The sequence below is a fragment of the Podarcis muralis genome, chromosome 6 (assembly GCF_964188315.1).
Source record: "Podarcis muralis chromosome 6, rPodMur119.hap1.1, whole genome shotgun sequence".
In the NCBI taxonomy this organism is placed as follows: Eukaryota; Metazoa; Chordata; class Lepidosauria; order Squamata; family Lacertidae; genus Podarcis; species Podarcis muralis.
This window is the reverse complement of record NC_135660.1, coordinates 66,493,694-67,647,126: the sequence shown is the minus strand read 5'-3', so window position 1 is coordinate 67,647,126 and position 1,153,433 is coordinate 66,493,694. Positions and strand designations below refer to the sequence as shown.

The following is a 1,153,433-nucleotide window of genomic DNA, read 5'->3' as shown; positions in this document are numbered from 1 at the left end:
ATGTTAAGGATTCCCTTGGTTTTGCAAGAGTAAACCTGCTTCGGGTGTTTATATTTTATTAAGAACAGCCACCCCAACCCCTTTCAAGCATGCTTTATAAAAAGCACACATTTTCGTATTCGTTTTGCATCAGCAATGTTCTTTGCGCACAAATGAGTGACTGGCTTGACAGTTTGGTGTTTCATTACCCAGAGCAGAACATATTTTTTGACTCTGCTTTCCTTCTCACAGGCACAAATGGTAAAATACGAGCCATAAAAAGTAATTGAGTTAACCGTCTCTGCTTAGCATTTGGGCTTGGCAGCTCTGCCAATCCTGAAGGCAGGCCTTGTGGACACTGCACTGTAAAAGTTATTCTGAGGGCTCATTCTGTTACTGTGGCTTGTTTCAACTTCATTCAGTGGTGCAAAATTGAGATGCAGTTCAGATTTTTTTAAATTCAGAATGTGGTTGCCCCTGAAAAACGACTGATTCATAGTTAGCTCTGGTGCTCCACTGGAGTCTGGGACACTGCAAAAAGCAGTCACATGATGGAGGTGAGTGGAACAGCTGACCACAAGAAATCAGTTTGGCAGCTCCTATGTGTATATAGTTAGTTCCTGGGTCAAAGTCTACTTGAAGAGGGAAGGGGGGAGCCCATGTGGGACTGGAGACAGAGAGGTAAGCACACACACAATAAAACATTAAACATTGAAAAGCTTCCCTCTACAGGGCTGCCTTCAGATGTCTTCCAAAACTTGTATAGTTACATATCTCCTTGGCTTGGAAGTCGCAAAACTTCACAGCCTCCAACATTTCTCTGATGGAAATAGGGACTTCTTAAGGAAAAGTGGGACATTCCAGGATCGAATCAGAAAGTGAGATGGCTTCTGTAAATACGGGACTGTCCCTGGAAAATAGAGACACTTGGAGGGTCTGCCTCTGTCTACTTTGCTTAAAATATTAAACCATTTGTAACGAATGTGTAATGAACAAGATGTGCAATTCCCAATCTTTTCAGGGCAGAAACCTACAACAGAATGTTCTACCATTTCATTTTCAGGCCTTGTCAGATGTTCCAGAAGCTTACTTTTTAAAATGAAATCCACAGTTCTTTTAAGAAAAAGCTGTTTCTGTTCTGTCACCTATGGTACTACTTGGCGAATACGGTTTGCGCTAATAACTGCCTAATCAAATGTGTGTTTGCAATGCAAGAAGAGCCTGCTGGATCAGGCCAATGGCCCATCTAGTCCAGCATCCTGTTTTCACAGTGGACAATGAGATGCCAGTGGGAAACCTGCAAGAAGGAGCCAAGGACAAAAGCACTTTCTTCTCCTGTGGTTTCCAGCGCCTGGTATTCAGAAGCATTACTGCCCTAAACCATAGATACAAATCGTGGCCACTTGAAGCCAAGGTCATGTAAATTAAATGAATTACTTCCATTTGTATACGTGATGGGGATATATGTGTGTGCTTAGTATGAAAAAAGCAAATGACTGTACCTTAAGAATAGGTGCTGACAGACTTCACTTGATTAAGAGATTCTGGCCTGGAAAATCATATATGATTATTAGAATTGTGGTTGCCTGGTAACACTTACTGAACATAAGCAGCTGTTACCAGCTTATCGGAGTCACTTTGAAGGTTTTTTTCTCTCTCACTTTCAGGCCTAAAGGAGAAGGGCTTTCTCTTATCAAGCAGTGGTTGACGGTTGGGGAAAATATGAAGCACCGGTTTTATGTACTTTGAAGAGCTTTGCTGCTGCCTGTTCCCATGGCCAACCATGGCTGAAGACTTTAGGCAACTGTGAGCTTCTTCTAGGATACATAGAAGGGAAGGGTTGAGTGACTGCCTAATAACGATGGAGTTCTTCTTCCTGGGAAACAGACATCAAGCCAAGGTATTGGGAACAAGGATAGGGGAATTCAACTTCTTGCAGATGCTTGCATAGGACCTACTTTGTAAATACTAAGAGCTTAGATAGCCACCTTGGCAGTAGTCGGTGCAGTGACTGTGTGACAGAATCTAATTAATGCTATCTAATCATTTATGGGAGAAGAAAATGCCACCTAGGGTGCAACAGAGAGGGCCATCACAGGGTCTGCAAAGAGCCATTAAAAAGCAATAAACAAACAAATAAATAATGAACATCTAGGAAATCCTCCCCACCACCAATTCTTTTGATGCCAAATGTTTTTGGAAGACAAAACATGGTGTCACCTTAATAATAATTGATAGTCACAGTTATGGCTTTCCTGTAATGACTCATTCAGCAAATATCAGGGTTGTGGCTATTAATTTGCCATCTATTGGATAGGTAGCTGGAGTTAAAACTGGATGTATATTCAATCCCTCCCCACCCCCCAGTGATGGAACCATAACAGTCTGCATTATGTGGGTGTGGGGAATATAAAACACTTAAATTAAAGGTAATTATTACTGTGTGCATGCAGGCCACCTAATCTCCCTTGGGGGAAAATTAAGTGCCATAAGAATATACTAAACATGATTAACAACTGTGGGATCTGGGCTTACCATACTAAGCTGAAGACCTAAAACAGAGCATAATTAGCAAGAGCAAACTCTGGCAAACTCCCAAGAGTGTACTGTGCCATGACAGAAAAGATTTTGGAAAACATTAAGAGCAGCATATAAATTGGAATTGCAGACAGTGTTGGAAAGGAAATTGGATAAATATGGAGCCATAGTTTTATTTGCAAACAAATTGCTTTCCACTGGCCATAACACATCCCTTGACAGAGATCTTCAATTAAATAGTCAAAGTAACCAATGCAATGTCCTGCATTTTTACCCATGAATTTGCATTCCCCTCCCCCACTTATTCCTAAATATATCTCCAACTGCAAGAATGTCCAGATTAGGACATGCTTACCCCGGATTGCAGCAGTAACACCCTATCATGGGATGTGGGTGTGTTATAACGATCTGCCTAAAGCCTTGCCTGGATGAAGGAAGACAAGTGACTCAGTTGAGCCGTGAAATGAATTGGTGAGAGGATGAGACAGTTTGTTGCTCTCCAAGTGTGCGTAGTGATGGGTGGACTCTCTGCTTGATCAGCTGCAGCACCACAGAGTTCTAAGATATATAAGCACATAAGAAGAGCCCTGCTGGATCAGGCCAAAGGCCCGTCCAATCCAGCAGCCTCTTTTCTACAGCACCCAATGAGAAACCTACAGGGGTTCATAAAGGCAACAGCTCCCAATGGTCGCCCTCCAGAAACTGGCAATTAGTGGCTCATACAATCTCTGAAATGTTGAGGCTACATATAGCCATCACAGTTAGTAGCCATTGATAGACTTATGTCCTACAACTATCAATGATCACCCTTTAAAGCTATCTTAGCTACTCGTGGCCATCTCTGCATCTTGTGACTGCATTATAGGGCATACCTATGAGCTGTGAATACAGTGGACGCTCAGGTTGTGAATGTGATCCGTGCGGGAGGCATGTTCGCAAGGCGCAGCGTTTACAACCCTCAGCGCTGCGTCTGCGCGGGTCATGAATCAGCACTTTTGCGCATGTGCAGAAGTGCGATTTAACACTTCTGCGCATGTGCAATGCTGAAACTCGGAAGTAACCCCGTTCCATTACTTCTAGGTTCAGCACGGTGCACAACCCAAAAACGCGCAAACTGAAGTGTCTGTAACATGAGGTATGACTGTAATATAAAGTAGCCCTTCAGTGAGACAGACAGCTGCCTGATTGATCTTTATCATGGATAGGCAAACTAAGGCCCGGGGGCCAGATCCAGCCCAATTGCCTTCTAAATCTGGCCCATGGATAGTCCAGGAATCAGCATGTTTTTACATGAGTAGAATGTTCCCTTTTATTTAAAATGCATCTCTGGGTGATTTGTGGGGCATAGGAATTCGTTCATTCCCCCCCCCCCAAATATATAGTCTGGCCCTCCACAAGGTCTGAAGGACAGTGGACCACCCCCTTGCTGAAAAAGTTTGCTGACCCCTGATCTTTATCATGATACCCACTTAACTGGGAGTAAAGCCCACTCACCATTGTGATGCTTAGGTGGGCTACATTGCAGTGAGGCAAGCCTATCTTGGTGTCTGTGAACCACCTCTAGCCAGTTCTGCATGGAAAATGGTGCTTCAGTACCAGATATGGCAATGTTGGTTCATATAGATTACTGCATTGACTTTATGGTTATGAAAACTTAGCTCTGATCTTGACAGTGGTACAATAGTACAGGCTGTGATGTAAAACTAGTGCAGACATATTTGTGACCCATCCTGGCTACTTTCCTGCTTGTAGGGTTAGCGGCAAGAATAGACAAATGTTTCTCAAAATAGCCCGAAAGGTCATGGGTACAAGACCCATGTGCTCAAAAGAACTTCAGCACAGTTCTACCTCTTTATGTGGAGTGTAAAGTAAAAAACCAGGGTCAAAATTCAAAGCATTAAGGAAGACTATTCACCAGTGACCATGCTGTTCACGGTAAATAAATGTTAAGTGGTCCATTAGCTCAGTCCCGCAGAGATTCAGCAGGTGTCTTGTTTTAAATGTTTGCTGAAAACTTAGGTTATGTTGTCAGGGTAATGTAGACACACGCACAAAAAGCATGTGTTTATAATTTTTATGTGTTTTTTAAATTGCTTGTATAGTTGCTGTAAACCTCTTTGACCTTTTTAAATGAAATTGTGATATTTAAGTACTTTTGTAAGTGAATGAATTAATTAATGGAATAAATAAGAATAAGAAATAGTTTCAGCAGACAGTTTGAGTCATTGGAGTCACCAGTTTTTTTGGAAACTGGGAGCACACTTGCAAAACTTAGGAAAGTGTTTTTTAATTTTTTTAAAAAAATTTAAAAATCACTTGTCACTGATTTTTGAAGACACACCTGTTTGCAATGACATTCCCTTGATCCCTCTGCTTGAGTTTCCTGTTTAAACTGCTGTGCTATTTTTATTTTATTGCATATTTTAATTATGGTTGTTGAATTTGGATGTTTGTGTAACTGTTTTTTATACTTTGCAACTAAAGCTTATTTTGGCATTACACGCTATAACAACAACCACAAAGCAAATGCCACAACCTATTCAATTGCCAACAACAGAATGCTTCTTTCAAGCCTGGTTTCAGGGGGGGGGGGGTGGAGGGGGAGGGAACCAATGGGGTCACATGACCCCTGGTGTACTTCATACAGCAGAAAGGTACTGTAGGCGCACAGGCTGTCCGATAGTAATCGAAAAGCTTCAAGAATGACCCAAACACCACTTAAGCAAACTTTATTTTTGCTGAATTAAAAACACAACCAAATAAACTGAGTAAAATTGAGAAAGCTAAAATCCAAATTTAACACAAGGATGAAAGACAAAAGAAGTCTACGCAATTATTAAGAATTTGAATAATTTTGTCATGAATTACCCTTCAGTCAATGATTGTCTCTTTAATGGTGATCTCATTGACAAGGATTCAGTTAATGCCACACAATGATATGCTCATGTTCTCATGAGTACACTTTCCTTAACAGGTGGATGAGGATGGAGGTCAGTGGGCAAAAACAGGAGAAGCAGTGACATTCTGTGCATATGAATTAATATGAGCTATTAGTTTTAAATGAAGTGGAAAAATGCTTGTGCAATCAGAGGACAGACACAGGTGATAGCCTTTAAATATTTACATCCTTGTCCAGTTTCATAGTTCATCTTTAGCCTATATTTGATTGTGGCATACATTTACAGGTACTTCTTGATAGAATTAGCTTGGTGCTATAACTTAAATGCTCCAGGAATGAATACTCTAATTTTGTTAAATTCCAGTGTTTATTAGCTGCAACCATTTTCTGTGTCCTTAATTATAAGCATGATTTGTGAAGTAGCCTTCACACTACTTTCATAAATTCCTTGGGTCAAGGTGGTGACAGATTTTCAGCATGAAGGAATTATTTTTCTTGTGAATAGCTTCCCAAAATTTATCTGTGTGATCTCAACATGCATACATGCTAGGACAGAGACATTATGATCAAGAAGACATTGTTGACTGGCATTTGAGACAGAGTGAGACAGAGTAACCTGGGCCAATCACTCTCAGTCTCTCTCTCACCCTACACCACAGGGTTGAAGTGAGGATAAAACAGGGAGGAAGAAGACTATGCATGCCACCTTGAGCTCCTTGGAGGAAATAAATACATAAATAAATATTTTTCCCCATTCTTGTATTATCTTCCATTGGATGGGAGCAAATGCAGGAATCTGTCCTTCCTATGCTATGATGATAACACCAGAATGCATGGCTTCCTGCAAGGAATGCTCATTGTAGCATCTTCCTGTGAATAAATAAGAAGAAGAATAAGTCAAGTCAAGTAACCTTTATTGGCATCACATAAGAACATTCAGAATACATTTAAAATAGATAGGCCAGTGCTATCTCATTGCCACCCCAACGGCATAGCAATCTGCCTCATCTCTGAGGGTTTCCAGCAAGGGCAGGGTCCTGTAGCATACTTCGGCGACAAAAAATCAAATAGAGGAACTTAGCTACTGTCTTGGTGAGCTCCTGGTCTCTCCCCTGTAATAACCTCTGTTTCTGGTTTCCATGTTGGAATACATAATAAGAACTTTGCTTCAGGATAAGAACAGAAATCGGGCTCTGGCGGCGTGGCGGCAGCAGGAGGCCCCATTAGCTAAAGTGGTGCTTCAGGTTAAGAACAGTTTCAGGTTAAGAACAGACCTCCGGAATGAATTAAGTACTTAACCTGAGGTACCACTGTATCTAACAATTTCCTGTCCTTTCATGACACTCAGAACTAGTTCTCTGTGGTGGCCATCTGACTTTTCCTGATGTCAGAGCTGGCCCTGGTTCCTGTGTACAAACAGGTTCCATTCAAAAATGGCACACAGGTGAAACAAACCCTTTTCTTCAGCTGCAGTTCAAGTCAGCTTATTTTATTTTGCCACAATTTTCCTAGGAGAGATGATTCCCTGAGGTGGTTTCATGAAAAATGCAGTTCTTCCAGTTTCTTAGGAAGGGTTAGTAATATACTTAAGTACTCACATGCCCTTGGCTAGGCTTTATCTTCATTGGCAAGTGCATAAATTGAAGGGAATATTACCAGAGACGAAAATGAGCAGTGGATTAGTTGTATTTGAGCTACCAGTGGTTATTAGGACAGTGTGCCCAGATCATGCAGATCTGAGGAACTTGTTTCAAAAACATTATTATTTTTCCCTTCTTACCCGCAGAGCAGAGTTGACCAATAGATAAGTCTTGCAACTTTGCCTAGGCTGTGGTCATCACAATTGACTTTGTGTATTGTATATATTACCTCAGTATAACTCCTTGCACTCCCATTAATGTGTCAGAGCAAGGTTGTGTATATTAGAACTTGCCGGGTTGCTGAACTGAATGGTATTTGCTGCCAGGGACTTTAGCATCCCTTTATATCCTACTTATAGTTTTCTCTGCAATTCACTGACCAGACTCTCCATTTAGAACCAGTACCCCTGATAAGCACTGCAATTAAAAAGTGCATACTTGAGCAAAAACTAATGCAAAGTCATTAAGGATATGTAAAAAGCAATATATCAGCATATTACCAAGCAGAGACGCTGACGATCCTCAGAGGAGATAAGAAGACCCAGGCCTCCTTAAAATCCTTGCATTAAGTTGTCTGGACATAGTGGACATAAATTTATATTTATTTGTTTAGAAAATAATACTAAGCAGTTTAATAATAACAAAATATCTAAGCAGTGTACATAAAATAATAGCAAACAATTATCAATAATATACAGGGGAAATTGATTGATTATTTTAAAATAAACAACAACAACACAAGTATGCATAACTAAATTATATGTCTGGGTAGAACTGCTGAAGTGAATATTTTTTTTTTTTGCAGGTTTCTAAAACCGTTTGAAACCCACCACATTTTGAGTTCCCCGTCATAGTTAGCCTTGTAAGCATGTTGAAATAAACATGTTTAGAAACCTCCTTTCAGGACTTGGCACCAAATGAAAGGCTGTTGCTAGAGGGGATTGGGCCAAAAAGCACTGCCCCAGGTCATGAACATGCTTAACAACAACAACAACAACAACAACAACAACAACAACAACAACAACAACAATTTATTATTGATACCCCGCCCATCTGGCTGGATTTCCCCAGCCACTCTGGGTGGCTCCCAACAGAATATTAATAATAATAAAAGTGATAAAAGATCAGTCATTAAAAACTTCCCGATACAGGGCTGCCTTCAGATGTCTTCTAAAAGCCAGATAGTTGTTTATTTCCTTGACATCTGATGGGACGGTGTTCCACTTTCATATGTTTTTACTACCATTGATTGTCTCAAAGTTTGGATTTTGTTTCTGGCCCCATGTAGCTAAGATTTTTATTCATATCATTTATGAATTGCTTCCTATGAAGCATCTCAATACAATGTCATAATAGAAGAAAAACACACATAAAAACAATAGCACCTATTTTTCTTTTTTTAGAAAAACAAAAACCCCAGTTAGCTGCAAAGAGGGATGGTAAGAGGACTCCTGGGCCAGGTGCCTGGATGCCTCTGGAGGTGGGAGCAGGTACTTACTTCCTTTGTCACAGCTTACAGTGGGGAGAAATAATTCACAGAGTGGTGCAAACTTCAACCAATTCTTAAGGAACAGACGAAGCCACATGCTAGATAAAACATGCAGGCAGATGACTACGTATGCAAGGTGGCCGTGAGTATGTATAAGTAATTCCAGCAGCACTGCCTAATTAGCCCAGATAAGAGGAAAACCTCAGATCTTGAATTTCCCCATAAATATTTAAAAATTCCGCTCACTGAGGCAAGCACTGTCCTGAAAATAACTCAGCATCTCTCCTAATGCTGTGAAGTGGAGCTGTCAATAGCACCCATCTCCCGGCAATGATTAGCAGGAATAACATTCTCATTAGGAAAAGAAAGGGTTGCATTTGGATGCTGATTTCCCTGTGTGGGAGCTGAACACTGCCGCTAATGTATTATTTGCTTATTGACTTACCCGTTAAACAATAGGTGGCTGGCAGTGTGTATTACAGCATAATTTGCGCCCCATGAAGGGGAAATGCTGGACCAAAATAATCTCTAGTGCAGGTTAGCACATTGCCCATGAAAGCACTAACATTCTGGGTGGGCTGAAATTCAAGGGGAACATTCCAAACAACACATTATTAGGGGCTCGGTTTATCTATGAAGAGAGATACAGTATGTTTCCGCTGACAGTGTACGAAGCAATGGCACCGGGGACTGAGATTTTGTGTTCCAGCTTGCAAAGTAAACATCCTCTGTATGAGAAGAAGACCTACAGCAGATTTGATAGTCTATTGCAGAGAAAAACCCTTTCCCCAAGCCTGAGAGCAGCATTCAGTTGTGGACAACCTTCTAGAGGCCAGATATAATGAGTGGGGGAAAGGAGCAGTGTTGTATTCATTCCAGCTCCACACAAATGGGAGGTTGCCACACATGCATGGTGGCATGCATCTCTCCACCCACCAGCGAAAGGTAGAGTGGTGTAGTGGCTAGAGTGTTGGACTAGGACATGGGAGACCAGGGTTTCTAGTACTGTGGTCCTATGATGTTAACACTGTGGTGCCTCTGGTTTCCAGTTAGTACAGTCGCACCTTGGATCTTGAACGCCTTGTGAGTCGAACGTTTTGGCTCCTGAACGCCGCAAACCTGGAAGTGAGTGTTCTGGTTTATGAACCATCTTTGGAACCTGAACATCCGACATGGCTTCCGTGGCTTCCGATTGGCTGCAGGAACTTCCTGCATACAATCAGAAGCCTTGCTATGGTTTCTGAATGTTTTGGAAGTTGAATGGACTTCTGGAAAGGATTCCGTTCGACTGCTGAGGCATGACTGTATATGGATCCAGTTTAAGGGGTTGTGAAAGTCCTCCATGGTCTGGGAACTACTTACAGAAAAGACTACCAGTTCTCTTACATCTCCCCCAAGTCAATAGAGATTATATGTCATGTAGCTCAGTTGGTAGAGCATGAGTCTCCTGATCTTGGGATTGTGGATTTGAGCCCCACTTTGGGCAAAAGGTTCCTGGATTGCAGAGGGTTAGATTAGATGATCCTGGTGGTCCCTTCCATCTCTACAATTCTATGATTCTACTATCAGGATGACTTCTTTGGGGGTGCTTTCCTTGTGGCCTCCCAGAATGTGTTTAGTAGCTGATGACAAGCAATGAACAAGAAGGAAACTATGCTAGTTTCATAATACTTCTTCTGTTTATTTTCTTTGAAAGATTTGTTTCCAATGGGTGCAGCTTTCTACTGTTTCAGTGGGAACCTCCCTCTGCTAAGTTGCTTTTTTATTTTTATTTTTATTTTAAAAAAGTAAGAAGACATATATTCATTTATTCATGTGTGCATTTCAAGGCTCTCAAAGTGACTTACTGATCTGGTAACAGTACAATAAAACACAGTAACATTAAATCAAATCAATTAAACAGTCAATAGCAGCATCCTTAACAGCAAAAATTATGCCTTATACACAACCACTTGAAATGGTGTTCCACTTTCACAGAGGAAAAGCTGGTTTGAGAAAGGAGCTTGGAGTTGGAGTTGCTTAACCCTTTCCCTACGTGATGTTTTTTCCATGCAATTTGTCAGATCTTGTGACATCGCTCTGATCCCAAAATACAATGGCCTGGTTCTCATGTCACTGTAAGCCAAACTCCAGGGGTGTTGAACCTGTGGCCCTCTTGCTGGATTAGAACTTCCACCATCCCTGACCATTGGCCAATGCTGGCTGGGGCTGATGGGAGCTGGGATTCCTGCAATACCAGGAAGGGCAAAAGTTCCCTACCCTAGGCTTAGCAGGACTGTGAAAGTTTGCAGGCTCCTGGAGAGGTTCCCCAGTCCTTTTTGCTGCTGTACTATGCTACACTGAGTTAAGCCAATTAAACTCAACGGATAGGTCTTCTTGGTAGCTATATATGGATTTGCACTGTAAATCTTATATACACTTCTGCTGTATTCAACCTGTATCCTGGATGCCCTTTCATTCTAGTAAACAAATCATAATTGTCAAAGATGCCCCAAGAAATCTATCTTTTAACATCCTTCTCTAATTTGCTGTTGTACCCTCCCCCCCCACCAAAAAAAGTCAGAGTCAGCACCCCCTGCCCCCTCAAAAGGGACTTGGAACAATCTTCTCTTTTTCTTCTCTAATTGGGAGTAAATTTTCATCTTGGCAGAAGATCTTCCATGAAAATCTCATTAACATTAATAAGGATTGTGCATATAAGCCTCTGTTAAGGAAGGTGAAAATTTACCCCTTGCTTTCAACTGCGAGATTCAAATTGGTTCCTTTGCAGCCCAAGGTTATTTAATCTCGGCAAAAAAAAAAAAAAAAAGTATTAAAAAATTTGACATTCTAAATGTTGAGGAAAGCATCTTGAGTTACTCCCCCCCCCTTCCTATTCAGAAAGTTATTTTCATTTTCGGTGTGGCATTCCTTTATGATAAAATACATTTTTAATTATTTTTAAAGACAATTTTGGTAGGCAAGAGCTGACAAATATCTGAATAAAATGTCCGTGCATAGAATACAGAGGGTGACATCTCATATTGTCATAGGCTTGTTTTCATTATCTGTAACAATTTCCCAAAAGGAGGGATGAGGGAGGGTTTTGCTACAAAACATCCCGTTGTTCAGAATCCAGGCTTCTGCATCTCATAATAAGACTGTCATTGATCCTTGGAGGAAGTTGAGCCTAAGAGAGTCCTTTCATCACATTTAATTCTGTTATGAGATAAAAAAATAATAATCAAGTGACAATTGACAAAATTGTTCTTAGTTGGGTTACAACAACACGCACGCACGCACATACGCACGCACACACACACACTTTTTTTTTAAGCAGAGAAATCTTTTTAAAAGTAGTGCTTATTTTCCTAGTTTATAAACAGTAAATGTTGCCCCCAGATCTGACAAACAGCAAAAGAATGCAGAATCACTGAGCATTTAAAATGATTTTTTTTTTTTAACGCAATTGTCCTTCTTCCCTTACAGGAACTAATAAAAAACAGGCTGTCTGTTAAATCCTAGCACATATCCTGCATTCTCAAGAGGAGAACAAACTCAAGCAGCTGCCAGGATTATAAAGGCTCATCGGTTCTTATCTGATGGATAACTTGGACTTGCACTAGCATTACATACACTGGGGACCTGTACGGGGTTTTTTGGTTTTTTTTACAAGGTTGGATTGTCTTTAAGCAAGGAATAGCAGAGACATTCTATTCTACCCTGCAGGAACAGAAATATGTTATATTTAATTGCCGTGCTGGAAATACTGCAATGCTAAACATTTGTCCTACGTGTGTGTGTGTGTGTGTGTGTGTGTGTGTGTGCGCGTGTGTGTGCGCACATTCAAATATGCAGACCAAGATTCAAGTGTGGTATTCATAGATTACAGAACTCATCTTAATTCCAGTGTATATATTTTTAGATAGAACAATCTGCTATCTAAATCAGAGGTGGGGAACCTGAAGAACGTCGGCCCCAGCCAGCAAGGCCAATGGTTTGGGATAATGAAAGTTGTTGTCCAGCAATATCCAGAGGGCCACAGGCTCTAATCTAGACTGCGCGCATGCACACGCACACACACACACACACACACACACACACACACACCTGTTTCTAACAACCATTACCTGACACAACTCTGATGGTTTTTGTTAGTGATAATGATTCAACCGTTCTGACTTAATGTTCTTACGGTACATTCTTTAGCAAAGCATGCAGTTTCCTCTTCTTCAGTGGGGAAAGACTGGGGTGTTAAACCAACAGTTTATTAGAGGCCATAAGTGACATTATTTCATGGTTGGAATCTTGTAATCAGTTCCCATTGGGAAGTTCTGCTTCAAAGCTTTGGTGAAATGAATGGTAAATGTAAAGGTAAAGGACCCCTGGATGGATAAGTCCGGTCATTGGCGACTATGGGGTTGCAGCACTCATCTCGCTTTCAGGCTGAGGGAGCCAGCATTTGTCCACAGACAGCTTTCTGGGTCATGTGGCCAGCATGACTAAACCGCTTCTGGCACAATGGGACACTGTGACGGAAACCAGAGAGCACAGAAATGCCATTTACCTTCCCACTGCAGCAGTACCTATTTATCTACTTGCACTGGTGTGCTTTCAAACTGCTAGGCTGGCAGAAGCTGGGACAGAGCAATGGGAGCTCACTCCGTCATGGGGATTCAAACCACCGGCCTTCCGGTCAGCAAACTGAAGAGGCTCAGTGGTTTAGACCACAGCACCACCCTGAAATGAATGGAATGTTTGTGGAAGGGCTGTGGCTCAGTGGTAGAGCATCTCAGCTTCAATATCTGTCATCTCCAGGTAGGAATAGAAAGCTCCCCTGCTTGATATCCCGGAGAGCCACTTGCCAATCAGTGTACACAGTACTGAGCCAACCTAGCAGTTCAAAAACATACCAGTGCAAGTAGATAAATAGGTACCACTGTGGAAGGTAAATAGCATTTCTGTGTGCTCTGGCTTCTATCACAGTGCTCCATGCTGGTCACATGACCCGGAAAGCTGTTTGCAGACAAACCCTGGCTCCCTCAGCCTGAAAGCAGAGATGAGCGCAGCACCCAAAAGTTGAATTTGACTGGACTCAACCGTCCAGGTGTACTTTACCTTTACTGAGCTAGGTGAAGCAATGGTCTGACTTGATATATAGCGGCTTCCTATGTTCCTGTGAGCCCCCGTTAATTTAAATGTGGCTTGTGAGGTACCTTGCTTCAACTGGAGTATAGTTTCCAGAGAATATTTGCCCTCTAAAGAAACTTTGGCAGCACAGTAGGTCAAAATTGAATTACCTTTTCAACCTAAGTATGAAAAGATAGCATCTTTTGGATATTTTTAAAGGCCTCCATCTCTGTTCCTATTTTTCATTCATTTTCTCCGAGTTCCGTGAACTCACATCAATATCGCCTCTGAACTCTTGAGAGTTGTTTTTAGCTCTGTTTATATACCTTTCTCTCTCAATTCATTCTTCTCATCTCCCTTCATGCATTCCTTTCCATTTGACTGTCTTGACCCTGGACTGTCTGTTGCTTTTGGATCTTCAAGACTGTGGCTAATGTGCTGTTGGAAGCCTTGATCTTTCCACTTGTCATTCTGATCTCTCTAATCTTTTTATCCACTCAATCTTTCTCTTTACCATTCCGGGTCTCTTCAACTTGGCCCTCTCAGTAAGCATCAATGTTCATGAAAACCCACCTGAGCTCAAGCTTGATGAATTTTGCAACATTTATATTGAACAGTGAATCCAGTCCGACTTTGATTGCACAGTAGGATTTCCTGTGCTAACATGTCCATAATGCGATAACCTGAACACCTGTCTTTATGAAAGGCAACTGGAATGGGAGACAATAATCCTGCTGCAAGTCACTAAGATTTTTCATTTCAGCAAGTTTGTCAGAAGTATTTGCCATCAGTCTCAGTGCCCCCTCCATTTATGTCTGACTGTCTTTTCATTTAGTAATACAGAGCTATCTTCAAATTTGTGCTGTGCTGCAAATCTCTCCCACATTTCCCCCAAACATTCTCCTTATCAGTTTTAGCCCTGTGTACCTGAAGGAGCATCTCTGTCCCCATTGTTCAGCCTGGACACTAAGGTCCAGCTCCAAGGGCCTTCTGGTAGTTCCCTCATTGTGAGAAGTGAAGTTCCAGGGAACTGGGCAGAGGGCCTTCTCAGTAGTGGAATGCCCTCCTGTCAGATGTCAAAGAAATATTATATGACCTTCTGTGGACATCTGAAGGCAGCCCTGCATTGGGATGCTCTTAATGTGTTGTTGTTGTTGTTGTTGTTGCTGTTGTTCCATGCTCAAAACCCTGCAATCCACTGAAATTCTAAATAAATCCTCAAGGGCCTTTAGAATAAGCCAGAAAAATGGAAACTTCTTTCACAGGAGAAGAAAACTTTTCAGAAATTGGAGAATAAATTTCAGAACAGTACTAGTTCCTAACATCCCAATTGCAGTGACCCACTGGGCAAATCCAAAGAGATATGTATGTCAATATAAATGATCTTTTAAAATAAATGGAACATTCAGGGACAGCTTACTGGTGCTAGTTGTTCAGATCATATAACAATGATGTTGTTCTCACTTCTTGACTGCTAGTTGTAAAATGTCTCTGGTGATGGGGGGGGATGTTGTGTGACATCACAGGCACTATCCAATCAGTGCCATAACACAGCAAGGTTCGTTCCCATTTAGAATGAGCAGACTGAGAAGCTGCAAAATGGGTTCCTCAAGAGTTTTCCCCAGGGTATAAGAAAGGTACATTTGGATTAAAGGCAGCTAAGGTATTTTCAGCCCCACTGTGCTACAGATGTTACATCCAGTTTCACCCTAAAGCAGCCATTTGAAACATAGGAACACTGTACACTGTTCTATAAAGTGAAGTAGATATTTTGTTATACTACCAATATTTTCTACCAATATTTTCTACCAATATTTTCTAGTGGTACTATTATTACATATAGGTTGGTTGTATACTTGTTTTTCTTCTTCTTGGTATCTGTGCAGTAAAACTCAAATACCCAGACTCAAAATTGTTATTGTTCTTAAAAAAACCAACCCAAAACAGATGCAAGGCTCATAACTTGCTCTTTTTTTGCCATTACTTCATCCCATGATCTCAGCCATTTCTGCTCTTTTCCAAAGATCACAGGTCTCTCATAGCCATGGTCTAGGGCCTCTTCGGCTCTTAACAATTTTCAGATTTCTCACACTCCGCTGAACTTCTCCTTTCAGCCTGTCCACATCCTTCTCGTGCTTATTTCTCCAGTATTATTTCCCTTTGTCCAACTTTCAGACTCTTTTCTCTTAAAAACTGGTTTTATGTGGTTGTAAATATGAATGAAATAGAGCTTCTTTCCTTGCTGGCCATTTAACTGGAGACACTGTCTGTCTGATGCAGTCTTATCTAGATCAGGTATCTTCAAGCTTTTCAGACCCAGGGCCTAATTTTAACAGAAGCATGCATTTGGGGACCCAATCCTTCATCTTTTATCATATATTTGCATGGTGGCAGTGCTCATGTTGTGACCCACCTTGGATCAGGCCACTAGTTGGTCCTGACCCACCAGTTTGAAGACTAGTGTGCTAGTTGCTTCTGTGCTATAATACCCCAGAGCTTACCTACCTAATGAACTCTAGGACAATTATTATTGTGTGCATTTGTAGCTTTGCTTTCTCATACATTTAAAGTGATTCTCAGTATATGACTACTCAGAACTAAGTCCCATGGAGTTCAGTGTGTGCACACTTGAGAGAAGACATGAATCGGTCTCTTCCATGGGGAGGGGCTCTCATGGATCACATGAGCAGGAGTGCCCCTTAGGAGGGGATTCATCAGGCTGTTATTAAAGTCTGCTTACATCCTCTCCACCTCTTTCGCAGCACTCATCTTGCATGCACAGTGGCTGGTTTGTTTGGTTTTTTGCTAGTAGTCCTTTCAGGGGGCTGGGTAGGAAATTTTGGGTGAGCCCAATTGGCCCTTGGGGCTTCTCTCTTTTGCCTCCTTCTCACTGTAGAGTTATTTGATTTACTTTTGATATATGTACTTATTTGGTATGTTTGGCATTCAGTGTAGGCAGGTAATGGAACTGAAGAACTTAATTGACAGGCATCCTAAGGAATTATAGGGTTTTTAAGTGCAATCTTGAGCCATAATAATAATAATAGTAGTAGTAGTAGTAGTAGTAGTAGTAGTAGTAGTAATATAATTTATTATTTATACCCCGTCCATCTGGCCAAGTTTCCCCAGCCACTCTGTTAAAAACAGAGTGTTAAAAACAATACAGCATTAAATATTAAAAACTTCCCTAAACAGAGCTGCCTTCAGATGTCTTTTAAAGATAAGATAGCTGCTTATTTCCTTCACATCTGAGGGGAGTGTGTTCCACAGGGCGGGCACCACTACTGAGAAGGCCCTCTGTCTGGTTCCCAGTAACCTCACTTCTCACAATGAGGGGACCACCAGAAGGCCCTCGGCGCTGGACCTCAGTGTCCGGGCTGGATGATGGGGGTGGAGACGCTACTTCAGGTGTACAGGACCGAGGCCTTCTGTGTGTGGGGGGGGATGGTCCTTGGGGTTTAGACCTGGCATGCACAGCTTAGTGAATGCAGGGCAGTGGGACCTGTGTGCCATGTCGGGTTCACATGCCTGAGACTCGCTTAGCAAGGAGGAATAATTTTCTTCCAATCCCTAGCTGAGGAGTCACAGAATGCGGTTGTTTACATGCCTAGTTGTTTATATGCTTCCTGAATTAATTCAAACCCACCTGCCCATACATAATTTGGATATTGTTTGGCAGATCTTGTGTTATATTTGAATAAATATGACAATTTCACCAGTACTCTGTCTCTCGAGTCTTCTAGGATGTGTTGGCAACTGCACACACGTCAGGAGCTTGTGTGCTGCTAAGGTAATGTTGGGACGTAGCGCCTACTTTGCATTGATAGTGACTTTAATAATGTCAAATTATAGGACCTCATTATCCCATGAGCGATGATCTCAGGGGTAATTTACTTAAGGCTAAGTCCCGTTGTGTGACTACTCCTTTCTAGGAATGGATTACTAGGGGCAGACTTACCACTGGAAAGTGAGCATATCAATCATTAGCTTGTGTTAATGAGCATCTCTGCTAGTTGCTGTGCTCTTATTGACTACAACTGCTACAGGACAGGAAACATACCCTTTCAGAAAATAATGTATGCAGGCTTGTTGTATGTTTTGCCACGGTGAGAAACTAAAGTGTAATTATTGGTATGAGATCTATCACATCCCATAATTAAGTTCTGGAGAACTGTTTTCCCATTAATATACAGCTATGAATGAGGACCTTCATTACTTAGGGAAGCTGCAGGTCAGATTAATCACTAATCATAAGTGCACTGGAAATGAATTTGACAATGCAGCCTGTTCATTTTTGTGATATAATTTATCGTTTTAAATTCAACAAAAATTAGCCATTGCTATTCTGTTTCTGCAAACTCCCGTTAGAATAACTCTTTTTCAGAAGATTACAAAAAACACTCACAAAGCAAACAAAATATCTGTGTTGGCAAGTGGCCCTCAAAGGGTTGCCAAGAAGCAATGTGGCCCCTGAGCCAGAAAAGATTTATTGCCCCAGTCTACCTAGGCTGGTGGTGGTTCTCTATGGTTTTGAACAAGACCTTTTTCTAGCCCTACCTGGACATGCCAAGGGTTGAACAGAAGACCTTCTGCATGGAAAACCTATACTCTGCCATTGAGTTGCATCCCTTGTCTAACTCAAGCATGATAGAGGATGTAGGTTTTTTGGGGGGAATCTCTTGGAGAGTCAAAACTTTATTGCAAGAAATTCCACCCCCTTCAAATATTATGATGAGCTGGACGGAAAGCCTTGTCTCTCCAAGAGAAGATTCCAAGTGCCCTCCAAGTGCCACTATTTAAGCAGGACGACCATGGTTGTCCTACTGCTGCCATGCTTTCTGTCTTGCTCCCGGGGCACCCCAGTTTCTCCCTGCCATCCAATGGGGGCCATGGAAACAGCCACTGGTGCATCTGGTTTAAGTATGATGGTACAGGAAACAGGCAGTTCTGCAGCAGTTATACCGTTAAAAGGATATACTTTTTCTTCACATTTTCATTCTGGCTATATGCCCTTAGCTAGATGAAGATGAAATTATATAGAAATACATATCAGTGGCTATACAAATACAGCAGTGATTTTCATATTTAGTAAAGCTATATATTAGGGATGCGGGTGGCGCTGTGGGTAATAGCCTCAGCGCCTAGGGCTTGCCGATCGAAAGGTCGGCGGTTCGAATCCCCGCGGCGGGGTGCGCTCCCGCTGCTCGGTCCCAGCGCCTGCCAACCTAGCAGTTCGAAAGCACCCCCGGGTGCAAGTAGATAAATAGGGACCGCTTACCAGCGGGAAGGTAAACGGCGTTCCGTGTGCTGCGCTGGCTCGCCAGATGCAGCTTTGTCACGCTGGCCACGTGACCCGGAAGTGTCTGCGGACAGCGCTGGCCCCCGGCCTCTTGAGTGAGATGGGCGCACAACCCCAGAGTCTGTCAAGACTGGCCCGTACGGGCAGGGGTACCTTTACCTTTACCTTTAAAGCTATATATTAGATGACCTTTGAAGAAAGCAATTCTGATTGCTGAGGACCTTTTGTCATGGGTACAAAGGAAGCAAAGCAACAACCCAAACTGCATGATGATCAGTCACTGGAGACAATGGAAGAGGAAGTTGAATCAATATGAAATGGGAGTGACCTACTCATTTGTTAGCAGGAAGAGGTGGGAAGGAATTTACATTCTTAATCAGTATGTGGGGAGGTAAGGGCAGCAAGGAGCTCTCTGAAAATTAATGACTTTTTTTTTTTTAAAAAAGCAACAATTGCTCGGTTAGCAGTGCAATAACAAAACTGGCTGGAAACTTCCTTATCTTGAAGGTTTGGTTTGTGACAGTGTGCTGAAAATAGCAATGAGGGCAACAAGGAAAAGTGCAGCTTTTACAAAGGAGAGGAATGAAAACAAGGGATCAATGAGTACTTTGTGGAGCTTAACACAGGAGCACTTCATTAAGGTTAGCTAAGCAATCCAGATTGAAAGCAGATAGCTTTGGCCTATGGCTAGGAAGGCAGGTGGGCATAGAAATTTAAGTACACTCTGCTTTCTGCATGATAATTATTTTTGTACCTTACTCTGGGGATATGGGCAATGGTTAATTCTCCCCTTCTGTTCTTCGTACTATAGAAAATGCTCCTTTCTTCACTTGATTAGCAAAGAAGAAGAAGCAGTTGGCTCTAAATGTCACCTAAACTGAAACTTCAAAGTGAATTTGAAGGTTCCTGCTTGGGGAGAAAAACTTCTAAGAAATAGAAAGGGAAGGTTTTATACTTTTAATAAAACTAGGAGGTTCCACACATCTCTTACCTAGGGATAATGCATGTGATTTGGAGGTTCACAACCCATTTTTGCAATTCTCTATTTCTTGACATCAGGCAAGTACTCTTTTCTAAAAAAAAATGCTTGCTAAAACCATTTTTGTTTAGGCAAGCCTACCAAGACATGTAGAAACTGTCATATTTTTTAAATCTGCTATTTAGCCCATGGTTGATTTTGACTTTTTAAACGTTTGTAATGCTTGTTTTAAACTGCTTTTTATTGAAAATCATCTTGTTTTTTTCTTTTTTGGAAGGCAGTATATAAATATGAAATAAATTTAAAAAATAAACCCCAGGAGCACGACCTTGCTGTAAACTTATGGTTCTGATTGAGACTGGCAGTATTGCTGCAATAGGGCCTCAAGTCAATGGAGATATTCATTTTAAGTGGCAGTCAACTAAGAGCAAGCTTTTTCATTTCCTAGCTTCAGTCCAATTGTTGGGTGATGATGTGACAAAGGACAGCACAATTTCTCATCTGATCATAGTTACAAGTGATGATGACATTTTGTCAATTCAAATTATTAAACGATAAGGGATGTTATCACTATGATTAATGTAACGTCCCTCTTATGATGCATTAAACCTCCCAGACAGCTGTGTAAAATTGTAGGCTTTCCATAGCAACTGTTGAAGTGCTCATCATTATGATGGCATGTGTTCATTTTACCCAGAGATATAGTCATATCTATAAGAGAAATGTATATATGTATTTATTTTATGAAAATAGACCACTTTCCCTTGTTTAACCCCAAAGTGATTTCTATACAGCAAGCAAAGCAATGCCAATAAAATATGTGAGATTCCATTAACATCAAAGATAACAGCGATCTATACAATACAAATACAGAGTAGGAATGCCTAATAGTGATCTAACATGGCTTCCATGGGCCGATGACACCACTGCAGACGAAGACACCATTGAGATGGGGTAAAGTCTGCTTCCACCCTTTACACCAATGTAGCCAATGACTGGAGTCCACTGGACCCGGAATGTTTGATCAACTGCATCTTTTACAGAAATGAAGGATGCCTTTCACTTCTATGGGATATCATTGCATTTGATGGTTGGGTTTCTTAAGGTAAGGTATTCATCTATTTAGATCAATAAATTAGCATAGCTGTTCACAAACAACAGCAACAAAGAATAAAAGGAGAGAAAACAATACATGCCGTCTTGGCCATACAGTGATCACTTAATTGATTTGATATCACTTTAGCCAGCATTTTAATAAAATTAATATTGGGGTGGGGAAACTGTGAACTTCAACACCTGAATCAACTCCAGCTTCCAATATTCCTTCCATTGGGCATCCTTGCCAGAGCTGATGGGAGTTGAAGTCCAACAACATCTGGAAGGCTACAGGTTCCCCATTTCTGCTTTAGATATTCAGTTACAACATAGGAAATAAAACATATGGTTGAATATTTTCCAGATATTTCTTATTTTTAAAATGATCAGGCAGGGACCATTTCTCGATACATTTATCATTTTGAGGATGATATTGATATTGTTGAGTAATAGGCCCATTTTGTAAGCAATGCTATATCCCATACATTGTAATCCATCCTGCAATGTTCATATTGATTTTATTGATTTCCAGTGTTGAGCAATGGACATTCTAGCTGCAATTAGGTTGACAATAAGCTGTAGATTTACTCATTAGATGTCTTCTTATTTACTGTGCTTACCTAGCAATCCATTGCAGTAGTAACAGAAAGCTCATTTTCCTATCATCATCATCATCATCATCATCATCATCATTTATATTAAAATTTCTATACCACCCTTCATCTGAAGATCAAAGGACATCTTATAATATAAAAACACAAAAATACATACCATAATATCAAACAAATACAATAAACCCTCTGTCACAGTTAAAAGGCCATAGATTGTTTAATTAGCCAAAGGCTAATTTAAGCCAAAGATCCTGATCTGTAGCTCAGTCTACAGTGATGATCGTTAACCTGTGCTAAAAGGTTATCATTTTCACCTGCTGCCCTGTCTTCTCTCAAAGGCTCAAAGCATAGGCACTGTTTATGGGCAAAATCTGCAAATGGCAATGGGGTAAAGAAAAGGAGCAAGCATCTGGCTGCTGGAACAGCATTGAACCATACTCTAAAAGATCACTGCAGTAAATTTACACAGTGCAATCTGGCGTATGTCTTCTTAGAAGAACTCTAGTAAGTTCAATAGCACTCACTCCCAAGTGTGTATAGGCCTGTAGCTTCAGACATTTCCAAGACATTATCAAAATAAAATTAGCTACACGACCAATGAAACTGAAAGGGTTATTGAGTGGAAGGGGAGAGCCTCAGTGAGTTAAAGAACATATATGTATGTAGCCCCAACAGCCCTATCCAGGCACAAGAAGAAGATTCTCAAGCCTGAGATTTTTCAGAAGTTCAAAGATCTTAAAAGAAACACTAAGCAGGGGGTGGGGAGAAACTCCAAAACAACAACAACAACAACAACAACAACAACAACAACATATAATATTTATACCCCGCCCATCTGGCTGGGTTTCCTCAGCCACTCTGGGCGGCTTCCAACAAAATATTAAAATACAATAGTCCTTCAGATATTAAAAGTTTCCCTAAACAGGGCTGCCTTCAGATGTCTTCTAAAAGTCTGGAAGTTGTTTTTCTCTTTGACATCTGGTGGGAGGGTGTTCCACAGGGCAGGTGCAACTACCAAGAAGGCCCTCTGCCTGGTTCCCTGTAACTTCACTTCTTGCAGTGACTGAACCGCCAGAAGGCCCTCGGCGCTGGACCTCAGTGTCCAGCAGAATGATGGGGGTGGAGAAGCTCCTTCAAGTATACTGGACTGAGGCCGTTTAGGGCTTTAAAGGTCAGCACCAACACTTTGAATTGTGCTCGGAAACGTACTGGGAGCCAATGTAGGTCTTTCAAGACTGATGTTATGTTGTCTCGGCAGCCGCTCCCAGTCACCAGTCTAGCTGCCGCATTCTGGATTAGTTGTAGTTTCCAGGTCACCTTCAAAGGTAGCCCCACGTAGAGCGCATTGCAGTAGTCCAAGCAGGAATTAACTAGAGCATGCACCACTCTGGCGAGACAGTCCGTGGGCAGGTAGGGTCTCAGCCTGCGTACCAGATGGAGCTGGTAAACAGCTGCCCTGGACACAGAATTGACCTGCGCCTCCATGGATAGCTGCGAGTCCAAAATGACTCCCAGGCTGCACACCTGGTCCTTCAGGAGCACAGTTACCTCATTCAGGACAAGGGATTCCTCGACACCTGCCCGCCTCCTGTCCCCCAACCTCAATCTGTTAGCTGCCATCCACCCTCCAACCGCCTCCAGACACTCACACAGGACCTTAACCACCTTCACTGGTTCTGATTTGAAAGAGAGGTAGAGCTGGGTATCATCTGCATATTGATGAACACCCAGCCCAAACCCCCTGATGATCTCTCCCAGAGGCTTCATGTAGATCTTAAAAAGCACGGGGGAGAGGACAGAACCTTGAGGCACCCCACAAGTGAGAGCCCAGGGGTCTGAACACTCATCCCCCCAACACCACTTTCTGAACACGGCCCAGGAGGAATGAGCGGAACCACTGTATAACAGTGCCCCCAGCTTCCCAACCCCTCTAGACGGTCCAGAAGGATGTTATGGTCGATGGTATCAAAAGCTGCTGAGAGATCCAGCAGAACTAGGAAACAGCTCTCACCTTTGTCCCTAGCCTGCTGGAGATCATCAACCAGCGTGACCAAGGCAGTTTCAGTCCCATGATGAGGCCTGAATCCCGACTGGAAGGGATCCAAATGGTCCACATCTTCCAGGCGTGCCTGGAGTTGTTCAGCAATCACCCACTCAATCACCTTGCCCAAGAATGGAAGATTTGAGGATCGAGCATACTTAGTGGACATGGAATGCCAATTGTTGGAGGGGGAAATGTCAATTGTTGGAGGGGGAAATAGAAATAGAAAACTAGGATGAGAATAATAATAATAATAATAATTTATTATTTGTACCCTGCCCATCTGGCTGGGTTTCCCCAGCCACTCTGGGCGGCTTTCAACAAAGACTAAAAAAACACTAAAATATCACACATTAAAAACTCCCCTGAACAGGGCTGCCTTCAGATGTCTTCTGAATGTCAGGTAGCTTTGCTTCTCGCAATGAGGGAACCGCCAGAAGGCCCTCGGTGCTGGACCTCAGTGTCCGGGCAGAACGATGGGGGTGGAGACGAAATCCTAGAATCCTAGAATTGTAGGGTTGGAAGGGACCACAAGGCTCATCCTGCAATGCAGGAATCTTTTGCCCAAAGTGGGGCTCAAACCCATGACCCTGAGATTTAGAGTCTCATGCTCAACCAACTGAGCTATCCGGAATGGAGTTTCCTGTAACAGGACATGGCTGGTTAGCACTCTGCACAGGAATAGTCCACACTGCAGCATTTTGTTTCCTGTTTCAGTATACCAATGCAAAATTCAGTTGAATAAAGAAGGAAGCATGATATCTTACTAGGAACAGTCCTGCTGTAAGCAAAGGGTCCTGACTAATGTAAACTGTGTTGATTTCAATGGGGATTAGTTGTGACTATTTTTAGCTGGATGGAGGCCAGTTCCATTGATAGGAAAACAACAGAGTCCCTTGATCTCTGTAAAACAGCTGGCGGGTTGAAGGAGCACTAATACGTACAAAAGGTTCTGTTGACTTGCTGTTATTTAGAAAATGCACCTGAATTCACTTCTGCATTTCTCCTTTTCAAAGAAGCTAATCCTCACCGAACACATAACACATTTGTGGAATGAACAATGGCATGGCTCATGAAAATCTAGACACAAAGAAGTTTTGTTTATGCAACAGGGAAAATAAGCTTCAACAAGGACACCTTTGTATGGTATTTTATAGAGCGGTCTCGTTGTGGGTCCAGCTGCAGTGAAGCTATGGACACTGGGGCCAGGCAGGGTGAAGTTGCCATGGACACAGTCCAACCATTTTTAGGATAAAACAGGTCACAACTTTGCACCGGTTTTTGCACAGGCATTGGGTGCGCATCCAGTGTCAACTATCCCACAGCTTGTGACTTGCTGTAGATGCTGCAGCTGCCCTATTGACTCCAATTCCTCCCCAGTGAGGTTGCTGGCACTGAAAAGTGCCTTTGTTTCAACTCTTGGCACTTAAAAGTGCCTTTGGTTTAGCACCACAGCAAAAGGGGGAGGGAGGAGGGGCAAATCCAGACCCCCAGTACCTGAATGCACCACCACTTTGGCCCCTTCGGTGGTCATCAGACTTCCACTGCCACTTCTTGCAAACACTTCAGCCACCTGCAAGGCCCAGCACACCGCTGCTGCCGCCACCACTGCTAATCTCTGGCTGCTTCAGAGGCTCCACACACCTCCACCACCATCTCTGTTTCTGTCATGCTCCTTGGCTGATTCAAGGCCCAGGACTCCATCTTCCATCTTCGCCTTTTTAGAGGCCTCTTCTGGTTTGCCTTCATTCTACCAAATCCAGGCACAGGCAAACTCGGCCCTCCAGATGTTTTGGGACTACAACTCCCATCATCCCTGACCACTGGTCCTGTTAGCTAGGGATGATGGGAGTTGTAGTTCCAAAACAGCTGGAGGGCCGAGTTTGCCTATGCCTGACCAAATCTAACACTGACTGAGGCCAAATGTGTGGCACTGCTGGCTTTTTTAGGCCACACACCCCAGCTCATACACAATTGCTTGAAAATATGGGTGAGTCCTGGCAGCCTAGCACAGCTGGTGCAGGGGGGTTTGATGCCCTCCTCTGGCCTGCGCCAACACCAGAAGTCTGTCCGTCATGTCTGTGCCGGGCTGCAATTGCTGCTTCTCTGCAGCAGCCGGTAAGCGGTCCCTCTTTTATGGTCATAAATGGAAAGCTCCTTGCCAATGTTTCTGTGCTTTGTACATTTCATTCATTTGCTGTGTTCTTTGGAATACGTTCCCATGGCTCTTACAAATGTCAAGGAGAGTTTAGGATAAAGTTCAGGCAATTTAGGAGGGATTATGCTCACAGATCAGAAGTTGCTCTTTTTGTTGAGAGTTGCAAAATGGCTCCGCCACTTACGAGCACAGTTGAAAATAACCCCAAGTTTATCCAGTCTAAGATGTGGTTGATTAGTGGAAACTATTACATGAAGAGTCTTCCTTGCTTCATAGGAAGTGGTTTTCCACCGAGTCACACCATTGCTCTATCGACCTCAGTATTGCCTACAATGGACTTCCAACAACTCTCTGGAATTTTAGAGAGGAATCTCTCCCAGCCTTACCTGGTGATGTTGGGATAGAACCTGAGACCTTTTGCTTGCAAAGCAAATGTTCTGTCACTGAGCAACACAACCCATCCCCTGAAGTGGCCCTTGATTGCCCCTCTTTGCTCATTTTCTCCCAGCTGTACATCCTCAGATCAGACCCCAGCCTTACTTTATTTTATTTCATAAGATTTATATATCACTCGATTGTAATAAAATCTCAAAGTGGTTTACAAAAAGAATCAAACAATTAAATTACCAGGAGGGAAAACAGTCTAGACAACTATTTAAAACATTCAAAAATAATTAAAATAAATGATAAACTAAAGACCAGTTTAGAACATGTATCAACATTATATACGTTCCAATTGGCTTGTCTAAATTAATATGCTGCTAACAGGTGCAAAAAGGGGTACACTGAAGGCACCGGCCTGATGAGTTCCAAAGTTTGGGTGCTGCCACACTAAAAGATCAGCTCTTACAAATGCAGAATCAGTATTACATAGCACCTGTAACAGTGCCAGTGCTGCAGATTGAAGTGGTCACATTGGGTAAGGCAATCTTGCAAGTAAACTGACCCCAGGCTGTTAAGGGTTTTATAAACTAATAGTAACATCTTGAACTTGGTCCAGTAGCCGATTGGCAACTGGTGCAGGTGTCTGAGCAGAGGTGTTATGTGCTAACAGGGTCTCACTCTAGCAGCAACAGCAGCTTCTGGATCAAGAGCAAGGGAAGCTCCACATATAGCATTGACTCAAAGAACCATAAAATCATAGACTTGTGGAGTTGGAAAGGACCCTGAGGATCATCAAGTCCCACCCCCTACAATGCAGGAATATGCAACTGTCCCATATGGGGATTGAACTTGCAACCTTGGTGTTACCAACACCATGCTCTACCCAACTAAGCCAATCTATTATTGAAGTAACCAATGCATGAACTGCTATGGCCCAGCTTTTCTGGTCCAGCTTTTTCCTGTCCCGCCCCGCTTCAAAGGTGATTCATCAAAGCAACCAAAACAATTCAGTTCCATGGCCAGATCTGAAATGAAATCATCCATGTCATCCGAGAATGCTTGCAGCAATTTCCCCTAATATAAGGCATTTCTATGCATTCGTTTCACTAATATAAACAGTGCTGTGCACTCCCTCCTAATATGCACCTTTACTGCACAAGATTTTGGACTGGAGAACTATGTCAAAGGATCTGGAGTTGTGCAACTTTCAAAGGTTAGCCTATTTTGCTTAATATATTGGATTGGAAAAGACAAATTAGGTAAGTTTGTATTAAAATGCGACTCAAGCATACCCCTTACCCAGCCTTAATAGAAATTGGCTGTAAGTTACCTTTAACCCCTTAGTAAGCACCACATGTTTAAAAACTGCATTAATTGAGTCAGTCCAACCTAGTAATTCCTCCCCAGTCTGCATCGCTTTCTGCACACATTCTAATACAGAGGGTAGCCAGCATGAATGAAGACGGCTGTGTTCAGAAATGCTGCCTTTATTGAAATGCATATTTAAGACTCTGGGTAGTTGGAGCACACACAGGGCAGGGTGGATACAGGCATTGGGTTTCTTTGCCATTGCTAGAATACACCCCCTCCTTTTTTTTTTTGAAAAAAAGTTGTAAGTTTTAATTTTTCAATTAGAAAAAGCATTCTCACTTCAATCAATATCTGTCAGGAGTGGCCATTAAGAGAATCTTATGTCTTGCTTGGGGCGGTGGTGGGATGCTCTTACAGATTAGGTCAGAAGATGAACATTAACACTCTGCCTAAATGTGCTGCCTGTTTTTTTTATCCGCAGGTTTCTTCTTTTCAGAGGCACAGCTGCTGATTTACAGTGCTTGAACCCTTCAAGCAAAAGCTGGGATCGTGGCAGTCCATCACAGCACTGTAGCCCTGTGCCCTTGACTGCCCTTGGGTGCGCCTCCCCCTTTGCAGTTCAGAAGAGAAGGAAAGTGGGGACACATGTTGATTTAATGGCCCTTGAATTACTTAACGACAAAATTGAAAGTGAAGGTAAGATAACTGCTTTAGTACTTGAGAGAAAGACCCACCAAACTTTGCAATTTAATCAGGTGGCCCTCCAGATGTTGCTGACCTGCAGCTCTGCATCTGCAGGCATTGGGCATGCTTGCTGGAGTGATAGCAGTTGCAGTTCAGCAGCATCTGAAAGGCCAAACATTCCCCATCCCAGTTGATGGAACCAATGGGGAGGCTTCATAACAGGAAGGTCTATCCTATCAGTCAAGCCAGCAGCTCCCAAGACTCTCTCTCCCTGAAGCTAGACTTCTGAAGCTGATATTTTGAAGTTTGGTGGGAGTCATAAAACCTGAAATGAATAAAGATAGAACAGAAAGATGCTGTCCAGGACTGAAGAGCTCTTGGCAAAGTATCCCCCACCCCAAATCCCCTGCTATACCAATTCACCAAGTCATGGGCTTACCTGGCAGCCACAGTGGACAGCCATAAGGTGCTATTTAACATTTCCTAGAGTGCATGACCTCCCACAGTTTAAACAGTAGAACACATACAGGATTGCACTGTAAATGAATTAACTGTTGGTGGAACACCAATGGAAAGCGTACTTAAATTTGTTTGCAGACAATCCATAGCTGAGGAAAGTAGTGTAGTTCACTGTAATTCTAGTTGACATTCCAAGGCCACAGTCCTTGATCTGCCCCCTTGGACATTAAGCCCATTGAAATTACTTCTGAATAAACATGGTTTAGATCGGTCTGTGAAAAGACCCATGTAAATTAGCCTGAAATCAAAAGAGCAATAACCTAAGGCAGCAATCTAGCATTTACTGAGGTGAATGGTAAAACTTTCATTGATTGTAATGGAGCTGTTTTGCACACCAAGAACGGATATTGATTGCTTCAAAGCCCGTGAACCCTTTGTTAATTTTCAAAACGTCTGGAGTTGTGTTCTTAGGTCTGAAATCATAGGTACCCACTGAAGAAATCATGACCCAATTCCAGGATTGCTACTTCTTACTCCAGACACTGTATGTTTCCTTCTAAGTCCCCAAATGAAGCAGACGATAAGACAGCCTGAGCTCCTTCATGGCTTCTCCTGCTTATTTGCCCAGTTCTCATATTGTCCAGTCCTCTGTCACATCTACTGGTCTACAGTCAGTTGTCCAAATAGGAAAGGGTCATGACTCGGTGGTACAATAACTGTTTTGCCTGCAAAAGGTCCCAATCCCTGACATCTCCAGGGCTAATAATAATAATAATAATAATAATAATAATTTATACACTAAAAACAAGACCTTAAAATAGAATGTATTCTGCAAATCCCAGGATCATTTGGGAGAGCCATGTCAGTTAATCTGATAAAAAGGGAAATAAGTTTGTAATGCATGTACATCCTCAATGTCTGGCTTAGGGCTTTTATTGGGATCTTTGGAAATGTGCAGCTCTGTCTATCCAGTTCTGTTTTCCTTTGCTCTTACATGCTCTGCTGTGATAATTCAAGGCAAACTTGCTTAGTCTATGAGATATGACCAGAACTGTATTTGCGAATGCAGAGAAATATACTAATGAGTTATGGCATTCTTCGTCCCCCCCCCCCCCCCTGTGACTTTTTTCCATGACCTTGTCCTGCAGTTTGCTTTGTGACGAATTTATTAGGCAAGCCAGGAAAATAGAACAAAATTTAATTTAAGCAGCGATGTTGGGTTGGTTCTCTGTGCTGATAGCAGAAATGGCCTGTTTTATGTTATTGTTGCAAGAATTTCTTGAGCTGTTTTCAGCATCTCGTAGATTATTTGCAGAGAAGCATCTGGGTAATTTTCCATCTGCTATAAATGGCTCTGCAAAGATTCAGCATCCCAGGTCCTCCAGTTTCCTTAATTTATTTCCATTTTGTGTCTGTGAATCTGTGTATGCAATTCAGTTGTCTGGATCTGCTTAATTTGCTGCCTCCTTAGGAAAATAATATCTGACTGAACATTTCCCTTTCAGGGTCATACATTAGATTAAGGAGTTGTATCTGGTGGATATAAAACAGGATGCAAACTTAGGGTTCAACTAGCAGCTTCCCATTTCCAGGTCCATCGAATTCACTGGGGTACCAAATGCAATAGATTTGTTAAGCAGCATTGATCTGATTAGTGCTCAGCTGAGAGATCACTGGGAGCCATGTGCTCTAAAGGAAGAGTGGAGTGTCATTATAGCAATGTAGAATTTCTTTGGACACTCAAGGTTCTGCCATAGCTATTTTGAAAGAGGAAAATATCTCGGGCAACAATGTTTAGCTACTACCTGAAATTTTACACATGCAAATGTCTGGCTGCCCCCAGGCAATATAAATGCCTCTTGTAAAGAATGGGATGCACAAATCCATGACTCTCTCTCTTTCTTTCTGTCTCTCACCAACACACACACACACACATGAGAGAGAGAGAGAGAGAGAGAGAGAGAGAGAGAGAGAGAGAGAGAGAAAGAACAGACATTGTGAGGAATTCAACCTCGCACCCTTCCAGTAGTTTTATGTGTACAAGCTTTGCATTGCAGCTTGCCAGATGAAACCATTCCCCCCCCATCCCCACCTCTTCCCTGTGCTGTTCTGCGGTTTTCCTGACCGCCCCCCACCCAAGCCTATTTCAGGGGCTGCGGAGGGCATGCAGTGTAAAGAGAGATGAAAATGTCCCATTGCCTCGCACAGGGCTTCTGCTGATGGGAAGTGAATACTGCCTACGGTATGTGCTTACATACACCTGTATATTTACTTATTTATTGGTACCATGGCCACTGGCTGAAATGACTGAGAGCCAAATCAAACATTTCAGTGCCAGCTGCTGCATTCAAAGATGACACAACTTTTCACACAAGGAGAAGCAACCTGGGTGGATGTCTCATTCTATAGGGACTGTTCCATGCGTGCATTTTAAGGGCAGCTCGTGAACCTATTTGAATATCCCATTGGGACACGGCCCCGTGCTTTAGATGTCCTCCTGACAGTATTAATTAGCTCCTCAAAGCGTTTCATGGGCGCAACTTCACAGAAATGAATGGCACTTGTACAAAAGTGCGCCAGCTGGAGATTCATGATGTTCCATTGCTTTCATTGTCAGATTAGCAGAGAGAAGCTTAAAATAGATATTTTTTTCCCCTGGTTACAAGTTTGACAAAGGCTGTGACCTTAAACACCCTGACTTGGAAGAAAGTTCCTTTAAGATTAAAGGGACTTAGAAACAAAAAATGCATCGGTAATGAGTGTCTTCCTTTATAAATAAAAATGTAACAGGAAAGGATGATGGCTCCATAACTGGATGGAAGGTTATCCCTCAGTGTGTGGGAGGAGGAAGATGCAGGAGGTTACCATGGGGGTGGTTTGTGTGCAAGGGGGGGGATGTTGCACAAAGGGAGGTGGGAGAACCTATGGGCATGGGGTGAAGGTGGAAAGTGGGGCTGCAAATAAAAGAGAGACATGAGTTGGGAGGGCGAAAACTAGGCTTAGTGGTTCTATGGGGTGGGAAGAGGAAACTCTAGGGTGTTAGTGTGGGAGAATGGCTGAGGGTGGAGGTTGGCAAACAGGGTGAGCAGGAACACAGCCCCTCGTCATCCTTTCTTTTTCTGTGACCACCCAGCCAAGGCCTGGAAGCAAATACAGTGGTGCCTCGCAAGACGAAAAGAAACCGTTCCGCGAGTCTCTTCGTCTAGCGGTTTTTTCGTCTTGCGAAGCAACCCTATTAGCCACTTAGCGGATTAGCGCTATTAGCGGTTTAGCGGCTTAGCTGCTAAAAGGCTATTAGTGGCTTAGCGGCTTAGAAAAAGGGTGGAAAAGCGGGGGGGGGGGGGGAATCGCAAGACTCGCAAGACGTTTTCGACTTGCGAAGCAAGCCCATAGGGAAAATCATCTTGCGAAGCAACTCAAAAACAGAAAACCCTTTCGTCTAGCGGGTTTTCCATCTTGTGAGGCATTCGTCTTGCGGGGCACCACTGTAGTCCTTCTTTGCTCAGAAAGCCCTTGGTATGTGAAACCGACAAGCACACCCTGACTCCGCTGTCCAGCATTCACCAAGGTGCTCGTGCCAGGTCTTTTCGTACTTCTGTTGAATAGGTTTCCATTTATTCTTCCTCGTGTTATTTTTCACACCAGTGTGTTGTAATATGGAATATAAAACAGGGGGAAAATCAATAAAACTCTTTTTTCCCCCTTCAATGCCTCTCCACAAGGAAAAGTAGCTATTCATAAAGTGATGCTTCATTTGATGGAACCTGGAAACACTAAGGTATTCGACTGTGAAAAATTGCAAGGGGAAACACATTGGTTAAAACAACCTAAATCTCTCTTTCTCTCTCTCTCTCTCTCTCTCTCTCTCTCTCTCTCTCTCTCCCTCTCTCTCTCTCCAACACACACACACACACACACACACACACACACACACACACACACTTTGAATCTTGTCCAGCTACTGCTGCTCCAGAAATAAATCTCGCTGTCATTATGGATAGTTCTTTGAAAACATTAAATAATCAGTATACTGTGATCATCTAAATGACATTATCTTAGGGATTTTGATGTAGGATGCAGAAGATCTTGCTCTTCTTGTATCTTTTAAACATATTAAAATGCCATTGCCTCTTGGGCATGATTCATATTGGATATTAATGATATTGACAATAATCTGTTATTGAAATAAGCCAGGTATTTCAAAATGACCACACACACACATTTTAAAGCCACATATCCCTCTTCTTGGCTTTAAGACAGCGTGTAAGGGTCAATCAGCCTCTCTGGTGTCCCAGAGAATAGGTCTAAATAAACACCCACACATTTGATTGATTAGGTGGCAGATGGCAGGAGCAAGAAAGCTTATAGTGCAAGGATCACAATTTTCAGGGAAGGTAGCAATTGTGAGCAAGGACAGGGACAACAAAATAGGAAGGGTATTTTCAGGGGTAAACCAAGGCCTCTCCACGGGTGAGGGAAAATGTCCTAAGACAGAAGGGGTAACGATGAAGAGATGCACGTGTGCTGCTGTCTCCACAACCAGACCACATACATATTTGCACAGCGTCATTTTTGGATGTGACGGAAGACCAAATATTGTTACATATTGTGGTCACTTGATATTCATTCGGAACGACAAGCTTGATGAAAGGTTAACAAGTTTGGGGTGGAGGGGAGAAATAGAAACAATATGGTTTCATTTTTCTTCCTCTGCAAACAAAGATGTGTTGCCGTGGTCTTTTTTTATAAAAAAATCCGACACGGCAAGAACTGTTGTTAAAAGTTGTTTCCTATTACTCCAGAGCCAGATTTCCAGCAAAGTAAGCACAGGTTGTAAGCAACAGGACTATTTTATTTGGCAACTGTGTAAAGGTTATTAAAAAGTAGAGAGTAAATTAAAAAAGTTAATCTCTTTAGTGCTGGCTTAGGAGAATTAACAGCACCCCCTATAGCTAATCTTTGGTCACGCGATTAGTCTATAACAACAGAAGCTGTAAATCTTCTGCACTGCTGTTCACCTGGTTTGCCTTTCTCTTCAAGTAGCTGGGCTGTCACGTCCTTTTCTGCAGGGGTGCTTGACTGGGGCAATTTCTTTATCTATATAAACATTTCTGTCTTGACCTTCTAAGTGCACCGTTCACTATACAGCACAGCTTTCGACAACTTGAAAAAAGCTATGTCATATTAAAACAATACATCCAATTAAAGTACAATGGGTTGGAACCATGCAATCCTCATCACATCTACTCAGAAGTTAGCCCTGTTAAATTCACCAGGGCTTATGCCCAGGTAAGTAGGGTAGGTACCACTGACTTTCATGGGTATGACTAAAATTGGATCCAACTTTTGCTTTTTGTAGGAAGACACCTACAATATTTGACAAAGAATTCTGCTTCTTGTGATTTTCAGCAGCCAACGTAACTTGCCCTACGCTTAATCTTTGTCTGACTGTAGCCTTGTTCATTTGCAGGCCTGTACAATGGACATGTTATCTCTTGAAATCTTGAAGCTCAAGCGTTTCCCTTCTCTTAAATATTAGGCTCTGTCACTTGTTTTTTGGTGCCTATTGAAGGCCCTGCTCTTTCAACAAGCCTTTTGTATTGGAAACATGCAAAAGCACCTTGTTTTCACAAGGAGAGAGATGGTGTTATCTCTTTAATGCCTTATTTAGGGAGTCTGGAACTTCTTAAAACTGTATGGGAGAATCACTGGAAGCAGGAGCCATCTGTACTCCTGATACCAAGAAGTGATCAGTGTGTGTTGTGCAATCACAGTGATACGGGAACTTTATAGTGCTTGCAGCGGAAACAAAGACAAACTGCAACCTCAATTTATTCTAAGCAATAAGAAGTGGTGTACAGTGGTTCCTCGGGTTACAGATGCTTCAGGTTACAGACTCTGCTATCTCAGAAATAGTACCTCGGGTTAAGAACTTTGCTTCAGGATGAGAACAGAAATCGTGCTCCGGCGGCGCAACGGCAGTGGGAGGCCCCATTAGCTAAAGTGGTGCTTCAGGTTAAGAACAGTTTCAGGTTAAGAATGGACCTCTGGAACGAATTAAGTTCTTAACCTGAGGTACCACTGTACATTGTACAATGCACAAAACATTGTACAAGTATTCAGCAGTGGAGCTTCATGCTCCATCACTGGGGGCGGAGAGCAGGTGGGAGCTGGGCTGGCACGCGTCCTGGGGGCGTGCCGCCCCGCCCGTAGGGGCGTGGAGCCCAGTGTGGGCGGGGGTGGCAGCCACAATGGCACCCCACTGGGATTGCGCTGCCGGGGGCAATGCGCCCCCTACGCACGCCTCTTCCTCTGCCAGTGCAAGTATTAGAAAATTTGCAAGCTCTATTTTTCTTGTATGCTATGCATATTACATAATATATTATACAGTTACATATACAAAAATCAATTTATTGATTTCAGGGCGATTTCCCCCCCAAATATTTGGAAATGACAGTTCATTCCTTTGTTTTTAGGCAAAAGTTCATCTAACTAAGCTACTGGAACATGAAGTTGTAAAAAAAGTTGTACCCTAGTGTACATTTCGCAGAGACCCTTTTCTGTGTTCTATGTATTATGCTTCTATAAAGATGGGTATACCCTATACAACCTTATGTGGCAGTTTTGAGCTTAGAATTTTTTTTTGGGGGGGGGGGGGAGACAGCAATTGCATCATGCAAATTTGAAGGAAAAGGAAGCCATGGACAAGAAACAGAAACATTTGGCTCTTGTCTCCCTTATATGCCGTATATCACTGAAGCCAAAATGTTCATTTGGGACACTCTAGTTAAAAATGTCAAAATCTGATCTGATGTCAGCAAGTCACTTGACAGCAGATGTTATAACTAATTTAAAGGCACCTTTAAATGAGGGTGCCGTAAGGTTGCATCAATTTTTCATGCTAATGCACTTCAATGCATTTAAATAGGCTTCACTCCCATTCATCCCCTGATATATGTGTGGGAGGGGGAAAGGCTAAATTAAACTAGTAGTTAATATAAAGGTTAAAGAAGATACCACTAAAAAGACACAAATAGAAATAAACTCAGTAGACAAATCATTTGACATTTGAAAGGAGTATTCATGCTCCCAGTTTTCAAGTTCCAATTTTCTGGTTCCCAGCACAGAGGGTTTAGTCTTACTGAATTTGCTTACAGATAGGTAGCCGTGTTGGTCTGCCATAGTCAAAACAATTTTTCTTTTTCTTTCCAGTAGCACCTTAAAGACCAACTAAGTTAGTTCTTGGTATGAGCTTTTGTGTGCATGCACACTTCTTCAGATACACTGAAACAGAAGTTGCCAGATCCTTCTATATAAGGAATTTCAGAAATAGACTGGAAAGAGAAGCTGCTGAATTGCAACTCATTACCAAACTAAAACCATGGAGAGACCTGGTCTGAACAAAGACATTGGATTCTTATCTCATTATACATGACAAAGCCATTTTTCACCTTCTCACCCCTTGCTTTTTCCTGTAAGACCTACTGCAGTCGTTAAGAGTCGTCAACAGGCTCATCACAGCTATCTGCCAATCACCCATTCCCACCACCCTTCTGAGTAATACCCCTCCCCACCTTCTCACTATATAGAAGGATCTGGCAACTTCTGTTTCAGTGTATCTGAAGAAGTGTGCATGCACACGAAAGCTCATACCAAGAACTAACTTAGTTGGTCTTTAAGGTGCTACTGGAAAGAGAAAAAAAATTTTGTTTTGAATTTGCTTAGGGATGGACAAATCTATCAATGTTGGTTTCTTCTTGGTTTCTCAGTTTCCCAGTCTTAAATTTCCATTCTTCACATTTCCACATCAGTTTGAGAACTGATTAACATATATTTATGGGGAACATTGGAAGCTGCCTTATACCGAAACTAATAGGATCATAGAACTGTAGAATTTGAAGGGACCATGACAGTCACCTAGTGCAATACAGGAATCTTTTGCCCAACGTGGGGTTCAAACCCACAATCCCGAACCCTTGGTCCATCTTCCTTAGTATTATCTACACCTGACCTGGTTCTTTCCTAGCCCTGCCTGAAGTGGCAAGGAAATGAAGCTGGGACCTTTTGCATGCAAAGGATGTGTCTGATCACTGAGCTATGGCCTTCCCCTCATCAAAGTATTGTCACATGTAGGCCTCAGACATCTATGTTTTTTTAGCAACAAACTACTAAAGCACTACCAAACATCCCCTTAATCGAAAAATATGCTTGTTAATGTGCTAGTTGTGCCTGTTTTATCACAGCCTGCACTGACATAAACTATATGTTACTGTTCCTCGAGCGCTGCTTAGAGCAAAAAGGCCACTCAGCATGACACGTTTCATACATCAAATGGCAAAGGAATGACAAATCTACTTCATGTTGAAATTAAATGTCACATAGGATTGGATCCAAAGGTTCTCTTCTTCATGCAGAATGTGCTTTCCACTCATGCATGAGTTGTTTCACACCTCTGACATCAGAGTGTGCAGGAGAAAATTAAAACTATGCCCAAAGATGTTTCTCTGCAGAAGCTTAGTAATCACTGTAGAAGCATAGTAATCGCTGTAGAACTTGCCTATTATATCACTGTGCAAGCTCTTTCCCCCACATTCTGGAATGTCAACACCCAGTAAATGGGTTGAAATATTAACTGAGAACATGAGAAGAGCCGGCAGGATCCAGCCAATGGCCCATCTGATCCACAGCGTGTCCTCACCATGGCCAACCAAATGCCTGTGGTAGCCAAACGCAAGACCACTTGCCCCTCCTGCAGCTTCCAGCAACTGGTATTCATAAGAATGATTTCTTCTGACCATAAAGGTAGAATATAGCCATTGAAACATTTATCCTCCATGATATGCCTAGTCCTTTTCTGAAGCCATCAAAGTTGGTGGCCATCACTGCCTCTTGTGGAAGTGAGTTCCATAGTTTAACTTTGCACTGGGTGAAGAAGTCCTTTCTTTTGTCTTCCAACATTCAGCTTCATTGAATGCCCATGAATTCTAGTATTACAAGAGAGGGAGGAAAACTTTTTATCTATCCACTTCTTCCATGCCTTGCATAATTTTTCTACCACGTCTCCTCTTTCTCACCTTTCCCCTGAACTAAAAAAGTCCCAGATACTGTGGCCTTTCCTTGTACTTGCTGAATCCCCTTGATCCATTTGGTGGCCGCTTTCTGGATCTTTTTTCAATTCTACAAGATGCTTTTTGAGGTCAGGTGTCAGGGACTGGACTGAAGAGGAGGAGGAATGGTGGAGGCCCCCAACCCTTTCTCCTGTAGCTTCCAGAGAAGAGGAAGGCAGTCTCGAATTACAGCAGGGCTTTGAGGAAAATAACAGCTCAGAGATAGGCAAACAGCAGAGTTATGAGGTGTTAGGAGGAGGAGGGTAGGCAGAGCAGCTAGCTGACATGTCACTGGACAGCATAACCAACCTCCCTTCTCCTAAAACGTGGTGTTTGTTAAGGCTGCAAAAGCAAAACTCACAGAGGCAGTTGTCCACAGGCAGACGCTGTAGAGGCAACTGTTGTTGTTAGAAGGGAAGGGGGGAGGAGCTCAGCGTGAGCAACGCCATCACTGAGGAATAATCATACTTCTTTGTCTTTCACCATGATGACTGAATAAATCATAAGTAAGAACTTTCTTGTTTCCTCCCTGATTCTTGGTGCCATCGGGGGAGGGAGAGAATTCCTCACGCCTGACATCAGGTGACCAGAACTGTACATAGTATTCCAAATACTGTTGCACTATAATTTTTACAGCACCATCAGCAGTTTTATATCCAAGGATTAGTGTTGGACCCATATTTGAATTTGACTTCGAGACCCCCATGCTTAAGGACGTTTCAGCATTCATGGGGATGTTTACAACGTTAATTATATATGGAACGTTTCAGGCATCTGTTACCAAACAAATATCAGGAGGTAGTTAAGAATGGCTGATGAAGCAAATGTAAATGTAAGGCTAAGGAGAAGCCAGGCCTTGAATGAGAACGGGCTGGTTTATACCTTCTTCCATGCTGCAGAGAGATGCTGATCACGGAATGAGAAACTTTAATGAGGAAGTCAAGAGGCCTGACCTCAGACTCCACCATGATTATCAAGATTCTGCAAAGTCTTTGGGTTTTATTAGCTGCATTATTGTCCTTTGATTCTGATTAGAGAAAAGTTCGTCACAGCCTAGACGAAGGGTAACACCTATTATTCCTTGCCTGAGAGATGCTCCTTGCCTGAGAGATGCTCACTGTGACGCATACGGTTGAAGTCCTGAGACAAGCCAGCTTTAATTCTCTTTCATCGCAGCTGGATTTCATACTGATTAGCTATAAGATTTGCATGTATCATTTTTTAACAAATCAAGCATATCTTCTGTGGTTCAGGTATTTCCATGAAAAGGAGGACCTCAGTCAAATCTTCACTGGGTAGAACAGATCTCAGGGAAAAGGTTTGATTGCTGTCTCATATATTCAAGACTGTAGAGGCAAAATTAACTATGCATGATTTACTCAAAAAGCCAGTTCCACTGAGCTCAAAGCAAGAGAAAAGGAATCCAAAATACACAATACCTCAGTGGTACCTTGGTCTACGAACTTAATCCGTTCTGGAAGTACGTTCTTAAACCAAAGCGTTCTTAAACCAAGGCGTGCTTTCCCATAGCAGCGGGAGACTCAATTTACAAATGGAACACACTCAACAGGAAGTGAAACATGTTCTGCTTCCAAGGCAAAGTCCACAAACCAAAACACCTACTTCTGGGTTTGCAGCATTCTTAATCCAAGTTGTTCATAAACTAAGCTGTTTTTAATCCAAGGTACCCCTGTATTAGAACTAGGGATAGGATCATCTGATAAAGCATTGATCCAATGTAAGTGGATCTCTCCCACCCCCTTTATCCCTGTCTTGCCTCCAATTATACATGTTATTGTACATATAATACTATATTGAAATGTGCACACATTACTGTACTTATAAAACTATTCAACAACCCTGAAATAAATATTTGTTGCAAAATGTGACCTCAGCTTGAAGCTGTCTGGAATTAATCATTGGGTTTTGACTTTTGAATTCAGCAGAGCACTATTGTCTATGATAAATAGATCATCCAGATTTGAATTTGTTTAAAACTCTTCTATTTTATCTCTTTTCCCAGAGCAGATTTTTGTTTCTGTGGTCTTCTTTTCAGAGATCACCTCATTTTCATGTCTGTCTTTGCTATTGCATTAGTGCTTGAGTTGCCAATATAAAATGTGCTGCAGTTTTAATGGCATGAATCAATTGCCTTGAAACACATATTTAAATTTCTCTGTCCTTTGGAACAGATCACAATGGAATATGTATGACCAAATCAGAATTAGCAGGGAATCATTCCAGACTGTGTGAATTGCCATAACAGTGCAAAACAATTCATGCTTGTTTCCTTCAAATACCTCAAAGAAGATGTTTCTATTTTTTTTGTCAATGCATATTGTTTTAGCTCAAGCTCATGCATCTTTTTAGAATTTACAATTCAGTCCACTGTGTTTTAATTGTTTAAACAACTCTTCTGAAAAAAACACCCTTATCTTGAAACCGCTTGGCTCAAGCAACTCACATGAAATAGGACTAATTGCAACATGACCAGATGGTTTTCTTTATGCAAGATAATATTGGACACTGGCTGAAGAAAGAAATCCGCTAAATGTTTTGCAGATGGATCACTGCAGCAAATGAATAGGGTCACATATGCAATGGAAAGCTAATTGGGGGGAAACAGCCATGCACGACTATGAAGCAAACAACTTTAATTAATAGCAGTCATGGAGCCAAAGTGAGTGGAAGGAAAAATATATGAGTGCTGCCAATCCATGAACTCTTACACAAGTGGCAGAAGAAGACTGTGCAGTGTCACAATGTTTCAGTATTAGAAACACAAGGTTGGATCCAGACCATCAGGGGAATTATTACCACTCTGATTTGTGGCACAGAGTTTGGATTCACCAAAGTTTGAATTGCATCCAAAGTCCTGTCCATCAAGGTGGAAGGTGTTGGGCAGTTTTCTTTTCTGGATGGATCCAAAGGCCTTAGTGCCCAAATGACCCATTTTATGGGTTTCCATTGCTGGGATCACCACTGGTGGTAGCTCAAGGCTTCTGCCACAGTGGAGTCCCCTTGACCAGCAGTGCTTCTCAAGGAAGACTTATGTTTCAGTAGTGGAGCATTTGCTTTGCATGCAGAAGACCCCAGCTTCAATATCCAGCTAAGGCTAGGAGAGGTGCCTCCCTCAAATTCTGGAGAGTCGCTGCCAGTCCGAATGTAGACAGCACTGGGCTAGATTGACCAATGGTCTGGCTCATATTGAGACAGCTTCCAATGTGCTAAACTTTGCCCTCTGTGACTATGCTCCATCTCAATCTTCCATCCATCAACATTGAGAGTTAGGACGTCCCTCTCAGTTGCATCAGGTCCCGTTGAATGCAATTGGTCATATTCATCATGGCTTTAGTTCCCATTCATTTCAGTTTTGGCCCACGGAAGAAGCAGGCTAATCCTACCCTTTTCCTGACCCTTCTACATGTTCCTTAAACCAGTTTTTAAAAATCTTTCCAAGAACCCCTTCCATTCTCTTCAAATCACCAACCCCACAAGCATCATATGCAACCTAAACCAACTTATTTCTGAACTCAAGTCAACTCTGAACTCTTTTTATTGAAGGCTGCTCCATTACTGAGCACCAACCAGCCCTCACCTGCCTGCCTTCTTTCTTCGAACCAGTCCAGGGGTTAAAACTAATTGTCAGCTTCCTCCTCATGAATGCCAGTGGTGACCTTGTAGCAGAAAGAAGGTTGGGGACAAAACTGGAATTAGTGGGCTCTGCCTGACATTGACTCTGGCTTTACCGGTTTTTTTTTTTAATAATAAACATTTATCAAGACTTTCCATAATACAATAAAAAACCAAACTAATCTAAACCAAGAATAATAAAAAAAAAACTCTACTAGTTCTGGATGTTTTACTGTGTTTGATGTTTTAATTTACTGAAAGTCACCCAGAGTGGCTGGGGCAACCCAGTCAGGTGGGTAGCATATAAATACATCATCATCATCATCATCATCATCATCATCATCATCATCACCACCTCCTACTGTTGGGCTCCTTGCCTTCTGCCCCACCAGTTTCAATTACCACCAGTTTCTGTGAACTAGGATTAAGTATTCTGGTGTCCTTTGTCCTACGGTTTCATTTGTTTGTCTCAGAAGTTAAAACTTTTTTGGGATGGTAGTAGTGGATCGGTAATGGCTAGTTATTATAAAATAGGAGTGGAGTTGGTATTCAGAAGCCGGTGCAGATGCAGGCATGTTAATTTTTTTAGTAATTAAAGCAAAACAGATGGTTTGTTTGCGGCATTTTATAATATTGCTCATTTTTATTTTGATTCATTAATGGCGGCCATAAAATGCTACAATGAAGCGCAGAAATCAAAAAGGCAAACATGGAAAGTCAATGATAAACAGTGCTTATATTACCCAACCCCATAAAAATTAACTAGTAAACATAGAAAACATAACTGTCAAATTATTTATAGAGCTTCCCTTTGCATAAATATTTTGGAACATTGGCTGTATATAACAGGTGCAGCTGTCAATAAGCCTGTGTGAATCAAGGCACTTAGAGATAAAAGGAAATCACTCAAGCTCAGAATGGTTAGCAGTAGAAAAATTGCAAAGGAAAGAAAGTGAGGGGCGAGCTCCTGAATGCATTTTCATTCCAGGTTGTGGTGTTTTTATCTCCTTTAAAATAGATGTGCTCTTTGCGCCCCCATTAAATAAATTACAAGATTGCTTATCAACTTTATCTGCAATCCAGTTAAACTGAAGTTCAAGCATCTAAGATAGTGGAGTCCCATGGACTTCAGTGAATAACTAGGTCTCCTCATCCTATGGAGCCCAAGCACTTAGTAATAGTCAAATATTGCCCAAGCAAACTACTGTCAAAAGCAGCTCCCCCCAACCTACTTTCCAGATGTTTTGAACTCCCATCAGCCTCAGATAGCAGGTGGTCCAAAACATATGGAGAACACCAGGCTGGCTTAGTTAATTAATTAAATTTGTATACCACTCTTCATCCATAGTTGTCAGGGCAGCTCACAATATCAAAATATAATTTTTTTAAAGACACAAAATACATAATAAAAACAAGAATGTAAACAAAGAACCCCCATCACACAGCACAATTAAAAGGTTATTGGATATTAACCAGACTAAGGCCTGGTTGAAGAGGAACGTTTTCACCTGGCACCAGTCAAACCACCCTAGGGAGAGCCTACCCAAATGGGAGCCACTGCAGAAAAGGCCCATTCTCATGTTGCCACCCTCCAGACCTTTTGTGGAGGAGACACACAAAGAAGGGCTTCAGATGATGATCTCAGGATCCAGGTAAGATCATATGGAGAGAGCTGGGCCTTGAGGTATTGCGGTCCTGAGTTCTTTAAGGCTTTGTAGTTATCTTAATAAATGTAACATTTATTAAGGTATCTTGTTATTAATAATAAGGTATCTTAATAAATGTGAACATTTCTAGAGGCAAATGGAGAAGAGTCAATATATCCTAGTAGGGCTGCATTGTTTAACTGACTACATTAATTGGCAGTGGAATCGTATATAGCAAGGTGTGGGTGGGTGATCTATACAGTGTTACCTTGGTTCTCAAACTGAATCCATTCCAGAAGTCCGTTCCAAAACCAAAGCATTTCAAAACCAATGCATGCTTTCCCATAGAAAGTAATGCAAAATGGATTAATCTATTCCAGACTTTTAAAAGCAACCCCTAAAACAGCAATTTAACATGAATTTTACTATCTAACGAGACCATTGATCCATAAAATGAAAGCAATAAACGATGTGCTGCAGTCACACAATCAATCAATCAGTAGCTGAACTGGGTTCCACGCAGCCACAAAAACAAAACAAAAAAGCCATTAAAGCAAAAATGCAAAATAAATAGGAAAGACAGACAGTCCTCAGTGTAACATTCAAAATGGAAGTGTGGCACTCAAGATGGAAGCGTGGCACTCAAATCAGAAGCATAACACTCAAAATGGAGCACATTCGGCTTCCAGAAAAAGTTTGCAAACCAGAAGACCTACTTCTGGGTTTGCAGTGTTTGGGTTCCAAGTTGTTTGAGTACCAAGGCATTTGAGAACCAAGGTACCACTGGACATTTAATTTAGCAGCAGACAGCTCACGGGGCTGTGCCACTCATCTGGCAATTTGACTGAATTGCCTACAGCATATTGAAAAGAATAATACATTTTGCCGTTCAAAAGGTGATGGGGAAATGCAATGAAAAGTGTGGGGTGAATGACTAACAGGAAGATGTGTTAAAACCCTCCAAGCAAATCAGGATGGAGGCTCCTTGTGATATATCCACCCCGCAACTGATCAGGAGAAATATTCAATGAAGACCAAATATAATCTCATTTGTGCAAGAAAATAAGGAGGAATGCTTTAAATAGGTCACCTGGAGGATCCTAAAATGGCTGGACTTGTTGACTCCTGTTTACTCTGCTCTGGGAAGCAGAGTGAAGTCTTGAAATATAAGATATCTCCTCCATAACTTCTTTTTTCCCTGAGTTCAACTCGAGTGTATTCTGGGAGAATTTGCATAGCTATATCTCAATGATACTACAGGACCTAGTCTATGCTATTTTATTACCACAGTTATGGGAAAAAAAGGGGGGGGAGGAAGTATGATTTATTGAGCACTTCATCTGTAATTGTTATGGTGTAAATAGAGGGTTTATAATTGATTAGCTTTATCTTTGTGAGTTAAGGAATGATGCCATAACACACAAGCAGCTGTATCCTTTAACAAGGGAAGATGAATGCCTTGTATAAAACAAACTATACTGTGTGAGCTTCATACAACAGCAGAATTTAAAATGTTAAAAAAATGCTAGTCAAAATGCTGACGATGTATAATGTTCTGTGGCGAACTGAAGCAACAGGCTTAGGCTACAAATACATTTATGTCTGCTCTTTGCTTCAAGGATAAATGTGCTATCCAGTGCTAAGAAAATGATCTGTTTTAACCAATCTTTTGCTAGGTTTTCATCGGTACAGGACCTTTACCGCCACTGATACTGTGAGGTCTAAGCAGCAAGGATTTCTTTGCATTTATTGATCGGTAAGTGATGGGGGGGGGAATTAATTCTCAATTTCTAAACCAAAATGTGAAGAGAAACACAGCTGTCCTTTGAAATTTGCATTTCTTTGAATTTTGTGGTATAGTTCTCTAGTCAAAAACACCATAAGCGGCATGCAAAGTGCATGCAAATATGCATATATTTAGGAAAATAACATACAAAATGTGTTGTGATATGGAAAACTGCTTGTAAAATGGATATATTAAGCAAAAGTGCATACAAAATGGAGTATGTAAAAATAAATGTACACTGATTTTGGTACAGACTTTTGAAATAAAAAATCACCAGCTTATGCAGAAATTAAGTGATCTGGATTTAAGACTGAAGTACTACGGGAAATCAAATGGACAGATTTGTGCATCCCTGTTTGTGAATCTCAAATCCTTGGTGAGCAGCAGACCTCCTCTGAATACAAAGCCAGGCTCTGATGGATTGAGTGGACAAGACCAAGAGTGGGTCCAATGGTCAAGAAGATGATTTCTGCATGTGCTGTATAGGGAGGTGAGGGGCAGTTGGGGCTGGTCAACCAGGGAAGGTAGCCCATCTAGGCGAGGGGAAATGTTAAAACGTGTGTGTGTGTGTGTGTGTGTGTGTGTGTGTGTGTGTGTGTGTGTGTATGTAGGGCCAGTGGGAGGAGGGAGAGGGAGAGAAAGTTCTATTGCCCAAGCTTGCACAATGACTTAACTTCTTTTCAATCCATTGTATTTGCTTTCTTCTCCTAATACTGGATCTTTCTGTAGACTGAAATCAGATGCAACCTTAAATTAAACTGAGTTAATGGTCCTTCAACAAAAGTACTCTTCTCTTTTCTCTCAGGAAGCTCATGCTTAATTAACGCTTTCTAAAAACGTCTTCCTAAGACTTGAATTAATGCTGCAAATGGCTATTCCGTCCATTTTTGTGTTTCCCATTTCCCCCTGCTTTTTGTCATTTCCTTCCTGATGTACTCTTGACCTTAAGATGCGTTTGGGATTGCACCATCTCACAACTCTGCTACCTCATTCTGCCGCACCTGTAAATCTAGTTTGACTGGTGAGTCCTACAGGAACAGAAATGTGCAAAAGTGCAATCCTGTTTAGGTCTACTGAGCTCAATGGGATTACTCCCAGGTTTGTGTGCATGGGATTGCAGCTTTAGTCAATAATCCAGTTCTGAATATCCACTATCTACCAAATGGTGAAATGTATTGTGGTTTGTTGGGGGAAAGGCCTTCCTGACATTGTTAGACTTCAGCTCCCAAGAGCCCTCCTCATGTTCAGGAATGTTGGGAGTTGTGGATCTCTAGATATTGTTGGATTACAAGTTCAAGAAGGGTTTTTATAGGGTTATATCCTTTGCTTTGGGATGCGAGTGGCGCTGTGGGTTAAACCACAGAGCCTAGGACTTGCTGATCAGGAGGTCAGCGGTTCGAATCCCCATGACGGGGTGAGCTCCCGTTGCTCGGTCCCTGCTCCTGCCCACCTAGCAGTTCAGAAGCATGTCAAAGTGCAAGTAGATAAATAGGTACCACTCCGGTGGGAAGGTAAATGGTGTTTCCGTGCTCTGCTCTGGTTCGCCAGAAGCGGCTTAGTCCTGCTGGCCACATGACCCGGAAGCTGTACGCCAGCTCCCTGGGCCAATAAAGCGAGATGAGCGCCGCAACCCCAGAGTTGACCACGACTGGACCTAATGGTCAGGGGTCCCTTTACCTTTAACTTAGCCTTTGCTCTGCAATGGAAGACCATCTCACACCATAGATTTCCCCCTTCCCTTCTGTAGCCCCTTTTGGAATAGTAGAGTCTGGGTCATACACACTGGGCAGAGATAATTGTCTGAATTTGGGCAAAAGAATTTGGTGCAAGATTCCCCCACCCAGTGTTGGATGATTCCACATAACACAACTATAAGGCTTGGTAGCTCTCCCTGACCCTCTGGAGAGGGTTTACAGGGGAACGAGGGGAAGGAAAAGGTCTGCTGTGTGAGCTGCTTTCCAGCTGCACAACACTGAGTGCCACCCGCAGTCTTCTACGCTAATGTTTATGCAGCTGTTAATGAAGTAAAGCAATATTAGCAGCTTCTGAGTATTAAGCTCCAGCGCTACCATTTGCTTATATGCATCAGTTGAGCAACTGTCCCCCAGAAGAGTGTGCTTGCCCATGCTGCAAAGCAACAATGAGGATTATGCTTTGGTGCATGATTAATAGAAGACAACAAAACATTATTTTATTTAGCCATGAAAAATGGTATTCCAGGTGTTGCTGTCTATTAATAGCAGACCACAGTGGAGATTAATAATACATAGTAGCAGAAGGAGGAGGAAATTCAGAGTCATTGCAGGACAACAGGAAATGGTAAATTAAGAGTATTTATTTAGCCAGGGATGTGATCGGGTTCTATATCTTGGATCTAACTTACAAGGCAACTTTGCAAAATGGAACTAAGAATGTACATCACCCAGATGCCCTGGATCCCCAGTCATAACAACATGTCAGAGAGTTTTACATCTCTGTAGCCAAAACTATTATTTTTCTGTCAAGCGTGGCTTCTTGCCACAAACAGGGGCTGGAAAATACAGACCACAGAGATGAAGTGTTTTGTTTTTAAGATGAATTTCAAGCGCAGGCCCTGAGTATTTACAGCCCTCTGCTTTGTGCCTACACACTTCCTTTTGCTGCTGTGTGCTACATTAGCAAGCCTGCATTGTTTTGGAGGCCGTTTGTCATGACAAATTCAGCTCTCCTCCACCTCTTCCACACCGGCACATAGACCCTTGGCTTGTTCGTTGTTAAGCTTATGGTTTTAAAATATATTTTTCTGCTTGTGACAGTATGACCTTAACTTTAACTAAATGGAGTGTTTTCGTCCATAGTAATAAGTGCCACCATTAATAAAAATTAAATTCTGAATGGGAACTTTAGCTGAATAATTAACATAGAAGACCGACCTGCATTTTATGGGAAGATGCCCCTACAAATATATGGACATTTAAAAGAAATATATTAATTTTACAGTTGGAGTTTTGTTTCAAGGATATCCTTAGAATTTTATTGGAATTGACTGGCAATGTTTGAGTTGTTAATCTTTTTTAAAAATGCTGGGTTTTTTTTCCTATTCTTATTTGAAAAGTTTCTGTTCTAATTTTCAAAATGTCCAACCTGCATTATTATTCAAGCATGAACGCCAGGGCAATGTACATAAAATATGAATAGAATTTTTTTAAAAAATATTCTGTGCATATGCCATAATGTGTAAACGAGTCATTTGTGTGTATGGCATGTGGCGAATACACATGACTGTACCACTTGAGTGGCAACCATTGAGTCAATATGCCTATTGAACATAAGTGTGCTTTCCCTGTCCCACAGTGCATTAAACATAACACTTTGGTGAAGGTGCAAATGAGCCTAGCAAGCCACATCAAACTAGTTGGCATCCGTCTGTCTCAGGAAACAATGGGTGCTGCTGCCTTTGAAACTCATAGAAGAGCTGGACTGTCAGGTCTACCGGTGGGCACTGAAGTTCCGATAAGAATTAATGAGTGTCTGGCAGGTTTATAGCCATTTATTTGCAATAACACATGGAAAGAGACAAGGTGCCAACCCATCTCAAGGAACCAGTTGTTCACTCTGAGTCTTCTCCTCCCCTCCAACAGGAAGCACACCAATTCTCTGTGCTCCCTCCCCTGTGCTTCCATTGCTCCTTAACCCCTCCCCAAGGGGAGGGGGGCATCCCCCGCTCTCAAAAAAAGAGCCCTCCAAACTCCTCCCCCCTCCTGGTTGTTCAACAACTATCTCAGACCTGTCTGTTTCCTCCTCCGACTGAGAGTCTCCTGAATTTACTGCTTTCTCTGCTGGGAACGTGACAGGAAGGAGGGGCAGCTATCCTCTTCTGACAAAGGCTGCTCTGTCTGTGTCTACCTTCCTTCCACTGCAGAGTCAGGGTAGCCTTCTGCACCCGATTCAGCCAAGCCCCTGACATGGATAGAGTATGATGCACCTATTACATTCTGCAGGTAAAGATGCTCGCCTTTTCTCCCCTGCATGACCTCTAGCTGCCTTAGATAACCAGCATAGCAAGCTGCCTTAGATAACCCACATCAGGCTATTGGATCTAACTCAGTATTGTCAACACTGACTGGCAACAGCTCTTTAGAATTCCAGAAAGGAGTCTTTTACAGCCCATCTGAAGCTGCCATAGGTTGAACCTGCAAGGCATGTGCCTTACCACTGAGTTACAGCTCTATATTCTCCTCTCAAAACAGGGCCTAATATTATTGTCATTCAATAACAAATTGACCTTTTGGCCAGCGTCTGATAGCCAGTTGGCCAGACTCTGCAGATTTTGCAGTTTCCTGCTACAGTCAGAAAGCAGAGGTAGACAGATATTAATCAATCAATCAATCAATCAATCAATCAATCAATCAATCAATTAATTAATAAAAAAAAGAATGCCTGTTTCATGCATTGGCAATGGCATCTACACAATGCTGCCCCCTGGCCTCTCCTGTACCAACCCACTTCAATCTCATCTGACGGCAGAGATACTGTTTCCTTAGGCCTGGTTAAAAACAAAGCCTGTAACATTAAGACAATGACCGAAGTTATTCAGAGAGCAATGAGCAAGAAAAAGATGAGTGCTGAATTATACAAAGTACTGTAAGCACAATCTCTCTCCTCCCCAACCCCTGGCTGACTTTGAGAATTAGAAGGACTACTTCAGTTGTTGTTCATATTGTTGGGATATTTTTTTTTTGGCATATAAAAGGTGAAAGCTCTCCTTGAGTGTGGAGAAACATCAAAAGTGATGTGGAAGAGCAGACTGCTATTTCCTGAATCTTCAAGGCAGAACTTTAATTTCAGAGGCTGAATACAAGCCCTGTGGGCTTTGAACAGAACAATAACTGAAACTGCAGAGCAGCCATCCTACCTGGGCTACAGAACCATTAAAGCACAGGGGAGATAAAGTATCTTCCCCTTGGAGCAAACGAAGCCCCAATGCGAGTGGAGAGTGGAAAGCTTTCTGTGACTCCCCACCTCTCCTCTCACACTGAAGTACTTAAGCAGCAATAAGAACACCTTGCATGAAAGCCAGAGTCATTTTATGGAATTTCCCCTCTTTTGATCTGAAATTGCAACCAAAGAAGGCAGCTTCCTTCAGCAGCTCCTTTTCGCTTATCACCAGTGAACTTGCATTACTGAGCAAGTGTTTCTCTTGCCTTCCCCCATCCCATAAACCCTGTGTCAGGTTTTTCCTTTCTTCCTCAAGAATAACATGAAGCTATAGCATGGGAGTAGGGAACCTTTTCCAACATAAGAGCCTCATTCCTTTCTGGGCAAGCTTCCAGGGGCCACATGCCAGCGTTAGGTGGGGAATGCAAGGCCAAAGTGGGTAGAGCTATGAAGATGGATGTTTATCTTTGTACAGTAGACATTTCTTCATACCCTCTCACACCCTTCTCTGTCAGCCATCCAGGGAAGCAAGAGGCATCTCAGGGCTCAAGGATACGTTCCAGTCAAGGACAGTGTGAAGCAAGACCACTAAGGTGTGTGGCTTAGGATGGGGTATGGTCTGGGGAGAGGGGTGGAAAGAGAGTGCTAAATTTTGACTTCTTGTCCTGAGGTTATGCACCTCTGCCATAGCAAAACATGCACTGAAATACGACTCAAAATAAGGTCTGGCATTCTTAGAACATAAGAGCTTTGTTGGATCAGGCCAATGGTCCATCTAGTCCAACAGTCTCACAGTGGCCAACCCGATGCACTAAAAATTGTGAGAAAGCAAATCTGGCCACGTAGTGAACACTCAAAAGGGAGCTGTCACCCCAAAGGATCTCTGAAGAATGTACCTGTATTTCCATGTTAGCCTCACATGTAAAGTGTGGAGTTGCCCGTATTTTAAAACCAGTGTTGCTGCTGTTTAAAAATTGGATGCTATCATTTACCAATTGTTTTGGCACATGCTGATTCTACTGGCATCAAGTTTGAGCAGGAAATAAGAGTAATTTCTGAGATGCTTTCCTGGGAATACGAGCGCCGCAGTAACTGCAGGAGTGATTGTGGTTTCATATCCGCCTACCTACCCCTGAACAGATTCACTTAGGATTCATGAAACTTCACCTTATCTTCTCCTCCTGGGAGGCCTAAGCAATACCCACGAACTGCTTCTTTCATCTGTGCCCTTGGAAAACAGAAAAGGGCTCCTCAAACATCATGCTTTCCTTAGTTACCTGTCAGAGGTGAGGCAGTTTAAAACAGAAGATTACATCATTCCAATGGTTTCAGGGTTTTCTACCTATTCAACAAACATAAAATGTAGCACAGAATAGTTTTGTGATAATTGCACTCTCAGTGAGAGCTGATTCTCTCTTCATTCTTCTTCATACAGATGCTTTCACTGTATTCTGTGAACATTCCTTTGTATAGAGAGGCTGAGATCTGAAGAGACTTTTGAGTCCTCCCTTTCTATCTCCTGATTATTGAGGACCAACACAACTTTTGATGTGACATGAAGAGCTATGGCTGCACAAGAAGTCATGCTTCCTAACCATGAGTATGCACAAAGTGCTTTGTGGATGCTTATGGACCTCTTTGAATCCAAATCATTAGTTCCTTCCTAAAGAGGCCTCAGATGTTGGTTTGAACTTGGGGCTAATTGAAAATAGGAAGCCACTTTATAATGAGTCAGTCCATTGGCCCTACCCAGTTCAATATTTGTCATGGACTGGCTAGATGCAGAGGAGTGGTGGGAGACACAAGCCGGGGAAATCCCCAGGGAACCCCCAAGGGAAAAGGCTCAGAGCCTGTGATTGGTGGTGGGATGCCAATGAGTGGTCAGAGGGAGAAGGAATAGACTGGGTGGAGGAGGTGTTGGGAGCAGAAGAAGCAACAGGGCATAGCGAGCAGGAAGAGGCTGTGGTGGAGAGCAGTGCAGACTCAGAGGTTGGTGAGGAGGGGGATCAAGAGGCTGAGTGGAAGAAGACAGGAAATCTCCCCTCCTGCTGTGACTAGCTCTCCTCCCCCTGATCTCCCAGAACACATAGAGAGATGAAGACAGTGGAGCAATGAGAGGCAAGCAGGCGAAGCCTTAGGCTGCTGGGGAAGGAACTGGTTGGTGGGTGGGTGGGGGGTGCCTTAGAGAGTGAAGGAAAGGCAGGGGCCTCCATTCCTCACAATTGGTTCATTGGGACATGACCTCCTGGAAAGAGTTGCTGAGGCTACTAGGCCTGAGCTGTGGTTTGTTTCATCGAATGAAGAATTAACTTCATTGGCCTCTGGTGATTAATTGTTTTATTGCTGACCTATCCCTGACTCCAGCTCTGGCAATATTGTTTACACTGGCTGGCAGTGGCTGTACAGGTTTTTAGGCAGGAAACTCACCCGGCCCTACCTGGAAATGCCAGGGATTGGAGCTGGGATCATCTGCAAGAAAGCAGATGCTCCACCACTGAGCTATGGTCCTCCACAGTGCTAAGTTCATTGCAGGGCACCAATGGGATCTGTTCTGCTAATTGCAGAACAGGAGGTGTGGTTTCTATGAGAATCGTAGCTGAGGTAAGAATCAGTTTGAATAGGACGTGTCTCCAGCCATATCTAGAATTCATTCTTATGCACTGTGGTGTAGCTAAGCCCTGCCACAGATATAAAGAAGTGGAAAAATAAGATCAAAGCACCTTTCTGCCATGTTCGCTGCTGTGATGGGATGCAATGCCTTAAACTATGATTCCATCAAACTTCTGCCAGTTGATTTGTGGCCGTGTTCCCTGAAAATTTGTCCTTTGCAAGTTTTTCCCCCCTCTCTCTTTTTTGGAATACAATAAATAAAAAAAAAGAGATAAGAACAAAGAGCCATAAGCCACTTTTCAAGTGATATGACAAAAGAAATGAAAGGGATACAAGCAGCATCTGGTGTGAACTGTTTTCAAAGTAAAACATTATTAACAAAGTTTCCCTCCCCTCACATAACTTCAATGATACAATTTGTTCATTGCTCCAGGAATGGTGTGTTCCCAGCAGAGTCTGGGTTAGAAATACAGTGTTACAAATAATGTGCAAAACCTGATTAAAATAACAAAAAGAAAGTAGCAAGAGCTTGAAGCTTTTGGAAAGAAGGTCAGAGAATTCTCAAAGTGATCTCTATTATTATGGTCCAATACATAAGCAATGGAACTTGTTTGAGACTTAAAAAAAAATCTCTCAATAAAATGGCATTTTTGGCCAGGAGGGTGGTAGTTGTAGGCGTCAAAAAGAATAACCAACATTATGTGTATTGTCCCTCAAATTCTTCTTGTAGAGTTCTTTAGCTAAAGGTAAAGGGACCCCTGACCATTAGGTCCAGTCACGGACGACTCTGGGGTTGCGGCACTCATCTCGCTTTACTGGCTGAGGGAGCTTCCGGGTCATGTGGCCAGCATGACTAAGCCGCTTCTGGTGAGCCAGAGCAGCGCACAGAAATGCCGTTTACCTTCCCGCCGGAGCGGTACTTATTTATCTACTTGTACTTTGACATGCTTTCGAACTGCTAGGTTGGCAGGAGCAGGGACCGAGCAACGGGAGCTCACCCAGTCGTGGGGATTCGAACCGCCAACCTTCCGATCGGCCAGCCACCTGCGTCCCTTGGGGTTCTTTAGTAGGGTTCAATAACCTAATTAAGAGACCATAGTCAAGTTACAAACTTTCTGATGGTATTAGGGGGAATTTATTGTTCCCCAACATCCCAGAAACCATAGTTCTCCGCTACCCTGAAAGTACTATATGTGAGTGCATATGCAGCAGCATTCATGGCTTCAGCCCCTCCTCTGCCCTTTTAAAATAATATTTTGATTCAGTGGAAAAGAAAGCACTGCTGTGTCTCAGGTAAGTGAAAGGATATGGGAAAGGTCCCACTGGTCCCACTGATACCTGCAATAGCAGCTGAAGCCCCCAGGCTCCGGCACACACACAACTCAGGGGTGCAAGATCTGCTTTTTATGCAGAATGTCCCAAGTTCAATTCTTGCCATCTCCAGGTTCGACTGGGAGAGACTGACGACTTGGAACCCTGGAGAGCCTCCGCCAGTCAGCGTCAACAATACTGAGAGAGGTAGTCTCCCACAGCATAAAGTAGCTTTTGTTTGCTGCTCCTACCTGTTCGGCATCAAAGGAATCAGTGTAGATCCATTTCTGATTTAAATGAGACCCAGTGTAGCCTAACCCAGTATAGTTGGAAATGGATCAGCATGTGGCAGGCAATCCAAATCTGGGTTGAAAATCCAATCCCTGTGGAATTTGCTGCCACCTCTGATTCACATTTAAACCCCAAAGGGTTCAGCATAAGATCATGCTGCGAGTTATGCAGCACCAGGAGAACTGGGCTGTGGTCCAAAATGTCAACACACAGTGTAATGACATCATTAACTTCTGACACACGGCGTTCTTGATTGATGAGTGATCAACCACTCTAAACACTATTACTGTGTATGCTTTTTCCTATACTTGTTGTCCTCCACGTCCTGTGGACTGTCACGAAACATGTAATTTATGAAACTAAGAGGATGTGATAATGATTTTGGAATCACCATTAAATTGCAAATCTCTATGAGTTGAGCCTCCAGGATTCTGCCAATACACATTTGAGGCAGCGTCCTTCAAAAGGCTGAGGAGGATTGACTTGTAGATTGGAGCTATTTTCCAAAACCCAGGCAAAAGACTTCTGACAAGTCCTTTGAGTAAAATGCTACTCTAAACCATTGCCTTACATTGTAAAGCCGTCCTCTCTGAATGGTCCCCTACAACCCTCTAATCCTCGTATTTATTGCACCTGTATAAGGTTGACAGGGTTACTTCCTAAGGGGATAAGCCATTTTTCCTGCATTGAATGCTATCAGTCTTTATGAATGGAATCTAGCAGCATGCTATTTGATTCAGAGCCATGAACCTTGCTTGGCTGGAGGAAGAAAATGTTGCTAAAGCCCAGGGCATTCATAAAAGATATGTGGTGTAGACTACACTTGCAAGCATCCTAGCTTTTTCCTCTCTCACCTAGAATAAATGCCTTTGTGGATATGGGAAATGCAACTGATAACATATTTGCCAGCTGCTAGACCCTGCAGGACCTGTCAGGATGCTTGGTGGCTGGAGACACTGTAGGCAGATGCAACGTCTGTGGAAAGGTTAGCTGTAGAAGTGCTGAATCAGGATTGAGCTTTGTCTGTTGATTTGCATGATATCTTAGGCTGTGGCTGACCTGTAGTTGATGTGGAAACCACATTAACCACTCTGAACCTCAGTCCTGAATGAGCATTCTGTTGTAGGTTTTCTCCCTTTTTATGGATCCTTCCTCCGTATGACAGACAAGACTTCATGCTTTTTCTGTCATGAAGGTACAGTGAGGGGAGTTCAGTGCACACTGAATTTCTTCTGCTCATCAGCCACCTAATGAAAGGGACATCCCCTCTGCCCATAAAGAAGATGGCAACCTGAACTGCTGGTGACCAAAACACTTCTCTCTGATTCACCTGTCTTGCTCAACACTGTCTCACTTCCTCTTGCTTCTCCTTTTAAATGCAGGCAAAATGTGGAGGGAAACTGCTCTACCTGCAAGAAGGGTTGGTAAAATAAGTTGCCCTGGGAACTTACTAAGGGCTGGATTCAAGTAACTAGTTGCACTAGCAGGAGCCTGTGGGACTTTCCCCCTTTCCTCTCCCAATTGTCTAGGGGGTATGTGTCATGAGGGGAGGGGAGATGTTTTCCCCGACAAAGCAATCAAATTAGTGTGGGGTTGAATTCCTCCATACATAAGAATGGGTTGGATATAAATATGGCTTGTGGAACCTTGATAGCATTAAGATTTGATGACTCTTGAGATGCTACCAGGTTGTTCCAAAGTAGTTTATGACATGCCATGACAGTTGGCTTAACAAAATCATCATCAACAACAACAACCATCCCACCAAGTGTGCCTGAAGTAGCAATTGAAAAAATCTGTCTTTTCCTCACCAGTCTTTTCAGTTAACTCTATTTCTACATCTGTTTGTGATTTTTAAAAGAACTGCTTTATGAAAATTTGCACATTTCTCCTAATATTTATATGCAATTTGCTTGATACACACATTTTTGGTCAGAGAAGGACATCACAAAATTCAGTGAAGTACAAATTGATAAGGGGTGGCAACATTTTAGTTCATGGAATGGACCCAGAAGCATGAATTGGGTCGCTTTGCATTAAAATGTAAACTTATCCTCATCCTTAGAACTTTGGTTATCCTTGAAGTAGATCTTTGGAACTTTACCTAATTTCAAACTGCAACCTTCAAACTGCTCACATCAATCTGATGGCAATGATTTTCTGGTTCCTGGCCAGGATTCCTGGTGTGCATTTCTTGTCTGGTGGAAGTTCTTGTCAGATTAGACTATGTGACCCTGGTTCAATTGTTGCCATCTCACCCAGAGTAACTAAGAGCTCCCCACTTGAGACTGGTTCATAAAGAGCAGAGGGTTATAATGGTTCAAGTTACCACATCCATGAACCCAGCTGGGTCTGCACCTCTCAGAATCAGAGGCAAGCATCAGAGCACTGATCTCTGCAGATGGAGTGACTGTGCTTCTTTCCCAGTCTCCTTCAAAACAGGCAGCAAAGTACACTTCGCAATAAAAAGAAGCCAGTTGGCTGCTGTATTTACATTTGTGTTTTTAAAAGTTCCACAGGCAGCATAACTTTTTCAGGATGGGTGAGCTACGGCTCTTCACTGGTGGGTAGGCTGGTGGGATCAAAGATACCCTTAAAAGAAATCCATGGGCACAGAAACATAAAAGTTCGGTATTACACGATTATAAATGAAGCAAAGAAAGGAAGCCTTTGAAAATCAAAGCGGAACTGTCTTCATGTCATCACATAAAAGAGCTTGTACACTTTCCCTTTAGATTCTCCCCCTCCTGCCCCCACTGAAGAGCAGCATCGCACAGACAAGTTTACTGATTTTCAAATGTGGTTTGAAGTTCAGCTGCTGAAAGTCAGCATTGCTTTATAAGGTGGCCTCTTTGCCCTTCTCACTGGCCCTGAGGCAAGAGAGATGTTCTCCACGGGGCGTTGCTCTACACTGAAATGGCATTCCGGTATTGTGTACTCTTTTGACCACCCTGGGGCAGTGCTCTACAGAGCATCCTTGAATCCCAGTCAACAAGAGGCCTCCGCGTGGAGCAAAGATAGGAGGCTATATTACGGCACAAATCTAGTCATTGGCTGAAGTGTGTGACGTTCTTTCTTTTAATAATAATAATAACAACAATAATAATACATTAAAACAAGCATATAAAGAATGCCATAGATGGTTGCTGGACCCATTGGGGAAGCAGAACTGTTGTTCTAAGAGTTAACAAGAGTTTGATATTTGCTGTGCCTGCTTGGAAATGGTTGCATCCTTGTCATGACACAGCGTTTGATAAGAACCCATTAAGTCTAAAGTGGTCTGAGTGCATTGCCTCTCTTCTTCCTAGGAATCAACCTCCACAAACACTTTAGTCTATGGTATAAGGCTCGGCTTCAGATCTGTTGAGGCCACCACAATCCTAAGCATAGGATCCTGGTGCATGCATGTCTAATTGGAAGCTATCTCAATAGAACAGAATAAAAATAAAATAAATAAATAAATGACCATTTAAAGTGGTATCACAATGTTTAAATATAGGGTGTGAATGTGGCTGTCCATTTTCTGGACATGCCCCCCCTTAATAACTAAGAAAATGATGTCAAACTTTGAAAACCATATTTAAGTAAGGGGGTGGCGCTGTGGGTAAAACCTCAGCGCCTAGGACTTGCTGATCATCAGGTTGGCGGTTCGAATCCCCGTGGCGGGGTGCGCTCCCGTCGTTCGGTCCCAGCGCCTGCCAACCTAGCAGTTCGAAAGCACCTCCGGGTGCAAGTATATAAATAGGGACCGCTTTCTAGCGGGAAGGTAAACGGCGTTCCGTGTGCTGCGCTGGCTCGCCAGATGCAGCTTGTCAGGCTGGCCACGTGACCCGGAAGTGTCTCCGGACAGCGCTGGCTCCCGGCCTATAGAGTGAGATGAGCGCACAACCCTAGAGTCTGGCAAGACTGGCCCGTACGGGCAGGGGTACCTTTACCTTTACCTGAGAAAAATGTTCACCTTAAATGTCATGTTCCTTTCTGAGAATGGGGACGGGGCGGGGAGTATAAATTAGTCAATGTGCCTCAGTTTTCAACATCTTTTACTTTAAAGAATATTTATGTGGGGTTTTTTTTAAAAAAATGCCAGACTGAAGAATGAGATAATTTCATTTCCTTTGAATTACTTTTTCGGGATTGCCAAGTTAGCTTGTCTTCAGACTTTATCACAGCTTGTTAGCAAAGTTCATAAACTCAGCCAGCATTTGAAGTATATATCTAAATGACCTCAGTGCTGCAAATTTAATGGAAAATCATTTATTCCCCACTCTTCTTTTTAAAAATCACCATGTATTTTAGTGGTCATAAAAGAATAAACAGTGCACAAATTGGTCTGGAACTACAGAAAATTCTTCATAAAACATGGTCTACGTTACCTTCTGGCTGTGCTGGAACTGCTAATATGCATTTCTCCGGGAAAAGGAAGATAATTTTCTGAAATTGTTATTTTTTATGGAGAGAAACAATAAAGGTTACTATTATGCTAATTATACTTCATGTTCCGGCTTAGCTGAATGTGCAACCCTATTCATTTGCTTAAATTGTATGATTTTAAATATGATCCTGTCCTCCATTTTTTTTAAAGATGGAATAAAATGGGGCAGTTATATGTAAAGCCAAATGCCATTATAAAGGAAGGGTTTATACAATGCGGAAAGAACCTTTGACAGATGCATCCCAGCTGTATGACAGAATTGCATGCCTGATGGTAACAGCCAGCATGACACTAATGTAGTTGTATTTTAAAAGCTGAAATCCTGTGGCTCTGGGAGGGGGATCTGGGTCCTAGCTTGATTCTAGCTTCATTGAATGCATTGAATGGGTTTTTCCCAACTCTTCCTTACCTGTGAAGCTCCCATTCCCCCCCCCCCCCCAATTCTTCCCTAAGTGTTTAGTGCTACACAACAAAAGTGGGACTGGGAAACAAATGTCCCCCATCTCTACACCCAGGGAGTCGGTCTCAATTTCTCATTTTTCTCAACCTTAAATTCAGTTCTCCGTATTTCCATACCAGTTTGTAATTTTTGCTTTTTAAGAAAAGAAGTGCTTGTGAAATTTCATCAGCACTATGGCTTGAATTTTCCCTAATTATACACATTTTTGTATGCAATTTTGTCTCATATACACTTATTTGCAAGAATTGTAAGATGATGTGTGGTAAGAAGGATATTGACCAGTTAGAACGTACACAGAGGAGGGCAACCAAGGTGATCAAGGGTGTGGAAACCAAGCCTTATGAGAATGGTTGAAGGAGCTGGGTATGTTTAGCCTCGAAAAGAGGAGTCTGAGAGGAGACATGATAGCCATCCCCAAATATCTTAAGTGCTGTCACATGGTAGATGGAGCATGATTGTTTTCTCCTGCTCTGGAGGGTAGGACTCAAACCAATGGTTTCAAGTTACAAGAAAGGAGTTTCCAACTAAACATTCAGAAAAACTTTCTGACAGCAAGAGCTGTTCAGCAGTGGAACAGACTCCCACGAGAGGTGGTGGACTCTCCTCGGAGGTTTTTAAAGAGAGGTTGGGTGGCCATCTGTCATGGATGCTTTAGCTGAGATTCCTGCATTGCAGGGGGTTGGATTGGATATTATTACATTTCAAATCCAGATAGAACTGTATTCCATTTGTAAGATGTTATGTGTTTCATTCTCAGCTTTCAACCCCTTCCCCTGTATATCAGTGTTTCATCTCACAAAAACATGTATTTATTCCATATTGATTGCACTTTTATATTCTGTTCTAAATATTCAGCCTTCTGCATCTCTGCTTCTAAGAAATTTAATACCTTGTACTTGCTGCATTTGAGTGTTCAGATTATATTCAATCTAATCTGAGTACTCGAATTTTGCTCCATTGCATGCAGCATATTGTAAGCTATTACTGAGGAAATAATCACTTCTGTGTTTACTTGCGCTACCAAAAACTAGTTAATAATCTTGCAAGCATTTTAGCATTTTAGGATACTGTGGATATTAATAGCCTAAAACTAAAGTCTGCTTTCTGCTCTGAGATTTTGCTGTAACTCTTCACGGAGAGAAACTGCATCATCAAACTTTAAAGGACAAAAGCCCATAAAACAATCTGTTAAAAGACAAGGAGCTGAGGCAGGAAAACCAGCTCTTTCACTTCGTTATAAAAACCAGATCAAAGAGTTATTTGAATTGACACTTGCCATGCAATCTACAAAGAGCTGTGTTCCTTTTAACTCCTGACTTGTCACACTGCATAGGGTATGTCATGTCCAATTCGAATTTCAAGCTATATAGTCTTTCACACACACTGCTTTCTTGTTCTGTCTCTTATTGACTTTCATATACTTCTTATGGACAACGGGAGGAAAAGTAAAACCCTGCACTGCTCATCCTTTGCTTATTTGTTTGCTTGCGCATTTCTTTAGAGAGTATTTGCTTTGTGAAATGAGGAGTGAAAGGGATCGCTGTAAAATTATTCATTTCCAGCAGTTGATTACTGCGTATATATATCCCGTTTAGCAGTCCAGAACATCATGAAAAAGGAGATCTGGTGAAATGTTAGCCCACAAAACATTTTTGCTCTGTTAACAGAAGGACACACAAGAGGAGAAAATGTTTCTGAGTATATATGTACGTGTGTTTTGTCATAAATGTATTCTCCAGCATTCAAAATAATATGGGTTATATCCAGTGAGGTCCACCTGGTTGTGCAGCAGAAATCCACTTCCTCAATAAGATTTCAAGTTTCTCTTCTCCCTCTGGCAGCCCCAAACTCTGCTTCAGAGAGTCCCTGAACCCTTCAGAGCAGTTTTTGCAACTATACTTCGTCCCCTGCAAAAAAAGTTTGCTACATAAGCAGTATGTAAATGTGCACATTTGTATGTGATGCCTTAGCACTCTAAGAGTGAAGCTCTTACTGCTAGATAGTGCCACCTTTAATATGGAGTGTCTCTTGAGACTGCAGAGGGTGGCCATTTCGTGTTTTCTGTCTTTGGTGTACATGTTGCAGGGGGGAAATTCTTGCACTCATGCAGGGGCCAAACTTTTTTCAAAGCTCTGGCACAATTGTGCTGTTGCCCCATGACAGTTAAGAATTCCCAGGTTCCAGAGTGACTCCGCTAGTCCAGATTGCCCGTTGCTTCTCCTGTATCTGGAATAACTAGGTCAGGCTGGGACTTTTTCTGGGCAACATGGTATGATAGGCTCTGCCTTCTGGCTCATATTTCTGGGATTACAGATGACCAACATTCTCCAAGGTGTCAACAGAAGCTGTTTGTAGTGTGGACAAATCAAATTTACATACATAATCTCTTGCATATGTAACCTGAAGTTATTGCTATTATTACAGGGTGTTTATTTTTCTTGATAGGGTAGCTACATCTGAATTTTTCTCTCTCTCCCAAGTTTCATTTTGTGAGCTGTTGCTTAGCTCTGGCGCCAGGGAGTCTTGTGGAATATTAATAACGAGAAGTGTATTCATGGCATAAGCTTTTTGAGGACTTGAGTCCACTTCATCAGTTAGTGTTTAAGGTCCCACAAAACTCTCAGGCTTTTGCAGCACGAACAACAATCCGGGCTACCCCTCTGGAAGTTGTTTGACTATAAATTTGCTGCAAAAGCACATTTCTCCTTTCTGGCTCTTCTGAATTTAATGTTGATAATTAACCTGAATGTTTTAATGGCTGTATTGTTTATCAAAGGAGAGATGTGCTTTTGTAGCAGGCCAGGGAATAAGAGAGGCTGAGTCAGCAGCCTCACAGGGGAAGCCTAAGCACTGGCAGCCTCCCAGCCACTGGCTGGAAACGCTGAATCAGGAGCCCTGATCTGTTTGTCCCTTGAAGTCAGAGCAGCAAGACAGCTACTGACCTTGTGCAGACCTTTCATCATCAACTTTCACAACAGAATTTCAAATCTAGAGTATGAGCAAGTATGGAGGTCATTTGCTTCGATGTCCACATAATCTGAGAAAAGCGGTGGGGTTTTTTGCTACAACCTCACGCTGTGATACTCAACTGAGTACTGTTATCTGAGTAGAGAATTTTAAATGAATTAATCATGTGTGTTTTAATTGATTATATGTAATCAATTGCAGTGTTGTCCGAGCAATTGTACGTATCCAAATTCTGAAATCTAATTGAGCCTAAGTAAGTCTTCTAATTGAGCCTAAGTAACCACAGAGCCTAGGGCTTGCCAATCAGAAGGTCGGCAGTTCGAATCCCCATAACGGAGTGAGATCCTGTTGCTCGGTCCTAGTTCCTGCCCACTTAGCAGTTCGAAAGCACTTCAAAGTGCAAGTAGATAAATAGGTACCGCTGTGGTGGGAAGGTAAATGGTGTTTCCGTGCGCTGCTCTGGTTTGCCAGAAGCAGCTTAGTCATGCTGGCCACATGACCTGGAAGCTGTACGCCGGCTCCCTCGGCCACTAAGGCGAGATGGGTGCCGCAACCCAAGAGTTGGTCACAACTGGACCTAATGGTCAGGGTCCCTTTACATTTTAATGTTGCAAATCTTCATTATGATTTTTTTGGGGAAAGGTTATTGTCTCTGGATTTTATTTTCAAGTGATAGTCCATTCTGACTGTTTGCTTAAACCTTTTAGGATGTCATCAGGGTGGCTGAAGCCCCATTTCTAACCTTTCTGATTTAAGTAATAACATGTGAACTAATTTTAATTCTTAAAACTGTGTTGGAAAGCTAATGATCTCTTTCACAACTAAATAATTGTAATAATGTAACAATCCATTACCATTTTCATGGTACAAGCCATATATCAAGAAAAAGTTAGTTTTTGCCCTCATTTTTATACGGTTTACTGCAGTTGTCACTATCTCTGACACAGAAAGTGTATTAGACAATTGTAGGTTAGTGTTTTACCTTCCCAATAAGTCATAGCATGAATGAATAAATTGATTTTTGATATAGCACACTTAGAGACAATTGAATATATAAACATTTTATGTAATTTTCCTAACAGATAACAGTCTTATTGCAAAGGTACAACTAGTCATCTTGAAAGTTGACCAGCTTTTCAATACACATATGTTTTTAAATTTATATAAATGTTACAATGTCATCATTTCATGAATCTTATTATCTAAGTGACCAAATATAATATTATTAGCAGTGATAATAGGCTCAGCTGTGGCGTCTTCCATGTTTCTGTTTATAAATTTGCCGATTAAGAGTTACCTGCTTTTCATGACAATGGAGAGGGGCGTTCAGTGTAACAAAGAAGGAATGAAAGGAGACTGAGGAATGATACAGGCAGGATCCAGAGAATTTCACAGGTCAAATACAAAAATGCCTGTTGTGAAAATGGCTCCACCAGGAAAAGAAAGACTAGCATAAAAGTGACCACATGTGCGTGGCATTATTCACAGCTCTACCAGAGCATCAAATGCAAGGCTGGTGTCACCTCAAACTCCTGGCATACATTGTTGAAGGCAGGAGAAATCAGAAACCATAAACCAGGCAAAGGCAAACTCAGACCCTCCAGATGTTTGGGACTACAATTCCCATCATCCCTGATCACTGGTCCTGCTAGCTGGGGATCATGGGAATTGAGTCCCAAATATCTAGAGGGCCAGAGTTTGCCTATGCCTGCTGTAAACCTATCTTAAGGCTGGCTGAAATTTTTTTTGGGGGGGGCAGGTGGGATACCTACAGTCCAGTACCAAAGGAAGCATCCCAGCCTATTTGCAATGAAAAAAAGCTTGGAGGTAACACAACTATTGAATCTAAGACAGAGGGATGTGTTAAAAAAAAGTCCAGTAGACAAGGACTATGCTGTTCTATAGTTTATAAGGCTAAAAGTGTCTGAAAGGGCAAAAACCCACAAAGGAGCCTGTCATTCATGCTGTGAATTTCATGTAGATGCCCATATAGTGGTACCTCGGTTAAGAACTTAATTCATTCCGGAGTTCCATTCTTAACCTGAAAGTGTTCTTAACCTAAGGTAACACTTTAGCTAATGGGGCCTCCCGCTGCTGCCGCTCGATTTCTGTTCTCATCCTGAAGCAAAGTTCTTAACCCGAGGTAATATTTCTGGGTTAGCGGAGTCTGTAACCTGAAGCATCTGTAACCTGAAGCGTCGGTAACCCAAGGTACCACTGTATTGAAAGCATAGACATTGTATTTAGCCTTGTTAACTATGAAAATCCTTTAATAAAAACAACTATTTCTTTTTTTAAAAAATGTTGTCACTGAGATAGTGGATACAAGGATTATAAGCATTGTCAGCAAAGACACTGCAGCTCAGAAGCCCCCTATTGCCTGTATTGTTACCATGTCTGTGCAAAGAAGAAGGCTGCTTGCAATAGTTCGTCTACTGTGATGGAACCAGAAATAATGAACTTCTGGGTGATGCAGTAGCTAATGGGGCATACCAAAGAAAGATTTTCAAGTCATAAGAAACAGGCCTCAAGTGATGTATATAACTGATCTGAGCTCCGTACTGACTGCATCCATTGCCTCCTATGGTGTTAACCTTGCAAAAGATTCAAAACAAGAAAAGCATACATTGTACATAGCAACATGCGTTTCTTGGAGTCCTACACATATTTCCTTATGGCAAAGGGAAATTGCTTCTGTATCCTGACAGTCCCTCATTGTCTAAAATTGTCTCTCATGTGACAAAAGAAAGCCAGGCCCTGAAAATCATATTTCGTCATCTAAAGCCTGTACTTACTGATAATGTGGTCCAGGTTCTGCTACAGATAAGAAATGGCACCCCAAATGTTCACTGAAGCCCTGAATATATCCTATTATCCAAATATCTATTATTCACTGGAAGTCCCACCCCTTTTACTAGAAGTTCAATTTTTTTCTATATAAAAATGGTGTAACTTTCATATGAAATTGTATACAGTGGTACCTCGCAAGATGAATGCCTCGCAAGACGAAAAACTCGCAAGACGAAATAGTTTTTCGTTTTTTGAGTTGCTTCGCAAGACGAATTTCCCTATGGGCTTGCTTCGCAAGATGAAAATGTCTTGCAAGTTTGTTTCCTTTTTCTTAAAACCGTTAATACCCAGGGTGCATTGCTTGAAGAGGTGCTTCGCAAGACGAAAAATTCGCAAGACGAAAAAACTCGCAGAACGAATTAATTTTGTCTTGCGAGGCACCACTGTACATTTAATATTAGATGACATAAACATCGCAGGTTGGGGATACTGCTCAGCAATAAACTCACTCCCCAAGTTCCTGTAGGAGAAGCATGTGGTAAGTATGATGAATGCACTCCTGAATATCTACATGAAATTTGTTTAGGTGAATGCACTGTGTTCTTAGAAAGATCAAGCATTTACCTGATTATGCAAATCAAATCACTCCTGGACACTTCAAGGAACCTGACCTAACTGACCCCAAGTGGATCTGTGTACTCCCTGAGTGCATGAATGATAAGTCTCCAAACAGCTGAGCCTCTAATGATTTGAGTTTCACAGACAGCAGTGGAGAGGTAATTTATGAGCCAATGGCACTGATATCTGAGGAAGAGCCTGTCTATGAAGAGATGGCCCATTTAAGTTGACAAAAGCTGAGGAAGGGGCATTTTCATGCGGAATTCCAATGGTTGATGCAGTCCCCATAAGGGGGAAGAGACCAGTTTACAGGCTGAAAGATTATGACAGCAGAATGGTACTGGGGAACTTCTACTTTGAGGAATTGTGAATTGTGAAAGGGGAATGCCAAAGAAACAATTCTGGTCAAGTAGCAAGGGTTGCCTGAAAATTGTAATAACTGGGTAGACACCACGAACAGTATGAATGACAGGAGTTTTTACATCACACTTTCTAGCAACGACCTGTTTCCTCAAAACATAAAGTATGTATTTACAAAACAACTAGCCAGGCCTCTGTTGTGGGGATACTATATCCTACTTCCCAATTATTCCGTAAATCCAAAGCAATGGGTAATGATTATGCCCCAAAACTATGTTGTTTTGGGAATAGAATTAGCGCACAATAATATCAGATGCTACTAGAAACAATTACTACAAACTGAGCTTGACAATGGCTATAAATAACTCATGACAGTTTGCTTTTCTGTAAGTTGCTTTAGAAACACAGACACACACACAAATTCTGGCAAAGTTGAGGCATCTTTAATATCTACAAATGACTTAACTTTGTCTGGTTTTTTTAATAAACAAATTAGAAAATGCAATTACTCAGCATGAACAAATATAATATACTACTACAGCTAATTAGCCAAGTTTTAGGGTTTTAAAAAATATATTGCAGAGAAATTATATTGTTCTCAAAAATATATTCTTTGATATACTTTAAACCATTTTCTGAAGCAGATAAGAGGCTTGAGAGACTTTAGTCCCATCCAGCTTTTAACAGTAAAAACTTTCATGGATGTGCAGTAAAAATGACATTAGACCAGAACGAAAGAAAAAAGTAATAATTCATTCAAATAAGATGAGATTTTATAGGATGATTATTGCAACGATGTGGCCAATCTCACTTTTGAGATTGGAAAGAAACAGATGAAATTTTAATGTTGTATTGTGCTGACTGCGGGAAATGTTTGTGCCTCATTCCCATTTATATTTATAATGCCTTAAATTATGGTGGCAATTCTGCGTTGATAAGAAAATGCTTCAGCCACAGAATTATGCCCCCACCATCATATCAAAAGGAAATGAAAGTTAAATGGCAAAAGCACTGCATTTCATAAAATGCAAAATCATTGTCAATAGAAACTACCTACCATTCAGCATGCCTAAAACTCATTGCCTTCAATGAGCTGTTGACCTATTGATGTGAATGGGAAGTATCATTTGGTTTTTCTTTCTGAAATGGTAGGTACCTTCCCATATGAACTCTCATACTATGATATTTTGATATGGCATTTAAAAAATTGTATTATTAGCTTTATTGTCATGCTGTTTGGATTGATGGTCTTGAAGTCTTTTGGAGGAACGGTGGAATAAACCTATCTCACATAGAATAAGTTGTTTGCTCAGCACTAGGGATGTCTTAGAATTCCAGCAAAAACAGAAACAGGAGTGGAGATTGCCAGTGTCTCCTTATTCGCCCCATGTCCAGAGTTGAAATCAATCCAGTAACAAAAATCGGTATCTCCTATCGCTCTTGCTTTTTGTCTGCTGCCTGTCTGGTTACCCAACTGTTCCTTCCAGTTCAGCTTGCACATTTGTTAATTAACAGATGCTACAAAGCCACAGCTATCTAAGGAAACTCACTACTCTGTAAATGACTGGCATGGAATTTTGCACCCGTGGAAATATGAAAAGAGCTTCCACTGTCTATAGGCTTTTGTACAAGGCAATGGTTTCAGTCTGATCCACAGTTCCTTGTGCACGAGGAGCAGACTGCATGCACAGTACTGCACGGATATTGCTGTGGACAAGGATCTTCCTATCAAAGAGATCAAAAAGCACTGTCAGCTTTGATACTACTGTTGTCTGCGGTGGAAGAGAGGGAAGTGGATTCAGTTTCTTCTTGCCACTGGTATTTGGTCCTGTCAAAACTGACGATGCTGACATCTCTTTGGTTGGTAGGCTCAGTCTCTTTGGTTGGTGGGGTCCCACTTCTGTCCTAGCAAGGGAAAATATACTCATAGCCCTGGGCATAGCATTTAAGAGATATTTCGGAGTATCTATGTCCAGCTCAATGTGATTGTTTCTCTCTGGCTGTAATAGAAAAAGCAAGGGCATTAATTTCGATCTTGTTCTTTTTTCTCCATCACGATTTTATAGATTCAAGAACAGAAGGCAGAACATTTGTTCTTCCAATATGCTTCCACCATACTGATTTTTTTTTTAAAAAAAAGAAAATTAAATCATAGGAATAATTCATTAATGCTACCCATCGTTTTCATTCCAGCAGCAGGAAATATTTGCAGTCTCTGAGTACAAAAACCTGGCGCAGAACATCTTACACTATCTGCTACATAGCAGCTTAGCCATACGTTGTGTTTTGAAGTTAGGAGAGATTTTGATCGATTTGTCTGAAGTTATTTTCTTTTGCTCTCCAGCTCTGTCAAGAACTTTTGCAGTACATAACAAATGTTGTCAGTGTTGAATTGGGTTAGTTTTGTCATATATCCTTGGGCTGTTAGAGCTATTTGCATAAAATGTGATAAGTACTCAAAATAGAAAGTCAAAGCAAACTACTTTAAAAACACCACATGCTGTGTACAAACTTTTCTTCCCTGCAGGACCCTCATCTTTTAAGGAGTTTCTTTTTGGGGAGAGAAGGAAACTTTATTTTTATTTCTGGAAAGAACTCTTTTTTTCTCCTTTGAACCATCTTTATAATTCAAAACAGAAACCCACCTCTGTTATCCAGAAGCCATGTGGCCCAGAGTTATCCTGATGACTTTTAAGAAACATCAGAGAATGTATTACATTTTACATTTATATCCTACCAATTCTCCAGTGGGTCAGGAAAGGACATATGGGACACTCACATAAAAACAAGCAAGCAAGCAAGCAAGCAAGCAAGCAAGCAAACAAACAAACAAACAAACAAACAAACAAACAAACAAACAGAGAGCCAGTGTGCTGTAGTAGCTGTAGTGTTGGACTAGGACCATGGATACCAAGGGTGGATCTACACACAGGAAAAAGCACTATAAATAAGTCAGAAACTAAATAATTATAACAAAATTTTACCTATGTAAAAATTGGTATAGAAAAGTTTTGTGCTCTCTGGTGCCACCTGGAGTTGCATGTTTATAATGCATTATAGTCATTTATAATGACTAATGTAGTTGAGTCCCCCCAGGGCTCAAATCTTCACTGAGTCACAAAACTCACTGGGTGACCTCGGGTCAGGTGCAGTGGTACCTTGGTTTATGAACTTAATCTGTTCCGGAAGTCCGTTCTTAAACCAAAGCAGTTCTTAAACCGAAGCATGCTTTCCCAAATGAGGTCTCCTGCTGCCGGTGCCCTTCCACCATTCGGCTTCCATTCTTAGACCGAGGTAAAGTTCGCAAACTGGGACACTACTTCTAGTTTTGCGGAGTTCGTAAACCGAATCGTTTGCATACAGGACTGTTCTTAAACCGAGGTACCACTGTACTGTCTCTGAAACTAACCTGCCACACACTGTTCTTTTGAGTATAAAACACAGAGGCAGGGATCATGTCTTGAGCTCCTTGGAGGAAAGGTGGATAACAACAACAACAACAACAACAACAACAACAACAACAACTCAGTTGTCCCTATGTGCCCCCAGAACAGCAGATGCAGGGAGGACAAGGGAGATCATATTATCAAGCAGTGACTTCCTTAGTGCAACATTGGATTCCTTATTATTATTATTATTATTATTATTATTATTATTATTATTATCATCATCCATACCCGCAAAGCAATTGGCATGCTGGATATTCAGCCCTTCCTGTACAGCTATAAGCATTATTCCCCTGCTTTATAAACTGGGTCCCTGATTCCACTCAAGCTAGAAAACCCAGGCCATTGATTAAAAGAGGTTGAAGATAGTATGGAAAGTGACTCCAGCACCCAATCAAAACTTCCCCTACTTTGCAGCTATCGAAGCTGCAATATCTCAAGCTCCAGTGACAATGATAAAATGGTGGTGGCCTACAGCTCCCATGGTATTAATTCTTTTCTGAGCTTATATTAATACATAATATTTGTAGCTGTGAACAGCCTGGAATTCTCTTTGCTTTTAATTGGCACTGCAGTCACAAAAACTGGCTGATGTGAGGCCCATGCTCCTCTCAGAGCAGTTTATGACAATAAAATGTCAGTGCAGCAAGAGCAACAACAGAAATACATGGAATACACATCATTAATAGCACACGTACTCCAAAGTAAGTTTTTGCAAGCCATTTCCCCTTAACAGAATGGATTTTTGAATGCCGTTTCGCTGACATACTCATTTTTATGCACAATGTTTTCTAATATACGGATTTTTGCAAGCACAGCTTGATTGGGGAAGTGCATCACAAATTTTGGGTAAGTTTACATTCTGAAGGATTAATGCATTTCAGTTCATGTATTGTTTTAGGAAATTGGTAGGAATTTGGTAGACTTGCCTTTAAATGCAAACTGGGCTGAATTTCTCTTCCCGCCCACCCCTCAATGCGGGTGAGAAAGAAAATATTGGCTCCTTAATTTCTATGGGTCAGGCTGCTTTTCAAGGATCAGGAATGAGGCTACCAAAAGCAAACCCAACAACACCATGGGGTGTGTGCGTGCATTTCTCTGAGGCTCTGCCTTTAGGGCACAATTTGAATTAAGGTGTTGAGTTGCATTTAGGCTGTGGGTGATGCGCAGTGTAGTAATTGATATTTGTGCCTCTTTCTGTGCCACTGCTTGCTGTTACTTAGCTGTTCAAAATCCAGAGCAAATTAAAATGCACTTAGCAACTCCGTTGGATTCAGATTCAAAATAAGGGTATCGTAAGATTTAAATAAGCCCATGCTAAAGCAACTAAATTAGGCATCCGCAAACTCGGCCCTCCAGATGTTTTGGGACTTCAATTCCCATCATCCTTGACCACTGGTCCTGTTAGTCCTGTTAGATGATGGGAGTTGTAGTCCCAAAACAGCTGGAGGGCCGAGTTTGGGGATGCCTGAACTAAATCTTCCATCTGGGATCCCTTTGCACTGTGTGGCTGTTGAGATGCAATCCCTAATAAACACCAATAAACATTTGTTCTTCTTTCCTGTAAATCTTTTGTCAGGCATTTAAGTCAGTGTGGGAAATGGCCTGACACATATGCTCTAGCAATGCATGCAAAAAAAAAAGGGGGGGGGGCACATGTTTCAACCATTTCCACTAGTTTAGGATTTAGAGAAGCATAGTTCTTGGAATTATATATTCCTCTGTGTACATCATTCGAGTGGCATCAGGGAAGCAGCTGTGCAGCAGCAACCAAGATGGCAATGACCATGCCAAAAGTTTGCAGATTCTGGTTTGCACACTGCGGGATCATAGCTGTCAACTTTTCCCTTTTCTTGCGAGGAATCCAATTTGGAATAAGGGAATTTCCCTTAAAAAGGGGAAACGTTGACAGCTATGTGCGGGATCATTACCGTATGTATATAGCACACATTTGTAATGCCTATTCCTATCTGTGTAGTACACTCCTATGTTGGCTCACGGTATGTGTAAGGGTGGGGAATCCAGTCCACATTTTATGTTTTTTTCCCAACTCACCAGGGTTATTTCTGGTTCAAGTTTTACACAACACTCTAGAGCAGTGGTTCCCAAATGTTTTCTCCACCAACCACTTGAAAATTGCTGAGGGTCATGGTGGACCATGTGATTATTTTTCTGCCTCTTGAGGACTTTATCATGTACTGTGCTGGATGATTTCTAATTGCATTTTTATTGGTGCTTTTATTTCTTGAATATTGTATTTTATTGAATTATAATTTGAATTCAACCACACATCCACAGACACAGTTGGGACCACCTGAATGAAGCTCATGAATCACATTTTAGGAACTCTTGCTCAAGAGACCAGACCCTGAGGATGTAGGTTTCTGGTGGACTTTTCTCATGCCTAAAGTTTGTTCGTTCTGTGTAAAGTATCTTTTGGTCATCATCTTTCATGCAAAGAATACATTTTGCACTAATATGGGGAAATTCTAAGGCACATTGCCTCCTTACATAATCATAGCTCTGTTAACAATCCTTTACGATATTTTTTAGTGGGATTTCCTATTTTTTTTATTTTTGAATAGCAACAGCAACATTGTTTTGATATTCTGCTGACATTAGCTTGTGAGGGAATTCGTTCGATATCCAGGGACACCTATTTTCTGCACACTGATCATTTGACACCTGAAAGGAAGGTAATCAACATTTGAAGCTGTAAGTGGTGTAATTGTTAATATATTTTCTGACCTCAGCAATGATTGCTTGCACTTCAAAGTAGACAAATTAGGTATTTATTTGAAAGGTTATTTGTGCATCAAACTTCACAGAGTCTTGATGACATGAATTTAGTGTTAAAAGAAATGGAAAGGTTACAATCAATTAGAGCCATACAAGCTGACCTGAACTTCAAATTATCTCATTATTCATTTTGTGTGAGATTAATTTGTCTGGTTCGGTATGGGCTGAGCCAGTTTGGATGATTCAAGATGTGTATCACAGTTCTTGGTGATCCACATAAGAGAATTACCATCAAAACTACAGCAAAAAGAGGGCTGAAGTAAAAGGTGGCAGCGTGATGAGAATTATAGCTCATTGAAGGGTGCGCTATAGTTCCCAAGAGTATAGCTCAGTTCCCCTGAAACATCTTACACAGAAAGGGCTGTGATGACAATTATTAGGGTACTTATTTAGAGCATTTGTATTCTGCTCTTCAGCCACAATGGCTCCCCAAAGAGCTTTTATTAAATAAATTAAAATAAGACAGCCCCTGCCCAGAGGCTTATGGTCTAAAAACAAAAAAGGATGGGGGGGGGCAGGGAGGAGAAGAAAAAAGCAAAGCCAGGCACCAATTCTTAAAAGATTAGCTCTTATAAAATGGCTTAGAAACAGTTCAGGGGCAGGAGGAGCCTTATGGACTTTTAGAAAAGCTGAGGGAATTAATAGTAGGAAATGTAGATAGGATACAGACTTGTATAAGATTTGCATATGCTGATTCATATGCATAGCTGCAAATTTAGAAAGAGCGATGAGTTAAATGGAACTACAATACATTTAACCATAGTAGTGAAGACTGTGACTAGGGCTGCATATACCATACATTTAAAACACATTTCACACACATGAGTTCCTCCAGTAGTTTGTAAAGGGTGCTGCGAATTATAGCTCATTGATGGGTCCACTCCCAGGAGTCTTTGGGGAAAGTCATGTGCTCTAAATGTGTGGTGTGCGGGCAGCCTAGGTGGTCAGTGTGCCTGATCAGTCCGCTGTCCAGAGTGGCAACTTCAAGGCTAAACCCTGTTCTCCATCTTTAAATTGGCCTTAATGCAGTTTAATGCTGTCCATTTAATGTGGTTACAGTGGTGCCCCGCAAGACGAATGCCTCGCAAGACGAAAAACTCGCTAGACGAAAGGGTTTTCCGTTTTTTGAGTCTTTCCGCAAGACGAATTTCCCTATGGGCTTGCTTCGCAAGACGAAACGTCTTGCGAGTTCTTGCGAGTTTGTTTCCTTTTTCTTAAAGCCGCTAAGCCGCTAAGCCGCTAATAGCCGTGCTTTGCAAGACGAAAAAACCGCAAGACTAAGAGACTCGTGGAACGGATTAATTTCGTCTTGCGAGGCACCACTGTATTAAGGAAGGCCTTGGCATGTATTTCCCAAGCAAAAGGCTCTATGCTGTGCCAAGTGGCCTTGGTGAACTGGGCGGTATAAAATACCTTTAGTAAGCGCAAAATGTGTCTCTGCTAGAAGCTGTGAACCATGGCAAGCCCTCTCTGAAGCATATGTAAGTTGCCTCCTTTCTATGGCTCCCAGCTGGATCACAATGTGGAAAAGACAGTGATACCATTCAAAAAACATCAAGGCCCACTCTGATCTCCTTTCCTCTGACCTCGTCAAAGTGGAGACCATGTGCAGAAAATAGTGAGAACTAAGAATCTCACAGCAGGCATTATGTATAAAAGCACTCAGAGTTTTGGCATCACCTGCTCACGGCTACTTGAAGAAGGCGGCAGAGGGCTGAGAGACATTTCAGATCCTGTGGATGAGCTCAGGCAGGAGAGAGAGAGGAACGAAGGGAGAGAGGGTGGGTGTGAGAGAGAATGGCTCCTACTGAGATTATGGATTGACACGATAAATAGAAATTCTCTTTCACCATCCTTGCATTTCTATGATCACTTTTTGCAAAGTCCTTTACAAATCTCTCAGCAACTGGGGTTGGATCGAATATAAGGAACTGTGGCAGTGGGTGGAGGAGAGCATCTTTTGCAGCAAGACAAAAGAAAATGACTGTTTACTGAATTTGTTGAGAGCCGACTGGCTCAGAATGTTTCAGTCACAAAATTAGACTTTCTGTGCAGCGTTTGCTACCTGCTCAAGTAATTGTGCTGGCTTTCACCAGTCTTCATCCACAATGGGTGAAGTTGGATACCTAATAACATGATACTGAAACAAATCCTGCTTTCCCCTCTCCAACTAATTTTTAGGGGAAATGATCTATTATGTAGAGAAAGAAGCTGAGATAAACAACAGACTAGTCAGGGGTTGTCCCTGCCGCCTAGCCAACACCTGAAATTTCCCCCTTCTTTTTTCTTGGCCTACAGAATTCTGAGGCAGAGCTGGAATGGGCTTGCTTCATATGTTTTGACTCTGAAATTGTCTTGTATTGCATACCCTCCAACATTTCTCCAATGAAAATAGGGACATGCTAAGGAAAAGAGGGACATTCCAGGATCAAATCAGAAACTGGGATGGCTTCTGTAAATCTGAGACTGCCCCTGGAAAATAGGGACATTTGAAGGGTCTGGTATTGGTGTACCATGCTTCTGAGTGCTTTAGAACAATGCAACGTGAACTTTATAGTCAGTTGTTTGGATCACTGTCCATCTCATACTGATTTTATTCTTTTCAAGGCACAGTTGTGGCGTGATACACACACACACTATCCATCTCAAGAACTCTTTTCAGCTGTGGCTTCTGAAAAGTCAGACTTCCTGCCCCCCCCCCAAAAAACCCCCCTGCTTGTCAAAAAGGTGACTATACTGGACAAAATAGGGAAAAGTTTATTCAAATTACATCCTATAGCACTGATGAAAGAGGAACATTAGAGATTTTGTGGAGTTTTTTTGTATTTTTATTGTTCTTATTTTAAATGGTACTTTCATGTTTCATCTGAGTGGACGCTGCAGTGAGATAAAACACATTCCAATTACTTGTAATAGGAAACTGAAATTACGTTCCTTAAGAGAAAATCCTGATAATGTAAAAAACGCAGGAGAATGAAAAACAGTTCATTACCCAATACCACAGAAACATTATGCAGCATTATATCTGGATTTTCTTAACAGTGATTCACTGTATCCCACTGTCCTTCTAAAACCATCTTGTCAAATGGAAGACCACAAAACCAGTGAAGAAAAATATGAAGGATGGAGTACCCTTTGTTTAGCCCATGTGTAGGAAACCTGTTGTCCGCCAAAAGTCATGGTATTCCAATTGCCATCAGCCCAATTCAACGTGGCCAATGGGCAGCTGTAGTCCAAAGACATCTGGGTAGCAACAGGCTTTTCACCCATGATTAAGCCATTCTAGTCACACCAACATAAATGTACTTCTTCTCATGATCAAAGGGCTTTTCCAATTGGCATGACACCTCAATTTCTCATGTTGAGCACCAGCTCAATGCACCTTCTGCCTCTGTATTTTGGCTGTACATTTTTTGGGTGTCCAGCAGTGAGGAGGGATGTTTCCAAAATTCTCTTCCTCTGAACTTCTCCCAGAATATTGGAAGAAGAAGAAGAAGAAGAGTTTGGATTTGATATCCCGCCTTTCACTCCCTTTAAGGAGTCTCTTGGAGTGCTAAATTACTTGATTATACTTCCAAAGTAGAACCAATGCATTAGGAATCCTTCAATATTCAGTTTACATTACATTTTATTCCAAATTTTGCACAGACTGCTGTTTGTTGAAGCTTTCAATTCCATCTGCTTATTTGTACCTCTCCTCTCTTTACATTACTGGTGCACACATTAATTGATAACACACTGGAAAAAGCATCCTTAATGTGATCGTGTTTGAAGTACTTTAATAAAATGTTGAAAAATAAAAAAGCTGTATATAACAGCTGTATAGGGAATATTGTGTAAGGTGCGCTCTTGTACGTAAACTACTTGGCGTTGCTCCACCTTCCTTAACAGAAAACAGTTTCAAAATCATGTTTGTGGCAAAGGATGTGGACATGTCCTTTGGTGCCTTCTTTGCGGTAAAAAAACTAGTGTTCAATGTAACTTTGTTCTGGAGAAATAATTGATAGCTGTGGATGCACATGCACTCTCCAATTATATCCCTGAGGTGTGGGAACTAACAGATTGACAACAAAAATAGATTCTATGAGCTCTAATGGTGGCTAAGAGACATACTGTATATGATAAGGCTGGAAGGACAAATACCCACCACCTAAAGCTCAGTGATCTGAAGATCTCACTATCCATTCTGCATTTGAACATGGCTTACGGTCATCAATCTGAATCAGTCAGCTATTGGGCTGACTGCCCACATCCATTCAAAGGTACTATTTTGGCAGCAGGTGAAGTTAAATAAATCATAAGCATACATTTCAATTGGGATTGATGGAGTTTTCTTATAGCTAACGTCAGCTGGGTTTGTTAAAAAATCTCCCTCTTTTTTGTTATAAAAAAATCTCCCCCTTTTATATATATATGAGAAACAAAACTACATTTGTATGAGTTTATCTGAGGACTACTTTACACAGTCACAGCTGCTGCCCACTGAACTTGATAGGGCTACTAGGAGGTGCTGGGAGCATGGCCAAGTTGTCCTGGTTTTCTTGCCACCTTCCTCCCTTGCAGAGATACTGTAGACACTTAACTATCGCAGTTGTACACACATAGTTAGCAACTAACTACACTGAAAAGTGTCTTCCTTTGGTTCAGAAGGGGTCCCTTGCTGTCACAATCCCAGATGTGGATCTGTGCCACCATAACTGTACCTTACTCAGAAGCAAGCCCCACCAAATTACATGGAGATTGCTCCCTTATAAGTAGGTGCAGGAATTAAGTCTGAACTGATTAGTCTTAAAGGTGGAACACAAGACAGTTAATGAGGGACCCCATAAATTTCCAGAACCTGAGAGAAACAATTATTCCCCTTCTCTGTCTTCTTTACTTGTACATCTTTTTCCCGGAATGAGGAATAAGATGGAAGGCTGTTAAGTGAACTGGGTGACTCACTCTGTGACCTTGGGCCAGTCACTACCTCTCAGGCTAACCTACATCACAGTGTTATTATGAGGAATAACATGGGGAAAATGAGACTCATTAATGCCACCTTGAGCTCCTTGGAGGATAGGTGGCATGGATATGAACAGTGCCAGTTTGGGCAAAAGCAATGTTTGATTTGTCTTTGGTCAGTTAGAGTTGGTGAAGGGGAACCAGAAATGAAAGACTTGTATGAATCTCTACCCAGAATTTTTCTACTTTCTTCCGTGCTCCCCTGAAGGTACATTAAGGAGTGTGGGTGTGTTAAAATCCAGCAATATATTTTCTTTATTACCTTCTTTCTTATTAACATATCAATTCTAAATATGTTTATATCTGTATCCAAAGCTTCTCAGTATTCCAGTATATATATTAATGGGCTTTATTTTCCTTCAGTGGCCTTGACACTCCTCAGCTTGAAAACTCACGTTGCTGATTCAGGGATATTGTAGTTTGAGCATTTAGAAGTTTGTGCAATTGGACAGGATTATAAATAAGAAAATGGAGGGGAACAATATGCTAAGAAGCCTATTTTGCTTCAGGCTAAGTGACACTATTAAAAAGGTGAAATGTAAGGGCCGTATTGTATAAATATTCTTAAATAGTCTTTAACTTTTTTTTAAAAAAAACTCCTGTTGAACTGAGTCAGCTTTATGATAAGAAGGACAATGAGAAAATGTGCCCTAGCCAAGGAGAAATGTTTAATAGCCATTTGTCCTCATCTCAGAATATTTGCTGACTTGGTCAGTTCATACATGACAGCAATGGTGAGTTCTGAGAGAGCCGCTGTTTTAAGCAAAATATCTTGCTTTCTCTTTGCAGATTACATCTGGAAGTCACCATGCTCACCTTTCAAGGTATATTGCTCAATATGCTCTGTCAGCATACAAAGAGAACATTTCACACTATGTTGTGACACCCACCCACACCCCGCACTTGCCGAGAGTTGTGCTATGCAGGGATCAAGCCCAGGTCCAGATATTACAAAGAGATTCACCTAGGAAAACTGAGACCAAATTGTAAATCATACTCGCAAAGGTTTATGCAAACTTATTTTGCACTATCAATAACGGCTGTTTAGATTTTTTAAGATCTTGTGAAATTTGCTAGAGCCAACTGGAAGCAATGTTCTGAACAGCCCAAGAAATCTCCAAATGGAGTGAGGGTCTTTTCAGTTTTGGCTTCCTATTTGTGGCATTCTCTCTCCAATGAGGTCTGCCTGGTGCCGTTACTAATATCTTGTAACCTTTTCCCAAGGCACTTGAAGGCCTATTATGATGTTCGTTTTTGGCTGTTATTCATATGATTTGTTGCTGCCAAAGCTTTTGTAGCTGCTTTATTGCAGGTTGCTTGTGGATTCTTCGATTCTTTATGAGCTTTAAAAAAACCACGAAGTTACATTATGTTCTTTTATATTCATCGCTTTATGCTCTTTAAAATGTTTATGTTGCTTGGAGTAGCAAATGACTATTAAGTGCAAGAAATAATAATAATATGAGTGATGGAAAGCTCGTACAGGAAGGTCCAGGTCTTGTCATTTTAAAGACAGAGGTGCTTGCTTCCTTCTGTGACACGTGCTCTTAAGAATGACAAGTTGTACAGTTCCTTCCTCCTGCCATTCCCTGTGCACAGGCAGGACAGTTGATGGGGCATTAGCAGCCAGCTGGCAGCAGGAGAGAAATACAAGCACCCCAATTACTTGCTCATTGCAATGCCAAAGATAGTGGGAGTCATTGCTACTGATGGCCCCAAAACATAGGTGAGTTCAATCTCCAGAGTGCATAGAAGAACTGAGATACAGGATGGTGTCCGAGGGCTTTTGCCACATAGGTAGAATTGCTATACCTCTGTGTCATTCAATCATGCCTAGGTATAAATACAAATCAAGCGAAGAGCTGTAGCTCAGTGGTAAAAAATCTGACTCAAATTCTGGAAAGCTACTCTCAGTCAAATGGACATAAGACAACTTCCTAATATCTTGTGATCTGGAAATGTAAGGAGTTTAACCATGGTACATAGATAAAGAACAGTGATCCTCTATTTTTTTTATTCCAAAGCAAAACAGAAATGGAGGTGGGGGGATGTCTTACAAGTTTGTATGAGTTTACACATGCACACATCATGTGTCTGTGGAGAAGTTACCAGCGTTCAGGTTTGTCAATAGAACTTTCCTCTTCACCAGGGCTTTCAACAGAGTTGGTTCCCAGAATGAGCTGCCTGTTGTCTCACATTGAATCATTAAGTGATGGACATGGAATGTGTGTCAGAAGCCGCCAAGGCAGGAAGAGGGATACGTCGGTTCTGTGCCCAGCCCCCTCATGTGGTGGGACCCCCAGAACTACAGGAAAATGGTTTCCCACAGGAGTGGTTCTGCCCACTGAGCCTGATCCTCAACAGGAAGTAATCCCCTTGCCCTGCCTAGGCTGTACCAGTGGGGAAGAAGAATCAGAGTTGGGGTTGTGGGTGACCCAGCCCCAGGTTTGGAAGACACGTGTAATTAATAATTTCTTCTCCCATTAGCAGCACTTTTAGAAAGAAATGTCAACAACTGCAGCTTTTGCTTTTAGGGATATCATTGCTTTCCCTTCCCTTCCCCATCCCAATTATTAGTTCAGCTTCTCAATTCAGGAAAGCCCCAGTGGTTGGTATCTGTAATGCCTCCATTTGGTACAGCGCTTTGGATCAAGTGGAGATTATATTCTAAACCGGCTCTTATGGCCTGACATCTAAATTGCAGATCGCAAGGCAATTCTACAGTTGATTTACCTGTCACAGGTTCTTGGATTCTGAGTTGCACAGACCCAAACACCTTAAGACTCTGCCATCCATACCACAATGTTAGAGATCAGTTCCCATTCATATTTGATACGGACTATTTGAAGTAAATCATATAGAAAAGGACACTTTGCCTGGAAGTAAATGTGTGTGAAAACCTCTATAACTTTCTAATCTTAGTGATACCCTTCAGCATATTCTCTCCCCCACCCTCCTCCTTCTTCATGGAACACTTCCCATTTCTGTATACTGTGATATCTTCCGCGTTTGGCAATATTACTTAGTTTCTTGCTCAGCTGCACATGCATTTTCTGTCTCTCAAAACCCATTACCCTCTCCCCCCCTACAATGGTCTAATTATGACCTGGACTACACACACACACACACACACACACACACACACACACAGTCATAAAATGTATTTGTAGCATGATGTGAAATTCTGCCAGGTTCCTTGCAGAATTACAAAAATGGAAGTGTGTTACTTTAAAACATTTCTAACTCATAATTTCCATATTGCTCAACGCAGCCTACTAAAAACAACATAAACAGTGGTGTCTGGAAGCCCCTGACTGGTGGGACAGCCTGTGGCCAATAACGTCAAATGGGTGGGACCAAGGAGGTCATTTGGGTGGTAACAAGTTGTTCTAGTTTTCTTCCCATCCTCCCTTGAAAAGGCTTAGACACAAAAGGATTGCAGTTGTATAAGTACTTAGTGCCTAACTAAACTGAAAAGTGTCTTTGGTTTAGAAGGGGGCCCTGCTGTCAATATTTCTAGTGTAGGTTAATACCGCAATAACTATGCATTACTCAGAAGTAAGTCCCACTAAATTCCATAGTGATTGCTCCCAGATAGGACTGAAACCTGAACTGATTATTCTTCAAGATGCAACACAAAACTGTTAACAAGCCCCAACCCCAACTTTCAGCCCTATGGAAAAAAAAATTCCCCCCACCCCAAATTATTTACTTCAATGCCTTCTTTCTCGAATGTAGTGGGATTTTAAATAAAATAGGGTGTAGGAGAACAGGGTTTAAATCACTCATCTATGAACAGGGCCAGCCTAAGACATTTTGGTACCTCAGGTGAACCACAAATGGTAAACCATAAAAGGTGTCTCCATAGGGAAGAAGGGGTAAGTGAAGATCTACATCACACTCTATATTTCCAGATAGAGTCTTCTTTGGAGACAGATGGTGTTCCCACACTTTCTCAAGCAACCCTTGCCATCACTGTACCAGTACAAGTCACACCATTCATTGCAAACTGTCGTCAGATTGATATTATTTATGGTCCAAGAGACTCCTGATAGTCACACTTCTTGTCTTATTTAGTTTTTCTGCTTATTTGTCTTATGACGAAAACGATGTTTTCAACTTCCACAGGCGCTGAGAACTTCCTTCATTGCTGTTAAAGATAATGACTCTAAAGACCTGCTTTCTCTGACCAAGATTTGTTGGCTTTCAGAAAGCATTTAGGATACCGGGCTTTTTTATACTGAACACTAATATTTGATTGTTGCCTAAGACTTGGAAGCACTGGATGACGACAAGCTTTAAACTGAAGTGCCATAAGTCTGCAGTGGCTTGATAAGAAGCTCAACAGCTGAGAACCTTGCTAAGGTTCGTAAAACTGAAACACTGGAGAATAACAAATCCATTCGTTCCCACTTACAACACTTCATTTCTGAGCAAAGGCTATACCATACTTATAGGATTACAAAAAGCTCTAGATGCCATTTAAATTCCATGAAGGTATTTCCTGTTGACCAAAAGTAGCATTTTAAAATGACTTTTTGGGGTGTGTGAATTAAATATATGAAACACCCTGCATAGGCATTTTGTGTGTGTATGTGCGGCAAACAACCAGTTCTCCTGATAATTAAATCAAGTGATATGCTTTCCTGCTCACTGCCATTTGAATGACAAGCCCACCTTTATGTAAAAAAATTGTCTGAGATGTAGATTATTACCAGCAAATAGATGCATTTTATCTTTTCTGTGATTCAACTGATGAGGGGCTGTGACAGAAGTGTCTAATGCTTGCTTTTCAAGTGTGACATGTTTTCGCATGTGATAATAAAGTTATATTTATATCACTCATATCTTTTGGTTCCAGAGAGAACCTATTTCTCTCAAGCATAATATCCTCATAGAAAGGGGGTGGTTAGACAATTTGTACCTGATCTAAAAATACAAATGTAGCTATCAGGATAGATGTGGCGAAAATGTATAATCATAGCAAGATGCCCAGTAACTTACTTGGGCAATAATAATTTTTAGTTTTCATATAACAGTTAAGTGTGCTGAAAGGGCTTCATATTCAGTACATCCTATTTTACTTCTAGGACACGTAGAGTAGCTGAAACAAATGAGACAATTAAGTCAATCTGATCCCAACAGCACGCGTGCTACCTTTCTGTGTGTCATATCATACAAATACATAAGTCTAGGTGAAAGTTGGAAGAATAAGTTTAGCGAAGGATTAAAAGCTGTTGAAATGACTGGTAGACGCAAGCATGCTGATCAGAAGAAGTGGCACAGCACTGGAATTATTAAACAACCTTTGATATATAAGAGGATAATGTGCATACATTGCATTGGGAGTTGGATATCGGCTTGCAGAGATTAAGGCGGGGTGGGGGTGGATGGGGGGAGAAACAGAAAGATGCTACTTCTTTATATACAAGGATTTCAGTTTATTTTCTAACAATATGTCCCTTTGTCACATGGACAAGTGATTCACATAGACAGTGTTGCCAGATCTGGTCTCCCCTTGGCATGATACCTCAATGATCAGTCACATGAATTATGTGCAGCAGGACTCCCCCATGTTGTTTTCCAGGGACTGGTTCTGTGAGGCATTATGCCTCCAGGGGTATATCCTGGAAGCAGCATAGATCCATCATGACTAGTAATCATACATCTTGCCCTCTGATATATTACATCAATTTAGTATAATGCCGTCCCATTTTAAATCAATATTAGGCTCTTTAAAATAAAATTGGCAGGTCAATAAACTATTACCTTTATTAGCACCAATCATCACTGCAGCAGTGTCACAGGCAAGGTGCAAGGATTTAAGGATATTTGCCTATTTATTTTAATGTATTGGTACTCTGCCATTCCTCCAGATTGGAACACCTAGCAACTTAATTCACAAAATACAAACCAAACAGTAATATAGAACACAGAATAGAAGCAACACAAAGCCTAAGCTCCAGCCAGCATCAACATCACCAGGTTCCAAAGGCATGCAAAAAACAAAACAAAAAGGTATTTATTCATCTGTCACTATTTATAGTTAATGCTGAAGACTGTCCTATCTATATCAGGAGAGGGTTGCGTAATGAGGTGTTACTACCAAGAATGCCCTGTCTGATGTCTTTGTCTTGTCCTCCACACTGGTCAACAGGAACGTGAACAGTGATTCTCCAGGAGATCTTAAGGATTGGAGGGATAGTCATCAGGAAATTTGTTCTGTTAAATTAGGACTGCCCAGTAAATCAGTGGTCCAATAGTTTACTATTGACTCATCACACTGAAGCCAAATTTAAAGTAAGCAATTTGAAAGGGGCCACTAAAGTATCTAACGTTGTAAAGGCGACTCTCAACTTACACTGGGGTTACCATTCTGGGGATGGCGCATGAAGACAAAATGGCAAGCACTTTGGATTCAGTGGTGAGTGGGATTGCCAAGGTCTTTTTCCCCTGATGCCCACCCACTTTCCGCCTCCTTGTTGTTTAATTTATTAATTTATTTTGGCCAAGCATGTAAAGCTGAATGCACACATGTTAAATGTCCATAAGTTGCCAGATATCTGTACCAAAAATTTATTTTGTGGAAGTAAATCCGAATGATTTCAGTGGAACTCATGGTTGCAGCTTGAGTTTGTTAGACTGCATCTAAATTTAAGCAAGCAGCTTCCCGTTTGTGCATGGGAGTGCAGATTGGAATCCACAAGCATGCTATCAAGTAATCTGCAATACAAGTGGACCAAACTAAAAGAAAATGCAGCAGTTCAAAGACATTGCAGAAGACTGGGATATCAAATTAAGGCATATGGTTTTCTAGCTCAGTTCCTGTTTCACTATTCTGATCTCTCATGCAGGCTCTGAAACAAGAGGCCAAAATTCTACTGAAAGGCTGCAGAGTGCCAGGGAAGCATAAGCTTTAAAAACAGGATAGATTTCTAACAGAGCTTCTAAAATTAAACATAGACTATTCTGTTCATGCACAAAGTCATTTAGGTGACAAGTGGAAACACAGAAAGGGCGAAACACAGAAAATATTCCATGTTCATAAATAATTGAAACACCTGAAGGCAAAATAGTCCTGTTTGCGGTAGATGAAATCTAATGAAAGCAGAAGGAATTAAAAACAAAAGAAGGTGAAATGGGTGAAAAGAAGACAGAATACCCTGAATAATGTGTCCTAGATGCATTTCATTTTCACCTGGTCAGTTGGTTAGTATTTCTACACATTATTTTTGTAATTTACAGGATGCATGCAAAGCACGGCAGCAACCTTTCTCATTGCTCATTTCAGAATTGCTGCAGAGAAGCTCCACATATATTCAGATAGAACCACTTTGTCAAAGTGCTAAAAACCAGTGTTTTCCAAAGTGGGCAAAGTGAAAGTCTGATCAGACTGCACATCATGCTTTAAGCATCTCTCTTCTGCACCTTACATAGGTCACAGTCATATCAGACATATAAAGCTCTTTAATACCACTTTAAACAGTCATGTCTTCCCCAAATAATTATGGAAGCTGAAGTTCATTAAGGGCACTCGGAGCTGTTAGGAGACACCTATTCCCCTCCAGGCAAACTACAATTCCCAGAGTTAAACTACTCTGAAAATCGTAGCCCTGTGAGAGGAATAGGCGTTTCCCAACAGGTGTGCAAACCAGGCCATTGAGAGACATCACCCAATGGGGATTTGAATCTGGATCTCTGTGGTTTAAGCACAGCACTTTAAACTGCTATGCTACACCGACTGCACTTATTGTTTGTTGTATGGTAGTGGTTTTCTCAAAAATCAGTTCCAGAGTGTCCTGGCACCCAATCTGGGAATTACTGCTGTAAGCAATTGCCACAATTGGCTCAATAACGTATTGCCAATGCACACTTATGATTTAAGCAGTGTGTGGCTCTTCAGGGGAATGATTTCAGTTTAGCCGGGCCAAAAATCTGGTTCAATCTGTATTTCTTTAGGCTGTAATTTCCTTCTGAGAAAGGGTGAGTCACTTAGATTGCAAAATCAATCTGTTCTCCATTTTACAATTGAGGATTAACTGCCTGCAGGGGTGCTGGTGAATGTTGTTCTGTTCTTCGCCACCTTTGGCAATTTCAGACTTCATGAGCCTTAGTAATGTGGACTAGTAAAAAAGAAGGAAAGAAAAGCATGGGACATTAACCTCTAATAATATGCTTAAAAGCTTAGTTGCAAAGGGTAAATAATGCTGCCATGATAATTATAGTATTATGATGGGGTCATGTAGGGGAAAACCCAGCCTTTCATCTCCTTATTTCTTAATCTGAAAGCTGTATTTCCTTCTGTTCTTTTCCAAATGAAATGGCACAAAGTAGCATTTTTGAACTTTTAATGTAGATAAGAAAATGCTTGGGATGAAAGATAATGTTGTGGAATGTCTGGGAGGCTTTAGAGTGTCAATAACCATGACATATAATTAAAGTAATTGAAAATGCCTTGTGTGTGTTCTGACGGAAAAGCAGTAAAAGATCTTTCAGAACCAAGGTCCCAATGCTGCTTCCAGGAAAACACTCAAGATATTTTAAAATCAATCTCTTTTATTTTTAAACCTTCTCATGGTTTAAATCACCAAAAAGCCAATCCTGTATCAGCACCTTTGGTGATTCCTATTGGGAGGAACTATCTAGGGCAGTTTTATGTGTGATCCCAGTTGTTCTGTCAAACACAATTGAAAGGCCATGCTCTATGAATGGTTAGAGTATGGCTGGCACTTATTCACAAGGGTTCACTCTTGTCTTATAGACAGATCCGGTCCTAAACTGAATTCTTTCCAAATGCATCTGCATTTGTATCTTATCAAATGGCGATCTTGATCTGATTTGAATTTAACTGGAAAGAGTTGGTCCATTAGTTGGGATGACAAATCATCCAAGTTTTAATCACAGGGTACATTTTGCTATGTGATGAATTGGAGGAGCTGACCACAAAGGCCACAATCCTAGCCAACCTGGGAGTAAGCTCCACTTAATTCAGTGGGACTTACTTATGAGTAAACATGATTAGGCTTGCAGCCGAAATATGTGGAATTGTTGTCTCCAAAAAGAGGCTGCCCCTGTGTTGTGCACATACAAATATTGTCATCTGCCCTCCTCTTTCAGCTGAATTTGATGAAATAAGAAATGCTGGATGCTATCCTATACACACTTACCCGAGAGTAAGCTCTGTTTAACTCAATGGGACTGCCAAGTAGGCATGTTGCCCTGTTAAAAATGACTTCTCGGTCTAACTTAGTACATTCTACAAGGTCACCAGTGAACTTTGTGGTTGTGTGGCAATTTAAACTCAGAACCTTCTGGCTTTAATCCAGCACACTGCTCTGTGTTCATCTTCAGTACCATGGTAGTCATTTTCTCAGAATCAGTTCCAGTGTGCCTTGGCATCTAGTTTGGAAATTTCTGCTGTAAGCAGTCATCACAATTGGCCCAATAATGTATTGCCAATGTCCATCACAGGGAGAACCTATAATTGTGTTCCTCCTGACAATAAGAACAATAAACCACAGAAGCAAAGAGTGGTTAGTTGACATACATAGGTGAGGAAACTGCTGTTGGTAGGCTCTCTCACCCCCAGGATAGCTTGGTCACCTATATCATTCAGCCATGTCGTAAGGAGAATTTTAGTCCAGCTGCCTCAATCTTTCATGGCATTAAAGAGCTTTGAACCCTTTTTGAAATCCCTGTGGTACGTTCTTATAATAAGGACTATCACATATTCCCAAAACTGAGGTAGAGGTTTAAAGAAGTAGTCAAGTTCCTATGGGATTTGCTACCACAGCACAAATGACTTTAAAAAGGGATTTCTATATTCATGGAAGATAAGGTTATCTGCGAGTTCTAGTCATGATGATAACTCTACAGTCTCCATGGTCAGAGGTAGCATTTCTCTGAATACTAGTCACTTGGGGGGATGAGAGATGGAATAGCAAGAAAGGGAGCTATTGTACCCATGTTCTGCCTTGGCAAATTTCACGTAAACGTTTGGCTGGCCTCTGTGGGAAGCAAGTTGTTGGAGCAGATAGGCCTTTGGATTTGATCTAGCAGGCCTCTTCTGCCTATCGCGCTACTCAGAAGGGACAGGACTTTATGAACTTCAGCCAGTGTTTGATTTACTGTTCTGCTTGTCTGACACTTCTGCCTTAAAGATGGACTTGAAGAATACTGTGACCCCCCCTCTTTTTATATCACATTAGACAGACGCTAAGACTGGAGGAATGTCATCAATCCATATTGTTTCCCCATGCTCCTAGATGCTTATGTATTCAGATGCAGAGAAGTGATTATAAGACACCCATACCCCATCAGTTATGAAGGGTACACATGTTTTTAAAGTGCAGTTTCCCCTTCAAAGAACTCCTAAGTAGCAATTATGCTCTAGATTTGCTAGTATTTTGAAGGTTAATGACCATGACAGAAAATGTAATTTGGGTATGAGAGGTCCCAGGTTTGGCAGCTTGATAAAAAGATATCAAGTAGAATTTTGGGAAATAACTCTGTTGGATACCCTAGACAACCAATCAGAATGAACTGTACTAAGCTAGATCAGGGGTGGGGAACCTGTGGTCCTCCATATGTTGTTGAAGTACAACCCACCTCATCTTTGTTCATTGGTTGTGTTGGCTAGGGCTGATAAGAGTTGGAATTCAACAACTTCTGGTAGGTCTCAGGTTTCCCGAATTGTCAAAAGCTGTGTCCATACCATACATTTAAAGCACATTCTCACAGAATCCTGGGACCTGTTGTTTATCCTTCCCAGAACTGCAGTTTCCAATATTTTAACAAACTACAGTCTCAGGATTCTTTGGAGGGGTTGTTTTAAATATTTGGTGGTGTACACATAGCATTATGAAAAACCACCATTTATACAAATTTATACAAATCCATATTTGATTTAATCTATAAGCACTGTGTATATGTATCTTAGTACAAGCTGTCATACGATGTGTCTTCAGAACAGTTGGGGGAATTGAGGTGGGTTTCCTAATTTGGCATATCTATTTTTAAAAATATCATACTGTGAAATGCCCTAACTCATCTATAAATTTCTTACAGCCTTTCCCAGATGCAAGTTTACTGACATCGATATCAGCAGCTCAATATTATGAATAACACAGCTAATTGCACTCTGAACATGTACTCATTAGATACATACCAAAAAACAAAACTCATACTTGTGTATTTCTGGAGGCAAGAAACTAAATGCCAGTGAGATGGAGAGAGGAGATAAGGGAGGGGGTGGTTTAAACATTTGTGTTGGGGTTTTCTTTGTGTGTGTGTGTTTTTTTTATTGGTGTTTTCATTTTTCAATTACAAACATTAACTCAATACATAGCTCAGCCAGGAGGCAAAGATAATAATACAACTGATATAATACTTGCTTGAGGACCTGCAGAAGTGCTGTAAAATACTAAGTTGTCATCTGCAACCAAAATGTAACAACTAAAGATTAAAATCATGAGAACACTTTCCCGAGTAACTTGTAAATGGTTACATTGAAAAACATGGATTTTCTGGTTTCTGAGAGTGCATTAGCCGTTGTTCTGCTCTATTCTCTGTGGCAAATTCTGTCTTCATATATGTAGTAGCACTTGCTACGGACATGAATTTGCAAGGTGGGGAGGACCTTTATTCATTTATATTTCTTCCTAGGCTGACCTGCCCCATAATAGTACCAGCCTGAAGAAAGGGTTGTGATCTTTGGAAAGTCCCAAGGGTTATAGAGAGAGGCCTGGGACGCGAGATTCCCCATCCCTGTTGTAGACCAATTCTGAAGTTACATTGTAATTCTGAACAGAGGTGCAAACAAGAGAGCAGGGGTAACGGGTGGGAGAAGCACCATCGCCTTAGGAAAGAGAAAGATGTGTTCTATTATTCTTTATTAAATTTCCTAGTCACTTTATCTTGCCCAACACAACCCACAGTGACTTTCAACTATTACTGGGCGTTCCTTTGAGTTATGCCACAAGCTTTGCATCATAAACTCAATCCTTTTCTACTTGTGGTGGCAAAGCCCTGGATTATTATGCAAAGACAATGCATTTCATCTGGCTTTTTCAGCCCTTTAACTGGAATCATTAGTTTTTGACCATGTACATCATGGCACCAGGGCTGCTGCATGCCTACTTGCTGCAGGTTTATGATTATGACAACCTACAGATGTTTCAGACAAGATTCCCTTTGACTACAGCATCCCCTTCCACAGACAGACTGCCCTGCTTACTGGAAAAGGGACTTCGTTAGTTAGATTAGCTAAAGAGAACTTTGCTGCAAATATTTATCATAGCCAACACACATGCAGACTCTCTTGTTGGTCTGCATTTTATTCCCTGATGGTATAGTGACCAGGATCTTTCACTGTTACTGGTAAAGAAAATATATTGGGGCAAGGATTATAGCTGAGTGACAGAGCACTTACTTTGCATGCAGAAAATCCCTACAATTTCCATTTAAAATGATCAGGTATTGGGGATCTTACCCATCTGAAATCCTTCAGAGTTTGCTTCTAGTCAGAACATAGAGTACTATACTTGATGCTCCAGTGATCTGACAATATAATGCAGCTTCAGAAGTATTTTAGCTGCATCTGTAGTGTCAGTCTATTAAACACCCCCTTTCTGTGTATGCAATTTAGATTATCATCATTAACATTATCATCATTATTATTACTACAGTACTACAAAATTTTAGGCTGTGCCCCAACAGCATAGGTTCATGTGAAAATTCACTACCTCTATGAATGTGGTATATAACATTCCCAGCCCAACAAATAAAACAGAAATTGGAAGGAGGGGGAAAAGAAGAAAGGCTGTCTGAAGCAATTTTACAAGTGAATTCAATGTTGACACACTTCCTTTCAAAGGAATATTATGATGGATTCCAGATAAAGCGGCAAAAATGAAAAACAACAAGGCATTTGGATGAATTTGCTTCTTTCGCCCAGATATAAACCTCCCAGTGACAGCTGGGGTCTAGAAATCAGAAAGCAGATGACAGTCCGTGAATGAACTAGTGAGAAAACCTGCATGTTCGCCAAAACTGTAGCTTGTTTGGCATCAAACTCAGCTGGCGTGACACATGGAGGCTTCACACACTGAGATTGCCTATTTAATGGGCCAAGATTTAATAGGTTGGGCCAGAATTCCTAGTGTCTCCTTTGATGGTGAAGCAGTTAACATCTTAAAATATAAAGTAAGCATCCCCACCCCCACCCCCCAACATTTCAAGCTTTCCTTGAGATGCTTCTAGCATGTTGCCCAAAGAGGAGCTTGAAGAAATGGTGGTGTTAATGTTCCATCTGGTTTGGTATACAACAGCCTTGGTAAGAGGGCAGAGATGAGAATTCTCTTTTCAAGGGAATAGATGAGTAGGATACAAGAAAGTTGCTGTAAGGTATGTCAAAAGGCCTGCATATGCCTAATGGGACCTTTTGATTTCCCTTTTTCCATTTCGAAACCCCAGGTCATCCTTCCTATATCAGAAACTGCTTTTGAATGTCCCCTCAGTATCAAAGAGTTTACCATCTGGCATGAGATAATGCTGTCTGGCATGTATAGCATTAGTTTTGCAGTTTGGGGTCTGTATTCCAGAATCCAGTGTTACAAATCTACACACACAAGAACAAAAATGTGCAACAGCAATAAGAAAGCTAATACAGCAGATTTATCATGAAAAACACACACACCAATTAAACACATATAGACCGATACTGGTAGCACCCTGATATTCTGCTACACCATGCAATAAGGAAGGAAACATTTGTTATTCAACCAGGAGTTGGGTCTGTGAAAAAACCTTGTTGAATTTTTGCTGCTCCTACTTGTTTTAAATTAACATTGATTTTCATTTGTTTAACCTTGTTTCCCATAGGCTGCAAAGAAACTCCATATTTTTTGTGTGTACAAATTGTTAGCTATAGACTAGGTAAATCTGTCAAAAGTTGGCCAGTTTTGCAAAGGAGCAAGAAATGTTCCAGAATTATCTCTTCTCTGTGGCAATAAGGTACTGTGAAGCACCTCTTTGTGCACCATTTCATTGTATAAAAGTACAATAAATAAGGCTAGTTTCTACATATAGTGCAAGCTGGAGCTCTCAGGCGATGTAACTAGTTGGATCCATTTTCACAATAAAGCCGCAGTATGTATATAGAACAGGGTTTATAGTATTCCGGCTAGGCTGAGATTGGGGCTGTTTGCTGAATTGTAAAGCACCTTTTGCAACATCTATGATATTTTACAGAGGTCCACAGTTGGCGAACAATAGGGATTAATCTTCCCACTAAAAGAAGGAAGGCACTTATAAGATTATATAATTTGTAAGCAATGCTGCCTGAAAACCATAGAGGCTGCAACAACATGACCAAAACTGCAAAAATCAGATATGCTTCTAGATGAGAGAAGATGGCAGTTAAAAGTTAGTAATGAGATTCTGGAGCCAAGCTGTATTGCTTTGAAGTTGTATTGTCAACATTTTCCTGGGGGCTGTGTGAAGAGCCACATGCTAAGTAAGGGCACAATTCAGCTGGTGAATAAGCTTTTCTCATTACTGCATCTGCATGCCAGGAAAATTTGTATCTGTTGCATTTATGTGTCTCATAGCCACTGGTGCTGTCAGGGCAAGACTTGGGGAAAGAAGCCCAAGGCTCCAGTCAGTAGAATGACCAGGGAAGCCCCTCAATGCAACAGAGGTGGCTTACCACATTTTGAAGCGCATGAAGTAATACATCTTCCCATCTAAAGAGCAAGCAAGCCTGCATAAGACCATCAATTGCAGAGTTTAAAAATGCTTAAGTGCACCAATGCTTGTACTGCCACAAGCTGCCTCCACTGTTGTGGAGCATCTGAATACCATATGTAGACATAGAACCATCCCACTTTGGATCCACTGTTATATTCATGCCCTGCCCTACCTCCCACTGGTGAGTGGTGTTCATTGGGACTGACAGGGTGGCTAACACTAAGTGAAGGCAGAGTCAGTAAAAGGCAGAGACAACTAATTCTACTTTGGTCTCCATCCTCTCCCTTCTGAGTTCTACAAGGGCAACACTGAGATGAAGGAGGAAGAAGCTGGCTGACTGTGGGCTGGTGGGAATTAAGATTGCAGGCAGATGGGAGCTGGCTGAGGGCAGGCTAGGTTAAAGAGGTAGTGCCCCATTTGCCCCAGTGGACCAGCTTCCACTGCTACCTTTTACAGTGCTGGAAGTATTCTACAGTTGTTTGCATGCCCAGAATGTCAATATTCAAAATTCACCACAGGATCACTGCTGCCACCACTTTAGAATTGCCACCACCCACCTCCACATAATGGATCAGCCACCATTTTGAAAAATGCTGTTAATTTATTTATTTTGTTTAAAAATGCTCATTGCTTGTAGGAGGATATTGGACGATGAAGGCAAATAACCTTACATAACACAGGCAAAGACGACATTAACATTTATGAAGAGATCACATCTCCTGCTCTGGAGGCTTGAACAGATGAATTCAAGTTACAACCCCCCCCCCCCAATTATGATTAAACATCAGGAAGAACTTTCTTATGGATTAAACATCAGGAAGAACTTTCTTAAGAGCTGTTCGACAGTGGAATGGGCGCCCTTGGGAGGTTGTGGACTCTCCTTCATTGGAGGCTTTTAAGCAGAGGTTGGATGGCCATCTGTCATGGATGCTTCAGTTGAGATTCCTGCATTGCAAAGCATTGGACTAGATGACCCATGGGATCATTTCCAACTCTACAACTCTGTGATTCTATGATTCAAATAAACTTTGCTCGTTTCCTCTATTATAGGTGACACAAACCACCTCTTAGCTCTTAGCATATATTGCTATAGTGCTTCAGTAAATATTGTCAAAACCAGTCTAATTCTCAAAGTAGGGATTTGTGCGTAAAAAGGAGGCAGCAGAGCAATTGCTCCATCATGCATTTTAAATTATGTCTATACAATATTTTAAATGACACATTTATAAGGATATGAATTGCTGATCATCAAAGACTGAAATAAGCAAAATGATAAGAGGCAGTAACATGATTGCTTAAAAAAAATCATGCTCCTATTGGAAGCTGCTATATTATAACTGACTCAGACAGTTAAACATCCTGTGGAAATGGAGACCACACCCAAACGAAGATGCCACAGTCTAAAGAACCACAGAACTACCTCCACAGCCGTGAGAGAGTTTTGAGTTTGTGTTTCTTCAGTCACTGATATTACAGGCCACATAATATTGCAAAGTCCTTGGGTGTTCTTTAATTTGTTCTTTGGATCCCAGCCATAGTTTTAAAAGCAAGAACAAAAGTCTAATGCAATGTGGGTGACACGCCACAGTCACTTTTGCTGAAATATTTACGAATCACATTTCTCTAGCAGAGTGAGACCCAAGCTGTTTAAGGAATACTGATTCGTCAGTGATTTGTTACCATGTTGGTTGTTGTTCGGGGGGCGGGGTGGAGAAGTGAACACCTAGAGTGTGTACGAGCTTCGATGCTCTAACAAGCATGAGTGCATGTTCGGCCACATTATAACAAATGCATCTATTTGGTTCTTGTCTCATTTCCTTTGTTCCTGATGAAAGCTGATAGATCTTGTGGAGTGTTAACATCTATAATGAGCTTGTCTAATATGATAATAATAGCTTCAGAGGAACCAGTAGTGAGATCATTAGCAGCTCATTGTTTGTGGGGAATGTTAATGCGACTGTTGTATGTCTCTTGTTGGGGAAAATATGACAATCAGCAGTTTTTGACGTCCCCCAACTTTAACAACTGTAACTTGACTGTCTTATTTAATTCAGTATTACTGAGTGGCATAATGTTTAGACTGTTGAATCTTCTGTTGCAGCTCCACTGCTGCAGCTCATTATAAATGGGGATCCTTTTGCTCTTGGGCCTAATGGATTCCTTTAAGAAAGGATGCCAGAAAAAAGTTTTTCAGTGGCAAGACTGCATAGCAGCATAGTTTGGGTTATTTTTCTTCCAAGGTGCATCACTTTGTAATTATCAACGCTAAATTTAATTTCTCCATTTGTTGCCAGTGAACCAAGTGCTGTGACATCCTTCTATAAATCTTTGCGATCTGCTTTAGGCTCAGCAATTTTCAGTATTTTTTTAACACCTGCAAAAGTTGCTACTGTACTATTCGCAGCCTTTCAGAGACAAAAAAAATGCTTAAAGAGAAAACAGTACAGAAAAAATATATAACGTGTCTTCAAAAGATATTTACATTGCCTCCCTCAGTAGTAAATGCTAGGAAGAGAAGTGACCCATACAAAATGTTGTTTTTGCCAGGAATACGTCAATATAGATAAGGGATGGAGGACTGCTTTAGGTTTCATCAGAGGAAGCAAAGAAAATGGAGGAGGAAAGGTTAATCCACGAATAACCCTGCTTTTTGACACTTTCATGGCTGAATTTCAAAAAAACAACAACATTTTAAAGAAGTATTTTAAGGCTATTTGTTAAATTACTTTCTTGTTTGCCCTTCAGTTATCCATCAACTTAATTTTATCACCAAAGATGAAACAGCTTTTTCTATGTATGTGGGTGTGTACACACAGACACACAAATGTATTTGCACCTTCGGCATGCTATGTAGTGCATAGGGCCATTTTATTCTTTATAAGAGATATATGGGAACTGTGGTCCTTCAGTAATGATGTGAGTTATAGTGGGCCACAGGTTCCCCGTCCTGATTTATAACAATAGCCATTCAGTGTGTAGGATCAGTAAGTAGTTGAGAGATATAGGTGGAGTTTGGGGAGAGAAAATGCCCCCAGCTGTCCCCAATGCTGTCGTGGATGAGAGATATTGTCAAAGGCTGTTTTCATGTGCATTGCTAGGGACAAACTTAATGTGTTGTCTGTTGAGGCTAGACCATTAAGGCACATGGGGTCACTGCCCCACAAACCTCAGTCTTAATTCATCCAAGTCAATCTTATTTCTTATTCTCAGTCACTCTAGAGGGTAGGCCTGGCTTTGTGCTTTCCCCTTCCTGGTCTAAGTTTTGCCCTTGTACAAATCATCAGGGATGAAGATGGTGACTCAAATAGAATTAATTGGCTCCATCTGTCATTGGCTCCACCTACTGTTGGCCTCTGTGATTTCTACTTTACCAGTCTAAATAGGCAATGGACACCACTGTGTGCTGTTAAAGGTTTTCTACTGTGGTTTTGTCTGCATTACCTGTCTTCAAATGCTCAAGTACCAATTCTGATAATGTTTACATACCAGAGTCGATAGTTGAGCATACCTATGTTTTGAACTCCTTCAGGCCAATAACTTTTGGTCCATGGCTGGTTTTACAAGGCTTACTGATATCATATCTATATTTGATTTTAGATCTGCTGAGTATCTCCTATGTTTGGACCTTAGTCATGCCCATGTCCACAGTGTGGACTCTCTTAGCTATATTTTGTAGAACTAGGACTTGAGACAGGGCCTTCTTGATGGTGGCACCCTGCTGTGGAATATCCACCCCCTCCCACCACAAGGTGACACTGGCACTGAGTAGTTTTCCATCCACACCACCTGAAAACATTCCTCTTTCTCCAGGCCTTTGGTGATAGAGGGTAATATATGGAGCTACCGTGTTTGCCTTGGGAAGGAACAGGATGCTGCCATCTACACAAGGCCTTAAAAGAGCCATGTAACTTTAGATATCCGGTGTTTTTGATGAATTAGTCCTTGTTTTCGAGAATTAAATTTGTAGAGGATCTTAGGAAGTTGCCTTATACCAAGTCAGACTACTGCTCTGTTGAGCTCAGTATTGTAAAAAATAACTGGCAGTGGCTCTTTAGGGTTTCAGATGGTTGGCATTTCCAGCTCTACCTGGAAATGCTGGGGATTGAACTTGAGACCTTCTGCCTGCAAATCAGATACTCTGCCAGTGAGCTATGCTCCTTTTCCCGAAGAAATGTATTTCTTCAGCCAAAGTACCTGTTGCTTCCAGAGTATCTTGTTCCAAAGTCATCTGGGTGAGGTCAGGTCAGCCAAACTAAGCAGCAATAAATCTAAAGCCTATTTCACCCATATTGCCAGGAAATAGGGATGGTAAGAATTCTAATTTCAAATAGTACTTCTTGTTTTTCTGGGGGTCTGGGGGCCAGAGGCTCGTAGTACCTTCTTCTGCGACAGGGCATAAAGAGGCATCTGGCAGTGAATGCAAATCCACAGCCCATGCAACTGCTAAAAAAATAAGTGTAAGCTAAAATATAGTAATTTTTCCATCAGTTACAAAGCAGGGCCATATTTCATCAACCTATCAAAGTTCTGCCCTCATCTCTCCACTGGAACCATTTCCATTTTGCTTCTAGGCCAGAGTCACAACTCTCTTCCAGTATCAAAGACAGCTACTGTATAGGACTCCTGGATCAATTCTGAACTTCTGCAGCCAAATGACAGGATGTCACTCCTGTGCTGTCAAGATCTGCTCGGGAGCTTCCAGTTGAAAACTGGTGACCCATATGGCCAGCCACTCAAGGCTACAGAATATGTATAATTATTGTATTGCTTTCAAAAAGAAATGAAGTTATTAGGTAGATTCAAATGGAGGAAGACTGGAAGAAATTTAAAGACTATTTACAGAGATATTGTAAAATTAATGAATGTTAGAATGATGTTGGATTGAAATTAAGTGGTTTCTAGCTGTAATGGGATAAAAGAACATGAAAAAATGGTTTTTTATAAGTAAAAATTTAATGTTATAATAACTTAAGATTAAAGATCTGGGTAGAATAAAGAGGGAAAGAAACTGCTAAGCTAATAAATCGAACTGGAATACAAAAAAGGGAGGTCCGGGGAGGTCCGGGAAACAAGTTAATGAAAAATAATGTGATGAAAAGATTTATTGTTTTTAACTATTTTTATTTTGTATTTTGTATTTTTTCTTTTTCTATTTTGTAATGTAAAAACCCTAATAAAATTTTTATATATATATAAAAAAGATTCCAATGGAATCCGAAGCACCTGAAGACAATCAGTCAGGTTGTGTATTCACAGCAGGGACCAGAGGAGGAAAGACCGCTGGGAGGACCACAGAGAGAAAAAGCACCTGGATGCCTGGACACATTGGATGCCCTCATTTGCCCCAGCTGCAACAAACCATGTCTCCTCTGTACTGGTCTCCACAGCCATAGCAGGTACTGGAACTGTCCAACGGTTTGACTTTACCTCTAAAGGCACACTCTTCCACTGCATCCCAAGAGAGATGGATGCCAACCAACCAATCTGATGGGACTTAAAAATCATGAGTGTGGGTTGGGCCTCTGGAGTTCATGGGACTATTTAGGTTTGGGCTAAAAGGCCTCTAGAGTTCAGGAACACAGAACTGCAGAAATGGTAAAACTGAGGGGATTTGCCTTTGTATCAAACTTATTTTATGTTAGCTTTTAATAAGCTGTGACAGGGCTTTGGGAACAAATAAAGGGGAAGGTAGAACACAAAACTTGAAATAAATTGTATGCATCTATGGTTCCCACTGGGCTCCTCGTTATGTGGGTTGCGAATTATCTTGAAGGGGGAAAAATATATGATTCAGTGCAGATCTGATTGCTTTACTGTCAGCCATAGAATGGTTATTGGCAGGAAAACCAAAGACGGCTAGGAAAGCGTTAATAAACCTGACATCCATAAACAACATCTGAAAATGCTAATGAAGATATTACACCCTTGACTGAAATAGAGACAAATTGAGCTGTTCAGGCCTTTCCTATATGCTCATTTGTGCATGCTTTTCTTTTAGCTTGAATATGTTCCCTATTAGTTCAGGAGAATAATGCGCGGAATCCTGTGAATGTTGTAACATCAGCAGCATGTATTGTTTAATCAGTTCGGTGATCAGGTTAAATGAAAGCACGCATGCTTCTATTATGTTTAGATTTTTGATGCATTTTGGCAGCCAACACCTGCTTTTATTCTGCAGAATTAGAAAACTACTTTTATAACCTATTTGTCGATATGAATAAGAGAACACTTTAAAAATAAAGAGATATGAGTTTGTGGCTTTCTCCCCCAAACCTAACTGTGGAGCTTGGGGCATTTTTAGCAGCGATGGAGGGAGGGGAGGGTCACAGCGTATAGGGAATACTTTTCTTTTCACCCCACCGATGCCAACAAGCCTTCTTTCAAGCCTAGCCGGAGTTCAGGGGACAGTTTTAGTGGTGGGTAACTGCACTTGGGAAGAATTAACCATTTCCTCTCCAACTACACCCTTGAAAATGGCTGCCTGTGTTGCAGTCAGCCTCAAAAAAAAGTCTTATATTGGCTTCAAAAAGAAGGGTGTCCCCCCCCCCCCAAGGTAAAACTGCAGTGTATTGGGGACGGGTCAGGGGGAGGTGGTGATGCTGCTGCATTGACCAAATTGGGGGTGGGAGGCCTCCAAGAACTGAATCCAACCATATAGCCACTACCTCATGCCTTCTCTCTGTTTCCTCCTAAAACTTGGGATGTCATCTCACATAGTATTTCCCACTCCACCCTCCATGGGGCAGCCAGTGGACTGACACTGGAATGTGGAAACATAGAGCAAAACATCACACCGTCATGTATCTGCTTTTACGTTTCCAGAGACGTATGGAGAAAATGTGCCTTAAGAACGGCCACACGTCTGTGTAATTTGGGCCTCTGCCCAGGGAAATCACTTGTCTTTCCTTGCACATCTGAGGGATTTGCTGCCTGCCTATAGATCTGACAGCTGTCCTTCCGCTTTAACTATCAGTCATTTCTCAAGCCATGTGGGTCTGGACCTCTGCTATCTCTCAGTTACAGAAGGCCTCTATTATCTCTTACTTGAATATGGCATTTGGCAGTAGGGCACAGAGACCATGAATTTAGGTAGTAAAGGCCGGGATAGAGTGTGGACTGTAATTACCTGACTATCAGTAAGAAGATGCCTTTGTATGAGTGGATGGAGCCTACATGGTTCATGTCAGTGACCTCGTGCCATCATTCTACATTCAGCTTGTAGATTAGTATCAGCTCAGACACCTTCAGAGTCTACCATGCACTCTTTCTTTCATACAGCTTGAATTCTGGCTTTAAAGCCTTCTGCTAAGAGTTCATCGCACTTTGCATGGGTTAGGTTTCCAGGCTTGGACCATGGGGCAGTTCTTGGCTTGGGAATCCTTTCTGCATCTCTTGGTAGCACAGAAAAAACACCACGTTGTTAAGTATAAGACATATTGTTAGAAATGTGCAAAGAATGATGGATTTTATTGCTCTGCCAATCCAGCCATGTTATAGCGGCAGTGTTTAATGTATTATTGATGTTCCGACCCATTATTTTTAATCCCACTGTAGACGGCGTACACGCAAAAGTGGGATGGTTGCAGAGCTGGAGCTTATTACCGAAGTGATATAATCTCTAAGAAGTCAATCTTGTCAGAGTGTCTACATGGCTAGGGTGGGTGCCCTTTGTTTCACATTGATCATTAAATATACATAAGACACTTGGTTCTCTACATGGGAGATAATGGAGGGAGTTTTAATTAGTTCTCAGTTCCATTCCCTGAGCTGTATTTTGAGCTTTTCCTCAGACCACCTCACAGTGGTAGCCATGGTAGCAGACATGTTAAGTCTTGGGGCATTTTTCAATTGGCTAGGTGATATTGCCTTTACAGCTTTAGGTGAGAAATTAATTACCAAGGCAGTATCACACTTTAATAAAACAAAGATGGGACAATATGCGTAATTAACTCTCTCTCCAACTACTCTATGATGGCTTGCATTTTTATTATTATTAAAAAATCTCAATCATTTCTTACTTATAAGTGGCAAAATATTTGCCTGATCTGGTTTCTGGGTTAGGAAAGATAAGTTGGTTGATCCTCAGTGTCATAGGAATAATGGGCCCCACCTTTACCTGCCTAGATAAATGACAGGATAAATTGGCTGCACAGCTTGAATTAAATTCCAGTAAGAAATCTGGTTTGTTTGCAACTGATTTGCACATTCATTCCCGTCACTAAATTTATTTGCACTTAATTGCACTACTTTATATCTGAACCTGGTTGTACATAAGTTGATTACTGTGTACTTGGTGACAGGCTGCTGAGTTTGTGACTTGACAACTCTTAGATGGCCTTGAGCTTGAGACCATGTGAGGTGATATGAACATTCTGTCTGTGATGGCACATTTAGACAGTTAAGTCATCCCGATAATAATCAGCTGCTGGACATGCATGTGTGAACCAGCTCTCGACAACTGATGGCTGGAAAACTTTGCACTGGCAAGAAGCAGATTGAAAGGAAGATTCTAAAATTCAGTGATTAAAAACCTGTCATTGTAAGACGAAGCTTCACAAAGAAGACAACAAGCGCCTAGGAACTATAGCATCTCATTGACTGAAGTCACAAGACAATGCCACACAGACAGCTTATATTTCCAATTAACTCATGTCCTTTATAAGAAGTCCTGGGAAGGTTGAATTCCAGCCACTTTAAAAGGAAAATAAGGAGCCGACCAGTGATCAACACTGTATGGCAATAAGAGAAGCCATGAAGAAGGGAAGGGAAAACTGCACATGGTTACATCAGCATCATGGAATCACTGAATTGTAGAGTTGGAAGGGACCACAATGGTCATCTAGTCCGATACCATGCCATGCAGGAATCAGAGCTAAATGAATATCAAGACCCTTTTGCTTCATTTTCCAACCAGACACTGGAAACCTTGCCACTCTCTGTATGTGTTACATTTCTCCCAATTTAACAAAAGGGAAAGCCTTCTTGTACCAGCTAAATGATCACAAGCAAATAACCTGAAGGCTCACAAAGAAACATCCTCATTAAAACTAAACCAGCCTGGGTCCCGTTGTCTCCCTCATAGGAGACTGCCTGAGAACTCTGCCTATGCAGCCTTGCATTCTGACATAGAAGAAAGGCAGCATATAAATGTAGCAGATGAATAAACAAATTTAGGGTGTCATTGCTTCCTCCCTCCTCTTCCAGCTGCAAAAACTGCTCCTTAAAAAAAGAAGAAGTTATGGTTAACAAGAAACCTTCCAGCTGCATAACAAGTTACGTAGAAGAAGAGTGTTTCGTTTCTTGACAGATTTGCAATGGCTGTTTTAGGGGATTGCAGGACTGGTCTTTGGTGCACAGCCCCGAAGGGCATAAATGAAGAAACTGATTCTAATTGGTCAAGTGGGAGAGTTGCTATATGTATATATACATATAGTCAGACTTCATCCTCTATTGCAGTGTTTCCCAACCTTGGGCCTCCAGCTGTTTTTGGACTACAACTCCCATCATCCCTAGCTAGCAAGACCAGTGGTCAGGGATTATGGGAATTGTAGTTCAAAAACAGCTGGAGGCCCAAGGTTGGGAAACACTGCTCTATTGAACTAGCTGCACAAGCAAGAAAACATAAAAGTGGTAGCTTGCATTTTAAATTTATTCTTGAATTTCATCACAAAGGAGTGACCTGAAAGAGCTTGGACAGAGATTCTAAGCTGTGCGGCTTATGAAGCCAGGGGAAGGCTCCAGAGGCCATGACAAATATGTTCATCTCTGATCTACGGCTGCTCTCCTGGGCTGAAATACAATACAAAATATTAATTAATCCTAAGAGATGAAGTTTACCATGCTCATTAAAAACATGCACATCTGGCAATATTGTGTCAGAATTAAGCACGTCTTAGACCAGTTCATTTCAACCGGAGAATTAACGAGTTTGGGCAGATATGCAAGTGCCACTTCAAGAGTCATATTTGGCTGTATGCTTTTGTAACATGATAGTCAGTGAAGCCAATACAGAGATGGGGGAAATGACCCAGGTTCTCCATAGAAATGAGGTTCAGTGGATTCAGATTTTTGATGAGGAAGGTCATCTACATTTCATCCCATTCCAGATTTCAGCCACCCACTAAAGTTTTACCTTAGTATTATACCCCCTCATCCCCACCTCCACTTTGATAATTTTCTTTGACACTACAGGGGTGTTTTTGTTTTTGTTTATTTGTTTTTTTTGGGGGGGGGAGAGGAAAATGTGCAGGACGTGCAACACAAAATGGATTTTTCTGTGGAGAAACAAAAAAGTCAGAGTTCTGCACATGATTTCCAGCTTACTCTGCTGAGAAGCTATATTGTATACAATTTATGAATTTGATCGGCTCAGGCATTCACCTGGAAAAATCATTATCTTTATTTTTGGTTTACCTTGCATGAGGATTCCTAACCACTGGAACAATTGTCACCTGCATCACAATTGTTCCAATTGGAAAGAGGTTAGTAACAGACAAAAGGAGTAAGAAAGCTTGTGTTTTGTTTTCACTTTGGAGATGGACATCCACTTAACATTTCCAACCCTGATTTTGAGTGAATAGCACACCAGCTGCATACCCCCAACCAGAATGCATTAACAGAGGGTAGGATAGGATGTTGTAATGATTCACCATGCTGAGAGGGTCTCTCCCCTCCAACAATCTAGTATGTTGAGTGTAATCCTATGCACGTCTACTCTGAAGTAAGTCCTATGAAGTTCAGTGAGGCTTACTTCCAGGTAAACTAAGACTTCAGCCTTCATTGTTCATCAGCCAACATTGCTGTTGTTTCTTCATGAGAGTTCCATATTTGCTAACTGAAAAGTTGTAATGGGTGGAGAGCTGGTTATAAATAATCGTATTGACATGGGCTGTATACACTGTCAATTTAAACAGGCTGTTCAGATAACGTCCCCTCATTCACATCCTGGCATTCTGATAGAAGACATCAATGCTCCCGGCCTAAAAAAAATGCACCTGGAACTACACCGGAGTTGTTCTCCAGTGCATCACTTCTTGAAGAAAGTTTAAACACATTACTGGTCTAAATTGACCAATGGCCTGAAAGGCTGCTTCCAATATTAATTTGTTTATATATCAACCACTCTCTTTTTTCTCTAAGCAGTTTGTTTACATGAGTGGCACCCCAGTAGCCTCCTATTCATGTAGCATACAGGCCTGGTCTGCTCAGTTTCAGTGGTAAAGGTAAAGGTACCCCTGACCATTAGGTCCAGTCGTGGCCGACTCTGGGGTTGCGGTGCTCATCTCGCTTTATTGGCCAAGGGAGCTGGCATACAAGGGAGCTGGTCATGTGGCCAGCATGACTAAGCCACTTCTGGCGAACCAGGGCAGCACACAGAAACGCCGTTTACCTTCCCGCAGGAGTGGTACCTATTTATCTACTTACACTTTGACATCCTTTCAAACTGCTAGGTTGGCATGAGCAGGGACCAAGCAACAGGAGCTCACCCCGTCGTGGGGATTCGAACCGCCGACCTTCTGGTCGGCAAGTCTGTGGTTTAACCCACAGCGCCACCTGCATCCCAGTTTCAGTGGTAGAATTGTTCTATTTGCCCTTGTAGTTTTCTCTGGGCTGTGCACAGCATGGAGTCTCAGAAATAACGTCTTCTCTAGTAGCAGCTGGGTAGATTATTGCTCAAGTCAACAAATGGGCCACATAACGTATGTTTTTGTGGAAAATAGCCCACCTGACACATTGCTTCATCTTAGTCTGTGCCTCTAGACTTAATATCTGTTTTATGAAGAACCATCTCGTGTCCCTTGAAATTTCATATACTGCTGCCTATAAATCATAATAAAATGTTAAGCAATTAAAATATAATTAAAATCTACTGAAACAGTTTTGATGGAAAATGTGAGGCTTTTTGTATTGTAACAAAAGGCAATGGCTAGTAAAACATTGGGCTGAGAAGATAAATATCTGTATCCCCTGACAGAACCATATTCTCATTATGTTTCCATCATTAATCATATGTGAAGAAGTCTTTTCTGAGTTAATAATATTGTTCAGGAGATACTTTGTCTGGAAATTGTAATAAATGTTTTGCAACGGTAGAGCTAATTTCATATGATATTCAGGCATTATGATAAACATCTTTTTAAAGGGTATTGCTAATTGCATAGCCTAAAACGTGTACAGTATGGTCTAAAGAGTATTTACTTAGAAGTAAATACTTAGAAGTTCTATTGCTGTTAGTACTTGAGTCTGGGATGGCATCCTAAACGATTTAAAACAAATTCATCCACTTGATTAATAGAGGTATATTAGACTCTGAAGATATCCTTTAGGCCAGCCTATTGAAATTTCTTTGACTTATTTTCTTTGAATGGGCAACCCCCATGCAATCAAGGGATTCCTTGACTCGGACGTGAATGGAGCAATCCTTGCTCACACGGGGGATGAACTGTTGGAGGAACTGGACATGGAGGAAGGGGTGTGGTGTAGTGGTAAAGAGCGGTAGACCGGGTTCGCGTCTCCGCTCCTCCACATGCAGCTGCTGGGTGACCAGTCACGCTTCTTTGAAGTCTCTCAGCCCCACTCACCTCACAGAGTGTTTGTTGTGGGGGAGAAAGGGAAAGGAGAATGTTAGCCACTTTGAGACTCCTTCGGGTAATGATAAAGCAGGATATCAAATCCAAACTCTTCTTCTCTTCTTCATGAGCGTAGATCACTCCATGGTCTGAGATAAGGCAACAGGTGCAGGATCAGCCAGGCCAGTTGCTATGGTAACGCCCAGTACCCCTATATAAAGGGATACAGGTGGTGCTGTGGTCTAAACCACTGAGCCTCTTGGGCTTGCCAGTTGTAAGGTCGGCAGTTTGAATCCTGGCAACTGGGTGTGCTCATGTTGCTTTGTCCCAGCTCCTGCCAACCTAGCAGTTCAAAGGCATAGCAGCGGAAGTAGATAAATAGGAATTGCTGTGGCAGGAAAGTAAACAGCATTTCCATGTGCTCTGGCACTTGTCGCAGAGTCCCGTGCATCAGAAGTGGTTTAGTCATGCTGGTCACATGACCCAGAAAAGCTGTCTGCAGGCAAATGCTGGCTCCCTCAGCCTGGAAGCGGAAATGAGCATCATACCCCATAGTCAAATTCAACTGATCTTAACCATCCAGGGGTCCTTTATCTTTGCTTTTAACTTTAACTCTGTATAAGTGATTAAGGCATGTCAGCTCATTAGCGTCTGGGGTCTTGTGCTAACTGTGTCTGGGTCAGCCTTGAGAAGTGAATCTGTGAAAAGTGAAGCTTTTTCTTCTGCAGCAGTAAACTGTTTTGGACTCTAAGCTGTCCCTGTGTGATGGTTGGAACTAGGAGCAACTTTAGCCTCAGATTCCCAACAACTTCAAGGGCATGTTTGAACCCATGTGTGTGTACTGGAATGGATAAATGGGGGAAATAACCCTAGATAAAGTGATGGGAAGGCCATGAAGACTGCTCAAAAGAAGGCAAGGATTTTTAAAAAGTGTTGTGAATAAATTCATATCACAGACCACTTGTGCAACTCCATTTCAGTTTTAAAATCCTTTTGCCTTTCAGGGATGCTTGATATAGAGCTAATCCTTTTGCTCGAGAAATACAGGTCCAAGTACACTTAGGAATACAGTTCCATAAATTTTTGGGTCCTGGGCTTTTTTGTGTGACATTTGTTGGATTAATCAGTTTCCTGGATTATTCAGCAACAACATCTTCTGATAAAGGTCAGTATAGTTTTGAAGCAGCATTATATTGAAGTATCTTTCAAGGGTTGGCACTTATTTCTGTGTAAGATGTGGGTCTTTCACAACTGCGTCATAGTTCCCGTGTTATAGTACCCGTGTCAACAGGTACAGTTTCCCCATCCCTAGGCTTCCATGCCTGGAAAGAGCTGACACTATTAAATCACTCTCTGCAGTGTAACTTTAAAGGCACACGGCAACCCTAGGGCCATTGGAAGGAGAGCATTTATAGCCTGGTTTTTAAAGGCTTGTCCGAGCAGAATGATAATAAGGAGGCTCAGTATTAGAGGTCAAATCTGGATCTAGTTCAGGCAAGGGATTCTGGACCAATTTCCACAAAACATTACTTCAAGGGAAATTATCCAGACCCTCGGCAAAAAGAAAGGGGAGAAGAATTGAGCGCTGTTTGGAGAGGTATGGATTTTGAAGGATGGTTGTGTGTTGTTTCACATACAGTTTCATCAAGTGCAAACTAGGTTGTGTCACCTTTAAATGTGAACTGAACTGTCTTTCTCCTCCATTCTTACCCCATGCACACTGTTAACATACCCAGCTTTCATGCATCCGTGGCCTGCAGGACATGATGAGTAGTTGTGAGCTTGACAGCTTTCATGAGAAATTATCCAGCATTAATGATGTGTTGATTGAGAACCTGCTGATAAGCTTCTGCGGACTCCCTTAATTCACTGAAACACAATTTAAATATAAATGCCCTGGAAGAAGAGAGAGTGAGATTAGGCCAGGTTTTGAGTAGTAAAATGATCAATCAACGTATATTTTGATGTATGAGATGGACAGTATAATCTTATACATATTTACTTGGAAGTAAGCCACACTGTATTCAGTGGGATTTACTCCTGGGTAGGGATGGGGAAGAGATTGCTTAAGCTCACATTGGATCTGGTATTCTCTAGATACTGTTGGAATACAACTTCCATCAGTCCCAGCCAGTGGCGCAGCTTAATGCTCTGGCACTGGGGGTGTGGCTGCGCATGTCCCGGGGGGCATGGTGTGTGTGGCACACCACCTGCAGGGGCGTGGCGTGTGTCCTGGGGGTGTGGTGCACCGCCTGGGGTTGTGGTGCCCTGCGCAGGGGGGCAACCACAATGGCACCCCACCAGGATAATGGTGCCGGGGGCAGTGCGCTCCCTCTGCCACCCTCTTCCTCCACCAGTGGTCCCAGCAAGCATGATCAACAGTCATAGACAGTGCTTTTCCTCTGGAAGAAAAAGGTGCTGGTACTATGTATCCTTGATTACCCCCAGAAAAAAAACACTGGCCATAAATGATGGGCATTGAAGTCCAACAGTGTCTGGAATATGATGCTGTAGTGTATGAGAGCTTCTTATATATTCCTTCTTTAATGCATAATCATTTTTGCAAAAGATTGATGTGATAGTGCTGTATTTTGCCCCCCTCCCCCAATATCCAGATAGATTTCAATTGTTATCCATTAACACTTGAGTATCCTTGTGTGTGCAGAATGGTAGATCATATTGGATTTCTGTGATGGAAGTGATTGTGGGTTTGGAAGAGTACAATTGGATCTCTCCTATCACGTCCTCTTGAAGTACAAAGAGGTATTACATTCCTGTAAAGTATATGCTTGTAATACTTGTAAAGTGAAATTACCTGGAGAGAATTAATCTCTTGAACTGCAGACCTTCAGTGATATCTTTCCACAGTTTTAACATTTTATTACGGTTGTAATCCTTGTATGCTGCTAATGTATCTGTTCATTTCTTAATCTTCCCACAACACTAATAAAGATATTACATTTTCTAACATCCCATAAGGACAAAAAAAATGTCCTAACCCATCTGACATTCTAAGTTGATTTTTATACTTCAAAGGAACACGAGACTCAAAGCTCTGGAAGGTCATGTACATGCTGAAATGATACATGAATACATGGGACTTAAATATCAGCTCATATTACTGTTCCTATTTGTAGCACAGATTTTTGGGGTGCATGAGGGCAGGAAAGGGGAAAAGTTCCATTGTGGAAACATAAATCCTTGTGTTAATGCAACGGACAAATGAATGGAATCCACTTCTTCTGGGGAACATGTGGCGTGTGCATTACAAACCAGAGGCAGGGAGAGGGCTTTGAGTAATAATGAACAATATGTGCTGGTGGGTTTCAGGATGACTTACCTACAAATAAACATTTATTGTATTTCAGACATTATAGGAAAAGCAAAAGAAGAATCATTTGGAGAACAATGCAAATCCTTTCCCGGATTTAAGGAGAAACGACAATACTTCTGGCACAAAATTGACAATAAATTTTGTTAGACATTATGTAATTAGTGTGGATGGAATAAGTCTTCTGTTGCCAAGGTGATAACAGTAGACCTGAATAAAAATATCTTGTTTGGTCTGCTTTTGCTAATACATTCTTAAGTACACTACTTGTTACTAGATGTTGCTAATGCTTTTCTGACCATTTTTCCCTCCCTCATATCTACCTTGAAGCAGTATCCAAACTTTGCTTACTTGCTTTAGTGCCTTCAGCCTAACTGGATCTAAAATACTGAGATGATAACCTGGGTTTATTGTCCAGGAATGGACACTTCATTCCCAGGAACTGTCCTCAGTTATGATATTATGGCAAAGATAGGAGGAGGCAGTAATAAAGCCACTCCTCAAGAAACCCACCCTGGATTCAGAAAATCTTAGAGAATTACCGGTCAGTTGCCAATTTACCCTCCTTAAGCAAGGTTTGGGAGTGGGTGGTCACAGACCAGATTCAGGCACTGTTGGAGAAAAGTGATTTTTCTAGAGCCATTTCAGTTGGGGTTTAGGCCTGGTTTTGGTACAGAAACTGCTTTGGTTGCCCTGTATGATGGTGTCTGTCAGGTGAGAGACAGCGGAAATGTGTCCCTGTTAATACTCCTCAAACTCTCAGTGGCTTTCATACCATCAATCATAGTATCCTTCTGGAAATCGGCTCCACCTCTTTGTGGGGATGAGTTGTGGGTGAGTCGCCAAGCTTCCCCCCTCAGTGGGGGGGGGGTTGGACTGCATTCCACTTTACTCTGGGGAGGCCCAGCCACACCAGTTAGCCAAGCAGCCAGTCAGGCGGATTGGGGGGCATGGACCGGGCCAATTTAAATCATAGTGTGACGCTGAATTGCCCCTTTTCAGCCTTGGGCTCATGTGGTGGTTAGGCATTGGAATAGTCTTGTGTGGGGGAGGGGAGGTGTGGCCATCACCTGCCCCTCCATGCTCAAGGGTATTCCGTTAGAGGAATGCGGGTGTGTGGATCTCTTCTGAAGCCCGGGGAGGGGCTAGGGCCATGCCACGATCCCAGCGTGAACCCAGGGGATGCTCGAGTAAATCCACATTGGTGGGGCTCCCCCTACTGGTGGTTTACCTTTACCAGACTCCCTGCAAGGCAGGCAGGAGTCAGATATAGTCAGTTGATGCCAATGCCTAAGCCAATACCGCTCACATTCTGTAACCAATAAAGTTGTGACCTAAATTTTGCCCATTAACATTAACCTAAAATTCTGTGTCCTTGTCTCTTTATTCTCATGGGGGTAGCTTGGGTCTTTGACACACATCAGCTGTTCAAGTTAGGGTTGGGTGGCACTGATTTGTGGTGGTTCCAGACTGGCTTTGATGGTCATTTCTAGAGGGTGTTGGTTGGGGAGTGCTCTTTGGCCTCATGGAGCCATCAACGTGGAACCCCACTCAGAGCTCAATTTTATCCTCCATGCTGTTTAATATTTACATGAAACCACTGAGTCACTGGGAGATTTGGAGTATGTTATCAGTAATATACTGATGTCACACAGCTCTCGTTCTCCTTTACATCTGCAGGTGTGGCAGTGGATCTGCTGGACCAATGTCTTGCCTTAGTAATGGACTGAATGAGAGCCAACAAACTGAAACTCAATCCAGATAAGACTGAGGCAGTTAGTGGACGGTTCCCTAGACCAGATGGATAGAGATACACTCCCTTTGAAGGAGCAGGTATGTAGCTGGGGGGGGGGGGTAATTCTGGATCCACTGCTGTAGCTTGAGGCACAAGTGGCCTCATGGGACTGAGTTCCTTCCATCAGCTTTGGCTGGTGGCCTAGCTATACAGTACTCTTATCTGGACAAGGATGTTGTTTATGCTCTGGTAACCTCTAGGTTAGATTATTGAAATGTGTTGTGTGGGGGGCTGCCTCTGAAAGCAGTTCAGAAACTTCAGCTGCTGCAGAATTCAGTGGCCGAGTTGCTCACCGGAGCAAGATGATTTGAGCATATAATGCCAATCCTGGCCTGACTGCACTGGTTGCCAATTAGACACACAGCTCTACTTCTCCTTTACATCAGCAGGGTGGCAGCAGATGTGCTGGACCATTGTCTTGCCTTAGTAATGGACTGAACGAGTAATGGATTGGTTGCCAATTACTGCCTATGGAGTTAGGGCGGTGACAGCAGCTTTCAGACAATTAACGTAAACTAGCCATAAGTAAGACTGTGCATAGAAGTGAATTCTGTAGGACTTCAGCTTTTAATTGCTGAGAAATCAAAGCAAGAACTGGAAAGAAACAGTTGATAAAGCAAAAGGAAGAAAACATAGAAGGATCATTTGGACACACTGGCTGGAAACATAATGCAGGTGGAAGACAGATAATTCTTAAGAAAATCCATTTTATTTTGTTTTCCTTTAGAGATAATTGTAAGAGAAACTTAGGTTCAGGATCCCTCTATTGCATGACCTAATAAAACAATAGATTGAATAATATTAATGGAAGTTCAATATAATTATGCAGCAGAACAAGCAATTTAATTTTTAATAAAAAAATATTAAGAGGTTCACTCGCAACAGAACAGAGGCTCTCTTATCTTTAATCTCTAATTAATATTAATTTGAGGGTGAAGTTTCAATACAACCATTATCAAATAAGAATGTGCACATTCTTGAGTCTTTTCATCTTCATTTCATCAGTAACTTTTCACTACAGGTGTATTAAGAAACATGAAAGGTTTCTTTCAGCTTGTCTTTTTAATAACCTCCTTGCTAATAAATAATCTCTGGAAGAGGGAGTCTATCAGAACCATCAGATACTGTGCACTGACAGGTGCATTTTTAAGTCGCAAAGTTAGCCATTGTGTGTATGTATTGAATGAGAAAAATACATTAAACAAAAAAACACATTTTAGCTTCAAGTACTGAAAACAGTGGGATATTTGGATTATTATGTGCTTGTCAATGATTATGCCAATCACTGGATTGCTTTACCCACATGCATGTTAATCAATTGATTTCTCTTTGGATGAGGTGGTCTAGAAATTTGGAATCCAGTAGCATCCATATGCTGATGGCACCCAGCTCTACCACTGCTGTGGATTAGAAGGCTGCAGAGGTCCAAAACCAGTGTCTGACACCAGCAATGATTGGAAGCAGGCTGTCTTAATGAACCTTAATCCAATCAAGATGTTTGATGGCATAACTAGTCTAGCAAAAGGTATACCACCTGCTTTGGATGACACTCCACTTTCTGGTTTAAATTTTTATTTTATTTTAAACAGTTTTGCTGCTTGGGAAATTTCCTGGAGCTGGTGCTTTTGTCCATCTTAGGTTGATATACCAGCTTCCCTGGGAGAGGAAGAGCTAGACAACATCACACAACCCATTGGTTACATCCAAATTAGAGTGTTGCAATGAGTTTTTTGTGGAGCTGCCTTTGAGGAATGTTCAAAAACATCTCCTAAGTTGAACTCAGATGTAGATTCTAGAGGGCCGAAAATTGCAACCTTTCAAATCATGCATCTCTAGAATCATAGAATTGTAGAAGAAGAAGAGTTTGGATTTGATATCCCACTTTATCACTACCCTAAGGAGTCTCAAAGTGGCTAACAATCTCCTTTCCCTTCCTCCCCACAACAAACACTCTGTGAGGTGAGTGGGGCTGAGAGACTTCAAAGAAGTGTGACTAGCCCAAGGTCACCCAGCAGCTGCATGTGGAGGAGAGGAGACACGAACCCGGTTCCCCAGATTACGAGTCTACAGCTCTTAACCACTATACCACACTGGAGTTGTAGAGTTGGAAGAGACCACGAGGATCATCTAGTCTAGCACCCAGCAATGAAGGACTCTTTTGCCCATTGTGAGGCTCAAACCCACCACTCTGAGATTGAGTCTCATGCTCTAGCTTGTCTTCATTGGCTTCCAGTGTTTTCCTCACCTGAGATTCAATGATTTAAAGAAGTCATTTTCTCTTAAAAATAATATTCCTGAGATTGTTTATTTTCTTGCACCCAACCCTCCTCCCAAAAAGAAGGCAATTCTCTGAAGTTTTCTCTGAATATTCTCCGCCATTTTTGTGGCGGTTGCTATTTACCCTACACAGAATGACACTAGACCTAGGGCATTGTGCCATTTATAAAACGGTGGACAGGCTGCCACAGAATTGCTCCTGTTGCCCAGATTAAAAATAAATAAAATGCACTGTATTATCTAAACAGGATGAAGTGGATTTATGAGTAACACAGGTTAAAGTGACACAGACCGGAAACAATAGCCTGATTTATCCATCCCTATGCAAACATGGCACAAAGTAGAAAGCCCAATATAGATGACCCCATAAAAACTTCATTCATCAAATCTGAAGTAAATAAAACAATTGAAGAATCAAAAGTTCTGTAAAGGCAAAGGTTAAAAGGATTTCCTGAGAACTGATAATTTTGTGGAAGCTTCGGCTCTTAACTCATAATCAACACCTGCCCTTTTTCATGCCTTACAATTAAGCTTTTGTTTGAAACTAAAATGTAACAAGGTGTTGCCATAGGAACCACTGGTTCCATCTTAAAGGCCTTTGTTTTCCCTGGACCCTTTACCCTGTCTGAACTAATGTGGTGGCTTACCCATGAACACCTCTTGAATGATTTCACTTTGACAACAACGGATCCTATGAACTCTAGAGAATTGCAGGAAATCATTTTACAATATTGATGTGGTGCTGGTCTCAAAATCTGTAAAAAAACAGAAAATAGATAGTTGCTAAATGAGGTAATGCAGAAAATTGAATGAGAATTGAGCTACTACCAGTGCATTTACAAGAATGGGGGGGGGGGAAAATAGAGAATTTAAATGCACTAAACCTTTTCTTTTAGAGCAGCCATAAAAATGAGAAGGCACCCAATCTGATTTGGGGCCCAATCCAGTGCTTCGGAGTGACCCTGATCTAATATTGGATGATCTGTGACTGAACTAACCCAGTTCCAGCCCTGGAACCTATTTTGGGGCTGCTTCAGAGTTTGAGGTTAAATCCTAATTAAACATCCAGCCGGGAGAGGGGAAAGATGGAGTATGCATCTCCTCCTCCCCTCTTCCTTGCCACCAATCTACCACCACCCCTTTTGAAAGTCTCACAGAGCTCCAAGCGGACCTAATCTGATCCAGGATGATCTGCAACTGCCTCAATCTGCTTCAATTTTGTGTTCATCCAGATTTCCTTTAGTACCGCACTTCTAGCCACAAGTCCAGGTTTAAAGCTCTGTATTAGAGCAGTTGTCCCCTCCACCCCGGCGCTTTCTCCAGGAAAACCCACATTTTACTACTGAATGAGAGCAAAGAGCAAATGGGTTTTCCTGTGCCTGGGAAGTGCAGTGTAAAAGGAAGTCTGGATAAGCCCTAAACCTCCAGCCTGATTCATTTCAGGATTTAGGATTTGGCTGGAGGCCGATGCACAACCCTCCTTCCAATAAGTTAGTATGAATCTCAGCTAAGAAACTGAGATTGAAATTAATAAAGTAATGCATATGGATCACAAAAGAAGTTATAATACAAGCTAGAGAGAAAAAAAGGCTAAGGGTTTCTTGCCACACCAATATTATTAACTGGATGTATAGTCTAAAGAAAACCAGCACTGAAAATGGAAAAGCAAAATGTCCATTTAAACTTACAGGCTCTATAAACTGGAAGCCAGCATTTGAACAAAGAAAACTGCATCTTATCATTGGCAATCTGATAAGTAAAAAAGAAATAGACAAATTTAAAGTTAGTTTAGCTGAGTTGCCAATAGCAGCATTTATTTATTTAGATTTCAGTCCGAATGGTCAATTAGGAAAGTGTGTGTGTGTGTGTGTGTGTGTGTGTGTGTAAGCAAGCACAATCTATGCATATTGATTGATTGAATAGGTAATAGCAGTTAAACACATATGAAGAAATTAGAGACAAAGTGGATGATTAGGAACTTTATTGGTGCAAGTATCTGGAGCAAGACAATTACAGAAGCAATCTTTTCTGTCAACGAAGTTCACGAAAATATCAGCTAATAAAAAGTATGTGGTGTTTAAAATCTGCAATTTGCTATGAAACTGAATAGGTGGAAAATGTCATAATTAGCTGGGTGCAAGATTTGGGTCATCCTATAAATGTCAGGGTTGGGTAAAATATATTGCTGTATGGTAATAATTTCCTGTTGTATATTAATGTAAGCAGAAATGGATACAAAATAATGTCCAGGTGGTGTATCAAATCTGCAAAAAAATGTTTTGAAAAGTGGCATTTGTTATTTTTATTCTGAAAATATATACAGTGGTACCTCGGGTTAAGAACTTAATTCGTTCTGGAGATCCATTGTTAACCTGAAACTGTTCTTGACCTGAGGTACCACTTTAGCCAATGGGGCCTTCTGCTGCCACTGCGCCACTGCCGCACGCTTTCTGTTCTCATCCTGAAGTAAAGTTCTTAACCCGAGGTACTATTTCTGGGTTAGTGGAGTCTGTAACCTGAAGCGTCTGTAACCCGAGGTACCACTGTACAAAGAAGGTAGGGACATTTGACTATCTACACTTAATTATCTTAATGCTAAAAATACTGGCAAGCTATTAGTTTAACAATGTACAGAATTACTGGTATATTTTTAAATCTAGAACTGTCAGGAGTTGCCACATGACAGAAGCGGTTTAGTCATGCCACATGACCTGGACAGCTGTCTGTGGACAAAAGCCGACTCCCTTGGCCTGAAGCAAGATGAGCACCGCACTCCATAGTTGCCTTTGACTGGACTTAACTGTCCAGGGGTTATTTACCTTTACCTTTACTGAACTACAACACCCATTATCCATTGACCATGCTTGCTAGAGCTGATAGGAGTTGTAGTTCAGCAGCGTCTGGGGGAGCCAAGGATTCCACACACATGTTCTACATGGTTGCAGCTTCGTCACACTTCTTCCTGTCATTCCCAATAGCAGCACAGCACAACAATATTGAAGCAATGTTGAAGGCGGCCAATGGATCAGTCGGTGGGTCCCGAGATGCCCCTCCTTTATTCTGGAAGAGACGAATCAGCTTTCTCAGAAACCTTTGAGCTGTTATTGACCCTTATGCTTACCATTCATATGAGCTATTAAGAAGTATCTTATATATGATCACAGTAGCAAGGGTCTTATATGCCATATTTTGGAGAATGAGGAAATTCTCACATAAAAGAATGGGAAATCAGATATGTGAATATCCCTTATGGCCAAACCAACTTATGCAAGAAGGCTTCCAGTGGAGCAGCAATAAAATTGCTAGCACATTTGTGAAGTTAAGCAGGGTCTGGAATGGTTTCAAATTGGATGGGGAACAGTGTGTAGAGATTGCTATTGCAGGAGGTTGGACTAGATGATTCTTGGGGTGCCTTCCAACTCTACAGTTATATAACATAGACATAAATGTAATAAATTTAATGAGAATGGCTTACCTTTTAATAATCATTAATGAATACTCATCCATAAACATTGAACCATGTATCCAATTTACCATATTGCAAAGCAGCTGATGCGTATGTCTGAGATAAACAACTGTCTATATACAGTTTTATAACATGACATTTTTTCATATCAATAAAAATGTTTATTAGGATTATGTCTAGGATCACAGGAAGGCAGTTTTGCAGATGTGCTTTTTAAAACAACACACAGATGCTTCCTTGCAGTGGAGATAGGTTGTTGTTCACATAGCCACAGTGAGCAACAACCCCTCTTTTTTTTTTAAAAAAAGGATTGTTTTCAACACGTCATGTTGTCATTATCCGTTCAGGGACTTGCACCCAGGCACCTTGATGTACGCTGCACCCTCTGCTATCATTTTGTCACTGGTATAAAAGAAGGAAAGTGTTTTGGGGGTGGGGTGGGGGGAGAATGCAAAAAGGCAGTTGTGAAAAGTAATGATAAAAATGCAAAAGTTCAGTTTGAAAATATTATCCCAATAATTGCTAAGTGTAATAGGCAAGAGTACAAGAATAATCATGAGTATAGCTCTTTTAAAACATTGGATGGAGCCATAATGAAGTCGATTGGATTCCTCTTTTTGGGGGGAAGGAAGGAAGGAAGATAGTTAAATGAATTATAAACAATACACAAATGAGATAGCTACAGACAACACAATTTCTGAAGAAACATGGCTCTCGGATCATTAAGGGAATAGGTACATTAATTACGTCTTCTAACGGTAAATAAAAGGAAATACTTTTCTGTTTGATGTAGATGTTACATGCTGTGTGTGATAATAATGCTACCTAAAATGTGAGGCTTCATTCCGGTTATGGCCATGACCAAGAGATGATTGGGTCACAAAGATGCTTTGTTAGAATCCTGCTGCTCTAATCTTAACTGAAGACAGCAGTGTATGCTGTCATCATCCTACACTCATCCTTCCTCTGTATCTGTGTGGCTGAGCTGTGCAACGTTTCACCCTGTTTGTGAGCAGAGTAATTGAGGAGGGGAACAATTTCACTGAATTTCTCCAACAGTTTCTAAACCATTAGCAGTGGCTGTAGCACTGTTTCTTCTTTATCCCCTCTCCCTCCCTTTTTGTTGCTGCTACTCCTTCAAGTGGCAGCAACTGTGTTGACAACCTAGCCACCATGTTGTGCATCTCCCACAATGCCCTAGTTCTAGCTTTGTTCCAGGGAAAGAGGTGGTGCTGAAGGAGCTTTGACAACAGAATCGTACAGAATATTCAAGGAAAATTCTACAAAGTGGCCCTTTTTCAGAGAGATGAGAAAGAGAAAGATCTCAGAAACCTTACCCAAAAAGAAAGAAAAAGCCAAATTTTGACTCAGCTCCACTATATAGTGATCATCCTGTCTAGGATCTTATCTGTCAGGAACTACCGTGACAGATACAACTGTGTTAACCAAGAACATTCACAACTTTCTGATACGTGCCCCTAAGAAATCTTCCTTTCTCTTTTTCCCTTGGGAAAAACTTTGGAGATCCCTTTTTAGAAAGCTGTTAGTTGTTAGAAATGCCATTGTTCATGTTTTAGACACCTTGGAGCGTCTCTGGGCTCTTTTTGGAGGAACGGCTGGAAAGAAAGGTAATGAATGAATAAATAAATAAATAGTCTGGAAATTAATTCCATTAGTAGATGTAGATGCATCTTGATCAGATAAAAACATTGATAAACATTGCAGCATTGAGTAGTGCACAGCCTGCCATTTAAAAGCCGACTAGCTGATAAGGTTCGTTTTGAATTGTAAAATATGATAACTGAAGTTTTGTCCAGGCATTTATTTGGGTAGAAACAAACATAAAGGAAGGGGAAATTGGTAGCACACCCAAAGTAGAATCTGTTGGTTAATTCCACACAGTGTATGAAAACAAATGTTTAGGGAAGCTTTTAATGTTTAATAGACTATTGTATTTTCATATTCTGTTGGAAGCCACCCAGAGTGGCTGGGGAAACCCAGCCAGATGGGTGGGGTATAATTAATAATATATTATTATTATTATTATTATTATTATTATTATTATTATTAATTTGCATAGCAGACAGTTAGGTATAAACGATAGGTCTGCCACACTGCACAAATATGTATTCATATTTTTAAAACGTTTCATCTCTATACTTCCCTTTCTGCTAGTTATAACAAAATCCTCAAACAGAGAGAAATCTTAGGGGGTGGGGGGGACAGACCACTTCTGAAACCTATTTACAGTACAACATTATGGAAATGGGGCACTGAAGTGCAAGTTTTTCAGGAGCAAACATGGCTCTTAAATTGAATGCTGAAAATTGGATATATCTTTGTGATTAATGTATGCCTAGGAAAAGTAAGAAAGGGTGAGTATAAGGAAAAAAGCTGTTTGTACAAATCTGCATGCAAGAGAAAGACATTTGAGTGTACAAACAAGGAAGAATGGAAGGAGGAATATTAATATGCAATGAATACATTTAGAAAATAATAACTGCTACTGTACTCTTGAACCCCAAGGCTTGAATGCAACAATTCCTACTATGAGTGGAATCCCCATTCATTGAATAGAGGCTAGGAACCAGAGGGGTCTGCTCTGATTTAGAATTTGAAGACTCTCAGCAGAGTTCAGTTGCTCTTTGTCATGCTAAGAGTAATGTGTAGCCCAGCTCACAAAGGAACTCTGAAACTCCATGGAGATTATCCTGGTCGACTCACTTCTGTCCGCAAGTCATACACTACATTTCACCTGTGAATTAACAAGGTGTTCAGTTCTTAACTCTTTAAAATATTTATATTCTTGCCCTGGCATTAGAATAGTAAAATTTACAAGTCAGCTACAAAAAAAGAGAGAGATGTGGAGGGAGGAAGGAAAAGAGAAAAGATAATTGTGTGTACCTTTTCCCTGGCAGTAAAACAATGAGCAGTACTGAAAACTTTACCCCTGACTGTTCTAATAAATAATGCACAATGGCCCTATCTGTTCAGAAAACTGCCAGGAAAGACTCCATAGCAATAAAGATAAATCTAATAAGTCCTAATTAAATTGCATAATTTAATGAGGATGAGAATAAGGGATTCTTAAAAGTCACTTCCCTATATGTCAGAAAGCATTCTAATCAAAATAAAGATGGAGAAAATGGCGAGTCAGCATAATAGAAGCCATAAGCTGATGATCAAGATAATGTTTAAATGAGGCAGATACAAAATATTAACTTGCTAAATATGGAATTAAGCAAAACATACTGGGGTGGATAGTTACTTAGCAGAACTCTTTGCATTTCCACCCCATTAAATACTTTTATAGTTGCTTAAAAGAAGGATAGGGAAAGAGAGATACCATTAGCAATTCCCTCAGTTACCCACTTTTACTGCCTCTGTGGCAGAAAAGTGGCATGTCCATTTAAATACAAGTAAATAAACAAAATGTAACCACAACAGCCTGACCTGTTACGAAAAGAATATGCAGTACTTTCTCTCCCTCTAATCATTTGGGTCAGTTCACACCTTCAGCTGCCAGTCATCAAGTGTTAGGAATTCACATGCTGTCCATGCATGTGTGAATCACCTTCAAGTGAAGGGGGTTGGCAAAATACCTTAGGGGCACTGGCGGAAGAAGTGGAGTGTGGGCAGAGCGCACTGCCCCCAGCAGCACGATCCCGGTGGGGTGCCATCGCGGCAGACCCTGCACTGGGCACCACGCCCCTGCAGGCAATGTGCCACACCCCCAAGACACACGCCACGCCCCCAGGATGCACGTCACGCCCCTGTGGGCAGCGCACCACACCCCCAGGATGCGCCCAGCCCTGCCCCTGTTTGCTCTCCGCCCCCCGGTGCTGGAGCATGAAGCTCCGCCACTGCTTAGGGGCAGTGCTTTTTTTCTAAAAATAAAAATAATAAAATGTTTAGGGATACTCTCATTTTCCTACTCATATTGAAATACTGCCCCTCAATGAGGCCAAACTTAGATTCACAAAATGTTTAGGGATATGCGTACCCCTGCGTGCCCCCCCCCAAGAAAAAAGCACTGCGTAGAGAAGGTGTTTCGCTGTGTGAAACAGGGTTGAGGAACTTCAGGGCCGGGGGTGAGATGGGGCCCTCTAAGCCCCTCTTCTTTCTGGCTCTCCCCAGACCACATGCCTCATTCAGGTGCTTTTGTCTGACTTACATGTGTCCTTGGACTGTGGTAATGCCTTTTGCTTTTCTGGAAAGGCGTGTATGTGTGTGTGTGTGTGTGTGCGCGCGCGCACGCACGCGCCTGACTTCTGCACGGCTAGAATGGAGTCTTCTTCACAGTGGTCAATTGCTCCACTCACTTTTGCCTCTGTCCTTACATGTGAACCCCTAGAAACCAGGCCACAAAGGAAAATGTCCCTTGGATTGGAAAATTATCCCTGCCCCTGGTACAAAGTAATGTCACTTTCTAAGCTCAAATCTCCAAGACTTCAGCAGAAGCAGCAACACTGTTGGCACTAATTGGGACTTAGAAAAGACCTTGGAAGCAAGTTCAAAAGACTCCGGATGGTATTGCTCTCCCCTCCCTGTTGTTAATAATTGTTTGCTTAGTGTTTCTGAAGCTTCTGAAAACTAAGACATGCACACACACCCTTTTGTTGTTGCCCCAGTTAAAACAAGGGATCCTTGGCACTTTCATCTGAAAAGCTTTACTGTTCCAGTGCATGAACATAAAATGGAGCTGCTGTCTCAGGAGTCCACAGCTTGCAATTCTTGCAGGAGTTACTTGATCAAGTCGTACCTCCTGCTACCAAGGTAGTGAGTCATGTAGAAGGCATCTGAGGCCAGATCATTCTCTTACTGTTTTTACATTGGCTGTGACTGGAGTTGTCCAGTCACAAGAGATTCAGATGCTATTTGTTATATTCCTATCCCGCAAGGAGCCCAAGGTGGCAGACAAGGTCCTGTTTCACATTTTATCCTCACAGCAACCCTGTGGAGTCAGGAGCTGAGAGTTGGATTTGGACATAGTAACACAGGTAACTCCAGATTCATGAGGATCTTTAATCACCGAATGTATGTATTTCTCAGAGTCCACACAAGCAGTTTTTCCTCACACATAGTTCTGGCATCCCGTTGTTAGTTCCTTTAAACTTTGTATCTGTGTTAGGTCCTTCTGAGTTCAATATAAAGTACATGCAAACCTGGCCTGTACTTTCTTAAGCAACCAGCCAGAAAATCACTTAGAGCGCTCCCAGCAATGTTGAATTACTGTTTAAGGAGAGCAAATGAGATCGGAGCCCTGATCTCTCATCAGCTCCCCTCATGTGACATCATCATCCTGGGATTGGCTTAATCATTGCTATTTCAATAATACTCCCGTGTTCAGCAATTGAGACTCTTCTTCCATTTGAGCCTTGGGTTTATTTAGAAATTGTTCTATTTAAATAGCAGTTCAGGGCTATTGGCAAGGCTGCACCCTGAGGAAAGCGGCTTTGGCTGAAACACATCAGCTCTGCTGATGAATGAAATGGGCTTGTTGAAGCAGTGAAATAAATGAGGCCGAAATAAAAGTGCATTGAATTTTGCACACACCCTGGAAACGTGCTAATATTAGCAGTAGGAAAGGGAGATGCTTGTATAGATTTATAAAGGCCCGCAGTGGCAAGTGCCCTAGTATAGCAGTCACTGGGAATACCACTGATACCAGTAGAAATGGAACAACACAGAGCAAGATAAATGGCAGACATTATTTATAACTCACCCTTCCTCCAAGGCATTGAAGGCAGAAGTGTACAGCATAACATTCTCTTTACTCAGATGTAAGTCACCTTGAGTTCAATTGAGATTACCCTATGGGGTTGTAGCCATTCAGTGCAGGCCAATACATGTTAACTCAGAAGAAAGTTCCATTATGCATAATGGGTTGTATCCAAAGTAGCACTAAGAGCATTGCATCAATGCCAGGATTTCTCCTTGTGCAATGGAACATTCTCTTCCCCCTGCCTATTGACCCCTAAATCTGTTCTGCGGTTCCCACAACCCTTCAGAGAAGATTTGGGGAGGCACAGGGCAAATGTGAGTTGGGGGGGGAGGGAGGAAAGATCCATGATGGAAGCATAAATTTTTGCATTATAGGATGAATGGCATCCCAGGGGTCTTGCTCCAGTTCAAGGGGAGAGGCACAACAAACTTATGAGATAACTTGGAAATGGATCCTCGGAGAACTTGAACGTGGCTTTTCCATATTGTTCAATGTAATAATAAACTCCAGAACAGAGCTGACATTTCTGAGATTTGTCTCAAGATTTTCACAATTATTCTCCACCATTATCACAATGGCTTGGAGCTGACTGAAATGGAGTCAAAGCAGGACCCCTGAGAAGCAAGAGAGAAGCATCAGCATCAGCATGCTTGGGGTATAGAGAGCACTGAACTAGACTGGCCAATGGTTTGATTCAGTACTAGGCAGCTTTTTATGTACACTGGAGTCATAGAATCATAGAATTGTACAGCTGGAAGGGACCCCAAGGCTTATCCAGTCCAACCCCCTGCAATGCAGGAATCTTTCGCCCAATATGGGATTCAAACAATGCTGAGATTAAGAGTCTCATTCTCTACCAAGCAAACGATCCCAGTCCTCCCTTTGTCACGAGAGCTACTTGATCTGCTTTGCTTGTTGCTTTTAAGTGGGGATGTTTTCCTCAACCCAGCTCTTTCCCATTATGTTTCTGCTCGTTGTAATGTCATTTCTTGGCCTCTTTTCTTTCCAATGTTTTCAAAGTCTCAACCGTCTATTAAAGCTATTCTTAGTCTTTTGTGATTTTGCCATTTCTCACAAATTCCCTTTTTTTTCTCTTGCAGAAACTTGTAGTGCCCCTTTTTAAATCTATCACCCGCACAGCCTTGTGCTGTGATTCTTTCAGTCTTCCCTGTAACACTGGAGGGTGGAGAGTGGGTTGCTTTGGTTTTCCACTTCTTCATGTTGCCTTCAGCTTTTTGGTCCTTTCTTCTTCTTGTTCTTTCCCATTGTATGGCATTTCGTTCAAGGTGAGTTCTCTGTCTGTTTTCACTCTGAGTTGCGGTGCTTATCACTGCCTGGCTCTCCTGTTCTTTTCTGAGCTTGAAGGTGTCCAATTGTGCTGATGCTACAAGCTTCTGTAAGAAATGTCCAAAGATAGATTATGGTTATTCCTCCCCCTCCTCCCCTCATGCATGTGTCCAGAGATAGTGCCACTGGTGTGACCAACCTTAGAACAGGCTAATCCCACTTGAAAGTATGGGCTACCAATTGAAGTCAGATGGGATCTGGTAGACCACTTGTTGGATTTGAGACTGGAAGATCTGGTTTTCAAAAGCTAGTTCAGACCTGCGATTCACACTGTATCTTGGGCAAGTCATGCTTCTTCAGTCTTGGTACCCAAAAATGGTCACTGTGTGGTCAAGGAATGTACTGGCTAGCACTTTCCATATGAACAAGTGCTGGAGAAATGGTAGGTAACAGTGATAATTCATGGTCAGATCCTGGCAATTAAAATATGCACAGTACTTTTGTTGAAAGGTACACTGGTATCTCGTGATGACGACTTAGTTGGCAGTGAGTCACTGGGTGTGTGGGATTATGGATTCTGTGAGAATATCACCCTATTAATCTTAAGGAGTTGCTGATCAGAGCAAAGACAGATGAAAAAGAAGCAAAATGCTGGTGAATGAATTGTACTAGCAGTTCTCAGGAGGGTTCTGTAGAGGAAAAGCCCTCTTAGGAATATATTCAAAGAGGACCAACTCTACATTTTGACCTTTCATTATTTTTAAAAGTATTTCTGGAAGATAAGGGAAATTGTACAAGCAGTTCTACCCCATTTCCTCTGAAGGGATGAGGGAGGGGAAGCTGCAGGGTGGCTCAGGGTGTGCTCCTGTTCTGAATTGGTTAACCCAATTCAGTAAGATGGTATGATCCTCCCTCTCCTTCCCCTAAATCCTGTTCTAGGGGTTCTCTAGATCCACCCAAAAGCCATTTTCAGGGGCACAAGAGGAAGAGAAGGGAACCCCATTGCAAAAGTATAAGGTCTTGCCTGGGCATCCACTGCCAGGACTCATTAGTTGAATCCTGCACCCACTTTCCAATGACGGCTAAGAGCCATTTAAATATGATGGAATAAGTTGTAGCTCAATTACCCGCTCTAGTACCATGCTCAACTTCTGTTTTGTTGTCCATCCTATTTTCTCCCATTAACTGGAAACCTGAACTCTTATCTGATGCCACTTTTGAAGATTAATTCAGAATGACACATTTCCACGGCTACATTATTGGCATTCCTCCAATTGCTTACGGGTCCCTTGGTTATGTGCTGTGCAACCGGGCGAAACATTGTTATCACCACCACTAATGATGTTGTGGTTTTATTTACTCTAGCAATGCTGCATTGAATAGACATCTCTGTTGAAATGAAATATTAGTTAATGTGCTCACTTCAGAAACCAGGACCTAAGAGGGCACTTAGGGAGACACCACCTGGGAAGAGCTTTAACTCAATAGTAGATTATATGCATTGAAAGCAAAAAGTCCCAGGCTCAATCTTGGGATCTTCAGGAAGGGCTGAGAAAGGTACCACCTGAAATCTGGAGAGACATTGTCAGTCAGCATATACCAGAGTTGGGCAACTTGTGCTCCTGAGCTTAACTTTGTGCAGCTCTTGGCTGAATTACATGAGTGGGGCAAGGAGGGAAAAAAATGGGGTTGACAGAAAGAGGAAAAAAGTGGGGAATGAGTGTGACAGACAGTAATGAGAGAAAGAGAGGGGGAACTGCTGCTGTTGTCTCTGGCCCTATCCACAGGCCTCACCTACTACCAGAACGTGGCTTCTAACAGATTACCTACCAGGGAATGCAGCCCCTGAGAACACCCCCCCCAAACTGTTGCCAACACTTGTTGTAAACCAGGTGTGAGGAATATTTGGCCCTCCAGGTGCTGCTGAACAAGAATTCCCATCATTCCAGGCCATTGGCCATGCTTGCCTAGGGAGCTGGTAATAGTTGTAGTTCAGCAACATCTGGAGGGCCAAAGATTCTCCACACCTGTCATAGACAATACTGGGCTAGATGAACCAAAGGTCTAACTTGGCATAAGAAGACTCGCTATGTTTCCATGGCATGTAAAATCTAATTCAAGAAACTGAAGATTTCAAACATATTTATCTTTGGTGCTTTTGGTGATGGCTCCTCACCCTGACACTGTACACTAGGACCCCTCCCCATAAAATGTCTGGCTAAAAGTCTGCAGTTCAGTGGCTAGAACCATTAGGACAATGGTTTATCTCCCATCAAACAAGCTGCTCTAGATGACTTACTCCACTTTGCTGCTGTTGCCTAGTAGCAGGGCAAGCTCAATGCATTTCGCTGCCTGAGGCGAAGGACAAGATAGTGCTATACAGAAGCCAGTTGGATTGGTGGTCGAATCTTACTCCAATATTGGTGAAAGGAAAGTATTTTCCACTTCACTTGAGGGCAACCAGCTAGTGCAGAGGGTACAGGGCAGGCCGGCTGCATGGTACTCATAACTCTGTCCCCTCCCCATCCCTCAGCATCTGTCATCTGAGGCAGATGCCTCACTCTGCCTCACCCTAGGGCCAGCCCTGCCTAGTGGTCACAGCCTGTTTAATTTAGCCATTCTTCAAGTTGGTGAGTTTCGAGGTTCTGAATCATGTGCAAGATGATTTGAGGAGGAAGAAGTAGGACCAGTGAGACGGAATGACAAAAATAGTAAAGCTGAAGAATTAGTTGACATATTATGTTTGATGTATTATACCAATAATGAATACGCTATTTAGCAGTGCCATAGGCAGCAGCCTACAATTTCACAGTCAGATACCAAAAGCCCAGAAACAGAAACATGACGTTTATTTGGGGCTCTTTCAGCAGCTACAGCTGGAAAGGCTGAATCACTTTTCCCCTTGCTGATAAGTAAATAAACTTCCTTTGATCATTGGGCTTTCCTGTTCTTTTTTCTGCCATTACCCCCCTACTGCTCCATTTCTACTGGTGGGTAATTGCCAATTTTAATGCAACCCCCACGGCTAGTATCTGTCATGCAAGTACTTTATTTACTTGAAATGCCTTTTGCTTATATATGTATATATGTATATAAATCAACATCTAGAAGAACTTATGAAGCCAAATAATATTTGATGTGGTTTGAACAAGATTTGACTTGAAAGGAAATCACCCAGTTTGAAACTCTTGCTTCACTAGCCTATCCTGTTAATGCAAAACCTTCTTAGTCAAAACTTTACTTACTGTTACTGGTGTGTCAGTTAACAATATAACCCTACATCAGGGATGGGGAAATTGTGGTCCTCCAAATGTCGTCGGTCAGCTGCCTTTTTATCACCAAGTTGGAGGAATGCAAATCACGCAGGCACATAATAAGCACATAAGCTTGCGATAAACTCAGTTCAAAAAGCAAGCAGAAGTTCATTTTCAGCGGCAAGAGAGCTTGCGTCAAAATGATTTGTGTACTGGAAATTGGGTATACTTGCATTGCAGGCCCAATATTCTCAAACCATCACCATTCAAAAGAGAGACCATTAAAAAGAAAAAGAAAAATAGTGGTAAAGAGAAGAGAAAACAACACAGCCTGCAAAGCAAATCTTTGCTCAGCCCTGGTATGAAGCATACCTCATGGAAAAGAGTATGACTAATAAATTTAATGCAACAGTGTGTTTTTTATCAGTGTACCTTTTAATTGATTTTATCCTTCATGTTGTTGCACTCAAGAGGTGAAGGAAGGCTATAAAGCTAGCTGCTGAAATATATAAAACTATTTATACTGTTTATAAAAGGGGCATTAGCATTAATATTTATTTTGCATCAGATCTTCTCTTCCTCCTGTATTGTCACCAAACAGCTTCCATTTGTTGCTTCCGTTAATTAATTTCAGTTGCAAAAGTTCTTAGAAGTGTGACAGCTGGATTGTGGATGCTGAATTTGTGTACTTTTTCCTTTCCTTTCCTGTCTCCCCACTGTGTTCATTACCTACAATTGCTGCTGTGGCAGAAATTCACTTTGCTTTTCTTGTACCTGGAGTCTGACTGAGTCACTTAAAGGTTAGCTGAGATACCACTCAGTGACAGATAGTAAAAGAAGGCCTATGCAAACTGAGAGAATCGATAAATCAGCCCTCGCAAACCAGAATCATTATTTGTCAAAAAGCAAGCAAACGAAAAAACACCCACAGACCTTTAATATGTTTCTTCAGAAAATTCATTTTATTTTTTAGGGCTCTGTGAAGTCAAGGTCCATACTCTGAGCCCTCGCAGTAAGATTGTTCAGGTCACCAAAGTCTCCATCGCAATGTGCAGTGACATTCAGATGTGCGAGACAACAAAGGTCTAAAAGTGATTAAAGGGGACAAAGGAATGGGATTGCCACTTACAAATGCATTTGGATGATTATCTGAGCAAAGCTCCCTTTCCTTCTTTCCAAATATCCCACTGACACATCATGGATTCCCCCTCCCTTCTTTGCCTCAGGTAGGGCTGTGTATTAAAATGACTGAGAAAGCAACCTTATATGGTTTTATTTTCCTTCCCAGTCACAAGAAGAAGGAATAATCTATTCTTGATGAAAAAGATAGTGCTCATTCCCTTGCTTATTGAATTTGGGGCAATCTCATGGTATGCTTGAAGTAGATTCTGAAGCCTGTGATACTCAAGCCAATGTAACTTTAAAATATTGACTAACAGTGTGGCCTTAACCATGTCTACTCAGAAGTAGGGATGGATGATTCTGTCAATTTCAGTTCCCTCAATTTCTCATTTTTGCAACCTGAAATTCAGTCCTTCAGTTTGCATATTTACTTTTAATTTGTTAACATTTTAGCGTGAGATTCTCTTAATAAAGACATATCTGTATACAGTTTTGATTAATATACACGCATTTAAAGACATATCTGTATACAGTTTTGATTAATATACACACATTTGCAAGAAATGTTAGCCAGTGTAGGACATTTTTACATGTTCTTTTCACTTGTGTGCATTCTCCTAATATTTGGTTGGAGAAATGGAGTGCAAAATTCACATAATCCTTGTGTTTCAGTTGACATTTGTTCGAGAAGTTAGAACTAGGTAGTTTCTCATTAAAATGCTGACTGAATCTTTCTTCAGAAGTAAGTTCTATTTAACTCAATGTGGCTTACTCTTAGGTAAGTGGAATTATGATTGCAGTCTAAGTTAGGAAGACCATTCCCACTGTTTCCTCAGTGTTCACTAGTCCCTATTTCAATACTCATCAGAGTTCTATTCAACTGGCTAGATTTGTCTTTTGTTGTTTGTCACCCTTTATCTGTGGTTTACAGTTGTTATGTGTGACTTGTTGGACATATCTGCAGTTGGGTGAGAGTACAGATGCTTGATGAATTTAATATTCATGGATTCAGATACAAACTGACTTAAACTTCACCTTACAGTCCAGTGTGATTATCTTTGTTCTTCCACCAGTTTTCATACTTCCCAAATGATCTGATCCAGTTATCCGCTGCAAAAAATGTATCAAAATACATTTATAAAACTCTATTTTAATACCAGGTTTTGGTTTCTTTTCTTTTCAAATGCAGATCATTGTGACTCATGGATGGTGCAGTCATGCAGTCGATCACATTAGCATTGCTTGTTTACATCTATTAATGCACAGACACTTTGATAATGGAACCCCTGGGTGGTTAAGTCCAGTCAAAGGCGACTTTGGGGTTGCGGCGCTCATCTCTCTTTCAGGCTGAGGGAACTGCCGTTTGTCCACAGACAGCTTTCCGGGTCATGTGGCCAGCATGACTAAACTGCTTCAGGCACAACGGAACACTGTGACAGAAACCAGAGCTCATGGAAAAGCCGTTTACCTTCCCGCGGCACAGGTACCTATTTATCTATTTACACTGGTGTGCTTTCAAACTAGTAGGTTGGCAGGAGCTGGGACAGGGCAACGGGAGCTCACCCTGTCATGTGGATTCAAACCGCCGACCTTCCAACCAGCAAGCCCAAGAGGCTCAGTGGCTTAGACCACCGTAGAACCTGCATAAACAAAGAGCTTGTCAGACTGCACACACACATGTACAACCTTCAGAAAAGAGGTGAATTCCCAATGTTTATTTATATTAAGGATTGTGTTCAATGCCGTCATTCAGCTGCCAATAAGACTGCCATCTGTGAAATGAAGAAACTATTTCCATCAACTTCCCCTCTTCTCTGCAGAGACACTGAAAACAATTCCCTTCGTATTCCACTGATGGAAGCTTTACCGACAGGGAATGACACCACTGAATGTAACCCTACGACTTTATTTAATAAAAGGTGTATACCACTTGAATGGGGGGGGGGGGAGAGAGAGAGCATTATTTATTCTGCTCTTCCTTCAAGGAATGCATGACAGTGTACAGTCCATTGTTTCCTTACAGCAACCCTGTGACATAAGTCAGGCAGAGATATAGTGACTAAATGAACTTCACATGGGTTGGACCTCAGTCATAGTCCAGCATAGTCCACACTAAACCACACTGGTTGACTTTTCAGCAGTTCCACTTTCAAAACAAAGTCTGATAACCAAGAACTACATAATCCAGAGAGATATTTTGATGCGGTGAATTTTGTAGACATCTTTGGGTACAGATAGACCTTTTTCAATGTCAGCTATACACATGTGGCATTCTAGTCACATAAGTGCATCTCCTTCCTTTTACGAAACAGGACAATATATGTAATGAAACCTAAGTAGACATCAGCTCTTGTTGTCTTCAGCTGGGATATTAATACTATTCACAAACCTTGCTGCTTTGGATTTTTCTTTCTTCTACGAATGGCTCTGACTTAGAAAAGCAAAAAGGCAGGATGGATCCCTTCCTTGAGTGCTCTTGGGAGCGAAAGAAGGACAGCAATATTAATGCAGTGTTCTGTGCCTGTCTAACCAAATTTTGTGCTTAGTTACATGCCTGCCACTGAAATAAAAATCTAGCTCAGAGGATCGAAATAGGTTGGAATGGTTCCCAATACATTTTTTTTTAAAGCCCCACATTATTTCTCTCTGCCTTGGCAAGCAATGTTGGAAGACTAACCTGAATGCAAAAGGGTTACCAAGATGACATCTGACCGAAGCGTCTGAACAATCTTTGTATTAACTGATTCCACAAGTTCAGAATACCCTTTGCCAAGCATTAGGCTCTGGGCTTTTATCTTTGGAATAGAAATAGGGAAGCTGTGGTCTCCAGATGTTGCTGGATGTCAACTCCCATCAGCCCCAGCCAATGATCAGGGGTGATGGGCCTGGAGTCTGGCAACATCTGGAGGGCCACAGCTTGTTTGCCAGCAAAATTTGGAGCTAAACTGCAAAAAGAAGTAGCTCATGGTAATCATATGAAGCCATTAGACATTTACAACTCTTTAAGGACACTTCCATATGGCAGTTTAGGACCAGACTGGCATTATTGCAGGTGTATACAGCAACAAGATGAACTTTAACAGGGAGAAATGTAAAGTATTGCACTTGGGCAAAAAAAATGAGAGGCACAAATACAAGATGGGGGACACCTGGCTTGAGAGCAGTACATGTGAAAAGGATCTAGGAGTCTTGGTTGACCACAAACTTGACATGAGCCAACAGTGTGACGCGGCAGCTAAAAAAGCCAATGCAATTCCGGGCTGCATCAATAGGAGTATAGCATCTAGATCAAGGGAAGTAATAGTGCCACTGTATTCTGCTCTGGTCAGACCTCACCTGGAGTACTGTGTCCAGTTCTGGGCACCACAGTTCAAGAAGGACACTGACAAACTGGAACGTGTCCAGAGGACGGCAACCAAAATGGTCAAAGGCCTGGAAACGATGCCTTATGAGGAATGGCTAAGGGAGCTGGGCATGTTTAGCCTGGAGAAGAGGAGGTTAAGGGGTGATATGATAGCCATGTTCAAATATATAAAAGGATGTCACATAGAGGAGGGAGAAAGGTTGTTTTCTGCTGCTCCAGAGAAGCGGACACGGAGCAATGGATCCAAACTACAAGAAAGAAGATTCCACCTAAACATTAGGAAGAACTTCCTGACAGTAAGAGCTGTTCGACAGTGGAATTTGCTGCCAAGGAGTGTGGTGGAGTCTCCGTCTTTAGAGGTCTTTAAGCAGAGGCTTGACAACCATATGTCAGGAGTGCTCTGATGGTGTTTCCTGCTTGGCAGGGGGTTGGACTCGATGGCCCTTGTGGTCTCTTCCAACTCTATGATTCTATGATTGATTCTAACTTGTTCTTGACACAGTGATAGTGCATTAGTGGTGAATATATTCTGCTTTGGTTTGTTCTATAATACCTCCCCAATGCTGCTACATCATTGATGTCTGGAGGGGCTATAGAGTAACAAAACTGCAGACAAAATAAACCAGAACATTTGTAGTTTTAAAAATTGTGGATTTCAGCGGGAAATGTAGTGGTTGAGGATGAGGCAGTGTAACTCCCCCAAAATACTTGCAGGCCTGAACAGTTTTGGAGGCAGGATTGCTTGTGACTGTGATAGTATTAGGAGCACAGATGATCATGAATGCACAATTTAAAAAGATTATGGAGTGTTCTGCAGTGGCTATGCGATGCATTCCTCATAAAAATGCCATTTGATATTTCTCTCCCTGTTTAATCTGAATTTACCTTTTATTTTTTATTTTACTTGTGTTTTCTGTGGAAATTGTAAACCCTGATTCAATGGGAATGTGGAAGCTGCACAAAACTTGCATCAATGAAGAACACTGAGTCCAGTACCAGAAAAGACAACAATTACTTTTCTCATTCCCCCACCCCCACGAACTATCCTTCTGAGAATTATATCCATCAGTTTCAATTAGATATATAAAAACCACCATCTCCATCAGAGTAATTTCTTGGGACTCAAGTTTTTTCTTTCTCAATAAGTTATACTGCAACATTTCTCAATTTGCAAACCAGAGATAATTGATTATGTGTACACACACACACACTTCATTATCAAAAAGACAAATGGTTTTATTTCTTATTTTTCACAATGGTAAGCAGAAATGATTTAGACTGGTGATAAAAATGATGTCTGGAGGAGATTTAAACAAAACAACTTTACATCCCTTTTCCAAAGTCCCATTTAGTTCAGGCAGGCTTGATCCCAGGTTACAGGGTATGGGATTGCACGCTTAAGAGTGCTAAGAAAGAATCACAATCATTAAAAAGTTAACAGTTTGCCATCAACACATCACCTGAAGAATCGATCAAATTTCTACAAACTAACATTAATGTGCTATCTAGAAGTGCTAAAGAGCATATTAACCTTGGGAAGTAAACACTTATAATAGAAAAAAAAAAGTATGTGGCGATGTGATGGTTTTATGAATTGCAAGGAATATTCTCTGGAAAGCATCTTTTATGATGTTCAGTTAAATTATTCACTATGGGTAACTATTATTTTGCATTGCATAAACCAACCACTCAGGCATGAGATTGAAATCATGTTTGTAATAATTAAAAATATGTACATGGATTTGTGCTCGAGTATCCAAGATTAAACTGTACATTACAAGGACATAGTTATTTACCTGTTCTAGTAAGCTATGCCTAGGAGATAAGTAGATGCTTCCTACCACTCTGTATGCTTGTAACTTCCTTGTTTGCTTATGAAAATCGTGGGAAACACACAGTTCAATGGCACCTGCTTTGCATGCCAAGTCCTAGGTTTCATTGCTGGCACTGCCCATTAAAGGGAGCTCCTCTACATGAGAAATACCTCTGCTTGGAACCTTTGAGAGCTACTGCCTGGATATATGAATACAGTGGTACCTCGGGTTAAGAATTTAATTCATTTTGGAGGTTTGTTCTTAACCTGAAACTGTTCTTAACCTGAAGCACCTCTTTAGCTAATGGGGCCTCCTGCTGCTACTGCGCCGCCGCTGCACGATTTCTGTTCTCATCCTGAAGCAATGTTCTTAAACCGAGGTAATATTTCTGGGTTAGCGGAGTCTGTAACCTGCAGCATATGTAACCTGAAGTGTATGTAACCCGAGGTACCACTGTACACTGTTTCTGACTCTGTATAGGAAGTTTCATATATTCACATATTTTTCTTTCATTCATTGCTTGATTATGTATGAAGATGTACACGGATCTGATAAATTTTCCTGAACCTCAACTTTTTGAAATTCTAAAGCAATATCATCACTATAGTTCCACTTAAGGCTTTACATAGTCCCCAACCCCATCCAGACCTGGGCTCCCGAATCAGGACCACCTGACCCAGGACAACACGATCCATTCCTGAAATATTTTGGGAGTTGGGCTAATCTTTAATAAGGACTGATCTTTTAAACATATGGATGAGAGGAGGCAGAGGAAGGAGGGACATTATCTACTTCCACGCCTCTCAAATGAAAACAAGGAGGTTCAATCCTGCAAGGGAAGCAGCATCCTCCTGCCCAAAGAGGATTCAGTCCTGTGGAAGCACAACTTCTCAAGAGCCTTCCCTCTTGCAAAGCAGCATTCTGCAGGATTGGACCCCCTGCTCATGATCAGAAGGAAGGAAGGAGCATCCTACAGCCTGCAGAATTTAATTCTCCACTGAGCAGTGGTTGGACAGAGGGTGCTGCACCCTCCAACTCACAGAACATAAACTTCTGCTCAACAGCTGGTGGTAGCCATCTATTCCCCCCACATAACTTGCAATACAAATCTACAAATCAACGTGGTGCCTTCCAGGTGTTTGGAATTCCAAAACCTATCATCTCCAGCCAGCATGGCCAATGGCTAGGAATGATGGGAGTTGTAGTGCAAACATCTGGAGGACTGCCCTTAACTTAGATGGCATTTTGTTTAGAATAGAAACACAGGACTATCAAATAATAGTGAAACTGCAATAGGTTTGTTATATATGACAACTATGGCAAATAGCCTAATCCATGTAGATGGTGCACTTGCAGGCAGGGAAGGGATGGGTAAGGAATTTCATCGGGCAAATTCCTTCCTGAATCTCAAGGACCAACGTGCAGATCAGAACACAGTTTTCCACCAGATTTCACACACCTGTGAATTTTGTGGTGGGGTTCTTGACTTTAAAAAAAAGCAAAAGCAAAATGCATATGAAACTGGTATTTTAGGATTGGATGCATTTAGAAATGAGTACTTAGAGAGAAAATTTGCATATGTATTTGAATATAAATTGTGTGAATTAAACAAAAACGCAGATTAATGTGGAAATTGGACAGAAAAGACTTAATGAATACATCTGCCCATCCCTTTGGGTAGCACGCAAGAACAAATTTTAAAGACTAGTTGGTATCAATTAGGCAATTCCAGAGAAAGTAATTTGAAAACCTCAGCCTAACTCTCTAGTTTTACTCCCATCTGGGGACGTATACCCCAATTACTTCCCTGACATGCTGGATTTTATCCTTACGTCCATACTTTAATTATAGAGATGGAAGCTTGATGAAGTAGAACAGTGATGTGCCAAAGGTCACTGCAGGAAAAGCAGAACAGAAGTTCCCCAAATGACAAAGTGAATTTCTCTTCACGCTGTAACATTATTCGCTGATTAATTATCGATCTCTTTTAAGTCACCTCTAGAACTTTCAAGTCTCAGTCAAGATCCTTATGCTGCATCTTGAGCACATTCATTCTTCTCCCTTTCTCTGTCTCTGCAAGAATGATGAGAAGCACCTTTCTGTTGTCTCCATACTCAGCATCTCAAATGGAATAACAAAACAATCCTATGGAGGTTGTAAGGGAAGTGAGATTCCTTGGAGGAGAAACTGCAAATTTCTAAGCCCTGCCAGGGTGGAAAGTGTGGCGGAGTAGCCTGATCCACTCTCCCACAGATGGGTGTTACCTAATTTTCCTCTGATTGACTGGGTTGGTGAAGGGAAATTCATGCTGCCAGCTCCAGAGCTCTTGAAGGCATTTTTTTCTGCCATGTTAAGGTGCTTGTAGGTATGGGTGATCAATTCAATTCAATTTGCATTCATACTTTCTGAAACAATGTGCAAGCTGAGACACAAGCCATCCTTCAAAATGTACACTTCTCTGCAATTTCACAACAAAGTTCTCCAGCCAGGAAGTGTTTACAAAAAGTTACACCTGAAGTGTGCATACAGATGCATGAATTGTTGGGGGGGGGGATAAATCATATTGCAGAAAAGAGCTTTGCAAAAGTGTGTATATTGCATGCAAAATATGTCTACATTTGAAGACATCTACACTGAAATATTGATGAGGACATTTAAAAGAATAAGAATAATCACAAGCAAGTGTGGAAATGTGGAAAACTTACCGTATTTTGCTCTATAAGACTCACTTTTTCCCCTCCTAAAAAGTAAGGGGAAATGTGTGTGCATCTTATGGAGTGAATGCAGGCTGCGCAGCTATCCCAGAAGCCAGAACAGCAAGAGGGATTGCTGCTTTCGCTGCGCAGCAATCCCTCTTGCTGTTCTAGCTTCTGAGATTCAGAATATTTTTTTTCTTGTTTTCCTCCGTCAAAAACTAGGTGCGTCTTGTGGTCTGGTGCATCTTATAGAGTGAAAAATATAGTAGTTTGAAATTGGAAAAATGAGAAACCGAAAGAAACCAAAATTGACTGAGTCACCCATCTCCAGATAACTGTCAGGGGATTGAAAGGACTTTGTATTCCTGAAGGAACACAAGGCCAGCTCTGATCGGCCCTGTCATGCCCCTTTTCAGCTGTACTGTCATCAGAACACTGATGGAGGAGGAGAAACATGGGTGGGGTCACTTTCTGCCGCCGCAAGAAAAAAGTCTCTGGCTGTGGAGCTTCTCCTCCTGACCACAGACTACCTCTCCTATGCCCTCTCCCAGGGAACTAAGGATTGGTTTGGTTTTCTTTCAACTGGTTTGATAAAACGGCTTGAATATTTCTGCATGGTCTCTTTGAAACCATCTGTGAAGGAGCATAACGTTGTCTTCATTTGTGCATGAATGTGAATTAGAAGTAAAAGCCTCTCAATTTCCATTTCATTGAACTTGACTGAGTACGGCACTTACATTTTCTGAATGGCCCCTTGCTGCTGCTTTTAAAAATGTCTGTCGGTTCGTTGTACAGCATCGTAATTTCTGTTGCATGGGGAGCATTTTACGACGGCTGCGGTGTTCACAGTAGTACAAGCATGGCTTCTGGCAACGAACATCCTACCCAAGTCACCATTAGGAGGATTCTAAAGATAAGGAGGGAAGAGGAAAGAGGAAAGAGAAAAGCATTGCACACAAACATTTTAGCTTCACAGCTGGGGTACATCAGTTCTAAACTATTAAAAACACCCAGAGAGAAAGAGAGAGAAAGTATATCTGCTTTTAAGTCATCGCATTATGTACCAACTAAATCCCTTTCCTAATAACAAAACCCAGCAAAACAAATTGGTGAAAAAATAAGTTTGATCACCCTTGGTAATTTAATAAACCTTTGCGCAATTGATTTTAAACAGGACTCCCTGCTGACCAAGTTCTGTCTAAAAAAAATCAATGCTGAGATATAGTGTTTTGTTATTAAGACCACAGAGATCTCTTAAACTGTTGTTTGTAGGTTTTGAGTGTTGACTTCATAGAACGGCTTAATAGTATTTTTGAGGCTTAGTATTTAATACCGAAAATTATAGCATTCACATCAATCATTTACCTGATTCCCTTGCAGCCATCTTTAAATTATAGTTTGCTTTGATGGGAGCTGTGACTTCAGGAACACCATGGTGAATTCCATATATTTTGACGACTTGAAACTATGCTGACTAAAAAGCTAACCACCATTCCAAAAGTGCAGTTTCATTTTCACTACTGTACACTATCATCAATGGGTGATAGTCAACTAGGTTTTACCCAGAGCAGATCCAGGGAAATTAATGACTAAGTTAGGTCCATTAATTCCAACAGGTCTACTCTGAGTAAAAATTAAATGACTACCACCCAAATATTATGCAAGGAGTTTCGCCTGGTGTCTTCATTATACATCTTTAGGTGTCAGGCGAAAACGTTCCTCTTCAACCTTGGGTTGATTAACATTCCATATCATTTTACATGCATTTATGGGGGGGGGGTATCCGTATTTTGTATTTTTATCCTGTATTTTTATGCTTTGAATCGCCCTGAGATCTTCAGAAGAAGGGCGGTATAAAAATGTAATACATAAAATAATAATAATAAATTCACAGAATGATTTCTTATTTAGGTTCTTGATTCACACACACATCTACCCATAAGAAAAGCCTGTCATAGCTGCAGGAAGTACTGGCAGGGCCCATCACAGGCCATGGAATATTGAGGGGATCATTGAAAATTTTTTTGGGGGGGGCTTGATCCCCGGTCCCCTGCCCCCCAATGGCTCCTTGTTGTGGAGACTTATTATTCATCCAATAACAATGATGGATCTAGGAGTAGTCCCAGATTACATACCTTTTTCTTCAGAGGAAGTGTAAACCCATCCAGAGCAACTAAACTGCCAAATCTTCATCTGGGAACCACCCACCAACAGAGCCTGCGATTAAATCTCAGATTATTGACTCCCATCTTTCTTTCATCAAGACAACATAACCAGGTGCTCTTCCATTCAGACTCAGACCTTCATTTCAGCATGGTTACTTCTTCCTGAAAACAAGGTCTGGATCAATTTCACCCATATAAACTAAACAAAGCTGAGCCTCCCATGTCAACATTCAACATTCAAATTTGGTAATAAAACCACTGGTAATAAAACAGACAAACATGGATGAAATGGAGGAATGTCTTGAGCAGTCAGGGTCAGATGGGGCTCATCAACCAGGGAAGGTAGCCCATCTAGGAGAAGGAAAACTCTGATCCTAAATCCTTGTGGTCCTCCTCCTCCTCCTCCTCCTCCTCCTCCTCCTCCTCCTCCTCCTTCCTCTGTGATCATTCACAGCCGAGTAAGATTGTCTTCCATGAAAACGGTCTTAACAGTGAGTCTGTAAGTGACTGTGGAGGCCAGTTCTGGATCCATAATTCCTTCCACTGTGGGGACATAGGTTTCTGGGCAGGAGTTGATCATGGTGAGGCTTTGCCAAACATGCCTTCCTCTTTCTACCTTTCGTTCTGAGTTTGAGCATCTTCGAGCGCCCATGACACCTTTGGTAAAGGCTGTTCTCCTACTGGAGTGTTCCCAATTGTTGGTGTTTATACTACATTTTTTTAGATTTGCCTTGAGAGAGTCTTTAAACCTCTTTTGTTAACGACCAGCATTACGCTTTCCATTATTAAGTTTGGATAGAGTAGTTGCTTTGATAGACGATAATCAGGCATCTGCACAACATGACTAGTCCAATGAAGTTGATGTTGAAGAATCATTGCTTTGACACTGGTGATCTTTGCTTCTTCCAGTATAGTGGCAATAGTTTGCCTGTCTTCCCAAGTGATGTGTAAAAATTTTCAGAGACACTGTTGATGGAATCTTTTGAGGAATTGGAGATGGTGTTTGTAAGTCTTCCACATTTCGCAAGCATATAGTAAGGTTGGTAGTGCAACAGCTTTGTAAACAAGCATTTTGGTTTCCCTGTGAATGTCCCTCAAACACTCTGCACTTCAATTGGGAGAAAGCTGCACTTGCAGAGCAAGAGTGGTGTCCCCAAAATGGCTAAATGGCACCTAGTACACCTGCTTCTGGCAACTCCTGCAGCCAAGCTGCTGCCAAACATATTGCTCTGATTTCCTTAGGACCACATCAGCGAGGCTCAGAGAGGGGTCTTGTTGTCTGGGCAGCTAACACAGACTTCACTCCCAGAGGCACACTCCATTGTCTCTCAAGACAGGTAGATGTCAACAACTAAGCACACGATCTTCCAGTATGCTTCATGTTCATGTTATACTCTGCTTTACCCAGTTGTGTGAACAATGGCATTTTCCACTGGAAAAAAACAGAGCAGGCCTGTACATAAAGCCAAAGGCAGTGTGTGTGTGGCTGGTGTCATATGGAGCATTCAGCTCGGTGGGTCACAAGTGGTGCAGGCTGGCACGGAGAAAACAAGTAGGTGGATGCATGCAATATTATCATATCAGCTTATCTTAGATGTCACTCCACATAATGGTATGATACACACTGTGCTCCTCTGGGTTATTCACCTGTAGGCAAAAGAAATGATGACAGTAAATTGCTGCCAGCTCTTTTGAACCACATTGTAGTGTTCAGTTTATGATGTGATGCCCTTCTTGGAACCAAAGCCCGCAGAGTTCACACAGCTCTAGTTATGGCTTTAGGCAGAAATCATGCTAGGAGATCAAAGAGGGACAATGTGGTAATGTACCTTCAATGGCTATGATTTTGAGCAAAAGATAATACTCTATCTCGAATCCCAAACTCATCCTGCGCATCATGAATCTGTGTTTGCTCTTCTTCTTCTTTAAGTTTGTGTTGCATAACTGTGGAGGATTGAATAATGTGCCGTTCAGAGGCATTTGTCAGTCTTTAACATCTTGTTCATGGTTTTGCTCAGGTCCTCCTTTCCCCACATGAAGTAAATACACTTTTTTGAGGGGGGGAAACAAATGTATCTGCTGGGTTTGATAAATAGTTCATCTTATGGTTGATTTATGCAGCTCCGCCTGACTACGCCGCATTTGATTTTGGTGACTGATTCCCCACCAGCAGTTTCATTTGCCACATTTCCCTTTGCTCTTTATAAAACTAACTTTACAATAGTCTTCATTAATATGTTTTTGAAGATCTTTTTCTCAGCGGGGGATAATTCTCCTCCCATTTTCCTTCTAATGCAAAAATATATCATGCTTTCTTATAAATAATATACTTCCCCCTTGATGTTTTGTCAACTGCTTTTATGCAGTCATTTAGAGAGCTGCCTGGGAGCAGGTTTCTGATAACTGCTTATAGTCAAGTAATGTCATGTACTTATATAATTGATAACACCTTTCCTCTTTGGTCTGTCATAGATGTCAGAAGGACATTCACGTTTCTTGAGTTTACAATCATAGTCACCTTATTTAATGAATGAGGAATTGTTTTGCTTCCCTTTTGGAGTGAGGGGTTTCCAAAACTGCTTGCAATAAGAAAAAAAGACCAAAGTTCTTAAGGAATATGTGAGGTTCTTTTCTTTGGTATAGAAACCAAGGCGACTCTCTCATGTCAAAAGAAGAGGCTGCCAAGTAAGGTAAGGATAAGTTAAAGGCCCCATGGATAGTTAAGTCCAGTCAAAGGCGACTATGGGGTTGCAGCGCTCATCTCACCTTTCAGGCCGAGGGAGCCAGCATTTGTCCACAGACAGCTTTCCAGGTCATGTGGCCAGCATGACTAAACCACTTCTGGCGCAATGGAACACATGACGGAAACTAGAGCGCACGGAAACACCGCTTACCTTTCCGCCACAGCGGTACCTATTTATCTACTTGCACTGGTGCTTTCGAACTGCTAGGTTGGCAGGAGCTGGGACAGAGTAATGGGAGCTCACCCCATCGCACGCAGGGATTTGAACTGCCAAGCTTCTGATCAGCAAGCCCAAGAGGCTCAGTTAGGGACACTTGAGGATTCAATCTTTGTGAAATCGTATATGAAATGACTTGATCTCCGCAGTACAAATATAACAAAGCAACCTGTGATGCATGTTTTGAATGGACCTGCATATTTAAATACTTATTTGGAGAGGATTTGTAGCTTAATGCAGAAGCACAATCAGCAGTGGATGCAGTGATAGGGCTGCACCATTCACCTGATGTGCATCTGGTCGAATCACTACAGCATCCTGGGGTGCAGAGGGAAAGGGGCATGACACACCTTGCAAATGGAGCCATAAAAGACCGCAGGAGGACAGGACAGGACGTGTCACACCTCCCTTTAACTATGCATGGAAAATAAAGAGGACTGTCCTTATGTGCTCATGGCAGCTGCCACCTTTCCCCCCACCCTATGATGGCTATAGCCATGGGTACATGGGGGCACCCATCAGTTCTCCCCCCCCCCAGTAGTATTCAGGGGTTCTGGAAGTGTCTATACACATGCATACAATGTGTGCAAAATGAATGTGTACATTCTCTCTTAATACTCATTCAAAGCTACAGTTCACCTTGTAAAAATCTCACATCCACAAAAAGTGTACTATGCTATGGCTGAGATTGAAAGTGTGACTTGAAGCTAGCTCAAGGGCTTGTGATCACCCTGTGATGTTTTCCACTTTCTCTCCTTTGAATTAAAGACCCCCCATGATGCATCACAAATGGTTTTCAAGACTGTCCTTAGTTTCAAAAGCCATTTGCCAGCACAGGTGTCTGGTATTTGAAAGAAAACTGACAGCCCTCTTGGATTACAGAATGTAGAATGCTTGGCACCTTTCATTCTCTAATTATTATTAGTGGAAATGAAACAAAATGTTGCAGTATAGCCTTGCCCCTAACAGAACTGAGTGCTCCTGTTCAGGATTCCAGCCAGCTTCATCCTCCTCCACAACACTATAGGTCATAAAGAACTGGAGCAGAATACCTCCCAGACCCTCCAAGTGTCCCTATTTTCCAGGGACGTCCCTGGTTTAGAGAAGCTGTCCCAATTTTCTGATTTGATCCTGGAATGCCCCACTTTTCCTTAGGATGTCCCTATTTTCATTGGCATGTCTCTCTCCTGTCCTCCTGTCTGTTTATTACTGGTGCTACTGGGAGCTTCAAGCCTTTGCCCTGATTTCTGTGTTGTTGCAACACACACCCAGTGCCGGATTTACGTTTAAGCTAAACAAGCCATAGCTTAGGGCCCCACTCTCTTGGGAACCCCCCCCCCAAAAAAATATACTTCTTCTTAATTGTATTTCACTATTAACATACTTCTTCTTAATTGTATTTCAGTTCAACAATTACTTTGATAAAATACATATTTTGTTATGTGCAGATGGCTTTAGATACCTATTAGGTCCATAAATTACCATATAGCATATATTCAACACGAGAAACAGCAACAATTTGTTGTTGACAAAGGACAGCTGGACATATAAAGGGGCCCATTACCTTCAGTAGCTTAGGGCCTCATCAAACCTAAATCCGACCCTGAACACATCCCCTTTGAGCCAGTGCTGTGGGAGCAACACACACTGGGTTCCCTGTACCTCACCTCTCCCCAGTGGCGTAGCGTGGGGGGTGCAGGGGGGGCCGGCCGCACCGGGCGCAACATCTGGGGTTAGGGCAAATCCACGGGTTAGGGGGCGCAAATCCACGGGTTAGGGGGTGCAAATTACTTGCCTTGCCCCGGGTGCTGACAACCCACGCTACGCCACTGCCTCTCCCTCTCAGTAAGCAGCAGGAATAACTGACATGAGGAAACCAGGTGTTCAGTGCCTTCCCCCCTCACCTGTGCCACTCCACCAACCACTGCTGGTAGGCTCTTTTGCTGGTTAATAATTTAAGAAAAGTTAGAAAAGTTGGGAGCCATGTTGACACTTCTGCTTATGTTGAACCTCCTAGAAATATCTGTAGATTTTGGGCTTCCTGAAGAAAACAGCTGCCTGAATTTAATTTGTTAGGGCCAAAAGCTGTAATTTCTGTATTGTTGCGAGTTGGGCCAGATGACCCTTTGAGTCCCTTCCAACTCCACAATAAACTCTACAATTCAACTCTATGATTCTATGAAATGTAGCATGAAAGTAAGAAATGCACAAGTCGGGTAATCCATCCTGATTGGGGACACTGAGCACCCATTCCCACACCCAAATAGTTCTAATCCAGTTGCTAAAAGAAACTCATGTATGCATGGAAGTGTTTTAATTGTTCTGCCAAATCAGTCGGACTGCATAGCTTTCCCCCTCTCTCATCACCTTATATTTGTCATCACACACTTTTTTTCAAGCTGTCAACCGCAATGGAAAAAACTGTCCTTGTTCATACCTGCATCTCCTTCCCACCAGCCTCCCCATCGATGAACAGAGCATTATTGTTTCCAGCAAGTATTACACACGGACTAAACTTTGTGCGTCAGCACATGCACTGAGTTCTTCCGTCATCGGTACAGCAGCTACAACTGAAATTATAATGATATTCATGATTTTGCATAAACCCTAGGAGGCAATAACTTTGCCATGTGACACCTGTCACCGGCGTACACACAGCACTAGTGTGGATCAATCTTTCCGTACCCCAGAGTCTTCACATTTATTTGCAAACTGTATAACACGGGCTAAACAAGGATTTCTCAGAAAGGGTTGGCTGTCATTCTTCTTTTCTACCCTTTTTTTTAATTCGGCAGCATTACATTTCACTGCTGATGACATTAAGATTTTACGTGATTGAGGCCCGATTCATTAAGGAACCACTTTTTATAAACTCATTGAAATGCAGATTTCTTGCAATAAAATAAACAATGCTGTGGGGAAATATACATGTTTGAAATTGCATAATGTATAAAAGGAGGCTGTGCCAAGTTGTTGACTCTTGCCAGGAACCAGAGAGCTCCAGGTATGCATGCCTAGTGCCTACCCAAGCACTTTCTTATGTACACTGATGCTTCTACAGCCTCCATAACATCTGATGGGCCAGGGGAAGCAGGGTTTTGTCACTTTCTTACCATAAAATAATTAAAAGGTGGTTGAGAAAGGGAATGTACTCGTGTATACCCTCTCCCCCTTTTAATGCAGCTTTATACAGTGGTGCCCCGCAAGACGAATGCCTCGCAAGACGAAAAACTCGCTAAACGAAAAGGTTTTCCGTTTTTCGAGCTGCTTCGCAAGACGAATTTCCCTATGGGCTTGCTTTGCAAGACGAAAAAAATTCTGGGTTTGAATTTCTGTGTGGTGGGTGGCTGGGGGAACAGTTGGGGAGGGGTTTGCAAGAATCTGGAAGCTTGTGTGGTTTTTTCCTGCATTTTTATGATTTTCAGTGACCATTGGACCACTCTGCTGTTTTTTAAAAAAAATTCTGGGTTTGAATTTTGAAATGCTCTTTACAGTATGTGTGACTTTAAAGAGCACTTAATAAACTCTTGTTGTACCAAATTTGGCTTTGTTTGGACTTTTTTTGACCATAGGAACGCATTAATTGATTTTCAATGCATTCCTATGGGAAACCGTGCTTCGCAAGATGAAAAAATCGCTAGACGAAAAAACTCGCGGAACGAATTAATTTCGTCTTGCGAGGCACCACTGTATAGGCCTTTCTTTCTGGTGATTGTCTGCGTCCAGTAGGCCTTTACAAGCCTCCAATTATTTCACAGAATCAAGTCTGTCTTGAGGATTGCCTGCTGATTTCTGAAGTGTTCTGGATTGTAGTTGTTTTATTTTTGTTTTGTCCAAGCAGAGCACTGTGTGTATTTTTTAAAAGACATTTAAATGAAGGTTTTAAGTTTTTTTAAAAAAGAAAATCCTCTGCTTAACAACAACAGGTAATATTTAGGATAATCTTACCTCTTGCAAAGCCCATAGACCTAGAGAAATACAGAGATACACAGTTACATAGGAAAATGTAGAACTACACAAGGCAGAAAAGCACAATTGCAGAGTAACATGAGGCTTCAGAATACTCATTACTCATGAGTGATGAGCCAAGACATTAAATTAGAGGCTATTGCTGATCTGTTTGAGTTTAAGGTTATAAGATAAGGAAGAAATTTGACAGCATTAGGTTCTTTCCATTAGGATCTCATTGAATTTGGTCAAGCAAGCTTCTTCTCTACTGGGACAGCTCAGAGCATTATTGTGTAGGAAGGTTTTTTGTTTTTAAGGAAAAAGCCTTACTCCAGGCCCTTAAAATCTCACATTCTGGTAAACACAAGCACCCCAGAGTTTGCTTAACTACTGAGCTGTGAGAGCTTATCTAAATAAAGCATGTGCAATAGTACTTGCCACAGAGACACTGCCAAAAATAGGCCCCCCTACTGTAAGGACATACCTTTTGTCATGGAGTCTAATCTGTCTCTACCCCACAGAAGACAAAGAGGAAATATGTGTATTTGTGAAGATTCAGCAGGACTCTGAGGAACTGCCTTTTGAATTAGTTTCTCTGAATTTCTCTCCTTTCACCCTCATTCTTTGGGAGTTGGTAAATCCTCTCTGTTTCCACATGATGAATTTGGTTGGGCATAGGAGCCAACTCTTAGGGGCTGAGGGGGCTTCGCCTCCCCCAATAAAATATTTGAGGGGGTCCGAAGTCCTGGCCTCAGGTTGGTGGGCATTGCCATTCAAATGGTGTGCACTTCATCATGTGATCAATTATCTGGGGTTACCTGGGCCCCCCAATATTTTATTCAAGTAGGCACTCCTTTGGTTGGGCATGGATTTTCTTCTTCATGGGGTTATTTTCACACCAAGGAACCCCGAGGGTACATTTTAACATTGAATACCAATTTAGATGTCTTTAAAAACAAAGTAAGCAAGCGTTAACAAAAGAAGGAATGAGCTAAGGAAAGTAGCTATATCAGGGGCCAACAAACTTTTTCAGCAGGGGGCTGGTCCACTGTCCCTCAGACCTTGTGGGGGGTCGGACTATATTTTTTGGGGGGAAATGAACGAATTCCTATGCCCCACAAATAACCCAGAGATGCATTTTAAATAAAAGGGCACATTCTACTCATGTTAAAACATGCTGACTCCCAGACTGTCTGTGGGCTGGATTTAGAAGGCGATTGGGCTAGATCCAGCCCCCATGCCTTAGTTTGCCTACCCAATAGCTATATGATTGTCGGAGTCTCCTTTACCTAGAATATTAGCAGTTCTGGTAGAGGCAACCAGCAGTCTGGGAGCTCCATTCTATCGTTTCCTGTGCAAATAGAGAGCGTTGCCTCCATTATGTTCACTTCTTACAAGTGGGCTACAACAGTTCGTATATTAATGTTAAAGCTACCCACACAGTTCCGTTGAAGCCTTTACCTTTGCAGGACTTTAAGACAGGATGCCAGCAAACTCTCTAAATGATTTTTCTTAAAACCAAAACATTCTGATCTGCAGATAAATATGTTTGCTTTGTACTACCAGTGGCTGCCTCAACCTTCCACTTCCCACCCTTTCTGTAAGAGTTCTCCCTGATGGCTAACCTTATTTCCAGCATGTTTCAAAGGATCTTACGGTACGGTTGTGTGTTAGAGCCTTCAATGCTTCCTTCAGCTATCAGTAATGGCCCAGTAATTCCCCCTTTCAAGATGGTATGAAAGATACATATATGTATCTAAGTAGTGGTGCAGATCTTAATTGGAGCTGCATTTGTGGTTGACTTCTTTGCACAACAGCATGCAATGGTTTTGTTGCTACTTTTTCTGTTGTGTGTCTAACAATTTCAAACCAGCTTCCTGTTCAGGACACTTATCTGCGGATATGCAGTTTTTTTACTGATATGGAAACTCTCAGATATTAGTGGCATCATTTGTCATCGCTTTAGTTAATTTGCTCTGTGTTGCTTTGGGTTCTGCCACTCTTCCCGTATGATCAACTGATATGCACAAATTAGATGTCCCAGCGTTGTTCCAATCTGTGTGTGACAGAAGGCAGCCTTGCACTGCATTTGCTTTTCTTTCTCCTTTCCTATTAGATCATGAAAAATTTTAAATGCAGCTTTTAATTGAAACATTACAGCACTGCAGATAGTGTCACTATACAATGCAGTTAATAACTTCCTCCAGGCAGTTCTGGGCACAGTCATTACCTGACCTGGAATTCAAAGTGGGGGGGAAAGTGACATTATTGGACAGGTGTGACGATATCTCCCTTCCGAGAACCTACTTTTACATTTTAGTATGGAGCAGAGCTCGCCTTAATATTTCATTGCTCACCACTGGAGAGGACTGTGCTGCATTCTTAACATCATTTGCTGGACACAGCTTGGCACAAATTGGATTTTAAGGAATGGCTGATGTCCATGAAATATTGAACAGAATTTAAGGGAACAAATATATATGGGCCCTCTCTCCTGAAATTCATGGCTTGATAGACTGATGACTAGGCATCAAGTTATAGATGCTAAGGGTTGATCCCAGGGCCGGCGCCACCCCTAATTAGGGTGGCATTGTTGTTGAAGGCAACAAAAGTTAGAGGGGGTTGGGTGTGCAAGGAGCAGTTGCAAGGTCCTAGAGAGGATACAGCTGTGTGCACCGTACATACTGCCCTGAGTCAGTGTTGATGTGCGATTCAACTGCTTGCTTGGTCAGTTTCAGTCCCTGAAATGGTGGGAGGGGTGGCATCTGACTGAATCATGCATTGCCCTTTGAATTTGGAGATGCATGGAGCCAACCCCTGACTGCTACACCAGAGCTAGGCTGAATCACAAAGAGAGTAAGCAGCCTTTTTTCAAAGCTGGAAAAAGTGGCATCAGCTGGCGATCAGGCCCATATGTGAGAAAGCAACTGGATTGGCAGACTGGCAAAAGCAACCCAGCACTCCTGCCAGTGCTCTCACAGCATTCAGACCTTGCCATTGCCTTGCCCATCCTCTTCCCACTAAGCAGCAGCAACAACACTGCCAGGGGGCTATTACTGTGACCATTAAGTGGGCTACCGGTAATCTTGGTGCTGACCTACATCTGCCACCCTGAACCCAGTCTCCTATTGTATTGAGAGCTGGGAGAATCAACAGGAGGTCCATGATGGGCAGTAACAGGAAATGACCGCACTGAGGGAGCCTCCAGCTAGACTAGTGGCAGGCTAGTCCTAGGAACAATGTCCATTCAACACTGCTTGTCCATGCTACACCTTATTTTAACAAGCTGATCTGAAATGTTGAAGTTTCTCCACCTGCAAAAACTGGTGGTTTAATTCTCAGGAGATATTGAGGCATTTTACACCACCATACTTAGCATCCAGGCAGTACTAGCCTCTTGTCAGCCTCTTCACAGTCCCCCATTTGCCCTCCTTCGTCTGAGCAATAGTGACATTGTCACAAAGCACCAACCAGATTTTCCTTTGTAGTGACCTTACTGAGGGCAAACAGAGCTAATTCAGAGCAACAGCAGTATTTGTGATTGGCATGTTCCTCACTCTGAATCACCTTAATTTGTCCTCAGTGAGGTCATCACACTCCCAAATTACAGGTAGAAGGAAAAGAGTAATTTAATAAAATAAAAAAATGAAAATGAATCAGCAGCCGAATAGTGTGAAAAAGATAAGCTTTGAGATGTCTTTTGAAGAAACATGTCGGGTTTCCCAAAAGCTCATTTTTGTGCCAAAACGGTTCAATGGAAATCTTTTTAAGCATTTCTGTTTAAAATGAGGATTTCATTTATTTCAGTAGGCAAGTATAATGTCCAGGGTTGGTGTGAGTCATTTATGTTCATGGCACAGCAAAGACGAAATGAGAAATTGGGCTCCTAGCCTAGCTGAATGAATCCACCCTCAAACATGCTATTCCCTAAGCTGATATCAAGGTGACTAAAAAGAATCATGGAGTGATTACTCTATTACAGGGGAGAAAGTCAACTTTATTGGATATGTGTACTGCTCAGCCCACTGTGCTTAGAAATTCAGGCACAGGAAGAGAGCCTCTGAAGACAAGTCCTCTGAGACGATCATCAGAGAGCTGACAAAGCAATTTTATTTTCAGACAAACTACAAGTGATGTGAAATGAGTAAAGATGTATCATCTGTGGGGTGATGACTGATGAAGACAGACACATTTTAATATACCATTCTCAGTGGGAAAATGGAAGTTGGGGGGTGTGTGACTTCAGTGAAGCGTGTGCCAGGAATTCCGTCCATTCAGAATTTTAATGGGAGTGTTGGTAGTGCTTAATTTCTAGAGAAAGCAATGATAGGACTCACATTTATCCGGAAACAAACACTCGGTGATCTGAAAGCCCTTCCCTAATATTTGATGAGTGGGAAAACTCTGTAGTTACTAAGTGATAGAGGAGTTGTGCTCTGTGTGTGGTCATAGACAATTACATCCATTCAAACCTTCTGTGTTCTGAGATTGAGTCTTGACACTGGAAAAAAAAAGAAAAAGTCAGGACCAAGCTCCAGTGATCCCTGGCATAAACTCAGTCCCAAGTGCAGAAGTCAGTGATTGAATTGGTTTTAATGCTGGATTGTTAATATCACCACCAACACTGGTCCATGTCTAATTGGAAAACATATTGTATCAATTTGCATACTTGATACACATAAGTTGCTTTTAGTCATTAGGAGGAATCTTGCATGACACTTGTATATTTACAAGCTATGAAATTTGGGAAGCGAAAACTCATTTTACTAGGCAACATTATACTGGTATTTGTCAGCTATTACCCTGTGTGAGAAAGTTGTTCATCATGTGAGTAATATAGGAATGGTGTGTATGTGTGGTATGAGCATAAGAGGTTGTGTGTGTGTGTGTGTGTGTGTGTGTGTGTGTGTGTGTGTGTTACAGGAAGGGCCATAGCTGAATGCATGCAAAAGGTTCCAGGTTCAATCCCTGCCTTCTCCAGGTGGGATGGTGAGATATGCCCTGCCTGAACCCCTGAAGAGCCACTGCCAGTCAGTGTATACAATACTGAGGTAAATGGAACAATGGTCTGACTTGGTAGGAGGCAGCTTCATATGTTCCTGCTGTGAATGGGGAACTTTATGGGCAGCAGAATGGACACAATGAAGATATTGCACAAGGCATTCCCTGGGTGAGGCAACAGACAAAATTGTGCCTACTCACACCACTCTGCTCACAGAATGACTGGACTTGCAGATAAATTTCACTCCAGTGAAATTATGAGGAAAATGTATTCTCTTCTTATTTGGCTGCACTACTAGTATCCTGATCTAGAACATTTACGCCAGAAAAGGCGCCACAACTCTGAAATAATACCATGTTTCCTAAAGCTACCCTGATGTAACTGTTGCATCTCCCCGGTCTCAAACCCACAGGCACTGCCATTCAAATAGCAAGGACCAGACTGAATGGATGTCTATTGTAATTACTGTATATGAGCCATGAAGTCCCAGTCCAGCTTATGTCCACTGTGAATGCAACTCGGTGGTAGAACACACACTTTGCATGTAAAGATCCCAAGTTTAGCCCCTGACCACTCCTGGTGGTGCTGAGAAAACTGTCTTATCTGCAAACCTTGGAAAGCTTGGTGTAGCTAATACTAAACTAGACAGATCAGTGATTGTGATCCAGTGTAAGACTACCCTGCCACTAACTTTACTCTGATTACTTTCTGTGAGACCCAGCCATGATTAACTTTAGGTGGATCAGAATCCTTTAAAAGTGATCAGTCCAAAGCATGAAAATACTTATAGATGAGTAAAATAAAGAGGTTGTACCTATGTCTAGGTTTTCTGGATATTCCAGGAAATTATACACAGCAGTAAAAGAAGTGCTCAATGCCAGGGGCTGGACTGAGGAATGGTGGGAGCCACCACCTATGACATTAACATATGAGAATGCTGGAGGTGAAATAGTTAAACAGGTTACCCAATCAGGACCCAGGGGATGGAGTCAGAGGGACTATAAAACCAGCTCTGGGAGGGGCAAAGGGCATGAGTTCGTTGGGAGTTGGGTGGTTGGTTGGAGTGGGATAGAGTCTGTGGGTAGGTTGAGTTAGTGTAGCGAAAATAGCTGAGTCAGGAATAGCTAGGGACTAGGAAGACAAGTAAATATCTGAGAGGTGGTTTAGTGAGTGAGAGCAGGTAGCAGAAGTTATAGGTCTAGATAGGCACCCCATGATTGTAATTGACCAATACTGTTTATGAAATCACACACTTGTTAAACTGCAATAAATAAATAAAAGTTTATGTTCCAATTTAACCCTGACTGGACTCAGTATTGTACCAGGTAGGGCCTGGGTGGTGGCAGTGAGAAATAACGTGGTGGCACAGGGATCAATAGACAGTGAAACGTCTGGGGACCCTGTGTGATCACCACACACACCCTGCACCTTCCCAAGAAGAGGAGGACAGTATAGATTTAGAACAGTGGTTTGCAGAAGGGCATAGTTCAGATACTGCTGAGACGAAAAGCTGGGAAATATTGGAGCAGCAGCAGCAGCAGGAAGGAGAAGCACCTGAGAAGAGACAGATAACAGATTCAGTATCTCTTGAAAGCATTCCTGATCCCCCCCTCCCAAAACCAGGCAGGCCATGAGAGTAGCAGAACAGAAATCTGAGAGGCAGAAAGCACTGACTAGCTGGTGCAGGGGTAACGTAGATTAGGAGGGACTGAAGAAGTGGGACTTTACTTGGAGCAATTCCATTATCTAAGAGAGACAGCATTCCTTTGTCTCTCTGTGTGAATACTGAATAAATTATGTGGTAAGAACTCTTTTTCGTTATCTGCTTTTTGATTGCCCCCAGGGGGAGGGATCGTAATTCCCTGAACCCAGAGTGAAGACACTCTGCTACGTGGATGGCTATTCTCCATGTACTTCGGGAAGAAGGAGAAAAATGAGTTCCATTTTGATTAATGGGATTTGCATTTGCATTTTATATATTTGAAATGCATATGCATTTATTTGTTATTGTTATTTACACGAGGATTGTATTTAAATGCTTCCTTTGAATTTGGAAGCTGCTCTTGAAGTTCATTGATGAAAAATACACTAATACACTCCCAGAAGGGTCTTTTGTTTTGCAAGCTTTTGTTTTTATTTTTTTACCATCACCCTCTCAACTGCAGGGTGCTCTTTATATTTAGAGGAGTTTAAAAGTTAAAACAATAGGCACCTCTGTTGAGTGCTAAATAAGAAGGCGCTCAATAAAAGATATGTATCTTGCTAATGATGGATTCTGTACTATGAAAAGAAGAAAGAGTTTAAAAATTGCTAACAAATATGATGAAAAATGACTTTTTAAAAAAAAAATATATAAGGGGAACAGGAATAGCAGCTTCCAATAATGCTCCTCATAAAGAAAACCCATGACAGGTTTTTAATGTGATGGACATCCTTTTCTGCTGCCTGGTAATAATGACTTCTAGGAACAATGCTTCATGCTTTCATCTCTGGAAGTTAGTTCCATAATGGCCTGAGCTTCACATTTAACCTTTTTTAAGCTATGGAAACTGCAGGAAGAATATATATTTCCATAGTAGTTTGGCGTGTTGTTATTTGGAGGCCTAGAAAAGTGATACATGGTATCTTATATGAAAGCTGGCATTTGTGGATCTAATTAATGGTCTACACTTGTCTATATGTCATTTTAAACGCCAGTCATATTCAGGTATTTTTGGATGCCCTTTCTCCCTAAATATTTAGACAAATATTGTAAGCTAATAATATCTACACAGGGACAGCGAGGTAAAATATTGAGACACTGAGTAATAGAGAACGGGGGAGGAATTCAATTCAGTTTGCATTTAAAAGCAAATCTATTTGCACTTACTAAAAAAAAAAATGTATGTTAGTCCTCACTCTGGGGAATGAACACAGTTTGGCATAGAAACTGTGCTTGAAGAAACATAGCTTGAAGATAATGATGGTGATGGTGATGACAAGAGTAAAACACCATGAAAATATAGACAGGGCCGGTCCTATAACATTGCATTGGGGGGAATGTGCCTCAGGTGGTGGATCACAAGGTGTGGTTCATTTCACCTCCATCCGTTACCCATGGGCCTGCTTGCCACTATATTTCAGTCCCATCTGCATGCATTTTTGTGCACATTACTGGGCTGCAGAGCTGCGTCGCAAAATTCAGAGAAGTGGAAATTTGGAAGGATTGCATGTTTCACTTTTGCATATTGTTTTGAAATGTGCAAGTTAGCTCAGTATGCTTTTAAATGCTAGCTGAAACCCCAGCCCCAACCCCACAGAGAGATTCCGTGTACCCAGCTGAACGTTATCTCCGAAATGTTTTTCAGATATTAGGAATGCTATGAGTTCCAGTTTCACTGCAAAATGCAAAGGGAATCGGAACTCATGCGGCAAATTTGCATGCATCTTGACCTCAGCGCAAATCCAAAAGAAAATTTAAAAGTGACATTGAATAGCTCTAAAATAAAGAATAACTATGGGAATAACCATGGCAGAGGCATCTCTACTATTTCTTCTTCATAACATTCTTTGACAAAGGGGGCCTTCCTTGCTGGCTAATCCCAGCCCTGCCTCTTCCCTCCATTGCCGCAGGCCAAGTTCATCTTCACTCCAACACAACCACCCCCCTATGCAGCGTCTACTAAGGAGACAGCCGACATTCTTATCAATACGTTTTTCACTGAAGGGTGACTCAAAGCAAGTGGTATGAAAGAAGTTTCTGCTACAAGAGGGAGAAATGTAAGTGGAACCACTGGTAGGAAAGATTCATGTCATTTGAATGTCAGTGAATGGATACAGCAGGAGGCAGGCAGAAATTTTTCGTTTTAATCATTAAGATGCCATGAGCATTCCAGGGAAAGCAATATAGCAAAAGACAGCATCAGGTTAGAGAAGTAGCTTATTGCTTCAATACAGTTTCTAAAAGTAAGGGGTATCAGGGGAGTTGGCTATGGTTGCATGGTAGTAAAAAGAGGCTCTCTTCACTGAATCTCATTTTTATTACAATTGTTTTTATTATTACATCCATACATGACCTTTTAGAAACTTTGGGATTTGGGGACTCAGACCCTCCTTCCATTTGGATGGGTGTTTCTAGACAAAGTCTGAGGACCTCTATGATAGATGCCACATAGCTATGGAAATGTATTGATTGTTTTAGTGCGCTATTTTGAATTTTTAAAATATAATGTTCAAATATACTTCACATATTCCAAAACACCATTGACACAAAAATCAAGGACTGAAACTAAACATTTCTGAGCCCTTGCTCAAAAATATTATGGTCTATTTGGTGAGGAAAATGGAAAATCTTATATTTCATACTGTTTTAGCTTACATAGCTGACAAAAGTACCTCTTGCTGTTGTTAAAAATATATCATTCTGTTATGTTAGATTCTCTATTCACAGAAAATTAAGAAAATATACCCCTGGGGTTAATAACAAAATGCTAAAGTGAGGGATTTTTTATTGAAAATGTAAGGAATGATGATTAGTTAGAGTGATGATTAGTTAAAGCAAAAACTTCCATTAAATACAGTGAAAGTATTTCTCTAGGCAAGTGTGATGATGCAGTTTTGGTGTCTCATGCATTGCTATGGCAACAGAAAAATGGAAGAAAGGGGGGAACTGCCACCAGATATGTTGCAGCTGCAATTTTCATCTGAAAGGATAGGTGGTGGTGGTGCAGAATATTCACAACATATTTTTTGTCTGACAGGAACAACTGTCTTTACAGCAAAATACCATAAAGGTGTCTCAGAATATTGCAAAATTAGCTCACCTTTTAGCCTGCCTGTCACAAGAGAAGCATAAAGACATAATTTCACCCTGTCATTCGCGTATCAGAGCGTTGGCTTTTCTGTTCATTTTCTTGACTTCTTCAGCATCTCATCTACCCCAATTATTATACTCAGCACAAACTTCCTGCTAATCAGTACTTGTGAAAAACAATAGGGAGGAGGGTAAGAAGGCTTTCACCCTGGAAACTGAAGAGGAAGAAGACACAGGTAGATATTATAAATTGAAAAGGAGGCATTTCAAACTATTTAAATCAGTGCATCCATGTGTCTGAAAGTACATTCAAGACACTTCAGAGTGCCAGGAGAGGGACTTTAAAAGAAGCCAGATTTAAATGGCTATTGTCGGAGACAAAACAGTTGAAAGACTCATCACCACAGTCCTAAAGATAAACACAGGTGATATGGTACACTGATAAGTGGGTACCAGCATTCCAACAACAGAATCATTGTGTGAGGCAAAAGGGAGAAGGCTAGCCCATCTTCTGGTCTGGTCAGTACAAAAGCCATATTGGTTGCATATGTTTCATAGGGATCCTTGCAGGATCTTTGATTTTCATAACCTGGCCCCAGGCTGAAATTAAATGGTGCAGTGATCATGAGACTAGCGCCAACGCAGCAGCCATCTTGTTACCTCCTTCTCTCTCTCCCCCGCAACACCTAATAACAGTTGACTTTACATTATTGCGTTGTTAGGTTTCCATCTCTGCTCCACTTTATTGGCTGCTGTTTGGAGGCCTGGACAGACTATCAATGAAATGATGTCATGTTGCACGCAGATGATGTCATATCACATTGTGGAAGGGAGGGGGAGGAGGTGCTAGACTGTTCCATCCATACAGTCTTTGCAGCATCTAATTTCAGCCTTTCCTGTTGTGGAAGCCAGGCTCAGCCCATCTGCTAGAGTTTCAGCCACTATCCTTAATCTACTCATTGTGCCAGTCAGCCAAAAAAAATGGGGCCTGTTGGTTTTTGCCTTCTGAAATGGCAATAAATGAAAATGACAGTAGTACCACTGAACCATTAAACTCACAAAACATACAATCAATCAAACATCATCAGAGGATAGTGAAGAGTCCCAATTTATCTCAGAAAAGCTATTTGAATTATGATGCAATATTCGTTGCAAACCACTTAGAGTGCCTATTAGAAAAGCAGGGCACCACCATTCATTCATTAATTCTACTTTTTATGATTTCCATTTATAGACTGCTTATTATCTGAAGAGTGGTTCCCATTTAGAACTGTATTGCAATGTAACGAGCCAGGTCTACATCCCCATTCATGTAAAACCCACAGTGTACAATCAGAGCACAAAAATAAGAGCAATGGGAGCTGAAATCCTGAAATCATTTACCTGGGAGTAATCCCAGTGAGGCTTTTTACCATGCAAATATGCATAGGATTTTGAAGTAAAACTCTAAGAAACAATGAAGTAAGCATTTCAGCAAAGTAACCTTAACTCTGTGCTAAATTTTATCCACTGTGAGCTCAGAAAAAGTCAAAACTTAAAGGAACCTGAAATAAACAGGCAAATGCCACAAATCTGTGATGATTAAAGCAAAACTACATTGTTCAAATTTGGTTTACGTTGGTTTTTTTCCATGCGAGTTAGCACACTCTTCTAAATATTTTACCATTTTCCTTCCTTCAGAATCTGTAAAAATAACCATTGATTTTAAAGGTGTCTGTCCTGCTCAATTTCTATCCTCCATCCCATTTCAAGTAGGAACCGAACTGAATCTAACTATAAAAGACAGTCAATTTTCTTTGCAGTAATCTTTAATATTTTTCATCAGCGTCTTGCTCCCCAGACAAGGTGCTAGTTTTGCATTCCGAACCCACTCATCAATGAACAGCTAATGAGATTAAAGTGTTGACTTTCAAAAGTAATCACAAATAATAGAATGTATCATACCACCAATAAAGCTGATATTAAGATGGACTGCAATCTGAAGTATCATTGTGCTAATGCACAAAAATATTTGTTCCCCAGCCAATAAAACGGTTTGGAAATGCATCGTAAGAGTCAGAATAAACCTCTCCACTGAAACAGATAGCCAATATTAATTCTATTCAGATAGACCTACTATCAAAATAAGAACAGGACTACTATAGGTCCATTAATGTCAATGTGTTGGTTTTGAGTAGCTCGATACAACGCTATGTACATTGTAAGTAGAGAAATAATTACGAATGATATATCATAAATTAAATAAATATTAAAAATTGAGTAGTTGTTCAATCTAGATACGCATTTTTTTAATACAATGTCTCACGCTTATATAAAGATGCATTGCTACCCACCGGTAATTAGTCTCAGGAGTGAGTATTAAAATTGTTCACCATTATCTAAAAATTTAACCCATCCCAACATTTGAATTGGAAATACTTGGTGTTTATCAATGGGTTTTCCATGGAACAAAATTAGTTTTCTCTTAATAAGACAAAAGGAGCAGAAATGTCAATTACTATGGCTTCATTTTCACTATTATTTTCCAATTACTTGAAGAAGCCTATTCATAGCTTAGAATGGTAAGAAGTGCAGAAGCCTTTCTTTGCAAACATTTAGAAGAATGCCCAGGGCACTATATGTAAAGCTTCACTAGCTGTTCCTAAAATTTGAATCCCGTAAAATGTAGCAGCGCTAAACAATTTATGAAGCACAAATTGCAGTGGTTATTGGCTTTTTCTCATTATGTTTTCAGTTGCTGTTACGTTACTGGAAGTAAAATATTGATGCTTCCCTTTAAGCCTTAAAGACCTTTCCCTGAAGGATGGGGCTGTAGACTACAGTCCAAAATGCCATGGTAGTCAAAAATGACTTGTGGCTCAACTTGAACCTTCCATTTTCACATCCTGAAAACCTACTTACCCTTTAACCTGCCAAAAGTAAGCGAATGATATTATTTTGTTGGGCTCATCCCCAGCTCACACTGAAGCAGTGCAGTCTTATACACATCTACTCAAAAACACATTTCAATGGGTTCAATAAGGCTTATGCCAAAGAAAGTTAGGCTTGCAGCCTCAGTGATCTGACTTTTTCCAGGCCCTGCTGCATACTCTCCAACATGTCCCAGTGGAAGACCAAGACCAGTGTCTTCTGGGGCCATGCTCCTGTGCGAGTCATGTGATCTGTGTGAGAATATGGCACCCCAAAACACATTATTTGGACACCGTGTTCTCACATGAGAGCATGCCAAAAATGGGATGCCCTGATTCAATAAATTGAATCAGGACAGTTGAGGGATATGCTGCTGTACACCCTACTGTTGGTGGAAACAGTGGCAACCTTACATACAAGGTGTGGGGGACATTTAGCCCTCCAGTTGTTGCTGAATTACAAGTCCCATCACCCCAGCAAGCATGGCCAATGACCAGGAATGATGTGAGTTGCAGTTTAGCAAAATCTGGAGGACTAAAGGTTCCTCACACCTGGTCTAATGAAACACCTCCAACTGAGATGATGGAGGACCTCCCTTGAACTGAATGGATGTAGAACAGTATAGCTCAGGAGTGGGGAAACATTAGTCTTCTAGTTGTTGCTAAACTACAACGCCCACCAACCCCAACCATCATGGCCAATAGTTCGATGAGAGTTGCAATCCAACAACATTTGGAGGTTCTCCTCTCCTGATGCAACTCATGTGGAGAGGAACAGTGGCCCAGCATCAAGGCAACTGAGGGAAGGGAGAAACGAAGTTGTGATGGTTCTTGACAGTATGTCTCTACCCCCTGTTATCTAAACAAGAAGGAAAGGGAAGTGTGAGCTGGAACAGGAATTTAACCCCCATACCCATCTGTCTTTTTCTTTTCATATCACCAAGGTCCTTCTAAACACTCAACAACAGTTTGCATTTGTGTGTGAAAGGAAGGAAGGGAGCTGACTGAAACCAGAAGCTTCCTCAGAAATTACCTTCACCACATCAATAAATGATGAGCACAAGTCTGCTCTGCTTCTTTGAACTAGCTTTTTGAAAAAGGGCACGAGGGCATTTTATTGCAAAGGTTTGTGGTGGTTTCATGATGAACGTTTGTGTTGAGGACTCGGGGTGGGCATGCCATCTTTGAAAGCAGCTTTTTGTTTGGAGGTACCAAGGCTCTTGGGCTACAATAGAGAATAATGTTCAGTAGTATTTAAAATGCCTAATATGTGCTTTATTAGCTCTTTGTACAGTTATGCTTGCCACTGTCTGCAGACTGGAAAATGGAATGGGAGTAGGTACTTCAGAAAATATTGAAAGCTCAAATTTTGGCTAGTAGGTTTCTTTATTAGGGATGGTATCAGAATCTGCGTTGCTCAGACGAGCTCACTTGAATGGTCTTCCCCTGAGGCGCCCAAAGAGCACCCACATTTCTTGAGGATTAGATGCTCCCATTCACAGAGTCACCTATTATGACCATGATACAAGCTGTAGTGAGGCATTTTAATTTTTTGTCTCCATGCAAGTAGCATTGTCTAGAGAGATACTGGGACTTGTCTCTCTGTTGTGTCCCTTGCCAGCTTCTCTCCCACCCCTGTACTGTCCATGGGGAAAATCTGCTGTGTGATCAGGATTGCACCTCACAGGGTCCTTCCTTGTGGCAATTAAATGAGGGGGAGCACCATGTACTCCAAAATAGTCAGTGTGGCCTAGTGGTTAGCATGTCAGACTAGGATCTGAGAGACCAGAGTTCTAATCCCTGCTTGGCCATGAAGCTCTGTGGGTGACCTAGTACTGATCACTGTCTCTCAGTCTAACCCACCTTACAGGATTTAAGGAAGAGGAGGACAACCATGTAAGTCACCTTGAGCTCCTTAGAGAAAAAGGTGAGCTATAAATGCAGTAAATAAATTATAAAAATTGGTTACTGGGGTGAACACAGCTGTGCCCCCAAATGCAAGCAGGTGAGGTGGATATTTAGTTGACATGGCACTAATCATTTCCTTATTCACTCTTCCTGTCACTACCCTACTCTCTTCAGAGCCAGACTCACACCACAGTTTAGTTCCTGAGTTGCACCTTCAATACTTACTAGGTGAAATGCTTCAGACTTCTCTAAGAATTTCTAGCCCCTGATCTAGCAGGTATGTAAGCTTGGTGCTGTTTTGGCTGCCTTTGACTGACACTGGGTTTATCCACCATAATTCAAAACCAGCATATTTAGAATCAGATCCAGAGGGCTGAGCTCCATGGGGCTTCAAAGCTACTGTTTTTCACAAGCTGCCCCTATAACATTTGAAATAGATTTTAATCTTGCTTATTGCTTTTTCTCTTGTTTTAACAATGTTGTGGCTGCCAGTTTGTGTCCATGCGTGTGTTTAGTATTTGCATTTTAATTGCTTTATTCTTTTCGTAAACTGCCCTGGGAATATGACCGTAGGGTGGTATAAAAATACTTCAGCTAAATCGATAAATAATAAACTCTTCCCTCAAAATGGGGAGGGGGGAATTATGGACTTCAAGTGCAGCCTGCGACAGAACAGGAGGCTTGTGTGTATCTTTAGACTGCGGCTTTAATCTTTTTAAAACTGGCATCTCTCCTATGACTTCATTTACTACATAAATCTGCAGCTGTTGCTTTGGTTGTTCAGGCTCCCCCCTGCCCTCCTTCGTCTAATCCTTGCTTTATTATACTAACCTTGTGCTCTTTTTCTTTACTGGGATATTGAACTCTTCATTCATTGACTCATGTCTATTTTCAATTACAGCCTTGCTGCGATATGACTCGAAAATAAAGGCACGTAAGGTCTGAATCCATAAGGTCTCGGAAATGCAACTTCTATCACAGACTGACTTTTCTAAATATGGCACTCGCAGGATGGGAATTTTCCCAAGGAGATAATCTGAAGCATGTGAGTTGAGTGCCTTTGTGCTGCCTTCTCTTTTGAGTCCTGATTGAATATAGTGACACTTGCATTCTGACATTCAGAAGAAAAGGCTGTCCAATTCTATAAAGGGTATGGTTTGTGCATGCTAGGGTCATTTATTTCTGGGGCTCATAATTCTTAATCGTGATTGCACATCTTCCTTCTCAGTACACCAATTGGCAAGAGTCTTGCCTTTACACTCTGCCACGCCAAAAAAAACCAGCCCACCATAAGATCGAGGGACCTAATTTAACATTTCTCCTCTCTGCCACAGGGTCATTGGATGGTATTGGGTACATTACTCCAGTACCCTATCAGACAAAAGGGTAAAATAATAATAATAATAATAATAATAATAATAATAATAATAATAATAATAATAATTTATTTATACCCTGTCCATCTGGCTGGGTTTCCCCAGCCACTCTGGGTGGCTCCAGTCACTCTGGACAGAAGTGAAATAATAGTCTAGTAGTACTTTAAAGGCAAACAAATGTATTACTACCTAAACTTGCATAGATTACCAACAATGAGCAACTGACTGTAGCCCAGGAAAACTTACACCAGATTCTCTTCCTGCTCCTGCTCTGTCTCCAAGGTTCTAAAACAGTTCCATTTGTTGCACTACAACCCACTTTACAAAGTTGTTGTAAGGGTGAAAGATTGTAAAACACAGTGGCATATTTAAAATACTATTATAAAAAGTCGGATGGTTCAAATGAGAACTCAATGTGCAGAGCAAGGGAGCATGGACTGCATCCTGCCTGCACATCCCACCCAGCTAAGTCTGTTACAGCAGACAACCACAGAATAGATGTGCTGAGGGGCCATATGAGAAGTCTGTTTGTAGGTCTCAATATGCTGGTTGTGTCCCAGATTCAATTTTCTTTTATTTTAGTGTGCTTCCCCTCCCCATTGTGATTCCATGACCCCATAGGTCACACCCCATGACCTCCTAGCAGCTCCACCAGGTCTAGTGAGTACCAACCACCTTTGGAAGTAAATGTGTATTGGTTTACAACTGGGCAGCATAATCCTATGCAAATTTACTCACTCTGCTCAATGGGACCTTGCAAGTGTGTTCCCTTGTAAGTGTGTTTAGTAATGCAGTCATACAATGCAATCCAATGGACATCTACTAAGAAGTAAGTCCCCTCTGAGTTCAGTGAGACTTACTTTCAGGAAAGGCTACTTTGAATTGCAGGCTCTGTCTAGCTAATTTTCAGTGCTGAACTTTCGATCCTCTGAAAATGAGTATTTCTGGAAGAGGCCAAATTTAGCTGTATCATTTGATGTCTTCTGCATTTAGACAAGTGTGTGAAGATATATAACACCATGACTTTAGAGACCAACAGATTAGGAGCTTCTACTCAAATGTTAATTACTTTTACAGATGGACAGCCATTAAGGAAAACCAGCTCTTTGATATCAAAGGACTAACTTTGAATATATGTGGCTGACCACTCACAAAAACTAAACCACTTTCACACACTTGAGCCTCAATATATTGGAACATCTTCAGTTCCTTTGATGTGGTAGATTAAATGAGCTCCCCCAAGTACTGTATCATTTCAAAATGAGTTTAATTTTAAGTTGTATATTAAAATGAAGGATCAGCACCCCTAGCCTACGGCACTGAAGCTACATACCTTTTTCTACCTCTCTTGTGTCACACATTTCATAAATGTTCAAAGTATTTTTTTCTTCTTATTAAGTGAAAAATGTCACCCCAAATCATTGGGAGGAACAATACATAAGAAATGTGGGGTGTAGATGGACTTCTTAGACATCCTAGAAAACATATTTTCAGCCCTAGGGCAGCAATCTTCCAGGACCAGCATGCCAGTTGGTGTGTTTGTTTTTGGACAGAGAAAAAGTGGGCATCACAACAGGCATGTCTCTTAATTTTTGTACAATTGGCAACATTCTAGTCATTCAAAAGTGAGAGCTTTCACAAGCATCTAGACATGCCAGAGTCATCTTTACACTGCTGGATAACAGATTTGTTTAGTTTAGAAGACTGGAGCAAATTACTCATTTGTTTTTATTTCATGGTATATTTCATAACTTATTTTCAGACATGATCTTGGTTGTAATACTTGTATGTAATGACTCTAGAAAATGTGTGACTATGAAAAAGAAGGTTATTGAAAATTGATGTGCATATGCACAAAGCCAATAAGAAAAATTGGGGAGAGAGCCTAGGGGGCTAGGCTACTCTCTTCAATGTTCCTTTGGCACCTCCTTCTCAAAACCCAGGAAGCTTCTTCCCAGCTTAGGGAGTGAGGCGCGATGCTCATGTGCGTGATGACACCACAGACGTTGCCCCCCACCCCCACAAGCTCCCACCTCGCAAGCTGATGCCCCTGACCCTAACTCTTCCCCTACACAAAATTTCACTGTACTCCACTTGGGGAGTGTAACCCCCCCACCTTTCAGCACACTGATAGCATCCTCTAGTGTCAGATGGTAAGAGTGATGGCTCACGAGTAACCAGGCAGGACTCCGACCTGTCTTTTACAAGTTTTATTTAGGTGCAGAACCCCAAAGTTCATGTCTGCCTCAATCGCTAGCAGAATCCGGGAGTGCCTGTTTCCTGGAACTCCCCTAGCATAAAAGCCTCATTATGCCCAGCCTTTTCCTTCCCTCTTTGTGCTTTAGACTTCTGTGCAGGGTGGGCAACGAAAGGAGCGTGCTTCCCTCCTGGCCTGCTTTGCCAGGAGTGGTGCTGAGGCTCCTACCAGTATCCTCTGGTCCTTTCACTTCTTTCCCACTGGAGGTGGGTTTTTCCTCATCACAGGAAGAGGAACTGTTTCGCAAGATTTTTGGAGGCTCCCTGTAGCACAACTGCCCCTCTGTTTCCCACCCCTGCTCTGATGGCAGTTCCCTGACAGGTACAGTGTATGAAACGTTTCCTACATGATTCTGCTGAGTGCGTAAGATAGCCCTAATATATATATGCAGCTGGACTTTAGGAGGAAAACACTGTTTTGCCAATCTCATAACAACCAGTCAATGAATTGGCCTTGACTCTGTGACAACACTGCACATCAAGGGTAGAAGCATAACAGGAATCTGAGAAGAAGCACGCACAGGAACCATTGATGCAAGTAATAAAATACATGGCCCCTTTTCTTGCCCTGATCCCTCAGTATAGTCTTCTTGTACATTTTGGTCTGCTGTGTATACGAGCTGTCAGATGGAAATCCTTCAGTCCTAAGACCTTTGTGTTGGCAGCAATAAATATAACTGATTCCAATGCAAGTTCTGCTGTGCTGCAGGTAAATTATGGAAGCAGACAGGTGACAGCTTGTTCAGATGAGTCATTTGTCCTCATTTATCCTGCATCATCGGAAGGCAAGATGTATACAGAATGTCAATATGATTTGGTATTTGGGAATGGAAACATTTCCAGGAAGGGAAGAGCAATCCTGTGCTCACATATACCAGGTCCAGAAACATGTTGCTTCTATGTTGAGACAGCAGTTGCCAAATCCAGTGGCAACTTATTGGAGGAGAGGGGAGAGGAAAGACACATGCAACCAGAAATGGCAGAAAAAAATAACAGATACAGCATCCCTCTGTTACTTACCAATCAGGGACTGTGCTGCCACTAATGCCCACTTGTCATTCGCAGAGGTAGCCAATAAGCTCACAACAATGGGGACATGCCTGAGACACACACCACTGTATAATCGTCCAATGAAGTGTGCAAATCAATACAACTCCCACTCCAGCAGCCCCAGTGCTGCAGCCAGCAATTCCCAGGCACCCTTCCAGACATGGGTTCAAGTCTCTTTCTCCTCACCACCACTGACTTGGAACTCCACACAAACAAAGGGGAGGGAAATCAGGACACGCATCCCTGTGTCCTGGCAGAGGACCAGCAGGAAGCACTCATAGCCTTCCTGGGACAGAGGTTCAAGACCCTTTTGTCAAAGAGAGGAGCCATGGCGCACACTGATAGCATCCTCTAGTGTCTCACTCTATAGGGAAGCCCCATCAAGATGGAAGGGAGAAAATGCATGCCCTCGCCTTTTGAATGCTGGAAAAATATATACCAGGGCAAAAAAACTACAGCTCTCATCAGCCCAGCCAACATTACAAATGATCAGGTATTGTGGGAGTTTGCCCAATGACATCTGGAAGACTGGGCACCACACTGGCTACTCCTTAAGTGAGTCACTTCCATGAATCTATCAAATGACATAGTGCTTCAGGACATAAACAGAGAGATAGGTCCCTGTCTCAAAGACGCTTAACCATGGGGAGATAACAGAGGGAGAGAAGATCCCAAGATTGCTGAATTTCTTTTTCCCATGTCCAGATTGTTCTAAGATGTAGGCCTAGCAAAGAACCTTAAAGGGAATCTTAACTTCAGCCCTCACCCACTTAATGATCTTGCAAGCTATTAAGTGGGACTAACTCTTGAAAATCTTCATCTGTCTGATGCTGCAGGAGGAGGGCAGGAGAGAGTGGAAGCTGAATAAGAAAAGGATTTAGTCCATTTCCCTTTCACCATCTGTAAAAATATTAAAATCCCAGGCCCACTCACCTCCACACCTGGTGTTCTGCAGCCGATATTATATTGCACAGATCACTTTCCTTAATCTCAGCTCATTAAACACTGCATGCATCTCTTCAGCATCCCATCGAACATGTCTCTTGCAGTCCACAATTAGTCAGCAATCCCATAATAAAAGACACCACAATGGACATCTCTCAGAAAAACCCAGCTAAGGTTGCCATAGCAGCCTTTCCTCTGTGGGGCTTCCATCTGTGGATTTGAATGGGAAAAATTAGCTTTCCAGTAACTTCGTTGTTTTCCACTGAGTGTGTCTATGCAGTAAGATTAGAATTCTCTGTGGATGGTGGGTGGAAGGAAGTTCAGTAAAGTTTAATTTAACAAAACCTTTCTGAGCTCTGGCTGCAAACTATAAGGTTAATAATGTTTTTCCTGTTGAGACCATGTTGCCTTTCTACTTGCACAACAACTGACAGTCATCTTTGTATGGAATCTGTTACAACAATCCCAGATTTCTGTATGTGCTGGACTCATCTTGTTTTGCATTCAGTCACTTTGTGCGATTATATATATATATATATATATATATATATAGTCTACTGAATGCCATCCATTTTCCTATACACAGTGTTAAGGTCATCTTTATCCAGCATTCTGGTGTCTTTTGGAACAATGTGTTTGGAAAAGCAGTTCTATTCAAAAAGCTACTTCGGCAGAAATTTTTATAGCGGGCGTGTTTGCAAGTCCTAGCCATAAACAGAGATTGAAATATAGCATCTAGTAGCAGCTCCCTTTTTCACCTATTTATGTTAAAACAAAAACGAACAAACAAAAACCACCAATTTGATTTGTGCTATATAGTAGCCTGCCCAATCATGTTTTTTAGTTGTCACAAATTCTCTCCTGTGTTTCCTGGCTATGTTATGAATACATTCTCTACTTTCTACAAAAAGTTGTTCTTGCATACACCTTCAAGACTTAACTAATTTATTATGGTTTCACAGAGCAGAGTCTACTTCATCAGATACATAAAGGTGACAGGTACATAATGGGTATAAGAGCAGCTATGATCACATCTGAAATGGACCATGAGTAGAATCCATCAAACAGAGAGGAATGAGACCTGTGCTGATGAAGAAAATGGGTGGATAACCAAAACCTGGAGGGACTAGTAGGATAGCACCATGAATTCCTTGTGTTCACATTGTAGCCATCTGCACAGGGGTATGATGAAAACAAAGCCTAGCTGTGCTTGCTGCAACCAACCATCTGTTAGTCAAGCAGTGACATGGTTTTGACAGGGAGTAAACATAAGTGCTTACCTTTCTATGTTTGGATGACCTGGCTTCACTGAGTTCCTTTCTTCTTAAGTTCATTGAAGTGAAATGAAGCAAAGGCTCTACCAGGGGAGCAACTGAATGACCCTAGGAAACCGCAATATGGTGCCCATGAGACTATAGGTCACACAATATAATATGAAGTTCTAAAGGTCCTTATAGTAGAGAAAGTTAAGAATGCTAGATGCATGTTTCAAAGACTGAATTGCTATGGACTGGGACTTCGGCTCAGAAAGTTGGGACACGTGTTAAGAGTGTCTCATTTGGAAAGGCTTGGAGTCCAGTTGGTATTTATTTATGACATCTGTATGCCTCCCCACAACACAAAGTTCTCTGGGCAGCTTACAACATATAAGAAAACAATGGAAACACAAATAAGACATCAAGCTATAAAATTAAAGATAACATAAATACAACATAAACCAAGTCCAGTTGCACCTCTAAAGTTAAAATCCAGAGAGAGGCCCAGACATCATCGTTTATTTAAAATAACTGAGTGGTCTTTATCTGGCACCAACCCCACAAAGATGGCACCAAGGAAACATTTTGGGGTTTGCTGTTCTAGGGAGCATCATCACTGAAAAGGCCCTCTTCTTTGTGGTTAATTGGTGAGATCACTTGGTTACGGATCCAAAACTACCATGGCTTTTCTTATGGCATTCTTTGGAGGAAGAGGCAGCTCCTTCTATTAAATTAAATAAACTAAGCCGAACCATATTTTTTTTTAAGTCCACTTAAAATCCACCAATGAGAGGACCATATGTAGCTCCTGGGTGAGGAAGTTCTAAAGATGTGGGGCCACTGAAAATGCCCTACACCTGGTGCCCTCCAATCTGGTGGTTTTTGATGGCAGATGAGGATGCAGGGACCCAGGATCTGCACAGATTGATATGGGTGCAGATAGTCCTTCCAATAACCTCCTCACAAACCACTGAGGACTTTAAAGGCAAAAATTGGCACTTTAAATTGACTCCAGAAAGAAATAGCTAAGACCCACAAAGAGTAGTTTGGACGAAGAAGCTTACAGATTTTTTTAAAAAATTGGCAAGTTTTTTAATTATAAAGATAAGTGATATTTAAAGAGAGATTATGCTATAAAAGAGAGATGGTTCCAGTTAGCCCTCTATCAATTAAAAATAAATGTTAGATTAATTAAGGACATTTCTCAAACTTATCACACTGGAATTGAAACAACAGCCTGCATTAAAATTATGCTTTCCCCGCCTGCTTAGTTATAATATAAATGCATAATATAAATGCACTCCTCAGACATCCTCTGTGAAAATGAAGGCTACCAAAAACATAATTCCTGGAATTCAGACAGAGTTGTAAGATTAAAACAACTCTGGCTCAAATCCATTCTCTTACCACAGCTGAAATCAATATTGCAGGACAAATAGTTCCTGCTATTAATAAAACATTGGACCACTTTTCAAACAATGCCACACAGCCCAACCTTATTAGTATATTCTCAGGCATAAGCCCTTCTACACTCATTGAGGATTGCTCCCAGTTGACTATAAACAGGATTGCTGCCTTAACTATTTCACTTATTAATATACCATTCTTCACTCCATAAGACACACTTTTTTCTTCCTAAAAAGTAAGGGGGAATGTCTGTGCATCTTATGGAGTGAATGCGTGGTCCCTGGAGCCAAATTGCCCAGGGGCAAAAAGCAGATCATGCTTTTTTTTTTTTTTTTTAAAAGACGGAAGTGGGTGCTGAAACAAAGCTGCTGATCGCAAGCGATCGGAAGCTAGATAAGGGACGCTAGCAATAAAAGAGGCTGCCTGGGAGGGGGGAGGTAAAGACAGCAAACTTGCAAGGAGAGGAGACAGGAAGACTAAATCAATGAGGAGAAAAATTAGAAGAAAAGGAGGAGCAAAAAACTGCTCCAGCTAAGGAAAAGACACTAAGGCAAACAAGAGGGAAGGGAGTGTTGACAGGAAGCAGCTGATTGGTGGGATCGGGAGAGAGATAAGGGACTAGGATAAAGGAGGCTGCATGGGAGGGGGGGGTAAAAGCCCTGGATTTTTACATTGGGTCACCCCAAATTCACTCCAAATTCACCATCAGATCACATAGCATGTCCATGGCTACAGCCTGCACCAAAAAAAGTCAAACATTCACTGTTGCCTGGGGCCACAATGGCACAAAGACGTGGTTACAAAGCACGGATCCACATGGATTCTCAGGATTTTTGTATTGGGCTACCCCAAACTCACCATCAAATCACATGTCTGTGGCCACAGCATGAACCACAAAAATAATACATCCACTGTTTCATTCAGAATATTTTTTTTTCTTGTTTCCCTCCTCTAAAAACTAGGTGCGTCTTATGGTCAGGTGCATCTTATGGAGTGAAAAATACGGTACTCAAGAATTCTGCAAAAGAGACTAGGCCAATGATGGGCAGTGAAGGACCCCACATTTCTTCCTGCTAACCATGATAACCATGCAAGTTGCAGAGAGGCAAGGCATATATAGAAAGCCTCGGCCATCTCAGGTTCTATCTGTGCTTCTGACTGACTGACTTTCAGAGCTAATCCAGGAGTTCCTTCTGTGTGAGGTTTTTCTGGCGTTTTTCTTTTTCCTCTTGGTTTTAATGTATCAGTGTGAGGTGTCTTTTCTCCATTTGTTTGATTTGCTGTAGGTGGCTTTGGGTTCCCCTGAGCAAGATAAAGCAATTAACAAATTCAGTATCGTTGACCTTTGTCTGTCTCAGGAGACAATGGAGGAGTGTGCTTTGGGACAATGGAGAAGTCAAACTGTTGGAAGGTTACAGCGCCTGCTGTGGCTGTAGGGACTGGTATGAGAGACATGTTTAGTTGCAAATTTAATATATAAATTAACAACAACAACAATTATGTGCATTTACCTGCAAGGTGATGGCTGTCAATGGATGGGGGGGGCAGAATTCAGGAGCTAACGTGAATTTAGAAGGAGGTTCTAGTTTGCAAAGTTTATGAGAAATTGGACTGTGGAATCTGCTGACAATATGCAATGTACCTCTTTTTTTCTTACCCTGCGACTCTATTAGAAATCCTGTTCTCCTCAGGTCACTATATAAACAATTTCAGTAACTTTGTGGGTGGGTGGGAGCCTGAATAGCTGACAAGTCTCACTATCACTAGGATAGTTATATAATCAAATGTCTCAGGAGAGTCTTGTGTACAAAATGTAATAACGTCATACTGCTTTATATAAACTGAGGGCAGAAGTCAAGGAAGCAGAGAACAAAGTCATTACCACTCTTTCATCGTGGGACTCATAATTCAATTACCCTTATTCCCACCTTGTACTCCAAAAGATAGCAATTTCTTTAGATGAAACTGGCAAATGGAAAGGCTGGTGTAGTGTTCTATATATTTGCATGTCCTCCTTTTTCACCTTTCCTTCCACATTACTTTCCCTTTTGTCTTCTTTCTTTGTTTTCCAGTTTCTAAAAATGTACATAACGAACAATCCCCATACAACCCCCCCCAAGAAACATTCCCATGCATATACAATGGAGTCAAACATTAAGTAGGTTTAGAAAGAGTTTAGAATTGATTGCATCAGTTATATGTTTTTTGTACTCTCCATTGCTTTTCCACTTTTCAAACGACGAATAATGACACTTTTGAAAGTTTCAGAACACGAGTCAATTATTAGGGAAGTCCTTAATTTTGATGAGTTTTAGATCCTGATCCCCAGTTTTGCAGCAATTGCAGTTTGGGTAGAGCTTTGGGTAGTAGAAGTGGTGTCCAAGGATACACAAATCTGTCAATTTTGCTTTTTCTTGGGTTCTCATTTTTCCAGTTCTACAGATTTTTAATATTAATTTGATTTTTTTAGAAGAAGAAGAAGAAGAAGAAGAAGAAGAAGAAGAAGAAGAAGAAGAATTATTATTCATGGAAATTCTCCAGCATTTTAGTGTGAATTTCTCCTGGCCTACATACTTTTGCATTTTGGTGTCACAAGTATCCTAGCATGAAGAAGCAGGGATATAAGCCACCACTAACACCTCTGTCTTCCTCTCAATGATTCTCCCTGCCATCTGCAGTCCCCCACTTCTAAATCTGCTCCAGAAAGTTGAGGGGCACTCCAGAGCTAATTTAGAGGGGTGAGGGAATCCCTGAAAATTGCTTCCTTCCTCAAAGGAAGACTTATTGTCAACTGAGCGATACCGTTGGATACAACTCAATATATTTTGCTAAAAATCAAGATGTAGGTAGGGGGGAAACCACTGCATGTCCTAACAGCCCCATTCTGCAGAAAATACTACCACCCCTTCTGCTTGGCTCATTTCACAAATATTAGAAAGATGCAACTCATAGCTTTAATTCAGATATAACACCTCAGACAGGGCAGTAACTGTTTCATTGTTTTATTTTGGGATAACTTCTGTGTTTTGGTTTTAACATCTTATGTAAAGAACTTTGGGATCATGTATCTTAAGTGGCATAAAAATGTAATTAACAGACAAGCGCCTCACAATCTCCGAACAGCGGCCCAGCTTTTTCACCCAAAAATGGCTTGTGGAACATGATGGAGAATGCAGAACTTAGCCAAATAAACGACACCACTTTGTTCTGCTTAGAAAGGCTCCATGTTAACAGCCTTTCACCTGAACTTTAGCAACATCCCTACTAAGTATAGCTTATTGAACTCACCAGTGCTTTTTTCCTAGAAAAATAGGCACTGGTACTCCTCATGGAGTTGTTACAGTAAGTGCCACACTTTTTAGCAACAAAAAAGAGGTGCTGGTACCTCATATACTTGAGTACCCCCTGAAAAAAGCACTGGTCCTCAACCTGATTAAATTTCTGGAGCTATGGATAAATCTTGGTTCAGCTTGCCTTCAGAAGGTGTGTCTAGAGCAGGGGTGGATAACCTCTTGCTCTCCAAAAACCATTGGATTATCTTCTTGGACCATTGGCCATGCAAGCTGGTGTTGATGGGAGCTGAAGTCTAAAAGCATCAGGGGGACCACAGGTTAGGCAGCCCAGGTATAAAGAGATATAGCTGCAGGATCCGCTTTTCATCTTGCTGTGTAGCAAGGTTCAAGAGGGAGGGATACGGGCTCATTGGATTGACAAGAGTTTTTACTGATTAAAAATTAACCACCATAACATCTACAGTAAACTATAAATATTAGTTGCTTACAGTGTTTGTTCATAAGCAGATTGCATATTTATTAATAAAGTTCCTGCCCTTGCTTCAGAAATGAACTCATTAGATAGCTTTGACAAGCCATTATCTCATGGGCTCTGTGCCTCTTGTCTGCAATAAGTGGGTAATAATCTACTTCATCAAGTTGTGAGGGTCACTGAGCTAATGCAGATGGACATCCAAATAGCACTATATGATTGCTAATTATTATGTGTTGTTTAACTGCATCTGCAGTTCCCATCCATTTTACTCCAGAGTAGTACTAGTAAAGACAGCAGGATAGCAGGAGATTGGACTAGATGGCCCCCAGGGTCCCTTCCAATTCTATGATTCTATGGCATTCCAAAATAAGAGCGCCAATGTGCCATAAGATCAATTTTATCTACATATACCTGGAAATCGAAATTGGCTTCTTTAACTGTAGGTGACTTGATATGAATCATTAAATGTAACGGGCTCAAAATCTTTTATACTTTGCAAACTTAAGGGGGAGAAAAACACACCTAAGGATTACTTTTTCATTCCCATTTCTAGACTCTCTTTCAAATACAGTATCACCCTACTGGAATAATATTTGCAATTCCAAGATCTCTCTCTTTCTGATTGGTACAAGTAAGATCTCCCTGTATGCAAATGTTCAATTTTTCTTTTAGAAAAGATAGTGACTCTTTCAAGCTCTAATGTTCAGATAAGCTCAGTATTAAAATTGACTCTATTAGTCACATGTATTTAAGGAGAAATAAATGAATGCTCTGTTATATTTCCCCCCAGTTTCCTCCACAGTTCTCTTTCTAGCCTTCTAGCCTGCTATACAGACTAGGCTTTTTCATTTCTTGAAGGCACTCTAATTTACTGAAATATTTACTAAAGGTAAAAGGTAAAGGACCCCTGGATGGTCAAGTCCAAAGGCAACTATGGGGTTGCGGTGCTCATCTCGTTTTCAGGCCAAAGGAGCCAGTGTTTGTCTACAGACAGTTTTCTGAGTCATGTGGCCAGCATGACTAAACCACTACTGGCACAACAGAATTTACTACCCCACTATTCTTTCTATGGTTTTAGCCATAGAAAGAGAGATGGCTTATCAGGAAGGAGAGGAGCAAGGTCTTTACAGCCAATGCTCCAGTGGTACCATTTTGGCACTCCTTTCAGTTTGTTTACAGTATGTCCGCCTTGCTCCCCTTCCCCCTCCTGATAAGCCGCAATGATGCTGGTCAGAGGGATGGTCACGTAAGTGCTGTTACTCCTCTGACAGTTACCGCCAAAGTTCTCTGTCATGTCCCCATTATTTGCCTGTTTTCTAAACTAAGAGCTCATCCACACTTCTACTTGTTCTGTGCCTAGGAAGAACAGGTCCAGGCAGTTTTCCGCTTGTCCCATTCCTTCCCTAGGGAAAACTTGCTGTTTAGTTTTAAATTGGGGCAAATGTCAATGGCCGTTTGCTCTGAATGAGTGCTAAAGATCAGGTTTCCCCGGGAGAATGCAAAAAGGCAAAGAAGTCTGGATGAGCCCTAAGAAGATCCAAATTGTTGATCTAGACACCGCCAAACCTGCAGAACTATCAAGTTCAGCAAACAGATGGACTAAAATAGGTGACAAGAATGAGGGGGCAGGGGGGGACACAGCTCTGTACTACTTTTGTGCAGGCTGCTTGGCATATTTTGGGGATTTACAGTGTCAAACTTGTGGGACCGTGGCATCATGGATGGTGATAGCTTTACAGACAGCATCATAACACCATCATAAATAGGGTGACATTTGCCTTTAGAAAAGAAGCATATCAGTTGTCAAGAACCCTAGATTAAGGATAGCACCCATGGCTTGGAACTGTTTTGAATTGGATACTTCCTTATCCCCTGGACTTTAAAGGTGTTTTTATTCGGGCTCCTGTTCTTTTATGATGGTCGGGAAGTGGGACAAAGGACAGTGAGCTTTTCTGAAACGGAATTACCAGTAGGTTGTCTCATGGAAAGGGGATAGAGTAATATGGAACCAGTCAAACTCTGCTGCCATAGGTTTTTTCTCCACCCTCCCAGTCTCCTGCCTCCCAGGTCTGCCAGTCTAGTGCTTCTCCACCATGCCACACTACTGCTGAAGCTTGTTGCCCATATCTGCCTGATAGGTGCTTGTCTACCATATTATCCCCCCCCCCATTTTTTTGCCTGAAAGATTTATTTAATTGCTCATAAAATGGAGGTCCTTTATCCTCCCCTATCTGAAATCTGGCAGCTCTGATTCTTTGGAAGAGTAGCAGAATGATAGAACAATTTATGTAAATAAGATGGAAAATACCAAAGTTGCAGGCAGCAGAAGAGCTGCTGGGTCTTTAGCACAGAAATTAGGAGGCAACGAAAATGAATGAGAATAATGAAAATGTGACACCCCCCTTTTTTATGACATTAAAATGATCCTAACAAAGGGATAATAGGACAAATGAAGGTTTTAACAATGATAATGACTCAAGTAACAAAGCCATGTTTTCTCCCATTGCACACCCCTAATTCTGAGGCTGAGTCTTATTTGATATGTTAATCTTGAGTGAATAAATAAGGAGTCCCTTGGTGCTTGCTTCACAATTGCTATTCAGAATGCAGATTTCCACTTCTGTGCTGAAATGTCATTCTTCTAGCTAGAAGTCCTTTAGGAAAGTAAAAACTCTCCCAACAAAAGGAGAGAAAAGATTGGCAATTGAAGATAATAGAGGGATAAAGCATGCAAGGTTATGGGAAATAAAGTCTTTAAACTCAGATATGCAAAATGAGATGGCATCTGCCTCTGCCAGCTAACACTGTCTTAACTGACACTGCTTTCTCCCCCTCCTTTCCATGAATCTTCTCCATCCAGTTCTTATTTCTGGTTTGAACAAAAAGGTTCAAAGGGAAACTCCAGCATGATGTTGATGAGTAACTCATTAGCAAATATAGTGCTGTTGCATATGGTCTTAATGAGAATAGCATTCACACCAAAAAAAGCAATAGGTGACAAGGTGTCAAGGTTATTTACCATACAGTGCAGATTTACCACTAATGACTGGTTTATTTCTAGGTACCACTGGCATTTAACTGGCAGCTAAATGGATGTTGAAATCACTTCTGTTCTGCTGGTCTAATTCTGTCACTTGTGGTTTCATTGCCTTTAGAGATCCACCATGTACAGGTAGTTTGTTTTCTCATATGCACCCTTGTCAATCACCTGGAACACATAAGCATCTGATGGAGCAGGTTTGAGCCAGTGTGGTGTGAGATCCAGTGTAATGTAATGGTTAGAGTTGTTAGCATCACTCTGTCTCATAAGACAAGGGAGTGCACCTCTGCAGGTGAAGTCAAACTTCTGAAGAATCACAGTGCTTGTTGTGGCTGCATAGAGCTGTAACTGTTGGCTCCTGCATTGTTTTTGCTGTATAAGCAGCACTGAAGTGACATCTCTGGGCGCAAGCCTGGGCAGTGTGTATGGAGGTCCTGGGCTGCCCAGATGACAAGACCCCCATCTTGGCATCGCTGATGTGGTCCAAAGGAAAGCAGAGCAATTCATTTGGCACCAACTTGGCTGGAGGAGTTGCCAGAAGGAGGTGTACAAAGCACCATCCTACTGTTTTAGAGACTCCACTCCACATTTGTTTACTCCTTAGGCCTTTTCTTTCTTCTCTCACCTGGTTTAGCCACCAGTTGAAGTTGTTCCCAGGATGTGGCCACTATCACATGTTGACAGCTTCTAGGAGCCACTGGTGAGAGCTGAGTGCAGGGTGGGGTCCAAAGGTGGACAAACTATCCCAGAAGAAGCACAACGTGTCCCCCACCAAAGATACTATCCCTCCCCTAACACCCCCTACATCCTAATGGTTAGAGTGATGGACTAGGAACTAGAAGAGTTCAAATCCTCACTCAGCCATAAAGCTCACCAGGTGACCCTGGGCCAGTCATTCTCTCTCAGCTTAAACTACTTCACAGGTATGTAATGAGGATTAAATGGGGGGGGGGGTGAACCACATGCACCACCTTGAGCGCCTTGGTGGAAAGGTAGGATTTAAATGTAATAAAAATCATTTCTGTATTAACACTTGTGCTACACCCCAAAAGAAAAGAAAAGCCAGAGGATTTTTTTTGTTTCTGTCTTACTGTGTCATTACAAATGATTGATAAATGACATTTTTGGTTCCTGACTATCAGACCTTGTGGCCCCTTAGGCCATGATTATCCTGTCACAGATGAAAACATCCTTAGATTTTAAAACGCAGTTTAAATGAGCGGCATTAAAATGCTGCTCATCCAGATTTGTAAAGGCTGCCCAGGGGAGTGCTCCCCTGAGGTCTTGGGCGGGAGAAATGAGACGTGTCTGTTTGGCTTCAAATGTTGTCAGCTTCCTCACTTTAGGAATGCATGGGAAGTTGGAAGCCAAAGGGGTTCTGATTCCCATTAGGATTCTCATTTGCAAGACCTTTGAAATCTTTGAGTGTCAGATAGAAATTGCAAACTTTTTAAAAAAGGAGAGAAAAGCCTTCTCCCATCCTACCATGTGGAAAGGTAAGCTGAGTGCGCCTTCCATTTACATAACAGAGAAAAATGTATATGCTGGGATTTTCTCTGTTGCTGATTTTCACTTGCCAGCCAACAAAGTAGCTCATTCTTCATTACTGAATGTCACCAAGTTTATCCTGTGTGACGAACCCAGTATAATTTCTGGATTACATGAGCATTCACCGAACAGAAGAGTTCTTATTAACTGAAGCCAGCTACTGCTGAGGAATGCAACATAGTTACTAGGCACAGAAGGGTGTCATCCTTAGCCGCAACTAACAATTAGAATGATATTTTTTTTATTATTATTCCAAAAAGAAAAGAGGGTGGTGTTTGCACATTGATCTATCCCCTACCAAGCATTTATCTTCACACCACGGCCTGTGGCAAATCGTCCTCTTTGTTGGAAAATCGAGGGGTTCATTGCTGTAAAAATAATCCTTTAAATCAGCACCCACATGTACATCTACCTGGAAGTGAGCTTACTTATCACAGTGGAACTTATTTCTAAGGAAGCATGCATAGGATTGCACTGTTAAGCAGCTGAAATTATTTCTTTTTCATGGATGCATGACTGACAGGGCAATTTCTAGCTGAAAAAGAGCCTACTTTTCCATTACGTTTTGGGCATTTTCAAGGAGCACGTACACAGTCTTTGGCATTTCTCTTTTGACAGTTGTGTTGAATGTGAGCAAAAACTATTTAGAGTGAAGGCTCACTGTGCCTTCTGAATCAGTACTGTGTTGCCTTCAGTGATGATGTTACCCAGCAGCCAAGCATGATTAGCTAAATGGCATAAGGACATTTGTGATTCCTTAATAGTCTTGGGTTACCCATTGGCACTGACTCATTAAGGAACATAGAATAGAATCATAGAATCATAGAATCATAGAGTTGGAAGAGACCACAAGGGCCATCGAGTCCAACCCCCTGCCAAGCAGGAAACACCATCAGAGCACTCCTGACATATGGTTGTCAAGCCTCTGCTTAAAGACCTCCAAAGACGGAGACTCCACCACACTCATTGGCAGCAAATTCCACTGACGAACAGCTCTTACTGTCAGGAAGTTCTTCCTAATGTTTAGGTGGAATCTTCTTTCTTGTAGTTTGGCTCCATTGCTCCGTGTCCGCTTCTCTGGAGCAGCAGAAAACAACCTTTCTCCCTCCTCTATGTGCTCCAGAGAAGCGGACACGGAGCAAGAAGACTTATTCCAGTCCAGATTATTTGTCCACCTTGTGCAGGGGTAGCCAGTGTGCTGCCCCCTAGATGCTGTTGGACTACAACTTCCATCAGCCCATGCCAGTATCGTGAAATGTTGGGGGTGGTAGGAGTTGGAGTCTAACAACCTCTGGAGGGTATCGCTTTGGCTGCCCCTGGCCAAGCCCATCTTTGCCAACTCCAGTGCTTTTTTTCTGGGGGGGATGCAGGAGTACTCATACCCCTAAACATTTTGTGAATCTAATGGAAGAAGAAACTTAAAAAATTAAAAATTTTAGTTTCTTCTCTAGCACGGTGAATCATCAGTTTTGTTGAATAGCATGGTGAATGGTCACTTCTCTTGTCACCCCTGATGACGGCCTCATTTCCTGTCAGGGTGTTTCCTGAATCTCAGATGGAAGTGAGCTTTTAATGTGTGAAGTAGGAGTTGGAATCTAGCCTGGAATCGGGAAGATATTACTGCACACAACCTCATGCCAGTGTGGAAGTTACTGCGAGCTGTCAGCTGTGTAATATGGCATAATGCATGTTCTTTGTACTTTTGTCCATTTACTGTATTTATTTTCCCCAATTTGAACTATAAAATGGTGATTTTCTTGAGTCAAAATGAGAGTACCCCTAAACATTTTTTAAGAGGAAAAACACTGGCCAACTTGACTAGCAGCAGCTTTCTAGGGCCTATTGCATCATGTCCTACCTGTCTCCTGTTAAAAAGAAAAACAAAGCAAAATAGCTGACCCATTAGGACTAATGGGACACTGGTGCACCAACCTCAGCCACCACTCAGTCTTCTTGCTTACAGCCAATCCGAGGGGTCGCCCTGCCTGCTGGCTTCCTCCTCCTCTGTAGTCTCAGTGTTGCCCTTGTAGAACTCACCAGGGAGGAAAATGGGGGCAAAAATGTCAGTCGTTATCTCTGTCCCCACCTACTGTTGGGGCTCCTTGCCTTCCACCCCACCAGCCCCAACGGGCACCAGCTGCCACTGCAAAACAGGAGTTGTCAGGAATTAAACCTGGGATTTCTACGGGCGAGGCAGCTGCTCTGCTAATGAGCTCTGGTTCCCCCAAAGGAAGAAGAAGTACTTGCAGTCATTAAAAGATTGGTGCAGCAGAGAGAGGAAACAATAGCAGCAAACAGAAATGGATAATGGCGAACATTCTCACAAGGAAAATGGTCCTGTCTCCCGGGCACTATTTTCCACATGAAAATTGAAACAAGAGAGCACTTGGCACAGCCCTAGTAATTTTCCAAGGCTGCCAATTGTTGAGCGAGTGACTCCATTGATTTCTGATTAGAGAACCCTTCATATAGAAATCTGTAGGAGACTAACCCAACTCCCCGTGATGCTGGAATGTCTATGAAGGCACTTTTTTTGGAGAATAATCACACATTAAATATAAAAGGAACTTTGGCTTCTGCGTTATAATTAATACATAAATCAAAACACGGTTCTTCCTACCTTGGAGCTCAGCAACCAGCAGCAGTTAATAACTTACACATAGATGTAAATTAATAACACTGTTCAAATTAAATTATATCTCTTTCATTTTTAATATGCAATGTCACGTAATGGAAAAAGATCACATCACATTTTGTACAACATAAACGGTAGATATGTTAGGGCTGAACTGGCTATAAAATAACATGAAACTAAGTAGTCTCATTAAATGTAGCAGTAGGGAACCGATTTAGAGAAAACTTGCACTCAGAAAACCTGCAACTGCCAAGCTGATACTTCAAAAACACACCATGTGTAAAGGGTAGGAACTCGCATGCTTGAGGCACATCACAAAGCTTGAGGTTGCTACTGTTATGATGAAACAAACACATACTTTATTTGTTAGGCATTACATCTACAGGTACAAAGGTATGTGGACATTGCCAAATTAGGAGGGTGGCTGTGATTTGGTTTGCATATGGTTTTGGAAAGCATGAATCAGGCAGGCTGCCCTTTAAACACACCAAGTGGTTTGGCTTTTATTGACTGTTTCTGGAGTTTGTCCTTGTGTTGGGTGGTATTCTGCGTTCCAAGTGATTTCGGATGAACACTTCTTGTATATTTGTATTTGTGTTGTGTTTGTGGATGCTTTATTTTGTATTTTTGTGCTTTACTCTCTTGTAAATGGCTTTGAGACACCTTTCAGTTGTGTGAAGCAATCCATAAAATTAATAAACCAAACAGAAAAGAAACAGTATTGATCCTTCACACATACAAACCTGAAAATAGTCCCCTTGACTGAGAGCTCCCCAAGCACTGCACTGAAAACATGAAGCTCCTGCATAAATGGACTTCCCTGTTCACTGTAATGGAGAATGTAGTGTGACTCACTCAAAGAAAATGGGGAAGCCCCTGTAAGGTAGAAGATGCTCATTAGAAAAACGACAGTGCTCCCGAAACTGAAATAAATTATGTTCACAGTAAGCCATGCTGCACTTTCTGCATGAAGCCCAAAATTGACAAATACAACTGATATGAGTCACACAATACCTAATTAGACCTGTAATTAGTAGCCAGGCTTGCTTCAAAACTCTTTTGACAACAACAACAACACACAATTGTTTGGGGGAGAGAAGCTCTTCCCCATTCCCCCAGCATAGAAAACACCACTCCACCAGTGGTAGCCCTATTAATCAAAGCTTGACAGGGCAATTGGGCTTTGTAAATGTGAACATTGGTAATTTTGTGCAAAACTTTCTGGGAATACAAACTGGGGTTTTTGATCTGGGTATATGGCATCTCCTTTGTTGAAGAGAAATCTAACCTGCTCTGATTAGGGGAAGAGGTGACTTTCCCTGTTTTCCCTTCCTTTGTTACATGTTTTGTTGTACTGATTTGACAAACCAGGTGGCAGGCTAAAAAATTCAAAGCCCACATTTCTGAATAATGTGATGGATTCATAGCGGCAAAAGTTAGTTGATTCCATATTTGCCTAATGCTCTCTGACAAGTTTGTCACTCTCATTCCAGCTGTTTTCTTTGGTTGCTATCCAAAATGCTCTTAGGCAAACTTAGCCTCGTTGACTACGTTCAGGGGACTTTAACCTCATGGAGCACATTCCAGATCGCATTGTTTGCACATGGATCTTCTCCAATTACAAATCTTTTCTAACAAGGCATAATAAATGTCCTTTGCTAGAGAGTCATTTTCTATGTGTTGGCCACCCGGAGTGCTACATCGCACTGCCAAATCGGAATCCCTTAACAGATAAGAGAGATTAAAGAAATGTTCAAATACTTTGCCAGAGTTAGTAGAATGGCATGTCCAGATTTTTTTCTTTTTTAAGTGTCTAAAACAGAAGCTTTTAATGCTCAACTCTGACTGGAAGTGACATCCTTTGTTCTGTAAGCCTTTGTTCCTAGTCCAATTATAAATTGTGTGGCTTGATTACCACTGATCCTGGTCATCTAATTTTTAAAAAAGAAATCCAAGAGCTCCCATGCACACTGTAAGACCTGTAGCGGTCTCTTTCACAAGTTGCTAAGTAAAGTACCATTAGTTTGGGCAACATAGGAGAAGTTTTGAGCACAGCCAGTTAAATCTTAAGCAAGAATGTGAAGCTATGTTGCATGCTCACAGAGAGATGACTGCTCTGACTGCTTCCTGTAATGATAGGTGCTAGTCTGGACTTTTTACATGGATTAGTTTTATGAATTGTGGCATCAGTAAAGCTGGCATAACATTAAAGGTATCCCCTCATGAACTATCTGTGATTCTGGGACACCTGCTACCTCATATGTGAGCTAAAAGAACAGTGAACATCCTCACCCTAATGGCTACAGAAAAGATCAGAGCACAAGTCCTGTGAGCAGAAACTGGATTTCAAACAGAGAAGACAATCCCATTTTTAGGATAAATTCAGGATAAAGATAAGATGTAGTCTTCCACAAATTAGGACCGAGTCCTTCTTATCGCAAACATAACTCACAGGAACGTAAACTAGGAAGAACAAACGTGATTAAAAGGACATGGTGTCATGTTGTTCACTCACTAAGGAAGCCGCTGTTACCTAGAAGTTAAATTCAAAGTATAAAAACTGGAGCTCACAGCTGCTATGGGAGCACAGCAGTTCCACTGTGCCTGGTAAGCCACTTCTGGTTGCTTCCAAAGCTTTCCTTGATGTCAAAATTCTGTTGGTCCTGGCCTATCCATTCAGTTAACCAGAGATGTAATGGGTCTTTGTATTAGCAAATGCCTCGCCATTTGGCACAATCTGAATATTTTCTGCGGCTTTATTTTTCCTTTTTATCTTTGTTTCTTTTTTCCTGGTGTCCCCCCCCCCCCAACCTCTGCCAAGCATCATTGGATTGATAGCAGGAAGACTGGAGGGTTGCTTTCTTATTATTCCAGGAATATCGAACAATAGCTATTGATATTGGTTTGTTTTTGGTTTTTTTTCATGCTGTATTTTGTGCTCTCATTTTGTAAGCTATTCTGTAAGCTGCCCTATGATCTTTGGCTGAGGGGCAGTATACAAATTTTATTATATTATATTGTAATAAATAATAATATGAATCAATCTCCCTCCATGGATGTTCTGCTTAATATACAAAATGGAAGACAACAGAATAATTAGAGTTTAAGATGATTGAAAAATGCTTCGCCTAGGGGGGAAATGCTGGCAATATATTTTTTCTGTCTCTGATGTAATCAAGAGCATCCAGAGTCCAAGATCTTTGTCATAATATATTTACACTTGTGGAGAGGCCTAGGCTTGGTTGGAGGAGAGGTTGTAGCCTCTGCCTGCCCCTTCATGGATAAGGGTATCCTGTTAAAAGGATCCGATGCCCAGACAGTGGCTAGGGCCATAACACTCCTCTAACAGGGACCGGTTTAGGGACACCCCAATTTGACGTAGGTCATAGGGCACAGTCCCCACTGGCTTCGCCCTTGGAAACACTCCCAGTGGACAGGCAGGATGGAATGACATGCACCATTGCTTACCACAATGCCTATGGCCAAACCTCACATCTGTAACCAATAAAGTTTTGGCCTTATTTGATCCCAAAACTAATAAGCTGTTTGTTGTCTAATTTTCACCTGAGGGGACAGGGTGGTCACGGGGCCTTGATACGCAAATAGGCATGCATAGTCTATGCATGCTCATCCTTTCCAGGTTGATAATCTTCCCAAGAGCCATTTTGAGGCACAAATATTTAAAACAGCTGGTTTAACTTTCTGGACTCTAAGCCATTATTCACGATACGCCATGATATAAAACAATGTTGAGGAAGAAAAGAGCAACATAATGTGTCTTGTTTATATCTCGTTAGAAAATAGCTCATTAATCCTAAAGGCCACTATGTTGTGTTCATTTATCACATGTTGTTTACTACAGTAAGCATTTCCCCCCATTATGACCTTATGGAGGAAACAACTTTGGCAGGACGGTTCCGAGTATGTACATATAAAGAACTTTTGTTCATTTCAATAAGGGTGTACATAATTCTTCCTTTAACGGTATACTGCCTTTCCAGTCAATAAGTTATCCAATCAATATAGTATCCAAAGTAGTGGGATTCCACTTCTTGTTTTCATATATAAGAATAAGATACTGGAATGAATGCATACTGCTGATGTCTCCACTCAGTAGCTTCATATACTCTGGAAGCTGCCCAAATGGGTGGGGTAGTAATAGTAGTAGTAGTAGTAGTAGTAATAAATAATAATAATAATAATAGATGATAGATAGATGATAGATAGATAGATAGATAGAGATAGATGATAGATGGATGGATAGATAGATGGATGGATAGATAGATAGCAAATAATAAGGGGATAGAATTGAGCACTAAGGGGCCCCACATTGAAGGTCCCATGGTAGTGGAAAACTCCAAGCATCACCCAATGAAGATGACCATCCAAGTAGGACAGGATCAACTGCAAAGCACTCCCAACTCAGACAGCCTCACCAGGAGGATACAGTGGTCAGTGTTATTGAAAGACACCAAGAGGTCAAGGAGGATTAACAGGGACACATTGCATCTGTCATCATATATGGCATCTAGCAGCACCGTCTTTAGTATATGCGCTGCCGGGGTGCAAAGATTCCCGCCATTGCCCCCCGAATTTAGTTTAGCCCCCTAATTAACTCTTATTATGCATATGTCAGACACCACGCTTACGCCTTATCTCTTCTTTACGAAAGAAGGGAGGAAAAAGAAACAAACTTTTTTATTTGCTCATTTATTTACAATACACTTATACTTAAGTATACAACACCACCACACTTAAACTTATTTATTTAGGCACCTACTTAGGAGAAACATCAGTCCTGTCAAAGGTGCCACTTACCCCGCTGCTGCAGAGCAGCTCAGTACAACACGTAACATAATATTTTGATGTAAGAGTTAATTTTGCATGCACGGCACCGTTGAGAATGACAAGCGTCGTCGTTGAGTCTGACAAGCGCCGCTGCTGGTGTGGCGCATCTTTGGTAAATGAGCGCACAAAGTCGAAAGTCCTTTAGTGAAACTGTAGGTATGCATTTCGGTGATACCTAGGTATATATGTATTTTGTTTTTCTAGCTTGATCAAAATTATTTATTATTTCATAACAGGTAGATAGTTAAGAGCTTAGGTGGCTTCAACGGTGGGCACCTGGTGCCCCCCAGAATTCAGCGCCCGGGTGCCCCACATACCTTGCAGCCCTGGGTAAAGATGGCCAGGGCAACTAGGTCAGTTTTGGAGCCGAAGCCAGGCTGAAACCTCTATTGAAATGCATTTAGAAAATCAATCTCCTCCAAGAAGGCCTGGATTTGGTCAATGACCACCCACTCAAGAAGCTTGCCCTAAAAGGGAGGTTGGCAACTGGCTGGTAATTACTTAGGTTCTCAAATGACAATGATCGTAAATCAAACGCACATTGGCTGCCATTTCAGGACACAGGTTTGCTTGTTTTTAAAGTCTTCGTGAAAATTTGGAATGTTTTTAGTGTGCAGTTCTCCTAGTATACACATTTTGTATGCAATTTTGTCCATTTTTGGAAACAATTTCCCCAATACAACAAATTTTTTGGTTTTATTCATGATTATATGCATTTTTACAAAGTTTGTTTGGTTGGAAAACTGCATTACACAATTTGGACAACTGCAAATCTGGAAAGACAATTGTGTTGGTCTCTCTCTCTCTCTCTCTCTCTCTCTCTCTCTCTCTCTCGGGTGTGGGTGTGTGAATTAATTAAGTTTGCATTAAAATGTGAATTAAATGAACTTATTCTCCCATTCGTAAGCCATGCATGCACACACACAAACACACAAATGTAGCCAGATCCCTGCTAAACTCTCTGCCTGGCCCAATTTCAGCATAACTTTGTAAACAGCGATTGTGTCACGTCTATGTTTACTGAAATAATTTATATGTCTCTTGAACCATTTGAATAAATGAGATGGTACAGTGTGTAAAATTGAAGCAATCAATTAAATTTGGCCCACAATCTGCATAACTAATGCAAAACTTCTTCACCTAATTAATTTTTCTCATCCCTAGTTACTCTGCCTTATTTGTCTTTAAAATAAAATTGTTTGCTATCATTAATCACACAGAGAATGAAGGTCATACCTGCTGGGTTTTTTTAAAGTCCAGGATAGCACATAAAGCAGCCATGGAGAGATGTGACAGGTTGTGTGGAAGTTTTATGGCACACACAGGGATGGAATCCCAAAGTGAACTTTTACTTAAGGATGCCGTTTACATCCAAGTCTCACTGTGGCCCGCAGCTGTCTGATGTCTATAGAAGTGCTAGTGGCAATTATAGAACCGAGTTGCAATTGCAGCTGGGGAACAAGGGCGACTCTCTTCAAACAGAGAAAATGCCAATAGAGTGGAAGATTCCAACTCCCGGGACACACTTGCAGCCCTGATAAAAATAGATGAGAACTCAAGAAGAGCCCTGCTGAGTCAGACCAAGGGGTTACCTAGTTCAGCATCTTGTTTCCCAAAGCGGCCAGTGAGATGTCTCCAAGAAGCCTATAAACAGGGTGCAAAGGCAACAGCCCTCTTTTTATACCTTAATGCAGAGATTTGGTCTGCTAATGGGGAGGGGAGGGGTTAGAGAGACAGACAGACAGACAGACAGACAGACAAACAGTGTTTGCCACATGCTCCTGCTCTATGGGGCCTTCATAGGGGAGGCAATTTGACATTGGGGGAAGGTTCCTGAAGTACTAATACTATCAGTGTGGGGACTACTTTAGGATACTGTTAATTGGCCTGTTGGTAAGCTTCATGCTCACTTTTTTTTTTTATTGGGTTTTCACATTTTATATAGACAATACAAACACACAAAGACAAAAACAAACATGTATAATTTCGAATCCTTACTTTCTTAACCACTTTCCCTGACTTCCCCTCACCTCCCCTTCATGCATCCCAATTCCAGCTTCATGCTCACTTTGTTTGCTTTTGATATCACGTAAAATGAATTTATTTGATGAACCCTGAGTGTTATGTTGTAGTGAGATTTACACACACACACACACACACACACTTATTTATTTTTGACAATTATTGTACTCCTCTGTTTGGACTGTTGGTTTCTGTAGACCTCTTTGAGCACAAATGTGTCTGTGGATAATTTGGCATATAAATAAACTGACAATGGCTACAAGCTAATGATACGGAGTGAAGATATTCCTCGCCTTGCAATCCCAGGACCTCCTGCTGATCAATTTATTTTCGTGACCTTGAAGTCCTTAATGAAAAAGGAGAAGAATATCTATCTGCTTAATACAAATCAACATTTTATATAAGTCTCTACATTAACATTCCCCATTCAATTTCCCCTCTTCTAAATGAAACATTCCCAAAGACTTCAGACAGCCAGACTCAGGGATGGTGTTCTGATCCCTTGATAACTTTGGGGACTCTTTCCAGATAGTGGGGGTCACCAAGGCAGACTTGGGGGCAGAGGTTCCAGGCCCTGCTCAGCCTGTCCCACGCACGGTGGGACTAGGCTGTCCCATGTGAAATAAGGGAGGTGAAACACATTGCCATCTGAAGGGAGGGGTCCCCTTAAGACCATTAAGCTACATGTTTAAAATTACAGAACTGACTGTTGTCCCATGTTTAAAAATACAGTACCCCCTTTGCGAGAAGACAGCCAGAAACATACACAGCATTCCAAATGTGATTGCAACATAGATTCGTATAATGATTTCACAATAAAGAACATTTTAATTCTGATCCCCAGTCATTCCGAACATGCCAGGGAAACTCCATGCCAGGGAGTTCAGCACCTATAATGTGCATTGCCAAAAAAGGGGGGATATTGAAACAAATAGATCATTTATCTGGCAAATTAAAGGATGAGTGTGGTGTGTAAAGGTAAAAAAGGTAAAGGATCCCTGGACGGTTAAGTCCCATCAAAGGCGACTATGGGGTTGCGGCTGTGATGGCCTGGGAATCCGATGGCCTGGGAATCTGGCTGAACCAGAGGTATCCCAGCCTGCACAGGAGTCCCCGCCTCCAGGGCCGGCTGAACTGGGGCAGGGCCTTGATTCTGAAGTGCCTGCAGCTGTGCCAGATCCTCAGGAGCAGGCGCCAGGTGAATCCACTCTGGCTCTGGAGGTGGTTGAGGACACAGTGCCTACAGGTGTGCCTCTCCCAGCCCTGTCAGGGGAAGGTGAGTCTCCCCCTGGGTCCAGTAACCCTCCAGCCTCTCCTGAGCTGCAGAGGCTCAGGGCAGAGAGAGGGAGGGAACTGGTTTCTCCCAGGAGGAGTGCTCGCCTTAAGGCCAGGAGAGGCAGGTCTCCTGGGGCTGCGACCGCTCCTGGCCTCAGAGAAGATAAAGGCCAGTCAGCCCGGTCCCAGGTTGCAGGAGCAACGTCATTGAAGAGCTGTTTCGGCCAGCACCCAGTCCTGTTCCTCCAGAGTTCCTGTCCTTGCCCGGCTCCTTGCTTTGGACCCCGCTTCGCCTGTGGAGGACTGTCTGCCAACCCTCAACTCAGGTCCTGGACCTCGCCCCACGGTAACCTCCCCCCGGGACCTGCACAGCGGCGCTCATCTTGCTTTCAAGCTGAGGGAGCCGGCATTTGTCCGCAGACAGCTTTCCAGGTCATGTGGCCAGCATGACTAAGCCGCTTCTGGTGCAACAGAACACCATGACGGAAGCCAGAGAGCACAGAAATGCTGTTTACCTTCCCGCCACAGCTGTACCTATTTATCTACTTGCACTAGTGTGCTCCCTAGTGTGGGGTGTATCTGTGCATGGTAGGATTGTGCCTTTATGATTGTGTTTGTGGGCTAAGGGATTGTGATTTTGTCTGCCCCCCTTCCTTTTGTTCTGGCTCAGAAATCTCAATGTTAAACTCCACAGAGAAAGCACTTTGAGATTTCACATTCTTCTCAAAGAACGTTACTTGCACCGAAGAGAATTAGCTCTGTGTATATACAGCAGATCTCCCACATGCACCATCAGGCAGATGCCTCCCATGAGACAAATGTGTTAAAATATAAGAGACTTCTCTAGCAGGCATGCCTGAGTGAATAGGAACAGATTTACAGGCAGTATGTTGCGAAGCAGGCATGGAGCTACATGAGGGAAATGATCATCAGAAGAGTTTATCTATGTGAGAGGGTAGTTTTGTCACTCCCCTGCCTTCCTGAGTTTTTGGTGTTGCTCATATGGCTGCATTCACCAGAGAAAACTAGAACCAGGTAAATGGTGCTGCCTAGATTCACCTTAAATCTTCATTATTGGGATTTGGGTGAAGTGATCATTGATCAAATGACAGTGGAAAAATGAATGAAATGGTAAATACATAAGGAGGATTTAATTGTTTTAAAAATGCAAATATTAAAATAGCCTTAACACAAAATACAGAGAAACCACTTTTAGGCTGCAATCCTAGGACCGCTTACCTGGGAGCAAGCCCCATTAAATACAGTTGGTTTTTTTCTGAGTCAGTGTGTACAGGATTTCACGACTGATTCTGTTACAAGCGACACTGCAAGCTTTCTGTAGTGAGGATAATTAAAGATAATCTATGCATCACTCCTGCATTGCAGCAAAACAGAAATTTTGAAGATGGTTATAATGCTAAGGCATTTTCTGAAGCAATTTTTTTATATAATAATCCCTGTAAGGGGGATCTAAATACTAAGCATTCTCTGAATTTACAGCCTTAAGTAAACAGTGATGTGATGTGCCACACAACTGAGTCCTGTAGCACTTGAAAAGGCACCTTTATTGCAGCATGATCCTTTATAGACTAGAGCCAATTTAGGTAGCTTTGTGATCACCTCAGAGTGCCCCCAAACAGATACAGTTAATCATTAAAAGTCACATTCTGTTCAGTTGTTTTGCTTCAGTATGTTACAGGTCTGATCCTAACTGGTATTGACTCCACAGTGGCCCTGCCTCATTTTTTTGGAGCCTCCAGGCTAAAAGTTTACATTAAAGACATATATTCCTTTGTACAGCAAATAATGCAGATCCAAAATCAACTGGTTTTTGGTACATCACTCTTGCAGTCAAGTTGGGGTTTCCAGGCCTTCATCCAAAGGTGGCTTCTATCTCTTGTTTGGCACTGAAGTAGTGACAACTAACCTCTGCTGCCAGTTGCCTTGCTCCTCAACTACTCCTTTGTATGGCTTGCCCACTCTCTTAGGCGGCCAAACTACAGCCCTGGATGCTACAAGGAGAAAGGGATGGGCATATGAGCCTGGAGTTGTGGGTGAGAAGTCAAATGGCTACCTAACCTCTTAGTTCTGTGAAACATTTAAAGAGATCAGTACTAATTCAGAGGGAAGACCCAAAACTGTATGTATGGGGTTGGGTACCTCAGACCTGCGGGTCCTCTATGTCTCTCTTTTTGGCCATCATATCTCTCCCCCATGCCTCACCACTCTGTGTCACTGCTTTGCACTCTGAATGCTTTTGCCTCAATGGAATGTGTTCTTGAACTCTGATGAGGCCTCTTGCATGTCTGGATGGAGGCTAGAGAGGGGTGTGTGTGTGTGTATGCAGAAACAAGCCTACTATACAAACCCAACTTATACATCCAGGGCTCCACCTACTTTTGTCTCTGCATCTCACTTGCATATGGCCCCCCAGAATGCTGTACCGAAAAGAATGTGGCCCTCAGCCTGAAGAGGGATCCCCACTCCAGATATAAACAAAACAGGAGCTAAAACTCCAAGAAGGAAGGATTCAAACTATCCTTACAACCATAAAATTGTTTCTAAACTAGTTTTTCTACAGAAGCAACAAGATTTATTAGGCTGCCAGAGAGCCATTTTAGATGTGATGTTGTGGTGGAGAGGAAAAGGAAGTCTGAAATAAATCTTGCGTTATCCCCACAAGCGCACGGACACCTTGCTGTGAGAGATGCACAGATATAATTTCATATCTGTTCCTGGGAACAGGAAGCACAAATTAACTGTGTGTCCTGTTCCCCCTCATCACCATCACCACCATGACCAGCGAAATGGCCCTGAGTTTGTTTTACTCTCGGTATTAAATGTATTCCTTGTCCTGTCTGATAGTGGAACATTTCTACAGCCACCTCTGCTATACCCCAGCTGGTTCTTCAGCCCTCTGCTTCTTGCTTTCCAATATCCACTGACTTGCACTACATACGGTTTAAGAGCAGAAAATGGCCCCAAGGCAGCTTTGTGCTATCTGAGGAATTGTGTTAGCTTCCGTGGAATATCAACTTTCTTTCTTTCTAAAGTAAGTTTATCACCTCTCTCTTCTAAACACTTGGGCTGTAAACTTCATAGAATGAACATTTCATAAGTCTGTTTCTCCCCCTTGTAGTCACAGTCTGTTCTTTTGTACTATGTATTATAGTTTGTAAACACACACACACACACACACACCTCTCCAACCCAATAGCTTGACATATCCCTTCAGCTGCTGTGATATAGGCACAGAGTTGTGAGATTGCCGATCCAATATCATGTGCTAGATGAAGGCAAAACCATTCATTTCTGTCCTTGAATCATTCAACATATCCATTTTCTAGGGCCACACACTGCTTTGTAGTTAAATGTAGGTAGTGTTTAGCAAGCACACACTGCAGCTTTCTTGTGTTGTGATTCTATGCTTTTGTTTTCTATACTTCCATTAAGAAACTGGAGATGTCAAAGTGCTAGGGGCATACTGTACTTAAAAGAAAAATAAGGCTGAGCTCCTCAGTAATGACATAGATAAGATTACACAGTTAGGCAGCGATTCTAGAGACAAGGAATGTCTATGGCTCTCCAGATTTTGCTCGACTACAACTCCCATCAGGCTAGACCAGGAGTAGTCAACCTTTTTATACCTACCACCCACTGATGCATCTTTCTTGACGGTAAAATTTCCTTACCGCCCACCAGTGCTTGATGGATTCAGGTTGTGCCGTAGAACCCCCTACTGCCCACCTAGAATCCTGAAATGCCCACTAGTGGGCGGTAGGGACCAGGTTGACAACCCCTGGGCTAGACCATTGCGCATGTTCACTGGGGCTGTTGAGAGTTGGAGCCAACCATACTTGGAGATTCACAGGTTTCCCATCTCTGTTAACCACACTTACCTTGTAATAAGCTCCACGGAGCTCAGTGGGGCTTGCATTTGAGAAGACATGTACTTATATGATTGCACTGTTATTTTTTATTTTATTTTATGGCTTATTACAGTTTTATCCCACTATTCCTCCAAGGTGTTCAAGGCGGCTATCTGGCTCCCCGCCCCCCAACCCTGTGAGGTTGGGCCAAGAGACAGTGAATGGGCAAGGGTCACAAAGTGAGCTTCATGACTGAGTCAGGATTAGAGCCCAAGTTTCCCAGGTCCTAGTCCAACACTCTAACCACTACACTGTTAGTAGCCTTGACCATTCTGAGATAGCTCCCAGAATGCTTCTGTTGCTGCATAAGTATGAATTTTATTGTAACTTTTACATCACTTTGTGATTTTTAAATATTACATGTGTAAAACAGAGTTGTTCCTTTTAAAATTTTTGAGACCTGATGCTCCTAATCAACAGGTCAGATAAATTAGGATGACTAAAGTTAACTAGAATTACCATTTGCACTTTATGGTGGGAAATCTTGAAAGTGTGCATGGACTGGAAACGGATAAAACACAATATTAAAAGAACTAAAAATAAAGATAAAACTAGGCAGACATTTGAAATCTTTCACAGCAGTATTTTTTATGAAAGGGGAAATAAAGTAGGTAGATTAGCTTGCAGGCGGATAATAAAACAGGAAAACAGATGGCTGGAATGAGAAAGGATAAAGCAGGGGTTATGGTATAGCTCATTAACCACAGTTTGTAATTTGTTTGCAAATTTTTATGAGAATCCCTGTAACAAATAAAAGTCTGAATTAGGGGGGAAAATAGCGAAAATTTAAGGACACTAGAACCAGTCCTATTAGAACAAATATAATACCCAAGGGGGTCAGAAAACATTTTAGATTTTCAAAACCAGAGCATGTGTTTACAAATTTCTTTCAAGTTCCACAAGGAGCTGGGGTGGTTGTGTTAGGATTGTCAAACCTAACAGCCTAATTGTGATTGATGCTCACAGTCCCTGTAAAGAACTGCATTAGTGCTTCAAGAAACAGCAGCCCCTCCCCAATCCAGTAGAAAATAACAACACTCATGGAATCTGATACATGATCTCACCCGCAGCATAGCTGCACATAGAATAAAAGTAGCCATGTTGGCCTATAGGTAAAAAAAGTGAAGACCATATTACAGCAATACCATCCTTAGGCCAACCTAATGGATTAAGTTGCTGGGAATCACAAAGGGGGAAAGTTTAGTCAAATAATGGAATGCCTTCTGTTCACATGAGTATCTTAGGAATAGTGGTATACATGCTGCTACATATTAAAACCAAGCCTTGCTTTCAAGGAAGATGGAGCCTTTTTCATGCCTTCTGCCAGGCTAAATGAAAAGCCTGGCATCAGCTTTTTTTCTTTTATTTACGCAGACATTGACAATGGAGCCAATACCGCTTGTTGATCAGTTTCCACATTGGCTGTGCCAAGCTGCTGTGTGCACATTAACTTCCATGTGCTGGAGAGCTGTGTATTTTCTAGGAAATTGGCCCTGTCCTTGGTAACTACTATCATTAGTCACAACATGACCAGTCAGCCATCAACGAGTGTTGCTCTCTGAGCAAAGCCATTACCCCTATACTGGAAATCAAATTGGGAGGTGATAAGCTTATCATGAGCTGGCTATTGATGGATATTTGATACATGGGCATTCATTACAAGAAAAAGGAAAGTCTCTTTTCATTTTGTAATGTTAAGTTAACTTTAAGGTGGAACTAGACCTTCAATAGACTTGTGTGTTTCTTTACCCTGTTTAAACAAGAAAATGGCATTGCCAAGATTGCATGGGGCATTTTCACTGCCCAAAATTAACAACCCAAATCTCCTTTCCTCTCTATGTACAGTTTACCTGTGCACATTTCCTTTAAGGCAGTTCTTTCAGTCAGGTTGCAATCCTGCCTATCCACTTACCTTTAGTACACTTACTGTACATGATGGGGCTGACTTCTACACACAGGATTCCACTGCAAAACAGTTTGCCTGGGCATTCAGCTGAGCAGGCAGACATGTCACCTTGTCACATTCTTCCCCACTATGGCGAGATGCATTGTATTTCTATTTTGATCCTAGCAATTGTTTCTAAATTAGCATTTTGTCCTCTTTTGGGGTTGCACTTCCTCTTTGACAATGTGGAATTAGTTGCCCTAGTCTTAGCCTAAAACATCTTTCCTTACCCCACAGGAATACCCAGACCCTTGAATGCATTTAGGTATCTGTCAGCTATATAAAGAGGGTTGGGATTCTTTTTTTACATGCATAAATTACTGTAGCAAATTTCTTACAGTAAATGTAATTGACTTGCTGAATATCATTCCAGTACTGGATCAGGGATTTCTTTGCATTTTCATTTCTTTTAAATATAATCTCATAAATTAACTGGGGGGGAGAGAATAATGAAATTTATCAACATTTCATATTAAGTATTACCAGAAATAGATAAAGGCAATAACAAGATGGAGCAATTGGGGAGCATAAGGGAAATGACAACTCGACATCTGGATTGGCTTTCAGTCTATTTTAAAACTCCATTATAACTCATCCATTGACATAAGAACTATCTACCCATCTGTCTTCTGTTCATAATGGGTTTTTCAAAACTAGATGGGACTAGAATTAAGGCTGACCCAAAATCCTTCCACGAGTTTCCAGAACATATTCTTCCCTTGTGAAAAAAGCAGGGGAGTCTATTTCTGCTTTCTCGAGGTGGGAGAAAATTATCCATGCGTTTATATGGATGGCAACCTACTTTCCTGAGGACTCCTAGGAAGTGTGGGGCCATCTGCAAGCTGGGGGGAGAGCCTGCTAGATTTCCCAGAATGCCTTGTGGGTGGTGCAATGCAAAGTGAATTGATATTGCTCCCAAGGCATTCCAGGAAGGTGGCTGGAAGCTGTGGCAGGAGCCGTTCTCCCAAAAAGTTATGGAGGAATTCCTCCACCCCACAAAAAGAAAAAAACAAATCCAAAACTGTTTCAGGAGGGCTTCATTTTGCCCTTCCTCCAAACAATGAGAAACTCAAAAAATAAAAATAAACATGGCACAATTCTAACTTGAATACTCTCTATGACACATCACCTGTTGCTCTTATTCATACAGTGGGCAATCGCTAGCCACTGGCTTCTATAATAAAGTACATTTAATGATGAAATATTTTCTAATCAATGATTTCTCCTTCTACTCTGTTCACATTAAGGTGGAGTCTGTGCAGTGAGAATTAAAACAACTGAAACTGCCCAGCTATTTGGCCATTAGCAACAATCTAAGCCCTCAGTTTACTTAATGACACTTATAGCAACTAGGAAAAATTGCACACATAGTAAAGCTACTGCAGTTTGTACTTTTCTTATCTTGATAGTAGTGAAAGAACTCTATTGCAAGCTTACAGGATCCAGTAATGAAATGAGAAATTCCTAGGAACACTGACGTTACCAAAGCATATTGCAGTTCTGGAGACAAGCCTGTACCAGATGCTTCAAAGAACAACAAAATGTTCCTAGACAATTGCACCATGATATATCAGGGGAAATCCCTCCTGCTCTCCAACCACTTGTACACATCTAACAGAAGCATTTTGTGTTTTATCTTACAGAGTTCCAGCTTCTTAGACTGTGATTCAGTAAGACTTCTCCCTCCCCTTCAGCAGCACTTAATTTTCCCTGGGAATTGAGGTACATGTAGCTGTGCTTGGATTTAGAATCTTAGTAAGATTGTTTAGCTGCTTGGTAAGATTATTTATCTTAGAATTTAATGTGAGCATTACTTCTGGGGAGAAAGCATTGATCAGTCAATTGGTACAATCACTTAATTCATTTAGAACTGTTTAGATGTGGATTTTTCATTGGCTTTTAAACAACACCATCCAGGGAAATAGCACTCAGTGCTGATGACAATCATTTAAACCAGAAGGCGACATTTTTAGGGATTCTCAGCTTTCTTTGAAGCTTAACAGTTCACAAAGCAGAATTTTCTCTGGAAGGCAATTTGGTCAAGTTCAAACATAATGATCCAGGTTTCATAAAACCCTAGTTTATAAAGCTGGGAATGAATGCCAGATTCACAGAATTGTGGAGTTGGAAGGGACCACAAGAGTAATCCATTCCAATCCCCTGCAATGCAGGAATCTTAACTAAAGCATTGAAGATGACCATCCAATCTCTGCTTCAAAACCTCCAAGGAAGGAGAGGCCACCACCTTCTGAGAGAATCTGTTCCACTGTCAAACAGCTTTTACCACCAGAGATTTCCCCCCTGGTCAGAATCTCCTTTCTTGTAACTTGAATCCATTGGTTTGGGTCCTACCCTCTGAAACAGAAGAAATAAGCTTGCTTTATCCTTCATGTGACAGCCCTATAGATATTTGATGATAGCCATCATATCTCCCTCATATCATATCATCTCCTTCTCTTTTCCAAGCTAAACATACCCAGCTCCCTCAGCTGTTCCTCATAAGGCTTGGTTTCCAGACCCTGTCATCCTGGTTGCCCTCCTCTGCACACATTCCAACTTGTCAATACCCTTCTTAAATTGTGGCACACCACCCCAGGTGTGGCCTGACCAAGGTAGAATTGAGCAGTACTATTACTTCACTTGATTGGGATGCTATACTTCTGTTGATACAGCCTAGAACAGGCATAGGCAAATTCGGCCCTCCAGATGTTTTGAGACTACAACTCCCCTCATCCCTAGCTAACAGGACCAGTAGTCAGGGAAGATGGGAATTGTAGACTCAAAACATCTGGAGGGCTGAGTTTGCCTATGCCTGGCCTGGAACAGCATTAGCCTTTCCCCCCCTGCTGCTGCATCACACTCATGTTAAGCTAAGACCCCTAGATCCTTTTCACATGTACTACAGTAGTACCTTGGGTTACAAACACCTCGGGTTGCAAACACTTCAGGTTACAGACTCCGCTAACCTGGAAGTATTAACTTGGGTTAAGAACTTTACCTCAGGATGAGAACAGAAATTGCATGGCGGTGGCACGGCGACAGCGGGAGGCCCCATTAGCTAAAGTGGTAACTCAGATTAAGAACGGACTTCCAGAACGAATTAAGTTTGTAACCCGAGGTACCACTGTACTGGCAAGCCAGGTGTCCCCCATCTTATATTTGTGCAGCTAGTTCTTCCTGCCTAGGTCTAGAACCTGACATTTGTCCCAATTGAGATTAATTCTACATTCAAAGTCATGAGTTTCATCCCACCAGGTCTCAGTAATGCCTATTAGGTTGTATTTGCTTTCCTGTTTTAAGAGCTGAAATCCTGTTACATGCAGTCTCCTTTGCTCTTCACTCATCATGTACTGATTTTGGGTTGCTGTTGCTTTTTAATCCTGGTTAAAGAAAACCATGTGATTTTAGTTTGAAACCTGAATGACTTACAGTGGAATCCTAGGCATGTCAACCTTGAAGGAAGCCTCATTGAAGTCAATGGGATTTATGCCCAGGTAGGCATGCTTAGCATTTTCTAGTCTTAAGGAAGGAAAGATTGGCATATAGGAATGGGAGATTAAATGCTTGGAGTACATTAAAAGACATTACTTCCAAACAGCACCTGTCCTGTTAATGGGCTTCTGCAGAAGCACTATTCAGCTTCTTCCTATTGACACGATTGTGAGAGACTACCTTGACAAGCTCAACTAATGTTCTTCTAACCATGTGAAGCTATATTTTTAGTTACTAGATAGCTTGCATTGTTGAGAAGTTTCATTAGGAGCACAACTCAGATAATGCAACAGCAAAATCACCCTTCAGTATTGCCACTTGTTATACAATGTATTTAAAATTGCTACTAATTGAAGAGTTCCATAAACATTTCTGCTTCGAAATGGAAAGATAATATGTTGAAAATGTTCTGCTGCAGTGGCAGGTATCAGCTGAAGAGCCTCTCACTTAACATGCTTTTATACAACGGACAAATTCTTTCTTCCCCCTTCTCCCCCACAGCAATCAGATAGATTTCTCTCTCTACAATTGCAAACTTGTGACAGTTTTCCACACTGGGGTTGTGGATAGATCTAGAATATTAGTAAGCTAAGTGCTGAGCAAAAGTCTGTCCCTTTCCATTGAGTGGGTTTATTTATTTTTATTTAAAGCATTCCTATGCCTCCCTTTATCCAATGCATTCTGGGGTAGCAAGAATGCATAAATAATTTTATTTATTTATTTCAACAGTGCTGCTTAATCACAAGAAGACTAAAGATGTGTTAAAAATATAAAATCAAAATTCAGTTTAAAAGCCTGCTCGAATACCAAAACAATGGTACCTCGGTTTACAAACTTAATCCGTTCCGGAAGTCTGTTCTTAAACCAAGTCGCACTTTCCCTAATCAGCCGCCAGTGCCCTTCCACCATTTGGATTCTGTTCTTAGACCGAGGTAAAGTTCTCAAACCAAGACACTATTTCCAGTTTTGCGGAGTTTGTAAACCAAATCGTTCTTAAACCGGACTGTTCTTAAACTGAGGTATCACTGTAAAGGTATTCAGTAAGCGCAGGTAGTTCAACAGGGAAGGGGCTATTTGACCTCAGGCAGAAAAAGAGTTTGGGCCCACAATATAATAGCCATGCATCCAAGCCATGAACAGATAGGAAGATGGTGTCTAATGAAATGCAGTATGTTTAAGGGGGCATGTAGGAAAATCCAAGCCAGGAGAAATAGGAGCTAAGCAGAAAACAGCAAAAAGTGCATTGCAGACTTTTAGAGGATATTTACTGACACCTTTTCAGTTATCATAGGAGCTACTGGAAGGCACATTAGCACCCATGGGCTATTGGCAACCCCTGACTTAAAGTAAGTCCTCCTTTAGTCACAAATGGCAAACAATATCTACTGTTTTAGTATCTTAATAGCAGCAGAAAACTGCCCCCTCCAATTGCAATATCTCTTCTATGGTCCTTTCTCTTTTCTGTCTTTGGTTCTTCTATGAAGTCCCCTAATTAGCCCAGAGTCTGCATCTTGAAGATACATTAAAGCTCCAAAGATAGACCTTACTCTAATTTTGCATTCTTCTTTAAACATTGCTTGATAAATCATTGCCCATCAGAGCTGTCTGTTTTAATTGCACTAATTGATTGCAGCTGTAATACGTCCCTGTTACTTCTCAGTCTGCACTCAGATGATGATGTTGTTTTACAGCAGTGAAGTATTTCAAAAGGAAGGGCAGAAAATGGGAATGGTAGTTTAGCAAGATCTAGAGAGCCAAAGGTTTCCAACACCTCCCTGATGTTGTCAATGTTGGTCTGCGTTCGACTGAGCTGATAAAGCTCATCTTCCGGCCGAGTCGCACCCGATGATAATTAATGACCTGAGCCTCTGATAAGGCTCCAGGCACACCCCATCCAGCAGAGAATCCAAAACAGCATGCAGAAGTGATGAGATTTATGGCTACGTGCTATGCTTTATTTCTAAGCTACGCAGACAGCAAAGAAATATACATCCTCTCTCTGTGAAAGCAGAGAGCAACTGAACCAAAGGAACAAAGGAACAGGAAAACCAGTATGTCACATCCGTCTCCCGTGAGACTTCCAACAGTATGGAATGCGTGGAATGTAAACAGAGCCTCGTGACTCTAAGCAGCTGCTCAGTGGCAAACAGAAACTAACAGTCAAAACACCACCAACCATACATAAATGCGGAGTATCAGCATGCTTGGGAAACACCAAGGTTTGTGGAAGTACAAAACATCGGTTGGGAGGGGCATCTAACACAGGAAAGACCTCCAAAATAGCCCAATGGCTACTGAAATGGCCATGGAATGATGGCTAAAGGAGATGGGAGCAAGAGGAAGCTAGATTGCAGGTGGAATGGAAAAGAGTATCATGGAGGCAGGCATGGCTGGCTGAAACACTGTACCATAGCACTCCATATTCCAAGTTTTTGTTGCAGGTAACACTTTCTTTTCTACCTTGTTCAATGATAATTATTTTCATCTTTACTTGGCTTTTTTGTAGCCTTTTAGAACTGACGAAGTGGAGGTCATTTGAATCTTTTAAAATAATTTTTCCAAAAAGCCAATCATTACTTCTTTCATGCCCAACAACGAATCTAGAAGTTGTTTAGCAGCGAATAATATCTGTGCCCTTTGCAATATGTTCCTTAAGTCTTTGAATACTTCCACCCCCATGCAGTGCAAATTAATATGTGGAGATACACTTTCCCCTCCATAACTATATACTGCAAGGTGGAATGGAGTGCTTTACAAAGTACATTTTCTTTCACCAGAATTTATTTTGAATAATACTTTTCTCCACTCTGCCATCTGTTTTCCACTTGTCAGGTCTCATTGGAAGCAAACTATTCTCACAGCTTTGCTTACAGCTGTTTTGCACAGACATATTTATCAGAGGCTTTTTTATTAGGTTTCAACAAAGAAATGTTTGTACAAGATGGGATTAGCTGTCATATTTTAAAATGTGTTATAATAAAAAGTAATCCATTAAACAAAATATCTCAAAACCTTTTGCTTGGAATCTGATTCCCCACTGTGATCATAAAAATGGAATTATTTACTGGCACATTGGCATTTTTATCCTGCCTTATCTGTTCTTAATTATTTAAGTACTCAATGATTTTTATCAAATTTAGCCATTGCAGAATTTTTGCAATGTTCTCGAAGCTACCAGCATGAGTTTGACCAAACTGTGGGAGGCAGTGGAGGACAGGAGTGCCTGGCATGCTCTGGTCCATGGGGTCACGAAGAGTCGGACATGACTAAATGACTAAACAACAACAAGTCATTTGCATATTTACTTAGCAGGAAGCATCATCATCATCATCATATTTAGGGCTTCCTTCAGCTGGAACTCACCAGAAATGAGTTCCAGCATCTCTCAGGTAGGTGCTATTGCCATTATAAGAGAACAAGGGAGGCATTCATAGTGAGTTCTGGCACCTCTTTTTCTAGAAAAATAGCACCACTTCATAATTATTTATACTTTGCCTTTTCCCCTGAGAGGTCCTAATATGACCAAAGTGGCTCACTCCACAGTGGAGAAATTAAATTCAGGTTGGATTCAAAGGAGAATTCACCAAATTCACACTTTCTGAAACCAAAGCCAAACACAGCCAATTTTCCAAGCAGTTGTCCAGCCAAGTAAACTGTACAAAACTGCATATGCCTGTACAAAGTGTATATAAAAATGCACATATTATTGAAAACAATGTAGAAAAACATCTTAGTTTCAGTTTTCTTGCTTTGCAAAAAAAGTATTTGTTTGTTTGCTTGTCTGTCTGTCCTGCCCTTCCTCTCAAAGGAGAGTAGGGCATCAAGGGCTAATGTAGTAAAAACATATTTAAAATATTTTAAAGCAAAAGCATCTAAAAAAAATTAAGAACATTATTACTACTACTACTGCTACTATCACAAAAAGGTTGTCCCTGACCACTTGGAAATCATTAGGGATGTGCAGCTAGTCTACTTTTACTAGGGTGATCACTGTGTTTGCAATATTCAATTAATTTACAAAAATACATAAAGAACATAAGCAAGCAGCTCAGGCAGTCCTAGCAAACAGCAAACCTGACACCTTGCATCAGAAATGCAAACAGAGGTGCCCTTGTATCCCCAAATACTTTCACCCAGATCAGTTCTCCCCCTCCCACCTCACTGTCTGTCCCAACAATGCCTAGTTTGTTCATTTTTTTCCACACTCACCAACCCTTAGGCTGCTGAAGGAATGTTGCTTGCTTGGTTTGTAGCACTCGGGTGGCTTACAGTCCTTTGTCAAATCCCAGACTTTTACGATGTCCTGCCTGAGGGCAAAAGCAAAGTGATCAGTGCCCGCAGTAATCAGACAGCAGTGCCACAACACATAGGGATAGAATCTGCCTGCTACACAAATTAGTATTTGTCCAGATTAAAGCTCAGTGTGTCCTCTAGATCTACAAATGTTTCAGAATTAACATTCATTCACGTTATTCAAAATTAATGCTAGGTAAGATGAAGTGAAGTGATGTGGGTGGCACTGTGGGTTAAGCCTAGGACTTGCCGATCAGAAGGTTGGCGGTTCGAATCCCCACGACGGGGTGAGCTTCTGTTGCTCGGTCCCTGCTCCTGCCAACCTAGCAGTTCGAAAGCACGTCAAAGTGCAAGTAGATAAATAGGTACCGCTCCAGCGGGAAGGTAAATGGCATTTCCGTGCACTGCTCTGGTTCACCAGAAGTGGCTAGTAATGCTGGCCACATGACCCGGAAGCCGTACGCTGGCTCCCTCAGCCAATAAAGCGAGATGAACGCCGTAACCTCAGAGTCGGCCATGACTGGACCTAATGGTCAGGGGTACCTTTACCTTTACCTTTAAGATGAGGTGAAAACTAGTTTGGAGCCATTTCCCTTACTTCCTGCATGCCCATGAACCTATTGGATGAACACACACATTGCAACATGCCAGTCATTACCTGTACATATGTGTTGGTCTCATCTGTAGACCCATTTACTATTATATTCAGTAGATCTTATGCAATGTAAGCACTGATAGATACTCACTCACATGGAGTGTTGACCAATGCCTTACTGATACAAGGCAAGATTCATCCTCCTAGGAGAATGAGGCTGCAATCCTATGCACATTTACTTGGGAACACGTGTCCCATGGAATTTAAGGGGGCTTAGTACTCTTATCACAATCCCGTGCATGTCTACTCAGTAGCAAGAACTATTAAATTCCATGAGACTTGTGCTTGCAACATGATGCTAGTATACCACATAGTTGAAGGGAATAAGGTAAAGAACCTGTTATTTCCATTTTACTTTAGCCTGGAATGTTCCTTTTGCAAAAATAACAATGGGGAAAATGTTTTTTGTGTGTGTGTGCACACACACGCACGCGCACACACACACACACTCCAGCCCAGTGCCTCTATTGGCCTCCAAAGTTGTACTGCTGGGTGTTGTTCAATTTAAAAAACAATTAAAAACAAAATAAAATTTGCAATTTTATTGCAAATCTGCCAGGGGCCTCTAAGATACATTTGGCAAGGCACACTGGAAACCATCAAAAATTCCAATTGCTTCTGAGTGGCTACAACAACTTTGGGACATGGTTTCTCCAGATTTCAATAGCCTTAGTGGTATTTCTCGTGAAATGATTGGGCTTCCTGGCTTATTAGAATTAGAAATACAAATAATATTATTCATTTCTTTAGCATTATAAAAAAATATGCAGTGACTTGGATCATAAGTAGCACGGGCAAAAGGAAACTTGCATAAGAAGGAAGCTTGACTTCCTTGTACCATCTTACGATACACAACATCCCAGTGCCTTGGTGTGGGAGAGGAGTTTAGTTCACATTTTAATGCAAACCTACCTAATTTACATTTCCCAAAGCAATGCACAAAAGTATGCTATGCTTAATTCCTGGATATGTATGTATATGTGTGTGGGTGTGGGTGTGGGTGTTATTAATGAATTCAAATTCCACTCAGAGGGCACAGGTAATTAAAAGCCAGACTTCAACTTTTAATTTATAGTAGCCTTGAGTGGGTGGGATGTTTTAATCCCACCTTTTAAAAATAGGATTGAGTTTGTTAATTTTCTTTGTTTTCTTTTATGATAGTTTAATGTATGTTGGTTTCTTTCATGCTAAAATATTGTAAGTCACTTAGAGCTACCTTGTAAAAAAGTGGCCATCTCTCTCTATATATATCTATCTATCATCTCTATCTATCTATCTATCTATCTATCTATCTATCTATCATCTATCTATCTATCTATCCATCATCTATCATCTATCTGTCTATCTATCTATCTCTATCATCTATCTATCTATCTATCTATCTATCTATCTATCTATCTATCTATCTATCATCTATCTATCTATCATCTATCTATCTATATCTATCTATCTATCTATCATCTATCTATCATCTATCATCTATCTATCTATCATCTATCTATCATCTATCTATCTATCTGTCTGTCTGTCTATCTATCTATCTATCTATCATCTATATCTATCATCTATCATCTATCTATCTTTCTATCTATATCTATCTATCTATCTATCTATCTATCTATCTATCTATCTATCTATCTATCTATCATCTATCCATCATCTATCTATCTATCTATCTATCTATCATCTATCTATCTATCTATCTATCTATCTATCTATCTATCTATCATCTATCATCGTCATCTATCTATATCTATCTATCTATCTATCATCTATCTATCTATCTATCTATCTATCTATCTATCTATCTATCTATCTATCTATCATCTATCTATCATCTATCATCTATCTATCTATCATTTATCTCACAAATGCAAGGACATGTCCTGCAAAAAGAGGACATATGGCAATCCTACAATGAAACTAATGTGCAAAGATAGCAATTCTGTTACATGTTTATACCATTGATAATTGAATCTGTTTCAGAATTATATCTTTTATCAGATTGACTGTTCAGTGCTACTTCTAGATCCCTACATATTCCAATAGCTAGCTTTGAAGTTCACTTTCTTTTGATGTTGGCTTTGCAAGACTTAACAAGGTAACTGTGGCTCACTGATCCAGTGCCACACCCTCCTCAAATGCTTTTGCTTGGCTGGAATATGTAAGGTTGCCATATTTCAAAAGGGGGAAACTAACCGAAAAATAGTGATTTTAAGCTTTTTTAGCTGCTTCCATTGCTTCTTCCAATGCGTTGCCATACATCTAGGTTTCCCCTGACATTTTGACGATTCGGCAAAATTCCCTCCTGACACCATTTTTACACTCAAAAACCAGGGCATGTCAGGAATTTTCCTGACATATGGCAAGCCTAGGAATATGTCCTTGAACTGTAATAATGGCTCCTGTTGCCTACTGTGCAAAAAGCTACACCTGTTGCTCCAACTATTATTTTTTGCCTCCAGCACTATCATGCACTGGGATATGGAAGGAAATGAAGCTCTTCAGTGAAGAAGAAGAAGAAGAAGAAGAAGAAGAAGAAGAAGAAGAAGAAGAAGAAGATGATTCTTTATCCTTCCTTTAATCCAATAGCAGCCACAGTTTTCCATCCCAGGACTGGCCTAACTGGATGAATGATACTCAAGGTAGCATTGTATGTTCACATATGTTAGTTATAACAAGCTTGAAAGTGTTCTTTTCAGTTCTTAACAAAAACAAGGCCCGGCTCTATCATTAGGTAGAGTGATACGATTCCTCAGGCAATATATGTTGAAGTGTTGTGGGAGTGGGCAGTAGCCTATTGCCATTCCTTTCCATTGAATTACAGAGTTGTGTGCATCACACTGTCTGTTCTGCACCCCCCTGTGCATGTGGTGTAGGGCTCCTTCTCCAGTATTTAAGAGCAAACTTCCAGTCTTGTCAGCTACTATGTGTGGAATGGAGGGAGACCGCCATGTTGTCCTCTGCCTGATGCAGCAAACTGACTTGGTTCAGCGCAACCCTGACAATTACTTCTGGTCAATGTCACTTCGTTTGTGCCTCTCGTTCAGTATTCCCCAAAACCTGGGACTTTCTAAATTTATCCTTTTCTGGAAGAGATGATTTCCCGGCAAGCCTGTCTTTCTCTCTGGCTTTAATGAGCAGTCTCTAACCTTCCTATGCTTACCAGCTGGATTCATTTTCTTTCAGCCCCTAGGTAAACTGAAATGTGTCTCTGTGTTGCCCAGCCACACACAGCTGTTTCCAATTAAATGTTTAAAGCCACTCCGCCAATTAGGGGGAAAGAGGGCCTCTAAAGCAGATGCAGAAATATAGCATTTTATGGACCCATTCGTCCTGATGAGTCCTATTACCCAGCCAAACCTATATTTTAATAACTATCATTACATTTCTACTCAAAAATGATGAAACTGAGGGGGGGAATGAATAATTTCTATAAATTTAAATTATTTGGGCACTATCCAGCAAAAGTTAGGCACAGGGAAATCCTACTGTTCTTAATGAGAGAAATTTGCACACATCCTTAACTTTCTGATTGACATCAATGGGACTTAAATTTGGTTGGATAGTGCCCCAAATGTTTTTAGTTTAAAATAGGCCTTTGGACATCCTGTTGCCACCAAATTTAATTATGGCTCTGTTTTCAGAAGACCTGCTTGGGTCATTGGTGGGGAAGACACAGGGTGGTATTCAACTACATTTTATGGCATTGCTATCATGTTTCATGGCAAGGGACACCTGTCTGTCTATTATTCCTCTTTGTTTCTGAGTAGGGAAAGTGGGGGAGAGATCTAGCCTAGTGGCAGCTGAATGCTGTTCCCTACTGTAGACTCCGCTCTGTCAAAGCTGTTAATGGAGAATGACAAAAAAACAACCAAGTTAGTCATAGTCTTGGAGATCCATGATTGTGGTCCTTTGGGTGGGTGAGTGTGTAGGTAGTTCTTCATGATCACGGCAACATACAGGATTAGATTAATATAAAACACAGCTTAGGGATTTCATGTGAAGATTGGAAGGTTGTGTTCTGATTATTATTATTATTATTATTATTATTATTATTATATTAATTGAATTTATATACCACCCTATACCCAGAGTTCTCAGGGTGGTTCACAGAGTAATTGATCATGGCTTCTGGATTTGCAATGTTCTAAAAATCCTGCAAACTGGGATTCACCATGTGGCTAACCCTGTGCTTGGATTCTTTCCCCCCTTGACAGAGCATTTTCTTATCTAAGCCACTACTTGTGGTGTAGTGGTTAAGAGCGGTAGTCTCGTAATCTGGGGAACTGGGTTCGCTTCCCCACTCCTCCACATGCAGCTGCTGGGTGACCTTGGGCCAGTCACACTTCTTTGAAGTCTCTCAGCCCCACTCACCTCACAGAGTGTTTGTTGTGGGGGAGGAAGGGAAAGGAGAATGTTAGCCGCTTTGAGACTCCTTTGGGTAGTGATAAAGTGGGGTATGAAATCCAAACTACTCCTCCTCCTCCTCCTCCTCCTCCTTCTTGCAGACTGAAATGGTACAATCATCTCAATGGTAACTGGCCTCGGCCAGTTTTGTTTTCTTGCTGTTAAAATATATTTTTCAGTCCAATCAAGTCGCCTTGCTTCCCCAAATGATCCAAGTCCCCATGTCCTTTGGAACTGTTCATAAAAAGTAGGGATGGTGAGCTTTAGTCATCACTGGGAAGCCAGGGAGCTGTCCCCCTAACAGTGCTGAAAACCTAGGAATTAGTCAGTATATTATGTTTTAAGTCCTTGGCCCCTCTGTTTTCCTGTGAGATCCTATGCATTCTGGATGGTTCTTGTTTCAAAATAATCCAAATTATCCATACCAGTGCAAATCCCCTGTTAATCTTCTATAGGAGTCAATGCTGGGAAGATCTCTGAAGAACTTGTACTACAAGAGTGAAGATAATAGATCTTCCAGTGGAAAATGAATCCCTCTGATTTAACCCATGCCTCTTTTGTGCTTTCTCTAATCTACCCCCAATTTTCTATAAACCCTGCTGTTAGATATGGGAGGGAAGATGTGGGATCTCCCCACCCCGCACCCCAACTTCAGATCACTGCATGAGGCTGTGAATTTGTCAAACGGAAACAGCAGGAGATATTAGCTATGGATCTTCACCATTGCGTCTACTTTGTTCTCAAACTGAAAAGCTTTAAAAAGGCAAGTCCATACTGCTTTGGAGTATGTGCACTTTTAAAACTTAAAATGAATTTTAAAGTTATTTCTAATCTTTGGGAGTAATCCTTGGGAAGTATCACTGTGTGACCCAGAGAGTTAGAACTGTATGCTGTGTAGTCTCCAGCAGCCCCTGATATAAATGTGAGTTAAAGTGACTTATTTCCCAGGATTTGTTGCAAGAACTACTCAGTGGCGCTGGTAAAGCACTGTGTAAGTTAATGAAATCGCTTTCCCAGGAACAAAATAAACTTTAGGACCTGAAATCCTAATCCTATCCCAGGTTACTCATGTGTAAGTACTATTAAAGTAAATGGGACTAATTGATGTATAACGGATGGCAGGATTTCACCTTTTATCTACATTAAGTAGATACATTGTGTGTGTGTGTGTGTGTGTGTGTGTGTGTGTGTGTGTGTGTGTGTGTGTGTTAACAAGGGAGAATTGCAGTGTTGGAAAAAAGGGGCCATTTAGAGAGAAGCAATATTTTAGTCAGTCATGGCTGGTGCATGAAGATAGGTCAAAACTGATCTCAAGACCTTTAGCTTGTACAACTGTTATCAATCTTGGCAGCTAACAAAGTTATTTCTTTAAATGACTAAGTTTATAATTCATAACTTGTGCTTAAATGCTTGTTTGACTTCACAGCACAGGAGATAAACAGTTGTACATTTCATAGGCATCCCAAATCATTGTTGTTACGACAGCTATTAACGTGGTTTGTTTATTTGCAAATCCCACTTATTGTCAATCCCTCTGGGCTCTTGAATTGCCTTATATTCCAGTTCAGCTGCACTTCATTTTGCAACTCCCATCATCCTTGGCCACACTGGTTGGGTCTGATGGGTGTTGGACTCCAGCAACATCTACCCACATTGCCTACTTTTGATCTAGTGTATTACCTCGAGAGAGATTTGCCAGCAGCTACCTGGACATGAATTCTGCACTCAGCCATCCCTTTGTACATCTGCCAAGGGGGTAATGCCTAATTTATAGACTGCATGAACAATTGGACTAGATGATCCAAAGCACTGATTATAGAATCTTACTATCAATTTGTGCACATATACAACCACACAGGGAATTATAAAGTGAATAAAGTGAAAGTGTTACTACCATTTCTGTGACTGTGGCTCCACCTTTTTTAGCTGCCGTGATTATAATTTGAGGGGAATCAGCATAGCTCAGAGCTAGGTAAAGGGACCCCTGACCATTAGGTCCAGTCATGGCCGACTCTGGGGTTGCGGCGCTCATCTCGCTTTATTGGCCGAGGGAGCCGGCGTACAGCTTCCGGGTCATGTGGCCAGCATGACTAAGCTGCTTCTGGCGAACCAGAGCAGTGCACGGAAACACTGTTTACCTTCCCGCCGGAGTGGTACCTATTTATCTACTTGCACTTTGATGTGCTTTTGAACTGCTAGGTTGGTAGGAGCAGGGACCAAGCAACGGGAGCTCACGCCGTCGTGGGGATTCAAACTGCCGGCCTTCTGATTGGCAAGTCCTAGGCTGTGTGGTTTAACCAACAGCGCCACCCGCATCCCACATCTAGCCCAGAGCTAGAGGTATGCAAAAGGTCCCAGCTGTGATCCCCAACTGTGATCCCCATCATTTTCAAGTAGGCTTGGAAAAGAGTCCCATGTGAAACTCTGGAAAATATCAGTCAAGTGGTTTGGATCGGAAGGTAAGGCAGCTTAAGGAAATTCATGGTTTCTCATCTCAGCCTCCTCCCTGCAGCTACCTGTTCACCACCTAAAGCTCCTCTGGTGGGTGGGTGCCCTTTCTGAAAAAAATGTGGTGTGAGAGGTGGGTGAAGAATCACCTGAAATCAATCTTGGACCCTAAAGTAAGTCAACTAGAGGAAGTTTATAGAATAAATGCACCCTCCCTCCTGCAGCCCCACACAACCCATCTCACATTGGTCAAGGGGTGCAGTGGACCTCCAGAGAGGCTTTTCAGGGGGTGCAGAGGGCTTCAGGGGGAAAAGGAACCAAAGAAGACCCTTCCATGAATATCCTCAAGTTAACTTAAATTTGGATCCAAGCTAGTGTAGACAGTACTGAGTGAGGCTGACCAATGGTCCATAGGCAGATGCCTATATTTGTAGAAGGCTGAAGAAAGACCAGATACTACTAAAGATACCAGCTAGAGTGAGGGGTATATTTTAGCCTTTGCCAGCCTGCTGCCGTCCAGATATTTTGGACTACAACTCCCATCAGCTGTGCTGGTTGGGTCTGATGAGAGTTGTAGTCAAAGCATCTGGAGTGGACCAGGTTGGCAAAGCCTGATGTAACTCCTTAAGAAAATTCTAAGTGATGTGATGTGTGAGACTGAACCAACTTTTTATGCTGCTTTTCTAGCATACTTATAATAAAATTCAGTTTAATGGAGGGGTTTTTTTGGTAGTTAATGCCTGATTATATTCTCATTGGGAAATGACTAGAACAATTGGAGCTGGGAGTGTTATTAAAACACAATGGCTTTTCTTTCTGTCTCTTTTGGGTCCCCTCCCCCTATCATGTTTTCACAATTCAGTTACTCTTAAATGATCTTCTACTGACTTTCTAAATAATTAAAGTTCTGTAGCTGTCACTTTCCGCCACATAATGTGTTTTTTAAACCGGGTTGCTATGGCTCCTTTGTTGCCTTTTAGTATCTTGAGAGCTATTTCTTCCCTATTTTGCCTCAATATCTGCAACCAATGACTTATCAAAAGCAATTTGTATACTGCTAAGGAGTTCTGAGGTTGTCTGTGGATGTGCTGTTAGGTCACTTGCCATTGTCAGAGAGAAATTACTAAGGATGCAAATTAAAGCAGGCTTGCCATTTTAGCAGAAAATGTGACATAAATGCTGAAAGAGAGCCAAAGTGGATAGAAATGGACAAAAGGCTATGCTGCTGTGTTCTCTCATTTCTCCCCCAGGTAAATAATTGTTCCTGTCTTGTCCCTATTTTGCATTATTAAAATGTTGCTAGTGTGAATTCTGTTTCTCTCCCCTTCAGGATTTTGCTTCCTCTTAAGGATCATGAGTTGTTTACAATGCGATGTATCCTACACATATCTTCTCAGAAGCGAAGCCAATTGAATTCAGTGTGACAGACTCCCAGGTAGGTATGTACAGGATTGCAGCTTCAGTCTGGGGAGTTTTGCACCCATCCCATTTACTGAAAGAATGAATTATGGGAGTAATTGGGCTACGTCAGCTAATCTTGCCCCCACAGGTGGTGGTATTATTATTATTATTATTATTATTATTATTATTATTATTATTAAAATTTGTATACTGCCCTTCATCTATAGATCACAGGGGGGGTTCACAATAGAAAATTACAATATTAAAAAAACAAAATAGACAATAAAAGTAGGAACAAAGGCAAACCAAAAAATCCCCTCCCACAACACATTGGAAAGGGTATTGGATGTCAATCACCCAAAGGCCTGGTTGAAGAGGAAATCTTCTCCTAGCGCCTAAAAGTGCTGTTGCGCAGAATAGAAATTCTTCCTCACTGTCCACATGGTTGGCCAGAGTGAGAAAGAGATCACTGTGCATAATGATGGTTTTGTCCCTTAAGGACCAGTCAGGGATTCTATTAACGTGAAGGAGTTTCATGTGGATACATAATTTATATCCTGCCTTTCACTATATGCCTCAAAGTGGCTTACAGACAAAGCAAAGCATACAACAACAACAAAATTAAACTTAGATCAAAATTTCAGAAAATAGAAACATTAGAATGACATTCATAGTGCAAAGGCCTCCTGAAATAAAACTATTTTAACATGGTGTTGGAAAATTAGCAGTGGCATTGCCTGCCTGATTTCTAAAGGCAGGGAGTTCCCTAGATGTGTGCCCGCTATACTGAAAGCATGGCTCTGAATCACGCATACAGTAAACATAGGGAATGGTTTGCAACATAAGGGGTAAGGCTGTTGGACAGCAGCCTTCTGCGATTTCACCTAGCATCTCTTAACTGGAGATGGTTGGATTGAACCCTGGACTTTGTGCCTACAGGACATGTTGTCTACCAAGAGCTAATACCAAATATTCCTCTTCCTGTTGCTGATATGTATCTCATTGTATGGTCTGGTGTTTTTAAGAAGCTGAGATCAATGACAGTGAAGGACAGGAAGGGCTAAAAGTTTACTGCATGCATGCATGCATGCATGTATGTATGTATGTATTATTGTGAACCAACAGGGCAAGGCTCTCACCTTCATCCCTTAATAGTTCTCCCCCCACAACACCCCCCAAGAGGCAGCTGGTTGGCTATAGGTGGAAACATAAAGGTGAACTAGACAGAGAGAAAAAATCACATCATAATTAAATAATTTTAAATATCCATTACAACAATGTCACAAACATCAACAATAAAAAATTGTTGTTGTTGTTTAGTCGTGTCCGACTCTTCGTGACCCCATGGACCAGTGCACACCAGGCACTCCTGTCTTCCGCTGCCTCCGCAGTTTGATCAAACTCATGCTGGTAGCTTCAAGAACACTATCCAACCTTCTCTGCCTTGCCGTGGCGAAAGGGCTTGAAGAACTCAGAGAAGCTATGAATTATTTCATGCAGGGCACCCAAGATGGACAGGTCATAGTGGAGAGTTTTGACCAAACATGATACATCTGGAGCAGGAACCGGCAAGCCACTCCAGTATCCCTGCCAAGAAAACTCCATGGACAAAGACAACAATAAAAATATTCTTATATAATTTGCTGCTGAATGTACACTAATATCAGGAAATAGGAAATAGGGATATGGGGACTCAGGCACCCCCTTCGTCTTTCCATGTACTGGCATTGCATGTTTAGGATACATCCTTGCCAAATCTGACATGTTGTTCTGAATCATGGGTTTGAACCATATGCATGTTGTTAGCTTAACTGTGCGTCATGTTTCCTATTGTAAAGCACAGACATCTACCCTTCCCAACATTCTAATGCTGATCTGAATAATTGTTTGTATTATTATCTGCAATTAGCTCAATTGTGCATCCAGCTGCCACTTTTTTTTTTAATTGCTCCAACAATTATAATCTAAAACTTGGTCCCCGTTTAGAACACTTATCTGCAAATATAAACACATGCTTTTTTTGCATCCAGCAGAATAGGAAAATCACACATATTTAAACCATCCCAACCATGGAGTGAACCTCACATGCTTACTCAGCCAGGGGGAAGAGTCACAGAGTGCTACATTCCCATTTTGGATTTTCTGGGGTCTAGTAAAAGGGATAAAATTTTCATTTTTCTTAGGCTGCTTTGTGCTACCTGCCATGTCAAGAAGAGGTTCTCTATGAAACTGATCACTACTCATGGGCTTTGGCCTTAAACCCCGGTTGGGGAATTGGAAGATTCCTACTTCCATCACCCCCAATCAAGATGGCCAATTGCCATGGTATATTGTGTGTCATGTGCTGTTTTGACACACATACATACAGTATATCCTTCCTTACTCTACAGTGGTACCTCGGGTTAAGTACTTAATTCGTTCCGGAGGTCCGTACTTAACCTGAAACTGTTCTTAACCTGAAGCACCACTTTAGCTAATGGGGCCTCCCGCTGCTGCCACGCTGCTGGAGCCCGATTTCTGTTTTTATCCTGAAGCAACATTCTTAACCTGAAGCCTTATTTCTAGGTTAGCGGAGTGTGTAACCTGAAGCGTATGTAACCTGAAGCGTATGTAACCCGAGGTACTACTGTATATAGCAGAAGGTGAATAGCCGGTGAAAACAGCAACAACTTTCTCTCCACTGATTGAATGCAGCAAAAAACCCATATGAATTAACCAATCATCTTAACCCCCTTGATTTGCACATCTGCACCTATTTACTTCAGGAATGTTCCTCCACATTAGATCTTACTGGCTTTAAACCCCCCCCCCCACTATATTTTGCACACTAACAGAGAACACGGTTATTCAGTGCTATGTCATCAAAACAACTAATTTGTTCCAAGCTGAGAAGGGAGGTCTGAAGGGGTATTCTGAGTGTGTTTGTGTGACTGCACTGATAATCAGGGAAGATGCTAAAGGCATGCTTGGAATATTCCTTCAATCTTTTCGTCTCAATGTTAGAGGGTTTGAAGTAAGGCTGACACAAGTGTGGATGTTGAGGGAGAGTTCTCATAGGACTCCTATGTTTATGCCTGCCAATGAACATCAGAGTAACTTTCTCCCACTGTTAGGTAAAGGTAAAGGTACCCCTGCCCGTATGGGCCAGTCTTGCCAGACTCTAGGGTTGTGCGCCCATCTCACTCAAGAGGCCGGGGGCCAGCGCTGTCCGGAGACACCTCCGGGTCACGTGGCCAGCGTGACATCGCTGCTCTGGCAAGCCAGAGCCGCACACGTAAACGCCGTTTACCTTCCCGCTAGTAAGCGGTCCCTATTTATCTACTTGCACCCGGAGGTGCTTTCGAACTGCTAGGTTGGCAGGCGCTGGGACCGAGCAGCGGGAGCGCACCCCGCCGCGGGGATTCGAACTGCCGACCTTTCGATCGGCAAGCCCTAGGCGCTGAGGCTTTTACCCACAGCGCCACCTGCTGTGTACTGTTAGGTACAATACTATAATTGTTGACGTGTTTGTCACAGTGATAAGTACTGCTGCTTGAGTTAAAGAGTCACAGCCCCATGTGCTAAATACTTCATGCAAATGTAGTTTATTTTTTCATAGTGAACCTTGCACACACAATGATGAGCTGTAAATTGGTTTGGGGCTCTTGGAGTCATAGTTGAAAGTTTGCTGAAAGCATCCGCTCAGTGTTAAGAGTGAGCAGGAAGGTGTTTGAAAATAAATACACAAGTATAGTGGAATGATATGGTCACATATCGTATATAGTTTTGGAAGCCCCATCTGAGAAAGAAAAGGTGTAGTATAGGGGTATAGTATAAGGCTAAAAGAGATTGGTATTTTTCACCTCAGAAAAAAGGCAGTTACAGGTCTGTAAAATTATGAATGGTGTAAAGTGAGTGAAAGGATTCTTCCCCACTGCTCCACTCTTTAGTAATGCTTGATCTTGAGGTCATTCGGTGGAACTGATTAGCAGTAGGTTCAGGACTGAGGAAAAATGTACTGCATCACACAATGTACATGAAACAGGTGGAATCACTATAACAGATGGTTTCTAGCTTAGTGGCTTTGAAAAAGAATTAGAACCAGGCTCCATCAACGTGTCTATTAAGGGCTATTAGCCAGAACAGCTAAATGTTCAGTGGTTGTATGCCTCCCACAGGGATCTGAATGTTGGAATAGATAGGCCTCTGATCTGATCTAGCAGGGGTCTTCTTGCATTCTCCATTTAATACTGTATGGTGCCTGCATCCTCCAGAATGAAAACATAGGCCATAGTAAATATGTTAAAAGATAGGCCACAACTATATTATATTCCATATTTGATTTGTAAGGTGTGGTTTCCTAGCCTTCACTTTGGTAACAGTTGCTCCTACTTAAGTAGACTAAGTATGTTAGAAAAAGAAGAATAAGTATGAAATAGATTTATGGGCCTAATTAGTTGATTGCCAGGACTTTCATAGTGATAACAGGTGGGCAGCCCATGTGGGTTGGGAAGATAAGGATCATGCCCATTGGCCAGATCCAGTTGCCCGTCCCTGAGTTTAAGCAGTTGTGCCTTATTTGCACAGTGAAAAAGCCAAGGCTGAGTTAAACTAAAATATTTAATCTATGCAGAGTGACATAGCTATATAAGCCCTACTCTACTGCCAATTTAGGAATGGAAGCAAAGGATTTGCCATTCTGTAGGGGCACAATCATTGAGCACACTGACACACAGACCCAAACAACATGCATACATACACAAAGTGTGTTGGAGAGGGCCAGTATATCTAAATGGCTCAGCTTGTGAGCTTTCCAATGGCATGTGATTGGCTCTTTGGGGAGGCTCAGAGCTGGACTAGACTGACTTTTCATTTGATGCAGCAAGATAAATCCAGTTATTTTTAATGATTATTTGAATTTCATTCCAGAATTCCTTCTGTCAAACAGGTGTTTTTTTTAAAAAACTTAAACTTAAACTTGCCCTTGTGGATTGCAAACTGAGGAAGTCCTATAAACCCAAAGCCACATTTGAGAATCCCCTCATCTGCAGCCCAAATCCTTGGAAGAGAGTGTTTTGGTCTTGTTTTGAAATGACCAGCATTGCCTCTATTATAGTTCAAACACACGTTCTGGTCAGAATTCAACTAAGTCATGCTCAGAGTAGGCCCACTGAGATCAATGAATGTGACTAACTTAAGTCTATTGACTTCAATGAGTTGGCTCTGCATATTACTTAGTTGAATGCAACCCTCTATGGTTAGCGTTTATGTTCTTTAATAAACATCTGTATTCTGAATCTTTTCTTGTTTTCTTGATAGAAAATGTCCTTATCAGTGCCTAGCACATGGCAGCAAATAAGCAATGAACATCCTTAATTAAAGCACTGTCACTGTCAATGTTTTATGACATTCTGGGTCATCGTTATGTGTTCTCTTATTGAAATGGCAAGTATTTAAAATCTCGTTTCCTTCATACTATCTTTAGAAAGCCAGTTTAACTTACTGTGCTGAATGTCTATGACTGCTGAGAAAATAACCTTTCCAAAGGAATTAATATTGTCTAATCGTTTTATTAAATTTCTCTTGAAAATATTTAGCATTTAGCATTCAACTTAAAATTATTGCAAACAAGAAAAATAGAAAAACCTAATTTATAAATAATGAAATAAACATACACAGTACAACTAGTCTCACATAGTCATAATGAAAGACACAGCTAGAACTGATTTTGCCACACCTAATAAAAATGAAGGTCATTTTTTGAGACTGCTAATATCATGGGAATGATGTCAGTGCAAACTGTGCAATCTCAGTGCAATCCTAAGAACATAGACTCAAATAAGTTAAGTTCCATTGAGCTCCATAAATATGTGCGCCAAGAATTACAGCTTTAGTGATGTGTGAGCTGAGTAAAGTATTGAGGTTTCTTGGGGATTTCTTAGAAAAAGCTTGTGTCTTTTCCTTGACTCCCCCCTGCAACACACAATCCTTAATAAAACAAAACTAAGCTTTGCTTTGGGGAGTTTGTCCCTTGTCCTCCCTATCCCCCACCAACCTGTTCCCAAACAAATATATCTTCGTGAAAGGAGGAGGAACAGGCTGCAGAGAAAGTTCACTGGAGACAGAGAGCTTCTTGTAGATTCCATCTTTAAGGCATGATTCTCCTGAACATGCACTGAAATGTCATTTCCTACCAGTCTGTGTGCGACTTGTGGTTGCCAGTGTCTTCTCACCTAGTTAACTGAACCAGGAAACAAGTATTTATTATTCTTTATTGAATTTGTTTCCTTCAAACAATGCCCCTCCCCCAAGCTGTACTAAGCACTACAACAGAAATTTATTTTTCTCAACTTGATCAAGAAACAGCAACCAATAAGCAGTTTCTATTCATTACAAGGGTGCCAGAGAAATGCAGTGACAGGCAGGGATAGCTGATTGGCAGCATTAGCTGAGCCCAGCTGCAAAGGTGGGGTGGGGCTTGGGCTCCATTCAAAATGGAGCCCAAGCCCCACCCCATTTTGACTCCCCCCTGCAATACACAATTTCTGAAATTCACATTTTTTAAAAAATCAGTAACAAAGTAAACTATACACTGGTTCTTCTGGATAGGCGTTATCCTTAACATTACAGTGGTGCCTCTAGTTACGAATTTAATTCGTTCCAGAGGTCCGTTCTTAACCTGAAGCTGTTCTTAACCAGAGGCGTGCTTCTGCTAATGGGGCCTCTTGCTGCCACTGCGCCGCCAGCACACGATTTCTGTTCTCATCCTGGGGCAAAGTTCTCAACTTGAGGTAACTCTTCCAGGTTAGCGGAGTTTGTAACCTGAAGCGCTTGTAACCTGAGGCATTTGTAACTTGAGGTACCACTGTATCTTAATCATTAGCATTTGAAGCCTTGCAGAAATTATATTAATCTCATTTTCCTACTAATTTTGACTGTGCTCCAGTGTTCTGTTAAAATGTTTCAAGTTTTAATGGTGTACAAGCACAGTTAAAAACTGCAGCATGGTGATTCAGAGAGCTTGCCGTAATGGCTGATTATCTTTTAGCTTCAATGTATTTGAATAATAAACAGTATTCCCACACAGCATCAAAGGTGACAGAACCTCAGCAGGTATCAGGAAATTTAGTGCCAGTGGACTCTTGTTGACTAAGCTTCAGATAATTAGAGCTGTGTGATATTCAGATATACCCACATGACTCACATTCTTTCTTTCTACCTGAAACAGACAAAAACCCAACAACCTTTTTGGAGTACATGATTCTTATATGAGCAATCCATCAGTGATGATCCAAATACTGAGTGGTTGAAAACATCATTGTTGCACAATGTTCATGAAGCAACTTGAGACAATTGTATAGGGTGGCAGACACAGGGGAGTGGCAAACTGACCCATCTCTGGCCCACTGTTTGCTTGCCTTATTGTCCACCCAGTCTAGTGCTGGCCATCCACCCAGTGAAGTTCTCTACTGTGTCCACCACATCATTCCTGCCTCACTATAAGAAGGATCAAGGAGCATTCTGAGTGATGAGGCTAGGACACTGTCTGTGGTACTGCCACAGTGGCTATAAATGTTGTTTAAACTTAAATAAAATATTTAAAGTACCTAATAATAATACTCCCCACCCCCAAGTTTAAAGAGCCTTTCTAGCTGCCATGGTAAACCACAGGGCTATTGTGGAAGTACTCTCTCAGCCGCCTCAGCCAGAATGCCTTGTTTTTACAAAGAAACCCTTTTGCCCTTCCAAGAACAAGGCAGGAAGGAGGCAGAGGTGGAGGAAAGCTGGCACTGCTAATGTGGTGGCAAAAGACAAAAAGTGGGCAATGAGGTAGAGCCAGAGGAGGACGAAGAGGATGTGTAGAGTTGGTGGTGATTCAGGTGGTGCACTCTCCTGTGCTGGCGCTGATGCTAAATTCCCCCCAGTTTAAGAAATTCACCATTACAAAATGCCAGTATTTTGGGGACTGGAATTGGAATTTGGGAATGGATTGGAATTAGTTGGTTGGCAATTAGCATGCACTCCCTTCCTGCATCTCTGCTGCAGAACATGGAGGGAGGGTGTGCAATGCTCAGCACAGAAAGGCTTCTGTTTTCTCTGGCAAGACTTGTTGCATTATGCAGTAGGGGAGCAGATTTTTGCAGGAGGGAGGTGCAAGAGAGTGGAGGCTTAACAGCCTACTTGTTGTTTACCCACTACAAACTGATGGGCCCATGGCATTGTTTTGCATCTGGCATTTTGCAGGAGTTACAATTGTATGAAGTCGTTGGTTGAACTACTTCTTGCCAAATGCCATCTTCAGACTTTTTATATCAGGCAGGTCACAACTGGATTTAACATCCTCAAAGGATGTCTGAGAAATTATCCAAATTAGCATCCATGTATAAACAAAGGGTGGTGTTCTAGTACCTTGAAGTTGGCCTTGAAACTAGCTTCCCATCTTACATGTGCCACAACTCATGGTAAATTAATGAGTGAATTTGGCACTTCAAAAAATGAATGTTTTATTCGTAATTTAAAACATAATGTACATTTTTCTGACCTTCCTGCTAGCAAATATCATATTTGACCATTTGCTAGTACAGCGAGTTGGCTTGGCCAACTCCTTAGTTATTCAAAGTACCAATCTCTCAACAAAAGAATGGGACTTTGCAAAAATTCCCTCCTTAATAAGAGAATCTGGTTTAATCATGTTTTGCCATGGACCAGCAAAATCCTACTTTTGCATTAAGCACAAGACAAAGAGGATAAATATTTTGACTACATGTAGGACGGTAAGTAGACCCCAACTGTTTCAGATCAGTAAAGTACTTCATTTTTTAAAAAAAAAATCCATCCTTTTCATTAATAGAATTATGAGGCTATGTTCATAATTCTGTACGCATAGATCTGTACACTTGTAAAATAATCCAAGTGTTTAGATCTCTTCTCACCCTTTCTTAATGCCTCCCTCCAATGGAGCCAAGTAAGTTGCAACAAGGAACAACTCTTCTGTTATCCTTCTGGTTCTGACACTGGGTAGCCATACAGCTTGCCTGAGAATCTCATTGAGGGCCATCAAACAAACCCTGATCTTCAGAGGAAACACTTCCCATCACCCTTTGAGCTGCCGTTTACATGGATATTTATGCATATCCAAGATAAGGTGTGAATAATGAACTCCTGCTTTCACTGGAGATGTGAGTGTTTTCAGTCTGAAGTATAAATGTGAATATTAACTCTGGCCTTGAGTTTATTTCCCTGGTCTTCCCTGTGTTCCCAGGCTCCTTGGCTGTTTGAGCCATGTGCCTGCTTGCTCGCTGATGCATTCCTCATGCCTTCGGGTGGTCTTGCACTTGGCTTCCATAATAACAATCGGTCGGAATCATTTCCTTCTCTCGATGTAAGAAGTAACAAATGAATCTGGGCACTCCATGTCTGCCCCCCCCCCACTACTGCAGGCTGAGAAAATAAGTAGCTCATGCAGTAAATTTGAAAATATTTTCAATGATCAGTTAGCATAGTTTCAGAGAAAGCATTTATGCCTGGAGAGCTTTTACAGAAACAAATAATCCTCTGCAGTCTTTGGTGCTGTTTGACTTGGATAAAAGTCCATGTTCTGTTTCTTTTGGTTTTTTTTAATCTTTTCTAATATGTACATAGGATTTAAAAAGCCTTTCCTTGTCAGTCTTACGGTATCTTTCCAGTTTAATCTATAGGTTATCTCCCATTTTGATGCATTCTCTTTTAGCCACTTTTGGGTATAAAGTAGTCTACCTAAAATGTTGGTGGGCCCTCATGTCAAATTTATTGTTTACCTCATAAAACAGTCTCTGCAAAGGCTGAAAGCAATAACATTTGAGCTTAAGCTCGTGACAGCTATAGGTAGTAAGTAGAGCCTCCTTCCTTAGCATTTTTCTTTGTACGATCAATATTACCTATATTGACTTCCAGGAATTCTCTTCTTCCCTCCTCCACCCCAAATGTTCTTTATTTATCATCTCTGATTCATTAGGTACATAAAATCCCCCTTCTCCTCTCTCTCTGATTCTTTGATGCTCGCATTCTCAGCAGGTACCCATATGAATGGTTTTCAGACCAGTAGGTTGTATCATTATCTTGAGCAGAATGGGATTTTAGCTCTGTGCAAGAATAGATGCTCTCCCTCAGCTGCCAGGTTTAAGCTAGTGAGGCATAAGGCTCAGCACTTCCTCCTGAGCTCAGCCAGTAGGCCTAACAGACAGCACAGCAACAGCTTTGAATGCATAACCCCAAAGGGCCTTGCACTCTGCATTCCCTTTCAAGTGCAGCAATCTTTTGTAACACAAATTATAAGGTCACACCAGCTTTACCTCTAATGTTGTCATTTCAGGCTAGCTTTGCTAGGATTTATTTTTCCTTCTTCAGCACCGTAGGCTTGTTCCAGCCTAGAAGTAGTTAACAAATAAGCCATTTGTACCTGAAGCAGAAATACAGGCACAATGTCAGGCATTCATTTGACTTTGGAGGCATATTTGTCTCTTGCAAGGGGTGCAACAGTTTCAAAGATAGCTCAGAACCCTTCTAGGTGGAAAGCAGGGGGTCAGCTAGTTCAGCGCCATGCAATAACATGGCTGATGTTTGGCTAACAGCATGCAGTGCAGGCTGTGATGTCAGTGGCCATAGTGGCCAATCAGGAGCTGTGCCTTTGCATCAGGCTGACCTAGCAGCCCCTGCATCCTTGCTTCCACTTCAGAATATCTAACGGAAAATGTTGTGATTCTCCCTTAGTTGATGCTCAGGGGTGGCAGCCTCACAGTTCTCAGTTCACCACCTCACCGCCCACTGCAGAGCAGTCATTGCTAATCACTTACAAGCAAATGAGAAGAGGCGACATGTTAGAAGGGTATAAAATGAAGCATGGCAAGGAGAAAGTGCAGAGAGGAAAGTTTCATAACACCAAAACTCATGGACCTCCAGTGAAGCTGAAAGTTGGAGAATTTAGGACAGACAAAAGAAAGTACACCTTCATGAAGTGCATAGTTCAACTATGGGATTCCCTCCTACATGAGACAGTGCTGGCCATCAACTGGGGTGGTTTTGAAAGAGGATTAGACAAATTCATGGAGCTAAATGCTACTAGTGGCTACTAGTCACAGTGACAATGTTCTGTCTCCCTGACCAGAGGAAATATGTGTCTGTATATCAGTTGATGGAAACCATAAGAGGGGATAGTGCTCTTGTGCTTGCGTCTTGCTTGCAGGTTTCCCATGTGGTTGCCCATTGTGTGAATAGGATGCAGGACTGAATGGACCAAATATATTTGCAAAGTGCTGTTTTTCTAGAAAAAGAAGAGCCAGAACTCACCATGAACGCCTCCTTTGTTCTCTTATAACGGCAGTGGTGCCCACCTGAGAGGTGCCAGAAGTGAGTTCCGGATAGCTCCAGCTGAAAAAGAAAAAGAAAAAAGCCCTGTATTTCCACTGGAAAATACAGAATGAGAATAAATGGAGGGGAAATCCTCTGTACCTTTAACCTTAACACTTATTTCTGTTTCTTATTTGTCTGTTCCTTATTTATGCTCTTTTTAAACCGTGGGTTATGCTGTGAATCATTTTAATTACTTCTTTTTGGTCATTTTACTATTTTAAATTGTATTTGTATGTTACCTCGGAGGCTATTTCTTAGCAGAAATGTGGCACAGAAGTATTTCAAATAAATAAATACCTTGCATTGTATTAAAAAAGAGAGAGAGCATTCCTACGCATTTAAAAAAATAGCATGTCAGAAAAAACATTTTGCTGGAACATTCTCTATGGCATGGCAAGTTTTCTAGTTGTCGGAACCTTTTACTGTGGGCAAAAATTCAATCATACAGTTCCCTACCCAAAGTCTGAAATGGTCTGAGCTCTGTCTCATGAATTGTCTCCAGTGAAGCCAATGTATAACTGGAATGAGTTTTGCTCATGCAATAGCATTTTCCCTCCCTCTCACCCCCCCCCCCGGCCCTGCACAAGTCTGCTTTTTTGGGGGGGAGTCCCCCAATTCTCCAGAGAAATTGGGATTGTGGGGGATGTGTAGGGAGAAGGAGGAGGGAAAGTTGAGTTGCATGAATTGGAAGTTGTTTCACTTGCATAGCGACTTCATTGGATTCAACTCCATGTGATTTAACTGCATGTGTAAATTGGCTTCTGGTCTCAATTTGTGCATTTAACTACACCATGCTGACTCAATTCCCAGCTCAATTTCAGGATCAAGTGAAATGTCTATGGAACATGGAATGAATATATCATACCATTTTTCTTCTTCTTCTTCAGAAAAGGGCACTTCTGTGCTCTGTAATGAATTGGCAATAATGTGTGATTTTGGGGTAGTAGGTTTCGAAGATGCGAAGGTTAATGTAGTTCACAAAACATCCGAAGCACATTTTCCTCCTGGCAAACTGCGGGATCATTTAGGGGATTGTTTGTATTTGAGGCCGCGGACTTTCGGAATCATGCTCCTTAAGCTCTGTCCTCTGCGAGAGACAGGATAGGCGGCTAAAGCTGTTGGGGCTTTACCAACTGCTCACTGAAAAGCTCCAGAGCTTGACAAACATATTCCTCACCTAATTTATTTAACACCTTGGGACATAGATATGTACTTTTTGGCTTAGCAGAAATGTATTCCTGAACTCTTTGATTAGGTACAAAATTGCAGGTTGGTTTCTAAAATAAACAGGATGCTGGAAGGCTGAGGACGGTTGGTTTTTTCTGTGCACGGTGGAATTCTTCATTAGCCAGGAACTTGGCTGGTGTAGCTCTAGCTGGCCACTTGCTGTGTTAATGAGAAGGTTTGGATTATATATATATTCCCGTGTGCAACTGCTCTCTTTCCAACTTCCTCTTCAAAACAGAACAACAAGCCTGTTTCTGCTTTACTTTTGAGAAATCAAAAGGCATTAATAAAGGCAGTTTATTGAGGTACAGTGATACACTGCCCCCCTCAACCCCAACTCCCCAAACTGGCTATTTTGAAAGGGAATTCTGTAGATGGAAGAGAGGCAGAAGGGATCTGTTAGCTGAACTTGGGGTCATTTGCTGTAGATTGGCAAGGTTTCTGAGTCAAGGTAACAGCTTGAGATTGGTAAATAAATTGCAGACACACACACACACACTCACTCACACACACACACACACACTTGCCTTGGGTGGCCTTGTGCTAATTACTAATATCTCAGTCTGAACTTCCCACACCTGTAAAGTGTGAGTATTAATTGGTTGCCTCTGGTTGCCCTAACACCTTTGCGTGGATCAGTGATCACATAGCGTTTAACTCTGTGCACAGATTGTCAAATATTTGACGTAATGCCCGAAATAGCTTTGCATAAATCAGGGGCATTGCTAGGTACATAAAAGACTTGGAGGACAGGCTCATGACACAGATGTGAAAAAAATTGCAAATGCTAATTTATATGTACAGATGCAGACTTAAGACTCTGAACAAATTAAGGTGGTGGGTAGCTAGAATCTCACTGGCAACTGTGATTTGCAGCATGTTCAGCAGTCAGGTACGCAAAGTATTAATTTATTTTTTAATTAAAATGGGGGGAAAGGGAGGAGGCTTGGACTACCCCCTAACAGTGCCCTAGTGTACATTTTTGGTTGTGTCCTTCTGGTTTTTAATAAACAACTTCAACAGTTGTTAGAAGCAGAACTGAAGGATAGTGGTTGAATGACATTTAAAAAGTATGTCATGTGTGAGAATCCCTTTTTTAATCTTGCTTTCCTCAGATGATGCTTTGCTGGCAGAGACAAAGCCCTAGTGACATTGCCTCCATAGTGAATGCCCCCTTCATCATTTTTAGAATGAGCTTTTGTACCCTTTTGTATCCATGAAGAAGAATCCCTGGAAAAGAACAATATATTTTTTACCTTTTTCTTTTTCTATTACTACTACTACTACTACTACTACTACTATACTTTTTCAAGCAGTTTCCCCCTTATGTAAGTGCAAATTTCAAAAGATGGCTTTGTTTCCGTTCACATATTGTTTGGGGAAGGGCAAATTAGGTAGGTTTGTGAACGAAAACTGAATTTATCTCTCATCCCTAATATCAACACTATCTACGGCCTACCAGTACATGTCATAGTGAGATGGCATAATCCTTGAGTGTGGATTGTTGTCTTGAGAGGCAGTGGAGTGATAGGACAATTAGAGACAGTGCTGTGTTATGACAGTGTTAGAAAAGCTATGCATATTATTCCACTCATGAGAAATAGTTGTGCCTTATCATGGGACAGGGAAAAGAAGGAACTTCTGTTGCAGCAAGAAATATTAGTTTCAGGACATTTTAGAACAACCTTTCTTTGGGGAAACATTTTGCATAGCTGTTTCTTTCAAGTGCCCAAACTTATTTAGTAAGTCCTATGGCTTTCCTTCTCCCCCCCCCCCCACCAGTTGTGCTTTTCCTGGCTTTGAGGTATTTTCCTTCCTCATCATGGGATTAGAAAAAGAGGTGACAGGGTTGTGGTTGTGGCTTGAAGCCACCTGTCAGTGGATGAGAAGTACTTAAGGATAAACAATCAGCACAAGGGATTTAGATCACAGCCACAGCATCTGAGTGCCTCCTGTTACAAATGTTCCCTTCCCATATAGTTTGGCAACGCCTTCTGGTGATTCCTGCCAGCAGAGTTCCTTTGAGTGGAATGTAGCAAAATATTTCTTTCAGCACAAGGACAGCACCACCGCCGTGGAGTGCAATTCAAAGCAAATATGTAAAATGCAACCCGAACCCTGCAGGAAATAACCAAATAGAAAAAAGAAAACCCAAGAAAGAACAAGGATTCTCCCCCACACACACCCCTGTGTGGTACACGGGGTTACTTAGTTTGTTTCTTCAAGAGGATATTTGAAGCAGTGGGCCTTAGCCAATTTTCTACACTTGGCACAACAGGTAAGAAATAAACATTGAGGGCTATTAACACTATAGGCAATTTCCATTAGGATAGATGGGGAATTAGCCATATAACTCTCATTAATTTGAAAATGGAGTTGCACTGATGATCTTCATGTATTTAGCACAGGTGTTTATGTAATTGTCTTCTGCTCAAAGACAAAATTAGGCTGCTACATGCAGGAGGGGGGAATGGGAGAAGCCAGCAGTAAGGGCACTCCGCACAAACTTTAGGAAGTTCATCTCAGGTTTGCTAGTAACAAAACAAATACCAAGGTTTTAGGCGAGGCTGATTTCTTTCAGCTGTGAACGATGAGCTAAAGTGGACCTTAGGCTTAGGCTTTTCGTGAATATCATAGTCCTGTTCAAAAGACTCGGGGCACAACACAAATTCCCTTTGCACTGGGGTGCTTGAATTGGGCAGAGGTGGTCCTCCAGCTTCTGCCAGCCTCTGCTTACACAGGTAAAGGTAAAAGCTAGGTTGGCAGGAGCTGGGACAGAGTAACAGGCGCTCACCCCATCACGGGGATTCGAACCGCCAACCTTCCGATCGGCAAGCCCAAGAGCCCCAGTGGTTTAGACCACAGCGCCACCCGCATCCCTATTACACAAAATTACACAGGGATGCCAGCATCACTCCACTTGGAGCTCCCATTTCCACTGACCAAGCATGTGGGTAGAAATGGGAAGACCTGCCAGTCGCAGCCAATGGGAAGTTCTGGAACAGGTTGTCCTGTGGGTGGGGAGGGGCTGAGCTGGCTCAGAGTCCTGTGGGTTTTGATTCAGCCCCACTTCCATTACATGACAGCATCAGGCCCTTGTGTCTGCCTTAGCTGGCATGTGCAGCAAGGCTGTGTATGTAGCGGTACCCCTACCACTTCATTAAACCCCACAAGGCAGTAGCGTGAGAAGGCTCAACCTCCACAGGTACATATTATAAATGTGTGTTGGCTCCCTCCATGCAGTCTGATGTCTGGAATCTCCAAGGCCCAGAACACATAAAGAGAGCCTCACCATGCAATTCATATTAGGCTCTGCATTCAGATTCAATTAATCACATTGAGGCTGAAGAACAAGCACATAGGTCATGTGTAAGTTCACTGATTGTAAAAATATCTTCTGAGCGGGGTTTTTGCTATTACATTTAATGGTTTAGTTTTCACTTAGGTTATAAAAAAAAAAAAAGAGTTTGCACTTAGAAAATGCCCATTCTTTAAGAACGTTGTCTTAAATACAGATGAGTATAATATAGCTACACATATGCAATTATGTATAGAGAAGTAATTCCAATAGGATGCTTCCCTTATAACAAGGGAGATTATTCATTTCAAATGAGCAATATTGAACTGTATTTCTCTGTTGCAATAGTTTTTAAAGGGCCACCTTTCTTGCTAAAACCTGCTAATTCAGTACCTCCCTTGTTTCACCACAAAGCCCAGGTTATTTTAATGTCGCCAAATCCTGAAGTTTCACAGACTTTTTCCTAAGGAATTGTCTTTTGCTTCCAATATTTAGGCTATTTTGTTTTTAGGCAACCATACCTTTTAGGTTGAAAAACAAATTTTTGGATTGAGGGGTATTCTGATTTGCAATCTTTCATTGATTGATTCAGCAATTAAATTCCAATAATACTTAGCTTTCAGGCAAACTGTACATAGTTTTCTAGAGAATATGGGGTGTGAGGGGGAGAGAATTAAGCCTGAAGTGATTATCTGTTTTTGCATATTTCAATGCCAGAAAATCAGCTTTGGGACCTGTAACGTTTTGCCTCTAAATCTACTCCGCTGAAGCTCTGTTGAGCTGTTTCTTTTCATTGCTTACTGAAGCTTGCTGTTATTGGACTCCCATCAGCCACAACCAACAAGGCTAGCATTCAGGGATGATAGGACTTGGAGTCAAACAACATCTGGAGGGCCACAGTCTCCTCACTCAAGGGCTAGAGGCACAGTGTTCAATGCTTCCACTTATCTGAAGAATGAGAAGTCATGAGGCATAGCCAAGAGAATACCTGAGACATATATATGTGTGTGTGTGTGTGTAATTTGTAATATTATATCTACAGATATGCAGGCAGATTTTATTGGAATCAAGCAAGTGTCTTTAAAAAGGCAGCAAACCTGCTGATCTTACATCAGATTCCAGAGTGTTACTGTTTTGGTCTCCCAAGCTCCAGCCTAGCTTTCCTTAAGTTCAGCCCTCTGCCAGCTAAATCTAGATTGCACCATTGGCTACACACTACGTGTCTGGGCCCTTTTGATATAATGCTACACCTTGATTTGGCACTGTGTGAATGAGCTTGCACAACCTTTTGGCTCCCTCCCCCCCCCCCCCTGCTCTCTTCATGTCTGGCACAGCTGTAAGAAGAAAACATCCACTCCCACTTTTTTACTAGGCCTAAACCTAAGTTAACTCTGGTAAGTTATTTCAGCTATTTCAAATCACATTTTATTGTCCTGGTTTGTTCACTATCCATAGTTTAAAATAGCCACAGTTTACTGATTTCAAATGGTAGTGCTTCTTTGTAATATTGATTGCATTCCTAATTAAAAGCTGAAAATAAATTTATTTATTAGGGGTATGCATTGGCTGTGTGCACTTTCCAAGTTAATGTTTTCGCACACATATAATGAATACAGAGAAGTATGGAAAATTATGCCTTCTTACTTCCCTACTTACTGGATACCCATTCATAGTATTCAAGTATTCTCATGACAAGTGTTATTTCAGGGAGCTGAAGGCAGCCTTACAGAGCTATTCTTGCCCATTGTGTGCAAACTCCTCTCATTATCATCTCAGGACTAAGAGCCCTGGCAGTTCTTTGCAGTGCTTCATAAAGCTACTTCACCAGAGATGGCAGCCCTGTTTAGGGAAGCTTTTAATGTTTGATGCATTAATGTATTTTAATATTTTGTTGGAAGCCACCCAGAGTGGCTGGGGAAGCCCAGCCAGGTGGGTGGGGTATAAATATTAAATATTATTATTATTATTATTATTATTACTATTATTACAGAAGAATGTATACATCACAGGCAACAATGCCTCTATCACCAATTTTACATTTCTTAAAAATACTGTCCGGCACAAGTGACAAAAGCTTTTAGTGAAATACTGGCATGCACACAAACAGCTGTGGTGCTTTATAACTGAAATTTGGGGTCTGGATGTAAAATATTGTGTATTATTACTATTTTTCCTGGAAGATTTTCTCCCATGCTAGTTGAAGCAAATGGTGTAGTTATGTACCTCCTCACTAAAGTGGTACCCCTTCCCCAAAGTACCCAAATCTATTGATCCATGAATACTTTTTACATACTAATTATATAAGATATTTTCTTGGCTGTAGCATAGATTAACCATGTTAAATTCATCTACAGTTTATGTTCAGCACAGATAAATTGCAATAAAAGCCAGTGCATGTGGGACCTCTATACACTATCAGGATAAATTAGAAACAAAATTGTTCATATCCACCTACAGAGATTGGGTTTATAGTTCTAGGAGATATCCAAGCTGAACTGAGCAAATGGAAGTTTGCTAGCACACGTTGCTGTTGGCTGCCTGAAATATGCAAAATTAAACATAAAATATACAAATTCAAAACTACCCTATTTTATTTTGTTGTCAAAGCAGAGGAAACTGACCAGCATGTCTTTAAATTGCAAAACAACTGCGTAGCACATTGCCCACAGCTTTAAATCTGCTCAACAGAAGTAATGGCCAAATAAAAACCTTTATACTGCCTTGCGCCATACAGAGCATTTGGCATTACTCGGTAATAAAGTTCTGGAAAGGTAGCGCAAACTGCCTAATAGGTGACAGCTGGTAACACCCATTGGGATTAAGAGAACAGCCATAACTGAAACAGACATAACAGGCAATGGAAATGAAGGCATGCCTTATATAGCCCTCTCATAACAATAGATTGCTGCTGATAATGTGGCTTCTGGTCCAAGTGAGTTTCTAGAGTCAAAAAAATGGGCAGCACCCAAAACCCATTAAGTCCAACCTCCTGTCTTGATGTGGGGCCATATATGTATTAGTCCCTCCATGATCTGCCCCCTGCGGTCAGTGATGCTGTGGCTGTCAGGAATGAGCCAGCTCCCAGTGAAGGTTTGCAGCAAACTGCAGAAAGCAGCCTCTCTGTTCCTGGCTGCTCTGATCTTAGTCAGACAGAGGAAAGCTGGCAGCTGCATAGTTTGGCTCTTCCTGAACTTGAAGTAAAAGCTGATAAGATAGCGGAGCCAGGCTAGAATGCAGTCAAAGCTCGCTGGAAGCACAAACAGGTGGGAAAGAGTTAAGAGACAGCTTCTCTGAGAATGGGGAAGAGGTGTGAGCTGACCCCCTCAGCCCGAGGCACTGGTGAATGGGAGGGCTTCAAGATAGGAAGGAAACCCAACGACATAAGATTCGTAAGTTCAATTACTTCTGGTCATGCCCGAAACAGGCATCAGAAAAATCATCTTGATTAATGGAGCCGGAGGCTGTGTTAGGCCCGTCCGGAGCTATCTGTTTGTTTTTGCAATAAATCCAGCTTTTTAATTAGCTACGCTTACTTTGTTATCAAGCTGGGAACCTGGACTCTTGACAGTGGCCCATAGAGCAGATGCATCACAGAAGGCACCTTCTGTAAGAAAACTTGAAGAGTTTCAAGTGATTAAGGTAAGACAAGCCACCAGTCACAGGCAAAAGCAATGCAGAATAAAATATCCATTGGCATCAATTAAAACGTAGCAGCTGTTCAGAGCCATAAGAGGGCCACATCAATTGCTACAATTGGGAAATTTCTTAGTCCTCCCCCCTTTCAGGGTTTAACAATGTACATGTTGAAATCTGAAATGAACTCCCCATCCTCAGCTCATTTTGGACAATAGTATAACCAACCAATTTATTGTACAATTTATTTATTATACACATAACCAAACAATTTGTTTGCTTTGATGAGGTCAATGGGTACAGATGTATTCAAACAGGTTTAAATACAATGGAATATTATTATTATTATTAATTAAAAAAGAAGTGCTTCTGCAGAATTCTTGACTGAAGGCAAATAAAATGTTCCTAAACGGAGAGCAAAAGAGAGCAGCCCAACTTTAGCATTGCCTTGTGAGGAGGGTCTCTATTTTCATTCTTCACGCATTCTTTTCCCCTTTTCTTCGTGGGCTTGTTTATCATTCTAGATCATAAATTGGGGGGGGGGTTAAGTACATTCTATGTTTTAGTATCCCGAGGTGGGTTTTTTTAGGTGCTTAAGAAATAATCAATATTGTTATTTATGCCCTTAAATTGCAGGCTCTTATATATTTTCCTGCACATGCTGCATTTGCACTAACAGAGAATTCACATTAATCTTTTAACAAAGACCTCAGTTAAGACCCATTTGGGATTGCAGTACCTTCTGCCTAATAGCAACCTGTACAAGTCAGATCCATCTGTGGGGATTACCAGACCGATGCACTTGGGAAGTATTCTAAAAATGGCTTCATTGTGCACACAGTTTTGACCACAAATCTTAAGAGTTATGCATTTTTTAAAAAATTAATTTGGTTTTGCAGAAATGTTTGAGAGGGTCAGACATTTGGACTGAATTGGACTGAACATGAAATTTGAGCTAGGCTCTCTGAAATTCCCCAAATGAGTCTCTGCAGACAGAGGGCTGTACTTTTATCCAAAGATGTCTCTCCAATCCATCAGGGTGTAGGAGATAGTTTTTGACAATTCCCCTTCTTTCTGAAGCCCCGCCCCATGCCTACCTCTCATGTTGTTATGAAGGGTTCCAAAACCATCTGGAGCAGATTTGTGATGGTGTGAAATAAAACTGATGAAAATCGGCCTCCTTCCCTTCTGATGAAAGCCTCTGGTGATCAAAGCGCTCTTGAATCAATGGAGGGGCACCACTGTATATTTGATCATTGTTTAGGACTGACCAGGTCAGTCTTCCTTTTTTTTAGGAAGACTTGCCTTAGATCCAGGACAATGCTGTTGAAATCCTGGAAAACCCAGACATATGGCAGCCCTAGAGCTAGTGAAAGATCAGGAACGATAGCTGTTTCCTCCATTTTCATTTGTTTGCCTGGGCTTTTTGATTCTCACTCAGATCGACCTTGACAGTTCTACTTAATGCTTAATTTCTGAGCAGTAGTTCTGCTTGCCTCCTGGCTTTGCCCCATTGTTCTGTCCTTTGTTCATTGATTCTCCATCTCGCCTTCCCCATTGCTATTTGCCTTCTCCTCCCCCTGTTCTGACTTTATGAATTCTGCTGCCTGTTGTAAACCTCTTTTATTCATCTATGAGTGACATGCCAGTGGAAAATCCACCCACGTGGGCTGTTTCACCCACCTCCTTCCCCTTTTACCTTGAGTGGGAGTTTCTCTACTAAACCAGAAACTGAATATTGCGAAATGTATCTGTACACTTGTTGGATTAGAATAGTTTTGACTGCAGCATAGGTTTTATTCAGTAGCAACCACTGCTAAGCACATTCCGCTGCTTTGCTGTGACATATCCTCTATTTTCATAGGCCAAACTGAGCCTAGGAAATCGAGTGAGGATACATCAACAAATATAAAGTGACATTTTCCCAGACATATTGAATTTTCTGTGTTTCGGCTCTCCACTTGTTTGTATTCTCCACTGAGGGTTCACATTTCTTGTGAATGTTTTGTTTTTACTTCAGCAGATGCCCCCTGGAAATGTTTAATCTAAAAAGAGCAAGCGGGTGTCCCGTTTAATTTCCCTTTAATTAAAAATTATGTAAAATTAGTTTGGCCTACAGAATTCTTTGTGCCTAAGGAATGCTTTAATGATTTGCCCCAATAGTGAAGCTAACATGGACTGTGGGAATGTTTTCGCTTTAGAGCCCCTAGCCACTGTAATTACAGTTAACACCACTTAATAACCTCACAGTGCAATCATCTACATCACTACATAGCAGAAAGTTCTATGGGGCTTTTCCCCAGCTAAGTGGATATAAAATAGCTGTGTGTGTGTGTGTGTGTGTGTGTGTGTGTGTGTGTATGTGTAATATTGTTATCATATATCTCATGAACACTCATTCTGCCTCTTATCTTGTCAGGCAGTTCTACAACAACCAAAGCTTACCTGGAAAAGTGATAAGCCTTGGCAATCACAAAACTGTTTGATTACAAGGGGCTTTCAAAGAGCCTTGCACTCTGTACTGAAGTCCTGACAACTGGGGCTTCAAAGCACAGCATCACCTGACATGACTATGTCAGGTTGAGATTCCTGCATTGCAGGGGGTTGAATTTGATTACCCTTGGGGTCTCTTCCAACTCTACAATTCCGTTATTCTATTACTATTGCACCAAGCGATTGACAGGTGAGCGGCACCACTAACCTATCAAATTTGGTCTACCGGGGTGGAAGAGATAAAGATTTGGCCCTCTAGTCAGAAAATGTTCCCCACCCATGATTAAACATTTTGTAGCTGACTTGATTACATGAACTAATTTGCATAGATTTTGGTAAGGTGAGGTAGAAACGCTTTCTGAAATCCCCTTCCCCTCAGTACGTTGTTCCTCATTGTAAATTGCATTCCACATCTCATAGTTTTTTTATTTAAAAAGAAAATAGAAAATAAACTTGCTCTGAATCTCTTCACTGGCTTTGTAAATTTCTACCACCTTGTATTTCTTGTTGCTGAGGGCTGATTCAGACATGCATATTCATCATTCAGATAGTTCATCTTCAAGTGATGATTTGCATGCAAATTTGCTGCAGCTTCTATTTTTCTGACACCACACTATGCTTTGCAATGGAAATATTTCACACATTCAGGGCTGGTCTGCAAAGTACATTGTTTGCACCCTGGTCACTTAGTTGTGGGGATGACTGTCCACTTCCCCTTCTGTTATGTCTAGTAACAGTCACCATGTGATGGCTCTCCATCATGTGGACATTTTCTGCCACTGGAATTTTCCAACACTAGATACCCAAGGGATATCTAAGGGAAAGAGTAGAGCTGGTGAGGAATGTCTCCTTGCAATAGCAAAGTGTTTTGTATTTACTGATATAGCAAGGGTCACCATAAGGAAAAAACAGGCCTATTTAGAGGAACCCAGGTGTCAAATAAGTCAGGTAGGCAGCCATGGACCACTACAGCTGAAATCTGATAGCCCTGGTTGTCAGGGGCATGGGGCATCCAAAAGCTAGGAGAGTCAAGGATCAGGTGGAAAACCCCATGAAAAGACTGAAATCTGACATACATCCTAATTAAGCATTAGCCCTGCCCCTTGAACTAATTCAAGACTGTTTCCAGGGCAGAGTGAATGGTCCTCAGGTTGGCTCAGAGTGGTTCAACCTGATTGGGGACTTCTGGATTGGAGCCACAAGGCAGCCCTAACCATAATTCAGCATAATGATGTGATCTAAGAATGGAAAAATGGAACATGTTACCCAGCTGTTAGCAAACTCAAGGTCTTGTCTCCTGACCTCATTATGAGGCAAGCTTTCATCATTGCAAGAGATCTTCTGTTAAGTGTTTTGCCTTTTGATGCTGGATTGGGCTTTCCCTACCTTTGGACTTAAATGTCTGGGGAAACAGTTGAAATTTTCAACTGTTGTTCATGATCAACAGAGAAAGCATAACCAATAAAAAGAAAGTAATCCATTCTCGACCAGAGGATGCCCTCCTGATTGTGTCCTGAAGTTTCATTTACCCTCAACTCATCTGATGTAACTTATATTACAATTGTAATATGATGTAACTAATATTGAAATTAGATGATGTGAAGGTTTCAAAGGTGGTGATAAGTTTGTTATGCCATTCTGAATACTGCAACAAGTCCTTTAAACCTGCATTCAGAGCCAATGTAGTTGTTGCTACAATGAATAGCAAGTGGATGGTTTCCATTGTTGGTTTTTTCTACTCTCAATTTACCTTTATTATGGAGTTCTTCTCTTCAGTAGATTCAGGTAGGTAGCCATATTGGTCTGACACAGTAGAAATATATCTATATATATCCAGTAGCACCTTAGAGACCAACTAAGTTTTTTCTTGGTATGAGCTTTTGTGTGCATGCACACTTCTTCTGGACATTTTTTTTTAATTATTATTTCTCTTAAGTAGGATACTGACCAAGGTCAAATCCTGATAGGTGCATGCCCTCTGTGCATTTAGACAGCCTACAAGTTATATATATTGACTTTCCATATGTGATAATTTTGTCCTGCAGCCTCTAACTGTGCTACTTTACTGATATGGAAATAAGCAACTTCCTATTAAACAAAGAATATTAACTCTTGTGTTAGATGCTTTTGATATAGGACAGTCTTCTAATATAAAATCAGGGACAGTGATGTCTCATGGCAATCAGCCTCTCATAAATATGTATAATATTTAGCATTTTAGGGAAGGAAGCTTGTGAGTTGATTCTAACAGGAAACATCCAAGAGTCACCTGTATACTTTGTGGCTTTAAGTTCACACAGCTTTGTATATTTTACTCTTAGCAGACTCTCAGTTGTGTAATTTGCATAATGATAGTTTATTCACAAAACAAATACCAAAAGCATAATGCCACTAAGTATTGAAGGCACTTCCTGAAAACATCTGGCCCTACAATTACAAGTACAACTAATGAGAGATCCAACATCACTGCAGGAAAATTATTGACGTATAATTATGAGAAGGCACTCATGGTGCCAGATGGCATTACTTAGAAGGTGTTCTCTTAGTGGCATGGAGCTACAGACAGAAGCCATTAAATGTGATTAAATGCATATAGGTGTCAGCAAGCTCTGCAGAGTGGCATGGGTCTTTTGGCTGGTGGTTTTACTCAACAGGGTCCCTTGCATTTGTGATAGAAGCTAGCACAGTGGACAAGGTGCAACAGAGGTCCAGGCAATAAGGTGGTGGTGGTGTTTTTCCCCCCAATGGAAATTGAGATGGTTTGGGGGTCAAGGACATTTAGGAAGTACATATGAAGAACATCCATGTGCAGATTCCACCCAGCTCTGTCTTTCTGCTTCATTTGTATTGGGAGAGGTTGCTGAGGTGTAAGAGCAATGCTTATAGGTGGTAATAGGCTGGATGTGGGCCAATAAATTGAGGTTGAATTCTGAAATGACAGAGGTATTATGTGTCCTGAGTTCTCAATCCAGGAAATGGGGGTGACATCCTATCCTGGATGGGGTGAATACACTCCTCTATAAGGAGCTTGGAGGTGCTCCTTGATGTAAAACTGTCACTGGAGAGTCATGCCCATGGTGACTAGGACTGCCTTTTTCCAGCTCCAGCCAGTTTGCCAACTAAAGTTCATCTAAAATTATATATGCCTGGAATTTATTTATAAGGAAGGTGCCTACAGTTGGGTGATCTTGTGAGCACACCATTCTGAAGTGGTACAGTTTAGAAAGAGGACTATCTTCTCAATGAGAATTTGTCAAGATTGTCGTAATCAACTGTATGACAGCTTCTCCCAGGAATGCAATGTGAAAATACCCTGATAAGTAGGAGGACAGTACTGGGAGAAAAATGTGGACTGGGTGCACACCATACCTTTAAACAGTGCTTTTTCTGGGGGTACGCAGGGGTATGCATACCCCTAAACATTTTTTGAATCTCAGTTTGGTCTCATTGAGGGGCAGTATTTCAATATGTGTAGGAAAATGAGAGTACCCCATTATTTTGTTTTAGAAAAAAAGCACTGCCTTTAAGGCACATTCAAAGCACACACACACACACACACACAGAGAGAGAGAGAGAGAGAGAGAGAGAGAATCCTGCGAACTGTGGTTTGCTAAGGGTGCTGGGAATTGTAGTTCTGTGAGGCATAAGTTGCAGTTCTTGGTGGGTGTGATTTGTAGGTGCTTTAAACGTATGTACACAGCTGTGGTTGATAACTGGGCCATTCACATTGATGGTCCCTGTACTTCTTGGCCTGTTGTTTAGATCCTCATAAGAACATAAGAAGAGCCTGCTGGATCAGGATCAGGCCAATGGGCCATCCCGTCCAATATCCTGTTCTGACAGTGGCCACCTAGATGCCTGTGGGAAACCCACAACCAGGACCCCCAAGCACAAGAGGGCTCTCCTCTCCTGTTTTTGCCTCAGCAACTGGTAGCACTGCTGAAGAATCAGCCTGGAGATTAGCATAATCCCTGTGTGTTAGACACTCTGCCCAACATCCCAGAAACTCTGTCACGAAGTCTGTAAAGTCAAACTACATTAAGAATGCTTCAGGAAGTTGATCTTTGTGAATTCTGATGTGAAGCTACTTGAGCTGCACCTCCCAGAGCAATGTACAGATCAGTTATCCACTGACACCTGCAATTTCAAAATGCTCCAGTGCTGTTCTCAGCTGGAAAATGTATCAGAATCTATTTGAAAAGGCATATTTTGAGAGAACCTATATTTAACGTGGTATCCAGTTAGTATCACTCTACCAGTGGTAAGCATCTGTCAGTAGAACAGAGTGGGAGGTATTTTTCACTGAATGCTTTCCTTCCTCTGCACTTCGACCCCAAAACTCTGATCTTGATGATACCCATATCCTTTGAAGCAGATTTCAGAGGGTAGGGCTGCAAGGGGAGATGAAATAGCTGGAAGCTGCCTTGTTCCACTGGTGCATCCTTTCCATCAACAGAGGGACACAAATGGGCTCTCTATATAGACACATGTGTTTTGAGAGGAAACAAATTTGTCTTTTCAGAGAAAACAATTTAACAAAGACATATTTGGAAGTGAATTTTAATTATGTCTTTTTAAATAATGATTTCAGATTAATGTGGTGGTGGAACAGAACAGGCTTATGAGTGAACATATGCAAAAGTGAGATAGACTCCAAATAGGGTGAGTTTTGCATCTCCAAGCTACCCACACAGTCAACACATAAGCTGTGAACTAGAGTTGCTGCTGCATCTTAGAATTTGTTCTGTTGAAATGGACTGCTTTGATTTGTTCCATGAATGAAGCAAATATAACTTCTACCAGAGTCACCAGTGCGCCTCTTTTCTAGGTGCACCTGAAACAGTAATTCTTCACATAACCCTTTAGAGATACTTTTTAATATCCTGTGGTTCCAGCAGCTTTGTATATGAACAGCAGCCCCCAGGGATAAGCGGTCAGTTCAGAGGCTGGACTGATCAAGAGACTGATCCAAAATGCATTAGTTTCTGGGTGGGCTTGACCTGTGGAACAAAAAATGGCAGCTTGAATTCGCCACGGCATCAAACACTACCCCATGTTTAGAACATTTGGACATATAATTTATCATATTGATTATGGCTGTTCTAATGTAGAAGAGCGTAAATAACTGAAAAGTCAAGAGAGAAGTGTTGAGCAATTTCTCATGTGTTTCACAGAGCGGCGACAGCTGAATTTAGAATGAAGTGTTGGCTGCTTATTATACTGATAGATATGGAGATAACCTCTGTTGGTGGCTCAGAAAAAGGTGTTTTAGACATGCATCCTTTACTGCATCATGGGAAAATCCTTTGGAGGATATGTTCAATAGTACAGTCCCTTTCGGTGAGGCAGAAATGTGAACTGATTTGCAGCAGAAAATATACTTGGGGATATTTTTTTGCAAGCCATTTTCTCTGATATAATACATGTTCCTTTCACTAGTATATGCACTTGTATGTTTACATTACCTTAATACATGTATCTTGTACACATCACCTAGCTGGAGAACAACACTAGAGAATCTGTTTTCTGTGTTGGACAAATAACTTTATTTTCCTGCTCAATGTTACTAGATGCCAGAATTGCAGTATGAACAGTTCACCAACTTGTTGCTCTTTGCTTCATCTGCTCCTTTTAAAAATGCAATTGAATGAATCTTTCCCTTCTGATTCGGAAGACATGGTGCGATTGTTGAAAATTCTGAGCCCATCAAAGTTTTTAAATCCCACAATTAAAATGAAAAGGTTCAAATCCAAAGTAAAATATGTAAGCTTGGGTGCATATTGCTGTGTGTGTGTGTCCCTTCATGTTAAAGTGGCAAAATCCATTATATGTACTTGGGTTTTTAGAGCTTAAAGGTCTTAATATAGACTACAGAAGAAAGAGCTTAGTGAAAATCCTCTCTAAGTTTATGAGCATAGCGAGAACATAATTAAAGTTAACCATGAGAATAAAAGGTAGGAGAAACCAGTACAGAAATACTATACAATCCACCACTGAGTTATCTTCAGATAAATCCAAATGAAGATTGGCTTTTAACATTATTTTATTTAGAGCTGCATCTGCACCATATTATTAAACATCACCAATGATCCTTCCAAACTTCAATTGTTTTTAATGTTAACCCCATAAAATATTTAAATGGTGAGCAACTTCCAGCATGAGTTTCCCCCCAGTTTGAACCAGCGGAGCTCCTCAGTAATGCCTCAGTAATTCCAGCCAGTTTTGTCATACACAATCTGATACACTTTAAAGAAACATCAGAAGCTGCCTTATATTGAGTCAGACCCTTAGTCAGTCTCAGTAAAGGTAAAGGAACCCTGGACGGTTAAGTCCTGTCAAAGGCGACTATGGAGTTGCCATGCTCATCTCGCTTTCAGGCTGAGGGAGCTGGTGTTTGTCCACAGACAGCTTTCCTGTGGCCAGGAGAACTAAACTGCTTCTGGTGCAACAGGACACCGTGACGAGTGCCAGAGCGCATGGAAACTCCATTTGCCTTCCCACCACAGTGGTACCTATTTATCTACTTGCACTGGCATGCTTTTGAACTGCTAGGTTGGCAGGAGCTGGGATGGAGCAATGGGAGCTCACCCCGTCACGGGGATTCAAACCGCCGACCTTCTGATTGGCAAGCCCAAGAGGTTCAGTGGTTTAGACCACATAGCCACCCACGTCCGTAGCTCAATACTGGCCACACTGACTGGCAGAAACTCTCCAGGATTTCTTCCATTATTTAGCTGTCTTTCTAGGGGAGCCAGGCCACAGAGGAGTCGTGAAGACACCTGCACGTAATGTCTAGTTTGCACCCAAGAAGCTGACCTTAGGCTTATGGATAGGACAACAGTCTGTATTACAATCAAGTCAAATGACAACTGTTATTTGCCACACTCCCACCTTAGGATTCCTCTTTTACACAATATTTTATAGTTCATTACATTTGCTTATATAGCTAGGTTTAGTAATATGCACATTTATTGGTGGTATTAAGAGCCATGTTTAACAACTAACTCCCCCCCCCCCCATCTTAAAATAATTTGAGAGAACCACAAATGCTAATAGCAACCAAAGGAAGGATTTTCCTTGCTGGAGTTGTCTTGTAAAGTTTGCAGATGATACTAGCACTACTCCTGAGTTCCTTTGATGCTAAAAATGGCTAGGTAATTTACTTTTCCTGTTGTCAACTCTGAAGAAATTAGATTAGGCATCCCCAGAATGAATGATGTACATTTAAGACTTGCACAGCCAAGTCTTGGTGGCGTAAAATATGCTATGCCCAATATCTTTCTTAAAAAGCTTCCCAAACCTCAAGATTTCACATTGCACATCTGCACTCAGTAATGTAGTGAAGCTAAAGACCATGCATAATGTATCAATCTCATGGGGCTAGATGAGCAATGATATCTATTTGAACAAGTGTATGTACTGCAGAAGCATCCTTCAACACATTGGCTGGGTATGAGGAGATCTGAAAGTTATTGTGGGGGAATGTCTCATTGCCTGGAGGCTAATATTTATCTGCATTGAAAAAAGAAGAGGAATGCTCCAGTGTTCTATCAGAGGAATAGAATATTAGAAGGAAGCAACAATGTGTCGGCTCAGTGGAGAATTCAGCCACCAGAAGCAAACCGGATGGGGAGGCAGTCCATATAAAAGCAGTGTTGTTGTTTTAAGAAGCTGAAGCTGTCTGATACTTTTGTCTCTGTCTAACGCAATTGCCAATTAAAACCCAGAGTTAATATGAAACCCAGAGTTAATATGTGGCACTGAAGAGGCTTAGACTGTGAAGGGGGGGGGGAGATAAGAAAAGGCATTCATTACATTACATTTCATTTCATTAGAAACAAAACAACATCTAAGCAGATGTTGCTGTTATTATCATTACCATCATTGCCATTTATTTCATTTATTAATCACATCCTACAAAGTACCTCAAAGCGATTTCACAACCGAGTACAATCATACAGCGGGTTTGCTTGCTTGCTTGCTTTTGTGGTTAAAAATTAGGTAGCACAAAAGGGAGAGAGGTGACAGCACAAATATATATAGAAGCATAGAATTATAGAGTTGGAAGGGACCACGTGGGTCATCTAGTCCAACCCCCTGAAATGCAGGGATCTTTTTGCCCAAAATGGGGCTCAAACCCACAACCCTGAGATGAAGAGTCTCATGCTCTGCCAGCTAAGCCATTCCTTATAAGTAATCTCATGAGCTATGTACATTGGTACACTTATTAAATCACATCGACTTCAGTGGAATTTGCATTAAAATACTGTATCCATTTACCTGGGAGCATGTTCCATTTCACTCAATGGAACTAACTTCTTTGAGCAGACATGTCTAGGGATTGCATTCTCAGGCTCCCTGTGTTCAGGACTGTAGTCTTTGCAAATCTCTTGCAATTGCATTGATTGAGAGCAGGCATGTCCAACTTTCAAGAGACTGAGATCTACTCCCACTGTTAAAAAAAACAACAACTGGCAGTGATCTACCACAGTTGTTGAGCTTTTAGGGAGCCAAAGTTTTGTGTTGCGGGGTGGTCCTGAGATCTACCGTGATCTACCATGGACACACACACACCCATGATCTACCAGTAGATCACGATCTACCTGTTGGACATCCCTGGTCTAGCGAAGGTGATCCCACCTTTAGTACTGTTTGTGCCTGCAAAGGTTTTGAGGTGACGATCATGCTTTGTTTTCAGTTGGTGCATGCCCCATTGTTTCCTGCCGAAATCTTGTGATTTTTTTATATCACAAATGTTCTGGATGGGTATCAAACTTGTTATCCCTTCTTTGTTATATGAGAAATATGGAGCTTGAGATACTTAACCTGCTACATGTCCTCACCTGCTGCTTTTAATGTGAACAACAAAGGTGATGCTGTTGCTTTTCCAGCTTAGTTTATCATGTATTCTTCACTTTGTTTGAAAATCACAAGGGGATTGTTTCTGTGCCAGCTTGGACTTTGCTTTTCCTATCTCAGGGACAATATTTGGCAGGGCTTAGTCTGAAATGTCTGGGTCATTCAGCTGACCAGAATTTATCCTTCTTTTCAGTATATTGAAAAGATCATTATATATGTAATAGTGCCACTGTATTCTGCTCTGGTCAGACCTCACCTGGAGTACTGTGTCCAGTTCTGGGCACCACAGTTCAAGAAGGACAGTGACAAACTGGAACGTGTCCAGAGGAGGGCAACCAAAATGGTCAAAGGCCTGGAAACGATGCCCTATGAGGAACGGCTAAGGGAGCTGGGCATGTTTAGCCTGAAGAAGAGGAGGTTAAGGGGTGATATGATAGCCATGTTCAAATATATAAAAGGATGTCACATAGAGGAGGGAGAAAGGTTGTTTTCTGCTGCTCCAGAGAAGCGGACACGGAGCAATGGATCCAAACTACAAGAAAGAAGATTCCACCTAAACATTAGGAAGAACTTCCTGACAGTAAGAGCTGTTCGACAGTGGAATTTGCTGCCAAGGAGTGTGGTGGAGTCTCCGTCTTTGGAGGTCTTTAAGCAGAGGCTTGACAACCATATGTCAGGAGTGCTCTGATAGTGTTTCCTGCTTGGCAGGGGGTTGGACTCGATGGCCCTTGTGGTCTCTTCCAACTCTATGATTCTATGATTCTATGATATGCATGCACTCTTTATTTTATCAGGTATGAACTGACCTATTCAGCACCTCTTAGGCCAATGTTCATGTTGCATCAAAGCTATCCATTGGCTTTCCAGCACCTACTAAAGACTTATTATTATTCCAACAGGCATTTTAACTGAATTAAGTTTTTATAGTTTTAACTGATTTTCCTTTCATTTATTTACTGTACAGAGTTGTGGTTAAGTAGTATCTAAGTTCTCAAAATAAATACAAGAAAATTCACACAAGTTCATATTTTGCAATGCACTTTGTGCATCAAAAATGTACCCAACATATGTCTAAAAATACATATAGAAATGCGTATTTTCTGAGAAAATGGTTGGTAGCCAATGTAAGTCATTATCAAGGTACACTTTCAGCAGACGTTCTCTGAGTATTATTTGGTTGCATATCACTCAATATAGGTTTTAAAACATGTATTGAAAGGCATATCAAAATATTTCGTGGCTGCTTTACTTTAAAAAAAAGAACGCATGCAAAACCAACATGGACCAGAGATAAACAGATCCTGACATCTCTATGCAGATTCTTTTAATGTGTTGGAGGCAGCATTGCACCAGCAACTGGAGTCACTATGACGTGTTTCCAATGCTAGTCCTACTCAGAGTAGACCTATTGAGGTTAATATACACAACTAAATTAAGTTCATTAATTTCCATGGGTTTACTTTGCACAGAGCTCAGCTGGATACAACTTTAATGGGAATTTACACTTTTTTTCTTCTAGAAGGAATATGGAAAATATTCTTTGAACATTAGTTCATTTGGCAACTTCTCTATGTTAAAGTTGTTCTTTATGTGCCAAATTAGCAGACCTTAAAATACTGTCATTTAAAAAATGATTGAATGTGTCATTTAGATAATGTATTATTCAGCTTTTCCTCCCCACACAATTTTTTTATATATATAAAGAACTTTATAAAGTTGAAAATGTTTAAAGAAGGATTTTGGTTTTGTTTGTGATTCTGCCAGGCTGGACCATCTGTCATTCTTCTCAGCTATCTCTCCATAGGGATAAGCAGATGAAAATGTCTACAGTGTTGGAAAAATTAGATTTTTTTTTAAAGTTTGTCAATTTCCAAACAAATTGATAGGGCTGGGTGATGCAAATACATTCTAACACCATTAACATATTGCATTTTTCTTTTTTAATGTGTAAGAGATCAGTGGAGATTGGATGTGCACGCACCTTTAAAATGTTTATTTTGACAAGCTCTGGAGAATACTAGGAGAACTTCCTAGAAGTATAGTATAGTCCCTAAGCCTAGACCAGGCTTCCTCAATCTTGGCCCTCCAGATGTTTTTGGCCTACAACTCCCATGATCCCTAGCTAGCAGGACCGTGGTCAGGGATGATGGGAATTGTAGTCTCAAAACATCTGGAGGGCTGAGGTTGAGGAAGTCTGGCCTAGACTAACTAATCAAGAGAGGACGGACATTAAGAAGCATTACTTATGGTAGCCTTCCCCGGATACTCCTTCTGATGCCTGATTGTTCTGGGGAAAGATACAAAGACATAGGTGCATATATCAGAATAGAGTGAATTGCGCCTCCGGGTAAAAAATATAATTGAGTCATGGGTACCAAGGTCTGGGAAATACAGGCTGAGAATATTTTAGTCTACGTTAAAACAACTAGGACACTGTTTGTGCCAAATAAATATTAAAGAGCAAAAGAGAGCCTAGTCTGACTATTAGATGCTGCAAAATCACTCAGAGTTATCCAACCTTTACCTGACAGCACATAAGCCTCATGGCTTAGTAAGTTTATGGAACTGGGTTGATTAATGCATTAATGCAGGAATGTCATATAACATTTAGGAAACTTCTCCTCCTTTGTAAACTGTGAGTATCAATGTTTTCAGACTCACTATGGTGCCTGAAAATATAATAATGAAACAAAAATCATTCAACACTCAGAGGCCGCGAAAGCTGGAAACACATATTGTATAAAGTGACATAATTTTCAATATGTTATAACGCAGAAAGTCATTTGTATTAGGATTAAAGAACGGAATTACTCATTGATGAATGCTAAGTACCATCTTTTTCTCCTCATTTTCTCCCTGCATTTTTCTTATAATCTCCCCATGCAGTCTGAACTATCAATTCAAATGGCACTTTAAAAGACATTACAACCCAGATATAAACACAGAAATAAATTAGTTGTAGGGCTGTGCTTTGGTTAATCATTTATTCACAAAGTTGTACCTAGAGTGATTGGCGGGCGAGGTATGCATTATAAATTTATCTGGAGGAGACTGAGGGGAAAAGTGCCCATTTTCTGTGACCTCAATACTCATTTGCAACTGTAAATCCCTAATTTATAATTTCTTCTGAAGCAAATGAAAATCCATCTGTTTTTCCCTTCTGCCTGCCAACACTGATGGGCAGTTCAGATGTTATCTGTTGCAACTTTGAGCAGATGCAGCAGGTGCAAAGCTTCATTCCTGCCAGAGTTTACCAGAGTTTCATCTGGGAATGTATGCTCAATAGAAGGCTGGTCCCTGGAATTAAAGAATGTATGGTTTTTAATAGCCTCTGGATACAAGATAATGCCATTCCCACATATTTAGGTTTTGGGTGAAGAAATTCCAAGCATACTATCCAAACAGTCTCTCCTTGGAAATCATACACTGAAGACTCAGGCCTCTGCCATATGCCTGTAGTACCTCTGTGCACTTTGGGAAAGTCGGAGGTCAGAGGAATTACCATGGCAAAGCTATAGTTAACATGTTAGACATGGCAGCCCAAAATATTTGGAGGAGTGAAAAAGGACAAAGTAGGTTGGGGAGGCAAAAGACAGTGAAGAATGCTCCTTCGTTGGTTAATGAACTGCTGGTTCTCAAACGGTATTCACAGTATGTGAACATTTTTTACAACCAGCCTTTTTCTCCTCTGAAACAGAATGACGTGGCTTAAGGCGCAGAATGGATATAGCAGGGTGTTATCAGATATGCAGCAAACACTGCCGTTAGTCTGTCTTTATGCTCCTGAACATGACAGGCATTAGATGAAAACCACTTGCAGCAGTCCAGATCAGAAGATCACTTGAGAATAATTAAGCAGGAGCAGTATTGCAAGCTTCAATGCTGTATCCAATTAGGTGGAAGGTAACTCCATTGAATGCAGTAGGATTTACTTCTCAGTAGACATCAAAGGGTTTGCACAGGCTCTAGGAATGGGCAAATTTGTCAGTTTGGTTGCTCTTGATTTCTCATTTTTCAAGCTGTAAGTGCATTTCTCCACATTTCTGCAGCAGTTTGGATTTTTTTAAAAAGACTTCATGAAAATTCATCAGTATTTTAGTGCAAATATTTCCTAAAATTCACATACTTTTGTGCAATTTTAATTAATGTGTACATTTTTGCAAGCAAACATCCTTAACATGATGCATTGTGCATATTATTTCCACTAATGGATGCATTTTTATGCACACTTTTCTCCAATATACCAATTTCTGTAAACGTTTGATTGGGAAACTGCATCACAACATCCAGATATGTGCAAATTTCAAAACAGAACTGTGAACTCAGTGAACTCAAGTTACTTAGAATCATAGAATTGTAGAGTTACTTGTGTAAATGGATTTCAGTGGGTCTACGCTGAGTATGACTAGGCTGGATATCACCCTTCATCAATTAATCTGCAATTCTAACTGCAGTTACCAGAGGTTGTAAGCTCCATTGAATACAATATCACACACTTCTGAGCACACATGACTGGGCTTGTGTTGTGAGACACTCATACGTTCTGTGGCAGGTGTCACTGAGATGGTTGGGATGCCGCCATATGCAACTGTTGAGTCACCATTTTTGATACTATAAAATCCAGCAGTTATAGAGACATCTCCATCCTTAAGCAAAACAAACAGGTTCCTTGTGGTGGAGAAGAGCAAGTTTAGGTCTGCCCTGTCTGCAAGTGACTTATCCCCCTTCCTTGTATTTGACCAACATTTAAAATCTCTAGAGAATCCCCTGGCATTCTGAATGCCTTTACTGCCATGTGCTGCCAGGCTAGCTTTGTATTAGCACTGCTTGACTGAGAGGATGCAGCTTCAAATGTTTTTAGAGTGTCTGTCATGTTGAGAGGTAGGGTGTAGCAGAAGTGGAGCACCGTAAAATGCTAAACCTTTCAAAGACTTCTCATTTCCAAGTACCACATGTGGAGCCTTTGTCCTTCAAGGATGAAAACGGCACCCCTGGGGACCGAAAAGCTGCTAGCGTGTGAGAAAAGAAAAAGTGTGCAACCAAGGTGAGAGGATACCAGAAAGATGACGATATATGAAAAGGGAAAGGGAAACAAGTCACATTTAGAAGAAGGGAAAACGCCACAGGTTGGTGGAAAGGTATGTGGAAATGTTCTCAGTCTTCAAATGCTGAAAAGTAAAGAGGCTATTCAAGTTGTGCTTCTGAGCAGAATATATCCCAAGATGAGATTAGTTCAGCTTGCCTGGTTCCTCACGGTTTTCTCACCCCACTCCACTTCAGAACAAATGGGATTTATTGAACAGGAAGGTCCTCCTTATGGTTGAACATAGTTTCAACCCTGTTGATTTGAACTGTCCACTTCCCTCAGGGAGCAGAGCCTGTCATTCAAATACAGCCTTTATTCCTTTAGGGCAAGGCAGCTGTACCAGGCAACCTTCATTGTTGACATAGGGAACATGTGAGAAATGTCTCATCTCTCAGACAGGCTGTAAGGTTGCCATCCTAGTAATGTCTTCTCAGAAGTAAGCCCTGTTAACTTCAGTGGAACTTACTTTCACGTAGGGATGAGAGGTTGTTATTAGGTTGTTCTTATTTTTATTTAGATTATATTCTGTGTTTTTATATCGTTATTTTAACCTGTGAAATGCCCTGAGACCAGCAGGAACATGACGGTATACAAATTTTAATAATAAAATAGGCAAATCTGTAATGAATTTCTGCCCCAATGCCTACTCCCAGGTAAGTGGGGTTAGGATTGCAGTTTAACATATGTTTTTAGTGATATTGTGCAATTGAACCATCCAGGTGTATTTCTAAGCTAGGGCTTTGATAACTGTAAAAGTTCCCCCATGCACATAGGAAAGGATGATTGTGCTTTACTCATTTATTTATTAAAAGAGAACTCTTGAGTTGAGGACACTGCTGCTTTTTAGCTGATAAGTTTGGACCTATGGGAGATGGGGTGTCTGTAAGCTGCCCTCCAGCATGAGCAAAGGGAGCAAACTCTGCTGGAATAAAATAGGTATGAAACATTGATATTTAGCCCAGGAGACTCACAGGTGCGGCGTATGCAGGCACCTTCCTCAATATATTGGGGTAACTTCAAAGACAAATTCTCTGGTGGCCTAAAGTGTGGCTTGTATTGTCAAAATCCCTGTGAAATACGATTAGATTATCCACCAAGTATTTCAGCCTGAACTTTGGTCCTTCTTTGAGAAAGCCCTTTAGCAACAGAAGGAACCTCTGTTTCAAGGGAAAATGTAAACATTTATGAGTTCTTTTGTTAAAAAAAGAATGTTAAATAGAAACTGTTAACTGCCTGAAGAGAATCACACTAAGGTGTGCCTGTGCATGTATATGCCTGAAAATATATTTATAGGAACAATAACAGCATCCTCCTTTCCCTTGGTCGCACTCATGTGAATTGTGTTTTTCTAATTTGTTTCTGCTACCACAGAGATGGCATGAGCTATACATCAGCGAGGGGTGGACTCTTTGCAGATGGTTTACTCCAATACATCATCCCAGCGATGGCATGTTGATAATATAGGACGTGATCTCTCACATCAGCAGAGCACTATGGCACTAAAGAGATGCCACCTTTAATTATTTATTGCCCCCGTTTATCATCCCTGTGTGTTGTCACCTGATTTGTGAAACATGACCCGCTTGGACACAAGGCAATGCACAGTACTTTGTACAGAACAGTGCTGTGGACCTGCATGCTCATTATATACCTGGTGGCATGACACACCACAGCTCCACAGTCCAGTCTCTCTTCTGGTGGTGAGCATGCAGGCTGTTAGGGATTAATGAGGATATATTGCCCTTACTCTAAACTGGGGGTGCTAGCCTTTGACTTTTCAGGTGTTGCTGAGCTACAACTCCCTTCATCCCTGATGGTCAGGGACTCCGAGCCTTGGCCATACTGCCTGGGACTGATGAGAGATATTGTTCAACAACATCTGGAGGGCTGCAGGTTGAACATCCCTGGCTCTATAGAATATAGCTGTAGCTGTTAATACTATGTTCTATAGCAGGCACATCCAACTTCCAAGAGACTGCGATCTACTCCCATGATAAATAAACTGGCAGTGATCTAACCATTGGATTGACCAGAATTGTTGACCTTTTTGGGGGGAGGATGAGCCAAGGTTGTTCAGCTTTTTTTTGTTCTTCAGGATACTGCGATTGACCATGATCAACCACAGACACCCTGCAATCGACCGGTTGCACATGCCTGGTCTATATGAATACATTCTTCCTATGTATCATCTCTGGGCATTTGGGACAGATTGTGAATTTTACTGGTGTACCACCCACATCAGTGTCTATCCGTTTTCCCTGCTAAGCTAATGAAGATAGGCTCACATATGGTGTTGATGACTCTCATGATTATTGCCCAAGGCTAGTTATGATGTCCTTTATCAGTGGCTCAGCACTGTAATGGACTGCATGAGGACCAATAAACCCCAACAAGATGAAGGTACTGTAAGTTGGTGGTTCTTTTGCCTAGCTGAATGTCCAGTCTATTCTGGAAGGGTTGTATTTGCCTTAAGGATTCATAGTGTGGACAATGGTTTTGGAGCTGAAGTCACAGGTACCACCTCAGAGCACCTTTTACCATTTATACAAATGCCCCTACCAGGACAGAGATAGTCTACCTACCATTATCCAGACTCTTACAACCTCCCATCTAGATTGCTGCAGTGCATTCTATACAGGGCTGCCTTTGAAAATGGTCCAGGCACTTTATCTGATCCCAAAATAGAGCACCAAGACTGTTAACTGCAATTGGCCAATATGATAATATCACAATATAACGTTGTCATCTGCACTACCTGTCAGCCCATGTCTTTAAAATCCTAGATGTCTTTCACATGTATGGGTTCTTTTATATTTGCGATTTTAGAATGTTTACTGTACACTGCCCAGAAGACTTACACTATTAAGTGATATAGAAATGCAAGGAATACACACATACAGTTGCTAACATGCAACTAAAATAAGGCTATAGCCTTCTGTCTCTAAATATCTAGATGTGATGGTCTCTGCACATACAAGGTATACTGAGTCAGATCACTGGTTCATCTAGGCTTTGTTGTTGTTTAGTTGTTTAGTCGTGTCCGACTCTTCATGACCCCATGGACCAGAGCATGTCAGGCACTCCTGTCTTCCACTGCCTCCCGCAGTTTGGTCAAACTCATGCTGGTAGCTTTGAGAACACTGTCCAACCATCTCATCCTCTGTCGTCCCCTTCTCCTTGTGCCCTCAATCTTTCCCAACATCAGGGTCTTTTCCAGGGAGTCTTTTCTTCTCATGAGGTGGCCTCATCTAGGCTAGTACTAGGCAATTGGTAGAAAGGCAGAGGCCTTACCTAGCCTTGGTAACTGAGATCTTCTGAGCAAGATATCAGGGAATGGCCCTGCTTTGTACCTCTAGTGCTATATATTTCAGAGAATACATCCCTGGCAAATGCTATTCAGTATCTCTGAACATTAATATTATTTATTTAGGTTGTGAAACATCCCCCTCATTATATGCAAGCAGCACAGAACACAGTGCTGCACTGGAGGTCCCTGTTCAAACAGTGATCTACTCTAGCGTCTTTGATAAAGTGACAAATTGTGATCTATTTGCATTTGTATTTCCCTCTGAATTTATTTCCGTTTCAGTCTTCATAAATCCGAACAATGCCTTCTAAAGTCTTGTTTCTCAGCAGGCATGATTGACACTTATTTAGTGCAGACTTCTAAAACAAGCATGACTCAGAGCCCCTGGGCGCATAGCGCATGGAGACATTGTTCTTTGCACAGTTGAAATACAGAAGAAGGAGGATAGTGCAGAATAAACAAAGCCATTTCTCAATTTGTTTGGGTTAAGCCTAATGGATTGGTTTAAAGTACATTCAAATGCAGTGAGGCACAGTCAAAACAAAAGAAAAACCCACCAGAAGCCAATTAGAGCTGTTTCATGCCATCACTGGAAATGTGCTACCAGAAGTAAATTCTAGTTAAAGAGCTGCCACCCACATTTTCACTAAAGTGATACCCAGTGCCAAATTTAAGGTTTTCCCTTTGAGGAAAGCTCCAAGAATTTTAATAAGACTGGTGGAAATCCTGGCTATAAGCACAATATTTTGGCCCATGCAGAATTCAAAACCAAGGTGGAGGTTCTCTTTTGCTTCTTCATTGCTGTCTAACAAATGAGATTAGTACATGCGGAAACCCAGAAGTGAACTCAAGGAGCAGCAAACTGCATGTGTGCGATTGCGGTTAAGTGCAACCCTCATGTCTTCCTTGTGAAACACTTTCAGAATGTCAAGGTTTTTGCTTTTCTAATAACGCTAGCATGTTTTCTGGGAAGGAGATCATCAGATGGGGTCATCATCCACACAACCCTATTTATTCACATAAATGTAGACCCACTGAATCAAGGATGGATATACCCATCGATTCAGGTCCATCTGGGACTGGGACTGATGGATAGAGTAGTTCAAAGAGTAGTCCCCTACAGTGGACAAATTCAGAGTCCAAAAGACTTGTAAAACAAACAAGTGCAAACTAAAACAGCTTGGATGTCACCATGGGAGTTAGCAGTAGTTCTGCTTGTCATTTTTAAAGCTCTTAACTCTCACAATCCCAGAGTAACCTGGTTGCCTGTGTGAGCCAAACTGGAGTTGTGCAGCAAGAGAATCAAACCCACAAAGTAGACAACCATTCTTAAACACACACACACACCAGAAAAGCAAACTGAACCAAGCTCAGCCCACCAAATCAAACACAACCCACCAAGCAACCAAAACAATAGCCCATCTCCTTCTTTTCTCTTTCTCTTTCTTACCAAAATTAGAAGGACACACCAAAGGGGTTGTCTGAGGGTGTCACAGTGCCCACAGGCACCATGTTGGGGACCCCAGCTCTAAGTACAGACTTACACATGAAAATGATTGTGCCCCATCAATTTGAGGACAATGGGCCACATGGCAAGTAGTTCCAACAAGTCTAAGGTCTCCCAGTTGCAGCAGGGAGATTCTTTGAAATCTTTAGTAAAGTTCGTTAAAAATCGAGCTACCTTAGGATATTGAATAGATTCACTGGAAAATGGATATGAATTGTATAATGCAGTTCTGGTGAGATATTATACATATTTATGCCATAACAGAATGCACTCTCTTGGCTGATTTGCAGATGATGTGACCTCCATTCTGTTTTGTTGTGTTCCCTTTTAAACATTTCTCTACTGAGATTTTTCAGCGCTCATGACACTGAATTGCTTGCCAGGTGTGGATAATTACTGGCACCCTGATGAGATGAGGGAGCACCAGCTGTTCAGTGTTAAGAGCTCCAGCATCTTCTCCGAGAACAGTGGCTGAGCCCTCTAATAGTTTTCAGTGTTTACTCATCTTTCAGTTTCTTAAGACAGAGAGCCAACAATTGATTAACTCAGTTACTGATACTGTTGTAGAGGCACCAGGCAATGTTTGCTTGACTAAGTAAGCAGTAATGTACAACAGCAAGAGCAAAAACACTTCATAGTCTGTCTTTGACCTTGTAATTTCCATTCGATGGCTGCAGTGACACAGCAGTTTGTTCCATTTTCCTGACGTTTCCCCTAACTGTTAATTTCTGCATTGTATTTGAGGCTTCTCACGAAGTAAAAAACACTTCCAGGACAGTAATGGACTAACTATAGTGCATGTTTAGCACTCATTTCCCTGTTATTTGATTCCAGAAAAAATCCATTTGCAGCCCCCTTAACCTGGAAAATTGTGGTAATATAGTGACAAAATCTGGGGCAGTATTCTGGCCAGAGGTGCCATCTTCAGAAGCACATTGAAGGGGCCCAACACAACATCCTGATGTTGCTCCATGTTGAGCTCCAACAATAAGGGGGCGGCTCCCTCAAAAAATTGAAACTGACAGATTTATCCATCCTTACTCTCTACTCATGCTAGAGCCTCCAACTCTTACCCCAAAAGCCCCTTCATTGTTCCAGAAATTACTACAGTGTCATTGTGCTCAAGGCAGATTTAGGGCATCATGATTGGTTCTGCTGCACCTGGGCACCGAGCCTCAAGGATGCTGCAAGGTGTCAAAACTATGACATAGTGAATTGAGCAGAACGGAAGGCAAGAGGGAAGGGGCAATGAACTTTGGCCTCACACAGGGTGCTGCTGAAATTTGAAATACCAAAGTCCACCCCAGTTGTGCATGTGTGGGGGATGAAAGAGCAATGCACAGCCACCTGGGACTTGCTTCTACCATGGAGCTAAGGTCCTACCCTATTCTACACAGTGGGTGGCACCATGTACCCCACCCCTAATAATAATAATAATAATAATAATAATAATAATAATAATAATAATAATAATTTATTATTTATACCCCGCCCATCTGGCTGGGCCTCCCCAGCCACTCTGGGCGGCTTCCATAGAACCAAAAATACACTAAAATATCACACATTAAAAACTTCCCTGAACAGGGCTGCCTTAAGATGTCTTCTGAATGTCAGGTAGTTGTTTATGGCTTTGACATCTGCTGGAAGGGCGTTCCACAGGGCGGGCGCCACTACCGAGAAGGCCCTCTGCCTGGTTCCCTATAGCTTTGCTTCTCGCAATGAGGGAACCGCCAGAAGGCCCTCAGCGCTGGACCTCAGCGTCCGGGCAGAACGATGAACGGTGGGGGTGGAGACGCTCCTTCAGGCAATTATGGAGACGCTCCATTAAGCAATTATGCAGCTTCAACTCTCAGTCCCTATGGATTTGTACATCTAAATGCTTGCTGCTCCATTAGGGTAAAGAGGGGCACTTCCCCTACCCACCTTGATACCTCCAAGCCACCAGCTTTCTTACTTCTGACCAGTCCAGGGGTGGCCCTGGCTTTCAGCTTCCTTCTTCTTCATCTTAGATTTGTCATTAGAGAACTCAGCAGGCAGGAGGACGAGGACCAAAAGCAGAACCACATGGTTCCACTAGTCATTGGCTGAAGCTCCATCTATTCTTGGTCTGCCCACCTGATGCCTTAATGAGCACCAAACACCACTCATTTCTTATATTTGGGCACAGGGCTGAACAGAAGCACAACCAGTTCAGTTGCACTGGATGCAGAGCCTCAGGGCACTGCAAGGGGCATCACAATTATGAAGTAGACTAGAAGGTGAGATGTGGCAGGGCGATGAATGTTGGCATCACACAGAGAGTCACTGAAATTTGAGACCCCAAGGTCTGCCACGGGCTTCAGCCCTTAAGCCAACACACATACAAAGGCCCCAATGGCTACACTTGATTCATATTCATTACTTCCTCTCTTTACATAAAGAATGCAATGTCAGAAAGCAGGGTGGGATGTCTAATGTATTTTGCATTTTCACAATCCAACAGCTGCCCAGCTATCTGAGTTCATCTTCACCTGTCCCCAGAGTTAAATAGCTTTTGTTAAATTATTAGCTTTACAGAGTGACAAAGCCCCAGGTGTAATTATGCTACAGGTAAGGTGTTAAAGCTGATTTTTTTAAAAAACCACATTGCCCATGTGGCATTCCTCTCCCCAGAATTGTATAGAACAAATACAGCATTCGTCACAATTCATTTGTAATATTTTTATTGCACTGTACAGGGGTTTGTTTTCTCCCCTTTAAATACCTATTACTGTCACTCCATGGCTGTTGATGGTTCCGTTTTACATCTTGCAGCTTGGTTAATGGTGATGATTGTGGAACATTTGCAGCCCTTTATATTTCATTGCATTGTTAATCGATTCTGCTCAGATGGTTAACAGCTCTGTCACAGTAAAATGATGATATTCCTAAAATCCGATCTGGGACTAAATAGGATTGATCACAGACATGACAAAATGTAAATTCCTATTTGCATTCTGTAACAGGGAGTGCTGGGCTTGACCACAATGAATGGAACTAAGGCTTCCTTTAAAAACTTTCCTATTTTTAGGCAGTGTACCCCAAATTAGCCTCTTCTAAACATGGACCTGCCAGCTGTCCTGAAACCATTCTGATACAGACTGGGATAGGCAGCTTTTGTTGTCTTTGTTAACTATGCAACAAGCGGAAGATCGAGTGGCTAAGTTTTAAATTTTTTTGCAGCATTGTGCTGTGGGGAGAAGCATCGTCCGTTGTGGTAAAAACTTTGGCTACTCTAGCTATTTTCCTGACCATCTCTAGATAGCAATTTAGGCTGTAGTCCTTTACAAGGAAGTGATTCTAAACAGGCATACATAGGATTGCACAGTTCAAAGAGGCTGTAATCCAAAGTGTCTGCTCGCAAAATCTCTGTATAAAAATAGAAGAAGTAGGAGCAGCCCAGGTTTTACAAAGTTTGGCAGCTGTAGCTGTGTAAAGACTTGCTTCTGCTTTCAGTGTTCACTGCAAGTATGTGTGGATGTAGAAAATAGATCTGGTGTCATATTTTCTCTCTCAAAGCTATTGTCCTTTTATTTGTTATTCAGAGGGAGGTTGCCTGTTATTTTAGCAAAGTTGGCCTTTTTATCCTTTTCAGTGGGAATTTCTGCAGCTTTATTCTATAAGCAAGTCTCTCCCCACCCCCTTTTATATTTTTGGGGCACTTTCCTACTCACAACATATGGTTAAAAGCTCTCTTCCCCTCAAGTCTACTTCAGATGCTTTGAAGAAGGTGGAATTGGATTTGACTTAAGCGGCTAATGCTGTGTTTAATAAGCAGTGACAGTCAATTGACCCTGAGCCAGGAATTGTGAGAGAGCTTATTATTTTGGTAATTTTCCAATAATGCAGGAGGAACATTAGGCGTGACTTGGTGATCAGTATTTCCAATGAGAACCTTTCAGTGGTGGAGTGCTATAATTTTTCTTTTTATCCTAACAAAGTGTGAGGAGTGGATTAATCTCCTCTACCAAGGTCTTCACTTAGTGAGCAGGTATGTGGCCAGAATTTCTTCTGGGTGAAGCAACAAGATGATTGTGAAAATCTGGCTTCTTGCCTCTTAATAATGATCCTACGCAATATGTGCTAATTGTTTTGAGATTAATTCTGGTCACCCAGATATAGAAACATTTTAATTTAAAAACACATTGTGAAAGAGATGCTCTGTTGGGGGATGCATTATAAGGTGCTTGGGGAGAAATTACTTATTTAAGAGTTGGTTGGGGACTAAGAGAACTGGCTGATTATAGTGACTGTAGCTGAAATCCTATCCTCACTACTTGGGTTAAGTTTCATTGTGCTTAATGGAACTTACTTCTTGAATAGGACTGTGTTATAAATCAGGAACGGGGAACCTGTGGCCCTCCAGATGTTGTTGGGTTCCAGCTCCCATCAGCTCCAGCTAGCCTGGTCAATGGATAAGGATGAAGGATGCTGAAGGACAGCAATGACTGTAAGGCCACAAGTCCCGTCCCCCTCCTTGGTAAGAGTGGTTTGTCATGATCTCAGCCCTAAACACAGCTACCCATGAGGAGGGATAGACAAAGCTGTTAATCTCTCAGTTTTACATTTTGCCTTCAGTTTGTCACATTTCTGCTGCAATATGTGGATTTTTGAATAAAAGCACCTTACGAAAATTCACCAGCATTTTAGCATTTAGTGCAAATTTCTCCTAATGTGCATATCTGCAAAAAGAATCAGGGAAAGTTTACTGAATGGCTGGGTCAATAGTTCGATCCCATTTATTTCCAGGATAGATGAATCTGTCCATTTCTGATCTGCATCACTTCTACTCAACATGTGTGTTCTGCACCATTTCTGTATGAATCTGAAGTAGTAGTAGCAGCAGCAGTAGTTGTTGTTTGTTGTTGTTTTAAAGAAAAACAAACCCCATAATTCACAATTATATACCTATTTAAATAAGTATTTGAAACATATTTCTATCTCACCTTTCATTGCCAAAAAGGAATCTGAGAGCCCCTTTCAATCATAAAACATTCAGACTTGGTAAAAACCAAACAAAATAAGCATCCAGAAGAACAATAAAGCATTTCAAAGGACAAGATGGAGAGCCTGTGCATCACCCATCACCTCTGGCCAATGGAGGTAGTAACTACACAGATTACTCTTAAAAGAATACACCAATCAGATCAGGTGATATTACATGGCCTGTTCACTGGTATGAGCAACCTGAAAACTTGTTCTTGCTCACCTCAGATCACTTTTGTTTCCCTCCCTCTCAACTCTGATTCACTACCTTCCACTGCAGAGAAGCCATGTTTTATAGTTGTCCATGCTCCACAATCTCCTCTGTAAGTCTTCCTTTGTATCGGAAATCTAGTTTCCATAGAATCACAAGGAGAGGGTGTACATGTGGAAATGAACAGCTGCACCATGCCACTAGGACTGTTTCCAATGTCATGTGACTTCATCATCCTGCTCCCCGATGTTTAAGATGCAGACGTCTACACATGTAGACTTCTACTTGTGTAGGCTTCCGCAGATGGAACCCTGCACAATCAAGGGTATAGCTCCAATGGAAGCCTATACTCATACAGGCACAGACATCTGCCTCTCAAATGTTCAAGCTTATTGTGTGGATGTTGGGAGTGAGACCAGTAGCAGCACAAGTCCACTGACTATACATGGGCCCCCATTCATGTGATGAATTCATGAAGAGGGCTGATGTCTCAGTTCCATAGCAAGCCCTCATTCTGAGAGATCTTAAGACGATGTGCAGCTATGGCCATCTGCTCAGAATCACTCCAACCATATTCAAGAGTTGCTACAGTATTATGTAGACGAATGATGACGCATACAGGATCACATACTGAACATAGTTCACTCTATAAAGGCAGGGATTTCAGTTCAGGTGCTGCTTATCACTATTGCCTGTAGAGGGAAACCAAACCCTATGGTCAATTTCTCTGGAAAAAATACTTTGCTAATGTGGTTTAAAATATTTAGACAGGTTAAGCCCATGCTAGGTATTAGTATACAATGATAGATCCCAAGGGCTTGTGGAGATTAAAGGTTTGTTTCATGTAGAAGAGTCAGAATACTAATGCAACACAATGAAAACACACTCAGCTCTCCAAAGGATTACAGAGACTTTCAAAAGATTTCAATCTACAATGGGTTCCTAATTATTATTATAATGACTTTCTAGAAATATATCTTTCAAGTTCAGTGAGCTTTCTCCCCCTTTTAAAGCAAATATCTTTTGTTCAGAAAAATAAGATAAAGTGTCAAGAATTGTATCTTAAGATAATAATTTTAATTAACCTATGACTGATCTCATGGCCTGTAATTCACCTGAGGCACAATAGGGGTGACATTAGCTACATTAGTGATTGTTGTAAAAGCAGTTTTGTGCATTGATAAGCAGGCAGGGGGAGGGTATCACTTTGCTTGCGATGGAAAGATTATAAGCAAAGGAGAGACTTTTAGCTACCCCACTCCACATTGCTGTGCTTGTTTTTGCTCCTATTCTGTAGAGGACGCCTGAAGTTTATCTGTGGTGCACCCCTACTGATTATGTTAATTACAACCAAAAAGTGACATTTGAGGAAACACAAAAACCATTTTGCATTCACTTAAAATCCAATATAATGTAACTGTATCCAAAGAAAGAGATTTCAGTACAGTGGTGAAAAAAGAAATCAACAACTTTCTCACTTACTTTTTAGCATCTTTAATGCAGAGGAACCCTCATGCATGCCACGTGGAGAGCTTAGGGGGTGCTGCATGGTCATAAAGTAAGCCGTGCTTCTTTTCTTAGTTCTTTCTTTAAAGTCATTTTGGTTATAGGTCTGGGCAGGCTGGGACTTTAGAAGTATCCCTGAATCACCTGAACCCCAAATATTTATAATATGAAGTAGAAATTCCTAAACCCCCACCCCATGTGACAGGGGGGAAAATGTAATTAGTTGCCCTGAGGTACATTTTCTTATTTTTCTGTTCCTTGCTAGCAGATACATCTTAGAACACATCTGTATGCTTCTGCAGCATTGGACAATTAATTATCTGCTTATTATGCTGCCTGGTAAACTTTTGTTTGGCCACAAATGAAATCTGAGTATATAACACATCATGAGATGGTTTGTACCTTTGTTCATCCCTCTGATGTAAATTTAAAAACAAATAATTGTACATTTGTTTGTTTTCTTAGAATCTTCCTAAAGTCTGAGATAGATTTTAAGTATGTATTACTATCTGTATTGTTTTGGGAAGAATTGGATTTCTTGTTACTGCTTCTTTGCCTGCTTTTATATATACCGGGTGTTTTTATTTTTGTATCCTTGCTCATTTGGAAAATGCTGAGCGTTCCAAATGTTTTCCCAGCACGGTTGGTGGAAGTTGTCCAGGAACATCTGGAGGGAAGTCTGTCCAACTACTTCTGTCCCTTGAAACTCACTTCTTTGCATCCAGAAGGCATATTCTGAATTCATATATAAAGTGGAACCTGAAGCATAGAGTTTGTTTCATAGATCATGAAGAAAGGTTGTGCATCACACTTACAAATCTGTAGCATGTGCAGTTCAGCTTCATGTATCCTCTAAATCAAGTATGTGTAATAATCAGGGTGGTTTTTTTCGTAGCTGGAATTCTCCAGAATTAATTCCGGCACCTTTCAGGTGGGTTCCAGCACCTCTTTTTCTAGAAAAATAGCACTGGTAATAGTAGTAACAACAACAACAACAACAACAGCAACGGTAAGAAACCTAACATTGTTTCAACATAACTGCTGGCAGATGCATTATTCTGCATATGATCTATTTGTAAGTGGTTATCCATTCTGCAGAGATCCAGACTTATTTATTCTGATGCTTTGTTCACAGGTATGGAAATCATTATTTTTTTTTAAAGGCACAGTAAAAGCTCTAGCACAAACTTATGGCCTTGCCATAAGTAAACACTTTTCAATTTGAAACATGCTTTTTGGGAAAGACTCTAATGTACTTTATTAATTTGCATGTCATTAACAGCCTTGTTTTTCGTTTGGAAATTAGTGCTGCTTATTCAGAATTACAATATGTCATTATTGCTATATTTTAAGCACACACAGTAAGCTTCTCTAACAACTTCCAGCAGAACAGGCCATAATATCCGGTAAGTGGCAACTGCCATGAATGCAAAGAATGCACAAGTGTTAATGGCTTGTTAATGTCAAGGCTAAAACATATCAGGAGCAATTATGATGCAAATTTTTATGTGCAGCTGAAACCCATTTTGTGCATCTTTTAAAAGGCAAGCTCGTCATTTGATCTCTTAATGTATCTCTTCACAACCTGCTCAGACAAATCAGTACTTCCTGATAGACTACTACTATTTATGATTCAGCAGTAGCTGGTTCTTTATACAGCTGTAGTTAAGCAAAATACTGAACACTTTGCTGATAATGCTTAGTCCTAGAAACTCACAACCCACAAAAGGGAAGGAATTAGGAGTGCCATCATCCTGAGCATTTGAATGTATACACTTTGATTTTAATGACACTTTCTTTGTGCTTTTGAGATATTTTCCCCTGCCTTGTGCTTTGAGCTCAGAGTTCTGCCTGTGTTCTGAAGAGTTTACAACTTATTAACTCCTGCTATTGACATTTTAAGTATTCTTAAGGTATATGAAACTACCTGTTCTGCAGCTCTCAGACAAATGTGTGAATTGGAAGCCCCGTTCCATGCCCAATAAATACGGGGCGACTTTGTCCGGTGGCACTTTGGCGCATAGATTGCAGCACAATACTGGGCAAGGTTTTGCCCACTATTTTCTCTGTGTGATGGGCTCATGGAAAAAGGCTGTCCCATGAGCCCTTGCTGAAGACAGGAGTGAAAAACCTATATAACGGAGCTCAGAGCCATTTTGCTTTGAGAGCTTATCAGGTTAGAGCCTTCACTGAGCAATTTTGGGATCGCTGGTTGACGGGGCTGGAAAGGAATTTTTCTCTCTCAACCTGATTGGCACTTGGTTGGGATTTTTTTCGCCTTTCCCTCAGTGAAATTATGGCTTTCCTTTGTTCGGCGGAAGAACATTGTTTGTATGAAGGTGGAAATGGCATTGGGCAGCATCAAAACAGTATAAGGGGCCCCCATAAGGGGCCTGAGGAGAGGATTGACCACGGCAAACCCAAGCGGGGGTTCAGTATCTGCCCGGTTAGAATCTGCACCCTGGTCCCCCAGTGAGACTTTGCTTGCTTGGCTTGCACCACAGCATGGTTTGACACTGGCCAACTCGTGTCATACAGATTTGGAGCAATCCAAACCCAGTGGATCCATTCCATCAACATGGCGTTGTGGAATGATGAACTGATTTGGGGACCCAATGCCATCCAATCCTTGCCCAGCCTGCTGCTGTCAATAAAGATTTGGCCTGGTTTTATCCCATCACCATTGTCCAGTCTGGTTATTGTGCTGCTATAATAGGTCACATGATGTGCCTGCCTGGGCAACTTCCAAGATTTCACACTTTGATTTAAGTTATTTATCTAACAGGATTTATATACCATTTACATGCACAATAACTCCCCAACAGTTTGACTTCATCCCCAAAGGCATAGTCTTCCATTGTTTCCCAAGAAAGACAGATGCCAACCAATGTTTGTGGTTTACATAAAATATTAAATATGCTGTTAAATTCTTTTTAAAAATAGGTGTGAAGTAATCAGGCAAAACCACAAACCAATAACCCCCCTCCCATCAATGTCCCCCTCCTTTTGATCTTGTTTTTATTATGTATTTTGTGTTTTTACCTTGTAATTTTATGTTGTGAACTGCCCTGAGATCTACAGATGAAGGGTGATATATAAATTTAATAAATAATAATAATGATAAATAAATAATAAAGTTACATATTAAAACAAACAAACAAACAGACAAGAACATTTCTAGCAGTACAGGGATGGTGCCTGTCTAAAATCAATGGTCAGGGAGTTCCAAAGTGTATGTTCCTTGCAAGGGCAGAATGAAGGATATGTAGTTGGGGGAAAACATTATGTATACAAGTGCCAGTTCTGCAGATTGAAGAGGTCAAGTGGGCATGTATGTCATAAGCTGGCATATGTTTCAGCACAGCTCTTGGCAGCTTATAACACGTCAAAGCACACATTAAAATGTTTATTTTTCTGGGGAAACAAATGCATTCAGATACATATTTTGAGGGGGAAATGCACTATGGCAGAGCAACCCCATGGGAGTGGGAGAGGAAGAAGCTGTAGTGGTAGACTCTGCCTCATCTTGAGCCCTGTTGGGGGTAAGGTGGTGTGTGGCTCATCAGGTGAGCAGGAATTGGGTCACTACTGTGTATCAAGAGAGCTAAAATAGTCTTTATGAAACCTAAGATGTGAGAGGAAAAATAAAATCCAAAACAACCTTGGATGGGGGGGGGGCAGCTTCTTGTAAGATCCCACCTCATTTGCAAACATGTATGAGTAAAGGGGAAATGTCTTTGTCATTTTGATGACTATTTATGTTACGCTAATGCTTCTTGGTTTTTTTAATTGAGGATGATGCTTTAGTCAATGCAGCTAATAAATTGATCAAATGCTGCAGGCAGCCCTAGAAACAATATGCTCAATTTACTCTCCTATTCTTTCTCATTCCTTGCCACCTAAAAAACCCCCTGGGTGGGAGAGGGAAGTCTTACACTGCTTCTGTCAGACTCCCAGGCCCCACCTGTGGCATATCTCTTAGGGGTTCCAAAGTTGCAGGACCATTGTGTTCTGCTTGCCCTGGCAGCCTCAACTTGGTGTGTCTACCTCTGGGCTTCACAAGATCTCAGAGAAAGAGGAAACGCTGTTGTTGTCCCTAGCAGTTTTGAGTTCTAAGTGCAGGCTAATTAACCTTCAGAGACTTCTACACAGGAAGAGGCCTTATTTTAAAGGGGCTGAAGTGTGGAAGAATGGTTACATCCTGGCAGCTCACCCCCAGGACCAGAGGCTGAATGGAAATGCAGAAGCTGGCAGACATCCTGAAGAAAACACTCCCTGAGCCCTAGTCATAAGGAAGCTTCCCTATTCTCCGTGCTCAAATTCAACCTCAACACATGGCTAAGGGACCCCTGACTTTTAGGTCCATTTGCAGACGACTCTGGGATTGAGGCGCTCATCTCGCTTTACTGGCTGAGGGAGCCGGCGTACAGCTTCCAGGTCATGTGGCCAGCATGACTAAGCCGCTTCTGGTGAACCAGAGCAGCGCACAGAAATGCCGTTTACCTTCCCGCCGGAGTGACACCTATTTATATACTTGCACTTTTTGTGTGTGTGTGCTTTTGAACTAGCAGTTGGCAGGAGCTGGGACTGAGCAACGGGAGCTCACCCTGTTGCGGGGATTTGAACCACCAACCTTCTGATCAGCAAGCCCAAGAGGCTCGGTGGTTTAGACCACAGCGTCACCCGCATCCCAAAACACATGGCTAGTAAGTATTATTAATGATCATAATCCAAAATTTACAGATCATAAACATCCAACTTTAATGTATGTATAAGTCCATAAACAAGAAACAGCAAACTTAATAAATTGCTATCAGGGAACACCACGATGAAGGCAGGATGCCTTTCAATAGATAATGTCCAACAATATTGTAGTGGTGGGTACTCTATTTTGCAAGTGGTCTGGGCTGAAGGCCCAGACGATAAGCCAGACAGAGATGGAGCAGCAACATTAACTTTGAAGCTCCTCAACTGAAGCCTGGCCAGTGCCGAAACAACATCTAATCTAACAGTGCTCCCTGCTGGATGGCTTCCCCACTATCCCAGGCTCCTGGTTTTAACTTGGGAGACAGCTCTTGGTAAGGCCAGTTATGTTGAGCCGCATGGCAGCAACACAGGGATGAGACACAGACACTTGAGGAGATGCACTCACATTAACAACGTGATGTGTGACTTGGTGTATCCATAGATACTGCTGCAGCCTCCTAGCAGTGAATCCAGCAATTGTGTCAGCATATTTTGAAACCACTGTGATCATTGGAATTGCCTCCAGGTAGCTGTGGTTGTATCCATGGATACACTGGGTTGCACATTATTTTTCTCCATGGGAATGTGTTCCTAGGGATAGCTGTGAGTGTCATATGGAGAAGATATTTAGCCCCAAGATACTGACAGTAGCTGTGAAAGTATGTTATTAAAGGATGGTTGGATGAATAAATCACTCAAATAAATGAATGTGGGGAAATGCCTTCTTTTGTCCAGTCGCAGGGCATCTGTGCTCTGCTTTCCTCATTCATCTAAAGTGTATGTCAAGTTTTTTTATTTATTGCAAAAATCTTATTCTCCTTCTGTATTAGCATTTTTCTTCTTCTTTAAAACTTAAAGGCCTCACCATTTTAATGAAAAGACTCCCGGCAGAATTCTCTCATGCCCTAAATTAATTGTTTTGCAAAGATTTTACCATGTAGTTGACAAGCCAATTAAACCCAATAAATTTCCAAAGTCTGCTGAAATCCATGATGCTTTTTTCTTATCCTGCAGAGCTTCAGAATTGTATTGCAGATCAGACTCCCCGACAGTTATGAGTCGGCATTCTATGGCATTGTCATTTCAGAATCACCACTTTATTCTCCTGCACATCATTTCTTCAATTCCCTCCATACTTCAATAGGCTGACTCACTTCCAGTTGTCACTTAAATGACGTCTCGACTGGCATTTCACTAAGCCCCTAATAAACTCTCCGCATTCCTGCTTCTGCCAAAGCCACATTCTCCCTTTGCAGTAAGACTCTGCTTGGACAGTTATTAAATTTGCTTCTTTGTGTTGTTTTATACTCCTCCTCTAGCTTTTTGATTTTGGGTGTTCATCAAGAATTGGCCAGCAAAATAGTCTTGATGATGTTTCTTAAAAGGTAAAGGTAAAGAACCCCTGACAGTTAAGTCCAGTCGCGAACGACTCTGGGGTTGAGGCGCTCATCTCACTATATATTGTAGTAGTATAGTTTATTGTATGTACTGTAGAATAAAATGACAGACAACTGCAGCAGATGAAAATAACTTTTAGAAACATGGATCAGTTCACTAAACCCCACAAAAACAAACAAAAGGCCTCATCAGTCCAGAGGTCAAATGTCTCCTGAAACAAAAATGTCTTAGCCAGGCGACAGACAGGCCATTACAGAGGGGAACAAATGAAGTTCTCTTGGCAGGGAGCGCAAGCCACAGAGAAGACTTTTCTCCCCTGCATCCCAATGAATGGTGCCTCTCCTGCTGCTGAGATGTGAAGAAGATCCTCCCATCCAGATCTTAAAAGAGCTGTCAGGCATCTATGGAGGGAGATGGTCCTTTAAGTTCAACTGAACCCGTGCCTTCTGCATTCATTTGTTTCAGACCTGCCCCATTCCTTTCCATTGAAATTAGTGGGTGTAACTCTTATGCATGTTGAAGTCCCTCCACAAAATAGCATTGAATGTCTTCAGTGCAGTCATTCAAGAGCAGCATCAGCATCTGAATCCCAATTCTCAGGCACCTGCCCTGAGCCGGCCTATTCTGACTCGGCACAGGGATGGGGAACCTCAGGACTGGGAACTAAATAAAGCATTCCAGGCCTCTTTGTCTGGCCTTTGGGACTCTACGTAGGCCACACCCTGCACAGATGCATTGCCTGCATGGAATGTCTTTCAGTCGTGACAATGACACTTACTTGCCAGGACAGAAGATGGGGAGATGGGTTCTTGTGCAGAAACCTGTCACTGTGTGTGACCAGAATCTAACCTACTGTACAAATGTAAGTGGCACACCTGTTGCTCCACCCACATTTCTTGCTGCTCCTAGCTACCACTGGCATGTGGACACTACAAGGCTCTCCATGAGGGATTGTGGCCTTCAGCCTGAGAAAATTCTCTACTTCAACTCAGGTGCATTGTGGGAAAGTAAAATAGTGGGTAGACTAAGCTGCGTGTTGCTGGTTGCTATGCTGCTGCTACTGTTCCCTGCCATTGCCAGGTGTGATGAAGGCTGGCATTAAACCTATATAGTGGTACCTTGGGTTACATACGCCTCAGGTTACAGACGCTTCAGGTTACAGACTCTTGCTAACCCAGAAATAATACCTCGGGTTAAGAATTTTGCTTCAGGGTGAGAACAGTGGGAGGCCCCATTAGCTAAAGTGGTGCTTCAGATTAAGAACAGTTTCATGTTAAGAATGGACCTCCTGAACGAATTAAGTATGTAACCAGAGGTACCACAGTACCTAAGGAATGGTAAATCCTGGGTTGGCTTAAGACAGACATGGCCAAACATGGCCCTCCAGATGTTTTGGGACTACAACTCCCATCATCCCTAGCTAACAGGACCAGTGGTCAGGGATGAGAACTGTAGTCCCAAAACATCTGGAGGGAACTGTAGTCCCAAAACATCTGGAGGGCCAAGTTTAGCCATGCCTGGCTTAAGACCTAGTGCCCACCTCTTCCCTCTCCTCCTTTCTATTTTTGAGCATTCTTTCTCTAGGTAACATTACAAAAAGTTTGCTTGCCCTTCTGCCACGTGTTAGCTCTTCTGATTTAAGAAGTTTGCTTTAAACAATTCAACAATTTTGCAGGTTAAAGTAAGTGAATCTAAGAGTATCCAATTAATTACTTTGAGTGTAAGTTAATCTTTAAGAACAGTTTATGCAAATTGTTTCTACAACTTTCATTATATAACGGCAGATCGTTGAAGCAGAAGTCATTTTATTCACAAGTTACATTTACATAAGCGTCCAATCCCTCAGCTGTTAATGCTTGGCTTGCAATCAATATGTTGAAATTCTTTCTACATGTAATCTATTAATTTTTAACTTCACCACCTCAGGCTACCGTTGCCTTGAGGTGCCATTGCTACTTTGCCTATAATTGCAAAAACTTTTCTTTTCTTGATGGCAAATCCTAAAGCTGCAGGATGCCTAGATCTGCTACAGCAAACTTCCGATAATTAAATACAGTGAAATATTAATGATTTTAGTTTTGCATTCACCCCTACTGCATCAAATGAAAGCATAATAAATTTTAATTGTTCAATAAACAATCCTGTTAAGCACATAAAAACCACAAAACAAACAATACCTTTTGGCATATTTGCTACATTTTTGCATCTGGATATCATCTCATGTATTAATTACACATCTCACTATGAAATGTGTGATCGTTATTTCCAGTAATGCTATTAATTGTTAACTATACTTCCAGGGCTTGCTTGATTCGGCATGATTTCATTCTTCCATTTCTAACCAGGTTTGTCCTGTAGCACAGTTTTGATTTTGACACAGCAATCCATGCAGCTTCTCCTGACCTGCCTGGCCCTCTTTTCTTTCGTTGCTAAGCTACATCTCTGGTCCCCAAATGAGTCATAACTCACCAAGGAACATAAGAGTCAAGGGTGGTTTAAGAGATGACATCAGTCAACACTGGAGTACAGCCAGGGCAACATGAAAGGCTAACCAGATACATAAGAGTAAAATAAGGCAGGCAGCTAATAGTTTTGCACAGAACTGGAGTTTATTCACTGACTACAGGACTGGCGCTTGCAGGGATAGGGGACAACCAAGTGGCACACTGTCCCATGGCCCAAATTGTCGGAGGCACTCAATGGCCACCCTCTTCTCCACTGCCACAACCAACTGCTTTGGGCGGCAAACAAGTGCTGCTGCTGCAGTGGCAAAGCCCAGCAATTCAGAAGGAAGTGATACAGCTGTCTGGTTGACTGCAGTGGGGTAATGCAGTTGCCTGATTAGATGCACTTAGGATAAGGGCCTCTTCACCCTTCTCCGCCATGGTGCAGTGGTGAGGTGACTGTTCTCTCTTCACTGAAGCAATAAAAGGGGAGCTTCACAGTTCAGCTGAGGAAATCTGGTGGAATCTGCTCTTCTCTCCCCCACTCCATGGTGGGTTCAATTTCTCCCATCCTAAGACAGTCCCCCACTCTCTCTCTCCCTCTCTCTCTCTCTCTCTCACACACACACTATATATATAATGGTGCTAATTGGAAGAAAGTGTGATTCCTGGCTGTTCTCTCAAAGGATGAACCAACATTTTAGATTTTAAAAATCCAAAATGTTCCTGTTATAAAAATAATTTCTGTCTCGTCAAAAGTTGTGCGCCTAACCTTTATATGATGATTTAGCCTTTTCAGACACAATCCAGTTTTGTCTCTTCCCATCTTTCTCCTCCCAATAACTTTATTCTGGGTTTTTTTGGAAAACTATTTAGTACTGTTCCAGTTATAAAAATACTTGCTGTCTTGCTGAAAGTGGTACGCCTAACCTTTATATGATGATTTAGCCTTTTCAGACACAATCCAGTTTTGTCTCTTCCCATCCCTCGCCACCGCCACCCAAGAATCGTAAAAAGTTCACTGGAGCTTACCTTTCTTTTCTGTTCAGTCCATGAATGAACTTTACAAATTCCAGAAAGACCCTTCTAATGATACCAAGTGCTTGGAAAACTGCAGTACGTGGTTCCTGTTGTTGCTCTCGCAATCAACACCATGTGCAGTGTCACTGCACAAATCTCTGGAACTGATTCTCTGTTGATTCCTGGATCAGTGCAGGTCATGCTGGAAAAAAGAGAAGACTGCTGTAGTCTTTAGAAATGTTGCAATACTCAAAAACGAAACAGATTAGGGTTTATTTATTTATTTGAATGGGTGGGATACATACATAATGTAAGAACATAACATGAGCTTGCTAGATCAGTGGCCAATGAGATGCCTGTTGGAAACTCACAAGAAGGACAACAACATGTCCGCCTGTGATTCCCATTAACTGATATTCAGAGGCATACTGCCTCTTGACAGTGGAGTTAGAAAATAGCCATCATGACTAGTAGTCATTGATAGCCTCATCACCCATGAATTTGTCCAATTCTCTTTTAAAGCAATTCAAGTTGGTAGCCATCACTGCCTCCTTTGGGTTGGGGGGAGTTTCATTATTTAAATATGTGTTGAATGAAGAAGCTCTTTATTTTATCTGGCTTATTAATTGCTTTTGCAAAACAAGGCTAAATAATCAGTCACCCTGATTTAGCGGCTCCTTGAAGGTGCAGGAGATCTGATGTACACCTGGTGCTCCCCTGTTCACAACACCTTCCCCATTTACTACAGAAATGGTTATCTATCAATATGTGCAGATGCTTAGAAGAAGAAAAGGCATTGCCTGTGATCTTTAATCAGGCCATTGAATTCATGTATATGCTCCTTTAAAGATAGCCAGCTCTCTATAGGCCAAATCACCAACTTCAGCTTATTATAACAGGTAAACGACACACATCTATCATCTTTTTTTGGCAGAACTGTCCTAGTATGTGCAAAACCAGTCATAGTGGAAGGAACACTTTTTGTCAGTATTTCTTCATTATTATTATAGATCACCTGTCACTTAGATCTTGTGCTCAATAACACTGTGATTGCTGAACTTGACACCAGAGAAAAATCTGCCTGTGCAGTGGACTTCATAATAGGAAATGAACTCCTTTTTCTATTCTGAGATCATGCTCCTGATCTTTCCCGTTATTTACCCTGACATTTTACAAGCTAGTAGATACAAGATTCTGGCTGAAACCAGCCCTTTAAGAATAAACTCACCAAATGTATCCTTATTCCTCTTGGTGGTAAAAGGTAAAGGGACCCCTGACCATTAGGTCCAGTCGTGACTCTGGGGTTGCAGCGCTCATCTCGCTTTATTGGCCGAGGGAGCCGGCGTACAGCTTCCAGGTCATGTGGCCAGCATGACTAAGCAGCTTCTGGCAAACCAGAGCAGTGCACGGAAACACCGTTTACCTTCCCGCTGGAGCAGTACCTATTTATCTACTTGCACTTTGACGTGCTTTCGAACTGCTAGGTTGGCAGGAGCAGGGACCGAGCAATGGAAGCTCACCCGGTCGTGGGGATTTGAACTGCCAACCTTCTGATCGGCAAGTCCTAGGCTCTGTGGTTTAACCCACAGCGCCACTCACGTCTCCCTCTTGGTAGTATGCTAGGAAAACTTGCTTGGAACAGGGCTGAGGACCTATGAGCTCTCTGGATGTTGTTGGACTTCCACACCTATCATCCACATTCAGCACAGGGACAATGGGAGTTGTAATAAAACAATATATCTGGAGGACCAAAGGTTTTCTACCACTTTCTTTCTACGATTTGTCTGAATGTGTTGAACTGAAAAAAGAAAAAAGTACAAGTGACACCAAAGGGATATTCCTACTAAGTAAACATATTAGAGAATGGGGTGATAGGAACATGATAAGCTCATACCATCTCTGAATTAAACAACTGGCATTTAATAACATAAGTTGCATGGAAGAAAGACAGCGCTGGCTCTATGCAGGGATTTTTATACATTTGACATTCTGCAGTTACCCCTGATTGTGGCATGCCCAATTTGAGAGATTTTGCATGTTGCCTTATTATCTACACTGGCAGAAGAACTTTGGTCATTTGCATCATTTGCATTTTGGCATTCCAAGCACTGTCAAATCCTGTACTTGGATTCAGCCAGTGCCTGTACCGCAGCCGTGCTCTCATTACACTTGACAGCACGAAAGACTTTTGACAGATGCACAAACGCTGTGAAAAATATGTCCCCGGGTCAATAGTGTATAGATATCAGTCCCCTTCCATTTCTCTAACAGTATTCAATTTTGGCAAAGAAAGGAAGTCAAAGTAATTTCTGCTAATAATCCCCATAGTTACAAAGCTACTAGAGGCCTCAATTTGCTTCCACCAACATGGTGGTGGAGAACTTCCTTCAGTGAGGGACTCAGCCTTATTGGAGAACTGAAGATGAAGAGCACAACCCTCTAAACTCTTACCTAGTTGGATTTCCCTTGCTTCGTGCCTAAGAAAAATCTGATGCCTCAGCCTGGGTAGTACTACCGTATAGTTAAGAACATAAGAAAAGTCCTGGTGGATCAGACCAAATGCCCTTCTAGTGCCACAACCCATTTTCCACAGTGGCCAATCACATGCCTCTGGGAAACCCAGAAGCAGGACATGAGGATATTAGCTGTCTCCTACTCATGTACTCCCACAACTGGTAAATTCAGGAGCATGCAGTCTCTGAACCTGGAGGTAGGAAATGCCCTCTGAGCAGGGGTGGATATCACAGATACAACCCATTGGATTTTGAGGATAGCTCAGTAATGTTCAGTTGGACAGAGTCCTGCGTGATAAACAACAGAATGCTTATGGGTCTACTTTGACACATACTAACATTAGTATTAAACTGTTTACTGGCTCATTCATAAAACCATTGCTGAGGTTGAAAAAACATGTAGGGTGGTATTCAGCTAATGTATCTCATTAGCACAAGGATTTACACTTGTGCAATGGAATTTCTGCCTTTCTACCCCCACCCCATTGGAATCTAGAAGGTAGGGAGAACAGAACAAATTTAGAGGGTGGGGGGTGAAGGGAAGTACAAATCACATATACAAATCTCAGTATATGTGTTCCTTTACATTACATTGGATACAACCCATATTCTTAATACAAGTTTCTTTACCTTTTTTCTGAAAGCAAGTGTTTTCCTAGGAGAAGACAGCATTTTAAAGAGAAATGCTTCCCACAGCAGCATCCCATCTTCACCGTCTCTAGAGCAGAAACCAAAATACCCCAGAAGTGAAATCTGCAAAGAGTTCTGCGTCCAGCATCGGCCCCTTGCTTTCCTAGGACCTTAGAGTGTACACACACTTCCCAGGTGTTTGCCCAGCCACACAAATGAAGAAAGGCAAACTTTTGCAAAGGTTAAAGTAAATGCCTTGTGTGCATTCCACATTTCGCTGAAACCAATGGCAAGCCCTTCTTTGATTTGAATGGTTCCGGATTACACCTATTGGATTTAATATGCATCAACAATAGCAGAGTTGATAGGATTAGAGTTATTCAATAAAAAGGGATCAACAGGAGCGGGTCTGATAGGATTAAAGCGGTTCAGTTATTATTATTATTACTTTTTTAAAAAAACCATACACACACAACCCACAAACATTTACAGCAGAGCCTCTGCTAATTGGCAGGCTTGATGAAGCCAATAACTTGTCAGGCAACAGGCTTTCAAATGAACAGGTGTTTAGTACTGAAAGGCGATTAGTTCTGACCATATTAAGTAGCAGAACTTACCCCAAAGAGCTAATTTGAACAGCTGATTCACACTGTGTCCTATTAAGTGCCAGACCATCTGATTTGCACCGAGCAGCTGAATGAGGGCAGCATGTATCTCCAGGTGATTATTCAGGCTGCAATCCTATGCACACCTACCTGGCAGTAAGTCCCATAGAACTTAATAGGGCTTAATTTTTGTGTAGGATTGCACTGTCAGTTTCATTCTCCTAAACCAGGGTTCTGCAACGTATATTTTATTACATTTCCCAATAAACTACTAAAGTTAGTGGAGCAGGTACGCTAATATTTATATTCCATGCCACTTTGTTGTCTAATAATTTTGCTGCATCGAATTAGATTATAGTTCTGCCTCCATGACTCCCAGCGGGAAAAGGCATCGTCAGTGCCACTGTGAAAGAAGCATCTTTGCCAGTCCTACTCCCATCTATGAATGATGTCTTAGGTGATACCCTACCCCTGGTAGGCAAGGTAAATTTTGACTATTTCAGATATCAGATGCAACAAAGGGGCAAAATCAGGCAGATGGCCCACTGCAACCAGCGTTAATTCAGCCTCAATAATTCAAGCAGGGATGTTCATCTAGGTTCCTGCACAACTGGGATGGAGTTAGAATTGGAGACAGCCAGTGCTTTTTTCCTGGGGGTACGCAGGGGTACGCATACCCCTAAACATTTTGTGAATCTAAGTTTGGCCTCATTGAGGGGCAGTATTTCAATATGAGTAGGAAAATGAGAGTACCCCTAAACATTTTGGGGGGGGGGCGGCACTGGAGACAGCTATTTGCTATTGCGCATCTAACAAGTTTAGTAAATGAAGAACTCTCCAGTCACTGGTTTTTTTAAATAAATAGATAGATAGATGATAGATGGTAGATAGATAGATGATAGATAGATAGATAGATAGATGATAGATAGATAGATAGATAGATAGATAGATATAGATAGATAGATAGATAGATAGATAGATAGATAGATAGATAGATAGATGATAGATAGATGATAGATAGATGATAGATAGATAGATGATAGATAGATAGATAGATAGATAGATAGATAGATAGATAGATAGATGATAGATACAAGATAGGCAATGCCTTCAATAGGGGGACATTGGGCATCGTTCCTTATAGTGTTAGTTCCATAATTGAATGCTTAGCATTATCCCATTATTCCATTCAATTTTATTACATGAGCACTTGGCTTTTATGGACCCACTGAACTGAAGCTGTGTGCTGCTACACATGTTGGCACGTTGGTTCATTGTGATATGTTTGTGTGTGGTATGGTGCTACATATTTCCACCTGATGATTTGTGTGCGAGTGAGCAAGAGAGAGAGATGAGCTGCTATGAATTTGCTTGTTCGCCACTTGGCTTCCTTCCACTCAGAGGCAGAGATAGCTGCTCCGGCTCCAGGAGCGGCACACATGCTGTGCACCCCGGGGCAGGGCCATGGGGGCGGGGTGAGTGTCCCAGGAGGGTTCTGCCTGCGGCAAGCGTCCCAGAGGGTGAGCCGCCCAGAGGGGCAGAGTGAGCAGCCCATGGCGGGCTGCTTCCTGGGGGGAGGGAGGGAGCTGCACTTCTTTGCCATCAGCCTTCCTCCCTTCCCTCTTCCTTTCGACAGCTTGGGGGAGGCTCCCCCCCCCCCCAGGAAGCAGCCCGGGAGCAGGGGGCAATGGCACACTGCCCACACGCGACTCCCAAGCCTCCCCAGTGCTGTCAAAACTAAGGGGGAAGGGGGGAAGACAGCTTCACCCCTTCCCCCTGATGGCTCCGGGTAGGCTTGGGAGTCATGGGTGGGCGGCGTGCCAAATGTCACCCCCTCAGTATTGACACCCGGGCAACCCACCCCCACTGCCCCCTTCCTCTGTTCCAGCTTCCACTCATGAGCAGCTCACCATATCTTTTGATATCTTTGCTCTGCTCACTTGATTTGCAGACGGTGATAACAATGACGGCATTCCAGGGTCACTGTAAGCCTCTCTGTTTGAATGTGGTGGGCATATGCAACTACCGACACTCGTGTAACACTCATATAACACCACAACTTATTTCTTGTGCACCATTCAGACAATTATATCATCAACACTTTCTTAAAGCAACTTCACATGGTGTGAGGTTTTGTTTTTGTTTTTAAACCCAACCTGAGACTTTGTCAGCTGTGATGTCTCATTATACACTATAAAGAATCAATAAAACTGTCATGCTCTGAAGTTTCCCTACTGTTATTGTTAATAAAGACTATCAGAAACAATGACAGCTACTTGCGTCCTTTTCCATCTCAAGTGTGAAGACAATGGTGACAAGCCTGGCAAGGACGCAGGGCAATAACATTCATTTTGGGTGCCACCCTCATTCTTTCCTTCTTTATTGCCCTAAGCTGAAGCGTGTGGGGAGGGGGAAATGAGTGACTGCTAAAGTTATTGTGCAAGGGAGAATGGAACCTTCAATTTCGAATTGCTGAACTTTCCCATGCAGTTATTGAAACATGTAATGCAACTGAATGAAATATATACCATCTTGTGTTCAGGAAGCTGGAGGAGTTGCCTAAAATATCTAAGCTTTGGGTGATGCTATGAAAGGTTCCAAACACTTGGGATGATTCAGAATATGGTAGAAAGGGAGACGTGTTAGCTAATAGCTCTTCTCATTCTGTCAATCAGAATAAATGGAAGCAATATACCGTACTTCATAAAATGCTTTAATGGTGCATAGCTACTCAAAAGAAAATCACATTGATTTCAATTATCTTTACTCTCAGATAGGAGTAGGTGAAGCTGTCGATTTTTTGTGTTTCAGTTTCTCACGTTTCCACTCTCAATTTCAGCTCTCTACATTTCCACATCTTTTGTTTTTTTTAATCAAATGGTCTTCATGGAAATTACATTTTGGTATGCTTCCCCCACCCCCATATATGTACATTTTTGCCGTTGCCCTTTTGCCACAAATGATCTGACAGCAGAGGAAGAACAAATGGAGCATGGGGTGGGGATACTGCAGATCAGAGGAGGCTTTGAACCTGCTAGATCCAAGACGATCATTCTATAAACATCAACAGGGTCAGAGGGTAGCAAAATGCACCCAATTCTGGGGTTGGCAAATGTCCTTTCCTTCTAACCAGCCCTCCCCTTTTGGCCTGGTGAGTGTGTAGGGATTTGGATCTGGTGACTCTACCACCACCGATTTTCTCTGCCACCCTACCGCCGTGGGATTGTTCTCTTAGCCTTTTGGGCACATAGTCAACCGTTTTAGAAAGACGTGTGGAAATTTGTAAAACTGTGACCTAGCCATTCATCCATCAGCTCGAGTTAAATCAGAATAAGAAATTTAATTAAATCTGCTTGCAGTGACACTTGTAATTAAATAGATGGAATTCTGCATGTAGTCAACCCCCAAGAGCTTTTGCTACACATTTCTTAAGACCTATTCAATGGATTTTAACCCAAAGAGAAAGCAGTGTTGCCCATACCCCTCCTCCCATGTCTCTCCTCGCCTGCTAACAGTTGACTACTCACATAAAGAATGTTAGCTAAATGTGAGTTGTTATCGCCAGAAATAATAAGAGTTGGAATAGACACTCCTTGATGTATGCTGCCAAGGCTTTATGATACACTTTTCACATCCCTCTTTTGAAATAGCCCTAATGCTTTGTAGCTGAGAGATTTAAAAATGAAAATTGTTGTTGTGGCATTGTGAAGATCAGCTTGCATCAGGCAAAGGGAGAGAGGGCTGGTGGGAGATGTAGGAGGCGCCATCAGACATCTTATTTCCCTTACCCTCACCCCCGTTGGGCCCGTAAGATGTTTGCAAACATACATGACTGGACATGAATGTGAACAATCTTCACTGCCTTTAGCCAAATGCCACAGTAGTCCAGAATTAAAATAATTCTCAGTGTCAATGGTACCCACCACTTGGGGACATGGAAACATGAATTTACATGTTATGATGTAAGAACTTACTGTGAGAATGCAGATTCCTGTAGCGAATATAAAGCCCTCCCCACAGCTTCAATTAATTGCTTTGAAAACAATACAATTTTACAAGGCCACATTTCCTTTCTGAGTTTAAGAAATTGCATCTAATTAGCTCTACCAACATCTAATAAGGAGGTAGAGCTATGTGTTAAATTATATAGAAAAACGCTGTTCCTAAGTCATTCTGACTTCTTTATAGTGTAAACTCATTAATATTAAACTCCCAATGTTCTCACAATTTTGGAGTGAATAATCACTGTCTTAATGACGTTCCTGCTTGCTTCCCAGCAGTATATTCCATTATTTCAAACTGATGGTAAAATTAACTCTCCCCCCGCCCATTTGATCAAAAGAATGAAAACATTATTGAACCCTAGTGATGGAGCATTACAGGACTGTAAAACACACACAAGTCTACAAGAGCTCTGAAAACATTTGTAATTTTCAATGAAAAATCATAGTGGTGCTGATGAGCATTGTAGGCTGCAAACCAAAATGTAGACTGCAAACCAAAACTCTTTGCATATGAAAAAATGAAGAGAGAAAAATAGTAAACAATCTAAACTATGCCCAAACTGAAATGGCTGACCCAAGTCACCATTCCTATTCACCAGTAGTGAATTGGAGGCAGCTGTTTCATTAAAACACAGATCTTACTTCCACCCCTGGTTGAATTACTGGGGCTACTTTTGAAGAGTGTTTGGAAACATCACTTGGTTCAGAATGTAGCAGCAAGGATGCTAGTAGGTGTTTGCCTACTAACATGAAGCAGGGGTGAGGACCCCTTTTGACTCCACCAGCCAGGTCTTTTTCAAGTTCTGCCTCATGGACCAAATTTGATGGAGGGTGGTGCTGGTGGCACTAAGATTCTTTTCTTCAAATACAACCTCTTCCACCCCTGCCCATGGAAAAGATGTCTGAGGTAAACTTTTCCAAGAAATCACCTCTGTTCATGCTCATTGCATGAAAGTTACGTATCACCTCATTTCCAGAGACTATCAATAACACTTTAATCTGTGGGGTTTTTTTGGGTTTCATTGCTTAAGCAGGATGCTTTGACTCAAGTAGTTCCCCTCTGGAACACCTCTTAAGTAAAAGAAATCAATATGTTCATTAAAACAAAACAGGTTGAAATACTGCTTTGTTGTTTCCCATTCAGACTCTTCTCTTCAAGATAAGTCAACACCCAGAATTCTGAGACATTTCTGGTGAAATGTTCCACACAGTAATTCCTACTTTCATTCAAGCACAACTTCTTGCTGAAATATTTCCTTTTTATGGTTCAGTTCGCTTCTCACGCACCTGCTGGCACAAGGGCAGGGCAGGTATTTTTAAGATTTGAACCACTAAGACTGCACTAACAGTAGCTGATGGTTCAAGGCCCACAACAAAATGTTGCAGTGTATCTTCCTGGTGTTCCCCACACACACAACATTCCCCCGCCCCAAACTGGCACTCAAACAGTCTGTGGCAACTGAGCATGCCCAATCTTCTTGAGCTGTGGAAGACGATAGTGGTTGGGAGGGGGCTGCTGCCCCAAACTGGCACTCAAACAGTCTGTGGCAACTGAGCATGCCCAATCTTCTTGAGCTGTGGAAGACGATAGTGGTTGGGAGGGGGCTGCTGCCTTTGAATTTTTCTGGAAAGTCGACAAACCTTGGCATTTCCCTCAGGATGCTGACACCTCCCCCTTTGTTTCTCAGCAGCTCCATTTCTATCAGCGCTCGACACCTGTGTTTGCTGTTAGCAGGAATGGCAATAGCTATGCGCAAGAAGTACTGAATTTTCTGCATTAATCCTTAAACTGCCCTCTTCCCACTTCTTCCTTGGAACATCATCCCCTCCATGTCCTTGAGAGCCCTTGTCCCTTGTAACCTGTCTCATGGTAGGCTCTGAAAAGAATGCAACATTTTCCATGGCCTTTTCCTATTTCCATGACCTTTAAAGGATTTACTGTCCTTTAACCTTATGAAAGTGTGAGGATATCAGGCAGTTAAAATGCTTGTGTTGCCGTATATGTTTAAAGGGCTTATGTCTTTTTCTTTTTCAGCATTTGAGACGGATAAAGTGCTTAGGCTGCCTTCAGGCATTTGATTTTAACAAATAGAGGCTTCAGTCTTGAAAGGAAGCTCAACATCGCCACAGGGGGCTGCCTGTTTACAGTTTATTACAGGATCACAGGGTAGGAATTGAGATGCAAAGCCCATGTTAATGCAGTATTAAAAAATGAAACCATAAGGAACTGCCAACAATTTCATTCAGGAAACGCAAAAGAAAAAAGTATTGTAGCTACCGTCCTAAGTAAGATTGCACATTGCTAAGACACTGGGAAGATTTTATATTCACCGTTAAAACATCTAAAAATGTGAAGCCGTAATTGAATGCTGTGCAGAAAATGGAGTTTGCTGTAGAAAGTGAACTTCAGTTGTGCTCTAAGTCATCCTAGAGGACTCAGCAGTTAGTTTTGCTTCCTCATATATTCTTTTCTTACTAAGGGTTCTGAGAATTAAGCATAGATGGGGTTAAGGGATGAAGAGTTAGAAATATAGGGCCTGCTTCAACTAATGAGTTCCGAAGTGGAAGGAGAAATGCCTGGCACTCACTAAAGAGATCTCGTTTCCTCCCCGGCAGTTTTCTTATAAGGAAAGCTTGGGGAGAAATGTTTCCATTTTCCCCCAGACACTGTCTGCAGCATTTCTTCAACACCTGAACCCCTGGGGGCCCAAAGCCCTTTGGAGGTTTCCACATTAATTTGGGGTGCAAATACTGAATTTATCCAAAACAACTTTGGGGTTATTGATGTAGGAGTCATCAAAATATTTGCTTATCCCCGGCCATAAATAATTGAAAAACATATTAGCTGTCCTTCATTGACCCTCATGATGTCTGTCCAGACATGCTGAGGGGCATCCCTTTAAAGCTTCAGAGCCTGCAATCACATATACCTGTTTTTAAATCTAGCTGGGAGGGAATGAAGTCACTTTTTAATGGACAAGCTAGAGCCTCTTCCTGAAACGACATTTACACCTGAATCCAATGCATGCTAATTATCTATCTATCTATCTATCTATCTATCTATCTATCTATCTATCATCTATCTACTGCTATTGATAAAAAACCCAAAGCAGTTTACAATCATACATATATACAGTGGTACCTCTGGTTATGTACTTAATTCATTCTGGAGGTCTGTTCTTAACCTGAAACTGTTCTTAACCTGAAGCACCACTTTAGCTAATGGGGCCTCCTGCTGTCGCCGTGCTGCCGGAGCACGATTTCTGTTCTCATCCTGAAGCAAAGTTCTTAACCTGAAGCACTATTTCTGGGTTAGCGGAGTCTGTAACCTGAAGCGCATGTAACCTGAGGTACCACTGTACAATGAAAGCTTACATATATACAATGAAACAACAGTTAGCTTTTCCACTAACTATTACAGAAGTATATTTTCTTAAGTGCCTGCATAAGCTTGGCAGTATATAAAAGTTTTCAGCAGACATTTAAAGGGTTTTTTAAAAAAGGCACCACCTGAATTTCTGTTGGCACAACATTCCACACTACTGGGCTGATGGCTTGGTTTCTTGTTTCTGTCCATGGAGCCTTGCCAAGTTGGAGGCTAACCAGTGATTTTCCTGCAGATGATCTCAGTGACGGAGCTAGGATATACAGGTTCAGGTGGACCAATGAGAAAATAAATCCTGTTAGATTCAATAGGAGTCATTCTCAAATAGGTCTGACTAGGACTGAAGTGTTTGGTACTTGTGTCCAGTTGACTGCAGATCCAGCTTGCCAAGGCCAGCGGTGGATTACAGTATCTGAGGGCATTCATTTGTAACCAGGAGTCCTAGCTGGACATTAGAACTAGCATACTTGACTCTCATTGTTCCTCTGTGATCTGTGCATATGTTTCCACAAACCTGACAAAAGCATCCAGAGACAAACTGAAGCAAAGCAAAAAGGAATGAACTTTGCTGAACAATGCTGAGTGCACTGGTGGAAACTCATTCTGCACGAACAAAATGAGTCCAGATTTGGGTCTATTGAAGAGCAACAAATAAGCCCAGCACAAGCTATCTGTACCAAGAATTTGAAAAGAATACAAAGGCCTGCTGCTGAAGTGTTGCCAGGAGTTTTTTGTTTGTTTGTTTTACAGACGCCGTGTTTTGCAGACAGATGTGCAAACAGTTTAGATTACATTAACATGGTGCTCTGCTAGGTTTCTGCATTTGATTTATGACGTTCAGGCCTTTGGACTAGATTGGAGTTGCTCTGTGCATTCGCAGGGCCCAAAGTAATCTTAAAACAGATTCACTTCTGGGAAATGTAAAGGATCCAGTAAGAAGGAACCCCAAAATATCTGTGGGAAGGTTCAGGTCACATGCTATTCTTACAGCTGATTCAGCAACACATCACAAAGCATAACAACGAAGAAGAGAATCAATACACAAAGCTTTGAATATAACATATGGAAATGTAGTGAAGTAAATAAATCGATAATGCAACTAATCTGAATAAACTGATTTTTTTCAAAGAGAGTCCTTGATATAGCTGATCACATGCTGCTGTGTGTATAAGTTAATGGGGCAAATGGTTGAATAGCGTGCTTTACGTTGGTTGCGATTTGACATTGTGCTGCCTTGTAATGCTCTCTGGCTTTATATTGATATTATGTTTATGGATATGGATAGTTTGTTTATGTATTTGTGGGTTGTTTGTTTTGTACGTCAATCCTTTCACGTTGTTTTTATTGCACTTATTGTGTTTCTGTATTTATGCATTTTTATGTATCACAGGCTGCTTTGAGATCTCCAGATCTCAGTAGCCTGTAAATGAAATCTATAAAGTTCAATGGGGCTTTGTTGTTGTTTAGTCGTGTCTGACTCTTCATGACCCCATGGACCAGAGCACGCCAGGCACTCCTGTCTTCCACTGCCTCCCGCAGTTTGGTCAGACTCGTGTTTGTAGATTCGAGCACACTGTCCAACCATCTGTCCACTGTCCAACTGTCCTCTGCCATCCCCTTCTCCTTGTGCCCTCCATCTTTCCCAACATCAGGGTCTTTTCCAGGGAGTCAATGGGGCTTACTTTCAGGGAAATGAGTAAAGGAGTGCAGACTTAGGATGGATTAAGAATTTAAGAACATAAAGCCAGTACTGGAGGGATCAGGCCAAGGGCTCTTCTCATCTAGCATCCTGTTCTCACAGGGCTGGTCAGATGTCTGTGGGAAGCCTGAAAGGACCTTCGCACACCATCATTCTTCCTACTTGTGATTCCCAGCAACTGGAATTCCGAGGGATGATGCCTCTGATTCATCTGGATGTGTTCGGAAAGGGTGGAATGTAGTACAGAAACTCTTCCCTCCAAATGGTTGAAATCAATTGTTTTCCCTCTTTGCCTGGATGACGACTGTCTCACGTTTTGCAGAATGGTTACATGTGACCATTATTGCTGTTGTTTTGTGGTTTGTATTCTGTTTCCTGGCTTTTGCTATGTGCTACAGCTTTTGTTTTTCAGATTTCAGTAAACCGTTGGGTGCCTTGCCAGTGACACAAAACAAGGACATGGTATTGGAGAGTATGAGCTTTCCCCCTTCCCCAGTTCCTTACTGTTTTTTGTGGCTGCAGCCACCTGGCCTGGAGGTTCTATTCCCAGTGCTGGGTTGTTGATGTTTTGTTTTTTTTAAGGAAGGCTGGAATCAAGCACAGTAGACTCTCTGGAACACATGGAATCCGGCATTTCCTCCTCTAAGGCTGGATGCTTACATGGGCCCTGTGTTAACAGAAAGGTGATCCTGACAATATGGTGGCATGTGTCCCATTCCTTGGTTGACTGAAAATACAAAGATTCTTCTGCATTATAAGCTGATAATTGAGAATTAAATTTTTTGGCTAAGAAGATAAACAAATGAAAAATCTCAGCAATCACATTCATGGACCCAGGAGAGAGAAAATTGTTAAAATATTCAAATCAGTGTTCACGGAAACCATTTTTGAAAATGTATGTTGCTTTGTTTGCATTCCCTCAAGTACATGCTTATTGCGCAAATTACATTTTCCTCTCCCCGCTATGTTTGTACCAAATAACAATTCAGCATCTTCCTACTGTGAAAAATCAGGTTGATTTAATACAAAACAATAGCACGTCTTTGTACATTAAGGCCTGTGGATTCATTTCTGAAGATATAATTAACAGGCACCTTTTTGGGACATACTGTTGCCTGGGGGGGGGGGGTGGAGCCCTCTTTCAAGTAGGCATTTGTCAAATCAAACAGTTACCACTGACAAAACAAGACTCAATCCTTTAGGTGCAGAATCCAGGATTTGTCTTTCATTAACACATCCATAGTACATGTGTTACTTTGTTGAACAAATCAATTGCATGACATGGAAATTTGATCCTGTGGGTCTCTATCAACTCCAGCAGCATAAGGAAGAGGTTACAAAATATTTAAAGGCAGTGCAAGTAAAACTGCATTATAAGCTCCTTAGCACAATAAGACATTCACCCCACAACATGTGCAATTCATTGAAAAGTACACAAAGCACCCTACCCCCAATGCACCAGTAGAAAAATTAGGCAGAGAGCACCATTGTGGTCCATCAAAAAGCTAGGGGGAAAGGTAGGTTTTTACTTGGCACTGAAAGGTTATCCACAAAAAAAATCCGTTTCCCAGTTCCAGAATTCAAGAAATCATTTTGTCCTTAATATGGCAGTAACAGTAACACCAGTTATGTTAAGGTTAGGTCTTTACACTATCAAGGCTTATGGTTTACCAAGGTGCTGCTGCTGATGGTGCTGCTGCTTATTTAAAGTTTTTGGACTTTTCCTTAATGTTTCCTGAATGTTCATGCTAGCTGTGATCTACTAAGCATAATACAAAATCCCAAGGTAATAGTAGACGAGGTGGCACCTTCCATATGTTGTTGGACTACATCTCTTATCATCAGCTATGCACAAGATTTTGGTCCCACTGCTCTTCCATTAAAGAACAACCCAGCTGGAATGTAAACATAGTTAGGCAGTTCCAAGGGGTGTGTGTGTTAGCATTTCAAAATTCAACACTTGAATTCAATTGTTTGATATATTGGTCAGAGTTATGTTGTAGCCTCAAACCTGTTGGCCAAGTTAGACTGAGGCCAAGAGTGTTTTCCCAATGGGAGCTCTGATGTGATGAAAGAAATCCACAATGAAGAGATTACTTCCAAGATACTAAAGATGCTGTGTGATATCCAACTTTACTCATACCCATTGAAATCAATGGACTTCAGTAAATTGTCTGATTTCAATGAAACTATTCAGAATAGTTGAACATCATGACTTACGTCTGAGGAATTGTTAGTATTAGGCTAAATAAAAACATATGCTTAGTGGCTTTTTGTTTATTAGAGTTAAAGAAGAAGGTTATAATTCTTCCCATGTAACTTACCCAATAGCAGTTCTGGTGTATTTTTTAAAGTCTAAAAATAATAATTGCTGCATGTATTCCCCCCCCCCCCCCCATGGTCATTTTTCCTGTTTCATTTACCCTATTCTGTATTTGCCCAAATATCTTCCAATTACGAGTTGGTTCGTATACAGAAAGTAACTAATGGCCTGTTCCTACCACTAAAATATACTGCCACTTATGTGGCCACACAATTAAAATAAAAGCTATAGCTCAGGCTTAAAATCTATGCAAATCTTTATGAACCTATTAAAGGAGAACTACATCATGGGACAAGCCAGTAGACTTAATAGGGAACAGTTTTTGGATGATAAAGCAGTTCAGCATCCTTTAAAAATTACACTGGGTCCTTAAAGGGGAAGGGAAAGAGAAGCTTCCACTAGTGTGGTGTATGATAATAGGGAGAAGAGTGGGGGTTTGTTGTTGTTCTGTTTTCCATTTATTTTAAAAATGCATAGACTACTTAATCAGCAAAATAGCTAAGTGGTGTACATATTAAAATAATTATCAATAAAACACAGAATAAATCAGCAACTTATTAGAAATAAATATACACAAAATAAATTAAAACATCAGTTCAGCAAAACATTTAAAATTTATCAACATACCACAGATACAATCAGCAACATGTTTTAAATGAATATACAGAATCTGTTGAGGCCTGCTGAAATAAATAAAAAAGATTTGTGTGTGAGAGAGTTTTCAGAAACAAGTGCTATTTTCAGCAAGCATGTTATGTTTATTCCTCTTTTTCAGGCTGTATCTCTATTTGCATATGATTTAATAGGACTCTTGTTAAAATACACACACAGCCCATGAATGGATAAGGGATTTCTTTGCACAGAGGAGGATAAACTCGTGAAGGAGCTGTCCTTCTCCAGCCAAGAACTACCATTTTGATAAATGGACAACATTAATTCAATGTTTGCCCTTTATTTGTACTAGCACATTGCAACTTCCAGAATTAATTGTGGCCTCTCCACCAAGTAGCAGCGACCAGACCATTACTGCAGTTTCTTGGACTACAAGGAGTGAGAGTAAGGAGTCACACAAACAGCCTTTACCACCTGGGTTTGGTTTTTTCGAGCATTGCCATCACAAGATAGCAAGAGGCCATGGTGAAGCAGTGGTGGTAATGGTCTGTGAGAGCCGCTTTTAACTGGGATATGATATTCACCTCAGTGAATTCCCCAAACAAGCTGAGCAGAAGTTAAGCTACTCAGGGGCAAACAACAAGCTAAGTGTTACCCTGAAGAAGATAGCTGAGGAAAAATTTGCATTATGATATATTCTGCATCGGATGTCTTGTTTGTTTACAATGCTTGCAAAAATTGATGTTACAAAATCAACAGAGGGAAAGCGTGCCAAACTGCCTGTAAATAATTCAAGCAGCTGGCAGAGTGCAGTTACATGGGGACTGTGAGCACTTAACATTTTGTTCCATTTTCTGTCATCTGCTTTAATATGGTTGTAGAGTCTCGCCGCCTTTTAAAATATGGATCTCCCAGGGTTGCCAATTCGTATTCTTCTTTATCACACATTTTATTTATCCCACAGTGAGGGAAGAGCTGGAGGGTCATTTCAAAGCAGGTTCTCACGTAGGACAAATAATGGTAGGGGGGTGGGTGTGGGTGTGTAGAATTGCGCAGCCAAACTTTATCCATGTTTTCAGTGGGAACTAGCATCCACAGGCTTTCTGCCAATTTGGCTTGCAGGTCTAAAGGCACATATGAGATAAAAAGTAAGGAAGGCACATGAGGTCATTATCCAAGAAGTCCACAAGGGACCAATGTGTCCTGTAGAACATCTGACTGCTCTTGGCTATTTCCATCATATGGGTTGGGCAGAGGCGATATGAGCTCAGTGACAAATTGTTTTAGCTGGTTTCACTTGGCTTCTTCTCAGGTGGCTTCAGGATGCTCATCAAATCGTCCAGACGGTTCCAGTTCTGGAAACAGGACATCTGACTCAAGTTGTGCTCCAAGCAACACTTCCATTAATGAAAGGAAGCCAAAACTTGAAGTTGTGCCCATAAATCAATGGCTGAATTTGCTGCTGTTGCTTCTGCTGCTGCTCAGGATAATTTACCAAACTGATAGATAAAGTGATCAGGTGTGTTGTGCTAGCCCATTCATTTTTCAACATTTCTCTTGCTGAAGCTTTCCAAGTCCAGGTTCTGTGCCATGGTAGCTTAGGCATCCCAAAGCAGTTGAGGACAAGTGATTGTGCCCAAACCCACCAAGCAGATTCATTAAATGAAACATTGGGATAAGGGTTATTTTTCTTAATATAACTAACTTGGAGGATCTGCAAACTTAACTAACCAAATTGACCAAATTGAACAATTATGGGTAGGTGAGGATTTTGACTAATTCTGCTAGAGAGGAACCACTCCAGACCCCTGGGCATCTGATACAGCTTTGTTTTAAACAGAAAAGCAGAGGACTCAAAATAGTGAAGTAGAGAGAACACAGAGCAACTCAGAAACAGAATCTTAAAAGGCACACAGATGCAAGTATAAGGCAAATACTGTGTGCCATGCATACCCCTATACAGTGGTACCTCAAGTTAAGTACTTAATTCGTTCCGGAGGTCCGTACTTAACCTGAAACTGTTCTTAACCTGAAGCACCACTTTAGCTAATGGGGCCTCCTGCTGCCGCCGCGCCACCAGAGCACGATTTCTATTCTCATCCTGAAGCAAAGTTCTTAACCTGAAGCACTATTTCTGGGTTAGTGGAGTCTGTAACCTGAAGCATCTGTAACCTGAAGCGTATGTAACCATGTAACCCGAGGTACCACTGTATGTAGTAATAATAATAATAATAATAATAATAATAATAATAATAATAATGACTTCCAATCAAGTGTTTAAAATAGTACAGCATTACATGTACACAAACATGCACACATACTTATATCTAGTATACTGTATATCTTATCAATGTAATCTATTTCACATGTAACTTGATCTATTTCTCCACACTAACAATATTGATGATATGCTTCATGGCATCAAAGGAAGACTTAAGAAAATAGCACTTCCTTTAAAAAGCAACATTTGCTTACAATCACTTTGCTCCCTTACAGCTTTAATGTTTAATTATAAACCCTTAAATGCAGTATCTTCATTTTTATGTGCATTTCCATTAAGAGAATCAGAATCAGAAAGACTCATGAGGGTCAAATTCCAAAAATGCAGTAGACACACACATCAAGAAGTTTTAGCCAGCCACAGTTTTGGGGGGCAAGTTCCCACATTTAAGAATTTGTTTGCCCTTAAGACTTGTACATTTTTACTGAGAGAAGCACTGGTGTAAAAGCAGCAAATGTTAAAGGGCTGTAGTTTAGTGTTGGAGCACATGCTTTGTATGCAGAAGTTCCCAGGCACCTCTAGCAAGAGCTGGGGAAGATTCCTGTCTGAGATCCCCTACCAATCAGTGTGTCCCAGGCATGGGGAATCAGTTGTCCTCCAATGCTTTCAGACTCCAGATCCTATCAGCTTCATTCAACATGTCCACAGGTCAGATTCCTCATCCTTCATGTAGGCAATTGCTGAGAAAGATGGAACAATAATTTGATTCATTATACAGCAGTTTCATGTGCTCAACTGCAGCATAAAGTGTGACAAAGCTATTAGGATAGCCCCACATTTCACACAATAATTGTGTTTGGTGTCAGTACTGGAACACCAGGAAATACTGGTCTAACAATGGCATACCTGCGACAGCCAAGTAGCTAAATAGGTACCACAGCAGCAGTAGAATAATGGCATTTCCATGTGTTCTGGATTCTGTCACGGTGTTCTGTTGCGCCAGAAGCAGTTTAGTCATGCTGGCCACATGACCCGGAAAGTTGTCTGTGGACAAACACCAGCTCCCACAGCCTGAAAGCGAGATGAGCGCAGCAACCCCATAATCGTCTTTGACTGGACTTAACCGTCCAGGGTCCTTTACATATTTTTTTTACATTACACCTGCGGCATCCACAATTGTCACAGAGTGGAGCCACTCTGAGTTGAGAACCTAGCATCTTGAGTTACAGCGTGCATAAGAGAGTTTCCAACCTGAGATCAAACTCCCTTGACGTGCTAAGGGCTTGTTGACAACACATTATCTACCTGACGTGATGGAAACATTTGCCTTGTAAATGAACCTGTCTGCCATGTAAGCTTAGCTTTAAGCTACTTTAATTCACTGAACCTTTCATTTCCCCCCACCTTATTTCTGCCTGAAGAAAAGACCAAGAGCTTTGCATTCTATTTCATCAGCTGGCAGTTCCAGTCTTCCAAGGTAGTTATTATTATAAGCTTACTAATGACAAAATGAGGGATTTGCAAACATATTGACAGATCTGTGGAAAACAGAAGCAGTGGCAAGCAACACCATGTGGTGGAGATAGCACAGGTGAATGTTTACCAGATAGATATTCATATGGCAGGGACTTGCAAAAGGGCCTTCTATTTATTGCTGCTGTTGTATTTCAATCATACCAATTTCAAGTTTTTTTCTTTGTAGAAAGACAGCTTATAGAGGCAAGAATGTTATCTTCATCGTGGAGATGCAGAGCCATCCAGCAACACATTTTTCATCATTGCTAGAGCTCTACGAACAGTTGAGGCTTTTCACAAAATGTTTCTTTCTTGGGAAGGGAAACACAATTTCCACATGGGGGATTCACAAATATACCCAAGCTTTAATTTCTCTTCCTCTTGCATCTCTCCTCTCCCATAAATCTCTTCAGATGCTTTTGTCATCTTCTCCTTTTCCTTCTGAAACCTTGACATAATTTTTTGGGGGGAAAGTCTGCAACAATCAAAGCAGGATGTTTATAGATTCCATGTTTTCTTTATGGTACAAATCAATCATATTGATATGTTTGCATATACAGCTTCCACCTTGAATAAATTAATCCACATACCCTGCAATAAGAAGCAACAACATGCAAATGTGCATTGCGATTCATATTTTCATGAGAAAATTGTTACCATGGCAAATGCTTTGTGTGTGAAATGCTGCAAATTCAACAGAGATGCCCAGAGAAGCATAATGTTGTCGAATGTCTGATTCTCAAATATAGGGTTTCCTATTGAATTTATTACTATAGCTTTCAGGATGAAATGTAAATGACATTTTAAATTCTGAAAAGAATTATTATGCAAGCAGTCACTTCAAAAAAAGAGAAGAAGTTTCCAATCATTCTAGGCTTAGGCTGGAAAAAGTGAGATTTTTGTCATGTTAAAATGAGCAATTTTATGGTGTGTAAAGATTAAAAAGTATTAAGATTGGTTTTAATTCTGAGGGTTTTGGTTTCTGATTTGTTTAAATGAAGTCTATTCATTCTTTCCCACTCCGCTTTTCCAGTTCATGTCACAACTTAGGCCCATCTCCATATCTGACCTTACAAGTATACAAATTGTCATACTTAAAGTAGACCCATTGAAATTAAGTTAATCGTGTCCACTTATTTCAATGGGTCTACATGAGTATGACTCATATTAGATATAACCCAGAGACTCTGGCATGAGACTCTTCATCTCAAGGTTGTGGATTTGAGCCTCATGTTGCGTGAAAGAGTCCTGCATTGCAGAGAGTTGGGCTAGACAACCCTCATGGTCCCTTCCAACTCTACCATTTTATTATTCTCTGATTTTATGTGTTTTCATGCATATAGACATGCAATTCTATATAGATGATCTTGTATGGTGATGAATGCAAATGTGTTTGTTCTCCAAACACTTGCCCCTAAATCCACTTGAGTAGCTTTGCTGTACCCAATCCTAGGGCTTGCCAAACAGAAGGTTGGTGGTTCGAATCCCCATGACTGGGTGAGCTCCCGTTGCTCGGTCCCAGCTGCTGCCCACCTAGCAGTTTGAAAGCACGTCAAAGTGCAAGCAGATAAATAGGTACTGCTCTGGCGGGAAGGTAAATGGTGTTTCCGTGTGCTGCTCTGGTTCGCCAGAAGCGGCTTAGTCATGCTGGCCACATGACCTGTACACCGGCTCCCTCGGCCAATAAAGCGAGATGAGTGCTGCAACCCCAGAGTTGTCTGCTACTGGACATAACGGTCAGGGGTCCCTTTACCTTTACCCAATCTTAGAAGTCAAAAATCCACAGACTGATTGCTTCCTTGCACTTCAGTGCTATAAACTGACACAATTCAGACCAAACTTGATTAAAAATCCACACAATTTCTTAGCATAATGATGACTTTTTTTGGACTTTACCAGCCAAAACCTCTGGGAATGGAAAGTTGCTGATCCTCCAAGATACATTGAAGTTGCATCTTGTCTTTTAACTAGGAGAGAGAAAGCAGAGGAAGAAACTACAAACACAGATCAAAAGGTTGATATCAGCATTTTTTAATGACCTAGTTCCTGTACCATAGCCAATAGTTTTATATGAGGAATGATCAGCTGAAAGAGTTCCGCTGGAAACAAAAATGGATTCCATCATTTTATTCTGCCTGAAGCATTATGAATACAAGTGTTCGGTACTGTGTTGCACAACAGGAGTTGTGTAAACTGGTGTATAGTCCTTTGGTCTAGTCATTTGTTCATAAATGTGATTTGGGGCTATATTTTTAAAAATGAAGTTACCTGTAGATATTGGCCGGGGTGTGGGTGTATCAATACCTTTCAGATTTTGGTCCAATATGTGATATTATTCTTTTAGCCTTCAGATCTGATTTGAATAACTTTGAATTTTTTTTTTTAATGTTAAGAACATTTTAAAAAACAAAAGAACTCCATCAGATTAAGTCCACACCGCTTTTAATCCTTCAGGAAGTGGGGTGGGTTACACTATTAAAATTCACTGATTGTAAACAAAGGATTGTGTGTCCCCCTCCCGATCTTCTGTTTGCAATCAGATTATGACAGACCCATTATTGCTTATGCACATTTTGTTTTGCAGCATGTGTGCAAACATAAATGAATTGCTACGTGAGCTATGTTTAATTGGATCTGTAGCAGTCATTACAAAGAAAAGTGTCTGGGAGAATGTGTGATGCAAAAGGGTTAAACTATCACAAGAATGTAGATATGAGAAGAGAATGGGAAAACAGAACATCTGTTGATTACAGTACGTGAATGGATGTAAAACATGAAAACATTTTCCTTGTTTCTTCATGGATAAATATCAGGCAAATTTACAAAAAGTTTAGTGGCTTCAGTAAACCTTCCATATTTATTTCTGGCCAATACACTGGTACCTCGGGTTAAGAACTTAATTCGTTCCGGAGGTCCGTACTTAACCTGAAACTATTCTTAACCTGAAGCAGCACTTTAGCTAATGGGGCCTTCTGCTGCTACCGCGCCGCCGGAGCATGATTTCTGTTCTCATCCTGAAGCAAAGTTCTTAACCCGAGGTACTATTTCTGGGTTAGGGGAGTCTGTAACCTGAAGCGTATGTAACCTGAAGTGTATGTAACCTGAGGTACCACTGTACTGGAAATTAGCAGGATGGTAACATTCAAGTCAGAATTGTGCTTTTGGCAAATTTCTGTCAAAGAGCTAATACAGTACAATTCATTTTACAGATAAACTCATAGTCTTACTATAGTAAATATGTGGGCTTTTTTAACACCAAGTCCTCTCAGATACTCACTTTTACATCAAGTGAGTTGCAGCCCAGCACGGTAAAGTGCAAAGACGGTGTCAGGTAGACTCTAATATAATAATTTATTATTTATACCACGCCCATCTGGCTGGGTTTCCCCAGCCACTCTGGGCAGCTTCCAACAAAATGTTAAAATACAGTGGTCTGTTAAACATTAAAAGCTTCCCTAAACAGGGCTGCCTTCAGATGTCTTCTAAAAGCCTGGTAGTTGTTCTTCTCTTTGACATCTGTATTGGACTGTGTATGCACCATACATTTAAATCACTTTTAAAGCACATTGCTGCCCCCAAGGAATCATGAGAACTGCCATTTGTTAAATGTGCTGGGAATTGGCACTATGTGATGGGTAAACTACAGTTCCCAGAATTCTTACGGGGGGGGGGGAGTGCTCAAAATGCATGTGGTGTGTAGAGCCTTACTCTATTTTATCCTATTGGTCATAGTTGACATAGATTATTTCCCCGCAGGAATAGCTAGAAAGACAGTATGATTCTCCATATTTTCAGAGTCTTTTTTTGGTCTTCAGAGAAGCGAGGATTTCACTGAAGGGGTAAGTCTTTGAGCTAGGAGTTTCTGACAGCCAATATCTGAGTAGTGAATTAGAGTGATGCATGGCAAAACAACATTATCATAGCTGCATTTTCAAAAATAGCAAGTCACTTAGCATTCTATCTAGGGGGATGATTTTGGGTTCTCCCCCTCCTAACTGCAGCTTTCTGTATCACCAAGGCTGTCTTCTTGACATTATCCTGGAGAAAGATGTCATTGCAGAAATATCATCTTTTATTGGTTTAGCATCAGATTACAAACAAGGTCTTTATTTTTCTGAAGGTATCATTGGCTGACATCTGTCTGAAAGGGCAAATTAGGCAAAGGCTTGTGACAGAGGGAGACTCATTAATTGTAGCAGCCATTTTAGCCATGATTCATGACATTAATGAGGGGGTGATAGCGGCTGCTCTAGAAAAGTTTATGAAGGGGCTGTGTCTCCTTTCATCATCCTATCAATAGGGGCTTTCCTCCCCACATTCATTCACTTCAGTTAACACATACATAATGGGTAGAAAATGCAGGAGGGCTCCTAGAGACAAATGTTATTTTTAGAGCTTAGTACTGGGCGGGGGGGGGGGAGCAAACTGAAGAGCAAATCAGTCTACATTATGCAAAGCTTTGAACTATTCATTTTAGAGCCAGCAGCCTTCTCCTCCATTACAATAATTCAACATGTAAACAAATCTAGCACACTTTTAAAAATCTTTTTTTAACCCAATATCTTTTTTACATATGGTGCACTAAGTAGCTATTACTTAATTAATCTTGAATGTTATTGGCAAGTAGTTTACATTTGTTTTCAACCAACTTGTATTATTAATATTATTAACCCAACAGGAAGAAGAGCTTGAATGTCCAAATTTTCATTTTATAACATACCATCATTTAGGATCCTGTTCATTATGTCTGAAGCAAGGCAATTGATGAAAGTGTGCAGAAAAGGGAATATACATGTGAGGGGCTAGCCAGCTTCTGTTTTATTTTTATTTTGATCCATAAATGGTGGCATGCAATAAAGATGAGTTGCCTAATGTATACACATTAAATGGTGGTTCTGCCTGTTCACCAAAGTACAATATTGCTGATTCCTCCAATGTTAGTTGACTAGATTGATTACTAAACCAGACCAACACGTCAAACATTAATGCATAAAAATTTCTTCACAGTTGACCTAGTTGTCTTTTTCAATAAATTCTAAATGTTCTGTATAGCAGACAAGATTCCACATTCTCAATAAGTTAAGGAACACAGTTTATGGGTTAATTCCATTCGTGAAGAAAGAGCTGCCTCATTCCTGAGATGCCTCTGTCTGAATCTGGTGACTTCCTCATCAGGTTACTGGGCAGATTACTAGGCACGCAACTTTGTGTTATAAAAGAGCTCAGATTACATGGGCCATGAGTTGTGATCAGGAAGGAGTGGATTGGCTGCCGGACTGTGGAGTTATCAGAACACTTTGAGGGAAACTCAACTGAAAAGAAGACTTGGAAAAGTGACAGAACACAGAGAACTCTAAGCTGCTGCAAAACTCTGTGCAAATTGACTTAGAAGTTGTGTGTGGCCTTTGTTCAGCAAGGTCTTGGAGTACAGAAACCCCCTCTGGGACCAGAGGGAGAAAAGCGTTTGTGTAACCAGTATATGGTGTGTAAATATAGTGTTTTTCTTGTGTGTGCTAAGTAAAACAACTCGGCTGAAAACAACAACTGTTTCTTGTTGGTGAGCTTAACTGCTTTCCTAAAGCTTCCACATTGCACACATAGAGATAAAGATTTATAGGTTGAGGATAAACACAACCCCCAAAAAATAATAAAAAATTTAAGGCTACAATCCTATACATGCTTGCTTGAGAGTATGTCCAACTGAACTCCGTAGAGCTTACATCTGATTGGCCATGTATCAGATTGCACTATAAGAGCCCAATTCTAACCAAATCCATTTACAGTGGTACCTCAGGTTACAGACGCTTCAGGTTACAGATGCTTCAGGTTACAGACTCCACTAACCCAGAAATAGTACCTTGGGTTAAGAACTTTACTTCAGGATGAGAACAGAAATCGTGCAGCAGTGGCAGTGGGAGGCCCCATTAGCTAAAGTGGTACCTCAGGTTAAGAACAGTTTAAGGTTAAGAAGGGACTCCAGAACGAATTAAGTTCTTAACCCGAGGAACCACTGCTCCTCCAATGAAGTATCCTTAGGAATGCAGTCTGTTCTTATTTACTGGTTCCTGTTAAAAAGTCTCCTATTTCTTAAGATCAAAATACGAATGCAATGAAAAATTCCAAGTGACAGCACGTTTCCAAATACATTTATACATTAACTTATTGCCAAAGATCACAAAAAGATGTGACGCCAACGTATGATAACTGGAACTGTTGTTATTTGCTAATCCTCCAAAACACCCTTCATATTTTATAGGCTTTAAAAGGCCTTTATGGCAGTCATACAATTAATCAGCGATGTTTGTTTCCTGGACCATTGGTTTTGTTTCCTGGACTGTTGACTGTTGGTTTAGCTCATGGTATATAATAGAGTCTGTATAGTTAAACCACTACTATGGTTTTCCCAGTAGTGATGTATGGAAGTGAGAGCTGGACCATAAAGAAGGCTGATCACCAAAGAATTAATGCTTTTGAATTATGGTGCTGGAGGAGACTCTTGAGAGTCCCATGGACTGCAAGAAGATCAAACCTTATCCATTCTTAAGGAAATCAGCCCTGAGTGCTCACTGGAAGGACAGATCGTGAAACTGAGGCTCCAGTACTTTGGCCATCTCATGAGAAGAGAAGACTCCCTGGAAAAGACCCTTACGTTGGGAAAGATGGAGGGCACAAGGAGAAGGGGACGACAGAGGACGAGATGGCTGGACAGTGTTCTCGAAGCTACCAGCATGAGTTTGACCAAACTGCAGGAGGCAGTGGAAGACAGGAGTGCCTGGCGTGCTCTGGTCCATGGGGTCACGAAGAGTCGGACACGACTAAATGACTAAACAACAACAACAATATAATAGAGTCTACACACAAACTGGTACACTGTTTATTTTTCCTCAGTATTTTCTAGACATGTATGTGTTTACATTTATCGTTACCCCCTCTCCGTATTGCTAAGGCTTTAAGTGGTTTCGTAGCAGTTTCCTGGGCATCATTTTCTTTTCATATAAATGTCATGTTCATCATTTGTTATCTCTGTGAAAAACCTCTGCACTCCTCAAGGAAAGGGAATGGACAGTAGCTGAAGAGGGACTCGAAGGACAATGTGAACCATTTGCCCTGTCAGAAATTTTGAGTCTTGAGCATAAGCTATTCACTGTCACTTCCATATCTACTCCTTCCTAATCTTTCTGTCTTAGAAACCCTCTTGCTCTCTCCATAATTTGTAAGCATCGCCAGTCACAAATGCCCTGCAGCAAACTCTTTCCCCTCACCCATTTCTTAAGTCTGAAGAGTGTGCCCCCAAGAAGCAGGCAAGAGTTGAGCTAACAAGTGCAACTTCTCAACATGCCATTGTCCTTCCTAATCAACTCTATTATAGCCAAGATTTGACAGAATCATTTAACTTCCTGGGAGCTGGCCTGATTCCATGCCGATGTCCTGCTGCTCTCCCTCAAGCAGGAATCAATATGAGAAAGACACATTAATAATGAAAAATATTATTGGCATGGTGTTGTTTTGAGAAACTAACCTCCAGGCTGAACTCGGGTCATATATTAGTTAGAATATGCAAGAAATTTCTGAAACTCAGAGGGGCAGGAGGAAGAAATGCGGATTGTTGATGGTTTCTTTAAGCCATAGAGGTCATCCTTTCACACATGTCACAAATTAATTGAAATTTCTTGCTGAAGTGACGACTGCTCGCTTCTGTATGGTTGCATGCATGAGTTTCAGTCAGGAGAGGAAGAATGCACAATTCTGGTGTAATGAAAGGTTCTGGTGAGGTAGAAGAGTCCAGCTATTGGCTCCCTGGAGGGAAAACCCTATTAAGAGGAGCCTTAACAGACCGTGGTGCCTTTGATTCCCCCTTCAGCTGTTGCCCTTAACTCCTGCTTTGTGAACCAAATGAGTAAAACGGGCAAGGAAACTTCACTTCATCTCACTCACTCACTCACTCACTCACCCTTCAGTACTCATTCTTTCCTGCAATATATTCTCTTTTTAAAAAATTATTGGACAACAGAACAAAAATAAAAATAAAACATTGAACAACAAAAATTTATTGAACAACAGAAACAGACAATACGTACAAAGAGAAAAACAATCACAGCCAAATAATACAAGCTCAGCACAAGGAGTTATCTCTTTCACTGTACAAGTTGTCTTTTCATACCCCATTTGTAATTTTATAATTGCATTCATTGCACTCACTCTTAATTCTTGATTTTCCTTTTGACCTAATTATCAAAAGCTCCAACATATATTCTGACTGTTAATCATTGCTGCTATCCTAATTGGATTGCTTCTCTAGAGTTTTCTAGCTGCCACACCAGTGTCTTATTCCCTGCCCCCACCCTTTCTCCTGCCTCTACCCTGCCCCACCCTGCAGATATGCAACGGATCGTATTAAACTAAGTTGTCCTCAGTGTAGACCCACTCAGATCATTGACCAATACCAAGTTGGGGCCATTCATTCCAATAGGTCTACTCTGAGTAAAACTTAGTTAACTACCACCCTAAATGTAGCAGCCTTCATTCCTTTTAGAATTATCCTTCCTTTCTTCTGATCTCTTTTTATGATCCCCCTCCCCCCCATTCTTCCCTATGAACTATTATAGATCATATTTAAGGGCTCAGGGGACAACCATACTACGTCCCAGGAAACAATAGTACATGATACCCTAGCAGCATATTCAAGGACATCCTTCTGGTTCCCCATCTTTAGGATGGGTTTCACACACACACACACACACACACACACACACACACACACGTTTGGAAAACACCCAACTTTCCACAGGAGGGATGTTTGGATGAGCCCTAGTTCTAATATTGCCCAAATATCCTAGCCATCATGTCCATTTCTTTGCATGTCCTCATGTTTTCCTTTCTCTGTTCCCAATACTGCCAACTTCATCTATCCCAGAGTGCAGTCAAACTTTATCTATTGTCTATTTTATTATTGTAAGCTGCTTTGAGACCTACGTGGTAAAAAGAACAGAGTGATATTAAAGCGGGGGGGGGGAGGGGATTAGAATAACAAAACAGCAAGCAAGGATAAGGAATAACCGTTCTGGGTGGTATGGCTTGACAGTGCCTATTCATATTCTGCAGTACTTTCTCAGTTCTTCTCTCCCCACTTTTTCATACTGCCTCTGCTGCTTTCCTTGTGTCAAAACCAAATATGGTTTTTAGTAGACATTTGGGGCTTAAAGCTTGAAACTTCAGAAACATCTCTTCATGCATGTTACCCCAATGGGACAGTGTTCCAGGTAACCAGGATGTTCTACCCAGAGCTTCAGAATTTAACATTTGACTGTAAGGGTAGTTTTATGTAGCATAAAGAAGAGGATCAAGACATGGTTTCAAATAAACACTGTGCATGTCTCTGGCTACAGACATTCTTTCAGGATAGGCCCTACCGTCATGGTTGGGTCACCTCAGGAAACCATTTTGTCACATTTCTCCACTTCATGAGTGGTGAAGTCCTCTTCCTTCTAGTTACCTCGGTTGACAGACCAGGCTATGTTGACTCTGGACCCATTGCTAAAGCTAATTGGATGTGTGGATTCATTCTGATTTATTTCGTTCGTTGAACATAAGTAGAATTCTGTTGGATCAGACAAGGACCTAACAAATTCAGCGTTCTGTTCTTACATGACTAACCAAATTGATGCCTGTAGGAAGCTAGGAAGCAAGACCTGTCCACAACAGCACCATCTTGCTTGGGATTCTCAGCAACTTTAGTATTCAGATGGTGCCTCAGAAGTAATACAACCACCAGTGAACTTTAGTAACATTTAACTCTCAATAGTATCGTTTTTTTGAATGTGAGTAAAGCTTTTGTCCTGAAAATGAGTGTAAATGCCGGTAAATGGCTTTAAGCTTGTATTATATTTCTGTAATTGGTCTCAGTTTAAATGCTTGTTTTCTCCCAGAAACGTGTTCATTGTTCTCATAATGATGTGGTCATCTCCATTTTATTCAACATAAGCATGTTATTCCCCAGCCCCATCTTCCCACTGATTGTAAATCCACTGGTAAAGACAGCTAATTCCCAGGAGAAGGGAAAGCCCTGGTGGTAGCAATGAAATGCTTATCATGTTCATTACTACCTGTGGTTTCACTGCTTAGACAAGAAAATATATCTAATCCTATAGGGATCTGGTTAAATTCCCATCCAGCTGCCACATCTGAAAGCGTGAAAATGCCTTTGCTGGCAGGAAAAAAAAATAACAGCAGGAAGACTAAGAATTCATCTCCCTAGACATAAAAAAAATTGCCAGTTATCTGATTGGTCAAATGGGTGTTCTCTTGATGGAGAGTAAATTATATTATTTCTTGATTAAACATTGCATTTATTCTCCATTTATTCCCTCTTTGTAAGGCCTGAAGACTGCAGTGAGTCCAGAAGCTGAGATTTCAGAGAAGTTGGGCAGGAAACCGTCCAGATCAGGAAGTCTGTTAATAACATTGGGCCTGATGGGTCAAGTGGCATTCTGGGAAGTGTGGTGGGACTGCTCTGTTTTAACCCTGTGATGTAAGTTAGGCAGAAAAGGATAGGCTGTCTGCAGTTATTCCAACTAGGCATGGTTCAAATGCTTTCATATTGCTTTGTGATTTGTTATCATACTTAACTGGCAAAGTTCTACATTAGAATATGTAGGGGTGGGGAACCTGTAGCCCTTCAGGTGTTACTGGTCTCTAGCTTCCATCATCCCTGTCCATTGGTCATGCTTGCTGGGACTTATGGGAATCAAAATCTAACAACATCTGGAAGGACACAAGTTCCCTATTGTCCTGGGCTGCCTGGAGGGCAAACTCCGTGGTGACCCCTAAGCTGTAGAACTACCTTCTCACAGAAGTGAGTCTGGAAACTTCATTGTACTACATCTTTTTGTTGTCGTTTAGTCGTTTAGTCGTGTCCAACTCTTCGTGACCCCATGGACCAGAGCACGCCAGGCACTCCTGTCTCCACTGTCTCCCGCAGTTTGGTCAGACTCATGTTTGTAGCTTCGAGAACACTATCCAACCATCTCGTCCTCTGTCGTCCTTCTCCTTGTGCCCTCCATCTTTCCCAACATCAGGGTCTTTTCCAGGGAGTCTTCTCTTCTCATGAGGTGGCCAAAGTATTGGAGCCTCAGCTTCAGGATCTGTCCTTCCAGTGAGCACTCAGGGCTGATTTCCTTAAGAATGGATAGGTTTGATCTTCTTGCAGTCCATGGGACTCTTCAGAGTCGCCTCCAGCGCCATAATTCAAAAGCATAAATTCTTCAGCGATCAGCCTTCTTTATGGTCCAGCTCTCACTTCCATACATCACTACTGGGAAAACCATAGCTTTTACTATACGGACATTTGTTGGCAAGGTGATGTCTCTACTTTTTAAGATGCTGTCTAGGTTTGTCATTGCTTTTCTCCCAAGAAGCAGGCATCTTCTAATTTTGTGGCTGCTGTCACCATCTGCAGTGATCATGGAGCCCAAGAAAGTAAAATCTCTCACTGCCTCCATTTCTTCCCCTTCTATTTGCCAGGAGGTGATGGGACCAGTGGCCATGATCTTCATTTTTTTGATGTTGAGCTTCAAGCTTTTAGTGAACGCTGAAGACACACTTACTTTTTTGACACAGTTTCATGACCCACCTTATTTCTCTAATTTTAAGTTGTTTTAAACTGTTTTTAATATTGTGTTTTAATTGTTGCAACCGGCCCTTGGACCCTGAGGTAAATTTACCTTGGGGTAAATTGCAGGGGTGCCTACTTGAATAAAAATATTGTGGGGGCCCAGGTAAGCCCCACCCCCGCATAACTGATCACATGACACAGTGAACTCACACTATTTGAATGGGAATACCCATCAACTTTGTGGGGGCCCGACCCCCTCAAATATTTTATTGTGGGGTCAAAGCCCCCACGGGCCCTAGGAGTTGGCTCCTATGGTAAACAGTAAGAATTGTAGTAAGAATAGAGAGCTTCCGGTTCCGGTCGCGACCTGGGAGGGAGCGCGGAGAACCAGCTCCTGGTTTTCTGGGCGTTGCGGAGGTCCGGGGAGCCGCTAGGGCGCAGCGAACCCGGAAAACCCCAAGGGGGCACCCTTGGGAGATAGGCCCCCAGCAGCGTGGAGGCGGTCAAGTCACCTATCCGCACCGACAGGGCGTGAAGAAGGAGACCGCTAGCGCAATTGGGGAAAGTTCCGACTCCGCAGCGCGACGCCTCGAGCTCCAGCCAGGAGAGGCGACGGACCTCCTAAAGAGAAGAAAGGCATCCGCAGTGTGTTGTAGCGTTCACACAGAACGCGTTTCTACTGGAAGCGTTAAGCTAATAACGGAGCCGCGTGCTGCCCGGTACTTTTTTAGAAGTGTGTATGGGAGTTTGCTTGGCGATGGAACTAAGATGGCGCAGATGAAAGTCGGCGGTATGAGGAGGCTTTTTGCAAAGTCTGTCTGAGTGAGTGAACTTTAAGTTATGAAATGTGAAGTGAGATTTACCTGCCTAAAAGTGATCCTAAGAACTATAAAACTACAAAAACAATACAGACGCTAAAGACGTTTGGAGCCTTAACGGATAATAGAGAGTGACTAAGCAGTGGGGGGGGGGGGGTAATAGCCAGCTCCTCTGTGTCGTTTACGCTGTTCTTAGCTGCTGTAAGCTCTTTGGATTTTAAACTGTTCAAACTGCTTCCCACTTTTATATTTTATGTTACGGATATAACGAACTTTTGGGTGCTTTTTGACTGCCCCTGAAAGGAATACAGACCGGTTGTTGAGAACTCTGAGGAGCGGACGGAATACCTCAGGAGAGTGGCGGTGGTAAGAGATAAGGAGGAAGCCTCTGCTACTTCTCCTTTTATTTTTCTTTTCTACCCCCTCCCCTCCCTGTCTGGAGGATTTCCCACCGGCGATTGGATTTGGATTAGAAAGTGGAGAATATATCTTTAAGGCTTGATTGCGGACAGAAAGCTTTACCGCCCTGTGACTTAGGGCTAACGGGGGAAAGTTGGACTGGCGAAAGGGATTTGAAAGATAACGCCGGGTTTCAGGGCGGAACCACTCCACCCCGCATCGCCCGTGTTCCCTCCCGGTACCCCTCTCCTAATTTGGACTTTGGAACTTTGGTAGAGACTTTGGTAAAGAGACGTTGGTAGAGACTTTGGCACAGAACCTTGCTCCGGGGGGTGCTTGGAGATTTGCGTTTGGGCATAATCCCGAAGAGTCTGGCTATATCTAGATGGTGAAAACTGCTTTATCTTTGCTTTGTTTTTCTGCTCTATTTTTTCTTTGTTTTCGCCTATAATTGCTGACATTTGTTGAAATTTAAGGGAGGGACTTAAGGGGGGAGAAAGCAGGAGAGGGAGGGGAAAGAAATTGGGTGGGGTAAATCGGGAATGGCGGGGAAGGATGGAAAGGATGGGAAGAAGGGGGGTGGGACTCCGGGGGAGAGGAAATGGTCCCGCCAGGAAGAAATTAAAGATCTAGACAATTTGTGGGCGAGAATAAAGGAGGAATTTAAACAAAATATATTATGCATGGAAAATAAGCTAGGAGAGGTACAAGAGAGAATTGATAAAAGGATAGAAGGAGCAGTTGGGGAACTCCCGGCTAAAATCCAAGATCTCTCTGTTAAGTCCAGAATAATTGAAGAATCTAATAAGAAATTACAGAAAGAGATGAGGGACCAGAGGAAAGAGACAATGAAGATGAAAGAAGAGTTAAGAGAATTAAGCAGCTCACAAGATAGGATTTGGGACAATCTAGCCATGGTGGATATGCGACAAAAGCAGCTACATCTGAAATTCAGGGGAGTAGTAGAGGAAAGAAATGAGGATATAAGAGGAAAAATGATTAGAGAACTCTCTAAATGGCTAGATATAAGTGAGGAAGAGTTGGCTCTTTCTATAGAGAGTGTTTTCAGGATGTCAAGACCTAAACATTTTAGAACTAACGAATTCTTGGGAGATTGTTTGGTGATTTTTAACTCAGTGGAAATGAAAAACCTAATCTTAAGGAAGAGCTACCATAATAGACTAAGAATTGATGGAAGACCCATTATTATTTACAAAGAAATTCCGGTCAGGTTATTACGTAAAAGAGAGGGATATAAACAGGTGGTAGCTGTTTTGAAGAGAAACGGGATACAATTTAGATGGGAGTTCCCGGAAGGGATTGCTTTCTATTATAAGGACAAGAAATTTAGATTGATGGACACACAGGAGGCTGAGAAGTTTTTGAGAAGATACGAGAAAGATTTGGGAAAGCCAGAGAATAGGCCTAGGAGCAGGGAGGAAGAGGTGGAGGAGGCGGGAGGAGGAGGAAAGGAGGGAGGGCGGGAGGTGGAAGAGAGGTTGGAGGGAACAGATGAGGAAGATGATGAAGCCGTGGTGGGAGCGGGGATGGCAGAGGAGGGGGAGCTCTCAGGTAATAGAGGCAGTAGAGTCTAGTTCGGGACTCCGGTCAGAGAAACCGTAACAGACGAAGGAAAACAATAACACACAAATTAAATTTTTTATCCTGGAATGTCAATGGGTTGAACGAGAAAGTTAAAAGGAATAAAATTGAGAGAGTGTTGAAAAACAAAAATTATGATGTAATTTGCTTCCAGGAAACCCATATTGCGAAGAAACATAGACATATACTGATGAATAAAAAACTAGGAGTAGAGTTTGTTAATTCGGAGGTAAACAAAAAAAAAGGAGTAGTGATATACGTAAAAGAGAAGTGGGATCCCGTACAAATTTGTAAAGATGAAGAAGGAAGAATCTTAGGGATCCAGCTAAATTTCCGGGGGGGGAAAATCAATGTTGTGACGGTCTACGCCCCGAATAAAAACAGAGTAGAGTTTTTTGAGAAACTTGAAAGTATTTTATTAGAACTAGAAACGCACAAATTAATCCTGCTCGGGGACATGAATGGTGTCCCAGTACCGGAGCTGGATAGGAGCGAAAAGAGAGGGAAGTTAAACAGAGGAAAACTGCCGAAATCTTTTAACGACTTAGAGGAAAATCTAGATTTAATCGATGTCTGGAGGTGTAAAAATCCTACTTCCAAACAATTCACTCATTACTCAGAACCACACCAAAGTTGGGGCAGAATTGACCAAATTTGGATGACGAGAAACCTTACTTTAAGGGTAAAGAGATGCGAAATCTTACCCAGGACACTTTCAGACCATTGCGCGTTGGTTATGGAAATTGAAAGTGGGTCTAAGGGACAATATAGGTGGAGGCTGGATGAAAATCTACTGGATATTGATGATGTTAAAGAAAAGGTTAAAGGCAACTTGAAAGATTATTTTGATTTGAATTTGAAGGGGGAACCCACCATAGATATGGTATGGGACGCCAGTAAGACGGTCATGAGAGGTATCTTAATTCAACACAATAATTATAGGAGAAAACTAAGAGAACAAAGGAAAGAAGAAATCCTTACACAATTGAGAAATTATGAGAGGAAATTAACCATAAATCCAGCAGATGATGAGGCCATTCGAGCCACAAAGGTGCTACAGGCCCAATACTCAGCCATATTAAACCAAGAAACAGACTGGAGAATCAAATATATGAAGCAGAGGTATTTTGAATCGGCAAACAAAATGGGGAAGTTACTCGCATGGCAGTTGAGAAAGAGGAAAAAGCAAAATGTGATAAGTAAAATAATAATGGAAGATAACATCATAGAAGACCCAGATGAAATTGAAAAAGGGTTTGTTCAGTTTTTTGAAAAGTTGTATGAGAGAGGAACGGAAGACAGACTAGAAATTGAAAGATACTTGGAGCAGGATAGAGGAATATACATTTCGGAAGAGGACAGAATACAATTAAATAAGGAAATTACCGTAAATGAAGTTATGGAGGCTATTAATAGGATGAAAAATGGAAAGGCCCCTGGGCCGGATGGTCTGCCCTCAAAATACTATAAAATACTGGGGGAAATCCTTGCTCCGGTGCTTAGAGACGTTATTAATAACATTCTCCAGGGAGGGAAAATTCCCGGTTCCTGGAAGGAGGCATATATAACTCTGGTTCCAAAAACAGAAACTGAGAAAACAGATATAAAAAATTATAGGCCAATCTCTTTGCTTAATAACGATTATAAGATCTTTGCCGATATAATGGCAAGTAGACTTAAGAAGCTATTAATGAAATACATACATAAGGATCAAGCGGGATTCCTTCCTAATCGATACCAGAAAGATAACGTCCGCCATATATTAAATATCATTGAATATCTAGATACAAGGATAGACATCCCAGCAGCACTAATCTTTATAGACGCCGAAAAGGCTTTCGATAACGTCTCCTGGGAGTTCTTATCACTATGTTTGGAAAAAGCAGGTATAGAAGGCCCCTACATGAAAGGTATCAAAGCAATATACTCGGAACAACAGGCCATGCTGATTATAAATAACAACCTGACCAAACCATTTAAGATCGGGAAAGGTACAAGGCAGGGTTGTCCTCTATCCCCCCTGTTATTTATAATGGTTTTGGAAGTTATCACAAACAGAATAAGAGATGAAGGGAGTGTGAAGTGGATAAGAATCGGAAAGAAAGAATTTAAGCTAAAGGCATACGCCGATGATCTAGTCCTATCCCTGGAAGAACCAGTGGACAGTACATGTAAGATGATAGAATTATTAGAGGAATTCGGCAGACTGTCAGGATTTAGACTAAACAGGAAGAAAACAAAAATCTTAACAAAGAATCTGGCCAATGAGGATAAAAACCAATTGGAACAAAGGACTGGTATAAAAATTGTGAATAAGGTAAAATATTTGGGAATTTGGCTATCTCCGAAAAATATAAATTTGGTTGAAGATAATTACGACAAGATTTGGCAGGAAATTAAAAAAGATCTGGATACCTGGCAGAGGCTGAAGCTGTCATGGACGGGGAGGATGGCGGCGATTAAAATGTGTATCCTTCCAAGGTTATTGTTTCTGTTCCAAAATATCCCGATAATTAAGGGCACCACCCGTTTTAGGAACTGGCAAAAAATTATGACTAAGTTTATATGGCAGGGGAAGAGAGCCAGGATAAAGTTTAAATATTTGACAGATGCAAAAGAGAGAGGGGGTTTTGCGGTACTGAATATAAGGCTATATCACGAGGCAGCTTGTTTAAGCTGGTTAAAGGATTGGGCCACCCTTAGAAATACTGATCTATTGGATTTGGAGGGTTTTGATATTAGGTTTGGGTGGCACGCTTACCTGTGGCAGGGGAAAGGTGAGGTTCACAGAGGGTTTTCTAGTCATATAATCAGAGGTTCACTACTGGAGGTGTGGAATCGATATAAAAAACTGATTGAAAAAGGGACCCCCTGGTGGCTCTCCCCAGTGGATATCATTAAAATAAAAAAACCAAACATGACGGGTGAAAGATGGACCTATGAGGATCTTTTAATTAAGACAGGAGAAGGTTGGAAGTTGAAGTCTTACGACGAGTTGAAAGATAAGATAAAAGAATGGCTACACTTTCACCAGATCAATGCACTGTGGGGTGAGCATAAGAGACAGGGGATGAGGGATAAAAAATCAAGATTTCAGGTGGAAATTTTAGAGAGTAACGATAAACACCTCTCCAAATTATATAGACAATTATTAGAATGGGATACTAGAGAGGACTTGGTGAAGGGCGTGATGGTAAAGTGGGATAGAGACCTTGGACATAATATCGATTACAACAAATGGCAGACACTTTGGAGGAAGGGTATGAAATTTACAGTGTGTGCAACCCTCCGAGAAAACCTAGAGAAAATGATGTACCGCTGGTACCTGACCCCAGCAAAGTTAGGAAAGATGTATAAAACTGTAAATAATAATTGCTGGAGATGTAAAGATAAGATCGGGACCTTTTTCCATATCTGGTGGACCTGTGAGGCAGTGAAGGAATTCTGGGGAAAGATTTATGAAGAACTGAAAAAAATCCTAAAATACAACTTCTCCAAAACACCCGAGCTGTTTCTTTTAGGCATGATTGGTGAGGAAATAAAAAAATCAGACCAAACCTTTTTCCAATATGCGATAGCTGCAGCAAGGATCTTAATTGCACAAAAATGGAAATCCCCTGATTTGCCCACGACCGGAGAGTGGCAAGTGAAATTATATCAATACATAGAATTAGCGAGATTAACACAGAAAATAAGGCAAAATAATACTACGAAACTTAAAGATGAATGGAAAATTTTTTTAATTTATGTTGAGAACAATACTGGCATTAGTAATACAACAGCAGAAGATAATTAACACCTTCGATGTATAATATTAATGAAAGTTCTACTGCAAAGATTATATAACGGTTATGTAATCCTAGACCAAGTTGAACGGAAGTTTGTCTTTTATTGTTTTTCTTTTCTTTTTTTCTTTCTTTCTTTTTCTCTTTATTTCTGGAGACGTCTTTTTTGTAATCTTTTTTTTCTTTCTTTCTACTTTTTAATTGTATGTATATATGTATTTGATATTTGATGTGTGACGCGAATCTTTTTTCTAATAAATAAATAAAAAAAAAAGAATTGTAGTAAGAATAATGGTGGTGTTGGTGGTCAATCATCCTGTAATAAATAAACTAGCACACACAAGACTTTTTCTTTTTGTTATGGAAATACCAATAAGACATGAAAAATGACCAGGTTTTTCTTTGAACTAAGCTGGGGGAATCAATTTCATGTTCCTCCTTCTTGAATGTGCCACACTGAGCTTCTCGGTTGTTTGCATGAGGAAAGGGAGGAATTGATTTGATTTTGAAGAAACCTTGACATTCCTTTCATACTGAGATGGATGTCTAAGGGACTCATCTTGCCTCACAGAACTTACCCAGCTCGATGCAGATAGAATGTTACAGTTCAAGTGCAAATTGAGAAGCATTTTGTGGATTTTATGGAAACAGTAACGGCATCATTGCTAGTGACCGTTGTAATGGAAAAGCTGCCTTGCTGCTTGAGAGAGACTTTCGTGTGTTTAATTTTATCCAATTTTCAAAGGTGATCATATTGCTAATTCCAACACAATCTAGAAAGTCACATTGAATCTGAGACAGGAAAACATTCAGCCCAGTTTAAGAAATCATATTTGGTTCCACTTCAATTTCTGGAGGGAAACTAGAAGGTGACATCGAGATTGCAAGATATCACAAAATGGGAGAGAGCAATTGTGGAATACTCTCCCTCTGGAGTGCCATTCTGCAATTTGACTGCATTCAACACAGAGAGAATGTATGATAAGGGGAATGTAAATTGAACATTTAATATGCATCAGAACTGACCATTGTGCATATTCAACATGCCTCATGGGGAATATGAAAATAATCCTTCAATATAGAGAAATTTGAACACATTTCCCAGTCAATACACATAACCTCAAACAGGCTTTGGGGAATGTGTATGCATCAACTGAATTTTGTATATTTTCCAGCCATTATGCATAATCTCCAACAGTCTTTCAGGAATGTGTGTGAATTTTTGTTGAATTTTGTACATTCTCTGGCTATTATGCAGTTCCCAACAGACCTTGGGGAATGTGCATATGTTGACGGCATTTTGTACATCCTTTGAACATATGCACATTCTCTGGTCAGTATGCACGGTATCCATGAAATATATCCCTTTTTAAAAAAATACTGTTCCGAAGTGTGCAATCTCCACTACCTAGATTGATATTGGTGCGTAAGATACCTTCCCACTGATCAGCCAAGGATGAAGTTGGGGTGCTTCAGATAAAAACTATGCAGTCCCCTTTTCACCTGTCTTAGCCATTGCCTGGTCTGCTGAGCAGCACAAAGGGGATGGCAGGGAAAAGACCATTGTAAACCTTTCCTCTTTCTCCCACAGTTATGATGGAAATTGGCCCTCATGGTGCTATGATGCTTATGGAACGGCTAAATAACAGCATGGAGTCAGCCATCATGGGAACTGCAGGGGAGGTTTAACCAGCTGAAAATGTGTTACACAGCAGGGAAAAGAGAACTGGTAGATAAAGAGTGAAATATACCTCTGATGGTACCCACCACCATTCCTGGTGCAGTCAATAGCCAGCTGGAGCCTGAAAGAGGAAAACAACAATGCTCACTTTAGGCCACCAAGAGCCAAACAAGGCTGAACTTTGTTTCTGTAATGAACTTCAGACTGAGGGGTGCGTGTTAGTTACATGTTTGAATGTTTCACAACAACAACAAGGAAAATTTTCCCCAGCCCACATAAAAAGGATGCATCAGGGAGAAAGCTAAGCTCTCCCAAGATTTTCTTTTTCTGTGTTCAGAGGTCTGCTTTGTTGTTGTTTTTTCAGGAGGGTACATTCAGACACTCATGCTTCTCACTTATATCCCAGATATCCCCTAGATTCTGCTGATTTGTAAAACTGGTCCTCAGCACTACTGAGTGGTGGTAGGGAAGTTATTGAAGCGGGACAACAGGCCTTCAACAAATATCATTCGTCTATATCCAGAAATATTTGGCTAAGATTTTCATTGAAAATTGAGGTTGGATGTCTCCCAGTCCCCAGCCTTAGCCAGCTTGGTTTATTAGCCCTTTCTTTCATACATGGAGGCAGTCATCAAAATGTATACAAAGAAAGATCTCCATTGTGAGAGAATAGCCACAGGGAAACAGGTGTGGGCTTTCATTCCAAGGAGATTGACTTGCCTTTTTATGTTTAAGACAAGTTTCAGCTGCTTTATCCTTTAACAGCCTTGCCTGCCTCATACACAACAGCAGATTCCCTATTTTGTTTTCATCACACTCTCTGACAACAGACAAGTTTCTTTAGGGTCACTAGATAAAAGCTTCCAATCTCCTGCTGTTTCTTGGAAATAGAAGTGCCTCCCCCATACCTGATCATTGAAGCAGCTCTGCAGGAGCATCTCTGGGCAAAATATACCAGACCTCTTTTTCAGTTTACCACTGTAACCTTGAGGAGACAACTTAACAATGAAGTACTCAAATAAGGGCTGAGTCCTACAGCCTCCACTGATAGGTTAACTGCTGGACACATGTGGCAGGAGCTGATGCAGTTATGTGCCTGTCAGTGCCATTGATGGTGAATGGAGATGGCTGCATAGTTTGCCTTTCTGTTTCTGTAAACAACTGCAAGGGCTTAGAAAGCTATTCATGATTGTCAAAGCCAAGAATTTGGATACAACATTTCTTGCAATGTAGAACACATTCCTCTTACACTGTGATGAACTGTGATAACTGCATGCACTTCTGTTGAAAGTGTTTCACATATATAATCTCAGTAACACTTCAAAACAATCTATTCAACATGTGGGTGAGTGTTACTGCATATCAGGGTTGGGGGATGAGGAGGTCGAAAAGACTCAGAGGACGCAGAATGATGTAAAATATGCATGTGCTGATTTATAGGTATTGATGCAAATTTAGGGGGAAACAACTATAATTTAAATAAAAACACAATACAGCTCTGCATAGTGGGGAAGACAGTGATGTTTTCTAGATAATAATAGTTTTATTTATTATATAAAACAAGGGTCTTGAAGTTGCCCATCAACAGTTAGCACCTGGATGGAAGACAGACCAGGCACACAGATTATGAAGCCCAGTTTTCAAATTACACCAGAGGGAGTTCACTCATAAATAATTTTAGGAGGCTGTTGTGGTGCTAGTTTATTAAAACATATGCTAGAGTTAAGATGGGCACCAACACAGATATTGTCACATTACATTGAACATGTTTTCCTTCCACAAAACTGCACCAGCTTCCATGTAGGAAAAAAGTAATGACCATTGGCTTGAAATGCAAGGCTAGTCTAAGGTCATCTCCAACATTCCTGCATTTGCTTACACATGGGCATATTCAGGATTGCTTCAGCTGACACATTTCACTTGCATCTCAGCTCTCGGATAATAATTGGAGAAAAACCTGTTGACAAGCTGGGCAAGTTCATCAGATCCAAACAAGAACCATTAGGTTGAACTTGAATTGTCACCAGTCAAATAATGGAATATTTCAAAAAATGCATGGATTTTGCTACCAAACATGCACTAACACACACACACACACACACACACACACACAATTGTGCCTGCACAATTTGAACATGAACAGGTTAATGCAAAATTAATTGTATGATTTAAAATTATGAAAGGCATTAATTGCAAACAAGATGTTCAAACAACATTGGCCAAACATCTGCATTTATTTTTTTATCTAGTTTAAAAATACACAGAACAATAACTTGGTAAATCCTGTCACTTAAAGTTCCCCCGTCAAACTTAGGAATTTGCATTAGATCAATGAATCTTTGAAAAAAGAGATCTGCCATCTGGTACATTTGCTAAAAGAGAGAAGGATAATTAAAACTCATCCTTACCAAATGTGACATGGGCCCCTAAACTCCTATTTTCATACAAATTTGCAAAACAGATGAGGAAAAACGTTGAGTCTTTTGATACATAGGTGCTGCCGAATGCAACTTCAAAGCAAGTTTGTCTGACAAGAAGGTGTTGGGGAAAAAATCATACACAGAAAATGGCTCTAAGTTGATTCTCCTTGTAGAATAAACCAAAGGCTCATTATCTTACAAACTCTTGTGCATACAATGTTCCAATCTGAAATATGGTAATTAGATCAAAACCATTTTTAAAAGGACTAGCACCAATTAGTTTTATTACTGGTATCAGAGAATCAAAACATAGCCCTATTCTCTCTGACAGCTCAGTAGAGTTGTCTGGGGATGCATAATAGGGGAAGCTCTTCCACAAAGGTTTTTCAGCATCCCACTATTATGACCATACCTGCACTTTATATTTAACTCTATATCATACCAGTTTAAATAGCTAAAAGTACAAAATTGCCCAGCTTTACTCTGTTGTGGTCCCCTTCAGGACAGACATGTGCGTCTGTAACCGACTCTTATATAATCCATGAGATGGAGAAAGCTAATAATAATAATAATAATAATAATAATAATAATAATAATAGTATAGGACTGCATCATATGCTGCGAAAATCAGATTTAAGCAGCCTAATCTGCAGCACAGATAAACCAAATTTTTGAAATGAGTTGTAAAAGTATTATTTATTAAGATGCTTCACCTAGAAACGTACAGTGGTACCTCGGGTTACATACGCTTCAGGTTACAGACTCCACTAACCCAGAAAATGTGCTTCAGGTTAAGAACTTTGCTTCAGGATGAGAACAGAAATCGTGCTCCGGCAGCAGGAGGCTTTATTTGTTCTGGAGGTCCGTTCTTAACCAGAAACTGTTCTTAAGCTGAGGTACCACTTTAGCTAATGGGGCCTCCTGCTGCTGCTGCCACAGCACAATTTCTGTTCTCATCCTGAGGTAAAGTTCTTAACCCAAGGTACTATTTCTGGGTTAGTGGGTAACCTGAAGCGTCTGTAACCCGAGGTACCAATGTATTCATTTCTTGAATGTATTTATTCAAGAAATATATTTAGTTAAGAAAAGCAATGGGGGATGTAGCAGAACAATCAAAGTTTCAGCTGAGCAACATGATGAACACAGAAATGTACTACATATTTATTTTGGCTTCAAAGGCTTAATGTGGGTAACAGCAGATACAGACCTGGAGATCTGCTTCCACTGAGTGTAAACAATGCTCAGCAAGATGAAGCAGTGGTCTGATTTGGTAGAAGGCAGATTTCCATGTTTCTGCTTCTCTCACTTTCTCATTAAATTCAGTTCTCCACATTTCTTCAGCAATTTGTGATTTTTAAAAATCCTCATGAAAACACTCCAGCATTTTAGTGTGCATTTTTGCGTAATATACACATTTTTGCAAGCAATTTATATTTTTATGCTATTTTCACTCTTGTATTTGTTTTATGCACAGTTTCCCTCCATACATGCAATTTTAGAAAACTGAATTGCAAAATTCAGATTAATGTGAATTTCAAAGGATGGGTATGTTTCAGTTCTTATGCTGTTTCAGAAAGTGGAAATTTGATAGATTTGCTTTTAAATGTGAACTGAATTGAATTTATCCTCCATTCCTACTTGCAGGTACAATACAGGTAGTCCCTTGTTCCTGAAAAGCTTGATATCTATTTTCTAATTGGATAATTTCTAGTGGAAAACTGGGCCAATCAATTTAGATTACAGATGGAGGTTTACACCTCTGGGACCAGTCCAACCATTAGGCAAAATGATGCAGCGGCCTGAGACAAATGATGCCAAGAGACAGGGAACAGCAGTGATGCGGAGTAGAGGAACAAAGCTGTATGTGCAGTGTGCTCTGCCCTCTCCTAAACTAGCCTGCTGACCTCAGGTATGAGTGTATGCTTTCCCATCCTCAGTGTTTAAGTAAGATTCCAGTCTGGTTGGCTTTTGTACACAGAAAGGAAAGAGGGACCATATTGCCCTTTGCTCGGCCAGCGAAATGTTTTTGAACAAACAGAAAGAAAACATGCCAGGGAGAAGGGTGGTATTAGATCTTTGCCCTGACTTCTAGTTTTCTGTGCAAGCATTTTGTGTGTGGAATGAGAAATATAATTTACCATAGATTTCCCTCACAAGGTAGAAGAAATCTGCTCTCACCAAGAGAAGATGCATTCAAACATATTATTCACCTCGTGAAATTAACATAGTGGGAAAATTGCTTCCATACATCATCTTGAAAATCAGTCCATAGCAAGCATGTCTGTGTGTGTGGAAGTGAGAAGAGTTATTCAATTTTTCTTCTTTTTTATTATACAGGAAAAAACCCAGCCAATCATATTGATTCACTATTTCAAAAAGTGTTCAATTGCACAGTTTAGAACACATTACTTTACTTCTTGTTCCATGCACCAGATGCAGACAACTCTGGTGCCAAATAAGGTGTCATATTCTTAAAGAAATATAGAAAATTAATAGGGAGAACTGTTCTAAATACTATCGAAAGAACATTAATTTGACACAATGGAGAAGAAAACAAAACACAAATATTCCCCCTGAGCAGATGGCATTTAAGAAGTGGGTGTAGGGTAAGGAAGAGTTTTTTAAAATGTGTGGGATGTTGGGAAGTTAATATATTGTTCTTCACAAGTATATCTCCCTAATTTTTAATCTATTGACTGTTATGTGAAATGCTGTTGAAGTAATTCAGTCCCACTTCCCAAGCCTCCCCACCAAAACAGCTGATGGGCAGGATTTAAATGGTGGGAATTTAAACCTTCCCCACACCCCTTCTGTCTTGTGTGAAGTCTTGCTTGAAGACAAGTTCTGGGGCACTGAGTTCTGGGGCACTCAAAAGCTTGCCACTCTTTTGTTCTATTTTGGTTGTTCCGTAGAAAGGTATTGTCCGATTGCAAATTTTTGGGGGCCCCACCCTTTATGGACCAACACAGCTATTATTATGTTTTTGTAACATCCTAATATTGCTTCAGATATCCCAGACAATTTCTTTCTCCATTTCTCAGCTTACTGTTAATTACTAAAAGCTTACTTTAAAAAAACAAAACACCTTTCAGTACTTTTCAAAGATATTTAGGCTTTGATGTGTCTTTGAGGGAGAGAATTCTGTAAGACCATCTCCTGAAAAGGCCACATGCCATTTAGAGGGGTTGCACATTATTGGTAAGAAGGCATTCTCTGGCAATCTTCATGGGTGCAATAGTTCAGAGAGAAGGAAGTGAACTCTTGTCAACCAACGGTCGGGGGTGAAACTGTCTGACTGTCAATTTACTGCTGGGTATGGGAGAGGCACAACAAAAGGCTTGTGGGGTTGTGAAGTTGACTTGCACTGAAACATGCTATTGGTCCATTTAGCCTAGTACTGTCTCCTCTGAATGACAACAATTTTCCACATTCTCTCACAGAGTTCTTTACCAGCTCTGCTTACCCAGTTCAGGGATGGGGAATATCAGGCCAGTGGGGAGACTGTATACCCCTCAACCATCCCATTTTAAGCGGGACATCCCAGAATTACAGAAGCCATCCTGGCTTCTGATTGGATCCTGAAATCTCTCTCTCTCTTTTGTTCCAGCATTCTGGCACATGTCAGCTGGCTCGTGCCAGAGCACCAGACTAAAAGACGCTCTCTTTTTTGATCTCATGGATCAACTGGTTTACACAAGAGCTCGGGACCCAAAAATGAGCATCCTGGTTTTGATCCATGGGATGTTAGAGGGTATGAGAATGAAGCACTCTAGGTCTCTCTGCCAGGCCCTCAAGATTTTCTCCAGGCTACAATCCCTCCCCATGTCACTCCCTTTATAGAACTTCTTCACACCCTACTTGAGTACCGGTATTTTTGCCTTGAACTGTAAGGGTGCCTCTTGACTTCCTGGCCAGAGGACGGGGGGGGGGGGGCTGTAGAAATTAGCCAGCTAGACAAAGGTAAAGCTCATAATATGCATTGCCCCCACCGACTTCTTCCTCTGGCTTCTCCTATTGTCATATGACTCCCTTGTCCACAACGGGAATACATTTCATTGGCTGAGAAAGGTTCCCTAGCCTTGTTTTAACTGGGGCTGAAATACACACTTTCTTCATGCAAAGCCTATGTTCTAATGGTTCACCACCATCTGTATTTTTAAAGCTATTTTGAATGTAGAATATGCATGACATAACAGCTGAATTGCTCAGCTGTACCAAGTACATATTGAGACATTTATTGCCAATTCCCTAATTTTTCTTTGAATTAATCTGTACAATTATCTGAGCAATTGTCTAATTTTTCTTTGAATTGCATCTGAACTTTCCTGTATTGGTGACATCAATTAACTAGATTATCTGGATTTCTAAAATGCAATTTCTCTTTATGAATCAGTGATTACATATTTGATGATTTCCCATTGTTCGTTTAAACTTCAACATCTGCAGTAGAAGGATTCTACTTCAAAGGTATTCTTCCACTGAGTTTTGTCTTAATTCTGACTGACTCGTTTTCCTGTACTCAGGCTACTGATACTTTGTCTTATCGAGTTGGAGTTAATTGTACTTTGTGTTACCAAAGTCACTTAAATATATCAAATGAAGTCCAGTGAGAAAAGTTCTAATAACAGTTTACTGAGCAAACTGAAGAAAAACAGTGCATCATTTGAAGGGAATGGAACAGAGAACTTTTGTCATTCTTAGTTCAATATATGACAGGGAGACACTTATCCAAACATACAAAGAAAGTTCTCACAAAACAACAGAACCAATCAGAGCACATGTGCAGCTCGTATCACTTTTCCTGGTTGCCAAGCAACACCCGCCCCGCCCCGCTCTTGGCTACTTGTCTTTAACACTAACAGAATTAACCCTTAACTTAAAAACTGAATGATCTTGCCTGTTGCAATTCCAGCACTTTGTACTCCACGCTTACTCCAAGGAATTCGGTACAGTCACTTGTAGACTGCAGAGCCATCCTAAACATGCTTACTCAAGAGTGGAACTCTCTAATTCAGTGGGACTAGCTCCCTAATAAGTGTTGCAACCTTACCCTTACAGCAACTACAGAAGTTGGTTCAAACAGAATAATTTGTCTATGGCTGAGCTTCATGGGAATTTGAACCAGGGTTTCCTACATACAAACTTAACACTAAGTACATCACCACTATCCAATAATCAGAGCCCTAACCTGAGACTGGGGAAGAGTTTACAAATGGGAAAACACTCTGTGAAACTTTGACTGTGGCTGTTTGGCCTCAGTCCAAAGCTCTTACCATCCCCACAGTCTTATTCTTGAAATGCATTGATAAAACAAAGAGTGAGAGGTCCAGGAGGTTGAAAAATCACCCAGATTAAATCTGAGACTAAGCCTCTGTTTATTACTGCCCCACTTCTCAGAATTTCATGGAACTTCAGGATCCCTAACCTGTATGAGAGTTAAGAAAGAAATGAGATAATGACAGCTAGAATTGTTGAGGACCAGAATTAAATATGATGATCCAAGTCTCCGTCATAAATGTTAATGTCCCTTGAAAACAGTGTTGACAGCTAGATGCATTCAGAGTATTCTGTAGCCTATGATACTTCCCAATGTAGCACAGAGGTCTTCTACCTGCCCTGACTCCAATTATGCATTTCAGAAGCAATAAAGGACGTTTCTGTGTTTCTAGGCAACCATCCACCTGGTTCTCCACATTTCCTTCTGTCCCTTTCATGTGACAAGCTTCATGGTCACATAAAGCCAATCGTAATGTTACAACAGCAATGGTAGAATCAGCAGGAGTTCAAGGAAATAGCTTGGGCTTTGACGCAACCAAATTTCAAGTTCACCAAGGCAGGTGACATTCCTCAGAGCTATGGGGAAAACACGTGGAAAGGGGGAACAAAGACCTCCACTTCCTCCCTCATTTATGTCTCGGCAGAGAATATAAAACCTGAAAAATAAATGTGGAGAAGGCTGAAATAAAAACTATATGTTTCCTTTAGGGACAAACATGGATGGTGAGATGTCCAGTCATTGTAAAATGCATTATATAGCTTCTGCAGCATGCAGAAACAGCTAAATATGCTCCCTTGATCTGGATTCAGGGGCAAGAGTGAAGATTGTTGCCCACTGTTTTGGAGCATGAGTTTATAATAGGTACTAATACTGGGATCTGAAGCTGGAGCTTTCGGGACACTTGGCCAGTTGTATATTTGGCTTTCTTTGATAATTGAACAGTGATCCTTCAGAATAAGAATACTTCCTGCCCCCAAGCCCAGCAAGTGAGGTTGGGGGAGCAATTCCAGCCATTCCTGGATAGAGGAAAAACTGCACAGTAATGTGTATGTGATGCTGGTTAGTGGGGACACAACTAGCAGGACAGAATAAGCCTGAGTGGTTGGCTGGTTCTTGTCTCAGCTCGATTGGCCCTGGTTGGTAGAGTCACCTACTCTACACTGCTCCTGAAGGGCAATGAGTGGTGGTATAACTAACTAAATCAGCCTCACAAGTGCAGAACAATGCAGTGAGGCACCTTTACAAGGAAGAGAGATTCCTGAATGGACTGTGAGACCCAGGAGTGGGGAAAGGATCCATTTTGAGGCCCAACTGGAACACACATCCAAAGTCGTGGGGCTTGGGTGTGGGTAGTGAATTAGAAGGACCTCCATCAACCAAGAGGTGGGACCCAGGCAGGTTGTGCCCAGGCTTTCCCTTAAATATACAGAGGAGGAGGAGGTAGCAGCTGATTCTCACACAGATGGTCAGTTTTTCCCTCTGCAGATCTTTGCTCGCTTAATAAAGGTGTGACCCTCATTTATCTTGGGATTTGCCTCTTAATTCTGAATTGTGAGCACAATTAAAATGATTCCATAACATGCCTTCCAGGAAATGTATCAACGGTTTGCCTATTTCTTTATTTTTGAGACCCTAATACCAGATTAAAGGTAAATGTGTTTTCTATTCTTTCAGGGGCAAATCAAAGTGAGCAATTTATAGGTTTTGTGAGATTTTGGTTTGAAGTGTTTTGGAAAAACATTCCGAAGGGTTTCTACACCCCTGCCAATCATACGTCATAAGCTGTTTCAGGTTGTCAACTAGAATGCAAGCATCACTACTGCAATCAAGAGCACTTTAAGAGATGGCCATTGTAAAACCCCATTATGGGATTTCCCCTCAGTCATTATCTTTTTTCTTAAAGGCTTCTGGGCTACCATGTTTCTTTGAGGGATAATTTCCATCAGTCGGCCACATAATACAGAGCATAGCAGCAAAAATGTCAGACCGAATGAAGCTGGATAGAAGTTGGCTGAGAAGATTGCATATATCGTGAAGATAGAAGAGACTTCATATTGTGACAAACTAAGTTATATATGCTATGGCTGACGGGGACCATGACAGATATCTGTCCTAGCACTGCAGCTTGTTGATATCTCTCAAAGACAGTGTGGGATAGTGAATGGAGTGTCCCTTAGAGCCAGGTTTAAATCCTTACTCAGCTCACGGCAGTATTTCACAGAACTGCTGTGAAGCCATAATGGGGTAATCCCATCTATGCCACTTGGGAGGTCCTTGATAATAGGTGGGATGCGCATATGACAGACAGATAAATCACAGTTACTGGGTATTTAATAGATTATAAAGTATTATCAAAATTCCATTCACATGCCCCATGGCAGTTTAAAATACTAAAACTGACCAACGGTCCAAAATTAGAAACAGCAAAACACTCTCAGACTGACTGATGCCTGCTCCCTGGCTTGGGTTTCTTCACTTCTGCCTTTTCTCAGGGCACCGCTGGTTGCAGGGGACTGGCCACAGGGAAGGGATGGGCCAATCAGGGTTCTAACTGCAGTGCTCTAATGTTGCTTCAGTCTTGGACAGAGCCTTATACAGGAGCAGTGGTTCTATCTCAGTTGTCTATTTCTTCAGTTAAAGGAACCAAAAGAGTGTAGGAATATCTCGTTGTACTGGGGGTTCTGTAATGAAGTCCTCCAAGCCAGAGGATGGCAGTGCAATGTTCTCAGGCTGGAGGGGGCCTTTTTCAGGCATGTTTCTGGGTGTGGCCCCTGTGTGTAATTCCCCTTCTGATTCAGAGTCCTTGATCTCACCCCTAAAGAAGGGGATTCTGATCTCAGGGTCACAGCAACTTAGGCCACCTACACACTAGCCTCCACCCCTCTTGTTTCATCACTTGGTGCTCACCTATGTACCAGGGGACCATGACAGAGAGGAGCAACTATACCTAAGGTCTCTGTTATCTCACTGTTCCACAGTAAGACTAGGGCTTCAACAGGAGAGCCAGAGCATTTGAGAATCCTTCCGGTTGCACAAGTCTCTTGGGAGGCAGACCTTCTTAATCACCTGCCCCACTCCCAAGCCTACAGCGAGCTGGGGGAAGAGTGAGAGCCACAGCAGCTGCTTTGCTGTGGCTCATCTGAGACCCAGCCAGAGAGGGAAGGGGGAGGGGGGCTGCCAATTGGTGCAGCCGCACCGTCTGCCCGCCCACTGGGGCTGCCAATTGGCATGGCTGCCTGCCCATTGGGAGTGCCGATTTCAAGGGGACGGGGGTGTCGGTTCTTGCCGGTGCTTTGCCGCTCGGCTTGTAAGTCATTAGTTTGGGAGTCACGGGGGGGGGGGGGGGCTGAGAGGAGAGGAGTGGGCTGCCCCAGAGCGGGGAAGGGAGTGTGCCCTAATTCTCTTTCCCAGACACTCAGGCTGTGGCACCTTCCTAAATCTGGTGCCCTGGTGCCCCGCCTAACGTCTATGGGTATGACATAGTGAGAGTTAGGGCGGGCTTTGGATATGACAGAACTTCCTTCAGTTCTCTTCTCTCACCACACCTTATAATATCAGCCTCCCTTAAACACTGCTTGTTTGGGCCATTACATCTATAAAGTCCAGTTGAAGCACTATACAGGGATATTACTACTACTACTACAGAACAGAATCAAAAGAATTCCCTTTGTCCTTTCTGAATCCAGAGGTGCTCCTACACTCCTACCCAATCCTTGCCATGTTCTTCGGAAGGCCAAGGCGGTTGCTTTAATTTTAATCTTCAATCACTTTTCAAGCATCGTGTGCAGTACTTGAAATGCGAACATCATTCTAAGCTGTTCTGATAGATTCTTGGCAAGCAGATGTGTGGGGAGAAAAAGATCAAAACAGAATTCATAATGTGTTAAATTAACGGCATTGTTTGCTCCATTGTTTAGCACTGGTGGGGAACTTGGGAGGCCCTAGGAAGAACACCACAAGTCAATCATGCAGATTGGCTCCCCCCCCTCCATGTAGCAGCCTTTCCCAATTTGCTGCTTTCCAGATGATTTGGACTATATCTCACATGAAACCCAGCAAGCGGAGGTGCAATGTCTGAGACTGGTGGGAACTGTAGTCAAAAACATTTGGCGGGTACCAAGTTAGAGAACACATACATACACAATACAGTCATACCTCTTGTTACGTTCAGTTCAGGTTGCGTCTTTTCAAGTTGCGTCCTGCGGCGACCCGGAAGTACTGGAAAGGGTTACTTATGGGTTTTGCCACTCACACATGCGCAGATGCTCAAAATGGCGTCACGCGCATGCGCAGAAGGGGCAAATCATGACCTGTGCACGTGCAGACGCGCAGGTGCGGGTTGCATTCTGCTCATGTTGCGAACAGGGCTTGGGAATTGATCCCATTCGCAACCAGAGGTACATTGTAGACACACACACACACACACACACACACACAATTACATTTATTGAGAACTGCATATACCAGGGTAGGTAATATGATAACATTCCAAATGTCATGGGACTCCATTTCCCATCACCCCCAACCAGCATGGCCATTGGCCAATGGTTGGGGGGTGATGTGAGGAACAGCTAAAGGACACCACATTGCCTATCCCTGCCATATGATATGAAACAAACCTTCCATAATAACACTCTTAGGCCTGTAGTTCAGTCACTTGGAGACCTCTTTGCATAAAGCGATTGACAAATGCAATACAAATAAATGGTGTGTGGTTTATAAATATATATAGAATTATTTCTAAGTTTGCATCTGTACATATCAGTTAGGCTATGCCATTAAAAAACAACAACAACCCCGTTTTGATTATGCATTTTCTCTCTTTTTGGGGGGAGGTGCACAAGTAACCACCCTACAAAGCCTCCATTTCTTCGCTTACTAGCTTTGCTTACTAACTGAACAGAACTATAAGGAAGAGATGAGCGGGGCCTGATTTAACCATACAGATGAGGCAAGAAACAGAGGTGAGTTTTCCAAGGATTTTGAGAGGGAAAGCAAAGTAGAGCAAAGCAGGTTGGGAAGGGATTTGCACATGTATCCCCCTGATATTTGCTACTAGCAGCCCATGGCTGCTTAGGGACCTCAATCTAAAATATTTGGACTCGATTGATTGAAAGATCTACCCAACTATAAACCCCTCAAGTTTCAACTAGATATTTATATGTATAGGAAGATGTTGGCTTTGGATATTTTATTCCCCAAATGTCTTTTTTTGTTGTTGCTGCTGCTGCTGAAAGATATTCAGTTGCTAGATGGAAACAAAATAAAACAGACCTCATGGAGCTTCTGTTGAGGAAGATTTTAGTCTCCTGCTGCTTCTATGGAGTTGTAGCTTCCTTCCTATATATGGCCACTGATTGAGGAGGCTCTTGCAGAATGCAGAACTTTAAAAGCAGCTTGTGGTCTTTGAAAGGAGCTTTCTTTAGGCTCATTACATATCCTTTAAATGAATGCATAACCAGTGAACGTGGCAAAGAAGCAAATGGTGACGTCGACTAAGGAAACAAAACTCCTAGACTTTCCTTGTGTTCTTGTTTCTTGCTTTCCTTCCTGTTACAAGCCACCGGATCACTTCAGTTGTGCTTTTCTGAATAGCTACTTTCCTCTGTAATTTAGCTCTCAGTAAAATTACCTGTGAATATGTTCCCCCATTGAAATCAGTGCAGCACAAGCAGGAGTGCAATTTGATTAAACTGAGAAGTAAGCCCCACTGAGCTCGATGGGATTTACTCCCAGATAAGTGTGTATAGGATTGCACTCTGTGTTTAGCCATAGTCACTATCAAAGGAGAATATATACCACCAAAAGCAGGTATATCTTTAATAAGGGCAGTAGTAAAGTTTGTGTCAAGCAGCCCTTCTACTGAGAGATGAATTAATTAAATGTCTTAGAGGCCTATCCTGAATCATATTCTAGAGCCTCAATTCCTTCCCGTCTATAAACCACTATTTCTTCTCTGCCACTTCTCTTTCCCTAAGATGCATTACTCATTGCATCTTCCTCCATCATGCAAGCCCAAAGTACCTTTCACACGCCTATCTGCCTCATTCCATTTTATCTTTAAGATACTCTGCTGCCATCAGCATTTAATTCACCAATGTATCCATTAAATTAGACACCAAATTTCTCATCCCCGGGGCTTACTCTGTGTTTTAAAATGCATCACAGTAATACCAGTTGGACGCGGGTGGCGCTGTGGGTAAAAGCCTCAGCGCCTAGGGCTTGCCGATCGAAAGGTCGGCAGTTCGAATCCCCGCGGCGGGGTGCGCTCCCGCTGCTCAGTCCCAGCGCCTGCCAACCTAGCAGTTCGAAAGCACCCCCGGGTGCAAGTAGATAAATAGGGACCGCTTACCAGCGGGAAGGTAAACGGCGTTCCGTGTGCGGCTCTGGCTCGCCAGAGCAGCGATGTCACGCTGGCCACGTGACCCGGAAGTGTCTTCGGACAGCGCTGGCCCCTGGCCTCTTGAGTGAGATGGGCGCACAACCCCAGAGTCTGTCAAGACTGGCCCGTACAGGCAGGGGTACCTTTACCTTTACTTAATACCAGTTAAAATTCCCAATAAAGAAATTAAATCTAAAGACTGATTAAATTGTGTCCTATCTGCTTTAACCTAGCCAAATAAAAAATGGCATTGCAGTGTTTCTGAAAACATACCAGCTCAAAGGCTAGTTTTGGATCAACTGGCCAATTAAAAGAATGCAACCTGGTCATTTATTAAGGGCATTTGGTTAATCTTGAATGTTACCAGTAAATGTCAGAATCCTTAGAATTGAGAGAAATAGCAAAATCCACTGTCAGTCATTTACTGTATTATCTCTCTTGCTATGATTAGTGGCTAATGCAAACAAAGTATATAGTGTATACATACTTCTCAGCATTCTTAAGCCAGAGAAGCCAGTAAATTAGTCACAAGACAGCTGTTAGGTTTTTTTTAGGTAACAAGGTTCTTGTTGCTTTCAGTGAGAGCTATCCCCCCAACAAACATCAAGAAACATGCAAAGCTTTCCTTTGCATAAACTCAGCCAAGTTCACTTGGAATGGGTTCCCTCATGCAAAGGATGTGAAGGTTTTTTCTTTTTATGGAAAGAAAGAGAAAAATATTATTTTCTCTACAGTGTGAAAATACAGAGGAAAATCTTCATAAACCGACATACTGAAATCCTCCACTACCCTGTATTTGTAGTCTATATCCCTTCCAAATATAGAACACATAATCAAGCACCTCAGTGTTTTCTCACATGTGTGTCTAAATTTCCTTTCTTAAACACACCAACTATTTTTTAATAAAGAATAGTTAGAAGGAGCCATAAATTTAATTCAGTGTTGAGAGACAGAGAGATTCTGAATGCGATGACTTGATGTGTAGGGTAGACCACTCATTTTTCAACAATCTTGCCATCAGAAGGGGCCTTAAAAAATAATCTCATATTTTTGCCCATGTGTATGTCTTACTCTTCAGATGAACAGCATCTACCCTGTCAAGAAAGAGTGTACTTACAACATGGGAATTTTAGAGTTTGATGCCACTTCTGTGGACCAGTAGGGGGAGATCACAGTCTGCTGTTACATTTAATTGCTCCCAACTCTGGTGGGCTAATTTTCTATCACTGGTGGTAGTATGGTGGCTATAAAATCTAAATATACACTTAATATATCTCTTAACCAATCTACAGTTTGTCTCGGTGCCAGAATTATTGTATTAAAGATCACTTAAAATGGATTTATCTATCTCGCTTGGAAGGAAGGTTATATGTTGTCCAACCCAATTTTCTCACTTGGCACAGATCGTTTTTGGCTATGCTGATCTCAGGGAATAAGAGATACATTGACTATCCCCTTCTGTTGAAGAAAAATGTGCACCAGCTTCGTAGAAGTAGAGCAAACCTTTGGCATATTCAGGCTATAAAAGCCACATGGTTCCAAGCCATCCACAAATTGTATCTCTCTATATCACAATGAAACGTGTGGTGTGTAGGCCTGTGACATCAAGGCCTCCTTGGGCAGCATGACTTCACAAGTATATAGGTTCTCAGTATTAAGAAAGATATGTTCTCATTGGTAAAGTGCACAGCCGGCTCAAGGTTTTTGTGGGCCCTGGACAACAAGTTTATCAGCAAACCAACTTTTGTACCATCCATTTTAACAGCTACCCCTTCTTCCTCTAACCACACCACATCCTTCTTTGACACTCCTACCATTTGACTCCTCCTCTTTATTGAACACAGTCCTTCCCTCTTCCCATTTGGCCTTTCTCCCCTTCAGATACAAATCTTGTATAACATGACCCTGCTTTAAAAATTAAAATGGTACAAACTTTTGAACTTCACTGGTTGACCATTCTTTCGTAAAAGCAACAATCCTGAAACTGAGATATCATTTACGTATACAGTCATACCTCAGGTTGAGCATTTTCAGGTTGCGTTCTGTGGTGACCCGGAAGTAATGGAACAGGTTACTTCTGGGTTTCGCCGCTTGCGCATGCGAAGAAGTTCAAAATGACATCATGCGCATGCGCAGAAGCAGCAAATTGTGACCCGCAGATGCACAGATGTGGGTTGCGTTCTGCTCAGGATGCGAACGGGGCGCCGGAATGGATCCCGTTTGCATCCAGAGGCACCACTGTAAGCAGAAAACATAACATCAATAACACAAAGCCAGAATAAATTAAATCTCTCTTCCCCCCTCCCCACACAAGCAATACAGTTAGAACTCCAGTTTCATATCACTGCACTGCAACAAACCTCCCTCCTGCAATCCCGTGCCCATTTACTCAGAGTAAGCCCCACTGAACTCAATCAATTCTGCAATTCTATGCTCACTTTTGTAGGCATATGCACAATCGAACACAATAGTATTTGCTTCTAAGTAGAAATGCATAAGGTTACATTGTCAGGATTCCATAGCAACATTTTTCCAGTGAAAATAGGGACGTCCCATTCCAGAATTATAATTTTACTATTTATACCCCACACATTTTACTAGGTTGCCCCAGCCACTCTGGGCAGCTTCCAACAAATATAAAAACATAATAAAACCTTCTTTATACAGGATTGCCTCCAGACAGCTCAGGAGTCGAATAACTCGATACTCTCCAACATTTCTCCAATGAAAATAGGGACATCCTAAGGAAAAGCAGAACACTGCGGGATCAAATGAGAAACCAGGATGACTTCTCTAAATCAGGAACATCCCAGGAAAATAAGGACACTTTGAGGGTCTGGGATTCAGCTAGGCCTTCTTTCTGACATGCTATACTTCTAAGTGTGAGGAAGTTGCTCCTTTTTATTTGTATTGGAACTTCAAGGTAAAGTTGGAATAGAGACTTTTGGAAAGCAGATTGGTAATAACAAAGGTGTTTTCTGTGAGCCCCAAACAACTCCACCCCACCTCTTGGTAACTTTAAACTTTCTACAAAGCTGGGTTGATAGGATCAAAAGTCATCAAACTTTCACAAAAATGAAAGATCACAGCAACTGGATAATTTTAATGAGAAAAGCCATATGAGCATAATCTTCATCTTATTGCCACTCCAAAACTTTCAAATTATAACCATTTTTTAAATGTTCCACTGGAGCCAGACTTTAAATTTTATTCTTACTATTGTATGATGAAGGAATCAATACAACCATGGAAGAACAAGCTATATTTCATTCAGCTTTCTACATCATTAAAACAACTGGTAGTTAATGTCTTGTTCAATAAACTGTAATGATGTGGTGGACAATGGTTTTTCAAATAATAGGGGCTTACTTGGAAGTGAATGCCACTGAACAAAGTGGGACATCCTTCTGAATAAATAGGCATAGGATTCTGCTACATGTTTAATGTACTGTGCTATTCATTTTAATAATAATAATAATAATAATAATAATAATAATAATAATAATAATAATAAACAAATTAGTGTTACAAGGATAGAGTGGGTAAACACTCTTATTAGTCAGCAAACAGGAAAAGGTAGTTCATACTGATTAAGTATAACATTATTTCTCAATGTATGCTGAGCTTCTTAAAATACAACACTTTACCACAGCGTAAAGCTACAACAGTGACCATGAAATTGCTGATCAGGTGTCAAAAGGAGGTCAAAGGCTAAGAAAGGCCACATTCACACCACACATTTAAAGCAGTATCATACCATTTTCAACAGCCATGGCTTCACTCAGAGAATTCTGGGAGCTGTGGTCTGTTAAGGGTGCTCAGAGCCAGTGTGGTGTAGTGGTTAAGAGCAGTAGTGTAATCTGGTGAACCAGGTTCGCGTCTCTGCTCCTCCACATGCAGCTGCTGGGTGAACTTGGGCCAGTCAGACTTCTTTGAAGTCTCTCAGCCCCACTCACCTCACAGTGTTTGTTGTGGGGGAGGAAGGGAAAGGAGAATGTTAGCCACTTTGAGACTCCTTCGGGTAGTGATAAAGCAGGATATCAAATCCAAACTCTTCTCTTCTTAGGAGACCCCTATTTCCCTTGCCAGAGCTATAATTCTCAGAGCAGTTTAACAATAAATCCTTCTTCACATGAAATTTTGGGAATTGCAGCTATGTGGGAAAAATTGGGGTCGGGGGCTCTTCTAACAGCTCTCAACACCCTTAATAAACTGCAGACTTGCCAGGACTGTTTGAAATGGTGTCATAGTGCTTTAAACAAATTGTGTGAACATGGCTTGAGAGATAAAACATTAAGAGCAGAAAAGCAATGCAGGTCTTTGTTGTTGTTTTTCACCAGATGTTTGCAACTTAGCAACAGAGAGAGGGAACTGGTTTTTTTTTTTTATTACTGCTATTTAAAGTGGTCTCTGTTGCCTTTTCAAGAGCAAGAAGCGTTGTGGCAGCGGAAGACGAAGAGCTTCTTCGAAACCCAAAAGTTATGGCTTACCAAATACTAACATTCCCTTAACAGCTCCTCCGCTTGCCATCTTCAGAGCTTTCAGGAATAAGCCAGGGAAAAACACTGGGGAAACACATAGTTGTTTTGCTGCATGGGGGCACAATGCAAAAGGTATGCACAGCTGGCCCACTGGCTTGAACAGACATAGCTGCAGCAGTCGAAAACTTCCATGAGGTTCAGAGCTAACAGCTGGAAGTGCATAAAAATTGATAACTGAAATTAAGATGGGGGTGGGGTGAGAAACTAAAAACAACAACAACAGCAACAACAACAACCCATACCTGACCTTTACCATAAAGTCCCAGAGGAAGTTAAAACAATGTAGAAGTACAATACTAAATTTGTTTAAAACAATTTATGGTCAGAAGAATAGGGTTAGTCCTAAAATGTCTGTCTGTCTGTCTGTCTGTCTGTCTGTCTGTCTGTCTGTCTCTCTCTCTCTCTCTCTCTCTCTCTCTCTCTCTCTCTCTGTCTCTCTCTCTCTCTCTCTCTCTGTGTGTGTGTGTGTGTGTGTGTGTGTGTATAACACACATACATATCTCAGGTGAGAATAAAGAGGTGCATCTTCAGTTTCAACTTTGTGTAGCTTCTACCTCTTTTGGAGAGGAAATTCCACAGCTTAAGGGCTGCCACAGAGAATGCCCTCTCTCCAAGGCTACCATCCCCTGAACATCCAAAGGCAGTAAATTTAACAACTGAGACCCATCCCACCACAGATCTTAAAAACCCAAAAAGGTCTTTAGGAAAGGAAGTAGTGTTCCAGACATTTTGGGTGAAAGTATTTTACAGTTTGGACAGAACTGACAGATCCATTCCTAGACTGCGTTAGAGAAATGAACAGGGAAGAGAAAACTCAAGTGCCTCAAATTTCCTGCTTCTGCACATCTCCACAACATCTAAATATCGAACTTGAATTAGGTCTGAATAATTATCCATATGTTTCAGATGAAGAACTGAGAGAATAATGCCTTGCCTAAGGCTGCCTACTAAGTTTATGGATAGAGTGGAATTTGAAACACGGTCTTTCTGGGCTCATAGCTCACAGCCTTAGCCACTCCTCAAGTTCTTTGCCAAATAAGGAAAGAGGGGAAATGGTGAAGTTTTGCAGAAGAGGTCAGATATTTCTGCTCCTTCTCTGTGTTTTTTTCAACCTCAGTGAATAGTGTGAAGGTATGAAAATGGTGAGAGAACTTTGGTTTACATCCAAGAAAATCATTGCAGCAGTGGCACTCCTTTTGCTCATGCAATGGAACTTCCCACTGTGCTCCACCCCGATTGCCACAAAATGTTCTGGAACATTTGAGAAGCCACCACCCACCACAAACCCAAGCAGATTTAGGAGGTTGCAGAAATTGGGGAAGTTCCATTGCGTGAGTGGAAGTCATTCCGCAAGCACAATGACTTTATTGGATATGACACATAATCTCTGTTATGGGACACATATTTTTAAAAAAGTTGAAAGAGCTTACCCAAAGTTGGATTTTTATACACTAGGAGGGGAGTGTATAAAGAATAGGAGGGTATTGTAGGAGGGTACAAAAGAATAAAATAAAAGTCAATAGATAAATATAAGGCATTACACATAGGCAAGCACAAGATAGCACTAGACGAGATAGTGTTTTTTAAAGAATCTATTGCAAAAGGATAAATAGCTTTAGTGCCAATATTTTTGTGTGAGGCAAACACGGGGAAACTGCAAGTTCTACTTCTAAGCTAATAAAGACAGGATTTTGCTAGTCTCTGAGGCAGCTAGGCAGGAGATTGCAAACAAATACAGAAAGAAAGAAGCCTGCCAGAGTCAGACTTAAGACATCTGTCTTTTAAAATGCTGTTGTTAAAGCATTTAACTACAGTTCATTTTATGTGCTAGCTAAGCATAACTGTCGAAAACTCTGGTTCTCTCCGCCTGCTGCTTTCCCTTTCAAAAGGCCAGGAGAATGTTTGAAACACTAACTCTTCAGAACAGCCTCGGTAGCTACTGTTACAGCAAAATCCTGCTTATTCTGTTGATTTATAACAAACGATGAAAAGTACAGGGCGGGATTTGCCTAACAAACCCTGGTAGAAGCCCTGCGCAAGGTTCAGGGGGAATCAAGAGAACCTCAAGAATGGTGTGCATGGGAGGCTGGGAGGCGGGTAGTTCAAGCGGATATGACTCTACATTCACCCAAATGCTGAATCAAAGGGCCAAACATACATCCAACATTGGTGTGTGGAGGGGGACAGTTTTGAGAATCACAGCACAGAGGAAGGAGAGCTTTATTCCTTCTCTTCCCAACCACACCCCTTCTGAAAACCCCTACCATGTGGGCAAGAGGTTTAAACTGGGGGCAGTCGAGGGGGACGACGACACTCCCATTAGAATCAGTAGGGGCCTTTTTGAATTCTTCTGTAGATTGTTTGAAAATTTCATGTATTACGTGACCTATAAGTAAGTCACATAAATAATAAACACACTCTTTTAGCTGTGCACAAGAAGGGGTTAATTTGGGGAACCTGGAGAGAGAAGGGATATATCTCCCCTTTCTATGGGCTGGGATCCTAATAAAGATCTGCCCCCCCACTCTGCGCTGCACTTGAAATCAAAGAAAGTTTGCAAGAAGCATAACTCAGTTATGTTTTGCTCTTCAGATTCCAGAGACAAATAGGCCTTGGCTTATTAATCTAGCAAGGCAGTTCTTGTGTTCTTATGAAAAGCTGTGGTGTGATGGAGACTGGCCCCATGATTAGGTAAGGTGAATCCTTTGCATTAGGACACACCTGCCATCCCAGCTTCCTCTGTGAGCCCTAGTTATTCACCATCTCCTGAGAAAACCTCTGTTTTTCTCTTGCTGCTGGAGATGTCTGGCAAGAGAAATCATGGAAGCTTTTACATATAAAAGAAACGGTTCTTGCCTAAGGGCTTCTCAGTCTCATTGGATTGGGTAGAGAGAGTGGGGAGCTCTGTGTTTGAACAGGCTATTGGACTAGCATAAAGCCTGTCATTTAATGGTATATGGTTGAGTATGAAATGCTAATGGTCAGCCATCCTGAGACTATGAATATGCATTTGAACTTTCCAAGGTTATTTGCACTGATCATCCAGTGGAGAAGAAATAGCACAGCAAAGGCTCCTTGCTGCTGCTGGTAGCTCTCTTTCTCCTCCTCTCTTTTGCCACAGTCACACCATACGTTGAAACTACTACAATACCACTTTAAACACTCCTGGCCTCCCACAAAGGATTCTGGGAGCTACAGAGTTAGGAAACCTTTATCCCCCTCACGGAGCTACAGTTCCCAGAGTCCCCTGTGAAAAGGGATTGACTGTTAAACCACTCTGAGAATTGTAACTCTGTGGTCTCCCTGTCCCCCACCCCTGCCCCCTGCCAGCTGTGGTATTCAAGAAAGATTTAAAAACCCACTCATTCCAATGGCTTTTGGTGAGGTTTTTTTTACTAGACATGTCACTATTTTTATTACTGTTTCATAATGATGGCTTTGGAAATGGCTTTCTACAATGTAATTTATAAATTACATCGGGGTGGGGTTCTTTTTTCTTTCTTTTTGAATTTGCACGGTTTTTATTATAATGTTGCATTGTTGTATTTATGTTGTTTGCTTATAAATATTTGAAAAAGACAAAGAAATATTTCGAGGTGAAACACACAGGGCAAATCTCATTCAGATCTTATTGAACCTAATTGATGGGTCTCTTGATGAGGTCAGAAGTGCACATCTCTGCCTTGAAGCACTAATCCTTTTTAACAGGCAAGACCAAAACTGGATCTGGGCTAGAGACATTAACTTTGTGGACTTTAACCTTTTCTTATCTTATTTCATTATTCAGAACTTGTGGTTCATCATAAATCAGTGAGCCCTGAAACTTTATACTCCTTGATAAGAATGATATGTAGAACCTCGCTGGTTTCTTAGTGGGATCTGTTATCATGGATTGCAATGGAGAAGTGAGTACAATACTGTTATGCATTTGTGAAGTGGGTCCCCTAAATATGTCATGGGTTTGTGCCAGATCCTCCCCATAATTCTTGGATTTAGTAAAAGTTAGAATTATGCAAAGTTTAAACTTTGCCAAACACAAAAACCCCTGGATTTAGTTGTGCTAATGAGCCAAGTCAGCTTGGCAGAACTAACTGAATGGGCCATTAGCAGGAGACAAAGGCTGTCTTTTGAATCCAATGCTGTCCTTAAGCAGGAAGCCAGACCCTCTTAGGATGTGGATGTTCTACAATCCCTGCATCTAAGTTGTATATACAGTGGTACCTCGGGTTACATACGCTTCAGGTTACAGACTCTGCTAACCCAGAAATAGTACCTCGGGTTAAGAACTTTGCTTCAGGATGAGAACAGAAATCATGCTCCGGTGGTGCGGCGGCAGCAGGAGGCCCCATTAACTAAAGTGGTGCTTCAGGTTAAGAACAGCTTCAGGTTAAGAACAGACCTCCGGAACAAATTAAGTACTTAACCCGAGGTACCACTGTATGCGTAAATAAAAACATATATCATAAAGACACCACAGTCTCTTTTGTGCCTCATTTTCCCAAAAGGGAATGTGTGCCTGTGGCCTCTTGAATCTTGCACTACTCATGGAGACTGGGGTGGCACCTAACACTACATTGGCAGAAGGTAATGCGCTTTTATTATTTGCTACCTTGCTAATCTGCTCTGGAGGAATAGCCACTACTTTCCCCTGCCTCGATGTCTCCAAAACTCAGAACCTTCTCCCACAACCAGTTCTATGATTAAGCAGGAGTGGCTCACCCAGTGGGATGCTGCCACCGCCATGGTATCTTGGCAGTAGAGTGCCTGCCACTTACAGAGAGAGAGAGAGAGAGAGAGAGAGAGAGAGAGAGAGAGAGAGAAGGGTGAGGGTGGGACAAGGTGGCAGTGAGGTCGAGGCACCTTCAGAGCCAATTTGGCACTCCCATCGGCTTTCTCCTCATTCCTCCCCACTCTTTCCCAGTAAGATGTTGTAACCAAGGGGCTATTGCTATGACTGCACTGCTCTTGGCAAGCCAATATAATGAGTGTGAGGCATTCACATCAGGTGGTAGATGCTGGGGGTGGGGGTGATGAGCAGCAGAACGATGTTGAAAGGAAAGAGTTGTGTGGAACACACAGCCAGCCTATGGCCTCCTAAGCCAGCCTGTTACCTTCAAATGCAGTAGAAGTCGCTGTCCCTCTTCCAGTGCTGAAAAACATTTCAGTCTGGTTAGTTCCTATAGATCAGGGATGTCCAACAGGTCGATTGTATTCGACTGGTCAATCCCCACAAGGTTCCGGTCGATTGCGGGCTCCTTTTCCTTTGCGATGGCATAATAGCATCCAGCGGCGCCCCTTCGCCCTGTCCTCCATTTTTGCATCATCGCTGAAATGGAAGATGGAGTTTTCACTGTGAGGCAGATAGTTTCCTTAGTGATCTGTTGTTGAGTGACTTTTCCCCTTTCCCCTTTCCTCAATTTCAACATTTACCTCTCCATAATAGAACATTCCTCCCTTAAAAAAGCTCCACAACTTTTGACCTGAACACCCCCCATAGGACCCCCCCTCCAAAAAAAGAGGGGTAGATCACTGCTAGTTTTTTATTCTGTGAGTAGATCGCAGTCCCTTGGGAGTTGGACATCCCTGCTATAGATAATGTGGTAGCTAATGTGGAATGGGGGGGCACCACTTTAACCTGCACTAATGTCTTGAATATGATGCAGGAAGAATCCGTTTCCCACAAGGGTTTATGGAACATAGGAACCTGCCTTATACTGAATCAGTTCATTGATCCACCTTGCCCAGTATTGTCGATTTTGACTTGCTATGGCTCTCCAGAGTTTCAGACAGAAATCTTTCCCTGCCCAATTTGCAGATACTGGCAACTGAACTTGGGATCTTTTTTATGTCAGGCAGATGCTCTCCATCCCATTCCTAGACTCTGTCAGGGACTGGATGTGCCGACAACAGTATCTACTACCTCAGCAAGTTAGAAAAAAAAGCAAAACCTCAATATAAGCACTAATGCAGCCAGATCTAAGAACTGGAAAGCAGAGTTGTGGGGAAGTGTGTCGCACAAAGAAAGTTGTTTGCACAATTTAAGAGAAATGCCCAGTGGCACAGCTAAGATTGCCAAGCACAGAAGGCTTGCCTGAGACACACCACACACTCAGTGTGCAAATTTTATCAGTATTTAACACTGAGAACTGCCCCCTTCTCCCAGATAGAAAAGGTCATTGACTACATTGCATATATTAATTCATTACAAATTTGAAAATGTTAATTGTCCCACTCATTAAGGAAAAGTGTAAGGGTGGAAATCCAAATGTCAATGAAAAAGCATCCAGGCCCATTCTAAATCTAGTGGAAATTCTCTATTCTATGAAAACTCTCTAACTCTCTCTTTTCCCCACTCCAGGACACATTTCACTTTCCCACTTCCCCCAAGCTTTTGTTCTTGGACAAATGTTGGAAATACAATGGAAAGCATACAAAAGGTTATAGCACTCACCAATCAACCAGATACTGTCCATTTAGCTGGACACCCACAGAAGCCATTTTCCCTTTCATACCTTTCAGATGTCATAAAAAAATCCACAATACCCCATTTGCCACTAAAGTGCACTTTACTGTCGTTTCGAATTAGCCACGTTAGCAAAGTAGGGAGTGGGGGGGGAGAGAAAGATTTAAAAGTGATGTTCAGAAGCAGCACCTCTGGATAATTGGCCAAGGCACTTAAGGCACACTGGTGAAATTGGTGTCCTAAAGAGCTTGTTAAACTACCTTCTACCAATAAGTCAGAGCAATGTCAGAATATTCATTGCCATTGTGTCACTCTGCCGTTTTCATCCAGCAAACTAAATAGCCCCACAGCTTTGCCCTGCAGTTTCTTTGACAGGACTTTATTTGCCAAGGTACATGGGGAGCATCACATTTCAGCCAACTGGTCCTGTAAAGAACAAGTTCCTTTGCTTAGATGGAGTGGGTGCCCCAGTCCTGAATTCACATGCACCTTTTACGCATGCAAGACTAAGTGTATCAGGCATCCTCCGCTACAGCCAACTGAGCACTTTGCAGGATCTTTTCCATGTATCAGAAGCTGAGGACAGATTATTTGTGGCTCAATAATTTGAGCATGTGGAGTGCCCATCACCCTGACCAGAGAGTTATCTTGTCTCCCTAGCTTTGCTCATGGAAGAGATCAGAGACAGCCAGCTCTATAGTACTACAGTTCCTCCATGGATTAGCTTCAGACTAACTAGAATGACCCAGGAAGCTGTCATAAATCATAAGCAGGGCTTTTTTCAATCTGGAACTCACTGGAACTCAGTTCTGGTACCCTTCAGATGGGTGCCATTGTCATTATAAGAGAACAAGGGAGGTGTTCATGGTGAGTTATGGCACCTCTTCTTCTAGATAAATAGCACTAGTCATAAAAGTATTACTAGTGAAAAGGAGGAGGAGGAGGAAGCAGGTATAAGTGTGGAATCAAGAAGGGTGCAGTCAAAATAGCTCAGTCAGTAGAGCATGAGAGACTTAATCTCAGAGTCATGGGCTTGAGTCCCATGCCGGGCAAAAGATTCCTGCATTGCAGGGGATTGCACTAAACGACCCTCATGATAGAGAAACCATTGACCCCCTGCTGGTGAGGCTTCCTGACCTCTCGGTAAAGCAAAAATTCGATCTTCTCCTGTTAGGCAAAGACCACAAAACGACCCGGATTATTGCCAGATTCTGCGCACAGATCTGTAGGAGCAGACTATCCCCCGATTAAATCTAGTTTGTTAAGAAAATTCCCAGTGAGAGATTTTACTTTCTTGGGCTCCATGATCACTGCAGATGGTGACAGCAGTCACGAAATGAAAAGGTGCCTGCTTCTTGGGAGAAAAGCAATGACAAACCTAGACAGCATCTTAAAAAGCAGAGACATCACCTTGCCAGCAAAGGTCCGTATAGTTAAAGCCATGGTTTTCCCAGTAGTGATGTATGGAAGTGAGAGCTGGACCATAAAGAAGGCTGATCGCTGAAGAATTGATGCTTTTGAATTATGGTGCTGGAGGAAACTCTTGAGAGTCCCATGGACTGCGAGAAGATCAAATCGATCCATTCTTAAGGAAATCAGCCCTGAGTGCTCATTGGAAGGACAGATTTTGAAGCTGAGGCGCCAGAACTTTGGCCACCTCATGAGAAGAGAAGACTCCCTGGAAAAGACCCTGATGTTGGGAAAGATGGAGGGCACAAGGAGAAGGGGACGACAGAGGACGAGATGGTTGGACAGTGCTCTCGAAGCTACCAGCATGAATTTGACCAAACTGTGGGAGGCAGTGGAAGACAGGAGTGCCTGGCGGGCTCTGGTCCATGGGGTCATGAAGAGTCGGACACGACTAAACGACTAAACAACAAAAAGTCTATCTTAAAGTTTTTATGTGTTTATATGCCTATCACATTTTTAAACTTAAAACCCATTGCTGTATATTGTTTTAAATGTTTGTTTTGCTATTGGGATTGTAGTTCCATTTGTGTTTCTCAAGCTGGTCTCTGACCATAATAAATTTCATGTCATGACCCTCATGGACCCTTCAAACTCCACATTCTATGATTCTATGAAAAAACACACACACCCTAAATCAATGATTCAATTAGGCCATCCCTAGACTTAACAGTTTTTGTAAGGGGGTGATCTCTCTAGATCAGGCATCCCCAAACTCGACCCTCCAGATGTTGTGGGACTACAATTCCCATCATCCCTGATCACTGGTCCTGTTAGCTAGGGATGATGGGAGTTGTAGTCCCAAAACAGCTGGAGGACCAAGTTGGGGATGCCTGCTCTAGATGGTGTATATTGCTTCAAAATGTGCAAGTCTGTACTGCTGCACTTGTGAGTCCTCTTGCCTCTTCTGCTGAGTTGGGGCCCTGAATTTCTTTCCCCAAAATCCTGCCTGATGGTACCATTCTGTTATGATGCTGATGCAAACACACTCTTTAAATATTTCAAACTGTGAATGATTTTAACAAAAAGAGGATTTTTGCTTGTCCAAATCAAACCTATGAAATATAAATGTTATATATATATATATGAGACTCTACTTTGAAAATGCTTGGTTCTTCTGTCTGTATAAGAGGAGAGATGCTTTTGAGAGGCACGACTGAATGTCATTACAATACATCCTGCCTTGCTGCAATGCATCAAAAACCGAGAAACATCTTTAATAAAAATTGCTACTTTTGGACAGCAGGATGAAGAACATCTAGGGGTTGTTTATTCTTTGAATCTGTGTTCATGAAACATGAAAGGAGAGGTTGATTAACAAAACAGAATTTCAGATGAAGTAATTAACACCTTTCTTTGCAAAGTCTAAATAAGAATAGGGATGGGGGAAGATCCTTGAGGACTACAATATGAAGAACAGGAAAATAAGTTAAGGGAGTACAATGAGTACAAGTACCAACTGCAATCCTCATCAAATAAATGTTTGATCAATTTGAGGATCAAAGCTTATGTTAAAATAAAAAGAAAATAATAATATTGTCCCATTTTTTTAAAAAAAATATGATTGACATCCTTAAGAATCCAGCCTTTTTGTTGTTGTTTAATGTCATTTTACCTTGGGGAAGGATTTTTACCTCTGAGAACAAATTGATGCACTTTTTCCCTTTAATGCTGCTGTATTTATTTGCTGCATATAAACTATTTTTGGGAAGTGCTACATCAATGAAAAATGTGTCTTCACGACCACAAACTAGGTTCTGTAGATAGATCTTGCGTTTGCTTTGGTATATCCTGAAGTATACAAACTCTGCACCTGGTTCAGCTCTACCAGGTTCTGAAAGTTTATTACAAAAATTTCTTGGGGGGGGGGGAGCAAAACTGCATTGATTTCAGTGGATATAGGACCCTCATATATGCTGTCTAACTGTACCTATTTGGCATGACACATTAGTGTCCCTTGTGTGAGACTAGTGGCACAGCAGCAGTAACATGGAGTTGCCATTATCAGTACTGTACCTGCTGCCCTCCAGATATTTTGGATTACAACAACAACAACAACAACAACAATTTATTACTTATACCCCACCCATCTGAGCAGCTTCCAACAGAATATAAGAAACAAAATGAACCATCAGACAAAAAAACTACCCTAAACAGCCTTCAGATGTCTTCTAAGATAGTGGTTTATTTCCTTGACATCTGATGGGAGGGCGTTCCACAGGGTGGGCGCCACAACTGAGAAGGCCCTCTGCCTGGTTCCCTGTAACATCTTGCAATGAGAGAACCACTAGAAGGTTTTTGGATGGCCCTCAGTGTCCAGGTTGAACAATGAGGGTGGAGACGCTCCTTCAGGTATACAGGACCTTTATAGCCATTTAGGGCTATACAGGTCAGCACCACTAGTCACTGATCATGCAAGACATATGAGTGGCACCATGTTAGGGAAGCCTGATTTACATTATTTCCTAATTCATTCACTTAAACATTTATATACCACCTATCTTTGGTCTAATGCAAAGCAGCTCACTAGTCAAGCAATATATAAAAACACAACACTAGAAGAAATGTTCATGAAAGCCTGCCTCCTCATAAAATCAAAACTAACAACAGAAGCTGGTAGTAGCTTTAACATGAAGAAAAACAACTCAGACAGCTGGCATCAATGTGACACGCTATCCATTAACAGTCCTGGGGAATAAAAAGGCTTACACTTGTCACCTAAATGAAGCAAATGCTGACACCTCCCTACTTGTCAGAGATGTGATCACAGGTGGCTCTTTTTCAAGCTGTTGCAATCAGTGATAACTCAAATTGCGGTGGCTGCATCAACAGCCTCTGTGTTGCAGTTCCATTTACTCACAAACAGTCCCTTTCCAGAACTGTAGCAAATCGGAACTCAGCCGAAGTCTGCGCCATCAGAATTCTTAACCTTACCTGTCTTTTTGACAGCCTCTCACGGCTTAAGGGCCCATACATTATGTGCATATTGATAGGCTAGTTCCTATTATTTAAAATACTCTGTGCAGAAAGCCCCTATGGACACAGCCACAGAGAGGAAGCAACATCTGTTTTGGCGTGATCAGAATTATGATCAGCATTTTTTTTACCCCATTGCACACACACAAACCAGTGCTAGGAAGCTCCAGTGGTCAACATGTTTGCTCTGATTTGAATATTACTTCCCCCATGTGGCTGTGTTCATAGACACCCTGTGTAGGGTTGCAGAGCCTCTGAATTGGTTCAGTCTCTTTTAGGTACCTAATTCTGTTATTGCACACGCTAAAAGTCAATTTTTCACCTTTATACATTATACTTTTACAGACCCTCCAAGTGTCCCTATTTTCCAGGGATGTCCCTGATTTAGAGAAGCTGTCCTGGTTTTTGATTTGATCCTGGAATGTCCCACTTTTCCTTAGGACGTCCCTATTTCCATTGGAAAAATGTTGGCGGATATGGCTGTTCACTCTGCTTTTACTATATGTGACAATATAAATAAATAAGAAATTAAGGAAATAGTGTTCATAAACACCAGAGAGCACTTGTATAGCAGTTTATAGGGAAGGGAAGTTGATGCCATTTTCCATGCTGCTGAAGAGAACAGAGGATGGAACCTGCTTGAAGAAAAGTCATTCCTTGAACAAAAAGAATTGGGATCAGGATCAGCTTCTCATCTTACTCTGTTGGCAGAAGGAAGGAAGGAAGGAAGGAAGGATTCCTGGATGCCAAGATCCATGTTTGGCGCAAGTACTGTTCAGTGAGAGAACCCCAGCAGAAATTTAAAGTCACAAAATATGCTATAAAGTGTGTAAATATAGGCTGTTAGACATTTAAAATATGCTCCTCCAAGTAAGTTCCAAAATGTGCCCTTCAAAAGTTTCTTTCCAAAGTTTCACTTTTCCCCTAGCATAGAAAAAGACCACATGTTGGGTAAGTTAAAAAAATTGTTTCCTTACAAACTCTTAATAGGTCAGGTTTGTGTGCTTCAGAATTAAGCAGGGCTTAATTACAAAGTGGTGAAAGTTCCTAGATTATTAGTATAGGAACTCAAGAGAGGCTGGTGAAAGCCATGTGGTCTGAGCTGGAGCCTGAGATTCTTAGGTAGACTGAAGGAGAACAAGGTCTTGATTACCAAGGTGAGAGGAAATGGATATAAGTAAGCCCTTATGTATTAATTAGACTTAAGCATGTTGGTTATATGAAGCTGTTTATCCCATATGCTTTACAAGGTGGAACTGTGTTCTCCTCTCTCCACCTTAGTTACACATAGTGCTTGCATCAGCTTTTCTGCTATTAACTGCCAGTCTAGCAGCCGCGATACTCTCTATTGAGACATGTGGGGATAAATAAATGAATGGAGATCATTCCAACTCCAGCATGATTAACACAGCATAGCTTGGTTTTTCTGTGTCTAAGGGAATGAGTCATGTTTTTAAGACAGGGATGGCAAACTACTAAATATCTGAAATCCATTCAGTATATCCAGTATAATCCAGTATATTTTACCAAACAATCTGACCCCCCTCAGAATAAAGAGATGAGGCACTTGACACGGGGGTAACTAGGCCACAGCCTTAGTCATAGTGGAGTTTCTGAGGTAAAACATCACTGGATTATGAGGAGAATCCAAAGGAAGGATGCAAGAAGACTAGTCTAATTTCTCCAATGTGGCAGGTAGGAAGGAACCCTAATCTTAATACTTTGCCTGCCCTTTTCTAAGCCTAACTCTCCATATTCATGTGCCCTGAACAAAACATCTTGTCACACTCTACAAATAGCCTGGCATTCAACACATCCCAGTCATTTTTGTTGTTGCTTCAATCGGCTCTTTGTTACATCTCTCTAATACTGAATAATGCAGCAGTCTCATGAGAAGAGCTCAGTGCACAGGTGATTTTCTTGAAAACGCTGTACTTCCTAGTTTTGAAATACACAATACCTCTGTTACCATAGTTATTTCATGCTGACTGTCTCTCAGTCAAGTTGCTCCTGGTACATGACATTGCAGGAGTTCATCCTGGAAATGAAATCATTAGGTGTTCCGGTTTTTCTCCCCAACTATCCATAGGCCATCCATTTTCATCACTGTTTTTGTACTGAGAACTGATTGATTCACACTGTGCCATACTCTGTTCTTGTTAAAATCCTTGGAACAAGAGCGACACACAAGCATGCACTCATGCACACACACATCCATCCGTGCTTTGTATAGTGGGAGAGAGACAATAGCCAGGTAGATCATTTTGAATTGTAACCATCCATATATTCTTTTTGCTGGCCATTCCTATCTTTCTTCCCTATGCTGCCGAGATTACAAAAGGAAGAATAAAAATGACCATTCTGTGAAATTATAGAACATTGAAAAGATTAAAGTAGCGCAGTTTACTGTTATCTTTCAAAGAATATAGGAGGCTATAAAATCCTGCAACTTCATTCCGGCAAGAAAGATTGTAACAAGGACAGAAAAATAGCACAGCATAAATCCAATCTTGTAGCTATGATTGTAACAAGAGCGAGATATGGACGGGACAAATGTAATCCACTTCTGTGGCAGCTTGGAGATTGTAATCGTATGGTTAACATCTATAAAATTTTGGGTGGGATTCGTTTTTTCCAAGTCCTTACACAGGGCATAAACATGGAGGTGTGGAATAGAGGGGCTTATACTGCATGACTGAAGGCAACAGTGTGCAAGAGCACTGAATTTGTTTTCAGGTGTCTATACCTTGTGTTGCAGCAGTGGAGTCTGATATGTGAGTCAGAAATTCTAGGTAGTCTTAGGCACCACTGTTTCAGCCTCCTATCTGCAAAATGGGGATAATGACATTTGATTGATATGTCTTTCATTAATTTATAATATTTACATGCTACCCTTAATCAATATAGATTGCAGCACACTTTGCAAATACACACATACACACACACAAAGTAAATAAGTCACAAGTATAAGATGAGCCAGCAAAAAAGAAAAGAACAGTTCAGCAAAACAAGTACATAAAGAGATCCGGAACACAGGCAAGCTGATATTTTCTACTAGCACTGTCATAGGCAGTATGCCTCAAAATACCAGTTGCTAGGAATTACAAAGTGCTGTTGCACCCCTGTCCAGCTTGCAGGCTTGCCACAAGCATCTTGTTAGCCACTGTGAAGCATATCTGGGTCCCAAGCCATTTTGGGCTTCGATGGTAAACACCAGTCTTTTGAATTGGCATATTGATGCTTAGCATTGTTGTCTGCCAGTCCCTGTGTCCTCCCATTCCCTTTCTCATTCTTTGTTCATATATTAATTGTACAAAGTCTTGCAAGTTCAACAGTCCTAAATCTGGAGAACACCACATTGGCTACCCGTAGTCTACTGCAAGAGTCAATTACATGCACACACACCAGTTCTTACTTAAAGACTCTTAATACCGCTGGTCATGAAGGAGAATAGGAGAAGGAGAAGAAGATTCCAAACAGTTGATCAGTGTTGGTCTGTAACTGGACTATAAGCGGTACATATATACAGCCCTAAATGGTAGATCAGGTTAGAGAACTTCCCTCTAAGGAGATGTTTGCATGCAAAATTCCTTATCACTTATCATCAAGGAAAACATGTATGGGATTTGCTTCCATGCATCTATCACCTCCGGTTGGATGAACAGATCTTCCTCCCAAGTGTTTTGATAACCTGTTGAGATTTAGGTTGGTCATGTGTCCTACTCTACAGAGGGCAGTCCGTTATTTGAGGGCTATCAGAGGGAAGTTCTCTATCTGAACGTCTCCATTATTCAAAGAGCTGTCTGGTTTAAGTCTGGTTTAATGAGAAATAACCATAAGAAGTGAGAGCAAAGGCCTTGAAGGCACCTGTCAACAGTAAGCACCTACAAAGCAGGCTGAGCAGGCACACATCCCCTTGATCACAGGCTTCTCTATTGTGGCCAGACATATGCTATTTCTATTTAAATTAAAGTAATAATTTATAAATATGCATCTGCACATATCAATTAGCTCATGCGACTTTCATGCAGATCTGTGCGCAAGATTACTCACTGCCTTCCCTCTGGTACAAGAGTTTTGTTTAGGCTCAGCATTCCCTCGGACCCCAGAAACCTCTGTCTTTTACTGAGGGGTAAGTCCAAGACTCTTCTCATCATAGGGCACCCACATGTAGCAAGTGCTGTGTTTGTCTGCCCCATTCTCATTGCAGAACCCTTCTCAGAATTCTGCCCTGTATTTATGGTGTTAACTTCACACTTCATATCTGTAACTTTCCCACCTATATTGTAATCAGTTCTCTATTTAAGGTTAATTTATGGGTCTGGTATTCTACAGCGTCCCCCTGCTTTTTGCCTTCAAAGTCAGTTGCTCTCAGTCGTAGGTTGAGCCTAGGTTTTTCCTTCCTTCCCCCAGCCTCACCCTTCCCTTATATATTGGCAGGTGATTACAGGGCATGTGCACATAATCTGTCCTTTTCTTCTTCTTTTCTTTTTGAAATGCCTCAACAGCCACACTCAATAGCCATTAAAGCCACAATCCAGAAAATGAACATGAATGAGAACTTTAGAGATTTACTTCTGGGAGATTATGTAAAGGAGACAATATTAAAATAGGGTATTCACTCAGTCAGCACATGAAAAGTCTTTGCTGAATCGGCCCTATTAAAATGGAATGATATGTAAGTAAAGCTTACAGGATTTTAACATATAACTTTATTAAAACTATACTATCTTTTTAAAAAATGTATGTAGACAATAACCCAGGAAAATATTTATACTGTTGCAAGACAAAAATAGTTTATTTCTCTCATTTATAATTTGTTTTCAGAAATAAAACTACATTAGGTTAGATTCAGAATATAATAAAGGATACTTTGTCATATGCTTAGCTGTGTATAATTATATTAGCAACTTCACTCTGTATGCTTGATTCAACAGTTTTCAAGAGCTTGTTAACCTTTCTGATTAGATTTGTGCTATCAATTATACTTAACAAGGAACTTTTTATCCCTCCTTTTTATTTTCCTTTCATTAACTCTATAATTTATTTTAGGTGCACTTGTAATGTTATGACCCTGGGCATGTATATAACACCCTGGAGGGATTTCAACATGGCTGGTTTTGTTCTTGTAAAGAAAGCATTTTGGTTCTTCTATCACAACAATGAATTTCATGGACAATACTACCATTTGTGATGTTCACGTTTAAATAATTCCTTTGTTTTAAAAATTATGATGCATTGGATAGTATCCAGCTACATCATACTCAAAGCAGACCCGTTGAAATGAATGGATTTCAATGGGTCTACTCTCAGAATAACAATCATCCATTGTTATAATGGGTGTGTGTGTGTGTGTGTGTGTGTGTGTGTGTGTGTGTGGAAGGAAGATTTTTAAATTGCAAAGTTTGCTAAGAAAGGGCTTTGGTCACCTCTCTGCGTGATCCCTGTAGGTGACCACCATTACAGTTTATTTTTTGAAAACAAAAAACAAGTCAGCAATAAGTTTGTGAGGTTTTTTGGCCAACAGCAGGCTTTGCATCTACAGTGGTACCTCAGGTTACATACGCTTCAGGTTACATATGCTTCAGGTTACACACTCCGCTAACCCAGAAATAGTGCTTCAGGTTAAGAACAAAAATCAGGCTCCGGCGGCGCGGCGGCAGCAGGAGGCCCCATTAGCTAAAGTGGTGCTTCAGGTTAAGAACAGTTTCAGGTTAAGAATGGACCTCCGGAACGAATTAAGTACTTAACCCAAGGTACCACTGTACTACAATGGTGCTGAAGTGCAGCAATGTTAACAATACTTCTGCAGAGCTTTTTCAAGTGTTCATGTGAAATGATGTGTTGTAAATCTTATAACAGCCAGATAAGGTAAGTCAGTAACATTATCCCCCATATTGTAGGGGAAGGGCAGTGATGAGAGATCATGGCATGCTTAAAGCCTGGGTACATCTCAATCACTGTTCACCGTACGTTTTGCTGGAACAGTGCTTGCAATATGATATCTCAGTAAACAGCAATACAACTGTATCATTTTAATTTCTCACACATGTGTGAATTTTACATCTTAGGTCTGATCTTAACTAAACTCCCTGCAGCTATAAGCTAATAAACTGGAACAAAGCTCGTTTTCAAATATTCCTGGTGTAAGAAATCCAGATAATCATATGCACTACAAAATCTGTAGCACAAAAAGAGCTGCATTATCCAGTCTGAGTACAAACAGATTTCCTCTGCCGTAGTTAGATAACCAGTCAAAGGAGAGATTGGAAGAAGATTGCTATGCTGCCGGCAGGCTGCTCTTTAGCAACAGCTGCTGCTTAGAAATTTGTGCAAAGAACTGCCCCACAGCAACTCTGAGTAAACTGACAGAGTTACTCAGAGTAATTCTGAGTAAACGTGGTACACAGGGTGGTTTAAAAGCCGAGGTTCTTTGTTCTAATGCTTGTGAAAAGTGTTGGGGACAGGACAAGCATTAACTGTGCATGATGTGCTATAATAATACTTTGCAAAGATCCCCCCCAATCCAACAAAACTTCTACTATGGATAAAGTCACAGATATGCAGTAGCTCTGATACAAAAGTTATAGGATAGACACATAGTTCTGATTAGAGCTAGGTATGGCTAGGCAGATGCCATCTAGGGATCGTCCGCTGAATTTGGATTACTTCTGGACTCCCTTGCTCACCTCCCCCAGCCAAAGTTAATTGACCTCAGTTCAAGGCCCAGACCACCGATATTTGCTGATAAATGATATCATCAACCCACATCAGTGCACCCAGCAAGGAATGGGACTGCTAAGCTCCTGATTGAAAATGATTAAGAGTTTTGAACCTGACCTGTGCTCCATCCTGGTATATTGGATGCCTGACTAACACCACCACAATGGGGCGTAAACTCATAGAGTCTCCTCCTGCCAGCAGCAGCGGTTTGCATCAGCTCCTCCATTCTGGCTGCCTCAAGGAAGGACTTTGGGGAAGAAGTCTTTGCCCTCTTGGTTTTTGTCTACCAAATAGCTGATGAGAGCTGAATCTAACAATACAGTGGTACCTCGGGTTGAGAATTTAATTCATTCTGGAGGTCCATTCTTAACCTGAAACTGTTCTTAACCCGAGGTACTATTTCTGGGTTAGCAGAGTCTGTAACCTGAAGCATCTATAACCTGAAGCATCTGTAACCCGAGTTACCACTGTACCTTGAAGACTGCAGGTTCCTCATCTCTTCTCAACATGGTATTTATTATTTCACCTCATTGCTACTATTTAACGATCCCTGTGATTTCTCCCCTTTATTTTTCTTAGACTTGCAAATTGTTATTGGATATAGGATTTGAGAATGGATGAATGAATGAATATGGAAAAAAAGGATGAAAAAGCCCAGATATCTCCAAAGTTCAGTCCTTTGTCCAACCTAAGTTCAGATTAAATATGTTTTAGAAGAAATCTTCAGGTCATGGAGTGTTTCCGTCCCCAAAGTCTTCTGCTTGCCTCCAGAAGTATTGACTTTATGTTAGGAACTATGACTCATTTCTCCCTTATCTGCTCCTTCTCTGGCCAAGGCCAACTGCTCTCATGGAAGCGGATAATGAAAATGAATAGTGGGATCCAAATGAAGGACATGCATTTAGATAAATGTGCAAATTAGATAAAAGCTTTTAAAATAGGCTTTAACAGTTGCAAAATTAAACTACTATTATTCACTTCTAGCACTATCCCACCATAAACCTTTAAACCCTTTGCCTAAGCCTGGAATGAAATCTGCATTTTGTGATGAAGAGGCCCCGATGCAAAAATCAACGGCTTAGCCATTGATTATGTTCTTTTCTGAGCTGAAGTTCGTTTCCCAGCATCTATTTCTAGAAAAGTCATGGATCTTTCCTTTTGCCAGTCAGCTATCTTGATATTCCAGTAAACCTCTTCAGACATTCTGATTTATCTCCTGAATATATTATTTTTTGTTAATTAAGTGCCAACTCCTCTAGGAAATCATGCCCCCTTTGCAGTACATGCTCTTTTCACAAGCAATGTTTTTGGATAGAAATATATTAAAAAGAATAAAAAGAACACTGGTATTAATAATAACAAAATGTGTGTGTGTATCTCCTAAGGATGGGGCAGATGCAAATCAGTTCACATTTAAAGATGAACCAAACTAACAATTTTGGAACAATATGCTACATAAAGCACAAGTACTCTTCCAAATTCACACTTCTACAAATTTTGCAATGCTGTATCCAACCAAGTAAATACACAACAGTACATATACTGCATAATTTCTGCATAATATACTGCATAATTTCATAATAACATAGTAAAACAAAAATATAAATACAACCCCCCCCCCACATTTCATGCCTATAAATATATCAAGATTACTTAAACAACAATAGCAAAAATAACAAGGGAGCTTCACAGTTGCACTTTCATCCTCGAAACTGCCTTCCCATGATGGTGATTACCTGAAGTGGGAAGTCTACATTTCAAAAGCCCTAATTTAAAACACAAATGCCCCCTTTGGTCCTAAACCATAGCCAACAATCTCTTTTCCCTTGAGCTCCCTCATACCCCGCCTCAGCTGTCGAATTCTCTGAACTAGCTTCCCCCCCCCAACAGGACTCCAAAAGGGGTTTTCCTCACTTAGATCAGAGGAAATCCCCCTGTCAATCATGCAAGATTCAGAATGACCTCAAACAACACATCAGTAGAGTCAATGCACAATCCCACAACACACACATCATCTACATCAGTGTTTCCCAACCTTGGGCCTCCAGCTGTTTTTGAACTACAATTCCCATCATCCCTGACCACTGGTCCTGCTAGCTAGGGATGATGGGAGTTGTAGTCCAAAAACAGCTGGAGGCCCAAGGTTGGGAAACACTGATCTACATAACAGTAATATAATACTGCCTCCCAATATACAAATTTAAAATCCAATCCCATATAATTTTGCCACAATACTGAACCAAGCAATTATAAGCTTCAGTGGCATAACTAATATGGTGTCTGATAGCAAAGCTTAAACAGCGTGGTTTGAATTTTCAGCTGGGCTGTCAAAAAGGGATGAGTGGTTTCCTGGCAAACAGAAATATCACATTCCCCATATAGCTGGATATCTGAACCACTTTTTAAAAAATGAAACAAACAAATAATAGTGGCTAGAACTGGGGGGGGGGGGATTTAATTCTCATTTGAACCCTTCACTTTTACTCAGTCTAAACTAACCATACATGACAGTGGCCACAAAATGAATAAGGAGAAAAGGCTGGTGACATTCCATGAGTAACCTCCTTTATTATTAATGGCTGTGATTGTAGGATTTATCAAGAGATAATTGACCTTGTCAGTGTTAAGTCATTTCTGTTTTGCTTCAGGATGCTCTGACTCCTAAGATGATCAATTATTTCCCAGCTAAGCCAAAAAGACAGGCTTTTGGCTCAGTTGTAGAATGCTAAACACAAATAATCAAAACTCCGTGTGTGTCTCAGGTGGAAAGTCATTTTGAATAGCAAGTTGACTCTAGCAATGTAACTTCTGGATCTTTGACATAATCTCTTGTGTCACGGCAGCCCAGCAACAGCAGCTTCAAAATAGCTGTGTTGTAAGCGACCTCAACAGCTCTTAAATTCTTAGTAGGTGTGGGGGGACAGGGATTGTTGTTTAGGATTATTTGGAATCCCACTGCAAAACATTGCTAGGCTTTCTCAGAATGCCTTATGCTTCTTTTGAATTTTCTCAGCTACAGTGGTACCTCGGGTTAAGAACTTAATTCGTTCTGGAGGTCCGTTCTTAACCTGAAACTGTTCTTAACCTGAGGTACCACTTTAGCTAATGGAGCCTCAGCTGCCGCCAAACCGCCACCACACGATTCCTGTTCTCATCCTGAAGCAAAGTTCTTAACCCGAGGTACTATTTCTGGGTTAGCGGAGTCTGTAACCTGAAGCATCTGTAACCTGAAGCGTCTGTAACCCGAGGTACCACTGTATTTCTTCTAAGCATTTCTTCTTGAAATTTCAACAAAGGTGAACTTTGTTGGCAACTCTAGCCCTTTGTTGAAATAATGAAAGGAAAAGATAGGTTGACCATAATGAAGCCTACAAGCTCTTCTCTCTCTCTCTCTCTCTCTCTCTCTCTCTCTCTCTCTCTCTCTCTCACACACACACACACACACACACACACACACACACACTTAATTATCCACTAAGTCTTTCAAGTAACTTGGTCCCAAGTTGTTCAGGGCTTTATATGTTCGCAACAATACCTTGAACATGGCCCAGAGGCTGGTCGACAACCAATGTAGTTCCCTCAGGACAGGTGTAATATATTCTCCACTCAACAACCTGGCTGCAGCATTCTGCACCAGCTGCAGCTTATGGACCAATCCCAAGGAATGCCTCACAGGGAACACATTGCAGTAGTCCAGCTGCAAGGTTACCATTGCATTAATCACAGTACCCAAGCAATGGGGGGGGGGGGAGTAAGACCACGTTCCTATGAAATATAAATGCAATTAACAACTTACTCTCCAGTCCTGAATTCCAAACCCAACATCCAGTTCTGCTGAGGGGCAATGACAGCAGAGCTTGACTAGCAATCTGCATTAATATTTTCTGTGGGGCCTGGTATAGATCAGTATATATAGGTATGCCTTGGATGGGAGAGGCCTTATACTTACTTATTTTTTTACTGCAGTCCATATTAAACAAGCAGGTTTATATCCATGCATCCATTACCGGATCAGAAATTGCATAAGTGTGTTCTGCATGCGGCTTTAATGGCTGATTCATTGCACCAGACACTGAAAGATGCACAGTTCCAAAACTGAACTGTGTTTCCTTTCGCTTCATTACGAGAAGAATCTGGAGTTTTCTAGCCTCCGAGCATGTGATCAGTGTTGCCAATGCTGATAGTGCCATCTGTTGGATGGCTAGACAGTTATAGATGAATGTACTCAGCAGTGCATAGGAAGCACATTGCCACTTACATGTATCTCAGGATTTGGGTCTCTACATTCTCATTGCTGAAAACCAAGCACTGCTCTGACAGCAAACATATACCACATAAAATACGCCTTAAATTATGCACAGATGTCAGATTCAGCTAGGAAGAGTGTAGGCTGGAGAGAGAGAGAGAAAGAGAGGATAATATCCAGGTTTACAGATGTGTAAAATGTACTAAGGATTAAAATGCTCATCATGTGTTCCTGTAACCAGTAACTGTTGACATTAAGCACCTTTTTTTAAAAAAATTAACTTTTGGACACTGCTATGAGAGAACTACCATCTTTTCAGTGATCGGAATGCAAACAAGTTCCCTCCATCCCATCCTTGCGACAGAGCATGGATTTTTCATTTTGATTGAGCTCTGGCAGATATGCAGAAGTTTCAGAGCTGGGTGGGAGAATTATATCAAGTGACAAATGCCAGTGTCAAAAAAATCTAACAAGCTGAGCCATGAAATAGACATTGATTGAATCTTTATCCTCTTTTTCCTAATATAAAAACGTAACATAAGCACAGATTACAATTCCGAATCCTTTACAGATTAAAGCAATTTGGGTAGTATGTTCTGCAATATCCAACACCCTGAATGTGAAATCAGAGGAGCTGGTGATATTTACATTCTGAAGACACCATCAACCTGAGGGAACCTGATTTCCAATATGCATGAGCCAGTGACAAGAAACCATGATGAAAATATTGTTTTCCCAGTTAGCATAGTGATAATCGATGACACAGTCCATGAAAGCTGTAAGGAAGAGAGAGAACATGCACAAAGTACTTTTCCTTTGCTCTTCCCTTCTTTTAATCTGTAAAATGTTGACATGCAGAACTTAACCTATTTAAAATGAAAATTTATACAATCCATGCTAGAATAATAGTTAGCATTTGTATAGTGTTTAAAGTAATTCACATACTATTTTTTTTGTAGTCTTCACAACAGAACTGTAAGATAGGTCAGTATTATGATTATCATCATGTTGGACATGGATAGATGGTCTGAGGGAGAGTGTTTTGCCCCTCTTGAGCTCATAAACTGATATCCTGGTTTGTTTCTGATTCATAGGTTGCTCTCTTAGCTGCTACAGCACACCAGCTCTCAGCATATCTATCCTGAATTAACCTGGATTTCTGTGCTACTTAACGCTGTGATATTTTGCCAGAAGGACATAAGGGTGTTAAAACTCTAATTAATGTTCTCTGCTATTGCTCTCCCTAATGAAGCTTCCCTCTTAACTAAAATATGTAATAGATCATGATAGTTGCATATTCTGTGTTTGTTTAGGAGTATCAAAGCACAAATCAGTTCACTGCTGGATTAGAGGAAGGATCCACACGGACTTAATTTCAGACAAGAGGAAGGAAAACTAGGCAGGTGTAATGAGGGGCAGAGATCAGAGGTGCTAATAGTTTCCCAGGGGAAAATTACAAGTTGGCAACTTCCCAGTGAAGTAGGCTTATGTATTAGTGGTTGAGTCATAGGATTCTGCAGGACCAGGAAGAAATTTAAGAAGCCTTATTGTGGCAGTGGAGTCTTTCTTGAGCAACAAGGGTTTCTAGGTGTGCTTCTGTATCCTTGATGGTGGCTTGGTCCCAACTACTAGTTCGCTCCTCACTCCTGTCCCCTGGTTTGCATTTAGGTTATTTCCAGAGCTAAATGTACCAAAAAGTATAATTTATCCCCAGGCTTCATCATGAAGCCAACTAGACAAAGTGATGTTTCCTGTCTTCTCTCTCGGAACCATAAGAAAATAGTGTCTTTCTCTAATCCATTGCTTTCCGTTCCATTCTGTGATCATCACATACAGCACTGTTTCTCTTCTGCCACAGTTCATCTTCTGCCAAAACTGATGTTATTTGTCCCACTGTTGGCTGTGGCAAAAACATGTAACTTAACATAATTTACACAATTAATTGAATAAATTACATTGCCATAGCAATTCCACCCGATACTTGACAGTACAAAGAAAACACAGTGGTGGTAGTGGGGACATAAGCAATCATGTATCATTGTGGACTGAAACGAACAGCAGCAGCAAAGACTGATCAAGTTCACTAGATGGGTTTACATGAGATGAATAAGCAAAGAGGGACAATTTCCACTCCCGTTTCCATTTTTGTCTGGATTCTCTGACATTCCTACCTGCCAGCTATTGGGACTATTGGGACTTCCAGTCATTCCATCCTCACACCCACCCTGTATCTGCACCAAAACACCACCCTCAACTTCAGAGCATCTGGAAAGGGCAGGAAAACTGAATAAGACAACTTGAGTCAGCCCCATGCTAGTCATTGAATAAACTGGGATTCAGCCCAGCTTGCATTCTGGGTTACCCCCTCCATCCCACACAACTCTTATCTGAATGTAGAAGTGGACATAAATTCAATAGCTCTCCATTGGGTTTTCAAGTGTAGTTAGAGTCCATTCAATAACTGTGTTTTAAACATGCAGAGATTGATGCTCTGTTGTCTGCAACCTATGGTGTGTGGTGACACAGACATGTATGGGCTCTGTGGTCAAGGATGACTGTTCTATAAAAGAGCTTTAGGTCACGATCAGCGAGTGCATTGTTCAGCCATCAAAGCTTAACAAAAATTTCCCTACAAGCTTTTTAGTGCTCAGTGGCCCTTCTGACAGCTGATCCTTTTGGTCCTCACATTTTGCCATCACATGACATAATTTCTCCTGCAATCCAGCCTGCTATGATGTTACTGATTAATGGGAGTCGGACTTCCCCAATAAGCAGTGAAGAATCTTCACATTTTTAAGTTATTTCTGCAATGACTAATTGCTAGGTTTTGCCAAAAGAAGGAAAAGAAAACATGTAAACCTAGTATTTATTAGTGTCAGGTTAAGGGTTAGCTGTGACCACAATGCATCAGCTTCCAACTATACACAAGTAGCTATCAAATACACACACACACACACACACACACACACACACACCACCCTTTGGTCTGTGGGACAAACTAGATGTGACATTAAGTTCATAGATGTATATAACATGTCTGGATCTGGACCACAGTGGGTGGAGTAAGGGGATTTAACCACAGTCCCTGTAGAAACCACCTCTTCAAAGATGCTGTTCACTCTAGGAGGTGAATTGGCACTGATACCAAAGGCAGCACTTCCTCCACCACCACCACCCACTAAATACATGACATTCCAGGGTTTCTGTGCAGAGGAATGGGTTAACCTCCCCTTTCCACATGCCACAATTGTGCCCCATTGAGACCCACTTTTTCACCATGTGAACCACCCTGTTCACTGAGATCTACCTCAGAGGCCTTTAGTGAAGCTGGGTCTTTTTCCAGGCTTTGGAACTTCCTCCCAACATCACTTGAACCATTTTATTTCAAAAAAAAAGTGTATTTGGAGGCTTCTGAGCTGTTGCTTTGAGATCTTGAGATTTTCTAAACTGGTCTGGATCCTGTGATGTGTATTTATTTATTCATTTAATGTCTTAAACATTTTTGCTACCTGACTGTGAACACGATGAGGTGTTTCAATTTGAGATGGTAGGATTGGGAGGGCTTACACAAAGGAATCCATGTGAAGGTTAGTACTGTAAAAGAAATCATCACAAACTCTACAGTGAATAATTCTGAAGAAAACACGTACTCACACGGGTGCTAGGAAGATGGATTAATCCAAATATAGCATGCAGTAAGGTGCTGAATAACAGGACTGAATAAAAAAGCCATGTATCGGGGGTGGGGGGAAAGGCCTCCTTTTAAAATAAAAATAAAAAGCTCTGCTAAATACATGTGCACAAGTTGTTGTTCTATTGTATTTATATTTTGAAAGCAAGCCAAGTCAGAAAGCACCACATTTCTCAAAGATTCAGGTTTCAGGTAGTCTTAATTTTTGTATTTTCCAGAGTAGTAGAGCATGTCATAAAGGTGAGCCAGTAGGATTTTGAGTGGCGCACCTCAATTCTGGTTTCTGCTGGCTTCACCAATCTGCCGACTGCCAACTTCAGAGATGCCCATATGCCTTGATGCCTCAGCAAGATAGTTTATCAAGGCGTCAGAGAGCAGCACAAGCTGAGATAAGAGATGGCATGGCAGAGGAACAGTAGAAACGAAACATTCAATGTGGAAAGCAAATATTAAACAAGGGTGTTTCATTGTTCGTTCATTTAATGTATTTTTACCACTCTCTTCTAGCAAAAATAAATCCCAGAGCACCTTAAAGAGTAGACTAGGGTGAGGGGAAGGAATGACTACCTGGCTTCAGGGTTACAATCTAAAAAGACAAGGCACAGCAGGGAAATGGATTGGGGTGCAGGAGGGGAATCAACAACCCCAGGTGCAATTTCTGAGTTACAAGTTCTTACAATTTCTTGTGGGCTTCCTAGAGGCAACTGATTAGCTACTGTGGTAAACAGGACTAGACTGGCCTTTGGTGTGATCCAGTAGTAAGGCTTTCCTTACAAACGTATGAAGAAGAAGAAGAGTTTGGATTTGATATCCCGCTTTATCACTACCTGAAGAATCAATATCTTTGTCTCTAACGTTGCTGAGGAAGACAAATGATGGTTGCTGCGCCAATGGATTTTGTACTAAAGTTGTACTAAATCTCAGCCGGATAAGATGGCGCCGGCAGTAAGTCTTCTGTGAGCCTCAACAGAGTGAGTAGGAGCTTTTTACAGAATAATAACAATAATACAGAAAGACACTCAGAAAATCAAAGTTTAGCCTGATAAAGTATCCGGGAGCTACCAGGAGGTATTTTAAACCTCCCCTTTCTCCTCTCCCCTCCGGAGCTTTTTTTATCTGCCCTTTGTAATCCCGTGGAAGCCATTCAAATTTTCCAAGGCCATCCAGTGCTATTTTGAGGCTATTTGAGTGCTATTTTGAGGTTATCTGAGGCTAATTACAACCTCTGAGCTCCTTTTGAATAAGGCCCTAGCACACGGCTAGAGACGATAACTCAAATGGTACTTACAAGACAGAATTATAAAGAACTGGGGATTCCTCTAGCTCAAGCACAAGCTGTTGAACCCCCTTCCCCAAAGAAAAAGCAGGCAAAAATTCCATATTATTTTAAACCAAAAGAAGAAGAAATAAAAAGAAATAAAAACACAGAGAGCCTGCATTTGCACGAATGGTCTGTCGACCGTACCTCGTTCGGAAGGGGCATGGAAGCAGAGGGTGGAGGAGGAAAAGGAGTCGACCTGGCAACCGAGTTAAAGCAGGCAACTACAGAAAACACAGCCCTTGAGGCCCGACCGGAACAGGAGCCTCAACTGGGAAACCCAGAAGCCGGGTCAAGGGAATCCACTCATCAACCTATGCTTGGAGGAAAGGGGGGGTCTCCTGCCCCGACTGAGGTGGAGGAGTGGCTAAACGACACAAGAGTTCGACATCCAGACCTGGGCAGCTTTAATTACATAATGACAGGGTTGTACAAAGATCTGTTGGAAGAACATCAAACTCAGCTAATTAAAGAACTGGGGCCAATTAAAAACTTTCTTTCAGAATGTTTGGGCTTGCTCACCTCCCTGATTGAACTAATCAGGAGGAAAGAGGACTGCCACTTTCACAAAGAAGCCAGCAACAAGCCAAATGGAAATAAAATCCAGCCCAACATCAAAGAAAGGAAAACAAGCAGAGCCAAACTAGTCCAAGGGAAAGTACTGGCCACTAGGAAACCTTCCTTAAAGGGAAAGAGATCAATGCATAAGAAGAAGCCGAAGAATGTGAAGATGGGCCGAAAGGCTAAGCTGCCCTCCTGGACTGGGAAAATGAACTTCTCAAAGTTATTCAAGATTCTGGAGAACTCAAGCACAAAGAACCCCAGCATAACAACGCCAAATAAGAGCCAAAGCCCAAACATTTTAAATAAACATCAGGTGGCTAGCCCTCCAAGGCTAGTAAAACAATCGCTGCCCTCTAGTGGCAAACTAAAGAAAACTCCAGACCCAAAGCAAGAAACTCCCCAGAAGGGAGCACAAAAGAGCCAGAACTTAATTTTAATTAAACATAAACTAGTCCTCCTCCCCCTCTTCAAGCATGGAGGCCTTTCCACACCTGCTCAACAGAGAATTTATATACTTAAGAAAATTGACTTAGTCATCAGAGGCCTTATTCCAGCAGAAAATATTGTCAGCGTGAAATTTCTTCCTTTTGATAAGGCCCAAAACAGAGTCGTGGTGACCTTTAAAGACTGGTCGGTAACTAAACAAATCTTGGACAAGAGGGACAGGCTCCAGAGGGCTGGCCTGTTGGTGACCCGCCTATTCGAAGAGTCCGGCATTCCACCATCCCTCTTAGGAACACGCAAGCCTACTAGTCTGCGCACAGAATTGGAAATGTCTTCTGAAAACTACAAACAAGGCCAACTGGAGGCAGTCAATATTTCCAAACAGAAGGCTAAGCTCCAAAAAATCTTACTCCCTTCCAATGAACCCAAAAAAGATATCTCAAACGAAAAGGAGATGTTATTTTTAGCCTCCCTTGAGCAGATTCAACAGTCCCAGGATGCGTTAATAGCTAGGTTACAAACCATAAAAAAATCCTTACTCCTCCAAGGCTTTTCTGCTCCTTTGGAATTTAATTTTGCTACTAACACGACAAAGCCCTTATCCAACGAAGACTGGACGCGGTGCCGGTTCCTGTCCCCCGAAGAAGTGGGTTCTCCCACACAACCCTTAATACCTCAAACAACAATACACCAGGCAGACCTTGCCATGCCGATGAGCAGGAACGGTTCAATCTTTGTGGACGCCTCAGGATCCTTAGATGACATTCAGGTGGAGGATTGAAAGACAGATACAGCGAGGGAACACCATGTCGGGGAAACAAAACTCACTAGGTTAGTACCTACCACAAATGATCTTAACAGCTCACTCCACCTCAAAAACATTCATTCCATCATCCTAAAGAACAAACGGAGGAGTCTACCTTTGTTCCCCTCACCACCATATTTCCACATCTTATCGTGGAATGTGGCGGGCTGGCTGTCTAAGCAGGGTGATGCTGATTTTCTGGATTTCCTCTCAAAATTCCAGATTATTTGTTTACAAGAGACCTGGTGCCTAGACTCTCATCCCCCTTACTTACAGGGCTATGTGGCTTTTGCTACCCCTGCGAAAAAACTAAATAACCGTGGCCGACCTAGCGGCGGTTTGGTCACTTTTATTCCTATAGAGCAAGGGTACAGGGTGCGACAACTGCAGTGGATGAAGAGTAACAATTTTCAGATTTTACTTATCTCCAATAACACAGGAGGAGATTTTCTATGTTTCAACGTTTATATTCCCCCCATGTGTACTTCCTCTCAGACAGTACAAATCTGGGAAGATTTGGAGTCATGCTTGGAGAAGGCCAAAATAGAATTTCCTGACTGGAACATCCTGCTGGCAGGTGACTTTAACGCTAGGATAGGCAGTGACATCAATTCGTATGGCTCCAAAACCCAGTTTTTACCAGAGGCAGACTGGTTTATCCCTTGGAGTTCTGATGAAAAGGTCCTGAATAAGGCAGGTAACACATTACTGGAGATTGCCTTTAAGCATAATTTATACAACCTGCATGGCACTTACATGGATAGGTCAGGAGGTTTCTTCTCTTTTATCGGCCCTCGTGGTGCAAGTGTGATTGACCATATCCTGGTCTCTCCAACAATTTTGGAGAGGGCACAGGGTCTCAGAACTTTTAACAGAACTGAGAGCGACCATCTTCCTAGAGCAATCTCACTAACTCCCCTCGAATCAGGAGGATTACAACATCTACATTGTGCAGTCCCTCCTCAAGCACTGGCCCCACGCAGGCGCAAATGGAACAGCGAGCTGGAGCTTAAAATTAAACAACACCTGCACTCTCCAGATTTATTGGCTCTGAGAGACCAGTGTCTTTTACCTAACTTTGATCCTTTTTCATTATATCAGCGGGTCTCAGGGTCTCTTTTCCCATTTCTTATAAACACCAGGCCTCCCAAACAACATAACAAATCGGGGGTCTGGTTTGATAAAGACTGCCGGAAGCTAAGATCCCTGCTTAGGAAACAACAAAACAAGGTAAAACAGGAGAGGACTCTGTCATCTATGGTAAACTTCCACAGATGGCGCTCTTACTATAAAAACACCTTAAAACTCAAGAAATCCCTTTATAGGAAGGAACAATGGGAGGCACTTGATAAGGCGATTAAATCGCGAGACGATAGAAAATTTTGGGCAATAGTAGCACAGGGAGTCTCATCCAAAGGAAAAATTGTAAACAGCAGTATTCCATCCGATGTGTGGTATCAACACTTTTCCAAGCTATACACACCCTCAAATACTGCTAATTCGAGTCCGTCCCTCCTATTGAAGAATGATCATCTAGCTAGTTGGGATCCGGTTACGGAATCAGAGTGCCTACAGCTAATTCAAACTTTAAAAAATGGCAAAGCTCCTGGTGAGGATATGATCCCCCCTGAGGTTTTTAAATCAAATGCCCAATGGTGGGCCATCTTTTTGGCCAAACTTTTTACGGCAATAAACAACACATGTAAAATCCCAGCAAATTGGAAACTAAGTGTGGTAGCCCCTATCTACAAGAAGGGAGACATTCAAGATCCAGCAAACTACCGCCCTGTAAGCCTTCTGGACACTGCATACAAACTTTATACCCGGTACTTATTAAACAAGCTGGTAGATTGGGCGGACCATTCTAACCTGTTCAACCAGGAACAGGCAGGATTTAGAAAGGGCCACAATACGATAGGTCACTGTATGGTACTACAGACCCTGGTAGCTAAATATGCAAAAGCGTATAAGAGCAGACTCTTCGTGGCCTTCGTTGACTTGACATCTGCCTTTGACTCAATCTGTAGAGATAGACTATGGAAAAAATTATATGAAACGGATATTGACAGACGACTTTTAAAAATTCTCAGAGAGTTACACACAGATATTACAGTCAAAATCAGAACTGGGCCATCGGGAACTCTTACGGACCCACTGCCATTGGGGAAAGGGGTCAAACAGGGATGCCTGCTAGCCCCATTTCTTTTTAACTTTTATATAAACGACATTGTGCAGTACATGGCAAAGTACAAGTCATCGGCTCCAGCCCTTGAAGGTAAACGTCTGAATATATTGCTATATGCCGATGACATGGCTTTAATGGCACTCACCCGAAGAGGCCTACGCAGCATGCTGGAGGGGATCGCAGCCTACTGTTCCCATAACTCACTAAAGATAAACTATGACAAAACAAAAATTGTGGTGTTCACTAGAGCTCGCCACACCTTTAGATGGTCTTTAGATGAACATGTGATTGAACAGTGCCCTTTTTTTAAATATCTGGGTGTTACATTTCAGGCTACATCTAGTTGGTTAGCCCACTTTAAGGCTGTAACCATCCTAACACGAAGAACAATTGGTGTCCTGCTTAATTTCTTTCATACCCGGGGAGGACAATTGGTGATCCCAGCATTAAGAGCTTTTGTTGGGAAAGCTATTCCCCAGATGTTATATGGGATAGAACTCTGGGGGTGGAACCAGAGGCTGATGGAACGGCTCGAAATTTTGCAAAATTATTATCTCAGGAGGATTCTAGGCCTTCCTCAAGGAACCCCAGCAGCTTTCTTGAGGGTGGAGGTTGGATTACCCTCTGTGTCTGCCAGGGCCCATTTAAGATTCCTACGATTTTACATCAACCTTGCAAATACCTCAAACACCCTATTAGCCAAACAAGCCTTTGTATCTCTTCAAAAGAACACCACTTGGCATCAAAACCTATCAGAGATCCTGGTTAGATACACCCTACCGGAGTTTAATATCCTCAAACTGTGGAGCCCGGACAAAGTTCGGGAATGGATCCTGCAGAGAGACGCTCTGTTAGATATCACAAAAATACAGAACCCAGGGTCCTCCCACTGGCTTCCCCGACTGAAAACAGTCAAAACCTGCGCCAATTACTTAGCGAATATCACCAATCCCACCCTTCGGAGAGCCTTCACCATGGCCCGTTTTCAAACCATTCCTACGGCCTATCTGTCAGGCAGATATGCAAAAATCCCAGTAGAGCAGCGTATATGTCCTTGTCATATGAGAACCAAAGAGGATCTCATACATTACATGTTGTATTGTCCCATCTATTCGGCCTTCAGGGATGCGATGTTACAAACTATTCCCAAATCAATAGTCAACTCTGAGGACCAAGTAAAGTTTTTACTGGTGGACGCCGATCCACGGATTTCTCACGTGGTAGCAGTCTTTGTGGTGAAGGCTATGAAAACTAGGGTACGGTTCCTGGAGGAAACAGTGAGGTCCCTCCCATTGATCTCCTAACCTGTTGCTGTATCTTCTTTCCTGAATGGTGGGTTTTTTTGGGTAGTTTCCTTGCTGGGATAGCATGACATGAATTTTAGCTTATTTTTATAATTTTATTGTTTATCTTTTAACAATGTTTTATGGTATTTTGTGTAAAGGCATGGACCTCACAAATTTAATAAACTTGTTGTTGTTGTTGTTGTTATCACTACCTGAAGGAGTCTCAAAGGGGCTAACAATCTCCTTTCCCTTCCTCCCCCACAACAAACACTCTGTGAGGTGAGTGGGGCTGAGAGACTTCAAAGAAGTGTGACTAGCCCAAGGTCACCCAGCAGCTGCATGTGGAGGAGCGGGGATGCGAACCCGGTTCCCCAGATTACGAGTCTACCGCTCTTAACCCCTACACCACACTGGCGTATGTATGTTTGGAGAAATTTGCACTGATGCTAATGAATTTCCACAAACATGCTGAAATGGAGAAAAGGCATTGTAGACTTTCTGGATCTTCTGTGGAACCTGTTGCCCCACCACTGTGGAAACAAAATGGAATAAATCTATTTCTTTCTTTGAGGGTGAAAAGGAAGTCAAGACTAAAAAATATGCAAGAACTTACTGGCTGTGAGTGTGCTGCTGTGCGGGGTGAAGAAGCCCTTTCACAGAGACAATATGTAAACTAGCACTAGGCTGGTGCTCAGCAGCCAGGTATTTTGAATCACTGTGAGTTTGTATTCAGTTTGTTATTTCATACATTTGCCTTATTTATTTGCTATTGTGTTTGTTATATGATTACAGGGATTGTAATCTCTGCTAAGATTTTTTCAGGTATTATTATTTGGAGCTGCTTTGAGCTCAGTATGGTTTGAAAAGCGGAGTACTATTACATGAGAATATATATATATGAGAGAAACCAATGTATAGTGCAGATGTGGCCTTGGTTATGGTAAATGCTGTTTCAGAGTCTTATATTGTAAAACAACAACAATTGTCTCCTGGTAAAAAATTACAATTTCTGTTAAATTTTTCACTTAGAACTTCCTCCTTGACAAACCTGCTTCTTAGTTTGCAAGTTTCCCCATCTCACATAATAAGCTTTGTACTGTGTGTCATCTTCTCTATAATTGATTCATTGTCCATATAAAGAACAAGGATGGCAGTTCAATTCATATTTGAAGCATTTACTCAAGTTCAGGTTTGCTTTTGGAAAGAAGTGGCACTGAGAATCTTCTTATAGGGAAACATCCTCCAGCATTCATGTACAGTGTACAGAGGTCATGGCTAAGTATGGAGAGAATTAGATGCTGAACTACTTAATTGAGGTGCTACACAGAAGGTCAACTAATCGTATTTTTACAGGTAGCAATTACTCCTTTTCTTTACAATGCAAGGAAACTGTAATTGCCAATTCCTTTCATAGATAGTGGTAATGAAAGCTGAAATCCTACACATTCTGTCAGTTTGTAAGTCTCCTTGAACCCAGCGGGACTTACTTCTGAGTAGACATACATAGGATTGTCCTGTGAAACAGCCTTCTTTTCAAGCACATGCTTAGAATTAAACTGTGGTTTCAAATTTCATAAAATAAACTGGCCTTGTTGCTTCAGTCCATAGTTCATTAGATTGACTTCATGAGCTGACTAATAATAATAATAATAATAATTTATAATAATTTATTTATACCCCACACATCTGGCTGGGTTTCCCCAGCCACTCCAGGTGGCTCCCAACAGAATATTAAAAACACGATAAAACAGAAAACATTAAAAACTTCCCTAAACAGGGCTGCCTTCAGATGTCTTCTAAAAGTCAGATAGTTGTTTATTTCCTTGACATCTGATGGGAGGGCATTCCACATGGCAGACGCCACTACCAAGAAGACCCTCTGCCTGGTTCCCTGTAACCTCATTTATCGCAGTGAAGGAACTGCCAGAAGGCCCTCGGAGCTGGACCTCAGTGTCCGGGCTGAATGATAGGGGTATCCTTCAGGTATACTGGGCTGAGGCAGTTTAGGGCTTTAAAGGTCAGCACCAACACTTTGAACTCTGCTTGGAAACACACTGGGAGCCAATGTACTGAGTGCAGCACTTTCCTTGCATATACCTTGGGAAGCTTCCACATGGATAGGAAAGCCATTACAGAGAGCAGAGTCCTATATTAATAGATGGAAACTTAGGGCTACCCTAGTACCTCAGACCCAGTTTAACCACTCCCATTGCTTGGGAGCTGCAGAGTCATGGAAGTCTTCCTGCTGTCATCTGCTGCCACCCCCATGGACCCCACCTAAAAATTGCTAAGGATGTTAGTGGACAACGTAATGATTCCTCTGCCTGTTGTAGCAATCGTCATGCACTCTGCTAGATGCTGTATAATTTTTATTTTTACAAACACACTATGGGCCACCTGAATGAAGTTCACGAACCACCGGTGGTCCACAAATCACATTTTGGAGACACCAGACCTATTTCAAGCATTGCACCAGAGCTCTTCAATTCACACAGGGGGGAAAGTAGTTCTCGGTCCCTCTGAGCCTCTCCCTGACCAGATCTGTGCCCCCTGCTCTTCAGAGGCTGCTTATATTTGGGGCAATCCTTGCTGAGGGTAGTGGGCTGACAAGAAGGCTTAGGTGTCCTAAGCACCCTTTTGTTCTTTAACTTATTTCAACACAGAGCACAACTCAAGCCAGCATGCAAATGAGTACAGCATACTGGATTCAGATTTTGCCTGTACTTCCTGCCCGCCCCCCAAACCTGGTGGAGCATATTTGTTGCTCTGTAGCTTTACTCAGTACCAGCTGTTGGATCACAGAAAGAAATACACAGGTCCCATGTGTCAATATAGTTTATCATCCAGCTTACTACTATGTAGGTCTAGCTGTTTGCTGGATCAGATTTTTATTATTATTATTTTACTTACTAGCATACCGCAATAATACAAATATAAATAATCTCCAATTTCTGAAATTCAACAAAAAAAAGAGAGAGGAGAGAGCAATGCAAATGTAATAATTAAGAACAAAGATAAGGGTATCGAAAGCTACAAAAACAAAAAACAAAAACCCAAGAAAGAGTGTACAAAAGTGCTTAAAGCTATAAAACATGATAAAAAAGCAACCCTGAAATAAATAAATAGAAAATAAGATAAAATGTTCTGCATGCGTTCCATCATAAAAAAAAATAATCAGTAGGTAGACAACAGTAATGGTTTAAAGAGAAAGAACCAATGCACATATAACCTGTTGACTGCTACACATAACTGGTCACACGAATTGTCACTCACACAGGCAGTGAGATTAGAAACAGTGAATTCATGTGAACTCACCCTTTCCCGTTAAATTACAAGCTAAGTCTCACTAGTTCAGGCATAGGCAAACTCGGCCCTCCAGACGTTTTGGGACTACAACTCCCATGAACCCTAGCTAACAGGAACAGTGGTCAGGGATGATGGGAACTGTAGTCCCAAAACATCTGGAGGGCTGAGTTTGCCTATGCCTGCATTAGTTCATACTTGAGACTTAACATCAGTGCTTTTTTTCTTTAAAAAATGTTCAGGGGCACTCTCATTTTGACTCAATAAAACCACCATTTTATAGTTCAAATTGGGGGAAATAAATACAGTAAATGGACAAAAGTACAAAGATTCACAAAATGTTTAGGGGTATGCGTACTCCTGTGTACCCCCCAGAAAAAAGCAGTGCTTAACATACTTTAAAATGTTCTGCAAACTTTCACAAGGGCTGGAAATTTTAAAAATAAAATAGTGTCTCATCCTAATATATACTGATATACAGGACCTTACGTCCTCCTTAGCCCTTTTTTTTCCTTCATCTTATCTACCTCTAGAGAAAGGAGCACATACATTAGCCTCTAATATTCTCCTCCACGATGCATGTGTAAGAAGCGTCATTCATGCTGTCACATTCAGTGGCCCAGCATAAAGATTTTTCAATGACCTGACACTAATGTATCAGCCTGCAGTAGCCCACAGTAAAGAGAAGTCGTGTTTACCTTAGAGCATATTTCCAAAGGTTTGACTCGGTGAATGTGTTTAAATCCTTAATAGGAACAGAATGTCCTCCAGTGAGTTTCCTCATCTTTCTTGGCATATATAACAACCCTCACAGACACACACAAAAGCAAGCAACACAAATGATGGCTGTCTAGAAAATATTTATTTTCGTCTTGAAAGTAGACTCCCCTAGGATGTGGAAATGAGTGACAAAGCACAACTATGACTTTAGGATGCTTCTTATTGTATGTATAATAATAAGCCTAAACAAATAACTTTGAAATACTCCTTTTAAATCACATATGATGTTTACATTTTACGGGGTTTTATATGATCCACCCTGTTATCAGATGGTGATAGATAGATACTGCCTCGGGACCAGATGGTCAAGAGCAGATTTCACCAAATGTATTTTCCAAAACAAGTGTTCATTGGAGGGGGGAATCAAGTTCAGAGCTGCATTTTAACAAAGATGGTCCCCAGCATACTGGACACTTATTCTGTGCGTGTGTGTGACAAATGTTTCGTCTGATCTGTTGGGTTGCTAGAGCAAACATAAGAACTTTATATGTGATATACAGTAAATAACAGATTTTCCTTTTACTATTTAAAAAAGGAAACTGTCTAAAGAATCTTTTTCAAAAACCTATCCCTAGGGGAATTATAGAAGACAGAATATAATACACAGTGAACAATATCTTCCGCCTCTCTCTGGCCACAGATGCATAAACAGCAATTTACAGGTATTCCATCATTTCTCCCTTCTAAATACTCTGTGGGCATAGTTTGGGATCTCAGGCAGTTAACGCTTTCTTCATCATACCAACAGATAGTTCAAAAACATAATCTGGAAGACTATGATAAGATTTAACATAATAATGAAATGATGAAAACAACATAGTTTGAAGATGTCATCTAATTAACAAAAGGCTTATTCCTGAATTTTGTTTTCAATACACTGTTTTGAAGCTATACAAGTAGCAACCTCAAGGATGTCAGGCTTCTATTCATACCAAACCATAAGAGTTTCACATTTATTCACCCAGCTTTGTACAGGTCTATTAGAAATTTGCTCCAACAGTATTTTTGGAGCAACCTTCTACCTGGTATATGCTGTAATTTAAACAAGTACAGTGGTACCTCTGGTTACGAACTTAATTCGTTCTGGAGGTCCGTTCTTAACCTGAAACTGTTCTTAACCTGAAGCACCACTTTAGCTAATGGGGCCTCCCGCTGCCGTGCGATTTTTGTTCTCATCCTGAAGCAAAGTTCTGAACCTGAGGTACTACTTCTGGGTTAGCAGAGTCTGTAACCTGAAGCGTCTGTAACCTGAAGTGTCTGTAACCAGAGGTACCACTGAACAAAAGCAAGACAGTATGGACTCTGAACAAGATTGAAGAAAACTCAACCTCAAACGTCATTATGGCATGAGTGCCATGTGGTAGGCTCAAGAATTACCTCAGAAAGTTTCCCATTTGGCAACATTTGCCCAGCCCATCACTTCTGCACCACATACCACTTGATGGGTTTATTTTCCAAAAAAGATATTAAGTGCAGAGGGTACTAAATTCCTGCCTTGAGTGTGAGCAAAATTTATTATGCCCATACTTAACTTACAGTTCCCCATCTTACAGATTCCAAATATGATTTTTATTTAACTGAAGTCCCGGATACTTACACTCTTTAACTTGTTCTATATCAATATTATCTACTTGTGCATTTATGTGGCCTGGCAAACAAGTAAACTGAGTTTTGGCATAGTTCAAAGTAACAAATTCATTTTTGCAAAGTGATCCAAGGTCTCTAAGAATACGCTTCATACCTAGAACAGTACAGGATACAAGGACCGTGTCATCTGTACGAAGCAGTGCACACATGTCTCTCTGCATTCACCCACATGCAGGCAAGCTACCATTGTCCCTTCAGCATCAGAATTAAGACACAACAGTAAATGACTTGAATGATGGGGCACAACTTTATTAATAATTTACATCTGATATGCAACATTCTGAACTAACTTAGGTCAACCTCTCCAAGCAGATCTGTTAACCTTAGAACATATACACATATACAAGGTGAGAGCTGAAAGCATCTCATTCCTATGTGTGGCTTGTTTTTTTTTATTGGAAGGAAAACTCTCAGGACAAATGAAACCAGTTCTTCAGCCCAACCCATGTCACAGTGCAAGATGAGGGGAAAGAAAAGTCACATTTCAGCAGACAATTTAGGAACTGGTACTCAAAAAATTCCTTACCATTTCGGTCAGAATAAGAATAGCAGGTTTACAGAGTGATCCTATGTATGTCACCTCAGAAGGAAGTCCCACTGAGTTCAAGGGGGCTTGCCCCACATAGGTTTGTATGCGATTGAAACCTAAGAATAGCAAATTCTCTGCAGCTGGCTGGGCTGAAATTCTTTGGAGAAGAGATGTGCCTCATTGACTGAGGCTTTGCCTTTTAAGGATGGAAATGTTGTTGAGATTTGGAAACCGTAGCTTATAGACTGGGAAGAAAAGAGATTACAAAGACTTTAATGGCCTTTAAAAAAAAGTTGAGTAAACACCATATGCAATTACTCTGTGGGGAAATGCAGCTTAATTAAAATAGAAAGTAATTCTATTAGCATATACACCTGCTGCTCATATGGTTCATTTCTTCCAAAAATAACTGAATTACTGAATAGAGATTGTTCTGTAGTTCACCTACTTAGAATGGCTGCTTCAGCATTTTGTCCTCTCCTCCCAGAGTTGATGCATTGTTCACTTAAAAATAGTTATACAACATGCAGATAGAGATCTGTTGGGACTTGGCCATCAACTGAAAGGGCACAGTTTATCTTTACTGTTTAAGACCAAAGCCCAAAATCCACAGCTTCATCGGTGGAAAAAAGCAATGCATACAAATTGCACTTTATATTCAGCACTGAAGCTAAACCACTAGACTCCTAGGCTCTTCCATCAGCAGATTCACAATGTGTGTGGTGTGGGGAGGCTCTGGGATCACAGCATCTTGGGAGTAGTTATCAAAAGGAACCTCTCTAAAAACCAAAGGTAATTAAAAGCCTTTTAAGAGACTGAGCTAAATTAATGACTGAATACCCATAAACACTCTCAGCTCTTTGCCCACAGGGATTGGCATATTCTTCTAAGACTTTCCTGTTGAGTGCTACACCATGGATTCTCCACAACAGCCTCTCCAACCTGCCGCTCTCCGGATATTTGGGGCTACAACTGCCATCAGTCCAAACTAGCATGACCAGGGCTCAACGTTAATGGGAGTTGTAGTCTAGCAACATCTGGAAGCACCAGTTTGAGGAAGGCTACAATACATGTTTCCAGATGTATGTAAAAAGAAGATGCTTCCACAGGGTGACTCTTCTTGCTTTGTTTCAATGTGTTGTTTGAGTTGCTCTTCCCACCAAGGTAAGGAATTTCCACATCAAGTGAAAGTTAGTTCTGATAATATCTAGTGCAGATATGATATGTGATTGAGAGGATCCACATGGCACCTTGTGATAGATTACAGCTTGCTTATCTGTTGATGGATGGTGTTTATTACATGCCCTTCACCTGTTGGTTCCAAAGCAGGTCACAAAAGCCAATACAGTGGTACCTTGGGTTACATACGCTTCCGGTTACATATGCTTCAGGTTACAGGCTCCGCTAACCCAGAAATAGTGCTTCAGGTTAAGAACATTGCTTCAGGATAAGAACAGAAATCGGGCTCTGGTGGCGCGGCGGCAGCGGGAGGCCCCATTAGCTAAAGTGGTGCTTCAGGTTAAGAACAGTTTCAGGTTAAGTACGGACCTCCGGAACAAATTAAGTACTTAACCCGAGGTACCACTGTACATAACTATGTTTATTTATATTTTAATGTTTTAATGGAAATCTTGACGTGTGTTTTATTTACTGTGTATTTTAACAATGTGTAATTAGATTTTGGCCGGGTCGCGGGTGGTGCTGTGGGTAAAACCTCAGCGCCTAGGACTTGCCGATCGTCAGGTCGGCGGTTTGAATCCCCATGGCGGGGTGTGCTCCTGTTGCTCGGTCCCAGCGCCTGCCAACCTAGCAGTTCGAAAGCACCCCTGGGTGCAAGTAGATAAATAGGGACCGCTTACTAGCGGGAAGGTAAACGGCGTTTCCGTGTGCTGCGCTGGCTCACCAGATGCAGCTTTGTCACGCTGGCCACATGACCCGGAAGTGTCTTCGGACAGCGCTGGCCCCCGGCCTCTTAAGCGAGAGGGGCGCGCAACCCCAGAGTCAGACACGACTGGCCCGTACTGGCAGGGGTACCTTTACCTTAATTAGGTTTTATATTGCATAAACCACTTAAAACCATCATCATCACAGTTTGAAGCACCAGACTCATCAATCCAGTAGGAGGAAGTGTCATCACTTCTACCTAAACATCACCTTCCAAAGGCCTACGAAAAAGGTCATGTCTCGACCTGCTGACAAAAGGCACACAGTGTTAGGGAGAGCATCCCACAGCTTTGAGAAGATCATAGCAAAGGTCCACTCACTTACTCCCACCACCCTGGAATACACTGGATGGTGACACAATGATCAGGGTCTTCCCACCTGATCATAACACCCAGGCCAATCTGGAAGGAAGCAATCCTTCAGATATTTGGAACCCCAGTCCCTCAGGACTTTATACATCAGCGAAAGCACCTTAAATTGGGCCTGGGTGAAATTGGCAACTGGTGCAGATTGACCCCACCAAGTGGGAACAGGGGTAGTCCATGGAAGTGGCCTCCTGCATAGGCAGCCGATAAACGAATTCTTAATTACATCAAAACTATAAGGATTGTTTTGCCGCAGTATTTATGCTGTGCAGTAATCAATTTCTAAAGATTGAGGTCCTAAGGAAAAGCGGGGCATTCCAGGATCAAATCAGAAACCAGGACAGCTTCTGTAAATCTGGGACTATCCCTGGAAAATAGGGACCTCTGAAGAGTCAAACTACAATAAACGTATATCCATCTACTGGGTTGCATCTGTGTGGCAATCCGAAGTTTCTTTTTCTTTTTCTGAGGAGTGGCCTAAATATTGTTTAAATAAGTATGTATATAAATGAGGGCTAGAAAACAGGATGCTACACTTTCTTGCAGTCACAAAATACTTTCAGCTTCATACTAGCACACAAAGCATCAAATTACAGTTAATCAAACTGAGACAGCTACATAGAGACGGCATGCAGCCAATGCATTGTACTCCAAGAGCCTTTGCCAACCATGCTGGCTGGGGCTGATGGGAATTGTAGTCCAAAAATGTCTAGAGGACACCAGGTTACCAAAGGCTATATACTGCAGGAATACATAACAAGACTGCATTTGAGAAGCACTCTGAGGAACGGAATATGGACACTGGGTAGGAAGTATGAAAAAGCTGTTGAGCCTTCCCTTTCTTCCTACGGAGTGTAATTTAGGCCACATCTGGTGGCCTGATTAGTGGCACAGAATTGAAAGCACCCGGGATGTATCTACACTGTGCTCTCACATTATTGATGAGTCTCATCACAAACTCAGAGGCCTCCCGTTGTTCAGCAAGAGTGAAGAACAGATGTACGTAAGTGTCTCTTACCCTTGCTAGCACCTCATTGTCGAAGCCGCCACGTGTAGATAATGCCGGCATTAAGCACATTGGCGCGTTGCCCACTGCTGCCAACAAATCTGAACATGTCTGTATGGCAGTCATTGTGGCATCTGTGCAATTGCTAAGTAGCCCAGATCGTTGTTTTTGCAGTCGGGGGGAGGAGTAGAGGAATGTTGAATACTGTACCTATCTTTTCCCCCCTTTTCATAATATAATAGGGAGATGCTTTTTGCATATTCCCTAAATTTAGAATCATACAATTCCCACAAGCCTGATTCCTTGTCATCAGGTGCACACTAAAAATGATTGGTTTTCATGGGCGACCTCCAAACAGCAGACAGAATGTTATGGTGCTTATACAGTGGTACCTCGGGTTAGGAACTTAATTCATTCCGGAGGTCCGTTCTTAACCTGAAACTGTTCTTAACCTGAGGTACCACTTTAGCTAATGGAGCCTCCCGCTGCTCCACGATTTCTGTTCTCATCCTGAAGCAAAGTTCTTAACCTGAGGTACTATTTCTGGGTTAGCAGAGTCTGTAACTGAAGCGTTTGTAACCTGAAGCGTCTTTAACCCAAGGTACCACTGTCCCGTATAATAACAAATAATATCACAAATATATTTTTCCCCTCGGGTGTCATCCTTGAACCCCACATTCTAAAACTCTATTCATCCATCAGTTAGATATATCACTACCTGGTTTCACTGAGATCTTTCATCACAGTGCCGTCACAGCCACTGCTTGTTCCAGCAGTGAGTTCAGCTTAGAATGTAAAAAGCACAGGGATTGTGATGTGATTTCTTCATATTCCACAGGAGGCTCCACGTATTTGCTTGCCCTTGTTGAAGATCATATATTATATTAAGTATCCTGACAAGATACTTGCATGCCTGCAAAGGTGCTCTGTGCCTTTTGGTTGTAATTTGGGAAGCGGCTCCGACTTTTACAAGCATACAAACCTAACCTGCAGATCTACAACATGCTTTTGTAAACTGGGCTGAGAATTTTTTTTGCGGTACTTTACCATTTACAAAGCAATCAAAAAGTAATCACAACTCTCTTCCACCCCCATAAAGAATTATTAGCAACATGTGCTGGATGCAGAAATAAGGGGTATGAGAGAGGGACTGGGGAGAAATTCACAATGAATATTGGAGCCAAATGTAGCTATCTTTGAAACCACACTTCTCTGAATTCTGTGGTGCAATATTCAAACCTCTCAAGACAAAAAAAACCTCTCAGCAAAAAAATACCTGCCACTGCAAAAAACCACTTGTGAACACAAGGTGCTTCAGACTTGGTTAACATGCAATCTCATGTTAGATTATTTCTTTTTACTGCATTAGCCATGGCTCAAATACGTCTATATTAAATTGTGGCAGGTAAATGTTTCCTGGCATTCCGGAATGGAGAAGCAAGCAGGAAAGGCCCACAAGCATTCACAGAGGGATGGCAATATGAGAATAGAATATATTGCCAGCCCTCGTAGCACTCCCAGGTGAGAGCTACAAGACCAGATAAGTTTATCTTGGTGGGACAGGCAGGCCCGTTTGAAATATGTGTTGCCCATCCAAGTCCTATTGAAATAAATGAAACTTGCACCAGTGGTGTGCTTGACAATATCATCTGCCGGAATCTTTGTCCCTTTCACAGATTACAGGCATCTGTCTATTGATATTCCTTCCCATGTGCTGTTATGTGTACTCTTGGCAATATAAATGATGCACGGAGCTCAGACTAGTGAGACAGATTACCACCCTGGGCTGGCTAGCTCCAGTCTGAATGCTTCTGGAGAGCAGGAGAGCATCCCAGCAAGTCTTTGCTTCCTAAAATGCTCATCCAGATTTTTTAATACTTTCTGTTGCTGTTGCCAGACACGAAGCAGGTGGTACATTATAATCCTTTATGTACAAAACAGAATACAACACACACACACACACACACACACACACACACACACACCACATAGAAATACTTGCTGTGTTTTTAGTGTACAATGGTGGCAAACTCCTCTTACTATATTTGGATTTAATTCCTGGTGGCACAAAAAGAAAGAAGTGAATTCCATTCTAGCTTTGGCATTCTGACAGCTGGGAGATACTATGCCAGCGTGTCCCCTTGTGGCTTCCCATGTAGAAAGAAATTACCGGTGGAGTTTTGCATTGAAGAAGAGGGATGGCATTTGTTGCATTCAACAATGGCAACAAAGCTCACCCGGAAGAATTGTTTTAGCGGCAGAGGCATTTTTTGCTTTATTTATTTTGCCAAAGTAATAAATGAGTGGGAGTTTTGTTTGTTTGCTGTAATTTATTTTTATTGGATAGGCATTATTTTGTACTATTTTTAAAATTGTATTTTTAGCATTTATTTATTTTTTTGAGCTATTCAGAGAACTCTGTTGTTGGGTGGCCAATATAAATCCTGGGGATTGTATCAAACATTCTCTGTCCGCTAGTGCAAGGTCTCTTTTAATGTTGCACAGCAAAGGAATCCAGTGCAACAGTTTTTTAAAATTATTATTTATTAAATTTCTATACTGCCCTTCATCAGAGGATCACAGGGCGGTTTACAACAGAAAAGCACAAAAAACCATACCATAGTAACACACAAAAACAGTGACCTACCCACCCACCGAATTAATATTTGGGAATTGTGCTATATATGGTGCTACAAAGTTACCAGCAAACCGCTTATGCATTCTCTTGCCCAACACATTCTGCTGAAGCAAAATATTTTACCAGCAGAACAATTAAATGATGTTAGCTTAGTGCTATACTGGATACAACCTTGTAATAATTATTCTCTTCTACTATTTGAAGAGATGCAACAGCTCATTCATTTATGTGTTAGGTTCTTTGTACAGTACAAGTACAGTGGTGCCTCGCAAGACGAAATTAATTCGTTCCGCGAGTTTTGTTGTCTTACAATTTTTTTCGTCTTGCGAAGCACGGTGTCGGAAAAGTTTTGGAAAAGCTTCAAAAATCACCAAAGTCTTCAAAAACCTCAAAAAAGGCTACCACACCGCGTGCTATGAGTTGGTCCTTGAAGTCAAGTCACAACTGTATTAACGGTGTTAAGAAAAAGGAAACAAACTTGCAAGACGTTTCCGTCTTGCGAAGCAAGCCCATAGGGAAAATCGTCTTGCGAAGCAGCTCAAAAAACAAAAAAACCCTTTCGTCTTGCGAGTTTTCCATCTTGCGAGGCATTCGTCTTGTGAGGTACCACTGTAGCCTTTTAAAATAATTGGTGGCTGGTCTCAAGCAACAATGTTCCAATTCCCCTCATGTTTATTGGTGCCATTGCCATATCATGTATGATTGCCCAAACTCAACTAAGGGATACTTGAGGAATTTAGTCTTTGTGAATCCTAATATAAACTGGCCTTTCAGACTAATATGTGGACCAGAGCTTACCGAACCATAGGATTTCACACTTCCCAAATGTTGTGGCACAGTTCTTGGTTCAAAAAAAACACATACCGAAGATGAAAATTTTGAGGGGGAAAATATTTTGAAACTACATATGAAGACAATGTATTTAAATGCAACATTTCATGTAGATTTTAAATTGCAGATTGATGCAGAAAGAGGATGGAATAGATTTAAGTGTAGGCACATGAAAATGGCATGGAATGAGCACAAATAGACTCAGTTGTCCGTTCCTACCAAGCTGTGGTTATGCCTTCAGGCTTACCCTTCTCTTCTGGGCTATAGACCAGTAATAGGGAACCGGTGACTGGACTACATCTCCCATCATGCCTTGCCATTGGTTATGCTGGTTGAGGCTGATGGGAGCTGGAAACCAACAACACCTCAAAAAGGGCACAGGTCTCCCAATCCTGCTCCAGTCCATTTTCTTAGAATACTCCTCCTCACAAGAACTCCAAGTGTAGCAGGCAAACACCCACAAAAACTAAAACCAGATTTCTTGCTTCCTTCATACTCTTTCATGGAAGATATATTTAAAAAGCAATCATTTTACAGAATAATAAGCAATTACTCTGTCATACCTTGATTATAATTTGTTATGATGTCCAGAGGTCACATAAAATTGTTTAAGAGGCTGGATTTTGTCCTGACTACAGGCCGCCACCACTTAGCTGTCTACAATATAAGTGAATTTAACCTCATTGCTTCAGCGCAATAGTACTTAGAAATGAAAGAAATGAAATGTGAGGTCGCCAAAAAGGCACTTTAAATTATATCCTGTTATGGTCACCTCTGTGCACTGGGCCATATATCTGCAATTACTCTGTCTGTAGGTAAAAACACATACTCCCTCCTTGACACCCAAAGCTTACTGTTGTTGAAACTTTAGGGATTTCTTGCTGATTAGTAATCAGGGGGACAAATTAGCAGCTACACACAATGGGGGGAAAGCATAGGGACTGGGGGGAAAGGAAATGCTTCTTGCTTTAGCACACAATACAAAGTAGAAGGGTTATTGTCCTCTCTTTTTTGATCAGCTGTTTATTATTGTTGGGCTAGTGCATGTGGAAAAAATTGCTACAAAATGCTAATTTGTGTTTAAAGAAGTCAAACATCCTAAAGCCTTGATTTTTAGTAGCTTCATGAAGCTGCATTACTGGCTGTCACTAACCCGTGTGCTGTCAGGATGTTTCTCCGTGAGGCAGGCAGCCACAACAGGGGGCCATCGAATGTGGCCTTCATGTCATGCCTGAGTTTTGTGTCTTGGCCCACACTTGATGCTTTGCTATTTTCCGGTCAACACACAGTTATCTCAACGAAGTTACATTTATCAACTCAACCATCCTTAAATGGTCATGACAGTCTAAATATTGTGGGTTCTGCTACAGGTATGTTATCCCATGCACCCAAGGATTTCCTAGGGTCCCTTAAAATTAAAAGGAACCCCAAAATAAAATATTTTGCAATTTTAATGTTTGTTATTGTGCAAATTGGTGCATACCATGCACAAATTCTCTTTCCTTGTGTCTAATAATAATAATAATAATAATAATAATAATATCACACCAGAGCAAACAATGCCTAAACATCTGATCAAGGCCTTATCCCATCAAACCTTCAGCTTGTACTGTGAAGCATTTGATCAGACAGTGGCCTTGGGCATACTGACTCTAAAGTAATTTTAAAGCTCTAGAATGTGAGGAAACTTTTTCAGCCTGACAGCCACATTGTGTTGTGAGCAACCATCTATGGACCATGTGTTAGTGGAGCCAGAAGTACCCTGTCTATCCTCCATTCAGGGAAGAGGTATTATCAGTGTTCAAGGGCATACTCCAGCCCAGCAAAAACACTCAAGGAGGATGGGAAACAAGATGTGACCCTGGTGGAACTTGAAGGCTGGCAGGTTTGGCTCCCAGGCTTGAGGTTTCCCACCCCTGCTTTAAATGCTGTGATATATATTTAACGATAAAATTGTTTATTTTATTCATCCTTCTTTATGTGACACACTATTATTCTAATGTATGATGGATCAAATACCTTAGCCACGGTTTCAAAAAAGAACACAAAAACACCCCACTAAATGTTGATGTTCATTAGAAGATTATCTTGTTAGTTTCTTTTTTGGAAGCGTCTGCACGTTCTGAAATGCAGTTTTGTATATGCTAACAAAGGGCTTGACGGTGCGAATGCTGCAGCTGTAACAGCAGACCAAGTGTCATTGATCCACCTTTCTGGTACCACCATAGGTTATGCATAACCTTCGGTGTCTGCTAATAGACGTCCATTTTTGACAGCATAAACCTTAAAAGCAGATGTTATCATACAAGCTGCCAACTTCCTGCACTATGCGAAGCACAGCCTGACATAATATAAATAACACTGTGTGGTGACCCTATGATAAAAATAACATTTGTAAAGGAAGAGGCATGCATTCAGCCCCTAGATTTCACCAGCAACAAAATGTTGCAGCGCCCATAGCTTTCTTCCTGGCAGAATATAACACAGACCACAGTGAATCCTTTACGTGTGGCAAATTAAATGCAGCCTGGTATAAATTATTTACATTTAAATCAGATTTTAAATATTAAATGTAACAAGATTCATACTATTTTCTCTGGAGAGCTAACAGTTTTCAGAGCTTGACAGAGACAAATAGTCCCAAACAACTGCCAATCCAAAATTTTTGCATTTAAGCTGATTTTAATACTGAGTTCAGGACCAGTTTAGCTTCCATTCAGGTAATCTTGGGGCTTTTCTTATTCATCACTGCCATCATTGTGAAATAGACCTTTCAAGTCCTGCTTCAAAGGAAATAGCCCAATCATCCACAATGCATACATTAAAGGAGGAAGTCATATTCCTCCTCTGCTTTTAAGCAATCTGCCTTTAAATCTAGAAGCACCTCCAAATACCTATGTGCCTTCCAGTGAGAATGTAAAAGGCAGTTATTTTCATTCTGAACTGTATTCATCACAATCAGGACTGTTTCTGTCCTGCTGCAGCTCAGTTTCCATCAAATACTGGTTGGTTGGTTGGTTGGTTGGTTGGTTGGTTGGTTGGTTGGTTGGTTTGCCTCTCTGTCAGCTATTTAATGTAGGTTACATAACTTTAGTGACTATTTACATAACTTAGACTCATTTCAAGGCAAAGCAAATGCCATAACACTATTTTAAGGAGTCATTAGTTACATATAATTTGTGGACTTAAAATAACAATAATTGATAGTATTCAGTTGACTGATTTCCATTCCTGAGTGCAGACAACCATGTGAACTGCAACAATTTTATAGATTTCCTCTATTTTCCAGGGAAGCGTATCCTCAGCCAGAACAGGTTGCCTTCCCACCTCCTGGACTTGAGACAACACCACTGTGTTTTCAATATCAGCTTCAGCTTCAATTTACTGATCAATATGCAGCCCATTACCACAGGGTGACGGAGGTTGGTAAGGGGATGGAGATCAATGCACAAGAACTAGAGCAGCAGAACCCATCAGAGCCAGAGGGTCCACTGTCCCCACAAACAAAGTGAGCTCTGATGCTTGGGAACAGTGAGAGAGGCACTTTCGGAGGCTGAGGCAGGCAAAGGCCCACAGCCTAGCTTGTTAGCTGGCCAGGTGGGTCTCGTTAGCTCTGGCAGCAGGTGAGAGATTTCTCAGTCAGAGTAGGCTTGGACCAGGTGAGGGTCACTTGCCTCGTCAAGCCCAGATGCAAAGTGCAAAAGGGAATCAGAGCTGAGGTTTTGTTTCTGCTCCACTGCCCATGTTGCTGGACTTTGGCTTAGATGCTCTTAGATGTCTACAAGACTGTTCTTCAGGCTTGACTCTGGACTGTATTCTGACTGCTGGGTTTCAGACTTGCCTACTTGGATTAACCCTGGACTATGTTTCCTGTCCTTTGGCATTTGGACTTCATTTGTGTGGCTTGACCTTGGACTTCAGACTTTGGATTTGGCATACTGATTCGCTGCAAGGTAGGCCGGAGGTTCAGGATTAAGCCTGATCGAAATCGCATGTTGTTCTCTATCCATTCAAATCACTTTCCCATGCTAAATGGGGAAGCTATGACCCTCTTGGTGTGTTGTTGCACTGAAATTCCCATCAGCCCCAGCCAGCACAACTTATCACTAGGGGTGACAAGAGATGCACTTCAAAGACATCTGGAAGTCAGGGGTTCCCCATGCCTTTCTTATACAATCTGCTGGAGAAGACACCACCTTCTGTTTGCATAGGTTGTAATATGAAGCAGAAACTGATGTTAGAGGGGCAAAGGTCTATCCACCTGCAGTAGACCTTCATACCTCAAGGTTGAGCTCTGGAGCATGGAGTGTTAAGCTTAGCCATAGTTTACCCACCAGCCCTCCTTCACCATTCTTGCTGTGTCCTGATTTGTACATTGACAGTGTTCGTGGGTTTGCTGTATCAAACATACCTGGAACCTGACATTTATTTGTAAGTAGTTCTGGAATAGATGGACTATTTGATCAAGAAAATATAGTATCCCCTAATAAATATCTTATAAAAAAGAAAAAGAAAATATAGTATCCCTTTTATTCCCTAGCAGCAAGAAAATGAACCATAGATTTTTAACAATCTGAGCCATAATCCTTTCCCCGCAGCAATGCTTTTCGTATATAAATATTTAATAATTGCAGTGTATATTACTCTAAACATTACACCACTGGAAGGGTAAGCTTGCAATACAAAAACATCTTATTTGCCTGTAACAAGCCATTTATTTATCTTGGCTTTGCTGTTTTGCTCTTCTCCAACTCTCTTCTCAGTCTTAGGAAAAATCTTGTGATTACTGTTTGACAGTGAGAAATATCAGGAGCTCCAACTGAGCAGCTCTTGGTTTTTCCCCAAACAGCCAGTAAAATCCCTACATTATGCAAAATGTCTGCGGCAGGTGAGCTTACAATTACACAAGAATTCATGAGGTAAAATCTAGCCTTCCCAAGAGACTCTAATAGCTTTCCCAAGAACCATCACCAGCAGTAGAAACTATCCTACAAAAGGGCCACTTCACTTGCTGAGTTCAATCCAGAAAAAGTTCAGTGTGCATTAAGCCACACCAATGAAAATGGAATGGGAGCAGTCCTAACCTACACACACAGCCCAGTTGGTTTTACCACAGCCCTGCCGCACACCGGGGGATGGAGGTGGGGATAGATGGAGAGACAGGCAGATGGCTGCACCAGCCTCGAGCTCGTTCCATGATTAGGCCAACACTGGGCCTGGTACTATCACACAGTGGCAGCAGGGCCAGAGCAGGATTCAGTGGGTTGAAGGCCAGCTTTCTCTCTCATACACACTACCCAGAAAGCCCCATTTAGGGACTTGTTTTCTGTCTGCCTCTATCAGGGATCTTGCCAATGATACTTCCACCCACCTGCATGTTCAGCACTTTAATATTCAGATCTGTGTTGACAAGCTTATTGCTAGAAGTCTGTGTGGTGCAGAACTGTGGAGTTTGGATGATGTTAGCACTTTGGAGATAATACCAAATCAGTTGCTTAAGGTTCTTCTGGGTCTTCCAAATGGTTTGCCAGCGTGGGCATCTGGAGAAAGCAACCAGAAAGCAATGCCACTGCAGGTCTGTGGCACCGCCTCACATCTGCAAGGTCACAGGTTACCCAGAACTGCTCTAACCTTCTTTTTATCAACTGTTAGTTCTGCTTTCCTAAATGTTGCTCATTGCTATGCCTTCATGAGTTGCCTTTAAAACACTGAAAGGCATAAGGAGGACAGTATCGCACAAAACAAATGAGCAGAATTGTGCCTGCCCATTTTGCCTCATTTCATGGGTTCTACAAAGGCCAGAGCTCTAATTAAAAAGAAAAACTATAGAGAAAGATCTGACTCTGGAGCTTATTATGGTTTATCTGGGGGACACAACTGCCTCCCCTCCCACATAGGCATCCATATATGCTGGCAGCTGCATTGTTATAGACAACAGTAGAAATGGACCTTTCTTCCACCAAGGCATAAAGAGTTCATTCTGCATTGGCCTAGAGCACAAACAAATGGAGCAAACTACTACCTTCTTCTTGTTTGTTTTGTAGCACAAAAAATATTTAATAAAAACTAACAAATAAGCAAGGAAAAGTATATATAGGATCTCCATTTTCAAGTCAGAGTGATTTTCACAGTTTGCTTCCCTTTGGTATGAGACGCTATTGTTATAGACGTTGACGGGGAGAGAGGAGAGGGGAGAGAGATGGAAGGATAATGATCTTTTCTTTGTGCAGGGATTTTTGTGTCACTGTCGTGTGGGTGGGTCCTTTATTTATATGGGTTTTTATTTATTTATTTTGATTGGCAATGTGAGAGACTGGAAAGCCCAGAGCTTGGTTGGTTGCAGTATGGTTTGCTTATATGTGGGGAGGGTGGGTGCAGTTGCTGGATCAGATTAGCCATATTGATTCGTATGCTGTTGGGAGGGTGTGTGTGAAATCTAATCCTTTTGGATATCAGTACTGCAGGAAATCTCCAAAATATCAAAACAGGTAGTGGAAGCAACTCCAGAACTAGCCCTATTAAATATCTTTCAGGGCAGCAACGGAGTAATGTCAAGGAATTTATAAATCATTTAATCTCAGCAGCTAGAAATATCATAACTAGACACTGGAAGGATGTATCAGCCCTAATAGAAAAATTAAGAAAGTTAAACTAGCACAGGGACAAATGGGTAGTGAAACAGGTTTTTGCCTTGAAGAACCCGGCTCAACAGTGTAAAAGCCTGGTGCTAAAATAGTCTATCTGCAAATGTGTCAGACTCCAGGATAGCAAAAGGGTGTACTCTGAAAGAGAGTACATGGTAGACCCCATAAATGGAATGATGGAAATCATTCAACGTATCGCTGCGTCTTGTTCTGGCTCTGCCTTATCAAGATGGAGCGTGTACAACAAAGGTTCTTTCAGGAATTTATTTACACCTTGCCTATTGAGGAAAACTGCTTATGCTCAATGAAATGAATCTGTTAGAGCCAGCTGTTGAAAGGAATAGATCGCAGTGCAAATGTTTCATTTGCCATAGTCTTTGAAGTGTAATTTGTTACAGTTTTTAATAAAAAATATTTTTTGCAAATGCCAGCGTTAGCCATACAAATGATAAATGGGAAGCTGTTTTCTTTCCCCTATATAGAAACCTTTTGGAAATTTTGTTAGGTCTGTGCCCTTGTTCTCTGCATTCCAATTAATAAAAAGAGAAATGTCTCTTATTACGCTCCATGCCCCATGCCTTAGGTCTTGGGGCGTTCTAATTCCCTAGGAAAGGTATGAGAAATATTGCTTCAGATGGTATCAGGTGCACAAGCAAATGAGACACTTTAGATTCAACCTGGCTAGCGTTTCCAGCACTCATATATACACTTGCTGCAAGTCAAAGGTACTCAGCCATGTCTTTTATTTGGAATGTGGTGAATTTATCAGCAGTCAGCACACTATTCTTCACAGGGTTCCCCCCGCCCTCCCCCCGGAATAAGTACAGCAGTTAGGGAAGGGGAAGCACAATGAAAGCCCAACCAGATAGAATGACACTATTAGATAATGCTCCACAATTGTACCTAGGCGCAGACTGTTCAGTCTGTGGAATTGTACAAATATAATAACCAAGGACCTTTATCATTATATAACTGTCGTAAATATAAAATACACCCGGGAAATTGATGTCGGTCACTCAAGGCCCAATCAAATGACAGGACTGAGGTTTTAAATCAAATGTAATGTCTCATAGTTACAAACACATGGATGGTACAAACACATGCTGTTAAGAACCATCTCAACCTATTCTGCCCATCCCCGGCAGTCCATTGGAAATCAGCCTCTGCCATTCCCACTTCCTGCTCATGTCTAGATAGTGGAAACCATCTGGGTTCTCTGAAATGGAATCAAGCTTGTGGAATTCTGTGTCCCATGTAATTTGCCTTAGTTTCCACAGCTGATTGCATACTTTTTGTTTGCCTTGCCTTATTTTTGGTATCTTCCAGTTATACTGGTTTTGCTCCATTGTGCTTTCATTTTATTAATATTTGACAATGAGATGATGATGTTTTTGGTACAGCCCTGATTCTGCTTTGAGTGCTCTGCGAGTGGTAAAGCGGGTAAACCATTGACATTATTATTACTATTAACATTGACTGATAATGAACCCCACAACATCTTAAATCCAAACTGAGTCACTCTTTGAATATATCTGATCTGCAGACACAAGCGAGTTGGATTCATAAGTGAGTGCCTCTCTCCAGTTCTATGAGAGGCTAGAAAACCCAGGAGGTGTGGGGAGATAGACATATATAAAAAGAGAACTCCCAGTGGAACCATCAGCCATGGTGATTGCTCAGGAGTTGCCATCCCTCCTGGCCTTGCAATTAATAGGACATATGTGCATATTGCGAACCTGAATGCTAGTTCAGCCAACCTTAGAAAAGCCTACCTAGATCAGGCCAAAAACCTATGTAGTTCAGTATCCTCTTCACACAGTGACTAACCAGATGCCTCTGGGAAGCCTGCAAGCAAGACCTGAGGGTAACTACTCACATGTGATACTCACAAGCAACTGGTTAGCAAAAGAATACAGTCTCTGACGGCAGAGACTGAACACAGGCATCATCGCTAGTAGCTACTGATAACTTTCTCCTCCATGACTGTGTCTCATCCTTCTTTAAAGCTATCCAAGTTTGTGCACATCATGACACCTTGGGGGAGCTGTTTTATCCATTATTCAATGCTTTTTTTAAAAAAGTAAATGCTAGAAATACTTGCGTTAATCCTATACAAGGGGAGTAAGTCCCATTAAGTTCATCGAGGCTTACTTCTGAGTAGATATGCTTAGGATTGTGTAGCAAGGGTGTCTCAGCCATAAAAAAAGAGGCCAAAATATGAAGAGATGCAAGCATATTGTAAAGACAATCGATAGGATGAATTATATACACAGGAGCTGGGCAGAATGGCACTCTAGTTAGAATGCAGCTCCCAAAGTACCATAAAACATGTATCAGTCTAAGATCATTGGACATGTTCCAGCCAAAGTTATTCCCTTTAAAGTGCCATTGACTTCAAACTGGAGAGTTTTACACATTAGTTTAAGAAAACTGTTTAACTTTGGCCATGCCATGCCAATTATTTAGAAAAGTTGAGATGTTTCAGAACTCATTAATATCCGTTCTTAAGCCTCTTCAACGAGGCATCCCACTGAGTTCAGTGGATCCTCAGTTTGCACAGGGACTCCGTCTTAGTAATTTAATATCATTGCATTTGAAGAAAATCAAAGAAAATGGCAAATGTCATATAAGTCTGATCTGACCCAAAATGACCCAGACACTAAAATAGCCCAGTGAAATTGATCTATATTGCCCACATGGGTTTTGTTTTGTTTTAATTACATCCTTTATTTGTGTAAACATTTGGTGTTTAAGTTTGCTGTGCTATAGCAAGGCCTATCATGGTACAAGGATACAGACACGATCACAGCTATTCTGTGTATCTCCCTCCACCCTAGTGTCTGAGATGCAGTGGACATAACGGGACCTTATCTGTAATGGAACTTCCTAACAGCATAAGAAATGTCATGCTGGTTTAGTCCAAAGGCCCATCTAATCTAGTATTGTCTTCTCATAGAGGCCAGTCAAATGCCTATGGGAAGTCTATATGCAGGACCTGAGTGCAACAGCACTCAGTGGCCTCCTAACGGAACCTGGTTGACTTCATAGAATCACAGAATTGTAGAGATGGGAGGGATCCCAAGGGTCATCTAGCCCAACCCCGTGCAATGCAGAAATTTCAGTTGCATGTTCAGACCCAGAGACCTCCCCCATAAATACACACACACACGACTCGAATTTTAGTTTGGTTTTTGGCAGAATTTAGGCCACAACTTTATTGATTACAGAAGGTGAGTGGTTGCATAGGCTCTGGTTCGACTAGCTCCCTGCACTCTTGCAGGCAGCGCTGACCCAGGGCACCAGCATAGTTCAGCCAAGGGTGAAAACCTGGGTAGGCGAAAAGCCGGTTCACCACCCTGATGCCCCCCTGGACTCAGGTACGGACACAACCCCCTCTCAGGGGTTGACCAAACCAGTTGAGTTCCTGGATTCCTTTAACAGAATACCCTTCACATAGGGATGGCGAGAGCGTTCTTCCATCGCTATCACCTGAACCAGAGCCTGTCCACAACCTTACAAGTTGTGACGATTTGCTACATGGCAGGCGAAACCCAAATGGCAACAGCCAATCAGCCAAGTTGGGAAACAACAGACGACACATGAGGGCATATCAAAGTCAAGCGCACAGCCCTAAATATAGGGAGAGGTGGGCGGGTGTTCCGAATGCATGAGCCGTGCATGGGTCACGTGCATGGGTATAAATAGGTCCCTCGATCCATTTGGACTGTGCCCCATTGGTCAGATTGAACCCAACATCGAGGGACCTACCAATCGGGTATTGTGGCTAACCAATCAAACCCACCCACAACACAGGGGGTCAGTCTTCAGGTCTCACCGCAACACGTGCCCTCTTTTAGGGAGGACACAATCTACAGCTTCATTATTTCTCTCTTTACTTCCCAATGCTCCAGCACTGTTAAGGAAAGAGCTGTTGCTCAGTGGCAGAGCATCTGCCGTGCACTCAGAAGATCCCAGATTCAATCCCCAGCATCTCCAAGTAGAACAGGGACTGTCCCCTGTCTAAAACCACTAAGAGCCTCTGCCAGCCAGTGTAAACAAAACGGAGCTAGATGAATCAATGCTCTGGTTCAGAGTAATTCAGCTGCCTATATTCCTCAACTTCTGGCAGGCAGCAAAATCTTGATTACTTCAGAAGACTTTTGATGAAAACACTGGCTGAGTGATTTATTGTTGCCCATACAACTCTGTTCTGCTATTCATTTGTTTTACTTTGTTTTTTTGTTTTGCAGCTGCTTTTTGAAGGTTTTAGGTAGGATATGTCCGTGTATATAAAACTGAATATTAAAACCTTGTGATTTCAGATCCTAATTAGGTTTGTAGTTTATAATTTACTTTTGTTATTAAAAATGTCCACCAAGTCATGCCTTGGTCATCGTTGCTCCTGCATTTGCTTTGTTGACATTGATATTATTGTCTGTGCTGTAGATTTTGTTTCCTTCTGATTTTAAGTATAGGTATACTTCCTTTTGGGACGGGGGTGGCGCTGTGGGTTAAACCACAGAGCCTAGGGCTTGCTGATAAGAAGGTCAGCAGTTCGAATCCCCACAACGGGGTGAGCTCCCATTGCTCGGTCCCTGCTCCTGCCAACCTAGCAGTTTGAAAGCACGTCAAAGTGCAAGTAGTTAAATAGGTACCACTCCGGCAGGAAGGTAAACAATGTTTCCGTGCGCTGCTCTGGTTCACCAGAAGCAGCTTAGTCATGCTGGCCACATGACCCAGAAAAACTGTCTGTGGAGCGGACAAACACCGGCTCCCTTGGCCAGTAAAGCAAGTTGAGTGCTGCAACCCCAGAGTCGGTCACGACTGGACCTAATGGTCAGGGGTCCCTTTACCTTTATACTTCCTTTTACCGATGCTGCTGTCTACTTTTATGCTCTGTTGTTTGTCCAGTGGTGGGAATTGTTTTCAAAAATTATTTACAAATGAAAAGCTTAAAACTAACAAAAAAAATAGAAATTTTTGAGAGTTCATCACACAATATTGACTAAAAACACTCAGAGGGGTCTTTCTGTAGCAGCCATTTTTAGTGACTTGTCAATCCCTTTTCTTTATACCAGGACCAGGCAACTCTTTTGCATCTAATGGCTGCATTCAACAATTTATCAGTTGTCAGAGATTGCATGCCAGTGGGGATGACTAAAGCTGCCCTCCCCTCTCTCATGTATAAGCTTGGGAGGGGAATTAAAATCAGTTCAAATTTAAAAGCAAACTTATGTAATTCAGTTTCTGAAACTGAAACAAATTTGGCAATGCAGTTCTCCAGCCAGGTAGTGTGTTCAAAAATGCATATACTGGGGCAAAGTGTGCACATCAATGAATATATTAGTGGAATTAACATACAAAAATATTTATATTAGAGGAAATTATTTTGCAAAATATGTATACAGGGGGAAATTGCATCCAAAAATGTGTATAGTACGAGAAATTTTAACAAAGGGGCCAATGAATTTTCAGAAGGAATACACAAACACACACACACACACACTGATCAAGAAATGTGAATAATTCAAGATTGGAAAAATGAACAAATGAAATAAACCAAAATTGGCATGCTTGCCCATCCCTGTTCTTGTGTAATTTAAATGGGGACGGTGGCACATGAGAGTATCCCTCCCTGTGTGATACCTTCCATATCAGAATCACCCATGTATGGCCAATTTTGCCACCCTTACGCCATATTTTGCATTTAAGGTGGATATATAATACCAATCCAGATTCATGTATGATATCATGTACTTTCAGTTCATTCAGAAATGTACACACGACTCCACGGAGTGGTATAACCACTCCATGGAAACAGATATGAGAAGCTGATTACATGAATAAAGAATTTGCTTGGTGTGACCCTAGATACAGCCATGTCCTACAAATTATTCACTTGAGTACAATGACACATTTTTCATCCACCACATTTACATTAATCACAGCTGATAAATGCTGCTGGTATCGAGGGATGCACCACATCAGATGTTGCTTCCTCCACATCGGTTCAACCTTGGAGATGGCTGGGCCACTCAGCATGGAGCAATTTGTAAATGTCTAAGCTAGCTGCATGTTTCCAAACAGTTACAGTGTGTGTGTGTGTGTGTGTGTGTGTGTTCGTTCTTTGGTTAGTGGAGATGGATTGCTAAATCAGAGCTCCAGCAAGCACACAGGAATTTCTTGAATTAAGACATAAACAGCCACAGTTTTGAAATACAGATAAATGCACTCATCTTATTCTTTGAATAATTTCCCTCAAGGTTACCAGCTAGCACTCTGCAATTTTCATGATTCTGGTTTGCAAGCTGTTCATGTGGATGATTTATTTGTGTTTTTTTATTATAAAAAAAATAGTTTATTCTTTGAGACTTGCCCCCAGGGGCTAGGAGTTGAATAAACACAGACACACAGAATATTAGAGCAAATATATATATATCCAAATCTGTGAAGTTCCATGTGGTCTTTTTGATCTAAAGTTTGGTTACAATCTCAATAATCAGTATGTCCCTCGTGGCCGAAGAACCAGAAACCTCACTACACCGTAACCCAGGGCCTGTTGTATTAAGGGTTGGCTAGACCAGTGTTTCCCAACCTTGGGCCTCCAGCTGTTTTGGGACTACAACTCCCATCATCCCTAGCTAGCAAGACCAGTGGTCAGGGATGATGGGAATTGTAGTTCAAAAACAGCTGGAGGCCCAAGGTTGGGAAACACTGGGCTAGACAATAGGATGGAGAGATGATAATAAATGAGATATAAAGTCATTTTGGAGATGTCTAACAGAAACTCCTAACTTAGAAGTAATTGAAAGTAAATCACTAGAAGTTACATTACTAGTTAGTAAGAATGGTCTTATTCAGTGGATTAAGGTCCATCTACCCCAGCTTTCTATTTGACTGTCAGGCCAGTGTGCAACCTTTGGTCGTCAAGATGTTGTTGAACCACTTGCATCAGCCCCAGCAAGCATGGCCAATGGCCAGAGATGATGGGAGTTGTAGTTCAGCAGCATTTGGGGAGCCAAAGGTCCCTCATACATACTCTTGGACCAAAAATATTAGGTGTGAAAGTGCCATTCAATGTTACTTACTCACAGGATTAAGGGAGGGTGTCTTCTTCTGTAGCACACAGTTTGGTTGACTTGCTTGAGTAATCTGGAGCTGTTTCCATTTTACGAGCATCTTCCCACAATCTACAGAAAGTGTACCTTAAAATGTGAGCAGCAGATGAATGGATTGTCTTCCATTTTTGATGGATGGTGGGGCCTTTCCATTCTTTCTAGATCTCTGCTCATAGGAAACACAAGCAAACATATTTCTTAGTATATGTGCATAGGGCTGGAATATGCCTCCCTCTGTTTCACACATAATGTACGGGCGAAGCTGGGTTTTCAATTGAGTGCATTCTCAAAAAGGAACTGGGGCCAAAAGCTGTTGTAGTGCTATGCCAAAGACTTAGCTCCATTGGTTGCTTCCTAGCAAATATGTTATATGTATTTAAATTGACATCCTAGAAGGCCTCTCAAGAAACATCTGAGTTTAGGCCTGCGTGTGTCCTTAAGTTGATCTTGATACGGTTCACCTCAAAAGTTTATGGTTTCAAATTTCAAATTACCCAAAGTGACTGTGTGGTCCATGAAGCACTGCCTGCAAAAGCTTTAATATGAATTCACTGTTTGTAAATTGAAAACCCTTGAAGTTGATCTTTTCGCCATCAAATGCAGGGAATGAAGCATTCAGTGAAACAATGGCAATTTTAAAATGTGCAGCCCTTTGAAGGTTTAAACCTGATAATATTTACATAAATAGCTATGCAAATACAACACTGCCGAGATTGCAGCTCTTACATTATTCAGATTATCAGCTCTCAAAAGGCATTATCTCTGCAAATCCCTGCAATCAGAAAGAATACAAATGACATCCCAAGCAAAGAGCCTGAGAGTGGTCAGGGGATCGTGGCAGAGGATTGAAATGTTTACAAGATCTTTCCCACAAACATTAAGATAGCACTAGACATTATCCCAAGTACTGGGTTGCTAATGAAATCAGTGGCCCCATGTCTACTTTCTCCATTGTCTTCCATACTGTGCAGTGTTGCCATGTGTGACATATCGAGGCCTTGTTGTGCATTTTTCCATCTCTGCTGCCTATATATGAGGGCAGGGAAACACAAAGTGGGTGGTATAATATTATCACGCTTGCTTGGAATATGTCTCTCTATACATCCAATATTACTTTTCCATGTTCATGAAATAATCCCTTCCAGAGCATGAATAGTTCATGGGAGGGACAGAGATTTAGGTTGAATATGCCAGAGAAATTATTTCCTACTGTGACCCTGGTTCTGTTATTCTCCTTTGGAGGACAGGCTGCTGTCTCTGGTAGAGCCGACCCAGAAATGAGCTCATTCGTGAAAATCCAAAGGGGTGCAGCATGTGTAACTTCAGATTCTTTATTCAAGGCAGCAGAGTACCCTTGTAAGATATTTGGGAAGCCAGAGAGGTGTGAACAGAGGTTTTCTAGAAACTGAGTTTAATCAAGAAAATATAGCAAAAGGGCAACTTAGCAATTAGCTACTTAAGGCTGGCGCAGAAATGAGAGGGTGAAGGGTTAGGATTGCCAAGGAAGCTGTAAGGCGATTGCTTTGGCTTCTGGGGGGAAAGTCAAAGGCTGACAAAATAGATATAGGGCGATACCTTTCTTTCATTATGGTCTGTCCTGGGGTAAAAACAACAGCAGCTTGGGGATGGGGCCAAATGTAGTCCTCCAAGCTTCTCTGTCTGATCCTCTGGCCTTTCCTCAAATGACAACTTCTCCCCAGCCACACCCAAACTCCCCAGGTTACGCCCCTCACCAGGCCTGCTTTGCATCTTCCTTGAGTGTTCTTGCCTGGGTGGAATGTGTCCTTGAAAACTCACAATGTACCTCGCCTGCCTGGATGTTTATCACAGAGAATGTATAAGCAAGTGCATGCCACATTTGTTGCTCTACCCACTTTCACCTCTGGCCCCACCCACTGCTGACACAAGGGCCACATTCAGAAAGGAAGGTGCGTGTGGAATGTGGCTTTAAAAAATGCTCATCACTCCTGATCAGCCCAATACACAATTGGGGGAGCAAGGGTCCTTAGCATTAACAGAAACCCCTCCTCCACCTAAGGACAAAAAGTATTTCCTCTGGTTGCAGAAATGCTGTATGGGGCAGCGTCCAGTGGAAGTGCAGAAGTGGAGCACTCAGAGCAAGGATTTCACACCAAGCCAGACTGTTTTTCTTGAATCGCCTGGCATTCCGCAACTCAAAGATGCAAGGGTGAGTACCCAGCCAGGAACTCCGAAAGCAGAATGTCTTCTGGCATCACATTCAGAACGACAGACTAACTCCATCCAAGGATCCAAAGCCATTTATGAATTTGGCTGAAAAAGAACACACACAAAAGTAGAGTGATACAAAGTACGGGATGCAAACGATAAGACAACACACACACACACACACACACACACACACACCCTACTTTTCTGCATTTGTTGTTGTTTAGTCATTTAGTCATGTCCGATTCTTCGTGACCCCATGGACCAGAGCATGCCAGGCACTCTTGTCTTCCACTGCCTCCTGCAGTTTGGTCAAACTCATGCTGGTAGCTTCAAGAACACTGTCCAACCATCTCGTCCTCTGTCGTCCCCTTCTTCAGGGTCTTTTCCAGTGAGTCTTCTCTTCTCATGAGGTGGCCAAAGTATTGGAGCCTCAGCTTCACGATCTGTCCTTCCAGTGAGCACTCAGGGCTGATTTCCTTAAGAATGGATAGGTTTGATCTTCTTGCAGTCCATGGGACTCTCCAGAGTCTCCTCCAGCACCATAATTCAAAACCTTTCTGCATACAAAACCCAATCAGATCTTACTTCAGCACTGACAAAAGGACAGCGTCCTCCAACACACTGAAGGTAGGGAGGGAAGTGCAGGGGAAACGGTGGAGTGTTTGCTCCCCCCCCCCCTGCCCCACTGCATAACATTCACTGCCTGGGATAGCTGCCTTACTCTCCCTAGTGGTAGCGCTGACCTGAAAAAAAGAGAAAATTAATGAGAAGTACTTGAAAGTCCTATAGAAATGTTGCAGATGATGTGTAAACACATAAAATGGACTGGATGGAAAGAGAGCAGAGGTGGGGAACAGCCATGAATTCTCCAAAACAAGCATATTTTGAATAAATCAGTCATGGCCCCAGTAGTCTTGGATACGTAAAGCTTTAGCACTGGTGTATCAATACTGTTATATGTGATAAACTAGATTAAGACAAACATCCTTTATGATGAACAGTGAGTCACTGGCCCAGTGGTCCATTGCTCTCAAGTGGGGAGAGCTATATTGAGCTTTGAGCCTTTAGCAATTTAATGTAATGGAAATACTTGCTCAGTCTCTTGCGATCGTCGCTCCCTTGGCATTTTAAGACTCCTAACTACTTCATTTGTGCACTCCAACACTGTTTGAAAAGCAGAGGTTTGGATAGTTCGGCCTTAAATTCTTCAGTTAGTAAAACCCACAGAGGACTGCAGAAGGCACTAGTTGAATTTTAAAATTTTGGCAGCTGCAATTCAACTGGCATCAATTTAACGGTCATGCAGATTGGCAAGAACAATCTAAATCTCTCATGTGCCGCAGGGCTTTGAACTTGAATGATACTTTAAGGGGGAAAATGTTCAACCAAGCTTAGGAATAACTCAAAGCACAGAACAGGTTTGTATTTGTTTTTTTAAAAAGCAAATCAGCTGTGATTTTTTGTGTGTGTTAGAGAAAATTCAAGATCAAAGCACAGATGTTGTGCCAAATGCACTGCAGAACCCATATGATATTTATAATGCTTGCTCATGACTGGTCACCTTGCTATAAGAAACGGGTGGTATTAGAAGCTGTGTTGCAGTTTACATATAAATTGAGCAGGTCGGTGGAACCTGTGGCCCTCCAAATATTGTTGGATGATGACACCCATCATCCCTGACAATTGACCATGCCATCTGGGGATGATGAGAGTGGGACTCCAACCGTATCTGGAAAGCCCAGGTCACCTGTCCCTAACAAGGTAGGGAGCTACAAGGAATTGAGAATTCCAAAGAAAGGTTCAGTATCAAGAAAGGCAATTGTAAGCAGAACACTCTTGCACTGCCATTTTGTGTGTCCCATCATGTGCACGTCATCTCAAAAGGCTAAGTTTTCTCGGGGAAGGTGAGCTGGTAAAGATCTATCAGACTAGGGTCCTAAAACGTACAAGGAACTTCTATGAATAAATGAGATTCAAATCTCTGCTCTCAAATTTGTGTTGAGCTGTAAACTGGATTAAAATGTTGCACCAGAAGGAGTAGGGCTTGGCAGCACACCTCTGATTCCTCTAACTTGTTTGCTTTCATGTGAATATTAAAAAGGTAAAGGGACCCTTGACCATTAGGTCCAGTCGTGGCCGACTCTGGGGTTGCGGTGCTCATCTCGCTTTATTGGCCGAGGGAGCTGGGTCATGGGGCTTCTGGGTCATGGGGCCAGCATGACTAAGCCGTGAATATTATATGCACCCAAATAGGTAGTATACCTCTGAATTTGGATGCTGGGAATCGCGAGCAAGAAGGGTGCTTTTGCCCTTGGGTCCTGCATGCAGACTTCCATATGTATTTGGTTGGCTACTGTAAGAACAGGATGCTGGACAAGATGGGCCTTGGGCTGGTTACATTAGGACTCATTTTAAATACATGAAACCACCCTTCCAGGACTACCCTATTCTTTTTTGAGTCTTTGTAATTAAAGGCTATCAGTGCCTTGGAATCCCTCAACTGGATGAGTCACACGAGTTCTTCACCAATCTCTTGTGTGTACTTCATGAGTTTTTCCAGCAGACACTCCTGCCTTGGGGATGGCCTCCTGCTGTTAACCTCTAAATTTCCATTTCTGCTTCCTCTCTTGATAAAATTTTGTTTATGGAAATTGTGTGATTTCATCTCTGTCGTATTAGGACAACTCACTACCTTGACTAAACAAACTGAAGTTTCTCATGCTGTACTTCTTTGTATTTCAGCAAGCATGCTAGTAGCTGGCCCTCTCTACTAGGGAGATACCCGCCTGCCCACTTGATGAACAGTTCCCGGGTCCCAAGGGGAAAAGTTTCCCTAGCACATGAGCTAAATCTCACCTTCACCAGTAATTTATTCCTTATCTACGCAGGTGTGTATAGAGACACGTGTCCTAAGCAATTGTGCTAACACACACGATAGGATCTGAAGAATGATTTCTAGTTATATTGGGTCTGGCTATTCAACTTGAACTTAACGTACATTTATATAAAAATACAGGAGTGAAATTTAATTAAATATTGTAGCTTTGATTGCTCTTTGAAACATGTTTCTCATGAGGTTCTCTACATTTCTGATATGTAATGCAATTTATTAATATATTTCATTGTGTTTCATTAGAGTCTAAATTGTATGAAGCCATAACTATTATGCAAATGCACATTTTAAAACTTTGCTCTCTTTGTATGATTTTCCCTTGGAAAGGATGTATTATCTTTATAGTGCCAATAAATTCAGCAAACCATTACATACTGTAGTACTACAAAGAAATATGTCCTTTTGTTTAACTAAATGTCAGTCTCTTACTAGAAATCTTTTAAAGAGGAGACTGAGCAATGTATAAAGGAATGGCAACATGGAAAAGGGATAGTTGGAGTTGTAATGTTCTAAGAAAGTAAATTAAGCATCATATTTTCAGTTCATAAAAGAATTCTATGCACCTTAGCTATTCAAGTACATTGAGCATTAATGGGCCATTAATTTGCTCTGAAGAGTTTCCATCAAAACATATGGAGTAAATTTTCATTCACCTTAACTTCCAGCATCCACACCTCTTGGTATACTCCATATTTTAATCTCCCTGCTTTTTAAAAACAATATTGCTTGTGTCTGCCCTATGGGATTGGATTGGGAACAGATGTTGAATGGCTTTAAAAGAGCCTGTATAAAAACAAATATATGAGTATGGATTAATAGATCTATTAGATAAAAAGACAGAGGTGTCTGATTATTGTTTAGATTGACCATTCTCTTTCTAAAAGTATAGGTTTGTTTTCCAGGCTTTAATGTGTTTATTTGTACTTTCCAGCTACTTCACTTGGACTGTGTATCTTATGAGTAAGAATTGGGAAGAAATTTCATTCATTTTTCACTGAGAGGTGAACTTACCTAATTCGCTGTTCCTCCAAACTATAGGTGTCCTTCAAAATCCACACATCTCTGAATCAATGTGTACAAAAAAATGTATACATGAAGGGTTTTTTTTAATGAAACAAACAAACCAAACTAATATAGTGAACTTAAGATTGGGAAAATGAGAAACTGAGTGAAACCCAGTCCATCCTTGGTTATGAGGAGTACTGTGACTCTGAGCCCTATTTTACACTCAGTTTTACAAATATTTTTAGCTTGCAGCAGCACTAACAATCCTTAATCATCTAGGTCACATTTACCTGACAAGTTCAGCAAGAGATTCATTACAAAATACATCACTTTTGATTGTCTGGCTTTCAGAAGCTGTAGGCTATGTCACCTTCTATGTTGAGCTAACTTTTTGCAGCATCAGTAAAGAGTCAATCAGCTCTTCCACATGCTTGCATATTGTGCGTTCAATGTGAGCTTTCAGAGTTCAGAATTTGCTATTTTTTCTATAGCCCTATTTTCCCCCAACACATGCATCAATTTTCATGTTAGAATAAGTCTCAAACCAGCAGCTCTCTGTGGTTCAGTTGCATAAGGATGGTGGTGTGTGCGCACCCTGGGCTTTCCCAGGCTTTCCCACACAATCGGCAGCCTTATACCCACCTAGTCCAGCATCCTGTTTGCATAGTGGTCCACCAGATCCCGTGGGAAACCCACAAACAGCACCTGAGCTCAAGAGCATTCTCCCCTCCTGTTGTATCCAGGAACTCATATTCAGAAGTATTACTGCTTCCAGCTGTAGAGGTAAAATTCACATCCACTTATGCCTCTTGCCCAACCACCAATGACATGTGGCTTCCAGAAAGTTGCTCAGAAGAGAATGTGGTCCTCGGGTTCAAAAATTTTGCCCAATCTTGCATTAGAATATATGCCGTAACAAGAGCTCTTCCCCCAGCCTTTATTTATTTTGCATATTGTATTTTGGATGCAAAGCTACTCCAGACTTTATTAAGGACACAGGAAATATAGATTTCCCACACCCATAAGATTTAATGGTAATGTGGTCATTTAAAGACTTTGGACAAGCGTTTCCATCACAGTTGGGCAGGATGAGACGGCTCAGTGTATTTCAGAAGCCACATGTGAGTGACAGAATGCCATTAAAATAAAATGATACATTTTTCACTACCGCCATTTCCGATCAAGAGCTCTCTATTCTGTTTATGGATTCGTATAAAAGGATGATGAAAGAAATGTGGAAAAATCACTTGGCATCTGCCATAGATGCTGTGCTGTTTCGGCCCACTAAGCGTTGGGAGCATTTAACAATCTGGTGACTGCAGTATACCTGTACTCTGAGGTGGAGCAATCTGTCAAATGGCGCAGGAATTTTTTTTTGGGGGGGGGGGATTGACACAGCTGTGTTTGGGATCCATGCCACAATTTCAGTCAGCATCAAGACAACATAAGGTTAAAGCCTCTTTTCCTATAGATAAAATTGTCAATCACAATCTGTTTATGTGCTCAACTTTGTACTCCACAGCTCTACTTTAGACAAAGGAAAAAGAACACAGCTTTATTTACGTCCAGGGAGCCATACCAATAGCTCATTTACTCATTTACACACAGATATAATCTGATCACAGTCATTCCAAGGAAGAACATTTATGTCCTCAGCTTGTTGGGAAATGTGGGCATGGTCCTGTCAGTACCTAGAACGGTTGCTTTTGCTTTCTTTTCATTTCCATGACAAATTGGTCATTATCCTCTCAGTTGTGGGGACGGCTGGCAGTCTGCCTGAGCCATCCTTTCTACACCATGGCAGAATTCAGGCACAGCATTAGTAGCCCATGTGTTTAATGTTGAATATTTGCCTAAGTATTTGGCATAAATAGCTGTGCAGCTCCTGTAATGTGATTCCGTCCACAGCTGCCTAGGCAAAGCTGGTCTCCCTTATTCTCCCTGGACTTTCTAACATCATTTATAGGAGCTGTTCCAATAGTAATATCTAACATTTCCATTCATAAAGGACGCTTACACGGTCGAATATTCTTTTCTTACCAAGGATATCCTTGCTCCTCATCTAACAAGATTGCCTTAATTTTAGCCTTGTAAATGTGTACTGTCAGAATGCATTTCATCTCCCCGGGATGCTGCTGATAGCTCCGTTTCTATCTTCTCCTGCACCTGCATAAATCCTCCTTCTTCTTTGATCTGTGCCCTCCTAAGTAAAAATTGCTCAGAGGCCAGCTCGCAAAATCTGGTGTCAGATTAAATGTTAAGGTCACAGCATTCTATTTGAAAGCCATTTGTATTGATTTTATTGTTCTGTTGCTCAGTTTTAAGACACCGCATGACCTTTCCTCCTGTTGCCTTGGCTTCTATCTGTGTAAGCTCCATGTCCATGCCATCCCATTTGAGACAAATGATACCTGCTGTTAGGATGCCACCCCTTTTGTACCTCAGCTCCCATTTTTAAAAAAATGAAATTGCTCTCTTTAATGTCATCTGTATTTCCCAGTGGTTGTTGTACTATAGTCTCCCAGTGGATTCACATGGATTGATCACAATTATCACTTTAGAACGGGGCGGGGAACCTCTTCCAGCCCAAAGTTCAATTCCATCGTTGACAGTGTGCTAGGCTGGGTGGCAACATATACAAAAGTATAGTAGGTGGCATTCTAGCTGTGCTATATATAAAAACATGTACATGAATGAGCACACACGCAAACCCAGGCATAGGCAAACTCGGCCCTCCAGATGTTTTGGGACTACAATTCCCATCATCCCTGACCACTGGTCCTGTTAGCTAGGGATGATGGGAGTTGTAGTCCCAAAACATCTGGAGGGCTGAGTTTGCCTATGCCTGCACAAACCCAACAAAAACAAGGAGGAATTCAACTTCCTGCTAAGATGATCATTCTGTCAGGGAAAGCAAGATGGAACAATTTCCCATCTCCTCCCATGTTGACATTCTACATCTCCAACACATGCAGTCCCTCCTGCCACAGAAGAAAGAGGTCTTTCAAGTTTAGAATTTATAGGCACATGGGGCATGAACTGGAGCGAGACGTGTATGTGAAAGTGTGATGTGCGCAACTAGCAGGGCATGGCAGGAAAGCTCATACAATGGTCAGCAAGGCACAGACACCAAATTCAAATTCACATTGTCATGCACGCATGCTTCTGGAGCGGCTGCAAAGCTGCTCTCCAAAGCCACCCTAAAACCTTCACACATGGCTACTTTTTCAGTGAAAAATACTTATCCCAGGAAATGAGAAAATAACGAGGAAAGAAATCAAAACTGACAAATGTTCAGCTCAGATCTAATTTATACTAATTTATATTCTACGGTGGGAGTTAACTGCATTTTTTAAAACCAGCACATATAAATATACCATACAAAGCAGATACAAACCAAGTCATGGTTGCTTATCTCAACTAGCATTTTCTCAGAAATGCATCAATTCCTATTCTATAGCTTTCATCGCTTTATCTGTTCTTCCTTCCATATATGCATGTGGACTTGGTTGCCATACATATAAAGTACAGTGGTACCTCGGGTTACATACGCTTCAGGTTACAGACTCCGATAACCCAGAAATAGTGCTTCAGATTAAGAACTTTGCTTCAGGATGAGAACAGAAATCGTGCTCCGGCTGCGCAGCAGCAGCGGGAGACCCCATTAGCTAAAGTGGTGCTTCAGGTTAAGAACAGTTTCAGGTTAAGAACGGACCTCCAGAACGAATTAAGTACTTAACCCGAGGTACCACTCTACTGGGAGCCTTAACCAGGTACTCTGGCAGCATGACCCAGGCACCTTATATTCTGTGCCACAGGACTAGTTTGCTGAAGAAAGGCAGTTGCTGACCTAGTCTCTGCTCTGTCTCAGCATCAGAGTAGACCAGAGGTTGGTACTGTATCTACCAGATCAGCTGAGGGAAGGACCCAAAGTGTCAATAGTGCTCCACCCAGCAGAGGTGGATTTAGGGGAGCATGACTGGTTCGCCCACACTGGGTGCCGAGCCAAGAGAATGCCACAGAGGGAACTGCAACAATGACAAGACGAGAGGCAGGAAGGCACTGAAAGTTGGCATCACATAAGGCACCAATGAAATTTGAGAGCCCAGAGTCCGATACTGCGCCCAGTCCTATGAGACCCATGGCTCTGACCCAGCTTTGCAATCTGAGCTGATTTCAGACTCTCTCTCTCTGTTTATCCGTATGCTTGCGTACTTCCCAACTCAGCAACTTGCCAAGTAGGTACTTGCTAGCCAACAGATTGCTGAACCAGGAGATCTCAGAAAGAACCACAGCAGCCAGAATAAGGTTTCTCATCCAGGGGTCAGCAAACTTTTCAAGCAGGGGGCTGGTCCACTGTCCCTCAGACCTTGTGGGGGGCCAAACTATATTTTTTTTGGGGGGGGGGAGATGAATGCAGAGATGCATTTTAAATAAAAGGACACATTCTACTCATGTAAAAGCATGATGATTCCCAGACCATCCGCGGGCCAGATTTAGAAGGCGATTGGGCCGGATCCGGCCCCCGGTCCTTCGTTTGCCTACCCATGTCATAGTCCCTAGGTACACAGGGGTGTGGGGAGGGGGCCAGTAATGGTATTGCAAGCCATCAAAATAGGTCCTATTCTTTTAGGGATGGGCAAATCTGTCCATTTTGATTTCTTTCCATTTCTCATTTGTTCCAATCTTACCTTCAATTCACCACATTTCTGCATTTTTCCTCCCTTAGAGGTCTGATGAAAAACTGGCAACGTTTTAGTGTGTAATTCTAATATACACATGTTGGTATGCAATTATATTTAATTTACTTTAAAAAAAAAAAAAAACTCTCCCTAATATAATGTAGTTCCCCATGACATTTTCACAAATGCATGCAATTGTGTACACATTTTTGCTGTGCAAAATTTGGAAAAGTGTGAATTTCAAAGGATAGGTATAGTGAGTTCGTTATTACTAATAATAATTAGTTTGCTTATTGTTTCAGGAAGTGTGAATCAGGTAGGTTTACAGTAAAATGTGAACTAAACTGAATTTCTGTCACATCACATCCTATCATGATTTCTCTCATGGTAAATATTCTGATAATAACAAAGGATATATTTCTGCAGTGTGGCCATTATTTTATTGCTCAGTACAATCCACCATCAAACTAATTAAGTCCCCCACCCTCTTGTTGGCTTTCATAATAAGTTGCCTAAACTTCACTTCTTGTTTTCTATTAATGCATATATTTAGAAGGACCAAAAATAAAATAAAGGTCAATGACTGATGTCAGATTCTGGAATAAAAATAATACTGCACCACCCATTATCACGGGGACTATTGAGGACTTTGTAATTCATGGAGCAAAATCAAAGGCAAATTAATCAGACCCATTCATAATGAAGTAGTAATTAGAGCTTGAGACATTTCATACTGATACAATGAATAAAGAAAGAACAACATGCATTCTTTTCCATGTTCAGAACAGTGCTTGTTTAAGGTGCCAGAACTCTGGCAGCAAGACCCAGGGGGGTAGAGATGGGTGAGCAGCAGACTTCTTTTCTGGAAAATCAGCTGGCACCCTGAGCAGGCACTTTTCAGCCCTCGAAAACCCCCGAGGGATTTCCAAGCATTGAAAGTGCCCACTCAAAAGTGCCCAATTCCCTATGCTGACTTCTTAGTTGACTCTCACCTCTGCGAGAATAAATGCAACAAAAAGCAGAGGGCTTCTTCAAAGAGGGGTATTTAAAGGATGTTGCCTGCATCCTTTTTGACTGGGTTTAATCCCCATGATCCCCAGCAGAAAACAACAACAACTGGAGGTACTATTATGCAGGCAGCATCTTCACTACTTTCAAGAGGGGAGGTCCAAGAGGTCTCTCCTGTCATAAAGGGGGAGCCTTCGAGAAGTGGCTCACCAGGGTGGAACTATGATGTTAGCTTCTTGGCATATTGGTCCCTGTTGCTTACTGAAAAGGAGACAGGGAGGGGTGAAGCCATGGGAGGTCATCATGGTGCAAACATGTCAAAGGAGCCAATCTGGCCCTCCTGCCAGTGCATTTGTACTGCACCAACTTCCCGGCCTTGTGGGAAGCAGTTAATGTCCCAGTAACAATATACTGGGATTGATCAGAACTGAGATGTCTATGGAAGGTGGAATTTGTTCACCTAGATTATGCCCATTAACATTTGAACAATGGTGCTCACCTAGTCAGATGTCCCTACTTTGAACGTTTGCCCCATCCATGATGCCGTTCTGTCTCTCTCTCCTGAAAAATGGGAGAGCTCATCAGAAGTTAACAGTATAGTCATCATCAGAGGTAGATAGCACTGCAGCCACCAATTCAGCATGGAATCGGGTACAAAAGGGCTTTTGCCTTACCCTACCAAGCTGTTAATTCTGACTTGGCTTCCAAGTGTGAGTTTTCAGATAGGTCATCCTGGCCACCCGGCTTGCTGCTGCACTTCTAGCCTTACAGTCTGTAACATAAACACTTCGTTTTTATGTATATAGGTCAGTCTCCAACTAGCTTAAGGGTATCCAGTATTTTGAAAAAACAAAAATGAAAAACAGGTGCCCTGGCTTTTAAAATGGAATCTAACACTTTCACAATACTCATACTCAAATTAATTTCCTCCCCCTGCCACCCCTGCCTCCATCTTCCAGCCTATTAGAGCTGCTGAGGAAAATCAGTATTTAACTGCATTTAAAATGTTGACAATTAAATCACTTCTCATTCATAAAAAGCACATCTTCACCCAGAAACATTTTTTTTTTACAGTCTTTCCCTATCATACCAATATAACTCATTATGCATTTCATCTTTCCCAGAGAGGATAAAACATTCTTATGGGCAGTATTGTTTATATGGGGAAATAAAATTTTCAAATATATCTTTTATCAAGGGTAGTGTCAGCAATGAGAAAAATATCTCCTTCACTCACACACGAAGACTTATTTTGAATCTATCGTGTTTGTTTTAATGGAGTCTTTAGCTGCGGCTCTCTGGTTTTATGTATACTTCAAGGCCTGTTTTCTGTAGAGAGGATTTACCCTTTTCTCAGACAGCAGATGTGACGTACTTTAGGGCTGATCTATTCAGTCCTAGGAATTGTATGACGCAGCCTTACTGGGGCAGCTCCACTTAGACTACAACTGAGAAATTATGTGTTTGAACATTTCCCTTTGTAAACATCTCCTGGCATGCAGAGATGTAGCTTGTCAAGAAGGCTATGAACCCTTCTCCCAGATATTACTTTCTTTCATGTCATGTTTTCTAAAGAGGGGAGCACTCAGGTATTTGTTGTTGTTTAGTGGTGTCCGATTCTTTGTGACCCCATGGACCAGAGCACGCCAGGCACTCCTGTCTTCCACTGCCTCCTGTAGTTTGGTCAAACTCATGCAGGTAGCTTCGAGAACACTGTCCATCCATTTCCTCCTCTGTCATCCCCTTCTCCTTGTGCCCTCAATCTTTCCCAACATCAGGGTCTTTTCCAGGGAGTCTTCTCTTCTCATGAGTTGGCCAAAGTATTGAAGCCTCAGCTTTAGGACCTGTCCTTCCAGTGAGCACTCAGGGCTGATTTCCTTAAGACTGGATAGGTTTGATCTTCTTGCAGTCCATGGGACTCTCAAGAGTCTCCTCCAACACCATAATTCAAAAGCATCAATTCTTCGGTGATCAGCCTTCTTTATGGTCCAGCTCTCACTTCCATACATCACTACTAGAAAAACCATAGCTTCAGCTATATGGACCTTTGTCGGCAAGGTGATGCCTCTGCTTTTTAAGATGCTGTCTAGGTTTGTCATTGCTTTTCTCCCAAGAACCAGGCGTCTTTTAATTTTATGACTGCTGTCACCATCTGCAGTGATCATGGAGCCCAAGAAAGTAAAATCACTCACTGCCTCCATTTATTCCCCTTCTATTTGCCAGGAGGTGATGGGGCCAGTGGCCACAATCTTAGTTTTTTTTATGTTGCTGTCTGAAAGTACTATGTGGTTGCATTAAATGCATTAATTTGTGTGAATATATGGCAATATTTTGGCGTTTCCGTGTGCTGCTCTGGTTCGCCAGAAGCGGCTTAGTCATGCACTGGCTCCCTCGGCCAGTAAAGTGAGATGAGCGCTGCAACCCCAGAGTCGGCCACGACTGGACCTAATGGTCAGGGATCCCCTTACCTTTACCTTTATGGCAATATTTACGTTTACAGGACATATAAGATTGCAAAAAGAAGCTGCAATCAGCAACACAGAAAGGGCATCTAGTGTAGGGGTACTTAGGCCTTTCTCTCCCAGCAATTTCCCCCTGTCAATATCCTCTGTCCAATTAAATTTTCTCCCTGCAAGGGAAAAGATATAGGGACATGATTCTCTTGGCCCAGAAATCAAGAAACATGCAAACAGCTGTGATCTACATAAGGTGTTTAACAGGAGCACTCTGAAGAATGCTCTGTAGCCACAGCTTTGGACATGAGAGGGAGGGACTGAATAGTAACATGACAACACATCTTGCTATTCCTGAAATATGGGGGCGAATCCATTGTTGCGTTGAATCTGTTGACAGAGTGAATGTGGCTGCCAGAACAGGGCTCACGAGATTCATAATATCGCCCCTATTTAAAATGAGTTACTTACTATGGAAATATTCATGGAAATATTTTCATAATGTCCCTCTTTTGAAGATAAATATTATAGTAAAAAGGTGATGCTTTCAATTCAATTTTACTGCAATTCTAAGGGCTAAAATAGATGTTAAACCAAGCAAGATCTAGCCTGCTGGGCTTTTTATGAAAAGTAGCCATGGAAAGCTCTTCGCAGAGTTGTAGAATGACAGAGGCTGCTTGATCCTTTCCCTTCTGGTTATTTTCCTACTCCCCATATCTTTTTTTTCATATATTCTACCCTGTTCTTCCATCAGACATAGTCTTCTGTGATTCAGGTACAATCCTAAATCAATCGCTTATTCCTGCATAATTATTCACACAATCAGAAGGTTTCTCCCTCTTGCTTTTGAACCAACAAGGCCATAACATTGCATCTAATAATGCTTACTTTGGAGTGCCAAGTGCCAAGATCTACCGTAAATGGCTTTTTAAGCAAATTTGCATCACATCTTTTTTTTTATTAAGGGAAGATAACTGGATTTACCTTTTCCATTTATCCTCCCATTCTGGGGTTTTTAAAAATTTGTTTATTTACAACAGAGGGAACAGAAATGGAAATGCATTGTGAAACTTTCAAAGGAGAAGACATTTGTATGCGGTATGCCTAATACAATTTCATGTAATGACCTTCACAAAGAAAAGGAAACTGACGGGAGCCAGTAAACATGGAAATTCAGTGTTGCAGAAGCACTTTGATCAGTAGAATAAACCAAATTCCCCCCCCCCCCCTTTAAGCTCCCCAGAATAATTTTAGGAACATACTATAAATAGGGTGCTGCATAGCATAATGGCAAAGTTTGTAATTTGTTGACAATTCCTTAGTGTTAAGGTCTTGGCAATATGAAGACTTCCCATGGAGTCACATGACCTGGACAGCTCCTTAAGCAGGCATAGGCAAACTCAGTCATCCAGATGTTTTTGGACTACAACTCCCATCATCCCTAGCTAACAGGACCAGTGGTCAGGGATGATGGGAATTGTAGTCCCAAAACATCTGGAGGGCCGAGTTTGCCTATGCCTGTCCTTAAGCCTTTAGTTTCAGTTCTAGCAGAAGGTCTTAGACTTAGAGGCTCCTGTGACTAAAGGTCTTTCTCTTAAACTATTCCTCATTTCTCCAGAGTTGCCTGCATGTCCATAGGGGATAATTTGCCAATTGTCTCCTGTAAAGTATGCCATCATATGCACCCTTCTAAGAGGTTGTCTTCCCATCACAAAAAAAAAGGATAATGGTACAATCCCTTCTCGGTGTTACGAAGAAAATATTATCACGTTTGACTGTAGCCACGACATGATGTTTGAGTTTCATCAGAACAAATATTATGGTGGATTATTATATTTGACCTTTTAACTTCTCATTCAACTTCCTCTTCTTTTGTAACCAATGAAAATTCAAAGCTGACCAATTACTGCTCGGTTTTAATAACAATTCACTTAAATGCCTATCACTCCTTCTATGCTGGCTTTCAAGGGGGAAATATATAAATTGTGTGCACTGCCATGAATTTAGAATGTAGAAGTGTGAATGTTCAGAAAGCAAATATTTAAGTGCTTGTGCAAGTGAGCTGTTTCCAGTGGAAAAAGTGAGACAAATTTAGCTGCTGTGGTACATGACCCTCTAATTAATTATACTTTCCTTATACAAGGATCTGTTTCCCAGAATTCAGGTGAGGTTTCAAGCTGAATATTTTATTTCCAAGGGTGTGCATACAGCAGAGTGAAGGATTGCTCTTCCTTCAGAAGGACTAATATCCTGGGGAACATATACCCTGTGCAATGGAGAAGTGAAAAATGACTATTTCCTTTCTTAGAAGAATTCAATAGCTAGAACTCAGTGGTGGGTTCTGCTGCCCAAGAAGACACTTTGAGCTTATGCTTATTGAGCAGCAGCTGAGCCTCACTGAAACCCAGGGTCAAAGGTCAAATCACACTTTTTTTTAAGTGTTGCAAGGATTCATCCTGGAACCTTTGTTCATTTATTTGGGTCAGATATTGCTGCCATAGGGACACGGGTGGCGCTGTGGGTTAAACCACAGAGCCTAGGACTTGCCGATCAGAAGGTCGGCGGTTCGAATCCCCATGACGGGGTGAGCTCCCGTTGCTCAGTCCCTGCTCCTGCCAACCTAGCAGTTCGAAAGCACGTCAAAGTGCAAGTAGATAAATAGGTGCCGCTCCGGCGGGAAGGTAAACGGCGTTTCCGTGCGCTGCTCTGGTTCGCCAGAAGCGGCTTAGTCATGCTGGCCACATGACCTGGAAGCTGTACGCCGGCTCCCTCAGCCAATAAAGCGAGATGAGCGCCGCAACCCCAGAGTCGGTCACGACTGGACCTAATGGTCAGGGGTTCCTTTACCTTTGCTATTACTGCCATGGTACCTCCTGCATAACTTTCTTGGGTCCTATTTCTCATCTGTTGATGAAAGAAGCTGTTTCATTTGGCCTTTCAGCAGATGGTGAAGAAGAAGCTGAGGACCAGAAAGAATGGGATGGAGGATGCAATTGTGGTCACCTATCCACATTCTATATGCATTGTTGAAGGTAAAGATGAGGTCTCTGGGTTGCAACCTGACAATTTATTGGTATATGAATATCAGGTTTCTACTGAGATAGGGGGATTCAGTGTTGAGGGATTCTTTTGTAAAACTCCATTTTAAAAACACCATCCATTATCATTAGGACCAAAATCACAGCTGAGGAACAAACCATGCCAATCTGTATACATGCATGTTTAATTTATTTTCTGACTCGGAGTATAGTGGAAGATAGATGAAGCCTCCTTCCTCTCTTACACCCTGCTAGATAAGAGTGGTCTTGCTGCCTTTAGCTTTAAGGAATCACACTAAAGGTATTTCTCTATTTTCTGTCAGACTAGTCTGTTGTAACTGCTATGCCTCTTGCAATTATTTCATGGATTTGCATGAATTATGAAACCCCTGTTAGCAGAAGCTCCCCATCATTGGTTTTCACATCTCCTGCCTCTTTGCAGTATTGAATGGTACTGCTCCCTGGGTTCAGCAAAAATCATTTGTCAATTGTGATACTTTTCACTATTAAACAGTGGCTGTTGTTCCAGGAAGTTCTTTGTTCTCACTTCCTAATGGCTACCAAAAGGGTATTTGTGGCTGCAGCTGTATCCCTGCAGAGCTAGCCATCCAAAGAAATACATGCTCAGTAATATAGGATCCAATGAACTGGTGTGCTTAGTTTTCAAAGTGTTTTCAAAAATATTTTGGCTGAAGATGAAGGGCAGATTACAAATTTATAAAATAATAGGTTTAATCCCTCCTAGCTTCTTGTCTGTAAGTTCTTTATAACCTAATGAAGTTATTTGCCACTTATTTCTTCTAAGGAATTCTTCTAAAACATCTTGGATTTGGGCCTATTGGTCAAATGGTATCCTTTCAATGTACTTCATGGGTGAACTGGACATTGAATCTGGGTATCTCATGCTCAAACCCTAACCCTAATCACTCTACCACCCTGGGCCTCCACTGCTATTGTCATAACCTTTCTTTTCCTCTTTTCCCCCTTATGGTTAAGCTACATTATTAATTGTAGTGTTGTAAAGTTGATAAAGTCAGTTCCCTTCTCGGTGCATTTGCGTCCTGTTTAGCTTGCTCAGTAAACGGTCAATTAATGATCCATCACTTTCCTGAAAGAATGGATTGAAGAAGGATGCTCAATATTGCAATCTCTGCAGACTACCTATTGCTGCTGCATTATACACTCTATCAGAACCTTGTCTTCAGTCCCACGGAAATGGGCAGAAAAGTGCTATATATTCACGTCTTTGGAATCGTCTCAGACTTGAAATTTAGGTTCGTAGATGGGAAAAAATAGCCTTGTTTTGAGAGATGATGATGATATAATAATATTAATAATAATAATAATACCCCATCCATCTGCTGGGTTTCCCCAGCCACTCTGGGCAGCTTCCAACAGAATATTAAAAACATGATAAAACATCAGGCATTAGAAACTTCCCTAAACCAAGTTGCCTTCAGATGTCTTCTAAAAGTCAGACAGTTGTTTATTTCCTTGACATCTGATGGGAGGGCCTTCCACAGAGTGGGCACCACTACCGAGAAGGCCCTCTTTTCAAGGTACATCATGTGGAGAACTAGACTGGACAAATGGCCATAGTTCAGTGGGTGGGTAGAGCCAATGGAGGATGGGCCATTAGAGCAAGTGTGCCACTGTCAGGCTGTTTTCGGTCAACTCCTACAACCAAGGGGTGGAACTGCCTGTCAGTTTCTTTCCCCCTAGTCTCAGCATTGCCTTGTAGACCTCAACAGGTAGGAGGGTGGGCATAAAGCTATAATTAATTGTCTGTGTCTATCATTGGTTCTGTCGCTGCCTATCTGGCTCTGCTTATTGTCTAGTTCCCTGCCTTCTATCTGTCATTTCGCACATGACTGCATGCAGAAGGTCTCTCTTGCAATCTAGAAAATCCTTCATTATGAGGCATCTCACATTTAGAATGTCATATACCAAGGCAAGCCTGTGTTTCATGCTAAAAGCTAAGAGATGATCCAAGGACAATGGGACCAGTAGCTGCAGAGAGTGCCAGTTTGCAGCCTTAAATAGCATGCTGGTCTGCCCCTTCTCCTTGGACCCTCAGACCCACATGGCTCCAGACCCCCCTTTGAGAGGAAGAGATGGCCTTGAGCCTCTTTCTGTGGAAGGGAGGGCTTTTGAGGCAAATCAGGGCCTGCCGAAAGCAGGGATGTAATTTTTTAGAACAAGCATTTTTCTTTTTCAAAATTAAGTGCAGACTTATTTGAAATGAAATCAATAAGAAGAGGTGAACAATAGATTTTTAAGTGAGTTAAATAAAGTAAAGATACAACCTTTGAAGACAATGCAGAAGAGTGATTGGAAGGGGAAAGCATGCAGCATTGTGGCTGTGCTGGTATTTTTTCAACTCTCTAAAGAGCTGCTGCTATTCTTACACTTGGTTTAGTAACTAACGCTGCAGCAGAACAGTCTAGCGTTAATGTAGAGAAGCCTTCTCCAACATGGTACTTTCCAGATGTTTTGGACTCCCATTATCCCTGACCATTGCCCATGCTGGCTAGGAATGATGGGAGTTGCAGTTCAAAACATCAGGGCATCAGGCTGGGGAAAGGTGATGTATAGGATAGCTGACAGAACCCGAAAACTTTGCTTTAACTCAACAGCTGGTAATCTCTGTTTCATTTCAAGCATGCAGGCTTACAGCAAGAACTACTTTGGCCACAAACCTGTGTACACTTTCTTGGGAGTAAGTCACATTAAACGCAGTGGGGCTATGCGTAGACATGCACAGGATTGCACTACTAACGTACATTGCTTTTAAAATGTGGCTTCATTAACTCATTTTAGTCTGCCTAGGATTACCTAGTTGCTTGAGACACTGGCCTAGCCAGAAACTCTGATTGTGTCTAACAACACATGTAAGCTTGTAGTTCATCATACCTCCATTCAGACAACAAGTTCTCCCTGTGTAAAGTCATACTCTTTTGATAGAAAAATGCAGCTGGGCTTGAATAAGCTCATCACAACTGATACATGTGAATTGGCTGAAGTTTCTAACATTATTACAGGGGAATGATCAGTAATGAAATTAACACAGAAGGGGTGGTATTTGACTATGTTTTACTCAGAGAAGACCTAATGATGGCCCTGATTTAGTCATGTTCACTAATTTTAATGGGTCTACTCTGGGTAAAGCTTTGTTGCATACCACTTCATGATTAGTGTCAGGGACAGGTGCCAGAAGCAGGTCAGTAATAACTTATACAGTGTCAGTGTGAAGTCAACTCTTTATTCAAAAAACAAACAGCTCAGGTAGATCTTGCCCCAATGAGGCAGTTGTTAGGACTGAAGGTCTCCGCCTTCCCATAGTTGCCTAAGCTTCCTCCTCTCCCTAGTCCTTCCCAAGCAACCTTAAACTACATTGTCTTGCCTTTCTTTGTTCTGCCTTCTTCATACCTCTTCTGGTCCTGTGAGACCAGGGCGGAGGGGAGCTGGTCACAACAGGAGAGGGAGACCTCCCCCCTGGCTTCTTCAGCGGCCTGCCTGATCTCTGCTTTTTGGCCACCTCCTACCCAGCCTCTGAGTCTGAACTGCCTTCTGCCATACCCTCTTCCTGCTCACTAAACCCTGTTATACCTCTTCCGACACCACCTCCTCCCAGTCCGCTCCCTCTGACCACTCATCATCATTTCATGACCAATCCCCTGGCTGTGAGCCTTCTTTCCATGGGAGCCCCCCAGCCGGTGCCTTACACCGCTCCTCTGCACCCAACCAGTGTGTGACAACTAGCAAGACCTGTAAAAAGAAGGTCACTGAAATATACTCGGAGTCGAGTGTGAATTTCATACTCTTTATTCAGCTCATAGTAGCAATGAATGAAACTTTCCCCAAAACATCTAGCTATATATACATTATGTACACAATGGGCCATGCGTGATTGGCTAATTCCGGGCTGCTCCTGTAGGCCAATCAGGTTGTGGATTCACCTCCTCCAGAAGCCTGATTGGCTGCTCCTGCAGGCCAATCAGGTCACTGATTCACTTCCACCTGGAGCTGGATTGGGTGGCTCCTGCAGACCAATCAGAATGCTGCATTCTGGATCCTATTGTTCTAGGATTCAGCTCAGTACATAAGTCACATTCATAATATTGGTAGTGCCTGATTTCCAAGACCAGATCCATCCTTTTGTTTCCAGGGCTGAGTCACAATCTCCTCAGCATTTGAAAGACAGGCATCTTCTCTTCACACTGCATATATCTGTTGCGGCAAGCATCAATGAATACCACAGTACATGTTGATAAATTCTTCTTGGGTTGTTCACATCTGAAGCTCTTTCAGAACAAGGAATTTGTACCATGCTGCTTTGTAGCTTGGAACCTGCTGCATCCAGTTAAAACGGTATGGAAATGCTGTTTGCAGAACAGGAATGTTAGCCTGGAAAAAGGCTTACTGACAGCAGCTAGCCCATTTAAAAATAAAGAAACAGTTTCACACAATAGGGAAGGCAAGATGTTCTTTCTAGTATAGCGTGGGAAATGGTGGAAGAGAGAGTGCATACGTTAGTGGGCATCTATGAAATTAAATAAGACACTGAAGTAATGGTGTCAACAGTCAGGTCAGCTGTGGTGCATAATTTCTGAAAGACGGTGTGTGGGGATGAAAGGTCTTCCCACAATAGTATTACAAAACATACTTCAGTGCATGCATTTGTCTACAAGAACTGCAAGTCAAGAGACAACCAAGCCTTTACTGCTGTGTGATAGTTAACTTACACAATATATACAGACACGGGGCTCTTTTAAGTACCACACAAAGTAAGTGATCCTTATATCTATCAAAATATATAAACTCTCTCCAAGAAACTGATATGGCCTACCTCGAGATAGAGGTTAAAAGTGTTGCTTTTCATGCTTTCCCAGCTCATTTACAAGAGAAGGTTGAAAGGAAAGGAAAGAGATGTCAATGCAACAAACCACCTTATCAGGGAAAATGTGTGTAGCTAAAGACTGAATTATCGGAGTAAAAGATCTGGCCATTGTGACACATACCTTTGTTACCTCTTGGTTAGATTACCATAACATGCTCCACATGGGGCCGCCTTTGAAAAGTGTTACGAAACCATAGCTGATTCACAATGCTTCAGCAGGGATATGGAGCAGGACTAGGTCTTCAGAGAATCCGCAACTCCCTTATTACAACAACTCAACTACATAAGTAAAAACAAAACTTTATAAATGTCTTGTAATACTGCGACCCCAGATGGTGCTGTGGAGCTGAAATCAGAACTTTGTGAAATTTTTCATTGTGAGCTTTAAAACAGTTCCCCCCCCCCCCCAGGGTATTTTCAGAATGTTTTTGTAACTGTGTAGAAGCTGCCCAGCTTCACTGACTTCCCCTGCTGGGCACAAATCAAAGTGGTGGTTATCACCTTTAAAGCCCTAAACAGCTTGGTACTAGGTTATTTGAAGTATTATATTCTCTGCTATAAACCTACTTGGGCATTAAGGTATTTGGGCTAGGTCAGCTTCTATATCGCAGATATATCAGAGGTACATCTTGCGCATATGTGACAGATACTTCTCTGGCTGCACCCAGGCTCTGAAAGTTGCTTCCTAGGAAGGCCCCTCTTGATACAGCTTTGATGCTCTTCCACTAATATCAGAAAATGTTTTTCTGGTTTTGTTTGTTTTTAGGTTAGCCATATTTATCCATTCATGTCTTTATCTGCTCATCTGACATGTTCTGATGTGCTGTGCAGAAAGGTGGGTCATAACTTTATCATTTATAGTTTCAATTCCATGCAGTTAGTGGGATATGAACCCACTGAACGAAGTAGGACTTGCTTCAAAATAAGCATGCATTGGGTTGGGTTGGGCTGCACAGCTCACAGAGATGATAGATTGAACAAAAGTGTATTATCAAGTAAGACTGGAAAGCTCTGTAGACCAAACAGACTAGAAAAAGAAGCTGACACTGAAAAGTGTTGTCCATTACATTTTTAGTGCTGTAACCTAGAGGACACTTTCGTATTTTTACAAAATGGCTGTGTCCTGCACCAACAATCTATAAGATTATAAATCTCCCAAAGGAAGGATGCCCTTGCCTTCTGAGGTTAGGTGAGTGTCTAACAAAGAAGGAACTTTTCCTGTGGTTGTACTCTGTCTAACTCCTTCTCAAGGGAGATGTGCCTGGCATCTTCTTTCCTAGTTTCAAAACACAAGGAACTGTTCACCCAGGATTTTGGAGCAAAATTGCCTGGGTTTTGTTCCTCAGTATAGCTGATAGCTTGCCATGGTGCATCAGCAGCTGGACTTACTTAGTGGCATATTTTATTTGAAATATTTATTTGAAATATTTATTCTATATACGGTCTCCTTTTTCATATCTTTTTATTATATTTTATTAGAATCATGGTTGATGTGGGATAGATAGATGTCCAATGTCTGCTTGAAGACCTGTGTTGTCCACCATCCCTTTAGGCAACTAGGTCCAGTCTTGTTTATAAACAGACATTGTGCTCATAAGTGCTGAAAAGCATGTGGTCCTAGATGTATTATTAGGCTCTGACACCTATCAGTCTCAACCTGAATTGCCAATAGTCATGAATTGTAGAATTATAGTCCAGAAACATCGGGGGGGGGGAGGCGAGGGGGAGGCTGCAGGTTCCCAGCCTTAGTATATGTAGTGTTCCCTCTCTTACTGTTCAGAAAACCTGCTGTGTATGATGCAACTGACAGAAGTAAACCAACAAATTCAATATTCCGTACAGTGGTACCTCAGGTTAAGAACTTAACTTGTTCTGGAGGTCCGTTCTTAACCTGAAACTGTTCTTAATCTGAGGTACCACTTTAGCTAATGGGGCCTCCCGCTGCCACAGTGCTGCCGCCACGTGATTTCTGTTCTCATTCTGAAGCAAAGTTCTTAACCCGAGGTACTATTTCTGGGTTAGCGGATTCTGTAACCTGAAGCGTCTGTAACCCGAGGTACCACTGTATCTGTGATTGTCATATTTCCCGCTTGTTACCTAACCATACTCAAATTCGTAAGCATTCCCAAATGCAACTAATTTCAGACAGCGATATTTGACATTTTGTCATTTCATTGCTGGAGGGCAGGATGACCAAACGCCTTGAAGTTCTTCTGGATGTTTTCATTAGTGCCACTTGTAGCAAGTGCATTGGCGCAAAGGCTTGCTGCTTTTGTTTGTTGCCTGTTTCATTTTCCTTGCCGTGTGTGAATAATGCTGATTCAGAAGAAAGAAAATTAAATATTACATTTGCATTTGGAACCCACTGGCAGCAGAGTAGATGTAAACTTCTGGATCCTGATATCAGTCTGTTAGCACAAGTGAAGAAGGTTAAGGCCAATCTCAGTGGAGGTGCCATGGCCCCACAATGCTATCAAAATACCTCATACCCCAGCCTGAAGAGACATCTGCTGTGAGATGTGTGAATCAGTGCTGTTTAACAGCACAATGTCAATGTGTGCAGCTGAGTGCACTTTCCCCTTCTGGGCACTCTAAAGTGGGTGAACTGGCCACAGTTTCCTGAATATATTTACAGAGCTCCAAACCCTTAGCCTCAAAGAATGCCTCTAGGCACTCCCCACCAAAAAGCACAGAAAGTGGAGATATGTGACATGTGTGTCTGCTTCTCTTGTTTGTGCAAAGTGAGATTCACAGATCTCACCCTGCGAAGGTCCTCTGTAGCTTGCAGTTTTTGCCATGGGTGAGAAGCATGAACCTCATTCTGAACATTTAGAGCACAACTGGAAGAGCAAGTCAACAGGTGAATTGCTGCTGACTCTGCCACAACTATACAAGCAAAGACTAATAGCGATTATGCACTCTGCATGATTCCTGGGAATTCCTCTAAGAGGGTGCCAGGAAAGGAGGCGGGAGATGACCAAGTAGGAATGTTTGTCTCCTGTTATTAAATCCATATTCTGGACATAAAAATTAATCCTGTTACAGCAGATCAGCCCCTTTGAGGAGGACATGTTCATGCTGACTGTTCTCTCCAGTGAAAACAGATGGCTCCTTCACAAATAGATTTTTTTGTTTTATTTAAGTCAATTGCTGTATAATTTGGGTAGCTTATTAGCATTTCCCCACACACAGTGGGAATTCTCCCCGCCCAGAATTTGCTACACAACAAGTACAATTCATTGTTCCTCATTTGTTACACATTGTCCTCACTTATTTCCTCAGTGTTTCATTTACACCACATGGGTATCAAATTATCTGAGCTCCAAAAATATATATGGCACAATGCGTCCCCAGTGCAGCATGTTGTAGTCCCATTGATTTCTCTTGGGAGATTTAAGTGCTGTAATGGTCTCCCATTGAAATCAATGTAGGCATAAACATGCCTAAGCTTTGCTGGAACCTGTTTGTAATGGTCTATGTCATCTAAAAGGTGACACTTTCTCATAAAGAGCATCCACTGGCATTGTAACTTTAGAAAGTTATAGCTATTGGTTATTGGTACTTATTGATTGCTTTTTTTTAAGGAAAACAAAACAACATCCCCCCCCCCCAATTTTCTGAGTCTGCTTCATTTTGTATATTTTAGTTATTAATTTAGAAACTGGGCTCTGACACATTTTACAACTAATGCCAAGAACAGTGGTCTGTCGCTTTATTACAAAAAACACAACAAGAAAACTTAAGCAAAATGCAAGGATTTGGGAGTTTCACTGATTTCAAAGGCAACTTCCATTGAGGTCAATGAGGTTTTAAATTTCCAGATTTCAGCTGGATCCAGGCGTTTTTGCTTCATTTTTTCTTGTTCCAATTTTGGTGCAAGCAAATAAGTGCCCAGACTTCCTTTTTTAATGGGAGGGGATTCAGACTATTATACCAATGCTTCTCAAACTCTGGGCCCTATTTCAAACTAACTATGCCCTCTGGGCTCCTTCCACAAGCATCACCAACCATTTCTTTTCGTGGGGGATAACAGATGGAAACATGTGATGACTCTTATGTGCAGTGATATCCCCACCTTATAATTTTCTTACAAAGGCACACAGCTCTCAGCCCCTCTCCTGTTCTCCCACAACCTCAGTTAAGGATTGAACTACAAACAGCATTTAATGTGCATATGTGTTTCACATTGTTGTTTCTTAGCTGGCTGTAGAAAAAGTAAGGGGAATGCGTGGGGAAACGGCTTTCCCCCCATGCACCATAGTCCTGCCAATAACCACTCCCTCTATGAAATGGCTTTTGATCCCAGGAGGGGCACTCAAGCTAATAGTATTAGGAGGGGGAAAGAGCATGATGCAACTAAAGGCATAATTACCTGCTGGCTGTAGATTACGATCCTGATCATGTTCAGCCCTTCCCCTCTGGCTGCTATGGAAGGGACAAAAACTGTTCTTGTTATAATCTCACACTCATTTAACATGGCAGACTTGATGCAACATGTATGTAAGACCAGAAGCAACAGCCGTGTGTGTGTGTGCACAAATATCTGCCATTGTTTAAGGGTGTGCACATGATAACTGCAGGAAGCACAGCTGTACCCACAGCATACACAAATGCCATGCAAAGTGTGGAGCTGCACTTATTCATTGCTGAAGTGATGCATTTTGCAGCACTTTATTGAATCTGCGGCAAGACCTGTGCGACTAGGAGCAGCGGCAAGTGGGATGTAATTGATTCTCTAAACTCTTGACTCTCACAGCTGATCCATCAGAGTCAAGAATTACAGTAAGATTAAGTGTTTGGTGGGAGAACAAGACTCCATCCTGAGATAACCAAAGCTCATTAAATATTATAGCAAACAGATGTGGAGTCGTTGATTTCACAGAGAGTTAAGAAAAGAGATAATCATTTTTATGTTCTTGAGTATTCCTCAGGAGTGTTTTGCCTCTCGTAATTTAGGAAACTATCTGGTGTGCTTTGCTGATTTCCTTCCGTTCCTGCTCCTTTTATCGCTCTGAGAACTTAAATGAAACTAACTAGGTCAAATCTAGCCTCATCTCTTTTAGCCTCACTTTTCCAGCATTTAATTGGCCAGCGAGTATTATTTTCAGCGTGTTGGGGAAAGTGGAATCTACTGTCTGCAGAAGATTCTGCTTCTCTCCACTTCACACAGCTTTAAAAGCATAGAAGTTGATGCGCTTTTAACTGTCAACATTTGGTTTTCGCACAGTCCATAATGTGCTCTGCTACCATCCCAATTCTTGGCTTAGGGCCTCTGAAGCCGTTATTTTAAGAATCTCTCCGTGGACTTGGAATTAAATAATTGAGACATGAGGCTGAGTTACTCAATGGACTCAATGTTCAAAGAGCATAAAATCTGGCTTTGCAAAATTATCTAGCTTAACCTAGAAAAGAAGATGCAAGATTCGTCAGTTTTACTTAGCACTTTTTAAAGTGCATGTCACATTTTTGTAAAGGATGAAACAGTACAGATTTATTTTTGGCCATTGGAAGAAATATAAACCAGCGAGGGCAAAAATATGCTCAGAAACCCAACTCCTTATGAAAATTTTGTCAAACATAACGCATTAACAACATAGGTGAATACACATCAGTTCTGGTTTCATCTTGACTCCCTAGCACAACATCACAATCACATCAAGAACACAGAATTGGGATAGATTAGATCCAAACAATGTGTTACGTTAGTCACACTTATTTTAGAAGCTTTGTCAAAGCTGGCTTCTTTTGTTTTGAAGGAAAAGAAGCTGCATGGACCTTCCAACTGGAGTGTGCTTCAGTCTGGATCAGGGGCCTTAGCCAGCTTCCCACTGAAAAGCACTCCTGGTCCTGCCCACAGCTATCATTTGCCCCCTGCAAGGGCTGCTTGCTGCAAATAGCAACAACTCTGCCAATCAAATTCCAAACATCCTTTTGTCTCTCACACACCTATTATTATTAAAGTTTGAAAGAAAATATAATAAGGTCGATATCCAATATCTTTTTATCAAAGATAATAAAACTAATCTAAATAAAAACAGAAACCAAAAGGGAGAAAAAAGAGAGAAGAGAGAAAGGAAGGAAGGAAGGAAGCAAAAAAGAGAGAACTTCTGATTCTTCATCTGCCTGCTATATATAGAAAATTATTCAAAACACGCCCTGATATTATTATCAAAGGACACCATATAGTTTTTTTAAAAAAGAAATACATAAAGACATTTTGAATATTACTTTATCCCCAGTGTGTGATATCTTTACAGAATAACTTTCTAGGATTTCTCAATCCCGATGGCTTTCAAAAGCTCCAAACGCCACACTTGTATTATTTCCTAGCAATGCAATAGCGTGGCGACAGGAGTCATGCTGAGATTGCTCTGATTCTGAACAGTTCACATTGCTTGAAGCTAGGAAAGAAGACTTTGGCTCTGCCTTTTTCACACTTCCCATGGGTTTCTTAACTGGCTCTTTATGCCTGATTCCTGGCCAGACAGAAAGGGCTGGAGCTTTAGCTACTACACAGAGGCAATGTTGCCTTTGTTCCTTCTAACAAGGTATTTTCAGGTCCTTATAGGTGGTTAACGAAAAGGAGCCTTTGTTTCTCGCTTGTTATTTTAAGCACTGGGGCTATCTCCTTTTTTGTATTCAAAAGAAGAAAAATACAATTGACATAATGTCAGCGAAGGTACTGTGTATGCACATTTAGAGTGTGACAGCTCATCTATTCAAACTCAAATTAGATTTCTCCTCTGATTGTTTCAGTAAAGACAAAATGTAAAGCAATTTTGCTGGTTAAAATGGAGAGGGCTATTTTTAAAAGGTCAGATTAACTTTATTTTAGTGTTTGGAGCAGCCAAAAGCATTTCTTATTCCACTCACAGTAAGATCATATTCATAAGTCCTTTTTTTAAGGGGAATAGTTCATAAGTGAATTGTGGTTAGAAAAGGGTAAGTTACAACTTCAGGAAATCTAGTTTAGAGGTCAGCGTTTCGAAAGAGTGATCGTGTGAACTCACTATGTTGTCATGAGGTTTATGCCATGAACATTTAAATGCAGAACACAAAAATGGTAGCAAAATTGAGTTCTGGGTTCTGACTGTATTGTGCTTACACAAGCAATGGCGTAAATAGAAACGTGAAGTTATTTTCCTTCTTAATACCATAGAATTGGGTTCAAAGCTTCTGATACTGAATAGGTAAAAACAAAAAAACTTGATAGGGGCTAGGGATAGGAGGGAAAGTTGATTCAGTTTGCATTTAAACATGAATTTGCCAAAATCAAACTTTTAAAAAAACCAATATGTGAACTAAAATATAACCTTACCAAAAAAATAAAAAACAAACAAACATACTTCTCTGAATTTTGCAATGCAGTTCTCCAGCCAAGTAATGTGTACAGAAGCATGTGTACTTGGGTACATGCATGCATAAAATACATAGTAAACCTAATGTACAAATTGCATTATATTACAGAAAATTGCTTACAAAATGTGCATATTAGTGAAAATTGCATACAAAAATATGTTTGTTAGGAGAAATTCATTCTGTAATGCTGATGAATTTCTAGGGAAAGGAAAAATAAGAAATTTGTAGAACCAAAATTAAGAGATTTGTCCATTCCAGGTTGAAACTCACTACTTAGCACCATTTGTGTGATATTAGTAAGGTTCCTGAATGCCTCTCATGATGTGGTGATATTTTGGAAGAAGCAGGATTTGAGGTGGCCTAAGTTGGCAGAGTCACTGAATTTATTTTACTGGTTGAGGGAGTATAAAGAAGTGGTATTGCTTTGAAATAAACAAAGAAACCTGTACAGTGGTACCTTGGGTTACATACGCTTCAGGTTACAGACGCTTCAAGTTACAGACGCTTCAGGTTACAGACTCCGCTAACCCAGAAATAGTACCTTGGGTTAAGAACTTTGCTTCAGGATGAGAACAGAAATCATGCTCCGGCAGTGCGATGGCAGCAGGAGGCCCCATTAGCTAAAGTGGTGCTTCATGTTAAGAACAGTTTCAGGTTAAGAATGGACCTCCAGAACGAATTAAGTACTTAACCCGAGGTACCACTGTATATCGTTTGGTTTGGCAATTATGTGGTTAATTTGCTTCCTGGAGCCAACCTTGTATGGCAGGTAAACACTTCAGGAGATGAAGGTAAAATATGGATTGAGGGTGGTCTGGTCAGTAGAGTGGATTAAGGCAAAAGTGAACCTTTTGTTGTGTGGTATGTTCATGGATTGAAGTGTAGCTCAGGGAGATAGATAGGGAGCTGCTTGCAGGAGATCAGAAGGACGCACAGGAAGATCAGAAGAACTCAAGCTTGGTGCAGGAGGAAGGAAAGTGGGCTGCTAACTGACATAATATCATAAGAACGCTAACTGAGAGAATCTTGCTTAGCAGAATTTCACCAAGTAAGAAATAGTTAGACGGGAAGAGCCGAACGTGTTTAATTTGGTTTTTCCCATTAGTATTTTGCTCTTGGGGATTGATTGGTGTGCAGGTAACAATTCAGATGTTAAACCCATTTCCCTAAGAATAATCCCTCTCTTTTTAAAGTAAACTTTTCAAATACCGGTAGGTTCTCAAAGCCTGTGGTCTCTTTTTGGGTGGTTTTGCCTACCTGATGCTTAAGAGCCAAACTTCAATGTGGTCTTGAGGAGAGTTAGAGGGGAGCTTAGGTTGTTTGGAGGAGCCAGCCAGGGAGAATAAAAAAATCCAAGAGGTCAAGCGGAAGAGAAGCACAAATGAGAGTGGGCACCCATAGCAAGGCGAAAGGAAGGGATTCAGTTGTGTCAATTGCGCTTAGGATAGGGTGCAAAATGGCAGAATGAAGGAGGTAAGATATTCTAGTTTACTTAAAGCTCTGGTTTTCCTAATTAAGGAGGAACCCCACCCAGGAAGAGATGGAAGGGGAGCTCAGAACATTTTATACCTTTTTGAAAGTCTGACAGTTACTAGAACAGCTCTCTGACTTTCAATGTGTCATTGAAAAGCAAAAGCAAAAAGCATTGGGAATACAAATGTCAAAATATCAATGAAAATGTTGTTCTCTATCAGTTCCTTTTCCTTGAGAACAAGTGAAGTTTATATCGAAACATCCTGTCTTAGGATAATCTTCCACTAAGGCCTTTCATTAACATATCTGTTATGGGGGATAGGTTTGAAGCCTTTGCAAAATTTCTGGTAGTTGTCATAACCTCACAGTACACAAGGTTCCCCACAGAGTGTGATTCAGCCCCAATGGGGATTGCCCTGGAAAATGTGGCTTAGTTGCTTCTGAAGCTACACAGGTTCTTCAGTGTTATCAACCTATCACATCATTTATGATGTTTTCTGCTGAAATTAATCAAAAGAACTCGTGGGGAGTCTCAGTCTGTTTGCAAGGGTTTGTGCTGAAACTGTCTTGATGTGCAGAAGTTCGCAGGAAGAGGGAAGAATGTCAAGTAATATCTTAGTGGATGATTACTCACAGAAGAGAAAACAAATTATAAGAAATGCTGAGTGGCTGAACTACATCACACAATCAGGCCACCATCCTTTACTAGGGGCTTGTCTCCAAAGGAACTCAGTAGGACACCTTTCCAAGTAAATATATATGAGATCAGAATGTAAAAATTCCAAAATCACCATCATCATTAGCATGTGTATACATGTGTGCATCTATTACTTGTTTGGTGTATCTTCTATATATACTATTTGGTATAGCATTTAGACTATTTGGTCTAAATAGCATCCCTACTCATCTGGTGTGTGTGTGTGTGTGTGTGTGTGTGTGTGTGTGTGTGTGTGTGGTTAACGCTATCAATGTTTAATTGTTCTATAATGACTTCCCCCCTATGCTTTCAGCTTCTCTTATTTTTATCTGTAAGCTGCCTACGGGGGGGGGGGAGGGGGCAAAGATGGGGCATAAATAAAAATAGAATAAAAATAATTAAGATTATTATATTCTAAGAAAGCATAATTTGGAGAGTATATACTTCTGATGAAATACTATTTCACTTATTAGATACTATCGTTTTAGATATATTAATTTTAAAGTGCTAATCACCCCATTTGTCTGGAATCAGTAAGGAGTATCATTTGATAATATTAATCAACCACACAGGGTACTTGTTGGTTAGCAAAATACCTTTAGACACCATATTGTTCAGTATGGGGACTTATGTTTTGCTTTAGGGTATGGGTAGCCCAGTTCCCATGTTCAGCAGGAGCTTCAGGGAAAGCCACAAACAACTTACATCCCATCACCTCAGCTGGAGAGTACAAGCACCCCAGAGGAATGTTCTCATTGCCAGGATGTCCTCACCTCTCATGAATGAATGAGGATAGCCCTCCCCAACCTGGTGCTCTCCTGAGGTTTTGGACACCAATTCACATCAGTCCCAGCCAGGGCAGCCAATAGTCAGGGATGTAGGGAGCAATAGTACAAAATATCTGGAGAGCACCAAAAGAAAGCTGAGCTACCATATCTCATGGTTCAAGAGGCCTTGCTTCAGAAAAGCATAGCTGAATATCTGCCCTAACTCAGTCTCACAATTGCAAAACACTGTCATCTATTTACAATATTCTTTCATTTCCTAACATCACCTTTTACCCTTCCTTGTTCAAAGAATTCTATAGTCTTGTGCAAAAATGCTTCTTACATAATTAGAAACCGTGTGAGAGGAGAACACCTCCTCTCAGTTGCCCAGTCCCATGGTGAACTGCATGTTGGAGGGCAAAGGTCTATAGTGGCAGGTGGGGGAGACAGTTTCCTGTACCCATGGTGGATCACCAGACAATTTAGAACTCTGTGGAGGGTCCTGAATTTTGGGCACCTCCACAACTACAGCAGGACTACTGTGGACATTTCTCCTCAAAAATGTGGAGGAATGCAGGGCCAGTCTTGGGAATGCAACTGATGAACAGTGCAGACTAAGATGTCCCTTGCCTACAGACTTAACGCATGAGGAGGAGGCGAACTGAACAGAGCTTTTCCACACAGCACAAAGTTAAAATGTGGGATTTGCTATCAGAAGAAGTAGTGATAGTTGCCCACATGGCCATAGCTGTCAAGTGTCCCTTATTTGAAGGGACAGTCCCTTATTCCAGCACCATGTCCCACTGCTGTCCCTTATTGATGAACGTCCCTTAAATGTTCCTTAAATGATGTCCCTTAAATTTCAAAGGAAGCAGCTCCTCTCCCTCTCTCCCTGCCAGCCAGGGAGGAGGGAGGCTCCAACTGTGTTGCTTGGCTGTGTTGCTCACCCAATAAGAAGTCTAAGAACGACTGGGGGGTGGAGCTTGCATGCCTTGTGTGTGGCTAGTTAATGCAAGCTGAGGGGGTTTTTGAATGTTGGACGCCATTTTGTTGCACGTGCTGCTGCAAACTTTGCAGTGCAAAGCCAGGCTGGGGAGCCATCTTAAGTTGAGGCTGCATAGGCCTTGTGGTGCATGTGATTCAGATTCTATTCAGTTGAACGTCTGGTTACAAAGTTGGTTGGACAGTGTTCTCGAAGCTACCCAGCATGAGTTTGACCAGACTGCAGGAGGACAGGAAGACTGGAGTGCCTGGAACAGGTGAGGCTGCAGGTCCCTTATTTTGGCTGCTGGTCCCTTATTTTCAAGGCTGCTGGTCCCTTATTTTCAAGGCTGCTGGTCCCTTATTTTCAAATCTGTAAGTTGACAGCTATGCACATGGCTTGGCAAAGAGAATTGGACAAATTCATTCTGGATAACTCTATCAGGTGCTATGAACTCTGGTGGCTATGTGTTCTACCTCCACAGTTGGAGGCAGTCTGCCTCTGAATAGCAACCATTGGAAACTGCAGGAAGGCCAAGTGTTGCTTGTACTCAGGTCCTGCTTGCAAAGTTTGCCACAGGCAGCTTGTTGGCCATTGCAAGAACAGCATTCTGGACCAGAAGAGCCACTGGCCTGAACCAGCAAGCTCTCTTTATGTACTTACATGCTTCTGAAACGTGCATAAGATGGCACTCAAGGAAGTCAGAATGACAAATCTACTGTTGCTATTCATCTCTGCCCTGCAGGAAATGCAGGTGGTGGCCACTGACTGTTCTGCTGCCAGCATGAGGATTTGAAGTGGGAAGGTAAGAGGAGGGTTATATTTAGAATTATTGTTTTCTTTCTTCTCCCCATTGTTCCTTTTAAAGGCAAAAGTAGGAAATTGCTGACTAGACTATTTAAAAGTATTCATATATATATATGTATGTGAGTACAGAACAGTGTGTTTTTTTAAAAAACTAGGTATGTCTTAAGTAAAGTTCTTTTTTCAAATATTGATAAAACAGCTTCTCTCAGCATAGCTTTTCATTCAGTTGACAGGCCTCTGCCAGGCACCTGAGATTTCCAGAATATCCATAATGAGATAACAGAAAAGGAAGAAATATCTACAAACCAGGTCTTCTTAGAACAGGCAGCCACTTGTATTGGCAAACTGACAGGCAACTCTATTCAGTTTACCTTCAAATTTACGGAGTTTTGTGTATTTTTTTAAACTCCTGCTATTTTCTTTTCAGTGTGAAATCTCTAGTATTTCCAGGGTATGTAACAGGGTTGTGTGTTTCCATTTAGACCAGGCCAGAACAGTCCTTAAAAGGGGCCATATAAACTTCACATGCCAAGATTAAATCATGACATACCAATTAAATTGGGATTTTGTTTTTTTAAAACCTTTTTCCTTTTTTGTAGTTGTTTACATCTTTAAATAAAAAGGAGAAAGAGGAAAAATATTAAATCATGGCATACCAAATGTTTTGAACACCTGGAACTGGGCTGGACACTTTTTCTTAATATGCTGCTCAATCTATTATTTCAGCTGTAGCCATGCTATAGAGCCTCATTCCAATCTCCAGTCCTCCAGTTGTTGGACTCCATCAGGGGGTTGTGGTCACACAATATCTAGAAGGCCACAGGTTTGCTCCCCCTATATTACAGCTACCAAACACATTCTGTTTCTGTATGCCATGGAATGAGGTTTCTCATAACATGAGATTGATGGCAACATTGTTTCTGTGGTAGACACACTGCAAATGGTGCTTGATCCATGTATTGTGATTCTTGGCCATATTATGCTCCTTAAAAGGTAAAAGGTAAAGGTACCCCTGCCCGTACGGCCAGTCTTGACAGACTCTAGGGTTGTGCGCCCATCTCACTCTAGAGGCCGGGGGCCAGCGCTGTCCGGAGACACTTCCGGGTCACGTGGCCAGCGTGACATCGCTCTGGCGAGCCAGAGCCGCACACGGAAACGCTGTTTACCTTCCCGCTAGTAAGCGGTCCCTATTTATCTACTTGCACCCAGGGGTGCTTTCGAACTGCTAGGTTGGCAGGCGCTGGGACCGAGCAGCGGGAGCGCACCCCGCCGCGGGAATTCGAACCGCCAACCTTTCGATCGGCAAGCCCTAGGTGCTGAGGCTTTTACCCACAGCGCCACCCGCTTCCCTTTCATTATGCTCCTTACTCTCGTATAACTCTTCTTCCCTAGTCCTAAGAGAGTAAGTTTAAAAAGTAGTATAGTGGCCCTCCTAGCTTCCCATATCAGGAATTACCTGAGTACACACTTTAAATTTAAAGCACATTTCCCCCTCAAATAATTCTGGACACTCTGGTTTGCCCCTCACGGAGCACAATCCCAGCAGTTCTTAACAAACTACAGCACCCAGAATTTTTTGATGGTGGCAGGGTGTGTGTGCTTTGAATGTACTTTATGAACACACAGCCACATGTGTTTTTCACTTCAGTCCTGCATTTTTCCAAGTAGCAGCCTTAATTATAAGGGATGCAGGTGGTGCTGTGGTCTAAACCACAGAGCCTAGGGCTTGCCGATCAGAAGGCCAGCAGTTCGAATCCCCGCAATGGGGTGAGCTCCCGTTGCTCGGTCCCTGCTCCTGCCAACCTAGCAGTTCGAAAGCACGTCAAAGTGCAAGTAGATAAATAGGTACCGCTCCGGCGGGAAGGTAAATGGCATTTCCGTGCGCTGCTCTGGTTCGCCAGAAACGGCTTAGTCATGCTGGCCACATGACCCGGAAGCTGTATGCCAGCTCCTTCGGCCAATAAAGCGAGATGAGCGCCGCAACCCCAGAGTCGGCCACGACTGGACCTAATGGTCAGGGGTCCCTTTACCTTTACCTAAATGATATATAAATGGTTGAAATGAAATACTGAAATAAATTACCAGAGAACTGGTTCTGGTAAGCTGCACAGGTGCTCTGCACACTTCCTTGGGGAAGGGGAAGTGGACAAATACCTGAGGAGTGAACTAAAATTCAAGTACTATTCTCAGTATGCTAAAGACTATACAGTTATAGTGTGTGTGTGTGTGCATGGGTGGGTGGGTGGAGAGATGGAGAGATACAGATGAAGAGCAAAGCATCCTTTCAAAAACAATTACACAGCTGAAAGCAACAACAAAAAAGTTTCAGAACACTTAAATTCAATCCGTTCACCTTCACTATATCTCAACGTTTAAAAGGACTGTATCATTCTTTTTATAACAGCCTTTTATTTCTTTGTGAAAGTAAGACCCAAATTACTTTGTGAGTATTGATCTTATGGTACATAGAAGGGAGCATTTAATTTGATATTTAATTTGTTTCTTCATTGTAACCAACACAGTCTACTTCCATTGGATGATTGATTTAAACACTCAGGCTAAAAGGCTGTGTTCCATAATACTACTTATTTTATTGTAAAGAAAACATGTCTTTAGCTGTGTATTGTTGTAGTATAACACGTCTCTTTCCATGTATTTAAGAACAGCTTTGTACACACACAAAAGTGCAGAGAAACATGCTTAAAAACAGACTTGTGCTCTAACGACAGGACCCAAGGCATGCTTCATTAGAAGTAATTCCCACTGGTTTCAGTGGCCTTACTTCTCGCAAAGTGTGCATAGAATTGCAGTCTAGCAGTACATTCTTTACATGTTGACTCAGAAGGAAGTTTCACTGCATTCAGTGGAATTTACTTCCTACCGCAACCCCAGAGTCGTTCACGACTGGACCTAACAGTCAGGGGTCCCTTTACCTTTACCTTAGAATGTTTAAGGTGTAGGGAAAGTCTTTTTATTAATCAGAAGCCAGTGCACAACAAGCGGTTGTCAGCTGATGAGAGCATTCAGCAGTGAGAAAGTTTGGAAAGAGCAGGGCTGTCTTAAGCATATGCAGCACTGGGGTGCAAAGATCCACCCAGCGTTCCCCCCCCCCCCAGGTTACCCAGTCCCAGGTGTGCAGGAAGGCAGAGCCGGCTGGCTGCCTCAGCATCTCACTGGCTCGGTCGCCCCCAAATTCGTGACGCAGGGCTGCCCACAGCAGAAGAGCCTGCCACAGCGCTCCAACCGATGGGCGGGCTCTTCCCCGGACTCAACTCTCAGGCCCTGGACTCTTGGCCTGGCGCCCCTGAGAGCCTGGCATCCAGGTGCCCGGCACACCTAGTGCCTATGGGTAAGACGGTCCTGGGGACTGGCATGGTTCTGAGGAAGAGAACTGGCATTCACAAGTATGCAAAACTGTCCCCCTTTCACCTAAAATGTTAGATGTCATATGTATAATTTGTGTTACTGTCCAGGTCCACAACACTATTTTCAAATCTTAGAAATTAGAAACATTTTTATTTTCTTGGGGTGTATAAAGTAGGAAGAGCAGGCTATGCTATGGTAGATCCCACCAGGAAAGAATCTGGAATTTTGCTGGACATATATCTCATTAATCTGGAAGTTTGAGGCCTGGGCAACTTCCTCATTCTCCTTGCCTGGTTCTAATCTAGGTTTGGTGTTCCACATGGTTCAGAACTATTGTTTATCTACATTTCTGTGCCATGCTTCAGAGGCGTAGGTGCTCTGAGGCCTGTTACCACCACCACTGCTTCCACACAAGGAAGATAGTAAAGCAAATCCTTTCCTCCTCTATTTGATATGGGGTAAGTGGTGATCAGGGCCAATTCAGCCATTAGATGGGGTGAGGCCTCTGCCTCAGGCAATGGTAGGCCCTAAGGGGGCACCTCTTAGGGTTCCTTTCCTGCCCTGAGGCACCAGCATCGGTGCCAATTCCAGGTGAGATCTTCCTGAAATTGCTCAAAATCCTTGCAGAGCATTTGGGATATCACCTGAAATCAGCACTGATGCTGGCAGTGGAGGCAGTGGGACAGGTGGTACAGATGGTGGCAGCAGTGGCAGGGCAAGGCAGCATTTCCGATTTTGCCTCAAGCGGCAAAATAAGACGTGTCACCCCTTGGTGGTGATAGCAACAGTGCACTGTGTCTTACCAAGCCTGGTGAAGTCCTGCTTGTCATCAAGTCACATTACTGTACTAAACCCAAGCTTAGCAAGGAGCATCTGTTGACACCATAGCCACTCTGAGGTAAGGCTGCCATACGTCTGGAGTTTCCTGGACATTACCAGGATTTCAAAGGTGGAAGCGACGTCTGGGGGGGGGATTTCCGAAAGGTGGTGCTTTGTCCTGGATCTTTGACAAGTCAGTTGGAAAACTGTGGGGCTTTGGGCCTTTTTTGAAGGGGGCGGGGGGAGCTCAACAACTATCAGGGTATGGCAACCCTACTCTGAGGAGAAGAATAGTGCAGCAGGAGTGATAGCACAACAGCTCTTGTTAGGTAGAGGCCCAGACCCGGAATTCAGATGCAGTTTGATTATTATCACTATTAGCCTATGTGTGCCAGACTTCAGTGCAAGTATATAGTAAAGAGCAATTGCAAAATAGGACCCTCTGAAAAATTCAGTAAATAAGACAGGGCAAGTGCAAACAAAAGTATTGCCCAGAGTTGTGTGCGTATTACTGAGCAGTTCTTCTAAAAAAAGAAAAAGGCCCACAGCATATTCAAGTGAGCTCTTTCCAGTCCCCAAATCTAGATCCTTCTAGAACCCACTAAAGCTAGCAGAGATGCCAAATGCAAATTCTGATTTCCTTTGCTCTGCCTGCAGCATCACTGGTGCTGGTGAGTAGGCCTGTATTTTGGAAAAAAGAACAGCTTGCTAGTAGGAAGTTGGCTTGGCACCAGAAGACTCTCTTCCTGAGTCTTTTCTCTCAGAAAATATTATTGAAAGGGGAGAAATCAATGGTAGCATTAAGAAAAAATTTAAAGTGTTGTTTTCTCAAGCTTAAAGCAAAAAACACACAAAAAAAACCCAATCTTTCTTATATTTTTCCCAGGTTCCCCCTGCATTGGTAAATTGGTGACTGCCATTTGCTGTGGGCTCTATTAAATGGGGAAAGACCTTCTACTATGGTATTTTTCTCTGCTCTGCCCCAATTTTTGCCTACTGCAGAGACATTAGATAGGGTTGCCATGTTTCAAAACATAACATTCCTGAGTTGTTGAGCTTTCTTTAGGAACACCCCAAAATTGCTGAGCTTTCTTACAGAAACCTCCCCCCAAAATAGTGATTTTAAGCTCTTGGAGCTCTTTCCGCTGCTTTTTCCAGCGTGTTGCCGACACCGTTTTTTCACCCGAAAACCAGGACATCTAGAGGCCTACATTAGGTCTCTAAAAGTTAAAGCTGCAGTCCTAGATCTATTTACATGGGGGTTAACTTCTGAGTAGGGATTATTAGATTGCACTTTAAATATTTGGTTTCAGAGCAGTCCACATAGCTATGCATGCACACACATGCCATTGCTCTTCTGCTTTTCTAAGCAGCACAATTCACTGTTTTGACTAATCCTGTCCCAGCATTTAATGAATATGTATGGCAGAAGCAGGGAGATGATCAGAGTTGCACCCTCACCATCCTCAGCTTCCATGCACACTCAGCAGCCTTAAACGTATGGAGGTCAGTGATAGGGCCAGCAGGAGTGATCTACATGTTCATAATGGACTAGATGAATGACTAGGGCTGTAGGAAATAGGATAGCTCTGCTAGACTTCTAATGCCAATGTGATATACACTACATTGCCCCACAAATCCCTAGCATGCAGCAGCAGCAGAATGCGTGGACACAGAATTGCATGCAAGAATCTTTGCATACTGCAGAAAAGTGGCACTGAACTGAGGAGTCCCAGAAAGCATCATAAATTTAAAGGTGGTGGGATTCAGAAGATTGGAACTGTTGCTTTAACAAACAGTGGGAACCTTCAAAGAAACAAAGAGCAACTGCTGCAGGGAAACAGAGTCAAAACCCAATATTTTGGATGAGATTTCCAGAGCAATCCTATGCATCAGAAGAAGGTTTCACATGGCATCCAAGATATATGCAGTTTTGAACTTCAGTGCCTACCACTGTCACTTGCCCTCTCTATTTGGTACTGATGCAAACAACAACCTTAACTATCACTTCTTGTGCTGTTAATCTAGATCCTTGCATATTTTAACCGGGTGATTTATCTGGCCCAGCCTGGAGATAATCCAAGTATAGATGGCCAGCCTCTCTTGATTTGGAAGGCTAACTTCTTCTTTACACAGTAGTCTGTGGCCTAGCTGGGGGTCAGCTTTGTAGTACGTTTGGCACCGTTGGAGATCAGAAAGAGATTCAATATTTGCACTCAGGCATGCCATGACATATGGTGGACTGGGCAGGAAACTACAAAGCACATCTGCCTGGTGAGCACTTCCCTTTGCTGCCACTGCCATTGAGGAGAAATAGAGCCAAGAGCCATGGCAATTGGACATTAGCCCAGGTTTATCTGACACCATGGACTGCACCTGACATTCAGATGATAGATAGCTTAGAGAAGAGGCTTGCTTCTCTTGCCTGAGGAATACTCTCAGACCAAAATGATAACATTATTCAGAAATAATTTTTCCCTGGGCCAGGTTGTTCTTTACAGGATCTGTCAGTGTGAGGCCCATATCATCAACTTATAAATCTGATTTATTTGTTTATTATGAGCCACTTTGAGAACAATTATGGTTGAGAAGAGGTATATAAATTTTGTAATAAATATAAATATGCACATTGACATTTACATTCACTCACAGAGAGCTTCCCTGGATCTCACCCCTCCTCCTGCCGAAATTACACTGGAAATAAGTCATTCTGTCATAGTCAGTGTAATAGTTTGTGGAGCATGCTTGGTTGTGGTGAGTGTGTGGTGTCCGTGACAGTTTCCCCAGTTAGCAAACATGCCCATGCACTCAAAAATCAGGTTATGGGGTGCCTGATTTTCATACTAGTTTCAAGTTGAAAACACAGGTGCGGCATTCTAGGATGGGATATATGTTTCTTACATCATGAATGCAATTTTCATAGGACCATCCGGGAGAAGAAAAATGTGTGTATGGACATCTGACTAATAATTAAAGCCTTTGGGGTTTAATTCTTTCCCCTCCCCCACCCAATCCAGATAATCTTCTTGATAAAGGATTCATTCCTTAGGGGAATGAATTATTCTTTCTTTTGATTTAGTTTATTTGGCTAGCATTCACAGAAACAGCTGTCTTCTATTGCGTGTGTTGTTCCATCGCTTCAGTGATATTCATTGAAATCTCATTTCACCAGAACCACCAGTGTTCTGTAAAGTGATGGTGTGTGTGTGTGTGTGTGTGTGTGTGTGTGTGTGTGTGTGTGTTGTAAGGAACCAAGTCCTTAAAAAGGCAAACACACACACACACACACAACTTTCTCTGTTGTGCTAGCAAAATGGTACATACAGAGTTTAAATCAAGCAATTTATTCTTCTCTTCCTAACACCAGCCACATTTTTAACAATGACAACAATTTCCTGGATGGCCAGGAGGAAATGATCAAAGGTTCAGCAGCTCTTTTAAAAGTATCAAACCCACAGTTGCTGAAGCAGTTGTACCCCCAGCCCCCAATTTTGGGTTACCGGTATGGACCAATGCCAGGAATGAGCCATGGAGAAAGCAGTGGGTGGCCTTAAGTAAGTCACTCTTTCTCAAACTAACCTACCTAAAAATGAGATAAAATGGGAAGCACAGCCCTATTGGGCTCTAAACTGTTGCCTGTTCTTCCCAAGCCCCTTAATTGAAAGGGGAAAGCTGCAGCTCAGCAATGACTTAGAAGTGATGGTGCCCTTTGAAAAATGTTTCCTTTTGTTTAGTATCCAATCTGAGTCCTGTGCAAATCACAAGTCTGGAGTTGGTACCACATGGTGAATCTCAGTTGGTTTCTAATAAAGGTAAAAAGCTTCAAAAGCAATCACTCAGTTCTTATCTATCTTTCCCCACAAACCATTTTGAACTTCTGCAATGTACAGCTATGGACCTTAACCTTTCCCAGGGACCGATCTGTTATATAGTCTTGAACACACCTAATGATACTTGGAATATTTCATCAGATTACTCACATGCTATTTTCCCCTGGACAATTTATCATGTTTACTATGAAATGTGTATTGTGCCAGGTACGCCATTACACAATCTCTCTGGTGTAATATACGCACTATTCCAGTCAACATCACTCATGAAAAGGGGTTTTATTTTTATTTATTTTTTCCTCTGGTAGCTCTTAACAGCTTTAGGAACAGAGAAACTTAAAGCTGCTTCTCAGCAGGGATGTCTATATGAATGAAGAAGAAGAAAAATCTCCAGGGAAATGATGGTGAAGGCTTCATTGACTGAATAATGTAATACTAGGCAAAACACCAGAAAATATGCTGCACAAATTGGAAACTACCCCAGGTAATCAAATGATAAGAGGAAAGCCTGCATCCCATCATTCATTCTGGTTAATAAGATACATTCCCTGCCCCCTGCTCAAGATGATAGCATTTAAAATCCAGCTTAAAAATAGAACTTCCAGAGCAATTATGTCATTAGTTTAATGAAATTACTGTAGCTATTTCTCACTGTTGAGCAACCACAAGCAGAGCAGGTTAGCATTGTGAAGTCCTGATTAGTCTGTTTTTTCGTCTTTGGAGAGAATTCCATTGATTTCCATGGACAACTCTCACTTCCATCCCTGGTGGCATTTAAAAATAGCTTCTCAGCATGAACCGCAGAAGTGACCTAACCAGAAAGTAAGATGGTTGAACTGTTTTACACGTTTTTAGATGCCCTCAATGCTTCTAAACACCTGTAGAGGTTTTTACTTGTTTCTCAAATGTTAAAAATAAGTTTTGTTTTTCATAGTGTGGCTTTGTTTTTAATAGAATTGTTTTATCACTTTAGTGCTTGCCACTCTGAGATAGAAATTTAATAAACATATAAAATAAAATTATATCCTGCAGCTCCAGTCCCTCTATTCTATTTCCCCTCCCACCCAATTGTCAGAATACTGTCTCAGCATTCCATTTCTCCCTCCCATCCAGTTAACAAAGAGAGCCAGTGTGGTGTAGTGGTTAAGAGCGGTAGACTCGTAATCTGGGGAACTGGGTTCGCATCTCCGCTCCTCCACATGCAGCTGCTGGGTCACCTTGGGCTAGTCACACTTCTTTGAAGTCTCTCAGCCTCACTCACCTCACAGAGTGTTTGTTGTGGGGGAGGAAGGGAAAGGAGACTCCTTCGGGTAGTGATAAAGCGGGATATCAAATCTTTGAGACTCCTTCGGGTAGTGATAAAGCGGGATATCAAATCCAAACTACTACTACTACTCCTCCTCTTCTTCTTCTTCTTCTTCTTCTTCTTCTTCTTCTTCTTCTTCTTCTTCTTCCACCCCTTCTCAGTCATTCAACACCATTGAGATAATGATGCTATTTTTTGTGTTCTTCCTTAGTGGGTTCCACCCCCCCCCCCCAAGGTTTTTTATTGTTTCTATTTGTGCATACATTGGAGTTAACTCCTGGTCTAGCAATACATGCCTCTTGTTTAGTTTTGGCTTCACAAAATTGTATGACTATATAGATTATGGCGAGGATGAATCTAAAACAGCACTTCTTAAAGTGTAGGACACAGCATTGCACCAGATGGGCTGTTCTATCCCTGGCCACATTTATGTCCCTCACTTCGCAGTGTCTTGACACATGCTGGCTGGTTTCTCCTCATTTTTCATGGAGTGAGGGGCGGGGAGAAAACGATGAGACTGAGCTTTAAGGGGAGGAACAAACATAGGAAGTTGCCTTATATCAAGTCAGATCACTGGTCCATCTAGCTCAGTAATCTCAATACTGAGTTGCAGAGTTTGTTAGGGTTTCAGTCAGGGACCATTTCAAGTTCTACCTAGAGATCCTGGGGATTGAATCTGGGATGTTTCTGCTTGTAATACAGCAACCCTGCCACTCAGCCACCCCGTTTCCTGCCATTTTATACATGTCTTCATCTCACGCAACTTCTTTGTGGCTGTCTTTGCCTGTCCTGGTGCCATTGTGACTTTGTGACTGGTTCTACCCCGTCCCACCGCCATTTTGTGACCTGCTCTGCCCCTTGCCTCTGTTTATATCCATTTTTAGCCCTGTCAGGAAGGCTTCTTGAGAACTTCTGGTCTAAAAGCTTACCACAATGCAATTCTGCACAGCAGGATTGATGTCAGTCTGCCACTGGTTTATTGACAGAGGGCCTTCTCATTGAAAAGCTGTACAACAGGCAAATAATTCAACATTTGTTTAAAATAAGGACTTGTTACATTTCTGTAGACCATCTGGATTTTTTTTGGAGCAGGCCATCTTTGTCAGGAAAATGTTGGCAATGCTAACCATAATGAAGAGAGTCATAGTCTCATGCAACATCTCTTAAATGCACTTTGAAGTGTAACATATATTATGGTTTGCATGCTTTGTTCGAGTTAATTCAGAGTTGATCCAAGAGAACTTAAGTCCCCCCCTCAGGCAGTAGGGAGAAACACACACACACACACACACACACACACACACACACAATCAAAATCATGTACCCCTCCCTCATAAGAATTCACATTCTGTACACTCATACTTTTATTTAACTTGTTTTCCTCTGGTTTTTGCTCATCTGAGATTAATTTTTCCACAGCCCCAGGGGCTATACAGTTTTGGGTTGTTGTTTTGAAAGCTGTCAGATAATCTTTTCTTTTCCCCTCAGAGTATTCTGAACTGCATGCTTCTCTCCAGGCCTTCTCACCATTGCTTGGTGATTTGAGGACAGGTTTTTGTATAAACAGTGGGGCTGGTTGGTGTCCAGTCATTCCATTTCTAAGTTTTCACTGTGAAGTAGATGTAGACATAAGCAGGTAAACATCCTTACTGATATTGTCATTTACCGTCTCCTCATGACTGAATGTTGCCTTACACAAACGGAACTGGACAAATCTTTATTTCAAATTGAATGACCTGTTCTGATCAGGGTGACCCAGTTGTATCTGTATCACCACTAATATTGGCTAGCATTGGTAAGTTGTCAGACATCATGTCTGGCTCAGCCCAAGCCAAACAGAATACAATTAAACAAAGCAACAACTGTGACTGAGGATAAAATTGCATAGAAATCCCTGTGCACTTTTCTTGTACAGATTTCTAATTGTATAGAATCTGTTCAGATACATACTTTTCAACTGAAAGAAAGGTATTTAAATTAACAAATCCCAGGTCCTCAAATTCCACAGACACATTTTTGTACCCTAGGGCAAAACTCATAGACATACATGTATTATTTAAGAGTGGCACTGAATTGTGAAACAGACTAACCAGTTGGGCCAGTTAATCTTCTAGGTGTTCTGTCTTGGACAATGGAGCCCTAGGTCACATCCACACCTACATTTAAAACACTATTATACAACTTTTGACAGTCATGGAGAATCCTGGGAATTGCAGTTTGTTAAGAGTGCTGGGAATCATAGCTCTGTGGGGACCATTAACAAACCATGGTTTCCAGGACCCTTTAGTGGAAGCCATGACTACTGAAGAAGTGTGCATGCACACAAAAGCTCATACCAAGAACTAACTTAGTTGGTCTTTAAGGTGCTACTGGAAGGAATTTTGTTTTGTTTTGACTATGGCAGACCAACACGGCTACCTATCTGTTACTGAAGTGGTGTAAGAGTGCTTTAAATGTATGACGTAGATGTGCCCTCAGAATTCATCATCTGGTTAGTGAATTTGAATAACATTTTTAGTAGAGATAGTGTGGGGAAGGACTATCATTGGATTATTCATATTAAATCAGTCAGTTAATCAGTCATTCAAGTGCTTGTTGAAATGTGAGGGTGGAGGTGAATCCAGGAATGTTACAGAATTTTAATTACATGGCCAAACTACCATAGTCAGACCAGTTGAGTTTCAGTGTTCAGGAAGGAAGGAAGGAAAAGGATCCTGGGCTGCACCATCACTCCTCCTAATAGTGAACTCAAACAATGAGTGCCAATAGCTGTGATGGCAATGCAGGTCCATTGGAAAGCAATGAAGAGGATGAGGAACTTGAAGAATTGCAAAATAGCAGCAAACATTTAAAAACAATCCTAAATGGGGGAACCTTTCAGAATGATCATGCACAGTAGCTATGGGATATTTACTGTCAACAGGGAAATGGAGAACAGGGAGTTGGCTGGTCTTCTTGGAGGAACAGTTGATTAGAACCCTGTACAGGAGGCAGGGCATATTGCAGGTCCCACTTGCTCAGTGATACAGGAGTAAATGGAAACTCTCAGCCGCACTTAGTCACCAGAAAGCTTTCCCCATTCCTTTAGCTGCACTGAAGAAGATCCAACTACCGCCCCATAGCTCACACTATGCTGCTTAAGTGACTTGCAAATATTGTAGAGAGACTCTATCTTTCCATATGTCTGTTGAAGGTTCATAGAACTACTAGCACAAAGACAAAGAAGATAAACGGGCTCTGAATGAATGCACACCTAGAGTTTCATCAAAAATCAGTTAATTATTATGCATTATGAGAATGGAGATAAAGAGGTGTAAATTAAATTGAAATGAAGAAGTCTCGCTTGAGATCTCACCTAATACGCAAAGCTTGCAGAACCTCTGGCCTACTTTCCCAGATCTTTTTTCAAAAGTAGCAATCTTAATACACTGTGTTTGGGTTGCTAGCAAGTATCTGTGTTTATAATACTGGAATTATTTGTCAGCAATATTGGTTTGAGTGGCACCAAGACTGTTCTGGCAACTCTTATCTCAACATTTTCACAGCACAGTACATTCTATATATATATATATATATGCAGGTTTTGGTGTCCTCGGGTGTCTTCCCGTGTAAAAGTTGGGGTGTCTAGGCGACGTTTCGACGAGGTCTCACTCGTCATCTTCAGGCTGGTGCTTTCGGCTTCTTGTTACTGGAACAGAGCAGGATCTCAGTGTTTGAGTTCCTATAAATACTGTGGAGGAGGTGTGGTGTATAGCCTCCAATGTTCTGGGCAGAGAGGAAGTTCCCAGGCTAGTGTGCCTTTTCTTCTTTTGTTCCTCTCTTTTCCAACACATGAAAGAAACAGGACACGAAATTAATTTTGCAGATTCCAAATTGCTCTCTAACATAGAACATCACCACAAGAGAATAATCATGGAAGCCATCGAGATAGAGAAACACCCTCACAACATGAACAAGCGTGACGACACATCCCGCTTGCCAGACATCTGGAAATTAGCCCTCCCCACAAAAACTGACACCAGATTCAGAGGCACACAGAACGCCATCACCAATCAACCACACCAGACCCAAACCCAGACCCTCTCCACAGATAAATTACAGACACCATCCAGTAGCCAAACCATGGTGGCACCTCCGGATGCTGCACCCCCCTGCAATCCCTACACAGATCTGGCTGGCACAGGCCACAAAACCACAGCTCGCCCCTATACACGAAGCCAAGCAAGAGTACAGCCATCTTCTCAGAAAAACTCTTCACAAAGTTCAAGAGGTCAAGACACAAAGGCTTTAGCAACTAATCCACACCTAATGACCCACCTAAGTGGTACTCAGGATATCACTCAAGAAATCACTCAAGATATCCCTCAAGCAATTAAGGAACAAAAGAAGAAAAGGCACACTAGCCTGGGAACTTCCTCTCTGCCCAGAACATTGGAGGCTATACACCACACCTCCTCCACAGTATTTATAGGAACTCAAACACTGAGATCCTGCTCTGTTCCAGTAACAAGAAGCCGAAAGCACCAGCCTGAAGATGACGAGTGAGACCTCGTCGAAACGTCGCCTAGACACCCCAACTTTTACACGGGAAGACACCCGAGGACACCAAAACCTGCATTCCTGTACCCGTGAAAATCTACGAAAGCAAATATATATATATATATATATATATATATATATATATATATATATATATATAATATTTCAGAACTTGAAGAATGGGATGTGAGACGAAGACGGTGGAAAATGTGCAGATGCGTGACACCTAAATGTGAAAAGTACATTCCAAGAGATAGGAAAATATATATTGTGACATTCAGGTTTTCAGAAATCATTTTATCAGCCTTGACATCAAACTCCATTGAAGTGGCTAATTCATTTGGGTTCCTCATTGTTATACCACGCTGAATGCTTTGTTCATTTAATATCAACATGTGTACATCATTTTACTATCAAATGATGGAGGATATGAGTATTTAGGAGAACTTTAAAAAACCAGATTTCTGTTTCTTCACATTGGTCTTTTTGAAACAATATGTTTCCTCACATTATTTATTTATTTATTAAATCTCTATACCGCCCTTCACCCAAGGATCACAGGGCAGTTTACAATATAAAAACACAAAAATGCATAGCATAGTAACAAACAAAAACAATACCCCTCCCAACACCCCCCTTTTTTAATTTACCAAAAGCCTGAAACACAAAGATATGTAATGAAGGAGCCAGGTGAGCTTCCCTGGGGAGAGCATTCCACAAACAGGGAGCCATGGCAGAGATGGCCTGTTCTCATGTTGCTTCCCTCTGGACCTGTCATGGAGGAGGCACATGAATAAGGGCCTCAGATGATGATTGCAGAGTCTGAGTTCATATGGGGAGAGGTAGCTTTGCTTGATCTCTGGAGCTTTTCTTTCATATTTTTGATGGCTCCCATTTTTTGAGGAAGAAGAAGAAGAAGAAATTGTGTTTACTTAATCTTCAGTCATTCCTTTAAGTGATTTGCAACAGCAAGTTACCAAACGAAAACAAAAAACAAAAGCCATATCATAATAATTGTAGGTCAGATTAACCCTGCACTGACCAGAAAGCAGAGAAAGTATCTGTTTCCTGTGCAACCAGAAGTTTTGGGCATTACTTTTGAAGATTAGCAAATGGCAAGCTGGTATATGACACAGGGGCAGGGACAATAATATAGCCTATTTCCACCCCTCTGAGGTCAGAAAAGGGCAGGATTCACCAGTCCCCTTCCTTTCACATCCAGAACATCTCTCCACCTAAGACCAAGGAACTGTTAATGACACTGGGATAGGCACAATTTTTACTCTGGCATCTCAGGAGAAAAAGATGGTGTGCAAGAGTCCCATCCTTCCAATATAAACAAATTGACTGCCAGCTGTATGGGGAGGGGGGGAGTAGCCCACAGTTTCAGTCATGGCTTCCCTTTTTTCTCTGACCAGTTGGCCTTCACCTCCACACAGCCAGACTGCTCACTGTAATTTTGCTAGATGCAAAAGAGTATAGGGGTCCTACACCTTTAATAATTGTGCAAAATAGAGAATGTCCATAGATGTAGCTTGTCGTGCAACTATTCAAGGTGCAGGAGCCCTGACTTCCTTTCATCTGACCACCCTGCTTCTCAGATGCCTTTAAAAACCCATCTGCAAAAGCCCATATTTATCATAAAATATAGCATATTTCCTACGGAACTTACCAGTGCTTGCAGGTGGCTGAATTTCTCTTAATATTTTATTTAGCAGTTCAAACTTTTTCAACACATGCTCTTTAAATATGTGAAGGTAAGGACCCAGCTGCATATACGAAAATGCTTTAATTCCACAGTGTTTTCTATAAGCAGGCCAACTGGTCTGAGCCTTGTATATCATCAACCACCTGGTATGAGCCATGTATCTGATTTCTTTAATTGCACTGAAATCATTTATACCAACTAATGCCACATTATAGCAGTGTAATTTAATTTGGAGCTGTTCATTATACTTCTATTACCTTCCAGAATTGGGCCTCTTCCAGAGAGTGACCCAGGAGTAGCTGGTTACACATTTCCTGGAGTGATAAATATGCACCTCCACACAGTGCAATGCCAGCTTTTTTGAAGAAGAGACCTCTGGCATAATTATATTTCTTGGCTCCTGCCTGTGTTGGGTTCAAAATAATAATTGTTTCTTCTTAGGCTTTTCAACCCTAGATCCTAACTTCTGCTTTAATCTTAATTAATAACACAGCACTGATTATGTTATGTTCTTCCAACAGGAAGAATATGTAAGTGGAAGCCCGTCCAAATTTATAAAGTACAAATACTACAAGCAAAAAGCAAAAAGAAAGTCAAGGTGATTTACAAATAGTCCCCTGTGACAATAATACAGTCCTTTATTTTTGCAAAACGGCGTACGTCCCCCCACCCCGAACAATCTTTTGTTTGTTCTTGCAAAAATCCATTCTGCCATTGCCCTAGAACTATTTATTGCAAGGTTTGGCAATTAATCAACAGTAGGCATTGTAAAAAAATAAATAAAAGTATTTATAGCTGAAATTATAAATGTCAAGCATTCTGTTATGCAAACTTTGTCTAGGCTTCTTTCCCAGGAACATTAAAGTGATTAGGGTAAAGGATGTTTATTAAAAACTCAGCAGGTTGCCTTTGCCTTTTAATGTTATTTATAGAAACCATTAGGTCATGTATGATGCCAGGAGGTGCAGACAACATAATTAGGAACAAGGAATGGCCACAATCCAGTGAACATCCAGCACTTCAAAGTCAACAGGCGAACATTAAGCACATACAGAATTCTTCTACTGAAAGCAGCATTTGCGACTTAAAACTGTTTCACTTTGGCAAGATCATGCCCATTTCCTATAGAATTCATCCTGGTAGTCCTCAACCTTTTATTACTTTATTTATAACATTTTTAGCCCACCTCATATAATGCAGTTTTCTGGGGAGCTTATGGTAATATATCTGTAGAGTGGAAGTTATGCTTCTGCTTGGCTCCTTTTCAACCTGCCTCTGTAGCTGTGCCTTTAGCAGAAGGTTGATGAGCAAATTACTGGAAAATTCCACTTGTTCATTTATGCACAGTGCCTTGTTATTAAGGCAGAAGGGTGGGGCAATTTTGGTCATTTCGGCAACCCTAGGCTTTTAATTTTCTAATAATTGTGCACCTCTAATAATTGTGCAGAAGTACAGTTGGTTGTGCAGGCTTGAGATAAGCTTAAACTCCTAAGAGTCTCTGTTCCACACAGCCCATGAAGAAAAAGAGCTTCATCCTCCTTTATTAGTCTGCCTTGGTTCAGCCATGATTTGGTACTACAGTGGTACCTTGGTTTAAGAATAGCTTAGTTTATGAACAACTTGGATTAAGAACGCTGCAAACCTGGAAATAGGTGTTTTGGTTTGTGAGCTTTGCCTTGGAAGCAGAACATGTTCCGCTTCCTGTTGAGTGTAAATTGAGGTCCCCATTGCTATGGGAAAGCACGCCTTGCTTTAAGAATGCTTTGGTTTAAGAACAAACTTCTGGAATGGATTAAGTTCGTAAACCAAGGTACCACTGTACATAGATCAAACCTTGATATCCTGTTGTGACCATGATCAAAGACCCATGAGGTACAACCTTGGGTTGGCTTAGTCAGTTGTAACAGGTATAGTCAGGTTGCAGGACATTAGATATCTCCTAGAAGGCAGCTTTATCTGGGGGGGGGGGGAAGGAAGCCTTTTATCCCTCCTATTCAAACTATCCTTATGACTCTCCATCCCTCTCTGTTGCCTCCACCCATTGTTGCCATACACATTGCCTGTGCTGTCAATTGGTTGGGATGGGTGGGAATATGAGGCCCCTGGTATAAGGGGATCAAGTTCCTCAGAGGATGCTGATTCTGGGGGTCCCAATTCAGAGTCTGCAGTTCAAGAGGCTGCTGGTTCTGCTTCAGGCTCATGAGACCCGGACCTGGGTTCAGCATAATTAGCCTTCCACATTAGCTGGTTATTTGCCCCCTTTTGTTCCACCAGGGTTACATGATCCTGTGCTGCTGCTTCTCTTCTCCCTCCTGCCTTCATAAGCTCTCTTTTAAATTAAATAACTTCTCCTTAGCAGAAAACATAGTTTGCTGCTGCATAAAAACTGGAAATCAATGGTTTGTGCTTATCTTCCAAACTATGGCTGCAAACCACAGTTTGAAGCTGGTGTGCGATCCTGATTGGGAAGAAGCACAACAATTACTGTGGTTTTATGGTTCTGATATAACAGCAAATTACCGCTTGCATTAAGGATGAAGTAACTTATCAAAGCGTGAAAGGAGTAGGGGATGCAAATGAGCACAATACTTGCTTGCAGTTCACCATTGGTGTGAAGCAACTCTCTGTCTTTCACTAAAAGATGTGGTCATGATGTCACTGCTGGAACACACTTGAGTTCAGAATATGAATCACTTCGGGTTGCTGAAACTCCCCACCAGGATCACACTTGTGTTGTGATAAATGGTATGCACTTAAGACCCATTCATTTCCTTTCAATGGAACAATCATATACTAGATTGGCTTACTGGATCTCTTTTTTCAGCATTATTAAAGAATATTTAAATTTTAAAAGATAATCCTATTAACAATAGAGATGATTCTTTTTTAAAAAAATAAATCTATTTATTACATTTCTTTTGCATCTGATGAACTAGAATTTGCCTATCAGAGATCACCCCACTGCAAATTCTAAGATACCATACCTGTTAGAGCCTTACTTGCCTACCCTTTTGGAATATACAGTTATACCTTGGGTTACAGACGCTTCAGGTTGTGCATTTTCGGGTTGCGCACCGCGCCAAACCAAGTAGTACCGGAATGGGTTACTTCCAGGTTTTGGTCTCATGCATGTGCAGAAGCACCAAATCGTGAACCACACGGATCACATTCGCAACCCGAGCATCCACTGTATTTCATTTGAAAAGAGGATAAGGTAGTTGGGTGCTAAGCACTCTTGAGATAGAGTGCCTAAAGTCGGCCAGGTAGTTTGAAAATGTGGAACTTTAATTTACAGATTTCGTTACACTTAGTTAGCTCCTACAATCTGTTCTCAGTTCCCAGGAGGTTGTCTAGACTTCACCCTTCCTAGGCTTTCTATTCTGGTAAACTGACGCACGCAGTGGGTTGCCTCTGTTGGAAGCAGGGTAGATACCAAGAGTGGGCTCTCTCAATATGTTTATGGTAACTGGAGGTGATGGAAGCTGGTGCTCTATCATTAAATGACTCAGCAGTCCTTACAAGTGCCTTAGCAGGATGTGGCAAAAATAATAATAAACTGCAAAAAAAGCAGTACCCTACCAAAAGCACTCGGCATGCACTAACAATTTCAGTCATTGAGATCTGAATGCCATTTCACCATAATCTGTGATAGCCACTCAAGCATATGCAATCATATCCTGTGCTGCCAAAAAATTAGATAACTCCTCCCAAGTGCCCACTATTATCTAAATTGCTCCAGAGTGCTCTAGGAGGAATCTGTATTCACAGAAGGGGGGAGCTGAAGTGTTGATAAGTGCTCTGTAGGATGAATGCTTTCACACCTTCTGCTGTGAGAAGCTGCACCAACAAGAGTAACATTTTTACCAGGTTCAGTTTCTGGTTCTTGAAGGCTGTACCTGAGACCTATGCACACACGAACATAGCAATAAGACCCACAGAACTCAGTGGTCATGGGACTGCACGAAAGGAAAATCGTTTCTGTCTCAAGTTGGTCAAATTATTTTCACTGCACTTTTTTGCTTGTTTTTTAGAAGGTGCAACATCCACATTGCCCAGTAGGAATTTAACAGGGCATTACCAGATCTATGACATTTCTTGTGAAAAGAGGCTTTGCACATTTTTATAAGGCAAATGATGCAATGAGTTGAATGCGTGCCAGGAGGAAAAGCCACTTTTAAAAGCTGGTGAAGAGTGCTGTTAACAAATGCATCTGGGTGGCCTACTCAACTTTTGGTTTTTCAAGAGTCTCAGGTCCTTGAGTCTTTATACAAGATTTCTTCTAAGGGAAGTGATATCATGTCTTCTTACAACATCCACATTATATGGGTTAAAAGGTAACAATGCTACTGAGATTCCTTGCTACTTTGAAACCATCATAAACAACTATTTGATTGCTAGAAAACTATCTGCATGTGATTTACTTTGTTTCAGCTGAAGATCACAGCAGTTTATTCACACACTACTAGTAATAGTAGTAATTTTGTTGTTGCTGTTTAGTCGTTTAGTCATGTCTGACTCTTCGTGACCCCATGGACCAGAGCACACCAGGCACTCCTGTCTTCCACTGCCTCCCGCAGTTTGGTCAAACTCATGTTAGTAGCTTCGAGAACACTGTCCAACCATCTTGTCCCCTTCTCCTTGTGCCCTCAATCTTTCCCAATATCAGGGTCCTTTCCAGGGAGCCTTCTCTTCTCATGAGGTGGTCAAAGTATTAATAATAACTACTAGTAATAATAGTAATAATATTATTATTTGTACCCCAGCTACACTCTGGGTGGCTTCCAACATATATAAAAACATAATAAAACACTATACATTAAAAAGGTTCCCTAAATAATAATAGTGTTTTTATTATTATAGCATATTTAACTCTGTGGGTGGTATTTAACCAACTCAAGAATTTTTATTGATTGAAAAGTAATGAGTACTTTAGCTTCCTGAAAATAAATCTTGAAAGCTTCACTGATTACATGCTTCCTACTTTAATTGCTTTTATCTCTGAAGCTGTAAGATACTGTAAGTTAAATATGCTGAAACTTATTGACCAACCAAGTCCCCGAAAAAGCTATCAGTTAGGTGACCGGTTTTGTTTATGTAATGCTAATCTCTGGTTACATTTCAAATATGACTTATTCTCACAATGCCCATGAGGATGCTAACATACTGAAAATCAATCAATATTCACACGATTAACAATGCAATGAACCATAATAGGCAATTTAAAATTGGCCATAACTATTTTCCTTATCACATTCAGGTAAAGTAACCCCTTCATGGTGGCTTAAATCTGCCAACTTTCAGGCAGAGCCATACATAGGCTTTTGTCTTCGGAACCTTTAATGTAATGTAACTATGGCTGTTATATTTCCTGCCAGAACTGAATACAAACTGCAGGCCTAGTCACTCTTTCAGAGGGGGTGAAGCCTGCAAAATTTCAGAACAGGACAAAATTTCAGAAAGGACAGACTTTACTATTTTGGGTTTGGAAAATAGGAATAATGTTCCCTCCCTTAGTTTTTTGTGGTTTGGAAATGGAAAAGGGGCCCCTGAGTAATAAACAAATAGGTTGGGTGGCTATCACACTAGGGGATTTTAACATTGTTATAAAAACTGGGGAAATCACAGCTTTTCTTGCTGTGCCCCACACTTTGTGGAAGTATCTTCCATGAAGCAGAGAGGAAGAGAGCTATGATTTTTAATTGTTTGTCAAGGTATCAAGAGATCAATTGCAAAAGAAGCAGGCCACCCCAATAGTCCATCTCCACCTTTTGCATGCTTTCACAGCCAAAATGGGGAATGACAACCCATGTGAAGAACAGCTCTGTTTATTTACGTCAACATCACTGCCACACATCATCCTGATTGAAGTGGCCTCTAAAAATAATTCACTGGGTTTAAGAGTAATCACTGTGATTGGAGTGGCCTCAGGAAATCATTCCCCTGTTCATCATCCCACCACCTCCCCTTCTGAGCTGAGGGTGTTTCCCTCAGTCAACTAAGCTTTGTTTCTCAGAAAATAAAAAGGGAAGAAGGATTTACCGTTTTGGAAAAAGTGAAGCCACAGAGTGGCTGACGTGCAAAGGAGGTCCTTGATACACAACGGGGTGCTTTGTTTAAGAGTGTGATCCCAGTTGGGAACATGAGTTTATGAATTACAGTGGTGCCTCGCAAGACGAAATTAATTCGTTCCGCAATTCTCTTCGTCTTGCGAGTTTTTCGTCTTGCGATGCACGGTTTCCCATAGGAATGCATTGAAAAGCAATTAATGCGTTCCTAGGGAAACCGCCTTCAGACCAGGTCCGGGGACAGTCTGTCCCCCGACCTCTTCTGAAGGCTGGGGGGGGGGGGGACAAGGGCTTTTTTCCCACTGCCAGCCTTCAGAAGGCTGTTCTGAAGGCTGGCGGTGGGAAGAAAAGCCCTTCTTCCCACCTCCCGCCCTGCAAGCTCCGGGGACAGGAGGTCTTTGCTCCCGACCGCCAGCATTTTAAAAGCCCCTGCTGTCCCGGGGCGATTTTAAAATGCTGGCGGGCGGGAGCGAAGTCTCCGCTGCCCCGGGGAGATTTTAAAATGCTGGGGGTCGGCAGCGAACGCTTCGCTCCCGCCCGCCAGCATTTTAAGATCGCCCGGGGCAGCGGAGAAGTCTCCGCTGTCCCGGGAAGGCAGGCGGGGGGAGCAAAGACTTTTGCCACCGCCTGCCTTCAGAAGAGGTCCAGGACCTCGTTCCGATGCCCGGCGGCAGGGTGCGAGGTTCCCGCCCCACAGCCCCGCTTCGGAGCAGCGTTCCGAAGCAGGGCGGCTGGGGCAGGTGTTCCCTGGACCTCTTTTGAAGGAAGCGGCTGCGGAGAAAAGCGATCTCCCCGCAGCCGCTTGCTTCAAAAGAGGTCCGGGACCTCTTTTGAAGCAAGCGGCTGCGTAGAGAAGCGATCTCCCCGCAGCCGCTTGCTTCAAGAGGGGTCCGGGACCTCTTTTGAAGCAAGCGGCTGCGGAGAAAAGCGATCTCCCCGCAGCCGCTTGCTTCAAAAGGGGTCCGGGACCTCTTTTGAAGGAAGCGGCTGCGGAGAAAAGCGATCTCCCCGCAGCCGCTTGCTTCAAAAGGGGTCCGGGACCTCTTTTGAAGCAAGCGGCTGCGGAGAAAAGCGATCTCCCCGCAGCCGCTTGCTTCAAAAGGGGTCCGGGACCTCTTTTGAAGCAAGCGGCTGTGGAGAAAAGCGATCTCCCCGCAGCCGCTTGCTTCAAAAGGGGTCCGGGACCTCTTTTGAAAGAAGCGGCTGCGGAGAAAAGCGATCTCCCCGCAGCCGCTTGCTTCAAAAGGGGTCCGGGACCTCTTTTGAAGGAAGCGGCTGCGGAGAAAAGCGATCTCCCCGCAGCCGCTTGCTTCAAAAGAGGTCCGGGACCTCTTTTGAAGCAAGCGGCTGCGTAGAGAAGCGATCTCCCCGCAGCCGCTTGCTTCAAAAGGGGTCCGGGACCTCTTTTGAAGCAAGCGGCTGCGTAGAGAAGCGCAGCCGCTTGCTTCAAAAGAGGTCCGGGGGCAGCGGGAAGCGCTTCCCGCTGCCCCCGGACCTCTTTTGAAGCAAGGGGCGGTGGGGAGAAGCGATCTCCCCGCCGCCCCTTGCTTCAAAAGAGAAGACCCGCTGTCCCCGGGGCAAGCTTCGTTTTGCGAAGCAAGCCCATAGGGAAATTCGTCTTGCGAGGCAACTCGAAAACGAAAAAACCTTTCGTTTTGCGAGTTTTTCGTCTCGCGAGGCGTTCGTCTTGCGGGGTACCACTGTACTCCAATTCACCTTGTTATTTGGAGTATACATAGTGCTGATGCATACCCATAGCCTATAAGCCACCACAAATATCTAGGAATTCCCACCAATGCACTCTTCATTTGCTATTTGCATGAAAGCGCATCAAGCAATTATTGGAGAGCTGGGCCCCACTCCTGCCCCTTGCATCAAGCATGTTGTCTACCTTTGCTTCTAGCTAGCTACACAATTCTAGTTCTCCCTCCTAATTATATGCACTAACTGCATTGAAGAAAGCAAACTTACAGCAAACATTTTAAAGGCAAATTTACATATTTCCACAGCAAGTTTACCTTCAATAAAACAGCTAATTAATTGAATTTTTCAGCTATCACAAATGACAGTAGACTGACATGAATTGTTGATTTAGTCAAGGTTGTAAAAATTAACTACAAGAATCTTGGTTAGTCATGTATTCACAGGTTACAGTGAGAAGTTGATAAGTGCACAGATATATAATCAATTCTTTATTTTTAATCATCATAAAATGTTTAAAAATGTGAAATATTACCTAGTCTAAAGCCTTCCTAATGAGACTTTGTAATCAACAGTGGATTGACAGTGGCCTGATGTATGAGATCTTCCATAACTAGTGTTATCTCTATGGAATCCCTAGTAAAAACTTCTCAGGTGAGTATAGCAGGGAAGAAGGACCTCTGTTGGAGAGCTTTGAGAGAAGTTTAGACTGATGGCTTCAGTTGAATCCAAAACTGAATCCTAACCTTCACAGAAAAGTTACGTTAACACAGAGACCCTATAAGTCAAGGCTGTTCAGACTTTCCTTTTCATGAAATTTATGGGACTCTAACTTTCTTTACATGTGTTTTTGCCCCATTATTATTAAAGGAACTCACACTGAGCCTCTCACATTTTATTTATTGATCCTGATGTCTAATGCATAAAGTAAGTCACCTCTGGGCACACGCTGCCTTTTTCATCAATTAAAAATGCCACGTGTGTTGCCCAAAGCTGCCAAACCATCTCTGCTGAGAGCACCCACTCTATTATTCTATGAAGACAGAGATTTCCATCTCTTTAGAATTAGGCCATCCATATTTCAATTTAAATTAATCTAAGTTCGTTTTTAGGTTTCCAAGCCACATTTTCCTGATAGTTTAATTCTTTTAACCTATCATCATCATCACCATCAGGTGCAGTTTATGCAGGGAAATGTCTCTGAACTATGAAAAAACCATTTAGGAACCAATTTACAAAGTGTCCCCCACATTGTTTGTTCTATATGTAGAAGAGTGTCTAAAACTTGTGTCACACTACATGTTTGTACAATTAGTTGTTAAATGTGTCTGTTTTTGAACTAAGCAGTATATGTAGCAGCAGCAGCAGCAACAGCAACAACACATGCCCAGTTTTTAGGTCATCCACTCCTGTAAGACATGACCCAATGGCGAATTCATAGCAGAAGGTATGATAATGATTCAGAAAGCAATTTCTTCAAGTCACTTTTAAAACACATGAGAATCTTCTGCAGGACAGCTAGATCAATCAAAAATAGCTAATTGTGCAAGCCAATTAGGTTGGATTTGGCTTATATTCTTACCTTTCCTTTGTGTATTTGTGATGTGTGCATTTTTATCATAATAGAATAGGTGGAACAGAAACTGAAATACCTTTATTTTTAAAATATATGAATTCATTCTGATCATTCAGTGATCCTTGCCACATCTCTGATGCCTAAGGTCACTTGGACTAATTCTTGCTCTTCTTCTGTTGCTGAGTTTGCCCTGTCAGTTGGCTGGAATGAAGTTTGGCTTCTTAACTCGCAAGAAAGAGCCCCTGTCATTCTTTCTGGGTAGGAGCAGCACAAAAATCCCATCCATTGTTGCTCCTGATGGCCACCAACATAGGGCAGACCACCCGCCTCCATCGCTAATGCACAGAGGGACCATTGACCCAGCAGGAGATGAAATCCAACTTGTGCCATTTTCTTTTCTCTCTGGCGCTCTCTTTATTTTCCTGCAGCTTGGCTCGCCCTGCCTGTTCACTTTGACAGTATGCAATCACCAGCTGAAGCACAGCAGGGGCCAAACTCCACTGAATGAATCACTCAGGGATCAGAAGCTTTCAGCAGCAGCACCATCCTGCTTTGAGATCTCTCTCTCTCTCTCCCTTCATCACTTCCTGAGTTTTTAGTGGGAAATGATAGGGTGGAGAAGCTGAAACTGTTGGCATGTCAGGAGAAAGAACAGCAAAAGAGGATGAGAGGGACAGAGCAGGCAACCCAGTTGCTGAGGTCAACTTTCTACAAAGAGCACTGATTGGCTGTTGTCACACAGTTCAGGTTTTAATTCCTGCAACACACCTTGTTTGGGGCTGCTCAGAAACTGCAGCTAATGCAGAATGCCACAGCAAAAGTATTGGTCCAAGCTCTCCCCCTTGCATGCAATTAATCTGAGGGATTTCAACTGGCCAGTTTTCAACTGTGTAAGGTTGAAATAGGCAAAGGGACCACTGACCATTTGGTCCAGTCGTGACCTACTCTGGGGTTGCGGCTCTCATCTCGTTTTATTGGCCAAGGGAGCCGGCGTACAGCTCCTGGGTCATGTGGCCAGCATGACTAAGCTGCTTCTGGCGAACCAGAGCAGCACACAGAAACACCATTTACCTTCCCGCCGGAGTGGTACCTTATTTATCTACTTGCACTTTGACATGCTTTCGAACTGCTAGGTTGGCAGGAGCAGGGACCAAGCAATAGGAGCTCGCCCTGTCGCGGGGATTCGAACCGCCGACCTTCTGATTGGCAAGTCCTAGGCTCTGTGGTTTAACCCACAGAGGTTGAAATAGCACAAGTTAATTGTGTGCAGGATGCAGTCCTACTGTTCAACACTTACCTATTGCGCCTCTGACTGCCTCCATGCTGCACACACTTCTCTTTGTGAGATGTTAAATCAGAGATGTGTGCATGTTGCATCCCAGTATACCTGTGATTTCCTTGTTTCTTGGCAATATTTTCCTACCGGGGCTGTCCCTTCTGTTAAAAACCTACTCCTGTTGTATCCAAGATTCCTGGGGCTTTTGTCTTGACTAATGGTATCAATGGAAACACTTGCCATTTTTCTAAGACTTTTACTTCTAGCCTCTGTTGCAGAAGCAGCTTATGCAGTCCCAACAGCCCTTTCTAGAGTAAGATCACAGTCTTCCAGGAGCCTTTTTAGAAGTCTACCATGAACCATCTCTAACACCCAACACTATCTGATCTCTAATTAATTACCCCAAAGGTGCATGTCTGATTTGCCAATTTAAGGTCAGTAAGGAATTCTTCTGCTGATTTCGCTTCACTCTGAGGTGAAACTAATAACTTTCATGTCATTGCTCTTGGGTATGCAATACTCTTCAAATAACTACTGTTCTTGTATGGCATGGAAGATGTCTACTGCCTCATTCTATATGCAAAGATGGCTACCTTTTGAGGATCTTCTTTTTCATCCAGTCCTGTCAAAGATGAAGTCTTGTTTAAAAACGTTCCAAGATTCTGCTGCATTGCCACTGAGTTTTGAATCCCTTGAGGCCTTGAGCTATTCCATCTTTTAGTCTCAATTTTCTGCCCCTTCCTTTTCTTGTTGATCCCACTCCTGGTACCATGTAATGTTTTCTGTTTGATGATGAGCAGATCAAAGGAGCAGAACAAGATATAGTTTTATTAAAGAGCTAGGTATAGCAAGTCTTCTCTTCTTCAACTACTTTCCAGCTCTGCCTCCAGCTTGGGACTAACCTCCTAAACTAGTTATGGTAGGTGCCCTTAAAGCTATAGTCACATTTATCCTAACAGACCCTTTTTGAGTAGAAAAGTGGCATGTAAATTTTAATATGAATATAAATAAAAAGTGGGTACATGAATAGACTCACATCATATCTTCCTGATCAAAAGAAACAAAAACCATGAATGGTGGCTGAATAAAATGGCAGACAGAACAAACCTAGTAACTTTAGGCTTGTTCACACATTACACTAAAAACTGATTAAAGTCCATTCTGCACATGTACAAGTGTTTGTGTGAAAGAGCATACACTTGTTGATTTGTTCAGCTCAACTGTTGTGTACATAGGTAAACAGACTGCATGCCTGTTGAACATTACAGCTCAACTATTTGTATTTATTAATTAAATTTGCATACCACCCTCCATCCGAAGATGGTGGTGGTTTACAAAATACATAACAGAAATGCAAACCAGTAACTCACAAACTCATTTAAAAGGCCGTAGTGTTATATCTTTATTAAATTTGTATACAGACTGTACACTCATTGAGAGTAACATGTGAACACACTTCTCGTTGGATCTAATCGTTAGAATCGTTTTGTATGAGTGGGACAAGATGTATGAAGCTCCTTGATTTCTGACTACCATGGTGCAGTTGAACCTCTCATTGCTAATATTAGGTGAATGGAGGGAAGCTTAGGGAAGCTTCGCCGTCACAAACCTATACATGCTTAAGTCCCCATTGAGTACAATGGAATTTACTTCTGAGTAAAAATGCATAGGATTGTGCTGCATGGTTATTACTTTAAGCATGCTGCTGCTTTGTAACTGAGTCTGACACACCACTGCACAGATTTGCATATTATGTGTATTTTGTCCAAACACTGAAACGTGTCGTAAGCCATTTGCAGTCTTTTCTGATGGATTCTGAGGACGCATTTTGTTCATATGCCTGCTCCAGGAAGCTTCCTGCTGTTATGAATAAGCTGTCAACACATGGTCTGAACAAGTCACTAGGTCCACAGAATGAGTGTGGGTTAAATTAGGTAGCATTGTAATTGCACGTCTCTTCATTTTTGATATTGTGATAAAATATGATGATCAAGCTTTGAGATGGTATTTGCCCAGAGGAAAAAAGCGAGTGCGTTGGCTTTCATTTTGTAAATAATTTGTATTTGGAAGGCTCTGTTTGTTTGTACATAAATATGTTAATGTTGGCTAAATTATCATTTTTCTGATATTTCCTCTGCCAATTAGTCTTAAGGAGGGGAGCTTAATTTTGTAAAAGTTATATAATTATTCAAGTATGGGTTATCGTTGCCATATATTAGGAAAAGTGATTTGTATATATTACCTGGAACCTTATCTAAATAGAGAAAATACTGTTGCTTTTTTTGGAAATATCATTGTTTATGCTTCAAGTTCTGTTGTGCAGGCCTAGCATCAGTACCTGGGAAGCTGCACCTCCATATTAATTTCCCACAGTGTTGAAGGGGTAGAGAACCTTTCAAAATGTCAATGCTGAACGTATTGGGATGGCAGGGAGAGAAAGAGGTCATCACCACTAATCCTGACCTCCACAGCTACTATGCATTCACAGAATTGTAGGGCTCTGTCGAGACTGCCTCCTGAAAGTGCAAATATTGCGAGTGGGGGCAACAGGCCCAATCCACCGGTCCCTCAACACCCTCCAAAGCCTAGGAATTGGAGTGCAGAGAACATGTGTTCAAAGTATTTCCACCTGCTTTAGAAAAGCACATCAGTATTCACTAAACCCAAGTCCCTTGCTCAGGCAAGCTGCATCACTTCCCATCGATATAAGAGAGGTGATGACTGAGGAGCTACTTAGCTCAGTGGGTTAGTGCACACAACTTAACCCTTTCTCAAAAGGATTAGTTCCTGCTAAGTGATGCCATATGTATCTAAGGCTGTCTGCCAGGGTTTTTCCAGAAACTTCATGAATATTGTAGAAGCGCCTTTAACCTCCGTGATTAAAGGCCAAAACGGGGAGGGGTGGGTACCAAGTTATAGCACAGGCAGTGCAAATGGAGGCAGAAAAGAGCAAGAATCCAGTACTGCATGCTAATCTTCCCAACAGAGAAGCTTCTTGTTCCTCCATCATTTTCTTCAAGTTTCTTCTCAAATGTTTAACATTATTTAATTAGTGTTTTTCTTCCCCTTTCCACTGGGTCATGCTAATATTAAGAACGTGTTATAACATCGCTTTTGTGTTTTGTACAGGACTACTATATTTTCTCAGCTTTATTAGGTTATTCCTATTTCATCTTCAATCTTGCACATGTTAATTAACTCTCAGCCCAGTCTCAAGCTGAAGTGTAAGGATATACTTCAAATCCTGTAGCTAGGAAATGCTTTAATCAGTAGGTTAATCAACTAACACTTTAGCTGCTCAATTGGCGGGGCCAATTCTTTTTTCTTTCTTTACAAAGTTGTTATTGTACTTCACCAAATCTTAACCTATTTCAGTATTTGTAGGAATGGATTCCAAATATCACTGAATTTGTCCACGGCAAGTCTGCATATATATGCAAATTGTTCATATGTTGCGAGTTTGTATAAGTCTTCAATCCAGTCGTAGAAAGGAGGTGCATTTTTATTTTTCCAATGCATCAATATCAGTCTTTTTGCTGTGGTAAGGGCACGGAGAGTCCACTCGTATTGTCCTTTTGTAAGGTTCCATGTGCTGGGCATATAATTCAAAAGGATATTTTGCTCTGTAAATGTAAGGTTCCTCCGTACAGTTTTGTTGGTAATTTCAGTTACCTTCTGTCAAAAATCTTTCAATATAGGACAATGGAAAAACATATGTTTTGGAGAAGCATTTTCCCTATTGCATCTCCAACAGTTAGATACCTCAGACAGCCCTTTTTTAAACAAACGTAATGGGGTCTAGTATATTCTAAATATTGTTTTTTGTTGCATGAGCTGAAATTTAAGGTCCAGAGACACCCTTGTTATAGCACTTAAAACAGTTTCCCATTGTATGGTCAAAACTGAGATCTCTAATTTTTTATTCCAATCCTCCCTCAGTACCTGTATATAAAATTGGTTTGCTAGTAACAAAGATTTATATATGCTGATTGCCGGGTTTTTTGTTGTGTAAGAAGCAATCAACTGCTTCAATATCTCTGGGGTCTCTGAGGCTGTAAAAGCTGCTGGTCCATAGATGGTAGTTAGCAAGTGTTTTATCTGGAGATATTGCCACTGAGCATTTGTAGGTAATCTGTAGTTGTCTCTTAAAATGGAATATGTATAAAATTCATCCTCTTCATTTATCAGCTGTTCTAATGTTAATATACTCAAAATGGTGGGGCCAATTTTAATCAGTTTGTTTGGTTAGCTAACTTACTTACTTCTTCCGGGTGCATAGAAGTGCACTGTGCAATTTTTGCGTTGGTAGTTTCAACAGTCATGATTTGAGGTAAAGAATCATAGAAGGGCCTCCATGTTGACTGAATAAGATGAATATAATCATAATCATTTATTATTTATACCCCGCCCATCTGGCTGAGTTTCCTCAGCCACTCTGGGTGGCTTCATCAGATATTAAAAGCTTCCCTAAACAGGGCTGCCTTCCGATGCCTTTTAAAAGTAGGATAGTTGCTTATTCCTTGACATCTGATGGGAGGGCATTCCACAGGGCAGACGCCACTACCGAGGAGGCCCTCTGCCTGGTTCCCTGCAACCTCACTTCTGTTAGTGAGGGAACCACCAGAAGGCCCCCAGAGCTGGACCTCAGCGTCCAGGCTTGGACGATGGGGGTATATGAAAGCCTCCTTATGGATCCAAACATGGCATATAAATCAGGTGTTAGGAATGAATGCTTACTGCTGAAGGAGAACAGCTGTTGCAGTCTGGCACGGCTGCAGCAGTGGGGTGGTCTTTGATACAGCTGGGGGGGTCACTTCCTCCTCCATTGACTGCACTGGCTGCCAGGGCTCACCTGCAGTTGCAGCTAATTGTGGGTGAACTAGGGGGCACGGTTTAGGAAGTGGACCAGAAGAGAAACGTCTTCCTCTGGTCTGCTCCCTGGCTATAAAAGCGACCCACCCTGGGTGACATCTGTAATCAGATGTCCTGTTTAAATCCCAAGTGGTTACCCTGTGTTTATTGCAACTTCACCATGCCTTGGCCCACTACCCATGGCTTCACTGCTTCTGCATCTGCAACCTGCAAACTCCAACTCCCATAATCTCTCACCATTGGCCATGCTTACTGGGTTGGTGCAGCATGTGACAGTCCGAAGGTTCCCCACACCTGATAGTGAACTTTAGCCAGCTCACTTGGCTGTCTGAGATGAAGCAGCAAATGTACATCCCTGTAAGTCAAAATGTATACTTAAGGGCCAGTCAAATTGTTTTGGCACATAAGGCAGAAAATTCCACAAGCGCCTCTCTCCCTCCCTCTCAGTAAAACTACAATAATAATGCATTAAATAACTAACACTTTCCCACCCTTTTATTACACCCCAAATTAGTTGCCTTAGGCAGCCAAATCACTCTGGCTAACGCTAGAGCAGGCTTGGTAAGGTTTTAATAATCTCCCTTTATCACCTACAGATAGCACCAAGTTGTACTTTTGCAGGGGAGTGGACTGTACAAAACTCTTCCTTTTGAAGCAATTGCACAAGGAGGAGGAGAACAGAGTGAGAGCTGGTAAAGACATATAAAATATTATAAATCCAGTGAATGGCAAAGTAACTTTGCTAACCCATAACCTCATTTCCTTTCTGTTGGGCATAAAAATAAGGAAGAGTTCTCATCTCATTTTCGGTTGTCTGGAAGTGAAACAGATTCCTCTGTCCCCCCCCCCACCTCCCCTCTCCACCTCCCCTCCAGTCAGATTTAGCTCTGCATTTCTATAATATATTTCCACAGTAGTCCCTGAGGTTTATTTTATTAAATAGAATTTCCCCAATGTTTGACCTTGAATTCAGGACTTGCGTTTTCAAAATAGCATTGGTCTGGTAATCCTATTCCATACAAAATGCAGTCAAAATAAATCCAGAATCTCTCTGAATGACAAAATAAAGGAAGAAATGCACACCGCAGGAGGCATAACTTAAGAACCAAAATACACTTTAGACATTTTGCATGCATAACAAGATGTAGTGCCCAAATCAAGCTGGTAGCTGTCAAATTATTATTAATCCATTATACACAGACAGCACATTTGATTCTATGTGAAAAAGAAAGGAAATGAAAGTCTCCATCCCAAGGAGTTTACAAGTTAAGTCTGTCAATAGAAGTCTATTTAGGGTTCTGTGCTGCCATACCACTTAGCCTTGGGGAACACTGCTTACATGCCTCCTAAGGGCAAGGCGGATATTGCATTTATATCAATGCAAGTGGAATTTTCAGCAAAATATTGGCATGTATCCTAACCTGCTTATAGGAGTGCTCCTGTTCATGATTCTTTAAGCAAGACATTCTACTGCCCTCCCCCCTCACATTTTTCTGTTTTCTTTTCCGATGGACACCCATCATTTCATTGCTACTGAGCATGTTCAGTACTCATTGGGCTAAATTTTCAGGGGATGATTTTTTTAAAGGTTTACAGAGCCTAGGGCTTGCCGATCAGAAGGTTGGTGGTTCGAATCCCCATGACGGGGTGAGCTCCCATTGTTCAGTCCCTGCTCCTGCCAACCTAGCAGTTCGAAAGCACATCAAAGTGCAAGTAGACAAATAGGTACCACTCCGGTGGGAAGGTAAATGGCGTTTCCATGCACTGCTCTGGTTTGCCAGAAGTGGCTTAGTCATGCTGACCACGTGACCAGTAAAGCGAGATGAGCGCCGCAACCCCAGAGTCGTCCGCGATTGGACCTAATGGTCAGGGGTCCCTTTACCCTTTATTACTATTACTGTTATTGCTGTTGCTATTATTACTTCTGCATCCCCTGAGGTTCCCCTGCACATACTGGTAAATCCCCTTTGTTTCTCAGTGTGTCTGTCCTGCTGGCACTCACAACCTTATAGAGGGAAGAGGTTAAAGATTGATTGACTAGACAGAGACCCCAGGACTAGTTAAATCATCTCTGTGGAGTATTCTTCCCAATGGAACTATGGCCCTCTTAAAGATATTCAAGCTGTTTTTCTGAGAAGTATTATTCCATCATTAGACTCACAGCTTGTGGGTTGTTTGGAGGCTTCAAGCAGTGAAAGCAGAGGATTCTCGCAAGCATTCTCTGGATGTGCCAAATTACCTTTACTCTGGGCTTTCACATGGAACATTAGATGAAGGTGCTGTCCAAATAGCTTTTGAAGTAGCTACTCACTACTTCCACCTCGCCTGTATACATAGAGACAGATGGAAAGAGGTAGGTGGTTCTGAATGTGGCCAGCAACAGCAGAGAGATGTTTTGTTTTTGTTTTTTTCAAATTCTCTTTATTTATTTCACACACACTTCCAAAAAAGATGCAAACAAAAAAGAAAAAAGAAAACCAAAACATCGAATATCAAAACCATCATTACATAAAAAAGATAATGGCTATTAAAAAGTTAACAAATAAAGCATAGTTGTTATTCTTCAATTCAATTCCTATTCTTCTTCTTTGTTTCTATAAAACTTTAATAGTCTACCTCACTCTTCATCCCCCTACTGACTTCCTTCCCTCCTGCTTTTAGGCTTCATTATATCTACTGTTTGTCTCTTCGCAGTCGTTTAGTTAGTCTGTTTACACATCATGAGATTTATATCGAACCCACTATAGTCTTTAAATTTCTATGTTTCCCTTCAATATAAGTCAAGAATTTGTTCCAGTCGTTCACAAACTTTGCATTCTTTTGGTTCCTAATTTTTTGTGTTAGTTTTGCTAGGTTAACAAATTCAAATAGTTTTGTTTGCCACTCTTCAATTGATGGGGTGTTTTGACTCTTCCAATTTTGGACTATTAGCAATCTGGCTGCAGTCGTAGCATATTGGAATAACACTTTGTCCTCTCTTTTAATCTCATCCCCCACGATTCCTAGTAGGAATGCTTCCGGTCGTTTAGGGAATGTGTATTTAAATATTTTTTTCATCTCATTATAGATAGATTCCCAATATTTCTTCATTTCCTCGCATGTCCACCACATGTGGAAGAAATCACCCTCTTTAGTCCTGCACTTCCAGCAGTTCTTGTTTCCTGTCTTGTACATTTTCCCTAGCTTTGCTGGGGTGATGTACCACCTATACATCATCTTTTCTAAATTCTCCCTAAGTGATACACATGCCGTAAATTTCATTCCACTAGACCATAATTCTGACCATTTGTCATACTCTATATTGTAACCCAGATCCATTGCCCATCTTGTCATTACCCCTTTTATTTCTTCATCTTTCGTGTCCCATTCTAATAATATATCATACATTTTCGATAATAATTTATGTTTACCTTCAATTATCTCTATCTGGAACTTCGACTTTTTTTCATTCATACCCATTTTTTTATCCGCTGTCCATATCACATTTATTTGATGAAATTGCAGCCATCCAGAGAGCCTATCTTTCAATTCTTCAAACGTTTTCATCCTCCATCCGCTATCCGTTCTTGTCAACAGATCCTCATATGTTAATCTTACTCCCTCCATGTTAACCTTTTTTATTATCAGTATATCCATTGGGGATAGCCACCAAGGTGTTTTCCATTCTAAAAGTTTTTTATTTCTTTCCCACACTTCTAAGAGGGGCCCCCTGATAATATGATTCGAAAATCCCTTATGTATCCTTTCTTTGTTTTGCCACAAATAGGAGTGCCAGCCAAACCTGTTGTCTGATCCCTCCAGGTCTAACAAATCAGTGTTTTCTAGGGTAATCCAGTCCCTAATCCAACAGAGACTGGCGGCTTCATAATAAAGTTTCAGGTTAGGTACCGAGAACCCTCCTCTCTCTTTCTTGTCCGTAAGGATTTTAAAATTAATTCTGGGTCTTTTATTCTGCCATATAAATTTGTTAGGGTTCTCTGCCACTCCTTGAATAAATTAATACCTCTAATTACCGGGATGTTTTGAAATAAGAATAACATTCTCGGAAGTAGATTCATTTTTATCGCTGCCATCCTTCCTCTCCACGAAAGCTTCACTCTATTCCATGTTTCTAGATCTTTTTTGATTTCCTTCCATGTTGTAATGTAATTGTCCTGGATCAGATTTATATTTTTTGAGGTTAGCCAGATTCCCAAATATCTTATTTTTTTTGCAACTTTAATGCCATACATCCTCTCCAATTTTTCACTATCTTCCTTTCTAATATTCTTGGTCAACATTTTAGTTTTTACTTTATTTAATTTAAATCCAGACAGCTTGCCAAATTCCTCTAACTTTTCCAACACAGCACCCAGGCTTCCTTGCGGATTTTCCAGAGAGAGCATTAAGTCATCCGCGTACGCTTTTAACTTAAATTCTTTTATTCCTATTTTGATCCCCCTAATTTCTGGTGTTGCTCTTATTTTGTTTAAGATCACCTCCAAGCCCATGATGAATAATAATGGCGACAGGGGACATCCCTGTCTTGTTCCTTTTCCGATCTTAAAGGAATTTGTTAAGTTATTATTTATAATCAATTTTGCAGACTGGCTTGAATAAATTGCTTTTATTCCATCCATGAACTCACCTTCTATTCCTACTTTCTCCATACTTTTCAGTAAGAACCCCCACGAGACATTATCAAAAGCCTTTTCGGCGTCTATGAAAATTAGCGCCGCGGGTATTTCATTTTTGCCCTCCAAATATTCAATAAGGTTAACCGTATGTCTTATATAATCTTTCAGAAACCTATTTGGGAGAAATCCAGCCTGGTCTTTATGTATTATATTTGCTAAGCACTTTTTTAGCCTATTCTATTTCCACCCTGTTACAAAACATCTCTCTGCTAAAAAAGGCTAAAACAGCAGAGAGATGTTTTGTAACAGGGTGGAAATAAAAGGCCTTGGGTGGAGAGGAGGGATTAATGGTGCTCTGAAAACTAATACTACCAGTAAGGGATGCTTGAGAAATTTGATACCTGTGTATTCTGATGCAAGCAAACAGATCCACAGCTCCTACCCTGATGTGAAGATTAAAATGTATTATCATTTGGATTTCGTACTTCTCTGAATTTTATGATATAGTTCTCAGCTTTAAAATGCATTGATATATATATATATATATATATATATATATATATATATATATATGCAGGTTTTGGTGTCCTCGGGTATCTTCCCGTGTAAAAGTTGGGGTGTCTAGGCGACGTTTCGACGAGGTCTCACTCGTCATCTTCAGGCTGGTGCTTTCGGCTTCTTGTTACTGGAACAGAGCAGGATCTCAGTGTTTGAGTTCCTATAAATACTGTTGAGGAGGTGTGGCCTCCAATGTTCTGGGCAGAGAGGAAGTTCCCAGGCTAGTGTGCCTTTTCTTCTTTTGTTCCTTAATTGCTTGAGGGATATCTTGAGTGATTTCTTGAGTGATATCCTGAGTACCACTTAGGTGGGTCATTAGGTGTGGATTAGTTGCTAAAGCCTTTGTGTCTTGACCTCTTGAACTTTGTGAAGAGTTTTCTGAGAAGATGGGTGTACTACATTTAGTTGTGCTCTGGCTTGGCTTCGTGTATAGGGGCGAGCTGTGGTTTTGTGGCCTGTGCCAGCCAGATCTGTGTAGGGATTGCAGGGGGGTGCAGCATCCGGAGGTGCCACCATGGTTTGGCTACTGGATGGTGTCTGTAATTTATCTGTGGAGAGGGTCTGGGTTTGGGTCTGGTGTGGTTGATTGGTGATGGCGTTCTGTGTGCCTCTGGATCTGGTGTCAGTTTTTGTGGGGAGGGCTAATTTCCAGATGTCTGGCAAGCGGGATGTGTCGTCACGCTTGTTCATGTTGTGAGGGTGTTTCTCTATCTCGATGGCTTCCATGATTATTCTCTTGTGGTGATGTTCCATGTTAGAGAGCAATTTGGAATCTGCAAAATTAATTTCGTGTCCTGTTTCTTTCATGTGTTGGAAGAGAGAGGAAGTTTTTTCTTCTTTTTTGACGGCATTCTTGTGTTCTGCGATACGTGCATTTATTCGTCTGTTTGTTTGTCCAATGTACGTGGCTGGGCAGACTTTGCAGGGTATTTCATAGACCCCTTGGTTTTCCAACTGGATTTTATCCTTGGGGTTTCTGAGGATATTGGCTATTTTTTGGTTGGCGCAAAAGGCTGTTTTGATATTGTGTTTATGGAGGATTTTGCTAATTTTATCTGTAGTGCCCTTGATATAAGGAAGGAGGGCCATGCCATTGTTTTCTTCTGTGTCTTGGTTTTTGGGGGGTGTTTCTTTTTGGATTAGCTTCGTAACCCTGTTTTGCTGGTATCCATTGGCAATTAACACATTTGAGAGATTCTGTAACTCAGTTGTCAAGTGGTCTTTGTCAGCCAGGTGTTTGGTTCTGGAGATGAGAGTCTTGGCTACGGAGTTTATTTGTGCAGGGTGGTGGTGTGATTGTGCATGTAAGTAGCGGTTGGTGTGTGTTTTTTTTCCGGTAGATAGTGTGTCCTAGGGAGCCATCAGGTTTTTTGTAGATTAGGACGTCAAGAAAGGGAAGTTGGTTGTTGGCTTCTATTTCCATAGTGAATTGTATTTTGGGGTGTAGGCTGTTGAGATGTGTGAGGAAGCTGTCCAGTTTTTCCTTCCCGTGTGGCCAAATTACAAAGGTGTCGTCAACATATCTGAGCCAAAGTTTGGGTTTGTGTTCTGACTTGTCTAAAGCATTGGTTTCAAAGTGTTCCATGTACAGGTTTGCGATGACCGGTGAGAGGGGTGATCCCATAGGTGCTCCTTCTATCTGTTTGTATCTTTGTCCATTGTGGATGAAGTACGTGTTGGTTAGGCAGTTCCAAACTCCTTCCAGTTCATAGAAACAATAAAGAAGCAAAACCTACATCCCAATGACCTACTTGTGAGCTTCGATGTTGTATCTCTCTTCACACAAGTGCCCATTAATGAAGCCTTGACAGCCATTCAAAACAAATACAATCCCCCCGAATACATCTTGGACCTGACCAACCACTGCCTAACCAACACGTACTTCATCCACAATGGACAAAGATACAAACAGATAGAAGGAGCACCTATGGGATCACCCCTCTCACCGGTCATCGCAAACCTGTACATGGAACACTTTGAAACCAATGCTTTAGACAAGTCAGAACACAAACCCAAACTTTGGCTCAGATATGTTGACGACACCTTTGTAATTTGGCCACACGGGAAGGAAAAACTGGACAGCTTCCTCACACATCTCAACAGCCTACACCCCAAAATACAATTCACTATGGAAATAGAAGCCAACAACCAACTTCCCTTTCTTGACGTCCTAATCTACAAAAAACCTGATGGCTCCCTAGGACACACTATCTACCGGAAAAAACACACACCAACCGCTACTTACATGCACAATCACACCACCACCCTGCACAAATAAACTCCGTAGCCAAGACTCTCATCTCCAGAACCAAACACCTGGCTGACAAAGACCACTTGACAACTGAGTTACAGAATCTCTCAAATGTGTTAATTGCCAATGGATACCAGCAAAACAGGGTTACGAAGCTAATCCAAAAAGAAACACCCCCCAAAAACCAAGACACAGAAGAAAACAATGGCATGGCCCTCCTTCCTTATATCAAGGGCACTACAGATAAAATTAGCAAAATCCTCCATAAACACAATATCAAAACAGCCTTTTGCGCCAACCAAAAAATAGCCAATATCCTCAGAAACCCCAAGGATAAAATCCAGTTGGAAAACCAAGGGGTCTATGAAATACCCTGCAAAGTCTGCCCAGCCACGTACATTGGACAAACAAACAGACGAATAAATGCACGTATCGCAGAACACAAGAATGCCGTCAAAAAAGAAGAAAAAACTTCCTCTCTCTTCCAACACATGAAAGAAACAGGACACGAAATTAATTTTGCAGATTCCAAATTGCTCTCTAACATGGAACATCACCACAAGAGAATAATCATGGAAGCCATCGAGATAGAGAAACACCCTCACAACATGAACAAGCGTGACGACACATCCCGCTTGCCAGACATCTGGAAATTAGCCCTCCCCACAAAAACTGACACCAGATCCAGAGGCACACAGAACGCCATCACCAATCAACCACACCAGACCCAAACCCAGACCCTCTCCACAGATAAATTACAGACACCATCCAGTAGCCAAACCATGGTGGCACCTCCGGATGCTGCACCCCCCTGCAATCCCTACACAGATCTGGCTGGCACAGGCCACAAAACCACAGCTCGCCCCTATACACGAAGCCAAGCCAGAGCACAACTAAATGTAGTACACCCATCTTCTCAGAAAACTCTTCACAAAGTTCAAGAGGTCAAGACACAAAGGCTTTAGCAACTAATCCACACCTAATGACCCACCTAAGTGGTACTCAGGATATCACTCAAGAAATCACTCAAGATATCCCTCAAGCAATTAAGGAACAAAAGAAGAAAAGGCACACTAGCCTGGGAACTTCCTCTCTGCCCAGAACATTGGAGGCCACACCTCCTCAACAGTATTTATAGGAACTCAAACACTGAGATCCTGCTCTGTTCCAGTAACAAGAAGCCGAAAGCACCAGCCTGAAGATGACGAGTGAGACCTCGTCGAAACGTCGCCTAGACACCCCAACTTTTACACGGGAAGATACCCGAGGACACCAAAACCTGCATTCCTGTACCCGTGAAAATCTACGAAAGCATATATATATATATATATATATATATATGGATCAAATGCATTGTTTATTATTGGGTTATTAATTTTATTTTTTACCCATCCTTCACCAGAAGATAGAGCCCAAGACGGGCTGCAACAATATAAAAATACAATATTAAAATCTCTCGAAAGCACACAGAGGGAGGGACACTGCAGTCCTTGTCTCTCTCCCTACCCTATTTATATGTATTTACATGTGAATTTTCATGCATTTTTTATTTTTATTTTTAAAAACATATTTTTGTGGACATAGGACATAAAGGACATATGAATGAGTACATGTAAACATGCATCAGAAATATATGGGTTGGTTAATCCATAGTATCAATCTCGGTGATTGGTTCCCCTCACCCCTACATTTATAAACCATAACAGAGCAATACCAACTACAGGAAGCCAGCATAACTTGCACTGACATAATGTAGGTTCGTGTAATTAATCCCTGTTCCAGACTCCATTCAGGCGCTTCTTGGCGGGGATTTCGATGGCTGAGTCAGCAGGTGAAAATAGGCCTGAGTTTTAAGGATTAGGCCCTAGGTCACATGACCAAGCTAACAGGTTTTAGAATAGGTGTTTCTCCTTGTCCCATCCCACCCCACCACTGCCTCCAAACAACAATTTTTAAAGATTTTTAAGGCAGCTTAAGGTCTACCAGGCTGAGCCAAAACAAATTCAGTCTGACAGATCATGGGTTGGATTGTGCTGCAAGTCTTTCCTTAAAATTTACTCCCTCTTGTGAACGGCTGACCTTCTGGAAATGTCTGGAAGCAAGAAACAATATCCTTAGTCAGGGATTCCAGAGGAGAGAAGATTTTGTCTTGACCGCTGCAACTCTGGTTATGACTTTTTGACTTTTTGACCTTCATGAAGCCAGCTACACAAGTTCTCTCCTTGGTATTTAATAGCAGCCTGTTTTTAAATTCAAATGACAGAGTTACATATCAGACCTACCTTCCCGTCATGCGCAGAATGGCATTGTACAAATTTATAACATCAGGGGAAAGAATGGTATGCACATTTCTTTTTTATGACAGAGTGAAAATATTTGTTTATAGCAAAATTTTCATTAGTGTACTTAAAGTATATGTATCATCAGAGAGGCAAGAGTTGAAATGAAAAATCCACCCTAAAGTTCTCCTGCACATGGGCCACTGAAATAGGTTTAAAGTAGGTAGTGTGTACACAGGTCTCCATAGTGGAAGAATTTTGATACAGATAAACCTCAAGCATCAATCAAAACTTTCTCTCTTACATACACAGGCTGCATTGGCCTATTGTTCTCCCTTCTGGGATGATGCAGAACCCAGCCAGTTGAAGTGAGAAAAGGTCCATCCATCTGTCTCTATGGCAACAGGGCACCTGGACAAGTACATGGCTAGCTAAGGTGATTATCTTCCAATGAAAGTGGTCTGACAGATCTCCTCATACATACTCTAACTTCACATACAATGGGTCTGAAGGGGACCCATTGGAATCATCCAGATTGACTCCCAAACCTATAGTAAAACAGGTCATTTGAGCTCATCGGACAAGCCTAATAGTTTTGTCTGCTTGTAGTAGATTACATCCGTTCCAGACTGGAGCTCTTTCTTAGTGCTCTACCAAAGGAAGTGCTCTTTCTTAGGTAGGCCCACCAGAATTAAAGGAACTTGTATTTTAACAGCCATCATCTGTGATCCTGGTTAGTTGACAAGATGTCACCAGAGTGAATTTAACCTTAGGGGCTCTCTTCATACACTGCCAATTTTATATTACAGTGATATTATAATTTTATATTCACTATGGCTATTGTGCTGCTGTTGTACTGAAACTGTTTATTTTTCTGTTAACTGCTTTGAGCGCAGTGTTTTTGTGGTATATAAATAAACTGACTATGACTAAATAAAGGTGCCAAGTAGAGAGCTACCAATCCCTGGTTATCTGTGGGATGAAATACATTTTATCATCCAAGGAATAGACTGTTATAAGAGCATCATAGGGCAGGCATTCTCAAACCGAGGTCCATGAGCTGGACTCTGCTGGTGTGTCTGCGAAGAACAGTGGGAGCAGTGGCTGTGAATTTTCCACCATTCTAGCCCACCAGGGAGGGGAGCTCACGGAAGACCAAAGTGACAGGGGGAGGAGACACTTGAAAGAAGTGGAGAGGATAAGGTGTCAGAAAGACATACAGTGAGGCACGTCCATTGCATTAAAAATTTGCATTGATTTCTAATTGTTGCTGCTTCTTTTGCTTCATAGATATGGTACTTATGGAATTCCAACTGTAATACCATAAAATACATACAAGGTGTAAGAAATAAAAGAAGCACTAAAGATACAATTTAAAAGCATACAGCATCTAGCACAGCACATTTCAATCGCTAAAACAGACAGAAAAATTATTAAGTCGTCCACGAAGACCTTCAGCAAGTTTCTAGTGGTTGGGGGGAGGGGATATGGGAACCATTGGCATAGAGCATTTTTTTGTTGGTTGTGCCCTCACAGGATATATATTTTCTTTTCGCGGGGGTGGGAGGTATTTAGAGCAATGTCTTAATCACAGCAATGGCAATAATACCTGGAATTGACTTCTGGATATTTGAATCCAATATAATAAAAATGTATTCCAAAGGTCATAGGATGTCATTTATTATATAACTGTCCTGTGGGCATTTAAAATAATCTGTTTTCTTTGATTTCTATCTTAAACGTTAATGGCCATTGCATTTTTGTTTCGATTATGTCATCATTATACAGTGGCTAGCACTTCCCATTCAGTATCTCAGCTCCCTTACAGTTTAAGCCAGAATGATTATCCCCATATTGCAGATGGGCAATTGAGGCTGTGAAAAATCTTGCTAGGGGATTCAAAGCACCCATGCTTAGCCTGTGTTCTGTCCTAGCTCTACATATCCATCTTGCAAAAGCATGCTGTAGCTTGGCATGTGAAGAATACAGAGCCTGTGTTCCTTTTAAGATCAAATATAATATTATGATACTAGTATTCCTTAATAAGCTGTCCAAATATGAGCCCAGAAATTAATCTCAAGAGAGCAAAAAAAAAGAAACAACCCTGGCCTCTGCTTCCATGTCAATGTAGTTACTGTCGTGTGCTCTGTAGTTCTTTAATTCCCACAAAAGATGACAAAACCACAGGCTTGTTAACATGTAACATTCTGGAGGTGACAGCAGCTCCCGGCCCCCTCAAACAGAATCACAGCTTGCCCTAGGCTTAGGAATGGCAGCGGCTCCAGCCTGTCTTGCCGTAATGGACTCTTGGGGCTGGCTAGAGAGCTATGAAGTTTCTCATTTTGGAGGAGAAATCTGTTATATAATAGCACCACTGGCCAGATGTAACGAAAGTGATAAGTTCTGACTGAGTTGTTTATATCTAAGGGCTATTCACAAGACGAAGCTGGGATGTGGACTCAGTGGCTCGGCTGAGCGCTTGAAGCTCTTTATTTTACAAAGTGGTCACATGGCCTCATCCTTGAAGCCTATCCCATAAGGAATTGTACTACTACGAAGCTTTGTAGACTGGGGAGCCATGGATGAAGCGTGAGTTCAGTTGTGAGTCCAACACAGGCCAAAATGGTTGTACAACTGCTCAAGCATATATGCTATTAAAACATACACTCATTTTGCCCTCTGATACTGGTCAGTCGGTTTGCTAATACTATACTTATACTACAATTGTCAGTTTTTACGGTTCCATAAACAGCATCAGAATTTCAGTACTCTTCCCAGGATCCAAAGGAATAAAGTAAAATCTCAGCATGTGGAGCCAGAATCATGGCAAAAACTATTGTTTTCTTTACTTGAGAGTATTTCTTAAGTGCTCAACTCTTAGCATGTTTAGCATGCTCCAGAATTTAAGTACTGGAGAAAACCCACTTCTTCCACTGATCTGCCATACTCTGAGCCTCAGAAAACCTGGCAAATGAATGCTTGAACTGGCTATGAGTATAGATTTATCCCACATGTCTGCTGATCATAGGGCTGCTTTTGTGGTGTGAATGGGCTATACTGTACATGTGTGAATACAGTGGATTTCTATTGGAACCCACTTGAAAATAATACAGTGGTGCCCCGCAAGACGAATGCCTCGCAAGACGGAAAACCCGCTAGACGAAAGGGTTTTCTGTTTTGGAGGTGCTTTGCAAAATGAATTTCCTATGGGCTTGCTTCGCAAGACAAAAATGTCTTGCGAGTTCCTGCAGGGTTTTTTTCCTCCCCCCCCCCCTTTTTCCCCAAGCCGCTAAGCCGCTTATCAGCTGATCCGCTAAGCCGCTAAGCCGCCTAACAGCTGATCCGCTAAGCCGCTAAGCCGCTTAACAGCTGATCGCTAAGCCGCTTATCAGCTGATCCGCTAAGCCCGCTAAGCCGCTAATAGCGCTAATCCGCTAAGCCGCTAATGGGCTTGCTTCGCAAGACGAAAAAACCGCAAGACGAAGAGACTCGCGGAACGGATTCTTTTCGTCTTGCGAGGCACCACTGTATTTCAATGCTGGCAACACCATAGCTACATTTAGCAGGTTCAAAACGATCACACCATAACAATCCACATTATCTTTGTAGGTACTGAAAGCTGGCAATGCACATGTCTCTCTACACAGGACTGCTGCCACCAACACATGGCAGTAGCATCTTCCTTTCGCATACAACTGAATCTCACTTGACCATTAGTATTGGCTAGCACTGGTACTTAAAAACAACAACAACCCACCTTAAAAGAAAACTCATTATCCAGCAATTTATGAGAAAGGGCATTTGAAAATTATGAATGGGGTAAATGGGGTCCAGGATTTTGTTGTACATACTTTACTTTGAAGATAACCAAAGGAGTGTTTTTGAGTGTCCTTTCTTTCATTCTACAAATCATCTCTTGAATCATCTGCACTCTGCAGTCTTCCTAGGTGCTTGTTTCCTGAAACCCCCACGATGTTCCCAACTGAGTTTTATAGTAAGCATGGGGAGATGGCAGGCCTACCTACTGCAACTTGACAACTGTTTATTGGCTTTTTGCGAGTAAACAAAGGGCTAGACTTCTTTTAAAAAACCAGTACAAAAGGTTTTTCTTAAGATATAAATAAGAACTTATCTTTGAAACAAAATTAGTATCTGCAACAAATCTCATACATTCAGTAGCCTTCCCCTCTAGCTTCCCGTGTTTCAATTGAAAGTTCAGGCAAAGATGTCATGAGGTAACTACTTCCATAAGGCTTTCCTCAGGTCAGAAAGTGCAGGCACCTGAGGAGACTACAGAGCACTGGAGAAAAGGTTAATGAGGGGGGGGAGGAACCATACACAACACCTACAGGCACCTCACAATGATAAAGTATGTGTTAAAAACATCCACCCACCAACATTATAAAGAAATTCTTAAGTACCCTGAAAAAGAAACAGAAAAAAATGGAAGCCCCTTTCATGGGGAAAGTAAACATTTAAGATGGGAGGAGTTTTTGGCACAGCACTTAACAGCACACATTTTTGAATAACCAATGAGAAAATGTGATATTTCTATCACTTTTGTTGCAACTGGCTCACCACCATTTCATGGCAAGTCTTATGATGTGCTCCGGGTGTGGCACTCAGGAGGAGCAATCTGATCCATCCAATGGGCATCATTGTCATGCCAGTGCTTGATCTAGCTTGTGTCCTAAGAGCCAATCAGTGGGCTTGGCAGTCTCCCAGGGGGTGGGCTTCCCTGTAGCAAGAGTGCAGGCTTGATTCAAGTTAGGTTTTAGAACAGACACAACATCTTGGTTGGACAAGATCCATGGCTTGTGAGGGGACTCTCATAGGAGTGGTGGCAGTTGAAGGCTTCAGCCCTAGCTTTGGGCGGGGGGCAGGACCAGTCACTATGATCCTAGGCTTCAGGCTGGACCCACAGAAGGGGCTGGGATCCACTGGACTGGAGCATGTGGACTGGAGCAGGGCATCAGAAAACAGATGGGCTTCCCCATCATTGGATCCTTGAACTGTGCCATACTAAAACATTGACATAGTGTGACACATGAAGTTGTGGCTGTGTTTAGCCCACACTCCTGCTGTGATGTGGCTTCACTGCTCCCAGAGGACGTGCTTGATTGACACATTGCTGAGGCACCATGTTGAAAGAGTGGCTACTAGATACATACTACTTGCAGCAAGCGTGTCTTGCTGCAATGGACTTGGCATCGGAAACTCTTGCACTAACTGTGGCTGGTTCCTGTGCTGTAAAACTGAAAATAAAGTACCTATGTGAGAGTCTAGTGAAAGCTCATTGTTCCTGCTGGGGCATGTGGGGGGTTTCCACTTTGTCAAAGATGACCTCCAGGAATTAATTTAAAGGTCCAATGCTTCACAGTTAACTCACTGCCAGGGATGGAGTTGGGGACTGACTCATAATTCAGACGAAGAAGGGGTTGAAGTAGAATAATTCTGAAATAAAATCTCCTCATAAGCCCCAAACTGTGATGCTCTCATTACTAAGAATTTTGGAGGGGGGGGGGGAAGTCTACAGTCAACAAATTGGATTAAGGCTATGTAGTTCTTGCCTGCATAGGTGAGGTAAATGAAAAAGAATCAAAGCAGCAGACTATAAATTTCTAGAGTGATAGTAATAAGAGTTCTTCAGACTTCAGAGGGATCCTGGAAGAGTGCACTTAAAGAGGAATTAAGCACTTCAGGAAGTGAGCAGATACAGAAGAATTTTTTAAGAGGAAGCATTCCCCCCACCTCGCTCTCCAAGACTTGCTGCTCTCATGTCACACAGATAAGTGGGATGCACTCAGTCTAGAATGAACTTTTGCATTTTCCATAGGTGTGTGTTAAAGTAGGTTTCAGAGTTTATTATGGGAGAAATCTTGAGTTCCTCTGAATCTGACAAGAGACTCTTCAGTGAGAAGATCAGTGATGAAAGACATGCTTTCCTGATCTAAAAGACAGATGGTAGGCCTGCAGTGTGTAGTGAGGGGTGAATGTTGAGTGTGTTCTGCAGCACATCCTTGGCACACACAGAGATTTGTTAAGGCAGTCCAACAGGTCAGGCCTATGTGACCTGGTGTTGTATCATAGAATATGAACCCAGCAGTCACTTCAGCATGGGAAAGTGAGTCGTCAAATGGGGAAAATCTGCAAAACATTGATCTCATATATATGGCTGGAATGGCACCTCCTTCTGGCAAGTCCTACACCAAGCTGGTCCAAACATATTGCTCTGCTTTCCTTTGGACCACGTCAACAAGGCTGGGGGAAACGGCTTGTAGTCTGTGCAGCTCAGTATCGCTATATAAACTTCCCAGGCTTGCTCCCCAACGAGGTCACTTTGGTGCTGCTAGCCTAGTGGTTTAACCTCACCCCCAGAGGGGCACTCCACTGACAGATGCGACAACATTCTATGCCTAAGAGCCTCATGTTCTCACAGTTGACGCCACATTAGTGACTTGCTGGGAATATGTAAGATTTTCCTTTTAAAGTGTTCTTGCATTGGAATTTTGGCCCACCACGCTGCTGCTGTTGTGTCTCTCTGTGCAGAAAGATCATCCAGTTTACTGGCAACTTTCTTAAGTTTAGAAAATGAGGTTGGCTTAATGTACTCCCAGCTAGACCCTAAGTCAGGGTGGTCCAATGTGCGGCCCTCGAATGTCCTTGTTGAAGTTTTGAAAAACATCTAGCAGGGGTTCAAATATTTAAAAGAAGCACTGGAAGACTTAATTTACCCTTGCACTCTGCTGTGGTCCTAACATTCCCCTTTCCACACGACCAACCACCCTGCCTCACCTTGGGAGAGGAGGGTGCCCTTAGGGAAGTGGTGCTGACTGTCCCTCCTAGGTGTATAACTTCACATCATTTATTGACTGTTTTTGCTCATTCACATCTTGTGCTGTAAATGTTACGCCTGAGCAGTTGTAGCTTTTCAAAGAGAAAATTAACACATATCAAGTCCCATCAAGCTCTCCAAACATTCACTCTGATAACGTCTTATCAAAATAATCATAATTAGAATAGGAATTCTGTTACAGAACCCCCTAAAACTCCTGCTGTGCTTCAGTGCTTGCTATTTCTGCACTATTACAAATGCAAGGGAAAATACTGTTATATAAGAATATGAAGAGACACACACACACACAACTGATGAAGGAGTTCACAGCATTAACACTCTAAGAAGGTTTTGCTTCTCCCATAGCCAAAGCCTTGGATGACAGCAGAGATCAGGCATGGCTCTGTCTCCTAGCTGCCCAGCCTGATTCTTTTCTTCTCCCTTAAAGTCACTCTCAACTCTGGCCTTTTATTTTTGTCTTTCCAACTAACAGACAGTTGAGGGAAGAGGGCCACCCATTTGCCCTCTGGCACATAGCCACTCCTTTTGTTACCTTAACAACCCATATTTAGTGGCCCATTACCAGCCTGGCTATTCCAAGAATTTGAATGGGAACCTACAGCCTCTCTTCCCACCCACCCCAAACTCATAACAATATCATGGTTGCTGCTGCTATTGTTGTTGTTGTTGTCATTCCTTTGCAATACAATATACTTTTGATTAATAGACCATGGTATATGCAAACTGTATAGAAAGTTAAAATGACGAATCAGAATTTGGAAGATTGGAGCTATTACAAATCTGCACAGTGAATGACTTGGAACTATTTTCTGAATTGGCAATGAGATTGCATTATCATTCCCTCTCCAGTGTGTTACAATCAAGAAGAAAAAATCCTTGTTTCACCAGCCCAGTCCTTAAAGTGCTGCACACTGAGAATTTGTTCATGTGAGAAGACAATACTTCTTTTCTGACCACTTTGAAGGACCTCTTATGGAAATGTTCACTTATTTTGTGGTTTTAGTTATATTTTAAAGTTATGTGGTTTATTTATTATTGTTGCTGTTCACTACTCTGTGCTCCAGATTGGATAATAGACAGGATATAAAAATATGAGAGAGAGAGAGAGAGATATTAAATTGCTCTTTCCTTCACTCAGAAAGGAGTGTGTGTATGCCTGAGACCTTTCCAATTCCTGGATCCAAGACATATTCAATTCCTGGAATAGCCAGGCTAGCATGCTGGTGAGGTAATGTCCCTCTAAGTATGGGCCATTATGGTAACAAAGAAAGTGGCTGTGTGCCAGATGCCAAGTGGGTGGCCCCCTTTCCCTCAACTCACTGATAGTTAGAAAGACAAAGGCCAGAGCTGAGAGTTGAGTTTGTGAGGTAGAAGCAAGCCTGAAGGCTGGGCAGCTGGGAGACAGAACTGTGCCAGTTTTCTGCTGGAATCCAAGGCTATGGGAGAAGCAAGATGCTCTTGGAGTGCTGATGCTGTGAGCTGCTCCATTGTAGGCTCAGGTTATATATATATATGTATATAAGCCATATATCCTAGAGACACCATAGTCTCCACTGCCCCTCATAACAAGGAAACACAAATCCTGGGGAAGTGCCTGGATCACCTGGAATCTGACCCTGCTTGGAGATTGGGATGGCATGCAACTATCTCTCTCTCAGTGTGTGTGTGTGTCATACCCAACACATTTTGATGAAGACTTTCCTTAGAGGCAGAAGAATTCAATTTCATCACTTTGTATCACTTTTTTTTTTTTTTACTTGTTCAAGGACTTCACTCCCTTCATTGTGCAATTGCATACAACTTCCCAAACTGCTGGCAACTGATGTCGAACGGTGATAACAAGTGAGGGCATTCCTCATTCCTACTTGCACTGTGGCAGCTGGTGTTCTATTCTGTTCCTTCTGTGACTATAGCAGAAATTGTGATGGTATCATTCTTTAAAACAAGGAAAGTGTCATAACATTGTTCAGAACTAAGAGCTACATTGCCGGATATTGGTGTGATTGACTTAAACATCTAATGTAGAAAAGCTTTGCCACTCATGAATTAAATCCAATACGTATTAATACTTCATTGCAATTAAGACGGCAAACTGCAGCCACTAATATAACTGAAGCAAAAGACTAAGAGCATTTCGATCTTCTAAAGTAGCATTACAACTGACATTGTGAATTTTCAAGATTTATACAGTGGACGAAAAAGCCACATACATCAGAATGCACATTTGAATTAAAAATGTTCTGTTCCACTATCTAGAATCTAGAGGCATGTTGACACTATGAATCTGAATCAGTCTGGCTTTTAAATATCCTGGGAATTTTAGCTCAGTGAGGGCACAGAGAATGGTCCATTAGAGATTCCTATGGCCACAGTGAGTTTTTCCTCATGGAGAGATGTAAGGAAAAAATGAGTTTACCGTAAATGTTCTTCCCACCCCCTTAACAGTACCTTTTTTCTGCTTCTGATCAAAGATATCAACTTGACCTCAGAATCTTTCTCTGGATGCACAGAACAGGTGAACCAGGATAAATAAGTCACTGTCTTAGTCTAAATAGGGATTCCTTCCCCTCCCTAATAGTCAAATTTCAATATCGGACACATGATTACATTCAATAACATGCTGAACAATGAAACAAGAAGCATTGCTTTAACAGCAATGCTCGAAAGGCACTGCTGTTTTGAAGTTTGATCTTGAATACATCCAATCCAACTGTACTCTGTGCATATGGCTCCTCATCCCCTCTCTCTGAAAACTGAAATGTGCAAATGGCAATCCTCCAATCTTTCTGTCCATAAACAGGTTGGGAAACTGTGAGGTGTCTTGTTTTGCATGCGGCTCTAATAAAATGTTCACATGTTGATGATATGTCTCTCATCTGATAAAATAAGGTAATGAAATGATTGATGTACTTGTTTAGGAATTAATTGTTGGTGTGGCTTTAATAGGGATATTGGAGAATCTCAACAAAAACAGCTACGGGATTGGATATAGCTACTGTTTGCTTATTCATCCCATGTCCAGAATTGAAATCAATCCAGCAAATACAATTGATTATTTGCTGCTGCTGCTGCTGTTGTCACTTCAAAAATGATACCTATTATCCACATCACTCCCATTTGTATTGCAATGCATGGAATAATGGAATGACAATGTAATTTCCATAATTTAAGAAATGTACGTAATTGATCACATACATTACATATGTTACATGGTTTCTCTACAGTGGATAGCAAAACAAATAGAACTGCAGCTGAACAGAAACACTGCTGCATTCAATAAATACAGGGCACAATGGGAAATGAAACATGAACCGCCATTTAATTCTTTAGAATGTTTCATAGAACAGCTGAATGAAACAATCATTCCAATCAGTGGCATGTATAATCCATGGGCATTTCTACCTTACACAAAATTGGTTTCACATATGCTTTTCATTGCTACTGGTGTTACTGTTCTGCCATTGGGCATAATTATGTGGAAAAACCTGAATCTACTTAAAACCACTTAAATAATCAGAGCTGCACAATGCATTTGTGCCTTGACTTATTAAACAGACTCTCTTACTGCAGTTCTTCAAAAGCTCTATATTGCAAATTCCTCTCAGAAAAGCACTTTGTTCTCATGTAGCATCACAAGTGGACAGACTGAATTAATCATTTACAGAATGCATATATTTATTTTAGGTAAATAACCATTATTAATGTTACACAATTGCTCTTATCCATGATTTATTTTCTTATGTAGCAGGCTCCCTTTGGCTCAGAATAGCTAAATATGATGGCCATATTTATTTCTTTAATTTATTTCTGACACTTTTATGACTTAGTACAGGATTAATGAATGCAGTACAAGCAAATTGAACGCAGACAGGATAATGCATATATTGTAATTTTGTAAAGAAAATCTGCGCAGTTAGTGAGAAGAGATATATATTGCATACTGTCAGTATAGATTGCCCAAATGTGAAATAGCAACAAACTACATGATTATTATTTTTTTAAAAGAAAGCATTTCAGTTTGTAACAGATGTCAAGCTTCTAGGCCACACATCATATTCTTTAGCCCTTGTGGAAACCATTTTTCCTAATCATAGGATTTATTTTCCCCCTTTAGGATTAGCAGTGCCTCACTCTTGCAGAAACACATGATGATGATGATGATGATGATAGTTTTTAACTCTTCTTTTATCCACTGGACTACAGAGTGGATAAAGGCACCTAAAAACATTGCAAAGACAAAACAAAATTTGCTGCTCAAACTCTATTCCTCGTTCCTAATGACAGGCATTTCATATTCTGAAATATTGCTTATTATTTCATTTGAAATCTTGGAAACAAGGAACTCACCCATATGGTGACTTAAAATATTAATAGTGAAGAAGATCTGTAAGTCTGCCAATTCTCTCTCTGAGTATCAATTTTCCTCTTGACATGTGAAGGCTGCAGGTCTTCTGTAGCTGTCTAATATTGCTACAAAGACTTTCTGTCCTACATATCAATAAATTAGTATTTCCTCCATTCCCAATAAAGAGTCATCTTTTTGGACAAAGTCCACAGGATGGATCACCCATCCTTTTCTGCTTCGATAGAGGTAGTCAGCGGGTAGCCATTTTAAGTATGTAGCAGCAAAAACAAGAAAGAGACTTGTGGTCCCTAAAAGATAATGCACACACAGACGTCATATTTACTTCGATTGGACTTACTTCCAGGTAAGTGTGTATAGGACTAAAACCTTATTGTGGCATAAGGATTCATGGACCACATCGGGGGTGGGGAACCTCTTGGCCCATGGGCCAATCTTGACTCACCAGGAATTACAGTTTGGCCTACAAGACCCTTTCCCCTTCAAAAAACCACACACATCTATCAATCAGCTAACACCACCCCAATGCATTAAAGACCAAGGGATGTGGTTTTATCTCATCAGGCACATGAGTTGTTATCCCATACCCTTCAACATGTTCAATTTTCATACTGAGGCACATGTTTTCCTGGCCATGCTCCTGCACAAGTCAAGTGACCTACATGAGATCATGGAATCCCAAAAGAAGTTTTTTGGGGAGGATGAGATCTTGACACAAAATTTTGCAAGATCACAGCATCCAAAATGGCCTATATGCTCTTACGGGGGGGAATGGGATGTCCCAGTTTTTCCAGGACACTTGCATGGTACGTTATCCTAATCCTAATCAGAAAATTAATTTGTTATGCTTATTTGGATGAGGATCTGTCTTGTTTCCCATGGTTTGCCTTTGACTTAAATAGCAGAATATATTTGCTAGCTGCTACTCCAGTCAACTTGCTCTTTGACCTGATCCAGCCGCATGTGCTTTGTATGTTCTTACCTTGTGCCTGTACACCATACTATCTTGAAATGAAATGTTAATGAACCCCATTGCGCATCACCATGTGGTTTAGGCCCTGTGTTTTAGGAGGCATCTTGACACTTTTCTCACCATGCCGGTTGCAGAAATAGCTATACAAAGGGCAGCAGATAAATTATGATTGTTTGGAACCTTCGCACGATTACAGGTGCTGCCTGCTTCTGAAAATGCATTCTTGACACTTTCAACTTTCACTGACAGGTTTATCAAAATGATGTTATGGGAGATTAGAAAGAATCCATTTTGTGGGTAGTAATTAATTAAAAAGACTCTCTGGTAGCTTTTTCTTTTTGTATTTAGCAGTACAAAAGCATTGCATGCCTTTAATAAATGCTTTCCTTAACAGATGTTCTTAGTACCACAATAGGTTGCTTAAATATTCTCTGTCATCAAGCAAATAACTTTTGTATAGATGTCTTCCATTAACAGATGCATTAGCATATCAAACACTTACTTTCTGGAATTTGTTGTAAACGAGTCTACACTAAACAACTCATTAGTTACACAGACGCTTAATTGTGCTGGGTATTTAAAAAAAGAAAAAGGAAGGAAGTATAAGTTTGCAATCTTTCATGAGTAGGTGGGCAAACGGACGCTAAGAGCATCTACCGTATTTTTCGCACCATAGGACGCACTTTTTCCCTCCCAAAAAGCAAGGGAAAATGTGTGTGCGTCCTATGGAGCGAATGCAGGCTTTCGCTGAAGCCTGGAGAGTGAGAGGGGTCGGTGCGCACCGACCCCTCTCGCTCTCCAGGCTTCAGGAAGCTATCCGCTAGCCGTGGGAGACCCAGCTCTCCCACGGCTAGCGGACCGCTGCGCTAATCCAGAAGCTTGGGGCGTGCGGAGCACAGCGCGCCCAAGCTTCTGGGTGCCGGCAAGGTCTCGCTAGCCCTGGGAGAGCCCCGCGACGTTGCGTGGCTCTCCCAGGGCTAGCGAAGCGCCGCGCTAATCCCGAAGCTTGGGGCGCGCGGAGCTCAGCGCGCCCCAAGCTTCTGGGTGCCGGCAAGGTCTCGCTAGCCCTGGGAGAGCCCCGCGACGTTGCGTGGCTCTCCCAGGGCTAGCGAAGCGCCGCGCTAATCCCGAAGTTTGGGGCTTCGGGATTAGCGCTCCGCTCAGCCTGCTTCCCGGAGCGCCAGGCGCCCTGAAAGCAGAGCTCCAGGCGCTTCGGGAACACATCCGCAGCATGGGGAGCCTTGCAGGAATTCCCCACAGGGCTCCCCACGCTGCGGATAGCAGCCTGCTGCCTGGCGGGTGGGGCGCCCTGAAGCAGAGCGCCCCTCGCGCCAGGCAGACATCCGCAGAGTGGGGAGGCTTGCAGGAGTTCCCGACAAGGCTCCCCACGCTGCGGATAGCAGCCTGCTGCCTGGCGGGTGGGGCGCCCTGAAGCAGAGCGCCCCTCGCGCCAGGCATACATCCGCAGAGTGGGGAGCCTTGCAGGAGTTCCCGACAAGGCTCCCCACGCTGCGGATAGCAGCCTGCTGCCTGGCGGGTGGGGCGCCCTGAAGCAGAGCGCCCCTCACGCCAGGCATACATCCGCAGAGTGGGGAACCTTGCAGGAGTTCCCGACAAGGCTCCCCACGCTGCGGATAGCAGCCTGCTGCCTGGCGGGTGGGGCGCCCTGAAGCAGAGCTCCCCGCCCGCCAGACAGACATCGGCCAGCCCCACAAGCTTGGGGGACAGCAGGGAGGCGCAGCGCCACTATCCCGCTGTTCCTCGACCTGGTTCGGTTTCCCTGACCTGCTTTTGGGGGGGAAATAAAGGGGAAATTTTTTTCCTTTATTTCCCCCCCAAAAAACTAGGTGCGTCCTATGGTCCGGTGCGTCCAATCGTGCGAAAAATACGGTAATTATACTTTGAGTATGAGGAGAGTGATTGTGTAATTTTATACAAATATACAGTCTCATCTTGTCATGGAAATTTTGGAGAACACACTGGTCAGGAAGCTAGAAAAGAACTTTATTGTGCCTGTTAAGAGAAGATCAGAGCAGCAACATCAAACTCTCATCTCTAGCAAGATTTAGGATGACAAGATCCAAAAACGGACAAGTTGCTGGCGTTTTAGCAGGTGAAACTTGGCCACCTTAACCCAGATACAAATAAGTGCCACCAAGTGTTTTAACTACAGGTAACTCACAACTTAAGCACATTTAACTTGTGTGCATTAAGCTATACACAATTGGCAAAAATAAAAAGAACAATAACAATTAAAAGGGAGCAAAAAGGTGGCGGGTATCCAGGAAAATAGAATCTGGCAGTCCCACCAGCTACTGAACCCAATGTGTTTTGATTATACTTTATTTTGGTTTTACATGCTATCCCTGAAATGTAATCCCCTCTTAAACTGAGAGCTACCTATATAATATTATCCACAGATGCCACAGTCTAGCAAGAGAGATCTGTGTATGGATGAAAGGCTCCAGACATGTTGCTGACATGGATGGAGAAGCTCATCTTGATACAAATCACACACACATTGTTCATCCAGACCCAGATGGTTAGATACAACTTTTGAAGCAGGTAGGGCTTTGTTTCCACAGCTTTGTTGTTAGCATCTTTCTGTCTCAAGAGACAATGGAGTGCACCTCTAGGGGTGAAGTCAAACCACTGCATTAGCAGCACTGAAGTGAACTCCCCAGGGCAGTGTGTATGGGGGTCCTGGGCTGCCCAGACGACAAGACCTCCCCCCTGGCTCAGTGATATGGTCAAAAGAAAAGCAGGGCAATATGTTGGGCACTGGCTTGGCTGCAGGAGTTGCTGGAAGGAGGCATACAAAATGCCATCCAACCATATTAGGGACTCCACTTTATGGAGGGCTTACTTAGCTTTTCTTCTCCCAAATATATTTTGCAAGGCAGGAGAGATTTAGGACCAGAGTTCTCCTAGATGGGCTACCTTCCCAGGTTGACAAGCCCCATCTGCCCCATCGTTCCCTCTACAACATGTTCAGAAACAGCTTTCTTGACTCCATGAAGTGAGCCAAAGTTGTCTTCTTCTTCTTCTTCTTCTTCTTCTCCTCCTTCTCCTCCTCCTCCTTCTTCTCCTCCTCCTCCTCCTCCTCCTCCTCCTCCTCCTCCTCCTCCTCCTCCTCCTTCTTCTTCTTCTTCTTCCTGAAGTACAAGTTCTTAAATGAATTATTTTTGCCTGAATGAGAGTGGAAGGGGAGGATGTTCACTGGGGAGGATGTTTTCCCCATTCACATTTTTCACTGCTGCCACTGCGTGTTCAGTTCTCACTGCCGCTGCTGCCTGTCATATGTTCTTCTTTCGATTCCTTCCTCAGTAGACAAGAAGCATTTCTTCTAACCCTCACTTCCGATGGTGTTTGTCCTGATGTCAAGTCAGAGTGAGGACATGAGTGGGAATAAATGCTTTCCACCACTACTCTCCCTTGCATTCAGTGTTAGGATGGAACCCATTGGAGTGGAGGAAGAAGAAGGGAGGGACATTTTCAGTCTGCTGATGAATGGAAGACAGTTGGGGTGGGAGGGGGAACAGAGTTCAGCATTAGTGGATAGAGTGAATGAAGCTGGAGCAATCTTCACCCCTGTTCATCCTTTCACCCTCCCCCCATAAAACACTAAAATAGCTCCCCAGCTTCACAGTCTGCATATTAGGTGGCAAACCTGGGGAAGGGATTGCTGTGGACTGTCGCCTAAGGTCTATTATATAATTTTGTTTTCAGGGGGGAAAAATATTAAGCATGTTTAGCACTACAGAATGCACTGATATTCTTGTTCTTCTGCTAGAGAACCATGTCCTCCTTGAAGTGTTTACAATTTATAGCAAACAGAGCATTGATCTGCAAAAGCCAATTACAGTTCCTGAATTAGCAAAAGTGCACATATCAAAGGAGTGCATATTCTGTTTAGTGACTTTCCATTGTTCATCTGTGGACCTTGCTCTTACTTCCGTTACAGGCTGTTAGTACCAAACATTCATTACAGTCACAGAGCCCTTTGGCGGCTAATTCCTAGCTCAGTCGAAAGGCACTAAGTTCACATCAGGTCTGCTTCTGTATACCTCAGTGAAGCAGAGAATGAACTCAAAATTAATTGCTACCCGAGCCATCAAATTTTATGATATCTATACTTGAACACAGAGGTGAGACTGCTTCAGGCTCCAAAGCTCTATTTTAGGCCATTATGGAAATTGAGGTGTATACACATATAATTTTTAAAAATGGCTCTATGAAAGGTTTATTTCTTTATAAACATATGATTTTTATACATCACAAAGGTCTTAAGATAACTGGGTGCTTCATAAGCAGAAAGCAATTGAGGCGATCCCTGGTCCATATTTTTTAAGAATTCTAAATTAAAATATTGTGCAAGCCCGTTCAAAGACTTCTGATTTCTGCCTATTTCTTCCCCTTCCATATCTAGGAGTCAGAAGTCTTTGAATGCACTTGCATCACAGCATTTTAATTTAGAATTCCTCCATTAAAATTCATTTAGGATTTGGGCCAGGGATCTCTATGAGTACTTTCATTCTATTAAGAATCCAGTTCTTAATTTGCATCATGTTTTGGCTGCATTTAGGCTCTGAGCAGATGAGGGAATCCTTCCTTGCAGTTTGAGAGCAGTTTCAATATAACACTGCATCATAGGGAAAATAATTCTTTGCCTTTAGGAATAAATCTTGGAAACTGCTTTCTGCAAGTTTCATTAATTTCTCTGCTTGGGATGCAGCGGAAAGCATGTATTTAGGCTGCTTGCCTATTCCATTTGACTCATTTGCCTTGTGTCAAATTTGTATTGACTTTTTCTGTATTGACTGTTTGGCGGCGGTGGTGGTGGGAACCTAACACAATCCAAATTGCTGCATCGTTATCATCAGAGAAGAGAGCTGAACTGAAATGTTATTAGCAAGGTAACCAATCCTGTGTGGGTAAAATGCCCCCTTTGACACCTATCCAATAATAAACATTATCTAATAGCTGCCCTTGCAGGAAATACAGACCCTGTGTACACAGAAGAAAAGGTGCAGCAGAATGTCATTCTAGTTGGTGCAGAAAATAGTTTCCTAAGAAATAACCCATAGATCCGAAGGCTCTTCCTTAGATATTCCCACAGAATATCTCAAAGCAATTTCACAGTAATAAAATCAACAACAAAAAGGATTCAAAACAATTTCTTTCATACGAACGGTTAAAAATCTGGAGCATGAACAATCCCAGAAGATGACCAGCCTCTGCTTGGAGACCTCCAGAAAAGGAGAAACCACCACTTCCTCAGGAAACTGGCTTCGTTATCAAACTGCTCACACTGTCAAAACATTTCACCTAATGTTCAACTGAAATGATGCCTTCTTGTAACTTAAACCCATCTCTTCTAGTCCTGTCCACTGTGGCATGTGACCATAAGGGTGCTTCCAGATGTGGGGCGAGCGCTCTTCAGGTGCGCAAGGCATCTGCATGACTTTGCTGTCATCAAAATGCCAGCCCATACTTCCCAACCAATTTCCCAACGAGCCACCCAAATTATTATTAATTTAAACTGGAAGGGACACCGAGGATCATCTAGTCCAGCCCCCTGCAATGCAGGAATATGCAGCTGCCCCATATAGGGATCGAACCTGCAACATTGGTATTATCAGCACCACGCTCTAATGAACTGAGCTATCGAGGAGGAAGAGTGCTATCATGTCCCGTCCCACCCCCCTTCTGTAAACATACCCTGTTCTTTCAACCTTTCCTCGTGGAACTGAGACCTACGGGCATAGGAAGGTATATAAATTTATATAAATATATATATTCAATTAATAATAATAATAATAAATTTACTCAGCACTGACCACCTTTATCATCCCCTACACACACACACACACACACACACACCAGGCTGTATTTCCTAAGTCCTGCACCCTGCCTTAAACTCCTTGGTTGAAAGGCTAGTTAAAAGGGAACTATACTCTCAGCAGAAGTGCTATATATATTCATATCTATATGTGTGAAGAACTGCATTTTAAAAAGCAGCATTTGCCCCAATCAGCTTTGGCCAGCAGTTCTCCATACAACTGATTGGTGCTGTCTCCAATTGACAGGGAAGAAGCATGAATTATCTATTTCTTTTTAAACACAAACTACAAGTGCTCGTTTACCAAGATCAGTTCTTAAAAGACTATTTGCATTTTTTTTAGAATCAACTGAAAATATTCTGGTCCTAGATAATGTTTCATTTGATCTATACACATTACAGAATTAGTTCGGATTCGGGGGGGCAGATATTCTGAATTGTACATTTTAGAGGGAAAACTGCATTAAAAATTCACCAGTAGCAGCAGAGAGAGGAAAGGAAAGTCAGCGCTCTGTGCAATGGCTTTTCTCCTGTCATAATCCTTTGAAAAGCTCAACAATAATTAGTAGTTTGTCCAATTGCAGCTGCTTTGGAACCTTCTCTTGGTTTGTCAGATCTGTTATTTGGGCACCATCCAAACTGCTGGATTGTGGGCATTGCTTGACAGATGAATTTTTCCCCCTGTCAAAGAATAGCATGCAAGCCAAGTCTTGAAACAAAAACAAAACAAAACAAGAAACAAAAACCCACACCCAATAATTGACAAGAAAATAATCATAGTGTGCAGACATTGTGATTTCAAAGACTTGTCACTCTGGATAACCTATTCTGGTTAAGGAAGCCTTAGGAGAGGTACAACAAGGGCAAAACCTTTGGAATTCAAATAATAACTCTATGGGATTGTTGTCATTTTTGCTCTAGACTTCTGAAATTTCTCATATAAATTCTACATCCTGTGTTTAGCACAATTTGGGAAGTATGTGCAGCTGTCGTATGCCACTTAAGTAGCCTAATGTTATGCAGCGAAGTTCAGAGATGGTTAGGCAGGACCAGAATGCAGTGCAAATCCTTGGAGTACATGGTTGCATCCTTAAATCCCACCGATTACAAAGGGGCTTATGTTTCATCTGAATTTTGCTATTTTGTTGCTAAAGGAATTATATGGAGAGTGATCTTGTTAGAATGTCCTTATTCGTAATTTCCTGTCTGTTGGGAATAGCTTAGTTACCTGTTTATCATGCAATACCCCTAGCTTAGTGAACACTGAGAGAAGCGAAGTTACAGGGAACCAGGCAGAAAGCCTTCTTGGTAGTGGCGCCCTCCCTGTGGAATATGCTCCCATTAGATGTCAAGGAAATAAACAACTATCTGACTTTTAGAAGACATCTGAAGGCAGCCCTGTTTAGGGAAGTTTTTAATGTCTGATGTTTTATTGTATTTTTAATATTCTGTTGGAAGCCAGATGGGCAGGGTCTATGTCTCTCTCTCTCTCTCTCTCTCTCTCTGTGTGTGTGTGTGTGTGTGTGTCATTACTGACCCACTAACAAGCAGCAGAGGGTGGGGGGAAACCAAGCACAACCCAGTCTCAAGGCCAGTTTGCAATAAAGATTAACATTCTTGCTCGGTCCAGAAGCAAACAGCTAGTCTTGCCCTGCAGAATGGAGGCTATGATTTTAGCCTTCTGGTCCTAGCTATTATAGCCGACTTTCTCAATGACCACCTGACATCAGGAATCACAAGACAGAGAAACCAGTAGGAGAACACTTCAATCTCCCAGGACATTCTATACAAGATCTCAACATAGCTGTCATATTACAAAAGAATTTCAGAAATAGACTGGAAAGAGAAGTTGCTGAATTACTACCAAACTTAAAACCATGGAGAGACCTCCTCTGAATAGAGACAATGGATTCTTATCTCATTATACATGCTAAAGCTATTTTTGGACATCTCACCCTTTGCTTTTTCCTGTAAGACCAATTGCAGTCATTAACAGTTGTCAACAGGTCTATCACACCTATCATCCAATCACCTATTCCAACCTATTCCTATATATATAGGTCTGGTGACTTCTGTTTCAGTGTATCTGAAGAAGTGTGCATGCACACGAAAGCTCATACCAAGAACAAACTTAGTTGGTCTCTAAGGTGCTACTGGACATTTTAATTATTTTATATATATATATATGTATATATATATGTGTATATATATATATATATATATATATATTCTCACTGACCAGGCAGCAAAAGGCTGCTGTAGCCAGCTGTTGATACTGCTCTCATCTTCTCCCTCCTCAATACAAGCATGACCTATGAAAATGCCACTGCTAACTGAGGTCCAGCAAAAATAAGGTGGAGGCATTGCCTTGGAGGACCAGAGGGGTGCCATATTAACAATGCAATTCTATGCATGTCTATTCAGAAGGAAATCTGATTGAATAAGGTGTGCATAGTAACAACAGTTTTGTTGATGTGCAGTTCTCTTTATTAGAAAAACATGTACCGGTAGTTGTGCGCAAGGCCACAAAGCATATTGCAAAATGTCTATTAGCAGAAATGCCAGATTAAAAAAAAAATACATGCTTGAAATAGGTATTATTTATATTACGAATATTAGTATTAATTAATCTGCTTCCACGCGTATGTCTCAAGGCAATATGCAACCAGCTAAAAACACAGTTTAGAACAACACAGAAAACAGCAGATATATTTGAAGAATACTAAGTGGACACCCATGGCAGTGACCCATCAGAGCAAGAATGTCTTCAATTGTTTCCAGAAAGTGCAGTTTGTGGGCACCTGCCATAACTCAGTAGGAATGCCATGCTGAAAGCCCTGCTCCGAGTTACTGTGGAGCAGGATGTTGAGATTTTTGGAACGTGCCAGAGAAACTGTCCCACAGACTGCAGTGACCTACTGGTTATATAAGGGATAAAGCAGTTGCTCAAGTAAGGTAGGGCTGAGTTTTAAATCTCCTCCAAGAAGCATAGCTGCAGGATTCAAGCCAGCTGTGATTAAGAGTTTAAGAATGTAAACTGCTGTGAGTGTGAAAAACAGCTGTGACTAAATGTCATAAGATCTTAGTCTAATCCTGATGTGAAGACAGCCCATCTATCCATTTTGGCTCTCCCGTAATCATGGGAGAACTCATCTCCAGCGGTTACCAGCTGAACAGCCAAATGATAAAATATAGCCTGCATAATTAGCTGACATACATCAATTTCATCAACTGAGTGGCAATGATAAAACATGTTTGGTTTTAAAGTGATCCTTATGTCAGCCACACAGTTTGAGTACCATGTAGATATGGCAAAATTATTATTTAAAAAATGGTGCAAATTGGCAATAAATGTACCTTTTAAATTTAATTTATACCAGTTTTTATTTTGTTTAATAAAATATTGTTTTAGGAAAACCAAAATCCTTGGTATGTTTAATTCCATGTGGTTAGTTTGCACATAGTGACTGGGTTAATGTGCCCATTTCATTTTTTTAAATGCAGTATGCAATCTTATTTATTTTCAATAATGAGCACCCTTGCTGAGTTTCATAGACCTCCAAACATGAGGGATGGTGTTAGAGAAACATAAATATCCTCTGTGCCTTTTCCTGCCATGCTGTGCATTCCTAACAGCCACTCTTTCTCTCAGTACTTTTCAGAAATAAGTTAGATGTGGGAAAGATTTATATTCACCACAGCTGACATCTGGAAAGTACAACTTGGGAATATCTAGTCAAATATGATATGTTGCTATTGACATTATACTAGCACTCCAAAGTTCTAATTAGGGCTAAGCTCCAGAAAAGCTTATTCTTGCCTGGAAGCTTTCGTTTTAACAATAGGTGATATCCAACTGAGGTGTCCAATTGGGCAGCAGACTTCCACTTCCCCAAATGGGACTTGCCCTTCCTTCTCTCTATCCTGCAGCCCCCATACACCCAAAATCTTCTGTAGAGGGTTGTGAGACCCTCAAGAGCAGATTGAGGGGCATGGGGGAAGGGAGAGACTGCTGGAGGAAGAGGAATCCCGGAACAACTGCAGACAGGATGTTAGCTCTTGCCAAAATAAATTTGCAGTTCGAGGACCTGATCTCCGCATAGTGAAATGAAAACACAAGGACACGTGATATAAGGTTAATGGGCAAGAAAAGGCCACAACTTTATTGATTACAGCAAGTGAAAAGGTATTGACTTAGGCATTGGATTACGTCAGCTGACTCCACCCCCTCAGAGAGGGGTGAGTCTAAAACAGGGGTGTTTATTCACCAGTAGGTGGAGCCTGTTGATGCTAATCCAACTATAAGCTCTCCCCTGATGTCACCGAGGGTCGTGCCATGGCCTCCCGCCATGCAGGCATCGGACAGAATACATGACCGCCGGATTCCTTTAACGGAATACCCAAAAATTGAAGGCATAGGCGATGGCCACACCTAGCCCTTCGACACACTACAACACATTATTCCAATGCCTAACCTACCCACCAATACCACGAAGTTGTGACGATTGCTACGAGGTAGGCGAAAAAACCAAAAAGCCTAATGCCAAATGGAAAAATTCCTACCAGGCCCCCTGGACAACCAGGGCGACCAACCTAAAGTCCATAGCAGGGACAAAAGAAAACTGAGACCCTGAGCTCTAAGGGAGTGGAGGGTGGGTGACTCGCGATGGGACGACGAAGAGTGAGGCCGGGAAGATGGCGCCGCAGCAATTTAGGCTGCTAAACATGCCCCCTCGCAGGCACCTGGTTGGGTGCCTGCCCATGGGCGTGGGCGCCAGCCAGGTGAGTGGGAGGCAGGGGGCTAACGCCCCCTGCTTGAGGCATAGTCCGGATCCCAACCGCAACCACTCCCCTCTCTTGCAGGAGGAGAGTCTTTATCTACTTTGAATAAAATTATGGGTTTTTGTTGTTGTTTTTCTTAAAAAGAGTATGCCATCATTTCATAAAGTACACAGTTGGGGGGAGGGCGGAAATAATGGACATTTTGTCATTTTCTTTTCAAAAAAGTAAAGTAAACCTCCTTGAAATCTACGCTGGCCTTTGTGTACCGTTCAGGAGGAAACTGGAAATGATTCCTTTTGTTACACCATCCAAGTGTAACCATTAGATTACAATCCAAAGATTCTAAGACAATGTTGTTTTCTCTTTATTGACTTTTCCTGAACGTATTCACTTGTCTGCCACTTACAATTCTCTCTTTTTTCAGCATTTGTAACAGGAGCTTATTGTTAAAACATTTCTGTCATGGCACACACACACCCTCCCACAAATATATTGGTTCTAGCTATTTCTGTCTTGGGACATTTACCCCTCCGCCCATGAAATGTATTGTTTCCAGCTATTTTAATATTATCTGCTTCAACTGGGCAGTCTAAGGCACACCCACAGCTCACTGAGGCTGCAAATGGGAAAGCCAAGTCCATTACTAGGAGGGTGAGGCCTTCAAAATGCAAAATATCTGAAAAGGTCAGAATAATCCTATGCATCACTGTAATTCAGCAAGCACTGGGGACATTAGTATTCTACCACCTTACACCAAGGTAAAATTCAAAGGAAGCGAGAATGCAGTGCTACTTTCTCAAACTTTAAAATAGAATAAAGAAGATCAGGGGGGAGAGCAGTAATTTTATCTTATCTATAGCTAGCAGAAGAATACAGGAATCTGAGCTTTATTTGACATAGTATTATGTCAGTAAGTAAATGTATTTGTTTGATGTATTGGGCATATAAGGGATGCGGGTGGCACTGTGGGTAAAACCTCAGCGCCTAGGACTTGCCGATCGTCAGGTCGGCGGTTCGAATCCCCGCGGCAGGGTGCGCTCCCATCGTTCGGTCCCAGCGCCTGCCAACCTAGCAGTTCGAAAGCACCCCCGGGTGCAAGTAGATAAATAGGGACCACTTACTAGCGGGAAGGTAAACGGCGTTTCCGTGTGCTGCGCTGGCTCGCCAGATGCAGCTTGTCACGCTGGCCACGTGACCCAGAAGTGTCCTCGGACAGTGCTGGCCCCCGGCCTCTTGAGTGAGATGGGCGCACAACCCCAGAGTCGGACACGACTGGCCCGTACGGGGAGGGGTACCTTTACCTATTGGGCATATAGTAAAGATCACAGTCAAATGACCAACACTGAACAAAAACACAGTGGGGGGGGGGAATACAATTACAATTCCAGGGCAAGATGTGTCCTCACATGAGATGCACAACCTTTGGGTAGAGGGATCTCCATAAGGCAAAATAACACTCTGTTTTACCTTCTGCTATCTTGGCAAGCTCAGAGGTAGCATGTGGAATCATAGGGCATCATAGGGAATGTGAGGTCTCTGCATGCCTCACATAAGTCCTTCCCCCCACTCTCTTCCTGCATCTTGTTACATGAATTCTGGAACAGACATAGGAAAACCAGGCATAAATCTTTTTGTTGTAATCATGTCCTCGCATGTACACTGAAGTGTGGGGAGAGAGAGAGAAAAATATGTCCGCATTGACCCCTCTGTACGATCCTTCCACACAGAGCTACTGCAGCCTCATATGAGGGATCCTGTCTGAACTGAAAACTTAATATTGAAAGTAAAACAAACTAATAAAGCCATTTTGATTTGAAAAGATGAGCCATTGCTATAGCTGCCAAGTCAGGAGCATCCCAGAGCCTGAAATTCCAGGCTTCGCCTTGGGGAGTGTGGGCCAGGGATGTCATGAAGCAAGGCACATTAAGCAGTAGCCACAGACTCCAAGAGCATGCCATTCAAATGAAAAACACAAAGTCTAAAAAGGAGAATACCTGGAAACTACAGGCCGGCCCTGTGGGGTTGGCAACCCTAGTCAGTACTGATCATCTTAGAACATCCCATTCAGGAATAAATAAGATTTGCAAAATTGATAATAACTAAAAACAGACTGAGATGACAGGACCACTGCCTAGGCCAGGCATAGACAATCTCTGGCCCTCCGGATGTTTGGGACAACCATTCCCATCATCCCTAGCTAACAGGACCAGTGGTCAGAAATGGTGGGAATTATAGTCCCAAAACATCTGGAGGGCTGGAGTTTGCCTATGCCGGGCCTAGGCCAATGGGAAAGTATTAAAGTGAAAACCTACCACCACCGCCGAAAATTCTTTCACCGTTGGATATAAATGGCTTACTTCCACTAAGGAAGGGACTTAGGGAAGAGCCTTGATCAAAGATCTCAAGATTGTTAGGGAAAGGCTTCAGAGGTGAGCATGAAACACTATGGAAAGAAAGAACAAATTATTCCTTATAAGATAGGAATAATAATTTAATAAAAGAGTTCAAGCATTGCTCACAAAGTTTTTCCTTGACAAATTAGAGGCACTGCAGTAGACTTTGGAAGGTACCTCTTGCAGTTGACTGCTCCTATAATTATCAGCAGGGCAGGGCACTTATGCCAAAAGATCTGCCTCTAGCGAGGAGGGTTTGAAAAGCAAGGCTGTTTATTGGTCCCATTCATTTTCAATTTCTACATTAATAGTACTGTAGAACAATTAAATGATCCAGTTTTATTCCATCATGAAGCATAAAACATCTGTTCTTTTTGAGAGGAGGCTGATCTTTTTGATTGCCGGAGAGGAGCATGCTAGCCTAGGTTTGAAACTTTAGGTATTTTGGTTAATGGCCAACTATGCTTGAAAAATCATATATCAAATGTAAAGTTAATAGATGCCTGAGTGACATAATTATTCTGAAGTCATCCCTACAGGAAGGGACTAATTTAGTTATCCTGACTGTGGAGACTGTCTTAAAGCAGCAAAATATGGCCCATGGACTAGAGGTTCTTAACCTCTGATCTACACTGGCAGTAGCTCTCCAAATTTTCAGAGAAAGGTCTTTCCTTGTCTTACCTGAAGATGCCAAGGACTGAACCTGGGAACTTCTGAATACCACTGAGTTACGGCCTATTTCCATTTTAATTATTCACATCCCTTGAGATCTTACCAAAACAGTTTCTTAAAACTCTGGTTTGTCTCCTGTATTGTACACCAGTTGCAATATATGAGGTACATGTTCCTTCCTTGAAGGAAAGAATTAAAAATGTTAATTCTTTATGGTGACAACTGAAAAATCATCTGGGGAATCAATATAATGTACTTTTTTCCCCCCAGAACAGCTACTCATGACTGGGCCTTGTAGTCCAAGAAGTTAATGCTGCGGTGTAATTTATCACCAGGTCTTGCTAGATCAATAGACAAGAGCCAGAGCAAAAAAAGAGAATCAAAGATAAGATCTTTAAGATCTTTAAATTTGCTGTCATTTAGATCTGGCAAAAATTCAAAATACAGGTTTCTTGTGATGGTACTATCATTACAAGATTGATCGTTTCCCACAATAGTATTAATTTGAACTCACTCGCGCATCCATCCTTGAGAAAATCTTTCACCAGATTAAGTTTCCAAACTGTGCCCTCAGCATTCTTAAACTGGATATATAGGAACATAGCCAATGAGTTTATTTGTATCTCTAGAGAAAATGATGTAGTAGAGCTTGCTCATCGTCCATTTCACTGCCCACTGTACCGATGACAGAGAAGTGTATGGTTTCACTACCAAATTAGAAGAATTGGACAACAGTCTCATCATTTCTCAAGCACAGAGGGGGTAGGCAAAATGCAAGGTTTTGTGTATTATAGTTGCCAGTTCCCATGAAACTGAAGAGCTGAAGGCCAGAACACTCTGGTCCTTGCCATAAACCATGGGACCTAGGGCTACTGGGAAGCTCCTCTCAGTGATGCCTAGAATGAACCTGATGGCAAAGGGGTATGGGCGGATCAAGGCATGCAGACGCCAAAAGCAATGCTAAGTTTAAGAGGCCCCCTGTATCATTACCAAAATACGTGTCTTTTTCTAGTAGAAAAGACAGTGAAAATAGAAACGCTAAAGTTTTACATAGGGAAAGATGAAACTAAAAATCCACCAATCTAACCGAAGCATGTACATTGCAGTAAGCCTATTTGTTTATATTTAACCAATTATGTAAAACTTGTAATTTGTTTTGTTGTTGCTGCTGTTGTTCAGGGCCCCCTCACAATCTGAGGCCCCAAACTGTAGCTTACTTAGCTTGTGCATGAATTCAGCACTGCAAGGGGGAGACCAATCTGGCTCCAGTCATTGTCTAAAGAAAGAGCAGCTGAAGGGCAAGTTATTCCCCACCTTGCTGGAAGGAACACTCTGCTCCAGTTGTCAGAAGCCTGGGGACTACAGAAGCAAGGGAAAGTGTTTCTCTGGCTCATTCCATCAGCCAAAGCAAGGAACAAGAGCTACCAACTGACATTCAAGCAAGAACACCAGCAAGAGAAGATCAGCAGGGACCAATTGGAATATAAAGGCTTATTGTTCAGAACTTTGTTCTGGCCTTAAAGAGCTGATCTCCCTTCTCTTTCTCTTCCTTCCACTCTCATTCCCTTCTTTTGTGTTTTCCTGCCTTTTTGGTTGCAAGCTCAGTGGCATAGATTATTATTATTAATAATAATAATGTGAGAAGTAACTGTCTGTAAAGCAAGATAAAATTATAGTAAACCACTAATTACCTGGTCTTCTATAACTTACTTATTTTGCACTATCTGCTCATGGAAGGAAACATATATGTTATTTGCAGGAGGGTGCCTAAGGCAGCGGAGAATCTTAGAACCAAAATGGCGGGAGAGATGGTTGTTTCCTGCTTTGGTGATGCACATAACTGGTAGTTTTAAAAGTATTTTACTTCTGTGCATAAGCATGAATTGTGATGCAATAGAACACTTGACTGGCAAAACATCTTTGTATCCATTTTCAACAGAACAGAGAGCTGTAAGTGACATGAGTGCTTAGAACAGATTCTTTGGTCTTGACAACAACAAGAGTTCCCGGTGGATAGTAAGCAGTGTATTTAAGTTGGATGGTTTAAATTGTTTATTTCTAACGTATTGTAGGGACGCGGGTGGCGCTGTGGGTAAAAGCCTCAGCGCCTAGGGCTTGCCGATCGAAAGGTCGGCAGTTCGAATCCCCGCGGCAGGGTGCGCTCCCGCTGCTCGGTCCCAGCGCCTGCCAACCTAGCAGTTCAAAAGCACCCCCGGGTGCAAGTAGATAAATAGGGACCGCTTACTGGCGGGAAGGTAAACGGCGTTTCCGTGTGCTGTGCTGGCTCACCAGATGCAGCTTTGTCACGCTGGCCACATGACCCGGAAAGTGTCTCCGGACAGCGCTGGCCCCCGGCCTCTTGAGTGAGATAGGCGCACAACCCCAGAGTCTGTCAAGACTGGCCCGTACGGGCAGGGGTACCTTTACCTTTACCTAACATATTGTATGAGAGGCTTGGGAAAGAGGAATTAGGAAGATGCCTGGCAGGTGGAAAGAAGAAGACTGCCTTCTCTTATATCTGCTTCAATATTTTAATCTGGGAAGCTAATTCCTGTAAACCAGAGTCTGAAATGGCTAGTTATGGTATGTAACTGTTTGTGGCATGCATAGTAGGTTTCTAAAGCATTTGCACAGGCTGGTCTCTTGTGTGGCATGCCTAATTTCTTTGACAAGACAGGTCTTGGCTCACACATTTTGTCTACTGAGATTGGAGAGGTATTTTCATAGCACTCATGTAATTCTAAGAAGCAAAGGTCTTCTGCTACCATTTTGTGAACATTGCTGTAACGTTATTGTTGTATCATTCCCCAGAGCTGAAGCATATAGTGGTATATTCTATATTTTTGAAAGAGCAGCCAATGGAATCCCACTGCAACAAAGCTATCCCTCCCCTTTCAAGTAAGGACTATAGCTCACTGTCAAAGCAACGGCTCCTCATGCAGAGGGTTGCTGGTGATTCAATCCCTGGCATCTCCATAGGGCTAGGATAGGGAATGCCAGTTTCTGGGAATCACAAGTGGGAAGATTGCTGTTGCTCAGGTTCTGTTTTCAGGCTTGCCACAGGTGTCTTGTTGGCCATTGTGAGAATAGGATGCTGGACTGGACTCTCTTTTGTTCCTCCCTCTACAACTTGGAGCTTCTGTCAGTCAGTGCAGACAATACTGAGCTAGATGGACCAATGGTCTATCTTGGTATAAGGCACTTTCCTGTGTTTCAAAATACAATTACCTCACTCCTTCCCTGTTACTTGCAGACAAGTATAGAGAACAACAAGTATAGTGTTGTTCTCTATGGGACTCTGAAGAATTATCTCACAAACCATGGTTGGTTCTTGCTTCTAGGTTAGACTCGTGGAGGGCTATACAGTGGTACCTCAGGTTAAGTACTTAATTCATTCCGGCGGTCCGTACTTAACCTGAAACTGTTCTTAACCTGAAGCACCACTTTAGCTCATGGTGCCTCCCGCTGCTGCCACGCCACCGGAGCATGATTTCTGTTCTCATCCTGAAGCAAAGTTCTTAACCTGAAGCACTATATCTAGGTTAGTGGAGTCTTTAACCTGAAGCGTATGCAACCTGAGGTACCACTGTTCTTTAATTTTGTCTTTAAAACTTTTCTATCTGTACTGTATCTCATTGAAACAATACAGGAACTCTCAGTTGCTTGTATGGGACTGATAGCATGAAATATATTACTGACTGTGTTTGGGTTGTTTTAATTAAAGATTTAGTATGGTGGTAGCTCACAGTTTTCACAATATAGGAAATTTCACAATATAGGACATAACTAGTATGAATGAAATTTTATTCTTGTCTTGTCTTGTTAACATGAAAATGTTATTTTAGAAAATGCAGACCCTCTAGGTGTCCCTATTTTCCAGGGATGTCCCTGATTTAGAGAAGCTGTCCTGATTTCTGATTTGATCCCAGAATGCCCCACTTTTCCTTAGGATGTCCCCTATTTTCATTAGAGAAATGTTGGAAGGTATGGAGTTATCCAACCCCCAAGCTATCTGAACACAATCTTGTATAAGGATTTTAAAAATATATATTTAATGTTTTATTATTATATATGTTGGAAGCTGCCCAGAGTGGCTGGGGCAACCGAGTAAGATGTGTGGGGTATAAATAGTAAAAGTATGATTATGGAATGGGGCATCCCTATTTTCATTGGAGAAACATTGGAGGGTATGAAAACATTATTAAGGTGCTTTCTTTTTTAGATAATTGAAAAATAAATGCATTCATTTAATGGCAACAAAATGCTCCTTTCTCTAGAATTCCTCAATATTTCCATAGTACTGTAATAGAGAATGTTTAAACAATTTAATTCTTAGCTTACTCACTGCACTGATACGTGATGAGGAGCAGTTAAGGTGGCTTATCCAAAGGAACAGAGTTAACAGGATTTGTCCTGCAAATTGCATCGTGTTTTTAGTTCAAAGAGACAAGTCACATATATTTACTTCGATAATGTTTCTAGGAAGGTTTAAACAACATTAACTTTATAGGAAATCTATAAAAGTCAGTCATTTGTTTTTATTTATTTATTGCATGGGCCTCCCAGGTCACCTTCCGTCCAAGCTGTGAGCCAGGTAAAAACCTGCTTAGCTTTAACAGACATCCTCAAAGATGCTGGGTTCATCTGGCTATTTTCTGGAGCAAACAAAACATAGCTGATGTTTGGGACAGAATGGATTCCGTCTATGGCAATGCACTGTGAGACCTGCATTTCCCCAGTCTGAAAAGGCTTATCAAAGAACCGGGCATGTGAACCCACATTCATACTGACAGCAACTGTGTTGGTAAATTGTACAGGAGAGGGAACATTTGCCTGCACATGAGTGGGAAGTGAAGGGTGGATTTACATATCCCTTAATGTCAAGGTTTCCCCCCACTGCAACATTATCCTCAAGGAAATAGATTTACCTTTCCCTGTCTAAGATCTGGCCAAAAACCATATGGGTTGGCTGTGGGTTCACAGTTGGCTGTGAAGAGCGAGGACTTCTTGCATGCAAATTTCTGCAGTTCATTCTTATTCTAAATAATTTATAAGAAGAAACTGCAGTTATTCACACACATGAGTGAAAACAAAGTGATGTACTGATTTGAGGGCACTATTGGGATGGGACTGCGCCTTTCCCTGGTGACATCTGCCCTTGCAAATGAAACCTTTGTCTTCCCTCCCTGTAGCCTCCACCTCAGCCCTGTTATTGGTCTTGATCCTATGTGTTCTTGATCCTATGTGGCAGGATATTGTGGCTAGGACTGATTCTGCATGTGACCCTCCACTGTGTCATATGTCATTCACTTCATATCAAGAAGAGGGTCAGTTCTGAACAGATGCCTGGAAGCTATTGGGGATGAATGAAGTAAAACCAGCTGAAGTCAATGTCTATCACAATGGAAGATCTATGCACCAGGAAATCCATTCATTCATATGGAGGAGGCCATCTTGCTCTGGAGGGCATTGCACTCCCCTGGAAGAGTCAAGAACATAGTTTTAGAGTCCTCCTGGGCTCAATGCTGTTGATGGATGTGTGGGTGGCATCAGCGGCCAGGAGTGTTCTTTACAAGTTTCAGTAGTTTGTCAGTTGCATCCGTATACCTCTACGCTGACTAGAGTAGTGTAATACACTCTGTGTGGGGCTGCCTTTAAAAATGGTTCAGAAATTTTCATTGGTGGTGAATACAGCAGGAAGAATGTAGGAGCCCAATGCTAAAAAGGTATTACACCTAGCCTGCACTGTTGGCTGCTGATTTGTTTCTGAGCTCTATTTCAAGTGCTGGGTGTGGCGTTTGCTTCCTAGGGGGGTCATAACGAAAGGGTTAAAATGAGTGTGTCGTGATTGGCCAGAGGAAACTGATAGGAGGAGTTAGAGTGAGAGTGGGTGTTGTGTGAAAGTCAGTTGAGAGTGGGGAGTTGGAGAAGGAAGATGGAGGAATAGTCTGTGGGTTGGTCGAGTTGTGTGGTGAGAGGGTGAGAGGAATTGTTAGGTGGAATCAGATTATTAGTTGGGATAATCAGTTTGAAGTTGTTAGGAACGAATAGGACAGTTAAGGAACTAAGATTAAGAAACTGCCAAGAAAAATTAACTGAAGCCATAAGCTTGTTCATGCCTATAAATAAACTTGATTATTTGTTAATCAAGTGACTGACAACTGACTGGACTCCGTGTGTACCCATGAGAAATGGGTTGGTGGCAGCGAAGAAAGCAATCATTGTGGTGGCACAGGGTCAATAGACTGTCAAACGTCCGGGGACCCTGTGTGATCGCCACATGGGCTTGGAGTTTGAAGCCCTAAGCGCTTTGGGATGCAGTGAGCTGAAGGACTGCCTGCATTTATATGAGCCTATTTGAGTGATAATATCAGATTGTTGTCCATTGTTAAGGACGGCTAAGCTGATGGGTACCGGGGGCAAGTTCTTTTCAGTGGTGGCTCCATATTTATGGAACTTGATCCCTATGAAGTATGCATCGTTCCATCATTAGTGACTTTTAAAAGAACCCTTGTTGTTGTTGTTGTTTAGTCGTTTAGTTGTGTCCGACTCTTCGTGACCCCATGGACCAGAGCACGCCAGGCACCTCTGTCCTCCACTACCTCCCGCAGTTTGGTCAAACTCATGCTGGTAACCTCGAAAACACTATCCAACCATCTCGTCCTCTGTCGCCCCCTTCTCCTTGTGCCCTCCATCTTTCCCAGCATCAGTGTCTTCTCCAGGGAGTCTTCTCTTCTCATGAGGTGGCCAAAGTACTGGAGCCTCAGCTTCACGATCTGTCCTTCCAGTGAGCACTCAGGGCTGATTTCCTTAAGAATGGATGTGTTTGATCTTCTTGCAGTCCATGGGACTCTCAAGAGTCTTCTCCAGCACCATAATTCAAAAGCATCAATTCTTCGGCGATCAGCCTTCTTTATGGTCCAGCTCTCACTTCCATACATCACTACTGGAAAAACCATGGCTTTAACTATACGGACCTTTGTTGGCAAGGTGACGTCTCTACTTCTCAAGATGCTGTCTAGGCCTGTCATTGCCCTTCTCCCAAGAAGCAGGCGTCTTTTAATTTCGTGGCTGCTGTCACCATCTGCAGTGATCATGGAGCCCAAGAAAGTAAAATCCCTCACTGCCTCCATTTCTTCCCCTTCTATTTGCCAGGAGGTGATGGGCCCAGTGGCCATGATCTTCGTTTTTTGATGTTGAGCTTCAGACCATATTTTGCATTCTCCTCTTTCACCCTCATTAAAAGGTTCTTTAATTCCTCCTCACTTTCTGCCATCAAGGTTGTGTCATCTGCATATCTGAGGTTGTTGATATTTCTTCCGGCAATCTTAATTCCAGCTTGGGATTCATCCAGCCCAGCCTTTCGCATGATGTATTCTGCATATAAATTAAATAAGCAGGGAGACAAAATACAGCCTTGTCGTACTCCTTTCCCAATTTTGAACCAATCAGTTGTTCCATATCCAGTTCTAACCGTAGCTTCTTGTCCCACATAGAGATTTCTCAGGAGACAGATGAGGTGATCAGGCACTCCCATTTCTTTAAGAACTTGCCATAGTTTGCTGTTGTCGACACAGTCAAAGGCTTTTGCATAGTCAATGAAGCAGAAGTAGATGTCATTCTGGAACTCTCTAGCTTTCTCCATAATCCAGCGCATGTTTGCAATTTGGTCTCTGGTTCCTCTGCCTCTTCTAAATCCAGCTTGCACTTCTGGGAGTTCTCGATCTTAAACACTTTTTATTAATTGCTGCATCTTATTGCTCAATTCAAAGGAATACAATTGTGCATTTTAAACGGTTGTATTTATATGTTTTATTACTATTTTCTATCAGCCACTTTGTGAGGGTGCTTATCCTGCACCTTTTAGTACAGAAAATGACTGGTTAGCTGTGTGTTCTCATTGTGGGGACAAGTGTGTGGTGATCCAGATTAGAAGAGGGGTCAGGTAACCATGTGACCTCATGGACATGACAAGCAGGGCAGCCCTACTGCCCATTTAATCATGTGAAGTCTATTCACACATTTAGGTGCCATATCAGGTGTGGCCACATTCACCTTTGGCCAACCCCTTGGGGGCCACATGCTAGTGGTGATGAGTGCAGCCAACTATAATTGTGGCCACCTTCACTCTTGCACATACATCCAGGACACACATGTAGGCACATAGCCCCACCATCTCAAGCTGATCTGTGCAGAAAGCTGAGGAAAAGTATTGTCTCTGCACAGTGGATGATAAACCTGGGAAGGGGAAAAAATTTAGGCCCATCAGGTTGCTGTGTTAGATGGAGAGATTTAAGCCTTTCCATGTGCCCCAGTGCATCTTTCTTTTTTCTTTCTTTTTGCCAGTCACCAAAACGGAATTGGGCTTGGAGTGCCGGGAAAAGTGCACTTGAGGGGACTGGATGTTAACCAACCATGTAAGCTTGAAATCAGTAGCATAGATATGATAAAAGCAGTTCTCAGAACATAAGCATTCTTGTGATAATGTATTTAAAAGGAACAAGTCTCACCCACCCCATATAAAGGATAAGCATACCAAATGCCACTGACATATCTAATTACCTTCCCAATTAAAATCCATAAGCCTAGGTGAATAGGAATGTTTTTGCCTGGTGCCTACAATTGTACAGTGGTGACACTAGAACATGTAAAAGCTCCATTCTTTTGTTCACTCACCCAGAAAAATTTCACACCAATGCTTTCATTACAGTGTTTCTTTTGGAATGGTATGTAAGGTTCTAAATTTATTAGGTCGATACTGATTACCTTGTTCCTGCCTTTGATTTCTGAGAAGTGAAATGTGTGAAAAACTGGATTAGCCAGGTTATCCTCCCTCCTTTCTTTGAAAATTGGTTCATTTTGCCTCTTCATCTGCAACTGAATCAAGATGAAAAGTTCATTTCCTTAAATGGGACATAGTCTCAGAATACAAAATTCTGAGACTATTCAGTCAATAGACATGTTCCCATTCACAATTTTCTTCTTGTGTGCTGAAGCAATTTATTTTCCTTTCATAAGTTTTAGCTGTTTCCTACATTATGTGGAGCTGCAGATGGGCATGGCTTGAAAAGGCTTCATTATTTTATGCAAATACAATTGTCATAATGGCTCGATACTAAACAACATACAAAAGAAAAGTTAGAACTCTAAAGATTTGTGCTCTTTGAGACATTCTTTTAACAGTGACATTTGTTGTACTGGAGATGATCTTAGAAGCAGGGGTGGAAGCTGCCTTATTATTCAAGCAAAGTACTCTAGGAAGGAACAGTCTAAACAAAACACTTGAAGGAAGCTAACTTGCAATCATTAAAATGTGCTTCTGCATTAATACAAATAAAATACATTATTATTAAAAGTAGTTTTATCATGCTCTCCAGACAAAGGCTTTCAGAGCAGCTTACAGATCATTAAAAGGGAGGGGAGGAGACCATTTCCAAGTTCAAGCGTAAAGACATGACACAAAAGGCAAATGGATTGAGAGGGAAGAGGAGAAAAACTCAGGTATAGGTCTTGAGTTCCCTTGTCACTGTGTAACTTGGATTTTTGTTTTGGGTTTTTTGGATAGTGGTATCCCTCCCCCCCCTATCATAAGTTCTAAGCCCATTAAGAACTGCACAATTGTCAGAGAAAGCAGCAGTAAGAGTCATGCCAAAGGGGTTAAAAATGAAGAAAACAGATTGGATATGAATGCTGATTCTCACTTAGACCCAAGAGAAGGTGAACTGGGAGTAAGAAATATTGAGCTTTTTTTTCTGGCAGTGTTGCCAGCTGCACTACATGACATGTGTGTGCCTGTGTGAACATAATATTTTTACTACTGTGTCTGCATTGTTCCAAACGTTTATGTAAAAAAACATATTTACTTTGCTAACTCCCCGCTGCAATCTCATTAACAACACACACACAAACACCACATAAAAAGCTTCTAATTGTCTTCTGGGGTGTTTCCTCTTGTGCCACTTCAAACCTGCAGTTTCTGCTGAAGGGGGGAAATTGAGCTGGGATCAACATTTATGATGGAAATTGGACCGAACGGCTGTATGTTGTCTCTCTGGCCCAGCTCTGCCTGAAGCTACTGTTCTTCACATCCACTGTTCACTAATTGCATAACACCTGGGCCTTGTTAATAATATTAAGAGGTTGATTCTATAGACTCTTCAAAGAGATAACAGAGTATAGGACTCCGCATTACCATCGCTAGTATTGTCTCAGGAGACAATGAAGAGTGCACCATCGGTGATAAAGTCAAACCATTGGAGAGTTGCCAGTTGTGGCTGTAGAGGCCAACAGAGGAGAGACATGCGTTATTGCAGGCAGTTGAAGGCATCCAGTTTTGATGCTACAGGTGCATCATGGTGTTTCTTCTCTCAGTGCTCCTCCCAGCGGTCATTTCTCCTGTGGTCACTGCTGTGGATGCAAGACCTGACTGTCTGTCTCCAGGCACTGTGATAGTCTGCAAGAGATCCCCATCTTGCCATCCTTCATGTCACATTTGCAGACATCGTCATGACGCTGAGTTGGTTTGCCAACAGGCCTAGTGTCTAAAGCACGTCCTTGGAGATCCTGCCTTCTTCCATTCTGTGGACATGGCTAAACCAGGGTAGATGCCACAATTATCTCCATGCCATGAAAAGAGGGTATCGCAGTTGTTTGCCACAGCTGCAATAACCTTTTTAAAAAAAGGTGGGGAGAGGAGGACAAGCTTCTGAAACACAAGTCCCTTGAGCCTGACATACATGATTATTTTCTCCTGCCCTTGAAAACTATTATTTGTATTCCCCTCCAGCTCCCAAATGTCTCCAAAAAAGTTTCAAATTGGGGTTTTCAGCACAGCTCCAAGTCATACCTTCCAAAATAAAAGTGACAGTTCTCCAAGAAAAGGGGACTGCTTTTAAAATTCTCAGAATCTTCCTTCCAAATCAGCAAATTCTGTGGGTCGATACACTTCCAAACATAGAGTCACTAGTTACTGTAGTTGTTCGGCTCTGCTGCTTATACATTTTAACAAGATTAGCAGTGAAAGCGAATTCTTTTGAAAGAGATGAAAGATAGCAGATAGACAAAGTATCTGGGAGAAGTCACCTACCATATGAAATCGGTGTTCACACAGCTTTTACTAGCTGATCAAAGGCTTGATTTCCATTATGACCTACAGCTCATCTCAGCCTCAAGGGTCTTTCAGACTTCATCTGCCTTTAAGGCAAAACCCAAAAACGTCAGAGATTTGGTGGCCTGATTCGTACCTGCCAGCAGATACATATTTAGCAGAGAGCTGCTCTACATTTCCCCTGCTTGAGCGCTGCAGACAAATGCTTTGAAATCCCTGAAAAGTGCAACATTTTCATTGTCAAATATTTATGAAGAGATTAAGGTTTACATGCATCTTTCCCTAAAACGTTTCTTATTAACATAACATCCAGTTTTTTTCAGCCAACCAACAGCAGCTGTTCTTGTAAATTTACACTCTAACAGTCCAAATGTTGTTCTTAGATCCATTTCACTCTCAGACACCATCAAGTGTAGAAAGTCGAAGTCAGGTTCGAAGGTCTTCTCCATTCTTTCCTGGGATCTAAATCTTGCTGGATGTGGATTTGCTAATCACAGTACATGTGTTTCAGTTCTCGGTTCTCAGTGCTCTTAAACCTTCATAAAACACAGCTATCATAAAACATAAGATTTCAGATGCTTTCAGATTACAAGTTGTTTTATATCTGAGATGCAGGCAGATCATTTTTGCCCTTGTACACAACAGCCTTAACTCTTAAACATGACCCTGCCTTTACCCTTGTTAACAAGCCTCTATCAATGCAATTTCAATTTGTGAGTGTTTTGGAGTGGGCAGCCACAAACGTTGTCATGCAAGCTCAAGTGTTTGGTTGCCACTCTTTTTCTTTGGGACTTGCAACTGTTGTTGTGGGAATTAAAAATGGGACAAAGGATAATTCTGGCAAAAAGGTGGAGGTCTTGGCATGCAAGAGGCAGATGCAGGCCCCGGAGCATGTTGTGGGTGAGATACAGAGGCAAAATAAAAAAAATTAACACTCAAAAATGTTTATTTTTCTCCTCCCCTCAAAAAAAGGTTTTGTCACCCCTAGCCCCCCCTAATCTGTCATTTTCAATAATAATAATAATAACTTTTCTTTATTTCTTTTTTTAAAGATCACTTCAGGGAGTACCCCACAATGATCCCATGACGCTGAAAGTCTTTTAGCTGTTTCCTAAGGAACATTCCATTTTTTTCTCTTATTTAAATTAACAGTCTGCTCCTGTATGGGATTTTGTGCCCCCACTCCACCAAAGACAGAGGAGGCCCTATTTTAAAGTATATATATACAGTGGTACCTCGGGTTAAGTACTTAATTCGTTCCGGAGGTCTGTTCTTAACCTGAAACTATTCTTAACCTGAAGCACCACTTTAGCTAATGGGGCCTCCTGCTGCTCCTGCACTGCCGGAGCACAATTTCTGTTCTCATCCTGAAGCAAAGTTCTTAACCCGAGGTAATATTTCTGGGTTAGCGGAGTCTGTAACCTGAAGCGTATGTAACCTGAAGCGTATGTAACCTAAGGTACCACTGTAGTTCCTATTTTAAAAATGAAATTACAGGACCCACTTTTTGCACTTTGGCCACACACAGGCCAATAAACTATTGGTTCAAAAAACATTAGCCACCCCAGTTTATGGATGGATTAAGCCATATTCTACACATACTGTACATCTGAAAGCAGGGGTTTTTAGGGGATTGGTGGTTGGCGGAGATAGCTTACTATTAAGTGTTTTGATATGAGCACACAGTATTCTGGTCAAAGAGAAAAAGAATATTTCCAATGTTTGGGTAATTCAGATGGTCATTAGAAACATTCACTGATTTGTCTCGGGAAACAAGGTAGGTCTAGCTGTTGAATTTTGATCCACAAAGCATAGGAACTTGAATAATAGTCAATCAACTTTTACTCAGAACAGACGCACTGAAATTAATAGATCTAAATTACTCATGGTCATAAATTTCAATGTGTCTGCTCCAAGTAAAGGTTAGCTGAATACAACCTCGGGATGTAGAATCCATCTTGACAAGAACTATCAATACCAAATTTCAAAGCATGAAATGATCAGCAAGGACTTGATGGTTACTGAGGCCACTGAATGTTTGTTTCTCAAGGATGGGATAACTGGGCTGGAAATGAGGTCCAGTTGTATATTGGATGTGGTTGTAAAACCCTACAAGTTAGATTGGGCTGCAAGGAAAATGGATCAAACCATCAGCGGGGTTATTGTTAACCAGCCTGGCACAGTAAGAGTTTTTATGAAGTAGTATCTAGAGCACAGCTTTCCAAACTATGTGTTGCGACATGCTAGTGTGTAGGTGTGTCGTGCGAACGTTCCCTGTGCTCCTCCTAGGGTTGAAAGGGATTAGTTTAACCTCCGGTTTGCTAGTAAAACTGAATTACTGTGTCATGAAATGCTGCATGTCTAAAAAGTGTGTCACCGAAAGGAAAAGTTTAGAAAGCTCCGATCTATGAAGCACTATTTGTTTAGGTATAAATATATTCAATTATACAAGGAATATGGTAGCTGGGATGTGCTCAGGAAGAATTCAGTTAGGCTAGGCTGATACCTTCCTATAGCAGAAGGACCGGTGTGGGCATGGAAAAAAACACGTACAGTGGTACCTCTGGTTAAGTACTTAATTTGTTCCGGAGGTCCGTTCTTCACCCAAAACTGTTCTTAACCTGAAGCACCACTTTAGCTAATGGGGCTTCCCGCTGCCACCGCCACATGATTTCTATTCTCATCCTGAAGCAAAGTTCTTAACCTGAAGCACTATTTCTGGGTTAGCAGAGTCTGTAACCTGAAGCGTCTGTAACCTGAAGCGTATGTAACCCGAGGTACCACTGTAGTTGTTAAGAATATTGGAATCTCCGCTAGGCAAGCTACCTCACACTTCCAAGTGGAATGGATGCCTTCATCAGGTTTACTTTCAAAATTATGCTGGTGCAACATTGCAGCTGACTGCCCATGCTAATCTTCCTTATCATCTCAGCATGAAAGCCTACAACCAATCTCATCCACACAGGTATTAAGAGCTAGCATCTTCTGCTGTGTTCCTTTAATGAAGTCCTGGCCTGTTTTAATCCCAGCTATTAGTGACTGTCTCTAATAGAGTTCCTTTCCTTTGAGAAGGTTACATTTACACTTCTAAGAACATGAGAAGAGCCCTGCTAGATCAAACCTAAGGCCTATCTAATCCAGCTTTCTGTTCCCACAGTAGCCAACCAGAAGCCTATGCAAAACTTGCAAGCAGGACATATAGCCTTCTCTCACTCATGCCCCCAGGAACTGGAATTCAGAGGTGTGCTGCCTGTGATACTGGAGTTCTGTTTTTATTAATAGTATAGGCTTTTGTAGACAGACAAGGGCTTGGAAATTCAGATTTATATCTTCACCTACCAGTATGCAACATCATTCTGGGGGGATAAAAAGGCCCATTTGACAATATTTTGATAACTGCCTGTCAAGTTAAGGGTCTTTGGAGAGAAAGGACTCAGAAAAGCAACAGAGACCAAACTCTGTGTTTCAAAATAAAAGATGCAAGCACTTTGCAGCCTTATCTGTGGGAGGCCTGGAAAGACCTGAGGTTGTTGTTTTTTTGTTTATTTATATGCAGCCCTTTCGGGGCTATTCCCCCAAACATAACAATATAATCAAAACACAATAAATGCAGTTTGCAAACAATCCTAAATTAGCAAAGGTGGCAGCAGTAATAGTTAGAAAGGTTATGCAAAGACTAACAAAACAATGAAAGAAGAGCTATATTTTGCAACATAGCTCTTTAGCAGAAGAGTTAAAGGAGAGCTGCATTTTGCAACATAGTTCTTTATTTAAAATCTGCATTACAGAGGTCATGCACATCTCTGAGGAGAGAGAGTTCCCCTGTCAGGCAGTTATACATGCTGCTCAGTTAATAGCTATACCATAAAGGGCTGCTTGTCTCCTTTGACTTCCTACTTAGTATTTTATTAAACTTAGCAGAACTAATGCCATAACCATAATCATAACTCAGTCCTAGAGCAGGGTGCTGATGGAGACAGGGAAGAGGAGAGAGAGAACTACGAAAAGACTCCAATCTCATGAAAAATTACTTGGGAGAAAGTTCTGCATCTTAAATGAATATCATGGTCTTGGAGCAATTATGCATAAGATCAAGTTGTGTGACAAAAAGGTATTTATTTGTCCACTACCAAGCTAAGTATTGAGTCAGATATAACTAAGTTCCATGATCTACTGCAAAACATTTTTTTTTTAAGTGTAAGCCCGAACAATATGCTAAAACCCCTCTGGGGATTTTAAGGTGTTTGACAGGAATGTTCAAATTGCCCCTTTATTTCCGGGGAAGGAGAAGTAACTCTCTTGAATACCCGTTACTGGAAACTGCAGGTGGGGAGAATGTTCTTATGCTTGGGTCCTACTTGTGCCCAGCCAATGTTCTAGACTGGAAATCAACCAGCTCAATTATATTAGCCCTAACATTTTGACCACCTGCACCTTTTTTAAAAAGGCATTTAAAATGCTAAGCTCGCGACAATTAAAATTAGATACAGCAATTAAAAAAGACCCAAAGAACATAAACACATGCCTCCTTGTGGATTAAATCAAACTGGATTGTGCCTTCCATTTTGCAAACACATAACTGCAGTCCCCATTTTGACAGAAAACATTGCCACATATGCACACACGACTATGAAGCTAGGTATTCTGCATAGCATTTTGAAGGAGCTAGAATGGAACAATCTGTTGTTTGAGGTTACAGGTTTATTAAGGCCCCCAATGCACTCTTCGTACCATGCAAAAGAAAGATGTGTTTCTCATTGCTTTTAGGGTTATGCATATACAGCCCTAGATGCTGCAATTGTGCATTGTTGGATCAGGGCTGATTGTGTGTGTGTGTGTGTGTGTGTGTGTGTGTGTGTGTGTGTGTGATGGGAGGACATTCAACATACAGCTGGATAGTAAACAGCAAACACATATTTGGTACAAGGAAAAATGCAGGGCTGCTCTCAGGGAAATTCTATCCAGGCATTTCACATTTTTTAAAATCAAGGTATGGTAAAAGTTTGCCAACAATTCCATTCCTATGGGCAGGGGCCGTTTCCAAGCTGTAAGACATTTCATACTTCAATATAACATCTCTATTATTAATTTTAAGCCCATTGTGGGTTACTATATAAAGCATCTCAAAGTCAGGTGCTTGCTGCCTGCTAGATTCAGAACTTGGATTCAGCTCAAGGTGTCAGGCTTCTAGTAATCATGAGAGATTGTGTGATGGAGAGAGGCTGCCAAATTCTTATGCCTCCCCCCATTAGTTATGCATCTTGCATGTTTTTATAACCCACTCCTAAGCAAATTGATCTGGACCTTTTTATTTATTTTATATTATAAAAACACCATTGAACTCAGTAGAATTACTTTCAGGTAAACCTGTGTGGGATGTTCATAAGGCAAGAACAAAAAATAAAAATAGTGCATTCAGTGATTCTGTTGAGTCGGAGTGATTGGAACAGTCCTCCATGCTCTGCTTCAACCTGCATGCTGCCTGGAGGCTGGTAGTGTATATCTTTGTACAGTCCCCCTGTCTCTACAACTACAGTGGAACCTCGGGTTACATACGCTTCAGGTTACATACGCCTCAGATTATAGACTCCGCTAACCCAGAAATAGTACCTCGGGTTAAGAACTTTGCTTCAGGATGAGAACAGAAATCGTGCTCCGGCGGCACGGCGGCAGCAGGAGGCCACATTACCTAAAGTGGTTCTTCAGGTTAAGAACAGTTTCAGGTTAATTATGGACCTCCAGAACGAATTAAGTACTTAACCCGAGGTACCACTGTATATTGTTTTGAATGGATACTGTGTGCTAGATATGCATGCCAAAAGCTTCATAAAAAGGCGCAATCCTATATAGGTCTGCTCAGAAATAAGCTCCATTTTGTACCTATTCCCCAAGTAAGTAGGTTTAGGGTTGCAGCATCATTTATTCACATTGGCTGGTATTCAACTAGGTTTTCTAAAGATTTGACCGACTGAAATTAATGGACTTACGATAAAAAATAACATTTGGAGAAAAAGTGTATTCTTAAGTTTTATAGTAGTACCACATCCACAGCTAAGGAAAAGTTCATAAATTTGGCAAAATGTTTAGTTGATATTTTTGCACGTCTGGGTCCCCTCATTACCAACTTCAAATAAGTACCGTATTTTTCACTCTATAAGACGCACCAGACCACAAGACTGGTTTTTGGAGGAGGAAAACAAGGGGGGGGAAATTCTGAATCTCAGAAGCCAGAACAGCAAGAGGGATCGCTGTGCAGTGAAAGCAGCAATCCCTCTTGCTGTTCTGGCTTCTGGGATAGCTGCGCAGCTTGCATTCGCTCCATAAGACGCACACACATTTCCCCTTACTTTTTAGGAGGGAAAAAGTGAGTCTTATAGAGCAAAAAATATGGTACTACAAAAATGAACATTCCATCTCTTTCCAACACTTCAATATCTCAGAATGTATTCAATATGTTGACTTTGGATAAATTGCATTCCCCATAGAATACTTCATGTCGTATCAACTTTTTGCAAAAGAAAAAAAAAGAAAGAAAAATAAAAGGGAGAAAAAAAAGAAAATAATAATTAAAACATCTGTGCTCCTTGAAACCAGAAAGCCTGACATGCATTTGGATTACCATTATGAGAGGACTATAAAGGAAGACCTTGGGGAAACTGCCTCTCATAATGGTAATCCAAATCCAAAGTTCAGCTCAGCTCCATGTGAGCCAAATGATTTCATTTGGGCTTTCAGCACCCAGTTCAACCATCTTCACATTCAAATAAGAAAAAATGAGAGGAACAGTGTAAGTGTACATAAGGCTTTTATATGATTACTGTTGCTAAGGAAACTAGTCCCTTGTCATCCATGTGGTAAATGCAGCTATCATTTTAGCATGAAAAAAAGACAGAGAAGCAGTGTTATTGGTGACAACTGTAACAATGTTGAAAAATATATTTGAGCAGATCATTAAACTCATCAGCAGATGCTCTCTCTTTTTAATTTGGAGCGTACACAGTCTCAGCTTACTCTGAAAAGTGTCTCTCTAGAACCATTTAAAACCCAATTAAAATGTTTCAAGAAGGCATGTGCAGCACTTTGTACAGGACTGTACCACCTAGGGACAGATGTAGGGAATAACATATTTGAAGGGGAAACCTTGGCTAGACCAGAGGACGATTGCCACAGCTGATTCCTGTATGCTGAAGGAAAGAAGCTGTCGGGGAAGGGAGTGACTGCTCATTGCAGAAGAGCTTGTAACCCTAGCTGAACTTCATAGTGGTAGAAACAAAGAAGGACATTAGGAGGGGGTGCAGGAAAAGTGAGGGAAGAGGGTGGTCTAATAAAGTGTCAGAAAAAGTGTGTTAATCTGGGAAGTGGGGTGCGAATAAAATCTCATTCAGGGGGATCCATCACTCCACAGACAGGATTCATTGAGGAAGAAGTAAAAATTACGTATTTTCCTTGAAAAGTTTAAGGTCTTTACTAGATCTTTACTTGATCTTTACCAGATCTTTGCCATTCAAAAGTGGGCAAATTTTTGTGATTTCTACACCTGACACATATTTACCCAAAGGAAACAACTTCTCAAATGGGATGAAAGTGGATGCTAACCAAATGTTTTAAAATGCAGGAGCCAACTCCTGGGGGTTGAGGTCCCTTTGCCCCCCCCCATAAAAATACTTGAAGGTTCACCCACCCAAAGTTAATAGGCATTGCCATTCAAATGCTGTGCATGTGCCGCATCTTGTGGTCGGTTATACAGGGCAGGGCTTACCTGCCCCACCCCCATACAGTGGTACCTCTAGTTAAGTACTTAATTCGTTCCGGAGGTCTGTTCTTAACCCGAAACTGTTCTTAACCTGAAGCACCACTTTAGCTAATGGGGCCTCCTGCTGCCGCCGCGCTGCCGGAGCATGATTTCTGTTCTCATCCTGAAGCAAAGTTCTTAACCTGAAGCACTATTTCTGGGTTAGCGGAGTCTGTAACCTGAAGCGTATGTAACCTGAGGTACCACTGTATTTTATTCAGGTTGGTACCCCAGTGCAGGGTGTATCAATTGGCTCTCAGGAAGAAGCAAAGAGGTGGAAAGTATGAAACTATAATGAGAATTTTATGAATTCTGAAGGTCCCCAAACACTAGTGTAATTTCTCCTGAAGAAGAGGACTATTGAAGGCTGCTAGGAAGGATGTCAATGCTCCGCCTCCACCACTGGGAGCAATATTGCTCCTGAATACCAGTTGCTGAAAACCACTGGGTGGGCCATGCTCTGGTGCACCAATACTGCTTGCAGGTTTCTTGCAGACATCTGATTGACCACTGTGAGAACAAAATGCTGGATTAGATGGGCCATTGGCCTGATCCAACTGGTTTTTCTTATGTGTGAACGGAAACTGAGAGCCACCAAGATTTCACAAAGCAAAAAAAAAAAGATGGAACCTTTTGTTGAAGCCCTGCTAGCATTGATGGTATCTTCTACAGTCGACTTCATGTACTGTTTGTTACCTGTGGGTAAGCCCCGTTGCATTTAATGGGGCTTACATCTGAACAGAAAGGCATAGGAATGTGCTGGTAATGTATCAGTCTATCACCTTCATATCCTATTCTTCTTTCAAAAAGCTCAAGCAACATGCATTGAGTCTTATACCATGAAGCTTGAAGTGGAAAGTGATTCAATCTTTGGTCTCTGTTAATATTTTGTGCTATATATATATATATATATATATATATATATATATATAATCTTAGGGCATGCATATATATATAAGAAGGGTCTTTCAAATCTTTGCCTTATTTGGGATGCATAGAAAGGATATTAGTTACAGTTCTCAAATACATTCAGGTTTCAGTAGATATCTTTGAATGCAATGAAGAGGTTGTTGGTTTTTTGGTAGGTTCTTTCCAATTTCCCCGTGTGAGATAAAAGACCTTCATTAAGAATTCTCGACTTTACCAATATACTGTTCCTGTATCTATATAAAAACTTTGAAAGAAGCGGATGATTGTTTCTGTAGTGCATACCCTGGATCTTTTTATAGATGGTTTTATCTGCCTCTTTGGCAGATACACAGTGAAAACTAATTTTGAAAGGCATTTATCTTCTAGTTCAAAAGTCTAAGAGTTATTAAATTATGTTTTCTGGTGGTAGAAGCTAAGCCCTTGGCTCTTAACCTTCTTTTAAAATATAGTCCATGCATTATTTATTTATTGCGATTTCTGTTTTCCTGATGGTAACTTTAAAAAAAAATCTTTTCCCACCCTGTCTTATATAGATGTTCCATATGGACTGATCAGAGGCTAAAAAAATAGCACAATGCCTTTAAAAAAACCCCAAAGATTAAACTGCCCCTTTAGCATGCAGTGTGTTGAACTGTTTGCATCCTTAATGGGTTAAATTTTTTCTCAATTAATGCATTGTTTTGGCTCCAACTACCTCCTGAAGCTCTCTTTTCAGGTCATTTATCACAACTTGTGCAGAGATACCTGGGTCTATCACTTGGGACTGACATCACTCTCAAGGATTGAAATTTCAGTGCTTTTTCCTTTCAGAAGTGCTCTGCTAACATTTATCTTGAGAGAACCTAAAATATGGCATGGGTGAATATACATCACATAGTAAGAAAATAGCAGCCTCCTGGGTCATACCACTGAGGCATTTAGCCTACCATCCAGTTTCTCACACTGACCAGCCCGCCAGCAATTTCTGGCAGGATGTTCAAAGCAATGCTGTGTCTAACCTAACAGAATGAGAGGAAATTAGAAGAGAACAAAACATGCCCCATATTGTGAGAGCTTTTCTGTAGCCTGTCTGTTTTAGCTAGTTCATGTCGGAAATAAAATATGATATATGTGTTTGCTGCTTCTTTCGACAACCCCTTGAATGCCTTCATCAATTAGTTGCAAGACAAAGAATTGTGATGTCACACAAGAATCTGAATGATGCAATAATTTAAGTTAGGGTATTGGACAGTTACCATATTTACTGGAGAACCTGGAGGCTCAGATCTCACCTATTCTGTAAGTGCACTCCCTCTGCACATACCCTCTTGTGTCTGAGGTGGCCAGGAAGGGATCAGATGAGATGTATTTTGCTCTATAGCTGCCACTTGCTGAGTGAAAAAAACCCCTAGAGAATGTATTCCCTGACCATTCAATAGAGATGAAAGAATAAATCAAGTCAAGGTACTAAATGAGCATTGATTTGACAGTATACACAGTGTCTGTTTTTCAGTGTTGTGAGGTCACATATGACTATTTGGTTATTATTATATATTCTATAGGCAACTTTGTAAAGTTTTAAAACACTTTAATATCTATGCTATAAAAATATGTGTTCATTTAGTACTTTGACTTTATTTTTTGCCATTTGCTGAGTCCAGCTTAATCTGCAATACATGCATTAGTTGAAGTTGCCACAAGATTCTTGGTTTTTTCTAGTTATTTAGCTTGTTGCTTGTTTAGTCTATAGAATTGTGAATAAAAAATTTCCCTTTCTGAAATCTCTCTGGATTAACTACATGGTTCTTAGGTTCCTTTCAGCATGGAACTTTATTATTTATTAAAGGTTGCTGAGATGAACACCAACACAAAGTTTAAGCTAGCAACAGTTGAGGGATAAGTTGTTAAAGAATAATTATAAATAATTTATTGCAGATCAAAATAGAAACACAATTTGCTAAGCTGCACATCTTTCAGTTCTAGAGAGGTTACTTGTTGGAATTCATCCAGAGCAAAGAGATGCTAACATTACCAGTACAGAAGCACACACTTTTAAATAGTTTTGAAACCAGCATCAGGGCTAATGTGACTTTTCAAAAGTATCCCATGGTGAGATAGGTGTAAATATAACAATGTAATGTTCCTGAATGTACTTAAAAATGAGCTCCTGCTAGTGACCTGCTGTTATTGATTTGTCAAATGGAAAAGAGGGGAGTGGAAAGATATATTTTTCTGTGTCAATCTGCTCTGAAAGTTCTTATAGTCTAAACAGCTGCTAAATATGTACTGTCATCTTCAAACACACCTTCCCATCAAAGCCAAGTGAAACCACACTACATGGCATACAGACTGGCATAAAGTTCTCAAGATTGAACGAAATTGATAAATGTTCCAGAAATGATAGGCACATCCAGCACTCTGAAATGCACAGCCTTAACAAAAGGAATTGGAAATTTACAGGGCACAATCTGCCATGGCCTTTTTCTGTGTGAAGACTTTTTAAAGGAATTGAGAAAGTGTCAGATGGGTTGTTTACCACCCTAGATCTTAGTAACTGTCAGCTGTAAAATCCTTGAGCCTTTCTGGCAGTTTTCTCTACCTTACCCTCAACCTTTCAGAATAGTATGTGTGAAAATCTTCATTCTCGTCAAAGCAGGAAGGAAGAAATAGGTGGTTTGTGCCTTTAGAAGGCTTCTACAGAGGGTAATTTGAGGGACAGCTAGTGCTTATGGCAAGATGCTCAGAAATACAGTATCATGGCAGATGAAGAGTTCCAAGAACTGTATTGACATACGGTAATAACAAGATTGTGGGATTAAGCCCCAAGACATCAAAAGGGCCATAGCTCATCAGCAGAGTGTAAGCTTTGTAGAAGTTACAAAGTTCTATCCCTGGCATCTCAGATAACTGGGGAAATACTTTTGCTGAATAACTTGGAGAGATATTGCAAGTTAGAACATACAGTGCTGAGCAAGACGCAGAATAAGGCTGCTTCATAATTCTGACCAAGAATAAGCCTGCTTCCTATGTTTATCATAGGAGCATACTCCTCAAGGCATCAATACAGCCTTTTATCAAGAATTAGCCTGCCATCCTAAGGTAGGGGTGGCAAGGGAGGAACTAAAGGCAGTTCAACGACCTAAACCTATGCCCTGCCAGGCTCTGGCCAGCAGGTTGGAAGGAAGTGTTCTTGCATTCCTCTGGTCTTTTGGAGTGGGGAGGGTTGGGGAATCCCTTGTTGAAAACAAGGGGGAAATGAAACAAGGAAGAGGTCTGCACCAGATTTGGAACTAACATAAACTTCTCCCAGGTTTAGGGACATGTAGGTGGCGCTGTGGGTTAAACCACTGAGCCTAGGACTTGCCGATCAGAAGGTCTGTGGTTCAAACCCCCATTACGGGGTGAGCTCCCATTGCTCAGTCCCTGCTCCTGCCAACCTAGCAGTTGGAAAGGACATCAACATGCAAGTAGATAAATAGGTACCACTCTGGCGGGAAGGTAAACAGCGTTTCCGTGCGCTGCTCTGGTTTGCCAGAAGCGGCTTAGTCATCCTGGCCACATGACCCGGAAGCTGTACACCGGCTCCCTCGGCCAATAAAGCGAGATAAGCACCGCAACCCCAGAGTTGGTCACGACTGGACCTAATGGTCAGGGGTCCTTCAGATCCAAGCTCTCAGCCATTCCATCCCAGCATGACACCAACATGTCTCCTTTTTGCCCAACCAGTGTCAGATCTCTCTCAGATGCTTTTGTGGTGCAGAGAAGGCATCCAACCTCTGGTCCTTCTCTCTGGTGTCAAGAGTGCTCTCTTTGAGATTGGAGGGGGAAATCTGATTAATCCCATGGCCCTTGGGATGCTTTTCCCAGGGCCAAACAACTGCAGCCTTAGAATGGCTTTTTCCAGTTAGCATATTATTTTTCCAAAAAAAACCAAAAACTTTCTATATATATAGTTGTTTTAAATAAACTTTGTGTTGGTCCTTGTGTGTGTGCACACGCAGCCACACAGAGAGAGAGAGAGAGAGAGAGAGAGAACTGGGCTTTTATTTATTTTGTTTAAGTGTTGTGTTTTCCCACAGCTAATATGTAACACATGCCATGGTAAAGCTACAATCCACAAACTACCTTGTAATTATTTGTAACAAACATGCTTATTAGGGAAATAAAACTGCTTGTCAAAGACTACGGATGACTGTTGTAAAAACTGCAGATGTGGGGGGGGAAATATCCACTTAAAATATATCATAGTTAGGAAGAAAAGCTGCTATATCATGCTAAGTTAAATCACGTATCCAAAACAGATAAAAACTAGCTTGAATATATAATTGGTAAGTGATAGAGAGAACATGAATTAAAGTACAGCAATCTAAATTCCCATCTAAAATGATAACAGTTTGTGATTAATATCTTGTTTCCTTAAGGTCAAACAGAGAATAAATATCTGTTCTAGGGATAAAACATGTACCACTTACAAAAGAAGTCTAAATCCATAGTTCTGTCTAATCTGATTTATTAGGTAAAGCTGAGCTCTTTAATGAACTTTTAAAACAGTAATTTAACAAAGTGCTTATGGACAAGGTTAAAGCGGCATGTTGTTTTATGAATACCAGCTTCCCATATTTGGATTTTACTCATGTTTACTTAAACAGACCTTTCAGTTTTTAAAATATATTTTTCAAAAATCACCAAGCTCAAAGGTCTAAACAAACAGTGCAGCATTTAGCAGATCAGAGTATTTAGTCTCAGAAAATGAAATAAATATTAGAAGAAGAAGAAGAAGAAGAAGAAGAAGAAGAAGAAGAAGAAGAAGAAGAAGAAGGGTAGTAGTTTGGATTTGATATCCCGCTTTATCACTACCCTAAGGAGTCTCAAAGCGGCTAACATTCTCCTTTCTCTTCCTCCCCCACAGCAAACACTCTGTGAGGTGAGTGAGGCTGAGAGACTTCAGAGAAGTGTGACTGGCCCAAGTTCACCCAGCAGCTGCATGTGGAGGAGCGGAGATGCAAACTCGGTTCCCCAGATTACGAGACTACCGCTCTTAACCACTACACCACACTGGCACACTTAGGGATGGGATCTAAAATCTATGCAAGTGGAAAGCAACCCACACAACCAATATCACATTGTGCCCTCAAAAAGTGACTCTGAGGTGTCAGGATGCACGACTGAACAGCATGAGCTATGGCTTGAGAGGTTTCAGTGAGAAGGGGACTCACCCAAAATCAGACAGAGTAACTTTGCACCAGTGGAGCCCCAGATTTATTTCAGCTCCACATCAAATCTCCCCACCACACAATCACCATATCACCACTAACTCATTAAGAAGACTCACATACACAACCTATTGAGCAGTGGCCATTTCGTATTTTCACCTAGCAAGGCTTTCTAAAAAATTTAGGAGAATTGCCATGGCCTAACAATGATCACAAAACAGATGCCAGACTTTTGTCCCTCAAAACATTTTGATGAAATCCTGTTACTTTGCCTCTACTAATGGCTTGCCTGAGGATATCTGGCAGGGAGGAGGAGTGTTGCAGAATAACTGCCCCCCCCCCAGCACCAGTTTTGCTGCTACTTACCAGTAAGATGTAGAGGTGAGGCAGTGCAGGCGTAGAGGTGAGTGGGAGCACTGGATTGGCTCTGCCAGTGCACCTGCACCATCCTGACCTTACTGCTGCCTTGCCCTGCCCTGCCCTGCCCCAACCCAGTATGCAACAGTGGCAGTTACCTCTCCTCGGTGGTCACTCCTGCTATCTAGTGCAGTGTTTCCCAACCTTGGGCCTCCAGCTGTTTTTGGACTACAACTCCCATCATCCCTAGCTAGCAAGACCAGTGGTCAGGGATGATGGGAATTGTAGTTCAAAAACAGCTGGAGGCCCAAGGTTGGGAAACACTGATCTAGTGAGCTTGTTGTTGACAACTGAGGGCTTTCCTGCATATACCTGTTGCTACTATTGCAGGGATGAAGAACCTCAGGACCTCCAGATGTTGTTAGACTACAGCTCCCATCAGCTTAGCATGGTCAATGGTTAGGGATAATTAGAAATGCAGTTCAACAACAACTGGAAGGCTACATGTTTCCCATCCCTCTAACCATACTTTGCACAAAAAAGTTCAGACATGTTCTTGGGAAGATAATATCTTTATTTCACATAACAGCAGATTTTGTTTTGCTCCATCTGTTTTTTCTTTCTTTCTTTAATCTTAAAAGAGCTCTTTACAATCCAAATGGAAGTGGAGAACAGAAGAGGCCTTACTTAAATGTTATGTGCAACTACCGTATATTTTGCTCTATAAGACTCACTTTTTCCCTCCTAAAAAGTAAGGGGAAATGTGTGTGCGTGTTATGGAGCGAATACAGGCTGCGCAGCTAGCCCAGAAGCCAGAACAGCAAGAGGGATTGCTGCTTTCACTGCGCAGAGATCCCTCTTGCTGTTCTGGCTTCTGAGATTCAGAATATATTTTTTCTTGTTTTCCTTCTCCAAAAACTAGTTGCGTCTTGTGGTCTGGTGCGTCTTATAGAGCGAAAAATACAGTAATTTCTGAAAGGGTTTGTGCCCATGAGCTTAAAAGCTTTACAGTCTGTAACTAAATCAATGCTGCTCATTCACAATCTAGATGTTGATAACACAGTTTTTTCCTAATGTGGATTGCTAGCAACATGTGACTCTACCAATCTGTTAGAGAGTCTTGTAACATACAAAAGCTTATGAAATTTCCAAAGCTATCAGTCAGCCTAATATCAGGTGTTGTTTCTTCTGTGCTTAACATGAATCCATAAAACATCCTTCTCACTCTATGGGTTTCAGTGTTTGGGAAGTGATGTAGCTTCTCTGCCTGCTCTGCAAAAGTCTCCTGAACTCTGACCTTTTGGCTGTTTCCTCATAAAACGTTCTCAAAGCCATGATTGACCTGCAGCTGCAAATGCGAAAAACAATATTCTGTAAAAGCTGCTGCCATGGCACATTTTTGCGGCCATCTCTTAAAATCAGACACCAATAAATGTAGGCTGGAGTTTACAGGCTCATTAAGGAGTCAGCAATGGAGCGAGTGCTTTTATATCAACCTATATTTTTATGCCTGAAGCCATGGTATAATTGTGAAGGTTTTCTTTTGGCTACAAGAAATTTTCATGAGAACACATCCCTTAGAATTCACCAGGGGTCATCATACACCAGGCAAAAGTACTCTCAGAACATTGCAGCCTACTCTTACTAACATAGGATTGCCAAAATGTGACCTTTATTTCATTGTACTCATTCATTAGCATGGCATTCGACACCATTACATTATTGTACAGAGTTTATATTCAAATAGAACAGCATTTGCATTGGTGTTTTTTTCTTGTCAGCAGTATTTCTAGTGTATACTCTAGCAGTATACTCAGAGGGTTTTTTTTTACAAAAAAATGTTCAGCTGAACTATAGGTTTTTTGGGGTGGGTGGGTGCAAATAGACCTCTTCTATGCTTTAATCAGGGACGCGGGTGGCGCTGTGGGTAAAACCTCAGCGCCTAGGACTTGCCGATCGCATGGTCGGCGGTTCGAATCCCCGCGGCGGGGTGCGCTCCTGTCGTTCGGTCCCAGCGCCTGCCAACCTAGCAGTTTGAAAGCACCCCCGGGTGCAAGTAGATAAATAGGGACCGCTTACCAGCGGGAAGGTAAACGGCGTTCCGTGTGCTGCGCTGGCTCGCCAGATGCAGCTTGTCACGCTGGCCACGTGACCCGGAAGTGTCTGCAGACAGCGCTGGCTCCCGGCCTATAGAGTGAGATGAGCGCACAACCCTAGAGTCTGGCAAGACTGGCCCGTACAGGCAGGGGTACCTTTACCTTTACCTTATGCTTTAATCAACAACTGTAGTAACTACCCTAAATGGCTCCTGTGTACAATTAACTGAGTTTGGAAGGAGAATATAGAAAGCCAGTCTTCAAATCATGTTACGTTTTCCTTGGTTTTCTGCTATCCATGGTGCTGAAGCTTTAATTATGAAAACTTCCAATTACTCTGTATTACAGAATATTAATGGAAAACACAGAATACAATTTGATATTGTGAAATACAGCAGCATATAAGAATTAGCTTTATTATTTTCAGAATAATAAGTCTTTTGTGAAGTTTTTGTGTATTTTCAGAATAATAAAATGCATTTTATAAAAGTCAAGCTAGATTCCACCTCTAAAAGAGGTGGTTCCGAATAACTTCTTTAACAATGTTCCAAGTTCCGAATAACTTCTTTAGGAATGAAATTATATATTATTATTTTACACATAGGTGATACAGCAGTTAGGAACTACACCTATTTCATTATGATGCTTCAACTTCAACGGCTTTCGCTACCATTGACCATAATATCCTTCTGGAGCAGCTGTACTCTGGTAACCTCTAGGTTAGATTACTGCAACACATTATACATCGGACTGCCTCTGAAGACATCTTGGAAACTTCAGCTAGCGTAGAATTCAGTGGCCAGGTTGCTCACTGGGGCAAAACAGTTTAAGTATATTACATTGATCCTGGTCTGACTGTTCTGGCTATCAATTAGTTTCCGGGCCCAATTCAAAATGCTGGTTTTGACCTATAAGCCTTAAACAGCTCAGGACCACAATACCTTAAGAACTGCCTCCCTCCATTTGAACCCACCCAGATCCTGAGATCATCCTCTGAGGCCCTTCTTTGTGTGCTTCCTCCACAAGAGGTTGTGGAATGCTCTCCCCAGGGAGGCTAACCGGGCAATTTTGTTTTGCACCTTTAGGCACTAGGTGAAAACATTCCTCTTTAACCAGGCCTTTGGCTGATTGAGATCTAATGACCTTTTAAATGTGTTGTGGAAGGGAGGATTATTGTGTTGTCTTTGTTGTTATTTTTATTATGCATTTTGTAATTTCATGTTGTGAACCACCCTGAGATCTATGGGTGTAGGGCAGTATATAATAATAATAAATAAATTTTATTTATATCCCGTCCTCCCCAGCTGAAGCTGTTATAATAATAATAACAATAACAGCAGCAGCAACAACAAATCCAGTCACATTATTATTATTATTAGGCCCCTTATCATTTCATTGAAATCCATTGGCACATTTTATGTGAACTTGTGTTTGAGTCTCACATTGTATGTGTGGGGTGGAGTGGGGGCTTTGACACAGATTAGCTGAGCAGGTGTGATAGCTCAGAATGTTCAGTGGCTCAGAGAACATTGCAGTTTGCATTCAAGCCTCTGTGAGGGAAGGAAAAGTTGCCAGCTGGCTGAGATTAAATGTTGATACACACAGGGATTGGGGGAAGACTAGCAAGGAGTGTAAGGCAGATGGGAAAATAATGGAGGACAACAGAGGGTGAAAGGTGAAGGAAAGGTGAGGGTACCCAGTGCTCTAAGAAAGAAGAATCTGAAGGAAAGATCGGGGGGGGGGAGGGATGAGACTGGCAAAGTTACAATCAGAGAAATTTAGAGAAATTTAGAGTGCTTGAGCTCAGAGGGCTATAGATGGGGAAGTAGAAGCAAAATTTAAAAAGTCCAGGGAGGCTGGACAAAAGATGGAAAAGTTAAAGGCAGTGGAAGGAATTAAGTTGTGGCCTGTTTATACCAAAGATATGTTACCCTACAAAGGAGGGTCTGGAAATATGTGGGTCCTCTTTAGCCAAATAAAGACAGCAATGCCATGGAAGGAGTTCACATTTATTGCAGACTGCAGTAAAAAGAAATGATCCGGAGGAATTCTCCAAATTCTGGACCCCGAATACAAAATTCAAGACACTTTTATACCATTTTCTTTACATGCTTAGCTCGTGAACAGTCCCTTTCAGCAACATGATTGGATAACAGAACGTGTGGACAGCTTGTGGTCTCCTCATGTTCACTTCTAATTGGTTTACAAAAAAGCATGCTCCTGTCTACTGGCCGTACCACGGCAACAGATATAGTTCTGAACAAAGTTTATAAATTCACTATTCTTCCGTCTCGTGCAAAATGTTGCATTTTTGTTACATGAAGCGGTCAGTTTGGAGCTTCTAGTCTCTTCAAGGCCACTTCGCATTTCTGGTCTGTGAAGCTGATAAGCGAGCCCCTGCTTATTAGCAAAAAACCAGGTTGAGGTGCATGAAAAATATGTGCTTAGCTAGTTATATACTTTTATGCAGGACAATGGCACAGATACATTGTGGTTGTGACTGAGAGAACATGTTTATGCAGGCTCAACACTTAGCAGGCTGTATGCTCAGAAATGCCTGCCTGCTGTGTTGACCCCAGTGGCTCTCAGGTCATGACATTCACCTGGGTCCCAGGCAGTGGTGTAGTGTGGGGGGTGCAGGGGGGGCTGGCCGCACCGGGCGCAACATCTGGGGTTAGGGCAAATCCACAGGTTAGGGGGCGCAAATCCACGGGTTAGGGGGCGCAAATCCACGGGTTAGGGGGCGCAAATTACTTGCCTTGTCCTGGGTGCTGACAACCCACGCTACGCCACTGGTCCCAGGTAATGACACTCAGGTATCAGATATGGGAAGGGGAAAGGCAGTTTGCAATCACACAGGGAAATAAAGAGGCAAGGCACAAGGTTGGGTGAACTAGGCCACATTTATTTTAACACCAGAAGATTGGCTTCACCCTCTCCTGGGACCCCACAACTCTGGGAGGGTGTTACAGGTTGTCCCCAAAGGAGCTGAAGGCAAGTCTTGGGACTATGCCCTTCACCCTTAAAGGGGCCTAAAAGTGCTGACAACTCTCTGCACTTACCCACCACTGTAGCCAGTTAACTTACTTAATAGCTATCCATGCTAATTACATCCACCACCAAATCAGTAGAGTAGGTGAAATAAGCTCCCCAGTTATGCCAATCAACTGATAAGCAACCCCCAAAAACCTGAAAAACAAACTGCCTACCTGGGCTCAAGCGGTGACCAACAAACCCTGCAGTGAATAACAGGTAGGAGGGTGCATAATGAATGAAGAAGCAGCAAGAGGGGCGGAGCAGATTTAAATAGGCCACATAGGCTCCACATTCCCTTGTTGTTAGTGTGGCATGTGTTCACATGCTGAAGCCAAGCCTCTGTGCTCCCTTAATTGTGAAGAAAGCTGTATACCATCACTTAAGGGCATAGTTAGAGGAATTGTGTGCATCTCTCATTCTTAACAGTACAGTGGTACCTCGGTTTTCGAACAGCTTAGTTCCCGAACAACTTGGAAATCGAACGCTGCAATGTTTGCAAACTTTACTTTGGAAGCCGTCCGTGCTCCTGAGCTTCCATTTGTACTGTTGCGCTGCTTATTTGCATTCTCACCCCATCGTAATTAAAGCCATCCATTTCCAATTGCAGTGTTCTGAGGTGATATTTGGAGCTTTTGTTTTTGCTATTTTTTGTGTTTTTGTTTGTGTGGCTTTTTCGTTTTTGTGACTATGGCTTGCTCTTCGTTTTATGGGACTCTGACTTGTGACTTCATTTTTTGTGACTTGTTTTTGTGACTGGAACCCAGTTCAGCTACTGATTAATTGATTGTGTGACTGTGGAAATGGATAAAAGCCCCCCATCCAAAAAATGACTATCATCAGTGCAGGTAAGAAAAAAATAATAATTTTAATTTTTATCATCTACAGTACTGTATTATTTATTTTATAGTACAGTTCATTGATTATTGCTTTCATTTTATGGATCAATGGCCTTGTTAGATAGTAAAATTAATGTTAAATTGCTGTCTTAGGGGTTGTTTTTAAAAGCCTGGAACGGATTAATCCATTTTGCATTACTTTGTATGGGAAAGCATGCCTTGGTTTTGGAACGCTTTGGTTTTGGAACAGACTTCTGGTACAGATTAAGTTTGGGAACCAAGGTACCACTGTATTGCAATGATCCTCTTTAAATAATTTGAAATGCCATTTTTGCCAGTTGCAAACTGTTTTCTGTATTATTATTTAATTCTTTACAAGATGAGATCCCATTCATATGAGATCCTACAGTGCTGGTCCTTAAAATGTATGTGGCTTTGACCTTGAACCTACATGTCCATTTTCAAAAGTTTCTGCTTGCAGCCATTTATTTATCAATGATTTTAACGTTCTCAGGTTTCTATAACACTTCTGAGAGCTTCCTTCCCATAAAAGGTAAGCCCAGTATTGAAATATTTTCCAGTGCAGGCTTTCACTTTAGTTTTTTTGTTACACACTATAAATCACAATTATGGAAAATGCATGCTATTATTTTCCCACAGATAAGGGGTGGGGTTCATTGGAATGCAAGCAATAGGTGTGAGTTTGGTTTGTTGTGGGGCAGTTTTGGGGGGGGAACCAAATGAAACAAAATTTTGTGCAGAAGGTTTTTGGGATAACTTAGCAGGCTATTGTGTGGTATTCTGCAAAGTAATCTTTTATGCATGGTCTTTGAAGCTGAAAACACAGGCTTTCATTGAGCAAAGTTATTGTAGAAAATCCTGCCCAATGTTGCTGCATTGCCACTGTCTGTTCAATGTGTGTCAACCAAAAGAATGGGGTTTCTATTGATACTGCACTGTTGCTAAGCATGATCACTATACAATAATTTACTATTACCATATACACTTTGTTTGTCATTGTTGTTGCTGTATTCATGCCAGGACACCTGTACTTGAATAAATGCATAAAAGACAGATATTCCAATAGGCAATATGATTTTATCACCCTTTACATATCTGGTGTGTACATATAAAAACAAGTTTTCTAACAGAAGACATTTCATGAAGTGCTCTTGTTATCTGATGATCTTGTAATTACTTCCATCATATAATAATAAAATACTAAACAGAGCTTTAAGACATTAACTAAATAAATTGCAGCATTCAAAAACCAAAAGTAATAATTTACCCTAAGTTTTATGACATAAGACAGTAATTTAAATATTTCAGTGCATTCAAATGTTCAATTAATAATGCTCTTCAGCTTTATTTTGCGGTTCTACTCACTGAGCTGATTTAATATCACCGAACAATCTGTTGCAGGAGGAAATTAATATTTGAGCAATTAAACCATTACCTTTCAAATAGCAATGAGTGCTAAAAAATAATAATAATTCCATGTTAGTGGTGAAGTTTTCTGAATTCTTAATACAGGAAGAGCTATGATAAGTCATTCTAATGGTTCACAGAAACTCAACAAACTCCAGTTTTTTGGATTTTTTTAGAATGAGGTCTATTTGGGATATTCTTCAAACATAGCTGAGTCACAGCCACATGAGAGCCATTTTGTGTGTGTGAAGTGATCCCACAGACAATGCAGTGTATTGGACAACCAGCACTCTCCTTTCAAGCAGGGAACACCAAGTGCAAGAGCACTCTTCTTTTCTGTGATTTCCAGCAACGGGTATTCAGAAGCATTCAGCCTCTGACCACAAAGAGCATCAAGGCTAGTAATTACCAATAGCCTTTACCAACCCAGCGGCATCACAGCTTGACACAAGAAAGCCGTCTGCTTAATTGATTTTGCAATTTATAAACACAAATTTTCAACAAACCCATGATCATGGTTTATGATTTATTAAATTCCTATATCACCCTTCATCCAAAGATCACAGGGCAGTTTACAATATAAAAATGCATACAATAATAACAAACAAAAACAATATCCCCACCACAGGTTAAAAGGCCATGGATTGTTTAATGAGCCAAATACCTGAAAGAAGAAGAATGTTACTGCTTGGTGCCTAAAAATATGTAACAAAGGTGCCAAGCGAGCCTCCCTATTGAACTATGTGCAAAAGGTTCATACAACTCATTACTGGACCATCGGCTATCTAGGTCCACCTTAACCCACTGATTTTTTCTTTATCCTTTTGGGGTGTCTCACATCCAGCTTTGGAGACACACCTCTTCAACTTCTCTCCATCACTCTCCCTTGTTTGCTCCTTACGTTGACATAAGCCCTACTGTTAATTTTAGATTTATCTGCCCATCACATAGGTGGTCGTCCCCTTGGTCTTTTAAAAATGAAGCATACATTGCTTTGTTTCATTGCCCTGAATCCCCTCTTACCACATGTTCTGCGTGTGTCCATTTTAACTTCATGGCCCTTTCCACTACATCCATAACTTTCAATCTCTGTCATATTCAATTATTAGTTTTTCTATATCTTAACGATATTCCCAACATTGTGTGTTCCATGACTTCTTGTTACTCTTAAGCTGCTCATGTTTTTCTGTGTCATGTTCTCTGCTCCATATCACAAATAATATGCACATATTGAACACTGTAATGTTCAGGCCTATGCAAATATTTTTATTTTTCATTATAAAATTGAGTTTTCCAAAGGCTGCCCACAGTTGTTTTATTCTCTTCTTCATTTCCGTTCTTTGATTTTCTATTCCTAGCATGATTTTGTTTTGTCATAAATATTTGTCATCTTGTTGTATTGCTTTATTTTCTAATTGTATTTCATTCTTTTCTTTAAAAACTACCTTTGTCTTGGCTAGATTCATCTTCAGTCCTACCAACATTTATTGTAGTTCTTACTGACTTCTGACTTTTACGATATCATCTGCATTTCATTGATGATTTAGATATCTTCTGTTGACATTGATTCCTTTCTCTGACCATTCCAGCGTTTTATACACATTTTCCAAGGTGAGTATAAATAGCTTAGGTGATAAGGGATCTCCTTGCTGTATGCCTCTTTTTAAGGGTTTTGGATTTGTCTTTACATGGAGATATGTTGCTGTTGCCTCACCTGCCATTCTTGCAGTAGATGGTTGTATCAGCTGTCAATTCTACAGTTTTGTAACACTCATTGTACAGCCCAAGTTTCAATACTGTCGAAGGTTTCTTTCAGAATTGAATAATCCAATGTATATAGGAATTTTATGTTCATTACATTTTTCTATCAGTATTTTCATAGGTAAAGGATCTCCTATGGAATATCCTTCTCTAAACCCTGCCTGTTCGCTAGCTTGATATTCTATCCAGTTTCTTAGTTAAGCACTTAGTAATTATTTTGCTTAGGAGTTTGTACATATGCAACAAGAGGTTTATTGGTCATTAATTCTCATGGTTTTTTCCTTATCACCTTTGAATAATAGTACCATCCATTGGTTTGCTGACTGCAAATTCAGGTGCTTGGGGTGGAGTGTAGGGTGGGATGAATACTTAGGAAAAGATGGTCAGAGCTGTCTCTGTGTCATTGGTAAGGTTGAAGGGCAATTCCAACAAGCCCTTGTTGTGAGGACTCTTTAAGTTCAAGTCAGCAGTCTATAAGAACTTTGTGGTAGAGGAGATGTGATCTTCTGACCTAGATCATTAGCTACTCTGATCTGGATCAGTCTGTGAAGGGGGCAGGGGGTGCTGGCTGCTCTGCTGTTGGTGCCAAGAGAGCAAGAACCTGAGCAGACATCAATTATGGAGTGACAGAATCTGTTCCTTTGTTTCAAAGTAAAAAAATTATAACCTAAGAGGAAGCCTACTGAATCAGATCAAAGGCCCATTTAGCCCAGCATCCTATTTTCATAGGTGCCTATGGGAAGCCGCGCTAGCAGGGAATGAGTGTACTGGCCTCACTTCTTAGTAGACTGTGTTGTTATTCCTTTAAAATATTGCTCCAGAAGTAGTTACAATGACACTTGAAAAGAACAGGCAGAGATCCAAAGAGATGTTCTAAAAGTGGTCAAGGGCTTGTGCATGCCTTGTGGGACTTTAGAACTCCCCCCCCCCCTTTAACTACAGATCCCCTGTGCCCATTCACAAACTGCTTCTGAAACTCATCCCATTTTCAAAAACAGACCACCATATGGCATATAGCACCACTGTTTGGGAAACAAACCCAAAGCTGGCTGGGTTTTGGATCTTGGCCACAATGTCTATTAGATTTTGATGTGTGCTACAGAGGTTCATTTTTATTTGTAGGAGAGGGTTGTCAACTTTAATCAGCTCCTGATTCGTTAAAAGTTGAACAGCAGTTTGATCTGCAGGTTCTAACAGGTGAAATTGTTTATTTCTATACCATTAATAAGTTCAATTTTCTGATTTCTGTAGATCAAACTGCTGCTAAAGGCACCAGAGCACACTTTTTTCCTGGTCAGTTGTCAACCTGATTTGTAAATATTCACCTTAAGCTTTACCAAAACATTCAAACTACAGGAGCACCTTGAATCTCAGGAAATAATTACAACAGGATATATACAATGTTATTGATATATTCAATATGTTTTCCCCCACTGCTGTATAATATATTCTATAGCACAGGATTTCTTCCTCCTGTTTCCCAAAGAAAAAAACCCAAAGCCCACCAATTTATTTCAAATAAATCACAGAGCATGTGCAAAGTAATTCCAGTGTATTGGTTTCTATCAATTAAACGTAATGCTTAAATCTATTACAGTATAGATTGTGTTAAGAATTCTCATTACTGCACTGAATCTGATAGAAATTAAGCAATTCGCTCATTACCTTGACAGTGGCTTATGATATAATTACTGCATTAAGGAGAAAATTGTGAATAATTCAACAAAGAAAGATCAGGTAATTTATTTGCTAGGAAAACTTTTTATGCTTCTTGTCTTGTGAGCTTGGCCCCCAAGGAACATCTGCTTAATTCAATTCATGTGTGCAACAATTGGGAGAGGTGTCATGCAGATAAAGCAGCTACCAAGAGCGGAAGAAGAGACCTATCAGAATTGGAAACTGTTTTGTAAATATACTTTCACAATCACAATCCTGGCCCAGTCGAAGACTGAAAGTGATTTTAAACCAGGTAGTCAGGCTAGCAGGGCTAACATGCATGCATCCACATATCCACTCTAATTTCAAATCATAGCCCACATGAAAGCTAAATGCGGAAGGTCTGTATAATTACCATACTTTTCTGTCTATAAGATGACCCCATGTATAGGATGACCCCTATTTTGGGAGACTCAAATTTAAGAAAATGGGGGGAGATGGTTGAGCTTTTTTGGAGGGGGGTTGCTCAGAGTTATTGAGCTTTTTTGGGGGGATTGCCAAGCCAAAAATCACACACCCACATGCATTGCTAAATCCACCTCCCATCTGTCCCATCGCTGGCAGAAGCTGCCAATCGCCTGCCCAACTGCCAGAGCATCAGCCAATCAACACCACCCATTGACACAGCAACCAATAACATGCACAATAGCCATTGACAGCCTTGACAGCAACCAATCAAATGTACAACCTATGCACTATCCATGTATAAGACGACTCCAAATTTTTAGCATGACTTTGAAGGGATAAAACATAGTCTTATACATGGGAAAGTACGGTAGTGTTTGGGGATTGTTGTTTTTTTAAAGTCAGACTTAGCCAAGATTATGGGCAGCTCCTCTGGAGTCCAATGGGACTATCTCTAAGCTAAGTAGGATTTTTGTTGCCGACAAGCCTGCTATTTCAGTTTAATATATTTTAGCATATTAACGCATAGATAAGCATGCCTTTGACAAGCAAGTTACTCAATGAAATATACACACACACACACACACACACACACACACATATATATATATATATATATATATATATATATATATATATATATATCAGTAACACTTCTAAGTACCAGTTGGGCTCTACCTTTTGCTTGTCAAAATCCTGGATCTTTAAGTAAAGTACATTAGGTCAAGAAATCTGGGGGGGGGGGGGAGGGCTCCCCCTGGTAATTGTAGGTGTGCAAATGCTCAACCTGTTGGATTCCACCCTATTTTGCAGCTGCTGGGAGGGGGGAGGCCTGCCAGAAAAAAAGACAGCACCTAAAATACAATATTATATGCCAGGTACTGAAGGAATGTATGAAAATATCCATGCGTACATTTTTAACATGCAAGCAAACAGCTGAGAGAACTTGGCACAGCAGAGAGTCAGAAACCACCCAGGATAGTGATTTTAATGAAAGCAGCAACAAAAAGTCTTATCAAGGTGTTAAAAGTGCAGGCTGGTTTTTGTTGGCTGGTTTGTTTGGCTAAAGGTGAAGGCTAATATATAAAACAGAGGTATCGCTTTCTCCATGTGGTCTTTTGAAAAGCTTCATTCTGTTAATGGCTTTTATAAGTGGGAATAAGAGCTGGAAGCAGACTCTCCAGTTTCAGCTGCAGTACAACAAACATCCAAACAGAGAAGGGGGCACAATCTCCCTGCACTTGACAACATAGATTTTATTTCATATAGCTGGCAGCTGCAAACCAAAAGGAACTAGGCAGGGACTGTAAAAATCCTCTATCCCATCTCCCATTCTCTCCTTTCCAAATTGGTAATTGGGTGTGAAATAGTGAGCTACTGGATATTACAGTAGTAGAATATGTTGTGAAAGTTGAATGGATATGTGGAGGCAGCTCCTGTGTGATCAGGTACATATAAAGTATTGAAGAAGAAACAAAGTTTTTTAAAACAACAACAACAACAACAAAACCAAGAGAACTGGATAGACATATACTTAATGCTGGAGATGTTGCTCCTTTGCCTTCAACTGCATCCTGAAACATAACAATTCAGGAGACTAGAATTTCCCTTTCCCTTATTTTTATTTATTTAAAAGCCTACCCTTCATCACTGCAGTTACCATGTGCAGTTACACAGCTGCAAATAAATGTGTTAAATGTGTTATAAAGTGCAATATACAAATGTGACACTAGATGGCAACGGTGAGCTATGCAAAATTCAATGTATTTTTCAAAACTTTTTTAAAAAAAGCATTTTCATAGTGTTTTTAATATGTGTGTAGATTCCACCCTAGTTAACAATGAAGTATAAACTGAATAACTAATGCTGCTCGTTGTAGGGGACATACCCAAACATTTATGTTACCTGTTCCAGAAAAATTAAGACTATAACCCTCTGCTATTTCATTTGGAAGTAACTCTGACTGGATGAATAAATATATTTATTGTCAGGTTATATAGATAAAATGGGTATTGAAGCCATAGCTTCCAAGGCTGATTAGTAACTCATCCAAGTAAGTCTCAGGACTGGTTCAGAAGCTGGCAACTAGAAACATGGATACAATCCTGCAAACCTACTTGAAAATAAAGCTGCTTCCTGTTGGCCTTTCAAATGTGTGTGAGGGGTTATTGCTTTTTATTATTAGGTTATACATGTTGTGTTTTTTGTTGTAAATTACCCTGTGATCTTCAGATAAAGGATGGTTCATAAATTTAATAAATAATAAGAACTTGGCGATAAAGATTTTCATATTCCTATGTTTACTTTTTCTGTAAATATGCATAGGAACAAGATACACAGAAAGGAAGTTACAACCATCTAGAAATAATATGAAGGCAAGGAGAAAATATGCACGTCTAACAGCCACTACACCATCTCCAGGATCACTTTGTAATTGCTGGACAAACTACTGCCATGGAGAAGACTTACCCACAGCTTTATTTATGAAGGCAAGTCCTAACAGAAACTTAGCCAAGAGAGAAGACTCATGCAGACAAACTGGAGGTAAGTCAGGCATCATCAATTGTTCAGTTCCATTATCTACTTAATATGCAATTCTGCACTCCTGCTTGACCTGTTGGTGTTTTGCTGAACAATTTTGTATTATTCTGTTGCTTTTTGGAATGTAATAGCTCACTGCTGCTTTGGAATAAATGCAGATATATTTTAGTTTTTATGTATGTGACCATGTTCCTTAATAGTGGAACATGGGGATTGAATCGGAGACATTCTGGATGCAAAACAGGTACTTTCCCATTCTGCTGTAGGCCTTTCCTCGGTATTGTTGTGTTGTGTTGTTTGTTTTTTAAGGACGAATGGTATATAATATAAATAAATAAATTGCAGCTGACTGAAACTTAGTCTCTAATTCCCAAGGTAACCTAACAGGATATGATGTTAGAAATACATTCATGAGAAAGGCAGATTGATGTGTAAAAACAAAATAATCAAAGGTGGTAGTGCATGCCAATACAAATGGAAAAAATGAACCCAGAAAGACAAGTGGGGGGGTGGTGGAGAGAGAGAGAGAGAGAAGTGTCCTTGGGAGAGAACAAATCTAATCAAGGGAGATGGTGAAAGAATTCAAAAACAGGGAACAAAGTGATCAATCACACTGACATGCAGGGAAGCTGACTTTAAGTGACTCAAAGAAATATATTTAAAAATAAAGCTAATGTTTGTAAGCAATTCCATTGGGCATGCATTTTAATAGCATTCCTTCAAAACAGAGTCTTTTGAGATGTATGGGCATGTACCCAGGATATGCTATCCTTTCCAATGCCAAGCTTGGATTCTAGTGGTAAGTGACAGCAACCCAGATGGTAGTAAGTCATGCAAACTTTTCACAGTAAATCTATTTCTAATGCCTGGCCATTGGCTATGATAGATGGTGGGTTTTTTGCTAGGTGCTTTCCCTTCAGACACTCCACCTTGTATTTTACAATCAAACAAGGGCAGGGGTAGGGGACCTGCCACCCTCCAGATGTTGTGGCTACAACTCCCATCATCTCTGACAATAGGCTAGGCAGGCTGGGGCTGACTGGAATTGGAAGAATCACAGGTTGCCCACCCCTGGACAAATGTGACCAGGTGCAAAGAAGAACAGAGTTCCTGTATATGTATATGTTGTGTCAAGGGGAAATTTTAAAAAAATTCTATAAAAATGTTTCCCTATCCTCCTTTGCATGTGGTTAGCCTAAATACAGCTGTATAAAACAGGTGAAGAAGAGGTGGGATGAAAGGGCTAAACCTGATATTTGTTTTATTTCATAAAAATTTATACACCACTTGACTGTCAAAAAACAAACAAACTCAGGGTGGTTTAAAAGCCTCAAAGCAGTTATGGAGCAAATGGGCATGGGTTTAGTGCAATTCCATGTTTATTCATTCATGCTATTTCTGGGCACTCTGTAACAGACCATTTTCTTGGTAAGCAGATAGGTTAGCAGGTTAAGAACTCTACCTTTTTGTGTAAAATGTTTACTGTACTTCTCCAGTATCTTCAGTTTCTCAGTTTAGCAGGTGAACGTTTCCCCAGAACCTGGCATAGAGATATGATTCTACCAGGGTAATTCTGTGCTCCAGGTACACGCATTGCAACCTTTTTTTCATAGACACTGTTGAAGACACAAGCTGGTGCCATAATGGCAAACATAGTATGAGATGAGGTTCTCCAAAATTTTCAATATAAGCCCAGGGTGCATGAAAGGTACTGCTAGCCAATACACTATGTGTATTATATAGTGCATCTAAAACTAAAATGTGTGGGACAACTTGCAATGTGACAAACTTAGGTTTAATCCTACTGGCTGCTTAACCTATATAGCAAATCTCTGTCTGTCTGTCTGTCTGTCTGTCTGTCTGTCTGTCTGTCTGTCAGGGAACTGCCATCAGGTCAGAGGCGAGAGGGGGAAGGGCAGTTGTGTTATAGGGAACCTTGCTCCTCCTCTGGAGAGGAGGAAAGCCCCGCCTTCAGTGGAGAGGAGGTGGTGGAAACAGGGGGTGCAAGGGAGAGCCTCAACACCGAGGTGGAGCACGCTGGAGAGGAGGGAAGGACCCCTTTGCCAGCGCCCAGTCTGCGCAGTAGGTTTCAGCACAAGGAAGGGAGGAGAAGGCTGGGGGTCACGCGACTGTTATGCTGGGGGAGGTACAAGGACCGCCCACTCTCAGATTCTGCGAGCGAGTGAGCCAGACATGAACTTGTGACGCTCTTCACCGTAAATAGTTTGCACTAATAATAAAGCCTGGAAAAGACAGGTCGGAGTCTTGCCTGTTTGCTCTCGAGCAACCACACCACACCTGACTCTATCTATCTATCTATCTATATCTATCTATCTATCTATCTATCTATCTATCTATCTATCTATCTATCTATCTGTAAAACTTCTTAGTACCAGTTGCCAAAAACCACAGGAGGGAAAAGTGCTCTTGTGCTGCTTGTGGGTTTCCCACAGGCCTTTGGTTGACCATTGTGGTAGCAGAATGCCAGACCAGATTGGCTATTGGCCTGATCCAGTAGGCTCTTCTTATGTCACTATGTTCCAAATAATCTCAATTTGAAGTGAAGTAGAAAGGCAACGGTCAGACTAAAGGAAAGGGTAGCAGAAGGAGATGTTCAAAATGCCAAAAGGGAATCTAGAGATGTAATCCTTTCTCAGTTCTGGGCAAGCATCCACTAATAGGATGGAGACTAAATTGAAAGTGGTGTGATAGTGTTCTTTAGCAAGGACATTCATCCCACTGTCATATCTGGACGAGCAGGCTTTGTACAAATTGAAAGTGCTTAAAGCAAAACAAAACAAAACAAGAGACAACTGTGGACAAAAATAAATGAACATCATCCTTCACATCCTAGTGCTATTTTGGATTATAACTCCCATCAGTCCCAACCAGTATGGCTAAAGGTCAGGGATGATGGGTGTTGCAGCCCAAAACATCTGGAAGGCGCCAGGTTGGGGAAGACAGATGCATACCATGGAAAACGATGGGTCTATCATGCTACCTCCAGATCTTAAACTATATGTAGTTTCTATTCTGCCTAGCTGGGACAATTACTTTCACAAGCAAGGACCTGAAAGGTGCTATGACCCTTCTGACAGTTTGGCTGTGAAATATCTTTGGTATTTCAGCTTTTCAGTCTCCTGCCCTTTGGGCTTTCCATTTGGAAGGATGAAAAAGTGGGGAACACTGGGAAGAAGTATCAGTTGTCCACTCCATGTGAAGCCAGAGTTTCCAAGATGGAGGAAAGGCTAAACCTGGGCCAACCACTTCACTCCAGAGCACTCTTCTCTTGACTACTCATCTTCCTTTAGAAACTGCTGGTGATGCTGCAAACTGAAAAACTCTTGGAATACCCAGGAGCAGCACCCTTCCTATAGCACCTGCCAGTAGGTTCACTTCCCTGAGCAGCCATTCTTTGGAAACTTCCTGGTTTCTGGGGTCCATTGCATGGAGCCATCGCCTGGGACAAGAATCTCCGAAGAGGATATCACATGAGCCGATGACAGCTCTCTCACTTTGCTGTTCTTGGCATGAGATTGGCGTACTCGCGAGCCAGGTTTTTGGGGGAATTGCATCAGCAGCCCACCCCAAAGCAAGAGCCCCATACCAAGCGATCCCTTCGAGGCGCCCCTGCGCCCTTGCATCAGAGCACGTGTGCGAGGCGTACGCGTGCGAGAGAATCTGAAAAAGAGCCCGCCTTGCCGCTCGTGGCCACACGGCCGCTTTGCCAAGGCTTCGCCTCTCCTTCCGAGGCAGCGCCGGCGACGTCCGTCTCACTCCGGGGAGCGTGAAACAGCCGAGGAGGAGGAGGAGGAGGACGGCGTGTCCAAACCCCTCTTGACAGCGCGCCATGAATCTTCTCCGAGCTTCCCTGCCCACCTGATCTGAAGCCGACCGGCCATCCCTCACTCCTCAGGAACGACGCGGCCGTCGTCTTGCCGCCTTCCTCCTCCTCCGCCTGCGCGAGCGAGCCCAGAGCCCCGCCGCCGCCCGCTCGGCTGAAGAAGGGCTGGTGCAACCTGCTGCCTCCTCGCGGCTTCCTCCCGTTCTCCCTCCCTCCGCGCTCTTCTCTTTCCTCCGCTGCTGCTGCAGGAGGAGAGCGAAAACTGACCGGTCTCCCCTGACCCCCAGCCACCCCCTCGGTTTACCGTGTCGAGGCGACCCCACGCTTCCCTCAGGATTTGGCAGGCGCCTCCTTCGTCGCTCGTCCTCGCTCCTCGCTCAGCGAAGCTCCCTTTGCCCTGGATGGTGGGAGGGGACACCTTTCCCCTTGCCGGGAGGCTCGGCCAAGAAGCGCCTCTTCGCGCGGAGCACTCGCGGCGCTTCCTCGAGCGCGCGGGGCGCGTGCTCAGTCTCTCCCCCGACATCCCGCCCTCTCTGCCTTAAACGTTACGTCCTCCCCCCTTTTTTTTACCTCAAAGTTTTTTTATTATTATCATCTCCCGCTACTCTTCTTCCCCCACCTCGCTCTCCCTTCTCAAAGACTCCTGTTTCCGGGCAGAAGAAGAGCGAGCCTGCAGCCCGGGCGAAGCAGCGTCGTCGTCGCCCTCTTCCTGTGGAGAGATGCCCGCGGACTGACTGAGGGAAGGAGCGCGGCGGGCAAAGCGGCTTCCCTCAGCCCAGGTGGCGCCCAAGCGAGGCGGGCGGGCGGAGGGAGAAGCGCGAGGACGGAGGGCGTCGCGGAAGAAGACGTCGCTTCGCCTCGCCTTGGCAGCCAGAGGAGCAGCTTCTGAGGGGAAGCGCCGCCGGCCGCCCGCGCGGGCAGGGGATTATCCGCCGGCTGTGCTGAGGTGGCTTCTGCTGAGGTAAGAACAACCCCGCTCCGCGCGTCCAGGTGGAGGCAGAAGACGGCCGCGTCTCCTTGAAGCGCTCCTTTTGGGCTGCTCGTCCTCTTTCTCTCGCGTTGCTGCAGTGTCCGTTGGCGATGCCGGAAAGTTGCCGTCGGTGGGCTTCGGTGAGGATGGGATGGGAGGGTGGAGGGGGGGTAGTATCCAAGTTGCGTTTCCCTCTCGCTTTCCTCGCGTGCCGAAGAAGCCGAGTCAGGCCCTGCGCTGCCAAGGCAACTGTTGTCACTGAGCCGAGGAAAGGGGGGTGCCTGAAGGTCATCCAGCCCAACCCCTCGACGAAGCCACGCAGGCAGAAATCGCCCCGTGTCCTGCAATAAAATGAGGACAGCATTTTTTTCAGGATGGGTAGCGTGTGACGTGAGGCGCAGGGTGCCAGAAATGGGTGCGAAAGGGTTGGTAGCTGAAATGCTCTCCCTCCCCCCCTCCCCCATTTCAAGTTGTTGCAACAGCACCTTCTGCTAGTAAAAGTTTTCCCTTCCTTTCTGCATGTAGCACGGCGGCGTGTCTCGTTCGGCGAGAAGATGGGAGCTTCGCCCGTGGCGAGAGCTTTTTGCCCACCATGCCTTCCATTTCTCACGCCAACATTTAACCTTTTAAGGTGTAAGATGTGAGATAGCTCAGACGGTAGGGCGTCAGGCTCTTCATCTCAGGCTGGTGGTATCGAGAGATTCCTGCATTGCAGGGGGTTGGGCTAGATGACCCTGGTGGTCCCCTTCCAGCTCATGATTCCATGCTTTGCTTAGTGGAGGAGGGAGCAAAGGGCTCTGGAATGCAATGAAAGGCAAATCTCACTCCCCGCCTCCCGCCCCCAGTTTATTCTGAGGCGATCGTCCTCAAATAAAAACCCTTAAAGTTACTCAAGATGCTTACTAGGCATCTTCAGTGGAGTGGAGTAAGTTCTGAGTAGGTAAAGAAGCAAAGAGCCATGATGAAATTAGAGAGAGGCGTGACTTTCCCAATTTCTGGGGTTGATGGGCACTGAGAGTTGAGGGAGAGCCAGCACCGTTCTCGCGCTGTTCTTCCTGAATCTGTGACGAAACACCATTTCTGCTAAAGCAAATACTAGGGGAGAGAGAAGCATTGCCCTGGTGTGGTGATCGTCGCCTGTTTCCCAAGCAAAAAGTTGCGCCGGGTAGGATGTGAAGGCGAAGGGAGCTGCTTCTGCTGCGCCTGTGTGCTTTGCTTATCTGCATATGGTAATAATCGGTCAGAGAGAGAGAGAGAGAAATGAACCCGTTAGTATTCTGTTCTTGTAAGACTTGGCGCGGGAGACATAGGCTGCTGTTACGTTTCATTTCCGATCTCGTTGGTGGGAGTGGAATAATGCTGGCTGCCTTCTCTGCTGTCTCTTCCCCCTCGGATTCGGTTTAAAGGCAGAGAGAGAGAGAGAGAGAGAGAGAGAGAGAGAGAGAGAGAGAGAGAGAGAGCGCACCCCACCCCGTTTTGGCTCCGCTCCTGTTTGCCTATGGATCAGTAAGCAGTGAGTGGAAGCAAGCCTTTCTCGGGGCTGGGAGGCACCATGTATTCTGCCAGAACTACAGAAGCACCAGCAGCTTAGCTGGAAGTCCCGGCAGATGACCCCACACTCTCCAGGATATTTGCAGAAAGCACACTGTTTACTTCCCAACCCCCTCCCTTGTTAGAATTGTGTGGTTTTGGCACTACAGGTGATGTTTCTAGCTGGCGAGATCCATCATTTAGATTTTCCCAGAGCAGCAGAGCTTTTTTGGCTTGGTGGATGTTTAATAGCAAAGCGGAGGGAGAGAGCACAGCACTTTAAAGATGGGGTGGATCAGCACATAATATATCAGTAAGGCAATTTTGCTCTGAAATGGGAGACGGCTCCTCAACTGGGTCAGAGGTTTAATGAGATCTGTTGTGTTAACTGTAGCAAAGGGTTTCATATTTATGCAGCCCAACCATGTGCATGTTTACTCAGAAGTCCCAGTGAAATCTATGGGACTAGTACCCAAATAAGTGTGTAGCTGCTAGTGTTTGAATGCTGGAGATTCATTATTTGTTTTATTTTGTAACATTTCCACTCCAATCTTCTACTAGGAAGCTCAGTGCGATGTTGCTAACGAACAAAGTTTATTGATTTTTAAAGTGCAAAACTCAGGCCAGGAACTCAAATAGATGTTGATTTATTAAAAATGTCATTTAATAATTGGAGGTATATGAAGAAATCCATTCCTTATTATTCTGCTAAGGTGCTCATTTCCACTTGGAATAAAAACATAATATGACACTTTTTATTCTGCATTTTGATATTTCCATGGAGGACATGCCATGTTGAATAACAACTTTGACAAAAACATGGCCAGTCTGATGGGACAGATGATTAATGTTTCTTTTAACTCAGACAAGAAGCTTGTAGCAAAATTATCATGTTATAAAAATCTAGTATCAAATTTTGTATTGGTTAATCAAGCAACTTGACTAGATATTTAGTTAAGCCTCTTCTGCCAACAACTGTACTCAAAGAGGAAAATGCTGTGGGAATGGTTCTCTTCAATTTGCATACTGTGTAGCTCTCCTAGCTGCAGCAATAGCTTGCAGTATATTGGAAAGAAGAATCACTGGCAACAGCAGAGTAAAATATGATGGAATGGCAAGTCTCCCAACAATGCTTGGTTGGTGTTCACACTGTCAGGGTCTGTGATTTGTGCATGTAATTCCACATGTTGAATGCAGTTTTTAAACTTTCTTTATATTTTGAACTTATAGATAAAATTCTCCACAATGTGAGATTCCAGAATAGAAACAAACAAAAAAATGAATGGGGGAGAATGTGGTTTAAAAGATTGCATGGTGTATTATATAAATACGGGAACTGGACTTTAGTTAGCAGATATTATCGCTTGTATCTTGTGTTTGTGTTGGAAGCCCCACTTATGCCACCCTCTGGAAGACATGGTGACTAACTCCCAATTTATTTGAATAAAGTACCTAACCTTGCAAGTACTTAAAATATTGAAATGGCATGATATCTGAAGTGGTTCCTGCAAATGTGATTTTTTTTTTGCATAGCACAAATTACTTCTCCCTCTCTTTTTGCTTAGGGTTATGCCATTGTCAGTAAGGTTTTCCGTTCTACTTTAATGTACTTTCAAGTGGCACATCTTTCCTAGTAGCAACAGTATTCAAGGAGGGTGGGGAGCCTCTTGACAGTGCAAATAATTATATGTGCAATGAGATTCAAGAGCATGTTTGCAGCTGTTTGTAGTATATGAGTACTTACAAGTAATGCATTTGCTTTCTTTAATAGAAATAGCTCCTCGGAGCTATTTATCTTCTCATGCTCTTACTTTCCCTTTCCCAACATTGTTAACTGCTATAAAAAGAAATGGAGTTGTGTCACTTAAAGCATTATTGATATGGAAAGTTAACAGGTACATCACGGCAGTACAACACAATCTAGTGTTCCACTTGTCTTTTTTGCTGATAGCGCTGCTTTAGTTCTGTTTTGCTTCCTGTGTGGATCAAGGGAAAGCATCTTGCTAGTTTCTCTGAGTGTAGTAGGAAGGATGCCTGTCTGTGGAGAGAGAAGGGATGTGTGCTAACATTGGTTCCTATTGGTTTTCAGCAGCAGTAGATGGCCTTGTTTCTTCCCTGTCTGTGCTTCCACTGGGTGTTTGCTTGCCATATTATTCTCCTTAAGTTGTTTATTTTCAGGACTGTCTTGATGGTTGCAGAAATGCTATACACTTCCAAGGGAGATGGTTGTTTTTGAATCTGTCTTCATTCCATGTTTGATCTTGCTCTCTAGCTGTGTCCCTGCATAGAAATGAGAACTGAACCAACAATGCTAATGACTGACCAAAGGTACTTGTACCTGTGCTTCTCATTCTTTACCCCAATGCTTGACTGCACTGAGTTAGCTCCTTGTTGAAGCCTTTGTCACTCTACTGAAATGGCAGTAAGTTTGTGGGCTGCCAGATTAGAAGCATTTATTGGATGAAGAAATGGCTAGTGGTAACTCCGGGGTGTGAGCTTCTCCTTCTCTAGACTTTCATTGATGGTCCCTTAGTCCATTGTGCCAGAGCAGTGAGCACAATATAACAAGGTTATGAATGATAATGCCAAGGTTGCAGGTTCGATCCCCATATGCGACAGGTGCATATTCCTGCTTTGCATGGGTTTGAGCTTGATGATCCTCAGGGTCCCTTCCAACCCTGAAATTCTATGGGTCTATGCAGGATCATAGTCTATTAAGGCTGAGAGACCTAGTCTGAATTTTTTGATAATGGCGTGTATGTGCTTATTCCACACTTTTTTCATGCAGATAAATGTGCTTGCCAGGTGTTAAGGGCACCTGGACCTCTAGGCAGCAGGGTGCTTCATCATATGCAGGCCCCTTTGCTTAAGTTCTCTTTTATATTGAAATACATGTCTGTCAAAGAACTTGGAGTGAGCAGCATCTTATCTAATTTTCCCTGGGATACCACATCTCTCCAAAAGCATTTTTCACATGCCACATGGCTTGGGGAACTGCAGTAGGTTGGTGGCAGGCAGCAACAAATCAAGGGACAGCTAAGATAGCACTTAGAACGTGGCAGTTGAAACATCTGAATGAAGACTTGTTGGGGTGGGGCAAATGAACACTCTTGCTCACTGGTGCCTCTTGTTTCTGCCACCAGAGGTTGAGAAACATGATTAGCTACAGCCTAGTAAGGAGCTCCTAGTTTATGAGGGACATATGTCTGTGTGCTGCTACAGCCATTTCCAGTCTGGGATTTATTTCCTTTGGGATCCACCATGGTCCAGTGATCCAGCAGTTCAAACAACTGAAAACAGCGGAAACTGGTATACATTTTTCCTCTTCCCAAGTAACTCTCATCTGTTTTATTATATTATATAACTATTATAAGTCTGTCTTGAGAAATTGTGTTAGTAGCCAGTGTTTAAAATACCCTTATTGACAAACAAACAAGTGGATCCCTACATTCACATATTTGTTTTGGGTGTCTTGATAAGCTTGTCTACTTCTTAAATGCTTATTATTCAAAGACTTGTAATCAAAATTTCCTAATCAGATGCTCAAAAGCCAATTTAAAACCATTCCTCAAAGGTGTACATAACTTGCTAGCATTGCAGTTTTATATGTGATATGTTAATCTGCCGGGGGGGGGGGTGTGAATTGTACAGAGCTTCTAAGACGACAACACAGTTGAGTTTAGAGAAATTTCTTTCTGTATTTCAGATAAGTGTAAGTGAATAATGTAGTACAATTTCCTTGTCACATTGTGGTCTGTGCTGCTACAATGGTGTGTAGCAGCTGGTGGGTGTCATCGGAAGCACATGCTGGCACAACTAGTAAAATAGGTCTGTAAGACTACAATCTTCTAATCCAAGTGCTCTGTTGAATGTTAATATGCCTTCATGAACTCTCCACTATAGTAGCAATAAGTTGGTGGTGATATAATTAAAAGTTTGTCAAACTGGAACAGGAATGTGATGTGCAGGTTTGTTTGAAGCTCTTTATCACAGACTGAGCATTCATATATTTCAATATCCTCTAAAATTCTTCTCCTTACTTGGCAGTAAGCCAATATGATGGACAAATCTATAATATGCTTTGGCAATGGCATGAGAACTACAGGTGAAACTCGGAAAATTAGAATATAGTGGAAAAGTTCGTTTATTTCAGTAATTCAACTTAAAAGGTGAAACTAATATATGAGATAGACTCATGACATGCAAAGTGAGATATGTCAAGCCTTTATTTGTTATAATTGTGATGATCATGGCGTACAGCTGATGAAAACCCCAAATTAACAATCTCAGAAAAGTAGAATATTAAATGAAATAAGCAAAACAAGGACTGCAAACAGAGCAACATTGGACCTCTGAGAAGTAGAATCATGCATATGTACTCAGTACTTGGCACTGCTGTGGTGTTATGGTACTTGGCATTGCTGAGGTGTTATGGAAGACCAGGAAGCTTCAATAGCAGCCTTCAGATCTTCTGCATTGCTCAGTCTTGTGTCTCTCACCTTTCTCTTGGCAATGCCCCATAGATTCTCTATGGGATTCAGGTCAGGCAAGTTTGCTGGCCAATCAAGCACAGTAATCCCATGGGCATTGAACTAGGTTTTGGTACTGTTGGCAGTGTGGGCAGGTGCCAAAGTTCTGCTGGAAAATGATGTCAGCATCCCTATAAAGCTCGTCTGCGGAAGGAAGCATGAAGTGCTCCAAAAACTCCTGGTAGACGGCTGCGTTGACCCTGGACTTAATGAAGCACAGTGGACCAACACCAGCTGATGACATGGCTCCCCAAATCAATACAGACTGTGGAAACGTCACACTGGACTTCAAGCATCTGGCATTGTGTGCCTCCCCATTCTTCCTCCAGACTCTGGGTCCTTGGTTTCCAAATGAGATGCAAAAGCTGCTCTCATCAGAAAAGATATTTGGGGAGCCATATCTCATCTATTAGTTTCACCTTTTAAGTTGAATTACTGAAATAAATGAACTTTTCCATGATATTCTAATTTTCCGAGTTTCACCTGTAGTCCTGCAAAACCATAACACTCAACACATAGAATGATGTGAATCAGCCCTGATTGAAACTTGGGAAAGCATATAAAAATGCTTTCTTAGCACGAAAATAGGTGGGCTCTTTACTGATACTGCATCAGTCATGTTGCTATATTGATATATTGATCTTTAAAAGAAAAAAACAACACACTGAGCAGTTTATTATTTGTGAGGAAGCTCATGGTTATAGATGAAGGAAGGTGACTATCAAGCTTGGAATGTACTAAGCAATAAGAGTATTTTTACTACCCTTTACCACCAGTATGACACACATTTGGAATTTAGAGGCAGGGCTTCCTACTGAGAAGGCATAGTCTTAACATGAAGGCATTGCCTCTATTTTATTCAGAGCCAGGCTATATGGTAGAATCACTGTCACCTTGAAAAAGCTGTTGAGCATTCTGGTGGCTGTACTGACTGAGTTGTGGTCTAGACTAGAACATCCGGAGGGCACTAAGTTGAGGGATGCTGTTGTAAGCAGAAGCTACTATGGAACATGTTCCATAGCTCCTATGGAAAATTAGCTAGAGAGAGAAAAGCAGAGATAAACAACAGGTGCAGAAAGACAGTTTGTTCCCTTCAGGCATGACCCCCTTCAGTTTCCTCTGGCAGTAGGGGCTGTAATTATCAACACAGAGAGCCAGGTTGCACTTGCATCTTGGATATAATGTAACTTGGTCTCCAGAAAGCATTGATGATGGGCGAGCAGTGTTGGAATAATAGAATCTTTGCCTAACATAATATGAAGATGCACAGATCTTTTACTGTAACTTTATAGTTGGCTAGCTTTTTGTCAAGCAACACAGGTATGGTTTGTATTTGGTAAAGCATGAAAGCATTTCAGAATGCAGTGACTCAAGAAGGAATAAGGGCCTTTCAAAGATCAGGTCATATCTCACCTATCTTTAGATATCCAAAAGGAAGGCCATCAAAATTCACAAATAAAAACATGCAATAAAAAGGGATTTTATGCATAAATCATACTTTCCCCTCATTAGTTGTGGTGTATGTGTATCAAGAGAGGGTAATTTTCTTATTAACAGACAAAAATTAATTGCATAGCATAAGTTTTTATTTTTTAATAAAAGCCCTGAACTCATCAGATGTTTCATTATTGAGTTTTAATGGGAAAGAAAGTCCATAATGATTTTGTTCTTTCTCTGAACACTGGGACCTTTAGAAATAAGACACTATGGCTTGAAGCATTGCAATGTAAAATTTTCACATCTTCTAGCCATAAGGCTTTTTTTTTTTTTAAAAAAAAGTTATGCTCAAACAGCTTTTGCATTTCCCACATCTATAATTTAGATTGCTGTTGTCTAGAATACACATCTGGTTTGAGAATGTCTATCTTCCTCTTTCTATTCTGCATTGCCATGCATGTATAACAGGTGTCAGATCCCAAAATAAAAGGAATTTTTAGTGTCACCTGAAAATGACCCAAGTTTTGATCATGAAAACATCTTGCATGCATGTGCACACTCAGTCACTTGAGTTAAATGCAAGTATTCATTCTGTCTGCCTCAAGCAGATAACATTTCAGTATCTCTTGCTGCCAGCTCAGAAAATGCTTTCAGATTAACATGTTTTGGGGGTTGGTGGGAAGTCTATTCTACTGCAGTAGTTTGAACTCAGACACTACAGTGCTGCAGTGGCACATGATCCAATTGGATGGATAGGAAATAGTCTGAGAAAGCTCAGAAAACTTCTTCAGAAGTTGCTGCCCACTTGCACTTGGTTGCCTGTATCATTTGACTCTGAGGGCAGAATGAGTGCATTTAGTGAATTTTCTCCAAGTGATTTCCATAGGAGACGCCTGGGAGAGAAAGCATTAGTTGAGCCCTTAAACTTGTGACAAAAGCCCCAGCATTCTATATTTTATGGGAATTAAAGTCAGATGTACCAGAATTTTATAAATATACTATAACACACCCTTCTTCTGGACACTGCTTGTGTTCATATTTCATTTTATCTCTTTGCAGTTGGAAAGCATGTTGTATCAGAAGATACATGTTTAAGAAAAGAACCACCTACCAATAATAAAGCCACGAAATAAATGTAATTGAATATATCTGACTCAGGTTTATTTACTGGCACATCTAAAAATGTGAATAAACATACTATGCTAGACATCAAACCTAAGTACAGGAAAATTATATTATGACAGCTTAAGTGTCATCTGCCTGACAAGGAAAAGCAAAATGCTTTACTGTGTTCATTGTGCACAAGGAGAGAAAAGCACTGTGTTTATAAACCCAAAATTTAAAAAACAAATACAGTATTTTTTCTAGAAGAGTTTGCAGCTGTGTTGGAGACAATGTATTCTAAAAGTAATACACCATGGATTTGCAAATGTAGACCTCTGTCTGTCTGTTTGTCTGTCTCTTTCACTCTCTAACACCCATCCACACCAACCTGAGTACATTAAATGCATGATGATTAGTACTCTCCCTGCCTTGTTCCTCCACAAACTCATCACAATAGTGATATGTTATGATTTATTGATGCACACATGGGTTTCATCGTATCTGAAATGTGTGAGCTTTAGCTTTCAAGATCAAATAGTAAAGGTCGCAGGTAAAAAAAAAAGTTTGTATGTTAGCATTTACGCATACTTCTGTAACATGTAGGTTTTGTGATAACAAAACCATTGCAGTGGCATGATTTTTGCAAGAAAAGATACGTGGATGACCCAAGGCTGCATAAATTAGCAAAGCTTCATCTACATCAATATACTAATAGTAAAGTTGCACGGGTTAGTAATTTACTTGGGAGGGATATTTCTCATATGAGCAAATCTGAGTTCCCCCCTAACTTTGCAATCATCAACCCCCTGACAACTATTTATATATGATACATGTTGCTGCATCCTAGCTGAAGTTAAACAGATCAGTGCCTGAATAGAATACAATCTGGAAACAATGTATCTTTCAGAATATCATTGTTCTACAGTTGCGAAAGTGATACAACTGAGCAAATAAACACATGCTACTGTGTGGCTTTCTAAAATATTTCCCTTTTTTGGTACAGTATACTGTTTTGCTCTACTGTGACACCATAGCAGTAGCAATTAAATGTGGAGCATTTTAAACTAGAGCAAGAAGTTATACAACAGCTCAAACTTTTCTGGGGACTATTATACCATGAGACATGTGCAAACAAACCTAACATAGGACTGTGCACAGTAGTAATTGCTGCAGTAACTACGGCAATAATAGCCTGTGCAAATGCATTATGACTTCCATACAGATCAAAATTGGTATGGCAAACTTCTTGTGTATCAATAAACAAGAATTGTTTTCAGGCCACTTATATAGAAGCTTAATTTTCTTTTCTTTCGGTATAAGTGCTTTGAGGAGAAGAGGCAGAAGCAAGAATAGAATAATAGAATTGTAGAGCTGGGATTTAAGAAACCACTTCTAGTTCTAAGCACTGCCAAGTATCCTTGGGGCCCCATTCTGTTTCCCCAAGTTGTTTAACATCTACATAAAATGTACATTTACATAAAATGGGAGAGATGTTCTGGGATTTGGAGTACGATTTCACCAGTATGTAAAAAACACTCCACATTATCTTTACTTTCTGTCATATTTTGGGAAAGCTGTTGAGGTTCTGACCCTGTGCTTGAGGTTAGTAATGGATTGACATTTAATCCTGACAAGACAGAAGTCCATGTTGGATGTAATAGCACATCCATTAATCATTCAGGTTGGCAGCCTGGTTGTGCTTCCTGTGGCAAGGAACTGTTTTGTCCAGCTTAGGTGGGTATGCCAGGTGTTTCCATTCCTAAAGAAGTCAGATTTGGCTGTTGTGTCACATGTCTTTAGTTACATTGTCGTTAGACTTCAGTGCTCTCAAAACTTTTGAAAAGTGTCTGAAAGTTCCAGCTTGCCCAGGATCCAGTCAGTGGTCAGATAGATGACTGGTGCTGATGATCAGGTGCATATAACTCTTATATCAACAGCTTTATTGGTTTCAGATTCATTTTCAGGACCAATTCATAGTTCTTGCTATGATCTTTAAAGCCCTAAATGGTTTGGGGGGTGGGGTTTCCTTAATTATCTGAGATACCATCCACCACATTCCTCCAACATCCAAGTTTTATTTGCTTGGAATATGCGAGGGCCTTCTCTGTTACTGTGTCTCAGCTTTATAATTCCATATCTAGGGAGGAATGTGTCACCCCTCTTTGATACCCTTCTGCTGCTGTTCAAGAAATCTGAACAGCTAGTCTTCAGTTTTTATTCTCCCTGGCATATTATTCTGAATCAAGTTTATTTAGCATTTTCATCTTTGTTGGTATTTTTTTAATCTCATGTTGATGTTGTACGATATATTGATTATTTCTAATACGAACGCATGCTAAAAAACATCCAGGAATGTGATTTATGTTGCTGCAAGATTATGATTAAATGTTTCCAGTAGAAAACTTGCATACAGAAAGCTCTGCGCTTGTCTCTAAAACAGCTATACTGGAATTGCAGAAAAACTTTGAGACAAGTGCAAAGGACTAGATTCTTTCTATATTTTAATTTCCTACTGCTACCTCTCAGTGAGGAGCCCAGTTGCTTTGGTCTAATGAGGAATAAAACCTAATTCCCTGTGCTATAATATTGATTTATTGATTTTTTTTTGTCTTAGTGTTGCTTTCATTACACTGTCCTTCACCTCTTGTTTCAAGTGGTGTGTTTGCTGCCAATGCATCAAAATGGACTAAACAAGAGATACTGGAAATGTAATGGGTTATTGTCAAGGAACTGCCATCGGAAGGACAGGAGGTGGAAGGGCTCCCTGAGGTTGAGACAGACTTAGCAGCTGAAGAGGGAACCAGCAGGGGGAGAGGAGGGGCTCCAGGGGAAAGTGAGTCGGAGGGATGGCTCAGAGACACTTCCAGCGAAAACAGTGGGGAGGTTTCAAGACCTCCTATAGGGACACCCACTCCTCGCCGGAAACTGTCACGCCGAGAGTCCAGAAGACGTGTTTCCGTTAAGGAGCTTTTATGCTGGAAGAGATTCCGTAAGAGACCACTTTCGGATTCTGCTAGCGACTGACGGAGCCATGCTGGAGGGGCTCCGTCGTAGGCAGAGGTTTGAGGACTTGACCAAACTCTGAGGGACTTGCATTTTACGCACAAGCAGCTCATCATCCCATTACAGTTATCCTCTCAGGAGCTGTTATTCAAGATCGTGTGCTTCCCCTTGGTTTCCCTCCTGTATACCAAATCTTGGTACCATGTGTCTTCAGAGAGCTGCTGCAGTCATCCTGGCAACAAGCATATTTGAAGCAAGTTCATTACCCCACAACTCAAAGATGTACAAGCTGGTCCCATGTCATACAGAGATGGAGAAATAATTATGTTATTAATCTTGCACACATGCATTATACCCCCCACACACACACACACTGCAGTGGAAAAATTGATGGTTTTAAGCACTGATTAACAATATGAATTTCAAAATATGTATGTCTATCCCCTTGTGCTCAGACTGAGTATTTAATAGCCCCCCCCCTTTATTGCTTCTACAAAATGTGCATTTGCACTTGATACTCTCTACGTTGCATTTTGTATTTATGCAGCTAGAATTCCCTATGTGAAGAGTCTTCTTGGCCCAGCTAGTTTCGTTTAGGAGTTTGTAGTGTTGCCATTCAGTTGTTAAACTCCAGATGATGTTGGACTACAACATTGTGCATTTGTCAGGGTTGATGGTAATTGTAGTCCAAAAACATCTGGAGGGCACTAGATTGATAAAGGCCATGATATATTATCAATAGATTTTATTGGCTGCTTTGAATGCATCCTTGTTGCCTAACATGCATATATCTTCTGTGCTTATTGTATTCTCATAATATATACATTGCTTTGCATATAATTATTATTCTTAATTAAAAAGCTCTTGGGCACCTTTCTGGAATATTAAGTCAAAGAGAGAGTGACATTCTGAAGGCAGAAGTACCGGAAAAGAATTCAGATCAGAAAAATGCAGCACAGTGACAAAGAAATTAAGCACAGTTTCAAGAAGTCAAATATCTTGTTAGGTCTGGCTGATAATCAATAAGCACTTTCAGAAATGGTGCTATAGACTGCTCTCCTTCAAGAAATTTGCTGTCTTAAAAATAAATTACTCTAACAGAGTGGAAATTAATTTTATACCGACTCTTCAAGGTATACAAAGTAGAAGTCAAATTTGCCTTTTTAACTTTCTCATTAACTGCAGTGGGGCTTGCTTGGGGGGATTGGCCCTTAGAGAGTATCCATGGCTGACCGTAGATTACAGAAGCTGCCACTGTAATTGATCTGTGCTTAGGTTACATTTGATAAGTGCTTGCTTCTGAAGTGTTCAATCAGGTAACTAGAGACTTAAAAAACACACACAACTTTTTAGAACAGGAACGTCAGCAAATAGTGCAGGCTACTTTTTGCTAACCTGCTATTCTTCTGCTGAAATATGTCTGGTTCCAGTAGCATTGTCTTTCCCTTGGATGTATTAATTGCTTTTCTATTGTGCGTAGTCTTGCTGCCTTTACAGGGCTGTGGTATAGAAGCATTATTACCTAAATGAGGTGGAAACTTGAATACTTGATGCTTACTGCATTTCAGGACTGTCATAGACTCACATGAATCCAGAAATGATTAGGAGGCCCTCTCATCAACAGAGACGGGCATTCCCTTGTCACTCAGGCTATCTCATTTATTAGTGACCAGAGGACATGGGGTTGCCTGGCACATAAAATGCTTTCAATAGGCGACCTCAGCAATTCAGAACTCATTGCCTGTGCTTATATGTACAAACCCAGGTGTGCTCCAACCATGTGATATTATCTTCATTTCCTGGAGTTTGGTGTCAAATGCTTTCTAATTTTAATTTTAGAAAAGATTTTGTATTATATTGTATCATATTTTTGTGAGAACAAGATGATGGACTAAGAAAGATGTGCCTTTCCCTTACATTCTGAATTTTAGGGTAGATGCGTGGTAGCTGACATTTTTTTCCTTCTCAGAGCACTTCTCTGCAACAATGGAAAAGCATTCCATTGTGGGAAACTGCTACACACATTCACCCCTATGTCAGTCCACCTCGCATATGATCCCCAATACATTTTTTCAATGAGTAATGAAACCTTTTGCATGGAGACAAGTGCATGCTGTTCTAACTGTACACCTAATGAAAGCTGTATACCCAATAAACACTCTCACAAATATTCTACAAGAAATATTGGTTTATTACAAGGAAAGAGGAAACAACCTCAATGGCTTGTGCCAAACACAACTCACTATCTTTTGCCTATGCCCCAGCTCAGTCTCTTGACAATTGACTAAAGGCCTCAATTTATCCATGATGCTGTTGTATCAAGTGGGTGTAAAAAGAGGTTTCTGTAGTTGCAGCTTCCATAATTAGCTGGTAGGGGAGAATGTTTTCCCAGTTCAGAGGTCCTTCTTGGTGTTGGACAGAGAGAGGTAGCAGAGAGGAGAGGCAGCTGTGATGTGGAGCAGGGACAATGGAGGGAATGTTGGATTGGTGCAATGCAGGCACAGCAGTGGATCAAACCACACTACTGCTTTGCCCCCTGCCCCCCATTCCCCTCTCAGTTACCAGCAGTGACCTGTTGGGAAGTCAGGTAAGCAATCCCACTTCACTCCACTCTGCCGGCCACTACTGGCTGCTGCTTTTTAGGATCTGCCATCTGTTGGAGAGAAGTGGGTTGAAATGTGGAAGAGAATATGAAAATAAATAAAAAAGTTTTATTTTACTCTTCCACTAATGAAAATATGCTGCAGTTCAACACATCATGGACGGTTATTTTCCCAGTACCATCCTCAGATTTTCAGTCCTCGCTTTCACAAAGACCCAGATTGTGCTTAGAACTTTGCAGCATTGGAAATGAATATATTTTGAATTGTTTTGGGATTGTGTGAAACTGCCTTAGTAATGTGGCTGAGTATACTTTGTGTCGTTATTCAATATCCTCAGAACACAGAAAAGAGAATATTTGTCACAAGAATTACGGAGGTTAATAAAATAAACATGGATATTAATTATGTAGTCATGCATTGAAGATTTGTGCTACAAATCTCCATAAAATCGGATATGAGAAAGGGAGACATGAGTTAAAAATACACTTGATTTTCTGTCTCCAGAGTTATTGCAATGGAAATCATGTACTGCAAGGCTGCTTTAGTGCTGCTGACATGATCTTCATTTGGATAGATTTGTATCCCATTTAAGTGTTTTTCTCATGGGAAATGGTGATCTAAAATGTCAAGAGTTTGTTTGAGCAGTATATTTTTATAGTGTGTTGAGTATGTCTTCTGCATATATTCCAGGTATCAGCAATACATATTGAGGTTAGTAACAAGACAAGCTGTTTCCTTATCATATTGCTGCTATCAGGGAACTATATTGATTGTCCTAATTTGTAATTATCTTCCTTAAAATATATAATGTCTCCACTGAACTGAATTTGTTGTTTGAATAAGAAAATATAATAATGGTGCTGTAGTTCTGGCTTGATAAAGCTGGTTAAAATTGAAGGCAGATTGTATAAAAGTCTGCAAGTAAAATGTGTGAGTGATAGCCTGCAAATACACAAATGACCTTTGCACAGGCTTATGCTAGTAAGGTTCATGTTAGTTAGGTAAACATTAATGTTTTAGAGCTTGAAAGCCTAGCCCAAAGCACCTTTAATTTCCAACCTCAGTTTAGACCAACTCAAACCTGTAAATACGCATTTACCTGATCACCTGTGGTGACTAAAAAAATATTCCATGCAACTGGGCACAGAATCTTAGTAAACTTGTCTCTTTTGGGGCACTGCTAATGTGATACATCTAATGAACACTGGTACGTGTTGGCTTTCAGACATTTATGTTGAGTTTTTGGTTGTAAAACTGTAGCTTTTTGTTTTAAAGGCTTTCAGGCATAGGCAGATCAAAAGTTCACAGGAAAGTTAAAAGTACAAGGGGATGTTTTGCTCAGGATATCGTGTGCAGAACAGACAAACATACATCTTGGGAACCTAGCAACTGAAGGGAAATGGAAACTTAACCAAGACTCTCCTTTCCTCCTGACTGGCTTAAAAGTTGGGAGGAGAAGTGAAAATATTGAATATGAGTCCAGCTAGAAAATGGGTTCGGTCATTAGAAATTTGTGATGTCAATAAACATGAAGAGCTGTGTGTAGAATTGCCTCCCCTTATATGTGGATAATCAAGCTTCCATTTACCACTGCTGATTCACCAAGTGTATGTGTGTGTTCCTGTTTAACTTCCATTCCCACCATCATACTAATAATTCAAAATATTCTAACTGATGGGATCATATATCCATACGATGTTGTTTACCAACACTTTAAATGCTATCCTAGCTGCTGTGGAAATTTAGATGTGATATAGAGCCAGTCACAAACACTTTATAAATTTATTAACTATAAAGTTTTGCTTATATGCAACACACTCATCTTATTTTTATGATGGATCTTGCTGTATATATGTGTGTGTGTGTACTATAACTGTAATTAAAGGTTGTCCCCTAAGACACACCAAAATAATACATATTGCATTATGTAACTGTTCCTGTGATTCTAAAAACTCTATATTTATAACATGCAAGAAAGGTAAAATTTAAAGTTGAGTTGAAAGCATTCCCTCAAATAGCCACATGTAATATATTGACCCAAAAGCATCTTTGCAGAATTATTATGGAAAACTGCAGCACATTTTTGTAGGAAAACAGTTCTACAGGCTTCTATAGCACTCACTCCTATGCAGCCCCAAGATACTGGTTTTCTTGTTGCCGCCACTATTTGTTTTAAGCTGCTTTTATTAAAATGTGCAAATATGTGTGAGGAGACAGTCCAAAAGCACTTTACAAAATCTTAAGAACCTTGGAATGCTAGTTTGCCTAATTGGACTGAAATGTAATGAGAATTCATTTGGGAATTTTGGTTAATTCCATGACAAGAATACCTCTTGATACTTCATAATTTTTAATTAGGGCAACAGGGGATTTAAAAAAGAATGTTTTGAATTTCACACACTGGGTAAAATATATTGTATGTCAAATGTAAAATACTTCTGAAAGCAAGATACTTCATCGAGTTTATTGTTTCTGTTCATTGCTGTTTTATTCTTTTAAAAAAGAGTACCAGTTAAAAATATATGCAGGGTTACGATATGTAAGTCAATGAGAATACTTATGAATTATTTGGATACATCTGTTTCCCTACATTTTTAAGGTCTTACTAAAGCCAATTTACAAAACAGTACAGTATTGCTATTTTCATCTGTAATGTAAAAAGTATCCATTTGTTTATGGAAGTTTCCTAGGCAATTATATTTGCAAATAGAGTAAAAGGGTTCTGAAATATGTTACCTGTTCCAAAAGCAGAGCTGTTTGGCAAATCTCTTATCCTTGGCAGCAAATTTAATTCACATAAATTAAATAGTTTTTTTAAAAATTGCAACTTGTTAGAACTTGCACACAGAGCAGAACAAAAGGGTTTTATAACTTTAAGGCAAAATGTATATTCATTTAAAAAAAAAAGAACTTCTAACACACAGGAACATGATCTGATTTTATCAACTTTTTAAACTTGACCTACTTTGTGGGAGCAGCTCTCAGAGTGAGTCAGGGTGTGGAGACTCTTCCCCTTCCTGCATTTTGTAACATTTCCAGATATAACTATCAGGCTCACTGTTGGGAAGCCTATTAACTAGTGCTGGCATAGGCAAACTTGGCCCTCCAGATGTTTTGGGACTACAACTCCCATGATCCCTAGCTAACAGGACCAGTGGTCAGGGATGATGGGAAATGCAGTCCCAAAACATCTGGAGGGCCGAGTTTGCCTATGCCTGAACTAGTGTAATTGTGGATTGTTGGGTGCAGGCTAGCAAAAAACAATTAATGTATGCTTGTGCTGTAGGGTGGATACCTGCCAGCTATTTAAAATAAAAATGAAAAAGATATGGATTCCTTTTTCTGACCTAGCTTAAAAGCCTCCGTTACTACTTCTTGACCTCTTGTGAAAGCAGCAGAGTGGATTGATTTAGATCTCATTCCCCTCTTGAATTTCTTAAACAATGGTGCAAATTGGATCATGAACCATGTCACTTCCAGCAAAACAGAGTATTATTTACATGGTGGGGAACCTGCAGCCCGCCTGATGTTTTTGAGCTTCAGCTCCCATCAGGCACCAGCGTGGACATTGGCCAGGATTTATGAGAGTTGTAGTCCAGTGATACGTGGAAGGACCACAGGTTCACCATCCGTGATGTACACACACAAACACGCACACAACCCTTTAGAACACATTCAGAACACATTCTTTCTCTTAAAGAAGTCTCTGGCATTGCAGTTCACTCCTCAAAGAATTATAATTCCCAGCAACTCTTAACAAACTACAGAGCCCAGAATTCTTTGAGAGAAAGAATGTATTTTGAATGTGATTCAAAGCTATAGTGCATACAACAACCTATGTTCCACTCTTGCAGCCACCCAGACACTGAGGTCCAGCTCCGAGGGCCTTCTGGTGGTTCCCTCACTGTGAGAATAGAGGTTACAGGGACCCAGGCAGAGGGCCTTCTCAGCAGTGGCGCCTGCCCTGTGGAACGCCCTCCCATCAGATGTCAAGGAAATAAACAACTACCTGACTTTTAGAAGACATCTAAAGGCAGCCCTGTCTAGGGTAGTTTTCAATGTTTGATGTTTTATCATGATTTTAATATTCTGTTGGGAGCCGCCCAGAGTTGGCTGGGGAATCCCGGCCAGATGAGCGGGGTAATCATCATCATCATGGTGTTTCCTGCTTGGCAGGGGGTTGGACTCGATGGCCCTTGTGGTCTCTTCCAACTCTATGATTCTATGATCATCATCTAGAATCTCTTTGTTGCACTGTATACATTTTACATTTCTTTCCCTTTTATTTAACCTACAAGGGGAATGTATTAAAAATATTTCCAAATAGGTTCTTTGTTAGGACTAAGTACCCATAACAATTTGTTAGGTCAACATCTCAATCTAGTTTTGAGTTGGAAGATTCTCATTAACTTCTATGCAGCTTACTCCCTGTCATGTGAGTGTAGGATTTCAGCCCATATAAGGGAACATGGGAATAGACATAATGGACAACTGTTGCATTCTCTTCTTCCTTGGGTCTTCATGCTTCACACTTTCCCTGAACCAGTCCTACCCACACAAAAACAGCAAACAAATCTATCGTTTAAAGTTTTTTACATCCTTTTTAAAACAAAAACATCTGGGTGTATTATTTTTGTAAGAAATAATCATTTTTTTTATCTACTCTGAAAAGTGGGTACAAAAAAAGCAAGCAAAACAGATGTCTGACTATTAGTCTTAATTCAAGTTTCATTTTGATTGATGGAGCAGAAGCATTTAAGGGGTTCATATTGCTTTGAAGAGTGGATTTGATAGGAAACATACAGTACTGGGTATCTGTTGTTTATTCAACTGTTAAGTAGCAAATTGAAAAGTTTAAACCTAGGGGGTTTTAAATTCTGCTTGTGAGACCTTAGAAAAGAGCTGTCTATCACCTTGTGTGTGTTTCTTTTTTAATTTGCAGGCCAGCTGTGAAACTTACAGAAATTGCAGTATAGCTGAGCAAAACAAAACAAAACACATTGTGCAATGTACTTTAAGTTACACATACAGAGACTCTGTATTCACCAATGTGGGGGCATTGTAGATGTATGATTGGTGATAGTTCTGAGTTTTGAGCAGACTAGTGACTGTTGCAGTACCCTGGGTATGATATATTTTTGTTTGTTTCTGTCATTGTTGCTAGGTTAAGATTTGACATTAGTCTCTGTATACTGCTTTGAATTAGACTTGGACTATTATGCATTCGCTTGATGTTTTACTTTCTGCCATTAAACAGATGGATTTATAAAGGCAAAGTTAGAATGAAATGGTATTTTCTTCTTCAAAACCTTAGCACTAGAGAGAGAGAGGAATCCCAGTGAAAGACAATCTGTTTCTCAGTCGAGGCACCTATCTCCTCTCTCTCCCTCTTTTTATGCCTTTTTGTAATTCAGCTCTGGTTTTTCTGCTTTGCTATGCTCAAGGAGGAAAAAACAGAGACAAGAGGAAACGTGCATTGGTCAGGTACCGAAATTAGGTTTGGTAGAATGGATGAGGATAAAAGAGATTTCGAATCTACAGTTAGAGGGCAGAATGTAAAAACTAGCAGTTGTGATAACATGCAGGTTGCACATCTATAAATTTTAATAGTCTGATTTTATTATTAGTTGTAGCTATAAATTATTTATACAACTATTTTTTCTGATTGATTATTTAAGAAATTAAGATGATATTTTAAAATATTAGTCTACCTAAGCAACTTAAAGCAGCAAGAAGGAATAAAATCCTAAAGTCATATAGCCATAGCAGCAATTTATATTTATTGCTCTATAATAAATGTTGAGTTTTCAATCAATTATGATACTCATTTTTAAAGTGAATATCTCGTTTAAATACCTTTTTTTTTTTGGAAAAAGACATATGATTCCCAGAGTTCACTAATACAAACCATAGTTTACAATGTAGAGAACTTTCACTTCTATTCCATCCCCTTCTTTTTCCTTCATTTAGTGTCAAATCCACCCCCCCTTTTTTTTAGCCTCTACTGCATAACAGTAACAGTCTACTGGAAACCCTAAAATAAACCTGAATGTAGACTGTGATTAATCAAGGAAATTCAACAGAGCAGTCTTGTCAGCTGCTGTAGGACTATGGTATTTTCAGACCCCTTCTTTTGGATATGATCAGAAACAAAGCTCTATTAGATTTCTCATGTCCACATGTCACCTTCCTGTGCAAAAAATACCATATGTACATAGGCTGCAGTTCTTTGCATGGTAGCATGGGTGCTACAAGCTTTAATTGTATCTTATTTTGCAGGAACCTAGAAGACATGCCATGGACCTCCAGATATAGTTTTTAAGTGTGAGAGGAACATTATATAGTTTCTAAAAAGGGAGGTGCTGGGACTAAAGATTCCCAGTAACATTTTGCTTTTTAGAATATCCCATCTTGCCAATCAAACATGTGTAGGAGCAGCTCCTAAAAACAAAGTAGTGAGGAAGATGCACTCTGTGCATGCTTAGATGCACTCTGATTTACTAAATGACTTGCACTTAGGGGTGCACTGGTGTGGAAAACCAGTCTGACCCCTGATGAGCCTTTGTTCATATTGATGAGTGGGGAGAAGCAAGCAGAAAGGACTCAAAAGTGTAAACATCTGGGTTACCCTTGCCAGGGGAGCTAGGCTAGGATTAGAGTTGGCTTGGGTTAGAACTCCATGGCCACTGTAATTATATGTGGAGAGAGCAACTAGGAATGCAAAAATGCCAATCTGATCTCTCTTTTTTTAATGTGTATTAGGTCTGAGTAACCTTTGGCCTTCCAGATGTTACTGAACTATAACTCCCATCAGCCCCAGCAAGCACAGCCAATGGCTAGGAAGGATGGGAGCTGTAGTTCACCAGCATATGGTGGGCTGAAGGTTCCCCACACCAGGTAGACATGCATTGTTTTGCATCAAATAATAATGTAAGGTTTATTGATTGGCATATTACAACCTTGAAAGTATGAGGTATGCTGGGAAACCACAATTCAATGCTGACAATTCAAGATATGAATGCAGGAAAATCGATTTATATTTTTTCCCCATATCCTGAGCACTGCTAAGTGCAGACATATAGGTGTTCATGTGTTTTGGTGTGTTTGGACTTTCATAATATTTGAATGAGATCTACAGCATTGGTATGCGACTGCTGAAGTAAATTGCAGGCGTTCACTGTAACATGCTCACTTAGTGGGTTTCTATTTAATCGGGGGATAGTAATTAAAATGGTAGGGGAATAAAGCACCCACTATCTTAAGGGTAGTGTACTTCATTTTGTCTATCCTTTGTACATGTTGTGAATTCTAACTGAACATTTATTGATTTCTGTTTTGTTTAGGGTACTTGCTGTAATGAAAATAACTTCTATCGGTATAGCTAACTGTTCTGCAGGATTCTGAATGTTGGAAGAAATGTGTTTTCTTCACATTCTGTAAGTTTGGTGCTTCACCCCCTTCTTCTTTGAACAGTAATGTACAATCACCTTTCACAATAGGAATCAAAACAACCTACAAACATTGTTATTATTATTATTATTAGTTGAAAGTCTCGACACTTTCAACTGAAATATTAATAATAAAGAAGTTTGCAGGTTATTTTGATTCCTGTTGTGCAAGGTGATTGTACATTACTGTTCATTTTGTTTAAAGCTGTTTTTTATAACTGTTCCATTACACAGGCTCAAAGTGCCCTGCTTATTTGTCACTATAGCTTCAAATGAATTGGACTGCTTTTGACTGCTTATAAAGTGACTATGAGAAAATTTAATAGGGTGGATGATTGAATTCTGAAATACGTGAATTAGGTTGTAATAATCTACAACATTTAGTCTAGATTAGCTACAGAGAATCTTGTCGAAATGACTGGGGGAAAATGATTTTTGTGCAGTAGCTCTGTCAGATAGTCAGTTTTAAAGAGTCTTAATAAAACAACGCCAAACAGGTTTTGAATGCTATTTTTCTGATTCAAAATACTTGTGGCTTAACTTTCCATTTCAGATTTTACATCTCAAGGATTTGTTTCTCTTGTATCCATTCTTCCACAGATTATTTGGAGGTGCGTTTTTTGCTTACATTTCAATCTTTGGGGCTACTTTTATTCCAGTTTCTATGGGATTTATTTTTATGGCAACATCAATTGTTTGCATGGTGATCAGAGCCAGGGGTGAGGCAAAACACAGTTGATGATTGCTCCAAAGAGTTTACAAATCTAAAATTCAAAATGGGAGGAGGGAGGCAATGGATGACGACGAAGCCAGTGTAGGTTTTAAGTAGTGTGACACATCATTTGTATGTTGAGAGTGACAAGCGATTTTGCTTGAAGAATTGTAGGCAGAGCTGAGAAGACTGAAGCCAGGGAGGGGAAGGTTGTTGTAGTCCAGGTGGGGCATGACCAAACGATGAGAGGAAAGGGCATATTTTTACAGTGTTTTACCAGAAGACACCACAGTGGCTTAGTTATGAGCTGATTATGTAGTGTAAAAGAGAGTGAGAAAACTAATTCAAAGCCAGGGTTTCTTACCTGATCCTAGTGGGGATAGTGACCTCTCAATGGATATGAAGAGAGTACAAGTGAGCGGAAGACTTGGGGTGAAATATAAGAAGTTCCATTTTGAACAAGAGAACATTGTAAATGGCAATGACAATTCTTAACAGAAGTATCTGTTAGGCAGTTGGGGACCAATGTTTGCACAAGGAGAAACAGAGCTTTATGCTATCAGCATATAGGTGGTTCTGAAAATGATTGGATTTGATGTCATCTAAGACCAGCATAGAGAGAGTATGGCAGAGGACTGGGTACAGATTCCTTGGGAAAGTAGGGGAAGCAAAGTAGGGGAAGAGCTTTCCATTGGAAAATGTTAAATTAGTTATTTCAACAGTGAAAGTCTCAAAAAACTGTCTCACCCAGTTCATATACCCAGTTGATCCCTGAGCTCTGCAAGTGAGGGCATTCTGCAGAGACTACCTAATCAGAAGGTCCATTCTGTACAATATAAGAAATGGGCATTTAGTGTTGTGGCACCTTACCCTTTGAAATTCCTTCCCCTTATATATTAGTCAGGTGCCATCTTAGTTTTCTTTTCAGCACGTACTGATGACTTTCCTCTTCCAATAAGTCTTTTGGAATTGTACTGGCATTATTTTAAAGGTTTTTTTTTTTAAGATACTTAAAATATATTTTATTGTTTTATCAGTTGACATCAGCTGCCCTAGGCTCCTTTAGGAGGGTAGGTGTTGTATAGCATGCATGCATGCATGCATGCATAAATAAATAAATAAGCAAGCAAGCAAGCAGTGGCAAGTCACAAGATATTGATGAAGGAGCTAAGTACAATCACTCTGAGGAATATTTACCGTATCTTGTTTACCTGCATGGACAGTGTTCAGGTACTATATCAGTAATGTAAAATGTACCAATATCTTCAGTGGAATTTTAAACCTTTTGGAGATGATCCTCAAGTCACACTGAATGCCTTCATGTGAGAATTAAAAGACCTGTGGTTTACTCAGTGTCATCTTTACTGGGAAAGATATTTGCTTTAGGTGTATCTTCTTCTTCTTCTCTTTCTCTCTTTTTTTGTATCTCTGGTTCAAAAAGAGAATTGAAGATTAATTCCTTCTGCTACTTCAGAAGAATATATTAAGAGTATTATTGATAGCATCTTTGATTTATAAAGCATAGTGAGATGGTTCATCTTATACACATGGAGAGAAGACACAAATTAATAAATAGATGGCATACACACATATATCAGCATGTAATGACACTTCAGATTAATTTCAGCCTGAATTAATATTTCAGATTTATCTCCAGTTCTTTGATGGCATTGCCTAAGTTTATTGGACACTAACATGTTTCATTCATTGGTAACAAAAATAAGAGGCATGTATCACTTATTTAATGTAATGTATTTAGCATGGCACAGAACGGGAGATCTATCCTTCATATGGCAGTATCCCAGGCACTAGGGGTGCTGGGAAATGTCATTTATCTGAGTACCCCTAGTACTAGGGAGTGAGAGTTTAGGGAGGAGGAGGACTTTTTCTTCTAGAGTAGCAGTAGATATTATAGAAGATATATGGACCTTGTCCCAATTATTTTGTGTTCCACCCAGTGGTGTTGGATATTCATGGAAAAACTGCAGAGTGTTTCAGATACAGAGTTTCCAAGTTCTTTATACTCCACACCAGGCTTCCTCAAACTCACCCCTACAGATGTTTTTGGCCTACAACTCCCATCATCCCTACCTAGCAGGACCAGTGGTCAGGGATGATGGGAACTGTAGTCTCAAAACATCTGGAGGGTCGAGTTTGAGGAAGCCTGCTCCACACCATACACTCTTCCCACATTTTTTATGTTCTCTTTTTATTACTTATTCCCAGCTAAATCTGGGGCATCCTACTACTGCAGATCAAAATAATGTGAAATAATGTGTTGTACATGGAATACATGCATGTACATTTCAGCATACGTGAAGGTTTTTGCATCATTTTTTTGGGGGGGGGGAATAGATTTTATTTTACGGTTTAGAATTGCTGGGGAAAAAACCATATGGGGAGGTACTTAGACCTCTAAAGATCTTAATCTTGCCCTGTGTTAAATTGATATGATGGAACAAATGGCACATCAACTTAGTGATAAACTCATTGAGTAATGCACATGTATGTACTATTTTGCTAATGGTCAAGACTTGCAACGAGAAGGCAGAAAATGAGGCAGAATGGCTGGCGCAGCAGTAAATTAAACTGCAAACCATGCCCCCTCCAAGCCACCTGGTTGGGCGCTTACCTGTGGGCATGGTGCGCCAGCCAGGTGAGTGGGGCAGGGGGCATAACGCCCCCTGCGTGACACAGAAATTGCGTCCCGCCCACAACACCTCCCCTCTTGTAGGAGGAGAGGCTTTTTCGGAAGCCAAACCTACCACACCCTACAGTACTTGCACACTAGATTTTACTTCTCTTGTAGGCTCTGTCAACTTCTACTAACGCTGAGTTGTTCTGTTTCATGAAGTGCACTGCTTGGCTTTCAGCTTAATTCTGTGACTTGCAATGCAGGAATTATTGTTTTTCCATGTACAAACAAAACTGCAAAGCATTCTAAATAGCCTGCTGCTGCTCAGGCTTTATAGTAGACATTTGCTTGTGGTTTAGAGATGGACTGTAAAAAGTGGACGGGGCGGTGCAGGTTTTTGTCCAATGGGATCCTGATGCTTGCATTTCTGGTGCTAGTTTTGATTGTTTTTGTTATATCGTTTTAAAAACCTGTGGATTGTTAGTTGCCACAGATTGACTTTTATAGAAATGGTGGAATATACTGTTTAAGATAGCAGCTTCTTTCCAGAAAAAAAATAACCCTGAATATAAGACATATAAATCCATTCAAAAACTTCTCCAAGCCACACTTTTTCTTAGTTGACATTTGTGTTTTTTCCCCTCTCTAGTGTTTGGTTTGTTTTCAACAACCACTCCTCAGTTATACAGTCAAATGAACCAAGCTTTGGGTCCCAACTAACTGGGAATCCCCATTTGTACCATTGCTAGGAAGCACACAGAGGGAGGGAGCCCAGTCTTGTACAGCACACAGTTGGTGGCTTTCTGGGCCCAGGTGCTCTTCAGCTGTGCTGAGGTCAGATTTTATACTGTGAGTCAGGCAGTTGCAGTTTGGACTAGAGAATAAACCCAAGAAAGAAATTTCTACTTCTAGTCTGCACCTGGATTGTTGGAAGCTGGAGTCAGGAGTAGGTCAGCAATAAAAATATATATACTGATGTCAGTGAAGTTAACTCTTTATTCAAAGAAACCAAAACAGTGCAAGCCTAGTGATCACAGCAACTCTTTCTAGTAGTTCTTGCCGCAGTGAGGCAGTTGTGAGGACTCCCTGGATTCTTCAGCAGCATTCCTCATCTTTGTCTCCTCCCCACCATCCTCTCCAGCCTCTGATTCTAGACTGCTCTCTGCCCCAGCCTCTTCCTGCTCACTATACTCTGTTGCCTCTTCAGCTTCTGACACTTCCTCCCAGTCTGCTTCCTCTTCTCCCTCTGACAACTCATCGTCATCCCATCACTAATCCCAGGCTCTGACCCTTCTTCCCTTGGGGGTTCCCCAGCTGGTGCCTTCCACCACTCCTATGCATCTAGCCAGTCCATTACTGTGAATGGGAGGACCTACCTGTGGCTTCAGCACTGTTGTTACTGACTTCATCACACACCCAGTATCCTTTATTGTGTGGTAACATTGCTATGGACAAAGGATAGCTGCTGGTTGACAGTGCTTGTGAGTTTCTGTTGCCTCATCAAAACATATCTGTTCTTCCATGCCTTTGGATGAGCTGGTTTTGCTTAGTTTTAGCCGGTAGGTTTTGCTGTGATTTACTGCTCTCTTTTTTTAATTGAGAAGGTTTAACTTTGTTTTATTATATTAGTAATTTATTTATGACATGCATACTGTATTTGTATTTAGATATTCTTTGGGGAAAAGCCCTGGGATTGCAATATGACGAGGACAATTTAGAAATCTGATAAATAAATAAATATTTTTTCAAACATCCTAGTAGGCTATTTCCCCCACTCAACTCAGCCCCCCCCCCCAATACCCCATATAGCTGAAGATTCACACTTTGGTTTGTGTGTCCATTCTGGTCTCAATAATTAAAAATTGCGAAAGAAGCCAACAGGCTTAGTCTTCCCTTACATAGTAATTGTCCATATTATTCAATGGGAATTGCTTTATAAATAAGTAGTATAGCAAGGATCAAAGAAGTGTTTTTGCTTTGTGCTTAGAAAGAGATTACTTCTGACAAGCAAAATGACACATTCTCATCTTCCTATGCTGCTGAGTAAAATCTAAAGATATCCTCAAGTGTGCTGGAGAGCTCTTTTAAAGAGAAAAAAAGAATTGCAATTTTGCCTACCCCTGAATCCTTGTTTCCCTGTAAAAGGTAATGTTACTGTCAGCTTGTTAGACTCCCTGGATTCCAGACAAATGTGCTCCACAGTTTGTGTATGTCAGCATGTTGTCAGCCAGCAGCTGTGAATTGAATTTACACAGCCTCGCTTGCATATCACCTTTCAGTGTGAATTCATGCAAGAATAGACATTTAAAAGTCCTTCCTCCATTGTAACTGTTATGGCTTTCCTTTGTCAGGAGAGCCAGCTTGCTTGGAGTTTGGCAGGTAACACAATGCTTTTGTGTGCTTTGTTTTGTTGGTGTTGTGAAGCAAGATGCTGCTGATAAAGCACACTAACAAGATCAGAAGAAATTTTCAGATCTTACTGTTAACTTTAATAAACACTTCCCCCCCCCCTCCAGCTGTGATTTCTGTACTGTAGATAACTCTCTGATGGAATTAATCTATCAACTTCATGAATAGCTTGGAGAAAGGGACTGAGGAACTTTGTATGGTTCACTTAAACCTTACATGATGCCTAACACGTTTGAAACAAATATGCAAACACATTCTTAAAGAACATTGTCTGTATAGGTCCACATCAAGCATTTCCAATAATGACTGGAGTGTAAGAGTTTGTTACATTATGCACGGCATGGGGAAGTGGATAAAGAAACATTTTGCTCCCCCTCTCTGAACCCTAGTACTAGTGGATGCCCAACGAAGCTGAATGCTGAAGGATTTAGATGAAAGAAAGTACTTCTTCATGCAGTGCCCAAACTATGGAACTTGCGCCCACAGAAGGCCATGGTGAACATCAACCTAAATGGCTTTAAAAGAGGACTGGACAGATTCATGGCAGAGAGGGCTGTCAATAGCTATTACTGGCTACTAGCCATGATAGCTACACTCTGCCTTCTGAATACCAGTTGCTGGAAACCAAAGGGTGGGAGAGGGCTCTTGCACTTGAATCCTACTTGTGGCCACTGTGAGAACAGGATGCTGGACTAGTTATGCTATTGGCCTCATCCAGCAGGATCTTCTTATATTCTGTACCCCCCCCCTTTAAAAACAAAACAAAACACACACATATTGAAGAAAAAGGCAAAAGTTTTTCTGTTTCATTTTCTCCCCAAGGTATTCACATCTCTTAATTATCCTCTCCCAAATTGCTCTCATTTCTTTGTGTTCAGAACATGAAGTGTACAGAGGGACTGTAGTAGCATGAATGGTTTATTACACTCTCAGACCAATAGTAGTGGTAATTTTCAACTTCCAGTGGTACTGCTTAGAAAAGTGAAGAACAGCAGCCTTCGAAAATTGGATAAACCAGAGTAGCTAAAGCATGTGTTTATTTTACAAGATTGTTTAAACTCAGTAGAGCAGGGATTCGGTTGTTTTGTTTAGCATCATTCTCCATGGACAAAGCAAAATTACGTTTGTCTCAGGTGTTGGAATCATTTGGCAGCCTCCTTGGACATGACAGTAGTCCTTTCCCCCAAAAAGGTGGGGGCAGCAGACACAAGGATTATTTTGGTTATTCATATATAGCTGTACTTACCGAGGTGTTTTTGTGTTTGTTTGTTTTTTGCAACACTGCGCTTTTGTGGACTTCAGATTACTTTGTAATACACATAGGTGTCTCCACCCCCCAGTTTCTTTAAGGGGTCATCCACACTTCCACTTGTCCTGTGCCTACAAAACATGGTCTGAGTGGTTTTCCATTTGCAGCATTGCTTTTCCAAGGAAGACATGATCTTTACTGGAACAAAAATCAATCCAAAACCCAACTGATGTTTGCTCTGATTCAGTGGTAAATATCGGGTTTCCCCAAGGGAGAAGCAGCAAGACAAGCTGAAGTGTGGATGAACCTGAAGTCTGTAAAAAGACTACAGTTTTCAGGAAAATTGTGATCATGCCTTAACAGTTATTGCATTCTGAGAACATACCTTGAGTAGAATCTGATTCATCCCAATAATTCATATTCTTATAAAGATCTATGTTCTGCCTTAAGGATGAAGTGCTTGTCAAATCACAGCCAAGGTAGAAAGGCTCTGCAATCTCTGCTGTTCATGTAGGAAGTTTCCCAAGGACTCAGGAAAAAGGATCAGCTTCCTTTCAGGCTGTGAGTACCATTGTGTACTTCAGAGCTCCCTCCACAACAACATTAGAGGCTCCACATGCATACTTGGGCTTCGGAGTGGGATGATTATGTTTTTCAAATCATCTCATACTAGATAATTTCTTAAGCATAGGTTACACAGCTTCATTTCAAACTATATTTTGCCGTAAAACTGACATGTTCCATAATTAGCCGAGTGGGAACTGATTGCTTCAGTGACTATTTATACCCCAACAGAAAAGAAAAGTAAGGCCCCTTTTTATTGACATGATTGAGAAGCCAATGAAGTGGAGCAAGGGGGAAGATGGGTGGGGAAGATGGCCATATTATGCTATCCTGTGTCCTTTAAGCTGTAATAGAACAAGTATGTCAGTGTGTCAGTTTGAAATAGCAAATAAACTATAATAATGGGTTTGTTGCGGACATGTAACATAAGATAGATGTGGCCTCTCTGTGTTGTAATTAACCATATGATGGCTTCATATTATAAAGCACCCATCAAAATAGACCTTGAACAAACTGACCATTAGTTTGAGAAGTGTAAGAAGTCCCATTGGCTGAACTGAAGGTAACACTAAACTGCAGTACCTTCTTACCTTGTGTACTTTCTCATACTTCTGGTTTTAATTTAACTATAGTTTCCCACTGTTTGCTGACTTGAAGTCACAGAGAAAAGGACACATGGAGGATATAAACAGCAAGTCCTTTAGTATAAAATAGTTTATTAAGAGAACAAAACAAACAGCAGGTTGCAACTTTTAATGCAGCGCTGAACCTAAACTGCTCACTTCATGAGACCTGATTCAGCAGTTCCTGGTATGGCAAGCCAGAAGAGACAACATACTACACCCTGTTTAGCTTAAGCTATGGTTGATGAAAAATCCAGGATCATAAATCGTTGGTTGATCCTAGCTTCTTTTAGCTAAACATAATTTGATCTAACCAGAGTTTTACAAGCTAGGGCACAACTGGAAAATATAGTTTAAAAGCAGAAACAAAATATCAGCTTTCACAGTGACACACACTACAGACTTTCTCTTAGATTTTGGTTGGGGAGAAGTAAATAATGAGAACAACTTTGCTTTTTCCTGGTCCAACAAATGGAAGAGTGTGGCAGGTGTAATTTGAGCAGCATGTGGCAGCATTCTGCTCATTAGTGGTAAGCCATAGCTTCCACCCTCCCTAACTATGGCTTACTGTGATGTGCTAACCAGGTTACTATATGATATAGTGATATCATTTCAAATGTTGCATTTTCAGCTATTTTTAATATTTAATATGGTCAATTGGATTTTTTTAAGCCACCTACAGGCTTTTGTCAAGTATAAAATCCTAATTCTTATGCACCACATAAATGTATCATTGGCTGTTTGATCTGAAACTACTTGCATTCTAATCCTGAATTCATTATGTAGAACAATGTTTTGTTAGTCAATGGGTGTTACTTTCTAGCCTCCATATGAACATGGTGTCAGTGCCTTAATAACTGAGCTATTTTTATTCTGTAATAATCAGTCGTTGATAATGAAGAGCCAAGCAGTTCTCACATTTGAATAATTAACTTTTAATGAAATTATGTGATAAGCTTTTAAAATAAAACTGTTGGTCTTAGACTTTGATAGAGAATTAATCAGTTGACAAAATAAATCCCTCAATTAATTATTATTTTTTGTAATTGCTGGCCATTAGTTAGCCTGAAACATTACCTAATTTGTACTACTGATAAAGTAGTGTTGTTACACCATTTCCTTGTTCTTGCTTAGGCAGTCTTAGTCTTGCTCATCTCTTTGGTAGGGGCGTAGAATATTGTGAGGAAACGAAATAGCTAACAAAAGATGAATCCAAATTGCAATTACATATCAGCATACCATTTTCTTCCCTATTATTCTAAGAATGGCATATCTATGGTGCAAATTTAAATCTGTTTGGTACTGCATTAAGAAGCTTAATTCATTTTCTTATCAAGTTCTGAGCCAATTTCATGCCAAAGCACAAATTTAGAGATTAACCTCAGTGGTGCCTGGAGTTCTCTTGATAAGAGTACTGATTTCAGTGTTTGGCTCTTAACTTAGTGAGTGTGGGATAAAGCCGCCTTACCTAGTGAGGCTTAGGTTAATTAGCAGCTTAAAGTTCAGTTCATAGGATAGAACTTAGTGCACACACTAGCATGGGTCTCAAAGTGACTTAAATGGTTTTGTCTTATAGTAGCTTCTGAGTAGCAGCAGATAGCTCAACCCAACCTGTATGGTTTTTTTGTGTTTTTTTTACAAGAAGCTATCAATGGTTTTGGTCCAGATTTTAAAACATTTATTAACTTGTTTGAGCTGTGGAAAGGCAGTTTAGAATGCCCATTAAGACAGATTCAAAATCAAGTTCACCTTCATCCAGACTAATATTGCTTCAAGGCACTGATTCAGAAGTTAAATGGCCTCCTTGGTATGAGAAGATGGAACAGAGAGATAGAGCTGAGTATATTCCACATGCAATACTTATGACACTTCAACACAAACCTCTGGGTTATTTCTGCCAGTGGTTAAATGAAGATATTGAGAGGAACAGAACCCTGTTGAAACATATAGGCCAGGCATAGGTAAACTCGGCCCTCCAGATGTTTTGGAACTACAAGTCCCATCATCCCTGACCACTGGTCCTGTTAGCTAGGAATGATGGGAGTTGTAGTCCCAAAACATCTGGAGGGATGAGTTTGCCTATGCCTGACATAGGCCATTCACCAAGATGCTCAGAACATTTCAAGACCAATTTCAAGAAAATGGAGCCATTGCCATTCCATGCTTCTTAAGCACAGTCCACACAACTGATTCAAAAGAATACCATACTTGATATGAGATTCAGAATGCTTCCTTTTAATTAAAGTCCAATAGAATAAACCCATTCTTATATTCTTCCTTGAACTGCATTGTAGATGTTTAAAAAGATCAAGATGCAGGCATAACTTTTTTTAAAGCAACTTTGGGACTGTCTCAAACCCTACAGAAGTTACCTGAATTCTGTTTTTGTTTTGTCTTTTTTCCATAATTTGATAACAGCTCTTGCCAGTACCATCACATAAACACATTTTACAGAATGATCTATGACTGCTTGCTATGAAGTTTATCTTAGCTAAATGATTGCTGGCATATACTGACGACTAATCCTTTAAAATTTTGATAGCTTCCTGAACCCATCTCAGCTTAATTAGGTAGCTTGACTCTACTGTGCTTCAAACACATCTATGATAACTTCAGTAACACTGAAGTGCTTGTTCAAATATGTCTTGTAATGAATGTTCTGTTATGTATCTAAGTATACAAGAGAAGCAATTTGTTGCCTTGATTTCCTTCACTGCGCATGTAATGAGCATTTGCTTTTTTTTGGAGTTAGGGCAAGGTTTAAGTGAGGAGTTCTATTTGAATCAATTTCAGATATTGCAGATTATCATAAACACTTGAAGTTGCCTTAGTATATTAACAATGATAAATACCTCATAAAAATACAGCTACAGACCATCTTGGTAATTCTAATTGCCATAGCCCAGTTTAATGTCTTTGTTTATTTACACATAATTGTGATTGGGTAGGAGGATTCTTAGTATGACTTATATGAGATTTAAAGCAAATGCAAAAGTTGTTGACAGCATCATATATGATGGTTGAATCTGGCAATTCCTTCATGTTGAAAACATGAGGCTCCAGGAGCTTAATGACTTTGTTATATGTTGATAATGGGCTTGGGGTGGATCTGCATACAGGAAAAAAGCACTACAAATAAGTCAGAAATTAAATCATTGTAACAAAAGAAAAGAAAAAGCACTATGGAAAATCGCTTAGAATTTTTTCTTACTCTCTGGTATTGTATTGCGTGTTTATAGCACATTCAAAATGGTGTTTCCCTACTAATGTTACTGATTCCATCGTCTGGATTACCATCTAATCACTTTTACTGAGTGTTAAATTTATTTTAAAGTTAGGCCTGGTTTCCAGTGGCTTCTTAAAAAAAGAAACATAGATATTTTCAATAACAGTTACACATTCTCCTAAGGGAGGGGGGAGTCAAATTCTGTTAATTCATTTAAGGTTCTAGAATACAGAATTACAAAAAATATATATGACTTTTTAGTTGTTCTCTCTAACAGAAGAGCCGTATCATTCATCTAAAGCATATCCAATGCACCATGGAAGCAAATGGATTCCTCCAAGAAACCCTGGAAACTGTAGTTCCTCACTTATTGAGCTACAATCTTCACCACCTTTAACAAACTACAGTTACCAGGATTCTTTGCAGGGAGGCATGCACTTTCAATGTATGGTGTGGTTCGGCCCTCAGTATGGAAGTTCTGTTTGATTCACATACTGAAAAATTGGGCCTATACTATGGCATAGTATATTTCAGGCTTCACATGGGCCAAAACAATCTACACTTGATGGACAGTTTTACCCATTAATAAATTAATGGTCCCAATGCTGCCTATACCAATGCTTCAAGAAAATTTTGTTAGGATGGTGGTCTATAGATCCATAAAAATAAAAAGCCTTGAGATTAAGACTAATAATAATAATAATAATAAATTTATTTATACCCCGCCCCTCTGGCTGGGTTTAAAAGTATTAAAAGCTTCCCTAAACAGGGCTGCCTTCAGATGTCTTCTAAAAGTCAGATAGTTGTTTATTTCATTGACATCTGAGGGGAGTGCATTCCACAGGGCGGGCACCACTACCGAGAAGGCCCTCTGCCTGGTTCCCTGTAACTTCACTTCTCGCAGTGAGGGAACCGCCAGAAGGCCTTTGGCACTGGACCTCAGTGTCCGGGCAGAATGATGGGGGTGGAGGCACTCCTTCAGGTATACTGGGCCAATATTGCCATTACCACTGAAAAGGCTTTATGTGGGAAAGACTTTAGATTTTTGGGGAAATGTCTAGAATCTGAAGTATTGGGGTTTGAGGAATAGTCATAATGTTACTTTTTGAAAAGATGTTGCTTTCATAGAAGCATTTTGAGATAACAGCCATGAAATGTTTACCGAATGCAACATTTATTTGAGGCTGTACTGAAAACCTTTTGTGACTTGACTGGAGTTAAGTGCCAGTACAAAAGAGCTATAAGTTAGAATCCATCATTTTCTCATGGAATTGGGGGGGGGGGGACGACGACCCACTTATCCCAAAGGAAATTATCCATTGACATTCCTAACTCCACTTATTTCATTACACTTTATTTCATTTATGAATCTCCTTCTGTGAAAGATCTTGAAGTGATTAACAACAAAAACAGAAATCCAATACAGATAAGACTCTCTACTAAAAGGGCTAGCTGAAAAAGAAATGTCTTCCGAAAGTTCTGAAATGATAATGGAAACGGTGCTTATATAATACATAATAGTAGGCAGTTCCAGGGGGTATGTGCCTTCACACTAAAGACTTGATTCCTACAGCATATGGAATGGACCTCCTCATGAGATTGCATCTACAGGATATCCTCTTCTGAATTGCTCAGTGATTGGTTGGCTATACAGTGGGTAAGATTATCTTTTAGGGGCCATCTAAGAGAAACCGGGGGGGGGGGGGCACATTAGACCCCCAGCTCTGAGGCTTCCTGTTCTTGCAGTAGATGTATAAAATTATTTTCTTGGGTGGCTGAACAAAACACAAGGAATCTATACCCACCTCAGTTCAGGAATGTTCTGGACTTCTATGCACGGCCTATGCATATGATATAAATTTGTTCACATATGCTACAGATAACATATATAACCAGCCAAGTACTTTCATTGTTCAATGTGAAGTATTGATCACCTTATCTGGTTTTTGTGATGTGAAACTTGTGACTATCTTGCCAAAATAACTGAGCAAATGTATCATTTGAAGCCTTTCTATAAACTAATTTGTTCCATACTATTAATTGGAATAGAAAGGAATGTCATGTGCAGAAAAACAGATTGTGATTAATGTGATTGCTTATGCTTCATTTTCAAATGCTAGTTTGAGTGGCAGGTTTTACTCTTCTCATTCTGTAAGCAATGCAAAGATAGGTTTCAGAAAACTGGTTCAAGAGAGGGTAAAAAATTAATATTATCCTTGACTGGATTTTTGTGTGTCAAAACTTTGTTATGCATATGATTTATAGTAAGTGGATTTACACAGAACGCAAAAGGGGGGGGGAGATGTTGCCTATCTACTACTTTCATATTAATAAGTTTCTAGTAAGATCTTTGAGAAGAACAATGTGACATTTTCATTCAGAAATCTGAATAAATTACTTCCTTTTTTATTTCCTATGTAGGCATTTTCCAGTGCCATAAATGGATATTTTTCAAGGTAGTTTTATTAATGTTTCAATATGTGGCTTGCATAATCCTCTGAAAAGGGTTCTGTTTGAGCATATGTCTAAAGGACAGCATGAATGTGAAGTTTTGGATATTATCTTCCAGAAATACTATATCATTATACAATATAATTAATCATTTCTCAGCCCACAACATGGCGCCTTCAGATATTGTTGGACTACAGCTCCCATCAGCCCCAACAAAGATGGCTAATGGGCAGGGATAATAGGAATTATGGCACAACAACATCTGGAGCAAACAGTGGTACCTCGGGTTACATACGCTTCAGGTTACAGACGCTTCAGGTTACAGACTCCGCTAACCCAGAAATATTACCTCGGGTTAAGAACTTTGCTTCAGGATGAGAACAGAAATTGTGCAGCAGCAGCACAGCGGCAGCAGGAGGCCCCATTAGCTAAAGTGGTGCTTCAGGTTAAGAACAGTTTCAGGTTAAGAACGGACCTCAAGAACGAATTAAGTTCTTAACCCAAGGTACCTCTGTACTATGTTGGCTACCCATGACCTAAGGGGAATTTATTTATTTGTTTTCATTATTTTAAAAGCTTATATCCTCTCAAGGCAGTCAGCAAGTCATAGTACCAAAACAATACTTCCATTGTGAACCCCCCTGAGATCTTTTGATATATAAATCAAATAAATAAATGAAAATTAGAAACAATTCCCACTCTAAACCTAGTAATAAAACTCGCAAATACTAAACAACAACAACAACAAGGACCCAAAATAATAATTCTAAGATCTTTTTGAGAATTGGCACATACAGTACATTAATTCTCTAAGTTTGCTCAGAAACTTGTATGCAAAACAGAATATATTAGAACATGTCTGGATAACTGCTTTGAAAAACATGTTTAAAAGTATGTATGTAGGTAGGGTGAGTGGTGGCAAATTAAGCTAGTTGTTCTTCTGATTGTTCATTTTTCTTTAATCTGTTGAATGGACCTTTTTAAAAGAAGCATTCCAGGTTCTTTACAACACAAAAGTATTAATAAATATGCAGCATATAAAAATAAGACTAACTTGCAATAATTTCCCAGAGGCATATTCAGGAATCCATGCAAACATTTAATGAATATAATAAAGATTTAGCATCCTTCTGCATACTTCAGCATCTTTAAAGCTACATAAAGCCAATACTAATTCAATCTACTTCATCATCTCCATACTAGAAATGTGATACTCCCCGAGTCAAAGCCTTGAAATAGTAATTTGTCCTGCAACAGCCGAAGTATGAAATAAGAAATCCTGAACAAGTTAGACCACAGAACCATTTGGCTTTTAGAGTTGCATGCATAGTCACTGGCATATTTGCATATAATCTTTTTCACATTCATCAGCTAATTACTGAATTTGTGCACTGACATACAGATAATCTAATGAAGGTTCCAATTCACACAGATCCAGCCCAGCCTGGCTCAATGTCTCACTGTCAATCTCTGGAGCTCCCTGGCTCTGTGGGTGCTCCTGGCTTGCTCTTACCTGCCCTCTCTGAGCATGTGAGCAGGGACAAGAATTTGGGCACAGAGGGCAAATCAATTGGGCAATGGTGAATAATGAGGAAGAGGCAGAACAAGTCACTATGTGGGTCAGGGGCGCGTCCCTCTGAAGATGTCTTGCCCAGCCCCCATGAAACCACCACTAAATGATGGCATTGCATGCTCAGGAACAGATGACTTCTCACAGTCTTGCAACTCAGTTGTAAGAAGGCCATTTTAACAGTATGAAAACACAGGATAATCCGTGCCTCCAGTGAGCAATTCAGCTGCTGTATAATTTTGCTAAATAGGATAAAGCATTTAATTTTTTAAGAAAATTCAGTGTCAGTAACAGCAGCTTCTAATAAAATTGTTATTAGCTATAGCTTTACTGCAACAAAAGCTGGGATATGCAGCTAAATCCCAGTTCAGTGTAATACAGATTAATGGGTTAGATTTGAGGATGACATTTTACAAAGCAAAGAAATCAAGGCACAATTATAGTTCATCAAATAGTCTTCTATGCTCTTCAATGAAGGCCTAATCCTATGGGTATTTATTTGTGTGTATGTGTGTAAAAACAGTTGCTCCAAGTAGATATTTTGTAATTTAAATAGTCATGAAGGTTATTTCAATAAGGTTGACAAGCCACTGATTAGTAATATTAAACACATAACTGTAGGGTTTTTTTTTTTTTTTTTAAGTGGTATCATATTTCACTATTGATCATAGTCCATAGCATTTGTCATTTTAAACTCATTCACAATAGTGCAGACAGAAATGCTAGATAATAACCTTTTTTTATCACACATATTTAATGTATGGCCTTTCAGTAATGTCAAGAAATGGCAGTTTATAGTTTCCTGCATTTTGTGGAAACGCTAGAGGTAATTGATGTTACTTTGAGCAATGGGCAAAAGTATAATTCAGGACTCAACTACATTAGTAAAGAAACAATGATTTGAATGCACTATAAACATGCAACTCCAGATGGCACCAGAGAGCAGGAAAAATTTACACACATTTTTCCATAGTTGTTTTTTTTTAAAAAAAAATGTAATAACAATCTAATTTCTGACTTATTTATAGCTGGGTCCCCCCGTCCCCGAGTGTAGATCCACCCTTAGTTTATCAGGTGAAAAATGTCACTGTAACTGTCTAGTAAGTTGGTGGGTATTGGTTCTAAACATACAGTAAATGTTAAATAATGTTACAATGATACCAACTGGTAAAATATTATAACAATAATTTAAGTGTGCAAAGTACAGCAACCATGCTAATTAGCCATTCTTCCTACTTCTTGAATGGTCTTCTTGAAAGGTGTTATGGGTCATAGAATCATAGAATTGTAGAGGGTTTTTTTAAAAGAAAATTCCCAAAGTTGTTGAAAAGTTGGGAAAAAGTGAAATGATTTTCTGGTTATTTTGCCGAAAATCTAGGACAAACTGCTGCTTTTCAGAAATCCCCCCTGGAGGTCTCTTCTTCCATTGAAATACTGGTAATGTCCAAGAAAACCCAGATGTATAGCAGCCCTACCCTGAGGATCATTTAGTCCAACCCCCTGCAATGCAGTAATATGCAACTGCCCATACAGGGATTGAACCTGCAACCTTGGCATTATCAGCACCATGTTCTAACCACCTGAGCTATCAATCTTATCTCACTGGACCATTCCCAGATCCTTGCCAATATTAAATAATGTCCTGTGTAACAGCAGGATATTCCATGCCAGGTTGAATGATGAAATGGAATGACAGGGCAGTTTGGGGTGAAGAATTTGGAAGTTGTTTGGGTAAGGATGGCATCTGCAGCTTTTCCTTTACTGTATTAGTGTGCTTTCAAATTCATTTGCTTGGCTTCTTGAGAAACACATTCCTTAATTGTAGATATAATTCCAGACACCTGTCTGTATTCTTTCATCAGCTGATACACTGCTAAGGCAAGTAAGTAATCTATAATATATTAGGTACTATCACATAAGGCTCCATACAGCTTAGGGCCAGGTTACTTGAGAGACTGCTTTATCGCTTATATATCCATTAGGGAACTGTGATCCACAGGAGAGCTTTTCACACAAGTTCCAAAGATTGCGCCACAGTAGCTTGCAGAAGAGCTTTTAGTGTGGTCAACATTTGCTCCATCAATAGATATAGAAAAAGCTTCTAGCTGCTATAATTTTCCTTTTTAAGTAGTAGTTTAAAGTTTGCAGTCCTAAAGAGGCCTGGAAATACCCTCTTTTCAGCCCACATGGTTATGACGTCGTGCTTTTCCTTCCCCAGCTGCTACTGACATGGGCTGCATCTTTTTCATTTTATACAATCCCAATTCTAGAGCCCCAGGAGGGTGGGTGTCGAATGGTGGCAGGGAACAATAGCTAAGAACTACTAGATATGACAAAAGCAGATAACATGTTATCCCCTGCTTGATGAAACCTCTCCACAGTTTTTTAAACAGATCAATTGCTCTATTCCAAGTTCCCATCTTCTTTGTTCCCAAACCCAGAGAGTCCACCCCATGCACCCCGCACGTTGACCAAGACATCAGAGTACATACCTTCAGTGGCGCTTCAGCTGCAGTGCTCCTTGCAACACACATGTTTTTGTAGCATGGGTGACCCATGTAGAAAGTCTGTCTATTCCTATCAGTTGATGGTGACTTCAAGTCTGCGGGGATCTGCTACAGGGCTTAAAGTAAGCACTGATTAGCTAAGCCAATGCTTCCAGTACAAGTCCTGCTCTACATTTACTGTGCAAACTATAATGATGATCATTTTGCTAGCATAATAAAAGTGAGCATGCTTAGCTGGAATACTGTGTATTGTATTGTGTATTGTGTTGGGAAGACAAATATTATCCACGAGGCTTGAAGGTGCATGGATACAAAAAAGGAACCTTTAGTTTTTGTGTGAGTGAAGACAATAGTGGAAAATGGCAATAGATCCCATTCTGTTGCAGAGCATAATGATTTGCCAGCTTCCTGAAGTCTGCCCTTGTCACTAATGGAGCAAAAAAAGCTGAACCTGTTGAAAGGAATAATTCTCATACCATCTCTGGAACATCTGAGCTGTGTGGGATAAAAAGATGAGAAGGGATGACTGCCTGCTAACCTGAGCAATCTTCTGTTGCCTATGAAAACTGTTGCCAGCACAAACACGAACAAAGCATTTTGGCTGGCAACGCACATGGAGACTGATTTTATTTTTCTGCCAGATGCCAGTGACTGAGACAGTGTGAACGATGCTTTGATTTCCACAATGAATAGTAGGGTGTATTTGGGGTTGGCAAGTACAAATCTGAGGGAAATCTGCCCAAAAGAGAAAGCACTTGCACTTGGAACCATGAATTTTGTAAAAGAAAACATGAAAGAAAGAGGAAAAAAATAAGGTGACAGTTTGCAGACAGTTGATGCTTATGTTTGCCCAACCCCTTATACTAAAAAGCACTGCAAATGCATGCTATATTTGATATAGGACAAGCCTAAATTCTTTCAACAGGATGGCGCTGAAAATGCCCATAGGGTAGTATATAAGACTTGAAGGGAGAAGATACCCTCATCTCCACCTGCTGAATGCCCTCTGGAGACATACCCCAATGAGCAGCAGAGAAGGTAGGCTCAATTCTGAAAGAATGAGTCCCTAACCCAGCTAAAACCCTCCAGTTCACCACCTCAAATTGATACTTAGTCAGCGGTGACCCACTTGCATGAAAAATTCTCCCGGCCAGAACCCCCAAGTGCCACATGAGCTCTTAATGCAGGAACTGGGCATATTTCAGAAGAAACCCTTCACCTAACCATCTTTCCTTTCCTTCTCTGATCTGTATTGGACCAACAAAATAGTAATAACCACCCTTCTTCCACAAAAGAAAGGTCCTCCTTCCTCCACCATCTTCAAGCAGAAGTGGCTTTTTAACCCACTTCCGCTTCCTCCGCAAATGTGCTTTGGCCTGGACCGCTTTGGCTGCAGGATAGTAGGAGGAATATTTTGCTCAGAGACCTCTCAAACCTGGAACTAGCTCTTGCCATTAAATGGCCTGAGTCTGTACATCTTCATATTATACAATATGCTTTTAATTTAGTTATTCCAACATGCATTATCTGTTGCTGAAGTCTAAGTATTTAAGGAATACTGAAATGAGCAGCTATTTAGTAACAGTAATAATAATAATATTCCTTATGATTTTGGCAGTATATATATTGTGTTATAATTTCACTGATTTAAATAGTAATGATGAAATCATGTTTCATTAGCTTGAGGTTTTACCTCCCTCTACTGGTTAATATCAGCAGCTCTAGACAGTGTTAGGTAAAATAAATAAGGATGGCATATGCATAAAAAGGAGATATCTAGGTTTGCAGTTACTTTTAGACAATCTCTGTTCTCTCTCTCTCTCTTTCTCTCTCTCTCACACACACACGGATGAGATGGAAGGAGGAACCTCTTAAGCTATTCAGAAAGTGTCCCTTAACATTCACAATTGGTCCATAGGATACATTGTGAAAGAAAAGAGAAAAAGTATACATTTGCCAAGTACATGGCATGAGTGTGTGCTGCTGAATTGTACCACCAGGCACTGCCAGCTACCAAAATATTCAATACTCAGAACTGTGCGTTTAGATGCTTTTAAAACTACATAAATAAAACCATCTCGTTCCTGATCTTACATTGATTTTAGTTCAAAGAAAGGTGTAAAGAGATAAAAATTGCTTCATATTGACCAGTCACCTTGCCAAGCTTGTATTTACACCCACAACAGCTACACATTCTTCAAGCTGAAATTACCATACAATTATCATCTGTCCTGAGGCCAATCACAATTGCCTCAAGGCTTAAGTATGTTGCACATTTTGTCTAGCAGCTGAACTGATCTTCATGCAGGCTTTCAAAATTGCACAGTTCTCACTGCGACAGCAGATATCCTAGCACAGATATTTGTATGCAGGCAAAGTGGTGCAGTTCAGCTCAAGTGCTTTAAATTGGCACTAATCTACAGTAAAAGCCTAATGCATATAAGCCAAGGACTCGCTGTTATGCCTAAGAAAATACAGTTGTACCTCTTTTTAGCAATATTTCTCCCCATATAGAGTAAATATTGTTGGCTAAAAGCATACTGTGGATATTTAGCTTGAAAGTACAATTTCTCATGTTTTAGCTGGAGGTGATTACATTTCAAGTAAGTGAAAATTTCTTAACTGGAGCCCTACAAACAGGAATTGGAAAGACAGAATGTGAAATAATTTGGCAACTGTCGCTTTCTCTTATTTACAGGTATATATATCAGATGCGGGTGGTGCTGTGGGTAAAACCTCAGTGCCTAGGACTTGCTGATCGTAAGGTCGGCGGTTCGAATCCCTGCGGCGGGGTGAGCTCCCGTCGTTCGGTCCCAGCTCCTGCCCACCTAGCAGTTCGAAAGCCCCCTTAAGTGCAAGTAGATAAATAGGTACCGCTTTATAGCGGGAAGGTAAACGGCGTTTCCGTGTGCAGCGCTGGTGCTGGCTCGCCAGTTGCAGCTTCGTCACGCTGGCCACGTGGCCCGGAAGTGTCTTCGGATGGCGCCGGCTCCCGGCCTCTTGAGCGAAATGAGCGCGCAACCCTAGAGTCGGTCATGACTGGCCCGAACGGGCAGGGGTACCTTTACCTTTACCTTTATATCAGACACTGGGTAGTAATTAGCCTTAGATTGAAATCCTAGGCATGTCTACTCAGAAGTAAGGCCTTTGGCTTACTCCCAAGTAACTGGGTATTAGATTATAGCCTTATGTTTTAAAAGTAAACTGTTGCTTGGGGGCCATACATTTGGTTCAAAATTTTGTTGGCTTTTTAACATCCTTGCTGCCTCATAATTGTCATATACTTAATTCTTCACTGATGAGAAAACCCACCTGCTTGCTTTTGATGGCAATTTAAAAAACTGGAACGCTTGGAGGGGGAAACCATTTTAAGAAGGCACGTCAGAAGTCATGTCAAATCCTTTTACAATTTAAATAATCCTTTCTAAAAACTCAAGAGTAGGTGCAAAAATCAAACAATGCAAGGCAAGAGCAACAAAAATCAAATGAACAGCGCATTTCACTAAGACGTCAAGATAATTTAACTATGTTCTAGTTTAAGTCTGGGAAATCTGTGGCCCCTCAGATGCTGTTGGGGTCCAGCTCTTATCAGGCCCATCCAGCTAATGGTCAGGGTGCTGTGATTTGTGTAGCCCAGAAACTTCTGGAGGGTAACAGGTTTCCTACCCCTACTATAGTATGTCTGCAGGTATGATTTGGTTGGTTATTTCAAAGCATCACTGGTGATCTTAGGGAATTTAAAAATTTCTAGACTTCATAGTTTTTTTGCATCACATTTATTACTTATTTCAGAATGTGGTTAACACCAGCAGTGCAAATCACTTCAGCCTTCCATGCAAGTGTACCTCCTGACCATGTCTACACCTCTCTCAGCAAATTATCTCCTGGGTTTTTCTTTCCCTACACGATACATCCCTCTTGCTGGCTTTTCATCACCTGCTTTCTCCTCCTTCATTCCATTTTCCAGTTCTCCTTTCCCAGCTTTTTAAAAATTATTTGTTGGCATCCATCTATCTCGGGAGACGGAGGAGAGTGCCTTTGGGAATGAGGTCAAACTGTTGGAATGTTGCAGCACCTGCTGTGGCTGTAGAGACTGATGTGAGAGAGATATGTTTTGTTGCAGCTAGGGCAGATGAAGCTGCTGCTGCTTCAGATGCACCATGGCGTTTCTTCTCTCTGTGCTCCTCCCAGTGGTCATTTCTCTTCTGGTCACTGCTATAGATAGACGACATGACTGTTTCCAGGCACTGCAGTCATCCGTAGATGTCAGGGTCATTAACAGCACAAAAATACAAGCTGAAAACACAAAATACATAATAAAAACAAGAATGAGAGCAAACCAAACCAATAACCCCCACTCACAAGCAAATGTTTTCAGATTGATTTCATCATCACGAGCTCTTTCCCACCCCTGCTGCTCCATAAGATGCAAGCAATAGTAAACAGATTATTCAAATTGAAATGATGTGAATCATGCACAAGCTTCTGAGAAAAGAGGAAGCTTTCAACCACTTCTCGATTGAAAGTTGGATTGACAATTGGAGTCAGTGACTCATGCATCCGCTTCAGATTCTTACCAATCAGTGCACAAGTAGCCTGGGGCCAGTGCTCGAATTAAAGGACACCTGGATTCCTTCCAAGAAATCATGACCCATTTCTTCTGTACTATTCTTAAGAGGGGCTCATCACTCTCCCTCTCCATAATTCACAAACTGAGTATTCCCACCCTCTGTGTCTACCCCTCTGGCATAAAGAGCTTTCCAGAGAGTGGTATGTCATTCTATAGGAAGCAGATACTAGGTGTCTTTGATGAGTATTTAGTGCAAAGCAGCAGTAATATGCGTTAAAAACTCTAAATAATCAAAAGGACATTACTCTCAGCATTGGTTTAGCCTAGCCAATCTTACATCATAGAATCAATAAGAATACTCTGCCGCAACCAGGCTGCATTAATTTCATGAAATCTGGTGTTTTTAATCTTACAGCTTTTAGTTCTGTCCACAAGTATTGTTCCTATGTAACTTTCCCTGGAATTATTTGGGATTCTGGAGAACTAGAATTCTGTATCCATTTACAGTTGAATAATAACTCCTGTCTTTATATTTTATTTTAACTTTGCAACTGGAATGGGAGACCAGGAGCCGAAAATGGCAAGCTTGAAAAGTGCATTGCCCAAATCTTGTTTACTTCCGAGAGAGAAGGAACTATAGAAGCAACTTCTGAAAATTCTGATCAGATTAAAATTATGCCACTGTTCACACCAGCTGGATAAAAATAGATGCAACCTGTTTTTTATTATTATTATTCCGTTATTGCACTTATATTGGATCTGGAGTTTCAATGTGTCAGCCCCTGAGCCTTTTCAAACCTCAGAAAAAGATTTATGTGACATTTCTTTCCACCTGCTGTGTGCAGCTACTTGGTTTATAATCTGATTGTTTAAAAAAGAATAGAAAAGAAAAAGAAAACCTGTTTCCTTCCTCCCTTTAAAGGGGAACAAGAAATTTCACTGCAGCCCCCCCCCCCATATAATACCTGACATAACAATGATAACAACTTCATTCAGTTTAAATATCTTTGAAGAGGGTCAAGGGTGATGAAATGTGATACTTGCCATGCTTCTTAAGAGCAGGTTCTAAGCTGGAAAGAAGTACAGGGCTGAATATTCCTCCTGCAACTTTTGCACTTTATGTAATCGCACACAAAAATATTATTCCACTTTCAAGGAGTGAACTAAATCCTCTGAAAGTCTATTTTGGGAGGTTGACTTATCTCAGTTTAGACAAGGTATTCAAGGTATTTTTTGCATTAAAAACTTTTTGCCTCCACTCCACTGGATTTGGTGTATTGTGGCCTGGTCATAGCTGTCAACTTTTCCCTTTTCTTGTGAGGAATCCTATTCGGAATAAGGGAATTTCCCTTAAAAAAAGGGAAACGTTGACAGCTATGGGGCTAGTATCCTTGAGATTAGATTACTGCAATGTGTTGAATGTTGGGCTGCCTCTGAAGACAATTCAGAAACTGCAGCTAGAACAAAATGTGACAGGACTCACTAATCTGAACATTCAACCTACACTTGCTGCCATTTTGTTTCTTAGCCAATTCAAATTGCTGGTTTGACTGTTAAAGCCTTATATATCTTAGAACCCCAATACCTTATGTAATGTCTCTTCCCATACCAATCTACCTGGTCTGTGAGATCAACAACTGAGCCCTTCTCTGTGTGCCCCATCTGAGATATTCAGAGGATAGTTAAAAGAGAATGGGCCTCTTTAGTGGTAGCCCCTTCAGGGAAGCTCACCGCTCACCGGGCACTAATTTGTCATCTTTCTGATGCTAGATGAAAACATTTTTTATTCTCCTGGGCATTTGTACAGCATTGGTGGTCGGGATTTAAATGACTAGAGGTGTCTGTCCTGTGTGTAGGGAGACACAGTTTTGTGCTATTTTATATTACCCTTTCCTCCTTTGGATGAAGACCTAGCAATGTATATTGTAAAACACTTTAGGATGCCTCCAGATATGTAAAGCAATAAACCAGTTAACTTAATAAGGAGATAAATTGCATGCTTTTGGTATTTTTAGAACCTATTGTGCCTGTGTTTAGGGCCCCCACTCTGTTTATGAGCCCCTTAACTTTTTAAAAACTAGTGAAGTGCTTTTGTTTATTAAAAAACAGAAGGAAGAAGTTTCCATAAAGCTAGTGAGTCAATAAAAATACTCCTTTAACACTGCAAAAATGAACAGTGATGGAAGGTTTCTAGCATAGTTGGAGATTGTATACTAATAAAAAATATTTGTAAGATAAAATATAACTAGATGGTTTATGTGCCAGTAATTTCAGAAACAAAAGAGCCTTACAATCAGATACTTGTAATAGAACAATTTATAGAAAACAGAGTATGAGCTGGCATGTGGGTATTTGCCCACTTGCTTTCCCTCTTCTGGAAATTAAGGTGCTTGCTCAACTCAAGGTGGTTAACGTATAAATGCTGGTTTTCCCAAGGGTTTTTGCCTTTGTGAGTTCACATAGTTTCACCTTTGAGAGCTTCACTTGCATGGTGTTCATCTCTTTATAGGTTTCCCAACTCTTACATCAACAAAATATAAATATATCAGTCTGGAAGATAAGGTAGCCACAGCTGCTCCTGTTGTGCAACCTGGGCTATCAACTACTGCTCAGGAAGCCTTCCAAGTGCCAGTTCACTTTCCAAAGTGATGGTATGCAAATGCTCACTGGCAGAGGAAGAGGAGTGAAGGGGGAGCGCACCGCACCTGGCAGCGTGATCCCAGTGGGGTGCCATCATGGCTGCCCCCCCCCCCCCCATGCTGGGCGCCACACCCCGGGACGCGTTCCAGCCCTGACCCCGCCTGCTCTCCGCCCCCCGGTGCTGGAGCATGAAGCTCCGCCACTGCAAATGCTGACTGTATTCTATTGGTTAGTTACTCTTCTGTGGTAGACTTTGCTAGTGGCATGAATGAATGTTCCCACTTTGTATTATCCCTTTACTCTTGATTAGCACCTTCCTTCCTGTACATTATGTGGGTACTTCGGTATGCGCCCTAGGATAAAAGCTTTAAAAAGTGTGTCTCCTTTGGAGGTAGCTTTTTAAAAAATAAAATAAAATGGAGAATTGCATTTTATACAAACATTCAAGGTACAGTCAACATTCAGAAAATGCCATCCTCCATAACAGAGCTCCGTGCTGACAGTGTTGTTCATCATAACCAGTGATAGTAACTGCACTAAAACAAGGTATTACAGTTTCTCAGTTTACGCCACACAGAGGAGCAAATTTTGGTCACATGAAAATGTCAGGGGGCAAAATACTTCTACAAACTGCTGTCCATTCAGTCATGGGTTATGAAGACTGCACATGAGATGTAAAATTAATGCAATGGAGATAAAAGGTTATTGATAGTATTTCTAATTAAATGGTTAATGCATGCTATTTCTCTGTCAGTTTTATATTGCAATATTATCCTTTTTGATTTGTCCTTAATTAGGGTTGTGAAACAAAGGGAGATGTTCAATAAACCATTTGACTCCCTTTCTAAAACAATTATTGGATAGATAGAGATGGGATTTCAGCGTTCACACAATACATTTAAAATCATACAGTGTAAAAGAGTGAAAGAGAAAGAGCTCTGTTCATTTTAGCTGCGGTTGACTACCATTGTCTATTGTCTGTTATCCTTGGGGGAAATGCTGCTGTGTAGTACAGTGGTACCTCGCAAGACGAACGCCTCGCAAGACGGAAAACCCGCTAGACGAAAGGGTTTTCCGTTTTGGAGGCGCTTCGCAAAACGAATTTCCCTATGGGCTTGCTTCGCAAGACGACAGCCCATAGGGAAATCTCCGGGACAGCGGGGAAGCGCAGCGCGTCTTCCCCGCTGTCCTCGGACCTCCTCCGAAGGCTGGCGGCGGGGCGGGGACAGCTCCTCCCGCCGCCGCCGGGCTTCGGAACGATGCCCCAATGCCGGGTGGCGGGCGGGAACGCCTCCCCCCGCCGCCCGCCATCGGGACCATGCCCCGATGCTGGCCGACGGGCGGGAACGCCTCCCCCCGCCGCCCGCCATCGGGACCATGCCCCGATGCCGGGGGCGGGCGGGAACGCCTCCCCCAGCCCCCCGCCATCGGGACCATGCCCCGATGCCGGGCGGCGGGGACGGGGCGGGGCATGGTCACCGCCGCCGGCGTTTAAAAGCACTCTGGGGAAAGCAGCAAAGCGCGCTGCTTTCCCCGAGCATCGGGAAGTCCGGCGGGGGTCCTTGGGATTCCCTCCCAGCCCCCGCCTTTAAAAGCACTCCGGGGAAAGCAGCAAAGCGCGGCGCGCTTTGTTGCTTTCCCCGGAGTGCTTTTAAACGCGGGCGGCTGGGAGGGAATCCCTTGGACCCTCGCCGGACTTCAAAAGAGCTGCAGGAAGTCTGGGGGGGTCCAAGGGATTCCCTCACCGCCGCCCACCTTTAAAAGCACTCCGGGGAAAGCAGCAAAGCGTGGCGCGCTTTGTTGCTTTCCCCGGAGTGCTTTTAAACGCGGGCGGCTGGGAGGGAATCCCTTGGACCCTCGCCGGACTTCAAAAGAGCTGCAGGAAGTCTGGGGGGGGGTCCAAGGGATTCCCTCACCGCCGCCCACCTTTAAAAGCACTCCGGGGAAAGCAGCAAAGCGCGGCGCGCTTTGTTGCTTTCCCCGGAGTGCTTTTAAACGCGGGCGGCTGGGAGAGAATCCCTTGGACCCTCGCCGGACTTCAAAAGAGCTGTAGGAAGTCTGGGGGGGTCCAAGGGATTCCCTCACCGCCGCCCACCTTTAAAAGCACTCCGGGGAAAGCAGCAAAGCGCGGCGCGCTTTGTTGCTTTCCCCGGAGTGCTTTTAAACGCGGGCGGCTGGGATGGAATCCCTTGGACCCTCACCGGACTTCAAAAGAGCTGCGGGAAGTCCGGCGGGGGTCCAAGGGATTCCCTCACCGCCGCCCACCTTTAGAAGCGCTCAGGGAAAGCAGTGCGCTTCGCTGCTTTCCCCAGAGTCCTTTTAAACGCAGGCGGCAGTGAGGGAATCCCTTGGACCCCCTCCGGACTTCCCGCAGCTCTTTTGAAGTCCGGTGGGGGGAGAAGGGCTTTTCTTCCTACCGCCAGCCTTCAGAACAGCCTTCTGAAGGCTGGCGGTGGGAAGAAAAGCCCTTGTCCCCCCCACCCAGCCTTCAGAAGAGGTCGGGGGACAGACTGTCCCCGGACCTGGTCTGAAGGCGGTTTCCCTAGGAACGCATTAATTGATTTTCAATGCATTCCTATGGGAAACTGTGCTTCGCAAGACGAAAAACTCGCAAGAAGAAAAACTCGTGGAACGAATTAATTTCGTCTTGCGAGGCACCACTGTACCTAACCACTGCTGAAAGCATGCTGGTACAAAGGGCTAAAATTGTGACTTCTTTGCTCTTACCCTGCTACTCCTGGTTCTGTGCTATGTTGAGCTAAGCCTTAGAACATTCAGGTTTCAGTAAACTATACAACTGATTAAGTTACCCAAGGGAAGCCTGGCCATCTCTGTAACTCTTCTAAGAGGTAAGGAAACTGTTTACCTCACCTCAGCCATAGCAACTGCTTGTTGTGTGGCTATGTGCTCTAGCAGTAAGCTTTTCCTCAGCAAGCATTTAATTGAAGTTGTACCCATATTTAGCCCCAGGTTCGCTCACTTTCTATCTCTGAATGCTGCAAAGTTTGTCACAGACAGTCTGCCAAAATCATGGCAGTCATGCATTGGCAGTCCCTAGAAATGCCTTTACAATCAAATTGCCCCATTGTTCCCTGTCCTATGAAGAGAAATAATATTATTTTGTAACTGAATAAAATGCCATTTTTCATCTAGATGCCAATAGAGTTTGTTCTGCTTTGATGTGCTCTTATTGGTCTAGTGCTATGGTGGAAGATCATTGTTACGCAAGATGAGTTTCTCAGCTTTTGAAATCTCTGTTCCATTTTGATACGTTAAACAGTGTAGCTACAGTGGTACCTCAGGTTACATATGCTTCAGGTTACATACGCTTCAGGTTACAGACTCCGCTAACCCAGAAATAGTGCTTCAGGTTAAGATCTTTGCTTCAGGATGAGAACAGAAATTGTGCTCCGGCGGCACAGCAGCAGCAGGAGGCCCCATTAGCTAAAGCGGTGCTTCAGGTTAAGAACAGTTTCAGGTTAAGTACGGACCTCCGTAATGAATTAAGTACTTAACGTGAGTACCACTGTACTACCTTTCAATTATAATGGAAATCATTTCCCAATATGTCTTAGTGTTGCTGAGTAGCCTGCACTCTCTGGTAGAAATGTGCTATGAAATCTGTCTTCTAAGGGCAGTGCAAGCAGTCCCTCCCCCCCGACAGGGCGCTGAGCCAAGGGGATGCAAAATAGTGCACTTGAGAGCATGCGCAGAATGGTAGATGATGCGGGGAAGGTACTATAACAAGCTGTGTTCCAAAAGGAATAGTAAAATAAGAAAATAAATATTTTGGGGTCAATTTTGTCCTCACTCAGGGCACCATATTCCCAAAGTCTGTCCCCGGTGTTTATTCACATATTATTTTCTGGTTTGCTAGACTTCTGTAAAATATATCCTATTCACCATTACTATTTAGTATCGACTGTTTATATACCTGGCTTTTGCATGCATGTCCTAATAAAGTACTTGTAATATAACTGCTACAGATTTACAGAGTTTTTGCAACAGCACCCTCAAAAAGACAATAAAAGGGGGGGAAAGAGTTTTAACAAAACTCTTCTTTGGTAATAATTTAGTTTCTTTGTGTTGTAAAGCCACCACAAATCTTTTAAATTAGAGAGAAATAACAAACTTTAAGTGACCCCTGGAACATTCCATAGTACAGTTGACTACCTATAGCTTATGCCCCACATCATTCCAGTATGTTCATTATCCCCCACCAATATTTGTTTTTTGGTATCAGTATAATGCAAAAAGCAGGATAGTATTAAGGTTGCCTCTTATAACTTCTGCTTGCGAACCATGGCATGACTCTATTGCTTTCCTTGTTTTCCCTGAAAATCCATGGCTCTTATTTGTGTTGATAAAATGCCCCTGCTGTGAACAAAGCTGGCGATAGCATTTCATGGTCTTGTGTCTCTACAGCAGCTTCCTGGGCTTCAAACACTGAAAACAAACAGTAGAATTGTTGCTGCCTAGTGTCCCATGGTTTTATTTATGACAACCTGTTGTTCCTTGTGAATAGAACCTACAATATTACCACAGGATCTCTTTGCAGTGGTTGGGGGTAGTTCAATATTTTCTTGCACTGTGTATTTTAAGTTTTTAAAAACAACATCTAAAGCTCTTGCCCAAAATAAGTAGTTGAGCACCAGCTATAAATTGATCTCTTATATATCTATATATATATATTTAAAAAGCAGAACCATTGCCTGGGAAGGATTCTTTAAACCCATATCTTTGATCAATTCATACTTCTGGTGTTTACAGCTTTGCTGGCTCAGAGAATACTTTTTTTTTAAGGCCATGGAATGTGAGTAATTACTGTGTGTGTTTTTAGGTACAGTGCTTGGATTAAAATTATCTAGAACAAATAGATCACACACACACAGCTGAGATAGAAAATGCTCCCAAGTAAAAATAGGTATCAAAATCTACAGTCCTGACCCCCATGCTTTTGGGAGTAAGCCCCATTGAATTCAGTAGGACTTTTGAGTAGACATGGATCTCATTCACACTTCCACTTGTACCATGCCTAGAAAGAAGAGTTTTCCACTTGACCCAATCTTTCCTTCACTCCACTCCTTTCCCAGGGAAAACACATTTTTTAGGTTTAAATTGGAACAAATAATAATCCACAGAAAACCTGAATGTGCTCCAATTGAGCGATAAAAAACGTTTTTGGTTTTTTTTCTCTGGGGGAAAGTAGCACTAAAAGAGGAAGTGTGGGTAAGCCCCATGATACATGTATCCTTAATGTATCATTTAGTGTCTCCTTTAAATCTGCAACCTGGGTAGCAGACCTATTGCTGTGTGGCCCTTGCCCTGGGGTTGAAGCATACAAGCACTTGTCATACATCACTACTTTGAGAGTTCCCACAAACTATTATAGTTGCAACTAGGCTCTATGGTGTACTGAGCTGAGAGAATCATGCCCTCACAGCTGCTCAGATAACTGAAAAAGAGTGGGGTGTGTATTAACGCTGGTAATGCTGGAAAGCTGCGACCATGTGTAGTGAGTATTTATAGCATTTATATTATCTCCCTTTTCTTCCAAGTAATTTAACACAAGATATTATCTGATTTTTATCTCTCTTCTATCCCTAGAGGGATTGCACTGTTGACTGATGGTGACATTTACCCCCTTTAACATATCAAGATCCTTAGTTGTTAAGAGTGCAAGAGAGATAGACTGCCTGTGTAGGGGGGGGGGAATAGTTGATAAGAGAAATAGTTTTTTGTGCTTGATACTGCTGCACTCAACTTAGTTCCTCTTTCCTTCTGCATCATCGGTTCCATTCAGGGGCAGGCAGATCTGTCAATTTTGATTTCTCATATATTTCTAAACTTAAATTCATTTCTCCACATTTCTACATCCGTTTGTATTTTTTTTAAAAAAAGTTTCCCTGTTTCAGCCCAGGTTTGTGTACAGTGTACCACTGTACTGAGTCTGTTGACACCTGATCAAAACTGTAAAGCAAAAACAGCAAGCCCAACAGCCTGTATCCTCCGTAATAATTGGCACCTTCTCTGTCATGTGAAAGGTTTCAGTGGTTGTAACACAGGTGAGAATATAAACTCAGCTCAACTCTCATCGTGGAGTGACCAAGTTTGCCAGTTGGTGGTATCTGGAAAAGGACTAAATATATTGCAAGGACAACATTTCCCAATGTTTAGTCCACTGACTCCCCCTCCCCGCTTGCTTTCTGTGCAATCATTTTTTCACAAGCAGTTGACTACCAGGAAAGCACTTGCTGAGCCTGACCCCGCTCTCCCATCTGCTACTTCCACTTTTGGAAGGGAAGGGAATCTGGACACCTGAGCCCACGAGAAAGAGGGGCAACCTTCTTTTGCTGAACTATTTTGGACTTTCCTTTCCATTTTGCCTTCCATGTGTTACAAAGCAAAAAACATTATGGATGAGAGGGCAAGCCATGATACAACTTTTTAGTAAAGGCTCCATGTTTCCTATAAAATCTAGCTCTGTCATCTGGGTCTAAAAAGTTGGGTGAAGTGACCTTAGCAATTTATTTTAAATAACAAAATTCTATTATGTGAAATCAGATCTGTTTTTGTTCTTTTTGTAAGTGAACAAGTGTGAGTAATTTAAAAACCAATCTGCTCAGTACAGTACATGCTGTTTAATAGTCTTTCCTCCTTGTCAGCTGTTTTTGTATTAATGATTCACATCTGTTCTTTGTAAATTAGTTATTATGTGAATGCCTCAGTATCTGCCTTGGTTATTTTAACAGAGTAAAATGCACATATTAAAGTGATGGGGCAGAATTATTAAAATTTTAACAGAGCAAACTGGTGTGTCTTATGAAAAGCAAGTAATGGTATTGGCACCTTAATTTCTGTAGGCTAAAAATAACCTCTAAGTTAGATTACTGGAATGAATTATAGCTGGCACTGCCTTTGAAGACAGTTTGGAAACTGCAATTGGTGTAGCAGTGGTAATATGATCAGAACACATCCAATTTTGGCACAGTTACATTGGCTACTGATTAGGGTTGCTATACGTCCGGATTTCCCTAGACATTACTGGGATTTCAAAGGCGGAATGGACATCTGGGGGGAATTTCCAAAAGGCAGTGCTTTGTCCTGGATCTTAGGCAGTCAACTGAAAAATTGTGGGGTTTTTTGTCATTTTTGTAAAAAGAGCTCAACTACTTTGGTTTTTACTTTTTGAAATATGGCAACCATACTACTGTTTAGTTTCTGGGCCCACATCAATGTGCTGGTTTTGACCTATGAAGCCTTAATGTGGCTTAAGACACAATACCTCAAAGACCATCTCTTTCACATGAACTAACCTGGACACCAGCTGAGGCCCTTCTCTGCATGCCCCCTCTAAGGGAGATGATGAAGGTGGTGACACAAGAACTGGCCTTCACAGTGGTGGCTCCCCATTTGTGGAATTCTCTCCGTAGGCAGTAGCAGGCTTTGGGCTCTCAAATTTCAGTGGCACCCTGTGCGATGGCAAAATTCAGCTAACCCCTCCTTTTGCACTCTGATCTACAGCATTGTTGTGGCGCCCCCTGCAGTGTGGCCACCCTGGTCATGTCCTAAAACCACCTCTGCCTTAGGAAGGCACGGCTGGTGCCATCACTATCTGTTTTGGGGGCCAGTTAAAAACATTTCTCTTCAGCCAGGCCTTTGGAGCTTAGCTGTCTGCATATTTTTTGTGGTGGGGTCCAGTTGGACATGCTGCTTTATGCGTATTATTGTATTTTAGGTTGTTTTCTTAGCCTTGTTTTTATATCTGTTTTTAGTGTTCATAAGTTTCTTTGAGTTCTTTTTTCTTTTTCTTTTGCCAGGGTGTGTAGCGAATAATAATAATAACTGAATAGTAATTACAGAAAAGCACCATGTATAATATTGTTCTGAATTATTTTTCATAAAGGACATATGTTCTGTAACTGGGGAAAAAGACACTTTTCTTGCTCTGATGCTCAATCCTTAGATACCTTTTCTCTAGGTCTGATGATTTATGAAGAATACTAGGGCCAAGCTATAGCCTCACTATGGGTAATTTCCTTAAATGTCTCCTTGTTGCTACTACAGTTCTTCTTCATTTTGATCCACATAGGATTGAGTTTTCTCATTAGCTGTTTTTAGCTATTTCCATTTCTGAGTCTTCCATCATGCTATGCTGCCAAGTCTTTCCCAGACTAACTTCAATATATCATTGCACAAATGCTTTCATGAAAACAACCCATGCATACTCTGTGTGTGTGTGTGTGTGTGTGTGTGTGGCCTCAATTATGTCCCATGAAATAGAATGTGTTTTTTTTTTTATGTTTTATGCTTATATTCCAACAAGCAACACTATCAGTGTTTTTCTGTTCTGAGTTTTCTTTTAACCTGACCTGACATTAGGATTTGAAAAACTCAGTTGCTGTTTCTCAGTTTCCTTTGAGACCAGTCCCCGGAATCCCATCTGAAGCATAGTGATGTTTTCCACAAGAATAGCAGATATAATAAACCCACTGGATGTTTTGTGGGTCCTCCTTAGTAAAAAATATTTGCAAATGGAGACCTTAGCAACATGCTTTCAGTTGTTTCTTTATTAAAAGGTAAAGGTAAAGGTACCCCTGCCCATACGGGCCAGTCTTGACAGACTCTAGGGTTGTGCGCCCATCTCACTTAAGAGGCCAGGGGCCAGCGCTGTCCGGAGACACTTCCGGGTCACGTGGCCAGCGTGACAAAGCTGCATCTGGCGAGCCAGAGCCGCACACGGAAACGCCGTTTACCTTCCCGCCAGTAAGCGGTCCCTATTTATCTACTTGCACCCGGGGGTGCTTTCGAACTGCTAGGTTGGCAGGCGCTGGGACCGAGCAACGGGAGCGCACCCCGCCGCGGGGATTCGAACCGCCGACCTTTCGATCGGCAAGCCCTAGGCGCTGAGGCTTTTACCCACAGCGCCACCCGCGTCCCATCTGTTTCTTTATTGCAACTGTACAAAGCCTGATTGTACAGTTTGTTTGTTTGTTTTACAGTTTTTTTTGATAAACTAAGATTATTTATGGCACTTGGATGTTTGTATTTTAAAATTTATTTCCAGTTGCACTCTGCACCAGTATAGGGGTTCCCCAAACAATGTGTGTATTTTCAGCAACCAAGTACAGTGGTACTTCGGGTTAAGAACTTAATTCGTTCTGGAGGTCTGTTCTTAACCTGAAACTGTTCTTAACCTGAGGTATCACTTTAGCTAATGGGGCCTTCCACTGCTGCTGTGCCGCCGGAGCATGATTTCTGTTCTCATCCTGAAGCAAAGTTCTTAACCCGAGGTACTATTTCTGGGTCAGCGGAATCTGTAACCTGAAGCATCTGTAACCTGAAGCATCTGTAACCCGAGGCACCACTGTAATGTATATAAACCAATTATCTGCCATACCATTGACAGAAATATTTTTGAGTTTATTCACTGCATAATATTTTTGGAGACAGAGAAACATTTAAGTGTCATCTGGTAGTTACTAAAGTTGGAGGGGGAGATGGTGTTTCTTAGTGTGTTTTCTGGTGAGGTCAAGGAAGGTATACAGAGGTTACACATTTAACCAATGTTCCTGCCTCATATCAATCAAGTTCCTTTTTATAAAATTATGACTGCTGTAGTAACTTAGACTTTTGAAGTGCTGCAGCAAAAAACACGTTTGTCATCAAGTGCTGAAACATAAGCTCATAAGTAGATCCATACATGCAACTGGCTGATAAGCTGGAAGTTTTCATGATCTATTATTTTTCTCTCACCTATAGCTCCTGTTTCTTAAACAATATTGTGATTCAACCCTGTGTAACACATTGTGTATGAATGAGCATACATTTTTATACATAATAAATCATACATAACAAATACACTTTTAATATTCACTGTAATCCTAAATCCATCTCCAGTTAGAATCTCAGAACCCTTGTGTTTATATATGTCTATAAAATGCACAATGGCAAATGGAAATGAGTGCAGAAACAGTGGATCTCCAGTAATTTTACATTTTTAGACTGCTTCTATGGCAATGCTAGGGACGCGGGTGGCGCTGTGGGTAAAAGCCTCAGCGCCTAGGGCTTGCCGATTGAAAGGTCGGTGGTTCGAATCCCCGCGGCGGGGTGCGCTCCCGTTGTTCGGTCCTAGCGCCTGCCAACCTAGCAGTTCGAAAGCACTCCCGGGTGCAAGTAGATAAATAGGGACCGCTTACTAGCGGGAAGGTAAACGGCGTTTCCGTGTGTGGCTCTGGCTCGCCAGAGCAGCGATGTCACGCTGGCCACGTGACCCGGAAGTGTCTCTGGACAGCGCTGGCCCCCGGCCTCTTGAGTGAGATGGGCGCACAACCCTAGAGTCTGTCAAGACTGGCCCGTACGGGCAGGGGTACCTTTACCTTTACTTATGGCAATGCTGCTGAAGCATTTCATAATCTAAATCGCTTACAATCTAACAGAAACAATACAGAAGGAAAGGAGGATATTGATGAAGGAGGAAAACAAGGAACTGCATCAGGTGCCTGTTCTTACATAAGTTGCATAATGGTTATAACGGCCAGGTGGGTTGTATAGACAGGATGAGAGTCTTAGAAGGAGAGAAGCCCAGTGGTACTTGGTCTAATCTGTGCCAATGCTGTATCAGCTTTCAACATTGTCCCATCATTAAAGAAGTATGCAATATGGAAAGTAAAATGTAAAGATGTAGATTGCTGGGTTGTTGTTTTTTTAAAAAAACCATTAATATCAAATATATGGAATTGTTTGATTTATAGTTATGTGGTTCAGTAGAATCCTTGGAGTTACATGTGTGTTGGGGAAATGTTTCATTTTTAAAGCAGGTGTTCATATATTGGCACAATGCACACATGTAGGCTAGAAAGTGCGGAACGGGTCTGTTGTCAAGAAAGAGAAGGATAAGTGATGTTGTCAACATTAGTTTCAAGCTGCTGTGTCAAGCTTAATGGTCAGATGGGATGTTCTTGCAAGGCTCAGCTGATTTTGGTATCTCAACCATGTCCAGCTTAGTTGTTTCCCTTTTCTCTTTTTGGCAGCCCCACTCTGCTTTGCTAATGCTTGTGTTACAAAAATAGAATACAATATTGGGAGCAAAATCGGGGAAAATATTTTAAATCCTTGTCTTGATTTTTGGCTTTTGTTTTTCAAAGTCAATTATTATTGATGAATATAGAAGGGCATTGCTTAATGCCTTTAATACACACACACACACACACACACACACACACACACACACACACACATCTTTGCATTTGGCCACTGCTGGTAGCAGGAGAGGTTACCAGATGGTCCATGCCTTTTAAAAATTGGGAAATTGTGACATGTGGATACTTGGCCAATATTATTCTTAACCCTCTATAAACCATTTGTGAATGGCAATAAGGAGAAGAACAATGTTCCTGTATAATAGAGACAACTTTATTTAAATCTACAGATGGTACTAACTTGGCTTTCCATGCCAAAATTGCCCTCCGGTCACCAGCTCATTCGTGAGCACCCTGACTAATAAAAATCCATGTGCAAGTCCCCATGATTCTCCAAAGGCAGGCCCTAACCTTGCAATTGCTCCAGTTTTGCTGGGTGAACCCAGCCCAGGTGACCCTGTTTTCAACTGCCTCCCCTTCTTTGGGTAGACCCTGCCCTAATGCCCCATGTTATGCACCTTAGGACAGGCACTTCCTTTCATCCAGTATGGATGGTAATATTTCCACCTCCCACACAATTCTACCTGCCATATAATTGCAGCAAGTTATCTGTGCAGAGCATAGGTGACCACTTTATCCTGCTAAGACTGATACCACGCAGGTCCCTCCCAAACTAATCTGGATGATACAAAAGATATCATTCCTTGACCTCAAAGAGCAACCCATTGTATCCTTTAGTGGCCCTAAATAGAAGGGATGGGTGAGTTTCACTGTCCATCTAGCCAAACAAAACTGAAGCCAATCCTTGTGTTCAGGACATTATATAGGGCCCTCCAAAATCTCACCACCAAATCCCGTGAGATCTAAAAATCCTGGATCTCGCCCAATTTTGGCCCAGTGGGCTCTCACAATGATGCAGAGCCCTCCAACCATTTTGAGAGACCTTTTGGGTACATCATCTATGGGCAGCACATAACCCTATTACAGTGGTACCTCTGGTTACGTACTTAATTCGTTCCGGAGGTGCGTTCTTAACCTGAAACTGTTCTTAACCTGAAGCACCACTTTAGCTCATGGGGCCTCCTGCCTCTGCCGCGCCGCCACCATGCGATTTCTGTTCTCATCCTGAAGCAAAGTTCTTAACCCGAGGTAATATTTCTGGGTTAGCGGAGTCTGTAACTTGAAGTGTATGTAACCCGAGGTACCACTATATATGAAATCAAGGGTTGAAAGCTGCAGACTTAAGAACCTTGCTGGGCTTGTGTAAAAGCCAGGGTTTAGTCCCACAATCTGAGGAAAAAATGACAAAATGCTAAGTTACAGATCCCAAAAATTTACAACTGTTCTTTCAGTTACCAGGATTTTTCAGTTTGTACTATGGCCTGCTCGTGACAATTACTTTTGCTGATTTTTAATAGACACTTCAGATTTAAGCTTTATATATTGAATTCCTAGTCAGCTACTGTGTCAGGTTGCCATTAATATTGGAACGATCCACCTCTAGATATCAAAATCCTGTCATCTGTACAGTGGTACATCTTTGATCATTGTGACAACTGTCAGGGACTGGGTGAGGCAAGGCTGCCTGTTGTGTGTACACGTGTACTGGTGGCTGCTTCTGAGGGTGTGGCCACAGGTCTTACAGGACTTGGTTCTACGTGTTTCAGTGTATTCTGCTGATGAAGGCTGTAAGGCAGCTACAACTTATAAAACAGCTATCAGGTTACCTTCCTTATTCATCCTAACAACAATGCTTCTGTCAAGAGGTTTATCAAACTGCCTTTGCTCTGCCAGAATAGCACTGCTATCTGTCGTACATTCTTTAAGTGGAAATGGTTCAATAGCTGAACCTACTGCTTCTTTGGGATGACTTTTCACTTCTCAGGTAATTGGATTCACTTAGAAACATTTTGATGTTCAGCTTATATGTTCTTCTGATCAATTTTAGACCATAATTGGAGGGAAACATCTTTCGACAGCACTAATAATTCCTGGTGCTGAGTTTTTCTAGTTAGTTTTTTAAAAAATTATTATTATATCTTAAGAGTGGAGTTCTAATGTACAAGCACATTGTAGATATACCGTACTTGAAATGTACTGGGTGTGCCAGCTATTAGTGGGGTTGCTTATTGGTTAATCTTAAATTTGTTTACATAGGCACTATACTTATTTCTTTAATCATGTTTTAGGACTGTGCTGTCCTGTATGACATCCAAGCAATTCAGTATGTCTGGCTGTGCACATTCTGAGTATACTCTATAAGAAACATCATCATCATCAAGATTATTATTTCTATTTTTATTATGGCTATCTACACATGTGTAAGTTGCACATCCTTCGCTTTTCCTTGGAGGTGTTGGTATAAAGTTGGAAACACCTGAATAAAAACCACAGTCAAAGTAAAGCTTATAAACATCAGAAAAGCATGGATCTAAGACATGGATCCAAGATCTATGGGCCTTCATGATCCACCCCCCATAGTTTTAAAACAGGATGGCCATAAAAATCAACCAACATATCACATAACATATCTATGGGCATAACTGCCCTGTAGTTTTCAGGGGAGTCTCCCTGAAAAATTATGAGAATGTGTGCCTTGGATCCATGTTTCTGCACAACGGCAGCACTGAAAAGTACCAGATGGCAATGGTGACAGTAAATATGTGTAAAGTGGTAGGAGACTTAGAGATGTCATGGGCACTGGGAGGAGCTTTCAAGGGTAGCATTGCACTTATAAAGTTCCATGTTCTGAACTCTGGGAGAAGTTTTCAATATAGTTCTTTAACCTTTTGGTCACTTCCCCCCCAACAGTTTACACAATTTTAAATATTTCTCTGCAAATGTGGAAGTTTTCAAACATCTGTTTTGTCTCATAATTTGAGAGCAGCAGTGATTTTGAGAAATTCTTCTTTGCATCTTGTTGCCCTCATTTTTGTTGTTGTTGTTTTCTTGTGAGAGGACCACATGGAAAAGGCAGTCCAGCAACTCATCTGTGTTAGGAGATAAACTCAATGATTACTTTTTTTCATTTATTTAATAGATACTACTTTCTTCCTTGTATAGCCTCTTTCTTTCTTTCTTTCTTTCTTTCTTTCTTTCTTTCTTTCTTTCTTTCTTTCTTTCTTTTACACTATGATGTAACTGTAATAGTTATTCTTGTTCACCTTTGCCTTTCTTGGTCATATTTATGGAATGGTGCCAGAGTACTTGGAAGAAGGTTATTTCAATGGCAATGTAGCTAGGAATTAGTTTTAAAAACATTTTTATAGTTTTAAAAGCATTTTTAAAATAGCTTTAGACTTTCTTTTTTGCCACTGCTATATCTGTAAGACCACTGAAGGATGTGTGTAATCACAATCCATTTTGTTTCCACTTATCTCACATTTGCAATACAGCTTTCCCAACACTTAACTATGTGGACCATCCTAGGTAATGCAAATGTTCTGATTACACTGTTTTATACACATGTACTTGTTAATAGAAAGCCTGGGAAAGTCCTTCACAAGAATGGCATTTTTTTATTTTAAAAAATGAAGAATTGCATGCATTTAGGGATGTAATTGGGACGCGGGTGGTGCTGTGGGTAAAAGCCTCAGCGCCTAGGGCTTGCCGATCGAAAGGTCGGCGGTTTGAATCCCCACGGCGGGGTGCGCTCCTGTCGTTCGGTCCCAGCACCTGCCAACCTAGCAGTTCGAAAGCACCCCCGGGTGCAAGTAGATAAATAGGGACCGCTTACTGGCAGGAAGGTAAACGGCGTTTCCGTGTGCTGCGCTGGCTTGCCAGATGCAGCTTTGTCACACTGGTCACGTGACCTGGAAGTGTCTCTGGACAGCGCTGGCCCCCGGCCTCTTAAGTGAGATGGGCACACAACCCCAGAGTCTGTCAAGACTGGCCCGTACGGGCAGGGGTACCTTTACCTTTACCTTTTTAGGGATGTAATAGACCCTGGAGAATACTAGTACTAGTACCAAAATTGGATGCTTATGTGGATGGTGTCAGTATATTGTTTAGTTTAACTGGCCATTACACCCCTCCCCACCCAAAAAAGGGCAAATGCAATGCATACAAATAAAATAAATAAATAAATATAGCCACAAAGTAGTACAGGACTTAGTTGTATCTGGATGGAATCAGAAAATTCTTGCAGCTGTCTTGTTTAAGACTCCAATTTTTGGACACACAGAGAGAGACAGAAGACTTTCCAGTATTTTATAGCGTGGTGTAATTACCACATCTGAGTGATGTATGAAAATTGTGTGATGTGCAAAGGAAGACTGTGGATATCTATTGGAGGTGTATCTCCTAAATGAACCAAAACCTCCCGATTCCCAACTTTGAGAGGTGGGGGTGGGGTGGGGTGGGGTGGGGGTGGGAATTAGTCTGCTGCAATTGTAGAATCTGAAATAGGAAGCAAAATGTGCAGGTACCTATTCTTTTCTTTGTGTGAGAGAAACTAGCCTGAACCACTCCCCCCCTCCACTCCCCAGCCCCATGTAAAGAATATTGCAAGACAACTATGGTTATAGTACTGGCCCAAATTAGGCGTCTTCCTGACTTGAAGCAATCACCAGCTGATACGCTGCTTAAAATCTTGCATTAGTAGAGCAATCTCATCTTATGCATTAAGGTTTCCTTTATCCTGTTGCTTTTTGGCTGAAATGGATTCTTCTTTTCACAGGCACTATCCTTTGTTGGTTTGCTCTAAATGTGTTTGCTGCTGTCAAGTGACAGGAGATATGCTATGAAGACGGGGCTCTAAGAAGCAAGCAGAAGTCTTTTTAGTAGTTCACATATACGAAGGTAATAAAATAAAGAATTAGCAACCCAGGATACAACGTCTTTTCCTCATAGGAAACTCTTGTACAAAGAAGGAAATATAGCTGTCACCACCTAATAGTAAAACGTGAGTTTTTGGATTTTTAGTTGCCTTTTAAGCATTGATTAATTGCAGTTTTATATGTATGAAGTATATCTGGGGGTTTCTACTTGCTGAAATTTTAATGAATGTGTGAATCTTCTTTACCTTCCTACTTTTGCCAAATCTCTCTCTCTCTTTCTCTTTTGGTACAATAATATAAGGTTATTTGTAATGCTTTACAATCAGGGTCAACAATTCTTGGCTGGTCTGGCTGCAGGGATGGGGGTTGGCAGGGCAGGCCCAAGACTTTTTGCACCTCAGGCAAACCACAAAATGGTGCAGGCCTCCCCACCAGGGAAGAAGCGGTGCGTGAAAATCTACACCAGGAACACGAGTGGGAAGACAAAAGCACTGCCTCCTATTGGCCAAGAGGCCACATTAGAGGCAGCATTGGGAGCAGGCTCCAATCAGGTCTCTAAGGAATGCATCACCTCTGTTGCTTCCAACTCTGCAGTGGGCACTGCATTCCATAGAAGCCAGATTTGCTGCCTCTGTGGATCCTCTTGTCTGAGGCAGTTGCTTCAGCTTGCCTCATGGATGGGCCAGCCCTGGGGGTTGCGGTACTTGCTGATTTAGCTACTCAACAGCTAAGGTGTTCTGGGTACTTCTTAATCCAGTGGCTATGTGTACCTGCTTAGACAATCCCTACCCACCTCTGTGGTTCCAAACTTGGGTTGCAAAGCTCATGTCTTGTCACTTTTGCCAAAGAGGATGCCATGATGCCTGTTTTAAAACTCATGTAACTCTCATGTGCATATCTGCAAGCAGAGCTGCAACCTGAAGCACTCGTTGGTGTGTGTAAAATAGACACTGTACATTAAACCCTTATAGAAATGATAATAATTTAATATTGGTTAACACATTCAGCTGCAAATTTTTGAGCACTGGATGATCAGCTTTTGGGACAATGGGCTGAATCAAGGGTGGGGAACCTTCTTCAGTCTGAGGGCAGAATTCCCTTCTGGGTAATCTGGGGTTACATGTCAGTGGTGGTCGTGGATGCAAAATTAGGCAAAGAAGTCATGTGACTATTACCGCTGTACAAAAGGCTACATTCCAGCCATGCAGAAGTCAGACTGGTATGCAAGAGGCTTGGTCACAGCTCCTTGAGCAAAGCGAAATGCAAAAGCATTCTGGGAGGGAGTGGAGCAGGGCCAGTCAGAGGTTTGTCATCTGGAGGCAGTCTGAAGAGCTAAATAGGGAGTCCTGAGGTTCCCCACCTCAGAGAGGCACCTAATGATGAGGAACATCCATCTCAAATGTGTTTCCAGTGCTTGTTCAATGATGACATGGAAATAATGAGCTTTGAGGTGTATTGCTGTGTGGAGTACTTCCAGGAAAGCAGGAGAAATATGCAGAATCTGAAGAATAAATAACTGAGGTATGAACATTGTTTACTAGCTTCTAGCTTTAAGAATGATAGTAAAAAGAGTGGAGCATATCAAAAGTACAGATTGGAGAGAAATGAGTGGTCCAGCACAGGATCTCTACCAAAAGGAATTATTACCTTTATTCCTCACTTCTCATCCACACAACACTTTCTTGCTCTTCAAAACACTATATGTGTATTAATGTGTTTAATTGCAGAGAGCAAATTCAGGTGGAATTATACACATATAAAAACTGTTCTGAAAGTGCTTTTTTTAAAAAAGCGTTTTTAAAAATTCATTGAATTTTCCATAAGGTTCACCATCTCCATCTAGTGTCACATTGTATATTGCACTTAAAACACATTTAAAACATTTTATTCGCAGCTGTATAGCTGAATCCTAGCTTCCTGTGGATTAAATATGAACTATAGAAGCTTTCCAAAATCTGAGACAGTTTGATGTAGATATATGAATTTTAATTTGGTAAAAGAATTAAATTAAGTAATTGTCCCCTTGGTTTTCTCAGTAGTACCTAGTATTGAACTTTTATTGCTACCATAAAACTTAGTGCAATTATTTTTAACACAGCAGATTGCCATATTGACATGAATTTTCCTTTTCGTTCTGACCTCATGTACATCCTGACCTGGCTGCTTTTTTACCTTCTTTGGCAAGAGCTAATATGTAATGGAGACCATAAAAAGAATTCAGATTGGCAATTTCTTGTCACAGAATAAATTGATAAAATTAATTTTAAGAAAGCCAGTTTTGAATATATTTCTTATTCTAGTTAGTCTTTGCAATTGCGTCTTCTCTCTGTCATAGAAAAGAAGCATGAGGAGATTAGAGAATGGGCAAAGCGCTTCTTAAATGTGCTGTATGCTATAATAAAATCATAGCAAACTGAATGTTGACTTTAATGACAATGGTATGGTAGCACTCTTTCACTGCTCCCCTTGCCCTTGGTATTTAAATATAAAATTTTGAAGCGGTTTACAATGAGTAGTTTGATAATGAATTTGATTAGTATTATTCAGCTACAGACTGTTGAGAAAACTTAAGTATGCTTATGGTAGTATTCAACACAGGCATGCCTCTGCTATATTAGCCCACGGATCTGTGAACAATAGAGCTGAAATCATGAAGCCCAGCTAGTTCTAATCACTAGTATGTAGACAAGAAGCTTATCACTGCCCTTGGTGTCGTGAATTGATGGGTTTGTGGCATGTTTTCAAATTAAGGATGAACAATAATAATAATAATAGGGAATGAGTCACCACTCTGAAGTGAGTCCAAGGGGACGTTTCTCATCTCTAGATACTACTTTTACTTTAGTGTTTTCAAATGAATGTTGGTTTCATTTGGAGTCTAGGTAGACAACTGGATTCATGATCCTACATGACATCTTCAAAGCAGATAAAGGTAAAGGGACCCCTGACCATTAGGTCCAGTCGTGACCGACTCTGGGGGTTGCGGTGCTCATCTTGCTTTATTGGCCGAGGGAGCCAGCGTACAGCTTCCGGGTCATGTGGCCAGCATGACTAAGCCGCTTCTGGCGAACCAGAGCAGCACATGGAAACGCCGTTTACTTTATCTACTTGCACTTTGACATGCTTTTGAACTGATAGGTTGGCAGGAGCAGGGACAGAGCAACGGGAGCTCACACCGTCACGGGGATTCGAACTGCCGACCTTCTGATCAGCAAGTCCTAGGCTCTGTGGTTTAATAGACATGAACAATTAATTACAGGATTGCCATTCTTATGTAAATGGCAATTCCTTTGGGTATTGGTAGGACAGGCACATTAAGCTGCTGTAGATACAAAGGTCCGGGAGGCATAAGACCAAAAGACATGTGTAGGTTAAAACAGCCAGGTAGGCAGGGTTGGCATGGCTCTGTGGCATGGATCTTTTTTCCACTTTGAACTTCCAGTGTCCTGTTCAAACAAAACCCAACCCAGAATGTTTGATGAGGAATGCCTATGGGAGTTAGCCTGCTTTTCACTGAAAGAAAGACAAAAACCTCACAACCACGACCAATAAGTCAATGAGAGTAAAATTTCTTTCTGGCCCTAAAAACCAGAAGCCTCTTAAAGCCTAAACTGAGGGGGCATGGGGTGAGGAAGCTGGATGAGGGAAAGTCTGATTTTGGCATATGGCAAAGGCTTTCAAATTGCTTTTGCTTCACCCCTCTCCCTCTGACCTTGCAAGGCCTCATGAAAGCAGGTGAGGTATTGCAAGATTCAATGGAAGATCGGGTCTCCCTCCGTGTTGTAGCACTTCAACACAAATTGGTCCCCGGTATGCAGGAGTGCACAGAACAATAAGTTGTTGGGATTTTTCTGCCTTCAACCTGTTACAACATAGATTTGCTTTTAGTATTATTGGATAGAGCTCTTTCGTTAGTTGATTAAAAGGAATTACTTGCCATTTACATAAGTGGCAGGACTATTTTGGCTGACCACTCAATATTATGTGGGCAACTGTGGTGTACATGCAAACAGGAAAAAAATATAATAAAGTTGAATCATACAGATTTCTCTTCTTAAATTGCCTTGATTATCTGAATATTTCAGATGTCTCATAAGATCATATGACTTATTAAGGTCATTCTTCATTGGATAGGAATATATATATATCGTGTATTTTCTATGGGCATATTAACACTCACAAACTAGTAATTATGAAATAAAAGTAGTTATTTTTGTTTTTGTTTAGAGATTCATATCCTGCCATTCAACATGTTGCTAGTAGCACCAGAAAGAACTAGAGTAATCTTACAAAACATTATTAGATCCAAGAAGAATTTGGGGAATTATTTATTTATTTGTTCTCCAAAACCTGCCTGATGGAGGGATCTGGGCAACTTGGAAGAGTGTCACAATTTGTCTCTTTTTTTAATTGGTCCTAAATTGGACATATATATTTGGATAGGAAACAGGGTTTGAATTGTTTTTTTATTTTAAATCCTATTCTCATAAGAAAAGGAATAACTATGTCTTCTCTCAATGATCATTTTATATTATTTATTGGTAAAATTAGTTTATTTGAAAATTGAATAGTACTTCTTTGCCTTCTGTTATTTCCTCTCTCTGTTGAGAAGTAAGCTGTTATACCTTTCTTCTATGGAAGTTTACTGTATGTGGGACAAGATGTCAGGCATAATTAGACAAAATGACATTGTGCAGCCCAGTAGAGAATATCCATCTTTCAGAAACTTCAGAACTGGTCTTCTCTTTTAGACAGCTCAACATTATCACTTGTTCTCCAGACCACAGCTGACAGACTTTGCTCATATCACAGAAAGTTCAGACCTCATTGGCTTGCTGTCTTTGTGCTACAAGAACGAGAGTTTTATATCACATGAACAACATCATTTTGGCTTCTGTGGATTTTTTCTCTCCCACCCACTCGTTTTTAATATATCTTTTTATTGTAAGCATATGAATGAGTCAATCTGATGGCAATCTCATCTCGTCCAAGTAAATTTATCGTAATCAAAAGGGAATATTTTAAATCTTTATGTGGTTATTTTAATAATGAATTTAATTGCCACGTTGCATATAAATTTGTAAATTTAGAACACTCTAAATTAATCTCTATTGCATAAATCATCAAATGTAATTTTTAATTGTTACAGTAATGCTCCTGCATTAATTTTTTTCTTGCATTGAAAACATTATGTGGTTCTCCTAGCATTGAGAAATAAGGGTGGTGTTCAGTATGCCAGTTGTGATAACTTTTTCTTTCTTGTGACAATCACTGTAATGTGGATTGTAAGTAGGTTTCCTCCTTCACAGGAAACACAGTAATCAAAGAAGGAAAGATGGGGGAATGTAAAAGCATCAGGAGCAGGGGGGTTTTCAGTCGGAACTCACCAAACACTGCTGAATTAAAACCAGGGTTCCTTTTCAATCAGGAATATTATAATGGAGGATTGGGGGGTGGGAGTCAATATGGCTTGCATTCTTTCACATAGGTGTCACATGAGGTTATGAGTCAAGCATTAGCTTGATTACACAGCCCACATTCTGATGTTTGGGGTGTGTGTGAAGGGGGTGTTTTTTAAAAAGTGCGAGACTCACGCTTCTACTTCTATGGAACCCATAAAAGGTAAAGGTAAAGGTACCCCTGCCCGTACGGGCCAGTCTTGACAGACTCTAGGGTTGTGCGCTCATCTCACTCTATAGGCCGGGAGCCAGCGCTGTCCGCAGACACTTCTGGGTCACGTGGCCAGCGTGACAAGCTGCATCTGGCGAGCCAGCGCAGCACAAGGAACGCCGTTTACCTTCCCGCTGGTAAGCGGTCCCTATTTATCTACTTGCACCCGAAGGTGCTTTCAAACTGCTAGGTTGGCAGGCGCTGGGACCGAACAATGGGAGCGCACCCCGTCACTCCCGTAGGTTTCCTCCTTCATAGGTGTTACTTTATACACAATATGCCTGCATTGTGCCTCCGTTACTTTTAACATTTTTGTCTGAAGAGATTTAACAGGTATCAGCATGTGGGACTGACTAAGAAATAAGCAAATGAATAACTTTTAATTTAATTTTTTTGTTAAATGCATTCATAATCCACCTTTTAGGACAAAACTTCCCAAGGTGGCTTTGAACACTATATGGATAATATATAATACATACTAGACTGTAAACCAACAATGAACATTAAAACACTCTGATCAGTAATTAATTGTGCTCAGTTGCTATTGCAAGACACCCATGCAGGTAAGCGGTGATTAAGCTGTTTTGAAACCACAAACAAAAGGTGACATAGAGAGAACTACACAGGACGAGCTGTTGCTTACCTTCAAGTTATGTTCTGCCTCTTCTGTTACTTATATCTCTTATACAAGAAGGTGCTATTAGTGCTGTCATGTGGATCATACTGAAGAGGATCTCTTACCTGTTCCCCCCCCTGCTTATAGTCTTGCATACACCCATTACTGAGAAAATCATGTTGTAATTCAAACAGCAAAGTAATCCTAAATTAGTTCTCTATTTTGTTTTTTTCCTTGGCGTTGTTGTTATCTACCATTATCCATCAACATACCTACTTTTCTGTTATGTCAGTTATACTTCTTATACAAGGAAGTGCCATTAGCTCTGCTGCATGCATCATCCTGTATACAATGTGTCTCAATGTTTTCCCGCTCTTTGTATTGCACAAGCCTATTACCAAGGAAGGTAAGATATACTTCAAAGGAGCAAAGTAGTCTTAGCAATGTCAGGGAATAATGAAATACACAGCTTATTTTATTATCTGTCATCAAGAGGGCTGCAAGATATATCCGTACACCATAACCATAGCGTTGTCCCCCCTCTCCCAAAAAAGCCCTTAGTTTAGTACACACATCACTCAGTTGTGGGAATTCATTTACAATTCCTTTGCATTGATTTTTGCCTTAGTATTGACATTGGACTCTTAAGTTTATGGTGTTATCCTCTGTGGGCCACATATAACTCTGACAGCTCAAACACATACACAGAGAGATACAACTAGAGTTGGCTGGAAGCTATTCAGTGTCTGTTATATATATTCTTACATATGTGTGTGTGTTTGTGTTTAGTAACTTTCGGTTTGAGGTCTTTGATTTCCATCTTCTGTAGACATGTCCGCAAAGCCAGAATGAGATGTTTTATAAAGACTTGAAAAGCATATTATTGTACCAGCTATTATTTGCCTTTCCATGAATTACTTCTGTCTAGAACCAGACAGAAAGCATTCATTCTTTACAGGAAGAGAAAACCAAAAAGTAGAAAATTAAACCTTTAAAGGAAGGGGGTTGTAGCTTAAGCTCAAATGTAAGATATGCTGAGAAGCAAAATGGTGTGTGTGTGTGTGTACACATACACATGCCTATCATCCCCGAGCTATTGCCAGAGTTCAAACTCATACATTTCAGATACCTACATTGCTATGTAGCACATTAAATCCCCAAGATTATTCTCACCCACTCTTCCTATCTCCTATGAAGCAATATTCACTCAGTGGGTTAAATTTGTGATTTGTAGTTACTGAAAACCCTAGTTACTGAAAAGCGTTCACAACATCGGGTTTTGGAGTGCTGAGGATAATGTGTCCCCTGGAAGGCAGCTTTTTAAAGCCTTTCAATAAAGAATTAAAATCTGGCCAATGGTACAGTATGGGGAAGCAAACACCACAACATATTGGCCAGCTGTTTGAATGGGAAACTAGAAGGGAATAGGAAAACTAGAGCATGTGGGGCAGTCATATATTTTAAGCGTGTATTTGCATCAGTCATATGTACAAAGGCTTTACTCTTACACAGAATGGAGCGTATTGACCGATCTGTCCTTGCAGTTACCCTCCCCCCACTCTAGCTCCAGTACTGGAAATGAGCTGTGGCAGAAACAAACTGCTATAGAATGCAGCTAGGTTTCAGGTGAAGGGAGCAGGTTTCCCCTCCCCGCAAAACACACAAAACCATGCACTCTTTGTTTGTTTGTTCAGAGAGTACTGTCCATTACTGCATTATATGTGGAGGGGACTGGCATAGATTAAACACTTATTAAATATACAGAAAGTCGGACCATTCACCATTTAGAACAGTACAGTGGTACCTTGGGTTACATACACTTCAGGTTACATGCGCTTCAGGTTACAGACTCCGCTAAACCCAGAAATAGTGCTTCAGGTTAAGAACTTTGCTTCAGGATAAGAACAGAAATCGTGCTCTGGCGGCGCGGCGGCAGCAGGAGGCCCCATTAGCTAAAGTGGTGCTTCAGGTTAAGAACAGTTTCAGGTTAAGAATGGACCTCCGGAACAAATTAAGTACTTAACCCGAGGTACCACTGTATTGTCTACTCTTCTTGGCAGGGAATCCAAATTGGCCAACCCCCCTGCGATAGGTTACCTTGCCTCAGGTGACCTTGCCCCTTCCCTGTGGGAAATTCCTATCAGAATCTCTTTCAGGTCATGGAGGGTTGGAGCAAGCTCACCCCTGCTAATGGCAGAAGTGCTACTTGACACATCCACGCCCCAGTAAATTTCCCTGATAGAAACTTTGACATGGGAAATGTGAAGTTTTCATTTTTCCATGCTCTGCTTAGTAGGTTCCTTTGCATGCTCTCTTCAACTGATTTGGTTTCATTATCCTGTTCTTAGGTAATCAAAATTTTATATCCATTCTGATGATTGTATCTTCTGAAGTGATTTTCCAGATTTTCTCATCAGGATGAAGTAGTGCCTGTCCTGTCTTATGATAGCCTTTATAGCCTGTCAAGTGTTCTACAAGGCATGCTAGTGGAGATGTGCATATGTAGTGGTGATGGTATGCATGACTATGCAAGCCACTGTTTGAAATCAAACCATTGCATTGGGTTGTTATGCATCTTGCACCATGTGATAACAAAACTAAATTAATCAAATCTGTTGCAAATCTTACTCTTTATTTTTATTTTTAAAAGGATCCACAGTGATTAGGGCACAGGTGACAGACAGCTTTTAATTTCTCTCTGAAACTGTAGGTGGAGGAAAGCTGGAAAGTTAAACCATCTGATGATAACTTTAAGTGCTAAATTATGGTATTATTTGTTACAAAGCATTAATTACTGTAGTATGTTTGTATATCCAATGGCTAAGATTTGAAGCACTATTTAAGGCCCAGCAAGGCTATTATTTTATTTTATTTTATTTTTGTTTATTTGAAGAGGTGGCACAATTCCAGATCACAATCCATTTTTTAAACTTGCCAAACAGCGTTTTCACATATGCCATGGCTGCTGCTGCTGCCTATAGGAAAATGAAGTTGTGCAGTTCATTGGATCCTAACTAATGCATTAATTGCTGCAGCATGTTCTCTGTATATTCAAGTGGAAGTTCTGTTGTTATTTTGCAGGGAGGGCTTTCTTGTAATCTGCTTTCATGTAATTTGAATCCATTTGGTTTGTGTCCTATCCTTTGGCGCATCAGAAAGCAAGCTTGTTCTGCCTTCTGTGTGACAGTCCGTCAGATATTTGAAGATAGCTATCACACCACCTTTCAGTCTTCTCTTTGCCAGGCTAAAATACCCAATTCCCAGCTTATATTGTATTAGTCATATTTGTTCATGTTTGTGATTCTTATGATAATCTTGTAATATGATGTGTTTCTGATGTGGTGTTTTCTTTGTGCAATGTTCTACTTAACATTAGTGTTATAGACCATGACATGATAATGAAAAACCTATAGTCATCAATTATATTGGGATAATTTATGGTAAAGAAAGTAAGATCCATAGGCTTGGATCTGAATATCTACTTGAATGATCAGAAGCACTTTTACTTGTACACAGGGTAGTCTAGCACCAATTTCCCTCTTGACTACTTGCTACCTGAAAAGCACAGGAGATGCAGCCTGTGGAGAATTGGTGATAATCGCCCTGCAGCAGGAATGTCTCTTCTACAGGGTTTGTTAATAGGTGAATAACTTACTGATAATGTTGCTCCGCACTTCTCTCTACACCCCCCCCCCCCAAATGCTGCAAATAGGTCTCCTAAAGCAAATAATTTGTGGGAGCTTGTGAAAATAAAATATGTTTTGATTAATAATTTCAAAATACTGTACACAAGCATCAAACATGATGCATTTCCTGCCTCAAAGCTCCACCCGCAAGAGCTCCTTCATTTGTAATAACATCTCTAAAGGAGCTTGAAATGTAAGTTGCCTAGCGACAGATTTCACAAAAGAACAGTTTGCAGTTCTGTTTGTAAGGAAAAACAGTAAACAAGTCTTCAAGACCCACAATTTGTTCAAAAATTATTATACTGAAAGTCCAGAATCGAGGAAGAGAAGATAACCTCTAAATATTTCACCTGCCTGGAATACTCCATATCTACTGGGGTTGGGTGGGTGAGACATCATATTTTATTTCTCCTAAAGCTGTCCTTCTTCAGCTGGATTAATAGCCATTATTTTCAAAGCCCTATCATCCAACCCTCCTGGTTTTAAAATAGTGTATGCATTTTGTTTTTGTTTCTTGCATTCTGCGTAGGTGCATTGGTAGCTGACTTATCCCGAATTAGACCATTGACTATTTAGTTAAGTATTTGCTACCGTTTCTGGTAGTGGTTATCTAAAGTTTTAGACTTTCAGTCCTGCCTAGAGAAGCTATGATTGAATCTGAGGTCTTAAGCATCCAAAGCATGCGCTCTGTCACTGAGCTGCAGCTCTCTGCTTACGCCAGTTAAAGCTGAAGTCCAGAGTGCAGGTATCAGGAAGGAATACCAAAGATTCACAATATTACCATACATATTTTATAGGGTTGCCATAAGCTTTTTTCTTTTGCTCAAAGTTGTTGTTCAGCAACTTTGTGGTTCAAGGAAATTCGCCAAAATCTACACTTTTGACATAAGTTGCCATTTCCCCAGACATTACAGCAATTTCCACCCAGACACTGTTTCCAACAGCCTAATCCCCGCTATGTCCGGGAAATTTCAGACGTATGGCAACCCTAAAATACAGTGGTACATCGGGTTACATACGCTTCAGGTTGCATACGCTTCAGGTTACAGACTCCACTAACCTAGAAATATTACCTCAGGTTAAGAACTTTGCTTCAGGATGAGAACAGAAATTGTGCAGCGGCAGCGTGGCAGCAGCAGGAGGCCCCATTAGCTAAAGTGGTGCTTCAGGTTAAGAATAGTTTCAGGTTAAGTACAGACTTCCGGAACAAATTAAGTACTTAACCTGAGGTACCACTGTACTTTATCTTATGGCAATTCCAAAATTTACCTTAGTTTATCACATAAGGCAAACGCAGAAATGGGCATAGTTTATTCTTTCAGGTATAATAACGACAGGAAGGCAATACTCAATTTAATTAGATACAAGATGCTTTACGAATCTGAGATTCTTACCTATATGGATCATTTCATGTTCCAGCCCTAGTAATAGATAAAGAAGTTAAAAGAGTCACCTTGGTGACAACCTCTCTGCTAACCAATTCTATGATAAATCTCTAGAATGGCTATGTAGCTTTACAGGTACAGATAACTGGAGTTCCTCATTTATGTAGGGATTGTGTTCTGAGGCACCATGCACATCAGCCCACCCCACCCCCTTCCATAGCCGAAAACAGGGTTTGCATCAGTAGTTGCATGGCACTCAAACACGTGCAAATGGGGAGTTGCGTGTACATAACAGACTCAGCAAATGCTGAAGTCATTTGCAGGCAGATGGGATGAAGGAGCTGTCATCTGTGAGGTTCAGTGGTAAATGTAACTTTAGGTCTGGCCTGGCTCCAGCTAAGGCCCGCACGGCGACAAGTCTATTATGGGGTTGCAGAGCAACTATTCACAGAGAAATTGGATGTTGAACTATACAGACACTTCAGAAAAGTTGAGAGTTACCATTCAGAACATTGTATGCAGCATATAATAGCTCTCAGATTTAACTAGCTCTAATGGCTTTAATGATGAACAGCCTTTTTTCAACAAGCCATGATGTGTTGGCCAAAAAGATCAGTGAAGATGTACTAAGATGAAGCTGTTGCTGGTGCTTAAATGTACTCTAATGAACATCTTATGATGTGGAAGCTCATCAGTAAACCAGACCTGGAGACTATTATGACATCTGCGACCTTACCCAATTATGCTTTTAATGCTGCAAGTTAATCTCGATGGAATTTATATGTAAAGGCTAATATAGGGAGAAATAATTACAGTTCTTAAGCTGTGGCTATTAAAGTGAACAACTGTAAAGAATGCAGCCCAGATAGCAGGCCTCAGATTTATGTTTTAACCTGCTTTTGAAGTTTATAGTATTTTGTGTAAAAAAAAAAAAAAAAAAAAAAAAAATTCTTTATATACATATATAAAGCAGAGAGATAAAATTATGGCACATTAGTCCCATTCAGTAATTTTCACATCAATGGTACATCGTTTGCTGCACTGGGTATGGGAGATCTGTCAAGCTAGTTCTCAGTCCGGAACAAAACAGAAAGAAATTATTGCACTTAGGTCCTGTCCTACCCTACCCTACCCTACCTCACCCTACCCTATCCTACCAGGTATCTTATTTATTATAAGAAACATTAGATAGCAATCCCAATCAGGACAGAGACAATGACATTTGGCGGTGGCTGGGATAGGGGGAGATTTTAGCTTTTTATCTCTAAGCTGTGGTCCCATTGAAATCCATTCTGCAAAGCATCCACTTGGGTTTACAGAGGGATATCTGTACCATAGTGGGGTGGGGAGTTTACCTCTTTCACCACAGTCCCATTTCTGCCCCCCCCCCAAGTCCACAATGCTTTTTTTAAAAAAAAGTAAAAAAAAAAGTGAAGAACCAAACTACAAATTTAACATGATGTGTAGCTTGGCCTTAGTTGCTTCAGCTAAGTGCTGTATTGCAAAACTCTGATAAAATGTCAGTTTGCTTCACCTTTTAGTAAGAGTACTATGCTTTGAAAATCAAACTAATGTTGTAAAATCTGTTGCATTCCTTTACAAAGCGTTTGCATAAAATATCAGTACATCATTTTAATGCCTACAAGCTGTAAGTTGAAATACATATTTTCCCTATAATGCACTTGCTTCAGTTTTTTGTGTTCATGTGAAAAGATTGGGGTGGTGGGGGTGGGATTCTATACCCCATAGTGCTGTGAAGTGCAAAAACAGATATGGCGGGGGGTGGGGGTGGGATTAGCCTTTGCATCTCTTGGTACATCACTTTCTTCTTTGAATCTTCACCAAGAATGCTTAATCACCAAGCCCCTTTGACAATTAAAAGAGCAATTTAAGAAACTGCGTAAAAGCCAAAAATCTAACTACATCTATATTCTGTCCCCAGACCTCTCTAGAAAATGATCTTTGAGTACTAAGTACCTAATCAAAACACTCTGAATACAAGATGCCATCGTTTACAGAACATTCTCAGACTGAGCTTTGATAGTTAGTGAACTGAGCATATCTCATCTAAATATTTGATTCAGGCAGTGAAATTGCATCCATGGTCACTTTTTAAATTGTTGTAATCATTAACTTAGTTTCATTGTGCCTGTGGACTTGATTTCATCGTTCTGTTTCACAGCTGCAGCGCATTACTCCAATGTGTTCTTTCCATCTAAAAACTCAGCAACAGAGCTTTTTGGATGGTGTCCTTGAGGAGCTACTTGATTTCCATGGAGGATAAGTTGTGGTGTGTGCTGAATAAATACTATCCCAAATTTAATTGGAAATGTTTGTGATTTTGTTCCACCTCTGAGCCATATTGTGCTATTTTGGGAGTTAGTGCACTGTTTAGATTCCCTATGGCAATGTGCTTGGTTGGGATTCAAATGACCATACATTTGAAAAGCATGGTGGCTTTTCCTGCTGACTTACTGCTGCAGTCTCCATTACCCTCCCCACAAAGAAACCCCAAACCCCCTTCTGAAGGTAAGAGTACTCTTTAGAATGGTGTGTAATGCAGCTGGGAGGGTGTGTTGTCCATAAAGTGTCTTCTACTTGTACACTGGGCTGTTTTGATCCTGGCCAATAATCTTTGAAGGTACTTTTTGCATTGTTTTAATAGCTACCATTTTTAAAACTTGTTCAACAACTAGACATTTAACTTATTGAAGTGTACTTTTAAATACATTTTCTCCATCAAAGCAGTAACTGAAATGTATTTGGGAAAGCTCTTGCTTCACAAATTGGAACAGCACGAGAACTAATATATCCGTGGGTTTCAAATTATTTTAAAGGGATATTTCACTAGTAATCTGACCATTAACTATATTTAATCATGCCTAGTGCACAGTTAAGGATGTTGATCAGTTTGTAGTATGTAACTGAGGATCAGTGAGATAGTTTCTATATGTCTGCAGAACTGTAGTATTGCAGACCTTTCAGTCTACTTTTCTGGTCTGCCAAAAATTTTAATATGAATTTGAAAGTAGTCTTGAATCCTTGACTCTGTTGGGCATTGCACTATAAAATTCTGCATAGACACACTCTTTTTTAGCTGAAGCATAAAATTCAGAAGTACAGTACTTTTCAAAACTAAAGTTTAAGGTCTCTTTCTGCAAGAGTTTGATCAAGTACTGGCATAATAGTTTGAGACATTTTATGATGGGCTAGATCTAATTTTAGATCTTTTGTGTATAACAATTTCAGTCTCCGTCTTGCGTGCTTCAAGGCTCATTCTAGCTAAACTAGCTGAGAAAAACCTGTGCAAAAATCCAGTAATTGTAGGGTATTTTCTGGTCTATATAAAACAACAATACTGCAGGAATAGCCCTCTGCACTGTGAAACTAATCTTACTTCATTATTCAGCATAAAGTGCAGCACCAGGGGCATAAGCCAAATCTTTGCCCCAAATCAATGCCCCAAATCTTTTCTGCACTTTGCTGGATGTCTGATGGATGCCTCCTGCTGCTGCCACCCATCAACTGCTGTCTAGCCTGCTGCTGAACCTGTGAGAGTGGAAAGTGATTCACTGTCATAGTCAGCTGCTGAGTAGAGCCAGGCAAAAGTACTTAAAGACACCTATCAGCTGTGCAGTGGCTGGGAAGGCAAGAAGCTTGGAGCCACCTGCCAGCCCAGCACGTTGTACTAAGAAATGTCTATTCGATGGGCAGCCATTTCTTCTTCTATACCACTCATGCCCCTTGAAACAGAAATTTGTTTTCAAAGGGTGGGGCATTTGATGTTTCAATCTGCAGCATGCATTAGCTTGTGTCACTTATAAAGAAGAAAGAAATAGGCCACCACTTGCCAGTCGCCTTGTTTCATAGTAAGGATGTGTCAGTAGCATACATTTCTTTTGCCAGTATAATTCTGGGATGTATATTTCTCTATCTCATTCAGTGTCCCTGCATTAGTTAGGTGTGTGTATTGTTGTGAGTTTGGGGGATCAGTTTGCATGGTACCCAGAGTCCTGTGTAAGGGTTAAAAGTTGATAGAGGAATCTCTTGCTGATCTCTTGCTTCATGGCTTTCGCTGGGCACCTTCATTAGCATAACCAAAGAAGTTGCCCTGTGCCATAGATCAGATGGGTGGGCCTTTCCTGCTTTTCTCTTTCCATGTTCTCTCCATCTCTTCCACACTGCCCAGTCCTTGTTCCAAACATCCCCTCCCTCCTGATTTCCAACCCCAAAACCTTTGTCTTTCTCCATTCCCTTTTACCTTTCCTCCTTCCTAATCTTCCTCTACTTAACCTTCTTCCTTGTCCCCTTCCCTCTACCTCCTCTATTACACTCTCAGCCCTCCCATCTCCTGCCCAGCATTTTGACACTCCTCCCAAACAGAATTATGCACCATTTTTAAAATGTAATTTATGATGTGTGATTGATGGGTGTAATTAACTGAATAGCAGCTGATTCAATTTTGGAGAAGAATCCAGGTGGGAATTTAATTGAGGGTTGTTTCCTGAGACAATATGGCTTGCTTTTGGATTAGTGTCCTTTCCATTTTTCTGCATTTTTCACACCTCTTCACAGCTATAGTAAATTAATTGTAACGGAAGTAGAACTATTGGTCTTGGATGACCCAAGAGTGGGAGGCAAATTCATTGACAAATTTTATTTGGGATAAATTAGATGGAGAAATTAATTGGCTAGCCTTGTCATGTGCGAAATGGGTGTACTGTGCATGAGAAGACTCTAAGCCAGCATACTCTAAGCCCAAGGAACTGTAGATTAGAACAATGTGCATTGGAGCTAAAAACTGCATCTTAATTGATTCCATAAGAGTAGCTTTGTGTTTAGTCTACTGCAAGGAGAACAACAAACAATCCTGTTACAATGAACTTCTAAACATTTATTGTAACACGAGCTTTTGTAGGAAATGCAATATTTGCAAGTTGACCTGGTTCATCTAGGACACATGGCCCTGTTATACCTCAGCAATATTTCTGTTGAGAGCTATGTTCTCTCAGGGCTTAAAAGGCACAGGGTACTTGCTGGAATTGGGTGAAGCCGTTCAACATTTCTCCAATGAAAACAGGGATGTCCTATTTCATTATTATTATTATTATTATTATTATTATTATTATTAATACCCCACCCATCTGACTGGGTTGCCCTAGCCGGTCTGGGTGGCTTCCAACATATATAAAAACACAACAAAACATTACACATTAAGAAAAACCTTGCCTTGAGATGTCTTCTAACGGTTGCATAGTTACTTCTCACAGGGGATTGCATAACTCCATACCCTCCAACATTTCTCCTATGAAAATAGGAATGTCTTACCATACCCCCTCCAACATTTCTCTGATGAAAATAGGGTCGTCCTACAGAAAAGTGGGACATTCTGGGATCAAATCAGAAACCGGAATTGTTTCTGTAAATCCAGAACTGTCGCTGGAAAATAGGGACACTTGGAGAATCTGAGCTTATGGTAAACAGAATCAAAGACCATCCTGATTCAATTCTTACCTGGCTACCTAGGTTTAAGCAAATCTGCTCAAAAAAAGCTGCACTAGGTTTTTTTGGTTTATTTATATGCTGCTTTTCCAGACAAAAACTCTACAAAGTGGTTTACAAACAATAAAAAACTGCAAGGATAAGGAAATAAATAATATTAAAAATGAAAATAAAACAGAATCATGAAGTTAAAAACAAAATTGAAATGCCAGTAGCATAATAGAATTCCAGCTTCCATCCACCAAGAGGGACAAAAAAATTACTCTAGGGAACGGCATTCAAAACTAGTAAGAGATTTGGGCCTTCGGAAAAGCTTGGAGTGGACACATCAAGAGGGTTGAGATCTCAGTGTGCAGTGAAGATTGTATGAATTCAGGCAGTCTAGATTTGATGGAGTTAGTCTAATAAGTATTATTGTGGGCAATAGTATGCAGAGGTTTGTTTATGTATTCTTAGTACAATAGACCAATACAGGTGGTATTCTGGAAAGCAAGAGGTAGTAATTCCTTTCTGACTTTAAGTGTGCTGTATACTCATAGGAGAAGCCTACCAATTTGTTCTGTGTCAGCTGTGGAGAAAAATACCCAGGATAAAAGTGCTGTTTTAGAAAAATTAAAGAGTTGTGTGTCGAGGTCCCCAAGGCCACTCCAATAACTCACACATCACACAGAATTTTTGTTTAAGGTTTTTGGCATAATTTTGGCCACAACTTTATTAAAATACAAAAATGTGAGTGGTTGCTTAGGCATTGGTTGCAACTATCTGCCCCCACCATGGGGGACAGACTGACATTCCGCATGATGCGAAAGTCAGAAAAGGGGAATACACTTGGGGGTAGTGACGGAGCAGGGAACCTGCCCTCAGCCCTCCCCAAATGCAACCAGGAGCTCATTGCTATGGCCTGAGCCCCCTTGACAGAGTGGACAAGCAATAGTTAGCCCCTGATTCCTTTAACGGAATCCCTTGCAGCAGCAGCATTAGAGGGGCAGGCACAACCAATCCATGCCCCTCAACCAACCAAACCATAAACCAATGCCTAACCGCAACCTTACAAGTTGTGACGATTTGCTACGCAGAAGGCAAAAATCAAATGGCCCCAGCCAATCAGCCAGATTGACAAAATTCCTACCGGGCCCCTGCCCCAAGAGCAGACGACCCCATGACAGGCATAGCAAGGTCAAAGTGAACAACCCTAATTCTGGGGGGGGGGGGGGCGGGCAATCCGATGCACGGGCGAAAAGAGGAAGCCCTAGCCTCGTGCAAGGAGTTTTAGCATTTCTGACTGTCAGTCAACAAATGGCAACATTAACTTTGTCCCAACAACAAGGGAAGCCCCAATCGCATCAGTGGCCAATGATCAATTAGCCCGCCCCCAACTTTGGAGTGTCCTGGCGGCCCCCACCGCAACACGTGCTCTCCGTGAAGGAGAACACACTTTGTCACTTCTGCTTGTTTTGAAACTGCATAGAAAGAAGGAGGGGAAGCACCTTCAAAAGCAAGAAAGAAAATTAGGATGAATGAACAGAAAGAAATGAACCCTGATAAGATTGGGAAATCAGGTAGCTTCAGTAAGCATTGCTGTGAGTGCACAAAATGAGGTTGGAGATCACAGGATGCACACCTGTATGTAAACTTTTGCTTGTGGCACATTTTTAATCTGGATTATGTTGCCAGGACCTTCTGACCACTGGGTTCTGCCTCAGTTTCTGGACACCCCCCCCCACCCAACAAGTTGCAGTTTTACAGCAGAGCCCCTATTCTTATCTGTTAAAATGTTGGGCAAAATGTTATTCTAATATATTCACAATATTTTGTATGCAGTGGTTTCCCCGCCCCCCTTCAACAAAGGCTTTAGCTTTTTGTTTGTCTTTTATCTATTGTGATCACTGGGGGAAATAAGAGTTTTCATTTTGTATTGGGGTTAATGAAGGGTGTTGTGATGAAATATGCATTCTTTTGTACTTTGGTTTATTTACATTTGTTCTGTGGGCATTACACTATTTGTGATCATCTTCATTATAGACTTCCTTCCCCCAGGTTTTTGTGAAATGACTTGATAGGGAAGTACATTGTTAGCATCCCTTTAGTCATTTTCCCCCTGTTCTGCTTGTTTTTGGCATATCTAATGCAGTATGAAAAACATACTTATATGGAAGATAAATGAGTTAAAGGAAGAGGAGGTGAGATAGCCAAAGGTTCATAATAAATTCATTTATCATACATCTGTCATCTTTGTGTAATGGCATAGCCAAAGGATGGCAATGTTCTGTTTTCTTTCGGGTCACTCTGTTTTCCAGATAGTAGTTTGAAGGCCAGAACAGTGTGTTACCACACACAATTTCGCCTCCTCACAAGTTGTCAGTCATAATCTTACAATAAAAGCTTCACATTTATGGAACACGTTTCTTCAGGCATAGCCTTAACCCCACATACAGAATAAATAGCAGAGATGTAACATTCAACTTCTCCTTTATGAAAACATGTATTATTAATTTATTTCAAGTATTTCTAATGCTGGCAGGTACTTAGTGACAGAGCTTTTTCAGTGGTGGCTCCACATCATCATCTGTGCAGGTCCATCCTAGTGCAGGGCATTAAGAATAAGGACCCAGATTATGAACTGTGTTGTTGGAAATGGGGAATTAGCCAGTGGATCTCTTATGCACTGTGTCAAGTATTGGTATGGCTGGACTACTCACACGGGAAAACACTTTATCTTATCTTTGTATAAATGAACAGCTGTGGGCAAGCCCAGAATGAGAGGTCAGCATTTTTAAACATTTGCCAGGGTCCACTGCTAACTGAAAGCACCTAAACCAGGTGTGAACAAATCAGTGCTTCTCTTCTCACATTCTCTGTGAGGCTATGCACTGCAGAGTACTTTCTCGCAAAGCAAAGTTTCATAGACATGAATAAGAATAAGAATGTGGCTAAACACAAAAGGGTCAACCACCATCACCCTTTGTAAGTTGAGGCATAAAATAAGCTATTTTATACACACACTGTAAGAGACTTCCCTATTCTCTATGATTGGAGTATAGTTTTGAACATATTCTTTGTGCTTCTTTCTATAAGTGAACTCATTTTCAAGGACTCCTGCAGCCCTATTAGATGTTTAGAACAGATGATCCACAAGTTGAAAAGCGATAGGGAAGTCCCTGATACAAATACTGAATTGACCAAAACTCAATAGGCAGCCTTCTCCAAGCCACTATTATTTAAGTTTGACCACTGCAGGCAATTGCACACAAGAACACAAACACAATATATGGTAGTAATAGTGCTAATCCGCTTTACAGGTAAATTTTAAATGCTCCTGAAAACATATATGTGAAGAGCTTTAATAACTTTTTAAATGTGCCATTGGAAACACTACTTTTTTTTTTCTTTTTCAGTTACTAATGCTGTTCTCTAAAGTGTGTTTATTTGAATAATCCAGTGAATAATCCAGTGAATTCTCCTCCATAACTCTGCACATCAAAACATATTGCCTTGAAAAAAGATTATATTATATTATATTATATTATATTATATTATATTATTATATATAATATAATAATAATAACGCCTTTGATATTGGGGTCTACAGTAGTGTTTTCAGGGTGGAGGGGCAAGTAGTGTCTTGAAAACTGCTAAATTGCATGAAGGAGGAGGAGGAGGAGGAGGAGGAGGAGGAGGAGGAAAGTTTGGACTTCATATCCCACCTTTCACTCCCCTTAGGAAGTCTCAAAGTGGCTAACAATCTCCTTTCCCTTCCTCCCCCACAACAAACACTCTGTGAGGTGAGTGGGGCTGAGAGACTTCAGTGAAGTGTGACTAGCCCAAGGTCACCCAGCAGCTGCATGTGGAGGAGCAGGGAATCAAACCCGGTTCACCAGATGATGAGTCCACTGCTCTTAACCACTACACCATGCTGGCATGATACTGTTTGCTGCCATTGTTTTCTGATGCTGTTGCTTCAGCACCATTTCCCCCCTTATAATTACTGTCACTTCTTTTTTCTCATGAAAGGGTTATGTTGAGTGATCTCAGCCAAGTGAACTAGGATGCATATCACAACACTATGCCACTAAGCAGGTCTGGTCACATGACAGTGCCACATTACTTAAGGTTCCTCAAGGCAATTCAGAATGAGGGAAATGGTTTCTGGATTGGTTAACCCTTTTACAGCAGTCTTAAGAGTGGGGTGGGGGAAACAACAAGAGAAGTGTTTTTCAACAGCTTGGAAATTGCTCACTAATGCCACCCCAGATTTAGCTCAGCTTTGCTTTAACATTGCTTTAAATTCTTTGCTGCTGAAACATCAAGTGTTGTCTGAAGATGGTTTATCCCCTTATATTTCAGTATACACAGCTTGGAAAGCTTTGTTGGGGGAAAAAGTTCACCATCTCACATTGCTTTTTGAATTATGTCTCATAAGAGCCATTACTGCCAGATATAAAATGAAAGGAATATGTTGGGGAGTGGGGGGGGGGGGGGTCTGCAGCATACCAGAGGCATGAGAAAGATGACTGAACACCTATTATTAAGTGTCTCCACCCGAGACAGGCATTACAAAAGTTGTTAAAATAGGGTTGCCATATTTCAAAAACTTCCAGACAGAAAAGTTGCTGAGGTTTCTTTTGCAAAATCACATGGAAATTGGCAACCCACTATGCAATCAACTTTCATAAAGTTACCACAGGATATTTTATTTTAGCTTCTTCACTATCCTCTACTGTTTTTCGTTAATATCTGTGCTTTCTAACCCTAATGGAATGGCAGGAAGAGGCTAAACGATAAGGCTCTTTAATCAGCATCTTATGCCTAAATCATACTTCAAATAGTGATTGAGAATAACATACTGATCTAAACTGCTAAAATTGGGAAATTAATTTCAATGAAATAACTGAAACAACCCATCCATATAAAAGTTTTGCTGCTTTATCTTTAATACGGAAAAACAGCAACATTGTTTTATTGACTTTGGAAGCACAAAGTGAATGTGCTAGTTGTGAACACAGATTTCTCTGTCTGAAGATCCTGGTAGAGTAGGTCTTTTTTGTATACAACTCCATTGAGTCTCATAAAATCCAACGTTTTGTTTCTTTTCCCATCTACTATCATCAGCTGTAACCCTGAAAGAGGCTGTAATAGACTATAAAGTTATTCTTTCTCCAAAGGCATGGGTAAAATAATCCTGAATGACAAGACTAAATGCATGTTTATAGTATGTTTAATGAAACAGAGTTGCCTTAAGCAGAACTTTGGGCCTAACTCATAAATGCACACTTAGAATACCATATTTTGTTATAAATATAAAGCTAGCCATGCAGAGCACCGCTGAGAAATTTCACCTTGCAGTGATTTCTCTCTCTTTTTGCTACTTTTAACTGTATGTATTAAAGGGATTTATTAGGTGTTTCTGAGGGATATCCCAAAGCAATATTTTTGTTTACATGGCAGAAACTAGGAACAAATAGAAATAAACTTTGTACAAGTCTCGGAAATATGGCTATTACCCAAAGGGGACAAATGTCAAGGCAGGTAGTTGTTTATACTTGTTCAAAATTGTAAACATGCTTGGCTTACACTTAAGTTGGTATGACCTAAAATAACAAATGCATACTTGATGTAGAGCAGGCGTATCAGGGTGGGCAGCACTGTGACTAGGCCCACAACAACTTTATAATATTGGCCAAAGGCTTTGAGGAACTGTATCCTATTATGAGAAGCTCAAAGGCATCCCTTCAGAGATCACTTGCAGGCTGAAACTTGTAAGAAACCAGAGTTTGCCAAAGATGGCGTTTTTCTCCAGTTCTTGCTGCAAAAGTATCAAAAGCCACTTAGCAAACAAAGATGTAAAATGTGTTGACTCAGAGAGTTGAGACGTGTGCGGGTGTTCATGCCATCAGGTGACACTTTCATGCAGTTTCACTGCCCACTGTTGGAGACAGTAGGCCTCTGAATGCCAGTTGCTCAGAGAGCTGTTGTAGTGCTTTTGGGCTTCCCAGAGACATCTGGTTTGTTACTGTGAGAACAGGAAGCTGGAACTGATGGGCAATTGGCCTGATCCAGCAGGTTCTTCTTACGTTTTTATGTATCATGGACGGTGTAGATCAGGCTTCCTCAACCTCAGCCCTCCAGATGTTTTGAGACTACAATTCCCAGCATCCCTGACCACTGGTCCTGCTAGCTAGGGATCATGGGAGTTGTAGGTCAAAAACATCTGGAGGGCCAAGGTTGAGGAAGCCTGGTGTAGATTTACTGCCATGTGTATGAACTAAGTAATAATACTTAGAAAGCAAAACACATTGCTTTTTGAAGTTTCATAATAATATCCACAGGTGGTTTCCCCAGGAAGGCACCACTGGCCCACTCCATCTTAGGAACACTACCCAAACTTGGATTGGAAACCATATCTGCAAAAAAGAAGTGTGCAACGGAATGTTGCATGCACTGTTCCCTCATGGCAGACTTTGTAAAACAAAGATAATATTTTAGTTATTGGTCTTCCAGGAAGGAAAATGGTGGGTTGGACTACCCCTTTCCCAGCATGGCAGGTAATTGGTAGGATTTTTAGATAATAAGTAAGAGGTTTTTGTGAGTGTAACTATACACACACACACACACACACACACACACACACACACACTGCACACTCCATTGGACTGTACTGTAATTTGTCTTGAATGTGGCATTGTCTTTTTAAAATAAAAACCAGCCACAGCATCCCACAGAAAAGAATAAAACCATTTCAATTTTCTTTAGCAGATGCAATGAATTCAGAAACAGAGGTGCACATTGAAATCTTGTCTTTTTTATCTACTTCTTAATTTAACACACTCAAATGATCTTAAAGAGACTTGCTTCTAAAATTGAATGCATTATAGCATCCATCTCTACCTTAATTAAGGTTAGAGTGAGCTGGTTTCATAATACCTGGGTTGCAACTATTTTATTTTTCACTAGTGGAGTAGTTAATAGAGCTATTCAGGGTCCATAGCCTTACAGACATAACAGACTAATATATCTGAGAAATTCTAGAATGTTGGTGCAGTGTGAGTAAGCTTACATGCAGGAACACCTCATAAAAACCATGTACTTAATTGTAAGTTCAAATATATACTGTGACTTTATACATTCAGAAAAGCTGTCTTAAAAAAATAATAATTGCAGTCTTTTTAAAATGAAGAAAGATTAAAAAAACTTTAGGATTAAACTAAAACGGGGGTTCTTTTTTCATTTTCAGGCAGCAGGCAAAAAACCCTATGATTTCTTTCTATATAATGGATTTTCTGTGTAAAACTCTGTTATGCAGATGATATGCTGCCAAATTTTCATAAAGCAAAGATAATTGGGTTTGGATGGATAGTTTCAAGATTAATTTAATTCCTTTGTAGTAGGATGTGAGGACTGTGTGGCCAGCATGATGACATGAGATGTAAGGGCTTAGTTTTGCTCCCCAAATAAAGGAAACTCATTTTGATAACTTCTTCATCTATTAAACCAAAATGGAAATAGGTAGTTTATAAGTAAATTCTTCTAAAGTTTAAGTGAAGAATTGCCATCAACTTCCTTTATGTTTTATATTTATACTGGTGCTTTTATAAACAGGATTTGCTTTAGCAGGAAATTTGGCACATTCAGCATGTTTGCCTACTGATTGCTCTGCTAATAAATGCAAATTCCTTTAATCAAACTATATTTAGCTAAAAAAAATCCATATATTTTTACAGAGGTGTAAATTAATTTTTTTTTACAACTTCTTCAGATCATTATAAATATGAACCTATATATAGGAAACATTTCACTTCTATATCAACAAAATATTGTTATAAAATATAATAACATCAGTACACTTAAACCATTTTAAACAAACAAACCACCCCTTGTTTGGAGTGTAGAAGAAATGAGGTGTATCTCATGACCTTACAAGCAGAAATGTGTTGGAGGAAGGGAGGAGTTTGCTCTCAAGGAAGGTGAATCTTAAACACCAACAGACAATTCACATAAGAGTCTCTCACCCGTTGGGCCATCCCCATTGTGTAAGATACAATTAAGCTTCTTACAGTATAAGAAACAGCAAAGGTCTCTGAGTGGGTGGAAATGTTTCAAGCACCTCTCTTTGAAAGCAGGAAAATATAAAGTTCCAGTTAAAGTCACCTAGAGAATAGCCTTGTTCAGAGAATGAGTCCCATCAAGTCTTGGGCTCTCATGCTTTTCCTTCATCCTCAAGTGTCATGGTAAGAAGAACTCTGAAAGCTTTCGCTTTTTAGATTAATCACAAACTTCTTGTGTTCTCCAAACCAAGAAGACTCTGGTTAATTTGAAGTGCAGTGTGTTGAAACATGTCAGCTTCAAATAGGGACATTGGAGAATTCTGCCAAAAACGGAAGTAGGAGCAAAAGATGTTTGCTTATTTGCCCCATGCCAGAATGAAAATCAATCCAGCAAATACTATCAGTGTTGTTTTCAGTCTGCAAATGATATGTATGGTGTGGGTAAAGGACTCCTGGATGGTTAAATCCAGTCAAAGGGGACTATGGGGTGTGGCGCTTATCTCACTTTTCAGGCCGAGGGAGCCGGCATTTGTCCACAGAAAGCTTTCCGGATCATGTGGCCAGCATGACTAAACCACTTCTGGTGCAACGGGACACCATGATGAGTACCAGAGCACATGGAAATGCCATTTACCTTCCCACCACAGCGGTACCTATTATCTACTTGCTCTGGTATGCTTTCAAACTGCTAGGCAGAAGCTGGGACAGAGCAACGGGAGCTCACCCCATCGCAAGGATTCGAACCGCCAGCCTTCCAGTTGGCAAGCCCAAGAGGCTCAGTGGTTTAGATCCGAGTGCCACCCACTGTGATATGTATCAATGCACATTGATGTTGGTGGTTTTTCCCCAATTTGCATTGTGCTATGTTTGGATTGTGATGAAAAGTATAACAATAACATAAATAATTATGTAATTAATTACATAACATTTTGCCACAGTGCACAGTGAGACAAATAACACAGTTTTGGTTGGACGCTGTACTGCAGCAGAGCAGAAACAGAACAAGTAGAATGGAAATGGATGCCTTCTTACATATTTAGCTTCAAACCGTAGCTTATGAAGCTGCTATAGCAATTTTTGATTAAACTGACATGCTATAATGTGGCCAGTCTAAAACAAGTAAAAGTTTTGATCTCCTTGATGCTGGACTGGAGGAAGAGCTGGGAAGAGAAGTACATGAGGCCAAGGCTCAGGTTAAGAATGCTGATAAACCGTAATTTAGCATTAGATCTGAATACAGCTACTTAGTGTCTTGTTTGGTATATGGAGTGAAGAGAGAATGGCATTCTTTTTTGAATATAGAGAAGTAGGCCGGATGGGAGCGTAGTGTAAAGCAAAACCTTTATTTTTCCATGTCATACTTGTTACAGCCAGTCAAGCTGTTGTTTGAAGAATATATGGAGCAGAATTTGGCACCTTGTTCAAACATTTCAGTACTCAGAGCTATTGAGAATAATGGGGGGGGGGATGATGCTGTGAGCATAAATCAAGAGCAGACCATCATTGTTCATGTTCTAATTATGAACATCATGATTTGTCGTCATATGATGGACACCAGACAACATATAGCAGACAGTTTGTTCTTACAAGGTGACAGTCATGCAGTTCTAAAGCTATGACCAGATGGCAGCTTCTTCTTTCTGCAGTATTAAATTAGAAGCAAGGGAGAAGGGTTACCTCAAGGAGATGCCCCGACTACTGAGCATATTTTGAGCTATAGTCATTTTCCAGGATTCCATCAAGAAGCAAATGGGCACAATCCATGTATGGTTTGTGAGTGTTATGTGTATTGATTCAGTTTGATTGACGCCCACAAAACTCTTAAAATATTTTGCACATAATAAAATCTACAAATGTAAAAAAAGTAAAGGACCCCTGGACGGTTAAGTCCAGTCAAAGGTGACTATGGGGTTGCGGCCCTCATCTCGCTTTCAGGCCTATACAATCTATCACTGAATTAACCTGAGATAAATCCAAATTAGTCAGTCTCAGTAAAGTTAAAGGTAAAGGTAAAGGAACCCTGGACAGTTAAGTCAAAGGCGACTAAGGAGTTGCCACACTCATCTCGATTTCAGGCTGAGGGAGCTGGTGTTTGTCCACAGACAGCTTTCCTGTGGCCAGCATAACTAAACTGCTTCTGGTGCAACGGCACACAATGACAAGTGCCAGAGCGCACAGAAATTCTGTTTACCTTCCCACCGCAGCGCTACCTATTTATCTACTTGCACTGGCGTGCTTTCAAACTGCTAGGTTGGCAGAAGCTGAGACAGAGCAACAGGAGCTCACTCCATCGCGGGGATTTGAACTGCTAACCTTCCAATTGGCAAGCCCAAGAGGCTCAGCAGTTTAGAGAATACAAAAATAAAATCCAAGCAACAGCATAAAATAGTACATCTTTTCCAAAACTAAATGTTTCCCCAGTAACAACCTCTAAATAAGACCATCGCCATCCCAGACCAGACAGAATGGGCCACAGAAGCAGGGACCCATTTCGTGCAGGTCACCCCACCCCCATGTTCTGTGCTTTGTATCCTATCAATATCTGAGGTTCTGTTGCATTTTATGCCACTGACTGAGATGTGCTGAACAGGTCCAAGAAAATCATGATGCCAACAATCTGGAATGCCTTATTCAGGGAAGCTTGCCTGGCCCAATGATTTTTCACTGTGTGATAAAGTTCTTCTGGGAAGCTTTAGTGGTGGCTGATTCTGGGTAGGATATTTTGCAGCTGCACATATGAAGTTCTGCAGATTGATTCCCCCCCCTTATTTTGTTTTTCGGTTTTGCTGCTTTTCTGATTGATGTACCCTGAGGCATAGTTCAGTTGGTAGAGCATGAGACTCTTAATCTCAAGGTTGTCCCACCTTGGGTGAAAAATTCCTGCATTGCAGGGGGTTGGACTAGATCAGGCATAGGCAAACTCCAGCCCTCCAGATGTTTAGGACTACAATTCCCATCATCCCTGACCACTGGTCCTGTTAGCTAGGGATGATGGGAATTGTAGTCCCAAACATCTGGAGGGCCGGAGTTTACCTATGCCTGGACTAGATGATCGTCATAGTCCCTTCCAACTCTGATGATCCAAGCTTCAAGCTTCAGTATTGGTAGCCTATCAAGAAGGTGAAAGAGGGTCATGATTTCTCAAAAAGTAAATAAATGGTCCCATCCTGTGCAATGATTTCATATTTTGAGGCATGATACTGAAATGTGCAATGAATTGATACTGCAAGGAATCTAGCTGCTCCCTCTCAGGTATTGCTTGCTTGTCTAGTCTCGCTCTACTTCTCCAGTACATTATTACATACCAGCAACTGGTATTCAGTGTGCTCTGAAATCCAATTACCTGGACCACAAGCAGAAGAGTGCTTGCACACTTGTCCTGCCTATAGTCTTCTCATATCATCTGTTTGGCTCTTATGTTCTTATATATAGTTGATTGTATAGGTGCTGCAACAATAGAATACTAGGAGTGATGCTGCTGCTGCTGTGAAACAAAAAAAAGATGATGATGGAAGATGTTGCAGCCTAAACCTGTGTTCTTCTTATGAAGGGGCACTGGAACAGCAGAAAATGATTTTTGTAAGGCTAGTTTAGTATTGTGAATAGTAAATAATGGGGTGTGGGTGTCATATAGTTCACCTACCTGTATGAATATTCAAGGTTAAGATGAGAGCATGCAAAATAATACACATAATTCATTCACATGTCAGCGCCAGAAGCTGATAAAGTTTGAATGGTAAAGTTGATGGTAGTGTCACTGGTATTTTCCCAATATAATGCTATGGCAGCAATGAAAATGTACAAGTAATGGGACTATATTTTTCTGTTAATAGCGCCTGCTACTGGTCAATGTGATGTCAAATTAAGTAAGGGACATCAGACAGACCCACACTATACATTTAAAGCATATTCAGTACACATTTAAATCACACGACTTCCCCCAAAGAAGCATGGGCATTGTGGTTTGATAAGGGTGTTTGGAATTTTAACTCTGTGATGGGTAAAGCCCGGTTCCTACGATTCTTCGGCCAAAGTAATGTGCTTTAAATGTACAGTGTGTATGTAACCTTACTTTGTTAGAGCCCACTGGCCATAGCTGGCATTGATTTTATTTTGCAGGGACAGCCAGAAAGATCGTATTATTTTCCATATTTTCAGAGTCTCTCTTGGTCTTCAGAAAACTGAGGATTTCACTGAAGGGCTAAGTCTTTGAGCTAGCAGTTTCTGACAGCCAAAATCTGAGCAGTGAGTTAAAGTACTGTAATGCCTGGCACAGCAGCATTATCACAGCTGCATTTTCAAAAATAGCAGGTCACTTAGCATTCCATGTAAGTGGGTGGTTTCAGGGTGTTGTTTCCAAAAAGGAGAAAACTACAGTTCCCATAATTCTTTGAGGAAGTCATGGGCTTTAACTATGTGCTGAATGTGCTTTTAAAAAAATGATCTCTGAGAATAATGTGTTCAGTATGTTTACATTATAGTTTTTTTGTTTCCTCAATAGTGAATGGAGGCAGAGCTGAATGGGGACTGGAAAGTTACCCATGGATCTCGCAGTCGCTATATTGGCCTCTTGCACTATGTTCTCTCATGCCCACATGCCCATTCAGGCTGAGGGAAGGGAGAAAAAGGAATTGACTGTGTGTGTTCAGTGCACCCCTGTTTGGGAACTTAGAGGAGTTTTGTGACTTCTCTTTCTTCCCCAACTAAGTTGTTTTGCTTTTTTAAAAGCGTAGAGAAAGGATGGTTGAGTACGTGAGAAGGGAACCGAGAAAAGATGCAGAACAATTCTTTTCTTTTCTTTTATAAATTTTTATTGGATTTTCACATTTTATAAAGACATTAAGGTAAAGGTAAAGGTACCCCTGCCCGTACGGGCCAGTCTTGACAGACTCTAGGGTTGTGCGCCCATCTCACTCAAGAGGCCGGGGGCCAGTGCTGTCCAGAGACACTTCCGGGTCACGTGGCCAGCGTGACAAGCTGCATCTGGCGAGCCAGAGCTGCACACGGAAACGCCGTTTACCTTCCCGCTAGTAAGCGGTCCCTATTTATCTACTTGCACCCGGGGATGCTTTGGAACTGCTAGGTTGGCAGGCGCTGGGACCGAACAACAGGAGCGCACCCCGCCGCAGGGATTCGAACCGCCGACCTTTCGATCAGCAAGCCCTAGGCGCTGAGGCTTTTACCCACAGCGCCACCCGCGTCCCTCCCATAAAGACATTACACACACAAAAAAGACAAAGACAAAAACATGTATAATTTCAGATCCTTACTTTCTTAACCTTATTCCCTGACTCCCCCCCACCCCCCTTCATACATCCCAATTCCCATAATTCAGTCAGCAAGTTCTTATCTCTCCTCCTTACCATATTAATATTATTTTTTAACTTAACTCTTCTTAGTTGGCCAAATTTCCTTATCCACCTCTCTTGTAACAATTAAATTCTTTCCTAAGGTTGACCCGAGTTCCCTTCCACAGATTTCCCATTTTTATATTAGATATAAATCATACTACCTAAACCCAAAAATCATAAACAATTTTAAAATTCTTTTTCCCCTCCCCCCCTTCCCCGGTTTCAATCCCTTCCCAAGTACATGTCCATAATAACAGTTCTTAGCCTGGATTCCTCACGTCCGAGGCCTTCAAATCTCTTTCAGTCCCTCTCTGCCGATTTTGTTGGTAGCCTTTTGTGTTGGTCATCGAATCTCGAAGGAGTTCTATCACAATCACACCAGATTTTCTTCCGACCAGAGTACTTAAAAACAGCTGCTGCAAAAGATCCACCAATCCTTCATCTTCAAGGTGGAAGCCCCAATCATATTTCTTATTTCTTTTAAGTTCCTGTATTCCAAATACTCCAGGGGCCCCCTCCTTCATCTTTCGCATCTTTTGCAGATTTGTGATCCATGTAATCCAAAGGTCTTCTTCCTTATAATCCACTAATGTAGGCTTCTGGTTGGTGCTCTCCATCTGTATTTTCTCCATTCCTTCCTTAGTTTCCTCCAGTTCTTGAAATATCTCTTCTGATTCAGCTGCAGATTTTTCCTCAGTCAAGTCCTTAGTGCATTCAGCAGAGCTGCTTGTTCCAGAGGTCAAGGTCGTAAGTTGTTTGCTCATAGCCAGAGTCTGCTCTTGCAACATTCCCACAAGCAGAAACATTCTTTCTATCTCTGCCTGTAATTTTCCATCTGCAGCCATTGTAATGTCTCTGAATTCCCCCTAGAGGGATTCTGGTTACTTAGTAGTCCCCCCCCCCCCAACAATCCTTTTTCTTCTTTGTTTCCAACAATTTTGATTCAATTGTAACACATTTAGTCCAGAGAGATATTAAATAGCAATTTTTTAGCCTTAAACTGCCCGTTTGACAGCTTTGACAGCTGTCAAACTCCTTATTCCTCTTCCACAGACTCAGACACAGGACGCTCCCGGGTCCGGGGGGGGGGGTTACACAAAAAGCTTCTAAAATTTCACTCTCGCACTCCAGCACAAAAACTTCTTTTATCAAATCATGGAAGTTAATTTTTTTTTAATCTCACACTGAGAAGAGTGGTCTCTCCACCTTAGTTCTCCGGTCCTTGCTTTAGATCGTTTGTAGGAGGGGGGGTGCAGACTTCCCTTTAGCACATCCCCCGGTCGTACCGAATTCAAGGGTAAAAATTTTAAAGTCCGAATTCCGTTCTACTCACGGGTTGTTTCTTTCAGTTCCGAATTTAGGGGGGAAAGTCAGTGCTCTCCAGCCATGGCTCGCGGCTTCGCTCCACTGAAGTAGTGGTCTACTCACAGCACCACGCCACTCTCCGTACCCTCTCTGAAGCCTTTAAAAAGGCTCTTCGTGGGTCGGGGGGCGCTTAAGGTGCCCGCCGAGTCACCAAGTCTGCAGGCTTCAGCGCCTGCGGTTTCTGAGGGTCTCCGCGTCGCCGTCACGGCAAGACCCGTCTCCAGCAGAGCCGATTCCCTCCGGAGCTCAGAGGGAATCCGCCATTAGTCGATGGCGCTAACCCAGAAGTCCGATGCAGAACAATTCTTGCCAAAGCAGCAGTGGGGCAGCTGGTGGTTGATGAGAGCAGAGCCAGGTTGTTCAGTGTGGAGAGGAAGGAGTTGATTTCTGAATATGCATTGTGAACTAGGCATTGATTTCTGAACATTGTCCCATACACTGTTGCTGCCTCAATGCAACACTCATACATTGCCTCAAGGCCATGCCAGCAACAGGGACTGGGGCAAAGTATGTCACATCCACTCTGTTTGTCTTGCTGTATTTTTCAGTGCAAGGTTGGAGCCATAGCAGGTTAGTGCTGCAGGGTGGATGAAATTAACCTGTGAGGCAGGGGTTCCCCATTCCAACTTTAGGTGCATTCAAAGACAAATAAATGTGTGACAGTGGATGGATGTGGTCTTTGAAGACTTTCCATGTGGTAACCCAAGAATTTCAGTGTGAAGGTTCCTTTACCATGAGAGCAATGCCTCTGGTGTTTATTGATCCATTAATGGTGTACAGATGCATTCCTACTGAATGGGAGGGCTGTACTGCTAGCTTTTTACAGAGTGTGTCACACAGAGTGACCACATAGCCTCTGCAGAGGAGAGTAGAAGGGGGCAACAAGGACAGGAGAATGGGGACACACAAGAAAACCCATTAGACATTGTTTCTAACTGAGATAATAAAAATCATTTGAGTAATTGTGGGAGCAATTCATGAAATAACAAGCAACTCTTTTAAGGGAGACACTTCCCCCTCCCCCCAAGCTGACCTATGATAACATTCTCTCTCTCCTCCCAATACATATACCCCTACTATTTTTCTTCTAAAACCCATTTATAATCTCATTCTTCATCCTTGTGAGTCCGCACTGGTCTCAAAGTGATAATGAAGTCTTTTCTCAGCTTAGAATTACAGTAACTAACAAAGAAAATATGATTCATCATCTCCATCCATTATTTAATGGCATGTCAGGATGTATTTGCTAGCAAAATCACCCAAGAGGTCATCTAGAATGATAACCAAAAATCCAGATTCTTAGCATCTGCCCACTGCAGCTGCTAGTGTGTGATATAGTTTGTGGGCACAGCAATTTTCTATGAATACTTAAAATCTAGGAGGAAAGCAGTGAAGGCAGTTTCATTAACCATGACTATGGAGTGAAAATCTGATGCCAAACTTGCTGTCAAAATGATGTAAATGAGCCAATTTATTTTTCATTACCTAATTACAGTACTCTGGCCAAAGAAAAAGGAGAGATTTAGAGTTAAAGTATAACGAGGAAGAAGGGAATGAGAAGCAACCAGGCTGGGATGTTTTTGTTTAGTTTCTTACCATGCAGTAAGTGTTGGTTGATCTATAATTTCAAAATATGTGGTTTTCAATTACTAGATTGTGTTCTTGGACAAAGCGCTACAATGCGCATGCTAATTATAAAAAAACAGGTGTTCTCTTTTTTTGTGGGGCACTAGTGAGTCCCCCCATTAATATGAGACTTCAACATGTAATGCAAATTATATATTTCACTGTTGTGCTTTAAAGTTAGTTGAAGCAGCTAAAATGCTGTTGTCCCTTTGCCAACATAGAGATTATTGTTTAAGCTGAACTGCCGCAAATCATACTTAACTGCAGTACTCACTAAATACAAATTAAGGACTAGTAATTGCTACACAATTCGGAAATCAGAGGTGGAGCAAGGCATTCTGGGGCCTGAGGCAGAAAGCCAAATTGCCCCTCATGTTGTTTCTGTGTGTGTTCACACACGCATGCATACAGTACATACTGTATAATTGATAAAATGCTGCTCCGTCAAGGTACTCCAGACGTCCTCATTTTTCTGTCGGCAGGGACAGGGCTGATGGAAATTAATAAGTGGATGTCATAGGACATACACCGTTCTGCTGAATGCTGCAGAGCAACAAATGGTTCTGTTGTCTCTGGGAAACCATTGGAAGACATCACCCAGGGCAAAGAGGCAAAATCTTGCTATCGTAATTAAAGTTTTGGCAGTTGCTGGACTGCTTTGCCAGGCTACCCAAAAAGATAGCTTCAGGCAACTGAAGTGCCTAAGCCATACGTGGGAAGCACTGGTGTGCTAAAGCTCAGGCATATAAAGGCACAAAAATTCTGGAAAACATTACCCCATTTTTTTCTTGTACAAAATGTAATTTAAGCTGATGTAAAAATGTGGCAAAATTGCAGTGCAGCTCTAGTTTTAATACAGCAAATTACTTTTGGCATGCAATGCTTGTGTGGTTTATTTTGAGTTCCCATAATGCTGCAGCTATTTTTGATGTATATTGTTTGTCCAGAATTTGGTAACAACAAATGTCAAGAGAAGAGGATCTGTTGCAGGAGGTGGGACAATATAAAACACTTCTGAATAGTTTTCCTTAAATAATTGATGGTTTGTTTCTATTTTGATAAAATTGGCCTGGATGTATGAAATAATCAGGAATTTTTAAAATGTTGAATGTGCTATAAAGAGTGCAAGTCCCTTCCCTCTGTAAAACAAACGAACAAACAAAAAACTAACCCTCTTTAATACAAAGAAAACAACTGCAATTTTCTTGATACGTATTAAAAGTTGTTTTTCCTGTTTCAGAAACGTTAATAACCTACAAATAGCAAACATGTGATTGAATGTCTTGCAATTAGAATCCTGAAAAGGGCCATAAAAATAATGTACTCATTTCTACATATTTGCAGGATTTTGTGTGTGTGTGTACACAAATAGACTCACATGTGCCTGCAAACCTCCAAGATCTGTGGAATGTTGATGTCAATTCAGCACCACAGAGAGATAAAATTGTCACCACATTGGATAATCGTGTTCTCCCTAACAGAGAGCACGTGTTGCGGTTGGGGGATACAAGCCACCCTGTTGTTGCTGGGCAGATTTGGATAAACCCAAGCCATAAGTGGTTAAAATTGGGTTGCTGGGGAGTTTTGATTGTTGCCAATTCGGAGGAGGGGTCAGAGTCTTTAAATACAGGACGCCCAACGCTGGGCGTCCTCTTGGCTGTTTTGCACCGGATCACTCGCCCTCCCTCCCTTTAATAGGGGGCGTTTCTTGATCGCTTGACCTTGCTATGCCTGTCATGGGGTCATTCGCCTTTGAGCGGGGGCCTGGTAGGAATTTTGCCATCTGGCTGATTGGCTGGTGCCATTTGGTTTTTGCCTACTGCGTAGCAAATCGTCACAACTTGTAAGGTTGGCGGTTAGGCATTGGTTAAAATTGGTTGGTGGAGGGGTAAGTGCCTACCCCTCCAATGGTGGTGCGGAAAGGGAATTCCGTTAAAGGGGCTTGCCATTCTTTTCGTCCTTGTCCCTGGCATCGGACTTGGGCCGTGCAAGCCCCACAGGAACATGAGGGTGAGAAGTGAGGGACTGATGCCCAGCTTCATTTTCTCACCCAATACTTGTTTCCCACGCTGGCTTCCGTTGGAATCCGGAAGTCAGTTCTGTCCCTGGGGCAAGGACAGATAGTCATAACCAATGCCTAAGCAACCACTCACATTTTTTGTATTTTGAATAAAGTTGTGGCCAAAATTATGCCAAAAACCTTAAACAAAAATTGATGTGTGATGTGTGAATTTTTTGGGGGTGGCATTGTGGGACTCAACACGCAATGGAATTTCTAAGCTCACATTAAACACAGGAACTCCTGTCATTACTGCTGCTTTTGCTTATGCTGCTACCAAGTCATAGCACTAAGATTCCTCCATGTTTATTTGCTAAGTATGGATACCACACACCATGACTCCTGAAGAGGAGCATTCTTCAAGCATCTCAGCTCTTCTGAGCATAATTGAGGCAGCACACTGTCTCTCAAGCAGCCCACCGCCCACCTTGGTTCTGCTTGTACATCCTGCTCCTTAACACAGGGTGGAGAATGTATGTGGGATAAAAGGAAGCAAAGGGCTCCAGATGATGGGAAGAGCATCTTTTCCCACTCTTGCAAGCTGGATTGAAATGGGTCCAGATGATCTGCTCCCTTCACGTGTGCCTGAAATTAGACCACCAACACTCTCTCAAGCACCTTACTCAAAAGGGGGCTATTGGTGCCTTGGCAATGGTTCATCACTTCTTGCTCCAGGGAAGTCCTCTTGAGAAAGAGATACACTTTCCTTAAGTGCCAGTAGCAACTCCTCCCCCACAACAAGGTAACCACCATACCCATGACTCAGTGTGGTACAGGGTGCAGGGAACTGCTGGAGGGGGGAGGGAGAGAGAGGCTGTGAAACTTTCTTTCCAAAATCTTTCTTAAATTATTTCGGTCTGATTATATACTTCTTTCAGTAGACGCCATGCACTAAGTGGATGAGATATCACTGATGTTTCAATGCAGTTGTAGTGTTATGTTGGCTTTGGCAGACTGTGTTACTTAACTCTTCCACATTAGATATTCGGGGAAGGTATGTGTATCTTTTGAAGTACCGCCCTGAGCATTGGGAACATGGAGACTAAGGGACAGCCCTTGGCAAGTCTGTGTGCAGTGTTCTTCAGCCTAGAGCAAGCTGCCCATGTGCACCTTTAACATGATTCTGCATACTAGGAAGTACTGGGTGTGCATTAAAATGAATCTTGCTGCCTGTGCTGGCAGCCAGTGTTCAGCTTTTCATTGACTGGGAGATGCCATGCCATTTCCCCTGTGGTTGCCACATAATTGGAAGTCTGTGTAACTAGGTCCAAATGCTTCAGGTGCTGAATAGTTCTTAAAATGAGCCCTGTCATATTTGTGTGCGTTCCTTTTATTTTGAATTAGAGGACATATATATTCCTTTGCTGCTGTGCTTAAATTTTAAACTCTGCTATAATCCAGGATGTTCATTGGGGGACTGACAATTTCTTTTCTTTTTAAACTGTGTCAAACTATTGAGCTCTTTCCTTCCTTTCTCATCCTTCTGCCAATTACTGGAGAGATTATGCATTAAGTTAACAACAGAAGAAGAAGAAGAAGAAGAAGAAGAAGAAGAAGAAGAAGAAGAAGAAGAAGAAGAAGAAGAAGAAGAAGAAATTAAGACAGTAGAATTGGACAGAAAATCCATCAGAATATATGCATCATATTTTGGTGATTTATGTCTTGCTAAACAAACCTTGAATAGCAGGTGGTCAAACAAGCACAGGGGAGTAGTTTATTTCAACCATAGGCAAAGTTGTACATGTCAGTGCTTTAAAGAAATTGGGAAATTGGGAGTGGGGATATTGCCTTTCTAATATGATAGATTGGCAAATTAGTAGTCTCCTCATTAAACTACCACAGTGGCTACTCAATTGGTCTTGAGTGATTTTAAAAAATGTGTCAATAGCACTCCAGACTGATTCCTCTTAGCTGAGAGCAGCTTGTATTTGATGAATCAGTAAATACTGCTTGTTTTCTGGTGCTGCAATATGAAAGAAAATAATGTAGTGGCCAGTAGTAGAATAAAAAAAGATTAAAAACACCAAATTAGGGTCTGAAATAGTTTTGGTTTTGGTTTTTTTTTTAAAAAATGGGGAAATATTGTTGCAATTTTCTCTGTAAAAGCTCTACATAGTGCTTTAGTCAGTGTAGCTATATTCTACTGTTGTAAGTTTTCAAGGGAGATATATGTGCTAGGAACTAGGAGCAATGCTTGTGGACACGTTTGTGGCTGTGTATACTTAGATGTATGCAGAACTGCATGTACAGCTAGGTTCTGCTCTCTGATGTTTCACCCGATAACCAGGGCTGCATTCACAAGCCCATTCTGTCAAAAAGCAAAACAGCCCTGCAGTTGTCTGCTTGGTTCTAGAACCAAGGGCCTGAAGGAATAGTTCTAAATCATGCATTTACTTTTTATCAAGACACCCCCATCCCTACTGGGACATTTAGACATATTCTAATAATAATAATAATAATAATAATAATAATAATAATAATAATAATAATAATAATAATGTAATAATAATAATAATAATAATAATAATAATAATAATAATAATAATAATAATAATTTATTTATACCCCACCCATCTGGCTGGGTTTCCCCAGTCATTCTGGGCGGCTTCCAACAAAATATTAAAATACAATAGTTTGTTAAACATTAAAAGCTTCCCTAAACAGTAATGCCTTCAGATATCTTCTAAAAGTCTGGTAGTTGTTTTTCTCTTTGACATCTGGTGGGAGGGCGTTCCACAGGGCGGGTGCCACTACCAAGAAGGCCCTCTGCCTGGTTCCCTGTAACTTGGCTTCTCGCAGTGAGGAAACCTCCAGAAGGCCCTCGGTGCTGGACCTCAGTGTCCGAGCAGAACGATGGGGGTGAAGACGCTTCTTCAGGTATGGTGGACCGAGGCTGTTTAGGGCTTTAAAGGTCAGCACCAACACTATGAATTGTGCTTGGAAACATACTGGGAGCCAATGTAGGTCTTTCAGGACCGGTGTTATGTGGTCTCAGCAGCCACTCCCAGTCACCAGTCTAGCTGCCGCATTCTGGATTGGTTGTAGTTTTCAAAGGCAGCCCCACATAGAGCACATTGCAGTAGTACAAGCAAGAGATAACCAGAGCATGCACCAGTCTGGCGAGACAGTCTGCGGGCAGGTAGGGTCTCAGCCTGCGTACCAGATGGAGCCGATAAACATCTGCCCTGGACACAGAATTGACCTGTGCCTTCATGGATAGCTGTGAATCCAAAATCACTCTGAGGCTGCGCATCTGGTCCTTCCGGGGCACAGTTATCCCGGACCAGGGATGCCTCCACACCTGCCCACCTCCTGTCCCAAAAAAACAGTACTTCTATCTTGTCAGGATTCACCCTCAATCTGTTAGCCGGCATCCATCCTCCAACCGCCTCCAGACACATGCCTCCAGTATAGAGTAGGCATCTGGCTAGTTGTAGAGAATAATGCTAAAATGTCTATTGTGAATAGCTGCTTATAAACATTCCAGAGCAATTGTTTTCCAGAAAGCTTGATTTCTGTAGTTTTTCAGTCATCTGTGTCTTTGCAAACAGATAGCATGGATGTACTTTGGTCTTGAGAAGTGCCAGAATTAAGATTCAGTTCAGCACCTGTCCACTTATTTCCCCAGGTGCCTTTATCATTCAAAATGCCTTTTTTATCAATAGGTACTAAATATATTAGTTGTGAATAACCCTTTTTTAAAAAAAATGGAAGATCTATCCTTCATTATCACCTGGGACTTCAATTTATGGCATTATTAGTCTAAACTTAAATTAAATTTCCTCATCCACTTCTGGGGGAAAAATAGTGCAGGTCAGAGCAATTCCCTTGAAAGATACACTGTGATAAAGCATCAATGTTTTAACAAGTTTCCTAGTTAGCTTGATGCTTTACATCTAAAAATTCACAAAATATATGCTTTTTGAAATCATTAACACTAAACTCTAAATATTTTAAACAAGACATAACACTTTTCTCTAGTAATTACATCGTGCTTCATGAAGAAATATATAGTCAAATTGATGGATGACAATCCACCACATTTCAACTTCCTTCAATAACTGCATTGGAGATTTTCCTGTGTTCAGGTAGCAGTATTAAAGGGATCCTAAGAGACATTTGATTGATGTTTCAGGGTCAAGCAATAATAAGCAGGGATGTTGCCCAATTTTGCGAGTACCTGTTTCAGAATATGGATTTCTGTAACTTGCAATATAAACTGCTGTTTCCCCCAGAAGTCACTGTGCTGCTCAGAAAGTAAAACTTAAGTGTTGCGAAGGTGCAGAGTGTAAATTGACTCCTGGACACTAAGTGCAGTTCAGGCAGAGCTAATTAAATGCAGATTTGCATCTGACAATATGGAGGGTCTTGAGAGAAAAAGTGTCTCTTGGTCACACCATAATCAGAAATAGTTAATAAAATATACACTAGAGATAATGCATAAGGAACCTTGCAGGCGGAACTATATATGATGTGTGGCCTTGTAGTGCCACCCAGATGTTGTTGGATTCTAGCTCCCATCAGCCCCAGCCAGAATGGCCAACAGTCAGGGATGTTGGGTGCTGTAGTTTCTGGAAGATACCACATTGGCTATTCTTGCATAGGTTGTTTTTAGATTGGAACATTTCCAAACGTTTAGGCAAGCAAGTGAAGAAACCGAACAGTTCCTTTGTCACAAGGCATCATTGCTTTTTGGTTGTTCTCGCAGTTCCCTGGAGCCTTTTAAAGTTCCCTTTGTAGCTCAGCTCTCTCTGAGCTGTAATTAGCGTCCATGTCTTGAACAACAACAACAACAACAAAAAGTAGATTAAAGTTTGAGGCAATATGCTACACTGAAACCAGGCATTAGAATTGGTGCAGAACACTGTGTGTGGTGGGGATTATTATTCAACAAAAGGTGTGTGGACATAAGAAAAGCCTGCTGGATCAGTCCAGTGTGGAGCCAGTGTGGTGTAGTGGTTAAGAGTGGTGGACTCGTAATCTGGTGAACCGGGTTCGCTTCCCCGCTCCTCCACATGCAGCTGCTGGGTGACCTTGGGCCAGTCACACTTCTCTGAAGTCTCTCAGACTCATTCACCTCACAGAGTGTTTGTTGTGGGGGAGGAAGGGAAAGGAGAATGTTAGCCACTTTGAGACTCTTTAGGGCAGTGTTTCCCAACCTTTTTTGGGCAAAGGCACACTTGTTTCATGAAAAAAATCTCGAGGCACACCACCATTAGAAAATGTTAAAAAATTTAACTCTGTGCCTATATTGACTACCGTATTTTTCGCCCCATAGGACGCACCGCCCCATAAGACGCACCTAATTTTTTGGGGGGAGAATAAAGAAAAAAATTTTTTTCCCCTCCCCAGGCACGGGGCAGGCGCGGGGGAAGCCCAAGCTTCCCCCGACCCCAGCCCCCAGAACAGCCTGATATCCGCAAGCCTAGGGAGCCACACTGGTCTCCCCAGGCTTGCGGAGAGGTGCGTGAAGCCCGGGGGCGCTCTTCAGCGCGCACCAGGCTTCGGGATGCAGGCAGCTCTGCGCTACCCTCCAGAGCCCCATGCGGCTTCGCGCTGGGATCCGGGGGGTGCCGCGGAGCTGCAAGAAGCCCTGGAGCGCAGGCAGCTCCGCACCACCCTCCGGAGCCCCGCGCGGCTTCGCGCCAGGATCCAGAGGGTGGTGCAGAGCTGCAGGAAGCCCTGGAGCCCAGGTAGCTCCGCGCCACCCTCCGGAGCCCCGCGCGGCTTCGCGCCGGGATCCGGGGGGTGGCGCAGAGCTGTAAGAAGCCCTGGAGCGCAGGCAGCTCCGCACCACCCTCCGCAGCCGCGCGCGGCTTCGCGCCGGGATCCGGGGGGTGGCGCGGAGCTGCAAGAAGCCCTGGAGCGCAGGCAGCTCCGTGCCACCCTCCGCAGCCCCCCGCGGCTTCGAGCCGGGATCCGGGGGTGGCGCGGAGCTGCAAGAAGCCCTGGAGCGCGGGCAGCTCCGCGCCACCCTCCGCAGCCTCCTACGGAGGGCGCCCCGTGCTCCGCGCTGCTGGCTGCCGCCCGCAAGCCGTGCACGCGGGGGGGGGGAGTTCCCCTGGGCGCGCAAGGCTTGCGGACAGCTGCGCGAAGAACGGGGCGTCCTCCAAAGGGCGCCCCGCGCTCCGCGCTCCAGGCTGCCGCCCGCAAGCCTTGCGCGCCGGGGGGGGGGGGAGTTCCCCCAGGCGCCCAAGGCTTGCGGACAGCTGCGCGAAGAACGGGGCGTCCTCCGAAGGACGCCCCGCGCTCCGCGCTGCAGGCTGCCGCCGCAAGCCTTGCGCGCCGGGGGGGGAGTTCCCCCAGGCGCCCAAGGCTTGCGGACAGCTGCGCGAAGCACGGGGCGTCCTCCAAAGGGCGCCCCGCGCTCCGCGCTGCAGGCTGCCACCCGCAAGCCTTGCGCGCCGGGGGGCGGTTCCCCCAGGCGCCCAAGGCTTGCGGACAGCTGCGCGAAGCACGGGGTGTCCTCCAAAGGGCGCCCCGCGCTCCGCGCTCCAGGCTGCCGCCCGCAAGCCTTGCGCGCCGGGGGGGGGAGTTCCCCCAGGCGCTCAAGGCTTGCGGACAGCTGTGCGAAGCACGGAGCGTCCTCCAAAGGGCGCCCCGCGCTCCGCGCTGCAGGTTGCCGCCCCCCCCGCCCCGCTTCGGAGCACCGGGAGAAGCGATCTCCCCGCAAACCCTTGCTTCAAAAGAGGTCCGGGGGCAGCGCGAAGCGCTTCCCGCTGTCCCCGGACCTCTTTTGAAGCAAGGGGCGGTGGGGAGAAGCGATCTCGGGCGCCGCGGCGCGCAGGCGCACTGCTCGCTCCTCTTTCCGCGCAGGCGCCTTCTCTCGCTCTTTCGCCTCCTTTTCTTTCTCTCTCGATGGTCCGCCTACAAAGGAGCGAGGGAGGCGCCTGCCATGTTTGGATTTGCATCCAGCAAATCCGCCCCGCCTCTCCCGCCTCCCTCCCACGGCACACCAGGCAAGGTCTCACGGCACACTGGTGTGCCGCGGAACACCGGTTGGGAAACACTGCTTTAGGGTAGTGGTAAAGTGGGATATCAAATCCAAACGCTGCTGCTGCTGCTGCTTCTTCTTCTTCTTCTTCTTCTTCTTCTTCTTCTTCTTCTTCTTCTTCTTCTTCTTCTTCTGTGACTGATCTAGTCCAGCATCCTGTTCTCACAACCAGATGTCAGTGGAAGATGTAGGATCAGAGCAGAAGAGCACTCTCCCCTTGTGAGACTGCTGCCATCCCCAGGAGCCCAGGTCTCATGAGGTCAGCTGTCTGTTAAAATCCATCCTGGCTGGCCACATTGCAAGGTGGGATTGTCCACCAAAAGCACCAGCCAATCAGGAGTCCCCCTAGCAGGCAGAGTCTTGCTGGCGGACCTTGAGTTGGAAGATTCCACTCCTCCCCACTGGTATGCTACCCTTTCTCCATGGCTCCAAATGCCCCAGCTGCAACAATACATGTCTCTCCTGCATCAGTCTCTACAGCCACAGTAGGCGCTGCAACCTTCCAGTAGTTTGACCTCACCTCCAAAGGTATACTCCTTCATAGTCTCCCTAGACAGACAGATGCCAACACACAAAGCCATTGAGAGTAGTCATTGGGCATTTGGAGTAAAGTGTATTTAATATGCTGATGACACACAGCTCTGTAATATCTGAATCAGGAGTGTTTCTGGATCTTGGCAAGATGGAGGCCCTGTGGGTGAGTGGTTCCTGTGCACATAAGATAAACCAGTTACCTTTTCTGGATGGGGTTGTACTCCCTCTGAAGGAACAGGTACATGATCCGTGGATGCTCATAGATGCTCATAGATCCAGGTTTGTCACTTTGTCAGTGGTTAGGAATGTCTTTTACCTGCTTGCATCGATGTGACCATTCCTGTACTGAAACAGCTTGGCCACTGTGGTCCTGGCATTGATCACTGCAATACGCTCTATGTGAGTTTCCCTTGGTCTTAACCTGGAAACTTCAGCTAGTGTAGATTGTAGCAGCTAGATTGTGGATGGAGGGATTCCAATGACACCATGTAATACTTCTGCTGAGGAAGCTGCACTGGCTGTGCAGCTACTGGAAGCAATTCAATGTTTTCCTTTTAGCATTAAAAGTCCTAAGCAACTTTGGAACAGGTTGCCCAAGAAACTGCCTTGCCAAATATACCCCTACCCAGCAACTGCGTTCCTCAGATGGGTACCGCATTCCACAGAGGTGCATTTAATTCATAGTAGAAACCAGGATTTCAGTGTTGCTGAAATCAGTTGGCACTGAAATTAGATAGGAGCCTAGCATCTTGATGTTTAGAGTGCTAATGAAGACTTTATTGTGGCTTTCCCTGAGGTATGTATGACCCAGGCATTTCATACAATATTAAACACACGGTTGTGTCCAGAATTTGAATTTTATCTTGCTGCTAACCTCTTCAATAGATTTGGTTGTGAAGCACTTTATAAATCTGTAAAATAAACAGGCATAACAAACAGCAGTGGGAAACAGACGTGTGTTGACAGGTTGGGAGAATTTATTCCAGCCAATAGCAACAAAACCTCTGGCATCCATAGCAAGCCAAAGACGTTTATTAGGACAGAAAAGAACAGTTGGTTAGGATAATGGTATACAGCAAAGTAGCACAACAAATTAAATATAATTGCAGTTTCTTGCCAAACTATATTTTAAGGATCTGGTGATTACTTGTGAGTATTCTTAATTCCTTATTGTGTTAGTATTAATTTTTAAAAGACTAAATTATGATTTCCCCTGCCTTTCATAAGCTGGTTTCTAGCCTAACTGGACTGGTGGGACAGCTTACCAGCCAGGAAAAAAGACTAATCTAGTCATCTGAGAAATAGATTAATTCCTGGCTTATTGATGAGTGGATATAATTTGAGAGCCTAAATGACAACACTATCACAATTTATTTCACCTGTTATTCCATCACTAAAAGTAATTACAGGTTACATCAGAAATCTGAAGCAAGGGATGTTATAGAAAGCCATTTCCCTTTCCCGGGGAAATGGAGTTGCAGGCTGGTCATAACCTTGCCCCATGCACAGCGGATGTGGCTAGCCCCCCGCGTCATAGGTAGACCCCTGCCATGTCACTCCTTAGGCCAACCAACCCGGTTGGCCAGGGGGTGTGGCTTGCTCCATTTAAGCAGCTCAAAGTCAGGAACTTGCCCTTTGTCTGGTTCCCAGCCCAATACCACTCACATTCTGTAACCAATAAAGTTGTGGCCTTTTTTAGCCCATTAACCTAAATACTGGTGTTGGGTGTCTTTATTCCAACAATGGGGGAGGGTTCGGGACCTTACCACGTGACAGCAACATAAATAAAACATCAAAGTTGACATTAAAACTGTCAGAAACCACACAGCACGTTTGACAGAAGTAGAAGGAGGAGGAGGAGGAGGAAGAGGAGGAGAAAACTTAACAGGTCACCCCATTCATCCAAACATAGCCATCCTAACCCGTTGGTTACTATTTCTTCAGTAACTGGATAAGACTGATTCAGAAGTGAGTAGAATAATTCACAGTGATTCACTGAGATAAGCCATACTGTATATCATCATTATTTTTCTATCAGTAACACAGGGACATTCATGGGTGACCTCTTTCAGATTATCTTGCATTCAGTCTTTAAAAAGAGGTGCTAATGGCTAATTCTGATCAAACTGTTCTCATGAATAAGTGAAAATAATCAAAGAGTAAAGGTCATAGGATAGGTTACAGTAGATTAACTATAGATTGTTGTGTACAAGATTGGACTGGAGTAGATTGTGATGACACTGGGGCATACTGGGGCCAGGGGAAGCAAGTTTTTAAACTCTATTAAAAACCTAGAGCCAACTAAAAACTAACATTTGTTGCTCCATGTGTACATATGATGTCCACATCTACACAGCAGTTTTCTATAAATTTTTACTGTTTAAAGTACTGCCTTGATAGAAACAGCAAAGCCGATTGAATAATCAGTAATCTTTCCTCTGTGATCTTTTTTGTTGAAACTTTTCCTGATACTCTCCCCCTGCAACAAGATACAGTAAGGGACAAATGTCATGTGAATGGAATGGATAAGGCAACCTTCTTTGGTAACATACATTTCACCAAACCATTAAGTAAGAAACTGGTACATTCTTCTGGTATACTGTATATCTTAAGACTCAACAATACAATCTGTGTATGGATTGTAAGTGACTCACAGGAATCAGCTGTAAAATCAGCATGGAAATCGTGAACTCAGCTAAAAGGTCTTTGGAATAAAAAGGTCAATTTTAGTTAACCTCTTAAATGATAAGATCAGACAGGCTTAGTGGACTTCTATAATTTTTATTATTAAAGTTGCTTCAAGTATTTCAGAGTGTCTAAAGTATATTTTAGCCTATCTTATCTTTGACAGTGGCTTCAGTTTAACATAGCAAAAATAACCCTGTGAGTTTGTTCTGAACATTTCCCTCTCTTAGTCAATCTGTCTTCTCTACTACTGCATAAAAATAGCCAAGTACTTGGAATATTTGCTCCAGAGTCATAGAAAACACCATCTATTTGTGTAGGGTAGCCACATTGCAACCTAGAAATTTGCTGTCCTAAAACCTCAGAGAAAGTGGGAGATGAAGCAGTTCCAGCTTTGCTTGCCTTTTCCTTCTCCAGTCCTTTTGTCCCATTCCCTGGGCTGTTTTCAAGGCACCTAGGGATATATGGGACATAATGAACAGCGAAAGCATTGCTTTCCACTTCTGTAGTTTTCAAAGGGAAGGGTGGATCATAGGTAACAGAACTGTAGAGTTGGAAAGGACCACAAGGGTCAACCCCAGTCCAACCCCCTGCGATGCAAGAATTTTTGGCCCAACATGGGGCTCAAACCCATGACCAGCAGCTATTCATGCAGGTTACAATCTACTAATGCTGTGTGAAGCCATGTTTATTCTTGCTGGAAGTTGAAGAAGACTTTTGACTCTCTCTCTCTCTCTTTTTAGCAGCCATCTTTATTTTTTATTTTTTTAATGCTATGTAATCATAACATCATAGTGATCAAAAATAGTACTTGTTTCTCTCTCCTAAATGTGGAGTTTTGTGTAGTTCGTGTACTGTGAAGTCAACTTTCTGTAAAATTAGAGGAAATTCAGATAATTCTAAAACGTATAAAGAGAATGCTTTATCTTTTCATTTTGGCAATAAATATAACGTGGAACATTTTATTCAGCATAGAATACAGGAGACATATTAACTGAAGACTGTTCAGTCATAATCAGGAAATTAAAAGATCCCTTGTAAAGATTTGACATCCCCTTTCACTTGTTCTTATTTTTATAAAGAGAAACTGATACATGAAGGATGAGGGGGGGAAACTTAATATCAAATATGAATCTTATCTCAGCCACAGCTATTTATGTAGCCAAATTGTGCCTGAATAAAGTTTCCTGGCTTGTAGTAATTTTGTTGCTATGATATTTCTTTTTGAAGTTCACACTGAGTAATACAACTGAATAGAATTTAAATTATTTCTTTCTAAAGTTTTCTGCTCTGCAGACTTTTGCTTGGGTGTGTGTTTGTGCCAATGAACTATGAAGCAACATAGTAAATTATGTTTCAAACGGGGCTAAAGAGTTGAAAGTAAATGCTCAGCTCAGTTGACCAGAGCGTGGTGCTGATAACACCAAGGTTGCAGGTTCGATCCCTGCATGGGACAGCTGCATATTCCTGCATTGCAGGGGGTTGGACTAGGTATCCTCAGGGTCCCTTCCAACTCTACAATTCTAGGATTCTATGTCACTTAGAAGTAGGAAAGAATTTTGAAGTCAAATAACATTTAAAGAGACAAATGTTGAGATGAGTGTCTTTCAAAAATAATATTAAAAATAAGTTTTAATGCGATACAAAAAGAAGCCAGCCAAATATTTAAAGAAAGAAATAGCTGCATGGGAGACAAGAAATGGAACAAAGAGTGTGCATTTAAAAAGAGAGTGTTTGCTGAACAAAGAGACCCACAAATAGAATAGAGTGGTAAATAAATAAATAAATAAGTTTAAACTTAATTCTAAGCAATATTAAGGAAGCATAAAATAGGGGTAGCATGGGTAAAATGTAATACAGTGGTACCTCGGTTTACAAACTTAATCCATTCCGGAAGTCCGTTCTTAAACCGAAACTGTTCTTAAACCAAGGCACACTTTCCATAATGAGACCTCCTGCCACCGGTGCCCTTCCACTGTTTGGATTCTGTTCTTAGACCAAGGTAAAGTTTGCAAATTGGGACACTACTTCCAAATCCTTTGTAAATAAATCCTTCGTAAACAGGGTTGTTCTTAAACCGAGGTTCCACTGTAATAGAAAAATAAAAAATGAAATGAATGGAGGGTTGAGAATAGACTCACACATTTAAGCTGGGAGACAGAAAGGCTGGTGAAGAAAATAGTCAAAGTAAAAGAGAATGAAAGCAGTCAGTAGATAACAGACTATTTTTTTCCTGTGCTCAATTAGTGTACAGATGAATAGGTGAGGTGGGGAGTTGGGCTCATGCTTACTGGCCCTGTTCTTGTCATTAATGTGTTTCAGGCCCCATCTGGTTTTGCTCTCACCTTTAGTTTTTGTCCTTGCCACCTCTTTAAATTCTCCTATTCAATATCATAAAATGTTGCTCCATTAGATTGAGTACAGGGAGATTGAAACAGGCTGCAGAATGGGCATAAAGGTGGCGCACTCCATCCATCACAGAAGACCCTTGTGCTCCAAGTGACATTTGTTGGAAGTAGTCTTCCTTCTTCCCACAAGCAGTTTTGCCCCTGCAGCCTGTTTCTCTGATACTTCCCCTGTCCCTCACTTAGCAGCCAGTGATCTGGAAGGCTTGCAAGCAGTCTCTGATTGTCAAATGCAGGCTAGGTTTGTCTAAATTCAGTTTTGCTTAGAAATAAACTGATTGTTGGAGCTTGGGGGGGGGGTGTTGAAGAGAGAAATGAAGGATCAGCTTATTTCTGAGTTATCTGATTCAAGCTACAGGTAATTCTCTCTAAGATTGGAGCCCTCCCCTTCCTTTGGTATAAGTGTTCTCAACAAAAAGAGAGGAGAGAGAACTTGATGCAATAGAGATTTCAGATAACTTTAGAGACCTAGATAGATAGTATAGTTGGAACTTGAGTGGGGGCCCAAAGTTACAAAACTCTGAGATATGTTTATGTGGCTGTCACATATTGGCCCAAAGTCTAAAGTGATTCTTGAGGGGGGAAAGTTGCAGCTGATCATGCTCAAGGTCTGTGTGCTTTGGGAATGGCCCAAGATAGATGTCAGACTAAAAAGTTGTGTGCTAGACACCAACAAACAAAACACGTTGTTGTTCATCCTGCTTGTGTAGCATTGTTTTGTTGTTCTTTAGTTGTCTTAGTCATGTTCCACTCTCCGTGACCTCATGAACCAGAGCATACCTCGGAAACTCTCACTTTCTTCTCAAAGCTTCTCCTTTTTTATGTCCATGGAGTTTTCTTGGCAAAATACTGGAGTGGTTTACCAGTTCCTTTTCCAGGTGGATCACATTTAGTATAAACCTTCGGCTATGACCTGTCCATCTTAGGTGGCCCTTCACGGCAGTGCTCATAGCTTCTTGGAGTTATTCAAGTCCCTTCGCCATGACAAGGTAGTGATCCATGAAGGGGTTGTGTAGCATACATACCTTATAAAAACAATATATCCAGAAGAGGAAATCTTAATACTGCCTTTTGTAAATATTTCAGAAGTGTTATACAGAATTTCGCACTGTGCGAGTCTTTTAAGAATTGGGAGTGGGGTGTAGAACACAGTTTAAACAATTGCATCTGTGATGGCTGTGACTGCATGAAGTGGTACTTTGAAAATGCCTGCTCTTGAATAATGCTCAATGTGATTTGATGAAGCTATCATTATGTGCCTTCACAGGGAATGTTCAGCAGCCAGCTTTCACAATGACTTGTAAGAAGAACTTGTTAAAACAAAATTTATCCCCCCCTCTTTTCACACAGTGTCAAATTACATGAAATAATACTTCTGAATATAAATATTGATGTACAATTGCTACTACAGAATTATTATATCTTCAAATCCATGTGCCCATGATGATGTTCTGATTGTTTGCTTATGCTTTGTTTAATGTATGTGATTAGGCACATCCTAAGGAAAAGTGGGACACCTTGTGGGACTTAGTCATTTAGCGTTCCTGCTTTTTTATCATGTCCCTGTGATTTAAATCCTTCTTGTTTCTTCCACCCACAGTCCTTTGGTTCTGGAGCAGACAAATCAAGTCCGTTTCTCTAGCTCCTAAATGAGTTTTCTTTAGCTTTCTTTTGTATATCACCTAACTTAGTCCTGTGCCTTTGTATCTGTAGTATGGCTGACAGCTCATCCCAAGGTGCTAAGACTTTTGCTGCTGTCTCCCTCTCTCCCTCTCTTGTCAGTTTAAAGCTGGGTTTTTTTAAAGCCCATTCCTTACAGGGAGGAAAAATTGTTGTCCTATTTCTCCATTCTTCAGTTCATCTTCATCTTGATTACAGTGAGCTGCTGTTTCTCCTCTATTTTAGGACCTCTGAGAACTCTCTGTTCAACTTTGTCTTGTGCTGACAAGAGTTTGCTCTGCATTCTGCTGTGGAGCAAAAACAGTCTTTGATCCTGTCTCTAGGATTTAACAGGACAGTGGCAATCTATGCAGGGGTTAACTAAGGAGTTTCTTATGTATTTAGTGTTCATTTTTGCTAGTAAGGATGCCTTTTCATGTGTTCTCAGGAAAAACTGCAGCCTCTATTTTTTGTAGCTCTTATGCTGTTAATCATACATTGTGGGTTATGTGTCCTTTTCTGCATGCTGAGTATCTTCACGGAGCAAAGCCACCATAGCTTTAATCTATTGCTAAAATGTCTGTGATTCTTCAAAGACTGAAGGCCTTCCCAGTTTGGACCTATTTGTATAGAGACAACCTTGATTCAGCAAATGCTCTCAATACAGTGCAGCTCCTATAATGCATTAGAGGAGACAGAATCCTGGTTTTCATTCTTTTCTTCCTGGCAACATTTTGTCGTGGAAGATTGCTGTACACAGCAGCAATGTGATGCCAGTTGAATGGATTCCCTGCATAATAAGGCATGATAGACATGGGGAAACAGTTTTGCTAATAAAGACTTTAAAAAAAACACCAAAAACCAAGAAGCCAGGATTGAAAAGGCAACGAAGATAAAATCCTCTGAGTGGGAAATAATACTTGTTTATCATCTTCCCAGGGGTAACTGTTCATTACAGGCTAATGGGATTAAATGTCACAAGTACTACTGCATTTGTCATCTGCAGCATAAGATGTTCTTTGGCATATCTGACAGACACATAGCAGGTTTTAGGACACCCTAGCACAGGTGGGCTGCTATTACTGCCATAAAGAGACTGTCAGGAGCAGAAGCATAAACAGATGAGGACGTATTTCCTAAGCTCACCATAGTGATTTCATTTCGTGTGACTTTTATCGACATCAGCCAACAATGGCTAGAGCAGTTAGTGCTATTTCTGTTTCTATAGTTCAGGGGTGGCCAACTCTCAAGAGACTGCAATCTACTTTCAGAATTAAAAACTGGCAGTGATCTACCTCCATTTTTGGGGGGAGGAGAAAGGCCCCACTTTTTGGGGGTTACAAAAAAGGCTTTGGGGGGAAGTTCCATTTGGGGGGGGGTTAAAGGCAAGGGACAAAGGGGTAAAGTCACTCACAAAAAGATCGCTATGGATCAAAACAGCAGCACAGAGAAAGCGCCATCTTCCAGAGATCATACAACAATGGAGGGAGGGGCGAGGGGGCGGAGCAGGAGTCAGAGATCGACCGCGATCTACCAAAACCTCACAGGGATCTACCAGTAGATCATGAGTGACCTGTTGGACATCCCTGCTATAGTCCTTTTAAGTTGGATGGTTATGTTTCAAATTGTCTTGGACATTTGGTAAATGAAAAGGTGAGGTAAAGTGATTGGTACAGAACCCCCCCCCCCAGTTTAAATGTATAGTGGGATTATATGTATATATGTGTCACATTTTTAATGTAATAATAATAATAATAATAATAATAATAATAATACAATATGGTTTTTCCTGTCCGCTTTAATGTGTCAGTGTTACCTGCTTCCCCCCAGACCTTTGTAAGACTGTCAAAGTATGTGGCTTCAGATAAAACACAGGGCAAGCTATTTTGGCAAAAGCTGGACATATTGGTAGCTGTCCAAGAATAATAATAGAAATAAAGGAGGCCAGCAGGGCAGCCTAGTAGATGAAGAGAATTCAATAATGAACAGCAGCAGACTGAAAATGTTTTAATTCTAAGTGTGCCTCTTTTGCAATGGATTCCATTTGTTGGATCTCAGGGTTCCGGTTCCTTCCCCTGATCTACTTTGATTTAGAAGACATCTGAAGGCAGCCCTATTTAAGGAAGTTTTAAATGTTTGATGTTTTATCGTGTTTTTAATATTCTGTTGGGAGCTACCCAGAGTGGCTGGGGAAACCCAGCCAGATGAGCAGGGTATAATAAATTGTTGTTGTTGTTGTTGTTGTTGTTGTTGTTGTTGTTGTTGTTGTTGTTGTTGTGACTCTTCAGGATACCAGAGAGCATTCTTTCCCATTACCCCTAGAGATGCTGGGTACTAAAGCCTCATGCAAACCATGTGTTCTAACATTAAGCTGCTGACAGGTAAACTTGCCATGGCATCATCAAAGCAAATCAGCTACTTTAGCTCAGGCACAGTTCCAATGGGGACATATTGCCTTTATACTGACTGCCCATTGCCAAATGTGCCTTAGCAAGAGGGAATTATTTGGGGAGGCTGATAATCACCTTAGGATTTAGCATTGAAGCTTGTCAACTCCTGTGTTCATGTGCAATACTGTTCATTGGGGCAGAGAAACATGGCATTTCCTGACTTGGTTAAATGCAACGCTTTGTATGTAAGTGAAAGGAAAATAGGTTTCCTGGTGGAATTATACAGTGCTTTTTTTCAGGGGGCACTCAAGGGTATGAAGTACCAACACCTCTTTTTTGTTGTTGTTGTTAAGTGTAGAACTCACTTCATGGTGAATACCAGCACCTATTTTTCTAGAAGAAGAAAAAAAGCACTGTTTATACAATGTATTCCTGACATCCTACGCATCCAGAAATTGCCATCCACCTGAAACATAAAACACTCGTTTGTTTTATTGGGTTATAACAAACATTAAATGTGCTTTCTGCTTGCATACTAAGCTATATTTCAATTGCCTTATTTGTGTGGAATTTGCAAGTTTGCTATTGGTAATATAAGCAAATGATACAACCCAGGATTGTGTTTGGAGTTCTCCCACCTGCTGGTTTACGAACATGGAGGCTGTTACACGAAGTGTATATGAGGCTATGGTGTGAATTGTTAGTTATAAATCACCTCAGTACTCCTTGTGAATTGCTCCAGTGAATGAATGTAAGTTTTACCCTTCCAGGCTTACTATAATTAATCTCAAATATGGGTTTGTTCTGAAAGAAAATTAAACGCATCCACACTGCACTTGAAGTAAGGACCTTGATGTAGTGTTAATCAATAACAGTGCCTCTTCCATGACGATGGGGGCGTAATTCACCAGATGATACAGTAGAAGCAGCTTGTCACTTTAGTGACTGACACAGAGAAGTCAATAAATAGGGTAAGTTTCACTGGTTGGAAGAATGCCTCTTGTGAAGAATCCCCAGTTTATGCTCCCTTTTAAGTGTTACAAATAATTATTTATTTTGAGGTTACTTACAAAAAATGGGTAGTGTCTTGCATGAACACCAGATCCTAACGTGGTGACTAAATTTTAAGTGAAGCCGTATCTTCAACTGAAAGGGCTGAGGGGGCAATAATAATTGGGCACACTCACAAGCCAAGATGTAGGGACTTTTTCACCTGTTGCATTGCCTGAGCAGCTTTGGGAGAGCTCTGTCTTTCAATACCACACAGTTGCTTACTAACATTTCACTGTACTTTGGCTGTGTGTATGTGTGTGCATGCAGAGTAAGAAGCTGAAGAGAAAGTACCTAAGGACAAGATCAGGAAATGGAGGATAAATAGGCCTGTATCTCAGCTTGGGAGAAAGTGACTGAGAAGCATAATAAAGTATGCCATAAAGCTTACCCTTTGGATTGGGTGGGTGGGTAAAGTCGCATGTGGATGATTTGGCACCTGGACTCCCAGTTGCCTATCCAAGTGCCTTTATATGGAACCTGCAGTTCAGGGTATGTCATGCATGACAGAAGAAAAATAAGAGAGTGAAATAATGAAGTATTGGGTTTTTAAAAATAGATGTCAATCTCCCAGAGATGAAAAATGCCAACAGTGTTCCTCCTCTCATACATTTACAACTATCTATGGTTCTTCTCTCCAGGTGAGATTTATTATTCTTCATTGATTGCCTCATTCCGTTGAAGGACATTTCTGGCAATAAAGTAGTAGATCTGCTGCACCTATCATGATGTGTCAAAGATCTGTCAGGTTGATGACTTTTTGAACTTTGCTGTTTCAGAAAACCTTTCTGACCATTACAAGCAGAATTCGACATTTTCAAGATGAAAATCAATCTTTATAACATGAAGTTTCAGAATCCAGTCTTTTATAGTGATTTCAAAAACCACACATATAGAGTGAAGTTTGGAAAGGGATGTGAAATGAAAACCTTATGAGTATTTTCTTGTGTTTTTAAGCTTAGAAAATTAAAGTTTACTGCTGCTATGACTACAAAGATTGTTCTTATCCCTGTATTGTCTGAAAAACTAGTACATTTTTATACTGTACTGTCTTCAGCATAATTTTAGAGTTTCATTTCTGCTCCTCCTTTTCAGCATACTCTTAAGACAAATAGCACTGTGTTAATGTTTAAGCTGGGAAGTCTGAAGGACTGAGTTCTCCCTTTTTCAACCTGACCTTATGCGGTGCTTGTCATGGAAGTCTTTGTCAATGGAGGTACCAGTGTGGGTAACTAAGTGCCTAAGATCAAGTCCACAACTGAAGGAAAATACATATTTCAGAACTTAAGGAAAGGTATCAGAGACTGCATTTGTACTGAATGTGCAATCTCAAAGGTCTGAATGAAGCCTAAAATAAATATCCAGATAGAGCTTTGTTTCTTAACTTCAGTGTCAATTTGTGAACAATGATGACCCTTAGTAAGCATTAACTCTTTTTTAAAAATGGTTTGCTTCTACATATGCTAACAGAAATGAAATAGCATATTTGTGGACAAGCTTGCCTTGGGATAATGAGAGATTTGAGCTCTATTTCTTACATTTTGGACTCAGCTATACAGCTGCAAATATAACGTTTTAAGTGTGTTTTAAGTGCATTATACAAATGTGACATTAGATGGCTATGGTGAACTAATGGCAAATTCCACATATTTTTTAAAACATTTTTTAAAAAGCATTTTCACAGTGTTATTTTATATTTGTGTAGATTCCACCTATATTGATAAAGCCCCACATAGCCTGAGCCCAACATTGTATAGGGAGCATTTTATTTCATAGTAATGTTGCTCCCATGATGATACAGATTCCATTTCACCCAGCAGCAAATCAGCAACCAGTATAGGTCTTTGATCACAGGTGTTAGATGTTAGATGTCGGCTGTAGTCCTAAGCAGTTTGAAAAGGCTGATCTGGAGTATACCAATGGGCTTACCCACACTGGAATAAAAAGTTAGTGTCATTCTGTGGGTGTCAGTTAAATCTACGTATCCTCTGTGGTTCTTAAAAAAGAAGGAGATAAAATTACCTTGAAGTACTGTCTCCAGTCTATCTTTTGGAGTTGAAGGGAAGATGTTTTGATGAAGTAAAGAATTTAGGAATCCTCCCCCCCCCCACACACATTACTTGTATTGTTTTAACCTGTGTAGAGAGAAGTAAGTAAAGAGCACTCCATTTGCACATTTGTTGTTTGCACTTGTCTCAGCATGTAGTGGCATTACTAATGTTAGCAATACAAAGAAACCATCTGAAGCTGCAAGAACAAAGGTCTTAACAGAGAACGGTTCCACGTAAAGATCAGTGTTTTCTGCATGATGGGACAAACAAAATTAAGATGAAGGATAATGTTATTTTGCCTCAGAAAATACGGTGTTCAAACAGAACTCATTTTATAATTCCACTCCAGTTTTCAAGCACATCTTTTAAAAACAAATATTTGTTTTGGAATGTCACAGTGGCAGTGCTTAATGGGCTGAACACAATATGTGTTAATGGAGTGTACCTTGAAATGGATTTCTTGATTGAGGTGTCTTGAGAATGGAAAGAGTTAGGCTGCATTTGCTGCGGCATGCTTTATTTTATTGTGGCAAAGGGAGTTGTCGGTCCCACTTAAATGGAAATGCAGGGCTTTTAGCAAAGGGTAGGGACAGGACAGTTCTTTGTTTTGTTCAAATCTTTATGATGGCGCAATTAGTTTATGGCTGATTTCCTCCAAATTTCATATATGGAAAGCTGCCACATTTAGTTCCTTTCTCCCAGGTCAAAACTGCAGCATATATATTTGGCACAGTGGCAAATGGTAGCTATCATGAATCCCATGGAGGTGTCAGGAGTTCAGTCTACACTTGAGTAGGACCCTGGCAGAGACACATGCCCAACTGGCATGTTCTCTCCCTCCTGGTCGATCGTTCGGGAGCTTCAAAAGCTTTCTTCTGCCCGAACATCACAGCGACCGATGCCAACCGACACCGGCACACATAGGGATCCGCAGAGTCTTCGCAACTTGCGTGACAGGCCTCAGCAACTCAGCATTTTGGCTAATCTACTTTATTTACATATAAACACACATGGAGCACTGCAACATGGCTCCCTCTCTCTCTAGCATCAGACAGCAAAGAGAAGAAGAACAAAGGACAATAGTCCCACTTCATGGAACACAGTAACACAAACATCCTGTGTCCATCACTTCCCACTCTGTGGAGTCAAAACATATACCATCATGGGATAGACAACAATCCCATGACAGCAATCATGGAGCAGGAATTCTAACATCACGTATCTCTCTTTCCCATCTTCTTCTGAACTCCAGGCACTGGGAAGGGTGGAAGGAAAAACAAAGAGAAATGATTTCCAGTTTTTGATGTACTTAAAGTGATAGAGGAGAACTTTCTTCTTCCCCTGTCACTGCTGCCACAGAAGAGTCCTTTCCTTTGCTCCTGCTGCAATAGCAGCAAATAGGTGGGAGCGAGAGTGAGAAGTTTTCTAAGCGAAAGGCAAAGTTTGCCTTGGGAGTGGGAGAGAAACTCAATTCAGTTCACATTTAAAGGTGAACCTACATAATTTGCACTTTCAGAAACCTGGTGTCCACAAAAACACAACCATCAATAAAAAAATGCAATGCTTTTCCAAATTTTGCAATTCATATACCATAGAAATGCAAATATTAGTGAAAATAACATACCAAAATGCATTACATTATTATTAGGTAAAATATTGGGGGGGGGATATGTATGGTATTAATCGCTCACACATCTGTGGGCGCCATTTGTGGACTGGCGCGCTGCACCCACGTTGCCCCTTGAGACATGCCAGATTGGCTAGAGCTGGCCAGCCTTCCTGGCACTTTGGACCATTGGGGGACACATATTCAAACGTGCCAATCCACGGCGTTGCTGGGGGCAGGTCCTTTGAGCGGACCGAGAAGGAGTAGAAAACATTCACTCTAAAATGCTGATGAATTATCCAAATCACCTCCTTCTTAGGAGTGGCCAGAACACATGACATATAAACGGAGATTCCTTAATGGTTCATCGGAAATGGACCCTTTTTACTTTCTATGGTATAAATTTCTCTCCTATGCTAACTCAACTGAACAGCCCACCAAACCCCTAGATCTACAGACAAGTATGTGGAGAGGTTTTACTGAGAACTGAATTGACCCATCTTTTTATTCTCGTATGCAACAATTGAATGTGACACTATATTTTCAGTAGTTTACTGGGGTTTTTTAACCCCTCCTCTGTATCTGTATTTTATTTTTCTACTTTTACATCTATTTTTATTTGCCGTATCCATCATTTTTATTGTATTCTGTATGTATTTATGCCAATAAGCTTTTAATTAATTTTAAAATGAATTAATATAAGAACTTTTTTTTAAGAAATTGGTGTGAAGAACTGAACCTAAGACTCGAAAAATGAGAATCTGTGAAATCCGAACTGACAGATTTACCTATCCCTAACTTGCTCCATATTTAAGGTGAAAGTGTCAAGTGGCCAAGGCTTCTTCTCTTTAGAACCAAGGAATTATGAGCTTTGGCAAGATGACTCAGAATTCATTATTGCTGTTATACTAAAAACCAAGCATGCCCTAGGGCATAAAACCATCCAGGGTGGGGACCCGCATACATATATCCCCATCAACAGGCAAGTGAAACTATCAGCTTTTGCTTTACAGCAGCCCTTGATTTATGACTTGCAGAATTAAAGTCGCTACAGTGCCCACTCTAAATGGAAGCACAGCTAATAACCCTAAGGATAATTGCATACTTTTGTAACAGCCAAAAATACTGCTTTGAAAGAAAGAGAAGTAACATGTAGGCTAAAAGAAACGCCACAATGTAGAAAAGCACAAGGAAAATTGCAAAACGTTCTTGGTGACTGCATTTTCAATGAAGGAAATAATCCATTTTATTACTATGTATTATGCCCATTGAAATAAAAGAATAAAGACACCTGCAAGCAAATGCAACCTTTTTAAACCTCCCCCCACCCCCCAGGGCAAGGGAAATCGGGGAATGGTTAACTAAATAATGTTAATGGGAGGAAAGTTTTCCACTAGCTGCGCCCTCCAAAGCCTCTACAGAAGGTTAAGGATCATCCTGCATCTTGAACAATGTGGGGTAGCGCATAGGTGACTGCTGAGTGTCATGGTGGGAATAATCCCAAATTGGGCATGGATCCTAAGCTGTTATTGTAAGAAAGTTCACTGAATGAAAGTTTCCCATCCCTTCCTCCTCCACAATGTGCCCCTATCCCACACTGTTTAACAGGGTCTCCTGATCTTCCCATTGGCTTTTTAGTGGCTGTATTGCATGTGACTTCAAGGGAGGTAAAAGGTAAAGGTAAAGGTACCCCTGCCCGTACGGGCCAGTCGTGACCGACTCTGGGGTTGCGCGCCCATCTCACTTAAGAGGCCGGGGGCCAGCGCTGTTCGGAGACACTTCCGGGTCATGTGGCCAGCGTGACGAAGTTGCTCTGGCGAGCCTGCACCAGCGCAGCACACGGAAACGCCGTTTACCTTCCCGCTATAAAGCGGTACCTATTTATCTACTTGCACTTAAGAGTGCTTTCAAACTGCTAGGTGGGCAGGAGCTGGGACCGAACGACGGGAGCTCACCCCGCCACAGGGATTTGAACCGCCGACCATACGATTGGCAAGTCCTAGGCGCTGAGGTTTTACCCACAGCGCCACCCGCGTCCCCTCAAGGGAGGTAACCTACCTTAAATTCAAAGTCTGTATTTGTATTAATGGGGTAGTTCTAAATTAATCAGTTGGGTTTATGTATATTAGTGCTATACAGGCTTTTTATTTCTGTATAGAGCATATGCTTGGGGTTGCCCTTCCTTTCACACTGAAAAGCACACTCTCCTACTGTTTGCACATACTACCTAAACATCTTTAGGGAGCAGTCTTCATGCATACAGTTATGCAGTGGTGCCTGGGTTTACGAACTTCTTCCAGGGCAAATTTCACAAACCAAAACACCTACTTCCAGGTTTGTAGCATTCTTAATCCAAATTGTTCATAAACTAAGCTGTTCTTAAACCAAGGTTTTTGTTTAGTCTTCTTAGTCGTGTTCGACTGACCATGACCCCATGAACCAAAGCATGCCTTGGAAACTCTTGCTTTCTGCTCAAAACTTCTCCCTTTTTTTTATGTCCATGGAGTTTTCTTGGCAAAATACTGGAGTGGTTTGCCAGTTCCTTCTCCAGGTTGAACACATTTAGTCTAAACTCTCGGCTATGACCTGTCCATCTTGGGTGGCCCTGCATGGCAGAGCTCATAGCTTCTCTGAGTTATTCAAGCCCCTTCGCCATGACAAGGCGTATCCATGAAGGGGTAAACCAAGGTATCACTGTACATAAAAAAGGCTTCCACAAGAGTTGGAAACCTGCAATATTGGGGATCCCATGGAAGCCTTTGCACATACAGCTGTATGTCTGAAGGACCCTTCAAACAGATGTGTACATCATGCTAGTAGAGGGGACTTTGATTGTGTGGGGCTACTCAGCGTGGTTTTGCTCTCATATGGCTCTGCCCAGGAACTAAAATGTTCAGTTAGTGCTCTAGCTGTTTAAGAATGATTGTTGCAGTCTGTTGAGATATTCTAACTGGTTTCACAAAGGCAGATAATTCATATAATGTTTAGTTTATCTTTGTGTCTGTATCTGTGTTTTTTGTTTATATACATTTCTTGTTATTAGTAGTGATTAGTCTTGACTGTCTGTAATAAAACCTTCTATTTTTAAATTTGTGCTTCTAAGTTGACCTGCTTTTAGCTATTTTACTGATAAGGCTACAGCCACATTCCTTCTGCAAAGTCTTTCTTCATTTTTCCCATGTAGGGCTTTGGATTTCCATCTTTCAGTTATTCCTTTTATCAGTGCTGAGACTGGCTGGCATAATCCTTCACTGATCAGCCTTGATCACTGCTTGGAGAATTGGATAGTCCATTGTCCTTAAGTAGTTTCAGCATTCTGCTAGCAGATTTTTGCAGAGTTCACATATGCATGTGTATTGTCTACTTCCTTCAGAGCTTTAGATGTATAGCCCTTCCAATATGGCATTTGGATGATGCATTCTGAACTTTGTCATGATTGTGCAGGTTAATCCATCAAGCACATTGAAACCAGCATCAGACCACTTAATTAAATCCACTGAGTGTAATCCACAGGACTGCCTAGGTGTAAAATGCATTAATTTTATTCTTGGCTGTAAGCTCAGCTTTCAGTACTATTAGGAGTCTCTGACTGTGCATACTTGGCATTCTATTCTAAAATCAATGGAGAATGAGTACTTGTTCTTTTCTCTGTTGTCTATGCAAAGGGTGAGATTCACCTAAGGAGTCATGTCAGCTGAGCTCCATGCAAGGACTTCCACAATGGGGCTTTCCTCACCTCTCCTCACCAGTCACACATGGTTGACTTTAATGAGCAGAGGCGCATCTAGGACCCCTTGCACCCATGGCAAGCAGTTGTATCAGCATCCCCTCATAGGAAAAAAACACTTTACCCCATGCCTTTGTTCCAAAGTGCAGGAAGGATGATAAATGTTTTGGATGCTGAACAATACTGCTAGGTTTTGTGCTAGGTTTAAAAAACAACATTTCTACTAGCAATACTGAATTTTATCTCTTCCATCTGCTTTCTTATTTCGTGCCTTTTGATTGACGTACTGACGTCTTCTGATATATCTTTTATTACAATTTCATTGATAATATTACTTCTAGTGGCTATGATAGAAAGCTATGCAATATTTTCATTAAGCCTTTAGACCAGATCTCTCTCTAGTAGGGTTTTATTTCTTCTTCTTTTCTTGTGGATTCTTTGTTTGTATATTTGTTACTTTCTTCACATTTATACAAGGTATCACCTTTATGTTAGCAAACTTTAATTCACTGACAATACTAAGGGATTACAGCAATCATAAACGATTTTCTGGAATATTCAGAGATGTTGGGGAGTGGGGAACAGGATATTGACACATTTGAGTAAAACTCTCCATGGTTTCATTTTTATTTGCTGGATTTCAATTGCAGAGTGCCCAATAACATTTGTAGGGCATCATATTCACTACTGATGCCAACCAGACATACAAGAGGTCCAAAGAGTAGTCTCCCAAAGCTATCTTCTGGTACCAACCCTGTATATAGGAGTGAAACTATTATTGTGCTCCTGATACACAGTTTGAATCAACTTTATCAAAGGCTGTAGATACAAACACTGCAGACTTTATGAGATGCCAAAATGGAGTCCCATCTTCTTCTTTCTAAGAAAACAAATAGTTTTATTCCTTTCCCCCAAGTATTCCCAATTGTTATATTTCCAGTGGTGCACTTTTTCTTCTATGCCTTTTGTAGCTACTTTTTAATGATTGCAAAATTTTCAGTCTATTGCAATCTCATACCATTTACCTAACAATGATAAAATGCATAGATATATATTTAAAACATTGCTGCAAACTTGACTGCAGCTTCATATCCATGTGATACACAAAACCATCTGCTGGGATTTTCCAGATCAATATTTACTTTTTGAGAAGGTGACTTGTAGTCCAGGAAACCTTTTGTGCAGCCAAACAATCCTTCATATTATTGCCAGCAGAGTTAAAAAGTGTAAAAATGTCAATGTTACACTTCATTTGGGGCTTCTGAAACTAGATTTACTTACTTACTTACTTACTTACTTACTTACAGTATTTGTATACTCCCCACTAACTGATGTTCTCTGAAATTCTAAATGCTGGTTCTTGCACTTCCAACCCAGTGGGTGTTACTAAATTATTAAATGTAATTTAGTATGAGGAAAAGCAATAGCTGTTTTACAGTCTGGATCTTTAATGTGTAATTCATATTTTTAAATTCCTACTTTTAACCAGCTGCTCACTTAAGAAAAAAAATATCTCTGAAATTTAGAAAGCCTGTACACTTGTAGTCAACTGAGCAATCTGCAAATCTTTACATATATGTTCATCTTGCAATATGAATTTTGATTAGTTCCATGATTAGTTTCATGACTTCAATCAGCTTCATGCACATTAAAATGAAAATTGTATCTTACCGAACTATTAAGTCTTTTGCGCAACATTTTGTTTATATAAATGCCGAGTTCTATTTTAATAGCACATAATCAAAATTCAGTTTTTAAATCTGTTATGAATTCACTGTGTGTAAGCTTTCATTAATTCGTGATGGGGAGAAAACCCTAAATTACTCTCATAGAAAGTGTTTAAAGGACAAAATTATATTTGAATATTTTTTCATGCATCTGATTAAGGTTATGATTCTAATTTTGTAATATTATAAGGTTAAAGAAAAACTTTTACAGGTCATTGCTTCTCTGGCATTGTTATCATGGAATGCAAAAACCTATTTCCTCATGCAGTGCTGAAATAGATAGTGTTTATAATATTTCTAATGAAATAAAATGGTTAGCCAATTTAATCCTTGGTTTCCCTCCCCCGCTACCCCCAACACCATTGATTGAAAATGCTATTACTCCATTATGGAAATCTAGCTCAGCATCCTCAAAATAGCATTTCAGTGTGTGGATAAACTTGTAAATTATTCATACTCTTTCTTTAGGCCAGATTCCATGGCCTTTAATTGATTAAAATGTACTCTGCCTTCAAATAAATAAATAAGAAATACCCGATGCTATTCAAATTTCACAAAACAATTTGCATTTGTGTGACTTATTGATTCATCATTTTATAAATTGCAAGCATCATTGATTCTACCCTTGGGCTTAATGGAGAGCAATGTGGAAGGGAAATAGCTCCTCTCTACAACTTTGTTCAGCAATTGAGGTATCTGGTCTCATACCACAAGATTTTTAACTTCCTGTTCTTGGATCACCATTGTTTTTTGCTGAAATGTACTGGTACTTTAGTTGACCAGACATATAGTGCTAGGAATGATATGGAGACAATCAAAGGCAGGTCACATACCTTACATGAACTTGAGAGAATTTTACAGCTAACTCACATCAGAGCATCAGGGAATTTGTGGGAACTGCAGCACCATTCACCAGTAAAATCAATGGGGGTTTAGAATACGCACAGCTACCTGATGTTAAAATATGGCGTTGATTCCCATACAAATTAATTGGAAGGGGAGAAAGTCTATTACCTGCAGTATGAATCCTGGTTATATTATTTATAATTTAATTGTATGTTCTTAAAACAGTGGTAAAGGGATGCAGGTGGTGCTGTGGTCTAAACCACAGAGCCTAGGGCTTGCCGATCGGAAGGTCGGCAGTTTGAATCCCCGCGACGGGGTGAGCTCCCATTGTTCAGTCCCAGCTCCTGCCCACCTAGCAGTTCAAAAGCATGTCAAGTGCAAGTAGATAAATAGGTACTGCTCTAGAGGGAAGGTAAACGGCATTTCCATGCGCTGCTCTGGTTTGCCAGAAGTGGCTTAGTCATGCTGGCCACATGACCCTGCGAACAAACGCCGGCTCCCTCGGCCTGTAGAGCACAATGAGTGCGCAACCCCAGACGGTCAGGGCTACCTTTACCTTTAAGACAGCGGTAGACTAGATTTAATCTTCAACAGATTTTGTAAGGACATTTCAGGAGGTTTATTAATGCCAACAGTAAACTAATGTATTTTGTTTGATCCAGCCCCTAATTAGGTTTTGTTTCTACCTGAGCAGCTCAGATTATATTTTTAAGCTAAGTGTCAAACAGAATGGCACTTAATTTTATTTTGTGATGCTATGTTTACATTCAATTACTTCTATACAATATGATTCCAACACAGTTATTGTTTCAAAAAAGAAATAACAAAATGTTTTGCCCTTATATATAATTTCCAAATGAGTGCAATTGAGCAAACATCCCAGTAAGAATCTACTTTCCATTCAATTGCTTAAAACAAGAAAGAAAGAAAGTTATTCTACTCTTAGACAGAGTTACTACAATACTGAACCTTTCAGTGGTTATTTTCAGAGCTGAAGAAGCAGAAACATTTTTACTCCACTCTTCAGAGCATGGACAAATGAGACTGGGCTATCCTGGTTCAGTAATGGCTATAGCTAGCCTAAACAGAGCAAAAGCCACCTGAGTTGTAAGGAAGCAGTCTGAGGATTCACTTTTAACCCTTTTTTAACACAGTGATGACTTGCATACTCACCAGAAATTCATCATTGCCCTGAATACTGAATGGCAAGTTGCAATATATGAAATTAATCCTGTTCTGTACCTAACAGCAAGCTTTTTGTTAGCCTCCATTAAAATGCAGATCTCAAAAACCATACTTAATAATAATAGCAAAGAGGCACTTATCAATACATACTTGTAAAATCATAGATAGCATGAACATAATAGTACAAGACATTTTCAGAACATAGAAATACAAACCTATAATGTTAGAATGGATCAATCGTGCAAGATTTAGCTCTGCAATAATTTAATTTAAAGCCAGTATGGTTTTATTAACTTGTGCCTAAAAACCAAGGACAAAATAGAAAATATTCCCTAAGTAATAATGAGAGTTCCGTAGCTTTAACATTTTGAAGGATGTACCTCAGCATGTTATCAATCAAGACCTCTGCTAAAAAGCCAGCACTTTTCACAGAAAGGGTGAAGTGTGTGTGTAGAAGCAGCAAATGGATAAAATTTACTGTTCCTACTCTTCCTAGAGTGGTGGAGAGATCAAGATAGCAACAGTGGCATGTGTCAAGTAAAACAGCATATACCAGAGTCATCTTACCAAACTGCCACAATTTTCTCAACTTTTCTCATCTCCAACTAATCATTATCTTGAGGCATCCAGTTCTTTTACTCTTGGATGAACTGTTGGAGGAAGAGGGAATAAGTAGCAAGGAGAGGAGATAGCTTCTAGTAATATAACCAAATGCCTAAAAAGTGTGGCAGTATAAAGACGTGGGTGGCGCTGTGGTCTAAACCACAGAGCCTAGGACTTGCCAATCAGAAGGCTGCTGGTTTGAATCCCTGCGATGGGGTGAGCTCCTGTTGCTCAGTCCCTGTTCCTGCCAACCTAGCAGTTCGGAAGCACATCAAAGTGCAAGTTAATAAATAAGTACCGCTCCAGTGGGAAGGTAAACTGCATTTCTGTGCACTGCTCTGGTTCGCCAGAAGTGGCTTAGTCATGCTGGCCACATGACCCGGAAGCTGTACGGCGGCTCCCTTGGCCAATAAAGCAAGATGAGCTCTGCAACCCCAGAGTCGGCCACGACTGGACCTAATGGTCAGGGGTCCCTTTACCTTTTACAAAGACAAGGCGAAATGTCAATGTGTGCAGGATCAAAGAGTGCTGTGGAACTGGAAACTCAGCATCTAAAAGGGATCCCTTCCACTGCCATCTCTATCTCAGCTGTGCTTTCCTTGGTTCTTGTTCATCCTTCCACCCAGCAGAAGCACATCTCTTTTTTGAAAAGTCAAGACAGAAAAAAGATTTGTGCATGGACTTTTCTTGTTATAGTTTTTGTCAATAATGGGGAAATAGTGTCCTCCTTGCAAAACTGATGGCATTTTAGAACTACTAATACACAAGTAGGCTTCAGTTTATTGTACATTGTACCACAAAGCAGAATGCACCCTAAATATCTATCATCTGAACACATTTTGCCCTCCAAAGTAAACTCATTTTAATGCCCCTACACTGAATGACCTTTTTGTAGCATAAATGAAGTCATAAAAGTAATGTGACCTTTTGGAAGTTATTAGATTATAATGAAGCACTTGTGTTATAGAAATGTCCCTGGGCTGCTGCTTCATTTTGCAATAAAAATATGGTATAGAAGTAATATAATCTGCATTCTTAGTGCACTTCAATTTGTTGCATTTTATACAGCATTGTTTATTTTATTAGACTATAAACAGCCCATTTTCTGTTGTGAGGTTAAAAACTTTGGGTGCAATTTTATGGATATATTCATTTAGCCATTTACCATCAGAGGTCAATTTGGCAACAGTTCCAACTCTATAAAATGAAAGGATTTTTTTTTTTTTTAACAAGCATTTTTGAGGGCAGAAATCTGGAAGAAGCTTAGTGGTTTGTCCACGAGTTGAAGATAAGGTCAGTTATATATGCATAGGAAGTGGTCATTTGTTCAGACAATTCTTTATAGATGGTCTTCTAAACAGTTGCTCATCTGTGACAAGTAAGAATTTCTTCCATGTTACCAAGTAAATAAACTTTTTATAAAGAAAGCTAGATTCCTCCCCAAACACACACATCACTCATTTAAGGCTGTCAGTATGGAACTGACATAAATACAAGTGAGCAATTAGACCGAGTTTTGTGTATGGGGTGTTTAAATCTATTTGCACAGATACAGACACATACAACAGAAGAGGGGACATACATGGTGCAGATTAAAAATATAAGAACACAACAAAAGGCTGCTGGATCTGACCAGTGTCCCATATAGTCCAGCACCTTGCTCTTGTAGTGGGCAACCAGATGTCGGTGGGAAACCTGCAAGTAGGACTTGAACAAAAGAGGACTCTCCCCTCCTGTGGTTTCCAGCAACTGGTATTCAGAAACATTACTGCTTCCGACCTCCTTTGACATTCTAAAAAAAAATTTCACAACATGAACGCCTCTGCAGCCAGATTCTGATGGCTGTCCAGAAGCTCCTCAGAGTTAGAGTTAAGATTAGGAGAACACTGAGGAGGAACTTCTTACCATTGGGAGTTCTGCTGCCATGAAGGAGCCCTTTAACTGGCCAGGAGGCAGATCTCAGGGAGTGGGGCCTCCAGTGGCTACCCAGCCCTGTCATAAAACCCAGGCAGTTGCTCCAAGACCTTGAGGAGACAACTTGGATGGTTGACCTCAGCAGCTATCTATGGTATTAATACCACACCTGGGTTTTCTTCCAAGGTGCCTTGGCCTCCCTGCCCTGACTAGGAAACTAGGAACTTCTATACAGTGGTACCTCACAAGACGAATGCCTCGCAAGACAAAAAACTCGCTAGACGAAAGGGTTTTTTGTTTTTTGAGCTGCTTCGCAAGACGATTTTCCCTATGGGCTTGCTTCGCAAGACGGAAACGTCTTGCAAGTTTGTTTCCTTTTTCTTAACACCGTTAATACAGTTGCGACTTGACTTCGAGGAGCAACTCATAGAACGCGGTGTGGTAGCCTTTTTGAGGTTTTTGAAGACTTTGGTGATTTTTGAAGCTTTTCCAAAACTTTCCCGACACCGTGCTTCGCAAGACGACAAAAATCGCAAGACAACAAAACTCGCGGAACGAATTAATTTCGTCCTGTGAGGCACCACTGTACTTCCCTTGCTTGAGCCATCTCTTCTCCTCACTGGCAAGAATTCCCACGGAACTGACATAATCCCCACTGTTCTTCTAAATATTGGGAGGAGAGCATGAAGGATGGGTTACGTTTTGCATTGGATCTGGGGTTTGGTTCAGTGGTTCCTTCACATGCTATCTGGGGCACTGGCGGTGGAAGAGGAGTGTGGGGCGAGTGCACTGCCCCTGGCAGCGCGATCCCGGTGGGGTGCCATGGAGGCTGCCCCCGCCCTCATTGGGCTCCACGCCCCCCAGGCGGTGCACCACTCCCCCAGGACACACGCCACACCCCTTGGCCATGCGCCAGCCACTCCCCTGCCTGTTCTCCAGTCCCGGTGCCAAAGCGTGAAGCTCCGTCACTGATCTGGGGTCTTTGGCCATTGTCTGATCTTTCCATGTGGCAAAGTCTTCCCTAGCCACTACTAAAGTGGAACAATGACTTCACTGACTTTCTGGAGAAATTATTAGATTATGAAATAGAGCTCATTTGGTCAAGTTCCACCCCCCACCAAACTTAACTTTAATTTTCATGTAATGATTGCTTTCAGTTTTGTTGATAGTTAGCAATGTTAAAACTTAAATAAAATTTTAAAATAAAACTTATTCAATGAAAAATAAAAATTAAGAAAGCCCCATGTGGATTGTTAGTTAATAGTAACACTTTTAAGTGTTTTTCCATTTTATGCAAATGTTTCTAAGCTGAAGACAAAATGATGTTTTTGTTTGTTATTGTTGCAATATCAGAACCACTAGGGAAAACAAAAACTCGTGAGGAAGGTAAATATTTCACCCTTTCTAAATGACACTACGTTATAAATACGTAATTGTCAAACATAATCAAATATCTTCATGGTGTAGTTTTAGAAGCTGATTACGTGCTTGCGCGCGCGCACACACACACACACACTATATTATATAGACAAGTTAGAAAAACTAGGACAGAATTTTATCTCAGCTGAGACCAGGAAGAAAAAAGGGACACTTAAATCATCATTGTCAATTATTTGAAAAGCGAGATGAAGCAGATTGGGTAATGGAAAATGTCTTAAGACATAAGAGACATTCAATCTCTAGTGGCTAATTTCTTATAATCTGTGATTTTATAAGGTGATTTTCCAAAGTATGAGTATCTTTGAGAAAACTGAATGTTAATCATTTTAGCTTGCAGTTTTACTGTGCTCCCACTCACAGGGTTTCAAGACATCCATATTAAAGTGCTTGACATTCAGCAAAGCTTTTCGACGTAAAGGTCTAAACTGTGTTTGTGTTCAGCGTTGCAAGAGCTTGCTGAGTTAAAGAATGCATAAGTTAATAGAATTCATTCTTTCACCTTCATTGGCAGGGAGTCCTTTTTCTAAATTCAAGATAGGAAAGGATGTTGGGCTAAAATCTATCTTGCTCCCCAGTTTCCCAAAAATACTATTGCTCTGCAAAACCCAGCACACTGGGTTTTTTTGTGGCTTTCTTAGAGGTGGGAGAGAAATTTGTTGCAATTTTATTAGAGGAGGTTGCCACTTATGTTAGTGGGGTACACCAAGAAGTGTGGCAGTGCGAAGTTGTTCAAAGAGCAACATTTCACTTTTACTGGCAATGCTATCCAGAATGCCTTGGGGCCAATGTGATATGGCGTAGCATGGCTTTGCTCCCATGCCATTCCTAGAAGTGTGAATGATAGGAAGTGTTGGGGAGAGTCTTGCACCACAGTGTGCAATGTGAGACTTTTCTTTTTTAAAAAAACTTATAATGCCTGTGAAAACCCTCTTCTATTTTTATTTTTGGATAATTTTATTTCCTTCCCTCATAATCTTCTAGGAGGGTTTTGTTTTGCTGACTTCAGGCAGGAGTTCTTTTGGCAGACACCAACTCTGTGTTACAAAGATGTCTGCAAACGTGAGATGAAGGTTGGCAACATCAACCCCTCCATGTGGAAATCCCTTGCTGATGGCTGCAGTGCCTGGCAATCAGGTCACAGATGCATAGCAGTGACCAGAGGAGGAATGACCTCAGCTTGGAGGAGCACAAACAGAATAAATGCCACTGTGCATCTGCATCAGCACAACATGATGTCTTCATCTGCCCCAGCTGCAACAAAACATGTCTCTCCTGTATTGATCTCTACAGCCACAGCAGGCGCTGTAACCTTCCAACAGTTTGATTTCACCCCCAAATGCTCACTCCTCCATTGTTTTCCAAAACAGATAGATACAAACAACATTTGTGTTGTACCCACCCAATGAATAGCTGAAATAATGGTGGGGGGGGCATAGTTGGAGTCATGATTACCATTTCATGTAAGTCATGTGCCCCTCCTGCCCAAATCAGTATTTCTTTCATCACCACATATTATATTCCATGGCTGAGAGCTGCTTAACTTAAGCCATGCTGTGATGACTGCATATCAGCTAGCTGTGGGAGTCTTTCCAACCTCTTTAACCAGACATACCTGCCCCAGGAGACACCACCTAACCTGTTTGATGGGTTCCAAACACTAGGAGAAAGAGCAAAAATGTAATCAGATCCCTAGAGTCTGTGGCACAATCAGTTTTGAGTTAAATGACTGTAAAAGTTCACATATTCTTTAATGCTTGAGAGAGCTGCTCAGATGATATTATTAAAACACAAAGCAGTTTCCTCAAGAGGTCAGCCTTGTCAGCCCTTGCTGTTTACTCACATGACTAGCAATGGCCAGTGAGTAAAGAAATGTCACATGAGTCAAGCCCTTAATCACTGGAGAAACTGAAAGAGCATATTATGTATTCACTGAAGTGCTTTCATTTTAATGGAGTATTAGAGTTATTTGTGGATTTGTTTGCCCTAAGTTACTAGATGCCAATTGTAGAAGCAAGGGGGAGGGGGAATCTATCCTGAAGGATATTTTTGGTGTTTTTTGCAATGAATCTAGGCAGTGGTGTTTTGGTAGAAAATATTATGCAAGTTCTCATATCTTTATGAAATTACCATGTGTGATAGTACAAAATGGATGCCATGGGCAGCAAAGGGGTAACAACAGTCTGCACCGTTAAGTACTGTCACACACACAGAGAGAGAGAGCACGAGAGAGAGAGAGAGAAAGAGAGAGCGCACTGAGTCTGTGGCTGTTGGGAATTGTAGTTCAAAATATCTGTAGGGTACCAAGTTGGGTAGGGGGACATAGAGAAACAAGAAGATAACCTTTTGAATCTGTTCTCTGAACCAAAAGTAATAGATATATATATAGAGAGAGAGAAAGAGAGAGAGAGTGTGTATACATATATACATATACGTCTGTGTGTGTGCGCGCGCAAAGATGCAAAGCCCTGTGCCCTGCAACTTTTCTGTTTCAATTGTTAAGAACAGCTGAGTAAAAACAAAATGAGAGAACAGCTTAGCATACTACAGAATTGCTAGCCTCAGTTTAGAAGAAATTATTTTCTTGAAGTACAAGTTCTCATTCTTATCTAATGGGATTTTGCACTGTTGCTTGTCTAATATAACTTTTCACCTATGCATCTTAGTACAAAATATGGAAATCCATGTTTTAAGCAGCATATTTGGAAGCAAAGTGGGGGGATTAATCAATTGTTATATAACACACAAATGTTACATAAGAATATATCAGGAATAGCTTTCACTTTTTTGTAGGATTCAAAAGTGTTTCAAGAATCTTCCAGCCTAATGTGAAAATTTCACCCTCAGCTTTAATGATAGCTCTCATGATTAGGAGACACTTGCTAGAGCTGTGATAAGGATATTCCCAAATTAAAGAGGTTATTTGAAAATTGTGGTGTCACTGTGATGAGACAGTCTCTTTGTGTAGCTATATGAGCTACATCTTATCTATTTTAAGAAGGACTGAAGACAACACCACTAAGCTGTGTTTCTCCTATCCTGATACTTCCTGTGTTGCAGCAGAGCACATCTGCCTCCCAAAGATAAATACTTTCTGTTATATTTGTTTTTTTTATTTTTCCTGATGATTTGTGAATGCAAGGCATGTGTCCCAAAATGCTGGTTTGGTCTGTTTAAGATTTCACAGTCTCTCAGCAAAGTTAGTGGTAGCTTTTAGAACTGCTCCATATGAATCTGTACCGAATATTCTCCAATTTTGCCCCTTCGCCACGGCAAGGCAGTGATCCATGAAGGAGTGAATTTGGGATAGAAACTCTTATTTTGGTGAGGTAGATTTCTCTCTCTCTCTCTCTCTCTCTCTCTCTCTCTTTCTTGCCCGCCTTTTAAAAGATAGCTTGCTTTTATTGTCTCCCTGCCCCAGCCACTGCCTTTCACCTGCTGCTTCAGCTCCTCCCATAACCAACCACCTTACCTGCTGCTTCCACCCTCCTGCATGGATAAAATGCCTTGTGTGGTGTTGGGGGTGAAGTAGTGAGCTCTCTCGACCCGCCTGGTGTTTCTAAAGGAAGGTGAGGAGGTTCCTCTTAGTGGCAAAGTGGAGCACAGCCCTGCCAAGATTCTGAACCTCCCTCAAACCTCCAAAGCCATGATCCAGTCTTTGCCCTGAAACCCACAATAATATCAATTTCCAGTGACTAGGAGGCTTCGGTCTAGCTCTATGCTGTATTTAAATCACAACAGATTTAACTTTCTGTGTCTAAAATACATAGAGCATGGGCCAAGTACAGTGGTGCCCCGCAAGACGAATGCCTCGCAAGACGAAAAACCCGCTAGACAAAAGGGTTTTCCGTTTTTGAGTTGCTTCGCAAGACGATTTTCCCTATGGGCTTGCTTCGCAAGACGAAAACGTCTTGCGAGTCTTGCGATTTTTCCCCGCTCCCCCCCCTTTTTTCTAAGCCGCTAATAGCCTTTTAGCCGCTAAGCCGCTAAGCCTTTAATAGCCGCTAAGCCGCTAAACCGCTAATAGCGCTAATCCGCTAAGCCGCTAATAGGGTTGCTTCGCAAGACGAAAAAACCGCTAGACGAAGAGACTCGCGGAACGGATTATTTTCGTCTTGCGAGGCACCACTGTAGTCTGATAATGTTCCACTGTGTAAGAGGTTGCGGAGGTGCACATTTTTTAAAAAAACACCTTCTTCCTTATTTATTCAACCCTGTTACTCTAATGAACCATGCAGCCCTGCTTCCTTGTTAATGTTCTGCATCCTCCTTCTACTGCAGTTTAAAATTATGAATGATAATATACAAAAGTCAATACTCATAGCTTCGTTCTTTACTCAGGGTGATAATTGATCAATTTCTCAGGTAGGCTCTATGCAATTGAAGTTTTGATTTTCTGTAGTTTCTGGAAGTGATTACAGACTCAGATAGTAAAAACTGGGCTTGTGGCCAGATTTTTTAAAAGTTCTTATTAAGTGTTAACTGCTTCCTGTTTGTTTACGTCTGAGAAGTACAAAGAGGGAATTTAACTTTGTACTTTCAGTAGAAGCTTTTGGTTGAAAAGAGCAGTGGCTTCCTTCTCTTTTTCAACAGTGAAATTTCATTTTGAATTTCTGTTTACAGACATTTATCAAGTGCTGACTATACAAATACATATCACGCAATTTTTTTTATTTTATTTTTTGGTTACATAATTACACCTGCTTAGACAAAAGAGAGTATTGTGAAATTTGTGGGTTATTGTTGTACAAGGACACTGGAAATAGATTCACCCCTCCTGTATCGTAATTTATTTTACACATTATGCAGTGTTTTGATTCCAAAACCCCCCAGAATTGTTTACAACAAATTAAAGAAGAAAAACAATGCAATAGTGCTAAGACCAGAGCAGAGAATGATCACAGCATTAAAACTGCCAATATTATAATGTCATTGCGGGCTTAGTCGCAGTGCTGCCCACCCTGAGTCAGTGTCTATGTGTAATATATGATTAATTAACTCAGGCAGACATCGATCTGGATTTAAAATGGCCACAACTTTATTGCTTACAGATGTAGGTGGAATTTTGGCTCAGGCCATTCCAGCCTCCAGCTGGAGAACTGGACTCACTGTGGGAATGTGCCAGGATTATGGCCTACCCAAGACATCAGTCTACTGAGTTGCGCTTCGAGGCCCCCAAGCCCACCCCCAAGTAAATAACTTCACACTGACACGTAATTTTGGTTTAAGTTTTTGGGCAAAATTTAGGCCACAACTTTATTGATTACAGCAAAGCAAGTGATATTGGTTTAGGCATTGGCAACTGACTATAATTGACTCCTGCCTCTCTGGCAGGTAGTCTGGAAGGGTAAACACCAAATGAGGGAGCAACATTGATGAAAACCAACGGAAGATCACCTTGGGGTTCCTGTAGTCCTAGCATGGCCCTTCGGATGAGATCCAGGACCCCCAGATTCCCCCCCCCCACACACACACCTCACTAAGCCAATGCCTAACTGCCAAACCTTACAAAATTGTGACGATTGCTAAGGGGGTAGGTGAAAACCAAGTGGCCAGTGCCAATTTGCCAAATGGGAAACATTCCTACCCGGCCCCTGTTCCAAAACAGGTGGCCAACCAATATCCGAAGCAAGGCCACAGCAGCAAAACCAACAAATAGGGACGTGAGGGTGGGTGTTCGGCAGCGTGAAAGTGCCTCAGCCACGTCGCGCTGCTGCTTATAAAGCCCACACCCAATCACACCACCTGCATCGGATTGGCTCAAACGGCTTGGCGTGATTGTGGGACCCCACAGACAAGGCCTGGGGCACACCCTACCCCTACAACCCAGCTGGGGGGTGTCTCAGGGGCCCATGCACAACCAGGACCCTCATTTTGGAGGATCCCATTTGGCTATCATAAAGCTGCTGCTGGAAGCCCTATGGCCGGACTGCACTGAGGTGGGACAGTGCCACCAGCTTTTATGCCTCACTGGCTGCGAGGGCATGTATGCAGCCAATGCCCTTTTAGCCTGTGAGGCACACCCTGCAGGGGTGACTGCTGATTGGCCCATTTGAGATGCAGCAGGGGCAGGAACTCGAGCCAGATGTCCAGGCAGCCTGGGGGAATTCCTCTAACAACCGCTTGGCCGTATGTACTCTGCTCTCACTTCCCAGGGATGGCAGCTGAGCATGCATAGCATGGAGAAAATGCATAGAGAATGGGTTTCTCTCACACACATAACACTAAAACTTGTGGGCAACCAATGAAGTTGGAGGTTGTGGGATTCAGGACAAACAAAAGAAAGCATTTCTTCACCCGGCACAGTTCCACCAGAGCCATTGATGGCTGCCAACTTGAATGGCTTTAGAAGAGGATTACACAGATTCATTGAGGTAAAAGCTATTAATGGCTACTCACCCTGACGACTGTTGCTCTTCTTTCATGGTCATTGGCTGTATTCTTCAGGATGCTGGTGGCTGGAAGCTGCAGGGCTTGAGCTCTGCATGCAGGCTTCCCATATTCATATGCTTGGCCAGTGTGAGAAACAGATGTTGGACTAGATGGGCCATTGGCCTGACACAGCATGCTTTTACATTACTAGGAACATTGTTTGCATTAATTTTCATAGACATGAAGTTTTGTGGCGTGTGCATAATCAGGTGTCTTTAGTAATAGAGGTTCAAATAATGGGTTATGAAGATGATATAGTAAGTAGATACTGCTGTTCAATTGTTGATAGTAATCCACTAGGTCATCAAAATAAGTGTACAGTGGTACCTCGGGTTAAGTACTTAATTCGTTCCGTAGGTCCGTTCTTAACCTGAAACTGTTCTTAACCTGAAGACCACTTTAGCTAATGGGGCCTCCTGCTGCCACCGCGCCACCGGAGCACAATTTCTGTTCTCATCCTGAAGCAAAGTTCTTAACCTGAAACACTATTTCTGGGTTAGCGGAGTCTGTAACCTGGAGCGTATGTAATCGGAAGCATATGTAACCCGAGGTACCACTGTATTAGTAAAATCCACCACTTTCTGTGAGTTGAATCAGTGAAACACCATGAACATTCTGATTCGGTTAAGCATAAGTTATAACTCATTTTCCATTATGTATGTGGAAATAACCTAGAATAACTGTTGGGTTACATGATCAACATGTTCATATGGCATATCGGGTGTGACGATTTAATGTTCAAATGCACTACTCAGTTTTTTAATAAAACAACTACAAAAACAGAGAGAAGGTTCTAGCCTAACTTATTTCTGATATACAAAGAAATTATGTATTTCCATGTAGTGTTTATTTCATAGGGGAGCATTCAAATATTCAATACTACCTCTACCAAATTACCAAACGCATCTAGTAAGTCAGCAATGTTGCTAAAAGTGGAACTCATTTAGCAATTATTAGCAAAAGATGAAGTCTCTTGCTATGAGGCACTGCTTTTCATACAAAAATCAAAAGCATCAGACAACTCCACTGGGATGCTTACACATTTCTCTTTAAAGAACCCGACATTTTAAAACTAAGAAATAAGAAATGCCACTGATTGTCTTTATGTTGCTATTTTTTTCCCCATTGGTACTATTGGGTCCTTTCAACGCTTTGAGAGAAATGAAACAAAATCCAATTGAATGGCAATTTTTAACAGATTTCCTAAGAGACCCACACAATAAGCATACTGGCTGTAGTCAAATTATTTGTAATTAGGTTACCCTAGGGAAGGAGACAATTGTAGCTTTCTTACAGCTCCCTGAGCAACTTGAAAAGATATTAAAGCATTTAATGGTTTATTAGTCATAAAGAAAGGAAACTTGTTTTACTTTTGACTATTGAGTGGTTTTTTTCTATAAAGGTTATTAAAGTTGTCTTAATGCATTATTGCAAAAAGAAGCAAGGACAAAATCCAGTTGGAACACTAGAATAAGAATGGCTTTATGAATGACTGAATTGCAGGCGCTGATCTTTCACATTTTTCAATAATGCTGTCTCTGGACACTTCTGTCATTAAGCCTGCTATAAAAGGAGCTGGTAAACAAGTTGTGCTTGTTAACTTCGAGTTGATGAGATTTCTATTGCCAAGTGCCCCAGACTCACGCCCATTAAAAAGTGCAAGAGGTATGTCTTTGACCACTTGCCCTTTTCTACCCTGAATATAGGCACTACTTAGATATCCACAAGCGGCTTGGGTTAATTAGAAGTGCTAACTACAAAAGCCATCAGATTGAGAACTGACCTCTGTTCCTCTCTGCTTCTCTTCTCTTCTTTTCATTTTATCTTTACATTGTGTTTTTTCTTATTTCTCTATTTCTATTTCGCCAGGCTTTCCCCTTTACTTCCTGTTGATTTTTCCACTCAGCTTTACTTCCTATTAATTTTTTCCACTCAGTAAGTCCAGTTGAACTCAGTGGAACTTGTATCTGAGTAGACACTCACAGAATTCTGTTGTCAGTCAACCAAACACATTGAGCAACAAATTGGGAGAGAGATGTAATCAAAAAATAAGGCGGCTGTATTATGAAAATTTAGGAATGCAGCTACTTTCAAAAGAAATCATTAAAAATATGTGCTGATTTATATGAAAATTTACAAATGTTGAGCTACAGTTTAAAATTCACTGCTGAAAAAGAAGTGCCAAATTCTGTGCATCATGGTGTTGACAACTCAACATAATAATTTCCACTCTCCTGTAACAATGGAAAACATACATCAAAGTGATTTGTCTTTCTGTGCCAGGTAGTAGGTGTCTTGTATTTATTTATTTATGTAGAGTTGTCTGTGGTTGTTGTTCCTTTTTTTTCTTCAAATAGCTTGATTTACATCCAAGATACTAAAAGAATACAGTGCAGATGCTGAGTATAATGTGCTTCTGGCACTCATCAGAAGGCAGACTATTGCCTTTGTTTTGTGGGACCCACCTCTTTTCTCAAACTTGGGTCTCTAGCTGTTGTTGGACTACAACTCTCATCATCCCTGACTAATGGTCCTGCTTGCTAGGGAAGATGGGAGCTGTAGTCCAACAACAACTGGTGACCCAAGTTTGAGAAACACTGCCTTCTCCTTTAAGGCTCTTGGCTCCTCAGCTGGTGAGCATGTGTAGTCAGATTCGGGAGATATAGTGAAGTTGAGACTCTGTTGGAACAAGTGATCAACTTCAGCTGACCTATCCTGGGTCTTGAAAGCTCTGCATCTGACTACTCTTGCTTATTAATTATTTTCTGGCCTTTCTGACTCTGGCATTTGGGGCATTCATGCACTGTGTCTTGGATCTGTATCTGGAGCTTACCAGTTCCTGCTTGACTCATCTGCTGAAGAGTGCTAGCTTTACCATCTGTATGTTCCAGTATTTTGGAACATAGCAGCTTGGGCTTGTTTGGAAGAAAACATGACTGACTTGAAGTTTTGTGCAGGCAATAAATGTAAGTATGACAAAGTGCATCTCTGGCATTCCATCAGTAAAACAACAAAAACAACACATATGTATATTTCTGGATTAAGATTCTTTGCATTGTCAAGATTTTGATAGTTATTTCTTTTCATTGAAGCAGGACTTTTGCAGTTTTTCCATCTTTGCCTTCCGTAATATAGTCTCTTTGTGTAGATTTGCAGCCATCTTCCCTCCACACCCCGTATTGATCCCAGCCACTCAAGTAAGAGCCAAGAAAGAAGGCAATGCTTTCCCCAGCAAGCAAGTGTCCCCTTGCTCACAACCCAACTTAGCAAAGCAAAGATGTACCACTGCATAAATGGACTGGTCCACTGCAGAAACAACAATGGTTTTATCTTCTTGCTTCCTCAACCAAGGGACCATATGAAGAGTTCCTCCCCTGTTCTCTGCCTCACTGTTAAACATCAAAATAAAATGAATGTTTCACTCCCTCTGCCTCCACATCTCTGCAAACTGGGGAGGGAATTGCCTTCACAGTCTCTGAAAGACCTGCACCCCTATGAAGAATGCATGGTTCTGATTTGCTTAGGGTGGGTGATCATAGCGATTTTAATGACCGGCAAAGGAGATGAGATGGAAATGTATCAATATGGCTATGGGTTACAGAACTGGACAATGGCTTTGAAAGTTTTGAGGGCGCCTGTCAGAATCTTGGCAGGGCTATGCCACACTTTCCCCATAAGAGGGGCCTCCCCTGCCATACCGTAGTTCAACTGTGTGCTGTATGAAGAAGTCTGTCTTTTTGTTTGTCCTGAATGTTACAACATTCAGCTTCTTTGGATGGCCCTCAGTTCTAGCGTTTTGAGAAGCGGAGATAATCGTCTCTCTAAAGTCTTGCATTTTCAACTTGTACCAGCCACTGTTAGCTGAATTTGGAAGAGAAAAGTGAAGACAAGTCGCCTTGCATTTTCTCACTGCATAGTACAGTAGCTAGCATCCTAATCTTTTCATCTGACAAGTGTAAAACAACAAACTGGAGAAAAGCTTTATACAGAACAGGGGGGAAAACATGGCTAAGTTTATACAAATATTTGACAAGTCATTTTGCGCTCTCTCTATAGGGTTATATGCTGGAAATCTTTTAAATTGGTAAGAATCAGAAAATTGTTTACTGGCGCTGATACTTTGTGGCTGTCAGAATTTGGAAAGCATGAGCCCAATAAAATATAATAAAAAGCCCCAAGAAAATATATTATGAAAGCATGCCAGGCATTCCTGTGTTTGTTCATAGCTCTTGTATCTTTGAGCTTTTTTGGGCACTATTCTTGCGCTGTTCTTCAGGAATAGAATTAATTTCAATATTGGCAGAGATTATTCAATTCTCGAGTCTAATTTTATTCTTCTTAAATTTGTGGGCAACAGTTTAAGCATACTTCAGTGCTTCATAAATTCAGTTCCATATATCATTGGTCTGGAAAAACACAGGGCATTTTCATTTTGAAATTTCAGGAATGTTGTCATCAGGAGGCAAATGAGTTTATGTAGTAAACAAGTCTATAGTATTTTAGTGTGTATGCCTATCAAAACCTTAAGACCTTCTTCTGGTGCCCTGGTATGAGTGTCCCTGCCAAATGAAGTAATGTGGGTGGATACTAGGGAGAGGGTCTTCTTGGCAGTGTGACATTCACTTCTCCAGAGGGAATAGGTCTGCAGAGAACCTCATTTGGCACCTTCTCTGAATTCTTGATTTTTTAAAATGCTGTAATTGACCCCATCTGAATAATTTTTTATTCACTCAGGCTTTTTAATTATAATTTAAATCCAAGCTGGTTTATGCTATTTTTTTTCTACACCAAATATATTTTGGGTTTTGTGTGCGGGTGTGTGTGTGTTGTATTGTTCTTTGTATATTTTAATTAAATTTTGTAGAAATATTTATTGGTTTGTAAGCCACATAGGGAATAATTATCTGTTGATGGCTATATAAATATGTTCTTGTGGTTGGTTACCTGTGTCCCTGTTTGGATATTAGTTTCCCCACCACTTTAGGATTCTTCCCACAAATTACTAGGAGCTAGCTTCTGATTCATGTACTCCCCCCCCCCCCAATACTTTCTCTCTATCTTTAAAAGAGGTAGATCCTATCAATTGTTAAATGACCATAATGTCAAATAACATAGCTCAACAATTTACCTCTGTGTTAGCCTGGAGAGCAAAGGAAGGTGTATGTGCACTGGTGCAACCCCAAAAAAATTGCTACTGACCTCTGCTTGGTAAGAATCCTGAAGTAGGAAGAACAGAAGGAGAAACAGTAGCAATAAGAGCCATTGGCATTTTGTCACAGTGTGCTTTCCTGTTACTAAAACAAAATGAAGATTCTCAGTTTATAAAAAAGAGAGAGAACACATGTCACAAAGGCAGAGGCAAAGGGGAGGGGTATAAATAGATTGGCAGAAGGTGTTCTATGTTGCACCATAATTAGAATTACAAAATCGTAGAGTTTGAAGGGACCACAAGGGGATTCTGGTTCAACCGCCTGCAATGTATGGATCTTTTGCCCAACTTGGGCAACATCTGTAAATCTGCCACCTGATATAATCAAGGAATATGCAAGGTGGACTGTGCAAGGAGTATATGATTAGAGAGAGAACATATGTCATTGAAGAACCTGCAAATTGCACAGCCAAATAGGATTGATGGAGTATAATTATTATGCCGTCCTGTTTACAATACCATCACTGATTGACTAGGATCATGAAGTGACTATCCTCGGTCTCAGATGCCTTAATTTGCCCTCAGCCACACTGATCATAGCAAAACATGGTAACATAGCACCATGATATCATCTTATTCACTATGTGATTTTATTGAGGGCAATTAAAGTAAAGCATTGATGCTTTTGAATTATGGTGCTGGAGGAGACTCTTGAGAGTCCCATGGACTGCAAGAAGATCAAACCTATCCATTCTTAAGGAAGTCAGCCCTGAGTGCTCACTGGAAGGACAGATCCTGAAGCTGAGGCTCCAATACTTTGGCCACCTCATGAGAAGAGAAGACTTCCTGGAAAAGACCCTGATGTTGGGAAAGATGGAGGGCACAAGGAGAAGGGGACGACAGAGGACGAGATGGTTGGATAGTGTTCTCGAAGCTACCAGCATGCGTTTGACCAAACTGCGGGAGGCAGTGGATGACAGGAGTGCCTGGCGTGCTCTGATCCGTGGGGTCACGAAGAGTCGGACATGACTAAACGACTAAACAACAAAGTAAAGCATTGTCCTTACTGTATATGGCCAAGTGCTCTTGATTCTTTTCAAAGCAATAAGTGAAAAGGGAGTAGTGCTTTTTACTGTGAATGCCTTTTCACTTTGGCTGTAGCATTATGGTGTATTTGACCTAGTTTTCTGTGTGTGGTTTAACATGTTGCGGACTATAAAACATAAAGCACCTGCTGTGACAAGCACTTCCAAACTTATTGCAGTAGAGTTGAAGGTTTGTCAGGTTTCAAGTGCCAATGGGGGAAACTTGTGTCATGTACTGTAGGTATACTACCTCTGGTTGTCATTTCAAGGTATTTAGAATATGGTTTGAAATGCCAGAATTAGGTCTAAGTAAAAGGGATTCATTGATTCTTTGAGTTACAGTTGCCAACATGCATGATTTATAATTGCTTGATTATAACTTTATTTGAGGGCCATGACTACTAGGTATGTCAGTTTGGAAGGGCAGTTTATTCATACTGCAATACATTATCCCATTATAGCCTGCTTCTTTCGTGGTCCATCTGGGGTTGCCGTTATCAAGCTGAACAGGGTAATTTGCTTCCAAACCTTCTTAACAGTGTACACCTTACCAGAAGTAGCTTCCATTAAGTTCAATGAGTCTTACTGTCAGGTAAGGAAGTATAAGATTGCCACTTAAGTGTTCAAAAACTGCAGTTCTCCATAATAGAATGCCAGGGAGCAGTCCTTTTTCTGTGAGGAAAGCAATAATTTGGCCTTTGGAGTTAAAGTCCGGTCATAAATGGGGGGGGGGGTGTCTCATAGTTGAAGGCAAAATGAACTGTTGGGTGTGGACCAAAGAACAGGAGAGACTGTGTGCTATAGGCACAAAGCAGAGATGGAGTCAGGAGACAAGGACCAGTTGGCCAAGAGTCGGGCGGTACAAAATAGGCAGAGAGATGAGGAGCAGGACGTCAAGAAACAATGGGTGGTATTTGGAAGGAAATGACAAAAGAAGGGACCAAGGAGAAAGAGGCTGTTAGAAACCCTGAGCTGTTTATTTTAATTTTATTTCACTTAGCAAAATGTGTATACTGCTTATGTGTAAACGAAACCTATAACAAATAATCTAAAGCAAAAAAAAAAGTCAATAGAATGAATGTTAAAAGCAAGTTTTTTTCCGTAAGTAAATGAATAAAGCAAACCATTGCAATTATAACATTCTAAGCTAAAATTACAGATTAAAATATGCATCAGCTTTACATGCCTGGGTAGGCTTTCCTGAACAGAAAAGATTTATGCATCTGCCAAAAATAATACAGCAAAGCTGCCTTCCTAATGAGAGGGAGTTCTAGAGTGAAGGAGTCTTACAAGTGGGAAATGAACATTATGTGGCACTTGTATAAGGGCCAGTACCACAGACCAAAATACATGGTCCTTCCATTGCTAGGGAGAGCAGAGACTGTAAGACTGTATGATGGGGATGAAAGGAGACATAGGTTTGTCAAGTTTATGCCCCAGAATGGTTTTTATGCCTTTAAGAGTCTAATAAACTGAAGAGCTATTCCAGGTGCCAGCAAAGAGACCCACTAACCCTAAATTTGTAGTAAAGACCAATATATGCAGCCAGGGCATATATTGATCTGAAGTAGCCAGGGAATATTTGGCTGCAAGCTTCTAGTTCATATTCCAAAGCTATAAAAGATGCATATTTAAAGCTAACCCACTTAGCATCATGAATCTGTTGCACTTGGACACCCAGGGGGATGAAAATCCTGTGGCTTAAACCTTCCAATTAATGTTGGCTCTTCTTTTCACATTATGCATTGTTTATGTTTGGGGTTTGCACAGAAACAGTTTCTCAGCAGCAAGTGCTGAGAATGACAATAGAATTATTAAATATCAATATGCTGCTCTTCCTCTGCAGAACAGTATTGAAACCCCACATTGAGAAGGAGGACGTAACTGGATGAAGTCAAAATCCTTTGATACTTAAAAATAAATAAATCCATAGATGCTGAGAGAGTTTCTTTCCACTGACTGTTCGGACTGGAACATTAGCACTGTCAGATACTGCTCTTAACAACTAACAAGCACTGAGCCTGCAGAATGAAGTTTTAACTTTAATGAAATCTGGCATCTCATTCTAGAGCATATAGAATCAGCAAAAAAAGGTGTTAATTAAGAATAGATGTGAATAACCTAGTGCCTTCCAAATGTTGATCTACAACACCCATCAGCCCCAACTAGCATGACCAACAGTGAAGGATGATGGGAAGTGTAGTCCAATAACATCTGGAGGATGACAGATTCCCCATCCCTAATTTAGAATGGATGTATACATGGACAGTATTCATGGAATCCTGTATACATGGAATGTACCTGAGTGGTTATCATCCCTGCCTGTTTCATTTCCTACCTTATTAATGTAAAAATGTAAATATGAAACTCTCTGGAGTTTTGTCCCGTCCCCCCAATGGATTTTTAACTGTAATAGATGAATACAAGCAAAAATACAACCACAAGTACAAAAAGGAAATTAATAATAAAAAATGGCAGTTTTAAGTAAAATGATTATACTTCTCAGGGCAACTTATTAGTACTACTACTATATTAGTACCCCGCCTTGTTCTCAGACTGGGACTCAAGGGAGTTCATGCAGATTCAACAACAAGCGTACAATATGGAAGGCTAAAAGCATATAATATTTTAAAAAGTAATTAAGCTTTGCCAGACATTTCTTCCCAAGCAAGCAAGTGAAACATAAACCTTCTTGCCCCCCGAGCCATGAGAGGGTATCACTAGTGGTGGTGACATGCTCACTAGGGCTTTGTTTCCAGTAGAAGCCTGAAAGCAAGTCTTTTCACTACCTCCTCCTCATCCATTGTGGTGGAGCAGCTCCCCGGGGCGGAAAGTTGCAACATTTCAGAGCTTTTTATTTGGGAAAAATCGTGAGAAAGGTGTGTGTGGTAGAAGTATATGGAATTGTGCATGGTGTGAAGAAAGTGGATAAGATTTTTTTTTTTATCCCTCAACCTTCTTTAAGTAAATAAAAATGATCAATGCAGGCACTGTTCTTGTAAGCATATGAAAGTGATACATTTCTGACTTCAGTGTGCTCTCCATTCTGCACAAATACCTGGCAGAAGCCTACATTTGGACTCAAGTTGCTGGGGGGGGAGTGGCTAAAAGTTTTTAAAACCCATCACTTTTTAATCCCCCCCCCCAAATAAAGTATAAAGGTAAAGGGACCCCACACCATTAGGTCCAGTTGTGGCCGACTCTGGGGTTGCGGCGCTCATCTCGCTTTATTGGCTGAGGGAGCCGGTGTACAGCTTCCAGGTCATGTGGACAGCATGACTAAGCCGCTTCTGGCAAACCAGAGCAGAGCATGGAAATGCCGTTTACCTTCCCACCGGAATGGTACCTATTTATCTACTTGCACTTTGACATGCTTTCGAACTGCTAGGTTGGCAGGAGCAGGGACCGAGCAACGGGAGCTCACCCCAACGCGGGCATTCGAACTGCCGACCTTCTGATCAGCAAGCCCTAGACTCTGTGGTTTAACCCAGTATATTGCCTTCCAATTGTTCAATCTAAAACTACATAAGGGGGGCAGGGACACGAAAGAAGTAAACCAGGAGGAAGGAAGTCTGATGGGATAGGGAAATGGGGAGAGTTTCGGGAAATATTGGTGACCGCATAAAATGAGGTTGTAGCCCATGGGCTGCAGGATGTCCACCTGTGCATTTTAAGTTTGTTCCAGAACCAAGGAAATCAGACAGGGTAGTGACAGATCATCTTAGTGTACAATATGCCTAGCTGTATGGTGCCACTCTGAAGCAGTTTCAAGTTGCCTCCATATGGTTAAAGTATCACATCCTTTGGTGTCCCTTAGCAAGATTTCTAGTCTCTTTCTTCGAAAGGCTAGACACTACATACATTCTTTGTCTGTGTTGCTGCTGTTTTTCCTGCCGCTGCTGCTACTGTTAAGTAGTATATTTTGCCTGCACGTACCTGGAGTGAAGATCCCCAAGGTGTGCATTTTGTGTAAAGTCCACAACTTTAATAAAGAAGGTTCAGGATCTGCATAAAGTCATAACAAATGACTGTGAGTTTGTAATTTGCACAGATAATTCTATATGTGTTTACAATTTATAAATAGCATGTCACACTAATGCAGCACTGCAAACGTATACAACCCAAATGTGTTCATATGGCGCAAAATGCTATAGTTTACTAGTTTACTTACTGTATTGGGTGAGAGAATTTAGCAGGAGGTGCTGCAGTGAAAATGTAGTGCCCCCTAGTGGACAAGCACTTCATCTGTAGTAATCCTGTTCTCTTGTAACATTTCTGTGTCAAGATTTGTGCCCCATCTGTAAGCAGAACTGATTTCAGAATAACTGTGTTCTGTAATTAAAAATATGTATATCTTAAAAAAAAAATGCATTCCAGTATTAGATCTTGACATTTCACTTTATGCAAACTAAGCCGTTTATATACATAAATAGCAGAAATAAAATAGTTTTTTTTATCTTTTGAATATGAAGTCTAGCTTCAAGTATGTATTTTATTTAATCGTTTAAGCTCTGCAAAGCTTGAACTATGCAGAATAATAAAGGCTTGATTTCACAAGATTAGATTCTTTAGCAAACATAAGCCGTAGAACATTGCTCTAAATTGTGTTAACTTGCATCTTTCTCATTGAACTGAAAGCCCACTGCAGTGTGTGTGTTTTATCCACAGAGGACCAACTTAACGAACTGACGAATGCATATGGTTAAAACAAAAGAAGAATCACAAGTGTTTCCAGACAGGAGTTTATTGTGGATTCAGTGCTGTTAATGCACACATTTCTTTTTTTGCAGCATCCATAATGTTGTCATCAACATGTCAGTCTGGACCTTTTTCCATTTTCCATTTAATCTGAATTTCCCCTTATCAAGGAAAATTGCATAAGTAAAAATAACCTGTTGTACATCTACCTGAATTGCTCTAAATGTGCATCTAAGCCTTGGCTCTCATTTGTCTGAGGCAGGCTTCCTCAAACTCGGCCCGCCAGATGTTTTTGGCCTTTAGCTCCCATGATCCCTACCTAGCAGGACCGGTGGTCAGGGATGATGGGAACTGTAGTCTCAAAACATCTGGAGGGCCGAGTTTGGGGAAGCCTGGTCTGAGGCTTCATTTGTCTGTTTAAGAAATGTATATTCTTGATAAGAATTCTGCCGAGCACAGAATATATTAATAGCTGCTGCAGCCCCTTGAAGAGCTAATTAAGTCATCAAACTGGGCTATTTGTAAAAATGGTGTGTTTTTTCTGTTTGGCTATAATCATTTTTTCTGTGAATAAGATGGCAATCCTTTTTTTTTTTACAACTGAAGAGAAATACTACATCCCAACACCTTGTGGGATATCCTCATGGCTGCATCTAAAATATGGCTTTTAGAGCATTTGACCTTTCTTAATCTCAGGGTAATACTTCACATTACTGAAGACATGCTGTGCCTACCAAAAATGCCATCCTTGTCAAGGTCTCCAAACTCTCATTCAGTAGCAATGACAGATTCACAGGACATTATCCTATTGTGCACACTTCACCAGTGGTAGCTAGTGATCTGAAGCTTAAAAGGAAGGAGGCACATGATGGTACCCTGTCACAGAGTTAAATGGTTTACTACACCATGGAGATAAAAGGAAGAATCAACAGAGAAATGCTCTTTTTGATGACAGCTCTCTGTTTCTTGCAGTGGGCAATTCCTGCTTCAGTAGACTTCAGACTCTTGTTTGTGCAATGTCACCAGCAAGATGATTAAGTTTGCTCATTGGCTTTACCTGTTGCTTATGATCCCTTTTATGTTCCATTCCTAGTTAGATTATAATAATACTTGAAAAAAAGGGGGGGGGGAATCAGAAGAAGGATACTAAAGTAATGTGCAGCAGTAATTGGAATATTAGTTTGTAAGTAACCTCAGGAAATCATGTAGAATCTGAATTAAGTGTGCTGTTGAGCAGGATAATCCTTTCTTAATCAGCACTCAAGAGGAATAGGTAAAGGTAAAGGTACCCCTGCCCGTACGGGCCAGTCTTGACAGACTCTAGGGTTGTACACTCATCTCACCCAAGAGGCTGGGAGCCAGCGCTGTCCACAGACACTTCCGGGTCACGTGGCCAGCGTGACAAAGCTGCTCTGGCGAGCCAGCGCAGCACATACGGAAACGCCGTTTACCTTCCCACTGTAAAGCGGTCCCTATTTATCTACTTGCACCTGGGGGTGCTTTCAAACTGCTAGGTTGGCAGGCGCTGGGACCGAGCAGCGGGAGTGCACCCCACCACGGGGATTCGAACCGCCAACCATGCGATCGGCAAGTCCTAGGCGCTGAGGTTTTACCCACAGCGAATCTGAATTAAGTGTGCTGTTGAGCAGGATAATCATTTCTTAATCAGCACTCAAGAGGAATACATAGTTTCTAAACCTGTAATATAAATTCCAGTGAGAACATTTTTTTTATAAAAAAAAACCACACGATTCTGGCTGAAGGCAGCCTATGGGATGAAATGAGTTATGATGAATACTAGATCAAAATAACATGAGGAAAATGTTAGGTGTCTTTCTAACCCCTACCCATTGCCCATGCAAACTTGGGGTGCCATCCAGTAAGTGGTTGGCCACTTACGCAATGGCATATTAGGTTTATCTTCCTCCTCCTCCAGCCTCTGTACGTACCCCAAATTTGTTCTGTTAGGGTTGGATTACCCAACTAGTAGCAAAAGAAACAGGAAGCTGTGGGAAGAGGAAATGGTGCAGATAAAAAGGCTGTGTCCTCAGAAAACTACTATGGTAGTGGTGGGAACATTAACCCATTAGAAGACAGCCTTGCCCTATGGGTTTTCTGCAGGGAAATATTTTACCACCGCCAGGGCTTTTTTGCAGAGCGGACTCTACATGGTGCCCTTGCAGCCAAAATTGGGATTTTAAAATAAGGGATAGAGGGGGTTGGGGTGGGAGGCCATCTAGGAGCAATAGAATGGCCCCCGCAGATCTGGCTGAAGAAGATGAATCCTTTGAATTCATGCCAAAAACACAAAGCTACAAAAAGAATCTTAGGTTTTTGAAATCTTCATTGGTCCTGGCCAATCTCAGCAATGAGAAAACAATACAGAAAATAAGAGTGATATGAGTAGAAAATGCATACTTGTACCTGTAAATAGCTTTGCCTTGCTGTGATAGTAGACTTTAATGTCCCTTTTTATTTCTGCACTGTGTTAAAAATATATATTTGTATGTGTTCAGAATTCTGCGCGGTGACCCTCTGCTTGCAGATTTGATCTGCTGCTCTTTATTCACCTTCAGGCATGCCTCAAGGGTTTTTGTGCCATATGTATGTATTAAAACAATCAGACTTTAGTGGCTGACAAAATCTGGGTTGTTGAAATGTTGTCAGGTCATGTTTTAAACCCAAGCCCTTTCAAGGTCTCCTGGGGAAATAGGCATCATTTGCTCTTCCTCTCTTTCTTTCTTTCTCTCTCTCTCTTTAAACTGCTTTGGCTTCCCTCCCAGCCACTGTCAGTGGAAGAACCAACCAAATAAGCTTCATGCCTGCATGCTTCAGTAAAGTCAGATTAATGTTCTTCTAGATAGCATGGTCAAACCAACTGACCTTTGCTAGCTTGTTTGCATCAAGGTGAATTATTAATTACAAAGCTCGGTGAGGGATTTTCTATATGAACCTTTTGCTGTTGTTTGAGACAATCTATTCAGGCAGATAAATAGGTTGGCATGAAAATATTGAAATAAAGGGATGGCAAGGAAATAGGTATCGTCATCATTTTCTATTTCAAACAGATGCAAAACTTAAAATGTCACAACTGTAATATTTTTGTGGGTTGCTTGCCCTTCCATTCACTTCAACTTCCGGCCATTGCTGTGGCATTTTCATATTTGTGTGTCTATCTTAGCAAGTTCTCAAGACTCAGTTTCTGTCATTCTGTAATACACTATAAACTGTTCTGCAGTAGTTTGCTGCTGAAACTCATTGGCACAGTTTAGCAATTTTAGATTCTGTACTATCTTCAGATAGTATTGGGCATTACTTCACGTATTTGAAAATGTGGAAAGTCAGCCATACTACCATGGTGGTGGTCTTCTTACTCACTCTGCTGAGTGGGACTTTATCCCATAGTGTTGCCCTGACAGCATCAGTGCTAAAACTGTGAGAGATTTGCATTCAGGCCTAAGAATGCTAGTTAGTATATGAAGGGGTTAAGGACAACAGAGTTCTAATTAGTAGAGTAGGATCAGTGAGGTCATGTCCTGTCTTCTCATAGGAGGAAGGAAGTAAAGTGGTTCCTCAGGTTACATAAGCTTCAGGTTACACACTCCGCTAACCCAGAAATAGTGCTTCAGGTGAAGAATTTTGCCACAGGATAAGAACAGAAATCGGGCTCCAGCGGCGCGGCAGCAGCGGGAAGCCCCATTAGCTAAAGTGGTGCTTCAGGTTAAGAACAGTTTCAGGTTAAGAACGGACCTCCGGAACGAATTAAGTACTTAACCTGAGGTACCACTGTAACACTTGTTTCCTGTCCCCCCCTCTCTCTCTCATGCTACACTCAAAGGAGGCGGGCATGCCTCAATTTAGCTCTCAGTCTCAGACATTGTCTGAGATTGCCTTTGCTGAACTTCAGCTAAGTATTTTACTTGCATTATCTTATTGCTGTTGCCATAAGGAAAATGCATGACTGTGAACTCAATTAAGTAAGTAAATAATTTTTAAACTTACTTCAGAGTGTGGTCTGCTTCACTGCATGAGGGTTGATGGGTTCAGCTGAAGAGTGGATGGGTTCAGCTGCTCCATGCAGCTGAATGGAAATACAAGAAGGTTTAATACCCTATTTCTATGCTTCATTAATCTGCCTCATGATGAGACTCAATGATCTGCTACTGGGACTCTTTGTGTGCTAGCCACATGACTTTTTTTATTAAAAACAAAAAAACAAAACAGGTACCAGCCATTTTTTGCTTTGTTCATTAACCCACACATGTAGGTCTGTGGAGGATTAAATATAATTAATATATCTTCCTAGTAATTCACATCAAAAACTATAACAGGCTATTGTACCACTATATGCATTTTTTAAGTTACCTAGAAGACAATGTGTCAGTTTTCTGCTGTTGTTCCTATGAATCTGAAAAGAAAGGGAGTCTTAAGCAGTATGAGTTATTATGCCCTCTTGCAGAAGAAAGACCCTTTTGAAAGAAATGGAGGATCCATCTGTTTTCATTTCTGTTTCAATATTAAGAAAAAATATGGCAGAAACCTTTATGCTCCCTTGCTTCTCATATGCGGTTATGGCATAGCCGCTACATCTTATGTGCATGTACAAATACTGTGGGTTACCTGCTGGAGAAGGACTAACGACTCAGTTTCATGATTAGGTAGAAGGTTCTGCCTCCCCTATATTGTTTATTAATATTTTTATATTATTTCCCAAATGAATGAATGGCAAAATATGGAAGAAAGTAAATGGGTGCATTTGAGGACAAAAGTTCACTATCTGCCCATTTTTTTCTCTTCTCCCCTAGCTGCATAATGTCTCTGAAAACAGTGTCTCGTACCAAATGCAAACGAACTGTGAAAAAGACTATGATTTGGAGGTGGGGATCAGCATTTACTGTCAGAAAGTCTAATCAGAATCTACTTTCCTGTTATCTGAATCCAATGGTTTGGGTCCTAGCCTCTGAAGAAGCAAAAAACAAGCTTGTTCCATCTTCCATGTGACAGCCTTTTAGATATTTGAAGATGACTATCATACCACCTTTCAGTCTTTTCTTTTCCTTTCCAGGCTAAACATACTCAGCTCCCTCCATTGTTCCTTGTACACCTGGTTTCCAGACATCTTGGTCACCCTAATATGAACACCTTCCAGCTTTTCAATATCCTTCATAAACTGTGGCACCCAGAACTGGACCAACTGGTCTGACCAAGGCAGAACAGAGTGGTACTATTACTTCCCTTGATTGGGACACTATACTTTTGTTAATGCAGCCTAGAATTGCATTAGCTTCTTTTTGCTGCTGCATCACACCATTGACTCATGTTCAGCTTGTGGTCTACTAACACCCCCCTAGATTTTACATGACTTTTCTATGGCCAACTATAAGTGAGGTGAAAAATGTGTCACTTCAATCATTGCAATAGAAATTAAGGGAAATACTGTCATGGAATAATCATGTGCTCAGCCTAATATTGGCTTTATGGAGCTGAAGTATAAGCAATAAAGAATGTTCATCAAAAGGAAAGGAGAATGGTTGCAGTCCTGTACCTACTGACTTGGGGCTAAGTCCCATTGAATTCAGTGAAACTTGCTTCTGAATAGATATGTGTAGGATTGTGCTATTAATTGCCTTAAGAGTGACAACTTTTGAGAAGTATTAAATATATTCAAAGAAGATAAGTTGACAAGTTAAGGCTACCCCTTGCCTATTCAATTCCTGAATGCATTTTTCAACCTTTGTGAAGTGAACCATCTTTTAGCATAATTATTTTTTCATGTACTATATAAAATAGCAAAGGCTTCCAGTGCAAAGTGGGAAAGGTGATAGCTGTTGAATTACTGAAAAAAATCTTCAATTTTAAGCATTTGAAAATGACTAGATTTTTTTATTGTCAGATAGAGGCCTTGATATGGAAAGGGATTTCAGTGAATTAAGTACTGTAGAGGTTTTTAATCTGTTACATTGAAATGTCACTTTTGCATAGCATGTATCCTACCTTTTATTTTATTTTTATTTATTTATTTATTTTAAAAACCCCTTTGGTACTATATCATGATCACCTAGACGAGTTCCAATCTGAAGAAACCTGGATTAATAGGATAGTTTGTATGAGGGGCTCATTTGTTTTGCTGTAGATAGTAATCAATAATGAGAACCCTGGGAGTATTTCTGGAATCATTTTATTGTAAGTGAAGCTTTTGTTGAAAATTAATGAATGTAGGGCACCTTGTTACTTTGGAATGCCCTGTTAAACTGGCTTTGCAACCAAGTGCTTACTGAGTCATGTTATTAACTCATATAATTCCAGTTAAAACTGAGTTTTGTTGCATTTTGATTTTCTGAAGGGGAAAAAAAGAAAATCTTCATAAAAATTATATTTACAAGTGGAGAATTATATTTGTATTTGTATATTATATTGTAAAAATTCCCTTCCCTCTTCCCTCACCCAACCTCCTATGTTTTCCCATGCAACCATCTGTCTATGTCACATATGCATACTCTCAGATATACCTTCTCTGAAGAACACAGGATCCCTCTCCCCCCTCCATTCTCCTAATCCCAATCCTTTCCTCAGCTCTCCCCTTTCACCTCCCCTTTCCCTTTTATCATTTGTGGACATTCAGCAGCAGGTAAGCAATCCACTGTGGGATGCCTAAGTGGCAAAACCATTGAGCCATGAATTGCCCTTATCTAGTGTCCATCTCTTCCAACAACACATATTTAAGTTCTGCCCTGGGGATATGGCTGAGCACTCAGCTAACACTTTGGTCCCGGGACCAATAACAGGAGATTGTGTTGGGCTGGCAGCAACAAGCACAGGCTGCATGACACCCTCATGTCAGCTCTGGGTGTAATCTCCTGTGCACTTTGGAGGCAGAAATCACCTTAACACCCAGTGACAGGAGAGGGCTTGGCCGACTTGAGAAAAAAGTACTTTGGATGTTGTTTTCGGCAAGTATTTGGGTAATGGCAGCTAACAATAGCAGATAGCCTTCTGCCCTGTCTCTCTGAGTTTGGCGTAGTAGGTGTCCACAAAATCTGCATTCTATATCTCTTCAAGGCTTATTGTAGGACAGATAAACCTTTGGAGTGATTCACTGACCAATACTGCTGATGATGCTTCATTGTATTCTGACTGTGCTGTGAGTTCCCTGCTCACTTTAATCCTCTAACTTGAACAGCTGTGGATTTTTTTAGATTTGTGGTGTTATTGTTGTTTTTTAATGGAGATGAAATCTGCAACACTGCTTTTTGCCTCAAGGCACTTCCTTGAAACTTACATAGTTGTATACCTGTAGTGTTTTGTCTATTTGTGCACCTAAGGGCCTTAAAAATATTTCCTTTTCTATTATTCCTCTGTTCTTTTGCCCAACTATGGGGAAGTCCATGGGAAAGACTTAATTCTGTTTTGCTGGAGTTGGTACAGCTTCTTTTTATCCTGCTTAGAGGGCATTCAGATTTTTCAGCAAGTGCCTTTTCCTTCTTCTGCATGAATGATGCACAAGCACACCCTACTACTAATAAACCTCTGTGAAGAAACCAACCTTGGAGACCATACATCCATACATAAAGTTAACCTTTTAATGTCCTTCAGGGTGGGGCACAGAAGCCAAAACTACATATTGACGGAAGTGAGTTAAAATGTTTCAGTTCACAGGATTTGACCCAGCATAGAGCAAAGATCTAGACACCAGACAGTCAAGTTGTATTGCCACCCAGCCTGCATGTGGGAAGAACATTACAAGCAGATTGAGTGGGCCCTCGTAATGGGGTGGGGACATGGAGTTTATGAATCATGGTTTCACTAGTGATATAGACAGACAGACAGACAGACAGACAGACAGACAGACAGACAGGAGAAGCTAATGGGGTGATTCACAGAGAGGTTTTTCAAGATGATATTGCTCAGTAATTGCCCATTCTGAGTCAATAAGAACAAATGTCATGGGCTGAACCTGTAGGTAATAAACTTTCATTTTAAGTTGCCAAGGACATATGTTGATCTTTATTTGTGAATCAGCATAACAGAATGAATCTTGAGCATTGGAAAGAACACTGCTTGTTAATACATCACTAAATTAAATTACCATGTGTGGAATCTCTATGTTAATTCCACAATGAACTGATTTCAGAGATGCAGCTCCTTAGGGTTATGTTATGTTGTTATGTTATAATTTCCTTCTTAGTAATTAATTATAATCTGCTTTTCAAATATTTTTTTCAGAGCATGTGGAAAGTGGTACATTTTAGTGGTATGCTTACAGAACCATTTCCTTCTCTTTTTTCAATATTCTTCATCAGGTCTTATCTTAATATATTTAACTGACATTAAGGCTGGATAAATGCAACATTTTCTTATAGGATTGTGGAGACTGAGCATATATTTTTGCCCCTAAAAAGCACTTCTTGAGAAAGTGGTTTCATTCTGAAAATAAACACTCATTGCAGATATAACCTTAGTATTTGTGAGCTGCTTGGGTCTTCATTGGATAAATTTATTCAATAGCTGGTGGCACTGAATTTTAAGGAGAGCTCCTTAGAAGCACAAGTGCTCTTACCACACAAAAAGGAAAGTGTATTTGGCACATTTCACAGCTGATTAGCAGATTCTGCAGCAGACCTTGCTAAGTCGGTACACATAAGCACATTTCTCTTTTTTGTGGGGACATTTGACTTTAGGTTCTTATATTGCTGAAATTATTGTCTGTAAAATTTAAAAAATATATGTTTTCAAGCAAATAATATTTTAGATACTGTGACCTGGTGTTTGGGTCTGCTAAATATTGAGCACACATGCAGAATCTTGATTTACTTCTGGGGGAAATGAATTATTTGTGATACATATGAGCTCCTTGTGTTTATGGATTGTGGCAACATCACCGCTTGCAATATATAATGAAACAGGTCCTTTTATATTGGTGAAGAAAGTCAGAATAGAGCTCTGCCTTGAGAGGCAAGCACATAAGGGCATGTTGCCACCCACTCAATAAGACAGTATGTGCAATTGGGCTATATACTGGCTAATTTGCGTGGACCCTAGTGGACAAAATATGAATGACATTTGAACAATACCAAGGATGTTTAGGGCATATATCAAGTATTCCTATTTTACAAGTGCAAGAATCTGGACTTTACAGGGTTTTGTACAATATTCATGTAAATATTAACATTAAATATTAAATATTACTATAGTTTTATAAATAGCTTGGGGAGGGAAGGAAATCCACTTTTGGGTAGTCACTGAGGAATACTTAGCTGCTTCACATTTATCTTGATCTTTTTTATTATATATATATATTAAAGAACTAGAATAAAATACTGTTCCTACAGCTTCTTGGTTCAGTGTCTTGAATAAAAAATCCAGAAAGGCTCCTGTCAAAATTTTATTGTAATGACTTTAAATACTGGACACACATACACATATGTTGTGGATAAAAGTACCAAATTGTAACAGTAAAGTGAAATAAAGATATTAAATAACTCAACCATAAGAAAGAAGTGCTGTTGCTTTTGTGCCAATCTTCAGTATGTAGACTTGGATTAAAAGGAGGCCCTCTTTTTATTACAGTTGGCAAGTGCCACAAAAATTATATACGATCAAATGAATTATCGTTAAGACTGTTCTGTGTTTGCTACTGCATGCATTTATAACATAACACCATTTTGCTACCATACTTTTAAAAAATATATATGATTTTTTTTATCCACAGGTTTGCAACAATGGTGGACAAACTACAGAATGCCATATTGCAGTGAAGCTCAACCCAACATCATGACTCCAGAGTCTTGGTGAGGAAATGTTTCAGAAACTTGAATCTTTTTGTTTATTTAACATCAGAGAGCATATGTTACATTTTGCACGAAGAGTTAAACGAATATGTTTTTATTTATATTCATAATCCTTGCACTTAAAGTAAAGGTAAAGGGACCCCTGACCATTAGGTCCAGTCGTGACCGACTCTGGGGTTACGGCACTCATCTCGCTTTATTGGCCAAGGGAGCTTCCGGGTCATGTGGCCAGCATGACTAAGCCGCTTCTAGTGAACCAGAGCAGCACACGGAAACGCCGTTTACCTTCCCACCAGAGCGGCACCTATTTATCTACTTGCACTTTGACGTGCTTTTGAACTGCTAGATTGGCAGGAGCAGGGACCGAACAATGGGAGCTCACCCCGTCACAGGGATTCGAACCGCCGGCCTTCTGATCGGCAAGTCCTAGGCTCTGTGGTTCAGCCCACAGCACCACCTGCGTCCCTACAATCCTTGCACTTACTGAGAGCCAAATGGGATGTAATGTGGCAGTCACAGGTTATGCACACATCTGTCCACTTCTTAAAATGGAAGGGTAGTTAGGGTTTTTCAAGAAAACTTCTATATGGGTGACTTGAGACAAACCTTTCCACCCCTCTGTCTTACTCATTGCTCAAATGATGAACCACGTTTGTTTTCAGGCCGACTGATTTCTCATGACTGAGCCAGGTTGGCAGAAACATGCCAGGTCACAGCATAGAAACATATCATAAGTCAAATGGAGGTAAAGGGAGCTCAGTTTCCTTCCTTCAAGTCCATATGGATATATCAGTGTTAAATATTATAGCCCAATCTCACCTGACCACTTTGATAGGAATGAGGCAGATGCACTGGGACATGAGCAGCCAGAATGGCTGGTCCTTCTTGTGTCCAGTTTGTTCCTTGTCCCTGTCTATTATCAAACATTTTTTTTAAAAAAAGTGCCAAAAAACCCCTGTTGACTAATCTTCTGGGGCTTAAACTGAGTGAACCTGCATACAGTGGTACCTCAGGTTGCAGACGCTTCAGGTTACAGACGCTTTAGGTTACAGACTCCGCTAACTCAGAAATAGTACCTCGGGTTAAGAACTTTGCTTCAGGATGAGAACAGAAATTGTGCGGTGGCAGCGGGAGGCCCCATTAGCTAAAGTGGTACCTCAGGTTAAGAACGGACTTCCAGAATGAATTAAATTCTTAACCCGAGGTACCGCTGTATTTCCAAAACTTTAATATAGGCATAGAGAAAGGGATGACAGTGTTCTTTTTAATCTCAGCTGCTCTGAAGGCTGCTTCAAATATCAAAAGTAAATGGGAAGAGGAGGCTCAAATTTTAGTCACACTTGTGCTAGCGGCTCACAGGCAAAGGGGGAAATGATCATCATCATATCCCACTGTGTTTCATCAAGGAATCCAAAGCCATCACCCATCCAAGCATTGAGCAGCAGACCTAGAAGTGCTTAGCTTCAGCAAGGGAGTGCCTTCAGATCATGCCATGGGAGAACATGAATATTCCTTGAAGAGGAGATACACACTTTGTTCTTGTACTGGGAAATGCAAATCCTTCCCTTCCCTTTACTTTTGCTTCAGATTAGACCCAGATATAATCGGTAGAAGACTCTCCTTCCTTGAAGCTTTGTAATCAGAGGTTAGATGGCCACCTGTCATGTATGATCTTGTTGAGATTTCTGCATTGCAAGGGCTTGGACTAGATGACTCTCGAGGTCCCTTCTAACTCTACAATTCTATGATGCTATGATAAATATGAGTTACAATTGCTTTCTCTATCACTGATTCCTTTTGAACTAAACTGAATAGCTTCTATTGGGCTTTTGCTGCTTCTTGTGATTGCCTGTAGTGATTGAGATGAACGAAGGAACAGTTTTTCTTATCTTCCATTAAAGCTTTAGTTGATGGTATCCAAAATAGAATACTAAATTAATGGTAAAAATTCTCACACACCTCACCCAATATACACCAATCCAGTGCTTGTGGCTGGAGACAGGGTCGTTTATTTGGTCCATGAAGATTTCTCAGCAGATATTTAATTATTCTCTAAAATGTAAAAGAGTGCCAGAGCTTTGCATGGCAAAATTATGCTATCAGGAACAATGAACATTTAGTCCATTGATGGATAAATCCTGGTATCAAAATATGACATATTTATTTCAGAAATTTGACAACCTACGCAATTATTTTTTCCCCCAAGGGGATATTGCTTTAGCCAAGAAAGATTTTAAATCGTGTAGAAATGATGTGTTTATGCAGGAAAATTTTGCATCTCTTTATACCTCCGGTATAAATATAAACCAGACCCAGAGGATTGCTTATTTAAAATTAGTACACTTTGTTTGATGAAGGAACTCACTCTTGCTTGGTTGCTATTAATGCCTTCTACATTTCTTGATATTAGCAAAGGTACCATACAATCTAGTTTCTACCACTGGTCAATAGGTCAGAAAATAGGTTTCCTGTAAGGATATTAATACAGGCATCCCCACATTTACATATTTTTGGATACAGTATTTTTTGCATGGATTGAAGAGAGAGCGGCAGAGAGGGTGTTTAAGGGGTGTTTACAGGGTGCTCCCACTTTACACGATTTTTACAGGGTGCTCCCCACTTTATGCATTTAGCGGCCCAGAACATAACACTCCATAAGTGGGAGCCCCAGTATACTGGGGCACAAGCCATAGTTTACATTGCAAATGTGAAATATCACAGAATTGATTGTCTCTATTACCTCAATTTTATTTTTGTATATTTAATTATGGACAGCAGATACCTACAAAACTACAGCTAGAAACCAGTATGATGGAAATTTAAATCTAGGTAAATGACTGGTAGAACTAATTATGACATTTGAAGGGTCAGCTACCAGGTTTTAATTAGTTTGTTTTTATTTATGCTTCATTTATTTATTTAAGCTTTGTTTTTCATGCTATTTGCTGCATTGTGTCTATCCCTCTGTTTTATTGTTTTATATTGGGATTGTTATGGTTTTAAGCAATGCATATGAGTTATTTATTGTTTTTCTTTCTTTTTTATAAAAAAGGACGATTATGCATTGTAGCCCTAGCTTATATTTTAAAACAAGCTTTTTAGTTGCACGTAAAATCTGTTTTGTACATTTTTGAAAGAAAAATGTCACCTGTTAGAAAAAGGAATGTTTTGTTTGTTGTTAAGAAGGCTGCCGGAGGGCAATCTGGTAATCCTATAGGCACAACTGACAAGTGTGCTCAGTTGCTGGGAATTTGCACAGGAACTTTTCTTAGTTGCCTAAATTACATTTTAGAGGGCAATTTATTACGTCTAGACAACTTGAATGTGTACTGATAAGTTCTGCTTAATATTGCACACTTGACAGCCTTACTCTACTGGTAAAATGCGGGTCTACGTCATAAGTTACTTCCTGCTGTTACACTTAACTTAAGTCAAAGCTTTACTAAAGGATGAGGGTGGGGTGGCTGTTAGATGATCTTGCTTTTAATGGCAGCTGTCATTTGAATCAACAACTCTATCCTTCATAGCTGATCTGTGTTAGATGTTTTACCCACCAAGTTGGCAAGTAATAGTTATAATTTTTCTCTGTCTAGAGACCATTTCCACCAGTTCATTCCACACTCCCAACATTTCATTGCACCCTGAGGTGGCCAAAAAGCCAGAGCAAGCCCTGGTTGGAGTATTTATGAATTTTGCTGAATTTCTTAGGGGACAAATTAAATGGATTAACTGTGAGAGGACGCAGAAGGCTTGGCCCCTAACTTAATGGTGCTCCAAATACATATTTGGCTTTCTCCCACACAAGTGAATAGTTGCCATTCATTCCTATAGGGGACATAGTGTTGCAGTTGGGGACACAAAGCGTAATTTAGTCCAACCCTCTACAATGTAGGAATCTTTTGCCCAACTTAGGACTTGAATCCAGGACCCAGAGATTAAGAGTCTCACGCTGTACTGAGTGAGCTATCCACAATGCATATCCAGTGCTTCCCTATGTGTGTGTTCATTCATTTGTGTACTTGTGCACATGCATGCACACCTGCACGCAGACACACATGGCACCAGTGGTGAAGCTTCATGCTCCGGCACGGGGGGGGGGGGGGCGGAAAGAAGGTGGGGGCAGGGCTGGCACTCATCGTGGGAGCAGGGGGCAGCCACGATGGCACCCTGCCGCGATCGTGCTGCTGGGGGCGGTGCGCTCCCCCCGCACTCCTCTTCCTCTGCCAGTGCATTGCACACCAAAGCAGGTTGAATTAAGCACAATTGCAATGAACATTTCAGGGAGGGGAAGGAGTGTTTATTTTGACCTCTCTAGGGGCCATTATTTGCTTCAGAGGAATGTTAGTGACAGGTTTGGCCGCTTCCTAAACTGATGGCAGGAGAAATAGGAAAACACAATGGACCAAGGTTTTGCCCAGTTATCTTCTCTGTGTGATGGACTCATGGGAAAAAGCTGTCCCATGAGCCTTTGCTGCAAAGAGTAGGGGAATGCCTATATAAGGCTGCTTTCCTTGGAGCTCACAGCCATTTTGCTTTGAGAGCTTATCAGGTTATCAGTCTTCACTGAGCAATTTTGGGTCGCTGGGTGACAGCCGGAAAGGACTTTTTCTCTCTCAACCTGATTGGCACTTGGTTGGGGGTTTTTTCCGCCTTTCTCTCAGTAAAATTATGGTTTTTCTTTGTTAGGTGGAAGAACATTGTATGAGGGTGGAAATGGCAGGATCAACATAGTATAGGGGGCTGCCATAAGGGGCCTGAGGGAGGATTGATAAACCCAAGCATGGGTTTGGTATCTGCCTGGTTGGAATCTGTAGCCTGGTCCCCCAGTGAAACCTTGCTTGCTTGACTTGCACCACAGCATGGTTCGACACTGGCCAACTCCTGCCATTCCAGTTTGGAGCGATCCAAACCCAGTGGACCCATTCCATCAACATGGGGCTTGTGGAATGCTGAACTGATTTTGGGACCCAATGCCATTCCAACCCTTGCCCCACCTGCTGCTGTCAGTAAAGATATAGCCTGATTTTATCCCATCACCGTTGTACAGTCTGGTTATTTTGCTGCTCTCATGGGTCACATAATGAGCTTGCCTGGGCAAGTGAATACTTATTATATCTGTATACTTAGCGATACTAAATGAGTGACCTTCAAATATTAACACCAAAATAAATCTGTATCGTATCTGTAACAATGATCAGTGTTGCCACTCTTTTCAAAAGCAGATAGTAGCTAGGTGCCAGTACCCTTTGTTTAAAATTCATCCCAGCATTTTGTTACATGGGTTTACTTCGTCGGGAGTCAACATAGCTCTGTTGAACTTTTAACATCTTAAAGTCAGGAAGAGTGTTCTTAATACTGGCAGTTTGTTTGATCAATGCCATGATATATAATGGGAGTTCTGTTTTTGTCACTTTAACAGAAAAATGTTTTAGGAGCTCCATCACTGGGTGCCAATTTAACACCAGGTTTCAGCAGTGCTCTAAAAGTGCCAATGTAATTTATAAGGTGACCTGCCTGTGTGGAAAGCAGTACTTAGACAAAGCTTCAAGCAGTTTGAGAAAATGTTTTAATCTTGTGCTTGTTCAACCGGAACAAAAGAAGTTTGAATGCCTGCCTGTTCCTGCACTGTATCTAACAACCTGGTCCTGTAGATTGGCTTTAGCTGAAATGATGCAAATAGTAGCTTGCTCTGTTGCAGCTGAAGTACAATCCCATGCACAGAATATCTGGATATTTTCTGATGTTTTCTTGATTTAATGTGAGCAGGTTCACACTACCTTCTGGGGTTCCTATGGGTTGCAGAAGACCTACAGATAGAGCAGAATGAGATGATGATGATGGAAAGGGAAAGGGGACAGAAGGAACTCCCAACGGAACTAAAACAGTCGCGCTTGCTTGTGAAACAGAATCAGAAAAAGCACATGATTTTACATTAGCAGTGCTTCTGAGGTTAGATTCCAGCAGCAAGCCAAGCTGTCGGTTGTACTTCAGCAGGTTTTCAAACAAAATAATATTCTTGTGCCCCCAAGGAAGATTTCATCTGCACTTTATTGGGCAATTGACATGTTTATTAACATTCCTTATTCCTTATTTCTGGCACTGTTTGTGTGACTAGCCTCTGTTTTTGTTGCTGTACTGGCTGTGGTGCTTCCCTCTTCTTTCTCCTGCTTCAACAAACCATAGTTTGCTGGGCTGGGGATGTTATATCTGAAACCCCTATTGATTCCCCCGCCTCCGCCCAGTGTTAGAGTTATGACACCTTTAGTATTAACAAACACATTACAGTGGTATCTCCGGTTGCGGACGGGATCCTACCAACGGGTTACTAATAATTTTTCTCCATCTTGTTGCATTTTATTTAAAAACAAGAAGCCTAGTTAGCGATTTTTAAGAGAGAAATACTTCCATACAGCTTAAGTTAAATTTCACACTTGAAAATTTCAACCCAGAATCACAAATTTTAAGCCAATAAACTATTCATAAAATCAGTAGTGAATCTTCCCAAACAGGGTTTTATTGGTATCAGGCAATAAAATTAGTACCAGCAGTTGGGATTTTGGAGAATACTGACATTCACTGCTTCACTGGATGTCAGAAAAATCCAGTGCATATGATTGGCATTAATCATGTAAATTATGTAACCTACATAATTATGTAACTTACATAATTTTGCCACTGTGCACATTGAGACAGATAAAGCTTTTGGTGGAGGATGAACTGCTATGGAAAGGAAACCACGCTGCATGAAACAAATATAGGATGGAATGGGAAGCAATGTTTTCTTACATCCCTAATCAGCATTCCTGGGAGTGATACATCCATTGGATCCAGATATATGTTGCACAACCAGAAAAGTACATACACTTGCACAACATACCCCACTGAATTCCTCTGTTTTTCCTGCCCCATAGTACCCTGTGCCATAACCATGCTTGTTCCAAAGGATTTGTTGATCCTTAATTATAATCTCAGATAGGTATGACCTGTAAAGTCAGTCTCTGTGGCACAGAGCTATAGATTCCACAGGCAGTAACAACACTCTCCAACATGCTGAAGAGGAAAATCAGGATTCACGTCTTTTGGTGCTGTGCTCCCACGGAAACTAGCTAACTCACAAGAGAGCACAGCCACCCAAAATGGGTGTCTTTTGAGGCCGCACTCTTGTGGGAGCCAGAACAGCACATCCCGGGATCCAATCAGAAACCAGGTTGGCTTTTGTAATTCTGGGATGTCCTACACAATTCAGCCCAGACAACTGAGATCCAGTGCCAAGGGCCTTCTGGCGGTTCCCTCATTGAGAGAAGTGAGGTTACAGGGAACCAGACAGAGGGCCTTCTCGGTAGTGGCGCCTGCCCTGTGGCACGCCCTCCCTTCAGATGTGAAGGAAAGAAGCAGCTATCTTATCTTTAAAAGACATCTGAAGGCAGCCCTGTTTAGGGAAGTTTTTAATATTTAATGCTGTATTGTTTTTAACACTTAGTTGGAAGCCGCCCAGAGTGGCTGGGGAAACTCAGCCAGATGTGCGGGGTATAAATAATAAATTACTACTACTACTACTACTACTACTACTACTACTACTACTACTATTCATGGGCATGACAGTGGCAGGGTCATTCCCATTGGGAATGGAGACTCAAAGTTCTATAATGAAAAATGATTGTATTCATCACAATTTATGCTGGGAGAGGTTTGGGCTTGTGGTCCCTATCAAATAGGGAGTCTTCATGGCCTTCCCTGCCATGACAGGTTAGTGGCAGATTCCTCTGCAAGGGAAGGAGGTAGCAGAATAGACACTACGGCGGGAGTTTATCGAGACTGTTCAGTGTATCCACAGAGTGTTGAACAGAGTAGCCTGTGAAAGCAAACCCAAAGTTTCTTGCAGCATTCCTAAAACTTACATCAATTGGCCATAGTGCTAATTTTCATTGTAATAGTCCACTTCCTTGCTTTCTCTTCTGTATTAACATTGTACATTCAAATCAATGATGCAGGAGAGGTTCAAAAGACAATTTAAACCTCACTATGAAAATATCATTATTAAGTAGTTTCTACCTAGTCAATTAAATACACATCTGTTAATGTGAATATGGTCTTGGACACAATTGCCTGGATCAGCTTCTGGAAGGTTTTGCTCAAGCGTGCCTTGAAATTAAACAGCTGTCAGTCTACAGATCTGCACATTTTTCAACTTATTTGAAAGAAAGTAGTGTGAGAATCAATTTTTGCTGTGCTCACTCTCTCGAAGAATTTCCCCCTTCATTTTTCAGTACATTTCACAGGTACAAATATATATGCTTCCATAAATTGCTTCCTTACATTGGTTCAGGCAGTACAGCCAGTAAGTAGCTATCTTTGAAAACACAGAACACCTCCCCTCCCACCCCAAATTATGGAATTCAGGAGTGCTTCTACATTTCAGCCTTGCAAAAAGAACTCTTCAAAATCCTAAAATGATATATTTCCATGGGATGGAGTAGTCCACCCAGTTTATTGTGTACGGTGACAGCATTGCAACCATATATTTGAAAGTGCTGTGCGGTTTCGATTTTTCAAGGAAACAAATATCAGTTCCTCTGACATGTTTTCATTGGAAAGCTGAGTCAGTTACTTCTTAAGATTTGCCCTATCTGTCTTACTACTGATAATGTTGTATCATGTTACATTGAGTTTACTCAAGATATTACACAGAGACAAAAAAATCAAACGGGAGAATGGTTGTCCTTGAAAGATGATTTCTAACTGTTTAAGAACTCTCATCTGAAAAGCCTGAAAAGTTGTATGATCCAGTTAAGGATAAGGTACTGGCCCTTTGCTTCTTCCTTAAGATGTTTTATAGAATATTATAACTGTACAAGATTCAATCTTTATTGCTAAGCTAAGCATTAGTAACACACCAGAAATAAATAGCAATGAAATAATGTGTTTTGAAAACATAGGTTTTATAGGTATTTGGTGGTTTTGCTTTTTAAAGAAACAACCATGTCTCGTTTTTGGTTTTAACAGCTGATAGTCTTAACTTGTTGTTTCTGCCACTTTGGTGAATGTTGCATTAATACCTGGCAACATGGATTTTATCGGTGTCCTGACACTGAAGCTCAAAAGTTGACATTTTAGCTGTGTGGAAAGCACATGTTCAGGGATTGAGCCACCCATGCCCTTTCCTAGGATAGTCTATTTTATTTCTTCTCTCCCGCCTCCAGCTTTCAACACCTCCCCCCCCCAAAAGAAAACAGTCAGTCATCCATTCTGGACCTTAGGCTCATCTTCTGAAGATTTTTAGATTTCTGCAAATGGGGTTTCCCTCAGACTTTCCTAATACCTAGATCTTGTGTGTAGGTGATGCTGCTTTGACTACACAATAGTACACACTTGGATAATAAGTTCGCTTTTCATATATATGTGGGAGAACTTAATATAGTCCCAAAAATAGCTTGATTTGCTATTTTAACCCCAAATGGAATTCTCTCACTCCGCACTCTCCTGTGGGCTTTGAGAATCCTTTAGTGGTGGTTGGCTTTGGATGTGGAGCTGGAGTTGGAAGTGGGAGGATTAAAAAGGGGGGAAATTGGTGCAGGCATCTTGCACCAGTGGCTATGGGGCTCTCACGCTACAGTTCTCCACCCCTCTTCCCAGGTTGACCCTCGGGTCCCATCTATTAATACTGATGTTGTCTTGGAATGACCTTCAAGCACATTCAACACATTTAAAGGTAAAGGTACACCTGACCATTAGGTCCAGTCGTGGACGACTCTAGGGTTGCAGCGCTCATCTCGCTCTATAGGCCGAGGGAGCCGGCGTTCAGCTTCCAGGTCATGTGGCCAGCATGACTGAGCCACTTCTGGCGAACCAGAGCAGCGCACGGAAATGCTGTTTACCTTCCCACCAGAGCAGTACTTATTTATCTACTTGCACTTTGACAGGCTTTCGAACTGCTAGGTTGGCAGGAGCTGGGACCGAGCAATGGGAGCTTGCAGGGATTCGAACCACCAACCTTCTGATTGGTAAACCCTAGGCTCTGTGGTTTAGACCACAGCGCCACCCATGCCCCTTATTCAACAAATTTGCATAAACCTACTTTAACATTTTTTTTGGGGGGGGGGAATGTTTGTCATTTCAATGAACAAGTAAGTTTAGATACTTGTCACCATTTTCACCTGCCCATCTTCTAGCCAGCTCTGGCTGCTGAGCACTTGTTTCCCTGTTCTCTTCCTTTCACAGAGATAATGACTTCTGCACTTCTGCTCCTTTCTACCACCTCTTCTCTTGTTCACAAGCCTGTCTGCTTTCAAGATAAGCAAGTAGGTGGTAGCAACTGGAATGGCTATAGACTCACTCCAGAGAAGACCCAATGAGAGCACCTTGTCCAAGCCCCTTCTTCCCAAATAGTGAATCAGTTTGAAAATAAGCAAACCTGCAATTTATTGTGTAGGCTACTTCATTTCAAGACATAGATAGCCTCTTGTTTTCTAGTCAGACATGGCTGATGTTATTTTTTTCACCATTCTCTTTTAGGATTTAGTTTACATCAATGAGATTTCCATTTGATCTTAATTTTTTCTTCTGTGCCAGAGGCTAATCAGTTAATATTTTATTGTGACTCAGTCCACTCGGAATAAATTTAGCTGTCCTTTGCTGCACTTCTAAGAATTGTTGTAACATTGTTTTGATCTTTGCAGTTTTTCCGGTAGACAGTTTCATTATTTAACTGATCACATTCTCATCTGAAAGAAGACATCAGCAGTTCAGATGGTAGTTCAAATGGTTTGGGAAATCTTGAGTAATATGCATCTTAAATATGGAATAGGTATTTTATTTTAGTCTTAGTTTTTCCTCTACTTTCTCGGGGGGAAGGGGGTGGAATTAGTTTCCTTCCCAGATGCCTGTGAGCAGCAATAACACAGACTCTTACTAGTTTTGAAGCAAAGATTAAAATTAGAGCAAAGCTAAGATGTCAGCTGTTTGGCTTACCTGTTACTATATGCCAAGAGGTGGGCATTTCGATGACTAGGGAAGATTTTTTTGAAGGAGTGAACTTACCTTTTTTGTTTCCCCAAATGTCCCAGAATTATGTTGTGTTCTAATGTGAGAAATGGTCATTTCCCACTTCCATGGCTTGCCTAAAACAGCCTGGAGGGCCAAATGGGGAGGACTGATGGGACAGATTAGGCCAATGGCCAGACTGTTCCCACCAATTCTTTGGAGCAATACAACACCTGGGGCACTCTGGGAAGAAAAGGGTGGCTGTCAGCCACTGACATCAAAGAGTTCTGCCACCCTGACAGTTAAAGAGGCAGCAAGGGCAAAACAGAGGGAGAGAGAAGCAGTTTCCTGGCACCTATCAGGAAGTCCCCTTGACTTTGTTCCAGTTTTGCCCCACCTTCTAGTTTTGTCTTCTTCAACTAGGGCATGTCTGAAACACTTCAGAGCATCTGTCAGTCATGATACACAGTATTGAGCTAAGTGGACCAATTGCTTGACTCAGTATAAGGTAACTTCATAGAGATTCACATTACAAGAAGTTCGTCGCAAAGGTAGCTTTTTCTTTTCTTTTTAGCCTCTTGGAATTAAAATTATATTGTTCTGACAAATCCATCCAAGCCACTCTGAGCCCCTATCCATCAGAGAGTCTTGGCTATTTAAAACTGCCACAACTGTCTATTTATGTTTTCATTGTGTTAATAAAACCGATAGCTCTAGTAGCATTAATATACGATGAAAACATTTAAAAATCCAAGAAAATTATTTCAGCCTGAGGGATCAGAACAATTTATGTCGAACTTGTCAGGGTACTGGAGCAAACTAAATGAGTCATCAGGAAATAATTTAGGTTTGTTTCATATAGCACTGAAGTATTTTTATGAACATTTAATCATGTATTCCAAGAGGCAGCGGCAAAGGCCTTTCCTTTATAATAATTAATTGAGGGTGGTGTAACACACATATCCAAATGATCTGTTGTGTATTCATTCTGGACTAGGTAGCATAAGTTGATATATATTCCAATAGATCAGAGGAGGGAAACTTCTGGCCCAAGGGACAGATTAGACCCGGGAGGGGTCCTAATTTGATACTCAAGGCTGTTCTCTCCAGAACATGCTCACTAGCCCCTCACATGATATTATATGTGATAACAGATGTGGGGCAGTTAAATTTATAGCTAGAAAGCAACAATAAGGGGCATTAAAGGTGGACTCCCAATTGCATGTGCATATGCAGATGACACAACCTTGATGGCAGAAAGTGAGGAGGAATTAAAGAACCTTTTAATAAGGGTGAAAGTGGAGAGCGCAAAATATGGTCTGAAGCTCAACATCAAAAAAACGAAGATCATGGCCACTGGTCCCATCACCTCCTGGCAAATAGAAGGGGAAGAAATGGAAGCAGTGAGAGCTGGACCATAAAGAAGGCTGATCGCCGAAGAATTGATGCTTTTGAATTATGGTGCTGGAGAAGACTCTTGAGAGTCCCATGGACTGCAAGAAGATCAAACGCATCCATTCTTAAGGAAATCAGCCCTGAGTGCTCACTGGAAGGACAGATCGTGAAGCTGAGGCTCCAGTACTTTGGCCACCTCATGAGAAGAGAAGACTCCCTGGAGAAGACACTGATGCTGGGAAAGATGGAGGGCACAAGGAGAAGGGGGCGACAGAGGACGAGATGGTTGGGTAGTGTTTTTGAGGTTACCAGCATGAGTTTGACCAAACTGCGGGAAGTAGTGCAGGACAGAGGTGCCTGGCGTGCTCTGGTCCATGGGGTCACGAAGAGTCGGACACGACTAAACGACTAAACAACAATAACAACCCAATTGCATTCCCTCCAGTGTGACATGATCCAAATCCAAGACACCATTTTCCAGGTTCAAAATCCCATGCAAGATCACAGACCTGGGAAAAGTGGTTTTTTCAGACATGGTGCCCAAAAACCTGGAGAACCCAAAAACACGTTTTTGGGGGGTGAGATCTTGGCACAAAACTTCGTGAGAACAAGTAGTCACCGTACTCTCATGGGGAAAAAACCCCAGGATATCCTCCTCCTCCTGTTCAAAGCCGTTGACTGGTGTGCAATTGCTCCTTATCAAACGAGGCTTGCTGTCGGTGCTGATAAACTGATCGACAGCAAGCATTGATGAGAACAAGGCTTGCAAAGGATTGGCTGCACTAGAGAGTTCCCAATTTAGAACAGTGCAGCCAATTCCTTCCCGATGTAGGGCTTGCTGTAAGTTCAAATCAGCAGCCCAGTGTTTAAAACAGGCCACATGAGGAAATGCTTGTGCCAGCATAGCTAACAGCATTTGCATTTCTTTTCAAAATGAAATATGATATATACATTCTTTTCATTCAATAATAAAAAAAAGCCACTTCATTATGTGGGATGGGCAGATGGCAGCACCTAAGCCATTACACAATAACCTTGTTGTTCACCTCCCCGGAGTCCCAATACTAGACTAGGAAGGCACAATCATGTTTTCCAGCAATATTGGAGACAGCCATCTCATTCGCAATATGGCAGGCAGCTTCCTCTGCATTTTAGTTGGGTAGCTGGGGGGCTGTTGTTGGAATATTGGACTATGTGGACCCTTCATTTGATTTTGTATTCATATGAGCCTTGAAGCTAAAACCCATTTTCAGAAAATAAACCGTCATATGACATTTGATCAAAACATTGATCAAAGATTGGGGGAGGTATCGCTTTATCATTGTCAGGTTTGAATAAACAAACTATTAAAACAAATTCCTCTTTTCTGTTCTTTTAAGAAAATAATAAACTAAGATTACAATTGTTTGAATAAAAAAAGTTTGATCCAGGCAAACTTTAGTATGTTCAAGGCTTATTGAATTCAATAGGTTAGTGGGCTGTAAAGTTTTCCCCAGTAAAGATAATTCTAAAATTATATTTGTAATGGCATTTGAAATTGCTTAACTTTGGGTGCATTTTGCAGAAAGGATCCAGCTATTGGTTGAGACTATCCAAATAAAGCACCATACCAGCACCATAATTCAAAAGCATCAATTCTTATGGTGCTGGAGAAGACTCTTGAGAGTCCCATGGACTGCAAGAAGATCAAACGCATCCATTCTTAAGGAAATCAGCCCTGAGTGCTCACTGGAAGGACAGATCGTGAAGCTGAGGCTCCAGTACTTTGGCCACCTCATGAGAAGAGAAGACTCCCTGGAGAAGACACTGATGCTGGGAAAGATGGAGGGCACAAGGAGAAGGGGGCGACAGAGGACGAGATGGTTGGATAGTGTTTTTGAGGTTACCAGCATGAGTTTGACCAAACTGCGGGAGGTAGTGGAGGACAGAGGTGCCTGGCGTGCTCTGGTCCATGGGGTCACGAAGAGTCGGACACGACTAAACGACTAAACAACAACAACAACAACAATCCAAATAAAGACTTATATGAAACCATGTAACACGTGTGGTCTTAATAATCATGCCCATTTAGGAGCTACTAATGATATATGTTTTTATGTACATGTTTAAAATATTAAAATGTATCACCTTTTTATTTTATCTAGTCTAGTATATTATAAAGAATAAAGAGAAAAAGACATGTACAGAACTGTTCTAAATACTGTATCTTTGGATTATGGACAAGAGCGTCCCACTCAAAGGCTTGGGGCAGGTAGCAGTATTTAAAAGTACTGTATTCTGAATTAATAATATAAATCACAGCTACCGCTCACGTTAAAAAGAGGAAATGTGTACAGTTAGGGGAACTGTGAAGAACCATCTAGGTAGTGTGAATTCCAAAAGTTTTTAATACTTCCAGTCACGTTCTCCTTTGGGGATACTCTCAAGGATACAGGTTGTGGGGGAATCCATGCTTAAAGGAGAATGAAACACTCAAGAAGATATTTCAGTAGCCAAGGCCAAGCTAGAAGAGTTTGAAATCAAGCTGTTGCAGTCTATACAGAATTCTTTGAACTGATGACTTCTCAAGCACCTGGCACCTTAATGGCAAATGCTATGAAATAAATATTTACTGGAATGTAAAGGACAATATATTATGTGGGCAAATAAAGTAGTTTGCTAACAAAACTGGATTTATCAAAACTAGATTCTACACCAGAAAAGAAATTATTTCTCAGTTAAAATGACATATAGCCACCTGCTACCTTTCAGAGGATTTACTCTTTGGTTATGAACAAAACTGTTTTATGTCCTATTGCTAAATATATTTTCTCTCTTTGCAAACAAATATTTAAGAAAATAGTATCAGTCTGAGTCTAAAGTTTTAAAGCCTGTAAATCCATATATGTGGCAAATTGGAGATCCAAGAAAAGCCCTGGGCCTAAATAAATCCATCATATATTGTGGAAGATTATATTTTAGTGTACACACATATACTGTGTCCTGGAATACCCAGACTGACCAAGAAAAAAAAGCTTTGGAAGGGTTAGTCAGTCACATCTTGATTTATTGGGCAACAAAATTGGCCATAAAACTACCTTTTACAGTGCTCAAGAGACCAAAGCATATAGATGTCATATTGAGTAATAACATCAGGATAATACCAAGGTCTTCAGTTGGTTTGCAGTTTTCATATGGATAAAACCAGATACAAGATACTTAATACCAAAAAAACCCCAGGACATATTCTTCAAGTATTAAAGCACCTTGAAAGATTAATGTTCTTCCAAATAAGGCCCCAGTTATATGATATAGGGGATCTGAGAGAAACCAAAATACCATTTATTTTTTCTTTTCCAATGCAGCAATGTGTATCTGTTTCATCATGCAAATATTGTCAGGAAACTTAATTCAGAAGTATTTCTATCATGTCCCTGTTTGTATGATGGATGATACCCAACAATTCCCAAGAAGGAAATTCTATTGTTAACTCTCACGTGTGCCAGAAACCCTGGGCTGCCCATCTGACAACTGCAGAGAGGGCTACAAGTTTCATAAGAAGTGAGGTTCTTAAACTGGCTTTAAACCATGAGCTACTTCCACCTACCTTGCACCATCCTCCTGATCACATGCCATGGCAAGCCAGAGTATGGCTTACCAGCATCCTGGACAACAGCTGTCAGGTTTGGCTCAGCATGTCCTCCAAACATGGGATCAAAGTTAAGGTCTCCTCTCCTCAACCATGAGCTGTAGCCATGGGATAAAGCTTCACTAGCAACCCTGGTTAGGCTAGAGAGCCCTATCCCAGGTTCAGGCATGCTGAGCCAAAACATTAGCTTAGTGTTGTGGCTTGGTCCTGGCCAGGACTCCCGATTGTAGCCTGCCTGCACATTGGCCAATCGCAGGCAGGCTACTGTGCAGTGCCAAACCTTTCACATTTGTAACCAACACAGTTGTGGCCTAATTGACACAATGTATATACTCTTTGTGCTGTCTGCTTATTTCATTGCAATGAAGTCACAGGGCTATGGCATGCAATGATATGTTGTATGGTATATATGAAGGGTTGCATGCATACCCTGCTTGATACTGGTTTCTCTGGAGAATGGGTGTGTGTGTGTGTGTGTGTGTGTGTGTGTATAAGCACCAAAAGCCGTGCTAGCAGAATCAGTAAGTAAAATCCTCCTTCAGATAAATAAATATAATACTGAATCAGGTATTACTCCTGGTTACCACTAGCAAAAAAATCCATCCTATTTAATTGACTTTGCACTGTTGTATAAATAATATACCACAACAGTTTTAGAAATGCTTTGGGGCATTTTGTGGTGTTTTCTGTTGATAATGTGTGTAGCTCTAAATTGAGGTCCTCTTCCGAAGGAAGAAACTCACTTACAAATATTTAGTGTTTATTTTTCTACTGCTTAGTTGAATAGTAATTACTTGCAACTTGTATAATAGAAACATTTAATTTGTATACTCTGACTTATGGCACATACTTATTAAGGTGAGAGACAGCTTGGAGGATAACATCTTGTGACTTGGCTCTTATATTTCATATTCAATTGACAGTTCTTTCCACATTTATGTGTCTGCAATAAATAAATCATAACAATTTTTTTCTCAGTGGAATCTTGGTGCAAAGTCAATCATCCAAAGAGAAGTGGAAAAACAAGTGCATCATCCACAGAGACGACCATCAATGGAAGCGCTAATAGAATTGCATGGCTTTTGATAGAATTCCAGCCTGATATTGACAGGTGATCCCGTACATGGGGGCATATATAGCTCCAGGCTTCTGTTATCATTATGTAAAGTTCTTGTTCTTTACACTCTTTGTGCTATTTCCTTGGAGACATGGTTTCAGATACAAAGTATTTTGTCAGAGTCTTATAATTATGAATTGAGCAGACTGAATCTCCCAGCTGTTGCAACTAACAGCAGCATTTAATTTGACAGTGAAGTCAGGGGTATTTTCTGCTTCTTGAATCTCAGCCAGCATTCATTATTAATTAGTATGAAATTTGAGAAGCATGTTATTAATATACTCCTGCAACCGGTACAGTTTTAAGGGTACAGTCTGGGTGTGACACTGACTTGTTTAAATAGTTTAAGTACGGTACTTCATCACTCTGTGTCCCTGAAACACTTGCATAGGGTGCCCTGGCCCAATGTTCTGCAGATCCTTCTGTTTCCTGTTCCACTGCAGCCCTGTGCACCACATTCAACATTGTTAAACCCTCTGATTTTTATTTTTATTTTGGTGGAAGGGATGTAGCGGGTTAAGTGGATGGAGTTCAGCAATTGCCAAGAACTGATAAAACAATATATATCCCCCCAAAAAAACACGTTTAATATATTTATGTTCCTTAGTAATACCAATGGATGATGCAAACTTTCTTGTTTCAAGACTTTTATTAGCGATTGCACAAAGTACATAGGCCACTCAGATAGACATGGGGAAGTTACAATGTATAATCACTCCCTGTGCTTATCTGTTTCCATATACTATACCTGTTGTAGAATAAATCAATGTGTGTTGAGACTTGTACCCTTCATGGAAAAATGAATGCCTCTGCTTTGGATTGTACACTCTGTTGTCCAGTATAAAGGCTGCAACCATCAAGTGGCAATTCGGAAGCTCACATTAGATGAGCAGGGTTCTATTCACGCTATTCTGGTTCCAAGCATGAGTGTTCAAACACACAGAGACATTATTCTGCAGCATCAGGTGGCGGGTTGCTTGTGTGAATGAGCTATAACAGGAGATGAGAAACTAACATCACTTCAAAACCACCCCATTAAAAAAATAAAAATAAAAAAATATGGAAGAGATTAAAAGAAATGAGTTCTGCACTGCAAGCTATTTTAGGAAAATTTTAAAACAATGTGAAGACTATAACATTGGCTGCTTTTGTTGAGCTATTTCTTTTCTTCCTTTTCAATCTGATATGGAGTACTGTGATATCTCACTCTCTTTTTGCTGGGTAGTGGTGCACATTTTTCGGGTTTCTCTTTTACAAAAATGCATAAGAGAACATATACTATATCATATGAACATCTCTGAATTTTTAACAAATTTCAAGTGAGTGGCAATATTGCTGCATGTTCTGCACCTGGATGTCCTTGAGCTTATCCTTATTTCAACCAAAATCAGATTTGTTAATGTTTTCAGCAGTTACTAGGGGTGTGAATTGGCTCTGTGTGTGAGTTGGATAAAGAGGCAAATTTGGGAATCTGCCCCCCTCTAATGTTGAAGCATGATGTCAGTTACACCTAAGACAGGGACCTCCAGAAAGCCTTGTGTTACTTTGCTTCTATGCTCTTCTGTGCCATATAGCTCAACCTTACATTTTCCTATATATATGTTTTCCTATGTTTCTCTAGGTCCAAAGTGAGGCTGTTCAAAATGTCATCTGCAGAGCATTGAAGAAATATGGATGATTCTTTGTTAAGGTGTAGCAATGGATTACTTTTTTAAAGAAGTTAAAAGCTTCAACTGGCTTTTTAAAAACCCCATGTTTTTCTGCTTTAAGCAAAGCAACAACAATCAGAGCACTTCAGAACTCTATAGACAGCCATTCTAGATAGCTTCACATTGTACACTTGGTTGGATACCTTTAATGGTGTATCAGGAAGCCTGTAAATGTGTAAATGCCTAGGTCTGTAAGGGCTAGCAGAGGAAACAAACAGCTACCAAAAGGAAACTCCACAGCTTACTTAATATTTGCTTTGTTTACAGATATGCAGACAAGAAGTCTTGCAGTAGGTACTGAATTCTCAAAGAGCATTTTGCATAGCCTTCAACCTTTCTGTTTTTGGACTCTTTGGCTCTCCCAACAAAACAGACAAAGACACATTGTAGAGCACTGATCTGATATGTTCCCTTGCCAGTCAATTGTCATTCATTCAATAGTCACAACTGTTAAAGAATCTACAGATCTCTAGATCCAATTGTGTGCCACAGGCAAAACCACAATGATAAACCTAGTCAGAGTAATAAGATGGTCAAACTTTCAACAGTATTATCGGCCACAGGCTGTCTTCTCTTATGTTAGCATTTAATTAAATATGTCTGTAATATGGATGAAACTGAAATTGGAAACCAGGAAAGGTGTAGTTTCTTATTACCTGTTCCTTTTCATCCTGCACTTCGCTTTCCTGATGTTGCCTGGCAGGGTATCACATTTACACTCACTTTCCCCTTCTGAATGGGATTTATTCTCCATATATTTGTATGAAGCATCTCATAAATACACAGAACTGTTAAATCTACCTCTTTTTATTATTAAGAGAATGTTGTTTAGGGGGCAGAGCACAATGACCAGTTGGGTATGTAAGAAGTAAGACAATCTTTTAGGCATCCTGGCCCCAAGCTGTATAAAGTTTCGGGAAGCAGGACCAGCTTCTTGACCTTAGCTTAGTAGCTAATTGGAGGCCAGTGCAAGTCTTACATTTTCTGCCCAAAGAAAAGTTGATTTATGCTAGTGGGAACAGAGGAATAATGAAAAACCTCATAAAGTGAGGTTAAAACAGAGCAAATGGATCTGCACAAGTATATGTGACTGGTAGCTTCAACATCAGCTTCCTTGGGCAAGCACACTGAAGTATTTGAATCACTGAAGAAAGGCAAAGTTTAACACAATTATTTCTGTCCATCTTGCCTCCCTGTCCTCCATTATCACTTATCCGATTTCATTGGTTTTATAATCTAATCCTGGTTCCTGTGCAAAAGAGAGAAAAGGAGAGTGGAAATCGTAAAGAGACTCCCAACTCCTCTGTTGCACCGAGTATAATTTCCCCCCTTATATTGCCCTGTTTGCAACTTGAGAATTCATAAAAGCAGAGTGACTCAACTGAAGAAGAAAGGATTGCAGGAAAAGCTAGGAACAGTGCATAGTAAAGATACATTAATGCAATAAAATACATTAAGGGCCACCATCTTTGTCATTCTTTGTCCTCATCACAGCCATTTTATGCATTTCTGGCTCCCTAGCAGTGTGTAATTTTCATAAGTTATCCTTTAAATATCATTAAGTGATTATTAGAGATTTCACTGAATTTTGCAATTACTTGGCTTAGAACCCAGAAGCCAATGACTCATAATGGTAAGCTTTAAAAAGGAGGCAAACATTAAAGGCACCAAAATTCTTCTCCAGATTAAATTGGACTCTGAGTTGAAGAATTCTTCCTTTTCTCCCATGCACACACTTAAGTCACTGATAAATTGGTAGAAGTGTCTCCTTCCCATCTTTCTCAGGTTTTCTGGCACTTGGGCCATTATTGCAGCTATATTCTAGTAACTAGAGGATATATTCTAGTAACATGCTGTCACCACAAAGAGCAGCAACTGATATGTAAGGGTGCTTGAGAGCTCATGAAGGTTGGAAATTCACAGGGAGCTGCAGGTACAAGGTCACATCTCCATTGTGAAGGAGTGATATGCTTCAAAACATCAACTTCAGACAGCAGAAACAAAGAAATATCTGAAATTAATAAATATTTTGTAACATTAATTGCCGAACACAAAAGGCATCGTAAAAAAAACTAAACACCTTGAAGCCCACAAACTGCAAGCCAGCAAAAAATTCATTTTAACTATATGACATTTGGAATAGAAGAAGGCCAGAACTGAAGAGACCAGCTGCACCTGTTTTGGAAGGGAATTCCATTTAAGGAATTTGATTTTGATCGTAACTGGACTCAGTAATTATCAAGCTGTGTCCTGACTATTTAAGGAAGATACTGGATTTACAGAATCTAGTTCAAATCTCTCCCCCCCCCCTCTGACTCATCACTACTTAGTATACCTTATCATACTTGTATGATAATTTGAAATTCATCAATAGAGTTTTGTTCTTGCACAGTTCCTCTGAGATCCTGTTAACTGGGGTCCACTTTGCCCAAAACATACTTGGCTTATTGCTTTGAGAAAATTTGCTTTAAGACATTGCTTCTTTCTGTAGAAATGAAAGTTGAAAATACCATCTGACCATTTGTGTATTTCATTCTAGACACTAATAACTTTTTGACAGAAACAAAACAAAATAAAAAAAATTAAAGAATTCCTTCCAGTAGCACCTTAGAGACCAACTAAGTTAGTTATTGGTATGAACTTTTGTGTACATGCACACTTCTTCAGATACACTGAAACAGAAGTCACCAGACCCTTATATATAGTGAGAGAGGCTGGGGAGGGGTATTACTCAGAAGGGTGGTGGGAATGGGTGATTGGCTGATAGGTGTGGTAAACCTGTTGACGACTGTTAACGACTGCAATTGGTCTTACAGGAAAAAGCAAGGGGTGAGATGGCTAAAAATAGCTTTATCATGTTTAAGGAGATAAGAATCCAATGTCTCTATTCAGACCAGGTCTCTCCATGGTTTTAAGTTTGGCAATAAGTTGCAATTCAGCAACTTCTCTTTCCAGTCTATTTCTGAAGTTCTTTTGTAATAAGACAGCTACTTTGAGATCTTGTATAGAATGTCCTGGGAGACTGAAGTGTTCTCCTACTGGTTTCTCTGTCTTGTGATTCCTGATATCAGATTTATGTCCATTTATCCTTTGGCATAGGGTTTGGCCTGTTTGTCCAATATAGAGAGCTGAAGGGCACTGTTGGCATTTGATGGCATACACAATGTTAGAAGATGAGCAATTAAATAGTCCTGAGATGGTATGTTTGATGTTGTTGGGGCCAGTAATGGTGTTGTCTGGGTGTATGTGGCAGCAAAGTTGGCATCTGGGTTTATTGCAGGCTCTGGTACCAGTGTCCATGTTAAGTCTGCTTGTTGTTTTATTGTGGGTGAGGAGTTGTTTAAGATTGGGTGGCTATCTGTAGGCAATGAAAGGTCTTCCTCCCAGAGCTTGAGAAAGACAACTGTCATTGTCTAGGAGAGGTTGTAGATCTCTGATGATGCGTTGAACTGTTTTAACGTGGGAGCTGTATGTGATTACTAGTGGTGTTCTGTTACTTTCTTTTTGGGGTGTGTCTTGCAGCAATTTTTTTGACAAAAGTTGAAGAGACAATGTGTGTGGAATCCTTATGGAATAACTCATTATCTGAAGTTCTAAAGATAGCTGTGGCAAGTCCGACTTGTCAAGACTGGCATATTCAGACACTAACGGAGGCATTCCTAAAGGCTCGTGAAGAACCAGTTCACTTAAGCCTGCTGCCTGCCTGTGAGAGTAACAACAGCTACCTTCATGTTGGACAGCTGCATATTCCTGCATTGTAGGGGGTTGGACCAGACGATCCTCAGGGTCCCTTCTATAGGACCAGTGGTGGACTTTGAGCTCTCAAATTTCAGCGGTGCTAAAATTTGGCACCCTCCCACATCTCTCTCATTACATTGTCCACAGCATTTTCATGGTGCAGCTGCACCAGTCAGCAACCTTAAAACCTTCTATGACAGGACATCCATTTCTACTTTATATATAGGGAGCACTACATCTGCATGGGACGCGGGTGGCGCTGTGGGTTAAGGTCGACGGTTCGAATCCACTTGAGGGGGTGAGCTCCCGTTGCTCGGTCCCTGCTCCTGCCAACCTAGCAGTTCGAAAGCACATCAAAGTGCAAGTAGATAAATAGGTACCGCTCCAGCGGGAAGGTAAACGGCGTTTCTGTGCGCTGCTCTGGTTCGCCAGAAGCGGCATAGTCATGCTGGCCACATGACCTGAAAGCTGTACGCCGGCTCCCTTGGCCAATAAAGCGAGATGAGCGCCGCAACCCCAGAGTCGGCCACGACTGGACCTAATGGTCAGGGGTCCCTTTACCTTTACATCTGCATAGGCATTTCAAAATAAAGTTTGTAGCACCTACTTTTGTTTCATGGTGCAGCTGCACCAGTCAGCAACCTTAAAACCTTCTATGACAGGACATCCATTTATACTTTATATATAGGGAGCACTACATCTGCGTAGGTATTTCAAAATAAAGTTTGTAGCACCTACTTTTGTTCTTGCAAATTATAACCACAGGGTATTATGCTTTAAATGGATAAGTTATCTCCTAATTACACATTATTACCAACATCTTATCCTAAATCATGATAATCTACATCATTAACATTGTTAAATAATAACCCCATTAATGGTTTTAGGAGACTAATTGCATCCAGTTGTTGGTGATGATGCCTTTATGCTTAAGTATGAATACTTTTAGATATAAGATACTCATTAGCATTGATTAAACAATGCTGATGTGAATAACTGCCAGAACTATATAAGCCCCAAAGCAGCATTTGTTGTTTTCAAACAGTGTTCAGCAAGACCTAACTAAAATGTTAATGAAAGCAGATTACATCTTAAGGGGAAGGGGGGAAACTTGTATGAATGAGTTGTTTTTTTCCTTATCTTTTCCCAGCATATGGTTTACCTTCTGTACTGGAGAGACGGCTAATTTATAAATGGGAGTCAAATGGGTCTGGTGGGCTACCACTGTACTTGGAAGGTAGTATTTCTGGGACCCAAATTAATAGGAATGATACAGGAGTTGTACTGGACCATAAATACATTTTAATTGTCACATCAATTAACATTGTAATTACAAGCTAAATGTCCATATAATTTAGTTTCCCAGCTGGGCATCACACCCTTTTGGTGACATGCTAGCACTGCAAGAGGATCCATTATATTTAGCTGTGATCGTCAACATCTTTGCACATTTCCTGTATGTTGAGAATGCCATATAATTTTGTAAAGATTTGGAGTGGGGACATTTCTCTATAAAATGTGAGGGAAAGTTTCTAAAAGAGACCTTTCCAAATGTTAGCAGAGGAGAAAAGTGTCTTTTGTTTAGTGTCCAAAAGGCAACCATCTGGCTCAGCCTGGGACTCAAGACCCAGAAAAATATAGGAAAACAGATGATAGTGTAGGACTGGTTTGTGACTGCATTCCTGCCTTTGGAGTGATGGCCAGCAAACTCAGGTTGATGAGCTGCTTGTGTGAAGAGGCCAAAGAAAACTACACCAGGAACACTCATTCTGCATTTTCTGATGGCAGATATGAGTCATCATTTGATGCCGTAGTCACTGAATGAGCATACATGTGAAAACCCTTAGTGTGGAATAGTCTAGTATTAAAAGAGTGCAGTTTTTAACTTCAGTGAAATGTTTCAGTGAAAGACGCTCTGAAATGCTGTTTGTATGAGAGAGGGAGAAGGAAGGAAGGAAGGAAGGAAGGAAGGAAGGAAGGAAGGAAGGAAGGAAGGAAGGAATCATTGCTAGTATAAATACAGTTTTCCCCACCTTTCCTCAAAACAGTATTTTTCTTTAATCCAAACATAGCTATTCTCTGCCTCCACAGTCCGAAGCAGTAATGCTTCTGAATACCAGTAGCTAATAACCACAGGTCCTTCTTATGGATTTCCCACAAAAATATGATTGGCCACAGTGAGAACAGGATGCTGGACCACGTGGGCCATTGGCTTGATCCAGCAGAGTCGTCTTATGTTCTCAGATTTTTTATATCTGCATTTTTCCAATAACTATTTTTTAATAAACCATGTAGCATACTTTTCTTTCAATCCATCTTTTTCAAAAGCAGGGCTTTTTTCAGCCGTAACTCTCCCTAACTCAGTTCTGGCACCTTTCAGTGGGCGCCATTGCCATTATAAGAGAACAAGGGAGGCATTCATGGTGAGTTCCGGCACCTCTTTTTTTCTATAAAAATAGCACTGTTCATGAGATTTCTGCATTGCAAGAGGCTGAACTATGTAGCCCTCAGGGTCCTTGCAACTCTACAGTTCTATGATTCCGTGATAACATTTTGTTCCTTCGTGTGTCCACATGTGTCAGTGATTGCATGCTTACAGGAGAACCACATGTTCTTGAATCAAGAGGACAGCTAGAATGAGAGAGTGGGAAATCCCACTGGACTTTAGATGTGTCTTTCTTTAATTTCCATTTACTGTAGTTCTCTGTCGTGATATTATTTGTTGTTATCTGTATCTGTATCTTCCTCAGTTGTTCCCAGATTCATTTCCCCTTCAATTTACAGTTGTACCCAAGCCCATGTACTTATCAACTATCTTTTAAAGTCCCTTAAATGATCTTCATGAGATTTTTAGTTTGTATGGCTTGCAATTTGTTGCCCAAAGGTCTTCTGTTGTCGGAATAATGAACTTCATGTAGGGCAAGCTCAGTACTTTTCCAGACAACACTTCGTGTTATTGTTCCATTACTTTATTCCATCAACCAGTTTCTCTATGAATAATACAGTGTTTTATCATTCCAGGAACTGTGCCTTCAGAGGATTAAGCAGCTTTTGGGCCTCTTCAACAGAAATGGACCTAAGGCTTATTCACAACCTCACCAAGTTATCTTCTTATATTGACAACTGCACCAACATTGAAAAATGGGCGTGAACTAAGGGTAATTTTAATTGTCATTTTTAATGCCTTAGCTGTAAGGCTGAATGTTATTTCCAAAGTGAACTAATGCAATGACACATATCACAAATGCAAAAAACAATAAATATATATGGCCTTGGTGGCTAAGAGTACCTCTTTCCCACTATGGTTGGTTCAAATCACCAACTGGGATGTCCAAATCACTAAGGTGATTTGGAAACTTCAGCTGGCAATCACCTGATTACTGAGTGGGAATCCATTTAGATTATACACAACTTTTTCATTTCATTTCACTTTTAATTTGTATGCCATCTTTCTATAATACTATACACAAGGCAGTTTACAATGACAAAATATACAACAAAGAACACACACCATATAATAATCTGATCCAATACAAAACATAACTTTAAAATGGAATGACATATCAAATAAAGCAATTTTCAGTAATCTATTAGACTATAAGAGTACAAAACAATTAACGCTCAAATAATAAATAAACAAATTCACTCTTCACAATTACAATAAATAATTACTAAAATATAATCTATAAAGATAACTGCAAGTCACAATGCAAATCACAATGAATAACATACCACAATACATACAAAAACATGTAAAAGGATCCAATTGAGAAACAAAGACACACAATTTATATAATTTTTTAAAAATGAAAATCCCTGAATTCCACTTCTAAATGAACAACAATGACAAAAAGCACTTCCCACCACCTTGGTGAAGTTTATTCTAGTTTCTCATGTCCAGAAATAATTTCATGGAGAATAAGACTATCAGTATCTAGTGTTCAGTCTCCACTGCCGGAAGTACTGTGCCTCTGAAGAGCATTTGCTGGGAATCACAAGTGGGGATTGTACTGTTGCCCTCATGTCCTGGTTGCAGACATAGGGCTGGCTTCTGTGAGAACAGGATGTTGAACTAGATGAGCATATGGTTTGATCCAGCAGAGCCCTTTTTATGATTTTACAATAGTATACAAATATGTTATCTTAAATGTTATTGTTTGTGCAGTAGAGATGCATGATTCTACATATTCTTTCTTAGAAAGATTCTGTTATCTTTCATTCCCCTGTGTGTCCCACCCATTTTTTTCTAGTCTAAACTTTACATGAACATTTTCACTTGTCCTCATATATTACTTTAATGATACTTCCCTCTTGATTGCAGGATTTGTCAATGACAAAACATTGACTGACAAATAGTTTTGTATATTTATGCAGACATAGTAAGGCAGTATCTAATAACAGCAAACATCTATACATGTAATGCTTATCAAAGATGTGATTTAGGATATTGATTGGATGGAAATTTCATTTCCCTCTAATGATTAAGATTTATTAGTTAAATGCATCAGGTTTTTTCCTAGCTCTAAAACATTTGCTATTTAAAGAGAAATTGCTCTTTAAGGTTTTGTAAAGCTCTCAAGTGGGTTGTGTCCACTGAGTCCAATGGAACAATGAATTTTTTATAGTTACTACTTACTGCCTTAGTGGCTGGCAGGTAATTACATATCATCAAGGAGGAGGTTGCTCAAGGTTCATGTATCCTATAATTCTTCACTATCTTTCCCATGCAGACATTTGCCCTAGAGGATATCAAAAATTTTATGGTGTTTCCTCTGTAAAGATTCAACCACTGCAAGTGAGTTATGTGCTCATTTCTGCAAAGCAGAATGAACAACACTAATGTGATTTTAGACGGCAGATTCATTTTCAGAATGATGATGATGTGTCCTTATCTTTTAGAAGTTCCTTCTGTGCAAATCTAAGGCAGATGAGAAATCATTCAAATTGCATTTCAGAATTTAACTTTGAAACAAATGTCATCTGTAGTATATCTGCTTTTTAAAGAATACTGCAATGGGCATCTCTTACTACAGCTTAGATGCTCCACAGTTCCATGGCATGTGGTGCTGAGTATAGCTTGGAGTGTAGAAATGGCCTTCTTGTAGACCCCACCTTGCTTCAAGGCATACAAAACTTTAACTTGACTGAATCAACCTACATCGCAGTTGATGTTCATGTTGTCTTTGCAACATCCCCAGGGGAAGATATAACTGAGGTTAAAAAAGGTAAAGGTACCCCTGACCGTTAGGTCCAGTCGTGAACAAGTCTGGGGTTGCGCACTCATCTCACTCTATAGGCTGAGAGAGCCAGCGTTTGTCCACAGACAGCTTCCGAGTCATGTGGGTAGCATGACTAAGCTGCTTCTGGCGTACCAGAGCAGCACATGGAAACGTCGTTTACCTTCCCGCCAGAGCGGTACCTATTTATCTACTTGCACTTTGACAAGCTTTCGAACTGCTAGGTGGGCAGGAGCAGGGACCGAACAATGGGAGCTCACCCCGTCGCGGGGATTTGAACCGCCGACCTTCTGATCAGCAAGCCCTAGGCTCTGGTTTAGACCACAATGCCACCTGCATCCCCCTATAACTGAGGTTAGTGGAGCCATATTTATGAAGCAAGGGCAAGGTCTTAGATACAGCAAAACTTTTCATCTAGCAGGTCTGGAAAAGGGTACAAGGACAATAATTGAAAAGCTGGGTTTGTTTTTCTCATCTACGGGGGTCCTTCCTTACCCAAATTTTTAGAAAGCTATGAAAATAAGTAACAATAGCATCCAAGAAGGGTTCTTATTAAGAATGGTAGTCACTGTTGGCTCAGTTTGAGTTGAACTGTCCTCATTTCTGTCACTGAGAAAGCCACAATAACTCTCTTAGATGCAGTGTTGTGCAGTTGGCAGGAGATGACCTGCTCATGAGCTTCCAGTAGGCATCTTGTTGGTTCTTCTGTGAGCAGAACACTGGATTAGATTTTCATGTTCTAATCTCCTTGGGGGGGGGCAGGATTTACCTACCGGTAGTTCTTGTAGATGATAGATAGATAGATGATAGATAGATAGATGATAGATAGATAGATAGATAGATAGATAGATAGATAGATAGAATCATGTACTTTGCTGGTACCGTATAGTCATTTTAAAAATTATTACCTAATTAAAATTATATCATGCTCTTCCCCCACAGAGAAGTCTAGGGCAGCAAACAATAAGTGATAAAACAAGAAAAACATATTTTCTTTTTTAAAAATTCCAATGCAGATGCAGATTTGGAAACATCTCAGATTAAAAAGCTTGTTGAGAGAGGAAGATCTTCAGTAGGTGCTGAAGTGACAACAGGGACAGTCTTAGTGTGTTCAAACAATTAGGAATGCTGTTTGGGTAAGCACAACTGAGACAGTGCTTGTCCTACTGTGTGAGAGAGTATTCATATCATTATTTTATGATGATATTTTATTATCATTGTGTGAGTAAAGTTTGGCCAATTTAGGCATTCTGAAATATGAAATGCTTTGAAGATTCCATTACATATAAATTCATTATATGAATAGTTTTAAAAACTGACCTACTTTTCTCTTTGTTTTCAATCTGAATGGAGGGAAATGCAATTGAAGTGAAAGCTTACTGGAGATTGCTGGTTTTGATTTTCTATCTGGTGATATAATTTTGATAAATTATGTATCCTCTCTTCTGCAGTAATCTAGGACAGGAAGTGGCAAACTATGCCAGGTATTAAAGCCCATGAGGAGTGTGCACAAGCTGGGTACAAAGCTTTCTGTAGCATGAACCATTAAAAATAATCAAGTGAGGCATTTTGGGACTATAAACAAGCTCACATAGGATTTCAAAGGTCATTCAGAGGGTCATCTGATTTGGCTGAACAAGACTCCCCCAAACATACAAAGGAAGTATTGATAAAAGTATCTAGGTTTCTCCACCCTCATCTCTGATATCCACATGTTGTTCTTTGACAGAATTGTTGATTAGGAAAGGCATACAATACATTTGAATTGAATTACCCATAACTTGATTGACTGGTCTTATGGAAAGTAATGGGCACATTGGAGAAGTGTGACCTCCCTGCTTGCTCCTTCCTTTTGCTTTGGTTAGAAGGTGTGGAACTGGGCTTCTCCTGCTGTGCCTCTGACCCTTTCAAACTCCATCTTGGGCAAATCAGATTGTTCCAATCCTTATACTTCTTTCAATATAACATAACAATTTCATCTGCTGAGGCATTTTATCAACATGTGATGACTGTGCTAGTCTTTGTGTATATAAACTGATGCATTAAAAAATAAATTGTGAAGACTTTTGGAAAGCTTTATTTCATTTAAGGGGCCATCTCAAGGTACCATTTCAAACACTTTGTTGATTAGAAGAGTGACAAAAACAGCATAAAAAGTAATAAAATTAATTAACATTACTCCCAATATTCTTGTGTGACTCCCTATTACTATAAACCCCCTTCATGGATCACTGCCTTGCCGTGGCGAAGGGGCTTGAATAACTCAGAGAAGCTATGAGCTATGCTGTGCAGGGCCACCCAAGATGGACAGGTCATAATGGAGAGTTTTGACCAAACATGATCCACCTGGAAGAGGAACTGGCAAGCCACTCCAGTATCCCTGCCAAGAAAACTCCATGGACAAAGACAACAGGCATATAAAAGTTATGACGCTGGAAGATGAGCCCCTCAGGTCGGAAGGCATCCAACATGCTACTGAGGAAGAGCAGAGGACAAGTAGATTCAGAGCTGATAAAGCGGTTGGGCCAAAGCCGAAAGGTTGCTCAGTTGCGGATATGCCTGGAAGCAAAAGGAAAGTCCAATGCTGTAAAGAAAAATATTGCATAGGAACCTGGAATGTAAGAACCATGAACCTTGGTAAGTTGGATGTGGTAAAAAATGAGATGCCAAGAATAAATATTGACATCCTGGGCATCGGTGAACTAAAATGGACGGGAATGGGCGAATTCAGTTCAGATGACCATCATATCTACTACTGTGGGCAAGAATCCCGTAAAAGAAATGGAGTGGCCCTCATAGTCAACAAAAGAGTGGCGAAAGCTGTACTGGGATGGAATCTCAAAAATGATAGAATGATCTTGATACGAATCCAAGGCAGACCTTTTAACATCACAGTAATCCAAGTTTATGCACAAACTACTGGTGCTGAAGAAACTGAAATTGACCAATTCTATGAAGACTTACAACACCTTATAGAAATGACACCAAAGAAGGATGTTCTTCTCATTATAGGGGATTGGAATGCTAAAGTAGGGAATCAAGAGATAAAAGAGATAAAACAAGCTGGTAATCACAAGCACTCTTTTCCAACAACACAAGAGACAATTCTACACATGGACATCACCGGATGGGCAACATCGAAATCAGATTGATTATATTCTCTGCAGCCAAAGATGGAGAAGCTCTATACAGTCAGCCAAAACAAGACCTGGAGGTGACTGTGGCTCAGATCATTAGCTTCTTATAGCAAAATTCAAGCTTAAACTGAAGAAAGTAGGAAAACCCCACTGGGCCGGTAAGATACAATCTAAATCAAATCCCTTATGAATACACAGTGGAAGTGAGGGACAGGTTTAAGGATTTAGATTTGGTGGACAGAGTGCCTGAAGAACTATGAATGGAGGCTCACAACATTATACAGGAGGCAGCAACGAAAACCATCCCAATGAAAAGGAAATGCAAGAAAGCAAAGTGGCTGTCCAACAAGGCTTTACAAATAGCGGGGGAGAGAAGGCAAGCAAAATGCGAGGGAGATAGTGAAAGTTTCAGGAAATTGAATGCAGATTTCAAAAAAATAGCAAGGAGAGACAAGAAGGCCTTCTTAAACGAGCAATGCAAAGAAATAGAGGAAAACAACAGAATGGGAAGAACCAGAGATCTGTTCAAGAAAATTGGAGATATGAAAGGAAGATTTCATACAAAGATTACCATAATAAAGGACAAAAGTGGCAAGGACCTAACAGAAGCAGAAGACATCAAGAAGAGGTGGCAAGAATACAGAGAGGAATTATACCAGAAAGATATGGATGTCTCGTACACCCCAGGTAGTGTGGTTGATGACCTTGAGCCAGACATTCTGGAGAGTGAAGTCAAATGGGCCTTAGAAAGCATTGCTAATAACAAGGCCAGTGGAAGTGATGATATTCCAGCTGAACTATTTAAAATTTTAAAAGATGATGCTGTTAAGGTGCTACACTCAATATGCCAGCAAGTGTGGAAAACTCAGCAGTGGCCAGAGGATTGGAGAAGATCAGTCTACATCCCAGTCCCAAAGAACGGCAGTGCCAAAGAATGCTCCAACTACCACACAATTGCACTCATTTCACACTCTAGCAAGGTTATGCTTAAAATTCTACAAGGAAGGCTCAAGCAGTATGTGGACCAAGAACTCCCAGAAGAGCAAGCTGGATTTCGAAGGGGCAGAGGAACCAGAGACCAAATTGCAAACATGCGCTGGATTATGGAGAAAGCTAGAGTTTCCAAAAGACATCTACTTCTGCTTCATTGACTATGCAAAAGCCTTTGACTGTGTCGACCACAGCAAACTATGGCAAGTTCTTAATGAAATGGGAGTGCCTGATCACCTCATCTGTCTCCTGAGAAATCTCTATGTGGGACAAGAAGCTACAGTTAGAACTGGATATGGAACAACTGATTGGTTCAAAATTGGGAAAGGAGTACGACAAGGCTGTATATTGTCTCCCTGCTTATTTAACTTATATGCAGAATTCATCATGCGAAAAGCTGGGCTGGATGAATCCCAAGCCAGAATTAAGATTGCCAGAAGAAATATCAACAACCTCAGATATGCAGATGACACAACCTTGATGGCAGAAAGTGAGAAGGAATTAAAGAACCTTTTAATGAGGGTGAAAGAGGAGAGCACAAAATATGATCTGAAGCTCAACATCAAAAAAACTGTATCTGAAGAAGTGTGTATGCACACAAAAGCTCATACCAAGAACTAACTTAGTTGGTCTTTAAGGTGCTACTGGAAGGATTTTTGTTTTTTGTTTTGACTATGGCAGACCAACACGGCTACCTATCTGTATCAAAAAAACTAAGATCATGGCCACTGGGCCCATCACCTCCTGGCAAATAGAAGGGGAAGAAATGGAGGCAGTGAGAGATTTTACATTCTTGGGCTCCATGATCACTGCAGATGGTGACAGCAGTCACGAAATTAAAAGACGCCTGCTTCTTGGGAGAAAAGCAATGACAAACCTAGACAGCATCTTAAAAAGCAGAGACATCACCTTGGCAAAAGCCAGCTCCAGATGGCTGGAATGCAAACCAGGATGTTGTGGTTTGCAGATGTACTGTTGGAGAAAAGGTGGAGCCTATTCTCTGTACTGAGCACCGGATGTTAGCTCAGTGTGTCATCTGACCTGTACTGGAAGTGCAGGGGCGGAGTGTGACTCTTCTAATGGAGTCTGAAGGGAGCAGTCACATTTCTATGTACTGTTGAGTGACAGGAATAAAACATGTAAAAAGGACTCCTGTCTGTCTCATTTCCCCTCCCTGGGAGAATGCAGGGAGGGAGAGAAGAAGAGGAAAGCAGAGGGTGTGTTTTTCTCACGACTAATGAGAAGAATCGCCGGGTTTGTTTACCTAGCCTGCTGGCAGTCGCAGACGGATGGTAAACACAGTATCTCGCTCAATTGCCTCGGGGGAGGCCAGGTACCTCTGCCTGTGAGCCAAGATACTAACAAAAGGTCCGTATAGTAAAAGCTATGGTTTCCCCAGTAGTGATGTATGGAAGTCAGAGCTGGACCATAAAGAAGGCTGATCGCCAAAGAATTGATACTTTTGAATTATGGTGCTGGAGGAGACTCTTGAGAGTCCCATGGACTGCAAGAAGATCAAACCTATCCATTCTGGTGCCCTGAGTGCTCACTGGAAGGACAGATCGTGAAGCTGAGGCTCCAATACTTTGGCCACCTCATGAGAAAAGAAGACTCCCTGGAAAAGACCCTGATGTTGGGAAAGATGGAGGGCACAAGGAGAAGGGGACGGCAGAGGATGAGATGGTTGGGCAGTGTTCTTGAAGCTACCAGCATGCGTTTGACCAACCTGCGGGAGGCAGTGGAAGAAAGGAGTGCCTGGTGTGCTCTGGTCCATGGGATCACGAAGGGTCGGACACGACTAAACGACTAAACAAGAACAACAACAACAACAACAACATTATCATAAACTGAGATGAAACATAGGTGCCATAGCAGTTCATGTTCCAAAACCACATTCCATTTTACAAAGTTCCCATTGATTTCACTGACTGTGTCATACAGAAAAGATAGATGTTTTTCCCTAAATATATTGCGGGTGTACGATGAGGTCATCAGATTTGACCTCACAATGCCTTTTAAGTTGTAAACGTTAGCAGAAAATACATAATTCAGGGATCTACAACTGTCTGACGGTGTTCTACTACATTATTTATATAAAGATCTAATGCCCATTAATCCTTATCGTGCACAATGACTGTACATCTATCTCCTTAGTGCAAAGTTGTGTTCAGCACTTCCACAGTGAAGTAATCGGTTTAGAATGTATATTTACAGGCTGAATATGCCAATTAACAAGCAGGAAACTTAACATTTATATGCTTTTACATCTCATTCTTCTTGAAGGGCATTCTGATTTAAGCTAATGAAGATAAAGTACTTCCCTCTCTCGTCTGTTTCACAATCAGTTTTGTTTGTTAAAGCAGAAATTGGAAGTTAGAAAAAGTGTAAAGGATTAAAGTTTATTGCTTTAGCTTCAATGAGAATGTTATCAGAGCATAAAACAGGCAGATAATATTGTCTTCCCCCCACAGTTTCAATAAAGCAAATTTAGTGTTTTAAGTTGAGTTTTTTAACTTCAGAAGGTCCTTATTTCACAGAGTTGACCAAAACTAGAGTACCATGTTGAGCTATTACAGACAAAAAAATTTCCAGGGTTAGTAAAATAATCAGGTCAAATAAGTGTTTACAGTGCAGGTTTTGAGATTTCAAATTACACAGTAATATCCTATGACTGGATAGTCAAGAACAGTTTTTAAAAGGAAAAAATGTGGGGGGTTTTTTGGGGGGGGCTGCAGAAGCATGGTACTATGTCACATTTGTCTCTGTCTGCAGATTGCTTCAATCATAAGGGAGTGGAGAAAGCAATTGCAAACTTAATTAGGTTCAAGCTTTGCTGTATGAAAGTGTATTGAAATACTTAGACATGCTAGAATGAAGAAGCAATGGGCTTTATTCCATCTTAACAGATAATGCCTGTGATTTCTAAGACTTTGACTCAGTGCAGGCAGAAAACTGGATCCCTAGAACTGAAGTTTATAAAATGGGCCCCAGCTTCCAGAATATCCTTCCCTCTTCATCAGTCCTCCCCTCTCTGTACAAATTCCCCTTTCCCTTCCTTTGTTAGCCTTAACCATGGTGTCTCATTGTGCTTGAACCAATCCTAATAATGATTAGGGCTAAACAGAATTTCCATCTGAATCAAGGATTGTAAGCTCACACCAAACCCTGGCCTTCTTTCCTGGCTAAATGGATGCAATTCTTGCTAAGCCTTATCCATCGTTAGCCTTGGTGCACATACAACACTGGGCATGGCTAATGCACACAAGGCAATGATGGAATTTGCACAAGATTGGAGAAGAGACGGGTGAAGGATCTTTGCTTTATTGAGACAATTTAAAATGACTGGTTTGCAGGGAACCAGCATTATGTTTGCATGGGACACATACTTCCAGTCCTGGCAGTCTTCAGCATCATTGCTCCACTCCAGATACATAATCCGAGACCTGCTCTGCAAGAGATATCTGAAAAGCTTTGAGCATTCATTAATTTGATTGTCATTTACAGGTAAGAGTTAGTGATGGGCATGTTCTCAGAAGCTCCTCTTGGATTAATCTGGAAATTACCCAAGATCTTCACATCATAATAATAAAAAAATCAGGTTTGAGAAGCCAAACAAGCAGCAACAATTGGAGGAGTGCCTTGGCTTCCACTGTGTTTGGCAAGAGCCGAGGTGTTCCTGTGCACCAGTTTCCCATGGCATGGGGAAAAGCCAATTGGCAACACTTGGAGGAGTACTGGAGCATGGCAGGCCAGGCCAGAAGGCGATGATTCCCTTTTGGACAGGGGTGAATGTTGGGATTCGCAGGATACTGAGTAAGTCTGCAGGCTTCAACAGGATGATGCAATACTCTGTGAAGTGCTGGGTCAGAGTGACTCAGCAGGAGTGTGATTAATGTGATTGGCTATCACCTGTTTTAAAAAGGAAAGCTTGTTCAACAGTGGTTGTGGTGGTTGTGCTGTAGTGTGGTGGTGCTGTGGTGGAGAGTATTCGTTTGCCTTAAGGAGCAGGTACTCTGTATGGACTGTTTTTGTAAATACTTGTATATAGCTCACATTAAAAAGACTGCACTGAAAAACCTGGGACTCTTAGCGTTTTGCTGAAAGCGCCGCGAGGAATTCACGACAGTGAAAAAAATGGAACAGGCCTTGCCTGCCTTTTCGGTGTGAGTGGTTGGAAGTCTAACATTAAAATCACTTTTATTTATATCATTGATATGTCATAATGATCATGTTTCGTTTGACCTCCAGCAACCATTCAGTGTTGTGTTAAATTCATGGAAAGAACCATATCTCAGACTGTTTCTTGCCATCCCATGAAAGATAGACCATTGAGGTCTTTCTGTGGGAGGCAATCTCTAAACAGGCAGCAGTGAACAGCATGGCAGTTAAGCCCTTATGTCTAAATGGAGAGTCTGGATTGGCATCTAGTGAAAGAAGGGCCAGAGCAGGGTTTGGGTTCAGTGGTTAATCAATAACATTAAAAACTATTAAAAATGCTTTGCCCAAGCCCACTAAGCTCCCACCATCGATGTATGAGGTCCCCTCCTATTGCCACCAGCATTGGGATGTTGCAGAGGTGGCACAAGAGAGCTTGACTGGATTCCAGTGCCAGTGAAACACTTCCTTCATAAGATGTTTCACCCATAATTTAATCAGACGTCTTCATCTGTTGTTATGCCTAGGTCATTTCCCCATGCCTTGTGCATGCCATTTGCATTTCCTACCTTGTAGTCCAACCCCTCTTTACACTGATTCTAACCAGTGGCTCTTCAGGATTTCTGAAAGTGGACTTTCCTGGTGGGACATTCCTAGCCCTAACTGCAGATGCTGGGGCTTGAACCTGGGACATTCTGCATGCAAAGCAGATGCTATGTCACTGAGCTACAGCTGAGGGTTGTTGGTTTTCCTTGCTGAGGACCAATAAGGGATAAGCCCATCTCCTACCTACACCTTGAATTCAGCCCTTGAATGGGGCTAAAGGTGCTTCCGTAGGGAGAACAAAAATAGAAGGGTTCAATCTAAGGAAACTTTTCTTCTATGCAATGTAAGAGTGCTCTGTTCCTCCATTTCTTTGCATAGGAAAAATAGGCAATTCATCACCTACTTTGATTTTAATATGAGCTGGAAAATAATTCAGGTATTTCTAAGCCTCACCTCTCTTTGGAAGCAGGCTTTAGCGAGTTCCCAAAGTTCTTTTCCAAATGTGGCTCGGGAGAACTTCTCTGGCAGACTCAGTAAGAATATTTGGGGCCTAAAGGATATTTTCTGCAGAGGTGGTTTTTTTTTTGTTTTTAGGCTGGCCTGACATTACAGCAAACCATTTACCTCAGAAGCATTTGCAGAGGGCAAGGTGCCATACTCAGTTTTAAAATTGCACTTTAGTTTGTTCCAGCCAAGCTAAATATACCTTCACCATGACATTATGGGCAAGATGTGCATTTCAAGTAGGGAAACAAGTATATCGTAGATAATAATAAAAAAATATCCATGTAATGGCCATTTATTTTTTCCATTACTCTTTCCACACCTGTCCTACCTCTTATATCCAATGGCAGTCAGAATCTGAGAAATACTAAGATGAATATATTATAACGCAAGAAACATGCATTATTACAGGGGCGAATTTATGGCAGTGCCAGTTTGCCGGCACAGGAACGAAATGGAGGGGAGGAGAGGGGAGTGGTGAGATCGGTTCCCTCACTCAGTAGGTGGACTGAGAGGTAGGACTATCCCCATCCCATGTCCCTCTCTTATGCATGGTAACAGTAAGGCAGGTAGTGAGACTGGAAGCCAATGGTGAATGATTTTCGGTAGGAGTTGACAGCTTTCTCTCTTTTTTGGAGAAAAGAGGAGGCAATTTCTAAACTTTGAATTTTTCTTTATGCTTGAGAAAGATGGATAGAAAATCCAAAGAGCTCCCTCTGACTTTCTTTGTGATTTTTTTTTTTCCTGGGAGGGAGAATCAAGCTGGGGGGAAGGAGAGGAAAAATGGAGAGGAGAGGCTAGGATAGGAGAAGACATGGGGAGAAGAAGGGAGTGCCAGCCTCCTGTTGCACCATCTGGGGGAGGGGCATAAAATTTTTGCCTCTCACGGGATGCCATATTACCAAATTCCACCCCTGCTTATTATAATCTTCCTGTGACTAAATGTAAATAATGTTGACCAGATCATAGCTCTCAGATTCTTAAGGAAGAATTTGTTCTATGCAGAATTTGTTTTCTGAAATTTAAGAGATTAAGAAGGGATAATGTATTGTTACAGCAAAATGTTCTCCATAGGGGTTGTTTAGCAGATTATTTCTGAGTAACAACACTATAGATTTCAGCTACAAGAGCCATCAAAACACAACTGTAAAAACCTGCCTGAAGGGCAGCTTTCTATAGTTACCACAGGGAAAAAAGAATTGCTTTACGTAGATCAATTTAGTGTCTTCTAAACACTGTATGTTGAATCTTGGGTCTCTTCTGATGATTCCAGTTACAGAGTCTAGAGTATAATTGTGCCTGAGGTCTCGTCATCATTGAGATGGTAGTCCATTTTCTGGGCTCCTGAGAATGCTGGTGGATACTCATGTGATTGAATGCTAGTTTGTTCAAAAATTACCTCTAGCATTCTCCCTCACATTTGGTTTTCTGTCTGCAGGGATTTAGATGAACCAATTGGCTGTCTCGATTTAAGGCAGCTTCATGTATTGGTTCTAATTAGTAGATCTGGCAAGAGTAAGAAGAAGGGAAAAAAAACATTGACTTGGGATAGATGGGATCGGTGTCATATGACAATTGGAAAAAAACTTCCTACAAATGTAATTTTCTTTGCGGTGCTATATCATATGATCAGGCTTTACTAATGCAGATTACATCAACTGGCACAGCAGGATCTTTCCTTTTGTTTCTTTGTTTGAACATCTGGCAGACTCAGGTTCTTGCAACCAGCAATTTATACATAGTTTGTTCAAAACAGGTTAAATACATAATACATTTACAGATATTTTCTTCTTCATAGACTCTGGAATTTCATGTAGTAACATTATTTCACTGGCACATTGTGCTGTGGCATATTTGAGAAATGTCCTCATAATAATTCACCAGGAAGTGGTGAAAAATCACAGAGATCCTGAAGAGACAAGTAAAGAAAATAAGTCAGCAATTTGATGCTTGCTTGCTTGAGAATACGTCCCAATGCACACAGTATGACTTATTTCTAAGGAAACATTCATTGGACTTGGCTGTACAAATGTTATGCCAGAGCAAGCCTTATATAACTCATTAAAGCAAAACTGGACAGTTTGGAGTCAATGAAAATTGTATTCTTGAATAACTAGAAAACATAATATGATTATAATTAAAATAGTCTTTCAAAGAAAGTTTGTGAAAATGCTAGCTGATGAATGCCTTTTGTTGTGCCTAATATTATCTACAACAAGTATGCAGGGAAATAGAAGGGTGTTGCAATCAATGACAGACATAAGACCAATCAGCAAAACCTGTTCCATTTCAAACAGTGGAATAAAGAATTAGAGATGCGGAACAAATCTGACAGTACAGGATGATATATGAGATTGTGCTCCGTAGAAAACTTAATTTGTTTTATCTCTTTTGATCTTTTCTTACTTTTTTTGCATAGTGTAAATATTGTAAAAAATAATGAAATTTTAGTTTTACTAATGAGTTTTTTCCTGACCACTTCACAGGTAAATTATCCAGAGTGACGAGCAGCACATGAAATACAGAGCTATAATATATTCCAAGATCAAATGATTTTTGGCTTAAGAAAAGGCCCTTAGAAACACCAAAGAGCATGAAAATTGTACATTAATGCCCCTCTCTTAACTTCTAGGCTATGTAATATGTATATATATTAAATAGCTTCATATATTATGATTGTTCGCAACTTAGATTCCATGTGTTAGGAAACATTTTGCCGTCCTCTTCCAATCCCTGTCTGTTCCTGTTAAACAGTGAGCTATAATGCAACGAAATCAATCATGGCTCTGTGTCTCTTCTTGCTTCCTGCTTCTAGCCCAGCTCTCTCACATGACTCTGGCTACTGCCCTTCTCACTACCAGCCATGTGATGAAGGGGGCCTACCCATTTCCCCTCTGGCACAGAGAAACCTCCTTTAATATACTAATAACTATACTTGTGCTGGTACTTAGGTGGCAAGTAGACCCTTCCCTGGCTAATTCAACAATGGGATCCTCCATTAGATTTTAACACTTGCTGTTTCCAGGGAATTAGAAGCAACCTCAGGCATCATACAGACTGACCCCCGCTCCCAAACTCACAACAATATATTCTTTTTCTTCTGGATGGATGACTGTAAAAGTAGTGCCTGCCTATTCTTTTAAAATTAACAGGTGAGGCTCTTCTCTGCATCCTGACAGTGGTGAAGGTGTGACTGGCTGGGATGCAGAATCGGGCCTTCTCTGTGGCCATGGCTAAATTTAAAACTCTCTGCCTTGTGCTTTCAACTGCCTAGTCAATACAAGTTCTGGCAAGCAGCGTTGGTGCATCTTTAGCAGACTGACCTCTTGTTTTAGGTTGTTTTTATATATTGCTCCTGCCTCTAGCAATTAATGGTTTGCTGTCTTGCTAATGTTTTGTGAATGGATTTTTGTAGTTGTCTTTTGCGTTGTTTGCTGCCCTGAGAATCGTGAGAAGGGCAGGATATAAATCTGCTGAAATATATTGATAAACAACCATTGCATTTCCGGGCTTGAGGGGTTAGTAGAAATGAGATTCAATCCCCTGAATCTAAGACTGTAAACACATTTGCTGGTTTAAAGCACAGCAAGGTTATTCTTCTTCTCAATTCAGATCAAAGCTGATTTGGGATAAATGTATCAAAATGCAGTGTTTTGTAAGATAGGCAGGATAGATCCAGGTTAGATATGAGTTGTGGCTAATATGGGTGGATCATTTCCCAAGTCAGTGGTGGGAGTTCACTGGATGCAGAGTGAACAGGAATCTGCACACAGCCCAAGACACTGTCAGTCAACTTAAATCTTGCTTTCTGTCCTGCTAATGAAGCACCACTCTGTTTTGAATTATTCAGCTGAGAGAGTGATAGCTTTGTTGGTTTTAGTATACCAGATATGCCGGTTTGGATCTTGAAGGCATCTTCTGATGCCCTTCTCCAGATGTCTACATCAAATTAGATATGATGAGTAGTTGTAAGAAAGAAGAACTTTTATGTTTGTGTAAAGTCTCCCTAGAGAAGCTAGCCTGATAACCATGTTATGAACCATTAAGCAAAAGTTGGAGACCTTGGCATTTCTCAGAGTTTTCAATATTAAACCCTTTGAGTAGTTTTCATATCCTTTGGATAGTCTTGTACTTTTAAAATCCATGACAATTAGGTGCTGCTCTGAGCTCTGTTAAATTGGTTTTATTTTCTGCTACTAGTTTTCTGCTGTATTAGTTTTGATGGTTTTATAGTCTTGTTTTAATTTTTATTGGATACTACCCAGAAAACCTATGTTGTCATAATATCATTGAAGGATAGGAAGACAGCTAAATATGCTCAATAAAAACGTATTTTAATTTACCATTTGCTATCCACAAATGCACCTGAGCTATTCCCACCTGTACTTCATAAAATTTATATATCAGTTGATTGTAGAAAAAGAACTTCAAAGCTGGGTGAACATTTTCAGTTGGGTTGGTATTTGGACTTTTATGAAACACATTCTGATAGGTTTCACAACTTTTTCCTTGAGTAGCTCCATTACATAAGTTGGGTTGTTTTTTTTTGCTTGAATGGCCATAAAGTTGCATTACTGATCTAATTTCATTCTACCATGTAATTGTTTTACTGAGTGATGTTCTGGGGTTACTTTAGAGTTCAGTTACTAAATTAAATCAATTTAGTTATTAATTACCATTATAATAGAATACAATTAATATAAAAATAAATGTTTTAAACTGTTACTACAATGAAGAACTTCAAAATTTAATGGAGTAATATTAAGTCACAGCATAATGAGAACCAGCACTAATGGGAATGATTACAAATGTGAAGAACAGTTATGTCTAAACTAATCATAGAAGCTAGAATATATGATATTCTTTTGCTGATTTTCTTTTGCAGAGTCTTGAATACTAAAAATTCCCATAACTTACATAATTGATTACGAATCCTCCACCCCTATTTGCATTTTGTTTCCTTTGCAATGAAGTGAATGTGTTAGAATAACATAATGACAATGTAATTTATGTAATTAATTATGTAAGTTACGTAAATTATGTAATTTAGCTACAGAAAGATAAATAGTGTAGTTGTTGGCAGGAGAGAGACTGTTGTGAAATTGACACATTACTGCATGTAACAAACACAGGGTGAAATGCAAACAGTGCTTTCTTACATCCCTAAAAGTAACATATATAATTCTAAAACTATCAGCTCTGTCTTTGCAAGATCATTTATCTCTGCAACAAAGGTATAAAATAACATTTTCTCTCTTTTAGGAGGTGGGATACTTTAAGTGAAATACACAAAACTCAATTTAAATACACCCCCAAATCCTGTGAACCAATTTTAGCTTAAATGTTTGTTTCTGGAGTATGGACACTTTCAGAATCTGCTACTGTTAAGCAGAGTGTCACAACTGTGATTGGATGCATATTGAACCTAGAAAATAGGAGAGTCTCTAAGGTAATAGATTTTTAAAGGTAAAGGTAAAGGGACCCCTGACCATTAGGTCCAGTCGTGGCCGACTCTGGGGTTGCGGCGCTCATCTCGCTTTACTGGCCGAGGGAGCCGGCATACAGCTTCCGGGTCATGTGGCCAGCATGACTAAGCCGCTTCTGATGAACCAGAGAAGCGCACAGAAACACTGTTTACCTTCCCGCTGGAGTGATACCTATTTATCTACTTGCACTTTGACGCGCTTTCAAACCGCCGACCTTCTGATCGGCAAGTCCTAGGCTCTGTGGTTTAACCCAGAGCACCACCCATGTCCAATAGATCTTTAGACACATGCAAAACTAGGGAACCCGTCAAAATTCACCCATACAGCCAAGACTGAATATTGCACAGGCACAGGCAGAATGAATTATGCCAGGGGTTGAGCAGCAGTTAGGTGTAAATAATGGCTTTTCAGACTGGAGAGCTGAAAAACCAGCTGTGGGTCTAGAGATTAGCTGATTCAGCCCTTTGCAATAGCTGGGAAACTGCAGTATAGTTTTTATTTATCATGTTCCTTAGTGGATAATAAATTGGCATGGGGGTGGGAATTGTTTTGGTGCTTATTGTGATCAAATAATTATCTTAATACTTTTGGACCTTTGGTCAAGAAGCTTATCTTCCTCACCCATCATTCCATTGCAGTTTTTACCCTCAGCTATTGTGTTATGTAAAAATATATCCATGTAATACTGCTACTATGGAAACTTTATTATTATTTATTCATAAGGTTTATAGATGGATAAACGTTAGATAATATCATTGCAATATACAACAATAAAAATGAAATTATAAAGACAGATGAAAACAGTTTCCAAAAGAAATATGATTCTGCCCATGGGTCAACTCATCCTTTTGGGAAAGCCTGTAGGTTGGTTGGTTGGTTGGTTTGTATCTAATGAAATGTGTTTTATGTTGGAGCCTGGAACTTCAGTGGGTAGTGTGATCCCCAAGGCAAGTGCCATGAAATGCTCAAAGAACACATGTCAGGAAGCTAGACAAGAAGTTCATTATAAAACCAAAACAAGAGACTCCTGGCTCCACCCAAATACAGTGAGGTCCATTGCCACCTAGTGACTAAACTAGATGACACTGCCTCTGCAATAGAGTTCCAATCAGCCACATTGATTGATTAAAAACCTTTGATTAACTAAAAAGTTGGCTTTTTGTTGAGCATTCACCAAATGTATACGATTACTCACCAAGCGTTATTTAACTGGGTGACAGCTCAAGTAAAATGAAATAGTAAAAGTGCTTTGCTTTAGGATTTTGGAACTTATGCCACAGTTTTATGGTTACAGGAATATATTTCAGTGGAGAGGGAGAAAGAACACTTGGTTTCTCCTTAATCCTTCCTTTGAGCATGTAATTATCTGCTGCTGTTTACAGCATAGGGAAAGAAATGGTTAATTTCATGTCATATAGCAAAATACAGTGTCAGTTCATTCAAAATAGTTGTTTCTGTTTTTAAAGCAGAAAATTAGTCTGTCAATTTAACAAGCTGCAATCAGTTTTAATCTAGCAAAATCAAAGGCACAATCAAGAAAATTTACGCACTAATCTAGGGCAAAACACTTTTGGCTAGGAAGTCGTTGTTTACTTCAGTTGAAAATAATGTATAAATAAATATTTTGATGACTTAGACAAAATTATTCATCTTATTTTCAAAACTATCAAAAATCTAGAACATTTGTTGATGTTGAAATAGCTATATTTGCTGGGCTGGATATATCCAGACATCTATATCTACAAACACTTAAGTAAAGGTTTAGAAGAAGGCTAAACTCAGATATGGTGTGTATAATTTCAGATTAGTCTATAAAATCCAAATGTAGAAATATATCCAATAAGCAGTAAATTTTAATGTGCTTCGACAGTTCCTATTTTGTAATTTAATATTGATTGGTCATTAAATGAATGCTTAGGAAAAAAATTAATAGGCATGTAAGATATTAATGTACTTGTCAGCTACCATGGTTAATTCAATATTTCTTCAGTGATATATACATCATCTAGAGTCATAATGAGACATCAGTTTTGTTAGAGGTTTTTGGTCAGTTGCTACTGAACAGTTTTACAGTATATCAGCTGAGACATTTGCTGTGTTAAATGTATTATACATTGCTATCTAATAGAGCCATTCAAGCTCCTTTTGACATACGTGGTGAGGTGGATTGGGTGTCCAGATCTGATGTACCTCCAGCTGCAGAGTGAGAGACCCATGTAACAACAGTACTGTAGAGCAGTGTTTCCCAACCTTGTGCCTCCAGCTGTTTTTGGCCTACAATTCCCACCATCCCTTGCCACTGGTCTTGCTAGTCAGGGATGATGGGAGTTGTAGGCCAAAAACATCTGGAGGCACAAGGTTGGGAAACACTGCTGTAGAGCTCTCTTTTCCACCTGCTGAAAATGCAGGTGGTAATGCCGCGAGTGGGATCACCATCACTAGGAGCCAGCAGAAATGGACTTTTCTAGGGCTGATTGTATCAGGCTCAGTAGGGCAGATGACTGCATTGGACTCCAAAAGAAAGGTGATCACTGTTCCAGTTTCAGTCTTGCACAGCAATCTGCCTGCCTCCACCTTCCATCCCAGTTGCCATTCACTGGGCTTGCAGGCGGGTTGAGAGTAGGATTGCTCCCTAAAATTCCTACATTTGATAATGCACTACTCTCTTTTTGTAACTTGACCAGTTATTCACTCATTTAGATGTTTTCTGCTTGCCCTGCAAGCCAAAGTCCTTGGATAAAAATTGAATCAAACGAGTGCAACAAAGGCAGAGGTGGACTTTGGGCTCTCTCAGTACCCTGTGTGACGCTACAAGTCGGCATCCCCTGTCTCTTGCACTCTCTTCTACCGCATTGTTGTGGCATCCAATGTGGCCAAACCAGTCGCACTTCTCTAAAGCCGCCTCTGACACAGGGTTCAGCTTGCAGCTTGCATCTACTAAGAGAGCAAAATGCTCTATCATGGGAAGAACAATCTGCAACCATCACCCATGCCTGCTATTCTAAACTCAATCAAAATCTTCCACTTTGATGGACTTGTGGGTTGGGGCTCTGTGACTAAACTCTACATCATGTACTTTCAGACAAGATGAGCCTCCACTGTGCCCTGCTGCCCGGGCTTGATAAAGCTCCTTAGAAATGAAGAATGTGCAGCAAGTTACATGGTTTTACAAGTTTTATATGCACAAATATTCAGTTAAAAAGGTTTAAACCCAGCCACACTTGAAAAATGCAGGCTTTTCACAGGCTTTCCCATCGTTCAAAACAAAAGCATCTCAGAGGCATTGATGTTAAATTTCTTTAATAAAAGCAGGTTACATGCTGTCTTCAAAATTAAAACAAAGGCAAAAATACTGCCGCGTTTTCCCACTTTCTTTGGTCTGTTTTATATTTCCTTGTCTTTGTCTCCTGAAACATGGTGTGCTTCACTTATGTGAATACATTTTATAGTTGGAGAGAGAACTTATATTACAGGGTTGTCAGTTCAAATTCTGAAAAATATATCAGGGGTAACAAATATAAGCATGCATGACTTTAGGGAAGAGAGTTTTTCCACAGTTTCTTTTTTCCATAGGGTGCCTTTCATTATAATGAAACTAATATTTTTATTACATCTCCTGTCTCTAGTATTGATGATACTAGAGTTAAACCTAAAAGGACTCTGAAGACGAATAGCTTGCTCCTGTGATATTGCACTCTACAACTGGAGCACATGGCACAGGGCTTCAGGCTTCCAAACTCTATAGACCAATGCTTAAAAACAGGAAAGCAATGCACACTAGAGGCTTTGAGACTAGAGCGATTCAGGAGAGGGCTCCCAGTAGCTAGTGTGGAGAGCTATTTAAACCTGCTATAGCTTACTCTCCCTTCCTATGGGTCCTTGTCCTAACACCCTGCGTCTAGCATGAAAGCCATTATCCATAAGAGTGCTGCTGGATAGGAACAAAGGTCCATTTAGGCCAGTATCTTATTATCAGAGTGACAAATAATGTGCCCGAGGAAAGCTTGCAAGTAGACCCTGAGCGCCACAGCAATCTCCCTAGCAATTGTGCTCCCTCTGAAACTGGAGGTGGTACACAGCTACCCCTTTTCTCTGAATTGAGCATCATATTGCAGTTGGGATAATTACCCAGTTATCTTTAATAGTACTGCCCTACTGAATGTTTGGTTTTAGATTAAGCAACAACTTTTGCCTAATTTAGGGATATAATCCAATTGGACCCTTTCACTCACCAAGGGCTATTCGTTCAGGGGATGCATCCAAGAACTGGAGAGTAGGAGGTGATATTTTTACTGATGTCACCTTCTACTCCATTCTGTAGGGAGCCTCAAGTCTCTGGAGCTGATCTTCATGGTGTGCTGGGGAGACAGAGAACTGGCAAAAATGGCATCCCCTTCTCTGATCTGCAGGATCAGAAGCCCTCCTGTGAGGACAAGGGCACCCATTGCATTTCAACCAATATTTATAATGTATCCTGTGCTTTTCAGGGTGTTTAGTGTTTGCCAGCTTTAGGTGTCCTGGAAGAAAGAAGCTACTGTGGATTATCATTGCTAACTGGTTAAATTTCAAGCCTCACACCATCAGAAATGCATGCTCAGAAATTGACATTTACTTCAATTGTCTTGTTTTGACAATGCTGAAATTTGCTTAATTAGATTGACTTCACTTAATTCATTTAGCTAGTTTCCTGGAGTCAATGCAGCCTAAACAAATTAAGCAAAGTCTAATTAAACTATCTGAACCTAGATTCTTTTTTTGTTCAACGTCTTTGGTATGTTTGTTGTTTTTCTTTGCTTCTGTTTTGTATTTTGCTGATTGCAGCTTGTTGTCGCACATGGCAGCAACGAGAACCTGGCAACATACCAAATGTAAGAATATCTACAAATTGTTTGAGAAATTTTGAAAACATATTGACTAGAAATAGCATATATTCAATGCAAACTGTCAAAATAATGAGAACATGTTCAAGAACAATTTGCCAGAATTAAGAAGTACTCCTTTATATCTCTAGTTAAAAATTCATAATTTTTGGGTTTGGGCACTCCGGTTTGGGGAAATGTAATGTTTGTTTGTTTGTTTACTTATTCATATTCCACTGGTAGTAAATATGGCCTACTCTGAAATAGAAAATTTCATCCCGTCTCCGGGTGTGTTTTCCTCCATAGCTTGCTGAGAACAAGCTGGTACCTTAGTTTTGTTTGTGTAACAAGTCCTAGCTGCTATGCTGAGCTGTTGTTCTGTTGTTCACCAACAAATACAACTGTTGAAGTTATCCTCACTCCTGCTGCTTCCTGGTATTAGAGTAGGCTTTCCCCACACAGTGAGTACTCTTTCCAAACCTATGGGTTACCACACCACCCTTCCCTAAAGGAGCTCAGTGCAGTGTGCAAGGTTCTCTCTCCACCCTATTTTATATTCACACAAAAACCCCTGAGGTAAATTATGCCGAGTTTCACAGCAGAGTGGGGATTTTGACCTGGGCTAAACATTCCAAGTATTAAGGACTCTTGCTTGCTATTGTTAAGAATGAAGATACATTTTATACATTTTTATTTTCTACTGTGGGATAAAATATTTGGGAGAAAAATGTAAGTGAAATATTCAGTAAAACCAAAGCTAGGATGAAGTCTTATATAGTCCATTTTAGTAAAACTGAATTAACAACTGCAGCCGTTCTGGGATGTGTGTGTGTGTGTGTGTGTGTGTGTGTGTGTGTATCTCAATATATATCAGCATTTAAGAAAAAGAAATACATTTTTCCCCTTGGTGCCTGTAACGGCTGAGTTGTTTGCTTTGGATTTTTTATCTTTCAAACTGATTACCAGAAATGTCAACATCCTTCAGGAACGAAAACAGTTATTTCCCACAATTCATTTTCTGAGAGCTGGTCTACCATTTGGGAAGAGCCACTCAGGTAATCATATATTAGTAAGACTAATCACTTCGTTAGTCTATTTTGTTCTATATCTGTGTTTTGTCCATTTTTGTTTTTTTTGAAAAACGCAACTTATTTTATTGGTGTGGGGCTTGTTGCATCATTCTAGGTGAACAATCTGACAATGGAGGGCATAGGTTAAACCCAATCACAACGTCCTCCAGCTTACTCATTTCATGGTGTTAATAAGATATTGTATTTACGGTACTTATTTTAAGTAATTCTAAATCACCCTTAATTCAGGCTTGTGAACCACCCTGTGATCTAAAAAGTTCCAAAATTGAGTACAGTGCCTGCAAATATAGCTCATTTGAAAATGAATTTATACCTGAGCACAAAACCACACTGAACACAGTGTAAACAGAAAATCTGGAGTCTCCTGAGTGTCAGAGTTGACACTGCCATAAAAAGTAGTTTTAGTTGAAATGGCTGGTTAACCAATTATCACTAAGTGATTCTGTAGAGCAGTTTTCTCTTTGTTGCAATCGATGTGAAAGAATCTATATGATATTGTACCTGTAGCTTAATGACAGTAATGTTTGACTGAATGGATTGCATAATGCAATAAATGACTCCAGTGACTCCAATTAAAAGCCATGACTGTGACGGCCTTGTCATTTTGTTGGCAAGATAGGAGTAACAAATCAATTCATACCTACCTCACATGAGCATCAGAATTATTCAATTAATTTCAATGCACAAGCACTGAAAAGAATTGTAAAAATTCAGTCCAATCAGGACAGAACGTTTTCAAAATAAAGTATCTGTTGCAATAACCTTCAAACTTCCCAGACCTGGGAACCAACTTTAACTGAAGCAAGCACTGGGGACCCATTTCTCACATTATTTTAATCAAATGTTTGTATAGTTGTAGTTGAAGCCCACACTAGATCAGACCATGACCCATTAGTGGGTTGTGACCCACCAGGTGAAGACAAATGAGTTACCTTCTAAACAGCAAGAGGGGTACTAAGGTGGTATCTTGACATCATTGAATAGCTCTGTTTAGTGTTGTTCACTCTCATGTGACACCAGAACACGAGGCAGAAACTTGGACAGTCAGTAGCAAGTGTGTCTGGAACTCTGTATGGTAGCATATATGTGCACATAGACTTCCTATGCGCTAAACACAATTCTTAATTGTGTGTACATTTGTTCTGTTGAGAGCTTCTGCAAATGTGTGGCAGGAGAGCTGCATTCAATGAGCACATGTTGCAAGCGGGAATGCCTTTATTCTTTAAGAGTCATTTGAAAATGCTGCAGTGGTTCCATCCTTCCAGCATCCCAAGACTTTGTCAATTATGTAAATACTGTTAATTTGTTTGGAGGGATTGTAATGTTTCTAATCATATTCTGTGGTAGTGTAAGAAGATTCCTGCTGTATCAGACTAAAGGCCCATCTAGTACCTCTGCTTATGTTGACCTCCAGTTACGTATCCTACGGGATATGCAGGCAGCAAACCTGGAAGTATTTTTCCGGGTTTCTCCCCGTGCGCATGCGCAGCAACACTAAACCGTGCTGTGCGCATGCACCTAAACGGCACCTCCAAATACACCCACCTCGGGATCCGAATGGAGCTCCGGAACGAATCCTGTGCACAACCAGAGGTACCACTGTATAGAATTTTGTTCAGTTAAGGATTCTCTTACCACATTTTGAAGATAGTGATCATATAAAAGGCCATCCTTCTCATAAGGTCCAGAGTCTAAAATACCCAACATGAACACTGTGGCCTTTGTGACGTCCTCGTTGAATGATGAAAACAGCAATTGCAGAGCACACATCACAAGCAGAACTCTTGCATCACTTCAGACACAATACTTTTCAGAGGAGATATTTCATACATGTGCATACAAATGTGAATTAGTCTTGAATGCTATCAGGAATTAGCTGTATTATTGGCATTCTCCAGGGTGTTTTTTTGTAATGGGATGAAGGAAGAGACAAATTCAATCTGGATGTAAATTCTCTTTTTTAATATGACTAAACAATATTGAAGAAATGCAAATGTATGAACTGCAGATGTGAATACATTTTGTCCTAAGAGATTTGTAAGGAAGTAAAAGCCCTGAAGGGCTGAAACTGCTTCTGAGTTTTATGCATGTTGTGTATATCTTTGTGTCTGATGCATTAATCTTGCATTAGTTGTCTGGAGCCTTAATTGACAAATGCTTGCTTAGAATATGCAGACTGTCTGAAGGAATGCCTCGAGCATCATCTCCATATTATTTATCTTATTAAAGCATCCACTAGGTGGGTGTAAAATATCTTCCAAGACATTATATTTATTTATTTATTTATTTATTTATTTTGCAAACCAATTCTGGCCCTAGGAGACAGCGTAAAACTTTACTGTAATAAACTGTAAACAGCGGTAGCAATAAGCAGATTTATATATATTTTAGCTAGTACATAAAAATGTAAACAAAAGACTTAAAAACACATGTATTTCTTGTTTTCAGGCCATCAGAGCTCTGGTGAAGAAATGCAAATAAGGTACAGTTTATTTTCTTTTAATATAGAAATGCTATAGGCAAAGTTAAATTTTACAATATGTTTTCCCAATTTCCCCAAATTAATCATTTTATGGGTTTTTTAATGGCACAGTGTAGAAATAACTATTGTATGCTCATTGTACCACATTTTCTTGGCTGATTCCTGCACTGTCCCTAATGGTCCATTTTCTATACATGTTTGACCTTTATATGTCACATTTTTATTTAACTTGCATGTATGTAGATTCAAGGGATTTGTAAGGATTGTAGTACAGATGAATGCTGAATATGAATCTTTAGATGAATGATAAAACCTACATTATTTAAAAACACAGCCTTTCGTTGCGGTGGAGTGCAGGGAAGTTCAGGTCCTGAAAGGATTTTAAAAATTCAGTGAGTGAAATGGATATGGACACCTCAAGGGGAACTTCAGTTCAGTGTTCTTACTTCTACCTGTTTAGTTACTTTGGCTGTGTCTACACATAACACTAAGCCAAACCATGACTTAGTATGGATGTGTGCACCTCCGGACCCAAGGCTATCCAGAGCTAGGAATGAAGAGCTGGTGAAAGAGCCATTTTTGCGAAAGAGTATTTTTCTATAATATTTGTTTAGTTAGTTTTACTGCCCTTCATCCAAAGATATCAGAGCGGTTCACAGCATAAAAATACAAAATAAAAACTCAAAATACATAATAAAACAAGAACAAAACCAGTAATCCCCTCTCCCATAATTTATGTTGATGAACAAGAAAGCAAATCTGTGAGAGAACTTAGACATTTTGCACCACACAAACGTTGGTGTTAGACACAGTTTACGCTAAAGAAAAGCAGTGCCTTTTACTAGCCTTGTCGGATTTGCCACTGTAGTCAACACTTTGATAACTCCAAGGCTGGATTACTGCAGTGTGAGACTGCCTTGGGCCTGGTTCAGAAACTCCAGCTGATGCAGAATGACCGCTCCCCGCATAAAACGGGGGACGACCTTTGTGTGGACGCACGCAGCCCCTGGATCTGGAGCGGCTCCATTCAGCATAGGCTTGGCTTTGCCTTCCCTCAGGTGGGATACCTGGAGGTCTCCGCCTACCCCAGTCAGTTGTCCAATCCCACCTGGGGGAAGCATTGCCAAGGAGATCAGGCCAGGTGGGGGAGGGATTACCTGCCCACACAGTAGAGGGAGGATCTTACCTGGGAATCCTCACATGTTCTCCAGAGCCAGCCCATCCCCCCCACAAACACTGGATAACCCTGATGCTCCCTAGATCCCCGGCTGGGGACTGGGGAGGGAGAACGCCCAATGCCTGAGCCAAGGTCTACCCACATTTGAAATTTAATAAAGTTGTGGCCAATTTAATCCCATAGCACGTTGTCTTGAGTCGTTATTCCACATGACAGGGGGGGGACCACTCGGGATCTGGGGACTCCGCCTATCCACGCAATGTGGCAGCCAGACTGCTGATCGCCAACAATATTTGACACCATTATTAAAACATCTGTACTGGCTTTCCAATTACTACTGAGCCATGATCAATGTCCTATTTTAATTTACAAACCCCTGAAGACGTTAGGTCCAGCGTGTCTTAGGTTGCCTAAAGCCTTGTATCCCAGCTTGATCACTGAGATTGTCTGCAGGCGTGTTGCTAATCATTTTCTCAGTTGGTTAGGCTCATTTATCCGCAACAAGACAACAAGCCTTTAGTGACATTGGCATGTCTTGTGGAATTCTCTGCCAATAAAGAATCAGCAGGTGCCTCCTGTTTCAACCTTTAAACACCTGCTGAAAATGCTTCCAATCCATCAGGGTTATACAAGCAATTAAGAATACACCAAATTAAGAATACATGTTTTTAACTGAGCTCTGCTTTTAAATATTTGGATGGTATTTTTAATAATATGTATAACTGTTGTAAACCACTCTTTCCTTTGGATGAAGTGATTGCTAGATACTTTGTAATATTTGAGTTTATTTACGAGCATACAAATTGGCCACAGATTGAAGCAGACTGCTTAACCAAGCCAGTCCAACTTTTCATACTAAGTGGGCCACAAGAATACTTTGACATGGAACCTTGTTGTGTGGGAGGTCAGAGGTTGCTGAGGGCTGCCAAAAAGGCATCAAGGGCTGCATGTGGCCCTCGGGCTGTGTGCTGAACTGGCTTAAACACACCAATAGAAAAATCCACTACCCCAGATCTGATTTCCAGAGAGTCAGCTGCAAAAACACAGGGTGTGTGTCCTACTTCCAGCAGAAGAATGACACAGTTAAGATTGTGCTGTTGTGCAGTCTTGCCTTTTGCCCAATCAGTCAGTTATATTATCCTTTCCCCATTCACTCAGAAAGCTCGTGGTTTCTGGGCAATGGTAACACTAGGATTCTCTGAGCCTCTCTCTTGTTGTAAAGGCTGCATAAGGGAATCACACTGTTTGCTTCCTCCCTTAAGATGACATCATTGATCATACCATGGCAAGGGGGCAGTGTCAATGCTACAGGTAGTCTCTGCACAGAGTGATGGATGCACTCAGCATGGTTATTTAATTTCTCTTAATACCCCATTAGGGACGCGGGTGGCGCTGTGGGTAAAACCTCAGCGCCTAGGACTTGCCGATCGTCAGGTCGGCGGTTCGAATCCCCGCGGCGGGGTGCGCTCCCGTTGCTCGGTCCCAGCGCCTGCCAACCTAGCAGTTCGAAAGCACCCCCGGGTGCAAGTAGATAAATAGGGACCGCTTACTAGTGGGAAGGTAAACGGCGTTCCGTGTGCTGCGCTGGCTCGCCAGATGCAGCTTGTCACGCTGGCCATGTGACCCGGAAGTGTCTGCAGACAGCGCTGGCCCCCGGCCTCTTAAGTGAGATGGGCACACAACCCTAGAGTCGGACACGACTGGCCCGTACGGGCAGGGGTACCTTTACCTTTACCTTTAATACCCCATTATTTGGAGATCACTGTTGGGAATGGGCTTGGATGTAGGAAATCTCAGCTCACTTCTCCAGTTCACTAGGAAGCATATTGGATAGCCTTGAGCTAGTCACTATCCCTTAGCTTAACCAGCTCACAGAATGGGTAGGAGACTAAGATGTTACTCTGACTTCACTGAAGGATAAATGGACTTTGAATGCAAGAAATAAAAAAGGTTGAAGGAAGAGATAAAAAGAGGCAGCTAAAGCCAATACCAAATGCTGTGTCCTTTAAAGATTAGCACTTTTAAACAACACTTTCTAAAAATCAATTTAACAACAACACAGACAATGCATTATTCAAACCCATAAACAAACACACTTATAAGTCCATTGCATTTGGCAGGGAAGCCTTTATGTAAACTTTACTAAGTGGGAATTAAAGTAATCCAGTCTGTGGGGTATTTTAAAGTTTAGTGCCATGACTTCAGTAAATGCTTTACCCTTTGGTTCTCATACCTCTTTAAGAAATGACTTGTTCTATTCTGCTTTAATTTGAACAATTGTTTCCTTTCCCATTTTTAATTTTATTCTCACTGTAGAATGCAGAGACTTATCTCTCCTTCATAAATGGTCATAGCTCAAACTATTAGTACAGGAGAAAAGTGTGGAATTATATATATAAAAATCCACTTTAAGACAAAAAAAGATTAATCCCATAAGCTGTTCAATCAAGTATTAATGAAATATTTCCATTATTTCCAAATGAGTTCATTTTAACCACATATTTCAGAGGTTCCTGGCAATCTCTTGCCTTGTTCTGTTGGTTTAATGCCAACATTGCTGACGTAGGGATGCCAGAAAGAAGACAGAAAAAACTGGATGTGATAATGACATAATGCACCCTTTCCTGACATAGAATCATAGAATTGTAGAGTGGGAAGAGACCACGAGAGTCATCTAGTCCAACCCCTTGCAGTACAGGAATCTTTTTGCTCAATGTGGGGCTCAAACCCCTGACCCTAAGATTAAGAGTCTTATGGTCTACCAACTGAGCTATCAGTCCAAGTCCTAGATGTTGTCTGCTCAACATATGAAACGTACATATATTCACATACTTCACTATTGTTTCACTTGAAGGATCTAATTTGCAGGCACCTCTATTTGACTGCTCCCACATGTAAAAAATCTTGTGCTTGCTTAAATACCAACAAGCATACAAAACACTTGTGCATCAAGAGCTATGCTATGCTAGATCCCGCTAAAGAAAGAGGTGAAACAACACAGCCTACCAAACAACCTATCAGAAGAACAATTTATTTTGCAATCACTTCTTTTAATAAAATAAAAATTTATGTACTAATAGAAAACTCAAATGCTATATAGTAAAGGGGAGCGTACTGTGAAACAAGAGGGAGGTACCAGCATGTACCACAAAAAAATATCCAATGAAGACTTTGCATTCTCAGTAGCCACAAAATGAAGGATTCCTTAGATAGGGATTGCTTGTTAGTTCAACCTCCACAGATTGTGCATTGTTTATATTACCAATCTTCATGAACCCTCTATCTGCCATTACTTTCTGCCATTGTTTTCACTCATCCTTAGATAGCTTCTAGATTTTTTTTTACTTCATAGAAAGAGTGATTTGTACCTACACATTACATTGCTTTGATGCCGACTTTTAATTTAGCAGACTTCAAATTTCATTTAAGAAAACGTAGAAGAGGCAGTGACACACTGCTTCGCAAATGTGTTAGGAAGACATAATATTTTAGAACGATCAGAGCACTGTTTATTTAGAGACCTCTTTGCTCTCTTAAACAGGTTGTTTAAGGAATGTTACTGTGCATTTATATGTGTTACTTCAGAGACAAGGAAGCTATAATAGGTGTTAAGATGAAGCCAATATGCTGTATTAAAAAACAGAGAGTGAAATCAGCTCACATCTGGGCAGTGTGAAATCATTTGCTGCTTTGGCTTCCTATTACAGAGTCACAGAATTAGAAGGGACCTTGAAGGTCATTTAGTACAGCACCCTACAATGCAGGAATCTCAACCAAAGCATCCCTGACAGATGGCCATCCAACCTCTGCTTAAAAACCTCCAAGGAAGGAGACGCCACCACCTTCCAGGGGAGTCCATTCCACTGTTTAATAGCTCTTCCCATCAGAAAGTTCTTACTGAAATTTAGTTGGAATCTCCTTTCATGGAACTTGAATCCATTGATTCTGGTCTTAGCCTCAGGAGCAGGAGAAAACAAGCTTGCTCCATCTTCCATGTGACAGCCTTTTAGATATTCAAAGATGGCTATCAAATCTCCTCTCAGTTTTCGCTTTACCAGGCTAAACATACCCATTTCCCTCAACCATTCCTCGTACATCCTGGTTTCCAAAACCTTGATCATCTCAGTCGTCTTCCTGTGCACATGTTCCAGCTTGTTAATTTCCTTCTTAAATTGTGGTGCCCAGAAGTGGGCACAGTACTCCAGGTCTGAACTGACCAAGGTAGAATAAAATATTACTTCCCATGACCTGAACACTACAGTGGTACCTCAGGTTATGAACTTACCATATTTTTCGCTCCATAAGACACACTTTTTTCCTCCTAAAAAGTAAGGGGAAATTTCTGTGCGTCTTATGGAGCGAATGCCTATGGATGGCGGGGAGGTCGTGAGCAGAGGATCCATGGTTCCCCTTCCTTCCCTCCTCCGTGGCTCGCTTTGAAGCAGCAAAGCAGGAGAGGAGCTGTTTACATGGGTGTACGCGGCTCCTGTCCAGTTGGCTGCTTTAAAGGAACTGTGCTCTCTTTCCCTCCCTCCCTCCGCCCCACTCAGCTTGCTGAAAAGCAACAAAACTTTTCAGCGAGCTGAGCCGGGGAGGAGGGAGAGAACGAGAGCCTGCTTGCTTTAACGGAGCAAAGCGGGAGAGGAGAGGAGCTGCTTACACGGGTGTAAGTGGCTCCTGTCCAGTTGGCTGCTTTAAAGCGAGCGTGCTCTCTTTCCCTCCCTCCTCCCCAGCTCAGCTTGGTGAAAAGCTCCTTCTCCACACACCCCACGCGTGCTCCTTGTCCCTTCAGTGTTTTTCCTTCCTTCTCCACTTAAAACGTGGTTACAAAGCACGGATCCACATGGATCCTCAGGATTTTTGCATTGGGCTACCCCAAACTCACCGTCAAATCACATGTCTGTGGCCACAGCACGAACCACAAAAATTATACATCCACTGTTTTGTTCAGAATATTTTTTCTTGTTTTCCTCCTCTAAAAACTAGGTGCGTCTTATGGAGTGAAAAATATGGTAATTTGTTCCAGAGGTCCGTTCTTAACCCAAAACCATTCTTAACCTGAGGCATGCTTTCACTAATGGGGGCCTCCTGCTGCCACTGCGCCACCTGCACACAATTTCCGTTCTCATCCTGGGGCAAAGTTCACAACCTGAGGTACTACTTCCGGGTTAGCGGAATTTGTAACCTGAAGCATTTGTAACCCAAGTTACCACTGTACCTCTGTTGATGCAGCCTAGAATAGCATTAGCTTTTTTTTGTTTTGTTAAACTGCTGCATCACACTGTTGACTCATGTTAAGCTTGAGGTCTATTAAGACCCCTAGATCCTTTTCACATCTACCACTGGCAAGTGTTTCTTACATCTATCATATTTTTAGTCCAAATAGCATTTTTATATTAATATCAACCAGGCTAATGTACAGTCGTACCTTGGACCCTGAACACCATGGTACTCGAACGTTTTGGCACCCAAACGCCGTAAACCCAGAAGTCACGCTTTGGTTTCTGAATGTTTTGGAAGTCAAAGGGACTTCCGGAATGGATTCCGTTCGACTTCCAAGATATGGCTGTACATCCATTATGATCATCTCAAGACAGACAAAGCTGATGCAACTGTACACAACCAGGAGCCTTCCTGTATGGGGCAAGGAATAGGAAAATATTGTCTATTGTGGAGCTTGTTTAGGGAGGAAATTATGGCGTAGAAGGCAGTCCTATTATTTGAGTTCTTTCATCAAATCATGTTTTCCAAATGCCAACCTTCCTTAAAATGGCATATTATCCAGATAATTATATTGATTCTGGAACAACTGAGATCATTACAGGCTCTGAGGTTTAGCAGATTTACATCAGGGAAGAATAATGTCAGAATAGGAATTTGTTTTGATCATTTTGTTTTAAAGTGATAATAATTAAAAAGCAAGTCATGCTCTAATTCCCTTGTCTTAAATTGCACTCTCTGAAATTGTTTAATTTTTTTATATGAGCATAGCTGCTCCTTGTCTATTCTTGATCACCGTTGTTAATGAGAATAAAAGATCAAGAGCATGAACTGTGTATTGTTTCACGTGAGCATTTTCCCAAACAAGCTGGCTTAAATATGTTTGAGTGTTCTCATTAGCTTCCTGATAATGATGGTAGCCTTATGGATACTTCCAGAGTGCTGGTGATTGCACATCATTTTTAAAAAACTCTATGTTGATCTTGTGACTTTCACCCAGCATGGGGGAAACAAAATAAAAATTCAACTGCTGGAGCCGTTCTTCCTGCTGTGATTATTTTAGGAGGAAGAACTGAATCCACATTGAAGTTTACATTTTCATGGATCTAATATTACTTCATCTGAATGCTGCAACCTCAACCTCTTTGAATATGTTGGCTATTCAAGTGGTTCAATGTGCTATTTGAATATAAACAAACTTGATGATAATGATGATGGGAAGCACTTACAATTTATTTCAGTGGGATTTGCTTACAACTAAAAAAAAAAAAAAGAATTACTGTGTAATATTTGGAGAATAGCTCCAGTTTCAAAATGTAGGATGCAAGGTGTTCTCATTAACCAACATCTAGCACCTTTGCCAATGCCTTAGGTTTAGTTCTGTGTGGAATGCATGCGACAACAGGGAATATTTGACAACGAAGAATTTCACATTGTACAAATCAGTTTAATAATACTGCTTTCTGGGATTTCATACCAGAGTACTTCCCAGCCCTACCTGGAGATTCCAGGGATTGAACCTGAGATCCTTGGACCCAGTAGGCCCTGGGGCAGAACATTGTACAGTTGTGGTGCCATGATAATGAATGCCATATGTCACACCCATTGCTAATATGGAGAAGGAACTCATGAAGATCTTTATGAATGCATAGAAAGATTCATATTGGAACAGGTGGTAGAGTAGCATCCTTTACTGACTGGGCAGATCACAAACTACAGCCCCAGAATCCTATCCTTTCAGAACTCTGCATGCAATGAAGATGCATTTAACATGCAATGAGTGTAAGAAGGGGAAGAGTTCTTCATACTCTGCACAATTAGCCTGTATAAAATATTTTCACAGAGTAGCATCTTATGTGCCAGGTCCCTGGGACTGGATTCCTTTTTTTTTCAGGGGGTGAGAATAAGACCTCTGAATAAGAAAGGACATTGCATGTAGCTCCACACCCAGAAGCATGTCCCCAAGAGAAGCCCAATTGTTACTAGGGCACCTCTGCCCCAAATATGTTGCATTGTCATCTTGTGACTTGGAATGCAACAAGGGACTCCCTTGCTGTGCTGGAGTAAAAGATTGCTGGAGCAGCTGCACTTTACAAGTAATTGGAGGCACATTTTCCCCCCTTAGTAAAGGCAGACCTTACAACTGAGCTACTGATTCCAAATGAGGCTCACCCTAAAGCTGACTGTGGCTGAAGGGCATTTTTCTGCTGAGCCCTACATAAGGACTTGCCTCATAAGGGCCAGCCCTGCCATGATCTGAGGCTAGCCTGTTGGCTCAGACACCAGATTGGTGGGGTGGTGAATTGTGCCCCCTCCCCACCTGCTCACTGCTGCCTCCACTGAATATTTGCCCTGAAACCATTTGCCACTTGTGTTCATCCCCTGGCTACTTACCTACCGAATACTGCAGGCTGCCCTAGCTACAAGGATGCTGGCTCCCTATGGAGCAATGTGAACAAAACCTGTGTTATCCAGGTACACATGAAAGGATTGGTGTTGTCATCTTAGGAGTTGCCCTGGGCATCTGGTTAGTCATGGTTAGATAAAAAAAGCATTGGACTTTCCTTTCGCTTCCAGGCATATCCGCAACTGAGCGTCCTTTCGGCTTTGGCCCAGCCGCTTCATCAGCTCTGGATCTACTTGTACTTGCCCTCCGCTCTTCCCCAGTAGCATGTTGGACGCCTTCCGACCTGAGGGGCTCATCTTCCAGCGTCATAACTTTTATATGCCTGTTGTCTTTGTCCATGGAGTTTTCTTGGCAAGGATACTGGAGTGGCTCCTAAACCCTTAGGCATTTTTAATGTCTTAAAGGGAACATGAGTAATGTCATGCCACATTAGACCAATAGTACATGGAGCTCAACTTTTTTTTTTTTTTATCTAACCATGACTAACCAGATGCCCAGGGCAACTCCTAAGATGACAACACCAATCCTTTCATGTGTACCTGGATAACACAAAACCTGTGTTATCCAGGTACACATGAAAGGATTGGTGTTGTCATCTTAGGAGTTGCCCTGGGCATCTGGTTAGTCATGGTTAGATAAAAAAAAAAAAAAAAGTTGAGCTCCATGTACTATTGGTCTAATGTGGCATGACATTACTCATGTTCCCTTTAAGACATTAAAAATGCCTAAGGGTTTAGGAGCCACTCCAGTATCCTTGCCAAGAAAACTCCATGGACAAAGACAACAGGCATATAAAAGTTATGACGCTGGAAGATGAGCCCCTCAGGTCGGAAGGCGTCCAACATGCTACTGGGGAAGAGCGGAGGGCAAGTACAAGTAGATCCAGAGCTGATGAAGCGGCTGGGCCAAAGCCGAAAGGACGCTCAGTTGCGGATATGCCTGGAAGCGAAAGGAAAGTCCAATGCTGTAAAGAAAAATATTGCATAGGAACCTGGAATGTAAGAACCATGAACCTGGGTAAGTTGGAGGTGGTCAAAAATGAGATGGCAAGAATAAATATTGACATCCTGGGCATCAGTGAACTAAAATGGACGGGAATGGGCGAATTCAGTTCGGATGACCATCACATCTACTACTGTGGGCAAGAAACCCGTAAAAGAAATGGAGTGGCCCTCATAGTCAACAAAAGAGTGGCGAAAGCTGTACTGGGATGCAATCTCAAAAATGATAGAATGATCTCGATACGAATCCAAGGCAGACCTTTTAACATCACAGTAATCCAAGTTTATGCACCAACTACTGGTGCTGAAGAAACTGAAATTGACCAATTCTATGAAGACTTACAACACCTTATAGAAGTGACACCAAAGAAGGATGTTCTTCTCATTATAGGGGATTGGAATGCTAAAGTAGGGAGGCAAGAGATAAAAGGAACAACTGGCAAGTTTGGCCTTGGAGATCAAAACGAAGCAGGGCAAAGGCTAATAGAGTTCTGTCAAGAGAACAAGCTGGTCATCACAAACACGCTTTTCCAACAACACAAGAGACGACTCTACACATGGACATCACCAGATGGGCAGCATCGAAATCAGATTGATTATATTCTCTGCAGCCAAAGATGGAGAAGCTCTATACAGTCAGCAAAAACAAGACCTGGAGCTGACTGTGGCTCAGATCATCAGCTTCTTATAGCAAAATTCAAGCTTAAACTGAAGAAAGTAGGAAAAACCACTGGGCCGGTAAGATACAATCTAAGTCAAATCCCTTATGAATACACAGTGGAAGTGAGGAACAGGTTTAAGGATTTAGATTTGGTGGACAGAGTGCCTGAAGAACTATGGATGGAGGCTCGTAACATTGTACAGGAGGCAGCAACGAAAACCATCCCAATGAAAAGGAAATGCAAGAAAGCAAAGTGGCTGTCCAACGAGGCCTTACAAATAGCGGAGGAGAGAAGGCAAGCAAAATGCGAGGGAGATAGTGAAAGATACAGGAAATTGAATGCAGATTTCCAAAGAATAGCAAGGAGAGACAAGAAGACCTTCTTAAACGAGCAATGCAAACAAATAGAGGAAAACAACAGAATGGGAAGAACCAGAGATCTGTTCAAGAAAATTGGAGATATGAAAGGAACATTTCGTACAAAGATTACCATAATAAAGGACAAAAGTGGTAAGGACCTAACAGAAGCAGAAGACATCAAGAAGAGGTGGCAAGAATACACAGAAGAATTATACCAGAAAGATATGGATGTCTCATACACCCCAGGTAGTGTGGTTGCTGACCTTGAGCCAGACATCCTGGAGAGTGAAGTCAAATGGGCCTTAGAAAGCACTGCAAATAACAAGGCCAGTGGAAGTGATGGTATTCCAGCTGAACTATTTAAAATTTTAAAATATGATGCTGTTAAGGTGCTACACTCAATATGCCAGCAAATTTGGAAAACTCAGCAGTGGCCAGAAGATTGGAGAAGATCAGTCTACATCCCAGTCCCAAAGAAGGGTAGTGCCAAAGAATGCTCCAACTACCGCACAATTGCACTCATTTCACACGCTAGCAAGGTTATGCTTAAAATTCTACAAGGAAGGCTTAAGCAGTATGTGGATCGAGAACTCCCAGAAGTGCAAGCTGGATTTAGAAGAGGCAGAGGAACCAGAGACCAAATTGCAAACATGCGCTGGATTATGGAGAAAGCTAGAGAGTTCCAGAAAGACATCTACTTCTGCTTCATTGACTATGCAAAAGCCTTTGACTGTGTCGACCACAGCAAACTATGGCAAGTTCTTAAAGAAATGGGAGTGCCTGATCACCTCATCTGTCTCCTGAGAAATCTCTATGTGGGACAAGAAGCTACAGTTAGAACTGGATATGGAACAACTGATTGGTTCAAAATTGGGAAAGGAGTACGACAAGGCTGTATTTTGTCTCCCTGCTTATTTAATTTATATGCAGAATACATCATGCGAAAGGCTGGGCTGGATGAATCCCAAGCTGGAATTAAGATTGCCGGAAGAAATATCAACAACCTCAGATATGCAGATGACACAACCTTGATGGCAGAAAGTGAGGAGGAATTAAAGAACCTTTTAATGAGGGTGAAAGAGGAGAGCGCAAAATATGGTCTGAAGCTCAACATCAAAAAAACGAAGATCATGGCCACTGGTCCCATCACCTCCTGGCAAATAGAAGGGGAAGAAATGGAGGCAGTGAGAGATTTTACTTTCTTGGGCTCCATGATCACTGCAGATGGTGACAGCAGCCACGAAATTAAAAGACGCCTTCTTCTTGGGAGAAGGGCAATGACAGGCCTAGACAGCATCTTGAGAAGTAGAGACGTCACCTTGCCAACAAAGGTCCGTATAGTTAAAGCCATGGTTTTCCCAGTAGTGATGTATGGAAGTGAGAGCTGGACCATCAAGAAGGCTGATCGCCGAAGAATTGATGCTTTTGAATTATGGTGCTGGAGAAGACTCTTGAGAGTCCCATGGACTGCAAGAAGATCAAACGCATCCATTCTTAAGGAAATCAGCCCTGAGTGCTCACTGGAAGGACAGATCGTGAAGCTGAGGCTCCAGTACTTTGGCCACCTCATGAGAAGAGAAGACTCCCTGGAGAAGACACTGATGCTGGGAAAGATGGAGGGCACAAGGAGAAGGGGGCGACAGAGGACGAGATGGTTGGATAGTGTTTTCGAGGTTACCAGCATGAGTCTGACCAAACTGCGGGAAGTAGTGGAGGACAGAGGTGCCTGGCGTGCTCTGGTCCATGGGGTCACGAAGAGTCGGACACGACTAAACGACTAAACAACAACAACAACAACAAGGGTTTAGGATTAAAAAGTGGATTCCCCCGCCACCCACCTTATAAATTTTGAAACTCCTCACAGTTTCAGAATGTAATTGCCATGGTATCTCGGAAGCTGTTGTATGATAAAAACAAGACCTTGTGGAGTGAGTTAGTTGTTTTTAAGATCTAGGCCATGGTAGATAAAATCATTTGTTAGCATTTTGCAGCCTCCCTATATAATTTGCATTCATTATGGTCCCTAAAGAATTGCAGGTCCTCAAAAAAGGATACCTTTCAAAAGTAATGTGCTGATGTTTACATAGGCCATGTATATAACATTTCACAAAGTAACATAAATACAGAAGACAGCTTCCCCCTCCCTGCAAGAGATGGAAGCCTGCAATATAACAATGATTGGGGGTGCGGGTGGCATTTATGTGCAAATGCAGTTAGATGCCCTTAGGCTATGTTTTGTTTGGGGGGTATTTCAAATTTCCAAAGAGGAAAATAACTTAGATGTCATTGAGTGTCTTCAATAATTTCCATACAGATGCTTCTTTTAAAATTGGTTTCTGCATCCATAAGAGCATAGAACATATGATATTGATGTGGTACAAGAAAAGATTGGGGAGAAATCAAATTAGAAATGATACACATACCATTGGGAAATATGCAATCAATAAAGCTTTGCACGTAAAACTATGATGTAATATTTTATTTGCATCTGCACTCAGAATGAATGGAAGTGTCTTTTTATGTTCTATTCTGTTTTAAAGAATAAAAAAGAACTTTTTTTCCACTAGTTTCAGGATGATTTGCCTCAGAGTATGTGAAATGGCAGGGACGCGGGTGGCGCTGTGGGTAAAAGCCACAGCGCCTAGGGCTTGCCGATCGAAAGGTTGGCGGTTTGAATCCCCGTGGTGGGGTGCGCTCCCGTTGTTTGGTCCCAGCGCCTGCCAACCTAGCAGTTCGAAAGCACTCCCGGGTGCAAGTAGATAAATAGGGACCGCTTACTAGCGGGAAGGTACAGTAAACAGCGTTTCCGTGTGCGGCTCTGGCTCGCCAGAGCAGCGATGTCACGCTGGCCACGTGACTCCAGACAGCGCTGGCCCCCGGCCTCTTGAGTGAGATGGGCGCACAACCCTAGAGTCTGTCAAGACTGGCCCGTACGGGCAGGGGTACCTTTACCTTTACCTATGTGAAATGACTCCCAAAGAAGAAAAATCAAAGCAGCACACACACATTTGTTTTCTTCATTTTATAATAAATTTTGTGTTTTTTCCAGTGAAAACTATAATAGGCCATATTCTTTGTAATCAAATTATCCTTTCTCTGAAATACAGCCCAATTCTATTTATGCCTACTCAGAAATAGATAACAGTGATGTTCTCTTGAGTGAGCCTTGACAGGAACTTTGAGGACTCATTAAAGCCTGCTGCAAAGAAAGAAAGACAAGTTTCAAATGCCCCCTCATTTTTCTCCAACATAGACTGAAACCTTATCTAGAGAGAAATCCAGAGTTTTGCACCTGTAGAATTTCCCCTATAACCCATACAGGTTTAATGTATTTTAGTAGCTCTATTAGTCTGCCCTCAGCAGGGATAGTCAAAGTCACCCTGTAGGTCTTCATGGAGGAGGATGACCTCCTCCCCACTCTAGGCTTTTAGCTGTAAAGCATCTTTTTCATAGGGATTTATGAAGCCTCAGATTGGTTGGGGAATATTATCTAATCTTTTCCAATTCTTTCTTTGGGGGAAGAACTCAACTCAAGTTATTTCCAGGTTAAGTTGAGGGTTCCTTTTGAAGCATAACCATCTGTACTCAGAAGTGTTCCTTTAATTTAATAGGATTATTTATTCCTAAGTAACTGACGCTGGTGTTGGGAAAGATTGAGGGCACAAGGAGAAGGGGACGACAGAGGACGAGATGGTTGGACAGTGTTCTCGAAGCTACCAACATGAGTTTGACTAAACTGCGGGAGGCAGCGGAAGACAGGAGTGCCTGGAGTGCTCTGGTCCATGGGGTCACGAAGAGTCGGACACGACTAAACGACTAAACAACAACAACAACTGTGCATAGTATTGCAACCTTAATCTACCCAAAAGGGGAATGATATTACTCACATGGAAGCCTTCATCTACTTAGTCTACAGCATGTATTGTTATTAGATAATGAACTTATCTTATTAGTGCAACTAGAAAGTATGTGCCTAAGTAATATTGTAACCAGTTCAGACTAGGATCAGCAAAGATCATATAGAGGCTACACATTAACTTGGGGCAGGGGGGAGGGAGGATGCAGCCTAATCCTTTTCAGAAATATTTCACTATCTGTTGATGGGAAGAATTATGTTTAGTTTCATTTATCTTTTTTTTCATTTATGCTTTTTTTTCTTCCAGAATGCATCCAGTTGCAATGAAACAACATACTCTTCTGGGAAATGAAGTGACCCTAAAGAGTTCAGGTACATTCCTTTTCTTACCAAAAACACATAATTCAAAAACAAAACCAATGTTTGCTACATAAAACATAACCCGAAATGCAGGTAGCATACAATTTGTTTGTTTGTTTATTTTTAAATATTTATATTTTATTGAAAATTTTCAGTATAGAAATGCAGTGAAGGGAATGAATAGAAAATCCCAAAAACAAAACAATGCTTAAAACTACAATACAATAAATACATACACACACACATTGTATGTATTATTATAATACAATATATGTATATTGGGTATAAAAGTAATACAGCTATTTTGACAACAGTACTCTGGTTTCTCTTCAGATTATATAAATCTTTCACCTTTTACAATTTACTTATTATTTTTTAAGAAAACTGGAGAAATAAAAAGCCGGTTTGAATATTTGAATAAAATGAAATATTTTACACGCTAGGGCTGTAATCCTGTACACACTCACAGTGGTGAAAATCCCACTGAACGCAGTCGGACATGTGGGTAAACATTCACAATATTGCAATTTTATGCAATATTGCAAATTATGCAATATTGCATATCGGTTCAAGGGCAGTATTCAGCCTATAGAAGGAGTAAAAATGTGTGCGCGCCTGTAAGTAAGTTACTGATCTGATTGATTGGGTGCCCAGGTGCCACCACCCCACACTGTGTATGAGATTGAATGACCACTTGTGACAAAATCCCTTTTAGTTCAAATTGGTCATCTCAGTACCTGAGGTTCGTTTTGATAATGCCAGATTGGTGAATGCATGATTGCCCACTATATCTTTTGTTCTGGATTTTCTGTTATAACTCAAAGTGTCCTTTCTGATATCCACACCATGGAGTTAGTCTTGTGCAACTATTTTTGAAGTAGTGAAATGGCTATTTCTAGTATTAAATTAGGGGCTAACTATACATTACTGTAAACGTGTCACTTAAAGCAACATCAGGTTTTTTTGTAAAAAAAAAATATTAAAAACAAGTTTAGGAAGCAACTGGGTTTTGGGGGGGGGGTTGTTTTCAAATTTCGATTTTCCATGCAGAAAAGCTCCCCCCCCCCTTCAGGATTGTAGTGGAAAGGCTTAAATCCCCTTTTCCTGACCCTCTTCAGGAGACCTGAACTTGGTTGATTCTAATCACACATTTAAAGTAAGGATAAGTTATACCTTAGGGGTTTTTTGGCATGTGACACTTGAAACATCACAGGGAAGCATGGTTGTTGTTTTTTAATTCATAGCCAATGTAGGGCTGATATTTGAATTACAGACTAGCAAATTCAAAAACCAGTTTAAATCTTATATGGATGTTTTAAACAACACATGTTGCTGCTAAATAAAATAAAATATCTTTTCCCCATTCTCAGGCAAATCTGTTGATCCATCTTCCTTCCTTTCACTAAGCTTTCACTTGTCCCTCCCCCTGAAAAAAATGCATATGAGGAATATTTCATTCTAACTTAAATGTTCAAATAAGCTGTAACAAGCTTATTCATTATTAGCACTGACAAACTTCAGCTGGTTTCAAACAGGATAAAATACTATTTAAATGCAGCCAGCCAGTCACCAACATCTCTTTGCTTCAGGTTGCTGACAGGTCCCTGTGTTATAGTTCAAATTTAGTTGGGAGGAAACAGGTTGAAGGAAAGCAAAGCCAAAGATATTATGATGAGTAATCCACTGTAGTTTCATATATATAGTAGTCTTAATTTCCTTTGGGACAAGGACAAAAGGGGCTATAGGGTGAAGAAGCAAAATAATAAAACATGTTAACATGAGAAATGCAGGCTAGCTTTTGGATGTGAGGTTGTTCACTGTGTATTAAAACTGCACTGTGATTTGTGTGCCATGGCTGGCTTCTTGGTGTTCTATTTTCTTTTATTCACTGCCCTCTAGAGGTACTAACAATATAACAACAACTGCCAGCTGCCATTTGCTGTTTGCTATTATTTAGCAGGTAGATCTTTGCTCTATGCACCTCCCCACCACCCAAAAAAATGAACTTTTCAGTCATTTTAATCCCTGTCCCTCCTTTCAAATAAATTCACAATTCCCGGATAAAATGGATACCATCCATTTTAAACAGCCGTGTGCACTAAAGTGCTTATTCCTATAACTGTGTGTTCATAAGCAATTTATGTGCTGGCTTTGCTGAAAAGGTCCATTACTCATCACACTTGAGGGATGTAAAAATGTTGGAGTTATCAGCTTCTCTCGGCCCCACTCCCCGCTCCCCCTTGCCATTTAAACCCAGCTATTATGTCTCCATACCATTGTGATTTGACTCATTTGCAGAGTGTAGAAAAAGAGGTCAAACTCTCAGTGTCGTCTTTCTAGAGAGAACTGAGTAGGAAGCAGCATGCAGTTTCCCCCCACTCTTTTTCTTTAATTTCATTCTGTGCTTCAGTTAACTCTCGACTTCATCTAACTCTGCCAGATAATGCTGTATGACTATCAGCCTCTCAGCTTCTCTGCTGCTCCTTTCTCTGACCCCGGAAAAGTATCAAAGGATGGGGGTTCACCCCTTGAATTCTGGCTCTGGTTTCCAGCACTTGTTGAAAGCGTGTGTATGCACAGCCTTTCAGCTTTCCTTACCTGACACAACCTGGGGAAAAAAGCTTCCTTGATGGCATTTCCCTGGAAATAAGCAGCCTGGTGTTGAAACCACAATGTATGCTCTGCATACTTATTAGGGGATTCCAGTGTTTTTTCCTCACCTACATGTGCAGCATGAAGTGTGTATTATCCTTGGATGAGATAGCAAGTTTTTTTTAAGAAGAAGAAGAAGAAGAAGAAGAAGAAGAAGAAGAAGAAGAAGAAGAAGAAGAAGAATTCAATAAGCCTATCCTTGTCAGAAGATGTGCCATATTTTCTAGTCAAATCTAAATGGTGCAAACAATTCTGCTTGAACAGTAAATTTCTCAGTGGTAATCACGTAATGTTCCATATCAGTATATTTTAGCTACAGCATATTCCTTGAAATGTTGCTTTATAGCTTTCAACATCATTTTTCATTTTGGCCATGGCTGTTAACACAAGATGGGTCATTGCATGCTGCTGCTTCTGCTACCCAAGCAGGGTAAAAATCAGGGCACTCTTCACAGAATGAGTTTCTATTATAGGTATGGACATTGGGGCTTTGTGTTATCTTTGCAACTATATGTTAATTTAGCACAGCCTAAGCTGATCTAAGGGACGCGGGTGGCGCTGTGGATTAAACCACAGAGCCTAGGACTTGCTGATCAGAAGGTTGGCGGTTCGAATCCCCGCAACAGGCTGAGCTCCCATTGCTTGGTCCCTGCTCCTGCCAACTTAGCAGTTCGAAAGCACGTCAAAGTGCAAGTAGATAAATATGTACCACTCTGGTGGGAAGGTAAATAGCGTTTGCGTGCACTGCTCTGGTTCGCCAGAAGTGGCTTAGTCATGTTGGCCACATGACCCAGAAGCTGTACGCCGGCTCCCTCAGCCAATAAAGCGAGATGTGCACCGCAACCCCAGAGTCGGTCACAACTGGACCTAATGGTCAGGGGTCCCTTTACCTTTACCTTTTTAAGCTGATCTTATGGGGCCAGAGGAGAGATTGTAGTACCAGTAAACAGCGTTTCCTTGCGCTCTGGCTTCTGTCACGGTGTCCCGTTGCGCCAGAAGCGGTTTAGTCATGCTGGCCACATGACCTGGAAAGCTGTCTGTGGACAAATGCCTGAAAGCGAGATGAGTGCCGCAACCCCATAGTCGCCTTTGACTGAACTTAACCATCCGGGGTGCTTTACCTTTTTTTTACCTGTAGTACCAGACTCACAGCTATCAAAGTTCAGTCCCTTCAGAACCTAAACTGTTTTTTGTCACCTAGCTCCAAACTCTGGTTGCTCAGCAATCCTTTAGCATATTCAGAGCCTGTTTAGTATTTCAGAGATTAAACTTCATCACATTAAGACTGTGGTGGGCTGGAAGGGGGGATAGATTTAACATGCTGGTACTTCACATAGTATTAATATTTGTGAAAAGTCTGGCATCCGATTGCCAAGTAGGTGTCATGGACTGGCTGAATATGGTAGGAGGTACCAGCTGGGAAACCCCCATAGGAACCCTCAGGGGGAGAAGGCTGGGAGCCAGGGGATGGATAGTGGGACAACAATGAGTGACCAGAGGGAGAAGACTGGGGGGAGGAGGTGTCGGAATCTGGAGGGGCAACAGGGTTTAGTGAGCAGGAAGAGTCTGGCAGAGTGCAGAGTTGCAACCAGCTCACCTCCCTGTCTTGGTCTCTGAGAATAAAGAGAGCAGAACAGAGATTAGTTGTGCACAGATGCACATCAGTTGTGCACAGATGCAGTTTGAGACTACGTAGAAAAAATAAAATTGGATTTACAACTGAGCACAAAATTAATGGTTGGCAATATTGGGGGGGGAGGAGAGGCAATTTTGCAAATTAGTCTCTGGGAAAAGACTGAAATTCTGAGATATTATAAAGGAACTCAAAAAGAAAGAGAAAAGCTTCAAACATTTGTCAATAAATTATTTTCTGTGAAATTTCAACTTAGCCCTATTTTGTTGTCAAGTTATTTGGGTGTGATCCTTGTTTGACATCTGATACTGTTTCTAGGAAATGACCACCCGCTATGTTTGCAGGAAAACCAATAATCCCAAGGAATGACAAGGCTTTAGATGCTTAAATACCAATGAACTGGTATTTCCTGAGTCAATTGACTCTTTCTTGTCAAGAACAAAAGTGAATAGTACTGAAATAGATATACTACTCAGGATCATTTAGAGAACCCCTTCTCTACAGGAACAGATGTTACACACACATAAATAGAAATTAAAGTAAATTGTTGGCCCTTATGGGAGAGATCAGCAAATCCACTTGTATGTCTTTCCTAGCAGCCATACTGACCTTGTGGCCCATAAGTTTCCTGGAAAGGGAAGAGAAATACCAGCTATGGATTATTGCCACCCAATTTTTCTGTTGTGTATGTCTTTTGCTCTGTTGCTTGTGTGGTAGTCTTTGTTCCATTCTCTTGAATTGAACACATTCAATGAAGAGCAGGCTATAAATACTTCTTCTTCTACTTCTACTTCTACTTCTACTTCTTATTATTTCTATTTCTAAAATGGAATAAGCCATTGATTTTCAGAACAAGTCACATGCAAAAATTACTATTTCTAATTTGTTGCTGTGTTAGTTCTGTGAAGGAGATGGTGTGCAGTGATCAATTCATACAGAAAAATTTGAGGAGCTCAGTTTTTGCACCTGTAAAACACAAAATAACAGGTGAAAGCAAAGGTTCCCCAGACACTTTTACTGGAAAACATTTCCTCTGGTGACTCTGGGGGCAGTCTGCAAGGTCATCCAGTTTTGAAACTATATAATCTTTTTATGTTGTTGTTTTTAGCTCTGTTTCAGTAGATTTTATTTCTTCATCCTGGGGAGAGAGAAATATATTTCACAGAATGCTTTGCACCTAATGATAATCTGTGCAGGCAAATCTATATAACATACCATCCGCTTTTATTACTGAGCTCTGCATGCTTTCCCAGGATATGTCAAAGAAAGTTTAGGTCAAGAGGTATCATTTTAAAAACTGCCAAATCCATTAAACATTCCTGTGCATTTTTTATCTGTTTAGTGAGACTGCTTAGTGACTTCAAATACTTACATGGCTTTTGCAATATTGTTCTGATATATTTTGGGAAGGGAAAAAATCAAGAAATTGTCATGGGCACTCTTTTTGCTTTATTGGTTTAAACTCAGCCCACCTGGCTCACTTATAATGCAAACAAACTAAGTAATGTTCTGTGGTGAAAATATGTACCATGAGGGGTAGCTACCACCTTTTTCCACTGTTGTCGTGACAACTGAAGCTAATCTCTAAATGTTTAAGGGCAAGGTGAAGAAATTGGTTGGAAGATGCAAGAGGTCTTCAACTGAGTATTCGGAATCTGTCTAATCAGCAAGCTTTTTTCTATGAAACAATTGTGTGGATACAATTTCCAAAGGCCTCTCTAACTGTTCACATGTCCAAAACCAGTAGGCATTCATACAACACGGGGTTGTTCTAAATGTGGAGACATCATTTAGCTATCATGAATAGTTGCTGTTGATATTATTGGTGAATTTGTCTAGTTACCCCTTTAAAGCCATCTGTGCTAGTAACTAGGGGCTTATTTGGGCATCCTGGCTTCCATAAGGTTTGCAGAGTGCAATAAAATACTTAGAAATCAATGTTCATTTTTGTTGTTGCTGGGGTCAGGAACTTAAAATCTACTTAAAATGTGCCATAGACTGCTATGGCAGTGAAGTCTGGCTGCATGGCCATCACCAAGACCATTATACTGGACCCTACTAGCTGCTGTGATTCATAAAGACCCATCAGACTTTCCAGTAATCAAAGTCTTAATGCTTATGTTTGACTATGCAGTCTACACCAAATTAAAGAGATACTTCAAATCACTGTGCATGGAGAGCTGAAGGTGTAAAGGGCTCATTAAAAATATTTCTTTTCCCATTGGAAATAATCTTTACAGAAAATTTGCAGTTGCAAGGACAGTGCTGGAGTTGAAGGCAGTGAAGATGGAGGTTACACAATGAAATGGGGATGAAAAATATGCAGAGATTATAAGACTAAACTTACTGGCTGATAAATATTTACTCAAATTAATAACATGTAAATTTAAAAGGAGGCATTTAAAGAGAACAAGAGCATAGCAGCAATGACATGCACATTTTTATTGTTTGAAATTTTTATCGCCTGCAGTTTCATAAAAATATATCAGGGTGGTATGCAACATAAGCATCAACAGAAACATCAACAAATACTGATTGGTTAAAAAGGGGGGAATGTCTTAAAGGCCTGTCTAAATGGTTGAGTTTTCAGAAGATGTTTGAATGAAGGCAAAGGTTCCTTCCAAACCTTTACTGGTAAGGGTCAATTGAACTTGATTGGTGTGTGGGACAACCACTCATCACAGGACCTCAGTGATGAAGGTGGAGCAGAACGGAGCAGGCAGTCCTTAGGCCCAAGTTGTTTTGGGCTTTGTGAAACAGCACAAACTTGGCCCAGTAGCAGGTATGCAACCAGTGAAGCTCTATCAGCAATGGGGTAACATGTTGCCAGTAACTTGGTGCTATGAAATATCTGGCTGCTGCATTCTGCAATAGATGCAGCTAGCTATAGCTTTTCCTAAACTAGGGTACCAGAAGGTTTGCAGTAGAATTTTTATAAAAGCGAACTGAATAAATGAGACCCTCACACATAAGTGCACCCTTTTCCTCTATCCTCTGGCACTGCCACAAGGAGGAAATTCTCAACTTTTACTTCCATTTTCTTCCTAAAGGTAACTTTAAACAGCTTTGATATCAAAACTCCATCTCTCCTCCACCCCAGCCTCCATTGCAGCCTGAGGCTGTGTGCTCCTGGAAAGCTTCGTGTAAATCCTTACTCCCACAGAGCCCAGGAGCAAAGACTAAAGGCAGCTCCCTTTCTAAATTGAGATTTGTTACCAAATACCTTTGTCACCTGATGTAAGGTTAAACACTCATGTGTTAGCTAGAAGAAAACAACAATAGTTACTTATCAACCCACGAGTTCAGTAGCTACTTTAGGGTTGCCATATTCTGAAGAGCAAAAAAGAGAACACATTTGCTGACTTTTACTTTTAACTATGGATCACTTTGATGACTCTCATTTTGCATACCCATGAAAAAGAAGGCGTGTCCTGGAAAAAGAGGACATATGGCAGCTCTACTCTGGTGGAATTTCTCCATGCTAAAGCCTGCAGTAATACACATTTCAGCATTCCCCATTTCAGTGTCAATTAAACAATTATACCTAACAGGCTGGAACAGCTAGACTTCTAAGTAAGATGTGGGGAGTCTGTCTTACTTACAATGGAGGCTTAACCCACACTTCCCTGCCAGAGACTGTCTTTAGGCTGCTCTCCTAAATCCCAATGGGTGGGGTCAAAGAGAAAATACCTACATTCTAGGTTTACCCAGCCCTCTTTCACAAAAGTAAAGCCACACTTGCTGCAGACCAGGTGTAAGTCAGTGACTTCTTTAACCCTTTACTCAGACATGGGCCCATGGAAGATATGAAACACCCCTCTTTCGATGTGCTCCTTCCCCTGGGCATTCCCGGTGGTCTCCACAGAAACTTCATAACTAACAACTTTGATGCAGCTCCAGCCTGCTGCCACTGCTGGTTTTTAAGCCGGGTTCACATGACATTAGCCACAATCCGCCTGTATCCTGTAGAGAGATATTCCTCTTCAATGCTCTTTTTCTCAAGACAGCTTCTGTGCTATGCAAAAACAGAAGCTATGGTTCCATTGTGGTGTGAACAGTTCCAGTGGCTTTTGCCCATGCATATAGATGGCATGTGTGTGCACAGATGAGAGCGTAACTGAATTGGAGTTTTGATGCAGGGAAAGAAATCATTGGATCAAGACATTCCTGCCCCTGCTTTGACGTGAACAGCAGTGGAAGAAAGTGCCTTGGAAAGATAGTTGGGGGAAACAACCTCACAACTTTTCAAGCTGCTGATCGGGACATAACTGAAAAGTATTTCAGTTTCAGTTTGTATTAACACTCCCCAAAAGTGATATCTAATCTATTTGTGGTGTTGTGGTGTGCTAATGAACTATTGAATTGGTAAAGGTAAAAGTAAAGGTAAAGGAACCCCCTGACTGTTAGGTCCAGTTGTGGATGACTCTGGGGTTGCACGCTCATCTCGCTTTACTGGCCGAGGGAGACAGCATTTGTCCTCAGACAGCTTCCGGGTCATGTGGCCAGCATGACTAAGCCGCTTCTGGCAAACCAGAGCAGAGCACGGAAACACCATTCACCTTCCCGCTGGAGTGGTACCTATTTATCTACTTGCACCTTGACGTGCTTTCAGACTGCTAGGTTGGCAGGAGCTGGGACCAGAAAACGGGAGCTCGCCCCGTCACGGGGATTCGAACTGCCGACCTTCCGATTGGCAAGCCTTAGGCTCTGTGGTTTAAACCACAGCGCCACCTGCGTGAATTGGTATTGGACAGCAAATATGTCTTTTTGTAACAGTTGTTAGTTTCACACATAGTTTTTTGATGGTTTTTTATTTCTTTACTCAAGATTAAATTCAGAGGAAATGTGGCAAAAATTCCTCTTCCACAGAAGCAAAAAGATTGACAACCAGTGCATCCTTGGATATACTGTCGGATCTATTTGCTCTGCAGTTGGAGTGAAATAATAAAAATGCAAGGGATTCAGCATTCATTTAAAATCTAATTCAGGCATATGTAGAAATGTAATTTTTCTAGTGTTAACAGACTTATTTTCGTGGCTTGCAGCATTTTTAAATGACAAAATTATTCACCTCACTGATCTGGGTTTCCTCTTTCTTTGAAATCCCCGCAACAGTAAATCAGGTAGATTAACTAGGGATAAACCACAAAGAACATCTTCCCAATATATAGGTGCATACAATGTTTGAAGAAGCCTGAAAAGATGTTCAGAAATCTTTAATCAACCTCAGAAAGTTTACTGTAGCAACAACAAAAAACAACACTATGCTTTTCCTTACTTTAGTGCTCAGTAATTGTGTGATAAAATAGACTTGAAAATGATTGAAATGTTACTGGTGGAATTAGCATTTTAAAAATGCTTTACTGTGTTCTTGTGGATATGCTCAATGAGGAAGCAACTGCAAAGGAATCAATAAGCAAAGTAATAAAACACACACCTGCTAATTCTCAATTACCAATATGACTTCTGTATACAGACAGGGATCTTTCCATTCATTAAAGGATTCTGGTCCAACAGAAAATCCTGCTAGTGGGAGGAGGGAGGCAGTTTTCCTGATTTGCCCTCCAGTCTCCCGCCCAACACTATTCCAGAAGGTGATTTAACATTCCAGAACAGATTCTGTGGGAATGACACAAGAGGGAAGGGGAAATAAGTGAAAGTTACCTTCCTGCTTCCACCAGTAGGCGTGTTCCATGACCAGAATTCTGCTTGCTAATTTATTTGTTTAATGCTTGTATACCATCCTTTCATAAAAAAAGACCACACGGGTGTACAACAGATACGTGTACAGTGAAAACCACATAAAAATCTAAACTGCAGCCCACTAACTAACTATAACATAATTTAAAAATTATTATTTAATCATCTGGATCTGCCTGGCACCATAGAAAAGAACACTGGGCTTGAGTCTCATGTTGGGCGAAAGATTCCTGCACGTCAGAGGGTTGGCCTAGAAGACCCTTGTGGTCCCTTCTGACACTCCAAGCGCATGCATTTTCTCAGCGAAGGATAGATATAGATAGATAGGTTGATAAATAGATAGATGATGATAGATAGATGATAGATAGATAGATGATAGATTGATAGATGATAGATAGATAGATGATAGATAGATAGATAGATAGATAGATAGATAGATAGATAGATAGATAGATAGATAGATGATAGATAGAGATAGATAGATGATAGATGATAGATAGATAGATAGATAGATAGATAGATAGATAGATAGAAATAGATAGATAGATAGATAGATAGATAGATAGATAGATAGATAGATATAGATATAGATAGATAGATAGATATAGATAGATATAGATAGATAGATTAGATAGATAGATAGATAGATAGATAGATAGATAGATAGATGATAGATAGATAGATGATAGATAGATGATGATAGATAGATGATAGATAGATGATAGATAGATGATAGATAGATGATAGATAGATATAGATAATAGTATTGTTATGCAGTGCCAGTTCAAGATATTTTACTGCCCGAGGCTCAGTGCAAGTGGTGCCTTTCATTTCTAAGGCCAACACATCAAAAAGCATTGCTGCATCATTGAAAAAGGAATTCCCGCCTTCATCTGTCCCCATTCATAGTTTGCCTAAAGCAAGAACCAATTACTAACAACCACCACCACCACCAGTGGGGTGGCATTCAGTAGGTCCATTGAAATTAATGAATGTGACTCAGGTCCATTAATTTCAGTGGTCCTACTCTGAATACTTGGTGGAATAGCAACTCATGTCTCTTGTTTTCCTTCCCTCTAACATGTGTGATGCTGTGCTGGTTTTGGAATTTCTTGCTGTTTAAGGAAGACGGGAGCACACGACAACACTGCACATTTATAACCCACAGACTCTAAGCACCTAGCACTTACCAAGGAAACTCACGGCAGCACATATTAGATTACGAAGCAGTTTCATTCCCATCCATTTTGTAGCTCAGCCCAGACCTTCTTAGCTACAGACTGCCATCAAACACTGCCTTCTCTGGATCTAATCTCATTTTTTTAGTCTCCACAAAACACAAATCAAGTATTCTCACCGCAATGTGGGCTGTGGAAACGTCAGTCCAATGTATTTCAGTTCTGTCCTCTCCAGTTTTTGCCCTGGGGGCCATTTGCAGGGGACCTGAAAAGAGGAAGCTAGTGGCAGAGATGAAGGGTGATGATCAATCCATGTAAAGTAAAAGCAGACTTTTTGCCAGGGAGGGGCAGAAGGCATGGTCTGTTTTATTAGCAAAGCCCTGCTAAATGTGCAGATTGTGGAAGCATGTACCTTGTTATTGGCTCACTAAGTATGTTGTCTGCTTCTCTTTCCCGCTGCTGTTTTCAAGCACCTCTGACCCTGGCACTGCCAGGCCCCATCAAAAATAATGAAGCCTGACAAATGCAGCTTTAAATCTTATGGCTTTTCTCCTCCAGCCTACTATACTGTTCCTGCTTGCCTATTGTTGTCATCATTAGGCATCTGATACAAACTAAGTAAAAGTGGTGGTTAGATTTGATTTACAAAATGGAAAAAAAAATCAGTTTAATTATCAGTATATAAATTTGTAATATGGCATTGAGGCTCCCCCCCAAAACACACACACACACACACACACAACACAGCACATTCACTGGCTGGGGATGAGGTTGTGCTCTTATCTAGAAGTAATGACAGACATAATACAAAAAAGAGCAGAGATGTGAATACACTTTCTTTTTATGCTATGCTTGCCATCAATGGGAATGTCAAATATTTCTCCAGCTGGTGCCAGAAAGATTGATGCTAACTCAAAATCTATTTATTTATTTATTTATTTGATTGATTCTGCTTATTTGTTTAAATTGTTTTTCAAGCTCTAAACAAGAGAGTCCTTAGCAGATGCTCTCTGGGAGCTGGATATGTATTTTAAGGCAGTATCTAGGTTCGCACTATTCAAAACGTTTTGTTATCCTAAAAAAAAATTGGTAAATTGCTAAGTGAGCTACCTACTCTTGTCCTACTGAGAAAGGATTCCAGAGTAGAATCAAACACTCATTGCATATGAAAGATCTTCTTTTGCATCTGAATGTGAGACAACAGGACACTTTTTGCTCAGTCTTACTATGTCTGAAAAAGAAACTATCTGCTTATCATAGAATTGTTTAGATAAGCAAATGTTGTGTGGTAGGGGAAATAAATGAAGTTTTATTTGGGTCACTATAGATTAAAGGTAAGGTGAACATTTGCTTTAAGCTCTTTCTAAGTTTATGGGACTATTTAAGACCTGGCGGAATGAGATTATCCACTGTTCAGGTAAGCATTCATCACACCCCATAATCCTTTTAATTAGTGCCTTCAACTTTCAGACCTCTATACAAAATGCAGCTGTTATTTTTTCCTATGTTTAAGCTTTGTTTGTTTAAAAAGCCTTATTTTTACAACGAAACAACCAGGGATACTGCAGTAATCCACCAGTTTTCATTTCTGACATTGATGTTGTAGATCCACTGAGTGGGCAAGTATCTGTTTAGTTTAGTTTTCATAAAGGTGATAAAAACAATTATTTAGAAGTTTTCTGGATGCATAAACTGATGTCCACACTCCTCAGAGAAACCAATTATTTGTGTCTGGATGCTTTGCACAAACTGGCAGATTTGTGTGCAAAGGACGCTAAGAGCAGATATCACTGATGCTGAGAAGCCTTACTCTAACTCTGTAGTATGATTAGAAAAAGTTATTTCACCATGGAAATGGATTCCGCCTCAAGCTTGTCAGTTTCTTTGGTGTAGTTTGCAGCTTTTGCAACAGGTCTTGATAGTACATAGTGTGTTCTGTGTTACATCTTGCATTTCTTTGGAGAGTTGTACATGGAGGGGGCAGAGAGCACAGTCACTGCCGACATTGTTCCCCCTCACCTCTCCACCAAGGCTGTATATATATTTCTTCAGAGTAGAACTTAAATAGAGGTTCCAAGCTTTGGGGTGGAGGCAGTTTGTCTGTATCACTGTTTCTTTCAGCCTTTCACAGGGGCTTGAGTAAATACACCAATAACAATGGGTTTTCCAGGGCATAGAGGATGAAGAGACTTTTTTTTTGAGAAAACGCATTTCCTGTTTTTTTGGAGGGGAAATAAAGGCATGTGTGAAACCTGTTCAGAAACCGCAAAATTCTGTTGTGTTTCCTGGAATATCTGGCACTGTTAGTGGAATTTCAAGCACCGCACCATCAGTTCAGCTGAGAGACAAGCTCCTTTTGACTTGTCCTTCCCTGGATCTGTTTTCATCACAAATGATCTTTGTACCTTTAATAACTGGTGTCTATTTGCTTCCCACCCACCCCTGTCCTTTTTATTTTATGTTAAAGGTTTTTTGCTTTTTTTTAAGATTGTAAGTATAAGAACTCCCTTCTAAGCTGAAGAGGGAGTAGAATGTTTTGGGTTTTTTAAAGTAAATTTTTATTGTTTTCCTTACATATTCTTTTCTAACAGACCATAATAAAACCATACATTCCCTTTGACTCTGCTGAGTCGCGACTGAAGAGGGAGTAGAATGTTTTAAATAAATGAGTTTCTGTACAGATCTGATACTATGGCTAGAATCATAAAGGCAGCCTGCTGCACAGTGACCTTGAAGGAGAGACACCACAAGGAATTTCCCCTCCCATGTCTCGCTTCTAAGACACCATTGGGGGTTATGAAAATGGCAGGTAGATGATATCAGAATCCTCAGTAAGAGGCAGGGAAGAGCTTGCTGAATGAAAGACTGGGAGAGGAAAGGAAAGCTCCCAGGTGAGAGCTAGGAGGCTCTGTCGTTTTGTGTGTGTGGCTTGGATTAAAAGCTACTTTCAGCAGAGAGAAGATTCAGTAATGGTGCAACTGTTGTTGTTGTTGTTGTTGTTGTTGTTGTTGTTGTTGTATTTTGGGGACCCTGGTGCCGATTTTCTCCTCCCTTATCTCCTATGCTGTTGCTCTTACAATAATATGTATTTTCTGAGAATCTGTATTCAATTATATCTTTCTTATTATTATAAATGCATTTCTATAACTGTTTTTCCCCATAAGCAGTTATGGAAGTTTTTCTTTAATGCAATAAGATAAAAGAAACAAATCTAAATAAAAGCAAAAACAGAAAAAGGGAGCTCTTAACTCTTGTCACCTGCAGAAAGTGTGGAGCCTCCCAGCTCTCATCTGGAAGCTTTCTTTTTCTCTCCCAGTCTCTCACCTTGGAAGATCTTCACTTCCCTGCTTCTCACTCGACATAGTGCTTATATATATATAACATGTTTTTATTTTTATATTCTATAGATATTATGTCATTTATTGACATTTGTGTTCTGTCGCAAACTGCCCTGTGGTTTTTGGATGAAGGGTGGCATATAATTTCTTTCTTTTTTTTTAGTATCAATAAAAATACTAAAATAATTATAATTATAATAAATAAAATAAAACAAGTTTTACACATCTTCAAACAACTCTCAATTAGATAATCTAGACATGAATTTAAACACTTCATATCGCTGGCTTTACAGACATTTTAATGGATAGCTACCATTGCACAAAACATTGGAAAAGTTTGGCAATTCATTTGCATTTAAATTAGCATGTGGAATCGAGATCATGAAGAAAAATTCTGTGTCACACAGATAACAACAACAAAACGTGGGGAGGTGATTGAACGCCTTCCTAAAACGATTGGAATGCAGGTTGGGCCAGTTAAGAACTAAGAGAAGAATAGATCTTCAGCTCTTGCCCATGTTAGGAAATGCATCGTTGATATCAGTTTCACCATTGTGTCAGTAAGAGTTCTGCTATGAAAATAAACACCAGTGACTTCTGCATGTGATGAAATACATTTGCAAGAGTTTATCCATTGCATCCCTTTTAGTAGTCTACGAAAACATCCCCAAGAGATTACCATTCATTTCTTACTGCACTTAAATGTGGTACTGAGTTATATTGTTGGAAATGGAAGTCATTTGCTCACATGAACATCTTTTTTCATGGGCTCTCTAGATCTGGAAGCCTTCAGAAATGTTTGGATGGGTTATTCATAAGCCTCCCCTGTTTCCTCAGTGGGAGTCTTCCCTCTGCTATATCAGAGAGCCTGTTAACCACCTCTTTTTTCTGTGGGGTGGAATGAAGTAGAGAATACCTTAATTCTGCCCAGAGGCAAGCAGAACTCTAAAAGCTGATGGTAGCATCAGGGGTCCGTCCAAGATGGATCACAAATTTAATGAAAAGCTTAATAAAACATGTGAACAGAAAAGGCAGTAGGAAAAAGTTTGTCAGCATAGTCTATACATATTAAGTGGCCTATAACATTGAAATAAACTGTAGGAAGGAAGGCAGACCTGAAAGATGCTTAAGTTAGGTTTCAAGGGATTTCAGCAAGTTACATCAAGTGAAGAAAAATGATGAGAAGGACAAAACTAAAAAGGGCTGTGTTGATTGTAATGGAAAGTAGATATTACAAGTTTGATTTGGAATTTATGAATTTTAACACAGAAGAAAATAAGAGATAAATGGGAGTTATTAAATAGCAGTTAAATGGAAAGAGTTAAAAAAATATCCACAGTATCATTATGGGTATACCTTGGGGAAGAGGCATATCTCAGTGGGACAGCATATGCCCCCAGGTCCGTCCCTGAAAACTTGAGGTGGGACTGGGAAAAACTCCTGTAGGAAACCCTAGAGCATCATTGGCAGTAGACAATTCTGAACTAGATGGACCAAAGGCTGACTTAGTATAAGGCACCTTTCTATGGAAAGATAAATTATACCTTAGAACTTGAGGTGGTTATCTTTATAAACTGAACTGTGGAACCATAAGTCATATCAGTACATAATGAGTACCGTATTTTTCGCTCTATAAGATGCACTTTTCCCCCTTCAAAAATTAAGGGGAAATGTGTGTGCATCTTATGAAGTGAATGCAGGCTCCTTGGCTTCAGCGATAGCAACGCGAAGCCTCCAAAGCGCAGAGGGAGAGCTCCCCCCGCGCTCCGGAGGCTTCGCGTTGCTTTCGCTGAAGCCGCCTGAAGCCCCCAGAGCGCAGCGGGAACTTGGTGATGTACCTGCAAATATAGACTGAGCAGAATATCACACAGCTTGATCAAGTCAGGTTCAAGCTGCATTTATTCTAGGAAAACGGGTTTAGCAGTAAAATATTCTGTAAACATTCAGAATAAAATTGTACCATCACCCCACGAATCATCAACATGCAATTTTTGGTGCTCTGTTGTGAAAAATGATCATATTGGACTGGAATAAGGCTGGGCCTACCCAAATTGTGAGCCAACAAGAGAAATGCAACCCATCAGCAATTGGCAGGCTAGGCTAAATGCCAATGTAAAATTACCCTTCAGATAGGTACCAACTGTACTTTCTTCTTTCCTTCATAGCACTGAAAGTTGTCAAATGCTTTACTGGGGGATGAATGTTCCTGCAACACTCACTCTCTCTCTCTCTCTCTCTCTCTCTCTCTCTCTCTCTCTGTGTGTGTGTGTGTGTGTGTGTGTGTGTGTTATGTAGCCTAGCTTTTGCCTCCACATCAACCTGCTGGTTCACCACTGTCATCTTTGAAGTTCTCCTCCAGGTGCCTTTGCCGTCTGAACTGTAATAGATGGCAATCAGGGAGAGAAGGGCTTTTCTCTGTTTTTAGCTGTTCTTATTTTTTATCTGTAAGCCACCTTGAGTAAGGGAAAAAGTTGGGTATAAATAAATATATAACATAAAGGGTGTTTGCTTCTTTTCCCAGGGTTTTAGCCTAAATCCAGTGTTGATGTCGTATAGGCACCAGGTGTATTTACCATCTGGTCTAAACCACTGAGCCTCTTGGGCTTGCTGATTGGAAGGTTGGCGGTTCAAATCCCCACAATGGAGTGAGCTCCCATTGCTCTGTTTGAAAGCACACCAGTGCAAGTAGATAAATAGGTACCACCGCAGTGGGAAGGTAAATGGCATTTCTGTGCTCTCTGGTTTCCATCACAGTGTCCAGTTGTGCCAGAAGCGGTTTAGTCATGCTGGCCACATGACCCAGAAAACTGCTCCCTTGGCCTGAAAGCGAGATGACCGCCGCAACCCCAGAGTCACCTTTGACTGGACTTAACCATACAGGGGTCCTTTACCTCTTACCTTTACTATCTGGTGGGTTTTCACTTTGTGTTGCAATCCTTTTTAGTATTAAAAGTTGTTTTTTATTAACTGTAGTTCCTCTATTGTATGTTAAGATCTGGTTGTAAATGTTCTGGATCTTTTAAAAAATAAATAAATGAAGAAATAAGTTTTAAACAAACATATGCTCAAAAAGAATTCTTATAGAACGTAGATTGGGATAAATAGCTAAGTGATATCATGAAGACGGCATGGAGTGAGCAGTATTTTTGGCATGCTGATCAGTAGTTCAACATATGCTCTGGCATATCGCAAACATGTGGTGAGGGTTTAACTCTCTGTCTTGTAGCCTAATCCAGATTTCATAGGTTTAAGCTCAAATGCAGTAAAGTGCAAGCTCCTGGCATGCGTACCACACATTCACATGACACTTTACAGCAATCAGAAAAAATAATAATTCTGCAGTGGTTTCAGCATCCAAGGTTGGGTGTTTCATTGCACCGTTCTCAGCTCTTCATCTAAATCTATTTCAATTTTGCCTTGTCTTGATATCTATTTGAAGCCTGTTTATTTCCTCTGGTGTTTTTAATTTGTTGCTAGTTTTAGTCTGTTTGATCTTTGTTACATGTTCTGTGTTATTGTTTTGTTGCACGAAACTTTGAATCTGTTTTTAAAGTATTTTGTAAATCGCTCTAAGAATTCCATTACAATAATTGGAAATGCAATTAAATGAGCAATTAGATATTATAGGTATTCTACAGTCAAACAGGTTTTGAAATAAGTGGAAACAATTCTTTCAGTGGGTTTTTGTTTTGTGTGAGCCCCAAAGATGGGGGAGGTTAGAAATTGAAATAAATGAACATTACTCATCTAAAGCATATCAGATCAATTTGAACTGCCAAGCATAAAATTTAGTGGTAAGTGAAAATCATTTCCCCCTATACCACCCTTAAGTAATAATGCACACATTTTGCCATAATAAACACAGCAGTTGGCATTCAGCACCAAATGCTTATGTTTGAAAATAAATGGTAATAGTCTGGCCTGCAGGTCTGATGGCAACAGATTGATTTGATTGTTAGACTTATTCATTAATATATGCTGTACTAGTGTTTGTCACACAATCCGTGTACCTTAAAGTCTGATGCCAATTATTTTCACTGCCAAGTTGTCAGTTGGCAGCCTGCTTTTACTTGTGCAATTTTCCCTGAAGACTATGAAACCAAATGATGCACAACGAACGGAAGACATGTTTTATTTAGAATGATTATTTCAGGTGTTTCTCTCTGAAAATGATTCTCTGTGAAGCTGTACTGTAGGCATGACAGTTGCCTATATGTGAATGGAAGTTGGTTCTCTTGTTTCGTTCTGATGAAAGGTTCTGTTCTCGAGTCGGTTGGTGTATTTGTCACATAACCTTTCTCCCCAGAATGCTGTTGCTCTAGAGAGGATCTCCAGAAATTGCCTGCCACTGGTATAAGGCCTTGCAATGGATAACAATTGCAACTCCACTGATCACTTGTTTTTACATTAAAATTTATTTAATTTGAGTTGCCTCTCTTCAACGTTCAAGTCTACTTCCAATAAAGAAAAAATAAAAGACGATTTCATCCCCACCCTAACAAAATCACAGAGAGTAATCGGATATAAATGGTGCAGCAGCAGTAGGCTTTACATCTTCCCTGAAGAGCAATACAGGTTTGAACTCATTTGATGAGACTGTTTGATAACTTTGAAGCAGTTCTGGGGAACACCCTGCACTTTGCCGCTGATGTCCACCTCTTACATAGTGTATACACATAAAGCAGGTCCTGCTGTTATTATTATTACAGTCATACCTTGGAAGTCAAACGAAATCCATTCCGGAAGTCCGTACGACTTCCAACACGTTCAGAAACCAAAGTGTGGCTTCTGATTGGCTGTGGAAACCCCGTTGAACATTCGACTTCCAAAAATAGTTCACAAACTGAAACAGTCACTTCCGGGGTTTGCGGTGTTCGGGAGCCAAAAGGTTTGAGAACTAAGCTGTCCTAAAACCAATGTACGACTGTAATTTGTATACCGTCCTCTTTCCATAGATCTCAGAGCAGTTCACAATGTAAAATTCAATATAAAAACACAAAATGCATGATGGAACAGAAACACACACACACAAATAAACCTCCCGATCCCCTCCCACAAACACATTTAAATGGGGTATAAGATATTAATCAGCCAAAGGACAGACAGACAGCTTACAGCAAAAGTAATAAAGGGTCTTTCCAGCAATGTGTCCTCCTTGCACCATTCCAACCCAGATTAGGTTCTAGCCAAGGAACAGGGACCAAGGCAAACTTGCTACAAACACCAGAGTATTTAAACTTTATATTGTGTTGAGTCAGTCTCTGACTGACTGACTCACAAGTTTGCTGGCTCACACTTAACCAGCTGCCGGTGTAAGACAAGCACGCCTATGTTAAACCTTTCTTGTCCTTTTTGTCTGCATGCCTAACATGCACTAACATAAAAGTCCTCTTATTTCCCCCATATTGTCGTTGCCCTAAATTCATTGTCTTGGTGGATACAGAAAGTGTAAGCACTTGCAATAAGAATGCCAAGTCTTATAATTTATTGAATTGAACAGCATGCATTTGTTTATGGAGAGAGAGAACCAAGTTTTCTGCCAAGAATAAATTAGTTTTATGTTGAAACTATAGCCCTCTGCTGAAATATAGGAATTGTTTATGCAAAAGTTCCTGATCTCCATATAATTAATTATTTTATTGATTTCTATTGGTTCTCCTTAATTTACTTCAAAGAGGATAATAACTGTATTACCCTAATCCACATCAGCAAGAAATCAAAAGTTAAGAGCAGTTTCATTTGTGATCATGCTGTAGGAGGAGGATTGAACCAAATGAATTTATTTCAAAAGTTGCTTTTTTCATAGTAGCAGTCATAAAATTCAAACTAATTTGTATTTTTTGTATGCAGTAGATTCTTTTTTTAAAAAAAAATCAACTTATAAAGGAATAAAAAGAATTGATGAAATTATAGCATGCCATATTAGGAGTTATATAAGCCACAGTATATAACACGATACAATGAATATATTTTTATTCTGATTCGTTTGTAATGGAACATAAATACTGAAATACAAATCAAATTTGCTCTGTAACTTGTGTGAATAACTAAAAGAATGAATTTGTAGTTTCTGTTGACTATGTCTGGACCAATTTCATAAGCTGATGGCACAAATGAAAAAGACAAATACCACTCCTGTCAAACTGCATGAGCTGTATACTTCACAGCACAGCACAATTTAACCTATTCTTTTGGCAAATAACCTGACCAAAAGGTTTACTTTTCACACTGCAAAAACTGAAACTCCTGAATGTCACTGGCAAAGGACAGGAAGCTTCATAAATAGGAGCAAATAGAAAGAATGGCTGGTTTCAAGAGAGCTCCTCTGTGCAAAAAACCTCACTTCCATCCCTCATACATATCAATATTCATTTTCCTCTCTCTCATCTCTTTTTCAGAGAATTTGAACTGCTGAAAAAAAATCCCTTGCAAATAAAGGTGACTTTCCCCCCCTTTAATATACCCTGCTACTAACATTCACCCAAGCAGGTGGTTATCCTCCAAAGCAAAATATAAAGTGCAAACCAGCCCTATATCAGTGTTTTGTCTTCAACTGTAGGCAGCAGTGTGCATGGAAATATCCATTAACATGTATGGAAAAGGGGGGAAACATAGTTATATGTATAGCATAGCAATTATCGAATAGGGAAATCACTCTTCCATACAAATTCAATCTGTTCTGCAACTACTGATAATACCAGAATACTGTCTCCTTTCTGGTCATTCTAGTTAGAGTGCACGAAAGCAAACCCATAGTCATGTCCATGGAGATTTGTAACTCTCTTCTATTTACCAATCTATCTGAACGTGCAGTTAGCTGACCCCACTGATGATTATCTAGTCTAACTTCATGTTTTCCAAAGTGACAGACAGATGCTTCCAGGAAGCCCACCATCAGAATGTGAAAACATCAGTGATCTCCATCTGTAGCTATACTACAGGGGTGGTCAATACGGTGCACTCCAGATGTTGTTGGCTGTAAGTCCTGGAAGACCTGCTCCCTGCCTTGCAGGCCTTTTCCACCCAGCCTGGGAGGGCACTGCCCAGACTGACTCCAGCTACAGAAGCTGAGGCTTCTGAACAGATTCTTGGGCTGGTGTATTGTTTTGTGGGGGATTGTTTGTGGGGGTTATTGCTGTTGCTGCTGGGTTTTATTTTTTTGGTGTCTTTATTTTAGAACTTCTTGTGTTTTATATGAAAATTGTTCAGTTTGATTGTATATTTTTTAATTCTTTATTAATTGTTTATGACTACTTTTGTTATGTTGCATTGTGTATTCTTTCCATGTTGTAAGTGGCCTTGAGCATGGTTTGAGCTATGGAAAGGTGGCATACAAATAAAATTATGCATCAACCCCAACCAGCACGGCCTGTAACCAGGGCTGATGGAAGCTCAAGTCCGGAACAACTGGAAAACATAAGAGTTGTGGAAGGCTGCTCTAACATATGTGGTTGAAAGTGCTGCTTCCTGTGAGTTCTGCAATTGTGGAATGCCCACCCCTGTGAGGAACATCTGGTGCCAAATTTATTTTTTATTTCAGTGCCAGACTAAGACCTGGTTGCTCTCTCAGGCATTTATTATGTAGCTGAATATTTCATTCTGAGAGAACAAATCACTCTATTGTTGTAAGGGGTTGTGTGTGTGTGTGTGTGTGTGTGTGTGTGCATGCACTTTCATCTCTTCTGATTGCTAATGAAATCATTGTTGCTAATTGATTTTTTGTGTACTCTGCCCTGAGTTCAATATGATATACAGTAGTACCTCGGGTTAAGAACTTAATTCGTTCCAGAGGTCTGTTCTTAACCTGGAACTATTCTTAACTTGAGGTACCAATTTAGCTAATGGGGCCTCCTGCTGCCGCCGCACCGCCACCGCACGATTTCTGTTCTCATCCTGAAGCAAAGTTCTTAACCCGAGGTACTATTTCTGGGTTAGCGGAGTCTGCAACCTGAAGCGTCTGTAACCCGAGGTACCACTATAGATAGATAGATAGATGATAGATAGATAGATAGATAGATAGATGACAACCCAGCACATTTTGGGGGGGCATATGCGTGATCTCTTGCTATGTCTGACTTTATTGCATATTGGCTTTGGTAGATTTATTTTTCCATCAGCATCATTGTACTTCATAGAAAAGAAACTGTCATATCCTCAAAGGGGAGAGAAAAGCCCAACAACAAACCTATTTTCCAATAGGAGGAAGTCAACGTTCATTCTTTCTACATCACCATTGAATCTTTGATTTGTGTACACAGTCGTCCATAAAATAGCATTATAGAAGAAAATGCGATGGGTTCCAAGAAGTGAATAGCAAAGCTATATGCAAAGGTAATCAGCAGTAAGTAATATATTCTTTGCCATCAAAACACCAGTCACAGAAGCTTCTGCTTATGCAAGCAGGAACTTCTCTCTCTGATGGCAATGGTGATTGCCTTCCAAAAGGAAGGTGCAAGATATTACAGAATGAAAGTTAACATATTTTATGGATAGTAAGCGTTGCAAGATGAGTTCAATTGAGCAGTTACCCTTCAGACTTAGGAAAACAAAGATTATTGAAACATTTCAGTGTGAAATTGTGATTCCAAAATGAAGTTATTAGAGAACAAATGAGCTGTATTTGTGGCATGTGGATTTTGATTAAAATTCTTAAACTATATTAATTAAATACTGGGATGACACAACTGAAAAGCCTTGCCTTAGCGGAAGAGACATCAGGCCTCAATGCAGCAAAACTGGTGGTTACAGGATTAAAAATAGCTCTTAGCGTTGGTAAAATCAAATCAGATATCTGTTATAGTACCAAACCAGCATGATGTAAATGAAAAATCAATTGAAAACATTAAATCATTCCCCCCCCAAAAAAATTTACTCACATTGCATTTACATTTTTTTTTAAAAGCCCCGATCGGCTATTAGTGATTTGCAGAAATAAGACATCCAAGTCATTAATTCAAGGATTTCCTTAAATCTAACATCAGTTTTGATCTAATTTCTACATGACAGACTCTGCACAATAAGACATGTGTGACAGACTCAACTTCCCTAGTTTCACAAGGATTGAAAAGGATACCATTCAATTCTTCCTTGCAATACTATAGAAGATGAAACCTTGGACCTCTGTAATAATGTTTTAAAGCATATCTCTAAAGGCTTGCCCACACTTTTCTTTTGCCCTGCGTTTTCTAGGCAAAGGTCCGCACTTTTCCGTTCTGTGTCTGAGTGCTTCCCACCCCCGCCCCTGCCACTTTCTCCAGGAAAATCTGATCTTTATGGCTGAATCAGAGCAAATTACAATTTAGATTTGCAGGAGATTTCCATTTGCTCTGATTCAGTGGTAAAGAGTGGGTTTTCATGGGGAAAGCGGCAGAGCAAAAAGAAAGAAAGAAAAACTGCTCAAACAGGGAGCTTTAAAACACAGACCTGTGGCTTGAAATACAGAGCAAAGGTATGCACTGATGAATCCTAACAAGAAATATTTCAATCTCAAACCTTTATTGGCATATAGACAAAATTCTGAAAGGTTCAGTACAATAAAATCACTCAGCAAAATATGCAGCAAGGAATATTCCATACTTCTACATATTTTTTTTAAAAAAAAATTCATTTCTTAATTGGTATTCATATCTATAAATAAATATATTACTTCCTAAAGACTGTATGCTTTAAAGCCTACATCCATAGCTCTCTGAACCATTTTTTCTGTTTAGCCCTCATCATTGGGACCGGGGGCAGGGAGGCAGATCTAGTATATATCTTAGGCCTAAACAATTTCATCCATGCAGAAATATCAATTATTTTTTACATAGGTGACCGAAGAACCCTGTGATCTGAAAACAATATAGCCAAATCCAAAAGTTCAAGGCACGCAGACAGAATCTTTCTATAAATCACTTTGAGTTACTTTTGTGAAAACAAATAATAATAATTAGTACTACTGTATACTGAATAATGCCAGGGACGCGGGTGGCGCTGTGGGTAAAAGCCTCAGCGCCTAGGGCTTGCTGATCGAAAGGTTGGCGGTTCGAATCCCCGTGGCGGGGTGCGCTCCCGTTGCTTGGTCCCAGCGCCTGCCAACCTAGCAGTTCGAAAGCACCCCCGGGTGCAAGTAGATAAATAGGGACCGCTTACTGGTGGGAAGGTAAACGGCGTTTCCGTGTGCGGCTCTGGCTCACCAGAGCAGCGATGTCACGCTGGCCACGTGACCCGGAAGTGTCTCCGGACAGCGCTGGCCCCCGGCCTCTTGAGTGAGATGGGCGCACAACCCTAGAGTCTGTCAAGACTGGCCCGTACGGGCAGGGGTACCTTTACCTTTACCTTATACTGAATAATAATATACTAGCAAGGTCACTACAAAATGAATAAAAGCAGAGGTGTTTCATAACCTTTACACACTACTCTCGTGGTTAAAATTGAATCACAAAAGTGTTGCGCTTGTCTGCCTGCATTTCAGCTTGGCTATAAAAATTCCAGATTGAAAACAGAAGTCTGCTGTCAATGACCAATGTCTCCAACCCTGCCCATAACATATTCATTTCAAAAAACCCTTTGGATTTGAGTGCTTTCTGCAAGATGGGACAAGTGGAAACCATGATCTATGGCTGATTGGCCTGATCTAATGCCAATTTGTTCATCTTCCAGAATGTTTACTTCATCCATTCCAAAACTTGATTCCATAAAAGCCTAGCATAATTTTTGCCAATCACAGAAATAAGACTAATTGAACATAACAGGATATGCTGACCCATTGGATCAGATTGATAATTGAAAATCTTGTAAATTACTGTCAAGGTCATGGCACGAAGGGAATTGCCATCTCTATAGTGAGTTCTACACAGAGACACATGTGCAAGCACACCATATTTACTGTTCAGAAGTGGGGTGGGGTACCTGTGGACATCCAAATATTGTTGGCTTTTAACTCCAGTAAGCCCCAGGGGCTAATGGTAAGGGATTATGGGAACTGTAGTCCAGCATTGTCTAGAATGTCAAAGGTTTTCCATCATTGCTTCAGATTGACTCACAGTATAAGTTGGATAGAAGTTGGTGCTATTGTATCTTAAGTTTCTGTGTCACTGATTTAATTTGGAGGTAGACACAATCTTTATTAGTTGTCCTTCATATACAGCTTGTGTATGTGTAGCAGACATAACATCTAGACTTGTTGTAAAGTAAGGTAGAGCTAGAAGGTACAAAACTGCAAATTTGAAACACATTAGAGAAATAGTCCCATTCTATTATGCCTTGGCTAGTCCACACCTGGAATACTGTGTCCAGTTCTGGGCACCACAATTTAAGAAGGATATTGACAAACTGGAATGTGTTCAGGAGAGTGAGACCAAGATGATAAAGGGTGTGGAAACAATGTCTTATGAGAAACAGTGAAGGGAGTTGGGTATGTTTAGCCTGGTGAAGAGGAGACTGAGAGGAGATGCCCTTCAGAATCCCTTTAAACTCTGCAATTCTGAAAACAAGTGTTCTACCACTAAAGTAGAGTCCCTCACCTATCTTCTGAATGCCTGGCAGTATTTTTCTGGCATGCTTAAAATAGGGGTGTGCATGGCCCCCTAAATTCACCTTGTATCCACAGCTTTCCTTTTTGAAAAATGTCCTCAGTCTACTTTAATTTGTGATTTGGGTAACAAGCTGTACTCTATAAAACAAAGCTCTGTATTCCCCTTTCACTCTTAAGGAAATCTAAAATCTAAAAAATCCTGTAACCCTTTTCCCTTAAGGCAGAAGCTGGTGAAATTTGCAGGCACGTGAGAGCTATAATACACAGGAGAAAATGGAAAGTAGAGAATATAAAACAGACAGTGAAGCATAAGCCTTTGTGTATGTTTTCATCTGATTTGTGGCACTTAGTTGACATCACACCTCTTGACAACAAGGGATTTGTTCCCAGTACAAAGCAGTTGAAAACTTCTAGTTAAAAACAGCCATGTCTTATGAGAGCTCTTATCACACTAACAGCTTCTCCAGATAGATGTTTTGTACTAAAATATTATTAATTACTGCACCATAGAAATATTTCCTTTGCATCTTGTTAATAAATTACTATCCAATTTGAAGTGATAGAGAAAGGATGTTGAAATATCTTAAATAAACCTCAATAATTCCCAATGTATAAGTTTCATATCACATTTTTGCAGAGTACTATAAGTTAAGTATTTAGTCATGCTGGCCACATGACCATAGGTCTCAGTTTCTCTCTTCACTGAGTTTTGGAGTTCACTGTACACCAGCTCCCTTGGCCAATAAAGCGAGATGAGCGCCGCAACCCCAGAGTCGGTCACAATTGGACCCAATGGTCAGGGGTCCCTTTACCTTTACTATAAGTTAAGTATACATCATGTATATTGCATATTGCTCAGCTGATGTTTCAGGGAGCCTGCTTTTTCAGGTTCCTATTGTTATTCATTTTGATGTGCAATATCAGTGGCCTTGATTTCATTGCATTTTGCTGATTTTGTTTATCTATAGATTCATAAGACTAAAGACATCAGCTCATTGTCCATTTCATCAATTGAGGGCTTCATTGGCAAGAGTGTCTAATAAACATTGACTTAACTCATCCAGATTCCACACCCTCCCAGTCACTGCTTTCTTGATGATAGACATTCCACTTCAGCAGGCATTTTTTTCAATGTCCATGACATTAACTTATTAATACTGATAAGCATTTTAATTTATGTAGTGGACTACCTTCAGCCAAAGATGTTAGTTTTACTAAAGCAGAGTTTTAGCTACCTTCCAAAACTCAGTGAAGAGAGAAACTGAGACCTATGGAGACTCAAATAGATCAACTGTTTATAGGTGTAATTAAATGAGAGTTTATTTTCCCTACATTCATTCTTCAATTCGTCAAGGACAGTTTGAAGAATTGGCCTATTTATTATTTTTATACCATCTAGGATCTTAGAGTGGCATACATTATCCCATTTTATTAGAGCGGCATACATTATCCCAATAAGTTGAGAGATAAGTGACTAGCCCAAGGTCACACAGTGAGCTTCTTAGTGGATGAGTGCAGATATGTATGTGTTCAAAGACCAACATTCACTGTACCTTACTGTCTTCCTCCTGTATATCTAAGTTTTGATTAAAAAGGTTGGCTGAAAATGTCCCTAAGAATGTCTCATTAGTGTTGCGTAAATTCCCTTTCCTTCCCTCAGAATTGCGTAGGTGTATCTCCCGTGTAGGAATGTCCAAATTCGCCATGAATAGTCACTTTTATGAAAATTCAGTAGCAGCACTAGTTCCAGATTATATCAGTTTTGCCCAGTGCACCGTGGGTCTGTTCATGTAGTGTTGACAAGAGTCAGCTGCCACACACAGAATAGTCCTGCACTGGTGTCTTTGTGGGTCCTACTAGGAATGCATGACATTTTGCTCATCTTATATTTTCACTTCTCCCCAAATTTCCAGGATATTTTCCTTACCCGGGAGCCTTCAAATGCACTTTGAAGTCTTGGGAAGCAGATGACTCTTACAGGATATGTTTTATTTCAGTCTGATGGCCTATTTGTCCTAAGCATTATATATGCCTCTCTTTTTACCTCCAACAGTTCGTTTCAGTGCATTTGTGCACCTCAAGAGAGAGGTAAAAGGAATGTAGGATAAAAGAGTATCTGATTAACATACACTCTTCAGGGAAATCTTGGACCATCCTAACACAGCTCTCATGCCTAACTTATCTGTATGACATAAAAGGCAGCGTGATGGAGGGGACTCCTTCCTCTCTCTGCCTTTTTTTTAATGAATCATTTTTGTTTTAATTTTAGTACCCACTGGACTTGAATTGGCATGAAAAAAATGAAATTGGGGGAACTTAAAAGTCTTCAAAGAGGGTTTTTGTGGATATTTTTGGTTTCCATTAACTTTCAGTCTATCTTCCTACATTGTTTCTCCTGAGGCATGACAGCTTCTTGACTCTTTACCAAACTTTTATGTAACAGTGCATTGCCATATGTTTTTTCGGTGTTTTGTTATTTTTTTAAAAAGAAAAAGTGTTTAGTTTAGCAAGAGAATAAGCAAAAAGTATTAAGCAAAATACAGGAAACTTGCAAGTTATGCTTTTTTTAACATATGCACTTGAACCTTTAGGCTCGTTGCCCAAAAAATAAATAAAAATAAATAAAAATTATGCAAAAATGAGAGACACGTGGGGGGGGATTAAGGAAATGGTGTGAAAATAGCATGCGTGGGGCGAAACGGGGAAGAGGCAGTTCAAGTCAGTGATTGGAAAAGGCCAGAGAGTTTTGCAGAGGGATTTGGAGAGCCAACAGATGGGGCTGGAATGCAGAGGAGGTGGTTGGCAGAACTTCAGACAGCAGAATGACCCTAAAATGCAGGGCATCATGATGGTGATGATCATCAGCTGCTGAGAAACCAAAAAAGTGGAGGGTGATTACCATGCTGGAAGTTGACTGTCCTGGACTGCTTGAGAATTGGCATGTCTGTGTGTGCTGTGGCATACAGATTTGGCTGGAACAAGTCCAAGATTTGTGTCATCAAGGTTTTTGAGAAGGAGAACTGTGGGGCTGTGGTGGCAAGTGCCCCACTAACAGCATGTGACCAGCCAGGAGTGGGATAAGGCTTTGGTGGAGACAGAAAAGGCACTGAACTTGTGGCAGGGAGACATGAACTGGGTGGCAGCATCTTGTACCAAAAGGCTCTGAGCCTCTATGACCACTTCAGACCTTCCAACACAGATGAGGACCAGCCTGCCAAGGAATTTAAAACCAGCCCAGCTTGGCTTAACAGCTTTAAGACCTGCTTCAAGGCATATCTTCATGAACAGTGCAGACGAGACATATGTTTCCAAGCACAATTCAAAGTGTTGGTGCTGACCTTTAAAGCCCTAAATGGCCTCGGTCCAGTATATCTGAAGGAGTGTCTCCACCCCTATTGTTCTACCCGGACACTGAGGTCCAGCACCGAGGGCCTTCTGGCGGTTCCCTCACTGCGAGAAGCCAAGTTACAGGGAACCAGGCATAGGGCCTTCTCGGTAGTGGCGCCCTCCCTGTGGAATGCCCTCCCACCAGATGTTAAAGAGAACAACAACCACCAGACTTTTAGAAGACATCTGAAGGCAGCCCTGTTTAGGGAAGCTTTTAATATTTGATGTATTACAGTATTTTAATGTTTTTTGGAAGCTGCCCAGAGTGGCTGGGGAAGCCCAGCCAGATCAGCAGGGTATAAATAATAAATTATTATTATTATTATTATTATTATTATTATTATTATTATTATAGTTTTTCTGGAAGAAAATGCCTAAGCGGACTTAAATTGACACAGATGAAAAGCAAGCCCCTGGCTTCAAAGCTGCAAAGGACTGAGTGACCTTGCTGCTCTGTGGCAATGCGGTTAGAGAGTTACATAATAAAGCCAGACTTGCTGTCCGGGTCTCAAAATCCCTGTGGCCCAAAAGGCAATGACAAGAATCTGCATCCTGTGTTTTTGCACAAAGGCCTGGGTGACTTCTTTATCATTTCTGGTCTGGTTCCACAACTGCCTCAAAGGTGAGGCATTACCTCAAGGAGAAACAACTGAAGTTTAAAGTGATGCTGCTTGTAGACAATGCTCATGAGCATCCTGAGGGACTCCACTTTGCATGCAGCGAGGTAGAGGCTATCTTCCTCCCTCTGCCCCCACAATATGACCTTCCTCATCCAGCCTTTGTATCAAGGTGTGGTTCGCTACTTTAAGTCTGTTTAAACAAAGCTCACCTTATCCTGGATGATCAACGCAATGGATGCTGGTACAGGTCTTGACCTCACAGCATGCTGAAAGTCTTTCAACATTGCCCAGTGCGTCACTTCCAGTGGATGCAATCAAATGTGGAACAGTGAATGAACACTGGTGGAACTTGTGGAAGGAATGTGTGCACAATTTCAAGGGATTCCCAAGCATTGCCATTGAGGTGAAGGACATTGTGCAGATGACCAGGCAAGTGGGTAGTGATGGCTTTGTTGACCTTATCCAGAAAGAAGTGGAAGAGCTAATTGAGGGCCAACAGGTATTGACTGTTGAAGAGCTGGAGGAAGTCGTCAAATCAAGTTCAGAATGAGAAGATGAGGATGGTGAGCATGAGCCAGCAAGCCATAAAATATCCAAATGATCTGATTTCAGTGCTTGACTGCTCCATGGAACGCAGCCTCAAGATTATCCGTGGGATTACAGACACTCAGAAACGTGTTTGACGAGCTCAAAAGGCAATAGTAGCAGTTGTGAATCACCATGTTCCTCAGAAAGAAATCAGCAGCAGATGTGCCCATGCAGCCCACCTCTGGATCTGAACCACAGCCAAGCACTTCTTCTGGCTACTGGTCAATTCCCCGGTCCTCCTATCATAGAATCATGGAGCTGTAGAGTTGGAATGGATCCCAATGGTCATTCTGCAATGCAGGAATCCTGCCCACAGCCATTCCGGGGTGGGCTGAAACCACCAACCTTCTGTTTAACAGCCAGATGCACTGAAGCATCATCCAGTGAGGGAGAGAATCATAGTGTGTGGAATCACAGAACTGTAGAGTTGGAAGGGACCACAAGGGTCATCTAGTCCAACCCCTGCAATGCTGGAATCCTTTGCCCAACATGGGACTCAAACCCACAACCCTGAGATTAAGAGTCTCACGCTCTACCAACTGAGCTAGGAAGACTGAGAGCTGCTGTTGTCCCTCACTGTGTTTTAAACTGTTCTAGTCCCCCACCCAGTTTTCTAGGGGGTGCTCTGGTGTTACATGATTTTGCTCATATGTGTGATGACCAGGACCATAACCCCTGTATAAGTGAGCTGCATGCACACACTCAAGCTTTATTTATTTTAACCACATTTTCGCATAAAACGTTAAGGGATATATCTATCACCCAATGCACAAGGCGTCACATTTACAAGCTGTGTAACCACAACCCCTCACCCCAACAAAATATTTTTCTCATTGTTTGCATTGTCATATTTGTTTGTCTTGTCAGTGAACATGGTAAAGGGAATAAAAAGTTTATTTTTAAAAATAAGAGTGTTGCTTAAGGCGCTTGGAGTGGGAATTCAAGCTTCTTTGCTGACTTGCAAAGAGATCAGTCCATTATTTCCCCATATTTCTTCCATATTTCCATTCCTGCTATAGATCATTTTCCTATACCACTCGTAGGCTTTTCTGTCTAGCATAATTAAATGTCTTGTAGTAGGAATAGGGTACAATACCATAGTGATCAGGATCAGTGGTGTCTTTATCACATACTGAAATAAGTATTGTAATGGGAATGATACATTTTTTTTTAATAGAAATGAACCCGTAAGCTTAGGAGCACCAAAAAAAGGTTGCTGACACTTTAGTAGGCCAAACTAGAGCCAGGGCCAGATGAACCGGAACAGAAACAGCCCACCAACAGCAGCACCAATTACAGAAAACTAATGATTTGGCACTTGACCAAACTGCTGTTTACTGTTAGTATAAGACATAAGGTTTAGATTATATGGAATGCCTCCATGCATGTTTCCACAGGCAGTAGCTGATTCCAAAAAGCAGACCAGCAAAAATAACTTTAGAGTCTCTGGCCAGAGTTTCTCACTCATATGGTCCCAGCACAGATGAATTGGGTTGAATGTAAACAGCTTTTATAATCTTCTTCACAGCTGTATGTAAAATGTAGATGATTGTTCATATCAATTTAGAGCACTATAACTTGATAAGGCATGGGAGCGATGTGTTCTATAAAGAGCAATTTGTCCATACCAATGCAATTAGTTGTCATTGTATTTCAGCAACAAAGATGTATTCTAATAAAATGCTGGTATTCAAAGTACCAGTTTAACAAAAGCAGTTTTTCCCCCTGTAGGTATACTGAAACTCTTAAAAGCACTGAAAGGGAGAGAAAAAACCAGCTATTTATGTTGGGGAAACCAACCTGTGCTGGCAAAATGCTAACATGAAATTGCAAATGCAACAGAAACTTCCATTTGTTTAATAGTCAATTACTACTGTCCCTGGATTTGTGAATATGGGATTTAGATTAAGACCTCATGGTGAACAGATGGACTGATTGCAGGGCTCTGAACAATATGTCCTACTGCTTCCCCGCTCCTTGTGTTCTGAGTTATAATCAAGTTTCCTTACACCCTGCCACTCAGCAACAATAACAGTGGAAGTAATGCTAGCAGAGTCCCTTCAGATATGCATCTTTTCTGCAATGCCCTTATGTAGATAGAGCTTATTTTTCCAATCCCCCACCCCATGCTGTTCTTAGAATCATACCACATGGAGCTGATTGTAACAGGGCATTTGCGGCTCCTGGTATCTGTATACCCACTGGAATGTTGTAGCCTTTTTACGAATCCCCAGGGATTACCGTAATAAGTCTGTCAGCATTTTCTAACACATCCCACTTTCAGAGATTTATAACTGCATCTCAGGCTCACAGCACCTTGACTCCATGAACATAATATGAACTTCTAACCAATTTAAACCAACCTAGAATAAAACTCAGCACAAACTAAACCCTAAATAAGTCTAGCAACAGCAATTAAATGTTCACAGTACTGCAGGAAAAGTCAGGAAGTATTTAACAATACTCCATGGAAAGGTATTCCCCCCCCCAATACATTCCTAACCCCAGCAGTGCTTATATCAACATTGGGGGTGGGGAGCAACTAGTGTGTAATTATACAGATCTGGTGGTTGTCAGTTTTTAAAGCGAGAACAAATGGGATTTCAATTAACAGGTGAATTGTGCTATATATAGAAGAAGGAGGCTGTTGGTGGTAGGAAGAATTCAGCACTGCATGAAGGCATCAGTAGCCCATTTAACTCACCCCTGGCTTGGAGGCCACTTTCCAACTCTTATCCATCTCCCCAATAAGGGAGTAGCTGGCAGCCAGCCAGTGTGGGATACCTTCTCTCTCCTGAATAGCAATTATTCCAACTTCCTAGGTAGAATGATCCCCCTCTTTCTCTCCTGTAGGTTCTCCCGACTTCCCTAGAGCCAATTGTGGGGAATGCACAGCGGGGGGGGGGGGGTGTCCCATTGTGCAAGTGGAAGACTGGCATGACTTGATAATTGAATCCTGCCCATGATGATGGTGATGATGATGATTGCTGTTGGTATATTGAGGGACGCAGACTCCATAGTTGCACTAAATATATTTTGAAAGTTTCCAACTCCCTACATCATCCTTTGGCAAAGGGGTTGTTAGAACAGCCACAGATGATTCAGTCACAACTTTGCAGGGAAAAATAGCTCGCCATGAGAATGGTGTTTTTGGTAACCTTGCTTTTTCTTCTATTATTTCTCCAACCTTCCTTTGTGCCTTTAACCCCAGACAGTGTTTTTAAAACAATAAGGGAGAATTAGAGACTCTTTAATATTGCCATATCTGGCATCTTTATTGTAACATTTTATAAACGCTTTGCAGATACCGGTTTTAGATTTAGGACTGACATATACAATTCTATGATTCTGAGAGCCTGTCCAGGAAAAAAAAATGATTTAAAACTAATATACAAAATGGCCTTAAATTTGAAAAAAAATAATGATATGATTTGATACATGTTTGGGGAGTAAACATCAAACAACTAAACAGAATAGCTACAAAGTTCACAAAAGTAAATTCACTTGCATTCGCAAATATATTTAGAACTGTGGCTATAAATACGGGGCTTATATAGATATTCATCAGAAGCAGGTCTAGCAGAAGAGTAAGTCAACCATGATTTTGCAAGCCTGGCCTCTTGTAACATGCAAATTGACTTAAGATGGCAGGGGTGAATGCTTCTGTTCTGCCACCAATTTTGCTCTATAGTGCAACCACTTTTTGTAATCTACTCTAATGCCCTTCATCATCTGTGATGTTCTCCAGTAGGATTCTGTCACGGGTTTGTTTCATTGCGTTATTTGTGGGAGACTTAAACAAATAACAGGCCAACCCAGTTTGTATTCTCTCCACTATGGACAGATTGTTGTTGGAGCCAGGGTGCTTCCAGACACTCAATATTTTGTGGAAGGAATTCAAGAGCATACCAGAAATTTAGGTAACCCAAGTGGTGGAGTGGGGAACTCATAGGCCAATCTCGGGCCAAAATACCATTAAGAAATATTAAACTTGCCAAATGGAAGGAGGTGACATCAACTGATAGGCACAGTGCCAGAGATTGGTTCTGCTTTAGCTGCATTATCTCATCAGCTGATGAGCAGGGGTTAAATCCTGCTCAGTTGGTTGTTCCCTGCTGAGAACAGGGACATGTAGCCAAAGCTCAGTGCTTGGTCTTAATATCCTGCTGCAAACAGCCCCATGCTGCTCTTTAAAACTGCAGTTTTGGATCTTACAAGAGCAACTTGGTGCTGCTTGCAAATGGGTTTTAACACAGCCCCTGAAAGTGGTCCAGTGATGCATTTTGAAGTCCTGACATCAGGTGATTTTTCTGGCCTGCTAGCCAGAAAAAGCTACCTTAGTTCAATAAATACAAAATACAAATACTTATTATAACAAATCCACTTAAAGCAACAACATACCTTTAGCAGTTAGGAAAGTGATGGGCAAATGCACTGAAAAGTGTGGGATGAAGGAATGATTGGGGAGAAGATATATAAATGCCCCACAAGCAAATCAGGATGAATGTTTCTTGTCACACAACTACCCTGAAAATGAATCAAATGAATGTTCAATAAAGACTGAGCATAGTCTATCCTTTGTATAAGCAAGTCAGAATTATTAATAAATAGGTCATCTGGCGAAGCCCCCTTTTTCAGGTGCATGTACCATGGGGTACATGTAATGTTGTAAATAGTAATAGTGCACATAGCCATCATGTCCCACCATGCATTGAGAATTACCATTTTGGTGAGTGTGTGAACTGTTCCACTGACTTGAAGTTTAGAAGGCCAGGCAAAATGGAGAAATTTTAAATATCAAGAGTCCAATACATATGCTATAGAGAGAGCCCCTGTCTTTCTCATCCATCATAAAGTCTGGGAGAGGCACCAGGCAATTACTTAGGGAGCTCTGCAATACTTGCTAGCAGCATGGAATAAATTCAACACAAACTGGACACCATGTTAGGGGAAAGGTCAGTTCCATTAAAATAGAATTGCATATTCAAAATTGGAGTTATTTGGTTACTGCTTACTTACCAAGAGTCAAATCAGCAGGCTATAGTTAAAGGATCAATTTTATTTTGAAAGTACCTGAAAACATACAGCCTTCCTCATTATTTTGACATCATTTCCCAAGTTGCATTCTCTAAGAGCTGGTGAAAGTATGATTTGTAGTTTGTATTCAGTAGTAGCATTAAAACTGTATATCTACCCAAAATGTGTGCGAGAGAGTGAGTGGCTATTCCCTCTTCTATTCTACTCAGTCTAATCTTAATAAACTTACTTGGCTTTTATGAAGTTGCATGAAATCACACTGAATGGGGGACACAGCCTGGAGTCTTGTCCTGATCTGTAGGACCAAGTGGTTTGGTGCAGGGGTACTGAAGGAATATGTCGAAAATGATAGAATGGACAGTTCTAGTGCTTTATTAAATAAAAGTGTAAACTTACAATGCAGCCTTCAGAGCCCTGCTGCCTTTATAGACTTGGGACAGATACTGAAGCAGCAAGCAGTCGTCATGACTTGTCCAAACCCAGGAAACAAATAAGCAATTACTTATATGGAATCAAACTGTGTAAGCTGGCATCAGTAGTCCATTTCATTCACTCCTGGCTTGGAGGCCACTTTCCAACTCTTATCCATCACCCCAATAAGGAAGTAGCTGGCAGCCAACCAGTGTGAGACACCTTCTCTCTCCTGACTAGCTGAGCCTCCCAAGCCTACAGATAAACATAGCATCAAAGCAAGCCAATCAACATATATCAAAGCAGGTGAATAAACATATGTGAGTTCATTCTTGCAGTAGCTAACCATTAGTCCTGGGGTTATATTGACTGTCAAGATACAGGCCTTCTGGAACATTTTCACCATTTGGTGAAATGGTACATACACAAAACTTACACAAGTATGTTAAGATGTGCACTAAGACTTGTGTGGTTCCAAATTATACAGTATATCATTCCTATATCCCTACTTTCCCAACAAAATAAGACACTGCTATATGCTCCAAGGACTAGAGGCAGATTACAGTTATTTCAGAGAGTTGAAGAAGGGTGTTAGAGAATGGGCGTTTGTTGCTTGTGGCATTTAGACTTCAAAACCCTGGAAACTTGTTTCTCCACACACAGCAATGGGACAAAAGAAATGAGTGTGCGTACCATTGGTGATGTTGCCTCTGTTGTTCCAATTTCTGTTCTCTCTGAAGACTGACTCCAGTCTTGTTCATGGGAAAGGCAAGGGGATGTGATGTTATTAGTCTTATATATATATTGGAAAATTGCCTAATCACAAATAGTACAATTAAATTCGCTGTACACTGCAATCTTTTAGCCATTTACCCAAGTACAAGCCTCACTGAACTTGGACTTATTTCTGAGTAGACTATGTATGCACTGTATACAGCTTTATTTTAGCTGTATTGTGCTGAAAATGAATGTGAGGGCATGGCAGAAACGTAGGATCACCGTGAGGTGGTGTTAGTATCATATCTGTGTGTTTTAAGTCAGTTGTCCAAACTTAGCTTCAATAATAATATGACAAAGTGGCATTATGCAAACTGCTGTTTGAAACCAAGGTGCTCCTAAGATTCCATTACTCTCAAAGATACAGTAACATAGATCAGCATGAGGTGACTGCATAATAGGAGAGAGAAGGCGGCATGGAAATGGGGGTGATCTGTGTGCAAGGTAGAGTTGACAAAAGTAAGGTGGAGGGGGAAAGGGAGTGAAGGTGAAAATGGACATGGCCAAGGGGACATTGGGAATGGGGTTGAAGATGAAAGCAGAGGCATGAAAAGGTCTAAATAATAGGAGAGGGCAGTGGCTCCATAACTGGGCAGAAGGTGAAAGGGGTGCTGCTTGGTTGCATTGTGTGGGTCTGTAAAGATGCAAGTGGTTATCATGGTTTGTGCCGAAGGGAATGACAGAAGGCATGGCCATGGGGAGAAGGTGAAAATGGGGGTGCAGGATAGAAGAAAGGAGTCTGGTTAGGGAGATGAACAGTGAGCTTAGTAGTTGCATGGGGTGTGAAGGGAAGCTCATGGTAGTTCATTTGTGTGGGCTAGGAGGGGCTGGTGAGTAGAGTAAGCAGGGATGCAGCCCCTAGTATGTTCACTAGATTCTCTCTCTCTCTCTCCAATTAAAATTTCATACTCCCTTCCCAAGGATCAAGGATTCCTGGTGGCTTTGGGAGGCAGCAGAAAGTGAAGGCAACTCAATTTTTCTCTCAAATAGGCATAGGGAAGCAATTAGGGAATGTGTAATCTAGTCTGGCCATTGTATGATCTTATAACCACACAATGCTGAAGAGTATTACAGGAAGGTTCCTTAAATCGAAAATGGATGTGCATTCTGGATGCATATACAGTGGTACCTCAGGTTAAGAACTTAATTCATTCTGGAGGTCCATTCTTAACCTGAAACTGTTCTTAACCTGAAGCACCACTTTAGCTAAAGGGGCCTCCTGCTGCTGCTGCGCCGCCACAGTGCAATTTCTGTTCTCATCCTGAAGCAAAGTTCTTAACCCGAGGTACTATTTCTGGGTTAGCGGAGTCTGTAACCTGAAGCGTCTCTAACCTGAAGTACCACTGTATATAAAATGCATTGATGAAAATTACTAATTAAGATTTTTAGGCAAAAATATTTTCAGTGCTAGTTTATAAAAAGCAAAAAGGGCAATATCTTTTACTCCTCTTTATTTGTTTACCTAATAGATTAAACATAAGGTGGACTTAAGTATCCACTCCTCCAGCGCTGAGAGGCTTTAAACAGATTATTCCTTTCTGGTCAAATGATACATTGTAAATGAACGTAAGCCGCTGTACTCCTTTGTTGCTAATGAAGTGGGAAAAGCAAACAAAGAGCCCCTGGCAAAGGTTGATTGGACACACAGTACATTCAAGGAGCTAGCCCTGATTATCCGTGGGATATCAATTTGTCTTAGGGCTGCAGCACCTGCTACTAATTGCTGGTGAGAGCTCAGTGGTCACTGTATAGTTTACCCCACTCAGCGCTCGCTCTCTCTCTCTCTCTCTCTCTCTCTCTCTCTCTCTCTCTCTCTCTCTCTGTGTGTGTGTGTGTGTCTGTCTGTCTGTCTGTCTGTCTGTCTCTCCAGTAGCTGCTGAGAGCAGGACAGCTAATTGCTATTGCTTTAATGCCAGTGAATCAGTGTGCTGAGCTAATAGCTGCAGATAGAGGGCACACAAATTCCTGCTTGGAGTGTATGGCTAGTTACTTGTGATGACTAAAGCGGCTGGAGTGCATAGCAGAACGTGGAAAATGTTTTTTTGTGGCTTGCTGATATGAGAAGGTATTTTTTCCCCCCAAAAAAATGTTCGCTGTTGTTCAGGCTATGATTGTGATGAATGTTTCTCATGCAAAGAGATTGCTGCGGTTCTTCACTTCACCTTGTTTACCTTGAAAAGAGAAAAAGGAAACCTCGTTCTTATGTGCGAGACACTCACTGTAAACAGGCTTAGCAGGAAAAGAAACTTAATGCACAACCCAGCGTTGGCTAAGCATGAAACTTTCAGCTATTCAGTAAGTTGTTTTTCCCCACTTTAAACTGGCATTGATGGTAAACTACCTGAAGAGTGGAGATTCTCTCAAAGAGCGAAGTAATGTATCTAGCTTATGAATCATCTGCTTTGAGGTTTATAGCTGGAAGCCGGCAGTAATGAAGTGGTACTACTAACCATTTATTTTAGATGTTCAGTAGCTTCTCTCACCCTAGAAACTGTCTTCTGCATATTAACTTCTGTAGCATGCCTGCTTTTACTTGTTGTGTTTTGCTTCTTAAAATTCTTGTCTGTTCACAATTGCAGTGTAAGTCAGTATATGCTTGCAATTTTCTAGTGTGGTGTTGAAAGCAAGTTACCTTAATTATGGATTTGACTGTTCTGTGTTTTGTTTTTTGTCTGATGGAAATAGTTGAGAGGGCTGTTATCCAGAAAGAAGGGGCTGCATTTTACTTGTTGTCTAATGAGGCACCATTTGATCCATATATTAAGTTAATTGGAAAGCTGTTCAGAGAAAATATATGAGGTTGGTTTATTCATTGCAGCAATAAGCCCTTTGCATGAATACAAAATAGCTGAAGTAATAACTTCTTTGCAGAGTTAGTGTGTTTTACTTATGGAAAGTCAGCATACAATTTCCTAAACATGTGCATAGTTTTACTTTATATACACCCCAAAATGTGTCCAGCTATGGTGTGAAATTCAGTGTGCTTAACAGATATCCACATTATTCTGACAATCACTGTTGCTATTTTTGTTTGTTATTATTAAGAGATATAACACTCGACTAATTGGGTCATTCTTAGAAGATAGATCTTGCAAGTTTAAGTCTGCAACCATACTTTTCTGATTCTCACAGACAGCTAATTGTTAGAGCTGGTAAGCGAATTTGGCAGGAGGTGAAGTTGATGCTTCTTCTGATAACAAAAGAACAATTAATTTACACACTAGGGAGCATTTTCAGCATTAACTGTGCTGTGGCTAGCCTAACGGTTATAGGGGAAAACCCCAACTTTCTATGCTACTTCCAGTTACTCTAGTCCAATTATGGGTTCTCTCTCTCTCGTGTTTGAAAGGGTTGTCTTATAGCTGATAAAGTGTTATTTGATGCTTCTATCCGGTTGTGGTGTTACTCTTGTTTCAGCAATATAATCTACCTAGGTTGGAGTCAGAGCCCTATGAAATAAGAGTGCAGTTTAGACAGCGTACTGTTCGGCTTAAAGACAAAGCACCTCTCTCTTTGCTGATGCAGTGATGTGCTTAGGGCTGGAATGTTAGCTTCAATCACTTTGCCTCACCAGTTATCCTTGAATGGTAAGCGTGCAGGCTGTAGCAAACTCTGGAATTTCCTCTGTGCTTTATAGTTATCTACTTGTCTTAAATCACTGGTTGGAATAATTGCATTGTCATCTCATGTCATCTTAGCTCAGGTGCAATAGCTTTGCCAGGGGAGCAGTCGCCTGTAAAAATAGTGGCACTGAAGTTCTTAATAATCTTTGAAAAGTGTTTTTTTCCCCTTCATATTGGATTATTGATCCATGTGTGTCTCTGGTATGTTTGTTGAAAATATTAGGTAGTGTTCAGTGCTGAATTAGTAAGTCAGAATCAAGCAATGAAGTTTGTGAACTATACAATAAAGGATACCTTGATCCATCAGTTTGAAGTGTTAGAGCCAAGTGCCAACAGGTGAGCAGATCCGACCACGTGAGAAGAGTTTAGAAGCAAACTCTAGATCAGGCATCCCCAAACTCAGCCCTCCAGATGTTTTGGGACTACAATTCCTATCATCCCTTGCTAACAGGACCAGTGGTCAGGGATGATGGGAATTGTAGTCCCAAAACAGCTGGAGGGCCAAGTTTGGGGATGCCTGCTCTAGATGGATAGCCATGTTAGTTTGTTGCAGCAAAAGTTACAAAGATTCCTGTGGTAGCTTAAAAACAATTTTATTGTGGAACAAATATATCCATAGTTTAGGAAGGAATATGTGTGAGTACTTAAAGTTTAGTATGTTACCAGTAGTCCAATGCATTTCACACTTTCTGCAATATCACAATACAGATTCAAGCTATCCTAGACCTAATTTGCCCATCTGTGCCTAAAGAGGCAGTTGCAGAACTAGCAGTTTTTATTCACAATTAACTAATCATGAATAAATGCTACCTCTTGATTCTGTAACCCGAATCACTAATAGATTAGAATCCCCTTATAATACTTAAAGACACATTCTCAGGATCATATAACAAAGGCTAGTGTATACACTTTAATCTAGCTCTCACTTCTCCCACTTCTATAACAAACCAGATTCAAACTCAGAAAAACATGATTTTTCTAATTATTTCACTGCACATTTATATCCTCAACATTATGTTAAACTCTGATCCAGTTTAAATTTAAGTGTTTAATGCATTATTACATTTATATCCCACTTTTCAACCAATAGTTTTCACAACTAAAATGGAAAAAACTTCATTATAATTATTTAAAAACCTATAACTAAAAGTTATCACTTCTGCTTCCGAAATCTGTCTTACATGTGTCCTATACTCCAGTTTCACTACCAAGATACTGTGAGAAAATTATTTTCCATGAATGCTCTTTGCTTTCTAACCCCTGTGAAGTGATCTTGTGAATTCAAGTAGAAAAAGGAGAGCAAAACTGGAATTGAGGTCTCCACCATGCAAGATGAGACCTCACATCCTGTATTGTTAAAATAAGATATTCACACTTCACTGAATTATTTCTGCCAATGCTGTATTTCCTTGCAATGCATAACAATGAAGGGGTGGTGAAGAATGCATTTGCTTTGGTGCATTCTTGTGTTCATTTTGTGCTAGTTTCTTCTTGCCATCCAAATTGTGATCAAAAGTCAAGATACATTATGCCTCCCTGTGGAAATCAAGTTCACTATGCAGAAGTAAAGTTACATTTTTAAGTGATCCCCTTGTATCATCCCGTCCAAATGGCAGGAACTTCCATGACTCTTCTGTTCCTCCAGAGGCAAATATAAGTTCAGAGATTACAGTTCCCTTGCTCCCAAGGATCAGAAACTTAGGTACTATGAACTAGTTCAGGGCATGCACCCCAGGGCTTTTTTTAAAAAAGGCAGGCTGTGTGGGGAGGGGACTTTCTATACTTCCTTTCCATGTTCAGGATTTAAAAACCACAACATGTTAAAATAAAAAATTGGAAATGCTTTGGGGCATTAAAAAAATTGGAAATGCTTTTCAGTAATTATTAGCCCAGTGTATATACTGTGATTAGTTTTCCAAGCAATCCTTACATGTATGGTGTGAAGCTCTGAAGAGAACAGCTGCTCCTAACTTGGCTGTTGAAATTTAAACATGCCTTCAGCATGTGGCAATTGATGGAAATCAGGATGCTCATCTGATTTGCACTGCCAGAAATAAATTGGCTGTGTTGTACTCAGGTACTGCAAAAAGGGAATTCAGGGTGTGACATTAGAGGCCACAACTGAAATTTCACCATACATGTTACAAATTGTCAACAAAAATGGCAGCATGCTAGCAAGCTTCCATATTGCTAGTGACTGCAGATGTATAATGGATTTTTTTTTTACTTATGAAGTTTTCTGCAGTAATTAAATGTTTTTTATTAAAGTGTAGGCTGACATTTTGATAAGGTGAGGTTGTGTGGACATATTTTAAAAATCTTCAATGCATGAGTATTGCTAGTTCCACAATAAAATCCAGACTTTGAGAATCCTAAGGATAGATTCTTACAGTGATGTGAATTCTGCTACACAATTTTCCTTTGAGCTGAAAATTTCAGAAAGTTTGCAATAATTCCCCTCTGAGGAGTCTATTCATGTGTTAAATGTTACTAACCCTTTTATACATTTATCTTCTCAATGAGTGGATCTACTTGCAAGAGTTGTGTAATATCAGACAAAGGAACCTATCTATTTCTGTGTGCCCAGAGTACTCCTTACTGAGAAATCTTTTTTGAGGAAGTTGAATTGTAAGATTCTTACATTGCTCAGCTAAGTAGCACAACTTAATGTGCAACAGAGTGGCGAAGCTAATATATGAACTGGCTCTTTAAAAGTTACAAAAACTCCACTGTGAATTGGTTTATTGTGTTTAGCAAGCTGTAGAAATTCTTCATGTGTCAAAATTTTATAAAACTAAACTTTAATCTTAAAATAACTTGATGTATGAACATTTGCTTTTAAAAGACCTCATTATCTAATAATATTATCTAGAGAAAACTAATGCCTTAGTGTCTACAGGCAGTATCATTTATCGATTTCCATCTGTTCATAGTTATTCAAGTATATGATTGTTCCAGCGGGTTTTAAATTAACATAAATCATTTAGCCAGTGCTGTAACAACTTTACTAGCTTGGCTGATCTAATTATTTTATTATCCATTTGCATTGTGGTTGTGTTTAGTAACTTCGGAAACAAATTGTTCCCTATTTGAAGTTTGCTCCAGTTCATAACTTGTATATTGTTAATCTTGGCTACTGGTTGCACAAGATAATGATGTTTTTTAATTATCTCAACCTTCTGTGGGCAAATGATCCCTTGGCCAGAATCCAGAGCCTTCTTGGCTCCGATGTTCACATAATGCTCAGCACAAGCACAGACTGCCCTCCTCACTGGACTCCCTGACTTTGAAATGAATGGAGCACCCCTTGCTTGAACAGAGGTTCAAGAGGTTGGACCTGCTGAAGTTGCATTTAGCAGTAGAACCAGTGTGGTGTATAGAGCATTGGACTGGGATTAATGAGAGCTGCTTTCAAATCCCTACTCCATCATGAAGCTCACTAGCTGATCTTGCACTGGTCACTGTCTGTCAACCTAGCTCTACATCACATAGTTGTTTTAAGAGCAGGGAAGAACTTTGTATGGCACTTTCAGCTCCTTGGTGGAAGGCCAGGATTGAAACGAATACATAAATAAATAAGATAGTGCGAACGTAAGCAGTCCATGATGAATGGGAAACTTGCATCTATAAGGGGCTTTAGCCTGTGATGCTTCAGAGGGCTTCAAGCAGCTTCATTGTGAGATATTTGTATGTGTTTGCTGGTTAGTGGAAGATTCTGATTTATTTTTTTATTTACTTATTGCATGGCACATTGAATGGTGCTTTTTGAGCATTTGTAGTGACAACCCAAAACCCAAATTCTGTGTGGATGTTGCCATAGCTATTCCCTCAGGATTGAAAAGGGCAGCATGCACAGGCCTTTTATATGGCTACCCACACTTAAAGAAGTTGTATGACTTGGCCTCAGTAGTATATAACCTCTTTGTTGTATACTTCATTTGTTATTGAAACTGCATTTCCCCGAGTTCCATTTTCTTCACTAACACCAATGTATCACGTAGGAAACAAAATCATTCAGCAAATGTAGTAAGAAAAGACACCTAGAGATAAATTCATTGGGAAACCCACTGCAATGGGCTTTTGCTGATGGCTGCAGTTCATTTGAACGTTATGGCTTCCATGTTCTTCCTTCGTGGGATGAAAAATACATCCTATAAGTTGCCATTCTAGCACATTCTAAAATAAATTTGCTTCTTGTCTTCTGAACGAATCCTTCTGGCAGTCTTTTGAGTTGTTGAAAGGATAATCTCTTAAGTTAAGGTGGTGAGTAGGGTTAGGCAGAATAGTGTTTGCTCAGGATGAAAGAAACACACTCAGAATTGAATTGTCAATTAGAAGTGACTTCCCACTGGATATGAATGTTCTATTGCTGAGAGATGTGTGATTTCTATTATTTAGAAGTTTCTTTCATTTCTGTATTCAGTGAAAGGAAAGCTTGAGCATGGCCAGTAGAATTAATAACAGCTTCCTGTGTAAAGGAAGACAGCCATGTACTTAATGAACTGCATCATTCTAATAGCAAGTCCTCCTAATGAATGCTTTCCCTGTTGTTTTAGAAAGGAGCCAGAGTGACACTTCTCTGATTCTGGATCACTGAATCCGTATGGAAGCACAATTTGTTTGTCTGAGAAGAGTCTCCTTTAATTTTATTTTAACATTCAGGATGCAAGTCTATTACTTACTTTACATTTCACATTTGGTGTGCTAGTGCGGGGTGTTACATTTTTAGCCATATAATTATTTGCTATTACAGTCAAAACTTGATGAGATCATATCAACTAAGAGCTCAGTGGAAGAAAAACATAACCCTCACTAAAGATGCCTGGAATAATGATAAAAGCATCGAGATCTGATACATTTGTTTTTCAGTGTTTATTTCCTGTGTACTTTTTTTTAACAAAAAACATTTATGATAACAGCTGATATAAGTATGTTAATGGCTACAGAATAATATCTCCTTGAAATATGAACAGATGAGTTTCAAATTAAGTGCAAAATGATATGCACTCACATAGTCCACATGATGTACTCTAAAGTGGCTGAAATTGCCAGGAAAAGAAATCTTGGGGTTGGTAGTAGAAAAGGTAAATTCACTCTTAGGAAAGGTTTTGTAAATAATACATGGGTGAATTAATTGCAATATTATTTTATGACTTTAAAAAAAATCAAGCTTTTTCATAAGATAAAAAAATCTAATCTAAATAAAACACAAAAACAGAGAAAGAAAAGAAAAAATACAGATTCCTCTCTCAAAGGTAGCTCTTAACTCTTGTCTCACATAGAAGGTGATGGACCCTCCCAGCTCTCATCCTTTCCTTCCTTTCCTTCCTTTCTTCCCCCAGTCTCTCACCCTGAGAGGACTTTCCTTCCCTGTGTCTCACTCAAGGTCCTTCCACCAACCATCCACCACCTTCATGTATTTGTAATCCTTTGACCCCAAAATGGACCAGAGCAGAGGACACAAAGGAAGACAAAAAATATACAGAATACAGAAAAAATGCAGAATATCCATCTGTTAGTTACATAGAGAAATAATTCCAAACATTTACTGTAGAATGACATCCAGATGATCTACTTTCTGTTAGGCAATATTTCCCCAATCTTGCAACCTGAATGTTTCAGATTAATTCATTTTTCTTTTCAGTTCAAAAGGGGTTCTCTAATTATTGTTATTAGCTCAACCATTTCACCCTCCTGTTCTGGCAATCATTTATCTATATTATTCTCCGAAGTCTCTTCATCTTCTTTGATCCCACTTTCCATTTCATTCTTCTCTGGTCTGCTTTCATTCTCCATTTCATCAATCTTAGATCTAATCAGTTTTATTTGCTCATCAAACATTTGTTGAAGGGTGCCAACAGACAGTGGAATGCCCAGCAATATACTTGTCTTTCTGAATTTTCTTGATCTTATTAACAATTCCGTCTCACTTTATCACCCATCTCCACTTTAAGATCTTCACATCATTCCCTTTTCAAATCACATTCCTTTCCAATGGAGGAAAAATGAAGTGGCAAAGTTACTTTCAATTTCCAAGAAACACTTTTATTGAGAAAACAGAGAATTAAAAATGAAGAAGATAAAAATTCTTAGCACTCAGAACTCCCAACAGGGCTCTTATGTGGCTTTTGGGCAACATGTTGATGCTTCTGCTCATGCGTCATTCACCCACATCAGCTTCTCAGTCTTCAGTTGTAGAAAATGGCTTTTTCAGAGCATCAGAGGTTAATTCTCTGTTCACTTATCTCCAGAGTGATTTTGATAGCCAAGATCAGGCATAGGCAAACTTGGCCCTCCAGATGTTTTGGGACTACAACTCCCATCCTCCCTAGCTAACAGGACCAGTGGTCAGGGATGGTGGGAGTTGTAGTCCCAAAACATCTGGAGGGCTGAGTTTGCCTATGCCTGGCCAAGATTTATGCCCAGGTATCATCAGTCTCCACATCATTATCTCCATCAGCAGCCTGACGACAAAAGACATTCAGTCTACCATGTTCCTCCCCTGAAAGCCTGTGATTTTCTAAGACTAAAGGGTGGGATGTGCTGGGTTTTACAGTGTTCTTAGATCTGGAGTTTGTGATGTTAAAAACCTCCACATATTTTGTCTTATAAAGATTGTAAAAAAGGGGGAACAAAGTGTAAGTCACATGGTGTTTATCAGATGAAATATCACCCTTACACAAATCAGTCCTGTATTGAATTTGAATGCTCACTTATATTTACATTTACTTAGTGACCTATAGTTTTAACTTTTAGTAGACTTTGCTAATAACACATTTATTTTTAGTATCTTTTGATGTTGAAGAAGTGCTGAAGATTAGAAACCCATTTTGGGCTTATATTCAGACAGTCAGCTAGCTGTTGCACTTACTAAGATTGTTCTTAGTGGCCTTCTAAGTTAAACACTTTTATTCACTTACTAATTGGATGAACAGCATCTAATCAAAGAGACAAAACCTTCTAAAGGCTGAAAAAGAAGCATAGTGGCTTCAACTTACCCATTGGTTAGGACCTGTTAAGTTTACTGTATACTGGGAAATACACTGGGAAATTGATACCTACATTGATTTCCACATATTGAACTAGAATGAAATGGACATCCATTTTCCACCTTACACATTCTGGTCATACATTTCCCTATACAATGAAGCTAATATATAGCAAACATAAGTCTGGGAATCCCTGCCACCATTTCACCAGTGTAAAGTGACGAATGACAGAGAGAGGCAGTTTGGAGGAAAGAAGTGGCAAGGTATGATATGCTTAACCCTTTCTGCACCACTATATTACTGAAATGCTACTGATAGTCATTTTTCTTTTATATCTGGTTTCCAGGTGATTTGACTGCATCAAATGGAGAAAAGTACTTAGCGACTTCTCTGCTATTTCACAAGTCTTGCCACTTTGGCTTGGTTCTGTACCTGTTTGCCACTAGACCAGGGATGGCTTTTTAAATATTTTTTTTAGGCTGAAGACGGCACTGATCTATGGCCGACCTTTAACCAGGGTTGGGGAGAATGTAAAAGTAGATGTGGTCAATGTGTAAAAGTGGGTGGGGTGAGAACTACAGTTCACAATGTTGCCTTCCAAAATGCAACCCCTGGGACCAGTCTGTAATTTTAATAATTATCCCCTTTTGAATTAGTAAATGGACAAATGTGTAGGTGCTTGGGGGACCACCAATTTCTTTTTAAACATAATGGACCCATGTAAGCAGTCAATTAAAGTAACGAGGGGGGGGGGATACAATAAAGCCACAATAAACCCTTGAGGGGCTGGATAAAGGTTCCCCTACCCAACTAGTTCCATTTTGTCATCTTGAAGAATCATATACAGTAGTTGCATCAGTGTCAACTTTCATGCATTTCATATAAGTGAATATAGCGAAATCAGGGTATTGGAATTTACTTTTAGATGTGAGTTAGTGCTGCATCTAAGCATACTTGCAGTTTGTGGAAATTGGGTCACTTTATAGCTTTATAGGTTGGCTGATGGTTACTTTCTCAGTTTTGTTTTTGTTTTTAAAGTAGATTATGATGCTTTCCTCCAGACATCAGTTCTGGGACCTGGGTGAAAGAATTCCTGTGTGTGGTCCCATGGGCATCCTTTCTGATTAGCTGCAGGTAATGTAGGTGCAAAGGATGCTGGATAGCACATTACCCACTACAACGGTAAAAGAAAATGTGGGGGAAAGAACTCTTGGCCACCTCACAAAACCATAAGGTAACCATAACTTGCACATCCTGAGAATTCATGCTCACACAACAACTATATTCCTGAAAAGGCTGGGCATACTGCTTATCTCCCCCTTCTCCTGCTCTCTAGATTTATATTTATATGTAATATGTAAGGTATATATAATAGGCAAGATATAACTGTGGAGGCTGTTGTAGGTTGTGCAACTGGTACAAAATGGCAACCAATAAACACCGTTGTGCAACAGATGTTTGGTGGCAGATCACTATGTTCTGTGGACAATTTTAAGTTAATTTCTCATGACCTAAAATTAATTCATATTTTCATTTTACCTGACCAGCAAACAGCCTTTGGGGAAAAAAAATACTATTCTCCTTGCTCTTTTTGAAGATAATACTATAGATTTTTGTTTTGTAGGAAATACCTTTATGTTTTTAACAATACATTGTTAATAATGGCGGCACTTAAGATGATCTTAAAATGATGTACTCAATATACCTAGCTAGGCATGTGTGTGTGTGTGTACATATATGCACACACAGGCACACACACACACACACACCATATGTCATAGACATTAATCTATTGGAGTTTAATTGGATTTTCTCCCTAAAGTCTGATCACATCATCTTCACAACGGGGAGGTTGTACTTTTCGCATTTATAAAAACCCACTCCACTGTGATTTGTATGGCTTACTCATGGCAAGATTATATTTAAAATGTTTGTGCTCAGTAGTCACATGCTTTAAGCCAAACTTCTAATTACTGGCAGTTTTTGTCCTTCCCTCGCAAGTTTTAAAGTCCACTGTGAGTGTTTAAACAGCTCACTTGGTGTAGTTCTATGAGAGGTGGTGCTCTTCAAATGGATTTGCGATTCTTCTGTACGTGTACATGGCATATGGAGGGAAATGTAAGGACTCGGCAATCCCCTGCATGGCATACCATCACTGCCACTCTGGTCATCTGCCAACCTGCTGGCTTCTACTGGTGCCTGTCTAGTTGGAAGGAGGCCAGGCAGTACTTCTGAGCTGCCACTGTGGGTGAGACTGGCACTGCATGGAGGTGTTGTTCCAAGCCCTGTTTGGACAGGATGAGACAGGCAGGCAGTCACAGTCTTTCAATTTAAACACATACACACATCTCCTACATACATAGCCATGCATGTACCTAATGTTCAGTTATTATAAAACCACAAGTGCAGCACTCCGTTGTTGGCTACCCTGACCAGGAGGGACTGGATTCCGTTGTTTTTGCTTGACTGCAAGGAATGGATGAATCTTGTCAATTTCAGTTTTTTCTGAGTTTCTTCTTAGTTCTTCACATTTTTCAGCAATTTTTGATTTTTTTAAAAAAATTCCTCACAAGTGTTTGTCAGTATTTTAGTGAGAATTTTTCCTAACAGACACATTTTTTTTATTTTTTATTTGCAAGCTGTCTTTCCTAATATAATGCATGTTGGTATTTTATGAATTTTCTGCAAACTTTCTTCTGATATGAGCACTTTTGTACATATTGTTTGACTGGAAAATTTGGAGAAGTGCAGATTTTGAAGAGTACTTGATTTTCAGTTCAGAAAGGGTACAAATTGGGGACTTTCCCATTATAGCACAAAGTGGATTCCCACAGTCCCCATCCCCACTGACTATTCACTACTTCTTCCCACTTCTACTCCTTTTCTCCATAGGGAGAAGGGGGGGGGCATTCTTCAATGTTCTCTCTCCTTCCTCCACCAGCCTTTCCATCAGGGGTCTCTGTTGCCTGCTTGACGTACCTTTCCAGGTGCCTCTGTCCCATATCTGCCATATGACAGAAGAACAGGGCCAAGAGTATAGTCTCTATTCACTTTCCCTTTTCATGGGAGAAACAAATAAAGTGGACTTTAGCTGCATCTCATTTCAGCTACTGTAACATGCTCTACAAAAGGCTGCATTTTGTACATCAAAAGTTTGTACAGTATGTGCTTTCTCATATCTATTGGTTAGCAGTCTGGCTGTAGAATGCTGAACCAGTGAAGTTTCCATACCCCCTTCGAGGAGCATCATGGCCCTGGCTATGGCCTATAAAGCCCTAAACATCTTGGGGCCAGACTACCTAAAATATAGCCTTCTTCTATACAAGTCTGCCTGGGCCTTTATGTCTGTGGGAGAGGCTCTCTGTGGTGTTCAACAAACATCAGAGGAACATTTGATGGGATCTGATGATCTGGAACTCCTTGCCAGGGGAAGTCTGGTTTGCCCCTTTTCTGGTGACCTTCTGTTGACAACAGAACACCTGTCCTGTATGCAGAATGTTCCAGGTTCAATCCCTGGCATCTCCAGGTAGGGCTGGGAGAGATTTCCACCTGACGCCCTGGAGACTCACTCTGAGTCAATGTAGATAGTACTGAGCCTGATGGACCTATGGTGTAATTAAGTAGAAGACAGCTTCCTGAGACAGGTGTTTGGCCTTCTAGGTTGACTTGTTTTATTGCCACAGTGAGTGTAGTAATCTATTTTAATTGACCGGGATTTTATTGGATGTGTCTTATGTGCTCTATTTTTATGATGTTGTTGGTTATTGTTTTGTATTGATCCCTGTTAGCTGCCTTGGACACCATCCGGTGGAAAGGTGGTGTTTAAATTAAACTAAATGAAATAAATATAACTATATATTTAATTCAATGAAATAAAAGGCTGTAACTCAGTGTTTACCTGATTTACATGACTGTTGACATATTTTCTGGTGCTTAAGGCAGAAGAGAAAATGGTGCCCACCACCACTCCGTTTGTACACAAGACTGGCCAACTGTAGACAGAAACCCCCATGAGCGCTTCTCCGTGGGAGTAGAAATACAATCAGTGTAAATAATATAGCAATCTGTTGTCGTTTCATGAAGCTGCCTAAAGCCCAGGTCTTGAAATTCTATATGGAATGAATAATACCACAATGTAAATAGCATTTTCCTTGTGTTAGTTAAGTCTCTCTGATTTGTGTTTATGTATAGCGTGAATCACTGGCACATTATGTTGCAATTAATATATCCTCTCCTGCCCTTTAACACACACATAAAGGCTAAACAGGCAACAGTGGTCAGGGGAAAATATGTTTGAAAGATTGTGCAACTGTTAAATTTATGAGGGGTTAGTCAAAACACAGCTCACGTGAGGACAGCCTCAGGTGGGCCTCTTTCTTGGTTAATAGGCCCATCTGTTGGGAAGAAGCAAGGGGGCAACAGTGATTTTCCAAGCATTGGGAAAATACAGTACCTGGATTTTTTTTGTAGTCCCCCCCCCACTGCATCTGTCTCTTTTCTTTCTAATTTGTAAGCACTTGTGTCAAAAAACCTTTCACTGATGGTCAGAGATGTGTGTGGAGAAATTACTAGTAAGGATAAGTTGCTGCCTCTGTTCATTTACAACATTTTAACGTTTTCTGTATGAATGTGGTTGAAACTCTCATGTCCTCCCTTTCAATGATACATTGAATGTATTCATTCTTCTTTATCCTCTCTGACTTGATGCGGCTATTAGAGTTAGGCTGACCGATTCTACTGAGGTTCAAAGGTCTGGCTCAATCTTGCTTTTCAAGCAGTAGAAGTGGGAAAGCTTAGATTAGATCAAGGTTAGCATGGCTGAGTGACACTTGGATTTAAAAGAATTTTTTTTTTTTTGACTGTTACAGAAAGCTTAAAAACCAAAGACTGTTTCATATATTCCTGGGTAAAAAGTAATTTATTTTGAGTTTGTGGCATTTCAAAGATCACAGATTTGTTATTCACTGGCACATCCAGCTGAAGCTACACAAGAGGAGCAAGAAAAGAGCTCTTTGATCTCATAGTACTCGGAGTTTATTTGGCTTGCTTGTTTTTATAGTTTATTGGGCAGAACTGCCTCTTCTTTTTCGCCCTGAAAAACCATGGTTTCTTCTCCAAATTTGTCTTGAATCAGTTGCTCATTAATTACAGAACTCAGTAATTTTTGGAAGGTAGGATAATTCTTGTGTTTGACTGTGTACAAAGAATGCAAAAGATAATATAATGCACTTTCATCATGGTTTCTAGGTGAGAAGGCAGGTACATTTTCATTTTCAGGGCATTTCCAGCCTCGGTTCCAATAACAACCATCATGATAAGTTAAGGCTAGTTTAGAAGACCACCCATGAAAGTGCCCTGTGGTTAGGTTCCATACAGATGTCTACCCACCAGGTCATTCTCTAGGCTTCCTGACTGTTTGCCACACCACACCCCCTGTAATTTTCCTGCAGTGCTCTAGAATTTCTAGATGTTCTGGGGCATTGTGGAAAAATTAAAAATGATGAGTGGCTTCTTAGCTGCTGCCACTATAATCCCACAGCCAAGAGACCAAGCAGGTGGGAGAGCCAAACAGCAGCACTGGTGGGCCCTGCCTGAATGTGTGGTCTTTGGCAGCTGGCTGAGGGTGCTGGATGATGTTGCCAGCCCTCTAAGAAACTTTAGTGACTGAACAGAATAGACCATGGAGATGTTTGAGAAGAGACTCTGCTCTCCATGATGTTGGACATATATATATCTACGAAAGCAAATATATATATATATATATATATATATATATATATTCCCTCTGTTGTCTGTAGCTACTCCTACACTCAAGCTTCTGACTGTGGTTCTACGTTTGAAAAATCACAAACAAGCTTCTGAATTCACAGCTGGACACAATCCAGTGGGCATTGGGTAAAGAGCTACCCAGCAGTTCAGATCTTTGGAAGGAGCTTAGTTGGATTAGGACATGGAAATATTTGATCAGAATTGTCTTCTCTTCGGAAATCTGTTTCTTTGCCTGTTCCTTTCTCCCTCTCTGCCTTGCACTGTGGCAACAACCTTGTTTCTATCCCTCTTATTGTTGTGCATTTAGAATTATTTTTGAGCAGGCAATAGGAAGTCAACAAGCTGTAATCCATCATAAGAGGTTAACATTAATTGATATAAATATAAGAATGTATTTGCTTTTGAGTCACTGCAGTTGTAGAATGGTATATGATGAGTGGCTATGCAGTTGTTCCCTGTGTGTGTTTGTTGATCTATTGAGAATAGGACACTCCGTCAACTTGAACTTCCAAAGTGAGACTTCATTTATGTTTGTTGTGTACGCTCCCAGTTTGTTCAGGATGAATTTTTGAGATGAGGAAAGACATTTTCCAGAAGTGCAGTCATGTTTCTCTCTCGTAGCAAACACAACAAAGAGCCTTTGCAGCATGCTGAAGGCATCAGCTTTTGTGGACCACAATCCACTGTATAAGAGGCATGAATTCTAATCCTAAATGACAAGAATGTGCACTCAGTGGGGATGTAGAGGAGTGAGGTCAGAGGGAAATGAAATGCAAACTGAGCAGAAAGTGACAATTACCTGAAACCAATTAACAAGGCAGTGATCAACTGATAAGACAGTTGTTTAAAAGGTAAACAAAACTTAGTTTCTGTTTTAGCTACAGGTAATAACTGAAATACATGAACATAAAATTTGCCCATAAGCATTTGTGCACATGCTTAATTCTTTGAATGGGGAAGTTGCCTGTTTCTCAGTCCCCAGAGGGTGGGAAGACATGCAAATGTTGGCACTTGCACTGGGGTTGTGAGTTGGAGTTTCCAAACAGACCCTATGGAAGTTCTTGCACCAGTGCCAGTCAGATTAAAACCGAGAGCTAATACTAGAGCTGGCTACTGCACTCCTTCTTGGCTTAGAGCTAGGTCCATGTGCTGGTACTGGTTTTCCCCTCCTAAGTCAATTCATGGTGCTAGTAATGACCTTTGTTGTACTAAGTGGTTTGCAGCCAGGTTATCTGAAGGACTGTCTACACCCACGAGACCTACCCAGCCTTTGAGATTGGCACTGGAGGGTAGATCACTGGTCTGCCAGTGACAGTTGTTAGATTGACAAGTATCAGGGAAATGATATTGTTTGTGGTGACCCTCATCTTTGAAATACCTTCCCTGGGAAAATATGTGTGTATGTTTGCCCAGTATAATTGTCTTCCTTTGTTGGCCTAAAGTCTGTAATGCATTAGGTAATGCCAATAACTTGTTTGGACTCTGTATAAGTAACTTTTTAATCTGCTGCAATTTTTCATGTTTTATTCTAGGTTTTTTTATTCATATACAGTGGACACTTGGGTTGCAAACGTGATCCGTGTGGGATGCATGTTCACAACCCGCAGCATTCACAACCCACAGTGGCGCGTCTGCGCACGCGCGGGTTGTGATTTGGTGCTTCTGCACATGCGCAAAGTGTGATTTAGTGCTTCTGCGCATGTGCGACCCTCGAAACCCAGAAGTAACCAATTCCAGTACTTCCGGGTTTCGGTGGGTTCGTAACCCAAAAAAACGCAACCTGAAGCATGTGTAACCTGAGGAATGACACTATATGAAAATATATGTGTCAAATGGGTGTGAGTTCATCACTAGAAAAAAATCAAAATTGTTCTAACACTGGCTGTGTTTGGACGCCATACAAAACTATGGTTTAGTGAGGCATAAACAAACCTAGCCCCCCTCCCTGATTTACATGCTTCCCTCCCTCCCTCCCTCCATCCCTCCCCTTCTCCAGTTTAAGCACAATGGTTTGATTTGCCACAGATTGGCATATTATCCAAACTCTGGTAAATATTCACTATGATAGTTTCAAACCAACCAACTACAAACTGTAGCAAGCTCATTTAAACTAACTATAGCTAAGGTTAGCCATAATTATGAATTTGAATGTCACATCAAGTTTTGATTAAGCAGAAGTTTCTCAACTCCTTCTCCTGACTATAGGGACGGTGAGAGAGACATATGAATCTGGGAGTAGGGTACGTTCATTCACGTTCAGCAAGGCATAGTCTGGCCCAACATCTGAATGCAGCCAGTATCTCCATGAATGTGATGGATATTAAGCCCTTGTCCTTAATTTGCTGAATCAACTGAAATTCCTAGTTCTCTAAAGTATTATGACATTTACTGATAAAGGACAAATAGCCTCTTTGCAAATAAAATCCATGCTTTGAGATGGTGGTACTTGCTGAAAATTTCTTTTTCCCTGGTGTCTTTTTTCTCCTTGAAGTGAATATGCAACATTAAGGCATTCTCTGCTTAGATGTGTGTGTAATGTGCTATGTGTTAGATATTGATTTATAATGCCAGTTGTGATTAAATTATTCTAGTTAATCTTGTTATTCTACAGAGTCAGAATATTAGCATTGCACACAAAACGGCGAATAGCACAATGGTTGCATTTTAACTTCTTGACTGCAGTTCACTCACTGTTGGCTGAAACCATTATTCTCCATATGTGCTCCAACCATATGCTGGTTTTCAGAATAAATCCAAACAGATTGCTAGATAATACATCTGCTGTGCCAATATAAACTATTTTGATGACTTGCTGAAGTGTGAGAATTTTACAGGGTGATAGATGATAAAGTACTGATGCTTTTGGTCTCATTTTAGAAGCATGTCCAACTTAAAGAAGGCATGTTTCAGATTGTAGTTGTTTCAGACTTGGTGCTCATAGTTTGGTGCTCTAATATTATAAAGCTTGCTCAAGAGACGAATGAGAATTGGCTGCAGCTTTTTAAATGAATGGATTAAATTTTTTGGCATTAAAGATAGATATGAGTAATAGTACAATCCTAGGTATGTCTATTCAGAAATAAGCCACACTTGGTCCAATAGGGCTTACTCCTAGATAAGAGAATACAGGAGTGCAGCCCAAGAGCAGCTATATCTGTCGTCCTCTGTGGAACTTTTTCCTTTACATATCTAACACCAAACTTCAGTAAGCTGTGTTTGATGTTGAATTCTGATTTCCAGGTATTCTAGATGGCATGTCGATCATAAACATTAACTATATGTTGCATAATGCATGATACTGAAACATTAATCACAAAAAATAGATGGGATTGTATTTTCATCCTTGGTGTGATAAGTGTTGAGAGAACTTCAAAAACATGAGATGGTCACACCTGTGCTAATGTTTAGGAATAAATTCCCCATTGTGTTTAATCTATGTTTCCATCCTGATTGATGATAGCAATGTAAATGTTGCCTTTAAATTTAAAGTAACTTTGCCCGTTCATACTTCCTCCATGGGAAAGGAATGTGTTTTGATAAGAGAACACTGTGGAGATCTTAAGGTGGAGATGGGAGATATAATGAGACTGAATTGTTAATAAGATAAAGAACATTCAGAATGACAAATATATTGTTGGGCATTCCATGACTATTGGCATCCTTCAGCAAATGTTTGATGAGGAAATAAAATTGATTAGATCTAAGACGGATGAAATGGAGAATGAAAACGGACCAGAGAAGAATGAAATGGAAATCAGAATCAAAGAGGACACAGAGACCTTGGAGAATAATATGAATTAACTATTGTCAGAACAGGAGGGTGAAATGGTAGAGTTAGAGGCAACAGATGGTGAAATGGAAAAGTCATTCACACAGGTGTTTAGAAGAATGTAACAGCAAAATGGTGGAATTGTGATGTTGGAGAAGTGTAATGAAGCCAAGAATGGAGAGATTAAGAGACATCCTGAGCTAGCAGAGATAGTGCTGAGAGAGAAAGGACTCTGTGTACAACTTTGAGTGAATTCAGAGGAAAAAGCTATCAAACCTTTGGTGCTTTTCAAGGAAGAAGCATAAATGGAACGGCTATTTTTTTTAATCAGGTTGGAAAACCATGGCAAATACAACAGGAAATGGGGATGGAAGAATGGAAATGGATGCAAATTAATGAATACATAACAAGAAAAGAACTATGAAATATTATTTTAATATATGGTCCCAGCGGAGATTCTCTTGTATGGAGAAAGATGGAAAGATTCATTATTTTTTAATATGGAGGAATGGTTGTTGAAGTTATTAGATACAAAGTTGATTCGTTTGATTAGAGAAAAACCATTGCTGACATTTTTTAATAACAATAATTAGAGAATGCCTTTTGGACTTTTTGTGGAAAAAAGGAAAAGGAACTAATCTGAGACATTCTGGTTGAGAGATTGGGAAAATATTGCCTAACAGAAAGTAGAGCAGATGGATGTCATTTTAGAGTGAATGTTTGGAATAATTTCTTTATGTAACTGTCTGGTGGAAATCAGAAGTCCTTTGAATTTTCTTTCTTTCTTTCTTTCTTTCTTTCTTTCTTTCTTTCTTTCTTTCTTTCTTTCTTTGGTGTCCTCTTCTCTTAGCTGGTTTTGGGGTCCAGGATTACACACACATGTAGGTAGTGGTTAGTTGGTTGAAGGACCCTGAGTGAGAGGCAGGGAAGGCCTTCCAAGGTAAGAGACTGGGAAAAGAAAGGAAAACTCCCATGTGACAGGTGGGAGGGTCCACTACTTTCTGTGTGAGACAAGGGTTAAGAGCTGCCTTTGAGAGAGGACTCTGTGTTTTCTTTTCCCCTCTGTTATCTGAGAAATGCCACCATTGTTGCATTCAAGAGGTTACCAGCATCTCCAATGGACTCCTGGGTGGAAGGATAACACCAGCTCTCTGGAGATATGTAACTCAGAAATAGTGTTTGTCTGTCTACTTTTAGTAGAAAGGATTGAACTCCTGGTCATTAGAGAGAGATTAACATCCGTATAAAGTTACAGCCATGCTACCATATATCATCATTAACTGAATTGTATGTGCAGAAGCTAGACTGTGTCATCAACCTCACAAGAAACACAAGCTAAGAGATCCCAGCAGCTAACAGTAGGAACAGATTAGAAAATGCCAGCTGGGAGTGTGGGGAAGTAGTTATAGAAACTGAACCATGAAAGGTGGTTTAATACAGCCCAGATATTTACATATAAATGTTGAGGTTTACCAAGTGGTACCCAACTCTATTCTATGGAGGATCAAACAAATAAGATGTAATATTCCTTCCTGAAGAGCACAAAGATGAATATAATAAATTGGCAGATGTCTTTTCAGACCCATTTCATGGGTGGGTGGGGGAATTTCTTATGTGTGGGCTGCATTTTAAAGATAAGGACCTGCAGGTTCCATAGACAACTTTATTATGTCTTTAGACACACTGGCAAAGTCTTGCAAGTATGTTATCCTCAAAGATGACCTTCTCAGGGTCTGTCTTGTAGTAGGTCTTTATTATGATAAGCTGTCACAGAGATTACAAGTGCTTCAGAAAGCTATTACACAAACTTGTCATTCTGAGTTGGTCAAGCATCAGCACAGTGAAACTATAAGTGTTCTCAAGTATACTTGGAGATAACTGATTTATATGCTATATGCATATTGCAGAGAAAAGACGACAGAAAGCAAATGACAGCCTGTATATAATAAAGAGCAAGTGGTCTTAACAACATTACTTTCAACAACGTAAATTAAAAATCAGTTTAGGAGATCTACTAAAAAGAAAGGACATTAACATGCTGGCTGCCTTGACAGAGAAGGTAAAGGTAAAGGTACCCCTGACCATTAGGTCCAGTCATGAATGACACTGGGGTTGCGTGCTCATCTCGCTTTATAGGCCGAGGGAGCTGGCGTTTACATAGCTGTCAACTTACAGATTTGAAAATAAGGGACCAGCAGCCTTGAAAATAAGGGACCAGCAGCCAAAATAAGGGACCTGCAGCCTCACCTGTTCCAGGCACTCTAGTCTTCCTGTCCTCCTGCAGTCTGGTCAAACTCATGCCGGGTAGCTTCGAGAACACTGTCCAACCAACTTTGTAACCAGAGGTTCAACTGAATAGAATCTGAATCACATGCACCACAAGGCCTATGCAGCCTCAACTTAAGATGGCTCCCCGGCCTGGCTTAGCACTGCAAAGTTTGCAGCAGCACGTGCAACAATGCGTCCAGCATTCAAAAAACCCCTCAGCTTGCATTAACTAGCCACACACAAGGCATGCAAGCTCCACCCCCCAGTCATTCTTAGACTTCTTATTGAGTGAGCAACACAGCCAAGCAACATTCCTTTGAAATTTAAGGGACATCATTTAAGGGACTTCCATCAATAAGGGACAGCAGCGGGACATGGCGCTGGAATAAGGGACTGTCCCTTCAAATAAGGGACACTTGACAGCTATGGGCGTTTATCCGCAGACAGCTTCCGGGTCATGTGGTCACTTCTGGCGAACCAGAGCAGTGCACGGAAACACCATTTACCTTCCCGCTGGAGCGATACCTATTTATCTACTCGCACTTTGACGTGCTTTCGAACTGCTAGGTGGGCAGGAGCTGGGACCGAGCAACGGAGCTCACCCCTTCACAGGGATTTGAACCGCTGACCTTCTGATCGGCAAGCCCTAGGCTCTGTGGTTTAGATCACAGTGCCGCCTGCATCCCCTTGTCAGAGAAACAGTGTGCCAAAAATATAAAAAATGAACATCAAGGCTGAGCCATAGGAAGTTGTCAGAATATGACTCAGGAAACAGCAGTGGTCACTGGAGGGTCAAGAATAAAAAGAACAAATCAGAATTGATGAATGAGTGCAACCTGGAACTAAAGTTTTGAACCTGGACCGAGTTTTCCTGACAATTTACCATGAATAAATATGAAAAGAAATTGCACTCAAAAATTATAAAAGTGGAGTGATAATTATGGTGAAATTCTCATAGGCCAAGTGGATGGATTTAGTTGCGTACACCTTATTTTGAGGTAGCTGAGGAATGTTTGCGAATGCCCTTCCTTTCATTCGGCAATTCATCTGAGCAGTGGTGAACTCTGCAGTCTTCTTGGGTGCCCACATTTCAATTAAAGCCTGGGAGGAGGGAGCCACAAGGAAACAGAAAATACCAGAGTAATTGGGAGGGCTAATCACTAGTGCAGGCAAAGTTTAGCCAGTCTAAACCTGAAGGCTTTCTAGCTGTTACTACCCAGAGGGGGGTTATGGCCATCTTGGCTGAGTGGGGCCAGCCCAGGGCATAAGAATATTCTACTGCTCAGGAAGGTGCTCCAAACCACACTTCTAATGGGCAGCTGACTACAGAGCTGAGGAATGTTACCTATAGTAACATTGGCTCCTGGCAGTAGATTACTTATAAAATAGCCTAATAAATATAAGTTGGTGGAGAAGTTGAATTGGTAGAACAAGTCATAGCCTCCTTCTGATCTAATCAACAGATGCTCAATTACTTTTTTTAAAAAGCAGTCTGGGAACAGCAGCTACAGCTGTGGATTTACACTGCAAGTGACACAGAAGTCAGATTCCTTCAATGAAAAGGCTGTGCAGCCAGCTGACCATGCTGTCAAGATTTTGCAACCTTTTAAAGCAAAAATGACTTTCAGCTTATCACAAGCAATCTATACTGTCTGCAGTGATTGTGAAACAGAACGAGCATCTCAGACCTACTAAAAAAATGATGATGTGCACACAGCCCTCGAGTATCAGTAAAATCCAACAGAACTGCTGTCAGTGGATCTTTGCAGCATTGGAAACTGTTGCTGCTAATTTGACTCTAAAACTTCTGGACAAACAATAATTTAGCTGGAGAGAGAAACTGATAAAAGGTAACCAAGCAATCAAGACAAGCAAGCATTCCAGATGCTGAAGTACAAAGAACTGTTTAAGCTTGTGCAGAACTCACTTGCCTGAATGGAGCAAGAACATCTATGTCATATTCCTATGCAGGCACCTCCAGTTTTGCAGGAAGGATTCGAGAGCATACCAGAACTTTAGGTTTTTGCAGTTAAAGTACTCTTCTTGCCCTGCCATACCAAATCCACAAGACTTGTTGCAGTTAATAAAGAGATGGGAAAATGCATTGAAAAGTGTGGGATGGAGGGATAACTAACAGGGAAAAAAATATAAACACCATTTAAGCAAATCAGGATGAAAGCAGGAGAAGTGCTTGTTGTTTTATAACCCCTCTGTAAACAAATCAGAACACATGCTCGATAAAGACAGGAGGTAATCTAGCATCCCTGGAAACTTTCTGCAAGCAAACCAGGATGAATGCTCAATAAACAGGTGATCTGGAGATGTCCTCCTTTATCCTACTACATTGGGACATGCTTCAGTTTATCCAGAGATATTTGTTTGGATACCATCATCCAAAGGAGAAAAGCATTTCTTTTTGCCAGACAGAATAAATCTCCCCTCTCCTCCTGTGTGATGTTCTAGTGCATTTTTTACACCAATTTGTGGGGGCATGCAGGGACGCGGACTTATAAAAAATATTGGGGGGGCCCGGGAAAGCTCATGAATAATAAATAAGCTCATGAATATGCAAATAAAGTGGCGCCGCCTCCTCGTGAGCAAATAGGGGAGAGCGTGCTGCGCCTATTAATCAGCTCCAAAGGAAATTGGGTGGAGCTTTTGCTCGGGAGGGAGGGCAGGAGGCATGCAGCCCGCCCCTCCCTGTGCATTTTGGGCTGGGGGAGGGGCGGCGATGGCGCTCTGCTGGAGGGGCGCCGGAGATTATTGGGGGGGCGGAGCCCCCCCAAACGAATTTTTGAGGGGGCTCGGGCCCCCTCAAGCCCCATGGAGTCGGCGCCTATGGGGGCATGGGAAGGAAGGAGAGGAGGGAAAGTCCTATTTCACAAGCAGAAGTCATGCACAGGGCTTCACTCACATTCATTTGTCGAATCCTTCACATTATTATATCCCACCTTTCCTCTAATGAGTGAGATAGGGCTAAGGATCAGGGAGAGCACAGATGGGTCTGATGGAGGGGAATTCTGTTCCAGATTGGATTATATATTTAGAGAAGAATTTGCGTCCATAATCATTGCTTCTTATCTGAGCTGAGCATTATAAGCTCTGGGACTTGTACTTCCTACCTTGGAAATATGAGTCTTGCTGACATCACTACTTAATAGAGCCAGACCTGTCTCAGCTCAGTTAATAATACCATAAGTAAAGCAAGAATGGAGTACTCTTCTGTGCCAGCCCTGAAATACTAGCTCTCAGCCTTTTGCTCTGGAACTACAGCAGATTAAGCTGTTAGATGTAAGTATAGTTTGACAATAGTAAGTTCATTCCCCTCCTCACTCTCCATTTCAGGTTGTTTTGCTTCCCTGCCTTTCTCTCTTAAGACCTCTGTCCTGGTTTGCTTCTAGCTTGCAATCAGAAAATTGGTCTTCGTTTTTATATCTGGAGTTCAGAGCAAAAAATTGGCAGGATCTTTTTGAATATAGACTTTGAAGCTTCCCCTTTTGATCAAGTAATACTTGCTTTGTGTTGATTTTTAGCAGGTACGTTATAGAAATATTGCTGTAAATGATGCAAGGAGAAGTAAGCCTAAGAAGAAAGAAAGAAGGGAAAATAGTAATAAAGAGGGACAGGAAATAAAATGGTCTGACAGCCATGAGTGTGCATACATACACACACAGAGAGAGAATACACACACACACACACACAGATGCCTCAGGGCATATAGGAAGAAGAAAAGATGAAGAAGGAAACCAGCGGGAGACTAGAAAATTATAGAGAAGAAAACATAAAAGAAAACACAGTCAAGGTTCTGTAAGGAGAAATGTGACACACAGACAAAATATTTTATTTGGAAACTTCTACAGATCTAGGCATTCCAGAAGTAGCATGGATGCTGTATTAAAGAGATGCAAATACTTTTTATCTTTGAAATCTTCTGATATAAAATCAGAAGTTATAGAAATTATTTATATGACTGAGTTATGTGAATACAGAAGGAATACTTAGCATTTATTATTGTTCACTCCCTTCCCCCCTCTTTCTCTTTTATTTCCAAGTGCTTCTACAACAACCCTGTGAAGCAGTCCAGTATCATAATGATCATCATCATCATCCATACACTGCTGGGAAGGGGCTGAGTGTATTCAAGAATTCTCATCACACAGCTTTACACTCTTAGTCAACAACTCCAGCTCTTCATAATCTTGTTCCTTCTAGACCTCTCTGCTATAATTAAATGCCTTATCCAATGATACGCGAAATCAGAATATGAGTAAAGGTTAGGACTACATCCTTTCCTAGGGTGGCCACTTGTGCATTGCCTCAAAAGAGAAAACATATCACCAAAACGGAGAGCAAAACAGGAAATAGATTTACATTAAATTTGCATGTGCTAATGTATAGATGCAAAATTTACAATAACTACTATAATTTAGATAGAAATACAACAAATCTCAGCATAGTTGGGAGGGCTGTGGCCAAGTGACCTGAGTGCGGGCTCAGGATGCTATCCATCTGCTAATTGATAATGGGCAATTTCAATGTTTTTCCCTCCTTAGGGTTCTTTATCTCTAAAGTGTACTTAGACCAGATACTCTTTCAAACAGAGTATTGTCTACTGTACGTTAGCTAGAACACATGATTGCCTCATATTGGTGCTTTGCAGCTATAATTCACCAGGGCCCCATATGCTTTTAAACTGACTTTAGAAAGCATTTCCATTGGAATCACTAAACTATTATTTTTGTTTGTGCACATTTTAAAATCTCTCATTATTTCTAGTGTTTTACAGTTACTGGGTATTCTTGGTACATCCCAAGAAGCTTTCCACTTTCTCATTCATTTCTACAAACAGAATTCATGGTGAATTGAAGCTAACAGGGCAAATGAATGGGAATAATTCCACTGTGTTGCAATAGAGACCTAACACAAGAATTATTCACAGGCAATTTTGTTAGTGCCACCATTAGTTTGATTAAAAAGAACAAAATAATTCTGGTTAGTCATGTAGGCTTGACTCTTCTCTCTTGGGCTACATAATATGGCTATTGAGCCAACTTATACAGTGTACTTATTTTTTCATCTTGCTTATGATGCATTGGGGTATCACACTTTACAGTGGCCCAGTTGATACTTCCTCATTATGGATTCTACTATCCTCCTTCACTAATCATGTTAATGAAGTAAACACCTTCCAGGAAAAGAAATCAATATAATTCAATGAAGAAATTATTTAGATTTCCTGTTACTTAGCCCTCCATTTGTCTTTTATATTATTGCTTTGAATCACTTGATGCCTAAGAAAATACACTTGGCTCTTTAGCTAGGAGTTTCTTATTGCCTATGCCAGTATACTTAATAAAACACAGTGTTTTTTATTGATCAAAAGTGTAAATAGGTTATAGCTTTGTTGAAAAGAGATTGCCAGTGTGACTGCACTGCAAACTTATTAACTTGCTGCACATTTGTGAGTTTTTGTTTGTTTTTGCTCCGTTGGTTAGACCATGGTGCTGATAATGCCAAGGTTGCTCGTTCAGTCCCCATAGGGGACAGCTGAATATTCCTGCATTGCAGGGGGTTGGACTAGATGATCGTCAGGGTCCCTTCCAACTCTATAACCCTTTGACACCCACCCTGTTGAATGCTCTCCCACCAGATGTCAAAGAAATAATAATAATAATAATAATAATAATAATAATAATAATATAATAAAAAATTTTATTTATATCCCGCCCTCCCCAGCCGAAGCCGGGCTCAGGGCGGCTAACAACACTAAAACAGTGAAACATTATAAAAACATTATAAAAATTAATTAAAATACAAATTGATGGCAACCATAAACTAAAGTTTTGTAAAGATTGCCAAAGGAGGGAGTCAGGCTGCGCCCTGACCAAAGGCCTGGTGGAACAGCTCTGTCTTACAGGCCCTGCGAAAAGATGTCAATAATAATAATAATAATAATTTATTATTTATACCCCGCCCATCTGGCTGGGTTTCCCCAGCCACTCTGGGCGGCTTCCAAAAGAATATTAAAATACTGTGATACATCAAACATTAAAAGCTTCCCTAAACAGGGCTGCCTTCAGATGTCTTCTAAAAGTCTGGTAGTTGTTGTTCTCTTTGACATCTGGTGGGAGGGCGTTCCACAGGGAGGGCGCAACTACCGAGAAGGCCCTCTGCCTGGTTCCCTGTAACTTGGCTTCTTGCAGTGAGGGAACCGCCAGAAGGCCCTCGGTGCTGGACCTCAGTGTCCGGGTAGAACGATGGAGGTGGAGACGCTCCTTCAGGTATACTGGACCGAGGCCGTTTAGGGCTTTAAAGGTCAGCACCAACACTTTGAATTGTGCTCGGAAACGTACTGGGAGCCAATGTAGGTCTTTCAAGACCGGTGTTATATGGTCTCGGCGGCCATTCCCAGTCACCAGTCTGGCTGCTGCATTCTGGATTAGTTGTAGTTTCCGGGTCACCTTCAAAGGTAGCCCCACGTAGAGCGCATTGCAGTAGTCCAAGCGGGAGATAACCAGAGCATGCACCACTCTGGCGAGGCAGTCCGCGGGCAGATAGGGTCTCAGCCTACGTACCAGATGGAGCTGGTACACAGCTGCCCTGGACACGGATTTAACCTGTGCCTCCATGGACAGCTGTGAGTCCAAAATGACTCCCAGGCTGCGCACCTGGTCCTTCAGGGGCACGGTTACCCCATTCAGGACCAGGGAATCCTCCACACCTGCCCGCCTCCTGTCCCCCAGAAACAGTACTTCTGTCTTGTCAGGATTCAATCTCAATCTGTTTGCCGCCATCCATCCTCCAACCGCCTCCAGACACTCACACAGGACCGTCACCGCCTTCACTGGTTCTGATTTGAAAGAAAGGTAGAGCTGGGTATCATCTGCATACTGATGAACACCCAGCCCAAACCCCCTGATGATCTCTCCCAGCGGCTGCATGTAGATGTTGAAAAGCATAGGGGAGAGGACAGAACCCTGAGGCACCCCACAAGTGAGAGCCCAGGGGTCTGAACACTCATCCCCCACCACCACTTTCTGAACACGGCCCAGGAGGAAGGAGCGGAACCACTGTATGACAGTACCCCCAGCTCCCAGCCCCTCAAGACGGTCCAGAAGGATGTTATGGTCGATGGTATCAAATGCCGCTGAGAGATCGAGCAGAACTAGGAAACAGCTCTCACCTTTGTCCCTAGCCCGCCGGAGATCATCAACCAGTGCGACCAAGGCAGTTTCAGTCCCGTGATGAGGCCTGAATCCCGATTGGAAGGGATCCAAATGGTCCGCTTCTTCCAGGCGTGCCTGGAGTTGTTCAGCAACCACTCGCTCAATCACCTTGCCCAAGAATGAAAGATTTGAGACTGGGCGATAGTTGGCCATCGTGGCCGCATCTAAAGATGGTTTTTTAAGAAGCGGTTTAATAACCGCCTCTTTCAACGGGTCTGGGAAGGTTCCCTCACGGAGGGAAGCATTCACCACCCCACGAAGCCCATCGCCCAGCCCTTCCCGGCTAGCTTTTATAAGCCAGGATGGGCAAGGATCCAGGAGACAGGTGGTTGGTTTCACTCGTCCAAGCAGCCTGTCCACATCCTCGGAGGTAACAGATTGGAATTGATCCCACGCAATTTGACTAGACAGGACTCTAGCACTCTCCCGCCCTGGCCCTGCTCCCACGGTGGCGTCTACCTCTTCCCGAATCTGAGCGACTTTATCTGCAAAAAACTTTGCAAAATCATTGCAGGAGATCATGTGGCCCGTACTGGACCCCGATGTAGCAGGTGGTTCCGCTAAATTGCGGACCACCTGAAAAAGTCTCCTGCTGCTGTTTTCTGCAGATGCAATAGAGGCGGCGAAGAAGGCCTTCTTCGCCGTCGCTACCGCCACTTGGTAGGCTCGACACTGAGCTCTAACCTGTGTCCGGTCAGCTTCAGAATGGGTCATCCGCCACCGGCGCTCTAGCCGTCTCAACGATTGTTTCATTGCCCTCAGATCCGTGGAAAACCACGGGGCTGTCCGGGCTCCATGCAATCGGAGAGGGCGCTTCGGAGCCAAACAGTCAATAGCCCTGGTTAACTCCACATTCCAGCGGGCCACCAGGGAATCAGCTGAAAGGCCATCAACATGGGATAAAGCATCCCCTACCACTCTCTGGAAGCCATTTGGATCCATTAAGTGGCGGGGGCGGACCATCCGAATCGGTCCCACCTCCCTGCAGAGGGGAAGGGTCGCGGAGAAGTCAAGTTGCACCAGGAAGTGGTCTGACCATGGCACTTCTTTTGTTTCGCTTTTATTTAGTGTCAGAACACCAACATCCATGGAGGTAAACACCAGGTCCAAGGCATGTCCGCGGCTATGGGTTGGGCCAAAGTTATTCAGGGACAGCCCCATGGAGGCCATGCTTTCCACGAAGTCCCGAGCGGCCCCTTGTAAGGTCGTGTCGGCATGGATATTAAAATCCCCTAGGACAACCAAACTAGGTGTCTCCAGGAGAACATCCGCCACGACCTGAAGCAGCTCGGGCAGGGAATCCTTGGTGCAGCGGGGAGGTCGGTACACCAAAAGGAATCCTGTACTGCCCCTATTGCCCAACTTCCAGAACATGCACTCAGAGAACTGGGTCTTCCTAACAGGACGCCTGGTGCAAACTAATGACTTCCTAAAAATCACTGCAACCCCCCCTCCCCGCCCACAAGGCCTGGGTTGCTGTGCGTAAGAGAAACCCGGTGGACAAGCAGCGGCAAGAACAGGCCCATCTGCTTCATCCAACCAAGTCTCTGTTACACAAGCCAGGTCAAATCCTCCATCCATGATCAAGTCATGGATGGCAGTGGTCTTATGAATCATTGACCTGGCATTGCACAGCAGCACCTTCAGGCTATGTGGGTATCCCTTGCTGATTCTAGTATCCGTCCGGACAGGACCAGACCCGGAGGCAGGGATAGTCCTCAGACAACGACTAAACCTGCCTCCTCTGTAATGACATGGTCTGGTCTTAGCGTAACTCCTCCTCCTACCCGTGATCACTGAGATCGGTTGTCCCAGCGCATCCCCCTCTGTGGAACATACCCCAGCCATTTTGTTGGCTGGGACCCACTCCTCGGCAGCCCTGACCCTTCCCCTTAAGAACAAAATAAGACCTTAAAACAATAAAAACAAAAACAAACAAACAAACAAACAAAATTCAGAAAACAAAAAGCAATACAAATGAAAAACTATAAAAATTACAAATCCATTAAAATCAAACAAATTCCCAACTAAACATCCATCCCACCCCCATCCCCGTCCCCACATATACAAAAAAATAAAAGGAAGAGGAAAAGGAAAATTTTAAAACATTTTAAAAGGAACTCTGCGCCCCACCGGATCCCCCTGGGCCGCAGCGGCAGTGACAGCAACCGTCCCTGTGAGTCCTGTCAGGCCCTGCCCTGGGCCAGATGGTGAGTGGCAGGAAGGAGCAGGGCCCTCGGACACTCACACAGGAGAGTCCTCCTGGGCAGCAGAACGCAGCAGTCCCTGTGAGTCCTTCAGGCCCCGCCCTGGGCCAGATGGTGAGTGGCAGGAAGGAGCAGGGCCCTCAGACACTCACACAGGAGAGTCCTCCTGGGCAGCAGAACGCAGCAGTCCCTGTGAGTCCTTCAGGCCCCGCCCTGGGCCAGATGGTGAGTGGCAGGAAGGAGCAGGGCCCTCGGACACTCACACAGGAGAGTCCTCCTGGGCAGCAGAACGCAGCAGTCCCTGTGAGTCCTTCAGGCCCCGCCCTGGGCCAGATGGTGAGTGGCAGGAAGGAGCAGGGCCCTCAGACACTCACACAGGAGAGTCCTCCTGGGCAGCAGAACGCAGCAGTCCCTGTGAGTCCTTCAGGCCCCGCCCTGGGCCAGATGGTGAGTGGCAGGAAGGAGCAGGGCCCTCAGACACTCACACAGGAGAGTCCTGCAGGGCCCTTGTCTCTTGCGACAGAGCGTTCCACCAGCTATCTGACAGCTAAATAAACAGCTATCTGACTTTTAGAAGCCATCTGAAGGCAGCCCTGTTTAGGCAAATGTTTAATATTTGAGGATTTATTGTATTTTAATATTTTGCTAGAAGCCACCCAGAGTGGCTGGGGAAACTCAGCCATATGGGCGGGGTATAAATAATAATAATAATAATAATAATAATAATAATAATAATAATTATTATTATTATTATTATTATTATTATTATTATTATTATTATTATTATTATTATTATCATATTTATTATTTATTACTACTACTGTTACTATTGATTCTTTGATTCTTTTGCTCTTCAGAAAGGAAGCAGCTCAATTTGAACAGAGGGTAAGATTTTGGGCTGAGGAGATGAGGGTTCATGCTGGACCATGAAGCTCAATGAGTGTCTCTTAGTCTAACACTCTAGTGCTATTGTGAAGATAAAATGAAATCTCCCTATGTACTCTACCCCAGCCTAGAACTAAGTTATATCAAACCATGATAAGCAATTTCAAGATGTTCGAGCAGATGTTGCCCCTATTCCACAGAGGGGAAAGATTATATTCACCACATCCCTGTTATACCTCTCTCTTAATCTCAGTTTCATCTACTTTCTCTAACCACAAACAGCTAAAATAGTGGCACTTTTTTGTTCTTGAGATGGTGACTCTTTCTTTGAATGCTCTGAGATGTCACTTACATGTTACATTGCAGGCGACCATCTATTGAAAAATAAAATCAAGGCTGGGTTGAACCAGCTGGGTGGTGAGTAATGATTCTGCCATGTGCCAGAACATTTTAGTGTTAGCCAACACACCATGGCTTTACCATCTTGGCTTAATATCTGAACATACCTTTTGTTCATTGGAAATCCTTTCCCTCCTTTGTCCTCAAGATAATGTTTAATTGGGGATGTGGCTGGGACCACCAGGGCAAGGATCAAGAGTCTTTGGCTCTGTGTGCTGCTGCCCCTGAACTACTGGGTGGAGTATATTGTAGGATAGTGATGTATTCCTGGGCTCTGTACTAACCCTGTCCAGTTAGCTGGCCACAGTCCTACTCTAGGCCCACAGTTACATCAACATTTCTGCCCAGATATGATCTAGTACAGTCTTTTGACATTCCAACCACTTCTGGGCTAGCATAGATTAGTTCCTGCATGGAATGGGTAGTGCTGTGGTCTAAACCACTGAGCGTCTTGGGCTTGCCTATCGGAAGGTCGGCAGTTCGAATCCATGTGACAGTGGTGAGCTCTCATTGCTCTGCCCCAGCTTCTGCCAACCTAGCAGTTCAAAAGCATACCAGTGCAAGCAGATAAATAGGTACCTCTGTGGCGGGAAGGTAAATGATGTTTCCATGCACTCTGGCTTCCGTCTCAGTGTCCCATTGTGCCAGAAGCGGTTTAATCATGCTGGCCACATGACCTGGAAAGCTGTCTGTGGACAAACACTGGCTCCCTTGACCTGAAGCAAGATGAGCACCACACCCCATAGTCACCTTTGACTGGACTTAACTGTCCAGGGGTCATTTTTACCTTTAGATTAGTTCCATGTAAAATGTCTCCTTCTCGATTCATCTGGATCTGGAGGAGAATATTTACTATGTGAAATGACCTTCCAACTTGCTTTCCCCAAGGCCAAGAACCAGCAAGTGTCAGGGGCAGGGTAACTTCAAGAACCTTCTGTATTCAAGAGAGACTAACATACCCTAACTAGTTCTAGCTTTAAATATACACCCACTTTATTACAATCCAGGTCTTTCCCTAAAGAGACAGATCATACATGCTACATACCATGAAAACCCTCAGCTGGTCCCATTTTCCAACAATGTTCTCACTATCGAAATCCGTTTGTTCTCTACAGTAGCATTTTCAGCTTTTAACTCTGCCCTTCCATGTTGTATCTCTGGTCTCTTTGATGCAGTCTTGTTTTTGTAATTTATACTACTATTATTCAGCCTTCCAGTACTTTTGTTTCAACAGTGTGGTGTGTGAACTCTCATTGCCCTTTCTGGTAGCCTGGGAGGATAGATTTTTGGCTTCTTCTATATAGTACACCCATTGTTTTGATAGAAATACTTACATTGTCCTCTGCTTACTCTGCCTACAGAGACACATTGTTTGTACACGCGCGCGCACACACGCGCACACACACACACACGTACACACTGCTTAAAATCCGTTAGTGAATACTGGGTTGCCCAGGTGTACATTTGCCCTCACTGAAACTGCATTCCTAAATGCAGCCCTCTATAGTGAATTGCAATCTGAATTTGAGCATCAAACCATTATTCTTTAAACTACATAGCTTATGTTTCTTGGTTATGTCACAATGTGATGTAATTTGGAGTGTGATGTATTATAAAAGGCTTTTTGTTTGTTTTTTTGCTTTTGTAAGTTCACAATTGTCTATGTGCACTACTAATTTGGATATAATGTGATTTTGTTTGTTTGTTTAAAAAGTGTGTTCCAATCACATCCTTGTGTGAGTTTGTAAACATAAGTTCTTGAAACTAAACTTTCTGTTCATATATTTCCCACCCACTCCTGGCATTGGTCCAAAAGCCTAATTAGTTTGTGTGAGGAACTACATAATTGGCCCGAAGGCATCTTTAAATACTTTACTTCATTTAGTGATTTCTCAGCGTCAGAGGGATAGATTAGGACACCCACTTAGTATGTAGCATTAAACTATTGCAGAATAACTACCTGAATCTTATATCTGGGATCTCACCAAAAGTTCAGGTTGCTGTTGTTGTAAAAAGCAATAAAAGAGTTCTGAATTAATGTATTCATTATGGTGGTATTGGGACAATGATTGAACACACATTTAAAAACATATATCTAATTCAAATAAAGATATAAATATTTCCTGTCCAAGAAAAGGATAACAGAGTTATGTAGCACACAATATACCACTGTTGGGATCTGTGTGGTGCTGTGATATAAACCACTGAGCCTAGGGCTTGCCAATCGGAAGGTCGGCGGTTTGAATCCCTACGACAGGGTGAGCTCCTGTTGCTTGGTCACCTCCTGCCAACCTAGCAGTTCAAAAGCATGTCAAAGTGCAAGTAGATAAATAGGTACCACTCCAGCGGGAAGGTAAAAGACATTTCCATGCGCTGCTCTGGTTTCGCCACAAGCGGCTTAGTCATGCTGGCCACATGATCCGGAAAAACTGTCTGTGGACAAACATTGGCTCCCTCGGCCCATAAAGCGAGATGAGCGCCGCAACCCCAGAGTAGTTCACAACTGGACTTAACTGTCAGGGGTCCTTTACCTTTATATACCACTGCCACACAAAATTAATTATTCCTAACCTTTTATCTTAAAGTGACTTTTCATTTTAGGAAATATGCAATGAAGGTTAAGGTTAGGAAAGAAAAGGATGGAGGGGGGTGCTTTGGGGGCTGATGGGACCAGAAAACGAACTATTTCTATATTTTCTGGGAACAACTCGGTTCATTCCTGGGTCATTCCAACACACACCCAGAAAATTTCGTTTATATATTGATCTGATATGTGATAGTGGATTTTCTGCCATTTAGGAGTGCCTGTTGGTTTCCACTTGACTCCATTTTCTGTTGGCTCTGCTTATATATTTGTTTATAAGGTAGATATTACAAAGGCACCTTGAGTCACTGGAGCTCTCTCATCTAAAGGAAGCAAGACACAGTGCTGCTGCCGCATGAACATTTCAACACTTGGGGGAAATTCCCAAGCAGTTCAAGATGAGCTTGAAAGAGAAAATTTATTATGAAATTGTTTTCCTAGAAATTTCATTCCAGCTCCAAAAGAGGCAGGATACTTTGATTCACAGAGTGTTTGTTTATATGCTGTTTAATGGCAAAATAAGCAGTTTACTAGTAAAAAAGGAAACACGCAAGCATTAAAATACAAACGCCCACAATTAAAATGCACAGTAAAGCAATCCCATTAAGCTATAAAGATCCATAATAAAACAATCCCATTAATTAAAACTGAGTTGGGTGAAGAGACCAATGACATGCCTACATAACCAGGTGCCTCTTCAGAGTTAATTGACACATCAGGGTACCTCAGAAATAAGTACACCCTTTCTTGAATATTAGTGAAGTAATAAGCTGTCATTTAGTTTCCCTTGCGAAGTAATACATTTTATCAATCAATAAAATAGCCCCACTTTCCCATTAAACCAACTACAAAAGTGGTTTAGGCATTTATTATTGTGACCAAGTGACACAGTATTACTAAGAAATAATGTGTTCATTTTTCTTTGCGTTCAGAGGCTGATGTTGCTATATTCCCTTTCTTTATGCTGCCATATAGTACGGATGTTTTCCTACAACATCAAAGAGTTACATATGTCTGATGATGAAAGTGTTGAGTGGCAATTAAAGCAGAAACCTGTAAGTTTGAATTTATCAGTTCTTGCATTGTCTCTTGATGTTTTGCCACCAGATCTCTGGCAAATCGCTTTCTGGTTTCCTTTTTAGAAAAATGCAAAGCAGTGTACACATAATTAGCTGTCTGATGAAGAAACAGGAGGTGTTATGAAAATGAACCACCTTGTAGGAGGAATTTATATTAGTAAAAGATACTGATCTCTTGAAATAAAATAGGCCATAAAATAACAAAGAACGAATAAGGTTGGCACTATGCTTTCTAGAGTATTTTGAAGTTTTCAGTGCCCAAAACAAATCAGTTTCTTGATATGAAAACAAATTCAAACAAGTGTCTATTCAGCATAGCTTGTTTGGGTGGGGAGAAAACAGAGAGAGGTGGGGAACCAGATGGCAGTAACAAATGAAGAGAGTATTTTGCAGTAAACAGGTGTGAACATCTGCTGAGATCTTTTAATGTTTATCTCTGTCAGTCTTGAAGACTGAAAATCTGAATTAAAAGCATTTTAAAATAATTTTGTCAGCTATCATCTACTTCTGATCATCCCAACATCTGTTTTCTTTTTAAGGATGTGCTTGTCTACTGTTCCATGTGGCTGACAGGCAGCAGAACAAAACAAATAGCTCCTTGGGTGGATCCTTCACATGCCCCCCCCCCCATTCCTAAAACTCATCTATTGCAGAGCAACTGCCCACTGTTTGCTTCATGAGGCCTAGAGGTCAGGAAAGCAAAGAAGAGACAGATGGGCTCTGGCACTTCTTCTCCCTGGTTTTCCAAAACCCTTCCATCAGAAAAAAACACTTCTGCCCTCCCCACTCCCCCATTTAAAAAAATACACCCACCCATAGCCAGCAAAGGGAAGGGAAGGCAAGCAGGCCACAGCACTTCTTAGTTTCTCCCCCACCCCCCCATTTTCAAAAAATTATTCCATGGGCAGCCATAGTACAGGACCATGGAAGTCATTCAAACATCCAAAGGGGTGGCAACTATCCTGCCTCTCCACTCCATCTTTGTCCCACAGCAACTGCCCTGGCCAATACTTGCCTCCAGAAGGGGAGGAGTTAACATCATAGCCAATTGGAGTTGAAAGTGGGTGGGCCCTTCCAACTAAAGCAAATGCCCTGCGCTACAGAGCCAGAAGCAGCGTTATACTAGTGTCTCTGCTTGTGTTCTGGTTGCAGCCCCCAGCTTAAAAGGTTGCCTGCACATTATGTTTTATAACTTTCTTTATATACAGACTTCCTTTTACAAAATGAAAGCCTTGGGCCTCTGCTAGCATGGGCCATGGTGCAGTTACTCCAGTTGCACCATTATAAATTTGTTCCTGTTAGAACCCTAGGCCAGGCATAGGCAAACTGCGGCCCTCCAGATGTTTTGGAACTACAATTCCCATCATCCCTAGCTAACAGGGCCAGTGGTCAGGGATTATGGTATTGTAGTCTCAAAACATCTGGAGGGCCAAAGTTTGCCTATGCCTGCCCTAGACCTAGGCATAGGCCTAAGGATTCCTATTGCCTGGTGCTAAAAGAACTCTCTTATTAATCACAGGTGTGACTTCACTCAATGGCCAAAAAGACTGACAGGTGGGAGGAACCAGACTGGCTCATTTAGCAGAAATTGCTTAAAAGGGTACCTGCATACTATGCTTCATAACTTTCTTTCTAGAAGTTCTAGAGAGTTTATTTTAAAAGAAAAAAGAAAAAAAAGTAACAGAGTCTGGTGCCCCTGTTTAGATTTACAAATGAAGGTGACTCCCAACTTAGTGGACCAGCTTCCATTGACTTTCACTGGGGATTAGGAGGAATGAAGAGTAGGAACAGTACAACAAACTAAAATACTAAAATTCAACAATGGCAACTCATTCTTCATAGTCATATTTCAAATATATCCTCTCAGTTAACAAAGTATATTATTAAATTGGGATCCCTTGGCCACAGGAGGTCCTAATTCTGCACACACTGCACATACCTCCCCCCCCCCCCCCAGATCCAGGCAGAGTCATGTATCTCAGTGCTTTTTAGTTGTCCTTTTCTGTGAGGTGATGTAGGTTAGGCTGAGAAATAGTGACTAGGCTGAGATCATGCAGAGAGCTTCATGGGTGAGTGAGGATTTGAATCTGGATGTTCCCAGGGGTAGTCTGATGCTCTAACTCAACCTCCACCAAGCTGGTATCCTCCAAGCATTTTGGACTACAACTCCTATCAGCCCCAGTCTGTATGGCCAGTAGCTGGAGATGATGGGAATTGTATTCCAAAACCTTTGAAGGAAAGCAGGAAGGTGATGGCTGCTCTAACCCCCTCCACTGCTCGGATCGATTTTAAGGTGATTTCTTAGCACACAGCATTAAAATACTGAAAAGCTTACAACAGTTTATACTGTTTTTAAGGGCATTTATCAAGGAATTCAACTTTGCTCCTAAATCAAAATCAGACTGGCAAAGGGCTGTTTGGGGATTTACTCGAGATTTGCCATTTTTATTATTCTAACTTATTAGTTTTGGGACTGGTTGAAGACACTTTTGTACCTGAGGCAAAAAATCCAAATTATATTCCCCGCCCCCTCCAGCAATAAAGGCATTAAATAACTGACATTTTAAAAACAAAAGCTTCATTTCTAACCATGTCAGAAATCTGCAACCTGAGGTGGTGCCTCATGTTGAGACATCTCTGTATGTTTATTGATTGCCTAAGAAATATATCATCTTGGACAGTATTTGCATATTTTCTCAAGTCTTGAGGCTGTCATATATGACAGACTATAGCTGTGCAACCATTTGTTTCCCTGCTGCCTTCATTAAAAATAAATGTTTTCTTTGTTCAAGTTTACAATGAATATAACATGTCAGTTCTGATCTGGGCAGGTGGGGTGTGGGGAGCTCATCTTATGAGCATGGCTAATCGGGACCTTTTGCATTGCTCTTTGACGATCACTTACTGTGGTATTATTGCAGTCCTAAAAGTGCCCAGGGCAGAAAGAGCTTTGGAGCTACTATGCTAAGTAAACTGCCTCATTTCTTCTTCTTTTTTATTGCTATCTTTTGATTCGAAGGATTTGCTTAATTCATTTATTCATACAGATATTTTTTTATGCTGCGTGCTACCTTACTCTCGAGGCAGTGTACAATAATTTAAACAGCAACGATATTAAAATCACCACACGGAATAAAATACTGCACTGCTGGTAAGTCGGGTACAATTTAAGTAAGAAAAAAAAATAACAACCCAGAATTAAGCACCAGCAAAATACTGGAACATAGTAGACATCAATATGTGAGCTTGCCTAAGCTGAGAAGGGAGATGATGTTCCACAATATGGGTGCCATCTCATAGAAAGCTCTCCCTCTGGTTGCCACCAACTGAGCTTCCAGGTATTGCAATGCAGTCAAGGGGTCATCATCAGTTGATTATAACCATCATTCAGAGCAGTAAGGGGAAAGTTGCTACTTTGAGCACCCTGGTCCCAAGTCATTTATGGCTTTATAGGTGAATTCCAAAAATGTTAAACCTGGACCTTTAAGAATGGTAGAATACACACTCAATAGGAGACCCTACAAAGTGGTCCAGCTGCTGTGTTTTGCACTTCCTCCAGCTTCTGCACCAGCCATACATAGAGCACACCAAACACATTGGGTCGTATTCAGCTATGTTTTTTACTCAGAGTAGACCCATTAAAATGAATGAACCTAATTCGGCGTGTACTCCAGTTTCAGCGAGTCTGCTCTGAATAAAACCTTGTTGAACGCTGCTCATTACAGTAGCCCAGTCTTGAAGTTGCATTGGATAAGGTACAGTAGCATGGCTATTTTTGTTCAGAATTGGGCACAGTTGATTTACTCAGCAAAGCTGGTAAAAGGCACTCTTAGTCACTGCAGCTGTTTGACCTTCTTGTGACAATGGCTGCTTTCCCAGTCTCTGGGTGGGAGTGGTTGTGGCCTCTCGCAGAAGGGCCTCAGCTCCACAGAGTAAAAGGCTTCTATTGTGGGCTGGTCTGTTGGGGAATTTTGCAGCTGGCTGCAAAGGAGGGCAGGATAGCCTGCCATTCACAAGCTTCAAATTAGCCAATCGTTGGCCAGAGGGGGGGTGCTTTGGTTACCCCAGTTAGGCATTGGGTGGAATCTTTTAGTCTAATATACACATGCAGTGATGTATTGGGGGATAATGAAGAAGTGCAGGTCCAGATTTGTTTTTACATATCATGCCAGGATAATTGATGGGCTCTCCTTGTTCTGGCAAGTGAATGAGGTGAACCTGCAAGTTCCTTTGAGATAGATTAGCATAGGGGAAATAAGAAAATGTGGAAAATAATTAAGCAGGGGCTAAATACTACAGGGATGCGGGTGGCGCTGTGGGTTAAACCACAGAGCCTAGGACTTGCCGATCAGAAGGCCGGCGGTTCAAATCCCCGTGACGGGGTGAGCTCCTATTGTTCGGTCCCAGCTCCTGCCCACCTAGCAGTTTGAAAGCACGTCAAAGTGCAAGTAGATAAATAGGTACCGCTCCAGCAGGAAGGTAGACGGCGTTTCCATGCTCTGCTCTGGTTCGCCAGAAGCGGCTTAGTCATGCTGGACACATGACCCGGAAGCCATATGCCGGCTCCCTCAGCCAATAAAGCGAGATGAGCGCCACAACCCTAGAGTAGGCAACGACTGGACCTAATGGTCAGGGGTCCCTTTACCTTTACCTAAATACTACTTTCCTTTTCTTTAATAGTGTTCCCATTTCACACTGGCTGTTTGAACAGTAGCACTTCATCACAGTACGCTTTGTATTTCTCATAAAAAGTTAAATTTTTCCTTTTAGCTTGCTGAACATACTTGCTTTAGCAAACATCCATGTTTGCTGAATGCAGATGCAGACATGATTAAATTGGTTAAAAGGGTGAGGGTGCATCTAAGTGATAAGCATTGTGAAAGGCTTTCCCTATGAATTTTTCAGGACCTGTGCCTTCCTCCCTCTCTTTTCTCTGAGGGTGTGGGTGGCAGTTCAGACTTTTGCCACCTATTACAAAATTTGTTGATCTGGCACTGGATGAGGTATAGGGAGGCAATAGAAATTGGTCAGTTTGGAAGTCTAGATTGTGGAGGTGGAATTGCTCAAGAGCATATTTTGATTCAATTATTTATAAAGCAACTCGTGTACATAACATGCTGGACTAGGTTAATTTTCTCAAGTGCAAATGTGTTTGCGCAGTTTTCAAAAAGCTATGCATTTTACAGAAATAACTAGTGGACTGTTCTGAGATATTGTGCAATAAGCATTTGGAATTCAAACTATCCACAATAAAATCTGCATGAAATGAACTGTTATTCTATACACAAACCATTAAATTGTGTTCATTTGTTTTCCACATGTAATGTTAGTTTTATATATTCAAATCAATTGGAATTGCACACTTTTCTAGGAGCTATATGCCACATTTAATCTCATCTACCACAGAAAATGTTATCATCTGCTGCTCTTGGAAAAACTAGGCTCACTTGGTAATCAGGCCCAATAGCAGCTATTGATGGCAGTCGTTGCAATCATAGACCTTGACCATTTATATCGCTAAACTTATGTTTTTGGCAAATGGGCAGGCCAAGGTGATGTTTGGCCTTGTCTGTTATCTTGCCTCAGGCTGATGTTTGAACACAGAAAGGAACACTGAAATATTTACATTGGATGCGACAAGGTGTTTATTTTCGCTTTCCTTACTGTTCTCGACTAGAATAAATTCATTTATTTATTTCAGCACATGAAAGTTGGGGGGGGGGGGGGGATGTGGTCCTAGGCAAACTAGATTGGGCATAAAGGTAAAGGGACCCCTGACCATTAGGTCCAGTCGTGGCCAACTCTGGGGTTGCGGCGCTCATCTCGCTTTATTGGCCAAGGGAGCCGGCGTATAGCTTCCGGGTCATGTGGCCAGCATGACTAAGCCGCTTCTGGCGAACCAGAGCAGCGCACAGAAACGCCGTAGGAAGAACCTTAGCACTGGCATTTGTTGGTGGCCCTTGGCCCTTCTACTGATCAACTCTGCTTGGTGCCTGGTGTGCACCTAATCAAGGTGCAATCTAAAAATGTGCAATTTTGGTTGTTAGTAAGGGTAATGAGTACAGAACAGATATCCCAGGAAGCATCTGGTTGGTCACTATGAAAAGCATTGTGTTGGGATAGAAAGACCTTTGGTTTGTCCAAATGGGCTCTTCCATAGGAGCCAGTTCCTGGGGGCCGAGGGATCTTCTGCACCGCCCCCCCCCTACTCAAATATTTTTTTGGTCTGAAGGGTTGAAACACAAGAACAGGCCTTCTCTGCAGTGGCTCCCCATCTGTGGTATGCTCACCCCAGGGAAGTTCGCCTTCATTATACACCATTAGGCACCAGGCAATAATGTTCTTTTTAACCAGGCCTTTGGTTTGTTTTGATTGACATCCTATGCCCTTTTAAAATGTGGGGTATTTTTTGGTTGGGGGGGGGGAATTATTGGGATGTTGTTTTTGTTTTGATATGTTTTAATTTTGTTCTGTGAACCGCCCTGAGACCTCCAGGTATAGGGTGGTATATAAATTCAATAAGTTGTTGTTGTTGTTAGAGGGGCCCGGGGCCCCCCAAAGTTGATTAATATTGCCATTCAAATAATGTATATGTGTCACATCATGTGACAGATTATGCAGGGTGGGGCTTACCTGCCCCCCCCGTATTTTTCCAAGTTGGCACCCCAGTGGACTCTTCGTATGTTCTTGCCTGACTCAGGTGTGTGTAAATGAGGCTTTATTTTTCAAGATCTACTGCGTCACATGAGTTGCCCTAGACTTTTGGACATTAGTACAAGGAACAGGACATGTATGGGTCAGGATTGTAAATATCTGTTATCTTAAACCTCTCCTTAATATGGTTTCAGATTCACACAGTTGAGCGGAATGGGGAAGGGGAGAAAAATATAAGTGTGAAAAAGTTGGTATGCAGAATTAAGTTTTTAAAGAAAATGTTTTTCCTTAATACTGGTATATTAGAATGCTGGTATATCACTCTGTGTCTTCTACAACTACCACTTGGGAAATTCCTTTTTCACCATCTTGAACCGCAAACAGCTTTTTTCAGCTTACATTAAAAGACAAGTACTTCAGACTTGCCTCAAGTTGTTGAAAATGTTCCAGTACATTATTGTCCTTTAGTTTTTATAGTTTTTTTAAAAAAATAAAAATAAAATTATTGGACTGGATAATGACAACGTTAATCAATAATTATTAATTACCCTAATTAATTGTACCAATGATGAGCAAGGCGTGCACTTCATCAGTTCTCTATGAAACCGTAGAAGCAAATCATAACATTTTTGTGAAGGACACAAAACCTAGTGGTGTTTTAATGCCTAGGCTTTTATGTAATAGAAGATGCTGGGCTCCATCAGACTTCTAGCTTTATGCCCAGCAGCAAGTTGGGTAATGAAGCACTAATAACATTGTAATGTATCATTGAAGAGCCACACAACTGTGGACAGAGAGCAATTCCTCCCCTACCACTTTTACACATTCATAAAGTGAAATCATACTTTTTGTTATTAAATTAAACCAGATCATTAAGCCTCTAATTAAGGTATCAATTGCACCATCATTTTCTTGCCCACATTTATTGATTTTCCCTCCTGTGAAATTCCAGGCTCCAGTGGTTATGCTGGATATTACCAATGTAACAGATGTTTAATTTTTGCTTTAAAAAAACCAAAAAAAACCAGCCTCCAGTATTGAGGATGTAAAATGTAGTGGCCCAAGCAATTGACCAGAAATTGAAATTCCAAGGCAGAAACCATTAGCAGCAACTAAGGATTTGGTTAAACTGTGTTTCAGCCAAGGTACAATGTTTCATCAGCACTGTAGTTTTCTCTTTATGTGCCATATGTCTTGCTTTGCAAATGTGGCTCTGTTTAAAATGCAGTTGCAAAGAACACCTGTGGGGTGGGATGTGTTTCTGTCATATGTTCATACACAGAAATCTAGATGAGTGAAAGAACGATATAATTCAAGGACCGCATGTTGCCCTAGTCATAGCCTTCAGCTGGAATACCAGGAATTAGGTGTAGGAGAATCCAAACCATTCATAAAAAATGGCCACATAATGTAAATTGCATACAGTCAAAGTATACACATTAGCTCAGGTCTGGTTAATGATATATTAACAGGGTGCTCCACTGTACTTAATGAATTGCTACTTCTGCATGTATAATTATGAACAAATTAATGATTCTTCTTCAGACATATCAGAAACGGTTCTCACAAGAACCCTAAAAATGCTCCCATGTGGTCAGAAGCCTCTGGCTAGTTATACCAGCTATTGGTGCTTGTAATTAAAAGTGTTACAGTTGACCAGAGAGACACTCATTACACCTTCCTTGCTGTGATGATGCTCATCTGCTGTCTCCCTCACCTTCTGGTGGCATGGAGATTTTTATATCATCAAAAGGCATAAAAAGAGCACTGCTTCTTCTGGTGCTGCAAGAAAAACCCTCTGGGCACAAGGATGTCATCTGGGCACATGGGAGGTTTTCTCTTTTCTAGGCATTCTGTAGGAACCAGCCAGACCACAATCCCCTCTGTTCTTCTTGACTTCTTGATTTGTTGTTTCCTCTGTAATTGTTAGAGTTAATTACACTAATAACACTTTTCAGGAGTTAGGAATCTCCTGAATTAAGCCGCTTAGTCTCCCATGTGCTCTGTTCAACCAGCACCTAAGGCTGCTTCATGTGCTGAGCTTCATAATGCATGGCTGTAAATCAGGGGTCAGCAAACTTTTTCAGCAGAGGGCCGGTCCACTGTCCTTCAGACCTTGTGGGGGGCCGGACTATATTTTGGGGGGAAATGAATTAATTCCTATCCCCCACAAACAACCCAGAGATGCATCTTAAATAAAAGGACACATTCTACTTGTGTAAAAACACACTGATTCCTGGACCATCCGCGGGCCGGATTTAGAAGGTGATTGGGCCGGATGTGGCCCCCAGGCCTTAGTTTGCCTACCCATGCTGTAAATCAAGTTGATGTAGGAGAATTCTCTGCTGCTGCTGCTGCTGCTGAATCCAAATGCTCTCCCCCCTTTTACTGATAGCAGGCTTTTTGAGCCAGTGGGGATGCCGTCAGTGGAATGGAGAGAAGGGCTATTTTTTTTCTTATTCTTCTCCCCCTGCAGCTTCCCCCACCCATATGTCCACACTCTTCTGAAATGTCCCCCAACCCTTTGGAGGAGAGTGTTTTTTTCGGGGGAGGGGTGGGTGTTGGTCTAAAGTAAAGTTTCTAAAAAATTCAAAAATAAAAGTTTCAAATAAAAATAAAAATAAATGAATCCTTCACTGTTCCAGTGACAGAAGCCCCTGCTGGATCACAGAGTCTTTCTTCATCTGAGGAATGCAGTGGATATAACCCACTGCATCTAAAATAATGTATGCGGTTTTTGATACTTAGTTTGTGATAGTTGTGTGTATATGATTTCAGGACCACTAGGTTTTCCATTTGGATCATGTGGGGCCTGTATGGGTTTGAAGGACTAGGTGAGTGAGTACATTCAAAAGTAAGGATACTTGATGTTCTGCAAGTAAAACTTACTGGCCTGTTCAAAAAGGCACATGTCTGTATCCTTAGGCTACAGTGTTACGCATATTTCGAGTAAGCACCATCAAACACAGTGGGTTTTCCTTCTGATTGAACATGTTTATCTGATGCAGAATTGACCCATTTCGGCTCTTAAAAGACATGCAGGTGTATTAGGGAAAAGATAGAGAATTCCTGTTAGAGCATGACTTGTGGATCACATGTGACGTGTTCAACTGTTTACCTACCTGATGGAAACAAAGATATTTTACAGGTGACTTAAAAGAAGCTGTGGTATTCACATCGTGACTGCTATTGTCAGATGATATCCTGTTTGACTAAAGCGTTGAGCATGAGGTGGTGATGATTCTTCTTGAGATAACCTTTTCATCATATGCTGGTAATATAAAGGGTCATCCTAATGGTTCCTAGTGAATCCATTTATTGACAAGCATTATGTGGTGCATTGTGGCTGAGGCAGCTGTGAATATGTTGTTTTTCTGATAGACGGTGGAAATGTATCCAAGTCTGTCTAACAAGAAAACACATATAGAGACACATTTGCATGATAACATAGAGCACTTTTGTTTTCACTCACAGGAACTGTCCATTCTTATTTCCATCTTTATACATGACCTGGCAACTTACAGATGTTAGTAGCTTCCATATTCTCCAAATCATATTTTAGAGTGTAAAGGCTCAAGGAAATGGTTGTGTTACATGTGATGTTCAGAATGACTTAAAGCATCCTCGTGCTATTTGTAGTTAATTTAAGCTAAGAAGCAGAAGAAGAAGAAATATATGTTCTTGCATATGTATCACACCTGGAGGAAATGCAGGCAAACAATCTTATGCATGTTTACTCAGAAATAAGTTCAGTGGGGCTTATTCCCAGGAATTTATGCATAGGATTGCAGCCTTAAGCATCATTTTGAAACTAATATAAGACATAAATAATTCTAGTTCATACTTTATGTTCTCCAAGTTCCTGTGACTGGTAAAAGCTTCTCCAACATATTAAACATATCAATTCTAAATGCATATGGGATTTATTGTGACTCTGGGGTTTTTTTCATCTCTGTTGTTTTTTTTAATATGCTATTTTTTAATTCTTAAGACCTCACATAACTTTTAAAATGTGCACCGTAATGTGGGTTTTCATTTAGGCTTGCAATTTAAATAAATAAATGTAGAGAAGCAACAGAATTCCAAAGTGTGCCCTACCTTAGCAAATCACAACGTGGGTGTTCTTGACAAGTTTGTCTGGATCTTTATCAGCAAAAAACAAACAAACAAAAATCAAAAATAAATAATTCGCTTATGTCCTATCATACCTGCTGGCAAAAGATATCATATGCTGGTTTTTTTAATGGTGTTTGTTCCCCTAAAATAGATTAAACCTGGAGTGGTGTTAGTACAATGGCAACAGGAAATTAATGAAATTCCTAATCTGCTTTATGCACCTTAAATATCCCCTTCCCATTCATCATAAATATATAGGGTACTTGCTGTGGGCATACCGCTGCCTTGTTTCCCCTGCAGCATAGACTGGATTGCACAGTAACAAATTGGGAGATTAGGTTTTTATATATATAAAGACTTTTGCTGTTTCTTGATAAGAACTGCATGCAATAAAATCCTTCCAAAACATGCATCTTATCAACACTGATCTAATTAGCTTAGAAGTAAACTTGATTCCTGTCATCTAGGATTCTGCGTCTCCCCTCCCCATGGAGGAAAGCATGTTTTTTGAATTAGTAACAGCAACAGGCTGCTCTATAGGCTTCAGTGGTGGGATCAGGCAAAATAGAGCTTAAAACAAGGCAATATCTGCTTCACTTTTATTGAACTCACCACCTTCCCTTTCTACACACATATCAATATCAAGAGAATAAAAATACTGACTTCTTAAATGGACATAGTATGAACAGTTGTTTTGAGATTATTTACAAACAAGGTCTAGTGTATCTTTCCTTTTAAATGGGGCACTTGCTGCTAGCTCCAACCGAAGCTGGTTTAGTAGTCAGAACACCTGGCAACAATTGCACTTGTATTGAGAAATGTATTGTTTTGAGTTTGGGGAAGTAAGCTGTATGTAGGCCAAGACCCTCCTAATGCCTAACCCCCCCCCCTCTAATTCCTGGATCAAGCACAGATTCAATTGCTGGAATAGCCAGGCCAGCTTGCTAATGGCCCACTAAGCATGGCCTGAAGGTGAGAAGGGGTGTGGCTCTGGGCTGGAGAACACTTGAGTACCGCCCCCCACAGACCTCAACTGTTTGTTAGAAAGAAAAAAGCTTATAATACAGTGGTACCTCAGGTTAAGAACTTAATTTGTTCTGGAGGTCCGTTCTTAACCTGAAACTGTTCTTAACTTGAGGTACCACTTTAGCTAATGGGGCCTCCCACTGCCGCCACGCTGCCAGAGCACGATTTCTGTTCTTATCCTGAAGCAAAGTTCTTAACCTGAAGTAATATTTCTGGATTAGTGGAGAGTTGAGTGATGTGAGCCAGAAGCTTCAGTGTGGAAAAGCAGAGAGAGTGCCATGTTTGATTTCTGTTTTAATCCAATGCTGCAGCTATGGGGGAGGACTACCATTTTTGGGGTGTTAATGCTGTGAACCCCTCCATCATAGGCTCAGGTTGTATAGAAGTGTAAACAAACCATATATCATACAGTCTCTGATGTGCCTCATTTTCAAAAGGAAACATGAACACTGAGAAAGCACCTAGAACCCCTGGAATCTCACACTGCTCAGAGATTGGGGTGGCGTACAACAGTTTTTATGGTGTTGTTTAAAATGGTCTCTGTTAGTAACTTCTGGTGAAGATTTTAAGAGACACATATAGAAAGACACATTTAGAGACAGGTACTCCGGTTCAAAGCTGCAAATAGGCTTTAAAAGTCAAAACTTTGGTTGTCATGATGGCCATAAAGTTCTGACCAGCCCCTTGCAAGGTGGTCTCGGCAAAAACTACCAGTTTATTCCATTCTATTTTCTTCTTCAAACAGCTCAGGGTGTTCGGCAGGAATTCCTGATTTTATTTCCACAACAACCCTGTGAAGCAGGGTATGCTGAAGCATAGTGGCTTGCCCAAAACCATGAATTATCTACCAGGTCACAAGATTATTTCAGTACATCTTGCAATTTCAGCTATCATTGATTGCTCCCTTGCAAAAGTCAGTGAAAAAGTTTAAACACTTAAGTTTTTTATAGGGTTTTACATTTGCAGACAATGATTCATTAGAGCCTATAGGACATAGTATTTTCTGTAATTACCTTTTACAACCCTTGGACAAAATAACTATATTGGTTTACTTGCCTCTAAGAAAAACCCCTCCCTTTCTACAGTTGTCACTGAAATTATATTCTATTCTGTCTCTAGGGTGACATTTCCAATTTTCTCTCTTTGGGAAGAACCCCCTATGTGATAGTTTGTGTGAGCTGCTTCCAAGGAAAGGTGGTTGTTTGTCACTGCAATCATTTATCTGTCTTGTGAGTAAAACACCCAACTTAACCAAATAAATAATGTCACTGAAGAGGAAATCCCTCCTCTAAAAATCTTTGTATCTTATTTGGAATGCAGGTCTGTGTGGTGTTTCTGAATTTGTAAGACAGTTATGCTTATGAGTTCCTTATTATCCAGGGCATGGGTAGGCAAACTAAGGCCTGGGGACCGGATCCGGCCCAATCGCCTTCTAAATCCTGCCTGCGGACAGTCTGGGAATCAGCGTGTTTTTACATTAGTAGAATATGTCCTTTTATTTAAAATGCATCTCTGGGTTATTTGTGGGGCATAGTAATTCTTTCATTTTTGCCTTCAAAATATAGTCCCCAAGGTCTGAGGGATAGTGGACCGGCCCCCTGCTGAAAAAGTTTGCTGGTCCTGATTCAGGGTGTCATCCACTACCTTTCCCCCCAATTTACTTGCATACAGAGTACAGGAGAAGGAGAGTAAGCATTTGGGTGGGTTTCCATAGACCAGATTATGCTGCAGCTCCTCTCTGAAAGCTTATCCTAAAGTCTGTTTAGCAATTTTGGGGAAGCATTGCTACTAAGATGTTGTCAGTGACTAGGTTTTGGTCTGAAGGCTAGGGCAGAATTGAGACTGGTGCTACTCAGGCCCTCAAGGCATCCATGCCTTTAAGAGATGGATGGTAGTAGACAAAGAGAGACTTACAGAATGTTGCTCCTTTTAGAAAGAGAACTGTATGAGTGCAATCTTTTTTTATAATAGCAACAAAACCACCCTGAAGACTAAGGACAGGTGGAAACTTCATCAGTTTAGTACAGCATGTGTCCTCAAGATAGGGTGACATTGTGCTCCCTGTGGATAAGAGAAACTACACAGTGTGAAGCCTGAACTACTGCCCTAGAGGAAGATATACATCACTGCCTTCAGATGACTTGTGCCTGCAAGGCAGCTCTTTCCCAATGGTTGTGTCTCAGGCCTTGCTTCTCTGTAATTTCCCATTATCCTTTGATAATAGAACTCTGTGATTCTCTCAAGCTTTTTTCTAGCTAACGTTACTCTGCCAATTGCATGGATGTAACCCAAAGAGCCACCCCGATTCTCACATTTAGCACTGCTGTAACTTTCAATTAAAATGTGCGCTATTAAGCTCTTAAGGTTCATTAAGGAGAAACTGAATTAAATTTTACATCTTATTGACACTACTGCTGCTATCACCTTGAATTGAAAGGCCTAGCAAAATGGCAGCCTTCTGTTCATTTTGCCTGCATAATGGAAAATTACAATGAATATGTTGAACTTGGCAATTAATATAGTGGATTTTGATTTATCACCCAGTGCATTATCTTGAGGAAATGAAGTCAGATATTGTAGGCCTCCACTTCTATCCACTTATAACTTATGAAAATGAATTTTAAGGCTGCAAGTCTTTCTCCAACTTTCTTGTGAGTAAACCCCATTAAACGCAATAAAACTTAACAGTAATCCTATACATGCTTCCTCAGAAGTAAGTCCAGTGAGCCTTACTCCTAGGTAAGTTGATAGGGGATTGCACCCACAAATATGACTAGACATCTATAGGATTGTGCAGTTATGATGGTTTTACAGAATGATAGAGGGTGAATATAGCCAAATAAATGCAGGGGGTGGGGTGGACACTGAAACTACATTCATAAAATCTATTCAAGTTATCTCCCTTTTAGTATGCCTCATTTGTATGGCACTAAAGATTACCAAGTGGGAGTATTAATAGAGCTAATATGGAGGCATTTGTATCCGGTAGGGCAGATGATTCTTGTCAGCCTGGGAAGGTAGCCCGGGAGAAAGAAAACTCTGATCCTAAGCCTCTGCTTCCTTGTGGCTATACTCATTCATGAGAAAGCCTTTGGGAGTAAACCCATTGCCTTGTGGGCCATCTTCAGGAGATGCTTATAACACTTTACATCCATGTAATGCTAAACCATGGTTTACTTTTACAACTGAACACAGCCATTGTAATCAAAAGGCAGTGTTTAACAGCACTGTTGCAAATGGGCTTAGCTTGATGCACTCAGGATAAAGCCCTGAATTGTTACTGCAGAGCGTTGTTCTCAAACCATAAAGTGAACCATCCTAGAAAGGTGCCCTCAATTACTTGAAGAAGCTACAATATTTTCCTTACCAATTCCAGTGTGTGTCTTGCTTGATTTAAGAGTTAAAGTGAAAACCCATTCCTTTCCAATCAGTACAATATAGAAGAAATTGGGTCTTACAGTTTGGGTTCACTTTTGGAGTGGAAAGGAAGGCAGATAATTATTCAGTCTGCAATGCCAAATACACTTACTAGGGGACTTGCTTCTAAGTAAATGTGCATAGGATTGTGTGCCAATCACTTGCTAAAAGTAAGATTTTCTGTACAAGCAAGTATGTATTTGGGAAACACTTTTTGAGTGGAAGAATTAGTTTGCACGTGGAAATTGCATGTATCTGGTTTTATTTGTTAATGTGTGTGAGGAAAAGTTGAATTTCATATATAGGAATACACCAGGTTTATGTATGTATGTATGTATGTATGTATGATTGTGCAAGAACCAGACAAATTAGACTTTCAGTGTTCTGGTCTCAACTCAGCATGCTGACTTAGTATCAAAGATGCATGTTTCCAGTGACTGATTTTGGCTCTTAAAATTTCAGTGATGCCCTGTGTGGTGCTTAAATTTGGTCTCCCCCCCCCCCCCCCCCCGTTGTTCATCATTGTTGCAAGGCCCTTGCAACACACTCTCGATTCGGCACCAAGTGCATGTAAACCAGCCATTCTCCCCTAAATCCGCCTGTGTTTTTGCAGTATTTAGGGGGGTAAAGGTAAAGGGACCCCTGACCATTAGGTCCAGTCGTGGCCGACTCTGGGGTTGCGGAGCTCATCTCGCTTTATTGGCCGAGGGAGCCGGCGTACAGCTTCCAGGTCATGTGGCCAACATGACGAAGCTGCTTCTGACGAACCAGAGCAGCGCACGGAAACGCCGTTTACCTTCCCCCCAGAGCGGTACCTCCGGCGGATACTACTTATCTACTTGCACTTTGACGGGCTTTCGAACTGCTAGGTTGGCAGGAGCAGGGACCGAGCAACGGGAGCTCACCCCATTGTGGGGATTCGAACCGCCAACTTTCTGATCAGCAAGTCCTAGGCTCTGTGGTTTAACCCACAGCGCCACCCGCATCCCTCATTTAGGGGGGTAGCCTTAAACAAATAACCAACCACCTTTCAAAAATTTCATTAAACAAATGCTGCCTAGTCATTTGAAAGTGATGCTTCTTAAATATCATGTAGAAATTTGTATGTGATCATCAGCACATATAAATATATTGATGTAGAATTCTGAAACCATTTCAAATTATTTGTATTCCTTAAAAATGAAATTTCAAAATAAAACAGGAAAGGAAAACAAATCACTACGTTTATTGTATTATGCAAAAAAAGAAAATGTGTTCTCACAATGGATTAAAGAGAATAAGTATATAAGAGTTGGGAAGTGAAATGGGGAGGTTTCTATTTGAAAACATTATTAAGGAGAAGGTCAAACCAACAGAAAGCCCTCTTTTTATGTAGCAACATCTCGCATTGTCTTCATTGCCCTGCTATATGTCTTCCCTTGGGCGACATGTTTTTATCAGCCCTTGAATAACTGCTTTCAGCTTTTAACACATTTGGCAATATGTACAACAGGTGATCATTTTTAGAATGTGAGCTGAGTTTGAGGACGTTTTATTCACAGACTCAAAAGTATTCAGAATGCATCATAGAACACAGATCCAAACATACTTGAGCATATTTATGATTCATTGCTACTTCCAATTAAAATGCCATGAATTAATTGTTCTAAGAATCACATCTTTTACAAGCCTTGTGGGGGATGAAATCAACCATTCCAAATTAATTTTATCAACTCAACAAAGCACAATTGACTGTTTAAACTTTACTTAAATACCGTCCCTTGGTTCAAAATAAACAATTCAGACTAAGGTTGGAATCCTATATCCACTACTTTGGAGTATACCCCGTTAACTTTAATGGGACTTACTTCTGAGTAAACATGCATAGGATTGCATTGTTAATCTCTAAAAATAGCATATGCATGTGTATGTAAAATGATTTGCTAGTGCATTTTAAATGGCATAAGCCTTGAGTCATACATTCAGAGAAAATATATGGTATAGTCATTACTATATATGATATTTTTTCAGTTGTTTTATATGAAAGAAAACATCTCAAAGCAATTTAACAAGTATAGGCAGGCAGGTTTCAATCTAGGTACATGTGAAAAAGGCTGAAGGAAGCCCTTCCTTCTTGATGAGGTATTATTCTATTCTAAAGTGGTTCAGTTTTGAGGAGGACTAAACCATGCCCTTTGAATCTACTTCTAAATAGCCAACCTTTCTTAGCAGAATTTATTTATTCATTCATTTACTTACATTGATAATGAGAGTTTTCTGGGTGGCTCACAAAACAAAACACCGTTCCCAACTATTCCTATGGAATTAGGATTTCTCTGTCCAGAAGAATGGCCTTAGTTCAGATCAGGTATCCTCTTTGTAATGCTGACAGCAACAAATACAGAGGCACACATTCTGAAAATCACTTCAACAAACTACTGTGATCCTTTGGGGAATTAATTTATTCCTAGGCTTGTGAAATTGTTGACCCATTTCTAGAGGCATCAGAGGGAATATGGGATATTGCATACTGTCTCATCTGCTGGACCTGTTCACAAAATAGCCAATTAATCTCCCTTCTGCTGAAATAAATAAATTAAAATTCCTTATTGTTAGAAGTAGCTGTTTCTCTCCCCAGCCCCAAGCATAGTTGGCCTTTAATGCTGTAGTTTATCTGAGAACATGACAGGATGGCCAAACTGTGTCTCAAGGTCAAGAAACCGAGAATAGGAAGAGAAATAAATGAAGCATGCACGCCAAGGGGAAACACACTTGGACTCAAGGAGAGGAAGGTGGCAATAATGCAGTCCGTGGTGTCCAAAACATAGATTCCCCAGCATCTTCACCTGGGCTGAAGGATGGAAGGGTGAATTGACAGTGGAGTTGAGAAGGCAGCAAGAAGACACTTACAGATAGAAAAAACTACATTGTGAGTGGATATGTAAGGAGGATGAAGATGGGTGTTTTGGGGGTGTATATGTGTAGGACTGGTCTGCAATATTTGGCAGCAGACATGGATCTGGAAACCCCAGCTGCTACTTTGCTGCAAAGTGGAGAAATGCTGGGAAGATTCGTTTGAGAGAATTTGTGTGTGCGCATATGTTTAACACTTCACCAACAACTCCTCCCCCCCAATCAGATTTTCTCCATTTGATGTAGCACATTACTTTCATTGAGAGCTGAGCACCCTAAATCGCTTCTAGGAGTTCCCTCCAATCCTCTGGTGCAGGTTTGGGAAATGTGAGGATCACCCAGTCTTGGGGAAAAGTGGAGACAAGAGAAAAGTTTCATAGTGCAAGCATAAATCCTTGCACTAAAGAATAAACACATTAAATACCTCCCATAGAATTGAAGGAGGACTTGTAAGCCACCCAGTACGCCCCCTATTCATTGTATGAAAACTAGGGCTAAGCATCTCTAACTGATGGCTGACCTGACTCTGCTCCAAGAGTTTCAGTGAGGGAGAACCCACCAGTTTAGATAATTGATTACACAAGCTGCTCTTACTGTCAAGAGGTTTCCCCAAATGTTTAACCAAAATCTGCTCTCCTCTCATTTTCACTCATTGCATTTATTCCCCTGTCCCTTTGGGACAGCAGCAAATATTTTCTCTTTTCTATGTCAAAGTCCTTTGGGTATTTGTAGAGCACTATCACGTTAAACCCTCTGTCTTCTCTTCCCCAGGTTCAGTATACCCAATTCCTTCAACCTTTCATCACCGATTTTGTTTTATCTGTATACTTTTTCTGAGGTGTTTTTCTTTTTCTTCAAAGCTTTCCATTTTTTTGCATTGAAATGTTTTCTCCTTGAAACAATGTTGTGTTACTGTCTTGCCCATTTTTCACCTCCTTGTATTATCCTCTGTCTCTCCCCACTCTGTGTGTCCTTCTCTCTCTCTCTCTCTCTCTCTCTCTCTCTCTCTCTCTCTCTCTCCACACACACCATCCCCAAGCACCTGATGTGCCACTTTAGGAGTTCTTGGAATGTATTTATTATTATTTTTTATTAATTTCCTTGCACACGCTTCTCGGGACAATAAGCCCCTTGATTATTACTTTTTTGAAAGGTGGTTGGTTATATGTGTGTTAAAAGAACAAGAATAGTTGATACATTTTGTATTCGTGAAAGAGGGTGGACTGTGGTTTTCCTTACAATAAATTGACTTATCAGGGTATCCGTTCCGACAACCAGTTTTGTCAGCCCTTTAGTCATTATTCTGCAACTATCTTTGAAAAGAATTCTAGCTTTTACTTCAAATATATCATATTTGTTGGCTTCCTTTCTAACTGATGTCATATATCTATTTGCTGAATTTGCTCAAAACATATAGTCAATTGAAACGACTGCTTTCTCTCCCCGAATACCATACAAATCATAAGTTGAGAAATCAAGAGCAATTCCTCAGTGCCTCAAGTTTTGATAGATGTGCTTGCCTGTTCCTACTTTTCGTGAAAATGCCACCTACCCCCGTTAAAGGCAAGCCTATTTTCTCTTGACTGCAATGAATATAAAGAGGTGATGAAAGATGCAGAGAGGAGCTTTAATGTCTTGACATGATACCATTGTTTGTGATGTAAATAACTGCCAGAGACGACACTGCAAATGCACAGATAAGAAAAGTTGACTTCTGGAAGTAAAATGATAGCAGTGACTTTAATGATTTGAGAATGAAGGCAGAACAGATTGTTTTGATGTTGAGCTGAGGGTAGGAAAGAGGGAATCTGACTCAGAAAGCGGTGTGTGTGTGTGTGTGTGTGTGTGTGTGCGGGGGGGGGGGAGAGAGAGAGAGAGAATGTTGCTTATGTGACCATAATACAAAATATAATCATGGAACAGTGACAGTGAGTAAATACGCTAGATTTGGCAGTTTAAAGAGTTAACCCTGTATTGTTTCACACTGTACTTCTATAAATAATGCATCAAACTTACTTTAATATGGGCCTTTATCATGTTATTCATTTTGGTCCTTGCCACTGTTTTATTCCTGCATGCTTAAAAAAGAGACTCTTGTCAGCATCCTTTGGCATTTTCTTCTGGTTCCTAATTTAAATGTGCTATTAAATGTGGTGGGTATTGTTGATTAGTTCATTCATCCTCTTCCTACAATTAGTTATTTCATAGGTGCTGCCATTATAAGAAAAATACTCAATACTTAGCATTTATAACATGCTTAATATACATTATCTGAATTTCCAGAGGGGTAGATACACTATTCTCTTGCAGGAAAACCAACAAAAAGTTGTGTGGCACCATACACACCAATATATGTATTATAGCACTACAGACAAAGTTTGGGATCCCAACTGCATGCGCTGTGTGAGAAAACACAAAGCAGTCACATATCTAAAGGTATAAATGAACACACCTTTATACATACTATGTTGCATTTATATGTTTAGCAGCCATTCAATTTTACAGCTAAGTACGGTAACACAGAGGCAAATCAATAAATGACTGGCTCAAGACCAGTCAGTCAATCAATCAATCCAGGGCACAGAATTCTTAAGCAGAAGTAACAGCTAGTTATAAAATGTCTCTTTAATATTAAGGGGAAGGTGGGAGAGATAGAAGGGCATGTGTGTTGGTTTCCTGAAAATCCAGATGATCAGAGTGTTGGATTTTTCACAGGACAGGGATTTAAAAGTGTGGCATCCCTGGCTGAGATGGTACAGACATAGGTCATGTTTGACTGAGTTTGCAGTTTAGCTCCCCTGGACAAACTATGAGACATAAGCCATAAGACAATCTTTGGTTACAGCTCATGGTTAGTAAAGGTAAAGGTATCCCTGCCCGTACGGGCCAGTCGTGTCCGACTCTAGGGTTGTGCGCCCATCTCACTTAAGAGGCCGGGGGCCAGCGCTGTCCGGAGACACTTCCGGGTCACGTGGCCAGCGTGACCAAGCTGCTCTGGCAAGCCGGCACCAGTGCAGCACATGGAAACGCCGTTTACCTTCCCGCTATAAAGCGGTACCTATTTATCTACTTGCACTTAAGAGTGCTTTCGAACTGCTAGGTGGGCAGGAGCTGGGACCGAAAGACGGGAGCTCACCCCGCCGCGAGGATTCGAACCGCCGACCATGCGATCGGCAAGTCCTAGGCGCTGAGGTTTTACCCACAGTGCCACCCGCATCCCTCAACCACAGCTCATGGTTAGGAGAGAGCTAAACCAGAAGCCTGGGTTTGGATAACATGCTATGCCAAACCATGGCTTAACCCAATACAGAGCAGGATCAAATCATCAGGGAGAAGTGAAGCACCCACAATCTCCTTTCTGGCAGCCCAAATGTTCATGTGTTTTCACTGAGCCATTTGGAATAACAACTGGGAATGAAGAAAGAGAGAAAAAGATTTTGTATTGAACAGTGTGTTCCTAATTTATCTCAAAAACAGAGTTATTCTGCAGGAATTTAAAAGTTAACCCTTTTAGTTTTTTTAATGGAAGCATATAAAGAACATAAAGCAAAACATAAATAAAGGTTGAGTTTCAATGAAATAGTCGCATTAGCAGGAGTCAGTACAGTGAGCCCCACTATGGGGCTTCCTCCCTTCCCCTATGCCCCCCCCCCATGTCCCTGTGGGATTGGGAACTTCACCTGGGATTTGAGGAGTGGAATGATTGTAATAACAGGATATTGGATTATATCCAAACTCCTGAACATAACAAATAAAACTCACTTCCAGAGACTAAAAGGCACAACAAAAATCATACAATAATTACTTTCTACAAAGTACAATAGAGATATGACAAATGTCACTATTATTCCTAATGTTACTGTAGCAAAAATAAACAACTATGAGTTCCACAAAGTAGTATGCTGAGATGGCAGCATAACATCATTCATTTCCTTATTCACTTGCACTGCAAAAACAAACCACTCAGATCTAAAACTATCCCTCTTTTTTACTCCTCCTAGCCTATTTTATTTTGTCTACTTTTGAGCCAAAGCAGTATCCCGCAACATAGAAGATATATGATGGTGTTCATGTGAATCTTTCAAACAAGCAGTTTTTTTCAGCTGAATTTACACAAACAGGTTTTAAAATCGATTTTTCTTCTTCTTTTACTTCCTTCTAGATCTGCCTTGATTGAAGTGTGACATAAAATGTTACAGCGGCTTTGCTTCTCAAAATGGTTAGCGATAGGGATTGCAGTTTCTGCTGTCTTCATGGATTCTTTGGCCCAGAATGATGATGGTAAGTGTTTTTCTGTGTGCTGCATAATTCTGGAAAAAAAACACAAACCTATACTTGATTTCATAAATATATAATTCATAAAGCAAGTTCTCCCACATCTTCAAAGGACCACCCTATGTCTGTTTTGGCTAAAGTGCTGGGTAAAAGATAGAGCCCACAAATTCTGTGAATATATGATAATCTCATACCTCCTAGAATTACAGCTGCAGACTGTAGAATAATTACAGAGCAATTAACAAATCCTCAGCTTTGTACACCCCATAGTTTTTTGGTTGGGTCACCAGTGCAGACAGAAGGATGAATTAAGATGGCATGTTTTGGCATATGGTGAACATATGGTTTGAAAGTTTTGATTTTCAGTAGCAATTGTGATGCCAAGTTGGAATGAACCTATACAGTTACGGACAATTCTGCATGCAACTCTTCATGCTATTCAAGACTGCTGTTTCTTCCCCTTGGCTGGACATTTATTTCTTATCGGATTTGCCTACTTACATCCAAAATGGTGTGATATAGCAAGGTGGCACCAACATGAGAAAATCCCAAATGGTATAAACAAAAATGTGGGGAGTCATATGTTTTGCATCAAAACTGTAGAACCAATTCTCTCAGAACCAATGATTCTGCTTGATGGGAAGTTTGTGGAAGCTGATTCAGACTAAACATTAGGAGAAATGTCCTACTGATAAGAACTGTTTGACAGGCTAGTACATAAAGTAGTGGGCTGCCCTTTACTAGAGATAGGTAAGCTGAGTCTGGATGGCCATCAGTCAGGGATGCTGTAGTTGCAGACTGCATTGAGGAGTAGGTCATCCTACCTGACCTGCAAGGTTCAGCTCTATGAGTCAGAGAAAAAATTCCCCCCTCCAGAAAGATCAATCAGCTCTGTGGGCATGTGTATATTCTTCTTTTTAAAACATTCTAAGATCATTTCCAGTTTTCAGATAAAAATAGCAAACATTAGCATATGAACATTATTTATGATGTTATTTGACTGAAAGAAAATTAGCTCAATAAAAACAAAACATAGAGCCTACAATCCATATATTATTCTATAGATCATGAATAATCATGATTAGCATGCACACAACTGTGTTTTACTGAACTAACTATAATACACCATATCTTGGATGTGAGTTTTAATAAGTGTCTAGATGTTTTCATCTGATATTCTGTCAAAATTTCTTGTCAGCGCCTTTTCTTACTTTTTCTGTTGGTCCAATTGTAGAGCAGTGGTTCTAGGAAAGTGTAGTGAAACTGCAATAGCAACCACATTACCTGTTTCATATTATGAGTTTTCCTGGGATTTTGGTCACCTTGTTACATGGTTACAGAATATTTTCACCTCCCCCATTTCAGGATTGATATGGAAATAAACATATATTGTGGGATATGGGTCATTTTCTACTTATAAGGTTGTGCTGGAAGCATTTCACGTGATACCTAAGTTTTGATGAGTTGTTCATTTTCATAGTATTTGGAACAGGTTATATAATGAGTTGAATGAGTCCTTCAAAGGTCACAGATTCTTGCTTTGTATTTGATTGTGAAAGACCAAATACTGATAAATTCACTCATAATGGAACTGTTTGTGAACAAATATCAGAAGATTAATTTTAAAAGTATTCTACATTTCAAATAGATGCCACTTAGAAACTGAATGCTGGTTAATATTAACCATTTAGTTTGAATTGCTAGCTTGCAGATGTTCCAGTCTCTGTCTAGTAGCCTAGAACATTAAGTTATACAGGAATCTATAGCCTGATATTATTGAGATCTGGTGCAAATGTCTAAATATTCAGAGCCAACAGTATTCAGGAGGGACACACTCAAAACTTCTAATTTCTTCAGCCTGCCTTCCGTACCCAGAAGGCACCAATATAACCCAGAAATTAAGTTCCTCTCCAGTACAAACTGACAAGTAGTTGTGACTCAAATAATATATCCCCCAGCACATGGTAAACTTTGCTGCTGCTTTTGCTTAAATCACTAGGACGTAGAGAAAGTTGGTTTTAGGAGGCTCCTCTTTAGTCGGCAGTGCTATAACTGTTTCAAGAGCCCCAGGTTCATATTTAGCCTGTTGCTTTGCATTGTATCACTTTGCTATGGGAAAGTATGTTTTTTTGTTTTTGTTTTTTAAATTATTTTAGCTGGGTTGGTAGTGGGAGGGGGTTATGCTGTTATTTGCTATGGATCATTATTACTTTGTTATATGCAATGGTGGTTTGAAAAGTAACCACTATTAGTTGTTCATGCTGTGCATCAAAGGACTGCTGCTACTTTCCACAACACTCTTGTATGTTTATACAACTATATTTAGACCAGCCCTTCCTTATAAGCAGCAACTGTCATCTGTCTTGTCTGTTTTCATCAACAGAGCTGAAAAGCTCAGAAGCTGCTGAACCAATTTGTTTTCAACCAGTATGGTGGGAGGTACTTAGAATATTTAGCTTTGCAACAGTTCCTCAAGATCTGTGGAAATCTAATTCCTGACCCTACTGTTTGATCTGCCCTGATGTCACAGACCATCTTAACTATCACCTGCCTGGCTTAATATTGATAGTCAGCTGCTGAGGCTATCTGTGTCATCACAACAGCTAGTTTCAGTGGAGCCAAAAGGGACATACGTAAAGTAGAGCCAGGCTGAAAATATTATTCAACTACTGTTTGGGTGACAGGACCTAAAACATGACACTTGCGAAAAGTCATGGGGAAGTGAGAAATTTATCTGGATTTTTCAGGGTTGCATTGCTGCTTACCTTACTAAACCAAGGGTTTTGCTTTCTTTTCTTGCTTTCTTAACTAAAAATGTCCCATGCCACTCAAAGTAGTACAAGGCTTTTTCTGCAACTTCCTGCTGGCCACAAGTCCAGTGATGCCTTGGGAGCAACACCACAGCACATCACATCATTTCCAATGCATTAACAGCAGTGTGGTCAGTGTGTAACAGTAGGAGCTTCCTGCTGAGTGCACTTCTTGGCAGTAATGTAAGCAGCATAAAAATCCTGAAAATTGCTCCCTCCACCCTCCAAGAAAGCCACAGAAAACAGGCTGCTGTTTTTGGAGGGGGAATATACTTGTCAGAAATGGGGTGTGTGTGATTTCAACTCAGGCTTATGGTAAGACCTCCTGTGGCATCGAAATGGGCAGATGGGCAGAAAGAAGGAATGTTAAGGAGAACATCTTTTGAGAGAACAAATATACAGTGGTACCTCGGGTTACATACGCTTCAGGTTACACACTCCGCTAACCCAGAAATAGTGCTTCAGGTTAAGAACTTTGCTTCAGAATAAGAACAGAAATCGGGCTTCGGCGGTGTGGCAGCAGCAAGAGGCCCCATTAGCTAAAGTGGTGCTTCAGGTTAAGAACAGTTTCAGGTTAAGAACGGACCTCCGGAACGAATTAAGTACTTAACCTGAGGTACCACTGTACAGTCAATCATACTGAAACTAGGATGGATGGGATTGCTTCACTCACTGAAATTGTTAAGATACTTTGGAAATAGATACTATAGAATCATAGAATCATAGAGTTGGAAGAGACCACAAGGGCCATCGAGTCCAACCCCCTGCCAAGCAGGAAACACCATCAGAGCACTCCTGACATATCGTTGTCAAGTATAGAATCATAGAATCATATGCTGAGTTGAAGCCAGACATTTCCTTCCATTGATAGAAAAGACCCTTCCGTTTGATCCAGTGGAGAGGGAAATTTTGCTGATTCTCCTCTCACCCTGTAGCCTGATGCACTACCCCACAAATGTGTTGCCAACAGACCAGAACTGTGTGAAAGCTGGTGCTGGGCATTTAAGAGGAGGGACGAATCAGCAAAAGTTCCTTCCAGCAGCAGCAGTAGCAGTGTCCCCTGAATGGAACTCAAGAGTGTCCCTTTGAAAGAACTCTGCTCTGGGGATTCTGAAACAGTGGATGGTGTAATGGATCAAGCTGGGATGTAAGGGCTCAGGTGGCCCTTAAGGTATCACGGAACAAAAAATTGTTCAGGAGTTTGTATGCACAAGAGCCTTGAAACTGACCCTGAAGCATATGGGCAGCCAGTACATATGATTTAGCAGAGATCCTCCGTGCTTTCAGCCACCACCCACTTTCATCAGTGAGAAATTCAGTCACTGCATTCTGCGTTAGCTGAAGCTTCTAAATCAGGACCAAGGACAGCCCCTACACCAAGTGTATTGCAGTAATACAGTCTTGAGGGTTCCAATGCATGGACTGCAGTGACCAGGCTAGCTACATGTGATCATAGGTGACAAAAGAGGCTACAAGGATATGTCCAGGAAGCTCTGCAAACCTGCTCCTTTCCAGAACAGGTGATTGCCTTATCTTCCAGACACAACAACCACCTACGGACAAGAGCCTCTTATCTTCCCAAGAGTCAAACTCAATTTATTGTTCCTCTTCTGATCCACCACTGCATTCAGGCACTGATCAGCCATTACAGAGAAACTGAACTGTTGTCATCAATGTACTGATGACACCAAGCTCCAAAACTAATGACTTCTGTCAGGAGCTTAATATAGATGTTGAATAGTCTGGGAACAAAATAGTGCCAGGTCAAAAGAACGTTCCCCCAGTGCTACTCTCTGGAGTTGCCCACACAAGTAGAAATGGAGTCACTGTAGTACAGTGCCTCTGAATCTCATGCCATGGTATCCAGGATAATACCATGATCAATGGTATCAAAGGTCACTGAGAGATTATGTGTAACAGAGTTGCACTCCCTCTGTTTCTCTGTCAATAAAGGTAATCCATTGTGCAACTGAATCCATGCCCAATTTGAAAATGAATCTCAATGACTGTTTATCTGCATTTGGAGAGTGCAAGATGTATTTATTAGTCTAATGTATACTAAAAGATACTCAATTCATTCATCTTTTATATGGTAACTAATTATTCTTAGCAATATGATCTCTGAATCGCTTTCTCTCCCCTCCATCCCCCCAGCCTGTGGGCAGGATGACATCTGTTGCAAGAGATAATATCTCGGTTTAAATTGTCTGTCTTGCAATTTGGAGAGGCTTTGTGGTTTGCTATGTTTGCAATTGAATTTCCTTGTGGGCGAAAGTTATTTTAATCTGAAAAGCCATTGGTAGGAGTTTATACACATAGGAACAACTATTCTAGTCTGCGATGAGTGCTGTACTTTTATCTGTTTTAGTATAGAAGTTCTGAAACTCTGTTATGGATATTTCACCCTCTATTTTGTTTAAATATAAGCCTTGTCCAGTACAAATGAGAAAATGCATTTTCTGAGATCCATATTAATTGTTTTCTGAGATCTACATCAATCTGAATAGGCAATGCACATAATCTTCACAGTACAAAAATCCCCCAAACTGGCCAGTTAAATTACGACTTTTTAAAGTCAGCAAAATCTTCTGCTTCTAGTCTAGAAAACCATGTGAGCTTTGGGAACTTAAGAGAATAGCAAAAGTTTGCTGTTCAGAATACAAGGCTTGATGTGTACACAGCACAAACTGCTGACCTGGAAGAATCTCTGGACCACAGTCTAAAAGCCTAAATGGTGGAAGTCTGCATGTAGAATGGGCTTCTAGATGCCTTCTGTTTGCTGGAAGCAGCCTTCTCACCTGACATGCAGTAGCCCAGCTCCAGTGCATTGTTCTTATAATTGACTCTAAGGACATTTTCACCCAAGTGTTATCGAGCCTCCCTTTTACTATTTGGTTACCGTATTTTTCGCTCTATTGGACGCACCGGACCACAGGACGCACCAAGTTTTTAGAGGGGGAAATCAAGGGAAAAATATTATAGCTAAAGAAGAAGACAAGGCAGCAAGCGCGATCCATCCCGCTCACTGCCTTGGCTTCTTCTTTAGCCTTGCACAGCATCTTTAGTCTTGCGCAATGGGATGGATTGCGCCCGCTGTCCACCGGGGCTGGACTAGATGACTCCTGGGGTTCCCTTCCAACCCTGCAATTCTATGACCTCGGAAGGTGTTTGGGGTCTCCACCACTGGAGGCTTTTAAGCAGCGGTTGGGGGACCATCTGCCTGGCGTTCTTTAGCTGTGATTCCTACATTGTGAGGGGGCAGGGCTAGATGACCCTTGGGTGGCCCTCCCAACTCTATACAGTCCTACAGTTCTGCGGCAGGAGATCCACAGCCACTTCACACAATGCCCACTCCCAATTTTCATCTGAGAGACATGTGGCTTCAGTGTCTAGGTAGCTACCCCCCTGCCACACTTCCCCCACCCCACTTAAGCTGAGGGAATTCCTGCCCAGAGAAGCTCCCAGCAATCAAGGAGGAGGAATCCGCTGCAGCCGTGAGCAGCGGAGGATCCATGGTCCCCTTCCTTCCCTCCTCCGTGGTTGCTTTGAAGGAGGAAAGTGGGAGAGGAGCTGCTTACACGAGTGTAAGCTGCTCCCCTCCCACATTGCCGCTTCAAAGCAATCACGGAGGAGGGAATCCGCTGAAGCCTCGAGCAGCGGAGGATCCATGGTCCCCTTCCTTCCCTCCTCCGTGGTTGCTTTGAAGCAGGAAAGTGGGAGAGGAGCTGCTTACACGAGTGTAAACTGCCCCCCTCCCACTTTCCTGCTTCAAAGCAATTACGGAGGAGGAATCCGCTGCAGCCTCGAGCAGCGGAGGATCCATGGTCCCCCTCCTTCCCACCTCCGTAGTTGCTTTGAAGGAGGAAAGTGGGAGAGGAGCTGTTTACACGAGTGTAAGCTGCCCCCCTCCCACTTTCCTGCTTCAAAGCAATCACGGAGGAGGGAATCCGCTGAAGCCTCGAGCAGCGGAGGATCCATGGTCCCCTTCCTTCCCTCCTCCGTGGTTGCTTTGAAGGAGGAAAGTGGGAGAGGAGCTGTTTACACGAGTGTAAGCTGCCCCCCTCCCACTTTCCTGCTTCAAAGCAATCACGGAGGAGGGAATCCGCTGAAGCCTCGAGCAGCGGAGGATCCATGGTCCCCTTCCTTCCCTCCTCCGTGGTTGCTTTGAAGGAGGAAAGTGGGAGAGGAGCTGTTTACACGAGTGTAAGCTGCCCCCCTCCCACTTTCCTGCTTCAAAGCAATCACGGAGGAGGGAATCCGCTGAAGCCTCGAGCAGCGGAGGATCCATGGTCCCCTTCCTTCCCTCCTCCGTGGTTGCTTTGAAGGAGGAAAGTGGGAGAGGAGCTGTTTACACAAGTGTAAGCTGCTCCCCTCCCACATTGCCGCCTCAAAGGGAGCCCGGGAGGAGGGAATCTGCTGCAGCTTCCCCCACCTCCCGCAGAAGCCGCACGCTCTTTAAAGGGGCTGTGCGGCTTCTCCTGGCTTTTCTGGGAGGTGGGGGGATTCCCCCACCTCGTAGAAAAGCCTGCAGGAGCCGCACAGCCTTTAAAGAGGGCGCCGCTCTTGGGGGCTTTTCCCCCAGGAGGGAGAAGGGACTGCTGCGGCCAGTCAGTCCCTTCTCCCTCCTGGAGAAAAGCCCGCAAGAGCGCACGAAGCTTGTGTGCGGCTCTTGAGGGCTTTTCCCGCCTGCCTCCCCCTGCATTCGCTCCATAGGACGCACACACATTTTCCCTTGCTTTTTAGGAGGGAAAAAGTGCGTCCTATGGTGCGAAAAATACGGTACATGTGTGAATGTTGCTAATGGTGGATTAAAAATGGAAGGGAACTTCTTTTAAAAAAACTGAAACTTCTTTGCATCAAATGTAGGTTTTATGTTTGTATCACAGATGCAAGAATATGAAAAGTATTGTTAGTGTGATGTGTAAAAAAGTAAAATTCCTCTGTCTTTTGTCTTTTATTGGCGTAGTTTGATGCTTTAGTGTCCAATGAGCATGATGTATTATTTGCTGTGTAGGCTAAAGCACGTGAAATGTTGGAATGGTAACATTTGCCTATTTCCTTAGCTTCCTTAATGTCACAGTTTCTGAAAACAAAGGTCTCAGCTTGTTACTTTTAGAAGCCTAATTAGAACCCCCCCCCCCTTTTTTGTTGTATTGCTGTTTGCATTTCCTTGCATAGTCTTCACTCTGTTGATTAAAAAAAAGTAGATTTGACCAGCACTACTGATCTAATCAGGTTGGCAGGCTTTGAATTTCACAAAGCTCCCTTATTTGCAAACCAAAACTTGTTTCTGTACTCTTACCTACACAGCTGGTCTAATAAAATCTCTCATCTGCTTTTCATTGGGACCATCAAAGCAACCCCTCTTGTAACTTCTTTCTCTGTACCAGCAGAGGAATTAAACAAATGGCCAGCTCTGTTGTTCAGCTGGTTATATGCACAACAAGGCACTAAAGATCAAGAGAGAAACACACAAAATTACAGATTTGCTACAGGCATAAAATCAGGGTAAGCTCCATAGAAAGTAACAGATGGCCAAGGTTTATATGTTTGACACATCCGATTGCCTTATGCTGCTCTTGTTTAATCAGGGGTATTTAGGACCAGCATTGAAGGCACTGGAAAGTGTAGTTTGCCATGTCTAGAAGTGTAATAGCACTGCTGTTTTGCTTGCTGTGTATCCTTTACAAGGTCATATTTTCTGTCGGTCAGTATAACAAGCCAGTGCGTTAAACTCTGCATTAATGAAATAAAAGAGAGAAAAGAAATCCCTTTAGCAGATACTAAAAACAGCCATACCAGCTGGCAGCGACAGGGTCATCCAAATATTATGAGGAAAAATATCAGACTGCACAGAGTTACTTAAGGCAGAGTTTTTTGTCATATTCAAAAGTCCAATTCAGATAACATATGATTAGTGAGAATCCTATAATTCTGTTATGCCATTGCAGTTAGTTCCTCAACCCCAAGGGGGTTTTGGGTTTTCAAGCACCACCTATGAGTACACAAAAATGATTGCTATAATAGGGACCAGGGGACTACAGTTTAGGAGGGGGGGGGCATGTCAAAACTGTGCTTATATATGATTTCTTTTATAAAAAGCAATCGGTGTCAGAGAATCAGAGAATGTAGTTTGGTTTTATGTTGTTGCAGGGGATGGGGGGACACCTCTGCTATTTCCAAGTTCATTCATTTGAATTTGGTTTGAATTTGGACATAAGGTTATCTAGGTTGAAATATCTGCTTGGCTGCTATTCGTTTATTTTTCTTTCATGTGGTAGATTTTTATCTCACTTCTCAGACACACATATCCCAAAGCAGTTCACATCAATCAAAAATTCAGAACGGTGCTGCTGGTATGCAGTGCCCATAAATGAATATGAGAACAGGCCCTGCTTTCAGGCTTACAGGCTAGAAAGACAAAACATACAAAGGAAGTGGAATGAAGAGAAAAGGTTTAGGGGAAGGGACAGCACCAGACTGGAGTGTTGGATTGTAAACAGGCATTTATACATTTATATTTATGAATTATTTATCCAAAGGGGGCCCATGGGATGCCGTTCATCTCTTAAGTCCAGCTGATTTGATTAAACATTCTTCCACCTAGTTTGCAAGATAATGAATGGAACTGTAGCAGTCATATAAAGCAAATACTGTTGCCCTGCATTCACAAAGAGGTCATATTTTTGCATGTTAACAGGTGGCTAATTCTTTGAAAAATACAGAGACCAAGAATTAAAGAGGTCCTTTGTAATGCATTTTCCTTTGAGGTGGACATATCAGCATATGGTTCCATGCCACTCCTCTGAAACTATGAGATTCCAGCAGTCCCAGATGCTTACCCAGGTCTTACGTCAGACCCTCCAAGTGTCTCTATTTTCCAGGGTTGCCCCTGATTTAGAGAAGCCGTCCCAGTTTCTGATTTGATCCTGGAATGTCCCACTTTTCCTTAGGATGTCCCTATTTTCATTGGATAAATGTTGGAGGGTGTGGAGTTATTCAATCCCTGAGCCATCTGAAGCTAATCCTGTATAGGGAAGGTTTCAAAATATTTTACTATGTTTTTATATATGTTGGAAATTGCCCAGAGTGGCTGAGGCAACCCAGTGAGATGTGTGAGGTATAAATAGTAAAATTATCATTCTGGAGTGGGACGTCCCTGTTTTTATTGGATAAATGTTGGAGGGTATGATATGTTTCCTTTTCAAAATGAGGATCAACGGAGATTGGAGGGTCTTTAGGATACAAAGGTGGTGGTTTGCTTACAAAAGCATACAACCTGAGCCTTTGATGGAGAAGTTTACAGCATCAACATCCCCAAAGGGGTTGTTCCTCCCATAGCTGTAGCCTTGGATTCAAACAGACATTGAACATTACTCTCTCTCTCTCTCTCTCTCTCTCTCTCTCTCTCTCTCTCTCTCCAGCTTGCTTCTTTACTTCCCTGTCACATCAGTGCAAAACTCCACTCTCAGCTCTAAACTTTGTCCTTTTGTCCTTTTCGCTATCTGTGAGTTGAGGAAGGGGCACCACCCATTTGCTGTCTCCCACAAAAATCCCTTGATTCCCTTTAATGGTTCATCCCCCAGGCTATCACCTCATGAGGAAGCTAGCTTGGCTTGATTAGATTGTAACACTTGCCAGATCCAGGGACTAGAGGGGTCAGGCACCCAGCTTACCACTCCAAACTCATCACAGTATACACATGGTGCTGCTTATACGCTGTTTATGAAACCTTACATTTTCATATGTTCATAATTCCTAGGACTCACAGTCAAACAAATATATAACTACATATAGATATACTAAATAAATTGTTGTGAGTTTGGGGGATTTCTTGGGGAAATGAGAGCGCATGAGAAAGGAAGTTGCTTTGTGCCAGAGACCATCACAATGGGAGTTTTTTTGGAAGCTGAAATTTAATTCCTTTTATAAAAAATAAATTGCAGAACTCTCTTACACTCCCAAGGCATCCCTTATTCCCTGGACCATTCCTGGCGAGCGGGCAGGCGGTGGGGGTGGGGTTGATGTCTGTCTCCATTGAACCCCAGGGAGCAGCCATATTCCCCCCCCCCCCCAGGTATGCCCCTGGAAATAATGTTTTTGTTCCAATGGGTATTCTTTTCCAAAATGTCATGGTGCAACAGCTTAGCTTGTTTAAAGTTAAAGAAAGCGGGGGGTGGGGAGGATAGGAAACACACTTGCCAGCTCAAACAATTGTAAGTACTCCAAGTTAAAGGCCTGCAATTTTTGCCCCACCCCAAAGTCCCCAATATTCTACCACCCCCAGAGGTGCTGCAGAACTACCCACCCCATTTGTCATGGAGAGCAAACGTTGTGTGAACTGGGCAGTAGGGAGATTTATATACTCATTGTTTTGCACTTATGGCTCTCAAAAGTGGCTTCATGAAACAGACACAGATACGATATCCCAGAGCAAACAAGTTGATAATCAAAAATGAGTAAATAATCCAAACGAAGAATCACAGAACAAACCATTTCAATAATAAATGGAATATTCAAGCCCTAACAATTCATTATATGAGAATAAACACTGTAACACATTAAATAAGATGTCACAATTCAGAGATGGGCTGCTGGCAGGTTGATCAACAGCCGTTGCTTAGGATGCCTTGAACCTCCTTGGTGATTTGTTTTGCTCCACTTGGCCTTGGATCCTGTCCTAGCTGTCTTCCTCTTCCCTATTTGCCCTCATTTGGTTTTTCACTGACCAACTATGCCACCCATGTTCCTCAGATAGAATGTTAGAATTCCTATCTTCCAAATATGACATTCTCTATCTATACTTCCTCTTTTGTGTTTGATTAGCCAGAAAGCCATAAACACCCCCATAATATGTTAGCAGAACTTGCTCAAGCAAAATAGCAGCTCCCCCCTGTTTAAGTCTTAAGCATTTAAAAATAAATAAATAAAATGCTGGGCCCCTGGAGGTGTACAATTACTGCTCTGTGCCTCTGTGCACACTGGTGCCATTAGCTTAACAGATAAAATTGTAGATTGAAGGAGCAGTTTAGTTCCGCAGCATCCCCAAGGCAAGCTCCCATATCTCACTGATTAGCTTCATTCAATTATGTTTTCTTAATTGTTCATGTGCTAAAGCTCATTAAATGGGGGAAAATATTGCTTACATGCAGGTTATGCTCTTGATCGCAGGAAGAAAAAAAAAAGGCCCCCAAACCTATGGACTTAGGAACGCTGGAGGATTTTCATTACTGCATTATTGATTGATTGCAAATTCCTCCACATACTGATCTACACGTTTCAGACTAGTATGAGGAGTGGAACATTGCTGTCCTCCAGAATTCACAATTTTTTATAATGCTTGTAGCACAGCTCTCAGCAGTTTAAATGTATCAAAATACGCACTGAAAACATGAATTCGAGGGGTGGGGGTGGGACACACACATTTAAATATGTGTTAAAACATATTTTGGGTTTGTTTGTTTTTTAAGGCAGATTAATGTCAAAATGTTTGGACTATTGTTGTTGTTGTTTAGTCATTTAGTCGTGTCCGACTCTTCGTGACCCCCTGGACCAAAGCACGCCAGGCACTCCTGTCTTCCACTGCCTCCCGCAGTTTGGTCAGACTCATGTTTGTAGCTTCGAGAACACTGTCCAACCAACTGTTTGGATTATTAATGTTTGATTAATGTTTGGTCTATTCGTTTTGAACAGGTTATTTCATAATTCGTATGAAATACTCACACAGTATTGAGATAGAGAAATAGACCCAAGCACAGCATGGGCAATGGCTTAAGACAGTGGTTTTCGGTGGCTCCCTTGACCAGCCACATTCTTTATGCAGCTCCCCAGACAATTGTTAACCAGACAATTCCTTAGCTGTAAAGGTCTGGTGCAGCTCTCTAATCTAGACGTGACCTCATTTCCTTAGCAGTACAAGCTTTACTTTCAGAGCCTCCCTTAAAAATCATATAATTTGTAAGCTTTGGTAGTTCAATGAAGAATAATATGTAAACAAAGTCTCCCATCTATCAACAAAACCCATTAAAGATAATAAAATAAACCATCTTTGACTGATTAATGTCCATTACTGGTGGTGGTGGTGGGGAATCAAGCTGTTAAGATACAAGGAATATATAGCTGTCTTGGTTACATTTGCTATATAAATCATTTGTCACATGATGCTGCTAGCTAAAGATTGCATGCAAATTTCATTCAATATTCAAGTGGAAGAAGCGTTAACCTCAGGGAGATAATGAGTTAAGCATCTTAGCAATTAAACAATATATTGTTGCATGCCACCCCAATCTCTGAGTAGCGTGAGGTTGTACGGGTTCCAGCTGCTTTCGGTTTCCTTGGAATAAGGGAGAGCGGAGACTGTGGTGTCTTTATGATACATGGTTCACCTACACGTATATACAACCTGAGCTTATGATGGAGGGACTCACAGAATCAAAACTCCAGAAGGTTTTGTTTCTCCCGTAACCACAGCCTTGGATTCAAACATAAATCAAGCATGTCTCTCACTCTCTGGCTTCTGCCAGCAGCCTGTTTGGAGCCCAGCTTGTGGGCCCCCTTCCTACCAGGAAGTACATTTTAGCTTCCAAAAGAACTCCCATTTTGTTGGTCGCAGGAGCTCAACAGGCAATCTCCTTGTCTGCTTGCACTTAATGAAAGATCTTGGGAGAATGTCAGAGCATGAGCAGGAGGAGGCCAGGCCTGAGGAGCACCTGAGTCCAGTGCATGGCTGGGAGTCTTGTTGAAGCTATAGAGGACCAGAGCTGGATTGTTTTAAACAATACTCTTTAAGCAAACCACACTCCTTTGGCCTCTTCATAGCATTATAAAGCCTTAAGGTAAGAGTCCCCTGAAATTCCCATCCCTTCTCTCCCCCCCCCCCCCATTTTGAGGGCAATTTATTTTCATCCCTCCTTTCTCGTGGATGGTCATGTTGCAAAGGGGATGAAATATCAACATGGCACTAGCGTGCACTGGTTCAATTGGGAGGCAGCGACTGTGCAAACCTTTGGCAGAATTATTTTGCATGTAGCCAGTTATATCTGTGGGTACATACTGATTTGTTTGCTTTGTTTTGAGAGGTCAGTGTGCATTTTTCTGCTCCAGCCTGACAGCCTGACTGATTTCCTAGCCAGTGTGACACATCTACTTGCTCTCCATTGTAAGAGCTCATGCCATTCACACATTCTGTCCAATACCAGTCAGTTGAATGCTGGAGCTGCATTTTTCTCTTGCACCAAAGAAGCCTTTTGAATATGCTCACAGACATGTTTTACTAAGAAAATGAGGAATAATGAATTCCTGAGTGTATGAGTAATGTTTGATGTTATTGCCTAAGCTTTCAATCTTCAGGTGGGTGATTCTCCCCCCCCCCCCTTTGAATCCTCATGGAATGTAAGCTTCTCCACAAATGCGTAATTTATATACATTTACCTTTATAGTGGTACCTCAGGTTAAGTACTTAATTCGTACTGGAGGTCCGTTCTTAACCTGAAATTGCTCTTCACCTGAAGCACCACTTTAGCTAATGGGCTGCCGGAGCATGATTTCTGTTCTTATCCTGAAGCAAAGTTCTTAACCTGAAGCACTATTTCTGGGTTAGCAGAGTCTGTAACCTGAAGCGTATGTAACCTGAAGCGTATGTAACCCAAGGTACCACTGTATATACCTCCATATATTCCACCATTATTCTTTGCGCCTATATTAAGGGTGCTCCTGCCCACCTAGCAGTTCGAAAGCACGTCAAAGTGCAAGTAGATAAATAGGTACCGCTCCAGCGGGAAGGTAAACGGCGTTTCCGTGCGCTGCTCTGGTTCGCCAGAAGCGGCTTAGTCATGCCGGCCACATGACCCAGAAGCTGTACACCGGCTCCCACGGCCAATAAAGTGAGATGAGCTCCGCAACCCCAGAGTCAGCCACGACTGGACCTAATGGTCAGGGGTCCCTTTACCTTTATATTAAGGGTAAGAGTACATTCACATCATGCCAGTCACACATGAGTTAGTACAGTGTGGAGGAGTGGGGGCTTTGTGTTTCCAAAAATCGAAGAGAAGCAAATAAAGTAATAAATGGACACCACCAATACACTGAAATAATATGAGGTACTTTTATATGAAAAGATGGCTCCTGATATCCCACTGGTTTACTGTTCCAGGACAAGATAGCACATGAGGTTCTTCCACTGCAACACGTACTGATGGATACAAAATTCATAAGCACCTTTACTCATGCCAGATGGGAATGTGTGCTGTATCTGATGGATTATCTCTGTGTCAGGTGTTCTGCATATTAACTAGCTAATGGAAGAAATTAAGAAGACGGGGCACCATAGCAATGCAGCATTTTGGCGAAAATGATAACTAATTAGCAAGATTTGCATGGTGAATGCACAAAAGTAGAGTTGTAAGTAATTGCTTTGTAAAGAAGGTCACGGTCCAAAATGCCCCACTGGCAAGCAAATAGTAAAGTTTGCTTTGTTTGTTTTGTAATAATGGCACTAGCTCATTTTATGTGTTTGCCTGAGCAAAGTTTTTAAAAGAAAATTTTTAAAACAGCTTTATAAATGTAGGTTCAGGCAATTATTGCCAATTGTCTTGCTCCACTCACACCTGAGTTTCCATTATGTTGTCCCACTCCTCATTCTTTTGGAGCTGAACTTCTCCCCATGATGCTTTTCACTGTTCACTCCATGTGCCTTCTCCTCACCTTACTACCAAACTGCTCATCCAACACCCTGTGGTACCAGAAGAAAGCAAAATACGGGACAAACAGCTATAATTAGCACTATGCTGTGTCACATTGCTGGAGACTGTGTGGGGATATTTCTTCCTGCCTGCCTTAGAGCTCATAGCTGCAATTCCTGTATTCCTGTAAATCAGCAGATACAAATTTGTGATGTCTCCCCCACGCTTGTTGTACATCTCTTTTTGAATGACCTCCCTTACTTATGAGGTGGTTGGTGTGTGTGGATGTTTATGAACACTTATCCTGTCCTCATTTGCAGAGTTCAACCACTAATGTTATTGGATTGCATCACAGTTTCTTGTAAATGGGGGGGGGGGAACCACTATTTGTAATTAACTCAGGAACATAATTGTCCAGAATGACTTGATTAAGAAAAAAGCCATTTGCTTGTGTGTGATGGACTGAAAAAACCCAAGTCTATGCCAGATACTAAAGCAAACACCCCAGAAAAGCTTGAGGGAGAAGAAGCTTTGCATGTTTACTCTGTAGGATTGTTTTTCGTGCCCCTTCCTTCCTCAGGCAAAGTGTGTGCTGAATGGTAGAGAGCACTGCAAATTTACTTGCAAATATGCTCAGAACACCAAAGAGACAGCAATCAATAGCAGATTTTTTAAAAAGTAGAATTTGCCACCACAGTAGAGTGATGGGGTGGAGTGTTCATTAAATCCAGATGCAGTTTGGGGGGCGGGATCTGAACAGGTTGATTTGCAAAGGTTTTGTCAACTGATGAAGAAGCAATGTGGATTTATACTGACATTATGTTGTTTTCGGTTAAACTTTTGTTTCTCATCTACTCATGGCTGAACATTAAAGATTCCTCCTAAAGACAAGGAATCTGCACCCCAGGTCCCAAAGGGCCAACAACAAATGCTTTACTGCCTGCCTTCTTGTCTCTAGAAATGTCTAATACTGCTACTCCCAGTGAGCCTGATCCTATTAATCAGCAGGGAAGCTGTATGTATTCTTTTGAATCTCGCAGAATACAGTTTGGGGACATAATCATTGCACGCTGCATATACCCCTCATTTAAGGGGCTTCAAATGACTGTATCCCTACCATCCTTTGGGGTCATAATCTTTGCAGCTGGATGCTCTACAGATCCTGGCTATTTTTGAAATTAAAACACTACTAGTATATGGTGGGTTTTCCTCTCAGTTTTTGCAAGACAAGCTAATTTTGCGGGAGTGTTCTCTCATGGTCATGTGAAATGTTATCAATACCAGACCATATTGTCAGTTGTGGTTTAACATGAGATCTCTTTCTCCAGACTACTTTGCCACATAATATTGAGAGGGTGGAAAGGCTTTGTTATAAACATTGTCACCATTACTTGATTAATCAAATTGAGGCAGTGTACAATAAAATCAGCAAAGCAGCTGGGAAAACTTGTCAGAACAAAAATGTCTTTGATTGCTTCCAGACACCACAGATCATAGGCATCTGTAATAGGAATGTTATTCCACAAAACAATGGCAGTCACACTAAAAGCCCAACTGAGTTACTGTGGAGTAGGCTTCTGAGATCCTTGGAACTTGCAAGAGAAACATTTCCACAAACTACAGCAATCTACTGACAGACAAGGCAGTCTCTCAAGTAACCTAGTACTGTACTGAGCTATATCGAGCCTTATATATTGGTACCAACACCTTGAACTTGGCCTGGTAGCATATTGGCAGCCAGTGCAAATCTCAGATGAATGGTGTTACATGCTGAAGGAAATTTGCCCCCATAAGCAGCCTAGCCACAACCTTCTGCCCCAGCTGCAGCCTCACATAGAGCACATTGCAGTTATCCAACCAATGCACGGACAAGTGTGGTCAGGCTATCCAGATCCAGGAATGACAGTACCGGTAATTGTCTTGCCGACCAAAGCTGAATCACTGCTTCCCTAAGGCTGCAGTCCTGCATCCAGTTGGTATAGAACTCAGTAAGGCTTTCTTCTGCATTGACGTGTATACAATCTCTTGCCGTGCATAGAATTTCGCTGTGGGTTATAACCAGTAAGATAATGTTTCTAAGACAAATGAAGTAGTTGTTTATTATAAGAAGCATTTGCTATTAACCTCTTGTGTCTTAAAAATTACAGTACTTGCGGATCCCTAATGAGAGTACTTAATTTCACTTACTTTAAGGGTATCTGTCATTTAAAAATGAGCCCCTTTTTCAAATTATACTTAATTTAATTGGTGAATACAGTAGCTCTTAGTTTATGAGGCTATTCTCACATTAAATTTTAGAATGCCTGTCAAGGTAACATGATGGCATATACCAATAAAACTTCCATGAATAAATTACTTGAAAAAATAAGCATTTTATTTCCTTTACATTTAATGTGGAAGGTATGCCCTTTGGGCTGTGTTCAGTAATTACTGCTACACAGATTTTCAAACGACATTTTAGTATTATACACTGTTTATATTAGTAAACAAGCGACAGCGTTTCCTCTTGAAATGAGCGATAATTTCAAGGTTTCTTTAACTCCATTGCTGTGAATGGCAGCTATTCACTTATGTTGGAGGAAACATAAAGATGGTGTTCAAGATTTCTGTTGGGGAAGGAGATAATCCTTGTGCCCCTGGCACCCAAAAGACCTTGTGTGCGAGCTTTGCTTCTTGACAACATCCAGTTGCAGATAAGAATCCATTGCCATTTGTAGAGCCTTGTCCCTCTATCAACAGAGCTATATCCTGCATTCCGCTGCCTGGTTATGTTGGAATGCAACACAGATGTAGGACATTTCAGATGATCCCTCGTGTGTGTTGAATGTGAATGGGGCTGTGTGGATTGCCATTGCTGTGAGCATGTCTAGCAGCCACAACCCCAGCATCTGCATGCTTGGACGTCACACAGAGCTCCTTCAAATGAGGATGGGCCCCAGTCGAATCAAGGTTTCCCTTCCACTGTGAGTAGCTCTGCTTGCATACATAAGCTACACATGTGAATCTTCTTCACCTGCTGGCTGAACATGTGGATATCCATTAGAATAACTAGCTTGTTCCCTGACACCCCCTTACGTGTTCTTTTAATGCATAGGGGCATTTGATGCCCCATTCCTGGATATATATTAAAAATAGATGTATGTTGTTTTTTACCAGTTAAATGAAAAAGAGATATTCAATGACAATGACTACTTTTAGGAGGTGATTTACTGGCCTCTCCCCTTGGTACTTAGCTTGTTCAAACCACTTAAGGAGAATTATAATTCTTTACAACAAAACTGTTTTGCTTGAGAGTGAGAAAATGCTTCATTCAGATGATTCTCAAGGAATGAGCTTCCATTTGCTAATGGTTACTGAAAGAAGAGGTCACACACTTCACATTTGTTTCCTTTATTTGTTTTTCTAGAACACAGCAAGCCGAGGGTTTAGCCTTTGCTTTGTTAAGAAAGAAAAGCAACATTGTCGTCAGAGTCAACAATTAGCATTTGGCCAACTTTTCGCAAGAACCTTTTATTCCTTGCCATCTCCCCTTCTGAATCTTTGAGCTACAGTTTTCCAAATGCTGCTTAATTAGCCGCCTAATTTACAGTCTGAACCATAGTCCAGAAACCAAGTGTAGTTTACAAGTATACTATAAGGGTGCTCGATGAATACAGTTTAAAGTTCACTGTCATTCCTTCCAGGGACTTTACAATTGAATCTCTCTGCAGGAAGAGCTGGAAATAGACTGAAAGCCCCTCTTATGCTATTTTCAATACAGATGAATTATACTACAATTTAGCTAATGTAAAGAGCTATGGCAAGCTTATCCTAATTTGCACAGCTGTAGTTCTGAATTCACTTACACAGGAAACGAAACAGGGCAATTTCCCCTTAACACTGGGTTGCTTAGATACTCAAATGACTTAGATGTATGGCTCTTTGCAGCTCTTTATTAGGAACTTGTACTGCAGCTTGTCAGGTTTTTAAAAAGTGTTTTAAAGGGGAGTGGGGTGAAATGTTTAACCTAGTTTTATTTCAGACAATTTGGAATTATGTTCTGCCCTTGAGGTTATATAATCCATTGTAAAGCCATTTATTTGCTTTTTAAAAAAATAAAGAAGAAAAATTATGGAGTTTTTTTCTTTCTTTTTCTATTTCCAACAAGCAAAGACATTTGAATTTTTTAAATTATTATTAATTTATTAATTTATTTTGTATATCACCCTTAATCTATAGATCTCAGTGCAGCTAATAGCATAAAAATAGAAGATAATGCCCCGATATGCCCCACGGAGGACCTTAAGGTCATAAATAGCAACACCTAGAGGTCCTGGGCCCTTTTCAACACTGGCTCCAGCCCTGATGGAACGCTCTGTCTCATGAGACCAGGGCCCTGCAGGATCTGATTTCTTTCTACAGGGCCTGTAAGACAGAATTGTTCCGCCTGGCCTTTGGCTTGGAATCAATTAGATTACATCCCCCTCTTTCTTTTTTCCTTTCTCCTTCTGTGTTGGAACTCCTATTTGGGGACTTCCCTGGCTTTTTTCTGGCCCATGTAGGACCAGTCTGGATAGTTAGCCTTGGTTAGACTTGATGTTTTCATCCCCCCCAAAAGTTTTTCATTGAGTTTCCACTGAAATGAGGCTGCATTTAAATTTTTAATGTTGTATTTTAATCTTGTTTTTTAAGCTGTATTTCAATCAATTGTTTTTATATTTGGTGTTAGCCGCCCTGAGCCCAGTCTTGGCTGGGGAGGGCAGGATATAAATAATTAAATATTATTATTATTATTATTATTATTATTATTATTATTATTATTATTATTAAAAACACATAATAAAAACAATAATATGACATTGACATGTGATTATTGTGCAATTGGTTCAATGGGGGAGCAGATTCATAATATCTGACATTTAAGTCTCTTCCAGTGTAAACCCAGTGCAAGGTTTTTTAGTCTCACATGAGATACTTGCATAGTTTTCTGTTTTCAAACAAGATTTTTCCTTGTTAACATGGAGGCAAAACATATCAGCCACAAGATGATACACTTTCTATTAGCGCTAAATATTGTGTGATACTGCACACTTGAAACAGTTAGAGCAATAGAACCCAAAACCCAGAAGAGCTCACCATAGAGACATTTCTCTTCCTTCCAGTTATGAAGGAGAAAGATCATGTTACTCTAACTGGGTAGAGCTTGGCCCTATGAGATCTGTAGTACATCATTTGGAATGAAACACTCCATGCTTGCAGAACGCCTCTGGCCTCCTTACCTTATTTCTGGCTTCACTGCAGTGGCTATAGTTCCATCTGCCAGCTATAAGAGCAAACATCAGTCATTGCCAAGGGTAGAATTGATTCAAGTATAGTCTCTCTTCCTAGCTTTCCTTGGAGTTGTGTTGCTAAGAGCCAGTAGGCTATAATGTTTTTGGAATGCTTGTTTATTGACACATGATTTCCAGTTTGATTAATGCTGGGGGAAATGGCATGAGATCACTATGCCACAGAGAACTGTAGCCCAGGTTTTCATTTTTAAGAATGATGTTCATTGTGTGTCTGTTATATAAGACAATTGATCACAAGGGATAATTAGGACAATAAAATGTGTGTGTGTGTGTGTGTGTGTGTGTGTGTGTGTGTGTGTGTTTAAAAATGCAACATATGTCTAACATTTTATTCATTGTCCGCAATTTAAATTGCAGGAATACCTTAAAAGGAAGTGAAATGTTTCCCCTCCTGCTCCAAAAATGCAAGAGAATACTTGCTTTTTGTATTGTACACAGGGTCATTTCCTTTATTACTTCTACAGCATATGGTAAAATGTTTTGCTTTATCTGCATTGTCACCCTGTGGCTATAAAATCTAGAATCACAATGGATTTGGCATATTTTACTTATCAGTAAACTGGAAAAATAAACTGTGTGTCCTGTCATACACATCACACATCAAGGAAAATGATTATTGCTTTAACTGGTGTGTATGTGTGTGTACCTGTCTGTCTGTTTACATTAGACTCTAATCCAACATTCCCCAACCTGGTGACCTTCAGATGTTTTAAACTACAGCTGCCTTCTTCCCTTGTTCCATTGGCCATGCTGCCTGGAACTGATAGGCGTTGTAGTCCAACAACATCTGGAGGGCATCAGGTCGGGGAAAGCTGGTCTGTTTGGATATTGGGTGTTCTCTGCTAGTTTCTGTCTTCCCAGGCTCATGTGTTTTTAATTCACTGAAATTTCAAATGATGTTGTGATGTTGTCTTCACACTTGCATTCACTTGCATTCTAGAACATTTAATTTAAAGTGTTAACAGCAACTGAAAATATAGTCATGGGTTATTTCATTTAATTAACACAATTTTTTTTCAAAGAGTGAGAATTTTTGAATGTTGATGACAGGCACACATTTCAGTGTTGCTGATTATGTCAACAAGTTCAAATGCCTTTTATTTGTTTGTTTATATTATCCCCTAACTTATAGTTTCCTAGGTGCTTTTTGCAAGCATGTCATTGCACCTTGTTTTAAGGATCATTCATTCTTCATAAAGCACAATTGACCATTGTGGGGCTGCGGCTAATGTACAAAGATAATTATTTCACAGAATAAGGAAGCAATCCTGTGCACAAGACCTTTAAAATAGTGTTCTCTGCTGAGTTGCCAGGTCCCAGGACTGAGCTCTAGGGGCTTAGGATCCAGCCTAAGTCACCCTTCTCTGGTCCCCAGAATGCCCTTCAACTGAACCAGGTTGAGCAAGTTATGCCAGTGTATCTTTGGCTGAGCTGGGGTTGTGGAATTAACACTGGCTGACTGAGTTATCTGTTGCATCCTAAACTATGCATCCCAGTGCCATAAGATGGCAATCTAAGAAAGTGCAGAGTGAAGGTCAGGTCTGGCATAACTTCTAATGTTAGAGAATGTTTGATCCATCTGAGGCATCAGAATGCCATGAGTTGGCAGGACACCAAGGAAGGGGAAGAGGATCCCAGCAAGGGATGTAGCCATGATTGGGACACACTGTGGCAAGCTGAAGGTGGCAAAGGGGAGGTTGGGGACATAGGATGCACTCAGTGGACATCAGAGGATGTTGAAGGGGCAGCCGAAAGTACATGGGAGCCAGGGGAAGTGGACAATCACCAGAAATGGAAGTGCCCCCTTCTCCGGAACACAACAGGCTCTGTGGTGTTGTGAACAGTGGGAAGTGCACTTTAAGAGACTGAGACAGGAGAACACAGTCCAGCTTACTAGTTGATCAGGTGAAGATAATGGGACTCATTAGGTCCAGGAGGAGGTTTCTTTTCACTCAGCTTGATTGAGCTCAGGGCAGGTGATGACCACATGCTTCATTAAGGGTCCTGGAACCTGGCAACTCAGCAGAGCAACAGCCACACAGCTGAAGCAAGTTTTGGTTTGTCAAATAAGATTGGGAGGGGAAAAGAGAGAAGCAAGGCAGAGTCTCTTTGTCTGCTCCACCGCCTATCAAAAGGCAGAGGTAAGCAAACTGGCTATACTTCGATTCTTTTATACAAGGGGAGGCCATTATGTTCCATCAGCCAGTATTTAATACAAAATCTGTTTCTCAACTCCTCTACGCCTCAAACGTCTGATTCAATGGCTCATTCCCCATGTTTGATGGGTTCCAGGCAAAGTTTCTCAGGTCCCTTTTACAGGTTTCAAATTGTGTTCCAAATGCAATTCTATTTTTAGAGACGGGTGAATGCCCTCTCTCAACAAAAGCATAGCAGGCTGCCCTGAGATACTGGTTTAAGATCTCAGTCTTTGGCCTAGGGAAGGGGTTACTTCCACACCTAAACAACGAGGAGTTTATCAGTTCATGGATGAACTTTGTCTGCTCAACCTTCACCGTTGGTGGGCTCTTGACTGTTTTGGGAATGCCACCAGACTGTTTCAGGAATGCAATATTGGGACTGACCCTAGGACTCCAACCCTGGATCTTTGTCAGAGATGGGAACCTGGCTTTACAGTTTGACTTTGAACCTTTCCCATTGCATTCGACCTGAACCTGTATTTGATCATAGGATTGCCTGACTCTTCTCTAACATTGCCTTTGAGACTGTGGTCAGTACAACTTTTAGCTTAGACTATGCTGCTTGCCGCTTGCCATGTGCACTATCAAGATTTACAGGACACAGAGGTTCATTATGCTAATCTGTTAAACCACTGTCTTTAGTGCAAAAAGGTAAATAAATTTATGAACTTTTTGTGCTTAAGATGGCTTTTCAGAATTGGCGTTGATTTTGAAGTATCCAAGATGGTGATGGCACTTCATGCCAAATCAGGAGGCACGAAAAAAATTGGAGGTATCGCTGAATTTCCTTCCTAGGGCCACCCCTACAGTAGAAGCTAGAGTAACATGTTGGCATTTGCTGGGCTGCAGTATTGAGAAGTGGGATAGTTGGCATATTGAGTGGCTGCTGATTAGATAGTTGCAGCTTAATTTTTGCTTTCTGAGTCCCATCATCTTGTGAAGATGGAGATTCCCTCCGGGGGGGGGGGAGGCAGAGGATCAGGCTACAAACAAGATCAGACTGTATTGAAGGAAAACGCAACTGGCACAAATGAATTGAGGAAGGATTGGCATTTGGAAATAATAGAGAAAAATTAATGTTTGGAAGAACTTGTTTTTGAGAGGATGGGAACATATTTTGTTCTTCTGAGTCTGTCTATTTCAATATTGTTATGCTAGAATGGTAGAATCATAGAGTTGGAGTGGACCCCATGAATCATCCAGTTCAATTTCCTTCAATGCAGAAATGGGCACCCATACGGGGATTAAACCAGTGACCCTGGTGTTATCAGCGCCACGTTGTAACCAACTCAGTGTGTGTCTGTGTGTTCATGTCACTTTAACATAAATATACATGAGTGTTATACTAGGATTTGGCAGGCACATTTACGGTAAATATTTTACACCTCTGATGAAATATATTTGAGGATGTGTTTGAGCATAATCACAATCTGCTGTCTTTCTTGGGTCAAGTAATTGGCAGTATGCCAATTACTTTAATTGTGCTACTTCTTTGACACTTAAAATTGACGCTTTCTGTTGAGCCACAGTTCACTTTTTATTAACAACATAAAAATGGGAACAAACAATGAGGAACAGTAAGAAAATATATGCATTCCCAAGTGTAGAGTTGTTTGTTACGGCATGCATAATTACTGAAAATCCATTTGAATGAGTTGAAGTCCCCTACAGACCATTCCTACACAACATGAGGAAGGTTGGTGGGGTGTGTTCCCTGCCCCCCTCTATTAACAGAGCATTTGCATGTTCTGGCAAACATCTGAACACACATATATACTGTTCTAGGAATGTGTCTCTTTTTAAAACCATACAATTCAGTGCCTCTTGTCACTTTCAGTAAGATCTCCTAGAAGAATGGAATGGAAATAATGGTAACAAATGGGGGGGGAATAGTTTTCATTCTCTTCTCCCATTCATTTATATTTTTTCATTTGTTTCTCGTATAGATTAATTAGAAACTAACAGAACTGCCTTTGCTTAAATTTTCTTTAGTTTCTGAAATGAATAGGCACACATTGGAGATTAAAGGTAAAGGTAAAGGGACCCCTGACCATTAGGTCCAGTCGTAACCAGCTCTGGGGTTGCGGCGCTCATCTCACTTTATTGGCCGAGGGAGCCGGCGTACAGCTTCTGGGTCATGTGGCCAGCATGACTAAGCTGCTTCTGGCGAACCAGAGGAGCGCATGGAAATGCCGTTTACCTTCACGCTGGAGCGGTACCTATTTATCTACTTGCACTGTGTTGCTTTCAAACTGCTAGGTTGGCAGGAGCAGGGACCAAGCAATGGGAGCTCACCCCATCTTGGGGATTCGAACTGCCGGACCTTCTGATTAGCAAGTCCTAGGCTCTGTGGTTTAACCCACAGCACCACCCGCACCCCTTACATTGGACATTACAATGAAATAAATATAGTAAGCAGAAGGAGACATCTAGGGCATGTCCAACGTCAGTGCTCAGAAACCTCAAGTTGTTATCAAGACCCACTGGTGCTGATGCCTGTTGTGGATTTGGCCCATATGTATAGCCCAGCTCCTTTTTTAAATTACTTTCTGTAGGGCCACCACTTTAAGTACCCCCCCCCCAATGCTCTGCAACAATGCTGCACCAGAGCATTATTGCAGGAAATTTACATGATTGGTGGCTATAGCTGCCTACTGCAGACTGTGGTTCTTCTACCACTACCAGTCTGGCCCCTGTGACTGCACAGTCTTTCCTATTATCATTCACTTGTAGGGTTGTGGTTTTTGGTTTTGTTTTTTTGCATCATGATCCTTCATTCTAGAAAATTTAACATCAACATGCTGTGAGGAAGATCTAGGCTAGTGTCACTGAACAGGTATTGGGTTTAGATATGGAAGCATCAGGTTGTAATTCTTACTTGGTCACACAGTTAGGTAGGCATGGTCACATTACTCTTTCTCAGATGGTGAAAGTGAAGTTAAAATAAGATAACATGCACTTCACTTTGAGGTCCTTGGTGATGGGATAGAAAATTTTAAAAATAGCATTTATTCGTCTTTGTATTTCTTAAACAGGAAATGAAATTATAGTGGGAAGAAAATGTTTATCTTTTTTCACATAGAGGCATCACAAGAGTAAGGTGGTAGCTGTGCTTTCAAAATGTGTGTGGTTTTTTTTATTATTATTCCTGACACACTTTTCAGCACAAGCAGAGAAAGTGTGCGTGAGAGAGAGATACTATATCAGTATATATGTTCAGTGTTCACTGACTTGAAAAAATCTAATTTTTAAAAAGCCCAGTTCTTGAACATGGAGTGCATCTTGTTGAACTAAAGGATGTAGAAACAAATATATATCAAAAACTGCTTTGTAAATAGATATCCTTGAATTCTCCAAGGTATGAAAATAAAAGCTGTGATATGCAAGCAGCATAAGTGCAAGGCATGAGCTGAATTGTCTCGGTATTTTAAGCAGCGTCACAGATATAAAGATAGAAATGCTTCTTGAGGTTTGCTACTGTTCATGTATGATGTGCGTTTTAATTAAGAAGATGTCTTTCATCTGCAATTTGTCATCTATATTGATTTCAGCACAGGGTTTTTTTTCTGCCTGGCAATATTTGCAAGCTGATGTAAATTCAGTATTCCCTCATCATTGTTTTGTGACTCCCTTCTTCCACTCCTTTTACCACCTTCCTGTCCAAGGTTTTCAACTTGAGCAAAGAATCTCATTAGTAACAAAGATTTAATGCCGCAGATAGTTAAAATCTAATGTTCGTGCAGAATCCTTCTGTGTGTTGGTCTCCGTGTAAACATGCCCCTAGTGACATGTAATTGTAAAAGAGAACTATAGTTTAGCCTGGCTATCTGGGATTTGTAATATTAGCAGGCAGGGACATCTATTTTCATTTGGCGTCACTTTTGCATAAATTGATTCATAAGTCCATTCATCCCCATTTCCATGTCATTCTGCAGTAGATGAAGACCTGCAATCCTGATTAATTTTTTTCACCAAAATAAACATTTCTGTATGCATTTGAAACTAAAATATACTTTTTTGTGTACATTTTGGTTTGATTTGCTTGTCTTCTTAAGCCGATTACTGTATATTCAAAGGTGTGTGAAAATCAAAGAATGTGTATATTAACCTTGGAAGGGCAAATCGGGTTGGTTGCTTTATAACATGGACTAAAGGAAATCCTCAGAGGTCCCTAATACTAAATCTATGATGGAAAATTCGAATAGAAGAGAACTTTACTTCTGCAAATTATGTGGTTAGAAAAATGGGTTTGGTGCGTAAGAAAGTTAGCAGACATATTCATGTAATAGGGCTTTTCTGTTTCCTTCTTCCTGTGACTTTGAGGAGTCTGCTAGTCCTGCCTTTCACTAAGCTAATCTTGTCCAACCTGTTGCCCTCTGGATGCTTCTGACTACAACTCCCTTGGGCTCAAGCCAGTATGGTCAAAGCTGGCTGTGTTTGATGGGACTTGTTGTTTAAACAGCTGACGGGCAGCAGGTTGGGATAGGTTGCACTGACTGGGTCAATAGGGATTTGACCAAGCAGTGTCAAGATGGACTGACGTCCTCCTGCCATTTGTAGTATTATTTTATCCTCTCATCAAATGGAAATTAAACGGGCATTTCCATTTTGTTAGTTTTGAAATAATGTAGAGTTCAGATATTAAAGTCTGGATAAACCTTAATAGATGATGTGAAGTTTCATATTCTTCATTAACTTGGTTAATGCTCAAATAGTTTTAATTCTGTTAATGTTTAATTGTTTTTTAATGATTCCCCCAATCTTTATAGCTGTTCTTATTTTATCTGTAAGCTGTGCTGAACCCCGTCAGGGAAAAATGTGGGGTATAAATTTACAATAACTATATATCTTCACTTCCTTACAATTCTATGATTCTTTAAAGTTTTAAGGGTCCCTGGGGGACATCTACTCCAGTCCCTTACAATGCAGGAATCTCAGCTGAATCATACAGATCATGAGATGGTCACCCATCCCCTCTATTTAAAAGAACAAATTAGATTTTCCTTCTGCTGCCCATTGCTCTTAAAACATAACAACACTTTTACTTGTTGTTTTATGAATATCAGGTTACCTCTTGCCCTCCTCAGTGTAGAGGTTTGCAGATTCTCTCACACAGAGCCTCGAGCTCAGCAAATACTATTCACTTCAGTTGGGAGGGAAACTCTACTGCAGTTGCCTCTCCACGGAGTTGAATGGAGAAGGCTTTGCATGAATGCAAGAAGCTGCTGAATCAGAATAAATGATTATTTCATCTAAAGTAGGCTGTGTATGGTTTCTGTATGAAATATTACACACTGCAATTACCGCGTTTGTTAAGATTGTCCTGGGCTCTTAACAGCAACTTCTCTGCTACACTGTGGTGAATAATATACATATATTTCCTCAAACCTCTTGTACTGATTTATGTGTCTTTAAAACTTTCTCTACAAACCACAGCAAAATCTTACTTATTTTCTTTCATTATTCTGCTCTGCTTCCACTGATGACTCTTAACTTCCTTCCAGACTGGCAATATGAGGGTAAGATGGCAAACAGTAACTTCCTGAAAATTGCTTGTCTGTTTTTACTCTGTTTAGAACTTTATTGAAATTCTGTTCAGTCACTCTAATTAGAGACTTGTGTTGCAATTAAATTTCAATTATGTTTGTTTCTGTTGTGAAGCTTTAATTATAATTTATTCCTTTTAATCATTCTTTTGTGTTATTCTTTTGGGTTAAATTACCATCACATTATCACTGTCCTGATTTCTGTTTAGCACAAGGACTTCTGTTTAGCACAACACACAATTTTAAAAGTAGCAAGTGAAAGGTACTGTTTTGTGATGTGACAAAGACTTGGTGTTTGTGTACATGACATAATTTTTTAGCAAGTAGATGCTAGCATCCTAGTAAAACAATACAGATGATGGCCTGGTTTGCATGTAAGGTGAAGCCATGGTTTATAAACTGTGGATTGTATGCAACAAAGTCATTATTTGAGTGGAACAACTTATTCTTGTGCAACAGAACTTCTACTCCCTCTCCCCTGAAAAACCCCCCACCCCATATCTACTCTGGGGTTCCTTGCAGCCTCTGGAGCAGATTTGGGGGGGGGGGGTTGGGGGGGCATGGGGACAGAGGAGAGAGGGGAAATTCTGTTGTTCTGCTTATGCAATGACTCCATGGATTAATTTGGTCATCTGAACCCAGCCCAGCACCTTAACCTTGAACAAACCACTAAAAACCACAATCCATTGTTGTTTTGCAAATCTTGGTTTATGTTAACCATTGCATAGTGTTACATGTAAACCCAGTCCTCGTCTGAAAGCTGTTAAAGTCAGGTACAAGAGCCTATGCTAAAACCTTGCTAAGAAAAACCATTATGTCACAAGGAGTTCACTTAATTAAGAGCTAGGTAAAATCTGGGTAAGTACTTTGGAAACTGGTCGTGCCTATTGCAGATTTATGAGAAAGATTTTTCCACCATCATCATACTCTGCGATTTGATGTAACTTTTTATTTTCATATTTGTAGACTGCAAGTTGGCCAGGGCAGGTCCTCCAGCAACAATAGTTCCAATTGATGAAGAGAGTCGGAATGGTGAGTATGCATCAGATGCTAATAATGGGTAGAAATCAATGTCATGCAAATATGATTGTTCCCCTCTTCCCTCAAATGCTGTTGTGGGAGTTTCCTGAACCCTCCAGAGTAGATGTGGAGGAGCCACAGGGGGAAGTAGAGGGGGGTTCAGTGCACCAGGTTAGCTGAATCCAGCCTCATGCAGTTCATTTTATTTTTCAGTCTTCAGTGAGCACTATTTTAAAAGTTGGTGATAACGATTCACATCAACTTTTCACTGCAAAAATATTGTGTTTTTTTCTGGTTCAAATAATTAATATCTTTCTCCAATATAAATTATTTTTTCTGATGCATCCAGTAAGTTTCCAGGGGTCAGTTCTGACTAGAAATTTATCTCTCCCTTAGAGAATCCAGGGTAAAAAGTAAAAAATCTCGGGGGTAAGGGGCCAGAATCAATTGTAAATCTATTTTATGAATACCTTGAGAGGTTTTGCCATTTGCTCCATTGTCCCACCATCACAACCATCAGATTCCTAGGATACTATAGACAGGTATGCCTTTACTTGACTGGCCAAGGCATATCTCTGCATAGTCAGTTCTCACAAGGCTCCATCCCTGATCTATCTAGCACTACCTCCTAATTCCAAGGCTGTATATCAGGCTTCCTCAACCTCAGCCCTCCAGATGTTTTTGGCCTACAACTCCCATGATCCATAGCTAGCAGGACCTAGCTGGTCAGGGATGATGGGAATTGTAGTCTCAAAACATCTGGAGGGCCGAGGTTGAGGAAACCTGCTATATATCCTGTGGACTGGAGGGAGAGGATGATAATGATGATGATTACCATCATTTCCCAACCATGGAAAGGTATGAAACCTACTACTTCCTGAAACAAGTATTCAAATTTCCCCACCCTTGCAAATTAACTGAAGTGGCCTTTTCCATCAACTTTCCTCTGAAGGGTGGTGAAACAAGCAGCATACGGCACTGCCTTTAACCAATATTCTGAACTCCATTACCTTGTAGCAATATGAGTAGTGAGGAGTGGGGACTACTGAAAGATTTATTGTGATGCTTAGTAAGTTGTGGGTCTATGTGTATGCTAATATTTACGATTAACTCACTCCTTGTGGTGGCATCCTGGAAGTGATATAACATGATGCAGTGTGTTCATTTGTACCAAACTTTGAAAGCCAATTATTTGGCTTCAGATTGCCTGGCCAGGCTATGGAGTCCCTAATAGCTAAAAGAGCTGGAAGTTTAATCTCATTTTGCCCCAAGGAGTTTAAGATCCAGTGCTGTTTGATGCTTCTGTGTGGTGTGAACTATTGCTGAAGCCTCTGGCGGCATGGCTTTTAACAATACACCGTTCTTTCTTCCTGTCTCGATCTTCTTGTGCACTTGTCCACGAAAGTCATGAAAGGCTAGATGAGAAGGAAATGAAATTGCACAGATAGCTTTGCCTTGACTGACAACAGCTGCACCAGAAAGCCACAGCTCTCTCTCTCACACATATATCCATACACTTTTTTTTAAAGCATATTGTACTGCAAAATGAGAGTTGGCACAAAAAGCAACAAGAGTGCATCTGTTATTAAATAAGCACCATTGTGTTTGCTAACCAAAGTAAAATATAATTTGCTGCTGCTTGCTTCAAGTCAAATTTATGATTTCATCTCTCATATTCATTAATGCTGTAGTAAAGGTATTTGCCATAAGCATTTTCCATCTGGTGAATGCAAATATACTAAATGTTAATGAAGATATTTCTGTCTGAATGGTGTTCCTTTCACCCAGAGTGTAGTTGATTTTTTCTTTCCTTATTGCTGCCAAAAAGCAGTCATTTATTGCAATTATCTCTTTTTGCTTAAGGATCATGCCAGTGTGTTGTCGGTTACTGGCACATAAGAAGGGCTGTGTAGGTTTGTAATGCTGTTTTTTGTGGGGGTTTTGTATTTAAAAAAGGTCCCCATGTTTCATTTTAAGAAGATGCAAAAGAAAATACTTTGGATGTAAAATAAATGCTGAAATGTACTTGCATTTCTTATCTGAATGAATCACAGCTGTCTGCTTCCCTAATGAGATAGAATGCTGTTTAAAAAGTGCTGGATATGTCTCAGAAACAAACTCCAGGGGAAGTACACATACCTGCAGTGTGCCACTTGAGACTGCATCCATGGTTATGATGTGATAGTCCCATTTATTCTAATGGAGTTTTTCCCATATGCTTTGTTACAGATACTGATGGGTAAGCTCTCCCAGCTCACCTTATGATGAATTCTGTTTTTCAAAGCCTCCATGGCCAGTCAGTTCTTTTTTAAAAAAAGCTGGGTCTCAGGTGTAATTTCTATGCTTATATGAACAGTTCGCTAAATTGGTATGCATAGGAAATGAGAAGTCCCATGCACCCCATGAAATGTATTCATGGCTTAAGAATGAGGTCTGAATACCCTCAACTATATTCAGCAGTTATCCTCTCTCCCAGTGTGCCCCATTCACAACAGTGCATTGATTTGGGAAGGGGAGAGGAGGCAAGGGAGCTGTCCGGGAGAATTGACTGGAGGAAAGCCCGTTATGAACTGAGCCCAAATTTGGAGCAGAAATTGGAACTATGCTCATTGCAAGGCACAGATTTGCTCCCCACCCACCCCTGCCTGCCAGTTTCCTAAATTTACCACCATCTCTAGTTTACTAAAACAGCTAAAAAAGTAAAGGTAAAGAACCCCTGACAGTGAAGTCCAGTCACAGACAACTCTGGAGTTGTGACGCTCATCTCGCTTTAAAGCCCGAGGGAGCCAGCGTTTGTCTGCAGACAGTTTTTCCAGGTCATGTAGCCAGCATGACTAAGCCGCTTCTGGCACAACAGAACACCGAAACTAGAGCAGCGCATGGAAACGTTGTTTACCTTACCACCGTTTACCTATTTATCTACTTGCACTTTTTGGTGTGCTTTTGAACTTCTAGGTTGGCAGGAGCTGGGACCGAGCAATGGGAGCTCACCCCATCATGGGGATTCAAACAGCCGACCTTCTGATTGGCAAGCCCAAGAAGCAGCTAGAGATGGTTAAATTTGAACATTTGTACCACATTGTAAAAGATTACTCTGCTCCTAACTCTCATGTGCTGATCTAACTTTTGCATATGACCCTACACATGTATACCCTTACATTTTTAAAATGTTAACATATCATATTCAGAGTCTACACATTTGGAGTGCCCACACATCAACCCTGCACAGAAATTTTGATAAATGCAGAGAACGTGGAGGCAGGGATAGTAGCCATTGGCCTAATTCCCTCCACCCAGCTTGTCTACAGCAGGGAGATAATTGGATATGGGCAGCTTAAGCCTTATTGAAGTACTTGTTCTTTTGTTGTTGTTGTTTAGTCGTTTAGTCATATCCGACACTTTGTGACCCCATGAACCAGAGCACGCCAGGCACTCCTATCTTCTAGAATGGGTGGTGGTGGCTGGGAAGCTTCAATGCTAGGCAGGGTTCACTGCCAGCCACCACCAACACTCCTACTGAAGCAAATAAATACTTAAAACAGGGGCCCTAAGTTTCAACAGTTTAGCAATACAAAGACGGCACGTTAAAGAAGAAAGGTCTAATGTCATGTAATATGCATTCCTGGAAATGAATGGTGCTTCTGAGCTTGCTCAGAAATGTACTTTGGTGCTGCAAAGGGTAGGATTAATAATTATCTAAATGCTCAGGAAACAGAATCAGGAAACAGAAAAACAGAAATTGTGTGGTCTGTAGTCAACTTTTGCAGCTGGAGAGCAAAGTTTGGGATCACCTTCCTTTCCCCTTTAAAATTCCAATTTTTTATTAAAAGTCATGAACTGATTATGAGGATAGGAAGGTGCATTGCAGATATCACAAGCATTAGCTGTATTGACCCAACTTTAACTCAGAACAGACACATTGAAATAAATGGGCCTTAGTTAGTCCTGACCATTTCCCCCTCCCCCAGTGGTTTTACTTTGAGTAATAGTTAGCTGACTACAACCCTGTGTTTCCTTCAGTCCCCCCCCCCCCCACACACACACACATTCATGCTGAACTACCTTAAGTCTCCACAGAAGCTCTGGAGGAGAGTGGGAAGCCTCTATATCTATTTGGGCCTCAGGATTCTCCTTCAGCCATCCCACCATCTCCCACCTCACCCTTCACTGGCCTGGTTGAGTGCTTTAGCCTGGCCAGAATATGATAATGCTTCCTGCCTTCTGCATGGTGAAGTGTGTGTGGAAACCTCTGACTTCCACATAACTGGAATAAGTGTACAAAGGAAAAAGTCACATACACTATTCTCACCACTTTTGTCTCTGCCCCATTCACTACTGGAATGCTAACCCCAGAAGACTACCCATCAGGTTGAAAAAAATTCCCCAGTCCAACTCTAGAGGGGAAAATATAAATTTCTTTGGAGAGTCATAGCATAACTATCAACTTAAAATAGTATGTTTATCTTCACCCTGAAACAATCAGATAAACATTTCGAAATGCAGTCTCTTCAGCTACTTTAAAGTGGCATTTATATCAACTCTTTTTCTATAAGATAAAATAAACTTGGCAAATGCTTTTCTCACTTAAGTTACTTGAGCAAAAATATATAAGCAAGAAAAAATGAACAAACTGCTAAAATGGTTTTGTTGGTTTAATTTCATTGAGTTGCCATATTTCGAAAAGTAAAAACCAGGACAACCCGAAAGTTTTTGAGGTTATTTTTAGACAAACCCCAAAGTTGTTGAGTTCTTCCAGCCTTTGGAACTCCGGTAATGTCTGGGAAAATCCAGACATATGACAACCTTAAATTTCAATCAGTTGAGCCTTCATGTGAGCAATTTATCCTACGTCCCTACAACTGTTAAGTCTTCCTACAGTGTATTCAAGATACAGTATGGGAAATTAATTACGTGTTTCTAATCCCCCCCTTTACTCCTCCCCTTTAAAATAATAATAATTAAGTTACCTTATATGACATCCAAACTGGGGAACTGTGACTTAAGGTCTAAGTACAAATTGGGATGTAAAAGCAGGTTCAAGCATGTACATTTAAATAGCTGATGTTACAGCATAAGGTTTCCATATGTTGCAGGCTCTCTATGGAATGAAGCCCCCAAAACAAGGTGATAGCAAATGGCCAAACTGCATTTCCTGATCTTACTCTGTCACAGAGGATAAAATATTGGTTCAGAATTTAATGTACTTTCCATACTGTGAGCAGGTGCCAGGGGCTCTTCTTAATGTTCTACCTGAGGCACCTGAAGAGTTTGTGATTCCCTGATTGCTACCATATTGCAGGGGAGCCAGGAGGGCAGTGCCACCATAATCACTGAATGGCCAGCCATTCTACCTGAGGCTACAAAAGCAAATCAGTGTTAATTCATGTTAACTAACATAAGAAAACCATGTGCCTTTTGCAGTACCTTGTTGTAAATCACTTTGGTGTGCTTGTTGTTCATTAATTCATTCAATCACTTGGACTAAGGTTACCTGATGTCCCCGTTTCCCGGGGACAGTCCCCGGATTTACAAATCAGTCCCCATACAAAATCCATTGAAGTTGAAAAGTGCCCCTGGATTCATTGAAAAAAATCTAGTAACCTTAACTTGGACTGCAAGTCTGGGAGCAAGGAAGCCTTATAGGAATGAGATGGAATGGGATACCTAATTGGAATGATTGCTAACTGGCTATTTGATATTCATCAAAAATGTTCCAGCTTCAGTGATCACAACTTAAGTCTCAGGAGCAATGTCTCAACTGGCTGAAGGCTGAATTTGGAAGGTTCTCTTAAAGCATCATTTTCTTACCACAAACATTAGGGGAGTGGAGAGGATTTAAAGCTAAGTTAAGTAGTAGGGTGATACTTGTGATCTAGTGAACTAGCAGCTCAGATGGATAAGATTACTCATACAATTCTGCCAAGCCCTCAAGTATCTAGTCAAAAAAATGAAAAACTTTGTCCCATTATGGTTTAGGGGTTGAATGGCATAACACTGGAGCAGCTTTCAAGCATGCCTTTAAAAATATTGGAACAGAAGCCAAACAACCTGAACATCTTATCTGTAAACTCATACAAGCTACTTCTTGTTTTGCATTAGAAAGCATTTATGAGCTTCAAAGCATGTTCTTGAAGGCAATAGACACAAATGCATTATTCATAAATAAGTCAGTAAAGACTTCAACTATTTATATGATAATTGATGGTAGCAGTAAGAATATGAGAATATAAATAGTCCTCAGCACAAATAAATGCCTTTTCTGCAGGTGTGCTACCAGACTTATTGTTTATGTCAGAGATATTTCAGGATTGTGATACTTTTGGGAAGGAGGAGGTAGTGTGATATTTCAACTTTACTGTGTGCTAGTCAGTCAAAGTAGGCCAAATGAAATGTAATACATTGAGATATATCCCTTTACAGATTTATAAATATATCACTTTTTGAAACAGGTGTTTTTATATACATACTTCTGAAGTTTTGTCATCTGCTAGGGAAATTAAGTCTCTATCTTTACAAACTTTTTCCTACATTAGACAGCATTTAGAATACCTTTGTTTTGTTCAAGTAGATGAATGTGCAAAGTAGATTTATACGATTGTTTTCTGTAGTAAGGTTCCAGATGTCTGACTTTATAGAAGAGCAATTGTCAGGAAACTATGAGGGATGGGAAGATCATTGATTCTGTCTGGGGAACCAAAGTCCTTTCATCTGAAAGAGAGACATCAAATTGCCAACTGCCCTTAGAAACAACAGCAAGAAAATGGCTGCCTAAAAGATATTGAGACAGCAGCAACAAGTAGAGCAACTAACCAATTAGTTCCTCTTCTGTCCATTCACCTGTCTGTATGCTGAGAGGTTCCTAGCTTTATATACTAATTGAGGAGGGCAGCGGAAGGATTAGCAGCACTTACAGTTCTGACTGACAGGAAGCTTAAAATACAGAGATTCTGCCCCCCAAAAGAATGAAGACAGTGTATGCAAAGGGAAAGAATGGTAGAAAAAAAATTTGGCCGGCATTAATCCACACCATCACCGGCAGCTCTTCCTGATGGACATATTCCACTCCATAGTCCCAGCATTTGGTTGACATCTTCCTAAGATGTCCATGGTAATGGGATGTAGCTGAACATGTGGAATGAAAAGATGGGGACACAGGCCTGAGGTAAGGGAGGAGAAGTGGCCAAGTGAAAGAAGGAGGCTGCCATCTAGAAAAGGAAGCTAGAAGGACTAACTCATCCATTAATCAATGGCCCCTCTTTATAATCATAGTAGCATACATATTCCCACCATTTGGTGGACATCTGCCAGTGTTTATACAATGTCAGACTTTACTTAATTTTTAGTTGGATTATACTATTGGCCCAATTAAGAGAAAACTGTTACATATTAAAAATTGCAATCATTGTATATATGCTATTATATTGTAAATAGTTTTGGGATCCTTTATGGGAAGCAATTCCCAAATGAAAACAAACCAAAATAGCAACAAGCAGGGCACAAGGAAGAAGTAGAACTAATTCCCTTGATACCAATATGACTATATTCCAGCAATGTATAATTGGCAGCGGTACTGCTATTTCAAAACTGGTGCAATCTGTGAAACTGGATGCCAGATGCCAGATACTTGCTAAATAAATGTAGTATACACACTCCCCATACATACTCACCCACAATATTTCCCAACCCTAGAACCATCATCACACCACCCAGCCACGAGAATTAGCTGGCTATCCTTGGATACGCAGTGTGTCAAGCTTGTATATCTGTATATATATATATATCTTATGCTGAATAGCAAGATGTAATTTTGCATTGCTTGTGTGTATTGCAAATCCTTTGTTATAACTTCAAAAATCCCCATAATAATTCAGAATATAAAATGTTTTGCTGTTTGCACTACCAGAGGTTAACTTGATTTTCCTTTAATAGCCTTGATACAAAATAATAGAAGAATTTACAAACTCTAAATAAATTGTTTCCTTTTATCTATCTTTTGCTCCCTCTACACACAAAACCACCTGCTAGTCGTTAGCTGTAACTAACATAAGACTCTAGCTTTTGGCAGGCATCCTTGAGTTCTTTTAGTTATGATGAAGAAGTGAACTGTCTGTTGGCTAAAAAAGAACAACCCTTTGATTTGATTAGGAATGTTGGGTAACTGGCACAGCTGCCTTTGGTGTCTACAACTTGAATGGAAAGTAGGCAAAGGGGTGCCAGTAACCATTTAATATGTGCTTTTTCTTTCCAATATTATATCTTCTAAAATAAGGGCTCTGTTCTTCAATAGTTCATCAGTTTGCTTTATTAACTCCATATCTCCTTTTACACGTCTTTGAAATATCCAGATAATACAACTGTTTCCTCCTGCTGTAATTAGTGCCTCTGATGGTTTCTCTATATTTTAAAATAAGAAAGGTGCCCACTATCTTTCATCATATCCTCTTTAACTCCTAATAATTTTTCCTGCTTTGTATCACCACATGCACCGGATATGTATTTATACAAAAGACCTGAAGAAACAGAAGAAATTATCTACCAGGCAGACAATAGCTTACTCTTTCTTTCCAATTATTTTACTTCCCTCCACCCCTCAAGATATGTCAAACTCAGTATTCTCAATTGTGAACTGATTTATTCTCCCAAGTATTCCTCTTCTTAATTTAATCGCAATATAACATTACCTTCCACCCTGTTGAACAGACAGGAATCCTCGGCTTTAATCTTTCATGCTTTCCTCTTCTTTGCTCCCCAGTCACCAAAGCTGTCCCCCTTTCTCCATCCCATCAACTTTTTACTCAGGATCTTGCTCTAGGGATCTCCTGTCTTAACTGCTATAACCTTTTGACTTCTTTTGGCTCCTCTCAGTAATCTCAGCTCTGTCTAGAACTTGGCTACCAAACCCATCCACAAATTCCTACTAGGGATAGGGGAGAAAATAAATTTCAGTTCACATTTAAAGGCAAACCTACTTAATACTCTCTCTCTCTCCAAAACAATGTGCAGATTGAAATGAAGCCATCCTTTGAAATCCACACTTCTCTGAATTTTGTAATGTGGCCCTCCAGTCGAGTAATATGTACAAAAATTAATATACTATGGTAAAATGTGCATATAAAAGGATATATTAATGCAAATACAGTGGTACCTCAGGTTACATATGCTTCAGGTTACATACGCTTCAGGTTACAGACTCCACCAACCCAGAAATAGTACCTCGGGTTAAGAACTTTGCTTCAGGGTGAGAACAGAAATGGTGCTCCGGTGGCGCAGCAGCAACAGGAGGCCCCATTAGCTAAGTGGTGCTTCAGGTTAAGAACAGTTTCAGGTTAAGAATGGACCTCCGGAACGAATTAAGTACTTAACCCGAGGTACCACTGTAACATGAAAACCCATTATTTGCAAAATAGATATTACAAATATGTGTCTTAGGAGAAATTTGCACTAACCACTGATGAATTTTTATGCGAACTTTTTAATATTTAAATCACAAACTGATGTGGAAATGTGGAAAAACTCAAATTAAGATTGGGGGAGAAATGAGAAAAACAGTCCCTACACAAATGAAGGAATTTCCATTGTTACACAAATGTAGAATTGGAAGGGGTCCAAGTGACCATAGCTGTCCTTCCCCATCTCATCCTGCTGTCATCATAATGTACCTCTGTCCATAACCTTTACCCTCCTGTGACTCTGAATCCCATGAAGGTCTCTGTTTTAGAATGGCATATTTTCTTCCTTTTGGTAGAAGAACATCTATGTGGTGCCACATCACCCTTCTAGCAAACCCCTTTCTAGTAACCCATCTCTCTCATCAAGGTTTTTTGGCTTAAACCCTAAGTCCTCATCCTTACTTCAAATGAAGCCTAAACACATTTAACTGCCTATTTCTAGGTTCATTTCTGGTTGCCCTTGTCTCTCCTGAGGGAAGCAATGCGCTCCCAAGGCATCAGTGCATATGTGGAGGAGGAGTGGGATCTTGGTGGCACACCTGATTTGTATACATATAGGCTCTGTATAAAGGGACACGGGTGGCACTGTGGTCTAAACCACTGAGCCTAGGGCTTGCCGATTGGAAGGTTGGCGATTCCAATCCCCATGATGGGGTGAGCTCCCGTTGCTCAGTCCCAGCTCCTGCCAACCTAGCAGTTCGAAAGCATGTCAAAGTGAAAGTAGATAAATAGGTACCGCTCCGGCAGGAAGGTAAACAGTGTTTCCGTGCACTGCTCTGGTTTCACCAGAAGTGGCTTAGTCATGCTGGCCTCATGACCCGGAAAAACTGTCTGCGGACAAACGTTGGCTCCCTCGGCCTATACAGCGAGATGAGTGCCACAAGCCCAGAGTTGTTTGCAACTGGACTTAACTGTCAGGGGCCCTTTACCCTTTTTTAAGGCTCTGTATAAAGGTTTCAGGAATGAGCCAGCTCAAAGCAAAGGTTTGCAGCCAACTGCAGAAAGCAGCCAAGAATAGGGAGGCTTTGATGTTAGTCAGGCAGGAGAGAGCCAGCAGCTGCAGACTTTGGCGCTTCCTGACCTTGATGAGCTGGATGATAAGGCAGTAGCTGAGAGCAGGCTGGAACACAGCCAAAGCTCACCAGAAACACAATCAGGCGCGAACAAACCCCTGTCAGACCCGGAAGAGGTTGGGGCTGAGGTTGGGGTGTTGTTAGATCTGAAGCAAAACAAGAGACACCAGGGGCGTAAGTTCAATATCTGTGGTGATGCCAGAAGAACTCTTCAGAAGGGTCCGGTTGAGTAATGGTGCCGGAGGCTTCGTTAGAACCATCCGGAGCTATCTGTTTTCACAATAAATCCTCCTTTTTAATTATCTACGCTTACTGTGTTATCAAGCTGGGAACCTGACAAAAGGTCCCCCTCTCCCCATCACAACCTTCTGGTTTCTTTCTTTCTCTCACACATGTTGCAAAGCCTCACCGTGTGTGTGTGTGTGTGTGTGTGTGTGATATTTGTAACAGAAGGGTTATACGAGGAAACTTGAGAATTTAATCCTTTCTCTGCTAGTCATTTTCCTCTGAAAACTCCTTCCACAGATGGTCTTACTTCTACCAGTGTTGCAGACTTGTAAACAGAGGCCTGGTATCACGTGAGGTTTTATTACATGCATTTGTAGCATGCAATGTTGCTCACGGGGCCAGCTTTACTGTGAGGTAATCTCCTCAGGTGGTAGATGCTGTGGGGTGCTGTCAGTGCTACCTGACTGACAAGGAACTGCAGCACTACTCTGTTGTCCTTAGGTATGGTGAATGTATGGTGGAAGATGTAACTGGCAGTCCAGTCAGTTTCTGCACATGGAACGAGGGAGGGCAGCATCTTGTTCTTTGCCTCAGGCAGCAAAATGTCTTGGGCTGACCCTGGTTTTTGTGCTTGGCAGTCAGTGAGAATAGATAAGCAGCTGTGCAGCCACACATTTCTGTCCATGTCGTGCATTATACATGAACAAGTAAGTGGAGAGTGTTATTTCTGTCTGGCATGAAATATATTGTGTGTTAAAATATACTAGTCAGATCAAAGAGATTGCAGTTGCAGACACCAAAGGGAAACTCAGATTTGTGGTTTCTGTGATGGTTCCGCCACGCCAAAGAAAAAGAAAATTCTAAAAACACAAAGAACGCTCAGATAACTCTAAAGGAAAGGCAATTATTCCGGCATAACTTTCTCTTTTTATATTTCATTTTAACTGATTTATAAAGAGATAACAAGGATTCTTAAATTTAAAACAACAAAATGTTGCAAAATAGCTATATATCAAATAAGTTTTAAAGATAAAAAAATGAATACAGAAAATAAAAAAATATGAAATGGAAAAAATAAGAGATTTTGAATAGGGCCAAATGTTCCACATCCATATTATTGCTAAATCCTAAAATGAAGTGTTTACTCAAGTAATTGGGAGAATGGGGGAGGTTGTCTAGTTCCATATTAATGTGATAATTATCATAGCAGCTGTTAGGAAATATAGAATGAACATTTTATATGTACAATAATTTTGTAGTCTATTAAATTTAGCATCTGAGGCCCACTGTTCCTGGCTGGAGACTTCCTGTTCAGTGTTTCAGCCATTCCTTTGAGGATACTTTACACATAGACCCTGAGCATGTTTAGACCTTAATGGGTTGGGGTTTTGTGGGGGGGGGGGGCAACTGGCTCCCTTAGGGGCCCTTCCAGGGTGGGTGGGTCTGAATCTACTTCTGCAGAGCTAATACTTCCACCATGTTTATCAAGAACCCTGCTTTGGCTACATAGCTGTCATAACTCAGCACCTAAGTTTGCTATTAATATATTCACAGCAATAATGTGGGAGTGTTTCTGTGTAGCCAGCCATGCTCTTCTTTCATGAGATTCCATTTCCTTACCAGTCATTTGGCATTTCATGGCTGCTGAGCATGCTCATTGCAGGGGATTGGACTAGATGACCCTCGGGGTCCCTTCCAACTTTACAGTTCTATGTTTCTATGATTTGATGGGTTCACCTAGTGTTCTGCTGAAAAAATTGTCCTGATATTACTATTTTTTTGCTTAACCACCTTCCATCAATTAATAAGATTAATGACACTTAAAAATTATGAAAGGGAAGAGAAAATTTTGGTGAAATTCTCATGGCTGTGGTGCAAAGCTTTATTGTGCTCATCTTACTTTCAAAGAGGTGTCCTTTCTTTCACTCTACGAATCATCTTTTTTCCATGGTCTGCACTCTGCAGACAGCCATGCATAAACTCTAGGACTGAGAAGCATTCATATGAAATTGTCAGCATGTTAAAACAGTCCTCATTGCTAAAAGATTCCCAGCAGTCAGGTTTAATGCTGAGAATCAAAGATTATGAAATGATGCACCAAGAAACAGATATGCCATTAGATGTTAAATTAATTCCTAAGAGGAGAGTAGCACACTAATGAGCTAGATTCAAAAGCAAATCAGTTCTTCATATTAAAGTTCAATTCATTAATTAATATTTCTGTGTGTAAATAAAAATACCACTCATATTGGAGCTAAAAGGTAATGTATTAATGTGCCAATTTTTTTAGTCGACTTGCTCATAATGAAAACCATTATATTAATTTTCATGGTCTTAATGCCTGCTGTGTAGTTATTGATGCCCTGTGATCCATGATTAGATTTAGCTGCTGCATCCATTATTTTTATTGGTTTATAATCTCTGTTTACAATTTTCATAAATTTGGCTGTTGCTGCTATCAGCGAAGAGCTCGATTGTTGTGCCTACAAACGGACTAAATGTGAATTCAATTGAAAAAGAATATTGTTGACCTTTTTTATTTCTTTACCCATTTTATTACCTACCTTTTCCTTTTCTCAAGGAAAGAAAGCCTTTGGAAATATGAAAGACACCAGCCATAAACCCATGTACATTTGTAAAAATGCCCCACCATTTTCAGTTAGATCATCATGCAAAGATGTCTGTGGAGAGGGATATTAAGCATCTTGAGATGCAGAGTTCTGTTCCTATGCCACATACACAACTGCCCAACAACAGATCAGCAAAATCCATCATGGCTCTTTGACTGCATACACAACATACATTTAAACTACATGACTCCCTCTCAGAGAATCCTGGGAACTGTAGTTAATTAAGGGTGCTGGAAATTGTAACACCGTAGGGGAAACTACAGTTTCCATTATTCTTTGGGGGGAAGCCATGTGCTTTCAATGTATGTTGTATATGCAGCAGAGGGTACCAGGACTGAGAGATCCAGAGCGAGGACCCAGCCCGACCCAAGCTGCAACTTCATTACCAGGAGGGGGGAAATGACCTAAATTCTAGATCAAAGCAAACAAAAAGAGTTGTTTTATATTCCATTTTCTGTGCTAAGATATCTAACAGAAGAGCCTGAGGAGCTGGAAGACACTTCTAAAAGTTTCCTGCAGGTCTTTTGGGCAATTTTCCTTGTGAAATATTCTATCTACAAAAACATTTGGGAGAGAACTCCCCTCACTTATCCTTCTAAATGATATTAAAAACAGCACCTGCAACCAATCTTCAGTGACATGTGCACAGACCTTCAGATTTTGTATACAGTACTAATAACTCTGGCAGAAGCTGAAAAAAGTTTAAGCAAATTAGCACTCATCAGAAATTACATGGGGGGCAGGAACTAGTTAAGCCAGTTGGTATTTTGAGTGTTGCATTATAACACTGTTTGGCATTTTGAGTGTTGCATTACAAGAGATATTGACTTGGAGGAGATAATGCGTGATTCTGAGATACCTTGATCGGGACCCAAAACTCATTTTGCAGGCTAGATGTTATATTAGGAAAATTGCAAAGAAAAGGTGGATGTTTGGAGGCATTGCAGAGAAACCCCAGTGTGGACTATGTTATAATCTGAGAAATGTAGAAAATGTAATTTCAGAATTAAAATAAAAAATTTCTTTCGTCACTCGTGTTTGTGTGGAATCAGGTAGTGGGATTATTTGGGAAGGAACTCTTATCCCTCTCAGAGAAATTCAGAGAATGGTGACAAGGAAGAGAGGGCCTTTTAGGTTGAAGAGCCCTGCTTATGGAATGTTATGCCCACCTGGCAATAAGATTGCTATCTTTTTCGTGCCAGAATAATACTTCCATCTGCTTACTGGCATTTACTGGTATGTGATGGGCTTCGTATAATTATTGATTTCTAACAGGCTTTAGTTATTGTACGTATATTGTGCTAACACTTATTGTGTTAACAGGATGTGTTTTTCTATTATATGTATAAACTGTAGATGTTTTGTTTTAAATTTGGTAGAATTATATTTTTGTAAAGATATACTGAGTCTTTTTTGAGAGATGATGAAGAAAATAGCAATACTTTACAATATTCATAGCATTGGGCTCTGCTTTTAGCCGAAAAATTCTGTATTTATTTAATCTTCAGTTCTTTGCCTAGCTGTTTCCTTTTATTTTTATGTTATTTAAAATAATGTGCCATATTTTACAAATATCAAAGCAGTGTACAACAATAAAAGCAAGCATATTAAAAATTCATAAAAATACAATAAAACAATAAAGGGTGAATCACTGGGTAAATAACTATTTAGAAATCATTAGTTATAAATATAAATAATGTTGGAAAGCATGGAATGGGCTCCTTTAAGATTTTAAGAAATAATCATTACCTTTTGGCCTGAAGTTTCTCCGTTTTGTGTAATTGGCAAAGGCCATATGATTGTTCCCAATTAACTTGGGGAAAATGAGATTAACATCACAATTTTAGCCATTTCTATTCCAGAGTTAATCCTGTTGAATTCAGTGGGGCCTAATGCCACATAAATGGGGTTAGGATGGGAGCTGGGGTTACATTTTTTTATAGAATCAGGATGAGACATAGAGATGAAGCTCATTTGGACCCATTTTGTTCATTATTACTCATCCCATACTTGCTTGAAATCCAATAGCTAGTCTTCTGAATAAGAGAACCAAAAGGTACAGATGTTCACTTATCTGGATAATGAAAGAAGAAATGGGAAAGCAATCATGATTTTCCAAGGGCATATTTTAAACTGAGTTGCAGTCTGAAATACAAGGTGGATCAGCTTAGTAATCTCTTTCTAAATTACCTATATAAACAATGTTCCTTGGTGAAACAGAACGAAGAGGAGGCTGTGGTCATTCTGACAAGCTACATAAAATATCCACTTATAAAATGTTATGTGCTTGTAGTCTGTTTTCCAAAACAGTTGTTCAGGTACTGATTGTTCTCTGCCCACATCTTATTCTAGCTGCATTGAGCTGTTGTCTGTTTTGAAGGACTTGGATTTGTCTTTGAACAAATTTGTCTTACATTAAAGAGGACATGAGAAGATAAGGCCCCTTGAGATAAGGATTGCAAATCTGACTTTTATATAGTGTTACCTTGGAAAAGAATGTTTTGGGGATGCATGGGGGAAATGTTAATTCTTTTCAGGACGAAGTTACTTTTCTCAGCAATATTCTTCTAAGGCTGTTTCAGATTTTCATCACTACTAAAATATTTACAAAACAAAACAAAAATGATTACAATTTTTTTGTTCTGCAAAAAAATAATAATCAACAAAGTTGAATTCCAGATGCCTTTTTGATGGATTCAGCAAATGGATTTATAGATGATAGTTATTGTTACAAAAAAATAAATAAAATAATGATGCATACATTGCACAGAGCAATACCCTGCACTGGACTGTTTCTCATTTCCAGAATTTGCTATAGCAAAAAAATTCTAAAATCAACAAATTAAAGGGGGGTAGAATGATGGAAAAATAAGTAGGAAATTAAAAGTGTATCATATTAGCTTGCATCTAGGCAGGCTGCAATCTTAACCGCACTTAGAATTGCATTGGTATGCATGCTTAAAGTAGAATCATTCACATCAACAGCCCTATTGATTTCAGTGGGTCTACACTAAGCAAGACCAGGTCTGGCTCCAATCCCATCTATTCAGTGATGATTGATGATTTCACTACAATATGGTCACCAAATCACCCTGTAAAATATTTGAGTATTGTATGTGATACCATAATAAAAAGTAAATACAGTACATCAAATGCAGTAAACTTTCTTGAAGCTGGTTTTTTTTTCTCTCTCTCTCTCTCTCTCCCTCTCTCTCCCCCTCTCTCCAGAGGACCTTCGTGAAGAGAGTTCTGTTAGGAATTATTAACCTGAACACCACCAAAGTTCACTACAAACTGTTTACTATGCTTGTCACTGGAGTTTTGGCTAGTTGAATTCAGGAATAAAGTGTCACTGACAGTATTTCCTGATGATAATGGACTATATTTCTCTCTCTCAATATATATTTATTTCTGATCCAAGAGATGAAATTATTTCTATGCCTCCTTGTGCATGTTCTTGCCTGAATAGACAAGAATATAGAACAGAAGTGAGGAGTTTATTAAGAAGAAGCTTGGCATATATAAGATTTTGAGGTAACAGAACTGTGAAAGTATACATCACTGAAACTGGGGTGGAATACATACAAAATAGTTATTCACACCAACCAGTCCACTTGCTTTCCTGTTCATGTTAACCTTTCTAATCCTAGGATTATGCTGGTTATCCAAATGCAGTTACAGTTTTAAAATGATGTAAAGTGTCTCCCTTAAAAAGAAAATAGGGATGCTGGTCTTTTGTTTTCAGACCATATTTTATTAAACTGCTAACTATTACTATTCAAATACAGCAAATTCCTATATCTTTCTGAACATCAGCTGCAGCCCAAACAAGCCCCAAACATTCGTATATTTGCACCAGAAACTAGTGACCAAATGCAAAAGCACAACTACAGTGACAGAAACTATTTGCCTTTCCTCCTTGAGGAGAGAGTTGGAGGGTGAAATCAAAGGGAAATCTTTCAGGCAGAATACAAGATGCTACTCAGCTTCATGAATAAAACTGAGTTGGGCTTTCACGGCAATAGGACTGCAGTGTGCTGACAGCTGAGCATAAAAAGTTATTTGTACGATAGCTGAGCCAGTTTATTATCTCTCCCTCCAACCCAGTAAGATTTCGGATTGATCAAACTCTTTTCTTCTTTTCCCCCCTTACATATTGATATTTTTATATCATTTGGGTTTCAATGGTTGTGTTCTTCACTGAGATGGAATGGGAGCTTCTAGAGAAACCGGAGAAACCATGGACAGGGTGTTTGTTTGTTTGTTTGTTTGAGCAGGCAGTGACAAAGGACTTAGGCCTGTTCTACCAAGGCAGCGGGACACGGGTGGCGCTGTGGGTTAAACCACAGAACCTAGGACTTGCTGATCAGAAGGTTGGCGGTTCGAATCCCCACAACGGGGTGAGCTCCCGTTGTTCAGTCCCTGCTCCTGCCAACCTAGCAGTTCTAAAGCACGTCAAAGTGCAAGTAGATAAATAGGTACTGCTCTGGCGGGAAGGTAAACGGCATTTCCGTGCATTACTCTGGTTTGCCAGAAGCGGCTTAGTTATGCCGGCCACATGACTCGGAAGCTGTATGCCGGCTCCCTCGGCCAATAAAGCGAGATGAGCACCGCAACCCCAGAGTCGGTCACGACTGGACCTAATGGTCAGGGGTCCCTTTACCTTTACTGAGGCAGCCACAAGGTAGTAGAATGAATTCAATCAATTCAAGTTACAGATCACATTTGCCCTGTTTTGAAGCTTCCTACAAGTAGAAAACCAGCACAGCAAGGAACATGCCAGATCAGTTCATTTCCATTCATTGTGCTAGTGTGTGTTTCTTAAAACATATTTCCGTTCAGGTGTTTGTTTTTATGCGAGGGAACATTAAAGAGGCACAATCCTATGCAGAAAATCCTATTGTGTGGAATGTTGGGAAACAAGTGTTCTCATTTCCCAGAGCATGTTCTGTGAGTGAGATCTGTACTCTAATAATGTATTTGGTTTTTTGTTGCATATTCAAATATAAGCTAACAGTCAAAGAAAGCTGCAGTTTATTTTATTTTTTACTTTGAATTTGAACCACTTTTGTAAACCTAAAATCAAATAACAAGGTGCTTTTACAACAAAATGAGATAGGCACTTTTCTAACCTTTTCTCTATATGACTTATTCTAGATGACAATCAAATCTGGCTGATGGAAGCAGCTGTCAAATAAGTGATTCTGTGGGTGGGGGATGTTGTACCAGCTTATGCACCAGCAGGGTGACACAGTCTGTTACTTTGCTGCTACTATAGAAATAAAAATGTAGCAATAGCTCTGCATGCTATGCTATTTCTGTTATGCATCAGATACATGAGAACTGGGACATTTGCAGTTCATCCTTACCTAGGAGTTATACGGGCGATGAAGAGCTTTGGGAGGGGGATATAATCGCATGAAATTTTGACAGCATCTGTCACTTTCCTTCTGTATGATGTAGACAGGGAATTCTTCTGAATTCTTTCCCCCATATTTAGACTTAGCTGAGCTGAGCTGATGGTTATAAGCAGTGCTTTTTTTCTGGGGGGACACAGGGGTACGCATACCCCTAAACATTTTGTGAATCTATGTTGGGCCTCATTGAGGGGCAGTATTTCAATATGAGTAGGAAAATGAGAGTACCCCTAAGCATTTTTTAAAGAGAAAAAGAAAGCACTGGTTATAAGAAAGAAAGAGTGTGTGTAAAATCTGATGGTTTAAGGCAATCAGAATCAGTAAATGGGCCCCAGATAAGAGTCAGTAAACTCAAATATTTCTGTAACACTTAGAGGCTTGATTTTTACTGATCTTACAGCCGAAGAATCATTACAAGACTTTCCCACTAAGCTGTTGCTACCTTGGAGATTTCTTCTGACTGTAACAAATACAATGGTATTCTGTGCCTGTTTTTGGTATGAAAGAAAGAGCTGTCCATAGATGCTACTCTTATCTTTAACATGTCACTTGACATAACAATGGCAAGGTCCATCAGCAGACACAAAATTGGGCCTCAAAGCTTGGGGAGTTGTCTAAGGACAGGTGAAAATCTTGAGTCTTCACACCATTCAAAAGCACTTCATCTCCTTCTCTCCCCATTCAAATGCTTTGTACACTGCATAGCAAATGTGTGCAGACTTCCTTGACACATCTCACTATTCTCATAGAAATAATTCAGGTGTTTGAATCAAGTAGGAATCACCAGGTTTGAAACGCTGCTTTAGGGATAAAGTATCTGGAGGCAGTGGCTGTATTTGGACAACATGATAAACTGTGTGGGGTGCAAGAGACACAGGCTTTCCTAGACTCATTCCCATCATAATCAACCAATTAAGGTTTCCCATGATGATAACAAGTCTAGGCAGGCCTCGGACTCTTGCACTCTCCCTTCTCCTTCCCTGGCACAGCCATAAGCAGGAGTAGAGTTCACATTATTATTATTATTATTATTATTATTATTATTATTATTATTAACTACAGACTAGGATTATGCAAGATCCCTGAAATGTGGTTAAACTTAACCATGGTCTGTTCTTACAAATGGTTTTATAATCCATGGATGGAAGCTGGCTCGTTTCAAACAAACCATTCATCAAAGCAGTTTTTAGCCAAGCTTAACCACGATTTGTCATGCTCAAATGACATAAGTAACAGTTAATAATAAAAAGTCATGATTAAGAGTTACAATAACCCTTGTGTTTTGGTGTGTGTTGATCTCATTTTAGTTTACTGCTGCTTTTTAAAGTGTTTTTAATAACTTACTTTAACAATTTTATTGATAATTCTTCTTGTAAACTGATTCAAGGTTTTGTTAGGATCAAGTGGTATTTAAATTCTCCTCTGCTCTTCCACCATGGCCATGAGGAAGAGATTGGAAGCTTCTCCCAGGTTAATTGATTTAGCATGCCAGCTGAGCTGAGATCTAATCTGTGGTAAATCTTACTATGATTTGTTGAACAAGCCAGCTGAATCACTTACAGTTAGAAGTTGGCTTGTTTCAATAAGCCATCATTAGGATTAACCATAGTTTGTGCAAATTTGGATGTTGAAATCAGTTGCTATTAATCTAAAATAGAAATGAAAGCTTCAAAGCTCCTCCTTGTATTTGAGCCAGAAGACTAGATGGAGCACAGAGGGTCCATATTTTGCTTAGGCTCATTCCTAACACGATAAAGTCATGATTTACCATGACTTCCATATGCAGTCAATGCACATTAGTGTGAAACTCTGTGGGGCAATTTAGTTCCTCTTTCTGCTGACTCGTTAGGATGCTGCAATAGGGAAAGATGGTGTTAAATCAGAAGGCCATTTGTTGAATCCTGTCATTTGCACTTATTGTCGTGGGGGTGTAGCTGGATGTCACTGGGGCTGACAGGAATCCAACAACATCTGAAGGCCAACAGGTTGCTGAGCCCTGTTCTAGATTCCTGTAGCAGCCATCACAGGAACATCAAACCCATGTTACCTTGAAAAATCCAAACTAGCATAGTTAACTTAGCCATTTCTTCATTTAATAACTCCTAAATAAATTTGCAGCTATAGCAGGCTAAATGGACAGGCCTCCAGTGTCAAAAGCTGTTTGTGATTAAGTACCACATTGTATAGCAAGTAACAATACAGGAACCATAAGACTGGACTGAAAACCTATTCTTCCTATCACACCTATTTTTTTCCCCATTCCCCAAAGGCCTGACATTTCTTGTGATGCTCATAAATCAGTTTGTCTAAAAAAAAAATTTTCCTTTGCCCTTTATATGAAAATAGAGACTTTGGGTAAAAAGGCAGAGAAGCTGTATTCTATGTGCAAATGTTGACTGAAAAACTCAGCAGTTGGTGGGGTGGGGGAAACCACTGAGACAAGTTCTCCAATATTATTTAACCATAAATGCAGTGCTTGAGAGAATATGGCGTTCTCCTCTCATGGCAATCCAGAACCACAAAAAGCATAAACAGAACATGAATTAAAATGAATGTTTCCTGATTTGAAATTTAGAAATGATTGGTAAATAGCTTTCAGAGCCATGCACAAATTTAATCATATGGTACTAAGAAAATGCTTTAATTTCACTCAATTTCATCAGATCAGATTGCACAAAAATATCCTATTCATGAAGTTAACCCCAGTCACATCCAGCTTAATCTCCTTAAAATATGTCAAGGAAAATCCATATGATTGAATTAAATGAACAGTATTCAGAAACCAAGAATCTGATTTCACATTCGTTAGAGTTGTTTGCTTTAGTAGGTAAAGTCTGAGTGCAATGAAGAAAGGGAAGATCTAAAATGATCACTCTATGAAGGAAAACTATCAAATCCCAAGTCCCCCTGACAAAGTTTTTATCAAATCTGGTTTCCTAAAATTGTCCTTTAAAAGAACAAACCATTCTCCTTAGTCTCAGTTTGAGATATTCCCGTTATTCAAGAATAGCTCCATAAAAAATAAATGAAATAAGAAGGGAGGTCACGGCAATGTTGTGAAATTGGAGTGTGGTGATCACACAGGGTCCCCGGACGTTTAACGGTCTGTTGATCTCTGTGCCACCACTGTGCTCGCTTCCCCGCTGCCACCAACCAGTTACTCTCTGGTAAAACACGGAGTCCAGTCAGTTGTTAAAAGTAAACCAAAAAAACCCCCACAAAAACAAGTTTATTTTACAAACATTAACAAGTTTATGGTTTCTCAGATAATATTCCTGTCAGTATCTTAACTTTAGTTTCTTTACCAGCCCTATACCTTCCTAATACCTTCTGACTGATTATCTCAACTGTTTGACTGACTCCTCTTAACAAATTCTCTCACTCTCTCACACCAGACTAGCCCAACCCACAGACTTATCTTCTCTGTCTCATCTAACTCCAGACTGTCTTCTCAACTACTCTAACTCTTTCTCATAAAAAAACCTCTGTGCTTAAACCATATACACAGTTAACTCTGCCCCTTGGGTTCCCATTGGTTAGTCGTTTTACAATTAGTTAACCCTTTCCCTATGAACCCAGTATGATGTCACACACAAAGAAGAGCCAACACCACATGGAGTTCACATTTCTTTGAGTCTTTCAGGTAACCCCAAATCCTGTCTTAACACATAATGTCAAAGCAAGGTTGGAACCCCTCCTCCTCCTTCCTCCATCATGAGTGCCATTTCTTCCAGTCCATCAGAAACCACACAGTTTGTCATTGCATCTAAACCAGCAAACCATGGTTGTGCTATTCCAAATCAAAGCACATTCAGCAAAGTGCATTGACTAAATCATATACTGTATAGGTAGGGATTGTAGACCCTCCCACCTTTTCCTGGGGGTGGAAAATAGAGAATCATCTTAAATCCAGGCCTTCTGACTCTTCCATCCAACTCTCCTGCAGAGTGGAGAGCCTCAGCATTAGTATAGAGAGGCTGAATAGGGTAACATTTCTTGCTTGACTTTTGTTTCTGCATGTATGTGAGGGGGGGAATAGTTTTTCATGTCACACAGCAGGCTGTTTCAGGTCCAAAAAGCCATAAAACAACAACTCTAAAACACTCTCAAGCTGGCTTTGCAGCCATTCCATGCTGAATAGCGCAGCCAGGTGTAGAAACCATATATGCAACCTTTGTACTATGTTCTCTACAGAAGGCAGTTGACCTTTTATGCTAAGTGGGAAATCATTTGTGAAATCCCAATTACTTGGTTCTAAGCTATTTCAGCAGGTGAATGCCACGTGTTAACCCTGCTTTAGAAAGGGAGCACATTACGTGTATAGGGAGAAATTGCTGTCCTTTTTTGTACAAGAATCTTATTCCCCAAAGTAGAAAATTACAAAAGCAATTGGTGCAACACAGGTAAAATGAGAGATGCAACTTACTTTATCATAGCAGATCTTCAAAATGTTTGCTTTTTAAAACTGCTGTAAAGTGTTTTTTTTTGGGGGGGGGGGTTGTTCAAGCATAAAGGACAATGGGCAATTGACCTTCCCAGAATCATATCAGAGAGCTCTGCATTGTGTGTGTGTGTGTGTGTGTGTGTGTGTGTGTGTGTGTGTGTTACCATCTGGATGCAAAGTTGCCAAGATTGTAGGGAGAATTCCGGTGTCTTGCAGGATTTTTGTTAGGATGCAAAACCAGGTTGGCCTTGAGCAAGTCTCTTTTCAGCTATCCTCGGTTGTTGAAATGGCAAGACAAGATCCCCAAAGCTTTAGTCTCTGTAGTTTGGTATGGAAACAGCTACTCCTTCTAAACCGTTCCTGCAGTCCTTTGGTGAGACAGCCCCAGCAGGGATTTAAAATTACAAAACATGCATCAAAGCAAAGTGTGGAAATATAGGATGTTTAAACTATCCCCTTATATGCTGCTTCCAAAGGCCCCCCCTCCCTTAACTTTTGGTAAGTTAAAAAATGTTTTATTTACAAATTATTCAAAGAGTAGATTCATGTGCTTTTCTGTACAGCAGCAAGAAAAGACAGGCAGCATAACTTGGGTACCAAAATAGTAAGATGTTTCTAAATTATTTGCACAGAAACACAAAGATGGCTTGCTTAAGCCATGTGGTCTAAGCTTGGAGCATCCAGCCTAGATCTCTTTATTGGTAGACATGGCAGGACAGCTTACTCTATGGCCTTAACCCCTTCGTGCATTAATTAGAGTTAAGCATGTTGGTTATATGAGGCTGATTTATTCCACATAAAGAGCCCTCTGCTTGTTTCCTGGCCTGTGTAGAATTGAATCAATAGGTGAAGCCAATGCTGTGGCCTTTCACCTCTTGACTGGTTCCAAGGATGGCTTCTATTAGAAATGAGTTGCCAACTAGGGATTCAGATGTATTGTAAAGAAGAATGCGCACTGTGTATCTGAGAATATGTATCCTTCCACACAAGTGCACAGGCTGAAGTCAGTGTAGAAAATGTCATTCCATGCTGCATCAAAATCTTATCTGCTCCTTTCAGATGTATTGCCAGTAGGTTATCGAGTTGGCATTTTCGCCTAAGGACAAAAGTAGGCTCTAAGCACCTAAGAAGGAGGATCAGCTTTCTGAAGAAATAAAATAGGGTATTTAGCAAAAGCCAACATATAGATTTAAGTTCATAAGTATAATAAAACAGTCATTTGGATCAAGGACTGTTTCTAAAATGTATAATTAAGCAAGAAGAGTATAATATGATTAACTCCTGTGTATCATTAATAATAAAAAATGAAACCTACTATAATGAAAGACATCAAAGATTATAATCCTGCATGATAGTGTTAGAAGTCAGAACCAAATAGATGTGGCATTAAGCACATCATTAGAAAAACATAGCAAGTTTTTGGGGGGTTTTTTTAAAAGCATGCATCCCACCTCCAGGAACATTTTCAATACATTTTATCCCCACTCAAATATAGTAGTAGCTTTATCAAGATGACTTTTGTTAAGGTTACATGTGGAGAAGGAAGGTTTAAATGTCTCATCTCTTTGCATATGATGGTTCTGATGAAATCCATATACCCTGCTCTTGCTTTCTAAATAAGTAAGTAAATCCTGATATGGTTTATAATAATGCATTGAATGTCACATCTATTTTGGTCCTCAGTGGTTAAGTTTGTACTTCAGCTGTAAATCATTTGCTCCACTAGGTTAATAAGCTGCCTAGATGTTGCTTGAATGAAGAGAAAAGGTAGGGGACTTAATGAAATCCAGAAGCCCTGTAATGGGACTCCTTTCAATTTTAGCCCAATGGTGTCCCCTATTAGTCTTCTGAAAGCAAGTTTAAAGGTTTGTTGTCACAACAGATAAGAGAACCAAACACCTCATTCTTCCGCTCCTCCTGTAATTCAAGCACTCCAAATACTAGGCTTTCTGGTACAGTGCTTTCTGTGTGTCTTATCAAAGCTCTGCCTGAGCTCTACTGAATCATCAATGGTTATAAAGTATTTATATCTGAGGTTTAATGGTTTGGAAACATCATTTCATGATTTAGTGTATTTTATATTGTTGTTTTATTTGGCCATTCATTATAAACTGCCCTGGGGTCCTAAGGACTAGGAAACAGTTTAGAAATGAAGGTTTCTGTAGAAATAATAGGCATGCTTCACTTGTTAAAAGCAATGGAAAACATGTGCAAGTCAAGAGACCAGATTTCATGGCTAGTGCTTCATAGTATTCGTGACTTTGGACCTATGTCTCAAACCAATACCCCAGCGTATAGTGTGGGTGACGACATATGAGCAATCTTGCTGATGCTAAGTAAGTCTGAGTCTGGTCAGTGCCTGGATAGTTGATGACATGGGAACCACATGTATGATATCAGAGGTGCCAAGTTGTGTGCAAGATTGAGGGGGCCTGTCGTTCATGTGACATCATCAGGAGGAGGCTGAGTGCGGAATCCGGCACGGCTTCAATGGCCAGCGGGTCCTCTCTCATGCTCAGGAGGAGCCGGCCATGCTCTGCTCTACCCTCGGCCTCCTCTGACACTTCAACACTGAGGGGGTCTGGCCCCCTGCCAACAGATATGGAGGGGGCAAAGACAGCTCAGCCCCATAGAGTTGGCACTCCTATATGGCATATAAATGTGGGAAAATAAAAAGGAATAAATCTTATTCAGCCTAATGCCATAGTCATGAAACAAATAGTTCCCTCCCTCCCACCCTTCCATTCCTACCCAGTAAGAACACTTAATTCTGATCAATGTAATATATGTGGTTCTGTTGTGGTTGCTCTTTTTCTCCCTTTGTTTGATCATCGCTTTACATAATGCATCTCACTTGTCAATATTTTGAACAGCTGTAGCCATAATTTGTGAATGTGGCGCATAGCAATTGTCTGACATATGAGGAAACTCATTACTGCCTTTTGAAAACCTGCATTGCACTTATGTAACGCAAAACGTGTCATCACTGTTTGTGTTTCAGGCACAATATTGGTAGACAATATGTTGATCAAAGGTACAGCAAGAGGACCTGATCCCACCATTGAACTGACATTAAAGGACAACGTAGACTACTGGGTTATCTTAGATCCTATCAACCAGAGGCTTTATCTAAACAGTACTGGACGAATTCTCGACCGAGATGTAAGTTGGTGTCTCTTCTTCCCCCTCGCTCCAGTTTCCGTTTTGTATTAAAAACTGCTGATTTCAGTGGAAAAATAAGTATTTTCACAACTAATAAAGGTGGGAAATGTGAAGTGTTTGTTTACTCAGTGTAAGTCTCATTCAGCCCAGCTGATGTTTGTCAAAAAGCGAAGATGACTTAAGAAATAAAAATGCTGTTAGTATCTTTTATAGTTTTTGGATGTTCTATCCAAAATAGTGGCAGGGGTTTTTTAAAGGACATTTTGTATCTGTATGTTGATCGATATTCATACTGATGCAAGGCTGTGTGTATTTTTTTGTTCAAGCATACAAACCAGAGCAGTTTGAATAACAACCCTTGGCCCTCCATGTTGCTGAACCACAGCTCCTGTCATCCCTGTTGATTGGCTATGCTGGTAGGGGCTGATGGGAGTTGGAGTCCACAAACATCTGGAGAGCCACAGGCAGGCCATCCCTGATCTAAAGGCTGCACCAGGTAAACCAGAAGTGATGGGATTTCAAACAATAAATATGATATATGGTTAACACTCTATAATCCAGACCTACTGTGAGCCCCAAACTCAGCACAACCCATTAGACATATATTGAAGACCACTAGGAGTTTGATATGCCTCCTAGTCTTGCTCTCTACTGCAGACATAGAAAAGGGAACAGTCAATTACTTGACAAACTGGGTGGTAGCTATGTTTGGCTTGCCCAAAATAAAATAAAATGATCTTGGTAGAATCAGCACAGCTGCATTGGACTCCTAGAGCAGGCAGTCAAACCCAATTTGTTTATATGATGTATAACCCATGATGTGCAGTGTTTGCTGCTTGTTTCTGGGAGGTTTCTGCAGAAATCTTTAATGCACCTTTTGCTATTTGAACATAGGATTACATTAAAACTTGTCCCACTTCAGTAATAACCTGAAAAAGACCCAGTTTCTTCCTTACAGATAGAACCAGTGTTAACTGCAGTAGACATTTGTCTTGGTGTTCTAGGAATGGGTTTACAGGATAGAGATAGATTAGATAGATAGATAGATAGATAGATAGATAGATAGATAGATATGGATAATGTGTGCATATCAGCTTACCTATATGCACATTGATGCAGCCTAGAAATAAATAAAACTAGACACTTATCCACAGCAGTGCTCTACGTGTTCAATAAATTTATCTTATTTTGTGGGTATGTGTGTTTTAAGGTTCCTTTAGCAGTAAAGGGATAAAAAAGAATCTGCTGGCAGTTCAGCCTAGTCGATTTCAGCACTCTACCATCTTGTTAGGGGAAATGGCTATAAATTAGAAGCTGGAGTGGGCATGCATTTTTCCCTACCAGCAGGCTGTCCTGCCCTCACCAATTATGATGTAAAATGAAGCCTCACACGTTTTCATGCTTCCTCCCTCTCCCCATCCATGCGATTCACAAAAGAGACAATCTTCCTGAATTATATAATGCTATTGTGAGATGAATATTTGTGAACTCCTCGTTTCTTTAGGCAAAAGAACTTATTTAGATTCAGAATGTATCTTTTTTAGTCTGCTGTGGGCAGATATATTCAGTTGATTTAGCCAGCTGACAACGTAGTCCATACAATTTGCTTTTCTGCAGAAGCAGCTATGATTTGAATGTGCACACCGTAGGCGGAGTGCCTACTGAGTAAGCCAAGAGGTTTTCTTCCCTCTGGCCAAGCCTGCAGCCTCTTTCTGCTGCCAATCACTTTCTTCATTTCTTTACACTTTCTTCAGATTTTGGGGCTCCAGGGCATACACCATATTCTTGGGTGCATCTGATCTGGTGAAGCCCTGAAGCAACTAAGTTTTGAAGTTAACAGCCAAACACCTGGTCCTTTCTTTTATTAACTTACTTTCAAAAGGTGGTTTTTAAAAGACAGGTTTATAAGGATTCCAGTGTTCATTTTCAATTCAGGAGCGAATTTGTGCATTTCTGTTTGATTTCAACAGATTGAGCTCCTTATTCAGAGAAAGAGAGCGCAAACATCTTCACTGTGTTTAAAGAAGCATTTGGGCAGGATTAAATGAAGTGGAATTAAGTGATCATACAAGAAGGAAATCTTCAGTCAATATGTAATGTTTTGCTTTAAAGAGTGTAATATAATAGGACGTGCCCTCTTACAAATTTGGTAACTGGTTAAATAATAGGAAGGTGAAAACAGGTGTAAATTGGTGGTTTTCACAAAACAGGAAAATAAGAAGTGGGGTCCCCCAATGATGCTATCGGGACCTGCACTATTTAATTTTCATAAATGTTCTGGAGTCAAGGAAGAGCAGTAAGAGCGCCAATTTATGGATTACACCAAATTGTTTTGGGTGGTGCCCAAGCTGCAAAGGAGTTCTGAAAGGAGCGTCAGATTGGGATAATGGGCAAAAGCAGCTAATGAGATTCTGTATAAGCAATGACAGTGATCCACCAGCCCCTAAATGCCAACTTCACTTCTCCACTTGTGGAATCTGAATTGACTGTGACTAAAGCCTAAGGAATGCTTGGCTCACATGTTTTGCAATGATGTGTTCAATGGGGAATGGAACTGTTCTCTTCACCCCACCACTGACATCTCATCAGCTTTCTTCAACAACTGTGGGTTGCATGAAGCTGCTTGTAAAGGAATTGCAGTGCATGGGACCCTGCCCGCATTGAAGAGTTCTGTGTGACCAAGGAACCCTTACATGTGAGCAGGGGTTCCTTTACAGACGCTTACTTGCAACATGTGTTTGCTTAAGGAAGCTGGTGTGTTGTTGGGGCAGGGCTCAAAAGACTAAAAACAGTAGCAGAGGAAGCTGCCTTGTACCTATTTGAACCATTGGTCCATCTAACTCACTATAATCTACACCAGGGTTTTCCAAACTTGGGTCTCCAGCTGCTTTTGGACTACCATTCCCATCATTCCTGACCACTGGTCCTGCTAGCTTAGGGATGATGGGAGTTGTAGTACAACAATAGCTGGAGACCAAAGTTTGGGAAACCCTGATCTACACCATGGTAAGCCAATGTGATACCCTCAAGTTGTTATGGAACTGTAACTCTCAGGACCCCCAGTCATTGTGGCCAGTAGGTAAAGTCCAATAACACGTGGACAACCCCAGGTTCTCTTTCCCCAATTTAGGCTTCAGTTCTGACACCAGTTACTTGGAATTGAGTCCCGCTGAATTCGATAGGACTTAACTTCTGAGTAGATTTGATTAGGGTTGCGCTTTTATTTTATATGAAACAGAAGTAATACTCCACATATCCAGGTGATTTGTAGAAGTAACTATGCATTTATTTTTCTCCCTTCTTTACAGCCACCAATGTCAATTCAGTCTATTGTGGTTCAAGTCCAGTGCATTAACCGAAAAGTAGGAACTGTCATCTATCATGAAGTTCGGATTGTAGTGAGGGACAGAAATGATAACTCTCCCCAGTTTCAGCAGCAGCAGTACTATGTAGCAGTCAATGAGGTCAGTTTTAGTATTGGTACTGTTATCATTTTTCCCCTAACTACTCATGTACTTTTTGATATCATCTCATCAATGTACTAAAGCACTTAATGTTAATTTGCTTTTGGGTTTTCCAGTTGATTTTGAGCCTTTTGTGTGTTTATATTAAGAACTTGCCTTGAACTGAATCACTTGAGAGAAAATCATACTTGTATTAATTAAACAAACCCAACCCATTCAGGGGTGCATATGAGTAAGCAAAGGAGACACAAACTATTTTAGCATACTGCCGTAAGAAGTTAACACACACACACACACACACACACACACACACACACACACACTTATATTCTGAACATTATTCTTCCATAATAGAAATGGTATAATACTATGCAAAGGAACAACTAAGCAACCTTAATTTTCAGTTTTAAAAAGTTATCTCTTGACAGTATTCCTCACCCCCTGGTTGTTCTTTATTCCGCACTTCAATGGCAATTTTAGCACAATGATCTACTTTCTGGCAATTCCAGTCTTTGGATTTTCCAATCATTTAGTTTTATTCTGTATCAACCAGTTCCAAGTTAGGACCTTATTGCTAGATTAGTTTGCAGACAAGAAACAAAGGCAGACAATGATCTTTGGGTCTAATTTTAGTCATAGCCTTTTAAGTCAATAAGCTTTTATTGACTTAAAATTAGCTTTTGGTTCTGTATGTTTCCCTGTTGTCTTTGGAGTAAACTAGAGCAGTACCATTTCTTGATAGAAAACCATTGGTTTTGATCTGTGTCCTGTATGCTGAACTTGTAATAATTGTGGTTATCTTTCTGTGGAGATTGTGTCTTCTCATACAGTTAGGCAAGGATGTGTCCTTGCCTTCATTATTTTGAATTTGTAACTGGTAAATTTCTCCTCATTTTTGGAAATAATATCTTCTCATCCTCCTAAGATATCTATTGCATGCAGATGATGCAGTTTTAATTTTGAAGACATAATTGGGTAATAAATGTTTCCTTTTGGGGTTTAATTATTTTTTAATTGAAATTCTTAACCATTAACCATCCAAAATCCAGAATTATAATATTTTCTAATATTATATTTCTTTGGGTCCCACATAGTCATATGTTCAATCAAGTTGGCTTACAGAAATACCTTGAGCATTTGGTGTCTTGAATCTGCCAACTTGAGAACTCAGAGAAAAACTGAAGAGGCCAAGGTGAAGCAGAATGTGAATACAGTTACTCAATTTTTCTCAACAAAGGGTGGAGAATTTGTTTCACTCTTGTGGACTCTGCTTCATTGGAGGTTTTTAAGCAGAGATTGGATGGTCACCTGTCGTGGATGCTTTAGCTGAGATTCCGTACTGTAATTTCCCCATTTTATTTTTGCCACTTGAAAACAACAAATCCAACTGTGACCCATCAAAATAAGCATTTCCAGATATTTAACCTGTTCAGTCTCTTGAACTGTTGAATGTGTGTACACTGGGCTTATGGGTAAAGTTCATTCTGTTTAAAAGACTTTGGGACCAATCTAATAAAGGCACCAAAGAGCAATGCCCCACCCGGCTCCAATTTATACCACCCCATAGGTAGAATCAAGCTGGAATTCAAAGGGACTTTGTCTTGGATCTCAGTCAGCTTGCAATAAATCCAACTCTAAAATTATTTTCTATTACTAGCTAGAATTGGATCCCACCAGTCCAAAATAATTTTATATAGATGTCAGGTGACATGAAATCCTCATCTGATCTTTTCTTGCTGCTCTTCTCCAGATCTTCCTGGAATACCATTTAGCCGTGTCAGATAGGTCAACAATGATGGCAATTGTCGAAAATATGATCCAGTACAACAGAATAGTTCAATACTTTAGACCAATTTTATGCCAAATATATTGATTTCCTCCTTTAATAAGTTTCCAAAAATGAGCTGAATCTTCCCCTCCAGCTGCTCTATTAATTTCCTCCTGCACCTGTCTGATATATATCACTCCCTTTCTATATAGATTTCTTTTCATTCCTACGTCGCTGAGCCCAAATCCAAAAAAATTCAGAACATTTTTTAGCACTGCTTGATTATAAGAACTGCTATTTCAAAGCATTTAATGTTCATTATTCTGTACATAGGTTTATTGCCTTTTAAGTGGCACAAATTATTGTAAACACCATTATTGTTGTTCCAAATTTCTTCTTAATGTAAGTTTATTGGCTTTTTTTGCGTCTTGAAGCTTTATAATTATTTGCTATTGTTTTGAGTTGAAATATTTTTGAGCTGTTTAGAGCACTGGGGTGGGTAGGTTTAAAATTCAAACAACTGCACAAACATTTCCCCCTATAATTGATTTTGTTAAGTGCATATAAGTTCGATATAATTATAGAATACATTTGTTGTGGTTTATTTACAGCAATTGTAATCCACAGTCCTCTGACTTTTGCATTTAACAATGTTTTAAATTAATATCAGGCACGATAAGTTCTCGTGTGTGGGGTGGGTGTGGTGACTTTCTTTAGTGTGAGAAAGGTTGCATCCACAAGATGAATGTACTTGCTTTAATTTTTAATTTTTATAAAGGACCTCTTTACACTGGGCTGTGTGGGTATGGACTGAGTGGAAGCATCCATTCCTCTACTCAATTCTGTCAGCTTAGCCAATCTTGTGCAGGCTGCCACCAATGGAGTGAAACAAGACAGAGCTTCACCTCCATCAACACAGAACTTCCCTTTTCACCCTCTTAGTGGCAGACAGAAGGCCATTCAGTGGTATCCCCCATTGCAGAGCCCAGTGGAAATTCCCCCAAACAGGGTGTTCTGCAGACAGAGTGGGGCTGAGCTGACTCAGGATCTGCTAGATCACAAGCTGCTCTCAGAGCTGGCACTACTATTTGTATGGTCTGTGGAGGCTTTTCAGGGTAACAGCTGGATTTTTGCACTGTTAAGTGATGTGATAGAACCCAGTTCTTTCACATAAGACAATGCTCATGCCTTTGTATTCCTCCTTCAATTGGCCAAATGGTGATTAACTTCCTCTGTTGACTTCTCCTCTGCAGGCGTCTGTGGCTTGTGGCTGGTTCAGTATAAATCTTTCATAAGTTCTGTTACTTGATCAGGCGCGGCTATTAAGAGTGTCTTTGAGTTGCTGTTGAAAAGTCACACAAAATGGCAAGCAGCCTTGTGATAAATCAGTAGCATAATTAATTGTGTGGTTTAATTAGCTGAAATTAAGGATTGTAAAAACTAGCTTATGGTCTGCAGCAGTAAAAACTTTCAAACTGTCTCCTTCTGCTTGCTTGCTTGCTTGCTTGCTTGCTTGCACACCCACCCATCCCTCTTTTGGTATAGCCGTCTGTTGAAAGAAAAGATCTCTCAATAACATGCTCCATAGATCTGAGGAACACTTTATAGCCTTGGAGGAAATTAGGACAAGAAAATAAATTGGTGATTTCAGTAAATGACCCCTTTCCTTGCTTATCAAGGTGCAGTTCTTACAAACTTTGGAGGTTTCAAATGTTACTGAATTTCACAACTAACCCAAATTCTCAGAGGACCCCTGACTTGTACAGGGGTAGCTGCTGAGCTTAGGAATGCAGAGCTCTAGTGTTTTGGATAGGTTTAATTATAAGGCAGAGATGTGAAACTTGTGGTCTTCCATGTGTTGTTGGACTCCATCTTTCACCATTCCTAACCATTGACCATTACACGAGTTGAATTCAATTTACACAACAATGCTGTCCTGCTACCTCTTCCCCACTGCAGCCCCCTGTGCCTTCAGCAAGCCTCTTGTGTGCACCGGGGACCTGCAGGAAAGGACTGGGGCATGGCATGCTGAGAGGCTGCAGTGAGGTGTGGGGAGTGATCAGACGCAGCCAGTTTCTGCAAGTCAGAGCTACACTAGCGCAAGCTGTCTCTGCCTCATTTTTACTTATTTCTTCGTCCCTCAGGCTTTCTGTGAGTGCAGAAGGCTACAGTGGGGAGGAAAGAGCCAGACAACCGATTTTGCCTCTAGCCTCACCCACTATTAGCATGTAGCCTCTGGAAGGTTACTCAGAAGAGGATGCAGTCCTTGGGCTGAAGAAAGTTCCCCACTCCTCAGCAATGATGCAATTGGCATAAACAGCCCCACAATATAGCCTTTCTCTGTCTGTCTGATCATTGACATTCCCAATGAGCAGTGTTGGAGAATGTAATTTTAACTAAAAGCCTGTGATAACCACGATACCTGAAATTTAATCAGGCTACATACGTACCGAATATGAACAAAGTTGTCTCTTCTTTTCTCATAGCTCCAACCCATGGTTGCATCTTTATATATTAACTGGCATATTGCCATATGCCTATTCTATTACAGTATATGTTGCGTATTTCACATTGTTTTAACCTACACAGACCAATTGTATTTCCAATGTTATTATTAAACTCTTTCCTGTTCCTGTTTTGCTGAATTCCTTCTACTGTTGCTTAGAAGATCTATTAGAAGATCTTTATTTAAGACAACGAAACCTTCTGTTTTCCAGACTCTATTTTTTCCTCACATGGTGTGAGATTCCTTACTTCTGCTCCTCTTACAAGAGTTTGAGTATTTGCAAATACTGAAAAAAGGCAAGTGAAGACTAGAATTTTTATTTATTTGCTTTCTTTTTTTAGTATATGAAATTATAACCCCCTGAGAGATGAAGTTTTAAAATCCCATATAGAATATTTTCTCCCATTTGTTTCGCTCTTGCGCAGTGCTATTGTGCAGTGGAGCTGAGAGGGATATTTTAGGTGCTAAAGGTTGCGTGTGCTTCATCATGCTGAAACTAAGTAGCTCTGGCCAGTGCCTGTTAAGTGACAGCCTGGTAGCAATAAGTATCCTACTTTTCTTCCATGATGGAAGAAAGGTGGGATATAAAAGTATAAAAAACCCTAGGACTACCACATCTGCTCTTCCTGCTCGCCAACCCTGTCATACACCCATCCTCCCCAACACCTGACCAACTGCTCCTCCCTTTACACCTCACTTACTCCCTTGCCTATCCCATCACAGCTCAGCTCAACTACTCCCCTAATGGCTCACCTAAATCCACCCCCCTCATAGCTCTCCTCAACTCCTTTCAAAGGAGGGGAAGGTGCTTTAGAAAGTTTCTAAAGTGCTTCCTCCCATCTTTAAACCTCACTGCACCTGTATGTAATGGAAGGAGAGATGCTTCACCACTCTCCCCCTCTTTTCAGCTGTTCGTCTGGGATGTGTGTCACCCTGTTGTCATGCTTCAGGTCACGTGGCCTCCTACTAGTAGCCATGTGAACTACGGTATGATAACAACCTTACATTTCAATGTACATAGGAAGAAATACTGGTTTCATTTTGCTACACTGTCTCTTGCTCTTGTTTTCTAAGCCATACCCATTACGTTGGTGAATAATCAGTCCCTGTTTGCTTCCCCACCCATGGTGGGGTACTTCTGAATGGTTGAAACCACAGCAACCTAATACTGTTGTTGCCTGGTAATAGTTAATAATATTAGAGACTGGTAATCTATCTCTACATTTGTCTTATTGTATTGCTTATGTCTTTACTCTTTACAATATGAGCATTTCTTGTGAGCTTTATAATTCCATATAAACTTGATAATTTGTGACTGGGTTTTGTTTAGCAACTGCCATATGAGGTAGTGTAAGGAAAATAAATGGTATTGTATGCAGTACCTTCATATTATCATTGCAGCCATTCCCAGACATGGTGTGTGTGTGTGTGTGTGTGTGTGTGTGTGTGTGTGTGTGTGTGTGTGTGTAATGGAATCAAAATGCATATCACTCACACTAGCAACTGAGATTAAACTAAACTGCAAACTTTCTGGGGACACAGAACAGTCACACCCAGTCTGAATGGGAAAGAGTTGAAGGAAAGCAATGGAAATGATAAATAGTTCAGAAGCATGCCACATGAGGAAAAGTCAAAGGCACTTGGTTTGTTTAGCTAAGAGAAAAGAAGATTAAGGTGAGAGTGGATAGCAATAGCTTACATTGATATGCTTTAAATAGTCCATTGGTTCATTGGTTCTTTTGTAGTTGCAAGAATTTTATTATGATGAGGTAGCTCTGAAGGTCAATGAATCCATTACTGGCCTGTACAGTCATAAATCTTAGTATGCCTCAATGCCAACCTTAACAGACCATGGTGTGTTTTGGGGTAATAACTACTGGGAGAAATTACTGCAAAATTTACTGATCTTCCATTTTGAGAGAAACCATTTTGTTGATGTAGTATTTAGCTCTTATTCTAAGGGCAAGATTGCAGTCTTGTTTAAGAATATTCAGATCCAGTTATTCTGTTAGTTACAAGAGTTTAATGTGTTGGGTTTTTTGCCTTGATTTGAGGATAGTAAGAAGATAGTAGCTGTCCTTTAGTTGTTTTTTTGGATAACATTTCCCCCCTATTTTTGGAAGATAGTTCTTAGGTATAGTTTGACCCCTTTGTTGGAAGTATAGTCCGTAGTAAGATGCAAACTTGGAAAATATAGTTCAAAGTGAGTTTCTTCCACTTCCAGTGTAATTATTCTCCCCACCCCACCTTGGTGTTTAAATCACTAATCTCAGTTGGTATGTACAGCATCAGAAGCATATTGGTGTGTGATGATTACCTGTAAATTGTATTCTGCTTCACTATGAAGGTCCTCAGTAACATCATATTATTATTATTATTATTATTATTATTATTATTATTATTATTATTATTGCCTTAATAAGGCTTAATAGGCCATGAAAGTAATGAATGCATCTCATGGAAATTAGATTAATTTAATACATAAATTACTGAAGTGGATTGCTAAAGCTTAAGTGTTCCATATGTAGATAAGGTTCTCTTTTATTTACAATGCTTCCGCTTTTCCCAGGGATGTAAGAATGTCTTGTTGTTAATTGGCAGCAATAAACTTTTGTAGTTAGTCTTCTAAAAAGAGCCACTTAGACAGTTTGCAGTAGTTTCTCTGGCTGTCCTCCCCCTTTTATTTGGGAACCTTCAGCTGACATAGGTGAGAAACAATGTAGATGCTTTTTATTGCAGGTTGTCATATTAAAAAGATGTCATGATAAAAAGATATCTGAATCTTACATACAGATTATTCTTCTTGTAAAGCTATACAAGCAGCTTTCCTCTTACGACATCCTGAGATCTGGCAAGTGGATGCAATCTGATGCTTGAATGATGAAGAATTGGTGACATGCTAAAGGAATGTTAGACTGTTTTATAGGGATGAAGGACTTCGATGTTCCAGTAAAAAAATCAAAATAATATGAGGAAGTGGCACAAGAAATGATGAAATCCAGGATGTATCAGAAGCAGACAGAACAATTTACACTGGAGAAACCACTTCCAGTCAGTGTAGACATTACTAAGCTAGACCAATGGTCTTATGTAGTCTAAGGCAGCTTCTTCTGTTCCTATGTTCACTATATTAAGGCAAAGATATATTGGTTACAGTGAATACTGCAATCAGTAAGTATAATTAAACCACATCATATTGTTATAAATGAGTACAGTGGTACCTCGGTTTAAGAACAGTCCGGTTTAAGAACAATTTGGTTTACAAACTTCGCAAAACCGGAAATAGTGTCCTGGTTTGAGAACTTTACCTCGGTCTAAGAACAGAATCCGAACTGTGGAAGGGCACTGGCGGTGGGAGGCCTCATTCGGGAAAGCATGCCTCGGTTTAAGAACAGTTTTGGTTTAAGAACAGGCTTGCGGAATGGATTAAGTTTGTTAACCGAGGTACCACTGTACAATATATAATGCAATATTCCCCGTAAGGGGAGTTCTCCACTTCACCACTTGGTTCCTCTGTGGATTCCAGTAAATTTGGATTACAGTTTTTCAAACAAAAAGTTCCAGGTTCAATCCCAGGAATCTCCAGGCATGTCTGAGAATGATTCCTGTCTAAAACCCTGGAGAAGACTGGTTGTCAGTCAGTGCAGACAGTACTGAACTAGATAAACAGACTGACTCTGTATAAGACATCACCATGGGTTTCTATTTTAATTGTGTACTTCCAGAATTTTCCAAGGTGTTCTAAATTTAATATATCTCAGATATAATGATGGAAAGTCCCTGAGGTCTCTGAAGTGACAGATATTCTTCATATCTTATTAAGCACAATTAAAACAAATGCACCCAGTATTAAACACTCAGGCATCTGATGCAATGACATGGTGGAAGGTATCGCATTTTACTGTGCCCAGTTTGTTGATGTTCCATTCCCTCTCTTTCTAGATAATAGGAAAGTTTTTATTGTTTCGAATACTGGAATCTGTACCTCAATGTGTTAATTTGGCTGGCAAGTTTGGTTTGACCTTTTAAAATATTTGACTGAGTTGCAAACTATTCATTCATATTCACATTTCTTATTTTGCTCCCAGTGATGAGTAGAGAGAGGGACTCTGGGTTCTTCACACACACGCACACAGAGGTGGAATTTGTTTTGTTATTTTGTTTTTACATAGCCTTGCTTAATATTCTTTACCCTGAGTAAGGGGCAATAGTTCACAAGGTATTTCGCAGTATACTGTCAGAAGGAAATTGGCAGGAAGGCAATTTGGTGTGACAAAGGATGTCATAAGAACATTCCGTATATCTATAGCAGTATGTCAGTTATGTCATCTCAGAACTGAGTACCTAATCATGGAATTTGTTTATTATAGTGTACAGTAAGGCATGAAATAATTGATGCCACACAGCTACGTGTTGCTTTAAAAATATTGGATGTATACAATAGTCCCAGATGTGAATTACTGGCAGAACTAGTCTAATTTAGCTTCAAGTATATAGTGGATGTTAGAAGAGAGAGCCAGCATGGTGTAGTGGTTAAGAGTGGTGGACTCATAATCTGGCAAACCGAGTTCGCTTCCCCACTCCTCCACATGCAGCTGCTGGGTGACCTTGGGCTAGTCACACTTCTCTGAAGTCTCTCAGCCTCACTAACCTCACAGAGTGTTTGTTGTAGGGGAGGAAGGGAAAGGAGAATGTTAGCCGCTTTGAGACTCCTTAAGGGGAGTGAAAGGCGGGATATCAAATCCAAACTCCTCCTCTTCTTCTTCCCATAACCACCTACAACTGAATCAGTTTGCTCTTCTATTCCCATGCTGCACCATTGCTCAGAAGTAAATTGCACCACTGCTCAGAAGTAAATTTTGTTTTCAATGGGACTTTCTTCCACATAGGTGTTCCTAGGATTGTCTCCCAAAGCGCTGAACTGTGTTTTTAAGTTGCTTTAACCATCTTAGCTGTCCTTCATTTTCTCTGCACTGAACTTAAGGGTTCACAATTCTAATGAACTGTGTAGAAGGCTTGCTTCTGCATCTGCATACAGACAGTGCACAAGCTTGGGTGCATCAGTAATGAGGTTTCTACATGCCTTATGTTATAGTTGGATGTGGTCTCCCAGCCCATGCACTAGACTTCTGCACACTTGACTGGGAAGATTCGGCTACAGAAACCTGTTTCTGCAGACAGATTGTATTTGCTAAATCAGGATGGTAGTGTTGGCATTTTTAAAAAAGATCAGCACGTAATGCAGCTTTGAGTATGAATATAATTTATACCCACCTTTCCACTGAAATAACTCAAGGCAGTAAAAACACATAAATAAAAATAATTAAAGCTCCAGGAAGTTAAGACAAAACACTAAAGAGGCAAAATGGCAGCTAGTTAAAACATCAGAGTAGTATAAAATTACATGAGATTTTTCTTTTTTTAAAGGGCTTGCCTAAACAAAGCTGTCTTAACCAACTAATAACATCTAAAAAAGGAAGGTTCCAGATTAAGCCCCAGTGGTCAGCGGTGGCCCAGAAAGGCCCTCTAACACTTTGCAGCCACTCTTGCTTCATCCCATTTTGTCACACAGAGAAGGGCCTCTTCACTGGGTCTTAGGAAGCAGGTATGCCTTAAGATTTCAAGGATTTGGACCATGCGGGGCTTTATGGGTGGCGATCAGCCCTTTGAATCAGTCTCAGAAATGTTTTGCTAAACAAGAGCACCTGTTCTGAAATGTATGCAATAAGCTTTCTCCAGCAAATGGGATGGTCCTGTGAGCAATTTTCCTGTCACATTTTGACCAATGCAAGGTTCTGAAGGTTATTCAAAGGCAGCCCCATATACAGCCTTATGAAGCGAATGGGGCAGGATTTGCCCTTTCCAGCTTCATATATGACATCCAGCTCTCCCAGGTTTCAGACAGGAACGAACTTGGGAACTCTTGCAAGAAAAGCAGTTGCTCATCTATGCAGTTATGTCCCTTTCCCATTTTCATGTGGGCAGTCACACCAGCAGCTGCTGGCATGATTTGGGCTGTAAAGCTTCAAGAAATCTCCCTGTTCAAAGTTCTTTATTTGGTTTCACAGAAGGGCTATATAATTTCATGTGGGTTTTAGAAAAAGTCTAAGAAAACAGCTTAGCCTAAATGAGACTGCTACAGGGTAATAGGCTTAAGGAATGTAGCCTTGATGCATATTTTCAGTCCCTGAAAACTGTACTACCGAAAATGAGGGGCATATGGGCTGAACTCTTTAAAAAACTTGTCTGACTAGTAAATCATTGCTTAGAGAAGGCAGTGCTAGCAATCATACCAGCACACCTAGCATTTATACTAGCATTTTGGGAAGGCACAATGGCATACCCTTCAACATTTCTCCAATGAAAATAGGGACACCCCATTCCATAATGAAAATATTACTATTTATAGCCCATGCATCTTACTGGGTTGCCCCGGCAGCTTCCAACATATATAAAAACATAATAAAACATTAAACATTAAAAAAAACCCCTTCCCTGTATCAGATTGCCTTCAGACAGCTCGGGAGTTGGATAACTCCATACTCTCCAACATTTCAACTCCATACCCTCCAACATTTCTCCAGTGAAAATAGGGGTGTCCTAAGGAAAAGCGAGACATTCTGGAATCAAATCATTAACCAGGACAGCTTCTCTAAATCAAGGATGTCCCTGGAAAATAAGGACACTTGGAGGGTCTGCATTGGTACTAAGGTTTTGTTTTAACTGATATCATTCAGTAATTTTTACTAATTAACAAGGTAACTAGGCTTCAGAAGAGCTGGCATATTATATGGAAGATTCCAGCAGACAAAATTTTGCTAACCTCTAGCTGATGAGCAGTCTCTTCCTTGGATGCCTCTGGTGTAATTTCCCCCTCCCCTCATACTGTTGATGTGATTTTCTAACATGCACTTAAAGAGAGTGCTATTGTACAACTTTAGTTTGTCCACCTAGCAATTTTCTTTTTCCCTTGGTGGTAGGTTTGCAGTTAAAGGCCTTCTCTGGTCCCTCAGAATATTATAGATGGGACTGGTAAATTACTTACTACTATCACACCTGACAGTTCCTGAAAGAATATTTAACCTTTCCAGTTCTGTCATCTTGATGGCACTAACTATGTAACTCATTGCTGCCAAGCCTTCTTGTGCATTTGTTTCAGAGAAAGAGGGAGGCGGCTTTTCTCATGTCCTAAAAGGCCATAAGAGGAAATGCCTGCTTAATGCACACATAGGATGTGTTTTGTTGGGTTTTGGAAATGCAACCTTCCTACCCTTTACTGCAGCCTCTAAATTATTATTTGAAGTGTCTTTATCTACAGTTTGGGTCTCAACACTAATCCCTTGGCTGTGTGTTCCACAGGCTAGCTAGATGCACATTATCCATTTAAAGCACATGACTTTGCCCAAAGAATCCTAGGAACTGTGGTTTGTTAAGTATGCTGGGAATTGTAGCTCTGTGAGGGGTCAAATCTGGGATTCTTTGGGGGAAGCAATGTGGTTTAAAAGTGCTTTGAATTTATTTTATTTCTCAGGGAGTTTCACAGGACTCAATAAAGCACACAGATTCACTTAATGTAGATGTGCAGAAGGTATATTTTAATTGAGACTTGCCCATGTGAAAAGGAGGTGGGGGTTGAAAGCTATTCATGCTGTACACCTCCTGATTCAGACAATCAGACTTCTACGAAGATTGGCTGTGCTTGGTAGCCCGCACTCTTTCTAGTAGCCAGCAGGGCTTTGCTTTCTTGCTTCCTGATCCACAGAAGTCTTTTAAACAAGCATTGCCTGAAACACACTGGACTGCTTTGAGAATAAAATCTATATTTTTTCAGCATCTTGACATACGTTCTCTCTTGTCTTAGGGTTCATTTTGGATGCTTTCCGTTCACTGCATATCCTTTGCTGCTGGTTGCCATGATTAAATTTCTGATTGCACCAACACTCATATTTTTATAACCTTGAGGAGAGGTTTTTTAAAAAAGATGTTTTAAACATTTTGAATTAAGTAAAGGAAGACTGCTACCTCAAATCAGCATTCTGAAAATGCCACCTGTTATTGAGACATACTGTGTGATGACTTACCTTACACCATTCCTCATTGATCAAGCAATGACCTTCATGAATAAATGCACCATTGTTATAGCACTACCACAAACAGAATATTCATTATCACCGGATGTACTGTTAAGTCAAACACTATACTTTTCAATGGAGTGCTTTCATGGCATTTGGTTGAAGGTCAGCATATGCTGGTAACTGAATGACGAAAGATCACAAGTATGGGCATGAACGATCTTACTGAATGTTTCAAACCACAATTGTAGGAAAGCCGTTTCATTGCATCTGCATCACATTCTTCAACAAAATCACAGTTCTATGAAGAGCTTTTTAAATGATGGGAATAAAAACAATAGACTGTAGGTTCTGTATTGTTGGAGGTGATAGACATAGGAATGACATGTGTAAAACTGTATTTTCCAAGAAAAACCAAATATTTTGTTTTGAGTGCTGGAAATTGAACTTGCCCTGAAACTTGAAGTCCATCTTTGAGGGGGGAAATTACTTGGATGCCCCCATAACTACTGAAACAGGTTCATTCTTTCTTTATTTTTGCAAGCATCACATCTGTGCTCTGCTGATTTTATCTGTCCATTTTCATCTAAGCCATCCTAATTTTGCCATCTGTGCTTCTTTGGGGCTTGTGTGAGGACTTATCACCTCCAGGGTAGAAAGAGGCTGCTCCTCTTTAGAATGTCAGTCTTTTACATTTATGGTTTCCTCCCGGAGGGCATAACTTTTTTTCAGTCCCTGGTGGAGGGACTGTATTCCAGCTATGGGTGAGCAAGAGCCAAAGTGGATAGATGAAATGGTCTTGATCAGGCATGGGTCCCTTGAACACAAGTAGACTATTCCACCCCATGTCTGGGTGGATATTTTTAAAGACTCTACCATATTTGCATAGTTCAAGTACAGAAAAAACCTAGGGTTGCCGTATTTCAAAAAGTGAAAATCTGAACACAGAAGTTGTTGAGGTTCTTTTATAAGATCTCTTTTTAAAAATGCATTTTTGATCTATTCTTAAGGGAATTCGCCAAAATCTACACTTCCCGCTTGGGTTGCCATATGTCCGGATTTTCCCAGACATTTCAGCAAATTCCACCCAGACGCTCTTTGCTGCGACTGAATCCTGGCTATGTCCAGGAAATTCCAGACGTATGGCAACCCTACAAAACCACCTAACTGATGTAAGCGATTTTAAGCTGTTGACAAACTTACCTAAATTGGATTGTATTATTTGCATTGTATATACAGGGAATGCTTATTGGAGTAGCAGTATAATGGTGATTGTTTGCTATATGCATTTTTAGAAACTGAAAAATAGAGTTAAGAAGGAAATGCAAACACACACACATGCACACAACCAGGCAAAAGGACTTCAGGTGTGTGTGGAGCAGGGCAAATGAGGGGTGTGGCGTAGTAAGAGTCCCAAGAACCAAATAGAGAAGCCTGGAGGGCCATATTTGCCCCCTGAATTTCAGATTCTCTAATCCCTGATCCACTCTTAGCAGCAAGTTTCTGCCATTCAGAAGGGCACTGTTTTGATACCAAAAACAAAATCCAAGCAGCATGGTTATCTATCTGGTAAGGAGCTTCTATCATTAGCCTTTTGGTAAACCTTGTTCCAATATTTGACTGATTTCCATAGGATCCAGAACCTGCTTGAGATAGAGAATTCAGACTATATGGACCAATAGCCTTAATAGTAAAATAAAGAATTATCCATTTTTGCAGATCTGGTATTTTTATCTTCAACTGACATCAGTATCTAAAATCCTTCTGAAACTCTCCTGCATCCAATATTTAAACCAATGAGTTTTGTGTACTGATCATACAATATTTACTGCCATGGGGAGAGAATTATGAAAGCAATTACTTAGAAATGGGGAGGGGTACAGTCAACTTATCTCTCTGTGTTCTGTTTACCCAAAACAGATAGTGTGCATTTTTTCCTTCTGCCAAAGGCCAGTGGCAAGCAAATAACATTCTCTAATAAAATATTCTCTAAGTGTAAGCAATGACTACTAGCTTCTTGAAAAATAAGCCATGCATCATATTCATATCTCTCCGAAAGGCTCTCTGCAAGCAAACTGATTCTGTTATTAAGCTATATTTTTGTTTGTTCTGAAAATAGTGGTTGGGAGCATAACTTGTCCAAGGAACAATATCAGCTTTCAAAATCATAGCAGTATAGCATCATCCATAAACATGGGTGGGTTTTCAGTGATTTTTGTGTGGGTGTTTTTAAGCTGAGACAGAGTGTGACTGAGTTAAGTAATCCAATAAACTTCATGGCCCAAACAAGCCAGCATTTGAATCCAAGTCTTCCAAGTGCAAACAGTCTAACAGCTCTGCCATCCTGGCTCTCATATGCAGGCAATTATTTCATAATTGTATCTGCCAAATACATTTTTTGTGGGGTGCGTGGTTGTTTAATCCCCTTTGAAACAAAATCAGTAAAAATACAAACTGCTTTAAAAATAAATAAATCCAAGAAGTGTGATAAATGGGGAAAAGCATTTGAAAAATATGTGTACATGTTGCTGTGGGTTGTGTTCATCAGTTGTTGCAATCAGTTATATTTTTATAGTCTTCAGTGAGCCATTTATAATTTAAATAAAAATAAATCTGAGCCATGTATCTTTTCTCTCTACCCACGAATTTGATTAATTGCTGTATTGGCACACAACATGCTTTCCATATGGTACAGTAATTTACTGTTTTTAACTAATACCATATTAATTAAAATTATTAACCCGGGTCACCCTGAAGTCCATGGCAACAGAAGAGATGCAATATAACTAAAATCTCTTGATCAATAGAGAAGCCATCCAGGAAAAACACTATGGTGCTCTTGTGCAGTCCCCATTCATTTCATTGACACACAAGCAGTTCAGCATTTTGGTGAGTTGTGAACATTGGCGCTTCCTTTCCCCTCAGCCAGGATCCAAGTGCCAACCCCGCCCTCCACCACCTGAGGGAAGCTCCCACTGTTGCCAATTGGGAAGAGGATGTCAGCGAGTTCTAAAGAGCTAATTTTGGCCCTGGTCCTATTCATGTTTTTGTGGTACTTCTTATAAGGGCATTTATTGTTTAAATGCAACCATGTAAAGTTTGACCCTTGGGGAGAACTGTACCCCAGTGGTAAAAAAAACCCCACTATCTGAAATCCTGGAGAGCTGCTGCTGGGTAGTATTGGTGGTTGTGGTGGTAATAATAATAATAATAATAATAATAATAATAGACAGTAGTAAGCTGGATGACCAATGGTTTGAATCAGTATAATGCATCTTCCTATATTCCAATGTTCATTGGACTTCTTCACCAAATGGTTCTGATCAATACTAAGCTTTGCCATTCATTTTCTGAAGAACATCTTTCTAGAATATGAAGAGTTGTGCCGTAATGCTCTAGATAACTCCTGCAGTGCTACACTAGTGAAGTAAGAACCAGCAGTTGTTCCCATCAGAAGACAGGGTGTCATGTTTTGCTTCTGGGAGTTGTAAAAACTATTCTCACAAGTGTATGTTGTGTGACGGAGATGAAACAGATTTTTGATGTAGGAATGGTACTAACATTAAAGTGTGGGCTTGATATTTCAATAAGTTTGAAAAATAGAAGATTTTGAAAAATTGGAGCGAGAGAGAGAGAGAGTATGGGCAGTTGAATTTCAGTGGTAGAATTCTGAAATCAATTTTAGAATGTTTATATCTGGCAAATGCATACAGAATGATGAAGTCTTGTTAACGTTCTAATGACCATAGTTCTGAATAAGCATAGTGCTACATGGCACTCCAATCTCTGAACGGTCTGAGATTCCAGGGGTACCAGACATGCTTAACAGGATCTTTGTTTCCTTTTGGAACAGTGAGGCACAGCAGAGTCTGTGGTGTCTTTATTGTATATGGTTTATTTACACATAGATGCAACCTGTATCTAGATGGAGAGAGTGCAGAGTATTCATATCCCAAGAGGGTCCTGTTCCTCCCATTGCTGCAGCCTTAGATTCAAAGAGACCCCACACATCATGTCCAACCTCTGAAGCATAAAACAGACTGCCCACCTTGTGTTCTTGCCTATCTCCCCAGCTTGCAAAAGTGACACTTATTTCCTGTTTGCTTACCATCATCTTTGGCCTTCTTAGGGGGTTAATCGGTGAGCCATTCCAGTGGTTACCTTTTGATGGTTCTTCTACCAGGTGGTTTCCTGGACATGGAAAAACTGGTTTAAGCTCCAACCCCTACTAGACCCAGGAATTTAGGGGTTTCCTTAGTTTCTAATCCTTTACTGAATCCAGATATTTGGGGGGAGTCTTCCCCTCCCCCCAATTTATAATACAGTGGTACCTCTGGTTACGTACTTAATTCAGTCCGTTCTTAACCTGAAACTGTTCTGAACCTGAAGCACCACTTTAGCTAATGGGGCCTCCCATTGCTGCTGCGCCGCTGGAGCACGATTTCTGTTCTCATCCTGAAGCAAAGTTCTTAACCCGAGGTAATATTTCTGGGTTAGCGGAGTCTGTAACCTGAAGCATATGTAACCTGAAGCGTATGTAACCCGAGGTACCACTGTACTACATCTGTATGGGAACTGATTGAATACTTGTGACTTGGTGGTTAAGCGATAAACCAAGACAGTACTTGGAAAAGAAGGGGGAAAAGAAGATAGGCACAATCTTCTGCATAATCTTATAGCATTGCTCCATGAGGTTGTGGAACCCATACACATATAGTCTGAATAGCACAGGGATCAGCATGAGTAGCATTTACATGTGGATTCTGAATCTTAGGTAAAGGTAAAGGTAAAGGTACCCCTGCCCGTACGGGCCAGTCTTGACAGACTCTAGGGTTGTGCGCTCATCTCACTCTATAGGCCGGGAGCCAGCGCTGTCCGCAGACACTTCTGGGTCACGTGGCCAGCGTGACAAGCTGCATCTGGCAAGCCAGCGCAGCACACGGAACGCCGTTTACCTTCCCGCTGGTAAGCGGTCCCTATTTATCTACTTGCACCCGAAGGTGCTTTCGAACTGCTAGGTTGGCAGGCGCTGGGACCGAGCGACGGGAGCGCACCCCGCCGCGGGGATTCGAACCGCCGACCTTTCGATCGGCAAATCCTAGGCGCTGAGGCTTTAACCCACAGCGCCACCCGCGTCCCATCTGAATCTTAGAAGTGCCTAAGTTTTCCCCTCATCCTTGCAACTTGCAGTAACTTCAATGTGGAAGCAACTAAAATTTTGGTAGGAAGTAGAGCTCCACAGTGCTAAAAATTGTTCAGACAAACACTGTAACATCATATATTTCTCTCAAAATGATATCTGGCAAGTGAACAAGAGAAGTTGAAGGTGACAATGAGACTGCCTTTACAATCCTGTATGCACTTACCAGGGGGAGTGAGCCCCACTGAACACGGTGGTAGTTACTTTGATGCACGTGTGGATGTGATTGTGTTGTGAAAGCCTGCAGTGTAATTTTTGCATTTCACTATTCCCTGAAATGGTATAAAGTGCCATGGTGTGCAATTTCCTCTTGCTCATCTGAGCCAGTATACCTCACGCTGGACGGTGCTGCTTGCCTCTACTCCTCTCAACCAGTCAGTAGCGTTTTGCAGCCTTATAATTGCCTCTCCTCATTTGTAACTAGCCTCACTCTCTCACATACCTGTATTTCTTTAATTTTAGAGTGCAAACCATTCATGGACTGCAGTGTGTGATTAAGCCTATTGACACTTCCAGACAGCCTGTTTATTCAGTATTCATCCTGATTTGTTTGCAGGGATAGGGATGGTGTTGGCTATTTAACAAACATCCCATTTTATTGGTTTGTGGGGAGGTCAGATGATGTTGCATCCTTCAGTTTCCAGTGCATTTTCCTGTCACTTAATTGCAATAAAAGGTCAAAACTTTTGAGGAAGTGGGTTTGTTGCACAAGAGCCCTCAGTCAACTAATTGCACAATGTGAATTTGCCAGTATGAGATTGAATCCTACCTAAAAATATCAGCACTCGAAGTGCCCTTAGCCTCCCTATTTTCTCTTGAGGGGTTGTTGTTGTTGTTTAAAGGAACATTGAACTGGGAGTAGGGATAATGAGTGGGATTAGCTGAATGAGCCCCATCAGTGGAAGCTCTGCGCAAGGACTTCCGCTTGCACAGTGCAGCTTTCCCCCCCCCCTCTCCTCCCTTCTGTGTCCCCACTCCTCCAAAATTGGCTCTTTGGGGTCAGGAGAACCTCCAGAACAGCATGGAGGGAAAGGAGAGGGGGATTGTTCCATCTGGCAAGCTGAAATGCTTGTGCACACAATACGTTCATCCAGTAACATTGTCCGACAGGGTAGCATTGCCAGCACATCATTGAAGTACATTTTTACTTGAAACCATTATTTGGATTTCTTCTTCTTCTTCTTCTGTCTTTCAAGGGTTCCTAAGTGTGCACATCATTTTTGTTGTTGCAGTTGACACCAGTTGGAACTACCATCTTTACAGGATTCTCTGGAAACAATGGTGCCACAGACATAGATGATGGTCCCAATGGACAGATAGAGTACGTCATCCAGTACAATCCCAGCGACCCAGTATGTGAAATTCTTATTTTCAGTAAACATGTGTTGTTGGAAGAACGAAAATAAGATACAAAGGCGCTCTCAGTTTATCTTTAACAGAATTTGCCCTTGTTAAGTTTTCTTAAATCTTTGAATTTTTTTTTATTTATTTTTTTGGTAACATTTTCTCATAAGGCACTTTGAACCCAAGATTGATTTGATGTGTGTGGTGCTGGGCACAGGTATATTCGTCATGGAGATAGCATCCTGGGGAGGGATGAACTGGACTTTCCCTTGCATGTGGGATTTGGGAAAGGGATTTGTATCACACATAGATTTATGAGCCCAAAATCATTTCTTCAAGAAACCTGGCATTATTAATTTTTAAGCTATTTGAGAGTGATTCTTTTTGGCGGGGGCAGAGGGAGATATTTTAATCATACACATGTAGAACAGATTATGCATACAAGTAAAACCTGACAAAAAATGTGTGGAAGTTCTTTAGAGAGAATGAGCCATTAAAAACAAACAAACCCTTCCTTGATTCTGCTGGTGGAGTTCTAGAATCCCATGTGCTGCTTCTTCCCACACTTATGCCCCTGCTGGATGTTCAAGAACCAGTCCTGAAGGTGTAAATACAACTGAATGCATAATGCTCAGCTCATATCAATTCCCTGGAAAAATAGGTCATGGCAACTGGAACTACTTGTGTAGGCAATTATGTGTGTGGACCCAAGAAGGGCATATGAGTATGGAACTTTATCCTCCATTATGCCACATGTAGAATGTACTTTTAGGATGACATGGGAGGGCACCACATGTAGAATGCTTAGTGTGAACTAGAGTCATGAATGTTGGCCACTCATTTGATCCATCCACTGTGAACAAGGGGTGGGATTCAGTGAGTGGGGTTCACTGATGTAAGCATTTTACATGCTCAGGTCCCAACTCACTAAAGGATCTACTTGTGTAGGGGAGGACTGTGTGATCTCCCCAGTTCCAGTGGTGATGATTGAACGTTTAACATGATCTGTGTGAACTGGTCCTAAGTATAGCATAGAGTTATGGTATTAATAAAATGGCACTTTCATTTGCAGCACTAAATAGAAAACATAGTAGTACATCTACTTATCAGTGCATTTTATATCATTCTTAAAACTGGGCTTAGCATTCTGTTCTTTTTCAACTTACAAAAATTTCAAACCAGTGAGTTTATGTAAGTTTAATTCAGATGCATTTAGTTGATAGGATTTTTGAAAAGGTTTCCTAGTGGGCAGGTCGAAATAGTGTCATGATATTTTAGACTGCCCATTTTTGGAGGAAATATTTTACTGCAGAATTAAACACAATTTTATTCACAGAAAACTTTTACCTGTGATATATATCTAAAATACTTCATTTTAGACAAAATGAGCTTTTTTATAAAAAAAACCATTTGGATTATTATTGCTATGCAAAGGCTCTAAATTATCAGTGGCAGTAAGACTATAATAATAAAACTCAGGTTAAAATAAGTACATTTTGATGAGAAGAGGAGGGATGATTGCTATCATTTGTAGGTTGCTTATTATTCCAAGGTAATAGTAGAGACTGCATTGTGACTGAGATCCTACAAAAAGCTGAGATGTGAATGGTTTGTATTCTAGAAAGTTATAGAATCAGTGTTCAAGAAAATTGATCAGGAGAATGATTGGCACACCTTTTGTTGGATTAAAATAATTGCACTCACTGTTACTGCACTATTAGGCAAAAACATGGGAAAACAATGTGTTGTGTTGCTCCATGAAACTTTGCCAAGGGTGTTGGGGGAGATGGAGAAAATACTGATATGCAAGGCTTAATATTCAGCAAGAGACGGACCTAGTTCTCAGAAGCTGCGGATGATGTTGGTAAGTCCGTGTCATGCTAAAGTATGCCATTTCAGACTGCCCATGTGGGCTCATGAGATGGAATGTTCCCCTTGCTACGTTTAAAAAGAGGTTATTATATGTAGAATATTACTATGTCAAAGTGAAGGCTATGTGCATAGAATATATTTTAAAATGAAAGAAAATTAAATCAGCTGCAGGCTAAAGTGGATCTGCCCAAACATAGGTTTACAAGTTGTTGCTTTTTGCTTTAAAAATCCTTGCTTTTCAATATTTCTTCTATCTCCTTAACATCTTTGGTCTTTAGAAAAAAAATGACATTCACTTCAGATGTTTATTCGTTGTTATAGGCTTGAAGAAGTGATATGGCCACATCTCCACAACAGGCAAATTATGGCACCGGCACTCTTTTTTGTCTTAGCTGTGAAGGAAGTAGCTTCAAACAGAGTGGCTTCCATATCTGTAGGTGGAGTGTCCACAACATACATTAGATCTGTAGCACTCTGTGCCCTCACGCACTTACGCTCCATCGTGTAAAGTCTCCCATCACTTGCAGCTATCTGAATCAGTACATAGCAGTTCGAGGAATCCTTGGCTATCGAAATGATTCATTCCAGTTTAAATTTAACTGGTATCAGTGCTCAAAAGTAACTTGATCACAATTACCATACCTTCTAATGATTTTAGGTTGCACAACCTTTTAGGCAAATTACAAACTAAAGTGCTGTGCTCCTGGTGAGCACTTTCAGCAGGGCAATGTGGTCATTTCACGGCTTCACCGAAAGTCAGTTGAGCTTATACACTTGTCTGGTGTTTTTTTTAAAGCATAGAAATGTCACAGTGGGGTGAGAAATCATTCCTAAGATCCTTCCATGGTTACCTCTTTGTATAAATGCACCCCCATGAAGAAGAATAAAGATAAAACCATGGGAGAAGGCCTGTTGATTTGCCTAAAAGCTTGTGTTAATTCTTCAACAGAGGAAAGTCCAGAATTTTACCTCTACTTCATCAGACTGCAGTTCTATGCAAATTATGTACAAGTGTGTGTGACAGGGTGTTGTGACACATGCTGGCCCCTCATTCAAGGACCCATCTGCATGGAGAGAACTCCCCTCCTTGGGTCCATTTATGCAAGCTTCCAACCACAGGTGATTGTGGTTGTGAGGGCCACATAACCACAGGAAATTTACAGCAAGAATAGTGCTGATTTTACAGTATTTCTGGGCCCATTAAGAAATCAGGCAACCCATTTGCCTTGGTTTCAACAGTCACCAGAAGCACACAAATGCAGCCTGGTCATGTGAACAAGTTCCAAATCTCCAAGAACCTCATGGTTGGTTGTGTCAGTTTTAGGTCCCATTTGCAATCACATCACTTGCTCTCCTTTGCTTCAACCAGAAACTGGGAGATATACAATGTCAGTTATATTCAGAGTAGACCCACCAGAATCAATGGACTTGTAGTTACTAATTTCAGTGGGTCTACTCTTTGCATCATCCAGTTGGATATCATCGTCTGTTCCTATCTAGTCCGAAATGTTTTAATTAGGCTTTTATTGTTGAAAGATATGTTCTTTTTTCTTGGTGGCATTTTTTTCTTTCTTTAATTGGAATAAATGTGACTCCACACTGTCATTATGCCAAGGGTCTTTCTTCTGTGGAAATTCATTAGGTCTATGGGGAAGGATGTGAGGGCAAAGTGAACTGATTGCTCACTGAAGAAAAGGAAGTGTTGTTGTCAGTTGCCACTGATGGATCTTCCTAATTTGATTACATCATTTTTTCTCCTGTGACCTATATTTCTCTTTTCTTCATTTAATTTTGGCAGACTTCAAATCGAACTTTTGATATTCCTCTTACACTGTCTGGAGCAGTAGTTTTGCGTGAGAGGCTAAATTACGAAGAAAAAACACGCTATTTTGTCATTGTCCAAGCCAATGTGAGTATGACTGACTTGTAATTTTTGGTGTCCATTGCGAATATAACTGTTTTTAAGGGAGAATAGAAACTGTATCTTCATATTGTATCTGATGGGCATTTAAATTGTCATTATCAGCACATGACTTTTTTTAATTCAAGAGGGCATTCACCCCATGAATATCCATCATTTGATTCCTGCAGCATTGTATTTGAATGAACCATTGTAGACTAGATGCTGCAAGCAGACCTTGCATTTTACTGTAAGTCAGCAAATTATTTTGCAATCCTCAAGTGATCATCATCTGTTGATGAGATATCAAATGACTTGAATGCATGAGAATCAGCCCTGCTGCCACGTAACACAAACTTTTACATATTTACTGGTTATAAAGGTGTTGGTGTTCAGTTGCGAAATAGAGCCTTTTTAGTCTGGGAAGGTATAGAATGATGCATTGTAGTGTCAATGAGTTTTACTGTTCTGTTGCAGCTAGCAATACTAATTTGCTGTGAAATTAATTTAATGGCTGCAGTTTAACTGCATCCTTCAGCTCTGAAATGCAATCTTTTGAAGGTGCTTTTTCTTTCACCTCCAGTTGTGTATATCAAATAGGGGTGTGTGTGAAGCATTTTCCTGACATGTTATGTAACAGATATTTCAAGCTGAGAAATAAAGTGATGCCTACATTGTACAGAGTATACCGGTTGGAAAGCTTTACTTTGAATCAGCTTTACTGTTGATGTTGTCTTTGTAACCAGAGCTGGCAAAGTTTCCATTCATTGCAGAATTCTGCAAGTTACTTGCATAATTATAAATCTGCTTAAAAGGAGTCCTGAATTCCATCCATTCTTGTGCCATATTTCATTGAGGGTGCTTCCAGACAACACGTTTATTGAGCAGTCATCCTCATAGGTTTGCTAGGGGGTTATAATGACATTTTGTCAAAGCAAGTGTGCCATGGACTAGCTGGATGCAGAGGGGTCGTGGGAGGTATTAGCCAGGTGACCTCCAAGTGAAGAAGACTCAGAGCCTGGGGGATGGTGGTGGGACAACAATGAATGGTTAGAGGTAAAGGGAGCAGACTAGGAGGAGGAGGTGTCAGAAGCAGAATAGGTGACGGGGTTTTGTGAACAGGAAGAGTCTGCAGCAGAGCACAGTTCAGACTCCGAGGCAGAAGCAGGGATACTTCTGAACCACTTCTGAGTTCTTGCCTAAACATCAGTGTAACTGCCCTTGTTGTTATTGTTTCTTAATGTGCTCAACATTCAAGGAGTTCAAGATAGGTAATTTTAGATCCTGGACTCCATAGCCTTTTGGGGGACCTCCCTTTAGACTCCCATGTCTGTTCCTTCAGTTATTTCTCTCCTTCCTGCCAACACTGCCTTTCTGCGCTTTCTATACATTCCTGATATAGTGGAACAAAATGAAGAAACAAAAAAGTTTCCATCCCTGGTTTTGAAAAATGCACCCCTCTGAGTATGTGAAGTTTTTTTTTTTTCATTTTAAACTACCTTAAATCATAATGCTGTAATGATTATTATAGGACTAAGATGATGTTTACTTCAACTATTCTGATGCAAAACACATTCATTTGCGAATAAGCACTATTCCGTTGTAGAAAACAGTAAAGTACTTTTAAAGTAAAGACAACAACAAAATGAGCACCTGTAACTATGTATAATCCCTGATGGCTACCAGCTGTCTTTTGAATGTTTTCTCAAAAGATGAAGGCAAAGAAAAGAAGATGCTGGAGTGATCAAAGTGATGCTTCAGTGAGTCCAAGCATCCCTACGCCAGCCTAGGTGCTGATGCTGGACCTGTTTGCTGCTTTCTCCATTATCAGTTACTCTCTGGGTAGCCATTTCAGGACTCCCTGGGTAGTGTGGCCATGGACTTCAGTCTCAAGTTCCAGTCTTAGCTGCATATTGCCCTTGTTGCAAGATTTCTCTTCTACTTTACTTGCTTCCACCTGATTTCCTTCCTTCCTTTCAGAACTTGACACAACCTTGCCTCTTCTGGGTGCAATGTAATCCTGCCACCATTTTCTCCTCCTTCTTGCACAGTATCAGCCTTCTCTTTCCACCAAACTCCTGGGTTTATCATCTAAGATTGCAAGTTCAAACTTTCCCCAAGGCCACATCTCCAATATCAGTTTTTAATTTATTTTCCTGGAGACATTGCGCTTTCTATTTAGTTGACCAGCTAGTCATAGTTGAAGGAGCGTCTCCTCCCCCATCGTTCTGCCCGGACACTGAGGTCCAGCTCCGAGGGCCTTCTGGCGGTTCCCTCACTGCGAGAGGCCAAGTTACAGGGAACCAGGCAGAGGGCCTTCTCGGTAGTGGGGCCCGCCCTGTGGAACGCCCTCCCATCAGATGTCAAAGCGATAAACATCTACCTGACATTCAGAAGACATCTGAAGGCAGCCCTGTTCAGGGAAGTTTTTAATATGTGACATTTTAGTGTATCTTTCATCTTTGTTGGAAGCAGCCCAGAGTGGCTGGGGAAACCCAGCCAGATGGGCGGGGTACAAATAATAAATTATTGTTATTATTATTATTATTATAAATGTACATATAGTAATACAGTGGGTTGTATCCTGCTGAGCAGATTGCCTTGTCCTGAACAGTTTGATCACCAAAAGCAAGGCATTAGCAATGTTCTACCCCAGACCCTCCATCATGAAATGGCTGAAAAGCAGGAATGGCATGTGAATACAAAATTATAAATCTTTGTGATGTGATAATGTTGCTACCGTTTTGAATAAGAATAGTCTGACTTAATTCTTTTTCTACAGACTACTTTATTCCTACTAGAAAAGCAACAAAGAGAATTTATGAATTCTTCTGTCAGTAAGAAGAATATATAGAACACATACTGGTGTGCTGTGCTGATAAGTGATTCTATAATTAAAACCATACAACTTTCTCATTGGAGATAGAGGGGATTAAAATCCTTTGTTGTGATGTGTGGGAAAACAATGCTTATTAGTTCCAAATTTGCCAGAAAGAATATTTTATCACGTAATCTGTTTCCCCAAATATTGCTAGATGGGAGGGGGGCTTCCATTTGAATGTTTTCTCCCTCACACACATGGCTAATATCAGATTTCTTTGTTGATATTGGATAACTTGCTTCACTTCTGAGACAAGCCCCCTGACTCCCAAAACAGCACAAAAGAAGTGTGATGATTTGGAGTCCAAGGAAGGAGGAAGGGTTTGAGGAAAATAATTTCTGTAGAAAAGAAAGATGTGTCATGGAATAGAGGTATAAAGGAAGGTCAAAAATGGGGTTGTTGGGAGGAAGGGAAGAAGATACATAGAAAAGGACAGAGCAAGGAAAGAGAGGATGGTAGGGTACAAAATATGATACTAAGATATAAAATAGTGAAATCAAGGAAGTGGGAACAAGGCTACATAAAGCATATTTGCCTCTTGAGATAAAAAAAAAAGGCTGATAAGCACACTCACTCACTCACTCACTCACTCTCTCACACAGAACCCCTCTTGGTTAGTAGTGGTCCCAGATTAGAGCTTTGTGGGGTCAGGGAGTGCAATGTTCACTTCCACCTGTCTTTGCAACATGTTTACAGCTTGCAGTTTCGAATTTCACACTATTATATGCAGTGATACCAAGACTTTTATTGTCAGGTTAAATCCTTATTTTCTCCACAGGACCGAGCTCAAAACCTTATGGAAAGACGAACAAGTACAACCACCCTTACTGTTGATGTCCTTGATGGGGATGACCTTGGACCAATGTTCCTTCCATGCGTATTAGTTGTTAACACTCGGGATTGTCGGCCGCTCACTTACCAGGCTAGCTTGCCAGAGCTCACGGACCCTGTAAGTACAAGAAGGAACTCCCCCCCCCCCTCTCCCTTTCTTTTATTTTCATTCATTCATTCTCTGCCTATGTTCAGGTCAATCACTCTCTTGTGCAGCATGATTCTGTGCCCAGCAAGCCAAACACAATCCAGCAAGCATATATTGTGGCCTGTCAGGTGCTTGAACATCCTTTTGTTCTTGCAGGTCCATGAAGATTGCAAAAACTGACACCCCATCCAAAAGTGCTACAGCACACTGCAGTTGGTCTTGAAAAAAGTCTTCTATTCAAGTTAACAGAATGGTTTATTTTCAAGTCTAACTTCAGCATGAGAACATTTTCAGTTTTTTGTTAACACATAGGGAATGGAAGATTAACCTGGCTCTAATAGAAGGCTTTTTTTGAACCCTAATTACAGGCCAAATGTGGAGACCCAGGGACTACATTTGGCTCATGTGCTGGGAATTCTCCACCCCTGCTGTAGCAGAACATTGCTGGCAGAGTAGCAGAATCACTATTTTGTACCAGAGTTCAAGCAGAACAAGCAGTCATGCCACACCAAATGAGGGCTTGTTTTCATTTTACTTTTTGTACTTTGTGTGTTTATATATCTGTATCTACACAGAGACACGTACTTGAACACAATATGTATTTATTCTCCACCATTGTATTACAAACTGCTGCGAGTACCATTTCTCTCTTTCAAAATAATCTCTGAAATGGCGTTCCTTTCTTGACTAACATTTCAAGGGTGTATCTTCTTCTTAAGAGATGTCTGATTCCACATGTACCTTCCCCCTAGACTCAGGAAACTATGGATGTGGTTTGTAAAGAGATATGCATGCTCAAGTCCAAAAACAAACAAACTAAGAATTGGTCATTAGTCACTGGATACCTCTGGGCTTGTCAACATATATCCAGTATTATCTTCATCATGAACAACATATCCTGGTCTTTGGCTGATGCTTTTGTATTCGGAGCCATTGCCGGTTCATCTGGGCACAAGACTAGTCACCTTACCATTAGCACAGGCATGAATTGCTGATTATTTATTTACCATAGTAAACAGAGGTAGAAAGGCCCTGCTGGGCATCTGTATAAATTTGTATGTCCTGTTTATTGATAATTCTCAATATACTTATCACTTAAGGAATGCAAGTTGCTGTATTGCTTCCAAACAAATTATAATTACTATCAATGCTATTTTTCTAGAAAAAGAGGTGCCGCAACTCACCATGAATGCCTCCCTTGTTTTCTTATAATGGCAATGGTTCCCACTTGAGAGGTGCTGGAACTGAGTTACAGCGAGTTCTGGCTGAAAAAAGTCCTGATCTTCCTTCCTTCCTTCCTTCCTTCCTTCCTTCCTTCCTTCTTTCCTTCTTTCCTTCTTTCCTTCTTTCCTGCCTTTCATCTGCCTTTCATAACTATTTTAGGTGGTTAGAGTGAGATGGAACACAAAATTATGTTGTAATCATTCACAATGTATTGACCTCCAAATACTGTATTGGTTCACTTTCCTGCAATACTTTCCCTTTTGATTCTTACTTTATTCTACCTAGCAAAAGGGTGGTGGTGGAGTTCAGCATTCCAAATGTCACATATTTATATTGTCACCTATACAGCAGCTTTTCCATTTATGGATGCTGGCAATTTTTAAACATGGGATGCCACACCAAATTAACCAGAATATTGCATTTCTAAGTTTTAAATGTAGCATGTAAGAAGGTTTTTTTGGTCTGTGTCTGTAGCACAATTATTTTCAGTCATTGTTGTTGTTTTTGGTTATGTTGTTGTTGTTGTAGTAGTTAAAGCCGCCTGTGATGTAAAAAATAGAGACAAAGAGATTACATCTGTAATGCAATTATTTCTTCTGGTAGCATTAAGCAGCGTGATACATTGGAAACATACAAAGTCTCAACAAAGGAACATTTTTTTAATTTTACATGTGACTGAGGAGATTAAGGTGGCTGGCATAATTTAATGGACTCTGTTGAGGAGAACACTATTTGTTTAAACATGTGCTTTATTCATGACTTCCAGGAGCCAGCTGTTAATAATGCCTCTGTGAGAAACCATTGTCTTCTGAACATTAGTTTTAGGCCTATACAATGTTTTGCTTTGATTTGTAATATTCCACAGAGCAGCTTTTGGGATTTGGCTGGCCTTTTTTTATGGTCTAAATTGCCCCCAAACTGCCAGTTTTGTAAAGGAAGTTTTCCCAAGGGTGTTGAAGGAGCTATATTATTTGCTCCTTGTCAAGAATACAGATGTTAACACAAGCATTTATAACAGAAATAGCTACCCTGCGAGTCGAAAGGCTGTATGCTTAACAACTGGTTTTGGGATGCACAGGGGGCTAAAGGTGAAGCAGGTACTTGAGGAAGTCATAATGGATGTTGCGGACTCTGTCATTTCGGCAACACCAATATTTTTGCCTCCCTACCCTGCTATAACACTGATGGTATAATGTGTACTTAAGGTTGTAAGAACATCAATATTAATGGCGTTGAGCAGCTGTGATGTATTGTGACAGCTCGGTAATAGAACAGAAATCGGAGTGTTGCCTGCTTTCAGCCAACAAATGTGTAGTTTAAAGGGAAAATTCTAAGCCAGCATTTGATACGAGGCTGTTATCCATCAAATCAATGTGCCCCTAAATGACAGCGAGCTTAAAACACAATTGCATAGTTTTAAAATCAGAAGGGCGATTGATAGGTGTCTCAGAGACAGTAATTAAGATTTTCAGTTAATCAGTAAAGAAAGAAGACTTTCCCAGTGGACAGCAAAAAGTTTCATTTGTACCCCTCCTTTCATCCTTTCTCAAGTGAGTGTACATGAGAAAGGGCTGTAGATCTGTGGCAGAGTACATGCTTTGGATGCAAAAGGTCCCAGGTTCTTTCATGTCACTCTGACACTTGCATATTTCCATTTTATTTTGTTTGTTTATGATTTATCCCCCACTTGACTACATGTACATGTTGAACATAACTTGCATTGGCAAGTGATACAGTTTCCCTAATGTAATTGTAAACTGAAAAGATTTCGGAACCTACTTCTTGGATGTGTCTGGAAACAAGACCAGAAGTGTGAGTTGTATGTGGTGTGGGTAACTCTACACCATTTGTAAACAGCTCTCTATATGAAGCAGAGTTAATTGTGTTTCTTTTTGCTTAGCCCAAGCCTCCCTCCAGTCTTTGTGTAATTTCTTATTCCTTGCGTTTGATCTTCAAAGAGAATATTTTCATAGCAATTTCTATTCTGCATTACAGAAACAAATAACTGGTGTCCTTTTTTAAAAATAAAATTACATTTTGTATGTATGTATGTATGTATTTATTTTTCTATTTTTCCTTGAATAATGTGGTTCCATATATGTACATAGACGTATGCTGTAGAGAGCAGAAACTGGGTGTTTGGGTGAGTTTGGAGATTTATGGTGTTTTGACAGATACTCAATTATTCTCTTTTCTGACCAACTACCCAGTGTTTCAAGCTTATCAAAAGCTTATCAACAGCCCTTTAGGAGTGAACTCCCACCCCAACACACACACACACACACACACACATTAACAGCAGAACTAAAACACAGGATCAAAATCCATCCTACGCCATAGTCATAAGGTGTGTTCAGGCATGTCCCGCCCCCCATCTCTCTCTCTCACACACACACACTTGCTAGGCTGTGACCAACTTAGCCCAGAATGACAGAACGCACCCCATATTAATATGGCTGTCTGTTTTTGAATCATTGCCAAGTTCAAAGAGTTATTGTCATGCTAAAGTTCATTGGTTCCACTTAGCGGCATTGCTACCGCTTTGTCCTTTACCATTCTTCATTTTGACTGCATGATTTGTTTTCAAAATGTTTTTAATCAGACATTTTCTGCAAGAAAAACGTCACAACCAGCATTGTAGACAATGCATTTCAGGGCAATCTGTGATATCTGTGTATGTCAGAACGGATGTATTCTTTGTATAAATCTCTCCCTTCTCACCAGACTGAAGGTCATGAAGCCGACACATACACAAGGGCTTGCCAGCAACTCATTGTTTGTTTTGGCACTTAGTGTAAAGCAGGGTTTTTCCAAATGACTTCTGCAAATATTATCTTAGAGAAAACACAATTCATCAAGGTTCTGCATGAACAAAGGAAAAGCTATTTTGTCTTGAAGTTCTAATGTCCTTCATGTGGCACATTTGATAAACCTGAGAACCACCACACAGAAGACTGCATTTTGTAGCTAGGGAATGTGATGAATGCCAATATGGTCAATGCCACCCAGGCCAGGAAACACTGGCTTGGGATTTTTAAAAAGTGATATTTCAAGGCTTTTCTCTCTCTCTCCCTCGCTCTCTCTCTCTCTCTCTCTTTTTGCAACTTATCGTTCTTCAGAGACAACTATGAAATTTCCACATGCTAAAACCAATGCATGCTACTGTGAATAAAAAAAAAAACATATCTTGGCTAATACTCAGGAGACAAATTTTAATTTCTTTCACATTTCTGTGTTTCTTGGACACAGTCAATCCTCTTTTTGGTGGCACCAGCAGTGCCAGCATTATCCTCCTAATCTCTTCTGCCATCACCTATTCTTCCTCCTGCTTCTCTCTCTCTTAGTCCAACTCTTAATGTATCCAATGTGCCTTTTGTACACAGAATATTATGTTTATAGATGGAGCTGGTAGCTGTGAAAAGAATGGTTATCCAGTCCTATTTCCGTCTCTTTCACCACTGTGTGTGTGTGTGTGTGTGTGTGTGTGTGTGTGTATCCAAGGGCACCTGAGGCCTAAATCAACCCCTCTGCACCCTAATTGTGCCAATCCTAATGCCTATGATTACTTGCTTGCTTCTGGTTCCTATTACATAAACCTAAAACTGTAATTCACGCATGGAGGAGACAGGAGATATCAGTTTTTCTGATCTGATTGAGAGGTCTATAACAAACCTGGTTTCACATTTTGATAATGAAGAAACTATTCAAGATTCAAGTTTTAGAACAGGGTATACATTGTCACAAAGAGACTAGGTAGTATCCAACTAACTTAGAGTAGACCTATTGAAATCAATGGATATATAAGAGTCATAGATCTACACTATGGCTTAGTACAGGTGTGAAGAACCTTGGACTTCCAGGTGTTGCTAAACTACAGCTCCCATCATCCTGGGCCATTGGTCATGCTTGCTGGGGCTGATGTGAATTATAATTCAGCATCGTTTGGAGGGCCAGAGGTTCAGCACTCCTGACTTAATCAGATACAACCCAGTGTTTCTTTTCTAAGGTTTTTAGGCTTCTGTTCCACCCCCACCCCTCCGATCTTTCTTGAAACCACTGGGCAGAAATTACTTCTTAATGTTATTCTTGTGTGACAAATTCCATCCTTTCTCAATCATCTCCTAAAGTATTTTTCACATTGATGCTGATTTGCTCTTAGAAACAAAACACATTAACGCTTTGGGGGGAAAATAAAAACTTTTCTAAAGCTGTACACTATGCTGAAAGCAAAATAAATCCCTGGAAAATAACGTCTCCCCTGTGAAATCTCAGAAGTGACACTAACAATTTCAAGAGCACAAGGTCAAATAAAGCCTTTGTTTTTGTGACAGTGGTGGTGAAATTGAAGTATTTGTTTTCATGATACAACTAGTTGACTGTGCAGCTATAGTAAAGGCCTTTCCTTAACTATATAGAGAATTCTCTATAGTCTAGCATATATAGAACAGAAAAGAAACCCCAAACTGTGTGAGGAACTTCAAAGAAAGCTTCAAAGTCATCTCTGTGCTCTCTAGTTATAGGTCTAGACTGCGTAGACCTCCACATCTTACAAAGCCTTTCACTGTTCCTTTGTAGCAGCAGTTCAAACTTCTTATAGTCCTTTCCCATTTATGAAGGCTTCTCTGGCAGAGAAAACAATAATTTATTTTCATTTCAAGATTGTATGGCAATGCTGGTTCCAGTTTAGAAACATTTAGACACCTTAGTTCAGGATGACCATGTTCCCTTCCTCAGACTGGCATCACTGGGCACCTGCTGAAGCCCACACCATGAGGAGGCCCTTTGCTGACCTCTGGAGGCTCCCAGGGGAAGAATTGTGCTTGCTCCCATGCCTATGTGCCAGTTGTAATGAACAATAGGGAACTTCCTGGCGTCTAAACCAGGTGCCTCCCTGGAGTACTGTGGGGTTAGTGAGTTGTTTAGCACAGTGAAAGTATAAGGGGGGGGGGGGGGAATAGCAGCAGAAGCTTCAAAAATAGCAATATATGCAATATTTCAAAATACAGGGTTTAATCTTGCATTGGCAGTACAATCTTGTTCACAGCAAGGAACAGGATAACATAGCCTAGGCAGACTATATAATATCCATTCATCCAACTGATGAGCAGAAATTAAAGATGGCAGTGAGGTTGGCATGAGATTGGGTACTTCAACAGGAAGAAGGGGAAAGTCTTTGCAAGTCTCCTCCCTCTTCCTTCCTCAGCTTCCACTCTAAAGCAAAGTCAGAGTTGTGTTTGGTTTGGCATGTGACAGAGAAGGTAGAATGAGAGGAGGTTTTCCCCCCCAAGGTATGGCAAAGCACTGTCAAGCAAAGGCAACTAACTACAAATGCTTGGCAAAAGCACTCTCAGAAACAGCCTACACTTCCTCCAAGGGTCGCTTTGTAAGTCCCCCCACATTCCTCTTTTAAACCCACATTGGGTTTAAAGGGGGATCACAGGAAGATCTGCAAAGCAGGTGAAGCAATCTTGAAAGCTGGATGGCCCCGCCTACCTGTCAATCATGTGATAGTGATGTCATGTGGTTGACAAGACAGTGCCCCCCATCTATCAAGCTCAGCCCGAGAGGCTGGCCCTGAGAAGCATCCTGGCCCCTGAACCAAAATGTTTCCCCACCCCTGCTTTACCAAATAAACTTTACCAAAAGGGATGGAAGAAAAATTGTGCAAATGGTATGTTCATGGGACCAGAATGCAATTGTCTAAAAGGATTTTTAAAGGTAACTAGTCGGTTCAGGGGATCTGATCCAGTTCAAAAACCTGGCATAGGAAGGTATTGAGGGGGTAGAGGTAAGAAGCCTTAACTCCTTGTCCTCTTCTGTTATTCTAATCTAAATTGGTGGGTTCCACTCTTATTACCTGCACTTGAAGAAAAGCTTCCATTTATGCCACAGTATATGAAATCACATACTCCTTTGCTTTCTTCAAATTCCTTGACACTTCAAGACTGCCCCTGAATTGATGGCGTTAATTAGATTATAATCTCTCATCCTAAACAAGTTCTTGTCAGATAATAAATTTAAATGCTAATGGAGTTGATGCATGTGTGCTTACTATCTTTAAAAAGACATTTGGTAGGTGGTGAAATATTAGATACAATTTAGTCCTGTCACCTCATCTCAGCCACAATCAGAACTTTAGGGATGGAATTAGACTCTTAATATTATTATTCATGTTTGCTCACTTGCGGCCATTTAGAAACAGTCTATCTTCCCATTAGAAAGTTGTAACTGTTTTATTGTCATTGGGCTGACTATGAACAATTTGTCAATTTCGTGAGAGCCACTGATATTATTATTTTTTACAATTTGTGGGCAAAAGCTGAAATCATTAGATGGGGTAGAAAAGAAGGCTGATTGCAGTTTCAGGTACTTACTCCTAAGGGTTTTATTTTGCTTTGTTTAATTGCAGCTGGGGATTTATTAACTATGGCGGGATTTATTAACTATGGCGTGTTTATGGTGTAGTGCTATGGATGTTTTCTCAGAAATTGTTCCACTCGACTAAGTGTTGCATCTTTAGTAGCTTTAGATGGGTGACAAACTGACATTCACCTTTCGGGTGGAAACTACTTCAACAGTTGTAAGAAGCTATTTCACTGAGATATAAAGCCATCCTTGTAATTTAAATATTTTCTTATTTATTTTTCTTGATTCCGCCCCCCTCCCCCTGATATTTTAAAGATGGTTTCAGTTTACCACAACATGGGAACAGAGAGTCATCAGCAATATAAATACAAAGTGATTTATATACAAAGTGAAGGGGAATGTTAAGTCTTCAACAGATTTACAGCAAGACTTGCCAGGTACTAGATATTACAACTTAATGAAAACCGCCATTTCATATTAATGGCATTTAAATGAGATGCCTCTTTCAGCAGCATCAAAACAGAAAGGTTTGATGAGGTCCTGATTATGTGGTAGTTTAGGCTTAAGGCTTCATGCACTGTTTCAGAATGATTTCCCCCCCTCTCTCATCCTTTTTTATTCTATTATTTTTATTTTTTACCTTTTGATGAATTGTCTGTCCTCCATGTGCAATCTCCTGATAAGTGGTGTTTTTCAGTAAATGTCACTGAAAACAAGTGAAGCGAAGGTTAAAAATTATGAAGATGTGAATTTACAGATAATTAATTTTTATCTGCATAGGGCTGCACAAAGAATGACAAGGCTAATTAAAAGAAATTGGCACTAATTTTAATATGGAAATACATGAAGCTTAGGAGTGGAGGGGTTTGTGATTCCCTCCTGGCAGATGTGCAAGCATTTATTTTACCTGCACAGCTTTCCGGCTGTGGAAGGGTCTGTTTTATAAGTGTGCTACGCAAACGGCTCAGTTTTTAACCTGAAATTACATTAAAATGGCTATTTTACATAATGAAGCCTAAGTGTATCTTCTAACATTTAAAATGTGATGGAGGTTAAATAACTTGAGACTTTCAAAAGCAATCATCTTTCCTTCAAAATTTCTTTCAAAAAAGGAAAAAGTTGTATACTTCCAAAAAAAGGTTTATACCTTAAAACTTAAAACTTGGAAAATTTGTTGTATTAGTCCTCTGTTCTGGAGGAGAGGTGAGAGGGGGGAACCCAATTGTTAATGTTACATTAATGTTACTGTTACATTACATTATTACATTATGTTTACATCGTGTTGTTGTTGTTGTTGTTGTTTAAACCACTTAAAACTTATATGGCAGTCATAGAGGTGGCATCGTTGTCAGTGGTGAGGATGACTAGGGACTGAAGCTCACATAGGTGAAGCATTTGGGGGCATTAATGCAGGAAGGGACAAGACAAAGAGGGAGGGCAAGTAGGCCTGGCAGGACTGCTATACAGATGCAGCCCCACAGGGTGCAAGCCTGCTGGTTGCATGCGGTCTCTGCTTTACTATTCTGTTCTGTGCAGAGAACATACTGACTAGGCAGCCTACAGAAGTACTGAACCTTCCTGCTCTCTACATTGGGGGAGCAACATAGCATTTCCTTCCCCTACCCCCCTTCTGATCATATAGGGCTTAAAAAACTCTTAATTCACATTATCCCATCCCAGAAATTGATTTGGTGCTGGATCCTGATTGGGTATTCCCCAGGTCAGCTATGGCGGAGTACAGGGGGCTATGCACAGCCCTAGAAACTAACAAATTATATTACCCACTTATAAATCTCAGTATGTAAATAGACCTCCTTTCTCCCACATATTGCTGCTCTTTCAGCCGAAATGATAGCTCTCCAGCATTTATCCATATAAGGACTCTGTACAATTTCCAGTATTGATTAAGCCCCTGTAGGTACCACTGATGCTTGCTGCAATGGAATTCCTCTGCAAAATCTTTTCTGTGGCAGATTTAGGTTTGCTAAAAAGCTGACATCAAATTCCCTCTTTTTTTGCAAAAAATCAAACTTATTAAGAAATCAGAAGAAGAGGAAATTATTGTCTTTAATTATTTTGATCTAGTGATATACATTCATATACTTTCATCATTAAATGTCATTTTTCACCATATGGAGATTCTGAAATGACATTTAGATCAGGTAGTTTACGATGCCTTATCAACATGCTTCGCTTCTAAAATATTTCTCATCTTTGTCACAGTGCTGCCACTTGTGGAGATAATCATAATTCTACTTGCCAAGCTATCCTGTTAGACTGCAAACTGATTGTTCATTAAAGGTTCAGGAAAGATGCTGTCTCGCTGTATTATTGTCACAACATGAAGTGTGTGGTGTATGTTGGGGGTACAATTAACCATCCCCAAATCTGACCAATGTTGGCTTTGCCTGAAGTAAGTGCTAAACACAAATGTATGGATCACACCAAAAGAAATTGCCACATTGGGACTATAACACAGAAAACACAGAAATAGGGGAAGAAGGCATGAAAGCAGATTTCCATGTCATTACTAGCAGATATGAATAGATTAGCAGAAATATACATCTTTCCAGCCAACTGATATCCCACTTGTTCCAGTTTGATACAAAGGGAGAAAATCACATGTTCATTGTCTTCTACCATGAACTAAACAGATCAGATTGAAGAATTTTATAGGTTTTCTTCCAGCCACCAGGGGCAGACCAGGGCTCTGAGAGGGAGCACCAGCAACCTAGCAAGGATCTATAAGTTAAAGGCTGCAGTTCTGTAAAGGAGATAGAAGATACAACCTATACAGCTGAGCACCACCAAGCCTCACCTAGAGATTTTAAACTCCTTGCCAAAGCTAGGGACTGAATCAGCAGTTCCAAGAAAGTACATTGTAGCTTATTAGAAAGAGCTGTAACTATGAAATAAAATAATGTGCACAGTTATTTTTTATTGTAAATGCCTCTTTCAGTGGCCTCTGAGCGGGATCTGGACTGCATCAGTCAGGGAGGGGAATATGACCCTTCCTCCCCCCCCCCCCGAGATCCCTCTGGAAATCCCCCCAAATTGCCATTTGCATTTGGAGGGAAACTCCCATTGGTGTGAATGGAAACATCTTTCCTTTTATAAATAACAGATTTGGCAGGGGACAAGTGATTGATTTTTGCTGGGACCATTTCAAGAGAAAAGGGGGTCAATCCTTCCTCCCCATGCAACATAATTCTAATGCCACAGTAGCTATTTAAAACATCAACATAAGAAGAGCTCTGCTAGATCAAGCCAATGACTCATCTAGCCCCACTTTGGGGGTTGGACTTGATAGCCTTTGTGGTCCCTTCCAACTCTACAATTATTTGATCCTGTGATTCTGGTCCAGCACCCTATTTTCACTGTGCTGGCCAGCCAGATGCATATGCAAAGCCCACAAGCAGGAGCTGTGTGTAATAGTGTTCTGCCCAACGGGGAGGCCTCAACTGGCATTCAGAGGCATAGCGTCTCTGACCATAGGCATAGTGACTTAACAGGCATTGTAAGCCATGGTGGCTGTGTTTTCCTTCTACTGTCAGAGGCACCATGCCTCTGAATGCCCATTAATTGCTTTTACATAATGGACGTCACATGTAATTTGGCTCTAGTAATTTCTCTCCGTGTGATGTGGATAAGTTCAAAGGAATGGCATGTTTATTATCCTGTAGGATCATGGTGCTGCGTGTGGATCAAAGGCCCTAAGCATTTGGAGTGTGATGGGGAAGAAAAAGAGGATTTGAGGGTAAAGCTCGTCCGGTTTCAAGAGAGGAATATGCCATGCTTCACAAGCTTTAGTAGTAGCCTGTCAAGTAAATTATTTTGCATCCTCCTCAGAATTCCCCATTTACTTCCATCTTCAGAAAAGCCCATGTATGGCACTGCTATACCATGCACAGCCCTTGTGAAGGGCAGGAAGAATGTCAGGCAGGGGCAGATGTGTTTTCACCACTTTGCATGCCAGGGTAAAGGTAACCTGGGAAGCGCTGCCCACTGAGCCAAGCCAAACATTGCAACAAGAAATGGGTGGTAAGGGTTGTCTAAGGCAAAACAAATGAAGTTGCCATGGCTTTCATAGGCTTCTCAATGCCTGCCTTAGCTGCTACAACCTAAGCGTGGGTGATGCAAAATCTCTTTCTTTTCTCATTTATTTATAGGCTTGTGTGTAGGCATTTGAACTCCTAATCATTAGCATAAATAATTAAAGTAAATCAGTTTCTTATAACCTACTTTATAATGTCAATGGCATTTCATGAGGTGAATTCTGAGCAAAGAGCTTGTCTGCATGCCTGCATTATTTATTGTTAACTGAGGAGTTAGCCTGCTGTCAGTTACAATGACAAGGGCATTACTGGGTATGGAAGTTTCTTTACAATTCAGCATTTGATCCATATACTGGGGTTCTCTCCCTCACTATTCAGCACGTAGACTATAGTATTATCAGCATCCAAAAGAAGTTATAGCTTCTTGGCAACTAGATCTCACTGAGAGGGGCATACAAGGGGTGAATGTGTACCAGGTCCCATGTCATCAGGAACCCAGACTCTTAGCTCTCATTAAAAAATAAATAAATAAAAAGCTCTTCAGAAAGTTATAAAACAAATTCTGGAGACTACTCCAAAGGCTTTGGCACTTCACAGACAGCCCCATTGCTAGGGAGTCTTAATCACTTCATCACTGCTGTGAGGCAATCAGAAGAAGGAACAATTATGTTGACCACCCCCTCCTGAGACTTGGGAGCGGGCCCTCCCAGAGGTGCAGAGAAATCAGGTGAACTTGGGTACAGAAAGATGCTGAGCTATGTTTGTTTAAACTCCTCATGTTCACATTACTTCATTCACTCCCCAAATGGGCTGCTTTTACGGAATAAAATACCATTGGGCAGCTTCGGTAGGTTTTCCAAATTGGTGGGTATTGCTGCCTCGAATGGGAGTGTATTGCATACTTTATCTATGTGCTATGTGGTATATATTTATATCTTGCTTTTCCCGCCAAGAGCACAAGGTTGTATACATGCTTCTCGCTCTGCTTTTATATTTGCAACTAGATAAACTGGGGATACAGGTGGCACTGTGGTCTAAACCACTGAGCCTTGGGCTTGCCGATCAAAAGGTTGGCGGTTTAAATCCCCGCGATGGGGTGAGCTCCTGTTGCTTGGTCCCAGCTCCTGCCAACCTAGCAGTTGAAAAGCACATCAAAGTGCAAGTAGATTAATAGATACCGCTCTGGCTGGAATGTAAACGGTGTTTCTGTGTGCTGCTCTGGTGTTTGTGTTCCATTGTGCGAGAAGTGGCTTAGTCATGCTGGCCACATGACCCAGAAAAACTGTCTGTGGACAAACGCTGGCTCCCTCAGCCTATAAAGTAAGATGAGCGCCGCAACCCCAGAGTCATTTGCGACTGGACTTGACTGTCAGGGGGTGCCTTTACCTTTTTAAACTGGGCTTAGTTAATATATGTACATAAGCAGTAGAAAAAGATAGAGGGGGTGGGGTAGTGTTAGCAGGATGGGGAGGGTCCCAATCCACATACAGTGTACTGGGCCCAGGAAATTCTCTTGGCATCTATGTCCTTGAATAACGGTTCTGCACCTAAACATAGCAATAGCATTTTAGACAGAGGTCAATAGGAATACTTTTTTAAAAAAAGAAAAGAAAAAGAAAAGGTAACATTGACTAACAGCAATATCGTGATTCCTTTTGTAGTAGTACAGCCTGTGCTTGTTTATTGGTGCAAAAATGATCTGATGTTAATTAACATACTTTCTTATGTTGAAACTTTTTTGGACACAATCCAGCCAATGTTAAGCACTTCTAAATCTCATCAATTTAACTTGCTTAGATCTCTCATGCCGCTACCAATGCTGAAGTGCTTAACATTGTCTGGAATGTATCTTTATGTTTGCAGTGATACAAATACACACACACAAACAAATACTTGTTTACTTTTAAAATGTTCGTTTTAAAAAACAATGTAGCACATAGTAGTTTTTTTAAATGGCAAAGGGAAGTGGTATCATCTTTAAGGATGGTCCTGGTTGCGGGGAAGCCCCCAGGCCAGTTCCTCCCCCCCGGCATGGGCAGAGTAATGCCATCATGCCCTGGTGGCAACACATTCACCCCGGCTTCTTGGCCAATCACTTTTGTGTGGGGTGATCATGGGGGGGATATTAAAGTGGCAGCGTGAGGCGTGTCAGGCACCTGCTTCACGCTGCCGAACATCTGATCATCCATCCTTTATTTTAGATGTCCTCTGGCCTTGCTTTGGACTTTGGTTGATTGCCTGTCTTGGGAATTTTTCCATTTGGCAGATTGGCACTGGCCACTTGGTTTTAGCCTACCTCTTAGCAATCGTCACAACTTTGTAAGGTTTGGCGGTTAGGCATTGGCTCATTGATTTGTGGGGGAGGGGAGGTCAGCCTTCGCCTGCCCCTCCATTGACCAAGGCTATTCCGTTAAAGGAATCCAGGGCCTGGATCCTGTCCGATGTCTGCTTGAGGGGCTAAGGACATGCCAGGCCTCTGGGACACTGAGGAGAGCTACAGGCGAGTTCCCCCGCTGTGGCTTCCTCTTTGGGTGGTTTACCCTTACTGACTTCCTGCAAAGGGGGCAGGAGTCCAATATAGTCCTTTGCCAATGCCTAAGCTAATACCGCTCACATTTTTGTAATCATCAATAAAGTTGTGGCCTAAAATTTGCCCAATAACCTTAAACCAAAATTCTGTGTCAGTGTGAATTTTATTCTAACGAGGGGCTGGTTTGGGGGCCTTGCCACGCAAGTTAGCGAATGACTGATTTTTCACTGGTAGGACTTGGAATTATATCTGCAGTTCACAGGAAACTCACAAATCTTGACAGCTGCAACAGACTCCTTATGCACCAGAGGCCCTTGAAGCTGCTGCAGTTGAGATCCGTCTTATACACTGCATTATTCATACAAATGCAGATATCTGGGAGACTACTATAAATGTGCAAAAAGCAGCTTAATGCCATATATAAACAGGGCCAAACTGGAAAGCCTAGTGAACAAATTTTTACTGCACAGTTTTTACTTGACAAAATCCAATGTTACAAAGTGTGTAAAAACACAAAGTGGTGTAACAGCACCAACAGCGTATTGTATTTAGTAGCTCCGTTCAGTGTTCCTATTTGGTTAACCAAAAAGGTTTTAACTAGTTTCAGCAGTAAATACCACAAAGAACATGAAACCCACTGCACCAGCCATTTTTGTGGGCACAGGTTTTGTTCCGTTCTGTTTTCCCTATGCAAGTCGCTGGAAACAGCACTGGGGGGGGGGGGGAATGCAAGAATTGCCTAGGGGCTCCATGCCCATAGCAGGGGGTACTTTGAAGGCCACATGGAGCCTTTGATAACTGCCCCAATGAATATGTCATGAACACATTCAAACCAATGAAGACAAGTGACTAGATTTTTAATTCTTTATTGGTAAAGCACTCGGTTACATCAGCTCCTAACATTCAAATGATAGACAACACTTCCTACTAACTAACTGTCCAAGGAACCTATGACTGCAGACGTGTCCCCCATCTCAGACAGTTGGAGCAACAGTGTAGCCTTGCCTCCCTGCCTTCTTAAACCCCCTTGTCTGACATGGTGCTCTCAAGCACCCAACAGCTCCAGCTGCTCCCACCACTTCAAGCCCCTCCCTGAGCAAGGAGACAGCAGAGGACTCCAAATACTCTTTCTGGGAGCACCACAGGCTCTCCAAATCCAGAGACCTCACAAAGCTCTTCTCCTGCCTCCTCCTCCGCTACCTGGTCTCTTCCTGCTGATTCCCCACTTCCACCACCAGCTGTTTCATGGGCAGCACAGAACCCCACAAATCACTGGTCCCTTGCCCTGAATCATTCTCCCCACCTGCCTCCGTTGCCCACAAATTCCCCCACTCCTTGGGCTCCTGCCCATTCCTGGCATCAAAGCTCAGAAGCAGGTTCAAAGCTTCTAGAACACCCGCTTCGCTTTGAACCACTTTGTGGAAGCCGTAGTTGGTTTCAGCGGCGTAGCGTGGGTTGTCAGCACCCGGGGCAAGGCAAGTAATTTGCGCCCCCTAACCCGTGGATTTGCACCCCCTAACCCGTGGATTTGCCCTAACCCCAGATGTTGCGCCCGGTGCGGCCGGCCCCCCCTGCACCCCCCACGCTACGCCACTGGTTGGTTTGGGAGGAGGTCTTTGTCAAAAGCAGATGAATGCTGCTACTGTTCTGTTTTAGATTCCTCCTAAATACCACATTTAAGGGGAAATCATGAATGATCTTTAATAAAAGATATCAAATCCTCCAGTAAAATTTAAATCTAACATTGTTGTGATAGGAAGTTGAAGTCTGCTAAGTTATAGCATATGTGTTCCAAAGTGGCACCTCTAAATAAGCACTTCGCTGTTTATCTTCCTGTCATATTATATGACAAGTATATAATGCCGAACTCAGAAACCTGCTATTTAAAATGGTTTGGTTTCCCCACATTCCATTTCTGAAATTTATGACTCATTTTCCATACATGCTTTGAATCACACCAAGCTATTCTTGAAGGGGTACGTGTGTGTGCATAAAACCCATGGGTTTTAAATCTTTTTTAAGGCAGTTCCTTTATGCGGCTGTACTGCTGCATTTTGACAGTAGCCTATATGTATTGCAACAGTGGGATTATAGTTAAAATGACTTCAGATTTAAAGCCTCTTTTTTTTAATCTCTCCAATGTACCACCTGTTAAAGTAGAATGGGAGAAGTTTAGCCATAAATCAATCACATGCATAAAGAAAAGTCCTATCTGTCTGTAGGTGGCTCATGCCCCAGGCTATTTTTAATGTAGATTTAAGAACTGATGAAATATGTACAAGCAAATGATGGTGATCTGCATTCATACAGTTTTTTAAAAGTTGTCACTCTCAATGAAATCTGTTCTTATCTGTGCTGCCGTTCAGTGCAGTTTTAAAACTGTTGTGGATACATTGAAGTTGGTTGAAAACTGGAAAATGGCACCAGTCTCTTTGATAAAATTGGAAGATTAGCCAATTTCTTACAGTCTAAAATACCTGCAGTCTAAAAATGGGTAAAAGTTTCAAAAGGGAGGACAATGAAGTACGTAATGCCAGAGCTGTGGTACTAATCAGTTTTCTCAAATCAAATGGAAACCAATAGCCACGAAATTGCAGAAACTTCCCAGGAATGTGAAACCCATCAGAGCACTGGGGTGGAGGAGTAGATGGCATACCTTTGCTCTCTCAGCTGATGTAAGCAAGATCTGTGTCCTTATTCCAAACTTCAGATGCCTCAAACACAGATCTTGCTTATACCTGGGAAGCTAGTAGTGTCTCTCCTTTGAGAACTGATGTTGGGGCAAAAGACTTGCTATGTGAGAGTATTGAACTGCCTCCTCCTAGACTCAATTTGCATGTTTGTATATAAACTCGAACACTCCAGGAACACCTTAAGTCTCTTTACCAAAGTGAACAAAACCCAGATAAGTGGTGACTGCATATGCGTATCCAATTGTGAACCAATAGAACATTTCCTGTTGGTTTCAATAGTTCTAGATTGTGCCTAAAATGTAGGTTTAAAAGTATTGCAAAATGATATGCTTGTGCAACTATATTCCATTTGTCTACCATAGGGCATTATTTTATAGGGATTCGATACACAAGTTAACCTTAGTTACTATTAAGTAGAACCCACTTTGTAAATATTCTGTTATAATGTGTTTAACTTTCATTCCAGGCACGTGTGAACCCAATCAATGTCACACCAACTATACAAGCTATAGATCAGGACCGAAACATCCAGCCTCCTTCAGATCGGCCAGGGATCCTCTATTCCATCTTAGTTGGTTGGTATTTGATTACCTCACTATCTTTTACAATCAAACACTGTATTATCAGCAGGCAGGCAAAGATTAAGTGGGGCGCAGAAACCTAATAACAGATTCATGCTGAGTCTGGTGTGATAGCTGCTATTGTTCTAGGCAAGTGTTTTACTGTGCGGTTTCTTCTTGTGGTTGTTTATTCCAAATTGGATTGCTGCTGTTTGAAGATTTAGCTTTCTTTTGGAAGGGTTTTGTTTTTGCCTCAGAATAATGAAGCAATTACATTAGATGAATCCAATGAAATGCTTGTCCATATACATAGATTTTGCTGCTAGACTATGTTGGGCTGATAAAAGAAAAATAAGAGGCGTAACAACAACAAAAACCCCTTATGTTAGATTGTTTGGTTGCCATGATATTTTTTTTCTGAGCATAGGAAAAGTAGCTCATGAATAGTTCATAGGGTTAAGGGAGTGATAGTAGCTCAGCCATAAAGCTCATACTCAGAAGTCCTAAGTTCACTCCCTGGAATTTCCAGTGAAAAGGGCTGGTTAGAGATGACGGGAAAGACTTCAGCTTGAGCCCCTGTAGAGCTGCTGTCAGTCGCAGTAGGCAATATTGGGGTAGATCAGACATGGGGAACCTGTCACCCTTCAAATGCTGTGGGATTCCAACTACCATCAGCCACAGCCAGTATGAGCAGTGTTTAGGACTTACGGGGTTTACAGCTCAAAAGAGCCACACATTACCCAGCCCTGGGCTAAATGGACAAATAGCCTATGTCCTTGTGTTCCTCACTTCCTCGTCCTCCGTTTTAATCTTTTCCCCATTACTGTGAATAGCCAGTTACTGCTGTTTCTTCATCGGTGCACTGCTGGAAGTACCACAATTTCAGTGGGTGGCGCTGTGGGTTAAAGCACAGAGCCTAGGGCTTGCCGATCAGAAGGTTGGCGGTTCGAATCCCCGCGACGGGGTGAGCTCCCGTTGCTCGGTCCCTGCTCCTGCCAACCTAGCAGTTCGAAAGCACATCAAAGTGCAAGTAGATAAATAGGTACCGCTCCGGCGGTAAGGTAAACGGCATTTCCTTGCGCTGCTCTGGTTTCGCCAGAAGCGGCTTAGTCATGCTGGCCACATGACCTGAAAGCTGTACACCAGCTCCCTCAGCCAGTGAAGTGAGATGAGCACCGCAACCCCAGAGTTGTTCACGACTGGACCTAACGGTCAGGGGTCCCTTTACCTTTACCTGTACCTCATATGTTCCATTGCAATGGAATAATTAGAGAAGCATCAGCATTTGTACTGATGCAAATTTAGCTGCTCAAGGGCATAAGTTGGTCATTCACAAGACCACCTGCAGCATTGAGCATCATGTCATGTGTGGATGTGATGTTGCCCCAAAGACTTGATGCAGTAAGGAGAGATGGGAGGGCTAAGTTAAAGAGTGCTGCTTCAGCTTCTGTGGCAGAAGCCTGTGCAGCAGTGTAAAACTGGGCTGTTGGGTAAGTTTGAAACAAAGATAAACTACTAAATTGCATAGAGCTTATTCATGCTTGAACTGTCCAGTAACTGGGACATAGTGATTAACCTGAGGTATAATAGGATTCTGGTATGTGTGTAGGAGCCGAGACTATCATATATAAAGATATTCCATTTGGAATTAAAGGTGGGTCATTTAATTATAGCAAAGCAAGGATTCTAAAGCAGGGTGGAATAATTTGAATGAAGGCGGCTTAAATGAATAATAGAAATCAAGACTTAAATAACCGGGTTGGCGGTGGGGAACTGATTTGAATAATTGATTTAAATCAGGTTTTCCATGTTATACGCTGTCTGTTTTCTTTACAAACTGTCTATTTTCTGGACAAACATGAGTACTAATTAGTTCCAATTAAAGCATATTGGTTTGCAATTAAATAAAGGCTTTATGATACTGAGGAGTGTGAGATATTTATCACGCTATCCTATGTCTTTTGTACTATCTTTTGAGTGTATATGTGTTTGTGAGAGAGAGAGAGCCTTTGTGCACGCACATAATTGCATGATGTCTTTTGGATGCTCTCTGTTCACATCAAAGAACATTAAGCAAGACCAATTGCCTGAAGTGCCAATCATCCTAGACTGGACATATGCTATTTGATTGGAGGAGTCATGAATCTTCATAATTTGGAAACTGAGCAGTTTACAGTGCTCAGGTAGTTAGAGGGCATAAAGCAGGGAAGATGAACCCGTGGACCTCCAGGTACAGTTGTGTCTCGGGTTACATACACTTCAGGTTACATACGCTTCAGGTTACAGACTCTGCTAACCCAGAAATATTACCTCGGGTTAAGAACTTTGCTTCAGGATGAGAACAGAAATCGTGCTCCGGGGGTGCGGCAGCAGCAGGAGGCCCCATTAGCTAAAGTGGTGCTTCAGGTTAAGAACAGTTTCAGGTTAAGAACGGACCTCCAGAACGAATTAAGTACTCAACCTGAGGTACCACTGTATTGCTCCCAACAATGGCTGTATTTGCTGGGACTCATGGAAGCTAGAGTCCAAAACCCCCTGGAGGGTCACAGGTCCCACAAGTGTGGAATAAATATTACTCATCTGGGTTCAGTAATTACTCCTAATGAGGTACAGGACGGAGTATCCTGGAACTTAAGGCCTATGGTGTTTTTGGAGTTCCTTGCTTCCAGTAGGAAACCCATACTAATAAATACAAAAATACCTTATTTATTCCATCTCATTTAAAATCCTTGATCTAAAAAAATGATATATATTTCCCCAGTGAACATGCAGGCACAAAACCAGTCTATTTGCTGTGTTTCATTTTAAAAAACACAATAATCACAGATTCAGTTTTTAAAACTAAGTTTGTATTAAATTCAGATTTCAGTTTAAATAAAAAAATTTATAGAAAAAAGAGACTGTATCATGAATTTTTAAAGAATCCAATTTAAATTTTGAAAGTCACCCTTTTCTTACCCTGTCCTAAAAACTCTTGCTGTAGAGATTTTTGCTTTTGCTTTGACTTTTCTTCTTTTTCCTGTCTGTAAGATTGGATGCTACCATCTACAACATAATAAACAGTACACCGAGACACATTGATACAGTTCACCCAAATATTTAATTCTTATTGGTTGTATTGTCCAAAGTTTTCAAAACAGGGTTTCCAAAATTATGCAGTAAAACTAGTATTATTAGGCAATCAGCTATATTAAGGCTGGATTCCTATGCAGGGTCTCTGCTGATGGTGCTTGATAGCTGAATCTCATCCCCTAGGGTTGAATCCTATTCAAAAGCAGCAGCAACAGATTTCCACTTCTGCAGCACCCCCTCTGTTTCCTCTTCCCCACCCCTCCAAATCTTTGCCAGAGGGTTTCCCCAACTCAACAGGGAGCTGTAGGGGAGAGGAGAGGAAGGGAAATCTTCATCCTGCTAGTGCAAGTCTCTTGTACTAATGGAACAGGTGGATACTGCCTATACCTACTAAAGAGCCAGTAGGAATCATGGTCTTGATCCTTTGATGTCCTTAGAGAACCAGTCCATTCTAGTGCAAGTCGAAAGGCAGCAGAAGTAGTAAAGAAGTGGAAGTAAGAAACATGGTATGTTATGTTGTGAAAGTTAACTGAATGAAGGTAACCAAGGGTAATCAAGCACCATTTTGCTGGTGACTTGGAAGAAATGTTTTGTTAGGTATAATTTCCTCACCAGGTTGTGTTTCATATCCACCTGGCTGAAGCAGGGTGCTTTGTTAAATACTGTATACAAAAATGGCTGCTCCTCTCAACCTCTAGACAACCTGATGACTTCGGGATGTTGTTGGACTCCAATTTCCATCAGCCTGACCTAGCATGGCCAATGGTGAGGAATGATGGGAGATGTAGTCCAACATTATCAGTAGCGTACCTACCATATTGGCATTCTCTGATCTAGCACTTTGTTTTGCTACTTTCAAGAACTGGTCAAGTGTTGATTCCTGTAACAGGGACTCATTGTGAGCTTAGGAGAAGCCCAGAAATCCCAGCTTGAGGAATACTTTGGTTGTGACATTGGAAAGACATGGTTGTCTTGAATTGTTCAGAGGCCGTGTCCCAATACTCCGGCCTCCAACTGAATATAATGCCAGCCAGTAACTGTTTGCCAGCTCCCACAGTGTGCTCTCTTCCAAAGAAAAAGAAAAAGTGGATGCTGTTTTTTTAAAAAAATGTTGTTCTGTCAATGTGCTACAAACCATAAGCCTTCCAAGATTTGCTAGTAGGTGCTATGTCGTAATCCCAAACTACTGTTTTTCATAGAGAGTTCTGTTTTTATCAGCTGAAGTGGCATTTCAGCAGCACTTCCTTTTATCAGAGCATTCCAATAGGTGTCTGAGCCCTAGGAGATGATCATTTAAAATGTGGAGAAGATTACAACCCCTCTTATCCTTACTGAGCAATTTACGTAATTGCACGCCTAAGCGATTCAAGTATACATTTTTGTGATCTCTTTCATCTTCCTTGCCACATATCCAGTTGCCCTGTAAAAACTAACTTTCTTTCCTTCTTTCCTTCTTTCCTTCTTTCCTTCTTTCCTTCTTTCCTCATACATTTCTGCTTATTAGTTAAGCCCCTGTTGCTGTTCTGATGTCTCATATCCTGATTGCTATAATATCATAGTCTGTCGTATTTTGCTAAGAATAACAAGAAAATGGAGATGAGCAGACAGTTCATTATGCCACAGCTGCATTTGTAGAACAGGAACATTTCAGGCTTCTCAGTCCATTTGATGTACTAATTATGGTTGGCTTGGTGCGTGTTCGCATTTCATCTAGCGTACGGCTGGTTCAGAAGCTGGAAAATCCCTCGCGCAAAGAAGCCCCATGGAGGAAATAGCATCTGTGCCCAGCTGTGTCCATTGTTACAACTGCCACTTCTCCAGAGCAATTTGAATGGGTGCAGCGGCAAACATTTCCGGCCATCACTCTTTTCTGTGTTGTCATTGGGAAATGGCACCAGTTGAGTTTGTGGGGTGTGTGTGTGTGTGTGTGTGTGTGTGTGTGTTTAAAGGATTTTTTAACATGAATAAATTATGGATGGAGCATGACAGAGCATTAAAGAAGATAATGAAAAACAATTGTTTGTGGTGGAGGGGGAGAAGGATCAATGCTTTTCAAAAATATCAATAACAGATTCAAATAATTGTGATTAACATTATTATTATTACTATTATTAATTCATACCCTGGCTTTTCCAGTGACAAGGCAGCTTGCAGATTAAAAATAGAACAGCTAAAATATAGGGCAAAAACAATGATTGAAACACATTTAAATATTGATAGAATTAAAAGTGTAGAGATAAATCTATGAAAACCATACGAATAATTAAAATAAAAACAGCACAGCACCAGCCCTTTCATTAAAAGCAGTCCATTCCCCAAAGGCTGTTGGAACAAGAAAGTCTTCTCCTGCTGGTGGAAAGACAACAAGGGGAGTCTAACCTCTCTAGGGATGTTAGCTAGGGATGATGGGAGTTGTAGTCCCAAAACATCTGGAGGGCCGAGTTTGCCTATGCCTGCTCTAACCACTACTCCACACTGGCTACAACTACTAGCAGGCACCTTTTCCTTATGAAAAGAAAGATGCTCTCTTTGGGGCCCAAGTTTGGGAATCTCAGTCTCAAGGGACTCTTGACTGACAGACTCAGGCTTGGACACAGGGACTGGGTTCATATTCAGCATCTCCACAGCTTACATGTTCTTCCCAATATAGCTGGTTCTTTCCCACTGTTTCAGAGTCCTTGGCTGCTCTCAGAGCTGAAGAATGGAAGAGTGGGCAAAACCGAGCAAAGGGAGGTTGCATGAGTAGAACTCCCAGTTAGCTCCTCTAACTCTGTATGCAATCTATTATTTGTTTCTGATTTAAATCTGTCTATCTCTCTTTCTGTCTGTAAATACTGGTGGAAATACTGGTACTCATAGACTGTTTAATTCCAGCAATTTGATTACAACGTACAGCTTCATCATTTATAAACTAATGTTTTCTAATGATCAATCCCTTCTCTGTGCCATAACTTAACATTGCCAAGGTGACAAGCTAGATTGAAACTGTAGGGGGATATAGATTGAGCATTTTTCAAAACACAATTCTATAGTGAATAGTCAGCAATTAAATTAACCTTTATTTTAATTTTAAACTGTTAGACTTATCCACACAAAATTGAATAATTCAATCCCACCTTATCTAAGAAGTTAACTGTCCCCAGAAATAGCCAGTACTTATGAAGGACTATTTCAGATGCTATTTCCTTTCCATGCTCGTATCCTTAGAACTGCTATGCATAACAGATTTTTCCAGCATCGCAACAGTCGGCCTTATTCTTGTCTGAATTTTAGCCACCAGACATACAGAACAATTGACTTACTGCTTTCGAGTATGCAATAGAATACAGCTGCTCTATTCCCTTTTCCATTTATTTAATTTTTACAATAGCTTGATAGCTTCCATTCACAGAAAGGCATGGCTTTCATGCCACATTCTGACAAAGACAATCAGGACTCGTTTTAGCATACAATGTTAATTTCTCTTTTCAAGGTTAGTCATCTCCACTGTCGGCAGTTCTGCAGAAAGAGAGAGGGGTATGGGGAGGGAGAGAGAGAAGATTGAGTGGCAAATCTCCTATGGGATGAGAATTTCCTAACAGAGCCCACACTTCCTGTAAGCTTTGGTGGATACAGTAGTCTTTTCCAGCTGAAAACACACTGTGATGGGATTATGAGCTGCTTGTGCGTAAAATCCTAGTCCCTCAGAGTTTGGCCAAGTCAGCAAACCTCTGTCTATAACGGAGCCCCTTAAGCATGGCTCCGTCAGTCGCTGGCAGAATCCGACAGTGGTCGCTTACAGAATCTCTTCCAACATAAAAGCTCCTTAACGGAAACACGTCTTCTGGACTCTCGGCGCGACAGTTTCTGGCGAGGAGTGGGTGTCCCAATAGGAGGTCCTGAAACCTCCCCACTGTTTTCGCTGGAAGTGTCTCTGAGCCATCCCTCCGACTCACTTTCCCTCGGAGCTCCCTCTCTCCCCCTGCTGGTTCCCTCTTCGTCTGCTAAGTCTCTCCTAACCTCTGTGAGCCCTTCCACCTCCTGTCCTTCGGATGGCAGTTCCCTGACACACACTATTTACAATAACATCCATTTATTTCGCTTCTCATTATAGTAGCACTAACAACGGCCAGCATTACCAATCATTGTATTATTAATACTTTCAGTATATACATCCATGCACCCCTCACTCCATTCTGTGCTAGCTTTGCATTCAGCTACAACCATGAGTTATTGGTTTATTAACATACCACATCATGCACTTTTGCATAGGCTTTCGTTCCCTATGTGCATAGTAAGAAGCAGAATTCCAAAAGAAGTTTGAATGTACTGAGACACTTTTCTGCCCGTTCTTTTCCACATGTTCAGACCAGAGCCCACAATAGGTCTTGAATGTGTGATGTGAGGGTTTCAGGCAAGGAGTTAACCTCTGACTACTACTCAGCTTTCACCTAAGAAATAAATTGCAGAGAAATCAGCTATACCAGCCAAGGAATCCATCTTACAATTATAGGCCCATGTGATAGGTCAACAGTGATTATCACTGTTCCCTATAAGAGCTTCTACATAAGGCCTGCTGCAGTTCTGAACTACTAGGAGGCCTGCTCTTCCTGACTACAGAATCAAGAGCTGGAACTGATGCTGTAGGTACATCATGTCAGAAACACTGCTTTAATATTCTTCCTTCGGGGGAGATCTAAAAGTCCATCTGGATAGAGCCTGTGCTTCTTCCAGGGGTGATGTGAAGGAACAGAATGTATGTCTAGCTGAATTCAGGAGGGCTATTTGGTGTCCCTAAAACTAAGTGCACCCAAAAGTGTTTATCAGAATGGTGTTTCACTTACCAACCCTAGGAAATGTTTTGCAGTTTGATGCAGCCTGCAATACGTTTCATTACCGATCAAATCTCAGCAATCTATACTATCATTTCGCAACTAGAAAAGAAGATCCTCTTTCTGAAATGGAACCACTCTGTATGGAAGACCCTAAAGACAGCGATGAAGATAACTCACTCTTTCCCCCTCTCTTATTATTGTGTGCAATGGATAGAGACATTCATCTGCTCTGTGCATGGGTGAGCTCTATACACAGATCTCCAGCACAGCAAGGGGTATAATTGTTAAAACGCCTAAGTGCGGATGTGCTGGGAGAGATGGGGTATGCTGCTGTAAAGTAATGCTTCTAAGAAATTGTTCTAGAAAATTGTTTCCTGCAGGAAAGAAGTAAGATTGTGTGAAAGTTCTGTCTCTTGTTACATTGCAAATAGATGTCATCTTTATTCTTGTTTGCATTCAGAGTTGTTATTCCATCCCTCCCCTTGATCAAAAAAAGTATGTATGCATGGAGTAATAACATTTTCCTGCACCTTTCTTGTGTGCAATTTTACAGCTTTTGGAAATGCCGTACATATTCTATGTTGTAAGGATTAAGAATGTTTCAGGAACGTTGGGAGGAATTACAGGGGGGAGGACTGTAGTGCAGTAAAGGAGCACATGTTTTGCATGCAGAAGTTCCTCAGATCAAGGCCCAGAATCTCCAAGTAGGACTGGGAAAGACTGCTGCCCTGAAACCCTGGAAAGCCACTGCCAGTTGCTGTAGACCTTACTAGCTGATGTGGAACAATGGTTTGATTCCATATAATGGAGCTTCCGATGGCTTGATACAAAAGCTGCTGATCAAGTGTTCTCCACTTCAAATATTTGCATGCTGGCATTTCTACTCATCTCTCTTTTATGAAAAAATAAAGTCTCTTGAGACTTAAACATATTAAACCTATTAAACATGGTGATCAAGGTCAAAAAGAAAGAAGGGTTTCTTATACGCAGCTCTATCGAATATTCACACTAGGGTATTTCTTTTGTTTTTTGTTTTTAATTATTCCTTTATTGATTATTTGAGTTAATATATATTTAAAATAAAGTTGTGATTTTCCATGCTGATCCTTCTTCTCAATTATCTATTCAAACCTCGCTGTCTTTTTGCAGGGACTCCTGAGGATTATTCACAGTATTTCAGTATGAATGCGACAACTGCTGTACTCAGCCTCCTAAAGCCAATAAACAGGGATTTGCACCAGAAATTTGATTTGGTTATTAAGGTAATTTCAACTGAATTCTCATTTCCATGTGTTTGTACATTACTAAGTAGCAGTGTCCATGGAGAATGTGAGGATTCCTTATACAAAAAAGGGAAACGTCAACTTATAAACAAGGATTCTTCTAGCAGTAAGGTGTAAGTTTAATTCAATGCCATATTAGAAGTAACTGATCTATATCATTGTAATTGCTTTGACAATAATGTTGCATGGGAGAAAACACACTGAACTTGGCATCCAGCAAACATTTGCTGGCATTTAGTTTCACTTCATTACGTTCAGTGAACCTTCTGTCCCAGATCGGTCTTCTCCATTATGATGTTTTGGATTAAAATTCTCATGATTCCTGACCATTGGCCATGCTGGCTGGGACTGGAGTTGCAGTCCAAAATATTTGGATGGCACCAGGTTAGGGAAGGCTGCCCAATGTTTATGCATGTTAACTCAGAAGTAAGTCCCTCTGAGATCAATTTTATTTGTAGCCCAAGTAAATATGTACAGGATTACAACCAAAATCAAAATGAATTTTTGCTGGGTTGTGCCTGAAATATTTGCTACAAAATGTATTTTTTACAACTACCTTTATATATTGCAATAAATTTTACTGACCATAATTCAATACAAAGTTAGGCATTATTAAGCCATTCAAAGGACTTCCCCACACCTAACGTTAGTCTCTTGTGGCTACCATGTTTTGATTTTCTGTCTTGAGGAGCTGTGTTTTTCGGAGAAAATACAAACCCCAAGCTTTGTCTGAGACATGCCTGAATATATTTTTTCTTTGACATTTATAGATTTGATTTCATGTGGAAGACTGTGTGGGATTTAAAAACTCAATATTTTAAGTAACAAGCTAAAAGTGAAAATTTCTTAATTCATTCCGTAGAGAGGCTTAGCTTGCAATTCTGTATATTCTTAGTTGGGAGTTAGTTACTCTGAATTCAATAAGACTTATTCTGAGTCGACATACATATGATTGCAGCTTCAGGCAGCCATTTCCCCCAGTAGATAGCACTTTTTCTGTTGCCACTTCACCATGGGCTCTGAGCGCTTGTCAGAGAATCCAGCCTACCCTAGATATTCATGCTTCATGAAAAGACCCTGAAATCACAGTTGCTGACAAAATGGAAGTTAAACAGTTGGGATTTCCCCCTGCAGACAACCATGAAGAATCTCATTCTGAATGTAGTGGGGACAGTTCTTACCTGTGACCACTCTGAGGCTGCAGTCCTATGGTCCCTGGGAGGATATCCTAGAGGCCATGGGATGTTTTTATCTCCCTCTCCAACAAGAGGGAGGGGAGAGGGTACACAGTATATTCTGTCAAACCCATATAAGCTTCAAGGGACACCGAGTATATACTGTCTGTATCAATGGTTTTATGCTGTTTAAGGTGATGATTACCATTTGCACACTTTCTCTCTCTCTCTCTATCTCTCTTCATGTGTATATACATATACAACCATATTGCTTCCGTATGAATATTTGTTAAGAAATGTGACAGCTATTGATGCCACTAATTATAGGGAATTTATTGAACAATTAATTTCCATGTCTTAGTTGTTAGACTACTTCTCTTATTTGAATGCTTCAGATGTGCATAGACATTAGTTAAGACAAATCCTTTCACACATTTGAGTGTTCGGACCCACATTCACAAATACCTGTTAGTTTTTACTGGAAAAAATAACTGGGGATTGGTGCTAAGTAACTCTATAACAATCTTTAAAAGAAAAAACCCCACCAATTTCCCATGGCCACATTGTAGTACCTTAATAACTGGCTATATTATTAATGGAAATTTTTACAGGCATTATTAGATTCGAATTACCATGGTTGGTGAGTAGTTGAGTGGATAATAAGCAAGGGTATCAATCTGTAAGACTAATAATATGCCACATGCTTGAATAGTATCATTTAGCACAACAGTGTCGAAAGTTCCATTAAGCTGGCAAGATGTGGCAAATTTGCTTATCTGGGCTTGTGTTTTGTAGTGTGTAACTCAACAAAATATCTCTCTTTATATCTGAAGGCAAACCTATTCATAAAGCCAAGTAGCACCAGCATTAATAAGTTTTCCGTACAAATTTTAATGATACCCTCAAAAAATATTTTTTTTCATCTTTTTCCATCTTAAAGTCTTTGTCCTTATCTTGGGGAAAGATTCTACCCTACTTCCATTACAAGTTGTTCCCTTGAATTTATACTTCATGTGATAAATTATTTTGGATGAATTTTCTGTTATATTTTTGTGAACCTCTGCTGTAGTATTCAGTGAATGAATAGTGCTACAATTGTGCTGAAAAGTTGGTAATTATACATACTAACAGATACCTCAATTAACTGAGTGCCAATCCTTATATAGGCCAAATAGTACCATAATTTGGTGGAAGACCAAAGGTTTTCAGAAGCGTGTGTGTGTGTGTGTGTGTGTGTGTGTGTGAGAGAGAGAGAGAGAGAGAGAGAGAGAGAGAGAGAGAGAAATGGTCTGGCAAAGTTTGAGCATACCAAGAGGTCATGGAATGCTGACTGATTGTTGGACGGGATAGAGGTAAGGAATAATGGAGTGGAGTATCCTGAAAGGAAGAAGATGTCAACCAGCTAGTAATGACTGGAGTATATGGCAACATTTTGTTGCAGATCCCACTTGTATTATTCTTAAGATAGTATAGAATCATTCTGAACCTTCTGTGAAGGATCAATTGACCATAAGTCAATGAATTTTTTTGAGAATTATTCTCTGTGTACAAAACTTGGTGGCTCGAAGTAGTTTGACTGGTTCCTTGCCTTGTCAGGTTGGTGACAGGTTAAATATCACCTGAACCCCCTAAGCACTTTTCTCTTCTAAAACCGCTTTCCTGAAAAAATCTACTAAAGGGGTGACACTTCACAGGACCAGCCCTGCCATTAGGCAAAGTGAGGTTGCTAACAGGCAGTTGATCTATTCTAGGGTATCATGAAAGGTTAGGAAATTGTTAGCTCCTTAATTTAGTTTATTTTTTTACTCTTGGAGTAGTGCCTGTATGCTTCTCTGTCATATATACCAAAATAACCTGGCCAGCTTTGGGGACTGTGCACGTTGACTTGTTCTTTCTCGGACAGGAAAATGCCTTGGGACAGCCTGGGATGATGGATAGCCTGTGTGGAATGCAGTGTGAAAGCTGCTCTATCACTGCAGCCCTGAGCCTAAGTAAGAGAAACATGTTACATCAGCTGAATCAGCCCATGAATGCATGATGTCATGTACTGACACATCAGTGTGGGAGCATTAACTCCCAGGCTATTAGCATAGAGCAAAAACCACAACACAGAATGAAAAAGCCATACTGAACTAGCAACTTGTTTTATAATAAGGGCTTACATAGATTGGTGAAAATTTTGCTAAATGACACAACATGATAAGAGTTTCCATTACAATTCTGATTAACAGTGTGTGTGTGTGTGTGTGTGTGTGTGTGTGTGTGTGTACTGTGCTTTGCTTTGATAATCCATGATTATTATGTGGGGCTGGGAAGGGAAAAGGCAGTGAATTGTTTTTAGCTCCTTTCCCTTTGCAGCTTTAGGTCTGTGAGGGATTCCTGAACTTGATTAGTAACAACGACCCCTACTTAATTGCACTGGCTACCTAATTAAGGTTGGATTTGGTTGAGTGGCGAGTGAGGTAAACTGAAGGAACAGGTGCAAAGGACCGCTTTGCAAAGGAGGGCACCCTGCCTGCTTATTGTGAAAGATACAAAGGCAGAATCACTAGATTGGAAAGGATACTTTGCTTTACATTGTCTCTATTGCTTGTGTTTTAAGGCTTCCAAATTTCCTTAATCAGATTGATTAATCTGACCTCTGATTATTATTGTTAATTTGTACAGAGCCATCTCTGTGCAGAGTCCAAGAGAGCACCTTGCTGCCCAAAGGAGCTTACAGTGTAGAGTTCAACACAGGGAAGATAAGACAGGAAAGGTAAAGAACCGGAGGCAGCGATAAACTAGGCAAAAAGAATATGCATTTGACATATGCTCTTGCTTGATTGCAAGCTTAGTTTCAGTAAGACATGAGAACTAATGGGGTTTGCCCACCCCAAAGGCTTGACAGAAAAGTTGGGCTTTGAAGAGGGATTAGATGGAAGTAGGAGAGGTGTCCTCGTGCAGAAGTTCTGGGAGGCACTTCTGAGCATGTTAGGCAGCAAGAGAGAGAGATGGTTTGAGCACACGCTAGCTTTTATATATCTGCAGTGAATTTGATCTATAATAATAATAATAATAATAATAATAATAATAATAATAATAATAATAATATTACTTATACCCTGCCCGTCTGGCTGGGTTTCCCCAGCCACTCTGGGCACTTCCAACAAGAGATTAAAAATACATCAAAACATCAGTCATTAAAAACTTCCCTAAACAGGGCTGCCTTCAGATGTCATCTAAATCTCAGATAGTTGTTTATTTCTTTGACATTTGATTAGGAGGGCATTCCACAAGGCAGGCGCCACTTCTGAGAAGGCCCTCTGCCTGGTTCCCTGTAACCTCACTTACTACAGTGAGGGAACCGCCAGAAGGTCCTCGGCGCTGGACCTCAGTGTCCAGGCTGAACGATGGGGGTGGAGACGCTCCTTCAGGTATACTGGGCCGAGGCCGTTTAGGGCTTTAAAGGTCAGCACCAACACTTTGAATTGTGCTCAGAAACTTACTGGGAGCCAATGTAGGTCTTTCAAGACTGGTGTTATATGGTCTCGGCGGCCACTTGGCAGCTGCTCTCTACAACATACTTATTTAGTTGAATGTACTGTGAGGTCCAGAAGGGCCTCCTATGATTGAGTGATGGCTAGGCATATTGCTGTGCACCTTGGAGGCAGGGATGGGTTGTGTCATGGTTCCTATCTTTGAGAAAGTAGCTGAAGAGAACTGTTGTTGCTGTTCCATTAGGTAGATTAGCACTGTGGGTAAAAATATATGCTAAGTACTTAGAATACTCAGAAATTGCCATAATAGAACTATTGGCATATAGGCTGGCTTAGAGAGGAAAGGCCCGCTAATGAACAGTTCTTACATCTTGTCGCCCTTAAATATGCTCAGGATATATATAGATATATTATATTCAGCATTAGTTGACCCTTCTGTCAGCATTTGATCTTATTAGTATAGGCAGAAAGGTATAAATTCAGCCAGATGAATATTGATTGGAGACTTTTTGTTTCTCATCAAAGCACAAAACTTCCTTCAAGGTCAGGCTTGAAGAGCAATCAAAGCATTCCACCCTGATCTCAGGAGGCATTGGCAAGGGTAACTTTTGGCTCAAATTTTATTCAATTTTTTTATAAATATTACATAGCTTCTGATTTGTTGAATAATCAGTTATTTCCTTTGACACTCCTAGACAAGAAAATGTATCTTTTTGTTATGTGCAGTTGTGTGTTGATCTCCAGTAGGTCTGAATTAGTCATTAAAACGTTTCAGTGCATTCCTTAGTTGTGAACATTTAGTTTTTTTAAAAAAACAAGCAGACACTTCTCTACTGTAGTGTCCTCCATTAGCAACCTGGGTATTTACTGAGTGGCAATTTGATAGGAAATATTCAGTTAGCCAACAGATCAGAAATGAAATGGGTATTTTCAAACGAAACAATAAATAAATGCAGAATTCTCAGTACACCTGGGGCAGTGTCTTCATTTTGGAGAAGCAAAAGTAGATGTGGTTTTCCCAGCTCTCACTAACCTCAAAGCAAAGACTAAACTCAACTTCTTCAGACCATGTCTTTGGTTAGACTGGCCATGTCTCTTTCCTTACGAAAAGCAGTCCTGGGCAGTCCCAGTCTCAGTTAAAGCAACACCATGGTGGGATCCCAAACAGGATTAGGACCACTGTTTTCCTACTGGAAATTGACACCCCCATCTCACATCTGCTACTTGTCCCCCTGAAATTTGCACCAGCTCTCCTGCACTGCAGTTTTGGTGTTATATTATTCAACAACCATTACAGTGGTGCCTCCCAAGATGAAATTAATCCATTCTGCGAGTCTCTTCGTCTTGCGGTTTTTTCGTCTTGCGAAGCATGGCTATTAGCAGCTTAGCGGCTTAGCGGCTATTAATGGCTTAGCGGCTTAGCGGCTATTAACGGCTTAGCGGCTTTAAGAAAAAGGAAACAAACTCGCAAGAACTCGCAAGACGTTTTGTCTTGTGAAGCAAGCCCATAGGGAAATTCGTCTTGCGGAACGACTCAAAAAACGGAAAACTCTTTCGTCTTGCGAACTGCCATCTTCCCCAGGCAGCATTGGCAAAATTGAGGGTGATGAGAGTTAATTACAGGGAAGCTTAAAGGCAAATACAACTAAAATGCTATACACTTCCCTATTCCTGGCACTTTTATTGAAGGAGATCTCAGTTTACTTTTTTTTTTAAGCAAAACAAAAAACCCATAAGTCTTTGCTGCTGTTGATGCTTCATGTGGAAGGAGAACAACATGATTATGTCATTCCTGCCCTCTGTACGATAAGTCAGCCCATAGTATTGTGTCCAGATAATTTTGCCCTCCTATAGCACAAGGAAAGGGAGATGTTTGGATCAGCACTGAATATGGGCAGCAAGAAAAGAAAATATATATTTAACATAGGTGTCTGTGTATGCATGTGCTTGTGCTTGCACACACACACACACACACACACACACACACACACACACACCGTATATTAAATACTTGCACAATCTCATCTCATGAAAGTGACAGATTCATTACACTGATTATTTGTGGTTAAATGATCTCTAGTAGTGGAGGAATTGAGTGCAATCAATTTTCCTCTGAGTATGTTTCTGATTGACACATATTTTTTAAAACCTGGCCATCCTATCTGCCTCCCCACCCCCACCCTCCTTCTCTCTGTGTGTGCATAGATGTAGTGGTAAGGAAGTAGGAAGAGTTCAAAAATACCATATCAGCATTTTCTACCTATTTCTGACACAGCTGGTGTTTAATTGGAGTAGACTTTGATATTTAGAATTAATGGTTATCCTTTAAAATGAACGAGGTGGTGTTTTTTACTACATAATTTAGAATGTGCAGCAGTGATGCAGTCAGTAATTTTTTCCTTACTCGCCAAGGAGATATTTATTATTTGATGGGTGATGCTGAGATTTATAGTGATGGGATGGAATCCTAAATAGGCTATGAAGTTCCTGGCATCCATCCCAGCCCCCAAGATCCAATTAGGGCTGGTCTCAATCTTTAATTGGACTCATTTTGACTTGCCCCTTCGACAGTGCTCGACACAAGACCCTCAGTGTTGCTGCCCTCTATTTCCCTAACACACCAAGATAGGACAATAGTGACCAAGGTTCAACTCAGGTGCTGCACTTAAGGTCTCCATTAGGCCCCAGATCCTGCCATGAGACGGTTCAGAAGTTAGAACTGAAGAGAAGCCGAGTGGTTCAATCAAGAAATTGTGAAATGAACACAGTACTTCCAAGAGAAAAGTTTTCATGAAATGGAAATGTGGGTAAATTTTACCTTTGTGCAGTAGGTTAGTTTCTGCACACACTCGCACACTCCTTTTTCTCTGTAGACTTTTCCACTCGCTACCATGTCCACCAGGACAGTATGTCCTTAGCTCTTAAACTTAGTATTGGAGTGATAAATCGGTCTGATCCAGCCATACATTCCTTAAACAATGTGCTGCTGTTTTGTATCCCATTCCCAATCTGTGTTACAGAAACAAACTTGTGCAGATTAATCCCCATTCTCCCATTCATACACCCCAAATATTCTTGGAGGCCCCTTCAACGCTCTAAAGCAGGGGTCAGCAACCTTTTTCAGACCATGTGGTGGGCCAGACTATACTTTGGGGGGGGGGGGGATGAACAAATTCCTATGCCCCACAAATAACCCAGTGATGCATTTTAAATAAAAGCACACATTCTACTCAAGTAAAAACACTAGGCAGGCCCCACAAATAACCCAGAGATGCATTTTAAATAAACTAAGCCCACGGGCCTTAGTTTGCCTACCCCTGCTAGAGTAGGGGCCTAAAAGTGAAGGAGACCAGGAGAGGATATAGAAGCCCTGTTCCACAAGCACATGCCTGATCACACTACATGGGATCTTTCTTGGGGCTTCAAAATGACAATGACCTCTGGAATGTGGTGTCTTATGCACTGTTCTTCCTTGAGTGCAATGCTTAATATTATTTGGTTATTTATTTATAAGAATAAATGCTTTTGCCAGTTATGGTTATTTAACAATTTGTTCTTACTCTCTCTCTCTCTCTCTCTCTCTGTGTGTGTGTGTGTGTGTGTGTGGTGGCTGGTTGGTTGGTTGGTTGGTTTTTAAGATTTGTAATAATGTTTTTGGAAGCTGGCTTGCAAGGGCCTCCTAAAAGACATCTTACAAATGTTTTTAATGAATAAATAAATTCTGTTGGAGTTAATAGCCCTACTTGGATGGGGGCTAACTTTACCAGTAACAAACACGCTTTTTTGCTTTTGTAGGCAGAACAAGACAATGGTCATCCTCTTCCAGCATTTGCCAATCTACATATTGAAGTTCTAGATGAAAACAATCAGAAGCCTTACTTCACAGAAGCAGCATACGAGGGCTTTATTTTAGAGTCCTCCCCTGTGGGTACAACGATCTCAGATAACCAGAACTTGACGTCTCCACTGCAGATCATAGCTTTGGATAACGATGTAGAAGAGGTTTGTGTTTTGCATTGTTAAAACATTTAAGTGTGCTCTGTGAAATGCCATATTTGTCCATAAACGCTGGATGATTTCATAAATAGATTTTTAATATCCCGATTGCACCAAGGTTTACCAGTGTAACTGCTGCATGTGACACACACACACAAAAATGGGTTAAAATAAAGATCAGAATTTTTGGAAACAATCCTCAACAGATTCCTTTCCCACAGTACAAAGACTGTTTCAGGCTAATCTCTTGTTTCTGTGATCCATTAAAAAGCAGTGAAATATTTTCTCTAGTGGCTTTTGCAACTGAAGTGATTCAATTCCAGGCTAGAATGGCAATAATGTACTTGAAGGGGCTCTGATTCAGGGTTTTTTCTGATTAGTTCAAGCCATTAGACAAATTCAGGCAGGAATGGCGAACAAAGTTTAACAATAAGGCTTGATTAACCATTAGGACGGTTAGCTAAGGAAGTTTTGAAACTTCATCTATAGTAGTAAAAAGATACATTTTTGCCATTTAGAAGGAAACAAAACATTGTGTAGAAGGCAGATCATAATATTCTTCATGGTAAAGTCTAAAGTGATACTGTGGATAAACCTGGATGCTTTTTCACAGATACTGTGGATACTTTCACAGATACTTCACAGATTGTCACCACCCAATCATAACATAGGCAGAATGGCTAGATGCAGAGAAGGGCAGGACCCCGGTACTTTCAAGACTTCTACAGAGGGCATACACCTTATAATGTAGTAGTTAGAAAAGCTACTCTTCTCATGTTTTACCCCATAGATTGGTCTCCACCAAGTCTCCGCTCTTCTCTGTCTTGTGCAAGCCTCTTGAGGTCAGCATATGTCTCCTCCCCTTTCTCATATTTAGTTTATTTTATGCAGCCATAGCTAGATGCCTTCCTGTTCTACCAATCCCCCTTCAATCATATGTTTGATGAGTTCCCCATTTATTTATTTATTTTAGAATGTGCTCTATTGTATTCGATTGCCTGCCTCTTAGTAGGGAAAAGCCACGCCTGCAGGGTTCCCCTCTATCCTCCTTTACATCTAACTAGGCCAGTCTAACACAAACTAGCATACATAAGGATCAATTCTGAAAATGTGTGAAATAACAGGTGGTTTATGAGTGACTTTTTTATAAGCAAATTTCATAACCCATGCTGAAATGAAGCCTTAGGAATTTTTGAAGGAGTGAAGAAAATGCTTAGAGTTTCATTTAGGATAAATGCAGGATGAGATGTGTTTCAAAAGCAGCGTGTGGTCCTTGGTAAGGAATGGGTTTCTATCCAGAAAGGCAGGAGAGATCATAGCACAAGCAGATATTTCATGACTTACTGAAAGGTTTTAATATAAAAATGTGATGGGCATGTTCCAGCCAAAAGTGGGCACTTTCAAGTCCAATAGATTTGAATGAGAGAATTAAAGATGTGTTTAAATTTTGCCCAGTGACATGAGAATTTCTAGATACTTAAAAGATTCAGGGCACAAGTTCATGACACAAATTCACACATAGTATATGCACATAGAGCAAATTCTATTTGTGATGCAAATTTAGACAGAATTTCAGAGGTAAAAACAAAAATCCAGCTTTAGTTTACTCTGAGCTATGGGATGAAAACAGGATATTCTGGACCTGATACATTAATTTCCCACTGGGCAAATTAAGAGGTTAGGTGGGTGGAGTCTTACTGGCACTGTTCTTTTGCAGCATCTCCCAGTGAGTAAATTGTTTTTCAAGTTTAAAAAATGGAGTAGGGACAGGATCCACTGCAAAAGGCTTGGGGCTTAGGCCTAAGTGCCACCCGCTAACAGTGCTGTTCCTCGCCGAAATCGATAGGACCAGGATCATGCCTGACTTTTTTATGGTGTTTTCCTTCATACCATTACAATCTTCCAGAACCTTGAAAGTTGTTGCTGCAGTTCCTAAAAGTGCCTGGTGCATGATATTCAAATACACATGCACATGTGGAGGAACTCTCTTGATGGATGCATTATTTACTAGCAGCTGGCATCTGATGACCATGCCATACAATGTGGTCCTAAGGTGGAGACATGTGGGAATAGGCAGTTGGGATGACTTCCAAAATGCCTTGTATCCTCTTGTCTGATTTTACCCAGCCTACTGCTCATTTTGAAACTGGAAGGAGGTTTTGTAGTTCAGCATAGCCTGTCAGCATATTGGATATAGATAGTACTGAAGACACCAAATTCAGTGTCCCATGTTGCCAGGATAAGTGGGTGGTGAGGAAAAGAGAGAAAAAACATGTTTCACCGATGGCATTAGACACCTAAGAACATAGGAAGCTGCCTAATACTGAGTCAGTCTCAGTATTATCTAATTTGTAATGTTCTGTTCGAATGTTGTAACTTGCCCTGGGACCATAGAGTAAAGGGCAGGATGGTGGTGATAATGTTAATACAGTGACTGGTTTTCAGAGCCTCTCCCAGTCCCACCTGAATATGCCAGGGATTGAACTTGTGACCTTCTGCATGCAAAGTTCTATCACTGAGCTACAGCACTTCCTCCTGGTTGCTCAGGTCTGGGATGTTGATAAATTTATAATCATTCCTGGAATTTTAGGTAGGGACCACTTCAGGATTAAGAAGAGGCGGTGGCCAAGTTCTGTTAGCAGCTGCATCATCCTTGGAAAGAGAAGAAACCTCCTTCCCAACCTCACCAGCAGTTCAGATGGCTGTCACTCGCTCCAGTATTTTAAGAGCCTGTGGCTATTGGATTCCTAGATTTTGCATCCCTGACTAGTTTCCAGAAGCAATACAGGAGCATTAGAACTCTGCAGAACTTGCATTAGCTTGTTGGACTTCTAGAAGGATTAAAAGAAAGTGGAGCTTTGGGGGTCATGAAGCTTTTAAATAGGTCATCAGACTATATAAATACATGCTCATATGTCAAAACAGGTATCTCTGTGACTAGATAGACTCAATTGGCAGCACAGGGAAAAGGAAGGGGGGATAGAATTAGCTGCTTAAGTAATTTTTCAAGAATATTTTCAGTCAAGTTTTTTAAAGAGTCAACTTTGTCAACTAACATCACTGTAATCTCATTTACATATTATCAAAAATATTTAATTCAAAATTAAAACACGGTAAATTTGTTTTCCTGCATTAAATCAAAAACAGAAATAAAGATCCAATGCTAATTTAACTCCCTGTAGACGAACCCCTGGGGTGTAACAATTTGATTTCTGCATGTGAGAACATGAGCATCTGAAGATTTGGTAAAATTAATGAACATGCATTTTCCCTCTTGAATCGAAAGACAGAAGTTAGTGTTAATAATCGTGTGGAGTTCACAAGCTCAGACATGGAATTAGTGTAGAACATTAAGTATTCATTTTAGCATGAGACTTCCGCATTAGCTTCAAGCTCAACATTAACTCTGTAGCAGAATGTCTAGATGAGGCCTGTGAAACTTGTGATCCACAAAGTGATTTATGCTCTTGAGCTATCTATGTTATCCTACCCAGAAGGCTGATCTACAATAGAAGGAAATTATAAATGCAAACAACAACAGCTGGCATAATGCAGGCTCCACAGTCAGTAAAGCAACATGGCATATTATGGTTTAAGACAGTGTGAAAGGGATTATAAACCTTGTTGTGTGACTCAGGGAAACTAACATAGACAGCTAGTCAGTATGGTCCCTCTGGCACAGTTCAATTGGCCCTGAAAAAATGCTCTGTCCCTTTCAGGGAGAGAGAGACTTCCCGTGGAAGCCAATTATAACCTCTATTGGTTGTACCTTACCTCTAATACCATAGTTTGTAATCCCCTGTGTGTGGCAAAGATGGTCCTTCTGGGCCATCATTTGCAATATTTTTCACAGTTGCCAATTGAACTGGGAAACCATTCTGGATTTGGAGTTTCTCAGCAGATTACTGGCAAAAAACGAAATTTGTGATGGAGATGTTGAAATCCATTGCCAAGGTGATTCAGGAAAGAATCTTTTGAACTTCTGTTCACTAAACTGAAACTTATTGTTGTGTTTACATCCATTTAGTCCCCTGGAGGTTTGGTTGCTTCATATACAGCTCAGAGCAGAATACTACTCTTTAGCCTATATTCAGTCCCTTATGTATTCTCAAAGGTTACTGCAGACCTTAGAGCTCACCTCAACCCCTTTATTTGAGTTTGCATCCACATCTAACTAGATGATATTCTAAGAAGACATTTCTGTCCCACCCATAATTACTCCAAGATATGCACTATATGGATTTCCACAGCCCCTTTGTCATTAGGCATTAAACAAACTTCAGGGCAGAAGCTACAACCTCCTCAAACACCAGAGAGCCGGGTGACGATTCTGCATACCCTGTAGTATCGTTTCTCCCCACAAGGCAAGACTACACCTCCTTCCTAGTCTGTGGCAAGGGGCAGTGAGCATCCTCAGCTCCTTGTGCTGCTACTCTGCTGTGGTGCTTCTAAATGTATGGTACAGCTCCCAATATGCAAAGTTATGAGCAGGGCCTCTTCCCAAGGCAATGCACCATGTGTCCCAGGAGACAGAGTCACCCTGAGAACTAACAAGGCTTTCTGATGAAATACCCAGAGTCAATGCAGTTCTGTCTATGCTCCTTGCTTTGCCCTGGCTGGAGACAAAGGCAAGATGAATTCTGGCTTTACCCCTGCTTTTTCCACAACGGTTGCAAGACCTTGGGTGAATCAATATAGTGGGACTTTATCCAATATCCAAATTTATAGCTCCTGCTGTTTAGTACAAATAACATCCTCATATTATTGGAAATGAACACAGTGGTGTCAGGTTACTGTGGCCAACAACAGACTCCACCCTTAACCTCTACTTTTGTTCAAAAGCTTTATCTTCATAAACACAGTGTTTTCTGAGGAATAATCAACACTGGTTTTCCATAAGAGGTGTTGGGGAACCGCAGTGTACCTGTATAAACGTTATTTAGGAATTCTAATTGCCCCAACTAACCACTTACCAGTCAGGCAGCTTTCTCTTTTTTTTACTTCTACTTCCTCCTTCTACCCTTTTAACATTCTTAAGAGATGGTGCAGAAATATTACTTCTGTTTCCTGCAAATCACAATATGTGTGTGTGATCTAACAGTGCGAGCATTGTTAACTTCCGAAGAGAGAATGCACATGAGCCTGTGACTCCCCTTTCATGAATAGGGAAATATCAATGGTGATTATAAAGGGGAAATGTTTTGAGTGTTAGATTCAGTCTAAATTTGTAACCTTTACAGAGGAAAGAAGATCCTGATAGTGCTTTTGTTTGGTGGTCCATTGCTTTTCCATGTCTTATTTCAATAGCTTTTTAAAGTGGTTCCAGCCATTATATAAGTTTACTGCTTACACTTATTTTATTTTCTATTTGCTTCGTTTTGTTTTTTAGGTCCCACCAGGTGCCATTCCTGTAGGTATTTTTAGATGTTTGTGTTGGTGTGTTAACTCCTTCCTACTCATCAACTTTACTTTTTCTCACCTTTCTTCCTGTCTTAAAAAAAAAAAAAAATTACAAAAAAATTGAGCTGTCTTTTGCTGAATATACTTTTTCAAAACACTAATTTCGGAAGAAAAAAAAACCTATTTAATAGCAGCGTTCCTTTCTCTGCTTCCATACTTCATCTGAAGATCAGAACTGTGATTATCTCTTCTGAAGAAGCGGCAGCCACATCATGTTCAAAGCTACCATCTCTCTTCCTTACCCCCTTTTCACCCATTGCGCACTGTCCTGTATTTCTCCTACTTCTTGTCTGCACACAGCAGTGCTACTGACATATGACAGAATGCAGAACATGGGGGAAAGAGATGCATCACGTGTGGAAAAGATCCTTAGTACTTTCCCTGTTTCTCTCTTCCTATTCCTGTCAGTTGCAGTGATGCTATTAACACTTGTTGGAACATGAGCGACCACCTGTAGAAACTTCCTTTTGAAATATCTTACAAGGCTTCGATATTTCAATTAGCTGGTAAAAGGAAAGTGTGTCACATTAATGGGTGTTCACAAGGTTTTTATAATACATATTTGCTTAACAAATAAATGTTATTGCAGTACTTGCAGAAAAATTATATAGAAACTTTTGAAAATGGGAAGTCCTGATGTTGTTCTGTCTGAAAATTGGTGTGTGGAATGAGACCTTTATTACTCTTCTTAGCTGGCTTGCTGCCTAGGAGTCTGATGACTTTCAGTTATCACAGCATACTCCACAATAGCATCTCACAAATACTATTCACAACAGCGTTGCAAAAATGCAGTTTCACAGGATTTGACCTGGGGAGCACATTCTTTGGCTGCCTTTGTGGCACATGGTGCTGCCTTGTTTATTCAGAAATGTAACATTTTCACTAATCCCAAAACTGTAACAAATTAGATGAAGGGGAAAACCCACCACCTCCTCACAGCTCGGGCCATGCTTTTTAAAAAAATATTTTTTCATCTTCTGGGCTCTTTGGTCACAGTGTTCAAATATGTATTGCAGAGTACACTTTGCAGAGGAAAGTATTGTAGGTTGAGAGTATTTGCGGTGTGTTGGATCCATTCTTAAAGTTGACCCAGTAACAGATAGGTAGCCGTGTTGGTCTGCCATAGTCAAAACAAAAAAAATTCCTTCCAGTAGCACCTTAAAGACCAACTAAGTTAGTTCTTGGTATGAGCTTTCGTGTGCATGCACACTTCTTCAGATACTGGTTTTTTTTGACCCAGTAAGTTACTTATGACTCACTTGCGTCTCATTGATTTCAGTGGATCTCACTCTAAGCCTGGATCCAACCCAACATTTTAAAACAGTTCTAGAGAGGGACACCAGCTCCTGGGAGCTGAGCGGTTTTGGGCCCCCTCAATATCTTTTGGGAGGTGGCTAGGGCTGCCCAATGTTGAGGAGGTGGAGGAGGCTGAGTGCAGAACAGCTCCAGCAGCTAGCTGTTTCTCCTCCTGCTGCTTCAGAGGGGAAGAAGGGTGGAAGCAGGTGGAGGAGGAGCCACCAGCCGTTGAAGCCCTGTAGCCACTGCATTCCACTCTGCCCCCAGCTCCTCTCGACATTCTGATATCACATGTGTGATTTTGACCCTGCAATTGCCCTTACAAGCTGGCGCCTCTGGTTCTATATGAATTAAAGAAAAGAGCTCCATCACATTGAAAACTTAGCCATTTTTAATGCCTTCTACCATTTTTTAAACCAAGGGAATCCTCTTATTTCCCAGTGATGTGGGCCCTTTTTTCTGATACAGAAAACAAAAGATCCTTCACTCTGATTCTTTCTAAATGGCTCGCTTTGTGGCACAAATGGAGATCTTCAGCCCTTTGTTCTATGACACACAAGCAACAGCCTCACACCAGTTGCCAACATGTCAAAGCTATTGTGCTTCCCAATTACGTTAAGCATACTGGCAGCTTTCTCAAGACCTTCAATGGAAGCAGATGCTTTGAATCATAAATTATCATCTTCCCTTTGGCGTGTTGAAATCTGCATTGTAAGAACGGCTGTTTTTAGCAAATATGTTATCAGCGAATGGTATAATGCTTTCGCTATGGACTGCGGTTTTGTTCATCTGGCAGGTGGCTGGAGTCTTCACCCTCCCACTGCTTTTTAAAAGTTTGATCTCGAAATAATTGCTAAAATGCCCAATTGCCAAAAGACGGTTATGATCAGAGCTCAAATTATTTGGGAAAAGGCTGATGGCTTTTCAATGGCACTTCTGGTTAAAAGGAAAATGGTGCAGTGGGGATAAGGACTGCCTCCCCAGCACCTCCCTCCAATTCAAGAAGAGATTGTAATTCCGGCAATTTAGGTAAACTGTATTGCGTTTCCTCCCAAATGTCATTGTCTGTCTAGATACATAGTACTATAAATAAAACAGCCTGCATGCATATTGTTACTAGACCTTTGAGAATGTAATAACCATTCTCTTCATTTCTCTTTCAAGACAAAGGACCCCCTGCTCCATATTTTTCTAAACGACTACAACACGTTTTTCACTGTGACTCAGACTGGCATAACTCGCTACCTCACCTTGCTTCAACCAGTTGACAGGGAGCTCCAACAGCTGTACACCTTTTCGGTAAGCAAAGTTCAGTTGCTGGTTTATTGTAACAGTTGGAGAACAAGTAGGATATTTTTGCCGGATATGTCAAATCGGCATACATTTTAAGAAAGCTATTTCACAAAATCATAGAATTGGAAGAAGTCTTGTAGGCAGTGACGTCGAACCCTCCTGTTGAGTGCAGGAAATCCATAACAAGAGCAGCTGTCCAGCCTCTGCTTTAAGGCCTGCAGTCATGGGGAGCCCACCCATCCACCCTACATAATTCAGTTCATTATTAAGCTGCTTTTACAGTTGCAAAGTTTCTCCTTCTGTTCAGCCAATCTGCCCTCTGGTAACTTCAACCCATTGGATCAAATCCCAGCCTGTTGAGCAGCAGTGATCAAGTCTTTGCCCTCTTGAATAGGATAGGCTTTCAGGTATCTGAGAGAGTCATTGGGTGTCCCACTCAATCTCGTCTTCTCCGGGATAAACATACCAAGTTCTTTCAACCTTTCCTCTTTGTGGACTTGGTTTTCCATACTGCTGACCATCTTTGTTGCATTCCTTGTTAAGCATATAGATATAGTTATATCTGGTGCCTTGTACTTTCGCAGGAGGTAGGGTCTTTTTATAGACTTCAAATCTCCTGTGAGACATGCTACCTTCATGTGAACAGTGTGGTACATTAGTGTACAGTGTGGTGGTAGTGTGGGCATCACCCGACTCCCGAAAGCTGAGTCACTACTTTGAGGAGATCAGGTGAGCACCACTGTCCCATTACACATCTTCTGTGACTGTAGACTCTGCTGATTGGTTCTGCCTATAATGAGATCATTTGTTATAAGCAAATGAACAACGACTGTTACTGGAGGTGTTACAGGCTTGCAAGTCATAATTTGGAGCATGAAACCCAGATGATAGTTAATCATTTTAATAGCTTACTTATTCCTTTTGCTTCATCTATACATTATCGGGAGCAATTTCACACATATTATGCAGGGCAAACCAAGTTTGCAAGTGAGTATTTGCTGACAGGGATCGGCAGCCATTCCTAGCTCCTTAAGCAACACCCTTCTTTTCAATTTACACCTTTAGATCTACACCTAAAAAAGGTAATGTGTGAATAAATCTAAAGGAGAATAAAAAGGAGGTAGCTCACCAATTAAAATAAAACATTTTCCCCATGATTCTCTTGGATATAATTCTTCACCTGGAAAATGTTTTGAAATGGGATTTTAAAGTGATTGTTTTCACGAACTGCTCTAATCAGTATACTGAGGTTGTGTGCATTATGTGCTCAAGCTCAGTTTCAATTATATTTGAATTATTATGTTCATTTAATTGTATTTTTTCTCAAAGTTTTTCTCATGTCTGTTTTTTTTTGAAGATGATAGCTTCTGATGGTGTGCAAGAAAGCCCCCCAGTCACAGTCAATATTGTTGTGATTGACGCAAATGATAACTCTCCAACCTTCTCCAACATATCATATAACGTCAAGATTTACACAGACATGAGGCCTGGAGAAAGCGTTATCAAGGTACATTTGTTTTTTCAGCATGTTCTTCAGCAAAGCCTATAGTGGAACATATTAAATGTAAATAAAAAATGTTCAGGAGGAAGGATCCTGATCTTCACCAGCAGATCTCCTGGTATAGGGCAGTATACAAAATAGAGAGAGAGAGAGAGAGAGAGAGAGAGAGAGAGAGAGAGAGAGATGATGATGATGATAGATGATAGATAGATAGATGATAGATAGATAGATAGATAGATAGATAGATAGATAGATAGATAGATAGATAGATGATAGATAGATAGATAGATAGATAGATAGATAGATAGTAAAGTAAAGTAAGCATGAGACGGAAATCCAGACAGTCTTTAATTTCAATCATTTCAACTTGCCTTGTGAAAGATGTGTTAGGAAGGAAAATCGGAAGAGTCAAAAATGTAAAGAATGCATTCTCATTTTTCAGTGTGAAAATAAGTAATACTCATTTTCCACAGAATCCGTAGTGGGAGGAAATATTTTCTTGCTATTGTTTCTGACACCACTGGTGGCCTCTGTAGGGGGAAAATCAGTACATAACACCTTTCAGAGGCTTGTATTGAATACTGTTTTAGACAATTGAGGACTTATTTGTTTTGGGGGTTTGTTTTTGTTTTGGCTTTGTGAGACTTTACCTTGAGATTTGGGCTTTGTATATAGCTTTAGTGCTATTCTTCAATTCAGCTCTTGCAGAAGTTGATCCTTAATACATTTTCTCCTGAGCTGTAGATTTTTGTAATCACTGCTTACTACAATTATATATTCATGTGAGTAAAGAGATTCAGACTGGCAATTTTGTTGCATTGTAATTGGACAGCTAATTGTTTTAAGATACCAGTTCTGGTTTCTTCTTATGTGAATCTCATTATCTTCATTTACCATAGATTAGCTCTCTAATCCTGTTGATTATTTTCTTATTGCTGCCATTCAAATAAATGAAAATTAGCCATTGCTTCCAAATGAGTTTAATCCCAAAACCACCACATTTGATTTGGGATGGCAATTAGATTGGCTAATAGGGTCACTCTAGTTGAAGCAATATACAGATTCCCCCCCCCCAATATTCCTAGAAAAGGTGCAGAATGGGGCATGCAAAATGATGAGTTACAATGCTTGGGGCAGTTTAGGAAAATTATCAAATAAGACATGATAGAGGTGTGTATCTTATGTGTGATATGGAGAAAAATGCTAAAACTCAGGCTTCTCTAATGAAGCTGAATTGAACAGACAAAAAAGAAAGACTACTTCACACATCATGTACTTAAAAGTATGGAATTCACTGCCATGAGATGTGGTGGTGACCACCAACTTACCGTAGAAGGCTTTAAATGGTGAATAGACAAATTAATGGAGTGTGAGGCTATCAGTGATTGGCTGTGTTCCAGCTCCTGTATCTAAGGTACCATTGCCTCTAAATACCAGTTGTTAAAGGAGAGTGAAATTGCCCTCACCCTATTTACAGGCTTTCCATAGTATCTGACTGGCCAATGTGAGAACAGTATGCTGGACTAGATAGGCCTTTGGTTTGATCCAGCAAGGCTCTGTTTATGTTCCAATGAGAGCCAGTGTGGTATAGTGGTTAAGAGTGGTAGACTCGTAATCTGGTGAACCGGGTTCGCGTCTCCGCTCCTCCACATGCAGCTGCTGGGTGAACTTGGGCTAGTCACACTTCTCTGAAGTCTCTCAGCCCCACTCACCTCACAGAGTGTTTGTTGGGGGGGGGGGGAAGAATGTTAGCCACTTTGAGACTCCTTCGGGTAGTGATAAAGCAGGATATCAAATCCAAACTCCTCCTCCTCCTCCTCCTCCTCCTCCTCCTCCTCCTCCTCCTCCTCCTCCTCCTCTTCTTCTTCTTCTTCTTTATATGCACACATGTGTTGCAAACAGGACTCTTAAATTTTTTCTGCTTCTTTGCTACTTTATTCTGTACTACTGTTTCTTTAACTTCAGATTGCATGCTTCAGGAGCAACAGTATTAACTTTACCATCATCCTTTTGTCAGCAGGATTCAAGAACCTTAGGGTGTGGACAGACAAAAACTTATTGTAATGATTAATAATGGCATTATATATTAATAACTTTTCAGAGTGGAGAGCCAGTGTGTTGTTGTTGGGTTAGAGGGTTAGACTAGGCCTGTGGAGAAGCATGTGCAAATCCCCACTCTGCCATGGGTAAACTTGACCCAGTTACTCTCTCTCAGTCTAACATAACTCACAGTGAGGTTGTGAGGATAAAATGGGCAAGAACTGTGTGTGCTGCCTTGAGATCCTTTGAGGAAAGACAGGATATAAATGTAATATACTGCAATTAATTCACTGCAGCAACAGAACTTGGCTGGAAATGGTATTATGAAGCCATCTTACCCAATTCCGTACACATTCATTGTTGCTGTTCCACCATCGTCCCTTGCCAAAACTGATTTTGCAACATGTTTTTTAAGCATGTCAGCAATATCTGGGAAAAGCAGAAACTAACTCCCATTGATCAGCACTGCTGCAATATATGTATGCATATTTATCTATCGTATGCAGCTTATTGACCACAACACAGAAGGTGATGAATAAAGCACAATGTGCCCATAGCAGTTTTTAAAATATGGCAAATTACATTTGTATATTGATTGTTTATATCAATATCAGTGTAGCCTCACATAGGGCTTACTTCTCAATAATCCCACAACTTTTTGAAGAATGTATTACTGTTTTTTAAAACTCATTTTTCTTTGAATGGTGTGCACTCCCTGTATCTACCACCTATGTTTATCTTAAATATAACAGCAAACCAAATTGCTCCCTTGACAGAAGCTATGGGCTCCCTTGATGTTGGCACGGGGAGTAACCACATGATCTGGATGACCCACAATATCAGAAGGGCATGTTCAACTTTAAAAATGCATGAGTGGAACAACTTCCCCTGGAGCATATACCACAGATCAGGAGGTACCTTGGGGGTCAAGAGGACCCCATCATGGTTAACAAGTAGACTCAAAGCAGCTTTAGAGGCGAGAAGGCTTCCTTTAAAGATGGTGGTGACAGACCAGAAAGAAGTTATTGGGGTCATAGTAGATGGCTTGATGAAAATGTCAACCCAGTGTGCAGTAGCTGTGAAAAGAAGCAAATTCAATGCTAGTGATCCTTAGGAAAGGAATTAAAAATAAAACTATCAATATCATAAAGCTGTTATACAAGTCTATGGTGTGACCGCATTTGGAATACTATGTACAGTGCTTATCGTCTCACCAGAAACGTAATATTTTAGAGTTGGAAAAGCTCAGTCCAGATAAGTATGAGGCATTGTTAGTGGGTAGTTCCCTAGACCAGGTGGCTGGGAGGCTACACTCTCTGTGCAGGAACAGGTAAGCAGCTTGAAGGTACTTCTGAATCCCTTGCTGTCACTTTAGGCTCAGGTGGCCTCGGTAGCACGGACGCCACTTAGAGTGTTTGTGGTAAGATTCTAGCCATGAACTTTCTGATTCATAGTTCAGTTGCTTAGCTTCTCGTTTTACATCTAGACGGTGTACAACTGAATAGTTTCCTTACCTTAATTCATTTATAAATATATACACTCTTGACTCATATAAAACATCAAGGTGATATGGAACAATATCTACAAGTACAACAAAACATGAAATACACAAAAAGTATGTTGTGGCTTGATGCACTATGCACTTTTTATGAAGAGTCACAATTGGCCATAGAGGGCATATCGGGAGTTGCCTAGCAACTACTCATGATTCTTTGCTATTCTGTCCCATTTCATGATGAATATCCCCGACTTTTGCCAGCATGAAGCCACTTATAATGTAACGATAGAGACCATAGCTTTTGCTTCAGATTAAAGGGCATGGCAGAATAGCAGCTTCTCCCCCACAACTCTGATCCCCTAGTGAGCCGACTTGCAACACCAGAATTCACTCAAAGAAGCACCTGGGAACCAGGAGGAAGGCAAGGGAGACTTCCTGGAGTAAGGAGTCACCTGGGGATCTTCCATAGGCCAGGTAACTCAACAATACATATTTTATTACACTTTGGATTAAATGAATTTGTATCTGTATAAGGCACACATGCGCAAATGCCACTGTGTATGTACCAGAGTGAACAAATCAAAAAGTGAAATCATTTTGAGTACCCACTGTGATCTCATATCAAGCATGTACATTGTGCAACAATTGATTCATTCTGTTCATGGGGCATTTGATCTCATAAATGAGGAGAGACCAAATCATTCCCTCATCAGGATGTATCACCTTTGGAGGTTTTCATTATTAGCAGCTGAAAATTGTGGTTGACTTTTATTAGAGTACTGTGAATGTGTCTGAGATAAAAGTCAAGGGCCACTGTGTCTTTTTAGTTGCCTCCTCTTAAACTGAAGAGGGAGAGGCCATGTGGTCAGTAAGGTGTTAAGGAGTTAAGTACCTCCTCTACAGAAATAATTTTCAGTTTTCTGAGCTGATCAGTTGTCAAGAGGTCAGAAGTGCAGATTGTTCAGCTGACTGACCCAATGGAAGAGAAAGGGGTGACTTTGCCATGAGAATATTGAGGAAAGGGATTCACTTGTGAGGTCTGACTTTGAATGAAAAGCAAAGGCTTTTGTATAAAATGCAAATACTTAGAGCTATACTGCCAGCTACAACAGTAATCTGAGAAAAAGGGTGTGTGTTCATAGCTGGCACTGAAATGAAGGGATTGCTCTGATTTTACCATTTGGTTTTGACCATGAAACTTGTCATAGGTAGGTAGATAGAAGGGCTGGTGTCAGTGTCCTCTGTTATTGATGATGACACAGGCTGAAAGGTGGAAGGGCCATAGCTCTGTCATAGATCATGTGCCTTGCATGCAGAAGGTGTCAGCTTCAATCCCTGGCATCTCCAGGTAAAACTGGGAGTGACTGTTCTCTGAAGCCCTAGAGAACCACTGTCAATCTGTGTAGACGATACTGAACTAGATGGACCCGTAGACTGACTCAATGTAAGGCAGCTTCCTATGTTCCTAGGTGATTTGCCTAAGGCTATGTTCACTGAGTCCTCGGCTGAGCTGAGAATTAAACCACATGTTCTTTACTGCTTAACTATATTTCATCTCGTGTGGGACGCGGGTGGCGCTGTGGGTAAAACCTCAGCGCCTAGGACTTGCCGATCATCAGGTCGGCGGTTCGAATCCCCGCGGTGGGGTGAGCTCCTGTTGCTCGGTCCCAGCGCCTGCCAACCTAGCAGTTCGAAAGCACCCCCAGGTGCAAGTAGATAAATAGGGACCGCTTACTAGCGGGAAGGTAAATGGCGTTTCTGTGTGCTGGCTTGCCAGATGCAGCTTGTCACGCTGGCCACGTGACCTGGAAGTGTCTCCGGACAGCGCTGGCCCCCGGCCTCTTAAGTGAGATGGGCGCACAACCCTAGAGTCGGACACGACTGGCTCATACGGGCAGGGGTACCTTTACCTTTACCTATATTTCATCTCACCTCTTCCCAGCTTATAACCATCCTATACTGGTGATGAGGGACGCGGGTGGCGCTGTGGGTAAAAGCCTCAGCGCCTAGGGCTTGCCGATCGAAAGGTCGGCGGTTCGAATCCCCGCGGCGGGGTGCACTCCCGCTGCTCGGTCCCAGCGCCTGCCAACCTAGCAGTTCGAAAGCACCCCCGGGTGCAAGTAGATAAATAGGGACCGCTTACCAGCGGGAAGGTAAACGGCGTTCCATGTGCTGCGCTGGCTCGCCAGATGCAGCTTTGTCACGCTGGCCACGTGACCCGGAAGTGTCTTCGGACAGCGCTGGCCCCCGGCCTATAGAGTGAGATGGGCGCACAACCCCAGAGTCTGTCAAGACTGGCCCGTACGGGCAGGGGTACCTTTACCTTTACCTTTATACTGGTGATGACAATCTCCTTCCTTCTTTAGATTTAGCTTTCTCATTTGCCATACCATTACCTTGCTTTTTTTGAGCACATTTGCACATAAACTCTGCTGCCAAACCCATTAGAGTCTCCAAGGAATCTGTGTGGACCACTGGGAAAAGTGATGAAACCATCCCAGCAGTGAATGCTGGGCTCAGGGTGTGGCAGCAGACTCTTGGAGAAAAGAGCTGCATGTTCCCCCCCCCCCCCCGAAAATAGCCTATTGAATGACCTCAGGAGTGAAGGAGTATGCTGTCCCACTGTCAGAAATGCAGTAAGATTAAAGTGTTCTATGTGGAATAGGGATGCAAAGGTGGAGGATCTGAAGTGGCGGTCCTGCCAGTGTAACTTCATGGCCACAGCTTCACTTGTACTGCCACTGCCACCACCCCAAGCCCTATCCAGGAAGGCAGCTCTGCCCTACCACATGCATCGCTTACTTCTGAGTAAAATATATCTGGCCAGCCCTGAGAATGTACTTATAGCAATGATGACTGCAGTGAGCTTAAATATCTTGTTTTTATATTTCCCAAAGTTTGTAGTTCTGCTATCTGGATTGAATTTCAAAATATGCATTCCCATTACAGTTAGAGTATAAATCTGCTTTGGGTTTTTGGACTGCTATAAAGAGTAGTTGATTCAGGTAAGAAATTATTAATTTGATATGTGTTAAACGCACTTGTTTTGGCAGATCTCCATTTAAATTAAAACATTCTTCAAGGACGAATGACATTTAGGATTGCAATGCTTATAACCTACCTGGCAAGATAACGCACATGAAACCTTTAATCTAGGCTATATTCACACCATTTGTCTGAAGCACACATTAACAGAATCTGGAGAGCTATAGTTTATTAATGGTTCTGCGAATTGTAGCTCTGAGATCTGCTGCTTAACAAACTACAGTTCCCAGGATTCTTTGGGGGGAACCATGGCTGTTAAAGTGGCACAAGAGTACTTTAAATGTATGGTGTGGATGTCATCCTAGTATTTAAATACTAATTCCTTTTAAACTGTTGGTTTCTTGAGTTTGGGGGCTTGATGGTGGAAGGATTTTGGATCAGATGAGATGTCTGATTTTATTGTATATGAAATTGTAAGATTTAGGAATTTGGCTACTATCCCAAAACACTGACTCCAAGCACAGAGGAACATGCCTCCAAATAAACACATAAAGGATTGGGCTTCACATCTCTTAATTAAGAAACATACAATTTTAATTGGAGGGTTGTATATCAGTCATAATCACACAGATCTTAATATACACCCTTGGAAATTGTGCAGTTCTACTCTGTTGATTTGCCTCCTAATTGCTGTATAATCTTATAAGGACCCTTGCCTCCTTCGAGTGATAATCAGCTGCGATAGCTTCAAAAGGAAAATGGCCCAGGTCAGTCATGATTAGACTGTGAAACCAGATACTCCAATAAAAAGAAGTAGGTTAGAAAAAGAGCCCTGACCTCAGTGCGTTTGTGCAGTTAGACAATAATTCATGATGAAAGGCTCCTTCTATTTGCTAATTGAGTTGCATTACTGAGATAGTAAAACATTTAATTTGAGTGGCATATAGTTGTCTTACAAAAATGACAGTTCCTATTCCAGTATGCTATCTGGCGTGTGTATAATTTGTCAGATGCATTGGCCTTAAAGCTTTTTTAAGATAAATGTTTGGAAAACATGAGGGTTGGATTAATCAATGGCATTTGCCATGTGCAGAGCTGGCTACAGGAGTTTAAGGATCATTGGACAATGCACCAGTGTCCTACTTTATCTGGAAGAAGTGGTATGTGCAAACTGACTTTTCCTTTACACTTCCTCTGTCCATCTTTGGTGCTCCATGGAAAGTCAGGGTGTTGGGACTGTTGGCGTGGTGGGCCTTTTGCTTGTCTTGAAGCCACCACAGATGTTTCTCCTTTTGCCCAAATGACTACCCAGTGAGGTACATCCTCAACATCTCTCTCCATTTGTTTACATTTTGAATTTGGACCCATTTTGTGAGTTTGTCATTTAGGATTATTTTGCACACGTGGCTTTGCTCACAGTCCCACACACGGCTTGGTGACTGATTACGGATGCAAATCTTCCTGCAAATAATAACTATAAAAATTTAACACACCACTGGCCACACAGAGCCAGCTTTACAAGTGAAGGTGAACTTTTTTCAGTTTGATTTATCTCCAAAGTGGATTTCTGAGTAAACAGCCTGTGACAAGCACCTTCTGAACCTAGTGCCCCAAGCAGTCACTGGGTCTGCTAAACTCAGCCCTGCCTGACCTCAAAACCCCAATCACTGGCTTTCCATATTTGAAATTGTTGGCTCTTTCCCATGTGGAATGGAAGAACGAGTGCACACAATCAAGGACGAAGTTCAGGGAAGAAGTAGGTGGGTTTGATTTATTCATTGATTGGTTACAGCCAATTGAATCCTGGGTTCTTCCCTTTCTCCCTCTTACCTTAACAGTAACCTTTGCAACTGCAATTTTGAAACTTGTGCGGTTCAGTGCTTTCACAGTCCTCAGGATATGGAGATAATTATTTTCTCCTTATCCATCCCCTGTGCCTGACCTCTGTCTGGAGAAGGAGTTAAAATGGATTCATCTTTCTTGAAGTGAGAATGGATCCTGAGATCCTGTGTATTATAAGTACTTCCCTGCCACCTCATATGTCCTTGGATGTATCTGATTTTCTGCCACAACTCCTCTGACTTTTCTACCCTTCTACCGCCTCACCTTGTTTCACACCACCTCCTTCTTTACTTCCATTTTTTTATTTTTTAAAAAATGATTCTGTTCTTAGACCAAGGTAAAGTTCGCAAACTAGGACACTACTTCTGGTTTTGCAGAGTTTGTAAACCGAATAATTTGTAAACAGGACTGTTCTTAAACCGAGGTACCACTGTTAATTATAGGCTTCAGGTCTATGGTCAGCATGCAGTTGGAAATAAAATGAAATGGAAGACACCAAAACAATGTCAGGGAGAATTTGCCTTTCTCTTATGTACTTACATTTTCCGAAAGCAAATCTGTGAAGGAGATATGCAATAGTCATGCTAGAAGTTATTTTCCAAGTGTGGGGAAAGAGTTGCATCTGTGTATAACGTTCATTCTGGAATTGTTTTTGTAGTGCTTAAAGATCTCTCAGTGCTTTTTTAAAAAAAAATAAATGCTTGTGGCTAAGGATGATTTTTTATGAATCAAAGTTAGAAATGACTAGCTGGGAGGGAATAGGCTAAAAGCTGAATTATTATGCACGAATGTAGCTTTTTTCAAGATTTGGTTATAATTACTTAATGTGACTATCTGGTGACACACCTCCATGGAACTTTCAATGTCATTTCCCCAAACTTTCATATCTAGCTTTTTAAACTGTAGCTCTTGGTAAATGGATTACATTGCTGAGGCTGAGAACAAACAAAACTCCCATATTCAGTGGGCTGGCTGAGTTTTGCTTATTAATCCAGAGGTGTCAGCTGCAGTGCCACATGGTAATTTTCATAACACTGTAGGAGTAGCTGGAATAAATTTATGTTAATTGTGTATGACTTTGGGGAAGTGGGTTTGTTTGCCTGGAACACTATTTCCATGTGTGGTGGTGGTTGGAAGGCAAAGCCTTTTGGAACACAACGACAACTGCAGGTTTCAGTTTAGATCAGCAGGAAGTAATCACATTAGGCATTTGGGAGTCAGACCAATTTGCCTGAACTTTTAGTTCATGACAGACTGGAGTCAGAGTGTCTTATTAGCTTTTCCAAATATTGGTGGAAAACATCACTGGTTGAAAAGGGTTTTGTCCCACTAAACTAATCCTTGTTCAAAATGATTGCAACAGATCAGAACTGGCATCCCAATAAAGCAACATGGCATTGTTAAGGCACAATGCTATGAAGGTTTCTTATAGCTTCCTATTTGCATAATGAGAACCACGTCTTTGCCTCAGCATTAACAGAACATATTTATCATTGTCAGCTTGTGAGCACTGCACATTTTAAATGGAACAAAATTGCTGCTACTGCATGAAGAAGATATATAGGAAGAGCAGAATGGATCCCCTTTTCAGTCTCTTTTAGATGTTAATCCCCCCCATCCCAAAACACCTAAACTATGGAGTCTATCAGCCAAAACCACCTGCAATTTGAATTTCCAAAATCATAGAGTGCTGTGACAGTTCTTTGACTTTAATTCTCCCTTTCAGGCATCTTTTTGCCCCCAAAATGTTATTCAGATGACTTAGCATTTCAAAGCACCTTCATTTGTAAATTTAATTAACCTTGTTAATTTATGTATTTGTGTATTCTACCAGTTTCCCTTTTCGTGTTGTCGCACTAAAACTTGGCTGGGCTCCAAGTATGTAATTAAATGGTTAGGACTTGCATTTTGCATGAAGCTCTTATTTATCTTTTCCCCAACCCCTTTACTGCCGATCTAGAGAAGGTTATTATAACACTTTTTAAAGCTGTCATCAACCTTTATTAGGGACATTCGTTTATGAGGTCAACAACTATGAGCAGTTTTGCAGGGAAATTTCTAAATGATTAAAGGAATATATGAATTGAGAGATTTCCTTTTCAGCAATAAAAATGAAACAAATAGTTGACATCAGTGCTTTAACACTCTGCGGATCTATTCAAATGGTAAAAATCCGTTCTAATGGTGCGATACAATTATATAGTTAAGCTGTGGGATTTTCTCCCACAATATGTGATGTCCATCAACTTGGATAGCTTTAAAGCAGGCAGTGTGGTGTAGTGTTTTAGAGTGCCTGTGAGACCAGGCATCAAATCACCATTCATCCATTAAGCCAACTGAGTGACTCTGAACCAGTCAACCAAACCTACCTCACAGGGTTGTTGTGGGGGGGGGGTTACATTGTACTGCTTACATTCAGTGCACGAAGGGGGCTGTGTGTCTCTCCCTTCCTGTGTTATCTGCAAGGAAAAGGCGGCTGCTGTTGCTCACACAGTGTGGGGCTCACTAAACCTTGTACACTTGGCCAGTATGTAGAAATACCTATCAGAGATCTAAGTAAATGGGATTATGTAATAGTTTTTCAAGAAGCTGGTTATGATAGGAACAAACAGACAGACAAACGTGAACTGAAGAGCCCAGTTTGGAACCAAACTCAACAAGTCGTGTCATACATACAGTCTTCTTACTCAAAGTGGGCTTAGGAGAAAGCCATCTTTATTATTTGAAAAGGAGGACTTATTGGCCAGCTCCTGTGTCAGTCATAAAGCCACCTACCCTTCTCACCAGGCCTGTGAATAATGCTAACAATCATTGTATTAGTTATGGGGCCACCTCCTTTCCCCGTGCTTTGTTGAAGGAGTGTGTGTGTGTGTGTGTGTGTTTTAAGGGGGGTGTTTTAAAAAAGTGCCTTCCAAGCACATCTGTAATTTGATAATTATACCAGTTGCTTTGAAAATGAAATAAAAAGCAGACATCCTGCATGAAGCATGAGGAGTGTTCAGAAAGAAGCCGTCAGGAATAGATTGATATGCTGTATATATGTCTCAATTCAGGAATAAAGGCAGGTGAAAGCACATCTCGCTGTCAGCAAACAGCCTTTCTATTTTCAACTACATCAGTATGCAGCCTGATAGATCAGTATTTTTGTAGGTGTCATGTCTCTGTCTGGTTCAGAACTGAAATTAGGGAGGCTCAGAAGTGGAAGAGAAGGGTGAAACTGACTCCCTTCTGCACAATTTTAGAGATAGGTGTACAACAATAGTGGACTGTGTGGTGGGATGGAGGTTCTTGCATGACCTTCCAGCAGATGACCTCCCAGTTGTTTCTGGGAGGGGAAAGGTCAGTGTGGAGCTAATTTGGCCCTCTTGCTCCTGTGTTTGCACCCCTCTACCCTCCCTGCTGCCTCACTCACCCCCCTGGCACTCTCACTAAGTAACAGCAACTTTCCTGCCAGGAGGTCAGGGAAGTGTCTCAGGTCCACCACACCGGCACCCGAAGATGCTCTGGAACATCTTGGGTTAAGTGACCTGCTGCTGCTGCTGCTGCTGCTGTTCATGCATTCTATAATGTAGTTTCTGCTTCATCCTATATCACAGGGTGTCCATATTTCATTCATGATTGTTTGATGCCTCACACAGAAAATAATCTCTTTATTTTGGCAGCAATTGAAATTGGGTTTCCTGTCATTCCAGCAGCAACCCTAAGGGGAAACAAAAATTAAATTCTAATTTTCAATTGCAGCTCACTGCCATGGATGCCGATGAAGGTTCAAATGGGCGGATCACATATGAAATCCTGGCCGGAGATCCGGGAGACTTTGTGATCAATGATCAAACGGGCCTTATCACTATTGCTCCAGGAATTGAATTGGTGGTAGGACGTTCCTATGCCCTCACTGTCAAAGCATCTGACAGTGCTCCTCTTGCACAGAGAAGGTAATTAATATTATAATTAAATATTTTTCGCCATAGCTGAGAAATTAACCTTTCTGCACTATAATGAGTAGAAGGTGTAAAGGATCGGTCATCAAAGAAACATGACGCCCGTGATTTGGTTTCTTTAGAAAAGGCCCTTCAGTCGGTTGTTTGCTAAGCATCCTATTCAAAAGAAGCCTTTATATCTGAACTGTTGTGGCTCATTCATGAAATTAGTATATATCCGGCACACAGATATATGCACCGTAATATGTTGATTGGGCATTAGTAGTAGTAGCATTAGTAGTAGCAGTAGCATTATTATAGTAAATTCTAGTATGTTAAGTTTGCTCCATCCATATTTGTAGTGTGTGCTTGTTTAAGAAAGTGAGAATGAGAGAAAAGAGAAGAGAAAGCAAAGCAATGAAGGCAAAAGTAGTTGTCTGTTCTGTAAATTGCCAACTATCATGCAAAGGTAGTATCTCCAAATGTCCTGGAATGAAAGGATCGCTGAGCTGGAGGTAACCTTTTATCCAGATGATACAATCTTATAGTGTGCCTCAGCTCAATTTGGAGCACAAATTGCAAGCTGTGCAAACACCGGACAAGCAATGAAATACACTCCATGGAAACCTACATTTGCACTAGCAAAGTCATTCAGTTTCTAATCTCCTACTTGTTAGATCTGGGAAGCGTAGAGTAGAAAGAGACGATTTTCTCATACCAACTTGGCAGAAGCAAAACAAAACAAAGGTTGATTTTAACTCACAGAACACTTCAGGTTTGATTAGAATAGCTGAGAGGCCTTAAGCCTGATTTGCATGTCATAATTTGCAGGTGTTTCCCCACCTTAAATGTGACAGTGTATGTACCTGAGGGGAGACATTACACATAACCGGGCAATGTGTGTATTTTAAGTGAGGTCAGATTCATTTTGAAATTAAATGAGATTTCGTTGTCAGCCCAATCCATTCTGGAATGTGTATTACATGTTTCTGGGAATGTATATGCCAAGGTTACCACTGTGTTGGCAAAAAGATATAAATTGGCCACATCTTAGCACCACAAAAGTTCAGAAAAGCAAAGATGGAGAAACAAATAGAGACCAGTTAAGGAAGTTTGGCCACTCAGTTGTAAGACAAATAAAAACAAAACACAACAGACTAAAACAGATCCTCCTAATCCTTTCCATGCCCTATTTGGGTGACACTTCACTCCTGCCCTTCACCTCTCCATGCAGTGTGAGAGGCAGGAGAGGGACTTTCTCTCCTCCTGGTTTGAATGTTACCTTTCATATTTAGGGAGAAGGATGGGAAAAACCAGGTGAGACAAAGAACCATTCTAAAGACCATCAGGCATAGAGGTGAAATATCACCAAAATAGCCCCTAAGTGGGCAAAACCAAACTATTCACCCTATGGAGAACGTCTTCACTCTTTAATTGCAACTGTAGGGATGTTTGGTCATTAGTCCTGTATGGCTTATGGGTGGAGGCAGGAGTAAAACTGTGGATGTCACCACCTTCAACAGCCACCAGAAAGGAGAGCCAAGATACGTAAGCCATTGACCTGATTGGGTAGAGAACTGAGGCATGGACAAGTATATATACATAGGCTATCCTTTCTGATGGTTCACTGAATGTGTTAACGTTGGTGGCAGAGCCGGTGGACATAGGGATTGGGACTCACAAGTGCAGGCCCATTTCCCCGTCCATGTGTTTAGTATACAGTATTCGCTAAAAGCTATCATCTGTTCAGACCTACAGTTGCATTTAAATGTGAAGAACTCTGCATTATCATTGGGAAGTTGTGGTATATAGGCTCAAAATCCACAGGCATTTAAACTTAACTCTTAGCTTATTTTGATGTTGTTATTGCTGCTGCTGTTCCCAGTCATTTAATATTGTTGCCATCACATTTTCTAATGTATCGTTGCAAATGCAAGGGCCAGAAGATTTAAATGAAAGTCATTGCCCTCCGGGTTCTATAATAAATTCATAGACTATGACAAATTCACTGAGTGTGGTACACACGTCCTTCAGGCTTTACTTTTTCCATCCCTGCATTTATAAGACTATACTTTATCTGTTTTGTTTTTTGTTGATGCCATTTAAGAAGCAAATTTCAATATTCAGCACGGCACTCTAAGGCATTGTGTCACCCATACTATTCTTTTCTAGCCTTAAGAAAATATTCATGGTTTTCTTTAAAAACAAACAAAAGTGTTTCCACCAAGTTGGTCAGATGAAAGGAATTTTCAAGTCACCTTTTTTCTCCCTATCACTCCAGAGATCTAAATAGCCTATTTATTTTTGCATAATTAATAGCTTCTTAATCCTTTAGATCTATAGGGACGTGGATGGCGCTGTGGGTTAAACCACAGAGCCTAGGACTTGCTGATCAGAAGGTCGGCAGTTCAAATCCCCGTGACGGGGTGAGCTCCCGTTGCTTGGTCCCTGCTCCTGCCCACCTAGCAGTTCGAAAGCACGTCAAAGTGCAAGTAGATAAATAGGTACCGCTCCAGCGGGAAGGTAAACGGCGTTTCCATGCACTGCTCTGGTTCACCAGAAGCAGCTTAGTCATGCTGGCCACATGACCTGGAAGCTGTACGCAGGCTCCCTCGGCCAATAAAGTGAGATGAGCGCCGCAGCCCCAGAGTCGGTTACGCCTGGACCTAATGGTCAGGGGTCCCTTTACCTTTTTAATCCTTTAGATCAGTTAGATGTTTATTCACCCCACCCAAAAGAAAAAAGTAAAGAAAAACCATGAAGTGAAATCAGCTAAAGTGACCAGTATAAAAAGGAAATAATTTTTGAATATTCTTTATAATGATTATGATTAAAATTATTTTTAGCCTTCCTTTTTCCTAGTCCAGGACTCAAGGTAGCTTACACAGATAAAGCAGAGCAAGCTAAAAACATAGAAAATACAATAATTAAAATGTAATTAAACACTAATCTTTCTGCCCTGTTAACACCTTGTGTCAGATGCATCAGATGCAAAGAATTGCAGGGATGTAACCCAAAGGTTCAGAAGAAATGTTGAGTGCTTATTACCAAAGTGTACAGTGTGGTGTAAAAAAAATTCCAATAATAATAATCATAATAATAAAGATTTTGACTGGGTTTTGTTTGTTCCATTGTCTTTGCAGGAGCTCCATCACTACTGTTTACATTGAGGTTCTTCCTCCAAATAATCAGAGCCCACCCCGCTTTCCCCAGCAGATGTACAGTCTTGAACTTAGTGAGGCCATGAGAATTGGTGCCATTTTGCTTAATTTGCAGGTACAGAATGCTTCAATGTAAGCATTTACAGAACTCTTTCTGCTTATGGATGTGATGGTCTTGATCGTAGCTACTTTTGCTGTTTTCAGGGTCTGTTCTGGACAAATATTACTTTATAGCACGGGGGGGGGGGGCGTAGTCAATCTGTGGCCCTACAAGTGATGGTCTTCAACTCCCATCAGCCCCAGACAATGCAGCTAATGGTTAGGGTTGATGGGAGTTGTACTTCAACAATGGCTGCAGGGTCACAAGTTCTCCATCATTGCTTTATAACATGGGTTTCCCAAACTTGGGTCTCCAGTTGTTTTTGGACTATGATTCCCATCACTCCTAGCTAGCAGGACCAATGGTCAGGAATGATGGGAATTGTAGTCCAAAAACAGCTAGAGACCCAGTTTGGGACCCTGCTCTATAGTATGGGTTTTCTGCTGCCATTTAACCCTTTCCTTATTGGTTTCCCTGCTGAGAAACCTCTGTATGTACATCTCAGACACTTCTGAGGTGCATGTTCACTTCACGTAAAGTGTTGGTTGGGCTTCTTGGATCTCATAGTTGCCCATCATGGATTTGAAAGTGTCTCCTGAAACACAGCCAGTCTCCTTTGGCTCCATTTTGTAGCAGACAACAGCGATGGACTAGTGGACTTTTAGAGTAGTTTGCCCATCATTATAGATATTTTTTCATTGAGGAATCCTTGCTAAACTTCTGAAAATTGTTGCTCTAATTTGTCTTCAATGAAATTCATTCATTCAACATAACAGCTTTTATCATACAGATGTTCAGGATCTTCATTTGCAGCTGTTTAAAGGTGTGAAATGTTAATACGTATGCAATAGTAGATAATGTTACACAGTGTTTTTAAGCTTCCTGCTCCATAAAAGTAATACGTATGAGGTGTACATTTATAATTTTACAGAGATTTGACACCTGAAATTAAAAAATAAGTTTGGACGTTTGGGGGTTGAGGAGAACCACTGTGTTCTTATTTATTTGTTGTTGTTTTTAAACAACTGTGGAACCAAAACATTTCTTTTTTATACTTAGAAATACAGCCAAAGTTAAGCACTGCTCTATCCCATTGATTTAAATGGGTGATAATTAAGCACATGCTTAACTTCAGAACTGGATTGTGTATTATAATGCTTAACTTCAGAACTGGATTGTGTATTATATTCTTAAATCAGATACAACTTCCTCTGCCCTGAGGAATCCCACAGTGAAGGCTCAGTTGTGCTGAAAAACAGTCCCCCAGTATCACCTGCTGAAAATGACCATCCAAATAGGACTGGAACTACTGCAAAGCAGTGCTGCCGCCCCCTTCAGATAGCCTCTCCAAGAGGGTATAGTGGTTGATGGTATTGAAAGATGCTGAGAGGTCAGGGACGATTAACAGGGACGTATTGCCCTGTCTCTCTCCCAGCAGAGGTAATTATATAAGGCAACCAGGGCTTTTTCTGTGCCAAAGACAGGCCAAAACCCTGATTGAAATGGATCTAGAAAATCAGTCTTCAATACCACCTGGATCTGTTTTATTAATGTTATTGTCTAATAATCTCTTCATTCTTTTCAAACTTATTATTGTCCAGTACAATTTTTAATACTGCATATTTTAAGAAGGGCCCAAATAGGTGCAATATTTAAATGGAGCTATCATATTTGTTTTAAGGAATGCAGTAATAAATAATCCCTACTGAGTTATTTTGAAAATTAGCTGGAGAATTTACTGCCCGCCGAAAACCTCTTTATTACCTCTCGTTCTGTCAGTCATTGTTGATTAAAGCTTAAGTATGCAAATACTCTAATTTCCTGAAATTCCAATAAGCAATTACCATGCTTATGAGAGCACACTCTCCATGAAGCCAAAATGCAGACACTCTCTAGAGGGGGACAAACACATACAATCAGTTGATCTAGAGTTAAAGCTGTCAAATGTTTAATTGTTATGAATGAGTTGATTAGCATTTAAAATGTGTTGCCCATCACGACTCAGGATTTGTTCTTTGTTTTTGTTTTTTTAAAAATTCCTAATAAAAAAAAGAAGCCATTGCAATCTGTAACATGTCACTTTTTCTCTGTTGTTCTTCTGAAGGCAACTGATCGAGAGGGTGACCCCATAACATACGTCATACAGAATGGAGATCCTCAGCAAGTATTTAACCTTTCTCGAACGTAAGTAGAATAACCCTTATGGCTGAATTTTCAACTTCCCAGCAGATTGTGAATATGCAGATTGTGTGCAAATAACACAGCTTCTAATCAGAGGTATTCAGCTGTTTGAAGTTGAGCTCTCAGACACTAATGGGAGCTCTGTGAATGGTAGTGAACTTTGAAATTGTACACCCGAGACCATTTATTTATTTTAAATGTTTGACTAGGTAAAACCCACTGAGATGGAAACTTCCATTATATGAGTGACCTGGGATTAATTAGAAGCCTTTAGACTTGCCAGGTTTCTCCTAATGACAGTGAGTTTTTTTTTTTGTTTTGTTTTTTTTTTTTTTTTACTTACCATTTCTTGTCTGGAAAAATGAAATGTACTGTAATGAAAAGGAAGACCTTTTGGGCCCATTGTCTGAATTCAGCACCAGACATTCCAGGCATTACTAACTGAGAAAGCTTTTAGCATTCTTCCTAAATGGATGCCACCTTAATTAGTGAAAAGAAAAGCCCTGGAACACTGAAAGCATATGTACCAGAAATAGTGAAAACCTTTCCTTTAAGGGCCTGTCATTTGCAAAGCTATTATTTGCTTGAATATTAATTGCAGTAAATGGAGAAAGAAGGATATATCGAGGGAAGGTTTTCCCCTCTCAGAAATTAGGAAAAGAGCAAGCAAGAGTCTTATCATTATGTTCTCAAAGCTCATGTACTAAGACATTTGTTCACCAGTGTGAATGCGGGTATAAGCAACATACTAAAAACAGAGGATGCTGCAATAATCTAGGAACTTTTCCACTCCTCAGGTTGATGGTATGCTTCTGCCACTGCAGATTGTTATCCTGAACCTGTTTTCTGTTATTTCTATGCAATTTACTTTCCATTGTAGGGGGAAATATATATACATATTGGGGTCTGGCTGTGGAAACTGTTGCACCTGGTAGCTGGAGGTTTGCAAATGCATAAACCATCAAAAGTTGAGGGCAGCATCTACTTTTGAATGAGACTGGGCTGAAAATGCCTCTCACTTAACTGGCAAAAAAGATTTCTTCGAGAGATAAAGGAGCTGCTCTAAGCAGTAGCATCCTGACAGCATTTCTCATTGACAAAATAGTCCAGTAGGAATTACCCAGGGGTATTTTGTTTTTGACTTCCTTTACAAAAGGAAAGATGTCTGCCTCCGTGGCCAGCTTACTTTTTTTACTAGATATTTTAAAAATGAGTGACTGTAGCTTTCTGTCTTATATCTATCATGGGAAACTCTTTCCCTGAAAAACGCTAGAAATTTCTTTCTCTGCAACTTCAGAAAATTTAACCAAAATGCCACCCCCTCTCCACCCCTCTATCAAAATGTCTGGGCCAACTAACTTCCAGCTAGCACTACTTTATAATATGCTTTTCTGTGTGCACTCATTAAAAGTTACAAAAGGCATTCATATTTCCAGGTTATTCCAATGAAAGTAATGGGCAATATTTGCATTTGAATACATACAGTAGTTATTCATGCAGTCCCTAGAAGCAAGTATAGCAGAGATGCTCTGCAGAGCATCCATGTTCAGAACATGCAGTATAATATTTTGACAGGTTCTCTCTAGTCAGCTGTAAGAAAACAGAAGTACTCCATTTCTGATATGAACCAACATAACTACTTAATCCATTTTATTTATTTAACAAAATCTCTAAGCAACTTGATTGTAATGAAACCTCTAAGTGTTTTGTTTATATTTTACATGAAATAATTTTAATGCCAATCAAAACAAGTCATTAAAAACTTTAAAGAAATCAGTAAGGCAGTAAGGCATGAAGGCAGTAAGGCATGACTGAACAAAAATGTTTGAAGCAGGTGCTGAAAAGCTACCAGAGAAGTGGCAGGGCTAAAATCAGGAACAGGAGCCAAACATCTAGGTCTTCCCTGATATCATGCTCAGCCCCTCTGATCCAGCTGCATTTTCGCCTGCCCACTACCACTGATATTGGGGGCACATCTTCACAACTTCCTGCTTCTTTGCCTACCTAGGCACATTGTAGCACCATCATATGCCATCACTACATGCAATTGGGAAATTAAGTTCATGGATGATATACTAAGGCCTAGTAGTAGGAGCATCGTGCACTGCCAGGCCAAAGGTAATAACCACTATAACACTCTGTTTCCTCTGTCTCCCTCAGAAGAAACCCTACCAAACCAAACTTTGCGAGAGCACAATCTTTTACCTTGGATAAGGGTCACAGGCCTGTCTGTCACCCACAGTACCTGGCCTATGGGGTGGGGCAAGGGGAAATCATCAGTCAATATATGGGACCTCCTTGATGTGGCCATTTCAAGGGTGAGCTATGGCAGAGTCTATACTGAGGCAGGCTCTGGAGGCACACTCAGACCCCAGCTCTATCTACTCAGCCAGGAATCAAACAATACCCCACACTGCAATCAGCACCTTACCTGCAGGCAGGTATCTTACAGGACAAAAAAAAAACCCAAAAACCTACCCACTCTTATTGGCTAGGAAAAGCAGACCAGGTAGGGGTAGGATAGTACCAAGCAGCCCTTCCCTGATTAGTCCTCCTGTAGGTCTAATATTGTAACTCTGGTACAGTGGTACCTCAGTTTACGAACTTAATCCATTCCGGAAATCCGTTCTTAAACCAAAACCATTCTTAAACCGAGGCACGCTTTCCCTAATGAGGCCTCCCACCACCAGTGCCCTTCCACTGTTCAGATTCCATTCTTAGACCGAGGTAAAGTTGTCAAATGAAGACACTTATTTCCGGTTTCGTGGAGTTTGTAAACCGAATCATTCATAAACCGGACTGTTCTTAAACTGAGGTACCACTGTATTACTGATTAATTAACTAGCACCTAATTAACAGCAAAAAAATAGAAATAAAATATAAACACAGCACTGCTCTTCTCATTTCAAGGGTTTCTTCTGATTTCAGAATAAAAGAGTTTTAAAATGCCCTGTTGGTAATCCAGGGCCAGTGCTCCCTTTAGGAGATGGCAGCTGTTGAGTGGTATCGTCAGAAGAGCCAGGTCATGTTGTAGGAGCCCAAATGGCATCTCCGTTGCACTTTGATGTTCCTGGGACAGAAGGGCAGGTCTATGTTATGTATGCAAGCTTTTAGAATTGGAAGAAATTTGGTGGTGAAATGGTGCTGCAGCATATACATGCCTTAGAACTGACTGATGTAGAGCAGTTTGTCTCTGCTTCCATTGAACTCAGATGATCCTAGGATAATGGGAGCCATTGAATACAAAACAGGAATGGAGAAAAACAAAATACTTAATTCTAGTATTTGGATGCCACAACCGATCACTTCTCGAATGATCAAGCAGATCGGAGAGGCTTGAAATACAATCCCATGTCCAGGGGCGTCCTTTAAAAGCTAAAATGAAGTTGGAAGTAACTGGACATGCTCTCCACCTCCAAAGGCCATTCTGGCATGGCACATCAGTGTCAGATAGCTCTTAAAGAACCAATTACGGTTTTCCCATGCTGTGCCAGTTTCTCATATCTTCTGCAGATAGGGGTTGAGCAAAATGGAACTATGGGAATAGGGAAACCCTTTCTCCATGTATAGCACCATGTGGAAATGTTTGCTAGCCAGTAATACAAATAACTCAGTATGTAGCTGCACAGAGAAAGTGGATTGTTCACATCCATTGTCTGCTGTGAACCTTTTGCCTGAAGAGTTGGTCATGAATTCAGATTTCTATTGTGACTGGTTGTGTGTGAAAGCCACAATTGTTTTGCTGCTTATATTGCCAAATTAGGTAAGCTATAAGGAAAGAATATAGTTTACTCAAAATGGTATAATAAAGATGTCCCTGAATTGAGAGTTCTGATCTTCTGCATCAGCAGAAGTTAATGAAAAAAACATACTTGCCTTGTAACTTCCTCCGTGAGAATAGTTTTGGTCTATTCCTAGCACTTAGTGGTTTGTGGTTTGTTTTATTTTTTAATGTGAAAACAAAGTACTTGTCTGCAGTTTTTACAGAGGAAAATCACAATGAGAAGTATTCACTAATGCAACCAACCCAGCAGCATATATATATATAGTGCTTGTCAATTTTTAGGAGCCATATTTTTATGTAACATACATGTTTGTTTTATTGCTAGATCTGGACTTCTAGCCTTAGGAAAGCCTTTAGACAGAGAAAGCACCGATCGCTACATTTTGATTGTTACAGCCTCAGATGGCCGGCCAGATGGGGTAAGTTTCTTGTAGAAATATAAAAACAAGTTTCTGAGACCTAAACAACAGGGCACTGAGAGCAGCGCAGCCAAAACAGGGCAAGTCTTTGTTAAACTGTCTATAACCCTCAGTAATTCCCCTTTATGTTGGGAGGTTTTGTGTGAATGCCTCCAATGTGCTGTTTTGGAAATAGAGCTGCAACTGAAATGATTTGTGTCACATCCTCTGACCTCCCATTGGTTTTTTTTTATGGCCAGTACAGACACTGCACACTGCGAGGGACATCCCATGGGGGACATCTTATGGCTGTTCCAGCTCCCTGGGGCCAGGACACTGCCCAAGTCTCTCACATATCATTTTTGAACATTTTCCTTTGCACTCATAACCTGAGATACTTGTTGTGCCATATAAAAACATTTTACCAGAATCTCTACAGAGACTTTGCACATGGCAGATATAGTTGGTTCAATTTCCCCCCTAGCACTGGGGAAATCATTTTGAAAAGGTTGTGTGACAAATCATAAGGAAAACTATATCAAATGTTTTCTTCCACTAGCTATGGTATAGAGAACATTTTTTTTACAAATTAGGTTAGCTCTTGAGATGTTAGGAGGTTTTGCTTTCTTACATTATTTGTTATCAATGATGATGTAATTGACTGCTAGTGACAAGTGATCTTTCTTAATACTAAAAGGTAATCTTCCATTTACTGCCTAATACTACATTTCTCTTAAATGCTGTCAACATATCCTGGATAGTAGTCTTTCTTTGGATCATGGTTCCACTTCTTCCACCTGAAATGTTCATACTTGCTACTGTAAATGAAGCAACATTTTGGGGAATTGAACTGTTGCTTATAATGTAAGATTTCAGTAGTGTTTATAGTGCTAAAATTAAATAATGAAAGCATTTATGAGCAATGAGTTGCTACTAAACCGATACTATTCTCTTAACAGTGAAATTCATGTGCTGCGTTTAGATACAAGTGTCCATAAGGAGGCAAGCTTAGAGAGGAATTATATATTATGAATGACAGAGGACTGCCACAAAAAAATGGCAATGTTGTGTCTTGTTCTCCTCTTGAAAATCAAGGGATACTCAATACATGATATTATGTTTCCCTATCTCACAATGCTGCAGCCAGTGGAGTGGACCCAGGGAGGATTACAGCATGATAATGTCACACAGTGCTGCTGTTTCGAAAGTACGCTTGTGTCTGCCATAACATTTCGTTCCGCGCTTTGGAGACTACAGGCTGGCTCACATGCGTAATATTGCAAAGGTTCTATGCCACCCCCAATCTCTGCCGAGAAGTAGCAAGATTCCAGGGGAGTTCTATGCACTCACTCAGGGTCATGCTTCTGTGGGGAATTAAGATGTGGCAGAGACTGTCCCTCCAGGGAGGGAATGCAGAGTTTACAGCATTCACAATTCAAGGGGGTCTTGTTTCCCCAGCAGTGCAGCACTGGCTTTCCAAGGCATCTCTGTGCCTCTGTCCCAGCCTGCCAAGATGGTTTTCTGACCTTCAGCCCCCACATGGAGTTCTACCTATTCCCTATGACTCCTTCTACCTATACCCTGTTACTGAATGCAATTGTGAGAAAATGTGAAAGCTCTTTCCATGCTGTAAGATCTGTGATGTCTTATCACACGTTGAATTCACCACTTGGTAAAGGATGCCTGGGCAAACCAGCCTCGGGCAAAACTTCCTGGCTGACAAATGGCACAATCCTTTACCTAAACCTTTCATCCTTAGCTTTGAAATGTTATTTTTTCTCCACTGGCTCTACGATATAGTCTGGGGGTCCCAATCTACCAAATCCCTCTTCTGTGCCTGTCTGTGGAAAGCCCATAAGGAAGATTATTTTGATGTCTTTTCCCCCCTCCCTATCTTTGGGAAGATACTCCCCAGGGTGGGAGTGGGGATTGGAATACCAAACAACTCAAGTAAGGATTTTGTCAAGTAAGCAATGAGCAACAGGCTAGATTCTGTCCTGTTGTTCGTTGAACTTTCCTGCAAAGTCCATGTAGATTTCACATTTTTATTTCATTATTTTCTTGTGGATATTCTTGCGGAAAGGAAAATGCTACGTGAGAAAAACAAAAATAAACATATCATACAGTATATGCATCTTCCATCTATGGACTTTGCATGCCTTCTCTGTTTAGTGCACAGTTTTCTCTAATGAAGATATAACTCAAGGGGTGGGGGGGGGGGCAATCTGTCCAAGGTGCAACCTTCCGTATATTAGCACTTGGATTTTAGTACTTTTACCTTTATTTCATTTTAAACAGAATGTTTGGTGAGCAGGAAAAAAAATGCAAATTTCTAAGACTTGCAGTTGCATTTATAGGAGCATCAGCAAGACTGTAATGAGGTACAGAATGGGAGCTCCTGCTTCAGTTGCTTCATCTTGGCTAGTTAACTGTCACTGTGGTTACACCTTTTCATGGGAAAGGTCACATTTGCATCTTTGCTTCTAATTACTGCACTCTATTTTCAGCTTGTAGCTCCAATACATAAAGTAAAAGAGGAATGTATTGAGCTTTCCATCAGTAGGATGTAGCATCCAAGTGTACAAATTCAGGATATTCCCTTTCTTGAACCCCCTGGAATCTCATATCGCTTGGAGATTGGGGTAATGGTATAATAGGACTGTCTTGTTGTTGTTTAGTTGTTTAGTCATTTAGTTGTGTCTGACTCTTTGTGACCCCATGGACCAGAGCACTCCAAGCACTCCTGTTTTCCACTGCCTCCCACAGTTTCGTCAAATTCATGTTGGTAGTTTCAAGAACATTGTCCAACCATCTCGTCCTCTGTCATCCCCTTCTCCTTGTGCCCTCCATCTTTACCAACACCAGGGTCTTTTCCAGGGAGTCTTCTCTTCTCATGAGGTGGCCAAAGTATTGGAGCCTCAGCTTCAGGATCTGTCCTTCCAGTGAGCACTCAGGGCTGATTTCCTTCAGAATGGATAGGTTTGATCTTCTTGCAGTCCATGGGACTCTCAAGAGTCTCTGCCAGCACCATAATTCAAAAGCATCAATTCTTTGGTGATCAGCCTTCCTTATAGTCCAGCTCTCACTTCCATACATCACTACCGGAAAAACCATAGCTTTAACTATACAAACCTTTGTCGGCAAGGTGATGTCTCTGGTTTTTAAGATGCTGTCTAGGTTTGTCATCGCTTTTCTCCCAAGAAGCAGGCGTTTTTTAATTAGCTAGTGGCTCTGAAAGGGAATGCAGATCCCCATCGTTACTTCAAAAGATGATCCAGTTCATTCAGTGGGGTCCAAATGAGCACTGTGGTGCAGATGTAGATACACATCCAAGTGTGCATGTTTGGAAACCATATGCATGGCAGATCTTCCTTGCTTGATCAGGGTATCATTTATACAAGGCTATCAGTGTATGTAGACAAAGGTGCTGTATATTCATAGTTTCTTTTATACTCTCATAGCTGAACATTTTAGGCTTTGCCTAAAATTTCCCCTCCCAGTTTTCAGGTAATTTCTTTTCTGTGACTCAGACTCTATTTAAATCCATACATTTTACATTTCAATAGCAGTAGCACATTGCAAAAGCATCCTGTTTATTGTCTTCTTCCCTTGGGGAAAAAAAAAAAGCTCATGTTCATCCAGTTGCTCTGTAACTGGGATATTTTACTTGCACATGCACAATTACAGCCTTTGTTGAACTTTTAAATGACGACATAATTCATCCACAAAACAGTTTTTGAGTCTTGTCTTCTGCCACTGCAGTTGGGTAGGAGAGCCGGGGGGGAAATCTATCTGGCAACCAACACGCACCTTTGGTTTCAGATAGTACACGGGTAGACAGGTCTAAAAAGCCTGGGACACATCCGACAACCAATGCACCCCTTTGATACTGTCAAAAATAATCTACAGTGCACACTTTGGGTGTGTGTGTGTGTGTGTGTGTGTGTGTGTGTAAATGTATCATCTCTCCTACCCTACTAACGCAGTACCTTCTAAGTATCACCAGGTACAATGTAATTGTGATAATCCAACTCTGTAGCATTCATTTTTATAATGGTTTTAGATAGTTTAGTGTTTTGTATGGTTTCTAATTTGCTTATATTCTTATGGATGTTACCCTTATGGTGAATGGTGGAATACAAATTTCAATAATAAGCACTAAGTATCCTCCTGTAAGGTAAAAACATCTGCTTCATAATTTTATTTCCTTTTTCTTGCAGACATCAACTGCTACAGTGAATGTGGTTGTAACAGATGTAAATGACAATGGGCCAGTCTTTGACCCTTTTCTGCCTAAGAACCTTACAGTACTAGAAGAGGAAGCCAATGCATTTGTTGGTCAAGTGAGGGTAAGTCTGTTGCTAGCAAAGGTGAACATACTGATTTGAAATTGTCTCTAAATGAATTAAAGCTGCCAGGTTGTCCAGTGGATGGCACCAATTTATGAAGTTGGTTTTAACCACATTTTCGGTAAAAAAATGAACTTAAACATATCTCAGTAGATATAATTTGCTAATGACCCCTCCCTGCCTCCCAACCCACCATGAGGCAAAATCCATGCATGAACTGTTGGGAATGTGAAATGGAGTGTTGCAAAAGGGACACATGGATACTAAACCCTTCCTGTTCACAGCTTTCCTTGGTATCTGGGTAACTGTTCCCCATGAAACCAACTTCAAACCTCTCCTGTATTGCTCTCATAGTACTTGGGTGGAAATGAAATATGTTTACAAACTTCCCTCTAAAATTCTTTTCTGGCCCACATTGTGATTAAGGCTGCAGTCCTAAACACTAAAGTGTAAGCCCTATTCAATGTAGTGGGATTTCCTTTGGAGTAAACATGTGATGTTAGAACCACTTCACTTTGTGCAGAAAAATAGGAGGTACCCGTTTGATGACATCTAAAATGGAGCCTTCGTTTCTCATCTGTGGAGAGATGCTTTCCACAAATGTGCAAATCCAATTTTGGAATATTAAGTAAGAAATGTGAAAACAGTGTTCATAAAATATTCCAGAACAAAATTTGAAGTGAGCCTACACTATTTGAAACTGGGATTAAATTGTGGCTGGTGGATTTTTTTACATTCTATAGGATATAGTCATGTCATTTTAGAGTAGCAATAAACATCTTTTTCAATCCGTTTTATGTTCTGTCGGGATGCTGCCAGTGTGTCATTTCAAACAACAAAATGCAACTTATTCCTTAGCTTGAGTAGCAGAATAGAATATATCAGTCCTCCATCACATCTATATCTTCTGTGTCATTGTAATTTTTAAATCATGCAAAGTGCTGTCTTCACTGAAGCCAGAATTGTCATCTAGTAGTAATATGGAAATAACAATAAAAGTGTTGGCAAAACGTAACTCTTCTCTCTTCTCTTCTCTTCTCTTCTCTTCTCTTTCTTTCTTTCTTTCTTTCTTTCTTTCTTTCTTTCATCTTTCTTTCAAGAAGCTTTAGAGTGGTTTGTTTCCCTCCCAGTTTAATTGAGCCATACACTTAGCTGTGCACAAAGAAAAGATAAATAACAATGCAAATAAAAAACTGCCTTAATTTGAAAATGTTGGTTGCAATTTGAGTTTGACTCCTTCAGTTGCTTTGTAGATCTAACAAGCAAGGAGTAGCCATCATGATTTGTAACTCATGTAGCATGAAAATCTTTAACATTGTCAAAAGGAACTGAAGTCTATAGTCTTACTGAGAATTGGGTCCTCACCCACCCCAACCTCCACATGTCCAAGTGTTCTGTTGCAGACAGCTGAATATGCATAAGCTCCCCAGTGCAAGATATGTCTCTTCCGTGAAGGGATCTGTCCATACCGAAGACTATGCATGTTTGTATTTACATCCACAGGTTTTGTGCAAACAGGACACTTGAAGGTAGAGTAGTGATGAATTACCCTTTAATTAGTATTCAGTTCTCTGCAGGGCACGAGACTTTAATGACTGGTTCTATTAAAGAAAATTAAGAAAAAGGAACAAAAAGAATGCAGTAATTAAAACCAGCATGACTGGGGGCATAAATTATTAATTCCCCACTAATTGTTCAAATAAACTGAGCAGTTAAATGGAAATACATCATTTATCCGCTACTCATGCTGAACAGGAAACAATAAAGGGAATGGCAAGGAGGAAGCTTTTAATTAAAGGCATAGTAGTCTTTTGTTCAGGAGCCTCAGCAGAGCTTTGCCAGTGCACACCTGACAGTTTAAAACAACAACAACAGCACACCACAAATCAGTCTGAAGAAACACATGACAACTCAGAAAACTGGAATGGAACTATTGTTAGCAGAGTGTTAAACATATCTTTCCCACCTGAGTATGGATATCCTTCCTTGAGTTTTCGTTTGAACATGCTGCTGAAACCAAAACAAGATAATTTTCGACTGCATAGTTCCTTGGAAACTCCAAGCTACATCAATAAACCTCATTGCATATTCAGAGCCAATAGAAAGTGTTAATATCTTATGAAGTAAAAGAGCTCACAGCTGGTATCCTTGTAGGTGGTGGCATAGGAAAAACCCCTGCTGGGAATGGGGGAAGGCAAAGAAGATTAAAAGAAGAAAAACTAAAAAGGACAAGTCTCAAAGTGTTGTGGATGCATTTCATATCCTTTAAACTCCACACAGTACTTACTTGACTGTGGAAATTGGAGTTGTACCAGATTCCCCACTGTTCTTTTAATTTTATCATTGGGATCCCCCAAAGTCAATTTTTGAATGCAATTCCTTTTCTTCTTTTTAGAAGGCCACTGTGAAGCAGAAAGATTTGAGAGTTCAAATGCATGAAGCTGACAGCGAAGTTCAACCATATCAAACCACTTTTCTTATAGCTATTGACTTATCTTCTGTAGAACATTTAAATATTTTGATCAAAAATTATATCCGAGATGTCTTGCGAGATCATATTTTAATATTTACAACTAATCCATTTTTAAGAAACATGAGTGTGGATCACACAATTCCCTGGGTTCTAAGCAACCATTTATATTGCTGGTGGGCAAGGGGACATATTGATGCTGGAGAGGCCCAGTACATTTCAAAACTAGGTTGAATTTAAGATTCTTATGACTGGAAATAAGAAATACTATTATTTCAGTTCCAGTTCCAGTTTACAGAGCTGTTTATTCTCAATCACGTTAACAATTTATCCTAAGTCCATTCAGTAACAGCAGTGACTAGGCTGTGACCCACAAGTCTCTGCTCTCAGTCTTGATGAGACCTTCCCTGAAGACAGGAGGGGAGGATCCTGTGGTGAGCATTTGAGTGGGATCTGATACCCCTGTGCCAAAACCAGAGCTGCTTCCCCAGAAAATGTGTTGCCCAAAGGAAGGGGCCACAATACTGGGCTTCCTTACTTCCTGGTGGTGGTTTCCCATCTCAGCTCTGGACCATTCCCATCATCACGGAGGCGAGGTTATGTGGCAATGGCTGGTCTGGGCTGATGCTTCATCTCCTTCTTCTTGGTCCTATTATTTATTCTTTGAATATGCATGATCTATTTTATGCTAACATTGCGTGGCTCTGTCTGTCTTCTTTGGCCATATCCCACTGGGTAGCATTTCATCTTCAGGTTAAATAATCTAAAACTAACGCTACTGGTCCACCGCCCTCCTTTGAGTCAAAGAACTCCAATATTTAAACCCAGATTCCTTTTTGTTTCTGATTGTGACTGTGTCTACATCAGTACAAATTGGAATGATTGGAAATTGACCAGACTCCTCTATCTTCTTCCAGTTCACGATCCTTTCCTATTGTGATTTGAGAGAAATGACCACAATCCTCCTCCATTCTTTATTCTGTATTGGGAGGGGAGAACCTTTGCTCAAATGCCAGATCCCCTTGTGGCTCACCTTATGGAGACCACATGCCAGCAGTGATGGGACTAACACAAAGTAGATAGGACTGTGCACTTCTCTCACACATACATATACACACACTTTTCATACATTCTCTCTCTGTTTTCAAGTCTAATTGCTAGATATGGGTATGATCTTCATGGAGACACTCTTTTGTTTCCAGCTGCAATCCACAAAGATTCTCCCCACCCCACCCCCCATTGTGACAATTAGGCTTAAAAACAGTGCACCATTAAGGCTGGTAGGAGCTTTTCTTTCCCCAAGACTAAGTACTGCATGGAGAGTGATTTTTGGTGGTGGCACCTGCAGTGCATGGGAGACTCAACCCTTCTCTTTTCAGCTGTGATCCCTTCCAGGAAAATGACACCCCACGGTTAATGGGAGCTTCCAGTTACAGCCAATTGAAGGCTTCCCTCACCATCTTGATTGCTGCCTGGGGAAATTTGGAATGTGTGTGCTGTGGATGGCTAACCACTGTGGCAATTAAGCTTTAGAAACTTCCACTGGCACCAGTGTAAGCTGCTTCAATTTTATTTTTAATCAATCCTGTTTGCTGTGTGGAGTGGGTGGGACAAAGTGGGGAGATGCTGTGGCCAGCATTCAGCCCATTGGCTGAGAATTCCCAACCACTTTCCATACAGTAACCTTGGGAAATCTACCAGGCTTGTCTGCTTACACTCTCCTTCCACACACCGCTTCCTAAGTTCTTTGGTTCTTTTATAAGCCTGCAACAGTTTATCACATCATAAGGGCTGGATAATAAATATATAATTGTAACCTGCAGGTGATCTTTTTATTTATGCCTTAATTCAATAATACTCTTTGACCACCTTTGGAGAGAGAAGCCTTAATTTATGAACTGGGCATCAAACTCACAGAGGGATTAGTGGGGGGAGTTGTGATATTGTGCAAAAGGGGGGGGAGGACAAAATAGCAGTGTGTAGAGTACAGAGTACACTCTCTGGCTTTGAAATGTTGACCAAATAAACTGAATTTATAAGAAAATTACAGCATATTCCCTAATGTTCTATGAAATTGAACTATTACTTCCTAGGCAGGGATCATCCCGTTCCTTGGTTATTTTTCTTAATGTCACAGTGGGAGTCCTTGAAGGGGGAAGAGAGGAGAATAGATTATGTCGGAATTAACTTCCTGAATTATTCATAATTACAAAGTTTGAAATATTTTCCATTTTTAAGAAGCTACTTCACACAATGGGGCACGGCATGTTACATATTCTGCTCTGACATGTGAAATGTAAAAATGCCTACATCCCTTTGCACTGAATCTCTTTCTCAATTAAGAATCCATTGGCAAGTTTAATCTTTGGGAAATAAATAGAAATGGCTAAGAGCTAAGTGCTCCCTTTTGGTATGTGTGTAACATTCCTAATCCTTCCCTAGCAGGGGGTTTTCAGAAAGGCACTCCAGAAAGAGGTACTGTAGGTGTCATGTAGACAAAGGACGCAATACCAAGTTAAAATGCATTTAAATCCCAGTGAAACTATTGGGACTTAAAAGCACAATAAAGTTCTTACATTCTTATGCTTAGGTACGTTAATGTGAAGGTTCTAAGAATTGAAATATACACCTTTACATGGATTTTGGAGGGTTCTTGTGTTATTTTAGGTGGTTTAGTTTATCAAGCTACACCTTAAAATAACCACCTGTGATATCTTTTCAAAACTAATTTATGTGAGTGCTTTGCTGGGAAGTGCATATTTTTCTGAGTGCCAATTTCCCTTGGGTGATGGAGGAAAAAATGTTTCTGTAGTGGAAGATCTAAGTTTCCCTCCACCCCCAAAAAACCCCCTTATTTCTAAGATAATTCTCACTTTGCTGAGCTTAGTTATGCTGCATTCTGTGACATAGGGGTTAGAGTTTTGGACTAGGACGTGGGAGATCAAGGTTCAAATCCCCATTTGGCCAAAAAGCTCACCGGGTGACCTTGAGCCAGTCACTCACTCTCAGCCTAACCTATCACACAGGGTTGTTGTTGAGGTTGTTGAGGAGGAGGAGAACCATGTACGCTTTAGAGGAATGGTGAGATATAAATCTATTAAATAATAATTAAATTATGATCTTCCCATTCAAATGTGTGTTTTTTCCACTAGTTGAAAGGTTTCATTAAATATTTAATTCCACATCACTATTTAAAAATCTGCAGCTTTGATCAAATGGCTTTAAAAGAAAAGCTAATTAAACAGAAAACTGGATAAGTGCCTGATTCATTGAGTTCTCCTGTTGACACAGAGATTTATTCAAGGAAAGTCCAGTTTAAGAAAACATCACCGGCACTTTAGAGAACATGATTTCTGTACTACACACTAGTTTGCAGTTGGCCGTTACTTTGGATCCAGTAATTTTTACAGCACCATGCCTCATCAGAATTTTGTGGGTGATTTATGTTAGCATGATGGAAATTGCCTGGTCCTTGCTACATGAGCGACATTTCAAAAAGATAAGTGCAGCAGTGGATGTGTAGCTTTCTGCACCCACAGTTTTCTGGACTGGGCTTCTTGGTTTAACTGAGGCCTCCATATAGTTCCCCTGTAAAGGAATGCAAGTGTTATTCTTGTAATTCCTGTGAATAGGTTTGAATTCTATATTTTAAACTTTGTGGAAGAACTAAATGTCATTCCATTAGCCTTTAGGGCAAAACAGATATGTTTAGAATGGAGTCAGTTATTCCAATTAGGATAATGGAGAAGGTGCAGACTGTAGGACAGTGGCAATTTAATATTAGTATTTGGTTATCAGCATCATGGAAATGACTAGTTGGCACACATTCAGGTTCCTGTTAAAATATGTGGTCACACACATGTCTGGTTTACAAGTATACAGTTGTACCTTGGAAGTCAAACGGAATCCATTCCAGAAGTCCGTTCAACTTCCAAAAGGTTCAGAAACCAAAATGCAGCTTCTGATTGGCTGCAGGAAGCTCCTGCAGCCAATCGGAAGCCACAGAAGCCCTGTCAAACGTTTGGGTTCAGAAGAACGTTCACAAACCGGAGCACTCACTTCCGGGTTTGCGGCATTTGGGAGCCAAAATGTCTGAGTACCAAGGTGTTCAGGATCCAAGGTACGACTGTATAGAGATAGCAGACTTCAATCTATAATTCTAATTATATATTATTGCTATTTATTAAATCTCTATCCCGCCCTTCATCCAAGGATTACGGCAGTTTACAAGATAAAAACACAAAAATATACCATAATAAAAACTAAAAACTATATACCCCATGCACCCACCCACAGTTTAAAAGTCCATAGATCATTAAATTAGTCAAAGGTGTGGGAGAAAAGGAATTTTTTTGCCTGGCATCTAAAGATATGTAATAAAGGAGCCAGGCGAGCCTCACCAAGGAGAGCATTCCACAAATACTTTAAACTAATAAACCTGAAGATTTTTTCTGCATTCAAACTTCCTGGCACATTTTTGCTCCAAATATTAAATTCCAGAGCTTTAAGAAAGGAGAACTTCAGTAAATTTTCAGAATCATACTGCTGCATCTCTCTAGGTATCTCTGTTTGCTTAGTATCTGCTTAGTGTAAGGTCATTTTATTTTAAATTTTTGTGCTTTGCTGCAGTTTGTTTTTCATGCTGTGAAAATTCCTCATGCCTTGCCTCTGAATCCAAGGTATTACACTATGTACATTACAAAAAATGATAGTCAAATAGATCAGGCAGTAGCAAATACTGTAGAAACTTCAAAAGAACTGGCTTGTTACAATTCTGATTGTGTATAATGAAAGTACAGCCCCAACAGCACATATCATCACCCTCTTCCTTTGTTACAGTCATTGACAAGATGCAGCTGTTGGCAGAGAATAAATTTAAGTTTTTGCTTCTAGAAAAAAAGGGGGGAAGAACCCTAATTCATATTTATGCAGAGTTTCATTCTAAACAGACAATGTATTGATTCAGCATTGAATATAAACAAGCCCGCCTCCAGATAGGTGTAGATAAATATTAGCAGCATTTATCTGTTCTCTTATGTGAGAATTCTGTGAATAGATATTACTTTAATGATACTGATCTGTAGCCATTATGGACAGTGGCCTGCGAAATCTGGCTGCATTGATGGTGTATGATCTCAATCTGTCTTTCATGCTCAATATCATGGATCTCTTCTCATCTTCTGCATATAATGCTGCTACTCCTCCCTTCCTGTTTAATCTACTCCTTTTGAATAGTTTATACCCTTCAATTTCTACATTCCATTCATGAGTCTCATCCCACCAGGTTTCAGTAATGTCTGTTAGGTCATATTTGTCTTTCTGTATTAAGAACTCAAATTCTTCTTGCTTAATGCACATACACTGTGCATTAATATAGAGACAACTTAAACCCTAAGTTATCCTTCCACACACAGCTTCCTCCATCCCTCTCCAAAGGGAGTCACATTCCACTACCAGATGTCTCTTCCTTTTCTTGGTAGTGGCAGGAATTGTTCTGTGCACGGTATCTTCCTTCTATTGCCACTCCAGTTTGTTCTGAGGTCTGAAACTACTGTTTCTTCTCTGGCAGAGAATCAGTGTCCAAGGGGATGGAATGGAATTGATTTTACAGCAGCATGCTTTTTTATGTCACGTTCTTTCGGGAATTCATCTCCTGCACTGGCAATCTCCCTTCCCCCTAAGGGCACCCCACCTGCATTCTGTTCCAGTACCGCCCACTCTGGTCTACCAAGAAGTTCCTCATCTTGCCCATTAGCGCCAAGTGTGGGTAGGTGGGCCTCAAGTTGCTGTACCTTCTCTTCTCTTCCAGCAAGGCAAACAGTGAGCTAGACTTGATGGGCCCAGCAAGGCAATTGGGAATATAGGAAACAGACTTATCTGAAGTCAGTCAATTGGTCCATTTAGTTCAGTATTGTCTATACTGATTGATGGCGGCACTCCAGGGTTTCAGAGTGGTCTCTCCCAGTCCTACCTAGAGATGCCAAGGGTGGAACCTGGGAGCAGGTAAAACAGATGCTCTACCACTATGGCATTTCCCAACTCTGATGTTCCTATATTTTTATCTCCTCCCTTGAGCATGAGTCTTGATTTTCTTTCTTTCAGCTAATTCAGGATATGTAGTGTAGTAATAGGGTCATAGGCTTCTTCCAAACCTTCATTTACTTTTATAGGCTTTTCGTGAGGGCTTATTGGAGCAAAAATCGCTTTGAACTTTTCAAATGAAGAAAATGGCAATAATAATAATGCTTTTTGTGTGTGGCAGTGGCAGTGTTCTTTTAACAAATAAAAATTCTCTTGTTACTTGGGGGCATTTCCGCTTTCTGCTCCCCTGATAAATTAAGAGCTACATGTTTATACAACTTAACTTGGCTGTTGAATTTTAGACAGCGATAAATCTTTTTTAATTTACTATTGTCTTAATGGGTGTTGGTTGTAATCCAGTTAGCAGCTGTTTAATTGCTTTCATGTGGCCCTTGTTTAAAGCAAAACTATCTGAGCACACACATTGGCTCCATGGATTAAGGCTTTGAAGATATAGTGTTCTGTCACTACTCCCTCAGCTAAAATCCCCACAATGCATTCTGGCTTAAAAAAAAGAAAGCAATATTTTGCAACAAGGTTTTTAAAAAATGTTTTTAATTTGTACTCTCTATGACTAGCTACCGTTAGCAACTTTTATTGCAAAACTCCAGTGCAGCCAGTCTTGGGAGGCCTGGCCTAGATTTCCAATCGATCTGTGCATCACAAACATACTTACCCAGTAGCAGCTGGCAGGGCTGCGTGGTTGGAACTGTGTTGCTCTCCCAGCATCCCAACACCACACCTTGCTGCTGATTATCAAGAGGGAGAGGTGCGAGGAAGGGAGCTTGACATGGGCAGCCACAGTGCTGAGATCATTAAATTCTCTCTGGCCCTGAGACTGCACTGAGCCAAATGGCCTTCCCCCCTCCTTCCCTGTCTCCCCCTTCAGAAATGGCAACAGCAGGTGGTGTTTTGAAGACAAGAGAACACATTTCCCCATCTGTGAAATGAGAATAACAGAGATCCGCCATATTATATACACTTTTATGACAAGACCCTGTTTATATGTGTTGCTACCATATCCAAATACCTACTAGGATTGCTATTTTTTGCCCCTGATGACAGGTTACTCTTAAGGAGGGCAGAAATCTAATACAGTGGTGCCTCGCAAGACGAAATTAATTCGTTCCGCGAGTTTTGTCGTCTTGCGATTTTTTTCGTCTTGCGAAGCACGGTGTCGGGAAAGTTTTGGAAAAGCTTCAAAAATCACCAAAGTCTTTAAAAACCTCAAAAAAAGGCTACCACACCGCGTGCTATGAGTTGCTCCTCGAAGTCAAGTCGCAACTGTATTAACGGTGTTAAGAAAAAGGAAACAAACTTGCAAGACGTTTCCGTTTTGCGAAGCAAGCCCATAGGGAAAATCGTCTTGCAAAGCAGCTCAAAAAACAAAAAAACCTTTCGTCTAGCGAGTTTTTTGTCTTGCGAGGCATTCGTCTTGCGAGGTACCACTGTAGATCAGTGTTTCCCAACCGGTGTTCCGCGGCACACTAGTGTGCCGTGAGACACCGGCTGGTGTGCCGTGGGAGGGAGGCGGGCGAGTCGGGCGCCTAGGAGAGAACAAAACCAAGTGAGCAGCGCGCGAGAGGGAAGCGACCCGAAAAAGAAGCGCGTTCGGAGTCCGGAGGCACTTTTGGGGCTGCGTACGAAGGGAGGGGGGGGGCACGGACGGCGGAAGGGGGCGGGGCGCGGTTGCAGAAACCCGCCAATGCTTCCACCTCATTGGGAAAGGGAAGGGGTTGGGCCACCTAAAACTCTCCGCCGGGGCCACATCCTGCCTCCCAGCCCCCTTTCCTCCACCCACGGAGGGAGGGATGTTTTTAACACCCCCCCCCCGCTCACAACCCTTTGGTAGCGTTTCTCCAATCTGAGGCGAGCGCCCGCCGACGCCCCCTTCCCCTGCTCAGTCGCGCAAAAACCGAAGTCTCCTCCCTACCCCTTATTCCCTCAAACCCCGTTTCCATAAGGGGGGGGGAATAACCCCTTCCGTCGCGCGCAAAGCCCAGCTCCCTCCGCCCTTCGCGGTCTCCTCAGCACTTCAGCCAGCCGTTTACACTCTCGGAGCCACTGGGCAAAACTCGCTCTCAGAAGCGCGCGCGCGGAGAGAAAGAGAGAGGGAAACAAAGTTAACTTGTGGGGAGAGAGAAAGAGCGAGCGGGAGCTAACTTGTGTCCAAAGGCAGATACAAAGTAGCCCCCCCCCGCCCCGAAGGCGACCTCTCTTGCTCTGCTCCTCTGGGGTGGGGAAACCAACTCCACCACGCGGAGCAGCCCCGAGGCGGGGAATTTCGCCCCTTCGTAATGTATGCATGTAAATGAGGCGGGCGCAAGGGGTGGGCGCGGAGAGGAACTCGCGCCTCTGAGGCCGCCGCCTCCTTCTCCTCCTCCTCCGCCCCCCCCCTCAAACCCAGGCGGCGGCGGCGGCAGGAGGCAGCAGCGGCAATAACAGAAGCAGCTGCGCTGACAACAACACGTGTTCGCTCGGGCACCATGGAATTCGAGGAGCTGGGGATTCGGGAGGAGTGCGGCGTGTTCGGGTGCATCGCCTCCGGCCTGTGGCCCACGGAGCTGGACGTGCCCCATGTGATCACGCTGGGGCTAGTGGGGCTGCAGCACAGGTAGGGGACACGGCGGTGGGGGGGGGAGACGGTCTGGGGAAGCGGGGGGAGGGTGGGTTGCTTGCGAGACAGCGGAGGAGGAGGAGGCCGGCATGTCCGGGCAGCAGCAGCAACAGCAGCAGCAGCAACTCCCGGCAACGGCTCCTCCTCCGCCCGCTATCGCCGCCGCCTCAGCTGCCGCCGTCCCTCAGTCCCTCGCTCTGCTGCCTCCTCCCACCCCGGCAAGGGGAAGGGAAAAAACTTTCACTTTTGTGCGTCCCTCCCGGCGTGACGCTGCGCGCTGACGTCACGGGGCGGGGCTTTAATGGTGGTGTGCCGCGAGATTTTTTTCCGGTAAACAGGTGTGCCGTTGCCCAAAAACGTTTGGGAAACACTGCTGTAGATGTTGGATGGAGAAGCAGATAGTCTAGTAGTAAATGTTGCACCTGCTGAATGTGTGTCTAAAATAGTAATCTTGGGGCACAGATCCTATTCCTCTAGCAGCAGCCTATCAGGCAAAAATATCCTATTCCTCTAGCAGCAGCCTATCAGGCAAAAATGTAACCTGTGCAGCATATGCTACTATTGTACCTGAGCCCCCCATCCCAGTGAAAGCAGCTTCTTTCAACTCTCTAAACATTAACACTTATATTGCAGAAGCCACCGTAGGCACCACATAGGCACCTTTGATAAGGTGTTGTTTGCAAGGATGTGTTAACCTGAGACACAAATAAAGCTGAAACCACCAATGTTTATTGTGTTGATGTAGTACAAAAGAGAAACAAGTGTGTGATTTTTATTAACCATTTTAATTAACTTTTAATTGATTTCCATGAAGATAAATGGTTTCATTATTATGCCTCCCACTGAGCACCATGGCAGGATATTAAATGTCTTTGGAAACTTCCTGACAGTAGTGCTGATAACCAGGGACTTTTATGTTATGTAACAACTTATGGGGTGTTATCTGCAGGCTCTTAGAAATGTGCACAAATGAAATTGCCTTACACAAGCAGGCATTCCCTTCTCTTATGCAGCCAAGTTACTTAGGCCTTGATTTATTTAAGGTAAAGAGAAGAGGAGGTATGGTGTCACATCTGCTGATATTCTGAGTTCTGTTCCTCTTCCATGGTTCTAATGGAGTAATGGAGCAGGGCTGGATGTGGGTCCAAGTAGGACTGGCAGCAAGTGACCAAAGGAACAGAGTCGAGGATTTCATTCACCCTGGCAACTAGTAACACCCAACAGAAAGTGGAAGCAAGCAGAGTTTCTTTCTTTTCGTTATAGATATAATTCAAGAGATTCGGGGAAAAAGTGTAGACTTTGGGAAATGGGTCTGTATGGAGTATTGTACCGGCTACTGTTTATTTATCCTTACTGCTTAACTATTCGTTGCAGGTGTGGACTTCCTAGCCGCCTTCTTAATTCCTGGTCCCTACTTGAATTTAGCATTCCTGCATCCAGTTTTAGAGCAACCCCAGGCAGCTATGTAGGCTTATTTTTGCACCTTCCCACAACCTTCAGGGACCTTGCTTTCTTGAAGCTGGATTTCTGTCAAGGAGGTTTGGATTAGTGGCCCTGGATGCCCATGCTTTCTTAGGGTTGTGGGGCTATGAATCTGATATCAAAGAATCTGAATTCCTTCCATTAACCTGAAAAGGGTCTATTTGTGCTACAAACTCCTGATTTCATGTTTCTTCCCCTCCCTTATCTTTTAGGCTACTGACCCAGATGCTGGAGTAAATGGTCAAGTCCGTTACAGTTTGGCAAACTTCAACAATCTTTTCCGCATAACATCCAATGGCAGTATTTACACTTCAGTGAAGCTAAATAGAGAAAACAGGGACTATTATGAACTCATTGTTGAAGCAACAGATGGAGCTGTGGATGCCCGCCGTACAACGTTAACTCTGGGAATCAAAGTTCTGGATATTGATGACAACAGCCCTGTGTTCACGAATGCCTCCTATACAGTGACTATTCCTGAAAACCTGCCCCCAGGCACTGTCTTCTTACGTTTAGAGGTAAGAGAGCCATGAGTTTCCTGAATATTCTCTGTGAAGAAGAATATATCTTAATCGTATTGCATCAAAACCAGTCCACCTAGTTGGCGATCTCTTAAAAGAAAAAATTAAAATTAGTTGAGAGAGTAGGGAACAAAAAAATAAAACTTCTAATCATTTATTTCTGGGATTTATATTAAGTTTTTAACCTACAAAAGGCAGTCTATAACACTGGCAGTCTTCATAATAAATTAATTAAAAGAAAGATCATCAATATTTGAAATTAGATTAATACTAAAATATCTTGAGGCACCATTAGATCTTCTTCCCCACCCCAAAATGGTACTTTAAAAAATTGAATTCCTGAATTATGACTCCTTATTAATCTCAGCATCTCCTTGAATTTAATAAAGTCTTCTTAATAGAATCTAACTCCTTTCTTATGGTGCAGATACAGTAAACTACAGGAAAAGGGAACCTGTGGCCCTCCAAACACTGTTGAATTTCAACTTACCCACAGCCCCCAACAACATGTCTAATTGTTAGAATGACACAATCCAGAAACAGCTGGAGGTTCCCTACCCCTGATTGCACCTTGAAGACTTCTTGAAATTCAGCAACTTGTTTTAGCTTCCTTACTATTTTCATGATTGTAAAGCAAAACTTTTATACTAGCAAGAGAAAGCATATGCATTATAATTTGGGGGTCTGAAGGTACTCCGGGATTTGTTCAAGATGTGCACAAACCCATTTGTCCAAAGGAGAAAGAAGATCTTGGTGTGCCAAGAAATTCACATGTGGTCATGAAATGGCTGAGAAAGCTGTTGCAGCCAGTAGAGATCTATGTGCATCTTCAGACTCTTGCAGTACAAACAGGTTGCCTGTAATCCAGTGCAAGATGCTTTCTCCCTACCTCCTATCCCATTTTTCATGCCAAGTCACAAAACTGAAGGGGGGGGAGAATGCAGTGGCCTTATAAACACAGGGCAAAATAGCTGACCTCCTCCTATATAGCTGCACAGTGAGCAATTGAAATATGGTTCAGTGGCATAGGAGTAATTTAATTCTCAGGATCCTGGGGAGGGAAGAAAGCACTATATATGTAGGCATATCAGCCTCCTATTCCAGGTAAAGGACAATGCACACCAAGGTGTGTGGGGCAGAGAAAAGAGCTTCTTCTGTCTCTGCGTCTGTCTCTGTGGGTCTGTGTTTTCATGGAGGTATTGTGCCTACAGTCTGGAGTTCAGAAGAACAGAAGTGCCTGTGTTAGGATTTATTGGATCCAATATATTGTGTCAACGGATTTTTTAATATATTTTTAAGAAAAAAACAATTTGGGGAAACGTAATTACTCAGATTAAATTAAGCAATAATAATTTTTGGCCTCCAAAGTGGTGGTGGTGGTGTTTTTAAATGAAATCTGTGTATACTGTCTTTGCTGGAAGCCAAAATAAAGTTCTTTATGTCTTCTAGGCTAAGGATATTGACCTTGGAGCCAATATTACCTATGGAATACGAACCCGGGAAGCGTTGCAGTATTTTTCGCTGAACAGATTTAACGGGGACCTGTCACTTATAAAGTCCTTGGATTTTGAGTCATTTCCTGACCCAGATGCAGCATTCACTTTTTTAGTGGAAGCCTTCGATATTGGGGGAACAATGCCTCCAGGCCTTGCTACTGTCACTGTGAGAATAAGGGTAAGAGTTAAAAAATTCCTATCTTCTAACTTAATTGGCTGTATAGTACCATTAAACAGAGACCCAAATGTATTCTTGCAGAAGCAGAGGCACCCAAGAGAAAAACTCTTCTTTTCCCTACAGTTTTATAATGTTCATTCTCTTTCATTTGCATATATCTGCAGACGTTACAGCAGGAACTTGTTCACATTTAAAATGTACAGTACTAACAAATATAATTGCTTTGCAAATGTACATAATTACAGAGCTATGCCTTGGCTCCTAGATTTGTGAGTTACAAAATTAGATTGGTGAATCCTTTAAATTCCCCCAAAGATTGAAATAAACACTCAACAGAATTGTTTGCCAAAGTAGCAACATCTATATTTCAGTTTAAGTTTGCATAAACCCATAGTTTTATGAGCCTCGCTTATGGAGCAACTGCTTGTACATGCTGCATTAGAATTTCAATTTCTGCTGTCAGAAGCTCCAGCTTTCCAAAAGAAATGGCCGTGTGAAAGCTGCTTTTTCATTATAAATATTTCTTGGTCATAATTTAGTGCGGGATCCTGTTACTTTATTCTTCCTGCTTTTTAAAGACATTAAATTACCGTATTTTTCGCTCTATAACACGCACCTGACCATAACACGCACATCGTTTTTAGAGGAGGAAAACAAGGGAAAAAATTCTGAATGAAACAGTGGATGTATCATTTTTGTGCTTCATGCTGTGGCCACAGACATGTGATCTGATGGTGAATTTGGGGTAGCTCAATGCAAAGATCCTGAGGATCCATGTGGATCCATGCTTTTTAACCACATTTTTGCACCATTGCAGCCCCAGGCAACAGTGGGTGTGTGATTTTTGGGGGGCAGGCTGCTATGTGATCTGATGGTGAATTTGGGGTGGCCCAATCCAAAGATCCTGAGGATCCATGTGGATCCATGCTTTGTAACTACATTTTAAGTGGGGAGGGAAGGAAAAACACAGAAGGGACAAGGAGCACGAGAGCGGTGTGCAGAGAAGCAGCTGGCTAAGAATGCAGGAGAGGGATTTAACGGGAGGGAGGAAAGAAAGGCAAAAGTTTCCCCAAACCGAAGCCAGCTCTCTCTCTCCTGCATGTTTTCTGGCTGCCTGCGAGGAGCACGGAGAGGAATAAGAAGGAAAGACCTCTGCTTTCCCCTCTGCTTGCCTGGAGGGGAGGGGATTTGCCTGCTCTTTGTTCCATTTGAGCAAACACAGCAATGAAACACAAGCGAGTGGGCAGTAAGATCCTGAGGCAGAATGCAGGAAAGCAGCAACTTCCTCTTTTCAGGTTTCCCTCTCCGAAGCAACGCACGATTTGATTTTTGCTGATTTTTGTTTCTGCGCTCCCCTAATCGGCTCCAGGGACCCCCCCCCCCACATTCGCTCAATAACACGCACAGACATTTCCCCTTCCTTTTTAGGAGAAAAAATATGCGTGTAATAGAGAGAGAAATACGGTATTAAGTGTACAATCAATACATTTTAAGTGTAATGGTAGTGATGTAAATTGTGAACATGACACAAACACATGCTTGAAATGTATGCTCTTCAAGGGATTGTGATTGGCTATTGTTCATTGCTAAATGCACGTTGGTGGCCCATTCCACATTTTCTTGGAATGGGGAATGACCCAGTAGTGGCACACATGGGGCAACTGCAGAGGTGCTTACTAGATTGCCTGCAGCAGGGCAGTGAAGACGTGTTTATCTGAAAGGGGCAGTGTTTTAGCATCTTTCATCTCTGCAGAAGATATAGTGGTACCTCGGGTTAAGAACTTAATTCGTTCTGGAGGTCCGTTCTTAACCTGAAACTGTTCTTAACCTGAAGCACCACTTTAGCTAATGGGGCCTCCTGCTGCTGCCACGCCACCAGAGCACAATTTCTGTTCTTATCCTGAAGCAAAGTTCTTAACCTGAGGTACTATTTCTGGGTTAGCGGAGTCTGTAACCTGAAGCGTCTGTAACCCGCGGTACCACTGTACAAGCTTGACTTCTTTCTTTTTCATTTGTTCAGTGGTTTTAATCTAAACTATTGGTAGCTGGGTTCCGTTTGTCAATCTTCTTGCTATGGAATGTTTCAACTAAACGGTGGTAAATGCCTGAAGTAACCACAGAAGAGTGAATATTATCTCAGCCAGAATATTAACCTAGTCCGATGCCAGAGTATTTTACATACTCTGTACAATGGGAACATTAAACTGTTCCACATGTGAATAGTACCAGACATACCCCCCCTCTCTCTCCTCTCTCTCTCTCTCTCTCTCTCTCTCTCTCTCTCTCACACACACACACACACACACACACACACACACCGTTTTCAGACATTCAAAAGAAAGTGTAAGGGCTCAAACTGTGTATGGTGTTTCAGGGGCACACACCAGCCCTGCCTCCCAATATCACTATCTGTTCTTTTTTGTACAGTGAGCAGAAACCTCTGCGGCAAGAATCTAACTGCTATCAGCCGAACACAGTTAGAATTGCCCCTTCAGTTCGGAATGCTGATTGTATAGGATTCCTGAATTCAGGGAGGATTCTGGCCACATTCAATGGGCTTTGGTGGTGAACATACAGATCTGAAGTAGAGCCAGGGTATTAGAGGCAGGGCTTGTTTGAGCAAGACACACACCTTATGTTTATGCTTCTTATTTTTCATCATTTAGCACAGTTCACCCTGTGCATCATTTAGCACAGATTACTCTTCCTTTCCCATATGTTCTGTTCACTGATCATACTTTACCTCCTTTCCCATCTTCATTTTGGGTCATTTAATGGTCTTCTGTGCAGTGAGCTTTTTTCCCTATTTCTTCTGTTGTACATGAGACACTGTTGCTGTTGGTTAGGGTTATGTTGCTATTATATATCCTGTTAGGTATCCAACTCAGAGTAGACTCGTTGAAATTAACATGGCATGCCTATTGATTTCTCCGGTTGTACTCTGACATATTTACATACAGTGCAAAAAAAAAAACCCTCTCTAGTATCTGAGCTGAGACAGTTTGTATTTTCATTTGTGGGTTTTTTAATTCTCTCTCTTTAAAAAAAATGATTTTTTAGCATCATTTGAATGCATACTATTGCTCTCACATATTTTATGCGATCTCTATTAATGTACATATTGGTGTGTGCAAAGACCTATCTCTCAGGACCAGTAAGCGACTGAATTGTCTTAAAAAGAGTCCTTAACAATACACCCAGTTTGGACGTACATATCTCAGCTTATTAAGCCAAAACATGTACTAGCTTTGTGCAAGCAAGTTCTGCCTTCATGCCACCCCTTCTTGGCGTGCCATGATCGAAAACTTCCTGGGTTAAATAACCATAGTTTCCTGTAATATCTGAACAAAGAAACTATAGATAGCAGGTTCGGGGCAAACCAGGAATACAAACTGCAGTACCTTGTAAACATAGTATTCTGGTTACATAGTAACAGAAAACTATGCTTAGTTAACCAAGTAGTCTACAATTGTGCTGCACGAGGAGGAATGAGATAGTGCTAGTGGGGCAAGGCTTGTGCATGCAAACAAAGCCAATGTTTTTTATCAAATGAAAACATTGGTTGTTAGCACCTTAGAGACACTGTAGATAAAAACGTTTCCCCAAAAAAGATTAAAGTAAAATATTGCTTGCTATTAAACTAAAACATTGCTTGCTATTAAAAGTAATATATTGCTTGCTATTAGCAGTTGTATTTAGTGTTTGTGGTCATAATTTGTCTTCGTAGTTGTACTAAGACAACAGGATGTGGTTGTTGGGAAAAGTTATTATGTAGCTTTCTTTAGAAATTATTGTTCTGACATTTGTGTACATGCCAGACCACTTTTATCTGATTTTTACTTTGTAACGTTGTACAAATGAACATGGAAAAAAGAAGTCTCACTGCCACATGTACTATGGGATAAGCATCAAGGGGGAAAGTATGTCAGGATGCTCATATCCTTGTGCATGTATGAATTTACATATTGACAATCTGGAAGGTGTTGAGAGAAGGGCAACCAGGATGATCAAGGGCCTGGAATCAAAGCCTTATGAGCAACAGTTGAAGTAGCCGGGTATGTTTAGCCTAGATGTGAGGAAACTAAGAGGAGGTATGATAACCATCTTCAAATATCTCAAGGGCTATTACATGGAAGATGAGCAAGCTTGTTTTCTCCTGGCCCAGAAGGTTTGACCCAAACCAATGGAATCAAGTTACAAGAAAGGAGTTTCTGACTAAATATCAGGAAGAACTGTTTGACAGTAAGAGCTGTTTTGACAGTGGAATGGACTCCCTCAGAAGGTGGGAGTCTTCTTCCTTGGAGGTTTTAAAGCAGAGGTTGACTGGCTACCTGTCATGTATGCTTTAGTTGAGATTCCTGCATTGCAGGAGGATGAAGTAGACGACTCTTGGGATCCCTTCCAACTCTGCAAATCTGTGTTTCTATAAAAGTCATTTTGGGGCATCTTTGCAGTAGTCATTGTGTTGATATCAACTCGAACTAGACTCTAGTGCATATAACATGACTGGACAGCTGAAAGCCATGTGGGGATGTTGTCATGTGATGAACCACACGTAAGTTTATCTCAAGGCACCGATTGAATTGGTCCGTCCCCCCATGTCACTACAGATCTGGATTAGAAAAAGCTACCTAGTCTGGATGATGATCCACTACACCTGGACTTCTCATCACATGGTGGCAAAAGCCATGTAGATTGACTTAAAGTAGTGGTATGTCAGTTGTGACATGGGCCCTAAACAATATTTGTCAAGGCATGGCTTGCTAAACTTGTGAGGGATGTGGAAAATATTATCTGATTGCTTCACCATGAGCACAGATCCTCTACTACTTTGACTTTGTGCCAGCTCCTAAGGTGCATGAGGCAACTTCCAGATCGTTCTCTTAAAGCTGGATGGTGGATGCAGAAATAAAACATGGTACAACCCTCTTGGGGAGGATGCACTTCAGACTACAGGTGGGGGTATCCATTTTTGACTGCTCCCACAAGGGAGAATTCTTATAATGGATGTATTATATATATATATATATATATATATGCAGGTTTTGGTGTCCTCGGGTGTCTTCCCGTGTAAAAGTTGGGGTGTCTAGGCGACGTTTCGACGAGGTCTCACTCGTCATCTTCAGGCTGGTGCTTTCGGCTTCTTGTTACTGGAACAGAGCAGGATCTCAGTGTTTGAGTTCCTATAAATACTGTTGAGGGGTGTGGTGTATAGCCTCCAATGTTCTGGGCAGAGAGGAAGTTCCCAGGCTAGTGTGCCTTTTCTTCTTTTGTTCCTTAATTGCTTGAGGGATATCTTGAGTGATTTCTTGAGTGATATCCTGAGTACCACTTAGGTGGGTCATTAGGTGTGGATTAGTTGCTAAAGCCTTTGTGTCTTGACCTCTTGAACTTTGTGAAGAGTTTTTCTGAGAAGATGGCTGTACTGCATTTAGTTGTGCTCTGGCTTGGCTTCGTGTATAGGGGCGAGCTGTGGTTTTGTGGCCTGTGCCAGCCAGATCTGTGTAGGGATTGCAGGGGGGTGCAGCATCCGGAGGTGCCACCATGGTTTGGCTACTGGATGGTGTCTGTAATTTATCTGTGGAGAGGGTCTGGGTTTGGGTCTGGTGTGGTTGATTGGTGATGGCGTTCTGTGTGCCTCTGGATCTGGTGTCAGTTTTTGTGGGGAGGGCTAATTTCCAGATGTCTGGCAAGCGGGATGTGTCGTCACGCTTGTTCATGTTGTGAGGGTGTTTCTCTATCTCGATGGCTTCCATGATTATTCTCTTGTGGTGATGTTCCATGTTAGAGAGCAATTTGGAATCTGCAAAATTAATTTCGTGTCCTGTTTCTTTCATGTGTTGGAAAAGAGAGGAAGTTTTTTCTTCTTTTTTGACGGCATTCTTGTGTTCTGCGATACGTGCATTTATTCGTCTGTTTGTTTGTCCAATGTACGTGGCTGGGCAGACTTTGCAGGGTATTTCATAGACCCCTTGGTTTTCCAACTGGATTTTATCCTTGGGGTTTCTGAGGATATTGGCTATTTTTTGATTGGCGCAAAAGGCTGTTTTGATATTGTGTTTATGGAGGATTTTGCTAATTTTATCTGTAGTGCCCTTGATATAAGGAAGGAGGGCCATGCCATTGTTTTCTTCTGTGTCTTGGTTTTTGGGGGGTGTTTCTTTTTGGATTAGCTTCGTAACCCTGTTTTGCTGGTATCCATTGGCAATTAACACATTTGAGAGATTCTGTAACTCAGTTGTCAAGTGGTCTTTGTCAGCCAGGCGTTTGGTTCTGGAGATGAGGGTCTTGGCTAATCCACACCTAATGACCCACCTAAGTGGCAACTAATCCACACCTAATGACCCACCTAAGTGGTACTCAGGATATCACTCAAGAAATCACTCAAGATATCCCTCAAGCAATTAAGGAACAAAAGAAGAAAAGGCACACTAGCCTGGGAACTTCCTCTCTGCCCAGAACATTGGAGGCTATACACCACACCCCTCAACAGTATTTATAGGAACTCAAACACTGAGATCCTGCTCTGTTCCAGTAACAAGAAGCCGAAAGCCGAAAGCACCAGCCTGAAGATGACGAGTGAGACCTCGTCGAAACGTCGCCTAGACACCCCAACTTTTACACGGGAAGACACCCGAGGACACCAAAACCTGCATTCCTGTACCCGTGAAAATCTACGAAAGCATATATATATATATATATATATATATATATATATATATATATATTCTTTATTGTTTTTATTTGGAGAAAAGGAATGCACTGGCACACTGGACACTTCGTGTAAAAAGACGCTTGAACAGATACCAGACTCCTGAACTTCACTTCGGTGTTTAATTGTCTGCCTGCCTTTTATTGCCTCATATACTTCATTGTGAACATTATCCCTTAATTTAAATAATTAGCTTCTTTAGGCTTGCAGAACATTAAATATGAAAAAGAGGCCGTTGTGCCATGTTAACAACATTACTGCAATTAGTTTAAGGTCTGTTTAGTTTAAAGAGAGAGAATAAGAGAAAGTAGCCATTTTCGACTGTCATAAGAAAAGTAGCCCAGACTTGCGAGGAGAATCCCAAAAAGTTTTCATAAAAGGACAAGGCAAAGTCATCCACCCTCACAATACTCCGTCACTAACTTGCTATAGGTTTTCTGATTGCACTTATTACACAGTCCGGTGTACCGCTGCTATTTAGACTGGAAATACTGCATGAAAAATCTTGGGGAGTGGCCGTAACTCAGTGATAGAGCACATACTCTGTGTGCAGAAGTTCAGTCCCCAGCATCTCTAGATGGGACTGGGAAAATCTGCTGTTTGAAACCCTGGAGAGCCAGGGCCGTCTAGTCAATGCAAAGCTAGATGGACCAAAGGTCTGACATGACATGGCAGCTGCTTCAGTTCAGCCCAGCAGACACTGTGTTTTGGTGGCAGTGAAAGGGTTCCTGTAAGTTTCAAAATGGAGGGAGGGGACACACACACCCCTTTCTGCACCTGAACAGATGTGAGAGTAGTTCCTCAGGCTGCAGGCATGCAGGGAAAGGGAATAGGTTTGGACTCAGGCCATTGCAAACAGTTGTGAGGGAGTAGAGAACGACAGTGAGTCAGGCAGACTGATAATATGTAATGGAATTATATGGTCATCTGGCCATCAGTCGTTACTCCAACAAAAAACAGGCTGAGGTTTAAAAATATATCATTTTCCTAATGACGCCATTTGAAGAAAATCTGAGTTTCTCCTCGTAGTAGCATTGTTGCAGTTCTCCTAGCAAATCTCGACTCTCATTGCAGTGGTCACTTGGCACTGTATTAGTGAATCCTGCCATGCTGACTTGAATCACTTTGCAATCGGTTCTTTGGTTCACTGTAAACTCCTCACTGCTTAATCTCCTTTATTTCTGATACGATTCTGCTGTAGATTCAGTATTACCAATAATTGTTGCAGACAGTTCCACTGACAACAAAATGATAAGTGGCATTAACTGAAATGGCTTAGCAGCAGCAGGAGTGGCCCATGTTGCAGGGCAGAGACACTCTCCAGACACTGGCTGCACTTTCTTGGGATGAGGAAGAGCAGGAAGGGAGCAAGGTTTGGCTTCCTACCCCAACATTCCAGAGCTCTGTGCAGGTATCGGTAAATTGTAGTGACACCAGTGTTGAAACAGTGGCTCCATTACACAATGGCGTATCTATATTCTGATCATCTTCTGTGTGAAAAATAAATACTCCATTGCTGTCCTTTGTCCTGAACGTTTGTATCATTAAAAAAGTATGCAAGACCTGAATCTTTGAAGCTGAATGTATGCACTGTTCTCCTTTTCTAGAATAAAAATTCAGCAATATTTGATGCAGCAGAAGTAATGTTTAGAATCTGACTTGACCAGGGCAATGTGGGCCAAGAAATGACTCATTTCTTCTTTGTTTTTCCAATGCCAGCTCCAGGTGGGCATGGCTGGACATTGAAGACTGGCCCTTTGGAAGATCTGTGGAGTTTTGGATCCCACAGATTCAAAACTGCTGACCCCCCCCTCCCCTTCACTAAACACATCCTTTCAGCTACTACCAGCAATAGCTCCCTTCCTTCCCAGGCTCTGCTTCCTCCTTCCTACTAACCGGAAAGGCCATTGGAAAAGTGCTATTGCTGCAGGCTAACTCCCTCCAGGCATCTATAGTGTGGGGTCAAGATCACACTTTTATTTATTTAAGGAATATTTGTGAAAAATTTGTTGCCGTTTTTCATGGCCCGTTATACAATAAGTGTATATATTCCGATTATCTCATACATATATATGTGTCTGTATTTTGTATGAGAAGCTTGTCTTTTTAAGGACATCCAAGAGAACTGAATCATTTAAGCTGAAGGTATACGCAGTTCTCCTTTTGTATAATAAAAACTTAGTACTGCCACTAAAATATTCAATACACCAGATGTCATGTTTTGAATCTGAATTGACAGGGACAACGTTGGCTGAGAAATAACTCCCAAATATTTGAAATGATTTCCCCATTCAATTGCTTAGTGATCTGAAACACATATATATTTCTTATATTCATTTGTAAAGATAAATACTTTGCCTTTATCATAGTTGATTGCCAACCATTCTGCCTTATAACCTAAACATTTATTCATAAGTGTTTTAAGTTCGGCCCAGGATTGTGAGAGTAATGCAACAGCATATGCATACAATAAAAGTGAGATTCACATACTTGACTGGCTAGATAAACTGACTTCTGGAACATGTAATTTGGGAGAGGGAATCATTCTAATATCAATTAAACAAAGGAGGATCAGCTAACGTTCCCATGCCTTCCTGCACATGTCCTTGTTTTTTTAATCAGAGCAGGCAGCAAAAAAAGAGGGTTACATCAAGCTCTTGTGTTTTATCAAACTGTGCAGGTTTGACTGAAGAAAATATTAGTATGTTCTAGAACAGACATAGGCAAACTCGGATCTCCAGATGTTTTGGGACTACAATTCCCATCATACCTGACCACTAGTCCTGTTAGCTAGGGATCATGGGAGTTGTAGTCCCAAAACATCTGGAGGGCCGTGTTTGCCTATGCCTGTTCTAGAATCAAGTTCTGCTAATTGATACAAAATAGAAATGAAAACAAGTTATGTGTTCCAGTAATGTGTAACTAGAAAATAGATCTTAGTTACAAATAGATCTTAATTGCATTAGTTCATTTATCATTCAGTTCCCTTGATCATTCCTTTTACCACTGATTTCAACTAGAGATCCACACAGTCTTCTTTTATCTGTAGGTTCCATGTTTTCCTTCCAAACAGCATGAACTTTGCAGGCATTTCGCTATCTCCCAGGGCATCAGACCTGTCAAAAATGTAAGCAGTTTGGGCAAAGCCTCCTCATAGGCCACCCTGTAACTTTCAGTTCAAAAACCAGCTGCAAATCTCCTGCTTGTAACTTCTCTATGTGTAATCCTATTGGCATGTTTTCAGGCACACCCACCCACTACTTCAATCCAGCCTAATTTCAGACAGATTGAGGAAAGGGAAATGGCATACATAGCCTAAATGCTATCATACCTAAATTTTGTGATTGTGTATTCTTTCAGTGCTTCCCTCCCTTTATTTCCCATGCCCCAGTAATCTTTCTTTGACATCTATAGGCTTGTTATTTCCACTGCTCTTTCTCAACTGCTTCTCACAGTGACATTTCTGTGAACAGCACACAGCATCCTGGCCCGTGTGATCAATGCAAAACACTGTCTTCAGCGCAAAGCAGTTAAACAAGTTTTATTCATTCACATGTTTATCCGTTTGTATGTGCTTTAGAAATGATTAACCAAATGGCGGTTCATTTATTTAATTTTTCATTCATTTCTAAAACAAATGCAAACTAGAAATGTATGCCTAACAGGTGAAATGGGCTATGTTTTCATAATCTAGTTGATTTACAGGTTGATATGTACATCATAATCTAATTTATCTTCATCTTGTATAACAGAACTCTAGCTTTCAGTGAGCATCTTATTTGCCATTATTGGCTAGTGATTTTGTTATCTCTTCTAATTGCTTGCAGCCCCTGCAAGCACTATTTCCCTGCAGACCTCACTAAAAAGAATGGAGGAAGCAAGAGACCAGGCTAAGCAGGCAGTAAAAAGTTGGCCAGTTTTCAGTACCCTTGCATTCTTTCTCCATGTCTCTAGAATGCATGTCCCAGCGTGTCCTTCACTGACCTTGTGTTTGTTTGTTTGTTTACTATATTTGTTTCCTCTTTTGCAAAGTCAGTGTCAACTTCTTAGCCTCTTAAATATAATAGAGCTGATTTGTCAGTTCACATCTTGATGGAAGGGTGTTGGCAGATCTTGCCAGAGCCAAGATGACAGGGATGGCTTCCGGAAATCTTGTCTATCAGTCTTTATTTTTACTGTGGCATAATTCCAAGGCTAGCAAGACAGAGTTCATAATGTGCAGTCAGAATTCATGGACGTTCCTCCTATATGGCAATCTTCACATAGACTTAAGCATAAAATCTCAGAAGAAAAGCATGCATTTTGTCTTCTGCTTTCAGGTTGTATCTACTGCAATATGAAACAACATTTGGATTTTAATCAACAGGAACAATATGCAGATAACTATTAATATTTTGCATGGCAATATTTGATTTTGTACTATGAACTAGCATCAGTCTGTTTAAATGATAGGGAAGTAGTAACCCCCTGAGAATGTTTACAACAGGTATAGCTCTAGGGTTCTTCTGTGGGTAGTCATCCTAGTCAACGAAAGAGATAACTGAAAGCGATTATATTTAGGTAAAGATAAAGGTAAACAGACCCCTGACCATTAGGTGCAGTCGCAGATGACTCTGGAGTTGCAGCACTCATCTCACTTTATTGGCCGAGGGAGCCGGCGTACAGCTTCTGGGTCATGTGGCCAGCATGACAAAGCTGCTTCTGGCGAACCAGAGCAGTGCATGGAAACGCCATTTACCTTCCTGCCAGAGCGGTACCTATTTATCTACTTGCACTTTGATGTGCTTTCGAACTGCTAGGTTGGCAGGAGCAGGGACCGAGCAACGGGAGCTCACCTCGTCGCAGGGATTCGAACCGCCGACCTTCTGATCGGCAAGCCCAGAGATTCAGAGATAACTGAAAGAGATTATATTTACCTTAGGATAATACTGTGGCAAAACATGTGAAGAGAGGTTCCTACTGTAGCTCTAACTGACAACTCAAAGATTGCAATATCTGATGCCTGGCAAAGATGTGCAACTTTTATTCCACAGAATTGTGGGTGATAAGTGACAACTGAAGTGTAAGTTATGGGAAACCTGAGAGAAGTCCAAATAGATATGAGGTACTATCTATTTCAGTGTCTCTCCCATCAGGCTGATAATGTCAAAGGACACTTGCTACCACCATTTTGCCTGTGCAGTTTCAGTAAGCAGAAGTTATGAGGGGGCTATCACATCTCAATTCTCAATGCAAAATCCTACAATATTGTTTCCCATGCTGTTTAACATACATATAATTCCCCCTAGTGAAATAATCCAGGGATTTGTGATGTGGTATAAGTCTCTGCTGTCTTCATAACTCTAAATCCTAATACAAATAATTAATTGAAACAAAACCCTTCATGTTTAGGATACAACATCAAACTGAATGTCATTTCCCTATTTTCTACATTTTTGTCACATTTATAATAATGATATGTTGTATGGATGAGTAACACATAAACAGAGTATTATTAAATATCTAAGATGAAATAATAAGGGAAATGGCAATCAGCTGAAATACGTAGTTAACACTCAAATGAAATTATTTCTGTCAGTGTTCTTGTAAGTCTAGTTGTTGTTTGCATCTGTTTGTTTTGGGGGGCAGAGTGTGCTTTCAGGGGTGAAGTCAAACTGTCGGAAAGTTACAGCATCTGCTGTGGCTGTAGAGACCAATAAGGGGGAGACATGTTTTGTTGCAGCAGGACACATGAAGGCATCCAGTTGTGCTGATGCAGATGTACCATGGTGTTTCTTCTTTCTGAGGTCCTCCCCACGGTCATTTCTCCTCTGGTCACTGCTGTGGATACACAACCTGACAGTCTCCAGGCACTACAGTCTGCAAGGGATTCCCACATGGTGGGGTTGATTTGGCCAGCCTTCATGTCACGTTTCCAGACATCTTTGTAACACAGAGTTGGTCTGCCAGTGGGCCAGGTGCTTGAAGCCAGCTCCCCATAGAGCAAGTCCTTGGGGATAGTACCAGCTTCCATTCTGTGGACATGACCAAGTCAATAGACATCACTGAGACAGGAGTGTGAACACGTTGGAAATGTGGGCTTGAGAGAGCACTTCTTTGTTTGAGACTCAAACAAGTCCTACCACCTCATGCCCCAAAACTTCCTGATGCAGCGCATATCGAAGGCATTGAGGTGTTGCTCCTGGTGAGTGTAAGTTTCCCACAATTCACTACCATAAAGCAGAGCGCTCAACACACAAGCCTGGAAGACCTTCATCTTGGTATTGGTCATTAGCATCACATTCTCCCTTTTGGAGAAGTCTTTGCTATAGCTACCTTACCAATTCAGCTCAATGTCAATGGAGAGGTTGCTGGTTATAGTGGAGCCCAAGCAGACAAAAATCATCTATTACCTTAAGCATGTGGCCACCAATGCTGATGTGTGGAGCGCTGGTGATGTCCTCACCCAGAATGTTGGTCTTTGTCAGGCTGAAGGTGAGGCTGAACTCCCTGCAGGCTTGGGCAAAACATTTGATGAATCTCTATAGAGCTTCCCCAGAGTGTGCTGTCAAGGCCGCATCATCTGCAAATGGCATCTCTCGGATAAGGACCCACCACACTTTTGTCTTGGTGTGGAGACATGCCAGGTTGAACAGACCCCATCAAGTTGAAGGCAAATGAAATAAAAAAAGGCCCCCATTCCTAGCAATGACAGAAATTCTCCAACCATAATGCATTCTTCTCCATGCAGTTGTGCGTGAGTAACTTTACTTGAGGACATAAAAGCTGTATGACCAAATCTCCCTGCTACTTTTAAAATGTTTTAATTCTTTACAATGTATTTATATTGATTGATTCATCTGACATATGCAGGCTAGAGAGAAGATTTTTTTCCTCTTTTTCCTTTTGTGGGATAACAAAGCCTTCCTTTAAAAAAAAATTGCAGGCTGGACACATAACTTTTCATTCATAGAAAATAGCTGCTCTTTTAAAACTACCATTTTACCTAATTTTGATTGTTCACATATACTTTCAAAGGAAGTGTGCCCTTTCCCTCTAGCTAAATTACTATCATATCCAACTTGTCCACTCCCTTAATAGATTTCTCCAAATATTATTTCAGTAACTTTTTTTTTTACAAGCAGTGAACTTTACAAGGGATTAAGAACAAAGCTTGTATATCAGCAAAATCATGGGGTAGAGTTCTCCTTGAACTTTACTACATAAAGCTAAAGGTTTAGGGTTGAATTTTTGAATGTCTGTTGAAGAACATTCTGTGTTGCTAATTGTACAACTTTCACCTCACCAAATACTCATGTGCTGATTGACTCAGTAGAAAAAAGGTGGTTTTAGGTCAAAAACTTCTTGTCTTTCAGCATTTTAGCTAGGGCTGCCATAAGTCCTGATTTTCCTGGAACCAGCCTTTGAAAATTGCATCCAGAATAATTTTTCAGAAATCAACAATGGGGGTTAAATCATGTCAAAAATGCCTTTAAAAATGATTGTAGCTTTACTTTAAAGAAAATCTCAAAAACTTTGGTTCCCCTACAAAGAAAACTTCAACTGTGTCCCGATTTTCACGTTTGCAGATATGGCGACCCTAATTTTAGGCAACTTTGCATTCATACTTTTATTTGCTCCTGATTTGTTTACCTTAGAAATATAAATAAGGCCCTCCAGTCATTTCCCATAGAAGAGGATGTTCTGAAACATTCTTATCAGAGGATGTTCTACATCATTTCTCTTTTTGGCATATCTATTTATAGTTGCTGATTTCCTAACACAAAGGACATAAGGACATGCAGAAGATGAACACAAATGTTTAGGCATTCTGAATTTGTCATCTATTATCGGGAAACAGTACAAACACAATAAAGGGACATAGAAATATCTGACAGGGCTGAATATGATGTTTGCTTGAAATAATCCCTTGTTTTACATGTTGTTGAACAAATAGGAAAAAACCTCACATTTTTGCGGGGCGCGCGATCAGTGTACTGAAAAATATTGGCACTATATTTCATACATTACAGTTAAGCAAGTATTTCCTACACAGATTATATCCATAAAGAGAAATGTTTGGTATGAAATAACTGCAATTTAAGCAATAGCCTACACACTATCTTCATCTTTTATCTTCAGTTCCTCCTAGTCCTACTTCTTGGGCTATTCAGATTGCACCTTTGTAGTGTAGAGTTAGGGTTCCCAAATTGTGGTCCATGGGTACTTCATTCAGGTGGCCTACAACATGGCTGTAAAAAGACAATTGAAAAATAATTCAGCAACTAGCACAGTATATTACAATTGATACAAAAGGCAGAAAACTTGTTAGGTGGTCCACCAAGACCCTCAGCATTTTTCATGTGGTCTGTCAGGGGCAAGGGAAATCTGGAGCCACTGGTGTAGAGGCCATCATGTGGATAAGCATGTGAACCTTACTTGATCTGCAGAATATGTTTGTCAGCTGGAAAAAGCTTTTCCCCAGGCAACACCCAAACAGGCATGTGGTCTTTACTTCACTTAGCATGTTGAACCTGACAAAAAAAAAATCTTCTCCCCATCTACTTAATTTTCTAAGCTAGACCAGATTCAAACTTCACCAATGATGAGTGGGAGAAAGTGGGTGAGAGGCAAAACAAAAAGGGGGGGATGCATGGAGCTCTATCCGCCGCCCCCCCAAACACGCATGAACTAGAAATGCAGACACAGAGCACACACACACACACACACACAGAGAGAGAGAGAGAGAGAGAGAGAGAGAGAGAGAGAGAGAGAAAGAGAGAGAGAGTTTGGTGGCATTGGTGATTACTTGGACTGGTTGTTGCATTGATAGCTTTTCTTGTGCTGGATGAGCAGCACATCCAACCACAATAGCTCTATCACATGCTGAGTGAATGCATGGGGATCACACTCAGGAGTAGCTATACCTTCAGGGTTTATGTGAAAGGGCCCTGCCACACATATACCCCCTCTATACCCAATCAAGAACTCTGGCCAATATGGGTTACAAATCCAGTGCAAGCAGATTCCCTTAAACTGAGTTGGTCGTTTTTTCCTGGTTGATTGCTGCCTCTTCCTGCATGCATGGGAGAGTGGTAACGTTTGTTTAAACATGTGAGTGGAACCTACAAAACACTGGCTCCATGGGAGCATGGTTAAAGTCCCCCCATAGGATATATAGGTCATGTAGTAATGATGATCCTGAAAGTTAAGGTATTTCATATCAGAGCTTGTTATTGCCAGTGTATTTGATTGATCACAGTTTCTACAAAACCCTGGATTTGATCCATATTTTTTTTGCATCACGCTTCATTAAAAAGAAAAAGAGTCCCTCTCTCAAAACCTGTTGAGTCACTCCAAACCTCTGAAACTAATTTCATAAGAGATCACAAGATGAAAGCTACCTATCAGTAGTTATTTTTAAAAATAAAAAAGTGATATGTTTATTTCTCAAGATGCTACTCTAGAGGTTGCATTTTCACAGCCTACAAGAATTTGCTCAGTCCCTGGAAATCTCATTTATTGAAATGACAATTGTTCTGATGAAGCAGATCTACTCTATGTCAATTCTTTACACATTTACATTGCATGGAAAATTTTGCATCCTCCTCTTGAGTACCAGTCTTGTGCGCAGATAAGTAACACAATTGAGGAGCCAGAAGGCCTGACAATAGTAAATGAATTGGATAACGGGAAGAGGCTGAGCAGAGCCTAGTTTGAAAGAACTATTGTGAATGTGTCCATAATTTCATTTCAGCTTCAGCAGTAAATTCTTAATTATGTTTTGCAGGATATGAACGATTACTCCCCAGTATTTAACAAACCTCTGTACAGGGGCATGGTTGCTCCTGATGCAATCAAGGGCACGGTTATAACAACAGTTGAAGCTGAGGATCTGGACCCTCCGGTAAGGAAAACAACAAAAAAAAATTCTTAATACCCTGCACCCAGGAGAGATTTCTTTAAAAGCCGCATAAGTGGCCTTAATCCTCTGAACAACATAAGTGATTACTATGATTTATTTTTATTTATTTTAACCCAGCAGTGGCTCCTATGCATTTTTATGCCAGCCTATCCTCTGGCTTGAGCACTTCAATTATTGTTCTCAAGACGGATAAAGCCATAATGCAGAGTTCTTTTTTACTTCTCCCCAGCTCCCCAATGCCTCCTCCCTCCCTCCCTCCCTGCTCTGCTTTCTTTCCTTATGGAACCATTTATATGTGAAATCCTTATCAGGGTTTAGTGTGTTGATGATAAACAGGAAAAAGCAAGGGGTGGGCCTGTATTTGGAACAGCTTTGTGGCTCCAACAGAAAACAAAGCAAAACTTTTGAAGGGCTGTTATTTCCTTGATTTGCTATTATTGTAAGCCTCTAAGCATGAAAAGTGGGGTGTGTGTGTGTGTAGAAATAAAACACCGCATTAAAAAATCCTTTTGTTACTATAATGTAAGAATATAGCAGATTTGTTGGAATCAGCTTTCCCAGCAGCATCTGAGTTTCAGTCTGGCATTCGATTGACAGAGTTGTATTATATCCCATGAGTAAACTCTGATTTGTTGGTCAAAGCACTGATCTTAGAATCATAGAATTGCAGAGCCGGAAGGGATCATGAGGGTTATCTAGTCCAACCCCCAGCAATGCAGGAATCTTTTTGCCCTGCATAGCATTCAAACCAATGACCATGAGATCAAGAGTCTCATGCTCTACTGACTCAGCTGTCTCACATTCTAGGGAGCCTAAAGGGAAAAGCTCGATAGTTATCAGACTGGTTAACATTCACAGGGAATATGCATGTTTTCCCAGTCTGTTGCTAGTGGGAACGTGACAGTCCCATGCAGTGCTTTTTTTTCCCCTAAAAGAAAAATGTTTAGGGGTACTCGCATTTCCCTACTCATATTGAAATACTGCCCCTCAATGAGGCCAAACTTAGATTCACAAAATGTTTAGGGGTATACGTACTCCTGCGTTCCCCCAGAAAAAAAGCACTGGTCCCATGTTCTTGGTGCCTTGGGCAAATTTCATGTAGGAACACATTCCCTGCCTCTGGGAGTGTGGGGGGAACTTTCTGCAAAATAGTTACTTTCCCCCACTGGTCAGAATCTAGTTGTTTTCTCCTAGTAGATCGTATCTCTGCAGTCTTCAGTAATCTCCTTCTAACTATGGACAGTGACCACAACATTATTCCAGGTTACACAAATGGCTGAAAATGTTGGCAGAGGATGGGAAAGAGAGACTCCCCTCTACTCTCCCTAAACGTCTTGTTACCAAAGCCAGCAGATAATGCTGTTTTTAAAAGGGATGAGTGTTTTGGGGTTTTGTAGCACTAGCCTTTTTTGGATTTAAGGGATTTCCTGAGATCTAATCCATAGAGGAATTGAAGTTTATCCCATCACAGGAGCCTGTTTGTAGAAGGGCTCTGCATGATCAACACCATGTTTAATGTAGGTATTAGGATACAGCAGTGATTTATCTTGACTAGCATTTCTGTACAGGGACCGTGAGAAGTGCTACTGTGGCAGTAAGGTAAAAGAAGCCACAAAACAGTCGTGAAAATGTTAATTTTCCTCTTTGCTATGAAATCCTAGCTTTTGGCAGAGGGCTGTGGACATCTTCAGCATTCCACTGAAGACTAAATCAAACCTCTCTCTAAATGGGCTTTAGAGCTGGCAGTTGGAAGAAGCCATTTATGCTATCTAGTAATTTTTCGTTGGCAAAGTGCCTTGAGCTGACATTTGTCCCATCAGTTTGAGAATAAGTGAACTTGCCCATTATTATTGTGCTTGTCCCTCCTGTATCTTCTCTGCCTCCCTTCACATTAAATTCTAGCATAGTCAGAGTGGCATTTTTTATTGTCTTTAGAGAAAGGCGGGGGGGTGGGGGGTGGAGTGCTTATTTACTGCAGAGAGCATAATGCCACTGAAGGACACCAAGTAATTGTAGCCAATCTTATCAAAACCTGCTAAGCTTCAAAATAGTCATTCAATAGCAGTCTATTAGCAGGGGGCGAGATAGAGCCATTAGGACAACCAAGGAGAGTGTGTATAATTTTCTAGCTTTATTTATAAGTAAATAAGCCTGGAGATGAGGTGTTAAGGGAGCCTCGTGGATACTTTATTTACACATTCCTGCTGGCAAAGCAGCAAAAATACTTTCCCTTTTCACTTTTTCATACCATATTGATGAGTACGATTTTGGAGACTGCAAAGAAACACAAATGATAAAGCTCAGATAGTTTCCTCAATTATAGCTATAGAGCAAGGGTTAGGAACTTCTGGCCCATGAGCCTGGGATAGGTCCCAGGAAGGCCCACAAGGCCATTTCACACAAACCATAACCACTTCCCATGTTCCAGATATCAGGTGTGGGGCAGGTAATGATGTAGCTACAAAGGAAGAATTAGGAACTTAAAGTGAGCATCTGATTATTCCTTTCCTTGCTGTTAGCAGTAACGGCACCAGGAAAATATTTGACAGGGACCACAGAAGGGGCAAAGCATATTTATAGGTGAGTGAGAAAGAAATCTAACAGCATATGTGAATGACAGGTGAACAGAAATGAGGGGCAGGTTGGTGGGACAAGCTCCTTGTTTTCACTTGCCCACCTGTCTATGTTTTCAGCTGCTTCCCTATATCGGTTTTATTTTCTTCGAGAATTTTTGGTGGGGGTTGATTTTCATGATATATTGTATTTTTTAACAATGTTTTGTCTGTAAACCATGCACGGAATAATTATTGATGGCCAGCTATATAATTTCCATTGTTAGACTTTTAAAAATGTAATATAAAAGTTAAGATTCCTAACTGCTCAAAATCCAGTATTACAATATAAGCCACGCTAAGAATTAAAAGTTAATGATCTCGTGAAAACTGCAATAAGAAGTGCAAAAGTCAAGTAATCAGAAACAAGCTTAAAATAAAGAAAGGAGGCTGATCAAATTCATTTATAATCTAGATAATTAAAACCAAAGTAGCAGGCAAAATACATTAACATGTAGAGAGAGAGAGAGAGACCACCCAGTCTGAAGGAGAGTCTGAAGTTATTCCCACATGTTTAAAATAGCCCTGGCCCTTGCCTTTGCTGTCCACCTAAAGCAGTGACACCCAGATGAAACTCAGACATTCACACTTCAGAGAGAAAGAGAAGCATGCATTTCTGATGTGGATTTCCAGTTTTTAGTTGTGGTTTGCAGGGAGCCTTCATCAGGAAGGCTCCTTCCCCAACATCCTCTTCTCTCATCCTCTTCCCTCTCTTACGTTGTTGCTGTCAACGATGGTTTAGTAATACATTTGAACTGACACTAGACCCCTGAACCAATATTTGTGAACCCGCTTCAAACCCTTATTGTGGACTCTTTTTTTTTTTTTTTAGTGTTGCTTAGATTTGGCAAGGTACAGATGTAATGCTACTCTATGGTTTAAGTCTGACCAGTTAAGGGAAAGGGCATTTGTGCAGCATAGGTTCTTCGGGTCAATTCCTCATTTACAAACCAGTGCTTTGAACTGAGGTACCGCTCTGGCGGGAAGGTAAACAGCGTTTCCGTGCGCTGTTCTGGTTCGCCAGAAGCGGCTTAGTCATGCTGGCCATATGACCCGGAAGCTGTACACTGGCTTCCTCGGCCAATAAAGCGAGATGAGCGCCGCAACCCCAGAGTCATCCACAACTGGACCTAATGGTCAGGGGTCCCTTTACCTTTTACCATTATGTCTGTGCTAGGCTGCTCACTGTTCCATAGACACTATAGCTTGGGTATGGATACAATTCCTTTTGTGAGACAGTAACCACACATTTTTATTGTAATGCTTGTGGCATTTCCATTTTTAATGCTTTGGAAATTGAAGCTTTTGAAGCCCTGATCTTTGGTGTTTATGCAAGGAAGTAAATCCTATGGAGTTCAATAGAGCCAATTGCCATTTAAGAACACATAACATCATGCTGTTAGTTAATATAAAGATTCTTAATCTGGCAGCACTCACCCCTTCAAAGCATTTGTGGAGGATGATAGTGGTAGCCTTTTTATGTGCTACAGCACATCAAGTCAATGCATAGCTTATGTCTTTTTCTTAGCATAGGATATAACACCTCTCCTGGTATAAATGTGCTCCAACCCGGGGTTCTAAAATGTTTGATGTTCACAACAGAAGCAAGCATGCTTTCTGAATGACTTGAAGCAACATAAACAGATAATGAATGTGACAGATAATGAAAGCAAGTTTATTAAAATAAAATAAAAAATCCATGTTAAATCTTCCTTTGATGATCTTTGTCAATCAATTGCAACTTTGCCAATAACTATAATATCCTGGTGTTGTTGTTTTCTAAAATGATGGAAGAAAAGTAGCTTCCTCAGAAATAATGATCTCATGCCAGCTTTATGAATTCAGTAACTAATTACCTAATGTGCTGATGCTTAATGATAATTGTAGGTTTTAGTCATTGGAACAGAGTGTGATTGTTGCTATTCTGAACCACATTATCTGGGTTTGAGTAATTTCTTGCTAATTATATTTTGTAAAAACATTATTAAATCAGGTTTCCGCCTGACATTAAGAGTATAATCATCTTAGTGCCTTCTGATCTCATTGGAATACCTTACGTTTGAAAGGATCTAAAAATTACCTATTCCGGTAATATATGATTTCTTGAATTCTGGTACATTAGAAGCCCTTTTTAGGTGTTCACAAAATGTACATGTGCTCACCCTACCCGCAGTGTGCCTATGTTTTTTGGTTCCACCCCATCTCTCCTGACATGCAAAAGTATGCAGTAAAATGTTAACTGCTGAGAAAGAACCAGTGGTTGAGCATCCAGCATGCATGCAGTGGGTCTCAGGTTCAGTCCCTAATATATCCAGGCAAAGCTGGGAGAGACCACTTCCTGAAACCCTAGATAGCTGCTGCCATTCAGTGTAGACAATTCTGAACTAGATGGGCCAGTGGTCTGACTCACAAGGCAGCTTCCTACATTTTCTCTCAGACCTTCATATTCAGTGCACAAAGAGAAGAAGTGCCAGCAGTAATAAACCAATGAGAGAACAAATGGCCTCTTTGGAATGCCCTGTAGTAAGCCGTCATGTGCCTTCTATTGAAATGTTGTATCATTTCTGCAACCTGAGCTAGAGCCTGCAAAATGTCAATCAGACCCATCTTCCAAATACTTTTGGGGGTTGCAATTCACCACAAGGAACTGATTAGAGTTCTGAAGGCTCGTCACATTAACTCTGGAATTGTTAGAAAAGAGAACAAGTTGCTTTCCATGTCTCCTGATCTGTATCTTTTCTCTTCTATATATGTGATCGAATTTCGATATATGGAATTACTGCCATTCTTTGAGTTGCATTTCTCAATTTACACCCATGTGGAATGGAAAGTCATATATAGTTTGATTTCAGAGCCTCCTGTTAAGCAGCATTGGATGGTAGTTCTCTTTCCCCTTCCTGGAAATGGCATGTTTAGGATGTAATTTATTTTCTTCTGAGGCTGCAGTATCACCGACAAGGTTTGATATAGTGAACTTTAACATGTAAGTCTAGAAGAAAACCATAGTGAAGTGATTTAGTTTACCTTGTCTGTGATACAGAATTCAGGCAGCTGATTTGCAGAAGGCTTATATGAATCAGCCATATAATAAGCCAACTTGCAGAAGCCAAGTCAAGTGGGAAGACTTTGTGAGTAGTCATCATACCTCATTATGGCATACAGGAGCCATCTCATGAAGCGGAATCTCTTCTCCGTGAAATAGAACAACACAGCTAAATTTGTACTGTCTGTGGTCAGTGTTTTTTTGGTGTTTTTGTAAAAAAGAAGAAGAAAAGCTCAACAACAATAAACAAGGTCTCCATAACAGAAGGAAATTGCTCAGGTAAAATTTACAGCAATTGATCTGCCTAGTATTGCCTCTGTCCACCACCGGCATAAAGTCCTCAGAACGTTGCCCAGAAGGTAAATGAGGTCCTATAGAATGACATAGAAAAGCCACACATACAGGATGGAAACCACTGACAAGCAAAACAAGCTCACACAAAGACGGCACATATGTGTTGCATAGCTTGCATATACAGTTGCTTCAGCAGCTCCTGTCTCTAGGACATATTGTTTATGAACTTACAGTAATTAACACACACGCCTAAAAATCCTTGTAATCAGTTTTGTATTCTGATTTACAGGAGATGGCATGCGGGAGGACTCTGCAAAATTGTTAAACATTTGTCTTTCTATTAGCTCCTCTTGCTACTAATAATTTTAGCATGTTTTTGACGGTGTGTGCAGAATTAATCAAATCCCGGGGCTTTACCCTTCTGATGGGACAATAATTCCAATCTGCTTCTCTGGGGATTTCTTGATGACAGCAAAAAAATTCCCTGGTTGCTGCAGTTTCTGACTGACCTCGAAGCATCTGGCATCTCACATGGTGACAAGAGAAGCGATGTCAGGAATGGCGTGTTATGTTTTAGTGAGGACAGGATATGACAGTGATGAGGTAGCACACGTTATAATAGCTATTCCTGTGAGGATTTTGTAAATAACAAGATGAAAAGTAATACACACAAAAAAACCTCTCAACACTAATTTTCCATATGGAATGTAAGAAGTGTGTGTAGGGTCCATACGCACCAGTGCTGCTAAATAAACAACTCTAAAACTGAAGTGTTTGTATAAAAATCTGGTTCTAGATGTGACTGAGGAGAAAGTGTCACCTTTCATGGAACCATTCATCACCCATGAACTTGTAGGGGCTTTGGTAGTACCATGTAGGTCAGGGGTTCCCAAACTGTGGTCTGTGAGTCTCATAGACCACCTCCATGAGCTTCATACAGGTGGTCTACAAGGTTTCTGTAAAAATGCAATTAAGAATCATACAGTATCTCTAGCATCTGCAATGGCTACAACAGGCCAAAAAAATCATTAAGTGGTCCACCAAGAACCTAAAGCACTTTTCAAGTGATACGTGGGTTGGTGGGGGAATTTGGGAACACCTGGTGGAGATACAATGCAATTTTCATTCTTCTGAAAAAGGGTTTCTGCCATTCATGCACAAATGAACTGCTATAAGCAGGAGCAGCCTGGTGGCTTTCCACACTGAGGATAACCCAGTGGGAACAACACTGTGCCATGGCATAGCATTAAAAAATCAAAAAGTTGTGTGTCCCAACTCACCTGTGATTGTTCTGCAAATATTGGATCTGCATATGACTTTTAAAACTTGTTCCAGGCCCTTCCAGTGTGCCGGCTTTATGATACCCATTCCCTATAGATCCCATATCTGGCTAAATGGTTGTGTATTCTCCAAATGTGTACTTTCTCTGTTATGGCACGAAGGGGGCACATTCCTCTGATTGCTTGCTGCAAAATGGCTTGGACTTGGCCCTCCCAATCCCCTTTCTCTGTTTCACCTCCAGGATGTGAATTAATGCCTGTGTTGTATTGGGGGGAGGGATATAAAGCACCCTGAAATCAAAACAGGGATGAAGAGTCTGTGACCTTCCAGATGTTGTTGGACTATAACCCCCATAATCCCTGGCCATGGACTGTGCCGGCTTTGGCTGATGGAAGTCCAGCAGCATCTTTAGAGCTATAGGTTCTCCGTCCCTAAAATAAAGCAATAAATAAATCAGTGAATTGGCTGGTTGGTGGTCATGCTCTATATGATTCACTTCCAAAATTCATGATCAGTTTTGCAAAAGAAACAAAAGGTTGTCTTATTACCTAAATGCAACCAGATTCCATTTAAATGTCTACATCTTTCTTAATAACACAAAACATCAAATACCAATTTTCACTGACGTTTTCATTAACATGATTGGTTGCCACAAGCTGCGTTTACTAATATGATGCAAAATAGTTTTGTTGTTATTGATCACATATTCATTGATGCTTGCCACCTCATAACCATCAATAAGTATAACAATGAATTTACTCACAAGGAAAACAGCACAGGGATAATAAAGATTGAAAACAACTAAACCAGTTGCTTACTTACAAAGGGAAAAGTAGAAAATTGCATCAGTAAAGATTTTGCTTCACAATCCAACTGACACCTCAGCTGAATAACATGAACGCCAGCCCTGGCCTGGTGGAACGCTCTGTCACAGGGGACCAGGGCCCTGCGGGATTTGACATCTTTCCACAGGGCCTGAAAGAGTGGAGCTGTTCCACCAGGCCTTTGGTTGGGGTTCAGTCTGACTCCCCTTTCCCCCATAAGAACTTGCATGAAAGTGGCCTCCCAACTTTTTCTCACAGGCTCATATAAGATCAGCATAAACAGTTGGGCCTGGTGAGCATTTAAGGTCCCCAACCCTAATCTGTGGCTTGCCATCTGATTGGATTTTATTCTGATCCTGATCTGATTTTAGGATGTATTTTAATTGATTGCCTGATTTTATGTTAATGTGTTAAACATTTTATGTTAGCTGCTCTGAGCCCGGTTTTTGCCGGGGAGGGCAGGGTATAAATAATAATAATAATAATAATAATAATAATAATAATAATAATAAACATATTAGTGATAGGCAAACCTTCCCAATGCATGGAATAGGCATTGTCATGGACTTCTAGTTTTCCTGCACAATGTGAGTTTTGTACTGATACCATTAGAGTCCAAAGGGAGTTAAATTTAATTCACCACTTGCCACTCTTTGTTTTAGAAAATACCTCTAGTATTTTCCTTATTATCTCAAGCCCCCCCCCACCATAGCATACTGCAGACCACAGTATAACATTAGTACAAATGGTACCTTCAAGTTAAGAATTATGAATATAATGAGATACATTAACTAAAGGTGTTGCATAGTTCCAGACTGAAAAAGCTCTTTTGCTTGGACCAGAATATTTCAAAATGGACTGAATGTGTAATTCAGTTCTAGTATCAGAAGCCTTGATAATTTTTGACGAGGTGACTTCCCCCGTGATTTTTGTGTTGTAAATGGGTCTCCAAAGTAACATCCCTTTGTCGTGAGATCAGTAACCAATGTGCTAAATGTTTTTCCCCTCTGTGGCCCTGGCTCTTTCTTGTCAGTGGGCAGGTTGCTGTTGATCCTGTAGTTTTGACTGTTTTTTTTCCTCCAAATGTCAACATAATAATATAGGGTTGTATTTTAACATTTGGTCTCCTTTTACTGCCCATGCTGTATACAATAACAAACCGTGTGTTTTTCTTATAGGGGACACCAGCAAGTTGGGTGAGGTATAAAGTGGATGTGGTCCAGTTCCCTTACAGTGCAAGTATCTTTGATGTTGAAGAAGATTCTGGACGTGTGGTTACTCGTGTGAACCTTAATGAAGAGCCCAGTACATTATTTAAGGTAATAACATCCACATATGCACTTTAATATATTTTCGCACTGGAGTGGCTACCTCCCAGCCTGAGGGCTCCATCACACTACGTAGTATTTTTTTTCTGGTCCTCCACAACCCCACTGAATGGCCCCAAAAAGAAAGAAAAAATAAATCAGAGCCAGTGCTGGGTTTTCACTAGGGATGAGCAATCACAGATTCTGCTGCAGTGTCTCCAAGCTGCTCAGTTTGAAACAATCTCCAATTAAATCAGAGGGATCTACACTCAGGCAAATATGTATAAAATGAGGAAGGGGGTGCCTGCAGTTCTTATTCTTATTCTTTTTTACTTTTCCTTGTTATCAAAGCTTTGTACTGACAGTTGCTGGTTGAGGAGATCCATTAAGTTAATTAATGTTTGCAACTCAGTTTGTATTTGTCTGTTAGGATTTCAGTTGACGCTGCAGCTTTAAAAGCTCAGATTATAATGCATCATTTTACAGAAAATCGAATTCAGTGTAATTTGGGGGATGAGTGTTCATATATATATATATATATATATATATATATATATATATATATTCCCTGAAGGAAATACTGGTTCAAGTTATGATAATTAATTATTCTTCTCTGATATGTTGGGTTAAAGCAGTTCCTTTTTAATCACATATTTTCTTAATTGAAAAACATGCCAGCAACCCCAAAAAAGGTATCTCAATGAGTCTGTGTACTTTAACCCACTCATCTATCTTCTTGAAAAACACCATCTGCTTGCCATGGTTTTCTAGCTTATTTGCTTATATGTGTGTGTGAAACTATGACAGAAAGTGAAGTCGCTTCACTTTTTATAAGTAGAAGGAATGTATTTAATGGGTTTTAGGCATCTTGTTACCTTTGCTTCAGGAAAATGTTGCCATGAATAATCCATTAAATTATTCTGGGACCATCAAAGATTGCAGACGTGTACCTTTCAATAATTTAAGTTCCAATCCTAAATATGCTTACTAGGGAGTAAATATCCACAGGATTGTATGCTTACTACGAAGTAAATAGGCATAGGATTGTACTGCACATTAGTTCTAAAATAAAATTTTGAGAAGACAGAATGATACTAATGTTAAATCTCTTCATCATTTGCATCTATGTAAAAAACACTAGAAACCAAGTTTTGAGATACAATAATGCCAGTATAATTTACACTCATTATCTTGTTATCCTAGTATTTGCTATCTGCAGTGATTCAAATAATTGTGCTCAGGAAGTACTGAATGTAAAATTGAATGCTTTGCTTCAAAAATGTAATAGACTACAACAGATTTTGCATAAGCTTTTTTACACAGAGCTTCCTTGCCCACAAGAGCTTCTCATTCCATGCCAATGAAGACTGCAGATCTGCTGCCTCCATTACAATGAACTGGGTAGCCTATATCAACTATAGTGTATATATGTATATTGTATATACCATGGTTTTATTCTGTATTTTATGCTACGAAACACCCTGAGATCTTTGGATGAAGGGCAGTATACAAATTCAATGAATAAATAAATAAATGAATAATATGCAACAACAAAGCACACATCTGGAATGGAGCAAAAGCTGTTGGTTTCTGGATTCTCTGTTTGGAAATTTATGAACTAGTATTTATTTATTTCCCTGAGCTTTCTAGAGTTGTTTTGAGGTTCAAACACCTGTGGTGAAAGATCCAAATAACTTTTAGGGAATTGAAAATCTTTTCAGTAAGACTAGCGAAACTTCCCAGGGGACTGCAGCACACCCCTAATTAAAGTCCTTCCACTTTTTCTTTTCTTTTTTGCATAATATACTTTAATATTTCACTGTGGTTCAGAATATTTATAGGATTAAGCTTTAGGATTAAAGAGTTAGAATTGCACTTTGGGTTCCAAACAGGCTTTTAAAAAAAGTTTGGTTATGTTTGTTTGTTTTGCTACTCATTTTTTATTTCAATGTTATTTTTGCCTTTAAACAAAAGTGAGTAAGTTCATAAAAAAAATCAAATGCTGCAAATCTGACAGCAAAAGAAATTCACAGTGCTTTGCAGTGATGCAGTCACCTGAGCACATCATCGTCACACCTAAAGTTGGCTAGTCCATGCAGAAACAACAAAAGGAAATGGACTCACTGGCAGGATTTGAATAAACTTTCACAACTTTATTGAATTTAAACATAGAGGATGATAATGTAACAACATTCAATAGTATATGTACATGTAGAATACAACAAACAATGTAACAAACCAGAAGGGGAAGTTAAAGGGAAGTCAGGTGGGGAGGGAGAGGATTGTAAATGTAATGGTAAGGTAGGATGGGATAATGGTATGTGATATTTGGAATTTGCAATTACAAAATCTCAATAAAAATATTAAAAATAATAATAAATTGGCTAGTCCGTGATGAAGGAATTAAGAGTTTTCTGGAGACCTGCAAAGCTTGTAGCTGTCTACTTCTACCAGAAGCCAAATGGCATGTAATATGATTGTGTGTAAGACTGGAATTGATCTTCACTATGTTTGTGTGCTTGATAGCTCGTGGTCATTGCCTATGATGATGGGGATCCTGTGAAGTTCAACACCACCACTGTAGAAATTTCAGTATTGCAACCCTCAGTAATTCCAAGGTTTACCCAGGATGAATACAGGTATAGTATGTGTTCCATTTCTACCATTACGTGTGGGATAATGGTTAGAGTGTTGGACTATGACCCGGGAGAGGATGGAGCTCACTGGGTGACCTTGGGCCAGGCACCATCTCTTAGCCTAACCCCAGGGTTGCTGTGACAAGGAGGAGAACCATGCATATCACCTTGAAATCCTTGGAAGATAAAGGTGGTATGTAAATGTAAGGAATAAATATTTAAAATATCATCAATATTACTAAAGGGAAATGTGAGGGGAGGAGAAAGAAACTATTATTTGAAGAAGAAGAAGAAGAAGAAGAGTTTGGATTTGATATCCCGCCTTTCACTCCCCTTCAGGAGTCTCAAAGCGGCTAACATTCTCCTTTCCCTTCCTCCCCCACAACAAACACTCTGTGAGGTGAGTGGGGCTGAGAGACTTCAAAGAAGTGTGACTGGCCCAAGGTCACCCAGCAGCTGCATGTGGAGGAGCGGAGGCGCGAACCCGGTTCCCCAGATTATGAGACTACCGCTCTTAACCACCACACCACACTGGCTCTCTGTCATTATGTAGGCTGTGAAAAGTATAATGTAATCAGGAAGCAAAGTTAGCACCAAGAAATAAACAGTGATTTCCTTGTCAGGCTTGTGGATTGTATCCAACTTAAGTCATATAGCAGACCCATTGAAACAAATGAATTTAACTAACTTAAACCCACTGGGTCTACTCTGCCTATGGCTTAGCTGGACACAGTCTTGTGTAGTTAAATGTTATACGTTAAGGACAACTACCTGTGTCTCGTTCATCTGGCTGGTTTTATTTAATTGGTTGCATTCATTCTTCAGTTCACTGATGGGCAGTTACACAGATAGGAAGGGCTTATAATTGGATTATGTACCCTTTTATGGCTCCCATTAATGTATAGAAAGGATCACAGAATCATAGGATTGTAGAGTTGGGAGGGACCTAGAGGATCATCTTGTCCAACCCCCTGCAATGCAGGAATATGTAGCTCTCCCATATGGCAATCGAACCTGCAAACTTGGTGTCATCAGCACCATGCTGTAACCAGCTGAGCTATCCAGACATTCCATGACTTCAAAGGTCCAACGTCTGCTTATGTTGAGACTCCAGGTCCACCTCAGATCTCTTACCACAAAACTAGAGCTGCTAAACTGAAGTGATTGCATTGTTCTCTTATTTACCATGAAACCATTCAAAAATGTAATGGCATTATTTTCATAGCCACTTCATTTATATACCACTTTGCCATGTATGTTATGCTCAAAACATCTAGAACAAAGCAAAACCAGAACAATTATGCAATGCAATAGGGACAGAATTCTGGGATAGTTAATAGGATGTGTCAGAGCAAGCAGAGAAATAAAATAATTTGTTGATTGAAGCTAAAGCATGTGAGGAGTAGAGTTGTTATGCTAGGTTGCAGGGAATTATAAGAAAGATCCCTATTGTGCTGCTTTTCCATCGATCCATTTTTCATATACCTGCATGGCTTGTATGGCATTGGACACTTATTTGCCTGTGATTCTAGCTATGTGAATCACAGGCAAATAAGTTACACAATTTACACAGGAACTGGTAGGCATGGATACATCAGCAGGCTATGTACAGCATTTGGATAATTGGGTGCTTTAACAAAAAAGATGAGTTCATTAAATGATGTGCTCTGCTGCTTATGGATTCATTCAGAATTTGACAGTGGCATGTTTTTAGCATCGCTGTGACTGTAATCTGTACATGTGCAAAATTAATTTGAAGTTAAGAAAAAGGAATCTTTCTGGGGGAAAGGAACGCAGAAGTCCTTCTAACTCTTTCTAGCATTATAAAATGTGCAAAGGCCAGATGTGAAATTAAACCTAAAGCAGAAATAGTTAAATTAATATCTGGTTGTGTGTGTGTGTGTGTGTGTGTGTGTGTGTGTGTTTAGAAATGGCATCCTCTTGTGATTAATTACCCTTTTTAAAAAAGTAAAAGATCAAAGGTACCTTGGATTTTTGTTAATTAATGCATATCTTGTCCTCTTACACAACTAGAAAGTCATAGTTAATAGCCATGGACTGCAATTGTAGGCAATAAATTGCTAGCTAAAGAGTGCAATCAATAGCTATTAAGTATTGCCTGTGGGCACATTTAACAGGTGTTCAAGCATTTTATGTCAAGTAAAGGAAAATAGTCACATCTTTCAAATGCATTGAAACAGCAAAGTAAACCCTAGGCTCCATTTTGGGAAATTGGTCTGTTGTTAAGGAACACTAACTTTCTGTTAAGGGCTTTATTTCTTGCAGAAAAAGTGAAATACCAAAGGTCACAGTGTTCAGTTGATGTTGTTGCAACATGACCTTTCTTTCTATAAGCATGATCCAGTGCACAGATTTCTAATTCACAAGAATGATCTTGACTGACCAGAATGTTCTCCTCTCTGCTCTGTTCCTATTTCCAGGCATGTGCCATATAGGGTAAGATAAAACTGTGACTGAGAAATTAGTTGTACATAACAGTTAAGGAGACAGTTTGAGTGAAGACAGATGTTAACCTTTCAAAAGGAGAGAAGCACTTTGCTTTTACTATCCTTAAAGTGTGTGTGTGTGTTCTGCTGTCAGTTCTGTCTGTGTAGTTTTGTAAACAGTTTGAAATCTTACTAAATTTCCTTCTGCAATGTGAAGTGTGAGTGTTTATACACAGAAACGTGAATGTGCCTATTTAAGCAATATTTTAAAGTTAATCAACCTACTTGGCACACAAGAGAGTGGACAAGATTGACTTCCTCAGCATGGGAAGCAAATTGTTATTTCACCATTCATCTTGCCTGCATGTACATCTGTGGTATAAACTATGAAGCTGTGTTCACACCACAGCTAAAAAAATGCAGTAAACATTGTCAGCTTGACTTTACATGGTGGCCAAAAATATGAAAAGTAATGGCTGGGAACTATTTTTCTGTAGCAGCCAGACAGCAATCCATGCTTTCTAAAGAAGATGGCTTTGTAAATACTAGACCCTTGTATTGCCTATGTATAAAGGTAGCCTTGATGTCAGCATCCTAAGAGAGCTCGTGTATTTTTCTCTTGCTGGTTAAGGTTTCCTCTGGATAAGCACCACGGTGGTTCAAGAAAAGCTAGTTTTGCATTAAACACTAATGTTATCTATTAACTCAACAGCTTAACTATGCTTTCTTATTTATTACCAAGAAACCATGATCCTTGTTTAACTGTGGATTGTGTTACGTTTGAACCCAGCACCCTTACTTAATCATCATTTGTATGGCCATCCCACCACAGACACAGCGGGGAAACAAACCAAAGTTTTGAGAAACAAACCATGGTTTGCTTGATTTATCTGTGACACAACTAATGGTCAACTCATAGTTCAACAAACCATGGCTTAGCATTGTGTGAGAACCAAGCCAATATCTTTCCAGCCATTCCATCTCTTTCCTGTTCATTTTCTGTGTGGGCCCCACTTTAGTATAATGATCCCAAGAACATCTTTTGCTCTCACAAACCAAAGCATTTTCACTAGCAGGACTTTCTCTTTAGAATGCTCAAAAAGGCACAACAAATCAAAGTATTCTTCCTTAGAGGATTCTGTACAATAATACTTCTTTTCTCCTCCTTCTTTCAAAGTCAAATAACTGAATCTCAGGACACCTCCCTAAGGGAGTTTAATACAGAAGACATGAGGCATGTAATCATAGCAAGATTCTGCATCAACTGCTACAGTAAAGGAAGACTTTCTTCTGACCTTCACAAAAAAGTTTAAAAAAAGTTTTTTCAGCTCTTACTATTATCAAAAGAAAGGAAGGGGCTGCTGAATAAATTCTTAATGGCAAACATCCCCCAGCAAAATCATTTTTAACAAATACAGTCATACCTCGGGTTACAGCCGCTTCAGGTTGCGTTTTTTCGGGTTACGGACCGCCACAATCCAGAAGTACCGGAACGGGTTACTTCCAGATTTCAGCGGTTGCGCATGCGCAGAAGCGCTAAATCGCCCTTTGTGCATGCTCAGAAACGCCAGATCGCAACACGTGCGTGCGCAGACACACAGATGCGGGTTGCGAACGCTGCGGGTTGCGAACGCTGCAGGTTGCGAACGTGCATCCCACACGGATCACGTTTGCAACCCGAGCGTCCACTGTAGTATAAATTTATCATAAAAATTTAAGAATTCTTACACCTTCATTTTTCTTTCTTTCTTTTCTTATTTATTTATTTAGCAGCACATCCCACCTTTTCACTGTCTTTCGGCGTACAGAATAACCTTTCCATATCTAATTCATCTTGGCAACTATGCTGTAATACTTGATTGTTAAAGAGCTATTTAAAGAGTGCAGTTTGAACCCCTATTCTTTTGATTCTGAAGAATTTCTGACAAAAATATTGACTTCTAGCTTTCATTTTGAATCCTTGCAAGGACTACACAAGGATGCATTGCACCTGATGACATTAAGTCCATCAGAATGAAGTTTGACATTTATCTTTAAGGATAATAGGCCATGTCAGTGGTTCATTGTAATAATACCTAAACTCCCTTGTCATCTTTTTTTTTGAGGTAAATATCACCGAAAAGGTCAAAACTTCATGAACCAATATGACAAATGTAAGGAGGGGGCATAGGAAAAGACACACAATCCCACTGAACATACCTTGCAAATAATATTGCACAGAAGAAAAAGAAACAATTTAAATTGGCCTTCTGGAAGCAGTGAATGTTGGCAGCTCAGCCTATTGCAGATGTTTTACTGACGTGGTACAGCACACACAAGCACAAAGGCATGCAAAGGTGAAATGCTATAAATTAAAATATGTCAGCTAAACTTTACAGAGCTCTAAAACAGAATGATTTTATTCTCTGGTGCTCAATGGAACAGAGAGTGAACATTAGGACCACTATTCTTCTTAGATTCATGAATGGAAGTCACTGCAGTGTGACTCTTTACCACACTAGGAAGGGAATATCCAAAGCCCCAGACCGCAGGAGAGAAGTCTGTTCCTCCTCTGTGCTTGTGGGTCCCCAATTTACAATCATCTGATATGTGGGAAATGCTTGAAGTTACACATATCCTGTCTCCATACCTGTGCCAAATGCAACACATATCCTGTCTCCATACCTGTGCCAAATGCAACATCCAGCTTCAAATAGCACCCATCTCAAAGGAGTACACATTTGCACTCCTGACATTCCAGCAGAGTCTGTTATTTAAGAGCTTGATGGGCAGGGCGTGGAAGCTGTTGGGACAACTTTGTTGTTTCCATCCAGTTCTGAACATATTGGTTGATGCCTGAATTTCTGAATTGTGACTCCTGAACTGTGGCCGTTGCCAAGCCTATATATGCCTGGATAAAGATCTTCTGTTACACATAAGAGCCTCTGTTGGCATATGTTGAGCATGAGACATGACAGTGTGTTATAATGTACACATTCTTCATACTTAGGGGGGTTGGAATGGGAATATGACTGAAGGAGACAGATTACTACTACCACTTTTTTTATAAAAAAGCAAATATATTCTTAAGAAGGCCAAGACATGTTTGTGAGTCGAGGCCCCGTCCCCCACTTTCTGATAAGACACATGGACACCAGTATTTTAGGTTAATGGGCTAAAAATGGCCACAACTTTATTGGTTACAGAATGTGAGTAGTATTGGCTTAGGGCCTAGACACTGGATCTGAACAGACTATACTTGACTCCTGCCCACCCTGCAGGAAGTCATACAAGGGTTAACAATCTGTAGGGGGAACATATTGGTGGAAATCAACTGGAAACTCCCCTAGAGTCACTGGAGGGTCGTGCCATGGCCCTAGCCACCACCTGGGTTTCGGACAGGAACCATGACCACCGGATTCCTTTAATGGAACACCCTTCAAGGGGATGGGTAGGTGATGGCCACAACCTCCCCTCACAATGCATTTTCCAATGCCTAACCACCAAACCTTACAAAGTTGTGGCGATTTGCTATGAGGTAGGCAAAAAAACCAAGTGGCTGGTGCCAATCTGCCAAGTGGAAAAAAATTCTACCAGGCCCCTTCAACAGGTGACCAACCGAGGTCCATAGCAAGGTCAGGTGTTGAATGCATGAGAATAGAGGGAGGGAGGGAGGGAGGGAGGGAGGGAGGGAGGTCCATGTGTGCAGGAAACAAACAGGCTGAGCCATGGTCCTGTGTTTGCTTAAGAGCAGCAAACCACGCCCCCTAGCCAGACGCATTGGCTGGCAGGAAGCGAGACCCACTCACAACCCCTCCCCTCGGCGATGCTGAGGAGCAGGGCAACCTTAGGAGCAGGGCCACCTGCACAGGCCCACTGTCCCTTTGTAGAAATGGAGCCCCTCTGTGCAATTAATGCAAGATTCTGGCTTAATAATTGACCTTTACAGAAACAGGAAAAGCACTTGAGGTAAAATACACAGGACAAACACAGCCACGTATTAGCTTTTATCCTTTTTACCCATTCAGTTCCATATGTTTCGACAGAAGTTTCTTAAGGGACTAGCAGTATGTTTTCATTGAAGTGATGTATTGTTCTTTGAACCTGATTGCATTAGTTAACTCAAGGAAGTTAAATCGATAAGGCACAATTACTATAAGGTTACAAAGAACATGAATTTTGGTGTTTCTCTATTCACTTCCTTCAAATTCTCCATATTGAATGCAAAAGCACCTTCCTAATTGATATTGATTTCTCAATCCATAGAATTCAGCAATGTCAGAACAGGAGTTACAGAGATGTTACTAAAAAAAGAAAGTGCTAAAAACAGGTTAGGATCAAAAGAAGGGTTTTTACACGCACTCCCCCAAAAATCCATTTTGAATTTTTAAAGACTTCATCTTAGAAAAGTGGACATGGAAGGAATCTAGCCTGTAGGTCCTGAAAATAACAAGGTAGAAAATTGTTTGTACTGTATTTGAGTTTGTCAAACATACCTTGCTCACCAGTTACATCAATAACGTATTGTTATCATTACTTGAATTTTGGTGTCATGCAGACCAATGCAGATGCCAGATAAATGAGAAAAGTTTAATTGAAAACCAGTTCAATCTGTTGGATTACAATTAAATTTATGATTCTTATCCTGTCATCCATAACTTCACTATAGTGTCTGCTATCAGATTTCAGTCTGCACCCAACTGCAGCCCAAATCCTTCTATATGGGAAAATCAGTCACAAAATAATTCTGTGGCTCTGCATTTCCAAATATCTTACTAAGCATTAAGTAGCAAACATTTCTGCTGTTCTTTAATGAAAAGCATGTCACTCCAACTTGGAATTCAAATGTGAAAATTTCACTTTTTAAATACTGTATTTTTCGCTCTATAAGACGCACTTCTCGCCTCCTAAAAAGTAAGGGGAAATGTGTGTGCGTCTTATGGAGCGAATGCAGGCTGCGAAGCTATCCCTGAAGCCAGGCAAGCAAGAGGGATCGGTGCGCACCGATCCCTCTTGCTCTCCTGGCTTCAGGGATAGCCGCACAAAGCCTCTTCAGGGCAATGGGAAGAACGCTCCCCTTCCCCTGAAGAGGCTTGGCACAGCTATCCCTGAAGCCGTGGAGAGGCGCTGCGCAGAGAGGGAGAGAATTTTTTTTTTCTTGTTCTCCTCCTCTAAAACTAGATGCGTCTTATGGTCGGGTGCATTTTATGGAGCGAAAAATACGGTACCTTTTTTAGGTGCACTACTAGCAAAGGCTGTAGCTCTTTTCACACATTAATTGTGTGCATGGCAAGCAAGGATACAAAAGATAGAAAAGGGCAACCCAGTCAATCAATGGGGATAGAGCAAATACCCTATGAAAAAGGTTACAATGCAGGGTACTCACTTGACCTCTGTTTGTTTTGCATGGCTCCTGCTTACCAGGAGGTAAAGGGGGATTAGGCAGAGGCTAGCAAGGTGCAAACACACCAGCAGAAGCCCAATATTCAGAGGAAGGATGACTGAGTTGGTGTTAACATGCTTACGGAAGCAGAATGGATCCCTGTATCCCTGTTGGAGGAGCACACTTTATCCTGGATATAATCACAAGGAGGCTCTGCTCTTAAGAAAATAAAAGGCTGTGTTTATTGCAGGAAGTACATACTTGAAAGCAAAGATCCTAGTTCTAACTAAGGTGGAGATGTGAAGAGCCATGCATGCTCTTTCATCTCAGCAAGAGACACACACAAAGTTGTCTCCTCTCCCAAGGAAAGGCTGAAGAAGGAAATGAGGCCAACAACTCTGAGAGTATTGGTCTAAGGCAGGGGTCTGCAACCTGCAGCTCCGGAGCCGCATGTGGCTCTTTTACACCTTTGCCGCGGCTCCAGGGTGGAGGAGGAGGCGCATTGTGCACCCCGACACTCCCCACTGTGGCGAGTGCTGTAGTGGCTGTGACGTCGCATGGTGGCGGTGCGTGCGTTAGTCACGCACCGTCCCGACGTCACTTTCTCGCCCGCTACATTGTAAGGGGCATGTACGCTGGTCACTGCATTGAAAGGGGGCATGCACGCTGGTCACTGTTTTGAAGGGGAGTGAAGAACACACACACACAAAAAGGTAACTTGTTAATTTAACGTTTATTTCTATGAGGAGGAGTAATTCTGAGGGGTCAAACAAAGAAATAATAAAAAAGTGACAAAAAAGTTATTTTTATAATGACGAGTATTGCGGCTCCCAGTTTTTTCCCCTTCGGAAACGGGTCCAAGTGGCTCTTTTTGTCTTAAAGGTTGCAGACCCCTGGTCTAAGGGAAGATCAATAGGTTAAGTCTAGAAAGAAAGTCTAGGAAGGTTCCTCTCTATCTAGCCTTCCCGTGCAAGTATATCAGCGTACGGTGAAATTTCATCCCAACATACTGAAGCTGAGTTAGAGTACTGGAGTTATCTTAGAGCCAATTCTCTCTTTATATTTTGTATTTTGGTATGAATAGATAACTAAATACAGAAGATGTGGGTTTCCCTGTATATAGCCTGCATAGACACATACATGCAGAATTAGGTGTGTTTCTATTTTTAAAAATCCAGTCTTTCCCATAATTGTTTCTAATTTTATATTTGCATGCACACACCCTACATTCTGGATATGCATACATATTGTCATCAGATGTACTGTCTGAGTATAAAAAGTAAAATGAAAATCGGTTCTAAGATGCATCGAACAAGAGCAATGGGATAATCCATCCATGCTTGCCATGGACATTTACAGAATGATCAGGGCTCATATTTGACCTGATTTGAAAAGATTCATATAGCCCTTAGGCCTATGATGTCCTGCAAAATGGTGGAGAAATTGATTTCAGCATTTTCTTTTCCTTTCAAACTGATCTAACTGAATAATGGCTTCATGTTCAAAGGTGCAGGGAACAGCATTTTATTGCCAAGCACATTTATTTGTGACTGCTGCTTGACAGCAGAGACATTTTAGAGAGAAGCTTCTTAGGGCGTGCGTCTCCATTGCATGGACCTTTTGCAAAGACAATAACTAGCAACTACATTATTCTTTCTAGCTCAGCCTTAGTCCTGAGCTTACTTCTTTCGGCAAGTTTATCCAGCCTCTTTTGTGCAGAAATCTTTTGTGCAGAGGACAGGAGTAATCATAGATGTGCTTAAAGCATTTAATCAATGGCATAGATTGCCCACCAACATTTTCTGCAATAAGGCTGGGGGGGGGGGGATCTTATATGGCTGTGAGAATATTGGAATTCCTTCCACAAGCAATCAGGCAGACCCATGTGGGAAAGGGATTAAAATGTTTACATATTCACTTGTAGCAGCAAATTTAGGCAGCAATCATGCCACTGTTCTAATGTTTGATTCAAGCCATTGTTGTTGCTTTATTCTGTATGCTTTATTTCATGTCAGGCAACCGCTGGAATTACATGATCCTAGTCATACGTAGCTTCCAGTTTCTTCTTGTCTCCCAGACAAGGAGAAAAATCTTGTATATATTATTTCAGTAGAGCACTGAGAACGTGACAATAAGAAAGAGCAATCTGTTTTGCCCAATTTTGCAGGCCCCCTCCTGTGAGTGAAGGTGCACCCAAAGGAACTCACGTTGTTGTTGTAACTGCTGCTGCTTTGAATCAGACGATTATCTATTCCATTGTTTCAGGAAATGAAGACGGTAAGTAATACTGTCCCAGGTGGTCTAGTACGATACATGAATAAAAAGTACTTTTAAGGGAGAGGGGAGGGAACAAATGTCACTAATTTTTCTTTTCTTTGCTGCATTCCAGATGTGTTTGCTATTAATAACAGAACAGGTGTCATCTCTGTCAAAAACCCACTGGATTATGAAACCGTGAAAAGCTATTTACTTCGCGTGCAAGCAGACTCACTACAAGTGGTCCGCTCCAATTTACCTGTGCCATCCAAAAGCAAGTTACTTTCACCTTTTTTATTATTTCTTTGTGCATCTGGATATTTGAGCAAAAAGGTCATCTTGCTCTCCCCCTCCCCACCTCCCCCACCACTAATGCTGCACACATTACCTTAAGACTTAATCTGCCACTTTTTTTACATTGTTAGTTAATTCCTTCATGTGCTAAATTTGCCTAGCAATTTCAGATATAGTAGTACAAAGAGAGCCTCAAGTCACTACAACTTAATTCTACGATATTCTAAGAATATCTAGGACTCTTACTTATTTGGCTCTTACTGTGTGCTAACGATATGCCGTGTGTTGTTTGAAAATGTAATGACTGAATACTGCTGTCCTGGCGCATCGCCAACAGCTCTCTGGATGGCTTGCTGGTTGTAGGATGTAGGGTGGTTTCTGCACTGCCAAACATTTCATCCCTGCCCAGCCTCCTCCACATGTCAGTCTTTCTGAAGATTCAACACAGTTTGGTAAGACCATCACTACTACCACCATCAGGGTGACACAGAATGCCTCTCTTCCATGGAGTTGTAGTAGCATATGGCTAATAAAAGCCTATGTAGCTGTATACATAAGCAGTGGTGACTGCTGCCCATTGGGGTTGGTAGGCTGGAAGGCAGGGAGGCCAACAGTAGGTGGAGCCAGAGCCCCCTTGCCCTCATCCTCTTCCCTGCTGAGTTCTATAAGGCTAATGCTGAGACTAAAGAGGCTGACAGCTTCATCCTCTTGTCCGGTTGTAATTAAGAAGGTGGATGGGGTGTGGCCGAGAGCTGTAGTTGGTGGGGCAGTGTCCCATCCATACTAATGGACCAGCCTCCGCTGCTCATAAAGGATGTGCTTACTTTTTAAAAAATGTAATATTGTGTTTTTCTCTGAGGAAAATACTGCACAGTATATATGACCAAAGTGAGTGAGTGAGTGAGTGAGTGAGTGAGTGCGTGCGTGCGTGCGCGCACGAAATATTCTGTTTCCTATCCTTCATTTTAAAGGAAACACTTATGTGTTTCATGCATTCTTCTGTACCAATTTACACTCAGCTTCTGAAACCTGAAGCAATCTCGAGTTAGCAACTTTTCTAAAAGTTTCTTAGTACAAGAAACAAGTATTTAAATGGAAAGTGTGAATCATAATTAAAGCTGGAAGATTTGGTCAAATAATATAGCAATAAGTTCTGCATGAATACTTTATGAAAGAGTTTCTCCTGGTATGCAGTCAGCAAAGAATGGAAGTCTTTTAAACTTCTCAATAAGCATAATTAAATGTTCATGAAGCTAAATAAGAACAATACATTAATTGGTATCTTAAATTGATTAAAATTTATGGCCATTTAATTTATGAATATCTACTTGCTTCATCCCAATTAATTAAAGTTAATGGATTTAAGTAATAGAACAAGGAGATCATCTTCAAGTTTTAATTTGGTTGGATGGGCTTACTCTGTTCTTCTACAGCAGTGGGGTGGAATGCGTAGCCCTCAATATATTACTGGTCTCTAAACTCCAGTCGGCTACAATCAGCATGACCACTGGTCAGAGATGATGGGTGCTGTAGTCCAGCAGCATATGAAGGGTTGCAGGTTAGACAGAGGAAATAATGCACATTTCTGCCTTTCTGAAAACATTTATCTCTCTGCAGACACAGTTTTCTGTGTGGCTTTTCTTCTTCTTTTGGTGTATTTTAATTACAAGTCTAAGTTGTGATATGAAATGTTTTGTAATGCCACATCTGCCTTCCAGACTACAGAAGTGAACTGTAATCAAATCTTGGAATTATACATTTACTATGGCAGAATGGGATAGCTATTGACATAGTGGACTATTGCTCCATTATAAGGACGTCATGCAATTAACTGAAGGGGCCACAGTTCAATAGGAGAGGACACGTTTTCTATGCGAAAGGTCCCAGGTTCAATCCCTGACATCTTTAAGTAGGGCTGGAGAAGACCTTTGGCTGAAGCTCTGGACAGTTGCTGCCAGTAGATAATGCTGAGGTAGATGGGGACTGGTGTCATGGGGACATGCCTCAGTACATGGCAGTTTCGTAGGTCCCTGAAAAGTGGCAAAAAAGATTGCTCCGTTTCAGAGCAATGATGTTTCCATCATAAGATATGCTGCTAGTTGGATAGGGATGTAGGGGGAAACTCTAAGGGGCACAGCATGTCTCATAAGCAATTGTTTGAATTAATCCAGCCTTCCCATTTGTCTCTGAGTCATAATAACCATGAACCAAAATACTGGGAGTCACGGCAACATGTCTTCTGAGAACATCAAAACACTTGGCTAATCAGACTTCCAAATAATAATGAATTGCAGGGCAATTAAAATAAATTTTGTGATGAAGACAACTTGAATGTTATTGATTCCATTTTATGTTTTTGCTTCAGGGCATATCCTTGTAATGTTTCTCATTTTCATAGGCAGTATGCCAGAAATGATCCCAAAGACTGATGTGAGTGAGTGCACCTCTTATTAAAATTAGCATTCACAGAAAATATCACTCATCGCACACAGCTGCTAGCTCTTCCATAGCAAAGAAAGTCTGTGTTATTTCCTTGGGTGTCCCTGAAAGGCCCCAGTGGTTAAATAGCTTAAGATTCCTCCAACCCACAGAGCTGAGTTTAGAAAATGGAAGGCCATTTTTTTAATATATAAAAAATCTCTATTATCAGAAACATATTTTAATTAAGTAAAGCACTATTTTGAAGTATTTTGTTCCTTATTCAGCCAGTTTTAGAAAGTAAAACAATAACAGTTTTCTTTCAGTCAGTGGCTGTCTGCCAAAACAGCCTCAGCTCTGCACTTTTAGTAGGGAAAAATCTCTCAGCTTCAATATTTCTTTTCCTTTTCCATTTTAAGTCCAATACCTCTTTATCAGTAAAATGATAACAGCACCATCTATATGCATTTTATGGTTCTATTTTTTGTTTTATCGTTTCCATTGTTCTGCTACCTTTTGTTTTCCAGTACTGTTTCAGATTGTGAACATGGCTTTTTGAGGCTATTTATTCCCAGAGGCTCAATGTTAAAAATCAGTACATATTGATTGTAAAGTATGGCTGCCTTAAACAAACACTTGTTGGGTCCATGAGGTGTTTGTCACTTTCATTTCTTCATTCACCAGAGTCAAAATGAATGCAATATTATTTACAACTATGAAGCATGTAAATACTTTAAAGATGATGTGATGTTTGTGAACTGTCCACCAGCCCTGTTTCACTTTCTTGTATTTCCCCACCTACTTTGGAAATTCATATATGGTGTGTTGAAAGATCCGCAGAGTTTATCATCATACGAGCCATGTTCCATTCTTGATGTGTCTTATAGAAACTGTCAAAAGCGTATGACACAAGAGTTCTTATCATATATAAATAGCTGCTTCTTTCTCTCATTCATATATATATATATATATATATATATATATATATATATATATGATGGATGTACCTAAATGCTAATGATCTTCCAGACAAGATCAGAAGACAAATCTTGACACGCTTATAATTCATCTGGAGCTGGTAATTGGAAGAAGAGAAACAACAACAACATAAGGCGGAGATGGCACCACTGACAGGCAAAAGAGAAGAACAAACGTTAGGTGCTAGAAATATGGTTCATTCCAGGCCTGCCATGTTTTGGGGTGAAATCCATCTTCAAGGGCATGTTTCTACCAGCAGCTGCAATGGATGGATTCTACAGTCACTGCAGTAACCCTTGCATTTGAGAATTCCTGCTGGACACATGCCCCTGAGGAAGAATGGGAAGAAGACTCTTGAAACCTATCACTTCCACAGAAGTTGACCACAAACATCTTACCCCACTTAAAATGTTGAGCCCGCAAATGAAAAGAATTTGAGGCAGAAAGCAAAAATCTATAATTTTGAAGGGAAAAAGTTAGAAGTCCACCTTAAAACAATGGTGGTAGGCCACTGTGAGTAGTGGGCAGAGCCAAAGACACCACTCATCTTCTCTCCATTAAGTTCCTCACCACCCAGCACTGCTTCCTTCTCTTTTTAATAAGAGAGAAGCAGTGTGGCATGGAGATAGGGTGAAGCATCTCTCACACGCTGCAGATATCCATCCATGCAACATACCAAAAAAATGGGGGCCTTTTGGAAGTGTGGATCCAGTTGGATCTGTGCTTTGAAAGCGCCGTGCTAGATACTACAACATGTGAGTGTCACTTTAAGAGAATGCACCTGGCACTTACTCATAATAAATAATATAAGACACACTCACCTGAGGGGAAAGAAAGAGCATTGCAGTGAAGTGGAATGGAGAATTTCAGGAAACCAAAGCAATGTGTGAAGGAGAAGCTTGGAAAGCAAAAGAAGAACAAAGAGATCTAAGAGGATAGAAGAAAAGTGTGACAAGATAATATATTTTTGTAAGCATTATACCTTACTAAAGCCATGGCATTAGGGAATTATTATTATTACAGTCACAGTCAGGTGTTTGCATTCTGGAGAGGCCTGACAGAGAATCTAGTACCTTACGGCTTAGTAATGCAATCTGATTCACACCACTGGGGTTGTATCCTACTAGTAGATCACAGTGTTGTCCCATATTCTAGAGAGTTGAAACGGAGGGGTTTTGTCGCATATTTTCTCATATTTAATTCTTACAGTACCCCAAAAATAAGGTGGCTGTTTATATTTCAACTCAGTTCTCATGACCCCTCAGGTATAATGCTTGATGGTTGCTTATTGTACGACTGCTGACAGTAGTTGTCACAGTTTATTATCTTTTCTTGAATTATCACTCCTGTTACATATGACACCCAACTTTAGCAGTCTTTGGCAGAGATTCAGTGGAAGAAGCCTCCAGGCTGTTCTAGTGTCACTCTGAAAATGGTCATGGATACAAATAGATGGCTGAAAAATAAGTCCTCAAAGATAAAGGTGTTGCCAGTTGGCAGATGATGCCTAGTGGAAACTTCATCTTCGGTAAATGTTACCTTTGATCACTATCTTCTTTTTGCTGTTGTGTCAGCTGTAGACTAGGAGGTTGTTTATAGCTATAGGATGTTTACAGAGAGAATGCATCTTCTCTTCTGTTTTATCACCTCAAAGAGCAATTGCCATGCTCAAGAACTAAGCAATAGAGGTGATGAGTATTTCTCAGGTGGATAATCATATTGTGAAAAAGGTGTTTAGTTTCCCTACCACCACTTTTAAGTTGAAATGAGGCAGCTTTACTGTTTAGTGCCTTTTAAGAAATGTGTGCTGTTTTAAAGTTTCTATTTCATGTGTGTGTGTGTGTGTGTGTGTGTGTGTGTGCGTGCGTGCGCGCGCGCGCGCGCATGCTATTTCAAAGTTTCTATTTCATAGATAGATTAGATAGATTTATGATGGTACAGGTAAAGGTAAAAGATAAAGGACTCCTGGATGGTTAAGTCCAGTCAAATTCGACTATGGGTTGCGGCACTCATCTGCACTTTCAGGCCGAGGGAGCCGGCATTTGTTGGCAGACAGCTTTCTGGGTCATATGGCCAGCATGACTAAACCGCTTCTGGCACAATGGAACACCATAATGGAAGCCAGAGTGCATGTTTACCTTCCCACCACAGCAGTAGCTATTTATCTACTCGTGCCAGTATGGGGAACCTGCAATCCTGCCATCAGTGTTGTTAGACTACAGCTCCCATCATCCCTGACTGTTGGCCGTGCCAATTAGGGCTGATGGGAGTTGTAGTCTAAAACCTTGGGGCACACTTTCCCCACCCTCCCCACTTTAAATGAAGAGATGTGATGAAAAAGCTAAGCTACTTTCTAAGATTATGTGTAGCAATTTGCATTATTTCCAGGACATCTGGAATACTTTATTCACGTGTATGAGAACTACATATATCACCCCACTAAGCAGCAGCAGGGCTCAATAGCAGGAGTTCACCATACAACATTAGTGGAAGCAAGTTTATAATTCCTTGTTGGTACCGGCTCTGCATTAAAATCACCCCACTCACAAAAGCATCTTTCTGCCTGTTGCTCTATGGAATCCGTGGGCAGCTGGACCTTGTGAGAGAAGTGGAGAGGGAAAAGTAGAAGGCAGTATCCTTCCTTGGGCCCTCCATCTGCTCACAGACACAGAAAGCCTTGGGGTTAGTTTAAAAGGGGCACAATACAGAGATTAAAGGTCTTTATTCTCTACCACGCTTGCTTTTAGAGCTAGGGAGCCTGCTCTTATTCAGAGCAGATGCTTCAGGGACAAAACAGCTCAGCTAATAATGAGGTAGAATTCCACTCCACCCTTTGAGTTGTATATCTGCAAGATCCCTGCCAGTCTTTTAACCATGAGTTTAAAAACTCTTGCTTTTGCTGCAACAGACTGACCTGGCTACCTTTCTGGAAAGCCTTTGTCAGTTTAACTAAGACCGTAAGTCAAGTTTGTTTTATTTTTCTCCAGCTAATTTGGTTCTGTTATGTAGCTGTGTCAAACTTCAGCTGTCTGCAACTTGTAGGAGGCATGGAAATAGCTGAGTGCGGCAATATCTTATCACGTGACAGATTTAAGAACATAAGGGAAGCCCGATCAGGTCAATGGCTCATCTAGTCCAGCATCCTGTTCTCACAGTGGCCGACCAGATGCCTATGGGAAGGCAACGAGTAGGAGCTTAGCACAACAGTAGTCTCTCCACCTGTGATTCACAGTAACTGCTATTCAGAGGCTTACTGCCCCCAGCACTGGAGGCAGAGCATAGACATTGTGACCAGTATCCATTAGTAGCCTTACCCTCCATTAATTTGTCTAATCCTCTTTTCAAGCTATCCAAGTTAGTGGCCATCGCTGCTTTAACTAAATATCATCAGAAGAAGTAGGAATAAGACATAGGTTGGCAGCAGCCACATGTTTTAAGGTAATATGCAGTTTTCCAACAGTATCAGAAGTAAAAAATGAAAAGGAGTGGGTGATTTCAAACAGTACCATTCTGCTTGTGCAACACATTTTTGGGGGAAACCCTTGAGAGCAGATTTGGGGAGAGGGAATGCAGGGGTTATAGGGAGAAGGAGAGAAGGTGGCCTGCCTTTTGCTGCTTCTGGCAAGACATTCAATATCACCCATTAACATGTTGTAGCTCTTGTTTATTAAATTGTACTACATTGTAATTATTTTGCACTCCCTTTATTATGTCAAAATGGTCCGTGTATTGAAGTTTAGTTATAGACAAATGTATTTACATTTACCAGATTAAACTAGTGATTGATTGTTTAAAAGGCAGGCGGGTGATGAACTGAAATAACAGGTAAGATTTGTCATTAAATTATTGTGATCTACGTGGCTGAAGCCAGGTTTTTAAGGCAGAAATTGAGCTTAGCAATAGATGGGTTTATTTTACCTGCCAATATGCAAGAACATCCTGGCAGATCATTAAGGGCAGAACTGCATAAATTATTACTGATGCCCATCCAATTTATATTGCTCACATACAGTTTAATTAAAGCGGCCTTTGTAATAGAAATAACTGTCTACTTTTAACCTACTGTGGAAAAGAACAGGTGCTCCATTCTTTTTCTGCTGAGCATTCCTCTGAGGGAGGAGCAACCAAAAGTAGTGTTCGCCTAATGCCATGGAGCTTGGTAAATATTTCAGTTCAACTGCATATAGACTGAGGGCTTGGGCAGGACAGTAGGTTAATGAGCCCACAGTGACTACAAATGTTATTTAATGGTCGTTGGCCAAGTGGTCAAGCACTTGATTCCTGTCTGTGGGTACCGGTAATTTCTGAATATCTAGGAAATATCTGGGTGGTCCTGAAAGAGGACATGCCTCCCCTTTCTCCACCTCTAGCTAAGCATGGATGTATTCTAGGTCTCTCTGTGAAAATAAACAACAGAATTGCAGATTGAGTCATAGAATGAGTCCAACTAGGAAAGATCTGGGGAGAGAGAGCTTTAGAGGCTCTGTAATCTAGTAGCATTTTGGGGTGCTCACTGCCTCCTTCTGGAGATCTGATGTTGGCAGTAAATCTGGCGTTTTGGTGTGTAACCACCTATTCTTTACTCAGCTGTTACAAGATACCATAGGCCTCCAGTAGGGATGGAGGAGATAATTTATTCAGTTTGCATTCAAATATGCATCTACCAAACTCTCAGTTTCCTAAACAATGCGCAAGCTGAAACACAGCCACCCTTCAGAACATTTCTCCAAATTTTGCAATGCTGTTCTCCAGCCAAGTAATGTGTGCATAAATGCATATACTAGGATAAAGTGTGCATAAAATGCACATTAGTTAAAAGAGCATTCCAAGGAAATTTGTTTTGCAAAAAATGTGCATATTAGGCAAAATTACCTACCAAAAAAAGTCTACTTTAGGAGAAATTTGTCCTAAAATGCTGATCAATTTTCATGAGGACTTTTAAAGCACAGAAATGTGGAGAACTGAGCTTAAGATAGGAAAAATGAGAAACTGGAATTGACAGATTAGTCTGTCTGTCATCTCCAGTCACCTCCCTTCTCAGGGAAACCAAATATAGGTAGGCACTGCACCCCTGAAATCTATCACCATGAAGAGAAATAAGGTGTGAATAATGAAGTATAAAACTATTCTTGATATATTACAATATTGCCTGTTTAAAACCTATCATTGTCCTTTCTGAGCCTCACCTTTATCTAGTGCAAAATGCCTCTATCTTGGAAGCATTCACCATGCTTTTTTGTTTTAAAAAAGAGAAAAAGGTCAGATATAGTGAAGAAGAAATGAGCTGTGGGTAAAGCAAGTCAAGAGCTAGTGCAGCAGAGTGTCTAAGATTCTGAGTTGGGAAATCTCTGGTTGTAATCTCACCTCAGTTGTGAATTACACGACTTCAGGCAAGCTACAATTCTCTCAGTCTCCACTCCTCTGCAGGATAATAGTACCAGCATGTATTTCAAGCTGTTATAGTGAGTTCTGAGATGAGATAATGTATGTGAAGTACTTTGAATATTTTGAAGTCCCAAATAAAAGTTAAATATTTATTATTGCTTTTGCCATTACATGGGGTGGATCTAAGGAACTGTGAGCAGAAGGAGAAAATATATTACTGCCGTTATGTGAACTCTTGAATAAGTGCTAGTCTCACAGTGATGAGAAATATAGTGGAGAAAGAAAATTCATGTGATAGCAAATAAACTTCAGTGGACCATTAAAAAACACCTCATGAAAAGAGTTTTGTGAGTGGAAGAAATCTAGGTTTGGCCTCACTTTACTCACACAGCATGTTTCCACTTCATCAGAAACAGCCCTTACTGAAGAGGAAGACATTTTCCACTAGCAAAATAGCACTCTTGGTTTTAAGCCAATGTTTCTAGAGTAGCCGGTAAAATAATGCGGGATTGTAGAGGGCAATAAGGGAGAGTTTGCAGTTTCTTCATTTGTAAGGGTTGAATAGTTTCTGTATTGAAAAGAAAGCCCAATATTTAAAACATAAATGCCCATTCAGATGTTCCCCCTCACATGATTAATGACTGCATGTGAGGGTATAAATATGGGCCTCACGCACTGATCCCACACTGATCCCAAGCTGTTGTCTATCAGTTTCACCTCTCTGCCATTCATGTGTTGAGAGATGTATCTATAGGGGAGAGACTCCTATTCACAGGTAGACTCCCATCAAGATGTAGAACCCCGAAGTGAAACTCGCATTCTGCTTCCACACAATGATTGATTGAGGGATAACTCATGGAGGGGGCTAAAGCTTCCATGCTGGAAAACAAAACAAAACAAAATCCTGGGGGAGTGGGGCAGGATTATGCTAGCTTACTTTCCTCCATATGTCTCAATAACTTTAGAATAGCACCTGCTCCTATGTGCATAACTGTACCCTTCACCTCCCTAACCTCATGCTGGATTCCATTTCATAGTTGAGAGTGACACAAAAGTCTGTTGTAAATTTTTCCATATAGATATTTATTAATTTTCAGAAAGAAAAAAGAAAAAGACAAAAAACAAACATGACAAACATAAAGATAACAGCAAAACACAAAGTAAACACACAATATATACTACAAAAAGTTATCACCTATCGAATTAACATTATCATCTCTTTTTGGACTTCCTTCAGCCCGCCCGTAAATCTTCCGCAATACAAATCAAAGATACACATTGCCTGGTTTGTATTGTCATTATACATTCCTCTTCCTCTATTTTCCTTAGAACAATACCTCTTAGTCTTTCACAGTGCTTCTCTGAATCCCCTTAACGTTATTTGGCCTTTACTAATACATTCCAGGTAATCTGCATATTTCTCCCAATCCTTGATGAACTTTTGGTCTCTTAGGTGTCTGATCTTTCCCGTTAATCTATCCAAGTCCGCGTAATCTGATAACTTCACTCTCCACTCCTCTATTGTTGGCATTTCCTTTTTTTTCCACTTCTGAGCAAGAACTATCCTTGCTGCTGTGACTGCGTAGTACACAAATTTATGGTCTTTCTTCTTAATTTCGTTCCCTAAGATCCCTAACAGAAAGATTTCGGGTTTTTTAATAAATGTGTACTTTAACACCTTCTTTAGTTCAATATACACCTCTTCCCAAAATTCTCTCACTTTCCCACACTCCCACCACATATGGTAGAAGGCACCCTCCTTCTCCTCACATTTCCAACATTTGTTATCTACTTTATACATTTTCGATAATTTTGCAGGTGTTATGTACCACCTGTAAAACATCTTCATGACATTCTCTTTCACCGTCATACATGCAGTAAAGTTCAGGCCTTCTTTCCATAGGTTCTCCCAATCTTCGAATTGTATAGCATGGCCTACATCACTAGCCCACCGAATCATTACTGTCTTCACTTCTTCATCTGCCAAATTCCAATCCAACAAAATCTTATACATTTTAGATATTATTTTCACCTCATTGTTTATGATTTCCGTCTGAAATTTTGACTCTTTGTCTGCATACCCTCTCTCTTTAGTCTCTTTTCTGAACATCTCATTAACTTGGAGATGGTGCAACCAATCGTACACATACTCCTTAACCTGCTCATACGGTTTTACTTTCCATTTCCCCTCCTCTTTCATTAACAGCTGGTCATATGTTGCCCAGTCACCTCTCATGTTGGTTTTCTTAAGGCTCATCATTTCAAGGGGTGAGAGCCAGTGCGGGATTTTAGGTTCTAATATATTTTTATACCTTTCCCATATTTCAATGAGTGGACCTCTGAAAGTATGATTTTCAAACCCCTTGTGTACTTTCCTCTTGCCGCACCACAGGTAGGCATGCCAACCGAACCTGTTGTCGAAGCCCTCTAAATCGAGTAGCTCCTTGTTCTCTAGTTTGACCCAGTCTTTTATCCAACAGAGGGATGATGCCTCATAGTATAATCCCAAATCTGGTAGGGCAAAGCCTCCCCTTTCCCTCCTATCTGTCAGCAGTTTAAATTTTATACGAGGTTTTTTGCCCTGCCAGATGAATCTTGATAACACTTTTTGCCATTCTTTAAACATTCGGGTCCCTTTGATTATAGGAATAGTCTGGAATAGAAATAGTACCCTCGGTAGTACGATCATCTTAATAGTATTGATCCTACCCCAGAGGGACAATCTCAGTCCTCCCCATACTTCCAAATCCTTTCTTATTTCTTTCCACACTGGCTCATAGTTATTTTTGAATAAATCTATGTTTTTAGGTGTGAGCCAAATCCCTAAGTATTTCACTTTCTTGACCACCTGTATCTGTGATTGGTTCTGGATTATTTCTATTACATTTTGATCCATATTCTTTACCATCATCTTTGTTTTCTTCTTATTTAATTTGAAGCCTGCTATTTCCCCAAATTGGTCAATTTCCTTCAAGATTTCTTCAATTGTAACTATTGGATCCTCCGTCATTATTACTAAATCATCCGCGAATGCTTTGGTCTTATAGGCATGTTGTCCAATTGTTATTCCTTTGATTTTCTCATTTTGTCTAATTGAATTCAGAAGTACTTCCAATACCGTTATAAATAGCAGCGGGGAGAGTGGGCATCCCTGTCTTGTGCCTTTCTGTATCTTTATTTCTTCTGTCACGATGTTATTTATGATCAGTTTAGCTCTTTGTTCTCTATATATTGCTTTCACCCCATTAAAGAAATCTCTACCCACTTCCATATGTTCTAGGTTCTTCAACATAAAATCCCACGCCACATTATCAAACGCTTTTTCCGCGTCTACAAACATCATTAGCGCCTGTTTGTCCATCCTATCCGATAGAAATTCTAGCATGTTAATTATATTTCTTATATTGTCCCTCATGTGCCTGCCTGGAAGAAACCCAGCCTGATCTTTATGAATAGTTTCTACCAGTAGGGACTTCAATCTTCTTGCCAGAATTCCTGCGAAGATTTTGTAGTCCGTATTCAATAGTGAGATTGGCCTATAATTTTTAACCTGGGTTAGATCTGCATCCTGCTTCGGGATGAGAGTGATGAACGCCTCTTTCCAGGTCTCCGGGATTTCCCCTTTTCTTAAGATGTTATTCATAATCTCCTTCAGGGGATTCACAAGTACAGATCTCATCTCTTTGTAATAGCCCGCTGTGAATCCATCGGGTCCCGGAGCTTTCCCTCTTTTCAGATCTTTAATTACCTCCTCTATCTCTTCTATTTCAATTGGCTCATTTAGTCGTTGTTTCTTATCGATTGGGATTTTCTGCACCATTTTATCTTTCAGGAATCTTTCTATCCTCCTTAAGTTGTTTCTTTCTTTATTTTTATAAAGGCTTCTATAGTAATCAAAAAACTCTTTCCTAATTTCTTTTGGATCAGTAACCTCTTCTCCCTCTTTTATAATTCTGTTTATTGTACCTTGCTCCTTTCTCTTCTTAATTTGCCGCGCAAGCCACTTTCCCGATTTATTTGAGAATTCAAAGTTCTTTTGTCTTAGTTTTTTGATATTCCATTCTACTTCTCTATTTAGTATCGAAGCAAATTGGGCTTGCAAGATTTTGATATTTTGTTTTGTTTTCTGACAGTTGGGTTTCCGAATTAATTTCTGTTCGCTATCCATAATCTGCTTTAGTATTTCCTCTTTTCCTTTTTCTCTGTTCTTGTTTTTAATCGCATTCTGTTGGATAAAGTATCCTCTTATTACCGCCTTACTAGCATCCCAGACTGTATTAATATTTGTACCTTTGTCCCAATTGTCCATAAAGTATTCTGATAGCTTTTTAAGCGCATTTTCTACAATTCTCTGATCGTTTAGGAGGTAATCTTTTAATCTCCATCTGAAGGTTCTGCTCTCATAGCTCTCTAGTTCCCATTCTATCGGGCTATGGTCAGAGATTACTCTCGGTTTTATTTCAACTTGTTTAACCCTGGGGCACAATTCACTTGATATCCAGACCTGGTCAATCCGTGACATCGAATTGTGCGGCTCAGAGTGAAATGTATATTGCTTATCCAGTGGATGTCTAAGACGCCAAATATCCATCAAATTACAGTTTTTCACCATTGAAAAAAATGATTTTGGTAATTTCCCTTCTTTACTTACTCCTTCCCTAAGTTTATCCACTTCTAGAGAGACTACACCATTCATGTCCCCCATTAAGATGATTCTCTGATCCATATATTCCAAAATTTTCCCTTCGAGATATTTATAAAAATCAGTCTTATTGTTATTTGGTGCGTAGATCCCAATCACGATCAAACTCTCGCCTTGCCAATTAATCCGGATAGCCACCATCCTCCCCTCTTCATCTTTAAATATTTGTTTGGCTTCAATCTTTTTATTGATATACAGTACGACCCCCCTTTTCTTTTCTCTGTCAGAGGACTCAAATTCAATTCCCAATCTTTTGTTAATTAACAGCCTTTTGTGTTTTTTAGCCACATGCGTCTCTTGAAGACAGATGATATCCAGCTTTTTCTTTTTCAAGAATTGCTCAATTTTATTCCTCTTTTTTTTCTCATTCATTCCGTTAATATTCCAACTTAGAATTTTTAATCCCATAGTGCCTAACAATCACCTAATTTTTCTCTTTCTCTCTTTTTTTTCCTTTTCCCTTTCCCCTTTTCCCCTCCCTTTTTTCCTCTCTTTTCCCCTTGTTAGTTTTCTGTGCTTTCTTCCTCCCCTTCTTCTTCTGCCTCCTCGTCTGAACCGCTTTCGTTCACTTCTTGTTCGTCCTCTGTTCTTATATTTCTAGGTGATCCTCCCTCTGCTTCTCTTGCTCCACCCTCCTCTGATTTCAGCTCTTTATACTTCCTCAAAAATTTCCCAGTTTCTTCTGGGTTTGATAATCTATGCCTTTTACCTCTATATTCAAATGATATTCCTTCAGGGTACTCCCATCTGAATTCAATTCTATTCCTCTTCAAAGTCTGTGCTAGTGGTTTATAGGGGTCTCTTCGTTTAAGTAATCTAATTGGGACATCTTTAAAGATAATTATGTAGTTTCCCCCTATGTTCAATCTTTTTTCCCTGTTCTTTTGCAGTATCCTATTTCTTACTTCCTTGTCCCTAAATGTAATCAAACAGTCGCCTGTAAGTTTTTTCCCTTTTGTTGTTTTTACGCGCATTCTAAATGCGCTCTGCACCTTTCCGGCCATTTCTTCTACTGATACATCCATCCAGACCGCAAGCTCTCTTATCAGTCTTTCCTTAATATTCTCCCCTTGTGTCTCCGGGATGGCTCTTAACCTAAGGTTCGCCTCCCTCTGTCGGAGTTCATTCATTGCTATAACATCTTTTATCTCCTCTTGTGTTTTATTTAAATCCGACATTTCAGCTTTAATTCTTTCCTTTTCCCGTTTAATATCCTTTAGTTCTAATTTTGTCTTCTTCATCACTTCCTCTACATTTTGCGTTCTTCTGTATATTTCTTTTATCTGGCCTTTAAGTTCGTTTACTGTTTCGTCAATCTTTCTATCCATATTTCCAATTTTATTATCTACCTGCTCTAGCTTCTGCTCTAAATTGTTTTGGCTCTGTTTGATTTCCACTAGCATCTTCATAATGTCTGCCTTAGAGTCTGTTTCTTGTTTAGATCCCCTCCTTTCTCCGGGGGTCCCCCCATTTGTACCTTTCTTTACCGTATATGACATCTCGTGTTCTTATATTTTCCTTATTCCCCCCTTTCCATATACCACCTTCACTTATACCTTCCACCTCCAATTTTACCTCTTTACTATTTATTCTGCATAAAATCACCACCCTCCGCTCAAATATTTACCAACATTTACCACTCATCCAATATTTCCCCAGCAGGGTCTTTTTACCGCTCAGAGCGGCTCCCCAGTCAAGTAAGCCGAAGGTCCGAAATTGGTTAAGAAAAAAGTAGGGTGGGATAGGATGAGAATGAAAGGGGAGAGGCAGAAGAACGGGGGGGGGAGTAAATAAGTTGTAAGTTCAGTCTCAGTCTTGCCACTAGAGGTCACCAAGTCTTCTTCACCACGACTCTGTTTCCCAGGGCGTAGCAATATCCTGCTTCAAAAGCATCCAGTCTTTCCTGTCTGTCAAACAGTCCTGAAGGGCAAATAGGAGGGGGGGTACTCATTTACAGTGAGACCAGAGTATATATATATTTTCCCCGCCACAGGAGTGGATGTGGTTATGCTCTTTCCCTTATCTTCCTTCCTCCTTAAAGTCTTTCTCAGTCCATCACGCTCCGGGGTCTTTTAATAGTAATGGAGCCTTCTCTTCCGGTCGCCTTCTCTCTGCGTTTTAAGTTCAGGAAGAGGGAGAAGTGCTCCTTTCATCTATTTCAGCCTCTGTTCCTCAAGGACTCCTCATTGTACCAGTTTGTCCTGATCTCCTCTTTCCTCCCACAAGCCTTTTAATACTAAGTCTTTACTTTACTTAGTTACTTTTTGCAAGGGAGATAAGCAAGGAGAAAAACAAAGTATCCGCCAAGGCAACTCACTTTCACTTTTCCCAGCACTGGAGTCGCGCTGTGTCAAGCAGATTCCGTTTTCGGGCTGAACTCCGTTTGCTTCTTCGTTTATTTTCTGACTTCCTTGTTGGTATTTTCGCCAAAATTAAAGTTCTTTAAGTCAGAGTTCTTTTAAGTGAGAGCACCGCGCTTTCACCACAAGCTCGGGGCTTCGCTAAATGGAGGTCGGCAATGGCTTCCCTCGACCGCTGAGCAACGCCGCCGTACTCTTCGCTTCAATTTTGGAGCTACCTGACGGTTGCGCCGCTCGCTTTTCGTCGCTACGGGAACCAGGTTCTCTGGACACCCTCCAGAGACGTTTTCGGGGGGTTTCCGCGCCCTGAAACACCCCCTAATCCTCCAAAATAGCCCGGGGTTTCCCTCTCGGTAAAACCCCCGCTTGTAACGCGATCGCGCAGCACCGGAAGTCCTCCCAAAAGTCTGTTGTAAATTAGACTTTATAGATAGATTAGATGTGTTTATGTCACACATGGTGTTTTTGCAGTTGCCTCCACGATCAAAACAAATACATTCCTATCTGCTTGTGTGAAGAATGAGATCTGGGATTCTAACATCTGTTAGCCCAGACTGGAAGACAAACCAATGGCTATATTTTGACATATTAATTCTTCCATTATAGTCAGCTGCTGGTTGCTTGGGAGCTTCTTAGCAGGAAAGAGTTAAATAATGAGTGACTCACAGATGCTGTGCTCTCAAGCTGCCAAACCAATGAAATATATGCCATGTATAAAAATGAACTGATGAACTGAAATGAAGGTGTTAATGAAATTAAATGTCATCAAAGTTAAAGCTGGAAGGTAGATTGATTTATGTAGATAAATAACTATATGGACTAAAGGCTTTAATAGTTTAATGTCAGAAATTAGAAGACACAGAAATAACAGAATAATTTTAATTATGCAGAGGAAGGGATATCTTGACATTTGAATAAATATACTGAGCTAAGTAGACTAGTAGTGTTGAAAACACTTCTTGTATGCTCCAGTTTCAGCTTTTTTCCTATGACCTGGAAGTACTGAAAGCTACCAAACCAAGGCCTGCCAGTTGCCTTTCACGGTAACATTTTAGCTAGCTTAGCTTAAAAAGAAGAAGAAGTTGAAAGTGGATTTAATTCTCTCTCAACTTTTAACAGAAAACATAAATAGAAGTTATAATGCAGTTCACTTATTATTTCCTGTTGCAGAACATGACATAAATGTTCAGCGACATGACCTGATCGGCCATTCGTATTTGACTTGGGTCATGTCTGGCTAAGCCTTGAAAGGGCTTCTCAGTCTTTTGGCTAAGGTGAAGTGCTGCTTCTCAGTCGGTAGAGCATGAGACTCTTAATCTCAAGGTTGTGGGTTCAAGCCCCACAATGGGTGAAAGATTCTTGCATTGCAGGGGGTTGAAATAGATGATATTTATGGTCCCTTCATTTCAACGCTACAATTCTGTGATTCTAGCAGAGCCTCTTTTGTGATGGTACATACTGGTCCAAAGTACCATTACTCCTGTTTTTCCGTGCCTGTGGGAGCCATTATGTGCTAGCAGCCCACAGTACGTTTATCAAAAAATGAGTCCAGCCACCTTTTACCAAAAAAGGCACTGATTCTAGCATATCCTAGTGCACCAGGCAGGGAAGGTGGAGATGCTCTAAACATTTATTTTGTAATGTGGGTTCTATTCACAGAAATATCACACTTTATTTTCTTTTAAGAAACTCTTTTCCTACTGCCCTTTCCCCCTCCTATTCCTTCTAATAAGCCTCTAGAACACAAACAACAGTTGTGGTAATACTGCTCTCCCTTGATTGATAGTTATAAGGATTACTGAGGTAGTATGTGGCAAGTCATTAGAAAACCTCTAAAACAATATATACAGTGGTACCTCGGGTTAAGTACTTAATTCATTCCGGAGGTCCATACTTAACCTGAAACTGTTCTTAACCTGAAGCACCACTTTAGCTAATGGGGTCTCCTGCTGCTGCTGCACCGCCGGAACACAATTTCTGTTCTCATCCTGAAGCAAAGTTCTTAACCTGAAGCACTATTTCTGGGTTAGCGGAGTATGTAACCTGAAGCATATGTAACCCGAGGTACCACTGTATATGGTTTGTTGTTGTTATAGTTAAAATAAAAATTGTCCTTTATACCTTGATTAAAAATTGGAAGCATTTTGGTGATTATGCAAATATCAATGGGGAGCACAACTGCAAATAGGGTAAATGCATTTATCCCATTTTTCTTCAAAGGAACTCAAGGCACCACCTTCAATTTACATTCACAAGAACCTTGTGAGGTAGGTTAGACTGAGTAACAGGCTCAAGGTTACCCAGTAAGTTCCATTACGCCACATTGGTTCTTGTGAAAGTGCAGAGGTGTGCTCTGTTGGTGTGCCACAATCTCCCCCCTCCCCGTTTACTGTCAAATCAAGAACAGCAAGCATTATTGAAGAAATCTTTAATTTATATTTTTAATATATTATGCAAATTTCATGCTGTCCAGCAAACATGGAACTTAAATTAATCTTTCTTCCTGGAGTAGTATGCCAATAACTAGCAATTTACAAGCTCTGCAAATCTGGAACATTTATATAGATTATAATTGTGCAAAATACTCTTTCACTCAGGAGTTAACTGAAGTAAAGGAACTGCTGAGAACAATTCACTGCCATAGTTCTAAACCAGCAGAGCAATTTTAGCCACTGCTGAAGGCTGGGAGATGGGAGTTCTGATGGAGCCAAGAGATCCCCAGTATGCCCATAGAAAGAGTCATAGGTGCAGATTTATGACTAGCAGTAGGAGCTGAAATAGCATGTGTCAGAAGCAGCCTTGGATTCTCTGAATCCAAAGTCCATTCATTCCTGCAGTATGCCTACAAAACAGACCCCCAAACTATTCCAGCCTAGAGCTACCAAAGGTATTTTCCATTACGTTGGTGTCAATAGGTAGGGAAACAGTCACAAAGAAATAAATTTCAGGGAGGGAAGGGTGCAACTGTCTGCAACAGAGAATTCTAGAAGCATCACCTTGTGTTGATTTAAAACAAGACCTGTAGACATCAACAAAGAAATTGAATAACTGGATATTCTGCTGAGGTATCACCAGTTCCTTGTTTATCTTCTCATGCATATAAAGCATGAGATTCCATTTTCTTATGAAGTTATATTTTTTCCAATGGTTGGACTTCAAAAGATGTCATATTGTTGACACCTTGGCCAATATAGGAAGTGGTTTCTGTTCCAGATACAGCTATGGAACTCTTTTCAATACGGTACTCAAAAAGAAAAGAGACCAAAATAATCAGGGTGACGGATATGAAGAAAACATGCCCCATATATAGCAGTATAAAACAGCCATAACTTGCCGTCATGGAAAAGAATCAACTCTGAAAGGAAATCATTTCTCACTGGCAAATGGGATTTCTTTCAGCAAACTGACTTTTCACCGTTTTCGACAATGTGTCAACTTCTTTGATTATGGAGTCTGAAAGTGATGTGGGGTTTTTTTTTGGGGGGGGGTCAGATTACTATGTACTTTTCATATTGATGTTCAGGCTTTGTGCTCTTGTGGCCCAAGGTTACCAGAAAGAAAACTCTTTCAAATCTAAGATCTATTATTTGGCTGCAGTGAGTTTGGTATCCATTTTATTAGTACGATTACTCATATTCAGTTCATGCTGGGAACCAAATCGTAGTTACAAATACAAGGCTAGATTTCATTTGATTAGATGCCTCAGTCTTATCCACAGATGATGACAGAGTTCGTAGCCATATCGTTCAACCTGCTACCTTGCTATATTATGAGGCAAAATTTCCCATTCCTAAGAGATTCCTACCAAGACTTTCATATGACAGAGAGTCATAAATACATGCTGTGACTAGTCCCACATCAATCTCTTTGGTTTGTCTCACTAAACACAAACCCCACAAATCCTACCTCCTTGTTTCTTCTTCCACTCAATAATTGCTTCACCTTTACCACTTTGCTACCCTGCTCTCACTCCTTGTTGTGAAATGGTCTCTGTGTGATTAACAACCCAACCATGTGAAATTCTAGTCTGTTTTCAGAATGAACTGCAGTCACTGCAATATCAGTGCCCTGTCACGACTGCTGGCTCATTTTGGAGAAAAGGTGGGGTATACATTTAATAAATAATAATCATGTGCCACATCAGTAAAATATTGTGGCCCTTGAAGTATGGATCTGTGCAATTGCAGCAGACAACTACCATGACCATGGTCATATGCGGGGCAGTGATACCACCCAAAGTCATTCTGGAGCTAAAGAAAAGGACAAAGGAACACTTCACCTAAATGCCTTTGTGGGTATCATAGCAGCTACAACTTCAGAACTCCATGCAGTTGAGGAGACATTATATAATGGAGTTGCATAGGCCAGCAAGTCTCACACAGAATACCATTTTAGCAACGTCGGCAGCAAGCCACTCTATGCAGTGTGCACAGTGTACCTCTGCAGGCCTTTAAGATCAGGGCATTAAAGCTACAAATTAATTTCCTTCCATTATGCGTCTCTTTTCAGAAATGCTGATTACTTAAAAGCACTCAGTGTGTAGCCAAATTCTTCTAATTCTTTGTGTTTTATTTTAGGTAATACTGCCAAGGTGTTCATTGAAGTACAGGATGAAAATGACCATGCTCCTGTCTTCACAAGAAAGCAATACATAGGAGGTGTGTCTGAAGATGCTAGAATGTTTGCTTCCGTGATGAAAGTGAAGGTGAGAATTAAACAAGCACATGGCTGAGGTCCAGAGTCCTGTATCTTGGATGTCTAAATATTATATGTTCATTTGGATGGCCTCAAAAGGTGCAACTATGTAAAGCAAATCCACCTGCCTATTCTAACACTTAGCTTCAAGTCTATCAGGATGCCATTTGATATGTATACAGATATTTTGTTATTTATGGGTTTGAAGGTTTGCTTGTGAAAAGAAATTTCAGAACTGATTCAATATACAATTATTTATAATTCCTAAATAATGAATTATAGCAATTCATTTATACTTACTATAATACTACATTATTATAGTATTATTATAAGGTACCCCTGCCCGTACGGGCCAGTCTTGACAGACTCTAGGGTTGTGCGCCCATCTCACTTAAGAGGCCGGGGGCCAGCGCTGTCCGGAGACACTTCCGGGTCACGTGGCCAGCGTGACAAGCTGCATCTGGCGAGCCAGCGCAGCACACGGAACGCCGTTTACCTTCCCGCTAGAAAGCGGTCCCTATTTATCTACTTGCACTTAAGGGTGCTTTCGAACTGCTAGGTTGGCAGGCGCTGGGACCGAGCAACGGGAGCGCACCCCGCCATGGGGATTCGAACCGCCGACCTTTCGATCGGCAAGCCCTAGGCGCTGAGGCTTTAACCCACAGCGCCACCCGCGTCCCATAGTATTATTATAGTGTAGTATAATTAATACCATAATAATACTTTTTAAAGGCATGCTTATGTGTCAGTCCTGATAGAGGAGGTGCTAGGATTTTGTACTGGCATGAGATTCTAACTGGTGGGCATGGGCTAGCCCATGGGAAATTGCAGCTCCAATGCAGCAGCGGCTGCCACTACTGTTACATTGACTTGTCCTTTTTTACAGTTCCACATAGAAGCACTTGCCCTAGTGTCTTTGGTGGTGGCGGTGAGATAGGCACCAGAGGCACGGCAAAGAGTTTGAACGGCTGTCCCCAGTCTAGGAGCTTTTCTTTCCACCATCTTGTGATCCCTGAAGGAAAAGCACTTTTCACATACCAATACTGAATCATAAAATTAAAATAAGGCTTTGATCCAAGCATCCATACTTGCATGTTAACACCATCAAAATCAGTAAGAGTTGCTTCAGAGAAGATGGCATGGATCTCAAGAACCATGAATGCCGTTAATTTCATGGAAATGGATTTTCTTATCCCTGACTCCCCTCCTTCTCCCTCTACAGCCATCTTTACCCTTGAAAAGCCTCTCCAGAGAGCTGAGAATATTACAGGGGATATTGGGGAAGGGGGTGGGTCTGAATTGGGCAGAGGTCCTTCCACTAAGGCTATTATATAAAAATATTTTTGACTATTTTTTTATACATACAAAAGCATAAAATTGCCCTAAAATCAGATTCACTACTTGATATTCGTATACATTTTAAAAACTTGTATACCAGGGTGTTGCATTTGAAGAAAGTAGGGGGAAAGATAATGGGGAAAGCACCATATAAGCAAGTATGTTTATGAAGAGATTACATGTGACTAGAATACACTTATCTGTGTCCTTTTCTATCTTCCTCATCTTGCATTTTGTGCAGTCAACATGGGGAACAATCTAAATTGCTGACAGGTTTGTTGAAAAGTGTCCATGGATGCCTGGCCTACCAAGAATTCTCTTATTTGGACCTGATTTAGGGAGCTAGAAATCTAATGGAGAATGACAGCAGTTTATTAAAGAGGCCCATTATTTTCCCTCAAGGTAGTTCTTCATAATGTTAACTCAGAGGTATTATGGTTAGGTTAAGATTTAGAGGAGGGGAAGAAGTATGCTCTCATCATTCATATTTTCTCACCATCTCTGACAGTAGCAGCAGGAGACAGGAGGCCTATTGGGAGGAAATCTACATCCAGGAAAGCAAACCCTGAAATCAGAAGGGCTAAGCAGGAATCATTATAGCTTAAGAAGTGGGCAGAGGATATTAGGAGTACTTGATTATCCATAAATGTGCTATAGAAATGTACAATCACTGGATTGACTATAGTCAGAAGAATAAAAGTGCTCGTATCACAGAGAATTAAACTACTGTTGTAATTTCTATTTACAGCCAGTCTGTAGTTATAATAAGTTGCCATAAAGAAACCCATCAGTTCCATCCTCTTGCTCACCAATGTAAAAAGAATGAAGGCATTTCTTATCCACAGAAATGTGTTCCATTAACAAGAGATGGTTGAGCCAAATTTGGCTGAATTCGATTGCAGCCCTATACATGATTCAGTTCAGTGGAGCTTACATCTGAGTAGACATGCATAGAATTGCACTGTTCATTAGTAAAAGCCCAGCTATCATCTCATACGTCACAAATGTGGGCATCTTACTATAGTGGGTTTTGTTTCTTTGTTTGTTTTATTTTAGATTTATGACTGCTTCTTTCTGTATCTAACTGTCACCCAACTTTCTTTTTAACCCTAAAATAATGACATTGATTATGACCACGTCATGTCTCTGATGTTGGCCACTGTATCATCTACTGCCAGTGTGGTGTAGTGGTTAAGAGCGCTAGTCTTGTAATCTGGGTAACCGGGTTTGCGTCTCCGCTCCTCCACATGGAGCTGCTGGGTGACCATGGGCCAGTCACACTTCTTTGAAGTCTCTCAGCCCCACTCACCTCACAGAGTGTTTGTTGTGGGGGAGGAAGGGAAAGGAGATTGTTAGCCGCTTTGAGACTCCTGAAGGGGAGTGAAAGGCGGGATATCAAATCCAAACTCTTCTACTCTTCTTCTTCTTATACCATTTAATACCAGTTGCTGAATACCACAAGTGAGGAGAGCACTATTACATACAGGTCCTACTTGTGAGATACCCATAGGCATTTAGTTGGCCATTGTGAGTACAAAATGCCGGATTAGGTGAGCCTCTTATGTTCTGTCTAATTTTTGACCTCTAACATCTGACCTTCCACATTTTGCCTTATAGACTTTTACAGAATTTAGCACTCTAATCCTAAATTTGTTTACCAAAGGAATAAACCCTTCTGAGCTCAGTGAGACTCACTTTTGAATAACCATTCTTAAAATTGCAAGTAAATAATCCAAAATATAGGTTGACTTTATTCCATCCCAGAAGCCATTATAGTAAAAAGAGAGAGAGAGAGAGAGATTTTGATTCAACCATTGGAACAGCAATCACAAAACAACCTTAACTGTACGTATATTCCATGTTTATACAAAAAATCACCGTACACATCCATTATGTAGGGAAAAGAAGATCAATTTACTTGATCCGTGAAGTGCATTTTCCAAGTTGATTGACTTTTACCCCTTCCAAACAGTAAGTCTTTTAGAATGAATGTAAATGAAAGTTGTATCTGTACCTTTTCCAAAGAATTGTCTCTCTAGATAGGCAGCAAGAAAGTACAAAACAACTAAATCTGCAGGTTACATAAAATCATGAAATGAATAACAACCCTGCAGTTTATTTCTCCTTCACTATTGCATAACATTACAAGGCAGCAAATGAAAAGAAAGCAAAAAGTAACTATAAAATACCCTGCCGTGTTTATGTGTCTAGACATAAGTTAAGTTTTATGTAACTAGACTACAAAAATAGTGTTCTCAGAAATGGAAAAGGGCACTTCTGGCTTAAAATTTCTTTAAAGTTCTACATTGTAATTTAGGATTCTGAAGTTCATAATTGTCCTCATTAAATTGGAGAAAGCAGTATGCTTAAAATCAAGTCAAGCCTTCTCAACCAATGTCACTTTGACCCTGAAGTTTAAAAATTGCATTAATACCAGTATCAAAGAAATTCATTGCATACTTATGGTTAGTTTTGAAGATGCTTGCATTTGAATGTAAAAGCAAGTCATGCCATTGTAAATTTAACAGCAAAGATCATTAAATGTGCACTCTTTAAAATAAGATGTAAGGGGAAAGGTACTTGATCTTTTAATGCGCAAGAGGGATGCTCCAAAACTTTGCTGACGTATGGATGTTTCCTTCTTATTGCCATTACTAGGAGTTTCTCAGCAGTAAAACAGCAGGTCATTGACAATGATAAATCTAAGCAAAAAAATGAATACAACCAATTAGGAAATATAGGCATTGCCACAAATTTGTGGGGAGTTTTAACTCTTCCAAAGCTTGCATATAGTGCATTCTGAATAGAGCTGTTAACCCTCAGTTGGGCTATTTATTCATTTAGGGAAAATAAATGATAAAATACAGTTAGTTTGGAAGTGCCTTCTGTTGAATTTCTGCAGATGAATTTTATTTAATTGATGAAAGTTAGATCACAAATTTTGAAGTAATTATACTGATTAAGATTTGCCTTCCATAATTATTATTTTTTAAATCATACTCCACAACAGGTAAAACATCTCTGCATTCAAACATAGAAACATAGCAAGTAAAAGTATTCAGAGATACTGCAATCATCACTAGTATTTTATCAGGGTAACGGAGGCACAGGAGCCACTTTTACAGTATTTTTAGCCTGGGAAATGAGACTCAGTGTAGCACTGGATATTCAGATCTGTAGGAATTTAGCATACTGAGTTAAATGCCTGTTTCCAAAATACCTGTCTCTTGTTGCATGGCTATTTTACTTCAAGTTAAAAAGTTGCAAGAACTTCTTTATTCTTGCAGTAGGCAGTATTATGATGAATGCACAAGGGAGATCTGCTGAGTAAGAAGGTATCATTTTTACATTGTCTGTTTTCTAGTAGATTTGTACTTTGGAGACTCACGAAAGTATATATATAAAAAAGCCAAACTGAGATCAAGAAACCCCGAATTAAAGGGGACTGGGAAGGAACAATACAGAGCGAGGTGACACACTGAAGAAGTAAAACCATTAATAATGAAGGGCAGTATGAAAGACGAATGGAGGCTGTAGCTGCCTTACCTGAGAAAAGGAATGAGGGTGCATTGTGTGATTCATGACCCTTGCTGGGAATTTTAGGGGCAAAAGATGGATTGGGCTTAAGAAAAATGTCCAGTATATAGAGTGGCAACTGGCAAAAAAAAAGCAGGGGGAAAAGAAAGCTTGGAGACAAAAAATATTCTGGAAGAAATTGTAGCAGCTTGGAACAAAAGCAGCTGAGCATGTGGCGCAAGTATCCAGGAAGCAATAGAATTCCTATGCAGACAAGCCAAAGCTCAAACAGGACACAGCAGTAGAGAGTATTGCCATTGGTAAAAGACAAAAGGTCAGGTTTCTGCCATCCATGAATTAGTCAACCTGGACACTTCTTACTGCCTTCCTGAAAAGCCCCAAGTCACCAGACTAGAAACCACCATCAGCTCCACAGTTCCAGCTCAAAATCCCAAATTCCAGAGGGGAAATCACAAAGACACAAGGCTCCTCCAAACCATCTATGAGCATCTATGATTATTTGTCTTCATGATGCTTTTCAGGTAAAGGTAAAGGGACCCCTGACCATTAGGTCCAGTCGTGGCCGACTCTGGGGTTGCAGCGCTCATCTCGCTTTATTGGCCGAGGGAGCTGGCGTACAGCTTCCGGGTCATGTGGCCAGCATGACTAAGCCGCTTCTGGCGAACCAGAGCAGCGCACAGAAACACTGTTTACCTTCCTGCCGGAGTGGTACCTATTTATCTACTTGCACTTTGACGTGCTTTCGAATTGCTAGGTTGGCAGGAGCAGGGACCGAGCAACAGGATCTCACCCCGTCACGGGTATTCGAACCTCTGACCTTCTGATCAGCAAATCCTAGGCTCTGTGGTTTAACCCACAGCACCACCCGTGTCCCTGTTTTTCAGGTAGTCATATGCAATTCTCCTTTCAAGGGGAAGAAGAGAAAACTGTGTTGCAAACGAAGCTACAATGTTGGAAACAGCCCTGAATTCTGAATAAACACACTTAAAAATGCCCTGTAAGTCATTAAATAAATGTTAATTGAAAAGCACTATAAAATGGTCCAAATCAATTTCTTGCATTTTTCTTTTGTATTTAGTTACCCCTCTATCACTCAACTTGGAGTAAAAAGTTTGGGCCTTATTGGTATGGAATGCATTTCAAGTTTTAAAGTGTGTAATTTATACGAAGTTAAACAGACAAGCTCTTTAGGCTTGTGCACACTTCAAGTCAGTATAAACAATTTTCACTATAATTAGTGTCACTTTAATAGTCCTGGATGATTTAGTTATTGTAGTTATTAAGTTTTCGGGTAGCAATTTATGTGCATCATATCAAATGTGCCACAGCTGCATGCTTGTAAATTGATCTTCACTTGCCACAGATGTGTGTGTGTCTGTTTTGTCACAAATTCATGAAAAATGACTTCAGTCTGATGAGCAATAATCTAAGTAGAAATTAATCCCTGAAGTTTTTAATTCTAAAAATTGTTATATAGCCTTAATGTCTGTGCAAGAATTGTAGGCTCCTATTTGTCACATATAAATATAATAACAAACCAGAAATACAGCTCTTTGTATGGCATTATTTAATCTCTCCTGCTAAATATTATTTGAACTAAGCAAAGAAACAAAAATCATCAACAAGTGCAATTAAATTAAAATGGAACAAAAATAAAACAGGGGAGTTGTTATGTTTGAGTATAAAATGAAAGTAGATCTGTTATATGTCCTTGCTGTGTCTTTTAGTGGCGCAGAGTTGACCACAGGTCTAATACTGATTATTCAGTTTGTTTTTGATAAAGAAATCAAAGGGTAGAAGTGAAATCAATGTCTTATGAAAATGTTCGTTGTAGAAAATAAAAATAAAAATGGGAAGGCTCATAGGAGCCAACTCCTGGGGGCTGTGGGGGCTGGGCTTCCCCAAAGTTGACGGACATTTCCACTCAAATAGTGTGTGTGTGCACTGCATCATGTGCTCAATTATGTGGGGCAGGGCTTACCTGGGCCCCCACAATATTTTATTCAAGTTGGCACCCCTTGGAAGGCTACAGAAACTACCTTGTTCAAAATTCTTAAAATAATTTCACAAGCAGTATAAATAGTTGTGAAATATATTTTGCCTTCGTAATCTGAATCTGAAATTATCGGTAATTATTGGGGAGGGGATGAATTTGTAAGAAACTCTGCAGGCAGTTGTCTTCTTCATCACAAGCAATATTATGGCTTCTTGGATATCATAAAGGTATTGGAGACCCCATACCCCTCAGAGAGGTACAGTTCCAGAGTGGTTTAACAATCAGTCCCTCTTCCTAGAGAACTCTGAGAATTGTAACTCTCCCATGGAGAAATATAATATCTTGATCAGGAGAGAGAGAGGGGGGAACATTTTCTGGCCAGAAGGCCAGATCTTAATCTCCCCACCCCTGGCAAGCCAAATCTGATTGTCAGGATTGGAAGCACAGTGCTGGGGCTGTTTGAAAGCCCTTTTGCAAACAGCTCTGCAATCCAGAGGTTCAAAGCGCAGATTTTAACATTAGTTTCAAATGGAAACTGTTTGCCAGTCTTGGAGCAAAGCATACTTCCAGCACCCATCAGCACCTTGCTTCAGCAAAGAAACAATTTGGATTTCACCTTAAGCTCCTGATAGCTCCTTTGAAGTCCGGTTGTTGCCTGCCTCATGCCTGGTATCCTGTGTGATGGCAAGAGTAGGACCCATGGGTGTGACTTACCCAGTTACAGACTTGCAGGCCAAGTGGGGAGGCCTAGTGGCCAGGGTGCCCCACACTGATATTGAGATAGAGTTTTGCTATAAAAAGTCAGTCATCAACAGAATGAGTTGCTTTAGAATTGTATCTATCTTTTCTTGACAACCTTTGTTATAATTCCATTTCTTTAGAAATTTCACATTAGAACAGCTGTTCCTTTTTTACTATCATTCTAAGGCCAAATGTTACACCATGCATTTTTGTGGTGAATAAGTAAATTAAATATAAACCAGCAATAATTGCAGCTATTAATCTATGGGATTTGAAGCCTGAGATTTACTTAATATGATATGATTTTAGTGCTTTGCATATCAATTGTGTTTTCACATACCTTTTGTTTCCCTCCACATTATTTAGTCCTATCTCTTCACTCTTCTCAATGCCTTAATTTTGCTCTAAAAAGAATAATTAACACATGTTATCTTGTGGGTGATTAATTAAAGGAGTGAGCTTTCAGTTCAATACTGTTGTCATGTTGCTTCACTGCTTTCCTGAGCGTTAACATCTGGTTATAACATGGCATACTGGCATTGTTTAATTTTTGCCCAGTTTTTTTATATATCATTTCTCCTGACCTCACGAGGCGTAACAGGAAACCAAAATATGTTCTTTATATTATTCTGTTTTTACTTGGGAAAAAAGGCACTAGTTTTCTCAAACCTAGGGCTGCCAGGTTTCAAAAAGGGGAAATCTGGGCACAAAAGTTATCAAGGTGTCGGGTTTGGTTTGTTTGCAAAATCTCAACAACAAAAAATGAAGTTTTTAAGCCAAGTCCAGATTTCCCTGGACATTAAAGAGATTTACACCCGGGGGCGCTGTTTCCAATCGATGGCAGCCCTAGTCAAACCGTATCCCTGGCAAATCTAAGGTTCCAATTTGAGACTTATCAGTAGCCTTGGGTTCATCTTATGCCCTTGCACAGGTGAGGAGCAGGCCTGATTGTACTAGGTTTGTGGTGGTAGCTTGCAAGTAGTGGTGTGTGGACAGTGTTTCAGCTGCATCATCGCCAGGGAAGGCCATGCCCCAGGAGCCAGTCAGTGGCACCAGTGGGCTCTAAGGGCAGGGAGCACACCAGAGGGATTAATGGGTTTCCTTCTGCACCATAATTGTGGATCTGATTGCGGGGCTATGGGATTGCTGTCACCAGTCTCCCCACTCTCCCTCCCTATATTAGATGGTTTTAATTATTGTTATGGACAGGTGTTGCCCATATGTATTACACACACACACACACACACAGAGAGAGAGAGAGAGAGAGAGAGAGAGAGAGAGAGAGAGAGAGAGAGAAATGGAAAGTAAGCCATGGGACTAGCTGTCCATGAAAATGCAAAAGTGTACAGTCTCCCCAATTTGGTATAATAAGCAAATCGCAGCAGAGGAATGGGTAGCAGGGCATAGATGTGACCAAATGTAGTCATGTGTATTTCCATTTTGTTATAATTTGGAGTGAAAGTGGCAGTGGCTGAACAAAAAGGCAGTATTGTTTTAAAAGAGAGGAATTCCGGGATATAGTAGAAATACCGCATTTTGAACTTTGATCTAGGCTTCTAAGACACTTTTAAGAAGGTATAGTTTCATGAAATTCTTTCTGATTTTGCAATAAAAATGATATCAAAAAGTTAAGGGGTGATACAGTTTGTCTATGTCACTTTAGTAATGCATTGCACTATTATTTTGCTTTTATTGAGTCTGTGAGGACTACTGTACTGACCCATCACCTTACCTTCTCTGTGGACTCAGCAAAATGTTGCTCAGGGGCTGAAGACTGCTGAAAATTTATCATTTTATTAGCAGTGACGGCCATCAGTTGCTAACCATTTCTTTTTCTCCTTTTAAGAAAGCAAGCTTGAGTCAAACTAGCTACTTAAAGCAAGGAGGGGGACGAATAAACTCTCATCAGTCCTTTTGTGCATTGCAGCCTTCCTCACAGGGTCATTCTTAATTTTAGTTCTAATATACTGAAGGGGCTCATAAAACGAATAGGCTTTCCTAGTCAACATTAGCTCTACTAAAGCAGATGGCAAATTCAGATGTTTCCAATCACAGTTTCTGGCAAAATATAATAGCTTTTAAAACAAGATCACTTTTCTCCCTGCAGGAACTGACAGCTTGATGTATATTTTCAGTTTTAAAAGCTACATCTGCTGTCCCAGTATTTTTAACACTTTGACATTAGTGCCTTGTCTCACACATATAGTTGTGAGTAAATTTGTTCCCACATTTAGATGTTCTTTATACTCTTCTTTTTGCCTTGCTTTGACCCCAGTTAAAATACCACTTGTTTCCATCCTTGTATTGTGACTATCTTGGTTGTCCTGATAGGTGGTTTTCCGGCTATAAATTCCCGATAACTTCTTCTTCTTTTGAGTAATCTTATTGATCCACAAGGATGACTCATCTACAAGTGTATGTCCTCCAAGAGCAAAAACTAAACACATCCTTGTAAGCTTCCATGCTAATACAGTATATGTATTTTACAATAAGTGTCTGGATGGTATTTACTACTTTCAAATTCTGAATTCCACATGCTCTCCTTGTTTCAACTCTGCTGAGATTAGGTTTCTCCCAACCCTGCATTATAAAGAGAACATGGGAACCTGCTGTATTTGCAGGTTGAAAATAAGAGTAGTATTGGAGACGTACTTTGTGTTCTTGGATGTTTGCTTCACTGAGACATGATTCAGGCAGCCACATAAAGGTTTCTGGCCATGTAGGATTGGGTAATGGCAACATGGGGCCCTAAAATATCAGTGGCTTAAAGCCCAAGTACATAGAGGCAGTTCTACATTATCATATGTTTTATGTGCATTTATATTAGGGGTGTGCATGTCCAACGTTCAAGAGACTGCGATCTACTCCCACCATAAAGAAACTGGCAGTCAACTAGCTTTTTTGGGAGGGGGGAAGGGGTCAGGATCCCGCGGTCAGCCATGATCGACCAAGGACCCCCCCCCCCCCAAGATCGACCTGTAGATCGTGATCAAACTGTTGGACTTCCTAGAACTATAAGATTCAGTTCAGACCCCAATTTGGCACATCAGAAAACAGTCCAAAGCACTTGGGAGGTTGCCCAGTTCAACTTGGAGTCTAAGTCCTGATCTACTTTGGCAAAGCAAGCAAACAAACAAGGCTTTGTCTCCCCTCCTCACCCACTGCAATTTACTATTGGGACATCTTTAAAAAGCTATAACTTTAACTCCCTTTTGGTAGAAGTAGATGGAAGTTGCAGGCATACTAGCCCCTCAGGAAAAGATTAAGCCTGCCAAATAAGTCCAGGGGTATTGCAGTAGATACCTTGGAAGTTGTTGTGTGTGTTTTTAAATGAAATGTCTATAACTTCCCCCTCCCAGAAGAATTGCATAAAATTTGTAGGCATAGTAGCCCTTCCTTGTAAGATGAAGCCTGCCAAATTTCAGAAGTATAGCTGCTTTGTTTTTCTGACAAGGGCAGCATTTACTGTTTTGTGGTTGATGATTCTTTCCTAATCTAGTGTTTTGTGGGCAATTGGCCCCTCTCCCAGCAATGCTGTTTAATATACCTTAGTCTTTCCCTTATACAAAGGCTAGCATTGCTAGCTTCACTTTTATCAGACGCTTGTCTGTAGTTGGGGAGAGGGGTCATATGGCTATGTGACGTTGACATTTTTAAACACAAACCAAGCCAATACCTATGTAACCTTCCCAATTCCTAAGCATGGCTGAAGAAGTGGGCCACAGGATCACAAGCTCCTCTCCTCTGGCCTCTTCCCTTTCTGACATAAATTCACCTCACCCTCTCCCTTGCCACTGAAAACTTTGGATATCAGTTCCCACCTTAGCCATGCCTAATACTTACCAGGATTTGAAATTAACCAATAAAAAAAGATGGGGATCATTTCATCAGCACTAGCCCCCCTTTGTTAGCCTACACATGGCATTGTTTGTTTCAGTTGACAACCCACACAGCCTGGTTGCACATATGGATTAGTTTTACAACATTCTGTATTTTGGAAGATGCATCGCAGGGCAAAAAACAGCAGAAACAGAAGCACATTCCATCTATGCTTCGGTCCACTGCCACTTCTCTTTCATCTTGACAATTCAGTGATTAGGTCCTGATTGATTGCATGTCTACGCAAACAGTGTTAGTAGATCGGTTTTCATTATTTGGAACACTTGGTTAAAGATGCCATATCTTCAAGAGATAATTGCCGATGAATTGAGTTAATCTAACGACAGTGGCTGCAATCCAGAATGTCCCATTAGGCCATTTGTCAGCACTTCTGCACATGTGGTAAATGGGCACACTCCCCCCCCCCCCGTTTGAAACTTCATGCTGTGTCAAAGGCTGTTCCTGAAGTTCATCCAAGTTTTGCAAGCAGTTTATTGAATGATGCGGAGGCTGGAAAGTTATCAAACATGCTTTAAAATGTCTGGATGGTGTTTTTTTTAAGCAGCTGGACACTAAAGGTTGATGGAAGGTATACCTCGGGAGGAGAGAGTTCCGACCTGGGGCGTCACTACTGAAAAAGCCATCTCCTTTGTCATAAGAAATGTCACCTGTGATAGAGGTGGCGCTTCAAAAAGGTCATTGGTAAATGATTATTTGTATGTGGCAGGCTGATCTGGGAGGAGATTTTCCTTCAATTTATATGCTAGGGACTGATGGTCCTTGTAGTCCAAATCTCAGGAAGATCCCAGGTTAGCGAAAGCTGATTTAAATTCTAGTTAGTGTACAAATCAGAATCTGAAATCCTGATTTGATACCGGTTTGTTCTTGCTAGCTAGAGTTCAAACAAACCACAGTTCCCCAAGTTTAGATATAGCGGAGAAATATTGTTTGTTTGAGATTAGAAGTGGAAGCTTCTGATTTATTCTTCTCAACTACAAAGGAAGAGGAGAGAGGAGGCTTACCAGAGCTCATTCACCTAATGAGAGACCATGGGCTGTACACAGCACCCCTGAGCCACCCTATGGCTATAATCCAATGGTCTTCAATCAGGCTAGTCCACCCTGGGACAACCCAAGGACCGCCCAGCCCTCCACAGATACAGTTCTAAATTAATTTGGTGATGGGGCTAATGCTTAATTAAGGTTTTTTTAAAAAAAAAAAACAAGTAAACATACAGCTGGCAGTGGGGCAGAGAAAGGAGACATGTCTCCTCCCCATTATAGGGGGAGGGGAATCAATTCAGGAGGGTGTTCCATTACCAGAGGCGTCTTTCCCACCCCCACCCCCTTCTCACCCAAACATTTCCCTTCATAGATGTGAACAAGAAGCCTATGATGAAGCTTTAGAACGATTTGGTATTTTTAAGCACCTTTAAAACATGCCTCAGTTTAGCTATAAATTTGCACCCGAAAGATAATGCCGCTCCTTATTTTGACAGTTGAGGTGAAGTCTGACACAGAGGACATATAATATTTCTCAACATTCATTCATAAAAGAATTGTGAAAACATCTGCATATTTATGTCTGCCACATAAACAAAAGAAAATATATAATGGTATTAAGATCAACTGTAGTCCTTTCTCTTTTCTGACAGGCATATCACTTCCCTTGAGGTGTCATATCTTCCCTTAATGAAGTGATAAAAATATTTACCTTCAGGACAAATTACAGGAATAACAAGCTCCCTTCCTTTGTGTTAAAAAGGACTTGTGCTTGTTATGTCATTCGCTGAGCTTAGGGTTGCTCTGGTGGTCCCAAAACAGATAAACATTATTTATTTATTTTTACTAACTTTTAAAGATGTATTAGAAAACACATGAGAAAAACAAATTGCAGACAAGACACATGATCTTTTTTAAAAATAAATTGATTCTTTATTTGTGTTCAATATTTCTTTTACTATAGTGGAAAGTAGTCTTCATGTCAATCTTTTAAACAATTTTGAAACAAATGTTTTGAACAGATTTTATATCTGTATATGGTTTTAATTGTATCAGTGTTTAATTATTTTCACATAATTCCCCCCTCCCATTTTTAGTGGTTCTTGTTTTTATCTGTAAGCTGCCTTGGGTCCCGTCAGGGGGAAAGTGGGGTAATCATCATCATCTTCTTCTTCTTCTTCTTCTTCTTCTTCTTCTTCTTCTTCTTCTTCTTCTTCTTCTTCTAGCTTGCTAACATTAATACACCATTCATTTCCCCCTCAAAATGATAGCGTATGCAGTAAAAACATCAAACCTGTTTGTTTCCTTAATAGTGGTGTACCATAACTTTTCTTTAAAAATCTGTGCGAGTCAAACGGATGCTCTAGCCAAAACCCTTTATATCCTATTAATTTAAATGGGAGGGATTTAAGTGCACTGAACAAAATACCCCACTGAATATGAAGCAGGCCCATTGAAAGGAATGGACCGAAATTAATCAGGGCCGTTAATTTCAATGACTCTACCCTGAGTTCATTGAAGATGGCCAAAAAATTATTCTGCTTTCCCCCACATCCTGAATGCTGCTTTTGTGAGTCTGAATGAGAGTTGGGGAACCTCAGGCCTTAGAAGTGTGATGATGCCTTTTCCTTGCCTGCATGGAGGATGAAGTGTGTGTTTGTGTGCTTGAAATATAGCCTACTACTCACATCCATTGTTTTGTCCACTTTCCCCTCTGGCCCCAACCACCACTGAAATGCATTCTCCAGAAGGTTGTCCACAAGGGAATGCAGCTCTTGGGCGGAAACAGGTTCTCCACCCCTAGCCTAAATTTCTCTGGAAGCCATGAAGCTACTAAAAATTAATTTCTGATATTACAAATGCAGAAAGCAGTCAAACTGATTATCATAATGCCCATGAGATTAGTTTCTGTATTGATTACAGAGGCCGCAGCAAGTGCTTCTCAGTATACATGATTGTCTCAGTAATTTCTCTGCCTTCTTTCTCCCCCTTCTTTTTTGAACCTATCAGGCAAATGATAAAGATACGGGCAACTACAGTGCTATGCAGTACAGACTCATCATCCCTCCAATCAAGGATGGCAAGGAAGGTTTTGTGATCGAACCTTATACGGGGCTGATCAAAACTGCTATGCTCTTCAAAAACATGCGGCGATCGTATTTCAAGTTTCAGGTCATTGCTACAGACAACTATGGAAAGGGGCTGAGCAATAAATCAGATGTACTTGTAAGTATGCATTCGGGGGCTTATTCTTGCTGCAAAGTTTATTATAGACGACATTGTGCTACAGGCATTCACCCTCCTTGTAGTTTTTTTGTTATTCTGATTTCATATGATGAGGATACAACAGCTAGTGTTGTCAGGCCTTCCTAAGTAGCCCATCAGTGGGTCTTTAAATCTCCTGTTCCTGTTGCCTGCCTGGGACTGAAGGGGGCTGACTTCCACAAATCTGCTTATCAGGTTGCCAAAGACTAGTGCCCTAACGAATCTTGTGTACAGCACCCACCAGCGTAATAGTTCCCTGTCCAATGTTTGTTTGCGAGTTGTGGAGGATTGCATTCAACTTTGAAAACACTTGACCTGAGGCCTTCCTCTCCCTGTTTCCCCAATTCTCTGTAAAGCATTGAGAAGTCTTGGGCAGTCTAGTAGGGTCTCTGTCCTCAAGGGCAGAGGAAACGTGTGCCCAGTCACTTCTTTCAACTTTCAAAGACAACTCGCCAACATTACCCGCAAGGGGTTAGAGCAGAAGCAAGAATCATAGAGTGTGGAGGTCACTGCTTTGTGGTAGTTTCATTGTGCATCCAGCCATGGCAAAAGGGAGCAACTGAGTCATGCAAAGATGTCATTTCACTCATCTTCATTCCACTCACTGGCAAGCTGGATCCAGCCTTGAGATTTTGAATCTGGTATTTCACTGTTTGAGACGTGTCCAAGGATGAAGTTGGTGGCACAAAGTACTATGTTGGTCAGACTCAAATTGCAGCACTCAGAGGAAGCACTCAAGGAGAAGGGGAGCGTAGCCCCTGCTACTTAGTTCAGAACTATTTTGCATCAAATAATCTCATATCACTTGGGCTTTCTGGCAGGCAGAAGCTCCTCTTGTTTTCTCCAAAGCTTCCACTTCTGCCAAAGAACATGAGATAACCAGCTTCCTCCCACACCAAGCTTTCTGCATCCCTATTCAGGGATAGGGAAAGGTGAAGTGGCTGTTGGGAAACACCAAGACCATCACCTCTCCCCCAGTGCAGCGCCGTCCAGGATGATTCATCACTCTTGTGTCCCATCGTGCTGATGCGACCCATATCCAAGGACATGAGTACACAACACTAGCAGAGTCCAAACAGAAGCTGAGCCTTGAGGTGTGACATCTAAGCCTAATTTATTATGTACAAAATCAAACATAACCGAACAAAGAAAACATGGCTCCCCTCTCTCTTTCTTCCACGGAGAGAAGGGAAAAAACAAAAGCAATACAGAACAGAACAGTGTATCTGAACTTCCGTTCCCCATGACATCCAACACTGTGGAATGTAAACACAGACGTGTGACAACAACAATCACACATCTGCAGCATGGAGGAATGAAATTCCCAACAGTGGCAACCATAAATAATCAAACCTTGTGGACCCCTGTTCCTTCAATTTTGCAGATCTAAGCAGCATTTATTCCTTATTACAAACCTGCTGGTGCAAATGGGAGTAGGTAGAGCGCAAGTGTTTATTATTTGCTTTAAAGAACAAATTGAAATAGAAGGCACGGTCATCCAGTGTTAAGAAATGTCTTTAGGATTTATTCTGCAATACAGTAGATGATACTACTTCTGATTACCAAAGCCACTACTATGGTTTCCATTATTGCACTATCTCAGTGGAGGGGTACCTGGCCACTGAATGGAAAGGTTGTATTCTTAAATCTATAAAGACTTAGATAATACCATATCTTAAAAACAAACAAACTAGAGTTGTCCTTTTTAAAACACTGCATGTTGAGAATGACTAATACACCAACACTTAACTGCTTTAGAGTTTCATTTAGTAGATTACACTGAAGTTTGCATTTGAGTTTAATAGCATTCGGATGATTTGCACATGTATCTGCATGTAATTATCGAGTACCTCTGCATATCATTTGTAGTATTACCTTTTTATCAAACTCTTGTGCCAGGTATGTGGTACTTATGAAGTTCTCTCAGTGTGCAGAAGGGGAAGCAACTGATTTTCAAGCAGAAGGGCCATAGCTGAGTGGTAAAACTCATGATTAGAATGCAGAAGATTCCAGGTTTGATCCCCAGCATCTCCAAGTAGGGCTGTAAAGACATATGCCTGAAATCCTGAAGAGCAACTCTCTGTGTCGAATCATAGAGTTTGAAGGGGCCTTGTTAGCCAATCAGAGAGTTTGAAGGGGCCTTGTTAGCCAATCAGCAGCTCAGTGTAGGAAATCCAGAGCTAGAACATTCTCAACAGCCTTCTTCTCCCAGCCTTCTCCCAGTGCATTTACCATGAAGCTCTGAATGGGGATTGTAACCCCATCACTTTGAAGGTTAGAATCCTCCCCACATTCAGAAACACTGCAGGTTCCTTATCCAAGGAGGGATTTTTACTGAATTCAGCTAAAGTTCATTACCCCTGCATCCCCATCACAGCTGAGTCACTGACTTTATTTTGAATGTCTGAAAGTTTATAGTTCCCTAAGATGTGCACATGTATGGTATCTATGTTTGCAAACACATTGTTTCTACCCTTTACATGCTTATGTACATAACCATGACTGACAGATGGAACTTCCTGTATTGTAGATTATATGCTTTACACTATATTTGTATGCAAAACTGATTGATTTATCACTGAATGGACATTTGTTGGTAGTACTGTAGGCCCTTTATGATTTGTCTGCTGTGCCATTAATACTGTTTACCCTTAACTGCCCTGGCTAGTTTGCGAACACTAGAGGAGAGAATTCTCTCATATTTCTTTTCTCAGTTCAGCAACTTGATTGCTTCCCTTTCACATACAGGCCAGCAGAGAAAAACAAGGCTCTGTGTGATAGAGGAAGAGAGAAGTTTGCCCTGCTTGCTTGGAGTTTTCTCTGCTTGTCCATTTGAAAAAACCATTCAAGCTGTTTTCCTTCCCTCCTGTCATCTTTGAAACCGACGCTATACCACTTTTGATAAGGAAAGAAAAAACTACACACAGCTTGATCGCTTTTTCAGTGTACATGTGGCTAAACTCTCACTATGCTTGCTTTGTCTCACATATAGGGGACAAAATATGAGCTGAGATTTCCTATCACTGTTTGCCTTGCTGTTAACAGGTTACCTTTGCTGTTCTGAGAAATAGAGCTCGAGGGGAGACAGTTACTAGTTTTGTCTCCAAAAAGAAAGAAAAAAGCACTATCTTTGATACCTTTGTGCTTCAGAACCTTTACGTGTTACCCAGTCAGCTTCTCAGGTGCAATTTGGAGACTTAATTTCCATATACGGTGGTACCTCGTTTTATGTACTTAATCCGTTCCAGAGGTCCGTTCGTAACTGGAAACCGCTCGTAACATGAGGCGCACTTTCTCTAATGGTGCCTCCCGCTGCTGCTGCGCTGCTGGAGTGCAACTTCCGCTCGCATTCTGGGGCAAAGGTTGCAACAAGGGGCATCTACTTCCAGGTTAGCGGAGCGCGTAACCTGCAGCATTCGTAAGGGGGATGGTACGTAACACGAGGTACCACTGTAAGTGGGCACAGTGTTGCAAATAGGATGGCTATGTGGCCTTCTTTATAAATGACAGTCCACGTTTTGTTGAAAGCGACCTTGCCCAGTCAACAGTCTTTCCCACTGTGGTGAGAGGTGTATTGTATTTCTATTCACATTATGGTAACTAAATTTGAAGCTATATGTATTAATTAGCATATGTATTCCCCCCCCCCCAATTCTGTTTCTTCTGAGCTTTTTCTTTAGTGATACATTTCCTCTCAGTGTTTCTGCATCCCTGCTCCATATCAATGGTCCTTACAGGTGCAGGTGGAGAATCTCACCTTGCTCCTGTTCTCATTCTGAGATAATGTATGTTTTGCAAGCTCAAGTGTATCTTTCTTTTCTGTTTCCAGGTCTCTGTAGTCAACCAGTTGGACATGCAAGTCATTGTCTCCAATGTCCCTCCTACTCTTGTGGAACAAAGCAAGGATCAGCTTATAGGGTAATGAAATGTGTTCATTGTCTAAACGTCTTTATAGAGTCAAACCCTGGAAAGTACCAGTGGTTAAAATGTTACTGTTCAATATTTCCTGAAACATCAGTGCAATAGGCAATATAAAGCTTAGAAAGAAGGGAGAAGATCTAAGGCACAACATTTTGAGTTTCACTTTTGCTATTTGTGGAAACCACTTCCATTTTGGTGTGCTCTTGAATGCCTCACTGACATTTCATTTGTTTTGGTCCGTCCATTTCAGCTTGCCAGGTGGAACAATCTCTCCTCTCTCCCCCCCCCTCCCCACTGTTCTATGGGTTTCCCCAATTCTCCATCCTCCAAGCCAATTTTGAACCCCCAGGGAGAACACTATGAACTGCCCTGAGACCCCCTGGGTATAGGGCGGTATATAAATTCCATAAACAAATAAAACACCGGGGGAGGAGAGAGGGCAGAAAGCCCCCCCCCCAGCACTAGCAGAAGGCCATTCTACTAGCAGGACTCATAAGTTGATTCTGACCCTTGGTACAGATTTTGTTTTTAAATCGTTGCCATTTAATGAGGAAACAGTATGAAATGGACTTATGAATAAGCACGTGCAAAATTGACATGAATGAGAAATAGATTGAGCCATCCATCCCTGCTTGGAAGGGAATCAGAAAAGGTAGCAAGTACACTAGGAAATTCCAAATATACCCTCACCTTGCTGACCCTGCGAAACAAATCCCACAATCCAGTCTTTTCAGTCAATTAATTACATTTATATAAATGTGGTTATTATCAAAATCTCTCAATACATTTTTTTTTGAAGCACTGAAGGCAATGTAAGATTACCGTACTTAAAATTTTCTTCTTTAACAAAAATAGCACTCCTTGTTAAAAACCATCTTCCATTTTTATTCTTTCCCTATTATAGTAGCACATCAGAACAAAATGAACCTCAAACAAATTAAAGAAATGTGCTCTTAACCCACAGTTCCCACGTATTAAAATTGATCCTCAGTGATAAATAAAGTGCATATTTTTTTATTAATGCACTGATTAAACCAACAACAACTTGTAGCCCTACTTAAAGGTATTAGAATTTTATGATTTATTTCTATGCCAATAATTATTTTATTCATTCTTCAACAAAGCAACAATAAATTAGACCACAAGGAGAGCAATTGCCTCTGGTTAACATCTCTGATGAAATCAAGGAGACTACTCTAGCTTATTTACTATAAAAGCACTGGTGATCCATTTCCCATTTCAATGCAGATATGATGTTTTGGCTGTGAGACCAAAGATCATTTAATTTTAGAAAGTATCTCATTCTGGCTATTGTTCTGTTACTATAACAGGATGCACACAATAGTCCTTCCCATCTTCTCCACAATCCATCTTTTAACAGCTTACTATTTTAAAATGTTTATTCATAAAAAAATTGAGTTGTTTGACAGTGCCGGATTACCAAGTAGGCAGAGTAGCCACTGGCCTATGGGCCCCATGCTTTCTAGGGGCCCCGCAACAACGGATCAAAATAATATTGTGTAATAAAATGGGGTTATTAAAATTGTTGGTTGGTAAAATCAAAAGCGTATTATGAGACATGGGAGTAGCCAGTCATATGTGGAGATATCTGTGCTGCTTATCACGAACGTGTGCTGCTTATCACAAGAGAGCCCACCTATTTGGAACGCTCACCTAGCACTCCAGGAAGAAAGCACAACAGCAACATAGGTGTGGTGTTAACAGCTTTAAGTGTTGTGCTTTCAGTACTCAGGAATTAGCATGTCCCTCAGCAAGGGAAATGCAAAGGTGACAGATTAGATGAAGACTGTGTGTACAACAAATGAGTAACAGAAATTCATTCATTGCTCACAAAACTGTAATGCCCATGGTCTCAGCACAGTGGGCCTAATCCAAGCATACACAACTGAAATAGCAAGTTGTTAGCAGATTGACTCATGCTTAATTTACATGTGCACACATATCTTAACATAAGTGTTCATAGAAGCACAACGATGGGGATCTTTCATCTGGAGACAGTGGTTTCATTCTAGTGGTTATTTTAACTAAGAAAAGGGTACATGTTTATGCACACTTGCTCCTAAACTATGCATTTTTATATATCACCTTCATGGTTGCCAAACTGTGTTGGAAAGTTAGGAGAAGTATTTTGCTACACATATTGTTTTGAGAACTGCAAATTAGGTAACCAAAATGAATTTCTCTCCATCCCAACCAAAGGGGTGAATTAGAAGTGGAGTACAAAATGGCTCAGTTACCCCACTTGGCTCAAAAGGTCACCAGAATTAAATTTACGTTTGCAGCTATGTTTGCAGAAGCCTGTAGATATGTTAGTGTCTTCATCTTGGCTGTTCAGGCTAATGTAAATATTGCTGGCAACTCAGAAATCCATTTTTGTGTTTGTGCCTGGGCATTTATAAGCAAGAAATATTTTCCCAATTATGGACTGACCTTCCTCCCCCTTCCCTCTGCATTACTTCTAAAGGTATGTTTATAACAAAAAATGAAAATACACAATTTCAACATTTGGGAGTTAAAATTAGGTATTATGGCTGCCTGTGACTTTTACAATGAGCTACGGTGCTGTATCCTATGACATTTCATAAGGCTTTACAATATCTATTTTGGAATGAAGAATTAATATCTTCAAATCCTTATCTGACATACGTATGCTCAGCCTTTGATCCTCCACTGGGATTCCTGGATTCTAGACAGCATGGTGAAGATCTTGAAGCAAATCTCAATATACAGTGTTAGGGCTTTGTTGGGTCTATTATAATAATCTCTCTGTAAATTTCAGTTTTCAGTGCAGTGTGTGGGGGGGAATCAGTATAATGAAACATTAATACTTCCATTTGTCTTTTCATTTTGGAAAAATGAATTAATAGCTGTAAGCTCTGTTGGAGGAAGAGTCTGTACTTTTAACTGTATCATTAAGATCAGGATCCTTGTGCCAAATTTTGTGGACCCCACATTCACATCCAATGGTGCAGCAGAATTCAATGCATGAAGTGAAATGACAGTACAGCACATATGTGCCAAATGTTTAAGGGGCTGGTGTCCCTTAGGCCTCCCCGCCCTGCCTGGTAATTTTCTTATGGGGGCCCAGTCCCCTTAATATTTTCCCCCACCTGCCTGCCTTTCCACCTCCCTCTCTCCTTCCCTCAGTTTGCTGCCTCTGTTTCTGGCTTGTCTCCAGGAGGAACAAGAGGGATGCAGCAGTAGCCATGGGCATAGGCAAGTTTACGGCATGTGCATGTCCTGGTTCCACATCCCTCTTTCTCCTGCTCACTCGTTTGCTCCATACCTGTGGCTTGGTATTGAGCAGCCCTGCAGGAGAGCATGGCCAGGCAGGTGAGCCAGTGGAGACGGCGTCCTCCAATGGCAGGGACAGTGGCCCCTTTGGGGGACATCCTCCAAACTACTACAGCCTGAGCATTGATGAGCACACCTGGCCAGCGGGCAGCAGCACGCATTGGAGAGGTGGGAGCATGGTTGGGGGAAGGCAGCTGACCGAGGGAAGGAGAGAGAAAGGAAGGCAGCCACCACCAACCATCTGTACTCACTGCACTGAACTGGGCATGCGCCGACGTGACCCCTGGCTGAGAAGTAGTGCAGCACAGTAAGGAGGCAGCAGCAGGTGGCAAGGCAAGGTAGTGGGGGGCAGGGCAGGGCAAGATGGGCCTGCCCCCCAGTGTTTTGTTCAAGAAGGCCAGTTTAGCTGACAGAGCCATTTTTTTTCAACCTGTTGCTGCTACTCTGGCATACTGCATGGTCAGCCTCTCCCAACCTGTTAGTTGCAGGAAGAGTTAAAGCTGTTTGTGTTGTTGCTGGCAAATTCCACAAGTAAGAGTAGCAATAATGTGGGTTGTCGAATTAAAGGAGGGAGATGTTGAAGGAAGGAACTTGGTGTGGTCCTGGGGGACCTGTGATGTGGAGGTAAGCGAAAGAGCACTGTGGGGTGTAGAGAGGAAAGGGGGTGGCTAAGAAAATGAACTGGAGGTGAAAGAGAAAATGAAAAAGAGGTTTAACAGAATACAGGTGTTCAGTAGTTTTAAAGAAAGAGGACATGATATGTGCTATAGGTGGTTAATCTATGCAAGTGAAGAATGAAAAAGGAAGCTAGACAAATGACTGTTGAAAAGAAAGCAACAAGTTAAAACGGTAACAGAAATCACCTCCTGCAGTTAATGTAGCTACGTGGACCTCCTGAGGTAATAAAAATCTGAAGATGGCACTCATAGTGATTTGAGTTGCGCACCCCTGCTTTAAAGTGTAGAACTGCATGCATGAGGAAGAGGATGTTTATGCACGGTGGAGAGAGGAACAGAATGTCTGCCTCCCCAGGGAGAAGCAGCCCCCTGAGGTTTGGTTAAGTACAAAGGAGGAGGGAGGGAGAAAGAAGCAAGCTGAGGGGAGAGAAATGTAGAGGGTGCCTTGCCTCTGAAAGCTGCTCTGCTAGCTGCAGAAATAAGAGATGTTGATACAAAAACAGAAGCAAAGGCAGCATGCAGAGCTGATCTCCTGGAAAGCATTGCTGTATAACTATAATGCAAAAATGGAGAAAACAACTGAAGGAAAGGGCAATAAATAAGTACAACTGTATTCATTTTCCTACAGACAAATGTGGGGCAGGGGATAGGCATTGAAAACCCATTACATTCCAAAAGTTAGGTAAAGAAAAATAACAGTAGCTGAGTGCCTGGTTTAGGTAACACAGAGAGTTAATTGGCTTTGCACTGTGTTCTCCACAAGTGGATTGGGTAGAAGACAACAAATCCTTTCTTGTTTTTCAAGCCAGTGTAGCACCTATGAGCAAACATGAACTCATAGAAGTGGCCTTCTATGTAGGTAGGATGCTTTTAATGTATTTCTTTTTCCTCTTGTTTTTAATATATTTATAAGGGGTTTATTGTATTTTTGTTTGGTTGCCCTGGGCAAGATAAAGTGAGTATAATAATAATAATAATGGCTTTCCCTGTCATTCTCTGTTTTGGAGGAAGAGTCACAGCTGGATAGGGAAGGGTTAACTAGTATGTCTCCAGCTGTGGCCCAAACACACAACACACACACACACACACACACACACACACACACACTTAAAATGTTCCCCTTGAGTGAGTTAGGCTTAAGAAAAGCACACATTGATTGGGTGGATCTCTGTGGGTATTGGAGAAAACCTCTTTTTTAAAAAAGCCTAATATTTATAGGGATGTGATCTTTTTGAAAATTGCAGCTGGGGCATTAAAATCAACTCTTGCACTCTGAGAAAGATTATTATCCATTCAATTTATATCCTACCCTTCCTCCTAAGGAACCCCGGGGAAGTACCCCTTCCCCCACCCCCAAAAGATAGTGTTGGAAAAAACCCACACGCAGGAGTGTGTGCATGTGTGTGGTTGTGATGCCTTGTGTGCATATGTGTGTTTGCCACGTGTGCATGATTGTGGCACATGTAGCAGTGTGTGTGTGGTTGTGGTGCCATGTCCAAGACAGTTTTTCTCATGTGCAGAGGTGCCCACACACACACCCTGCTTTAGATGTTTTTGCGCTACAACAGAACCAATATTGCCTAAACTTGATGGTCCCTAAAATCATTCAGGTTTTTAAATTTTTGGACAAAAATAAGTGCATAGATGTGCTACTCTATACTGGAAACAGTGCAGTTGCGGTTGGCAGAGTTTCATCATATTTCCCATATATATATGCCATTTTTGAGATTCCGGGGTGCTTCACATACCTTATCTCTGTGATCTTTACAATCCACGGTAACCTCTGCTTCTTTTTGTGTGGCCATCATGACTATGTTCTGCCTGCACTGTTGGATGCCTCTGAATGCCACTTTCTGGGGTGCATAAGTGAGAGGTTGTTGTTCTCAAGTCCTACTTTCAGGCTTCCCATGGGCATCTGGTTTGCCATTGTGAGAATATTGGACTAGTTGGGCCACCATCCTGATCCAGCAGAGCTCTTCTTATCTTTTTTCTTCTTCTCATCTCTTATTCTTGTTGAGTTCAGCAGCAATAGCACACAAGCAAGGCTTTCACACTAAAAAACCAACAACATATAGTCTTCATCAAGATGCTCCTTTTCATTCCATATTTATAGAATAACCATACTGGGAGGATTTTGCATTATTTCTAGAGCCATACAATTATGTGTATTTTTTCAAACAAACAAAAATGTACAAAATCATTGCCTTAGTTTTCTTAACACTCGTGTAGACATTTCAGGTGGGCTTTTTTAAAGGAAAAAAGCATTAATATTCACCTTCCATCGCTATCACATTTCAGCAACTCCTAAATTGCTGAACAGAATAGCTGTTTGCTACATTATTACAATGTTTGAAGTTCATGCAGTCATTCCTGTAACTCCTGTAAATCCCCTTTTCATTAGATGCAGCATGTAGCAAATGCCCACAGAGATACTATTCTGAAATGTATATATGCCTTTGTCTATAATGAATATGAAAAGCACTTCTTTTGTTAGTAGTTTCTTTCTGTCAGGTTAAATTTCAGAGGAAACAGGACAGAGGCATAGTGTTCATTGGATCAGTTTGAAAACAATTCATTGATCTGTATATTGAAATTTTCAGTAGTGAGGTTTGTACCCAAGATGATTGTATGGTTAGAATAATCAGTGTCAAGCCCTTTTAAAACAATAAATGAAATTCAGAGAATATTGTGAAGAACAGCACATATTGATCTGAACTGGATTAGTTTTCTGCCATTCCTAGTATTATGCTGCTGCAGTTTTGCTTATCTTGTCCTTAGAGTAGTTTATACATTTTGTCATAGCAATTTTGGAGTACTAAAAGACACCTTTTTCCAGTGCAGAATGGATGCATGAACCATGAGGATTACCCTTCTCAGAGTTTCCAGATTAGAACTGAGAAAGGAAAGGTGGGGCAGTTGCAATCTTTAAGAGGCCCAAGAGAGATTCCTAGTGTTGCTTAAATTGTGGGCAAGGCTCTTACAGGTTTCTTGGACAAGAGAACCTGGGACTCCCATCTTAAAGTGGGGGGTATAAATATAATGGTTGTTCTTTGAAGTATCCCCAAGTAGGGATGTACAAAGGTACCTCAGTCTGTTCATTCACACTTCGATCCAGCATTTTCTGTTATTGGTTTTGTTGAATGGTTTCTTTAAATGTTCATCATTGTTCCACCCGATGTGTATGTCTTTAAGGGGCCAGAGCAAGGGCCAGAGCAAAATAACGAGACCCAGCTTTACAGCTGTGAAACATAGCAGGTGCTGCTGAGTTGTACTGATTAAGCTGTGTCAGCAATTGGGTATAGTATATAAGGAGCAGCACCTAGCTCCCTCATTACCCTGGGGGATGGGTTGGTGGTTGGGTCTGGTTTGTTGTTGATGCATTTAGTGTATAAGGAGTTTTTGTTTTTGTAATTAAAACCTTGTTTAAGTTATTTTTGAGTCCCTTTTTAATGCATGGTCTCCCCAGCAAGCTCTCTGCAGCGTTACTATACTGCAAATAGCCAACATCTTTTTTTTTACACAAGTCTTCTGTTACATCATTTACTGATGTGGAAATACATTTATTTATTTATTTATTTTACTAATATTGTAGTGCACAATAGACATGCATATATCAGTCATCAACATTTACAAACCAGTTAACTTCCGTATGGGTTCCCTTTCAAAGTTAATGAATCTAATCCTAACCATATCTACTCAAAACAAAAACAAAAAATTCCTTCCAGTAGCACCTTAAAGACCAACTAAGTTAGTTCTTGGTATGAGCTTTCGTGTGCATGCACACTTCTTCAGATACATCCCATTGAATTCAACTGGGCTTACTCCAGGACGAGGCAAGCTAGGATGGAAGGCTTGTGTCCTTGATTCAGCAGAAATTTATTCCTGTTTCATTTCCCTTGCTCAGTTCAGGGAAGGACAGTTTTGCATCCTGTTGATATTTTTTGCTCTTTGTGTTTTGGCTTGTGTGAATTACTGTGGGCATAATAAATATTTTACAGGCATGTTCCTTCGGTCGGTCATTGTAATGCCACTTATAAAAGTGTTTGTAAGGCAACATTTTATTTCATAAATGAGTTTTTTATGCAGAAGACGGTTGTGTGTATGCATTTGCTGAAACAATGCTCAAGCTAGTCTATGTTTTAAATATTTGTAGTAAACAGGGTTTTGTGTTTGACAGCTAGAAATCCTCAGATTTTAACTGAGGAGCACAGATAAAATCAACAGGGGACAACAGGTCACTTATTTCCATGTGAAAAGAACAATCATGAATGATGCACTCTATTTTTAAAAGGTTACAATCATTCAATGATACAATGAGACATAGTTAGAATTGCATCCTTAGTGTCTATAGACTGCCTCTAGAAACAAACAACTTTGTTGCATATAAAATTAGCAAACACTTCAGGAAAAAGAAAAGCAGTGAGGCCCCTGTTGGGACAGCACCAATTATACATCAATGAATATGTAAATAACATAAATTACAAGGCAATTTACATATCTCTTTACAATGCTGCATTTTAAAAAACCACACCTTTCATCATATAAAAAAACCTGAGGTGAAAAACCTTCATAACAAGAGTCCATGTGATGATGGGGGTTGGGGACCGAATGGGTGAGTACAAGGAAATCTGCTTTATAGGCCAAAAGATTCCTCTAACATCTCCATCTCAGAGAATCCAAAGACGAACATAGCAAAACGTTGAACAGTAACAAATGACTCAACTCCCAGACCTGTTAGTCAACTGTATAAAGGACATAAAATGTATGTACCCTGTAGAAGGGGTGGCTAACTTTTTACCCTGCAGATACTGTTGGACTATAACAGGCATAGGCAAACTTGGCCCTCCAGATGTTTTGGGACTACAATTCCCATCATCCCTGACCACTGGCCCTGTTAGCTAGGGATGATGGGAGTTGTAGTCCCAAAACATCTGGAGGGCCGAGTTTGCCAATGCCTGGACTAGAACTCCCATCATCCCTGATTATTGGCCACCCTCGTCAGACGTTGGAGTCCACGACATATTGAGGGCCAAAAGCCAGCTACCCCTGCTCTTTGGACCCAAAAAAGGGATAAAGAAAAAATGGTTGGAAAATAGTATCAAGAAGAAAAAGATGCACCTCTCATTAATGGTTCAGAATGCACTTAACCCCTTTCAGGCTGGCTTAAGCACTGAAAAGGGTTGGTATGTCATCAACATGAAATCCAGAATATAGGCATTGTTTTAGCCTCTCCCCTCCCCCATGTGAATCCTCCTGACTCTTGAGTTTGTCCCCTGAGACCCTTTTCTTTGTTTCTCTTCTCATCTGAAGTACGGCAAGTCGGCACAAGGGTCTTTTTTGTGGTAGTCTCGTGTCAAAGGAATGCCCTGCTGAAGGAAATCTTGCCTTCCAATAAACAGCTAAACAAGTTTTTCAGCTGCTACTTTTTCAATAATGACAAAATTCAGTTGTTGCTGTTTTTCTGTTGACTTGATTTTTACGGTTTTGGTTTAATTTACAGTTCTTTTGAGTTTGTTATACTGTTTTAATTTTCCACTGCATTGTTGTTGTTTTTTGCATTGAACCCCCTTTAAGAAGAGCATAGATGTGCATTTAGATATGTATCAGTGCAGAGGCCTATTTCTGTGGATAGATCTCGCCTGCTAGATTCAGGACAATTTTGAACTGTGTTTTCTGTGTCCCTGATACAGTGCGTATTTGTGCAGCTACATTGCTTAAGCTATCTTGCAACAGTTTTGTCAGTTTCTATATAATGCCTGTGGTTTAACTGCAGGCCTGGTTTTTGCTTGTTTGTTTTATCATCCTGTGGTAAACCTGTCAGCTCCATACCCTGATTGCAAAGCTTTCTATATTTCTTGAGGAATACTAGATGCACTACTACCTGCTATGTTATGTCATCTTGTATGTATCAATGAAATATTCTACTGCAACTCATCGTGGGCATATTTTGTGTGAGAGAGAATTTATTAGCCTTCTATGAAGAGGTGAAACTGACTCCTATATAATGCTAACAGTTTTATTTGGAAAATACCATTGGAATTTCCCCAAAGCCATTTAAAACTCAAATGCTATCATAAATACACATTAGTAGTGTTATGGGCACAATGCTGGTGAGAGCTGCTTCTTTGTTGCTACAGTTTTCCTTAGGAGTTTTGCACTTAAAAATACCTGGGTTTTAGGGTCGATGTGTTTTTTACCATTTGGCTTCTCTCTCTGTCTCTGTCTCTCTCTCTGTCTGTCTCTCTGTAATGAACATGTCAATTAGTCACAGAAGATGTTTCTATTGCATTCCGTTATCAGGATTTTGGAACGCTATATTCAAGACCAGATTCCTGGCGCAAGGGTTGTGGTAGAATCCATTGGTGCTCGCAGATACGGAGATGGCTATTCAGAAGAAGACTATTCAAAATCCGATCTTATGGTCTACGCAATTGACCCTCAAACAAACCGTGCTATAATGAGGAACGAGCTTTTCAAGTATGTATTCCATCATGTCATTGTAGCATTATCTCTGTGGTCAGCACTGTGAATATCTGGTTGGCAGAATGGTTATTTTAGTTACTGACTTGACCACATTGCTTAGCAAAATTAATACCCCTCTCTCCTTTTCCACCACACTGTGATTTCATGCACACCATTATGTACCTATAAGCTGTTGATATATGTATATAATATTTATAGCCACGTTGCACATAAGGCTCATTGGAAAGTTTTGAGTACCCATGTAATGCTGCTGTCTCATACAACACATTAGGATTTGAAACTAGATTTATCTTGACTCAGTGTCATTTCAAGGTTGCCCTTCCAGTGCAGATGTAGAAATATATATTTCCCATTCGCTACCTAGCTTTTGGGCAGGGGAAAGAAGCATATATCTAGTTTTTCCCACCAGAAACAGAAAGGTTGCTCTGTTTGGTTTTTTTCCAGATGGACTAGATGCCAGGGCTCAGAATGAGGAAGAACATAGGCTTAGTTCTCTCAAGCAGCTAAGCATTATTGAGGCTTCCTGGGATTACAGTGCACAAAGGAGACTGAGTCATGCTTTCTGAACCTATCCTCCTCTCTCATGTCCTCACCACTCAATCTGTACACCTCTTACCTGTTATAAAGATAACTTCTGCAGCAGGAAGCCTATCATAAGGAGATTGGCTCCATATGTGATTTAGAATCCTGGACAATATAAACCATGAGACAATGAGGACACAACAGAAGGGGAGAGACAGAAACTGCAATAGCACGCTCTTCTTTTTCCTAACTATAATCACATGGGAGGGGACACTCAAACAGGACTCTGAAGGTGAACTGAACCTGTATCTGGATAACTGGTAGAGGCTCTCATGACAGAATGCTCTTCCATATAAAGCATTCTCTGTAACTAGAAAACTAGAAGTCAGGGAGAAAAGCTTAGCCTGGCCAGTGGGAAAGTCATTTTTTCCTCCTCAATAATGCCCTAAATGAAGTACCGTACAATATTTTACTAATAAACACGTTTCTGTCTGCAGTTTTGATCAATGTATTTTCTCCTAATATAATGCAGTTTGTATGCTATTTTCACTAATATATAGTCATTTATTCACACATTACTTCTAATATTTGCATTTTTGTAAACATTGGTTGGAGAACTGCATTGCAAAGGACAGAATGAATTTTGTTCTCAATTTGCATACCATTTTGGAAAGTGTAAAATTGGCTTCAAATATGAACTGAATTGAATTTCTCTCCACTCCACCCCACAAACTCCCTATTCACAAACTTTGTCTGGGATCTTCAGCAGTTGTATGAATGACGCAGTCAGCAAGCTAAGGACATTTGCTGCAATGAGTGTGCATGTGTTGGTTCATTCATTTGTGAAGACTGCTATTTTTCATCTCTATTCCCAAACCTATTTCATCTGTTGCCTTGTATTTGTGGAAAGTGGGAGATCATTATTCTTTCTCCAAACCCCCTCTGGTGCCTGCTGCTGCTTTGCATATATTTTATTGTACCTCTTCTCCCCGAAGGAGAGTCAGGTCACAGTGCTTCATGATGGAATGAGGCAATCTGTCAGTCATATGTCCATGAAGCAAATACCTATGGGCTGCCTTATGAATTGTGATTCGTTAGAGGAATCTTATTCTCCTGTGTCCCAAATCTTGTGTGGATAAATTATAGCACAAGTGAGATAGAAAAGCATGTGCCTGTTAAGAAGAGGTATAGTGAATAGGCTCATCATAGGTGGTGTGAGTTAGAAATAACCACAGAAAAAGAGAGGAGAAAATTAATTTATAGACTAATATTATATTAACAGGTAGCAAATATACAGCCTGACAGTGGTAAAGGTTTGAACATACAAAACAAAACAAGAAAACGTAAGATTTATTCTGTAGTTTCAAACCTCTTGTTTGGTTCCCCCTTTCACATGCAGATACACATACACACTCAAAAAAGAAGGGCTGGATTCAGTCATCAGTTGCATTCACACAGCTATCACTTAAGACAATATAGTTATTTGCACTCATGGTGAGATGTCTTAATCTGCATTTTCTCAGTGCTGTGTTTGTATGCAGGAATATTATCCCTGTGCAAATTTGTCCCATGTTGTAGTATTTCAGTCTCTAGTCATTCTTTTATCCTGCTATGTCCTCTTTTTATGTCCTAAAAGTCATAGTTAATCATGCACTCAACAAGATATTTTATTAGAATCGCTCTTTGGTTTCAATTTATTCAATGGAATGAAGGCAATTTCTGAAATACGGGGTTTCAATGATCCTGTGAAGCTTGCCTAGAAATCTGCTAGTTTACAGATCTCACTGCCTTTCTAGTAAGCTATGTAACAAACAGCCTCAGAATGGGTGTTTTGTTTTGTTTTATGATAGTAGAATATCTTTCTTAGGCTTAAGCCCAGAGCCAGGCTGGTACTCTTCTCTGGCTCAAGACATTTTCCTTGACATGTACACAAAGCCCACTCACATCATGCTTCTGTAGATGGGTCAGTCAGCTGATAGTCCTTTAGACCGGCTACCTACATGGCTGCAGAACAGTCTCCTGATTAATTCTTCCTCTCATAATATGGAGCCAGGAAAAGACCCTTAGTTTTTGTTTCATTTTTTGTAGTTTCTGGCGTGTTGTTTCTGGCATGTTAGTTTGATAACTACTCTGCAAGGATGATCCACAAGATCACAACCACCACACAATTTCTGGTGCTCCAGAAAGCTTCACCAGTGCAGCTGCTCCTGTCACAATCTATACCTGGAAATGGAAACACCTTTGTTGCACACATTACGGAGTTGTTCTTTTAAGCTTCATATGCACAAATTGCATAAATCACTGGTGATACTTCAGCAGTTGGACCAACTCTTTTTTTAACACCTCCCGTCACTGGCTGGCAACTCTACTTTCCTTTCGGACTACGAGAGGCTATTCCATATGACTTCTGTCAGTCTTCTGTGACTTCCTCTTCTTAGCTGCATAACTATAACTGAACAACTAAGAATAAACAAGCCAGGAACTAATAAACTGACTATACAGCTACATTTTCTTATTGTGAATCAGAACACCCAAAGAGCTGCAGCACCCAATAGCCTAGATGTTTTACTCTCAAGTAAATGTACACAGGATCACAGCACATATTAAAAAAAGAACTGTTTCTATACCATCAGCACTAACAGCAGCCTCAGCTTTGTGTAATTTTTAGAGATTTAGCATCTTGTGTTAATTGGTTGTTCTCTCCAACCCTCTACCCCCCTCCCCCAAGACAGGTCTGAGGAATCATCTTGTATCATTTTTCCTTCATTTAATATACAGACTTTGTACTAAAGAAGGTTAACATGAAAAAAAAGTGAAGAAAGTGTGTGGTTTCTTGTTTTGAACAGCTACCGATTAACACTGGCTTAGAAGCAACCTAATTAAACAATTTTCTTATGCTTGCACAGTCAGCCTTTTCCCCCTCGCTTCAAAAGCTTTATAAAATTTAAATCAGCAAAATCCTAGGGAATACTACCTTGGCTTTGGGGTAGAGGTGAATGAGTGTCAGCTTAGCAAAGTAAAGGGGGGAAATGAAGTGAGAGTTTCAATCTGAAGCATTAACATGTTTTAGCTTGTGGCTGGGAACCTCCAGAGGTTTGGTTCAGATAAACTCAGATTCTTATCCTAATCTCCAAAGCTACTCCAACTGGTACTTTCCATCACCTAATCCTGTTGTAAGGAGCTTTGAAGGGGATTCTGTGACCTTTCTTACCCAGCAGATCCTGCAGGGGGATCTTAGAGGGGGCTTTCATTGTCCTTTGGAAGAGTAAGCTGGGTTCTTCAGACACCTGTTTTTTCTTCTTTCCATGCCTCATGACCTGATTCAAGGAATGTCCTTCAGGGAATGGAGAACAGCAGAAAGAATGTGTTTTGGGAAAGAGAGAATGGAGAGAGGTAAATAAAGGACACAAGCCCTGTGTTGTATCTCTCTCCTCCCTTCATGGGCTCTTATATCCTCCCATATTTGCTGGTTCTCAGCAAAGCATAGTTTATGCAACCCACTTTTGTCTGCAGACCAGAACTGGAGATCACAATTTTAAAAAAAATCTTGACTATGCAAACAATAGTTTGCCCACTGTGGACAAAATGTGGCTGTATGACAGTAAAGAGAAACTTAGATGTGACTATGCAGATGTCCTGTTCCTACCAAGAGAGGAGTGAGGGGGCTCAGTTTCATAATCTACTTGGGGCAGGACAGATGTCCAGCAAGACCAAAAAAACCCCAATGCTTACGGCAACATTTCTGAAAAAAGCAAGACAGCTGTCTAGTCACATCAGGAGACTTGAGCTGGTCTGTTGTAGCAGTCAGGCAGCAAGTTTTAAATAGCCATAGTCAATATATTTGCTTTTTTTTTTTTTTTACAAACATATATGTGCTTAAAGCAGTTCCATATTCCAGAGAACATATTCATGATTCTTCTTCTTCCCAAGCTAGGTTTAGGGATGGGACTCCTCGGGCTGCCAGGTATACACTGTGTCTTCTGATCTGAACATTAGTTCATAAAGTTGGCTATGGTTCCCTATTTCAGTATATCAACAGTCTATAGTCACTGGATATTAGGTGATTGTTTCACTTCTCATTAATTGAAGTGCTCACACAGAATGAACCTGCATAATTTTATCTGGTATTCTTGGCTGCAACTCCACATACTTGGAAGGAAGTTCCATTGATTTCAGTGACATTTTCTTCCAGTTAAGTGTGCAAAGTCTTGTGATCAATTATATAATTGCAGTTTTGAACTGAGTGCTGACTTGAGAGTGTCCTGAAGATGCATATGAAGTTATTTGCCAAAGTAACTCCAGTTGTGTGCTACATTGCAATTCCATTACTAGTACCAGGAAAAGGTCACTGTTAGGTACCAAATATTAGGTGCCTGCATTATCTTCTACAAACACGAGAGACAGAGAAAATTTCTCAAGCAAACTGTCTTTGTGAAAATATGTGACATTAAAAAATAAAAAAGGTCCCCTGTCTCATTTTGTACAGTATGCCAGATTTCATCTGGAGTGGAATATGCACAGTTGAGCTATAAAAACCTTAAAATAGAGGTTTGTACAGAAATTGCTTACAGAATTTTTAGGAGAGGCAGTGTTACATCTCCCAAAAGTATACTGCCAGCCAAGCAAAATTCCTTCATGTTCTTCATCAGTACAAATGACATCTAGCATACACGAGCATCATCTAGTGTGGAGTGAGAGGCTTTCTTCTTGCATTACACTTGAATGTACAGCTAGTCTAATGGGGTTGTATTCAACTAAGTCCTACACAGAGTTCACCCACTGAAATAAATGAACCTAAGTTAGTTATGTCCATTAACTTCAATGGGCCCATGGTATAGTTCAGAAAGAATGTTGGGAACACTGAGTCTCCTGATGTTCTGCCCATTTGCAGAACAGCATCTACACCTTGCAATGCATTCTTGTTTTTATGTGGTCTTTTGGGCACTCACTATTATGATCATGTTTGCATTGCATCGGTGTTGTTTGATCCCCTTTGGTTCTTTTCGGGGGTCATTGTGTCTTGGCTCCATTTTACTCCTCCCCCTTTGCCCCCGATGCTGTTCAGCCCAATTAACAATGACAATGTAGGTTTGTTGTGATGCTATGTCTGGTGCTATGTCATTGCAAATGTCACCCCTCTAAAGAGCAATCTGGTGGGTCACTACAGCCCAAGCAGTGAGCCAAGCAAAGCATCCCACCATGGCAGTGAGATCGCATGTGGTTCAGAGAAGGCAAAGAAGGAAGAGGAAACTGTCATCCCCATGCACAAAAATCATTATCAGGAAACAAAAGGGCACTGGGGGGAAATCAGAATGTTCATATTTCCCCCCCAATAAATACTTTTCTGTTTTCTTCCCAATAATCATTTATCTGTGTCTAATATGCTAATATTGGAGTAAATATTAAATAATGTCCAGTGCAACCCTAAATAGGAATACAATAGCCTTCTCAAGCATGGTGCCCTTGAGATGTTTTGGACTAAAACTCCCACTACAAAACATCTGGAGGAGGCATCACATTTGAAGAAGAGACATGACAGCTTGATCTTGCCTGTTTTACTTGCTATTTTATTTTATTTTAATCTTCAAGATTTCTGGATGGCAAACTCCTGGATATCAATAAAGAATTCCAGCCGTACCTTGGGCAAGGAGGACGTATTTTGGAGATCCGCACTCCAGATGTGGTGGCCAATGTCAAGAAGCAGGCCCAAGCCGTAGGCTACACAGAAGGGGCCTTGCTGGCTCTGGCTGTCATCATCATCCTTTGCTGCATGCCTGCTATTTTAATAGTTATGGTCAGCTACAAACAGTAAGTATGCCAGCACTCTGTATACATCAAAGATGAAAGACTGGGCTGGGCTTGGTGGCAGGTTTCATACTTTTGGTCACATTTCCAGCATACACATTTGAGGAGCCCTTCCTATTTAGGCTCCAGGTTCCACTGTCTCTCTTCCTCACCAAGAGCATTTACAGAAAAACTCAAGGCTCTACCCTCCTTGAAAACAGAGGCTCGCCATTTGGGGGCAAGGCCCAGGACTAAAAGGTAGAAGATACACGTCGCAAATAAGGTTCCAGGTTTGTTCCCAAGACTTTAGAAGAACTAACAATTCAGCCAAATGAGCTATGGGTTTCTATTCAGCATACATCAGCTGCCTGTAGGTACCAAACCTTCTACTTTTCTTCTCACACAACCTGATCACCCTTTCGTCATGTTCTGAAAAAGGCCTCTCCCTTTCTGGTATGCTTCAAGGGATCATTGGTGCAGCAATCCAGTTTTTTTTCCAGGGGCTGCAACATAGATTTTTTGCACCCCCTCCATCTTTCAGATTACTTCCATCCTGTGAGTTCTAAACTTCTCTGTGTGATCCCTCTGAGGGAAGTGCAGGAGGTCAAAATGGGCCATTTCAGTGGTGGTTCCCTGCTTGTAGAATGCTCCTATGCCCTTTTAAAATGTGTGGTTTTTTGGGGGGGAGAGGTTATTGGGTTGTTTTTATTTTGATTATATATTTTGTGGTTTTATATTTTGATTTTGTTCTGTGAACTGCCCCGAGACCTCCGGGTATAGAGTGCTATATGAATTCAATAAATAATAACAATAATTTTAGACACCAGGCAAAAAATGTTTCCTTTTACCCAGGCTTTTGGCCCCTAATTTGGAATGTTTTAGGTGTTTGTCTTTGTTAGTATTGTGGTTACTATTATTTATTAAATCTATGTACCACCCTTCAACCGAGGATCATAGGAAGGTTTACAATATAAAAACACAAGGATACATACCATAGTAACAACCAAAAGCAGTAACTCTCCCCCACCACTAGCACATTTAAAAGGCCATAGATAATTTAATTAGCCAAAGGCCTGGGGGGAAGGATGTTAGGGATCCAGACATGCTTCCCTGGAAAAAGCATTCCACAACCAGGGAGCCACCGTGGAAAAGGCCCATTTTTGTATTGCCGCCCTCCAGATCTCTTTTAATGGAGTAGGATGTGTTCAACCTGCTTTTTGCATGTGTGGATTCTTAAGTTTTTGATTTATTTTGGCTTTTATACCTGGCTTTAACGTTTGTATTTTGAACTATTTTGTTGTATTACAAAGTTTGTCAGTTGCTTCATGCCTCTTTTGTGAAAGAGCAGCTAATAAAATTTAGTAAGATTAATAAGGATAAGAATAAGAATACCTTGATGGTTTTTAAAGCCATATTCAATAGTACTCCTGTGTACCTGTCACCTGTGATCTGTACTAAAATAATAAGGAAATATGTGTATTTTCCTCTTCTCCTAAGGTTTTGCTATGCTTTAATCACCAAATATCAAAGCTAGCAAAATAACTATTCAAGTTAATGCAAGAATTAAAGCCAAATGAACATAACTGTCATCATTGGTGCACATAAAATGGAAACATTAAGAATTGCTTTATATTAAAATTGTGTGTGTGTGTCATAGCTACATTTTTCAATACTTTCCAGGCCACTGATCAGCTTAATATCCAATGAATTAATTTTTGCAGATTGTAAAAAAGCACAGTAAAGTTAAATGAATTTTACACTACTTGTTTTCCAGGGTGAAATAACAGTGTTGCAGCACTGCTCTGTGCCTCCTTGTATAGTTTGCAAATAACCAAAAAAATTATTGCTGCTCATTTCTATTAGGTGGCACCTCTGAAATTTTGGTATCCTGTACTGAAGAATAAATCAATGGTGAACCACAAATTATGAATTAATGAAAGTAGAGTGGCACATTTTAAATGGACCTCAAAATGGAGAACAGCCTTGCTATTATTTTTAATTTCCTTTATATTATATCTATAATTTTAATTCAGAAAGTAATTGTAAGACTTATTTTTTCGTCTCCTAACATTTGAAAGCTACAACTCTAGTTGGAATTGCTGTTTTAATCACTGGGGTTTTTTTGTTTTTTTAAAAAAAAACAAAAAACAATACCAAACAATCAAAACATTCCAAATACCACATTGAGAGAGACAAAATACATAAGTGACCCACACGTCCCCATTACACACTGGAAATAATATATCTATAAATGCCAAACATATAGGATTGATTACAGCAACAGATTTGTGAAGTTAACCACAGCCATCTTTAAATCTTAGAGATGATCAGTGACATGATGGCTAAATGAAGAAAATCCAGAATATCAATATAAAGTTCAGAATAACATAACTCTACAAAACAAAAAGTGAATGTGATTTAGGTTCTTCTTGTGAGAAATTAATGACAGAAATTAAGATAGACTAGCTATAAAACGTATCACTGATAATGTTGACTCTAATTACTCTGCAGTGTTGTGCTAGTTTGTTTACAGGCACTGTCTTCCAAACCTATCATGCCAGTTTTTCATAGCTAACAAGTGACCCCTTCTCCATAAGACTGCAATCTCCATCTGGGCTGCTTTCAGGAAATTTATTATTAACGACTTAAACAAAACATTGGCTTTTGTAGACTGTCTTTAGCCAGTGAAATTCTTCGTGCAAATCACATTATTACAATGATTTTTTAAAAAAAACAAAAAAACCTTAAGTAATAAATTGACAACTGCAAAGCATGACCCATTCCCTGCTGGAAATTCCATAGGGCCACTTGAAGACCTTTGCATGCCTTCTTAGCCCTAAGCCCAGTGCACCAGTAAACTATTTGCTTGCACACCACAATAAATCAAACTATGGCTTCGTAGGACTACATGAACATAGAGGCTCCCAGAGAGGAGCTTGCAGCCACTTTGCTCTTCCACAATCCTTAGCTGAGTGTGTCATGGCAGTAAAGCCAAGGTTTTACTTAGTGTGTCATCTAAATCTACAGTTGGCGTTAAGCTCTTTCTTCCTTAACCACGAACAGTGGCCAATTTACATGTGATTGTTTTAAAGGAAAAAAGCTTGCTGTTTTATTTTAAAGAGGGGACATTTATATGACACACCAGCTGCTGTCTCAGAAGATACCGTACTCACATATGAGAATGGTGGTTCTTCTCTTAAGATGGTGTTTTGTCATATGTGGTTTTCCTGGGTATAGTAAAATGCTTAATTTAATTTGCATTGCCTGATCAGTGATGCCTGTTTAGTTTATTAATTGATTCCTTAAGACTGTAGTACTATACACATTTACTTGGGAGTAAATCCCATTGAAATCAACAGGGTCTACTTCTGAGCAGACCTTTATATGATTGCACTGTTAACTGACTAACCCATTAATGTTTTAGCCCTAATGTGATTTGTACAGTTAAATTTAATGCCTTATGAAATTTATTAGATTTCACAATGTGAATTATTTTTACTAAGTGAAACTCACAACTTTTGTTCTCTGTTTTATCACTCTGCATAACAAAACAGATTTAAAGAGTAAGTATTTATTTTTGGCCTTGTTTCAAATGCATTACATAGGATAAATAAATATCACTGGGGATTGTGGCCTGAGGAGAGGGAGGGTGGCCGAGGAAAAATCCCAAGGGCCAGATGGAAAGAACTTGAGGGATACATTCTGCCCCCAGATTTTCCACCCCTTGGCTATTGCATGTTGAAAGCAGAGATCATATTGAAATACAGGTCTCCATATGCCACTTTTAATATTGGCTGAAATATTCCTACGGAAAGCAATAAAGTTAAACTATGAAAATGGCATATATCAGAGTATGCCTAGATTTCAAAAGAGACAGGATAATTATATAGCCTGTATAGTGTAAGATAAGAGTTATCAAGATAGATAGATAAATAGATAGATAGATGTCGTGTTGTACTGCATGGTGTGTTTGTGTGTGTAAAGGAAGTACATTTCCTTAAAAACTGCTGAATCTTGAACATGGCTAGGAATGACAGAGGAATGAATAGTATAATCGCCTTAAGAATAAATCCCGGTGTATTTTCCTAACACAGACTAATCAATACATGGATTGTTAGGTCAGCAGTAACACACTGAGATAATCTGGTTTTATCTGCTCTGTAACACAAATGCAGCATCTTTTCTTAAATTTACTTGGAAATAAGCTCCATTGAAAACATCATTCGCTTTCATGTTTAGGTATCTCAGGTATCCATTTCCAAGAGTGAGAGGTGATATTTAAAACTCTTTCGGAACTCTCACTAAAGGATATTTTATCATAACTTGATTTGCATACAGTATGTCAGAAGCAAATAAAAAAAAAAGTCAGGAGCCAGATTTTATTCTGCCATGTGGTGCATTCAAATTCTCTTCTTAGTATTGTCACCAATCACGAGGTGAAAAACTGCAACAAATATCCCTTTGGGGGCTGTCGCGGCTGATGTGTTCTTGGTAGGAGACCATGTGTGACACTCTCCATTTCCTTTCCATGTGACTCACCAAAGGAGACAAGCAGAATGTGCAAAGACGGCTCGAATCCAGATGGCCTTACCAGCTGGCAAACCAGCAAGCACTCCTGCCCATAATCTCTATGAAGAACTCGGCGACAGCACCATGTAAGTCCTCGGTGATGTTTGTGGTTTAAAATACTAGCAATTCAAAGTATAATTCTAATGCTTCAGAAATTACAGTTGACATTGCTGCGTAAATTCAAGAACAGGGAAGAATTAACAAGCCACTCATGGTGGCTTAAACATCAAGGTTATGATCTATGATGGGGAAATGTTTTAAGCCTGAGGGCCACATTCCAACATGATCAACCTTCCAGACAGCCAAATACCAGTGGTGGGCAGAGCCAAAGGCAAAAATAGCCAAACCAACAGATGTAACCCTTACCTTTGTACAGTGCTTTTTGTTTCTAGAAAAATAGGTGCCAGTACTCACCATGATGTGGTTACTGTAAATGCCACACTTTTTAACAACAACAACAACAACAACAACAACAACAACAACAACAACAACAACAACGTGATGCCAGTACTGTGTACCCTCGAGTTTCCCCAAATGAAAGAAAAGGCACTGCTTTTGTACAATAGGCAACAGGCTAGCCATGTAAAAGACAGGTTTCTGTGTTCCCCACCCACACTTTTCCCCACCCAAGCAAACAAGAGATGTTATCTCACTTTGGTAACACATCACAGAACAGGATCAATGAAAGACATGATATTATATATGAAAATGTGGTTTATAAATATTTAAACAAGAAATAAATGTGACCTGAGGAAGATCCCGAGGGTGCATAGAGATCCATGGAGGGCCACATTCAGTCCCTGAAGTTGAGGTTGCAAAATGGCTTGGTCATAGCAATGTTGGTCAATTCAGCATTGATTGTTTCTGGAACGCATTTGAGGCCCAAGGTTACTCTGATTATACTGTCAACTGTGGTAAGAGATGCTATTACATCAAACAATGCACATTTTTGCCCTTGCACATTTTTGCCCTTGTTGTTCTGGTAAGTCTTATAATCTAGTCCATGTAAATGTCTTTATGATGCCCCCCCTTTTTTTAACATAGGAAGAGTGTTTTCATTTGCTCGTTTGTTTAAATACAAGGCAATTATGAGAAGGATAAGTTTGCTCAGGGTTACTGGTGTCAGTTGCATCCAGGGAAAATGTATCTCAAATAGCATCATATAATTTTCTCCAAAGCATTTTTTTAAAAAACCACTTTAACAACATGTTTGACAACAGCGTATCATTTCAGAAATAGTTTACAGCTTTTAAATGCTGGGCGTGATCCAGCATTCAGTATCATCAATAGAGAGTTGGCTGCAGAAGCCTCCATGTGTGGGCATACCTGGGCAGCAAGCCATGCCTTGGCAATATCATTTTTTGCTACTATACCTTTTTTTCATGATCCGCAGCTTATTGGGTCTGGGCTACCCCTTCTGTGCAGATTATTCCTGCTTAGAGCTATGGTGAGAAGAGACAAGCTATGGTGGGAAGATTGCCCAGGCAGATCCTGTGCCAAGAAGGGTTGTTGCACCAATTTCTAGGAGTCACCACATCCTCGGACAATTGGAATGGGGGAGATTGATAGCCCATGAGCTTTGTGGGTCCTAGCATTTCTCACTGGTCACTGTATCCCGAGTGACATGCCAGTTAATCTGACTTTCAGGTATCAGCAAGAGTCAAGGGTTGCTTATCAAGGCTCAGGGAAGTTGCCAGCCTAGGATAGAAAGATAGAAAGTGTGGTCAGAGCCAGGTCAAGTTCTAGGGAAGGGAGCTCAGGATCTGAGGGAGCAGAGCCAGTGATGTCATCAGAGCAGAGACAAAACAAGTTAAATCTGGAGGAAGCAAAATATGTCACAGCGCCAGGATTCTGTACTGCTGCTTTCACTGACACGCTACTCACACTATGAAGCTGGTTCTGACACCAGGGTTTTATGGCGTAGAGTCAATCCACCATGGAGTCAGCTGTAAATGATGGAAGTGATATTCAAGCAGGCTGGTATTTCAACCAGAAAATTGCATTCTTGACATACAAAACGTCTAGCTTGCCCAGGAATTAGTGCATGGGTGATGCAGGAGGTAATCTTCCATTATTTAGTATGTGGCCAGATAAGTCCATGGCCCTGTAAGGGATGTGATGCCATCCACCTGTACCACAGCATAGGAAGCTCTCTCCTTCTAATGGGTTGTGATTGTAGCTATATACATCAGAACTTCCTGACCACCCCCGCACCTCATGCAGAAGTTCTGGATAGTGCTCAACAAAAAATTTAAGGAAAGTGTGCGGTCACCAGGTTTAGGGTCTGTACATTTATGAATAGCACATGTGAATAAATTAATCTGTTGTTCTTTTTCAAGAGAGTGTGTGTATGTGTTTTATTAACTTCTGCATTAAAGTGGAAATTGTACGAAAGGTTATCATCACTATACTGTCACTTGCCCAGAAAATGTCATTACTTACGACATTTCATAACATTTCAGCCTGTTTAGTCCTTAAAAATTATTGAGTGCAAAATCCCAGTAATGAGGGAGGGAGAGTTTCAAGAGGGAGGACAAGGTTGTCACAGGGGGTGAGGAACATGGTATGCATGTACAGAAGTTCTAATGTCCAGATATAGATCAGATAGAGCTCAAAATCCAAAGAGTCCAAAATCCAGCCCAGCACTCTATGCAGCACTGGGAGCCAATTATGAAGATGGCAGTGGAATGAGGTTGTTTTTAGAAATGGGACTTACTTCAGAAAACCTGCTGTGCCCAGAGAAGTTACTGAGAGATTTTGTGGATTAAGAACGCCTTGCTTTGCTTAACTGTGTTGTATTTAAACCTCATCGGTGAAATTGTTTTTGTGCAAAACAATAACTTGTATCACTTCAGTAAGTTCTTCAACTTGAAATTGAAGTGCCAGTGCTTCTGTGATCTCTCCAAATTTAAATGATAGGTGCTCTGAAGAGGACATCTGCTTCTAATTGCTTTTCTGATTTTCCCCGTATCACTCATTCTACTTGTTTTCTCTTGTTTTCTCATTGTTGGCTTTGGATTTACTCACAATATACACAACTATATACATGAACTAACGTTTCATTTCATGTCTCATTTCTTCTTTTTCCTCTGTCTTTGGACACATAGGCATCAGTAAGTAAACTCAAACCATTGCGGGTAATATTGTAGCAGATGGGGAAAGTAGTTGATTTTTGTTACTGAGAATTGCAATTATTTCCTAGTAATGTAGTAACTGGAAGACATTTATTTCTAAATCATTCATTGTACTACATTCCAAAGGGAAGTAGGGCTAAGGAACTGAAAGCACTGTCATTGCACTGTGTGTGAAGACATTTCTGGTGAGTAGATTCTATCCCCTTCAGCTTGTTGGCACCTCTAAAATTTAGAGGCTGAAACCTGAAAACGTGCATTTACTGGAAGGCTCATTAAGGCCAATGGGACTGATCGCTATTGAGCAGCTTAAGCTTTGCAATCATCAAATCACCAAAGCATAGCCTTTTCATTTCACCATGTCTGCAGTTAGGCTAAGCCAAAATGGATTTGAGTTATAGGGAGCATAGAGCATAGCCTGCCAACCACTGCTCCTGAAAGCGCCTTGTTAGTGAAGTGAGCAGAGCTTGCACAGGAGTATCGCTTAGTGGGTTGACTCATTTAAATACAATTTCCATTTGCTCTTGCAAGCAGACCACATGGCACAACTGCCATGGGGATGCCGCTGAGAAGTGACTCATCCCACACTAACCCCGTAATCTTACAACTACTCACCATATCAACACAGCAATAGACTCCTGATCCCACTAGGAATATGAAGCATATGCACAGCATGTTACCATAAATCCATGATGTTTCAGATAGAACAGGGATTAACAGCTGTTTTGGTGACCATAAGGACTGTTCTAGCCCATTTGCAACACAAACATCCCAGTCCCGACCCTTATGTTTACAATAATTTACAACTGAGTTCTTATTCATATAGGTGCCCCTATGCATATTGACTCAAGGGGCAGCTCTCAACATGAAGCTGTCTCCTCCATTCAGATGAATGGTAAAGCCCTTTCTGTGGCTGAGTCCATGTGTACTTCAGGTCTCTGAAGCCAAAAGAAAGCACTAGACTGGGAACTTCCCTCACAATCCACTGTCCTGTCATTTTTATTTCTTTGATCCCCGCTTATTATAAGCAAGAACCTAGACACCATGTGCACTCCTTGAAACAGATCTCATACACAATGCCTCTTTGTCATGGCTTTTGAGCTTTCAGGAGAAAATTCAGATTTATACAAAGCATTAGTTTTTGAAAGGCATTTATTTAAATTAAGAAGATCAAAGTTTACCTTATTTGCCTTCCCTTGGTAAGAGAAGTGAACCACTTCCCTTAATAAATAAATAAATGTCTTGTGTTTGTATCTTAATGACATATAGATTAATTACATGTAGCTCTAGATTCTTAGATATCCTTAGAAAGCTTTAGACGTCACTGTTTTTTGTTCACAGCATTCAGATTATATTTTCTCATTCAAATCAATGTCCATGCATGCTTCCTTACCTGTGATTATTTTCTTTCTTTCAAGTCTTTTTCTTCTCTATCAATTTCAACAAAGCAGGGGGAAAAAGTCAGTCTTCGAAGAAGGGGACCGTCAGAGGGCTATAAGCAGCTTTGCCTCTCGTGCTATTGAGGCCCACAAGCAATCTAATATCAATGGAACATTGAACAATAACTTCCCCAAATCTGCAAGTAATGTGACGCTTTTGTCTGATGAGAACCCATTGACAACTCAGAACCCTCTGTACATGGAGGGTGCGATCCAGGGTTCTGCTTATTCTGGGGTCCTGCCAGAGAGAAAAGATTTTCTGTCCCCCTTTTCTCCCAGAAAGTTAGCCTTGAAAAATTCTCTGTTGGGATGGCCTTTGGGAAGCATTCATCGGGCGTGGACTCTACCAACTCGTCTTCCCAGAAGACACCTCTCTGATGCTTTGAGTAGGGCAGTCATTATGGACCCAGTTCAGTGGGAGCAGGAGAGAATCAGGGCAGAGAAGGAAAGGGCAGGGATTCAGCACCGCAGAGCCGACGTTGGCAGCCCAGTCTTCAAAAAGATCGTTGGCACAAAGATATCAGTCAAAGAGAAAGCAAGGCAGTTTGAACAGCAGGCCCTGCAGGAAATGAAACAAGTGAGATCCCGAGATATGAAAAGTTTGCGTTCACCGACACATAGCAGCTGCACTCAGGATGGAGAGAGCTCACTTGAGTTGTCTACCGAAAGCCTCCTTCCATCTCCTATCCATCTCTCGCCTTCTTTTTCCTCCCTCAGTCCTCACTCTGAGGTTATTGAACTCGACACATCTACTATACCTTCTGTGATCATAACTCACCATGATACTCCCGAACATTTGTCCCCTCCACCAACTCACAAGCCCATTCCTCCTTCCTTTAGGATCAAAATTCCAGCTCGCCAAAATCTTTTACCCTGTCAACCTACAGTGGAAGCAATGGAAATCATTCCTGATCCACCCAAAACCCCTCCGCCGCCTCCACCGCCTCCGTCTCCCCTCCCCCCACCACCAACTCCTCCCCCGTTGCCACTTCCATTTCCTTCCCCTCCTCCCAGCCTTTCCTTATCGTCGTCGTCTTCTACTCTAAGCACTCAGCTCCTCTCCCCTGCAAAACACACCAAGTCACCCTCCAAACAAGAAGTGGTCTGCATCCCTGACTTACCTGACCCTCCTCGCCGGGAGCTGAAGGGGATTCTTAAAAACATCCAGAACTTAGCAGATATTGAAAAATCTGTGGCCAATATGTATAGTCAAATAGACAAAAACCACATCTTACCTAAGCACATCGCCAAGCTGAGGCCAGTTGCGACGCCAGAACCACCAAGTACACAAACGGTGATTGAGACTGAGCACAGCCAGCAGAATGGAAACTTGAGCTGCATAGTGGAGGAACTTGAAAAAAGATTCCCATCGCAGTCCACTGCATTATGACAAGCCTGTGTATGTTGCCTGATGTATAACCTGGTACCATTGCAAACCTGTTGCCCAGGACCCCAGGATCCACAGAACTGCTTTGTCATCGTCACTGAGAGTTTCTCTTCTCTTTCTCCGCTTTTTCTTCCTGACTTTGCAAACCTGCAAATCCATAATAACACCTTTCTTCAGCTGGTCCAGATGGTTTAATTTTATGATGCTTATTTCCCTATGGGAGTGCTGTCCTTATCTACTTTTTCAAAAAGTACTGCTTTTATTTCTTAGGTGGAGGAGGAGGCATTCCATAACTAAAATCAGCGGGCTGGAAGCACATGTTAGCTCAGATGCAATGCTAAATGGGGATGTTTTTGTTTATCGGGGAGGGGGGCATCCTTCCGTCAAAAGCGTTTGTATCAACAAGCAAAGCAACTACCCTGCAATGCAAAGAGGGGTTGTGGTGTCTTATTGCTTTCACATTAAAATGTTCACCAGGGGAGAGGTCTTAACTTTTCACTGTAAGATGTTGGATGTCACTGGAAAGCAAGAGATAGCAAGCAAAACAGACTCAGCAAAATAAAGTGGGGGGGGGGAGGAAAGCTGAAGTTATTACAATAACGTATCATCTTGTTCTGTAGATTGGAGAGGATGGCAGGCTTGTCGTGTTGATAAAGGTTTTCTGATTTGTCGTTCCACCTTCTCTTCCTTCTTTCTGTAATCCACAGCATGCCTTTCATTACTTTTTCATATACTGACACTGCATATTCTAAGACTTCACGTTTGTAATTTATTTTGTGTAAAAAGCATTTTATAAAAAAAAAAGAAAGAAAATATTCCTATTAAAACACAGAGTTTCCCCATTCTGCATGCTACATTGCTCAGCATATTTCTTTCAGAAAGTCCCAACTCCCCCAATTTCATCAAATCTAATAAAGTAATTTGAATCGTTATTACAAACAAGAGGGATTTATAAGTGTGCGGGTTTTTTGGTGGGGTAGATTTTGCAGGCATTTGGCTTGAAGTACTCCAAATGAAACCAATTTCTTAAATGATAATTTTATTAAATTGGGTAGCTGGCTCTCTGAATACATGACAAGCTAGAAGAAGAAAAAAGGCTAAAGGCCAAAATAGATGGAGAAGCTAGAGCTATATAGGCAAATATCTGCCATTCTGTGGTAAAAAGCAGAGGGAGGGGCAGGGAATTATTTGTATCATGGGAATAGCACTGGGGAGATGGAGATTGAACATTTCCCCTCAAAACTGCTTTTAGCCATAGAGTGGGGGGAAGAGAGGTGTCTATACTGCACCAGACTAGCTTGCAGAGGAAAGTGGACTTCAGAAGCAGTTTTTCATAAAATGCAGAGGTCCGTCAACCTGAGCCAGGTGTAAAATAGTTGGCAGTGGAAGGGGGCAATTCTCTTAAAAATAAGGAACAAGGTACCTCTGATCATATTCACAGACCAGGGATTTGTTTTCAGTATCAAGAATGAGCTCACAGGTCTGCAATACACAACATCCACTTGGTTTCCCCCCTCAGCTTTCTTCATTTCAGTAGCCTAGTTTTTTTAGAAGAGGGGGGGCAATTTTTAAATTGTTGCCAATCTTGAACAATTAGTGAGTCAGAAACCCTTGGTTATCTACTGAAACTCTCCAATGTCCTACCTTCTGTCCATCTAGGGCAGGGGTCAGCAACCTTTTTCAGCTGTGGGCCGGTCCACCGTCCCTCAGACCATGTGGTAGACCAGACTATATTTTGGAAAAAATAATGAACGAATTCCTATGCCCCACAAATAACCAAGAGATGCATTTTAAATAAAAGGACACATTCCACTCATGTAAAAACATGCTGATTCCTGGACCGTCTGCAGGCTGGATTGAGAAGGCGATTGGGCCGCATCAGGCCCATGGGCCTTAGGTTGCCTACCACTGATCTAGGGCATAGGAAACAAGGTGACTTCCATCAGAGAAAGCATTGATTCCCCTCTTCAACACCATAGCAAAAGAGTCTCACTCTGGATATTCTTTCCATGAAAGAAAATGACAGTGGGTGATTTAATCACAGATCTTTGCTGTTGTACCCTGATTAGGATGTGAGTTCATCTCATCACATCTTTCCTCTTGCCCCTTCAAATCAGAATAATTATATTAAAACTAATATTTAAGAGAAGTGTTAATGAACAGTGTCAAAAGAAAGCATGTATTTGGAGTGAACATTAAAAGCTTAAAGCCAGTTTGTTGGGCTAATATTATCAGTCATGCACAGACAAGTAGTTACAAGGGTACTTTAGTTAAAGGTCTAAAAATATGCTGCTTTTCTTCACCGTCTGGCTTTTTCTCCAGTGGCTCTTGGGACAAGTATGGATGGCTCAATCAAAAATTGCTGAAGGTAGATTCTATTTTGTCCCAGAGCCAAGCGCTGCAAACTTCATCACTTGAGTTCTGCTGACACATTAGAAAATGCTTTGTGGTTAATAAAGTCTCCTATTCAAGGTGGAGTTTATTTCAGGTCCAGCGTATGTCATCAGTAGCAATAATAGCCAGCTATGTAGTGAGTACAGTAATCAATTCATTTTCTTTTCTTGCTGCAACAGAAGTTTAACATTTTTGAGCACTCTTGAGTATAGCACGACTTCAGGAACAGCAGGAATTCCTGAAATAAGAGGTTTCTAAATCTGTAAGTTTCAATTTGCTTCATTCTGTTATTTCAGAATGGCACTGAAATTGAACAAAATGCTGCAGTGCTGCATAACTAGCTAAATTTTCAAGCCTTATCAACATACTTTAACATGCTGCCATACAGTGTTCGAGTTCCTTTAAGTAATGGAAAGTTCAGGGCAGCCTTTAAAGCAGGGGTGAGAAACTTGTGGCCCCCCCAAAAGACACATGAAAGCATAAGAGCCCCGCTGGCCCATTTAGTCCGACATACTATCTCCTATACTTCTATACAAGACGGGGCCCTCTTGCTAGTTCCACCACCCTCCTAAAACTTTTGGTTAGGGGGAGTGGCCCAGGAGAGGGCATTATCTGTGACATCCCCTAAGCTGTAGGACTCCATCCCCATAGAGATGCATCTGACAACTTCATTATACAGTGGTACCTTGGTTTTTGAATGTAATCCGTTCCGGAAGACCGTTTGACTTCCAAAACGTTCGAAAACCAAGCCGCAAAGGGCGGACTGCAAATTCATTAGAGAAAATGGGGGGGGGCTCAGCGGAAGCCGTTTGATTTCCGAGGCGCATTCAAAAATGGAAGCATTTACTTCTGGGTTTTCGGCGCTTGAAAACCAAAGCGTTCGACTTCCGAGACGTTCAAAAACCAAGGTACCACTGTACAGTTTTTGGGAAATGCTGAAGACTCACCTCTTTACTCTGTCACAACCCACCCTGGGACCTTAGGGTGAAGGGTGGGGAATATATTAAAATAGTGGTGATGATATACTGGAGGGGTTTGCTGTCAGATTCCAGTTCACGTCACCCTCATGCTAGTCAGTAGCCAGGGAGGAACTGTTTCCAGAAGCATCTGTAGGGCTATGGGTTTCCCATTCCTGCTTCTCGTGATCAGTTTGCCTTGATGCGGGGCCCGCTGGGAAATTATCATGTTGCTGTATATCAGGGGTAGGGAACCTGGGGCCCTACAGATGTTATTGGACTACAACTCCCATAATTCCTGATCATTGTCCATGACAGTTGGAGCTGATGAGACTTGGGAGCTCAACATCATTCACAGGTTCCTCACCTTGGCTGTGTACAAATTAACCTGTTATTAAGAGGGTGCATCAGCAATCACACAAGCAGAGTCCCTCCCATAGTCAAGTCCTTGTGCATAATTTAAAGCAAAAATCAAAATAATCTTCGTTTTTACTTTTCATGTTAGGCCAGACATTTTTTCCAGCCCTTGTGAAAATGTATGGATTGCATGTACCTGTCTGTGAGCAAGTAAGCCTCATGAAGTTCCAGCAGGCTTATTGTTGTTGTTTAGTCATTTATTCCTGTCTGACTCTTCGTGACCCCATGGACCAGAGCACGCCAGGCTTACTCCAAGGCAAATGGATATAGGATTGCAGCCTCAATTACTGTTATTCAGGTTAAACCTGAAGATGGAGCCTTACATCATGTTGAGGTCCTTAAAAACAGTTTCCATGTGCTATGACGTCTGTAGTATGTTTAGATTCCATTACACTTCCTACTTTGAACAAAGCTAGTCATGTGGGTTTGAAGGGCTGATATGGGCAGACCAGAGAGGGCACGCGAAATCTATTACTGAAGAACATATTTTTCAAAGCACTAAATTATTCAGAACCAAATGGCCATTGCCTTTCAAAATTAGTTTCTAGTGGATCTCATCAAGAGGATAATGAATCTCTAATCATGTGTGACCTTCCATATGCAAGTGGGTCAGCCAGGACACAAGAAGCCTGTTTACAAAGGTTTCTTTAGTTCAGCCAAAGTTTAGACTAATCTCCTGGGTGAAATGAATGCTGTCATTCTAAAGAATGCTGTTTAGGGCCATAAATGGTGTCTTTTTTTCCAACGTAAGTTATCATTTTGTTTGGGGTGGGATGCCATTTGCCTATGTTTCAGGTAGACCCGTAACCACCCCACTTCTTTTCAGGTAGACATAATTAAGGCCACATAGACACCATAAATTTAAAGCAATGTGATTCCATGAGCAGTCATGAGTTCCCCCCAAGAATTCTGGAAACAGTTGTTTGTTTTGGGTGCTGAGAGTTGTTAGGAGACCCCTATTTCCTCCCAGAATTACAGTTAGAACTCTAAGCACTCAAAAAAAATAGCTGACAGAATTCTTCAGAGGAAGACCTGGTGCTTTAAATGTATGGTGTGGATGTGGCTTCTGGCTGGCCTACTCTTCTCTTCCGCTTGTTTTGAAACCATCCTGTTTTTCCCCCTTCCCCATACTTCCTATTTTAGCATTTCCTGCCATTTGTAAAGGGCAAATATATGAACTTTTTGGGTGCCTCCAATGTCTTTTAAAACAGGAGTAAAAGAAATTGCACCACAAGGATATATCCTACTTCACATATCTGCAGCATGTAACATAAAGTGTCTGAAGCCATTGAGAAGACCAGTGTCCTCTGTTCTAGATATCTTGTTAGAAGTTGGCCATTTTTAGCCTTGAGGGCCATGCACACCTGAAGTTTGGCGTTTTGAGGCCCCTTGAAAATTCAGTCCAGCTGACACTGCTCTGAGTGGCAAACCATTTTTGAAGCACTGTTTGGTCAGAGACCAGAGAGGGACTCTGAAAAACTATATTCTGTTTACAGCAAGGATAGAATGGAACTGATTAAAGAGAAACAAGTGATCCTTCCATGAGCTATTTGAAAAGAGCCTGTGTATTTATCATTTACAGAGATAGGCAGTATCTTTGAAGCTTTAAATAGTAAAACCTTTATCTCAGGAGCCAAAAGTTGCAAGAAAGCATGTTCTAATTTTACATTCTGTTTACTGCCTTTGATTTGGATCTATCTTTTGGGTTTCATACAAGATAACAACTAAAATATGTTTAGAGTAAGGCAAATACACATAGGAATCTATCTATCCAGTAACTGGAGTTGACAAATTATAACTCCTTTAAATCTGTATCACCAAAAAATTGCAGGACAGTATGCAAACAATTGTGCAAATTATGTTTCTTGTATCCAGAAGTGGTGTATATTTACAGAAAGTGTTCTGACATCTGCTGCTGTTTGGACATGATTATATATCATTATTTGTTTTTTGAGATTTAAGAGATTTTTGCTCAGCTACTAGTATTCATTGAATAGTAATCCAGAAATGTTGACAGTTTGCAGGAGATAGGTCTATGGTTTTCCTTCAAGCCACTAGAATTACAATGTAGCTTTCACATTTAGCCAAAACCATAAATGCATTTTCAAGTTTTTTGTCTTCGTAACAATAATGATTAGAAATGTGCCTTACTTTTAAGAAAGAAAGATTGAAAACCAAAGTTGTCAGGAATTCAAATTATCTAAAAGATCATTGGTTGCACACATTGAGTGCAACTTAAGAGACTGGTAAAATGTGGTGGCAGGATTTCTAGTAACAACTGCATGTGTATAAGAAATATTATATATATTGGTTCTTCTCCAGTTTTCCTTTAATACATAGGGCAATAGCATGGCAACCATTGCCAAAATATTTTGAGGTCTGTTTTATAAAAATAAGAGAGAGAGGAAAGTATTATTTTGGTTTTATTATGAACAGTTTGCAGGTTATTACATAACTATTATGTAATGTTTTGTTATGAACAGTTTTATTTGACACTATATAATTCAGTGCATATCAGTTCCCCGGCCTCTGATGTTGCTAAACTCCAGCTTCAAACAGGTCCAGCCAGCCTGCTCAGTGATCAGGGATGATGAGACTTGTAGTCCATCTGGAGTCCTACAGGTTCCCCATCCCTGAATTAAAGCAATAGTGTTGCTTATTTTGCTTGCAATATTGGATCACAGAAGCGTGTGCTCAGAGACAATTAGCTTCTTCCTTCTAGTGGCAGCTCTTTAAAACGCCATCTGAAGACTGAACCATCTAGAACATGATCATTGAGACTTGGGAAGCTGCGACCTGGCCAGCAGAAGAAGTATTATTGCCAGTCTCTATGTAAATGTAGAAGTGCTTTTGAGAATTGCCACTTGGGATCTGAGCCATCTTGGTTTTGGAGACTGTGGGTGGAGTTGCACATTCTATTGCTACCTTGTGCCTTAAAACCCGGACCACAACCTCTCTTCTGCAAAGTTGCATTCACAGGGAATAACAATGAGGACAAGGAAGTGGGTGGCAAGGTCTTTTCTGCCCACCCAGTACTCCTCACATCTTGGGTTTCAGGTCCATATTGCCATTGTGAGGATATACTGTACCTGAAACCTTAACTGGTGGGTTTTCAGGAGGAAATCAGTAGGTGGGAGAAGGCTTAAGCTGCCCCCCTCCTGCCTGCTGTTTCTCCCTATAAATTATGGCCTCTCGAACAACTCTCTCTCCCCCCCCCCACCTTTCAGATCTATGTTTCTGTCAGTCAGGAATGCCAACTGGGGTGGTTGTGTGAAGGTGTGTCTGTGGAACAATGAACAAGGGAAAGTTAAGTTCCCCTGCTGCTCTCTGCCATTTTTGCTCTTCAGGTTTCCTCCTTTCAGTGCCACTTTGCTAAGAAGCAGCAGCCAGCCAGAGTTTTAACCATGAGGCAGCAATGGAACATGCCATACAAAAGAATAAAGCAATACTGCTTAGGTAGACTTTGAAAAGTCATTGATAATCCTAGCGATAAATCTCCATTTTAGATGTTCATTACTTTCCTATCAAATGGACTACAGCAATAATTTACCTCTGATGATCCAGTACACAAGCTGAATGCTAATAGAAAAGCTTTGCAGATGGTAATATTAAAAATTAAATGTGATCCTCCAGACTCTTCTTTATTTCCCCCCTAGGTGTCATTAAATTGTTTCCCTCATCTGCTGCCTCTCTACTAGTTTAGCCTTAATATAATTGTGTGCATGTCTGCTTCAAGATAAAAAAAATGTAAGTCCTAAACAGAACATGAAGAGATCAGTCCAGAGGAACTTAAGTGCTCTTAAAGCTGACTAAAACCAGTTGTCCATAAGCATGCAATTAAACACCTAATCTGGCAATCAATGCACAGTTACTGGGGGGCTGAGTCCCCTTGAATTTAGTGGGATATGTCGTGAGAAGATGTTAAGTCTTCAAAACTGCACCCTGGAAATGGATGCTGTTCCTTTGGCAGCTAGATCAAGCATACAGCACAGCAGCTGCCCATTTCACCTTCTGCCCTTTGCCTGCCACATCCACTCTGCAGCACATTTTGAATCCGGCTTTCTACAATGGGGAGCATGGGGTGGAACAAAGGTATCAGAGAAAATGGGTAGGGGAATCCACAGCTACTTGCATCCCAATTTGTAAATCCAATTGTGTTTGTTCCGAAGTAACTGTGTATGGGATCGTCGTCTGCCTACCAAGTCATTTAAAGATTCCGTCTGTGAACACACCAAACATTTAAAGCACATCCCCCACACTAAAGAATCTTAGGAAATGTACTGTACTCCTCACAGAGTTAGAGTTTCCTGGAACCCTTAACAAACTACAGTTCTCCATTCAGTGGATTGCAATGTTTCCCTTCTACTGATAGAAGGTAGAATGGGGAAGGAAAGGAATTTCCGATGAAAGACTTCTGTCAACAGAAACATTGGATGCTACCCAATAGCCAGTGGAGCAACGTGACACTGTTGCTCTCCTGGCTTATCAACATAGCAGCTGATTGGCACTTCCCAGGAGGGGGGGAGGTGCTTGGTCCACGGTAGCAGAGCCAATCTGCCACCACAAGGCCAGGTTCCTTGCACCTCACCCCCTCCACAGTAACCCACTGTGTCAGGAAGCCAGGAGAGTGATGGTGTCTGACCGGGGCCACCTCAGCAGCCACTACTGACCTGTAGCTCCGCCATCCAAACTCCCAAGCTGCTTTGAAATTTCTCCTGGTTGGCTCCAGCTTGGAGTAGATCCATTGAAATCAATGGGGCCTAATTTAGTCATGACTAACTTGTAGAGCCATTAATGCACCTACTCTAAGCAAGCTAATTCTGGGTCCAACCCTCCATTGGCTTTAAGCTATTCAGTACTGTGGTACATGAGGTGCTACCAGGAAACTTATTTCTGAGGGGCAGATCCTGATTTTCAGTATGTTCCATTCCGACCACAGTTCCATCTGAACTACGGATTTGATGGAAGATCTTCCTAGATGTGTCTTGACTTTCTGAAGTGACCCTATGGAAGGTTCCAAGGGCAGTAGATACAAGGGGAAGGCTTTTGAATATCTGACATGTGGCCAGCAGCTTTTAACTACAAATAGATGTTCCACCTTTGCTTCTATGCATTCTTAGGAGGGGGGGGGGGAGAGAGTTACGCATATCTCCTTGGGAGATCTAGGATTAGGATATGGTACCCAGCCCATGTCAAATGAACCTTGCCTTCCTTGGTCAATTTTGGGTTCTCATTTTTATTATTCTGTTGGCAGTAAAAATCCGAAGAAACCCACAGTAATCCAGTATTTAAGATATTTATGGCCTATTTTCATACTGTTGCAATCATTATCTGTTTCTTTGTATCTTGAGCATTATTTCCAATGCACTTGCCCAAGAGCCACCCTCATGTTAATGCCTTTGATGCCCTTTTTAAACAAAGGTGAAACAAAGAAAATGTGATTACCTCCCACATTCGTGTTCCAAATTAAGTCTCAAGGACCTTCTAGATTGGGAACCTGAAGCACAGCAAAGAAAAGTCCTCATAAGGGTGCAACATAATCTATATGTCATGTTATTTGTTTTAGGGTAGTTCTACAGAATTCAGTGGGATGTACTGTGAGGCCCATAATGTTCTATTACAAAGTCTTTACATTTTGAAGAAAATGATATTGGTAAAATGCATATTTATATTTACAACTTGAATAGCTGGATTAATGTCCTGTTTTTCTTGTGCTTAATTTCAGGCGTGGATATGCACAGCAAGAGGTAAGACACACCCTATATTTTAGTAAGAAGTTACCATTTACATTTTTTCTCTTCAGCATAGCTTGGATAATTTTTGCATTTTATATTATTTGACTCACTGAACACAACATTTAAACTGCATTATCAATGAGAGTTGAGGATCTGCACGGCCGCAAGTGGAGTCCACTCAGGGATTTCCAAATACAGCACACCTGGCATCTCCTCGGTGCCTGTTTTGTGAAATGCCTTTCCAAATTCTGTAATTATACTTCAAAAAAGTAATTTTTGCAGGAATGCTTGCCTAGTGTCTGAGCATTAGAAGTTGGAATGTTTCATGAATAGGGCCTGCGCAAGGCATTCTGCATAAGAATATATGAAAGCCTCTCTCCCATTTGTTGTTCAAAACCCAGTTGGACTGGCAGTTGTGAGATAAATGGGCTCAGGGAGCTAGAACCAGAACTTGCCAGAACAATGTGCTGGCACCTCTCAGCTGGGCCCCGGAAGTGGGAGGAGAGACCTGACCAGCCTCAGCAAAGTCCCCCTGCACCTCTGGCTCGCAAGGAGACCCTCCTGAGAGCACAAAGATGAAATCCCTTACAGACTCCAGAGCGGATGTCCTCACGAGCTGGATGTGCATCTGGGCTTTACTGAGGCTCTTCAGCCCCCCCCAGCTAACAGCTGATATATGGGAAATCCATATGATATGTGAGCTGGAGTGGCATGGGCAGGGGGCTTGTTAAGTTGCTCAGCTGAGGCATGGAAAGGCGCCCTTCGCCTCAGTTGAGCAGCCTCAACAAACCTCTGGCTGGTGAGAAGACCCTCTTTGGGCTCAGGTGGGTATTCTAAGGGAGGCACATTCTGGCACCTTTTTCGCTAGAAAAAAAAGCACTGGCTAGAACTGCTACAATAAACATTTTCTACTTGAGAACAGATTTCCCAGATCAAAATAAACATTTAGCTTCAGTTATATATATATAGATGACACCAAAGTATGTTAATTGTAACTTTTCCCTCCAGAAATAACTCTTCATGTGAGTTTTGAAGAGGAAATCTGTAAATTATACATGTGGCCCTGTCTGGTCTTTGACCACAATAAAGATTGATTGATTGATTGATTGATTGTTACATGTGGTCACTCTTCAAAACTAACACAATACAGGTGTTTCGGACTCAGGAATCTGTTCAGAATAAGTATAAATGTCTTGGAAGAAGATGACAATATTGACAACTGTGGGAACCAGTTCCCTAGAGGCCAAGAACATCTATGGCCTATTGGGACCTTTGCCAAATCACAGGGCAGCGAAGCTGAATTTAATACATGTGGATCTGAAGTGGCTTTGCCCTTTTGCCTTGAGAAAATCCATCATTAGAGTAGAACTAAATTAGCTCTGAGCAATATTTTGGCCATTAGAGTCATAAGCAAAACTACTGTTGTCGTGCTGGTTTAAAGGTTACCTCGTAACCCTTCAACCTCAAAATAAATTACTTGCATTTTCTGTTATATCTTTCTCATCAACCTGTTTCTGTTTCCAATTTTCTTTGTCAGCAACAGCAATTGCTGAGGCCGTCCCTTCTCAGACCAGAGGTACAATTTTCTCACTTTCTTCTAGAACTTTGGGAGCACTCATATAGAATACCTTCTGACACACATTTATACATTTGGCACTTCCTTACCATTAACACTGAAGGAGAAAACAAGTTTTTAAATCGGTTTTTTAGTGTATTTATGCTGACAAGTTATTTGGCAATACTGTGATATTTTCATGCACCTGAGTCTGTTGACTTCAGTTGTGTGATTTTAAAGTTGACATATTTCTATAGCTTCTCTGCTGTTACTCAAACTGTCCCAATATCCTTTTTGTCCCAAATAACTCAATTAACTGCAGTGTTGTAAGCTATACTCAAGAAGCTGAATGATAATTACAAGCACCCTTTATGCTCTAATAATCTTAAGAACTTTCATTAGCAGCATGAACGATACCCTCAGTTCTTTGTAAAGTATGTTGATAAGTGATTGTGCTTTAGTTATGAAATGCAAGACTTGGTTTAGAGGTTCAGGCCATAGTATCATCCTCCACGTGACAAAAGCCAGAATTATATCTTGCACGAGGCAATGAAGAGCACATAAAAGCAGAAGGAAGAAGGCAGCCCTTGATCTGGTAGTGATTTGCAGAAGACTGGCAAGGATTTTTGACTCTCAGTTATTTAACAATGGCAAAAACAAAATGCCTTTCTCACTGCTGGAATAAATATATCCTGGGGATGAACCAGGAGGAAGAATTTTTTGTGTAGAAGGATTCTAGTATTCAAAAAAACTTTCTGGCCTAAAATTCTTTAATTTTACATGTACCGTATTTTTCGTCCTATAGGGCACACCGGCCGATAGGACACACCTCGGTTTTTTTTTGGGGGGGGGGAATGAATTTAAAAAAAATATTTCACCCCCCCAGCCGCGGCTGCCGCCCCAAGCCTTATGCACACCTGCCCGAAGCACGGGGAGCCCTCCAGAGGGCTCCGCGTGCTTCGGGCGACAGGCTGCCGCCCCAAGCTTCGCGCGCCCGGCGGGACCTCCCGCCAGGCGCGCGAGGCTTGCGGACACTCGCCCAAAGCACGGGGAGCCCTCCGGAGGGCTCCCCATGCTTTGGGCGGCAGGCTGCCGCCCCAAGCCTTGCGCGCCTGGCGGGACCTCCGCAAGCCTTGTGAGCCCGCGGGAACTCCCGCCGGGCTTGCAAGGCTTGCGGATAGCTTCCTGAAGCCTGGAGAGCAAGAGGGGTCGGTGCGCACCGATGCCTCTCGCTCTCCAGGCTTCAGTGAAAGCCTGCATTCGCCCCATAGGACGCACACACATTTCCCCTTCATTTTTGAAGGGGGGAAGTGCGTCCTATGGGGCGAAAAATACGGTATGTATTTTGCACTAAATTTTGGCTAGTGGACTTTGAGGTTCTAGTAAAAATGCCAACATAGATCCTGCAAGCTTGAAGTTTGCACATCTCAACATGCACTAATGATTCTCACATGCTTGATCCTTCTTTGGGTTTCAAAAGGAGGAAGGACCATGTCTTGGAAGCAAATGGTGCATGTATTTAGGCCAACTCAACAATCCACATGGTGTCAGATTTGCACATTTTCAAGGCTTGATCCTGGGCTCCCCACCCATGAAAAAGATGTTACTTCAGCACAGGCCCAACTGCTTTTAAACAGAATAGACTAGGAGACCAGCCATAGATATTGCCCAGCAGAGCACATTGTAACAACTCATGGCTATTATAGTGAAGCAATATGGATGTGATTCAGGAGATATTAATGTCATGAGCTATATCAGCCTTTTTTCTCCTGTTGGTATGTCCTTTGGTAATCCATGATGAATGCTTGTTGTTCTTGCTTCAACGTAAGCTGTGCATGATTGACCATAACATCCCTCCAAGCAAGTTTGATAGAGAGTTTTGTTACTGCCTCCCCATATTTAATGTCTCCAACTGTTAAAATTTGTTTCAAAGAAAAACAGTCTACTTCACACTGTTTTTATAAGTTTAGTTTCCAAGCAACTTGAAATATGTCTGCTGAGCTCAGGAGTGGGGGACTGGTGCCCCCCCCACTCCTCCAGATGCTGTTGGACTCGAACCCTCATTAGCCTCAGCCAGCATCATCGATGGTCAGGGAGTTATAGTCAAACAATGTCTGACTGCAGATTCTCTTACCCCTGCCTTAGATGCATGTAAAATAATTGCAGTGACTATTCATGACTAACGATCAGTGTTAGGATATTTATCATCATAACTTAAAACAAACACTACAGTGAACAGGCACTGTGTTTTACATCGATCTAAGCTTTAGCATAAATATCACCATGGCATTTATTGCATTTCATTTCATTTCTCTCAGACCTCACTGCTAACTTCCCCCTGCCCTCTTTACACTCCTACCAGAGAACACAGGAGAACACTTCATGCAACTGTTGAAGTGCACTCTGGTTCAGACAAATGTATTCATGACTTACAATGGTTTATCCAAGTACACTATAGTGAATAAAAATAAAGAAATTGTGCAATAATTATTTAACAGCTATGGTAATTATGTAATTTATATCATAGGAATAAGAGTACTAAGAATGAATTCTCTTTCTTTGGCTCAGGAGTATGTTTTTAGCAATGATATAAAATGAAGTTAGGGCAGGAAAGCAAAACTTGACATTTATTTATTTTTTTAGAAATATGATACCACATTCAGGATGATTCCATCATGTCAGAGAAAATAGTTTGTAAAGAAAGCACAATAACAAAATATTATTCTTTCAGCTTTAGTCAGATTCTGTCAACTGGATCCTCTTGAAAGTTGAAATAGACGTAGGCATACTCCAAAAATGCGTCTGAAGTTCCCATTGCCCTTGCCTCAGCCCCACCGCTGGCTGAGAATTCTGAAGAGCACCACAGAAGAACTTCTTATGTTCCCCACATCTGAGCACTGGCACTAAAGGGAGAAAAACCCCTGGGATTATTATTTGTGTTATTATTCCAGTGCCAAAGGTTGAGGATAAAAAGGACCCGGCAACTTTTATCTTTTTGTCTGTGCTCATACCCTTCTCACACATGAACTCGGGGCTCTTTAAGATCTATGGGTTTGTGTATTCCTACTGAGATTTCTTTTTCTCTTTTTCTTGGTATTGTGACAAACAGGAACTTTCTATGGAATCTGGAATTGATCCTGGCCAAGAGTACTATGGGCAAGATTACTACAGTTATGAACATGGGTATTATTCATTCTGCATTTTCTACACCACTTCACAACTTTAAATGCCAACCAGAGCAAGAATCGAAAGGAATGCTTTAGGCATGGCCAAGCAGTTTTTACACTAGATTTCTTTGAACAGCAGAGCCCAGTACCATATCACAAGCTGTGAAAGTCCCTTTGAATTAAAAATCACTTTGTTCGTTCCCTTGGGCAGAGTCAGCCCACCCATGACGGCCTCAGGTGGTTGAAGTGCAAGAGGCGGTGCTCTGTTTGTCTCACCACTTCCACTGCTGAGAGGGAGGGGCTTCAGTGTGTGGCATTGCCACCTATCTTCCTCGCTCCTGGGAGGAGAAGCCAACACTTTGAGGAACTGAGTTTGGCAAGAGCTGGGGCACAGTGACTAAGGAAGTGGGCTGTGATGCTGCGGCAGGCCAGGAGGCAGCAATTCATGTTTGCTGCAGGCGGCAAGACAGGACAGGCCGTCCCAGCTCTTGGGCATGCCACATGTGATTATATTGTTGTGCCTTTCTGTTGTGTCTGTTAATCTTGTAAAACTTCACAACTTCACATGCCAACCAGAGCAAGAATTGAAAGGGCTGCTTTAGGCATGGCCAAGCAGTTTTTACACTAGATTTCTTTACACTAGATCTATTTGTCGCTGCTTCCAAGGACAGGGCCAAGTACAGCATAAAATAGTATTCTAGTCTCCCATTGGGACAAGAGATGGGGGAGAAATTTGATTCAGTTCACCTTTAAAGTCAAACCAACCTAAGCTGCATTTTCCAAAACAATACGCCTGGCTGAAACACAACAATTCTTTGAAATCGGCACTTCTCTGAATTTTGAAATGTCGTTCTCTGGAGAATTAATATGTTCAGAAATGCATATGCAAGGCAAAGTGTGCATAAAGATGCATATATTGGTGCAGATAATATAGAAAAAACACGTTATATTAGTGGAAATTGCTTCGCAAAATGTATATTAGGCAAGATTGCATACGACAATGTGTATATTAGGAGAAGTTTGTATTAAAGTTTGCCAGTCTGGGCTCCTTCAAGAGGAAGGGCAAAATATAAATTGAATGGATGGATGGATGGATGGATGGATGAATAGATAGATAGATAGATAGATAGATAGATAGATAGATAGATAGATAGATAGCTGCTTAATTTTCACGAGAACCTCTTTTTTTTTAAAAATTGCAAACTGATGTGAAAATGAAAAGAACTGAACTCGTGAGTAGAAAAACAAGAAACCAAGAGAAACCAAAATTGACTGATTCAACCATTCCCTTGTTGTGACTGACTACAGTAGTGTCAGAGTGATGGTTACATTACCAACACATGTGTATCTTCCGTGGGCTTCATAGCAGTTTTGTTGTGACCCCCCCTGACATTTTCCCCTAGTTCCTCAAAACAGCTGTACAAGAATAAGACTGAGGTAGGAAAGCAAAAGGGCAAAATTTTTTTTTTAAAAAAAGTAAATTGTATGTATATATGTGTGTGTGTCCCTCTTTCCTCACTGCCACCAAAACCAGGAAGATACCATATATAAGATACAGTTTGCTGTAAAACTATAGGAGGCCAAAGGCATGTGACAAGAGTACTCACTTTAAAAAAAAGGAAGCAAGCAAGCTAAGGATGAGTGCTCTTGCATGTATTTGTGAGTATACACAACCAACATGGATACAAACATAGAGGATGTCTGTACCTGGCTTTTCCCCCAGGTACGAATTGCCTCAATACGGAAGTCGTCGCCGATTGCTGTCTCCTTCTGGAATGTATGATGAATATGGCGAAGTGGTCGTGGAAAGCGATGGCGGCTACTATTATAGCCCACAGGGACCTACGGCAGAAGCAGACGTAGGTTTATTCATTTATTTATTTTCCCCAGTTCCAAATGTATTGACCTTTTGCAAATATATCAAAGCTCCTAACAGGACATGTGTACATTTGGTAAGCAATTTTTCGGTTCTGACAGGGTCAGTGTCGATTATGAGGTAAGCGAATGGAAGGACATTCGTGGAAGGAAAGCTTTGCATTCACTTCTTCTTCTCCAAAGCCACTTGCCCTTCTAAAAAACTTATCTGGGGTGACTTCCTAATCACTGTGGCATGGAAGTGAGGCTGCTGAGGGAGGTGGCAGCTGCCCCAAGCCAAGCAGATTTCTGTCCAAACACAGCCAAGCAGTGTTCTCCACCCCAGACCACATAGTGTTACCATCTTCAGTATTTGAATTTTTTTTTTTTAATATTTTATTAAGGATTTTCTTGTTTTACAGAAGTGTAGTGCCTCGTTTTTTGTTTGTTTTTTTCATGTAACATTTTTACAAATCCATTTCATTTGTTGAGGCATTAGAGGGAGAAGGAAAAAGAAAGAGAGAAGAAAAGGGGGGGGTGGAGAGAGGGAAGATGGATGGGGGTGGGGTCGGGTGGAGGTGTTTCTATTATGTTTAATGTGTGTAGAGTTTGGTGTCAGCGTTATTTGAATTTCTGTGAATCAAAAATGTGAGTTGTAGGAAAGAGTGATAGCATAGTACAGGCTTTCCAAAAGTGGGTCTCCAGCTGTTTTTGGATTACAGCTCCCATCACCCCTAACTAGCAAGACCAGTGGTCAGGGTAGATGGGAACTGTAGTCCCAAAACAGCTAGAGACCCAAGTTTGGGAAGCCCTGCCATAGTAGATATGTTTTAAATTATATCTTACAATTATACGTGGCAGTCTATGCATGGGTGCTGGCTCCTTGGGGCCAAGGCACTTTGGGGGGGCCCCCATGTTTTTTGTGAGGGTGCTGGGACCTCTCAATGTTCAGAGGGGCATTCAGCTCCGCCCCCTGGCTCCTTGCATGATGTCACGCTTGTGACTTCAGGACATCACAAGAAGTCACACGTGTGATGTCAGGATGTCACGTCAGCCCACCCCCCCACCCCAATCATCTTGAGAAGCTGGTGTTTATGAGAATACAGTGAGTCAAGGGTCATATGTCTCTTATCTTCACCTTCCATATCCCACTTCTCAAGTGGATGACCTAGACCAGGGGAAAACCTGTGGATTGGTCATGCCATGACCATTGGCCATGCCAGCTGGGGCTGATGGGAGTTGGAATCCAAAAGCATCTGGAAAGCTACATTTCCCTGGCCCTGATCTAGAGCTCCCTCTGCTGTCGCCTGCCTCTGGGATAGTAGACAGATGTAGAGCAGGGGTCAGCAAACATTTTCAGCAGGGGGCCAGTCCACTGTCCCTCAGACCTTGTGGGGGGGGGCGGACTATATTTTGGGGGAAAATATGAACGAATTCCTATGCCCCACAAATAACCCAGAGATGCATTTTAAATAAAAGGACACATTCTACTCATTGACAAACACGCTGATTCCTGGCCCTATTTAGAAGGCGATTGGGCCAGATCCAGCCTCCGGGCCTTAGTTTGCCTACCCATGATGTAGAGGATTGAGAGGAAGGAAGTGTACTCTCTGCATCTTCAGAGACATTCCTCCTTGTGGGCACTATAAAACAGACCAATCTTGTAGCATGACCAAAGCCCTAATAATATGTTATCAAGCCTGCTGAAGAATAGCAACCTTGTCCTTGGACTCCACCCCACAGAAGTAAAGTATGCAAATGCTGGTCACCAAAATCATGTCAGCAAGAGCACGTGGTAATTTACTGTGCTGCGGCTGGTATTGGTGAATGGTTAGTAAACACACAATCTAGGCAACTCACACGATCTGTTGTGTACATTGCAGCTGCAATCTGGTTGACAAGCTGTACAGCATCTGTAATATATGCCTAGAACTGAACTGAAATATCTCAGAAGCCATTTTCCTGAGAAAATGCCTGAAATGTTTCTTTTTTGCGGTATTTTATTCGCACTATTCTTTGGTGGAAGCTGCCATCCCAGGCCCCAGGGGCCTCAGGGGAACTCTAGTTCTGGAGCATTGCAAGGATGCAAAAGGGTGGCCAGGAAAGTAAGAAAATACCTTAGGGAATAAAGGGGGGAGTGCCTGCGCCTCTGCCAATAAATATGATAGAGAAATTCAAGAGGCCACTTGTTTAGGGCTCTAGATGTGTCTATATGGCGGAGCAGAGGGGGAAAGAGAGAGAGTTTTAAAACGGTTTCTTTGACATCTCTTCATTTTCAGCGCTGCAGCATCATCTAGTGGCTAAAGTGATAAAGTGCATTTTATTACAATTGTGGTTTTAAATTATCATATAACTAGTGCATATCTAAAAGCCTTTGGTACAGGCAACAATCAAAAAGGTCTAGTGTAAACATATGCAGAAGATTCAAGTTACTGTGCCAGAGAATTGTCTCCTGCCTCCACTGCAAGCCATAACGGAGATCTCCCCCCCCCCCCCGCAAGAAAAAGACTTGGGCTATGACTTTCACAACTACTTTAGTTTCATTGTTCCTTAGATATTACCAGTTTTGATGTTAAAAACAAGTCTAATCCATATACTTATTTTGCTTCTTCCCCTCTCGCTTACAATTAACTCTTCATTTCTTCCTGCCGCAAAGTATTCTAGGGCAACATGTTTTCAAGCCAGCCAGCTTTCTAAAATTATAACTAAGCTCCGTTTCTTATGATTTGCAGAGGACAAGTCCTGGTGCAGTTGTTCCCAGAAGAGCTGTAAGTCAGAGGCCAGGGCCTCCAGTAGCTATTAGTGCAGTAGGTGAAGTGGCGGCTATAAAGGCAGGCCCCAGCCAGGGAAGGAAGAAACTCAAAGCAGTGATGCAGCTGAGCCGAATAGCAGTTAGTGCCCCCAAGCCAGGAACCACCACGGAGGCAACACCATCTCCTTGGAAGAAGGCAAAGATCTTCCCAATGATGCTGCAGAAAGTGAAAGGGAAAGATGCAGATTACGCAGAGCTGGAGGCAGCAGCTCGCCAAGCGGAAGGAGAAGACAGCATGGTTATCAAGGGAAGCTATTTCCAGAAATCAGCCGGTGACGTGATCTCGACAAAGAAGGTTGGCCGTGCCCTGAAGCGCACCTCCAAGAAACTCCGGGAGCGTGGCACATCAGAGGAAGTGAGTGAATCGGACTCGAAGTCAGGGATTTCAATCAGCGTTACAGCGGAAAGCGAGTCTGAAGTGAGCGACTACGGCAGGAAGAAAAGGAGAAGGACGTCGTCGTCTTCAAGTGAGTCGTCGTCGTCCGCAAGCAGCACTTCTGCCTCTGATAAAGACTACTTGACAGTGACGCTGGACCAAGACGAAACCACTGAAAGCACAGTGGACTCTGATGAAGAGCGTTCAGATTCATCCGGGTCCAGTTCAAGTAGCAGCAGCTCCGAAGACGAAACCTCCGATTCTCAGAGCAAAGCGTCCGAAGATACAGAGTCCAAGATGTCGTCGTCGTTGCAGAGCTCCGTCAGCAGTGAAGTTACTGCCAGGACAAAGAAAAGCAGGAGCTCCAAGTCCAGTCTCAAGAACCAGTCATCTACAGGAGGAAGTGAATTAGATGATGCCATAGAAGAACTATCAGAAGAAGAAGAAGAGCCACCATCAGCTATAGAAGAGGAGTCAGATGACATTGAAACCTCTAGTAAACGGAGAGGGGGCAGTGAGGACGAAATTGACCCAGAGGAGGACAGTGAGGCAGAGAGAGGTACTACCAAGAGCTCAGCGACTCCAACAGATTCTGAAGATGTCCCCAAAAGGGAGAGGATTCGGAAGAAAGGGCCCACAAAGATTGCAGATACTGCTGAGTCAGAAAATCCCAGTGACTCTACATCTTTTTAGAACACAGGAGGTGGAACAAGAGGTAGACAGTGTGCAGTGAGGTGTGGTTTTGGTTTGCTGTGCTCTCTTTGTGTTGCTTTTTTAGGAGGGAGGGAGCATTATGCAAGTTTTGGAAACAGTTTGGGAACCTGCCACTAGCCAGCCTGCCACTCTCTTCCATTAAGAGAAATGTTTTTCAGAAGAGTTAAGGGCTCCTAGCTGAACAGCTTCACGAACTTGAATACACACTAATAGGATTGCACAGGGGCTAAAATAATAAGAATAATTAAAAACAGGGTGGCTTGTCCAGAATACAACAACTTTCACAACAAAACTTTTATTACTTATTCAGTGGCGTAGCGTGGGTTGTCAGCACCCGGGGCAAGGCGCCCCCTAACCTGTGGATTTGCGCCCCCTAACCTGTGGATTTGCCCTAACCCCAGATGTTGCGCCCGGTGCGGCTGGCCCCCCCTGCACCCCCCACGCTACGCCACTGTACTTATTGATTGATGGGTTGATTGATTGATCAGGTTGAGTCCAGATGTGATTCTTGATTTCTCAGCGTTTCCTGATCCTTAGTAGAAGGCGAACTCCGGAGAATGGGGTTGTGTTTGAAGTGGTGTGAGCTGCTATGAACATTCTTCCTCTGGTGTTTGTGCTGTGAGATGGTTCATTCACTCAGAAAAGCTGAAGCTGCAGTAATCAAGCAAACAGCCGGCGTGTGTGAATTAGCGGTTTCTTTAAATATTGGGGGAGAGGGGTAGATATGTCTATTTCTACCACTGTGTGATTTGCATTTTCTAAAGATGTCTCTGTGCCTTAGAAATCAAATTGCTTTATATATATATATATAAAAACATTTTCACTGAAGAACTATTTGCATAAATTCTATGCCTACCCAAATTGCTTATAGCTAGGTTCGTTATTTAGCATGGAAACTACTTATTAACTAGATAGATTATTTTTCATTAAATTTACATGGTTAGTGCTCAGATTGGGAGGCCAATTATGAAGATAATTAATAATTATATTGAATCTGTTGCAATTATATTTGGCTGGTTTATTCCAAAGTTTTGGTTTGTGTACTGTAATTCGATTAATGTAAACGAGCAAATCCTTACACGCAATGGGATTTCATGCTAGCGAGACATCATGTGGGGATAAGCATGGTTTCATGTGGTATATTCCCCATCCCCTTTAATTGCAACACCCACATGGTTACACTTGCTTCAGAAACTAAGATTGTCAAGCTGTAAAATACCACTGCTTTCGTGCAATGATCCCCTTGAAGCAGCAATGTCAAGTGCTCTTCATGAGCTGATATTACAATACAATATTTCAAGTGATTAATTCTAGGAGGAAGTGATAATGATTTTCCAAATATGTACCCTATTGGCATATTGTACATACCCTGTTGATCTCTAAGGCTAGTTCATCTATCTGCCTGTGTTTATGGTGTGAAAACTTTGGGAGTTTGGTTATGTCTGACAGAGACAGTTATCATGGATATCTCTATCTGATCATGGAGGTAAGCCTATCAAGAGATAAGATGTCATTTGTAATCAACTGCCTCAGCTGAATGTATTTCAGAGAGAACTACATAAACATCAGGCTTTCAGAGAGAGTCCCAGGAAAAGTCACCCATATTTTCTGCAGCTTGGGCTCACTGGTTGGCTTATGGGGTCAAACAGATCAGCCTGAAGATGACATCACACCACTTCCTGGGAAGATACCTCAGTGTGTTTCATTTCCCAAGTTTTTCCAGTATAGCGAATCCACTCCTGCCAACACTAATAGAAATGCAAAACCAAACATGTTAACTTGAAAACACCTTCAGTTCATTATACAAATGGTGTCAGGGAACAGAGATTCTAGAGCAGGCTTCCCCAACTCCTAATCTTGTTGGACTGCAACTCCCATCAACCCCACCTAACACGGCCAATATTCAAGCCTGATGGGAGTTGTAGTCCAATGACGTCTGGGGGGAACTAGACAAAGGCAGTTCAGAAGTGTTTTGTAATCACCGGCCACCACAGAGATCAAAATCTAGATTCTACTTGCTTCCTCCCTTCCAGGTCATGAATAAAGTGTTTTCCTGCATGTGTCCAGTGAGAGATGTTTATAGGATTTGCTGCTTCACACATTTCTCCCCCCTCTGTTTTATTATAGATATTAATGTAAATAGTCTCTACTTCATTTCTGAAACAAAAATACCCATATTGAGGCATTCCTTGTTTTAATCTCAATACACAGTGGTTAACAAGTCATTCAGCATATTTTAGTGCAGTTAAATTGATTTTTCTAAAGGAAATTGTTCACTTACCTAATTTTGTTTTCTCGTGGAAGCAATGGAGCTGCCAGTGCTATGCATTTTTAAAAAACTACACTATAAAATAATTGATTTCTCTCTCTCTTTGTCATCACTCAGTGGGCGAGGAAAAAAAGGATCAAGCTGGTTGTTGATCCCGAGTATGAGACCAGCTCCACTGGAGAGGACAGTGCCCCAGAAAGCCAGAGGAATCGTCTCAGCAACCCCAACATTCAAACCAATATCAACGGGAACATCTACATTGCCCAAAATGGCTCGGTTATTCGAACCCGGCGCAGTTGCCTCTCAAACAATTTAAAGGTCACATCCCCTGTGAGGCTGGGGAAACATTTCAAGAAACTTGATAAGTTGGCAGTGACGCACGAGGAGAACGTCCCACTCAACACGTTTTCAACGGGGGCATCATCTAGTGACAAACTGAACACAAGACCGTGTAGTGTTTCCTTTGCATCCTCCGCTATAGACGCTGATAACACAGGAACAAAGTCAGGGGGCAACCGGTTGAAAAGCACAGAAGAGCAGGAGTCCATTGTTGACAACGAGGATGTCAAGGAGCCTTTGGAATTACCCAGCGATCACACGCAGTCAGACGACGATGAACTGTGGATGGGTCCGTGGAACAACCTTCACATACCAATGACAAAACTGTGACCTCTCTTTTTCATTTTAATTTTTACTCCCATTTATAACAAAAAGTAGGCTTTTTATCGTCACCGAGGAAAACCGTATGAACTTTGTTATCGTGCACATAAGTTGTATACTTTGAACAAAATGCTTTAAAGTAAAAAGGGGGTGAGGGGTGGGGGGAAATCCAGAGAATTTGCACTCACATTTGTACCAATTAATTGTTCTTCCCAACAACTCTTTTTGACAGGCTCCGAATTCACTGAACAAATATCATTAAAATGGACTAGTCTTGTTGGCTCTGGAGTTATTGTTTAATAATCATCAAACCACTACTTAAATGCACAGAAATTGATTGATCAAGTTGATTGTAGCTGAGAAGGCAACCATCACACACTTGTTTGATGTGTCGGTAAAGCACATAGAAGCTTTAACCACCGGTCACTGCTGTTTCAGATTTTACCCTGCTGATAATCCTACACCCCTGATCTAAATTATTTTCAGGCTGTGAATTGGCCACTCATGGATGATAAATTCAGTTATTATACACTGCATAAAGGTGGTCTGTGTTGTGCGACCCCTTCTTGTGAAGGTTGAGCCTTTATTTGAATGAAACAAACTATGAAGAAAATCACTAGCTGCCTTGGGAAACAGGTTTTATTTTTATTTATTTTTAAAAAAATGTGCCTTATTTCTAATAAGAATGTATCCAACAATGTAGCAATTTGCTCTCGCTATGTCTTCCTCAAAAAATTAGAAGAGCCATTGACCAGTATGCTCCCTCCCTCCAAATGACTTAAATCAAATATTGTTTGAAACTAGCATGTTGACTCTCTGAAGATCCTTTTCGTGTCTTAGATAACTCATGCAGCTCATCTCTGTATCCCTTCTGATCTGTAACATCTTTTACACACTATGGGCAGCAGTATTAGATAATGTACATGTACTCGAAGTTCTTCCATTCATCATTGCAGGTGCGTTTCTCCACTTATTATCTCTATTGTTAATGCTAAAGTTTGCACAGGAAGCTCCCTGTGTTACAGGTCACTTCACATGACAGAGTTGGTGTGATGGGAATGAAGGTTGAGATTTGCTCCACACTGTCAACGCATAGTTCAATCTTACATTTGCAGGAGTCCTAAAAAGCTGAGTGGTGCCAAGCTAGCAATCAGTATGGGGAGCCTGAAAGCCAGTGAGCTCCAGAACCTTCCAGCCTCTTTGCATGACGCACCATTGGGCAGATCCACACCTTACACTTAAAAGCTCGTCCAACACATGTTTACTGCACACATGTTTCCCCAAAGAGTCCTAGGAACTGTAGTTCCCCCCTCACTGAGTTACCATTCCCAGCCATCTTAACAAACTACAGTTCCCAGGATTCTTGGGGAAAACATGTGTGCAGTAAATGTATGTTGGATGTGCTTAAAATGGGTGATGTGGGTCAGCGCTTACCTGTCTGTGTGTCTGACGTGTCTGGTTCTGCCCTGGTCCCATTTCTTAGCTTCACCCGGGGGGATCAATATTTTTTTTTCCAAAAAAAAAATAAAAAGTTAACAAGCCTACTGACTGGTGGATGTACTCAATGTGACTTGACTTTTTTTTTTAACCGAGCAGATTCTTGAGCAATTTTATGATACCATCAGCACATACAAAAAAACCATGCACAGATCTATTCAACTTGCATTCTTGAAAGTGCCTGCCCAGTTTAGATATGTGATGTGACCCTTAAGAAGCTACTTCTTCCTGAGGTCCTGCTTCCTCATCTTATAGAAATGGCCTTGCTTCTAAATAGACCACTTTGCAAATGGGCATATGGAGACTTTAGCGTGTTAGAAGTGGACCAAGTGTATCAAACTGATCACCATAATGCACTCTCTCATTTAACTGCTTAGGATGCTGCAGGCTATAGCCAATGGTGGTGTTGCCTTAATGGAAAACTCTTTTGTTTGCCTGCTTTGTGAGCCCAATCAATTGTCACTGATCCCCCTCTACCTACTCCAGAATTTCACATATCCCTTTCTGTTCAAGAGAGTCTCCCCATCACACACACACACACACACACACAAATAAAAACACACTCATCAGATATCGGTTCTGGCACCTCTCAGGTGGGCACCATTGCCGTTATAAGAGAACAAGGGACATATTTATGGTGAGTTCCAGCACCTCTTTTTCTAGAAAAATAGCACTGAATAACACATTTATAAAGAGGGGGGAAAGTTAGAGAAAGTGGGGGAGACCCATCAGCTCACATTAAAACACACACACCTTTAGCTCAGTCTTTAGGAACAGCTTTTCAGGGAGCGAAAGTAGTTGGAAATTAACTTGCAGAAGCAAAGCACCCATTGGATACAACCTATCACATTTACGGCACAACATGCTGCACAATACAGCTGGTGGACAGTTTTAAAAATATATCCCATTCACAAGAGCTGTTAAATATGCAAAGGGAACAATCCAGATCTCATGGCATTATAAATTAGAAACATTTCTAATTATTTCTAGGTTAAATCAGCCTAACTTTGCTGAAGCCAATGGAGCTTTGTAAATTTACAACTGCTGGGGAGCTTCCATAATGGAATTCTTAAGCTATAAAACTGTTCTAAGTGAAACATGAATCAGGCCCCTGGTATCAGCAATATACTCATTATATAATGCAATAACCTTTGTAGATGCATAGAATGGAAGATTAAAGATGATGCAAAATCATTTACAGCAGGGATGTTTGTGATAATTAATCTTGGGAGGTTTATTTTTTTTTAAAAAAAAAAATTCTATCTTCTCTGGTAAAGCTGTTTCCCCTCTCATGCATCCGTTTTTGTTTGTGTCTACAGCTTTTATGATTAATCAATAATTTCTTTACCTTATGGCAACAGCGGCCAGAATTAAAATGAGAATGACGCAGGCACTTGAATGATGTCAAGAGACACAAAAGGTAATCAGGCGATGAACTCAGATCCATTTATTTTCAGCTACAGCTTGTCTTTGGGCTAAAGAATGAAAGACAGATTCCAGGCCAAAAGGATTCCACCACGAATTCCACAAGGCCAATGAACACTGAACCTTTAATAAGCTTAGCTTACATAAAAATGACCTGTCAGGGACAAAAAGGTCTGGGCACATCAAAGAAATGTTTGTTTGCATAAAGTTAAACCATGATATATTACCCCTGGGGGGAAACTGGTTATAATGATATTTTGACATTTCCCTTGCAGCTCTGGCCTGCTTTGTTGGAGCCCAATCAAATGTGATTGCTATACAGAGCCAGTGATCCCCTTTTCACACTTTTAAGAGAGTTTTTCTGCATACAACCCATATAATTAGATTGGCAGAAAAGGTCTGCAGATTCACTTGTGCTTGCATAACGCGTTGCACATGTGGAAATGCTCAGTTGAGTGATGCAACATCCTCCCAAACAGATTATTACCCACATCTTAATACAGCAGTAGCAACATCAAGGCAGAGCAGTCATTTTTTTTTTTTTTTGCTGGATTCAAACCAGCACCTGTGCAACCTAAGAAGGGGGAAAGCCTTTATCCTTGACCAGTCCTGTGACCATTTGTGTGAGTTTTAATCCAGGGCTTAATTTAAGCCCAGATCTACCAGAGCTTTGCTTTGAAATCTCCCTGAACAGGTGAAGCAATAATAAATGCCTTGCACAGAGTGAGGGGAAGAAGGCATTCAGGTGAGAAGGCATTCAAACAAGGGAAGAATCACCCTTCACTCTTTGTTACACTGCCCACTTCATGGCCAATATTTCATGTAAATTTCAAAACAAAAATAAGACATTTCATTAAGCAAGCAAACAAACAAACCTAAATATAGGTACTACTTGTGTCCCATTAAATTGGCTAGGGAACTGAATCTGCCCCACAGCCAGATCTAGAACTCAGCCACTCTCCCTGAGCTACTATTAACAGCTGGGCAGGGACACTCGCCTGAATCACCCACCAGGTGATTCAACTTGAATAATCAGGAGCACATTCTAAGTGCACTCCTCTTTCTTCCCTTGCAGCCCCAGCTTAAATTTAAGCAAGGGCTGCAAAGGACAGTATCGGGCTCCTGAATTCTAGTGGGACTTGCACCACAGCAGGTACCATTTCTTCAGCCTCTTTCACCCAGCACCTCCACTGGACTTTATCTTCACCCCATGGCTCACAGATTTGGTAATGTACTCCTTCTCTGTTGTTTGTTGTCTGGCTTTGAATGTGCCTGCTCCATGATTTAGCCTTCTTTAGCAAAGGGTCCACAAATACATTTACCAGGTTGCCACTGGTGATCTGTACCTCCCCAACCCCCACCTTGTAATAGCAATGGGCAACCAGCCTTCCCATCTGTGGAGGAAAGCAGAGGTTCATCCTCTCCAGCACAGTTATGCAGTGTCTTGAGCTCCGTGTAAGGTCTCATGATTCTGATGACTTCCCCTAAAGGCAGGACAGGGCCAAGGTGAAAACTGTTGGAAAATCACATTCTGTCTTGAGGAGCAGACATGGGATTGTTACATGTCGCATGTCTGTTTACATTCCAGCACAGCTTGCTGTACACACACGTTGTGTGTGTACAGCTTTTGCTTCAGCCAGTTATGAAGGCCAGCCAAGATTGGTTGGCCACTACCACCACCTTGGTTCCATTTTGTCTTCTTCAACTCTTATCAAAAGAGATGTGCTTTTGATGTGGAGATTATGTTCCTATGTTTCCGCAGGGGGGGCTGTGTACCATCTTCTGATGAGATTGAAAATTGTGGGGAAAGGAAACCATTTACAGCCCCTCCAACTGAGTTTTCTTGGATGTCTGAAGTTATAATGATATCCATCGTAAACCCACTCTTAATAAAGCATTTAGGTCACTATTACTGCCTCATTGTACATATTTTGACGGAGTACTGAAATTGGGATAAAGGATACAGATTGGAAAGAATTATGTTTTGTATTCGGAGCATAGAATGGTAAAGGAATATGCACAGAACTGTGGGCCTCATGTGCATTTTAAAGCAGAAAATAATGAAGCAGAAGCTTGTGGAGAGCTTTGGCAAAGATATATGAGGGCTTCTCCCACAAAGCAACAGTCTGTTAATTACTGATCAGTGTGATAAAGTGTGTTTGAGTTCTGTCCTGCAAACAGCACAGCATCCTTCTCTACAGGTGTAAGTTAATCTCATCCCTTAAGTATCGTGAATTATGATTTATTGAATTTTTTAAAAAACCATCGCTAGTATTAGTGAATCTGAGGCATTATTGCATTTTTAAAAGTGTAGACATTTTGGAATCAGTATTTCTGAGAGGACATGATTTTAAAATAGGGTCTATGCTTTGTTGGCAGCATAAAGAATAGATGTTTGTTTTGGTTGCTGTTTTAGATTCAGCAGAACGCAGAGTTTTGCACGTATACACAAAACTTGCCTACTGGTAAAGCACACCAGCTTTTTCTATCAGGAGGTGCCATACAGAACTCTGGCAGAAAGCACTTTCCCCATTCTGTTCCAGCTGCTTAACACCATCAGCAATCTTCTTCAGAGTGAGGGTAATGATTCCTGCCCTCTCTTTAATTTGTCTTTGTGATGCTGTGGTCGAGACTGGCCGCATGATCATGTTTTCATGTCACCTCCGTGATCTCTGATTAGTTAAGATTGCCTCAGGATAATGCTATTGTTTTAAAAAACGAATTGACATTTCCTCATTGGGGAGAGGAGCAGCTGCAAAGAGAGAAGATGAAGTTTAGCCCCTTCTTCCCACCCCAGCTTGTGGATGATTTATTTATTTTTTAACATCACTCTTTTGTAACACTTTCGTCACCATAAGCCTGCAACTTACACACATTTAACTTGTGCATATTCAGCTTTGCATGCTTGTGAAAAAATAAAAAATAAAAAGAGGGTGGAAAGGGAGTGGGCATACAAGAAAAAAGGATTTGGCAATCCCACCTGCCATTGAACCCAATATGTTTTGACTATACACAATTTTGGTTTTAGGCATGATCTTCAGAACAGAACTCCTATGTAAGTTGCAGGCTTACTATGTTTGTTTAATTGTTTTTATTTAGTATTTTCTTGGGTTGCAAAAGTACATACATAGTCT

The 1,153,433-nt window shown here is 41.2% G+C and overlaps 2 protein-coding genes and 1 pseudogene across 8 annotated transcripts; 2 read left to right on the top strand and 1 right to left on the bottom strand.

Annotated features, from left to right (window-relative positions):
• Positions 1 to 526,150: 526,150 nt before the first annotated feature.
• On the top strand, positions 526,151 to 1,147,659 carry PCDH15 (protocadherin related 15). 7 transcript variants are annotated; one of them, XM_077930495.1, is made up of 42 exons: positions 526,151 to 526,985; positions 589,624 to 589,848; positions 684,912 to 684,990; positions 710,579 to 710,715; positions 736,011 to 736,044; positions 751,034 to 751,098; positions 846,988 to 847,106; positions 875,623 to 875,637; positions 876,631 to 876,696; positions 902,927 to 903,087; positions 906,396 to 906,551; positions 925,330 to 925,449; positions 929,112 to 929,222; positions 932,873 to 933,043; positions 950,408 to 950,516; positions 959,537 to 959,649; positions 968,120 to 968,326; positions 976,241 to 976,375; positions 977,727 to 977,876; positions 989,977 to 990,170; positions 993,299 to 993,431; positions 995,521 to 995,600; positions 999,707 to 999,800; positions 1,004,000 to 1,004,128; positions 1,016,991 to 1,017,296; positions 1,018,749 to 1,018,973; positions 1,035,455 to 1,035,571; positions 1,044,822 to 1,044,962; positions 1,047,477 to 1,047,589; positions 1,057,563 to 1,057,672; positions 1,057,785 to 1,057,925; positions 1,078,366 to 1,078,493; positions 1,092,986 to 1,093,201; positions 1,097,070 to 1,097,158; positions 1,107,454 to 1,107,630; positions 1,113,748 to 1,113,966; positions 1,118,487 to 1,118,597; positions 1,133,961 to 1,133,982; positions 1,135,508 to 1,135,546; positions 1,138,635 to 1,138,708; positions 1,140,440 to 1,140,551; positions 1,146,835 to 1,147,659. In XM_077930495.1, the coding sequence occupies exons 7-42, from the start codon at positions 847,016 to 847,018 to the stop codon at positions 1,147,384 to 1,147,386; spliced, it is 5,127 nt and encodes a 1,708-aa protein (XP_077786621.1). In that variant the 5' UTR covers positions 526,151 to 526,985; positions 589,624 to 589,848; positions 684,912 to 684,990; positions 710,579 to 710,715; positions 736,011 to 736,044; positions 751,034 to 751,098; positions 846,988 to 847,015; the 3' UTR covers positions 1,147,387 to 1,147,659. The 7 variants fall into 7 exon arrangements, with proteins under 7 accessions (XP_077786621.1, XP_028585479.1, XP_077786617.1 ...); XM_028729646.2 differs by having other exon boundaries at positions 1,140,416 to 1,140,551; XM_077930491.1 differs by lacking the exon at positions 589,624 to 589,848 and having other exon boundaries at positions 1,140,416 to 1,140,551.
• On the bottom strand, positions 706,541 to 707,575 carry LOC144328102 (uncharacterized; annotated as a pseudogene).
• On the top strand, positions 1,143,062 to 1,144,706 carry LOC144328038 (uncharacterized). The gene has a single exon (XM_077930497.1). The coding sequence runs from the start codon at positions 1,143,417 to 1,143,419 to the stop codon at positions 1,144,425 to 1,144,427; it is 1,011 nt and encodes a 336-aa protein (XP_077786623.1). The 5' UTR covers positions 1,143,062 to 1,143,416; the 3' UTR covers positions 1,144,428 to 1,144,706.
• Positions 1,147,660 to 1,153,433: the final 5,774 nt, after the last annotated feature.

Excerpts from the sequence above, each read along its gene's own strand:
- LOC144328038 (XM_077930497.1), top strand. The coding sequence starts at position 1,143,417 with ATGCAGCTGAGCCGAATAGCAGTTAGTGCCCCCAAGCCAGGAACCACC.
- PCDH15 (XM_077930491.1), top strand. The coding sequence starts at position 847,016 with ATGTTACAGCGGCTTTGCTTCTCAAAATGGTTAGCGATAGGGATTGCA. Across the intron at positions 990,171-993,298 it reads GCTCCTCTTGCACAGAGAAG|GAGCTCCATCACTACTGTTT; the intron begins GTAATTAATATT and ends TTGTCTTTGCAG. Across the intron at positions 1,097,159-1,107,453 it reads AGCAAGGATCAGCTTATAGG|GATTTTGGAACGCTATATTC; the intron begins GTAATGAAATGT and ends TTCCGTTATCAG.